We start from the raw sequence: 1,153,433 nt of genomic DNA on the forward strand, positions 1-1,153,433 counted from the left end.
ATCTGTTTTGATGAAAGCAATGATATATTTCATGGATTCTTATTAATTTTAAATATTTATTAATTATTCAATTATTCCATAACCTTTACAGCATGTTTGATTCATAGGTTAAAGACAAACTGGATAGAAAACCATACATCAAACAATATATAAAATTTTATACCTACTTATATAAATGTTCCTCTTCATGAAATGGAGACATGCATTTTAGTGTGTGGCAAGCTAAAACTTTTCTCTAAAACATAAAAAATTGCAGATCCATGATGATTATGGTTTTCTAAGTGACCATGGAACACTGCCAAAATGCACGGACTCAAATTGATTCAGAGAGAGAATTACTTTGCCCGTCGTTGTGATTTCTTTATTTGGTTAGTTCTTTGCTGTGCGTTGTGGAAGGTTCTAACTCAGAGGGTACTTAGAGGCCACACAGGCTTTAGGGACTAAAGGCACAGTCTCTCGCTTTCTCAGCTCAAGCCTTTTCTAGTGTCGGTTATTTGCTTTTGCTGTAGGTAAGATTCCTCCTTGTAAAAAAAGGTAATAGCAAAATGTCCACACATGGTTCTGAATGTTTTTAGCAACACTTAGTGAACTCAAAGATATGTGCTATTCTCCACTGTAACATCTGCATGCTAAACACCAGAAAAAGTTTTTGTTGCCATCAATAGGCCAATGGTTATTGTTAATATAATGGATAATAGGATAAGTTAGACCTGAGTCGAACACTTCTCCGGCTACAGAGAGAAAAGGAAGGTGAGAGAACAGACATGACACTGGTCCCACCAGAACCACATGCAGTAGACCAGACGCGGTTCTCCGTGAAAGCATGGAATTGGCAATTAATAAATGAAATATGGAAAAACAAGAGTTCAAAATTCTGTCTACTGCATTTTACTGTTTAGCTGCCCACATAAGACACACACACAAACACATATATTTAACAATTCCACCTAATGTAATATTACTCCCAATAAAAATGTCCTCATCCTCTTCCCAGAACACAAGCCAAAGACAAGTCATCCTTTTCCAAGACAGTCTCTCTGGGTAAAACACATTTCTCCTAATCAAGTCCAGATGTGACTCCTCACAAGAACACAGAAAAATTCTAATTATACATATAGCCACTCCTATCTTACCCAACAGAAATGTTAGGAAAAAGAGAAAGAGTGCAGTAAATACTCATATCTGGAAAGCGGAAACGAATCATCTCAAGCTCTAACTTTTCTGTCAGTGGCACAATTTCATTTCGTTGGCTGTGACCCAGGGTGCGGTTCTCCCTCGTCTGTTGATCTCCGATGCCACACTCCTGTACACGGGGACATACTGTCCCTCTGCTCAAGGCTCTGCCACCAAAACTGTCCTTAAGAGTAGTGGTAGGGCCCTGGCTGGTTGGCTCAGTGGTAGAGCATCGGTCTGGCATGCAGAAGTCCCGGGTTCGATTCCCAGCCAGGGCACACAGGAGAGGCACCCATCTGCTTCTCCATCCCTCCCCCTCTCCTTCCTCTCTGTCTCTCTCTTCCCCTCCCGCAGCCGAGGCTCCATTGGAGCAAAAAGATGGCCCGGGCGCTGGGGATGGCTCCTTGGCCTCTGCCCCAGGCGCTAGAGTGGCTCTGGTCGCAACAGAGCGAAGCCCTGGATGGGCAGAGCGTCGCCCCTGGTGGGCGTGCCGGGTGGATCCCAGTCGGGCGCATGCAGGAGTCTGTCTGACTGCCTCCCCGTTTCCAGCTTCAGAAAAATACACACACACACACACAAAAAAAGAGTAGTGGTAGATCGGGCCTATATGTCCTTGGGCTATTTTAGGTAGCTAATTTTCAAGCATGAATTTTCCTAACAATGCAATTCTCTTTAAACCCTAGTCTTCTATCAGTTGAATCATTCAGGGCAATTTATTCACTAGAAATCAAAAATGAAATCTCAACAACACTGGGAGTTTGGTCAGGCCCCCATGTTCCAGCTTAATAGCTTTTCTCTTGGCCTCCCCGTCAGATAAGTGTGAGTTTATAGGTCATAATGAGGGAGTCAGTGACATGCATTTTCGGCCACACCTTCAGGCTGGATCCCTGGGGATGGTATGTATGTGTGTGTGTGTGTGTGTGTGTGTGTGTGTGTGTGTGTGTATATATATATATATATATATATATATATATATATATATATATATCTCACGGCATCTGTAATCAGGTACAAGAGAGAGCAACAAGCGATATTTTGGAGGGTCTGGGATATTTGGCTCCTCAAGTCCTGCCAGGAATTCTATTGTATTTCCTGCTCTGTTTCCCATCTCTCTGACCTGTTTATAGTAGCCTATGGATTGGCAAAAAAAAAAAAAAAAAAAAGAAAAATTAGCACTTCGATGAGAGACCTGATTGTCTTACTGGTGGTCTTGGGATAAAAACTCAATTGCTTTGCAGATTATGACTTTTCTCTTAAAAATGAAACAAGAAATTAAAGACTATTTTAAAGAGATAATATAGGCACATGGTAAAAAAAATTCAAACATTACCAAATATATACCATGTAAAGTAATTCTCTCTATATTCTTAACATTCAAATTCCAGTTCCCTGACCAGGGAAATCCCTGACGTCTTACAAATATCTCCAAAAATGATCCATGCATATAATAGCATGTGTATGCCTATCACACATAAATACTACTGCACACCCACCAGAGTGACTATAATGTAAATGATCAAAAATGCCAAATGTAGGCCCTGGCTTGTTGGCTGAGTGGTAGAGCGTCGGCCTGGTGTGCGGGAGTCACAGGTTCGATTCCCGGCAAGGGCACACAGGAGAAGCGCCCATCTGCTTCTCCACCTCTCCCCCTCTCCTTCCTCTCTGTCTTTCTCTTTCCCTCCCGCAGCCCAGGCTCCATTGGAGCAAAGTTTACCCGGGCGCTGGGGATGGCTCTGTGGCCTCTGCCTCAAGCGCTAGAATGGCTCTTATTGCGGCAGACCGATGCCCCAGAGGGGCAGAGCATCGCCCCCTGGTGGGCATGCCGGGTGGATCCCTGTCGGGCACATGCGGGAGTCTGTCTGATTGCCTCCCCGTTTCCAACTTAAGAAAAATACAAAAAAAAAAAAAAAGCTAAATGTGACAATAATGTGAAGAAACTTGTTATTTATACACTACTCACTAGACCAGGGGTCTCAAACTCAACTCAGCATGTGGGCCGCAGAGCAAGATCACAGCCGTTCAGCGGGCCGCACTAGGTCTACAAAAGGCAACTGTTACGCAACACTTTTCTCACTGCAGTTGAAAACAAAAAAAAAAATCAGTACAACAAGCACAATCGTACATGCAGTTTACTCAGTGTCACAAAATGACCAGAAACTGTAGTTCGCATCACAACTGCTGTTAACTAAGCTAATATCTAGCTAGGATGCTAGAGAAATGAAAAATACAAGTAGGCCCCTAGGCTTACTTAATTTTATCCAAAATATTTTGAACTTCGTGGATTAGTCTGCGGGCCGCACAAAATTGTTCGGCGGGCCGCATGCGGCCCGCGGACCGCGAGTTTGAGACCCCTGCACTAGACTGTAAATTAGTATACAGGTGCTTCTCTGTTCTCTCCTCCCTCCCGCTAGACTCTATTTCATCTGTGTACTAACTGCTTCTTGATAACAGAAGACATCCTTCCTCTGGGCCTTTGCAGTGATTATTCCCATTCTGGAATGTATTTCCCTCAATGTCTGACTCAATCACCGCCTTCTAGTCTGTTCAAACCCCATCTTCACGCTGAGGCTTGTTTTGTCCACTGTTGAAACTAAAAACCCTGCTTCTCTCTTCCCCAATTCTCAGTCCTCTATATATTGCTTTATTCCTCATAGCAATTCTCACCGGCTAACCCAGCAGATAATTTACACGTTCTTTTTCTCCCTTTCCGCTAGAATGTAGGCTCCACAAAGTCAGGATTTTTGCCTTTATTACATCTAGTGGAGACCCAGAACTCTATGGTCAGCCAGAACTGGGCACATATTAACCTGTATGACTTAACATCTTAGCTGTCTAGATTAGAACCAGGCTGGTTATTAAAGAGGGTATGTTCTGATATTTTTAAGCAGCATAATAAATTCTAAGCAAACGTAAATTTTCAATAATCACAGAGCAGGCCTGGGCTCTTTCTTCCTTTCCTCCTCCAGACTCAAGAACCTACATGCCAATTTCAAACTTTCTGGGTGAAGTGGGAATGTGTGAGAATGACTGGCCCAAGTCTAAATTAAATAAGAAAACACATGTGCACGCATGCACGCACACACACACACACACACACACACACACAAACATTTAAACATTTTAAGAAACTAATGTTGGCCCTGGCCGGTTAACTCAATTGGTTAAGAGTGTCGTCAGGAAACAACAAGGTTGCAGGTGGGGTTCGAGCCCCAGTCAGGCCACACACAGTAAGCAAACAATGAATGCAAGACTGAGCAGAACAACAAATGAATGCTTCCCTTCTCCCTCCTCCCTCTCTCTCTTCCTCTCTCTGACTCAAAAACAAACAAACAAACAAATAAATAATAAATAACTAAAGCAAGCCCTGGCTGGATAGCTCTGTCATCTTAGAGCATGAAGGTTGCCAGTTCGATTTTCCACTCAGGGCACATACAGGAGCATCTCAATGTTCCTGTCTCTCTCAAAACAAAACAAAACAAAATTAGAAATAGACAAACAAAAGAACTAAAGCCACAAAGTGTGGTTTTCTAAGGTACATCAGAAATAACCTAGTCTCCGCTGAGGTCAGAGTGGTGGGAGAGAAGACAGGTGCAGCGACGGAAGGGGCAAAGGTCAGTCTCCCCATCTATCCCTCCTCTGGACCTGACTGCTCCTGGATTATCAAACTTAAACACTCAAACCACGACAGCACGTGCTGTCATTTGCTGTCATTTAAGTGCGGCTACTTTCAGATCCTAGTCACTGGGACATAGAAGAAAATTTTTGCATAGTTACATCTGGCTCAACACATCACCGTTCATATGGTGGTTCCTCTTTACAACTGAGTAAGGACACAAGAGAAGCACATTGACAAGATTTCACATGTATGTGTGTGTGTGTGAGTGTGTGTGTGAGTGTGTGTGTGTATGTGTGTGTACGTGTAAACTGGGCCCATTGAGGCAAATGAGTAGGGCATCCTGACAGTTCCAAAACTAGAGAAAACTGGCCCAGATCCAGGGATGGCCATGTTAACCATTTAGCCAGGAACAAAACAGTTGAAATATGCAGCAATCTTCTATTCTCCACGTTAGAACATCTCAAGCCCAGAGCATTTCTCAACAGGGCTCACTTTCCCCTCACCCTCAAACACACCACACATACAGAACTCCTAAGGTGTGGTCCTCTGATTTAATGTAGGAAACCCATCAGGTTAACCTATACTTAAAGGGGCCAAGCCCCTTTTCAGTGGAGCAAAGTTCATTTATGGATAAACATATTTTGCAGAGAAAGATCTGCAAAATTGTCAAGATTTGATTGAATTGGTTGAAGGTTCTTACGAATCCCTGGGCAGGTGTTCCAAATATAAGGTCAGCGTTTTCCATGCCCAGAACACAGGCACTGTTGCTCTAAGCAGGGGCCTCCAGCACACTCCTGGTTCCTCCAAAGTGAGAGGGGTACCATAACTTGGAGGGTGGAAGCAGATGTTTTTACTGACAATAGGTATGTCTCTGAATATGTGTGCTGCTATCCTCCATAGCACCCTGTTTTGTTTGCAGGTGAGGGTGTCAAGAAATTAATGAATGGGAATCCAAGAGCATAGCCAGTCACTGCAGATTCTGTGCTGTTCCTCATCACTCTACCTGTGGTCTGGATAGTTGGGCTGCAAGTGTTCTTTCTCTTCTGTTTTTTGTTGTTTGTTTTTTAAGTGAGAGGAGGGGAGATAGTGAGACAGATTCCTGCATGCTTCCCGACCAGGATCCACCCAGCAACCCCCGTATAGGGATGATGCTTGAATCAACCGAGCTATCCTCAGCGCCAGAGGCTGACACTTGAAACACTGAGTCACTGGCTGAGAGAGCAGAAGAGAGAGAGAAGGGGAGAGGGATGGAAAGAGAGGCAGATAGTCACTTCTCATATATGCCCTGACCAGAGATCGATCCCATGACATCCACATGCTGGGCTGATGCTCTGTCTACTGAGCCAACTGGCCAGAGCCTGCAAGTGTTCTGAGAGCAGGTGGTGGCCCAGTGGCTCCCATCACAGGTGAGACACTTTCCCTGGGAGGGAGTGACCACCTACATTTTGGCCTGGTGGGCCCCAGCTGAACTGATGGAAAGTGGGAAAAACAGATCCTCCCATCACATCACCTGGATTCTGATGAGGGGGTTCCAGGTGTTTGGAAAAAAACTACACACAGGGATGGAGCTGTTCCTTGCATGGACAATGTGTAGCCTAGAGAGCCCCGCTGGTCTGATACATGTGGAAATAGACGTGTCTCATGGCATATGCTTACTGCCCATGGTGGTGCTGCTGCCAATGCAGGGGCCCCTTCGGCTCCAGAACCCCCGTGACAGGTGAAAGTCCACGAAGTAGCGACCTTATATTTATTTTATTATTCATATATATTTTAAGGCTTTATAAACCCTCCCCACACTCTTATAGACCTTTCCCACACTGTTAACTTTTCCCACACTTATTTTGCTTATTTTACCGCAAAAACAATTAAAATAATAAATATATAAAAATACCTATATACCTCAAAATCCTGCAATATAGAGAAAAATCAACAATACAAAATTAGATATATACAATTTAAAAATTTGTTATACAGTGAGACTGTCAAAAGCAAACCATGACACCGTGAGGGACAACTGTAGAGGAGGATTTTATGTCCCTGTGGGCCCAGGTGCACTGGTGGCAATTTGAACGCTAGCACCTCCAGTCATGGGGATGGTGTCATACTGCCTATCACCATGCCATCCGTGTGTTATGGATAGGTGGGCTTCGGGTGGTTGGATTTAGGGTGGGACCAGCGGTGTATCTGAGCACCGAGAGGGTGCCCACTCCTCCCACTGCAGCAGCCGTGCTGTGGCCGGTGGGTCCTCAGTTGTATGGGCAAAATGAGACAGAGGCAGCGCCTGTGTCTTCCTAAACCATCTCTACTGCTGATGCTCTGGATGCCTGGGAATGAGCAGGGCCTGGGGTGGACACGGAGACTTCTGTCCACGCTAGACATTTCAGTTCTTTCAACTACGGCTTTGAACAGGTGATGCCAAACCCTTTTTGCTGCTCACATTCTCCCTCTAATTTACTAATGCTGCCCCTAAAGTGTGAATTTACTAATGCTGCCCCTAAAGTGTGATATCAGAGTTATGTGTAAAGGTGAGCTGGTCAGCTCAGGTTACAGTCTGGCCATTACCGCCAGTGGGAGGATACATAAGGTCATTATCATTTGATTAATGCAAACAAAGACTGCATTTTTGCCATTTTATAAATAAATAAGACCTTTTATTACACAAGCAACTTATCTTCTATAAGGAAAAACCAGGAAAAAAAGGAAAATAATATAGGATTCCACATCCTACTTTGCACTTCTAGGTCTTGAGTGATCACTTTGCAGTTTAACTCAGGCACCTGTCAGCTTCACTTCCAGCAGCCTCATGAATCCTAAGTCCGCCTTTAATGTTGATGCTCCGGATGCTTGGGAATGAATGGGGTCTGGGGTAGATATATGGCCCCATCGCTCCTACAATTCATGGGAGCTAAGGAGCCATCACAATAGGTGGGCCTGCAAATATCATGGCAAATATGAGCTACTGCCCCCAGAGTGAGTCCTCTTGGTGGCAACTCCAAGCAGGTGGTAGTTGATGTGTCAATGGGAAGAATACATGGATTGTCACCAACGGCAAGCTAGTCCTACCAACGGTGTCAAGTGTGGAATCTGGAGTTGCAAACATGCAGTACTGGAGTGCATTGAGCGACCCCCGCTGGCTGAAGTGCAGGGGAAGTCAGGCTCGCATCTTGTGCTGGGGCCACTCCTTTCAACAGGATTAATGGGTTCTTAGGTGGGATAGGGGCAGTGGGGAGTGGGCAAGAGGGAAAGACTGGTAAATATAGACTAACTGGTGTCCATGGGCTCTGGGTCACCATCCATCCTGGCAGCCTCAGGAGAGGTGGTGTCCATGGGCTCTGGGTCACCATCCATCCTGGCAGCTTCAGGAGAAGTGGTGTCCATAGGCTCTTCATTGTCCTTCCTGGATGAAATGGCAGGAGGACGTCTTGTGTCCATCAGATCTCTGTTGCGCTTCATGGAGGAAACGGCAGGAGGAGGTATTGTGTGCACTGGCTGTCCATCATGCTTCCTGGAGGAAAGGGCAGGAGGATATACTGTGTGCACTGGCTGTCCATTGCGCCTCCCAGAGGAAAGGGCAGGAGGAGGTATTGTGTGCACTGGCTGTCCATTGCGCCTCCCGGAGGAAAGGGCAGGAGGAGGTATTGTGTGCACTGGCTGTCCATCATGTATCCCGGAGGAAACGGCAGGAGGAGGTCTTTTGCCCATCAGCTGTCCATCGCGCTTCCTGCGGGCAGCAGCAGAAGGAGGCAGTGTGGTTTTCAATGGCCCGTTGTCCTCACTAGTGACTATGGCAGGAGTGGTGGGACCTGTAGTGTTGGCATTGCTCTCCCTGGTGGCAGGGGCAGAGTGGGACAGCACTGTCTGCAAAGGGTCCTTGACGTGAACAGCAGGTGTTCTAAGATTTGTAGATGTTCTGACAGCGCAGGAAGGCGCAGGCATGTAGATTTCAGTGATGTGAGCACCTACAGGAGGCTCCGATGACAAACCTGGTGAGGCTCTGGCTTTGATGGAAATAGGGATCTCTGCAGGTTGATTGGCCCGGGGCAGAGTGCGGACCATCACCGAGCCAGGTGGGGTATAAGTCACGGGATACATAGCACGAGCAGACATCTGTAAAGGGTCCTGGGCAGTTAGAGGGAGGACCCTCAGAGGAGAGTAGTTGGTCTGTGCAATAGGACTCCACCCTGCTGGCTGTGCACGCCAGGTCGATGTAAAAGCCCCCTGGTTTTGGTCGATCTGCCCATAAGTAAGGGGACGATAGGGTGCAGGCTGTGACATAGGACACCACCCTGCTGGCTGCGCACGCCAGGTCGATGTAAAAGCCACCTGGTTTTGGTAGCTCAGCCCATAAGTAAGTGGAGGAGAGGGTGCAGGCACACTGACGTGGTCCCAGGCAAGTGGACCACGATTATTGCCAGCAGAGGAAGCGGTTGAATGATGGCCACCGAGCCAGGGAATGTTCTGGAAGAAAGGTCGAGTCAATATTGAAAGAAAACGTCCCAGAAGAGAGTAGTTGGTCTGTGGCATAGAACACCACCCCGTTGGCTGCACACACCCGGGCGATGAAAAAGCCGCCTGGTTTTGGTCGATCTGCCCGTAAGTAAGGGGACGATGGGGTGCAGGCTGTGACATAGGACACCACTTCATTGGCTGTGCATACCTGGTCGATGAAAAAGCCGCCTGGTTTTGGTAGTTCTGCCCATAAGTAAGGGGACGATAGGGTGCAGGCTGTGACATAGGACACCACTTCATTGGCTGTCCATACCTGGTCAATGAAAAAGCCACCTGGTTTTGGTAGATTTGCCCATAAGTAAGAGGATGGGGTGCAGGCACACTGAGGTGGTCCCAGGCAGGTGGAGCACGATGATTGACAGCAGAGGAAGCTGCTGAATCATGGCCACCAGGCCAGGGACGGTCGCGGAAGAAAGGTTGAGTCAATTTTGAAAGGAAATGGCCCATTTCAGGCTTATTATGAGTGACACAAACCCAGAGACAGAGTTGGTGGTAGGAGCTGTGCTCCTACACTGCCTCCTCCCTGGAGTCCTAGCCCTCATTGAAGGCATGACCTTCAGCCATGCGCCTGTGGTGTCACAGTGAACAGATCTTGGGGCGGGGCACTGGTGGGGAAAGGGGACAGCACTCAGAAGTCCAGTGTGTGAAGGGGAAATGGCAGAGGGCAAAGTGCCACTTCTCAATGGCTGCCCAACCACCCCCTGGCCTTCCTAGAGCCCAGGACTCCCCCGGGGGCTGCAGGTGTTTGGCATCAGATGGGCCAACATGCAGGGACTGTTCAGGCCCTTGCAGCGCCCAGTTGACATTCCGCATCCCACCTGGGCACTGGTTCTGAAGGCCCCTTATCACCTTTCCAGGGGTCCCAGAAGTCAAAGATTTTCAGAATAATAGGTATGAAATGTAACAGAAATATCCAAGATAATAAGTCTTAAAAATAACATTTGAAGAACTTTGGTTTATATCTCATGTTAAATTTGTATTTTCCTGTGTCTCAACCACTCAAGAGAGAGTGCCCCCTGTTGCTCTTATTAGGAGGAATGATACTTTAAGGAAAAAAAATTAAACCCTGAACAATATGATATTGTCTGACAAAAATAACTGTTGTATCTTGTGCGGTCATGAAATGACCCGAACAATCAAATTTAAGGTGAAAATTACACTACATATAATAGATTGTTTCCCTTATTTAGTTTTGCACAACGAGCATAAATTTGTTTTATCAGCCATTTCAATAGTGGAAATAATAGTGTTTGACTTAGAGTGTTAGAACATTAAAAATGCTCAGTTTCTGGCCCTGGCCGGTTGGCTCAGCAGTAGAGTGTTGGCCTGGTGTGCAGGGGACCCGGGTTTGATTCCCGGCCAGGGCACATAGGAGAAGCACCCATTTGCTTCTCCAACCCCCCCCCCCTCCTTCCTCTCTGTCTCTCTCTTCCCCTCCCGCAGCCGAGGCTCCATTGGAGCAAAGATGGCCCGGGCGCTGGGGATGGCTCCTTGGCCTCTGCCCCAGGCGCTAGAGTGGCTCTGGTCGTGGCAGAGCGACGCCCCGGAGGGGCAGAGCATCGCCCCCTGGTGGGCGTACCGGGTGGATCCCGGTCGGGTGCATGCGGGAGTCTGTCTGTCTCTCCCCGTTTCCAGATTCAGAAAAATACAAAAAAAAAATGCTGTTTCATGGACCTCCATGATATGCTTTTCCTGATGAAATACTATGTGTTTCAGAGGTTTTCTAAGCTGTTTGTTTACTGCCGGGATGTGTGCTCACCTTACCACCCAGTGTGGCCACTTATAATTTACTGTTCACTTAATTGTATTAAATTCCAAACCAGTAATGTTTAAAGCACTTAATGTCTTGATCACAGAATTTGGGACATGGAACCTTAGTCATGTTGTCTAAATAAATACAGAAAAAAACTGGGCATATTTACCCAATTCATTCTCTGAAGACAACTATATACAATATTAAAGAAATGTAATATGGCAAAAACCAAAGTAAACATTCTTTAAAATTAAGAATCGGCAGGAAGTCAGTAAGTCACTAAACAGAACATGTCGGCATACTACAACCAAAGTAATCAACCCAACAGATACAATACATTTACTGGGAAGTTACTCTAAGTACTCTTTAGATTATTGACATTCTATTTGCTAGCCATTATTTAAGATTTCTAAGGCTTCCTCATTAAAAGGATAACCCTGTAACTGTGAAACCTATAATGTCTTATTATTTTCTATATAATGAAGCTTATCTCTCTTAAACATGGTGCTGAACTTTCTGTGAGAATTATAGTAATTTTTATCGTAGAAATTATAAAAATCTAGAGTATTTCAGGAACTTTTCTTTAATTAACATCTGAAAGGAGATCATTTTCTTAGTATAAAATCACAGTGGCAGCAAGTAAAATTTTAATGTTTTAAAATTAAAAATTATAAAATGGCTTTTGAATTTAACCAAAACCAGAATCTTTTATTTACTTCAACAAGAGAGATTTTTAATTTTCCTGCATTTATGTACTTCCATTTCTCTACATTTATGTGCTTGTGCTGTACTGAACCTGTAAATTATCAATCAACTGACTCAACAGTTGCATTTGAAAATTAGAGATAAATAGAAGAGCTATATCCTCTGCTGTTTGATAGGAGAGCCATTAGACACGTGACTTTGAGCACTTGTGGAATTAGTCTGATATTTGAGATGAACTACAAGTAAAAATGACCCATTAGATGTCAAAAATTAGTAAAAAAATGTAAACTATCTCAATAATTATATGTTGAACACATGGCAATAAAGTACATTTTAACATATATGTTTTAAGTATATTATTGCAATTACTATTGGTTTATCTCCTCTGAATCTATGTAGCTATTATTAAAGTTGCATAGGTGGTTCACTTTTGTGTCTTGCATGATGTTTCCATTGGGTAGGGCTAATCTGCAGACCTAGGGGGAGACAGTGGATTTTAGTAAACTCACGCTCAGGCTTACCATTATATAGTGTCTATAATGCATTTTGCCTTTGTCATGAGTAGGTTAAACAGAAATGGAAAAAATTTCTCCTATCAAGGATATGCAAATTATTTTATTTAAAATGTTTAGTTAAAAATGTTCATTGGTTAAACTCATCAACTTTCTCAGCTAATTTCTCAAAGTATGATATATGTCTTTTTGTGAGTATAAAAGTCAAATCACTAAAAATATGCAAGCTTCAATAATGTGTATGTTCCCTATAAAAATTAACATTTTATTTCTTTCTTTTTAGTAGTGTTTCTAAATACTTTTAAAGTCACATGAGTATTTTCATCTTCATCTGGAATTTTAAAAACAAGTTTAAAGAAAAACTAAATTAATCTCCCTTTGGGGCAGTCTGTGCTTCTCTCACAGGGAATAGAGTGAAAGTTGCTTTGAGTGCTGCACTCTTATAACCAGGATTATATATTATATGGGTATTTTCCAACAAAATGTCACAGAAGGCATGTTTTAATCACTTAAAAATGTAATTCTGCCCTGGCCAGTTGGCTCAGTGGTAGAGCGTCGGGCCTGGCGTGCAGAAGTCCCGGGTTCGATTCCCGGCCAGGGCACATAGGAGAAGCACTCATCTGCTTCTCCACCCCTCCCACTCTCCTTCCTCTCTGTCTCTCTCTTCCCCTCCCGCAGCCCAGGCTCCATTGGAGCAAAGATGGCCCGGGCGCTGGGGATGGCTCCTTGGCCTCTGCCCCAGGCGCTAGAGTGGATCTGGTCGCACTGGGCGGCGCCCCGGAGGGGCAGAGCATCTCCCCCTGGTGGGCAGAGCGTCGCCCCTGGTGGGCGTGCCGGGTGGATCCCGGTCGGGCGCATGCGGGAGTCTGTCTGACTGTCTCTCCCCGTTTCCAGCTTCAGAAAAATACAAAAAAAAAAAATGTAATTCTGTTTTTAACTCTGTCTTTCAAATTTGGACAAAAGCAAATTTCTAGGATTTCCTTACTTGTTATAGACATCATCTGTGATGCATTGTGTGCTCACCACTCCAGTCAAGTCTTCCTCCATCACCATCTATCCCCTCTACCCTCCTCCCCCTCCCCCACTCCTTTCCCCTGGTAACCACCATACTGTTGTCTGTGTCCATGAGGTTTTCTGTTCTTTTCTTGCTCAATTCCTTCATCTTTTATACTCAGCCCCCAACCCCCTCCCCTCTGACAGCTGTCAGCATGTTCTCTGTCTCCATGCCTCTGTTTCTATTTTGTTTGTTAGTTTATTTTGTTCATTAAGTTTTACATATAAGTGAAATCACATGGTACTTACTTTTCTCTCACTGGCTTACTTCACTCAGCATAGTAGTCTCCAGACCCATCCATGCTATTTCAAAGGGTAAAATTTTCTTCTTTTTATTGCTGAGTAATATTCCACTGTGTAGAAGTACCACAGCTTTTTGATTCACTCATTTGCTGATGGACAAGCAGGTGGCTTCTAAATCTTGGCTATTGCAAATAATACTGCAACGAGCATAAGGGTGCAAATATCCTTTCAAATTAGTGTTTTGGGGATCTTTGGATATGTGCCCAGAAGTGGAATTGCTGGGTCATAAGGAAGTTCCATTTTTAATTTTTTTTTTTCTGAAGTTGGACACAGGGAGGCAGTCAGACAGACTCCCGCATGCGCTGGACCGGGATCCACCCGGCACGCCCACCGGGGCGATGCTCTGCCCATCTGGGGCGTTGTTTTGTTGCAACCAGGGCCATTCTAGTGCCTGAGGCAGAGGCCATGGAGCCATCGTCAGCACATGGGCCAACTTTGCTCCAGCGGAGCCTTGGCTGCAGGAGGGAAAGAGAGAGACAGAGGAAGGAGAGGGGGAGGGGTGGAGAAGCAGATGGGCGCTTCTCCTGTGTGCCCTGGCCGGGAACCGAACCCGAGACTCCTGCACGCCAGGCCGACACTCTACCACTGAGCCAACCGGCCAGGGCCTCATTTTTAATTTTTGAGGAAACCCATCCTGCTTTCCATACTGGCTGCACCAGTCTGTGTTCCCACCAACAGTAACAAGGGTTCCCTTTCCTTCACACCCTCACTAGTACTTGGTATTTGTTGATATTCTGATGAGTGCCATTCTGACAGGTGTGAGGTGCTATCTCACTGTGGTTTTAATTTGCATTTCTCTGATGATTAGTGATATTGGGCATCTTTTCCTATATGTATCGGTCATCTGTATGTCCTCTTTGGAGAAGTGTCTATTCAGGTTTCTTTCTCCATTTTTTAATTGGGTTGTTTGGGGGGTTTTGGTGTTGCGTTGTATGAGTTCTTCATAAATTATGTATATTAATCTCTTGTCAGATGTATCCATTGTGCCACCACAGGTCAGGCACTTAAATGTTTTTTAAGCAAAAAAACTAAGTACTTATGAACAAAACATAGTTTTCCTTGTTTTCTGACATTTGTTCACTTGTGTTAATAAGACAATTTCAGTTAAAATAAACTGTACACATATATTCAAAACAGGTCTCTATGATCCTTCAGTTCTACAAGATCATGTGCCTTATAGTTTTATTAAAATAATAAAATTAAAAGATAAAGCACATGACATATAGGCAGCTATTTTACTACATATTATTAAAAATTTATCTTTAGAAAGTTTTATTTCTGATTCTATGTTGTTATGTGTCCCCATGAATTCCTACACCTAAAAAAGGCAGGGAGAGAGAGAGAAACTGAATAGGAATTTGATTGTGTGTCCATAAGTATCTAAGAAATAGGGTGGACTTATATAATCTGGTTCCTGATGAGGGAGGTTCCTGTGCTCAAAACCACATTTTCTCAGACATTTCTACTTCAATAAAATTTTATTTAATCTAATTAACATATATTTAATATGTCATTAAATTAAACTTAACTTTTTGATTTTTATATTAAGAAATCTGCTGTGAGTCCTGATTCTTAGCCTCAAACCTTCAACAGTAGAGACTGACCTGCCAAGTAATTGTAATTGGATGCTACCAGACAAATAAATTTGCTTGATTCCATATCCATCAAATGATTTATGAATTTGATTTAGTTTCCTGTATCATGAAGGATATTGCCCATCATCTCCCCACTGTTCCCACACACACAACACATTTCATGCCCTCTGCTTTCAAAATGTCCCAGCTCTGGCCAGGTTGCTATGTGGATAGAGCCTCATCCTGGCACGCCAAGGTTGCAGATTTGATTCCCCGTCAGAGTATATACGAGAAGCAATCAGTGAGTGCACCACTAAATGGAACCACTAAGTGGACCAATGAGTTGATGCTTCTCTCTCTCTCAAATCAATAGAAAATTTGAAAATAATAAAGGGGGGCCCCAGCTGGTTGGCTCAGTGGTAGAACGTCACCCAGCGTGTGAATGTTACAGGTTCAATTCCTGGTCAGGGCACACAAGAGAAGCACCCATCTGCTTTTCCACTCCTCCCCCTTGCTTTTCTCTCTCCTTCCTGCAGCCATAGCTCAATTGGAGTAAGTTGGCCCTGGGTGCTGAGTATGGCTCCATGGCCTCTGCCTCAGGCGCTAAGAAGAGTTTGGTTGCTGAGCAACAGAGAAATACCACAGATGGGCAGAGCACCGCCCCCTAGTGGGCTTGCCGGGTAGATCCCAGTCAGGAGACATGGAGGAGTCTTGTCTCTATCTCCCTTCTTCTCACCGAAAAAAAAAAAAAGACTTCTGTCTGACCAGTGGTGGCACAATGAATAAAGCATTTACCTGGAACACTAAGATTCCCTGTTCGAAAGCCTTAGGTCGGTGGCTTGAGCGCTGCGTCACTGACTTGAGCACAGGATCATCAACATTATCCCAAAGGTCACTGGCTTGAAGCTCATGGTCGCGGGCTTGAACTCAAGGTTGCTGGATTGAGCAAGGGGTCACTGGCTCAGCTGGAGCCCCCAATTCAAAGCACATATGAGAAGCAATCAATGAGCAACTAAAGTGACACAACTACGAGTTGATGCTTCTCACTCTCCTCCCTCCTCTCCTCTCCTCTTCTGGGTGTGTGTATCTCTCAAAGCAATACAAAAATAAAAGTCCCAACTTAAATAATAAACTATATCTTGACCTTACATGAAAAACTCTTATCTGCCTGCTTGTCCTTCTGGAAAATTCCATTTTATTCTTCAAAACTATTAAATTCAATTTTACCTGTTATGCACCCATCCCAGTAATACCCAAGACTTTTACTTGGTGCCACAGTGCTACCCACAAAATCCTGCTGGAGCCCTGGTCATTGACTACTTTCCCCTACAAGACAACGGAAGAAATAATTTTAAATAAATGAAATAACATTTAGTTACTAGACTGGAAATGTAGAAATGATATTAGCAAAATGCTAGTGTGTATTTTGCAATGGACATGAAAACCAAACACTGTTTTTAGTGCCAGTCTGGTTGTCTAATCTGTAATATGAGAAGGTAGGACCAAACCAGCTCTTTAATTTCTTTAGATCCCATGGCCTGTGATTTTATTCAACTACTAAAATTAGCTGTTTCTTCTTTGCAGACAGATATTTTAAGGTTCAAATCTTTTCACCAAGCTGTTGCCTTTGCTTAAATAAATGAAGCAAGAAATTGGACATGCTTGGTTCCTGAGATTAGCATGAGAGAGCAGAGAGAGTAGAGCCAGCAGCAGGAGGAGGCCACGTGGAGGAGGCCAGGAAAAGCAGCCAAGATGGCGGAGTGCTGAGTGAGATGCCAGTTTGTGTAGAGTTTGTATCTGGGAGAAGGAAGGAGATGGGGAACTGAGGAGAATAAGTCTGGTGAGCTAGAAACCTTTGATTCTAGGAAACTCGGATAAATCAGTAGCTTTGTGAGCACTGAATGTGATTGGGTTTTGGAGCCCAGTGTGTATTTTTACTTGCCCGCCGGGTGCAAGCTAGATTAAAGAAAATGGCCCACCAGTTTGTGGCTCCTTTGTTTCTTTACCGACTGTCCGAATCCAATGCGAACCTGCATGGGCCGAGCTGCTGTGATAGTTGCCCTGGCCCTGATTACTGGCTTTACATTTGGCGTAGTCTGTGGCAGGATTCGATACAGATCGGCAAGGAGCCTTTGAGCAGTGGAGTAGAGGACTGGCTAGTGTTAGGGTTCCCCATGGCTGTCCTTTTGGGGATTGTAGGCTGGCTGACCTTTACAGCCATGCGTGAGGAAACCGAGAGCTCTGTGGAAGAGGCCGCCCGGGACCTGCAAACCGAGCAGCGGAAGGAGATGGAGCAAACGCAGGAGAAACCGATGCTGACCCTGGAGCTGGAGAAAATGCTGGAGGAGGAGGCCGACCAGGTGTTCGAGATTCGCCTGGAAATGGAGCAAACGCTGGAGGATTCAGAGGTTCGTGAGTTGCAGCTTGCCCTGGATGTTGCGGAGAGCCAGCAGTGGCAGGAGGCCAGGGCTGAGGCTGAGACTGAGGCTGAAGCCAAGTCCGGAGCTGCAAGGTCTGCAGAGCAGAAGGCGGCAGCGGATGGAGGCTCGAGCCCGGCAGCCAGAGCTGGTGTTTTCAGTTCCTCTTTGGAGGATGAGGAGAATCGGGCTGGAGTTGCAATCCGCAGTCTCCATAAGTTGAGAGCCCAGCTGGAAGGATCACCTACTACGGCTCTGGTAGGTCTGCGATTTTGGGACATAGGGCTGGACATGCTTTCCGGAGCAGAGATGGAAATGCTGACTGCCATTGCCATGTGGCCCTCTTTGGGACAGTGTAAGACCTGCCAGGATGGTGGTCTGACGCCCCATGTGCGTGGACTGATTTCCTGGACTATGACCGGAGTGGGCATTGGCTCCTTTGTTGGATGGACTTACGGATTACGGATTTTGGACAATGTAAAATACCCTGATGGGGGTGAGGGGTGGCTTTGCTGGAAGCACTCCCCTGCCCCGGGAAGCTTTTCCCATGGCTAGAAAGAAGACCGAGGACATTTTGCGCTTTGGGCTAAGTGCTCAGAGACTGGTGAAATGTACCTTTGAAATTGTTGAAACTGTATGATTTTTGCTGTTGTAATCTGTGTAATGTTCTAATTTCCTTGCACAGGAATGCTGGTGATGTAAATTGTGGGTAGTAAAGTGAGCATAGGGGTGGATTGTTGGGCAGATAAAATGTATTATGCTCACTTTGTTAAAGATAACACGAGGAAGCCGTCGCCCAGGTGATATTAATGTGTGTTGGGGTGGGCTAAAGGCAGGCGGAATCCTTGTAGCCTGGGGCTTGGTTTTGGGATTAAGCCTTTCCTACCCTTTTTGATGTGGGGTGGTGCAATCCAATCATGCCTCAGAAGGTGACTTTGGGTTGGAGACTTCCCTACTTTGTATATTGGATTAGAGGTTGTGAAGCTACAGTATAAAGTGGGGGCAAAACGGGATTTTGGGTTCTTGGTTCCTGAGATTAGCATGAGAGAGCAGAGAGAGTAGAGCCAGCAGCAGGAGGAGGCCACGTGGAGGAGGCCAGGAGAAGCAGCCAAGATGGCGGAGTGCTGAGTGAGATGCCAGTTTGTGTAGAGTTTGTATCTGGGAGAAGGAAGGAGATGGGGAACTGAGGAGAATAAGTCTGGTGAGCTAGAAACCTTTGATTCTAGGAAACTCGGATAAATCAGTAGCTTTGTGAGCACTGAATGTGATTGGGTTTTGGAGCCCAGTGTGTATTTTTACTTGCCCGCCGGGTGCAAGCTAGGATTAAAGAAAATGGCCCACCAAAAAAAAAAAAAAAGAAATTGGACATAAAGGGTTTTTTCTCATTGAGCACCAAACACAGCACCTCATTGCCGCCCTTCTCGCCCCGCGCAGCACTCGCGTGGGCACCAGTAAGTAATTACACACAGTGTCGTGTTAGCAACAGGAAAATGATCACACTGTTTCCAGTTTTTTGAATTTTTTCTTTTTTTAAAAATTTTCATTTATTGAAAATTTATTTCTTTTAATACAAATGGCCAACAGATATGTTCAGCTTCATTAGTTATTAGAGAAATGCAAATCAAAACTACAATGAGATACCACCTCACCCCTGTTAGATTAGCTATTATCAACAAGACGGGTAATAGCAAATGTTGGAGAGGCTGCGGAGAAAAGGGAACTCTCATCCACTGTTGGTGGAACTGTAAAGTAGTACAACCATTATGGAGGAAAGTATGGTGGTTCCTCAAAAAACTGCAAATAGAACTACCTTATGACCCAGGAATCCCTCTACTGGGTATATACCCCAAAACCTCAGAAACATTGATACGTAAAGACACATGCAGCCCCATGTTCATTGCAGCACTGTTCACAGTGGCCAAGACATAGAAACAACCAAAAAGCCCTTCAATAGAAGACTGGATAAAGAAGATGTGGCACATATACACTATGGAATACTACTCAGCCATAAGAAATGATGACATCAGTACAGCAAAATGGTGGGATCTTGATAACATTATACGGAGTGAAATAAGTAAATCAGAAAAAAACAAGAACTACATGATTCCATACATTGGTGGAACATAAAAACGAGACTAAGAGACATGGACAAGAGTGTGGTGGTTACCAGGGGTGGGGGGAGGGAGGATGCAGGAGGGAGGGAGGGAGAGAGTTAGGGGGAGGGGGAGGGGCACAGAGAAAACTAGATAGAGGGTGACGGAGAACAATCTGTCTCTGGTCAAGGGGTATTCAACATAATTTAATGACAAGATAACCTGGACATGTTTTCTTTGAATATATGTACCCTGATTTATTAATGTCATCCCATTAACATTAATAAAAATTTATTTAAAAAAAAAAAGAAATTTTATTTCTTTTAAAAATTATCTGCTTAAAGGAGGGGACAAGAAAGGCCTAGATAACACAGATAATGCAGGAGAAGACCTGGATGACCTCAGGTACAACAATGACTTCAGATACAACATCAAAAGCATGATCTATGAAAACAAAATAATGCATGAACTGGACTTCATTCAAATTAACATTTGCTCTGAGGAAAACAGTATCCAGTTAGTAAGGCCAGCAATACACTGAGAGAGAATATTTGCAAAAGACACACCTGACACAGGACTGTTATCCAAAATATACAAAGAACACTTAAAATTCAACATGAAAACAAACAACCTGATCATAAAATGTACCAAAGACCTTAAAAACAGTTCACCAAAGATATATAAATGGAAAATAAGCGTATATAAAGATGCTCCACAACAGATGCTATCAGAGAAACATAAGTTAAAACAGCAGTAAGATGGACACCTAGTCTATAGAAGGGCGAAGTCCAGAACACTGACAGCACCAACGCTGGGGAGGGTGTGGAGCAACAGGAAGTCGCGCTCATTGCTGATGGGAATGCCAAACGGCACAGCTGCTTCAGAAGCCCGTCCGGTGGTTTCTTATAAAACTAAGCATATTACTGTATTTATTGTGCAATGTATGCCAATCTCTGCTGGGTGCTTAAAATGTATTCTCCCTTAGGCCCTGGCTATGTAGCTCAGTTGGTTAGAGCAGTGGTCCCCAACCTTTTTTGGGCCACGGACAGGTTTAATGTCAGAAAATATTTTCACGGACCAGCCTTTAGGGTGGGACAGATAAATGTATCACGTGACCGAGACAAGCGTCAAGAGTGAGTCTTAGACAGATGTAACAGAGGGAATCTGGTCATTTTTAAAAAATAAAACATCGTTTGGACTTAAATATAAATAAAACGGAAATAATGTAAGTTATTTATTCTTTCTCTGTGGACTGGTACCAAATGACCCACGGACCAGTACCGGCCGGGGGTTGGGGACCACTGGGTTAGATCGTTGTCCCGATATGCCAGGGTTGTAGGTTCAATCCCCCAGTAGAGCACAAGCAGGAATCAACCAATAAATGCTAAATAAGTGGGAAAACAAATCAATATTTCTATGTAAAAATATATATACAGTGAGTGAGGCAGACTGCTAATTTCTTCATCTGCAGGGAAAAAGGTGATATTCTTGACATTCCTAGAATTGAGTACCCAGAATTTTAACTCATATCTCTGATACCAAGCTGCTCCCAGAATGTTATCAGTGAGACCTTTATTTGTATGGAAACAAAAAGGCCCAGATGAAGGGCGTGTGTGGTGTGTGTGTGTGTGTGTGTGTGTGTGTGTGTGTGTGTGTGTGTTTAATGTCTCTCTGAAAGGTCTTTGAGGCTTTAATTAAAACTAGTATTAATTTATTTTAATGGTTTGACTCCATTCCTATGTCCTCTGCATCTAATGCATTTTTATTCTGAGTGGCGAGAAGTAAGGGTTAGCATTTTGTGAACTATCTTTAAAAAGGCACTAAAGTGAATGCTTCTCTTTGCTTCTCCTCCTGTCCTATATCTTCCAACCATAAATTGGGAGTGATGGAGACATTTCTTACTGTCACTGCTAAAGGACGCTACAGAGGGAAAGTTAACCCCCAGATTTTCATTTCACGCTAAGTCAAGGCAAGCAGTATTTAAGGTGTGTTTCATCCGCACCAGCAGGGGCTATTTGGTCTTATAAGAAAGGCAGCCACTGGCCTGTGGAATCCAGTGTGTTGTTCAAGAAGTCACATGAACGGCAAGAATAGCTGAGCAACTCCCACTAACATCGTAAACAGTGGACAGTGGGGCCTGCAAAACCGTTTCCACCAGGACATGTCAGTTGACATTTATATATTTTGTTTAAAACACAGTTCTCATACTGAAAACTTAGAAAGTCACCAAACAACTTAGCAAACTAAGTATGTCACATAAATTCATATTCAGTGCTAACCTTTATGATCAGATCATGCAAGAGCTCTTACCTTTCTCACTCATGACTGTTTCCTTCTTTAAAAAGTTAGAAAAGCAGAGGGAAAGGTTCTTCAGAAAACAGTTGGTATGGAAGAACAACTCACAAATGATGTGATGTAGTCTAGTCCACAAGATAAATGCAAATATTGTTACAGTCTCAGATGTGACACAGTTACAACTAAAAGTGTAAGATTATGATGTACGACCAAGGTGATTTATAGATAATGTTAAGAGCAGAAAGGATTATTTTTCTAGAATTGTTTATAGTTTGCGATAAAAGCAGGTGGCTGAGACGTTCATTCAAAATCCCTCCCAACCTAGGATCTGGTTCCATTCTTTTATCCTTTAGCGCCACCTATGGTTCCAAATTAGAAAATGTCATTTTAAAATATAAATTCTAGAGACTGAATAGTATCCTGGCTTTAAATATTAGCATATTTATTGCTCAATTATAGGTTGCCTTTGTGGTTTAACTAAATGAACAGAATATTGTTCTGGAAGGCATTTGACAATATGCATTAAGAGATTTTAAAAATGTTTGGACTCTTAAACCCAGTCATCTGTGTTTAGGAAATGATGAGAGACAAAGACACATTTGTAGGAATATTTATTACAGTATTAGTTAAAAGAACTTAATGTTTAAATGATTATAACACATATATGGGATATAATGCATCCAGTTAAAATATGTCAAAAAATTACCTTAGTCAATTTCAGTAATTTTTCTTTTTATACATAGATAGATTTTAGGTCTTTTATAAATTGTCAAAACCCAAAAGAGACATGTATCTCCACAATGTGTGATAGGACACCAAAATAATTCATAACCACAGAACTGAACAGCTGTGTGTCTAGAACATAGAATGTACAAACATGCTGGAAGAGAAGATCATCTTTAGCATACATCCCAGTCAAGACAAACGATATAAAGTTCCTACTTTGTAGGGAAAAAAAAATGTCACTAGATGGAAGCTCCGTCTTTCTAAAATAAAATGTACACATTTCCGTTGGGCTTCTATCCTGGGCTTCACCTCTCTAATTATAATAAAGGGGCGCAATCTCTTCACCTCTGCTTTGGGATCTACCCCTTGTTATCTAACCAAGAACTTACACCATCCGCTTGACATGCGGTGGCGCAGTGGATAAAAGCATTGACCTGGAACGCTGAGGTCGCTGGTTCAAAACCCTAGGCTTGCCTGGTCAAGGCACATATGGGAGTTGATGCTTCCTGTTCCTCCTCCCTTTCTCTCTCTCTCTCTCTCTCTCTCTCTCTCTCTCCTCTTTCTAAAATGAATAAATAAAAAATTTTAAAAGAATTTACACCATCCATTAACCCTCTTCTCTTCTGTATGTACAACCTTTCCATTCAATGAGTTCCACCAGCTTTAAACTATATTCAAGTGTCTGTTACCTAAAATAATAATAATGACTAATCCCTCACTCAAACCCATGTCCTCTTATCTCCTCACTTCTAGGAAACCATAGTCTTATCTCTAGCTCTCACTTCACAATCTTCTCAACTTTTATAATTGTTATCACAATTTTCATACCTCCTGCTCAATCCTAAACTGTGAGTACTCCAGTTTGGTATATGCCCCCACCACTACATTAAAACAGCTCTCTGTACAATCACTGATGACTTCCACATTACTATATTCGTGGATTTTTTTCCTGTATTCATGGCAGTGTCTCAGCTATGGTCAACACCCTTGACCTAAGCCTCCTTTCTGAAACACCACTTCTGGTTTCCCCTCTTCTCTAGCCACTGCTCTCTTTCTTTTGCTTTCTCATTCCTTAATCTCTTCCTGGGAAAAATCTATTAGCTGTAGTTTCAATTACCACCTATACCCAAATGATTTACAAACCCTAACTAACTTCTAGCCCAGTGCTTTCTTTCCCCTGGCTCCACAAACACAGGATGGATGGATAGATAGATAGATAGATAGATAGATAGATAGATAGATAGATAGATAGATAGATAGATAGATAGATGACAGATAGATGACAGATAGATGACAGATAGATAGATAATAGGTAGGTAGATAGATAGATAGATAGATAGATAGATAGATAGATAGATAGATAGATGATAGATTCTTCACTTCTTAGTGGTCTCCAAGGCATCTCAATCTCTATTTGACCAAAACTTAACTCATGATTTTTCCTTCCAATTTTACTCTTTTAGTCCCCTCTTTCAGTTATTTAAATGGCCCCATCACCAATCTAGTTACGCAAACTAAAATTCCAACAGTCATTCTTGCTGCTTCCCTCTCCCTCACCATGCACATTTAACTCCTCTCCATGCTCTGCTGCTTCCACTTCCTACCTCTTAAATCCATCTTCTTCTCTCCATCTTCACTCCCATATTGATTCAGGTCACCATTATCTTTTGTCTGCCTTACAGCAATAGTCTCAGAAGTTTTAATAGTTTTACTTCTTTTTATTTCCGAATCTGTATACCATTTATTTACTCTTTTGTCTAAATATACTAGCTAGGACTTCCATAAAATGTTGAGTAGGAATGGTGAGAGAGGACATCTTTGTCTTTTTATAAATGAGAAAATGAAAATCTTTGAATTTTTACATATAATTCATACATTTCAATGGCCAAGAAGAACAACTGATTATATGGCACTTTTACATGTGAGCAAATGGCAAGATTAGGAAACAAATTATGATTGATAAAAGTAGTAATTGAGTGACTTTAACGGATATCATCAGTAAGATGAAAATTACTCCTTGCTTGTACCTATTTTACAAAGTAAGATTAAGACTCATGCCCTAAAGCTATTGCTACCGATTGTTACAAAAACGTCATGTATCATTTGACAAATCTTTTGTGCTAAAATTACTGACTCTATGTTTTGTTTTTGATGTCTGGTGGGTAACAAAATGAACCAAAAGGATAAGAAATCACACAATCATGATTTGTCAAACCTTGCCCTGGGTTACTGGCTCAATGCATTTCACAAAAGCTGCTTATTTACTCCTGCTCATATCTCACATTTATAGATGAGATTGTCACTTCCCAATTGTGATATATCCAGTGGTGAACAAATATTTTTAAAAGGAATTTTTTCCTCTTTTAGGGGAAGTACCTCTTATTTGAAAGTTTCTTTATTCCTTCTAAAATCATACTGACATTCTTTAGAAATTCTGAACCAAAATTAGATATGAATGCAAGATACGTATTAGCATTTATCTCTATTTACTTTCCAAAATAAACAACACCAAGATTGCCAAGGAAGCAAATCAATTCCATCCAAAAAAAAAAAGAAAAAGGAAATCTACATTGTTACTTCAAACTCTAATCACTTAGATGCATCTGTCCTGAATCCAATTACCTTTGAACATATAAAGCTGGAAAACAATTTAGAAACTATTTTTCTTACGTGTAACTAATTGTGGCTAGTCTATCAGCTAGAAAATTTATGGAAGTTTCTCTTTTAATCAATAAGTCTGTTCTTACTTTGAAGTTTCTGAATTGTTACTTTATTACTTCGTTTTGGTTGTTTTTTACAAAATTCAATGAAGTGCAACACAATCACTAATTATTTTGTACAAAATGAATTAGTTAATTTTATGTTTATGTAAAGCCTTGTTTTTTTTTTTCTTTCAGGGACAGAGAGAGAGTCAGAGAGAGGGATAGATAGGGACAGACAGACAGGAATGGAGAGAGATGAGAAGCATCAATCATTAGTTTTTTGTTGCAACACCTTAGTTGTTCATTGATTGCTTTCTCATATGTGCCTTGACCATGGGCCTTCAGCGGACCAAGTAACCCCTTGCTCGAGCCAGCGACCTTGGGTCTAAGCTGGTGAGCTTTTTCCTTAAGCCAGATGAGCCCACGCTCAAGCTGGCGACCTTGGGGTCTCGAACCTGGGTCTTCCGCATCCCAGACCGATGCTCTATCCACTGCGCCACCACCTGGTCAGGCTAAAGCCTTGTTCTTGATCTTAGTGTAAAAGTACCCAGTTTCTCACCATTAGTATGATGTTAACTGTAGGTTCTTTTGTAGATGTTCTTCTTCAAGCAGAGAAATTTCTCTATTCCCAGTTTGCTAAGTTTTTATTATGAATGTTGAATTTTGCCAAATGCTTTTACTGTATCAACTGATAAAATCATATAATTTTTCTTCTCTAACCCATTGATGCGGTGGATTACATTAATTAATTTCCAAATGTTGGAATGAATCCCATTGGTTGTGATCTATTATTCTTCAAAACTCTGTTGGATTTGATCTGCTTTTTTGAGGAATTTTGCATTTGAGTTCATGAAAGATATTGGGCTATAGTTTTTTCCTTTCATATGATGTTTTTGTCTAGTTTTGGTATTAGAGTAATAGAAGCTGCACAGAATGAATTAGGATGCATTCCCTTGGCTTCTATTTTCTGCAAGAGATTGTCTATACCCAGTATTGTTTCTTTTTAAATGTTGGGTAAAAATCACTTGTGAAACCATCTAGGGCTTGTGCTTTCTTTTTTGAAAAGTTATCAATTTAATATATTAAAAATATATAAGCCTATTCAGAATATCTATTTCTCCTGCTGTGAGTTTCAGTAGTTTATGTGTTGCAAGGAATTGGTCTACTTCATAAAAGATTCCAAATATGTGAGCCTAGAGTTGCTTGTGGTTTTCCTCTATTGTCCTCCCTCCCTCCCTCCCTCCCTTCCTTTTCTTTCTTTTTTTTCTTTCCTTCCTTCTTTTTTTTATTAAGTGAGGGGGGGAGACAGAAACAGACTCCCTCATGCGCCCCAATGGGGATCCAGCTGGCAAAGCTCACTACAGGGCAATGTTCTGCCCATCTGGGGTCGCTGCTCTGTTGCTCGGCAACCTGAGGTGATGCCATGGAGCCATCCTCAGTGCCTGGGACCAAATCGCTCAAACCATTTGAGCCATGGCTGCAGGAGAGAGAGAGAGAGAGAAGGAGAGAGAGAGAGAGAGAGAGAGAGAGAGAGAGAGAGAGAGGAGTGGAGAAGCAGATGGTTGCTTCTACTGCATGCCCTGGGCTGGGAATCAAATGCAGGACTTCTACACACCAGGCCAACACTCTACCTCTGAGCCAACCCACCAGGGCCCTCTATTATCTTTTCAATGCCAATGTGATAAGTAGCGATGACCTCTCTTTCCTGTCTAATATTATAGTTTATGTTTTCTTTTTTTATAAGTATTAAATTTAATGGGGTAACGCTGGTGAATAAGATCATATAGATTTCAGGTGTACATCTCTATGGCACATGATCTGTATATTGCATTGTGTGCCCATCACTCAAAGTCAAACCTTCTTCTGTCATCATAGATTTGATGATCCCTTCCTATCCCCAAACTCCTCACTTTGGTAACCTCCATACTATTGTCTATGCAGGGGAGTCTCAGTTTTATATCCTGAGTGAAATCTCACCTTTTCCTGACTGGCTTCTTTTGCTTAGCATAGTATTTTCAGTGTCCATTGATGTTGTCACAAATGGCAGTATTTCATCTTTTCTTATGGCTAATAGTATTCCATTGTATGTATGTACTGCATCTTCTTTATCCAATCTTCTACCAAAGGACACTGGTTGTCTTCCATGTTTGGCCACTGTGAATGAATATGGGGATGCATGTCTTTGCAAACACGTGCTTTTGAGTTTTTTGGGTAGATACCCAGTAGAGAGCTTGCTGGCTCATATGGTAGCTCTAGTCTTAATTTTTTGAGGAACCACCAGACTGTTTTCCATAACGGCTATACCAGTTTACATTTGCACCAGCAGTGAATGAGGGTTATTTTTTCTCCACAACCTTTCCAACACTTATCATTATCTATAATGTTAATGACAGCGAATCTAACAATTGTGAGGTGGTATCTCTTTGAAGTTTTGATTTGTATTTCCCCAATAGCCAGTGAAGTTGAACAGGTTTTAATATATCTGTTAACCATTTGTATGTTTTCATGGGAGAGGTGTCTGTTCAGGTCCTCTGCCTTTTTTTTTTTTTTTTTTTTGTATTTTTCTGAAGCTGGAAACGGGGAGAGACAGTCAGATAGACTCCCGCATGCGCCCGACCGGGATCCACCCAGCACGCCCACCAGGGGCGATGCTCTGCCCACCAGGAGGCGATGCTCTGCCCCTCCAGGGCGTCGCTCTGCGGCAACCAGAGCCACTCTAGCGCCTGGGGCAGAGGCCGAGGAGCCATCCCCAGCGCCCGGGCCATCTTTGCTCCAATGGAGCCTTGGCTGCGGGAGGGGAAGAGAGAGACAGAGAGGAAGAAGGGGGGGGTGGAGAAGCAAATGGGCGCTTCTCCTATGTGCCCTGGCCGAGAATCGAACCCGAGTCCCCCGCATGCCAGGCTGACGCTCTACCGCTGAGCCAACCGGCCAGGGCCCTCTGCCTATTTTTTAACTGGATTATTTGCTGTTGAATTTATGAGTTCTTTATATATCTTAGATAATAACCCCTTGTTAGAGATGTTGCTTGCAAATATCTTCTCCCATTCAGTCAGTTGCCTTCTTGTTTTGTTACCGGATATTTTTTCTGTACAGAAGCGATTAGTTTGATATAACCCTTTCATTACTTTTTCCTTTACTTCCTTTGCCTTGGGGTCAAATTTATAAAATGTTCTTTATTGCCAGGGTCCATAAGTTGAGTACTTGTGTTTTCTTCTATGTAATTTATTGTTTCAGATCTTATATTTAGGTCTTTGATCCACTTTGAATTAATTTTTTTTTACACAGGGACAAAGTAATCTAGTTTCATTCTTATACATGTGGCTTTCCAATTTTCCCTGCACCATTTATTGAAGAGTCTTTCTTTTCTCCATTGTGTGTTTTTGACTCTTTTGGCAAAAGTAACTCGCCTATATACATGTGGTTTTATTTCTGGGCTCTCTTCTGTTCCATTGGTCTGTATGTTCATTTTTCTGCAAATACCATACTGTTTGAATTATTGCACGCAGAAAACTGCTTAGGAAAGCAGATTTTTGTACGTTAATTTTGTATCCTATGACTTTACTGTATTTATTATTTCTAAGTTTTTTTAATTGAGTCTTTAGGGTTTTCTATATACAGAATCATGTTATCTGCAAAAAGTGATACTTTTACTTCTTCTTTCCCAATTCCGGTGCCTTTTATTTCTTTCTCTTGCCTGATTGCTCTGGCTAGCACTTATAGAACTTGTTGAATAAGAGTGGCGAGAGTGGGCATCCTTGTCTTGTTCCTGATTTTAGAGGAAAAGCTTTCAGGTTTTCACCATTGAGTCTGATACAGCTGAAGGTTTGCCATATATGGCTTTTATTATGTTGAGATATTCTCCTTTTATGTCTATTTATTGAGTGTTTTAATCATAAATGGATGTTGTATCTTACAGAACATCTTTTCTGCATCTATTGATAAAATCATATGATTTTCATCCTTTGTTTTGTTAATGTGGTGTATTACATTGATCAATTTGCATATGTTCACACATTCTTGTGCCCCTAAAATAAACCCAAATTGATTGTGATGCTTTTTTTTAAATGTATTGTTGTATCTGATTTGCTAGTATTTTATTTAGAATTTTTGCATCGGTATTCATCAGAGTTATTGGTCTGTAGTTTTCTTTTTGTGTGTGTCCTTGCCAGGTTTTGGAATCAGGGTTATGTTGATCTCATAAAATGTGTTAGAAAATACTGCCTTTTCTTCAATTTTGAATTTTTGGAAGAGTTTCAGAAGAGAAGAATAAGTACCAAATCTTCTTCTTCTCCTCCTCCTCCCCCTCTTCTCCCTCTTTCCTCCTCCTCTACCTTTTCCTCCTCCTTCTTTTTTTGTACCATATCCTCTCTAAATATTTGGTAGAATTCACTAGTGAAGCCATCTGGTCTTGGACATTTTTTGGGGGGGTGGGGATAGGATTTTGCTGGTGTTTTAAGTTCCTCACTGTTATTTGTTCTATTTAGGTTTCCACTACTTCACAATTCAGTCTAGAAAGATTGTATAGTTCTAGGAAGTTATCCATTTCTTTTAGGTTATGGAATTTAGTGGCATATAGTCTTTCATAACTCTAGTATGATCCTTTGTATATCTATGTCTGTGGTACTTCTCTTCCACTTCTGATTTTCTTTATATGAGTCACTTCTCTTTTTCCCTTAGTAAGTCTAGCCAGGGTTTTGTCGAGTTTATTAATCTTTCAAAAACCACAGTCTTTGTTCCATTTATGTTTTGTATAGTTTTTTTTTTTTTTTTTTTGGTTCTCTATTTCATTCAAATCTACCCTATTTTTTATTACTTCCTTTATTCTGCTGACTGGGTTGCCTTTGTTCTTCTTTTTCTAGTTCTTTAAGATGTAATGCTAGGATGTTTACTTGGGATTTTTCTTGTTTCTTGAAATAGGCCTGTGATGATATCAACTTCCTTCTTATTACTGGTTTGGGGGCATCCCAGAAATTTTGAATATGTTGTGTTGTTATTCTCATTTGTCTCTATTTTTTTTTTATCTTAGCGTTTATTTATTCTTTGACTCAGTCATTTCTTAGAAGTATGTTGCTTAATTTTCATGCTGTTTTGGGTTTCTTTACTTCCTTTTTGCAGTTGATTTCTAATTTCAAAACACTGTGATCAGAAAATGTGCCTGGTAGAATTTCAATCTTCTTAAATTTGTTGAAGCTAGTTTTGTGACCCAACATATTATCTATCCTTAGGAATGTTCCACGTGCCTTTGAGAACAATGTATAATCTGATGTTCTGCGGTAAAAATCAATAAGTGTCAATTATGTCCATTTGGTCTAATGTGTCATTTAAGGCCAATATTTCTTTATTGATTTTCTGTTTGGATGCTCTACCTAGAACTTTCAATGGAGTATTAAGTTTACCAACTATGATTATGTTCTTGTCTGTTTCTCCTTTTAGTTCTATTATTAGTTGTTTTATATATTTTGATGCTCCATGAATCAGTGCATATATATTAAGAAGTGTTATGTTTTGTTTATGTACTGTCCCCCTTTTATCATTTTATCATTATCCATCTTTATCTCATTATTAACTCCATGTCTTAAAATAAGTTTTTTCAGATACAATAATAGCTACACATTCTTTTCTTTGGATATTATTTGCTGAGAGAATCATTTTCCACTCTTTCATTTTGAATCTACCTTTGCCTTCACTGCTAGATGTGTCTACTAAAGGCTGCATATAATTGGGTTGTGTTTTTTTAATCCAATCTGCAACTTCGTGCCTCTTTATTGGTGAGTGCAGTCCATTTACATTTAGGGTAATTATTGATGTATGAGGATTTCCTACAGCTCCTTTATCTTTTGTTTTCTGGTAGTTTTGTACCTCCATTGGTTCTTTTATTTTGTCTGTTGTTTTTGTTTGGTGGTATCCCATAGTTATTTTCTCTATTTTCCCTTTTTTAAGCTATGTGTCTCAGTTTTGGTTTTGTTGTGTGTGGTTACCATTACGTTATGGAAAAAGAACGTTTCATATATACAGTAGTCCTTTGTCTTACTGGTGCTTCTGTCCTCTATCCTCCTTTGCTAATTCAGACCTTTACCCCTCCTTTTTTTTATTTTTTATTTTTCTAAAGTTAGAAGCGGGGAGGCAGTCAAGTCAGACAGACTCCTGCATGTGCCCGACTGGGATCCACCCAGCATGCCCACCAGGGGACGATGCTTGCCCATCTGGGGCATTGTTCCATTGCGGCCAGAGCCATTCTAGTGCCTGAGGCGGAGGCCATGGAGCCATCCTCAGCACCTGGGCCAACTTTGCTCCCATGGAGCCTTGGCTGTGGAAGGGGAAGAGAAAGATAGAGAGAAAGGAAAGGGGGAAGGGTGGAGAAGCAGATGGGCACTCCTCCTGTGTGCCCTGACTGGGAATCGAACCCTGGACTTCTACACACTGGGCCGATGCTCAACCGCTGAGCCAACCGACCACGGCCTCCCTTTTATGGTTTTTTTTTTTTTTTCTGTATTTTTCTGAAGCCGGAAATGGGGAGAGACAGTCAGACAGACTCCCGCATGCGCCCGACCGGGATCCACCCGGCACGCCCACCAGGGGGCGACGCTCTGCCCACCAGGGGGCGATGCTCTGCCCCTCCGGGGCATCGCTCTGTTGCGACCAGAGCCACTCTAGCGCCTGGGGCAGAGGCCGAGGAGCCATCCCCAGCGCCCGGGCCATCTTTGCTCCAGTGGAGCCTCGGCTGCGGGAGGGGAAGAGAGAGACAGAGAGGAAGGAGAGGGGGAGGGGTGGAGAAGCAGATGGGTGCTTCTCCTGTGTGCCCTGGCTGGGAATCGAACCCGGGACTTCTGCACGCCAGGCCGACGCTCTACCACTGAGCCAACCGGCCAGGGCTCCCTTTTATGTTTTTATTGTCACAAATTATCCCTGTTTTTGCTGTAAGTTTGTTGGAAAGCCTACATGTAGTTTTTGTTTGTTTCTTTGGTTGGTTGGTTGGTTGGTTGGTTTTTTAGTGAGAGAGAGTGAGAGGGACAGACAGACAGGAAGGGATAAAAATAAGAAGCATCAATTCTTTGTTGTGGCACCTTAGTTATTATGGATTGCTTTCTCATATGCACGTTGACAGGGGGCTCCAGCAGAGTGAGTGACCCTTTGCTCAAGCCCGTGACTTTGGACTCATGCCAGTGACCTTGGGCTTCAAACCAGTGACCTCTGGGCTAAAGACAGAGACAGTGGGGTCAGGTCTATGGTCCCATGCTCAAGCCAGTGACCTTGCGCTCAAGCTAGTGAGCCTGTGCTCAAGCTAGTGACCTTGGGGTTTCAAACCTGGGTTCTCAGGCCTATACTCTACCCACTGCACTACCACCTGGTTGGTCTCTTACATGTAGTTTTATGACATTTTGTTTTGATATGTCTTGGTATGAGGGTTTTCTGGTGATAAATTCCCTCAGCTTTTGTATGTCTGGAAAAGTCTATTTCTTCTTCATATTTAAAGAATAACTTTGTTGGATAAATTATTCTTGGCTTAAGTGCCCTGGTTGGTTGGCTGAGTGGTAGAGTGTTGTCCCAGCATGTGGATGTCCCATGTTTGATTCCTGGTCACGGCACACAGGAGAAGCACTCATTTGCTTCTCCGCCCTTCCCCCTCTCCTTTCTCACTATCTCTCTCTTTGCCTCCTGCAGCCAAGGCACTGAGGATGGCTCCATGGTCTCCACCTCAGGCACTAGAATGGCTCCAGCTGCAATGGCGCAATGCCCCAGATGGGCAGTGCATGGGCATGCCAGGTGGATTCTGGTCAGGCGCATGTGGGAGTCTGTCTCTCTGTCCCCCCCTTCTCACTTCTCACTTCAGAAAAATACAAAAAAAAAACCTATTCTTGGCTAGTAATTCATTTCTTTCAGTAATTTGAATATTTGGTTCCCCTCTATTCTGAATTGTATCAATAGAATTTCTGATGAGAAGTACTATGATTACCTAATGAGCTTTCCTGCATATGCTTCTTTCTTTTCCCTAGCTACCTTGAGGATTCTTTTTTTTTTTATTAATTGTTGACAGTTTTAATACAATGTGTCTTGGAGAAGGCCTCTTTGGATTATGATAACTAGGTGTTCTGTTTGCTTCTTGGATTCAAGGATCTAGTTCTTTCCATATACACTGCTCACAAAAATTAAGGGGTCAAGAAAGATGCACCTACTCCAGTACTTTCAGCCTTTTGTATAGTGCATTTTCATCAGTGAAATAAAAGTTGGTTTTGCATCTCATTTGCATAATCTAACAACATTCTTTGACTTATCGTTTGCTTTTCTGATGTTCTTGTTTAATAAAAAAAATCAAATGCTTCTTTTTTTTAATCACTTCATATTCAATTTGACATAACCTCTAATTTTTCTGAGCAGTATAATTGGGAGGTTCTCACTGACTATTTGTTTAAATAGGTTCTCAATTCCCTTCTCCCTCTCTTCTCTGTTACATCTATTATTCTTAAATTACTCTTTCTAATGAAGTCAGATAATTCTCATAGTATCCTATCATTTTATTTTATTCTTGAGTCTCTCTTTTATTCTTTCCATTATCTCTAGATTTCTATCTTTGTTATCACTAATTCATTGCTCTATCTGGTCAGCTCTATTTCTTATGCTTGCTAGTTCATTCTTGATCTCATTTTTTGAATTCTTCATCTCCAGAATTTGTTGTTTTATTTTGTTTCAATTTCTTTGGTAAAGTACTCATTTTGTTCATTAATTCATTTTCTTAGTGCATTAAACTGCCTAATTATGTTTTCTCACATCTCATTATTTTCAGAACTTCAATTTTGAATTGTTATTTATCTCCCAAGTTACCATGAGTTTAAGTTGCTTCCTGAAGATTTGTTATTTTCTTTATGAACTGCACTTCTCTCTTGACTATTCATGGTATTAAATGGACTCCTCTGTCTAGGTATCAGTGGGGGGTTTTTTTGGTTTGTTTGTTTTTAGTAAATCATGTCCAACAAGTCTTTTATTATTTTCCAGTAGGTGGCACTGAATCACAAGGTTTTACTCTATGAAATCCCCATGCTGACATTAACTCCAATGCTGGCTGTCATCACTGTATCCACAATGCCTGGGGTGGAGTGGCTGGGGAAAGTGTTCCATTCTTTGTTCTTCTTCCTGGTAATGGCAGCTCTGGGTCTCCACATGTTCTCTCCTGCACCCAAACTGGGGCCAGACACAGAATGCCCCTGTTGCTTAGGGAAACAGTGGTTCTGCAGTGTCAGTTCTTGGGTATGCTGCTGATGTACCTACACTCTGAGACCAAGGACAAAGGGAGGCAAGCTCTGGAAGGTTGGTGTATTGCAGCGCTTTGTGTCTCTGTCTCTCTGCCTAGAAAGCAGACTCTGGGAAGACCATGGAGAACCAGGTGTGTCCCACAGTTTCATCCCTGGGCTTCGTCCCTGCATTCAGCTGCCTCTTTAGTTGCTCACTCCTGTGAGAGTGCCAACCAAACCTCTCCATTCCTCCAAGCAGGAATCCCAGGTACAGCTGGGTTTCTCCCCTTTCCAGAGCCCTGCTGCAAACTCTCCACTGCACAGTGTGCCTTCACTTTTTACCACCACCACCCACTCCATGCCCATCTGCCCCCACCTGCCCTCCTTTAGTTGCTTCAATGCATAGATATTTCAGGCATACCTGTGAGTCAAGCTGAGGCTCTTTCACTGAGTTATAGCTGTTCAAATTGTTGAAATTTCAAGGGGAGAGACCACGGAGGTTTTCACACTGCCATTCCTCTCTGGGAACGGATTTCATTGCTTCCATTTACACTCTATTCTTATGTTTTGTTTGTTAGTCTTTATTATGGGTTGAATTATTGATATATCTCACCCCAAAATTCATAGGTTGAAGTACTATCCCCTACTAATTCCAAGTACCTAGAAATGGGACCTTATTGGGAAATACAGTCACTGCAGATGTAATTCACTGAGGTCAGATCATACCAGAATAGGGTGGGCCTCTAATCCAATTAAAACTTCTATCTTTTTTTTTTAAAACACCATGTGAAGAGACAGAAATACATACAGGGAAGACTAAATGAAGACACAGGTGTTCTACTAACCACCACCCCAATATATGCCACCAAGGAAAAGGGCAACAATGTCCCCTTTTCTTCACATTTATGATTTGAGAGTAGAAATACAACAGATAATTATATTTTTCCCAGTTGTTTCTGCATAGCTGTTCTCTGATATTTTATTTTATTTTTTTTTAAATAAATTTTTATTAATGGTAATGGGATGACATTAATAAATCAGGGTACATATATTCAAAGAACACATGTCTAGGTTATTTTGTCATTAAATTATGTTGCATACCCCTCGCCCAAAGTCAGATTGTCCTTCGCCACCCTCTATCTAGTTCTCTGTGCCCCTCCCCCTCCCCCTAACTCTCCCCCTGTCCTCCCTCCCCCCACCCCTGGTAACCACCACACACTTGTCCATGTCTCTTAGTCTCATTTTTATGTTCCACCAATGTATGGAATCATGTAGTTCTTGTTTTTTTCTGATTTACTTATTTCACTCCTTATAATGTTATCAAGATCCCACCATTTTGCTGTAAATGATCTGATGTCATCATTTCTTATGGCTGAGTAGTATTCCATAGTGTATATGTGCCACATCTTCTTTATCCAGTCTTCTATTGAAGGGCTTTTTGGTTGTTTCCATGTCTTGGCCACTGTGAACAGTGCTGCAATGAACATGGGGCTACATGTGTCTTCACGTATCAATGTTTCTGAGGTTTTGGGGTATATACCCAGTAGAGGGATTGCTGGGTCATAAGGTAGTTCTATTTGCAGTTTTTTGAGGAACCACCATACTTTCCTCCATAATGGTTGTACTACTTTACAGTCCCACCAACAGTGAATGAGGGTTCCTTTTTCTCCACAGCCTCTCCAACATTTGCTATTACCCGTCTTGTTGATAATAGCTAATCTAACAGGGGTGAGGTGGTATCTCATTGTAGTTTTGATTTGCATTTCCCTAATAACTAATGAAGCTGAGCATCTTTTCATATATCTGTTGGCCATTTGTATCTCTTCCTGGGAGAAGTGTCTATTCATGTCCTCTTCCCATTTTTTTATTGGATTGTTTGTTTGTTTGTTGTTGAGTTTTATGAGTTCTTTGTAAATTTTGGAAATTAGGCCCTTATCTGAGCTGTTGTTTGAAAATATCATTTCCCATTTAGTTGGCTGTCTGTTTATTTTTATATCAGTTTCTCTTGCTGAGCAAAAACTTTTTATTCTGATGTAGTCCCATTCATTTATCTTTGCCTTCACTTCTCTTGCCATTGGAGTCAAGTTCATAAAATGTTCTTTAAAACCCAGGTCCATGAGTTTAGTACCTATGTCTTCTTCTATGTACTTTATTGTTTCAGGTCTTATATTTAGGTCTTTGATCCATTTTGAATTAATTTTAGTACACGGGGACAGGCTGTAGTCGAGTTTCATTCTTTTGCATGTGGCTTTCTAGTTTTCCCAACACCATTTGTTGAAGAGGCTTTCTTTTCTCCATTGTGTGTTGTTGGCCCCTTTATCAAAGATTATTTGACCATATATATGTGGTTTTATTTCTGGACTTTCTATTCTGTTCCATTGGTCTGAGTGTCTATTTTTCTGCCAATACCATGCTGTTTTGATTATCGTGGCCCTATAATATAGTTTAAAGTCAGGTATTGTAATGCCCCCAGCTTCATTCTTTTTCCTTAGGATTGTTTTGGCTATTCGGGGTTTTTTATAGTTCCATATAAATCTGATGATTTTTTGTTCCATTTCTTTAAAAAATCTCATAGGGATTTTGATGGGAATTGCATTAAATTTGTATATTGCTTTGGGTAATATGGCCATTTTGATTATATTTCTTCTTCCTATCCAAGAACAAGGAATATTTTTCCATCTCATTGTATCTTTTTCGATTTCCCTTAACAATGCTTTGTAATTTTCATTATATAGGTCCTTTACATTCTTTGTTATGTTTATTCCTAGGTATTTTATTTTTTTTGTTGCAATCGTGAAGGGGATTATATTTTTGAGTTCGTTTTCTAATATTTCATTGTTGGCATAGAGAAAGGCTATGGACTTCTGTATGTTAATTTTGTATCCTGCGACCTTACTGTATTGGTTTATTGTTTCTAATAATCTTTTTGTGGAGTCCTTCGGGTTTTCGATGTATAGGATCATATCATCAGCAAAAAGTGATACCTTTACTTCTTCTTTTCCGATATGGATGCCTTTTATTTCTTTGTTTTGTCTGATTGCTCTGGCCAGAACTTCTAGCACCACGTTAAATAAGAGTGGAGATAGTGGACAACCCTGTCTTGTTCCTGATTTAAGGTAGAAAGTCCTCAGTTTTATGCCGTTTAAAATGATGTTGGCTGATGGTTTATCATATATGGCCTTTATCATGTTGAGATATTTTCCTTCTATACCCATTTTGTTGAGAGTCTTAAACATAAAATTGTGTTGTATTTTATCAAAAGCCTTTTCTGCATCTATTGATAAGATCATGTGGTTTTTGTTCTTTGTTTTGTTGATATGGTGTATTACGTTAACCGTTTTGCGTATGTTGAACCATCCTTGAGATTCTGGGATGAATCCCACTTGATCATGATGTATTATTTTTTTAATATGTTGTTGTATTCGGTTTGCCAGTATTTTGTTTATAATTTTAGCATCTGTATTCATTAGAGATATTGGTCTGTAGTTTTCTTTCTTTGTGCCATCCTTGCCAGGTTTTGGTATGAGGGTTATGTTGGCCTCATAAAATGTGTTTGGAAGTATTGCTTCTTCTTCAATTTTTTGGAAGACTTTGAGTAGAATAGGAAGCAAGTCTTCTTTGAATGTTTGATAGAATTCACTAGTATAACCGTCTGGGCCTGGACTTTTATTTTTGGGGAGGTTTTTAATAGTTTTTTCTATTTCCTCCCTGCTGATTGGTCTGTTTAGGCTTTCTGCTTCTTCATGACTCAGTCTAGGAAGGTTGTATTGTTCTAGGAATTTATCCATTTCTTCTAGATTGTTGTATTTGGTGGCATATAATTTTTCATAGTATTCTACAATAATTCTTTGTATATCTATGATGTCTGTGGTGATCTCTCCTCTTTCATTTTGGATATTATTTATTTGAGTCCTGTGCCTTTTTTCCTTGGTGAGTCTTGCCAAGGGTTTGTCAATTTTGTTGATCTTTTCAAAGAACCAGCTCCTTGTTTTATTGATTTTTTTCTATAGTTTTTCTGTTCTCTATTTCATTTATTTCTGCTCTGATTTTTATTATCTCCTTTCTTCGGCTGGTTTTGGGTTGTCTTTGTTCTTCTTTTTCTAGTTCCTTAAGGTGTGAAGTTAAGTGGTTTACTTCGGCTCTCTCTTGTTTGTTCATATAGGCCTGAAGTGATATGAACTTTCCTCTTATTACTGCTTTTGCTGCATCCCAGAGATTCTGATATGTCGTATTTTCATTTTCATTTGTCTGTATATATCTTTTGATCTCTGTGCTTATTTCTTCTTTGACCCATTCATTTTTTAGAAGTATGTTGTTTAGTTTCCACATTTTTGTGGGTTTTCCCCCCTCTTTTTTGCAGTTGAATTCTAGTTTCAAGGCTTTATGATCAGAAAATATGCTTGGTACAATTTCAATTTTTCTAAATTTGCTGATATTGTCTTTGTGGCCCAACATATGGTCAATTCTTGAGAATGTTCCATGTACACTAGAGAAAAATGTATACTCTGTCGCTTTGGGATGAAGTGTCCTGTAGATGTCTATCATATCCAGGTGTTCTAGTATTTCGTTTAAGGCCACTATATCTTTATTGATTCTCTGTTTGGATGACCGATGTAGAGCCGTCAGCGGAGTATTGAGGTCTCCAAGTATGATTGTATTTTTGTTAGTTTTTGTTTTAAGGTCAATAAGTAGCTGTCTTATATATTTTGGTGCTCCTTGGTTTGGTGCATATATATTAAGGATTGTTATGTCTTCTTGATTCAGTGTCCCCTTAATCATTATGAAGTGACCATTTTTGTCTCTGAGTACTTTTTCTGTCTTGTAGTCAGCATTATCAGATATGAGTATTGCTACACCTGCTTTTTTTTGGGTGTTGTTTGCTTGGAGTATTGTTTTCCAGCCTTTCACTTTGAATTTGTTTTTATCCTTGTTGCTTAGATGTGTTTCTTGTAGGCAGCATATAGTTGGATTTTCTTTTTTAATCCATTCTGCTACTCTGTGTCTTTTTATTGGTAAGTTTAATCCATTTACATTTAGTGTAATTATTGACACTTGTGGGTTCCCTACTGCCATTTTATAAATTGCTTTTTGTTAGTTTTGTATCTAGTTTGATTCTTCTCTTTTGTTTTTCTATCATTTGTTTCTGTTTGTTTGTGTTCCATACTTCTTTCCTCTGTTGCTACCTTTTTTAAGTCATGTGTTTTTGTGGTGGTTTTTTCTAGGGTGGTTACCATTAAGTAATGACAAGGGTACCTACCATATTCATTGTAGTACCCTATCTTATAAGTATTTCTGCACTTCATTGTCCTTTGCTACTGTTAATCTCCATTCTCTCCCCCCTTTTTTTTCCTTTGTTGTCACAGTTTAAGTTTGGTTTTATTGTGTTCTTGGTGGAGCTGTTACTTGTGGTGTTGTTTTCTTTTGTTCTTTGAATCTGGTTGGAAAACCCCCTTTAGTATTTCCTGAAGTGGGGGCTTTCTGGTGATAAATTCTCTCATCTTTTCTGTATTTGTGAATGTTTTTATATCTCCTTCGTACTTGAAGGATAGCTTTGATGGGTATAGTATTCGTGGCTGAAAGTTCCTCTCTTTCAGGGCTTTAAATATTGGGGTCCACTCTCTTCTAGCTTGTAGAGTTTCTGCTGAGAAATCTGATGATAATCTAATAGGCCTTCCTTTATATGTTGTACTCTTCTTTTCCCTGGCTGCCTTGAGAATTTTTTCTTTGTCATTGGTTTGTGTCATCTTTATTATGATGTGCCTTGGAGTGGGTTTGTTGGGGTTAAGAAAACTCGGTGTTCTGTTTGCTTCTTGAATTTGAGGCTTTAGTTCTTTCCACAGGCTTGGGAAGTTCTCGTCTATTATTTGTTTGAGTATATTCTCCTTTCCATTTTCTTTCTCTTCTCCCTCTGATATACCTATTATTCTTATGTTATTCTTTCTGATGGAGTCAGATAATTCTTGTAGGGCTTTCTCGTTTTTTATTATTTTTGAGTCTCTTTCTTCTTCTCTCTGTTGTGCCTCAAGTTGTTTGTCTTCTATTTCACTAATCCTATCTTCAATCTGGGTTGTTCTGCTAGCTAAGCTTGTTACCTCGTTTTTCAGCTCGTGAATTGAGTTTTTCATTTCTGTTTGATTTGTTTTTATAGTTTCAATTTCCTTGGTAATATATTCTTTATGTTCATTGAGTTGTTTTCTGATCTCCCTATATTGCCTTTCTGTGTTTTCTTGTATATCTCTGAGTATTTTTAAGATTTCTATTTTAAATTCTCTGTCATTTAGCTCCAAGGCTTCCAATATCTTAAGTCTTTTCTCCATAGATTTTTCCACATCTATTTGTGTTACCTCTCTTTCTTTTGTATCCATAATATTCGATTTCCTCTTTCTTATTGGCATCTGAGGGTGGTCTTGTTGATAGCACAAAGGCGCACTTCCTCGCGGCTTGAATGAACGTCCCTGCGGTAGCTTCCTCCACACCCTCGTCTCTCAGATTCAAGTGATAACAGTCCTTTCACTTTCAGTTTGTGTGGAACTCCGTAATGCTCTGAAGATAAATTTTCCTGTTTCTAGTTGATAAATTTGTTGTGATTTTGGGGAGATCTGTCGGACGCGCTGCTCACGGCGCCATTTCCGTGACGTCACTCTGATATTTTAATAAAACATGCAGAGAGGCCCACAGAAAAGTTTAATACATGCCAAACCAAACATGTTTCTGCTCAATATGTTCAAGGATAATTCAGGAAAAATGGTGTTATATATGAATAAATTGCTGCAAAACTGAGAAATGTGGTCACTTAGAAGCCTCTGGTGCTCACACACTCTGTCCTTTGGAAGGCATATGTTGGACCTTCCAAGAAGCCTCACTTGCTATGCATCCTGAGTAAGACAGAACTTCATCTATGAACACTGATTCCCATGGCTCAGGATTTAACCAATAAATTTCAAGCTCCAAAATGCTTGAATCCCTATGAAGGTTTGTGTCTGTAACAGAAAGAGACAGCCTCCAAGATGGTCCTCTTGCAGGAAACTGGAGTGAGTCCAGGTGTTCAGAGGAAACAAAGGGGCACACCCACTTGGAATGTTTCCTATCATGGAAGGTGCTTGATAAATGATACAAAAAGCTGCCTCCATCTGGAATCTGCTTCCGAACACTTGAAGAAAACCCACAATCTCAGGACTATAGGAGCTGCTGCAAGCTCATTTCCCATTTCCTTCCCTCTCCCAGATTGGAAATCCTATAACATGTAACACTTCTTCTCACAAGCTATGCCTACAAACCACAGCTCCACATTCAGAATTCATTCCCAACAATATGCCTGATGGTATCCAAAGGGCTTTTTTTTTTTAACACATTGTCTCCTATGTTCTTAAGATCCTTGTCATCCTCACCTTAATAAATGGACACACTGAGACAAAAAGAGATTAAATGACTTAGCCAAGTTAACAAGGCTAGTATATATTTTTTCAAGGCTAGTATATTATTGAGTGAGGACTTCCCAGATCCTTCCAGAACAATAAATCTTCCTTTGCCTTAAAATGAATCTCTTGAGTCTGATGCTTTTTTTGTGTGTGGAATCCCATGAGAGTAGATCACACATTTTGTAATCATTCAGATGCTATGTACTCCCGAGGCACTCTAGGTACAAAGACAAACACGTATGCAGAGTGGGTGACAGTTCGAGCAAGGAGAAATTCGTCCAGGTTGGAAGGGGTCTGATACAATAAACCTACCACTAAGTGTCTGGCTAGTAAAGGATGATGTCACACTGAGGGCTCAGCATTAGTCTATGCTATGAGTAGGTGGGTTAATAAGCAAGTACAGGAGCCAGATCAGCTTTGCAAGAGAAAAGTACATGATACTGGAAACATCAGCAATTTCCAACCTTTTCCACCTCATGGTACACATAAACAAATTACTAAAAATTAGGCAGCACACCAAAATATAGCATTTTGCAGACCGGACAAAAGACTAGGTATAATTTTGATTCATTCACACTGGGTAGCCATTGTCATTTTCTTCATTTGACAATCTAAGGGAAAAGAGGTCAGTGTCTCTGACTAAATAATCAGGTATTACAATTACATGTTTAAAAATTTTCACAGCACATCAGCATACACTGGGGTACATGAGTAGCCTCCAAACCTGTTGTTATGGCTACTCCATCCAAGGGCCTATTGTGCAAGCACTGAGGTGGCCACGAAGAGAGTGGTTGCTATCTATACATCGAGTTGCCCTATTTGTTAGGTCTGGTTGTTTAGTGCTTTCTCTTCAGGGGATGCTTTCTGGTGGGCACAATATTAGGTAAAAAGATCCAGAGAGTTTGCAATCACTGCCAAAGATCCCTACATATTCTCTTCCTCAAACTCCCTTGTTTCTAAGATTCCATTTTGCTTTAACCATGCCCCCGAACAGCCAGCAAAGCCACTTGCCACTACTTAGGGGTCCACATATATCCATGCTTCAGATTATTTACCCCCCATACAAATGAATGACCAATTGCACTGCTTATAATATATTGAGCTGACCCATCTGCGAACCAAGCCTTACTTTCTACCTCTTCTCTGTTAGTCATGAGGAATCCCCATAACACCATAAGGATAATATGAGATAAATGATGTGGCATTCTGAGTTGCCCCTTTCTATACTTACTTGTGACCTCTGAGCTTGTTCAGATATGATACGAATGCACCATTCCATCTGTCTCACCGACTTGACGTTATGATTCATTGGATCTGATAACATATAGCTTACATTGTGAAACTCTACTCACATGATCACTTGATATCCCATAGTTGGGCACTTGCATCGCACGTAAGAAAAATGAACTTCGCTCTTGTCAATCCACTGCTATTTTTAGTTCACTGTTAGAGCAAATAAACTAATAGTCTATCTGATATAATAGCATTAATATACACTACTATTAATATTAAATTCTATACTTTCTGACACAAAGTATAATGGGTGAAAAGTTATTCAACTTATTTCTCTGGTATTACCGTTATGAAAAGATAAACTCAAGGATAGATTTTTCACAGGGGAATATTACATATAAAAGAAGGAATTTATATCATTTCCCTGGGATTAGCCAAAAAACATACATATAGATATATGGTTTTTCAAACCAATGTTACCTCCATTTATTCAAATTTTAAAAGTGAAATAAAAACAAGAATTCAGAACAAAGTTAAAAACAGTGCAGGAGGAAGGTTTGTAGGCAATGAGTAAGTTTATGGCATTGACTGTGATCATGGGGTATATATACACATGGATGTATACTCAGGGATGTATACACAGGGATGTATACTCATCTCCAAACACAACGAGTTATATACAGCAAATGTCCACACGTTTTTGTATATCAAGTATACATCAATAAAGTGGTTTTTTAAAATAAATAAATAAATAAATACATAAACAATTTCCCTAGAATTGCATTAACATTTAATGGGTAAAAATGAATGGGTGCTAGCTAGCAACAGAGTAGGCAATTTACATAGGCTTAAAATAGTCTTGAAACTTAACTCATAATCTTCTTTTACCTCTCCCACATATTTCCTTCCTTGATTTGTCAGACCAACATGCAACCTGTTCCTTGCATTTAAAATTTTAAGAATGATCCAAGCCTTACCAGGCAGCGGCACAGTGGTTAGAGTGTCAGACCCAGGTTTAAAGCCCTGAGGTTGCTGGCTTGAGCAGAGGCTCACAAACTTGAGCTCGGTGTTGCTGGCTTGAGCGTGGGATCATAGACATGACCCCATGGTCACTGGCTTGAGCCCAAAGGTCACTGGCTTTAAGCCCAAGGTCACTGGCTTGAGCAAGGGATCACTCACTCTGCTGTAGCCCTCCGATCAAGGCACATATGAAAACTCAATCAGTGAACTACTAAGATGTCGCAGTGAAGAATTGATGCTTCTCATCTCTCCCCCTTCCTGTCTGTCTGTCCCTATCTGTCCCTCTCTCTGACACTCTCTCACTGTCTCTGTCAAAAAAAGAAAAAGAATGATCTGAAACATCTCCCTTTCCCTCACATAACTGTATGTACATCACACATTCTAACAAGTGCAAATGTGTCATGAGTATGTAGTACATAAATAAAAGTAATACATGGACGTGAGAACAATCAGAACCAAAAGAAGTAAAATAAATATATTATATAAAAGTATACCTCTCTTCTTACCCTTCCGCTCCTATCTCTTTCCTCAGATGTAACTCTGCCTGTTTCCTGCTATCTTTCAAAAAGTTATGTATTTATATATACCAGCTTGTGTGTACATATGTGTTTGCAGACTCTCTGTTTATGTACACTAGTATAATTTTTACACAAGTGGGATTATACAATATAACCCCTGAATTATTTCCCTTGGATAATGGAAATAATTCCATTTCAATAGGGATGTACTAAAATTATCTTTTTTTCCTTCTATTTCAAGTGAGAGGAGGGGAGACAGAGAGACAGACTCCCACATGTGCCCTGACCAGGATCCACCCACAGCCCCCATCTGGAGCCAGTACTCTGCCCAGCCAGGTCATGCTCTCACTGGAGCTATTTTCAGCACCTGAAGCTGAGGCTCCACGGAGCCATCCTCAGTGCCCAGTGCTGATGTACTCAAACCAATCAAGCCATGGCTGCGAGAGGAGAAGAGAGTGAGAAAGAGAGAAAAAAATGAGGGGTCAGGGTGAAGAATCAGATGGTTGCTTCTCCTCTGTGTCCTGACTGGGAATCAAACCTGAGTCATCCATACACCGGGCCAACATTCTACCACTGAGCCAAGCAGCCAGGGCCTACCAGCTCCTACTTATGGTCAGTAAGGTTACTGTCAGATTTTCTTTGGTATTAGCAAAATGCTTCAATAAATATCTTTGTATAAATACCTTGGTGTGTTTTTAAAATTTTTTATAACATAAAGCAGGGGTCAGGAACCTTTTTGGCTGAGAGAGCCATGAATGCCACATATTTTAAAATGTAATTCCATGAGAGCCATACAATGACCTGTGTACATTACACATTATCCAATAAAAATTTGGTGTTGTCCCGGAGGACAGCTGTGATTGGCTCCAGCCACCCGCAACCATGAACATGAGCGGTAGGAAATGAATGGATTGTAATACATGAGAATGTTTTATATTTTTAACGTTATTATTTTTTTAATAAAGATTTGTCTGTGAACCAGATGCAGCCCTCAAAAGAGCCATATCTGGCTCACAAGCCATATGTTCCTGACCCCTGACATAAAGTCTTAGCAGGAAAATCACTGAAAATTTTCTAGTATGAATTTAGTATTTTTAAGTAAGTTTTTAATAGAAATATATGACATATACAGAATGTGCACTTATAAAAAGTGTACAGCTTGATGAATTTTCACAGAGTGACCACTGCTATGTATGTAGCCAGCTCACAGGTCAATACACAAAACACTATTGGAATGCTAGAAATGTATCCCTGTGCTTGCTCTAGGTCCCTATTCATCTCTCCAGGGTAACCACTATCGTGAATTCTCCCACCATGGATCAATTTGTCTGGTTTTGACATTTCCATAAACAGTAAATAATACCATATGTATTCTTTCCTCCTTTCACTCAACATTATGCTGCGTGAGGTCCACTCATTCTAGTCACAATATAGTGTTTCATCACACCACTCTTTCTCCATTCTGCTATTGATGGATACACCATGAATAAAGCTCCTGGGAACATTCTTGTACATGTTTTTGGTGAACATATACATTCATTTTTCTTGGATATACCTAGAATGTTCACCTTGAGCAGATAAAGCCAAACAGTGTTCCAAGCTTAATGTATATGTATTTATACATCCAAAATAGGATGAAAGTTCCATTTGCTTGATCTTTATACTTTTTTTTTTCTCATTTTTCCGAAGCTGGAAATGGGAAGGCAGTCAGACAGACTCCCGCATGCGCCCGACCGGGATCCACCCGGCATGCCCACCAGGGGGCGATGTTCTGCCCCTCTGGGGCGTCGCTCCATTGCATCCAGAGCCATTCTAGCGCCTGAGGCAGAGGCCATGGAGCCATCCCCAGCGCCCGGGCCATCTTTGCTCCAATGGAGCCTTGGCTGCAGGAGGGGAAGAGAGAGACAGAGAGGAAGGAGAGGGGGAGAGGTGGAGAAGCAGATGGGCGCTTCTCCTGTGTGCCCTGGCCGGGAATCGAACTGGGACTCCTGCACGCCAGGCCGACGCTCTACCACTGAGCCAACCAGCCAGGGCGATCTTTATACTTTTAATTCATTTTTTTTCTTTAGCGTTAGCATTTTTTTGTCCTGTTTTAAAATTATTTTCCTACCTTCCTATCCTCCTAGAATATTTTTCTTTAAACTTTGTTTTGGTTTTGAGTATTTATAGTGTTGATAGATAATGTTGAATTTATTTCAAGATTATTCTCATGAACATCTCTACCTACAGTTTATGAGTTAGATTTTCCTGCCAGAGCTTCCCCAACACCAGGTTTTATTAAAATTTTTTATTTTGGCAATATGATATAGAAAAAATAGTATTTTATAGTGTTTTGCTTTAAAACATTTGATTATAAATGAGGTTGAAACTACTATGTTTATTGATTTCTTTCTTGTAAATCCTCTTCAGGTTCTTTGTTTATTTTTAATTTTTTTTATTTTAAAATTTTTTAGCAGGGAAAAAAGGGACAGACAGACAGGAAGGAAGAGAGATGAGAATCATCAATTTTTTGTTGTGACAACTTAGTTATTCATTGATTGTTTTCTCATATGTGCCTTGACTGGGAGGGCTCCAGCAGAGCAAGTGACCCCTTGCTCAAGCCAGTGACCTTGGACTCAAGCCACTGACCTTGGAGTCATATCTATGATCCCATGCTCAAGCCAGTGACCCCCACACTGAAGCTGGTGAGCCCACACTCAAGCCAGATGTGCCCATACTCAAGCCGGCAACCTCAGGGTCTCAAACCTGGGTCCTCAGCATCCCAGACTGACACTCTATACTCTGCACCACCCATCTGGTCAGGCTTTTTTGCTTATTTTTTATAATTGAGCTCCTGAGTTTTCCTTACTAATCTGTAGAGATGCCCTATCAATTAAGGAAATTAGTTTTTTATAGTTTTCTGGTTGATTAGTGCTCTTTTGGCTTATTTTATAATATATTTTGCAGAGTGATTTACATGTTTATGCAACAAATTTACTAGGTTTTCTCTGTATGCCTTTTGTGGGTTATATTTTGCCTTCCTTCCCCAGTTTAATATTTTTAAAACTTGGTCATGTTTTATAAGAGTATATTAATGAATTTATTACATTTAAATCATTGAGTCACCTGGTATAGAATGTAAAGTAAGGAGACAACTCATCTAATTTTTCTTGACCCTGTATCAGGAAGCATACTGTGTAATGAAGACCATGTAGAAAGCATACCATTAATATCATTCTCCTAATTGGGTTAAACACAGAGATTCCAAGAGAGACCACAAGCTCCTCATTCACCTTTTCCCTGAGAGAGATCCAGTGGTTATTGTATTTCAAATATATATGCATTTTCTTCCAGATAATTTGTTGCCTTCAAAGGGCCTTTTATTCCACTTGCCACCTCAGTAACTGTTCCCATTTTTTTTCTCAAAGAGGGAAAAGGAAGTGAAACCTGTAAATTATAATACTGATCTGAATGGGTGTGAAAGATGGTCTGAATCAGACAGAAAAGTCTCTGTGTCCCACGCTCTACCAGGGGTCCCCAAACTTTTTACACAGGGGACCAGTTCACTGTCCCTCAGACCGTTGGAGGGCCGGACTATAAAAAAACTATAAACAAATCCCTATGCACACTGCACATATCATAATTTTAAAGTAAAAAAACAAAACGGGAATACAATATTTAAAATAAAGAACAAGTAAATTTAAATCAACAAACTGACCAGTATTTCAATGGGAACTATGCTCCTCTCACTGACCACCAGTGAAAGAGGTGCCCCTTCTGGAAGTGCAGTAGGGGCCAGATAAATGGCCTCAGGGGGCCGCATGGGGCCCGCAGGCCCGGCTGTAGTTTGGAGACACCTGCTCTAGCCTGTCATGCCCTCTATGGATGATTTTTTTCTATATGCTTCTTTTGTTTGTTTGTTTTTTGCCTTCATTGCTGGAGATATTTCATTTTAGGAAAATGTGATTTTTCTACCATCTCTTTACTGCTTTCCTCTGATTAGGATGAGGATGGAGACTCTGAGATTACAGGAAAATGTTTCTATTCTCAAGGGGATTTGCATCTCTCCTTTATGTTGCCTACTGACCCATTTGCCTGGTTTCTCCACAAGCCAATAGTACGTGCAATTTTCCAGGATTTTGTTTATGCACTTTGCCCTCACTTTGTTCTTCTTCTTCTTCTTTTTTTTTTTTTTTTACAGGGACAGAGAGAGAGTCAGAGAGACGGATAGATAGGGACAGATGGACAGGAATGGAGAGAGATGAGAAGCATCAATCATCAGTTTTTCATTGTGACACCTTAGTTGTTCATTGATTGCTCTCATATGTGCCTTGACCGCGGGCCTTCAGCAGAACGAGTAACTCCTTGCTGGAGCCAGCGACTTTGGGTCCAAGCTGGTGAGCTTTTTGCTCAAGCCAGATGAGCCCGCACTCAAGCTGGCGACCTCAGGGTCTCGAACCTGGGTCCTTCCGCATCCCAGTCCAACGCTCTATCCACTGAACCACCGCCTGGTCAGGCCTCACTTTGAATTTTGAAAGTCAATGCCACATGTTAATTCTTGGGTTATTGTGTCATTATTGTGTCTCTCTTTCCATGGTTAATACTTTACTTCACTGTAAGGACTAAAGTAGTCTCTAATACTTTGTTTGAATGTGGCTTGAGGTTTTTATTTCTGGGTTTTATCTTCTCTTTATTCAATTTATTAAGTTTTGAAAAGGAAAATTCTTTAATTTGGTTTAATACAAAAATAAAATAAAATAAAACAGAAGTCCAAGCATAGCCAAGACAATTAAAAATAAAAAGCCAGGGTGCTTTCCTTACCTGTAATTGACTTACTTCTAAAGCTATGATAAATCAGGGTGGCTTTCCATGCAGGGGTGGTCAATACAAAATGACAAAAATGGAGCCCAGAAGTAAGCTAAAGAATATTTTAGTACTTGATGTATGATACGGTTTCGTAGCAGTAAGAAACTATGAATTTTTAAAGACATGGAACTGAGAATATTTGTTAATCTTGCAGAAATAAATGAAATTAGACCTCTTACCTCATAAACTACACATATATGAACTCCCAGTAGAAGGCAAAACTAGGAAGCATTTAGGCCCTGGCCGGTTTGCTCAGTGGTAGAGCTTCGGCTTGGTGTGTGGAAGTCCCAGGTTCAATTCCCAGCCAGGGCACAAAGGAGAAGCGCCCATCTGCTTCTCCACCCTTCCTCATCTTCTTTTCTGTCTCTCTCTTCCCCTCCCACAGCCAAGGCTCCAGTGGAGCAAAGTTGGCTTGGACCTTGAGGATGGCTCCATGGCCTCCTCCTCAGGCGCTAGAATGGCTCTGGTTGCAACAGAGCAACACACCAGATGGGCAGAGCATCGCCCCCTGGTGGGCATTCCGGGTGGATCCTGGTCAGGCACATGTGGGAGTCTCTCTGTCTCCCTGCTGCTCACTTTAGAAAAATACAAAAAACAAAACCAAAAAATAAAAATAAAAACAAACTAGGAAGCTTTTACAAAACAATCCAGAAGAATATCTTATGACCTCAAAGTTGGATGTTCTAAACAAGAAACAAAAAGCAGAAACCATATAGAAAAGCCTCATAAATGTAACCACACTGCAATTGAGAACTTCTGTATATTACCACAAAGTACATAGTGAAAAGAGAAACTAAAGACAAAAAGATGCTGCAACACATACAGTAAATAAAGTTAGGATACAAAGCACAGCATACAAATAAGCAAAACATGACCAATCTGACATTAAAAAAAAAAGTAAAAATCTGACCTGTGGTGACGCAGAGGATAAAGAATCAACCTGGAATGCTGAAGTTGCAGGTTCAAAACCCTGGACTTGCCTGGTCAAGACGCATACAGGAAGAAACTACTATGAGTTGATACTTCCTGCTTCTCCCCACTCCTCTCTCTCTCTTTCTTTCTCTCTCTCTCTCTCTTTCTTTCTCTCCTCTCTGTCTAAAAATCAATAAAGAAAATTTTTTTTTAATTTACAAGAATTTCATAGAAGAGGAAGCATAAGTAGCCCTGAAAATCTGAAAAGATTTTTGGTCTCATTAGTAAAGAGGAAAACAGAAATTAAAACCACATCTAGATATAATTTCATACCCACCTCAATGGCCAGCAGTAGAAGTCTCATAATACCAAGAGTTAGCAAGGATGAAGAGAACTCTTAATCCACTACTCACAGCAGTGAAAACTGGTCTGACACTCTGGGAACCAGTTCAGCACTATTTAGAAACACTGATCATATGCATGATCACCAAACAGTGCTTGCCCTCCAGGCTATCTTCTCCAGAACAACTGTGCTCATGTGCATCTGAAGACATGAACAAGACTGTTCAGAGCTGATTTATGCCAAATATTCATCAACAGAAGCATAGAAAGGTCAGGTGTGGCAAATTCACTCAATGGAATATTAAATAGCAATGAGAAGAATTAACTATAGTTACATCAGTGTGGATGGATCTCAGAAATAATGCCAAGTGGCTAAATACATACAAGCATATAAACAAAACTAAGCAATATATGGCTCAGAAAATCAGGAACCCTAACCCTACTTATATACTGATGAAAAAGATACTAGTTGAAGTAGGAAACTGAAAGTGTACAGATAAGAATGGAGTTAAGTCCCTGAGAGTGAAGAGAATGGTCTTCAGAAAATTACCTCTTTCTTTTATTGGGGGTTGACAGTGTTGTTATACAGTTATTAACTATATGATTCCTTTTTATTTATTAGAAATACAAGGACAAAATATTTTACTGAATAATTTGTGTAAGTTATCCAATCACCCTATAATACTTTAGTCTGTTAACAAACAAGAAAGCATAACCACAACCCCACCATCAAAATCAGGAAGTTAACACTGATGTTTCAATTAGATGTTAATGCTGATCTAAGCCTCATTTTCTTGTGGTGAAACAAGTTTCACCAACTGTCTCAGTAATGTCTTTTAGAAGAAAACGACCCAGTTTGGAATCACATATTGTCTTTGGTTTCCTCCAGTCTGGAATAATTCCTCAGTCTTTCTGTGATATTTATGACCTCAGCACTTTTTATGTTTACAGATTTTGTAGAATGTCTCTCTGTTAGTCAAATAAGTTTGTAAATATGATACTGTATAAATGTTTGCTCACTTATCATTTGCACTGGATGTGGGGGACAGGCTGTAGGCTGGCAAGGTCCTTATAGCCTGAGGCTTGGTTTTAAGACTAAGCCTTTCCCACCCTTTTAATACTAAGATCTTCTCAAAACTAAGCCTTTTCCGACACCCTTGACTGTTGCATGATGTGGGGTGGTGCACTCTTAGGAGGAATCCCATTTATGCCTCAGATGAGTGGCTTTGCATCAGAGACTTCCTTATTTGTATATTGACTTAAAGGCTTTAATTTCTACACTATAAAATGAGGCAGATTAGCATTGCAGAGGAGAGGCAGACAAGATGGTGAAGTTCTGAAGGAGAAGCCAGTTTGTGCAGAGAGAAGGAGATGGGGAACAGAAGTGAATAAGGCTGGTGAGGTAAAAAAAACTTTGATTCTAGGAAACTCGGATAAGTCAGTGGCATTGGGAGCCCTGAATGGAAAGGGAAGTGTTTTCTCACTGTGTGTATTTCTCGTCTGCCGGGTGTGAGCTAGGATTAAAGGTAATGGCCCACCAGTTCTTGGCTCCATTGTTTCATTACCGTCTGTTCGAATCAAATGCAAACCTGCACGGGCCGGGTGGCCCTGATGGTGGCTGTGGCTACTGGCTTTACACTCTCAATTTAGGTTTGTACAATTTTACAGATTCTTAGATTTTAGCTATGCTTCTTAGCAGGAATATATAACAGAAGTAATGGTATGTTCTCCATGCATCCTACCAGGTGGAACTTAATTCTTATTTGTCCCATACTGGCGATGTCCCCTTGATGACTTGAAAATGCCACTAGAAAGGCATGCTGGCCAGGCTTCTCCACTGTAACACTAGCCTTTCTGCCCTTTGTCATGAATAAGCATTTTGTAGGGAGTTCATTTGAAAAGTTCTAAATATGCTATTTCTACTGACTTTTCATTTATTTGTTTATATCTGTATGGGCTTATGATTTTCTATTTCATTCAGTGGATTAAAATCTGTTACTATGTTATTTATTTTGATGCTCACATCATCCTGGATTTGGCTAGTGGAAGCCTATTCAGTTGGTCTTAGAGACCTTTTGACATGTCCATCTTTCTTTCTGCCCTTCTTTGTTCTCTGGCACAAATAATGTTCCAAATTTATCTTATACTTTTCCTATTCCATCCCAGGAATCAGTCATTTGTCCGAGGTTCCCTGGTTCTTTACAGAAAAAAAAATAAAAGGATTTAGAAACCAAGATCTGGGTGCTAGTTGTGTTCATTGCTATTGAAGTATCTTTGCTCCCCTCTCAATGATTAACTCTAGACAATACACCCACAGCTATATTTATTTCTATACCTAAATATATTGAAAAGCATGAGTTCACACTGACATCTCCAGTTGTAGTACCATATTACAAGCTACTCTCTTTCCATATTTGTAACCCACTTCTCCATTAATGAGACATCAGCTTTCATTTAATTCTTTATTTGATCAGTTCTTCCATGTAAACAATCTCCTACATCAGCTGCCATTCCCTACTGGCCTACCCAGTGCACATGCCCCCCAGTCTTCACTCAGCTCTGACTCAGCTTAACTAAAGCTTCTTCCAAACCATAGATACATGACTAAAGGCTTCTCTTTTCTTAGAACATTTACTTTAGAAAATTTGTAATTGCAAATTCTGTCTCTGCTCCTTTAAAATGCATGTAAATATTCTCTCAGACTATTGCTAGGATGGTCTTTCTCAAGCACCAGAAAACTATGTCTTTGAAATGTAAATGTTAAAGGAGATGGCCCCCATTTCCCAGTCTCTGTGGGAAGGTGGGAGCTCAACTCAAATGGGTGCCAACTAGTACAGCCATATGACCTAATGACAGAGAAAAACATTTGCAAACTCAGGAGTTTTTCACTTACTCACAGTGCTCCACACAACCCACAGACCAGCCTTCCCCTGGTAGTTCAGCATTTTCCCACTAGCTCACCCAAGGGCTTAGAAACCTTCCCACCTCTTGCTTCAGTACAATGGAGTTCAATCTCTCTCCTCACTATTGCCATAGTCTTCCCTGCCTACTGAACTTTGTCCACTGAAAGTTCTGTATCAACACTCTTCATTTCAGGCTGTTCACCCATACCAGGGGTCCCCAAACTTTTTACACAGGGGGCCAGTTCACTGTCCCTCAGACCGTTGGAGGGCCAGACTATAAAAAAAACTATTAACAAATCCCTATGCACACTGCACATATCTTATTTTAAAGTAAAAAAAAAAGGAACAAATACAATATTTAAAATAAAGAACAAGTAAATTTAAATCAACAAACTGACCAGTATTTCAATGGGAAATACGTTCCTCTCACTGACCACCAATGAAAGAGGTGCCCCTTCCAGAAGTGCGGCAGGGGCCGGTTAAATGGCCTCAGGGGGCCGCATGCAGCCCGCGGGCCATAATTTGGGGACCCCTGACCCATAGGGACATTTTCTTATTCTGCTTGGGCTCTGACATCCCACACCAAGCCAGCCCTTCATTTCAACACCTTGTTCATGGTACCTGGGCTCTGACACCCCATCCCGGCTACCCCCTTTCATGTATCCCCTCCTCATGCCCCTCCCCCCATGCTCCTCAGGCTCTGATTCCCTGCACTGGGTCATCCCTGCAGGTGGATACTCTATACTGTCCAGCTTCTTGTTTTGTTTAATTTTTCTACTGATTTGAGAGAGAAAGAGAAGCATTAACTTGTTCTACTTAGTTGTTCCATTTAGTTGTGCACCTACTGGTGACTGGGGAGCAAGCGTGCAGCCTCCACATGCCGGGACGATGCTCTATCCACGGAGCCACCCAGACAAGGCCCTGCCCAGCCTCTGACCGCCTTCCTGGGCTCTGACTTACTGTTTCGGGCCACCTAGACTCCCCTTCTCTCCACCAGACACCCACTCTACCTTTCTTTGCCCAGAGAATGGTTGTAGGACTGAACTGTTTGAATATGGAAGAGAAAGGAAGAGAAGGTAAGAGAGAGAAAGGGGAAGAGGAAGTGTTCATTGTCTTATTCCAAATGTTCTTGCCCTGGTTACATATTAGAATTACTTAGGGAGCTTTGAAAAAATTACTGATGTGTCTGGCTGTGGCGGTGCAGCAGATAAAGCATTGACCTGGAACACTAAGTTTGCCAGTTCAAATCCCTGGGCACACCTCCTCCTCCCCCTTTCTTTCTCTCTCTCTCTATCCTCTCTCTAAAAAATAAATAAATACAATCTTTAAAAAAAAAAAGTTACCACTGAGTTTACAGTGTGTAATGCACTGGGCTGCTTTAAAACAATATATTTTTTAAAAGAACAAAAGGACCTGACCTGTGGTGGCACTGTGGATAAAAGCATTGACCTGGAACACTGATGTCACCGGTTCAAAACCCCTGGCTTGCCTGGTCAAGGCATATATGGGATTTGATGCTTCCTGCTCCTCCCCGCCTTCTCTCTCTCTCTCTCTCTGCTCTCTCTAAAATGAATAAATTAAAATATTTTTTAATTAAAAAAAAGAAAAAATATTACTGATGCTTGGTCCTTTTCCTTGAGACATATGCTTGTCCAATAGAGGCTCTAAGCATCTGCTCTTTGAAAACTCCCCAGATGATGTTAAGTGGAGTCTAGGTTGGGAACCACTGCTCATTAGGGACAGATAGGAGTTGAACGTAGGATTGCATTGAGTTTGAGGATCTGGAGAATGGTGCATGTGAGAAAGCCCATCTGATGATGTCAAGTCTGTCCTCCAGGGAGAAAGAAATGTCATCTGGTGAGAGTGATAATGGTCAAAATTGTGAGGGGTGGGAAGCAGAGAATTATGAGTAGGCTTATTCAGAACAAGGGGCAAAGCTTCCAAAGAACTGTAGATTCTGGGCAGTGCACATTATGTTTGGAGTTATAAGCTTCAGGACCTGGTAAATCTTCTAAATTTCAATTTTATAGATTTTTAAAGATGTACAGAAAAAAATGAAAGGAATTAAACAATCTAAAACAGAGATTGTATTTGACACTATGGTTCCCCCTCTTCTTAGTATATTCTGTACAACTTAAGTTTGAAATTGAACACTTATTATACTCATAATAGAAAAAAATATCTAATTTTCAAAAGATAATGAAATAATGGTGGTCTAACACACAGAAGCATTTAGGGGCACTATATTAGTTTGCTAGGGCTAACTAGTACCACAGACTAGATAGCTTAAAAATCAGAAATTTCCTCACAATTGTAGCACCTAAAGTCTGAGGCCTCTTTCCTTGTTCTAGCGATGGCATATTTCCCATGTCCTCCTGTCCCAGTTTGGGCTCTACGTCGATCAGGCGTCCCTATTCCACTTCCCCGTGCAGTGGGACCCTCCTGCTTATCAGCAGGCTGGCAGCCTCTTCGAAGCAGCTATGAGGATGCTACTAATCAGTGCTGACACTAACTGCCACCAGAGGAAAAACACGAGACCGACACACAAAGTTAGTTGCAAGAATCACACAGGCAATTTATTCCTCACATATCCTTTTGGCATGCGTGGGTACAGCTTAAGGGGGGCCCCGTCGGCATGCTCCTCTAGGCCGTCTTTGGTCAGAGCTCAGAGTGGTGTGGAGACAGTCCACATCAACGTTGGAGTCTGGGCGACTACCATAGCAGGGGGCCCCTCAGCTTTAGTACCTTTTCTGGCCAACGCCTTCTAACAGGTGTCAATTTACAGGATTATCACTCCAAACCACCTTTTTTGGGAGTTCCTGGAAGGGAGCCCTTTTTATGTTAATCTACTGAAATGTTACATCAAGCCACTTTTAAGATGTTCCTAGGGAAGCTTCTTGTTTATGTTAACCTACAGAGTTATGACATCAAGCCACTTCTTATCTATGTATAACTTCACACACACACACTAACTGGGTTCTGCTGGAAAGTCAGAGTCTGTTTATTACATCTGCACACACTATATTAATTCCTATCCAGACAGCATAACTTTATTTAATTTCCTTAATTAATTTTAATACTATATCTTAATTACTTTTATATATCTTCCATATTTTTGTTTTTTATATTTCTATATATTTAATTACTATAACATTATATTACTACAACATTCCACCCCTTGATCCCAACAAGCTATATGCTTTCAAGGATTATTACAAAATAATTTTTATTCCTTTTTAAACATATATTGCAAATAGGATTACACACCTTTAATCCTAATATAATCAAAACAAACAGGCATATAAGTATTATTATTTCCTTAATTCCAGTCCATATTGCTGTAAAGGTATGAATACCTTGTTCAATATAATATACTGGATTTAATAAATTCCGTGTTGGTGTACAACTCAGTGTTGAACATATAGATCCTATAGTCTCTATAAAATGACATGGTTTACCCCGTCTTTTTGCATCACGGTCTAGGACAGCAGTTCTCAACCTGTAGGTAGCGACCCCAGCGGGGGTCAAACGACCAAAACACAGGGGTCGCCTAAAGGGGTCTAGGATGATGCTCACACTGTTAGGTATCAGTCTCAGTTCCTTCATAATGTTCTGTTCTTGTCCAGCTTTTGAGATAAGTTTTTTAGTCTCATTATGGAGTACTTCAAGTTTTTTGAAGGTTTCTCCATAATCTTTTTCCCTGTTCATATGTTCTTCCTGCAGTTCGCTGAACGTGGTGGTTGGTAAATGTTTCAATGTGCCATGAATTGCATATGATGAGTACATGGTTTTTCCGTTGTTATGTTCATGGCGTCGGTGATCAGTTTGCAGGTGTCCATTGAATTGTTTGCGATGTTATCCGCTGTCCAATTCCTGGAGTTCACAGTGTGGTCCCAGTAGGTCAGGTTGGTGTTGCAGTGTACAAAGGCGAAGTTTCCTAAAATATAAATCGCTTCCCTCAGGGTGGTTTCCACCACGGGTAGCTCAAAAAAGTAATAGCATTATTATTGTTGTTAGCATTATTAGCATTATACCCTAATATTACACTGACAACCAGGATGACTCACCTCATGATCATACTGGATGATTTCATTCCGGTTTGCCCAGTTTCTAGGTTGTCTCCTAGGCACTCTATACAGGTGTTCTACTATTTTGCTTTCCTCTGGCTCTGAAGTGGATTCCTCTGTGTTATATGAAGTAATGCTTACCCTAGGCTTTTGTTTGTAATTGTGATAATCTTCAGAATTTAAAAATGCTAGGGCATGTGGATGAATTCCCTGGGGTGGATTTTCTAAATCTCTGTAAATTGGCTGTCTATGCAGGTTATAAATAGCTGTCTTAGCCAAATCCACGTAGTATTGTATATATATAAAACAATCCTTGTTCTAGTGGTCCTCCGCTTGGTAGATGTTCTACCACTGATTGGATGCCATGAAGGGTATAATGTATTTGCTCCATGCAGGCCCCGGTCAGAATTTGTGGCCAAGCCTTTTCTGCATTCAAATTCTGATTATTTTCATGCAGAAGGTACCAGGGGGTACGGATTGGTTCTGGATAATACTGATAGGTCCTCCATCAATGTGGAGCAATGAAAGCTGGACTTATTTGTTTTTCCTTATATTGTGCCCCTATGGGCATTTTGGTGATGAGGGTAAATCCTCTAGATCTGAATCTTCACTTTTTGGAGTTTCCTCCATTATTGATGGCAATTCTGATTCAAAATGTAAATTGGTATTAAATGGTTCCCTAGATTATGGCCACCCTTCTTTCATTAATTTAAATTTGTATTTTTCAAATGTTGTTGGTGACAATGGCTCATCAGAGTCCCAGTATCCCGTGAGGTCCAATTTAAAATCTGGGGATTCGGGTTCTCTATTCAAAAAAATGAATAATACTAATAATAATTTTAATCTTGTCTTTGTTTTGGTTGTTCTAGGTTCATTCATATATGAATATCTTCCCAGTGGCAAAGTCTCCCATTAGATATGAGTCCCATAAATATTTTCTAATTTTGTTCTTTAGTTTTGGTGGTCCTGTTGCCAAGACGTCTACTATTTGTTCTCCTACTGTTTTCTCCAGAATGTTCCATGGTCTAAAATGCAGAGAGTATTGTTATTAATTTGAGAGCAGCAGAATATCTGTGTTCCATTGCTCAGGCAATTTCTATTGGCACACCAGGTTATATGTAGAATTATAATCGTATAAGGTACGATCATAAAGAGTACCAGTATCCAGATTAACAATTTTACTAAATCACACATTCTCAGTCATTTGATGTAAGGTTATCTACTTTGATCTGTTGTATTTGTCCGTTTATTTACTATCCACATGGTGTTGTATCCTGTGCTGCAGATTATTTCCTGTTGGGAGAGAGATGCATCCTTAGGGGATTTTACTATTATTTTATAGGGTGGATTTTTCTTAATTTTAGGTACACTTCACATTTTAATTTCTGCTTGTTCTAAATGGGGTTTAGTCAGTTCTTCCAGGGGAGAACTTCTGTTTACTCTTGGTCTACTATTTAGGGCAAAGCATGCTTCATTAAAAAGTGCTTGTAGCTTGACCAGTTGGTGGCACAGTGGATAGAGCGTCGGACTGGGATGCAGAGGACCCAGGTTCAAGACCCCGAGGTCGCCAGCTTGAGCGCGGGCTCATCTGGTTTGAGCAAAAGCTCACCAGCTTGAGCCCAAGGTCACTGGCTCCAGCAAGGGGTTGCTCGGTCTGCTGAAGGCCCGTGGTCAAGGCACGTATGAGAAAGCAATCAATGAACAACTAAGGTGTTGCAACACGCAATGAAAAACTAATGATTGATGCATCTCATCTCTCTTTGTTCCTGTCTGTCTGTCCTTGTCTATCCCTCTCTCTGACTCTGTCTCTGTAAAAAATAAAAAATAAATAAATAAAAAATAAAAAACAGTGCTTGTAAATTGTTAAATTTTCTATCTATTAATAATGTAGGACATTTGGCTTTTAATAGTCCATTATGTCTATTATTCCTGATGCTGTTGGGTTATATGGCATATGAAAATTCCAATGTATAATATTTATAGCAGCAAAAGATTGTACTCGGCTGGCTATAAAATGGGTTCCTTGATCTGAATCTATGATTTTAGGAGTTCCAAAGAATGTTTTCCACATATTTAATGTCTTAATTGTAGTGGCTGCTGATGGGTGTTTTGCTGCCAAGGCAAACATTATTCCCGTATGTACGTCAACCATCGTACCTGCATACTTTTGTTGGAAAGGACACAAAAAGGGTCCAATAAAATCAATTTGGGCTTGAAAATTTGGTATTTGGGGTCTATCTAACCCTGGTGGCTCTGTTGTCTGGAATGTATATATATCTTTACAGGCTATACATCTATGAATGCCTCTCTTTATGTCTTCTATTTTTGCCTTTAAATTTCTGGTTCTAAACCATTCTATCACTGCTGTTTGTCCTGGATGTCCTAATTGGATATGAATTTCCTTTATAAACTCTGGCGAGAAATTTAAGTATTCCTCTTGTATTTATATTTATCCCCTTTTCTTTTTAATTTGATTGTAGGTATTGGGGGTCTTTTATATTTTCCTGTATCTTCATCTTTTTCTAACCTTAACTTTATCCCATATGTTTTTGTTGTATCCCTAATATTAATTTCTTCTCCTACCTTAAATCCTCTTGCTAGCTTATCTGCTATTTGATTCCCTAGTGTGATTGGAGAGTTATCTGTGGCATGAGCTGATATATGGGTTACACAGAGCTTTATGTGTGATGTTAATTCATCTAGTTTTTCCCAGTGTTCTCTGGAGCAGAGGTCCCTTCCATTAATTTGCCAATTATTTTGTTTCCATTTTCCTGACCATTCTGTTATTCCCTTATATACTGCCAGTGAATCAGTAAAAACATGTACTTTGGGTAGCCCCCTCTCTATAGCATATTCCACTGCAGAAGGACTCCCATTAGCTCTGCACGTTGAGCCGAGTCAGTCTTACCTTCCCTCGTGAGCCCAGTATTTGTCGCCGGATTGAAAGCTGCTGCTCTCCATTTGGTCGAGTCACCGGCTACGGGGGCTGATCCGTCTGTAAACCAGGCATTTTTCATGAGGGTCTATATTTAGGCCCTGTCACCCCTAGATCCTCGGGCACCCTTCGGTTCTCGACAATCTGTCTTGGGGGATCTATCTCCAGTTTGGAGACCTCCTCTGTGAGAAGGGCTGGTTCGCCAGTGCTCGTTATTTCTCTGGAGTTTATGTACCATTTCCATGCCAGCACTTTCTCCTCAATTTGGGTACCTGCCAATTCTTTGGATGACATTTTAAGCCATGCTTTGAGGGGTAGTAAGGATCTGACTGTTACTGGGTTTTGTCCTGTTAGTGGTTCTGTATGGAGAAGCGCTGCATATAATACCCATATGTGTTTTTCATAGGGTGAATATTTATTGTGGCAGTATGGGAATCTTTGGGACCAGACACCTACTGGTATTTTTTGTTTATCACTTGGTCCTTTTTTATATAGGCCCCAACATCCGTAAGTTCCAGTGAATATTATATCTAGTGTGATTGTGTCTCCTGGTTTTGGTGCCGCTAATTTTTGATGGTGCTCTAAATAGTCTTTAAACTGTCCTAAGGCGTCTTGTTGCTCTTTCCCCCATGTAAAATCTATTGCCTTCCTAGTTACTTTATATATTGGCTTTGCTTAAGCCCAATTAACTGTTGGGCTTCCTTTTTATTGCTGGGGGCCTTAATGCTAAGTATTTTGTTTACTACCTTTTCTGGTATTTTCCTACCATCTGAGCTCCATTGAATTCCTAAAAATTTTACTTCTGCCCCTGGGGGTTGTATTTTTTCTGGATTTATTGTCCATCCTGCTCCTTTCAATTGTTCTACCAGTTTGTTTAAATCTTTCTGGAGGTTTTCTTTGTTTTCACTATATATTACTTTATCATCAATATATATTATGATTTCGGATTGGTAATCCTTTGGAGTTATGCTAGACACTAATAAATTATGTGCAATTGCTGGTGAATTTTTGTATCCTGTGGCAGTCTTTTATATTCATACTGCTTTCCTTGCCACGTGAAGTTAGTAATTGGTCTGGAATCCTCATGAATGGGTATTGCAAAGAACATATCTGAGAGATCAACTGCTGCCATAAATTTGGGATTGACTTTTTGTAAAATGTCAATTACTTCTTGTGCATCAGGTAAGGTTCTATCTATACTAGGAGAATTTGTGTTGATATTTCTGTAGTCTATGGTAATTCTATAGGTTCCATTTGGTTTTTTTACTGGCCACACTAGACTATTATATATATATATATATATATATATACACACACACACACACACACACACACACACACACACACATATATATTCTTCCTGTCTCAATTATTTCTTCATCTATTAACTTATTTATGGCCTCTGTCACCTCTTGATGTCCACCTTTTAATGGGTACTGTGGGGTAAAAGAGGCTTTTAAAGTTTCTGGTAAAAATATGGGTTTAATTTGCAACTGTGCTAAATTTGTTTGAAATTTATGTAATCTTGGTGTATATTTTTTAAATTCTAATAAATATGGTAATACATCCATTCCTATAATATTTTGAAAATTTGGGCTTATATAAAAGGTTACTTCTTTTTTTAATCCTTTATAATATATAATTCCATCTCTTGCTGCTGCTATTAGTGAATCTCCTGTTATTCCTTCAACTCCAATTAATCTTTTTGAATTATATATTCCTCTTAATAATGAGACTTGGAAACCTGTATCTGTGAAGAATTGTGTTTGAAACTTTTTACCACTATCTGGAAATTTTGCTTCAAGGGTAACAGGAGGTCTGTTATCTCCTGGTTTCTGTATAATTGTGCTGCTTAACTTCTTTGCCATTGCTTGCATTTGCCCCCTTGTTGTTCCTCAGGGGCCAGTCCAGTTTTTTGACTGTTTTTGCTGGAATGGGTTATTTATATTTTCATTTTGCTCAGAGAAAGTATTCTTATTTTTTCTCCAATTTTGGTTTTGATTTCCCTGTTGTTCCCTAAATTTGAAAGGGTTATTTTAATTTTGTTGATTAAATGGATACTTTTTTTTCCTTGGTTTTTTAAATAGTTGGGTTTTCCCTGATTAATAGGGCCCCTGTATGATGATTTAAAGTTATCATTTTCATTATTTATTCTCTTATATTGGAACCTATTTGTGGGTCTTCTCCCTAGGTTCGGCATGGTTGTGTAACATGTAAATTGATTTTTCCCACTTAAGTCCTCATGTAATTGTATTCTTTCTCTAATGTCCTCTGCTGTGGATGCCCCTTGTAACAAGTTTTGTAAAGGTATTTTATAATTCTCAGGGGGCTCCATGTATGAGTGCTCCGATAATCCGTGGTGTATTTTTATTTTCCCATGGGTTTTCTAAATCATCCCCGTATATACTTAGTAAATGTACTAGCTTTCTTAACTGTATCTTTAAATCTCCTATTTCTGTCCATCTAGCTGTTATTGCTCCTGATGTTAGGTCTATTGTAGGGTATGACGTTTTCCATGCTTCCCTACTCCAGTTCCATAATGATGCTATTCTGTCCTTATTTTTGTCTATTAGCAATCCAAGTTGGTGTTTAATTTTGGGGTTTTCAGTTGCATCTATAATTGTTTTTAATTCATCTGTAGATAGGAGGGTTGTATGCCCTCCCTGTTCATAAATTTTCATTAGTCAGTCTACATCTGTATTATTTCCTTGAATTAATGTTTTCCTTAAATCTGCTAGCTCTGTTCGGGTGTATGGATTAAATGCAATAGTTTCCTCATTATTAGCATCTTCTTGTTTAATAGTTTTCTTTCTTATTACTGCTGGGTCTGCTTTGACTCTTGCTAATACTTTTCCTGCTAATTCCTTGCCTTTGTGTCTATCTGCATCTGTTCAATGGTTTGGAGGAGAATTTCTGTAATTTCCTTTCCTTCCGCCCTCTCTATAATAGGGTTAAAGTTGTGGGTTTTTAAGGTCACAAGAGATATTTCCTGTGACTGGAACCTTAAACCTTTTCCTTAGGGAGTCCTCCGTCATCCTCCCAGGACTTTCTGAAGTGGTGTTATAGGGGTTCTTTTCTTTCTTAAAAATTTTTCTAAAGAAAGTTTTAATCTTTTCCATTTTCCTTCTTAATACTAATTCCTACTCTGTATCTTCCAAATGGGTAAAACTTTTTTGGGTTAGTATGTGGATATCTGAAACTAGTTTCTACTCTATACTTCCTCCAGCACTCTCTTAGGCCTTTAGTTAGTTTTAGCTTTAAGCAAAATATAATTTTTTCATATATTTGCTCCAGAGCTTATTTTGTAGACCCTCTTTTTAATATTTTTTATAATTTATGGGCTTTAGAATGGTTTTCTCCGAGTTGTCTATCAAGAGTGACAACCATCTGCTGAGTCTACCTTGGGATATTCACTCTCCTTAGTATAGGCTGGTCAGTATACACCCCTGACTAGGTAAGATCCAAAGAGTAAATTTTTGCCTCTTAGTATTGGCCGGTCGGTATACAACCCTGACGAGGTCAGACCTGGAGATGGAAGAGGTTTCCCTCAGCTTCCAGCGATGGCCTTAAAACTGTATGAGGTCAAAAGATTTAGTGGCGAATGGCCACTAAACCATATGGAGTTTACAAATTTCCCTTCACTTCTGCCCTCTGGTTTTAAGTCAGAAATTTCCAATTGAAACTGCCTTTTTAAGGCTGAGTGACCCAGTAGAGCCCAAGCTCTACGTCGATCAGGCATCCCTGATTCGACTTCCCCATGCAGTAGGACACTCCAGTTTATCAGCAGGGCTGGCAGCTTCTTCAAGACTACTCTTGAGGCGGCTATGAGGATGCTACTAATCAGTGCCGACACTAACTGCCACCGGAGGAAAAGCATGAGACTGACACACAGAGTTAGTTGCAAGAATCACACAGGCAATTAATTACTCACAAATCCTTTTGCGTGCCTGAGTACAGCTGAAGGGCCCCCAACCTGTCAGCATGCTCCTCTCAGCTGTCTTTAGTCAGAGCTCAGAGCGGTGTGGAGACAGTCAACGGTCATGTTGGAGTCTGGGCGACTACCTCAGCAAGGGGGCCCTCAGCTTTAGTACCTTTTTTGGCCAATGCCTTTTAAGGTGTCAATCTACAGGATTATCACCTCAAACCACCTTTTGTGGAGTTCCTCCCAGGAAGCCCTTTTATGTTAATCTACTGAAATTTTATATCAAACCACTTTTTAAGATGTTCCTAGGGAAGCTTCTTGTTTATGTTAATTTACAGAGTTATGACATCAAGCCACTTCTTATCTATGTATAACTTCACACACACACTAACTGGGCCCTGCTGGAAAGTCAGAGTCTGTTTATCTCATCTGCACACACTATATTAATTCCTATCCAGACAGCATAACTTTATTTAATTTCCTTAATTAATTTTAATACTATATCTTAATTACTTTTATATAGCTTCCATATTTTTGTTTATACTTCTATATATTTAATTACTATAACATTATATTACTACAATACCTCAGCAGGTCTTTCTGTATGTGCCTGTGTCCCAATCTCCTCTTCTAACCTGGACACCAGTCATATTAGATTAGGAGTCACCCTCCCTGATGAACTCACTCTCCCTACTTTACCTTTAAAGATCCTGTCTCCAGCCTGACCTGTGGTGGCGCAGTGGATAAAGTGTCAACCTGGAAACGCTGAGGTTGCCGGTTCAAAACCCTGGGCTTGCCTGGTCAAGGCATATATGGGAGTTGATGCTTCCTGCTCCTCCTCCCTTCTTTCTCTCTCTCTCTCTCTCTTCCCTCTCTATAATGAATAAATAAAGTCTTAAAAAAAAAAGACTTCATACCTAGATTAGAAATAAAAATAAATAAATAAATAAATAAATAAATAAAAGATCCTGTCTCCAAATATTAAGGTACTGGGGATTGCATTTCAACATGTGAGTTTTGAGGGACACAATTCAGCCCATAGCTGAATCACACTGAGATTCTAATTTTCTCTCAGTATTTCTCTTTCCTTTTTTCTGTAGATCCTCCCTCCCCCCACCACCCCACCCCAGTTTCTTATTCTAATGACTTAAAATTCTGTCTGGTGAATAGTTTCTAAGCAATTGTTCAAATTAATTGACAGTTTTTGCAATGTCATTTTTGAAATGTTTTACAATCTTCTACATCCAATTAACTCTGTTCTCAAGCAAAACTGAAACTCTGCATTTCCACTTCCTCATTCTGCCCCTGCCTGCCGCTCCCACCCCCAGGAAGAGCCAGAGCATCCGCAGGCCACAACACTTACAGCTTCCTGGCTCCCTTTTCTTTTTAAAAAGGTCCTTACAATTATCTGTCTCCTCACCACCAGAAGAGGAATAAGAAAACAAAGGTTAAAAACAATTGTTTCTGATATAAAAGGAGGAAGTTTTCAGAAAAATCCTGGTAAGTTGCTAAATCATATTTTATTTTTATGCTTATGAAGGAACAGCTATTTTTTTAATGCCAGCTGTACATTTTATGTAAATATATGTGCTTGTACACAAATCGTTACTTGTAAAAATACTGAAATTAATTAGATATATGAATGGATAAATATATATTGCTATATTTAACTGAGGCTAACTTTTTAAGTGTACTTAAGAGGAGGAGAGTGTTTCTGGTTGTGTAGAGAGTGGGAAAGACGATTAGAGAAACAATGCAAAGACATTCCAGAATTATACATAAACGATCGTAAAGAAACCAAGGGTCATGTGCAATTATGCAAAATTCTGTCTTCCATAACTTAAATGTTACTAAAAGTTTTACGTTTCATCAAAGATACCTGCAGAGGCTATTTTTCTGTGTGTTTGCTTCAGATCCACCTCATACAGTAACCTGGTTAGAAACTAAATGAAAACCACCTCAGGAAAACGAAACTTAACTAGTTCATGTGTAGTTTCAGTTGTCAGGCCACCAGAGGAGTGTGCGTGCAGCTCTCCTGGGAGAGCCAGGATTCCGGATGGTCTTTCCCCTACTGTCAACTCTAACAGTCCCGCAGAGCAGAACTCCTCAGGGCACCAATATCTGGAGTGCTACTGAAACCCCCTGAGATGAGGGTGGGAGGGTACCAGAGCTTGTCCCTAAGGGCCCTGATAATTTGGCACGTCTGCAGTATCTAAAGAGAAAATACTGGAGCAACCGCTGGACAATGGTACCCTGTTGCTCCTTTGCCAATAATTAATGTTGCTATTATTAATAAAAAGATATATGTTCATGATTGTTTCAGAACAAAAAGCTGAGGGTCCCTAGGAAGCCAAGAGTTATGTCAAGTCACTCTCAAAATCTGTCCACACCAGTCCTAAAAACTTTTAATTTTTACTTACCTCCAACAATATATATGCAGATTCTCTTAAAGTTGAGAAAGTAGAAACTATTTAAAGAGTATTGCTGAATACAATAGTTTCAAATCATTATATGTTCACAACTATTAGCATGTAGGGGGAAGGGAGATGAGAAACCTTTGACCATTATCAGTCCAAGGCTATTTTTGAAGAGTTTAGTGTATTGACACAAGATACCTTCCCACCCAGGTGAGTCAGTCCAGATGTCTGGGGGAAAGTGATCTAGAACTTCTAGTCTATCAATATTCCTTCGTCCATTTAAGGGTGGAGGGGGTCATGTCCCCTGCCTGCAACCCCATCAGAAAGCTCCAAGTTTGGGGGAATAAATGTCAGTGACCTTACTAGAGAAGAGTATTTCTATCATCCTGGTATCTGTTAGCAGAACCTGAACAAAAGGAAGTTTGAGAGGGTGCTGTCACCTACTAGGTGGCACAAAGTGCCCCTTGAGGCATCCCCTACACTAGACAATAGCTCCCAACGAGGCAGTAGCTGTGTAGAGGCCAAAGAGCTGTAAGAAACAAGACATGGACTGCAGTGGAAATGTCCTGCTTCCTTTCTAGAATATTGACCCACGTTTGAATATTGTAATCACTGGTTAAATTAAAAGAGAAAATTTAGGCTCTGTCCTTTCGATCACTAGGATATTCCGGGAGAGGTGAATGGTTAAATTACTGAAAGACTCTGGACAAGGGAAGGAACTGTAGCATCAGACCTAAGCATGGGCAGAGGGGAAGCCCCTCGCCAGGATCAGCTTCCCTGAGCAGAGACGCTGAGGCTGTGCGCGAGGACCTGGAGGAGAACGGGCCCTCCTCTGGGGAAGAGCCGGGACGAGTATGGCCTCACTGTGGGACAGAGCAGAAAACTGCTAAGGGGTATTCGGAAACGGGGCTACCTAGAAGGACTGCAGGAGAAAACATTTATCAATTTCCCTTTGCTTTTGATAAAACTTCCGTTTCATTCTTTGTCACCACATGGCTGAAGCCAGAGTTAGTTCTGGTCTAACGCATAGGACAGTAGAGATTTCTCCAGATTTCTGTCTGGAATGTAAACCAAATGAAATAACTGCCCTCATCCTTTGACCCACAGACACGGCTAACTCAAGGGTTTTCAAAATTTCATTACTTTTAATTACTCCAGGGAAATATGTTAGTCATCCAACCAGCTTTTGTCAGGAAGCTACTGTGAGCTAGGCACCGTCAGACAGTGAACAGAACGCACCAACGTTCTTGTTCTCAGGAGGCACACAGAGCGATGGAGGGAACAGAAAGTAAACAAGACAGACAGGTTAAAATATATGGACTGATTGTGATAAGTCCTGAGTAGGTTTTTTTTAAGACGGAAGAACAGGAAATGTTGTGAGAGGAGATATATTTTCCTGTAGGCTGGCCAAGAAGTGACAGTGACAAGGTGACATTTGATAAAGGACCTGAGGGAAGTGTGGCCGAGAGCCAAACAGGTTTCCAGGACATTCCAGGGAGAGGAGACGGTGCCGTGCCAGAGCAGGAGCAGGTGCTGCCTGCTGGAGCAGAAGGAACCCAGGGGCTGGACCAGATTCACTGAGAGGAATACAAGTCAGAGGGCCTGACGGGACAGGATGCCAGGTCCTGGGAGGCCTTGTAGTTCATAATGAGCTGGCCTCTCAGAGTCAAACTGCAAAGGCACTGGGAGGGAGTCAACAGGATATCGGTGTGTCATTTACAGCTGAACAGGCTCACTGGCTGCCATTTTGAGAAGGCCCCAAAGGGATCAATACCGCAGAGGAAAACTAGTGAGGGGTACTCCTATAATCCAGGGAGAGAAGGTGGGGGCTTGGACCAGGTGGCAGTGGAGGAGGTGGTGGCTGGTGGCCAGATGCCAGACACAGTTTGAAGATAAAACCTGTAAGATTTGCTCCACATGGAATGTGGGATGTGGAAACAGAGAAAGAAAGAATGCATGTAACATATTTGTAGTTGCTTGTTTATTTTATTAAAAATATTTAAATATAGAAGAGATTGCTAGGTGAAGGATGTTCCTTTTGTTATTCTTTCAAATTCTCTGTATGTTTGGACATTTTCATAGTAGAAAGTTAAGGGGGAAATAGTTAATAAATAGTTCCTAAGCAACAATCCAATCAATTGCATTTTAATTTGCTGTGACATTATTTTTCTGATGTAACAGATTCTCAGTAACTACATCCTCAGGCACAAGTATAAAAGGACTGGGTCTGTTCTGCCTACATTTCTACTTCCTGTAGGGCTTTCCAGGGCACAACTCGCAAATTCTCAAGAAAGGCAACTAACCTAACAGCTCCAGATCAAAGAGCTTTATGGAGACCTATTTCAAGTTGCTGATATAAAAAGTGGACGTTTTCACAAAAGCCCTGGTAAGTTTCTAATCATTAAAGATGTCTGTTTCATCAACTTTCTTTAAAAGCTGTTTTTTTAACACTAATTATAAAAAATAATCAGAACTATAAAAATGAATATATTTTCAAGTGTACGCAAGCTATTTCTAACAAAACAATTCTAAAACGGATGAGAAATCTCACTGATTTCATACATACACATTGCTAGATGTAACTTAAGTTGACTGCAGAATTCTTTAAAAAAGAAACCTTCCCACAAGCAGGTGTAGTGTTTCTGAAGGTGGAAGGCTCTGTGGTCTGGATCGAAGAGCTAAGTAAAATACAGATCAGAAGATCAGGAACTGAAGCATACCAAACTGTGAGGAAAATTGTAGCCAGGTGCCACTATGCCAAACTGTCCTGTTGAATTCAAAATGATAGTAAATGTTTACACCTAAAAATTAAACCCTCCAAATTTTAATTATTTTATTTAAGGTTTTCCTTCATAACTAGCTTATACTGAGACTATGCAAAGAAATGAATAATTATAATGTGTCCTTTGTAAAATTAAACTAACTTGCTTTGTAGTTTCAGCTCTGAAGAACAGCAGAGCAGGGCGTGGACCAGCTGGCCTCCAGCCAGGAGTGCAAGAATTCTTTCCTGGAGGTAAGATCTCCTGTGGGCTGGGCACTGGCACTTGCCCTACCGGTTTGAGCCTTCCTCTGAGAGAGAAAATTACAGTCCTTAGGGAGTAGATCCTGAAATTAAGTACTCATAGGAGAACTCTGGGGTTCAAAATGGTCCCAGCACAGAATAAGGGAGTTAAGATGGAGGTCTTCTCCACCAGATCCAACCAGAGCAGCACCTTTAAACACGCAAAGAAGTAGAACAAAAACAACCACCACCAAGACAACTCTGGTTCTGGTCCAATTCCTACACCATGAATGGGAAAACAGGTGGGCTAAAAGGAGACATAATTTAATCATGACTTTATTTTCCTGATCACAACTGCTCCCTCATTATTTATACTAGGTAGCTTCTTGACAAATCCAAAGGTCCCTGTGTTTAAAACATATGCCAGCACAGTGTCTCCGGGCATATAGTGGCTGATAAACAGGAAATCCTTCATGTGCTGCTTCTTATAGAATGCTGGAGGACCCTGGCTAAGATAAGACACTGCCTAATATGTGAACAGAGTTTCTGAGGAGAGTGATAAAAACACCTCCAGAGGAGACTCCATCTGCCCAGAGTAGCAAGAGCAATCAACACAGCAGAGGGTGACCATGAGCCCCCTGGAAGGCTGGCTCCCTGAGAACCAGGACAGAAAACCCTGTATGAGAAGCATGTTCCCGCAGGGACTGGACCTGAGATGGCAAAGCTAATAAGGGTGTGAGGAGACTGGGGCTCGGGTTGCTGTGATGTGCCTGCTGGATGAAGAACATATGTCTAACCTTTCTTTAAAAAACATAAACTCCTCTCTCACTCATTATGACCATCTGACTGGGAAACTGGACTTGGTTCTGGTCTAATGGATTACAAAATGAAGAAATTTCAAAACCACAATCTCCTCACACCTGTTAAAATGGTTATTATCAAAAAGATGAGAAATAACAAGTGTTGGTAAGGATATACAGAAAAGGGAATCACTGGGCGCTGTTGGTGGGAATTCAAATTGGTGCAGTCACCAATGAAAAACAGTAGGGAGGTTCCTCAAAAAATGAAAAATAGAGCTACCATATGACCCAGCAATTCCACTTGTGGGTCTTACTCAAAGAAAACAAAAACTCTATCTCAAAAAGATATCTTCACCCCCATGTTTACTGTAGCATTATTATTTTTTCATGAAAAAAATATACCCAGTAGAGGGATTGCTGGGTCATTTGGTAGTTCTATTCTTAACTTTTTGAGGATCCACCATATTTTCTTCCATAATGGTTGTACTAATTTGCATTCCCACCAGCGTGAATGAGGGTTCCTTTTTCTCCACAGCCTCTCCAACACTTGTTATTACCTGTCTTGTTGATAATAGCCAATCTAACAGATGTGAAGTTGTATCTCGTAGTTTTGATTTGTATTTCTTGAATAGCTAATGAAGATCAACATCTTTTTATATATCTGTTGGCCATTTGTATGTCCTCTTGGGAGAAGTGTCTGTTCAGGTCCTCTCCCCATTTTTTAATTAGATTATTGGCTTGTTTGTTGCTGAGTTTTGTGATATTATATATTTGTTTATATATTTTGGATATTAACCCATTAACGGAACTTTTGTTTGCAAGTATCTCCCATTTAGTTGGCTGCCTATTTTTTGTTGTTGTTGTCAGTTTCTTTTCCTTTGCAGAGGCTTTTCAATTTGATATAGTCCCATTCATTTATTTTTGCCTTTACTTTCCTTGTCTTTGGGGTCAAATTCATAAATTGTTCTCTACAGCCAAGGTCCATGAGTTTAGTACCTATGTTTTTTTCTATGTAATTTATTGTTTTGGATCTTATATTTAGGTCTTTGATCCATATTGAATTAATTTATGTGCAGGGGGACAAACTGTAGTCAAGTTTTATTCCTCTGCATGTGACTTTTCAAATTTCCCAGCACCATTTATTGAAGAAGCTTTCTTTTTTCCATTGTATATTTCTGGCTCCTTTGTCAAAGATGATTTGTCCATATATATAATTATATATAGTTTTATTTCTGGGCTCTCGATTCTGTTCAATTGTTCTGTATGTCTGTTTTTCTGCCAATACCATGCTGTTTTGATTATGTGGCTCTACAGTATAGTTTGAAGTCAGGTAGTGCGATACCTCTAGTTTCTTTTTTTTCTCAGGATTGCTTTGGCTATTTGGGTTTTTTTATGGTTCCATGCAAACCTGGTAACTTTTTGTTCTATTTCTTTAAAAAATGACATTGGGATTTTGATGTGGATTGCATTAAATTTGTATATTGCTCTGGGTAATATGGCCATTTTAACTATGTTGATTCTTCCAATCAATGAACATGGAATATTTTTCCATCTCGTTGTGTCTTTTCCAATTTCTTTCAATGATGTTTTGCAGTTTTCAGTATATAGGTCCTTTACATCCTTTGTTTATTCCTATTTTATTTTGTTGTTGTTGTTTCAATTGTAAGAGAAATTGTTTATTGTAGTTCATTTTCCAAAATTTCATTGTTGGCATATAGAAAAGCAATGGACTTTTGTATGTTGATTTTGTATCCTGCAACTTTACTGTTATTGGTTTATTGTTTCTACTAGTTTTTTGGTGTAGTCTTTGGGGTTTTCTATATACAGGATTATGTCATCTGCAAAAAGTGATACCTTTACTTCTTCTTTCCTGATATGGATGCCTTTTATTTCTTTCTCTTGCCTAATTGTTCTGGTAAAACCTCCAGAACTATGTTGAATAAGAGTGGAGAGAGTGGGCAGCCTTGTCTTGTTCCAGCTTTGAGAGGAAAAGCCTTCATTTTTTCACCATTTAGTATAATATTAGCTGATGGTTTGTCATATATGGCCTTTATTATGTTGAGGTATTTTTCTTCTATTCCTATCTTATTGAGTGTTTTAAACATAAAGGGATGTTGTATCATCGATGTCTTTTCTGCATCTATTGACAGGATCATATAATTTTTGCCCCTTGTTTTGATGTGGTGTATTATGTTGATCAATTTCCATATGTTGAACCATCCTTGTGCTCCTGTAATGAATCCCACTTGATCATGATGTATTATTTTTTTAATGTGTGTTGTATTTGATTTGCTAGTATTTTGTTTAGGATTTTTGCATCTGTATTAATTAGAGATAACTGTTTTGTAGTTTTCTTTTTTGGTGTTGTCCTTGCCAGTTTTGGGTATGAGGGTTATGTTGGCCTCATAAAATGTGTTAGGGATTATTGCTTCTTCTATTTTTTGGAAGACTTTCAAAAGGTACCAAAATCTTTGAATGATAGGTACCAAATCTTTGAATGTTTGGTAGAATTCACTAGTGTAGCCATCTGGTCCTGGACTTTTGTTTTTGGGAAAATTTTGATAGTTGTTTCTATTTCCTCCTTGCTTATAGGTAAATTTAGGTTTTCCACTTCTTCGTGACTCAGTCTAGGAAGATTGTATAGCTCTAAGAATGCATCCATTTCCTCTAGGTTGTTGAATTTGGTGACATATAATCTTTCATAATATTTTACTATGATCCTTTGTACATCTAAGATATCTGTGATAATTTCTCCTCTTTTATTTTGGATTTTGTTTATATGAGTCCTTTTTTTTTAACTTAGTGAGTCTAGCCAGTGGTTTGTCGATTTTATTAATATTTTCAAAGAACCAGTTCTTTGTTGTATTAATTTTTTCTATAGTGTTTTTGTTCTCTACTTCATTTAGTTCTGCTCTAATTTTTACTATTTCCTTTCTTCTACTGACTTTAGGTTGCCTTTGTTTTTCTTTTTCTAGTTCCTTAAGCTGTGATGTTAGGTTGTTTACTTAGGATCTCTCTTGTTTCTTGATATAAACCTGTAATGATATCAACTTCCCTCTTATTACTGCTTTTGCTGCATCCCAGAAATTTCAATATGTTGTGTTGTCATTTTCATTTGTCTGTAAATATCTTTTGACCTCTGCTTTTATTTCTTCTTTGATTCATTCATTTTTTTGAAGCATGTTGTTTAATTTCTACATTTTTCTAGGTTTTTTTACTTCCTTTTTACAGTTGAATTCTAACTTCAAAGCCTTATTATCATAAAATATGCTTGGTATAACTTCAATCTGCCTAAATTTGCTGATGTTAGTTCTATGACCCAACACATAGTCTATCATTAAAAAGGTTCCATGCGCACTAGAGAAGAATCTATAAGCTAACGTTTTGGGATAAAAATGTCCTATAAATGTCTTTTATATCCATTTGATCCAGAGTGTCATTTATGGCTGATATTTCTTTAATGAGTTTCTATTTGGATGATATATTTAAAGCTGTCAATGGTGTGTTGAAATCTCCAAGTATGACTGTATTTTTGCCTGCTTCTGTTTTTAGATCAGTTAGTAGATCTGTATATATTTTAGTGCTCCCTGGTTCAGTGCATATATATTAAGAAGTGTTATGTATTTTTGATACAGTGTCTCTACTATCATTAGGAAATGTCCATCTTTGTCTCTGATTACCTTTGTCATCTTGAAGTCAGCACTGTCAGATATGAGTATGGCAATCCCTGCTTTTCTTTGGATATTATTTGCTTGGAAAATTGTTTTCCAAACTTTCACTTTGAGTCCACTTTTGTCCTTGCAGCTTAGATGTGTCTCTTGAAGACAGCATATGGCTGGGTTTTGCTTTTTGATTCAATCTGCTACTCTATGCTTCTTTATTGGTGAGTTCAGTCCACTTACATTTAGGGTAATTATTAACACTTGAGGATTTCCTATACCCATTTTTTGTTTTGTTTTCTGGTACTTCTGTGTCTCGTTTGGTCCTTCTCTTTAGTGCTTCTGTCAGTTGCTTTTGTTTGGTGGTATTCCATACTTCTTTCTCTTGTTTCTTCTTTTTTTGAACTGTGTATTTCAGTAGTGGCTTTTTCATGAGTGGTTACCATTAGGTTATTTTTTTTTTAATTTTAATAAATAAATTTTTATTTTAATGGGATGACATCAATAAATCAGGGTACATACATTCAAAGAAAACATTTCCAGGTTATCTTGTCATTTAGTTATGTTGCATACCCATCACCCGAAGAGAGATCGTCCTCCGCCACCCTCCATCCAGTTCTCTCTGTACCCCTCCCCTTCCCCCTCTCCCTCCTTCCCTCCCCCCACCCCCATAGCCACCACACTCCTGTTCATGCCTCTTAGTCTCGCTTTTATGTCCCACCAATGTATGGAATCCTGTAGTTCCTGTTTTTTTCTGATTCGCTTATTTCAACCCGCACAATGCTACCAAGACTCCACCATTCCACTATAAGTGATCCGATGTCACCATTTCTCCTAGCTGAATAATATACCATGGTGTATATGTGCCCCATCTTCTTCATCCAGTCCTCTATTTTTTTTACAGTGATTAAAAGCCTTTAAGCAAACTCTTGGCCAATACAGCAAGAATCCATAAAAGAGTAGTGTCCTTAACATGTTCCCCAAGTCCAAGTTGGCCCCATCACCATGCCAAATCCCTGAAAAACACAACCCAACCACAGTTCAGTCTGTTAGGAGCTGTCACAGGGAGCAGGAGTCCAGGAAAGTTCCCCACAGGAAAAGTCCGCATGGCACTGGAATTGTTGTCACCATTCTATACTTTGCAGCTCATGTCCAAGTCCCAATGACCGCTGCTTCTAGCTGGTAATGATTCAGGTAGACTGGAAAAAGCCATTTGCAGCATGCGTGGATATGGAGCTTCTGTTCTCCTCTGCCTGGAGAGTTGAGACCAGGTTGCTTTTCCCTGGAGCTCTGTGACTGTGGCCTGGTAGAGAGAACCTTGGGATACACTAAGCTGGGTGGCAAAGGTAAATTCATAATACAAGTTGGCAAAAGGAGGAAAGAGAGCTCTAAATTAAGAGTAGGTCCCAGCCTGAAATATGAGTGGGGCATTGAGGTAGGAGGGATAAAGGAAACACTATATATTAAGCAAAGCAGCAGAAAATAGGACTATCAACACCCACAACAGAGATCTTTGAGGGAAGAATAAAAAACCTGACTATTCAGGCAAAACATAGTTAAGTGGCCCTTGTGTGAATGAGATCAGTTTACCTGCTTCTTGGGAGAAATACCCTAGGCTCGTCCACAGTGTCATAGATGGGGCCGACGGCCCTGGGCACCTTCAGCCTTCAGTGGCAAACCCCAGCTTTCTGGGCAAGGTTAGGTCATAGGTGGCTGGAGCAGGGCTGGAAGAGACTGAACCCTCCCTTAGAGGAGCGAGGGGGAAGCCCACCTTCCAGTATCCCTGTTTCCTCACAGCAGAGGCGTGTAAGCCTGGCAGGCTTTAGCTCAATGACCTTCCTTTCCACTATTGAAGCAGGACCCAGATGGCATCCTATGAGACCCCTTTGGGGTGTTGGAGCCTTTAAGGGTGTATCCTAAAAGCTGGTAGTTTCCCCTGATCTCTATTGGGTTTTTTCTGCCTCTAGGTATCTTAAAAGCCATTCTCAGAAGATCTCGCTGAGGGGTTTGAGGATCCCCATCCGCCTATATAAATCTTTTCCATATATCTGGAGCTATTTGGAAAAAAGACAAAACAGTGTTATTAGCTAGATCTAATAAAGAAGGTAGTAGTTTGCAGGTGAAAAAGATTTGGTGTCTCCTGTTCATCAGCATTCAAAAGAAATGGAAATTTTTTTTTTTTTTAAGTAAAAAGCATGATATGGTAGACCCGTTGGAGTCATTGGCCTGGTGTGCAGGATTCCCGGGTTCGATTCCCGGCCAGAGCACACAGGAGAAGCGCCCATCTACCTCTCCACTCCTCCCCCTCTCCTTCCTCTTGGTCTCTCTCCTCCCGCCCACAGCCAAGGCTCCACCGGAGGAAATCCACCCTGGGCACTAAGGATGGCCCCATGGCCTCCGCTCCAGTTGCTAAAATGGCTCCAGTTGTAACAGAGCAACATCCCAGATGGGCAGAGCATTCCCCCCGGTAGGCATGTCAGGTGGATCCCAGTCAGGCACATGCAGGAGTCTGTCTGACTGCCTCCCCATCCCCATCCTCAGAAATATACAAAAAATAAATAAATAAAAGAAAAAATACTAAAAAAAAAAATAATAAAAAATAAAAATAAAAAAATAAAAAAGGGGGGGGGCATTCCCTTGGGCTAAAGCTCCAGGGAGCATGGAGTGAGCTTGAGTATGTCCTATGAAACATGGAGCTCTATGTTTACATATAAGTCTTTGAAGAGGGAGGAACTGCTGAAATAGTTTATCAGCATTTGTCCCTAAGACAGCAGTCTTTATAGTGGGAACACCATACGTAAATATTTGCTGTCTGTCTATAGATTAAGGGGGGAATATGGCAAATGCTGAAAAGCCATGATCTTTGTGCCCCTCCCCTCCCCCAGCCCCCTCCCTCTCCTCCCCCCACCCTGTAACCCCAACACTGTTGTCCATGTCTCTGAGTCTCATCTTTATGTCCCACCTATGTATGGAAACATATAGTTCTTAGTTTTTTCTGATTTACTTCTTTCACTCAGTATAATGTTATCAAGGCCCATCCATGTTGTTGTAAAAGATCCTATGTCATCATTTCTTATGGCTGAGTAGTATTCCATAGTATATATATACCAAAGCTTTTTAATCCACTCGTCCTCTGATGGACACTTGGGCTGTTTCCAAATCTTTGCTATTGTGAACAATGCTGCCATAAACATGGGGGTGCATTTCTTCTTTTCAAACAGTGCTATGGTGTTCTTGGGGTATATTCCTAACAGTGGTATAGCTGGGTCAAAAGGCAGTTCGATTTTTAATTTCTTGAGGAATCTCCATACTGTTTTCCACAGTGGCTGCACCAGTCTGCATTCCCACCAGCAGTGCAGGAGGGTTCCCTTTTCTCCACATCCTCGCCAGCACTTATTCTGTGTTGTTTTATTGATGAGCGCCATTCTGACTGGTGTGAGGTGATATCTCATTGTGGTTTTAATTTGCATTTCTCTAATCATTAGTGATGTTGAACATTTTTTCATATGCCTATTGGCCATCTGTGTGTCCTCTTTGGAGAAGTGTCTATTCATTTCTTTTGCCCATTTTTGGATTGGATTGTTTGTCTTCCTGGTATTAAGTTTTACAAGTTCTTTATAAATTTTGGTTATTAACCCCTTATCAGACGCTATGTCAAATATATTCTCCCATTGTGTAGTTTGTCTTTTTATTCTGTTCTTATTGTCTTTAGCTGTGCAGAAGCTTTTTAGTTTGATAAAGTCCCATTTGTTTATCCTGTCTTTTATTTCACTTGCCTGTGGAGACAAATCAGCAAATATATTGCTGCGAGAGATGTCAGAGAGCTTACTGCCTATGTTTTCTTCTAAGATGCTTATGGTTTCACGGCTTACATTCAAGTCTTTTATCCATTTTGAGTTTATTTTTGTGAGTGGTGTAAGTTGGTGGTCTAGTTTCATTTTTTTGCAGGTAGCTGTCCAGTTTTCCCAACACCATTTGTTGAAGAGGCTGTCTTTACTCCATTGTATTGTCTTACCTCCTTTGTCAAATATCAGTTGTCCATAGAGCTGTGGGTTTATTTCTGAGTTCTCTGTTCTGTTCCATTGATCTATGTGCCTGTTCTTATGCCAGTACCACGCTGTTTTGAGTACAATGGCCTTATAATATAACTTGATATCCGGAAGTGTGATCCCTCCCGCTTTATTCTTCCTTTTCAAGATTGCTGAGGCTATTCATGTTCTCTTTGGTTTCATATAAATTTTTGGAATATGTGTTATATATCTTTGAAGTAAGTCATTGGTATTTTAATTGGTATTGCATTGAATTTATAAATTGCTTTGGGTAATATAGACATTTTAATGATGTTTCTTTTTCCTAACCATGAGCACGGTATATGCCTCCACTTATTTGTATCTTCCCTGATTTCTTTTATCAATGTTTTATAATTTTCTGAGTACAAGTCTTTAATCTCCTTGGTTAGATTTATTCCTAGGTACTTTATTTTTTTGGTTGCAATGGTAAAGGGGATTGATTCCCTGATTTCTCTTTCTGACAGTTCATTATTAGTGTATAAAAATGCCTCTGATTTCTGAGTATTGATTTTATATCCTGCCACCTTGCCAAATTCTTTTATCAGGTCTAGTAGTTTTTTGACTGAGACTTTAGGGTTTTCTATATACAATATCATGTCATCTGCAAATAATGATAGTTTTACTTCTTCTTTTCCAATTTGGATGCCTTTTATTTTTTTTTCTTGTCTGATTGCTGTGGCAAGGACTTCCAGAACTATGTTGAATAAGAGTGGTGAAAGGGGGCACCCCTGCCTTGTTCCTGATCTTAAGGGGATTGCTTTTAATTTTTGCCCATTGAGTATGATGTTGGCTTGGGTTTGTCATAGATGGCCTTTATCATGTTGAGGTATGTTCCCTGTATTCCCACCTTGCTGAGAGTTTTTTTTTTTTTTCTTTCATTTTTCTGAAGCTGGAAACAGGGAGAGACAGTCAGACAGACTCCTGCATGCGCCTGACCGGGATCCACCCGGCACGCCCACCAGGGGTGACGCTCTGCCCACCAGGGGGCGATGCTCTGCCCATCCTGGGCATCGCCATGTTGCGACCAGAGCCACTCTAGCACCTGAGGCAGAGGCCACAGAGCCATCCCCAGCGCCCGGGCCATCTTTGCTCCAATGGAGCCTTGGCTGCGGGAGGGGAAGAGAGAGACAGAGAGGAAAGCGCGGCGGAGGGGTGGAGAAGCAAATGGGCACTTCTCCTGTGTGCCCTGGCCGGGAATCGAACCCGGGTCCTCCGCACGCTAGGCCGACGCTCTACCACTGAGCCAACCGGCCAGGGCTTGCTGAGAGTTTTGATCATGAATGGGTGCTGGACTTTATCAAATGCTTTTTCTGCATCTATTGAAATTATCATGTGGTTTTTCTCCTTTCTTTTGTTTATGTGATGAATCACATTGATTGATTTGCGAATATTGTACCAGCCTTGCCTCCCAAGAATAAATCCTACTTGATCATGGTGTATGATTTTTTCCATATATTGCTGGATCCGGTTTGCTAATATTTTATTGAGGATTTTTGCATCTAAGTTCATCAGGGATATTGGCCTATAATTTTCTTTTTTTGTGTTGTCTTTGCCTGGTTTTGGAATCAGAATTATGCTCGCCTCATAAAAGGAGTTTGGAAGTCTTCCTTCCTCTTGAATTTTTTGAAATAGCTTGAGAAGGATAGGAGTTAGTTCTTCTTTGAATATTTGGTAGAATTCACTTGTGAAGCCATCAGGCCCAGGACTTTTCTTTTTTGGGAGTTTTTTGATAGCTGTTTCAATCTCATTTGTTGTAATTGGTCTGTTTAGGTTTTCTGATTCTTCCAGATTGATTTTTGGAAGATTATATGATTCAAGGAATTTGTCCATTTCATCTAGGTTGTCTAGTTTTTTGGCATACAGTTCTTCATAGTATTTTCTTACAATATTTTGTATTTCTGTTGTGTCTGTTGTTATTTCTCCACTCTCGTTTCTAATTTTATTTATTTGAGTCCTCTCTCTTTTTTTCTTGGTGAGTCTTGTTAAAGGTTCATCGATCTTGTTTACCTTTTCAAAGAACCAGCTCCTGGTTTCATTGATCCTCTGTATTGTTTCTTTAGCCTCTATGTCATTTATTTCTGCTCTGATCTTTATTATTTCCTTCCTTCTACTAGCTCTGGGCTTTACTTGCTGTTCTTTTTCTAGTTCTTTTAGATGCAGGGTTAAGTTGTTTATTTGAGCTTTTTCTAGCTTGTTGAGGTATGCCTGTAATGCTATAAACTTCCCTCTCAGGACTGCTTTTGCTGTGTCCCATAAATTTTGAGTTGATGTATGCTCATTATCGTTTGTTTCTAGGAATTTTTTAATTTCTTCTTTGATCTCAATGTTAACCCATTCATTGTTTAATAACGTGCTATTTAGTTTCCAAGTGTTTGAATGTTTTTCAATTTTTCTATTGTGGTTGATTTCTAGTTTAATGCCATTGTGATCAGAGAAAGTGCTCGATATGATTTCAATCTTCTTAAATTTGTTGAGCCCGCTTTTGTGCCCTAACATGTGGTCTATTCTAGAGAATGTACCATGAGCGCTTGAAAAGAATGTATATTCTGCTGTTTTAGGGTGAAAGGTTCTGAAGATATCTATTAAATCGAGTTCATCTAATGTGTCCTTTAAGTCTGCTGTTTCTTTGTTAATTTTCTTTCTTGAGGATCTAACCATTAGGTTATTAAGAGCCATATTTCCATATGTAGAAGAGTACTTTGTCTTATGAGTTCTCCTGCACTCATCCTTTTTTGTTACTGCAGATCTTTATCCTCTCCCCTTTTATGTTATTGTTGTCACAGATTATCCTTGTTTTTATTGTGACTTTGTTGGCGCTTTTACTTGCAGTTTTGTTTTGTTATTTGTATCTGGTTGAATAACCCTCTTGAGTATTTCCTGCAATGGGGGTTTTCTGGTGATAAACTCCCTCAATTTATATATGTCTTTAAGTTTTTATTTCTCCTTCATATTTGAAGAATAACTTTAATGGATATAGTATTCTTAGCTGGTAATTCCTCTCCTTCAGTATTTTGAATGTTTGGTTCTACTCTCTTCTGGCTTGTAGAGTTTCTGCTAAGAAGTATGATGATAACTTAATGGGCTTTCCTTTATATGTTATGTTTTTCTCTTCCCTAGCTGCCTTGAGGATTTGTTCTTTGTCATTGATTTTTGACAATTTTATTACAATGTGCCTTGGAGTATGTCTGTTTGGGTTGAAGTTACTCGGTGTTCTATTTGCATCTTATATTTGAGGCTCTAACTCTTTCCATAGGCTTGGGAAATTCTCATCAATTATTTGTTTGAATAGGCTCTCCATTCTCTTCTTCCTCTCTTCTTTTCTGATATACTCATTATTGTTATATCGCTCTTTCTGATGGGTCACCCAATTCTTATAGAGCTCTCTTATTTTTTAAATTCATGAGTGTCTTTCCTCTTCTCTCTGGAGCATCTCTAGTTGCCTATCTTCAATGTCACTGATTCTTTCCTCTGTCTGGCTTGTTCTATTAGCTAAACTTGCTACCTGAGTTCTTGATTCATGTATTGAGTTTTTCATCTCTGTTTTTAAAGTTTCAATCTCCTTGGTGAGGTATTTGTTTTGTTAATTCATTCCTTTTCTGAACTCAATAAGTTGCTTGTTGGTGTTTTCTGGTATCTCGTTGAATATTTTCAGAACTTCAATTTTGAGTTCTCTATCATTTAATTCCAAGGTTTCCATGTGATGAAGATTTTTTTATGGAGATTTTTTCATTTTCTTTTTGAACTATGTCTCTGTCGTGTGTAGCCATGGTAGTCAATTTCTTCTTCCTTGATGGCAATGAGAGTGTTTGTTATTTTTCAGAATCCTAAAAACAACCCCCACAACAATGAAAAATTAAAAATATAAAAATTTAAAAATAGTAACAAGTAAAAGAGAATAACCACACAAAAAAAAATAAAAAAAAATAAAAAACAAACATAACACCCACAAGGAATAAAAAATATAAAAATTAAAGAAAGTGATATTCAAAAGAGAAAACAAGAATAAGAAGGAAAAAAGGGGAAGTAAAGGAAAAATAAATTTTGGTTTTGTGGTTACTGTTTTTCTTCCAGTAGGTGTTGCTGTATTATAAGTTTCAGCTCTGAAATTCCTGAGCTGTTCACCACTGAGATGTTACTGTCATAACGATGTAAGCAGGGCCACAGTCATACTAGTGGATGGGGCAAGCTGTGAAGGCTTTACAGCTTTGGTTCAGCTTTACAATTTTCCAGCTCTAGCTATGGTGATCTCAGGCCTCCAGGAACTCCTCCCCATTTCAACAGCCCTGGGGACTGGACGTGGAGTACCTCTATTCTTCAGAGCAGAGAGTAGTTCTAAAGAGCTAGCTGTGGGGTTTGTCTCTGCCATTCTCCATACCTACAAAGTGAGGGAGGTGGGATCTAGGAGGCTGGGTGGGGGATGCACTTTAGTTTTCTTTGTCTTTTCCAAGTGCAGGCTGTAGGCTAACTGCAGGGACATGACCCCATGCTCTGGCTGCTTTGGTTTATCTCCCCCTCTGTCCCTCTATCTCACCACTCCTCCCAGCAGTAGGAGACCCACTCACTCCAGGTTTCCCTCTCTGTACCCTTCAGACAAAACCCAGACAGCCCAAGCTTCCCTCCTCCCCACAGTCCAGCAGAGAAACAAACAAACAAACCAGTCACTCAGGGTTTATTTCCTCCCCACAGCCAACCACAAATGCATTTTATTTTCTGCCCCCCTTCTCAACCTGTCCCACCTTTAAACCATTCAGTGCATGAATCTTTCAGGTAATTCTATGAGCCCAGCTAGGGTTCTTTCACTGCATTATAGTTGTTCAATTTGTTGAAATTTCAAGGGAAGAGATCAGGAGTATCTTTCACACCACCATTACTCTGACATACAATGAAGTTTCCTATTTTTTTCCACCTCCACTTACCCAATTTCCTATTTTAAAGATTTTTTGCAATATGGGAACCAATTTCTTTATTACTTAAGATTCTGGTTTTGAGTTACAAAGAAAACCAATGTTCACCAACTTAAGCTTAAAAGGGAATATTATTATAACGATAAAGGGATATGTCACCCCAGTTAACAGCTAATTCTAACTTCATAATTACAATTATAATCACTAGGACAGTGGTTGGCAAACTCAGTCAACAGAGCCAAATATCAACAGTACAATGCTTGAAATTTCTTTTGAGAGCTAAATTTTTTAAACTTAAACTATATAGGTAGGTACATTGCTTATTGAGGTAGCACCCACACATGATATTTTGTGGAAGAGCCACACTCAAGGGGCCAAAGAGCCGCATGTGGCTCATGAGCCACAGTTTGCCAACCAGGGATCTAGGAATCAAGGTCACTCATCAGAAATAAAAACTGTAAAACTAAGTACTAAGCAGTTTTAAGAATCATCCTTGAACAATTATTTTGTACATGCTGTTTAGATTAAACTATATACATAATGGACTGTGTGACTTTAATGATAAAGTATCACACTAAAATACTTATTGTATTACTTTTTTCAAGGAAGAAGGCTGCAGCTGCGATATGAGTGAACAAGTAAATCTACCTGAGATGATCAAAGACTGGAACAAAGAGCATGTGAAACAATGGGTAATCAAAGACCTTAAGATTGATGAGAAATACGGGCAGATTCTATTCAATGAAGAAGTGACAGGATTAGTCCTGCAGGAATTAAGTGAAAAGGACCTTAGAGACATGGGACTACCTCGGGGTCCAGCACTTTTGATAAAACGTACGTATGACAAATTGAATAATAGTTTCCCTGAAAATCACAATCAGGATGCTGGGCAATTAGATCCTACAAAACCCTCCAAAAAAGGACACCATAAAAAGTCACAACAAACAAAAGAAGAAGAGAAGCAACCAATGCCACCCAATACTGATCATAATCTCAGAGAGATCGGAGATACCAAGGAACAAGTTCTTGTAAAAGAAAATGCATTAAATGAAGTAGTGACCGCTAAAGACAAAAGAAAGAATGAGCCAAAACCTGAACGGTTGACTTGTATACCATATCCTTTTGATCACTTCCATAGCAGCCATCGTTACATAGAACATTATGTTCTACAACCTGAAACAGGACCACTCAATCTAATAGACCCAGTACATGAATTCAAAGCCTTCACAAATACAGAAAATGCCACAGAGAAGGACATTAAGATGAAATTTAGCAATGAAGTCTTCCGATTCACATCAGCTTGTATGAATTCACGCACCAATGGCACCATCCATTTTGGGGTCAAGGACAAACCCCTCGGGGAAATTGTTGGTGTGCAAGTCACCAATAAAGAAGCCTTCATTGACCACTTCAATCTAATGATCAAACAGTATTTTGAAGACAGTGACATTAGTGAAGCCAAGAAGTGCATTCGACAGCCAAGGTTTGTGGAAGTCCTACTACAGAACAATACACTATCTGACAGATTTGTCATTGAAGTAGACGTTATTCCAAAATACTCTGTCTGTAAAGAAAAGTATTTTTACATTAAGATGCAAAACTGTAAAGATGAAACATGGAAACAAAACCAAGATATTTCACTGTTTGTGAGAGATGGCGCAAGCTCTAAGGATATCCTGGCCAATGTCAAGCAACGAGATGTGGATTTCAAAACATTTTTTAGAAAACTAAATTCACTGGCAGCATCTAGAAAAGAGGCTGAAGAAGAATGTGAGGTGAAGGCACACAGGATGGAGAGTGAAGGACGAAAGCTGGTTAAACTTCTCATAGGAAACCGAGAGTCACTGGATAATTCATACTACAATCAGTACATTCTTGTAATAAATAAATGCCATCCAAACCAAACAAAGAACTTCGATTTTCTAAAGGAGATTAAATGGTTTGCTGTGTTGGAGTTTGATCCTGAATCTGAGAGCAAGGGAGTGGCCAAAGCTTACCAAAAAAGCCGAGTAGCAAACCTTCACTTTCCAAACCAGTATGAGGAAAATACAACTACTCTAAGTGAGAAAATTTCTAGTCTGAACCTTTACGATCAGACCAGCTGGATCTTCTGCAATGGCAGGTCAGACTTGAAAGACGAGAGGTATAAGCCTCTAGAACCATGTTTATGGCAGAAAGAAAGAGCTTCTGAAGTCAGGAAAGTGATTTTATTTCTCATAGATGAAAATCTAATGAGAAGAGGGAAATTTTTGGTAGTGTTTCTATTACTCTCTCCAGTGGAAAGCCCAGGAGACCCACTCATTGAAACCTTCTGTGCTTTCTACCAAGCCTTCAATGGAATGGACAATATATTGTGTATTTGTGTAAATTCACAAATTTATCAACGATGGAAAGATCTACTACAAGTAAGACAGATAATGGCAGATGAGTTAACACAGCACAGTATTTCCACTTTGAATTTAGAATTGATAAACAGTACTATCCTTAAACTAAAACCAGTCACTGAGTCATCAAGAAGGATTTTGCCCTCCAGGGGTTTGTCCTCAGTTTTCCTAGAGAAAAAGGAAGAGGATATCTTGACTGCACTGGAAATTCTCTGTGCAAATCAGTGTAAAGACACAGATATCGAGAAAAATGAATCTAAATTCGAAGAATTTAAGAAAACAAAAGAAGAGCACTTTTATCGAGGTGGCAAAGTATCCTGGTGGAACTTCTATTTTTCTTCTGAAAACTATACTTCAGCCTTTGTCAAAAGAGACAGTTATAAAGAACTTAAAGATCTGATATGTCAGGCAGAGTCTTCTAAACCAGCATTTGTAAAAATTATCAATCTTTATCATCATCCAGGCTGTGGGGGTACTACATTGGCTATGAATGTTCTCTGGGACCTAAAGGAAGACTTCAGATGTGCTGTGTTAAAAAACAAAGCAATTGATTTTGAAGAAATTGGAGAACAAGTAACCAAGTTGATTACCTACAAGGCAAACAGCCATCAGGATTACTTCCCTGTACTTCTCCTAGTGGATGACTTGGAAGAACAGGAAACTGTCTACATTCTACAGAATACAATCCATTTCATCTTAGCAGAGAGGGGTTTGCGATATGAGAAAACACTGGTAACTATCTTAAATTGCATGAGATCCAAGAATCCTGATGAAAATGCAATATTAGCAGACAGTATTGCACTAAAATACCAGCTTTCTCCCAAGGAACAAAGAGCTTTTGAGGCCAAACTGGAGGAAATTGAAAAGCAACACAAGAACTGTGAAAACTTTTATTCATTCATGATCATGAAAGGAAATTTTGATAAAATGTATATAGAAAATGTAGTCAAGAATATCCTAAAAGGACTGGATACTGACAGCAAGGAAGCACAGCTCATTTCTTTCCTGGCTCTGCTCAACACTTATGTTACTGATTTTACCATTTCAGTGTCACAATGTGAAATATTTTTGGGAATCATATACACTAGTACGCCCTGGAAACCAGAAAGCCTCGAAGACAAGATGGGAGCCTATTCTACACTCCTGGTAAACACAGAAGTTGCAGAACACGGGAGATACACAGGTGTGCGTATCATTCACCCTCTGATTGCCATCTGCTGTCTAAAAGAACTGGAAAGAAGCTATCAATTGAATAAGTGCCAAATTACATTAAAGCTATTAAAAGAGAACTTATTCTTTGTTTCTGGAATAGGAAGAGACAAATTTCAACATGACGTGCAAACTCTTCTGCTTACAAGACAGCGCAAAGAGTATGGAGACGAAACAGACACTTTGTTTTCTCCGTTAATTGAAGCTTTACAGAATGATGAAGTTGAAAGGGTCTTGACTGAAGGAAGTATCCGATTCCCACAAAATGCATTTATTTGTCAGGCCTTAGCAAGACATTTCTACATTAAAGAGAAGAACTTTGACACTGCTCTGGATTGGGCAAATGAGGCCAAAAAGAGAGCACCTAAAAATTCCTATATCTCAGACACACTTGGTCAGGTCTACAAAAGTAAAATCAAATGGTGGTTGGATGAAAACAAAAACCGTAGGGATATCACTGTTAATGATCTAACACATTTCTTAGAGGTCGCTGAAAATGCATCAAGAGCTTTCAAAATATCCCAAGAGCAAACCGATACGAAAGATTATGAAACAGCGACCTGGTCACCACAGAAGTCCCAAAGGAAATATGACACGTATAATACAGCTGGTTTCATGGGTGAAATAGAAGTTGGCCTTTATGCTATTCAGATTCTTCAGCTCACTCCCTGTTTCCACAAAGAAAATGAATCATCTAAAAAAATTATGGCAGAATTTTTATCAGGAAAGGGGAATATTCCCACAAATCCAAAAAATTATTGTGCGGCTCTTAGTAAATTCACATCCTACTTACAAAATTTACAATCGGATATGAAAAAGTGCTTTGACTTTTTTTCTGATTATATGGGCCTTTTGAAATCAAGGAATATCCAAAAAGAAACAGTGGAGATCTTTTTAAGCAAGAAAATCAGTGATTATATCAAAAAATACGTGGACCTCTTCTGCCAGTTGGATCCGAGTCTATTACAAAGCAAAGAGAGTTGCCTACTCCAAGAGAACTGCAGGAAAGCTCTAGAAGCTTTGAGAGCAGAAAGGTTTTCTGGACTTCTAGAATATCTTAATCCGAATCACAAACAGGCTGCAGACATTATGGAAAGCATAGTGAACAAATATGCTTTCCTCTTGCAGCAAAATCCAAATAAACGGCTGACAAAGGAAAAGCAAAATTTCATTTTGGCCAACATCATTCTCAATTGTCTAAAACCCAACTCCAAGTTCATTCAGCCATTTAACAATCTTAAAAAACTGCTCCGAGAAGTGCTACAATACACAGAACAAAGCCATCAATATCCAGACCCTTATTTCTTGGCCTGCCTCCTGTTCTGGCCAGAAAATGAAGAGCTAGATGAAGATGCCAAACTAATGGAAAAATATGTTTCTTCCTTACACAGGTCCTTCAACAGGCAGTACAGGAAGATGTGCAGGTCCAGGCAGGCAAGCACACTCTTCTATCTGGGGAATAAGAGGGGTCTCAATAGTCTTGTTCACAAGGCCGAGATAGAGCAGCACTTCAGTAAAGTAAAAGATGTAAATTCTTTCTGGCAGAGTGGAGATGTGTGGAAAAAAAAGAAAGTCAAAGACCTCCTGCGTCGTCTCACTGGTCTGGCTGAGGGCAAGAACATCTCCATTGAATATGGAACAAAGGAAAAAATAAAAATACCAGTGACATCTGTTTATTCAGATCCACTCAGAAGTGGTAGGAACATAGAAAGAGTGTCCTTCTACCTGGGGTTTTCCATTGAAGGTCCTCTAGCATATGATATTGAAGTTATTTAAGAAGACATATTAGGTCATATGTGTTTACTGAGATTTATCTTTATGTTTTTCCCTCTATTCCCATGGCTTTTTTTTTTTTTCTGAAGTTGGAAACGGGGAGGCTGTCAGACAGACTCTCGCATGTGCCGGACCGGGATCCACCCAGCATGCCCACCAGGGGGCGATGCCCTGCCCATCTGGGGCATTGCTCTGTTGCAACCAGGGCCATTCTAGCGCCTGAGGCAGAGGCCATGGAGCCATCCTCAGTGCTGGGGCCAACTTTGCTCCAATGGAGCCTTGGCTGCAGGAGGGGAAGAGAGAGACAGAGAGGAAGGAGAGGGGGAGGGTGGAGAAGCAGATGGGCGCTTCTCCTGTGTGCCCTGGCCAGGAATGTAACCCGGGACTTCCTGCACACCAGGCCGATGCTCTACCACTGAGCTAACCGGCCAGGGCCTATTCCCATGGCATTTTGATGGCATTACTGGTTTACTTCTAATCATATATTTTGCTTTTATCTCCCCAAATAACTTATAAGCCTTGGAGAGGCGAGAAACATGTTTATACACACAGCTTGTCACACAGTAGAGTCAACTGTTTAATGTTTTAAACATGAGCTTTCAGACTAACATATCTAATTTTAAAGTTTCAATTGATGTCCACTGGTCACATCATTAGTGGTTACAGGTCAATAAAATGTGTTTTAATTCTATCACTCTTATGAATTTTTTGAATTAAGAATTATTTCTTCACTGTGAAAGCAGAGATTTAAATAAGATGGATATGGAAAAGGAAGCCCTTCCTTGGTTTATAAACTCAGACGCAGAGATCCACACCAGAGCACCACTTACCTCATCTTGATATCAATAAAATATACTGGGAGGCCCTGGCCAGTTGGCTCAGTGGTAGAGCATTGCCCAGTATGTGAATGTTACAAATTCAATTCCCAGTCAGGGCACAGAGGAAAAGTGACCATCTGTTTCTCCATCCCTCCACTCTTCATTCAGTGTCTCTCTTTCTCTCTCTCTTCCCCTCCTACAGACATGGCTGAATTAGTTTCAGCAAGATGGTACTGCATGCTGAGGATGGCTCCATGGAGCCTCCATCTTAGGCATTAAAAATAGCTCACTTGCCGAGCAATGGCCCCAGTGTACAGAGCAACCCCAGTAGGGGGCTTGCTGGGTGAATCCCAGCTGGGGTGCATGCAGGAGTCTGGTTCTCTGTCTCCCCTTCTCGCATTAAAAAAATACACGTAGAGGTAACTATTCTGTTCCCACCCTCCATTTACCCATCCATACATACAAATCTTTGTATTCCTTGCCCTTCTCTCAATTCATTGCTTGGGAGGGTGGAGAGAGAAGACAACCAACTAGTCACAAGCTTGAACTCCATCCATCCTCTTGAGCCCATTTACAGATGAAACTGTTTCTTGGTCCATTCTTGTCTCTGTCAACACAGTCTTATTTCCACCTGTTCTTCAGAACTCATCTCCCTGGCTTCAATTTTTACCCTCTTTACTTCTCAGTCTGTGCTATATGAATGCTGTTCTCTCTGGAAAATATTCCCTTATATTCATTTAACTGTCAGAATATAGCTATTCTGATTTCTCCATCACAACTCAGTTCAAGTAACCAACCACCTGGATGTCTTCCTTGACCACTGTAACCGCTGCCTGATTGGACGACTTCCTCATGTCAATATGTGCTCTCAACTTTCCAGTGCCAGGAATGCCATCTGGAAGCCTGTTCCTAGACCTACACCAGCCAGAACAGCCTCAAACATTATTCTAGAGCTTGGATTTTTAAGAGATATCTATTGCCTATGAAGCGAAACACATGCTAATATAGATTAAATTGACTACTTAACAAATAGACATTTATTTATCCATTACTTTACATTTCCTTACAATGTAACTTAAGACATTCCAGGCTTCAAACCCATTCCTCTTGTCATCAAGATGTCTATTTCCTATCAGGGTCTCTTTCACCAGTTTCTGTGAACCTCTAAGGAATACTAACATGGTCCACAAACATACATCCCTGTTGCCAGAAGCCGCATCTACTGCCAATCCTGCTCCAAATTACTGCTTCACTCTTCTGAAGTCCACCTGTCCGTCTGGTAGCAGGCTCTCCCAAGGGGCTGCACTCCCCAAAGTGCTCACAGGACAGTCCCTTACTCCTTCATAACTCAGCTAAGATCGGGCTACAGTATTTAGCAACACTTAAATAAAGGCAGATGCAAGAGGGAAAAAAGGAATATACTAGAAGGAAGAAACACTGTTACGTGTTCCTGTTATCCTTGACTATCTTTAGAGTTTATGGGCTCAGCCCCTATCCAAGACTTTTAAGGGGCTTCCCTCTCCTCACTCTCCACTTTCAATAGCCATGTTGTAGGCTGGCTCTTGCTCAACTCTCCCAGATGAGACAACCCCTAAACATGAATCCTCAACTCAGAGATTGGGCTACAAACCCTCCAAGCTCCCCAGGAAGAATTATGTTTTTTCTGAAAAGAAATATAATATGCAGAGATGTCATCCCACCCCAATGAGGACAAGGTTTCTATGTTATTATGAAGAAGTTCAACTCTCTAATTCAGAAGATATTCTGTGCTTTACTTTTCTAGAATCAAAGAGCCCATTAAAATGCTTTTCCCAAAACAAATGCCTAGCCTTTCTTCAAAGGTGAATTCGTGGTCTATATACAGAAAAACTTAGCTTTAAATTCCAGTTTATCCATTTCACAATCTATATTTCAAAAATATTGGGGTCCAAGTTCTGTTGGGGATGTAGAATAAAAAAAAACAATAATTTTTAACTGATTCTTTTTTTTTAATATTCTAATTTTTTTTATTTATTTATTCATTTTAGAGAGGAGAGGGAGAGACAGAGAGAAAGAGAGAGAGAGACACAGAGAGAGGAGAGACAGAGAGAGAAGGGGGGAGAAGCTGGAAGCATCAACTCCCATATGTGCCTTGACCAGGCAAGCCCAGGGTTTCGAACCAGCGACCTCAGCATTTCCAGGTCGACGCTTTATCCACTGCGCTACCACAGGTCAGGCTTTAACTGATTCTTGTCTTCAAACTCCCTCTCTTTTCTCTTTTTTTCTGAATTGCCACTGGAGAAAACAAAGTAAATTGAATTGGCTATTGGATTGAATATTTGTGATACTACGTGTTAATTCTACAACTCCTCTCCTCAGCTCCTTACTCAGGAGGACTTGGTGCCTTCAGCTTATCTCCAGCCTGCTCAGGGCTCCACCTAGTCCATAAACCAGCAGCTCTACCCACATAGGTAAATTTACTCACAACTGATAACAGCAGAACAAATGGTTACATTGGTGGGTAATTCACTTTGGAAATGGAGAAGTTCATATTTAGAAAACATATAGGCTTATGCTAGCCTAACTGTGCCTGTCATTCATCGAATTAGTACACACAGGTAACTTAGAACCCAGATTTTCTCACTGGTAAGATGAGGAAAATAAACTTGATTTGCAAGTATCTGATGGGGATTAAACCGGACAGCCTAAGTTACGCACCTGATACTCAACAGGCTCTTATTAGGAGGCAATTTAAACATCTTTATTGAGATCATTCACATACCATAAAATTCTCCCATTTAAAGTATACAATTCAATGTTTGTTAGTATATCATCTGCACCATCAGCACAATCAATTTGGGAACACTCTCATCACCCCAAAGAAACCTTGCACCCACTAGCAGTCAATCACCATCACTTCTTCCCATCGCCCCTGGCAAGCACTCTCTCTCTATGCATTTGCCTGTTCTGAACATTTCCTATCATTAGAGTCATACAATATGTGGACTTTTGTGAATGGCTTTTCCCACTTTGCATAATGTTTTCAAGGTCCATCCATGTTGTGCCTCATTCCTTTTTGTTGTCAAATAAAATTTCATCATATAGATAGACCATATTTTGTTTATACAGTAATTAAAGACAATTTACTTTAATAAAGCATTCAATAAATATTGTTTTATTAATCTAAGAAGGGTGTATTTTACCAGCTTTGCTTAGGCCTCCTGGAATTTAAATAACAGCTATCTGTGTTGTTCCATTTTAGTCTGTGGTTAAAGGAACTTATTTACTGATATTCTAATTCAAGCTTCTTCTAATCACACAACCTGAGTTTTCTCACACTATATTCTTTACCCCTTTTCCACTATGCATCCTCACATGTAGGTATGTTACATTATATCATTATATCAATTTGTATGATTTGAAATAAAAACAATTATTTCTTCAATAGTTAAAACAAATTATCACATTGGTAACAGGGAACTGAACAGTTAGATCAAAACAAAACATAGTTTTTTTTAGTTTTTATAGTTAATTTAATGCCCAAATTAAGTATAAACTGAGAAAAGAAAATTACATCTCAGATGTTTCTTCAAACAATTTGAAATGCTTTATTTTTTCATTCTTTTTTGAGAGATAAAATAGTATTCCTGAGTATCAAATATGAATGAGTCATCTAAGAGGCAGAACATCTTTAAACATGGTTGCCTTCTACTGAATACTATGAAGTCACCTTATAATCAATACTATCTCATCAGGGGTGGATCAATACAGACCCTTCACATCACCAAATCCCTTGAAGAATAATCATTCTATTTTCCCATATTGGCAAAGCTTTCAACATTTCCTCAAAACATAACTAGATAAACAAAGAGACTAAATCAGAGAAAATTAAATGTATATTAAGCTTGGTACCCTCTCCTCTGAAGGGATAACTGGTATATTAGTCTGGGCATACCTATGATATGAAATATGCACCTAATGTGGGATTTATAATCATGTGAATAGTTCTAAAAGTTACCAGATAAACTCTTAACAGAGATATGTAACAATAAGGAAGAAATGTTTAAAATCAAATTTCAAAGGTCTGCTTAAAGCCGTATAACCGTTAGGTAAATAAAGCATACCCACATGCTCTGAGTCTAACCAATCTTTGAGGGTTTTTTGTTTGCTTGTTTTTAACATTATATGGAGTAGAGATTCTTGTCCAAACATGCTTACTTCCTGTGGGAAAGTTGGGCCTTCCAGGACAGACAGTTGCCAATGTGATATCTGATGCTCACAAGCCACCAGCCAGTTCCTGAAGGGAGTCAGCCCTCTTCAAAGAGCCTCATGTGTTCAAAAACTGAAAGTGTGTATGAGTATAAGTAGCCAGAGGAAGATTCAACTTGTTCTTACAGTATTAGAAAAATGGAAAATAGCATTCAAAGTGAGTCATAGCATATGATTTATAGATCCATCTAGAAAGAAAAATTAGTAATAGCTAGAGAATTAACAAGAAATATCAATGTGGTCTGCTATTATTTAAAAGGTATCTCAATTGTGTGCAAAGGAGCAAGATCTGCCTGGTAGGGTACAATATCCACATGTTACTCTCATAATGTCACTTTACCTAGTCTTTCAACCACCTGTATTAAGTTTCTAACTGCTTGCTCAATGTGTATAAAGTAGATCCATTTTGCTGGCTCATCTTGAAAGTTCTAAAATAATGTTTATTACAGATATTGTAAAAACATAAACATTTGCCACATCTGACTACTCTTAAGGTGGTGAGAACATACTAGACATTCTAACATTGGGCCAGGTTTTATGGGTATCAGTTATACCAAATCACCTGTTAGTCACAGATTGGGGGTGGGTGATGCCTGGCAGCCTCCAATTCCAATACTGATGTGCTGAGTATCATGATTCCTTTACTCCTAAACTAGCCAGGTGAGATGAAACCAGCACAGTAGCCTGACACAGAGATTTACCATACCTTAAAGAGCATGCTTCAGGTGCAAATTTTAACAAAGCCATGGAAATTTTTTACAAAGTGAAACATACACCTATTTGATCAAGCAATTCCATGACAAGATGTTTACCAAAAAGACATGAAGATACAGGTCCACAAAAGACGTGTACAAAATTCATCATAGCAGCCTTAGGCATAACTTCCAAAAACTGAAATAACTCGGATGTCTATTTAAAGGAAATTGGATAAATAAATTGTTATACTAACAAAACATGTTTTCAAAATAAAAAAATAAAGAACAAACACATTAGGCTCAATCTCAATTACATTAGGTTGAATAAAAGAAGCCAGTCCCAGAAGAGAATATACTATATGATTCCACATATATGAACACCTGGAGCACGTAACACTAATCTAGGGTGCAAAAAAAATCGGAAGAGTGTTTTTCTCCGGAGGACGATAGGAGTAACTGGGGAGGGACATGCCATAACAGAAATGCTCAGTATCTAGACTGGGGTGTGGGTTATAATTTTTCTCAACCCATCTGAGCCTGGGCGTGTTAGTCAGGGTTCTCCAAAACAGACAAAACCAGAGGGCATAAATAAATACAGACATATACGTGAGTACATATATATCTATATATATTTGTATACATATGTAAACATTTAAACAATATATATACACACACACATATATATAGAAAGAGAAACACATTTAACATCTCTGTGCCTCAGTTTCTTCAGCTGTAAAAAGGATATAAAAATAGCATCTAACTCAAAAAAATTATGGACGAGTAAATAAGTTAACAGTGCATGGTACATAGTAAGTGCCCAATAAGTATTTAAAACCCATCTAAAAACCTGTGTGAATCAATAGGGGAATGTGGAAACCAAAAACTAATAGGACACACACAGTAAGTGTTAGCGTCTACTGTTAATTTTTTAAAGAACTATTTTTGTGGCTCTTTGTCTACCTGGCCTAGAGACTGAACTTAAAAATACAACCCCCTGCAAAGTGGCTGAGGGAAGGGGGCTAACCCTGGTCTTCCCTACAGAACTAATTCAGACCTTTAGCACTTATAGAGCTCAGAAGAGTCTCTGAAAGCCATTCCTTTACACTTTAGGAAAACATACGGATGGGTGGTGAGCCCGCCGTGGAAGGCCAGTGAAAGAGCAGCAGAGCCGTTTCCTACCCGAGCTCCAAAGGCTCCCAACAGCAATGAGAACCAGTGCTGCCAGAGGACCCACTCAGACTGCCCCGGACTCTGGCTGAAGCCGAGACAGCAGGGCTCTCAGAGTCCTCCAAACTCGGAAGGGAAGAAGAGATTTGAAACTTTCAGGTTTTAACCAAACAGACCAGAAGGTGGCAGAGTAATAATGGCTTACAAAAAAAAAAAAAAAAAAAAAAAAAAAAGCATTTTAGAGAGCAAAGGAGCGGTCACTTCTGTAAACTCAGATCTAGGAAAACGAAACTAAAAGCAGATCAGTCTTCCTTCTCCCCACAGGCCAGTTTCGGCATGCTCATTTCAGAGCCAGTCAGAACTCTGACAGGAAAAATCAGAGGACATACAGACTTTCATAATAACTGGAAGGTGGAAAATGTCTTTCCCCGTCATCGAAGGAGGAAGAAAGCACAGAGATGTTACATGTTTTCTGCACTGAAATACGTGCTTTCTCCTCATTTATGTAGAAGGAATTTGCAAGACACTGGGTAAATACAATATTCATTATTAATATTTTTATTACTACTACTACAGCAGCGTTTTGTTGAATAGGAAAGAGCTTACTTTTCAATTCAAAAATTGAAATATTCCCTAGAACCAAATTTAATATTTGAATCTAGGTATTCTAGACTTCATTGCTGTGACAGGAGTCAGCTTTACATTAGCTGGAAAAAGAAGTAAGTCATGATATTCCATACAAGATGTGATTGTAAACTAAACACACTTTTATTGATGTAACCCTCCAAGGCATTAGCATCTTCAGAAAGACATTAAAATTAAAATTTAAAGATGTACTTTTCATTCATCAAAGATACTTTCCACCATCTTCTGTAAGAAGTAAGCAGCTGCTGGAAAATAGAACTCCGAGATAGATCCTCAGATACTAGTGTCAGATGACAGCTACAGAGACAGACGAGAGACAGAGAGACAAGGAGAGACAGGCAAACTGCTACAGGAAGTCCTTGAATAATTAGACAGCTACAGGTCCCTGTTAGATAGCCTAAGTTTTTCTGTCTGATTTTCTCCAAAGGCAAGAACAAGGGGATGGGGAATTACATTTCTAAATAAGACCCGAAATCAATTCTGTAGAAAAGCTGACAAACCCTCTAGTTAACCCTATAGTTAATAAATGTATGTGGATTTGCTCATGTAACAAATTGTTTCCTTTTTTTAAATATTGGTTGCTGAGAAGCTCAGAACCAAAATATTAGGCCACTTCTAGTAAAGTATATAAAATTGAAAAGTTATTTTAGGCACTAACTCCATGGCTTCACTTCCTGTCTTCCCTTAATTGTTTTTTTCCTGATTTTTTCCCAAGGGTTTTCACCTTTGTGTGATCCTGTGAAAGTCTCTGAATTATCTATGAGTTGTTTTTGGAACAAGGGAGGATATAAAGGAATCATTAATATGTGAAATACCTCTGAACAGTAACGTAAATGCGGAAAGCACAGATGTTAGTTAGCAATCATTCCTCTATTCTCCTAGAATGGCACCTTCAATAATTTTTTTAAAGTAAGTTATTGAAAGGCACAGCTATCAAGACTCTGCTAAAGGCTTCAGAGGAAGCAGTGTGAAGGTGCAGGCTGTTTGATCCAGACTTCAAGTTCACAGACACGACTTTGGGTTGTGAGCAAACAATGCAACATACAGATGATATATTACAGAACTGTGTACTTGAGACTGAAATGTAGAAAAGAAAGGCTTGTAACATGAATAATTTTTGCCAAACTTAATTTCTTCAGAACAAAGAGACTTTTAGCAGAACTTACTATTTCTGAAAGATACTCCCTATTGGCCTTGAGGCTGGTTTCCCAGACTGTGGTCTTGGACTAGCTTTGAAGTAGCAGGTGTTCTCAGAATGTTTCTCCCTGAATTAACCCTATAGATAAACACCGTAAGAAAACTTGTTTCACTGCTTTGTTTTACTGTTATACTTCCTCCCCTCCCCATTCTTCAATCAGTATGTAATTCTCCTTATAAAACCTAACCCCAAACTGTGTTCAGGGCTGCATTGATTTGGACGACTTAGGTTTCCATTCAGTCTGCATAGCTGGCAAATTTAAAATTCCTAATTAAAAAAAATTTTTTTTAATTAATTTTAATGGGTGACATTGATAAATCAGGGTACATATGTTCAGAGAAAACCTCTCCAGGTTATTTTGACATTTGATTATGTTGCATACCCATCACCCAAAGTCAAATTGTCTTCTGTCACCTTCTATCTGGTTTTCCTTAGCCCCTCCCCTCCCCCCACACCCTTCTCCTTCCTACCCCCCCCACCAGTAACTACCACCCTCTTGTCCATGTCTCTGAGTCTCATTTTTATGTCCCCTCTATGTATGAAATTATAGAGTTCTTAGTTTTTTCTGATTTACTTATTTCACTCAGTATAATGTTATCAAGGTCCATTCATGTTATTGTAAATGATCCGATGCCATCATTTCTTATGGCTGAGTAGTATTCCATAGTATATATGTACCAAAGCTTTTTAATCCACTCGTCCACTGACAAACACTTGGGCTGTTTCCAGATCTTCGCTATTGTGAACAATGCTGCCATAAACATGGAGGTGCATTTCTCCTTTTGAAACAGTGCTATGGTGTTCTTGGGGTATATTCCTAAAAGTGGGATAGCTGGGACAAAATGCAGTTTGATTCTTTAGGGTGAAAGTTTCTGAAGATATCTATTAAATCGAGTTGATCTAGTGTGTTCTTTAAGTCTACTATTTCTTTGTTAATTTTCATTCTTGAGAATCTATCTGGTGATGTTAGTGGGGTATTGAAATTCCCCACTATTATAGTATTGCTGTTGATCTCACCTTTTATATCCATCAAAGTCTGCTTTATATATTTATTTGCTTCTATATTAGGTGCGTAGATATTTATAATGGTTATATCTTCCTGTTGGATTGCTCCCTTTATCATTATGTAGTGGCCTTCTTTATCTCTTATGATAGCCTTTGTTTTAAAGTCCATTTTGTCTGATATAAGTATTGCTACCCCAGCTTTTTTTTCATTTCCATTTGCAGGAAATATTTTTTTCCATCCTTTTACCTCAGTCTATGTGCATCTTTTGTTTTAAGGTGTGTCTCTTGTTGACAGCATATGTAAGGGTCCTGTTTTCTTATCCATGCAGCTACCCTATGTCTTTTGATTGGATCATTTAATCCATTTATATTTAAGATTATTTTTGATATGTAGTTGTTTATTGCCATTTTATTCTTTAAAGCTGTATTCCTCTTTTGCTATATTCTTTTCCCCCTTTGATCTGTTTACAACAGGCCCCTTAGCATTTCTTGCAGCACTGGTTAGGTTGTAGTGAATTCCTTGAGGGTTTTTTTTTGTCTGGGAAGCTTTTTCTTTCTCCTTCAATTTTAAATGATAGCCTTGCTGGATAAAGTAGTCTTGGTTGTAGGTTCTTGTTCTGCATTACTTTGAATATTTCTTGCCATTCCCTTCTGGTCTCAAGTGTTTCTGATGAGAAGTTGGATGTCATCCTTACGAGGGCTCTTTTGTAGGTGAATGCCTTTTTTCTCTAGCAACCATTAATATTTTCTCTTTATCACTTAGCTTTGGTATTTTAATTATGATGTGTCTTGGTGTATATTTCTTTGGGTTTTTCTTTAATATAGTTCTCTGTGCTTCTTGAATGTATGAGACTTTTTCCTGCCTCAATTTAGGAAAGTTTTCAGCTATGATTTTTTTTTTTTTGTATTTTTCTGAAGCTGGAAACGGGGAGAGACAGCCAGACAGACTTCCACATGCGCCCGACTGGGATCCACCCGGCACGCCCACCAGGGGCGATGCTCTGCCCACCAGGGGGCGACGCTCTGCCGCGACCAGAGCCACTCCAGCGCCTGGGGCAGAGGCCAAGGAGCCATCCCCAGCGGCCGGGCCATCCTCGCTCCAATGGAGCCTCGGCTGCGGGAGGGGAAGAGAGAGACAGAGAGGAAGGAGGGGGGGTGGAGAAGCAAATGGGTGCTTCTCCTATGTGCCCTGGCCGGGAATTGAACCCGGGTCCCCTGCACACCAGGCCAAGGCTCTACCGCTGAGCCAAAGGGCCAGGGCCTCAGCTATGATTTGATTGAACAAAATTTCTATCACTTGTTCTTTCTCTTCTTCAGGAACCCCTATGATGCGGATATTATTTCTCGTCATATTGTCACAGAGCTCTCTTAGAGTTTCCTCAGATTTTTTGAGTCTCTTTTCTTTTTTCTGCTCTGCTTTCGTGCCTTCATTTATTGTGTCCTCTAACTCACTGATTCAATCCTCAGCTTCATCCATCCTGCTTTTAATTCCTTCCATTGTGGTCTTCAATTCTGATATTGTATTTGTCATTTCTGACTGATTCTTTTTTTTTTTTTTTTTTTGTATTTTTCCGAAGTTGGAAACGGGGAGGCAGTCAGACAGACTCCTGCATGCGCCCGACAGGGATCCACCCGGCATGCCCACCAGGTGGCGATGCTCTGCCCATCTTGGGGCGTTGCTCTGCCGCAATCAGAGCCATTCTAGCGCCTGAGGCAGAGGCCACAGAGCCATCCCCAGCGCCCAGGGAAACTGCTCCAGTGGAGCCTTGGCTGTGGGAGGGGAAGAGAGAGACAGAGAGAAAGGAGACGGGGAGGGGTGGAGAAGCAGATGGGCGCTTCTCCTGTGTGCCCCGGCCGGGAATCAAACCCGGGACTCCTGCACACCAGGCTGACACTCTACCACTGAGTCAACCGGCCAGGGCCTGATTCTTTTTTTATTATTTCAATTTCCTTTTATATATTTGCTATCTCTTTATTTAGGTGTTTTTAATGATCATCTATTGTTGTACTAAGCTCTCTGAACATCCTAACTATCATTATTTTAAACTCTACATCCAGTAATTTGGTTATATCTGACTCATTCAGGTCCTTCTCTGGGGATTTCTCTGGATTCATTTGGGTTGCATTTCTCTGCCTGCCCGTTTTGTCTGTGTATAAGAAGGGTTTGGCCACTGGAGTCCAATGAGTGTTGCCTCTGTGTTCCCTAGGTGTGGTCTGTCTGCAGGCCTGCCACCCCCTCTGCCACTGCCTAGGGCGTTCAGGTATGGGCGTTGCCGGCACCAGCCTGCTGTAACTGCAGTTTCTGCCTCTCCTCCATGGGAGGGGCTGTGTTTACGTGCCCGGCCTTACAAGCCTCAGCCGGTCTTGGCCTTCGCCCTGCCCCCGCGGGTGGTGCTGGGCACTGTGCATGGGCCACAAGGCTCGGCACCAAGGGCAGGAGTGAGCACCTTTGCTCAGCTGTGGGTCTCCACCTGTTTCTGGGCTTTCACCCCACCCTCGTGGGAGAAGCCTGCTTGGAGTCGGCTGCAAGCCTAGGCTTTACTGACCGGGCTGGGCTGCATGCTCGCACTCAGCCATGGGACTCTGCCTTTTCCCAGGCTTTTGCCCTGCCCCCTCAGGCAGAACTGGCTCACGTGTAGGGCCAAAAGCCTCGGGCGAGGCTGCACACCTGCGTGCCCTTGCTCAGCGGCGGATCTCCATCTGTTCCCAGGCTTCCACCCTTCCCCCCTGCAGGCGGGGTTGCAGGCAGGCCTGCAGCTGAGCCGTACCACTTACACGGGTCCCCTCTATCCCCACCGGGCTAGAATGAGCTCACGCCGGGCCTCAGGCTTGGTCGGCCCAGCTTCCGCCCCCGCCAATGGTACCGCAATTCCACGTCCTCCCACAGCCTGCCCTCCAGCAAGCCCTCAGCAGTGTGGGTGGGGTGCTGCAGGTCAGACCCTAACACTCCATACTGTAGTCCTGAAAGCTCCCTCCTTCTAAGCAGCTCTGCTCTGAGTACCACGGGAGAGCTTGTTTGGCTGGTGTCCTGCTTCCCTTTGCTTTTATTGCTGGTTTCAGGAAAAATATTCACTTCAGATTTGGGGAGTGGCTCAGCCCAGGGATTAGGGTGGCTGTCCCTCAAAGAGTTTCTCCCTGTGCCTCCTAGATTATACTCTCTTTCTGCTACTGCGGTCCTCTCCTCTCTTCCCATCCTCTGGAGCCCCGGGTAGGTGGTTGTGAAAGAGGTTTTATTCTGAGTCCCTTTAAGAAGAATCCTGAGTCTGAGAAAACTGTCTCTTTCTCACAAACAGTATTCTGACTTGTTTCGCAGCTAAATACTGTATATACGCCTCTTCTAGGATCTGAGGCTGCAAGTTGGGGCTTTGTTCCTGGGGCCCAGGACCCTCTCCTCTCCGCTAAACTCTCTTCCTGCCACACGAGTCTCTCTGGACTGCTGTTTGCTCTGGGGAGCTGGGCAGGCCCCTCTGCGTTTCCGCTTTTCCTACCAGTCTCAACGTGGCTTCTTCAATGTTCCTTGGTTGAAGAGTCCTCTTAGTTTAGTCCAAGGTTGGTTTTTCCAAATGATGGTTCTTAAAATTAAGTTGTAATCCACTTTGTTTCCGGGAATTGGAAGTTGGTATGTCTGCCTACTCCATCACCATCTTGCCGCCATCCTAATTTCTTAATTTAGCTAATTAATTGATTGTGTGGCAAGACGTCTTATCTCACTATTCTGATACAACATATGGAGGCCCCAGCGAGATAAGAGCAAGATAAGAGTCTTTTGGACTCATTTGTCTTTTTGTCTTTGCAACACAAGCGGGGAGTCAGGCCTCCTTGGTCTGACTGCTGGGAGCAGAAACCCATCAGGGAGGTGCCATTTGAGATGTTCCTGGGCCCTGCTGGTCTTTTCTGCCTGGCTGACAGTCAGCTGTAGACAATCAGCATGCCCATCCACCCATTTGGAGTCATCAAGAAAGCCTCTGGAGGTATCAGAGCAGATTTTCAATCTGCTTAATCTGTAGTCTGTCTGTGGCTAGCCATCTGTACTATTGTGATCGAGGGTCAGACATGACTGAACTCACACAATAAGCTCTCCAGGGCCAAGATGTTGGTGGACAGTTATCTGAAAGAGGGATCAAGGAAGGATCTGTATGCTCTTGGGAGGACAGTTGCTGAGACTGGGTCCTACCTCAAGCTTCCCAGGACACATTTGGAGTTGCTTCCATATGTTTGCCCTCTGACTTGCTGCTTTTGTTTGGTTTTACAGGATATCCTAAGAGACATCTCCTGGTTTGGTCCCTCTTGGGGATCTCTTTCCTGCATTCTTCTCTAGATAGAGGACCTTTACCTTTAAGGGTCCCTCTCTGATTTTACTCCTGCCGAGATCTTGTTCTTCACTTTTGTTTTGTTATTCTGTTTTTGTGTCAAAAACCCCTGAGTGAATGTGTGAATAAAGAGCTCTAGTAGAGAATCCCCCTCCCTGGCTGAAAGACTGTACCTGTCAGAGACGGTCATCATGTTTTGTTAGCAACAGTCCCAAAATCAGACAAGAAGTTCCTTGTTTTACAAGCTGTTCAGGAAGGTTCAGGATTGCCCCCTCCATATCTTCGTCCTCCATCGGCTCCCTCTGCCTTGGAGAAGCTTCAGGCTATAACAGCTCCCTGATCCCAGCTAACAGAAACTGGTGAAAAGTGTCCAAAGCTTCCCGACCTGCAGTAGTGTTAGGGTTCCATTTAGGCCAGACAATGGGAAACACCTTATCAGGGTGGTCCCGATTGTCCTCCTTAGAGCTATTTCTCCCTAACATGACAGGTTTTCTAGCCTCAGATTTTATTCTTTATCTCCCTTCAGTAGTAAACAAAGTAACAAAGTTTCTGGTACTCATCTCAGGTCGGACAATGTGTGTGTGTGCAGTTTCTTAAAACCCATGAATTTGTCTAAGGTGTCGGAGGTTATCCAGGGCCCCCAGGAAACTCCCTCAGCTTTCTTAGAGAGACTACAAGAAGCTTAAAGGGTACACACACCTCTAGACCCTGAAGCACCAGAGAATGCTAGGGCAGTTAACTTAGTTTTTGTGTCACAGTTCGCTCCAGATATCAGGAGGAAGCTACAAAAATTAGAAGGCTTCCTGGGAACAGTAATTTCCCAGTTGTTAGAAGTAGCTCAGAAAGTTTATAATAAGAGACACCCTTGAAGGAAAACAGACTAAGAAAATAACAAAAGTAGTTGTAGCTGGTTTAGAACACCAGAATAAGAAGAAAAGGAAGCCTAAGTTAAGCAGAAATCAGTGTGCTTATTGTAAAGAAGAAAGACATTAGAAGAAAGACTGTCCAAAGCTGAAAGGAAAGTTACAGCAGAATCCAAGAATCCTTAATCTAAAGGAGGACTAACGGGGCCAGGGCTCCATACCTGTTAGCCTTTACAAGTGGAAGCTACCTGGTAGACTTCCTTACTAGCACCAGAGCTAGCTTCTCACTCTGTTCTCACTGCCCTCCTCAGACTGCTCTCAGAGAAGCAAATACTCATATTAAAATACTGTTAAAAGCTGGCATTATTGTTCCTTGACAATCCCAATAGAATGCTCCTTTACTGCCTGTCCAGAAGCCAGGCATCAAAGACTATCATCCAGTCCAGGACTTACGGGAGGTAAATAAACAGGTTGAGACAATACACCCAACTGTGCCTAACCCCTACACCCTTTTAACCCTGTTGTCACCAGACTTGAAATTTTATACAGTCTTAGATTTGAAAAAAGCTTTCTACAGTATTCCCCTGGCCCCTGTAAATCAGCCCATCTTTGCCTTCGAGTAGAATGACCCAGAGGCAGGCATTTCAGGACAACTAACCTGGACCAGATTACCACAGGGCTTCAAGAATTCGCCAACCCTCTTTGATGAGGCATTACTACATCAGGACTTGCTTGCCTTCCACCAGGAACATCTGGAATGCACACTGCTGCAGTACGTAGATATTTTGCTTCTAGCTGCGGAAACGGAGGTAAGCTGCTGCACAGCCACTGAGGGACTTCTACAAACACTGCAGACTCTGGGGTACCGGGTGTCAGCTAAGAAGGCACAACTCTGCTCCTCTAAGGTGACCTATCTAGGCGACCACACTGAGGCAGAGAAGCACACTCTCTCCTCCAGTCGTATAGAGGCAATCCTTCGAATTCCGACCCCCACTAGCAAGAGACAAGTTCGAGAATTTCTCAGAGCAGTTGGGTTGTGGATCCCTAGGTTTGCAGAGATAGCCAAGCCTTTATACTCCTGTACAACAGGAACCCAAGAGTTACCTTGGATAGATAAGGAGCAAGAAGCTTTTGAAACCCTCAAGAAGGCCCTCACTGAGGCCCCTGCCCTGGCTTTGCCAGACATTACAAAGCTTTTCCAACTCTTTGTTCAAGAAAGAATGGGAATAGCAAAAGGGGTTTTGACTCAAGCTTTAGGGCCATGGCACAGGCCTACTGTTTACCTCTCTAAGCAGCTAGACCAAGCATGGCCAACATACGGCCCATGGGCCAAATCTGGCCTGTGTAATGAGTTTACGCGGCCCATGATTAAATTTTTAATATTCTCCGGGACTTTAGAATCTCAGCTTCTCAGAAGCGGAAGCGTCTTTGATTATTGGAAATCGAGATATTTAAGAAGATAGTGATATACGGAAAAGAATTCCATATGTGACTAATCTAGGGCTACCTTCCAATAATTGGTCAAATGGATTCACGATACTTCTTTATTTTTTAAAAAAATTCCATTATAAAGATTTACAACTTTTGTACTCGTCTGTACTCGATATGAACTGTTTGACATTTAGGGGCGATGTGAAACCCACATTCTTTTAGGCAGAGTTTGCCAGTGCACACCCAAGGTCAAACAATTTGTTATTTTTGTGGTCAAGTGTGCTGAATCAAGTGGCATTGTAGCATAGACAAGAGCTGCAGTTGATAACTGAAAACATGTCCAGGCTGTTTGTAAAATGAAATAATTGTTTTATTTGCAAAATAACACCTTCAAGCTTATTCTATTAATTATTGTTTCGATTGATTGCGATACAGTTTGGATATTTATACAGTATGTAATTATATTTTTATTAAAATATATTTTTATTAAAATAATATATTAAAATTTTTTTCACTCACATTTTTCATAAACAAATTACATAATAAAATTTTGTTTACTTAAAGGAATCATTTTTGTATTTAACATTTTTTAATTTTAATATTTCATCCAGCTTGTGAAAAAAGTTTTCTTTCTAATTTGGCCTGGGGGCAGATCTGTTGGCCACGCCTGGGCTAGACCCCGTTGCACCTGGATGGCTCGTCTCCGACCCATAGCAGCCACTGCCATACTAATGAAGGAGGCAGATAAACTAACCATGGGGCAAGAACTGTTCCTGACAGCCCCGCATGCAGGAGAGACTTTGCTTAGGTAGATATCTAAGGCTAGGATCACGCGGTATCAAGTCCTGCTCATAGATCAGCCTCTCATTAAGTTTGTCCAGACGTAGGTTATCAACCCATCAAGCCTGATGCCTGACGAAGAACCAAGCATCCCCCTGCATGACTGCTCTGAAGTGTTAGACTCTGTTCAAACTGCAAGACCAGACCTTGCTGATGTACCTCTATTTAATGCAGAAGTACAGCTATTCACTGATGGCAGCAGTTTTGTTCTAGAATGAGGTTCAGTATGCTAGTGTGGCTGTAGTAACTCCTGATGAAACCACATGGGCCCAAGCCTTGCCCCACGGGACCTCATCTCAGTGGGCAGGACTTACTGCTCTCACTCAGGCATTGAGGTGGGCCAAAAGAAAGAAGGTCAACATTTACACCGACAGTAGGTATGCCTTTGTTACTGCCCATGTTCATGCAGCAATCTATAAGGAGAGAGGATTCCTGACATCTGCTGGTAAGGACATTAAAAACAAAGAAGAGATTTTAGCTTTACTAGAAGCTACTTGGGTGCTGGAAACTGTAGCCCTTATTCATTGCCCAGGACACCAGAAAGGGGACTTAATAGAGGAAAAAGGAAATCGGGCAGCAGATGAGGCAACCAGAAAAGTCACTTTAAAACCAGCAGGGTCTTTAGAAATCTTAGTGACCTTACCAGAACGCTTATTGCCAGAGACGCCTTTTTATAACCAACTAGAGGAGCTTTCCCAGGAAAACATTAGGAGATAGATTTTACTGAGACAAAGCCACCAGCACAGGGATATAAGTATCTATTAGTTTTTACTGACACTTTTTCAGGATAGGTAGTGGCTTTTCCTACTAGAAATAGGACCACAATAACAGTTGTTAAGAAATTGCTGTATAAAATTATTCCCAGATATTAATATTAGGTCTAACAATAGGCCTGCATTTGTATTTAAGGTCTCACAGCTAGGAGGAAAGGTACTCAGCATTAATTACATTGTGCTTACAAGCCTCAGAGTTCGTTTCATTCTTTCAACTTGTCCCAAGCTCTTAAGTCCTAACTAAATTCATTTTAGAAACTGGTGAAACTGGGCTGACTTACTCCCCCTAGTTTTACTAGAAGCTAAATACACCCCCTGCTGGGAAAAAATTCACCCACATAGAATTGCATTAGGCAGGGTAACACCCTTTCTCCCTAGGCTCCCTTGAAGACCCCCTCAGAGACGGAGATGGTGCAAATGGATCCCACCAACCTCTGTAAGTTGACCCTGAGAAGGACGATGTGCCCTGCTCCAGTCACAAACTGGAAGCTGGCTGGTCTACGCATGGCAGAAACTTGAGGACTCCTTTATAATTAAATTTTCATAAGGGGGGGGGACGAGTAGGGAGCTCGGGTCAGGGAAAGGCCAGAGCGAGTCATCTTAAGATTTAATACATGTGCTGCTATGAGTTATAAAGAAGGGGGGTATAAGTCTCTTCACTAAGAAAGAAAATTGTTTATTTCTAACTTAAGTTGTCACTGAAGGTTAAGATCTTTAAAATTGAGAGGTCTAATTCAAAAGGGATTGTATAGTTTTAATAATAGAAGGTATAAGGTATAAATATACTTTTAAGAAAAGAGAAGAGAAAAAGTAAGTTGTTATGAAAGCTAGTTATTTCCAAATAGATAAGAAAGTTCATGAAAGCTAAGGGTTTATGTAAGTTACAGAAAGTTTGTGCAGGTTGTAAGAAGTTTGTATGAAGAAAAAAAAAGTGTTTAGGGAATAGAATAAGCCTCTATTATATATTCTAGCAAATGTTATGCCTCAAATTCATTTATATAATTGTACAATGGATATAGTTTTACAGGCATAGATTTACTTTTCCTTCCACAAGGTAGCTGATGTGCAGCATTAAGAGAAACTTGTTTTTATGTTAATAATTCTAGTATAATTAAAGAAAAGCCTATCTTTTGTTAGAGCAAACATAGAAAAGAGAAGAAAAGAATTTGAACAGAGAATTAGTTCCAAAGAATGTTTAATTAGTCACCATAGCTTTTGTCTACAGCAATTACTCCTCTTACTTTAATTTTAACTTGTTTGATAGTACAACCATGTTTAATTAATTTTATAACAAGGTTTGTTTGAGAGAGAGGATAAACGCTATCAAATTAATAGTAATCAGAAATCATACACACCAATACAAGAGGATAGCAACGAAAACCACAATGAAACAACGATTTGATTAAAATTTAATTTTAACGAGTAGGGAATGAAGTGTAGAAAAGAAAGTCTTATAACATAAATAATTTTTTGACAAACTTACTTTCTCCAAAACAAAGAGACTTTTAGCAGAACTTACTTTTTCTGAAAGAAAGTTACTCCCTATTGGCCTTGAGGCTGGTCTCTCAGACTGTGGCCTTGCACTAGCTTTGAAGTAGCCGGTGTTCTCAGAATGTTTCTCCCTGAATTAACCCTATAGATAAACATTGTAAGAAAGCTTGTTTCACTGCTTTGTTTTACTGTTATGCTTTCTCCCCTCCCCATTCCTCAATCAGTATGTAATCTCCCTATAAAACCTAACCCCAAACTGTGTTCAGGGCCACATTGATTTGAACGACTTAGGTTTCCATGCGGTCCTCGTAGCTGGCTAATTAAAGACTCCTAATTTCTTAATTTAGCTAACTGATTGTGTGGCAAGACATCTTATCTCGCTGTTCTGATATAAGACAATGATGTTACAATGTAATCTCAATAAATTAAATTTTAAAAAATAGAAAAGATCTATAATCTGATACAGAAAATAGTCAAAAGCCATTTCTTTATTTGCTCACATTCCCAACCAAACATTCAGACCTAGTTTCCCATCACCTGGCTTTGTTTTTACATGTTTATGGTATACAGTTTAGGCATGAATCAAATAATCCATCTAATTCAACACTTTGTCTCACAATCTGATTTTTGAGCTATCCCTTAGGGGACAAGGGCTGACTTTACAAAACTGTGACTGGAAGTCAGGGAGACCCCTGGAGAAGTACACTGATAGAATGTGGTGACAGATGGGACATGAGAACTCCAGGTAAGATTCCGTAGCCTGAACACAGCCGGCAACAGAATGATCGGGGTGCCCCTGCTTTAGATGTTACAATAATGTGTGTGCAACAGACGATTTTACAGGGTGTGGAGTAGACGAGACTTAGCAGATGGACAGACGAACACGACTCACAGAGCAGTTAATAGAGGAGGGTGGGATCAGGTTTTGGACAACATGAAACCAGTATGAATCAACAATGGCATATAAACTAAAAGCTGATCCTGTGATCTGAGTGTGAAATAATAAATCTCTAGTATAACTTTCTGACCTCAGATGCCAAGAATTAAATTAATCATTATCCTTGATGGGAAACATACTATTATCCTTTTCTATGCATGTACCTCTTTTATTTTATTCATCTTTTTATTTTATCATGCATTTTGGAGACATCTCTGGCTTTTTACATGAAGTATATTTATGTGAAGTGAGCAAATATTAAGGGTACAGCTTTACGAAACTTTATGTATTCATCAGTGTAACCACTAACCAGAGAAAGACATAAAATAATCTAAATTAAACAACAAAGGTTATGAAGCAGCAAATGAGTTTATTTGAGAATAGCAGAGGAATGGCAACTTGGAACATGCAAACTATGGCAGACCATAGAAAAGTATGAGACAAAAGGGAGGTCATTTTGAGAGGGGTTCTTGGAGGACTGTTTTAACAGGAGCGTATTGGCAGGGGGAAAGTGTATGAGGTTGTGGCAGTTTCTTATCGGCAGCGAGTGGGAGGCAGTGCCATTGCTGAGACAAGCAGGGAGGAGGAGAGCTCTCCCTTCTTCCCAACTCCATGCTGAATGAGGTTTCCTTTATTCATTTTCACAACATAGTTTTTGTGCCACTCCCCAGAAAATATCTCCCTGCCAAAAGGTAACCACTGAATTCTAATATAATAGATTAATTTTGCTTGTTCTTGAACATCATATAAATGGAACCCAACATTATGTTTTCTATTGTTACTGGCACATTTCACTTTATTAAAACTGCCAAATAGTTTCCCAAAGTGGCTAAAACAACTTACGTTCCCACCAGCAGTGTATGAGCAGTCCATTGACTCTACCCCATCACCAACATTTGGTATTCTCAGGCTTTATTTTTAGCCATTCTTCTAGGTATGATATTATCTCTTTGTAGTTTTATTTTGCATTTCCATGATGGTTAAAGATTCTGAAGCACTTTTAGATCCCAATTCATCACATCCACCCATGTGACTGTCAAAAGTCCCACTGGTTTCTCTTTCTCCCAGTAGGCCCTATCTAGTTCTCAGCCCCAGCCCAGAATGATTAAATGCCCCAAAACTTACCCAGGAAGACATCTTCCTTCTCTGGAATTTTAGTTCAACCAGTCCTTGTCATCAAATCCATCTACAACTCTGCGATAACTTCAGCAATATGTTTTGTAATTTATCTGATTTCTTTTTCTAGTTATCATACTAGGAGTGTTAGTGGCCTGGGGAATCCGCTACATCACACTGGAACGTGGGACTCCTTCCATTTCTTCTTGAGTCAGTTTTGGTAAGTATATTTCTTCAAGGAATTTGTTAAGTTCACTCAGTCTTCAAATTTACAGCATCTACATTTTTTGTGCTCTTTTATTTCTTGGTGACTCTTTTCATAGGTGTGTCAATTTTAATACCCTTTATCAAGAACAACTTTTGAGCTTCTTTGATTCTATTGTAACATTTTTTTCCATTTCACAGATTTCTGCTCTTACGTTTATTGTTTCCTTCCTTCCTTCTACTTCCTTCTGCTTTATTTTGTTGTACTTTGAATTTATTAAACTGACATTTAGTTTATGCTTTTCAATATTTCTTACCGTTTTATAAAAGCATTTAGGCTAGCCTACCAGGCGGTGGTGCAGTGGATACAGCATGCCTGGGATGCTGAGGACTCTGGTTCAAAACACGGAGGTTGCTGGCAGGAGCTCAGGCTCATCAGCTTGAGTGTGAGGTCACCGGCTTGAGCGTGGATTCATAGACATGACCCCGTGGTTGCTGACTTGAAGCCCAAGGTTACTGGCTTGAGCACAGGGTCACTGGCTCTGCTAGAGCCCCCCAATCAAGGCACATATGAGAAAGCAATCAAGGAACAACTAAGGTGCTGCAACTATGATAAGGAAACATGATGAGATAAATTTAAGTGAAATAAATATTCAAATAGCTCAGTAGGAGAAGCAAAAGAAAAAACCATAAAGGTAATGACACAAAGACAAAAAATGCTAGACATAAATTTAAAGATATTCTAAATTGTATTGAATTAAATGTCTAAACACATTGATGAAAAGATATGGCAGGTTGAGAATTCTCCAACCCTAGCAGCTCACATTTAGGGCAAAGCCTCCCTAACCATGAGAGGTAAACGAAGATCAAAGGCTACTGTTGTCACCAAACACCCCATTTATAGAGAAGGGGTGTCACGTCAAGAAAAGTGGTTGCTGAGAAACAGTAGAGCAAAGGTTCTTCCCAGAACAGAGGCCCTAACTACTCTGAAGCTTTCAGTAAGGAAAATGTCTTTATGACCAAGTGATAAGTCTGTGTCTACAAGAAGAAAACCGAGAATCAGAAATTATAACTAAGTAACTTTAACAAACTTTATATACTTTTCTGACTTTGTTCTCCTCAGCTTCTCCGAAAAACATAAAATTATGTAAAGTAGTAATTATAACAATGTGTTGTTGGATTTGTATAAATAGAACGCATAGCACCAAAAGCACCCCAGAGGATGGAACTGAGCTATATAGAAATAGCATTTTCTATATCTGGAATTAAGTTAGTATAACTCTGAGGTAGATTCTGATAAGCCAGGATGCATATAGTAAGCCCTAGAACAATCACTAATAAAATTCAAAAATATAAAGTGAAACAATTCTTATTGAATTATAACGTCATACTAGAAAATATACAGTCAATGCAATAGAAAGCAGCGGAGCAAAAAATAGACATTTTTACAAACAGAAAATGTAACTCCACCCATATAAATACATAGTAGTACTAAATGTGAATGGATTAAACAATTCAAAGGCAGTGATTCTTCCCTATGCCTTTTGAAAATATTTTCCAAGGCCACGCATAGTATTGTATATTCAACAGAATTACGTTACTAAGGTTTTTTTTATTTTAAATTTATAATTGAGTCTACACAGGGTTAAAGAAAACAACAATAATAGATGAACTAAATAAATTTTAAACCATTACATATACCATGGTTTATATCTTTTCCTTCTGGTGGAACTTAATATCTTTCATATTTATCAGATCTTTAATTTGACAGTGTTCATACACTTACTCTCTAAGAGTTTGTAGTTGTGGTCATGAAAATGACCATAAGTTTTACAAACTTTCATTCTACTGCTTCCCAATATATTAATTTACCATCTTTTTAATTTATATGTTAATTAATTATAATAATTATGAAATGGGGACAAAAATCGACTTGGCTGGAGTCTTTTTCTTTGTATTAAAAAAAAACATTACGGCCCTGGTTGGTTGGCTCAGCGGTAGAGCGTCGGCCTGGCGTGCGGGGGCCCAGGGTTCGGTTCCCGGCCAGGGCACATAGGAGAAGCGCCCATTTGCTTCTCCACCCCCCCCCTCCTTCTTCTCTGCCTCTCTCTTCCCCTCCCGCAGCCAAGGCTCCATTGGAGCAAAGATGGCCCAGGCGCTGGGGATGGCTCCTTGGCCTCTGCCCCAGGCGCTAGAGTGGCTCTGGTCGCGGCAGAGCGACGCCCCGGAGGGGCAGAGTATCGCCCCCTGGTGGGCAGAGCATCTCCCCTGGTGGGCGTGCCGGGTGGATCCCTGTCGGGCGCATGCGGGAGTCTGTCTGACTGTCTCTCCCCATTTCCAGCTTCAGAAAAAGAAAAAAACCCCAAAACATTACGAGCTTAAAATGATCTTTTCCAAGTGTTTTTCAAGTTTTAGTAAAGTTGATTAAAATGTATTGACATTTAATCACACTTTTACTTTATTTTACAAGTTTATATGTTACAGTACATATAAATAAATGTAATACTTACCAATGTTGAAGCAATTGCATTCTATACATCTACTATTTTCTCTCTTGGGAAAAACAACTCTATCTGAGCCGATTTAGATAGGAAAACCTTGTAGACAAGTCACGAGGCAAGAAAATATCTTTTTGCCCAAGGACTCTAGTACAGGAAACCTGACAAGTTAAATGCATAAAAACAGAATATATACATTTTTAAATATCATGGGTAAACTATAATAAGAGGTCTACTGGAATTTTGTCATAACAGAACAGCATCATCCACTGGGGAGGAAACATAAGCCCTTTCGTTATTGGTGCTATAAGGCAACAGCCAGCCCTAAATCCCTACGTGGCAGGAAACGAAAGAAAAGCCATCAAATGTTCAAGTCTGATCCAAATTATTGCAACTGTTCCCTGTTATTCTTCCATAATAAATGTTTATTTTGAAGACATATGTTTCTGCAATATGCTTCCTTTGTTTAAAATTATTTTTATTTATTTTCTTTCATTAGGAATTTTGCATGCACTAATTTCTATCTATATGTAACAATAAAAAGTTACTCTATGTTTTATAGACTACAGTAAAGCCTCTGACTTTGTGAATACTAGAAACTGGGTTATTCTGAAAGAAGTGGGTGTGTCCTAGTACTTGGTGTCCAGATGTGTAACATGTATCATAGACAAGAACCACTATCAGGACAGACATGATAAGACAGGTTGTTTCCTACAGGTAAAGGTGTCAGACAAGGGTGTGCTTCATTTCCCTATTTGTTTAAACTGTGTGGCAGAACACATACAAAAAAACCCAGGCTATTAACAAGAGACAAAGAAGGACTCAGCAATCCACTTAAGGGTATTTATCCAAAGAAACTCAAAACATTAATTCTAAAAGACATATGTATCCATAAGTTCAATGCAGCATTATTTACAATAGCCAAAATATGGCAGCAACCTAAGTGTTCACCAATAGATAAATGAAGAAGTAGTACTACATATATACATGGAATATGACTTGGCCATAAAAAATAAAAAATGAAAACTTGCCATCTGCAATAACATGGATGGGCCGAGGGTATCGTGCTGGGTGAAATAAGTCAGACATAGAAAGACACATGCAATATTATCTTACTTATATGTGGAATCTAAAAACAAAATAAATGAACAAATAAAACAGAACACACTAGACAGAGAAATAAGTGGTGAAAACTGATATAAGAAAGATCAATAACTTAACTTATACATAGGACACTATCTTACTGGCAGGGAGTAGCAATCATTTGAAATGACTTCTGTGTTTGAATAAGACCAGGTGAAGCTCTACAGATACCCTATGGCCAGAAAAATGGACAAATGGGCCGTAGAGCAAACTAAGCCTAAAACATGACTGGAGGCAAAAATGACAAAACTGAAGCTATCTTACTTCACGACATCACAAGAAAGCGTAATTCTTTAGAAAATATGATAGTGTGGCCCTGGCTGGTTGGCTCAGTGGTAGAGCGTCAGCCTGGCGTGCAGAAGTCCCGGGTTCGATTCCCGGCCAGGGCACACAGGAGAAGCGCCCATCTGCTTCTCCACCCCTCCCCCTCTCCTTCCTCTCTGTCTCTCTCTTCCCCTCCCGCAGTCAAGGCTCCATTGGAGCAAAGATGGCCCAGGTGCTGGGGATGGCTCTGTGGCCTCTGCCTCAAGCGCTAGAGTGGCTCTGGTCGCGACATAGCGACGCCCAGGAGGGGCAGAGCATCGCCCCCTGGTGGGCAGAGCATTGCCCCTGGTGGGCGTGCCGGGTGGATCCCGGTCGGGCGCATGCAGGAGTCTGTCTGACTGTCTCTCCCTGTTTCCAGCTTCAGAAAAATACAAAAAAAAAAAAAAAAAAAAAAAAAAGAAGAAAATATGATAGTGCTTGAAAAATATAACACAGCCAGAATAAAGGAAGACCAAGTATGAGATGGGTTGACTCCATAAGAGAAGCCATATTCCTGGCCGGTTGGCTCAGTGGTAGAGTGTCAGCCTGGTGTGCAGAAGTCCCGGGTTCGATTCCCCGCCAGGGCACACAGGAGAAGTGCCCATCTGCTTCTCCACCCCACCCCCTCTCCTTTTTCTCTGTCTCTCTCTTCCCCTCCCGCAGCCAAGGCTCCATTGGAGCAAAGATGGCCCGGGCACTGGGGATGGCTCCTTGGCCTCTGCCTCAGGCGCTAGAGTGGCTCTGGTCGCAACAGAGGACACCCAGGATGGGCAGAGCATCGCCCCCTGGTGGGCGTGCCGGGTGGATCCCGGTCGAGCGCATGTGGGAGTCTGTTTGCCTCCCCGTTTCCAGCTTCAGAAAAATACAAAAAAAAAAAAAAAAAAAAAGAGGAGCCATAGGTATGAGTCTACAGGGGCCGAGTGGGGCTGGTGAGGAAAGGACACTGTGGCCATCGTTCGTTCAGAGGATCTTCAGGAGTTGGAGCTGTCTCAAAAGAATTATAAAAGAGCTCATACAACTTAATTATTTGAGTTCTTGTAATAAACAGAACTGTTTAATAAATGCAGGTTATTCTAATTAGAATTAAGATCAATCTCTGTAGACATGCACATTTTGCTAAACTCTGTTACTGGGGCTATTGTATCAGTCTTAGAGAATTGAAAGATTTCTTAGGCCTGCAGGAGTAGCATCCACACACTAAATTCAGTCTCTTTCCCAAGTGGAAAAATTTAATATAATACTGTAAGTTTAGATGGTTCCCGAAACAAGCCTTAACATGTTAGACTGGCACTGTGCACATGGGCTATTGAAAATATCACTTGTATTCCCAACACCCGTCCCATCTGGAACCATCAAAATGTTTTCTGTATCATTTTTACTTCTCAACTCTGTCTTTTACTCTGCATTTCCGACTCACATTCATATTACTGCAGGCCTCCTTTATTGTGACCTCAATCCCAACTTTCAATTACAGTTGACGTGTAATATTATACTAGTTCCAGGTATACGAGATAGTGATTAAAAGTGATTAGACATTTATATAAATTACAAAGTCATAACCCCAATAAATCTAGTACCCACTTGACACCTCCTGTTTTCACTATCCTGATGCACCACATTATGTAAAGGTAAAGACTCGAGTTCTCCAAGGGATGTCTGGAATTATCTAGTCCAATTTCATTAGATACGTGCATTCCAGAGTAGCTAGAAAACAGGCCCATGATCTTACAATTAAGTAGCAGAAAAGAGAACGAGGTAGTTGTATTAAGACGCCCAGCCCAGTGCTGTTCTTATGTAATCAGAGGTATAGATTATCACTAGGACATTCATTCATCTACTGAATCTTCATTTTATTAATATACCTCTATGTAGTAAGCTCAATTTACTACAAATGGTGTAAGGAAAATTGGACAGGTACATGTAAAAACTGAAACTAGACTACCAACTCACACAATTCACAAACATAAACTCAAAATGGATAAAAGGTATAAATATAAGTTGCAGAACCATAAAAAATCTTAGAAGAAAACATAGGTAGTACACTCTGAGACACCTCAATATTTTTGCTGATATATTTCCTCAGGCAAGGGAAATAAAGGAAAAAATAAACAAATGAGACTATATTAAACTAAAAAGCTTTTGCATAGCAAAAGACACAATTCACAAAATAAAAAGACAACCCACTGAATGGGAGAACATAGTTGCAGATACATCTGTTAAGGGGTTAATAACCAAAATTTATAAAGAACTTCTAAAACTTGACACCAGGAAGACAAATGATTCAATTTTAAAATGGTCAGCCCTGGCTGGTTTGCTCAGCGGTAGAGCGTCGGCCTGGCGTGTGGAAGTCTCGGGTTCAATTCCCAGTCGGGGTACACAGGAAAGGCACCCATCTGCTTCTCTACCCCTCCCCCTCTCCTTCCTCTCTGTCTCTCTCTTCCCCTCCCACAGCCAAGGTTCTATTGGAGCAAAGTTGGTCTGGGTGCCGAAGACTGAAGACGGCTCTGTGGCCTCTTTATCAGGCACTAGAATGGCTCCAGCCACAACGGAGCAAGGCCCCAGATGAGCAGAGTATCGCCCCCTGGTGGGCATGCCGGGTGGATCCCAGTCAGGTGCATGTGGGAGTTTGTCTATCTCCCTGCCTCTAACTTTGGAAAAATTTTTTTTAAAATAGGCAAAAAATCTGAATAGACACTTCTCCAAAGACAAATACAGATGGCCAAAAGGCATATGAAAAAGTGTTCAACCTCACTAATCATTAGAGAAATGCAAATTAAAACCATAATGGTATATCACCTCACACTTGCCAGAATGGCTTTCATTAACAAATCAACAAGTGCTGGTGAGGGTGTGGAGAAAAGGGAACCCTCCTGCACTGCTGGTGGGATGCAAACTCATACAGCCACTGTGGAAAATAGTATGGCATTTCCTCAAAAAATTAAAAATGGAACTACCTTTTGAGCCAGCTATTCTACTTCTAGGAATATATCCTAAGAACCCCAAAACACTAATTCAAAAGAAGTTACGAACCCCCATGTTCAATGCAGCATTGTTTACAATTACCAAGATCTGGAAACAGCCTAAGTGTCCACCAGTGGATGAGTGGATAAACAACCTGTGGTACATATACACAACGGAATACTACGCGGCCATGAAAAAGAAGGAAATCTTACCTTTAGTGATAGTATGAATGGACCTAGAGATTACTATGCTAAGTGAAATAGACCAGTCAGAGAAAGACATATACTATATGATCTCACTTATATGTGGAATCTAATGAATACAATAAACTGAGGAACAAAATAGAAACAGAGGCACCATCACAAGGAAGACATGGACAGCTGTCAGATGGAAGGGGGGAGAGGGGATGGAATCAAAGAAGGTGAAAAGATTAGCCAAATTATATATACATAACACAAAGACACAGACAATAGTAACTCCCAGGGGGCAAGGGTGATGGAAGGAGGGGAAAGGGGGACAAGGTGGGTGAAATGCAGTAGAAAGAGACTGTGCTTGGGGCATGGGAGACACAGAGCAGTGGATAGAGGGTGCTATTGTGTTGAAACCATGTCAACACAATAAATTAAAAATAAAAATAATAAACTAACATTTCTAGTGAACACAATAAGCCCTTTTCTTCTTCTCATGCTAAGAAAATTTAATTGGAAGAAAAGAATCCTCTAAGAGCATTGTATTCTGCCTTTGATTTCTCCTTTCATTCAATTTTCAGATCCTTTTTCTTAAACTCCTGAGCAAAACTTTTCATTGAAGAGGCATTTGATTCTTTTGCAATAGTAGTTTTCTCTTGATGGTACTAATCAAATTTTGCTTCTTTTTTTCTCATCTTGGGCAAATATATAATAGGACACAGATTCACACTTGTATTTAAAATAAGAGAGGTATTATAATATCAAATATTAGTTATCAGTAATTGTTTCAAAAGGTTTGTTTCAAAAATTTTTTTTCAACTTCAAAGGAGCTTTTTATATGGCTAAATGTGCCATTTTGAATTATTTTTAAGATTTGAGAACATAACCACTCAGAAAAAAATTTAAAAAGTTTAGAAAACTTGAATTCATCCGTAATCCCAGAAAGTGAATATTGGAACCACTCAGTTTAATCAGACTGACCCCAGAAATGAATCCTTGCTCTTGTGAAATTCTAATTACATTCACACAATGTACATTATTATTATTATTATTATTTTCTAAAGCTGGAAACGGGAAGAGACAGACAGACTCCCGCATGCGCCCGACCGGGATCCACCTGGCACGCCCACCAGGGGGTGATGCTCTGCCCCTCCCGGGCGTCGCTCTGCTGTGACCAGAGCCACTCTAGTGCCTGGGGCAGAGGCCATAGAGCCATCCTCAGCGCCCGGGCCATCTTTGCTCCAATGGAGCCTCGGCTGCAGGAAGGGAAGAGAGAGACAGAGAGGAAGGAGAGGGGGAGGGGTGGAGAAGCAGATGGGCGCCTCTCCTGTGTGCCCTGGCCGGGAATCGAACCCGGGACTTCTGCATGCCAGGCCAATGTTCAACATAGAACCACTGAGCCAACCAGCAAGGGCCCAATGTACATTATTTGATTTGAGTTTCCTGGCAATATTCTGACTCTGTGACTCCTCTGCCTTTCATATGGCTAAAGTTTTATTCCAATTTTTTCTATTAACCCAGTAGAGGATTTCAACTGAGATCACTGTGCTCCAGAACTTCTAACTCAACCCCAGAATTTTCAAAGCCTATTTAAGATTCAGACATAAACACAAGAAGCCTCAAAGAAGCTTCTAATTCAATTCTATATCTTAGCATAATTTTCTTTGAAACTATTCATTTGGATGGTTGGCATTTTAGGCTCAACATAGAAAATCATGTAAAAATAGGTTTCATATGATTGATATGATTTTGGACTTCAGTTTTTATTATATCATTCTTCCACAGGGCATTAATGACATCATATAAATAACATCAATATCAACTAAAATTTGGCTGGTAGCTTGTAGGATTTTTCATTATCATAGTGTCATTGGTTGGGCGAAAATAAAATTTGCTTAAATGGTTACCTCTTTCCTGCCTCACTGTTATTAAATAAGCCTGGAGTTGGACTTGCATCATATTGGTTTGTGGGAACTGATTTCACAGAATAAATGTTTAGAAGATCAATCCTGGAAAGGACATTGTTAATGTTTTTAAACCATGAGTTTGAATATTTTATTCTTCTCCTGTTTACTGTATAATTTTATTTTAACTTCCAAAAGTATTATCCAGACTATTGGACTTTATAAAAAAATTGTTTTTAATTCTTTTTTCCAGAGTATTTTTTCTTGAGTTCAACTTTACAGTAGAGTTGTCTAAAATTTAATGTTAGAATTATAAATCCATCTGTAATTAATTCCATTTTGCCAAATGGTAAACTTTGTCTCTTTCTGTAATATTCCATTTACTTTCGAGGTCAATGTTACCCTTACTAGATCTGTGAAAAGATAAGGTTTTTGCCTAAAATTATGACAAAGAAAGCAAAAGCATTTTTAAGTTGCTCTTCTTTTGAAAAATATTGGCAAATACAAATTACACTAACAAGGAATATAAAAGGACATATGGAATTTTCATATCAATATATTAAGTGACCTGATAATATAACAACATGATCGATTATAAATAGTTAAAATATAGGAAGATATTTGAGATTGATTTCCTCATTCTACTCTCTTAATTGTAGAATTTGGGCAATAATGTCTTTAGCATTTCCTCAATTTATATACACATCTATTTTATGTTACTAATCATTTGTAAGAAGAAATACTTAGATTGATTATGTTTCCAGGACTGGACTTTCATATGGCATCTTTATTTGGAGACTCTGTTAGATTTGGTTTTCCTTAATCTGTTTCTCTTGCAATATGACTTTTATTATTTTTAATTGTACTCCATACAAATCTTCTAGCTTTGTCTTACTCATGGAATAAGAATTATTCTTTTATCCTAAAGAAGAGACACCAGTGATTCACTTTTCTTTTTAAAGAAATTACTTCTGAAGACCTTTTTTGTATTTATTCTAAATCATGCTTTCCAAAGATGTTTATTTTCAAACAATTAATTTTCTCTAGACCCTTTTGTGCTTTTGATGAGTACTTTTTGAATCTAAAAATTTGAGGATCTTAATGCCATTTTTCAACTAATTTATCCATAAATAAGTTATCAATGAATTGAATTTATAATCAATAACAAGTCTTTATTATTTCATATATATATTTAAAATTTTTATTCATGACAGGAAAGCATTAAGCGATTGTTAGGTAAGTAATATTTACTGAGAACTTGGATAGAAAATAATACATCCAAGGCTATGCTAAGAGAGTATGTCATTTAGACCTCAAGATATGTCTGAGAAAAAAGTGGTTTCTCTTTGGAAATAAAATTGAGTGGGAAACACGAGTTACACAGAGATTTCTTTGATTTAAAAGTTGAATACTTTTAATTTTGTGCTTAGTATTCATCTTAAACAATTACTATCAACTTTGGGTAAACTGTAATATCTGTGTCTGTTTCCTAAACTGTAAAAAGGGGCTAGAACTGACTGCCTGACATAGTCAATGCTAGCCCATCGCATAGTGGCACCCTACACCATTTCCACTACACCAATTTATTGCTATGAAGATATTCTTTAATACTTACAATAAAAATTATTTCCTTGAGTGCTATTGATATTCACACCAGAGAATTTTTAATCTGTTGTACTTTTAATACAGAAAGATGATATATACTTAGGTGTGTACAATATTATTATTACTGACTCAAATTATACATATAAGAGAGTTTGTACTTTTAGAAATGATCTGAAATGTATAGAATTTTGCTAAACAACGAATAAAAGGTGACTTTTCAGTCAAAGATCATTCTTAGAACAGATTATACTTCTTATCCTAGGAAAATATAGGGTAAAGAGCCATGAGGACAGGTTTTTATCAATTTTTTACTTTCAGAGCCATGTTTGGACCCATTCCATTCCAGAAATGTCAGGCCCTAATGGGAGTACCCAGAGAATAAGTTGTGGTTTTGGAATTTACATACTCTTGAGTAACCTCCCTGTGATTCTAATCTAATAGGATCTGAAGTGAAGAATGGGTACTTAACTTATAAAAAAATACACAGATAAATCTAATGTTCATCCTTGTTTGAAACTCACTGATTTACATTATTAAGTATAGTAAAAACGTATAAAATCAAAATTCTCCTAAATTTGAACATCAGGTCTGGAGGCAGAAACTTTTGTATCAGAACAGCGAGAAACAGACATCCTGCCACACAATCAAGAAGCCAAATAAAAAATTAAAGTCTTTAATGCCGACTGAGTGAACGCATAGAGACCTAAGTCGTTCAAATCAATGCGGCCCTGAACACAGTCTGGAACTAGCATTTAAAGACAAAATTACATACTGATTGAGGAATGGGGAGGAGAGGAAGCATAGCAGTAAAACAAAGCAGTGAAACAAGCTCTCTTACAATGTTTATCTATAAAGGTTAATTCAGGGAGAAACATTCTGAGAACACCTGCCACCCTGCAAAACTAGCCCAAGGCCACCGTCAGGGAGACCAGCCTCAAGGCCAGGAATAGGGAGTCTTTTTAAAAAAGTAAGTCCTGCCAAAAGTCTCTGTTTTAGAGAAAGTAAATTCTGCTAAGAGTTACTCATGCTAAGGGCCCTTCTTTTCTATATTTCAACGTCTGAGGGATCATGCCTACAGCACATCATGGACAACTTGGGAAAGCTCAGTTTGTCTTTACCTAAAAACTCCATGATGCCCAAGTCCCCACGCTCCAGTGACCTAGAGGGGTCTGGAGAACTGTAAACCCAACTGCCTGCAATCACCCTGCTTGGGCAGAGTGCCAGAACACCCTCGGAGCAAATACAATAAAGCCTATTCCTGGAGCCCACCAAGCAAAGGGTATGTGAAAACTAGTAAGAGCACCGGTGGGAAAGAGACCTCTTGGAATACTTCACCAATGGGTCATTTTCCATAAAGCTGATTTTCACATTTGAACAGTTAGCAGGAAGGTTTTCAACCTCTATTTCCCATTGTTGCTGCAACAAACTACCATGGATCAACTGAATTAAAATAAATGTTTTTATCTTACAGTTCTGGAGGTCAGAAGTCCAAAATAGGTCTCATGAAGCTAAATCAAGATGTCACCTGGGCTGAGTTTCTTTCTGGAAACTGCCAACACTTTGGGGGTACATCTTCCTTTTCTCCATGTGGCTCCACCACCAGCAACGGCCAGCAACCTCCAGCTGCCCCGAGCAACCGCCCACAGCCCCGAGCCCCGAGCTCCGAGCAACCAACCACCAGCAGCCTGAGCAACAGCCAGCAACCTCCAGTTGCTCTGAGCAACCTCCAGCAACTACCAGCAGCCGGAGCAACTGCCAGCAACCGCCTCCAGCCCCGAGCAACCACCAGCAGCCCCGAGCAGCCCCGAGCAGCCCCGAGCAGCCCTGAGCAGCCCCTAGCAACCACCAGTGTGGTCAGCCCCAGTGATCACCTGGCTACTGACTCCTCTGCCTGCGCTTCCGTGATTAAGTACCCTGCTGTTACATTGCGCATGCCTGGGTATTCGGGACTACTCTCCCTAACCGAAGGGCCGATCATTTACAACCTTACTTTCACCTGAAACCTTGGTTCCCCAGTGCCATATAACACCATGTAATGTAGTCACAAATTCCGAGGATAGGATGTAGCCAACCTTTCAGTGACCCCTGTTCTGCCTACCACATCACCACTTTGAACAACAATGGAAATCAAAAGTTGTAGTAGGGACAGAAGGTCCAACATATCAACAGCCTCACACTGCTTATCTCCAAATTCTAAGCATTGCAAATTAGTGCAAGAGCCTAAGGACAAAAATAGAAATCCCAATAAATCTTCTGGGAATTTCAAAAGCACTATGAAAGGACAGTTCCAATTCTGGTGCCTGAAAATTATTGACCTTAAGCAAATCTGTGAATTTGTATTTCTGGACTTCAGACTCCTCATCTCCATAACAATAGGATCTGGCTGGACACTCTTTCCCTGTTTCTGCAAACGATTCCAGGTTAAACCGCACTCTATCTACATGAACTCTGGGCTAGTTTGTCCTGGCCCCGGACCTCCGGGCACACCGCCTTTTCACCTATTGTATTCCTTCCTGGATGCCTCACACTGACTCCCGCCCCGTTTTCAGGTCAGTACGTCTCTTGGCGGGTCTTCGGTCTCCTGAAGCTGGAAACGGGGAGAGACAGTCAGACAGACTCCCGCATGCGCCCGACCGGGATCCACCCAGCACGCCCACCAGGGGGCGATGCTCTGCCCACCAGGGGGGCGATGCTCTGCCCCTCCGGGGCGTTGCTCTGCCACGACCAGAGCCACTCTACCCGGGCCATCTTTGCTCAAATGGAGCCTTGGCTGCGGGAGGGGAAGAGAGAGACAGAGAGGAAGGAGGGGGTGGGGGTGGAGAAGCAAATGGGTGCTTCTCCTATGTGCCCTGGCCGGGAATCGAACCCGGGTCCCCCGCAAGCCAGGCTGACGCTCTACCGCTGAGCCAACCGGCCAGGGCCTCTTGCTTCTTTTAATATTGAGTAATTGTTGTCTTGTTTGTTGTTGTTTTTTTCCAGTTGTTACTTGAATCCTCTGGGCCAGTGTTTTCCAAACATCCGTGTGCAGCTGAGTCTGCCAGAAATTTTCTGCCTTTGCTCCAGAGAGTTAACTACCTTTAAGTTGTGTGAAGATTATAGACCAGGGTGGTTAACTCTTTCGCCCACCAGCAGGAAATTTCTCGTGGACCAGTCCCCAGACCATCCATTGAAATACACTGACACAAAGCATATTTGTAGTTACAGCCTTAATCCTGTACTTAGTCACCCCACCCCCACCCCTACCTTGCATAGAGATTCAGTTAAAACCATAGCAAAGTCTTGAAAATCTATCATACATTTCACTAACAGTACTCACTGATGACTAAATTAATTGGAAATGTTTCAAAGTAACTATCAAAAGATGTTAACTGATCCTTAATCTAACAATATAATATTAAGAATCTGTAAAAGAGGAAAATTGACTTACAATGGTATAAAGAAAATTTAAAAAAATATATATATATATATAGTTGGTTGAATATGAGGAAACCACAGAGAAGTTAAAGTTAAATTTTAGGAAAACCACAAATTGACTAGATTACAGAATTCTCTCCCTGGAGAAGTAAAAGAAGCTTTGTGACTACTAAAACTACATTGGGGAAGGAGAGTAGAGACAATAAAAGAATTTTAAACCAAAAGGATGGGGGATAGGTGACCTTTTTTTTTTTTTCTATAGCATTCTTAGACACCAACCTGATCAGAGACAGCAATACTTCTCTGAATTAATGGAAAATAAATAAGAAACATATGTATTAAAATTTTACATTCATAAATGACCCAGGCCAGACCTAATGAGATGGGGAAAGTTAGTTGTTAAATTTCAGATATTTTCAATTTAGCAAGATAAGTACAAAGGGCAAGTTAATGGGGACAGGGTAGCCAATTAACATCAAGCCTAGTAGCAAAATAATCTATGCCAACAAGCCTCTGGGTCTGGGGCATCATTCCACTGCTTCCTTATCTGTGTCTTAACCAGTCAGACCTTTGGACAAAATATTTTCCAGAATAAAAGAAACTAATTTTGACACAAAATGCTCTACATTTATTTCCAGGTTTCTGTTGTGGCCTCTCCCGGGCAGACTTCTGCTGGGCTGAACAGGAAAACCACTTTGATTCATAATTCAATAGAAAGCCCAATAGAATTTTTTACATTTACTACTGACAACTAAAAAACAACAAATGACATTCTCCATCTTTCTTCCTGGAATTTCAAGTTTAGTGAATATAACTTTTTGGTCCAAAGGTAATATTCTGCAAGAGTAGCCACATTAATGGGGAGAAACACACAAAAAAAATGGTTCAAGTTTTTTTGTTTTTTGGGTTTGTGGGTTTTGTTTTGTTGTTTTTTTTTTTGTATTTTTCTGAAGTGAGAAGCGAGGAGGCAGAGAGACAGACTCCCGCATGTGCCTGACCAGGATCCACCCAGCATGCCCACTAAGGGTGATGCTTTGCCCATCTGGGCAATTGCTCCCTTGCAAGTGGAGCCATTCTAGCACCTGAGGCAGAGGTCATGGAGCCATCCTCAGTGCCCGGCTCAACTTTGCTTCAATGGAGCCTTGGCTACGGGAGGGGAAGAGAGAGATAGAGAGAAAGGAGAGGGGGAAGGGTGGAGAAGCCAATGGGCACTTCTCCTATGTGTCCTGACCGGGAATCGAACCTGGAACTTCCACATGCCGGGCTGATGCTATACCGCTGAACAAACTGGCCAGGGTGGTTCAAGTTTTTAAGTAATAAAGAAAGAGGTAAATGTGTACACCTACTGTGGGCTTTTTACCTCGTTTCTACTGTCCAACAAAAAATATTTCTTCTGGATCCTAAGATTGAGCCCATTTGTGCCAGAAAAGGCAGTAAAATGAGGTTCTTTGAGAAGTTTTTAGGGTTCTAATCTAATGTGGTCTGAACTGATACTTTAACTTAACATAAAACAAACAAACAAAATGAACGCTGATCAATGTTAAAGCTTTTCAACTACTTTTCATGGTATACAATTGAAAATTTCTCTTAAGAATCATAAAATCAGTAAGAGAAAGATAGCTCTCTATATAAAGAAGATTTAATAAGACTGACATCTAATTGCTTTCTCAACAGAAACATTTCAGGCCAGAAGTAATTGGCATGAAATACTCAAAGTGATAAAAAGCAAGGACCTATAACCAAAACTACTTTACCCAGCAAGGCTATTATTTAAAATTAAAGGACAAAGAGCTTGCCAGAAAAAAAGAAGCTAAAAGAGTTTATTACCATCAAACTAGTATTACAAGAAAGGTTAAAGGGCCTGATTTAAAAAGAAGAAAACAAAACAAAAACAGAGGAGCACAGTTAAGAGGATAAAATGGGGGCTCTGGCTGGGTTGCTCAGTGGGAAGAGCATTTTCTGTAGCGTCAGGGTCATTGATTCAATCCCCAGTCAGAACACACATGGGAAGCAACCAATGAGTGTACAACTAAAATAGAACAACTAAGTGGAAGGAAGAGTTGATGCTTCCCTTTCTCTCTGTTTTTATCTCTCCCTAACCTTCTCTCTCACCCTTCTTCTCTCTCTCAAATCAATGGGAAAATTTTTTTTAATTTTTAAAATTTTTAAATAAAATGGCAATAAATACATACCTATCAATAATCACTTTAAATGTAAATGGCTTAAATGCTACAATAAAAAACACAGGGTAGCTGAATGGATAAAAAACAATACCTATGCTGCTACAAGAGACCCACTTCAGAGCAAAAGATACACACAGCCTAAATGTAAAAGGATGTAAAAAAGATACTCTATGTAAATGAAAAAAGAAAGAAAATCTGTAGTAGCAATACCTATATCTGGTAAAATAGACTTAAAAACTAAAGCTATAGTAAGAGACAAAGAAGGATAATATATAGTCATAAAAGGATCAATCCAACAAGAAGCTATTATCCTAGTAACATTTATGTTCCCAACATAGGAGTACCTAAGTATGTAAAGCAGATCTTGATGGACTTAAAGGGAGAGTATGACAGTAATACAATCATAGTAGGGCACTTCAACACCCCATTGATATCAATGGGTAGATCTTCCAGACAGAAAATCAACAAAGGAATGGCGGCCTTAAATGACACACTAGAGTAGATGGATTTTATTGCTAATATCAGAGCATTTTACCCCAAAGCAGCAGGATAAACATTTTTTTTCAAGTGCACATGAAACATTTCCTAGAATAGACCACATGTTAGGAAACAAAACAAGTCTCAATAAATAGAAGAATACTAAAATCATATCAATCTTCTTCTCTTACCATAATGGTATAAAACTAGAAATTAATCACAAGAAAAAACTGGAAAACACTCAAAGACATGGAGGCTAAATATCATGTTACTAAACAATGAATGGATTAAAAATGAGATCAAGGAAGAAATCAAAAGATACCTTGAAACAAATGAAAATGAAAACACAACAATCCAAAATCTATGGGACACAGTGAAAGATGTTCTAAGAAGGAAATCACAGCATTTACTGGCCTATCTCAAGAAACAAGGAAAATATCAAATAAAGTCTAACTTTATACTTAAAACAACTTGAAAAAGAACAACAAACAAAGCCCAAAGTGAATAGAAGAAAGGAAGTAATAGACAGCAAGAGAATTAAAAGAAATGATGTCTACAAAAATAAATAAATAAATAAATAAACAATAAAAAGATCAGCGAGACTAGAGCTGGTTCTCTGTAAAGAAAAGCAAGACCGAGGCCCTGGCCGGTTGGCTCAGCGGTAGAGCGTCGGCCTGGCGTGCGGGGAACCCAGGTTCGATTCTCGGCCAGGGCACATAGGAGAAGCACCCATTTGCTTCTCCACCCGCCCCCTTCTTCCTCTCTGTCTCTCTCTTCCTCTCCCGCAGGCAAGGCTCCATTGGAGCAAAGATGGCCCGGGCACTGGGGATGGCTCCTTGGCCTCTGCCCCAGGCACTAGAGTGGCTCTGGTCTCGGCAGAGCGACGCCCTGGAGGGGCAGAGCATCGCCCCCTGGTGGGCAGAGCGTCGCCCCTGGTGGGCGTGCCGGGTGGATCTCGGTCGGGCGCATGTGGGAGTCTGTCTGACTGTCACTCCCCGTTTCCAGCTTCAGAAAAATACAAAAAAAAAAAAAAAAAAAAAAGAAAAAGAAAAAGAAAAGAAAAGCAAGACTGACAAACCTTTAACAGGGATCATCAAGGATAAAAAAAAAGAGAGAGGACTCAAATAATTAAAATCAGAAATGAAAGAGAAATAACACCAAAGAAATACAAAGTATTGTAAAAAAAAATACTATAAACAACTATACACCAAAAATTAGACAATCTGAAAAAAATGGAGAAAGTCCTAGAAACATACAATCTTCCAAAACTGAATCAGAAACAATCACAGAATCTGAATAAACAGATTATAATTAATGAAATTGACACATTAATTTAAAAATAAATTCTGACAAAGAAAAGTCCTGAAACAGATGGCTTCAATGTTAAATTTTAACAAACGTTTTAAGAACTAACACCTTTGCTTCTCAGATTATTTTAGAGGAGGGAAGACTCCCAAGCTCATTATATAAAATCAGTAGTATTATGCTAATTCCAAAACCAGATAAAGACACAACAAAGAAAGACAATTATAGGCCAATATCCCTGATGAACACAGATGTTAAAATCCTCAACAAAATATTAATAAACCAGATGCTGTAATACATTAAAAAGATCATGCTCTGTGATTAACTTGGATTTATTCTGGGGATGCAAGGTTGGTACATTATCTCCAAATCAATAGATGTTATACACCACATAAATAAAAGATAAAAAACCACATGATAATATCAATAGATGCAGAAAGAGCATTTGATAAAATCCAGTACCCATTTTTGATAAAAATTCTCAGCAAAGTGTGAATAGAGAGGATATAACTCAACATAATAAAGGCCATGGACCTGGCTGGTTGGCTCAGTGGAAGAGCGCCAGCCCAGCATGTGAAAGTCCCGGGTTTGATTCCCAGCCAGGGCACACAGGAGAAGGGCCCATCTGCTTCTTCACCCTTCCCCCTCTCCTTCCTCTCTGTCTCTCTCTTCCCCTCCCACAGCCAAGACTCCATTGGAGCAAAGTTGGCCTAAGCACTGAGGATGGCTCCATGGCCTCTGCCTCAGGTGCTAGAATGGCTCTGATTGCAGCGGAGCAATGCCCCAGAGGGGCCGAGCGTCGCCCCCTGGTGGGCATGCCGGGTGGATGCCGGTCGGGTGGATGCCGGTCGGGCATATGCGGGAGTTTGTTTTCCTCCCACCCCCCATCTTCTCACTTCAGAAATAAAATAAAATAAAATAAAATAAGGCCATATATGACAAAACCACAGCTAACACTACACTCAATTGGCAAAAACTACAAGTGTTTTCCTTAAGATCAGGAACAAGACAAAAATGTCATCTTGCACCACTCTTGCTCAGCATAATACAGGGAGTTCTATCCACATCAATCAGACAAGAATGAGAAATAAAAGGCATTCAAATTGGAAAGGAAGTAGTAAAACTGTCATTATTTGCAGATGACCTGATACTGTATATAGAGAACCCTAAAGATTTCACCAAAAAATTACTAGAACTGAAAAATGAGTTGGAAAAGTAGCAGGATACAAAATAAATAGATACCAGTTTCATTTTTATATACCAATAATAAACTATCACATAGGGAAACTAAGTAAATCATCCTATTCACAATTGCTTCAAAAAGAATAAAATAAGTAGGAATAAACTTAAGGATATAAAAGACCTGTACTTGGAAAATTTAAGATACTGAAGAAAGAAAGTGAAGAAGATACAAATAAGTGCAAGCATATACTGTGCTCATGGATGGGGAGAATTACCACCATTAAAATGTCCATATTACCCAGGCAATCTATAGATTCAATGCAATTCCTATCCAGATACTAATGGTGTACTTCATAGAACTAAATTAAATATTCTAAAATTATATAGAACCACAAATGACCCTGAATATCCAGAGGCATTTTGAGAAAGAACAAAGTTGAAAGAATCATGCTAACTGATATCAAACTATACCACAAGGCCATAGTAATTAAAACAACATGGCATTAGCATATAGACAGATACATAGATCAGTGTAAAGAAAAGAGTAAGGAGCTCAGAAATAAACACATCTTTATGGTCAATTAATATTTGACAAAGGAGGCAAAAGCATACAATGTAGTAAAGATAGTCTATTCAATAAATGGTGTTGAGAATATTGGACAGGGAAGTGCAAAAAAAAAAAATGAAGCTAGACCACCTTCTTCCATCTGCACAAGAATAAACTAAAAATGGATAAAAGCCTTAAATGTTAGACTCAAAACTAGAAAAGTCCTAGGAGAAAACATAGGCAATAACATTTTGCAAGGCAGCTATGCTCACCACTATATCACCAATGCTGCACAGGCAGTAAAATTTTGGATATTTCTCATAGCAATATGTTTTTCTGATATATCTCCTTGGGCAAGGGAACCAAAAGAAAAATAAACAAATGAAACTACATCAAACTAAAAAGCTTTTGCAGAGCAAAGGAAACCATCAACAAAATGAAAAGAATAGTCACTAAATGGGAGGACATATTTGCCGATGAAAATCTGATAAGGGATTAATATCCACAATGTAAAATAACTATACAAGTCAACACCAGGAAGACAAACAATCCAATTTTTAAAAAATGGGCAAAAGTCCTGAATAGACAGTACTCCAAAGAGGGCATACAGGTGGCTAAATACATATTTTAAAATGTGCAATGTCTCTAATCATTCAGGAAATGCAAATTAAAACCACAATGAGATATCATCTCAAACCTACCAATAAATCAACAAACAACAAATGTTGACCAGGATGTGGAGAAAGAGAACACTTGTGCACTGTTGGTGGGAATGCGGATTGGTACAGCTGCTGTGGAAGCAGTATAGAATTACCTCAAAAAATTAAAAATGGAACTTCTTTATGACCCAGTGATTCTACTTCTGAAGAAACCTGAACTGCTAATTTGAAATAATATATGCACTCTTATATTCATTGCGGCATTATTTACAATAGCCAAGATTTAGAAGCAGCCCAAGTGTTCATCAGTGGATGAGTGAATAAAAATGTTGTGATACACTTACACAATGAAACACTATTCAACTGTAAAAATAGGGAAGTCTTACCCTTTAGGACAGCATGGATGAACCTGGAGATTATTATGCTAAGTGAAATAAACCCCTCAGAGAAATACAAGTACCATATCATTTCAATCATATGTGGAATCTAATGAACAAAATAAATTAACAAATGAAATAGAAACTGACTCATAGATAGAGAACAGACTGACAGCTGTCAAAGAGGAGGGGGATTAAGAGGCTTGGTAAAAGAAAATCAAACAAAAAAAAATCAGAGACAAATGACAGTAGGGTGATTATCAGAGGGAAAAGAGGGTTGGTGGGACCTAGAAGAAGGTAAAGGGGTGATGAATGGTGATCGAAGGATACTCGACTTGGGGTAGTGAACACAATATAATAGTCACATGATTTATTATAAAATTGTACACCTGCCGGATGGGCAGAGCATCGCCCCCTAGTGGGCTTGCTGGGTGGACCTCGGTCGGGTGCATGCGGGAGTCTGTCTCTCTGCCTCCTTGCTTCTCACTTAAAAAAAAAATAGTACTCCTGTATGCGAAAGCAATCAATGAAAAACTAAGATGCCGAAACGAAAAATTCATGCTTCTCATCTCTTCCTTCCTGTATGTCTGTTCCTATCTCTCTCACTAAAAAAAAATAAAAATAAAAATAAAATAAAATAAAAAATAAAAATACACCTGAGTCCTAATTTTATTAACTAATGTCTTCTGAATAAATTCAATAATTTTTAAATAAATAAATAAAAATTAAAAGATAAAATTTCTCTAAAATTATCACATTTTTTTTTCACCAAAGAAATCAGATAAACATCATATATATTTAGTAAAATGTCTTATTTCAAAGGTGACTTCTAGACCTGACCTGTGGTGGTGCAGTGGATAGTTGACTTGGAATGCTGAGCTTGCTGGTTGAAAACCCTGGGCTTGCCTGGTCATGGCACATATGGGAGTTGATGCTTCCTGTTCCTCTCCCCTTCTCTCTCTCTCTTTAAAAGTGAATAAATAAAATCTTTTTTAAAAATTTTAAAAAGGCAACTCTTCTAAAAATTTCAGAGATGTATTTATAAAATTTTAAAATACCCAAACACAACTAAATACCATATTGTCTTTTATTATCTTATGGTATTATGTTCTCCAATTTACATATTTATTAATAATGTATTTAAATCTTGATTTCTCAGAAAAACATCTTTGTGGTATCTCTGGATAATATTGATAGTATTGTTATAATTTTGTGCCCAAGATAAAATAAATCTGAAAGTAAATTTTGTGTATTATATCTAAAATTTACTCAAGAAACTTTTTAAGTTTTAATAAACAGGTACAGCCTGACCAGGCAGTGGCACAATGGATAGGGCATCAGACAGGGACACAGAGGACCCAGATTTAAAACCCCGAGGTCGCCAGCTTTAGCACAGGCTCATCTGGTTTGAGCAAGGCTCACCAGCTTGACCCCAAGGTCCCTGGCTTGAGCAAGGGGGTCACTCAGTCTGCTGTAGACCCCTGGTCAAAGCACATATGAGAAAGCAATCAATGAACAACTAAGTTACTGCAACAAAAAATTGATATCTCTCATCTCTATCCCTTCCTGTCTGTCTGTCCCTATCTGTCCCTCTCTCTGTCTCTGTCATACACGCAAAATAAATAAATAAATAAATAAATAAATAACAGGTATATTTCAGAATCATGCATTTCATTAATTATTCAATTTGTTTTACTTTTTTGAAAGTAAAATGCTTAAATGCAAAAATCATTTTCAAAACATGGTAAGAAATATTATTTGCTAAAATTCCCAATAGCTTAATATGCTATTTATATGAAGATACAAGATGGGAAAAAGTAGGCTTATAGTTGTTTGTGTGGAAAATAATACCATAATTAATAAATAATAATACAAGAAAAAACTCAGAATTGTAAACCTACTTTTGCTCTAATTTGTATATACTAATAATATATATGTGCATGTTTGTGTAGTATAATGTATAACATGTTATATAATACATACATATTTTGCATTATATGTACAGGGGTGAGCAAATTAGGTTTACATTTGTTTATATGGAAAATAATACAGGCCCTGGCCTGTTGCTCAGTGGAGAGAGCATCAGCCTGGTATGTAAATATCCTGGGTTTGATCCCAGTCAGGGCACACAAGAAAAGCAACCATCTGCTTCTCTTCCCCTCCTTCTCCCCTTCCTCTACCTCTTTTCTTCCTGCAGCCAGTGGCTTGATTGGTTCAAGTGTCACCCCGGGTGCTGAGAATAGCTTGGTTGATTTGAGCATTGACCCAGATGGGGATTGTGAGATGGATCCTGGTCAAGGGTCTGTCTCACTATTGTTTTTCCTTTCACTTAAAAATTAAAAAAAAAAAAAATAAGAATACAGGAATAAACTCTCATGTATTCATACCTGTAAACCTGCTCACCCCAGTATATTATATGCAGGTGTATATACATAATGTTCATATAGTATGTATAATAGATAATATATTATATAACATTATATAATAATAGATAATTAAATTATATATAATAAATATTATATATTTTGAAGTATCATAGAAATACATGTATATATAATTTTCATATGCCTTAGAATAGTTTTTTCCATGAATAATTATAAATTATCAGAAATACTTCAAAAGCTAAGTAGAATTAACAATTCTTACCAGTGAGTCAAAAATTCAATGAATTTTGATAAATGATTACACTTTTAGGCTTTGTGGTTGTAATAAATTACAGGTTGGAGCTGATGTCACATACTTCAATATCTTTAATAGCTTGTCATTTGATTGATTGTTACCTGTAGCTTTGAAAACATGAAATCAGATACATTTATATGAATTTTTATTTATCACATTTTCAAATGTACAGAGAAAAAAGTAATCCAACTCAAGTCATGGTTTGTCAAAATGCTTAAAAACAAAATAGAAAATAAGGGTTTATAATGTTTGGAAATTTTTTAAAGTTTTGTTTCCAGTTATTTATTTTAGTTATTAGCCTTTTTCCAACACAATCTAGAGTCAGAATAAATCTAATGGTTTTTCACTAAATTGAATTCCAAAGCTTTAAAAAAAAACCCAAAACCCGATAAAAATCATAAGGACAATATTTTGCTATCTCCCCCTCCTATTTAGGCCCATAAATAGTGGTTGACCCAAAAGGCAGAGGCATAAACATGACAGCCTTGTGGTATTTTTTTCTGAATGGCTCATATTTTTTTGGAGAGTGCTTTTATAGGCTAAATTACAGAATCATGGAATCATGGAATTTTTAGAACTTAAAGGAATTTTAACAATCACTAGGGTGCTGTTTAGTAAACTCTATCTTGAATTTCCAAAATAATACTTGAAATAGCTATTATGACTTCCTAAGAATATCCTCTCTCCAAAGGCTACTTCCTGTGTGTGCTAGGTACGTGGTAATGTACGCTCCATTACATGAGGTCTGGCAAGGATAACGTTGGTGTAGTGATGTAGTGATGGAAGTTAAAGGGGTTCCCAGCCACACATATTTATCTAACCATATCTAGATATTATTACCAGGGTAAGTTTACAGTGCATAAAAATACATGCCACTAACTAAAATCTGCATTATTTAGAAACTTTTCCTTAGTTTATCATTTCTAAAGATATACTATAAATTGTAATAGATTAGATAATTATTTTAGGGGGGAGTTTATGCATTACATTTCTTTTTTGTTTGTTTGTTTTGTTTGTTTGTTTGTTTGTTTTTCATTTTTCCGAAGCTAGAAACCGGGAGGCAGTCAGACAGACTCCCGCATGTGCCTGACTGGGATCCACCCGCCATGCCCACCAGGGGGCGATGTTCTGCCCATCTGGGGCGTCGCTCTGCTGCATCCAGAGCCATTCTAGTGCCTGAGGCAGAGGCCACAGAGCCATCCCCAGCGCCCGGGCCCTCTTTGCTCCAATGGAGCCTTGGCTGCGGGAGGGGAAGAGAGAGACAGAGAGGAAGGAGAGGGGGAGGGGTGGATAAGCAGATGGGCGCTTCTCCTGTGTGCCCTGGCTGGGAATCAAACCCGGGACTCCTGCACGCCAGGCCGATGCTGTACCGCTGAGCCAATCGGCCAGGGCCTGCATTACATTTCTATGACTCATTCAAAACCTTGTATTTCATATAGTAGAGACTAGATATTAGTACTTTATCTTTTGTTTTATTTTTAAATACTTTTGGTATCATCTGTCTCAAAAAAATAAAACAAATCTCTCGAGAAGCAGATGGGCTTCAAAGGTTTGCTTTTTATTTTAGTAGAATTATTAGAGAAAATTTAATTGTGCTTAAAGGAAATCCTCTCACTTAAGCCTCACAAAAACCTAGTCTATAAGTGAAGAGACTGTCTAGAGAGGGATAATAATTTAACCTATTTGTACAACTATTAAGGCACAGCACTGAGCTTCAAGACCAAATATGTTTGGTAAAGCCCCCTGTGAGGAGAACAGAAATCCAAAAGGATTCGTACATTAAGGCCATCCACTTTTCAAAGGAAAGATATAATTCTTAGAAAAGTTATGTCAAGTAAAAGATCTATATAACAATTGTAATTATTGTATTAAGAGGAAAATTATAAACTGTAATTAAAATTTGGAATGATTTAAACATGTAATTTAATCAAAGAAGAAAAGAAAACAAAATCATTTTTCACTCTTAATAGAATTTCTTCATTTTCAAAAAAGAAATGCTGAATTCCTTGGAATAAAAACAATATCTGAAAAACGTGCTTCTGAGGATGATACTGACTGTTCCTCTGAGATTTAGATTCCCCTAGTCTAGCTCTTCACTCTGAGAACATGTGGTCAAAATGGCCGTCCACGGAGAGGCGCATGCTTAAAGAGTCCCTGAATTCACATGCATTTCATGCACTTACTGTAGTCTTCAGCTTTGTACCTTCTCCTCAACTCTTACAAGCATGCACAGATTTAATAAATTGTTTCAAATCCTCTTTTCAAGCTCTTTTCTTCACATGATGATCTTCAATGTCTCAAGCATTTAGTAACCCTTATTCTCTCAATTCCATTGTCTTTCCATGGAGAACTGCAGATAAAACTTTCATCTTATAGATTAGCAGAATTTTAAATAGATTTCACCAACACTTTATACCAGGCGTCTGGAACCTATGGCTCACGAGCCAGATGTGGCTCTTTTGATGGCTGCATCTGGCTCACAGACAAATATTTAATAAAAAAAAAATAACGTTAAAATATAAAACATTCTCATGTATTACAATCCATTCATTTCCTACTGCTCATGTTCATGGTTGCAGATGGCTGGAGCCAATCACAGCTGTCCTCCAGGACAACACCAAATTTTTATTGGATAATGCCTAATGTACACGGGTCGGGTAGTTGTGAGGTCAGGAAGTAAACTTCCCTCCTTTTAATCAAGTAGTCAGCTAGCTAATTGCAGAAACCCTTTTGAGGAAGAAGATGGCTGAAAGAAAAAAAGATGAGTATCGTACTTTTCAGTAGGAATGGACAGAGGAATTCGCCTTTGTGGAGAGAGCAGGTTCTGCAGTGTGTCTAATATGCAATGATAAAATTGCATTGATGAAACGGTCAAATATAAAGCGGCACTTCAACACACGCCATACTACATTTGCATCGAAATATCGGGGGGGCGGGGAGCAGGAAGAAAGCATGTCAAGAGCTACTGTGCAGAGTGCAAGCTAGTCAGCAGCAACTCCGTGTTTGGACCCAACAAGGTGACTAGAATTCAGCTAACTTTGCTGGTGCTTTAGCAATTGTGAGAAATGGAAAGCCATTCACAGAAGGGGAGTATGCCAAAACATTCATGCTTGATATTGTCAATGGACTTTTTGATGACTTTTCGGATAAAGACAAGATAATCAAATGAATAAAAGACATGCCTCTGTTGGCAAGAACTGTTCATGATCATACCATTATAATGGCAAATCAAATTGAGGCAACACAAGTGAAGGACATAAATGCAGCACCATTCTTTTCTCTCACTTTGGATGAGTCAACAGACGTAAGCCATTTATCCCAGTTCAGTGTGATTGCAAGGTATGCTGTCAGTGACACACTACGTGAGGAAAGTCTTGCTGTTTTGCCTATGAAAGAGACAACAAGAGGGGAGGATTTATTCAAATCTTTCACTGAGTTCGCTAAAGAAAAAAATCTACTGACAGGATAAACTTATTTCGGTGTGTACTGATGGTGCTCCATGCATGGTGGGGAAAAACAGAGGATTCCTAGTGCTTCTTCGTGAACAGAAAAAGAGACCCATCCTAATTTTTCACTGCATGCTAAATCAGGAGGCGCTTTGTGCTCAGGTGTGTGGTGAGCTCAAGGTGATGTCACTTGTCATTCGGGTGGTCAACTTTAATGTTGCCCGGGCTTTAAATGATCAGTTTAAACACTGCTGGATGAAGTTGGGAATAATTATCCTGGTCTGCTTCTGCACAGCAATGTGCATTGGTTGTCAAAAGGGAAGGTGCTCAGCCATTTCGTGGCTTGTCTGAGTGAAATCCAGACTTTTCTTGAAATGAAAAATGTTGAGCATCCTGAGTTAGCTAACACTGAGTGGCTCCTTAAGTTCTACTATCTCATGGACATGACTGAACATCTGAACCAGCTCAATGTGAAAATGCAAGACGTTGGAAATACAGTCTTATCCCTTCAACAAGCAGTGTTTGCATTTGAAAACAAGCTGGAACTCTTCATTGCTGACATTGAAACAGGTCATTTACTATACTTTGAAAAACTGGGAGAGTTTAAAGATGCATGCACAGCAAGTGACCCTGCTCAACATCTTGATCTCCAGCAGCTAGTGGGCTTCACATCTAATCTCCTGCAGTCATTCAAAGTGCGCTTTGGAGAATTTCGTGAGCGCACTCATCTTTTTAAGTTCATCACCCACCCATTCACATGAATGTGCAGTGGACAGCGCTGACCTGAGTTACATCCCCGGTGTCTCGTCAGAGATTTTGAGCTACAAGATGCTGACCTGAAGGCCTCAGACATGTGGATGAATAAGTTCAAGTCACTGAATGAAGACTTGGAAAGACTTGCAGGACAGCAAGCAGAGCTGGTGAGCAAACACAAGTGGGGAGAAATGAAAAAACTTCAACCCGCGGACCAGCTGATTGTCAAAACTTGGAACGCGTTTCCCGTCACATACCACACACTGCAGAGTGTGAATATTGCTGTGCTGACGATGTTTGGCTCTACATATGCATGTGAGCAGTCTTTCTCACATCTAAAGTACATTAAGACCAACCTACGATCACGTTTAACGGATGGAAGTCTCAACGCCTGGCATGAAGCTTAACCTCACCACATATCAACCAGACTACAAAGCCATCAGCAAAACCATGCAGCAACAGAAGTCACATTAATGGTAAGAAGTACTTTATTCATCATTGGTTAGCAACAGCATAACAATGTTATTAAAAAGAATTCAGAGACTTATTGTACTTTAAAAGTGTTGGTCTTACATAAAATGCACACATTTACTTGTATTTAGTGTTAAACATATTGTACGGCTCTCACGGAATTACATTTTAAAATATGTGGTGTTCATGGCTCTCTCAGCCAAAAAGGTTCCTGACCCCTGCCTTAGACTCAGTCTATTCTTTTCATTTTATCTTTCACTAGGCATTTTCCTCCATCTTGGTGGAGGGGTTTTTAAGGTCACTGGATACATTTATTTTTATTTAAATATCTTGGGTCTTTCATTAAGAAAAAAGAAAGCTTTCCAGTGAAAATAAATAAAAATATTTATAGAATTTATGAAGTTCCAAAACATTTTAAGATTATATTTAGCTGCCAAAATTGATGGAACTTATAAGCTTGCATATTTTAGTACAAGGAAATTTCCACTTATTTGGGTCAACTTTTTATAAAGTAAATGATTTCGCTCCTGTCTACATTTAGCAATTTTTTAAAAATATTGTGTTCTCCTGGCACTTTTTAGTCTGATTGGCTAAAATTTCAATTATTCAATATTAAAGAGAAATTAAACTAACAGGAAAACTGATTGCATCTGAATTTAGCTATATTATATATAGCATACAAGTTTCATTCAATGCCCTCGGTTTAAGGTTGAATGCAGGAGCATTAAAGACTCAACTTTTTAATATGTATTACTTCTATCTCATTAACATACTATTTAATAAATTATAATTTATTATGCAGATGCAAAGACATGTTTATTTACATTCATTAAATCTAATTAACACTTCTCATAAAGGGTTTCATTATAGTGACTGTTATGAGGACATAAGAAAAACAATATTATTCACATTCTATTTTACAGTAAATAAGAAGTGCATATAATTTTTAAGAAATTTTTCTTGCTATTTAATCCTCCATCTCAACTCAAAAATTACCAGACTATATTTGCTAAAGTTTTCAGTTTTATCTTAGTAAGCTTCCCCTCTGCTTCCCAAACTCTACCCATACAGTGCCAATTCCTTAACAGAACCGTTTGTATCTGCTGCTTACAGAACTATTCACTTTTTAATGTTACATCTGACACAGTACACTTTCTTTCCTTTGGAGGTGATACCCTATTATTATATAATTATTACTTATGTCTACCTTCTCTTAAAATAATGGGTCCCTAAATGGAAGTTCACTCTTTTTTTATCTTTTCATATTCTCTACTTGATGCTTTATCTAGCACATAAAAATACATTTCCACCAGCCAATAAATTTCATGAGGACAGGCCTTTTGTTGTTTGTTCACTAATCTATCATGATCACCTGAAAAGTGCCTAGCACATGGGAAATATTCAATAAAGAAATGTTCATTGACCTTATAAAGTTATTTTTGAATTTGATTAGTTTATGAAATTAGTTTATTTGTCATCTATTTAATTTGAATTATTCTAAAGTGTCTAATCATGAAAATTATTATTTGTCTATTAGTTACCAAGAATAGTATAAGTGTATAAAATATTTCCTGACTTTAAGTGTATACCTCAAATCACATTTCCTTCATCAAAATAAAATAAAGAATCAGATTTGCAACTTGCTATTTAATCCTCCATCTCAACTCAAAAATTACCAGACTATATTTGCTAAAGTTTTCAATTTTATCTTAATAAGATTAATAAGAGAAAACAGGAGCTTGAGCAGTATAATGTCTGAAGGCCCTTCAAGCTCTAAGATTCTAAGATCCTTTTAACTAATCCCAATTGACATTTTTCCAGTTTTCACCCGTATCATTATACTTCATGCTCTTTCCTTAGCTTAGGATACCCTGCTGTCTTACTTTGCCTTTTCTCATCTTGATGACTTTTCAAGACCCAGCTTACTTCAAATTTCCAACAAGCCTTCATGTTCTCATTGATATTTCTTCCTTCTGATCACTTATGTCATTCTGTGAAGATTTATTAAAGCCATGTTAATGTATTATTTTGTTGGATATTAGTTTGTCCTATTTAACAAGTTTTGTATAGATACTAGTCTTACATCTCCAAGTAGATTATTATGCTCTTATAGAAGAGTCCATGGCTATGCTTCAGCATGTCTTATAGTCTTATTACATTTAGTAGTATTCTGGGCATTCTTTAAGTTCTTGTTGTTTTAAAAAGCACTCGATTGCTTGCTTAACAGATTTTAGAAGAAAACCTGTAATATTTGTACAATGAAAACATTCAGCCAAAATAGTTTTTTTTGCATAAGATCATAAAGCAAAATATGGCTAAAATTCCCATTCCGTTGATTATGCTAGAATTAGAAGTGTCTTTTATTATCTAATTCATACCCCTTGCTGTTTCTGAGACTCAGTTTTGTCTATAGAAAAGAAAAAGGCTTTTGGTGGGACCTCTGTATGTGCTCCAGTAGTGGGAAATTATACCATTGCAGATAATTCATTTTTCACTAAAATGGTATTTTTAAGGCCTAAGGAATAAGAAAGAGACCATGGTTCAAGGGAATCAGATTTTAATATCAGCTTTGTCAGGAAATCCCAGAATAACAAAACAAATACATTATAATGTCTGGGCTCAGCTTTTCTATTACATGTTTAATTCTGTATTATTCTCCTCACTTACTTCACAGATTAGTTTTAGATAAAAGGAAAATATTTTTTTAAAACCTTTGAAACAGGCCCTGGCCGGTTGGCTCAGTGTCGGCCTAGCATGTGGATGTCCTGGTTCGATTCCCAGCCAGGGAACACAGGAGAAGTGCCCATCTGCTTCTCCACCCTTCCCCCTCTCCTTTCTCTCTGTCTCTCTCTTCCCCTCCTGCAGCCAAGGCTCCATTGGAGCAAAGTTGGCCTGGGCACTGCTGAGGATGGCTCCATGGCCTCTGCCTCAGGCACTAGAATGGCTCCGATTGCAACGGAACAATGCCCCAGATGGACAAAACACAGCCCCCTAGTGAGCATGCCTGGTAGATCCTGGTCAGGCATATGCAGGAGTCTGTCTCTCTGCCTCCCTGCTTCTCACTTCAGAAATAAAAAAGAACTTTGAAACATGTAAGCAATATTAAAATGCCAGATTATTACTACTTTTGCTTGCTATTTTATCCTCAGTTCAATTGTGTCTTCCTTATAATCATACTTGTTATATAATTTTTTCTAAATATGGTAGAAGAAAATCCAACAGAAAAATTGTTACATAAATCTGGGACATTATTTTTCTCTAAAAACAGAAAGAGCCAGAACAATGGATATGAGACACATCTAAACTGTGAAAATACCTTGAATTTTAAAATGATCATTCTATTTTCTGAAAAAAAAATTTTTTTTTTGTATTTTTCTGAAGTGAGAAGCAGGGAGGTAGGGACATACTCCCACATGTGCCTGACTGGGATCCACCCAGCATGCCCACTAGAGGGTGATGCTCTGCCCATCTGGGCTGTTGCTCAGTTGCAACTGAAGCCATTCTAGCTTCTGAGGCAGAGGCCATGAAACCATCCTCAGTGCCCAGGGACAACTTTGCTCCAATGGAGCCTCGGCTGCAGGAGGGGAAGAGAGAGACAGAGAGAAAAGAGAGGGGGGAGGGTGGAGAAGCAGATGGGCGCTTCTCCTGTGTGCCCTGGCTAGGAATCAAACCCCGAACTTCCACACACTGGGCCGATGCTCTACCACTGAGCCAACCAGCCAGGGCTATCTCAATTTTTAAAATTGTTACAATTTGTAGATCAAAATTGTTTCTTATATTAAGGATAATTTTTTATAAAAAATTGTGTAGTCCTGGCCGGTTGGATAGGTGGTAAAGTGTCACCCAGTGTGTGGATGTCCCACATTCGATGCCTGGTCAGGGCACACAGGAGAAGCGCCCATCTGCTTCTCCACCTCTCCCCTCCTTCTTTCTCTCTCTCTCTCTCTCTTTCTCATTCCCTCACATAGCCAACCATGGCTCAATAGAGCAACTTAGCTTCCAGTGCTGAAGATGGCTCCTGTGGCCTCTACCTCAGGCATTAAAAAAAAAGGCTGTTGCTGAGCAGTGGAGCAAGGGCCCCAGATGGGCAGAGCATCGCCCCCTAGTGGCTTTCCAGGTGGACCTCAGTCAGGGCTCATGTAGGAGTCTGTCTATACCTCTCCTCCTCTCACTAAAAAAAAAAAAAATGTGTGGACCAAATATTTCTCTTTATTAATAACAGGCAAGGTTTTAAATAGATAAATTTAAAAATATGGTTAGATATATAGATAGGATAAATAAATTGAAGTTAAAATGTTTCTTATATATTACTAAAATACTTTTATTAAAGTAGTAATATGCAATTTGCTTTATTCTAAACACTAATAGCATCTAATTAGCAAAAGTATAGTCAATATTTTGAACATTTCATTTGGTAGTAGGCAGTATAGATAATTCTCCTCTATTAGAAAATAATCTACATACTCTTAATGTTAGACTTATAAAAACTTTTACTTTTTTCAAGAAATAACATTTTGGTCCTGAAGGTTTCTTAGGTTTATGATGCCATCTATTATTTTTCAACAGAAAATTTTAATCTTAATGTGCTCCTTAAATACTTAATTACATTTGTTACATTTGACAAAGTTATGAAAACTAATGTAATAATTGCTTTGACAAAAGGTTTATGTTAATATTCAAAAACATAGTATATTGAGAGAATAATTATAAATCAATTATAGGATTTGCTTTTGTAACTAATCATTTAGAAACCCATTAACAGAAGGTTCTGTAAGCAGATGAAATACTGTACATGACACTGAATGTTTGGTTACTATAAATATGGGATTGGAAAGGCTTTATGGACATTTTACTACATTTTAACCAAACCCCTGCAGTCCATTTTCTATCAGTAAAACGACTAGGAGTTTACACTTGTAGAGTTTTAAGAAATCCAGATGGACCACATTACCATTTGGCTATTTGAGCAGTATGAAAACGTAACCTTGTTCTCACAAAAGTATACAGTTTTATGTTAGTGTTAAGTGCTTTAATATCTCTAAACTTTTAAGTTAATTCAACCTGTTCAAAAAAGAATATTCTATTCTGCTGTCATATGAGAATTGCTTGGACTCATGAGCATACTGGCCACTTTGCCAATAAATAATAGAACCTAATCCTTATGAACAGTCAGCAGCATCATGATGCCATGTTAGGTATGTGAAGTTGACTCTTTGACACACCATCAGAAGTACATGGACTTCCATTTGTTTTCTTGGCAATGGTCATAAATTTCAGTCAATTCTTCCCTTTTTTTTCCAGTCCATCCTTCATATGACCTGAGTTTTCCATGTGCATTTTAGTCGCTGTTGTTACAGATACAGTAAATCCAGCTATACGGAGGTAACAGAGTTTGTTTTTAGTTCACCAGCCCTTACTTTTATACATTTAATTTCTTCTGCTTATTCAACCTTTAGATATTCTCTCAAGAAATGTTCTCAGGATAGGAGATGGTGACTGTATTTACATTTCAGCATAACAAACATATGCAAGCCAACTCCCCAGTGGTATTTTCTTTTATGGCAATTGAACAAAATCTATTAAAATAAAGGACACCAAAAGGTATCTCTTTCATATCAGGTACAAATAGGCCGATTGTGAAGTCCAGTTTCAAGGAAGGACAGACAGACCTTTTTATTACTCTAACATGAACAGTATGTAGGGATGCTTTTATATCCAAGTTTACTGGAAATAAATTCAGTTCATGATTGTTACTTGGTATAATTAAAAATAGCATTCCATTTTATTCTCAAAAATGTCTCAGATTGAATAATAAATTATACAGTTATTTAACCCTATGGAAAACCTTGAGAGTAATGGCGGGGTAGGAAGCGATACCGATAAATCTCCCCCAAAACTCAACAAGATCTTCAACCAGAAACAGAAAAACCTATCCTTGGAGCCTCCAGATGCTTCGCAATACACCCGAAGATATGGTCGAGTGAAAAATTGGCTAAATATATAACCAAACCCCAAAGGAATTAGGGAGTAAGAAACGCTCCGCCTTCCTCACTAACCTAAACAGGGCGGCTTTCTCTGGTAACTGTGAATATAGAAACTGAGGCGGGCAAAGGGGGTGAATAGATCCAGGCCGCGGCACAAACGGCCGAACCAGGCTGTGGCACGGAGATCCAAGCCGAGGAAAAACTGATCCTGTGGCAACCCAGGCAATACAAGCTAACACTCGCGCCAAACCCAAACAAAGAAAGACAAGCGGGGCAGCCATTTTACCCGATCTCCTGGTCGGTGCGCAGTTAGTGGGCGAGAGATTTCTTCCTAAGCCCCGGAAGTGGGTGCCCGTGTTACCCCACAGAGAGGCAGAGTCAGAGGCCTTTCTGTGGGCCGAAAGCAGAAACTCTGGGCAGCCCCAGCGCCCTGGGAAAGCCGCGCACGGGAGGGAGCGAGAACTAATTCCAACGGTGGAAATTTTCCGTGCTGGTGGGGGTTTCACTCAGAGGGAAACGCGGCCGGCCTCATATCCTGGTCTGCGCGCGCAGATAGTGAGTGAGAGATTCCTCCGAGTGCCTCAGCAGTGCACGCCCGTGTTATCGCACAGAGGGGCAGAGTCAGGGGCCTTTGTGTGGGCCAAAGCGGAATCTCAGGCCGCCCCAGCGCCTTGCAAAAGCTGCGCACGGGGACAGAGCGAGAGCCAGTTCCAACGCTGCAACTTTTCCATGCGGTTGGGGGTTTCACTCAGAGCGTGAGACTGCTGGCCAGATATCCTGGTCTGCGCACGCAGATAGTGAGCGAGAGTTCCCTCCAAGCGCCTCGGAAGTGGGCGCCCGCCTGTGTTACCGGACAGAGTGGCAGAGCCAGAGGTCTTTGAGTGGGCGGAAAGCCCGCCTGATTATGCTAGCAGCTCTGACTGACTGAGCCTTACCCAGAGCCCTGTGCTGAGTGGAAATAGAGTGGGGAGTTGCCAGCTCTTTGAGCCTCTTACTATCCAGGCAGAGGCAGCAGCAACCCCATAGCTGGATTATCAGGCTACTAATTGAGGAAGGAAAGACTAGGAGAAAGGCTCCAGGAACATGGACTCTCTCACTGTCGGAGCCTATAAATGCTAATGAGCCTCGACTGCCAACGAGACTAAAGCACAATACATGACATTGCCATAGAGACTTATCAACTGCAAACCTCTACCTGAGCATGCCAAAGGGGCAGAACCCGGGGTACAGAGTCACCGACCAGGAAGAGGGAGAGAAAAGAAAAAGCAAGAAGATAACCTCTCAAAATCAAGAATAATCTGCAGACTTTATAACCTATCCCATTTTATTATATTTGTTCTTTTGATTCTCTTATCTTCATTCTTGATACTTTTTTTCCTCCTCCAATTTGGCCGATTAACTCTCTGCCGGTCTTACTCTCTCCTCTCCTTGAACTACACTATCCATAAGTGTTACATCTCCCATTATCTTTTCTCTCCTCTTCCTTTCTCTCTATGAGGGTTGCACTCCAAAACCCTTAACTCTCTCTCTCTCTCTCTCTCTCTCCTTTCTTTTTTCTTCTTTTAGTGGTTCCCTCTTTTTTTTTCTCTCTCTCTTTCTTTTCTCCCTCTATATTAGTTTCTTCCTTTCTCCTTTACATCTCCTCTCATTCAAACCTCAATAACAAACAAATTATCTTATCTGGGACTCAAACTTATGTTTGTGGCATTTTGGGGGGTTTTTACTTCACCTTTTTAACTCACTAGCAGTGTTCCCATCCCTGGCTCTCCATTTTATCTAGTTCTTGTTACACTAAATACAATAGTAATTTTTTAAATTGTCCCCCCATTTTTCCGTTTTCCTATTATTCCTCTCATCATAACTCTTAGAAAACCAACACCTAAAAGCAAATCATTTTATTCTTGACCCAAATTTTTTCCTTATTTGCTTTTTGTGGGTCCATACCCACTTTTTTTTCTTTTTTTTTTTTTTTTTTTTTTGCCCCTTTATTACTTTTCCTCAATTCAGGCCCTCCATCACAGACATTGTTTGTTATAATTCACAGTTCACCACAAGATTTTCTCAAGAAAGAGGGGAAAGGAGAGGAGAGGAAAAAAGGAGGGGGGGAATAATTTCCTTTTTTTAAAATTTTAATTTTATTTTATTTTTCTTTATTTCATTATTAATTTTAAAAAAAAAACAACTCTTTTCGATTTTTTATTTTTTTGTTTTTTTTTTACTTTTTATTCTTTATTAAATCTCATTAATACTATCAACAAAACCACCCTCAGATGCCATTAAGGAGGAGAAAATCGAATATCATGGATACAAAAGAAAGAGAGGTAACACAGCTAGATGAGGAAAAATCTATGGAGAAAAAATTTAATATATTGGAAACCTTGGAGCTAAATGACAGAGAATTCAAGATAGAAATCCTAAAAATCCTCCGAGATATACAAGAAAACACAGAAAGGCAATTTAGGGAGCTCAGAAAACAACTCAATGAACACAAATATATGTCCAAGGAAATTGAAACTATAAAAACAAATCAAACAGAGATGAAAAACTCAATTCAAGAGCTGAAAAACAAAGTAACAAGCTTAGCTAATAGAACAGGTCAGATAGAAGAGAGGATTAGTGAAATAGAAAACAAGCAACTTGAGGCACAACAGAGAGAAGAAGAAAGAGGCTCAAAAATTTAAAAAAATGAGATAGCCCTACAAGAATTATCTGACTCCATCAAAAAGAATAACATAAGAATAATAGGTATATCAGAGGGAGAAGAGAGAGAAAATGGAATGGAGAACATACTCAAACAAATAATAGATGAGAACTTCCCAAGCCTGTGGAAAGAACTAAAGCCTCAAGTTCAAGAAGCAAACAGAACTCCGAGTTTTCTTAACCCCAACAAACCTACTCCAAGGCATATCATAATGAAATTGACACAAACCAACAGCAAAGAAAAAATTCTCAAGGCAGCCAGGGAAAAGAAGAATACAACATATAAAGGAAGGCCCATTAGATTATCATCAGATTTCTCAGCAGAAACTCTACAAGCTAGAAGAGAGTGGACCCCAATATTTAAAGTCCTGAAAGAGAGGAACTTTCAGCCACGAATACTATACCCATCAAAGCTATCCTTCAAATATGAAGAAGAAATAAAAACATTCACAGATACAGAAAAAATGAGGGAATTTATCATCAGAAAACCCCCACTCCAGGAATTACTAAAGGGGGTTCTCCAATCAGATACAAAGAACAAAAAAACAGAGCCACAAGTAAAAGCTCCAAGAAGAACACAATAAAACCAAATTTAAACTGTGACAACAACAAAAAGAAAGAGGGGGAGAAGATGGAGATTAACAGTAGCAAAGGACGATGGAGTGCAAAAGTACTCACAAAATAGTTCGCTACAATGAACAGGGTAGGGACCCTTTTCATTACTCAAAGGTAACCACCATTGAAAAAACCACCACAGAAGCACATGAGATAAAAAAGATAGCAACAGAGGAAAGATGTATGGAATACAACCAAATAAAAACAAAAGATAGAAAAACAAAAGAGAAGGATCAAACAAGACACAAAACTAACAGAAAGCAAGATATAAAATGGCAATAGGAAACTCACAAGTGTCAATAATTACACTAAATGTAAACAGATTAAACTCACCAATAAAAAGGCACAGAGTAGCAGAATGGATTAAAAAAGAAAATCCAACTGTATGCTGCCCACAGGAAACTCATCTAAGTAACAAGGATAAAAACAAATTCAAAGTGAAAGGCTGGAAAACAATACTCCAAGCAAATAACATCCAAAAAAAAGCAGGTGTAGCAATACTCATATCGGATAATGCTGACTACAAGACAGCAAAAGTACTCAGTGACAAAAATGGCCATTTCATAATGGCTAAGGGGACACTGAATCAAGAAGACATAACAATTCTTAATATATATGCACCAAACCAAGGAGCACCAAAATATATAAGACAGCTACTTATTGATCTTAAAACAAAAACTGACAAAAATACAATCATACTTGGAGACCTCAATACACCGCTGACGGCTCTAGATCAGTCATCCAAACAGAGAATCAACAAAGACATAGTGGCCTTAAACAAAACACTAGAGCACCTGGATATGATAGACATCTACAGGACATTTCATCCCAAAGTGACTGAGTATACATTTTTCTCCAGTGTACATGGATCATTCTCAAGAATTGACCATATGTTGGGCCACAAAAACAACATCAGCAAATTCAGAAAAATCAAAGTTGTACCAAGCATATTTTCTGATCATAAAGCCTTGAAACTAGAATTCAACTGCAAAAAAGAGGAAAAAAATCCCACAAAAATGTGGAAACTAAACAACATACTTCTAAAAAATGAATGGGTCAAAGAAGAAATAAGTGCAGAGATCAAAAGATAAATACAGACTAATGAAAATGACAATACGACATATCAGAATCTATGGGATGCAGCAAAAGCAGTGATAAGAGGGAAGTTCATATCACTTCAGGCATATATGAACAAACAAGAGAGAGCCCAAGTGAACCACTTAACTTCCCACCTTAAGGAACTAGAAAAAGAAGAACAAAGACAACCCAAAACCAGCCGAAGAAAGGAGATAATAAAAATCAGAGCAGAAATAAATGAATTAGAGAACAGAAAAACTATAGAAAAAATTAATAGAACAAGGAGCTGGTTCTTTGAAAAGATCAACAAAATTGACAAACCCTTGGCAAGACTTACCAAGGAAAAAAGAGAAAGAACTCATATAAACAAAATCCAAAATGAAAGAGGAGAAATCACCACGGACACCGTAGATATACAAAGAATTATTGTAGAATACTATGAAAAACTTTATGCCACTAAATTCAACAACCTAGAAGAAATGGATAAATTCCTAGAACAATACAACCTTCCTAGACTGAGTCAAGAAGAAGCAGAAAGCCTAAACAGACCTATCATTAGAGAAGAAATAGAAAAAAACATTAAAAACCTCCCCAAAAATAAAAGTCCAGGCCCTGACGGCTATACCAGCGAATTTTATCAAACATTCAAAGAAGACTTGGTTCCTATTCTACTAAAAGTCTTCCAAAAAATTGAAGAAGAAGCAATACTTCCAAACACATTTTATGAGGCCAACATAACCCTCATACCAAAACCAGGCAAGGATAGCACAAAAAAAGAAAACTACAGACCAATATCTCTAATGAATACAGATGCTAAAATACTAAACAAAATACTAGCAAATCGAATACAACAACATATTAAAAAAATAATACATCATGATCAAGTGGGATTCATCCCAGAATCTCAAGGATGGTTCAACATACGTAAAACGGTTAACGTAATACACCATATCAACAAAACAAAGAACAAAAACCACATGATCTTATCAATAGACGCAGAAAAGGCTTTCGATAAAATACAACACAATTTTATGTTTAAGACTCTCAACAAAATGGGTATAGAAGGAAAATATCTCAACATGATAAAGGCCATATATGATAAACCATCAGCTAACATCATATTAAATGGCACTAAACTGAAGGCTTTCCCCCTTAAATCAGGAACAAGACAGGGTTGTCCACTCTCTCCACTCTTATTTAATGTGGTACTAGAGGTTCTAGCCAGAGCAATCAGACAAGACAAAGAAATAAAAGGCATCCATATCGGAAAAGAAGAAGTAAAGGTATCACTTTTTGCAGATGATATGATCCTATACATCGAAAACCCCAAAGAATCCACAAAAAGACTACTAGAAACAATAAGCCAATACAGTAAGGTTGCAGGATACAAAATTAACATACAGAAGTCAATAGCCTTTCTATATGCCAACAATGAAACAATTGAGAACAAACTCAAAAGAATAATCCCCTTCACGGTTGCAACAAAAAAAATAAAATACTTAGGAATAAACATAACAAAGAATGTAAAGGACTTATATAATGAAAACTATAAACCATTGTTAAGGGAAATCGAAAAAGATATAATGAGATGGAAGAATATACCTTGTTCTTGGCTAGGAAGAATAAATATAATCAAGATGGCTATATTATCCAAAGCAATATACAAATTTAATGCAATTCCCATCAAACTTCCAATGACGTTTTTTAAAGAAATAGAGCAAAAAATCATCAGATTTATATGGAACTATAAAAAACCCCGAATAGCCAAAGCAATCCTAAAGAAAAAGAATGAAGCTGGGGGCATTACAATACCTGACTTCAAACTATATTATAGGGCCACGACAATCAAAACAGCATGGTATTGGCAGAAAAATAGACACTCAGACCAATGGAACAGAATAGAAAGTCCAGAAATAAAACCACATATATATATAGTCAAATAATTTTTGATAAAGGGGCCAACAACACACAATGGAGAAAAGAAAGCCTCTTCAATAAATGGTGCTGGGAAAATTGGAAAGCCACATGCAAAAGAATGAAACTGGACTACAGTCTCTCCCCCTGTACAAAAATTAACTCAAAATGGATCAAAGATCTAAACATAAGACCTGCAACAATAAAGTACATAGAAGAAGACATAGGTACTCAACTCATGGACCTGGGTTTTAAAGAGCATTTTATGAATTTGACTCCACAGGCAAGAGAAGTGAAGGCAAAAATTAATGAATGGGACTACATCAGACTAAGAAGTTTTTGCTCAGCAAGAGAAACTGATAACAAAATAAACAGAAAGCCAACTAAATGGGAAATGATATTTTCAAACAACAGCTCAGATAAGGGCCTAATATCCAAAATATACAAAGAACTCATAAAACTCAACAACAAACAAACAAACAATCCAATAAAAAAATGGGAAGAGGATATGAACAGACACTTCTCCCAGGAAGAAATACAAATGGCCAACAGATATATGAAAAGATGCTCATCTTCTTTAGCTATTAGAGAAATGCAAATCAAAACGGCAATGAGATACCACCTCACACCTGTTCGATTAGCTATTATTAGCAAGACAGGTAATAGCAAATGTTGGAGAGGCTGTGGAGAAAAAGGAACCCTCATACACTGTTGGTGGGAATGTAAAGTAGTACAACCATTATGGAAGTAAGTATGATGGTTCCTCAAAAAACTGAAAATAGAACTACCTTATGACCCAGCAATCCCTCTACTGGGTATATACCCCCAAAACTCAGAAACATTGATACGTAAAGACACATGCAGCCCCATGTTTATTGCAGCATTGTTCACAGTGGCCAGGACATGGAAACAACCAAAAATCCCGTCAATAGATGACTGGATAAAGAAGATGTGGCACATATACACTATGGAATACTACTCAGCCATAAGAAATGATGACATCGGAACATTTACAGCAAAATGGTGGGATCTTGATAACATGATACGAAGCGAAATAAGTAAATCAGAAAAAACCAGGAACTGCATTATTCCATACGTAGGTGGGACATAAAAGTGAAACTAAGAGACATTGATAAGAGTGTGGTGGTTACGGGGGGGAGGGAGGAATGGGAGAGGGAAAGGGGGAGGGGGAGGGGCACAAAGAAAACAAGATAGAAGGTGACAGAGGACAATCTGACTTTGGGTGATGGGTATGCAACATAATTGAACGACAAGATAACCTGGACTTGTTATCTTTGAATATATGTATCCTGATTTATTGATGTCACCCCATTAAAAAAATAAAATTATTAAAAAAAAAAAAAAAAAGAAAACCTTGTCCACAGAGAGACCTAGATTTTGCCCACAATAGGCTATGAGGATGAACATAAGCATGAATAGGCAAATATGCATATTTTTTAGTTTTTTTAAATATATAACGTTCTTACTATAATCATTAATATCGAGTTACAATATTTTCTGTTTATGTTAAATCTTTACTTATCATTTTTTTCCCTAAATGAAGGAAAGAGTAAATTCAGTGTCACACATCAGAAAATGCAAGTCAGCATACATATTCTGGTAGAAGACAACCCACTATCTGGTATCTGTTTCAAATCCCTGCAGGTGAGATGAGTGTGGAGATGATGGCCGAGAGACTGTTCGGCTCAAGATCCAGGCCCCAGTGGAAAACTAAAAATTGCAGTTGTTCCAATGAGACCAAAAAGCTTTATCTGTTCCAAAGAAATTCATTGATATTACATTTGTCATTATTTTTAAAAATATTTTTTAAAAAACAGTCAGAAACATATAGACCCAATTAATAAAATCCTTAGAGGAATGGAATGTTTCAGAAACTCAGTAATAGAATATATTTTCAAAACATGTGTTTTTTGGTCACTGGTTCTAATTACAGTCACACCACATGTCATATTTTTGCTGAAAATCCATGACATAGTAGCTGATAATCTCCATAGGCAGTTCAGATATCAGAACAAGTATAAAGATCATCTTGTAGACTTAAGTAAGGTAAGTCAAACATTTCACAATAGTTTAGAGTGCTGTGGTGTCTTTTCACTGAGATTTTTCTCAGTTACCAGGTATTATTTTTATGAATAAAATTACAGAAAATGTAATTGAGAAAAAAATCACATAGATAAAGATTTAGTTATTTTTTGCCTGACTAGGCAGTGGCACAGTGGATAGAGCATGAGCCTGGGATGCTGTGGACCCAGGTTTGAAATCCCAAGGTCCCTAGCTTGAGTGCGGGCTTGTGCAGCTTGAGTGTAGAATCACAGACATGACCCCATGGTCGCTGGCTTGAGTCCAAGGTCGCTGGCTTGAGCAAGGTGTCACCGGCTCTGCTGTATCCCCCCCCCAGTCAAAGTACATATGAAAAGCAATCAATGAACAATAAAGAATTGATGTTTCTCATCTTTCTCCCTTCCTGTCTGTCTGTTTCTGTCTGTCCCTCTCTCTGTGTCTCTCTTTCTCTCTCTCTCTCACTTAAAAAAAATTTAGTTATTTTTGTTTAGACTTCATGACAAGGCAGGCCCCCAAAATATCGTAATCATTTTAAAGATAATAATACAAACCGTTATTACATACAGCAAACAATGAAAAGGGTATTATTTTTTCTTAGATCCACATCAGCAATAAACATCCCTCAAATGAAGTTTCTTAATTATGAAAATAAAAATCAGTAATAAGTATTTTTCTGTTGCTGATAACCCATTATAAATACATGTAAGTCACAGGCAACAAAAAAGGAGTTCTTGAGCCAGTTCTAATGATCTATTTTTTAAATACCATCCAATATACACTTTAAAATATGATCTTTTTTATAAAAGTATAAATTTTAGGTTTTTAAATTTAATTTAATCTTTAGATAGAACGTGCTTTCTTCAATTTAAAATAGTCCTTTACAAGTCTTACTATTCTTGTACTCGATCCTCTCTGTCTCTGTTTAGTTTATCTGCCTGTGCTAAATGTACTCAGCTGCCACTCACATAGTGCCCTCCTTTCCAATGCTGGCTGGAAACTTCCTACACAATTGCTTTCTCATACTTTCTTATAACTACAGAGGCCAGAAAACTTAAAATCTACTTTTTCATCATTTCTTAGAGCTAAAGTTCTGGATGTGATTTTAATTCTAGCAATTGATAAACTCAGATTAGTTTTGGAAGACGGAGATGTGGTATTTCTGTTTCCAATAGTGTCCTTGGAGATGTGAGCGTTTAGTAGCAGTTACATGGACAGACCCAGCATTCCATTATCTGGTAACCCGCTTCTAGGAGACAGTTATGGGCCCTCAATGTTGCCAACAGGAGTTTCCTGAGCCTTGACCTATAACTATAGATTGACTATTGCAATAGCAGTTTCGTGATTCTAACTTCTCTAGTTATTTCATGTAAGGGAAGATTTAATTCTCTAAAACCAATCATATTTGTTGTTTGAATAACTAGAAAAATTTCTGTCCCCTGTCCTGACACTGTTTCTTTTAAGAATTTCTAGTCTGTTTTGAAAAAACAAAGCCATTTTAGCTGATGTTTATTTGGTAGAATTACTAGAATTATCACTCTCAGTTATATCAATGTATATTAAATTGATAGTGATAGTTTCATGAAAAAATATAACAACGTTTTAGGTGACCAGTACCACTCCAATATCTATTATTAGGCAAACACAAATGTTTTTGAGTGAAGGTAAGAGATTTGCATGATCAAAAGCTTTCTAAGAAGAGTATTAAAGGCTCACGTGTTTAGTGGATTTATATACTCCTCAAATGATGTCTGCTAGTAGGGAAAAAAAAAGGGGGGGTGTCAAGAAACACCTTCTCCAAAGAGAGGGAGCTCACTTTGATTGAATAAAATGTCTGGACTCAGGATCTAGGTCATCAGTAGAAAGGCACATTCAGAAGCAAAGATGTTAAGGCTAAACACCTGTACCTCAGATTCACCACAGACAGTCTACCGTCTACTCTAACATGGCATGCATGCTTTTGGAGCAATGGGTGAAGATATAGGGGTCAACTGAACATTATGAGATTCCATTTCAACCTCTCAATATGTTGATCTACAAAGGCTTCCATATATTGGCCAAATCAGTGAAGGTGGAGGGAAATATTAACTTCCTATTAAGCTAGCTATTTGCTACTAGAGCCAGTTTTCATTTGACAATATTTAAACCCTAAACTGAGGAGTGGTTCCTCTTGATCACATTATGACTTTGCCTGGAGAACTAGGATATGATTTCCTCCCAATCTGTCTCCTTAGAACATGTGTCAGTCAAGGATTTAAATGCTTCACTTAAATACTTACATCGCTTGTACTCTAATTCCAGTCCATGTGACTTCTTTCCAGCCACCGCAGGAGTCACCAGTTGGTCTCCTACCCACAGTCTCCCCAGCATTGCGTTCCTCCAGCAGACTAATCAGCCCACTGAGTTTCTGTTGTCCTCAATCATGAACACTGGCTCTCTGGAATGAAGGATAGAGTGTTTTGTTGTGTGTTTTTTTTTGTTTTGTTTTGTTTTTTCATTTTTCTGAAGCTGGAAACAGGGAGAGACAGTCAGACAGACTCCCGCATGCGCCCGACCGGGATCCACCAGGCACGCCCACCAGGGGCGGTGCTCTGCCCCCCAGGGGGGGCGATGCTCTGCCCATCCTGGGCATCGCCATATTGCGACCAGAGCCACTCTAGCGCCTGAGGCAGAGGCCACAGAGCCATGCCTAGCGCCCGGGCCATCTTTGCTCCAATGGAGCCTTGGCTGCGGGAGGGGAAGAGAGAGACAGAGAGGAAAGCCCGGCGGAGGGGTGGAGAAGCAAATGGGCGCTTCTCCTATGTGCCCTGGCCGGGAATCGAACCCGGGTCCTCCGCACGCTAGGCCGACGCTCTACCGCTGAGCCAACCGGCCAGGGCTTGTTGTGTGTTTTTTTACAGAGACAGAGAGAGGGATAGATAGGGACAGACAGACAGGATAGCTACAGACAAACAGGAACAGAGAGAGATGAGAAGCATCAATTATCAGTTTTTCATTGTGGCACTTTAGATGTTCATTGATTACTTTCTCATATGTGCCTTGACCCTGGGGCTACAGCAGACCGAGTAACCCCTTGCTCAAGCCAGCGAGCTTGGGTCCAAGCTGGTGAGCTTTGCTCAAACCAGATAAGCCTGCGCTCAAGCTGGCAACCTCGGGGCCTCGAACCTGGGTCCTCCGTATCCCAGTCTGATGCTCTATCCCAGGGGTTGGGAACCTTTTTGGCTGAAAGAGCCATGAATGCCACATATTTTAAAATGTAATCCCGTGATAGCCATACAACGACTCGTGTACATTACGCATTATCCAATGAAAATTTGGTGTTGTCCCAGAGGACAGCTGTGATTGGCTCCAGCCACCTGCAACCATGAACATGAGCAGTAGGAAATGAATGGATTGTAATACATGAGAATGTTTTATATTTTCAATGTTATTATTGTTTTTATTAAAGATTTGTCTGCGAGCCAGATGCAGCCATCAAAAGAGCCACATCTGGCTGGTGAGCCATAAGTTCCCGACCCCTGTTCTATCCTCTGCACCACCACCTGGTCAGTCAGGATGGAAGTGTTTTTGAGGAAGTATTTTTAACTTAAAAATGTACATGTCAAAAGTAATTTCCTCAAAAGTGTTAATGATACAAGAACCCCGTTCATTTCCAATGTGCTGGCAGCAGTACCCTCGGCTTTTCTCTATAATGATATTGGGAGAGGCTGAAGCATGAAGCTCTTCACCCCTCCAAGAGAAAAAGCTGTCATATGTGATATAGCCAGGATACAAGAAGCTGCTGTCTGGTAGCGTCACAGAGAGAAGGTCGGGAACCAATCATTCTTTAGTTCCACTTGCCTTTAGGAAGCTCCATAGTTCAAGTGGAGATCTTTTTTTTGTGACTTTCAGACACCTAAGCTTTTAATAAAAAGGATGCCTCTCTGACACATAAGACAGTATCACACAACAGACTAAGCTAAAATGCAGTAGAGATGTATATCATACAGCACAAATGCAATAAAAACATGAGGAATATTGTTGATGAAGAAAGGATTTTCTTCCGCCTGTGGTGGGGATCTCCTACATGTTCATATTGGGGTGCTGTGCTGGCACTGTATAATGACACTTCTGCCAAATGGCGGCACATGTTATTCTGAGATGTTAGGTTCATATGTTGACTAGTCTGAGTCTACAAGGAAAGGTCTTGGTGACATTGAGAAATAAACTTTGTCTTGTTAAGCCACTGAGATTTAATGCCTGTTATAACAGCTAATATTTGCTATTTTGGCTATATCAAAGACAAATAATCTGAATGGTTAACCTAGTAAAATATTACAGCTTAGTATTGGGAATAAAAAATTACATTTTGACAGGTAAATCATAGTCTGTGGCATCACGGGTTTTTTTGTTTGGGGTTTTTTTTTTTTGGGGGGGGCTGAGTGATGCCTTTTATTGCTTTTCAGGCAGTGGGGGAGGGGTGTTCAGGAGCTCTTTGTGGAGCGGGCGCGCTTCCTCTTCACCATCATGGGTTTCTGGCTGCGCAGGATGGCGCTGGCCCTGCGGATGGCGGCCATGCGCAGATCTGGGCGGTACCTGTTCTTGCAGATCATGTGCCGGATGCTGCTCAGGGTGGCCCGGGCGTTCTTGTTGATGGTGGTCCGCACGTAGGAGGTGGCCGGCTTTCGCTGGCTGCTTCTCTGCTTCATAACGACCACCACGCCTTTGCCTTGGGCCGCCGGCTCCACGCCCACCGCCCTGCGGTGGATCAGCCCGTTGTAGCGGAAGGAGTTGCAAGCCTTCAGGTTACTGGGCTCGGTGCTGTAGGTCTGCTTGTTCCTCTTGATCAGGAAGCTGGAGCAGTTCCGTAGGACCATCCATTGCAGGTGGGCAGACATGGTGGCAGCTCCTCTCGCTGCGGCAGCCGGAGACGAAAAGAGTGGCATCACGTTGTATAGTCATAAAATACAGTATTTATATATAAGAAGATATACAGTTCTAGCTGTGGTACATATACACAATGGAATACTATGTGGCTGTGAGGAAGAAAGAAATCTTACCTTTCACGACAACATGGATGGACCTGGAAACTATCATGCTAAGTGAAATAAGCCAGGCAGAGAAAGAAAAATATCATATGACCTCACTCTTTTGAGGAATCCAATGAACAATGTGGACTAAGGAACTGAACAGAGGCAGAGGCGTGATCAAAGGGACCAGAGGGAAAGCGGACAGAGGGAAAGTGGAAGAGTTGATGGAAAGAGATTAGTGAAATTATATGTACATAACACAGCATTATAGAGAACAGGACAGCAAATCCCGGAGGGAAGGGGGGAAGGCATTGGGGGGAGGGAGCAAAGAAGGGGGTCAAGGAGAACACGGTGGTGGAGGGAGATATATTTGGTGGGACACTTGAATCTATGTAAACACAATAAAATTAAAATAATAAAAATAAAAGAAGACATACAGTTCTGAAAAAATATCTAATTTTGGATATTGCTAAGGTATAACATTTAATAGTCACGTATCACGGGGCAGGATATGGAAGGTAAGCAAGATCTTCATACATCATTAAAAAAAAACTTAAAAGTTCTATGGTAAAACGAGGCACTGAAGGAATTTTAAAGTGAGTTAGTTTGTGTTTTTTAAAAACTTGATCTGCTAGCAGAATGTAGAATATTATAGAAGTAGTTTGACAGATAAATGAAGACCTGTTACATTTGTCTGGGTAGAAGAAAGACCCTCAGTAAAAGCAAAAATGCAGAAAGTAGTAGTTTCATTCTGATGTCTATTAACAAGGCAAGATTTAAAGTGCAGAGGTAATTGATTCTAAATGAGAGGGTTAGGATGAAGGGGGAGTGGAGTATAGTTCCTAATATCTGGCATATGTGTGGATAATGGCACCACTGAGAATTTATATAGGAGAAAACAGATTTGGTGGCAAAACAATGAGAATATGATGTAGTGAGTGCAAATTTCCAGGAAACAAGTGGAAACATAAGAAAACTCAGGAATAAAGAATGGACATAAAGACCTCACACAACATTGTAAACATAGTTGGCACACAATATATTTTTCTCTTTTGAATTGAAGTATAGTTATATCAAGGGCAGAAAAAATTGGAAACTAGACAAATGATTAGAAAATATTATTTGTTAATAAACTAAACAGCCTAAGTTTTTATAGCATTGCACTGAGAGGAAGCTTCTGAATGCATTATAAAAAGAGGTGATATTTCCAAAGAAACTGTGAAGGAATGACACCACATCCTTTTTGACTACAATCCAATCTTAGCCGTAGAATTCATGTGCTGAAAAACTGTTTCCACACATACTTGAAAATGAACTAGGAAAGTACAGATCATTATTTTCAGAAAATAAGGGAGGGAGAGAATGAAGCAGAGAGGGTAGAGAATTTTTTTAAAAATAAGTTTTTCTATAAAGTCTTACAGAAAATTCTCCATCGCAATATTCAAGATGATTGGCAGAAAGGAAAAGAACGAAAGAAACTAAAGTCTCGCTGGTGAAAAGATGAACTGGCTTCTACCAAACGTGCGGCGGGTCATTTCCCAGCCTCCTCATGTGATGGGCTCTGCTCTGCTATCCGCAGCTGAGGGGATGCTGCCTGGTGGTAATTCCACTGCTCACAAGGTTGTGCTGCCATGGTGGTTGTCCAGATCTCGTAAATGTTACTAAAAGTTTTCCCCAGGAGTGTTGCCATAGCACAGCTGTCAGAAATATAGCCAGTAAGTTTAAATAATCATTATGACATTTTACGAACGAGTAAGAGCCAAGATACTCAAAGTTCAGAAAACTTATACTGAACTAACATTCTTAATTTTCTCACTACTTTAAAACTGAATAGAAAAAAACAAGTTCATCTTACTGGTAAAATTTTTAAAGTTGTTTCAGCATAGTTTTCTATAGCTAATTACCTTTAAAAAAATGAGTTTTTGCAAAGCTAATATAAAACATTTATAAAAAGCTGACTCTTAGCCCTGGCCGGTTGGCTCAGTGGTAGAGCGTCAGCCTGGCATGCAGGAGTCCCAGGTTTGATTCCCGGCCAGGGCACACAGGAGAGGCGCCCATCTGCTTCACCCCTCCCCCTCTCCTTCCTCTCTGTCTCTCTCTTCCCCTCCCACAGCCGAGGCTCCATGGGAGCAAAGTTGGCCCGGGCGCTGAGGATGGCTCCATGGCTTCTGCCTCAGGCGCAAGAATGGCTCTGGTCGCAATAGAGCAACGCCCCTGGTGAGCATGCCCGGTGGATCCCGGTCGGGCACATGCAGGAATCTGTCTGACTGCCTCCCCGTTTCCAACTTCAGAAAAATACAAAAAAAAAAAAAAAAAAGCTGACTCTTAAAGTAGCCCTGTCAAATTGTCAAAAAGTCTTGGGTTGCAGATACCTGGCCGGGGCTGTTTTTCTGTATGACCTTATAAAGTTATTTAACCTTTTAATTTTCCCATCCACAAAATGATGATAAAAACACCAATCTACCCTTAGAACTCCAGTAGAAGTTAGGTAATGAATTTGAAAAGTTACTGTAAAAATTATAAAACCACATCATAAAATTCAATTATCAGTTACATATTCAGAGTTTTATTTTTTTCTCCAGGGCATTTGCGCTAAACTCTATGTAACATGTATAATCAAACTGTTATGTTTCTTCTTATGTACAACCAGATGTGTAAACAAATGTTTGAATGAAGCAAGCAGAGGATTTTTTATTAAGGAATATTCTTCAAGACAAAAAAAGTGCTATTCATCACTAAAGTAGCTACAAGAAATAAAATATGGTCTACATAGAAACCTATATTGAAAAACAATATTTATTATGGAAACAATAAAATCACTTTCAGCAATTATAAAATATACATTTTTATATCTCTGGAATTGAGATATATTTTATGATTTTCTGCCATTTCAGTTTATTAATATTGGTTTTTTGTTTTCTTTGTACAAGAAATAATATATATTTATATCATACTTTATAATAATTGCCTTGTTTGTGAATTCAAAGTGAAATTCTATTCAATCAAAAAAATAAAGATTTTTTTCTATATCCTATAAATACAAAAATTCAAGTCCCTCATTGGGTGGCTCAGTGGATAACACATCAACCTGGTACCAGAGAAACAAGCAGTGAATACACAACTAAATGGAACAATTAACTGGAACAGCAAATTAATGCTTCTCTTTCTCTCTCCCCCCTTCCCATTTCTCTCTTTTCCCACCTCTCAAATCAATGAAAATTAAAAAAAAAAAAAACTTAGAAAGAAAAGATAACAAAATGGAATTAGACATGAAATAGATTTAATGAGAGGGACAGGAGAAGGTGGAAGAACCTTTGGACCCTGATGCTGATCTGACCACTTTAGGGAAAGGAGTAAGAAGGATCCTATTACTGCAGCTAGGATGGTGGGAAATCATGAGGCTAAGTCTTCTTCCTTATTACTATAGTATCCTGCCTTGTTCACTTACTGACTGGGAGCTCGCTACCTGGAAGGAGACTATGGCTTTGACATGACCATCATGGAGGACCCAAAGGGACAGCCAGTGGGATCTTTGGTCAGTGTGCTTCTGTTAGCCTGAAATATTAGCTGTGTATTTTTAAAGCCACCACATATGGTTTAGACAATATAGCTCATAAAAAGTAGAACTGTTCCTTTTATTTTTGTCATAAATAATAAAAAATAATTTTACTACTGAATTATATTTTTATATCACATATGAATTTTTATTTCACACATGTTTAATGTTTACCAGTATGGAAAGCCTCATAATTTTTTGTCTTACAGAAACACGATATGAAAAATTTGTTCCATGTTTTCAGCGTTCACACCTCTGTATTTAGTTGTATCCATGACACACAAATCTCTCAAGTATTAGTTAGCAGTGTTGTGAAATGTAAATAAAACTAGTAGGGAATTCAGGAAATCTTGTATAATCGAGCAATTTTTTCTGAACATTCTTCTTGTGCTGATCTCTCTTCTCTCCTCTCTCTCTTTTTCACCTCTTCTCCCCTTCCTCTTCACTCCTTTTCCCTCTCTGGCTCAGAGATCTCTGACAAATCATTGACTCTCTTATACAATATTTTTATAAATAAAATAATAACATTTAAATTGGTTATTCCTTGAAAATATATTCAATTAATTGACTTAAGAGTTTAGAGATAATTCTAGGTCATGATTAACAACACTAATGGAATTCTGAATTCTACAGAAAGTAAGTTGGACCAGCTAAGGGAACACTCCAAGCTGATTTTGTTGCTTTCAATCCAAGCCAGATCTGTGGTTTCTAAAGAAAACCTGAATTATGCTCATATTCTAAGAAGTCATCCATTGGTGGCCTTGCCTACAAATAACATGGGATTTGTTATGCACAGACTGTTAGGTTTTTGAAAGAGAATTATGCCTCTAATCTGTGGTTTAAAAAAAAAATATATATATATATATATATATGAAATACAAAATAATAGAAGTGAATCCAAAGAATTTGGTTTCATATAGTTTCAAAATGAATTTTTAGAAAAAGCCTATTAATTTCTTTAATGTAACACTTTTGACTAAGACTAAAATTATATTGAGTAAAAAAACAATAGAAGACAGCTAGAAGAATGAATAGGTTGAAAAACAAATTTTACTGCATCTCTGAATTCTGGTTTAAGACAGCACATTTTAAACATATTTTTATAATTTACAAATGCATTAGCCAGTATTACAATGAGGTCACAAATAATATAAATTTATATTTCAAATAAAATATTTTGTGCTTTTTAATTCACATTGTATATTACATATACTATATTTCCTGATGAATAGGTCAATGTAATTGAAATAAATGATATAATTGAATTGATTTAAATTGCAATCTCCATTGAAATGAATAACAAATTTAGTGCCAATAACCAAGTGACTATATATTCAGATAATTTCTGTTCTTATTTAGCAAAATCTATATAAATAAAAATGTAAATGTTTGTTCAAAATCTTAAATTTCCAAAAGTTCTTCACCGATTGCTTTGAAATTTTGATAAGTTGCATTTGAATACGTGCATTTTTTATATACCCAATTCATTGAAACTCCCACGTGCAATATTTCCAAAGCATCCGGCATGGGAAAAGTATTGCAGAAATGCAAACTTATTGTGTGGGATGAATGCACAATGGCACACAAAAAATCGCTCAAGGCTCTTGATCGATCGTGTCAAGATTTGCGTGGAAACATCAGACCATTTGGGAACGCATTAACGTTGCTTGCAGGAGATTTCAGGCAAACATTACCTGTAATTCCTTGATCAACACCAGCAGATGAAATAAATGCTTGCCTGAAATACTCTACTTTGTGGCAACATGTTAAAGACATTAAAATTAACTACAAATATGCATGTCCAGCTGCAAAACGCTCAATCAGCTGAGATATTCTCACATCATTGCTGGAAATTGGGAACAGAAAGGTGCCGGTTGATCTGACCTCAGGACGAATTTCATTGCCTCATAACTTGTGCAATTTAGTGATGTCAAAAGAAGAATTGCCTGACCAGGCGGTGGTGCAGTGGATAGAGCGTCAGAGTAGGATGCAGAGGACCCAGGATCAAGACCCTGAGGTTGCCAGCTTGAGCGTGGGCTCATCTGGTTTGAGCAAAAAGCTCACCAGCTTGGACCCAAGGTCGCTGGCTCGAGCAAGGGATTACTCAGTCTGCCGAAGGCCTGCAGTCAAGGCACATATGAGAAAGGAATCAATAAACAACTAAGGCGTTGCAATGAAAAATTGATGATTGATGCTTCTCATCTCTCTCCATTTCTGACTCTCTCACTGTCCCTGTAAAAAAAAAAAAAAAAAAAGAATTGATTGAAAAAGTATTTCCCAATATTCAAACCAATTATAAGAATCACAATTGGCTGAGTGAACGAGCTATTCTTGCGGCCAAGAAGAAAGACGTCTATGAACTTAATATTATTCAGTCTAACATTCAAAGTGAGGCAGTCACATACAAGTCCATCGACACTGTTGTAGAAGCAGATGAAGTGGTTAATTGTCCAACAGAATTTTTGAATTCACTTGATCTGCCAGGGATGCCACCGCATGTACTGCAATTGAAAATCAGCGTGCCAATTATCATGTTGTGAAATATCAACCAGCCAAAGCTTTGCAATGGCACGTGGCTTGCAGTAAAAAATTAATGAGCAACATCATAGAAGCAACAATCTTGACAGGACCTTTCAAAGGTGAAGATGTCCTCGTTCCTCCCATTTCTATGATTCCAATGGATATGCCATTTCAATTTAAGAGATTGCAATTCCCAATTCAATTGACGTTTGCAATCACCATCAACAAAGCTCAGGGCCAATCTTTAGAACTGTGCGGTTTAGATCTAGACACGGATTGCTTCTCACATGGACAATTATATGTTGCATATTCTAGAGTTGGCATACCAGACCATCTCTATATCTGCACAGACAATGGAACAACAAAAATATTGTATACCCACAAGCATTGTGAAATTAAACATATTAGAAACGTGCGCTTTCTCTTTTCTTTCTTTTCCATTTAACCAGACTTAGCCACAGCAACGCATGGCTAGGTACAGCTAGTTATAAATAAAATTTGAAAAGTCCTAAGGCTTAATACTGCAATAACCACATTTATCATGATTAGTGAGCCTATAATTATATGCTATTATTAAAAATGTCCATTATTTAATCAGCTTTGCTGAGTTTAATCACTATTTTCTTAATTTTGTTTTGGAACCCACTCAACATACCAAATTGAATTTAATAGTTATCTCATCTAAGCCTCCTCTTGATTGTGATAATTTGTCACAATTTTGTTTTTAGACCTTGCCAATTTTGAGAAGTTTTAGTCAATTACTTTGTAGAATGTTTCTCAGTTATTTGTCTAATAGTTTTCTCATGACTGGATTAAAGTTATGTTTTGGGGAGAGGACAAAGGCAAAATGACATTCTCGTATCACATGATGTCACATCACATCAAGGGTACATACTATCAATATGCCTTAGAGTTCATCCTAACCTTGATTATACCATTTGAGATATTCTTGCCAGTTTCTCCACTGCAAAGTTACTATTCACCAGGACCCCTTTTCCACACTGGACTCTTCTGAAGAAAGTCTCTATGCAAAGCCCACATTTGGAGAATGTGGAGTTATGTTCATGTCCTTAAGGGCAGAGTATTTTTTTTTTTTTTTTTTTTTTTCCATTTTTCTGAAGCTGGAAACAGGGAGAGACAGTCAGACAGACTCCCGCATGCGCCCTACCGGGATCCACCGGGCACGCCCACCAGGGGCGATGCTCTGCCCACCAGGGGGCGATGCTCTGCCCATCCTGGGCGTCGCCATGTTGCGACCAGAGCCACTCTAGCGCCTGAGGAAGAGGCCACAGAGCCATCCCCAGCGCCCGGGCCATCTTTGCTCCAATGGAGCCTTGGCTGCGGGAGGGGAAGGGAGAGACAGAGAGGAAAGCACGGCAGAGGGGTGGAGAAGCAAATGAGCGCTTCTCCTGTGTGCCCTGGCCGGGAATCGAACCCGGGTCCTCCGCACGCTAGGCCGACGCTCTACCGCTGAGCCAACCGGCCAGGGCCAAGGGCAGAGTATTGACATAAATTATTTAGAATCATTCTGCACAGGAGGTTTGATTCCCTCCCCCAATTTGTTAGAGGCTAGCCATTCCCTTACTTTCTGGCACTGTAAGATGTTCTAGGTTCATTGTGTACATTTCTTTCTACGTCTTAGGTCAGTCGTTTTACCAAAGAGTATGAGTTTCTTCCATTAAAAAAAAAGGAACTACAAACAAAATTCTGAATTTTAAGTGTGATCATTGCTACTTGTGTGGTATTGCTTCTTTGCTGACAGAGCAAAAAGATAAATGTGTGTATAGTATACTAACCTGTACATATGCATATCTATAAAGTTATATATGTAATGATCTGTATCTACTTTAAGGTAAATCTAAGTACATATGGATGTGACCAGTTTTGATCCATTACACATGGATGATTCTAGCTTTCTCTTTTTTCTTATCTGAAAATGTTCAATCTTAGAGGCTTCTACCATCCAACATCCACTTACTTAACTGTTCAATTCCAGTATACATGTGTACTGGCTTCAGAATCGACAAACATAACTCCATGGGAATCACTTTTACCACCTACGGTATACTGCATATATATACACTTTTGATTGCTTTAATCTTACAGACTACAATAATTTCCCAAATTATTTATTTATTTATTTATGGCAGAGACAGAGAGAGTCAGAGAGAGGGACAGATAGGGACAGACAGATAGGAAGGGAAAGAGATGAGAAACATCAATTCTTGTTTGTGGTTTCTTAGTTGTTCATTGATTTCTCATATGTGCCTTGACCAAGGGGCTACAGCAGACTGAGTAACCCCTTGCTCAAGCCAGCGACCTTGGGTCAAAGCTGGTGAGCTTCGCTCAACCCAGATGAGGCTGCTCTCAAGCTGGCGACCTTGGGGTCTTGAACCTGGGTCCTGCATGTCCCAGTCTGACGCTCTATCCATTGCACCACCGCCTGGTCAGGCTGAATGTATTCATTAAAAAAATATTTTTTTTACTTAGAAATTAAATTTAATAAGGTGACATTGATCAATAAGAGTCCATAGGTTTCAGGTGAACATCTCTATAACATCTGAACTGTTGATCACACTGCGTGCCCATCAACCAAAGTCAGATCGTTACCCGTTACTGTATACTCGTATTCTTCTTGGTTAAAACATGGTTTCACACTAAATTCTTCCTTTTCCTTTCATTCTTTCAATGGACTTTATTTTCAGACATGGCATTATGTCCTGTCATCTGCCATTATGTAAAACAACTTGTACCTTCCCCCTGCCCCTCCCCACTTCAAAACAATTACTAAGTAACACTACGGACTTGACTTTTGTGAAATTCCAGGGAGATCTCTACCTCACGAAGACATGACATGTGTCATAAATAGGTTCATCCCTCTTCTGAGAGCCTGCTGAGCATGGCCCACCTGGCAAAACTGAGTTGTAGCCTTATTTCTGGCAAAGAAATCATTTGAGTGGGCCAAGAAGAAGAGTATTAGAAGAAACTGCCTGTATATCAGACTGAAAGGAAGTGATGAATATGTGAAGTCTCCTAGCGGGTAGAGACCCATTCCTAAATTATCCTGGCTGCCTTTGCAGACATAGAGAATGCCCCTTCCTGCTTTGTTCTCATTGGGATCTGCCACTGTCACTTAGGAGGCCAGCTGCCATGACACAATCAGCTCATTTGAGAAAACACATTTGAACCACAGTCTTTTCATTAACATCTAATTTATCTCATAAACATTCTTTTAGATTTTTTAGACACTTAAATGTGCCAAGTTTAATCTTTATTTTTGTTCACTAAGTAAGTATTTTTATAATGGACCCATTTTCCCAAGCATAAAATGAAGGATCACTGTATACTACACACTGAAAGAGGCACGTCAGAGAAGGAAGCTGTACTGCGATTAGTAATAAGAGAAGTAGTAACAACAAATCACTAGCATATATTACTTTTCCTGTGGAGGCACTGTATTTCGTATGTTACCTGAGCTATATATTTTATTAAAATAACCTTATAAGTAGGTATTCTTATTATCTTCAGTTTAATAATTGAGGATAGTGTGGCTTGGGCAGGTTATAGACCTTAAGCAAGTGGACAGGGCTAGTAAATAAATGCATGAAAGATAAAGAAAACATATCACCTTGAAAATCCACATACAGTACCTGAATTAATCTTATACAAACCCCAAGAATACTATCTTGTAGCTTATCTGTTATGTGCAAATCATCATCAGGTTAAATATATTTCCTAATACTACATATATAGTTTTCTGATTTACTCCTCTGTCTAACTCCAAACACTATGACTTGTCCATTAAGGTTAAATATAAATAGGTTTCTTTCTTAGAAGGCGTAGTAGGAGGATAAGCAGAAAAAAGGGCAGGAGGGAAAAACAAAGGTACTTACACCTGACCTATAGTGGCGCAGTGGATAAAACGTAGACCTGGAACACTGAGGTCACCCTTTCGAAAACCTGGGCTTCCTGTTCTAGGCACATATGGGAGTTGATGCTTTCTGCTCTCCCTCCTTCTCTCTCTCCCTCTTATCTCTAAAAATGAATAAATAATTTTTTTATAAAAAAGAAGCTACTTAGTCAAGAGGACAAAAGGATTTTCTGATGTTCTTTACAACATGCATCACGTATATTACAAGCCTTTGACAACACTGTAGTTATGACAACATTGAAACAATGACCATTTTACAGGTTTCTATCTAATCCATCTCTCTAATCTTTCATTAATATGTACAGTAATGATGAAATATTCCAATACCAGTCTGATACTATTTCATCTTTATGGAAAAATCTGCAGGAGTATTCACCCCAAAGGAAAAAAACACATTCACAGGATACTTTTACTCATTTAGCCCTTATATCAGGGGTCAGGAACCTTTTTGGCTGAGAAAGCCATAAACGCCACATATTTTAAAATGTAATTTGTGAGAGCCATACAACGACCTGTGTACATTCCACATTATCCAATAAAAATTTGGTGTTGTCCCGGAGGACGGCTGTGATTGGCTCCAGCCACACGCAACCATGAACATGAGTGGTAGGAAATGAATGGATTGTAATACATGAGAATGTTTTATATTTTTAATGTTATTATTTTTTATTAAAGACTTGTCTGCGAGCCAGATGCAGCCTTCAAAAGAGCCACATCTGTCTTGCGAGCCATAGGTTCCCGACCCCTGCCCTATATTCTTACTGAATGTCATTCTGCCTAAAAATGAATACCACTTGCAGTCACCAGTCATAACAGAAAGCAGACTGCTGAGTCAGGTAACTCAGTAGGTAGGCACAGAGCACGGGCTTCTCATTGTCTCTGTTTCCTCCAAACCTGAATGACAAGCTCTCAATTGAAGGCACATTGGGTTTATATTCATTTTATGTCACCTGTATAGATTAAAGAATTTACATTGTAAAACAGTTTTTTAATTACAAGTATTTGAGATGTTGGTTTTAATCAAAATCATGGAAATAAGTTTTAATTAACAAACTTTGTTTGCAACATATTTAGAAAAAATGGCTCCTTTATTTTATTAACACACATAAAAATGTGCTAAATTTTTTGTGGGGTTAAATGGAGCCAAGGGAGAAACTTTCTTACTGGGCTTCTTTACCATTTCTATCCATTACTATTAACTCATTGTGGTTGCACTATTAGTATGCCTCCTTAAAACAATGATTTATTCACTCTCAGGCAACAAGCAGAGTGACATACATATTACATGAAAACCAAACTCCCAAGGTGCTTAAGCTTAAACCACAAGTCTACTTTGTCAAGGTCAGGTGAACCACTTGAGAATGGGAAATTTGGCAGAATCAAGTTATAATATTCTAAGGGTTGTCACAAACTTGGTTAAGAGCTGTCCTTCCTAAGAACACAGTTCAATAGCATCACATTTTTTTTTTCTGAAGTGAGAAGCAGGGAGGCAGAGAGACAGTCTCCCACATGCACCCAACCAGGATCCACCTGGCATGCCCACCAAGGGGCAATGCTCTGTCCATCTGGGCCACTGCTCCATTGAAACCAGAGCCATTTTAGTGTCTGACGGGGAGGCCTTAGAACCATCCTCAGCGCCCCAGCTAACTTTGCTCCAATGGAGCCTTGGCTGCGGGAAGTGAAGGGGAGATGGAGAGGAAGGAGAAGGGGAAGGATGAAGAAGCAGATGGGCACTTCTCCTGTGTGCCCTCGCCAGGAATCGAACCCAGGACTTCCACACGTGGGGCCAATGCTCTAACTCTGAGCCAACCAGGCAGGGCCAGCATCACATTTTACTCCATATTTTTTTCATATTAACTTTTATTTCTTAGAGACTAGCAGGGTACAAATTTCATATCAATCAATTTCAAATTAGGAGCACTCATTGATATCTTAAAATGAAAAAAATTACATATGAATTTATTTTAGATTCTTTAAATTTATATTTTTGATAAAGTAGTAAAATCTTAGCCTTATAGTAATCACAATGTGATGCCTAAATAAACATTAATATGTTTTAAATATCAGTATGCTTCAGATGGGTTAGTTTAAACTGAAAATTTTGACTTACACATTCAGAACTCCCAAGCAATAATGGGTCAAAAGAACATAAGTCATCCTATTAAAAAAATTATCCAACACAGTTCTTCATCTTCCAAAGCTTGGGAGGTTCACAAACATTTGAACTCATAACACTCTTAGTATCTTAGTAGTACTTTCATTGCATGTACTGATCCAAAAGAAATACCTAACACTTCCATTTCTTTAGTAACTAATACCAAACAGCTTAATAAATATTTATATCCTATCATCTCAGTAGGCTTTTGGAAAAAACATGCATAAATTGAAAGAACAAAAAAATATTTTTAGTTCATTCTTAAGTGACCACAATTACTTACAAATTGGGTATGTGCATCTGTTTGGCTCTGCAAGCCCTTAAGTCAGAATCAAGCAATCACAAGCTCATTTCCTATTTCATATTGATTTTCAAGTGGTCCTTATTTTTTATCATGCCACTGCAGGAAATGCAGCTTAACAAGTTAAGATGTCATCAGAAGGAATGTAGCACAAAGTCATGTTGATATTCTTAATAGTTCAGTTCATTGGGCATCAGACAGATGTTGAGTATTGTGAAATAGAAGCAAACTTATAAATACAGAGATCAGACTGACAGTTGACAGATGGGAGGGGGTTTAGAGGTGGGTGCAAAGGTGAAGGAATTAAGAAGTTCAAATGGGTAGTTACAGAATAGGCCCAGAGATGTAAATTACAGTATGGGAATATAGTCAATAATATTCTAATAACTGTGTATAGGGCCAGTGGTATTGAAATATCAGGAGGACCACTGTGCAAAGTACATGACTGCCCAACCACCGTGCTATACATCTGAAACTAACACAGAATAATATTGAATATAAACAGTAGTTGAAAAAAAAATTTTAATCAATGGAATGAAAAGAAATGGGTCCCTCTATTGGTCAAAGAAAATAATAAAGATTTTGTTAACTTTGCCCTAGATTGCCTTTTTGTCACATTTCCGGATAAATATGGCAATAAAATTAAATTTGAGGACATGTCCTTGTTGGGAAACAAGTCAGGTTATCTCTGATACATAGTCTGTAGCCCTATGTCCCCCTACTCCTCAGACCTGTCACTCAGTAAAGAGCAGCTCTTGTCTCTGCCTCTAGTGTCTGTTCAAACTTAGACAACCTCACAGCTGCGAACATCTTCAGCTCCTTCTCTCCCCTGCATTTTACATACCAGGCTTTTCAATCATCGTTCCACTCAATTATCTACTTCTCACTTCATGAAGAATGGAGCACTGTTACTGTCATAGCAAAAGATACCCAGCCTCGCCTGACCTGTGGAAACACAGTGGATAAAGTGTTGGCCAGAAACACTGAGGTTGCTGGTTTGAAACCCCAGGCTTGCCGGTCAAGGCACATATGAGAAGCAACTACTACGAGTTGATGCTTCCTGCTCCTCTCCTTAAAAAAAAACACACCACCTTAAAAAAAAATAAAAGTTAACCAACCTTGCCAGGCATAACCAATTTAATTGGAGTAGGTTTTTAAAATCATTTGGTTTCTACCATAACTTACAGGGCTGTTCCCTATAAGTGGAGTTGCATTCACATGGTCCAAAGTATCTCACTGGGGTATCTGACATGGGTTTGTCCTTCTCTTGGGATCTAAACCTTACTTTCTCCTTTCTTCCTCACCAACCTGAATTCCCAATGTTTATTGATTTCAGCTAGGTGAAGATAGGGAGCAAACTATAGGGTCATAAGTCTCTCTGCTGGAGAGCTTTTATGGTAAGATTATAATATTAGTTATATTTATAATTAGTGGATTTCAATAGGGGGAAAAAGTTCAGTCAGTGTGGGCTGAGAAAATTCTTAAGTGACAATAATCTTCATATTTGATCATCACCACATGTCCTTTCTCTATCACCCCTTTGTTAGGCAAATTGAGTTTTCCTTGTTTTTAATCACTTTTTTATATTAGGATAAATCACAGAGTCATCGTTTGTCTTTCATTAAAGCCAACATGTAAAATCCTTGATCCTTTTATCTGGAGAACCAACTGAAAGTTGTTAGTAGAAAAGAAAACTAAAAAGTATGATCTATTCTCTTTTTGTATTTTTCTGAAGTTGGAAACGGGGAGGCAGTCAGACAGACTCCCGCATGCACCCGACTGGGATCCACACGGCATGCCCACCAGGGGGCGATGCTCTGCCCATCTGGGGCGTTGCTCCACTGCAACCAGAGCCATTCTAGTGCCTGAGGCAGAGGCCATGGAGCCATCCTCAGCACCCGGGCCAACTTTGCTCCAATGGAGCCTCGGCTGTGGGAGGGGAAGAGAGAGACAGAGAGGAAGGAGAGGGGGAGGGGTGGAGAAGCAGATGGGAGCTTCTCCTGTGTGCCCTGGCTGGGAATCAAACCCAGGACTCCTGCACGCCAGACCGACGCTCTACCACTGAGCCAACCGGCCAGGGCCATGATCTATTCTTGAATAAAACAGCTGAATATTCTTAAATCATGAGACCTCAACCAATGTAAGCCAGAAAATGATAAGAGCAGGCAAATGACACATGTTGCCAATGTTCCCTAGACATAATTTGTAGGACCTAGTACACCCATGACAAAATTAAAAAGAGGGTCTTTGTGTTCAAAAATTATTAAGAATTAAAAAAAATTATTAAGAATTTCACTCTGGCAATAGCAGAGGATTAAGCTAGTCTAGAGTCAGGCTCTTCTAGACATGGGGCTCTTGCAACGGCATGAAGCCAGCCCTATTCCTAGAACGTTTTCTATAAGTGTGTACTAAAAGCTTTAATCCTTTCTTTACCTGCCTCCTCCAGTATCTATTTTTTTTTCCACAGACAGACTTATGAAATAATCTAATTGTGCATACATACATACACATAACAAACATGTGGACACACACACATATATGGAAAAATAGAGATTTCTACTTTGCAATAATAAATCATTCTAGGTTGAAATTTAAGACTAAAATGTGAAAAGCAAAACTATAAAGTTTTAACAACTTTTAAAAAACAATAGAGATTATGAGTTAGGTCAGAGAAATATTACTTAAAGAAGATGTACAGGAAAACAAGTAAAGATTAATACAGTTAACTAAATAAAATAGAAATACTACTCTAAGTTAAAAGATGCAGTAAACAGAATGCAAAGAGAAGCTATAACCCGAGAATGTTATTTGTCAGAAACATCGCTGGCAAAGGCTTAGCATCAGAATATACAAAGAGTCCTTTTTTTAAAAGGCAATGATAAGAAACTTAAAAATACAATAAGAAAAATGAGTAACCTTGAAATGCCAATAAACCTATATGAAAGATGTTCATTATCAGAACACAGATAGGGACCATTTCATACCATATGCTCAATATCCCATCTTCGCCCAAGTGCCTCTGTGCCAGCTGCCTGGACACAGTCACAGAGCTTCTGACTCACTAGAGATGGGGCGGGGCCTTGGAAAGGGGACTTTGACAACCCTTTCTAAGGGAATTTGATGTGTACCATGGTGGAGACACCATTTCCTGTATTTCTTCAAATCCTTGTCCAAAACAGTCAATTATCATGTCCTAAAATGATCACTTTCACACAGCTTTTCAGCCTGTCATTGCCATCCATTACCTTATTTCCAACAGGGACTTTGGTATATCAAAGAAGTGGGTCTTGAAAGCCACTCAGTAATGTGTTCCAGTAGCACAGGCCGTCGGCCCGAGAGTCCTTAACTAGGATGGTGTTCATTAGTCTCCATCTAAGTCGTCTTTCTTAGATGCCAATCACCTCCTCCACACCATTTCTCTGACAAGCCTACGTTTGACTGGAGAGATTTCATCTCCAAATCTCCACAAGACTCTTTATCACTTCTTGGCCTTTTGTGCTTTCATTCTTCATTGACAGAAGGAAGGCAATATTGTTCACTTCTTGAGGAATAGTCAGGAGAAAGAACTCAGGAAAGTCTTCATTCAGAACACGGACTTTATGTTGAATCTGAAAACATGATTAGTTGCTTCATAGTGGGGCAGATCAAAGTGACTAGAACTTTTGTATCACTTAGGTCAGAAACAACAAAAACTTCATATAGCATCACATGCACATACATTTCAACTAATCTCTCTAATATAGAAAAGACCCTAGTTATTAAGAAATAAAAGATAAAACACATAGATAAATAGGCAAAACGCATGAATGTAATTCATACAGAAAAGTATTCATAAAACATGAAAATTACTATTTTACTCAATAAAAATGCAAAGTTAAACTATGCTGAGATTACTATTCTTCACTTATTAGACAGGAAATTTTCAAAAACTTGAAAACATTCTGCAGCTGGAGCTATTAGAAATGAGGGACTTTCTTTTATTGCAAAATGGCAAAATGGTCAAGCCTTGTGGAGGGAAATTTGGCAATATCTAATAAAACCCACATTTACCCTTTGACCTAGAAATCTCACTTTTGAGGGTTTACCCTAAAGTAAGCCTTCCAAAATATAAAACAATGTATGCAAAGGTTACTTGTTTGTTGTAATAGCTAAAGTTGGAAACCTAAATGCTCAACCAGAGGAAACTGGTTAAATAAACATAACATAATTACAAAAATGAATATAAAGTAGCCATTCAAAAGAATGAAGACCCTGGCTGGATAGCTCAGTTGGTTAGAACATCCTTCCAAAGGACAGAGGTTGCCAGTTTGATCCCCAGTCAGGGCACATACAGGAAAACATCAATGTTCCTGTCTCTTTCTCTCTCTCTCCCCCTCTGCCTCTCTAGCTAAAGTCAATAAATAAAAATCTTAAAAAATAATGAGGAAAATTTGTATAAATTGATGTAGTATTATCTAGATAATATTTTTATGGGTAAAAGATGCAACAAGTACATTTAATCATGTGCTACTTCTGTGTAAAAAGATAATGTATTTTTTTTCCCAAAAAGAACTAGAGGCAGGATAAACCAGAAACTAATGAAAACGGTTATTTAAATTAATCAGGAGTGAAGCAGGGATCTGGATACCATGAGAGCAAGATTTCCCTTAGTAAAAATTTTAATATAGTTAATTATTTACATGTCAAGAAATATAATATTAAACCTGAAAGAATGCAAACTTCAAAATTAATATATATATTTTTTATTTACTGATTTTTTAGAGAGAGAGGAGTGAGAGAGAGAGACAGAGACAGAGAGAAGGGGGAGGAGCAGGAAGCATCAACTCCCATATGTGCCTTGACCAGGCAAGCCCAAGGTTTCGAACCAGCGACCTCAGTGTTCCAGGTCGACGCTTTATCCCACTGCGCCACCACAGGTCAGGCAAACTTCAAAATTAAATCAAAATAGAAATATGAGCTAACTATATTTTAATTTAAAAAGATAACAATACAATAAAAAATAATTTAAGTAACTTAGGAACACAATGCTGTCATGATTCAATCTTAGTAAGAGTTATTTCAAGCATAAAAATATTAGATAATAAAGACCAAAAGCTATTTATTAAGTAGAATTTTTATTGTCAGTAGTAGTAATCTTGGCACAATTTTTATGTTATTTTATGTATATTGTAGATGAAAGTAAATAAAGAAATAAGCTAATGTTATTAAAATATTTTCATTGAAAGAGAATAAGATACCACAATAAAAAAGACAGAAATCTCTGTAATTATTAAATTTTTATTAGAAATATTATCTTGCACTCGTTATTTAAAATGTGCCAAGGGAGATTTTTATGTCTATCCACTGTAAAGTGTAGAATCAATGATAACTTAGCAGAAATGAAACACTGACTGTGGAGATCTTTGCTTCTAAAGATCATTATTGATTAAAAGAGTTGAATATCTATTATGCCAGAATCAAAGAGAGGCTAAAACGCTAAAAGAATTATAAAGAAAGAAAAGGAATCAGCACTGATTCAAAAGGGCTCCTACTATTTTTGTTAACTTGACAAGCTACAAGAATAACAACAGGTTTAGATTATTTTGATACAGCAATGATAAAAGATTTAAATATTTGATGAATCTCGGTGAAGGTTTACCGTTTTCATTGTATTTGACTTTTTCAGTGCTCTTTAGAACAGAAATTTCGAAAAATACAAGGTTAGTGGTGGGGAAGGAAGCACTTTATTCTGTTTTTTCTTTTTGCAACTCAGATTCTGTGAGCAGGGTTCCTGCTCTTCCCAAATTGTACCAAAACTCCCTTATTAAGTAATCAAGCTCGGCAACCTCACCAACACACTCCAAGAATAACTGAGTGTTGCTCATGGTCCTCTCACTTCAGAGAGCTAAAACTCATTTCCTGCTTTTCCTGTCCTTCCCCACACTGTCTCTAAAATAAAGAAGCCCAACTAAATAATACACAAAATTTACATTACCATGTAACAATGTTTGATATATAGTTTTAGGTTGGGGTAATTTCATTACTGCTATTGCTGTTGTTTTTGCCTGTTCATGTGACTTTTTTCCCAGTACAAAAGAGTCCTATGGCAACTAGGATTTATATTCTTCAGCTTCAAGAAAATGACAATTATCTAAAATCCTTAAATGACTCATAAATGAACATACTAGATTATATGTACTTGTGGGATATTCTCACAAAAATTTTCAGTAGGTAAATATGCATTTTCTGAAATATTCATCACAGTTGTAATTCTTTCCTCAATGTCAGTCTTCTCTTTTAGATCATGTTTGTATCGTGGCCAAGAAACTAATTGCTTAATACATATATAGTAAATAAGTCATTGAATGTATAGTGAGCTGGAGACTTGGAGATCATCAGTAATGAATGATAGTTCAATCTTTGAGTATAAAAGAGATCTTCAAAAGAGGTGAGTTGAGAGAGAGAATAATGAAGGAAAAGAAGGAATAGTAAAGGAATAGATAAGAGGGTCAATTTTGATATTGGGTAGCATAATCAGAGAGGGATATTTACTTTATAGTCTGTCATATTCCCTTAGCCATACTCAAATGAGTGACCACTAGCCACATGTAGAGAAACTACCAGGTTGGACAGTGCAGCTTATAGGAAATTCTCATTACTACAGAAAGTCCTGTGGGATATAACTGGTGGAGAAAGTATAGAGTAAGAAAAGGGCCAAAATGTAAAATCTAAGGACATTCAACATTTATAGGTCACAAAAATAGGTAAGAAAGTTTAAATAAAAATAAATACCCAGTAGAGGAGCCAAGAGATTATGGTAACAAGGGAACCTGGGAGAGGAATGTATTCAAGAGTGTTCTTGAGTTGGCAGCTTCCTTGACGTCTCTACACGTTGCTTTAAAGAAATAGCTAAATGTTCGCAAAAGCCTATTATAAAAGTAATTCTTCCAATTAAAATTCACAATTTTTAAAGGCCTGAAAAAATATGCTTCTGAATTTATATTTTTACATACTACATAGGCTTGGTTTCTAATAGAGCCTTACTTTAATATTTCCAATTGTTAAAGTAAACAATTCACTTTAACTTAAAAATGGAGATTAACGGTCCCTAAAATCAGGCCCTCCACATTTGTGTATGCTACATATAAAATGATTATTGCTGTAATAAACATTTCAGAGCTAAACTCAAAGCAACCCAAAGATGTGTGATGGAAAAGAGGGAGGAGTTAAGTCAAGAAGCAACAATGAAGAAAATGTCTTAAACACCAACTCCATTTTGGTTTCCTCTAGCCTTTCCACTCTTCCCACTTGTGTTAGTCACCGTCCCACAGTTCCCTTTCATGTCACTAAAGTAAGTTAACTCAGAAAATGAAGAGTCATCTGTCTCCATGCTTTCACTACTCTAAGAACAACTTCCATTGCCCACTACTGAGACATGTATGTCTAGTCAGACTCATTTTATTCAAGTATCTCCACTTGTCTGCTCAGAATAAACACTATTGGAAAAAGTTACTGTAGTAGTTTTATGAGAGTTGGTTCCCTCTTCTTGAACCCAAAACATTCCTGAAATATGTGAAAAGTGCAAACCCAGTATTTATGCTCAGCAGGAATTCATTGAATCTTCATGACAGTTCAGATAAATTGCTAAATGAATCTTTATTATAAGTATGCATGCAAATGTTACATTATAGGGAGGAAACAATTTGAAGCAGTTATTCTACCTGTAAACAAAGTTTGCCTGGACAGATTTTACTGTATTCCTAGAACAGTTCCATGGGTTACATGTAAAATTAAAGGATTTTTCATCACAATTTTGTTTGGCTGACTCTGCATCTTGTGTAACCAAGAATGTCTATTCCCATAGATTTTGATTTTGGTCCAAGTAAAAACTCGACAACAGACAATGCATTATGCCGTTTCTAAACATCACAACTCCTGAAAAACCCACACCATCAGCTGCAATGCTTATAGGAAATGAGGGAGACTGATTAGATGTATGTTATATACACGGCAGTTCTAATGACTCCCCTGAGTACTGTGCCTCTCATGAACAGAACTCAAGTGTTGTTTAAAGTATCATTGCTGTTAAGCCAAAGAATAGCTACAACTTAACCATATTTTCAACAATAGAGTTTTTGTAAAGTATAACACTCAATATCAACATCTGTATTATACCCTTAACTAGTTTGAGATGCATTATATTTTTTATTATCAGGATTCTATTCAATAGAACAACAGAATAAAATCTGTTAAAAATCTGAATAATTCAAAACCTTATTTTATAATTACCTGAAAAACATCATAGCTAAGTGAAAAATCACGGCCATAGAATCACATGGAGTCACAATAAAATTGGAATTTATAAGATGTTATATTGAGTATTGGACATTCTCAAATGATTCTATATATGACATGACACAAATTATTTATCATTATTTATACTAGTGTCATACATACATTTGAAATCATTCAATTTTATGACTTTAAAATGCACAAAAAAAGTCATGTATTGTTTTCAGGTGAAATAAAGTACTTGGACTGAACAAAGATTTCCTTCATATCACTATCTAGAAGAAAAAAGAATCAAAGTGACTCATGTCACTGAGAGAAATAGGGAAGAAATATTCTCTTAAACACTACTCACAGCTGTTACCATAAATTGTCATAGCTCTATAATCACAAAAATGGAAAAACAACCATCAAATATTTGAATTGTCTTGATTTTTATTTTCTTTCCCATGGGAAGATAAGGATCATGCTTGACAGTTAACTTTTTCTTTCCTTTTTTAGTGCACATGATAAGAAAAGTAGGTTTTTGTGTTTATGTTGAGTTTCTTTTATCATTCTGTCAAGATAGTCTAAAGTTTAGACCAGGGGTCAGGAACCTATGGCTCGCGAGCCAGATTTGGCTCTTTTGATGGCTACATCTGGCTCGCAGACAAGTTTAATAAAAAAATAATAACGTTAAAAATATAAAACATTCTCATGTATTATAATCCATTCATTTCCTACTGCTCATGTTCATGGTTGCAGGTGGCTGGAGCCAATCACAGCTGTCCCCTGGGACAACATCAAATTTTTATTGGATAATGATTAACGTACACGGGTCGTTGTATGGCTCTTATGGAATTACATTTTAAAATATGTGGCGTTCTATACCTTCATTTGGCAAACAGTCCTAGGTCCACGTTACAGTGGATACATATTCTGGATTTATAGTAACCTGTCAGAACAGGAGAGGCTGCTAAGCATGTTATAGCTCATTGTCTGTATGCATTGTTCTATTATTGGATTCCCTAAACTGGCTAAACTGAAAAGGCTCCTGCATATGGAGCAAAAGCATTTACTGTATTTTGTCATGCTTACAATCTTTAAAGTTAAGGTATTATTAAAGTGTACCCAGCAAATATTTTAAGATCAATTGTTAAAAAAAATTTTAAAAGGGGGTAGTCATATCCTGGAACTCCTACGGGTCTACCATATCATGCTTTTTACTTTAAAAATTTTTTTAATTTCTTTTGAATGCTGATGAACAAGAGATGCCAAATCTTTTTCGCCTGCAAACTACTACCTTCTTTATTTGATCCAGCTAATAACACTGTTTTGACTTTTTCCAAATAGCTCCATATATATGGAAAACATTTATATAGGCAGATGGGGATTCTCAAACCCCTCAGCGAGATCTTCTGAGCATGGCTTTTAAGATACCTAGAGGCAGAAAAAGCCCAATAGAGATCAGGGGAACTACCAGCTTTTAGGATACGCCCTTAAAGGCTCCAATGCCCCAAAGGGGTCTCATAGGATGCCATCTGGGTCCTGCTTCAATAGTGGAAAGGAAGGTCACTGAGCTAAAGCCTGCCAGACTTACATGCCCCTGCTGTGAGGAAACAGGGACACTGGAAGGTAGGCTTCCCCCTCGCTCCTCTAAGGGAGGGTTCAGTCTCTTCCAGCCCTGCTCCAGCCACCTATGACCTAACCTTGCCCAGAATGCTGGGGTTTGCCACTGAAGGCTGAAGGGGCCCAGGGCCATCAGCCCCATCTACGACACTGTGGACGAGCCTAGGGTATTTCTTCCAAGAAGCAGGTAAACTGATCTCATTTGCACAAGGGCCACTTAACTATGTTTTGCCTGAATAGTCAGGTTTTTTATTCTTCCCTGGAAGATCTCTGTTGTGGGTGTTGATAGTCCTATTTTCTGCTGCTTTGTTTAATATATAGTGTTTCCTTTTTTCCTCCTACCTCAATGCCCCACTCATGTTTCAAGCTGGGACCTACTCCTAATTTAGAGCTCTCTTTCCCCCTTTTGCCAACTTCTATTATGAACCTACCTTTGCCACCCAGCTTAGTGTATCCCAAGGTTCTCTTTACCACGCCACAGTCACAGAGCTCCAGGGAAAAGCACCCTGGTCTCATCTCTCCAGGCAGAGGAGAACAGAAGCTCCATCTCCACACATGCTGCAGATGGCTTTTCCAGTCTACCTGAATCATTACCAGCTAGAAGCAGCGGTCATTGGGACATGGATGTGAGCTGCAAAGTATAGAATGGTGACAACAACTCCAGTGCCATGCGGACTTTTCCTGGATGTGGACTTTTCCTGGACTCCTGCTCCTTGTGACAGCTCCTAACAGACTGAACTGTGGTTGGGTTGCATTTTTCAGGAATTTGGCATGGTGTTGGGGCCAACTTGGACTTGGTGAACATGTTAAGGACACTACTCTTTTATGGATTCTTGCTGTATTGGCCAAGAGTTTGCTTAAATGCTTAAACACTGTAAAAAAAATAGAAGACTAGAAGAAGATGTGGCACATATACACCATGGTATACTATTCAGCCATAAGAAATGATGACATTGGAACACTTACAACAAAATGGTGGGATCTTAATAACATTATACGGAGTGAAATAAGTAAATCAGAAAAAAACAAGAACTGCAGGATTCCATACATTGGTGGGACATAAAAACGAGACTAAGAGACATGGACAAGAGTGTGATGGTTACGGGGGGCGGGGGGAGGGAAGAAGGGAGAGAGAGGGGGGAGGGGGAGGGGTACAAAGAAAACTAGATAGAAGGTGACAGAGGACAATCTCTCTTTGGGTGATGAGTATGCAACAGAACTGAATGACAAGATAACCTGGACATGTTTTCTTTGAATATATGTACCCTGATTTATTGATGTCACCCCATTAGAATAAAAATTTATTTATAAAAAAATATGTGGCGTTCATGGCTCTCTCAGCCAAAAAGGTTCCCAACCTCTGGTTTTTTAGACTATCTTTCAACTGTGTGATATTTTCATATATAGGCACATCTTGCTTTATTGCACTTCACAGATGTTGTGCTTTTTACAAATTAAAGGCCTTTCACCATTAAAACATTACTCACTTTATTGCTATAATCTGGAATGATACCTGCAATACTGCTGAAATATGCTTCTATTAATTTTAGCAACTCTAAGTCATATAATACATATTTTTAATAATGATAAAATGTAACCATATTTTAGTCATAAAGAATAAAAGAAACTTTTTTGTTAAGATGACTTTTTTCCATTAGGCTCATCATTAAGCCTTGCAGAATTGAATACATTTATCTACACAAATCTGTATACTACCTTTACATCTACATATCTGCCTGTGAGAAGGACAAAGCCCACAAATGTCTGTCTATGTAATTTGAGCAGACTTGCTGACCTGTATCAAAATAAGAATGAAATTATTGAAGGCAATCAAGTTTCAGTAATTTGAATAATGATTGTAAACACTGTCATCTCTGATCATGACAGAATTATGTTTTTTTCTTTGAAATTCTATAATCCCTACATATCTTTATTGCAAGTCATTTCATTTTGCTGTTTATTTTTATTTTCATTACAAATGGAATATTTATTGGTACCTGTATGGTTAATTTTCTGTCAACCTGACTTAGTTAAGGGATGCATAGATGGCTGGTAACAATTTCTAGGTATGTCTGTGAGGCTGATTCTAGAAGAGGGTAACATTGGAATTGGTAGATTGAATGAAGAAGTAAAGAAAAGATTGAATGAAGAAGTAAAGAAATATAAATTTCACCACTGTAAGAGGACATCATCTAATGCACCAAGGGCCTAGAATACAACAAGAAAGCAGAAAAAAGGCAAATTTCCTCTCTCTGTTTGAGCTGATACATTCATACTCTCTTGCTTTTAGACATTGAAAGTCCCGTTTCTCAGGCCTTTGAACTTGAACTTGGACTTATAGTCTTGCTCCTCTCTCTCATTGTTGGGCTTTAGCCTAAGACTGGACACAGCTTCCCTGGTTCTGAGATCTCCAGTCTTAGACTGAAACACATCACCTGCTTCCCTGGGTCTCCATCTTCCATATGACGGATCATAGAACATCTCAGACGCCACAACTGTGTGAGCTAACTTCAGTATACTTGTCCTCTTACATATATGAAATACATGAGGGATATACTGTTGTATTTACATATATAAAATACATTAGAGATATATATATCCCTTTGGTGCACTCTTTCTGGAGAACCCTAACATAGTACTCAATCACACATGATACATAGGTCATTGTTTGGTACTAAATAATAGTTAAGTGAGTAAATGAACAAAAATCAGTCTTCTAAATCCTGTTAGGTCTTTTATGAAACTATGCTACAGTAGAGTGCAAGGTTGTAATTAAAACACAGTTGCTACAGTTAGTAACAGATCAGAATCAGAATTTGATTCCCTTAGATCAGGGGTAGTCAGCCTTTTTATACCTACCGCCCACTTTTGTATCTCTGTTAGTAGTAAAATTTTCTAACTGCCCACTGGTTCCACAGTAATGATGATTTATAAAGTAGGGAAGTAACTTTATTTTATAAAATTTATAAAGCAGAGTTACAGCAAGTTAAAGCATATAATAATAATTCCTTAACAAGTACTTCATGTCGAATTTTCGCTAAGTTTGGCAGAACAAATCTTTATAAAACAACTTACTATAGTTAAATCTATCTTTTTATTTATACTTTGGTTGCTCCACTACTGCCCACCATGAAAGCTGGAACGCCCACTAGTGGGTAGTAGGGACCAGGTTGACTACCACTGCCTTAGATCATGTCAGTTTGCTTAAGATGAACTTATTGAGCAGAATTTATGACAAAAGTGTTTAAAAAGTAAATGGAGATGTTATATATTAAGCTCCCTAAAATAGTAGTAGCACAGAAACTTGTACATACTACATGAACAGTAAATGTTTATTAGTTTAAATTGATATACTTTGGGTAAAAATGCTTCAGTTAGTTCCATTTAAGTTTAAAAGTTCTGTTTTGGAAAGGGTTATTTATTTTCCAGCTAAGGCGCATCAAGACAACTTACTTCATCTTGTCATGAGAAGACCATTTTTGGCAATGGCTGCAATCATTGTTCTAGTTTATTGTTTTTCTGAAAGCTGCAGCATTAAACTCTAACAACTACACTCCCATGACAGCATGCTCTCTCGGATTGGCAGGGAGAATTTGAAGGTAAGCCATGCTGTGACCACACTGACTGCATTCTCCAAAGTTGTGGTAATGAAATTAGAAGTCACCTTTTGTGAAGCAAAAAGCCTCAGGGTAATTGCTATGGACTGTAACCTTCCCTCTCTTTGCAGAACAGAAATACACAGTGCATTTTCCTCATGAACTTACTGTATTTATCAATATTGTTAATGGGGTATACTTTGCCAGTTGACATTACTTCAGTAAAACTATTATATGGTCAACGCTTGCCCCATAAATATAGAATAGAGAAGTTATATATTTATGTTTGATGAAATGAAGTGTTATCCAAACTCTGATGTGGTGAAGACCTTTTGCATTCTCTATATTTTTGGCAACTACATGCCACTTAACATATACCAAATTGGGTAAACAAACATGTTTGACTCAAAGTTCAACTTTATGTGATCTCTGTGACTGAAGGTTGGGCCATAGAGTTTCTAATGTATAGTTTTACCTAAGTTAGAATTCTAAATATGGTTTTAAACTTTTAAATTAAGTTTTAAGTTCCTTATTAAATAGCTGTATATTGAATGAAATGAAGACACTATATTGATGGGGTTTTCTCTTACTAGTATAAGAAACCATCAGAAGTTTACTTCAAGATTAGATATTACTTAAAATTTATAATTAGGAACTATATATCCTTAAAAATTATAAAATAAACAAACATAACAACATCACACTAAAATGTCTTTGTATAGCAAAGGAAACCATCAACAAAATGAAAAGACAACCCACTGAATGGGCAGACATATTCACCGCTACATCTGATAAGAGATTAATATACATAATTTATGAAAAATGCATTGTCGGGGTCCAGCCCCGGGGGGAATCCAGGGGTCCCACAGGAAGAGACGGCCTTGGCACGAATAAAGTGAGAGAGCCGAATTCTTTTCTTTCTCTTTATTCTCTCGTTAGCATTTACTGCCAGGCATCTCTGCCAAATGCTGGTCTAGCTTTCTTTTTATGCACATACACTAAGTTATAATCACATGGTATTTTGTTTCACTATGGTTACATATTTCCAGATAACAGTTAATTCATATCTGTAAGCTACAAATCAGGTGGTAAGTCATTCAAAGTACAGATATACAATAACTTGAATAGCAATAACAATATCAGTACAAACTTCTAAAAGATTAGTACTAATTAATAACTCTACTTTACTGTTGTTGTGAGTCAAGGGCGCAGAGAGAGATTAGCAGACAAAATCATCAGGGACTAGCAAAGGACCACCGCTTGCTCAGGCAAATGGCCTTGAGTTCATGCAATGTCCTTATTTTTCTCACAAGACTTCAAAAGGCTTGCTTATTAAGAAATTGTCATAACATCAAGAGTAACTTTTGCTTAAAGATATATAGAGTGCACCTGCAAGATAGCTTAGTAGCAACATAATATCAGAAGGCATTAATTGCTATTGCTTCTATGGATCCCCCCACATTCCTCTCATTATCTGAAGGGAAAACCTGGGAAAGTACATAAATCTCATGAGAATGTCTCACTGAGAAAAACCCAGCAACTGCCTTCAGTCACAAAACAAGTCTCTTAGCAAAACATTCTTTTCTTGCCAGCTGCGCTCCCATCCAAGGCCACGCAACAGGCCACTCCACTACACCTTACCTAAGATTCTAATGTCTAGTCAAATTTTATTTATTAACTATATTCATACACTAGTTAAGTTCTAACTTTATTCTTTCTAACATGATTAATAAGAAGAAATTCTCCTACAAACTTAACCCTTTACGAGGGATATCATAGCCAGCCTCTTATGTTTATGAGCCCAGTTCAAGGGGCTTACAGGCTTTTCTGTGGAACTCACACCCTCTGTCTCATTTCCAAAGAAATTACTACGAATCTACAGGGAAAGCACAGTACTATTATCCCTGTGCCGTAAATAATAGCACACACCCAGAAAAGGGGGGATATAAGGCCAGATTAATTCAAAAAGTCAAAGGGGGAGGTATCGTTTTGCCTTTCCTTTGCGGTGACTTTGTCAACCCGCAGCCATTGGTCTTCACTGCGGTGACTTTGTCAACCAGCAGCCATTGGTCTTCTCTGCTGTGACTTTGTCAATCAGCAGTTTTTGATCTTCTTCTGCTGTGACCTTGTCAGCCAGCAGTTGTGGGTCTTCTCCTGCTGTGACCTTGTCAGCCAGCAGTTGTGGATCTTCTCTGCTGTGACCTTGTCAGCCAGCAGTTGTGGGTCTTCTCTGCTGTGACCTTGTCAGCCAGCAGTTGTGGGTCTTCTCCTGCTGTGACCTTGTCAGCCAGCAGTTGTTGATTGGCTCCGACATCTCCCCCTTTTTTATTATGTAAATAAAGTTTTTGTATTTTCACCGCTGTTTCCCTGAGACCGTTGTTTAAGAGTCGGAAGATGACTGGAAGGACAAGAAGAGTGATAATTACCACAGCTATTATTATGCCTATATCAGTAGCCAAACAGGTCAGGCCATGCATAGAAAACATACTTTTAATGTTTTCAACAAATTGATCAGCTACTTCTGAGGCAGAGACTAAAGAGCCTGAATGTCCTAAGTTTTCTATCTGCTGATGTAATTCCCTCAAATCTAAACTAATATCACTATTATTCCATACACCTAACAAATGATTCTGTACATTATTCCATGCTATGATAGACTGATTGTATTCTAAAGGAGTCACACATATCCACCTGAATCCTGCATGGCATCTAAGAGTCATCCTAGCCTTCATAGCCAACAGCTCATTACCTATGTGAATAAAAGCCTCCTCTAAAGCATTCACTTTCATCTCTAACTTCCTATCTATAGTTTCCTGTACTGCTAAGGCAAGAGATATATTACGAGATAAACTATCTACATGATTTGCAGTGTGAACTGATTGAGCTAAAGCAGTGGTGGAAGCAGCTACAGATCCTATAATAGCAATAAAAGCAGTAATTCCTAAAATCAATTCTGTAATAAACCGTTTTCCTCAATAGCGAGCAAGCGCTTCAGAAGCAGCCTGTAGTGCATGCAACCCTGGGTCATCATACCAAGGCTGAGACAGACTAACAGGTAACATCACATAAGGTGGCTGCTGTAAAATAAACATGACTTGAGCTTTGGTGTCATAAGATAGACAGTTTGTTAAAACACAGCGAGAGCAGGAAATGCTAAACATAGAATTATAAGTGCTAACAGAAAGATTACTGTTCATTGTAGCAATCAAGAGTACATAAGGAGCCTGTACACAAGCCTGAACAAAAATATTCTGAGCAGGATAAGGGTGAGGCCTAACCATATATGCTGGTGCAGCAGCTGCAATTAGCTGCCAAAGCTTTGTTTGATACCTGGTGGTTAATTCATCCTGATAAGTCAGCTGTGCAGGTATCCATCCAGTAGACTGCCAACGTGTGATGATTTTATTTAAAGGATTATATTTATTTGACCAACTGTAAACGCCTTTCATTTCCTGCACTAATTTTCTATAATCATATTCAAAATAAGGACTAGACCAATCTTGTACAGTGAAATTAACAGCATATGCAGTATAATTCATATAATTGGAATATGCACATTCTTGCCATGGGGGAAAACCAAATCTATTCTCCACAGACCACCAGTAAGGCTCTTGAGTTGCCTTTTTTGGAGGATAAAGTTTACATGGGTGAAATCCCTTAGGAGGCAATGTAACAGGATTATACTCATGGGTGTCAGGGCCTCCAGGCATTAAAATTGTGAGAGACCATAAGTCTCTTGTAATGTGTCCAGGTTTATTACTTTTAGGAGAGTCAGTCAAAATAGTCTTAAGTGTAGTAGGAAAACACCCAGAAATCTTACGAGTATTATTAAACATAAAACATATAGGTACATTATCCATTTTTCCATGAAATGAGAAATTTGAATCAGTTTTATGCATAATAAAAGAACTAGATGATCCTCCCAAAAACTTAGTATGATTATTAAACACAGGTATATCATCTCCTCCCCAAGTAACAGGCTTAACTAATGGTGGATTTGGAATATAAGCCCAATAAGATTTGTTTTGTCAAATAGCCTCAACATTAAGTACCTGAATTGAAAGTACAGCTAGCATAGCAATAAACATATTAACAGGGTTACGATGTATGTTTTGTCAATGACAAATTAAATTAGCCCTCTCAGACAATGCCTTCAACTGGTCCCAGGTTGGTGGGTTGACAGTTCGAGTAGAGCGAGCCATCCGTTGACCATGATAGGGAGGTCGTCTAGCTTCCTGTAGTGACAATCACTGCATCACTCGAGTAACAGGATCATATGGAGAGTTTCTTGATGGCCTTTGCTGGGAAGTCACTGGTGACGCGAGTGGCACAGGAGTCTCCTTCTGGCTGGGAGGGGGCAGCAGTGGCAGCAGAGGCCTCTGGTGAGACATGGCGAATCAACCAGTCTGGGATCCAGAGAGGTGAGTCAGCGTCCTGTGGAAATATACAAGCATACCCTCTCCCCTGGGTTAGAATTACATCTGGTCCCTTCCATTGACCTGTCAATAAATCCTTCCACTTTGCCATTGGTTTAGGCTTATCCAGATCCAGATTCCAGTGTCTCAGCATGCGAGTGTGGCCTTGATAGTCTGAATTAAGATTGTTAATAACAAACAAAGCATGATTTAAAAGCTGATGTGGGGAACTATACTTTAACTCACCTTTCTGTAGTTTTTGAATCTGCATTTTCAGGGTCTGATGAGTCCTTTCTACTATACCTTGTCCCTGTGGATTGTAAGGGATGCCAGTAATATGTGAAATATTAAAGGTGTTACAAAACCTTTTAAAGGCAGCTGATGTATATGCTGGAGCATTATCAGTTTTAATAGCCTTTGGCATTCCTAGAATAGCAAAGCAGTGAAAAAGATGTTGTACTACATCCTTAAAGGCCTCTCCAGTTCGTGCAGTACAAGCAACAACATTTGAAAAGGTATCAACACAAACATGTACATAGCAAAGTTTGCCAAAAGATGGAATATGACAGACATCCATCTGCCAAAGGTCATTGGGTCGGAGTCCTCGTGGGTTAACTCCAAAACTACGATTAGAAAAGTGAGTAGGGCAAGTGTTACAGCTACGCACGATAGCTCGAGCAGCTTCACGAGATAGTTGAAACTGCCATCGGAGTGCAGATGCATTCTGGTGATGTAAAGCATGTGAAAGTTTAGCTTCTTCCACTGCTGTAAACACTGCTTTCTGCTGTGTAAGAAAATTAGCAAGACGATTTCCTTCGTGTAGTGGTCCTGGAATAGAAGTGTGAGAGCGAATGTGGCTGATAAAGAAAGGGAGAGTTCTGGAATGAATCTGCTTTTGTAGGCTGTTTAAAAGTGAAAAAATCGTGGTTAGATGATGTGGCAAAGAAGCAGTTTCAATGTGAGGAAACATCTTAACTATATACTGTGAATCAGTGAACAAATTAAAGGGAACATGTTTCAATTTTTGAAATGCTGTTATAACAGCAATAATTTCTGTTTTTTGCGCTGATTTCTCCTGAGTTTCAGTGATAATATGCTTATTTTCTATAATTGTTACAGCTTTACCATTAGATGAGCCATCAGTAAAAACCAGTGCAGCTGGTGGCGGCAGCGGATTTCTAGAAGTCTTAGTGGGAAAAATTACTGATTGTCTTTTTAGAAATTGCAGCAGTGGGTGAGTAGGAAGATGAAATAAAACCTGCCCTGTAAAATTACTAAAAGCAATTTGCCATTCTGAATTTAGCTGTAATAATGCTTGAAATTGATTCTTATTATAAGGAACAATAACTTCCGTCATTTCTTTACCAAACAACTCTCTGCTGCGGTTTCTTTCTTTAATTATAAGAGTAGTCACCAAATCAGTATAGGGCATAATAACTTTCTTGTGAGAGACAGGTAAGTGAAGCCACTCTAGAGGGCCATTCTGCCACAAACATCCGGTAGGAGTGTGTTCAGTGGCCAAAATCACAAGCTGCCATGGTTTCTCTATAATAACTCTGACTAAATGTTGATTATTAATTACTTCTTCTATTTTTCTAAGAGCTTTTGCCGCTTCTTCTGTGAGCTCTCGAGGAGAAGTTGGATCAGCATCTCCTCTCAAAATATCAAAAATGGCTTAAGCTCTGCTGTAGTTAATTTCAAATAGGGTCTAATCCAATTAATGTCTCCCAATAATTTTTGATAGTCATTTAGAGTTTTTAAATGATCTTTTCTTAATTGTAACTTTTGAGGACTGACAATGTCTGTAGACAGAACACGTCCCAAGTAATTAAAAGGTGGCTGTACTTGAATTTTTTCAGGGGCAATTTTTAATCCAAAATTCTGTAAAGACTGAGTTGTTTCTTGTAAAATATTATGCAATTTTTCCCGATCAGGCAGAGCAAGCAAAATGTCATCCATATAGTGAATTAAATAAAGATCAGGATATTTTAATCTTATTGGATCTAAAGCTTGATTCACAAATTTTTGACAAAGCGTGGGACTGTTTTTCATTCCCTGGGGCAATACCTTCCACTGATATCTCTCATAAGGTTGTTTAAAATTTTCTGATGGCAAATTAAATGCAAATCTTCGACAATCCTGTGTAGCTAATGGTATAGTAAAAAAGCAGTTCTGTAAATCTATAACAATTACACTGTAGCCATGAGGCACTGCAACTGGTGAGGGGTTTAAGGGTTCTTAATTGCCTATATAAATCATTTCCATATATTTGTAGCTATTTGGAAAAAGACAAAACAGAGTTATTAGCTGGATCAAACAAAAGAGAGTAAAAGTTTGCAGGAGAAACAGGTTCAGCATCTCCTGTAGGATTCCAGCGTCTCTCAGCTGTTGAATAATCCTGTATATCAGCATTCAAAAGAAATTTTTTAAAGTAAGAAGCATGATAAAGAAGATTTGCAGGAGTTCCAGTATATGAGTTTCCTATATTCATAAAAACATTTCTACTCCATTAATTAACAGGCAATTTAAAGAACACATTAAAGCTGGAAAATTTTAGTGTGGCTTTCATTATTTTTCTATATTTAAAAAATCTACACCTTTGTTAGGCAAATCTACTCTGCTTCAAGCTCTGTAGCCACAGCAAGCAGCCTGAAGCTTGAAGCAGTTTAGTCAAAATCAACAAGTCTTTAGGATTCATATTTCATACTATTTAAATTTAAATGAGCACGCTTTACTTGTTTCAATTAAAATTATAAATTTGTAGGGATGATATTTTTATAATATTAGAGCCAGCATATTCAATTTTTGCATGCAAGAACTTAAAAAAATCACATTTAGACAACATTAAACAAAGACCAAACACAAACAAGAATCAGACAAAGTAGACAAATCAGACAAATTAGAGAGAAACCCGGGATTTTAGAGATTAGAATATGGCCTGCATGATCTTTACACAGGGCTATTTTGATTGGAACATTAAGGATAGAAACTAAACAGAACTCTCTCTTGAAAAGTTTCAAGAACGGCTGTTTATGAGATTCTGTTTAGCCATATCCAAACAGGTGTTCCCTTTGCCCTCTTTTCAGGCATAGAACAGGAAAGAAATAAAATGAGTTGAGAGAAAGAGGAGAACAGAAAAAACTGTAATTTTTCCAAACTCTTAAGTCCTTCTATTTACTAAAGAAAATCAGATAATAACACAACTTTAAAACTCATCTCAGTCTCTAATCATTCTTAAATTCTAATAGCTGCTACAACCGGCAGCTGAAATCCCTCCATTTCAACCCCCACAAGAGGCTTGCTTCTCATATTTTGCATTCCAAAGCAGGTAATTTTCTCCAGATAAACAGGCTTTAGCGACTTGTTTCCAATCATAAGGAGTTATCCAATTATGAGAAACTGTTTCCACCAAGGACATAGTATAAGGAGAGGTGGGTCCATATTGACTGCAAGCCATTTTTAACTCTTTCAATAATTTATAAGGAAGCGGCTCCCATGTAGGAATCTCCTCATCATCAAATTCACCAGCCACAGCCACAGGAAAACATAATGCCAAATCAGTTTCCCCTTGGTCGCAAGAAGCTTGAATTGCCTTCTGCAACCCTGTTAACCCTGAGGATTTTTTCTTTTCATTAATATCTGATGATTGTACTGGTAGAGGCAAAGACATTTTAATAGCCTTATTTTTATCCTTTTTGTCAGTCTTGGGGGATATAATATGGGCAAGACTGTTTTTGACTTCCAATCCTCATTATCCCTATTATATTTAGCTGCCTCATCTTCTAATTCAGCCTCATCAGATGGAGATAAATGATCTTCACTATCATCCTGATGTTTACTTAATTTTAAAGAGGCCATACCATAATCTGTACTATCTTGAGACTGCCTTCTACTTCTAATTAATGGAGTCTCTTCTTTTGGAGGAGCAGTTGCCTTAGAGAATTTATGCATCTCATGTTCTGGATTTAAGGCATCTTTAATCAAGCTCCATAAAGCAAATGTATCAACTGGGACCCTTTCTGGTCCATGTATCTCATAGTAAAGTTTTAAATCTCCAACTTTAGCCCATGTCTCGAAACTAAGCGTTCCCTCATCTGGAAACCATGGAGAACATTCTTGTACGAAATACAGAAAACAAGCTACTTGTTGAGGGGAAACACTAACTCCTTTTAGGGAAAGTGTATACTTAATGACTTCTATACAGAGTCTTCTTTCTTTAGACTCAGTATGGCCAATGACTTCTCAAAATCTTAAGTTCTGTAATCCTCCACCTATCCTCACCATGTCTTCCTTACAGGGGGGTCTGCAGCACCCTGAGTGGAGTCCTAGCCGTCCCGAGACAATGAGGGGGGCTTACCTGTGGGTCCCTGTTTCGGGCGCCAAATGCCGGGGTCCAGCCCCGGGGGGAATCCAGCGGTCCCACAGGAAGAGACGGCTTCAGCACGAATCGAGTGAGAGAGCCGAATTCTTTTCTTTCTCTTTATTCTCTCGTTAGCATTTACTGCCAGGCATCTCTGCCAAATGCTGGTCTAGCTTTCTTTTTATGCACACACACTAAGTTATAATCACATGGTATTTTGTTTCACTATGGTTACATATTTCCAGATAACAGTTAATTCGTATCTATAAGCTACAAATCAGGTGGTAAGTCATTCAAAGTACAGATATACAATAACTTGAATAGCAATAACAATATCAGTACAAACTTCTAAAAGATTAGTACTAATTAATAACTCTACTTTACTGTTGTTGTGAGTCAAGGGCGCAGAGAGAGATTAGCAGACAAAATCATCAAGGACTAGCAAAGGACCACCGCTTGCTCAGGCAAATGGCCTTGAGTTCATGCAGTGTCCTAATTTTTCTCACAAGACTTCAAAAGGCTTGCTTATTAAGAAATTGTCATAACATCAAGAGTAACTTTTGCTTAAAGATATATAGAGTGCACCTGCAAGATAGCTTAGTAGCAACATAATATCAGAAGGCATTAATTGCTATTGCTTCTATGGATCCCCCCACATTCCTCTCATTATCTGAAGGGAAAACCTGGGAAAGTACATAAATCTCATGAGAATGTCTCACTGAGAAAAACACAGCAACTGCCTTCAGTCACAAAACAAGTCTCTTAGCAAAACATTCTTTTCTTGCCAGCTGCGTTCCCATCCAAGGCCACGCAACAGGCCACTCCACTACACCTTACCTAAGATTCTATTGTCTAGTCAAATTTTATTTATTAACTATATTCATACACTAGTTAAGTTCTAACTTTATTCTTTCTAACATGATTAATAAGAAGAAATTCTCCTACAAACTTAACCCTTTACGAGGGATATCTTAGCCAGCCTCTTATGTTTATGAGCCCAGTTCAAGGGGCTTACAGGCTTTTCTGTGGAACTCACACCCTCTGTCTCATTTCCAAAGAAATTACTACGAATCTACAGGGAAAGCACAGTACTATTATCCCTGTGCCGTAAATAATAGCACACACCCAGAAAAGGGGGGATATAAGGCCAGATTAATTCAAAAAGTCAAAGGGGGAAGTATTGTTGTGCCTTTCCTTTGCGGTGACTTTGTCAACCAGCAGCCATTGGTCTTCTCTGCTGTGACTTTGTCAATCAGCAGTTTTTGATCTTCTTCTGCTGTGACCTTGTCAGCCAGCAGTTGTGGGTCTTCTCTGCTGTGACTTTGTCAATCAGCAGTTTTTGATCTTCTTCTGCTGTGACCTTGTCAGCCAGCAGTTGTGGGTCTTCTCCTGCTGTGACCTTGTCAGCCAGCAGTTGTGGGTCTTCTTCTGCTGTGACTTTGTCAGCCAGCAGTTGTGGATCTTCTCTACTGTGACCTTGTCAGCAAGCAGTAGTTGATCGGCTCCCGACAATGCATATAACCCAACACCAAAAAAAAAAAATCCCAAACAACCCAATTAAATAATGGAGAAAAAGAAACATGAATAGACACTTCTCCAAAAAGGACATACAGATGACCAATACATACATGAAAAGATGCCCAATGTCACTGTTGGGCAAATAAGTTTGTAAAACTTGTGTTATTTGGTATTGCTCATTTTTATTGTTAAAAATGGTGCTACCCACATGAGTGGCCATCGCCCAGGTGATACAGCTAATTACCTTTCTGCTTGGGAAAGGGCTTGGTTATGCTAACGTGTGCTGGAGGAAGTATTGTCACACCAAAACGTTTTAAAAAGAGGAGCTAGGAGGCTATTTTATAGGAGACCACGTTGTTGTAGAGAGAGGAAGAAACCACGTGTTCCAGGGGAGAGGCCACGTGGTGGTGGGAGAGAAAGCAGCCAAGATGGAGGCGTACTGAATGGGACAAAGGTGAGGGGCTGTGTAAGCTCCGCTGCACTGGTGGAGCCTTTGATTCTAGGAAAACTCGGTTGTGTCAGTAGCCCTGTGAGCGCTAAATGAGTGGGTTTTGGTGCCCCTGTATTTGTTTTTACTCACTGGCCGAGTGCAAGGCTAGAAATAAAGAAAATAGCCCACCATTTCTTAGCTCCGTTGTTTCTCTATGATCTATACAAATCAAATACGAATCTTCATGGGCCAGGTGGCTGTGATGGTGGCCATACATCACTAATCATCACAGAAATGCAAATTAAAACCACAGTGAGATACACCTCACACCTGTCAGAATGGCGCTCATCAGAAGATCACCAAATTCCAAGTGCTAGTGAGGGTGTGAAGGAAAGGGAACCCTTGTGACTGCTGGTGGGAACACAGACTGGTGCAGCCAGTATGGAAAGCAGGATGGAGTTTCCTCAAAAATTAAAAATGGAACTTCCTTATGACCCAGCAATTCCACTTCTGGGCACATATACAAAGATTCCCAAAACACTAATTTGAAAGGATATTTGCACCCCTATGCTCGTTGCAGTATTATTTGCAATAGCCAAGATTTAGAAGCCACCTGCTTGTCCATCAGCAAATGAGTGAATCAAAAAGCTGTGGTACTTTTACACAGTGGAATATTACTCAGCAATAAAAAGAAGAAAATTTTACCCTTTGAAACAGCATGGATGGGTCTGGAGACTACTATGCTGAGTGAAGTAAGCCAGTGAGAGAAAAGTATTATAAGTACCATGTGATTTCACTTATATGTAAAACTTAATGAACAAAATAAACTAACAAACAAAATAGAAACAGAGGCATGGAGACAGAGAACATGCTGACAGCTGTCAGAGGGGAGGGGGTTGGGGGCTGAGTATAAAAGATGAAGGAATTGAGCAAGAAAAGAACAGAAAACCTCGTGGACACAGACAACAGTATGGTGGTTACCAGGGGAAAGGAGTGGGGGAGGGGGAGGAGGGTAGAGGGGATAGATGGTGATGGAAGGAGACTTGACTGAGTGGTGAGCACACAATGCATCACAGATGATGTCTATAACAAGTAAAGAAATCCTAGAAATGTGCTTTTGTCCAAATTTCAAAGACAGAGTTAAAAACAAAATTACATTTTTAAGTGATTAAAACATGCTTTCTGTGATATTTTTTTAAAAAATACCCATATAAAATATAATCCTGGTTATAAGTGTGCAGCACTCAGAGCAACTTTCATTCTATTCCCTGTGAGAGAAGCACAGACTGCCCCAAAGGGAGATTAATTTAGTTTTTCTTTAAACTTGTTTTTAAAATTGCAGATGGAGATGAAAATACTCATGTGACTTTAAAAGTATTTAGAAACACTACTAAAAAGAAAGAAATAAAATGTTAATTTTTTTATGGGGAACATACACATTATTGAAGCCTACACATTTTCAGTGATTTGAATTTTATACTCACAAAAAAGAACATATATCACACTTTGAGAAATTAGCTGAGAAAGTTGATGAATTTAACTAATGAACATTTTTTAACTAAACATTTTAAATAAAATAATTTGCATATCCTTGATAGGAGAAATGTTTTCATTTCTGTTTAACCTACTCATGACAAAGGCAAAATGCATTCTAGACACTATATAATGGTAAGCCTGAGGGTGAGTTTACTAAAATCCACTGTCTCCCCCTAGGTCTGCAGATTAGCCCTACCCAATAGAAACATCATGCAAGACACAAAAGTGAACCGCCTATGCAACTTTAATAATAGCTCCATAGATTCAGAGGAGATAAACCAATAGTAATTGCAATAATATACTTAAAACATATATATTAAAATGTACTTTTTGTCATGTGTTCAACATATAATTATTGAGATATTTTATATTTTTATTACTAATTTCTGACATCTAGTCGGTCATTTATACTTATAGGACATCTCAAATATCAGACTAATTCTACAAGTGCTCAAAGTCACGTGTCTAATGGCTCTCGTATCAAACAGCAGAGCATAGCTCTTCTATTTATCTCTAATTCTCAAATTCAACTAGTGAGTCAGTTGATTGAAAATTTACAGGTTTGATCCAGCACAAGCACATAAATGTAGAGAAATGGAAGCATTTAAATGTAGGAAAATGAAAGATCTCACTTGCTGAAGTAAATAAAGATTCTGTTTTTGGTTAAATTCAATAGCCATTTTATAATTTCTAATTTTAAAACATTAAAATTTTACTTGCTGCCACTATGATTCTATACTAAGAAAATTATCTACTTTCACATATTAATTAAACAACATTTCCTGAAATACTCTAGATTTTTGTAATTTCTACAATAAAAAGTACTATAATTCTCACAGAAAGTTCAGCACCGTGTTTAAGAGAGATAAGCTTCATAATATAGAAAATAATAAGACATTACAGGTTTCACAGTTACAGGGTTATCCTTTTAATGAGGAAGCCTTAGAAATCTTAAATAATGGCTGGCAAATAGAATGTCAACAATCTAAAGAGTACTTAGAGTAACTTCCCAGTAAGTGTATTGTATCTGTTGGGTTGATTAATTTGGTTGTAGCATGCCGACATGTTCTGTTTAGTGGCTTACTGACTTCCTGCCGACTTCTTAATTTTAAAGAATGTTTTCTTTGGTTTTTGCCATACTAAATTTCTTTAATATTGTATATAGTTGTCTTTAGAGAATGGATTGGGTAAATATGCCCAGTTTTTCTGTGTTTCTTTAGACAACATAACTAAGCTTCCATGTCTAAAATTCCGTGATCAAGACATTAAGTGCATTAAACATTATTGGTTTGGAATTTAATATAATTAAGTGAACAGTAAATTATAAGTGGCCACACTGGGTGGTAAGGTGAGCACACATCTTGGCAGTAAACAAACAGCTTAGAAAACCTCTGAAACACATAGTAAGTATTCATCAAGAAAAGCATATCGGCCCTGGCCGGTTGGCTCAGTGGTAGAGCGTCGGCCTGGCGTGCAGAAGTCCCAGGTTCGATTTCCAGCACACAGGAGAAGCACCCATCTGCTTCTCCACCCCTCCCCCTCTCCTTCCTCTCTGTCTCTCTCTTCCCCTCCTGCAGCCAAGGCTCCATTGGAGCAAAGATGGCCCGGGCGCTGGGGATGGCTTCTTGACCACTGCCCAAGGCACTAGAGTGGCTCTGGTCGCAACAAAGCAATGCCCCGGAGGGGCAGAGCACCGCCCCCTGGTGGGCAGAGCGTAGCCCCCTAGTGGGCGTGCTGGGTAGATCCCGGTCAGGCGCATGCGGGAGTCTGTCTGACTGTCTCTCCCCATTTCCAGCTTCAGAAAAATACAAAAAAAAAAAAAAAGAAAAGAAAAGAAAAGCATATCATGGAGGTCCATGAAACTGAGCATTTTTAATGTTCTAACACTCTAAGTCAAAGACTATTATTTCCACGATTGAAATGACTGATAAAAACAAATTTATGCTCATTGTGCAAAACTAAATAAGGGAAACAATCTATTATATGTAGTGTAATTTTCACCTTAAATTTGATTGTTTGGGTCATTTCATGACCGCACAAGATACAACAGTTATTTCTGTCAGACAATATCATATTGTTCAGGGTTTAATTTTTTTTCCTTAAAGTGTCATTCCTCCTAATAAGAGCAACAGGGGGCACTCTGCCTTGAGTGGTTGAGACACAGGAAAATACAAATTTAACATGAGATATAAACCAAAGTTCTTCAAATGTTATTTTTAAGACTTATTATCTTGGATATTTCTGTTACATTTCATATCTATTATTTTGAAAATCTTTGACTTCTGGGACCCCTGGAAAGGTGATAAGGGGCCTTCAGAACCAGTGCCCAGGTGGGATGCGGAATGTCAACTGGGGGCTGCAAGGGCCTGAACAGTCCCTGCATGTTGGCCCATCTGATGCCAAACACCTGCAGCCCCCGGGGGAGTCCCAGGCTCTAGGAAGGCCAGGGGGTGGGTGGGGCAGCCATTGAGAAGTGGCACTTTGCCCTCTGCCATTTCCCCTTCACACACTGGACTTCTGAGTGCTGCCCCCTTTCCCCACCAGTGCCCCGCCCCAAGATCTGTTCACTGTGACACCACAGGCGCATGGCTGAAGGTCATGCCTTCAGTGAGGGCTAGGACTCCAGGGAGGAGGCAGTGTAGGAGCACAGCTCCTACCACCAACTCTGTCTCTGGGTTTGTGTCACTCACAATAAGCCCAAGACGGGCCATTTCCTTTCAAAATTGATTCTACTTTCTTCTGCAACTGTCCCTGGCCTGCTGGCCATCATTCAGCCACTTCCTCTGCTGGCAATAATCGTGGTCCACTTGCCTGGGACCACCTCAGTGTGCCTGCACCCTCTCCTCCACTTAGTTATGGGCTGAGCTACCAAAACCAGGTGGCTTTTACATCGACCTGGCGTGCGCAGCCAGCAGGGTGGTGTCCTATTGCACAGACCAACTACTCTCCTCTGAGGGTCCTCCCTCTAACTGCCCAGGACCCTTTACAGACATCTGCTCATGTTACATATCCTGTGACTTATACCCCACCTGGCTCGGTGATGGCCCACACTCTGCCCCGGGCCAATCAACCTGCAGAGATCCCTATTCCGTCAAAGCCAGAGCCTCACCAGGTTTGTCATCTGAGCCTCCTGTGAGTGCTCACATCACTGAAATCAACATGCCTGAGTCTCCCTGCGCTGTGAGAACATCTGCAAATCTTAGAACACCTGCTGTTCACGTCAAGGACCCTTTGCAGGGAGTACTGTCCCACTCTGCCCCTGCCACCAGGGAGAGCAATGCCAAGCAGACAGGTCCCACCACTCCTGTAGTGAGAAGGACAATGGGCCATTGAAAACCACACTGCTTCCTTCGGCTGCTGCCCGCAGGAAGCGCGATGGACAGCCAATGGACACAAGCCCTCCTCCTGCCGTTTCCTCCGGGAAGCACGATGGACAGCCAGTGCACACAATACCTCCTCCTGCCCTTTCCTCCGGGAGGCGCAATGGACAGCCAGTGCACACAATACCTCCTCCTGCCCTTTCCTCCGGGAGGCGCAATGGACAGCCAGTGCACACAATACCTCCTCCTGCCCTTTCCTCCGGGAGGCGCAATGGACAGCCAGTGCACACAATACCTCCTCCTGCCCTTTCCTCCATGAACCGCAACAGAGATCTGATGGACACAAGATGACGTCCTGCCATTTCATCCAGGAAGGACAATGAAGAGCCTATGGACACCACTTCTCCTGAGGCTGCCAGGATGGACAATGACCCAGAGCCCATGGACACCACCTCTCCTGAGGCTGCCAGGATGGATGGTGACCCAGAGCCCATGGACACCAGTTAGTCTATATTTACCAGTCTTTCCCTCTTGCCCACTCCCCACTGTCCATATCCCACCTAAGAACCCATTAATCCTGTTGAAAGGAGTGGCCCCAGCACAAGATGCGAGCCTGACTTCACCTGCACTTCAGCCAGCGGGGGTCGCTCAATGCACTCCAGTACTGCATGTTTGCAACTCCAGATTCCACACTTGACACCGTTGGTAGGACTAGCTTGCCGTTGGTGACAATCCATGTATTCTTCCCATTGACACATCAACTCCCGCCCGCTTGGAGTTGCCACCAAGAGGACTCACTCTGGGGGCTGTAGCTCATATTTGCCACGATATTTGCAGGCCTGCCTATTGTGATGGCTCCTCAGCTCCCATGAATTGTAGGAGCGATGGGGCCATGTATCTACCCCAGACCCCATTCATTCCCAAGCATCCGGAGCATCAACATTAAAGGCGGACTTAGGATTCATGAGGCTGCTGGAAGTGAAGCTGACAGATGCCTGAGTTAAACTGCAAAGTGACCACTCAAGACCTAGAAGTGGAAAGTAGGATGTGGAATCCTATATTATTTTCCTTTTTTTCCTGAATTTTCCTTATAGAAGATAAGTTGCTTGTGTAATAAAAGGTCTTATTTATTTATAAAATGGCAAAAATGCAGTCTTTGTTTGCATTAATCAAATGATAATGACCTTATGTATCCTCCCACTGGCGGTAATGGCCAGACTGTAACCTGAGCTGACCAGCTCACCTTTGCACATAACTCTGATATCACACTTTAGGGGCAGCATTAGTAAATTAGAGGGAGAATGTGAGCAGCAAAAAGGGTTTGGCATCACCTGTTCAAAGCCGTAGTTGAGCCCTGGCCGGTTGGCTCAGCAGTAGAGTGTCGGCCTGGCGTGCGGGGGACCCGGGTTCGATTCCCGGCCAGGGCACACAGGAGAAGCGCCCATTTGCTTCTCCACCCCCCCCCCCTTTCCTCTCTGTCTCTCTCTTCCCCTCCCGCAGCCGAGGCTCCATTGGAGCAAAGATGGCCCGGGCGCTGGGGATGGCTCCTTGGCCTCTGCCCCAGGCGCTAGAGTGGCTCTGGTTGTGGCAGAGCAACGCCCCGGAGGGGCAGAGCATCGCCCCCTGGTGGGCAGAGCGTCGCCCCTGGTGGGCGTGCCGGGTGGATCCCGGTCGGGCGCATGCGGGAGTCTGACTGTCTCTCCCCGTTTCCAGCTTCGGAAAACAAAAACAAAAACAAAAAAAAAGCCGTAGTTGAAAGAACTGAAATGTCTAGCGTGGACAGAAGTCTCCGTGTCCACCCCAGGCCCTGCTCATTCCCAGGCATCCAGAGCATCAGCAGTAGAGATGGTTTAGGAAGACACAGGCGCTGCCTCTGTCTCATTTTGCCCATACAACTGGGGACCCACCGGCCACAGCATGGCTGCTGCAGTAGGAGGAGTGGGCACCTTCTCGGTGCTCAGATACACCGCTGGTCCCGCCCTAAATCCAACCACCCGAAGCCCACCTATCCATAACACACGGATGGCATGGGGATGGGCAGTATGACCCATCCCCATGACTGGAGGTGCTAGCGTTCAAATTGCCACCAGTGCCCCTGGGCCCACAGGGACATAAAATCCTCCTCTACAGTCGTCCCTCGCTGTGTCATGGTTTGCTTTTGACAGTCTCACTGTATCACGAATTTTTAAATTGTATATATCTAATTTTGTATTGTTGATTTTTCTCTATATAGTGGGATTTTGAGGTATATAGGTATTTTTATATATTTATTATTTTAATTGTTTTTGCGGTAAAATAAGCAAAATAAGTGTGGGAAAAGTTAACAGTGTGGGAAAGGTCTATAAGAGTGTGGGGAAGGTTTATAAAGCCTTAAAATATATATGAATAATAAAATAAATATAAAGCCGCTACTTCGTGGACTTTCACCTGTCACGGGGTTCTGGAACCTAACCTCCATGACAGACGAAGGGGCCCCTGCATTGGCAGCAGCGCCACCATGGGCAGTAAGCGTATGTCATGAGACACGTCTATTTCCACATGTATCAGACCAGCGGGGCTCTCTAGGCTACACATTGTCCATGCAAGGAACAGCTCCATCCCTGTGTGTAGTTTTTTTCCAAACACCTGGAACCCCCTCATCAGAATCCAGGTGATGTGATGGGAGGATCTGTTTTTCCCACTTTCCATCAGTTCAGCTGGGGCCCACCAGGCCAAAATGTAGGTGGTCACTCCCTCCCAGGGAAAATGTCTCACCTGTGATGGGAGCCACTGTGCCACCACCTGCTCTCAGAACACTTGCAGGCTCTGGCCAGTTGGCTCAGTAGACAGAGCATCAGCCCAGCATGTGGATGTCATGGGATCGATCTCTGGTCAGGGCATATATGAGAAGCGACCATCTGAACACACTGTACGGCTGCCCAGGCACCCACTTTAGAGAGAACCCTGATTACAAGTGCCATTTTAACAACTGGTTTGCCAAACACAACAAAAAAATTAGGTATCGGTTCTGCTGAACCAGTGTGAACTGGTACAGGGCTAGTTTTTTTTCCTTGAACTTAGAAATCAGGTGAAATCTTAAATGACTTTAATCTCTTCCAATACCTTCTTTAAACTTATAAATTCCCTCATGAGGATATCCCAGTATACTGCAGATAGATCCTCCCTCCTAGGAAATAAAAATCTATTGGCATTCCAAATTTGACCTACTTCTTTCTCAGAGTTCCAGGCCAAGAATTGCAATCTAATTCTGGGTCAGTAACCATAGGAGCACCAGAACCCCCAGAACCAAGAGTTTCTGCTGCCTGGGGACAAAGGTGAGACACGTGTGTGTTGCTGTTTCTAGAATAGGTCATGGGACTCTAGAACTGGAATTCTGGAAATAAGGGGTTCTAAGCTTGGCATTCTAGATCTAGGAATCTCATGGGATTCCAGATCTGGCATTCTAGAAATGGAAATTTCATGGGGTTCTTGACCTGGAAAGGGTGTACAACTGGTTTCCTCAGGTGTTAATTATTCTTCACTCACATAAATAAACTCTAAATAGTTATCTAGTCTGAGGGTTCTTAATGATACCTGCCTGTTAGAATCACATGAAGAACTTGAAAAAATATAGATTCCCAGTCTTCACCCAACACCATAAATCAGAACCTTTGACTGAATCTAGACATCATATTTCTAAAAATACCCTTGCTTGATTCTAATGTGCCAATATGGAAAACTCTCACTCTCACCTGCCTGAATGCCTCCCATAACAAGAGAATGGGGAATTCTAGAAACTGCCTATTCATTTTAGAGAGCTACCAGAGAAGTCATTCATTTTATAGAGGAATGAACAGAATTTTAGAGTAGTTGTTTCATTTCCAAGTTCTCACAGCTAGTGTCCTCTGATATTTACTGATCACTTACTACTGCATATTCCAGACACGCTGTGTGTATCATCTCACTTGACACTTTACATTAAACATCTCATTGAATTCTACCAGTAAATCTATGGGTATCTTTCAAAGATGAGAACAGTAAGAACTATAGAGCTGAAGTAACTTTCTCGAGATCATCCAGCTGATGAGTGAAGGGCCTAAATAAAAATAGTAGGCTTTAAGGTAGGGGTCCCCAAACTATGGCCCGCGGGCCGCATGCGGCCCCCTGAGGCCATTTATCCAGCCCCCGCCGTACTTCCAGAAGGGGCACCTCTTTCATTGGTGGTCAGTGAGAGGAGCATAATTCCCATTGAAATACGGGTCAGTTTGTTGATTTAAATTTACTTGTTCTTTATTTTAAATATTGTATTTGTTCCCGTTTTGTTTTTTTACTTTAAAATAAGATATGTGCATTGTGCACAGGGATTTGTTCATAGTTTTTTTTATAGTCTGGCCCTCCAACGGTCTGAGGGACAGTGATAACACAGGGAATCCTATAACTTTTGAGTCTCAAAGTAAATCAATGTCTGTCTTTCTCAATTCTGCCTAAAATTGCTTTTGTCATATAGAAATATTCAGCACAAAACAATGAGGTGGTGTTTGTCCAGGTAGCTCAGCAGCATGGGCAGTTAAATAAAGAAATGAGGGGCTCCTCTCAATCCCAAGGCCACGCCAGGGCATGCAGGCTTCCTCGATTTCCCCACAGAACAGCCTAGGTTAGCAGTCACATAGACTTGGCATATCAAGTCCTCGATACTCAGCAGAAAAACTGCTTCTTATGACTCTGTCCTTAGGTTTTGGATGCAGAATGTGTTATGCAGTTTTTGCACAACTGAGTCATTGTGAGGGGATAACCTTGTCACGGAGTGGCTTTACTCTGTTGACAAGGGGTTCTGTTCACAATAAATCATTGTCAGACCCTCTTATAATTTAAGCCATTTTTTCTTCTAACATGTCCTTCTCAGTTAGCTGTCCAAGAATCCAACAATTCTAAAGAACGGACTCTAAATGAACATGATCGCATTGAGATGGGCTAGGGAGCTCAGCTTAGCACAGCTGAGTGCTCTGTCTTCTCCTGACTTCCCTGATTGCTGCTGACCTCTTCCACTCTAAGCATACCAATGATCTCTCTGGATTTAGAGTGTGCATCAATTTAAGGATTTAATTTTCTCCAAAAAGGTACAAGAATATTACCTTTATAAACTATAAAAGAATTGATATTAGAATGTAATAACAAATCTCCCAAGAAAGCGTAATGACAATAGACCAATAAGCCTAATGACAAATGTTGCTATAGAAGACCAGGGACCTTGTCATTTAGAGCAGGGGTCTCAAACTCGCGGCCCGCGGGTCGCATGCGGCCCGCCGAACAATTTTGTGTGGCCCGCAGACTAATCCACGAAGTTCAAAATATTTTGGATAAAATTAAGTAAACCTAGGGGCCTACTTGTATTTTTCATTTCTCTAGCATCCTAGCTAGATATTAGCTTAGTTAACAGCAGTTGTGATGCGAACTACAGTTTCTGGTCGTTTTGTGACACTGAGTAAACTGCATGTATGATTATGCTTGTTGTACTGATTTTTTTTTTGTTTTCAACTGCAGTGAGAAAAGTGTTGCGTAACAGTTGCCTTTTGTAGACCTAGTGCGGCCCACGGAACGGCTGTGATCTTGCTCTGCGGCCCACATGCTGAGTTGAGTTTGAGACCCCTGATTTAGAGGCTACTGAGAATAAACTGGAACTCTGGTGAGTACAGCACTCCAGCAATCACAGGTCTAGAAGTGACTTGCTTGTGACATTCCCCAAAGAGACCTTGAATTTGACCCTGGGCACAGCACATGGCCCCTGTCTGCCATGTCCAGCTTCAGAGCAATTCAGTTGCATAATTAGAAAATAAGCCAACTGCTCCAAATAAAAAAGTTGCACTCTGACCAGGCGGTGGCGCAGTGGATAGAGCGTTGGACTGGGATGCAGAGAACCCAGGTTTGGGGCCCAAGGTCGTCAGCTTGAGCGCAGGCTCATCAGCTTGAGCACGGGGCCTCTGGCTTGAGTGTGAGATCATAGACATGACTCCATGGTTGCTGGTTTGAGCCCAAAGGTCGCCGGTTTAAAGCCCAAGGTCACTGGCTTGAGCAAGGGGTCACTTGCTCTGCTGTAGCCTCCCAACCAGGCACATATGAGAAAGCAATCAATGAACAAATAAGAAGCTGCAATGAAGAACTGATGCTTCCCATCTCTCTCCCTTCCTGTCTGTCTGTCCCTATCTGTCCCTCTCTCTGCCTCTGTCACAAAAAAAAGAAAGTTGCAGAATTATTCTAGTTTTCTAAAAATAAGACTAATAAAATTGGTACAAATGCTAACTTATCTGTGATACGTGTGATGCATTGTTTTATTCTGATTTTTTTTAAGTTTAATTATGATAAAATACACATAATATAAAATTTGCCATCTTAACTATCTTTAAGTGCACAGTTCAAAAGAGTTAATATTCTATATTGTCTATAATATTATTGTGCAGCTAATCTCCAGAACTTTTTCATGTTCTCAAACTAAAACTCTATGCATTGAACAATTTCCCCAATAATTCCCCATTTCCTCCTCCCACCAGTGTATGGTAACCACTATTCTACCTTCTGTTTCTATGAATTTGACAACTGCATACCTCATATCCATAAAACCATACGGTATTTGCTTTTCATTACTGGCTTTTTCACTTAGCATAAAGTCCTCAAGGTTCATTCATGTTGTAGCATGTGTCGGGATTTCCTTCCTTTTTAAGCCTGAATATTATTCCAGTGTATGTTACAACATATTTTGTTTATCCATTCTTCTGTTAATCAGGTTTTTTTAAACCTTAAATTGAAACCAATTTTTGATTGATATGTCTAAACATAGGCATCATTCTGCTTTATAAATATGTATAACCAATGCCTAATAGATCTATAGAGTTTCTTAAAAGTTAAAAAAAAATAGAAAACTCTTACCCCTCATTTCCTTCAAGACTGTAAATCAGGGGTCTCAAACTCAACTCAGCATGTGGGCCGCAGAGCAAGATCACAGCCGTTCGGTGGGCCGCACTAGGTCTACAAAAGGCAACTGTTATGCAACACTTTTCTCACTGCAGTTGAAAACAAAAAAAAATCAGTACAACAAGCACAATCATACATGCAGTTTACTCAGTGTCACAAAACGACCAGAAACTGTAGTTCGCATCACAACTGCTGTTAACTAAGCTAATATCTAGCTAGGATGCTAGAGAAATGAAAAATACAAGTAGGCCCCTAGGCTTACTTAATTTTATCCAAAATATTTTGAACTTCGTGGATTAGTCTGCGGGCCGCACAAAATTGTTTGGCGGGCCACATGCGGCCCGCGGGCCATGAGTTTGAGACCCCTGCTGTAAATTATCCTATATTATTCCTCCAATTTTACCTTTATGGTATTTATGTTAAAATTTTGGTCACTGATTAAACATGTAATCCACTTACCTTTCCCAAATACATTCTTTTTAAAAGAGAATGCAAGATTATTTTATCTTGGCAGTACAATGTATTTACATGGTCATGAGCATGCTTTGGATGGCAGAAAGACTTGGGCTTGAATTTTGCCCTAATGCTGACCAGCTATGTAACTTTGGACAAGTTATTTATCCTCACCAAGCCTCAGTTTCCTCGTCTGTTATAGAGCATAACATTACCTACTGTGTAGGATTGTTCCTGTGAGGTTAAGTGACATAGAACCTAGCAGATAAGAAATATACTAAAAGGTTGTTGTTACTGTTGTTCTTTTTATTATAAAGAGGTCCTTCTCAGAGACAATAGTACTTGGGAATAATTATATAAACTGGTTTTGAAGGAGCTTTATTTTTAAAAGGACGATTTTATTTTCTAAAAGTCATTAATGTTTATCAATATTTGTGTTAATAGATCCTATTATATAAATCAAGCAATCATATTCTCTTCATTAATTATACTTAAGTTCTACAGTGCTAACCAAATAGGTTGTGCTCAATCAGTGAACACTGAAAACTTACTGAATATTATCTAAAGGATGGGATCCACTTTTCTCAGTATCTTTGCTGTGAAAGCTACCTTTCCTTCATCAGCATTTTGTTCTTATATTCCACTATCTGTGTACCAACAAAGCTCCATTCAGCCTTCTCCAATGCAGTGCCCGCAAGGTCTCTTTGGAGGAGCTAAGTCTTGGACTTGGTGCCAAGCACAGAACTCTTCTGTGTGGGATCTGGCTAACATGAAAACAGCTATGTCCATTAGAACCTCACTCCAACACTGTTGCCACAGCCCCCCTTTAGATGACATTAAGTTATGGGACTCCTCTGGCTCTTCAGTGCTTATTGTTCTTTGGGCGCGTTTCAAAGCGCATCATTCTCATACTGAATCCACTCCCTCTTTACTGAAGTGTTATATCAAGTTCCAGCCAACCTGGTTGGTCCAAAAATTAGACCCAGAAAATGGCTATAATTTTAACAAAGAGAATGGGGAAGAGAAAAAAGAAAAGCAGAAACAGATCTACAAGCTGAGCGCAGCTAAGAAAGACTGCCAGGCTAACTGGTGCATTCTGAAATTCACCAGGAATCACCGATAGGATGGATGCAGGCTGCTCAGATGCCTGTCACAGCTCCACTGTCCTCAAAGGGAGACTTCCTTACTTCACTTAGAGGCAAAGCTTTCTGTATATTCCCTTATCCTTATCTTTGAAGACAGCATACACCTATTTCTTAAAATTTAAATGACTATTTGAGGAATTTTCTGAGAATTTTACCACTTTTGTGATACCTAAAGTCACCCAGATGCCTAAATCATTATACAAATAAACAATGAACAGCAAAATCAATTTCTAATCCTTCACCCAGTTAAAGGATATTATGCATTTAAAAAAATAGAAAAATGCTTACCTGGAAAGGAGAAGTTTCCTGCAGTAGCAACAAATCTGTCAGTCATTTGTCCAAATACGATCATCATGAGTGGAAGACCTGATCAGTGAGCTATGGCCATGACTGTGCCCAGAGACATAAATAATTTATCCTGCCAATCACAGTATCGAAACTGAAAAGAATAATAAAATAATGCTTATTTTACCTTGTGGGAAAGAATTTCTCTTTTCCACAATTATATGTTCTTTTCATTTTTTTAAGGTCAGTACTTTTGCAATAGTTGCAAATGAATGTAATAGGGAAGGAGTAGAAAGTCAATCCAAATCACTGACAGATTAATTTTATGATTTTATTTATTTGATATTCTGTGAAGAAATCAATCTGACTCTGTGCCATCAATATCTTATTTGGTTGAATGACTAATACAATCAGAGGGACAAAGGTTTTGTTCTACTTCCAGAGCTCCTGAGGTATTGAATTAATAACAGCTAGATGTATATATTAAGTACACACACACACACATACACACACACACACAAACATTGCATCCTTTAAAATGTCATTCAGAATATTTCAGAGGGAGACTTACAAATAGGGGTGAAATAGACCCTCTGAGTTTTGAAGATAAGGGCCCTTTAAGTGGTTTAAGTTAGTTGTTGTGTTTTTTTTTTGTATTTTTTTGAAGTGAGTAGCAGGGAGGCAGAGGGATAGACTCCCTCATGCGTTCTACCAGGATTCACCCGGTAAGCCCACTAGGGGGCGATGCTCTGCCCATCTGGGCCATTGCTCCATTGCAACCAGAGCCATTCCAGTGCCTGAGGTAGAGGCCATGGAGCCATCCTCAGTGCCCAGGTCAACTTTGCTCCAATGGAGTCTTGGCTGCATGAGGGGAAGAGAGAGAGAGAGAGAGAAAGAAAGGAGATGGGGAAAGGTGGAGAAGCAGATGGGCACTTCTCCTGTGTGTCATGGTCAGGAATCGAACCCAGGACTTCCACATGCCAGGCTGACGGTCTACCACTGAGCCAACCGGCCAGGGCAGTTTAAGTTAGCTTTTAAAAGACAGCTCAGTAGTGAAGTGCAACAAACATTATGAAGTGCCTATCTATGTCGTTTAGGGAAGTCTTGCTCATGGAGATGATGCTCGTAGTATTGTGAGGAAAAAGGGGGTTAGCTGAAGAAGAATTGGGGAATGCAGAGGAAGTAGGGGATGTTTAAGCTTTCAGAGCATATTACAAATGAAAACAGATTAGACTTCTGCCAAAAATACGTTGGCTGACCTTGTGCAGCAGAAAGCCCCTGAGAACTGTGTTGTACACAATCTAAATCTCTTATAGTTACTCTATGTTTAACCAGTTTTCTTAGATTCCAAATGTGACAATACATTTCTTTTTTTTTTTTTTTTTTAGATTTTATTTACTCATTTTAGAGAGAGGAGACAGAGAGAGAGAAAAAAAGGGGGAGGAGCATAAAACTTCAACTCCCATATGTGCCTTGACCAGGCAAGCCCAGGGTTTCGAACCGGCGACCTCAGCATTCCAGGTCAACACTTTACCCATTGCGTCACCATAGGTCAGGCGACAATACATTTCTTAATCATCTTTAAATTTCTATAGTTAACAATTACTTTATCCTCAAGAAATTAAAAATGGAACAGCCTTTTGACCCAGTGATTCCACATAGGAAAATATATCCTCAAAATCCAGAAACACTGATTAAAAAGAATATATGCACCCCTATGTTTATTGCAGCATACTTTACAATAGCCAAGATCTGGACACAGCCCAAGTGTTGTAGTGCATTTACACAATGGAATAAATACTGTGTGGCCATAAAAAAGAAGGAAATCTTACCTGAAAATCTATCTGCAAATTATTATGCTAAGTGAAATAAACCAGTCAAAGAAAGACAAATACCATATAATCTGACTTTTTTGTTTAAGTGAGAGGAGGGGAAATAGACAGACTCCCATCTGTACCTTGACCGGGATCCACCTGGCAACCCCCATCTGGGATTGATACTCGAATCAGCTGAGCTATCCTCAGTGCCTGAGGTCAACACTCGAACCAGCCAACTCACTGACTGTGAGAGAGGTAAAGAGTGAGAAGGAGGCGAGGGTGAAGAAGAAAAGTAGATGGGTGCTTCTCATGTGTGCCCTGACTGGGGATTGAACCTGGAACGTCTGCACAGGCAACTGATGCTCTACCCACTGAGGTAACTGGCCAGGGCCCACATGACTTCAGTTATATATATGTGGGACCTAATGAACAACTTAAACTGACAAATAAAACAGAAACAGAGACATGGATACATGGAACAGTTTTCAGAGGGGATGGGGAGGGCGCATTGGATGATAGAAGATGAAGGGATTAAGCAAAGAAAAACCCATATATATATATATATATATATACACACACACACACACACACACACACACACACACACACACACATATCTCACGTAGATACAGACAACAGTGTGGTGACAGACAGAGGGAAAAGGGGTGGGAGGAAGGTGGAGGTGGGCAAAAGTGGGGGGGAATCGGGATGAGAGAGACTTCGCTCGGGGCAATGGCTACATGGTTCAGTGTACAGATAATGTTTTACTGAGTTGCACACTGAACTTGTACCCCAATAAATTCAATGAAAATAAATAACTAAATATTTAAAAAAATACATCACTGTATGTGCAAGTTTATTTTAAGCTAAATTTATGGGGTTTTGTGAAACGAATGCAGAATTTTTTTTCCTGAAATTGGTTCGTTTGTTTGTTGGTACAAACACAAGTTCTATTTTCCATTTCCCTGTGACCCGGGCAGCTGTGCTGTTGCATAGCCAGCCTATCCCGACCTCTTTTACAGTCCACCTTGAGAATGCGGGCCATGACTCCAGTGAGCCAACCTAAGACAGCACGGGCGCAGCAAGGAGAATCTATCCCTGCCTGCAGACAGTGTTCAAGTACTGGCTCTATATCTATTCAAGACACCAGATTTGAATAAAGGAAAGAATGATCTCATTTACTATTTCACAGCTTACCAACGCTAATGGTCCAATTAAATTCACTTTCTTCATTTTTTTTCCTGTCTTGGTTCCTGAAAAAAAAAATTTGTTTGAATTTAAAACTGTTATAAATGTTTCACAGTCAATTGAATATAATTTGAGTAGTTATCATATTCAAGTATTCTAATATTTCAAATGTAAAACAGTGATGTCTATAAATTGTTAAAAGTATCCAGTTTAACAAATACTTCAAGGCAATCCCTTTTTAACTAAGGTAACTGTCCAGGGCACTTTAGGAATATCTGGATAAATGAGAAGATGAATGTGTTAACAATGTCTGCCAATTACAGTAGCTGCCCTTCCCTATCCACAGTGTGCTTTCTGCAGTTTCAGTTACTCACAGCCGACTGTGGACTGAAAACATTAAATGGAAAATTCCGGAAGTAAACAATTCATAAATTTTAAATTGTATGCTGTTCTGAGTCGTGATGAAATCTCATGCCGTCCGCTTCATCCTGCCCACGGCGTGAATTATCCCACTGTTCAGTGTGTCTACGCCCTTGATGCTACCCACTTGTTAGTCACTTACTACTCAAAACAGAGTTTATTCTTGTATTATTATTAATTATTTTTATTATTAATTATGTGTTATTTTCCATTGAACAACTGCAAACCTACTTTTGGCCCACCATATATTACTTTTATTGCTGTATATTGTTATAATTATTCTATTTTATTATTAATGCTGTTACTTTCTAGCTGTGCCTAACTTATAAATTAAACTTTATCATAAATATGTATGCATAAGAAAAAACATAATATATACAAGGTTAACACTATCTGAGGTGAGAGGCCTCTACTGGGGGTCTTGGAACATATTCCCCATAGATAAAGGAGGATAATGGAAATTCTTCTTTGGCTAAAAAAATATATATTGATCTAAAAATAGTAAAAGCCACTCTTCTGAAGGTTGTGGGGAGTGGTGTCAGGAAATCTTGTTTGCTCTACATTCAAAATACATCTAGAGTTCAACCACTGCTCACTACTTTTACTGTTATCCCATTAACCCAGGAGAATGCCTGTCTAGCCTTTCTACTTCCACTTATGTCCACATTAGTCAATCCTCAACAGAGCAGCCAGAGTAATCATGTAAAAACTCAAGTCACCTTACCGCTTCTGTACGCAAAAGCTCGCAATGGCTCCCATTTTTCTCAAGTAAAATCCAAACCACTAAATTGGCCTCTAGGGGCCTATGCCACCTGTTTCCTTGTTACCTCTCTGACCACATTTCCCACCTCCATCTCTGCTTCCTCTGGTCCACCCCCCCTCCGCTCTTCTGTGAACACACCAAGCATTTTCCCAACGCAGAGTCTTTATGCTGTCACATACCTCCGCCAGGAATGCGAATGCTCTCTCCTCAGACACCCACATTGCTCTCTCCTCTCATGTCTTTTATTTCTGTGCTCAGATACTGCCTTCTCAATAAGACCTACCTTCACCACCTGTTTAAAATTACAAACTACTTCCTCCTGGCACACATGCTTTCCTAAGCTTTAATGGTTTTTCATAGCATTTATTACCTTCTAAACGTGCTGTAGTAATTTGCTTATTTATCATGTGTATTATTTATATCTGTCAGCCATACAATCATGTAAATTACCTGAGGGCAGAGATTTTTATTTTTTTTACCTAACATGCATTTATTTAGCTTAAATTTCCAGGTAAGTGATGAAGTAAACTCATAAAACTTGATCCCAAATTATTTAGAACATTTGCTAAAATCAGAATGAACGTGCCACAGGCAATAGCAACATGATTAGAATAAGCATATAACTGTCAGTCTGCACTAGATAACTGAGGTGAGCTTAACTTCCTTTGAATGTATACGTTTTGGTCTGCTTTTTTAAAAGTTAGTCTCATTACATTAAATTTCATAACTTTACAGTCTTAACTGTATTCTTAACTTTCCACACTTTTTTTCTGAACTGTTTTTCTTCTTTCCAACACAAGGCTGTAAGCTCCATTTCTCAGAACTTCCTTAGGTTCTGGGGTGTTATTGCATTTTTTCATTTCAGGCACAGCTCCTTTGTACGCTCATCAGATGTTTAGCCAGGGCAATACACAAATAGCCTTCCTGGTGAAAATGCCATCTACTTATAAGTTCACAGTCAGTCCCAGACTAAGTTGCCAGCTAAGGAATACCACATCTTCCTGGTAGAAATACTACCATCCATCGGTTTTCCAATTCTATATGGCAAACCAAATTTTCTATGAATGAGTGTCATGGTACTTAGAAGGAATAAAGCAATATCACTGTAAGAAGAAGTTAACAAGACAAAAATAATGCTTCAGTTTAAACATCAGATAGGCTTATTTCAGTTGGCTAATCAGGCCCCTTGCAGCTTGTGGACGCACTGCAGAACTTGATAAATTTATCCCTCTGAGTGATTACTCCATGACACAGGTCAATTAGCTCTGGATGGCCTGGTGTGAACTCAACGGTCAATAACAGCCTCATAAACTATTTGAAGCTAAAGGAGAAATGATTCACTATTCCCACAGTGAAAGAGGAAACAAAGACAACACACCATTGACTGGTCTCTCGTGCTCCTACTATGGCCTGTCAAGTGCACTGAACAAGAGTGCCCCCCAAACCAGAGCCAGAGCAGGGAGAAGACGCACAAGCGAAGGAACCGCTGAGGTTTCCCCTCCTACGGAACAAAAACTCACCTGGAAGCGCAAGTTACGGAAGAATGAGGCTGCCCAAGGCCCCTTCCCCACCTCCCGGCCCAGAGCCCAGAAATACGGAACCGGCCTGTCGCTGGAAGAAGGGGGGGAGGAGGGAAACTTGCCTTCACTGCCTTGGTTTTTAAAAGCACAACCATCAACAGCAGATGTCGGATACTCTAAAAGCATGAAAACTCAGACGATGTTTATGAAAGTTGTTTGTAAATGTTTTGAGTTATATAAACAAGGAAAGTTACACAACACAGGTACTCATCGAATCGCCCTGTACAAAGGGACGCGGGCAGGCACTTCAGAGACAGCCCTCTCCCCGAGCCCGTTGCAAAGGAGCCTCAGTGACAGTCCTTGAGAAGGTCAGCGCCTCAGGACGCTCCGAGGTGGCGGCACAGCAGAGGCCAAGGCAGCGCACATTCTCCCGCTCCCTCCCAGGCCGGGCCGGCCCCGCGGACGGCGCAGAACCGAGAAGGGAGCCTGCGGTCTGGACCTGCGGCCGCTCGGTGCCAAGTGGCCCTCTGCTCGCCCGGGGCGCCCGGCCGTTCCGTTCCTTCCCGCCTCCAGCTCCATCCCGGCCTCGGGGGAAACCACAGCCTCGGGGTCCGGGGCACCCGCCCCAGCGCGGAGGGCGCGCAGCCTCCCGGCGCCGGAGGGGTCCGGCCCAGGTCCCGCTGTCCGCGCCGCGCGTCCACCGTCCCGGCTTCCCGGCGCACCGGGCCTCCCTCCCCTCGACCTCCCGCCTCTGCGGCCGAGCCGTTGGGCACGCGGGGCGCTGCGACCCGGCCTGGACTTTGCGCGCGCGACTCCGCCCCCGGCCCCCCGCGCGCGTCGGGGCCCCGCGGCGCCTCCCGCTGCAGCCGGGGCAACGGCCCCGGCAACGGCCCCGGCAACGGCCCCGGCCCCGGCCCCGGCAACGGTCCCGGCAACGGCCCCGGCAACGGCCCCGGCAACGGCCCCGGCAACGGCCCCGGCCCCGGCCCCGGCAACGGCCCCGGCCCCGGCCCCGGCCCGCAGGGGCGCTCCCGCCGCCGCCCTCGCCGCCCACCCGGGGGAGCCGCCAGCCCCGGCCCGGCCGATAAGCCCGCGGGCAGCCTGGTGCCGCTGGCTGGGGGCCGCCAGAGCCCCCAAAGTGACTGTCACACTCGCTCAGCGCTGTTTTCTTGTTGAGCCCGTGCGGGGACACTAGCACGAGGCTCAGCAGTCATGGGGACCGAGCACCGAGAGAGCGCACTAGACACCTCTCGTCCCTGCACCCGGCCTGGTCCTCTCATCCCTGCACCCGGCCTGGGCCTGGTCCTCTCATCCCTGCACCCGGGCTGGGCCTGGTCCTCTCGTCCCTGCACCCGGGCTGGGCCTGGTCCTCTCATCCCTGCACCCGGGCTGGGCCTCTCATCCCTGCACCCGGGCTGGTCCTCTCATCCCCGCACCCGGGCTGGGCCTGGTCCTCTCATCCCTGCACCCGGGCTGGTCCTCTCATCCCCGCACCCGGCCTGGTCCTCTCATCCCTGCACCCGGGCTGGTCCTCTCATCCCCGCACCCGGGCTGGTCCTCTCATCCCCGCACCCGGGCTGGTCCTCTCATCCCCGCACCCGGGCTGGTCCTCTCATCCCTGCACCCGGGCTGGTCCTCTCATCCCTGCACCCGGGCTGGTCCTCTCGTCCCTGCACCCGGCCTGGTCCTCTCCTCCCTGCACCCGGGCTGGGCCTGGTCCTCTCATCCCTGCACCCGGGCTGGTCCTCTCATCCCTGCACCCGGCCTGGTCCTCTCATCCCTGCACCCGGGCTGGTCCTCTCATCCCTGCACCCGGCCTGGCCCTCTCATCCCTGCACCCGGCCTGGTCCTCTCATCCCTGCACCCGGGCTGGTCCTCTCATCCCTGCACCCGGCCTGGTCCTCTCATCCCTGCACCCGGGCTGGGCCTCTCATCCCTGCACCCGGGCTGGGCCTGGTCCTCTCATCCCCGCACCCGGGCTGGTCCTCTCATCCCCGCACCCGGCCTGGTCCTCTCATCCCCGCACCCGGCCTGGCCCTCTCATCCCCGCACCCGGCCTGGTCCTCTCGTCCCCGCACCCGGCCTGGTCCTCTCGTCCCCGCACCCGGCCTGGCCCTCTCATCCCTGCACCCGGCCTGGCCCTCTCATCCCTGAACCCAGGCTGGGCCTCTCATCCCTGCACCCGGCCTGGCCCTCCCGTCCCTGCACCCGGCCTGGTCCTCTCATCCCTGCACCCGGGCTGGTCCTCTCGTCCCTGCACCTGGCCTGGTCCTCCGCACGGAACCCACCTCTGCAGGGCCCACGGGCCGTCACGCGCCTTGGACAAGAGGAATGTCGTCGCTGTCCTCTTAATACTTAGAACTTTACGGTTGGAAGGGACTTTAGAGATCGCCTGATTCAAAATCTGCATCTTTAATTTTAGAGATTTTTTATTTATTCACTTCAGAGAAGAGAGAGAGAGAAGGGGGAGTAGCAGGAAGCATCAACTCCCACATGTGGCTTGACCAGGCAAGCCGGGAGTTTTGAACAGGTGACCTCAGCGTTCCAGGCTTCATCCACTGCGCCACCACAGGTCACGTCCAAAACCCATTTTTTTTTTTTTTTTTTTTTTTTTTTTTAATGAGAAGAAACTGATGTCCAGAGAGGTTAGGCCCTGCCTGAGGCTGCAGCAGCAGGACCAGGGTCCAGCCTCCAGTACCCTTCCTGGCTCCCTGCTCTCATCTTGGTCTCCCTACACTAAATTGTCTCTACACCTAGTGCTCACTTGCATCCCTTGTTTTCTTATTCTTTCTGATGAATTTCTCTGCTTAGTGCACTTCTGAAGACCTCAATTTCCTCATATCTAAAAAGAGGATTAAAAATATCTCCCTCATTAGGTTACTGTGAGGAATAAATGAATTCAGAAGGTAAAAGGACCTTGTACCGTGCCTGAAACATCGTAGTTGCTCAACAAATACGGCTTCCCTTCCTAATCAGGCAGCAGGCGTGCTTGCTGGTCCTTTCCTCTGCTCTGTTTTACTAACACAGAAGTCACCCCTAGGCTTTCTTGGGTTTCCAGAGAAGCTTAAAGCAGAGCAGGGTACAAGACCAGGTGTCGGTGGGAAGGCCCTCGTATGACTCTGACCTCTACCTTTCACTAGTTGTCTGGCTTTCGGCAGGGTATTTAATTTTTGGTTGAATCTCTGAAAACCAGGGGTGTTACTGGGATCAGATATAATGTGTGTAAAGTGCCTGGCACAGAGGAGACATCTAGTAAATGAGAATTATAGTTAAAAGATCAGAAGATGCTGATGACAAAGGACTGGACTAGGAGCCAGCAGCTCAGCCATTTACTCTAAAATGTGCCGCTTAACTCTATCTGCTCTGCCTGTTACCTTGAGCTAGGCAGAACTTGACTTGAAGAATAGGCAGGTTCTGCAATTATGTGATAGAAATGAATTTACTTAAGTATTTTTCTTCAAAGTGTTTTTCTCCTTATCTGGTCTGCCATAACCATGAGGATTTTCTTGTTTGATCATCCAGAACTCCTGCTCTTCCCAGGTCTAACTGGTGGTCAGCTTACTAGGGACTAAAGATATTCTGAGACTAAAGCAATTGGACTTGTTTAGTTGGAAAGAAGGCTTGGTGTGACTAGAGGACATTAGAAAACCAGCAGCCTGTAAGGAGATGAAAGCCTCTAATACAGTCTTTTTTTCTTAAGTGAGAAGCGGGGAGGCAGAGAGACAGACTCCCGCCTGCGCCCCAACCAGGATTAATCCTACAAGCCCCCTACCAGGCAATGCTTTGTCTGCCTGGGGCCGTTCCTCCATTGCTTGGCAACCAAGCTATTTTAGCACCTAAAGTGAGGCCATGGAGCCATCCTCAATGCCTGGGGCCAACTTGCTCCAACAGAGCCATGACTGCAGGAGGAAAAGAGAGGTAGACAGAGAAGGGAAACAGGGAGGGATGGAAAAGCAGGTGGTTGCTTCTCCTGTGTGCCCTGACTGGGAATCGAACCTGGGACTTCCACATGCTGGACTGATGCTCTATGACTGAGCCAACCAGCCAGGGCCTCTACCATATCTACTAAAAAATATCTTGGAGAAATAAAAACGCTGATACTTGAAGTAGGAAGCTCCTGAACTAAAACAAAAACAAGCAAAAACATTCAGAAATAGGACATGTTTGCCTATCTCCTGTCTGAAGTCAATTCACAGAGATGTCCCTCTAAGAATTGCTCATGTTTTCTGTGTCTGAGGCAGAATTGAGAATGGAGGACACGTGGGTTCTTGTAGAGAGAGAGGAGCCATGCCAACATGACTGTTTCCCTGTGTAGACTAATCCAAGGGCTCCTTTTATATCTATTTGACAACAGTGAAACAACTCTACACAGCACATGTAGCTGGTTATGCCTTCGTTCAAAAATAATATTTAAGCCACACTGGATTTCTTGATGACATTCAGGCTGTAAGAAATCTTAACTTTCTCTTTGCTGCAGGATACTGAGATGCTTGCTTATTCTCATTGACATAGAGTTAACGTCCTTCTACCACTGTGTTCTCTTACATTTTCTATTTCTCCCCCTAGTTCTTTCCTTTTTAATCTTAACTGTTGTCTCCTTTTTGAGGGGCCTTAATTGACTTCTTATTATTTAGGTTTCCTTTCTCTTCACTTATTAAGTATCTATTCTTTTACTATCTATTCAATAGTTAGCACCTCCCTAGAGATTATGACATGTATCTTTGACTAATCATTGGTATTTTTCCTTTTCCAGGACAATGCAAGGATTTTAAAACTCTCAAACCTCATTTATCCACCTGACTTATATACCATTGTTGTCATGCACAGTGATTTAATTTTCTCTATTTATGAGCCTTAAGATATTATTACTTGATAGAGTCAATATTCATTTATATTTATTTCTGTATTTATGCTTTTCTTGACCTTTACTTTTTCCTATGTATCCAAACCACTATCTTGGATCATTTTCCTTCTATAGGAAAAACACTCTTTTGTTTTTCCATTAGTTGGTGAATTTTCTCAGCTTTTTTCCCCTGAAAATTTACTTCATCTTTATTTTGAAAAATTATTTGGGAATTTGCCTTATGGATATCAAGACTTTTAATATAAAACTGTAGTAATTAAGGTGATGTGTTTTGGACAGGGATAAAAAAATTAAAGTGGAACAGAATAGAGATCTTGTAATAGACAGAGCTGGAATTCTAACGCAAGCAGTGTGCTCAGCCTCCACCTTAAATAGGGCAGGAAGGAGGGCTAGAGGAGACGAGTCAAATGAATGGGACAGTTAAACACTTTCATCCCCATCCATTGATCTTACCACCCTTTAACTGTTTTTACTCTTTGAGTGCTCTCTTCCTTTATAACCCACTTGCAAACATCCGAAACCCCCTCGCCCTCTCTCTTTATCAGGCTCATTTGGTAAAAACCACAACCTGAGCTAATTTAAATTACCCAACTACCCCAAGCCTGCACCATGTAGCACAATATAGCTAAAGCAAAACACAAATCCATCTGACTGGTCTCCCCATGAAATTAAATGGCCCTTGACTATATATTTAATGTAATAAACATGCTTCTTATTTATTATCTACACTGTGGGGTGCACGATTCATTAAAATAAAGTTTTTTTTATCTGGTATTCCAACATTTGCTGTCCATTGGTCATAAATATTTCCTTAGTTTATTCACTCTTCTACTTTCCTCCTTTACACCATTTCTTTCCTCAAACTTGGATCATTCTTTCCCTCTCTTCACATTCTGCTCAAGTATTGTGCTTCTTATTTCACTGATAAATGGAAGTGTCCAGAGAGATGTGCCATAATCTCCCACCATGACATCTGCCCACTTACCAGCATCTGTGACCAGCACTCTGCCTTCCCACCTGTTTCTCTAAATGAACTGTCCATGCCCCTGTTTGCAGTCAGTCCTTCTGTTTGTACTTTTATACTATAGATTCCATCCCTTCAAGAATAACATCTTAAGGAGCCATGATTCTCTCTCCTCCTTCATCAACTTCTCCTTCCCTGCTGGTTTGTTCCTGTTATTCTTTTTTTTTATTATTATTCATTTTATAAAGGAGAGAGAGAGGGAGAGAGAGAGAAACAGAGAGAGAGAAGGGGGAGGAGCAGGAAGCATCAACTCCCATATGTGCCTTGACCAGGCAAGCCCAGGGTTTCAAACCGGCAACCTCAGCATTTCCAGGTTGACACTTATCCACTGCGCCACCACAGGTCAGGCTGTTCCTGTTATTCTAACACATACATGATATTATTTCTTCCATCTTAACAACAAAACAACAAAATTTCTCTTGACCCACTTCCCCTACCAACCACCATCACATTTCTCTCCTCTTTGCTGCTAAACTTCATAAGTTATCTCTGTCATTTCCCCATTCCTTGTCCTGTGCTCTTCTGAACACACTCCAACCAGGAATTTAACCCTTTCATACCACCAAAACTGCTCTTGTAAGGGTCATTGATAACCTCTACATCATTAAACCCAAAGGCCTGCTCTTTGTCCTTATCATGTGACAAATTTAAGTGGTCGACAAACTTTATCTTCTTTCATACACTTTCTACTTGGATTCCAGGACCCCAGATTTCTTGGGTTTTCTTATGATTTACCGATCACTGTTTCTGTTTCCTTTGATGTTCTCCCTCTTCCTCCAACTTCTTAATGTTTGAGTGCTCCAAGCTCACTCCATGGACTTTTCTGACTATTCTCACTTCCTCTGTAACTTCGGCCAGTCTCATGGCTTTAAATACCATGTGTACGCAACAATTTGTAGCCTGGACCTTCTTCTTGATTCCCAGCTGATATATACTACTGCATCTTTGACATTTCTGTTTGGATGTTTAATAAGCCCAACTTTGATTCCTGATCTTTTCCCAAGATGGCCCCTCCAAAAAGCTTCCCCTTCTCAGTTGGCAGCTCCAGCCTTCCAGTTATTCAGAGTCATCTGTATTCTTCCCTTTCTTCCACACCCCATGCTGAGTCTGTCGGGATATCCTCTTGGCTCTACCTTCAAAATATATCCAGAATCTGACCTCTTCTCTTTCTCCGGTTCTACCACTGTAGTGCAAGCTGTTATATTCTCTCCCCTGAATTACTATCAATACAATAGCTTCTTAAATCTGTCTCCCTCTATCTTTGCCTATCTTCTGCTGTTGTTCATTCTCAAAGCAGCAGCAACTGTGATTCTTTTAAACTGTGAGATCATTTTTCTCCTCTCACCATTCCCCAGAGGCCCTCAATTCATTCTGAGCTGTGGCCTGCAGTGGTTTGTCCTCTATGTCACCTCTCTGCCCTTGTTTTCTATTGATACTTCTCTTCCTGCCTCACGCTCTACCCGCCCCACCAGCTTCTTGGATGTTCCTCCAAAAGAGAGGCAGAGCTGGCAGTCCCTCTGCCCTAAGTTCTCTTCGCCCAAATAGTCACATGGCTAGAACCCTCCTCTCCTACAAGTCTCTTTTCTTTTTTTCTTTTTTTTATTAGGTGAGAGGAGGGGAGGCAGAGACAGACCACACCCGGCAACCCCTTATGGGGCAATGTTCTGCCCATCTGGGGCATTGCTCCATTGCTCAGCAACTGAGCTTTTTCTTAGCACCAGAGGTGGAGACTATGGAGCCGTCCTCAGCCCCCGAGACCAACTCACTCCAATCGAGCCATAGCTGCAGGAGGGAAAGAGAGAAAGAGAGAGAGAGAAGAAAGAGAGGGAGAAGGGTGGAGAGGCAGATGGTCACTTCTGTGTTCCTTGACCAGGAATCGAACCTGGGACATCCACACACCAGACCCACACTCTACCACTGAGCCAACCAGCCAGGGTCCAAGTCCCTTTCCAATCACCACCTTTTCACTGAAACCAGTCCTGACCTCCCTTTTAAAAACTGCGTCCGTGCGGAGGACCCGGGTTCGATTCCCGGCCAGGGCACACAGGAGAAGCGCCCATTTGCTTCTCCACCCCTCCGCCGTGCTTTCCTCTCTGTCTCTCTCTTCCCCTCCCGCAGCCAAGGCTCCATTGGAGCAAAGATGGCCCGGGCACTGGGGATGGCTCTGTGGCCTCTGCCCCAGGCGCTAGAGTGGCTCTGGTCGCAACATGGCGACGCCCAGGATGGGCAGAGCATCGCCCCCTGGTGGGCAGAGCGTCGACCCATGGTGGGCGTGCCGGGTGGATCCCGGTCGGGCGCATGCGGGAGTCTGTCTGACTGTCTCTCCCTGTTTCCAGCTTCAGAAAAGATGAAAAAAAAAAAAGTAAAAACTGCGTCCGATACCTTCAAGATCCTCAGTCCCCCTAATTCTACCTTGAGTTTTCCCCCACAGCATTGTAGCCCTCTCGTATACTATATGATTTCTGAACTTACTATGCTTGCTGTTTATTGTCACCTCCACCTTTGCCTCATTTCTGCTAAAAAAAATCATTCCCTTTTGGTCTCACTCTGCTTTTGCTCATCATAAGATTCATCTAATTAATTTAGACCTAGAACATTGGAAGGCATTCATTGTATGCAAGACCTATGAGAACAAAAGTATTGTTCTCTTTTATTCACTGAGATAGCCAACATTTGCTGCCCATACTTCCTATGTGCCTGACCCCGTGTTAGGGTTTGAGAGTAGACGGAAAACAGGATATAGTTCCTGATTCACAATGGACTAAGAATAAACCAGCACAAAAATCCCTCACAAATATAAAGTGCTTTATAAATCTGCAGGGCCCTCATACATATGTGTGTATGTATGTACACACACTATTCCTTTTGTTCCTCAAAACAAGAACCATGTTTAAGGTAAAAAGTGAGGAGCTTTTGTTCTAGTTGAAAACTATGTAGACTGGGATTCCTGAAGTCAGTGAATTTCCACAAAGCTAGGACACTAGGGCTCAGACCCTGACTGTGTGAGGGTCTGCTCACACAGACCCTCCCGGCTGCTCCTTCAATCTCCCTGGGAAGACTACTGCCAGGCAGAGGCCACGCCTAGCTATATTTCTAGTCCCCATAGCCTAGAAGGCTCATTTACTGTGTATTGCATAGATCAATGTTTTAAATCTATAGCATAAAAAATTTATATTGTGTAAAAGTGTTTCCTATAAGTAAGAGTCAAAGAGAAGAACAAACTCCATCTACCAAAGTATTTCAAGATATAGTATATATATATATATGACATAATATATTAAATATAATCATTAAATATATTATATTTAAATAGAAATTAATTTACAGCAGTGTTTCCTGAAGAGAGTTTAATGGACTCGGTTCTCACTGCAGTTGATCTGGATCTTTAGCTTGATGATAATATGCTCTGTTGTCTTTTCCCATTATACTGTATTTGTGGCTAACAATTCTCTAACTTGCTATCTTCTACTATTATGTTTGGGCATGGCCACACTTACATTCTGTTTCCAAATTTTTGGCTACCAGTACTTTTCTTTTTTTCTTTTTTACAGAGACAGAGAGAGAGATAGACAGGCAGGAACGGAGAGAGATGAGAAGCATCAATCATCATTTTTTTGTTGTGACACCTTAGTTGTTCATTGATTGCTTTCTCATAGGTGCCTTGACCATGGGCCTTCAGCAGACAGAGTAACCCCTTGCTCGAGCAAGCGACCTTGGGTCCAAACTAGTGAGCTTTGCTCAAATCAGACGAGCCTGCACTCAAACTGGCAACCTCAGGGTCTTGAACCTGGGTCCTCTGCATTCCAGTCCGATGCTCTATCCACTGCACCACTGCCTGGTCAGGCACCAATACTTTTCAAGCTCAGCCTAAAACTGACCCTCTTCTTCTCAGAGTTTGTAAATCTTGATTTCTCCTGTTTTTACTTCCTTCAAATCATATTACCTCTTAAACTTTTCTCCCAAAATCTTTTTTTAAATCAGTTTTTAAATTATTTTTATTTATTCATTGTTAAGGAGAGAGAGAAAGAGAGAGAGAGAGAGAAGGGGGGAGGAGCAGGAAGCATCAACTCCCATATGGCCTTGACCAGGCAAGCCCAGGGTTTTGAACCGGCGACCTCAGCGTTCCAGGTTGACGCTTGATCCACTGTGCCACCACAGGTCAGGCCCAAAATCTTTTTAAAAATGTTTCTCACTGCTCAAAAAATAAAACAAAAATCCCTCTATAGCTTTGACTTCTTTTCTCCTAAAAAAGCATTCCCTTTTGGTCTCCTTCCTCTTTTACTCGTTAAAAAAAATTCATCTGAATAATTTGGCCCAGCACCTTGGATGGCATTTATAAAATATTGAAGATGGGGGTAGTGCTGATTCAGTGCTCTTTTCTCCAATGACCTTTTTTAAAAATATATGCAGGTGAGAGGGGAGAAACCAGAAGAGTGCAGGAGAAGGGACCTGCGGGACTGACTGCTCAGCCAGTGAAAGATTATCCACATTCTATAGATCTCTAACTGACCTCCTGGAGATGCTTACAATACTCAGGAGAAAAACGGGATCTGTAAACAGATAGGACCAGGGGTCCAGAAACCCTTCCCCCTTGCTGTCCCACCAAAACTCTCCTGCCCCACCTTGAGCCACGAGGTGCACGTAGTACCTCAGACAAAGGAATCACGCGCCCCTTGCATGGACCCCGTAAAAGGTATATAAGATGTAAGAAATCTAACTTGGAGGAGCTCGTACTTGGGTGCTACTAACCCCATGTGCTCTGGGGCTACTAATAAACGCTTCCTCTATTAAGTTGTCTGGGCATCTATTATCCTCCGTTTGGGTGTGATTTTCCTGCAACACAAGGGTGCACTTGCAGAGGGGCCATGACCCCATTTAAAGAACCAGTTGGGAAGAGTTTGCTGTCAATCATAACATGATATCATTTCTACCAGAATAGACTAATGACACATTGGGTTCAAAGGTCACATTGCCAAATGGAACTTTTGTGTCCTGAGAGGGTTATGTTAACTATTGTGTGGACAGAGAGGGCTGCAGGGCCAAGGTCTGAGATTAAATAAATAAGCATGAGCTATGGTCACTATGGTATTTTTTGTTGACTTATTCTTAATGTTATTCCATTTTTTCAAATTAAAACATTAGTTTTATTTCATTGCCAGCTTTGGATGATAGCAAATCATAGTCTTTAATTTTTTTGTATTGGTTTTAAGTATATAGCTTAGTGGTTAGACAATCATATACTTTAATAGTGTTCCCCACTATGTACCCCAAGTGGCACCATACACAGTTATCACAATATTATCAACTGTATTCCCTATACTTTACTTATATCCCGCGATTGTTTTATAACTACCAAGTGGTGCTTCGTATAATCCCTTCACTTTAAGACTATTCTAAAATCATAACTTTTCAAAAAGTTATGAGCTGCCTCATTCCTACCTGGTGGGGATGAAAAGACAGCCCCTCCTTAGCCTCCTCTGACACCACGTGGCAAGAGGCAGGCAGTGAGGTTGGGTGCCCTGTTACGGCCTAGCAAAGGTGGGAGACAGGGCCCTGCCGGTTGGCTCAGCGGTAGATCGTCGGCCTGGCGTGCGGGGGACCCGGGTTCGATTTCTGGCCAGGGCACATAGGAGAAGTGCCCATTTGCTTCTCCACCCCCCCCCCCTCCTTCCTCTCTGTCTCTCTCTTCCCCTCCCACAGCCAAGGCTCCATTGGAGCAAAGATGGCCCAGGCACTGGGGATGGCTCTGTGGCCTCTGCCCCAGGCGCTAGAGTGGCTCTGGTCGCGGCAGAGCATCGCCCCCTGGTGGGCAGAGCATTGCCCCTGGTGGGCGTGCCGGGTGGATCCCGGTCGGGTGCATGTGGGAGTCTGTCTGACTGTCTCTCCCCATTTCCAGCTTCGGAAAAATGCAAAAAAAAAAAAAAAAAAAAAGATGGGAGACAGGCTTCCCACTCGACCTTTTCGAGCATGGGCCTGGGGGGGCCACAGTTCTCTTCTATAATGTTGGGTAGAGTAGAGCAGCTATTTTACAAACATTTTCTATCTTGCTAGGTTTGTCCCTTTCCTTTTTTTTTTTTTTTTTTTTTGGCTAGAGAGAGTAGCCAAAAACTACTCCTTTTGTTGGGGCTCCTTTTTGTCTTATGTTGACATTTCTGGGTTCTTGCCTTCTATAGCTCCAAAAATAAAACAAAGGAAAACAAAACAAAACAAAAGCAAAAATGGGGAACTCACCACCATGTCATTCTCTGGGTTCCAAGGTCCTACACTGGTTTGTCTTTCTCCACTTTTCAGAGTCTTCTTATGTTTGTTTTATACATAATGTTCAGTGTTTCTAGTTGTATTTAGCAGGAGGAATGGAAAAATATATATCCTATCTTCTTGGAAGCTGTTTCTAGATTTTTTTTTTAAGTGAATGGGGGAAAGATAGAAGGACAGACTCCCACATGCTCCCAGACCAGGATTCACCCAGCAACCTCTGTCTGTGGCCAATGCCAGGACCAGTCCAGACCAGTAGAACTACCCTCAGCACCTGGGGTAATGCTTGAATCAGTCAACCAGCCAAGCCACTGGCTGTGAGAATGGAAGAGAGAGCAGGGGTCAGGGGAGGGGGAGAGAAGTAGATGGTCACTTCTCATGTGTACCCTGACAAGGGATTGAACCCAGGACTTCTGCATGCCAGCTAACACTCTGAGATCCACTGAATCAACAGGCCAGGGCCTGCTGCTTGATTTTTAATATCCATTTTCTCTAATAGAGTGCACAGGCAAAGGAAAACTCTAAAATCAAATTAGCCAATCTTTGTATTTGTTCATTAATAGAAGATAAAAAGATTTCTCTAACTTATTTCTCATTTCCTTCCTTCACTGTCTCTCATATTCTTTTTTTTTTTTTTTTGTATTTTTCTGAAGTTGGAAATGGGGAGGCAGTCAGACTCCCACATGCTTCCGACTGGGATCCACCAGGCATGCCCACCAGGGGGCGATGCTCTGCCCATCTGGGGCGTTGCTCTGTTGCAACCAGAGCCATTCTAGTGCCTGAGGCAGAGGCCACAGAGCCATCCTCAACGCCCGGGCAAACTTTGCTCCAATGGAGCCTTGGCTGCGGGAGGGGAAGAGAGAGACAGAGAGGAAGGAGAGGGGGAGGGGTGGAGAAGCAGATGGGCGCTTCTCCTGTGTGCCCTGGCCGGGAATCGAACCCGGGACTCCTGCATGCCAGGCTGACGCTCTACCACTGAGCCAACCGGCCAGGGCTCTCTCACATTCTTAGTAACATCAGGTCCATTATGACTATTTATAAAAAAAAAATCTATATTTTTTTACATAATACATGAAGGTGGACATTATCTCAGTCTGGCTTTAAGCTTACTTTATAATAAAATACAAAATCAAGTGCCAATAATTATATACCTTGCCACAACAGAGCATGAGGCAATATTAAGGAAACGAGGGTACAAACTATTCATATGGCCTCATATTGTTTGTTATGTTATGTTACGTTATATGATACTACTTTAATTATACTTATTTTTACATCTTTTCCTACCCACTAGACTGTGAACTCCTTCAGGAATGGGGATCAACCAAGTATACCCCTTGCCACATGGCAAGCACCTGATAAGTACTGGTCTCCCCTTCCTGCCCACTCCTTTCTCACCACTGGCTAGTTCAGGAATCAAGGCAGAAAGTCCAGAGGAGAAACTACACCTAAAATTAATCTAGGCTTAAAGGCTTGGAGAAACCTGTGACTCAATAGCCAAGTACCACCAGTCCGGCCGCTCAGACTAGCTCTCGCAGGAAGCGCTGACCCCCCCCCCCCCCCCCCCCCCCCCCCGCCACACACACACACGTTTTTGGAACCCCTGACACAGCATGCACCAAGGGATCAAATGGAAGGGCCTGTGGAAGCCTGTCTTCTACTTCTCTTCTCAGAGTTCTGACCAATTTTGTCAATTCTTATTCGTTTGGTCATTTAATTAATATCTAAGAAGAAAGAGAAGGATGGAGCTAAAAGTGTACCCGAGCAAGGTTTTCCGAACTGTGACCTCAAGAACGCCAGGAGGTGCTTCATGGATAAAAAGGGTTCCATGATCAAATCAAATATTTTGGGTTTTTTTTGTATTTTTCTGAACTTGGAAACTGGGAGGCAGTCAGACAGACTCCCGCATGCGCCCGACCGGGATCCACCCAGCACACCTACCAGGGGGTGATGCTCTGCTCATCTGGGGCTTGTTCTGTTGCATCCAGAGCCATTCTAGCACCTGAGGCAGAGGCCACAGAGCCATCCTCAGAGCCTGGGCCAACTTTGCTCCAATGGAGCCTTGGCTGCGGGAGGGGAAGAGAGAGACAGAGAGGAAGGAGAGGGCGAGGGGTGGAGAAGCAGATGGGCACCTCTCCTGTGTGCCCTGGCTGGGAATCGAACCCGGGTCTTCTGCACGCCAGGCCGACGCTCTACCACTGAGCCAACCAGCCAGGGCCTTCAAATATGTTTTGAAAAGCTCGTTACCACGCTGCTCCCTCAGAGGGTAGCAATGCACAGCACACATTTCGAGAGTCCTACAGTAAAAAAATAAAATCACTTAACTTTACTTGTTTTCTCCCCCACCCCTGCCCCACAACGTCCATGGAAAACACAGTATTTGTCTTCTCTTTAACTTCACACATCAAGCACCTTCTAAGAGAAGTAATTCTCATAGTTCAAAGAGCTGGGAGAAAATCAGGGTGAAGAGTGAAGCCCTGGGAGAATGGTGTGATCTTAATGTGACCGAGGCCCGGGAAGGCAAGGAGTGGCAGGACAGGCAGAGGTCTTACACAGCAGGCAGGAGTGCAGACGCACAGAGGTTACTGAGGCGGTTCTTAGAAAGCAGTCAGGCCCTGGCCGGTTGGCTCAGCGGTAGAGCGTCGGCCTAGCGTGCGGAGGACCCGGGTTCGATTCCCGGCCAGGGCACATAGGAGAAGCGCCCATTTGCTTCTCCACCCCTCCGCCGCGCTTTCCTCTCTGTCTCTCTCTTCCCCTCCCGCAGCCAAGGCTCCATTGGAGCAAAGATGGCCCGGGCGCTGGGCATGGCTCTGTGGCCTCTGCCTCAGGCGCTAGAGTGGCTCTGGTCGCAATATGGCGACGCCCAGGATGGGCAGAGCATCGCCCCCTGGGGGGCAGAGCACCGCCCCTGGTGGGCGTGCCGGGTGGATCCCGGTCGGGCGCATGCGGGAGTCTGTCTGACTGTCTCTCCCTGTTTCCAGCTTCAGAAAAATGAAAAAAAAAAAAAAAGAAAGCAGTCATAACACTTGTCAAGAATGGTGGATTCTTTTTGAAATTATTTGAACTGTTTATTATCCGTCAGAGTCCCAGGAGAGAGAAATAGCACACTCAAATTAGAATGTTCAAGAGGATTTATACAAAACTGTGGGCTGAGCACAGGGTGCAGTGGACGTACAGTGAAGTACGCTGCCTTCCCCAGGCCTGGGGACAGGGCCTAGGGCAGTTAGCAGAGCCCAAACAGAGTGTCATGTAGAACAGTGGTCCCCAACCCCCGGTCTGTGGACTGGTATCGGTCCGTGGGCCATTTGGTACCGGTCCACAGAGAAAGAATAACTTACATTATTTCTCTTTTATATATATTTAAGTCTGATCGATGTTTTATTTTTTAAAAAATGACCAGATTCTCTCTGTTACATCCATCTAAGACTCACTCTTTTTTTTTTTTTTTTTTTTGTATTTTTATGAAGCTGGAAACGGGGAGAGACAGTCAGACTCCCGCATGCGCCCGACCAGGATCCACCCGGCACGCCCACCAGGGGCGACGCTCTGCCCACCAGGGGGCGTCGCTCTGCCGCAACCAGAGCCACTCTAGAGCCTGGGGCAGAGGCCAAGGAGCCATCCCCAGCGCCCCGGCCATCTTTGCTCCAATGGAGCCTTGGCTGTGGGAGGGGAAGAGAGAGACAGAGAGGAAGGAGGGGGTGGGGGTGGAGAAGCAAATGGGCGCTTCTCCTATGTGCCCTGGCCGGAAATCGAACCCGGGTCCCCCGCACGCCAGGCCGATGCTCTACCGCTGAGCCAACCAGCCAGGGCCGAAGACTCACTCTTGAGGCTTGTCTCGGTCATGTGATACATTTATCCGTCCCACCCTAAAGGCCGGTCCGTGAAAATATTTTCTGACACTAAACCGGTCTGTGGCCCAAAAAAGGTTGGGGACCACTGCTGTAGAGGACACTGCTTTGCGAAGGGCCGTGATCCCTCCCACTGTCTCCCAGGCTCCCTCAGCTGAGCCCACAGAAGCCAGGCTCCCAGAGCCTTCAGCTGTGTTGAGGGCATGGTAATGAGTAAATACAGGAGGACAAAAAGAAAATATTTGGCACCTGTTTCAAGATGGAAGAATCCGACAGCTGGCAAAAGGTATTTTAACTCTACCATTTCCTGCCTAGTTGTGTCTATTCCTAATTCCTAAAATACATTTGAAGAGAGCACATATTATGTCAAGATATTGCACAAAGACAATATGATAGAGACCCATCAGTTATGCAAAATAGTTATAAACAGAGAGAAAAATAAGCAAATAGTTAAAATACAGTGTGAAACATAAACATGAAGAGTATGGAGCGTATGTAAGAATTTGGTGCAGAGAATTTGCATAGCTATCTTATGTCAGCTGTGATATGCAATGGTAGTAAGTAAAATGGTTGGCTCAAGTAGCCTTTCTGGTTTAAATACAAAAAATTTAAATGTACTGCATTTAAATGTACTGCATTTAAACCATCACCTGAATGTGGTGATGGTTCAGTTAATAGAGCATCAACCTGGGACACTGAGGTCCCAGATTGGAAACCTCAAGGTTTGAACAGAGGATCATCGAAATGATCCCATGGTCACTGGCTTGAGCCCAAAGGTCACTGGCTTGAGCAAGGGGTCACTACCTAGGCTTAAGTCCCCTGACCCTCAACCCCCATCTCCCCCCCCCCCCCCCCGCAGTCAAGGCACATTTGGGAAGCAATCAATGAACAACTAAAGTGATGCAAATAGGAGTTGATGCTTCTCATCTCTCTCCCTTCTTGTCTCTCATCTTATTCTCACTCTCTCTAAAAATAAAATAAAATGTATTGCAATTTAATTTTATCTATTTATAGCCAATAATAACCCATAATAAAAAATTTAGCTTTACCAAAAAAATTGCTTTCAGAATGAAAGTATATGCAAAAGACAAACTCATGAATTCTAACTTTTGTGAAACATCCGGTATTTTGTAGTCAGCCGTCAACACTCTTTTATTACAATATTATTGACTATATTCTCTATGTTGTCATTTTTTTTCTTTGATTTTTTTTTCAATTACAGTTGACATTCAATATCCTATTAGTTTCAGGTGTATAACATAGTGGTTAAGCCTTTATATAATTTACAAAGTGATCTCCCCTCTAAGTGTAGCACCCACCTGGCACCATACATAGTTATTACAATATTATTGCCTCTGTTCTGTATGCTGTACTTGACATCTTCGTGACTATTTTGTAGCCAATTTTTACTTCTCAATCCTTTCACCTTTTTCACCCAGTCCCTCAACCGCTTTCCCATCTGGCTTCGTTGCTCTCTTTTTGTTACTGAAGGACAACTTTGCCAGAGATTTCTTGCTTGGTAGTACTGTTTACTTTCAGCATTTTAAATCTGTCATCACACCCTTTCCTGGCCTACAATGTTTCTACTGAGAAATCCACTGAAACTTTGTGGGAGTTCTTGTAAGTTTCATGCTCTCTCCCTCATTTTCTGCTGTTGTGTAACTCCTTTCTATTTTGACAGTTTTATTATAATGTGTGTTGGAGAGGAGCTCTGTAAATTGATGTTGTTTGGTGACTTCTGAGCATCATGGACTTGGATATCCAAATTTTCCCCCCTGTTTAGGAAATTCTCAGCCTTCTAAAAAAGAATAACATTTATGCCTTCTCTTCTCGCTCTCTTCTCCTTCTGGAACTCCAATAATTCACAAGTTGGTTATTTTGATGGTATTCCATAAATCAAATAGGGTTTCTGGACTATTTTCTATTCTTTTTCTTTTGGTCTCCTTTGGATAATTTGGAGATTCTATCTTATGACTGATCTATCCTGCTGTTGATGCCCTCTATTACATTTTTCATTTCATTCTTTGTATTCTTCAGCTCCAGAAGAATTTCTATTTGGTTCTTTTAAAAATATTTTTCTCTCTTTGTTAAGCTTCTCACTTTCTTTTCCTTTTTGTTAAATTGTCTTTCTGTGTTTTCTTGTAGCTCATTGTGTTTCCTTAAAACATCTATTTTTAATTATTTATAAAATAAATCACAGATTTCCATGTCTTGAGCTTTCTACTGAAAAAAAAAACCCAAAAAACATTGTGCCCCTTTGGAGGTATCATGTATCCTTGATTTATCATGTTCTTTGAAGTTTTGCATTGCTGGTGAACCATTTAAAGTAAAAGTCATCTCCTCCAGTTCTTATTAACTGGCTTCAGGAGAAAATATTTTCCATCACTCTGCTAATGATTATGAGGGTTTCTCAGACCTGTGGATACACCTGGACCATGCTTTTTGTTCCTTCTTGTAGCAGAATCTTCAAGCGTGTATGCCTTCTATTGATCCCAATGTGTACATACCGGGCCATGTACTGACTGCTTCCCTTTTACTTTTTCCAGAGCTGGTACTTAAGCTGAAGTTTGTGGCCTCTCCCTGGCCTGCAGACTCGGGGCAGCCTCTGTGCAGGCTCACTAGCTGTCTGCCAGAGCTTGCTCTTGCCCCCGTCATCAGGAGCACATGCAGAGATCCAGGCACACAGAGTCAGAAGAGGCTCGCTGAGCACTCTGTGCCCCTGGGTCAGCTGGGGAGATCTGCAGGTGGGGGGTTCTCAGCATCTTGTGGGCAGGTTTCGTGATAGAGTCCACACTGTGGTTAGGAGGCTCCACATACCTTTAATGCTCTCTGAGAGTCCTGCCACTCTCCCAGTTTTCTCCTGCCTACTCCAGTCATTTAGCTCCCAGTTCATATTCTAGATGGGATGAAAGAAAAACGTGCTTTTTTAGCAGTTGCCACCTCAGCTGGGGAGGCCAGGTGCTCACTTACTTACACACTCTCTTTCCCCGTGAGAGAACTGGCAGGCTGAGACGCTCTTGGCCCTACCCTGTGTCGCATTTGGGGAGGAGCAGTGCAAGTCTAGTCAAGCTGTTCCTCTTTCCCTCGCCAGAGCATCAAAACGTGTTCTTTCTGTGTTTTCTGTGTGTTTGTTTTTCCTCCAGTGGTATGCTGAAACTTTTCTAAAACCTGGATCTCTGTAAATACTCTCTCATCCATGGGTGATTGTCAAGACACCAAACTCCAAGGGCTGAAGGCCGTTCATAGGCCACACAGGGTCACAGCCAGGACTGTGGTCTGTGGTCTATATGCTGATTACCTGACACATTGGGCGAAGACTCCCCACAGGTCCCTCAGCATGTGGTACTGAACCCCACAGTTCTCCAAAAGGCACTTTGTCTGTGGATGGATGCCTAGTTATTACTGCTGAGGGCAAAACAAGAGATGTCTAATTCCACCATGAGGTTGGTATTACTTCTAAAGGGTATGTTGTTTTAATCTGCATCTCCTTGAGACTGTGCACATATTTCTGTCAGGTTTTCCTTCTTTGGAAATTAACTGACCATGTTCTTCATCCATTTTTTTCTTGGAGGTGATGGCATTTTTTCTTATAAAATTATTCATTTATTAAGAATATCAACTGTTTATAATAAATATGGCAAACATTGCTCCAAGGCTCTACCCTTCAATCTTCTTACTAGTGATTTTTGGCTATTTTTTTTATAATCATAATATTATTCTTTGTGATATTTTCTTTCTCATCATGTTGGCATGATGATGCATTTAAACTTACAGGACATTTTAAACATCTGCCTCCAAAAAGATAACTTTGGCAGAGACCAATTACTGAGAAAAGTGATTCATTATTGAAACAGAAAAAGAGTAATTATATATTTTTAAAGTACAAAAATATTAAAATCCTGTAAGAGTCCTTTATAAGAGCAGTACAAAATACTTAATGTACCTCAGAGTATACACATCACAATTGGGCATCCTCTGCCCCACCCCACACCTCAAAATCTTGTATTAATCTTGTGTGGTCAGTTTGAGAGCCATCATCGTATGTAGCAAGGCAAAAATCATCAAGGTCAATTCCAGGAAGAATGAAGGCCGATGGTTAAGATCCAATATGAAAAGTCATATAGAATAAGAATTATTTATGCTATTTAACCATCCTCACAAAAATTCATGGCAGTTTTTTTTTTGTTTGTTTGTTTTTTTACAGGGACAGAGAGAGAGAGAGTCAGAGAGAGGGATAGATAGGGACAGACAGACAGGAACGGAGAGAGATGAGAAGCATCAATCATCAGTTTCTCGTTGTGACACCTTAGTTGTTCATTGATTGCTTTCTCATATGTGCCTTGACCGTAGACCTTCAGCAGACCAAGTGACCCCTTGCTCAGCGACCTTAGGTCTGAGCTGGTGAGCTTTTTATGCTCAACCCAGATGAGCTCGTGCTCAAGCTGGCAACCTCAGGGTCTCGAACCTGGGTCCTCCGCATCCCAGTCCAACGCTCTATCCACTGCGCCACCGCCTGGCCAGGCTCATGGCAGTTTTTAAGGGAGTCTTTTTGAAAAATGCAGATAGGATCTTCACTATTCCATTAGAGGGGGTAATATCTTTACAAGTATTTAAGACAAGAAAACTCCAGTCATATAAAAGTTTAGTTTTATTATAGGCACTTTATGCAAACATTCGGTACTTTTTGCTTCTTCTATAGTACTTTTAGCAATGTAGTCAGTTACAGTCCAAATAAGAAAATATAAACAAAAGTTATACATTTTATTAACAAAATCTACTTTGAATTATTATATAAACCTCTTAATGCAATTAAAAACATTACATTATTCCATTTGGTGATGTTTCTTCCGATTCCTTTCATTATAAAGTCTTTGAAGACCCTGAACGTGGTGGAATGATCTTGTGTCATTAAACTGCGTAAGTTTTTCCAGCAAGCTCTCACATTTTAACTCTGATTAAATGCCATATTTTAACACAAACATTAGAAAATATTTAACTATGTATATCTGGTCACAGTTCAAGAGCGCTTGGCTCCTGCCTGGACACTGACCATGGAGAAATAGATGCCCTTCTGCGCCAGCAGCTGCTGGTGGGTGCCCTGCTCCTTGATCTTGCCGTTTTGAAACACCACGATCAGGTCCGCGTTCTGGATGGTGGACAGGCGGTGCGCGATCACAATGCAGGTGCGGCCTTCCCTGGCTTTGTCCAGGGCTTCTTGGACGACCTATTCAATAATCACGCAAATTAATTCTGATAAAAATAGTACCCTCCCTTTAATTCCTCTTCCAAAATAATCTTCAAAATTAATTTATCCAATAATAGGTCCCTCTTTAACAATGGTATCAGTGAAATATTACAGATTTTACAAAGCAAGGGATTTGGCGTATCAGAAGATAATTGAATCCTCCTTTGGATGCATTCCGAATCACAAGTCATCCATTCTGCAAGTTAGGACATTACTGCCCATCCACCCGTTAGAAATGTTTACTGGTATGCCTAGCCACACAACATCCTTCCAGCAGCCTCTGGTCAGCGCTACAGCAAATTCAGGAAGACTGAGCATGGGGACACCTTCTTTGCCTTTTGGTATTTTTAAGACAGGAAACATCTCAGAATTTGTCTTTCAGGTGGCTGAATGTTCAACTTCTTCTCAAACTGACAGGATTACTAATACTTATCTTAAGGTACCGACAGCTTTCAACACTGTGTTGCCTTCCCAGATTTTACATAGTTGCTGAAGAAATGCTGCCAGTAGAAATGGAAATATGCTTCCTCACTGCAGCTTCTAAGGTCAACACAAAGTGATCCAGGGCTGTTTGCTGGAGCGTAAGTACTATGAGAGTGATCAGCCTTGTTTTATCTTAGTTCTCTGTAATAGCAGCTACAAAAAAGTGTTTACCATATTTCCCCATGTATAAGATGCATCCTTTCTTGAAAAATTCGGGGTCTAAAAACTGGGTGCATCTTATACAATATATGTGGCATTTTAAATTCCATAGATGGAACTGAGGACGAGGCAATATATGAAGACAGCGAATCGTCGTCAGACACATGAGGAAAAGCTAATGGAGTGGAGTTTTGAGAGTGATGAGGAGTTGTATGAATTTTATGATGAATAAAACTTGAGTTCAATAACCTTATGTAATATTTTTTTTCTCTCCAAATTTTGGGCCCCCAAATTAAGGTGCGTCTTATACATGGGGAAATACAGGAAATTCCATGGAAAGGTGACATGAGGAACAATCAACATATGTGGCCGAAGTTTCTTCTCTACTGCGGAAGATGGAAGCATAAAGTATATCTCAGGTACAACCGATTTAAGTGTGAATAAGTCCAATTTACATTCTTACCTTTTCACTTTCTGTGTCCAGAGCTGATGTAGCTTCATCCAGAAGCAAAATGGGAGGCTGTCTAACAAGGGCGCGCGCGATCGCGATGCGCTGCTTCTGGCCACCCGAGAGCTGAGTGCCTTTGTCTCCTACTTTGGTGTTGTATTTCTGTAAATAGGTTTTCGTTACTATGAAAAGAAGAACTGAGATTCTAAAAAAAAGCTTGCATAGTGAAAAAAGGATAACTACTTCCATACATACAGAAAATTTTTAGGTTTAGAAGTTAAGAATAGGTTCATAGAGAATTTTTCCACTGAGAGAGACAGAGATAGAGAGAGAGAGAGAAAGAGGGAAGGAGGAAGAAAGACAAGCATCAACTCGTTTCAATGAATTGTTCCACTTAGTGTGTATTCATTAATTGCTTCTCCTACGTTCCCTGACCAAGGGTCAAACACATGGCCTTCGGTGCGCCAGGTCGATGTTTTTTCCACCGAGCCACCCGGCCAGGCCAAATTCATAGAAATTAAACGAACACATAGCTCTCAATGACAGGTTTGATCTCTCTTCCTGAAAATAGACCGTTTGTGTTTTGAAAGTTATGTTTTAGTGTGAACAAGTCAGCATGTTTATGAGGAAGAATATTATCATGTTAGTCTCTTCCAGTCTTCTGGTTTTGTTGTATTTGGGACAAAGAGGTAGGAGATAGGAAACTTGATTTGAAAGGCCTAAGCGTAAGACAATAATTGAAGCTCATTTTATTTATAACCAGCAGGTGATGCTCTCTGCATTATTTTAAAGTGAGGAAGGGAAGAAATTCTTGGGATGCTACCTTTTTGGTGTCTGTTTTTATAAAACTCTCTCCAACATTTCAACAATTTTAATTAATGTTAAGGAGTTCTGTTTGGATATATAACTTTGAAAGCTGAAATCTCTCAGCCCTGGCCAGAGAGCTCAATCGGTTAGTGTCGTCCTGATAGGCCAAAGTTTCAGGTTCCGTTCCCCAGTCAGGAACATACAAGAATCTACCAATGAACAAATATGTGGAACAACAAAATCAATGTTTTTCTTCCTCTCTCTCTTTGTAAAAGACAATATAAACAAAATTTTTTTAAAATGCTGAAGTATTTATTTTTGTTTTAGAGTTCTGAAATTTTTCACCTATTTGTTGCCCACATTAGAAAACTGTCCCTACTCAACGTGACAGCAGAGACAGCAGCACGTAGGGGAGAGCCGAAACAGGATGCGAGGCAGTATAACCTAGAGAACAATACTATCTCATTAGTTACAGGCCTTGCAGGCTCAGGTTTCAGTCAGACTGCCGGCTCTGATTCTGATACCCAGAGTTTGTCAACTCCGTGTTCTGCATGGTGTTGCCTGTTTGTATTTGCTGTATCTGACAGCCCCGGTTCTGTGGCACTCGGACGGAGGGCGCCACCTGCAGGTGGGGTACGAAGACTCCAGGTGATGTTCGGGTGGACCACGGGGCTGGCTCTACCTGAGGGCTGCGTCTGCCTCAGAGGCAGGAACACTGTGTCCCATGGGACTATAGGGGTGGCCAGGTTGCACCGAAAAGTATTGAGCCTCTTGAGTCAGGTAAACACAGGGTTTAACCCCAAAGGGAGGAGCTGGGTAACGAGACCAGCCTCCTGCCGGGCGAGGTAAATCCTAGTTCAGATCACTCAGGGGAAGAAGTGGCTTCTCGGACAGAAAACAGGATTTAAGGGATTTGCCTTTCCTTTCCTTGTCAGAGAAGAAGAACCTGTGGGTGTGCTCTGTGTGACAGAGTCGACCAAGAGCCCAGAAAAGCGGGGTCTCAGTGGCAGACAGATGCCAGAGCGGCAAAGCATATTTAATAGTCGGGGTGACAGTTACTCTCTGCGTTTGTCTTTGCCAACCCCTAGCCCAGTGGTTCTCAAACTTCAGCCTGCGTCAGTATCACCTGGGCTATTAACACATCCATGGCTAGACTCCACCTCAAAGTTTCTGATTCCCGCGCTCTGGGGAAGGGCCTGAGAACCTGCATTTCTTATGCGTTCCCAGGTGACGCTGATGAGCTGGTCCATGCCCATGTGTGGGAACACTGACCCTGCCATTAGTACAGGGGATTGAGACTATATTTTAAAATGTGCTGGCCTTGGAAAGGGCCAATTATTCCCAGGTGGCCTAGGAGGTTAAAGGCTGAGAGAGGGACAGTGTCCCCTCCCGGGGCCTATGATGTGGTAGCAGCAGTTACTTAAAGAACAGACTCAGGAAAAGAAAATCTTGGGGAAGGGCCACCTGGCATTGCCAGCCTTCCCCAAGAGGGGAGTGCCTTCCCTGCTGGCTGGAGGCTGCTGAGCTCTATTTCCTATGGGGCACTTCCTTACAATAAATAATGTAATTGATGATGGAGGGTTAGATGAGCCATGTGAAAATGTACTTTAAAATACAGGACTGAAGGGGCTTACGAGAGGATCAGAAGCTGTGTTTGTCTGGCCTCCTGGGAGGAGTTCAGAGGACAGCCATGGGACTACAGCCCAGGGAGGATTCCAAAGGCCACAGCTTGGGGCCCATGAAATGTGCGATGGTGACGAGTTACATGGCATCCCGGTCACCACATGGTTCAGCCCTATTCAGAGAGGGCCTTCTTTCTGGCACGGGTCCTGTCCCCACCCTGACTCTGCAGGGAGGTTGGAGGTTTGGGAAAGGGCTGCAAGGAGGCAGAAGGAAGGCTGGGAGAGAAACGGGGAGGGGGCTTCAGGCCTGCTTCTCCCGGCCCTGCACTTGGACTAGAAGGGAGAGGCCTCCCAGACATACCCGCTGTCAGGTCAGGCTTGTTCACAGGGGAAGTCAGTCGGGTGACCCGGTAAATATAACACCGAATGGGGACAGGAAGTGTGGCCTGATGCTTGTATAAGGGTGTGTGCATGTGTGAGTGTGTGTGTGGCTGCTCACTTTTCTTCACCTTGGGAAACCAGCCCTTATCCAACCATCGGCCAGGGAGGCACCCACGGGCTCCCGGACTCTTAACTGGCCGGGACACTTACGTCAGGCAGTGACTCAATGAAGTGGTGAATGTTGGCCTCCTTGGCGGCCTGCACAATCTCTTCCTGGGACACGACCCGGCTGTTGTCTCCGTAGGCGATGTTCTCGCCAATGCTGCAGTCAAACAGGACGGGCTCCTGGGACACGATGCCCATCTGTGCCCGGAGCCACTGGACATTCAGCTGCTTGATCTCTTCTCGGTCAATGCGCTAAAAAAAGAAGAGCTCCCAGGTCAACTGTGGAACCAGCATATTTTGAATTTAGCGAAGTTAGTATCATTACTTCAGACATTGCAGTTGCCAAATTACTGTGAGACTGCGCTTTCGTTGTTGTCGTTGAGATTATCAAGGAGAGTTAAATATGGTCATAATTGTGTGCTTTGAAGAACCATCATGTTCCTTCCGTTTTAACCCTAGTTTTGATACATGCGTGTGGTGGGTAAAATAATGCCGCATACACACACTCCCAAGATACCCATGTTCTAAGCCAGGGGTCCCCAAACTTTTTACATAGGGGACCAGTTCACTGTCCCTCAGACCGTTGGAGGGCCGGACTATAAAAAAAACTATGAACAAATCCCTATGCACACTGCACATATCTTATTTTAAAGTAAAAACACAAAACGGGAACAAATACAATATTTAAAATAAAGAACAAGTAAATTTAAATCAACAAACTGACCAGTATTTCAATGGGAACTATGCTCCTCTCACTGACCACCAATGAAAGAGGTGCCCCTTCCGGAAGTGCAGCGGGGGCCGGATAAATGGCCTCAGGGGGCTGCATGCGGCCCATGGGCTGTAGTTTGGGGACCCCTGTTCTAAGCCATGAAACCTGTAAATGTTATGTCACGTGGCAAAGGGGGATTAGGTATAAAGTTGCTCGTCAATTAATCTCAAAGAGATTATCTTGGGTTATCCAGTGGGCCCAGTGTAACCATGAGGGCCCTTAACTACGGAAGAGGGAGGCAGGAGAGGGAGCACTGAAGTGTACAACAGGACGGCTCGACCAGTCAGTGCTGACTTTGAAGATGGAGGAAGGGAGACCAGGAGCTGGAAACGGTCAGAACACAGGTCTCCCCAGAGCCTCCAGGAGGAACCAGCCCAGCTAACCACTTGCTTTCAGCCCAGTAAGATCCATTTCGGACATCTAGACCTCCGCAATTTATAAGATAATACATTTATGGGTGTTTTTTTTTTACACCACTAAATGTGCTGAAACTTGCTACAGCAGCCACAGGAAACTAATACAATGTGTTCTATTTCTGGAATGTTTCCTGGCATCTTTATTTACATATTGATTTTTCATAGGAAAAGTAGCTGAGATGAGATTGAAAATAAATAACTGCTATGACCACATAACAGGTTTGCGGGTCAGGTTTCTGATCTGCCCTGAGTTCGTTGGGATCAGGTTTTTGAGGAATAGGCCTCAGCAGTTAAATGGAACAGAAGTGAGCGTGGGAGGAGAGAGGCTGCAAGTAGTTGTCGACATTGGGAAACAGATTTCATTACTCGAGAGTTTCCGCGTGGGTAAAATGGGAACTGTGATTGTTCCTAAATTCCCAGAATTAAGGATTAAACAAGACCATGTATGGACCCCAGTGAGCACAGCTGCTAGGCACAGAGTACGCATGCAAGGACCGCCAGCAATCGGTATCTCTGTGTGTGCTGTACTGGGAACTACAGAGGACGGTAGATGGTTGATGGATGAAAGGATGGAGGACATCCATGTACAATGTTGAGCCAAAGGGGTAGGAAGAAGAGAGCAGCCTTTCCTAGTCACTTGGCTCCCTAAGTTATGCTGCAGAAGCCCAGGGTGGTTCCCCCATGGCCTTGCTGATACTAATCCTTATTTTCTGATGTGGATATGTCTGCCCAATCTACTTTGCAAGAAAATGGTGGCACTGAAGTGAGAGAGCTATTCAATCCCTTTGAAGATGACATGAGTGACTCAGTTTTGAGCTTTTCTGATAATTAATGAGTACATACTGAGCCATACACACTCTCTGTATCCTGTGTGCCTGGCTGGGTGCTTCTGGGAGACAGCAGGCCAGAGGTAGGGCACAATCTCTGCTGCAGGAAGACAGTTTCTGTCTGTGAAGCTTGCAGATACAGAATGGAAAGCACAGCCATGACCTTACTGGTACCGAGCCCAGTTGCCATGGAAACCATTCCATGCATCTACGCCTCAAGGCTTCCTTTCAGTGTGAAGTATCAGTGGAGATGGTGGAGGGACGCAGGAGAAACCATACAAATATGTGATGAAACAGACCTTGTTAAATGGAACACTGTACTTGAGAAATGGAAATCGAAGGGAAAAAGGAGCAGTTGTGTATATGTGTGTGTTTTTTGTTTGTTTGTTTCTTTTTACAGAGACAGAGACAGAGTCAGAGAGAGGGATAGATAGGGACAGACAGACAGAAACAAAGAGAGATGAGAAGCACCAATCATGTTTTTCATTGCAACACCTTAGTTGTTCATTGATTGCTTTCTCATATGTGCCTTGACCGTGGGCTTTCAGCAGACTGAGTAACCCCCTGCTCAAGCCAGTGACCTTGGGTCCAAGCTGGTGAGCTTTGCTCAAACCTAATGAGCCCGCACTCAAGCTGGCGACCTCGTGGTCTTGAACCTGGGTCCTCCACATCCCAGTCCAATGCTCTATCCACTGTACCACTGTCTGGTCAGGCAGTTGTGTATTTTTAAAAAATGTTTTCCCAGGTGCATACCCCTAGAAGGAAAATAGAGCCTAATATAATCAGACAAATTTGAATGATCCCAGCAAGTTTAAATGAGATTCTTCATCACACTGAATACAATAACACTACTGGGCCTCCTCATCACCACATGATACACCAGAGTACAAACTATTTAAAATCTATGTCAGCAGAAGAATCTTTTTTAAGAGAAAATATGTTTAGAAGTCCAAATGTAAAACAGATGACTGCACGGCTTTGAGGTCTGGGTGGTGGTGAGGGAAGACCAGGAAACTCTGGGAAATCAGTGACCACTGTTCAAAGATACTGCCCTAAACAAAAACTTAATTAGGAAATTAAACACAGTGGTAATAATGATGGAAGGCCAAATTAAAATGACTAGCTATCTCTATTCTAGATTGTTAAATTTGCTCACTGTCATTAGCACAAACAATAAAGTGGTAAATATGAATTATTCTGCTGTATATACTTACTCCAAAATAATAATTATAAATAAAATATTGGAGTACTGGATAAAGAAGATGTGGTACATCTATACAATGGAATACAACTCAGCCATAAGAAATGATGACATACTGCCATTTACGACAACATGGATGGACTGTGAGAACAGTATACTGTACTAAGTAAAATAGGTTAAACAAAAAAAGCTAAGAACTATATATAATTTCACACATAGGTGGGATTAAAACTGGGAATCACAGATGTAGACAAAAGTGAAGTGGTTACCAGGAGGAGGGGGTGGGGGGAGGGTAGTAAAGAGGGACAAATATAAGGTAACAGAAAATTATTTTAATTTGGGTGATGGGCACACAACAGAATCAACAGTTCAAATGCTATGGAGATGTTTCCTTGAAACCTATATACTCTTATTGGTCAATGCCACCCCATCAAATTTAACTTCTAAATTAAAAAAAATATATTGACCACAGAGTATACTATAAGTCAGGGGTCGGGAACCTTTTGGGCTGAGAGAGCCATGAACGCCACATATTTTAAAATGTAATTCCATGAGAGCTATACAACGACCCGTGTACGTTACACATTATCTAATAAAAATTTGGTGTTGTCCCGGAGGACAGCTGTGATTGGCTCCAGCCACCCGCAACCATGAACATGAGTGGTAGGAAATGAATGGATTGTAATACATGAGAATGTTTTATACTTTAACATTATTTTTTTTTTTATTAAAGATTTGTCTGCAAGCCAGATGCAGCCATCAAAAGAGCCACATCTGGCTCATGAGCCATGGGTTCCCGACCCCTGCTACAGGTCCTGTGATAATCATATATAATGAATTCTCATTTAATCTTCACAACAACCCTTGTGAGGGTGGTGTGATTTTAATCCTCATTTTATAGACAAGGAAATGAGCTGAGTTATGTCACTTGTGCAAGGTCACAGAGTTAGGAATTGGGGGAGCTAGGACTATATGTACATACTACAGGTTGGGTTTTCTTAACACAAGTGTCTCATAATTGGAAGATATTTTCTGTCTGGCCTTAAAAGAGGAATACCCCTTCTTAACCTAGGCACCCACTGGGTAATACTCAGAAAATGCCAACAGGCTTCTAACTGTCTCCTAAGAGGGATAGAGGACTCCGATGGTGGAGTGTGGAATGGATCAGAGAGGGGAGAAAGGAAAAGTCAGAGAAGACTCAAACCAGAGGCTATTTAACAGTGAAGTTAGCCTGACCAGATGGTGGCACAGTGGATAGAGCCATTGACCTGGGATACAGTGACACAGATTAAACCCCCCAAGGTCGATGGCTTAAGTGGAGGTTCATCCAACTTGAGCACAGAGTCACTGGCTTGAGCATGGGATCATCAACATGACCCCATCTATAGTCACTGGCTCGAGCCCAGAGGTTGCAGGCTTGAGCAAGAGGTCACTCCCTCTGCTGGAGACCCCCGGTCAAGGCACATAGGAGAAAACAATCAATGAACAACTAAGGTGCCACAACAAAGAATTATTGCTTCTCATCTCTCTCCTTTCCTGCCTGTCTGTCCCTATCTGTCCCTCTCTCTGTCTCTGTCTCTCTCTTGCTAAAAAACTAACAAACTAAAAACAGTGTAGCTAATAAACTTAAGCTTCAAAGGCCCTCAACTGCAGGTAAATGCTGGGTATTGAACAGTGTTCTGGGAGGGGAGACCAGGTGGTAGCCAGGAAGCTCTTTCAGGTAAGGAATGTATTTATGATCTTATCTATGGAAGAAAGGAACCAGAATTTTTAAGTTTTCAATATTTTGTTGTGATTTTTTTTATTCCAAGCAAATATTCAATTTTATACCTAATTTTATATTCATAACTTTGTATTCTTTTAACTAGAGTCCATAAAATTGTGTAACTTTCAGGCTCCATGAAACTTGGAACCTTCCCTCTGTACAAATTCTACAGCTTCATTATTCAACAAGCTCCACAGTTGTTTTTTTTTGTTGTTGTTGTTTTTTTGTTTTTTTTTCATTTTTCTGAAGCTGGAAACAGGGAGAGACAGTCAGACAGACTCCCGCATGCGCCCGACCGGGATCCACCCGGCACGCCCACCAGGGGCGGTGCTCTGCCCCCCAGGGGGCGATGCTCTGCCCATCCTGGGCGTCGCCATATTGCGACCAGAGCCACTCTAGCGCCTGAGGCAGAGGCCACAGAGCCATGCCTAGCGCCCGGGCCATCTTTGCTCCAATGGAGCCTTGGCTGCGGGAGGGGAAGAGAGAGACAGAGAGGAAAGCGTGGCGGAGGGGTGGAGAAGCAAATGGGCGCTTCTCCTATGTGCCCTGGCCGGGAATCGAACCCGGGTCCTCCGCACGCTAGGCCGACGCTCTACCGCTGAGCCGAGCCAACCGGCCAGGGCAAGCTCCACAGTTTAACCAAAACTTTTCAATGTATCAGGTTCAGTGGTTCTCAAAATATAATTGGCGTCAGAATCACCTGGGAACATTGTACAACTTGAAAGGCCAGGCCCTACCCTACCTCAATGAGTCAGGTTGGCTGTGCTCTTCATTAGCTGTAGGCCATTCTGATATATGCCAGTTTGAGGACCCCTGCTCAGGCCAATGTTTCTCAAAATATGATTCAGTGTCCACTGATTGTCACGAGGATTTTCTGACCTCAGGGTCAAGTCCTTTTTTCAGTTCTTATGATCAGTTGATGCTCAAATCCACACACTCATTTTTACAAGGTGATAACTAATTACTACTAACATAATAACTGAGTTATTAAAGATTACTAATTGATTTAAACAAAATTTGGCACACTTACCAGTGTTTATTGCTGACACTTCCACTAAGTCTGGCTGCTATGCACCACGTAGCAGTATTTCACAGTTCCAGTGCAAATGCACAGGAGCAGATACTAATTCCTGCAGCAGCTGAGGACACTGTTTTCAGGGCATTGTCAGTGCTGTCCTGAGGTGGCTATTGTCCTATGCACTCAGCTTTCACTGCCATAGCATTCTGTGTCTGTCCTTCCATAAATCAAGGGACTGAAGGCTAAAAATTATTTCCCAGACTCTCTTCTGGTTGTGGAAGTAACTGAGTTTCTACCAGTGAGATGCCTTGTGAAAATTCTGAAAGGCCGAGGCCAATTCCCTGAAGCAGCTGTGGTAAGCTGACACGCGTGTTCCAGCAGACGGGAGTGTTTGCAATAGCCACATCTGATCTTATCCTTTCAAGTGCGGAGTGGCTGTGGCATTGGCATAGTACCGTGCATCTCCTGGCCACAGGATCCCAGCTGCAGTGCTGTGATTGCACTGTCTCGGAGCATTTACTTTCTTTCACCTTTTACTTCCGCTCTTCCAGCCCTTCCAATGGTTTGGTAAGCACCTTGTTCCCTGTATTAAATCCTCATCTGCTGAAATCTTGAGAGCAGTTTCTATTTTCTACACTGACTCATCCCTGATATGATCCATGATTTTTGGGTTGTTTTTGTTTTTTTTTGTATTTTTTCTGAAGTTAGAAGTGGGAGGCAATCAGATAGACTCCCATGTGCCTGACCAGGATCCACCCAGCATGCCCACCAGGGAACAATGCTCAGCCCATCTGGGCCACTGCTCCACTGCAAGTGGAGCCATTCTAGTGCCTGAGGTGCAGGCCATAGAGCCATCCTCAGTGCCCAGGCCAACTTTGCTCCAATGGAGCCTTGGCTGCAGAAGGGGAAGAGAGAGACAGAGAGGAAGGAGAGGGGGAGGGGTGGAGAAGCAGATGGGCGCTTCTCCTGTGTGCCCTGGCTGGGAATCAAACCCAGGACTTCCACATGGCAGGCCGATGCTCTACCACTAAGCCAGCCGGCCAGGAAAGTCCATGATTTTAATTTTCCCCCCTTTTGTTCCTGTACTTGTAGAATAATTATTAATTTCTTTACCTTCTTCTTTAATTATTGTACTGTTTACCATTATTATTCTTTCAACTCAACTCTTATCAAGTGCTTTGTCCATTAAAGTGACTGTGAGTGCAGTAATGAGGCCATGAGAATTTTTCCCCTTCCTAAATGGATTATAGTAAAAAAAAAAAATGAGAACCACAGCTCTAATGAACTCTACTAATTCAGCCAAACTGGCCTATGTGGACATTAGGAAGAAAGAACTAATCAACCACAGCTCACACGATGCCTTGCATCATTGACAGCTCACTCTCACACCCTGATGCAACCAGCTCCACTTATCCCGTAAGAACCACCTCAAACTTATCTCCTCCTTTAATCTATTTCAGGAAAGTATACGCCCCATCTCTTCAGTTGAGGGCAGACACCATAACCTGCAACTCATTTCGAGCTCAACATTTAACACACTGCTTAAGAAATGTCCATTATGGGCCATAATCTGTGCCTGAGAGCTTCCATTCCCTCTGATTGCTTCACCTGTCAGAGAGGTCCTCAGCCTGTCTTTTGTTCAAACTCTAACCTCAAACCTGAAGCTTGAAAACAAGGTAGTAAAAAGAAGAACCCAAGCTCACGTAGCTGTGAAAGAAGAGACTGAGTAAAGGCACATCTGAGTACAATAAAACATAACCGAGGAACCGCGAGTGCCGTGGGGAAGTGAAAAGCCCGCACGACAGGTTGAAAGCTATTTTCATGTTGGTCATTAATGCAAGTAGGGCCCATGTGAAGCTGATGGGCATCGATCTGACCATATGGAACAGGTGACCATTCTGGTTGGCCAGTGCCCATGCCATTCTAGTTGTTAAATACTCTTAATATCATCTCTTGAGTGCAACCAATAATTAAATGCCTACATAATGAAAATTTCTTTGCTGTAAATTCTATTCCTTCCTAATTTCATTCTTTTCCTATTCTCCATTATAATCACTTAAAATGTTACTAGTCCCTTCAAGACTGCTATCTTATCCCCAGTACCTAAGATTGTCCCTGATAGGTACTCAGTAAGTCTTGTTGAATGTGGAATAAATAAATATGACCATTCACTTATTCTTACAGTTCAAGACACAAAAGCGAATCACTCTATATACTTTATCCACTGCCAGAATTTGTTGATCTTCCTTGTTTCTCCCCTTAGAAAACACTTCAATGCCCTAACTCTATCAATAGCTTTATTTCACCCTTGGCCATAAAAATGCTCAAGACTTTGCCCTCGCCACTGTCCCTGGCCTCTGCCTCCCCACTCCAGCTGCTGTTCTTTCTTTCCCTTCCTCCATCTTTGAGCTCCTTCAGTCTGAACTCAGTCTGCTTCCCTCCTAACCATACCTTAGCCATGCCCAACTGCTTTCTAGCACCACCGCTTCACTGAGGACACCTCCCAATGTCAGAAGTAGCCCATTCATTGCCAAATGCTACCCTGTTTTTCAGTCTTTATCTTACCCTACCTGTCAGTAGCCTTTGTCATTGCTCTTCTTGCAACACTCCCCGTCCTTGGCTCCCACCTTGTCTCTCCTAGCACCCCTCCTCTATCTTTAGGGCTAATTAAAGTTTTGCTGGATTGTCTCATGTAAGCTGAAACCTAATGAAGGGAAGGGAGAGGGGTGGTGTTGACAGAGAGGCTGCAGATGTTGGCTGAGGCAGATGGTACAGCTTAGAGGCTGTACCAGGATGTCAGAATTTGTGGGACTGTTGTTTGAAAGACCAAGGCTTACAGTGAAATTAAATACATCCAGGCTTCTAGATGATGAAAAACCTTCTAGTAAGCTGAGTGGGAATGTGTGCTCACCACTGTCCCGGCCAAAGGGTCGTAGAAGCGCTCAAGGAGCTGGACCACCGTGCTCTTCCCGCAGCCGCTGCTGCCCACCAGGGCCAGGGTCTGCCCCTTCTTCACCTCCAGGCTCAGCCCCTGAAGCACGGGCACGTCTGGCCGGGTGGGGTAGTTGAACACCACTTCATTAAATGTCACATTTCCTTCCAAGGTGTTCTAAAATCAAAACAGTACCAATAAACTCAATTGCTGCAATCCTGGAAATGCACTGTATATCCTAATCCGTCTAGCACCAGCGGTCAAAGGTAGTGAACTTGTATTATAATTGGGTTTTTTGTAAGTGCTAGAATTTAAATAATAAAATCTCAAAGAATCAGTATTTTTATAGACTCTATTATTAATACAAAAATGGTAACTCAATCTATTTTCTAGGAATAATTTACATATAATAAACCCAATTAACAGGATTTGCTTATAAAGTAGTATTCCTATCTCCCTGTAACTTTGTTATAAAAAAGTACTAGATGTTAATATATATTCACATCTATTAAAATTAAGCCATGATCTAGAAAGTTTCATTGTATCATCAGCCAATTTTAAAAAGCAATTATTTTATTAAATTTCTCTTCAGAATACTTCCATTCATCAGTTTGAAGCAGATCATATAATCGAAACATCAAACTCACCAGCGTTAGGCCTTCTGTGCTATAGCTGTCGATCAGAGGGATTTTTTCAATGATCATGATGATATGGGCTGCTGACACTTTGGCTTTGGCATAATCAGGAGCAAATGAACTGACCTGCCCCACTGCCATGGCACCAAAGACAATAGCTGAGAATACCCTATGAAAAACAAAGACAAGATGTGTGCGAAGAATCACTACTGCAATATGCCTGGAAGTTGGCACCCCTACAACCAGAGAGCACTGTATCAAACGATCCCACAGAACTTAAAAACCACTCGTCTGTATAAGTTCATGTAAGGGTCACAGATTGTCTGTAAAGTGGCCCCGTTTTTCATCTCTCTGTATCCTTAACCTTCTTACAACATGACTTTGCAGCTCCTCACTTAAGAAGTGGAATTACTTTTCTACCCTTTGAATCTGGGTTGGTTATGATTTATTTTGGTCAACAGGATGTGGTGGAAGTGATGTTGCCAGGTCCAAGCTAATGACTCAGAAGGCTTTGTATGCTTCTCTCTCTCTCTCTGGCTCTCACCTTCCCTCCTGAACTCTGCCACTACCACAAGCCCAGCTAGTCTGCTGGAGGACAAGGCACAGGTGGAGGGGAGCTGTGTGGGACCTGGCCAACCAGCTCATAGCTCACTGCAGACACATGAGTGAGCCTAGCTGAGCTCCATTACGCCCAACCTAGATCAGCAGAACTGCCCAGCTGACCCACAGACTATGGGCAAAAATCAATGTTTATCAGTGTATGCTACTGTAATGGTTCTTATGCAGCATTATTGTGGCAATCAATAATGGGTATGGGCAGTGGTGATGGAATTCCATCAGTCTTAGAAAATCTATGAGCAGTAAAGAGTTCTTTATAGACCCAGATATCATGCTGCTCCCAAAATGCATCAACCGTCTTAGCCTATGGCATGGGAACCGTAACACCTTCAAGCTTGGAAGGACTTTCCAAGAGATCAAGGCCAGCTCTCAATGTTTATGCCCACGTCCTTCCTTTAACTTGGCTTCTAGCCTCTGCTTTAGGAAGTAGCAAGTCTGATTAAGTCTACTATTATGTAGTTCTCCAAGTTGAAGAAAAATCTATATCCTTTGCTTAAGACAGCCCGTCAAGTACTGAAATATTGTAAAAACAAAGAGCAGGAATATTTCAGAAATGACGAAGGAAAGCTAGACTGGGATTTCTTCTACATCACAGGGATAGTGTGGAAAATTTACTTCGATAGCTCCTTTCACTCTCAACACGGCAGCTGCCTTCCTCTGGACACATCTGTCACATGCCTTTTTACATAGTACGCCTGGAACAGACCTAAAATGTGGGAACCCTCCCAGATTAATACGGGAATTCCATCACTGCCTCTCTTCCAGGGTCCAGCTCTAAATAAGTCACATAGATGGGTAATCAGGCCTGTGTCCTTTGACTGAGGTACAATTTTCTGCAGAAATTTCAACCTAGCTTTCCTTTGTCTTTTCTCAAATTCTCCAGCTTTTACCTTCGAACTTTTCTTTTATCAAAGAGAGCAAATTTACCCTGGGACCTGCCAGGGCTTGTAGAATGCAGTGGTCCACAGCTGCTCCTTAGCTGCCCTGTTCAGAGTCCTTGACAGGAACCAGGTACTTGATTCAGAGTGAGGATTCTCCCAAAATGCCAAGGCCTCTGGAAACACCTTACTGAATCACCACCCCAACTAGCCACAGACTTGAAAGGTCAAATGTGTGAGTCAGCCCTGGGGTGAGGGGAAGTCACTGGTTTCCCAAATGAAACAGGGCGCTTCAGTGACACACATGGAGACTCAGAGGTAAAATGAGACCTTCTGAATCACTAACATCTCTCTCTGAAACTTCACAGTAAAGGGTCCCCATGCAGGCACGAAGCATGCCCATCTCAGGCTTATTTCCAGTGTAATATGAGTCTAATACTTACAACAGAACATCCTCAAACTCCATTAACCGCTTTGCCACCAAGTAGGCACCAAACCGGAAACAGGCAGCATAGGAAAAATACATCATTGCCTGGGTGAGGGAAAACGTGATCCCAAAGATCTGTGCTTTCCTCAGAGAGTTTCTGAAAAGGAGACAGGTGGAAACTTACTGAACTTGTATTTCCAGTACTTAAAACGTAACTGTGATAGGTCGGTGGTGGGACATGGAGGCATGGCAAACAACAACGGGTTCGGTTTCCAAAAACTAACTTTGGGCCGCACTTTAGTACTCGTGAGAATTTAGAAAACTGCCTAATTGCTGAGCCACAGTGTCTTCATCATTAATGAAGGATTAACACCACTCTAAAGTGTGGAAGTAGGCCCTGGCCAGTTGGCTCAGTGGTAGAGCGTCAGCCTGGCATGCAGGAGTCCCGGGTTCGATTCCCAGCCAGGGCACACAGGAGAGGCGCCCATTTGCTTCTCCACCCCTCCCCCTCTCCTTCCTGTCTCTCTCTTCCCCTCCCGCAGCGAGGCTCCATTGGAGCAAAGTTTGCCCGGGCGCTGAAGATGGCTCTATGGCCTCTGCCTCAGGTGCTAGAATGGCTCTGATTGCGGCAGAGCGACGCCCCAGAGGAGCAGAGCATTGCACCCTGGTGGGCATGCCAGGTGGATCCCCGTTGGGCGCATGCGGGAGTCTGTCTGACTGCCTCCCCTTTTCCAACATCAGAAAAATACAAAAAAAAAAAAATCATTAAAAATAAATAAATAAATAAGTGTGGAAGTAAAGATAAAATTAGCTCAGGCAACAACGAAGAGCCTGTTAGGGAATAATAAATGGAAGTCGCTCCCCTCTCCCCCCACTCTTGGACATATATGTACTCTACAGTAAACATTCACTCAACACTCATTTACCCAACGCCTGCCAGCTGCAGAGACCGTGCTGGGCAACACAGAGGAATCAGGCACGTTCTTGCCCTCGGGGACCCAGCCGTTAGGCTGGATTGGAGTGTAAGCAGTGGGGGAATCACATGTTATGGGGAGAAAGAAGGGAGCACTTCACTCTCTGCGGGAGTTAGAGAAGGTTTCCCAAGGGAGTTACCATTCATGGACTCTGTGAACCACGTGGAACTGGGCGAGGAGAGGGTAAGAGCAGGCTGACGAGCGGACAGCCCTCTGGGCCTCCTACTCCTGCTTCAACCAGATCAACTCTGCTTTTATCTCATTCATATACTGAGATTTCAAATGAAATTTCTTTCCAGTGAAAAAGGCTCTATCATAAAATAGTTTGAAAACCCACTGATAAGGTTAGGCTCCCGCCTTCTACTGTAGAAGAAACTGAGACTCAAAGGTTGGGCTTACTAATGCTTAGGTCACTTTTTAGAGTTCTCACTGGAGGATGCCATTAAAGGAGGAGCATGGGGCTCCCCTGGGAGAAGGAAAGAGAGGAAGAAAAGGCACACTCCAAGAAATACCACAGGGCTGGTTGGCTCAGTGGTAGAGCGTCAGCCTGGCGTGCAGGAGTCCCGGGTTCGATTCCCGGCCAGGGCACACAGGAGAAGCGCCCATCTGCTTCTCCACCCCGCCCCCTCTCCTTCCTCTCTGTCTCTCTCTTCCCCTCCCGCAGCCAAGGCTCCATTGGAGCAAAGTTTGCCCAGGTGCTGAGGATGACTCTGTGGCCTCTGCCTCAGGCACTAGAATGGCTCTGATTGCGGCAGAGCGACGCCCCAGATGGGCAGAGCATCGCCTCCTGGTGGGCATGCCGGGTGGATCCCGGTCGGGCGCATACAGGAGTCTGACTGCCTCCCCGTTTCCAACTTAAGGGAAAAAAAAAAAAAAGAAGTACCACCCCTCAAGTCCCACGGACACCTCAAATGTCATGTTCTACAGAACTAATTGCCAACGAGAGAAAGTAATAAATTCATTATCCAAACTTGGCATCAGAGAGTCATTCTCAACATCCTTCCCACCCCTTCCCCTCAGTCCCTGCCTTAGGTCAGGGTCATATGACTTCTCTCCTGGGTAACTACAAGCACTTCCCAAAAAGTTCCCTTCTAGTAGCTTCTCCACTTGTGCCCTACCTTTTCGACAAAGTAATCCTCCTGAAAACCAATCTGATGACTGAAAAACTCCCACCCCCCTCACACTCTTCCGTGGTCATTACCTGTATGGTACCTGCAAACTCTGTGCATACATATATTCAAACTTCTGCTCCCGAGTCAAAGAAACAACAGTTCGGAAGTTTTCAATGGCTTCAGTAGCGATCTGCAACAGAGAGCACCCAGTCACTAAGAGACACACGGACAAATGATGGTGCCTGGCCAGTGGTGGCAGCGCAGTAGATACAGCGCTGACCCTGAGCACCGAGGTCTCTGGCTCAAGTCTTAGGTTGCCAGTTTGATCCCAGGTCAAGGCACGTATGAGAAGCAATCAATGGCATACAGCTAAAGTGAAACAACGATTGATGATTCTCTCTCTCTCTCCCCCCCCCAAAACAAAAACAAAAAACAAAACAAGTATGGCAATTAGTTTAATTCTATAAAAGAGACAAATAATATGTAATAATAATAAATTAGTATTATTAACTTATTATGACCTAAGAGTTTCTTCACTATGGAGAAGGATACAAAGTAATTTTATCAAATTGAGTTTTAGATCTGGAAAGAAGACTGACTAATTCAATCTCCTCTTTACAAAAAGAGAAGCTAATGCTTAATCAGATAAAGGCATTTACCTAAAGCCACATAGCTTTGCAGTGGCAATATTAACCTAAGAACTCTGTATTTTACATCTATTGAAGTGCTATTTATTCTATGATGGTCACATTTTAAGTTTACAGTAATTTTATATGTTTTTAAATGTAATACTTATACTTTTTATAATTATCATTCATGACAACTGAATAATATTTGGAAAATATTGAGATGGTATAGAAAGTAATACAAAGTTACATACTGTTATATTTGAAATATTAGCTTAGCTTATTTTTTTTCCCTAAGCATATATATTTTTAACAAAATTGAGATACAATCCCATCTTTGGCCTTATTATTTTTTGCCTTAACAAATATCAACAGCACTTTCGAAGGTCATTAAATATATATAAATAATGGGATGTGTAATGGGCCACTTAATATCCCAGCCACTTAAAGCATTCCTTTATTATTGAGCAAGGTTTTCTATACCTTTTCATTATTAAAAATAATGCTGTGATAATCATCCTTGTACATAAACATTTGTCCCTTTTAATTATTTTCTTAGAAGTTCTTCAAAGTGAAATCCCTAAGTCAAAGAGAATAAGCTAATTTTTAAGAAACATGACAAATATTATCAATTTATTTTGTAGAGAGTTTCTGTCTTTTAAATATTCTTTTTAATTTTAAAAAATTTCAATTATAGTTGACATACAACATTATAATAGTTCCAGGTGTATAAGTCTGATTAGATATTTAAAAACTTACTAAGTGACCACCCTGATAACAGTACCTACCTGGCTTCATACAGAGTTATTACAATATGATCCCCTAATCTGTACTTTACATCCCATGACTATTTTTATAACTGGAAATTTGTACTTAATCCCTTCACATTTTTTACCTGTTCCCTACCACCCTTCCATCGGGTAAGCATCTATTTGTTCTTTGTTTCTATTTTGTTTCTGTTTTGTTAGTTCATTTATTTTGTTTTTCCCATTCCACATAAAGTGAAATCATATGGTATTTGTTAGGCTTATTTCACTACCCTCTATGTCCATCCAAGTTGTCACAAATAGCAAGATTTCATTATTTTTTATAGCTGAGCAATGTTCCATTATATATATGGACCACTTCTTCTTTCTCCATTCATCTATCAATAAACATTTAGGTTACTTTCATAGCTTGGCGTTCATAAATAATGCTGGAATGAATATAGGGGTGCATGTATCTTTTTAAATTGTTCTGGGTTTTTGGATAAACACCCAGAAGTAGAAGTACTAGGTCATATGATAGTTCTATTTTTAATTTGTTGGGAACTCTCCATACTGTTTTCCATAATGGCTGTACCACTTTACATTCCCACCAACAGTGCATGAGGCTAACAGGTGTGAGGTGATACCTCATTGTGCTTTTAATTTGCATTTCCCTGATGATTAGTGACATTGAGCATCTTTTCATATATCTGTTGGCCATCTGTATGTCCTCTTTAGAGAAATGTCTTTTCATTTCCTTTGCCCATTTTTGGATTGAATTGTTTCTTTTTCTGTTATTGAGTTGTAAGATTGCTTTAAGGCGTAGTCAGAAAAACATTCTTCAAGCTCATAAGTAGTATTCATTTACAGTAACAGCACAACACTGATTAGAATATCTTACTCCACTTAGGTAAGCAATTAACTTAGTTTGACTCACCTTCCCAGAACCTTCTAGCTCTTTCTTATCCTTTAATGCTTGTCCAGACAACATTTTCATTTCAACAACTCCTGCTATTGCGATGATGGGTACAATTGCTAAAAGTAAAAGGGTTAATTGCCAGCCATAGATTAAGGATATAATAATGCCTGTCCCAAGGTTTGCTATATTCTGGACAATTACAGCGAGTCTGGCACCTATTGCCTGCAAAACAAATAAACAAACAAAACATATCAGACACTTTGACATTATCTTTAAAAGCCATGCTTACATTTTCTTAAGGACTGTAACAATTTAGTTGCATGAAAACCTATTAATTATCTTCTGAGTAATAAAATAAAACATAAAGGGTTACTTGTAAGTTTCTTTGGTTTGTCAAAGGAAGATTTTCATGCCTTCAGAATAAATGCCAAAATACAAGGTCAATCAGAATTCAATTGCATATTTCTTTTTCCTGATTTTTTAATAACAAGAAAATTTTCATTAATCAAACCAAGATTATTAAAGTGAGCTCTGCAAATTAACAATATTAAAAAGTCTTGACAATCATATTAAACTGGGAATGTTGGAAATTTCCAATGTTAGAAGCAGAATTACTTATAATTTAATCCAAACATTCATCATTAAGAATATTCAAATGTATGTTGGCATATTTGAGATGTTGGCTTATTGTGTTTAATTTAACCTGCAGTTGATCTGGAAAAAAAACAGAGGGCTGAAAGTTATGGAATGTAAATTAGGATATTACATTCCATGCTTTAGGTAAATCAGGATATGGCACTCCATGCTTTGGAAGCATGACTGTTAGTAGCCTGCAGTGATTCAAAACTCTAAAACCAGAAGTCAAGCTATAAAGTCAATCCAGTCCACCTCTCTTCACTTCTCTTCCTCCCCCCTGGAACAGCCAATGGCCACAAGCCATTTCAAATGCCTCCTCAGCCCCCAGACCTGCTTTGTCTGGAAACAGCCCATGTTATCCTCTACTCCCAGAACTTCCTCTGCTTGAAGGGGCTGGTCTCAGGTAAAGAGTACGGTGAAGTAAAGTCCAGGGTGGTCACTGCCACTTCTGTGACTTTGGACAAATTTCTTCCAACCCCCGAAATGAGCAGGTACAGTGATTAATAACTAAAGCTTCTCTCAGCTCTGAATTCTAGGACAGAATCCTTTACAACACCCCCTTCCCCAACATCAACCCACTAATCTCAACACTTATTGATATAAACAACAGACTAGTAATCAGGGGGAAAGGATGCTACAATGACTAGTAGCCTCTGTACAGTAAATTCCATACCGGGGAATGCACCAGGGCTGAGAGACAGCAGAAATAACAGAGCATTTCTTTTTATTTGATGCAGTCACTGAGCTTCTGTCAAAGGGGCAGAGCTAAATTTGGCATAAGTCAAAGAGTAGAGTGGCCTCAAAGCCAGCTCTCCGTATTTATACATTTTCAATTTGAAAGTCAAAGGTACAACCTGCAGTCTGCAGCACAGGAGGATGCAGACTGCTCTTTTTCTCAGTATCTACAAGTCCTACTCAGAGCTCATTTCCATAGCAACCAACTGAGAGCAGCACTCAGAAAGTGGCCCAAGTTCAGGACAGATGAGTTATCCCAGCACATAACCTTTCACATACATAAATATTTAGCTTTGGGGTTCTAGCTGGTTAGCTCAGATGTTTAGAGTGTCATCCTGAAAAGCCAAGGTTGTGGGTTCAATCACCGGTCACGGCACATACAGGAAGCGCATGTGACACCAATGAGTGTACAGCTAAGTGGAACAACAAATCAATGCTTTTCTCTCTGTGTGTTTTCCTAAAAATCAACCAACCAACCAATCAATCAATCAATCAAACAAACAATATTTAGCTTTGGATGCTAGTCAAGACCATAAAAATAAGTAAAATGGATAAAAAATGACAAATTATTTCTTCTTTTATGTACATAAGAGGTGAACTAAAAGATCTAGAACCTTCAGCTGGGGAGGAGGGAGATTAAACCTCTTGGCTTAATTTACTTTAATTTTAAAAAGTAGGGCTGAGTGGCTGTAACAGTCCAAACAGCACAGGCCACATGTGAGGCAGTTAGACAGACACGCTTCCCATCGGAACCCACACGGACAGACCCTCAGCACCTGTCCTCTGTGCTTCCGTGTCTGCACCCGCCTTCCTCTCCTGCACGGCTCCCCCCACTTCCGTTTCTCCCTCTCCTGCTGTTTATTTCCTCTGCAAAACACCACCATGTTGCTTGAAATCCAATTTTAAAAGGTTTGTTCTTATTGAGTAAAAGCACATTTCCTGGACCTCTTTTTGAAATTAGAAACATTTAAAAGCATCTTTCCCTAAACCACCTTCTCCCCGTCCTACAAAATTTTTTTAAATACACAGTTGCTTGTGATTTCTGTCTGGCTCTCCTTTGCTGTTTCTCTCAGCAGAACTCTATTCCTAAAGCCAGAATAAGTAAAATATAAAAGCCCAGTTTTATATGCAAAGTGTTGAGATACATTTCCTTCTGATTTATGTTTAGCAGAATTAAGCTACTCAGTCAAAAATATATTTCAGAAAACACTTCACTGATGGTGAAGTAAAACATGAAATAACTGTAACCTAAATAAACAGGATCACTAATACACAAACTTGAGTTAGCCTTGCTTTGGGTGGCAAAGATTCGTGAGAGCACTGCTTGTCTCGGGTCTTTTTATACATAAACAATTACCCACACTCGTTCTCACTGTGGACTAGACAGAGACACACACATGTATGTGTACATATCATGTATATATTTATAAACACACACATACAAATCCTCCGTCACAAAGAGGTCAGCTAGTGGCATAAAGTGATTACAACTGTCGTCTCAGCCAACTTGTGATAACAGCTATACCGGGCGTTCCTAGTTCAGAATGAAACTCACCAATTGGCTTGCTTCCTCTTCCCTAGTCTTTCTTTTTTTAGCCACGGTTTTAAGTTCTGGCTCACAGTGGCTTCACCAAGGTATGCAGGAGTCCGTGCGTGTGGGGCCATGGGCCTCCCAAACAACTCCAGAGAGGGAAGGAACTGACTGCCGATTGTACAAATAAAGCAAAGCACTGCGGCCTGACGCAGCCATCAGCCCAGAGGAATCTCAGAGGAGGGAGGAAGGAGCAGGGCAGAATGCCCAGGCTGTGTCTGCTCAGGGGTCGGCTCCAATGGGCTGAGCTGGTGTTCCCTCCAGGACTGCGGCCTGACGCAGCCATCAGCCCAGAGGAATCTCAGAGGAGGGAGGAAGGAGCAGGGCAGAATGCTCAGGCTGTGTCTGCTCAGGGGTCGGCTCCAATGGGCTGAGCTGGTGTTCCCTCAGGACTGTGTCCTCCACACCAGGTGGGACAGGGGATGTGTATGTCTGAGAAAGCACGTGAGCACATGTGACAAGGTCCCTGTGAAAGGTGGACTACATTTACGGCAGCTAAGTACAGCTAAGGAATATAGGATTTAGAAAACGTGAAGATAACAATCTTCACAGTGATCGCTGTCCCTCAGAACAGCTCCTCCAGAAAGTGAAATAGATTTACCCCAAGCTCATTAATTGATTCTTGTGTCAACTCAAGTAAAAAATAAAATAAACATGAATACTTTACATCCTCCTCCTAACACGCCCTTTTCTTCTGCCCATTTACCATAAAGTCCTTTAACAATCAATCCACCGGTCCCCTTTCTCTGGAGCCCACTCCCCTCAGACTGTTCCCCACACCTCTGAAACAGTTCTTGTGAGGACCATAAACACCCCCACGTGGCTACAGCACTCGGAAATGGTTAGGTCATCTTGCAAGCTTGTCAACAGCATTTGATATCCTAGCCTGCTCCCTCCTCAAAATACTTTCCACATTGTTTGCAGGACACTGCTCTTCTCCCTCACCGGCCCCTCCTCTCTCTCCTCCGTGGTTCACACCGACAGCCCCGAGCTCAGGGCCCAGGTCTTGCCATCTTCTCTAGCTACACGTTTCCATGGCTATCTCTAGTCCGATGGCTTTAAAAACCACCAACGCATGAAAAATCCCCAAATGCATGTCTCTAAACCGGACTTCTCTGCTCAACTCAAGACCTGCAAACCAACCTGCCTTTCTGACATCTCCACTTGGACATCAAATGTTGGCATTTCAAACTCACTATGTTCCAAACAGAATCCTTGATGCACCCCCAAACCTGCTCTTCCAAGAGGCTTCCCAGTTTCATCAAGAAGCAACTCCATTTTTGCAGTTCTGCAGGTTAAAAATTTTGGAGTCATTCTTAAATCCCCTTCCTTTCATATCCCAACCAGTGAACAAATTTGCTGGCTATACCTTCTAAATATATCCAGAATCTGATTAGTTTGTTACCACTTTCACTATGAACACCCTAGACTAAAACACTTGATAGTGTTTAGTCCCTCCCCCAGATTACTGCAATAGACTCCCTGACTCCACCCTTGCCCCTTTCAGCCTATTCAAACAGCAACATTTAAAAGTATCAGTAGACGAGCCTGACCAGGTGGTGACACAGTGGATAGAGCACCTGCCTGGAACACAGAAGACCCAGGTTCAAAACTCCGAGGTCACTGGCTCAGGGGTTAGCTCTTGAGCACAGGGTGGGTGGCTTGAGCATGGTATCACAGATATGACCCCGTGGTCGCTGGCTTGAGACCAAAGATTGCTGCCTTGAAACCCAAGGTCGCTGGCTCGAGCAAGGGGTCACTGGCTCTGCTGGAGCCCCCCAGTCAAGGCAAATATGAGAAAGCAATCAATGAACAACTAAGGTATCACAATGAAGAATTGATGCTTCTTATCTCTCTCCCTTCCTGTATGTCTGTCCCTGTCTGTCTGTCTCTGTCTCCTTTAAAAAAAAAATGTTTCAGGAGATGAGCGGATAAAAAAGCTGTGCCACTCAATCAGCGGTAACAATCGGAAATCTTTTTCAACAGCACGAATGGACTTGGAGATTATTACGCTAAATGAAGCAAGCCCATCAGAGAAAGACTAGTACCATATGATTTCACATATATATGGAATCTTATGAACAAAATAAACGAACAAAATAGAAACAGACTCATAGATACTGAGAACAGACTGTCAGCTGTCAGAGGGGATGGGGGTGCAGGGCCTGGGGGAAAAAGATGAAGGGATTAAGTGAAGAAAAAACCCCTGATAAACACAGACAACTGTGTGAGGACTGCAGGAGGGAAAGGCGAAAGGGTGGAGGTGGAGGAGGGTAGAGGGGGTTAGGTGGTGATGGAGAAACACCTGAGTCATGAACACACAATGCAATATACGATGATGTATAGTAGAATTGTGCACCTGAACCCTATATAATTTTATTAACCAATGTCGCCTCAATAAATTCAATAAAAAATTTTTAAAGTTTCAAATTGTGTCACTCTGGTATTCAAAACGTTACAATGGTTTCCCATCCAATTCCACATAATGCTGACTTCAACTATTATGACTCACTCACTACTCCAGCCACATGATCCTCCTTCCGTTTTGGGAATAGTGGTGGAAATGCCCCTGCCCCAGGGCCTTAGCACTTGCTCATCCTTCTCTGTAGAACATTCCTATGTACCCCACAGGGCTGGCACCTCTCCTTCCTTCAGGCCTCTTGCATCTATCAACATATCATTGAAGCCTTCCTCCCTGACAACTTCATACCCTGCTGCCATTCTTTTCCCACAGCACTTACTGACGACCTGACATGCCATGCAGACTCCATAAGGTGAGCGTTACTGTCTACTTTAGAAGTCCAAAGTTATTTCAAACAGTGCACATTCTGTTTTTCTAGGTTCTGTACAATTGGATCTAAACCTCAATTTTTGTTGATTTGTTAGCTTTAAGCAAAGAAATTTGCATTAAAACAATTCCTAAGACTTATATATTGCAATTTTACAACTCAACTCTCTGTATGCTAACCTATTCTTACAGAAGCCCAATATCTTCATAACATAATTTATTCTTGCAGAAGCCTCATACATTAGATAGAAGAAATGTTATTATAATACTATGATGCAGAAAGAGTAAAGGCTAAAGATTGATAAGGTTCATGGGAAAGGAAGACAGCAGACAGCCCTGGCCGTTTGGCTAGTGGTAGAGCGTCGGCCTGGCGTGCAGAAGTCCCGGGTTCGATTCCCGGCCAGGGCGCACAGGAGAAGCGACTATCTGCTTCTCCACCTGTCCCCTTCCCCTTCTCTCTCTGTCTCTCTTTCTCTGTTCCCTTCCCACAGCCATAGCTTGACTGGATTGGTTCAAGTGCGTTGGCCTCAGGCACTGAAGATGGCTCCATGGAACCTCCACCTCAGGTGCTAAAAACAGCTGCTGTGAGCATGGCCCCAGATGGGCAGAGCATCGGCCCCAGACGGAGGTTACGGGTGGATCCCAGTCAGAGTATATGTGGGAGTCTGTCTCTCTATCTCCCCTCCTCTCACTTGGAAAAAGAATAATAATAATAAAAAGGTAGCAGAGATTACATGCTTTTTTTTCAAATTCGACATCACCTTGTGGATTTTTGCAATGAACACTGTAGTTTTAGAAGAAGAAACTGACACTTCATTCAGAAATCAAACATTCTGGTTCAATAGTTTCTAGTTATATCAATTAAAGAGATTCATACAGTACCAAAATTTAAGCTTTATAGACTGATAATGCTGCTTCTTTTACCCTTGCTTTCATTTTTTAATGTGTTTCTCATTCATTTCTTTCAACCTTTTTGAAAGGTTTTCTTTCCTCCCTTCTGAAGTATAGTGACAGCAACTACATACATTCCTTTTTCTTTTTTTTGGAGGCAACTAAAATTTTGTTGATTAACTGAACATTAAAACAAGACTGATCCTGCATAATATGCTGATAAATACTTCCTTTGCTAAATAAGCATCTTTCCACCTATATATTGTTAATAGCATAAACAAGGTAGCAAATAAGGAAAGAAAGCTTGTAAGTTATATATACACTAAACAGAATGTGTTGTTTAAATAGTTAACATCTTTGCTATAAGGTATAAGATAAACTGTGTAGGTTAAATGTTTATTTAACATTTACTTAAAATGATGGAAACTAACCCCTGTAACAAGAAATTACTTTCATGCTGAGATTCAAAATGGCCAATTAAGGCAAACACGGACAGGAGGCACATACCCCTTTAACCTGGCCCGCGTCATTGGCCAGCCTGGTCGTCAATGCTCCAGTGGTGTTTTTCGGGTCATCAAACCAGCTCACATCCTGTGGCACAGAAAGTGATTTTATTATCTTGAAGACCTATTTATAAGACTCTTAGCTCCAGAGACAATGACATGGTCACTTTTGTTTATTATTTATATCCGCTGCATGGAGCACTCAGGATTTGACACTCTGAGAGAAGAAAAGGGACTTAATAGACAAACACATAAATTTGTCAATTTTTTTTGAATGCCTACTTTGTTCCAAACATGATTTCTAAGTGTTCAATCTGTACAACGGTGAACAAAAAAAGACAAAGTTGCTGCTTTCATGAAGCCTGGATTCTAGAGATAAAAGCCACAAATTAGTAAATATATACCAAGCCAGGTGGTAATAATGCTATTAAGAAAACAGAGCAGGATAAGAAGGAAAAAAAGTGAGGAAAAGTGTTACTTTATAGACTAGGGAGGTGACAGAGAAGTCCTCTCTAAGGAGACATTTGAGAAGACGTCTGAAAGAGGAGATGAACAAGAATATCTGAAAGAAGATAGAAATAGCATGTGCAAAGGCCCTGTGGCAAAGGCCTACTCGATCTGTTCATTCATTAGCAAGAATGTCTTGAGGGCTGCCACTAGTGTGAAAAGCACCTTGGTGTGAATTCATAAAAGCTGCTTCTTCCTCTAGATAGATTTCCTTTCTCATTTGTCTCTTCCCCTCTTCCCCTCTCATACCTTTATACAGAGGTTAGGGTATATATTGACTATGTATCAAAAAACAGGTGAAGCTTTGGGCAATGAGGTTTGAGAGGTAGTGGGGGCCATATCACATGTGACATTACAGACAACTGTAAAAGATTCCAAATTTTTATCCTGAGAGATAGTGATAGCTTTCAGCAGGTTTTGAGCAGAGGGCTGCATTCTAACTTAAATTTTCGAAGAATGACTCTGGCTCTTGGGAGGTGAACCTTCTGGACTGAGATAAGGATGGAGTCAGTGAGACCAGTTAGGAGGCTATCGTTGTATTGAACAGAAAGAAAGAAGTCAAGGCTGTCTCTAGGTTTTTAGCCCGAACTGTTGGAATGAAGCTGTCACTTAATAGGAAGGCTAAGTAAGGAATGAACCCTATGGTGGAGGGGAGAGTCTACAGTTCAATTTTGGAAATGTTAAATATGAAATGTTTATTAGATGTTCAAACAGAGAAGCTGACTAGCAAGTTTAGATAACTGTAGTTCAGGGCAGAATAAATAAACTGGGTTCTAAACAAACCAACAAAAGAAATCTAGATTAACATTTCACACTCAACATAAAATAGAATTTTCTTTGTGAAACCACTTATGTTTTTAAACATACAAATATCAAATTGTAAAAAGACTGTATGTTTGAGGTATAAATTATATCTTCTACAAAAATAATTATGGTCCTAAGACGTAGTTATCTTAACTGGCGATTTGCAATAAAGCAGTATCTATCATTTTCCCAAAAATTTTAAGAAGAAAAACCCAGCATTATAATTTATTATAGCATGTATTAATTTGCTTTTAAAAATTGTTAAGCCCTGCCTGGCCTGTGGTGGTGCAGTGGATAAAGCATCGACCTGGAATGCTGAGGTCGCTAGTTCAAATCCCTGGGCTTGTAAGGTCAAGGCATAGATGGGAGTTGATGCTTCCTGCTCCTCCCCCCTTCTCTCTTTCTCTTTCTTGTTCACTCTCTCTCTCTCCTCTCTAAAAAAATGAACAAAGACTTGAAAAAATACTTTTAAAAAAATTGTTAAGCCCCTAAGTGCCTCCCCCACTGAAATATAATTTCCTTGAAGACAGGGTCCATTCAAGTTTGAATAACTTATAACACTTAGTATTATGCCTTATAAGCAGAAGGCATTTAAATGTATGATGACTGAATTTAATAATTTAATAAAAATGAGACTCAGAGGCCCTGGCCGGTTGGCTCAGTGGTAGAGCGTTGGCCTGGTGTGCAGAAGTCCCCGGTTCGATTCCCGGCCAGGGCACACAGGAGAAGCTCCCATCTGCTTCTCCATCCCTCCCCCTCTCCTTCCTCTCTGTCTCTCTCTTCCCCTCCCGCAGCCGAGGCTCCATTGGAGCAAAGATGGCCCGGACGCTGGGGATGGCTCCTCGGCCTCTGCCCCAGGCGCTAGAGTGGCTCTGGTCGCAACAGAGCGATGACCCGGAGGGGCAGAGCATCGCCCCCTGGTGGGCAGAGCGTCGCCCCTGGTGGGCATGTTGGGTGGATCCCGGTCGGGCGCATGCGGGAGTCTGTCTGACTGTCTCTCCCCATTTCCGGCTTCAGAAAAATACAGAAAAAAAAAATGAGACTCAGAAACATGGACAAGAGTGTGGGGGTTACAGGGTGCGGGGGAGGAGAGGGAGGGGCACAAAAATAGTAATAATAATTTATGGAGAGGGCATTATATACCAGCTCAGCTTCCAAAGTGTAACGGACCCAGGAGTTGGCCTGGGGCTGGCGGGGTAATGCGGCATTTGGTCCTAGACTGAGGTCAGCCCTGAGCCTCAGAGGAATCTCAGCTATCAAAATTTGACTGAGAGTCCTAGGACAGGGCCCTCCATCACATAGTGCCCTGTCACTCGTGAGATTCAGTCATGGCTCTGCCGGTCACTAGCTAGCAATTCTGATAATCACTTCTTCCACCTGACCAGGCAGTGGTGCAGTGACTAGAGCATTGGACTGGGACGCGGAGGACCCAAGTTTGAAACCCCAAGATCGCGTGCTTGAGCACAGGCTCAGGAGCTTGAGCACAGGGTCGCTAGCAAGAGCATGGTATCATAAACATGAACCCAAGGTCGCTGGCTTGAGCAAGGGGTCACTTGCTCTGCTGTAGCCCCCCTGTCCGGGCACATATGAGAAAGCAATCAGTGAACAACTAAGGTGCTGCAACAAAAAACTGATGCTTCTCATCTCTCTCCCTTCCTGTCTGTCTGTGCCTATCTGTCCCTCTCTCTGTCAAAAACAAAAACAACAAACCGTGTCTTCTGTTGTAAGTGGCGCTGAGTGGTAAGTGGTAGGAGTGGGAAAGGACTGAGGACCCAAAGACAGCGGGGAAATGTGTCATCCAGAAACCCTGCCACAGCCAAACCCTGTTTCTCAGCCAGGGTTCAAGCTCACTGGCAAGTGATAGCAGACAATAATTTTCATGACTGTTAAAGAAACTTTCCTGTTTGAACTGGGCTGCTTCGGGCTGCATTCCCTGAATCGCCCTGCTCCTCGGCAAGGAAAGCAGCACATCTGTCTGTTAGGGTTCTGAAGGCGGGAAATGCGAGAGGCGTTCAATTAGGTCATTATCAGCTAGGAGCTTTGCAGCTTGAGTCAGTCTGTCTGTCCAGCCCAGCAAAGGACCTGGGCAGTGAAGAAACGGGCATGGGACAAATTTGAATTTTGATTTCTGGAAAGAAAGGGCAAAGAGGACATCTCTTGGTGGGAAGAAACCCAAGTATCCTGGGCGTCCCAGGGGGAAGGAGGAAAGAAAGAGAGGAAAGGGATGAGGGATACACACTGAGGATCATTTCTGCCTACTCTGCCTCCCGCTGCTGAGACAAAGGCTGGCAGTGAATCTGTCTGGAGACTGTGAATCTGTCTGGAGACTGTCTCGCCGCCCCCCGTGCCAACCCACAGCGGACAGATGCAGGGCCACTGAGCCTGGCCCTGGGTGGCATTCTGTCTCTCTGTGAGATGAGACCCAGGGATGAGCAAGCAGGAGCTGCTGAGTAACTTGACCACAACCCACTGCCTGAGGCCACGGGCCCAGGACTTGTGCACAGCCCGGGGCACAAACCTCCCTAGAAATACCTGTCTCAGAATGGATCTGAAAACCATGTATCGAAGCCGCTTGGTGAGGATCTCTCCGGCTTTGCCAAATGTGTAACCCTGTGAAGAATGAGAACACAACATAAGGAGGGGGACTTAGAGACCAACACGCTGATGACACAAAAGGGGGACTTGAGGTCACTGCCACAGAGGACACAAGACAAAGTTAGAAAGCTGGATTTCAAGGGTTGGCTAAGTGCCAGTGACTGCGGACTATGGTGGCAGAGCCAGAGAGCCCGTTCAGAAGTTGACATTGTCACTCCCGAGCTAGCTGGCAGGACACCACTCCTTATTGCTCCAAGGAACCAGGGTCTGTCACTCAGGAAGCTGGAGTTTTCCCCAAGGGAAGGGGTACTCTAAACAGGGTGGTTACATAAGGTACCATCCAGGACAGGACCTGAACTATAATCTGGGGAAATGGGAACATATGGTCACCCCAGCCACAGAGGATGCAGAAAACAAAGGTATCAAATTCAAATTCTTAGTTCCTAAGTTTAAAAAAGCCAAAGCCTAGGAGAAAGATAGGCTGGGGAAGAAGGATTACTGAGAATTTTCTGTACAACTCTCTCCACCCCTCGATGATATAGGACCTTCTGCATCCGGGAGGAAGAAAGTAAGGAACTGGGAAAGAATGGCATAAGCTGTGACTGTGTGGCCATGTCAGGCCACATCCAGGGGGGAGGGCAACAGAACTCTCATCCCCAATGCGTTTGGGGGTACAGTGCTCCCCTCTCCTTCCGGAGCACCGGGCAGTGGCAGGTTACAGACGACACCTGCCACACAGTGGTTGGCGAAAGCCAAGTGGAAGTGCATCAAGAGAGGAGAGGCCCCACTAACGGCCCCGAGTCGCCTAGAGAATCAGAGACGTGGAGGAAACCAACCCCATCTCCAGTGTGCTCCCAAGCAGCGTGTTGGACACTATTGAGATAGAGGGAAGGAGCAGGTGCAAAGAGCACAAGTGAAGAACCAACTCTTCTACATGGTCCTGATAAAGGGGCCAGCCAGGTTGGCCCATGTAACTGAAGGCCAGAGAGGCCACGCTCCCCCTGGTTGACAGCATGAGGTCCTCCACAGTGCACTGCAATGTTGTACCCTCTGCTAACAGATGGCCACGCAGGGAGAAGGAGGACATGGAGAATTAGATTATTTGAGTTTAAGCCCGAAATTACTAAAATGGCTGCATTTACTTGGAAATGACCATATTAAGGTTTCTGCTATTAGAATGAATGAAATATGAAATACTTTGCTCTCTACAGCGATGTTACTGTTCTTATATTAGAGACAATATAACAAAGGAGAGCCATCTGTTGTTATGTGCTTCTTCCTCTAACACTATTCATATGGTGTCTCATTAAGTCCTCATGACCGCCCTATAATTATCATTTTACAAACAGAACTGAGATTTAGAGTCTGCTAAGTCACCAGAGGTCACAGTTCTAAGGTGGCACAGCTGCAACAGGAATCTGGGTGTGTGAGAATCCTTACCAGGGTGGGAACCCAGAGCCTGAGACGGCATTACCCATGGAGCTCCCTCCTGCTGTTTCTAAATGAGAGCTGGGCATTCTAGCATTAGGCTTGCTGCCATGTCTACACTTCTGAGGCCCTAGAAAACAGAACCTTCGTTCTTACCTCTGTTTCCCAGACACCATCTCCACGCATCATCATGCTACAAAGGTACTGCTTTAACCAATCCCAGGCTCTCAAGGTTAAGGGGCCAGCTCAACGCCTCCCTCCCTCCAAACTCCATATGCAACCTCACCCTCAGGAACCTTTACTTTCTCCCAACTCCTACGGCACTGAGAATTGGTCTTGGCTAGAGCTAGAATGTCACATCTATTTATAGGATGGTCAAATTCCCCAATGAGACCCTAAGTACCTAGTCAGAGTTCAGTCCTTTCCTTTTGTACCTCCTACCCAATATCCAGAACAATGTTCTAGTAAATATATTAATACATGTTTACAACAAGTTAAATAAAGAGACCTATTCAGAAGTCTGTCTTAATAAACCACGTGGCTAATCATTTATTTATTCAATACATGATTGAGTGCTTGCACCTGCCTCTCGCGGGCCTGCAAACTTAGTCACATTATCTCTTTTAATCATCTACAGGCAGTTAATGATCCCTATTTTACAGATAAGGAGATTTAGGCTTAGACAGTTTCAATTAGCTTATTTGCCCAAGGATACAAAATTGAAAACTGGTTCAACTTGTACTCCATGTTGTAGGTCTAACCAATCTCCTCTGGCCCCTTACCATACTAATCTCTTAGAGCACAGAACTCCTTCACTCTGGTTCCTCCGATTTCATCACTATTTCAGCTGGGGACATAACAGTGAAGAGGAGGAGGCAACCGAGGGAGCCGGAGGACGTAAAACGCTTTTCTAAATATCCCAATCAACTTGGATTAATATAGGAGCAATTCTACTAAAAAGCAAATTGCATAGATGTTACAAATTCTCACAGCTGAATAACGATGCATTTCTCAAAATCAAGAAAGTGAAAAGGTAGAGACATTTACCTGAAGAAAAAATGTAATAAAAGAAATAATTCCAAGGACTAGAAACAACAGTGAGAACAAGTTACTGTTCTGTCGTTTTGTTTCAGGATCTTCATCTCTGGTAAAAACCTGTTAAGAAAATAATTAAAGCGTTTTCAATTCAATCACAGAAGAAGTCATTCAGGGTCAGACGCATTTCCTTCTGGCACAGTATTCTAGGTGGGGTGGGGCTCGGGGGAAGGTGAAGAGAGCTTTTCTATAACGGGGGTCAGAGTGGCTTCTTTGATTAATCCCAAACTTAAAGATATATGTATATTCCCTTCCTTAGAGGCCAGGGGTCCATCATTCCCAAATCGACCCAACACTTGCTCTGCTCATACTCCCTCCTGGAGTAATGCATGTCGAGGTGCCACGCCTACCAGGTGAAGGGGAATTGAGAATGAATGCTCTCTTCCTCCTTTGGTGGGGAACTGCATTGTATGGCAAATCAATGTCTTATACATTGGACATTTCAAATTGTCCCAAGGTGTCTGGAGACGAATCCACTGACGTGATTTTGGTGAACCTGAGAGAGGTGCCCGTTCAGTCGGAGCAATAAAAGAAAGGTGTTTCTGTGACCCAGCCTTCCTTGTAGGATGGCCGGTCAGAAAGCCAGTGGGAACCACCGCCCGCTGACCCAGCACCACACATGGAGACATCTCCAGATGGTCAGAAGAGCTAATGGGGTGTGCTGGGCTCTAGGAACACTGCAGACAATAACCACTCCACAGGGAAAGGAGCAAACATCAGCCTAAACAGTGAGCCACTCAGTGTTATGACACGGCCACATTCTTAACCCAACGCAGGCAACTTTATCCTTTGTAAACGAAAAAGCTCTTCAGAAAAAATTAAATGGGCCCTGGCCAGTTGGTTCAGCAGTAGAGTGTCGGCCCGGCGCGTGGAAGTCCCGTGTTCGATTCCCAGTAGGGCACACAGGAAAAGCAACCATCTGCTTCTCCACCACGCCCCATCTATCTGTCTCTCTCTTCTGCTTCTGCAGCCATGGCTTGAATGTTTCGAGCAAGCTGACCCTGGGCACTGAGGATGGCTTCATAGCCTCACCTCAGGTACTGAAATAGCTCGGTTGCCGAGCAACAGAGCAGTGGCACCAGATTGGCAAAGCATCACCCTGTAGGGTCTTGCCTGGTGAATCCCAGTCAGGCGCATGGGGGAGTCTCTCTGCCTCCCCACCTCTCACTTCCAAAAAAAATAAATAAATAAGTGAATTTTTCTTGATTAGTCATTCCTCCAAATATAAAAGCTACCAATCAGTGAGCTCTTACTCTGTCCCTTGTATTATTCGAAGAGAGATTATGTACACTATTCCTTTTATCCTCATAAATACTTTGAGATTTATTTTAACATTACTATTTTACACAGAGGAAAACTGAAGCACAGAGAGGTTAATTAACTTGTTCAAGGTAACATAGCTAAGCAAGTGATGATCCAAGGATATAAACCCAAGCAATCTAACCCAGAGCCCACAACCTTAAACATTGTGTCACAAACCTTCAGTGAGGCAGATGGCTGGTTGCCTACCTAATTTCTAGGAGCTAATATGTCAGTCCTGGACCACCTGGTTTTAGACCTTTTGCTACATGCGAAATGAGAAAAACAACAAATCCTCACATGGAGTTTTTCTAATACACAGCTAAACCCATTCCAAACTAATCCAATTCCATGTTTTCCTATTGATGCCACCGTCTACCTCTCTGCCTGCAAGACAAATGTGAGAAGAGGAATTGGCAAAATATGGGCTACCAGCCAAATGTTTACGTAAAGTTTTAACATGACTGCTTTTGCACTACATTGCCAGACAGACCATATGGCCTTCAAAGCCTAAAATATTTACTATCTTACCCTTTATAGAAAAACTGCGCTAACCTCTGACCTAGAACCTATGCTCCTTATGATCAGACACTGTCTCCTTCTTGCTACTTTTTCTGCCCCTAGAACAAGTAGCTGGCACAAGGCAGACACTGAAAAAATATATTTTTTTAATGAATACATGAGTATCAACCTGAAATGAGATAGCCAGGCATGGGGACACCTGAATATTAATGGCGTCTTTTGAAAGAATCACAAGTTAGTGTTCGGCTTATGTTTTGTGTCATTAGTGACCAATCTCTTTTTCCACAGAGTAGGGCAAGGGTATCCTCAACTTGTTGTCTGAATGTCACTAAACAGAAAGCATTTTTGCCTGGATTGTAACTTTATTGTTTAAAATGCCATCATTAAAAGCAGGTGCAATCAACATATGGAAGCTGTTCAATCCGCCTGCATCTTAACACGTGAGATGGACATCTTACTGAGGCAGCAGGCTAGGCCAGCTCACGTCCTGATGTGTGTACCTGTCAGAGAACAGCTCCCCTCAAGCCAGCTGGACAAATGCATGAGGAACCTCTCTGCACAGTGGTGACATGACAGCTCATTAGGTTTACTCGGAGCAGTGATGGCAGGTAAGGGACAGTCACCTAGTCCGTTTTGCTGACTACTTCAGGGACCTGGTCTGCTGGGCGTTAGTAGAAACTGACTGCTAGGGACAAACGCAGATTCAGGAAATTAGCTTTCCTATCACAGACCAGATTCCTTTTCTTACATGGTTAGGCTGCTTAGTCTCAGATGAAGGTATGTGTTTCTTGTGGCTTTTGTGTATAGTTATGAATACAACCAGTTCATTCTTTAGTCAGGACTCATCAGTAAATCCAAAAAGTAAACATAAACACTTACCCCTATGATCTTTGAAAATATTACTGAAAATGCTGGTTGCAGGCCTCCATTGATAATGGCACAAAATATACCCACCACAAAATAAGGCCATTCGGTTATATTCAGCTTCAGAATTCTCCAAAAGCCAACTGGAGGTACATTTTCATCCTGGAAAACACGAAATATTACAACAGGCTAATTAGGAAAACAATTGATACTTAATAGATTTTAATGATAAACAGTTCTTCCATATGCACAAAAATTTTTAATGACTATAACTAATTCTTATTTTTTCATCAATTGATGGCTCTTTAGCTTAAAAAAAAAGCACTGACAGATTCTGTTACATTCCTCCTCTATTTTTAAAGAAATAAATGTTTCCACAAATGCAACATTTAGAACATGACAAGAATATTTTCAATGGGGATGAAATAGAAATGTGTGTATTTGAGGACCCATTATAATCTTTCCACAATAAATTTCAATTCTAAAATTCTTGACCTATGAGTTATCATTCATAAAGTCTAACCCGAGTCTACAATGTTGAGAGTTTGGTTTGTGGAACCTCTGGGGGAGAGGACAGGAGGATTCTGGGTAACCCTTTCTTCTTCCCACTCCTCCCCCAGCCCTTGCCCAAGCCCTCTCCGTACCAAGGCCTCTTTCTCACTAAGCTTTCGGTCTTGGCCTTGTGGTGCATGGATACTCTTGCGAGTTGATCTTCTTCTTATTAGACTGGATCCTGACTCTTTCAGAGAGGTTTCCAAGGCATTGATTTCACTTTTGGATTCATCACTTTCGTTTTCTAATTCAATTTCATTTCCTCTTGTCTATAAATAAAATATATCCATAAGCTGATTAGGCTCAATTAACCAATGAAAATGAATCATTTTCAAGGATGTCAAGGAAAATGGTACTCTGAGTAAATATACAGGAAAAGATAAAGTTAAGCTGCTATTTCTTTTTTTGTACTATATTTAAAAATTAAAACCACTAAGTAAGAAAACCCTATGCTGATAACCGACTAAATATGCTGGAATAACAGCATCCACTGCATGGAGCTGATCTAATCGTCACCATTCTGTGGGTGTTTGGGCTCAGTCATGTCTGCTTTGGACGAGTGCTGTCAACAGAAACACGGTACAAGCCATACTATGAGCCACAGCTGTCGTTTAAAATTTTCTCAGTGGCCACATTAAAAAGTAGAAGAGATGTAAAACCAATTTTTTTAAAGATTTTATTTATTCATTTTAGAGAGGAGAAAGAGAGATAAAAAGAGAGAGAGAAGGGGGAGGAGCAGGAAGAATCAACTCCCATATGTGCCTTGACCAGGCAAGCCCAGGGTTTCGAACTGGTGACCTCAGCATTCCAGGTCGATGCTTTATCCACTGTGCCACTACAGGTCAGACAGAATTTTCTTAATTATATATTTTATTTAACCTAATGTATCCAAGATATGGGCATTTCAACATGCACAAATTTATTGAGATAGTTAGCATTCTTTTTTTGGACTAGGTATTCAGAACGTGGCATGCATATTCTACTTGCAAATATTTCAGTTCAGATTAACTGCTGTTGTGCTCAATAGCCACCTGTGGCTACTACAATATATAGTTCATCTTCAAACCTTTGAAAACTTTAATTTTCTCTAATTATCCTTCTTTATTTTTTCTCCTTTAAAGAGAAGATATAATATCCAAAACACTGATTTTATCCTGAATCCCTCAGTATTGTTTATCCTACTTGTCAAAATAATCAAGTCAACTAACATTTATTATAGCACGAAACACAACAAAATAGCTATACCTGAAATACTTTAGGAAAACTCTCTAGTTAGACTGTACCTGCATTGTGACAAGTTTGAAGTAAATGCCTTTCTCTTTCATGAGTTCATCATGATTTCCCTTCTCCACAATGACTCCATCATCCAAACCCGCGATGACATCAGCATTACGAACTGTAGACAACCGATGAGCTATCACAATGGTGGTCCGGCCTTTTCTGGCCTAAAGAGAAAAAAAAATTGACTTTTGAACACAGGAAAAATTATATGCAAAAATTCATTCATTCAACTTGTAATTACTGAGTATCAATACCTTGAATATTATAAAACCATCCAAACTGTATAAGGTAGTCGCCAGCTTCAATAAATATATAGTTAATCAATTGAAAACAGTTTAAATATTTTATTATAATAGAGATACAAATATGATAATCACATATTAATATCATGTACACCTCTAAATATTTCACTTAACCTCCATCAGCCTAAGCTTACAGTAATAATCAGGGGCTCAGACAAAGCAAAGATCCTACAGCCCAGGCACCGGCCAATCAGAGCAGACACAGAGCAGTGTGTCACACTGTTGCACACCAGCTAGCAATCGGGCCTGGGAATCACAATCCTGCAATGTCACAGGATATTTGAGTGGTCATAACGGACAGTGAGTAGGAGGCAGCACAGACCCAGACTTCGGCATCACATTGGTCTGAGTTCATATCTTAGTTCTGCCATTTATGAATTCCAAATTTTATAACTTGTGTGAGACTCACTTTATTCATACATAAAATGGGGATAATATAATAGTACTCATTTTTAGAGTAATTAAGATAACTAAATAAAATAATGCACATGAAGGACTGTGACATACACACAGGAAGTAGTAAATAAATGACACTTATGCCTAGGTAGAAGCGGTAAAGGAAACACTAAGGAGCTATGTAAAGGTTCTTTTTTTTTTTTTTTTAATTAAAAAAAAAATTTTTTTTTTTTTATTTATTCATTTTTTTTTAGAGAGGAGAGGGAGAGACAGAGAGAGAGAGAGAGAGAGAGAGAGAGAGAGACGGGGGAGGGGAGGAGCTGGAAGCATCAACTCCCATATGTGCCTTGACCAGGCAAGCCCAGGGTTTTGAACCGGCGACCTCAGCATTTCCAGGTCGACGCTTTATCCACTGCGCCACCACAGGTCAGGCTGTAAAGGTTCTTAAATGCCCATCTCATTTTTACTTTAATACGAAACACAGCCAGATACCCAGATCTTGTCTGATATTTCATTAGGCTTTGCAACTTTCCCTAAGCTTATGATTTTTTTACTCTATGTTTCTCTCTAGGAATGAGCAATAATATTCTCAAAACAAACTAGCAAACAAACAAAATAGGTCTCAAGATCAATATGAAAAGGAGAAGTGAAAACCTCTAAGTAAAAAAATGCATGTAAAAAAATTAAATGGGTAACAACTAGAAAGAAGACAATGAATGATTCAATTCTTTGGATATTTTCTTCTTTTTGTTTTCATCAAGTGAAAGGCAGGAAGTCAAAGAGATATACTCCCACATATGCCCTGACCAGGATCCACCCAGCAACCCTCATCTGGGGCTGATGTTCTGCCCATCTTGGGGAAGTGCTCCGTTGCTCGGCAACCGAGCTATTTTAGTGCCTAAGGGGAGACCTTGGAGCCATCCTTAGCGCCCAGTGCCAACTTGCTAATTTGAGCCTTGGTTGCAGGAGAGAAAGAAAGAGAGAGAGAGAGAATGTGGAGGGAGATGGGTGGGAAAGCAGATGGTTGTTTCTCCTGTGTGTCTTGACCAGGAATTGAACCTGGGACTTCCACACTCCTGACCAATGCTCTACCACTGAGACAACCAGCCAGGGCCTGTTTGTTTTCAAGAAAAGGGGGGATGTGAAATTCCCCCACAAAATTTACAGTCTAATTAAAAAGTATTTTTTAGTGCAACCTTTTAAAATAGTTCTTATTTATAATTTAACCCACACTTCTATTGTAGGATAATAAGAAAACACAGATGTAAAATTACAGATAAGCATAGTAAAGGAAAAGAAAGCCACAATTTTGGATCACAAAATTTTTATAACCTGCTTTTCCTCCCTCAACAATCTATTAAGCACAATGACAGGATGTTCAAAGGAACATGCAGTGTGCTTTTATTATTAGTGAGGGGAAGAGTTGGAACAAATATGAGTTCATCCTTGAATTCTACTGTGACTTCAACTCAGAACACTTTAGGTTAAAAGGTCTCCACATTTCTCATCCTCAGAGAGCTGGCCTGGTTACTTTAAAAAAACCACACACAGAGAGAGAAATAAATAGAAATTAAACAAAGAGATCCAGCGGCCTGATGATTTTATTTTGCTAGTGGGAGGGATCAATTTAAAAGTGACTGGGAATTTTCTTTTTTAAAATCATACAAAAGGCCCTGGCTGGTTGGCTCACTGATAGAGTGTCGGCCTGGCGTGTGAATGTCCCAGGTTCAATTCCTGGTCAGGGCACACAGGAGAAGCGACCATCTGCGTCTCCATCCCTCCCCCTCCCCGCCCCCCCTCCCTGCAGCCATGGCTCGATCACTTTGAGCGTATTAGCTCCAGGCACTGAGTATGGCTCATGGATTAAAAATAGCTCGGTTGCGAGCATGACCTCAGATGGGCAGAGCATCGGCCCCAGACAGGGGTTGGTAGGTGGATCCTAGTTGGGGTGCATGTGGGAACCTATCTCTCTATCTCCCCTCCTCTCACTTGGAAAATAAGAAAAAAATACTGAGACTAATTTATGGCGAGATGTTCCGACGTCTGTAAGTCAGGCTGGTTTGCATTGAGGGTCCCTGACCTTATCCAGGGCTGCCTGAACCACAGCTTCACTCTCCGTGTCCAAGGCCGACGTGGCCTCATCCAGCAGGAGGATCTTGGGGTTGCGGACCAGGGCCCGGGCGATGGCGATTCTCTGTTTCTGTCCCCCGCTCAGCTGTGCTCCCCTCTCTCCAACCAGGGTGTCAAATTTCTACAATATAGAACACACGGGAGGACTTAGCAAAAGAACAAGCTGCCTCAGCTTCCATTTTAAGATGGGAAGGAATCCCCTAAACAATGCCAGCCTCCCAGTTTCTTTAAACTTAGCAACAGTCAACCTCAAGTTTAAAACTATATGCGTACCACCAATTAGTTGGTGCTGCTAGAACTTTAACATCTGAAAGTCATCTAGATTCCCTTCTTAGCAGCTTCCTCCCTTTTACAGCATCCTAACTTATTACCCATCGGGTCGGCACTCTTTCTTTCAACCTCTAGCAGGGCGAAGTCCAAGCAGGACTTACATTGGGCAGCTTCATGATAAAGTCATAGGCGTTGGCTTCCCTCACAGCTTTCTCAATCTCATCCATGGTGACATTTTCACGGCCATAGCGAATGTTTTCAGCAATTGTAGTGGCAAACAACACAGGTTCCTGACTCACCACACCGGTAATTTCCCGCAGATACCTTACGTTTATGGTCCTAATGTCCTGTCCATCAATACTGACCTGAAATGAGAAGTACGTGTAAATGTCATACATTGTGGAGCTGAGACGTGTGATGGGCAGCGGTGCCGTGATCGCTGCGGCACCCCGCTCAGCAAGCGCCAGCTCACCGTGCCCTCCGCGGGCATCGTGGAGCTGAGACGTGTGATGGGCAGCGGTGCCGTGATCGCTGCGGCACCCCGCTCAGCAAGCGCCAGCTCACCGTGCCCTCCGCGGGGTCGTAGAGCCTCTGCATCAGTTGGACGGTCGTGCTTTTCCCACAGCCGCTGTTCCCCACCAGGGCCACCGTCTGCCCACTCTGGACCTGCAGGTTGAGACCCTTCAAGATCTACCAGGAGGAATGAGAAATACACTTAAAAGCAATACACAGACATTGGACTATGAACTAACAGTTGAATTCAAAACAAGGTTTAAATAACCATATTCTTTCACAATCTCTAAAGGAAAGTACCAGAAACTCTTTATCCAATACATCGTTGAATCTTGGATTAGTCATTTATCATTGTACCTTAACTTCGTTTCGAGATGGGTAACTGAAGTGGACATTTTTGAACTCCAGATTTCCCTTAATATTATCTGGTTTGTGCCCGTTCTTCGAATAGCTGTCAATGTTTGGTTTCTAAAGAGAATAAAATTTCAGAAGATTACTAAGTCACAGAAACTACTTTCAGGGATATTTGTGGAGAGCTGGAAGAAGAGATAAATCTAATTTTAAGTAGAAAAAAATTTTTTTTTTTTTTTTGTATTTTTCTGAAGCTGGAAACGGGGAGAGACAGTCAGACAGACTCCCGCATGCGCCTGACCGGGATCCACCCGGCACGCCCACCAGGGGCAACGCTCTGCCCACCAGGGGGCGATGCTCTGCCCCTGCGGGGCATCGCTCTGCCACAACCAGAGCCACTCTAGCGCCTGGGGCAGAGGCCAAGGAGCCTTTCCCAGCGCCCGGGCCATCTTTGCTCCAATGGAGCCTTGGCTGCGGGAGGGGAAGAGAGAGACAGAGAGGAAGGGGGGGGGGGGGTGGAGAAGCAAATGGACGCTTCTCCTATGTGCCCTGGCTGGGAATCGAACCCGGGTCCCCCGCATGCCAGGCCGACGCTCTACCGCTGAGCCAACCGGCCAGGGCCAAGTAGAAAAACTTTTAAAGAGCTGGATAAATAGCCAGCCCAAACTTACATGGTCAATTATCCTGAAGATTTCATAAGCTGCTCCTCGTGCATTTGCAAATGCTTCAATGCTTGGAGATGCCTGTCCAATACTAAAAGCCCCAATTAATACAGAAAAGAAAACCTAAAGAATGTGAAGAAAACCCATTAAGTTATTTAGGTAGTTTCATACAATCTTTTTTCATATTTCATACAATCTTTTTTCATATTTCTTTCTTTTAACACAACAGATTCAATTTTAAAATGGCAAGGCAAGATATAAATATTGGGTGTTAAAATATTTTTCAAAGTTTTAGCACTCTTCAATTTAAAATGCAAAATTAATCTTACTCGCTCACTGAAACAATGGTGTAAGTTCAATGGGATCAGAATATTATATAATCTAATGTTTTAATATTTCTTGAATGGCCAAGAATTTTGGTTTAGATCATTGGCAGAGGATAAACTCTAGTAAGAGATACAGAATATCTAGGTCTGAAACTAACTGGCTATATGTCTTCAGGCAATTCTTCTAGAGCAGGGGTTGGGAACCTATGGCTCACGAGCCAGATGTGGCTTTTTTGATGGCTGCATCTGGCTCGCAGACAAATCTTTAATAAAAAATAATAATAACGTTAAAAATATAAAACATTCTCATGTATTATAATCCATTCATTTCCTACCACTTATGTTCATGGTTGCGGGTGGCTGGAGCCAATCATAGCTGTCCTCCAGGAGAAAACCAAATTTTTATTGGATAATGTGTAACGAACACGGGTTGTATGGCTCTCATGGAATTACATTTTAAAAATATGTAGCGTTCATGGCTCTCTCAGCCAAAAAGCTTCCCAACCCCTGTTCTAGAGTTTCTAGGCTTCAATTTCTTCACTTGCAAAAACAGGCAAGATTCTGTTTTCCCTACCCAGCAACCTTAGACTGGTGTATCAAATGAAACAGTATATATAAAAACATTTTGTAAATTATAAAGCACACACACCTAAGGCATTATTCTTTATTAGGATGTCTTTTTTTTTTCCTCTCTACCAAATTGTGTTCTCCTTGAGATCTGATAAACAGGTTTTCGTTATTTCTTTCATTTTTCCCAAATAAGTTTCTTATTGGTGAAGACTTAACTTTCTTTCCCATCAGGGTTAAAGAGAACTAATGTCACTATTCATTCCTTTTTAAATCACACAGTAATTATAGTACCCAATAAGTTACATAGAAGGAATTTTGCTAAGGGATTCTACACTCATTTTATCAATTAGTCCTTACACCAATATTGTCATTTCCATTTGGCAAGAGATACAAAGGCTTGAAAAGTCTAGACAGCCACCCCAAGCCATACAGCTAAAAGTTGTACAACTGGAATTTGAACCAAGTTGGCCTCATATCAAATCAAAACTCCCTGTTCTGGATGCTTCCAATTTGTAAGGCAGATCTGAATTCAGTGGACAGTGGATCTTAAACTGCTCGCCTATATCATAATTAAGCAGAATACTTCCCTTCTCACAACCTAGGTTCACTATCCTAATGGAAGCTTTTTCGTTAAAACCATTAACTACCTAGCCCCATACATTGTGGGCAAGGCAACAGTCTGAAAAAACAAAAGACGCAATTATCACGCTCACATTACCAATTTGTTTCTTGAGAAAGGAATCTGTTTTTAACAGACTCAAAGAAACAGACTCTGCCATTAACTGAATAAACTTATGCTTGGCCTATGAAAAAGGAACTGAGTGACACTTCTAACAATATGTACTTTATTAGATCAGGATGCAGATTGAGATTGGCTAGTAAATTTTTCATTGTCTTTAAATACAAAAGGATAGCATCAAATGGCGAGCCTTCTCTACCTGTACAGAGTTCTGTAAGGCAGCGAACCTCTAAATAGCACATGCTTTTAGGGAGACTAATACTTTATACTTCCATAAATTGGTAAGATGTGCTAGCCATCATTCACGATTTTAAAAAGAAGTTAAAGTGTACTTTGCCATTATTTGTTATCAGAAAATCAAAGTAAAGTTCTTAGCATGGGGTCTAGCACAAAGGAATAATCACAACAAATGAGAAGTTCATGGTATAGAAACTGATGACATTAATATTATGTAGGCCACAGGATAAACTCTGCAATGGGGACTACAAAAAAGACAAAACTGGTTATTGAATACATCTAATTTCCTTTCCACACAAAGAGTTCATATCTCTGTTATTCAATTGTTCTCCAAAATATATCCTTCCACACTCAATTTCATTGGCATTTTTAGTAGTGATTCTTCTCTTACTATATAACATCACTTACAGTGAGTACTTTTCCAATAGAATATTCTCCTGAGAGGACCAACGTGGTCCCATACCAGAATGCCAGAGCATACGATGCATAGATCAGCAGGAAAGCAGCACCCATAGAAATGTTGGCCGTAATAGCTTTCCTTATCCCAATTCTTTTAGCTTCTTCTAAGTTTTTGTTGTACCTGGGAGGAGTAACAAAAATTATTACATACAGTCATCAATCTTATAGAATAGATCAATATACTTAGAATGTACTCAGCCTTGTGGTAGGTGTTTTAGATGTATCTTTCTCCTTTTGTCCATACATTGACCCTACATTGTTAGGACTATTTAATCTCTTCTTGTAGAAGAGGAAACTGAGGCTTACAGAGATCAAGTGGTTTGTGGGGGAATCTTCTAAGAGCCTCTTCTCTGGCCTTAGCAGTAGTGAAATAAGTGGAGTAATATTTAGCAAACTTCTAGAACTAGCATTGCTTCATATACAAGACAAAATAGATGCTATGATCATTGTGCTTTCCCTTTAAAATCTGCATGCTTTTAAAATTTATTAATACAATGAAGATACAATGCTAAAAATTGTTCAACACAAGTAAGTCCCTTAAATCTATGAACATTATATTAGTTTTGGAGACAGTTTGCACCCCATCCTGTCTCCCTCTGGGACGACTGGAAGGACCAATGAAAGAATACAAGTGAGGAAAAGAGTCAAGAAATAAGATGAAGTCACTATGGTTAAGCTGCTAAATTTGTTCAAATCAAGCTGGCTGGGGCACAAGGGAACTTTTCTATTCTTGCTTTAACTAGCCAGGACACTTAGACTTTTGAACTTTAAAGTTGCTCCTCAATGCTCAGACATTGATTTGCCTGTAGATAACCCTCTATCTCCTAAAGAACTCAGGACATAGCCAGACCTCCTGGCGCCCATCCTACACACCGCATGGCGCCCATCATCCAGATCGCCTGACATCTGACTGATAACCCGTCTGGACCAATCCTACGTCTAAGAATGTACAACTGGTTATTCTCAAAAATATGACTTCTATTATAAGAACTCTTAAATTTCTTTCCTCTTCAGAACACTTCTGGGTTGTTGTTTTTTGTTTTTTACCTACTGTGTTTCTTGTTTGCATACTCTAAGACCCTTGAATAAATCTTTGTCAATTATTTCTAGCAAAGTGCCCAGACTCTTTTGATATTATTCGACACATGTAAGAGCATTCTGATAGTGTGAATTGCTATTTAATACATTTTACATTTAAATGAACAGTAGAGTTTATCTTATTTCCATAGATATTTATTTTTAAAATCATTGAATTGAAAAAAATTATTGGGATTAAAATATATACAATAATCCTTCATCATGTATCCGTGTCCCTGCCTTAGTCTTTTTTTTTTTTTTTTTTTTTTGTATTTTTCTGAAGCTGGAAATGGGGAGGCAGTCAGACAGACTCCTGCATGTGCCCGACCAGGATCCACCTGGCATGCCCATCAGGGGGCGACGCTCCGCCCATCCGGGGCATCGCTCCATCGCGACCAGAGTCACTCTAGCGCCTGGGGCAGAGTCCAAGGAGCCATCCCCAGCACCCGGGCCATCTTTTGCTCCAATGGAGCCTCGGCTGCGGGAGGGGAAGAGAAAGAGAGGAAGGAGAGGGGGAGGGGTGGAGAAGCAGACGGGCACCTCTCCTATGTGCCCTGGCCGGGAATCGAACCCGGGACTTCTACACACCAGGCCGACGCTCTACCGCTGAGCCAACCGGCCAGGGCTCCTTAGTCTTTCTAAACATTGCCTACAACCTGTTCCCTCTGTCAACACCTCCCGACATGGTCATGTCATGTGCCCACTGCTGGAGGAAAGGGCTCTGGCCTGGTGGCTCAGGCCACCCAAGTCCTTCTGGCTGCCTCAAGGGCTGAGAAAATAAAAATCTCAGCACATCTAGAACTCTGTAAACTGTTCACAGCACAAAAGTCTCTATGATATTAGCCAAACTTGGAGAACATCCATTAATAACTGTCACGGCAAATACAAGAAATTCAGCAAATTTCAAGTCAGTGATTTTTAAAATAAACATCTATAGAAATAAGACAAACTGTACAGTTTATTTAAATGGAAAGGTATTACATAGCACTACAAATTACACAAAAGAGGGCAAAAGCAAGGAAACAAATAAAAAACAATGTTGGAGGCCACAGACAGATTTTCTCTCTCCAGTTCCAATGACTTAACACTCACTCCCAAATGTTAATTCCAGGACTTTTTAAACCAGGGGTCCCCAAACTACGTCCCGCGGGCCACATGCGGCCCCCTGAGGCCATTTATCCAGTCCCCACCGCACTTCTGGAAGGGGCACCTCTTTCATTGGTGGTCAGTGAGAGGAGCATAGTTCCCATTGAAATACTGGTCAGTTTGTTGATTTAAATTTACTTGTTCTTTATTTTAAATGTTATATTTGTTCCCGGTTTGTTTTTTTACTTTAAAATAAGATATGTGCAGTGTGCATAGGGATTTGTTCATAGTTTTTTTTATAGTTCGGCCCTCCAATGGTCTGAGGGACAGTGACCTGGCCCCCTGTGTAAAAAGTTTGGGGACCCCTGTTTTAAACCCTCGGAGAGCAGTTAATTTCTGACATTACAGTTAAAGGAGATGGTGTTTGCAACTTTATCTTCACCAGAAAGGGACAGAGCAGACCATTTTGCTTGAGAGGGACGTGGAGGTTATGATAATGGGGCTCCAATTTACAGAAGGAAAAGACGGATCTTTGGAAATACAGAATAAAGGTAATATTATTAAGGAGATAGGACAGATTATAATTAAGCTTTAAATCTGTTTTACCCTCTTAACCACAGCTCCCTGCAGAACTTAGAACACTGCCTTACAGAAAGGAGTTCATAATTGTTGAAATAAAGACATTACTTTCACATAGAATTCCTATTTTGAGGTCTTTAAGTTTCTTTTGGAGGTTTGTTCCATTAGCATGTACAGCAGAGGCCAAGTCCTGCTCAGATGTGCGCAGATATTCTTTCTTGCCTTCATGACTTTTCTTTAAACTAGCTACTTTACCAGTTACCAAAGTGTGCCGAATGAAATTTCCACAACCCCATGTTCACTAAAGACCAACTTTAAACAGAACTTCATAGTGATAAAATAGTAACATATCACTAGCGTTTCCTTCCCTCCAAAATGTCAATCCCCAACTTGCCAGTTAAAATCATTGAAAAAAACCTTATTTTTGAGAAACATGTTTGAGGGGTTGATGGAGATATATATATATATGATATATATATCCTACTTCATGAGTTGATCAGAGGTGAAAAGATGACTAGGCATAAATTAGTTCCATTAATATATATATTTATGGAACTTTAACAGTTATGACTCACACGCTGTTGTCTCCTTTATTTCAGTTCTTGCTGACCGAGACTAACGTAGAAATCATTTTACTGATAAGTTGTTGTCCCATGAGGCCAGAGGAAACATTTTCACAGGAAGAAGCAACAGCAAGGAAGAAAATCATTTAGATACCAGAAAAGATAAATAAAGAGAAGAAAGGGGGTAAGAGGGAGGAGACATAAACAATACTCCTTTTACTTTTCAATTAGTGTTTTAATAAAAATGTCACAATAAAATGTCAGCTATTGAAATCATCTATTCACTAAAAGTATTAGTATGAAATGGTAATTAAGGTAGGAGTTCCTAAAATAGACTAAAGTAACATGACAAGAACATTAATATTTAGAAAAAATTATTCTTCTTAAATAGTATAAAAATATTTATAGTAATGCAATAGCCACTTACAAGGAATAACAATTTTGATTAAGCAAATAGAAAGCAATACGAATAGGTAAACATCTGCAATACACACACAGATAGAAAAAAATTTTAATTAAGGAGAATAAAACAATTTTTTGCTATTAATTAAATTCATTTTAAATTCTGGTTCATTTTCATTTTAAGAGAGCCAGTTCCCTCCTGCACCTGCTAATCTGAAGAGAAAGACTGAGGCCTTAGGTACTTGTCCATTTGAAAGCAGAGAAGGAAAGAAGAAGGAACTAGAAAGAAAAGTAAAGGGTTATATTTGGTTTCAGAATAGTTTTAGCAATTCTACATCCAAATTATATCCAATCTATATACTTGTCACCCCTCTCCTGCTAGCAGTCTAGATCAGACTACAATAAGCCTTCTCACCAGGACCACTACTGTAGCCTTCCCACTGTTCTACCTGTCTCTACTCTTTAACTGCTCTCATCTACTCACCAGATCAACTATAGATAGAGAAACAATTTTAAACATAATGTGGACTCTTGTTCCCTTGTTTAAAACCCACAGCCCCTTCCCTATGCCCTCGAAATAAAATTCAAACTCCTCACCATTGCCTGCAATTCTCCACATAATGGCCCAACTCGCCTTAATGGTCTCTCTTTACCTTAGTCTCCCCTCTCTCAGCTGAGCTTCAATCATACAAGCCTTATATTGATATTTCTTAGAACATACCAAGGTAACTGCCACCTCAGGAAATCTGGAAGACTCTTCTATCCCTCCCTCTCAAGAAGCATTCCTAGAGCAAGGAAATCAGGTAGCCTGGACATCAGTACCACCGAGCCCATATTCCTCATAAAGACACCACAACAAATCTCCAAGTCAGAGAGCACTACCTAATACACAGAAAAAATGGGAAGACTAAGAAATATGACTCAATGAATCAAGAGAAATCCCTAGGAAAAAAGAATTACTGAAATGGAAGTAACCAAATTATCAGATGCAGAGTATAAAATAGTGATTTTTTAGGATGCTCAAGAATCTTAGAGCAACAATGAATGGTCACAATAAGAACTTAAACAAAGAGATAGCAAACATCAGAAAGGACATTGAAATCATAAAAAGGAACCAGTCAGAAATGACAAAAACAACATCAGAAATGAAGGAATCAAAAGCAGGCTGGATGAAGCGAGGATCAAATCAGTAATTTAGAGGACAAGATAAACAAAAGCACAGAAGCAGAACAGTGCAAAGAAAAGTGGCTCAAAAAGACTGAGGAAACTCTAAGAGAGCTCTGTGACAACATAAAGGGAAACAACATCCGCATCATAGGGGTTCCTGAAGGAGAAAAGAATGAACAAGGACTAGAAAACCCGTTTGAAGAAATCATAGCTGAAAACTTTCCTAAATTGATGAAGGAAAAAGTCACACAAGTTAAGGAAACAGAGAGTCCATTGAATCCATGGAAGCCTACACCAAGACACATATAATTAAAAAGCTAAAGTTAAGAAACAAAAAAAGAATACTAAAAGCTGCAAGAGTTAATTACATACAAAGGAGGCCCCATAAGGATGATATCTGATTTCTCAACAGAAACACTTGAGGCTACAAAAGATTGGCAAGAAATATTCAAATTGATGCAAAACAAGAACCTATAACCAAGATTTCTTTATCCAGCAAAGCAACCATTTAAAATTGATGGAGAAATAAAAAGCCTCCCAGACCAAAAAAAAAAAAAAAAAAGACTCAAGGAATTCATTACAACCAAACCAGTACTGTGAGAAATGTCAAGGGGCCTTCTATAAAAAGAGCAAAGAAAGAAAGAAGTTGAAAGAAAGAGGATTGTAGATTTAAGGAATAAAATGGTGATAAGTCAGTACATATCAATAATAACCTTAAATGTAAATGGATTAAATGTTCCAATCAAAAGACATAAGGTAGCAGCACAGATAAGAAAACAGGACCTGTATAAGAAAACAAGCTGTCTACAAGAGACCCACCTCAGAACAAAAGATACACATACACTGAAAGTGAAGAAATTGAAAAAAGTATTTCATGCAAATGGAAATACTGCCAAATGCAAAAAAAGTTGGGGTAGCAATACTTGTATCTCACAAAATAGCCTTTTAAGACAAAGGCTATATAGTAAGGGTTAAAGAAGGTCACTATATAATGATAAAGGGAACACTCCAACAGGAGGATATGTAAATATTTATGTGCCTAATACAGGAGCAGCTACATATATAAAGCAGGTTTTGATGGACATAAGGGATGAGATCAACAGCAATATTATAATGGTAGGGAATTTTAATACCCCACTAAGATCAATGTATAGGTCCTCCAGACAGAAAATTAACAAAGAAACAGCGGCCTTAAATGACACACTAGATCAACTGGATTTAATTGATATCTTCAGAACTTTTCACCCCAAGCAGATTATACATTATTTTCAAGTGCTCATGGTACATTCTCTAGCATAGACAACATGTTAGGACACAAAACAAGACTCAATAAACTTAAGAAGACTGAAATCATATCAAGCACCTTCTCTGATCACAATGGAATGAAACTAGAAATCAACTACAATAGAAAAACTGAAAAACATTGAAACAACTGTAGGCTAAATAGCATGTTATTAAATAATGATTGGGTTAACAATGAGATCAAGGAAGAAATAAAAAATTTCCTTGAAGTAAATGAAAATGAACATACAACAACACAAAATCTATGGGACACAGCAAAAGCAGTCCTGAGAGGGATATTTGTAGCATCATAGGCATACCTTAAGAAGAGAAAACTCAAATAAACAACCTAACCATGCACCTAAAAGAACTAGGAAAAAAACAATATAGAAAGCCCAGAGGAAGTAGAAGGAAAGAAATAATAAAAATCAGAGCAGAAATAAATGACCCAGAGGCTAAAATAACAATACAAAAGATCAATGAAACCAGGAGCTGGTTCTTTGAAAAGGTAGACAAGACTGATGAACCTTTAATCAGACTCATCAAGTAAAAAAGAGGACCAAAATAAAATTAAAAATGAAAGTAAAGAAGTAACAACTGACACTGCAGAAATATTATACAAAGGATTGTAAGAAAATACTATGATGATGTACATGCCAAAAAGTTGGACAACCTAGGTGAAATGGGTAAATTCCTAGAAACATATGATCTTCTGAAACTCAATCTAGGAGAATCATAAAACCTAAACAGACCAATTACAACAAATGAAATTGAAACAGTTATCAAAAAACTCCCAGCAAACAAATATCCTGGACTAGGTGGCTTCACAGATGAATTTTACCAAGCATTCAAAGAAGAATTAACACCTATCCTTCTCAAGCTATTTCAAACATTCAAGAGGAGGGAAGACTTCCAAGCTCCTTTTATGAGGCAGGCATGATCATCATTCCAAAACCAGGTGAAGACACTACAGAGAAAGAAAACTATAGGCCAATGTCCCTGATAAACATAGATGCTAAAATTCTCAACAAAATATTAGCACATCAAATCCATCAATACATCAAAAAGATCATACATCATGATCAAATGGAATTTATTTCAGGGAAACAAAGCTGTTACAACATTCGCTAATCAATAAATGGGATTCATCACATAAACAAAAGAAAGGATAAAAATCACATGATATAACAATAAATGCAGAAAAAGCATTTGATAAAATCTGGCACCCATTTATGATCAAACCTCTCAGCAAAGCAGGAATACAGAAAACATACCTCCACATAATAAAAACTATATATGACAAACTGACAGCCAACATCATACTCAATGGGCAAAAATTAAAAGCAATCTCCTTAAGATCAGGAACAGGCAAGAATACTTCATTTAGCCCTGGCCGGTTGGCTCAGCGGTAGAGCGTCAGCCTGGCGTGCAGAAGACCTGGGTTCGATTCCCGGCCAGGGCACATAGGAGAAGCGCCCATTTGCTTCTCCACCCCCCCCCCTCCTTCCTCTCTGTCTCTCTCTTCCCCTCCCGCAGCTGAGGCTCCATTGGAGCAAAAGATGGCCTGGGCGCTGGGGATGGCTCCTCGGCCTCTGCCCCAGGCGCTAGAGTGGCTCTGGTTGCAACAGAGCGATGCCCCGGAGGGGCAGAGCATCGCCCCCTGGTGGACGTATTGGGTGGATCCCGGTCGGGCGCATGCGGGAGTCTGTCTGACTGTCTCTCCCCGTTTCCGGCTTCAGAAAAATACAGAAAAAACCCCCACAAAAACTATTAGACCTGATAAATGAATTTGGCAAGGTGGCAGGATATAAAATTAATATTCACAAATCTGTGGCATTTTTATATACCAACAATAAATTGTCAGAAAGAGAAGTTAAGAAAACAATGCATTTCACTATTGCAACAAAAATAAGTACCTAGGAATAAATTTAACCAAGGAGGTAAAATAACTTGTACTCAGAAAATTATGAGACATTGAAAAGAGAAATCAAGGAAGATACAAACAAGTGGAAGCATATACCATGTTCATGGATAGGAAGAATAAACATCATTAAAACGTCTATACTACTCAAAGCAATCTATAGATTCAAAGCAATTTCTATTGAAATACCAATGGCATACATCAAAGATATAAACAAATATTCCAAAAATTCATATGGAACCAAAAAGAACCTAAATAGTCTCAGCAATCCTTTTTTTTTTCTTTACAGAGACAGAGAGAGGGATACATAGGAACAGACAGTCAGGAACAAAGAGAGATGAGAAGCATCAATCATTGGTATTTCATTGCGACACTTTAATTGTTCATTGATTGCTTTCTCATATGTGCCTTGACCACAGGCCTTCAGCAGACCAAGTAACCCCTTGCTCAAGCCAGTGACCTTGGGTCCAAGCTGGTGAGCTTTGCTCAAACCAGATGAGCCCGCACTCAAGCTGGTGACCTCGGGGTCTTGAACCTGGGTCCTCCGCATCCCAGTCCAACGCTCTATCCATTGCACAACCGCCTGGTCAGGCAAGCCTCAGCAATCTTGAAAATGAAGAATAATGTGGGAGGTATTACACTTCCTGATATCAAGTTATACTACAAGGCCATTGTAATTAAAAAAGCTTGGTACTGGCATAAGAACAGGCATACAGATCAATTAAACAGAACAGAGAACCCAGAAATAAACCCACGCCTTATGGTCAATTGATATTTGACAAAGGAGGTAAGAGCATACAATGGAGTAAAGACATCTCTTTAATAAATGGTGTTGGGAAAATTGGACAGGTACATGCAAAAAAATGAAATTAGACCATCAACTTACACCATTCACCAAAATAAACTCAAAATAGATAAAAGACTTAAATGTAAGTCATGAAACTATAAACATCTTGGAAGAAAATATAGGCCGTAAGCTCTCTGACATCTCTTGTAGCAATATTTTTGCCGATTTGTCTCCACAGACAAGTGAAATAAAGGACAAAATAAACAAATGGGACTATATCAAACTAAAAAGCTTTTGCACAGCAAAAGACACCAGGAACAAAATTAAAAGACAACCCACACAATGGGAGAATATATTCACCAATACATCTGATAAGGGGTTAATAACCAGAATTTATAAAGAACTTTCAAATCTCAACACCAGGAAGGTAAACAATCCAATTAAAAAATGGGCAAAAAAACTGAATAGACACTTCTTCAAAAAGGACATACAGTTGACCATATGAAAAAATGTTCAACATCACTAGTCACCAGAGAAATGCAAATTAAAACCACAATGGGATACCACCTTACACCTGTCAGAATGGCACTCATTAACAAAACAACACAGAATAAGTGCTGGCGAGGATGTGGAGAAAAGGGAACCCTCCTGTACTGCTGCTGGGAATGCAGACTTGTGCAGCCACTGGGAAGAACTGTATGGGGTTTCCTCAAAATATTAAAAATGAAACTGCCTTTTGACTCAGCTATCCCACTTTTAGGAATATATCCTAAGAATACCAAATCAGTGATTTAAAAGAAGATATGCATCCCTATGTTTATTGCAGCATTGTTTACAGTAGCCAAGATCTGGAAATAGCCTAAGTGTCCGTCAGTGGACAAGTGGATCAAAAAGCTGTGGTACATATACACAATGGAGTACTACATAGCCACAAAAAAGAAGGAAATCTTATCTTTTGTTATGGCATGGATGGGCCTAGAGAGTATTATGCTAAGTGAAATAAGCCAAGTAGAGAAATAAAAATATCATATGATCTCACTTACATGTGGAATCTAATGAATAAGGTGAACTGAGGGACGGAATAGAGGCAGAGACAGGGTCACAGGGACCAGAGGGACAGCTGTCAGAGGGAAGGGGGATGAGTGAACGGAATCAGAGGTAAAGGGATTAATAAAATTTTATATACATATATATATTTACATATTGTATGTATATATATTATATACATACATATTTATATATATATAACACATAGATACAGATAACAGGACAGCAAATTTCAGAGGGGAAGGGGGAGGGAGTTAGGGGGAGGGGGACAAAGGAGGTGTAATGGGGTCATGTTGGCGGGTGAGGGTGTTATATTGTGTGAACACTTGAATCTATGGTAACACAATTAATTTAAATTAATTTAAAAAAATAAATAAAATGCCACTTAAAATCAAAGGTCTCTGTAAGGTGGGTGTCTGGGCAGCAATCCAATGTGGAAATCACAAATTTACATCCCTTACTCTTTTTTGAAGTTTCTGCGCAACAGCATATTCTAAGTGCCCATCGTAATGTTCATTCTGTCCATAGGTGAAAAAAATTTGACGGAACTATGCTTGTAATACTTATTCATTTCATAAAACTCATATCTTTTGATGAGATACTACATTTTAATTCCCTCGCATTTGTTAACTTCAATAAACAAACACATAATGTAAAGAGAAAAAGTACCAAACAACCAGGGGTGAACACCTGGATTGTTTTTGTCAGGTATTATTTAATATTTTTTCATTAATATTTTAGAACTCTTTTTTATAACATAATCTAGTTTTGTATATCTCCCTCTCTCTTTTGTGTGTGTGTGTATTTTTCTGAAGTGAGAAGCCAGGAGGCAGTCAGACAGAATCCTGCATGTGCCTGACTGGAACCACCCAGCATGCCCACCAGGGGGTGATGCTCGGCCCATCTGGGGCATTGCTCCATTGCAACCAAAGCCATTCTAGCGCCTGAGGTGGAGGCCATGGAGCCATCCTCAGTGCCTGGGCCAACTTTTGCTCCAGTGGAGCCTTGACTGTGGGAGGGGAAGAGAGAGATAGAGAGAAAATAGAGGGAAAAGGGTGGAGAAGCAGATGGATGGGTGCTTCTGCTGTGTGCCCTGGCCGGGAATTGAACCTGGGACTTCCACACGCTGGGCCGATGCTCTACCGCTGAGCCAACTGGCCAGGGTAGGTTTGTGTATCTCTTTTATTCTCATTTAAGTATTAAGTGCATGAAATAATAAACTGCCTTTCTTATATCTTTTTTTATACTTAAAATGGTCATTAAGGCAGAGAACCGGTTGTTAAATTATTTGAAATCCACCACTGCACTGACTGTAGGATTTACCTTAATATCAGAGATGATGAATTGTGACAGAAAAATGTGCATGTGAGAACTGATGAAATATGTGTATTTTCTAATCGTTGACTCTGGTTCACAGGAATGTCACTTCTTCTGACTCGTGATCAGGTGCCCAGATCTTACTTTACATTGTTAGTCTGCAGAGTCTCCAGAACTTCTGTGCAGATAATCATATCATCTGTGAATAATGAAAATCTTGCTTCTTCTTTCCCAACCAGTAAGATTTTGATTTACTCGGGGAGATGCCTTCCCCCATCTCAGAAACCAGGCAGAAGCAGATAAGCCTTGTTTGTTTCCCTGTGAGGGCAGACATGTTATTTTTCTGGCCCAGCTTCCCATCAAGGAAAACTGGAAAGAATCCTAAGTTCAAAACTTCATTCTGTGTCTGATGAGGAATATCTAATCAGAAAGGACTTTCTGATTACTAGCTCTCCATAGAAGCCCCTATGATTCTCAAAACAGTGTTTATTTCCCAATAATATTTACCCCAAATGCCACATTAGGTATTTTGTTTTGTGTGGTGGTCTGCACCCTTCTTCTGCCCGTTAGAATTTCAGCTCCAGGAGAGGAGGGGCTTCATCTGACGGCATATTTGCCTGGTCATTAGGGAAGACTTCTCAGTTTAGTGGTCAGACATATTTTAAGGGAAAAGCAAAAAACCTTGCAAAAAATTGAGATAGGTCTTTTCTTTGAATTATTATATATATTATATCATCACAAATCATTCTCAGAGGACATCTTTGTGGGATAAAACATATCATATGAACAAGGGTACTCTAATCCCAGTTAAAAGAATAATTATATAGTGTAGAATCCTGTAAGCACAGCTGAGGTCAAGAAACAAAACACTGCCGGGACCACAGAAACCTCCCTTAATGACCCACTCGGAACCCACAACTCCTCATCTCCTGAAGAGGTAATCATTATTGTGACTTAAAAAATTCCCTTGTTTTTCTTCATGGCTTTACCAAAACAATGTACAATCTCCCAAATAATATAGTTTAGTTTTTTCCTATTTTCCAAAATATATATATTCATAAACTAATATTCTCTAATATCAGATGTTAATTTAAATAAGTTCTGTTGCTGCTCAGAAATCAATGGTTCCGATATCATAAATTTCAATTAATTACCACCTATTCAGTCCTCCCTCGCCATACTGCAGTTCACTTTTCACAGTCTCACTGTATTACGGATTTTTAAATTGCATACATCTAATTTTGTACCACGGATTTTTCACTATATTGCAGGGTTTTGCAGTATTAGGTATTTTTATATATTTATTACTTTAATTATTTTTGCAGTAAAATAAGCAAAATAAGTGTGGGAAAGGTTTATAAGAGTGTGAAGAGGGTTCATAAAGCCTTAAAATATGTGTAAGTAATAAAATAAATATAAGGTCTCTACTTCGTGGACTTTCACCTGTCCCGTGGGGTTCTGGAACCTGACCTCCAGGACAGACGAGGGACCACTGTACTCTTAGAAATCTAATAAAAGGGAACAGTTGCAAGGAAAATATTAAACAAAGCAGAGTAAAACAGATTTTGAGCTTTTGCATAAATGTACTTTTAAGGTATATTTTTTTTCTTCTAAATCATGGAGTTTAACTACTGACCGGGGCTGGGCGAGAGAAGAAACAAACCATAAATTAACATGTCTCCACAGATCTTACACAAAACACTCATTCAATCTTAGGAAATCAAGGATGGTATATGTCAATAATATAAAAAAAAATAGAGCCCTAGGAAACTATTTTTATGTCATTACCCACCTAGGAAACTAGAAAATGCTTTGAATTAGCAGATATAAGAAGAAACTCGGTCTTGGCCGGTTGGCTCAGTGGTGGAGCGTCGGCCTGGCGTGCAGGAGTCCCAGGTTCGATTCCTGGCCAGGGCACACAGGAAAAGCGCCCATCTGCTTCTCCACCCCTCCCCCTCTCCTTCTCTGTCTCTCTCTTCCCCTCCTGCAGCCAAAGCTCCACTGGAGCAGTTTGCCCGGGTGCTGAGGATGGCTCTATGGCCTCTGCCTCAGGTGCTAGAATGGCTCTGGTTGCAACAGAGCAACGCCCCAGATGGGCAGAGCATCGCCCCCTGGTGGGCATGCTGGGTGGATCCCGGTGGGGCACATGCGGGAGTCTGTCTGACTGCCTCCCTGTTTCTGGCTTCGGAAAAATATACACACACACAAAAAGAAACTCATAGATTCAGAGAACAGACTGATGGTTGCCAGAAGGGATGGGGTGGAAAAAGTATAAATTGGCAATTACAGGCTAGTCACAGGGATGTCACGTACAGCAGTAAGGAATACAGCCACTATTGTAATAAGAGTGTATGGGCCAGAAAAAGTATAAATTGCAATTACAGGCTAGTCACAGGGATGTCACGTACAGCAGTAAGGAATACAGCCACTATTGTAATAAGAGTGTATGGGCTAGGTGGCTACTTGAAGTATTCAGGGAATATTTTGTAAAGTATATAAGCTACCTGAAACTAATACAGAATAATATTGAACATAAATATAACGGAAAAAAATGGTTTAAAAAAACACAAGTAAATGACATTAACAAAAAGAATACAACTAGAATGATAACTTTTCCAGAATATTAGATATGCTGTAATATGAATGAAGCTATTTAAAGAAACATGCATATTTGGGAAAAAACCCTTATAATCAACACTGTCAACCTGAAGGGCATAAACAATGACATAGAATTTAACAACTTTATCAACTTCAAAAAGATTCAAACCTTTCAAGTTCTTTCTTCTGACCTCCAAATGCAATCACAGTTCGGACAGCTGCTAATACCTCTTCAGCTACTGCTCCGGCTTTCGCATATGCAAGGAGTTCTTTATCAGTAAATGAAGACAGTATCTGTTCAGAAACACAATTTTAGATCAAGTACATTTTAACAAGTAAATTTTATCATTCGTAAAGTAAAAAATATACAGTAATGCTGCTTGTATGTTAATTTAGGCATAGAACAAAATCTGTATTTTACTTGTTTTTAGTGTATATATATATTTATATATATTCACTTGTACGTTACTTCAGTTGGAATATGATATATAATAAATTCAATTAAAAACCTTATTTTCACCTGACCAGGTGGTGGCTCAGTGGATAGAGCACTGGCCTGGGACACGCAGGACTCAGGTTCGAAACCCCAGGCTTGCCTGGCTTAAAGGCACATGTGGGAGTTGATGCTTCCTGCTCCTCCCCCCACTTTCTCTCTCTCTCTGAAAGTGAACAAATAAAATCTAAAAAAAAAAACACCTTATTTTCTCATTAACTGTTTCATGAATCCTCATCTAAATAAATAAAACTAGGAGTTTGGGAAGGTCTTAAACAAAAGAAGGTATATTCTATAGTCATAAACAAACGTAGGAAACAGGCAGTATGTCAAGGAAACACAGCAATTGCTAATGGTACTCTGGTTCAGAAACGTCAACGTGGGAGGCCAGAAGAAGGCTGGGGACCAAGCACTGTGTGGGGACAGGACCTCACGAAAGTTTCTCATGCCAGGGGAAGCTGGCACTTCTGAGCAAAACAAGGCACACAGCCACCAGGGAAGGCTTCATTTCATGGGTGTTCTTTGATCCTTCTGTTTGGTGCCTCAGCATTTATTCTGTGGGAGAAGCAGTTCTGGGAAATTCATATACATAGGATCTCATTTATTCTTCTCAACTGCACAGTGAAGGAGGCACTATTTCCCCCACTTTCTATGTGAGGGAATGGAGGGATGAAAAGGCTACATAATCTCAGGAATACATGAAATACCCAGGATTCAAGCCTGACTCCATATGGCTTCAAAGCCTGAATTAACAGCCGCTGGAGTGATCCTCTCCCTGAAACCAGTCACTGACATGTGAACTCAGGCCCCATAGGGCCCTATTATGAAAATCTAACCAACTGGCATGCGCAAAGAGCTAAGGGCACTACTTATACCTGGAATACCCACGTAGTCAGCCATCTAACTAAAGATTACACACAAGCAATTCATAATAAGATACTGATTAAAAGAATTACACGGTTTCATAAATAATTTACAGGCCTTTGTGGGCTCATTTGCGTAAGTCCTACCAGTCTATTCCTTCTTGTTACAAAAAGCTCAAAGTTGTTTTGCCTTGGACAATGCATTTCTTCCTCCACTGTGTGTGAAAGTAAAAAGGAGCCATGGTAAATAGGGGAAGGGGTGGGTGAAAGCAGGTGAACATTCGTTAATCATTAACTATGTTCTCCATGCAGATACTGTGCTGCGTGTACCTCTCTCATATCCCCGTGACACACAGACCTTCCTGGCTTCCCACAGAATCTTTCTAGGGCTGCCCGCCACACTTGCCTGAATCATTCACAACGCTGGGTCTCAGTCAGGGACGACGTCTGCGTAATGTAAGAGGCACATGCAATATGCTTCAGCTATTTTTCTCTGCTTGTATTACCTGACAACTATCACCCACACCGGGCAGCCAACAAGATTACCAGGAATATTTTTGAATTAGGAGTTTCAAAATATGCTATTTTAAGTTACTGTTAAATATGTCAAGTACCATACCAAATTCTATAAACCTGGCTCTTTCCCCCCTCTATGACCTTCCATAATGACAAGCATATGCATAGGGAGACTACGTATGGCAGAATCTTCATTATTTTGTTTTGTTTTTGTTTTTTAAGAGATCGTGTCTGTTAACAGGGAAAAAAAACTTTCCAAACTATTTTTAGGGGTATGAAAAGGCAACTTCCACTGTTAGTCTAATAATAGAATGGTGATAATTCTGTATCAAGAGTTCTTTCCATTTTATTGGTGGGTAGCATTTCACGGTATCCACGTAGCACAGTCTGGTTTATCACTTAGTTGTTGAAAGACAGCCTGCTATTGTTGAGTCAATGTTTCCAGTCACTGTTTCTTCTAGTATTCCTTCAGTCCCACTCTCTTTCACCTCTTCTTTTTGGACTCCAATGATAATAAATTTTATTGTCTTTTGGTTCTTCTGTTATTGTTCCAGGGGTCCCTGAGTCTTTCCATTTTCTGTTTCAGAATAGATGAATTCTATTGTTCGATCCTCAGATACAGTGATCCTATGCTACTGTCTCCACTCACTGAGACAGTTCACCCATCATGACTTCTATATCTGCTGTTGTATCTTTCAGTTCCCTAATTTCATTTTGTTCTCTTTTTTTTGTTTGTTTGGGTTTTTTGGTTTGTTTGTTTTTTGTATTTTTCTGATTTTGGAAACGGGGAGGCAGTCAGACAGACTCCCGCATGCACCTGACCGGGATCCACCCAGCATGCCCACCAGGGGGCGATGCTCTGCCCATCTGGGGTATCGCTCTGCTGCAACCAGAGCCATTCTTGCACCTGAGGCAGAGGCCACAGAGCCATCCCCAGTGCCCGGGCCATCTTTGCTCCAATGGAGCCTTGGCTGCGGGAGGGGAAGAGAGAGACAGAGAGGAAGGAGGGGGGGTTGGAGAAGCAGATGGGCGCCTCTCCTGTGTGCCCTGGCTGGGAATCGAACCCGGGACTCCTGCACGCCAGGCCGACGCTCTACCACTGAGCCAACCTGCCTGGGCCTTGTTCTCTTTATAACCATTTTATCGCAAATGTTTTCTATTTTTTCTTTTGTTTCAAGAGAATTTGTAATTGCTTAGTACAACATTTTTATGAGAGCTATTTTAAATTTTGTAGCAAATCATGCTAGCATCTGATTTATGTCAATATTGGTGTCTCTTAATTGTTTCTTATATTTTTCTTATTCAAGTTGTGGTTTTCTTGGTCCTGGGTGTGAGAAGTAACTTTTCATTGTATCCTGCACAATTTGACTACTATTATTAGGAGACTCTGAGTCCTATTCAAACCTTTTATTTTAGCAAGCAGTAACCCTCTTTGGATTTAGCATGCAATTTTTGGCCTACTTTTTTTGTTAAAGAACTGTCAGTTACAGTTCCCATTCAACGTTATTTTGTACTAATTTTGGCCTACTTTTGGGAGCTGTGGTTCTAGTGGCAACTTAGCACTCAGAGGCTTTGCGGTGTTCTCTTGGTCAGCATGATGTATCCCAACCTGCGGGGACTCTTACTACCCCTGCTCCTGCTACCCGAGCACGTGCAAGCGGTTTCTCAAGGTCAGACCACCAGGCAGCTTCTGCTGGGGGCGGAGCACAGTGGTTTCTGCTCTCTGTGTCCTCTAGCTGCTCCAGTGTCTCTGGGAGAGGGAAGGGGTCCCCAGTGCACATCTGAAAGGCTTCCTGGACCAGGAAGCTTGCTGTGACTGGGTCCCTTCCTGTTCTGCCTTCTTGTTCTGGTGCCTCTGGGACGGGAAGGAGAGCCTCAGGCTCACAGGGACAAAGAGGCTTCCCAGACTGGGCCCCATTTCTTTTAAAATGGCTGACAACCAGAGAATTGAAGAAAGGTGTTTGAAATTATATCAAAATTTATGGCAGAGTGAGGATTAAAACTTATGTCTCTATTAATAAGCCTAGGGCTCAATATTATCAAACAAACAGTATCTGAAGCACTGCATAAGTAATTAATAAAAGATTAACTTACTGTCTGTTTTCCTCACTTAACTGGAATGGACATCAATACATTTTAAACAGTTTATCAACAAATACTGGTACAAACAGTTGGCCACCTGACTTGCTTAATATTCTTTTTTTTTAAATTATTTATTTATTTATTATTTATTCATTTTTTTTATAGAGGAGAGAGAGAGGGAGAGAGAGAGAAGGGGGTTGGAGCTGGAAGCATCAACTTTCATATGTGCCTTGACCAGGCAAGCCCAGGGTTCCAAACCAGCAACCTCAGCATTTCCAGGTCGACGCTTTATCCACTGCACCACCACAGGTCAGGCTTGCTTAATATTCTAATAGAAAAATTGATTAACATGGAGAGCTTTTGCCAAATATATCAGCTGACTATAATAGATATGCGATTTAACCACCAAGAACACCATTTAAACCCTACATTACTCTGAGCAACAAATTAACAGACTCCTCAAAACTTCAGTTTCTCCTTTTGTAAAATGGCCTAATCGCTATACTGCAGAAAGATAACACACATATTTGCCTGATATAGTAGATGCTCGATAAATGGTAGTTACTGTTTGCAGTAACAAAACAATATCCATCCTGTGGAGTCAAAAATCCAAAACTTCTTAATGCCTTATAGCCTGATTAATCTTTTGTTAGCGCTGGCTTTGGTTGGCCTTCTTGTATTTGATATTCTTTTGCCACATGAATGTGTAGTACCTTCTTTACATTGTGAACCCAACAGAAATGACATACTTGGCCAATCTCTGCACCACCAAATTAGTTTCAGATGAACATCACACCCAGCCTTAAAAGGGAAAATAAGTTTTACTCTGCTTTTGTGAAGGAGAGAGAGAACTGCAGGTTTAGGACTTACAAGCATGTGAGACTAGGAAGTAGTTCTTAACATCATTTTCATACCAATGGATTTAAATATATAGGAACCTAGAACAACCATTTACAGTGATGACAAAACTGTAACACTGATTTACAGATCAAAATCTACAAACTCGAACACATGAAAGCCAATACGGTTAATTGATAGGGACACGTGCTGTTCACTGAACTTGAGTCTCTCTCTGCCGTGTGAATGTGGAATTGTCAGCTAAAGAACGCAGCTCTGTAAGAGTTGAGCGTACCTTTTAAAAGAAGGCAAAGGACAAGATATGAGACCTACTCCTTTCTTTCTCATCTCCTCCCCAAATAACCCCATGGCCCAGGATGGCATGAAGTCCTAGGAGGGGCAGAACTCAGTGAGGTGGCATCTGCTCGTTCCACTGAGTATGAACAGGAGATTTGAGACCACATATCAAGTACAGAGTCAATGTTATCATTTGGTAAAAACAGGCTTCCCCGGGTGGGAGTGGGCAGGAAGAACTGAGAGCCCGCATTCTCAGGCGTCACCTACCTTTGCCCAGATGGCAGCTGACAGCCCCAGAACAGGACTGATGGCCAAAATGACAAGGGTTAGCTTCCAACCACGTGTAAATCCTACTATGAAGCCAGTGAGAAACGTTGCTATTGCCTGAAAGAACATTCCGATTTTGTCACCAATTCCGTCATTAATTTTGGAGACATCACTAAAAGGACAAGATAGTGTTAGAGATAAACGTCAGAACTGGAAACACAAACCTCTTCTCCTCAATCCAGTTGTTTCCCGGTTTGCCTGAGTGTGGGACAGATTAGTTTACATGTAGGATCTTGCTCAGCTCTAGCCCCAGAAAGTATCCTGTTTTGCTCTACTGCACGCTCTCAGAGGACTCTCTGTCTGGCGAGTGCAGTTCCTCATTCAGTGCTAGTCATGCAGGTCCCCTCCTGTCCTGCCTCTTATTCCAGGAACAAGAAGATGCATACGACATGGTCGCTGCTCAGAAGGAATTTAGTCTCCTAATTAATTACTTCTAAGTGATGCAGAAACATCTCCTAACAGATCTCATGACATCTCTTTCACTTTGATAAGAACCATGTCTGAGATCAACATAAAACTAGGTACTTACTCTGTGAGCCGAGTGTTAAGTTCCCCAACATCATGCACATCAAACCAGCCTATCTCCTGTCGCATGATAGAATGAAAAAATTGTTTTCTAATTTTATATATTTGTCTTCCGGCTGCCAGACACCAGAATGAAACCTGCACGTAAGCAGCAACAAGCACACCAGCACCGATTCCAGTGTAATAATAGGCATACCTGAAAAACAACAAAAACACTGCACAGACTGTTTCCTCATTAATGCATCTTTTCCAAAGAGACCAGTCATTTTTACTTTTTCCGCTATCTGGCTATCTTGCCATCCTTAACAAATAAGAAGGGCTATAATGAACAGAGTTGATGGTTGACATCCAGCTACGTCTGTGACATTGTAAGTGTGGGAGGGGTGGTTTGGCTCTGGCTCTAGTTCCTCACTTACCTGCTGTGTAATCTTAGCATGCTGCTGAACCTTTCTAAGGCTTAGTTTTCTAACTGGTAAAATGGATATAAGAATAGGAACGCAGTAATGCATGTAGTATACTTGGGCTGTGCCTGGCACATAGTATGCACTCAGAGAATGCCAGTTATTGTGAAGGTTTTGTGTGGCACCTTGAAGCATGACAGCATCAGCTAACATCTACCATTGTTGTCCTATCTGCTTGTATCACCTCAGAATCAGCTGCTGAGCACCTGGAGGTGTTCTCCACACTTTGGATACTGGAGAGAAATGACAGGACTTGCCAGAATGTGGAACCAAGAGATAAAAATGGTCCCCTGGCCTTTTTGCTATTAATCTGGCAGAGCTGGGATGCCGCAAAACAAATGAAAATAAAAAGTATTTTTATATAGCCTGACCAGGCAGTGACGCAGCGGATAGAGCATCGGCCTGGGACACTGAGGACCTGGGTTTGAAACCCTGAGGCCATCGGCTTAAGGGCTGGCTCATCTGGCTTGAGTGTGGGGTTACTGGCTTGAGCCCAAAAGTCACTGGCTTGAAGCCGAAGGTCACTAGACTGAGCAAGGGGTCACTGGCTTGGCTGGAGCAATACCACCCCCCTCCCCGTCAAGGCACATGTGAGAAAGCAATCAATGAACAACTAAAGTGCTGCAAATATAAGTTGATAAAGTATTTTTATATCATCTGCCCAACTGATCATCATGAGTTATCCTAAAATTCTTAATGATCAAATAGTAGTCAATAAAAAACATGAGCATCTTCTAAAACTAGACCCTTGCTCACCTAGAAATATTAAATGTATGTTTCCTTGCTGTGAGTCTTCTTTTAAGAATGCAAACAATTCTTGGGTTTTACTAAGCAATTAATTTTTAAGTTAGACAATCTAAAATGAATGATAATATATCAATATTCCTAGTTTTTTAAAGCTCATTACTTGGCATCTTCAAATAAAAATGTTTGTGTGAACCATACGAACGCTATAAAAATGGTTATGTAATAACCAGATAGTATCTAACCTTACTGTTTACAACTCAGTGTCCAACTCAGCAGGAATCCTGGCAAACATATCTTCCCAGAGCTACACCTTGTAATTTACAATGTTTATCAGGAAAGGTGTAATTCAAATATTAATTTAAATATTATATTTTAGTTAATAGGTAACTCAATAATTACATATTATCTAAGTGTTAACGATCTGGCAAGACAGCTTAGAAATCCTATTTTACAAGTAGAACTCATGCTTTGAGAATCAGTTAATGTAATTTTAATCATGTCTGTTTACTCAAACAAAATATATTTATGTTTAAGCATTTATAAGATGATTATAGGACAGTTTTATTTTCCCCAACATTAAAAAAAAAAAAAGCCTATCCATATGAATATTGGAAGAACTTGCTTCTCATCTTTCAAAAACTGATCAAGTGTCTCCTGTCTGTTTAAAACTACTCGATCACTTATAGGAAAACGTGGAATTATTATCTTCTGACTCACCAATTCATACCTTTGGACATCTTTTATAAACTGTTCTTCAGTATAAACTACAAAATATGTAAATCATTAACAAAAGCTTCCCTGAGGTTACTAAGGGTTAGAGTGATTAAATTTATTCTAAAATGTTTTGTTTCATTGAATAGAATTACATGCTGTTAAAAAAAAATCCTGTTGGTTGATCTCATTATTGTATCATATTATTACTGAAAATATCCAAGAAGCAAACTAATACTTACAAAGCCATTGACGATAATGTGATTAATTTAATTTTACATTTTAAAAGAACACATTGAAATCTAATTTCCCTGTATACGATATTCTAATATTTAACAATGCATATATGAATCTAATCTAGGCTTAACCCTAACTTAAGTATTATATATATATTGTATGTGGCAAATTATTTTCTTAAAAGTAAATTCTATATTATATCCTTCTAGAAAACTAACAATGGTATTTGTCTCTTCAAAACTTGATTATATGCAAAATTTTAAACATTGCCACATCAGTCTAGGTTCTGAAAAGCTTAACAATAGTAAGAAAAATGTCGAATTACGTGGTCATCTGCTCTTCCAGATCATTGAAGAGTTGTATATTGTCAGGCATACCTAGAGCACCAAAGAAAGGAAGAAAGAAAAAAAGAACACATATATCATTATGACCCTTTGTTCTCCATTAAAAATAAGCATATGACGTCGGCCTAGCGTGCGGAGGCCCCGGGTTCGATTCCCGGCCAGGGCACACAGGAGAAGCGCCCATTTGCTTCTCCACCCCTCCGCCGCGCCTTCCTCTCTGTCTCTCTCTTCCCCTCCCGCAGCCAAGGCTCCATTGGAGCAAAGATGGCCCGGGCGCTGGGGATGGCTCTGTGGCCTCTGCCCCAGGCGCTAGAGTGGCTCTGGTCGCAACATGGCGACACCCAGGATGGGCAGAGCATTGCCCCCTGGTGGGCAGAGCGTCGCCCCCTGGTGGGCGTGCCGGGTGGATCCCGGTCGGGCACATGCGGGAGTCTGTCTGACTGTCTCTCCCCGTTTCCAGCTTCAGAAAAATGCAAAAAAAAAAAAAAAAAAAAAAAAAAAAATAAGCATGAGGCCCTGGCCGGTTGGCTCAGTGGTAGAGCATCGGCCTGGCGTGCGGGGGACCCGGGTTCGATTCCCGGCCAGGGCACATAGGAGAAGCACCCATTTGCTTCTCCACCCCCCCTCCTTCCTCTCTGTCTCTCTCTTCCCCTCCCGCAGCCGAGGCTCCATTGGAGCAAAGATGGCCCGGGCGCTGGGGATGGCTCCTTGGCCTCTGCCCCAGGTGCTAGAGTGGCTCTGGTTGCGGCACAGCGATGCCCCGGAGGGGCAGAGCATCGTCCCCTGGTGGGCAGAGCATTGCCCCTGGTGGGCGTGCCGGGTGGATCCCAGTCGGGCGCATGCGGGAGTCTGTCTGACTGTCTCTCCCCGTTTCCAGCTTCAGAAAAATACAAAAATAATAATAATAATAATAAAAAAATAAACATATGAAAAAATAAATCAAATTTCTGTTACTTAATTTATACAAAAATAGCTCAAACTGATTCGGTTTCAATTGTGTGCAAACATTACAACATCCATTCCAATTCTTTGCTGATGGCCATATGCAACCAACCACACATACACACAAACTAAATCCAATGAAGTTTATTTGCAAGAGAAAACCAACATTTACTAAGAAACAGTCTGTAAGCAGCAATACTGGTATACTTGAATATACGAAGTATCGCTCACAGATGACAGAAAAATCTTTTCTAGGGTATCTGTCCTGATAAATAAGTACTAGTGTATAATTGACACTAAAACACTTAGTATTTAAAATCTAGCACTGCTTTTCTGCAGTTTATATTTTTATTTAAAATAAATAAAATATAAAGAATAATATAATAAACCCCAGTGAATTTATCACATAGTATTAGCAAATGTTAACACTGTCAGATAAGGTACATTAAAACATTAATACCCCTCCTCTACCAACACACGTAATAATCACTGTTCAATATTTTGGTGTATATTTTTCATATTTTCTTTTCTGTATACCTGTGTACAAATACACAAATACATATACATGTTTATTTTTAAAAATAGAATTACAGTCCAAATTCAGTGGCCAATTATTCATGTCAGTATGGACATTTATATGCATATCTATTTTTTCAAAATTACATCTATTTCAGTTGTTTCCAATATTTTACTCTTATAAGCAATGCTGCATTCAACATACCTACATACATATACAGTGTGTCCGTAAAGTCATGGTGCACTTTTGACCGGTCACAGGAAAGCAACAAAAGACGATAGAAATGTGAAATCTGCACCAAATAAAAGAAAAACTCTCCCAGTTTCATACCTATTCAGTGCAGTTCGATGTGGGCTCACGCATAGATTTTTTAGGGCTCCTTAGGTAGCTATCCTGTATAACCTCTACAGACTCGTCCCTGACTGATGGCCTACCAGAATGGGGTTTCTCCACCAAACTGCCGGTTTCCTTCAACTGCTTATCCCACCGAGTAATGTTATTCCTATGTGGTGGTGCTTCGTTATAAACGCGCCGATATTCACGTTGCACTTTGGTCACGGATTCGAATTTAGTGAGCCACAGAACACACTGAATTTTCCTCTGTACCGTCCACATCTCAACTGGCATGACTGTGGGCTGCTCCGCTGTATACGCAGTGTTACATCATCATCTGCGCATGCGCACATGCTGCCACATCATCCTACAGAAACTGGGAGGGTTTTCTTTTTATTTGGTGCAGATTTCACATTTCTATCATCTTTTGTTGGTTTCCTGTGACCGGTCAAAAGTGCACCATGACTTTACGAACACACTGTATATAAGTATATGGTAAATATTTTTATAGGATCATCATAACCAAGATTGCTGGATCTTTGGGGAGTTACACTTATAATTTTGTAATCACTTAGAAAATTTGTTATAATAAATATGAGAAGGGCTGGTTCCAATGATTCTGATTTTGACAGGGATGGGAAAGGGGAGAAAAACATTTTCTGGCAAAGGAAACAACATGGACAAAAGTCCATGGCAAGTTTGAAGAATGAGTTATCAAGGTCAAATGGAGTGTGGGTGGTGGTGTGGGAATGGAAAGAAGTGGCTATGTAGCTGGAAAGATAATCTGGGCCCCACCGGTATGGAGTGTAAAAACTGGTAGTCATATAGTGGTTTGAGCAGGAAAGAACATAATTAGAGGTGTGGTCTAGGATGATTTAGCTGCCAGCAAATCTTTTTGTCAAAAGATTAACAAAAACAAGGAAAGAATGAGACTTGAGGGACTGTAATTACGTAAGGGAAGATGACCGAAATTAGAATACAAAAGATAAAAGATGGACAGTACCCGCAAGCTTTAGACAGGGAGAAGTTACACATCCTAGTACTGGTGGAACAGAAATTGAGAAGTAAAAATAAAAATCAATCAAGATCTCAAGTGTGAGCACCTGGAGAATGGTGGCATCATGGTGGGAAATAAGAAGTCAGCCACAGAGGAGGTCAGAGGTTGGTTCAGTTTTGAAGGTTTTTATTCTGTGGTACCTGAGACATTCAATTGAAGATAGCCAATAATTCAGACTGGCTCTCCAGTTCTGGAGAGAGTTTAGGTCTGAAGATTTAGGAGTCATGTGCTAGAGGCCATTGCTAAATTCAGGAAAGAAAAAAAAAATCTCTCCCTATCTGTGAGGACAGGATGGCAGGTAAGGAGAACATGGCAACCAAGCACAGAAAGAACCCTGGGGAAGGCCGCAGTTCGGGGTAACACAGAAAGTAAGGAAGCATTAGAGATGCAGCGACAGCAAACGTAGCAAAGAGAGTTGAGGGTTTCAGGCTATGTCAGTGCAACAATAAAAGTGTCCGGACTGATTTTTTTCCTTATCAGTTTTAAGATTGCTTCTGTTCCATATTCTCAAAAATAAAACAGGATATTAAGTAGCTGAGTAAGGATTTTTCTCCTAATCAGTCCTGGAAGATCTCTCATTAGGGATATTCTATCTTTACAAGCTAGCCAAGAAATGTTTCTAAAATGTATTTTAATTATCACTAGTGTGTATCATTACCAAATCTAGACAAACCAGCACTTGTTATTTGTTGCCTTATTGATGAAAGCTATTCTGATAGGTGTGAGGTGATATCTCACTGTGAATTTAATTTGCAATTCCCTGATGATTAGTGATGTTGATCGTCCTTTTATATGCATATTAGCCGTGTGTGTGTCCTCTCTGGAGAAATGTTTATTCAGGTCCTCTGCCCATTTTTTTTAAACTGGATTGGTTTCTTTCTTTTTTTGGTGTTACGTTGTATAAATTCCTTATATAGTTTGGATATTAACCCCTGATCAAATGTATCATTGGTGAGTATCTTCTCCAATTCAGTAGGTTGTTTTTCATTTTGTTAATGGTTTCCTTTGCTGTGCAAACACTTTAGTTTGAACTAGCCCCATTTTTTTCTTTTTTATCCCTTGCCCCAGCAAAAAATATTTCCAAAAAGTTATTGCTAATAACTATGTCTAAGAGTTTATTGCTTATGTTTTCTTCTAGGGGTGTTATGGTTTCACATCTTACATTTAAGTCTTTAATACGTGTTGAGCTTGTTTTTTGTATGTGGTATATAATAAAGTAGTCCAAACTTCTTCTTCTTCTTCTTCTTTTTGCATGTATATCTCCATTTTTCCCAACATCACTTATTGAAGAGACTGTCTTTACCCCATTGCCTAAATTGTCATGGATTAATTAATCATATAAGTGAGGATTTATTTCTGAGCTCTCTCTCTCATTGACCTAGATATCTGTTTCTTATGCCAGTACCATAGCACCATACTGTTTTATTGTAGTTTTACACTGTAGTCTGATGTCAAGGATTATAATACCTCCCATTTTCCTCTTTCTCAAAATTTCTTTGGCTATTCAGGGTCTTCTGTGCTTCCACATAAATTTTAGGATTAGCTGTTCTAATTCTGAAAAGAATGCCACTGGTATTTTAACAGGAATCACATTGAATCTGCATATTTCTTAGGTAAGGACATTTTATCAGTATAATTCTTCCAAACCATGAACAAGTTATAGCCTTCCATCTATTTGCATCTTCTTAAGTTTCTTTCTTCAATGTCTTATAGTTTTCAGAATACAGGTCTTTGACTTCTTTGCAAGCTCTACTGTTTTAGACTAAAAATATTTTCCAAATCCTGAGAAGAGATGCCCTAGAGAACTGATGACAGCTCTTCCTCCACGCCCTCATTCATTCTGCACTCTCACCTGGAGTGCCTTTATCATAATTTTTCTCCTAGAAAAGACTCCTCCTTCCATGAATGGACTCAAATATGACCTCCTCTCGAATGGCTTTCCCCTAGCAGGTGAACTAACCTTGTCATAGAATTCCATCATAATTGACACATGATCCAATTTACAAAGTCAATATTAGAAGTGTGATGGTTTATATCACACCCATTGGTGTGAGCGCCTAGAGAACTGGAGGTCTTGTTTATTTTTGTATCCTCAGTGCGCAGCCTGCTCTCTCTGCTGTAACCTAGCCTGTTCCAAAGAGTCACAAGTGGTTTCACAGAACCATCACACATGTAGACCATATATCAGAATAGTCCAACTGGTCTCCTATTTTATATAAAATTATCTCATATATGTTAAGATTAAAAAACGTGCAGTAGACCATTACCTTAGTACCTGGCAAGGAAAATCTTTTCTAAACCCAAGCAAGACTTCAAGGAAACCTACAACTAAACAGTACCCACCACTTTGACTAAAGACTCCGTGCCATTTACAGATCCCACTGGACCCAAATATTTATACTTCACTATGTTTAGTAGTTCTAACTACTCAATGAATATTTAAGACCAGTATAAATAGAATGTATGTGACATGGATAGATTTGTGATTTCATAATCATTTAAATGAGATTATATTAAAAGGTGGTTTTCAAAGCAGCTTACACAGAGCCTTTCTGCTAGGAGCTGTTCTGGACAGTGGGGAGACCATCTATTTTTTTCTAATCTCACTGGATTCTGCACAAGCAGGAAACCATTTGAATTTCAGGCGTCAACCCTCACATTACAAGGTACCACTGCTGAAATATCTATTTATCACTCACTAAATGTTCGCTTTCGTTATTGCTATTAATTGAGTTTTTCCTCACAGCTTAGGGCTCCCCCATTCCTTGTACTTTTCTCCATATCCTGTCCCAGAAGATTTCGCATCCCCTCAGCTCAAACACTGCCAAGTTTCTAGTCCTATTCTTTGTACCAAAGTTCACTCTCGTTTCTTCAGCTGCCTGAATGTCACTGACACTTGTATCTAACCTGTCACCTTCAACACAAAATGCCTAAAATCACAGTCACCTTATCTTAGCTCATTTCCAGACCTCAGCAATGGTTAATCTTTGTTCACAGAGTGGAGTTCCCTAGGACAAAGTCATCAGAGCTTTTAAGGCTAAGGCAAAGACAAAGGCTTGCGACAATTGGGAGCTGAGTGTCAGAAAACCAGGTCCACAACAAAAATATTACAGCAGGACAAAGGCAGGTGTCTGATAAGCAGGGCGAGGGGTCAGATGGGAAAGCTGAGGAGGGGCCTAGTGCACAGCAGAGAAGGATTGGCTCTCAAATAGGATTTAGAAACCAGTTAAATCCTCTGGTTAGCTTAAAACTCTCAAGGTTTCAAGAACCTTACTTAGCAAATGCAAATCTCAAGGAAGGAGTACTTCTTGTCCAACAAGGAGTCTCTGGAACCTCGTCTAACCACATGGAAAAGTTCTGAGGTTCCAACTGGGGGAGGTCTGAAGGAGTCTGGAGCCCCAGGAGTTAGTAGGCTGATCTCCCTCCAGAAGCATCCGAGAATTCATCTGCCCTCGTTTCTAGGACCAGCATCAAAACCTTTGCTGCTCTCTCCCCTTTGGGTGAATGGTAGAAAAGGTGCCAATTCAGAGCTGGCACCACTCTTCTGGTAGGTTCCTTTGAATCCCGTGAAGGGACATAATAAATGTTCAAGGATTTTACATACCTCAGACATACAATAAAATTTTTGGGCATCCACAGAGTTGAAGCCCTATCTTAGTATAAACTATGTGCTCTTTAGGAATATAAAGAAGGGGTTCTAAGGATCCACAGACAGGTATCAAAGGATCCATAAATACCCCAAATTGTTATGAATATTTTACAGGCTGTTCCTGGAGAACGGATTCATGGTATTCATCAGAGACATAAGGCTGAAAGGCTGAAGGCATTGTGAAAGCTACATGGTATCACCGCATTCTCAAGTGTATTTTCAAACAGGCATTTGCAACATTTTTACCACTTGAGTGCACACAGGTTTTAAGTCTTTGAATAGCTTCATTTAAATCATTCAATGCCTGACCAAAGTTGATGTGGAAGCTCCAAGGTTCACCAGCCCCTCCTCCATCAAGTGTGAAAGTGAGAGAGTATATATGTTCACACCCAAAGTATTCTAACAGTCCACTCACTTTCCCATTGTCCTAGAGGATATTTTATATCTCCTTTCTTTATCACCCTAATGTCTTGCTTCCAACTTCACCAAACAAAGTGAAGTAATCAAAAGGAAACTTTCACAAATTCTCACCTCCTCCTCTATCCATCTTTGGGCACTGTCACTCAGATACCCTCTCTTCCCACCTGCTATTGCAGGTGACTGACTACCCACACTCCTACCTAAACCAAATATTTCTTCTTGAGCCTTCAATCCTGTCCTTTCTCACAGATATCACTGAAGAAAGCAAATCTCTGCCCTCGCTCTCAAAGCATCGCCTTCTTCTCTCTTTTGGATCATTTCCATTAGCACAGAAACAAGCTAACATTTCTTCCATCCTAAATTCTCTCTCTCTCTCTCTCTCTCTCTCTCTCTCTCTCCCTCCCTCCCTCCCTCCCTCTCCCTCTCCCTCTTCTTCTGCTTCTTCTTTTTCTTCTTCTTCTGAAGCTCCAATTCTCCATTTTAGCATCTGTTTCCAAAAAGCCCAGCCTATGACAAGGTCCAAAATTAAATTTCTGATATTTACTTCCCAAACCTGCTTTCCCATTTACCTTCTTCATCTTAGTTTGATGGTAACTGCATCCACCTTACCAGAATATAAACTTTAGAATTGTCCTGGACCTCTGTGTCTTACACTCATATCCAGTATGTCAGAGTTTTACTGAGTTCCTAATGATTCTTATTCTTCTTCCTGAAACTTCTTGGGATATTGCAGACTTCATAGAACTTCTCTCTTTTTCTACATATCTCTACCAGCACTTCCACTGTACATCCTAATGCTTGTGAATATTATCTTATCAAACTCATTGCAAATATGAACTATAGCTCAGACCCCGCCATTAAACACACTAGTGCATATTTAGTAATATCACTGAGTGGTTGACTTTTCTTCAAGCTTCTAATAATATCAGTACCATAAACAATACTTACTTTGATTGGTCATGTTTATAAAAGTTACGTTTTCTAGTTTTCCTGCATTTGCAAAGCTATCCGTCATGTCTCCAAAAACCAGCATCGTGAGTGGGAGTCCTGCTCCGTGAATGATGGCGGCCATAGTGCCCAGCAACATATACAGCCTATCAAGCCAATTTGAATAGCGAAACTAAGAGAAAATGTAGAGAATTGGAACAATTAGCACAGTTTCATAAATGGTTTGCTTTACTTATATACACCCCAAATCCAAACATTTCTCTGACTACTACTGCTACCACCCTGGTCTAAGCCAAACTATTGCAATAGTCTAATTAGAAATGGGCACTTGGATCTTCTATTGAGTTCTGACCTACAGGTTCATATAGAATTGAGAATGTCTTCTTTTCCTACATATGAGGTTTCATGAGAAGGACTGAACATTTCTCTGGGAAACTATAAAAATCTTTAATGGTACAGTAACAGAAATAATATTTGTTGCTTTGATTTCCAATAGTAGGAGCTACTTTCTATCTCAAGAGTTTTTAGTCAAAGAAAATCTTGATTGTCAATGGTTGCTCTGAGGACCCTATGGAGCAAACACATTTTGTTACTTTAAGAAAGTGGCTTAAGGCCCTGGCTGATTGGTTCAGTGGGTAGAACAACAGCCTAGCATGCTGATGTCCCAAGTTTGATCCCCAGTCAGGGCACACACAAGAAGCTACCATCTGCTTCTCTTCCTCTCCCTCTTTCCCTTGTCTCTCTCTTCCCCTCATGCAGCCAGTGGCTCACTTGGTTCCAGTGTGGGCCCTGGGTGCCGAGGATAGCTCACTGGGTCTGAGTGCATCAATCTCAGGCACTAAAAATAGTTTGGTTGATTTGAGCATTGGCCTCAGATGGGGGTTGCCAGGTGCATTCGCTTGAGGCACTATGGGAGTCTATCTCACTATCTCCCCTCCTCAAAAATAAATAAATAAATAAATAAATAAATAAATAAATAAATAAATGCCTTAAGTCACAGATCTGCTGCATAATGGCATTAGCATAAATGTAAAATGATTTTAATGTACTTAGGCCTCAGTAGTGAGAAGTAAAAAGAAAATAATGACTTAAGATGCATGCTTGTCAAAGAACAGATGTCCTGAGAAGACAGAATATGGCCATATCATGGCCTGACCTGTGGTGGTGCAGTGGATAAAGCGTCGACCTGGAAATGCTGAGGTTACTGGTTCGAAACCCTGGGCTTGCCTGGTCAAGGCACATATGGGAGTTGATGCTTCCAGCTCCTCCCCCCCTTCTCTCTCTGTCTCTCCTTTCTCTCTCTCTGTCTCTCCCTCTCCTCTCTGAAAAAATGAATAAATAAAAAAATATTAAAAAATAATTAAAAAATAAAATAATAAAATAAAAAGAATATGGCCATCATGACTGACAAGTGTAGAACTACATTTCTTTCATTGGAGACCAATCACAAGAGGAAAAGCAAGACTTCTCTGACTCTAAAAGGTGACAAAAAGAGGGTACAATAAGGGAAATGAGCTTGGTCCTCTTTGGAAGGCTCACCTGGGAAACAATTCCTTTCACCTGTGTAACTGAAGGAATTAGCTAAGGACCAAAAGAAAAACAAATGAAAGTAAACAGAAACAGGGTGAAGCCAGCTGTGGGTATCTCTGGCAGGTGCTCTTGTGTGGATACATAACGCAGTTGCTGTCAGCAGGTTTGTGGGGAGGAAACTGGGTAAAAAGTCACAGGTCTAGGCAGGTCACATAAACCAAAAGAAAGATCAATATCGAGATAAAGGACACAGCAACAGAAAGTAAAATTTTAGAACTAACACATACCCCACAAAGAGACAGAAACCAATCCAAAAGTTAACTAACAAGGAACTTACAATAATAAGAAGTGGGAATAAATATTGAAATTACAAGCAGAGAAATAAAGAGCAGAATAGTTATTGGAGGTAATTAACAGCAGTCCAGAAAGCAGAAAAGAAGAGGTGAAGCTGAGTTATAAAATAAGTATAAACTGAAGTCTAGTGTAAGGATGTCTAATACATACTTAGCTAGCTATTCACAGTAAAATTTTTCCAGCTCTTAAAAATGCAGCTGAGTGAGGTTAAGGTTGGGTTAATGATATAGTCTATATAATATAAAAACATTGTCAGCTTTACAAATTAAAACATTTAAGGAAGCTTTGGGGGGCAATTTTTTTATATTTCATTGAAACATGGCTACATTTTACCATTATTTACTTTGTCTTAACTAAGCATTCATCTACATCCTAAAAAAAAACAACCAAAAACCACAAACAAGGAGGAAGAGATGGGCAGAAACCACTTATCTGCACTTAGAGACTTTATTAAAGTGGACAAAATAATAAATTTTTAAGTAAAGGAAGAGAAGATGGTTAACAGGCAACTATCATGATGAGGGGGTCTCTCATTGCCACACCCACAAGACATTTTTTTCTACAAAAATAATCATTAGCCATAATAAAAACATGTGGCCAGACCCTGGCCAAATGGCTCAGTTGGTTACAGCATCATCTTGATAGGCCAAGGTTGTGGGTTCAATCCCTGGTCAGGGCACATAGAAGGAACAACCAATGAATGCATAAATAAGTGAAACAACAAATTAATGTTTCTCGCTCTCTCTCCCTCCCAAAAAACAATATTAAAAAATTGAAAAAACAAGCAGGTCGTGAATATAAACATTTACTAAATGCCTACTCAATCAATGACTGATAAAAGCCAGAGGTAAACAGAAAAGATAGAATGCTTGTCTTCAGTGCTTAAACAGAAGGAGGAAGGCAAAGAAAAAAGTAAACAATATAGATTCTACATGCTTTGACAGCATGGTGTACAGAGTAGACAGACACAAAACTGAGCGAATGGCCACTCCATCCTTTGTGCAAAAGCTGCTTTCCCCCAGCTTTCAAAGTTCAGCAAGTGTTTAGAAGCAAGGATGAAGGAATTACAGCCAGAAAGAACAACAAGCAGAATAGTAGCAATAACCCTGTACCTAGAGAGGACAGTGGTCTCTCAAGCTTGGGGTGCAAGGTATAGAACCAGCAGGAAAAAGGTGACCAAGAAGCGCTCTTCACTGCATAGGGCAAAGCAGAAGAGGCAGGGTTTAAGAAAAGAGGGCAGAGAAGCCTCACTTAGTCCTGTTTGACTGCCCATCCTGGAAGTTCTATCTGGCAACAATGATGGAGAGAATTCAGAGTCTGAGGTGTAGTTTTGTGACACCAGTATGTGTATGTAACAGAAGTCATGGGAGTAGATAAAATTATCCAGGAAGAGATCAGGAGTGAGCAGGATTAAGAATAATTTATAGATAAAGTACTAGAAATACCATGTTGAATGTCCTTTTGATGACCTTGGGGGGAAAAGGACAGAGAGGATAGTTACTAGATGGAAATGCAATGTCCAGGAATAATTATTTAATTGTTACTATATTGATAGGTATATCACGCAAAGAGATGATTAGTGAAAATACAGGAAGGAAACCGATGGAGCAATGTAGCAATGTCCTAGAGGATAAAGGAAACAGTTGTTTTAAGAACCAAGGTGAGGGATCATTAGTGGATTCTAAAACTATTAGGTGAAACAAGATACCCCGTGATGCCTCAAATTCCCTATCATTCCATTCTGTCAACTAAACTAAGTGCCTAAATTCAGTATCAGGGAAAAGAAATGGAATTACCTGGCATTTGATGTTTTTAAATGTGATGAGACAGGAAGTAAACAGCACCCGCTATGCAATTTTCTTAATGAAAATATTTACCATGAATATCTCAAAATCTTTAGAACTTTCAGGATATAAGAAATGCAAGGCATGGTAAGGAAGCAATACAAATAGTCCAGAAGGTGAGACAGTCGACAGAACTTGTACAGTCTTTTCAATATGTCAATGACATTTACAAAGAGGAGAAAACTGTCTAGACTCAGGAGATGCAATATCTAAATGTCATCATCAATAAATCTTACAGTCAATTGTAAGACATTTTTAGGATATAACTGGAAATTTTTTCACATGAGCTGAGCATTACATAATATTAAGGACTTATTTATTTTGTTAATTATAATCACTATTAAGTTTCATAGAAAAATGTTTTGTAGGCTATTTTTTGTGATATAAACTGCAGTAGTTACATATGAAACATCAGGAAATCTATAAATTCCGGTGAAAGGTGTGGCAAAAAGGTAACAATTATTAGATCCAGGCAATGAATATAGGAGCATGAATTTTACTATTCTACCTATCTATATGTTTGGATGTTTTCATGACAAAATTTGGTAAAGGGAGGATGGTTTTCAAACAGGCACAGGTGAATCTCTGCATCTCAAGCTAGAAGGAATATGCTAAGAATGAGCACAGATACAAACAAGTCTCCAGGAATTTTAGAAATCTTGGACACAGTCGAGAGAGATCAGAACCTCACATTTGTTTGTGACTTGAGGCAAGTCGTTTGTGGAAAGTGATAAGATTTGAGGAAAGTGATAACATTATGCTGAGTAGTCCAAAGGCCTCAATGGAATGTCCTGAAATGTCCCGGCTCTGTCACTCACAAGGAAGGAGACTTTGGAGGATAAAGCTCTGTCAATAAGCTTCAGCCTCAGTTTCTACATTTATAAAATAAGGACGACATTCATATACACAGTAAGCCTCCCACAGTTGTTGTGAGGATAAAAATGACTTACTAAAAGACATTTTAATTAGGCAGATAATATAAAAACTTATAAGCAAGTACTGTTAACGGTTTTAGAAATGTAAACATTAATAAGACTTTTCAGGAGATTACAGTGAAGGGGCAGGTAGACAAAAAACGTTGTAACACATCAGGTGAAACGTAAGACAGAAGTATAAACTAATTATAATTGAAGCCCTTTAAATACAAGGAAATGGAAAATGTTTGGCTAGCTGGAGATCGGGAAGAAGGGGGTGAACCAGAACCACACAGAGGGAAGGTGATCAGCACCGAAAGACTGGGGCTGGGCTTCCCAGGGAAAAAAAGTGCTGGCAGGAGGCACTTTTAGGTGTTATTTATTCAGCAGCCTAGATGGTGAACGTGAGCTTACCATGGTGCCTGAGTTGGAGAGGGTGAATCCATTCACTCACTCACTCACTCATTTAACATTCAAAAGGTATTTATCAAGCACCTAATAAGGGTCATGTTTGGTTCTGGGTACTGGCAACAACAGTGAGTAAGACAAGATACCTCTCCTCATAAGCCTTGCATTCTAGTACAGACAGTAAAATATCTAAGTACTTATTAAAGTTCCAGGCACTGTTCTAGGCACTTGGAGTATATCAGTGAAGAAAACATTAAAAACTCCTGCCCTCGTGGAGCTTGGACCAGTGACAGGCAGGGTTAGCTGGTTAGATGGGCTGATCAGGGACATCTCTCTGAGAAGGCAACATCTGGGCTGAGACCTCAGCGACAGGAAGGATACATATAGTTAGCCACGTGACAATCTGGAGACAGGAAGAGCAAACGCAAAGCTTTGTCTTGGGACACATAAGTTTGGTGTGCTGCAAGGACCAGACAGAATGACCACTGTGGCAAGAGCAGAGTGGAGGAGAAGAGTTCGTGGTGAAGTCAGAGATGAGAGGTCGGGTGGAGGGCCTTTTATGGCCACAGAAGGGTGTCTGGGTTTACTCTAAACTTTCCACGTTTTCCATAAAGGAAAGGCATTAGAGTGTTTTAAGGCTGGAACTTGTGGTGTGTTCAGGGAGACCCTCCCTGAAGACACAGAAAAGAAAGGACAATAAATAAGGTTCTTGAGGAGCCGAAGTACAAGTGAGTCCTGAGTCTGAAAGACCAGGTACTTCTTTTGTTGCAGACTGGAAGAGAAGAGCGGAGAACCTTCTGTCGGGAAGCTTCCATTTCGTTAGTGAAATATAAGAAGAGGTTATCCACCAAGAGTAGAGGAGGTGTTGAGGGTGAGGCAGGAAGCAGAGGGAAATGAGAAGAGGTCTGACAGAGTGAAAAGGATGGGGGAACAGCACCCAGTCTGTGCTGGCTACACCCTGCTGTGAGCTTGTCTCCAGCACCAATCAGATGTAGGTTCAGGCATCAAGAAAGCAGGTGGCTGATTTAGCCTGGGCCATATGTGACAAATGACAGGTAAAAGCTTACAGTTTGGGCAAGGGGGTAACTAAAGAGTCATTACTTTGGGCTGGATAAGAAAGAGAAAGAAGACAGTAAGGGGCTGGGGGAAACTGATGGGTCAGTGGGCTGAAGATCCAGAGAAAAGGGTGAGCAGATTGAAAGGGAGGAGAGGGCTGCCTCATTCAAGCTGGCTGCTCCAGCTGGTCACTCTGGGGATAGAACAGTTTCAAGTAACAAAATCCAGGATGTGAGTATATGAGTGGATGGCTGGAGTGAAGGGGAGGAAAAGATTACTTAGCAGTGAAGGTCAAGCGGTGGTTATCCATACACCAGAAAGGTCACCCAAGGTAGCAGGGGCACCAGGGGTGAAAAGGGAGACGCTGGACCCAGGTGGCCTTCAATGACTGAGAACTGACCATGTGATCAGAAGATAACAGTATCAACAAAGAACTCTTCCATTCCAGGCAGATAAAAGCTTACCTAGTCATAAACTGTCAGAAATAATTACAGTTGTTAAAAAGCTTTATCTAGCTCAAGGCTATGCAGATCTGGGCAAAAATTTTGGGCTTGCCCGCTTACTAGCTTTGTGACTTTGAATGTATTGCTTAACTTTTCTGAGACTGTTTCATCATCTGGAGCATAAGGATAACACAAGTGGCATTAGCAAATTATTGTGAGGATTAAGTTAAATACAGTGTATCCGTAAAGTCATGGTACACTTTTGACCGGTCACAGGGAAGCAACAAAAGACGACAGAAATGTGAAATCTGCACCAAATAAAAGGAAAACTCTCCCAATTTCATACCTATTCAGTGCAGTTCCATGTGGGCTCACACACAGATTTTTTAGGGCTCCTTAGGTAGCTATCCCGTATAGCCTCTACAGACTCATCACTGACTGATGGCCTACCAGAACGGGGTTTCTCCACCAAACTGCCGGTTTCCTTCAACTGCTTATCCCACTGAGTAATGTTATTCCTATGTGGTGGCGCTTCATTATAAACGCGCCGATATTCACGTTGCACTTTGGTCACGGATTCGAATTTAGTGAGCCACAGAACACACTGAACTTTCCTCTGTACCATCCACATCTTGACTGGCATGGCCGTGGGCTGCTCCGCTGTATACATGGTGTTACGTCATCATCTGCACATGCGCACATGCTGCCACATCATCCTACAGAAACTGGGAGGGTTTTCCTTTTATTTGGTGCAGATTTCACATTTCTATCGTCTTTTGTTGCTTTCCTGTGACCGGTGAAAAGTGCACCATGACTTTACGGACACACTGTATATATAAATGGAGTGCTTAACAAATGCCTGACAGAGTGGAAGCACCTACCATCACTGGCCATTAGCTATTTAAAAAGAAATGAATGTTTCAATCAGATACAAAAGCTTACAGCTGAATCTAGAGCATAATCCTGGCAAGCTTTGATTAGGATCTGCAGCCTCACTTGTATTTTTCCTGCCCATATTTCCATTTGTCCCCACTTCCTCACCTGCTTTCAATTTTATTCTACTTTTGTATTTTTGTAAATATTGAAACACAGTCTGATATAAATAAAATAAATGCTAGTAGAAAAATTTGAGTCTATTCCTTTTTTTGGTATCACTTTCTCAAGACTTCTAAACAGTTTCTTGGTAGAAATAAGTGAACAGGAATGAGATGCAGAACACAGTTAACATTGCAAGCCTGAGAGCGTGATGTTTAGACAGGCCTACATACATGGTTGGCCCCTAGCTGGCCCCTATAGCTTGGATTTTGGAAGGTTTATGACACCCCAACTGATAAAGCAGTCAGAACTATTCATTCTATGTGGTTTATCCTGAAAACCTGCCTTCTTTCTTTGATCTGGAATTTTGGTATGTGCTTTGCCTGCAGGATGAGCCTCGAGTAAAAGCTCCGACTCAGAGTTTCTCTGATAGACAGCCTTTCTCATGTGTTGTCACGACTCACGGCTGGGGCACTCCTCTGGGAGAGGACTCCGGGTGCTGGCGCCTGGTTTCTCCTGCATGCCTCTCTAGGTGCTTTTTCCTGTGGCTGGTTCTGCTCTGTACCTTTCTGCTGTAATAAATCTTAACCATGAGTGTAATTATGTGCTGAGACCTGTGAGTTCTTCGAGTGAATCATCAAACCTGGTGTTCTCAGGAAGCCCTGACACACATGAGTTCTTTTCTTGGCTGGATACTGTTATTAATAAGCAATGCCAATAACATAAGCATTTTACTGTTATACTTTTTCTTTTTCTTACTGAGGGAGAGAGCTAGAGAGAAAGACAGACAGGAAGGGAGAGAGATGAGAAGTATCAACTTGCAGTTGTATCACCTTAGTTGTTCATTGATTGTTTCTCACACATGAACTGACCGGCGGACTTCAGCTGAGCCAGTGACACCCCTTGAGCCAGCAGCCTTTGGGCTCAAGCCAGTGACCACGGGATCATATCTATGATCCCACACTAAAGCCGGCAAGCTGGTGAGCCTGCACTCAAGCCGGATGAGCCGGTGCTCAAGCTGGCGACCTCAGGGTTTCGAACCTCAGTCCTCAGCGTCCCAAGTAGACATTCTATTCACTGCACCACCACTGGTCAGGCTGTTCAACTCTCTTAATGTGTCCCTGTGTTTACAGGTTTTAAATACACATTACGTTTGAAGTTTTCTGCCAACTCTTCAGGAAAAAGCCAAAAGGAAAGCCAGAGTAGTACTGTGTAAAATGGCTTAGAACGTATTCTTTCTATGCCATCCTGAGCACTGCGAGTTTGAACATGAGCTTCCCAGGTCTGAATCCTGGCCCCACTGTGTATCCTCGGACGAGTTAATATGCCTGGTCTCAGTTTCTTCACATGTAAAATAATAATAGTATCTATCTCAGGGAATGGTATCTATCTCTGTAAGAAAAAAATGTTCTTTTTCTTACAGAGATAGATACCATTCCCTGAGATAGATACTATTATTATTTTTATTTTACATGTGAAGAAACTGACATGGCATAGAGAGCTGTATGTGGGTTATTGTTATTACGTCACATTAAAGTTCTAGATTTTTATTCTTTTGTGGCTTGAATTGTATTGATAGTGTTACCTCTGTTTATTAGGTCTATTAAATTTTCTAAAACATAAGATTAAAAAAAAATTAGCTACAAATAATAAAAACTAAACTAAAAAGACAGAAATGTTTTGGTCTCAAAATGATAGAATTGAAATTAAATCTTGTGAATACACTCTGCTTTAACATAAAAGCTTCTTTCAGTACAAGAACACAAGAATGAAATCTCAAACAAATAAAGACTGTTACTTGGTCACTTGAGTAATCTTTCTGAGAACAACCCAAGTATGTAGTCTCATCTCCCAGAAATTTCAAAGAGTGTGCAGATAGAATAAAAGGTGGGACGTAGCCAGAGCAACGTAGCTCAGGAAGATGAAGATCACGTGAGAAAACCACAGAGTCCTCGCCCTGGCCAGAGAGCTCAGTTGGTTAGAGCATTGTCCCAACCTGCAGAAGTTTCCAGTGCAACCCCCAGTCGGGGCACATACAGAAACAACTGGATGTTCCTTTCTCTCTCTCTCCCTCTCCCTCTCTCTCTCTCACCCTCCCTCCTTCCCTCCCTCCCTCCATCCCTTCCTCTCTTGCTAAAATCAATAACTAAAAAAATTAAAAATGAAAACCACTGAGTCCTCAATGTAAAAAACAATCTGTGCTTTCCTGCCTCTAACTCTTTTTATATTCAACATACTAATATCCATTTTACCAGATAGCCTATCCTTCCCCAACTCCTTTAAAGAGAATGTCTGTGTGTTAAGACTGAATTATAAAGATTGAATTGGTTCAGCAGTCTTTCAGGTTCCAATTCCATAGTTCACCTAAGTCTGCACTCTTAGAAAAACAGAAGGAACCAGCCACATGTATAAAACCCATATTCTTCCCAAATGACTAAAGAAATGTTTCTAAGCAACCACTGTGCAAACAGAAAATGAGATAAAAAATTATATTAAGGTTTTCAAATTCTAAATCTTTGGTTATTCATCAGAGAGAAATGATGATTACAGGTACTAAGTCATAGTAATAAACTATCCATTGTAAACTTTTATATATGAGTGAGTACCTGGGACTTCGACCTCAAACGTTCAGGACTTCAGAGCCATTGATGACAGGGAACCTTGTGTTCTATCTGAACCATACTCCATGCGGCTGGTCTCATCCAGGTGGCTGAGAGATCTGTTATCTATGGCAACTACCTCTCCCAGGGCTTGCCGCAGATAACAGATCGCTGGTGACATAACTAATTAGGAGAACACTGAAATCTAAGAGACGTAGGGTAGCTACTGAGGCTCAATGCACATGGCAAGTTATGACTGGCATACCCTAAAAATAAGCTACATTAAACCAATACATGCTCCCTCTCTATTGATATACTCTCCAAGAAATAACTATATGAGGTAAAACATCTCTTCCATAGGTAAGGAGATGTCAGTTTCCTAGGGTATTCTGAACAGTGAATACATTCAAAACTCACCATTGTAAGTACACTGACAGTTGGTTTCTTTTCATTCTTCTCATTTTTACTGAAAAACATAGCAAAAGAATTACACAAAACTTTTAAAATTATATACATTTTTTTTAATTTTTTGTATTTATTTATTCATTTTAGAAAGGAGAGAGAGGGTAAGAGAGAGAGGAGAGAGACAGAGAGAGAAGGGAGGGAGGACCAGGAAGCATCAACTCCCATATGTGCCTTGACCAGGGAAGCCCAGGGTTTCGAACCGGCAACCTCAGCATTTCCAGGTCGATGCTTTATCCACTGCGCCACCACAGGTCAGGCTAAAATTATATACATTTTTAAATTACCAAATTAACTTAGAGCTTATAACATGTCTGCAATATAGTAGTATTCAGTACAAAGACAGGTAAATAGTACGATCCCATTTATGAAGTTTAAACATGTTCACATGTAACTTAGACATCTGTGTGGTTATCACTGGGTGTTGAGATTTTTATGAAAATATTTCCTTTCTTGTGCCTTTGATAGTTCTTAATTTTATATAATAAATACACACAGACACGCAACTTGCAATAAGAAAAAAAAATACTAAAAAAAGAAAGAGCTTCCTGTTTTTACACTAAATTGTAAATTATTCCTGCTCTCTCTCCCAACCTAATCCCCTTAGTTATCATTAGAGTAATTCTAGAAGTAGATAGTCTACTACCCAGATATTAACCTTAATCATTCTCTCTACCAATGGAGGGTAGTGGCAATCAGATGCTGAGTATAAACTAACCTAAAAACAAAAGTAATTAAATCACTATGAGCAAATCTAATTCTGAAAGGATGTCTGAAACTAAATGGACGCTTCTGGCAATAAGTGCAACCTAGAAAAGCTACAGTCAAGGTCAGGAAAGATAGTCTGTAAACTGCAAAACAGAAAAGCTGTTCTCAGGCATAATAATAAATTATTATTTTGAGCCTACATTCAAATAAATCTAACCCCTTCCCCACTTTTTGTAACCATGACCTAGGAATGAAGACAAACCAACCATTACCAGCCTCCATATCTATATTTTAAAACATACCAAAAAAAAAAAAAAAAAAAGACTATTTCAGAGAAGAACCACATTATTTTTACAGAGATTTTTCAAGTTCAAAAAGTAAATTCATCTTTGTCTTTGTTCTTTACACTAAGCAAGGTCAAAGAATTGAAGAGACTTCTAAAGAAAAAAATCCAGAGTTTACCCCGTATTTGGCTTGGAGTGACGTTAGACGGACATAAACACACAAAATACACAAACATGACTCTTCCAGTGCGGTCCCACCCTATTCTTAGTGAAGGCACGGTTTCAGTAACTCTGGAGCCAGGATGACAGGAGAAAAATAGCCATCCATGGCTGAATATCAACCGAAGCTTTTTATTTATCTCTCCCTTCTCTAAAACTGCTGCTTCTTCACAGTTTATAATGTTACTGCGGCACTGGCTACATAACCACTTCCCCTACAGGATCTCATTTAATATTTTTAAAATTGTATTGAATTTCTTGGGGTGTCATTACTTAATAAAATTATATAGGTGTTATCATTTGTATATTGCTTTGTGTGTTCACCATCCAACATTATTTAATGTTAATCTCTGTGAGGCAGGCACATTTTGCCTTTATAGAGATAGGAAAACTGCAGGTGAGAGGAGTTAGCTAGCTTGTCCAAAGTCACAGAGCTAGAACAAAGCCAAGATTTAAACTGAAAAGCCTATCCCCTTGACACCAGATATCAAGAGCACCCTCAGCCCTCTGAGCCACTGCACGGCAAGGACATGCACCTGCACAATGGCTCTCACACCAGTTAGACTGCTCACTTACCCCACCAGCTCGAAGCACAGGGCTGACCAAAGGCAAGTCATCCATCAAACCTCATCTTAGTTAAGACCTTTTATAGTATAGATACTACAAATGGCACAATCATCCCAGTATTACACCTCTTAACAAAGCCACATGCTTTTTACAATTACAAATTAAAATATATAGTTCGAAAAAAAAACCCCAAAACTTATAGGAAAAACAATCAGATTTGTGATTACCTGGGGGAGAGGGGAGGTTTTGAGGAAGGTGGTCCAAAGGTACAAACTTCCAGTTATAAGATGAAGTACCAGGGATGTACAACATCCTAGTAATGTACAACAGGATGACTCTAACTAACAATGCTCTATAATATATAGGAAAGTTAAGAGAATAGATCCTAAGAGTTTTTGTCAAAAGGATAAATGTTTTTCTACTTCTTTCTATGGTATCTGCATGAGGTGATGGATGTTAACTAAACTGACTGTGGTAATCATTTCACACTATGTAAGTCAAACCACCACGCTGTACACCTTAAACTTATATAGTGCTGCATGTCAGTTAAATCTTAATAAAACTGGGGGGAAAGGAATGTATGGTTTTATTTAGAACAGATTGATATCAATGATGATGAGCACAATTTAATCAGAACTACTCAACTAAAAATAATTCTAGTTTGAAAAGTCTATAGGCCACAATAAGAACCAGTAATAAAATAAAGGTGCGTGCAGCCTTGAACCAATCTCTTCACCACTTCTCTCCATACGCCCTCAATAACTCTTCCTCCAACATCCCTGCTTGTGTCAGCAAGTCTTTAAAGTATGAACCAAGTTATTTTTTAAAGTTAAAAACAAGGAGAAAATATATACTTTCCACTCTATGGAGTCTTCTTTCTTCTTGTGTATATGAAAATTTCTTATTATAAGTTTTTTAAATATGCAGAAAAATTGAAATAGTAATAATGACTACCCATATAACATTCACCTAGATTCAACAATTGTTAACAGTTTGACCATCTTTTCTTTATCTCTATAAGGAAGATTATCAGCGTTAGAATTTTGCTGAAGCACTTCAAAGGAAGTTGCAAATATCGTGGTACTTCATATACTTTCCCACTGTTATCACATTTTAAAAAATCAATAGCAAGTTTTCTCTAGGTTTTCCTTTTTTGAAGTCTGATGCATTCAAGGTCCATACATTACATTTGGTGGTTTTGTCTCTTTAGTCTCCTTTTTAAATCTAGAAGTACTGCTCCTCACCCTCGCCCCACTGACGTTTTGTAAGAATAAGAACAGATGTCTTCTAGAATGCCCCACATCTTGGATATGTTGTTTCACATTGAATTCAAATTGAGATGTGCACTAAGTACAAAATACGCAGCAAATTTGAAGACTCTATCTTCCCTTACATCAGTGCTTTCACTTTCCGTGGTTTCAGTTACCTGTGGTCAACTGTGCTCCAAAGTATTAAATGGAAAATTCCAGAAATAAACAATTTATAAGTTTTAAACTGTGTATCACTTTGAGTGGTAAAATTTAGCGCCCACCCACTAGAGACATGAATCATCCCTTTGTCCAGAGTCTCCATGCTGTATATCAGCCTGTTAGTTAACTTAGTAGCTATCAGATCTACTGTCATGGTAGCCAAATGCTTCTGTTCAAGTAACTCTTATTTTATTTAATAATTATCCAAAGCCATTCATGTAACTTGTATTAGAGTATATTGTTATAATTGCTTCATTTTATTATTAGTTATTGTTGTTAATCTTTTACTCTTATTGTGCCTATAATTAAACTTTACTATGTGTTTGTATAGAAAAAAACATAGTACAGCTGACCCTTAAACAGCTTAGGAGGGTTAATGACACTGATTGCCTGCGTAAAATTTGAGTATACCCTTAGTCACCCCCTACATAGTCAGATTCCCAGTCGCCAGCTGGTCCTTGAACAACACAGTTTTGAACTGCGTGGGCCAAATGAAAAAACAGAGTATAAGTAAACCTATGTAGTTCAAACTTGTGCTGTTTAAGGGTCAATTCTATATAAAAGGTAAGGTTCTTTCTTCCTTTTTTTTTTTTTTTTTTTTTTTGAGAGGAAGGGAGATAGCAAGAAAGACTTCTGCACACACCCCAACAGGGATCCACCTAGCCACCCCTGTGTGGGGCCAATGTTTGAATGAACTGAGCTATCCTCAGCACCTGAGGCTGATGCTAGGACCCACCAAGCTATTTTCAGTGCCAAGGGCCAATGCTTGAACCAATGGAGCTACTGGCTTCAGTAGAGGAAAAGAGATAGAAGGGGGAGAGGGAGAAGGAGAGAAGCATATGGTTGCTTCTCCTGTGTGTCCTGATCAGGAATTGAACCCAGGACATCCATATATGGAGCCAATGCTCTATCCACTGAGCAAACTGGCCAGGACCAAAGGGCCAGGTCCTATCTTTGGTTTCAGGCATCCACCAGGGGTCTTGGAACATATCCCCACAGTTAAGAGAGGACTAGAATATGAAAAAAGAATGTAAACTATCTGATTAATAATTCTGATTACAGGCAGAAACAATAATATTTTGGATATACTGGGTTCCTTACATTATATTTTCAAAATTCATTTCACCTGTTTCTTTTTAAACTTCTTAATGTTGCTACTAAAAAGTAATGGTCACCAAGGTAGCTCTCATTATATTTCTACTGGACAACAACAGTCTAGAAGCTTGATTGGATTCAGACTAAATATTTTTCCTAACATACTTTCTGGATGGTGTTTTGTCACTAACACAGTGTGATCATCACCATTTTTTTTCCAATTAGTAAGAATTTTAGATAATTTTTAGATGCAATGTTTTTTCTGAGTGGTTTAGTATCCATTAACAATCTTAGCCTGAATCAATTATAACAAAGCAGGTTCAAAAATGACAACTAGCATTTTTTCTTTAAATAATGTACCTTTATTCTCTCTACCTCTCTCACCCTGTTAGTTTTCTGCTCCTCTCAACTTTATTAGGATTCATGGATTGTATTCAGTATTTCACAATCAAGTTCAGTCACTTCTCTTTTTGTTTCTCATACTGTACCATATTTGGCCAGTGGAACCCCCTTCAAGCCAAATTCTATGTCCTTTGACAACTTCCCAATTTTGGCATGGTACAAGATATTCAAGGTCCCCCCTTTCCCCTGCCCCAGTACTGGTTGGACTTAGCCACTTCTCTAGGGGTTCACAGTCCTTTTAATGAGGAATGGTACTTAGAAACCAAGATCTGGTATTCAGTGTGCTCACTGGTATTATCCCTTTCAGTGGACAGAGTTATTAAAAAATCATGAGTTCATACTGAAGTTTCCAATTTAAATTTAACATTATTTTTTAAAAACTTGTTTGAAGTGACATTTGTATTTCATTTCTCTTACACTGAAAAAGCTCGGTTTCTAACATATTTCTTTTACATTGCCATTGTCTACCAACAATGAACCTATTGTGTGAAGTTTAAAATTCCCAGGGTAGACACTGCAATGCGACCTAAATTTACTTAAATTGTTTCCCTGAGTGGTTACATTACCAATTCCATACACATCGGGATATTTTCACACCATGCTAGTAGCTTCTTTGGTACTGCAGTCTTCTCTTTTCACAATTTCTTTTACGAGGGTCAGATATTTATTGCCCTTTTAAAACCATGAACACCAAAATGTAGTTTTGGCCTTCTGTCCCACCTGTCATGCCACCAACAATGCAAAGCTTGTGTCTGCTCTACCAGAAGCAAGAGCCTGGACCACAGAACACAGCTCACAAGTTGCACAGGATGCAGGCATGAAGATAATGGCTCAACAACATGGCTTGTAAAGCAGGATATAAAACACAGAAAAAGGATGTGAGTGAGCACTGTACAAACGCCCAAAGGTGAGGAAGAAGTTCACCAGGGCCAAAGGAGAATGCAAACGCATTGCTCAGCCCTGCCAGTGGACTTCCGCAGAACCTTTGCTAGTGTTAAAGGTTAAAATCGTCATCATCATCACCTCTTCATTGATTTCAGTACTGGAGGAGGCTAGAAACAAATCGCCCAAATCTCTCAGGCTACAGAAAGTATGAAAGTGAAACAAACTGGCTACCTTTTCGGGTTCATTTCCCAGAATTTCTTCCCTGCTCCTCCGTTGCGGCCTTCTTCAGGATCCATCGCGACCTGAGGAGAAACCACAGCCAATGAGCCACGGGTGTGACCCGCTGAAGGCGGAGGCGAGGCTGAGCCCCGCGCGCGGAGCCGGGCGAGCGGTGGGCGGTGCGCCAGCCCCGACGCTCCCCAGCTGCTCCGGCCGCGACGGTCGCCTGCGCGCACAGCCTCCAGCCTCTGCACGCGAGCAGCGCTGCAGGAAAGCAGTGCCTCCTGGACTTTGCCCTCCGCCAAGGAGGATCTCCCTCCACGGTCCCCGCGCGACGTGCAGTGCTTCCTCCGTCCACCCGCCCTCGTGCTCAGAACCCGCTTTCCGTCCGGCGCTGGCTCTGCGCGCTCGGGACAAAGGGATCCAGTACGCGCGGCCGGAGCCGAAAGCTTTGGGCCAGGGATGCTCCAGGAGCTCCCGGAGCGAGTCTAGGTCCCCCACCACCACCTGGAATCCCACCCCCACTTGGACTTCTCCATTGGAATCTCCCCCTCCATGCCCTCCGAAGCCTGTTTCCTACAAGGACCAACCTCAAGAAATTGGAGAGCCCTACTCTTCCTGCTAACGGTCCCCGTCCGGTCCCCAACTTCGCACGCCCCTACCTTGGCCTTTCCTCGGATCGTTCCCCGAGACGTGAATTTTGTTAGAAAAGAGGCAGACCTTAGCGGAAAGCCCAGGCGGACGCGAGCTGAAGCCCCGGCTTCCGGGACCTAGGAGGAGCCGAAGCTCGGCGGCGCCCGGCTCCCGGCAGCCAGGGGAGTGAGCCGGCAGTGCGCAGCCCGTGCCCTGGGTCTCTTTTGCTCGACCAATCAGCCAGGGTAGTTAGTATTGCTCCCCGCCCTGCTTGATTGAATGCTGATTGCTCGACAAGTTATGAAACAGGTTGACTTTCCAGGAGGAATGTCCTTGCTACCGTTGGCGTCCGCAAAACAGCAAGTGGAGAACCGCCTACCAGCTGAATCATCCGTGGCGCTTACATTTACAGTTATGTCTCAGTAAGTCCAGAAAAGTCTCCATGTCTATATATCTGGTAGATAGATAGAGAGAGAGATAGAGAGATAGAGAGATAGATGATAGATAGTCACATACTTGGCTCCCCGGGGCTCGAGTAGATAAGAGAAACTTTCTTTGGCATTGCATCTAATACAGTTAATAAAACAGTCTCCGACCTCTCTCATTTTGTGGTTAAAATGAGTTAAACTTCACTTCCTAATAGCACTTTTAAAAAAGCCAGGTGAAATTTTTCTGCAAGTCTTTCTTAAGTATGTTTGGCAATTTCTGAGGTTATCTGTTTATCGACCTTTTAACTGAAGATAAAGGAAAGGAAATAAATAGGAAAAATTAATAAGTAAGTTAAACGGAATTTTCAGGGTAGAAATAGCATTTGAAAGTAATATTTTCAAATTTTAGCTATCAAATCAATGCCCTTGTTTTTCCCAAGGTGTTGCAAACCTTTTACATTTTTTAAAAATATTTTTAAATTTATTGGTTGATTTTAGAGAGAGAGAAGGAAGAGAAACAGGGATTTGTTCCACTCAACTGGAGATTCGAACCCAGAGCGGTGGGGTATCCGGTCGACACTCTAACCAACTAAGCTACCCTACCAGGGCCCAAACTCTTACATTTTAATTTGGATTATTAAAGATGTATTGTGTATTTTGGCATATTACTTTAGTTGTAATTTAATTTCATATTTTACTGCTACAATCTTACTCATTTTTTCTTGTCCACTATCTTCCTCAAGTTGATGAATAGTAAGTAATCTTCACAATTAAAACTCATACAGCAGTGTTAAAGAAGTTTTTCCTGCTTATAAACCTAGGGGCAACATATTTTAGTGACCTTCAGTCTGCATTCTCTGCCTTTCACCTGTTGCCTCTTCGCACACTACAAAAGTTTAAAAGAAAACGCTTTTATTTCTTACAGCACCGTGTATTTTCCCTGCTTTCTTTACATCATGTTCAAAACTGTCATTTTTTTTTCCATCCTTTACTCCAAATTTTTCGTGCCTTGGTTTTATTTATTTATTTATTTATTTATTTGCCATACAGTCGGGTTTCTTTCTTTACAAACTGTTAATTAATTAGACTTTCTAACACGCCACTAATGTTCTCTGTGTTCTAATTGGATATGCATGTGTCCAGCACAGGTTCACTGCTTAAAGGGTTACAACAAGCCCTGTGGTCCACAGGGGGCAAATGGGAAAAGCTTTCCTCTTCAGCACTTGCATTTTTAATCTGATTTATGCCTCTCTTCTGTTGCCACGTTTGGTCCCATCTTTAGTTTGTGATCTTGTTATACTGTATGTATACATATAAACTTTTAAATCCTACCTAAAACATGCAGGATATTTTAAAAAGTATAATATTATGCTGATTATACTGTGTCTACAGGCTTGAGCTTCAGGTGAAAATCTCTATCAAGGACATACACAGTTTAAAGATCAGAACAGCCCAGAGTTTTCAATAAAGTTCTGTTTGTCTATTATATATTTTTTACGTTCTTTGCTCCACTGTCATGAAAATATGACTATAAAAGACGAAGGACCTAAAATAGTACACAGCTCTAGTTAATTCCCAGCCACAGTCCTTGACCTTTAAAGACTGACTCCTGTTTTAGGTTACTGCCCACTACTTCTGATGATAGGTTGCAGCTGCACTTGGCCGTGACTGAGGGAAACCCAATGTTTCCAAATCTTGACTCACACACTTTCATTCAAGCAGCTGTTTTTCATTTTTGAGGTGCGCTTTCCAGAATTCTGCAACTTCCTGTCCTCCATCAGCATGTAGACTTTGCACAGCTTTGTATGTGGTCTCCCAATACCCAAGATTTGCATCCCTGCTGCAGTCTATCCTATATGTATCTGTGGAAATAATAATAATAATAATAATAATTTCCTAAGCACTGACCATGTACCAGAAACTGACCCAAGCACTTGAAAGATTAATTTATTTAATCCTCACAAGAATCCCATGAAGTAGTTACTAATATTTTTATGCCCATTTTACAGTGGAAGAAACTGAGGTTTGTGTTATTTGCCCAGTCACATGGTGGGTAAGCAGCTGACCCAGAACTTGAAAGCAGTACAGCCCTCATACCTACACTCTTAACTATTAGCCTACACTATGTTTCCATATTATGACTCCATCTTAGAAAACCTGCAGTGCTCAATGCTCCCTACCACCAACTACAGCAGATCTAAGAGTGTCCACTTAGCTTTCAAAAACTACAACGTATTATTCCCCTCTGGCCATCTTCACCCACCTACCTTTTTTATACTCTCTTCCTTGCCGCAAAGCATACGTACATGTTCATTCCATTTCAGCCAATTCACCTCTCAGATGATTTGCTCTTTTATTTTTTCACTCGGTGCCTTTCTACATGTAAATCTTTAAGTTAATTTACAATTGTCTTCAGTACCTGACTTTATTACACAGCTTAGACTTTAGAGTCAGAAAAACTTAGATTCAAATACCATTTCTGCTATTTTCCTATGTGAATTTGAACAAATTACCTAATTTTTCTGTCTCTCAGTTCTCTCTCTGGTAGCGAGGTGGTAATAATGGTACAGAAGTGTCTTGAATAACGTCATTTCATTCAACACCAATTTGTTCAGTGTAGTTTAGTTATAATGTTGATGAGATGCTCTAGAAATTATAACTATATAATTAATTATAATTATATAAATTATAACTTATTTATATCAATTAGCCTGCAGTTAAATTTGTTTTGTTGTATGTCATTTTGCATATAGCCACAGAACCTATCAACAGTGTTAAGTGAGGACTAACTGTACCTTATAGTGTTACTACAAGATTAAGTGATTTATCTATTTAAAAGGCTTGTATAACATCCAAAACAGCCTAAACAATCAACAATTGTCACATATTAGTGATAATACTGTATCTCAATTTATTTTTGGCCTTTCTTGGCATTTTTTAGCCCTCATGTATGTAGCCATGCATATTCTCTCTAATGCTCAATGGAATAATAAAAGGGGGAAAAGCCAGTACCTAAATAATAAAGAAAATGAATACAATTCCATTTCATGCCTTCACTGCCTCTCCCCCAGCATCTGTCACTATGAATATTGCAATAATATCAACACTAGTCTCTCTGCTTCTACCTTTATCCTTTAACAGTCTTTCTCCATCCTCCCCTCCCTAGGGCTTTTTACGGCTTAGTCAGAGTTTAACTTTATTTTGGATTATTGCCTTAAACACGCCTTACACCGGTAGCTATTAATTTGGGTTAATCGTATGACCGCGGTGGCTGGCACGAAATTTACCAACCCTATGTTAGCATGGCTATTGTTTAGTCAGTCAGTCAAATTCTGTCACTAATCCAACCATTGCCCTCCTCAGTCAGAGTAAAATGTAAGATTTTCCCCAAGTACCTACATGATCTGGCCTCCTCTTAACTCTGACCTCCTATTACTATTTTCTCATTAATTCTGTTCCAATCTCTTCAGTCTTTTCCTTGAAGATCCAAGTATGCTCTCAGCTTAGGTCATTTGCACTTAACACTTTCTTTGCTTTAAACTCTTTCCTCTTAAGTTAGCTGTACAATATAACTCATTTCCTCATTTTTGTGGATCTTCACTCAAATGTCATGCTCTGTGGCTTGAACCACCTAGAAACAGTGTCTGGCACATAGTAGATGCTCCATAAATATGTATAAAGTGAATGAATGGGATAAAAGAGCGAGCAGGTTGATTTGAAAAAGTGTGGTCTAAGTGTAAAATTATATATAAAGACTTTGATACTGTCTGACCAGGCGGTGGTGCAGAGCGTCAGACTGGGATGCGGAAGACCCAGGTTCGAGACCCTGAGGTCGCCAGCTTGAGTGTGGGCTCATCTGGTTTGAGCAAAAATTCACCAGCTTGGACCCAAGGTCCCTGGCTCAAGCAAGGGGTTACTTGGCCTGCTGAAGGCCTATGGTCAAGGCACATATGAGAAAGCAATCAATGAACAACTAAAGTGTCGCAATGCACAACGAAAAACTAATGATTGATGCTTCTCATCTCTCCATTCCTGTCGGTCTGTCCCTGTCTATCCCTCACTCTGACTCTCTCTCTGTCTCTGTAAAAAAATAAAATAAAATAAATAAAAATAATTTTAAAAGGCTTTGATACTAAGATAGAACATTGTTTGTTGCTTAAAATGTTTTAAGTTATTGCTTTGGCCAGATAGCTCAAGCATCCTCCTGAAGCACAGAGGTTGTCTGTTTGATCCCCGGTCAGGGCACATACAGGAACAGACTGATGTTCCTGTCTCTCTCTCTCTCCCCTCCTCTCTCGCTAAAATCAATAAACATTTAAAAATATACTTTTAGCCCTGGCCGGTTGGCTCAGCGGTAGAGCGTCGGCCTGGCGTGCGGTGGACCCGGGTTCGATTCCCGGCCAGGGCACATAGGAGAAGCGCCCATTTGCTTCTCCACACCCCCCCCCCTCCTTCCTCTCTGTCTCTCTCTTCCCCTCCCGCAGCCAAGGCTCCATTGGAGCAAAGATGGCCCGTGCGCTGGGAATGGCTCCTTGGCCTCTGCCCCAGGCGCTAGAGTGGCTCTGGTCGGGACAGAGCGATGCCCCGGAGGGGCAGAGCATCGCCCCCTGGTGGGCAGAGCGTCGCCCCTGGTGGGCGTGCCGGGTGGATCCCGGTCGGGCGCATGCGGGAGTCTGTCTGACTGTCTCTCCCCGTTTCCAACTTCAGAAAAATACAAAAAATATATATATATATATATACTTTTAATTATGTGAACTTATACTTATTGGGATACTTCTTCATAAATATGGGTTTTAGTTCAGTCAATATTTATTCCACAAACATGTACTAAGTGCTTGCCATATTTGTTAAACATTGTGCTAAATTACAGTGGTAAAGGAATTAAACATTATATTCCACCTAGAGGAGATCATAGATTATTTTATTGGTAGCACTTTTATTGTCCCAGATAGACTGAAATTGTGTCTTTGTCCTTGTTTGTGTCACAGTTAGTACAGTGCTTTTCCAGTGGTAGAAAATTCTATAAACGTTATTGTCGGGCTAATTGCCTTATTTTCTTTGAATCTGTTTGCCACCCAAATAACATTAACCTTTTCTGAAAAATACCTTTCTACCCTACCTCAAGCACATATAATATGCAAATATCTAAAAAAAACCCTCAATTTTAAAGGTAAAGAGTGTTTGTCATATAAATTCCATAAACAGTGAGTTTCTCCCAGTGCATTGAAATGTTAGATGTTAGATGAGAAAGGTCCACCAGTGTTTTAGCTACACTCATTAGTTCTCTTTATCCTATAGCCTATTAAACAATGCACAAATAAATCTTAATTCCAATTTCTTCCCTTTTAATCTCTGTAAATGTGTTGTTAATAATTGTTTACATTTCTTTAATGTAGAGTTTTCAGATTTTCAATTCTGCCATCAGTGTTTCTGCCATTACATGTGTTTCTATCCCAATAAGCATTAACCAAAATGTTTCATATGCAGAGAGCAGACTGATGGTTGCCTGAGGGGAGGGCGGTTTGGTTGGGGGACTGGGTGTAAAGGGTGAAGGAATTAAGAAGTACAAATTGATAGTTATGATATAGTCACAGGGGTCTAAATACAGCATACGGAATATAATAAATAATATTGCAATAACTATGGATGGTGCCAGGTGGGTACTGAAAATACCTGACTTCCTCAACCCTTTATTATTATCTCAAGCCCCTCTTACAACTTGTCTATTATGTTTTTCACCTACTTTTCCTTCTTCTCCTAAAAAGGGAATCTTTCTTTCAGGAGTGTCTTTTCGTGCCTCTTCTATAAATCCTGTGTGTTTCTTTCCCTGATTACTCCTATAATTCATTTCCCCTGTTCCTCCTTGCTCCTCTGTTTTGCCAATCTGAGTCTGAATTAAAGGCTCAACACTGTGAAAGAATGAATGTAAGTTCACTTTGATGTACTTTATTGACCTGAGTAAGAGAAAAAAATATACCTGGGATTTCCAGTCCAAGGAGCAAGACACATGACTCAGTCGTGGCAACAGGAAAGGATCCACACACTCTCCACCCACTTAGGTGTAGTAGATTTCTACCTATAAAGGACATGTACTGTCCTGATGACAAAGAACAGTGAATGACTGTATCTAAACTCATGTGGGATTACATCAGATTGATTCTATGCACATGTGCACTTAAATAAAACAACAGTGGCTCTCAATGTAACTTTAATACTCTAATCATCTCCCAAGTTATTTCTTAATATCATTTAGCCAACACTACATTAAAATGGTAGTCAGATGATAATAAATTGACTTAATTTAAAATTAAGTGACTTAGCCATTTGTCAAGTGAATGTGAAATAAGGCACCTGAAACCTGTATGATTATGTTATCCAGAGCAGCCCAACAACTTCAATTTTTTAGAAAAGCCTCACTTCTATTCCTCTGTGAATACTTCCGTCTCCCCTAGTCTGAATGGATTTCTAACCTTTCTTCTTATTTTAAACAGTACAGCAACTTATCAAAAAACAAAGATTCAATAAATTCTTGCTGAAATATTAAGTGTCAAGAATCTGATATCAGAGACAACTTTATAGAAATTAGACTAGTAGGGTAGCTGCGTAAGTTATCATTAGAGCACTTTGAACGTTCTATAACCTCTGTCATCCTTAAAACACTGAATAAGTCCCTGTTCTCTATTTAAATAAATTACCACCTGACCAAGTATTGGTGCAGTGAATAGAGTACTAGGCTGGGACATGGAGGACCCAAGTTCGAAACCCCAAGGTCGCTGGCTTGAGGACCGTGTCATCTGGCTTGAGTGCAGGCTCACCAGCTTGAGCACAGGATTGCTGGCTTAAGCGTGGGATCATAGACATGACCCCATGGTCACTGGCTTGAATCCAGAGGTCGCTGACTTGAAGCTCAAGGTCTCTGGCTTGAGCAAGGGGTCACTCGGTCTGCTGTAGCCCACAGTCAAGGCACATATGAGAAAGCAATCAATGAACAACTAAGAAGCTGCAACGAAGAATTGATGCTTCTCATCTCTCTCCCTTCCTGCCTGCCTGTCCCTATTGGTCCCTCTCTGTGTCTCTTCCTGTCTCTGTAGCTAAAAATAATAATAAAAATAAATAATAAATTATGGAATAATGGGAAAGAGGACAAAGGAGTAGGATCAAGGAAAAAAATGAGAATAAAGTGGGGCTCAGGATGGTTTTAATTCCAACCTCATCCCTTAGCTGATTGGCTTTGGATAGGTTACTCAACCTTTTAAAACCTTCATTTCTGCATCGTCAAAATGGACACAATAACAGAATCCACCTAGTTTTTGTAAGAAATAAATCAGGTTAACATTGAAAAGTGTTTGCTATTGAGTAAGTAGTATTTTTACCCGGAAATCCTAATAAAGATAATCAATGAAGTATCACAAAAGGAATAAAAATTAATTATTTAAAAATAAAGGTATAATGACTAGTGCTAAAGGAAAAAAAACAGATGAATTACTATAATGAGTCCTATAACTAAAATACAGGCCCCAAATGGTGTCGCTTGTGCTAAAGCCCACAATACCTGATCTAATTGCAATTTCAACTTCTCCCAGAAACATAATCTTAATCAACCATAATCTCAATCTGGTCAAGCATCAGTAATCTGTTACGTAGGCCCTCTCTATGCCCCATAGAAAGAAGAGACAATATGTTTAATAAAAACCCTTCCCGCTTGACCTGTGGTGGCGCAGTGGATAAAGCATCGACCTGGAATGCTGAGGTCACCGGTTCGAAACCCTGCACTTGTCTGGTCAAGGCACATATGGGAATTGATGCTTCCTGCTCCTCCCTCTTCTCTCTCTCTCTCACTCTCTCTCCTCTCTAAAATGAATAAATTAAAAAAATTTTTAAAAAAACCTTCCCTTCTATTCCTCCAAAGAAAATATATATGTTAAATCCCCAAAATAATCTTTTCTCCCCCATCCCTGCCCCAATCACTCATTTGCCTTACCTTTCTTCCTAAGAAATCCTTCCATTTTGAACAGTTCTAGAGGGTTTTTCTAGATGCTAGAAATGATAATGCCTGATTCATTAATCACTTAAGTCAAAATCACTTAATAAAGTCAAATTTAGTTTTCAAATTTACTCAGTTGAATTTTGTTTTCTAATACTAAAAAGGGCTAATTATGAGCAGTGAAAATAAATGATATGAAAATAATTATAAATAATTATTTTAAATATTAAAACACCTCATTAGACATCACTCAAGAATTTCCAAGGCTTTTAGGAGCTCCATATCAGCAATCCTGGACCAAGATGAGGCAAATTTTTATTATAGCACAGTTGGGTTTGGAAGATTGACTAGAAGTTCAGCAGCTAGACAAAAATGGTTGTCTTTTGGTGATGAAAGTTAAGTCGGTTTTTTGTTTGTTTGTTTAAAGTTCTTTATTTTATAAATTTTCTATGTTAAAAGTCCACGGTTTATAGAATGGAAAAAAATTAAATTTTCACAAGGCATGAGGAATAAGTAAGAGGGTCCAGGATCCTCGGTACAGCTATTCATCTCTCAGTGGAATTGGCTGTTTATTAAAGCGCCTACGGTCAAATTCGGAGAAGGCCAAAATTAACTGGCTAACACAAGTAATATTAGGAACTCCCAATGTTCTACTTTTCTTTGAAAATTCCCACATTCCTGAAAATTTCTGTAGCATGCTTCTAAGGAAAGAAAGACAGAGGTAAAACCAGAAATGATAATTAAGCAGTGTGTGTGTGTGTGTGTGTGTGTGTGTAGGAGACTGAAATAACGATTCTAGCTTTGGTTTTGCCGTCATCTGTCTGTGTAACACGGATGCATTTTATCTAATTGCTCTTCCCTGTCAACCTCAAAGATCATTAAGAAGATCGAAAGTCTGGAGGTCCTTCTCCTTTAAACCATTTCACACCTCCACCTGAAGAGAATAATGAGAGAAGACCAGCTTAGGGCTTGTCATTCCCCTGAAGAGTAGTAGATTGCTATAATTTGAGTATATATGCTGCTGAAGCAGGCACAGATTTCTATAAGGGTAGGAATCTTGTCTCTTTTTTTATGGTGTGCTGCTAGTGCCTAATACAAAGCAGAGCATAGATAGTAGCTACTCAATTTCTCTCTGTTCGATGGACATAGAGAAATTCCCATTAATAGCATTATTTGACATTTTAAAGCATATCCACACAGAGATGGACTTAGCTGGAGCAATTATTTCTTTCTCAATTCTTCTTTTCTTAACATTTTTATTGAGCACTAAGTGGCAGGCACTGTGCTAGATGCCGACAACATGAGGATGAACGGGCACACAGTCCCTCAAGTTGTGTGCGTGTTTTGGGGAATGAAAATTTGTGTAATTTTAATATACAGAGTAATTGTTTTGTTTTTGTTTTTTACAAACAAAACTGAACAGTTATAGTTAAAATGAGCACTATTCTCTTTTCAAAGAAAATACCAAAGGGAGTTGTGAATCAATTTCAAGGAGGGCTGCCAAGAAATAAAGTAGTTCAAACTTTGTTTTGTATTTGTCTTCAGAATATATAGAAATAAGGGGCACAAAGAAAACCAGATAGAAGGTGACAGAAGACAAGTTAACTTTGGGGGAGGGGTATACAGCACAATCAAATGTCAAAATAATCTAGAGATATTTTCTTTCAACATATGTACCCTGATTTATCAATGTCACTGCATTAAATTTAATAAAAAAAAAAGTGACAGGGAAGATAGATTTAAAGGCTTAAGCCACAATCTACAATGTAAATATAATAGTTATGAATATCTATGCACCAAATAACACAGCAACTACCTTTATGTAGCGGAAACTACAGGAAATAGAAGAGAAAACAGAAGCACACTAATAATAGAAAACTTTAAAACACACCTCTCAGAACAAAACAGGTCAAGTAGACAAAAAAATAAATATACAACACAGAAGGCATGAGCAACATACTCAATAAGGCACATCTCATGACTATATATAGAACTTCACACCCTTATACACTTTCTTCTTAATTGCACATGGAACACTCATAACAACTGATCAAACGTTAGGTCACAAAAAGAGTATCAGTAAATTCTATGAAGTATATTATGTACAATGCAATAAAATTAGAAATAAATGACAAAATAAAAATTAAAAAAAAAAGAATATATAGAAATAAGTTTTGAATGTTCTCAAGGGTATCAAATATTGTTTTTTAGTAATACATTTGAGTTTTAGAAACAAGGGACAAGCTGGCACTTCAGTGACAAACATGGGCTTTATAGCATTAAACAGATCGAGTTTAAATTCTGGTTATTTGACACTGAAGAATTTATTCTCACTACAACTGAAATGACTCATTTTTAAAAATGAAACAGTAAATATGTAAGTTCTGAACCTTTACTTCTGTTGTTCTTGCTGTTACTGTTGTAATTAATAGACTAGTGAGCAACTTATTTGAGAGAAGTTTCAGTTAAAAATGAAATATGTATATAAAGTAATAAGCCCAATTTTCTTGCGTGCCTAGCAAGTTTGTTCTGAAGATTAGTCATAAAGGGAAATTCCTTTGTAGTTTAATATTTATTTGGTTGGATCAATCCTAGTACATATCTATTTATCATCTTACTTTATAGCCAAGCCTTTCACCTTCAGACACCAGCCTTAAGGAATTCCTTACATAATAATATTACCCTAAATGGTTTTGAATTTTCAGAGTTCATAAAAGATGTCATTTCCTTTCTAGTTTTATAATTGCTTTATGATTCATTGACTTTGAACTTTCCTGATCTTCAATGAACTCTCTCCTGGGAACAAGGTCAAATCAGTTCAATGAGTCAATATTCAATGCTTATTTTTTTAAGTTTGTATTATTTCAAAAGGCAAATCTACTTAAAATATATTTCCATATAAAAGGAACACTGTGATAATAGACCAATGTCTAGTTGGTTAGATCTTCTTTCACAATTGTTACTTAAGTTGGGAATGTTTCATTTTAAATTTGTTTTAGGAATTTAGTCATTCAACAATATTAACTGAGTACCTACTATATGTTTTGTGCTATTCCAGGTTCTTGGCATACATCTATGAACAAGACAAACAAAATTTCCTTCCCAGGAAGAACTTATGTTTGGTGGTAGGGGAGGCAGATTGACTAAAGCACAAAAAGTAAGTGATTTGCTATGTTAAAAAGCATAAAGTGCTATGGGGAGAAACAGCAGAGGAAGGAGACTGGGTGTTCCAGTCCAGGGAAAGATTACAGTTTTAAGTCGGAGGTCCTCATTTGTGCCAAAACAGAATAGAGGAAAGTTTTGAATGGTGCCATTAAGATCTTGGTTATATACTATATATAATGGTTACAAAATTATTTCTGTAGCATGATTTTTCTGTAGGTTAATTCTCATGTTCCAGTGTTTCTCTCTAGGTTCATGTATGTTTAGGCTTGTAAGGGTAGTTAGAAGACATTTTATACTGTTCCTTCATTATACCAAGTCCCTGAAATGCTAAGGAAATGAACCAAGGCCCCAAATCAGTTAGAAAGTGGGTCAAGTGTTAACATTGTAGCTTTTCTCAGGTGAGTTTGCTCTTCTTTCTATAGAGAGAGGATTCTAACGCTGGGACTTCAGATTGGCCAGCGTGGGACCCTCATTAGGGGGACAGGTATGATCATATTCTCTAGTAGTTTTACTTCATCCTTGTGTAAAGTTTCTCTCATTTTGATTTTTTTTTTTTGAGATTGATCAGTCAGAATAGCCTGTTATAATTGTCATTCTTCAGGACCCAGGAGAAGGGCTATAGTTTCTACAGTGCATTCTGTTAGCCCTAGTAATACCTGCAGTCCAATTATCTGGAATTCTGAAGCTGGCCAACTGAAGCCCAAGGTTTATTTTATTGTGTAATGCTTTTTAAAGGGTAGAATAAATATTGCTTCTCACAAGTTGCATTTTCTTGATTGATTTTAGAGAGACAGAGAGAGAGTGAAAGAAAAGCATTCATTTGTTGTTCCATTTAGTTGTGCATTCATAGTCACTTCCTATAGTATATGTGCCCTGACCCAGAATGAAACTGCAACCTTGGTGTTTTGGAAAGATGCTCCAACCGACTGAGCTGACCGGCCAGGGCCACAGGTTGCTTTTCTTTATGTGTGTGATTAATAATAAAATTATCTATTAAAACACCTTAAATGATATTAACACATAGAAAATGAAGGGATGATGCTAATCACACTAATGTAAAAAAATTTGCAAAACTTTTATTGTGTGACCTTTTCATGAGACACCGATGAATGTCTTTTCTTATCTTTAGTTGTTTTTTCTTGTGTTAGTCCTTCATGGTGAAGTATTGTGATTCTGACAAATATTTGCCTGTATTGTCTCTGTTGCTTAACATGCCATGTCATGACCTTGTAGTTGTGTTCCTTCTAATTGGCAAGTTATACTGCAGTGTTCTTTTTAAGAAACTGGCATTTAGTTTGCAGTTAATATTCTTCTGTCATTTCTAGCTTTTTATTTTACAGATTATTATGCATTACAATTAGTGCACATCTAAGCCAAGTATATTATTCGCATTACCATTTCATCATATGGTAAAGGCTAATGTTCTTAGAATTCTATGGTCAAGTTTTCTTCATTCTCCATAATCTTTGCTGCGATTAAAGACAGTAAATTCTAAAGATCATGCTGTGGAAATCGCCACCTGGATGACTCCACACGTCTCTCATTGAGCACTAAACTTTTGGTTTTGTTCTCATATTGGCTTCTCTTTCAGTCAGTGTGCACCTCTCAGTACACAGAAGCACTTTGCTCGTGTCGTGAGCCTGGGTGTGTGTGCAAGGAGTGGTCCTGCAACCCCTCCCTCTGCCTTTCCCTCTGTCCAATCCGAACCTATCCTCTCAACAGTGACAATAACTTTGTCTAACCCACTGTATCCTTCTTATTTGGGCTACAGTCAGAGCTTCCTAACTAGTTTCTCCATATCCATTCTTCACCCCTTCTAATTCACTCCTCTCCAGAAGCCAAAGTAAGTTGTAAAAATGCACATATAACCTTGTCACACCGACTTGCAGTGGCTTAATGTGGCTCTCAGGTTCAATTCCAAAGGCCCTCCAGGGTCTGGCCTTTGCTCATCTCTATAGCCTTAAGCTACTTCTCTCCCTGCTTCTTTGTGATCCAGCCACACTGACCTCTGCCAGCTCCTTGGAGCTTTGCTGTGCACTGTCCCTGCTGCCCGGCCCCGATGCTGTCTTTCCCCACCCTCCCGCACCCCTCCCAATTCCCCAGTATGCGTTTTCATACACACACACACACACACACACACACACACACACACACACAAACACCAGCTATCATGAATTCATTTGGGGGGCTTAGTTTAAAAGTCACTTCCTCAGGGAAAAGTTCCCTATGCTTCCTGATTTAGTCGCCTTGTTAATAGTTCACAAAGTACCTTGTACTTCTCCCCTTATTATAAATCACAGTTGCAATTTTTGCTCACTACAAAATATGTCTTTCTCACTGAGATGTGAGCTCTATAAAGGCAGCCTACCTCAGCTTTGCTCTGTTTCCCAGCAAAAGAGACATAGTAGGCACTCAATAAGTATTTATTAAATCGAGTGGCTAAATTAATATCACTGCTCATCCCCTTCATTTTTTCCCTCATCACATCCTACTGTGCACTCCTCTTTTTCAATCCTTATTTCACATTTATACAATATCACAAGGCCTTATCTGGCAACATCACTAGTTTCATTTTACATTCTCATAAACAGTCCCATTTTTTGAGATTATAAAGAAAATAATGCTTTCATATTTTTAAATGCTTAATGCATGTCTGAAAATCTTTGATTTATGCAGATTTGATTTTCGGTTTTGTACACATGTTGCAAATTAAAGAATCAGGACATGGGGTTTCACAAAGGACTCATTTTTGATTTATGGTTTTCTGCATATGAAAATGTTACAAAGGTATAAATTAATCACATTTAGTTTTGACTAGCAAATCACTTTTACTAAAGAGAAAGCTGTTATATAATTTGGAAATGGTACGATCAAGATTTGCGACCAGTATTGGAAGGAGTTTCCTGCTCTTGCTCCACAGGAAATACATTATTTTTAAAAAAATTACAGCAGGCTGCAGGTGGTTTCCTCAGACCTACCAATCCCATAACAACAATATTTACAAATATTTATTAAGCAACTGCATTGAGCACCCAAGATATAAAGAGAAATTATTTAGTCCTTGCCCTCAGTGAAGCTTTTGAGAGAAGAAAATAAAAATAATGACTAATATTTATTGAGCTATAAAGCAGATGTTTTCTTAATCTTGACACAAGTAGAGCTATGAATACAGTCATTTTAAAGAAGAGAAAACTAAGATTCAGTGAAATCAAATTTTATATAACACCTTACAGTCAGTGAGTGGGAGAACAGAAAGTTGAACCCAGGACCCCATACAGAAACGTTAACTCTAGAACCCATATCTTTAACCACCTCTCTATGCTCTCTATGGTTCAGAGCAACATTATATGTTCAAGAAGTGGGATTCAGATTTTTTCAGAGAGCGATTCTACTGCTTAAGGGCATACACACACACACACACACACACACACACACACACATTATATATTAGTGAGCCTATATTTCCACATTTAAGTATTTCCCTGAAATAAATCACATAAGTTAATGCAAAGTGCAGCTATCTTAAAGTTTGAAAGGATAAATATTTGAGGTGCATTGTTTTGTTGTTGAAAAAGAACTTAAAATATTCTTCATAAATTCAAATTCATGAAGACTTCAAACCAACCTGAACCAGCAATTGTTCCATATTTTCAACCGTTTCTTAAAAGTTAAATTAAGGCTGTTAAAAATAATGAGCTGAAATAGATTTGAATGATTTGATGAGCCCGTTTCAGAGCTACTTTCTGGATGACCTGGCATTCAAGGTAGCCTTAGGACATGGGAGGATTGGCAATTAAATCTAGAAAGGCACTGTCAGGGACTCTATAGGTAGAGTGTATGGGGGGAGAATTTTTAGTAAATCCTAGTAGTGATGGCATGAATCCTTAGTCTAGAGGCCTGGCTTGTAAAATTTCATGTATTCCTTGATGTTTTCTTGAATTTAAACTAAGAGAGTATCTTCTATCTGATTCTAGGATCTAGGATTGTGAAGGAACACCAGTTTCCCACTTTAGTGGCTTCATGATGAAATTCTACAGTTTAGAAAGAAAGTCAAGGGACAAAATCCTGGAGAGTTCAAGGGAGGATCTAGGCATCAGTTTTCTCAGAGTATCCTTGCTCCTATCCTTCATCCACAATGCGAGGTTCACGGTGGGGTTCATAAGAAAGGTATAAAGGAGTTGTTAACCAACGTGGCAGTGAGGACATCCTACTCTAAGAATCTCAGTCTTACAATTGAATTTCATTAAAATTTGCCTTATCTGTTCGATAAGGCAGTCCAAGCCAGTATATAAATTAAGTTAGACATTTTAAAAGGAAAAAAAAATCTATTCTTTCTAAATAAGTCTTTTACATCAAGAGGATTACAGAATTAATGTGAGTATTTCCTTTAAAGAAAGCAAAGGAAGTGTCTGAGGAAATCGGGATAATGGGGAGAACGTGAAAAGACAGAGAATGATAAATGTGTATATATTAAGGTCTTTTCTTTTCCCCCCCAAACATTCTGACATTCCTTAAGCCCATAATTTTCACTAATGGATTGATGGAAAACAATGTTTTTACAACTATAATATTCATATTGCCACTGTCCTAAACATGATGTATAGTAAGAAAGAAAACTTTAGCAAGAAATAAACTTCAGCCAAGAGTAGACCTTTTCTCAAGGAAGATAACAGTAACTATGATTTTTTTACAGAAAAGTTAATGATAAACTCCCACACACTTAATAAAATGATACCACTATCTATCTGGCTGAATCTCTGCAATCAGATTGTCAGTGAAAATCTTGCCTCCCAGATATCCTACAGTTTATGAATGTGCTAAAGCAGTATGTTTCAAATATTAATATAAGAGATAATAGTCACTATATAATAAATATTAACATAAGAGATAATAGTCACTATATAATAGGTCTTTGAAATGTGTTTATTTATAGAATATAATTTGGTCATAAAAGAAGCATACATGTTCCTTAGTTTCTATCCATAAAAGTCACATACTAATATCTGAAGGTTGGAAGGTATCCAATCTGATGACAAACTATTAAGGAAGTAATAGCACTTCTTAGTATAGTTAAAGCAATGTGGTAGTTTTACAAAACTAAATAATCAGATTAAGGGAACAGAACAGGTAACTCAGAAATAAATTGTTATATATCAGAAAATAACATATAGTAAGAGAAGCATCACAGGTAATGGTGGAAAGGGGATTTTTCAATAGTGTGTATTTAAGAATTGGCTATTTGTATGATAATAGACTGACTCATTTAGATTTTTTTTTTTACATATACCACCTACCAAGGTAATTCTGGCCATGTATATTAAAACAGACAGAAAAAAACACTGGAGGTAAATTGAAAGAGACTACAAATATTGATCAACTTACTACCTATGCAACTTATGACCATTCAACTTTACGACCACAATCGCTAGCCAGCTAGCCACAACTGCTCCATGTCTGGCAGCGCAAGCATTGCCTAGCTGGGTGAACGACAGTGCAGACCAGCTTCTGGCAGCACTACCATCTCCACATGAACCATTTCAACTGTTATCCCAGACTCGGTACAGCAATTTGTGTTTTGTGTCTTGGATATTTTTCATCAAACTCCTCCCAAGATGTCTACCAAGAGGAAATTGTCTTTGCAAATATTAAACCAGTTGTACTGGTAATGCAGTGTTTTACTTAAACCTGACAAATGTAAAAATAAGAAACAAAATGGTGTAGAGATGATACAAATGGCATAAAATTAACAAAGAAAATTATGATATATAACAATAATGAAAGAAAATTATGGTAAAATATGGCTTAAAGATTTTTATAACATCATTTCACAGTATTGTACATATAGACTACTCAACTTACGACCAAATCATGTTACAACCGGTCTGTCAGAACCAATCGTGGTCATAAGTCGAGCACTAGCTATATTAGATTTGTATCAAGCCACCATAAAAGAGGACTTTCTACATTTAGAAGTAATAGAAAAAACTCACTAAAGAAAAGTTTGATGGTTTGACAACGTAACAATGTAAAAATAGTTAAAAGGCAAACCAGTTTAGGGAAAATGTTTAAAGAAGATATAAGAGACAAAACATTAATAACTTTACTGACAAGTGAGCATACTAAGGTAAGGAATCTATATATTACTCTACTAGGTCTCAATTTCCACATCTTTATAATGGAGATAAAGCAGTCTCTTATAAGGAATTTATAAGAATTAAATGAAATAATTATGAAAATAGCCTAGCATACAATGAATAATTAGTGAGTTTATTTTTGTTATACAAATATAAAATGTGAAGAAAGTCATGCCTTTAAAATGCTAAGATAGCAATATCTAGATTGGTTAGGTAATACTAGGGATGGCAAGAGAGAAGGTTGAAAAGGGTAATAGAAGCCAGAATTTGGAAGACCTCGTTTGTAAAAGAGTTTGGATTGCACTATTTGGGTAGTTGACAGACACTGAAAGGTTTTAGTTAGGAAAGTCTCATGGTCAGATTTCTTTTTAAAGCAACTTTAGAAATGTCACTTTAGTGGCAATTTTAAACATGAATGGGAGGGGACTGAAATCAGAGGCAAGGAGCAAGTGGATTGTTAGAGCAACTAACTCTCCATCTTTGCCTTCTAAATTTCTAGGCCTTTTGTTAACTCTCAGTGGAGTAAACACACAGCTCAATCTTATTAATTATTTTTAACCAATATATACAAAATCCCTACATTGAGAAGAGGCTTTGGGGGATTATAGAAGCAGATAAGATGTAGCTCGCTCCTTAGTGAATTTACAGCGTAGCAGGAGAGAAAAGAAATAAACAAGTAATAAAAATAAAGGCAAAACCAAAATTACTATATATTTTTAAAATTTTATTTAGAAAATTAACTTTAACAGGGTGACATTGATCAATAAAAGTACATAGGTTTCAGGGAGACCTTTCTATAACATTTGAAATGCTAATTATGTTATATACCCATCACCCCAAATTAAATAATTTTCCATTACCATATAAGTAGTTATTATAAACTGGCTGACTTTTAACAAATCTTAGTTTATTTTAGATTGCAACCCTCTTCTTACTCAATACACCATTTTACCTTGAAGCATATCTTTATTTGATCTGATGCTTTGTAATGCAAGGTCACACATGCACTTTGAAACGCTATATACTAGGAAATGTTGTAAGCCTCAGTACATAAATATCAATCAGGTTTTCTCCCTTTCATCACATTATAAATATATTTTCTGTTTTTAGGGTCGAGAACTAACTTCAAATAATAAAAAATTCCTAAAACATTTAAAATACTCTGGTTTAAATGAGGATCAAGCAAGTAGAGGATATTAACTATTATTATTAACCCAAATGACAGTAAGTCCTTTGAATAAATGTATCAATATATGATTAAATTGACCCTCAACATACAAGGAGCTACTGTTATTATTATTGCCACTTTGATATATTTTAAATTTGCATTAAAAAAATTCAGCTCTGGACATAAATTGATACAAAAAAGTGTTTTAATTCTCTTGACTTGATGGCTCTATCAGGAGAAATTTTCTTGAAAATTATTTTAGGAAAGATAAGTCTCATTTAGTTATCTACAGGAAGAATTGAAGCATTATGTTTTGATATTCCTGACATCATGACTTCAAATCCTATTTAGAAGTTTGTGTGGGTTATAGAGGTGAAAGGGATTAAGAAGTACAAATTGCCAGTTATAATAATAGTGACAAGGATGTAAACAACAGCATAGGGCACATACCGTAGTCGATAATATTGTAATTACTATGTATGGTGTCAGATGGAAACTGGACTTCTCAAAGGGATCACTTTTTAAGGTACATATATATGTAATCATTGTGTTGTACACCTGAAACAAATATAACATTATATGTCAACTGTAATTGTAAAATAAATTTTATTTTTTACAGATTCAGAGAGAGAGTCAGCGAGAAGGATAGATAGGGACAGACAGACAGGAATGGAGAGAGATGAGAAGCGTCAATCATCAGTTTTTCGTTGCAACACCTTAGTTGTTCATTGATTGCTTTCTCATATGTGCCTTGACTGCGGGCCTTCAGCAGACCGAGTAACCCCTTGCTTGAGCCAGCAACCTTGGGTCCAGCTGGTGAGCTTTGCTCAAACCAGATGAGCCTGCACTCAAGCTGGCAACCTCGGGGTCTCGAACCTGGGTCTTCTGAGTTCCAGTCCGACACTCTATCCACTGCGCCACCGCCTGGTCAGGCTGTAAAATAAAATTTTTTAAAGTTTGTGAGTAACCCATTTCTAATTAATGTTTAAGACTTTAACAAAATATTCCCAAGATGATTATTTTTTGAGTTGCCCAAGACAGATGATAAAATATTACTTTGTAGAATGCTATGCACACATTTTTAGCTATAAAAATAAATTCTTTTTTATTTTTAGATTTCTTTTAAAAATAAATTCTTGATGTTAAAGGGGTTTGTGTATAACTTCACTAAACCTCACTGTTAATCTTTCTGTTTTTGAGTAGTATCTTGCTATTTTATACTATGCTTTTATATACTTTATAATGTGTTTTAATATCTGATAAAAGAAGTCATCCTTTGTTACTCTTACCAAATGATCTCTATCATATCTGCATGTTTATACTTGCAGATGATTTTGCCAAAATCTGAAAATGTAAACCCACTTACTTCATCATGGAAAGTCTATTCTTTCTGATTATATACTAATATAATAATAACAATCATAATAATTATAACTAATATTTAGTGACCACTTACCATGTGACTCTCAATATTATTACTGCTATATAAGTAAACTCAGATGATATAACTGTTTACCTGTAAAACTAAGAGAGTCTACTGAAAAACTATTAAAAATAATAAGTACTGCTAGGAAGGTAATTATGTAACAATGAATGACTTCCCTAGGCCAAAATTATAACTAGTTAGAAACATAATGGAAGAAAAACATCTAGTCATAATATCAATCTCGAACTCTATAAGAAAAACTATAAAAATTCACCAACTTAAAAAAAAGTGTGTGTGTGTGTGTGTGTACTTAGATGAGAGATCATATTTTACAAACCAGCTCCACAAAAACCCCACCACTTGGAGCGCGAAAAACCAGCATGGTGGCCATGACGCTGGGTTGCTGGACACCGCAGTCTGGTTCAGGCCATCCAGCTGCTCCCGGAGTACATAGACTCCAACTATGAGAAGTACATGATGGGGGCTCTCCTGAGGAGGACAGAAGCCAGTGACTGAGTGAAAAATTCTATCTGGGCCTGGGCTTTCCCTATCCGCCCTATAAACAGCAACAGATGGTAAATATATACATCAAGTGTGTGTAGCATGAGTCCATCCCGATAAGATTAAGTACATATATCTCTATTGTATATCTGGAGAAATACCAGGAAAGATACTGCAATACATTTATGTTAGTTGTCTCTGTAGATTTATTATCATGAGCACAGCTCTTTATTACAAACAAAATTACTATTTAAAAATTATCGGCCCTGGCCGGTTGGCTCAGCGGTAGAGCGTCGGCCTAGTGTGCGGGGGACCCGGGTTCGATTCCCGGCCTGGGCACATAGGAGAGGCACCCATTTGCTTCTCCACACCCCCCCTCCTTCCTCTCTGTCTCTCTCTTCCCCTCCCGCAGTCAAGGCTCCATTGGAGCAAAGATGGCCCAGGCGCTGGGGATGGCTCCTTGGCCTCTGCCCCAGGCGCTAGAGTGGCTCTGGTCGCGGCAGAGCGATGCCCCAGAGGGGCAGAGCATCGCCCCCTGGTGGGCAGAGCGTCGCCCCTAGTGGGCGTGCCGGGTGGATCCCGGGCAGGCACATGCGGGAGTCTGTCTGACTGTCTCTCCCCGTTTCCAGCTTCAGAAAAATACAAAAAAATAAAATAAAATAAAAATAAAAATTATCACATGATAAATTTAATATTTCAAATTAGTATGCAGAAGATGGATCATTTAATAAGTAGAATTGGACAAATGGCTCATCATTTGGGAAAAAAATTATATTCTAATTTCACAGCTTCATGAATTTCATGTAGATGAACACTTTTTCATTCAAAAAATGTATATTAAATACTAACAACGACATGCCAGATGCTAAACATAATGTATGTAATAGCTGTCTGCTTGGAGCCCGAGTGCATGTAAGTTTTTACAGGAACGTGGTTTTTTTTTTGGTTTTTTTTTGTATTTTTCTGAAGCTGGAAACGGGGAGAGACAGTCAGACAGACTCCCGCATGCGCCGACCCGGCACGCCCACCAGGGGCGACGCTCTGCCCACCAGGGGGCGTCGCTCTGCCGCGACCAGAGCCACTCTAGCGCCTGGGGCAGAGGCCAAGGAGCCATCCCCAGCACCCGGGCCATCTTTGCTCCAATGGAGCCTTGGCTGTGGGAGGGGAAGAAAGAGACAGAGAGGAAGGAGGGGGGGGGGGAATGGAGAAGCAAATGGGCGCTTCTCCTATGTGCCCTGGCCGGGAATCGAACCCGGGTCCCCCGCACGCCAGGCCGACGCTCTACCCCTGAGCCAACCTGCCAGGGCAGGAACATGTTTTTAAATGAGAACAATAGAGGAATTGGTTTTGATATAAAAAAAGAAACAAAAAAATATCTGTATAATGTTGGGGGTAGCAAAAAGCCTTTCTAAAGTTTTGACCAAAGGAAAAACCAATCAAAGAAAGGACTAATTTATGTAAAACATTTGCAAGGTCTCTATATACAAGAACTCAATAGGTACCACAAACATGGCAACAACAACCTAGAAAATGTATTTGCCTTACATACAGTAGAGTAGACCAATATGAATATAAGCCACTATAAAAAAGACATTCTTTTTTGGGAAATATAGGCAAAAGATATGAATATGTAAAACTGAAAGACAAAATATGAGACCAATAAGCACATGAAATAAATATACAATTTTGCTACTGATAAAAATATAAATAAGATATTGCTCTTTGTTTATTATATGGAGAAAGAGCAAAAACAGTGGTAGTTCTGAGTGAGCAAGGGTGTAGGAAAATGCTCCTGTGTACTGAAAATAGAAATGTAAATTGATAAGACATCTCTAGAGAAAATTTGATTTGCATTTATTAAAATTTTTCATATCTTTTGGCTCAACATACTTTCTTATTCAAAACCATATGTAGGCCATGGCCATGGCCTGCTGGCTCAGTGGTAGAACATTGGACCAGCCTGTGGATGTTCTGGGTTTCAATTCCCATTCAGGGCACACAGGAGAGGTGCTCATTTGCTTCTCCAAACTTGCCCCTCTTGCTTCTCTCTCTCTTTCTCTCCCTCTTCTCCTCCCCTCCTGCAGCCATGGCTTGATTAGAGTGAGTTTGCACAGGATGCTGAAGATGCCTTCATGACCTCCGCCTCAAGCACTAAAAAATGGCTCCAGTTGCAACAGAGTAAGGGCCCCAGATGGGCTGCCAGGTGGATCCCTGTTGGGACATATGCAGAAGTTTATCTCTGCCTCCCCTACTCTCACTAAAAAAATTTTTAAAAATTAAAAAAAAAATTAATCCAAAATTGAATGCAATAATTTATCTTGAAATAATAATCATGGATATGCAGATATTGCAGTGCTAATGCTGTTTATGATAACATAATTGAAAACATGCTAAAAGTTCACAGAGACAGAGGAAGAGTGAGAGATGAGAAGCATCAACTCATAGTTGTGGCACTTTAGTTGTTCACTGATTGCTTTCTCATATGTGCCTTGACCAGAGGGCTCCAGCCAAGCCAATGACCCCTTGCTCAAGCCAGCAACCTCAGGATTTTGAACCTGGGTCCTCAGCATACCACCACTACGCCACCACCTGGTCAGTCTCATTCCACAGTTTTAGAAAGTATTATGGAGGCCTCTTAATTCTCTTAGAGACTACATTCCACAAATGATGCAATTGGTCATCATATGCAACCCTTCTTGATTCTTGGGTTTGTTTTGATTTGTTTTAAATGGGAGGAGGAGTGACACAGAGACAGACTCCTGCACACACTCCAACTGGGATCCACCTGGTAACCCCCATCTTGGGCAGAGGCTTGAATCAATCGAGCTATTCTCAGTGCCTGAAGCTGACGTTCAAACCAATCAAACCACTAGCTGCAAAATGGGAAGAACGAGAAAGTGGGGAGAGGAAGGAGAAGAGAAGCAGATGGTTGCTTCTCATGTGTGCATGTGTGCCCTGATCGAACCCAGGATGGCCACATGCTGGGCTGACGCTCCATTCACTGAGCAAGTCAGTCAGAACCCTCTCCTTGATTCTTATGCACTATGTATGAAAAGCAGAGGTACTGTGTTTAAGACTCACCTAGAATTATTTTCTCAAAAAAAAAAAAAAGCAATAAAACAGGTTAGGAAAAATAATGGATCTAATAGATCTATTTTGTATTTAAAAGATCAATATTTTAATCTGGGCTCTGACACTTAACTGTGTGACTTTCTGCAAGTTACTTAACCTAAGTCTTTGTTTCCTTGTTTGTAAATGGCAGAATATAACAGTCCCTGCTTTAGAGAATGGCTCTGAAGATAAATTGATGATATTATTCCATGTAGTGTCTGGAGTCTGTAAGTTTTGGTTTATTAACCCCCTCTCCAAAAGGAAAGGAAAGGAAAAGAAAGAAAAAGCCCTCTTCAGATGTATGGGCCTATATTGCTCTCCTTAAAGAAATTGTAAGACCAACTATACCTTGTTTTGATCAGTCTTTGATTACCCAAAGAGTAAACATTTTTACAAAAAACAATTTGTGAGAATTGGCTGTCTCACCAATTAGCCTGTAATGTCACACCAGCCATTCCCTATTACACCAACAAGTTTTGTACTGTCTTGACCATGACCCTGTCTGCTACCCACTTCCAGGATGCCCTCTGGAACTTTAGCTCTGTGGCCAATGCTACCTTCTAGTCTCTACTTGTGAGTGGCCACCCCACCCTTTTTCCTGAACGGAAACCTGGATCGCCCCTCATGGCTCCACTTCCCTTGTACTTTCAAACGGATGTTTTTGTTTTGTTTTTAAATATTTTTACCCCTTTCGTACCACAGGGACAGATGAATAGTGTCCAACCTGGTTTCTGTCGTCACTTCTAGACCATTATTTCTCCACCATCAGGTAAAAAAGCAAGCATACCAACATAATTTTCTCTTAGTCCTGGAGTTTTAGATAATTTGACAGTACCATCATTTACTAATCTCCTATTTACTTCCCCTAAATTATTCAAAATAACATAGCAGCTATTGTGTATTCTGAATTCAGCCACAATTCTGGGTGACTTCGTAACATAAATGTTCAACACTCTGAACTTCTGAATTTTATTTACCTCCTTTTATCACTAGACATACAGTGATAGGATTTAGCTGGTTCACACCAGGTCGGCAGAACCAATACTTAATTTTTTGTTGAGTTTGGCAAACCGGTTGTTAAAATGGCACTTGTAATCAGAGTTCTCTCTAAGGTGGGTGCCTGGGCAGCTGCCCAATGTGGAAATCACAAATTTACATTCTTTATTCTTTTTTAACGTTCATCTGCATGATTGTGTATTCTAAGTGCCCATGGTAATAGTCATTCCATCCATAGATGAAAAATTTTGACAGAACTATGCTTTTAATATTTATTTATTTATTTTATAAAACTCATTATATCATTGATGAAATACATCTTAATTCTTTCACGTTTGTTACTTCAGTAAACAAACATATAATGTAAATATATGCCAAACAACCAGGGGGTGACAAACTGTCATTAGAAATAGCTTAGCAGTTTTATTGTTTTAAAGCAGTGGTCCCCAACCTCCGGGCCATGGACCGTTACCAGTTCGTGGGCCATTTGGTACCGGTTCACAGAGAAAGAATAAATAACTTACATTATTTCCGTTTTATTTACATTTAAGTCTGAATGATGTTTTATTTTTTAAAAATGACCAGATTCCCTCTGTTACATCTGTCTAAGACTCACTCTTGACGCTTGTCTTGGTCACGTGATACATTTATCCATCCCACCCTAAAGGCTGGTCCGTGAAAATATTTTCTGACATTAAACTGGTTTGTGGCCCAAAAAAGGCTGGGGACCACTGGTTTAAAGTATTATTTAATGTTTTTTATTAATATTATAAAACTTTTTTATAACATAATCTAGTTTTGTACACCTCTTTTATTGTTGTTATTTAAGTATTAAATGCATGAAATAATAAACTACCTTTCAGTATATCATTATTTTATACTTAAAATGGTCATTGATAGTCCAAGATGGTGATGGAATAGGTGGATGTTCCAACAGCCACCTCCCAGGATAAAACTGGATTACAATTAATTTAAGAACAGTCATCTTGAAAAACCAACTTTGGACTAAAAGGAGAGGAATCTATAACCAAGCATCACAGAAGAAGTCACACCGAGACTGGTAGGAAGGGCGGAGACGTGGAAAAGGCTGCCCCACTCCCAGGAGCTAGCTGCGGCTGAGGGTTCAGAGGGACTCTCACTGCGGGGAGGGTCGCCCTAAGAGGTGTGGGTGCTCAGCCCCAGGCCCGGAACCCCCGCCTAGAGCTCCAGAGCCTAGAAGAGGCACCCAAACAGCATTTGGAGATAAAAAGAACAGGGTTTCTGTCTGCGAGAAAGAGACTGAAATTTTTGAGACACAGACTCCGTCTTAAAGGGCCCATGCAGGAAATCTCATTCATACCACTTACCTGGGGCTCTGGTGAAGGGAGAGCAGAGAGGATTGGAGTTTCATGATGAAGGTGTAAAGTTGGAGGCCCAGGGAGAGACACTGTGGGGGACAGTCACCGGAATGCCCGTGCTGAGTCATTCTCCAATACTGCAACCACCATCTTTCTTGGGCAGATCATCCCCTCTGAGCGGCATCAGCCTGGGGAAAAGCAACTGCTGCACCCTTGGGAGTCTCTCCTACCCCAGTGATGGCGACAGGTCGTTCTGAGAGGCCAGGAAGTAGGGGGTGCATCAATGACTCAGTTTTCTGGTGTTGGGGCCGAAGCTTTTTCCAACATGTTCCCAGGTCTAAAACTGATAATTCCACCTCACAGGAGACTCAGTAGAAACTGTCTGGAATGCCGGCAGACCACAGCTCTGGGTCTCAGAGGCCACACTCACCAGATTCCTGGGGCCACACCCCCCTGAGGTCTCTGAAAAAAGCCTGGACAGACTGACACCTGGGGCCAAGGGGCGGAGCCACACCCACCACCCTTCCTAATCCCTGAATTGCCACAGGCTCTAGACTCTAGCAGAGATTTTTTTCAGTGGCCGAGCCCAACGAGCAGCCAGCAGAAAGAGGCTGCAGGAGGCTGGACTCAGGGAACCTTGACCTTTGAAGGGGACCTTCCCCCAGCCCAGAATGGGTAAAGCCAGCCTAAGTGTGCAGCTGGTATTTCTTTCTTTCTTTTTTTTTTTTTTTTTTAGCTTTCAAAATTGCTTTTTTTTTTTTTAATTTTATTTTTTTAATGGGGTGACATCAATAAATCAGGATACATATATTCAAAGATAACAAGTCCAGGTTATCTTGTCATTCAATTATGTTGCATACCCACCACCCAAAGTCAGATTGTCCTCTGTCACCTTCTATCTTGTTTTCTTTGTGCCCCTCCCCACCCCCTTTCCCTCTCCCATTCCCCCCTCCCCCCTGTAACCACCACACTCTTATCAATGTCTCTTAGTTTCACTATTATGTCCCACCTACGTATGGAATAATACAGTTCCTGGTTTTTTCTGATTTACTTATTTCGCTTCGTATCATGTTATCAAGATCCCACCATTTTGCTGTAAATGTTCCAATGTCATCATTTCTTATGGCTGAGTAGTATTCCATAGTGTATATGTGCCACATCTTCTTTATCCAGTCATCTATTGATGGGCTTTTTGGTTGTTTCCATGTCCTGGCCACTGTGAACAATGCTGCAATAAACATGGGGCTGCATGTGTCTTTACGTATCAATGTTTCTGAGTTTTTGGGATATATACCCGGTAGAGGGATTGCTGGGTCATAAGGTAGTTCTATTTTCAGTTTTTTGAGGAACCACCATACTTTCTTCCATAATGGTTGTACTACTTTACATTCCCACCAACAGGTATGAGGGTTCCTTTTTCTCCACAGCCTCTCCAACATTTGCTATTACCTGTCTTGCTAATAACAGCTAATCGAACAGGTGTGAGGTGGTATCTCATTGCAGTTTTGATTTGCATTTCTCTAATAGCTAAAGAAGATGAGCATCTTTTCATATATCTGTTGGCCATTTGTATTTCTTCCTGGGAGAAGTGTCTATTCATATCCTCTTCCCATTTTTTTATTGGATTGTTTGTTTGTTTGTTGTTGAGTTTTATGAGTTCTTTGTATATTTTGGATATTAGGCCCTTATCTGAGCTGTCGTTTGAAAAAATCATTTCCCATTTAGTTGGCTTTCTGTTTATTTTGTTATCAGTTTCTCTTGCTGAGCAAAAACTTCTTAGTCTGATGTAGTCCCATTCATTAATTTTTGCCTTCACTTCTCTTGCCTATGGAGTCAAATTCATAAAATGCTCTTTAAAACCCAGGTCCCTGAGTTGAGTACCTATGTCTTCTTCTATGTACTTAATTGTTTCAGGTCTTATGTTTAGATCTTTGATCCATTTTGAGTTAATTTTTGTACAGGGGGAGAGACTGTAGTCCAGTTTCATTCTTTTGCATGTGGCTTTCCAGTTTTCCCAGCACCATTTATTGAAGAGGCTTTCTTTTCTCCATTGTGTGTTGTTGGCCCCTTTATCAAAAATTATTTGACTATATATATGTGGTTTTATTTCTGGACTTTCTATTCTGTTCCATTGGTCTGATTGTCTATTTTTCTGCCAAGACCATGCTGTTTTGATTGTTGTGGCCCTATAATATAGTTTGAAGTCAGGTATTGTAATGCCCCCAGCTTCATTCTTTTTCTTTAGGATTGCTTTGGCTATTCGGGGTTTTTTATAGTTCCATATAAATCTGATGATTTTTTGCTCTATTTCTTTAAAAAACGTCATTGGAAGTTTGATGGGAATTGCATTAAATTTGTATATTGCTTTGGGTAATATAGCCATCTTGATTATATTTATTCTTCCTAGCCAAGAACAAGGTATATTCTTCCATCTCATTATATCTTTTTCGATTTCCCTTAACAATGGTTTATAGTTTTCATTATATAAGTCCTTTACATTCTTTGTTATGTTTATTCCTAAGTATTTTATTTTTTTTGTTGCAATCGTGAAGGGGATTATTCTTTTGAGTTCCTTCTCAGTTGTTTCATTGTTGGCATATAGAAAGGCTATTGACTTCCGTATGTTAATTTTGTATCCTGCGACCTTACTGTATTGGCTTATTGTTTCTAGTAGTCTTTTTGTGGATTCTTTGGGGTTTTCGATGTATAGGATCATATCATCTGCAAAAAGTGATACCTTTACTTCTTCTTTTCCGATATGGATGCCTTTTATTTCTTTGTCTTGTCTGATTGCTCTGGCTAGAACCTCTAGTACCACATTAAATAAGAGTGGAGAGAGTGGACAACCCTGTCTTGTTCCTGATTTAAGGGGGAAAGCCTTCAGTTTGGTGCCATTTAATATGATGTTAGCTGATGGTTTATCATATATGGCCTTTATCATGTTGAGATATTTTCCTTCTATACCCATTTTGTTGAGAGTCTTAAACATAAAATTGTGTTATATTTTATCGAAAGCCTTTTCTGCGTCTATTGATGAGATCATGTGGTTTTTGTTCTTTGTTTTGTTGATATGGTGTATTACATTAACCGTTTTACATATGTTGAACCATCCTTGAGATTCTGGGATGAATCCCACTTGATCCTGATGTATTATTTTTTTTAATATGTTGTTGTATTCAATTTGCTAGTATTTTGTTTAGTATTTTAGCATCTGTATTCATTAAAGATATTGGTCTGTAGTTTTCTTTTTTTGTGCCATCCTTGCCTGGTTTTGGTATGAGGGTTATGTTGGCCTCATAAAATGTGTTTGGAAGTATTGCTTCTTCTTCAATTTTTTGGAAGACTTTGAGTAGAATAGGAACCAAGTCTTCTTTGAATGTTTGATAAAATTCGCTTGTATAGCCGTCAGGGCCTGGACTTTTATTTTTGGGGAGGTTTTTAATGGTTTTTTCTATTTCTTCTCTACTGATAGGTCTGTTTAGGCTTTCTGCTTCTTCTTGACTCAGTCTAGGAAGGTTGTATTGTTCTAGGAATTTATCCATTTCTTCTAGGTTGTTGAATTTAGTGGCATAAAGTTTTTCATAGTATTCTACAATAATTCTTTGTATATCTACGGTGTCCGTGGTGATTTCTCCTCTTTCATTTTGGATTTTGTTTATATGAGTTCTTTCTCTTTTTTCCTTGGTAAGTCTTGCCAAGGGTTTGTCAATTTTGTTGATCTTTTCAAAGAACCAGCTCCTTGTTCTATTAATTTTTTCTATAGTTTTTCTGTTCTCTAATTCATTTATTTCTGCTCTGATTTTTATTATCTCCTTTCTTCGGCTGGTTTTGGGTTGTCTTTGTTCTTCTTTTTCTAGTTCCTTAAGGTGGAAGTTAAGTGGTTCACTTGGGCTCTCTCTTGTTTGTTCATATATGCCTGAAGTGATATGAACTTCCCTCTTATCACTGCTTTTGCTGCATCCCATAGATTCTGATATGTCGTATTGTCATTTTCATTAGTCTGTATATATCTTTTGATCTCTGCACTTATTTCTTCTTTGGCCCATTCATTTTTTAAAAGTATGTTGTTTAGTTTCCACATTTTGTGGGATTTTTTTCCTCTTTTTTGCAGTTGAATTCTAGTTTCAAGGCTTTATGATCAGAAAATATGCTTGGTACAACTTCAATTTTTCTGAATTTGCTGATGTTGTTTTTGTGGCCCAACATATGGTCAATTCTTGAGAATGATCCATGTACACTGGAGAAAAATGTATACTCAGTCACTTTGGGATGAAATGTCTTGTAGATGTCTATCATATCCAGGTGCTCTAGTGTTTTGTTTAAGGCCACTATGTCTTTGTTGATTCTCTGTTTGGATGACCGATCTAGAGCCGTCAGCGGTGTATTGAGGTCTCCAAGTATGATTGTGTTTTTGTCAGTTTTTGTTTTAAGATCAGTAAGTAGCTGTCTTATATATTTTGGTGCTCCTTGGTTTGGTGCATATATATTAAGAATTGTTATGTCTTCTTGATTCAGTGTCCCCTTAGCCATTATGAAATGGCCATTTTTGTCACTGAGTACGTTTCCTGTCTTGTAGTCAGCATTATCCGATATGAGTATTGCTACACCTGCTTTTTTTTGGATGTTATTTGCTTGGAGTATTGTTTTCCAGCCTTTCACTTTGAATTTGTTTTTATCCTTGTTACTTAGATGAGTTTCCTGTAGGCAGCATACAGTTGGATTTTCTTTTTTAATCCATTCTGCTACTCTGTGCCTTTTTATTGGTGAGTTTAATCCACTTACATTTAGTGTAATTATTGATACTTGTGAGTTCCCTATTGCCATTTTATATCTTGCTTTCTGTTAGTTTTGTGTCTTGTTTGATCCTTCTCTTTCGTTTTTCTATCTTTTGTTTTTATTTGGTTGTATTCCATACATCTTTCCTCTGTTGCTATCTTTTTTATCTCATGTGCTTCTGTGGTGGTTTTTTCAATGGTGGTTACCTTTGAGTAATGAAAAGGGTCCCTACCCTGTTCATTGTAGCGAACTATTTTGTGAGTACTTTTGCACTCCATCGTCCTTTGCTACTGTTAATCTCCATCTTCTCCCCCCCTTTCTTTTTGTTGTCACAGTTTAAATTTGGTTTTATTGTGTTCTTCTTGGAGCTTTTACTTGTGGCTCTGTTTTTTTTTGTTCTTTGTATCTGATTGGAGAACCCCCTTTAGTAATTCCTGGAGTGGGGGTTTTCTGATGATAAATTCCCTCATCTTTTCTGTATCTGTGAATGTTTTTATTTCTCCTTCATATTTGAAGGATAGCTTTGATGGGTATAGTATTCGTGGCTGAAAGTTCCTCTCTTTCAGGACTTTAAATATTGGGGTCCACTCTCCTCTAGCTTGTAGAGTTTCTGCTGAGAAATCTGATGATAATCTAATGGGCCTTCCTTTATATGTTGTATTCTTCTTTTCCCTGGCTGCCTTGAGAATTTTTTCTTTGCTGTTGGTTTGTGTCAATTTCATTATGATATACCTTGGAGTAGGTTTGTTGGGGATAAGAAAACTCGGAGTTCTGTTTGCTTCTTGAACTTGAGGCCTTAGTTCTTTCCACAGGCTTGGGAAGTTCTCATCTATTATTTGTTTGAGTATGTTCTCCATTCCATTTTCTCTCTCTTCTCCCTCTGATATACCTATTATTCTTATGTTATTCTTTTTGATGGAGTCAGATAATTCTTGTAGGGCTATCTCATTTTTTTTAATTTTTGAGTCTCTTTCTTCTTCTCTCTGTTGTGCCTCAAGTTGCTTGTCTTCTATTTCACTAATCCTCTCTTCTATCTGACCTGTTCTATTAGCTAAGCTTGTTACTTCGTTTTTCAGCTCGTGAATTGAGTTTTTCATCTCTGTTTGATTTGTTTTTATAGTTTCAATATCCTTGGACATATATTCTTTGTGTTCATTGAGTTGTTTTCTGAGCTCCCTAAATTGCCTTTCTGTGTTTTCTTGTATATCTTGGAGGATTTTTAGGATTTCTATCTTGAATTCTCTGTCATTTAACTCCAAGGTTTCCAATATATTAAAATTTTTTCTCCATAGATTTTTCCTCATCTAGCTGTGTTACCTCTCTTTCTTTTGTATCCATGATATTCGATTTTCTCTTCCTTAATGGCATCTGAGGGTGGTTTTGTTGATAGTATTAATGAGATTTAATAAAGAATAAAAAGTTAAAAAAATAATAAAAAAAATAAAAAATCGAAAAGAGTTTTTTTTTTTTAAATTAATAATGAAATAAAGAAAAATAAAATAAAATAAAAATTTTTAAAAAAGGAAATTATTCCCCCCCTCCTTTTTTCCTCTCCTCTCCTCTCCCCTCTTTCTTGAGAAAATCTTGTGGTGAACTGTGAATTATAACAAACAATGCCTGTGATGGAGGGCCTGAATTGGGGAAAAGTAATAAAGGGGCAAAAAAAAAAAAGAAAAACAAAAAAAAAAAAAGAAAGAAAAAAAAAGCGTATGGACCCACAAAAAGCAAATAAGGAAAAAATTTGGGTCAAGAATAAAATGATTTGCTTTTAGGTGTTGGTTGTCTAAGAGTTATGATGAGAGGAATAAGAGGAAAACGGAAAAATGGGGGGACAAATTAAAAAATTACTATTGTATTTAGTGGAACAAGAACTAGATAAAATGGAGAGCCAGGGATGGGAGCACTGCTAGTGAGTTAAAAAGGTGAAGTAAAAACCCCCCAAAATGCCACAAACATAAGTTTGAGTCCCAGATAAGATAATTTGTTTGTTATTGAGGTTTGAATGAGAGGAGATGTAAAGGAGAAAGGAAGAAACTAATATAGAGGGAGAAAAGAAAGAGAGAGAGAGAAAAAAAGAGGGAACCACTAAAAGAAGAAAAAAGAAAGGAGAGAGAGAGAGAGTTAAGGGTTTTGGAGTGCAACCCTCATAGAGAGAAAGGAAGAGAAGAGAAAAGATAATGGGAGATGTAACACTTATGGGTAGTGTAGTTCAAGGAGAGGAGAGAGTAAGACCTGCAGAGAGTTAATCGGCCAAATTGGAGGAGGAAAAAAAGTATCAAGAATGAAGATAAGAGAAACAAACGAACAAATATAATAAAATGGGATAGGTTATAAAGTCTGCAGATTATTCTTGATTTTGAGAGGTTATCTTCTTGGTTTTTCTTTTCTCTCCCTCTTCCTGGTCGGTGACTCTGTACCCCGGGTTCTGCCCCTTTGGCACGCTCAGGTAGAGGTTTGCAGTTGATAAGTCTCTATGGCAATGTCATGTATTGTGCTTTAGTCTCGTTGGCAGTCGAGGCTCATTAGCATTTATAGGCTCCGACAGTGAGAGAGTCCGTGTTCCTGGAGCCTTTCTCCTAGTCTTTCCTTCCTCAATTAGTAGCCTGATAATCCAGCTATGGGGTTGCTGCTGCCTCTGCCTGGATAGTAAGAGGCTCAAAGAGCTGGCAACTCCCCACTCTATTTCCACTCAGCACAGGGCTCTGGGTAAGGCTCAGTCAGTCAGAGCTGCTAGCATAATCAGGCGGGCTTTCCGCCCACTCAAAGACCTCTGGCTCTGTCTGCCACTCTGTCTGGTAACACAGGCGGGGCAGGTGGTATTTCCATGTGCACTTGGGCCCAGTAGAAGCAGCCACAAACTCTGGATTGCTTGTAGCTCCAAGAAGGTTACTGAGGGCCAGTCACGAGCAGTTTCTCCCAGTGGTCTGCACGGGTTTCTGCAAGGGAGGCCCAGGGCTGGCACATCCAGTGGCGAGCTGCAGAAAGCACTGGTTCAGGACCTAACAACCCTTGCTAGAGTGGTATCCTAAGGAAGGGCTCCTCACACCTGGCCCAGCAGAGGCAAGTTCTGCTCTCTGTGATCAGCACCGGCACAGTGGCACATGTGCATTGAATAGGGTGGAGCTTCATAGCCAGCCAGCCTAGGTGCTGGATATCCCATCCTACTGGGCTAGATTCCACAGGAAGAGAGAGAGGCTTAGAGCATGGACATTTAATGTGTGGGTCCCTGTGAGCGTATTGTTGGATCTGGTCGAGGGGCTTAGCCACCTTCTGGGAGGCACACTCAGCCTCAGGAGAGGACTGTCTCAGTCTTCCTCCCTGAAACCAGGGTCTCACTAGCTTTTAGAACTTCTTCAGAGGGGAATGACGGCCACACTTGATCTGTACCTGATGCTCACCTTGTTGGGGAGAAATAAAATTGAAGCATCCAGCAGTGGCTGAGAAATTAGGCTCTGAAGTAGGGGCCACATTCCCCATACTGAGCTCCTAACCAATAGACCCCTGAAGTAGAGGGTACCCCTAACATAGTATTCACAACCTCAGCTGCTCTAACCCATGAAGTGTGCAGTGTGTAGAGGGGTTGGTTGGGTGAGGCTAGTCTGAGCCCACACTCCAGTCTTTCTACAGAAGACTCTGAGGGAAGACCAAGTAGCTGCAAGAGGAGAAGGAGCAGCTGAAAAGTGGAGACAAATCTTATGGAGCTTGGGGCTCTTATGGAACTGCTGTCATCTCTAAGCAAGAGAAAGCTATCATTATACATGTCTTAGCCCCTTCCACACTACCCAGGCATAGAAAACGCTGACACAAACAGCAAAAAGTGTATTAGCTGCAGACAGGTAGCCCACACCAAGTTACAAACAACAGCTGATGCCAACCCAAGAGGCTCTAGAGCCAACATAACCGGTAGTGGGTGGCAGACAGCAACAAACCTAGACTCAGCTACCTACACAAGCAGCACGCCCAATGAATGAGTCTAGCAGGCACCAGACACTGTGGAGAATAAAAATTCCCAACAGGACAGTCATTACACAGTGTGATCATTACACACATGATCAAGGTTGACCCTTAGAGCCAGTCAGCTGGAAGGGATAACTGTACCCACGAAAGGAACAACTGAATTCAATACTCACATACAACAGGAAGAATAATAGTACCCTCAAGAAGCATTCCTAGACTAAGAAAAACAGGTAGCCTGGAGGTCAATACCACTTAGCCCATCTTCCTGTAAAAACACCACAAAAATTTCAAAGTCAAGCAGTGCTACCTAATACACAGACAAAATGGGCAAAGAAATATGACCCAAATGAATCAACAAGAGAAATCCCCAGAAAAAGAACTAAATGAAATGGAAGTAAACTACCAGATGCAGAGTTTAAAATAATGATTTTTAGGATGCTCAAGGAACTTAAAGCAACAATGGATGGACATAATGAGCACCTAAATCAAGAGATAGCAAGCATCAAATAGGTCATTGAAATTATAAAAAAGAACCAGTCAGAAATGACAAATACAACATCAGAAATGAAGAATGCACTAGAAGGAATCCTCAGTAAGCTGAGGATTGAATCAGCAATTTAGAGGACAAGATAAATGAAATAAATGAAAGCAGAAAAGCAGAGCAGAAAGAAAAGAGGCTCAAAAAGACTGAGGAAACTATAAGAGAGCTCTGTGACAACATGAGAAACTATTTGAAGAAATCATAGCTGAAAATTTCCCTAAACTGATGAAGGAAAATGTCACACAAGTTCAAGAAGCACAGAGAGTCCCATTAAAGAGGAACCCAAGGAGGCCTACACCAAGACACATCATAATTAAAGTACCAAAGCTAAGAGACAAAGAAAGAATACTAAAAGCTGCAAGAGAAAAGCAGTTAATTACAGAAGAGCCCCTATAAGGATGACATCTGACTTCTCAACAGAAACACTTGAGGCCAGAAGGGATTGGCAAGAAATATTCAAAGGGTTGCAAAACAAGAACCTACAACCGAGACTTCTTTATCCAGCAAGGCTATCATTTAAAATGGAAGGATAAATGAAAAGCTTCCCAGACAAACAAAAACTCAAGGAATTCATTGCAACCAAATCAGTACTGCAAGAAATGTTAAGGTATCTGATATAAAAAGAGCAAAGAAAAAATAAAAGAAATCGAGAAAAAGGGGATTGTAGATTTAAAGAATAAAATGGCAATAAATAAGTACTCCAATAAAAAGACATAGGGTAGCTGCACGTATAAGAAAACAGGACCTGTACATATGCTGTCTACAAGAGACCCACCTCAGAACAAAAGACATAGACAGAAAGTGAAGGGATGGAAAAAGTTTTTCATGCAAATAGAAATGAAAAAAAAACAAAACTGGGGAAGCATTACTTATATATGACAAAATAGACTTTAAAACAAAGGCTATAATAAGGGATAAAGAAGGTCACTACATAATGAAAAAGGGAGCAATCCAACAGGAGGATATAACCATTGTAAATATCTATGCGCCTAATATAGTAGCACCTAAATATATACATATAAAGCAGATTCTGATGGACATAAAGGGCAAAATCAACAGCAATACTATAATAGTAGGGGATTTTAATACCTCACTAAAAAAGTATTAACAGAGAGCGCTAGCCAGTTAACTCAGTGGTAGAGTGTCAGCCCAGTGTGTGGAAGTCCAAGGTTCAATTCCCGGACAGGGCACACAGAGGAAGCGCACATCTGCTTCTCCATCCTTCCTCCTCTACTTTCTTTTTGTCTCTTTCTTCCCCTCCTGCAGTCAAGGCTCCATTGGAGAAAAGTTGGCCCAGGCACTGAGGATGGCTCCATGGCCTCTGCCTCAGGCGCTAGAATGGCTCTGGTTGCAATGGAGCAATGCCCCAGATGGGCGGAGAATCACCACCTGGTGGGAATGCTGGGTGGATCCAGGTCGGGTACATGTGGGAGTCTGTCTCTCTACCATTCTGCATCTCACTTTAGAAAGAAAAATTAACAAAGAAACAGCAGCCTTAAATGACACACTATATGAACTGTATTTAATCGATATCTTCAGAACCTTTCACCCAAAGCAGCAGATTATACATTCTTTTCAAGTGCTCATGGTATATTCTCTAGGATAGACCACATGTTAGGTCACAAAACAAGTTTCAATAAATTTAAGAAGATTGAAATTATATCAAGCATCTTCTCTGATCACAATGTCACAAAACTAGGAATCAACTACAATAGAAAAACTGAAAAGCATTCAAACTACTTAGGCTAAATAACATGTTATTAAATAATGAATGGGTTAACAACGAGATCAGGGAAGAAATAAAAAATTTCCTTGAAGTAAATGAAAATGAACATACAATAACTCAAAATTTATAGGACACAGCAAAAGCAGTCCTAAGAGGGAAGTTCATAGCATTACAGGCATACCTTAAGAAGCAAAATATAGCTCAAATAAACAACCCAGCATCTAAAAGAACTAGAAAAAAAAAACAAATAAAGCCCAGAGGATGTAGAAGGAAGGAAATAATAAAGATCAGAGCAGAAATAAAATACATAGAGGCTAAAAAAAAATACAAAAGATCAATGAAACCAAGAGTTGGTTCTTTGAAAAGGTAAATAACATTGACAAACCTTTAACCAAACTCATCAAGAAAAAAGAGAGAGGACTCAAATAAATAAAATTTAAAATGAAAGTGGAGAAGTAACAACTGACACTACAGACATACAAAGGATTTTAAGAAAATACTATGAAGATCTATATGCCACAAAATTGGACAACCTAGGTGAAATGGATAAATTCCTAGAAACTTACAATCTTCCAAAACTCAATCAAGAAGATCAGAAATCCTAACCAGACTGATTACAACTAATGAAACTGAAACAGTTATCAAAAAATTCCCAACAAATAAAAGTCCTGGACAGGACAGCTTAGAAGGCGAATTTTACCACATATTCAAAGAAGAACTAACAGCTATCCTTCTCAAGCTATTTCAAAAAATTTAAGAGAAGGAAAGACTTCCAAACTCCTTTTATGAGGCAAGCATTATCCCCATTCCAAAACCAGGTAAAGGCACTACAAAGAAAGAAAACTATAGGCCAATATCCCTGATGAACATAGATGCTAAAATTCTCAACAAAATATTAGCAAACCAGATCCAGCAATATACTAAAAAAAAGTCATACATCATGATCAAATGGGATTTATTCTGGGGAGGCAAGGCTGGTACAATATTCACAAATCAATCAATGTGATTCATCACATAAACCAGGGGTAGTCAACATTTTTATACCTACTGCCCACTTTTGTATCTCTGTTAGTAGTAAAATTTTCTAACCGCCCACCGGTTCCACAGTAATGGTGATTTATAAAGTAGGGAAGTAACTTCACTTTATAAAATTTATAAAGCAGAGTTACAGCAAGTTAAAACATATAATAATAATTACTTACCAAGTACTTTATATCATATTTTCACTGTTTGGCAGAATAAATCTTTATAAAACAACTTACTATAGTTAAATCTATCTTTTTATTTATACTTTGGTTGCTCCGCTACCACCCACCATGAAAGCTGAAATGCCCACTAGTGGGTGGTAGGGACCAGGTTGACTACCACTGACATAAACAAAAGGAAGGATAAAAATCACGTGATTATATCAATAGATGCAGTAAAAGCATTTGATAAAACCCAGCACCCATTTATGATCAAAACTCTCAGCAAAGTGGGAATACAGAGAACATACTTCATCATAATAAAGGCCATCTATGACAAACCCAGAGCCAACATCATACTCAATGGGCAAAAATTAAAAGTAATTCTCTTCAGAACAAAAACAAGGCACAGGTGCCCCCTTTCACCACTCTAATTCAACATACGTCAGGAAGTTCTAGCCACAGCAATCAGACAAGAAGAAATAAAAGACATTCAAATTGAAAAAGAAGTAAAACTATCATTTTTGCTGATGACATGATACTGTACATAGAAAACCTAAAGTCTCAGTCAGAAAACTACTAGACCTGATAAATGAATTTGGCAAGGTGGCATGATATAAAATTAATATTCAGAAATCAGTAGCATTTTTATACATCAATAAACTGTCTGAAAGAGAAGTTAAAAAGAAACAAACAATCCCCTTCACTATTGCAACAACAACAACAAAATAAAGTACCTAGGAATAAATTTAACCAAGGAGGTAAAAGACTTGCACTCGGAAAATTGTAAGTTATTGAAAAAAAAATCAAGGAAGATACAAACAAGTGGAAGCATATACTGTGTTCATGGATAGGAAGAATAAACATCATTAAAATGTCTATATAACCCAAAGCAATCTATGAATTCAAGGCAATTCCTATTAAAATGCCAATGGCATACTTCAAAGATATAGAGCAAATATTCCAAAAATTCATATGAAACCAAAAAAGAACACAAATAGCCTCAGAAATTTTGAAAATGAAGAATAAAGTGGGAGGTATCACACTTCCTGATATCAATTTATACTACAAGACCATTGTAGGCCTGACCTGTGGTGGCGCAGTGGATAAAGCGTCGACCTGGAAATGCTGAGGTCGCTGGTTTGAAACCCTGGGCTTGCCTGGTCAAGGCACATATGGGAGTTGATGCTTCCAGCTCCTCCCCCCTGTCTCTCTCTCCTCTCTCTCTCTCTCTCTCTCTCTCTCTCTCTCTCTCTCTCCTCTCTAAAAAATGAGTAAATAAAATAAAATAAAAAAGACCATTGTATTCAAAACAGCTTGTACTGGCATAAGAATAGCCATACAGATCAATGGAACAGAACAGAGAACCCAGAATAAACCCACGTCTTTATGGTCCATTGATATTGGACAAAGGAGGTAAGAGCATACAGTGGAATAAAGGCAGTCTCTTTAATAAATGGTGTTGGGAAAATTGGACATGCAGAAAAATGAAACTAGACCAGCAACTTACACCATTCAGAAAAATAAACTCAAAATAGATAAAAGACTTAAATGTAAGTAGCGAAACCATAAACATCATGGAAGAAAACATAGGCAGTAAACTCTTCAATATCTCTAGTAGCAATATTTTTGCAGATTTTTCTCCATGGGCAAGTGAAATAAAGGACAAAATAAACAAATGAGACTATATCAAACTAAAAAGCTTTTGCACAGCAAAAGACACTGTGAATAAAATTATAAGACAACCTACACAATGGGAGAACATATTGACCAATATGTATAATAAGGGGTTAATAACCAAAATTTATAAGAACTTCTAAAACTCAACACCACAAAGGTAAACAATCCAATTAAATAATGAGCAAAAGAACTGAAAAGACATTTCTCCAAAGAGGACATACTGATGACCAATAGGCATATGAAAAGATGTTCAACATCACTAATGATTAGAGAAATGCAAATTAAAACCACAATGAGATACCACCTCACACCTGTCAGGCACTCATTAACAAAACAACACACGATAGGTGCTGGCAAGAATGTGGAGAAAGGGAAATCCTCCTGCACTGCTGGTGGGAATGCAGACTGGTGCAGCCACTGTGGAAAACAGTATGGAAACTCAAAAAATTAAAAATCGAACTGCCTTTTGACCCAGCTATCCCACTGTTAGGAATATATCCTAAGAATACCAAATCACTCATTCAAAAGAAGATATGCACCCCCATGTTTATAGCAGCATTGTTTACAATAACCAAGATCTGGAAACAGCCCAAGTGTCCATCAGTGGACAAGTGAATTAAAATGGTAGGGTACATATACACAATGGAATACTATGTGGCCGTGAAAAGAAGGAAATCTTTCCTTTTGTGATGGCATGGATGGACCTGGAGATGATTATGTTCAGTGAAATAAGCCAGGCAGAGAAAGACAAATATCATATGATCTCACTTATATGTGGAATCTAACGAACAAAGGGAACTGAGGAAAGGAGCAGAGGCGGGGTCACAGGGAGCAGAGGGACAGCTGTCAGAGGGAAGGGGGATGAGGGAATGGGATCAGAGAAGATGAATGGATTAGTGAAATTCTATATACATAACACAGTGATATAGATAACAGGACATCAAATCCCAGAGGGATTTGAGGGAGGGGCAAAGGGGGTTTAATGCGGGACATGGGTGTAGGGGGCAAAGGAGTTATAGTGAGTGGGACACTTGAATCCAAGTGAACACAATAAATTAAAATTAATAAAAATTTTTAAAAAGTGGGGAAAAAATGGTCATTAGGGCAGAGAATCAGTTGTTAAATTATTTGACTCCCAGCAGTGCAGACAAACCCCTATACTGCCGCACATTACTATGATTCCAAACCTTTGATTTTGCTATCGCCCATTAACTGCTCTAATTCCAAAACTGCTCATGCAAGTGTACCACTCCCTGACCACTAGCTCTATTTTCATCTCCTAACTTGTTTAACCAAATACATTATGGTTATTCTTTGAACTCAACAGATCATCCAGTCCTTTGACTACTCTTCTCTATCCCAATCCATCACTTCTCTCTTCTTTTCCTCTTTATTCAACTTAAATCGCATTAGAATCACACACTTGTTAATAACCCAAACCGCCTTGTATTTAAGACTTTTCCTTTTACTCTCTATGACATCTCAGTCCGGCATGAAATCAACATCTTCTTTATTACCTGCATGCCTGCATTCTAACTGTTCTGGACCAAATGCTTGTGTTTACCAAAATTTACACATTCAGGCTTTAAGCCTCATTGTGGTGGTACATGGATATGGAACCTTTGGGAGGTATATTAGGGTTAGATGACATCATGAGGGTAGTTTCTAATAACAAGATTAGTGTCCTTCTAAGAGATATCAGAAAGCTTGTTTTCTCTTTTCACTCCCTACCTCACCTTCTGCACACAAAGAAGAGCTCATGTGCACACACAAGGAGATGGTGGCCTGAAAGAGAGTCTTCACCAGGAACCAAATCAGCTGGCACCTTGATCTTGGACTCCCTGAACTCTACAACTGTGAAAAAATAAATCTCTGTTGTTTAAGCAACCCAGACTATTGTTTTTTGGTTTTTTGGCAGGACATTGTTAGTGCTAGGACACTAACAATGTCAAAGAAAGAGTGGATGTGTCTCATAAATTCATCATTACCAATCTTAAATGGTTTCTCGAACATTGACCAGAAGTCCTAAATTTTATTAGTCAATTTATTTTACTACTTGCTATAAGAAGTATTTAAAACTTTTAGCTGTTGACATTTCTAGATAAAGCAGAATCTATCAGACAGGAACCTCCCAACTTTCTAATAATGAAAACTAAAAAGTACTTACATCGGCACCCATACTCCCACCATTCTCTCTGGATACAATTGAGAATTGGTACCTTTAATCAAAGCTCAATCCATCCATCTGTGCCTTCAATACAATGCTTTTCTGCATTCTCACGTCTAATCATGCTTTTCTCTCTTGCTTTACTAACCTTTCCCTCCCAGTGGATTCATTCGACCAGCTTTAAAATGTGCTCAAGTCACTTCTGTAAAATGTAGCAATACAGTAGGAATAAAATACTAACATCCCTCTCCTCAACATTCCCCACTGCTACTCCTCTTTTTTCTCCTCGTTCACAATTTTTTGAGAGTTATATAATTCTTACTTCCCACTGAGGTTTTTACTTGCTATTTGGTTTTTACCTTCATTATTCTACTGAGACAGTGCTTCTTGATCCGTGTATATAAAGGAAATTAGCTTTTTGTCCATGATATGAGTTTCAATTATGTTTTCTGAGCCCATCATTTCACTTTAGCTTTTGTTTACGGAGAAACTTGCTTTGTGGATTTTTTAAAAAGTTTGTGTCTTCAATTTTATCAATCTTTTCTATATGGCTACTGGGTTTGGACATACTTAGAAAGATCACTTCCTTGAGATTAAAATAAATAATCGTTTGGTAATATCTCTGGTTTATAGCATTTTAGATTTTAGGACACTTTATATGTTGGAGTTGTAATTTTGTTTCTTCTGATGAGAAGAAAGAGAAGGTTGGGAAAACAAGAAATAAATATGGTCTGCTCATTCAGTTCTACCAAACTCTCATAGGTTAAAGTTGGCATCTACAGTCTTCATTATTATTATTATTATTATTTTGTATTTTTATGAAGAGAGAAGCGGGGAGGCAGAAAGACAGACTCCCGCATGCACTTGACCAGGATCCACAGGGCTTGCCCACTAGGGAGCAATGCTCTGCCCATCTGGGGTGTTGCTGTGTTGCAACTAGAGCCATTCTAACACCTGAGGTAGATGCCATGGAGCTATCCTCAGCGCTTGGGCCAAGTTTTGCTCCAATGGAGCCTTGTCTGCGGGAGGGGAAGAGAGAGGTAGAGAGGAAGGAGAGGGCGAAGGGTGGAGAAGCAGATGGGCTCTTCTCCTGTGTGCTCTGGCCAGGAATCAAACCCCAGAACTGCCACAGACCGGGCGGAAGCTCTACCACTGAGACAGCCCGCCAGGGCCCAGTCTTCATTATTTTTATTGTGAGTCTTTTTACATGTCTGAATAAACTCTGTGCACATGCTCAGATAAATAAAATAAATAATTGCAATAGGTGCCAAAAAGAGTTCAAAAAGTAGGTGAAAACTCATAGTATTATACTCTGTACTGAATATAATTGATTCATTACCTCCAGAATAGTAATCCAGAGAAAGAATGCAACCCAGGACATATTATTCAGGGTAATTAAGAAAAAAACTTTATCAAATAAGGCCCCCATGTGGCAGTTTAATGACAAGCTGTACATACAAATAAAAAAAAAAGGCTCATTTTAAGGTGAAATCTTGTTCAGCAAGTACCAATATCAACTGAATCCCCCTAAAAGTAGATTTGAAAAATAACGTTATGACCTAATCATCTAAGATGACGTTTTGCTAAGTCTTCAGTCATAAGTATTGAATTCATAGTGACAATAACATGAATACGTACTAAAGGCTAGAAGGCTAATTTTGAGAATGACACCTCACTGTTCTCTAGTTGACATGATCCTTTGGGTTTGTCTTTTTTTTTTTTTTTTTTTTGTATTTTTCTGAAGCTGGAAACGGGGAGAGACAGTCAGACAGACTCCCACATGCGCCCCACGGGGATCCACCCGGCACGCCCACCAGGGGCTACGCTCTGCCCACCAGGGGACGATGCTCTGCCCATCCGGGGCGTCGCTCTACCCATCCGGGGCGTCGCTCTGCCGCGACCAGAGCCACTCTAGCGCCTGGGGCAGAGGCCAAGAAGCCATCCCCAGTGCCCGGGCCATCTTTGCTCCAATGGAGCCTTGGCTGCGGGAGGGGAAGAGAGAGACAGAGAGGAAGGAGGGGGGGGGGTGGAGAAGCAAATGGGCGCTTCTCCTATGTGCCCTGGCCGGGAATCGAACCCGGGACTTCTGCACGCCAGGCCGACGCTCTACCACTGAGCCAACCGGCCAGGGCCTTGGGTTTGTCTTTTTGGTGTTTCAGGCACGTGTGTGTTCTCTCTCTCCTCCAGGACAAACCAAAGTGGGTGTCTAAGAATTTTTTTGATAATTTATGGCTTTCCACTCATCTCCCAATGCAGTTTCAATCCGTGTTTAAATAACAACAATTTGAACTTAAGTACTATTTTTCATTATCAGTGCAAATATTTTGCTGAGACTGCCTGCACAGTCAGTGCCTCTGTTTCCTGATGGTTACTTCTGAATTCAAACCTTTTGGGTAGCAAGAAAAGACAAGTTGGAGCTCCTAGGAGGGTAATCCTCCTTACAAGGCTCAATGTCACTATAGAGCAGACAAGAAATGTTTGGAACAAGTGCATTGACCTAGAGAACCCTCCTGCTTTTATTGGTGAAAGATAATATTTAAAGTCAGTCTAAATTATTTTCTCGTCATATTAATGTGTGAATGCTTATTGTAGTAAATTAGGACAATTTTTTTTCCTGCACAAACTTAATTCTATTGTGATTAGACTTAGTAGCTAAAAGAGTTCAGTCTTTGCCCTGATGATTTTAAATATAGATTTAAAAAACTTTTCATTTCAGAAATGAGTAAACTACATAATTATTATACAAAATTCTGCATTTTAAAAGCATTCAACATAGAGTTTCTAACTACCTCCTTTAGTATTTTGTATAATATACATGAAATACGGAGATATCTCTACATTAAACTATCCTATAACGTTCTTTGACAGAAACTGCAAAACCAGAGGTGGAAGTTACTTGGAATTTTGGAGCCACCAAAACCAAATTTTAGTAAAATAATGTCAAAGGTAACTTCAAGTTCAGTAATAAACATTCATTGAGAACCTGTTCTATGCACAGCACAGTGCTAGGTAGGCCCCACAGGGTTTAAGGACATCACTATGAAATCTGGGCACATGGATACAAAGGGAAATGAAAAGAGAGGTGAACCGCCAGGGCGATTTAGATGAGTGCCAGAGAACGCGGCCCCGCAGCTAGGACCTCCTCTCTGCGAAGACTGGGGCGATGGAAAAGCTCTGGAAAAGCGGGTGCTAGGTTCTGAACACATGGCCAGGGCGGCTTCTCTCAGGGAGAAGCCCAGGGGTAGGTCAAACTGCCCCTAGGCTCACCGCCTCCCCCCCCATTCCGAGGTCACTGGCCAGCAGTTAGAAGGGCGCAGGGGGAGACCGTACCCTCGCACCGCGCCTGTACATGGGCAGTCAGTCCCGGCCGCAGGAATAGGGCGGGAATAGACGAGGGGCTACGTGGCCTGGAGGGTCAAGACGTCCCACCACCAGACGCCCAGGAGGGATATTCTAAGGGTAATTTCCCTCCTTGGGTTTTGTCGCCGTTTTTCCGTCCGGAGGAGACCGTCAGGCCCTCGGGTCGGGTGCGAGAGCCGGCGCTGCTGCGTTCCTGGCGCCGTAGCTACGGATGCCACAGAATTTGGGAGTCAGTTTCCAAGGTAATAATCAGCTGTTTAAAACTCGGGATCCCAGCCATTAAAGCTAGGCTCCAGGTAAGGGTCAGTAATCAGCTCGGGTCACTCCTGAGCCACGCATCCCGCAATCCCCGTGTAAAATGCCGCGCAGCTCTCCTGCGTGCCGACTGTCATCACCAAGCGGACAGCGATGGCTGGCGAGCCCGGAGTCTTGACAGCTGCCCACGCGCCAGGGCGGAGCTGAAGCACGTTGCTTTTAAGGGCCGCGCGGCCGGCTCCGCCCCCTGAGGCCCATGATTGGCTCCAGGTGGGTGGCGTTGGCTTGATAGGTGCAGGGAGGGCGGGGCCGCGCGCGGCGGCGGCGGCGGCCAGGGAGCCGGCGCGAGCAGGGTGTGGGTGATCGGGTGTGGGGGTCGGCGGGCACGTGCACGCGCGGGCAGCGAGGTCCCGCAGGAAGTAGCGGAGCTCCGGGCACCAAGCAGCACGCGCCGCCCCGCAGTCGGCGGCGTGCGCGAGGGGGTGCTGCGTGCGTGTTCGCGCGCGAGTGCGTGTAGGTGAGGGTGTGCGTGTGTGCGCGTGTGTAGCTCGGGTGCGGAGTGCGAGTCGTCAGTAGCTCGTGCGAGTCCCCCGCGGTCATCCACATCCTCCCGCGGTCCCCGCGCGCCCACGGTCGCACACAGAGCGAGAGCCCCGGAAGCAGGTGGGGGCGGGGTCGCAGGAGACAAAAGGGGTGCGGGGTCAGCCCGCCATGGCCTCCCGGAGCTTGGGGGGCCTGAGCGGCAGCCGTGGCGGCGGCGGCGGCGGCGGCAGGAAGAGCCTGAGCGCCCGCAACGCTGCGGTGGAGAGGAGGAACCTGATCACCGTGTGCAGGTACGGCGGGCCCGGGCCGGGGGAGGGGGCGCCGCCGCGCGCGGGCTGAGGGCTTGGGCGAGCGCGAGTCCCTGCCGGTGGCGTGGGCCCTGCGCCCCAGCCCCGGGCCTGCCTGCGGGCCCGAGCGCCCCGAGAGGGCTCGGGGTCTGGGCGCTGCTGAGCCCCGCACTGTCCGTCGGTTCCAGGGCTGGAGGCAGCTGAGGGGACGGCGTGGGGCGGGGCTCGGAAGGGTTTGTTTTGAACGTGCCATCTCGGGTCAGGGAGGAAGAGCTCACTCCTTTAGTGCATCTTCAGCTGTCAGCCAGCTTCTGGAAAAGTAGTCGTTACTCTTATTGTTTACTGCGTTGCTCAAAATCAGAGTGCATTCTGTTTTTGTTTTGACTTTTTTGCATATGTATTCAGTCATTTCATGCCACAGTTGAGTGCCTACATGCCAGCCGTGTGTGTGTGTGTGTGTGTGTGTGTGTGTGTGTGTGTGTGTGTGTTTGCATATGCGTGTGTATGTTTTCTCTCCGCTTTGAATTGCCGTGCTAGAGCTGTTGCTGCAGTTGTTACCAGGAGTAGGACTGTGGAGGATACTTAGTTCACGTTTCCATGGTTTATTTCAGGGTCTGCCTTTCTTACATGTTTTCTGATTATATTATATATGTAGTATTCCTTTACAAAATATGGAAACATAAAAGTATAATTACTATATATAAAAACTGTCTATAAAAGGAGTAATTACTGTGTATAGTAACTTATTTTAATGTGCTGATAAATTTTCTTTGTCTTATTTCTGAGTATTAAAATATTGAAGTCGTAGGCATCCATTTAAGAACTTCTTTGAACAATTACGTTGTTTTAAATTTACTTTGTTCGATCAAGTCATCATCAGCCAATGATAATCCTAAAAAAATCAGAGAATGATGAAACCTTTTCTCCTTTGCAGTTTACATCTGTATTTTTTCCTTTGTGTAAAAATGTGTTTAGCATATTATGCAGAAGACATTTATACTAGGATATATATTCAGTAACTTTAAGTGACTTAATGTTTTTTTAACCTGGAAGAAAGACCTGCCTCACTGACTGTTATGGCACTTGGGATTGTAAACAGTAAAATTGTATGAAATCTGTTTTATTTACAAATTTGTGATGTCTAGGATGCAGCCTTTTAATGAAGATAGGCTGTCTTAAATTTTTTTAACCTAGGACATTTTTTTAAGTTGGGTAAATAGAACAATTTTCTTACCTTTATTTTATATATTAAAAAGAATTAGTTGTGTGTGTGTGTGTGTGTATGTGTGTGTGTGTGTTTTAAGATGATCTTAAACAAGCTAAAAAAATACAATGCTTTTTGGGTAATGTATTTCATAAAAGCTTCATCAGAGTTAAGCTTTAAGGTCAGCAACCTTGTGGAAAGCTTTTTGCTGAATTTTGTTTTTAACTCTTCCTACTATAGAATCTGACACTCAGTAAATATTTATTGAATGAGTAAATTCAGTGGTTGGTACTGTTCTTTTTTCATGACTGGTTTTAGGTCATTTAATGTTCATTTGCTCCCTCTTCAGTGGCAGTTTAGGAAAAGAAAGGGACTTGTATCTCAGCCTTATTTAAATTACATTTTAAGTTACTGTTTGTTTAAGAAATTTCAGTCACTTAGCACTGATTTGGGTGGACAGCTTTCTGAGCTAGCCATATTTACATTTTTACTTGCATAATTATTCCTTTCTACTATGAAATGAATATAAGTGCTGTCTTTAGTTACAATTTATCCTTAATTTTAGAATTGTAGCTAGGATAAATTTCAATTTTTGACTTAGATTTCAATTGTGTATTTTTGTATATGGATAATATTACTAAGTCTGTTTTTTATGTCCAAATAGTTTGATGGTGCATATGAATTATCATCCATGTCTAGTAATGGGATCTATTTGATAGGTGTTGTCTAAAAGGTTATTACTTTTTGGAAAAAAAGTCACTGTAGTCCATTAGGCTGTTTTAAGTCACCCCACCTCAAATTCAGCAAAATGAACAAATCAATATTAACGTGTCTCTGTCGGTTTTCTCTGTCTTTCAGAGTTACCAAACCCTGAGATTCTCATCTAGGTCGCTTAATGAATTCATTTTTTAATTTTTACATATCAAATCAGCAATGGTTTACTATATATATTGGGAAGCTGGTTTAGTGGAAATATAATTCAGTTCTAAGTTTTTTATAAATATGTGTATTTTAGAGAGCCATGCAATCTTCCCCTTTTCCAGTGTTCTCATCTCTAAAGTAACCTTGGACTAGATCTTTGCTAACCTTCAATGACCCCTAAAATTGACAGCAAATAGTCTTCAAGAAAAATATATTTGGTTTGAATTTCTCTAAATCTGAGCAAGTAATGGTAGACATATGTTTAATTGTAGATAGATGAGGCATGTGCAATTTTGTCTGTAAACAAAAACATTTCATTTTGTAATTCTCTAATAATGTTCTGAACAGTTTACAAAACAAAAAAAAACTCTTCCTCCTCTCTCACGTACACTCTCATTCTGGTATATATATTATTGATAATTTTACAGTAAGGCTTTTTTACTCCTTACACAATTTAGGCATACTCTTCATTTAGGTTTAAAACTTTATTGTATAACCACACAGTTCTTCAGGTTTAAAAATATCTTTAAAAAGAACACTATTGCTGGAGTTCACTTTTCCATTCTACCCAGAAGGGCTGTGTTTCCCCTCCTGGGGCTGGAGCTGAAACCCTGACTCCTGGAGCAGACCAGACTAGAGCCGAGATGCCTGTCTGCGAAGGGTCCTCACCCCGGGCCCTCCTCGCCCCTGGCCTCCTCACAGAGCTGTTCCATGGTGGTGCTGTTCTCACAGTACTGTTGTAGCACAATTGAGGTGTTTGCACTGAAGAAAGTTTCCCTCATCACCCCACCCGAAATTGGGATTGAATTGGTGCCAATAACCATTGGTTGACAGTTCTAATGGTACTTGGCTAGAACCTCTAGGGTTCTGTCTATACAGTATCATGTCATCCGCAAATAATGAGTTTTACTTCTTCCTTTGCAATTCGGATGCCTTTTGTTTCTTTTTTCTTGTCTGATTCCTGTGGCTAGCGAAAGCCACATTCATAGAACCCCTTCAGCTGTGGCTGCAGCCAGGCACCTGCAGGTGCTGAGGAAGTCACCATGGACAGGAGGACCTCCAAGGTGGGAGCAAGAACAAGACAGAGTCTGGTGGTAGAGCCACAAGGGACAGGTGGGCCCTGGGAAGGGGGCCGAAAGCTGTGGGCTGGAGTAAGGGCTGTGGGTCCTGCTGTCGGAAGCCCAGCCACTACCACAGCCCCATAAAATAAGTCTAGAGCAGTGGTTCTCAACCTTTCTAATGCTGTGACCCCGCAATACAGTTCCTCATGTTGTGGTGACCCCAAACCATAAAATAATTTTGGTGGCTACTTCATAACTGTAATTTTGCTACAGTTATGATTCGGAATGTAAATACCTGATATGCATTATGTATTTTCCGATGGCTTTAGGCGACCCCGCTGGGGTCGCGACCCACAGGTTGAGAACCACTGGTCTAGAGTATATCATTTGGGAGATGCTAAATGGCATGTGTTTTTCATTTCAGATTCCACTTATTCCTGGCATAAAGGAAAGTGGAGGGGAAAGAACAGTATTGCTATACTTTGGACTTTGGAAATGGGTAGTTTGGTTAGGTAAGATAGTCAGGTATTGGGTGGAATTGAAACGAGTTGAATTTTGGTTCATTGTGATTGTGTATATAATTCTTTTCTGGGGGTTTTATTTGGTGAAAATATATATTGTAGACTAAAACACTTGGGTGATACTTAACTCAGCAAAGAATCATGGTTTTATCAAAGTTTTCACAGATTGTGGTAGAGAGAAAATAGGTCACTTGAGGCCTCCAAACATTCTACACTGAGTTCTAAAATATTCATGAACTGACTTTGGTTCTGTACACCAACTAGTATTTTTCCTGAATATTCTCTTCCGTTTAGAACTTTGAAAAATAAAAGTGATAAACCATCAGGCATTTTTTTAAAAGTCCATTCTTCATCCATAGAAAATCAGGTATTACTCATTTTTTCCCTGACATCTTAAAGTTTCATAGGTTATTGAAAAAGTTACATATTACTTTGATTTTAGTTCTTTTGGCAAAGAGAATTAAAATAAAAATTCTCTTTATATGGCTTAACATTGTTTTATGAGGAAAGTATTAAAATGCATATACTTAAGTATATGTGCATAAACAGATTTAAAAATAAAATTTTTAAACTCTTAAATTAATACTTTAAGAGAAATTCCCCACACAGAGGCATAATTTTCTTGTCTTGTGGTTAGAGGACTAATGAGCAATTGAAAGAGATAGTGTGATAAGCTAAGCAGAGTGGAGACAATTGAAGATTTTCAAAATAAAATACTTTTTGCCTGACCAGGTGGTAGCGCAGTGGATAGAGTGTCGGACTGGGACACGGAGGACCCAGTTTCAAAACCCTGAGGTCCCTGGCTTGAGCGCGGACTCATCTGGTTTGTGCAAGGCTCACCAGCTTGAACCCAAGGTTTCTGGCTTGAGCAAGGGGTCACTTGGTCTGCTGTAGTCCCCGGTCAAGGCACCTATGAGAAAGCAATCAATGAACAACTAAGGTGCTGCAAAGAATTGATGCTTCTCATCTCTCTCTTTCCTGTCTGTCTGTCTGTCCTTATCTGTTCCTCTCTCTGTCACAAATTTAAAAACTTTTTATATCATGTACATGATTTTTCTTAGTTTTCTATTGGTCAAGATGTTATTTGATACCTTGAATATTATTTCTAATAACAGTAGCACCTCACTTTTCTGTTGTAGCCAGAGAATGGGGTGCTTACATTTGCTGTGTAATTTAATGTTTGAGTAAGCTTAAAATTCTGTAAACTATGGAGTTTTATTCAGTGTTTACTGTGGAACTCGGTATTCTGTGTAACTGAAGCTTCCAATGTTACCATTTGAATTTAAATTACAGTAAACAATATTTTAAGACATTTTGGATGAATTGCTTTTAGAAAAGGATTGCATAGTTTTCTACTCTCTTTAAAAAGATTCTGTGCAACATAATATAATTATTGGTGATGACTGTACTCTGGGTGTGCTATGAGTGTGTCTTGTGCAGAGACTTGCCGTCTCTCTCTGTCAAGTTAGCTGTTATTTCTTAGGGTTCTGCCTACTTCTAACCACTGTTTCCTTTGTGTTTCCCATCCTGACTTGCTCATTATGATTGGTTGTGAACTGGGAAAGCAGATACGTCAATTTATCACATGGTTAAAAATAAAAAATAAGGCACCTGGAGACCTAAGTTAAATGTGAACTTTTAGCACTCTGAACTTAACATTCTGGCTGCTGAATAATCAGAAAAAATGTTCCTTTGCTTGAAGTTGGTGGGTGAAATGCAGATATGTGAAATGTGACTGGCTATTGGTGATACAATTCTCTAACTTTAACTTCACTGACTTACTTTACTTGTTTGCTTTAGTATGCCTCATAAGACTTCATCCCTTGGCTACAGTGAATTACATTTTGGGGTGAAGCTCTGACATGCAGTGTGTGGTAGAACTGGGTTGGGACTTTGATCAGCTTTAGCTGCTTTGGAGGAGGTTCAATATTTCTAAGGATCCTAGGGTTCTAATAGTAGGTGTTCACAATGGAAGGAGGTGATCCTCTTTTCAGCTAATGGTCCTAGGTAGGCTTCTCAGCCACAGACGGTCATTGGCTAAACTGGGTTCATATTCAGCTGACAAGACGGAATAGCTGTCCCCCACACATTTTTAGAAGGTATTGTCTTCACTTCACTGCTGATCGATAAATGTCAGAAGCTCAGCTGAGAGACAAGATATTCACGGAGGAATATGTGCAGCTTATCCACTCTTGTATTCAGTCTTACAGGCTTACAGAATACATTTGGGTCAGTCCAAATCCTCAGAGAGCCCCTGGATATGTAGACTGCATTGCTTCACACTCCCTTATCTCCAGTTCCTTTTGCCCAGTTGTGCATTGCTAAGATTCCACCTGCCTACATTGAGGGTCATCAGAAGAAGCAATCACAGAGGGTCTTCTTGAAGTTGTCAAAGACATTGTTTATTATTTCAAAAAGCTTCCTTTTCTGAAGATTCTATGAGAAATATCTGTCTTATTTTAATGTTGAGAATTGTATTTCTAGGCAATTTATAAGTGACTTCTCTTTTTCTCATATAGCTGTTTGAAATTTTAGTGTTAAATCTATGGCCATCTCTAAAACAAGTATAGATTATCATAGTAATATGTTTAGCCTATTCCTAGCTACACTTTGCTCCTATTTTTCTTATACATTTTTATTAATTTACAAAATGCATATAAAAACACATATAGCATAAGTGTGCAGCTCAGTGAATTTTTTTTCAGAGGACACAAATTGTAACAAGAAAAAGGACACTCAAAGGAAAGGAAATCACTGTCTCAAAATATAGCTGTGCGTACACATTCATTGCAACATTACTTACAATAACCAAGACGGGAAAATAATCTAAATGCGCATTAGCGGATGAAGAGATAAAGAAAATGTAGTATATATACACAATATAATATTTTCAGCCATAAAAAAAGAATGAAATTCTGTCATTTGCAGGATTGGAATGACTTTGAGGGCATTATGCTAAGTGAAATAGGTCAGATAAAGACAAATACTGTCTGATGTCATTTATAGGTGGAATCTAAAAGCCATCAAACTCATAGAAACAGAATAGATTGGCAGTTACCAGAAGTGGGGGTGGAAGGTGGGGAATGGGTAAAAGGGAAGGTGGTCAAAAACGTACAAACTTCTAGTTTTAAAATATGTAAGTCCTGAGGATGTAATAATAATTAAAAACAAAGACATTACCCAAATCCCCAGAATCCTTTTTCTTGCCTTCATTCAGTTTCTACCCCTACTAAGGGTAACCACACTTCCGGCTCTCAACACCATGATTTAGTCTTGCCTCTTTTTGAATTTATGGAACAGTACAGTATATACTTTTCTCTGTTTCGTTTATTATGCTCAACATGTTTGTGAGATTCATCCTTTTCATTGCCGTAGCTGTAGTTTATTTTCACTGTTATATAAATGTTACTCCATTGTATGAATATAACACAATTGATTCATTCTACCTGATGGACATTTGAGTTGTTTTCACTTTTGACTCTTGCTAATTGAATAATCATGAATCTGTATTTTGGAAACTATATGTACATATTTCTGTCATGTATATACATACCTAGGAGTGGAGTTCCTGGGCCATGTGGCATGCATATGTTGAGCTTCAGTAGGTAGAGTTCTCCAAAGGAGTTGTACTAATTTATATACTAGTGAGCAGTGTGTAGGAGTTCCAGCTGCTGTACAGCCTCACTAATATTTTTTAATTTCTGTCGTTTTAGCCATTCTGGTGTGTTTGTTGGGTGTGATATGGTGGTATTAATATGTGTTTATATGAAGTTAAGCACCTTTCCTTAAGTTTGCAGGCCATTTGGAAATGCTCTTTTGTGAAGTGCCAAGTCAAGTCATTTATCAACTGGGATCTCTGACCTGTTTGTTGATGTGTAGTTTTTGTACATTCTGTATGCAAAACTTATACTGGATATGTGTAATGCAGGTATTTTCTCCCAGTGTTTATTCTCTGTGTAGTGTGTTTTGATGTATAGAAGTTTATAATTGTAAAGTAATCCATATATTTTCTTCATGGTTAGTGTTTGTTATGACCTGCGTAAGGAATCAACCTACTCCAGAGTAATGAAAATATTCTCCTGTTTTCTTTTAAAAGATGTAGTGTTTTCCTTTTTTTACATTTATTTCAACAACTCACCTGTAGTTTTTGTTTGTATGTTTGTTTATGCTGTGATATACAGAGGTCAAGATTTACTATTTCCTTTAGGAAAACCAGCTAACTTAGTACCACTTATTTAGAAGACCATGCTTTCCTCACTGCACTCAGCTGTCACATTTGTAAGTTAGGTAACTGGGTCATTTATGTGTTTGCTTCCAGACTTTCTCTTCTGTTCTATTCGTCTATTTGCCTATCTTGAGCCAATATCATACTGACATTATAACTACATAATATATCTTCATATTTGTCAGTATAAGTTCTCTAGCTTTATTGCTCAAGATTGTCTTGGCTGTTCTTGGCCTCTACAAACTAAACTTTAGAATCACCTTGTCAATTTCCACTAAAAATCTGTTGGGATTTTTATTAAAATTGCACTGAATCTTTAAGTTTGGGGGAAACTGTCATATTTATAATATTAAAACTTGCATGCAGTTCATGAACATAATATATCCCTTCATGTATTTAACTACTTTGAAATTTTTCTCAAAAATATTTTAAAAACATGGATAATACACAACTTTTTGGACTTATTTTTCCATATTTGATATTTTTATGTTATTATAACACTTAAAATAGTTTTCTTTTTCATTTTTTGCTAATATATAGACATAAAATTGATCTTCTAAAATATTGGTTTTGTAATCTAGTAATTTTACCAGATTTATTTGTTCTAACAGATTTCTGCAGGGTTTTTTTTATAACATTCTACATACATAGGCACGTCATCTGCTTGTTTTATTCTTCCTTTTTCAAATTTCATGCCTTTTATTTCCTGTCTTATTGCACTGGCCAGGACCACAGTATTGCAGAAAGCGTTAATAACTTTACCATTAAGCAGGATGTTTGCAGTGGGTTTTTTTTAAGTTCCCATGTATTTCTAGATTGCCAAGAATTTTCATAAGGAGATACTGAATACTGTATTGTCAAATGTTTTTTTCTGTGTAGCAGGACAAGCAAATGATTTCTCTCCTCTTTTTTCTGTTTATATTGATTGACTTTTGAATGTTAAACCATTCTAGAATTTTTTAAAAAGTTGTGCTATATTATCATCTTTTTTACATATCTTGGAGTTTGATGAGATAATTGTCTATTTGGATTTTTAAAATATTTGTTCATGGAAGGTTGGTCTGTAATTGTGCTTTCTTACGTGTCTTTGTCGAGTTTTGTTATTAATATTATTTGACCTTATATAACAAGTTGGAATATATTCTTTTATTCTGTTTTGTAGAAGAGCTGTGTAAAGTTAATATGATTTATTTATTAAACTTTTAGAAGAATTCACTAGGGAAGAAATCTGAACTGTAAATTGTCTTTGTGGGAAGTCTTTTAGTAACAAACTTAATTTCTTTAGTAAATGCTGAACAATTCAGAATTCCTGTTTCTTCTTTCAGTTTCAGCCAGCTCTTCTGGGAATGCGTACATTTCATTTATATGAGTTCTGTAATCTTACTCCTCCACTCCCCAGTTTTTCTAGTTGTACTCTGTGGGAGCACTGGTCTGTTAGTATTTTCTCCATCCTATTTGGAAGTGGAAGTCCTTACCCACAATTTTCAACTTCCGAGTTATAATTTATGTATAAATTATAACTGATTATATTTTATCTGCCCCCGTAAGTATCTCAGTTCTTTTCTGGAATAGGTTGTATAAATAAATACAGCATTCACCTAGCTATCTTTTGTATCTTCAACTAAAATGTGAATTTCTTAAGTACAGGAATCATAGAATATTCAAAATCTAGTTTATTCCCAGAATCAAGTATATAATAGGCACATTTAACCAATGAGGTAATTCTCTCAAACTAGTCAAGAATAAAAGCTGAGAACATTTTCAAAATAAGATTGAAGGCTGAATTAAAGAACCATACTCACTTATTCTGAAAGTCACCCTAATGGCTAATCTCTGATGATAGTAAAGTTTAAGTATCTGATAGCTTTAGCAGTAGAATTTGCATCTTTTGAATGGAGTTATTTTAATTGAAATTTAATACGGAAATGGAAAAATAAAAATTCATCTCTTCCATGTTTGAATTTTAAAAAACAGAATGGTAAAGGCTGAACTAAATTAATGAATATGCTTGTGACATTTACCTTCCTAAAGCAATATACTTGAATTGTTTTATCTTATAAAAAATAATATTCAAAAAAGTAGGTTAAATGTCTAAAATGCATTACTGTTTTGAACATATTTTATAAAAAAATGGGAAATGTGTATAATGTACACATTTTGTTGTTGAGGCTAAGTAAAATGACATTATCCATTTTTTCTTCAGTTACAGTGACTTTAGAAGATGATAGGAAGGCAAATATCCCCCAAATAATCAATTTAACATTTGATTTTGAAATTTAAAAATTTCTCTTAATTTTTGCAATTATAAAATGAAATCTTTTATTATATTTCAGACGTAGTCTCAAAATTAATATTAAAATAGAATTTAAAATTTTGGCCCCAGCCAGTTGGCTCAGTGGTAGAGCATCAGCCCAGCATGTGGAAGTCCCAGGTTCAATTCCTGGCCAAGGCACACAGGAGAAGCACTCATCTGCTTCTCCATCCTTTCCCATCTTCTTTCTTTCTCTCTCTCTCTCTTCCCCTCCCTCAGCCAAGGCTCCATTGGAGCGAAGTTGGCTGGGGTGCTGGCTCCATGACCTCTGCCTCAGGAGCTAGAATGGCTCCAGTTGCAATGGAGCAATGCCCCAGATGGGCAGAGCATTGCCCTCTAGTGAGCATGCTGGGTGGATCCCAGTCAGGCACATGAGGGAGTCTGTTTCTCTGCCTCTCTGCTTCTCACTTTAGAAAAATACAAAAGAAAAAGAAAATACAATTTAAAATTTTAATAAATTATAAAACCACAGATCATCTGATTCTCACATCTGAAAAAAATACATTTATATAGTTTTTATAATGCATATAGAAATAATAAATACAGATTTATTTTATAGTTAAGGCTAACATTGCCAGAATTCAAGCCCAAATATATCTGGTTTTAAAACCTATACTGTTCCTTTTGCACTATGCTGCCTTAAGTCTCCATGACAGACAGGTCAACTGGATCTAATTTGTGTGTTTATGTGCATATGAACATACATGTGTGCACATGTGTGTGTGTTCATATTTGAGCCACAGAACTAGAAAGAGAAACGTTTATTTTCTTGGCATTTCTGTTGTTGATAAACCATGATCACTATAGATTATGCTTCTTAAAAAAATCAGTTTACTTGCAGGTACTTGAAATTCCTGCTTCTCTTTTTCTATGCTTAGATGTTCAGTGTAAGGATGATGCTATAATAAGAAAGGGGATGTGTGCTAACAAGAATACTATGATAGGCCATCCACCACCAAATTCCATAACCTAGTAGAAATGGACAGGTTCTTAGAAATATATAACCTTCGTAGACTTAATCATGAAGAACTGGAAAATTTAAATAGACTAACCAACATTAGGAAATTGAAACAGTCATCAAATCCTCCCAAAAAGTAAAAGTCCAGGCACAGATGGCTTAACTAGTGAATTCTACCTAACATTCAAAGATTTAGTACCTATTCTTCTCAAACTCTACCAAAAAAAACCTGGAGAAGAAACAGTATTTTTAAACTTGTTTTATAAGGCGAACATAACCCTGATTCCAAAATCTGGCAAGGACAACACAGAAAAAGAAAATTACAGACCAGTATCTCTGATGAATATGGATGCAAAATAATCCTAAAAAAAAATACGAGCAAATTAAATACAACAATGCAAAAAAATATAATACATCACAATCAAGGGGGCACAGTTCCAGGTAAAAAAGGATGGTTCAACATATGCAATTTATCAATGCAATATGCCACATTAACAGAAGAAAGGATTAAAACCACGTGATTGTGTCAATAGATGCAGAAAAAGCATTTGACAAGATGTAACATCCATATATGATTAAAATACTCAATAGAATGGGTGTAGAAGGAATGTATGTCAACATAATAAAGGCCATATGTAGTCATATATGACAAACCTTCACCTAATATTCTCAATGGTGAAAAATTGGAAGCTTTTCTTCTAAGATCAGGAACAAGATGAGGATGCCCACTTGCACCACTATGTTATTCAACATAGTCCTGGAAATCCTAGCCAGAGCAGTCAGGCCAGAGAGAAAAGACATCCAAATTGGGATTGAAGAAGTAAAATTCTCACTTTTTACAGATGACATGATTCTTTATATAGAAAAGCTAGAGACTCCACCAAAGCCTGGCCTGTGTTGGTGCCATGAATAGAGTGTCGACCTGGAATGCTGAGGTCTCCAGTTTGAAGCCGCAGGCTTTCCTTGTCAAGGCACATATGACAAGCAATGAGCAGCTAATGTGAGGCAACTTAGGAGTTGATACTTCTCACTCCCCCTACCCTCCTGTCTCTGTAAAATCAATAAATAAAATCTTAAAAAGCTATTAGAAACAATAAATAAATATAGTAGAGTTGTAGGATATAAGATCAATGTACAAAAATAGATTGTGTTCCTATATGCATGCAAGTATATATATTTTATACATATATTACTTAGGCACAGCCTTAAATATTGAAGGTGAATTTCCACTTTTTAAAGTTTCTTTCCAATTAAAAGTATAAAAATTTAACCAAGATGTAATTTCATTTTTGATTTTGTTTTTTAATTATTTGTAGTAAACAATCCAATTAAAAAATGGGCAAAGGAAACGAATAGACAGTTTTCTAAATAGGATATACAGATGGCCAGTAGGCATATGAAAAAATGTTCAGCATCACTAATCTTCAGAGAAATGCAAATTAAAACCACAATGAGATATCACCTCATACCTGTCAGAGTGGTGCTTATTAATAAAACAACACATAAGTGCTGGCGAGGATGTGGGGAAAAGGGAACCCTCCTGTACTGCTGGTGGGAATGCAGACTGGTGCAGCCACTGTGGAAAACTATGGTGTTTCCTCAAAAATTAAAAATGGGCCCTGGCCGGTTGGCTCAGTGGTAGAGCGTCGGCCTGACGTGCAGGAGTCCCGGGTTCGATTCCCAGCCAGGGCACACAGGAGAAGCGCCCATCTGCTTCTCCACCCCTCCCCCTCTCCTTCCTCTCTGTCTCTCTCTTTCCCTCCCGCAGCCGAGGCTCCACTGGAGCAAAGTTTGCCCGGGCGCTGAGGATGGCTCTTTGGCCTCTGCCTCGGGCACTTTGAATGGCTCTGGATGCAACAGAGCGACGCCCCAGAGGGGCAGAGCATCGCCCCCTGGTGGGCATGCCGGGTGGATCCCGGTCGGATGCATGCGGGAGTCTGTCTGACTGCCTCCCCGTTTCCAGCTTCGGAAAAGTGCAAAAGGAAAAAATAATAATAATAATTAAAAATGGAACTGCGTTTTGACCCACTATCCCACTTTTAGGAATATATCCTAAGAATCCCAAAACACTGATTCAAAAGAAGAAATGCATCCCCATGTTTATTGCAGCATTGTTTACAATAGAGAAGATCTGGAAACAGCCCCAAGTGTCTGTCAGTGGACGAGTGGAATAAAAAGCTGTGGTACATTAACACAATGGAATACTATGCAGCTGTGAAAAAGAAGGAAATCTTAACTTTTGCAATGACATGCATGGACCTGGAGATGATCATGCTAAGCAAAATAAGCCAGGCAGAGAAAGAAAAATATCATATGATGTCACTTATATGTGGAATCTAATGAACAAAGTGAACTGAGGAATGGAATAGAGGCAGAGGCAGGGTCACAGGGACCAGAGGGACAGCAGTCAGAGGGAAGGGGGATAGGGGATGGGATCAGAGAAGGTAAAGGGATTAGTGAAACTGTGTATACATAACAACGATATAGATCACAGGACAGCAAATCCCAGAGGGAAGAGTGGAGGGAGTTAGGGGGAGGGGGCAAAGGGAGTATAATAGGGGGCTCGTTGTTGGTGGTAATGGTATTATATTGAGTGGGACACTTGAATTTGTGTTAACATTAAATTAAAATTAATTTAAAAAATCATGTGCATATAAAAGAAAACAGACTGAAAGTAAAGGGATGGAAAATAATATTTTATGAATATGAAAACAAAAGAAGCCAGTGGCCCTGGCCGGTTGGCTCAGTGGTAGAGCGTCAGCCTGGCATGCAAGGGGTCCTGGGTTTGATTCCTGGCCAGGGCACACAGGAGAAGCGCCCATCTGCTTCTCCACCCCTCCCCCTCTCCTTCCTCTCTGTCTCTCTCTTCCCCTCCCACAGCGAGGCTCCATTGGAGCAAAGATGGCCCGGGCGCTGGGGATGGCTCCTTGGCCTCTGCCCCAGGCGCTAGAGTGGCTCTGGTCGCAACAGAGCGACGCCCCGGAGGGCAGAGCATCACCCCCTGGTGGACAGAGCGTCACCCCCTGGTGGGCGTGCCGGGTGGATCCTGGTCTGGCGCATGCGGGAGTCTGTCTGACTGTCTCTCCCCGTTCCCAGCTTCGGAAAAATACAAAAAAAAAAAAAAAAAGCCAGAGTGGCAATACTTATACCAGACAAAACAGACTTTAAAGTAAAGGCTATAACAAGAGACAAAGGACACAGCAATTTCACTTCTGGTATTTATCCAAACAATTCCAAAACACTAAATCAAAAAGACATAGGCATCCACATGTTTATTGCACCATTATTTACAATAGTAGCAATTGAAGTGCCCATCAATAGATGAATGGATAAAAAAAGTGGTACATATTATTCAATGAAATATGACTCAGCCATAAAAAATGACTGAAATATTGCCATCTGTAACAACATGGATGGGCCTAGTAGAGGGTGTTGTGCTGCGTTAAGTAAGTCAGACCGGGAAAGACAAATGCCATGATTTCACTTATAGGTACAATCTAAAAAAAATAAAAGGACAGGCAGACCACAAACAGGCTTATAGATTCAGAGAATATTATGATGGTTGCCAGATGGGAGGGGCTTGGTGGGATGGTTGTAATAGGTGAAGGGATTGAGAAGGACAAGTTGGTAGTTACAGAATAGTCATGGAGATGTTAAGTACAGCCTAGGAAATATAATCAGTAATGTGGCAATAGCTGTGCATTGTGTTAGATTGGTACTAGAGTTATCAGGGTGATCACTGCACAAGTTACATAAATCTCTAATCACTGGGTTGTGACCCTGAAGCAGATATAATATTGTATATAAACTGTAATTGAAAAATTAAAAATATTTTTTAAAAACATAAAAGCTGTACTTAATTATAAAAATTCTTGATGTAAATTTTTCATTTTTCAAGTACTTATGTAAACTATTACTTCAACTTGATTTGATATTTTTAGACATTCACAAAATTGTCATTTTATTATTTGAAAATCAGTCTTCAAGAAATAGATGACTAATATTAACATCATCAAGAAACAGTTCCGCATCTGATATTTTTTAGATATATTAAAATCCACTTTACAGGCTTGGTTTTTACAACACATACTAGCTAGTTACTGTGTTATGGAGGAAAAGATTCACATTATTCTGGCATCATGGAGCTAGCGGTATGATTCAAGAGAAGTGTCAAGTGGGAAAACTTGGCTAGTTAGAAGTAAAACATGGACTAGGATCTAATTCACCTGAAATTTAGGTTTGTGTTGGGAGAAGAGCAGAGTATAAATGATAAAACAAAGCTGAGAAATAAATTTGTTTTCTTCATTATTAATTTTTATATATTATAAATTATTTAAACTTTTGTCACCCTAAAATATATTTATGCTTTGAAATAACAAATTATGTGTATTAAGAGTTTGCTTATGTTTTAGTTTTTAGGGAGATGTTGAGTTAAAAGTAATTTAGTGCTCTGAGACACCGTCTTGGGTTTTTGTCATGCTGATATTGTCTTCTATAGGAATATAAACTATTAATAACATGATGAAGACTCCTTTGTTACTGACTACTGATTGATCTGTAGATGGCTCTGGATGCTACAAAAATGTGTATTACTCTCTATGGCTTCTTTTTCCCATTATATTTTACAAAGTAGATCATCTGTTATTCCTGAAGGACAGTAGTGACTAAAATCTTATCAGACTGTTACAGGTGGTTGAATTCTGACCTACCCTTTTTGATGAAGTAAGTACTGTGTTAGTTTTATTTTTTTTTAAATGTGATTTTTAGTTTACTTCACCAATGTGCATTAATGACTTAGATGCTATAATTTCCTAAAGCAGTAGATTACTCCTGTCTAGATTGTGATTGCTGAATCAGCTGTCCTATTCTATCTTATAAAGATTAGAGAAACATATATACTCTCAGAAGTTTCCTGTTATTAAGTCAAAGGTGAAGGTGAAGACTGTGGGGTTTTTTTTTGTTTTGTTTTGTTTTTTCTCATTTTAGGAACACTTTCCAATATATACTCTTACTGAATAAGAACATTATACTTATTTATTCTTGTTAAAAGTTTGCAGCATTTTCTCATGTTATTGAAATGGACATATGAAACGAAAATGAGTTTTCAAGTTCTTCTTTAATCTGGCTTCTATTTACCTTCTTTTTGTTTCTTTTCATTTAGTCATGCATTACATCTAGTGTTTCTGTAACTTGACTATGTTTTAGGAACAAGAAACCAGCTTCCATAAGTGTTACTTCCTACATTTTTGTTTTATTCGATATCTTCCTCCATTGAACTCGTTGTTGTAGATCACTGTTTAACTACATAGTACTAAATTAGCCTGTCTCGGGTTTATTCATCGGAACCAAAAAAGATTGAAAATTATTTGAATAACTATTTTCTTAATTTTCTCAAGGATATGTAATTACTCTTACTCTATTTGTATAAAGATAAAATGATTTCATTACCTGCAAAGACTGCTTTAGGGTGGTGGTTCTTAGAGTGTACTCTTGGACCCAGACCTTTCAGAGGTCTGCAAGGTCAAAATTCTTTCCTTACAATTCTAAGATACTGCTTTTTTTGGTTCCTGTTCTTTTTTTTTTTTTACCAAGTATACTTTGGAGTTTTCCAGAAACTACATGGTATATAATATTAAAATAGATTGAATGAAGAAACAGATATGAGAATTTGGTTATCTTCTATTAAACATAACATTAAATGTATTTTCAAAGTGGAAAACTGTGCTATTCTTCCCAATATTTTGTTGTTTTGGAAATACAGTTTTTATTAAAATATAGTATCTATGCTAACATGTAATGGGTTTCTTTTGTTTGTAATTAATAAACAAACAAGTCAGTCCTCACTTTGCACGGTTTCAAAATGCACTAATTTCAGTTACACAAATACCATAATACCGGTCTCAGAACATGGTCCCAATTATAATACTGTTGTATGCTAACTGAGTAATTGCATAAAGTAAAATTTTGCTGCTAACACTCTAGTGTGGATCTCTATGTAAATAACAAATACAGGTCATGATCAGTGACCAGTCATATCACTTCTTTCAAAGTCTGTCTAGGATTGGTCACTATGCATTGGTTATTAGTTCATGCACAGAAATCAAAGCCTGTAGCTGTGTTACCTTCTTGTCTCCTGGTGATAACCCCACATGTGGTTTTATGAAAATGAATTACTGATAATGAATTGGCCAACAAAGATGAAAATGTGGCAAAGAAACAGAAAGTGGTAATGCTAGAAGAGAAATTTAAATCAGACACAAATGGACCTAGGGAAGAAATACTTGATCATAGGAATGTTGACAATGCTACCGTTCCGAGAAGTTAGTTATGCAGCCAGAGGAACTTACAGAAGGCAAATGTATTGATGTAAATGAGTAAAGCGGTTGTGATGAATGGATGAAGATGTCCTAGAGGAAGGGACATTGACAAACCATTTCACATAATAGGTCCTCTCCGAGATTTTCACAACTTTGAATGTGCAAAGGATAAAATCTTGGAAACTGATTGAAATTTAGGAATATGACCATTTTCAAGGCATAGAAAATACGCTTATTCTATGTTTTAAGTTATGCAGTGAGAAGAGGGCAAGCACTGTTCAATCTAATCTCTTATTTTGTAGTAGTTCAGTTGTACAACATAGTGTTCAAACTTCTCTTGATAAGCTTTTTACAAAGGGGAAACTTTCTCAATGTTTTGGGTTTTTAAATTATTTATTTTATTTATTGTGTTTATATAGATTCTAGTGTCTCCCCAAAAGCATCCCCCCTCCTCCGTAATCCCCTCAACATCGCCCTTACCCCCCTCCCAACAGCTCCCTCCTCCCCTTCCCTTCAGGTTTAATTCCGTTCCTCAATTCACAGTGTTCCTTGGATTCCTCAAATGAGTGAGGTCATATGATATTTTTCTTTCTCTGCCTGGCTTATTTCACTTAACATAATAGTTTCCAGGTCCATCCATGTTGTTGCAAAAGGTAATATTTCCTTCTTTTTCATGGTCCCATAGTATTCCATAGTATATATGTACCACTGCTTTATAATCCACTCGTCCACTGACGGACACTTGGGCTGTTTCCAGATCTTCGCTATTGTGAACAATGCTGCCATGAACATGGGGGTGCATTTCCTTTTTTCAGTCGGTGATATGGTGTTCTTGGGATATATTCCTATTAAGTGGGATGGCTGGGTCAAAATGCAGTTCCATTTCTACTTTTTTGAGGAATATCCATACTGTTTTCCACAGTGGCTACACCAGTCTGCATTCCCACCAGCAGTGCAGGAGGGTTCCCTTTTCTCCACATCCTCGCCAGCATCTATTGTGTGTTGTTTTGTTGATGAGCGCCATTCTGACTGGTGTGAGGTGGTATCTCATTGTGGTTTTAATTTGCATTTCTCTAATGATTAGTGATGTTGAACATTTTTCATCTGTCTCTTGGCCATCTGTATGTCCTCTTTGGAGAAGTGTCTATTCATTTCTTTTGCCCATTTTTTGATTGGATTGTTTGTCTTCCTGGTGTTGAATTTTAAAAGTTCTTTATAAATTTTGGTTATTAACCCCTTATCAGATGTACTGTCGAATATGTTCTCCCATTGTGTGGTTTGTCTTTTTATTCTGTTCATATTGTCTTTAGCTGTGCATAAGAATGTCTATATACCATGAACATGGTATATGCTTCCACTTGTTTGTGTCTTTCTGATTTCTTTTATCAATGTTTTATAATTTTCTGATACAAGTCTTTAATCTCCTTGGTTAAATTTACTCCTAGAGGCTGTGGAGAAAAAAGAACCCTCATACACTGTTGGTGGGAATGTAAAGTAGTACAACCATTATGGAAGAAAGTATGGTGGTTCCTCAAAAAACTGAAAATAGAACTACCTTATGACCCAGCAATCCCTCTACTGGGTATATACCCAAAAACTCAGAAACATTGATACATAAAGACATATGCAGCCCCATGTTCATTGCAGCATTGTTCACAGTGGCCAGGACATGGAAACAACCAAAAAGCTCGTCAATAAATGACTGGATAAAGAAGATGTGGCACATATACACTATGGAATACTACTCAGCCATAAGAAATGATGACATCGGATCATTTACAGCAAAATGGTGGGATCTTGATAACATTATACGAAGTGAAATAAGTAAATCAGAAAAGACCAGGAACTGCATTATTCCATATGTTGGTGGGACATAAAAGTGAGACTAAGAGACATTGATAAGAGTGTGGTGGTAACGGGGGGTGGGGGAAGAGGGAAGGGAAAGGGGGAGGGGGAGGGGCACAAAGAAAACTAGATAGAAGGTGACAGAGGACAATCTGACTTTGGGTGATGGGTATGCAACATAATTGAATGACAAGATAACCTGGACATGTTATCTTTGAATATATGTATCCTGATTTATTGATGTCACTCCATTAAAAAAATAAAATTATTAAAATAAAATAAAAAAAACAAACAAACAAAAAACCAAAAACTTGGGAATATACTAAATAATCAAGTAGATATAGCTAACAGCATCTGTTAGATTGCTGGAAGCAGAAGTAAATAAACAAAATCATAATATTAATTAAAAAAAAAATTTACTCCTAGGTACTTTTTTTTTTTTTTTTGGAATAGTGAAGGGGATTGTTTCCTTAATTTCTCTTTCTGACATTTCATTGTTTGTGTATAAAAATGCCTCTGATTTCTGAGTATTAATTTTATATCCTGCCACCTTGCTGAATTCATTTATCAGGTCCAGTAGTTTTTTGACTGAGACTTTAGGGTTTTCTATATACAGTATCATATCATCTGCAAATAATGATAGTTTTACTTCTTCTTTTCCAATTTGGATGCCTTTTATTTCTTCTTCTTATCTGATTGCTGTAGGTAGGACTTCCATTACTATGTTGAATAAGAGTGGTGAAAGGGGGCACCCCTGCCTTGTTCTTGATTTTAGGGGGATTGCTTTTAATTTTTGTCCATTAATTATGATGTTGGCTTTGTGTCTGTCATAGATGGCCTTTATCAGGTTGAAGTATGTTCCCTGTATTCCCACTTTGCTCAGAGTTTTGATCATAAATGGGTGCTGGATTTCATCAAATGCTTTTTCTGCATCTATTAAAATTATCATCTGGTTTTTCTCCTTCCTTTTGTTTATGTGATGAATCACATTGATTGATTTGCGATTGTTGTACCATCCTTGCCTCCCCAGAATATATCCCACTTGATCATGATGTATGATTTTTTTCATGTATTGCTGGATCCGTTTTGCTAATATTTTGTTGAGGATTTTAGCATCTAAATTCATCAGGGATATTGTCCTATAATTTTCTTTCTTTGTATTGTCTTTGCCTGGTTTGGGAATCAGAATTATGCTTGCCTCATAAAAGGAACTTGGAAGTGTTCCTTCCTCTTGAATTTTTTGAAATAGCCTGAGAAGGATAAGAGTTAGTTCTTCTTTGAATATTTGGTAGAATTTACCAGTGAAGCCATTAGGCCCAGGGTTTTTGTTTTTTGGGAGGTTTTTTGATAACTGTTTTGATCTCATTTGTTGTAATTGGTCTGTTTAGATTTTCTTATTCTTTCAGATTGATTTTTGGAAGATTATATGTTTCAAGGAATTTGTCCATTTCACCTAAGTTGTTTAATTTTTTGATATACAGTTTTTCATAGTATTTTCTTACAATATTTTGTATTTTTGTTGTGTCAGTTGTTATTTCTCCTCTCTCATTTCTAATTTTATTTATTTGAGTCCTCTCTCTTTTTTTCTTGGTGAGTCTCGTTAAAGGTTCATCGATCTTGTTTACCCTTTCAAAGAACCAGCTCTTGGTATCATTGATCCTCTGTATTATTTCTTTAGCCTCTGTGTCAATTTATTTCTACTCTGATCTTTATTATTTCCTTCCTTCTACTACCTCTGGGTTTTACTTGCTGTTTTTTTGTGGGTTTTTTTAGTTCTTTTAGAATTCAGGCGTCCCCAAACTATGGCCCGCAGGCCGCATTGCGGCCCCCTGAGGCCATTTATCCAGCTCCCGCCGCACTTCCAGAAGGGGCAACTCTCTCATTGGTGGTCAGTGAGAGGAGCACTGTATGTGGCGGCCCTCAAAATGGTCTGAGGACAGTGAACTGACCCCCTTTGTAAAAAGTTTGGGGACCCCTGTTAGATGTAGGGTTAGGTTGTTTATTTGAGCTTTTTCAAGCTTCTTAAGGAATGCCTGTAGTGCTATGAACTTCCCTCTCAGAATTGCTTTTGCTGTGTCCCATAAATTTTGAGTTGTTGTATGCTCATTATCATTCGTTTGTAGGAATTTTTTTAAATTTTTTCTTTGATTTCATTGTTAACCCATTCGTTATTTAATTGCATGCTATTTAGTTTCCATGTGTTTGAGTATTTTTCAGTTTTTCTGTTGTGGTTGATTTCTAGTTTCATGCCCTTGTGATCAGAGAAGATGCTTGATATGATTTCAATCTTCTTAAATTTGTTGAGACCACTTTTGAGTCCTAATATGTGGTCTATCCTAGAGAATGTACCATGAGAACTTGAAAAGAATGTATATTCTGCTGCTTTAGGGTGAAAGGTTCTGAAGATATCTATTAAATCGAGTTGATCTAGTGTGTCCTTTAAGTCTGCTGTTTCTTTGTTAATTTTCTTTCTTGAGGATCTATCTAGTGATGTTAGTGGGGTATTGAAATCTCCTACTATTATAGTATTGCTGTTGATCTCACCCTTTGTATCCATCAAAGTCTGCTTTATATATTTAGGTGCTCCTATATTAGGTGCGTAGATATTTATAATGGTTATATCTTCTTGTTGGATTGTTCCCTTTATCATTATGTAGTGACCTTCTTTATCTCTTAGTATAGCCTTTGTTTTAAAGTCCATTTTGTCTGATGTAAGAATTGCTACTCCTGCTTTTTTTTCATTTCCATTTGCATGAAATATTTTTTTCCATCCTTTTACCTTAGTCTATGTGTATCTTTTGTTTTGAGGTGTGTCTCTTGTAGACAGCATATGTATGGGTCCTGTTTTCTTATCCATGCAGCTACTCTATGTCTTTTGATTGGATCATTTAATCCACTTACATTTAAGGTTATTATTGATATGTAGTTATTTATTGCCATTTTATTCTTAAAGAATAAAAGCTGTATTCCTCTTTTGCTATATTCTTTCCCCCCTTTGTCCTGTTTACAACAGGCCCCTTAACATTTCCTGCAGCATTGGTTTGGCTGTAATGAATTTCTTGATATATTTTTTTTTTGTCTGGGAAGCTTTTTATTTTTCCTTCGATTTTAAATGATAGCCTTGCTGGATAGAGTAGTCTTGGTTGTAGGCTCTTGTTCTGCATTACTTTGAATATTTCTTGCCATTCCTTTCTGGCCTCAAGTGTTTCTGTTGAGAAGTTAGATGTCATCCTTATAGGGGCTCCTTTGTAGGTGATGGCCTTTTCTTCTCTAGCAGCTTTTAATATTTTCTCTTTATCTCTTAGCTTTGCTATTTTAATTATGATGTGTCTTGGTGTGAATTTCTTTGGGTTTCTCTTTAATGGAGTTCTCTGTGCTTCTTGAATTTGTGTGACATTTTACCCTGCATCAATTTAGGGAAGTTTTCAGCTATGATTTGATTGAACAAGGTCACTATCCCTTGTTCTTTCTCTTCTTCAGGAACTCCTATGATGCAGATGTTGTTTCTCTTTAGATTGTCAAAGAGCTCTCTTTAGAGTTTCCACAAATTTTTTCATTCTCTTTTCTTTTTGCTGCTCTGCTTCCGTGTTTTCATTTATCTTCTAAATCACTGATTCGATCCTCTGCTTATCCAGCCTGCTTTTAATTGCTTCTAGTGTAGTCTTCATTTCAGATATTGTATTTGTCATTTCTGACTGGTTCTTTTTTATTATTTCAATGTCCTTTTTAATATTTGTTATTTCTTTATTTATGTACTCACTGTGACCATCATTGTTGTTCTAAGATCTTTCAGCATTCTAATAACTATAATATTATTCTAAACTCTGCATCTGGTAGTTTGCTTATATCCGTCTCACTCAGCTCTTTTTCTGAGGGTTTCTCTTATTGAGTCGTTTTGATTGCACTTCTCTGTCTTTTCATTTTGTCTGTGTTACCCTGCACTTCCCTGGCTGGGGCTTGGGGCAGGTCAGTGGGGGTCACTGCCTGTGACTGGTTCTTATCCTCTTTTTGGGAGCTACAGGTTATCCAGATCTTGTGGCTGCCTCTGCTGGGTCCAGATGCCGTTGTAAATATCAGCTGCACTCCTAGGCTTGCTTTTATCTACTCTTGGCCTGGGAGAAGTTACTTTAAAAGTTCAAGTTCTCCTAAAATCTACTTTCTGTTGTCTTTTATTGCTGGCTACTTGTTGGGCTCAGTACTGTAATTCAGTGATTAGGTACGGTATTAGATGTGGCCTACTTCTTAGCCCCAGGTGCTGGGGTCCCGCCCCTGGGGTGGATCCAGGGGTCCCACAGGAATGGACAGCATAGGCACGAAACAAGTGAGAGAGCCAAATGCTTTAGCATTAACTGCCAGGCATTTTTGCCAATGGCTAGTACAGCTTTATTTTTATACACTCAATTACAATGACATGTTATGCAAAATACATTGATTAATAGTTATTTTTGCTTCAATGTGGGTAAATATTCTAGGCAATGGTTACTACGGTTACTACATTTCTTTAAGCTATAAATCAGGTGGTAAGCCATTCTAAGTACAGTTATACAATAACTTGAAAACAGCAACAATGATTTTTATGCAAGCTTCTAAAAGGTCAGTATTGATTAGTAACTCTACCTTACCTAATGGCCTATTGTCTTGTCAAATTTTATTTGTCTACTATATTCATATACTAGTTAAGTTCTAACTTTATTTTTCTCACAGTGTTCCATTACCTGAAGGTCAGGTATGTAAGAGGAATGGAAAGTTTTTCTATTTTTCTATTATATGAAAAGGCTAGGGAGGTAATGGATTAGGTGAAGGCTAAAAGGTGCTTTTGTGTATAGTTACTGTTTCCTACCTATTCATAAGTCACAATCTATTTTTCCCTAACATGATTTATAGAAGGGAATTTTCCCACAGACTTGGCCCCTTTCGAGGGATTTCATAGCCAGCCTCCTATATCTATCGGCAAGGGGGTTTATAGGATTTTCTGTGGAATTCACACCCTCTGTCTCATTTCCAAAGAAATTACTATGAATCTGCATGGAAAGCATGGTGCTATTATCCCTGTGCCATAAATGATAGCACACACACCCATAAAACCAAATTAATTCAAAAGGTTAAAGGGGGAAGTATCATTGCTCTTCTTTGCTTTGACTGTGTCAACCAGTAGCTGTTGATCTTTTCTGTGACTATGTCAACCAGCAGCTGTTGATTGGCTTCTGACACTCAGGTGTCAGTCTATCCAGACATTTTAGCTCCCTTTGTGTGTTCTGTCTACCAGGCCACCGCCGCTGTTGCTGCCCTGGGCTCTTGAGCTCAGGTGCTGCTGGCTCCAGCCCACCTCCACGACTGCCGCTGCCCTGGTCGGGCTCGCGCGTGCCAATGCACCCATTTGGAAGCGTCCGGGGCTGTCTCGGTTGGCTCAGATCTCAGCGGCTGCCTCGGGGGTCGTGTGTGCCCTCTGGAATCACTGCTGAGGTCGCCCGTGCTCTCGTTACTGCTGAGGGCATGTCTGCAACCTGAGCCCTCAGTGTTTTCTAATGTTTTAAATTACAGTGTACTAAATAAATGTTTTATTATTCTTTTCATTTTCCTATACATTATAACTGGCAAGTGAGAACATTATTAAGGTTTTAACAAAGATTTGTAAAGGTCATAAAACAGTTAATTCTTTCTTTTAATTCATAAATCACTCTGCATGGTTTCAGCTTACATAGTCATTTTTATGGTCCTGCCTTACTGTGCAAATTGAGGGCTGCCTCAATTTAAATTAAATTAAAATTTTTCTCAGTTTCATTTCTAATATATAATTTCTAATAAATATGTATATAAAAAATCTCCTATATTCCCCTTATTCTTGTCTCCTGTATTTTATGTCCTAATTAAGTAGATCGCCCACAAACCTAAAACCCAAGAAACAGTTTGTATTCCTTTATCTCCCTCGTAGCTTATATTTCTAATTATTTAATGACTCTCATAATGTTGTAGTAATATAAGGTTATAGTAATTAAATATATAGAAATATAAAAATATGGAAGATATATAAAAGTAATTAAAATGATATTAAAATAATTATTAAAATTAAATAAAATTATGCCATTTGGATAGGAGTTAATATAGTGGCTTAGTGCCATAACTCTTAAATGTGATAAATAGACTCTGACTTATAAGCAAGGCCCAGTTAGTATGTGTGTGAAATTATACATAGATAAGTGGCTTGGTGTTATTTACATTAACTTTGTAAATTGATGTAAATAAGAACATCTTAAAAAGTGGTTTAATGTACATTTCAGTAGATTGACATAGTGGGGATTCCCTATGAGGAACTCCCAAAAAGGTGGTTTGAGGTGATAATCCTGTAGATTGACACCTCTTAGAAGGCGTTGGCCAGAAAAGGTACTAAGGCTGAGGGGCCCGGTGCTGCAGTAGTCGCCCAGACTCCAACATTGATGTGGACTGTCTCCACGCCACTCTGAGCTCTGACTAAAGACAGCCGAGAGGAGCACGCCGACGGGACCCCCTTAAGCTGTAGTGAGGCATGCCAAAAGGATTTGTTAGTAATAAATTGCCTGTGTGATTATTGCAACTAATTTGTGTGTCAGTTGTGTTTTTCCTCTGGTGGCACTTAACAGTAGCATCCTAATAGCTGCCTCAAGAGTAGTCTCGAAGAGGCTGCCAGCCTTGCTGATAAGCAGGAGTGTCCCACTGCACAGGGAAGTCAAATCAGGGACGCCTGATTGACGTAGCGCTTGGGCTCTACTGGGACACAGTTACTATCTTCTCTTCGTTTCCCCTAATTGTCTTTACTTATGCACTCATCTATTACTCTTTATAGGGTACCACTCACTATAAAGGGATTAGCATGGGGTGACAGACTGTTATGCATCCTGATTTTGATGAGGGTTATACAAATGTATGTATGTTAAAAATCATAAAATTTTTATGTCTTGCCATGATATTGGCATGTAAATGTTTCTTTCAAAATAGGGTTTACCAATAAATCAGTAAGTACTAAGTAACAGTGTTCAAGCATTGACCTGTGTGTTGAGGTAGATATAAACATACAGGAGATATGGTTTACCCTGAAGGAATTTATATTTTAATATGATAAAGACAGACTATGCAAATAATAGCAGTAAGATAAATTTTAACTGTCCCTGAAGGGGACAAACAAAATACTAGTTTCTGCTAGGAATATGTAGGAGAATAATACTTCACTGAAGAGATGGCATTTGAGTTGAGTCTTGAAAAATGTGTTGCTTTTAGAGACAAAGTACACTAATGATGGGAAAATATAGCACACTTTACAGATTTTTTTAAGTTTTGCTATTTATAGCTCATAAAATCTTTGGCTCTACACTTCATGAATACTCACATCCAATTTTATTGAATTTTGTACTCCAATACTCTTAAAAGCATTTTGGTCTGGTGCTTAAATTTCTTACCAGTAGTAGTATGGCTTTCGAGTATTTTGGAATTAATAATTTAGGTCATTTTTTTATTCTGATTTTAATGGCTGTGAGGACAATGAGTTATTCCTAAGTCTTAGGGTAGTCAATAGCTATAAATATATAAGTGAAAAGCTTGATATTTCTGTAAATTTTTCTATTTACAGAGTAAATTTGAATAAATGGTGTTTTCAAAATATATAATTGTAGAAGGTATTTCTGAATACATTCCCAAATTGCTTTCCTTCCATTTTTACTGCTTAGGTAAATAAATCAACTCTGCTTGAAAACAATAATAATCTTTCCTTTCCAGGTTTTCTGTAAAGACTCTGATTGATCGGTCCTGCTTTGAGACAATTGATGATTCTTCTCCTGAATTTAACAATTTTGCAGCTATTTTGGAGCAGATTTTAAGTCACCGGCTAAAAGGTAATAGCTCTAATATATTATTTATACTCTCAACAGCTATCTTTTTAATAAGCTTGGCATTTTAGAAACTATACAGTCTGGTGTGATTTAGATAGTAGCCACGCTGAATCATGAAAAGCATAAAACTGATTTTAGAATGTGTGATCTTTTGGGCTACATTCCTAGAAAAGAATCTCTGTTCTTGGAATATACCCATTTCAGGGATGGATTAAAAATACTGAGTGTATCTTTAAAACGTTTTTAGTCATAATGTTTTAAGCTCTGATCCATTAAATTTTTTCATTAGAAAAAGGAACATATGTGCAACAAAACAAATCAGTGTAAGAATTTATAAGAAAAGGGTTAAATAATGTCCTTAGCCTATTAGCTCTCTAAATACCAACTTCAGATGTTAATAGAATGTGTAACTTCCATAAAATTACTGTATTCAGATTACTTTAAAACATTGTTTTGTTCTACTTTTGTTATGAAATGTGTATAATGAATATACAGAAAAGTACATACAATATATAAGTTGAGTTTGGAAATAATTACCGTATAAACTCCCAATCTTCCACTCCCTTTACCTGCTCTCTCAGATCTCTCACCTGATCACAGCCTTGTCCCTCCTTCCAGGGGAACCATTCTCCTGATGGAGAAGAATCATTTCCTTGTCTTTGTACTGTAGTTTTCCCAGAACCCCTTTTGCTATAGTGTTTCATAATGAAGTTGGGATATGTATGTACATGTTTATGAATGAGAATGGCTTTAATTTCTTTTTTCATACTGTATTGGGTTTTGATATCAAGATTATGCATAAAATAAGGAGTGTTTCCTCTTTGTCATAATACTATTCAGGTTTGGTAAATTATAATTTTCTAGAGGTTGGGTTATTCATAAATCATGTTCTTTCAATCTTATATAGTCTTACTAATTTTTAAAACTCGACTTGTATTAATTACCAACACAGTGGCATATTAAAATCTCCGAGATTGTGAATTTCTCTATTACTCCTTATATACTGTAAATATTTTTTTTGTTTTTTGATACCATGTTCTTAAGCACCCAGAAATTTAAATTTATTAAGACTCCCTGATAGCCTGACCAGGCAATGGTGCAGTGGATTGAGCATCGGCCTGGGATGCTGAGGACCCAGGTTTGAAGCCCTGAGGTCACCAGCTTGATTGAGCACAGGCTCCCCAGCTTGAGCGCAGGCTCATCCAGCTTGAGTACCGGGTCGCTGGCTTGAGCATGGCATCATAGACATGACCCCATGGTCACTGGCTTGAACCCAAAGGTTTCTGACTTGAGCAAAGGGTCACTCAGTCTGCTGGAGTCCCCCAGTCAAGGCACATATGAGAAAGCAATTAATGAACAGCTAAAGATTGATGCTTCTCATTTCTCTCACTTCCTGTCTGTCTCTGTTTCTCTCTCTCTCCCCCCCCCACTCTCTGTCTCTGTCTCTCATTAAAAAAAAAAGAATCCCTGATAAGTTGAAACTTTAATCATTATAAGTGACCCCTTTTTACTCTGTTTTTTATATTGTTTTCTTTCTGCTCTTAATATAAATAAACATTTTGTGTGTTTACTATAAAAATAATGTGTATTAATTGCTGTGTTCAATTAGCAGAATCACTTTCTGTAAGTAATTAAGATAAAAGCGTAAAATAAAAGGTAGCCCATCTCCAAAGATTACAGATGGTATGTTAATTTACAAAGAAGCATCTAGGCATTAAATTTGTTTGCTTAATCTCTACTTCATTAAACTTTGGAATCTGAAAATTTTTTAGCAGTAAGTAGGTTAAAAAGAGGTATGTAAAAGAGGTGTTCCACTTTGGTTTTCTTAAAATAAATCAGTAAATACATTTACGTGAGAAACATAAATCTCAAAATTTAAAATGAAGATGGGAACTATATTTCTTTCAGAATTATAAAACATTTTTAAATTAAAAATATAGATCTGCAAAATATAGCTGATAATATCAAGACATTATGTAGAATAAATCTTAAAAATAATTATACTTGATTACATTAATTCTATATTCTAGTCTTCCTAAAGGAAACTTGATCACTAGATATTTTCACTTAAGTTTTTATTATCTTTTCAATCTTAATGGTATAGTTTCAAATCAGTAATATGTTTTGTTAATATAATTTATGAGAATTTCAAGTTTAACCTGAAAGTTAATTCTGTGCTTTTTGATGCTGAAAACAGCAAGTTTTACTATAAGTGTTTATTAAATCACAGTGTATCAATCCTGTGGTCTTATTTTTAAATTAAATTTGAATTTAATTACACGGGGAAGCAAAATCTGAATTCAGTCAGCCCTTTAAGTTTAAACTGGGGTCCATATAATCACTAATGTTTTTCTGTTAGAAGTTGGTTATTTTGCATTTAAGTATGGTTATTTTCTCTTATGTTTGCTGTTTTCTATTTAAGTTTTCTGCAGATATGTTACCTTTTATTTAAAAATATGTTTTTATAAAAACAAAGGATATGAGAGTATTTTGAAATACTGCCATGGTTTCTATATTGTATGGTGGTCATATTTTTACATTTTATTTATAAAATAGTACCTGACTGAAAAAAAAAAGAAAAAACACGTTTCTAATGTTTTAAGGTTTTTTTAAATCAGATCTCAATTCCTGTGGTATACCATTTAACATATGTTTCACTCATAAAATACATAAACAGCTACCAACAGAAACAATTGGGCCATGTTGAGATTTCCATGCTGAGCGATCGGGTAGACTCTCTACCACACAAATGGCCCTCTGCACTCCTACCGGCCTGCCATCTTCTGAGTCGTGCCTCAGCACAATATAGAGTATAGACTTCAGAATTACTTTATTTTAAAAATAATATAAGTTTATTTTAGATTATTTCAGTAACTCCCATATATGCTCATGTATTTATGCTGGTCATATGTACCTTTTTGTTTTTCTTTTTAATTTTATTTAGAAAATTAACTTTTAACAGGGTGACATTGATCAATAAGAGTACACAGGTTTCAGATAAGTATTTCTATAGCATTTGAACTATTGATTATGTTGTACAGTCATCTAACAATGAAGGTTAATTCTGAGAAGCCAGTTAAATACTACATTGAAAATAGAATCTCTAATTGATTTTTGGCTAAGAATTCACTAGTATAACTAAAACAGTACAAAAGATGATATACTCTGAGATGTCTGTAAATTTTATAAATTAGGTAACATTTATTAATTTAAAACCTTTTAAAAACATTTCCTGTAGATCAACTATTATAATCACTGTTACCAATATAGATATGAATCATTAAATAATCTACAACTTTCAAGATAAAATATTTTAAAGATTCAATGTGTAGAGAGTTTCTTATGTTTTTTCCCCATTTTTAGTGTTCTTAAATGTAGCAAGTTGCTCTTACTTTTGGAGAAGTTACATGATTACTGTTGGAGAAGATAGTACACTGTGTTCACTTAAAATTTAGTTATATAGCAACTCATTCTTCCAAGTGCAAATTTTAAATATATAACTTTGTGAGTTTATAAGATATACTTTTCTTCAGCTTTTATTTTTGAAATAAATTTATTTTGAAATAATTTTTAGTTTAATTATTCATTTTTTCAGAGAAAGATAAAATCTAGGTACAATATAGGCTGTGCTGAAAGCTCCACTATTGAAGAAAAGGCAGCTTTAAGATCACACGCGGTGTGATTTTCCCTTGTAGACAAGGTGTTGTTTTACTCTGGCTACTTTCCATACTTTTTCCTTGCCTTGATTTCTCAAACGCTTAATTAGGATGTGTCTTGGTATTGCTTTTTTGGATTTATCTGTTATTCACTCAGCTTCTTCAATCTGTGTTTGTCTCTTGCCAAATTTGGGAAATTTTCAGACACTATTTCTTTGAGTACATTTTCAGCCCCTTCATTTTCCTCCTCTCCTTCAAGGTCTCTGATAACTAGAGTGTTAGATCTTTGGTTATAGTCCCACAGGTCCCGGAGGGTCTGTTGATTGATTTATTTTTTTAGTCTAATTTTAGATTATTTTTAGTCTCTGTAATTTAGTTTAGGAAATGTCTATTGCTCTGTTTTCCAGTTCGTTGATTCCTTCTTTTCTTACCTGTTTTCCTGTTGATCCCATCCATTGAGTTTTTTATTTTGGTTTTGTATTTTTCAGTATCAAATTTTCCATTTGTTTCTTCTTTATATCTTCTACTTATTTGCTGAGGTTTCCCATTTCTTCTTTTGTTTCAAGCATGTTGTAATTGCTCATTGAAGCATTTTTATCATGACTAATTTATTATTTTTGTCCATAATTCTAACATCTCCATCCTTTCAGTGTTGATATCTTGTTACCTTTTGTTATGCAATTTGAGATCTTCCTGGTTTGCTATGAGTGATCTTCATATGAAACCTATTCATGTTGTTCATATTGTAAGACTCTGAATCTTATTTAAACCTTCTGTTTTAACTAGCTGTCTGTAATACTGCTCCATCAGCAGAAGAAGGGGGGAGAGAGAAGTCTAAGTTTCCCAGCTGGCCTCCTCATTGGAGCTGATTAAAGGTGGGAGTGTAGGCTTCCAAATGGTCTCCACTGAGTACTGAGGGTAGCCTCATAACTAGTGCATGATGCTGAAAAACATAATTCTCCAATAGACCTCTTCTAACATAACTTCAGTGTGGCAGGGAAGTGATAACTCATTGCTCGATAAGGATGGAAGTCCAGATTCCCCATTGACATTCTGCGGGGATAGGTGCGAGAGAAGGCTCACAGCCAACCAGGAGGGAACAAGCCCCAGCTCTCTGCTTGGCTCTCTCTGATAATACTATGATGGTATATTGGGGCACTCTGCTACAGCCTCATGAGAACAGAATTCTAGGTTTCCCATTTAGCTTTTTCTGGCCTTAGTTTTGCTGCTGTATTTCGCTAAAGTAGAGCAGTTACTGTCTGAAGTTTTCAGTCTTTGTTAGGCTGTTCTATTCCTGCTCCTATAGCTAGAAAAGAGGCCCTTGTGGATTATTTTCTTTTCTTATGCCCATAGACATTTTCAGTCTACTGGCTTATTCAGTGCCCAGTTTTAGATGTAAAAGGCAACCAAAATACCTAAGGAATCTCCTATCATGTCATTCCTAAGGTTCTAAGGTCCCTAGACAATGGATCTCCTCTCTACCTTTCAGTCTTCTTGTGTTTGTTTTATATATAATTTCCAGTGGGTTTGGTTATACTTAATGGGAAAAACAAGGAAAAGTATGTCCACTTAATATTATAGGAAGTAGAAGGCCTCCTAAATTTTATTTTTACAACACCTCCTGCATCTCTAAAGAATGAATTATAAAGGAAATAATTCTGCATTTATTCCTATTAAACTTGAGCTCAGACAACTAATTTAGAGAACCTAAAACATAAGATAAGCAATAGTTCACTTTAAACAGCCTTGGGGTTTTGGTCTTAATTTCAGTAAGAACCAACAGTAAAGTGGGATCATAGTGAATGAAATCTTAAATTCTGACTAATACAAGAAGGTTAACCTACTTGAAGCACTTAACTCAGCTCTATATACCAGACTTTAAGAGCGATACTAACAAAGTAGTGATAAACCAGAAGGATACTTAAGACTCCAGCGGTTCCAGAAGATTGAAGAAACTAGGGATACCTTACCTGGAAGAAAGCAGAAGAGGAACTGCGGAGAAAGTGTTATGCAGTAGCAATCTTTTCATATTTATGAGCCTCACAATTGAAAAAAAGTGGCAGAAAGCACAGTCAGTAGTTTGGCTTCACACACACAGAATTTTCTAACAATCTGAACTGCACAAAAATATGAAATACTTAGCTTCCAAATATCAGAAGTATTAAAACCAAGGCTGCATATCCAGTTAGAAATATCATTAAGCAGATTGCTTCATTAGGAGAGAGACTAAAGTAGTGATTTTTAACCTGTTATCTGTGGGGCTACCCGAAGGTGGTGCTGTGGAGGTCCAGAGAAGAATGGGTGTGTGTGTGTGTGTGTGTGTGTGTGTGTGTGTGTGTGTGCAGTTGCTGCTGACCAGCAATTTCCTTGTGTCCCTTCAACAAGACATCCCACTTACATATCCAGCATTTATGTTTGATTTTAGTAGAAGAGGTGGGAGGGGATTCAAAAGAAAGACTATGCTTTAAAATAAAAGTTAAAAAAATGAAACCAGACCACCTTACACAATATACAGTTATAAACTCAAAATGAATTAAAGGCTTATATGTAAGACCTAAAATCATAACCCCCCCCCCAAAAAAAAAAAAAAACCATAGGCAATAAAATCTCATACATTTCTCTTAGCAGTTTTATTTTCTGGCATACCTTCTCAGGCAAGGGAAACAAAAGAGAAAAGAAACACATGAGATTACATCCAACTAGTTTTTCCACAGCACGGAAAACCATCAACAAAATAAAAAGACAACCTACTGAACGAATGAAGCTGTTCGCCAATGATACATCCCATAAGGAGTTAATAATCCAAGACATAAACATTTTATACAGCTCAACAACAGAAAAATAACCCAATTAAAAAGTAAACAGAGGATCTGAACAGGAACTTCTCCAAAGAAGACATCCAGATGGCCAATAGACATGAAAATTGTTCAACATAACATAATTCATCATCAGCAAAATGCAAATGAAAACCACAAGATACTACCTCACACCTCAGGGTGGCTCCCATGAATAAATCTACAAACAAGTACTGGTGAGGACGTGGAGGAAAGTGCGCTGTTGGTGGGAATGCAGACTTGTGCAACCACTGTGGAAGCAAGTGCTGAGGTTCCTTGCCTTATGACCCAGTAATTCCACTTCTGGGAATATATCCAAAGAAACTCGGGACACTATTTAGTAAGAATATACGCACCGCCATGTTCAGTGCAGCATTATTTACAATAACCAAGATTTGGAAGCAACCCAAGTGCTTATCAATAGACAAATTGATAAAACAGCTGTGGTATATTTACACAATGAAACGCTACTCGGCCATAAAAATAAATGGAATCTTACCTTTTGTGATGGCATAGATGGACCTAGAAGGTATTATGCTAGTGAAATAAGTCATACAGAGAAAGACAAATACCTAAGTACCTTTTGATTTCACTTATATGTGGAATCTAAAGGACAAAATAGAAACAGATTCACAGATACACAGAACAGACTGAAAGTTGCCCGAGAGAGGTGAGTTCAGGGAAGGGGAGAGTGAAAAAGGAGAAGGGATGAAGAAGTACAAATCAGTAGCTACCGAACAGTCAGAGAGATGTAAAGTTCAGCACAGGGAATATAGTCAATAATATTGTAACAACTATGTATGGGCCAGGTGAGCATGTGAAATATTGGAGGACCTCTCTGTAAAATACATGATTGACTATGCTGTACATCTGAAACTAATGTAGAATAATATTAAATAGAAACTGTCATTAAAATTTAAAAAATAAAATAAAAATTAATAAACTGATGACCTAAACTAAAAGTTTCTTTGAATTCTATACTCTGTATCTAATTCCTGGTTCTCAGCTACATTCCAGGAAAGTAAGAACATCACCTAGTGGAGGGATCACTGCAAACAAGATCAACTTGAAATGAAACAGATTTCTGATCAGAAACTATAGGAGCACTTCTTTTATGTGCTGAAAGAAAAATGTCAACACAGAATCTTATATCCACCAGAATTATCTTTTTTTTTTTTTTTTTTTTGTATTTTTCTGAAGCTGGAAACGGGGAGAGACAGTCAGACAGACTCCCACATGCACCCGACCGGGATCCACCTGGCACACCCACCAGGGGGCGATGCTCTGCCCCTCCGGGGCGTTGCTCTGTCGCGACCAGAGCCACTCTAGCGCCTGGAGCAGAGGCCAAGGAGCCATCCCCAGCGCCCGGGCCATCTTTGCTCCAATGGAGCCTCGCTGTGGGAGGGGAAGAGAGAGAGAGGAAGGAGAGGGGGAGCGGTGGAGAAGCAGATGGGCGCTTCTCCTGTGTGCCCTGGCCGGGAACCGAACCCGGGGCTTCTGCACGCCAGGCTGACGCTCTACCACTGAGCCAACCGGCCAGGGCCCAGAATTATCTTAATAATGAAGGAAAAATCTAGACACTCTCAGAAGTAGGAAAACTAAGGGCAATTTTTGCCAGCAGACTTACCCTAAAATAATGGCTAAAGACCTTCTCTGAGGATAAAGGAGATGATAAAAGAAGGAACTTTAGGAAGGAATAAAGACAATGGTAAACAAATATATGGACTTGTCATTTTTATTTTGTTCTCTCTGCTTCTGATTTTTTTGTTTACTTCTGTCTTCCTATGGGTTACTTGAATATTTTTTAGAATTCCATTTTTATTTACAACATTTTTTAGTATATCTTTGTATAATTTTGAGTGGTTATTCTAATCTAGGTATTATGTCAGATATATGTAACTTTTCACATTCTACCAGCGTCACCATTTTCCAGTCTGAAATTTAAAAATCTTACCTTTCTTTATGTCCCGTTACTCTCTCCCTTTATAATTGCTTTAAGTATTTCCCCTAGGTATGTTTTGAACCACATTAGACAGTGTTATAATTTTTGTTCTCACCATCAAACAATATAGAAAACTCAGGAGGAGAAGGCCAGCCTGTTGTTTGGGGTTGCTGGTTTGTCCAGCACGTAGTCTGGGATACATGAAGCAAGGGAACTTTCTACTCTACTTTTTCTTGAGTTCCAAGGTCTCTAACAAGTCTTTCTATTCTTTTCCAATATCAGAATTTTTTTATGTTTGTTTAAGACGAGGTGAGGCAAAAGTAGGTTTACAATTGTGAGTACCTGAAACACAGAGTTTATTCTTGGGTTATTATTTATTAATTATTGTATTATTTTTTCCATAAAACAACTGTAAACCTACTTTTGCCCCAGTCTGTATATAACATTGAGGTTTTAATTTTATTTATTTATTTTTTTTTAGAGAGTGAGAGGGACAGACAGGGAGAGAGATGAAAAGCATCAATTCTTCATTGTGGCACCTTAGTTGTTCATTGATTGCTTTCTCATATGTGCCTTGACTGCGGGCCTTCAGCAGAGTGAGTGACCCCTTGCTCAAGCCGGTGACCTTGGACTCAAGCCAGCGACCTTGGGACTCAAGCCAGCGACCTTGGGCCTCAAGACAGTGACCTTTGGGCTCAAGTTAGCAACCATGGGATCATATCTATGATCCCATGCTCAAGCTAGTCACCTTTCCCTCAAGCTGGTGAGCTCACACTCAAGCAGGATGATTTTGAACCTGGGTTCTCAGCATCCCAGGCTGATACTTTATCCACTGCCCCACCGCCTGGTCTATCTTTAGTTATATTTAGATGTTCCAGACATACTTTATATTGTCTGGAAACAGAAATCTTCTTTAAATTTTTAATATGAATAATTACCTCAGTATTTTTTCTAATGTTAAATCATCTATTCATTTCCAGGATAAATCAGCTTGAACCTTATGTATTGTTTTAATATACTTTGTCAGATTTAGGATTTAGTTTGCTAATATTTTAGGTTCTGTATTTATAAGTAAAATTTATAATTCTTTTGTTTTGTACTTATGTTTTTATTATTAGATTAATCATATTTTTCTCATTAAATATTTACATAATGAAAAGAGTCAGTTTGCTGAGGAAACAAAACTTCATAAAATGTATATAATAACAACAGAGCTTCAAAAAGCAAAAGCTAATAGAAGTGACTGGAGAATTAGGAAATAGAAAATCCACAATAATACTTGGCAACTTCAACTCTCTTATAATAATTAATAGATCAAGTAGACAGAAAATCAGTAAGGATATAACATATTTGAACGACATATTATCAACCGACTTAAGTAGATAGTTGTAAATCACTCCAACAGCAGCAGAGTATATATTCTTTTCAAGGGCAAATGGAACATATAAAAGATCTTATTCTGAGGCACATCACAAACCTCAACAAATTTAAAAGAATTGAAACCATGCAAAGTATGTTCTCTGACTATAACAGACTTAAACTAGAAATTACAGAATCATCTGAATAGATGCATAAAAAAATCATTTGACGCGATGGAACATCCATTCATGATAAAACCTCTCTGGAAACTAGGTACTGAAAAGAACTTTTTTAAGGGAGAGGAGGGGACATAGTGACACAGACTCCTGCATGTGCCCCAACTGGGTTTCAACCTGTAACCCCCGTCTGGGGCTGATGCTCAAATCAACCAATCTGTCCTCAGCACCTGAGGCCAGTGTTTGAACCAACTGAGCCACTGGCTGCGGAAGGGGAAGAGGGAGAGAAGGGGGAAAGGGGGGGGGGGAAGAAGCATATGGTCACTTTTCATGTGTGTCCTGACCGGGAATCTAATGGGGATGTCCATATACCAGGCCATTGCTCTATCCACTGAGCCAACTGGCCAGGGCCTGAAAAGGGTTTGTCTTTGTTTGTTTGGGCTTCCCTAACCAAATATCATAGACTGGATGGCTTATAAAGAACAGAATTTTATTTCTCACATTTCTGGACACTGGTTAACTCAAATCGAGGCACTGGCAGTTGTGGTGTCTGGTGGGGCCTGTTTCTTGGTTCATAGACTACCATATTGTCACTGTGTCTTCACATGGCAGGAGTGAGAGAGCTTTCTAGGGTCTCTTTTGGGCCCTAATTCTATTCAGGAGGGTTCACTGCCCAAAGACCCTACCTCCAAGTACTGTTACACTGAGAATTGGGTTTCAACATCCCCTAATTTCTGTTGAGGGGACACATTACTCAGTCTGTAGCAGGTGTTTTCAGAAATCTACATCAGGGTTTTTCAACTTCAGTTTTATTGACATTTTTGATGGGATAATTCTTTTAAAACTCAACACTGTTAAGAGGTCAGTTATTTATTTATTTATTTATTTATTTATTAATCAAAATTATTGGGGTACCGGTTCAGGTGTGAAATTCAATAAAACATCATCTGCACACTACATCATGTGCCCATGGCCCCAAGCAACGTCTTTTTCATCTCCATTCCTCCCACCCCTTTGCTCAACTCCAGCTACCCCCACTCTTTTTTCCTCTGTTACCACATTGTTGTCTGTATCTGTGTGTTATATACTATATGTATTTTTTTTGCTTAATCCCGTTAACTATCATCCAGTCCCCCATCTCCGCTCCCCTCTGACAGCTATTCATCTGTTCCATGAATCCATGCCTATGTTTCTATTTTGTTCATTAGATTTCACATATAAGTGAGAGCGTATGGTATTTGTCTTTTTCTAACTGGTTTATTTCACTTAAGATAATAATCCATCCATGTTGTTGCAAAAGGTAAGATTTCCTTCTTTTGTGCAGCCATTTAGTGTTCCATTGTGTAAATGTACCTCAGCTTTCTTGCAGCCACTATCATAATAGTATGCAGTTTCTTCAAAAAATCAATTTAAGAACAGAAAGAGCTGAAAAAATCACCAAATATTTGGAAATTTTAAAAAAGACTTGTAAATAACTCATGGATCAAAGAAGAAGTCTTATGGAAAATTAAAAGTATTTTGAACTGAATGAAAAATGGAAACATTATATTCATGTTTATGGGATGCAGTTAGAACAGTACTGAGAGGGATAGTTAAAGCATTAAAAGCTTATACTAGAAGAGAAGGATTTAAAGTCAATAATCTAAGATTCCACCTTAAGAAGTTAAAGAAGAGAAAATTAAGTGAAACTGCCTTTTGACCCTGCAATCCCACTTCTGGGAATATACTCTAATAATTTCAAAACATTAATTCGAAAGAATACATGTGTACCTATGTTCATTGCAGCATTATTTACTATAGCCAAGGTCTGGAAACAGCCCAGGTGCCCATCAGTAGATGAGTGGTTAAAAGATATCAGTTCTGGCCTGACCAGGCAGTGGCACAATGGATAGAGCAGTGGTTCTCAACCTTTCTAATGCCGTGACCCCGCAATACAGTTCCTCATGTTGCAGTGACCCCAAACCAAAAAATAATTTTGGTGGCTACTTCATAACTGTAATTTTGCTACAGTTATGATTCGGAATGTAAATACCTGATATGCATTATGTATTTTCCGATGGCTTTAGGCAACCCCACCAGGGTCGCGACCCACAGATTGAGAACCGCTAGGATAGAACATCAGACTGGGACATAGAGGACCCAGGTTTGAAACCCCAAGGTTGCCAGCTTGAGCATGGGCTCATCTGGTTTGAGCAAGGCTCACCAGCTTGAGCCCAAGGTTGCTGGCTTGAGCAAGGGGTCACTTGGTCTGCTGTAGCTCCTTGGTCAAGGTACATATGAGAAAGCAATCAATGAACAACTAATGAAGAATTGATGCTTCTCATCTCTCTCCCTTCCTGTCTGTCTGTTCCTATCTGTCTCTCTCCCTGTCTCTGTCACAAAAAGTCAGTTATCTCTATAATTATCTATACTTTCAATGCATTCTCAATATCTTAGCAAGCTTTTTTGTATATATTGAACTAATTCTATATAGGTTTGGATAGACAAGTAACTAGAATAGGTAAAATTGTTCCACAAAGGAGAACAAAATTGCCTACTTAAATCTGATTTCAAGACTTAATTGTCAAGATAGTGATTAAGACACTGTGTTATTAGTGAAAGCTTATATACCTATAGATTAATAGAATGGAATAAAGAGTTCAAAAATAAATAACACAGAGATATCCTTGATCAGTATTTGACATAGATGAAAGGCAATTCACTGGTGGAATGAGCATCTTCTTGAACAAATACTGCTGGAATAGTGGATACCTTTGAACTTTGACCTGTACCTCATACCATATACAAGAATTATTTCAAAATGGATCATAAACTAAATATAAAAGTATAAAAATCTTAAAATATAGAACATCTTTTTTACATTCAATTAGACAAACATTTTGGATATAACAATATAAACACAACCCATAAAAGCAAAAAATAATAGAGTGAATGTCATCAAAATTAAAAACTTTTGTCCTCCAAAGGATACCATTGAGAGAGTAAGTCAAGCCATAGGCTGAGAGGAAAATGGTTGCAGATCACATGATTTTTAAAAATATTTTTAAATTTTTCAATCACAATTGCAAATCATGTATTTGACAAAGGGCTTATATCCAAAATATACAAAGAGCTCTATAGATATAATAGTCTTAAAACAACTAACCCAATCTAAAAACGGGTAAAAGATTTGAATATAGTTTACCAAAGAAAGTATACAAATGACAAGTAAACACATAAAAAGTTGCTCAACATCGTTAGTCATTCAGGAAGTGCAATTAATACCAGAGTCTGGTACTGGTACACACTTATACCAAGTGCTGGTGGTGATGTGGGGAAATTTGAATTCTCTAATGGTGAGAATGAATGCAGGATCACTCCTTGACTCAGGAGAAATGAAAATTTATGTTGACATAAAGACTTGCTTTATAGCAGCTTTATTCATAATGATTAAAAACTAGAAAAGCCCAAGTGTCCTTCAAGTCCATCCATGATAAATGGATAAAGTAATGGTTATATGTCCATACAGTGGACAAACTCAGCAATAAAAAAAGACCTTTTCTGCATACACCAACATGGATGAATCTCAAATGCATTATGCTAACTGAAAGATGCAGAACTCTGAAGGTTATATACTATATGATTCCATTTATTATGACATTCTAGAAAAGGCCAAATTATAGTGTCAGAGAATAGGATCAGTAATTATCAGGGGTTAGAATCTGGGGTGGGGGGCTTGATTGTATAGTGTCGATAGGAAGGAGTTTCTTGAGGTGGTCGAATTGTTATATGTCTAATGCAGGGGTCCCCAAACTTTTTTGGGGGGCCAGTTCACTGTCCCTCAGACCGTTGGAGGGTTGGACTATAAAAAAAACTATGAACAAATCCCTGTGCATACTGCACATATCTTATTTGAAAGTAAAAAAACAAAACGGGAACAAATACAATATTTAAAATAAAGAACAAGTAAATTTAAATCAACAAACTGACCAATATTTCAATGGGAACTATGGGCCTGCTTTTGGCTGAGATGGTCAATGTGCTCCTCTCACTGACCACCAATGAAAGAGGAAAGAGGTGCCCCTTCCGCAAGTGCTGTGGGGGGGCCGGATAAATGGCCTCAGGGGGCCGCATGTGGCCCACAGGCAATAGTTTGGGTACCTCTGGTCTAATGGTCCTGGTTACACGACTCCTTGCAAATTTACTGTAAGTTAAAAAATATATAACTTCCCCAAATTTTATTGCTACCCATTAAAACATTTAAAAATCAGGAGGATCCTACATTTTCATTATAATACTTAAAATTCCCACTCCTTCCCCCATTACTTCAGGATGTTAGGTAGTTTTTCATAGCACCCAGTAAAAAGAAACCTCAAGGAACATTTACCATCACCCTTCTACATTTTTCTTGACTAAATGTAACTTTTACTTTTCCTCTGCTTTGTAAATGAGTCATAGCCTGTGTTCCGTACACTTTCTCAGGGGCCGATGCCTTAAATTGGCACTTCACATATGCCTTCCTCTTTTTTCTTTCTTTCACTTTTCCCTTTCCCCCTAATCTTTTCCATACATGCATACAGTATTTATTCCATTGATTTTCTTATTTAGCAATATTTGGCCTTGTGCCAATGTTTTAGGATGCAAAGATTATTAAGGCATGCTTTCACATGAAATGGTCTTGGAGGACTGAAGGAGGATGCATTAACTAGTAATGGTGTATAATAATGTCATTGAGTCATAATAGAAGTATTAATGAGCGTGATGTAGCACAAAAGGGTGAATAATTCATTCTGCTTTGATGAGTCAAGGAAGGCTTCACACAGGAAAAAGACATAAAGGTTGCTCCAATGAAAATTAAAAGGTAACTCTTTAAAATGTTATCTGTGACTTTATGGACTAATAGGCCAGACAATTTAAGAAAAATATGAAATTGAGCAGTAAAGTGATAGGAAACAATCTTGTAATCTTAAGCTAGGGGCTATGGGGATGGGATACAGTAGTAAATATTGGTAAAGGTCTTGTGGAAAATAACTGATTAGAACAAAAATATAGAAAGAACATCTGGAAACATCCAAAGTTCTATGTAGCCTGGTAAATTTAGTTCAGTGTCTTTGAATTGCATAGGGAATAAAAGCAACCAGTATAGAATATAGTAAATTAAAGTTTCACTGGTAAATAAGTAACTATGTAGTAAATATCATAGAAGATTAAAGACTATCAATTAGTAATATGCTACTTACTAAAAAAAAGGTGATCGAGTATAATGAGACACTGTATCAAATTTCCTATGAAATAACGTGCTAATTATACTTATTAACATTGGGCTTGCTGACTCACATTCAGTTTAGATTTTGGTTTGGTTCTGAACATTTTCCAGTTATACTTTTGTACAGTGAGTTCTTTTGTTGTTTCTAAATTCCTGTGCTTTAGCATCATCGGTCTTTTGCTTTTTTTTTTTTAACTGTACCAGACACAGCCCTGCAGTAGTTCAACATTGTACTGATTGTTCCTCTGCATGAAAAACACTTCTAGATATGCATTGTTACCTTCCCCATCTGTTTCAGAAACTGCTCATTGAGACCTAAACCTATTCACCATATTTTAAATTATAATTCACTTTTCTCCTTTCATCCTAGGCACTCCTAACCTCTTTTCCCTGTGCTATTATTTTTTAAGTCTTAACTTCTAATATACTTTGTGACTTACTAATTATGATTATTGTTTATTGTCGTTCTTTACCTCCACTAAAATGTATGCTAAACCAGGGCAAAGATCTTTTTTTTTTTTCATTGATGTATCTCAAATCTCTAGAATAGTGCCTGGGATATGGTAGGCACTCAGTGAATATTTGTTGGAAAATAGCATTCTCGATGTGACAATAATGTAATCTCTGGGGTTTTTTCTGATAGCATCTAGATTCAGACTCTTAAAATCAGAGCGTCTATGACTTGACATTTCAGAATTTCTCCAACCCAGCTGAACTGTTATGATACCTAAGCATTTCTCAGGAACACTGGCTTGAACCTCAAAGCTCTTCCTGTCTTAGATGGTAAACAGTTACCTCCCCAGGGGGCCACCTTTTGAAGTGCAGTATAAACACCTTTAGAAACAATGGATCAAGATAAACCTGTTCATTTCGCTTTTGAATTTTCTTTGTTAATTTTTGAAGGCTTTCCAACTTTTGATTCTTGGTTTGCACACAAAATGAGGCTTTGAATAGTTACTGTAGTAACATATGAACACAACTCACCCAATAGAAAGCCATATACTCAGGCCAAAACAAGATACAGTAGATAAGAAAATGACTCTGAAGATTACCCGAGGTTGGCTTTTAGACAATGGACAAGGCCGCCACTCTGAGAAACACCCTTTTAAGTTATGTACTTGGAAATTTAGAAAATCTTCAGCAGATTTTGTATCTCCAAAAATCATAATATTTGAGGAATTCATGAAACATTCAAGGTTATATGTAGCATGGCAAATTTAGTTCAATGTCTTTAAATTGCATAGGGAGTAAAATTAACCTATTTAGAATATAGTGAGTTTAAGGTTCAGCAGTAAATAAGTACATGGATTCTAAATAAAGAAAGCCTTGGTCTCTAAGCCAATTATGGTGGAAAAGGTTAGTAACTGGAAAAATTTAGCACTCAAATTTCAGTACTCATTATGTATCTTTTCCAGTTGAGGTAATATTTCAGTACTTTATTCTTAAACTTGTAAGCCTCATCATTTCTTGTTTCTCTGATGACTTTTGAAAAGCCAATTATTTTAAGATTTTTATCCCATAATAGCCATACAGATAGACTACTTGATTTTGTTTGCATTCATATTAATGCTCTATTCTTTTTTTAAAGAGAGAAGGAAGGAAGGAAAGAAAAAAATAAAGCTCTATTACAATTCCTTACTTTAACCTCTTTCTGTGTATATATACCTTTTTCTTCTTGGGCTACGAGTCATTTTCTGTCTTCCTTCTTTTCCATAATCCTCAGAAAAATGACAAGAGGTTCAAGTTATGAAGCTAAAGTATAGATATAAACTTCAGAAATCCCAGATATAATTATAGCTGGTAACTTTACATATCTATCTCTCTCTCACACACACACACACACACGCCTATGAATGTGTATATATTTTTATATTTTTGTTATGATCTGTATTTTGCTCTTTGTATATTGGCCATCAGTATTTTCCATTTGATTTTGTTTTTTATCTTAAAACTTGAAATTAAATTTACATGACATAAAATTCACTAACCATTTTAAAACTTATGCAATTATTTTGTTTTATTTTTTATTAAGTGAGAGTCAGAGAGACGGGGAGACAGAGACAGACTCCGCATGCACCCCAACCCGGATCCACTCGGCAAGCCCCTTCCAGGGCGATGCTCTGCCCATCTGGGGCAGCTGCTCTGTTGTTAGGCAGTAGAGCTATTTCAGCCCTTGAGACGAGGCCATGAAGGCATCCTCAGCGCCTGGGGCCGGCTTGTTTGAACCATTTGAGCCATGGTTGCAGGAGTGGAAGAGAGAGAAAGAGGCAAGGGGAGAATGATGGATGGAGAAGCAGATGGTTGCTTCTATACAAGTTTTTGTTTCAATATGTTTTCTATTCTTGAGTATATTGCCATTTTCTTTTTAACAAGTGCATAATATTCCAGAGTATGAGTGAACCATCAAGTTCTGTTTATTGAGCCCTGGCCGGTTTGCTCATTGGTAGAGCGTTGGCCCGGCGTGCAGAAGTCCCGGGTTCGATTTCCGGCCAGGGCACACAGAAGAAGCACCCATCTGCTTCTCCACCCCTCCCCCTCTCCTTCCTCTCTGTCTCTCTCTTCCCCTCCCGCAGCCGAGGCTCCACTGGAGCAAAGATGGCCCGGGCGCTGGGGATGGCTCCTTGGCCTCTGCACCAGGCGCTAGAGTGGCTCTGGTCGCAACAGAGCGACGCCCCGGAGGGGCAGAGCATCGCCCCCTGGTGGGCAGAGCGTCGCCCCCTGGTGGGCGTGCCGGGTGGATCCCGGTCGGGCGCATGCAGGAGTCTGTCTGACTGTCTCTCCCCGTTTCTGGCTTCAGAAAAATACAGAAAAAAAAAATGTTGTTTATTATTTTCCAAATTTTCAAAAAAGCTATTACATATCACTGAACATTTATCTTTACCTAGTTTCTAATTTCTTTCAAATTATTTCATACTAATAATAGCTAATTAATTTTTTGAATTATAATTACTGAAATCAAGGGTATGTATACACATTTAGATTTATGTACTATATTTTGTTTAAATATGTTGTTACCAGAAAGGTTGTACCAACAATAATATATATAATTGTTGCCCTGGCTGGCTGGCTCAGTGTTAGAACGTCGGCCCCACGTGTGGAAGTCCCAGGTTTGATTCCCAGCCAGGGCAGATAGGAGAAGCGCTCAATTGCTTCTCCACCCTTTCCTCTCTTTCTTCTCTCTCTCTCTCTCTCTCTTCCCTTCCCACAGCCAAGGCTCCATTGGAGCAAAGTTGGCCCAGGTGCTGAGGATGGCTCCATGACCTCCACCTCAGGTGCTGAAATGGCTTTGGTTGCAATGCCCCAGATGGTCAGAGCATCGCCCCCTAGTGGGCATGCTGGATGGATCCCGGTCAGGTGCATGCGAGAGTCTGTCTCTCTGCCTCCCCATTTCTCACATCAGAAAAATACAGTAAAAAAATAATATATATGATATATATGATTGTTATTTTTCTCATATACTCATTGTACTGTTATTAATATTTCAAATTCTAAATTGATAAAAGGAAAATATCTTCTTTGGCCATCTATTAGTATGAAATAGATAAAATATTTTGTTATTTTAATTGATATGTATTTGCAAATGGGATTAATATATTTTTATGGTTATTAATGTTTTTTCCCTAATTTCCTGATTATGACCGTTGCCTGTTCCTTTTGTGGACTGATTTTCTTAATTATCCTAGAATAGAAAAAAAGTATTTACATCACATGAAACTAGTTTTTATATAATCCATTTTTATCAATAATGACGTTTTTCTTCCCTGTTATTAGTCTTCTTACATGATTACTATTAGAAGTTTATTTTCTCATTTTATGCTTACCATTTTATTTAAAAATTATTTGTTTTGTAATATCTAAAATATTTTTCTTGTCTCAATTTTGTAATGTTTTATATAATTTTGAATGTCTAAATTTCTAAAATACACAATTCCTAAATACGTGGTTATTTGCTTCTGTTTGGAACTGTATTATTGTCATACTACAATGAATTATTGCATCTGGGTAAAGAGAAAGAAAAGTATCTCAACCATTTGTACTTATTTATTAGAAGATACAGAAAAAATGGTTTTTATATTTTATAATCAAACCACAATTTTCAGGAAGTCATTTTAACCTCCAAATTGAAATATTTTCAGAGATATTTATTAATGTTGTAAACTTTGTTATACCTGGAGCATTTTCAAGACTTTACGTGAACTTTACTTTTTAAACCCCTCCAAATGAAGGGATTCCAAATTTAGATTTTATTTCTGAGTGGAAGTACCATATAAAGAAAATGCCATTTAAAAAACTTGAATAGCCTGACCTGTGGTGGCGCAGTGGATAAAGCGTCGACTTGGAAATGCTGAGGTTGTCGGTTCGAAACCCTGGGCTTGCCTGGTCAAGGCACATATAGGAGTTGATGCTTCCAGCTCCTCCCCCCTTCTCTCTCTCTGTCCTCTGTCTCTCTCTCTCCCTCTCCTCTCTAAAATGAATAAATAAAAAAAACTTGAATAGTTTCTACTATGCCTGACCTGTGGTGGCGCAGTGGATAAAGCGTCGACCTGGAAATGCTGAGGTCGCCGGTTCGAAACCCTGGGCTTGCCTGGTCAAGGCACATATGGGAGTTGATGCTTCCAGCTCCTCCCCCCTGTCTCTCTCTCCTCTCTCTCCTCCCTTTCTCTCTCTCTAAAATGAATAAATAAAATTTAAAAAAAAAATAGTTTCTACTATTGATAAAATTGCCTAATATTGTTTTTAAAGTCTTTTTAAAATGTTATGTATGAGAGAGTTAATGAAATGTATGATAATACCAGGTGTTCCAAATTTGGGGTTTTAGCATGAATTGATGGTCTCTGATGGTAATTCATGTTTTTGTTTGTTTATCTGTATTTGCAGCTCTTTGGGTTTCTGCCAGAAAAATAATGTGACATTTCCAGTTTGACCTTACAACTTTTACAAATTAGCTTATAGCAACTTACAGTTCTTGGAATTATCAAATCACATTTTATTTCTCTTCAGTAATAAAAGTTGCCTTCTTGTTAATTTTTTGGTCACATAGTTTCAGCAATAGTTTTGATCACTTTACTTTTATTTATTTATTCACTTTAGAGAGGGGAGAGAAAGAGAGAAAGGGGGAAGGAGCAGAAAACATTAACTCCTGTATGTGCCTTGATCGCCAGACAAGCCCGGGCTTCAAACTGGCGATCTCAGCATTCCAGGTCAACGCTTTATCCATTGGGCCACCACTGGTCAGGCAGTTTTGATCACTTGAAATGTTCAAATATTACTAATTAAAGGAAATAAATATTTTTTATTTTATAGAACAGGGAAAATATTGCACATTTTTATGAACTTTATCATTATAATTTCAATTCACACTTCTTTCTGACTTTCTAATTTCAGTGAGTTGCTTGTTTATATAACCTAAAATATATTTTTTAAGTGAGAAGAGGGGAGATAGTGAGACAGACTCCCTCATGCAACAGGGATCCACTTGGCAACCCTGTCTGGGGCTGATACTCGAATCAACTGAGCTATTTTTAGTGCCTGAGGCTGATGTTTGGACCAACGAACCATCCTCAGTGCCAGGGAAAACACTGGAAACAATCAATCCACTTTGGGAGAGGGAGTTAGAGAGAAGGGGAGAGAAAGGGGGAGAGAAGCAGGTGTTAGCTTCTCCTATGTGGCCTGACTAGGGATAAAACCCAGGACTTTTATACTCTGGGCCAGTTCTCTGTCCACTGAGACAACTAACCAGGGCACTAATATTCTAATTTTAATTTCAGAACCTATTAATAAATGAAAGAATGGCCAGTTTAAATGAAAATTTGTAAAAATTAGGAATTAATGAATTACTACCTGATAATTTATAATTTGTTATTTACTTTCCAAATGGCCATCAGTTTACAGATTGATCCATCTAGGAGTCTTTCAGAAATCCCTCATGAATCATTTAAAAATAAAGTCATTTAGCCTGACTAGGCAGTGAAACAGTGGATAGATGTCAGCCAGGGAAGCTGAGGACCCAGATTCGAAACCCCGAGGTCACCAGCTTGAGTGCAGGCTCACCATTAAGCATTGAATGGCCAGCTTGAGCATGGGATCATAGACATGACCCCATGGTCATTGCCTTGAGCCCAAAGGTTGCTGGCTCAGCCCTCCCCCCCCCCCCCAGACAAGGCATGTATGTGAAAGCAGTCAATGAACAACTAAGGTGCCACAATTACAAGTTGATGCTTTTCTTTCTCTCTCCCTTCTTGTCTGTCTCGAAATAAATAAATAAATACAGTGTGTCCATAAAGTCATGGTGCACTTTTCACTGGTCACAGGAAAGCAACAAAAGACGATAGAAATGTGAAATCTGCACCAAATAAAAGGAAAACCCTCCCAGTTTCTGTAGGATGATGTGGCAGCATGTGCGCATGCGCAGATGATGATGTAACACCGTGTATACAGTGGAGCAGCCCACGGTCATGCCAGTCGAGATGTGGACGGTACAGAGGAAAGTTCAGTGTGTTCTGTGGCTTGCTAAATTCGAATCCGTCACAAAGTGCAACGTGAATATCGGCACGTTTATAACGAAGCACTACCACATAGGAATAACATTACTTGGTGGGATAAGCAGTTGAAGGAAACCGGCAGTTTGGTGGAGAAACCCCGTTCTGGTAGGCCATCAGTCAGTGACGAGTCTGTAGAGGCTATACGGCAGGGGCCCCCAAACTACGGCCGCATGCGGCCCCCTGAGGCCATTTATCTGGCCCCTGCCGCACTTCCGGAAGGGGCACCTCTTTCATTGGTGGTCAGTGAGAGGAGCACATTGACCATCTCATTAGCCAAAAGCAGGCCCATAGTTCCCATTGGTCAGTTTGTTGATTTAAATGTACTTTTCTTTATTTTAAATATTGTATTTGTTCCCCTCCTTTTTTTTACTTTAAAATAAGATATGTGCAGTGTGCACAGGGATTTGTTCATAGTTTTTTTTTTATAGTCCAGCCCTCCAACAGTCTGAGGGACAGTGAACTGGCCCCCTGTGTAAAAAGTTTGGAGACCCCTGCTCTACGGGATAGCTACCTAAGGAGCCCTAAAAAATCTGTGCGTGAGCCCACATTGAACTGCACTGAATAGGTATGAAACTGGGAGAGTTTTCCTTTTATTTGGTGTAGATTTCACATTTCTATCGTCTTTTGTTGCTTCCTGTGACTGGTCAAAAGTGCACCATGACTTTAAGGACACACTGTAAATAATAAAGCCCTCTACCTGTAACTTATATGCACAGGGAAAAAGAGAAAAATAGACTAAGTATATAGCAAAGGTAAAAAGTTGACTTTCTACATAGTTGTTAACAGATCAAATTCAGCAATCATGATAATGTAGTTAAGTCACCAAAGAAATGAAAAGGAGTAGAATGTTGGAACAAGGGCTAATATGAAAAAAATGGAAGATGGATATCACATTCGTGATTAGAATTATAATCACTCTCATTATCAAGGCCAATTCATTAGTTTAAAGCAGTAATCACTAATCTTTTCTGTATGCATATTAATAAAAAGGTTATAAAGTTGCATATATCTGTATTTGTTTTTGAAAATTAGATGCTTTTGGGTCAGGAAATATGTATCTTCAGTATATAATTGAACATTCTTTCACTACATGTTCATCTCTGAGTAGGTGCTTCTATTTGCTGAAATTTTAGAAACACCTTATATTACTATGATATAGTTATAATGGTGTATTTGAATGAATTTTATTTTTGAATAAAACATTTTCTTTTTATTTGCAGTATTTTGTCTTGTCTTAATTGTTTTTCTAAGCTATCTAAGAGGAAAATACCATTTTACTTTCTCAACATTATACTTTAAATATATAAGTAAATTTTATGTATAGTAAATACATTAAACAGATTTAATGCATTCCCCATCAAAATCCCAATAGCAATTAAAAATAAAAAGAACAAAAAAATCATCAGATTTGTACTGGACCAAAAAAGACCCTGAATAGCCACAGGAATCCTGGTAGCAAAGAACGAAGCTGGAAGTATCACACTCTCTGAATTCACATTATACTACAAAGCGACAATTAATCAAAACAGCATAGTATTGGCAGAAAAACTGACACAGAGGCCAATGGCACAAAATTAGGAGCCCACAAATAAATCCACATATGTATGGACAAATAATTTTTTACAAAGAGCCAAAAACATGATGGAGAAAAGAAAGCTTTCAATAAATGGTACTGGGAAAATTGGTATGCTACATGTAAAAGAATGAAAGACTCCCCAAAATTAACTTACAGTGGATCAAAAATCTAAATATATGACCTGAAACAATAAATTACATAAAAGAAAACATAGGCACTATTAAACTGGTGGATCTTGGTCTTTGAGAGGATTTTATGAATTTGACCCCAAAGATAAAGGAAGTAGAGGGAAAAAAATGAATGGGACTATTTAAAACTGAAAAGCTTCTGCACAGTAAAAGAAACTGCCAAAAAAACAAAAAGGCAACCAACCAAATGGGAGATATTTGCAAACAACAGCTCTGACAAAGGGTTTATATCCAAAATACTTAAAGAGCTCACACAACTCAACACCAAACACACAATTCAGTTTAAAAAAATGGGCAGCCCTGGCCGGTTGGCTCAGTGGTAGAGCGTCGGCCTGGCGTGCAGAAGTCCCGGGTTCGATTCCCGGCCAGGGCACACAGGAGAAGCACCCATCTGCTTCTCCACCCCTCCCCCTCTCCTTCCTCTCTGTCTCTCTCTTCCCCTCCCGCAGCCGAGGCTCCATTGGAGCAAAGATGGCCCGGGCGCTGGGGATGGCTCCTTGGCCTCTGCCCCAGGCGCTAGAGTGGCTCTGGTCACAACAGAGCAACCCCCCTGAGGGGCAGAGCGTCGCCCCCTGGTGGGCGTGCCGGTGGATCCCGGTCGGGCGCATGCGGGAGTCTGTCAGACTGTCTCTCCCCATTTCCAGCTTCAGAAAAATACAAAAAAAAAAAAAAAAGGGCAGAGGGTCTGAACAGACACTTTTCCCAGGAAGATATACAAATCACCAAAGGATACATGAAAAGATGTTTAATTTCACTAGCTGTTAGGGAAATGCAAATCAAAGCTACAGTGCAAAACCACTTCACACCTGTTAGAATGTCTGTTATTAACAAGACAAGTAATAACTGTTGGAGAGGTTGTGGAGAAAAAGGAACCCTCATTCACTACTGGTGGTGATGTAAACTGGTACAGCCACTATGGAGAACAGCATGGCAGTTCTTCAAAGAGAACAGAATTACCATATGACTCAGCAACCCCTCTTCTGGGTATCTACCTGAAAAGTTTGAAACCATTTATTTGCAAAGATATATGCATCCCTACGTTTACTGCAGCAATATTCATGGTGGCCAAGACATGGAAATAACCGAAGTGTCCTTTGATAAATGATTGGGTAAAGAAGATATACATGTATATACAATGGAATACGACTCAGCCATAAGAAAAGATGAAATACTGCTGTTTGTGACAGCATGGATGCATCTTGGGAATATCATGCTAAGTGAAATCAGAAAAAGTCAAGAACCATATGATTTCACTGATATCTGGGATATAAAACTGAAAGCAACAAATGAACAAAGAAGGAAAAAACTTAGACCCAGACAATGGTATGATGGTTAGCAGAGGGAAGAGGGGTAGGGAGTTAGTAAAGGGTAAAGGGGACCAAATATATGGTGATGGAGGAAGGACTTGACTTTGGGTGGTGAGCATACAGTGCAATATACAGGTGATGTATCATAGAATTGTACACTTGAAATTATATAATTTTATTAACCAATGTCACCACAATAAATTAATTAAAAATAAAACCAATGTTATAAAAATTTATTAAACAAATATTTAACATGTTTTTTAAAACAAAGGCTTTATTTTGATTGCAAATAAGAATCTTTTCTACAGACAAGTACTCCTTGGGCCACTTTGAAATAATGTGAGCATGTGAGCCTTTTGATTCAGGTGTGTGTCACACACACATACACATATATATATAGGGAGGCAACTATGCTAAGGATTTAAATTTTATATGAAAAATATTCACCTCGGTTACACTACATGTTTGCTCTCATCATTTTTCTTATTTCTGAGGCTGCCAGCGAAAACTCATAACCAACCAGGAAAACCAGCTGACTTGTTTTCTTTGACCAATCAGATCTGGTCTGTAGCCAGAGGAGTACATCAACATGAGGCTACAGGGAACAGATGTGCTGGGTCTAGGCAGGTGTTTTTCTGGGTTTATCCTTTCCCATCTATAAAGTTAAAGAGGTGTTGAAATTTGACTGCAGATGCCCTGGCTGCTTGGCTCAGCAGTAGAGCATCCACCTGGCATGTGGAAGTCCCAGGTTTGATTCCCGATCAGGGCACACAGAAGAAGTGACCATCTGCTTCTCCACCCCTCCCTCTTTTGTCTCTCTCTCTCTCTCTTTCTTTTTTTCTCTCCTGCAGCCATGGCTTGAATGGTTTGAGAAAATTGCCCCCGAGCACTGAGAATGGCTCCATGGCCTCACTTCAGGTACTAAAATAGCTCGGTTGCCAAGCAATGGAGCAGCAACCCCAGATGGGCAGAGCATCACCTGCTCAGTAGGGGGCTTGCCAGAGGGATCCTAGTCAGGGAACATATGGGAGTCTCTCTCTGCCTCCCCACCTCTCACTTAAAAACATTTTTTTTTGTTTTTGCAGATAATTTGGAGTCTAGTGGATTATCATTTGGTCTGGTTGCTTCTGGTGGTTTATAACTAACATAGACTGAGATATTAAATTATGATTAATGCAATTAACGCCTACAAATAAGTGAAAATGTTCTATGTTTTAAAATTTTCACACATTTCAGAGCCAAGATCAAAATAATATCCATAGCCTGACCGGGCGGTGGCGCAGTGGATAGAGCATCAGACTGGGATGCAAAGAACCCAGGTTCGAGGTCCCGAGGTCGCCAGCTTGAGTGCGGGCTCATCTGGTTTGAACAAAAGCTCACCAGCTTGAGCCCAAAGTCGCTGGCTTGAACAAGGGGTTACTTGGTCTGCTGAAGGCCTGCGGTCAAGGCACGTATGAGAAGGCAATTAATGAACAACTAAGGTGTTGCAACGAAAAACTAATGATTGATGCTTCTCATTTCTCCATTCCTGTCTGTCTGTCCCTGTCTATCTCTCTCTCTGACTCTCTCTCTGTCTCTGTAATAATAATAATAATAATATCCATAAACAAGGCATAAAAGCTAATATAGTAACAGTCTAAAAACAAAACACCTGATCTATAAATTGAGCTTTATAGTAGATTCAGTAATTATTTCCCACTTTATACTAGGGATGATTAAATCATGACATATACTTGGGAAAGAATGATGGAGGTGGAAGTAAACAGGGGACATATTTCTGTGACTTACATATACCCCAGTCTCTCCAATAAAATAAGCTACAAGGGACCAGCTTGATTTAGGTGCTGAGCATGTAGCTTATATTCATCTTAACTGAGTTTAGTGTTTACTGTGTCAGAATTACGTGTAGCCATCTAATTTGGGCTATTCAGTTTGCAATTATAAACCTCATGGCAGGTTTCTTAAATGTCTGTCGTCGTCATCGTTTACTTTTTTAAAGAGATTCCAAAGTGGCAGATGGTTGGCTCATCTCCAAATAACTCTTCAAGGTACCCACTGCTGGTGATGTCTCCCGCCACTGAGCTGCGCGGGAGCATGGAATTTACTTACGGGGAAGGGCTGTATCAGTTAAGTGATCTTTTTTAGTACATCGTATGGGTTTTGCAAAGCTTTCTGGTTTTGTTTTTGTTAATTTAGAGGGCACAAGTATGCTTATGCTGATTTTTTAATTAAAATCTTGTAAAGTCACACAAATAATAATCCATTTACTCTCATTCCTCTCCATGTGAACCCCTCCATATTTCTATTAAGCTCCATGATTTTAAGTACTGTTTTATAATCAACTACATCTGTTATTTATATTTTATTAGAACACTTAATGACATTTTTTATTGGTTATTTTCTCAGTTTTGTAAGTGCTGTGTAAAATTTGTATTACAGGCAAACCAGGGGCTAAGGAAGCTGTGTGAATCTTCTACAGTCATTCAGTAATACATAGATGGGCAGTATCCACAATAACTGCTTTGCCATTTTTGAACTATTAGTGAGAGTATATTCGCAGGCATCCCCAAACTACGGCCTGCGGGCTGCATGCAGCCCCCTGAGGCCATTTATCCTCCCCTCACCCCCTGGCCTCACTTCCGGAAGGGGCACCTCTTTCATTGGTGGTCAGTGAGAGGAGCACTGTATGGTGGCGGCCCTCCAGCGGTCTGAGGGACAGTGAACTGGCCCCTGTGTAAAAAGTTTGGGGACCCCGGTAGGTTCCTTTTTACCAGGGAAAATGCGTACTTTTATTCATTTTTTCAAAACTTTTTTATTGAGTTCCTGTATGCAGAACGCTGCTGGACCCCTCCACTTATGACCTAGCCTTTTATTATATGTTTTAATTAAAAGGAAATACACACTCAGTATTTTTAAAGAAAACAATACGACAAAGGATAGGAAGTAGAAGAAAATGTCTTCTCACTTCCTCAGTCCTAATTCCCACAAATAATCCTTCTGAACAATTTGTTTTGTTTATATTCCCTTCATCACTACTGAGATATATTATGCTTGATTTCTTCAGGCCTACACGTTTATATGTAGCTCTCTGTATGGACTTCAGCATCAGTACTTTAACCTGCCAATATCCTAAATTTATAGTAAAAACACTAGTGGAAAAAAAATAAAACTTTTGTATACTTGGAAAGATGGTCAAATTAAATAAGCCTATTAAGTCATATTCAGTTTTCAGATTTTTGGGCGAACTGTTTATCTTAAGTTTTGGTTTTGGAAGATTAATAATTGACTTATTTTTATTGTCTAGATATACACTTTAGATATTTGTGATAGTTTTTTAAAAATTTTATTTAGAAAAATTTAATGGGGTGACATTGATCATTATGAGTACATAGGTTTCAGATAAACATTTCTATAGTATTTGAACTGTTGATTATGGTAAATTTCTTACCAGTGAACAGAACATTAATTGTTGTAATAAGGAAAAATTATATCTCATAGTAACTGTGATTCATATCTGTTAAATGGTTTCCTTTGAAGCATCCTATAAGTAACATACAGAATGAGCAATATAGGTATAAATATCCAATCTAGACTCAGACTTCTTAAAATTTAATTTAAAGTGTGAAGTTATTTTAAAAGTATGTAAATGTGTTATCTTTTAAAGAACATTAATAGAAACTTTATTTAAAATATTATTAAGGTCATACATAATTTTACCTTCAAATTTGAGTGGTCTAATAAATATAAATATGAACGTCAACTAATAATACTATGTTTTTAAAAGGAAAAGATTCTAACCTCTTACAGAAATGGGAATTTTCTCTGTTTAATAAAAATATGGTGGAAAATATCAAACTGATTGTATAGGTTAGCAGTAAGAAACTTAGGACTGTTACAAAATTTAAAATGAAAAGTTAAATAGTAATAAATTGCCAACAATAACTATAAGTAATCAATTTCCTTTAACTGAAAACATTTGCAGTGATATCGGAATGATGTATTAAAATTTGATGTGACTTTTATTACTTGTCTAGATGAATAACAGCTCCAAGGCAACAACAGTCTTTTATATTGTCATCTAGGTGATATGTTATATTGGCTAAAAATCTTCAGCTTGTGAGACTATTTTTTCATTTGCTCTTTGCATAGTTAAACATTAATAAAAGGTGGAGATAAGTCTCTTAACAGATCATTTATATATTATCCAAAAATTATGTGCCATCAGCCACTACTTAGTAGAGAACTACTTTAGAAATTTTTGTTCTTGTTCTTCGAAGGTTTTGTTCTGGCCATAAGATATAAACAAAACACAAACATATTATGATCAGTGAATAGATGTTTGAGTTAAATAATGTAGAAGAGTAATTTTAAAATAATATTGGATTCTAGAAATCACATTCTATTTTTGGGTGCTGATAACGAGGTATAGCTGGTAGCAGATACCTTTTTAGTCTAGGAAACCTTTCACCACTCATTCCTGTTCCTAAAATGAATTAGGGTTGGATTCATGTAATGGGAATAAGTTTCAAAAGCTTGTTTAACTTTGTCATTGATAAAAAGTCAACTTCTAAGAATATATATAATTGAAAGCACATTATACACCTATACTCAACAAGGGCTTTAAAAAGAGAATTGTTAAATGACAGTGTATTTCTTCTGTGGAATAAAGTTTCTTCAAGATACAGATTAGTCAGTTTCTTGTAATGTGATTTGCTTTCGTGGTTATTTTTAAAGGAAATAGGACTATCTTGGAAGTGATAATTACTTCCAAGTATGTGGTTGTTTTTAAACACATAATAAGCTTGTAATTTTGTTTTTTCAGTTTTCCTGTTGACTACTAAGTACATCTTTGCTAGCAGTTAATTTACGTTTAAGTAAAAGTGATATTCAAGTAGTAATGTTTTCAAGTAAGCAATTGAACACTTCTATTATTTTTAATTAAATTGAACCCTTTTCATAAATGTAAAAATTATTTTATTATTTAAATAAAATTCTAGGATATACAATTACATAAGAGTTTGTTTGGAAGTTCTAACAAGGGAAACTACCTTCTGTTCATCAAAGCCAATCCTTTTGAATGTGAACAACAATTCAGTGTCTCGATGTAAGAACTTCATTTTGGAAATGATGCACATGGAAGAGGAGGAAAGGCAGAATCAAGCCAAGTCATCCTCATATTTAGTTTATTGAGTAGAGAACTATGAATATACTCCTAGCTTTTTAAAACCCTGGAAGTTATGATGATATGTCATTTTTATTGTTTAGTTTCTCAATTTGTAATATAGGAAATCTTGTCATTATCTCTTGGATCAAAGTCTTACAGATTGCATATCCTACCCATAGCAGGAATTTTAAGGATTTAGTGCCCATTTCTTCTTTGTTTAACCTAAATGCAGATTTTTAGTTTTTCTATATTTTTATTTCCTCTCCTTTGAGATGGGACTTTGTTATATGCTTTTGATTTTCGACAGTTCTCTTTTCCTATTTTTCCTCAGACATGTCTGACTCATGAGGTTTAAAATAAACTCATCAGAAAAACCTTGTGATTCTTCCATTTTTAAGATACCTGCCAGTGTTTAGTGCTGTTTCTTGAAGGAAGCCTGACAGCCGTACCTCTCTTTTTAAAATTATGCAGTAATCCAATTAATAGAAGGCAAAGAAAGTTAGTTAAGACTAGACACATTTTGGAGAGGTAAATTTAGAATGGTTAATATGGGAAAAAGTTAGATTAGGGAATAGATTTTAAAGATTTTTCTAGATTTCCTATTATAAGCAAATAATAGGAAAAAAGTGAGCTTTGCATGCCATCCCCACTGTGTGGTACAAGGGGTGCTTGGGTCCCTTGACTGTTATACGGTAGTAGTAATAATCATAGTGGCTGTTACCCTTGGGACTAGACTGTGTACTAATTGCTGTTCACACCTTTCTCATCTCATCTACAATTGTTCATCATGTGGGTACCACAGTTACTGTTAGTTTATAGAAGAAAGACCAGAGTGAAGTCATTTGCTCAAGATCGCATAGCTAGAAAGCCACCTGACTCAAAAGTTCATATTCTCAACTACGAGGCACCCTGCCTCCTCTCCAATTGGCTAATAAACTGATGACATGAAAATTGTCCTAAACACGAAACTATCCTCAGCACCTGTTCCATAAACTTCTTTTATTAAAGAAGAAAGGAAGCAAAGAACAATGATGGGGAGAGAATGAGACGAAAAAGGGAGATTATAAATGTATATTCCTATAGATTTCTGTTGGTTGGTAGTAATATTTGATTTTTTTTCTTCTGGTTTCTCTTTTTAGTAATATTTGATTTTTAAAGACATTTGAGTAAGGATTTGTAGATGCTTTTCTTTTGTGTGTGTGTGTATATATATATGTATACACACATATATTATAAAAGTAAATACATTGGTTCAGAATATTTGACATTTGGAATCTAGCATGGAGGCATCTTGATACCAGATTGTCATTGAACTGTTACTATAGAAAGATACTAATTAGATTTTTAAAATTCATACTTTTATATGCATTTCAATTAAGATGATCTGTTTTGTGCTGATTTACCAGTTGATGTGTTTAACACATATTTATTGAATGCTTACTGTGAGCCACGCACTGTGTCAAATGCTGGAGATCAATTTAAAGACAAACATGACACAATCCCTACCTTTCCAGTTTTATCCCGTAATATGTGAGACAGTCACGTGAACAAGTCATTGCAAGGATGAGTAAGCACAGGGAGCTGTGCCAGAACACAGGGAGGATCCATACATGGCTTACAAGATCAGGCCTTTAAGAGGTCCTTAATGGCCTGGTGCAGTGGATAGAGCATCGGACTGGGATGCAGAGGACCCAGGTTAGAAACCCCGAGGTCACCAGCTTGAGTGCGGCTTATCTGGTTTGAGCAAAAAGCTCACCAGCTTGAGCCCAAGGTCACTGGCTTGAGCAAGGGGTTACTCGGTCTGCTGTAGCCGCCCCCTCCCCATCAAGACCCAGATGAGAAAGCAATCAAAGAACAACTAAGGTGCCACAACGAAAAATTGTTGCTTCTCATCTCTCTCCCTTCCTGTCTGTCTCTATCTGTCCCTCTTTCTGTCTCTCTCTCTGTCTCTGTCACACACAAAAAGTAAGAAAATAAATAAATAAAGTGTCCTGAATGATGTTAGGAGTTACCTGTCATGATAGGTGGTAGGCTTTCTCTTGGTTGATTACCCATAAGTATATTATTAGAAATACCATGGTGATCTTTTTTAAAATACGAATGCCTGGATCCTCCCCTAAAGAGTCTGTTTATTTAGCTTTGGTGGAGCCCAGGCACAAGTATTTTTAAGAAGAAGCCGAGGTATTTTTATGGGCTGCTGTGGTTGGAAATCACTCATATTATTTCAGACAGCTCCTAAAATGGTGCTTGCTGACAAGAACACTTTTTGATGTTGCTTAGAGTGAACCTATTACTGGGGGAAGGAAGGTTGAAGATAAAAAAAATTAATTGAAAACAAAGAACCACAGTTTAAAAATATAAAAGCTAAGATTTCTACATTAAGATTAAACAACTTCCCTAGGTAAGATTAATTGCAGAAGTATTAGAATATCTCATATCTATTTAGAAATACTAAGAATACAAAATGGTTCCCTTGAATCTACTACTCAAAGTCCTGCATAGAAATATTAATACCAATATAAGATACACAGAAAAGAACATTTGTTCATCAACAGACACATAATTACTCAAATTTGAAACATTAGAGTGGTAAATTCCTGAAGGACTTTTCATGCATTGGTAATGGTTTGAGAGCAGATGACTGATAGTTACAGGGGAGCTTTATGGCCCTATGGGTGAGAATGGGTGGGTAGAAGATTGTGAATGATTTGTGAATGTAGAATTCTAATTGATTATACTTGCTTGTAGCGTAGACCACACACACTATTTCATTTTTTGAAGTATGTCTATGAAGAGGAGAAAAAGGGCTATATATTTTTTTCTTGTTTTTCTGAGTAGAGAAAGCTTTAGAATACAATTGGTGAAATTTAAATTTATGCTTAACTAGAACCACCAGGAAATTATCTGTGTGATATATAAAAGACTATGTTAGAACAATAGGATATTAAACTGCAGGAGATTGTTTTAGTGGTGCAGACCCTTTTTACTTCATTTAGTTTGATTTTATTGTTGAGAAAGCTGTGCTTTAGGTTTACTAAGTAAATTGCCCAAAGTAACAACTAGGTAAAAGTGGACCAGAACTGGATCGGAGTTGCTCTTTGATGCTGAGACCAGGGCCCTTCCATTAAAGCACACCACACCACCCTTTACTCCCGAGTTCTATTGTTCTTGCATTTTGAATTTTCTAGTCTAGTTTTCTTTTATTTTGTATTACAATTTGTCTCCTGAAGGTCAAGTAACCTGGTTTGGTTATGAAAGTCCTCGTAGCTTCTGGGACTATATCAGAGTGGCTTGCCGGAAAGTTTCCCAGAATTGTATCTGCAGCATTGAAAATATGGAAAATGTCAGTTCCTCTAGAGCTAAGGTAAGACGGAGATAATAATGTACAATGTGTATAATCCTAAGCAGTCTTGGCCCCATTAGAACATTTTGAGCTCTTTGCTATATAAAATAGTTGTTTTTTTGTCTTTGTTGTAATTAAGCACTTAACTAACCTTAACATCTTTCAGAGGCTGGTTTCATTTTTTATTGCATATAGTTATTTTAGAAGGCTCTTGAATCTTCTCTGTGGCCTTATGAATAGCAGGAAGGTATGCAGCTAGTCACTACTGAGAAGAACAATGAACTATATCCTATTTCATACCTTTTTCATATCCTGCCTCACATACTTTTTTATGTCAATAAATTATAAAGACTCTTTGGAGTCTTGATGATTGTTAAGATTGTAAAATGTCGGAGCTGATATAAGCTAAGTCAGCTTTAATTTAGGAGGTTTCTAAACAATTGGATTGTCACAGTAGCTTTCTTTGCTATTTGACACAATAATTGTGAATGAAATTAAGTAGAAAGTAAAGATTGAAAATAGATATGTATGGTTTTAAGATCATAACATAATTCAGTTCATTATTTCTTAATTATAACCTTAGAAATTACAAGCCTGTATAATAAACAAAAGCATAACAATCATCTTTCAAAAGTGTAATTTCTAAGTTTATTGTTCTTATTTATATTTTTATTTAGGATTTCTTTTTATCTTTTGGAAAAATTTTGGTTTGCAAAATTGACTAATATATATTGAAATTAAAACATTTTATAAAACATGAACTGAATAATTTTTTAAAACAAGATTTATAATATTTAAATTCAGCAACATAATTAGAAACCTAATTAAACAGCTTAAGATTCACAAAATGGAAGTGTATTTTTGGATAAAGTTGATAGCTATGACTTTGTCACCTTCACTTTCTAAAACCACTGCTCCCGCTTCACAGCCTCCTGCCGTCTCCAATCAAGAGATTGTCTGAACAGTTCATTTTTTGCTTCAGTATTGTAACTCCTAGATTGAATCAGTTTTCTTCTGCCTCACATATTTTTTAGGCCAATAAATGTCTTTATTGTTAAATCAATTATAACTATACTTTTTAATTAAAACCTTTTTTCCCATAGATGTTTCATCTTGTTTTTTATTATACAGGGTGGGGCAAAGGTAGGTTTACAGTTGTTTGTATGGAAAATAATAGAATAATTAAAAATAATAATACAAGAATAAATTCTGTGTTTTGGGTCCTCACAATGTAAACCTACTTTTGCTTCACCCTGTATGTTAACAACTTTCTTTTCGGTCACAGTTATTGTCTTAGTTATTTGTTCTTCATTTTCTTGAACTATTGAATTACTCACTTGTTTACTGTCTCAGTCTGTTTACCTGTTTAAAAAATGTACAATGTGGATTCTCCTTTGCATCTTAGTTAGTTTGTGTTGATTTTCCTTATGGTTTAAGAATAATATCTTGGTTTCTGTAAGTTAAGGTTAAGCTGTAATTTGAATCAAGTCTATGAAAACAGAAACTGCCCAGGTGCTACAGAAACTTTATTTTCTTATTTTCAAATTAAAAGTAGGAGAGATTAATAGAATAAGTGTGCTCTAAACTTACACAATATAGCAGAGAATATATGTATAAAACTAGCATACCTCAAAGTGCTAAAGGTAACTGAAAAGTTAACAAACATTAGAAATGTCACATCTGGACCTGAGTGGCTCAGGGAACCTAAACCCTAGCTCACCACCTCTCTCAGTAAGATTCTGTGACTGGGCCCTGCACAGCAATATGCAGTCCAGCAGAGAAATTAATATTTATTCTGTAAATATTAATTTACATTAAATTCAACGGCTGTTGAATATCAAAACACCACAGAACAATCATGTTCCAAATCTTGCATGTATGCCTTTGTTTTGACTGAGCCTCAAACAGATTCCATTTAGTGGGGGAAAGAGCTCTATATTTTGCCTGGTTATGCTGGGGGAGAATCTCCAGGCAAGATTGCCTCTGTCTGTATTTACTGCAGTGGGAAGAGAGAGGCTCCTCAGTAAGTCACACCAACCAAGTGTCAGGATTGAAAGATTAAACAAACACTACCTCAGATGGCTAGTTTATTGGGCCTTTAAACTGCAGTCTGTACTGACTACTAGCATATATAGTACTCTCTTCCAACCTTGACACTTGTGAAAACATAGCAGAATTGAAGCAACCAACCTATCTCCATACACTTGGGATCAAAACAGTAAGAGCTTCATTTTTTAATATAAGAAGCCAGATTCACTCTGATCACACTTTTAGGGTTATGTGGATGACATTTAAACAGAAGAAGACAAGATGCATTTGTGGGGCAGTGATTAATTAATTCAGCAGAAAAACATTATTTTAGTTGAGTTGGTTGAATCAGGATTATCTGTGTCTTAGTACCACTATACAATTTAGATTCATATTGTAGAAACTCTCCACCTTGGGAAATCTGATACTTAGTCACTCTAAGCAAGACCTATGAAATGCAGACCTTTCCCTTTCTTTGCTTAGCCTGTGACTAGTCAAACTGATTTTCTAGGGTCTAAATATAGCCTAACAATGGAATAAAATATTTGAATTGAAGATCATGTATATAATTGTTCCATCTCAGATATTTTTTCATTTTTTTTTCTGGGACATAGGAGGATTTCCATATTTTATTTCCTTAGGTTTCAGACTAGAATTAGTAGTCTTAGAAAAATAACTTCATCTTAACAGGCATTTATTTCACTCTCTTCTGAACTCACTCATCTGTCCCATCTGCTATTGGGCTGAATACTTCTAAGCATAATATATCATTTCCAACAGAAAACTTTCCTAATTGCATACTTAGTTGCTGCTGTTGTTGATCTTAAAGATATCCTGATTGGATTTTCATAGTATTCCAGCTGATTTCAAGCTTGAGAAATCCTTTTTCCCCTTTAGTTGTTTTAGTTTGGGGTCTCGAAGTATGAGGTCTGTATTGTTCTTGAGTTCTTTCCACCTTGCTGCATATTGTGTGTGCATGTGTGTGCGTGTGTGTGTGTGTGTGTGTGTGTGTGTGCGCATGCGCGTGCTCCTGCGCACTTTCTTCATTTTTAAGAACAGTTACTGTTTTTGGCCTGGTTTGGCTTTCCTAATTTGTGGTTGCTCACCCTTCACATTCCGTCTGTTATCAAATTTAAAATATTAGACCAATTTATTACTATACTGATCACATCAGCCATCTGTGTATCCATGCATCCCTCCACCTGATAAATTTTTATTGAGCACCTATACTATGCCATAACTATGGATGTTATCCTTAATACATTCTTATGACATATGTCCTTAATCCTACCTAGTGGTTTTTGTCTCTTCTTGCTTGTGTTCTCCTTTGCTCAGAAGTTGGTCTTGTCACTGCTCTGTCCCAGAGGCAGCCAAATGTTCTACTGAAAGACGCAGAGGCAGGTGTACCACAGATACATCAGAGTTATTAAATACTAGAACTTTACAGTGAGATAGAATACTGCATAGAAGTCATTTTTATGGTCATTTTCTGTTACTGACTCACAAATGTACCTTTCTTTATAACCACCCCTTGACATTTCCGATCCCCAGTTCTTTATTATGATGGCCCCAAATCTAGAATGTCAAATACTTGGGGACCTTTAAAAACAGAAACAGTTCCCCGGGGGAAACCAGAGATATTCTAATTCTACCCATTTGCTTTACATTCTGTCCATTTTAAGACTTTATTCCATATGAATCTTTCTAAAATAACTGTATTTTTCATATCATTCCTTTCTCCACTTCTATCTGGTGGCTTCATTGCCTAGTAGCTATGAGCAAATTATCTACTTTAGTTTTATTCACTTATTTAACAAGTATATACTGAGTATAAACTGAGTACCTACTGTGTGTCAGAAACTCTTGTAGGTGCTGAGGATACAGTGGCAGTGGTGAAAAAGATGGCAAAGAGCAAAAGTTACATACTTACATTTTAGTAATAGACGAACGTAAATATACACGTAATATCTCAGGGGAAGTTAGAAGTGATGGGTGTAGTGGACGCAGTAGGGAAGGATTCTGTGAGGCAATAATACTTCAGTCAGTATGTGAATTATGGGAAGAAATGTTCTGTGCAAACAAGAAGCTGAGTTCACAAGGTGTGGAATAGAAGCTGTGGTCATGATTAAGAGTTTGGATGCCATCCTCAGTGCAGTGGGTGCTACTTGAGGGCTTCTTTTTTACATTTTCTAAAGCAATAGAGGAATGTAATCTGATTACATTTGTAAACAACTGGGTACAGTGGAGAATGCATAGCAAGAAGGGGTAAGAACAGTGAGTCAAGTTAGAAGGTTTCATTGGAGTTTAAAAAGATGATCATGGTGAGAACTGAATCAGTTTCTGCTTCCAGTGAAGACTGAGTAGCTTGGATCTGAGGATCTTTTCTACCAAGAACAATAAAGGTTAAATAAAATGTAGAAAGCAACCAATTTAAGACATAAGAGAACAACTAAGGCATGAGAACTTGAGTGGCCACAATCCTGGAGAAAAGGAGGCTATATGAACTGAGCCCTACATTCATCTCGGCTTTTAGCCTAGAGCCATTTATCTGTTCATTTCATAAATACAGAGGCTAAGCAGAGAGTGCCGCTGGAGGCAGCGGCGAGGGGTGGGGTGGGTGTTGTTCTAGTTTCCCTAGGCTAGCGGAACAAGTTGGAGCTTGAAACCCCACCCCTGAAACCAGGACTTAATGGACAGGAGAACTGCAAACAGATGTGCCTGAAATTATACATGCAGTTTTCCTGTGAGGTGTGTTTGCCAACACTTAGTCATCTGAAGCACAGAGCAAAAGGCTTATAAATCAAGCTGAAAGCAGCAGGTAAGAGGCTAAAAAAGCCAGTCAAAGATTTCATAGTCTTATTCTAGAGAGACAGGTATCAGAATTCAAGGTCAGTCAAATTGGAGGGGCCCTGTAAACACTCCAGGCTTTTATTTGAGACCCCAGAAAGACTATCTCTTGGTAGTAAGGGAACTCAGATGAAAACTAGCCCCAAAAGGTGCCCTTAAATGGTGCATGGAAGTTCATTATCTGCCTACCAGTAGAAAATAAGTCTATCCTTGAGAAAGACCTGCTACAAATTTTTATACACAGTGTCTAGTATTCAGTCAGCATTTAGTCATATCAGGAAACAAGATCAAATGACTAAAATGAAGAAATATAAAAAAGACAATTGAAACTGACCTATGGAAGATGCAGATAAAGGGACTTGAAGTAATAATAGATCCAAGAAAATTAAAAATAATAAAAGAGAACTGGAATATATAAGAAAATCAAAATAGAAAATTACAGAATATTCATTTTGCCAAACACATAGAATTTATACAGAAATTGATAATTTGTTGAGTTACAATTCATCTTAATGAATTTCAGAAGCTTGAAATCATATAAACTGTCCTCTAACAACAGTAGAATTAATAACAAAAAATTTTTTAAATAGTTAGCTATATAGAAAATCAATCTCATGGATGAAAAAAGAAATTACAATTAAAATAAAACTATTTGGAAAGCAATGATAATGAAAATGCAACGTGGAGTCTTGTGCTTAGAGGAAAATAGGTAGGCTTAAATAGGCTTTTATGTATTTTTTTAAAGATAATAAAGGCTGGAAATTAGTGATTAAAGCTTTCACCTCAAGCTATTAAAAAGAGTAATAAACTCAAGATAGAAGGAAAGAAATAAGAGCAAAAATTCAATTAAATTGAAACAAATGTACACCAGAAGAATATCATCAAAACCAAAAGTTAGTGTTTTTTAAAAAATTAATACAACTGGTAAACTTCTAGCAAGATTATTTAAGAAGAAAAAGAGGTTATAAATGATCAGGGTCAGGAATGAAGAAGAGCCCAACCCCAGGGACCCTACAGATATTAAAACTCCCTAAAAAATATTGTGAATAACTTCACCCCTATGAATTTGAAATTTTAGATGAAACGGGCAAGTCCTTTGAAAAAGATAACTTACAAAACTAACACAAAAAGAAAACATCTGAATATTCTGATACCTGCTGAAGAAATTGAATCTGTATTCAAAAATCTTTCCCTTGGAGGTTCATTTTTAAATTGAGTTTTCTTTTTCTTATGGATTTGTAAGAATTCTTCGTTTTCTTGTGAATCAAATCTTAAGTACATATAATGCGAATATCTTTGCCCACTCTGATTTGTCCTTCCACTGTCTTCAGTGATTACAGTTCATCCTCAGAAACAGGAAGGAAGGTAGAGTATGTGGGTATTGATTCAGTTAGGTTGCTTGGTTTGGTGATTGGGAGATGAGTTTGCTGCTTTCTAGTTGTGTCTTTGTTTCCTCGTGTAGTAAAAATGTAGGGATTGTACTGTAACCTCACAGCTCTTGAACAAATTAAATATTTTAATGTGTATAGAAAGCTCTTAAAACAAAGCCAAGCATATATTATTATGTTCTTTTTTTTTTTTTTTCTGTATTTTTCTGAAGCTAGAAACCGGGAGAGACAGACAGACTCCCGCATGCGCCCGACCGGGATCCACCCAGCATGCCCACCAGGGGCGATGCTCTGCCCACCAGGGGGTGATGTTCTGCCCCTCCGGGGCGTCGCTCTGCCGCGACCAGAGCCACTCTAGCGCCTGGGGCAGAGACCAAGGAGCCATCCCCAGAGCCCGGGCCATCTTTGCTCCAATGGAGCCTTGGCTGCGGGAGGGGAAGAGAGAGACAGAGAGGAAGGAGAGGGGGAGGGGTGGAGAAGCAGATGGGCGCTTCTCCTGTGTGCCCTGGCCGGGAATCGAACCCCGGGACTTCTACACGCCAGGCCGACGCTCTACCACTGAGCCAACCGGCCAGGGCCATATTATTATGTTCTTAAGAGTGGACTACTTTTAACTTTTTTCAAAAATCTTCAGTGGCAAACAAATAAATTAATATTTGTGTCTCTAGTGGGGGGACCTTCAGTGGTTCATCATTAACTGGTAAAGTCTAAAATGTTAAACCTAGTTTTCAGCTTTCTCACTCCATGGCCCCAAAACCATCATGAATGTCTGTTTTATCTTCTGTACTAGTAAAAATTATTTTATTGAAAGAAAAGAAACTTTTAAAATTATCACAATTTATTATCACAGTATAACAGAATTCCACAAACATCCAAGGACAGGAAACTAGGTGTAGCCCAGTTTTGTATGGATTGAAATTAATAAATCAGGAAGCAGGACTTTCCCCACATTTCTTATCTAGGAATAGCACAGTCTCCTGTGTCTAACTTTCTCTGGAGAGCAGCTTTCCCTGCTTCTGTTTGGAAAATCCTGACCTTTTGATTCAGGCTACCACTACTAGTTTCATAAATGCAACTTCAAAAACCTTGAGACTGCTGGCCAGTAGCCTGCCTCTCCCTTCTCCTGTTCCAGTTAGCCACAGCTCATTGTAGGCTCTGCTAGCAAGAACAACGGCATGAGCTCTGAGGTTCTGAGCGTGGTGGGCAAATTGACTGGCATGCTAACCGCACCCATGTCATTCCTTTATTTTCCAACAATGCTGCTTCTAGCCTGAGGGGTTTTATTACTCTCTAGATTTGACTCCTTTTTCATCCTTCCTATCCAAGAGTTTGGTGAATTGACTAGAAGTGGAGTCATTTCTAAAGAATGCTTTTAGTTCTCCATATTGGTAGTTGACCATCATATATGTTTGTTTAGTGTCACTTTTTTCTCAACTGTCATTGCAGTGTTTTGATTTTCTATGTAGTTCTTCCTGGAGATTTGTGAAAAGGTTGAGTGAAAATGAAAGTAATTGAATTTTAAAATTTTCACTACAAATAAATCTTTTTTATTTTTCCATTCTCAATAAACAATGCAGAAGAAATGCTTTGATTTTTGAAAAAAATTAATTGGTTAGACCCAACTATTGAATAATGTTATCCCTTTTCAAAGGAAAAGTAAAATTTTCACATGTAGTCAGGATTGTCTGTTTCTGTGATTTTGTGCTAAAACATGCTTCTGGGATATTTTTGTTGTGTGATTGTTCTTTCTGGTCTAAATATTTGGTAACAGGTTTTTAGAATGTTCTGGGGCACCAAATTCAGTAACTCCTGATTTAGATGCATGATAAATAATGAAATTTAGTTCATAATTAGTTGTCTAGAACCTCTCTCTGGAAGGACAGGTGAGAAATTTTCTTATACAAGTCATATGAGGGTCATTAATTTTATTAAGGTGAATGGACTTTGTTTCTCATGTTTTATAAGGAGATTCATTTTATTTAAAGCATGTTTGTTTGAGCATTGAAGTAGAATGTTAGAAGTCTCTAATTTAAGTAACTCAATATTAATGGTTTCTTCAGAGGACAAAAAGTTAATCTGACATGCTTAACCCTACACCTTCAGAGAAACAAAATACATATTATGTATAATCAAAATTTACCTAGTATCTTACTAAAATTTTTTTGTTTTTATCAAATGTGTATTTTGAATGAGTTCTTTACATATTAAATACTTATATTGTTGATAGTGAGCAAAATATGTTTTAATTTTTGATTTGTTTAAATACTTTTTTCTTTCTTCCTTACAGGGTAGAGCCTGGATCAGAGTAGCACTCATGGAAAAACATTTATCTGAATACATCTCTACAGCCCTGAGAGACTTCAAAACAACCAGGTTTAAAAATCTTTCTAATTTTTAAATATATACCTAAAAGTCACCTAAAGACTTAGAAATAAAAATAGAATGAAGACTCACTTACTTCTAAAGTCCTCATTCTTTCTTTCTTTCCTTCCATACTACTCAGATAAATTCCCTGTCTTCTCAGGACACTGCAGTTTGTCACCTAAACAACCTCTACCTTGGTTTATCGTTTCAAGCTTCACTTTATGCCTGGAATATCTCTTTTCGAATAAGAATTTCTTTCATTTTTTTTTTTTTTTTTTTTTACAGAGACAGAGACAGAGTCAGAGAGAGGGATAGATAGGGACAGACAGACAGGAATGGAGAGAGATGAGAAGCATCAATCATCAGTTTCTTGTTGCAGCTCCTTAGGTGTTCATTGACTGCTTTCTCATATGTGCCTTGACTGTGGGGCTACAGCAGACTGAGTAACCCCTTGCTCAAGCCAGCGACCTTGGGTCCAAGGTGGTGAGCTTTTTTGCTCGAACCAGATGAGCCCGCGCTCAAGCTTGCGACCTCAGGGTCTTGACCCTGGGTCTTCCGCATGCCAGTCCAACGCTTTATCCACTGCGCCACCGGCTGGTCAGGCTCGAATAAGAATTTCTGATTCTTACTTTTTCAATACTTAAGTTTCCTTCTTTGCACAGACTTTTCCCTGACCAATTTGAAGGAAAATACACAAAATTTCTATAGCATACTTTTTCTTTCCTCACTACATTTCTTTCTTTGCTCATATAAACTATAAATAGACCATTCACTTAATTCACATATATATTTATATTTATTTAAGTATTTACTATAAATATATAACACATATAATTAGTGATTGCTTGATTATCTTTTTATGTCAGTTTGTATCAATGTTGTATTTCTTGGGTTATATACAATTAAAAGATGATATACTGTGCATGTGAAAAGCTGGACTTTGTTCATTTCTATGGTAGTAAAAAATGGTTCCTATTAGGGCAAGAGTCATTCCTATCAAGCTCTGGTCTACTAACTTATGTTTATAGCTTTTGTTAAAGAAACAACTTTTCTAAAAAGGTGAAGGAATTAAACAAAGAAAAAAATGTATAGAAACAACAGTGTGGGGATTATAGGAGGGAAAAGAGGTGGAGGGAGGTGGAGGAGGGGGGAGGAGGGACAGATGTTGATGGAGGGAGACGTGACTTGGGGTGGTGAACACACAGTGCCTATACAGATGAGGTATTACAGATTGTACACCTGAAACCTGTGTGATTTTATTAACCCATGTCACCCCAATAAATTCAATAAAAATTTTAAGAAACCACTTTTCTCTATTTTAAAAGTACTTGTAAATTAAAGTATTGAAAAATTTTCAATACTGTAGACATGTACTGTTCAGTACAGTAGCTACTAATCACATGCTACTATGTAAATTAAAATTAATTAACATGAAATAAAATTACTAACGTAGTTCTTCAGTTGCTGTATCACATTTCAAGTGTTCAATAGCTATGCGTGGTTAATGGCTACCAAATTAGCACAGGTAATAGAACATTGCTTCATCATAGATAGTTCTATGAGACATCACTGCCTTAGATACTTTTAAATCGTCATACTTATTTTAGTCTCATTAAAACCATATTTCTGAAAGAGAAGAAAAGACCAGTTTTGATAGAGAAAATTAGGCTCAAATATAAAGAAATCATATATCTAGAATTTTCATGTCCTGATGTAGTATTTGATTTTCGGGATTCAGAAAAACCCTGAGTATTTATTATGAGATATTCTGTTAGCTGACTAACTGGTACAAATTATAGTATCTTTTTGTGTATCTATTTGTTAGCTAATAAAATAGTAAATTTTTCATTTGGAAGATAAATACTACCATGATTATAAATTTGACGAGGATATAAAGAATATTAACTAAAAGAACTATTTGCATAAGGTAAATCTGACTGACATATACTTTTTTTGATTCTTTAAAGCAATATGATAGTCTTGGGGTATTTCTAAAGATGAACAATAAGGTGATGCTAGACTCTTAGATACTTGAAATGAACCTTATGACATACAATATTTGTTTTATTTGTCATTAGTAGTAAATTTAATTATGAAAGATACTAAATGTTGAGAATACAAGTTTTGAAAATAAAAATACTATTGGAAAATTACAGATCAAACCTAAAAATTCTAAATTAGTGAAATGCAAACCAAGTTTGCACAGTCATCATTTTCTATGCAATAATAAGACTCATGGTAGTCTTTCTGAAAAAGAACTTAAGGCATTAATATTACGTCTAAGCTGTTAGTCTTGTTTCTTAGTTTAGGCATTTGGGTGGGGTAGAAATAATTCTTGAATAGACTATTTTTAGAATGAGTAGTTTAAAATATTTAAAGGGAAATGCTTTTTTGCTTTGTTTTTATGTGTTAGCTATTTTTTTATGGAAAGGAAATGATTCAGCTCTAAAAATGTTTATGAAGTAAAAATATTCTTGTAACTATATATAAACATTATTGAGACATAATCATGGCTTAGTATATGTTTATACATGTAATCCAATACATACACACATACAGTGTTTTAATGTGAATATGATGGCTCGAATTCTCAAGAAAGGCACAAAGTAAAGACTTATTTATGAATTCCTATTTTGGAAGTTAACTAAAAATGCAGTTGCATAAAAAGACAGTCTATTTTAACTATTTACATTATTATTTTTTAAATGAAATCAAACTAAGCAAATTCTTATTTATAAGCATGATTGCCAACCTCTGTCTAAAACATACCTATTTGGAAGGTCAGGTTTGTAAAATACAAACAAACAATTGAAAAGAATAGCTATACCTTAACTTTTGTTTGGATGCTCGTTGCCTTAAGTGCTGTAGAAATGAGAAATGATCTCTAATCCTTTAGGAATCTTGAGAGTATCTGAATAGAGTGATTTCTTCTTCTTCTACTCTTCACAGATAAAGAGTAATGACATCCTTTGCAATGGTGTTACAGATTTTTACCCCACGACAGAAGGAGGAGCTACTTAAGCTAACACAGGCCAGCTTGAAGTACTCATCAGTGAAAATTCAAGGCTAAGATTGAGTGGAGGAACTGGGGGGAACAGAGACACAGTAAATCCTCATCTTGTGGTGAATGCTGATGCTCTTATAAAAATTCTTGTGACCCTTTGCTAAGGTGGAGGATGTCTTGGTGAGCAGTTGAAAAAAAAATCCTTGAAGAGTTTCATATGGGGATTGAGATTTTAATTGGAAATAGTTATAGTTGAGATGTGGGCAGAGTCAATATTAGAATCCAAGCTGAAAAAAAGAGAGGGGAATTGTTTTCAAAGATTCCTGGGAAGACTCAGAAATAGAGAAGTAAGGTAAAAGCTGAAATAATTTGCAGTTTCTCCCCCACTCACAGACTGAAAAATAGTTAGAAAAGTTAAGCTAAAAAATACAAATGTGGGCCCTGGCCTGTTGGCTCAGTGGTAGAGCGTCGGCCTGGCGTGCAGAAGTCCCAGGTTCGATTCCCGGCTAGGGCACACAGGAGAAGCGCCCATCTGCTTCTCCACCCCTCCCCCTCTCCTTCCTCTCTGTCTCTCTCTTCCCCTCCCGCAGCCAAGGCTCCATTGGAGCAAAGGTTGCCCGGGCACTGAGGATGGCTCTGTGGGCTCTGCCTCAGGCATTAGAATGGCTCTGATTGCAGCAGAGTGATGCCCCAGATGGGCAGAGTATCGCCCCCTGGTGGGCATGCCGGGTGGATCCTGGTCGGCGCATGCGGGAGTCTGTCTGACTGCCTCCCAGTTTCCAGCTTCAGAAAAATACAAAACAAACAAACAAAAAAAAATACAAATGTGACATTTGAAACAAGATTGGAAATATTATGCTAAGAATTTAAAGTAACGTATATGGAAAATATAAAGTAGAGATAAATTAACTTTAAAGAGACTTATTACTTTGTAATTGTACCATAGTAATTTATAATGACAAAAGTTATGTTTAGAAGAAATTATAATTTTCTCAACATTAACGTAGGAGTAAGTGGAGTAAAGTATAAAATAAAACTTTAAAAATTACCAAGCTATCAGGAAGTGAAAAAAAAAACAAGTTGATAAATACTTTCCTCAATTTTAGAAAAGTAGATAGAATAATGATAAATTACCATATCTTCCAAGAGCTAAAAAAAAAAGGCTTTGGAATCTAAATCTGTTTAAAAGTTTTACATTATTAAGATAGAAAAGTAAACATTTAAAGATGCTTATGGATGGCTTCCTTATAACATATACAAAAATTAATCCAAAATGGATCTGATTTAAATGTAAAAAACTCTTAGAAGAAAAAATAGATGTAAATTGTCATGACCTTGGATTAGGCGATTGTTTCCTAGATATGCACAAACCACAAAAAAAAAATAGATAAAGTCGATATAATCAATATGTAAAACTTTGTGTTTTGAAGAATACCATCAAGAAAATGAAAAGATGACCCACAGAATGGGAGAAAACTTTTTCAAAGTGTATATCTGATAAGGGACTAGTATCTATTATATAAAGAACTTTACAACTTAGTAATAAAAAGGAAACATTTTAAAATGGGCAAAGAATCTTAATAAACGTTTTCCCAAAGAAGACATGCAAAGGCAAATGACTGATAAACACATGAAAGATGCTCAGCATCCTTAGCCTTCAAAGAACTACAAATCAAACCCACAGTGAGATAACATCGCACACCCACTAAAATGGCTACAATGAAAAGAACACATATTCCAAAAATTGATATGGAACCAAAAAAGAGCACGAATAGCCTCAGCAATCTTGAAAAGGAAGAATAAAGCGGGAGGTATCACACTTCCTGATATCAAGTTATACTACAAGGCCATTGTACTCAAAACAGCTTGGTACTGGCATAAGAACAGGCATATAGATCAATGGAACAGAACAGAGAACCCAGAAAGAAACCCACACCTTTATGAACAACTGATATTTGACAAAGGAGATAAGAGCATATAATGGAGTAAAGACAGTCTCTTCAACAAATGGTGTTGGGAAAATTGGACAGGTACTTGCAAAAAAAAATGAAACTAGACCACCAACTTATACCGTTCACAAAAATAAATTCAAAATGGATAAAAGACTTAAATGTAAGTCGTGAAACCATAAACATCTTGGAAGAAAACATAGGCAGTAAACTCTTCAATATCTTTCATAGCAATATTTTTGCTGATTTTTCTCCACAGGCAAGTGAAATAAAGGATAGGATGAACAAATGGGACTATATCAAACTAAAAAGCTTTTGCACAGCAAAAGACACCATGAACAAAATTAAAAGACAACCCACACAATGGGAGAACATATTCGCCAATACGTATGATAAGGGGTTAATAACCAAAATTTATAAAAGATTTCTAAAACTCAACACCAGGAAAGTAAATAATCCAATTAAAAAATGGGCAAAAGAACTGAATAGACACTTCTCCAAAGAGGACATACAAATGGCCAATAGGCATATGAAACAATGTTCAACATTACTAATCATCAGAGAAATGCAAATTAAAACCACAATGAGATACCACCTCACACCTGTCAGAATGGCGTTCATGGTTGTTCAAAACAACACACAATAAGTGCTGGTGAGGGTGTGGAGAAACCCTCCTGCACTGCTGGTGGGAATGCAGACTGGTGCAGCCACTGTGGAGAACTGAAGGGGGTTTCCTCAAAAAATTAAAAATGAAACTGCATTTTGATCCAGCCATCCCACTTTTAGGAATATATCCTAAGAATACCAAATCCCTGATTCAAAAGAAGATAATGCACCCCCCATGTTTATGGCAGCATTGTTCACAATAGCCAAGATCTGGAAACAGCCCAAGTGTCTGTCAGTGAATGAATGGATTAAAAAGCAGTGGTACATATACACAATGGAATGCTACGCAGCTGTGCAAAAGAAAGAAATCTTACCTTTTGTGACAGCATGGATGGACCTGGAGATGATTATGCTAAGTGAAATAAGCCAGGCAGAGAAAGACAAATATCATATGATGTCACTTATATGTGGAATCTAATGAACAAAGTGAATTGAGGAATGGAATAGAGGCAGAGGCAGGGTCTCAGGGACCAGAGGGACAGCTGTCAGAGGGAAGCGTGATGAGGGCATGGGAGCAGAGAAGGTAAAGGGATTAGTGAAACTATATATATTTATACATAACACAGAGATATAGATAACAGGACAGTAAATCCTAGAGGGAAGGGGGGAGGCATTAGGGGGAGGGGGACAAATGTGGTATAAAAAGGGACACAGAGGTGGGGTGAGGGAGTTATATTCAGTGGACACTTGAATCCATGTAAACATAATACATTAAAAATTAATAAAAATTTTAGAAAAAGAACATAATAACAAGCATTGCCAAGGACACAGAAACATTGGAACCCTCATACATCATGGTGGAAGAGCAAAGTTATGTATCTCCTTTGAAAAACTCTGGCAGTTTCTCAAAACGTTAAGCATAGTTATGTATGACCCAGTATGTACATTACAGAGAAAAAGAGAGATTTCACCAAGAGAACTGAAAATATGTTCACAAAAAAGTGTTCATAAGTGATCGTAACAACATTATTCAAAGTAGCCAAAAAGTGTAAACAACCCAAATGTCCATCAACTGACAAAAGAAGAAACCAAAAGTATATTCAATGCTGTGGTATGTTTTCAACCATGAAAAGAAATGAAATGCTTCCTCTGCCACTCCTGACACTTATGTGCTCGTTAGGTGCTGACCTGGTACCTCTTTTGTGAGATGACAGCTGAGGAGACTCTGGAACTCGCCATGACTGTTGAGAGTCCAAGGAAGGAGTCAGGACTGAATACGACAATCACATTATTTAGAGGTGGCAGGGCAGAATGGTTCTGTGGTGCATTGTAAGACTTAGGAAGGTAGCCTGACCAGGCGGCGGCGCAGTGGATAGAGCGTTGGACTGGGATGAGGAAGGACCCAGGTTCAAAACCCCAAGGTTGCCAGCTTGAGCATGGGCTCATCTGGCTTGAGCAAAGCTCACCAGCTTGGACCCAAGGTCACTGGCTCGAGCAAGGGGTTACTCAGTCTGCTGAAGGCCTGCGGTCAAGGCACATATGAGAAAGCAATCAATGAACAACTAAGGTGTCGCAACGAAAAACTGATGATTGATGCTTCTCATCTCTCTTCCTTCCTGTCTGTTTGTCCCTATCTATCCCTCTATCTGACTCCCTCTCTGTCCCTGTAAAAATTAATTAATTAATTAATTAATTTTAAAAAAATATATGAGTTAAAAAAAAAAAAGACTTAGGAAGGTAATGAAAGCCTGTGGTGAACTCCAGGGCCTGTCAACAAGGCAGGTCAGATTTCCATTTGTAGAGCCGTCAGTCAGTGAAACAGACACACCTGTACAGTTGGAAATAGAGGATGAAAATAAAATGGATATGTTCTAGTAGCAGCAGACAGCAAGTATCTACTAAAAGAGGGAATATGCTACTTTACTCCAGAACTCTTGTTTCTGCAGGCCAAGTATACATTCTCAGTTAGGAAACTGCAATTTTGTTTCCACCACATTTGATGACTATAATATAGTTTCCTCCGTCCTTTCATTTCCCCTTCCCCCCATTCCTTTATTATATATCAAATGAAGATGGGATGGGAGAAACACCGGTTCAATGAAAAGACCCCTTTTCTTTTGTGCTCATGCTTATTTAGCTTTTATCTTTATATTCCAGTATGTTATTTTCCTTTCACTGCTTAATAATAATAATAATAAAAGAACATTTAAATATTTGCATGCTTTGTTTGATTGGAGAATTTTAATATTTTTCATTTACCATTGTAAAACCAAGGACAGTTTTTTTTTGTTTGTTTTTGTATTTTTTTCTGAAGCTGGAAACGGCGAGAGACAGACAGACTCCCGCATGCACCCGACCGGGATCCACCCGGCATGCCCACCAGGGGGCGATACTCTGCCCCTCCAGGGCGTCGCTCTGCCGCGACCAGAGCCACTCTAGTGCCTGGGGCAGAGGCCAAGGAGCCATCCCCAGCGCCCGGGCCATCTTTGCTCCAATGGAGCCTTGGCTGCGGGAGGGGAAGAGAGAGACAGAGAGGAAGGAGGGGAGGGGGTGGAGAAGCAAATGGGCGCTTCTCCTATGTGCCCTGGCCGGGAATTGAACCCGGGTCCCCCGCACTCCAGGCTGACGCTCTACCACTGAGCCAACCAACCAGGGTCCAAGGACAGTTTTATAACATTTTTTTTCTACATAGCTTAACCTGTAGGGCAACTTGTCTTTGAGTAGGGATAAATAACTCTAAAAGAAATGAATTCTAGTCCCCACTGGTTGGCTCAGTGGGTAGAGCATCAGCCTGGCATGTGGATGTCCCAGGTTCGATTCCCAGTCAGGACACACAAGAGAATCCACCATCTGCTTCTCTCCTCCTTCCTCCTGCCCTCCCTCTCCCCCTTCTCTCCCTCTTCCCCTTCTGCAGCCACTGGCTCACTTGGTTCGAGTGATGAATCAGCCTCAGGCACTTAAAAATAGCTCCGTTGATTCGAGCGGCCCCAGACAGAGGTTGCTGGGTGGATTCTGGTCAGGATGCATGTGAGTCTGTCTCAGTATCTTCCCTCCTCTCACTTTAAAAAGAAAAAGAAAGAAAGAAATCCCTAGCCCTGGCCAACCAACTTGGTTGGTTAGAGCTTCATCCCAAAACACAAAGGTTGCAGGTTTGGTCTCTGGTCAGGGCACATATAGTAACAGATCAGTAATTTTGTCTCTTTCCCTTCCCCTCTCTGTGAAATTAAAAAACAAAAACAAAAACAGAATCCTAGTTTTTCTTCAAGCCAAGCATCTTTTTTTAAATTAATTTTAATGGGGTGACATTAATAAATCAGGGTACATATGTTCAGAGAAAACATCTCCAGGTTATTTTGACATTTAATTATGTTGCATACCCATCACCCAGAGTCAAATTGTCTTCCGTCACCTTGTATCCAGTTTTCTTTGTGCCCCTCCCCTCCCCCTCTCCCTCCCTCTCCTCCCTCCCCCTCTTGTAACCAAGCATCTTGTTTCAATAAGTTTCTGTTAAAATTTTTTTTAAGAAATGAAGTACCGTATTTCCCCATATATAAGATGCTCCCATATATAAGACACACCTTAATTTTGGGGCCCAAAGGTAAAAGGATAGAAAAAGATATTTCATGAAAATAGAAATGAAAAAAAGGCAGGGGTAGCAATACTTATATCAGACCAAGTAGACTTTAAAACAAGGGCTATATAGTAAGAGACAGAGAAGGTCATTACATAATGATAAAGTAATCAATCAACAAGATGATAAAAACCCTTGTAAAAATGTATGCACCCACCATAGTAGCAATTAAATATATAAAGCAAAACTTGATGGACATAAAGGGAGAGATTGACAGTAACAGTTACAGTAGGGGATTTAATGCCCCATTGACATTAAGGGATTAATTTTACAGACAAGAAATCAACAAGGAAATGCGGCCTTAAGTGACACGCTAGAACAGATGGATTTAATTGATATCTGCAAAGCATTTTACCCAAAGCAGTAGACTGCACATTCTATTCAAGTGCACATGGAACATTTTCTAGGATAGACCACATGTTAGGACACAAAACAAGTCTCAAATGAAAATGAAAATACGACATATCAGAATCTCTGGGATGCTGCAAAAGCAGTAATAAGAGGAAAGTTCATATCACTTCAGGCCTATATAAACAAACAAGAGAGAGCCGAAGTAAACCACTTAACTTCACACCTTAAGGAACTAGAAAAAGAAGAACAAAGACAACCCAAAACCAGCCGAAGAAAGGAGATAATAAAAATCAGAGCAGAAATAAATGAAATAGAGAACAGAAAAACTATAGAAAAAATCAATAAAACAAGGAGCTGGTTCTTTGAAAAGATCAACAAAATTGACAAACCCTTGGCAAGACTCACCAAGGAAAAAAGGCACAGGACTCAAATAAATAAAATCCAAAATGAAAGAGGAGAGATCACCACAGACATCATAGATATACAAAGAATTATTGTAGAATACTATGAAAAATTATATGCCACCAAATACAACAATCTAGAAGAAATGGATAAATTCCTAGAACAATACAACCTTCCTAGACTGAGTCATGAAGAAGCAGAAAGCCTAAACAGACCAATCAGCAGGGAGGAAATAGAAAAAACTATTAAAAACCTCCCCAAAAATAAAAGTCCAGGCCCAGACGGTTATACTAGTGAATTCTATCAAACATTCAAAGAAGACTTGGTTCCTATTCTACTCAAAGTCTTCCAAAAAATTGAAGAAGAAGCAATACTTCCAAACACATTTTATGAGGCCAACATAACCCTCATACCAAAACCTGGCAAGGATGGCACAAAGAAAGAAAACTACAGACCAATATCTCTAATGAATACAGATGCTAAAATTCTAAACAAAATACTGGCAAACCGAATACAACAACATATTAAAAAAATAATACATCATGATCAAGTGGGATTCATCCCAGAATCTCAAGGATGGTTCAACATACGCAAAACGGTTAACGTAATACACCATATCAACAAAACAAAGAACAAAAACCATATGATCTTATCAATAGATGCAGAAAAGGCTTTTGATAAAATACAACACAATTTTATGTTTAAGACTCTCAACAAAATGGGTATAGAAGGAAAATATCTCAACATGATAAAGGCCATATATGATAAACCATCAGCCAACATCATTTTAAATAGCATAAAACTGAGGACTTTCTACCTTAAATCAGGAACAAGACAGGGTTGTCCACTCTCTCCACTCTTATTTAATGTGGTGCTAGAAGTTCTGGCCAGAGCAATCAGACAAGACAAAGAAATAAAAGGCATCCATATTGGAAAAGAAGAAGTAAAGGTATCACTTTTTGCTGATGATATGATCCTATACATCGAAAACCCGAAGGACTCCACAAAAAGATTATTAGAAACAATAAACCAATACAGTAAGGTCGCAGGATACAAAATTAACATACAGAAGTCCATAGCCTTTCTCTATGCCAACAATGAAATATTAGAAAACGAACTCAAAAAAATAATCCCCTTCACGATTGCAACAAAAAAAATAAAATACCTAGGAATAAACATAACAAAGAATGTAAAGGACCTATATAATGAAAATTACAAAGCATTGTTAAGAGAAATCGAAAAAGATACAATGAGATGGAAAAATATTCCTTGTTCTTGGATAGGAAGAATAAATATAATCAAAATGGCCATATTACCCAAAGCAATATACAAATTTAATGCAATTCCCATCAAAATCCCTATGGGATTTTTTAAAGAAATGGAACAAAAAATCATCAGATTTATATGGAACTATAAAAAACCCCGAATAGCCAAAACAATCCTAAGGAAAAAGAATGAAGCTGGGGGCATTACAATACCTGACTTTAAACTATATTATAGGGCCACAATAATCAAAACAGCATGGTATTGGCAGAAAAATAGACACTCAGACCAATGGAACAGAATAGAAAGCCCAGAAATAAAACCACATATATATGGTCAAATAATCTTTGATAAAGGGGCCAACAACACACAATGGAGAAAAGAAAGCCTCTTCAACAAATGGTGTTGGGAAAACTGGAAAGCCACATGCAAAAGAATGAAACTCGACTACAGCCTGTCCCCGTGTACTAAAATTAATTCAAAATGGATCAAAGACCTAAATATAAGACCTGAAACAATAAAGTACATAGAAGAAGACATAGGTACTAAACTCATGGACCTGGGTTTTAAAGAACATTTTATGAACTTGACTCCAATGGCAAGAGAAGTGAAGGCAAAGATAAATGAATGGGACTACATCAGAATAAAAAGTTTTTGCTCAGCAAGAGAAACTGATATAAAAATAGACAGCCAACTAAATGGGAAATGATATTTTCAAACAACAGCTCAGATAAGGGCCTAATTTCCAAAATTTACAAAGAACTCATAAAACTCAACAACAAACAAACAAACAATCCAATAAAAAAATGGGAAGAAGACATGAATAGACACTTCTCCCAGGAAGAGATACAAATGGCCAACAGATATATGAAAAAATGCTCAGCTTCATTAGTTATTAGGGAAATGCAAATCAAAACTACAATGAGATACCACCTCACCCCTGTTAGATTAGCTATGATCAACAAGACGGGTAATAGCAAATGTTGGAGAGGCTGTGGAGAAAAAGGAACCCTCATTCACTGTTGGTGGGACTGTAAAGTAGTACAACCATTATGGAGGAAAGTATGGTGGTTCCTCAAAAAACTGCAAATAGAACTACCTTATGACCCTGCAATCCCTCTACTGGGTATATACCCCAAAACCTCAGAAACATTGATACGTGAAGACACATGTAGCCCCATGTTCATTGCAGCACTGTTCACAGTGGCCAAGACATGGAAACAGCCAAAAAGCCCTTCAATAGAAGACTGGATAAAGAAGATGTGGCACATATACACTATGGAATACTACTCAGCCATAAGAAACGATGACATCAGATCATTTACAGCAAAATGGTGGGATCTTGATAACATTATAAGGAGTGAAATAAGTAAATCAGAAAAAAACAAGAACTACATGATTCCATACATTGGTGGAACATAAAAATGAGACTAAGAGACATGGACAAGAGTGTGGTGGTTACCAGGGGTGGGGGGAGGGAGAACAGGGGGAGAGTTAGGGGGAGGGGGAGGGGCACAGAGAACTAGATAGAGGGTGGCGAAGGACAATCTGACTTTGGGCGAGGGGTATGCAACATAATTTAATGACAAAATAACCTAGACATGTTTTCTTTGAATATATGTACCCTGATTTATTAATGTCATCCCATTACCATTAATAAAGATTTATTTAAAAAAAAAAAAAAAAAAAAAAAAAAAAAAAAAAAACAAGTCTCAGTGCATTTAAGAAGATTGAAATGATATCAAGTATCTTCTCAGACTAGTAATCAATGATAAGAAAAACTGAAAAATATACACATGGAAGCTAAAAACATGTTACTAAATAGTGAGTTCGTTAACAATGAAGAAAACGAAGGATACTTGTAGACAAGTGAAAATGAAAAGAAAACAACCTAAAATCTATGGGACACAGCAAAAGCTGTCGTAAGAGAGGAAATTCATAGCAATATTGGCCTACCTCAAGAAACAAGAAACATCTCAAACAATCTAATCTTACACCTAAAGGAACTAGAAAAAGAACAACAGAGCCCAAAGTGGTAAAAGGAAGGAAGTAATAGGATCAGAGCAGAAATAAATGAGATAAAGTCTAAAAAAATACAAAAGATCAATCAAACCAAGAACTGGTTCTTTAAAAAGATTAACAAGATTGACAAACTTTTAACCAGACTCATTAGGAAATAAGAGACATCTTGGGCGGATGAGTCGGTTGGTTAGGGCGTCCTCTGGATATGCCAAGAGTGCAGGGCCCACCCCTGGTCGGAGCACGTACCGGAACAGATTGATGTTTCTGTCTCCCTTCTCTCACTCCCTTCCTCTCTCTCCTAAAATCATAAATAAATTAAAAAAGAGAGAATCCAAGTAAAATGAGAAATAAAGGGAAAAGTGACAACTGACACTGCAGAAATGCAAAGGATTGTAATAAAATATTATGAACAACTAAATGCTAACAAATTGGATAATCTGGAAGAAATGGATTAATTCCTAAAATATGCAATCTTCCGAGACTGAATCAAGGAGAAACAAAATCTGAACAGAATAGTTACAACCAGCGAAATAAAATGCAGCAATCAAAGCCTCCCTACAAGCAAAAGTCCTGGACTAAATGGCTTCACAGGTGAATTTTACCAGTCAGAAAAGAACTAACGCCTATCCTCAAACTATTCCAAAAAATTCAAGGGGAGGGAAGACTCCCAAGCTTATTTTATGAGACCAGCATTATCCTAAATCCAAAACCAGACACACTACAAAGAAAGAAAATATAGCCCAAAATACCTGATGAAATAGATGCAAAATTCTCAACAAAATACTAGCAAACTGAATTCAACAATACATTCAAAAGATCATATACCATGATAAAGTAGTATATACTCCTGGGATGTAAGCTTGGTACAATATTTGCAAATTAATTAACATTATACACCATATAAACTAAATGAAAAATAAAAGTTATATGATCTATCAATAGTGCAGGAAAGCATCTGACAAAGTCCAGCACCCATTTATGATAAAAACTCCTAGCAAGGTTGGAATAGAGGGAATGTACTTTAAATAATAAAGGCCATGTATGACAGATTCACAGTCAACATCATACTCATTGGGGAAAACAAAGTATTTCCCTTAAAATCAGGAAGAAGAAAGGATGTCCACTTTTACTACTCATTCAACATAGTTCTTGGAATTATTATTCTGTATATTATTCTGTATTATTCTGTATTAAAGATAAGACTGATCTTCCTGTTTTTATATAGATATGTACCCTGAGAATAATAAGCATTTAACTACCCTTTAAAAATGGAAAGATATTTAGAGAGAACTAGACATTTCTAGTAATTTATTATGAGGCCTCCTTGCACTAGAACATTGAACCTGTCATAAATGAATGCTATCATTTCTATCACCAATTACACCCTAACTATATTCTCTTCTTTCTTTTTTTTTCTTGTCTTGGAACATCTCTCCTATCAGAGGCCATTTTTTCTGGATTCTATCCCTATTCACCTCTTTGTTTTGTTACTGTCTTTCTCTCTCCTCATCCTCAATCTAGTTCCTGGGGCTGGATCATTCACAACATACTGGTATCTCCTACCTTAAAAAGAAAAACTTCTTCATTGAACCAGTGTTTTTTCTACTCTTCCTCATTTCCATGTTCTGTTTCATCATCAACTTTCTCAAAAATGTTTGTACACACTGTCATCATTTCCTTACCTTGGAGTCACTCTTCCATCCTCTCTTGTCTAGCTTTTGCCCTTCACCACTCCACCAAGGATAGTTTTTAAAAGAACACCAATAATCCGTAAGCTACCAAATTTAATGGACATTTTTCTGTCTACTTTGTACTTCACTGTCCAGCCAAAACAGTTGAATACTTACTACTCTTTCTTGAAAAACCTCTTTTTAAAAAAATTGGATTTAGAAGTAGAGGAAGAAAATGATATATATATATATATATATATATATATATATATATATATAGAGAGAGAGAGAGAGAGAGAGAGAGAGAGAGAGAGAGAGAAACATTGATTTGTTATTCTACTTACCTATACATTCATTGATTGATTCTTGTATGTGCCCAGTGGGGGGGGGGGGGGTTAAAGTATCCAACTTTAACCAGCTGAGCAACTTGGACAGGTACCCAGTAACCTCTTGCTTTTAATGTACGTAACGTACCTTGACATTGCTTTACCCTTTATAATTGCTGTTTCTTAGGCTGCTTTTCCTCTTCACAACTTCTGAGTGTCAGTATTATCTGGGTTTGTCCTTCATTATCTACTCTTCTTTCTCTATTCGTTTTTCTTTCTGTCTCTCTTTTTAGAACTTATTCATCTCCCTGTGGCTTTAAGTACCACCTATATGATTATGACACCATATTTAAATCTCTAGCTAGATAGTTCAGATACATTGATTTCTCTCCACCTCAACCCTGTTGACCTCCTTCTTGACAAATGGTGACCTCCTTCTTGACAAATGACTTCACTATTTACCTACATGGCTAATCATGTCAGAATCTAAAATTTATATTTGATTCCTCTTTCTCCCTCATTCTCTATAATCATTTTATTAGCAAGTCTTGTCAGTTTTATCTCTAAAGTATATCTTGAATCTACCCATTAATATTTTTTAATTGAATTCATTGGGATGACTCTGGCTAACATAATTATTTGCGATTCAGGTGTCCAGTTCTATAACACACCATATTTGTTCACCCCCCCAGTCAAGTCTTTATTCATCACCATTTATTCCCCACTATACCTTCATCCACCTGACCCCCCACAAGCACCACATTGTTATCCATGCCCATGAGTTTTTTCTTTTGTGTCTTTTTTTTTGCTCAATCCCTGCAACCGCTTCACCCAGCCCCACCCAACAGCTGTTAGCCTGCTCTCTATCAATGAGTCTGTCTCTATGTTGCTTGTTAGTTCATTATGTTTATTAGATTCCACACATGAGTGAAATCATATGGTACTTGTCTCTCTCTGACTCTCTTATTTCACTTAGCATAGTGCTCTTCAGATCTATCCATGATGTTTCTTCTTTTTTATGGAACTAAAAATTGTGTAAATGTACCATGACTTTGTTTTGTCCATTTATCTACTGGTAGTCCCTAGGGCTGCTTCCAAATCTTGGCTATTGTAAACAACACTGCAGTGACCATATGGGCACATATATTCTTTGAAATTAGTGTTTTGGGTTTCTTCAAATAAATTCCCAGGAATGGAATCACTAGGTCATAAGGCAGTTCCATTTTTAATTTTTTGAGGCAACTCTGTAGTGCTTCCCACAGTGGCTTTACCGATTTGCAGTCCTACCAGCAGTGCAGGGGGGTTCCCTTTTCTCTACGCCCTCGCCAGCACTTGTTATTTGTTGATTTATTGATGATAGCCATTCTGACAGGTGTAAATTCAGTAAAGTAGCAGGATACAAAATAAATATCCTGAAATCAGTTGAATTTTATACACCAATAATCTATCAAAACTGGAAACTAAGAAAACAATACAATTCACAATTGCTTCAAAAGAACAATATATTTAGGAATGTATTTAACCAAGGAGGTAAAAGACCTGTACTTAGAAAATTATGAGACACGGAAGAAAGAAATTGAAAAAGATACAAGTAACTGGAGGCACATACTGTGTTCATGGATAGAAAGAATTAACAACATTAAAATGTTTATATAACCCAAAGTAATTTGTAGATTCAACACAATTCCTGTCAAGATACCAATGGTGTTTATCACAGAACTAGCACAAATGATTTAGAAATTTATGTGAAACCACAAAAGATTCCAAAGAGCCAAAAGAATCTTGAAAAGGAAGAACAAAGTTGGAGGAATCACACTACCTGATATCAAACTATACTACAAGGCCATAGTAATCAAAACAGCATGGAAAAAAAAACAGAAACTCGTGGTGCCTGGCATAAAAACAGACTCATGAGTCAATGGAACAGGATTGAGAGCCCAGAAATAAACCTATGCCTTTATGGTCAATTAATATTTGACAAAGGAGGCAAGAACATACAGTGAGGTAAAGACAGTTGATTAAGTAAATGGTGTTGGGAAAATTGGACAGATACATGAAAAAATTAAACTAGACCACTTTCTTACACCATACACAAGAATAAACTCAAAATGGATTAAAGACTTAAATATAAGACTTGAAACCATGGAACTCCTAGAATAAAACATAGGCAGTAAAATCTATGACATTTCTCTAAGCACTATTTTTCCTGCTATATCTTCTCAGACAAGGGAAACAAAAGAAAAAATAAAAACAGACTACATCAAGCTAAAGAGGTTTTGCACAGCAAAGGAAAGCATCAACAAAATGAAAAGACAATCTACTGAATGGGAGGACATATTTGCTGATATAGCTGATAAGGGATTAATATCCAAAATTTATAAAGAACTTACACAACACCAAAAAAAAATGCTATTAAAAAATGGGCAAAGGACTTGAATAAACACTTTTCTAAAGAGGATATCTATTTACTTTTATCTCCAGGACTGCTACAATAATTCATGCCTCTCTTATGTCTTGCTTACAACCCTTCTCTTAGCCTCCCAACTGAGTTCCCAGTGTGCCCCCTTCCTGAGTCATTCAGCTTCCAGGCCAGGGGTCGGGAACCTTTTTGGCTGAGAGAGCCATGAACTCCACATATTTTAAAATGTCATTTTGTGAGAGCCATACAACGACCCGTGTACGTTAGGCATTATCCAATAAAAATTTGGTGTTGTCCCGGAGGACAGCTGTGATTGGCTCCAGCCACCCGCAACGATGAACATGAGTGGTAGGAAATGAATGGATTGAAATACATGAGAATGTTTTATATTTTTAACATTTTTTTTTATTAAAGATTGGTCTGTGAGCCAGATGCAGCCATCAAAAGAGCCACATCTGGCTCGCGAGCCATAGATTCCCGACCCCTGTTCCAGACAATCTTCTCAAAAGAAAAAGGGATTATATTAATTCCCATTTAAAACTTTGAAATGGGTGGGTGATGTGGTCAAGTGGTTAAGGCAATGGACTGCTAAAACTTTGAAATGGTTTCTCATTATATTAGCCATCAAACTCTGCAAACATGTTTTCTAGTCAAATCCTGGTTTCACCACTTACTAATTGTGGAATCTCGGGCAATGTGCTGAATCCCTCTGTGGCATAATATGTGGGTAGTAAAGTTAAAGAAGGTAATTCGTGTAAAGCACTTTAAAGCACTTACAGCTTTGCCTGGCACTCAGTGTTCTCAGTTATTGTTAATGTTAAATGGCCTACAGAGCACTGAATAGTCACACTGCTGTGTGCTACGTACCCGAGAATGCCTTTTTTAATGACTTTCTTCAAAGTTTGGTCTTCTTCAGTTTTTTTCTATCTCAACAACCTATTTATACTACTTACCATCTCTACTTATCTTTTTCTTTTGTTTTTATCCCAGTAAACTTAATAATGCATTATTTAATTGGATTTATTGGGGTGAGACTGGTTAATAAAATTATACAGGTTTCAGGTGCAGATCTGTCTGCTCCATAGAGAGGGAATATAGTATTTAGCTTGTTCATTTTAACTCTAGTACTTCAAACAGTTCTGTCACATAGCAGAAATTTATTATTATATATTTGCTGATAAATAATGATACTTTTTATTTTTTATTTTTTACAGAGACAGAGTTAGAGAGAGGAAAAGATGGTAGAGACAGACAGGAAGGGAGAGAGATGAGAAGCAACAATTCTTCATTGTGACACCTTAGTTGTTCATTGATTGTTTTCTCATATGTGCCTTGACTGTGGGAGGAGGGGTACAGCAGAGTGAGTGACCCCTTGCTCAAGCCAGCAATCTTGGGATTAAGCCAGCGACCTTAGGCTTTAAGCCAGTGACCTTTGGGCTCAGTCCAGTGACCATGGGGTCATGTCTTTGATCCCACGCTCAAGCCAGTGGCCCCCATGCTAAACTGGTAACCATGCGCTCAAGCTGGCGACCTCAGGGTTTCAAACCTGGGTCCTCTGCATCCCAGACTGACACTCTGTCCACTGTGCCACTGCCTGGTCAGGCAATAATGATACATTCTTAACAAGACCTTTGGACATTTGCTTTTTGGTCAGTTTTTCATTCTGATTCAATTTGACTTTGAATGGAATATAACATTTATTTATAATGCTGTAATCTTATCTGTTTTGTATGTCACAATGGAGAATCTTATTTTCTCCTTTGAAGTTTTTATATAAAGACTAAATTGGGGAAGAGAACAAGAATATTGATAATGAAATTTCTTATAAGATAATCTTTCTCATATTATAATATTACAGTTTCAATGTATAGAATACTCCTAAATTTTAAAAAAAGGAAATTTTGAAAGCATGATATTGTGAAATATCAACATATTTTACGTTGGTTGTTCACTTTGGATCCCACCCAAAGATATTTGTTATTAAAGTACCTGAAAGGCCTTAAAATAGTCCTAGAGAATAAACACTAAGGATAGCATTATAGAGACATATTTTAATTAGGGTTACCTTTTATGTGACAAGGGAAAAAGTATTCTTATTAGGGTATTAGTTCAACTACTTTTGTATTTTTAATATTTTTCTAGTCCACATACAAGTAATTGAAAAAGTATACCTAATAAAAATAGAGGCTTTTCTCCCATCTTAAAGTCATATCAAAGAGTTTTTTACAATTTTCATTCTAAAATATAAAACTTCTTTAAAGATATCATCTAATATATAAAATTTTAAATGGACATATTATATATTTTTCACCTTGGTACTTTCAGTATTTATGTTTTTGCAATTCAATATACTATTTTGGTTAGATCTTTCATATAAAAATATTTTCTTTAGAACAAAAAATATTTTTTTAAAAAGGAGGGGAATTTTTTTAGTGTATACATTACAGTTTTGGAGTAGTCATATTAGATTTTATTTTGGTTTATTTGTGGTATAACCTTGGTTATATAAGCAAAACTTGATTAATGCTTTAATTTTTCTCTGAGATAAACTAAGAGGTTGAAAGTTTAAAATCTTTTGAAGTCTTTGAAAGTGTTGATAACAGGAATTATATTTTCAGTCAAAATTATTGACATGTTAGTTTAACTAAGGGAATAAAAAGTTAATTTTTCCTAACTTCTGCCTCCTTAATACACTTGAATGACTTGTCTTTGGTTAGTTAAATGATAAAAATAATGATCTTTTTCAGAACACTTCAATTCAATACTTGTTTAAATGCTGAATTAAGTTATTTGTAAAATATGTTATCTCAGAGTAAGAAGTATATTTTCTGAACAAGTGTTTTCCTTAACCAGAGCTAATAATGAAGAAGCTCAGCCTGTAATAGGCAGTTCTTTTCACTAGTCCTTCCTCTTCCATTGTCTTCTCCTCTCCTCTGTTGCAGTAAACACTATGACAGGGGGTCCTTGGGTTACAACAGTGTCAATGTACGACCTTTTGAGTTTATGACACTCACTCTCATAAAGACGCGTATGTTTTTCACAAACAGCCATCTTTAGCCCATCCGCCCTGTTAGTACTGCAGTATACAGGTTAGCATAAATTACCGATGATTACACCTTCCTATTTCTTTCTTTTTTTCTTTTTCTTTTTGCTTTATTTATTTGTTTGTTTGTTTGTTTGTTTATTTTCAAGAGAAAGAGCCAGAGGCAGGGACAGACAGACAGGAAGGGAGAGAGATGAGAAGCATCAACTCATAGTTGCAGCACATAGTTGTTCATTGATTGCTTCTTACCTGTGCCTTGCCTGGGGCTCCAGCCCAGCCAGTGGCCCCTTGTTCAAGCCAGCGACCATCTTGTCATGTCTTTATGATCCCATGCTCAAGCTGGTGACCTTAGGATTTCAAACCTGTGTCCTTTGCATCCCAGGCTGACGCTCTACCCACTGTGCCACCGCCTGGTCAGGCCCTTCCTATTTTTTTCCTTTTTTCAGAGAGAGAGAGAGAGAGTCAGAGAGAGGGATAGACAGGGACAGACAGACAGGAACGGAGAGAGATGAGGAGCATCAGTCATCAGTTTTTCATTGCGACGCCTTAGTTGTTCATTGATTGCTTTCTCATTTGTGCCTTGACTGTGGGGATACAGCTAACCGAGTACACTTACTCGAGCCAGTGACCTTGGGTCCAAGCTGGTGAGCTTTTTTGCTCAAACCAGATGAGCCCGCACTCAAGCTGGCAACCTCAGGGTCTCGAATATGGGTCCTTCGCATCCCAGTCTGACACTCTATCCACTGCGCCACCGCATGGTCAGGCAGGCCCTTCCTATTTCTTAATTTAGGTAGTAAAATGTGGAATTATAGAAAAACAGAATGTATGTTTGTGTTTGTTCTATGTATAGGACAATAGTTTACGTTGTTTTGAAAATAGACCGTTATAAATCATTGTATATTTGCCACCTTTCAGTTTATATTTATATTGCTTCACTGTTGGGGGAAAATGCTAGGCAATATAGGCCCATTGAAAAAGGCACTTTAGGGATTCTTTTTAAGAGAAGTGGAAACAGAACAATTTTTTCTTCTAAATATCTCTAAGAGTTGGGTGACTCATGTAAATTCTTATTTTGACAAATTAAATACAATTTAGTTCTTTCTACTTTAGTTTGGGCTCTGAGTGATTTCTGTAAATGAATCTTGTCTTTGTAATATTTACATAATGACTCATTTCACTTTTTTAGGAGATTTTATGAAGAAGGAGCAATTGTCTTGGGTGAGGAAGCAAATATGCTTGCTGGCATGCTGCTTGGGCTCAATGCTATTGATTTCAGGTAATTCTGACTAAAAGTGTTCGGTTTGTAAAGTATTCTGCCTTGTCATAGTGCCTACTTGGGATTTTTCCTTTCAACTTTCTAAGAAAAGCACGCAGTAGGATATTGACATTTGATTCCTGTTGTTCCCTTTTAAATGACATCAGTTTTCTGAATGGTTTTCTCTCAGCAAAGAGACTGTCTCAAACTTAAGGAATTAACTAGGTTTGAGTAATATGAAAGCTTAGACTACATTCCCCCAAACAGAAAAATCATGTACTCTGGTAACACTGAGGGAAGGTTTTGGATTTTCTCTGTTAGTGGTTTTCAGCTACTGCCTTAAAATGAAAAGAAATACACTAGAAATAGATTCAAAGCCAGAAAGATTTTCATTATCTCATGTGGAGATAAAGAAGATCCTGACAGGATATTGTGGCTATTTTATGATTCTTGTGTTATGTATCTAGAATATAAAAACATTTTTAATATTTGTTTTTATTATCAACAAGATGAATTGATTCCAGACTAATATTACAAGTACTAAAAAGGGACATTGTAAGTTCTTTTTAGATTTATGAAAGCATTGTATTACATTTCTTTAACTAATCCAAGATTTTACATTATACTGAAAGTAAAAGGTTTGTCTATAACAAGAACTCAAGCAGAAGAGTGAAAAAAAAAACATTTTTATTTAAATAAATCACTTAAAATCCAAGAATATTATTAAAATAGGTATAAAAACTTACATGAAAATCTACTTTAAGTTCTTGAATTTAAAAATAATGCTGCCCATTTTCACTGAGGTAACCTTTTTCTAGTAAATAACTTCCTTTTCAAAATATTTGTCATTTTATAATTTTCTTTAACATTTAATAAAGTAGTACCTGGTTAATTAGCTACTTGTTTAGCATGAGCAGGATAGATGCAACAGGAAGGCTGTCTCTGTGATCCCGCTGAGGGAGGGAACTTTTTACATGGCGTGCTGCAGGCCTGTCTACATCCTTTACAATTTTATTTTTTGGTAAAAAAAACAAACAACCCTGGGAGAAGAATGTGAACTTTTGATTTATTGTAACCCATTGATACTATACAATCAACTGAAAACAAATGTCTTAAAGATACATTAGTACTGTTTTTGTAAATGAAGGACAGCCTATGTACAATAAAATGTTGCCACTTTGATTCTGTCTTTATTCAAGTCTGGAAAAAATGCATCCCCTTGATATTAATATATTAGACCCAGTATTTCCACAGGCATAATTCCCAAAGAAACCAGAGATAGAAGTTCATAGATGAATTCTTTTCTTTTGAAAGATCAGCCTACACCTTTTAAATATTCTTTTGTATATTTTCCTAGAGGATATACTTTTACCTTTCAATAATAGCAATCTTTAATTCTTTAAAAATTTTAAATGATTTATTTTAATTAAAAATTTAAAAAAAATTTTAATGTTTTTCAATTTCAGTTTACATCAAATATTATCTTGTATTGGTTTCATCTGTACAGCAGAATGGTTAGACAATCTTATGCTTTCAGAGTGCTGAAAAGCATAAGATTTTTCCTGATATTTCCAGCACCCACCTGGCATGATGCACAGTTATTACAATATTATCGACTATATTTCCTATGCTGTACTTTGTATCCCCATGACAGTTTGTAACTACCAGTCCGTATACTTCTCAGTGTAACAGTAATAAACTTAAAACTAAACACCTTTAAAAGAAAAACTTACCTTGATATACCATTATACCCAACAAAGATCACTGGATTGAGGAACCAGGAGTTTTGAATTTTTACTGGCTTTAAGAAACTCAGAGCGTGGCTTTGGGAAAGTCACTTAACCTTTTCCTTGTTGCCGTGGCCTCAAAAAACATTGACTAGACTGAGTAGATTTTTAACATTTTTTTTTTATGTCTAGAATGCAAGTTCTTTCAACTATCAGATAGTTTACAAACCCTCATTTTCCTTCCTTCTTTTTAAAGTTGTTTCATACTTCTTTATTTAGGAAGGTTCCATTTCCACTCCTCAGTAGCTTTCATGTATCACTCATATGCTTCTCCATTCGTTAGTTCATCTAGTTCTGATGGGTCACTAGTGTCGTCTTGATCAGCCAGCTAACTTGATAATAAGATTTGCCAACAAGTCCTGGGTTTTCTGCAAGAGCTTCATTAATTTCAGTTATGTCTCTGATAGAGAACAGAGTTCACCAGCAGCTTTCACACTTCTTAGAGCACCAGACTCATCTTGTAGTTCATTTTTGTTCTACCTTCAGGCAGACTACTGTAAACATGTCTCCCGATGCTTCCAGGGCAAAATTGCTGATTCCCACTGTTCGATAGCATTTGCTGTTATCCATTCGTGTTGCCCAGGAGCAGACTGGGGCGGGTGCGCAGCTGAACAGCGCTTGCCCTCTGGCCACAGGGTCCTGGGCACTGGTCACCGTGGCAGTGTGCAGGCTGCAGTCTCAGGCTGCACGTGGCATTCTCTGTCTGCTCAGGGCACCATGTTCACAGGCGAAAACCCTAATTTTCTAATTATTCAGATTCTTTTAGGAGTATTCAGTGTCACCTGAGAATTTGTATGTTAATGTGAATAAATCCTCATTTGAAAATTCTCTAGTGATATTTTTAAAAGTTTAATAAAGACCAAGACAGTATGAAATAAATAATGGTTGAAAAGATCTCAGTAAATTTTACTTTTTCATGATATATTAATATTTGTATAACAGTATATTAACTTGTACACTTCTTTGTCATTTCTATTGAAGGAAGAATATCTTGATCGAAATGTTTATTTGTAACATGTAATTTTAATTACAAACAAAATATTTATCTGAAATTTGATGAAACAAATGTCTCTAACAGATTGTTTATAACAGTTAACTTTGATTTAAAATTTTATGTATTAATAATATTTATTTTCTGTTGTCTTAGCTTCTGTTTAAAGGGTGAAGGATTGGATGGCAACTTCCCCGCTGTAATAGACTATACACCATATTTGAAGTTTACCCAAAGGTATTTGACATTTAGAAATACGTTATTGAAATCCTAATTTATTGTAGAATGTCTTGTAAATCTGATTAAAATTACTTTTTATAAAACATTTCATATCAAATAATTCATAAATATAAACTGCAGTTGCATTTTTAGTATTTATGTAAGCATACACTTTTTATATATTTGTAATTCCAGCACAAATATAGTTTTTAAAAAGTAGCATGTGTTTCTATTGCTGTAATCATTATATATACATTTAATAGCTCTTTAAGAGTCCAGTGAGATTTTAAAACTGAAATTGATTATTCAGACTGTTTTTCATTTTATCTTCATTATAAAGAAAAGAGTAATGAATATTTTTGTGTAAATCAATTTTTTTATTTCTATTTTGAATTTACAGAGTTATTCAGGTAAATACCACAATATTTTATGGCTCTTAAAGTCTATCCTTATAGAAGAGTTGTACCAATTTAGACTACCAGGCTTGTGTGAGAGTTATGGATTTCCTACAGGCTCATCAGCATTGAAAATTAATCAATGCAATCCATAGATTTTCTGAAGGTCTGCCTTCACTTAACTGATTTCCTGAGTAGATTTGTGATCTTTATATACTTCCAAAGTGTTGTGATCAAGCCAGAGCTATAAGGGAGAGAGAAAGTGACAGTAATATATGTACATGTGTTATAAGTATACGTTTTCACACAATCAAGATGCATTTATGAAGTGCCTAATGTAGGAAAGAAACTGTCCTTGGTACCAGGATACATAGATGTTGAAAGTATAGAAACCTCATGAACTTCTATAAAATAATACATTTCCTGACCCCAAGATAATCATCGTCTAGTGAGAGAAGACACAATTATTTTAGAGCTAGGAATGTGAATATATTTTGGATGATGAGGGAGAAGGAAAAATCCAGTATTGTGATGCCAAGCTTTCTAACTTAAGTAAGCGGATCCCTTGGGATAATTCTAGTACTACATTAGATCTAGAAAAGAAATACAGCAAGATGTTTTGAATAGGCATAAAAAAAAAACTGTGTTTGGATATATGTTGGATTATAGGACATTTTGTTCAGAGAATGAATAGTTCAAAATAATGCTAGTAAATACGATAGTAATAATATTTATTGAATTTATAATATAATATATATTACATATCAGGCATTGTTGTTCTAAGGGCTTTTATTTATTTTATTTTATTTTTTTGCATTTTTCTGAAGCTGGAAACAGGGAGAGACAGTCAGACAGACTCCCGCATGCGCCCGACCGGGACCCACCCAGCACGCCCACCATGGGGCGACGCTCTGCCCACCAGGGGGCAATGCTCTGCCCGTCCTGGGCATCGCCATGTTGCGACCAGAGCCACTCTAGCGCCTGAGGCAGAGGCCACAGAGCCATCCCCAGCGCCCGGGCCATCTTTGCTCCAATGGAGCCTTGGCTGCGGGAGGGGAAGAGAGAGACAAAGAGGAAGGCGCGGCGGAGGGGTGGAGAAGCAAATGGGCGCTTCTCCTATGTGCCCTGGCCGGGAATCAAACCCGGGTCCTCCGCACGCTAGGCCGACGCTCTACCGCTGAGCCAACCGGCCAGGGCTTCTAAGGGCTTTACTTCTATTAACTCATTAATCTTCAAAAGCCAGTTGAGACAGGCACTGCTAGCCTTATTTTACAAGTTGGAAAACTGAAACATAGAGAGGTTAAATAACTTATCCACCATCACACAGCTAGTTTGTGCGAAATAGGCCACAAGTCTAAAATTAAAGAGCAGGATTACAGCTGGAGATAGTTCGGTCATCAACATGTAAGTGAAAAGGCTTATTTTTGTGATTCAGGAATTGAGTTAAAATATGAAGATAAATGATAAATGTGAATACTTATTTTCCTCTCATATAAGAGCCTGTAGTATTGTAACAAGGGTTTTAAAGGATACAGTAATGGAGCCTTCTCAATTGGTACCCTCAAAATGAGTTTAATGGAGATGACGTCAGAGTAATGGCGGGGTAGGAAGCGATACCGATAAATCTCCCCCAAAACTCAACAAGATCTTCAACCAGAAACAGAAAAACCTATACTTGGAGCTTCCAGATGCTTCGCAATACACCCAAAGGTATGATTGAGTGAAAAATTGGCTAAATATATAACCAAACCCCGAAGGAATTAGGGAGTAAGAAATGCTCCGCCTTCCTCACTAACCTAAACAGGGCGGCTTTCTCTGGTAACTGTGAATATAGAAACTGAGGCGGGCAAAGGGGGTGAATACATCCAGGCCGCGAAACAAACGGCCGAACCAGGCTGTGGCACGGAGATCCAAGCCGAGGAAAATCTGATCCTGTGGCAACCCGGGCAATACAAGCTAACACTCGCGCCAAACCCAAACAAAGAAAGACAAGCGGCGCGGCCATTTTACCCGGTCTCCTGGCTGGTGCGCAGTTAGTGGGCGAGAGATTTCTTCCTAGGCCCCGGGAGTCAGTGCCCGTGTTGCCTCACGGAGAGGCAGGGTCAGAGGCCTTTCTGTGGGCCGAGGGCAGAGTCTCTGGGCAGCCCCAGCGCCCTGGGAAAGCCACGCACGGGAGGGAGTGAGAACTAATTCCAACGGTGGAGATTTTCCGTGCCGGAGGGTGTTTCACTCAGAGGGAAAGCGGCCGGCCTCACATCCTGGTTTGCGCGCGCAGATAAGGAGTGAGTGATTCCTCCGAGTGCCTCGGCAGTGCGCACCCGTGTTATCGCACAGAGGAGCAGAGTCAGGGGCCTTTGTGTGGGCCAAAGCGGAATCTTGGGCCGCCCCAGCGCCTTGCAAAAGCCGCGCACGGGGACGGAGCGAAACTCAATTCCAACGCTGCAACTTTTCCCTGCGGTTGGGGGTTTCACTCAGAGCGTGAGACTGCTGGCCGGATATCCTGGTCTGCGCGCGCAGACAGTGAGTGAGCGTTTCCTCCAAGCGCCCCGGAAGTGGACACGCGCTTGTGTTACCGGACAGAGTGGCAGAGCCAGAGGTCTTTGAATGGCCGGAAAGCCCACCTGATTATGCTAGCAGCTCTGACTGACTGAGCCTTACCCAGAGCCCTGTGCTGAGTGGAAATAGAGTGGGGAGTTGCCAGCTCTTTGAGCCTCTTACTATCCAGGCAGAGGCAGCAGCAACCCCATAGCTGGATTATCAGGCTACTAATTGAGGAAGGAAAGACTAGGAGAAAGGCTCTAGAAACACGGACTCTCTCACTGTCGGAGCCTATAAATGCTAATAGCCTAGACTGCCAACAAGACTAAAGCACAATACATGACATTGCCATAGAGACTTATCAACTGCAAACCTCCACCTGAGCGTGGCAAAGGGGCAAAACCCGGGGTACAGAGTCACCGACCAGGAAGAGGGAGAGAAAAGAAAAAGCAAGAAGATAACCTCTCAAAATCAAGAATAATCTGCAGACTTTATAACCTATCCCATTTTATTATATTTGTTCGTTTGTTTCTCTTATCTTCATTCTTGATACTTTTTTTTTCCTCCTCCAATTTGGCCGATTAACTCTCTACCGGTCTTACTCTCTCCTCTCCTTGAACTACACTACCCATAAGTGTTACATCTCCCATTATCTTTTCTCTTCTCTTCCTTTCTCTCTATGAGGGTTGCACTCCAAAACCCTTAACTCTCTCTCTCTCTCTCCTTTCTTTTTTCTTCTTTTAGTGGTTCCCTCTTTTTTTTCTCTCTCTCTCTTTCTTTTCTCCCTCTATATTAGTTTCTTCCTTTCTCCTTTACATCTCCTCTCACTCAAACCTCAATAACAAACAAATTATCTTATCTGGGACTCAAACTTATGTTTGTGGCATTTTGGGGGGTTTTTACTTCACCTTTTTAACTCACTAGCAGTGCTCCCATCCCTGGCTCTCCATATTATCTAGTTCTTGTTCCACTAAATACAATAGTAATTTTTTAATTTGTCCCCCCGTTTTCCTCTTAATCCTCTCATCATAACTCTTAGACAACCAACACCTAAAAGCAAATCATTTTATTCTTGACCCAAATTTTTTCCTTATTTGCTTTTTGTGGGTCCATACGCTCTTTTTTTTTTTTTTTCTTCTTTTTTCTTTCTTTTTTTTTTTTTTTTTTGCCCCTTTATTACTTTTCCCCAATTCAGGCCCTCCATCACAGGCATTGTTTGTTATAATTCACAGTCCACCACAAGATTTTATCAAGAAAGAGGGGAGAGGAGAGGAGAGGAAAAAAGGAGGGGGGGAATAATTTCCTTTTTTTTTTTTTTTCTTTTTTTTTAATTTTTATTTTATTTTATTTTTCTTTATTACATTATTAATTTTTTTAAAAAAAACAACTTTTTTCGATTTTTTTTTATTTTTTTTAAACTTTTTATTCTTTATTAAATCTCATTAATACTATCAACAAAACCACCCTCAGATGCCATTAAGGAAGAGAAAATCGAACATCATGGATACAAAAGAAAGAGAGGTAACACAGCTAGATGAGGAAAAATCTATGGAGAAAAAATTTAATATATTGGAAACCTTGGAGCTAAATGACAGAGAATTCAAGATAGAAATCCTAAAAATCCTCCGAGATATACAAGATAACACAGAAAGGCAATTTAGGGAGCTCAGAAAACAACTCAATGAACACAAAGAATATATGTCCAAGGAAATTGAAACTATAAAAACAAATCAAACAGAGATGAAAAACTCAATTCACGAGCTGAAAAACGAAGTAACAAGCTTAGCTAATAGAACAGGTCAGATAGAAGAGAGGATTAGTGAAATAGAAGACAAGCAACTTGAGGCACAACAGAGAGAAGAAGAAAGAGACTCAAAAATTAAAAAAAATGAGATAGCCCTACAAGAATTATCTGACTCCATCAAAAAGAATAACATAAGAATAATAGGTATATCAGAGGGAGAAGAGAGAGAAAATGGAATGGAGAACATACTCAAACAAATAATAGATGAGAACTTCCCAAGCCTGTGGAAAGAACTAAAGCCTCAAGTTCAAGAAGCAAACAGAACTCCAAGTTTTCTTAACCCCAACAAACCTACTCCAAGGCATATCATAATGAAATTGACACAAACCAACAGCAAAGAAAAAATTCTCAAGGCAGCCAGGGAAAAGAAGAATACAACATATAAAGGAAGGCCCATTAGATTATCATCAGATTTCTCAGCAGAAACTCTACAAGCTAGAAGAGAATGGACCCCAATATTTAAAGTCCTGAAAGAGAGGAACTTTCAGCCACGAATACTATACCCATCAAAGCTATCCTTCAAATATGAAGGAGAAATAAAAACATTCACAGATACAGAAAAGATGAGGGAATTTATCATCAGAAAACCCCCACTCCAGGAATTACTAAAGGGGGTTCTCCAATCAGATACAAAGAACAAAAAAAAAACAGAGCCACAAGTAAAAGCTCCAAGAAGAACACAATAAAACCAAATTTAAACTGTGACAACAACAAAAAGAAAGAGGGGGAGAAGATGGAGATTAACAGTAGCAAAGGACGATGGAGTGCAAAAGTACTCACAAAATAGTTCGCTACAATGAACAGGGTAGGGACCCTTTTCATTATTCAAAGGTAACCACCATTGAAAAAACCACCACAGAAGCACATGAGATAAAAAAGATAGCAACAGTGGAAAGATGTATGGAATACAACCAAATAAAAACAAAAGATAGAAAAACAAAAGAGAAGGATCAAACAAGACACAAAACTAACAGAAAGCAAGATATAAAATGGCAATAGGGAACCCACAAGTATCAATAATTACACTAAATGTAAATGGATTAAACTCACCAATAAAAAGGCACAGAGTAGCAGAATGGATTAAAAAAGAAAATCCAACTGTATGCTGCCTACAGGAAACTCATCTAAGTAACAAGGATAAAAACAAATTCAAAGTGAAAGGCTGGAAAACAATACTCCAAGCAAATAACATCCAAAAAAAAGCAGGTGTAGCAATACTCATATCGGATAATGCTGACTACAAGACAGGAAAAGTACTCAGAGACAAAAATGGCCATTTCATAATGGCTAAGGGGACACTGAATCAAGAAGACATAACAATTCTTAATATATATGCACCAAACCAAGGAGCACCAAAATATATAAGACAGCTACTTATTGATCTTAAAACAAAAACTGACAAAAACACAATCATACTTGGAGACCTCAATACACCGCTGACGGCTCTAGATCGGTCATCCAAACAGAGAATCAACAAAGACATAGTGGCCTTAAACAAAACACTAGAGCACCTGGATATGATAGACATCTACAGGACATTTCATCCCAAAGTGACTGAGTATACATTTTTCTCCAGTGTACATGGATCATTCTCAAGAATTGACCATATGTTGGGCCACAAAAACAACATCAGCAAATTCAGAAAAATTGAAGTTGTACCAAGCATATTTTCTGATCATAAAGCCTTGAAACTAGAATTCAACTGCAAAAAAGAGGAAAAAAATCCCACAAAAATGTGGAAACTAAACAACATACTTTTAAAAAATGAATGGGTCAAAGAAGAAATAAGTGCAGAGATCAAAAGATATATACAGACTAATGAAAATGACAATACGACATATCAGAATCTATGGGATGCAGCAAAAGCAGTGATAAGAGGGAAGTTCATATCACTTCAGGCATATATGAACAAACAAGAGAGAGCCCAAGTGAACCACTTAACTTCCCACCTTAAGGAACTAGAAAAAGAAGAACAAAGACAACCCAAAACCAGCCGAAGAAAGGAGATAATAAAAATCAGAGCAGAAATAAATGAATTAGAGAACAGAAAAACTATAGAAAAAATTAATAGAACAAGGAGCTGGTTCTTTGAAAAGATCAACAAAATTGACAAACCCTTGGCAAGACTTACCAAGGAAAAAAGAGAAAGAACTCATATAAACAAAATCCAAAATGAAAGAGGAGAAATCACCACGGACACCGTAGATATACAAAGAATTATTGTAGAATACTATGAAAAACTTTATGCCACTAAATTCAACAACCTAGAAGAAATGGATAAATTCCTAGAACAATACAACCTTCCTAGACTGAGTCAAGAAGAAGCAGAAAGCCTAAACAGACCTATTAGTAGAGAAGAAATAGAAAAAACCATTAAAAACCTCCCCAAAAATAAAAGTCCAGGCCCTGACGGCTATACCAGCGAATTTTATCAAACATTCAAAGAAGACTTGGTTCCTATTCTACTCAAAGTCTTCCAAAAAATTGAAGAAGAAGCAATACTTCCAAACACATTTTACGAAGCCAACATAACCCTCATACCAAAACCAGGCAAGGATGGAACAAAAAAAGAAAACTACAGACCCATATCTCTAATGAATACAGATGCTAAAATACTAAACAAAATACTAGCAAATCGAATACAACAACATATTAAAAAAAATAATACATCATGATCAAGTGGGATTCATCCCAGAATCTCAAGGATGGTTCAACATACGTAAAACGGTTAACGTAATACACCATATCAACAAAACAAAGAACAAAAACCACATGATCTTATCAATAGACGCAGAAAAGGCTTTCGATAAAATACAACACAATTTTATGTTTAAGACTCTCAACAAAATGGGTATAGAAGGAAAATATCTCAACATGATAAAGGCCATATATGATAAACCATCAGCTAACATCATATTAAATGGCACTAAACTGAAGGCTTTCCCCCTTAAATCAGGAACAAGACAGGGTTGTCCACTCTCTCCACTCTTATTTAATGTGGTACTAGAGGTTCTAGCCAGAGCAATCAGACAAGACAAAGAAATAAAAGGCATCCATATTGGAAAAGAAGAAGTAAAGGTATCACTTTTTGCAGATGATATGATACTATACATCGAAAACCCCAAAGAATCCACAAAAAGACTACTAGAAACAATAAGCCAATACAGTAAGGTCGCAGGATACAAAATTAACATACAGAAGTCAATAGCCTTTCTATATGCCAACAATGAAACAACTGAGAAGGAACTCAAAAGAACAATCCCCTTCACGATTGCAACAAAAAAAATAAAATACTTAGGAATAAACATAACAAAGAATGTAAAGGACTTATATAATGAAAACTATAAACCATTGTTAAGGGAAATCGAAAAAGATATAATGAGATGGAAGAATATACCTTGTTCTTGGCTAGGAAGAATAAATATAATCAAGATGGCTATATTACCCAAAGCAATATACAAATTTAATGCAATTCCCATCAAACTTCCAATGACATTTTTTAAAGAAATAGAGCAAAAAATCATCAGATTTATATGGAACTATAAAAAACCCCGAATAGCCAAAGCAATCCTAAAGAAAAAGAATGAAGCTGGGGGCATTTCAATACCTGACTTCAAACTATATTATAGGGCCACGACAATCAAAACAGCATGGTATTGGCAGAAAAATAGACACTCAGACCAATGGAACAGAATAGAAAGTCCAGAAATAAAACCACATATATATAGTCAAATAATTTTTGATAAAGGGGCCAACAACACACAATGGAGAAAAGAAAGCCTCTTCAATAAATGGTGCTGGGAAAACTGGAAAGCCACATGCAAAAGAATGAAACTGGACTACAGTCTCTCCCCCTGTACAAAAATTAACTCAAAATGGATCAAAGATCTAAACATAAGACCTGAAACAATTAAGTACATAGAAGAAGACATAGGTACTCAACTCAGGGACCTGGGTTTTAAAGAGCATTTTATGAATTTGACTCCAATGGCAAGAGAAGTGAAGGCAAAAATTAATGAATGGGACTACATCAGACTAAGAAGTTTTTGCTCAGCAAGAGAAACTGATAACAAAATAAACAGAAAGCCAACTAAATGGGAAATGATTTTTTCAAACGACAGCTCAGATAAGGGCCTAATATCCAAAATATACAAAGAACTCATAAAACTCAACAACAAACAAACAAACAATCCAATAAAAAAATGGGAAGAGGATATGAATAGACACTTCTCCCAGGAAGAAATACAAATGGCCAACAGATATATGAAAAGATGCTCATCTTCTTTAGCTATTAGAGAAATGCAAATCAAAACGGCAATGAGATACCACCTCACACCTGTTCGATTAGCTGTTATTAGCAAGTCAGGTAACAGCAAATGTTGGAGAGGCTGTGGAGAAAAAGGAACCCTCATCCACTGTTGGTGGGAATGTAAAGTAGTACAACCACTATGGAAGAAAGTATGGTGGTTCCTCAAAAAACTGAAAATAGAACTACCTTATGACCCAGCAATCCCTCTACTGGGTATATATCCCAAAAACTCAGAAACATTGATACGTAAAGACACATGCAGCCCCATGTTTATTGCAGCATTGTTCACAGTGGCCAGGACATGGAAACAACCAAAAAGCCCATCAATAGATGACTGGATAAAGAAGATGTGGCACATATACACTATGGAATACTACTCAGCCATAAGAAATGATGACATCGGAACATTTACAGCAAAATGGTGGGATCTTGATAACATGATACGAAGCGAAATAAGTAAATCAGAAAAAACCAGGAACTGTATTATTCCATACGTAGGTGGGACATAATAGTGAAACTAAGAGACATTTATAAGAGTGTGGTGGTTACGGGGGGGAGGGGGGAATGGGAGAGGGATAGGGGGTGGGGAGGGGCACAAAGAAAACAAGATAGAAGGTGACAGAGGACAATCTGACTTTGGGTGGTGGGTATGCAACATAATTGAACGACAAGATAACCTGGACTTGTTATCTTTGAATATATGTATCCTGATTTATTGATGTCACCCCATTAAAAAAATAAAATTATATAAAAAAAAAATGAGTTTAATGATGTATACTCAGTATCCTCAACTGCTTTTTCTGAAATTTTATGCAATTTCTGTTCTTTGATGCACAAATCCAAAATATATATGCAGCTTTCCTTTATACTGAAGGATTCCTACCAACTGGTATATAACAGACACTAAAATGGGAAGGGAAATACCAGTTCAACCTAGTCACTAACCAGTTAACATTTCTGACCATAGAGCTTTTCTTTTTTGAAAGGTGTAAAATATCCTAATTGACCCAGTATTTTAAAAATTGAATTGCTTTCACCTGAATATACCTTTATTAAACACATTTTTAAAAAACACTGTTAGGTTCCAAATTTTAAGAAACCTTCAGAGTCCCTTCCCAAATGATTGCTTTTAATTTATCTGGGAAGTAATACATATTCATTTATTGAAAAAAATTTTTTTCTTCTTTTTATTTAGATAGTTAACTTTGACAGGGTGATATTAGTCAACCAGAGTACATAGATTTAGAGAAAACATCTTCACATCATTTGGACAGCCCATTATGCTGTATACCCATCACCCAAAGTCAAATTATCTTCTGTCACCCTATATTTTATTTCTCTTTAAGCCCCTCCCCTCCCCCCACACCCTCCCTCTTCACCCTCCCCTTCCCCCTGGTAACCACTGCACTCTTATCTATGTCCATGAGTCTCAATTTTGTGTCCCACCTATGTATGAAATCATACAGTTCTTAGCTTTTTCTGATTTATGTATTTCACTCAGTATAATGTTATAAAGGTCCATTCATGTTGTCGTAAATGATCCTATGTCATCATTTCTTATGGTTGGGTAGTATTCCATTGTAGATATGTACCACATCTTCTTTATCCAATCATCTATTGAAGGGCATTTCGACTGTTTCCATGTCTTGGCCACCATGAACAATGCTGCGATGAACATGGAGGTGCATGTGTCTTTTCGTACCCATGTTTTTGAGTTTGGGGGTATATACCCAGTAGAAGGATTGCTAGGTCATATGGTTGTTCTATTCTTAATTTTTTGAGGAACCACCATTCTTTCTTCCATAATGGTTATACTACTTTACATTCCCACCAACAGTAGATGAGGGTTCTTTTTTTCAACAGCCTCTCTAACACGTTATTACCTGTCTTGTTGATAATAGCTAATCTAACAGGTGTGAGGTGGTATCTCCTTGTAGTTTTGATTTGTACTTCTCGAGTAGCTAGTGATGATGAGCATCTTTTCATATATCTGTTGGCCATCTGTATTTCTTGTTGGGAGAAGTGTCTGTTCATGTCCTCTTCCCATTTTTTTTCATGAAGCTAGTCTTTATAATATCTTTAATTATAATTGCATAAGTTAGTGCTAAATATTTTAGAGTATTTCTTAAAAATCAAAGTAGAACATATTATTAACTTTATTTCTTTTTAAAATCTTGATCTTCCCAGTTCTGATAGCATTAGCAGCGATGAGGAAGAGCTGAGGACGCTGGGCAGCAGTGGCAGCGAGAGCAGCTCTCCGGAGAACGTCGGGCCTCCTTTCATCATGGATGAGAACAGCTGGTTCAACAAGTGTAAGAGGGTTAAGCAAAAGTATCAGCTAACCCTGGAACAGAAGGTATTGACCAGAGTCAAAAGTCCTTTAATTTGGTTCTAGTTATTTCAGACTGTCAGTGCCAAAATATCTTGAGCTGAATGAAAGTATTGGCCCCTTGCTACTGCCTTTTTGTTCTTGAATTGTCCTCTCATTAATTAAAACCCAGGCAGCATTTTAGGAATAACTTTTGTTTGGTAAACTTTTTCTGATATTATGTTTTCATATAAAAATAAGCCATTATTTTTCTGTATGCAATTTTATTTATGTTTGAGATTTAGCCTCTATGATTAATTTTGTAAAATAATATTTGGTTTGTGAAAAAGTAGTACTTGTCAAAGAAAGTTCCATATACGTCTCATTCTTCTGAAAGCATTTATTTTAGCAGCTCCAGTATATTAAGCACTGAAATTGGCAACGTAGAATATATAACAAAGGAAAATAAACTCCATTATCTTGAGGAGCTGTAACCTCTTTTTTTTTTACTGTATTCTCTATTTTCTCTTTTATATTTCCTTTCAAATTATCACTATTCATAGATAATCATATATAGGAAAAGCTTGATGGAATTAACAATAGAAGTATTAGAACAATAAAAATTTTGTTAACCAGTGTCACCCCAATAAATTCAATTAAAAAAACTAATGAAATAGAAAAATCTTCTCAAGAATATTGTACTTATAAAAGCTTTAAGGCACAGAGAGTCAATATTAGGCATTAAAAGAGAATAGACAGCAAACTAAATGTAGCAGAGAATCCCCAGTAATTATAGGAGTATAATTTTAGCAATTTTATGTCAATACTTAGAAAACTTAAAGGATTGTTATAAATATTACTTCTTAAAACTGACCTGTAGGCATTTAAGGAATTTAATAAGTAATTTAAAAATCTATACCTTTCTCTTCCCAAAATCACCAGAATTGTTTGGTTTTGGAGGAAGGCCCTACCAAAAGTTCAAAAGGCAGTACACAGTTTTCCCTTTTCCCCAGGGATACAGTCCAGGACCCCCTGTGGATGCCCGAAACTGCAGATAATACCGAACCCTACATATACCATTTTTTTCCCTATACATACGTATAATAAAGTTTAATTTATAAATTAGGCACAGTAAGAGGTTAACAACAATAACTAATAACGAAGTAGAACAGCTACAACAGTATGCTGTAGTAAAAGCTAAGTAACTGTGGCATTATTAAGTAAAATAACGATTGCTTGAACCCAAGCACTGCTGTACTGCCACAGTGGATCTGATAACGCAGATGGCTACTAAGTAACTAACAGGAGGGTAGTGAATACAGTGTGGATATGTTGGACTAAAGGGATGTTTCATCTTTCAAGTGGGACAGAGTGGGTTGTCCAGAGATTTCCTCACACTAGTCAGAATGGAATACAATTTAAAACTTATGAATTGTTTATTTCTGGAATGTTTTATTTAATATTTTCAGACTATAGTTAATAAGTAACTGAAACCATGGAAAGTGAAACCATGGATAAGCAGAGGACTACTGTATATACTGACTGCTCCTGAGAATAGAGAAAGGACTACTTTTCAGTGAATTCTATTCAGTATAACTTTGGTACTAATATAAGTTCATGTGAATTAATATCAGGTGGGAATGTATAGTATAAAAATAGTGATATGGATGATTTGGCATTATCTAGTAAATGTAAAGCTATGCATGGCCTGTGTCCAGTGTTTCCACTCCTAGTCATTCTTAGAAATTCTTCCACATCCTAGAAATTTTTAGCTGTGTGTATCAGGTAACATATAGCTGAGTGTTCACAGTAAAATTGTATATACTGTTATTAAGAAAAAGCTAAAAATAATCCAAGTGGCCGTTGACAGGAGAATGAGTAAATGAACTGTAGTATTTATACAACAGAATAACATTCAGTATTGAGAATAACACTCATCACTGTAGATGAAAAAGAAAGTTTCAAAAGAATATAGACAAAACCCAACAAAACTAAACAATATGTTGTTTAAGATAAAATACCTTTTTGGTAAAGCTAGGAAGAAGAGCAAGAGGATGCTAAATCTCATGATATTATCTTTGGAGAGGAAGCAGAGCGGTGTGATCAGGGAAGGCATTATAGGGGCTGCAAGATTTTGATAATTATCTAGGTGGTGGATATGTAAGTAGTATTTAATTACTAATGTTTATAAATATTTGTATATAATTTATATTAAGCTATATATATGTAAAATATTTGTAAAAATCGATTTTACTTTTAATTTTTGAGATTTTATTATGGAAAAAACAAGTATTTGAGAACTGTCAGGGAAAAATCTGAAAAAGAAGTTTAATAAGGGGAGAGTTATACTAACATCTATTAACATGTATCAGCCAGCTAAAATAGTTAAAACAGCTTGTTAGTGACAAATGAATAGAATAACATAATGGAATAGAAGAATACTTTAAGGGAAAAAAAAGATTCTAATGTCCTGAGAGGAATTTGTAAGCCCATTGCAACTAAAAAGTAGGATGTCATGAGGTGGAACCATCGGAAAGCAGAGTAGAGCTACTGGAAATTAAAGTTAAGATTTCCTGAATTCATAAACTCAGTATAAGGGTTTTGAGGATAAATTCAATGCAGTCTTTCGGAAAGCAGAGCAAAAACAAAGAAACAGCAAATGAGCAAAGAGATAATAGAGGATCAGTCCAAGCAGTCTCGTATCTATCAGGTGTTTCCTAAAAATAGGTAGGAATTACATATTGCATACAGTGTACCAGGTAGCTTTCTACCTATACTGATTTGTTTAATCTTCCCAACGAGGCATATTTACTGTTGTTCTCAATTTTTCAAATAATGAAACTACAGCGCAGATTAAGTAACTTGTCTAAGGACAGAGTTTTTCAACTACTGGTCCGAGGACCAGGGCCAATCTGCCAGAAATTCCTAGTAGACCCACAAAAGAGTTAACCACCCCGATGTTGAATGAAGATTATACAGCATGAAAGTTTTGGTGGACCAGAGAAAGTCACTGTCCCAGGATGTACAACTGATCACTACATAGTAGAATTGGACTGTACAGACACTAGGCAGTCCCTAAGCCCGAGGCCACACCAAAACATTATACTGCTTCCCACGAATTTGTTAGTATCTGTTTTCAAAAACATAATCACATAGAGGCAGTTTATTAATAGGCCATTTTGTAAGTCTGTATATTGAAACTAGGAGGCATGTGTTTTATCACTGCTGTAGATCTTATAAATATAATATTTTGACTAAGTTTTACCTTAAATTACAAACATTTTAATTAACTTAGAGAAGAGCTTTAACTGATAAACATATGTTAAATTTTTGTATTCAGTTAACACAATTATTTTATTACAATATACTGTATACCTGAATAGCACTTAAACTACTGAACATTTATCTCCAATATATATATATTAGAATTTTGTTGTTGGCTGTATCTTGCTGATCTGTGCTTCCAGGGTTATCTTGAAGAACTCTTAAGACTTCGAGAGGACCAGCTGTCTGAATCTGTCTCCCAGAATAAAATACTACTACAAAGAATTGAAGATTCTGATCTGGCCCATAAATTGGAAAAGGAACAATTAGAATATATAATTGTGGAGCTTCAAGATCAGCTGTAAGTGAAATCCTTTTGGAAAAATTTTGGCGGTATGTTAATATAACAAAATGTCATGTTTTAACATAAGATTCAAATTCCAAGAAATCTGATTGCCTGCTATTAAGTTCTTTCTTTCTTCTCTTTTTTAAGTTTACTTTTGTCTTTCTGGTAAGGATCCAATCCAGGATCATATTTTGAATTTGGTTGTCAGTCTCTTCAGTCACTTTTAGAATAGTTTTTCAATGTCTGTCTCACATGAGATTGATATTTCTGAAGAATACAAGCTAGTAATTTTATAGACTGCCCTTTAGTTTTAGTTTTGGTTTTTTTTCTGGGATTAGAATGAGCTCATCCATTTGTGGCTAGATTACAACATAAGTGGTGTGTCGTCAGAATATCACATCCAGAAGTACATAAAGTCTGTCGTTGGCCTTTTAGTAGTGATATTAATTCTAATCATTTGGTTGAGATGTTTTTCTCTTCTGTATAGTTATTGTTGTTCCTTTTGGAATGAACATAATTAAAAGGAGCCTAAGTAAATATAAAAAATGATTTTTTAAGTAAAAATGTTTTATTAAGAAACATAAAAATTTCATGTTTTCTGGGAATTTGTATCTTGATAAAAAAGACATTGTTTCTTATATTTTTTCTAATATTTAAAAGTTTCCTATATTTTTTCTAATATTTGAGGATTTGTATTATGGAGTATCACTCATTCAGGAGCAGATTAACACTTTCTGTAGCCCCTTCTTTAAGCAGAGAGAAAAAAATCAAGAGCCTGAAACAATAGAGATTTCTGGTTATTTCTTTGCAATTAAAAGATGAAGATAACTTAATTTTTCTTTCGCAAATAATCTGGGTAGTTTGTCTAAACTGTTTTAACTTAAAAATAATTATGAAATCAGTTTTAATATAATCAGAGAGATAGTTTTCCTTTCTATTGAGTTTATTGGGATATTACTGGTTAGCAAAATTATATAGGTTTCCGGCTCATTATTCCACAACACATCACCTGTACACTGGATGATGTGTTCACCACCTGAGGTCAAGTCTCTGTCCATCACCGCCTCTCTTACACCCTCCTCCACCTCCCCTGACCCCGCCTTCCCCTAGCAGTCCTCCCAATGTCACCATGTCCATGAGCTTTTCCCCATTCTTGTCCTTTCTTGCTCTATACTTCCACCCCTCCCATTCCATCCCCAACAGCTGTCAGCCTGCTTTCTTGCTATAAGTCTGGCTCTGGTTTGTTAGTTCAGCTTGTTAATTTGATTCCACACATATGTGAAATCATATGGTACTTGTCTTTCTCTGACTGGCTTATTTCACCCAACATAATACTCTTAGGTCCATCCACACTGTCACAAACGGTAAGATTTCCTGCTTTTTTATGGCTGAATAGTATTCCATTGTCTAATTGTATCACAGCTTTTTTATCCATTTATCTACTCATGGGCACTTGGGCTGCTTCCAGATCTTGGCTATTGTAAACAACACTGCAGTGAGAATAAGGGTGCACATATTCTTTCGAATCAGTGTTTCAGGTTTCTTCTGATAAATTCCCAGAAGTGGACTCACTGGGTCATAAAGGCAGGTCCATTTTTAATATTTTTGAGGTCACTCCTTACTGTTTTCCAGTCTCCACTCCCAGCAACTGTGCAGAATGGTTCACTTCTCCCCACATCCTTGCCAACACTTGCTGTTTGTTGATTAATTGATGAGCGCCATTCTGACAGGTGTCAGGTGATATCTTATTGTGGCTTTAATTTGCATTTATCTTTTCATATGTCTATTGGCCATCTGTCTGCCCTTTTTGGATAAGTGCCTATTCATGTCCTTTTCGCATTTTTAATTGGTGAAGTTTTTTTGTATATGGTTTTATAAATTCTTTTTAAATTAAAGAACTGAAGAAATTTTTAAAAATAAACAGACTTCAAGAAAACTGGTTTATACTAAACAGATCTCAACTATTAACACCCAAGTTTTTTATATTAAATTTCTCAACAGACACATGTTAAACATTTTGATTAAAGGTCTCTCTTTCCTATACCCCTTCCCACCTCAACTTCCAAAACATGCTATTAGGAATGAGTATAATATTATGTGGGCAGAACTGTACAGATGACTGTTTTAACCTTGGGCTTGGAGCTGCAGACTTTTTTTTTTTTTTTTGTATTTTTCCCAAGCTGGAAACAGGGAGGCAGTCAGACAGACTCCCGCATGCACCTGACCAGATCCACCCGGTATGCCCACCAGGGGGTGATGCTCTGCCCATCTTGGGGCGTCGCTCTGCCGCAATCAGAGCCATTCTAGCGCCTAAGGCAAAGGCCACAGAGCCATCCTCAGCACCCGGGCAAACTTTGCTCCAGTGGAGCCTTGGCTGAGGGAGAGAAAGAGAGAGACAGAGAGGAAGGAGAGGGGGAAGGGTGGAGAAGCAGATGGGCGCTTCTTCTGTGTGCCCTGGCCGGGAATCGAACTCGGGACTCCTGCATGCCAGGCTGACACTCTACCACTGAGCCAACGGCCAGGGCCTGGAGCTGCAGACTTTTATTTTTACTTCAGAACTCACTGTTCACCCCTTGCTAGTGATCCATTAGTTCCTGATCAATATGATTGATCAGGTACTGTCTGAAAGTTTTTGTTGGACCAAGGAGTGTTGTGCAACAAGTGCTGATACACCCTCACTGTCGCCACAGGCATCTGATTCAGTTTGTACAGTGGAGGTGTCTGGTGCTGGTGCCCTGCCTGAAGGTGGTAAACCACCATCCTCTTCTCCTTGCCCCCAATGACTGCTTTCTGCCAGGCTGTCTCCACTGATTTGTAAATGAGCTGGAGTCTTCCAGGGAAGTGCTCGTATCAGGGGATGGAGTTGCTGGGCTTGTTAATTGACCATCTACTGATGTCAGGGGCCCTTACAGAAGAAGACGCTGGAGGCTGAACAGCAGCGCCACTCTGTGCGGACACACTGCCCACTCCATCCGCAGTGCTCTCTCCTGCAGGTTTATGACAGCAGCACCACTCTGTGCGGACACACTGCCCACTCCACCCGCAGTGCTCTCCCTGCAGGTTTACGACAGCAGCGCCACTCTGTGCGGACACACTGCCCACTCCACCCGCAGTGCTCTCCCCTGCAGGTTTACGACAGCAGCACCACTCTGTGCGGACACACTGCCCACTCCATCCTCAGTGCTCTCTCCTGCAGGTTTACGACAGCAGCGCCACTCTGTGCGGACACACTGCCCACTCCATCCGCAGTGCTCTCCCCTGCAGGTTTACGACAGCAGCGCCACTCTGTGCGGACACACTGCCCACTCCACCCGCAGAGCTCTCCCTGCAGGTTTACGACAGCAGCGCCACTCTGTGCGGACACACTGCCCACTCCACCCGCAGTGCTCTCCCTGCAGGTTTACAGTATTAGCATCGCAGTCAGGCCTAGATCTGGCTACCCTTTGCTTTGGAATATCTGTTATATCCCTCTTCATCTTCCTGCTATGTCCATGTTCATCTTGCCTCTATTGAACCATATTTTCAAGATCAGCAACATACAGAAACCAGCAATTAAAATTCCAGTGTTCTTTTTACCTTTAGAATTTATCAGGTTTCTTCTGATAAATTCCCAGAAGTGGACTTACTGGGTCATAAAGGCAGGTCCATTTTTAATATTTTTGAGGTAACTCCTTACTGTTTTCCAGCTCTCTACTAATGTGTTCATCATACTGCCACTACGCGTTTCCCCTTCACAGTGCCAGGCGTGTTCACCGTTTCATTTCCCCTTCACAGTGCCAAGCGTGTTCACCGTTTCATTTCCCCCTTCACAATACCAAGCGTGTTCACCGTTTCATTTCCCCCTTCACAGTGCCAAGCGTGTTCACCGTTTCATTTCCCCCTTCACAGTGCCAGGCGTGTTCACCGTTTCATTTCCCCTTCACAGTGCCAGGCGTGTTCACCGTTTCATTTCCCCCTTCACAATGCCAAGCGTGTTCACCGTTTCATTTCCCCCTTCACAATGCCAAGCATGTTCACTATATCCTTTTCTTGCTGCCTTGAGTTCTTCTGGTGGAAGTAAGATTGGCTTGTTAAGGAAACCCTTAGTAATTTCTTGTTGACAGAGGGCACATCACTTTCCAAGCCTCATGAAGTTCCCGTAACACACAGCAGAAAACATGCTTACTAGGCAGACTGACCGGTGAACACACGTTTGCAGACAGCTGGCACATTCAGGGTCAGTTAGAGAAGGTGCAGTATTGAAGGGGTCTATTCCACTTTCCTGGGTGTAGGAAGCATGTTTGTGGAGTTATGAGCATCAGCCATCATTTCTGTTAGGGACCCCACAGATGCATGTCACAAAAGCAAAACATTATCTTCACCACCCGCCAGCCAGTTTGCAGTCTTTTCTCTTCCACTGCTAGTTCATCCTGTGCGCTCAGGCCACAGCTGGGGCCTACTCGCAGTCTTTTCTCCTTGGCCTTGGGCCCGCAGCAGCCAGGGACATGTGCAGCCACCACGCGACTGCCCGTCAAGTCTCCCAGAACACTGAACAGAAGAGTATGGGCCATGTTTTCAGAATGTTCCCAATGGGCTGTGTTACCAGAATCGTCTTTTAAGTATAGCATAGTCGGGGCATTTGTGCAGCTGTAGAGAGTAGACACTTTTTCCTATGTTGCTGAGATTTTATTTATTTCTTTTACCAATAATTAGGAAGGCCTGCATCAAAGCTGGTCACTGAAACTGCCTTTGTTAATCCTGAAAAGATAAAAGTGGCTTTGAGAAGATTAAATTTATAATGTATAAAGGAAAAGGTCAGAACAGGAGTATTAAGAAACAGACATGTAATCTTTTCTTCTATATTATCTTGATTATCCTTTCCTGAGTGATTAAACCCTTTGTCACTTATTCTCTATCTGGTTCTTAATGATGAGTGTGTTTTTGAATTTAGTAAAGGATGCTTTACGTCTTTGCATACTCATATAATCTGAACATTTTGTATTTTTGGTAACAGAGTATAAGTGTGTTTATATATTGACGCTATACTTGATTATTTAAGCTCAAACTTTAATTAATTAATGTCTTAGAGCCTCTGTTTTCCTAATTGTAAAATGGAGATAATATTCACCTTGTGGATTTTATAACTATTAAATATATAGCTAGGATAAAAAAGGCATTCAAAAATTATTCCTCTGTTTTGGCTATAGAAACCTTAAAATCTCCTTAATAAGTTCACTCAGAAAGATAGTGAATTTAAAATGTTTTACCTTATTATGCCCAAAAGCTACAGATCAAACTGAGTTTGAACTTGATTGTATTATTCCTGAGTATCAAGAAACTAACTTTGAAATCTACTGGAAGTTTCAAAATGGCAGTTGGATTAATATTTATAATCTTGGTATATAGACTTGTATATACCATGTGTATGAGGGAGGTATACATGGTTACCTACTACGTAATAGTGCCACTTTTAACTGTAATTCTTTCCCTTCTTGATAACTGATACAATGGTAATGGGGTATTTTACTAGGCATTAATAAAGGTACATTTGAATGACTGGTGATGTTAATGATTCATGGAGTTTTTAAAAATTGAATAATTTACATCTCCAAAAACTATGTTTAGGAATAATGTTATTTCATTGGGAAATAAGACATTCAGATATTTTTTATTATCATAGTTTTATTGAACTTTGTAGTATAGTTTGATTTCATTTCACTTCTATAACTTTAACTGCATATTATTTAGATATTAAACTTTATTCAGTAAAATAAACAAGCTTAATGTATCAGTTATACTTTGACTCAACATATGGAAATTTCCTCAGAATTGTGAAATGTCTTCTGTTTATGGCCTTTAAAAAACTTATTTTTACATTTATTTATGCTAATTGATGGGAAAACTTCATTTTTTAAATTTAGTTTTATTCAGCAATCATTTAAATGTGTACTTTTGTACCTGAGAGTAACTGAAAGTACAAATTGATGTGAACAGAGTGACATCTGTTACATTGTTAATTTGAAGAGTGCCATGTGTGGGAGGGCAGCTGTGTTCTCACGCAGGTTTATACCTTCGGATGGATCTACCTCAGGAATCTGCAGCCTCAGAACAGCATGCAAAAGCTAAACACCTTTGTCTTGAGTAACAACAGCAAGAAAATGTGTAATAAGGTGTTCTCGTACTTAACATTTTTCTAATTCAAATCATGAATTTTCCTGTTCATGATTTGAAAGGTTGTAGAGATAATAACATCTCATATATAATTCCCTAGTGAAGGAACGGAAGGGTCTAAATCAGGGGTCCCCAAACTACAGCCTGCAGGCCGTATGCGGCCCCCTGAGGCCATTTATCCGGCCCCTGTCGCACTTCCTTCCGGAAGGGGCACCTCTTTCATTGGTGGTCAGTGAGAGGAGCATAATTCCCATTGAAATACTGGTCAATTTGTTGATTTAAATTTACTTGTTCTTTATTTTAAATATTGTATTTGTTCCCGTTTTGTTTTTTCACTTTAAAATAAGATATGTGCAGTGTGCATAGGGATTAGTTTTTTTTTATAGTCCGGCCCTCCAACAGTCTGAGGGACAATGAGGCCCCCTGTGTAAAAAGTTTGGGGACTCCTAGTCTAAATAGTAGATAGAAGTGAAGAATCATGCATTGCTACAACTAGGCCATGTTACCGTTCAGCAGTCAGGTGAGAATATTTCATGGTAAATAGTGATGTTGTGATCTATCCAGCTGCATATATATACATATATATACATATATATGTGTGAGTGTGTGTGTGTATACACACACACACACTCACACACACACACACACACACACACACACACACACCATACTCCCCCATGTATAAGATGCATCCTTTCTTGAAAAATTCGGGGTCTAAACACTGGGTGTGTCTTATACAGTGGTTGTGGCAGTTCAAACGCCATAGATGGAACTGAGGACGAGGCAATATATGAAGACAGTGATTCATCATCAGACACAGATGAGGACAAGCTCATGGATGGGAGTTTTGACAGTGATGAGGAGTTGTATGAATTTTATGATGAATAAAACGAGTTCAGTAACGTTATATAATACATTTTTAATCAAATTTTAGACCCCAAAATTAAGGTGCGTCTTATACGTGGGAGCATCTTATACATGGAGAAATGTGTGTGTGTGTGTGTGTATGATATATGCAGGTGACAGTTATTAAAATATTAATTATGCTAATATATGTTACATACTCTGTTACAAGTAGAAAATTTCAATGAAATGCACCAGAAGAGAACAGGACCAGTACCAGATAGTTAGCTAGAACTGTGTCTGTCGTGCTTTCTTAGTGTTCCTGGGAAATAACATATCACAACAGGAATGGGTATTAATTTGATATGGCTGTCATTTCATTCCCTTTAGTCATGAATTCTGATTAAAACTGCTGGCTGATTCTCCTACAGAGCAGATGTCTTTATATGAGAGACGGGCCGAGCAGCAGTTGGGACTACAACACACTATTTCATAGAAGAGAAGTGACTCTAGAACAGAAGGAAGACTTACTTTGGACATCCTTTTATAGTAAATGTTTTACCTTGAGTACATGAGAAAAGGAAGCCTCCCTAAATTATAATTTATAAATAACACAATATCAATGTTTTATATAAATATTATTTATTTCCATTTTTAGCATTTAGTTGACATTTATAAATTTTAAAATAGCATTTAGTTTCTGAAGCTGTATTAAATTTTTAATTAAGAAATTTTGAAGTGTACACAAAAGAAAAAATTGTACAGTAAACCTCTGATTACTAATCACCGAGATTGAACAGTTAGTTAGTAGGAGTTTGGCACATTTGCTTTATCTCTTTTTATTTTTCATTTTTCCTTCCTTCCTCCCTCCCTCCCTCCCTCCCTCCCTCCCTCCCTTCCTTCCTTCCTTCCTTCCTTCCTTCCTCCCTCCCTCCCTCCCTCCCTCCCTCCCTCCCTCCCTCCCTTCCTTTCTCTTTCTTTCTTTTTCTTTCTCTCTTTCTCTTTTTTTTTCTCTCTCTTTATTTCTTTCTTTTGCTACATTATTTTGAAGCAAACCATGTTGATTTCTACATACTTCTTTCCACTTCTCTATAATATATGGGCACTTTTTCACTAAATTTCATAATCACATCTAATAAATTAAGAACAATTCTTTTTATCATCTAATGTTTATTCATACCAAAATTTCCCAATTGTCTAAAAAATATTTTTTGTAGGTGAGATTTTCAAATCAGGACTCAAAGTCATATCTTACAGATAGTTATGTCCCTTCAGTCTTACTTTTTAGCAGATTCCCTTACTTTAACTTTTTCCTGTCATTGTCTATTTACAGACTTTTCTTACAGAACCTCCAGCATTCTGGATTGGTTCTTTGTGGTTCGTTTAATTTGTTCTTCTATACCTGTGCTGGCCAATACATTAGCCATTACTCACATGTGGCTCTTGAGCCCTCAAAATGTGCTGTAAGGATAAAATCCAAACCCAGTAGGATGAAATAAAAAATGTAAAATATCTCATTAATAACTTTTTATGTGGACTGCACATTAAAGTGATAATGTTTTGGATATATTGGGTTAAATAAGTACATTATTACAATTAATTTCACCTGTTTTTTAATATTGCTACAAGAAAAAATTTAAACTGCATGTGTGGCTCTTCTTGTGTTTATGTGGGGTAGCTGTACCCTCTCTACTAGAAGTGGACCGGCTATATTAGTATCATCTGGGAACAGAATCTCAGGCCCCTCCGCGACCTATGGGTCAGAATTTGTATTATAACCAGATGCACAGAGGATTAATTGACCCATTTGAGTCTGAGAATCACTGTTCTTTACTGTATGTCCTGTAAAGTGTACCCTAACTCTGGAAGAGTGCTTCTCAGTCTTAGTTGTACATTTAGAATCACTCAGGGAGCTTTTTTTTTTTTTGAAAAATGAGGATGTCTGCCCTGGTTGATAGGCTCAGTGGTAGCATGTCAGCCTGGCGTGTGGAAGTCCTGGGTTCAATTCCAAGCCAGGGCACATAAAAGCGCCCATCCTCTTCTCTACCCCTCCTCTTCTCCTTTCTCTTTGTCTCTCTCTTTCCTTCCCTCAGTAACAGCTCTATTGGAGTAAAGTTGGCCCAGGCACTGAGGATGGCTCTGTGGCCTCCGCCTCAGGCACTAGAATGGCTCTGGTTGTGACAGAACAACCCAGATGGGAAGAGCATCGCCCCCTAGTGGGCATGCTGGGTGGGTGCATGTGGGAGTCTGTCTCTCTGCCTCCCCGCTTCTCACTTCAGAAAAATAAAATAAAAATAATAATAATAAAAATAAAAAGGATGCCAGACTGAGCCTTACCCTGAGAGATGTTGATTTTTAGTGGTCTATGGTGGGAACCAGGCAAATACATGTTTAAAAAGCTTCCCAAATATTTCTGGTTTGCAACTATGAAAACCACTGCTTTCAGGTGCTGGGTTAAATCTGCATTTAACTTTCATGAGAAGAAATTTTCACAGGTGGTGCTGTATACTTCATATTGGGGAGCAAACTGGTTGTTCCACTTTTAGCAATCTGAGGATGGCACAGTGGGTTAAGGTAGTGACAGCCTCATTTCTCTTTTGTAAAAGTCCCCATTAGCCTTTCACCTAGTGGCTTGAATGATGGGTAGGCATTATCTGGAGCAATTGATCCATTAAGGTTTCCTAATTGTTACTCCTTCCATGATTGTTGGCTTAAATTATTTACAAAGAATAAAAGGACTTTTCCTCATTAGTTAGGGCTATATGGTGGTTACCATTCAGGTCTTACAGGATATTATTATTTTTCAGAATGAGATGCCAGTACTGAGTAACCAAAGAGATAAAGATTTCATTTTGCTTTCTCTTATTTTTGAGAATTTAATGAACTTTTTATATATAATATCTTTTATAATGTAAATTATCTCATACAAGATTCATAAATGAGGTGATGACGTCAGCATAATAAAGAAATCACCTTGATTCATAGCTGATTTTTCCTGGAGGTTGTTTCTCATGGAAGCAACAGCCAATACAGGATACGCTAATGCAGGCAAATACTGAAAGCCACCAGAAGATGGCGATCTCTCCCTGTACATAATACTCTCACCTTGTATCTCTCTGGTATGGTTGAGTACTTGGAGCTGGAGGTGTTGTGCATTTTGTCCTTAACCTCCGTGAGAAGCCTCAAACCTCAGCATCCTCAATCCTTCCTTACACCCTCTTTCATCTAGCAGTGTTTCCCAACCTTTTTTGTGCCATGCCCCACCTTAACCTTTCTAAAATTTTTATGTCCCCCCCCTATGTAACATACATAATATTTAACATTAAAAAATTGATTTGTTCACTTAATAAACATAAATGATAGGTTCTAGGAAGAAATCACTATGAAATTGTTAACAAAACACAGTAAGTAAAATTTCAAAACATATAATGAAAAACAAATTTAAATTCCAAATAATTTTAATACAGATTTTTCTATATTAATTTATTATTTTAATTTAGTGTGATCCTTGTGCTTGATGCTTGCTGCACAGAGATTTTATATTAGGTTCCAATTTGGTTAGCTTTAGTCTCAAGTCTCCACGTTGTGTTATATCCAGCTGATTTCTTTTTTTTTATCAGTAAATCTTTTACAGCACTAAATCCACATTCAGCTAAGAATGAAGATGGAAACGGTAGCAATAGTTTTCTTGCACATTTGGTTGAATTTGGGTATTTGATTTCTGTTTCCTCACAAAGCCATGCCATCGCCCCTTTGATATTAAATAAAGCTTTAACTGACTCATCATTTTGCAATTCTGCGAGTTCTTCTTGATACTGCATATTTGATATATCAGACAAATCCACTAACATTGGCTGCATCATCCATGTTGGGAAATCAATTTGTTGTTTTTTTTGTTTTGTTTTGTTTTGTTTTTTTCTGAAGCTGGAAACGGGGAGAGACAGTCAGACAGACTCCCGCATGCACCCGACCGGCATCCACCCGGCACGCCCACCAGGGAGCGACGCTCTGCCCACCAGGGGGCGATGCTCTGCCCCTCCGGGGCGTGGCTCTGCCACGACCAGAGCCACTATAGCGCCTGGGGCAGAGGCCAAGGAGCCATCCCCAGCGCCCGGCCATCTTTGCTCCAATGGAGCCTCACTGTGGGAGGGGAAGAGAGAGACAGAGAGGAAGGAGAGGGGGAGGGGTGGAGAAGCAGATGGGTGCTTCTCCTGTGTGCCCTGGCTGGGAATCGAACCCGGGACTTCTGCACACCAGGCAGACACTCTACCACTGAGCCAACTGGCCAGGGCAAGTTATGCTTCTAAAATTAAAATTGTCGTGCATGCACTATTATAGCCCCAATAATATTTGTAAAATATTAGTGCTTTCTAGCCCCGATGCAAGAAGTACTTAATAAAGAGTTTAATATTGATAAAAATAAAATCAAATACTTACCAATTATATCTATACAATATATATATGTATATTAAATCAAAGAGCTTTTACAACAGTTTTGACTGACAATTATTTCAAATTAACACCAACTGAATGATGTGAAACACTACAGAAGTTGCGATGGGCCAATTAGGTGAGAATAACTGCGTTGTTTAGCGAGTTTTTAAAACGTCCGGGGTTCCCCGCAGCAGACGGCATGCTCCGTGGTGAACCCAGGACGAAGGACGAAGTTTACTTGACGCCAATCACTCAGTTGATATTTTGGTCTCGTCAAACAAAATTATACTTAATAATTATTTACCGTAATTATTTAAGAATTGCATTTTTTGTTAAATTTGGCACCGATATCTAGCATTGCATTTAAATGGCCCGGGGCGAAAGAGTTAAAGTCGTGTGGAGTCCATTTTCAAATTGCCCCCCTTAACTATCGAATTGCCCCCCTGTGGGGCGTGGGCCCCATGTTGGGAAACACATCTAGTGGCTTTTCCTCTGTTGTTGTCGTTCAAGTTGTAAAGTTACTGTAATATTTCTTTTTTTTTTTTTTTTTTTTTTTTTTGTATTTTTCTGAAGCTAGAAACAGGGAGAGACAGTCAGACAGACTCCCACATGCGCCCGACCGGGATCCACCCGGCACGCCCACCAGGGGCGATGCTCTGTCCACCAGCGGGCAATGCTCTGCCCCTCCGGGGCGTCGCTCTGCCGCGACCAGAGCCACTCTAGCGCCTGGGGCAGAGGCCAAGGAGCCATCCCCAGCGCCCGGGCCATCTTTGCTCCCATGGAGCCTCGGCTGCGGGAGGGGAAGAGAGAGACAGAGAGGAAGGGGGGGGAGGGGTGGAGAAGCAGATGGGCGCCTCTCCTGTGTGCCCTGGCCGGGAATCGAACCCGTGACTTCCACACGCCAGGCCGACGCTCTACCACTGAGCCAACCGGCCAGGGCCTCTGTAATATTTCTTAATAGGAATTTAATAAATATTTTTATTTGGTTGAAATTTTATTAGCATTGTTACTGTTTTTCTTAGTGTTCTGGTAAAAATTCAAATAGGTCTTGAGTTGTCAGCTCCCAACCCTCTTCTCCCCGTAAGGCCAATTATTGTCAGTGTGTTCTTGTAGAACACTGTAGTCTTTTGTTTCTGTATTATAGCACAAATGCTTATATTCAGTGTGTTTCTATCATATTTTTTATTCTTTGTGATGCTCAAATTGTCCCACATTTGTCCAATTAGTTATATTAATTTTTGAGTGCTTCTGACATGGTCCATTTGTCTTTAAAGTTCTAAATTCTCATTAATATTTCTTTCTTTTCAAAGAATATTATCAAGTTAAGTTCTTTGTGCAATCAGGATTGAAAACCACTGCTGTTCTGAGAGACTTGGTTAGATTTGGGTTTAACTTTTTGGGCAGGACTATTTTATAGGTAAATAATTTATAAATAATCTATCTGGCTCCATTTTAGGCAATTTCCAAATGTTTTATTTGAAGGAAATAATAATTAATATAAAGGTACTCTTCATTCCATGGATGTGCCTAAAATTTATAGAAACAAAAGCACACAAATAAAGAATATTTCTATATTAACATTATGAAGAAGTTAGGGTATTCACAGGCTGTACAAGCATTTTCCAGCTCTGGAAAACTTTAAATGAATAAATAAAAGTAAATTCTCATCACTTCTTTTGGTATTAGATAGCTTTTGTAACTTCTCATTCATTTGGCGAATAATTTTTGAGAATGTATGAAGGTCCGTTCTAGATGCTGGTGACTCAGGAATAAATAAAACATAGTCTGTGCCCTTACAGAGCTTTTGTGGATGGGAGGCAGAGACTGGTTAAACAGATAGCATGGGTGATAGTTCTGTTCTCTTCCAAAGTAGTAAGAGAAGCTGGAGGGCGGTGACTCTGTTATTCTCTGTTTCTAAGTGAGTCGGGGGGTGGAGTGTATACAATACCTTGTATTTGGTAGTTTTCCCTTTTTTGACTTCAGTATTCTACCTAGGCATTCTATCTGTTAGCATAAACACCTACATTACTATAATCATGATATAGTAAATACTTAATTTTCCTGAGGTTTATAGCCTATGATTTTCTCAATGTTCTGTGTCGTAAATAGCACTGGAATACATCATAAGAAAAACATCATGTCAGATAATTAGTAATAAATGGAAAATAACCAAGGTTTGCTGCAATGGTGTTAGGCATTTGTTAGACCCATTCTCAGAACTTACCTGATAGCCATAGTCTTGAAATGTATTGCCTTACCAAACTTGCTTTGTATCATGGACTTCTGGGGTGGCTTCGTAATTCCTGGGATCACAGGTAGTCAATTCTTGAGTGTCATGGGTTGTACATCTTATATACACGTATATCCAGCAGCCAAAGGATACCTCCATCATGAGCATCAGCACAGCCTCTGAAACGAGAAAGAACAAAGGAAAGGAGAGGGGAGAGTCCTAAGTTTGGAGACTCAAGATAAACAAAACAAAATAATACCTTTGGATTGGTTCAACACTGGTATCACAATGTAGAGTACAGAATTCTAAATCTTTTCAGAGAGCTTTTAAGTGAGAGTAGACTTGAGCCTAATCTCTGAAAGGAAGAGACCAAACTCTGGAAATCTCTCTTTTTCTCTCTCCTTTAAAATAATGAATATACTACATTTGAATCCATGTTAACACACTAAGTTAAAATTTTTAATAGAAAAAAGAATCTTAAAAAACAAAACATAAAATAATGAGTGTACTATTCAGTGCTCAAAAGAATGTAGGATCTCAATTTTGAAGCCAGAGTTCGGTGAATTTACAGGGGATCTGTTTAAGGATTTGGGGAATAGAAGTTGAGGGTCATTGGGACCACCAACACTCAAGGACTAAATGGAGGAAGGGACCTCTGCTGAAAGAGACCAAAAAGGAACATCCAGAGAAATACGTAGTGTTGTTACTGTTTCAAAGACAAAAAATATTATAGTAGATTCACCTAGAGAGCATTAAAAAAATACTACTGCTTAGGCCCCACCATCATAGAACCTCATTTTATTGATCTGAGGTGACACTGGAGTATCAGTATTTTTTAAATGCTTTCCCAGTTATTTATATAGTCAAGATAGAGAATCGCTAGACTAAAAGTTTGTTACGATGTTTAGCAAAGCAAAGTGATGTTTATTATGCTCTTAACAGCAATTTCATTGCTTCCCTCAAACATTAAAGGTACTTAGATGTTTTATTTTAAGTAAGAAAGTTGCAGTGGAATTTAAGTTTTAATGGTATTGAAGTAGAGATTTTCTGTATTTGCTATCTTCCCTTGCATGGTAGATTATTTTTCAAGGTGCTTTTTGAAATTCTGTGTTGTCCTTTAGATTCCGAAAAGGGATCATAGCTTCTTTTGATAATGTTAAAATTTAATATTTTATAGTTCAAAACTTGTTCATTCTACTGACATGATGCTGGGCTTGATGCTAAGAACACAGAAATAAATGTGTTCTAGTTCCTACCCCCAGAGTACTCTCAGGGCACACAGGTGTCAGAGGGGCGGAGATAGAGGCGTACATTGGATACAGTATGAAACAAAGGAGAATGAAGTCGAAGGACTTGAGGAGGTGGTGGTAGTTACAGTCATTCCTGAATTTAATTTGAAGTGGTTTAGGCATTTGTCAGACCAGTTTTAGAAGAGATGGGTTTCACAGACAGTGAAAACCACAAAAGCAAAAACACAAAAAGATTCGAGTCCAGCAAACAGGAAACTGCCTGATGGCTCCTTGTTACTCCCAACACGGAGGGCAGGCATGTCTGTGCAGCCAGAGGAGAAAGGGCTGTATACGCCATGCTAAAGAGCTCTGTGAAGTTACCAACTTCAGATCAGGATTCCAGTTTAGGAAGATAAACCTTTAATTATGTATTTTCTAATATATAAATACTTATTGAATAACAGCTTTGTTCTAAAAACTGGGCTAGATACATGAGTAAGGTAACCTTGAGAATACTGACTAACCGGCTGGTATTAAGTGGCGTGCTGAGCGTGTGGCAGCGAGTGTGAGTACATACAGTGACACAGCACACGCACTGCACAGAAGAGCACGGGAGCAGTGGCCCGGGAGCAGCACCGGAAGTGGGCGGGAATAGTTTCTCAGGAGTTCTCCAGGCACACTAACGTCATGGACTACCGGTGAGAATGCAGGGGACCTCGCTGTTATTTTAAGCTCTTTTACAGGTAGAATAAGACCTTTGCAAACAGAATTATGCTTTTAAATTAAATTACCTTGAACCACCAGTTCAAGTGCTGAATTAGTCTTGTAACAATGAATTTGAAATTTTGGCAAAAAGCTAGTTTTCTTGCAAGTTCTTTTTAATAAATAACAGTCCCACAAATATGGAAGGAAACCATGGGTTGTTACAATGTCTTTATTCTGTAGCTGAACTACTTACTCCAGTGGGTTATGCTGTCAATGCAGTTGTCATTGATTTAGTTATTTTCATGAAGATTTCTTAGTAGTCACTTCTGTCAAAAACAATTACGGGAACCTCAGGAATTTTTTATTTTTTATTTTTCTGGATTAGTTTTATTTTAAATTATTTTTAATTTTGTTTACCAAGTAAAAGTACTTTCATAGATTGTGAATTTTGAAGCTAGAAAATTATACAATAGAATCTTAATTTCTTCTTATTTTAACTGGCATCTGATAACCTGTAATTTTAAGATAGCACCATTGTTTTTTTAGTTAAGATGTAAAAACAGCTTGAGTTCCTTTGTTTTCTCTTTTATTAGTGTCTCTGTGGAAAGATGGGAAGTTTGGATTTCACAAGTGATTTGTTGTAAGCTAGCAGGGAAAGGGCGAAAAACACATATCGCAGGAAACAAAACAGTCAGAGCCCCATCTAGTCTTCCCATAGTTTTCTTCACAGTCTGTTAACTATCATTTTAAAAAGATGAAGTTTGGGGGCCTAAATTGATGCCATTAGATTCCTCTGCCATTGCGGAACAATGAAGACAAAAGCACTCACCATCTTAATGTTCACAGGACTGTGCTAAAGAATAATGATTTAAGATCGAGACAAGAGTTAACTGCCCACCTCACCAACCAGTGGCCTTCCCCAGGAGCTCTGGATGCCAATGCGGTTGCCTTGGACACGTTGCTTTACCGAAAACACAATAAACAGTGGTATGAGTAAGTGTGATCCTTTTCTTTCCAACTAATTACGGAGTTAGTTGTGCCAAAACGTGGCTGTCCACTTTGGTTTTTCAGTTATTCTGTCTGAAATCATTATTAGCTTAGAGCAAAAGTAGGATTTAAGACTACTTTGGTTTGGCAAGGTTAGGTTTAAGTAGCGAACTTGTTCATGTTTTGAAGCCAAGGCAGCCTGGGCAAGTAAAATCACCTGAGAAATTATTATGCACTATAATACTTACCAGTTATCTACTTCTGTTCATCTCTGCCAGTCCCTCAGTTGAGTCTGGGAGCTCCTATTTAATGTCATCTAGTTTTGAATTCTGGCTTTGGAGTTTGTATTTGCCATAATATTAATTTTCCTGCTAATTAGAAAACATGAAATTCCATTTCATGAATTAAAAGAAAGATATACGTGTTCTTTGGGTATGAAAAAGTTTTGTTCATTTTCATTCTAATTTTGGGGGGCCACAGAAGATATAATCACCCTACCCATGGCCACAAGATCCTTCCCTATTTCTTGGTCCCAGTGTTCCGGACTGTGTCTTTTAGTCCTGGTTTCCCAATGCTGAGAGGGTTGCTAAATCTTAGGCTAGCTTTCTTGAGTGATCTTCATTTTGGAACTTGTAAATTGTTACCTTCTTTTGGCTCTTAACCAGTTTCTCTCATACTGATAATTTATTTTTCAGTATCTTTATTTTCCTATTTGTCTTCAGCTTATTTTGTGAATCTTTTCCGTGTTCTCCCTCCATCCCCTTCTGTTCTCTTTCCTTCCCTCACTCCCTTTTCCTCCTCCTTTTTTCCCCTTCTTTTCTCTATTCCAGCAATTTTCAATCTTTTTAATTCTCATGGCACACATAAACTACTTACTAAAATTCTGTGGCACAGCAAAAAATTTACTTTTTTCCTATCGGACAAAAAAAAGTATATTTTTGATTCATTCATATCAGGTGGCTGGCTATTGTTGTGTTTGCTGTTATCATTTTCTTTTTATTTGACAATCTAAGGGAAAAGAGGTCCCAGTCTTAAAAATCTTGCCTCACAGTGGTTGAAAATCACTGCTCTATTCTATCCTCCCTCCCTCCCCCCCTCTCTCTTTCTTTCTTTGCTGTTCTTTTGGAGCCCTTGTTTTTTAAATTTCACTGGTAGAGCTACACACGTCTTTCTGTGCTTCTTAGATTGCTTTCACTAGATAATTAGTAGCCAGACATTTCTACAAGGAATGTTTTAGCACAGACACAATTTCCACCTGTTTTACTCTGATTTTTTCACTTATCAAAAGAATTCAAAAAAAATATGACCTTCTGTTGTTAAAATCTTTTCTCATTAGTTACTAGAGACAAGCAGGAAAAAGTGAGCCGAATACATACAGAATAAATTGGTAGAGCTCTTTTGACATCTAGTAAACCAGGCTGCCTAGTATAAGTCAAAGTGACAGCTGAGTCCCTCATGTATTGAGACCAATCCATTAAAAAATTCTCTCTTATACCTTTATGAAAACTATGAATAACTAGAATATATCTTATTCTATGGGTATATAATTTTATCTTTCAATAACATTTAATTAATAGGAAGAATATTAGTTTATTTGTATTTCTAATTTATGCTTGAAAAATTGAATTTATAGCAACACTTGGTATATTTATCTTGTCTATATATAATATATGAGATGCTCCTGCTTTTTTAACTTCAAAAATATAATATTAAATCCTGACAAGTTAAAAGACTAAAAACTCTGCCTTTTTATTGCAATATCCAATTGTCACTTTAGATAGTGGTAGATAAAATATTTTAGCCCAAATACCCTGCTTGCCTGCAAAGCTACCTACTGTATTTAGGAGCAAAAGAGGAGTCTAAGTGGATAATCATAGTACAATATTATTATACTATTATAGACTATTAGTAGTTTACCTTTGCAGATAATATTAGTGACTGGTTTTTACAAAGTCATTTCAGTCTCAGAAAAGAAAGCAGTAAGACTACCTGTTCATCTTTGTAGCCTGAATTCAGATGTTACAGTTCTTAATATAGTTACTGCATTAGTTTAAGAAGGGACCCCCTCTCCTTCCCAGCATCATCACTTAATCTAACCTGACCTCAGTTGTTGGTATTGCTTTTAGATTGTCCTATTGCGAAACTGATATCCCTGAACAAAAAGTGTGGAGCTAGAATATAGTTGTGAAATCATTGGACCTAGAATTTAAGTTAGGATTTAAAAGTAATCTCTAATGCAACTGCTATGTGTTGCTATGTAATACTAAGCAACACTTCCTCCTCTTACCTTTTGTTTCTGCATGTGCAATGCTGGAAATAATGCCTATTTAAATAGAATTATAAGTCATTTGGGTAATAAAGTGCCTGGAACTTAATAGTTTCCCAGTAAATATTTTATATGTATTCTCTGTCTAATCCTTTTGTGTTTGTATGCTTAAGTAACTTTGTATCTTTCCTGTTTGAAGACTATACACTCACCCAACATCCCAAGATCTACTTTCTTAGAGAGTTATTAAGACCTTATGACAAATTAAAATGACCAGCAAATCTCCAGTTGTTCTGAATAAATCTAACATTTTCATGTAAAAATGGAGACTTTAGATATTTAGAACAAAATAGTACTCTATAAATCATGTTTTAAACAAATCATATGTTTTCATCAGGATCTAGTTTTTGTACTTTTCAATTTTATAAAATAAGCCAAAGCTCTTGAATTAACCTGATCACACATTCATCTTAATTTGATCAGTGTCTTAAGTAAGTTCAACAAACATTTATTGAGAACCTACAAATTAAGAGGGAGGGGGGCCCTGGCCGGTTGGCTCAGCGGTAGAGCGTCGGCTTGGCGTGCAGGGGACCCGGGTTCGATTCCCTGCCAGGGCACATAGGAGAAGCGCCCATTTGCTTCTCCACCCCCCCCTCCTTCCTCTCTGTCTCTCTCTTCCCCTCCCACAGCCGAGGCTCCATTGGAGCAAAGATGGTCCGGGCGCTGGGGATGGCTCCTTGGCCGCTGCCCCAGGCGCTAGAGTGGCTCTGGTCGCAAAAGAGCAATGCCCCGGAGGGGCAGAGCATCGCCCCCTGGTGGGCAGAGCGTCGCCCCTGGTGGGCGTTCCGGGTGGATCCCGGTCGGGCGCATGCGGGAGTCTGTCTGTCTCTCCCCGTTTCCAGCTTCGGAAAAATACAAAAAAAAAGGAAAAAAAAAAACCCCAAAAAAACTGTTAACATACTTCTTCCAACCCCTGTATATACCACATTTTCTTTATCTAATTATCTATTTCTTAAAATGAGCCATTGTATGTTGTCACCTACTCGTGGAAGGATCCCTGTCATAACAGAAGATGTTAAATTTATTTCCATTTACTATATACTGTTTATAAAACTTTAAAAATGTCATTCCCAATTTAGTTCTTGATTATTTAAACATGGTAAGAATTATTACGCTGGATTTTTTATCTTTTATTTCAAACTTAGGAATGTCACATTAAAACATCTTAGGCTTGCCCTGGCTGGTTGGCTCAGTGGTAGAGCATCGGCCTGGCGTATAGGAGTCCTGGATTCAGCTCCCAGACAGAGCACACAGGAGGGGCGCCCATCTGCTTCTCTACCCTTCCCCCTCTCCTTCCTCTCTGTCTCTCTCTTCCCCTCCTGCAACCAAGGCTCCATTGGAGCAAGGTTGGCCCGGGCGCTGAGGATGGCTCTGTGGCCTCTGCCTCAGACACTAGAATGGCTCTGGTTGCAACAGAGTAATGCCCCAGATGGGCAGAGCATCGCCCCCTGGTGGGCATGCCGGGTGGATCCTGGTCGGGCGCATGCGGGAGTCTGTCTGACTGTCTCCCTGTTTCCAACTTCAGAAAAATACAAAAAAAAAAAAACAACACACACACACACACACACAAAAACCCATCTTAGGCTTACTGTAAAATCCCAACAGTGGCCCTGGCCAGTTGGCTCAGCGGTAGAGCGTCGGCCTGGTGTGCGGGGGACCCAGGTTCGATTCCTGGCCAGGGCACATAGGAGAAGTGCCCATTTGCTTCTCCAACCCCCCCCCCTCCTTCCTCTCTGTCTCTCTCTTCCCCTCCCGCAGCCAAGGCTTCATTGGAGCAAAGATGGCCCGGGCGCTGGGGATGGCTCCTTGGCCTCTGCCCCAGGCGCTAGAGTGGCTCTGGTCACAGCAGAGCGACGCCCCGGAGGGGCAGAGCATCGCCCCCTGGTGCGCGTGCCTGGTGGATCCCGGTCGGGCGCATGCAGGAGTCTGTCTGACTGTCTCTCCCCGTTTCCAGCTTCAGAAAAATAAAAAAAAAAAAAAAAAAAAAAAAAAAAATCCCAACAGTAAATAAGTCTATAAAATGTCTTCCCTTAACGCACACATAGGGTAGTGATTATTTTTTGTTCCTAATAAGTTTTATTTTAATAATTTTCTTTGTATGTAAAGTCTAGGCCACATGAGCTTGTTAGATAAGGGTTATATAATCTTGTCAGGTTATTGTCTAAACCAGTGGTTTTCAACTGCTGGTCTGCTGGTCTAAACCACTTCATGTATTTTTACCCCAAATAACCAAATTCACTGTCATCATGTTTCTATTTTCTACTTAAAGTTTTTTTAGTCTTCTAAGTTTACCAGTACTTCCTAATTTGGCTATTATTCACCAGATAACTGAGCATGCCCTTTTGGGTGCCCTTCATGATCTTTTGAGGCTACTTTTTCTGAATGACCTCTGATGAACAGATATAATCACTTCAGCTGTATTAGAGGTCCTCTTTCCCATGGGGGTCTTTCTGATATTTTTGGAGGACTCCCTCAGGCACTGAGGCTGCAGAAATCTTTCAGGTTTGTAGTTTTGCAGTACCCTAACTCACCTACCTCTCTCTCTCTCTTCCAGGATCCCTTGCATTCTTCCACTGCTTTTAGAAAATTAAGAGTACATAGATATTCCGCTATAGCAGATGTTTATTTTGTTCTTTAAACATATTTCTATAAAAATCAAACCAAAAATAAAAAGAATGTATTTCTGTTTTGATGTACATTCTCATCCCTCTGTGCATACAATGTTTATTTGTTTTTACTTATGGATAATGACACCTCTTTGCATCACACTCTGCTACCCAGTGACTACCAGATAATGTGAATTATTGTTCATCTCAATACATCTATTGGCAAATACTGATGTACATTATTCATATTACTTCTGATCACTGATATAAAGTGTAAGACTGTAGAAAAATTTACTAATAAGTAAATTCTGGCCTATTGCTCACTTTTCTCTTTAATTTGCCTTTATTTGGTACCCAATTCTGTATACTGAAATCAATCAATCTATCTATCATCTATCTATCTATAGCAAGAGAGACAGAGAGAGGGACACACAAGTAGGAAGGGAGAGAGATGAGAGACATCAGTTCTTCATTGTAGCATCTTAGTTTTTCATTGATTGCTTTCTCATATGTGTTGGAATCCATGGGAGTCTGAAAAGACCAGACTAACAGGCTTTATTGAAAGGAAGAAAGGAACCCTGCCGGGCACTTCGGGGGAGAAGGGCACTGGTACAGACTATAAGGTGAATTTTATCGTGTTTGGGAGAGCCTGAGAAGGTACTGAGTCAGAAGCTCTGGTATGTCCCCTCCTGCGGATTTATGGTTTCGGCTTTCTGGAACACTCCCTCTTGGGGCAGTTGACCAGCTTCCTGGAACTCTTCTGCCTCAGGGGTGATTATCCAGTAAGTAAGGGTGAGGTCAGGCAGTCAGGCGGAACAACCAAAGGGCAGTTGGAATTTCTGGTAAATTCATATATCTATCATTTCTCAACTCTGTGGTATGATAAAAAAGGAAAAGAGATGGTGGGAAGGGAAGGGTATGGGGTTCAGGAAGGAGGTTTGTCTCAGACCGGCCATCTTCTGGAGCTGCTTCCTGCTGTTATCCCTATTGGGGGCCTCCTTCGTGAACCCCCACCTGGGGCAGTTGGAGTAGGGGTTGGAAAAGCATTTGATTGTAGGTAATTCTGGAGATTTCTCTTATTCGAGCCTACATGAACTTGATAAAGAAAGGGGCAAGCATTAATATTAGGCACAAAATTAGGATTGGTCCTGTAATTGGTGCTAGCATCGAGAACAAGGGGTTTTTCCACCATTGTTTGGAGTAGAGGTGTATTTATAGGGTTCCAGATTTTTCTGTTTCACGAGGGCAGGTTTCAGGGTTGGTGTGTAGGGTTAGGTAGATTTTTCCAATTTTCTGATTGGCGAAGGTCTGCATGCAGTTCTATAAGAAACTAGTGAACAAATGTAAGAGGCAGGGTCCAAAAGTTTAGAAAAATTAATAGGAGAGTGAGTGGACCAATGAAAGGCACTAGTCAAGACACCCAGTTTGTGTGAAACCACTGATTTAATGTATACAAATTCGCTGGGCTTCAGAGAGAGAGAGAGAGTAGGAATAAGACAGAGAAGTGGCCAGTCCCCCTGCCCCTAGACCTACTTCTGTAGAGATTCCTAAAGCAACAAGAAGAGGGATTACCTGTACAGCTCGTTTGGTTCTTAGAATGTACTAGGAATCGAAAGAGGCTCATGGGGTGGTATTAAGTTGATATTTGGGGTGAAATAGATTAGAACACAGGTTTCTTCCCAATTAGTAGGGAGATACATATAGATGTTATGCCGTTTTTCTACTTTAGCAGCAGTGGGAGTTGTCAGGATCACGGTATGTGGACCTGTCCATGTGAAAGTCAGTCCTTGGGTGACTTAATGCTGGAAGTGCCTCTTGGACAGTCTCTGAACAGTTTGCTGAGTAACCTGTAAATCCTGCAAGTACTTAGGGAAAGGGAGGTTACATTTCTACACTTTGTAGCTAGAGTTTAAGTCCTAGTGACTACTGCTTCTAGCTGGAATTAGCAGCAGGTCCCAGCCTACAATAGGCATGGGGCACTGAGATAAGAGGAAAAAAGGTGACACTATACATTAAATAAAGCAACAAAATCAGACTATCAATACCCATAGTAGAGATAAATATTCAGGCAAGGCATAGTAGATGCCCTTGTGTTCACAAGAAATGAGATCAGTTTATCTGCTACTTGGAAGAAATACCTTAGGCTCCTGAACGATGTCCTTAGGCCTTCAGTGGCAATTCCCAGCATGCTGGGCAAGGTCAGGTCACAGGTAGCTGGAGCAGGGCTAGAAGAGACTGAACCCTCCCTCCATGGAGCAAGGGGGCAGCTTACCTTCTCATGTCCCTCTTTCCACAGCAGAGATGTGTCTCTTGGTGGGGCCGGGAAGCCTGGCAGGCTTCATTTCAATGACCTTTCTTTCCACTCTTGAAGCAGGGCCCTGATGGAATCCTATGAAGCCTTTTAAGGTGCTGGAACCTTTAATAGTGTATGCCAAAAGCTGGTATTTCCTGACTTCTTTTGGGCCTTATTTGCCTTTTCTGTTACTTCCTTGGCCACTATAGACCTTAAAAGCCATGCTCAGAAGATCTCACTGAGAGGCTTGACTAAGAGAGCCTATTAGACCAAGGAAAGAAAGGATTTGATCTGCAGTAGTAGGTGGTTGGAGACTCTGGAGGGTCTGAGTTCGATCTAGGGTGAGACTCAGGTGGTGGGGGTTAAGGCAATGCCCAGATAGACTATGGACTAAGAGTGAAGTTGAGCCTTAGCAGAGAAGACACGATATCACTTCATAGCGAGGAAGTTAAGAAGGGTGGAGGTGTGTCTCCTTGAGGCAGGCAGGGAGGGGCTGCAGAGGAGTAGATCATCTACATATTGTAAGAGAGTACTAGTTTTGAGATTGCATGCTGCTAAATCCTGAGCTAGTGCCTGCCGAAACAGGTGTGGGCTGTTTCTGAACCCCCGGGGTAAGACAGTCCACGTAAATTGCTGGGCTGTATTAGTGTCTGGGTAAAGGCAAACAGAAAGTAAGAGTCAGGGTGTAGAGCAGGTGTCCCCAAACTATGGCCCGCGGGCTGCATGTGGCCCCCTGAGGCCATTTATCCGGCCCCCCGCCGCACTCCCAGAAGGGGCACCTCTTTCATTGGTGGTCAGTGAGAGGAGCACTGTATGTGGCGGCCCTCCAACGGTCTGAGGGACAGTGAACTGGCCCCCTGTGTAAAAAGTTTGGGGACCTCTGGTGTAGAGGAATGGTAAAGAAGGCATTCTTGAGGTCTAGGACTGTGAAGTGAGTGGTGTTTGAGGGAATGTGAGACTGTAACTTGTAGAGATTAGGGACTACTGGATGGAGGGGAATTACTGCCTCATTGATTAGGTGTAAGGCTTGTATGAGGCGATAAGCCCCTGAAGGTTTCGAACAGGAAGGATGGGGTATTGTAGGGAGAGTCCGTGAAGATGAGTAAGCCTTGATTTAAGAGGTGGGTAATTATTGGTTTAAGGCCTTAGAAACAGACACAGTTACACATTAAACAAAGACTTCACGTACAAATTACAAATTAAGAAATTTAAATGAGCGCACTTGTTTCAATTAAAATTCTACTAGAGATATGTTCCGACAAAGAGACAAAACAGATTACTCACACAGCTCAATAGACAACTCTGCTTTTTTAAGCTTTTCGAGATGGCAGGGAGTTGTCAGCATAGAGGGGAGGAAGAGAGAAAGCAGATGGATGGACAGTGTGAGCAGCTGGATGGAAAAGAAGGAGGATCAGAATCCACAGGAGGAGGAGATTAAAGTGCTGGTGGTGGCACCACGTGGTCAGAGGAGTCAGAAGATTTAGAGCTCCGAGGAGAGGGGAGAGGATGAGGTGTAGTGGATGCACAGTCAGTCTCTGAAGGGGGGAAGGATGGGTCGAAGTAGAAAAAGAGACAACTGAAATCTTTGGGGTGGGGGGATGGGTCAAAGAAGAAAAAGCGACAGGGCTGCCTGTCTGTAAGGAGGGAGGAGGGGTTTAAGAACACAGTGGAGAAGAGAGGGGCCCCTGGCCAGCAGGGGAGGAGAAAGAGAGACTGGTATTTGCAAGTGAATGAGAAACAGGATTTTTTTTTTTTTTTTTTTTTTTACAGAGGCAGAGATAGGGACAGACAGGAACGGAGAGAGATGAGAAGCATTAATCATCAGTTTCTCGTTGCGCATTGCGACTTCTTAGTTGTTCATTGATTGCTTTCTCATATGTGCCTTGACCGCGGGCCTTCAGCAGACGGAGTAACCCCCTACTGGAGCCAGCGACCTTGGGTCCAAGCTGGTGAGCTCTTTGCTCAAGCCAGATGAGCCCGCGCTCAAGCTGGCGACCTCGGGGTCTCAAACCTGGGTCCTTCCGCATCCCAGTCCAACGCTCTATCCACTGCGCCACCACCTGGTCAGGCGAGAAACAGGATTTTTTAAGGGAGGGAAGGGGGCTCTTGGAGGGAAGAACTCGAGCAAAAGAGATTTGCGGAGGGACCAGAGAGGGGTCCTGAGAGAGGCGTGCCCCTGGGGGTCAGGCAGGAGGGGAACAGAGTTGGGAGTCTGCATAGAAGGAAAGACTAGGAGTGGAGGTTTTAGGTGAGGTTTCTCTGGCCAAAAGCGGCCTGCGTGTAGAATAGGCAGCACAGAAATTAAGGACAGGAGCGAAGGGAGAAGAGAGGCCTGCATGTAAGGAATTTCTGATGCCCTCCTCATCCGGTGGCAGAAATTGTCAAGATCTCTTAGGATATTGTAATGGTGGTAGAAAGCAACCTGGCTAGGCGCCTAGACTTTTGAGGAAGTGGGTAGAAGCAGGCTGCTTGGAGTAGAAACCTCTCAATCTGTGAACCTCAGAGAGTAGAGTGAGGATGACACAGTGTCCCGAAGGAGTAGAGGAGTAGTCTCTGAGGCGTGAGATTGCGAGGAGCCCATGTTCCGAGGGGAGCCTGGCTGGATGGTTTGGACTGAGAGGAGCCCACAGTAGAGGAGACTGGTAAGAGAAGGGGGCGTCCCCGCCTTCAGTCACAGTTCTGAGAGGAGAAAATCTCTGTAGAAAGAGAGTTTCAGACAGGAAGTTGTCACGCCGAGGCTGAGATCCTGGGACGTAGGAGAGGGGCCTGGCTAGGCGCGTCTAGACTTTCGTAGAAGTCCATAAAGGCGTAGAGGCAGATCACTCGTAGATACGGGGTCTGAAGTCAAAACCGTCTGACCAGGAAGGGGGGTTTTTAGGGAGAAATTTGGAGGCCAACCAGGGAAGGGGAAGGAGAAACTCCTTACCTTTCTGGTCCAGCAGGGGTTTGGGACAGGGACAGATTGCTAGCCAATCATCCTACAATTACATGTCCAAACAGAATCAGGGTGTAAGCCCGGGATGAGCTGCCGCTGCCAATTGCTTCCCTGGTTGTAAGTTTGGACGGCACTGAGGGATTGTCCAGGCAGTTAGTACCCTGTCCCGGGTTTGGGCACCAAATGTTGGAATCCATGGGAGTCCGATAGACCAGAGTCACAGGCTTTATTGAAAGGAAGAAAGGAATCCTGCTGGGCACTTCTTGGGGCAGAAGGGCACCGGTACAGACTAGGGGGCGAATTTTAATAGGGTTTGGGAGAGCCTGAGGAGGTACTGAGTCAGAAGCTCTGGTATGTCCTCCTGCGGATTTCCTGTTTCAGCTTTCTGGAACACTCCTTCTTGAGGCGGTAGACCAGCCAGCTTCCTGAAACTCTTCTGCCTTGGGCGATTATCCAGTAAGTAAGGGTGAGGTCAGGCAGTCAGGCGGAACAACCAAAGGGCAGTTGGAATTTCTGGTAAATTCATATATTTATCAATATGTGTCTTGACCGGGGGTCTACAGCAGAGTGAGTGACCCCTTGCTCAAGCCAGCAATCTTGGACTGAAGCCGGTGACCTTGGGTTTCAAGCCAGCGACCTTTGGGCTCAAGCACGTGACCATGGGGTCATGTCTGTGATCTCATGCCAAGCCTGCGACCCTATACTCAAGCTGGCGACCCTGTGCTTAAGCTGGTGAGCCTGTGCTCAAGCCAGCGACCTTGGGGTTTTGAACTTGGGTCCTCTGCATCCCAGTCTGATGCTCTATTCACTGCACCACCACCTGGTCAGCCCTGTATACTGAAATTTATATTTGATTTTAAATGTTTAAATTGTTATATATTGAAGGCAGTGGATTTTATTATGTCCCAAATGCTCATGACATAATTCCTGCAAGTTTATTTAAATTAGATTAAATTGTAAACTTTTATGTTGTTATAATACATGATTTACTCTCTTGGATTCTTATTTTGATTAAGAAAGCTATTATTATTTTAAAATTCTACTCAGAGGTAGTAATCGACTATTAATTGGTTTGATGTGTCTGGTGGGTTACATTTAAATCTTACAGTGTGATGTTAATGAGTCTAGAATTCTAAAATAGGAAGCAGTGGTGACCTTTTAAAGACAGCTCCCACAGAAGTAGTGTTACTCCATGACAAAAACAGGTTTGTTAGATGGAGCTGCCATTCCGGTTGGAAGTCAGGTAAGAATGTGGAAATCCAACCCATTCTTTGTCATTAGTGAAAGCAGCTGAACTATTGTTCCAGATGGTGGGTCTGTAGTCGTTTTCATGCACGGAAGATACTGTGTGTACTGTTCTTAACATTTTATGATTAAGGTGCTTAATTTCAGTTTAGAATATTGATTACTGCTACAGAAGATGATTGTCCACCAAATTCTATTCTTATATTCATTGGCATTCAGTTAAGTTAATCCTTGAACTCAAGGATTGTTCACTAAATTTGACAAAGGGTGGGAAGGTCCCCAAATCCCTTTGGATTTGGAAGTGTGATCTTCTGAAAGAACTTCAGTAATAGGTCACACAGACAGCTCATTTTGTGTTGCCCATCTCAGAGGCTGTTTTCAAAGGTTTCCTTCCTCAGGTGGGTGACAGTCCCTGAGATCACTGTGTGCTGTCAGCCTCTCGGTTTTTCAATATTCAGATCAATTCTAAGTCTTCTTTGCTTCTGGGTAGTTTTTGTTTGTAAACATTTCTATGTAAAATTTCTAAAATTTAGTAACTAACAAACTTCCTATGTTGAAAAGTTAGTATCAGAAACTCATCTTAAATCTTTCAGTTTTAAAAAAAACCCTCTACCTATTAGGCACAAAAATTGGGGGGGGGGGGGACGGGAAAAGCTTTATTCAGTGCCTGTGTTCCTGCTTTCTTTTACACCTAATAAGATTTTAATGGAAATCAAGTGAAAATGTTAGTGATTTGATTAAATACAGAATAGTTTACATGGTCTTTCCCAGCAAACAAGGCTGTTTATATTTATAAAGAATGACTTTGGTGCTGGTCCATGGCTCAGTGGATAGAACATTGGCCTGGCATATAGGTGTCCTGGGTTCGAATCCCAGTCAGGTCACATAGGAGAAGTGATCACCTGCTTCTTTCCCCCTTTTCTTTCTCTTCCCCTCCTGCAGCATGATTTAAGCATGACCCCGGGTGCTGAGGATAGCTTGGTTGATCTGAGCTCCTCAACCTCGGGCAGTAAAAATAGATCAATATACAAGCATCCGCCCCGGAAGGGGATTGCCAGGTGGATCCCAGTGGGGGGTATGAGGGAGTCTGTCTCACTACCTCCCCTTCTCTCACTTAAAAAAAATAGCTCTTTTTTAAAATTTATTTTATTTTATTTTTAAAATTTATTTTAGAGAGGGGAGGGAGGGAGAGAGAGAGAGAAGGGGGAAAGGAGCAGGAAGCATCACCTCCCATATGTGCCTTGACCAGGCAAGCCCAGGGTTTCGAACCAGCCATCTCAGCATTTTAGGTTGTTTTATCCACAGCGCTATCATAAGTCAGGCCAAGAATAACTTTTTTTTTTTTTTTAACAGAGACAGAGAGAGAGTCAGAGAGAGGGATAGACAGGGACAGACAGACAGGAATGGAGAGATGAGAAGCATCACTCATTAGTTTTTCATTGTGCATTGTGACACATAGTTGTTCATTGATTGCTTTCTCATATGTGCCTTGACCGTGGGCCTTCAGCAGACCGAGCAACCCCTTGCTTGAGCCAGCAACCTTGGGTCCAAGTTGGTGAGCTTTTGCTCAAACCAGATGAGCCCATGTTCAAGCTGGCACCTCAGGGTCTCGAACCTGGGTCCTTGGCATCCCAGTTTGACGCTCTATCCACTGCGCCACCACCTGGTCAGGCAAAGAATAACTTTTAATAAAATAGGAAACCAAATCTTTTCTTCCTGTATCAGAAAGGAGATAGCATAGTAGTTAAAGGGACAGAAGTAGAGCCATGCCACCAAATTTATACAATGTGTCCCAGTTTCCTCTGTTACAAAGTAGGGAAATTAATAATCCCAACCTTTTAGTGTCATTGTGAGATTTAATTAACATACAAAAAATATGTAGAATAGTGCCTAGCATTTGTTCAGTACTTTTTAAAATTACATATACTTATCTATTATAGTTACCAGAAGTTTTCTACAGTAGAACTTCCTATTACTTAAAAATGTAATTAAGGCCTGACCTGTGTTGATGCAGTGGGTAAAGCGTCAACCTGGAATACAGAGGTCGCTGGTACAAACCCTGGGCTTGCCTGGTCCAGGCATGTATGGGAGGCAAAACTGCAAGTTGATGCTTCCTGCTTTCCCCCTCTTCTTTTCTTTCTTGCTCTCTCTCCTCTATCTAAAAATAAAATACTTAAAAAGTATATATATATATAATTAAAAACTTTTACCTTAGTGACGTTTGAAAAATCATTATGTTATAAAGTGAAGATACTACTTGCATTGTACGCTAGTAGTCATTCCATCACCTATTTCTTCACCTCATTCTTAGAGGAGAAAAGGAAGAGATAACTATTTTATATATTCCCCCCATACTTAATATATATACGTTTGATAGATTTGTAAGTCTACTCTTGTGAATATGAATAATGACTATGTAGTAGACCATTTAAATTATTGCATTTCTATAACATTATTCACAGAATATATGATATTTCTATGAAATTAGATAGGGTTTGAGTTCCTTGGGAAATGGATGATGAACCTAAAGATTTATTTTCCGGAATCATTTATATTTGGAAGTAATAATGAATTCTGTTCTCTGACTTGGAATATCAGCAACGTCAAAGCTTACATATATCTTTTGAGTTGGTTTTAACCTGATGAAATAATAGGATAATTTATGTTATTTTACTTTAAATTTTTTTTTATTGATTTTAGAGGTGGGGAAAGAGAGAGAGAGAGAGAAACATTGATTTGGTGTTCCACTTAGTCATGCATTCATTGGTTGATTCTTGTATGTGCCCTGACGGGATCAAACCAGCAACCTTGGTGCATCGGGACGATGCTCCAACTAACTGAGCCACCTGGCCAGGGCAAGGACAGTTTAATAATTAACCTTCATTAACTTTTTATTTATAACTGAGTTATTCCTTTTTTATATTTTATTTATAATTTGTTTAATAGAAAATGGGCTCACAATTGTGTAGAGATGAGGAAAGGAGGTTAATTTTCTTGATGGTGTACTAACAGAAACAAGTATTTTTTAAGCTTCTAAATTACAGGAATTTATAATAATTTGTTACTATATAATCATCTATAAAAATATCAAGACATTGTAGTATTCTGAAGTGCTTAGAAGAGGGTAAATAATTATTAAGTTACATCAATTTTGTTTCTGCATTAAAAGTAATCTGTAGACTTTTCTGCTCATTTGACAACTGATAATAACCAAAAGTCCCCGTTTCTTAAACTGGAAAGTAAAAAATTGGTGCAATGATTTAAATCTGTTTCAAAAATTGTTTTCTTTTCCATTTTTTAGTGGAGTAAACAGACCTCCAAAAAGGGTGGAAGGAAAAGTATAACAGAGCAGATTGCAGCCATGATAAAGACAAATTTAGGAGAAAATTTGGGAGAAATTAACCAGAAGTCCAATAAATTGAAGAAAATTAGTGAAGACTATGTCTAGAAATTGTTTTTGTGAGAAGAAATTCAAGTAATATTTTACCGTTGTTTTACAGAAAAAGTTATCAAAGTCTTGACCAGTTATCCGCTGAAGTTAGCCTTTCTCAGACTTCCCTGGATCCGGGCCAGTCACAGGAAGGAGATGGAAAACAGGACACATTAAATTCAGTCAGTGAAGGTAAGGGATAAAAAAGTCTCTTTGAAAATTACTTTTTCCTGCAGTCTGTACTTTGGTTGCAGAGGATTGTTGAAGAAGACTAGTGATATTTCTTTAAAATATGCGAGGAATTAAGCTGCCATTATATTATGATTACAAATGGTCTGCTATTGTTTTTCTCTCGTGTTTGTGGCTAAGCTTGTTGAAAGATGTCTGTAATTTTTTACCTTTATTTCCCACTTCCTGGTACTCTTCCCACCCAGTCCAGCTTAGCTTTTGTATTTCTCCCACTTGCTGAAATGATTTTTATCAAGGTAATTGATTACTGCCATATTGGCAAAGTCAGTTCTTTCTCTTCTTCCTATTAAACTTCTCAGCAGCTTTTGATTCAACTGACCACTTCATTTTTGAGTCACTTTTCATACCTCGTTGGCTGGGTACTCTGCAGAACTTGGGGAATAAACAGAAAGGAATGTTATTTGCTCCTCCTCCAGCTTCCAGCTGGGCTCGGTCACGCCCTCTTCCCGCTGGTGCGTCTTCCTGGCGACACCTCGGCCCAGTTCCACAACTCTTCAGGCCGCTTTCAATGATCGCATTTCAGTTTCTACGATTCACCCTATTCATTTTTATTTATTTTTATATTTTTAAGTGCAAATATTTTATTAAAGGGATATGACAAAGATGAGAAGCCTATTCATTTTTAAACTTCAGTAGCTTCATTGGTTCAAAGTTCTTTTCTTTCCTATCCCTGGCATAGGCTATAACTGTGAACATATAGCCATTTGGATTGGACAAGCGGGCTGGTATGATATACTTCTCACATCTTTCTTCTCTCCTTCTTCCCAGTTCTACAGAAACTGCTGGGTGTGCGAGCTAGAAAGACAGTTTCTCACCTTAGGAAGCCTGCATCCCTTTGTGCCTCAGTTTCTTCTGTCTTGTCCATTGCAATACACAGCACCGCCGCAGATGTTTTCCTAGATTCTCCTCTTCCTCTTCACATCTGCATGTCAGCTTATTGCAAGTCTTGGCAACTCCCCATACAACAAATGCTATACACATTAACTAAGCAACTTCTTTTTTTTAAACTTTTTAAAAGATTTTATTTCTTTATTTTAGAGAGGAGAGAGAGAAAGAGAGAGAGAGAGAGAGAGAGGAGAGAGAGAGAGAGAGAGAAGGGGGAGGAGCAGGAAGCATCAACTCCCATATGTGCCCTGACGGGGCAAGCCCAGGGTTTTGAACCGGGGACCTCAGTGTTCCATCATCATCTTCTCCATTACTGCAGCCCTAGTCTGAGCCTCCTGAACTGACTACTGCCACAGATTGTTCCCTATCATTCTTGCTCCTTCAGAGTTCATTCTCCATTCAGTAATCAGTGATCTTTGAAAACATTGTATCTCCACTTGAAATTACCCAATGGCTCTCAATGACAATCAGAATAGAATTCAAACTACTTACCATGGCATTGTAATTGTTGATAGAAAAGGGTGAGAAGTTGTCATATTTTTCGAGAAACACTTAAGCCCCTCATATGTGACAGGTATCTAGTAACTACTAGCAGCTACCATGTTTTATAAAATCTAAGATGCTTTGAGTTTTAAGATACAGCATTATTTAACGTACCACCACAAAGGAAAAATGCCAACAATTAACGATAATGTTTCCACATCTTAGCATTTTAAAATTTATTTTAAAATTTATTTTAAAGATCCTTTAGACTTTTAAAAAACCGAAAACTTTTATTATAATTCATATAACATAAAATTTATCATTTTAAAGGGTACAGTTTAATGGTGTGTAGTAATACTTGTGTGCTTCTTAACAATGGGTATTACATTCTGAGAAATGTGTCAGTAGGTGATTTCATTGTGCAAACATTACAGAGTGCACTTACACAAGCCTAGATGTACAACCTACTGCACACCTAGCAATATGGTATAGCCTGGTGCCCCTTGGTTACAAACGGGTATAGTACGTTACTGTAGAAACCAGCACAAGATTAAATCAAGCACAAGGGAAAATACACTGTCAAGAGGTACAGTAAACACAAGATATACGAGGCTGCTGCAGGTGTGACATGGCATGCTGTGTAACAGCAAATATTTTTAAAAGTAGAAAGAATACACTAGAATAATGATAAAATAGTATATTAAACACACAATCCAGCAACATAGCTATTTATTATCAAGTATTATGTACTGCACATAATTGTATATGCTATGTTTTTATACAACTAGCAGTACACACGAGCAGTGCATTGTGCTAAGACGTTATGACAGCTGTAATGTCACTAGGCAATAGGAATCCTTTCTTCAGCTCCATTATAATCGTATGGGACCAGTGTTGTCCATGGTGGACTATAACGTCCTTAGGCAGTGCATGGCCATCATGACAGTCACCACTATCTAGTTCTGGAACATTGCCATTGCCCAGTAAGAAGCCCTGTACTTATTAGCAGTCAATTCCATTTCCTCCCCACCCCATCCCTTGGCAGCTACTGATCTACTTTTGTCCTTCTGGGTTTGTCTACTCGGGATATTTACATAATGGAATCCTATGCAATGAAGCCCTTTCTGTCTGGCTTTGACTCAGCGCAATGTTTCCACAGCTCACCCGTGTTGCAGTGTGTACCAGGGCTTCAGTCCCTCTCTGCCCGATAATGTCCCATTGTATGGGGAAACCACAGTTTGTTTCTTCATTCATCAGTTGGATGTTTGTATTATTTCCACTGTGGAAGTAATGCTTCTATGAATATTCATCACAAGTTTTTGTGTGAGCATTTTTTTTTCTCTTGGGTATGTAACTAGGAATGGAATTGGCTGGATCACATGTTTAACCATTTGAGAAATCACCAAGCTGTTTCTCAAACTGACTTACTTTGCAATCTTACCAACAACATATAAAGGTTTTAGTTTCTCCACACCTTCACCAATACTTATTACCTTTTCTTATTATAACCATCCGAGTTGGTGTAAAGTGGAATTTCGTGGTTTTGATTTGCACTGCCCTAATGAGAAATAATGTTGAGCATCTTTTCATGTTCTTATTGTCCACTTATATCAGATAATTGTCTGTTGAAGTCCCTTGATCACTTAAAAATTGCATTGTTTGCCTTTTTATGGTTGAGTTGTGATAGTTCTCTATGTATATTCTGGATTGTAGACCCTTATCAGATCTGTGATTTGCAAATATTTCACCCATTCTGAGGGATCCCCCCCCCCCACTTTCTTGCTAGTGTTCTTTGACTAACAGTTTTTAATTTTGACATTCTTTCTTATCTGGTTTATCTCTGGCTCGCTATACTTCTGGTATCACGTCTAAGAAACCAACCCAAGGTCATCTAGATTTATACCTGTATTTCCTTTTAAGAGTGTCATGGTTTTAGATCTTACTTTTAGGTCTTTGATCCATTGTCAGTGTTTATTTTTGGTCTGAGCTAAGTTAACAAGCTCGTTCTTTTGCATGTGTATATTCAGTTGACCCTGGACCATTTGTTGAAAAGATCATTCTTTCCCCCGTTGAATGGTTCTAGAACACTTGTTGGGTTTACAGTCATAATTCCTGGGTCTGTATGTCTCTTCCAGAAGTGCCCCTGTGTCTCTCCTCCAGTGCCACACTGTCTCCATCACCATATCTTTGTGGCAATCAGGATGGTGGAGACATACAACTTTGTTTTTGTTTGTTTTTTAAATTATTTTGGCTCTTCAATTTCCTTTTCATTTCCATATGATTTTTTTTTTCAGAGACAGAGAGTCAGAGAGAGGGATAGACAGGCAGGAACGGAGAGATAAGAAGTATCAATCATCAGTTTTTTGTTGCGTGTTGCAACACCTTAGTTGTTCATTGATTGCTTTCTCATATGTGCCTTGACCGCGGGCGTTCAGCAGACCGAGTAACCCCTTGCTCGAGCCAGCGACCTTGGGTCCAAGCTGGTGAGCTTTGCTCAAACCAGATGAACCAGCGCTCAAGGTTTGAACGTGGGTCTCGAACGTGGGTCCTTCTGCATCCCAGTCCGACGCTCTATCCTCTGCGCCACCGCCTGGTCAGGCCTCCATATGAATCTAAAAAAAAAAATGTAATTAAAATTTTAAAGGGACTTACATTGATCTGTACATCAATTCGGGAAATACTGCCATCTTAACAATACTGTCTTCCAATCCAGTGGGAGTATTTTCCCATTTATTTCAACCTTGAATTTCTTTCAACCATGTTTCGTAGTTGTCAGTGTACAACTCTTATACTTCTTTGGTAAAATTATTCTAAGAATTTTATTATTTACAGTTCATTTTTGTATTCTTAATTTTATTTTCTGATTGCTTCTTTTAGACTTTAAAATTAATTTCAGCCCTGGCCGGTTGGCTCAGTGGTAGAGCGTCAGAAGTCCTGGCGTGCAGAAGTCCCAGGTTCGATTCCCGGCCAGGGCACACAGCAAAAGCGCCCATCTGCTTTTCCACCCCTCCCCCCTCCTTCCTCTCTGTCTCTCTCTTCCCCTCCCGCAGCCGAGGCTCCACTGGAGCAAAGATGGCCCGGGCGCTGGGGATGGCCCCTCAGCCTCTGTCCCAGGCGCTAGAGTGGCTCTGGTCACAACAGAGCGACGCCCGGGAGGGGCAGAGCATTGCCCTCTGGTGGGCAGAGCTTCGCCCCCTGGTGGGCGTGCCGGGTGGATCCTGGTCGGGCGCATGCGGGAGTCTGTCTGACTGTCTCTCCCCGTTTCCGGCTTCAGAAAAATACAGAAAAAAAAAATTAATTTCAGTCTTCTATATGTATAAGAAAAATAAAACTGAATTCAATTGTCAAAAACTTTTGCACATTCCGAGTACATCTCTTCTGAATCATTTTTTGAATCGAAGTTCTCAGTGACTGTGTATTTCCTTACAACAACATATCTCTGTGCCAACAGTGAACCATTTTCTAAACAATCTCTACTGTTGAAGGATTTTTTTAAGTTGCCAACAAATGTATGGCACATTCTAATGCAGAAACATTCCTGTTTGCCTAACTTAAAATTTTATCTTCTTCCTCAGTTAAAGCAAATACTTTTGGAAGTTAAACAGGTTCTCGTCAACAAACTGATGTTTGACACCTGAACAGTCCTACATGATGCACGAACCAGTCACTCCAATCCTTGTAGCTTCAGAGTATTTTTCGGAGGAGTTTCTTCTGCCTTCAGTTATATAGTTGGCATGTGATAAGCAATCCTTCCAAGCTTCATCTACTTGGAGGGTTTGGAGAGTTTTTCCCTTTCCTAGAATTTCTTTTCTTCAAAAGCATTTTTTTTTAAAGAAAGTATGAATCGCAGTAATTCCTGTAATGAATATCTGCTTCAGTAATATGAAATTTACAGTCTACTGTCTGTTCTTACGCTTTTCTATGAACAAGCAACTATTTCATTTGAAGATTTTATTTATTGTTTTTTTTTTTTAGGAGAGAAAAGTGTGGGGGAGTGGGAAGCATTAACTCATAGTAGTTGCTTTTTTTTTTTAATTTATTGATTTTTTACAGAGACAGAGAGTGAGTCAGAGAGAGAGATAGATAGAGACAGAGAGAGATGAGAAGCATCAATCATTAGTTTTTCATTGCGCTTTGCAACACCTTAGTTGTTCATTGATTGCTTTCTCATATGTGCCTTGACTGCGGGCCTTCAGCAGACCGAGTAACCCCTTGCTCGAGCCAGCGACCTTGGGTTCAAGCTGGTGGGCTTTTGCTCAAATCAGATGAGCCCGTGCTCAAGCTGGCGACCTCGGGGTCTCGAACCCGGGTCCTCTGCATCCCAGTCTGATGCTCTATCCACTACGCCACCACCTGGTCAGGCAGTAGTTGCTTTTTGTATGTGACTTGACCAAGCAAGCTTGGGGTTTCAAACTGGCAACCTCACCATTACAGGTTGACGCTTTATCCATTGCACCACCACAGGCCAGGTGCAATTATTATTTAAGAGCAAATTATACTGTAATATTTCTGAAGGCATTTTAAGCAGCATATAAATAGATGTAACTCAAAGTGATACCAGTATGGATACCTGTGACCATGTTCATGCAAGCACATGCAAAACAAATATGTTCTAACTCCTTGGCCAGCTACAACTTCAACACTCATTGGTTCCAGTGGTTTGAAATTTTATTGCACAAAATGAAGACCATCCATTTCCTTGGTCATTGATCATAAAAAGGTAAAACAATCCTTATATGATAGCTTAATATAAAATAACATTTGCTTCATCTATGGGTTTGATAGTGGCTAAGACATCGCTTTAGGTGTTCCTTAAAATTAGGACACATACTCATTGCCTTTCGGTTTCCTTATTGACCCTTTCTTGCTTATCCCAAACTTCCTTATTTAAAAACAATTTTTTCCCATTGTTTTGAGAGAGAAAGGAAAGAAGAGACAGAAGCATCAACTTATTGTTCCATTTAATTGATCCATTTAGTTGTGCACTGTTTGGTTGCCTCTCTTATGTGCCCTGAGCAGGGACTGAACCCATGACCTCGGCGCGTGAGGTCTGTCCACTGAGCAACTTGCTGGGGCTTCTCTTCCTTATAGAGTTGGTAATCTCACTAATCACTTATTGGCTCTCAGAATCTACTGAGTCATTCTTGGCTCTTCCCACCTAACATTTTGCTTTTACCAAATCTTTCTAGTTTAACTTTCTTTTTTTTTTTTTTCTTTTTCTTTTTTTTGTATTTTTCTGAAGCTGGAAACGGGGAGAGACAGACTCCCGCATGCGCCCAACCGGGATCCACCCGGCACACCCACCAGGGGGTGATGCTCTGCCCATCTGGGGCCTGGGGCAGAAGCCAAGGAGCCATCCCCAGCGCCCGGGCCATCTTTGCTCCAATGGAGCCTTGGCTGCGGGAGGGGAAGAGAGAGACAGAGAGGAAGGAGGGGGGGTTGGAGAAGCAAATGGGCGCTTCTCCTATGTGCCCTGGCCGGGAATCGAACCCGGGTCCCCCGCACGCCAGGCCGACGCTCTACCGCTGAGCCAACCGGCCAGGGCCTAGTTTAACTTTCTAAGAAGATTTTTACAGCTATTCTATTTCTCATAATCTCATCTCCTGCTAACCTGGTTCCCCTACATCCATTTTATTTTCCTCAAAATCATGCTTCACAAAGCCCTCATGTATTTAAAATACAATTTAACCATGTAATCCCCTTATGTAAAGGCTCAGTGGATCCCTGTTATATGAGTATGACCAAGAATGTAGTCTCTGAATTCAGATTTGATTTCAAGATAGATTCCTTAATGTAACGCTAACGTGTCCTGTGGCCTTTACCCATTCCTCTAGTCTAACAATTTTATCTGGTGTACCACAAGAATTTTTAAAACATTCAATACCTGACTACTTAATCAAGGGCACTGACCTCTTTTCCCTTAGATCAGGGGTCCCCAAACTTTTTACACAGGGGGCCAGTTCACTGTCCCTCAGACCGTTGGAGGGCCGGACTGTGAAAAAAACTATGAACAAATCTCTATGCACACTGCACATATCTTATTTTAAAGTAAAAACACAAAACGGGAACAAATACAATATTTAAAATAAAGAACAAGTAAATTTAAATCAACAAACTGACCAGTATTTCAATGGGAACTATGCTCCTCTCACTGACCACCAGTGAAAGAGGTGCCCCTTCCGGAAGTGCGGCGGGGGCCGGATAAATGGCCTCAGGGGGCCGCATGCGGCCTGGGGGCCATAGTTTGGGGACCCCTGCCTTAGATTGTCAAATAAAAAAATGACCACAAACACAACAATAGCCATCTGGTGTGAATGAATCAAAATTATACATATTTTTTCCATTAAATTGGCAAAAAATATATTTTTTGGTGTGCTGCAGGATTTTAGTAATTAGTTTCTGTGCCATGAGATGAGAAAGGCTAAAAGTTGCTGCTTACCTTATGTGGTGCATAGCTCCCTGCCCCTCTGGTGCTGGTCTTCTCCCGTGCCATTGTCCTGCTGGTCCTCTGCGGTGTTCCCTGGGTCTGCCCCTGTGGTATGTGTGTCCACTAGGATTCGGTCATTGTCACTGTCCCCGTGGAGCTCCTCTCGAGCCAAACCCATACCTTCTGATTTGGTTTGGATACTCTTCCTCTGAGCCTCCATAATACCCTTGACTTACTGCTCTTACTATGCTTACTGAATTGAATAATTTTCTGTTTGTGTCTGTTTCTATTACATGCTAAATTCCTGATGGGCAAGAAATGATTTTCAAACTTAACCTTTTTTATCACAATACCTGGCGCATAGAGGATACCCAGAGACTTCTAACTCAATAACATTTGTAGCAGTACCATCTGAAGAGCTGTAAAGTCCCAACTCCATATCAATACATTTAAAACAAAACTGGTCTTTCTTACTGTAAAACAAAAATCAATTTTCTGCTCCTACTGACAAATTTGTTTCTGCTAGGAGCTACCATCCTCTCTCATATGAGCCAGAAAATTGGTTAACCTTGTCACATTGTTTCCCGCATGTAGTCTGTAAACTATTAACTCAGACTTTAGCATACTTGTTATTTTTAATATTCTGTTGTATTTCACATTTATGTATATATATATTTATATATGTATGTGTGTTTAGCAGGCATTGCCATGATAATATTCAAGAATATGCAATATTTCGTAAAGTATGACGTTTTCAATAATTTTAGGTCCTTATTGGTATCATTCTTCAAGGACAATTAAATATTTTTTTATCCTAATTTTCAGGTAAAGAAGATACTCCCTCATTACTTGGTCTCTGTGGGTCTCTAACATCAGTGGCAAGTTACAAATCTCTAACTAGCCTAAAATCTAATGACTGTCTTGCAAGTCCTATAACAGAGATGACAAGCCCAGGCCTAACTCCATCCTGAAAAATTTTATGTAAAAGCCAAAATATTTTATGTTGCAAATGTTCTATTTCTGTAAGTTTGACTGCTGGGAAGCCTTTGGAATTTTATACTGTTCTGGCACATGACTGGGATTTTACTGCTTAGAGAGTTCAATCCACTCCACGTAAACCAAGTGAAAAAAAATGATCCTGCCATTTTTCATTTTAAAATTCTTGTATTTGTCACAGAGGAAATTTAAAATGAGTAGGTCTAAAGAACTTTCAGAGGTCCTCTAAATTAATAGTCCTTTGCAAATTGTACATATTTATTATTTATTTATCATATATTTAAATGAGTTTTGAGTTCAAGGTTTTATTTGAGACTTAAGCTAAGTATTTTTCTTACTTTTATTCAATGATTAAATTTTCTAAAAATGACTTACTAATTTTATTATTCATTAATTTCTTCCCAGGTTCTAATGTTTAAAAGCCTTGTTTTTAATGAGAATTCAGCTGCAGTTTTACAGTTTTTCTTTAACAGTTATTATCATTTAGTGTCAATTTAACATTCCACTTAACATTTTATAAATTTTATAGGAATGTGCCTTCAGGCAGTCAGTAACTTTGTTAGGGTAATAGAGAAAGTACTTTACAAGTCAGTATTTTAAGCCATTTAGGTAAAATGAACAAATTTCTGTTTCCCCAAAATTTTCTTAAAAGGTTATCAATTAAAAAATATAACCAGCTATGCCTCAGAAATCTACCATTTAAAAAGTGTAGAACAGATGTTGAAAGAGTCTTTGATTAGGAAAGATTTCACGTTCAGTTCAACAGTAGAGCAGCTTCTCAGTTAGGACCAGCAGGGCCACCACACTCAGCCGTGTCTGCACACAGCGCTCCGCCCTCTCGTGTCCTGGGTCCTACAGCTTCTATCACGAGTCATGCCGTAATCTCATTTTAAAGCTAATGTTTTCATCCTTGCACTTCTACAGCAAAAAGCTATGAGCTGTATTTTAAACATTTTTGCAATTTTTGGAACTATACATTTTGTCCCTAAAAATTCCACCATATTGGAAGAGAAAATGTGTTAGGTATATTTTCTACAGTAGTAATATGAGGAAAACATGATCAGTTGTGCCAAAGAAGTTATATACATTGTTTACATAAAGAGGCTACAGTACTTTTTTGGGACTTCTGTGTTATTTTTTTTTTACCAATAAAACGTTACATTCAAACTTAGTAGCTTTGACTGATGTTTATCGGAGTTCCTCCCGAAGCAACTCGTTTTAATTGAGAGGCAAGAAATGCTGACCGTACACATTCTTGGTTACTAGAGACGTAGCAGTGTGGGTCTCTGCAATCTTAAGAGCGCTCATAATTTGGAATCTAAGATTAATAAATAGTAGCAAGGCTAGTCTTATATGTAAGACAGTTCAAACAATGTCATTGCAGGGACAAAGGAGGCCTGGAAGCCCTTAAAATAAGTTCTCTTAGATATACCAGACCACTCAGAGCTTTCTTCTTTCAGCTTAAGGCTTTTAGTACTTGTGGAAATGCAAATATTTTTGAGAAATGGTACCTCTAATTTATTAATTCTGTTTACCTTATTGTGAGGTATCCAAAGCAATCTTTACTCAGCAGGGGAAGAGAAGGTATAAAATGAAGACAGTGGAAATCTTGGGAGGAGGGAGTGAGAAATGGTTAAGGAGGGAAACTCAGAATTTTTAGGCTGGCCTTAAGCACTACGGCTGTTTTCATTTCAGAGTGTTCAAATGCTTATCATTCACGGCCCACTCTCGACATCATCCTTCGTTAATTAAGACAAATAATTGTTAAACTTTTTCCATACATTTTTATAATACAGAAAGTTAATTCGGGATTCCAAAACTGATAAAAATTGTCAGATGTGTCTAATGTATATTGTAAGTTGTACATCTTAACATGCTGCTAAATGCAAATTTAAACATGACACCTCAGGATCATGACTTTTCCTCCTTTCTTGGAGCTCTTGGTATAAAATTCATCTGCTAATGTGAATTCGGGTTTCTACAGTTCACTTCATACAGGTGTAGAGATAGTTAATGTGTGCATGAGGAAACAACGTCTCAATCTTTAGTTCCTGGTGGTAGTGTTTGTTCACACACCCTCCCCAAATTAGAATGCTAAGTAATATACTAATATTTCCATGTGTATTTTGTTGCCTTGATGTATTATACTTGTTGCATGTATATTAAACATTTTGTACCGTGCATTAGTGGTCTTGTTTTATCTTTGATGGAAAGTTACTTGATTCAAGTTGCACACTGAACTAACAAATATGGTGAATGTATATTGCTTGAAACCTAAATACTAATTTGAAAATGGTTGTGGAGAAGTCCTTATTTCAACTCATACAAAGTGAAATATGTCTTATTTTTTTAAAAACATGACACACTTTAGAATATGGAACAGATATTGAAGTGCCCAGTACGGCAGCAGCTCTGTGGTGTCGCTGACTGGATTACACAATGGCTGGCGTTTGCCTTCTCACCTGTCAAGTGGAAACATCACTATTTTCTCAGCACCTGTGTGATGGCACCAGGATGATGTCATCATTAAATAAAATCGTATGTATAAGTTCATGACGTAATTGCCAAAAGCAAGTGACTAATAATGATTGACAAACACCTTAAGTCAGTTTCCAAGTCATCTTTATTACATTTACATACACGTTTTCAAGTGGTTAAAAACGTCTCACATTTACAGCTTAGGAAAATTCTTTGTTAATGTTCCTCTACATGACTGCTTTGAAAATCAGGACTCTTAATTTTTAACTTAGTTCACTTTGCTTTTCCTCTAAGCAAAGCAGCTTCTATGTAGGTTCGGCATTTCTTTCTGATAGGAAGGGGCGGATAAAATTATATCAGTGTCAGTATAGTACCTTTTATCTTTTTTTTTTTTTTTTTGTATTTTTCTGAAGCTGGAAATGGGGAGAGACAGTCAGACTCCCGCATGCGCCCGACCGGGATCCACCCGGCACACCCACCAGGGGTGACGCTCTGCCCACCAGGGGGTGATGCTCTGCCCCTTCGGGGCCTCGCTCTGCCGGGACCAGAGCCACTCTAGCGCCTGGGGCAGAGGCCAAGGAGCCATCCCCAGCGCCCAGGCCATCTTTGCTCTAATGGAGCCTTGGCTGCGGGAGGGGAAGAGAGAGAGAGGAAGGAGGGGGGTGGAGAAGCAAATGGGCGCTTCTCCTATGTGCCCTGGCCGGGAATCGAACCCGGGACTTCTGCACGCCAGGCCGACGCTCTACCGCTGAGCCAACTGGCCAGGGCAGAATAGTACCTTTTAAAAGGATATTTTAGTCCAAACTTTAGATTGTTTTTAAATAGGTCACCTTATTATAAGTCACATTTTCCATACTGTCAGTTATTTTCCTAAAACCCAACTCTAAACCACAAGTAAACCCAAATTTTCACTATATAAACTTGGCCTTACTACATGACACATTGTAGTGTTTTATGTTCTTTGTTGTGCTAATGATATCCTATTTTCTTTCATTAAAAATAAATACTGGTCTTAACAGCCCCAGCCTGACCAGGTGGTGGCGCAGTGGATAGAACATCAGACTGGGATGCGGAAGACCCAGGTTCGAGACCCCGAGGTTACCAGTTTGAGCGTGGGCTCATCTGGCTTGAGCAAAAAGCTCGCCAGCTTGGATCCAAGGTCGCTGGCTCGAGCAAGGGGTTACTCGGTCTGCTGAAGGCCCACGGTCAAGGCACATATGAGAAAGCAATCAATGAACAACTAAGGTGTCGCAATGCACAATGAAAAACTAATGATTGATGCTTCTCATCTCTCCGTTCCTGTCTGTCTGTCCCTGTCTATCCCTCACTCTGACTCTCTCTCTGTCTCTGTAAAAAAATAAAAAAAAGAAATTAAAAAAAAAAACAGCCCCAAACCCAACTCTTGATTATTAGAGCAGCATCAAAAATGCTTCCGTTGTTGCCCTGGCTGCTTGGCTCAGTGGTAGAGTGTCGGCCTGGTGTGTAGAAACCCTGGGTTTGAGTCCTGATCAGGGCACACAGAAGCGCCCATCTACTTCTCCACCCCTCCCCCTCGCCTTTCTCTCTCTCTTTTCCCCTCCTGCAGCCAAGGCTCCATTGGAGCAAAGTTGGCCCCGGGTGCTGAGGATGGCTCCATGGCCACTGCCACAGGCACTAGAATGGCTCCAGTTGCAACAGAACATCGCCCCCTAGTGGGCATGCCAGGTGGATCCTGGTCAGGCACATGCGGGAATCTGTCTCTCTGCCTCCCCTCTTTCCACTTCAGAAAAATAAAAAACCAACCCCAAAAACTTCTGTTGTTGCCTGTTGACTTCTTGTTTTTCCTGTGGTCCACAAGGCCTCTGACTGTATTCCCAGTCTGATCTCCTACCACAGCCCCAGGTATACTCTTTGCTCACACCACTGGGACTACTCCTATTGCTTGCCTCCAGGTATGTTGAATTTGTATCATGTGTGTGTGAACCCTAGAAGTGTTTCTTGCCCACCCATTCTGCCCCCAGGCTGAGTGGAGAATCCCTCAGCTTGCCCCTTACTCCCTGTGCATATCTCCACCAATCATAGTTCAGAAACCAACTTGAGGCTAGTGACAGTTCTGAAACATCTTATTTCCAATGTTTTTCATACTGCCTACCACATAAAAAGTCTCAGGAAGTGTTAAATGACAGAGTATACTTTGGAAAAAATAGTTCAAAAGTGATAGACTAAATTTTCCTATGTTCCCTGGAATTTGTGACTTGAAAAAGAATTTAAAAGTCATGTGATTAAATAAGCATAGTAAATAATTTTCCTAGAAATAAAAGCAAAATTTATTTTAACTCTATAGCTACTCCTTTAAAATGTCAAATGTGTACTGCCTGACCAGATGGTGGCACAGTGAATAGAGTGTCATATTGGTACACTGAGAACCCAGGTTCGAAACCCTATGGTTGCAGGCTCACCAGCTTGAGCACAGAGTTGCCAGCTTGAGTGTGGGATCATAGACATGACCATGGCTGTTGGCTTGAGCCCAAAGGTCACGGCTTGAGCAGGGGGTCTTGGGCTTGGCTACAGCCTCCCACCCCTCGTCAAGGCACATATGAGAAAGCAATCAATGAACAACTAAAGTGTTGCAACTTTAAGTTGATGTTTCTCATTTCTCTTCCTGTCTTTCTTTCTCACTAAAAAACAAAAGTCAAATGTGGATTATATGAAAAGTAGTAAACATAATACTTGAATGAAATTTCTTCTTAAAAAATTTACACATAAATGTGTTCAAAAATTAATCATTTATAAAATAAAACCTTACTTTCAGAAATAATTACCAACACAATTTCTAGCCCAAATCTTTTGGTTGCTACTTTTTAAAAAAATATGTATTAATGTGATTTACTTCTTCAGTACAGAGAAAGATGAAGTGCTCTTTCAGTCCTCTTTCTATCCAGACACACTGCATGCAGTATGTGTTAGAAAACTAGGCAATTCGATTTGTTATTTTGGTCATAAATGAAAGGAATTTTCCATAATGGCAGTTAGTACTGGGGGTTGAAATGTGATAGCTTTTTGAAGCATCGTTCTAAATCTCAGTATTTTTGCCTTTTTCTACCAATGAGTCATCAAAAAGAAGCATAGCAAAAACCAGGTATATTTAATACTGTTAAACAGCAGTGTTTAAGATAAATTTTGACACATACATTATACAAAAATATTTAGGTAAAAACCGATAATTTTAATTTAAGCAAAATATTTTAATGAAAATATAAGTTAAAATCATAAATACTTATATTTTACAGATATGTGTATGTTGCAAATTTAAGGTAAATCAACAGGATAAAAACAAAAGACTACATACAAATCCTATATAATTTATTTCTGGTAAAACATACTGAGTTTTTTCTACTATAACAAAAATACATTAAGTCCTCTGAGTACTAGAGATTTATCACCTAAATTTTAGGGAAAAAATGCTTCACATTTTCCTAAAATACCCATATACTTAAATAAAGTGCTTTTTATTATAGTATACATATCCTAAGAAAATCAAACAAATATAAAAAAAGAATATCATTTCTTGTGTCCTGCCATAATCTTTTTATTTCACCCCCATTTATAAACTGAATTTCTTTGGCCTTAGCCTACAATGAGTAAAAGCTAATTTCTTCAAGAAAACTGCTACATGTTTAGTCTCTCGGTTCTAGCATACTACTGTGAAATGCATATCATCAGGGAAAGTTTGGAAATATTTTGTGATCAATAATTATATTAATATCATATTTAATAGAGCAAGCCAACAGAGTGACCTAGCGAACTCCATAAACAGCTGTACATGAATTATGACATGGCCGACACCAGGGAACCTTCCTGTGCCAACACACTGTTTTACTTGTCTATGCACCATGCTGTTTTCCACTGCACACCCACAGCCGGCCACAGTGAACATTGAATAGTCTCAGTAAAACCTCCCCTCTTGCCGAAACAGTAGATAATACAGGGTCTTCAATATCAAACCCTCAGAGATTATTGCTTCCAGTGCGAAGGAATACTTTTTGCTTTCTTGATAAAAACACCCAATGGTTGTGATTCTAGAATATCTTTTTCAAGATCTCAAAAATTAGGATAAAATTTATTTTAAAATAAGGATTATGATTTATAGTCAGGTAGAAATTTCTATTCACTTAAATTATTGGCAGAAATGATACAAAATTACTGTAAGATAACATCAAGGCTCTTGTCTACCAGTCTTCATTTTATCCCTTGGCTATGGTTATTCAGGTTGAAACAGAATCACTGTATTGTCTTTGAATGTTTTGTTTCTGGAAAAAAGCCTTTCCAAATTCATATGTACTGATCATTATAGCACAAGCAGGAGCAATTTTAATTAAACGGGGCATCAGGCCTGCAAAGAAAATAGAAAAAAATCAGAACAAATTTTACCTTATTTTAAAAAAATTTATTTGGTTTCATTCTGATAATGATCAAATTCAATGAAATGATATATCAAATATTGTGCCATAAACTGGTATCAACAATACAAACTTACTCTCAACCTCCTCACTTTAACTCCATGATACTTTATATAGAAATCTGATCTTACTGATAGTAAATCTGTCATTTAACATTTTAAAATTTATCTAGAGACAAGATATTTAGGAGGAAATCATAAATATGAAATATTTTCAGTAATTTCCTGCTGAAAAGTTAATTTAGGAAGGATAAGTTTAGAACCAAAAGTAATAACTTTATTCAATGATTTGGTAAAGCAAGTACTTTTACCTGTAAATAATCCAGAAATCCCATTCTTAGAAACAATGTTCTTCATTATAGCCCAGGTTGACATATGCAAAGACACAGGAACTAAATGTTAAAAAAGAAGTATCATTAATTTCTATTACAGATAATATATGCAACATATATGGCCTTTGAACGTATATCATTTCTTTTTTTTTCTTTTCTTTCTTTTTTTTTATTTTTAAGTGAGAGGAGGGGAGATAAACTCCCACATGCGTCCTGACCGGGAGCCACATGGCAATCCCCTTCGAGGCTGATGCTCAAACCAATTGAGCCACTGGCTGTGGGAGTAAAAGAGAGAGAGAAAGGGAAGAATGAGGGGAGAGCAGCAGATGGTCACTTGTGTGCCTGACTGGGAATTGAACCTGGGACGTCCATATGCCAGGCCGACGCTCTGTTGATTGAACCAACTGGCCAGAGCCTAGAGATTAAATTTTAAGAAATTGGCCTGACCTGTGGTGGCGCAGTGGATAAAGCGTCGACCTGGAAATGCTAAGGTCGCCAGATCGAAACCCTGGGCTTGCCTGGTCAAGGCACATATGGGAGTTGATGCTTCCAACTCCTCCCCCCTTCTCTCTCTCTCTGTCTCTCCTCTCTATCCCTCTCTGTCTCTCTCACTCTCCTCTCTAAAAATGAATAAATAAAATAAAAATTAAAAAAAAAATTTTTAAGAAATTAAATATAAATAATGTACTCATAAATGAGGTAAAGGTCTTCTATTATAGGAACTAGCACTTGCTACAGCCTAATGTGCTTCTCCACTAGGTTATGAGCTCTTTGCAGACTTGGCTGTCTCCTCATCTGTCTGAAAATACCAGCACGGTGCCCGACACCAAGCAGGCACTCAATGGGTAGTCTACTAATGGATGAAGACGGGAGATATGGTCTCAGTTCATTGACGCACAGATCATATTCCTGCATGAAACTGACCATCACATTTTCTTTTTTTGCTTGGAGATAAAGGATTGGTATAGCTGAGCTATGGAATTGAGGTGATTTACTTCTTCAATAATATACAATGAAAATGAGAAAAAAATATGGGCTTTTATCACATAAAAATGCAGTCTGCAACAGAAACATGTCTGCTAAATAGAAATGGTCCATCCGTGAAGCAGAGTAACACGTTAAAGTGACTAACAATAATGATGGAAAATTAAGATACAAGGCTTACTTAATTAAGGTTTATACTTTTGAGTTTAAATAGAGAAACATTAATTAGAAAAACAGTGATAGGTAAGAGTTAAGTTGAATTAAAGAAGATGGCTCCCTGCTACCAGTGTGAATGAGGATGCACAGTCACCTAAGGAACATTTTCGAAACACAGAACCTATTAAATGAGTCCACTGGCATGGCGCTCAGTTTTCGGTGTAGTGGAAAATTTTCATGGCATCCTAAAAATGTTTTAAACTAATTAAACTTACGTTTTTGACATTCATCCACCCAAAGTTGGGTCTGCTTTTGTGTTTTCACCACATCAAACGGCAAAGTCGCAACAGCTGCAAACTATTAAAAGTAAAATTGATTAATTTAAATCTGCCTTTGAATTTTTCCTAAAATTACAGTCTTTTAATTAGCACATTATTTAATACTGGAAGTCATAACTAAACTGAAACTTAAAATAGACACATGTCTTATGTATTGCTCCCAAAATTCAGGAGTAAGAAAACAGTTTGAGAAAAGTTTCCCTCCTCTCCTGAGGTCACACAACTACTAGTGGCAGAGACAGCATGCCAACGATTCTCATGAGACCTCTCTGACTTGAAAACTAGTGTTCCTAATCCCTGACTTTCCTGTGTGTTCCATTATTCCTTTACTGTTGAAGGTATAATACATATTTTAAAGTAGAAGATTTCAAGTATCTAACAAGCATTTTTTAACATTTTTATTCATTTTTAGAGAGAGAGGAGAGAGAGAAAGGGGGAGGAGCAGGAAGCATCAACTCCCATTTGTGCCTTGACCAGGCAAGCCCGGGGTTTTGAACCAGCGACCTCAGCGTTCCAGGTCAATGCTTTATCCACTGCACCACCACAGGTCAGGCTCTAACAAGCATTTAAAATTTTCTAACAAATGTTTAAAAAATAAACAATAATTAAGTTTAAATAAAGAAAATGGATTGAACTTTTAGCTCTACATAACTTTTTATGGATTTCAACACATCAAATATGGTTACAGTAATTCAAAAATAACATGTATGAAAACATCTCAAAATGAACCAACCTAACAATTATTTTCATAATGACCTAATTAAGCAAGAAGTAATTAAATTCCCTAAGTATGTCCCATAAGGTCCTGGCTTGGTAGCTCTCAAATGGTTAGAGTGTTATTCCACTGTGTCCAGGTTGTGGGTTTGATCCCCAGTCAGGGCACATACAAGAATCAACCAATGAATGCATAAATAAGTGGAACAAATAATCAGTGTTTCTGTTTCTCTCTCTTTTCTCTCTAAAACCAATAATGATGATAAAAAAGAATACTCATAATAATATAAAAGCCATGCACAGTGAAATGTTTTTTGTTATTTTTTGCTTCTGGATTTACATTTGGTCAACATGCTCATAAAATGATCCTTAAAATCATTCATATATATTTTATTTTATCTGAACAGTGTTGATTTAAGATCTTAAAATGAAATCAGTTTCAAAGATTTCAGGTAAGAAATCAATTATTGTTTATCCACCTACACAATCTAGCGTGTAGTAGCAAAACCAGCAACAATGTTCTGAAAGCCTCTGACATTTTCTAAAATGTGCCCTAGCTCTTCTGTTTTCTGACCCGAAGCCTGGACACTGTCCACTGACAGACTTCTGTTGCAGAGACAAATTTTTATGTGAAAACAGTCAAAAGGCAGCAATATTTTCTAGATCATTAAAAGTTTTTAAAATAATTTTTAAATAAAAATTTTATGTGAAACAGATGTAGTAAAATCAAACTTTCCTTCATATTACTGGAAAGCTGGAAATACACGCTAGAGCCATTACTAAAGTTTTTTTTTTAGATATTAAGCATGTATTTGTAAGTTAAAAATAAAATTGGTGCTGTAATTCCAATTGATAGGAATTACTAAAAATAACATGACTAAGATATTAATTATAAATTAAATACAATTGTTACATTTAACCACCCTACAAATAAGAGGGATACTGAGAAGATTTTGCTGGCATTGTAACTATTTAAATTTCTGAAAGTAATTGCTTTTTCCTCAATTGCTTATAATCCACTAAGTTTAATTAGATCTCAGATCTGGGAATATTCATAGCTCAGTTTTGAACTCAGTCACAGTGGTTTTCTTAGCCCAGGCTTTCTGATACAATTATTCCAGTATTCTCTTGCAGGTGTCATCACCTCACTTATGCTTTTCACTTGTTTTCATTGGTTCCAATATGTCAGCCCCTACTCTAAGTCATCACAAATTCATTTGGTAAGTATGTGTACATAAGAGAACTCTGTGGCCAACAGCATGGTGATATGAAGCTGCATAAAGTCTACTACATGACTTCATTATGTGGACGAGTGGGAGAAGGCAAACTCTCCGCTACCCAAGAAATGGACCTTTGTGATTCCTCCCTTTCATATGTCATTTTTGTTACAATTCTTTTAAGAAGTACTTAGCCAAAACGTTCCCAAACAAACAGAAATCAGCAGAACAGAATGAAATTATTTTTATTCTATGTAAATAAACATTTGAGATAACACTCCATTAAATACGACCTAACCAGACCCGGCATTTAATGAACAAATTACAAAATACCTTGTAATAACAAAGTAGTATTTAAACTATTTAATTATCATGACTGTAGTTATCTAACAAATCTCAAAGTTGTTCAGAAAAATAATATATTTGTAATACAATAAAAAGATACAAAGTGCATTTTAAAATATCTGAATGGCTAGTAATTTATTTCCTCAAAGTAGGATAGTAAATACTTAGAAAATTTTAAAGCAGTGCAGCTCAAAAGTGCTATCTCAATAGGTATGAAATGCTATATAATATATTTTTCTGTTTTAATAAGACAATTGCCATTATTCTGGCATATTAACAACAAAAGAATAAACTTACAGAACCAGACAATGCCCCTGAAGTAAAGTTGATCATAAATGTCGGTTCATATAAGCCAGATTTCTCACACAACCACTTCTTTAAAACTTCATAGTTATACCAGTACATTGCTATAAAAGCAGAATGAAATGAATGCATATTTAGAAATGAAATGCAGACTTTCAAGAAAGTATTTATGAGGTTATATATTAAAGGAAAAGAGACATTCTAACTTTGACACATCTTGCTTTCTGTTTAGACACATACTAGGTGAGTTCAAAATAAAAAAAAAAGGAACCAAGTTCTCAGTAATCTTCTAGCAATCTTATCAATAAAAAGAAAAAACTATGCATCAATAAAGTAATTCTAAAACCTGACAAAAACTATGCATCAGTGGAAAAACTATGATTCAAGGAAGTAATCCCAATACCTGACAAAGACAGTAGGAGAAAGGAAAAGTATAGGCCAGTCTCATTCATGAACCTCGGTGTAACAGCCTACAAATATTGAATAAGAAGAAGCAACTGAAGTCGGAGGTATTTCATAAAATATACTCTATGACTAAATGGGTTATCTGAGAAATGCAAAGGTAGCAAATCTAACCAACCCTTGAGATGCCATACACGGTGTTGACAGCACCACAGGATTAATTTTATTTAAAGAAAACAAAAAACCTTCTTGGTGAACGAGTTAAAAGAAAAATTCTTCAATTTGGTAAAGGGTATGCATCAAGAACCTACACCAAAAATAATTTTTGACAAATAACAGTACTACTGCCTTTAGAAGAAGGAAAGCGATAGGGATGCAACACTATCATTGCTACTACTCAAAATTTTACTAGGCAGCCCAGTAAGATAGAAAAATAGAAAAGCCATGATTAAAAGTGAGGAAACAAAGTAGTTATAATTTACATATTATTGTCTATATAAAAAAGGCCAGAAGATATCCAAATTAGAATTTAGAACAGTTTTAAAAGTACCTGAGATAAGCTAGTAGAGAAAAATCCTAAATTTAGAAAACACTTAAAAAAAAAATAGCTACCAGAAGTTAGGGATGAGTGGGTGGGTGTACGTACAAATAAATCCTTTTTTAAAAGTGATATATAACTTTTATGAAGAAAAAGTTAAATCTCTACTAAACACTTTAAAGAAGAATTATATAATAATGATATTCCTAGGGTAAAAAAATAAGGCAATATCAAGTTTTTTATAATGCAGGAGTAATTTAGACAATACTGTATCGGCACAGGGTTAGACAAAATGGCCCATGAAACAGATCCCAGCAGACATGAAAACTTGGGATGTCAGAGGTGACAGTGCAAGTCACTACAGAAAGCAGGGCTATTCAGTACATGACGCGGGGTAACTATCACTTGCAGGGGGAATGCAATCGAATACTTACTTCCCTCCACAACCCAAAGAAATTACGGATAAATGAATGGCCGATGAAACAGTGCCTAAGCTCAGTAACAAGCAGAAAAGTGTAAGTGAAAGCAAAATAATCATTTTAAATTACTAGCTAAACACACATTAAGAACTGCGGCAACAGAAGTGGTAGAGAGGGTATGAAGTGGGCTGGGAGGTGTGTAGATCTGCACAACCACTTTAGAAAAGCTTGGTATTACCTAATAAAACTTTAAATGTCTATATGGATGTGAACCAGCAAATCTAATATGGAGAAATTCTTGTATCTGTATACTAAGACTTAAAAATGTTCACTTGTGGCCCTGGCAGGATGGCTCAGTAGTAGAGCGTCAGCCTGGCGTGCAGAGGTCCCGGGTTCGATTCCCGGCCAGGGCACACAGGAGAAGCGCCCATCTGCTTCTCCACCCCCCCCTCCTTCCTCTCTGTCTCTCTCTTCCCCTCCCGCAGCCGAGGCTCCATTGGAGCAAAGATGGCCCGGGCGCTGGGGATGGCTCCTTGGCCACTGCCCCAGGCGCTAGAGTGGCTCTGGTCGCAACAGAGCGATGCCCCGGAGGGGCAGAGCATCACCCCCTGGTGGGCAGAGCGTCGCCCCTGGTGGGCGTGCCGGGTGGATCCCGGTCGGGCGCATGCGGGAGTCTGTCTGACTGTCCCCATTTCCAGCTTCAGAAATATACAAAAAAAAAAAAAAAAAAAGTTCACTTGTTTACTCACACATAAACGCGAGTCAAAATTTAAAAAAAGTTCAACATAAAAATAATAAACCTTAAAAAAATAATAAACCTTAAGAAAATGATCAGTGAAATAAGCATTTTTAAAGTTCAAAAATAGGCAAAACTAAATAATATAGTGTTTAGCAATAATATACATGTAGTAAAACTATTTTTAAAAATCAAATCAGTAATAAAGATTCAGTATAGGAGCTACCAGTGGGGATGTGACAGTGGAGGATAATACATGTGGTTTCATGATTTTAAAAATTGCAATGTTCTAGTTCATATACTGAAGTGGTGAGTTCACAGGTATTCATTTTATTAGTATACTTTATAATTTATATTGATGTTACTTTTTCTGTGCCAAATACCATATAATATAAAAATAAAAAACAGGCCTTGCCTGGTGATGTAGTGGATAGACTGTCGCCCTGGAATGCTGAGGTCGCCAGCTTGATCCTGAGGTCACTGGCTTGAAGCTGAGGGTGATGGTTGAGCCCAGTCAGGGCATGTATGAGCGGCAATCAATGGCACAACTAAGTGGAACAAAGAATTGATGCTATTCTCTCTCTCTCCCCCTTCCTATCTCTCAAAAAATAAAAATAAAAAACACACCAGGGCTAGGAATCTCTGATTAGTTACATACTATATGTTTCTAATCAACATAGTGACTGATGACAAAATGTTGAAGAAAAATACTGAGAAGGGAAAGACATGGAAATGTGAATGAGAGAGCCAAAGAAAAGGACTGTAACTCAAAAGAACGCAAGCAGAATATGAATACAAATGGCTTTTTTAAAATTTTTAAAATTTATTCATTTTAGAGAGGACAGAGAGAGAGAGAGAGAGAGAGAGAGAAGGAGGAGGAGCGGGAAGCATCAACTCCCATATGTGCCTTGACCAGACAGGTGCAGGGTTTTGAACCAGTGACAGTGTTCCAGGTTGACACTTTATCCACTGCGCCACCACAGGTCAGGTTAACACAAATGTTCTTAATAATTATTTCGTTTGGGTCACACATGAAAACTCCCATGACACACAAGAGAAATAGTATGAATTACGGACATTCTACAAATCATTTGTTAGCTTTACAACTTCTTTTTTGTGATTTTTACCCTTTTCATAATTCAACGAGTAGTACAATTTTCTATCAGATTTATAACAGTTTTGTTTAGAGGACACTCACTTAATGAGGAAGATTTTTATTTTGATAATTATCTTTGATAACTGAGAACCCAACACTGAACTAGGAGTTTGTGATGATTAAATAAGATAGCTCACCCATAGCCATAGGGATTTAAAGTTTTAATATCATATCTAAATAAGACAAAGCCACCTGAAATGCAGCAGAGACTAATAAAAGCAGCCCTACCTGAGAAGGGTACATCTCTGAGAACAGTGGGGACCCAGCCCCTCCACAGGGAGATCCAACCATCTCCAGACACTTTCTTGCTGACAAATCGATGCAGCTCTTTGTAAGAAAACTTCTTGGATTGCATCTTGGTTCTTATCAATTCTAATGGACTTATCACAGTTACTGCTCCAACTAATACAAACAAACAAATATTAAAAAACAAGAAGAGAGCCATGAACTATGCAAACACACGTGCAAAATTAATAGCTAATGCCTTTCATATTTTAAACTTCTGAAATGTCTGCAAGTCTTAAAATCAAATACCTAATGCCAACATATTGGTGTAGTTTTTTATATTTTACTTGATAAAGTTATTTCCTAAAGTCTATTTTCATATACCTTACTCATTTTGGTTTCAACTCTTTCAAAGGCAGTTCCAGAAATATTATACATCACCTAGAACTACTATAAAAACCTCACTCCAACTGCACAGAGGAAAATGTTCTACGCTACAGAGAGGCAAATTTCCTTCTGATTAAACTCTGAATCTCAGTCTACAAGAAAAATGGTTCAGGACTTTGACATCAATCTGATGTCAACCTAAAATCTAGAATCTTAAGTCTAAAATCCAAAATCATTCTAAAGTCTCTGTCCAAGATTCTATAGGGATGGGTTGATCCCATCTCATTCTAATGGCAATTACCATACCATGTGACTTCTAGAATATAAATATTAACTAGTACAAACTTCAAATGTAAAATATATATTACCAAATACTCTGAATTTTATACAAGCTCTCTGTGAATGTCAAAAATTTAAAAGAAGCCTGACCAGGCGGTGGCGCAGTGGACAGAGCGTTGGACTGGGATGTCAAGGACCCAGGTTCAAGACCCAGAGGTCGCCAGCTTAAGCGAGGGCTCATCTGGTTTGAACAAGGCTCACCAGCTTGAGCCCAAGGTCGCTGGCTTGATCAAGGGGTCACTCAGCCTGCGGTAACACCCCCCCAGCCACCGGTCAAGGCACATATGAGAAATCAATCAATGAACAACTAAGGAGCCGCAACAAAGAATTGATGTTTCTCATCTCTCTCCCTTCCTGTCTGTCTGTCCCTATCTATCCCTCTCTCTGACTCTGCCACAAAAAAATAAAAAAAATAAAAAAAATAAAAAAAAATTAAAAGAAGTTTTAAACAGAAATCAAAAGGAAAATATAGTAAACATATTACTTACGTCTGGCTACAATTCCAGCAACAATTGGTATGCTTCCTTCATTTTCTCTGATTTGAGATCTCAGGAGAGCAGATAATTGATCATAGCATGTAAAATAAATAACTGTGGCAGGAACTGCCATTACTCTGGTAGAAACACACAAACAAGATCTGAATTAAAATTTTAAAATGCTTAAATATATCATTAAATACAAGCTAAATTCCTTATATTTTGTATAAGCTACAAATGGTAATGAATCAGCTTATGAGATCAATTTTTCTTTTATTTTACAAATTATTAAGTAGTAGGCTGCAGAAAAATGTAGGTATCTGACCCCTAGAAGTTTGCATTCTAATTGTGTTAAGAAGTTAGAGTACCAGTCAGATCACAATTAGGGAAAGATAAATGAGGGTACTTCTTTATTTCCTAGACTTGTTTGATCTGTTTCTGGTTTTCCAAATCTTCCTTCCCAATTATATTTAAAGTAACATGAAAATCGCTGAAGTAAAAAGTACAAGAGCAATCATACAATATTTTTGAACTATGAATCACATACCATGCCTGCTTACAAAACTGGAAATAAATTACACTTAATGACACCAGACTTATAGATACTAGTATTGAGGAAATTCCCATGACGTTCTTTCAAATGAAAGAATCAAAAGGGAATTAATTAAATTAAACATAAAGTTGCAGGCATTGTTATGTGATAAATATTACCGCAATAGGAAACCAGTCTATGTTTATGGACGAACTAAAGGACATTCACAGACCATACTTTGAAATGCTAATGTTCTATATAACAAACATTAACTTTATAACCGTTGGCAGTGTTTAAAGTATACATCTCAAAGTTGACTAATTTGCTCCATCAAAAGATAAATTAGAAAGAAAACGAGGTATATAAGGGCAAGTTATTAGCTGGGGATTTTAATTCAGCCTTACTAGTATATCACATTAATTCATATACTAGCTAGTTAGTAGAGAATTAAAATTATCTGGAAAAGTATACTTATCACAGTATCTCATTATTTTAGTAAATTAACAAAAAGTCAAACGCCAAACTCTTAACTTCTGAACATGAATAAAAGTTATGCTTATGCACCAAAGACAACACAAGCCTGGTTGTTAAATCTTATATCTGTCCCGGAGGGCGTATTCGCATGCTTGACCTTCGGCCAACTCCAAGAAATTTAGCCCTTCGAATATTCCCTATTACAAGGTTTATCTGTATAGCTGGAGCACTAAGCCAACTTGTCCAGGTTGATCTGTGCAAATGAGATGATTTTTGGTAAACATTTTACATGTCTGGTGTTTGGGTAATCAGTTGATCACAAACACAGAATGTGCCTATGACATCAGCCTTCCATAAAAGGCCTAGACTCTAAAATTCAAGTGTGTTTTACGGGAGAAGCGTTCACTTGCTGCTGCAGTTCAATGCTGAAAGCATGAGCACATCCTGTGTGGTGTCAGACGGGAGGTCTCTGGAGCCTACTGCCTGGTTATCCTCTTGTGTCTATTTTCTCTTATTGATTGTGCTTCGTGTCTTTTTGCTCTAATAAACAGAAGGCATGAGTATAACCACCTCCAGGTCCCATAGGTCCTCTAGCAAATCATCAAATGTGTTGGTGGTTGTGGGATTCGCAAAACAATGTTTTAAAAAAATGAAGCCTGACCAGGCAGTGGAGCAGTGGATAGGGCATCAGACTGGGATGCAGAGGACCCAGGTTTGAAACCTCAAGGTTGCCGGCTTGAGCGTGGGCTCATCAGGCTTGAGCCCAAGGTCACTCGCTTGAGCAAGGGGTCACCTGGTCTGCTGTAGCCCTCTGGTCAAGGCACATATGAGTAAGCAATCAATGAACAACTAAGGTGCTGCAACGAAGAACTGATGCTTCTCATCTCTCTCCCTTTCTGTCTGTCTGTCCCTATCTGTCTCTGTCACAAAAAAAAATAAAAAAAGTTCTAATGTTAAAAATGCACAATTTTGTCTAATCATGCTGATTACAAAAATAAATAAAAGACAACCATCATTTAGAAAAAAAAAATTAAATTTCAACTTACAAGGTAGGGGGAAGGCCACTCCACAGGGATTTAATGCCCTCATTTCGAATGATTTTTAAAAAAGCATCCTAAAATTATAATAGAATAAAGTAGTCAGAATATATCTTTAAGCCTGATAAAACGTTTATACTAACAACTGACTGGTACTTTGATTCTCTCAAGTGTTCATTTCTAACATATAAGCTCAGATTTATGTGTGGACAATCTTTTTTTTTCAAAGGAATTTTCCTCAACTTTCAAATACAAGTAAAGCATTTCTGGATTATACTTGCTGCTTATAGAAAGTCTGCATTACTCACAGCTTTTCAGTTTTCTAATTAGAACTAAGAAACCAAGTTCTTCAAAAATTATTATTATTATTTTCTTAAGTGAGAAGAGGGAAGGCAGAGACAGACTTCCGCATGCGGTGCCCCGACCAGGATCCACCCGGCAAGCCCCCTACCGTGTGATGGTCTGCCCATCTGGGGCCTCTGCTGCTTTGCTCAGCAACCCAGATACTTTAGCGCCTGAGGCGAGGCCATGGAGACATCCTCAGTGCCCAAGGCCAATTTGCTCTGATTGAGCCATGGCTGCGGGAGGGAAGGAAAGAGATACAGAGAGAGACAGAGAGAGAGAGAGAGAGAGAGAGAGAGAGAGAGAAGGGAAAAGAGGAGGGGTGGAGAAGCAAAAGGTTGCTTCTTCTGTGTGCCCTGACCAGGAATCAAACCTGGGATATCCATATGCTGGGCAAATGCTCCACTGCTGAGCCAACCATCCAGGGCCTCAAATATTATTATAAATAGAAAGTAAAATAATGGCAGAGAATTTGTCAGATGAACTCTTCTCACTCATTATGAATTCTGAGAAAATATCATGTACAATCAATATTTGAAATCTCAGGAGAGGAAGCAAAACCAGGCAACAACAGAAGGGAAGTCTGCAGTTCAAGGACAAAGTGCAACGAGTGAGATGTGTGAACCTGCAGCTTTTGCCTGTGTGCAAAAACAGCGCGTTTAGTTGCTGGAAAGGGCAAGCACAGAGTCCAGGCTGCAAGAATAACCAGACAGTCAGGGGGAATCCTGGAAAGGAAGGCACGACAAAAGGCAGACGCCCCCGAGTTTGCATACAGGATCTGCTACAAACTTGGCTTACAACTAAATCACACAGTCCCAGCAAAAGACAAGAGTCCTGCAGCCCACCAGAGGGCGCCTAAGTTTGGAGTCTGAATCCAGCCAAAATTAATGGCCTTCCAGAACAAACCCGACTCTTCAGAAGACTAAAAAAGAATCCAAAGTCTTCATAATAATCACTCACAGTATCCTCTTTCCAATCAAAATTCATTAGACATAAAAAGAAACAAGAAAATGTGCTCATACTAAAAAAAAAAGTAAAGAGAAACCAACACAGATGATGTAGATGAGACAATTATCAGACAAGAACTCTAAAGCAGCTATTATAAATATGTTCTGAACTTAAAACATGATCTATGCACAGGAAATGAACAATTTGTAATTTCAGCAAAAAAAGTTACTATAAAAAACAGCCAAATGAAAATTCTATACCTAAAATGAGAAATTTACTAAGTGGGCTTCACTTAGCAGAATAGAGACAGCAAAGAAAGAGTCATTGGATGTAAAGATCGACCTTATTCAATCTGGAGAAGGGAGAGAAAAAGAATGAGGAGAAACGAATAGGGCTCAGAGACCCGAGGGGAGGTAGGGTGAGGCAAAGCAGGTTTACAGTGTGAGTACATGAAACACAGACTTTATTTTTGTATTATTATTAATTATTGTATTATTTTTCATACAAAGAACTGTAACCATACTTTAGCAGCACCCTGCACACAATAATAAAACAGGCTTATTTGAAGTCATAGATCAAAAAGAGGGAATGGTATAGGAAATTACCTGATGAAATTATGGCAAAATACTTTACCAAATCAGTGTAAGATATCAATCTGTAGAGCCCCAAACCTTAAAAACATCCTGGGCAGAATAGAAACAACCCCCCCCCTGGGGGCGGGGTCCCGGCCAGGTGGCTGGGTTGGTGCGTTGTCCTGATGCACCAGGGTTCCGGACTCAATCCCCGGTCCAGGCACATGCACGAGGTAACCAGTGAATGCATGAATGGGTGCAGCAACAGGTCGATGTTTCTCTCTCCCTCTTCCTCTCTCTCTCTCAAATCAATATATTAAAAATATTTTTAAAAATCACAAAATACATTTAAGAGAAAAGATGATACAAAAGAAGACTAACTTGCCTGACCTGTGGTGGCACAGTGAATAAAGCGTCAACCTGGAACACTTGAGGTCACCAGTTTGAACCCTGGGCTTGCCTGGTCAAGGCACATATGGGAATTGATGGCTCCGGTTCCTCCCCCATTACTCTCTCTCTCTATCTTTCTCTCTCTCTTCTGTAAAATGAATTTTAAAAAAAGTTTATCTAAATAAAAAGAAGGTTAACTCATCAGACATATGGGAAGCCAAGGCAATGCAACAACATATTTAAGGTGCTGAAAAAAAAATCAAGCCAGAACTATAAGCAGACAAAATATGCTTTAAAATGCAAAAGAAAGACATTTGGGATGAACAGAATTTGGAAGTATACACTGCCAAAATACCTTTATTAAAGGAATGCTGAAAGAAGTTCTTCACAATGAAGGGCCATGATGCCAAATAGTAACTAAGATCTTCAAAAAGGAAGTACTAAAAAATGATAAGTATGTGGGCACATATAAAACATATTTTTCCTCTTAACTAGTTTAAAAAAAAACACAATACTTTTAAAATAAAAATATAACAGTGAATTGTGGATTTATATATAATGTTCAAAGATGTTCCATACCTGAAGCAACAGCACACAGGAAGAGGAGGGTGTTAAGAACTATGAAGGGTCGCCCTGGCCGGTTGGCCCAGTGCTACAGTGTCGGCCAGATGTGTGGATGTCCCAGATTCGATTCCTAATCAGGGCACACAGGAGAAGTGCTCATCTGCTTCTCCACCCCTCCCCTCACTTCTCTTTCTCTCATTTCCTCTCCTGAAGCCATAGCTGGCTTGGAGAGAGTTGGCCTTGGGTGCTGAGGATGGCCCCATGGCCTCCTCTTCAGGTGCTAATAAGAGCTAGAGCAATGCCCCATCACCCCCTAGTGGGCTTGCCAGGTGGATCCCCACCGGGGAGCATGTAGGAGTCTGTCTCTCTGCCTCCCCTCCTCTCACCAAATAAAAACAAAACAAAACAAAACAACTATGAAGGGTCTAACAAGTTCGCCTGGCATGGTATGACAACTGGTAGAAGATGAGAATCTCTGGAGTAAAAGATGAAGGCAGTTTATTAAGCAGCCAGAATATCACATTTTTCTGCCGATTCTCTAAGCCCCAGTTTCTAAAAGGCAATGTGAAAAAGGCCAGATGACACTTGAACACATATGGACTGCATGACAGGAGATGAAATCTGAGCTGGGAAACCCAAATCATTTACAATAGGCACCAAGAACGCCTTCCTGGTACTCTGGGGAGTAACACTGTATCTTCCAAGGCTATTCACTATACACAATCTTTGAAAAGATGGTTAGGGCTAGACTGTACCTTGCTCACAAGATGTGCAGAAATGTGAAATATATTTGGAGAATTATCTCTCTGGAAATGGGACTACATGTAGAGGAATCAATTCAATATTATTATAATTCAACTAATCCAAAAGAAGACAGAAGCACACAAAAAAACCCCTGACTAGCCAAAAGCAATAATGAGAAAGCACAAAATAGGAGGTATCATGCCCCCAATCTCAAACTACACTACAAAGCTATAATAATCAAAACAGTGTGGTACTGGCAGAAAAACACACAAATAGAACAATGGAACAGAATAGAGCCCAGAAAGCTAGTTTATATGGTCAACTAACCCATAACAAAGAAGGTAAAAAAATACAATGGAGCAACAACCGTCTCAACAAAGAGGTGCTGGAAAAACTGTAAAGATACCTGTAAAAAAGTAAAACTGGACCACTCTCTTACACCCTATACAAACATAAACTCAAAATGGGTTAAAGACTTAAATTTAAGTCCTGAAACCATAAAACTCCTCAAAGAAAATGTAGGAAGTAAATTATTTGATATCAGTTTGAGTAGTATCTTTTTGAATACAACCTCTTGAACGAGGGAAACAAAATAAATAAATGGGACTTCATCAAACAAAAAAGCTCTTGCACAGCAAAGGAAACTTTTAACAAAACTAAAAGACAACCTACTGAATATGAGAATATATTTGCAAATGATACATATGATAAAAAGCTGATATTCAAAATATATTAAAAAAACCTCATACAACTCAACAACAACAAAAATCCAATTGAAAAATGGGCAGAGGACATAAAAAAATAATTCTCCAGACATCAAGATGATCAATAAGCCTGACCAATGATGGTACAGGGAACAGAGCATCAACCTGGGACACTGATGTCTCATGTTGGAAACTGTGAGGTTGCCGGCCTGAGTGTGGGCTCATCTGGCTTGAGCGCAGGCTTACCAACTAAGCACAGGGTTGCTGGCTGGAGCGTAGGATCGCAGACATGATCCCACGGTCACTGGCTCAGCTGGAGCACCCCCTCCCCACCGTGAGGGCATGTATGGGAAGCAATCAATAAACAACTAATTGCTACAACTACAAGTTGACACTTACCTCTCTCAAAAAAAAAAAGAAAGAAAAAGATAGGCAATAAATATGCTTAACAGCACTAATCAACAGGGAAATGCAAATCAAAACCACAATGAGATATCACTTCAAACCAATGAGAATGACTATTATCAAAAGTGAACAAATTAACAAATGTTGAAGATGTTAAGAAAATAGAACTCTTGTGTACTGTCTGTTGGACTGTAAACTGATGCAATCTCTATGGAAAAGAGTATGGGGATTCCTCAAAATACTAAACATAATTTACCATACAATCCAGCAATTCCAGATACGGGTATTTATCCAAAGAAAATGAGAACATGAATTTGATATCTTGTGTCCATTGATAAATGAATGTATAAAGCATACACACAAACACACATGCACGCATACACACACACAGAGGAATATTACATAGCAATAAAAAAGAATGCAATCTTGCCATATGCAACAATATGGAAGGATAGAGGGTATTATGCTAACTGAACTAAGTCAAGCAGACAAAGACAAATACTGTTTGGTTTCCCGTTAACGTGGTATCTTAAAAAACAAAACAAAAACAGACTCAAAAAAATAGAGCCCAAAGAGATGGTACCAGAAGGGAGCAGGTGAGGGAATGGATGAAAAGGGGAAGGGAAATATAGTCAACAATATTGTGATAAATTTGCATTGTTCTGAATGATTCCTAGAATTAGTAAGGTGATCACATTGTAAGGTATGAAATTGTTGAATCACTATATTGCATACCTGAAACTAATATAAACAATAGAATATTGTATACCAACTGTAAGGCCAGGAGCTGCCATCGTGGCCATTCACATGCAGGTTTGCATTGGATTTGGACAGTTGGCAAAGAAACAATGGAGCCAAGAACTGGTGAGCCATCATCTTTAATCCTAGCTTACACCCAGCTGGCAAGTAAAACACACACTGGGCTCCAAAACCCACTCACATTCAGTGCTCACAAAGCTACTGACTTATCCGAGTTTTCTAGAATCAAAGGTTTCTAGCTCACCAGATTCATTCACCTCTGTTCCCCATCTTCTTCCTTCTCCCTGCACAAACTCTGCACAAACTGGCTTCTCACTCAACACTTCGCCATCTTGGCTGCTTCTCCTGGCCTCCTCCATATGTATGGCCTTTCTCTGCTCTCTCTGCTCTCTCCTCTAATGATAATCTCAGGAACCAGGAGAGCAAGCTACTGTTCTGCCCTAGTTTTATAGTGTAGAAATCAAAACCTTTAATCCAATATACAAAATAAGGAAGTCTCTGATACAAAGTCACTTATTTGAGGCATAATTGGATTGTACCACCCCACATCAAAAAGGGTGGGAAAGGATTAGTCCTAAAACCAAGCCCCAGGCTACAAGGATCCTGCTTGCCCACAGCCCGCCCCAGCGACAGACTTCCATGTGGCCAGCGCCATCTTTAACAAAATGAGCATAATATATTTTATCTGCCCAACACCAACCACACCTAAATTAAAAAGAAATTAAATAGGAGAAAATCTTCCGGGCCAAGGGTAAGTAAAGAGCTCTTAGATGTGACATTTTCTATGCCCTATAAAAAAACTGCTGATAAATTAAACTTAATCAAAATTTAAAACTTGACTCCACAAAGATGCCAATTAAGAAAATAAAGACAAGTTAATAGCATGAAAAATTATTTGCAAACCACACTTTTGTGGACAAAAAGGGGGTATGTATAAGTTCAGTAACTAAAAGAAACCTCACAGGGTGATCTGATCATAAATTCTAAACGGGCAGGTCCACCCCAGGCATTCTGCAGTAAAATATTTACCCTTGCCTTAAGCAAGTCCTGTTTATTGCTTTTGTGCATCTAGGTTAACACCTTTGAAATGTCTCTTTTCAATCATGTAGGAAATATAGACCCAAAGAAAGCACTTAATCTTGTTAACAATCCTATAATCCAGTATGCTTTCTCCACCTTCAGGTAATCTTCCTTACTTCTCTCCTTAACTGCAAATGCATAAAAACACTACAGGCTGTCATTCTGAGAAGCATTTTTCTCAGTCTGTTGAGATGCAGCTCCAGGTATATCCTCTTTTTGACTAATAAATTCATAAAAGTTACTTAGGTCAACAAACCCTAAACACGCAACTCTCATGTGACCCAGACACTGCAGTCCTGAGCATCTACCCAGAAAAAGACGTTATGATTTATAGGAAGAAATATACATTTTGATCGTTGTCCATGGTTTCTGGCACTTAGCACCTAAAATTCTTAAAATTTCCTGAGTGATAAAGAGCAATGGAAGCATCTTTCGTTCTCAGATTTGATCTTTTGTCCTTTGTCCTCAGTCCTGAAATAGCTCCAGATAAAGGTGTAAGGAGTATCGTTTGCTATGTTATTCATAGTAAGATCCTTTCAACCACACCAGTTTATGTTAATGAGGTGAATCTTGGAGAGCCCCTAGATAAGCACAAGGTAGGGGCTGGTTGCCAGGGGAAACAACCATGTAATACTCGTATACCTGGGAGATACCTCAGGCTCAGCTCCCGACCACTGCAATAAAGCAAATACTACACTAAAGCAAGTATCACACATTTTTTTTGTTTCTCCATGTATATACATGTTTAATATACATGTTTACACTACACTGTAGTCTATTAACTGTACATGAGCATTATGTCCAAAAAATGTATATACCTTAATTAAAACAAAAAACACTTTACTGTATTGCTATAAAATGCTGATCATTGACCAAGCCTTCAGCAAGTCATGAATTTTTGCTGGCGGAGAGTTCTGCCTGACTGATAAGGGTGCTGGTTGCTGAACGTTGGGGCAGCTGTGGCAGTTTCTTAGAACAGTGCAACAATGAAGTGATAGATACATGAATTATAACTGCCCTTTTGCTGTTCCGCTTGGCTGCCTGAACCCACCCTTAATTACCAATCACCCCTGGGAAAAAGGAATTCCAGGAAGCTGGTCAATCACCCCAAAGAGGAGTATTCCAGAAAGCCGAACATACCAGCAGACCCTTGCCTCAGGGGGCCGCATGCCCGGGCCGTAGTTTGGGGACCCCTGCTATAAAGTTTTACCTCCGTCTGTTTTTGGGGCCCTTCCTCCCTGAGAAGTGCCCCGGCAGGTCTTTCTCCTCTAATTAAGCCTGCACACCTGGTGTTCGAGTGCCGTCTCATTCTTACATGAAGTCTGCCACATCAACTGACTCTTCCTCTCATAAAGAAGCTGTTCGATGAACTTCTTTCAAATTGGGTCAGTCCTCCCAAACCCTGACTCTACTTTATCAACTAAGTTTATATACTATTCTAAATCCTTTTTCACATCAACAAACTTCACAGCCTCTTCACCAAGAATAGATTGCATTAGTTTGTTCATTCATAAGAAGCAACTCCTCATCCGCTCAAGTTTTATCGTGACATTGCAGCACTCAGTCACATCTTCAGTTCCACTTCTAATTCTAGTTCTCTTGCCATTTCTTACACACCCACTGAAGTCCTGAACTCCTCAAAGTCTTCCCTGAGGGTTGTAATCAGCCTCTTCCAATTTCCTATTAACGCTGATACTTGGACCTTTTGCCACGAATCATGACTGTTCTTAATGGCCTCAAGAACTGTAAATCCTTTTCTGAACGTTTTTAATTGACTTTGCCCAGGTCCATCAGAGGAATCACTATCTGTAGCAGGTACAGCCTCATGAAATGTATTTCTTAAATAATAACACACAGAAGTCAAAGTTATTCCTTGATTCATGAGCTGCAGAATGGATGTGTCTGGACATGGAAGCATCATTTCATTGTACACCTGGAGCAGAGCTCTTTAGTGATCAGGTGCATTGTCAGTGAGCATAATATTTTGAATCTTTTTTTCTGAACAGTAGTTTCAAAATGGCCTAAAATATTCATTAAACCATGTGCTAAACAGGTGGGCTGTCATTCAGGTTTTGTTGTTGCATTTATAGAGCACAGGCCAAGCAGATTTAGCATAAAAGGGCCCTAGGACTTTCAGAATGATCTAAATGAGCACTGGTTTCAATTTAAAGTCACCAGCTGCGTAAGCTCCAAACAACAGAGTCAGCCTGTCCTTTGAACTACTGAAGCCAGACATTAACTTCTCCTCCCTCGCTATGAAAGCCCTGGACGGCATCTTCTAACAGAAGGCTGTTTGTCTAACTGAACATCTACTGTTGAACATAGCTGCCTTCATTGTATTTGCTTGAACTTCTGGGCCACTTGCTGCAGCTCCTGTCAGCATTGGCTGCTTCACCTTGCTCTTTTATTTATTTATATCGACGACTTCTTCCCTTAAATCCGATCGACCAGCCTCTGCTACCTTCAAACTACTTTCGCTTTCCTGCTTCAATGGCTACTTTTTAACTTTGGATAAACTTGCTAACTCTATGATAAAACTTTACTATCCTGTAATTGAAAAGCCTTTCATTCGTAAGATTAAATATATAAATAAAAATATACTGTGATTATAAATAATATATTTTCCTTACCAAGGTTCCCTGAAAACGTCCTGGCTTCTTATACCATACTTTGTTGCCTTGCTCTTCACAGAGGCACACATGATCCATAAGTCCATTATTATATATAAAGCACTTGCCTAACAAGGAAGATTACAAAAATCAACAAGTTCTTCACACAAATGTATTACTTTTATTGATATACAAATTAAAATTACAATAAGGGGACTAAGAGAATTATAAGATAAGTAATAACCTTGTCCTCACCTTTTAGGATAAAAGATACTTCATTTGATTTGCTTAAGGACATAGCACTGGAATCTAAACTCGTAGTGGTGAAAGTAATTGAGTAAATTAGCGGAGTTTATGTTTTCAGAACTGAGGTAAGAAAATGCACACAGAAATAAATTCATTTTTTGCCTTAGGTAGTTCTGTGGTTGGAGTATCACCCAGATACGCCAAAACGGAAGGTTCAATCCTCGGTCAGGGCACATACAAGAATAAACCAATGAATGCATATATAAGTGAAACAACAAATCGATGTTTCTCTTTTTTCGTTTCTTTAAAATCAATCAATCAATAAATAAAATGAAAAAGAAATTCTTTTCAGTTATCTGAAGAAATGGAGAGAAAAGATAAAAAAGGAAAACCTCTTTTGATATGAGAACATGTGTGTCCATCTTCTCTGTTTGACAAGCAAACTCTATGGTATGCAAGAGAAATGCAGATAAAAATGTATTAAGAAATCTAATGTATACCTGAAAGTTGCTAAGAGAGGGAACTTAAGAATTCTCCTGATAAAAAGAATAAATTTATTTGGCAATATATACATATATTAAATCATTAAGTAACATACCTAAAATTAATGTTGTATGTTGATTATATCTTAATATAAATAGATTATGAAAAAATATGTTCTTTTTGGTCAAGGTAAATAACGCTATGCTTTGTCCCTTTCTCTGGATTTATACTGGTCAGTTTAGACATTCATCACCTCCCATCTAATTTACCACTTTCTCTAATACCAATTTCTTCCCATAATTGGACTCTTGCTGCCAAACACTGACTTCTGTTTGACCATATATATAATTCTGAATTTCATAAGGCACTTGCCTCCTGCTTTTAAGGCTTTCTTTACTGTGTACCTTCCTTTTTAGTCTCTTCCTACAATCCATCTATCTTGTCATTCACCTGAAATATGCCCGCTGTTCATTCCATCTCACTGCTATGCATTCAACAGAGTGGCATCTGTGTCTTAGCCAAATTCCTCGTAGTCCAGTTTTCTATTTAAAGTGCCATTATCTTTATAAAACTATAGAAATTGATGAAGGAATTGCTATTTTTGCCCATCAAATAAAAATGTATAACTACTCTTCTCAGACTGCACACAAACTATACTATCTAGAATTAACCAAGCTGCCGGATAAAATGCTGAATTTATCACTGTATTCAAGCAACAGTTGGATGACGGTTGATATTCTAGAATTGGCATAGCTCTTAGACTAAGGAGGAAGCTAGATTCTAAGGTTCCTGACAAGTACAATTCTGTTCTTACTTGTGAGGCATACACCCAAATATAAAATCATCTTCTGATTTAATTAGTAGGTTCATAAAAGTGTTGTATAAGGATAAAGGGGCATCAATTTTCTTAATTGATAATAAAGATTAACATTCAAACAAAAATGAATGCAGTAACATAAAAATCTAACATAACACTTTCAGGATAACTAGTACATACCTTTGGGAAATGGGTTGTTTTGGGCTTGGATTCGAATTTTAACAACATCCAGGGGTGTCACTATGAAGATATGTAAATTTCAATTAACAATTGATACATTTAAATTTAGAGATGTTTATCCAAGGAACACAAAATGTATTGAATCATACATTTCCACATAACCACATAATGGGTAAGATCTCTGTGTGTGTGTGCCTCTCTCTCTTCCCCTCCTGCAGCCATGGCTCAACTGGAGCAAGATGCCCTGGGCACTGAGGATGGCTCCACGGTCTCCACCTCAGGCACTAAGAGCTCAGAAGCTGAGCAACAGAGCAACATCCCAGATGGGCAGAGCATCACCCCCTAATGGGCTTTCCAGGTGGATCCCAGTTGGGGCGCGTGCAGGAATCTGTCTCTGCTTCCCCTCCTCTCACTGAACAAAAAAAAAAAGAAATGAAATGAAAAATGTGGTCCAGAGAAATTTAAGAAACTCACCATTAATACAAACACTGTTAAACAATTTGTATTTATTGCTATTGCAAATTGTCCTAATCCCGTATTATCCATTACTCTGATATTTTATTTCATTTTCTTGCTTTCTATTTTACATAGGTAAAAAGAGTCAGAAAAGTTTAACACTGATGGTACCACAAAAACCCCCTGGTATAAGCAAGCCTCTAATACACTGAGGAAAATGGAATTCAGAGAGAAGCAGAGACAATCCCAAAGTGCACTTGCCCTGAGAATGACAAATCAAGGACTAAAACTCAAGTGTCCATTCTCTGTCCTGGGTTCTTTCCTGTTACGTTGATGCACGGATATTGTCATTTATGAAGGGTGAATGGTACTATTATTATTTCACATATGGTAAAACTCAATGGATTCACTGATTCAATCGGTTATATAATCTGCATCAGTATCATTACTTTACCGATGAGGGATGTCAGTATCGCTCCAGTACAAGAGGCCAACATTTGTTGAAGAGGTGTCACTTTGATAATCTGTAGTTCCCCTGCTTCAGGCTCCATATTTTTAACTAGTTGAAGTAAAATCTGTTAAGAAAAGCAAGATGGAAAATAAAAGTTTAATGAAAAATGCCTCCAAAATTGCTAAAAGTTAAACTATAAAACCAATAATCAGTATTAATATCAAAGCACATGTGAGAGCTATGAAAAGTAACCGTGTAAGTTCTACACACAAAAGCACTACACAGCTCTCATTAATAGAACAGGTGCTCTGATTTGCCCAAAACAGTAACATCTTGTAGTTCGGCTAAGCTGTGGGAACAGCTTCACACTCGTAAGACAGTCACTACAACATTAAGAAAACAGGCTCTGGCTACGTAACAACGAAAGCAGCTGACCAACAAGGCTCAGAATCTGTGAATTTAGCCTCTTTAACTAAGAACTTTACAGATCCTCAGCCTGAGCAAGCAGTGGTGCAGTGGATAGAGTTGGCCTGAGGCCCTGGTTGGTTGGCTCAGTGGTAGAGCATCGGCCTGGCGTGCAGGAGTCCTGGGTTCGATTCCCGGCCAGGGCACACAGGAGAAGCGCCCATCTGCTTCTCCACCCCTCCCCCTCTCCTTCCTCTCTGTCTCTCTCTTCCCCTCCCACAGCCAAGGCTCCATTGGAGCAAAGATGGCCCGGGCGCTGAGGATGGCTCTGTGGCCTCTGCCTCAGGCGCTAGAATGGTTCTGGCTGCAACAGAGCAACAACCCAGATGGGCGGAACATCACCCCCTGGTGGGCATGCCCGGTGGATCCCGGTCGGGCGCATGCGGGAGTCTGTCTGACTGCCTTCCCGTTTCCAACTTCAGAAAAATACAAAAAAAAAAAAAAAAAAAAAGAGTGGTCCGGGACACTGAGGACCAGGGTTCAAAACCCTGAGGTCGCTGGCTTGAGTGCAGGCTCATCTGGCTTGAGTGGGATGGGATCATAGACACGACTACATGTTCACTGGCTTGAGCCCAAAGGTCACTGGGTTGAAGCCCAAGGTCACTGGCTCAGCTAAAGCCCCACCCCCAACCCAGCACTTATGAGAAAGCAATCGATGAACAACTAACGTGACATGATTATGAGTTTATGAGTTGATGCTTCTCATCTCTCTCCCTTCCTGTCTGTCCCTAACTCTCTCTCTAAAATAAAACCAAAAAAAAAAAAACCCTACTCAGATATGGTAAGAAGTTATCAGCAAATATAGCACTATTTTTACTGCATGCCAAAAGTTGTTGCTAAGGTATAAAAAAGAAAAATCAAAACACATAACCTCAATAAGTAGCGTGTTAGAAATATTGGATGAGAAAAGCAAAATATACTTCCTAAAAATTCAGTTAACAAAAAAAAGTATAAAAATCACTTATAAATTTGTTATTCAAAACTAACGACTGGTGGCAGCTTCTCCCTCTCGGAGCACGCCCACATTCCTGCCCTCTCAGGTGGGCATCTTTAATTTTCTCTCAACTCTGGAGAGAAACATGCAACCTGGGGAGCAGTGGTCAGCGGCAGCTTTCTGGGCTAACCCCCTGACCCTGTCTCCAAGGCCCCTCTTCTCTGACTTCCCGGTGAGCCGAAGCAGCCTGCCCAGGCTCACTTCTTTCCTGAAACTGCCGCGGACCTGCGCGGCTAGTAATTCCAGGTCCTGAGGGAGAACGGTGTGGAATTAAGAAAATAGACTCACCGAGAAAAGAGGATGGGATCAGAGGCCTCTTTGATGCTGATGGCAATTATCAGAGAGAGAGACAGAGCTCCTGTTCTTTGCTTTATTATATAGCATAGACAATTAAAGCCTTTAATCCAATATACAAATAGGGAAGTCTCTGATATAAAGCCACTCATCTGAGCCATAAGTTGGATTCTTCATAAGAGTGTACACCCTACATCATGCAACAGTCAAGGGTGTGGGGAAAAGCTTAGTGTTGAAAAGATCTTATTAGTAAAAGATCTTAGTACTAGGAGATCTTAGTATTAAGAGAGTGGGAAGGGCTCAGTCCCAAACCGAGCCTTAGGCTACAACCCCGCCAGCCTACAACCTGTCTCCCACACGTAACATTTCCAGAGGCCAGAGCAGCCTGCCCAGGCTCTCTCCTGCTCCTGTTTCTGTCCTCAGCTCTTCCTTGTTATGCTGTCCCCAGCTTTAATAAATACTCTCAAGATTAAAAAAAAAAAAAAAAGGCCCTGGCCGGTTGGCTCAGTGGTAGAGCGTCGGCCTGGTGTGCAGAAGTCCCAGGTTTGATTCCCGGCCAGGGTACACAGGAGAAGCGCCCATCTGCTTCTCCACCCCTCCCCCTCTCCTTCCTCTCTGTCTCTCTCTTCCCCTTCCGCAGCTAAGGCTCCATTGGAGCAAAGATGGCCCGGGCGCTGGGGATGGCTCCTTGGCCTCTGCCCCAGGTGCTGGAGTGGCTCTGGTCGCAACATAGCGACGCCCCGGATGGGCAGAGCTTCGCCCCCTGGTGGGCGTGCCGGGTGGATCCCGGTCGGGCACATGCGGGAGTCTGTCTGACTGTCTCTCCCCGTTTCCAGCTTCAGAAAAATACAAAAAAAAAACCTGGCAACATACAGGTGTCACTTTTCCCAATGTCCAGGTGCACACAAACAAGTGTAAATAAGTAAATGTAGTGGTTTTGTGTGTGCATGTTATATGCAGGGTGGGGGCAAGAGTAGGTTTACAGATGTGTGTACAGAAAAGTTTATTGTTTTATTTTTTTATATGAACTATAAACCTACTTTCTACCCACCTTGAATGCATATGCAGACAGACATTAATTGCACATGAATAAACATGTGTGTGCCTGTATACATGCATCTTTTTTGAAAAACAAAAATAGGTTGCTACTATTGAAGGTAAACTGTAATTGAAAAGTAGAATCAAACCAATAGTTTACTACTATAATATTCATATTAACAAACCAGTTTAACACTTAAAAATAGACCCTGTGTCAATAAATATAGATTTACATTATCTTTTTAATATTTAAAGTTTTAAATTTTATTAATTTAATAAATCTCATATAATTAGGTATTAATATTGCCAGTTTTTTATTCATTCATTCATTCCACTCACATTTAAATATCCTTACATATATATATCTTTTCTTGACTTCCCACAATTACTATAAGAAAAACTAAGGGTGTGGGGCTAAACTACCTGTTTGAGACAAATGCTTTCCAAAGCAACTGAACCAATTTATTCTTCCATTAGCAATACATGATTTTCTACATATCCACAATGTCACCAAACTCTCACGTTACGTACGATTCATTTTTTCTGAAACATTTCAAAATAGGTTGTACATATCAAGCCCTTTTGTCCTAAGAATATTCTTTAACATAACCACAGTACAATTATCGAATTGAAGAAAATTAATTTTGATAATATTTCAGTTTGTATCCCAATTGTGTCTATTATCCCAATGACTTTACAAAAATAAATGGTAGTTTTATTGTTTCTTTAGACCTTTACTATTTACCACTTATCTGTTTAAAAACTTTTATTAAATTTGCTATGCTGACATTGGTTAATAAGATTATATAGGTTTCATGTGTTCAATTTTATAACACCTGTATATTGTATTGTGCATTTACCACACAAAGTCAAGTTTTTTCCGTCACCATTTATTCCTTTACCCTCTTCTTCCTTCCCTTACTCTGCTTTCCCTCTCATAATCACCATACTGTTGTCTGTGTCTACGAGTTTTAATCTTTTTTGCTTAATCCCGTCACCTTTATTACCCAGCCCCAACAACTCCCACCCTCTGACAGCTGTCAGTCTGTTCTCTGTATCTGAGTCTGTTTCTATTTTGTTTATTTTGTTCATTAGATTCCACATATATGTGAAATTATATGGTACTTCTCTTTCTCTGCTGGCTTATTTCACTTAGTATGATTCTCTACAGGTCCATCCATGCTGTTGCAAAAGTTAAGATTTCCTTCATTTTTACAGCTGAGTAGTAGTCAATTGTGTTAATGTTGCACTGCTTTTTTTCCACGTATCTACTTTTGGGCTGCTTCTGAATTTTGGCTACTGTAAATAACGTTCCAAGGAACATAGGGGTGTATACATTCTTCCAAATTAGTGTTTCTGGTTTCTTCAAATATTATATATACCCAGAAGTGGAATCACTGGGTCATAAGGCAGTTCCATTTTTATTTTATTTTAGCGAGAGATACAGAGACAAAGAGAGACAGAGAGAGGGACAGATAGGAACAGGGAGGAAGGGAGAGAAATGAGAACCATCAATTCTTTGCTGCAGCACCTTAGTTGTTCATTGATTGCTTTCTCATGTGCCTTGACCCGGGGGCTACAGCAGAGCGAGTGACCTCTTGCTCAAGCCAGCAACCCTGGGCTTCAAGCCAGCAACCTTTGGGCTCAAGCCATTGACCACAGGGTCACATCTATGATCCCACATTCTAGCCGGATGAGCCTGCGCTCTAGCAGGCAGCCTTGAGGATTTGAACCTGGGTCCTCTGTGTCTTAGTCTGATGTTCTATCCACTGTCCCACCATGTGGTCAAGTGAGGTAGTTCCATTTTTAACTTTTTGAGGTAACCCTATTCTGTTTTCCACAGTAGCTGCACCAATCTGCATTCCCACCAACTAAGCAGGAGGGTTCCCTTTTCTCCTTATCCTCATCAATACTTGTTGTATGTTGATTTGACAATAGCTATACTGGCAGGTGTGACGTGATTTCTCATTGTGGTTTTAATTTGCATTTCTCTAATGATTAGTGATGTTGAGCATTTTTTTCATGTCTACTGGCCATCTGTATGTCCTCTTTAGAGAAGTGTCTATTCAGGTCCTTTGCCCAATTTTTGAACTGGATTGTTTATGGAGTTTTTTGTTTTGTTTTGGTGTTGAGTTTTATAAATTCTTTATAAATTCTGGATATTAAATCCTTATCAGATGTGTCATTAGCAAGTGTTCTTCCATTCAGGTCAACACTCTATCCACTGTGCCACCACCAATCAAGCTCTTTTTATTCTTTATGGTTTCCTTTGCTGTGCACATTTTAGTTTGATATAGTCCCATTTGTTTATTTTTCTTTTGTTTCCCTTGCCTGACGAGACATAGAAAAAATATTGCTACAAGAAATGTCCAATATTTTACTGCTTATGTGTTCTTTATAGTTTTTATAGTTTCTAATCTCACATTTAAGTCTTTAATCCATTTTGAGTCTATTCTTGGTATGGTATAAGGTGTTCCCTCCTTCCTTTGTTCCTTCCTTTTTTCACATCTGCCCAATTTTCCCAACACCATTTATTGAATAGACTGTCTTTATTCCATTGTATGTTCTTGCCTACTTTGTCAAATATTATTTCACTACAAAAGTGTGGGTATATTTCTGAGATCTCTATTCTGTTCCATTGATCTATCTCTCTGTTTTTATACTAGTACCATGCTGTTTGGATTATGATGGCCTTGTAGTATAGTTTCATATCAGTTAGTGTGATTCCTCCAACTTTGTTCTCAAAATAGGTCAAAGACCTAAACAAAAGTGATACAACTATAAAATTCACATTAGATAGAATAAATTAAATGACCCTTGATTGGACAATAGATTCCTAAATATGATACCAAAGTACAGAAAATAAAAGAACATAAAAATTAAATTTTATCAAATTAAGAACTCTGTGTATCAAAAAACACTATCTGGCCCTGGCCAGTTGGCTCAGTGGTAGAGCGTTGGCCTGGCATGCAGGAGTCCTGGGTTCGATTCCCGGCCAGGGCACACAGGAGAAGTGCCCAGCTGCTTCTCCACCCCTCCCCTCTCCTTCCTCTCTCTCTCTTCCTCTCCTACAGCCAAGGCTCCATTGGAGCAAAGTTTGCCCGGGCGCTGAGGATGGCTCTGTGGCCTCTGCCTCAGGCACTAGAATGGCTCTGATTGTGGCAGAGCGACGCCCCAAGATGGGCAGAGCATCGCCCCCTGGTGGGCATGCCGGGTGGATCCCAATTAGGCGCATGCGGGAGTCTGTCTGACTGCCTCCTCGTTTCCAGCTTTGGAAAAATACAAGACAAACAAAAAAACACTATCAAAAAAGTAAAGACAAGCCACAGAATTGGAGAAAAAGTTTGTAAATCATACATATAATAAAGGTTTAGTATACAAAACATTTAAAGAACACTTATAACTCAAAAATTGAAAGACAAAAACCTAACTGGAAAAAAAAAGGGCAAAGGACCTGGACAGACATTTTTTCAAAGATATACTAATGACCAATACTTACATGAAAAGATGCTTACATCATTTATCATTAAGAAATGAAAATCAAAACCACAACAAGATACCACTTCACACACAGCAAGAAGGCTATAATTTAACAAAATAAATAAGGATAATAACAAGTGTTAATGAAGATGTGGAGAAATGCTGGTGGGAATGAAGAATAATGCAGCCACTGTGGAAAGCAGTTTGATAGTTTCTCACACAGAATTATCAGATGATCCAGCAATTCCACACTTAGGTATACATCCTCCCCAAACCAAAAACAAACCATCCAAATAAAAACTTGTACACCAAGTGTTCAGAGAACACTTCATAACAGAGAAAAGTGGAAACAACCCAAATGTTCAACTGATAAATGGCACTCAGTCATAAAAAAATAATAAGTACTAATACATGCTACAACATAGATGAACCTTGAAAACATGTTACTGCACTTTCCCAAGTAAGACGCTCCCGTGTATAAGGCGCACCTTCATTTTGGGGCCTGAAATTTGAAAAAAAATTTATTATATAAAGTTATTGAACTCAAGTTTTATTCATTATAACATTCATAACAACTCCTCTTCACTGTCAAAACTCCCATCCATTAGCTTGTCCTCATCTGTGTCTGATGGTGAATCACTGTCTTCAACAATGAGCGCAAAAACAAGTGCGAAAAAGCGGGAAATGCAAGTAAAAAAACTACAACCACTGTCTAAGACACACCCAGTTTTTAGTCCTCAAGTTTTTGGGGAAAGTGTGTGTCTTATACATGGGGAAATACAGTACTTTAACATAAACCTTATTCTCTTACTTTGATTACTGACAAAATATATAAGGAGGTTTCGATACATACCGCAGATATAGGACCCAAGTCCTTCTTCTGGTGCCTACTAAAAGATGAGAGTGCCAATAACATTTTTAAAAATCATCCTTTGGTAACAGATTAGAATGTTACCAACACTATTCTGTAAAACAGACCTTCTGCTTTTCATACTCGGCATTATCACCTTCAGTGCAGGCAAGGGTGTGTCTAAAAGGGTACAACCACGTTACTGTCCTTCCTCGTTATAATAAATAAGGAAGGTAATTCACCCTTCATGAGAACATGAAACAGGCTTCCAGTTCTTTTATTTTTCTCAATAGAAACATGTTTAAATCCTGCATAATCCCTAAACCTCCCAAAGACCCAATCTTCCCTTCCTATCACTGTAATTCCCTACACTAACAGATTTTTTGCAAGAGTACACCGAATCTATTTCCACTTCAAGCCCATCATTACCTAGTACAGTACTTACCTTAGACATACGCTGAAGCTAACTGAGGAAACAAATGATAGATATCTTAAACAATCAAAATTAAGGCCTCTATTGAATTTCCAAGGCTAGTGGGGCTGGTACAGTATGGCACAATTATAGCCGTTACTGAGCTCTCTCTCACTCACTTTGTGCCAGGCACGGAACTAATAAAGCTTTCAAAACTGTTTCACTTAATCCTCACAACATCTGATAAGTATTTCCACTTTTCATACATTAAAATGTATGAAAGCCCGACCTGTGGTGGCTCAGTGGACAAAGTAAGGACGTGGAATGCTGAGTTCACTGGTTCAAAACCCAGGGCTTGCCAGGTCAAGGCGCATATGGGAGTTGATGCTTCCTGCTCCTCCCCCACTTCTCTCTCTCTCCTCTGTCTAAAATAAATAAAATCTAAAAAAAAAAAAAACGAGGCTCAAAATTACCCAAAGTCAGGCCTTTAGTGAAGCCTAAGTGATCCGGTGTTTACAATTCTGACTTTTGACACTTTTATTCCCAGTTGTTTCCTAACTGTGGCCTTTTCCCCATTTCTCACTATTTCCTCAGCTTCAGCTCATCACTACCATACTAGTCTTATTTCACATCTCTCCTAGGCAATTTCACTTCCTCCCAGGGCTGTAACTACATTCTATATTAGTGTTTCTCAATCTTTTAACACTTTGTTTTTTACAAACATAAACTTCTTGTGCTCTTTCTGTAGTTCACATTTAAAAAATAGGTTGTCTTTCCCAAATAGAAATTCTCAGGTTGAATGTTTGTTCAAACTACACCTCCTCCTACCTATCAAGATCGGATTGCCAGACCAGGTGGTGGCGCAGTGGGTGTCCACCTGGTACTCTGAGGATGCGGGTTTGAAACCCTGAGGTAACCCGCTCAAGTGCCATCTCATCTGGCTTGAGTGTGGGATCATAGACATCATGACTCCATGGTCGCTAGCTTAAGCCCAAAGATTGCTGGAGTCCCCCTCCACCTCCCCCGTCAAGGCCCATATGAAGCAATCAATGAACAACTAAAGTGGCCCAACAAAGAACTGATGCTTCTCTCTCTCCCTTCCGGTCTGTTTGTCTCCCTCGCTAAAATTATATATATATATTCCTGGTAACCTGTACAACACTCCGGTGATTGAGAATCAGTGATTGGTCTGTGTGATGCCTCTCAAATCAGTCTTCCCTCTCTTTATCGCACTCCCAGATATCTCTCCTGAGTTACAAATATTATCAATTATCTACTAAAGGTAGTTTCATGACTGTCTCCCCAGGCCCTTCAACAGTAAGTCTTCCACAACATAACTCCCATTTCCCTAATCAAGCCTGAAGGTATCAAAAGCCACCTTTGCGTATGCTTTCAAGTATCTATCTTCGAAACGGAGTTATGGGCACTGACTTCCCTGAACTACTAGGTCAAAAATCAACCATTAAACAGTGAGTGCCTATTATGGCCATAAGTTAAGAAACGCAAAGGAATACAAGATTAAATCCTTTTCTTACTTGAGTTTACAAGCAGAAACATACCCAAACCAATTTCTTTTTTTGTGCAGCGGTTTCCCGTTTACAAAACAAAATCATTATACTTTACATAATATTTTAATTTAATCCAAACTATATAATCCCGTCAGTATCTCCATTTTATAAATAAACTGAGACTCAAAGGGTCAGGTCATTTAGCCGAGGTCTTAACAGGCTGGCAAGTGGCCGGTCTAGACCCGACACCCTAGACTTGAGACGTCAAATTTCACTATTATGGTTGAACTAAACTTTTACGCAATAAAACAGGTCCGGGTAAAGATACCTGCTTAAAGAGTAGCTCCCAAGGCAGGTATCCAAGGGCGCCGCAGGCGGGGGCCTCCCGGCGGGACCCTCTTGCATGCTCCGGGCCTCTCCACGCAGCAGGTCCCTTTGCGGCCTGTCTTCAGCCGCAGGGTCCGCGGCGATCGCGGGAAAAGCCCGCGCTGCGACTCCAGGCGCGCCGAGCAGGGGCTGTCTCCCCGCCCAGGCCGACACAGCCCGACAAAGCCCGGGCTCCGTCGCGGCCGCCGCGCCTCCGGACTCCTGCACAGTCGTCCCGCCAGAAATCAGCGTACCTGGTGGAGGCGGCTGGACCGCAGGCGATCCCGGAGACCCAGAAGGCGGGATGACGCTGGTGGAGGGCTGGACCGGCCTCGGCGCTAACTGCATCCACTACGCGGATCAACACGGAGCCACACTGACTCTTCGGGGAAGCCGTAGGACGCCGAACAGCGAGCGAGAAAGCGCGAATCTGAGACCGGGCATCGCGGTGGGGGGCGACTAGGAGACCGGACCGTGGGGGCGGGGCACGCGACTCGAGGAGGCGGGGCATGAGGGCGGAACGTGCAGCGCGAGGAGGCGGGGCATGGAGGGCGGGACGTGCAGCGCGAGGAGGCGGGGCATGAGGGCGGAACGTGCAGCGCGAGGAGGCGGGGCATGGAGGGCGGGACGTGCAGCGCGAGGGGACGGGGCATGGAGGGCGGGACGTGCAGCGCGAGGAGGCGGGGCATGGAGGGCGGGACGTGCAGCGCGAGGAGGCGGGGCCTGAGGCGGAACGTGCAGCGCGAGGCGGGGAGCAGCGCGCGGCGTGAAGAGGCGGGGCGCGCATGCCGGCGCCGCGGCCGCGTGACGCGTTTTCAAATCTTCAACCGCCACAGCCCACTCGTTGGTGCTTTCCCCTTCCTCCTCTGCGCCTTGAACCCTGGGCCGGCCCCGGAAACCCGGCGAGCCGACGCGCTATCTCTATAGCGTGGGTGGGGTAGTCTGCGGAAGAAGACGGGCAACCGGCGGGTCGACGGGCCTCGAGCGGCCGTGTTTTCTGGGCCACCCGGCCCAGCGCCCTCTCGGGATCCAGCATGTAGGTGCTGGGCGGCTGCCATGAACCCCGGGGCCATGAGGATCCACAGCAAGGGACAGCTCCCGGGTACGAGCCCCTTCCCCGCCGGCAGTCCCTTGAGTTCTTTTCCTTCCCCTGCTCCCACCGTCCAGTCCTTCCCTCTCACTGCGCTCCCTGCTGCTTCTCCGGCTTGCCCGTCCTGGTGTGGCCTGAAGGGCAGGCTCCGGCGGCTCAGGGTTCGCCTGAGGAAAGGGGACGGCCCGGGCCCGGGCCTCGCGCTCCCCCCCAGGCTCCGGCGGCGGCGGTGCGGCCCCCAATGCCCGGCGGTGCGGCCCCCAAGGCCAGGCGGTGCGGCCCGGGAGCTCGCCTGGGCCCCCGGCGAGGCAGCCACGCGTTCCGCGGTTGCAAAGCGGATGTGCTTGGGCTTTTCGCTTCAGGATTAAGTCGGGTGATTGTGGGTGGGTTTTTGGTCTTACTCTTTTACGTTCTGCAGTCATAAACTTGAAAGTATTTGCGGTTCGAACACATTGCTGTTTTCATATAGACAAACAAAGGCAAGCTTCCATTTTCAGTCTTTGTAGATCTGTATTTTGTGTACATATATAATACATATGTTAACTTCCACTTTATGAATAAGTTGTGTTCTAAAAGTAAATTTTTAAAGCAGTTTGAATCTCAGATCTCTTTTCAAAGGAAATAATGAAAGAAATGGTGATTTGGTTCCTCAAGTAGACCATTTAGTTCTTAACAGATAGTCAAACTATATGAGACTAAACCTTGAGCATTAAGGACTAGGTCATTCTGGGTAACATAGGTTTTTGCATTTCTCGTGTTTAACATTTTAAGCACCGGTTTTGAGTGTTCAACAGAATGGCGATGCTCCAGGCATATTTGTTGAATGACCACCCGGTGAAATTTATACTCTAAGGAGGAAAACCTTTGAATAAAGTTTTATATAGTTCGCTACCTTAAGATATAAAACACAAACACATGAATATTTTCTTCACTCAACTGTTGGCTGTAAACAATTGTTTCACAATGTAGTATTTGTTAAAACATATAGGTTATTTTGCCGTTATCCTAAGTGGTACTACAAAGAAAAATGAATTAAATTGGTGGGATAAAGATTTTCCCCTCTGATATGATTGTTGTATAAAGAACTTTATAAAACAGTAGAAATTTTCTGTCAGCAAAAAATATCTAATACTAAATTTTTAAACAACAGGTGAAATCCAACTCAAAAATGAAAAAAATAGAGCATCTTTGAAATCTCTGAAAACTGATAACAAACCAGAAAAGTCTAAATATAAGCCACTTTGGGGAAAGATATTTTACATTGACTTACCTTCTGTCACCATATCTGAAAAACTGCAAAAGGACATTAAGGATCTGGGAGGGGTAAGTCAAAATCAGACACTGACAAAAAAAGGAAAAATGTGTAACCAGTACTTTTTAATATATGTAGTCATTTAATTTGTTTATTTTGGAAAATTTATAAGCTTATAAGCACTAAGGTCAAAATTTTTATCAGTTGTATATTGTTAATGGAAAACTACCTGTTTTAACCTTTTGTAGCCTTGACAAATTTTAGGTCTTCTGTGATCATTCAGTATAAAATTCACAAAGTGATAAGTGAGACTCCCTAGTCCTGATGGAACTGCTAATTGTCTTCTCATTGTAATATGGGGATGTCTTTCAGATAGCAGGACTCCTGGCTTATGATTATTGGGGAGCTACATAAATTTGTTTTGACGAGCATATACACAAAGAATGTTATTTGTTATTTACAGAAGAAGGAAAACCTAAGAATTAAAATTGTGCTTGAGTGATAAAAGTATCAACAGAATGAATGTCCTTAGGGGAACAGGGGTTTGGATTAAGAATTTGGAAAACCTGCTTTCCTACCTCTTACACATTGAATAAATGATTAAGAAGTTAGAAAATTTGGGTAAAATTCTAAGATTTTCTTAGGATTAGGTAACTTTTAGCAAGTAGGGCTAAGATTTTATTCACTTATTTTCTAATTCCTGTTTAAAAGGTTTTTACTGCACTTTGAGTTGTTAAGGTTGACATCTGGAACAGATCCTGTCATTACTAAGATAGAAATTTTCAGAGGAACAGTTAACAAGTTTCTTGGAATTGTTTATTGTGATATTTTACTTAATTATCTTTGGAAAGCTTTTTTTGCTGTTCATTTTCTTAGAACATTATAATACATTTTGTCATAGTAGTAGCATATATCATAATAACTGTATGACTGTATTTCTTATTCCTAAAAGTCATGTTTATAGGTCTGCTACTTTCATTTTAGAAATTAAGTAGTACTTCAGGGTCAGGAGAAAGTGAATGGCTGGCCCAGGATAGGATTAGCCTCCTAATTCCCAGACTAACATGTTACTGCACTATTCTGTTCCTCTAGCAATTAATCTGATACAATTTAGCAGCTTTCTCATATAAGATGAATAACCATTAACCCTTCAGATCTAAATCAGTAATTTTAGATTTGTGTTTTTAGCAGTGGAACACTAACAAAATCATATTCAGAAGTCCAGTGGGTAAAACCAGTAAAGAGGAAAGTGCTCTAGCCGAGATAGCAACATAGACTCTAGTGCAGAGACTGCTTGCCCTGTCCCCCTTTTTCTTCTCTCAGTCCCCATCAGTTCCTGAGGCATTTGCAAGAAACAAATTTTCAATTAACTCTTAGTTAGATAATAGAGACTTTGGTTTTATACATTAAAAGTTTGTATCCTCTAGTGGTTTGAAGTACACCAATGAAGTGAGGGGCATATTTTAAGGGTCTGAGTTTCCAGATTTCCCCCCCATGCAGCTGATTTTCCACTAAATTTTATTTATTAACTTTATTCCTTAGTTCCTTTTTGAAAAAAAAAATATTTTAATCAAGTTCTGGTCTACCCACACACTATATTTCCAATAGTTTAATGATACCCTGATTTCTGTCTCTAGCACATTACCATTTCTATCATAAACAGACTTTGTTGGTCATGCTGTTTCTTCATAAACAGACTTTGTTGGTCATGGCTGGTTTGCTCAGTGGATACACTGTCACCTGGCATCTAGACGTCCCTGATTTGATCCACTGTCAGAGCAAACGTGAGAAGCAACCATCTGCTTCTCTTCCCGCCCCCTCTCCCTTCTCTCTCTCTTCTTCTCTTGCAGCCAGTAGCTCTTTTGGTTCGAACATTGGCCCAAGGCACTGAAAATAGCTCGGTTGATTAGAGCATCTGCCCCAGATGGGAGTTGCTGGGTTGATCCCAGTCTGGATGTATGCAGAGTCTGTCTCCCTGTCACCCCTCCTCTTACTTAAAACAAAACTTTGTTATGAAGATCTAGTGAACTATAAAGGAACTTTGACTTCTAGCCACTAAGAGTTTTAGAATTCAACTTTAAGTTCTCTTTAGTTGAATAGGTATTCCTTGAAAAAATTATGCTATGAGCTATGAGTTAACTGTTTAGGATTACTTAGACCTAGTTTCATTTTGTAATTTATCTTGCTTCAGTTACCATTTGTCCTTTTCTTTAATTGTTCACTTTGTGCATTTGTTTTCTCTGGTCTTAATAAAGACCTCTAAATCCCCCATTTATCTGGAGAGTGCACTTTTGACAAATTTACCCACTGAGAGCACGGCAGTGAAGTCTGACATAATGGGGAAATAGCTTTAATTGTGACAAGGAAAGTACCTATTATAAAACCATCTAAAAAGGACATGGAACCAGCCACATTTAGGTCCATGTCTAAACAGTTTGGACTAAAACAGGGTAGTTGGAGAAGAATAGAGATAGAAGGGCAGATACCTTGCCATATCATGAACTTGAAGACAGTTACTTGATTGATGTTCATTATGACATTGAGTCATCACAGAATAACAATAGCCAATAAATTGAAGACCATGATAAAACTAAGTCAGCAGTACAGGACATAGTATTGTTTCATTAGAGTCAAAAATAAAACTGATGTCCACTTGCCCTCAGCTAGGTAGAAATGGTATGGGTACAATTAATTTTAATACACATAGAATGTCAAGAAGGGGGAAAGATTCTGTCTGCCTGAGGAATCTTGGAGGCCTTTTTATAGACACTGTTGAACTCAGTTTTAAAGAATGCTTCTGATTTTGACATAGAAACTTATTCAAAAATTATTCTGCCAGGGTCTTCCATATATTCCAGCACTATTGTAGATGCTGGGGATGCAAAATAAGTAAGGGGTAGTCTAGTCCTATAGGAATACTATTCTATGGGAACATCAGTCACCTAAAGAAAAAACTGACAGTATAGCATTATCAATACTTTGACAAATTAAATAGAAATTGCCATCAGGACAAAGGGGAAATGATTGACTGCCTTTAGAAATTGTACCAGAGATAAAGTTTGGGCTGAGTCTTGAAAGCGTAGTCATAGACCAGGCATAATGAGCGAACTAGAGGGAAAACATATTAAAAATATATGGATGGTTTGTTTGAGCAACTGCTAATATTACACAGTATGACTTGAGTTTGGGATTTAGATGGAGGACATAGCAAGAAACGATGTTATTTTGGTGCCAAACTGTAAATCATATTCTACTAAAGAGTTGTAACAAGCTATAGAAAAAGGAAAACCAAAGAAGTGTGTAGTACTAGCATAAGAAAAGACCATTGCAATAGAGACCAGAAATCAGCCCTCACATATAGGGTTATTTGATTTTCAACACCATTCTGTGGGGAAAGGATACTCTTTAAAACAGCCAATGTAGGAAAAATGGATATCAACATACAAATAAATGAAATGTTACCCTTACTGTACATCATGTGCTAAAATTAAATTGGATTAAGATATGAACATGACCTGAAATTCTTAGAGGAATGTATAAAGAAAAGTTTTCATGACATTGTATTTGGTGTTGATTCCTTGGACATGATACCAAAAGCAAAGGAAGAAATTAAAAATAGATAAATTAGACTTTATAAAAATGAAAAAGTTTTGTTCATCAATGGACACTATTAAGAAGGTGAAAAGACAACCCATAGAATGTAAGAAAGATATTTGCAAATCATATCTAATAAGAGGTTAGTATCCTGAATATATAAAGAATTCCTACAACTCAACAACAAACAGCAACCTCAGCAACCTGATTAAAAAATGAGCAAAAGCCTGACCAGGCACTGGCACAGTGGATAGAGCATCGGACTGGGATGCAGAGGACCCAAGTTTGAGACCCCGAGGTCGCCTGCTTGAGCAAGGAGTCACTCGTGCAACAGGAGCCGTCCCCCCATTAAGGCACATATGAGAAAGCAATCAATGAACAATGAAAGTGCCACAATGAAGAATTGGTGCTTCTTATCTTTCTCCCTTCCTGCCTATCTGTCCCTCTCTCTGTTTCTCTTACTTGAAAAAAAAAAAAAATGAGCAAAAGACTTAAATAGACATTTCTCCAAAGATTTATAAATGGTCAATAAATACAGGAAAAGATGCTCAATATCACCAGTTATTTGGTAAATAAAATCAAAACCACATGTGTTACCATCTCACTTGCATTAGGGTGGTCACTATAAAAAAATAAATATTAGGATGTGGGGAAACTGGAATCCTGTGCACTGTTGGTGGGATTATAAGGGATTATAAATGGTGCAACTGCTGTGGTAAACAGTATGGGGTTCCTCAAAAAAATGAAAAATAGAATTGCCGTATGATCAAGTAATTCCACGTCTGTGTATGTACCTAAAAGACTTGAAAGCAGGGTCTTGAAGATACATTCATATACCCATGTTCATAGCAGAGTCATTCACAGTAGCCAAAAGGTGGGAACAACCCAGTGTTAACAAATGAATGGATAAACAAAATATGGTATATATGTACAATGAAATATCATTTATCCTTGAAAAGGAGTGAAATTCTTATCCCTGGTACAATATGGATGAACCTTGAAAACTTTGTGCTAAGTGAAATAAGCCAGACAAAAGGACAAATACAGTATCAGATTAATAGGAGGTTCCTAGAATAGTCGGATTCATAGAACGGAAAGTAGAAGAGAGATTTAAAAGGGGGAAAATAGGAAATTATTTAATGTATACAGAGTTTCAGCTGGAATGATGACAAAAAAGTTTTGGAAATGTATAGTGCCAGGTGATGGTTGTACAACATTATGAGTATACTTAATGCTACTGAATTGTACACCTGAAAATGATTAAAATGGTAAATTTATTATTTTAAAATGTGCAGGAGGGCCTGACCTGTGGTGGCGCAATGGATAAAGCCTCAACCTGGAAATGATGAGGTCGCCGGTTCAAAACCCTGGGCCTGCCTGGTCAAGGCACATATGGGAGCTGATGCTTCCAGCTCCTCCCCCCCTTCTCTCTCTCTGTCTGTCTCTCCTCTCTCTCTCTCTCTCTCTCTCTCTCTCTCTCTCTCTCTCCCCCCCCCCTCCTCTCTAAAAAAAATGAATAAATAAATAAAAAATGTCTGCTCTTCTCTAAAAAAGAGAAAAAAAAATGTGCAGGAGATTGGATGTCTCTTTAAAAGTTGGAAACTGGCAGTGCTAGGGTCATGTATTTATGAAAATGAAAGTATTTGATGTGTAAATTGTTTACTTATATTCCTGCTGGATCTTGTAGGCATTTGAGTTTGTAATCCTTAGAATAAATAAATAACTGTGGATACTTTATTTACTGTTTAATGAAAATGTTGCTTAGAAAAAGAAAAAGGAAGTAGTGATTTGCATTTAACCGAGAGGGGGCCACCTGGCTTTAGCAGCACATTCTGCTTAATGCTTACACGAATCTATTACATACTTGGCTTCATTTTTTAATTTGCCCCCATTTATATTGTGAGATCCTATGGAAATTAGATATAGCTGTTTAAAAGTATTTTAGAAGTTTTTAGTTTTTGTTATTGTTGTTTGTTTGTTTTTTAAGTGAAAGAGGAAATACAGAGACAGACACCCGCATGGGCCCCGAGCGGGATCCAGTCCACCCAGCTACCCCCTTCTGGGGCCGGTGCTCTGCCCATCTGGGACAGCTTGCAACCCAGCTGTTTTTAGCACCTGAGATGGAGGCTCCACGGAACCATCCTCAGTACCCAGGGCCAACACTCAATCAAGCCAGGCTGCGGGAGGAGAGAAGTGGGGGGTGGGGGGGAGAAGCAGATGATCGCTTCTTCTGTTTGTCCTGACCAGGGATTGAACCTGGGACTTCCACATGCCAGTTTGATGCTCTACTGCTGAGCCAACTGGCTGGGGCCATTAGTATTTATTTTTACTTATAATTTTCCTGCCCTTGAATGGGAGTGATCTTTGATAATATTGACTTTGGTACATGTGTTTATAAATTCAGGCGTTTTAGTAGCAGTTTTCAAACATTTTAGGAAAATTCTCTTCAGGTTGTCTTACACTCTTATGGGTTAGTGTTCTCGCTTTCCTGTTAAAGTCCTGTGGAACAATGTTACAACTGATTTTTGAACTGTTGCCCAGTAGGGAGCCATTAGCTTCATGAGCTTATTTAAAATTTAGTTGCTAGTCACATTAGTTACATTTTAGATACTCAGTAGCCACATGTGGCAAGTTGTTACCATGCTGGACAATGCTTATGAACATTTCTGCCATTCAGTAAATTAAATCATGGACTTAAACAGAATACCTGTGTTCAAATTCTGTTATTACTTACTACTGGCATAACCTTAACCTTAAGCAAGTCACTTCTCTTCAATTTTGTTTTCCACAAAATGTGGATAATATTAGTGCCATGGGGCTGTTATATAGATTGAATTAAATAGGATTATGTGTAAAGTGCTTGAAAGTAGAATCTGGAATCTGCTGTTCATACTGGAATTCTCATTGTATTTACTTAGAACTCTAGGTTCAGAAAAATACTGTATAAAAACTACCGATATACAAAATATTGAAATGTATCAAATTGGGATCTCTGCTTAGCATATGAGACAGTTTGACTTACATTACTTATAAATACTGTGTTTTCCTTTAGCGAGTTGAAGAATTTCTCAGCAAAGATATCAGTTATCTTATTTCAAGTAAAAAGGAAGCCAAATTGGCACAGACATTTGGACAGATTTCTCCTGTACCAAGTCCAGAATCTGCGTATACTGCAGAAACCACTTCACCTCATCCCAGCCATGATGGAAGTTCCTTTAAGTCTCCAGATTCAGTAAGTCTCTTAAATATGCTTTGAGACTCAGAAAGGTAACCACCTGGGAACCTCTTGATTGTCAAGAGCAGGCTGGTAGCAGAGTTCACTTAGGTAGAACAATGTCTACATTATGTGTAGCTTTCCATTAAGTAAGGTTGCCGTCTGATAGAACGGTGATTGTTGTCTAATAGTGCTTGTGTAGTTATACTCTGAATGCTAAAATGTTCTACTGCATTTAGGAATGGCTTTTATTTCTTAGAGTAGTTTACAGCTAAAAACAAAACAAAACAGTGGATCATTGTTTTAAAGAAAAAAATTGAAATACTTTGTTTATTGGTTTGTTTTAGAGTGAGGATTAGCAACTATGGGCACTGGCCATATCTAGCCTGTTTTTTATAATTTGCAAGTTAAACATGCTTTTACATTTCCAAATTGGGGGGAAATGAAAAGAACATCATTTTGGGACAAGTGAAAATTACTGTATTTTTGCTCCATAAGATGTACCTGATCATAAGACATAATACCTAGGGTTTTAAGGAGGAAAATAAGAAAAAAAATATTCTGAACCAAGTGGTGTGTTAAAATATTTAATAAAATACTGTATTTTTTGCTCCATAAGATGCACAGGCTTTTTCCCCTCCACTTTTGGGGGGAAAAGTGTGTTTTATGGAGGGAAAAATACGGTATATGAAATTCAAATTTCATTGTCCACAAATAAAGTTTTATTAACATAGCCATAACCATTTGTTTACATATTGACTGATTACTGCATCCAGTCAATACAGAAATGAAGAGAGGCAGAATTAGAGGGTTGGGATAGAGGCTGCATGGCCAGCAAAACCTAAAATGTGTAGTCGCTTGTCCTTCACGGGGAGTTTGCCAACCCCTGTTCTAGAATTGCTGTCATCATACCCCTTCCACTCCATTGCCAATAAGTTGGAAGGTATAGTGAAAAATAAACTGATTTAATTGGGTGTGGAGAAGAGAATAAAAACTAAAATGTTTATCTTATTTTTAGATTGAAATGTGATTATTTTAAAGTATCCTTCTAAACTTACCTAGAGCCACTGGGAAGCAAGAAAAATGGGATCAGGGTGAGGAATAGAATAAATAGTTACATAAGAGATGTCACTTAAAAAAGTGACAGATGTATAGAGGGAAAATGCCAAAGGAGATGAGATCAAGAAAGGTTCATACATCTTCAGTTAATGCTTTTTTGGAGTAATAGGATTATACACCAAAGACTAGTTCCACAGTAGTTGTTCTTCATAGCATTTCAGCTGCTTTTTTCTAGTGCTTCATTTCAAAAGTGAAATACCATGTAAAAACAGAATATGCAGTTAACTATATTCTTAGATCTTTAATGGAAAACTAAAAGATTAGTTATGAACAGTTTCAGAAGAACCCAGATATATTTTTATTGTTGTTAAATAGAATTTACTGTAGAACTGACCTTGGGTCTCCACAACATTCAGTTGAGCAGTTGAGTTTAGTTGCTTCACCCTTCCTCCCCCCAAATGAAAGAAAGGAAAGAAAATAAAGAAACAAACTTTTAAATAGGAGATTATTTTGCAAAGGCCCTAAGGAAATCACTTTATACCATACATTTATTTTGTTGATAGTCATTAAGACTTGTACAAATAGAATTTATTTATTTTAGATTTTATATTTATGTTAAAATGTATCAACAAATTTTATATATTTAGCTGTTTTTTAATCTTTTTTCAATGAGGCACTATGTTACAACTTTTTATGTTTGATCTCTGGTCTTTTATAGGTGTGTTTGAGCAGAGGAAAATTATTAGTTGAAAAGGCTATTAAGGACCACGTAAGTAGGAACTTAAAAAATAACTGTATATCCTTTTATTAAAAACTCAGCTGGAAAATGGAAATGTTCTTGATATTTCTTTTCTCATTTTAATAGGAAAAGTAAATATCAGCACATACATGATTTTAAATAGAACATACTCAACTTTTTATGAAGAAGTATCTCCATCTTGTGGCCTTTTAAAGTATTACTAGAGACTTCTGAAGCTTATGACATTTTTGTATTTTTAAATGGAGTAATTCTTGAAATTATTTAAGTAAAGCTACAGTGTACATTAATTGCCAGGAGTATGGGAATGAATTAAGCTGAATTGATTTTATAAATTCCAGAAGAAAAAACTGATGTTGTCATTCCTGTTGTAACTATAGGGTCTGTTTAGTGACATTGTTTTAAAATTTTAAACTCAGTTCATCTAAAATAGTAGTTTCCTAGAAAATATCAAATTAATATATTTTTTTTTTATAGGATTTTATTCCTTCAAACAGTATATTATCAAATGCCTTATCGTGGGGAGTAAAAATTCTCCATGTTGACGGTAAGGATTTTATGCTTGTTTTTTGACAGTATTTTAAATTAAGTGTCTATTTCTATCCCTTGGTTCTGAACTTTATACCTAGAGAAAAATTTAATTGTAGGAGATGTCTGTTAACTGCAAAGGTAAAAATGCTAATCTTAAACCCTTCTTTATTTTAATTAAGACATTAGATACTACATTGATCAAAAGAAAAAAGAATTGAATTTACTCAAGAAGTCAAGCACTTCTATAAGAGATGTGGTAAGTTATTTTCTTTAATTTTTAAGTTAATTAAAGTGGTTAAGCTTGGTTTTTGTTTACATTATCTGTTGCTTGTTTTTTAGGGGGTGGGGCATTGCGAAGTAGAATATATTCCCAAAATATCCTAGGGGTAAGCCTGTGTTCTATACATGTTTGTGTTATTTGAATAAATTATTGTATATCATTTAACTTTAGGATTTATTTCTGAGGTAACTGTTGTTGTTGAGATGGTGGCATAGCTTTGTTTCTTGTTTGGTTGCTGCTGCTTTTAACAGATACTGTTTATTGTGATGGAAAACACCACAGATTATTCTATTGTGTGAGAAGTTCCTAGTATAAATAATATGTCAAATAGGTTTTGACTATGTATTAGACATTGTAAATGTTATGTTGTGGATTCCAGATCTTTTATAATACTCTGGAGAAGACTGATTTTGTTGTCATTGCTGTCACTGTTTTAGGAGGCAGTCATCAAGTTTGTTCAAACTCTCAGTTCTGTCTCAATTTGTGTAGGAGGCAGGTCTAACCTCAGAATTAGTTTCAGAGACTTGTATGGAGCTTTTTGTTTGTTCTGTATATGCATCACTGCATCACTTATATACATTAGTCTGAGACTTGGGCATTGATTTGAACCTTAGTTCCAATTTTCAAAGCTTTTGCTTTGTGTCAGTCCTTAGAATATGCAGCTTAGAGTTAAGCCTGGTACTTATGTGGGTTTGTACAGGGAATTGGGGGTACCCTTCTTAACGTTCTCTGTGCTTTCCCTTGCTCTCCAGTCTGCAGTGGCCCTTTTCCTAGTTCATTTGGTCAGAAAGTTAAGGTTTCTCAATTTTATTTGCTTGTAGTACTGTTACAGTTGTAGTTTAATAACTGAGGCCCACCCAAAGGGCAAAACTATGGGAGAAAATAAGTCATAATACAGCAATTCTCTGTAATTTTTGGACTGTAGGAGCCTCTCTCCCAATTCTTTTTTTTTTTTTTAAAGATTTTTATCCATTATAGAGAGGAGAGAGAGAGAGAGAGAGAGAGAGAGAGAGAAGGGGGAGAGGAGCAGGAAGCATCAACTCCCATATGTGCCTTGACCAGGCAAGCCCAGGGTTTTGAACCGGCAACCTTAGCGTTTCCAGGTTGACGCTTTATCCGCTGTGCCACCACAGGTCAGGGAACCCCAATTCTTTCTAGCCAGAAAAAAAGGGGTTTGTATAGGAGATGTAGTTACTGGCTTCACTATTCCCACCAACTCTGACAATAGCTCATCCTTAAGGCAACATCACAAGAGAAAAGATAGTACATTGGGAAATTTATCCACTTAAAGGTAGTCTCTGGTCTGACCAGGCGGTGGCGCAGTGGAGCAGGCATCCCCAAACTGTGGCCCCCTGAGGCCATTTATCCAGACCCTCCCCCCCCCCCCCCCCCCCCCGCCGCATTTCCGGAAGGGACATCTCTTTCGTTGGCGGTCAGTGAGAGGAGCACTGTATATGGTGGCCCTCCAACAGTCTGAGGGTCAGTGAAGTGGCCCCCTGTGTAAAAAGTTTGGGGACCCCTGGGAGTGTTGGACTGGGATGCGGAAGACCCAGATTCGAGACCCGGGGTTCGCCAAGCTTGAGCGCGGGCTCATCTGGTTTGAGCAAAAAGCTCGCCAACTTGGACCCAAGGTCGCTGGCTCGAGCAAGGGGTTACTCAGTTTGCTGAAGGCCCACGGTCAAGGCACATATGAGAAAAATCAATCAATGAACAACTAAGGTGTCACAACGAAAAAAACTGATGATTGATGCTTCTCATCTCTCTCCGTTCCTGTGTCTATCCCTATCTGTCCCTCTCTCTGACTCTCTCTCTGTCTCTATAAAAAAAAAAAAGGTAGTCTCTGCAAGTTTTTACTTCCTTTAACAGTGTGCCTACTTTTGTTTACTTTTCATCTGCAGGTAGTTGCATATTGTATTTTGCTCAGAGTTTTTAGTTGTAATCAGTGGGATTTATTGATTATATTAGATGTATTCCACCTTGACTGGAATAGATAAAGTTTTTAAATAATTTCTTTGTCCTGTTTATCACAAAGGTTCTGCTGAAGAAGGGCATAAAAATACCTAACATGACTATTTTTAGGTTATTTCACTAACTGTATCTTTTCCTTATTGGTTGATTTCTTTCTGTGAAAACAAAAATTATAGCTAGAACACAAGATACAAGTTGGGTGTATTGTAAAAAGCTTGTATTACTAAATTTTGATTCCAGTGGTTAAAATTTTTAATTCTTTTTTTTTTTCCTTTGTATTTTTCTGAAGCTGGAAACGGGGAGAGACAGTCAGACAGACTCCCGCATGTGCCCGACCGGGATCCACCCTCTGCCCACCAGGGGGCGATGCTCTGCCCCTCCGGGGGGTCGCTTTGCCAGGACCAGAGCCACTCTAGCGCCTGTGGCAGAGGCCAAGGAGCCATCCCCAGCGCCCGGGCCATCTTTGCTCCAATGGAGCCTTGGCTGCGGGAGGGGAAGAGAGAGACAGAGAGGAAAGTGGGGGGGAGGTGGAGAAGCAAATGGGTGCTTCTCCTATGTGCCCTGGCCGGAAATCGAACCCGGGTCTCCCGCACGCCAGGCCGACGCTCTACCGCTGAGCCAACCGGCCAGGGCCAAGATTTTTAATTCTTGAATGATAATTTCTTCTTATTTCTATGGCTGAGTTGATTTTAAAAAGCTAGTTTTTCTCATTTTTCCTCACAAAACCAAACTATTCAGACTTTTGTTTTTTATATAGTTTTTTTCTGTGTGTGTGTTTTTTTTAACATGAGGATATTGAGCACAACTACAGTTGCTATTTTCACTATACTTTCAAAACCAGTATTTTCACTATATTATTTTTTTTTAGGGGAAAAAAGTAGGTATTGGAACACAGAAAACAAGAAGTAAGTATTTTAATATACTTAAATGTGTTTGCTTTGCTTTAGAAAGTACAGTTTTCTTAGAAATCATATTAACTCTTTTAACCCTTGAATTTTCATGTACATCCTCAGTCAAAGGGTTAACAAAAAACTCACTACTCACAGGGTTAAAAAATGACTTACTTAGTAGTTACTAGCCTTTTTAAGAACCTGCACCCTTGTGACAATCTGTTATCAGAATGTTTTAAATGAATTAGTAATATACATGCTTTCATTATACGGTAAAGTCAAGGTCCAAAAGTGATTCTGATTATTATAATTTTGAAGTGATGCTCTGAGGAACCTGTTCTAATCAGTATGATAGAAAAATACCTGAAACTAATTTAATTTGTATTGATTTCCGGCACTGATAATGCTGCTATGCCATGTTGCTTATATGAATAATTGGAGGAAATGTCAAATTTCAGTTTGAGGTTATGAAAAATAAAAGCTATTTTGTTGCACCTCTTGAGCCTCCTGAGTTCTCTTCATATATTCTTTGGAGGATCCATTTAGTTTTAGAATTTCAGAACGTAAACAGAGCTTCTGTTATTTTGAAATGGATTGACATTATAAGATAACTCACTTGAGACTTAAAACTTCTAATTGAATTAAAATGGATAGTGGGTACATAGTTTGGTGTGTGTGTGTGTGTTTTTTAAACCAGAGTAGTTTTGTTTAAAAAACAAATTCCTGCTTTTATAAGTATCTAATATTTTTTTATGTTTTCAAGCAGGTAGACTAAAAAAGCCTTTTTTAAAGGTAGAAGATATAAGCCAGTAAGTAGTTACGTTTATCCTCTATGATTTAAATATAATATCAAAAGAGTTATTAAGGTATTTTTATCAATACTTTTAGGTCCCTTTATGTTAGATTTATATTAAACAAATTGCACATGGCACAAATTATAGAAAATAGCATTAATTAATTTGTTCTTAAGAACTGAGTTTAGTTTCAGTATGTTATAAATAACTAATTCCTTGAAATATCTAGTTTAAAATGATCGTGTGACCAATTATTTTTAATATTTCAAATAACTATCTTCTGGGTAAATGCAGTAAGTACCATGTGATTATAACAACTAGTTAACAGTTGCTTCCATATTTGTGAAAAAGAAGTTATTAGGTACTATTTGAAAGTACAAATCTAACATTTTGCTTGGTGGTTTTTCTAAACTCACTCTGACATTTAATAGGATAATCTTAATGAAGATTAAGGTATAAGTAAATTAAGTTGCTGTGGGAGAATCAGATTCCTTTCTCTGGACTTTCCAGTTACCAGTTAGACATAGGTGATTAATTATTCAGTTAAACTTGTAATTCATTTCCTTGAGTACTTAGGTGAATAAACATCTGTTGACTGCTTTTGTTTATGAAATGTGTTACTGTGGGAAAAAATTGCAATTCAAAATTTGGCCTGGAGAGGACATCAATAAATGTAAAGGCATTCCATGATCATGGATATGAAGACTTCATATTGTTAAACTGTCAGTAGTACCCAAAGTCATCTACAGAGTCATTATATTTCCTATAAAAGTCCCAATGACTCTTTTTGCAGAAAGAAAATTCTATTCTATTATTTGTAGGAATCTCACAGGACCCTAAATACATACCTAAAACAGTCTTGAAAAGGAAGAACAAAATTGAAGGTCTACACTTCCTGATTTCAAAACTTAGTACAAAACTACAGTCATCCAAAGAATTTGGTGTTGATATAAAGACAGATATATAGACCAGTTGGATAGAATAAAGGGCCCAGAGTAATCTTTACATGTATGATTGAATGATTGTTAACAAGATGCCAAGATCATTCAGTGGGGAAAGGATAGTCTTTTTAACAAATGGTGTTGAGTAAAGTAGATATCCACATTCAAAAGTGCAAAGTTGGATCCTTTATACCATATGTAAAATTAGCTCAAAATGGATCAAAGACCTGAAACTATAAAATCCTGGGGAAAAACATGGGGAAAACTTTATAAATAGGATTTGGCATTGATTTCTTGGATATGACACCAAAAATACACGCAACAAAAGACAAAAGAAAGAACTTAGGTTACATCAAAATTATAAATTTCTGTGCACCAAAAGCCACAACAGACTGAAAAGGCAACCCATGGAATGGGAGAAGATATTTTCAAATCATGTATCTAATAAGATGTTAATGTAAAGAAGTCAACAACAGAAAATCAAATGACCTGATTAGAAAAGGGACAAAGGACTTGACATTTCTCCAAAGATATACAAATTGCAAATAGGCAAAAGAAAAAAATTTCAACATCACTGATCATCATAGAAAAGCAAGTCATTACACTGCTTTACAGCTCACACCCATTAGGATAGCCACTGTCAAAAGTAATAACAACAAATGTTGGTGAGAAGTTGAAATTCTTGTGCATTGTTTGTGGGATTGGAAAATGGAACGTCTGCTATGGAAAGAACAGTATGGAGATTCCTCAAAAAGTTAGAAATAACTATATGATTCAGCAGTTCCACTTCTGGGTTTACTGGTATATCCAAAATAATTGAAAGCAGTGTCTGTGGAGATACATGCATATACATATATGTTCATAGCACTGTTCACAATAACCAACAAGCAAAAGCAACCAAATGTTATCAACAGATGAACAGATAATGTGGTATATACATACAGTGGAATATTATTCAACCTTAAAGAATGAAATTCCGATACATGCTAAAATGTAAGAACCTTGAGGGTATGATGCTAAGTGAAATAATAGGAAAGACTGCACTTAATATGCTACCTGGAGTTGTTAAGTTCATGGAGACAGGAACTAGAATGGTAGTTGTCGGGGTGATGGTAAAGGTTAATGAGGAGTTATTGTTTAATGGGCATAGTTTCAGTTTTACAAGCTGACAAGAATCTGGAGATGGACGAAGTGATGGTTGGAAAGCACTGAATTTTTAATATGACTTGAACTGTACACTTAAATATGGTTAGGAGAGTAAATTTTGTATGTTTTATGACAATTAAAATTTTTTTTAATATGTTAAGGTAATATTGGGTCTAGAATTGGAAAGGGAAGTCTGATTTCTTGTTTATTTCAGATTTTAGGTCAGTTACATGATTTTAAAATACATATAAAACTTCAAATGTATTTTATTAAAAAATTTCATGTGTTTTTCTTTTATTCTTTTAGACATTATAGACCGTTTTATCTTCAGCTGACCAGTATGCCTTTTATAAATTATTCTATTCAGAAACCTTCCAGTCCATTTGATATAGATAAGCCACCTAACATCCAAAAGCAAACTCAAGCTAAACTAAGGTTGGTTTAACCTTTAAGTAAGTGTTTTTATCCTTTTAAAGAAAAGTGAAAATAATTCATTTAATGCCATGGGGTGGGGTGTGATCACTTTTATGGTCGCCTTGCCCCAATATATTTTTATTACCCCTTGAAGTCTCAGTCTCTTCTAAGTGTGTCAAATTTAGACACTTTAGATAGGTTGGGGTTGGAGGGGCTTGAAAATATTTGCAATATAGTAATTAAAATGTGTTGCTTTTAAGTGATCTGAAATATGCCCCAGAATCATCATTACACATTCATATTTTACTTCTCATTTGTTTAAAAAGAAATATGGTTAAGAGTATTTGTTGATATAAATCTCTGTGCATATTATGGCAGATTCTGTTCGATAGAAGGAACTATAATTTTTTAAAATTATTACTTGTTTCAACGGTTAATTATTTTACCATATATTTCTATCAGAATCCAAACAGATGGTGATAAATGTGGTGAAATTCCAATTCAACTCCTGTTGAAAGAAAAGAAAAAAAAAGGATATTGTGAATGTTGCCTTAGAAAATATGAAGATCTCGAAACTGTAAATATTATTTTATGTTCGGGGTTGATATTTTTAAAGCTATGAATAAATATGTGATTGTGGTTTATAACTTGATAAATTATTAAGTAGAATATATTTCTTTTTGATAGAGTTATCTGAGATTTTAACCTAAAGTGGAGAAATGTGTGTTAAAATTATTTTTACTCATTTATTCAACAAGTATTTATTGTGCATCTACTATGCAAGAATCACTGCTCTGGGCAAACAGCATTGAACAGAGAGACCAATTCCCTTTTGCTTGTGAAGCTTACATTTTATGGAGGGGGAGGAGATACAGGTAACCACAGGATAAAAGAATAAAATATATGGAGAGAACAATTTGATCAGTGCTATGAGAAAATATAAAGCAGGGATGATATGTTGCTATTTATTTAGACAAGACAAGGAATACCTAATTGATAAGATATTTGAGTAGAGACCTGAGAGAACGGTAAGACTTGTGGATATTGAAATAAACAATGCAAAAGTGCTAAATTAAACTGATTGTTGGGACCAAAGAACAAATTGATGGAGGCCTAGACTAAAGGGGGCAGTATAAGTTGTGAGACATAGTTGGATTGTGGATATAATTTAAAACTGGGCCCAAGGGGATTTGCCTGTGGATTGGATGTTGGGAGTAAGAGAAGACGTGTCACGCTGCCTGGAATATTCCGGCTTGGGCAGCTGAAAAATGAGAGAATGAAAAGAAAGTGAAGCCAATTCTTTGAGGTAGCAGAAAGCAAAATAGAATAGTTGGAAAGATATGTGGGATGAAGAGAAGGTTAAAGATGGGAAGTATTACCATTTGTAAACTGATTTTAAAAAAAACAACAACAAACTTTGGATCAAGGTTTGCTCAGGTTTGAATACTGGCTTCCTGTTTCTGTGATCTTGGACAGTGCCTGGCACAGTCTTACTAAATGTTAGCTGTTATAATTTGAATTATTAATTTTTACAATAATATATTTATTTTAGTTCTTGTTTCTGGTAGAAGGTGGTGGAAAAGTTAAGGAGAAAAAATAGTATTTAAAAATATCTTGATTCATAAACTGTCTGTCTACTGACTTATATGAAATTTGATTGCTTTATAAACCAAGATATATTAATTTAGTGCTTTGTGTCAGTTTGTGTTTTATTTCTATAGTAAAGGAGAAAAGTAGTTTAAAATTACTTTTAATCATAAGCTAAAATATCTCGAATATTTCCTCTTTCCAAAAGTCATTTTGAAAATTTAAATTTATAGATCGGTCCTTAAATTTTACTTTGCTTTTGTTACAGTAAGATAATCTGGAATGGATGCTTTCCTTAATGCTCAGAAATTGTTGGGGCTAGAAAATGAAAACCTTGGTCACTAGTTGTCACAGCGAAGGAAAATTACTGAAAGTAGATGTTGGGATTGATATTTTAGAAAAAGTTTTTTATAGTTTTTCATATACATGCTTCTTAGTCTATCAAGGGATTTATTTTTTAAAATACATTACTGGAAATTAAGCAATAACAAGGCAGAAATTTTCTCTAACCTTACACATCTTATGGTCTGGCAGAGAAGATAGGTATAAAACATGCATTTGCAAATAGGATGAGTCACAAAAGTAAAATATAAAGTGCAGTGGTAATAATGAGGGTACTTAACTTGGCCAGGTGGTGGCGCAGTGGATGGAGCATCGGACTGGCACATGGAGGACCCAGGTTCCAGACTTCCAGGTCACAGGCTTGAGCACGGGCTCATCTGGTTTGAGCAAGGCTCACCAGCTAGGGCCTGGGGTCGCTAGCTTGAGCAGCGGTTCACTCGTTCTGCTGTAGCGCGCACCCCCCCCCCCCCTTCGGAAAAATTGGTACTGCAGAGAAGAATTGATGTTTCTCGTCTTTCTCCCTTCTGGTCTGTCTGCCCCTGGCTGTCCCTCTCTTTCTCTGTCACACACACAAAAAAATAAAAAAAAATAGTAATGAGGTTACTTAACATACAATGAAGGACACAGAAAGTGAAAGGGACATTTAAATCAACACTTGCAAGATGAGTAAGAAAAGCTAGGTGAAGGTAGAGGGGAACTATATAAAAGTTGGAGGCTTTTAAAATTTATTTCAATTAATTATTTTTTCTTCCAAGAACATGAATAAATTGAGTCAGAACTTAGAGAGTTAACATTTCTTTTTAAATTATAATCATTTTTAATTCATTTAACATTACTGGACATATATAGTTTTATGTGGTCAGTTTTGCAGGGAAGGAAGGAATACATATATTTCAGAATACAATTGACCCGTGAACAATGTGGGTTTGAATTGCGCAGGTCCACTGAAATGCAGATATTTTCCGTTAAATATACTTTATAGGAAAAAATCTTTTGGAGATTTTCTTACTCCTGGAAGTAATCATGTTGCTGCTTTGTGATCAATGCGTGAATCGTTATACCTGTAAATAAATAGGAATTGATTTCACATTATCTTTTCATCTTTGATGTCTACTGTTAGTAATATGTATAACATTTGCAGTGTTTTATATCATATAAGACAGTATTAATATGGGTACTAACAGATGATGCATCAGGTAAACACATAAAATACCGTATTTTTCGCTCCATAAGACGCACTTGACCATAAGACACACCTAGGATTTTAAGGAGGAAAATAAGAAAAAAAATATTATGAACCAAATGGTGTGTTAAAATATTTAATAAAATATACCACAATAATATATTAACACGTAAACTCAACAGCAGTATTAACCATTAGCACTGTTATTAATAAATGAGAAGAGACTTCAATGTTCAAATACTCTTTTAGTTATCTGGGAACCTGCAGCAGGTAAAAAAAAAAATGAACATTCGCTCCATAAGATGCACAAGCATTTCCCCCTCCACTTTTGGGGGAAAGAAGTGCGTGTTATGGAGCAAAAAATATGGTATATATATGTTAATTGACTGTATATTGTTAAGGCTTCCAGTCAATAGGAGGCTATTAGTATTTAGGGAGTCACAGTTATACTCAGATTTTCAACTATGTGAGGGGTTAGTTTACGTGTTAATATATTATTGTGGTATATTTTATTAAATATTTTAACACACTCCCTATGAATTATTCAAGGATCAGCAGTACTGTGTTTTTTGTGATGGCTAGAGAATTTAGTTTTTGAAAAGAGAATCAAATCATCTAATGGTAAAATTATATGAAACTTGGAAATGCTGAGGTCACTGGTTCAAAACCCTGGGCTTGCCTGGTCAAGGCACATATGGGAGTTGATGCTTCCAGCTCCTCCCTACCTTCTCTCTCTTTCTCTCCTCTCTCTCTCCCTCTCTGTCTCTCTCTCTCCCTTTCTCTCTCCTCTCTAAAATGAATAAATAAAAAATTTAAAAAAAATTATATGAAACTAGGGAAACAGATACGAGTTTCTTCCATAATCACCTTGGTGTGGGTTCTCAGATATACTGTAACTCCCTGATTAGCCAACAAATTATAGAATTAGCCTGCAGATTCTACCTATTCAGAAGGAATTTTGTTTTCTCTGAGGTTTATTTCACACTTGTTTATTTTTGACCACTTTTTTTTTTTTTTTTTAAGAGAGAGAAAGAGGGACAGGAGAGAGGTGAGAAGCATCAACTGGTAGCTGTAGCACTTTTTTTGCTCATTGATTACTTTCTCATACAGGCCTTGACTGGGGGTGGGGTGGGCTCCAGATGTGCCAGTGACCTTGGGGCTTAAGCCATTGACCATCAACCATGAGGTTATGTCTGTGATCCCACGTTCAAGCTGATGAACCCATGCTCAAGCTGGTGAGCCTGTGCTTAACCTGGAGGAGCCTGCACTCAATCAAGCCAGTGACCTTGGGGTTTCACATCTGGGTCCTCAGTGTCTCAGGTCAACACTGTTTACTGTGCCACCACTTGGTCAGGCTGTTCTTGACAATCTTAAGATTGACAGTAACTTCTCTGTATTCTCTATTATAAACACTGGGTAATAGAATCATTTGCTCCTTCTCAAATGTGCTCCTCAGTTGTAAATCAGATTTCAGTGGACTTCATTTGTGTGTTTAATCTACCTTGTAATTTTTTGTTTTTTATATGTTAAATTACAACATTTCATTCATTGAGTATTTTATAAGTCCTCACTTTGTGGTAATTATATAAGGTTTACCAGAAAGTTCTGTCCGTTTCTATCACAAGTTTCCACACGTAAGCACGTTTATTTGGTTCATGTGTGCCTATTTTTATCACTTAATGTATACATAATGATGTAGCAAATTAACTAAAACAAAGTTGATTCACGTTAGTCTTATGTGTGAAGTGATAGTTTACCCATGGCTACTGATAAAGTTCATTTACGCCACTGTAATTTTTACGAATTTCAACAAGGAAGAAATGCTACAGACAAATGTCTGTAGCATCTACCATATTCCCCGGACTTAGCACCCTCCGACTATCACTTGTTTTTGTCCTTAAAAATTTTTTGAAGGGCAAAATATTCAAAAATGAAGAAGACATCAAACAAGTACTGGTGCAATTTTTTGCATCAAAAGATAAAACATTTTTCAAAAATGGGATATACAAAATTGCCCTCATGCTGGCAAGAAATCATTAATAATAATGGCAGTTATATTATTTAATAAAGTTTATTGATGGTAAGAAAAATTTGTATTTTGTTTTATTCCAAAAACGGACAGAACTTTCTGGTAAACCTTATATAAGGATAAAATAAACTAGTAAAGGGAAATTTTTAAAAAATTAGTGCACTGTAAATGTTGAATATTACTATTTTTCTCTATCTTAGAATTTGATATAGCTCATTTGTTTTCAGTTACATTGAAACCACAAATTAGTACTTGATTCTTCTCATTGAAAAATAGAAGACTGAAAACCAAAGTAAAGTTGACCCTTGAACAAATGGGAAACTATACTGTCCACTAATGAATTTTTTCAAGAAATACCTGTACCTTTTTACCTGAAATTGAGCATCTGTGGATGCAAAGGGTCAACAGTGTGCATTAGTCTACACTATTTTATGTAGGACACTTGAACATTCTCAGATTTTGGTGTCTGGGGGGTGTCATGGAACCAATATCCCACAGAAGCAGAAGGACCATGGCATAGACTTTGTAGTTATATGTGGATTTTTTTATTGCATGGGAGTGGGCACCCCTCACTCATGTTGTTCAGAGGGTCAACTGTAGTTTTGTAGGTTTTGCAAAAGTTACTTTGATTTTACTACTTAACATCCTTTGAAGTTCTAGTGAAAGGTATTACTTGGAGTAATTATTAGAAACCTGATTTTGGGAGCATGTAAATGTTAGAAAACCTGAACAAAATATATCTGATGGTTTAAAAATACATGATTTATATGCTTTATGTTTTGTTTTAGCATCTCCTAACTGAGCAACACAGAAACTTTGCACAGAGTAATTACTATCAAGTTGTTGATAATATCGTATCTAAGTTAGTTTTTGACTTTGTGGAATATGAAAGGGACGTGCCTAAAAAGAAAAGGTAATTTATCTACCTAAGTTTTAAATTTTACTAGAATATTAAAGTATTTTATTAAGCTAAAAAATAAATTCAAAATTCCTGTTCTTTTATGAAGTATACATGTTGAGGATATAAATATGGTTGAGAATTGATGACTTGTCTCCTTGCTCCTTTATACTACCAAAAGTGTTTACCTTGTATTACTTTTAAGGTCCTCTTCTTAATATTAGACTCTAGAGAAGGGTTTTTTTTTGGGGGGGGGGTGTTGTTTTTTAAATTAAAGTATGCTCTGGCCGGGTAACTCAGTTGGTTAGGGCATCATTCTGCTAGGCCAAGGTTGAGGGTTCAATCCTGGGTCAGAGCACATTACAAGCAATCAATGATTGCATAAATAAGTAGAACAACAAATCAGTGTCTGTCTCTCCCTTTCTCTCTCAGATCAATAAATTAAATATTATTTTAGGCCTTGTGAACCATAATACTCTGCTTTGCCATTGTACAGTGAAAGCAGCCACAGACATTAGGTAAGTAAATGAGTGTGGCTCTGTCATAGTGAAACTTTCTTTAGGAAGAGACAGCAGATTAGATTTAGGCCATGGGCTATATAGTTTGTCAGCCTCTGGTAAACTATGAAGTTTACTATCCACTTGGACTTTAAAAGGTAGCATTTTTAGTTAATCTTAAGAAGTTTTGACCCTGGCTGGTTGGCTCAGTGGTAGAGTGTCTGCCAGGCGTGTGGATGTCTCAAGTTCAATTCCTGCTCAGGGCACACAGGAGAAGCAACCCTCTGCTTCTCTCCCCTTCTCCCTCCCCCTGTTGCTTCTCTCTCTCTCTCTCTCTCTCTCTCTCTCTCTCTCTCTCTCTCTCTCTCTTCCTCTTTCCCTCCTGCAGCCATGGCTTGATTGGTTCCAGTGAGTTGGACTTGGGTGCTAGGGATGGCTCTGTGGTCTCTGCCTCAAGGCAAAAAAAAATAAAAAATGACTTGGTTGCTGAGCAACAGAGCATAGCCCCCTAGTGGGCTTGCTTCTTGAATCCCTGTCAGGGTGCATGCAGGAGTCTGTCTCCTGCTTCCCCTCCTCTCACTAGAATAAAATTTAAAAACATTTTAGGAAGCCCTCATCCAAGTTACCTTTATTAAGCAAGTCTTGCTTATACTTTACCAAATGTTTCTGTTTAAGCTCTACTTGTCAATAATAACTACTAAAGGTACTGATAGGACTTATAAACATTGACTTCAGTGCTGTTCAGTGTACAGTGACTACACATCAACAAAATGATCCTGGTTAGATTGTGCCCATAAATCTGAAATATAAAGAAATGCTTTTCATATGGATATACCCTAGAGTTTGTGTTAACAGGTTATTTGGTTCTAGCTGTTTTTAGATTAATCTTAAGGCATAAAGAAGATAAGAAAATATACTAAGCTACAGTTTCTTAACTAGAAAGTTTTTTGACTGTATCAAGGTAGAATAGTTACTAAACCTCATATTTCTGTAATATTCAGAATGGTTGTAAATGGATTATTTAAAATGAGATTTGGAGAGGAGGCATATTTCCAAATTATATGGGGTATGGTAAAAACTTATACTTTCCTAAAAACTTAGTCTGTAGCAAAATTCAGAATTAGTACTTATATATAAGCAGGTATTCCTTAATCAATTATATTATCTGTACAACTTTCATTTCTGTGGGTAAGTCATTTAAACATCTCTAGACTTTAAAGTAGAGAGTGGTATTGTATTAGTATTTTTATATTTTTGTCCTCCATTAGCTCAAAAGGAATCTGAAGTGAAAGTATAAACAAAATAACTATTAAAAGGAACTGTTCTGATTTTGAAAGGGGGTGGACTTTAATTTTCTGTGTTATCTGTACATGTATTACATAAAACATAATAGGTAAGCTGTTAAGTTTCTTTGTATTTGTGTGTAATTTAGGATTGTGTAATATAAATTTCATTTCAAATAAATGTGTAAAATTTAAGGATTACTAATTTGTCATCTTTAGAGGGTAAAGATACCAAGTTCCTGACTAGCAATGATAGTAGATATTTTAGACTTAAATATAAATAAAAAAAATACATGTTTATGCCTTAGGTTTTCCAAGAAATACTCATTTCCATATTGCTAACTAAAATGAAGAGGCAACATTAATGTAAATCACAGTAGAGACATTAAGAAATTTTTAAGGATAATGAAAAAATTAGGAAGAGATCCAAATTTTTTGTTTGTTTTTAAGTGAGAGGAGGGGAGATAGACAGACTTCCACATGTGCCCTGACCAGGATCCACCCAGCAACCCATCTGGGGCTGATGCTCAGACTAATCAAGCCACTGGCTGTGGGAGGGGGAGAGAAGCAGATGGTCGCTTCTCCTGGGTGTTCATATGTCGAGCTGACCTTCTATCCACAGAGCCACTGGCCAAGGCCAAATCCGAATCTTATTGTCATCTTTCTTTGACTTACGTGGTTAAAATAGTTTTAAACACCAAGTTCAAGATACTGGTTACCTCTGGAAGGAAGGGAAGAATGTGTATTGGAAGAGGGGTACACTATAGTTTTCACCTATATCTGTAAAGTTTTAGTACTTTAAAAACATCTAAAGTAAATTTGGCTGAATGCTAGGATTTCTGTATTTTATAGATTTGCCAAAATTAAATGTTTCATAAATAGTTTTAAGAGATATTAGTAATTTAATTTTTTTAACTTTAGAAATTTTTTATGGCAATTCTTTTTTTTTTTTTCCTAAAAAGATTAAAATACAGTGTTGGATCCCTTTCTCCTGTTCCTGCAAATATTCTGAAAAAGTCTGAACAAAAAGGAAAGCTAGAATTGGAATCTATTTCTCAGACGGACTTCAGGGAAAATAATGTCCAGGTAAGGGAGCAGAGCTTCCTGTACATAGAAACCCATCAGCCTGGAGAAGAGCTTGCTCTTCCTTCAGAGCACATCACTTCCCCTTCAGCTGAACTGAGAGGACTTGTTGAGAAAACCGCTAAGAAAAGTTCCATGTTAAATCCAGCTGAAAACGACGTTTCCAAACATAAATTAATTATAAATGAAAATGACATGGAAGTAAGGACAGATCGCTATTCATGTAGGCTACAGACATCTCTACAAGTTTCTAATTTCAGTATAGATAATAATGCATCTCAGCCAAAACAGAAGTCATATACTGTGCTTTCTCCAGCAAAGGAAATGAAGGAAAAGGACTTTTGTTCAATATTTGGTCACTATTCTGGTCTGTTAGCAAGAAACAGATCACAAGAGCACCTAGCTATCCAGGCAAACATTCCATCCCAAAGTCGTTCTGAGGAACCCAAGGAATGTGACATCAAGAATGTGGATAGCTTACCTTCTGGTAAAATAGTTCGGAAAGTGAAGATATTATTAGGAAGACACAAAAAAGAAAACCTGGAACCAAATACGGAATTAGATAAAACAAGAACTGAATGTCTACTTACACAAGAGGAAAACAGAATAGGTAGTTCACAGTCTCTACTGGATTTATTTCACACTAGTGAAGAGAGGTCAGAATTTTTGGGTTTTACAAGCTATACCGAAAACGGTGGTATATGTGATGTTTTTGATATTTGGAGGAAGGAAGATCCAAATAATTTGTCAGTGTTTTCCTCTTCCCCTTCAACTTCTACATTTACTGGTTTTTAGACTAAATAATACTTTTCAAAAGTGATAAAGATCATATTCTTGAAATTTTCCTAAATATGTATAAAAATTCTAGGGGTTTCTTTTTGCCAACTTTGTTTACAGAACCAGATATAAATGTTAATAATAAAGGAAATGTTTGCACTTTTCTACAGAATTTAATACCTTTTATATAAATTGTAGAATAAACTTGCGACTCAACTTTACATGGTATATTCATAACTGTTTCCTAAGAACTATGAATATGTACTTTATGACACTAAAAACTAGTTTCAAGTGAAATTTCAAGACTATCAAAATTTAGAATTATCAGTCCTGGCCAGTTTGCTCAGCGATAGAGCGTCGGCCTGGCGTGCGGAAGACCCGGGTTCGATTCCCGGCCAGGGCACATAGGAGAAGCACCCATTTGCTTCTCCACCCCCCCCTCCTTCCTCTCTGTCTCTCTCTTCCCCTCCCGCAGCCAAGGCTCCATTGGAGCAAAGATGGCCCGGGCGCTGGGGATGGCTCCTTGGCCTCTGCCACAGGCGCTAGAGTGGCTCTGGTTGCAGCAGAGCTACGCCCCAGAGGGGCAGAGCATCGCCCCCTGGTGGGCAGAGCTTCGCCCCTGGTGGGCGTGCCGGGTGGATCCCGGTCGGGCGCATGCGGGAGTCTGTCTGACTGTCTCTCCCCGTTTCCAGCTTCAGAAAAATACAAAAAAATTTAGAATTATCAATTTAAGTATTCTGGTTAAATCTGTTGTCTATTAAAATTGAGTCCCATGATAATATGACAACATTGCTTTTAAAAACCTTACTTTCATTCAGAAAGGGAAAAATTGTATTAATTTCTATGTTGGGTTCTGGAAATCATTATTACCAGAAACATTTGACACAGATTACTTGGTTGGACCATGCTGGTATGTTGGCATTTACAGGTTAAGTTAATTTAAGGTAGGGGTAAGTAGAAGCCATAAGGGAGAACCTTAGCCAGGCTACTAAATAGAATAATTTTTCCACTGTTTTTAATCATTTACCTTTGGAAATAAATTCTTCCAAAAACAATTCTACCTCATCATCTAGTATCAGGAAATAAAAGAGTAAGGATAGACATTTTGAAACAAGAGAATTACTTTGATTAGGCACTTGGTGATTCAATAATTAGAGAAAATTCAAATACAAAAAATATTTCAAATCTTATTTGTAGGTGGTGCAGGCATTTGTTTTTGCTATGTTCTTATAAGAGTCAGACATTAACAACTAAGTTTTCACAAAATTGGTACCATTGAATATTATATGAGTACATTGTCACTGTAAATTAACTGATTGCCAGTCTTAATTTTTTTGAAATTTTGTATGACTCCCCATAGATTTATATACTTTGATTTGTATATTAATTTGACCATTTGGACAATATCAGTGAGAAATACTCACTTTTCAACAATTTTATTGTTCACACCAATAGAGGATCACTGAAATATCCGTTTCAATGCATACATGCAAACCCTATTTCCGTTGTAAATTACTACTGTAGCATTATCAGTCACAAGTTCATCTGTGTACATGTGAACCTATTTCAGACTTTAAAACAGCCTTTAAAAACCTTGGTGCAACTTGGAAACTTATTTGTAGAAAGTTTTTTTCATTCACTAATACTCGTATTCCCCAAAATTTTCTGAACAAAGGAAGGGTATTTAACTTTGTTCTCTGATCCTTGGACTTGAGAGTGACAGGCTCCCATTTGCAGTGGCACTGCCTGCACAGTGGTTTGGAGCCATTTGCCTTAGTTGTATTTATAAGAAAAAGGCTCAAGTTGAACCCTTCCAGTAGTTAAAAGTTGCTAAACATCTTGGCACTATTTTCGAACTATTTTTTTGAACATTGGACTTTTAAAACATCCTTGACAACCCCTACCCCCCACCTCAAATTTCAGGATTATTCTTTTTTTTCAAAAGGCCTGCACTTCCTTTTATTTGGAACAATTCTATCAAATGTACCAGGACCACCACATAGAGTTTGTGGGGTTGTGCTGTGAAATGGGCACCGAGCCAAGGGCAGGGAGAAATCCCAGCCTGCCGTCTGCAGCATGTGTACCCTGGCGATGGGGTTGCTATCACACAGGCAGGAATTCTTTTTCCTAATTTTTATCAAGGAAAGGCGACCTGGTCAAGCTTCCTTTGGGTTGTGTCTATTCAGAGAGGGTGTTTTGTTTTTCAGTTCTCTTTAAGGACGTAATAGTGGTGTGGTTTACAGCTTTGTTCACAAAAGGACATTTATTCAGAAGTAGGAATCTTCAAAGATCCTCAGTGAGGTAGATAGAAAACTCTTGGTTTACTTGATAGAAAGTGACACACTTTGCCAAAAGTGTCTAACAGATCCCAGCAAACCCATGATAAGTTGAATTCTTTGATAACAGGAGCACTGACATTGAAAGATATTAAGAAAAAAATGTACCCTAATTACTTTAAGGGCAACAGATTGTGGCATTCAAAGTTGGTGGCTCTTTTTCCAGGAGTAGCCAGAAGACAGCCACAGTGAAGACAATGGTTTTGTGGCTCTAAATGTTTATTTTTCTAAGATAACAATTGTAGCAACAGGAGTATTTTACACAAGTCAATAGACTCTTTAAATAGTATTTTAAGCTAATGACTTCCTTGCATGCATTGATTAGTATATCAAAATAATTTATGGAATTATATACATGTTTTAATTCTACTGTATTTTGTAGAGAACCCTGATAAATGTCAGTACAAATTTATCTTTAAGGTGATGGAGGTGGACTTGGGGTGGTGAACACACAATACAGTATACAGATGATGTATTATAGAATTGTGCACCTGGAATCTGTAAAAGTTTATTAACCAATGTTACCCCAGTAAATTCAATTAAATATATTTATATACTTTTAAAAGAGGAACAGAAAACAATTATATATGTAAAACTTTTCAGAACCCAAAACTGTTGAACTAGAATCCTTATTTCCAGATCTGTGAGATTATTTTGTTATCGGATAAAAATTTAGTTGTTTTTTTTAAACACTAGTACTAGGATGTATGCATAGTTAATACCAGACTTAGACTGCTATCTAAATACTGTATTAAAATAATAAATGCTATATTTATTTAAAAATCAATTTCTATAAGTGTAGTTTTGATTAATGTGAGAATGAAGTTTTATAGTACACTTTTCAGTTAGGAATCTTTCTAATGCTATGTTTCTTTAAAAGACTGCAGTGTAGGATGATAGCTTCTTCCTATAAGAGATGGAAGGGTTTTTAGCGTAGTGATGAATGTAAGGCCTCAGTGGGCTAGCTGGATATTAAACCATGGGTGTGCCATGTTACAAGGTCTAAATGCTGGCCAAAGAGGAGATTGCTTAAGAGAGATTGCTTGGGCCCAAATTACCTTAGGCAACAGCTACTATTGTTGGCATTCAAGTCTTTGCGGTAATATTATTTACCATGGAGAGTCAGGTGGAGACAGGAGAAGTAATGCCATAATACAAAGACAATTAGATCAAATGAAAGGGCAGTTTAGCCTTTTAGCTGTGTTAGTTATAGGACATGGTTAATGATTTTACACAAAAGGTGGTGTGGCACCCATAATTCCACACATTCCAACCAAGAAGTTGCCCATTCCACATAAAGAAGCAGCATTAAGCCCACCTATTTACCTGGGCACATTAGTGTACAACTAAAGTTAAAAAAACAGAACTTAGGCCCTGGCTGGTTGGCTCAGTGGTAGAGCGTTGGCCTGGCGTGCAGGAGTCCCCAGTTCGACTTCCCGCCAGGGCACACAGGAAAAGTGCCCATCTGCTTCTCCACTCCTCCCCCTCTCCTTCCTCTCTCTTTCTTCACCTCTCGCAGCCAAGGCTCCATTGGAGCAAAGTTGGCCCGGGCACTGAGGATGGCTCTGTGGCCTCTGCCTCAGGCGCTAGAGTGGCTCTGGTCGCAACAGAGCAATGCCCCGGATGGGCAGAGCATCGCCCCCTGGTGGGCGTGCCGGGTGGATCCCGGTCGGGCGCATGCAGGAGTCTGTCTGACTGCCTCCCCGTTTCTGGCTTCAGAAAAATACAAAAAAAACCCAGAAAATCAGAACTTAGGCCCTTGCAAACAAGACCACTAATCAGAATTAATTTTGTAGGGAAATAGCCTCCTTAAAAATTCCATGCCCCCCCCCCCAAAAAAAAATCTAGGAACAGGAAGAGCCCTAGGCAAATAATTTGCAAAAATAACTTGTCTTCAAACTATATTAAACTGAGATGCCAAATTTTGAACACTGGGAGAATAGGGTGTGACAAAAAATAATAAGAAACCAAGAACCAGATTAAGAAATAGACATGCACTGCCACATCTGCTGAAGGATGTCACAATTCCTTCAAACAATAAAATGATCAAAGTTCTAGTGTTTATTTTACTTGGTTGTGCTTAAATGTAAATTGCATTTACCTTTTGTATTGTAAATTCAGTTGTCATCAATAATCTTGCTGACTTCAAGTCTCAAGTTAAACAGTGACATGATTATTAGGAGTAGGTGAACCCTATCAAATTAGCAGATTTAACAAAACCAAGAAGGTAGCATCTATAGAAGTTTAATTTTGGCCTGACCTGTGGTGGCTCAGTGGATAAAGCGTCGACCTGGAAATGCTGAGGTCGCCGGTTCGAAACCCTGGGCTTGCCTGGTCAAGGCACATATGGGAGTTGATGCTTCCAGCTCCTCCCCCCTTCTCTCCCTCTCTGTCTGTCTCTCCCCCTCTCTCTCTCCTCTCTAAAAATGAATAAATAAAATAAAATTTAAAAAAAAAGTTTAATTTTAAAAAGCTTTATTTTTGCTTGTTCTCAGAAGTTACTCCTAACAGCAAAACTTGTTACATAATATACATATGCTAGTCTACTATTATATACACTTTAAACATAAGAAAAATTTAAAGGGTAAAATGAACACATTCAGTATTTTTGAAATGTTTCATTTTACTGATGGCACCAAAACTTTTTACTCTCACCCCCCCAAAAAATACTATTAAAATATTTTACAAATACTCAAACTGGCCAGGTCTTTATGCTCCCACATTACAAAAATTATTTTAATACTTTGTGAAAATTCAGTTTATTTACATGTTTGGTTTGTATTGTCATCGCTCAAACAAAAACACACACTTAAATCTAAAGCAGCGGTTCTCAACCTGTGGGTTGCAAAAGACCAAAACACAGGGGTTGCCTAATTTCCAATGGCTTTAGGCGACCCCTGTATTTTGGTCGTTTGACCCTTGCTGGGGTTACAACCCACAGGTTGAGAACCGCTGTCCTAAAGGAACAATTGTGTTATTAGTTCCCTTTGCAAAAACCTGATAATTTTTCAGTTTCCTGTGCAAGTGTAGGGAAAACAGCTGTTAGGCTTGCTCGCTCGCTCGTTTACCTGCTGCAAGCCCTTTGCTTGATTAGCACTCGCTAATCAAAACACCTGTGAATAGTCCCTGTAAAGCTATGGGTGCTTGCACTCAGGGAGATTGCGGGTTGCCTGCCTGCCAGCCACTGTGAGGGGCTGTTTTTACCTCTGTTGTGAGACTTAAAAAGAAATGGCCCAACGCTTTCTGGCTCCACAGTTCCTCTGCCATCTTCTCGAATCCAATGAGAACCTGCCTGGTCTCAGCCACCGGCATTAGAACAAGCGTGCCAAGTGTTCACTAAAATGTACTGGTAAATTTCTATATTCCTGAGATCAGTTAGTTTTAAGTTAATTAAAAGATGTTATTTTCAGTAATAAACTCACAATTATCCATTTTCAAAATGTTCTCATTATACTACGACCATTTCAAAAGCAGTTTGCTTATTGTTAACAAACATCTTTAACTTTGAAGGGATAAATTGTTTGTTTTTAGCATACTCTTGCTCCCAAAACCACATTAGTTGAACCTATTAGAAATTCTATAAAATCTTTTTCCTTACCCTGTCATAGCATTTTTACAGTATAAAAATTGAGATTGACAATTAGCCACAAAAGCTGCTAAATTCCTTGAAGCCCTCACTGTCAGTTGTGGGGCAGCTGTGTGAGGCTTGCTCACGGGGTTACGGGCTGTAAGCACTTTGCCTGATTGATGCGTGAGTGTGCGCCTGTGCCAGGTGTGTACGGCCTATATGAGGCTATGGGTGCTTGCACTCAGGAGAGATTGGGGCTGGCAGATTGCCTGCTCACCACTGTGAGACTGTGAGAGGCCATTTTGCTGTTTGTTTGAGGCAGTTTTCTCCTCCCTGTGCTTGTCTGCCTTTGTGAGACCTATTACATCAGTGTTTCTCAACCTTTCTAATGCTGTGACCCCGCAATACAGTTCCTCATGTTGCGGTGACCCCAAACCAAAAAATAATTTTGGTGGCTACTTCATAACTAATTTTGCTACAGTTATGATTCGGAATGTAAATACCTGATAGCATTATGTATTTTCCAATGGCTTTAGGCGACCCCGCTGGGGTCGCGACCCACAGGTTGAGAACCGCTGTATTACATGGGATGGCCAGACGCTCTCTGGCTCCGCAGTTCCTCTATCGTCTGCCCGAATCCAGTATGACCCTGCCTAGCCTCAGCCACGGGCATTACACACTTACCACAAGTTGGGTTTCCACAGGAAGGAGACTCTGATGAAGTTTAGCGTGCCGGTGTTTCTAAGGAGTGCCTTTGGACATCAGCCCTACAGGGAGCTTTTCAGAGTTGCTAGGTGAAGATAACTAAGTCATTGAATGTGGACCATTCCAGGAAGGAACATGACTGGCAACGAGGCTCCGCAGCTCTGAATCCTTGAAGGAGCCGACAGCTGAAAGCTGTCCATTGTCAGTGCTCCTTGCAGAGGTTCTGGGAGCAGCAATGTCTTATTAAAGAGGGACAGGATCATAACCCCTGCCAGGATAGTGACTTTTCTTGTTGGTCTCTTCACACAAGGAACCCAAAGTGGCCAGGTGGTAGTTGCAGCTTATAATTCAGGAGGTACTCAGATGGGAAGCAAAAATTTTGATAATTTTGTCAACAATAGTAATGATAAATAGGCCCACTCCTGCTTCTATCTTTGGTTCTCAGACTTACATATTCTTTTATCTGAGACATAGCACCATATTAGTCAGGAGTAGTCAACCTTTTTTTTTATATATATCTTTTTATTTTTATTTATTTTTATTTTTTTATTTATTCATTTTTTTTTTTTAGAGAGGAGAGAGACAGAGAGGGAGAGAGAGGAGAGAGAGACAGAGAGAGAGAAGGGGGGAGGAGCTGGAAGCATCAACTCCCATATGTGCCTTGACCAGGCAAGCCCAGGGTTTCGAACCGGCGATCTCAGCATTTCCAGGTCGACGCTTTATCCACTGCGCCACCACAGGTCAGACCAGGAGTAGTCAACCTTTTTATACCTACAGCCCATTTTTGTATCTCTGTTAGTAAAATTTTCTAACCGCCCACCGGTTCCACAGTAATGGTGATTTATAAAGTAGGGAAGAAACTTTATAAAATTTATAAAGCAGAGTTACAGCAAGTTAAAGCATATAATAATTACTTACCAAGTACTTTATGTCGGATTTTTGCTAAGTTTGGCAGAATAAATCTTTATAAAACAACTTACTATAGTTAAATCTTTTTATTTATACTTTGGTTGCTCCACTACTGCCCACCATGAAAGCTGGAATGCCCACTAGTGGGCGGTAGGGACCAGGTTGACTACCACTGATATAAGTATTTTGAACTGAAAGTGTATACTGCATCCTAAAAGATATTCCATCCTCAAAAATACCACCTCCAAACCTCCCAGGTGATGCTACAGCTGTACCTTTAACAGGCCATCACAACACTATCATTCAGGCAGCTTATGTCTTCTGTGGGTCACCTGATATGCCCCCACCACACACAACTTTGCTCTGATGTCATTCCCCTCGTGGTTGTAGAGGTCAATGACAACAAGGACTGGCTAAAACCAGATCATTCTAAAGTGGAGAAAAGACCAGAGATCAGCCCCAAAGTTTATTATACCATCATTACAATGAAAACTGACACCACAAGTAGAAGGGAGGTTAAGCTGCTGGCAAACAGCATGACACTTCCTGAAAGGACCATATTAGGAACAAGACCCCCCCCCCCCCCCAACTGAGGATGAAACAGAATTTGGTTCCACAAAGTTCAAACACTTAGAATAGATAAAATCCCAGAAACTGACACGTGCAACTCCCTTGCATGTTGGCCCATGTCCACTCAGACGTGTACTATTGCTTTCCCAGCAGGCAGCAGCAGTGCCTGTTTCTTGGCCTCTGTCTCTACCTGAATAAAACTGGCTTTTGTTCTCTCACTCTATTGTTCTTGAAATCTATTCTGCATTAGTCAAGAGCCTAGAGGTCGCCTGACCGGGAGAAAGATCCTGGGGTAGAGCCAGCCCTGGGAACTGTTAACAAAAGTGATGGAGGTCTAGGCCAGTGGTTGGCAAACCGTGGCTCGCGAGTTGGCTCTGTTGACTGAGTTTGCCGACCACTGGTCTAGGCTCTGCTCATACAACACCCTTGCGCCTTCCAGTCTGCCCTTGCCCAATCTTGGATATACCAGTTCCATTTTACAATAGTTTATTGCTACACCTGCCCAATATCATCAATTAGTAGGTGTAATGCTGGTGGCGGAGGCCAGGCAGGTTCACATCGGATTTGGGCAGACGGTAGAGGACCTGTGTAGAGCCAGAATGTGTTGGGCCATTTCCGTTTACCAGGGACAAGCAAACAGGCAGGGGAAAACCCTCTTCTTACTGCCGCAGTCACAGTGGACCCCAGGCAATCGGCAATCTGCCATCCACAATCTGTGCTGAACGCAAGTACCCTTAGCCTTACATAGATAATACACATGTGCTGCCACGTGCTCGTGCACTAGTCAAGCAGTGTTTGCAGCTGGTAAACCATTGAGCAAGCCTAACACAACTTTTCCCAACAGTAGGTCTGACAAAACCCCAGCTCATGATTGGCAGTTGTGACCACATGATGCTTTTTGCCCCATGGTCAGGTGCTCCATCTCTCATACATTATCATCTCATAAAACAAACTTTAATTTTTTTAAAGAGTACATAATCCTCCACCAAAAAGGTCATGGCTTTACTCTAGAACCCCGAAATGCTCAGTTGTGATTTCCCTATTGAGGTTTGCCTTAAACTCAAGTTTTGAGGCTCCAGTATCTCTAGAACCCTTGAACCTGCCCCAACTTGTGGCTGCAGAGCCCCTTTCGGTTCACAGCTGGCAGCATTTCAGGCCACAGGATCAAAGCAGTATTCTCTGCTGAAATATATTGGTTGAGCTAGTATTACCTGGACACTTTTCACACTTAACTGTATACAACGGTATTTCCTCAACTGTGTCTGCGAGCAGGTGCCGCATACCAGAGACGTTCACGGTTGTGTCCCCTGCGCTTAGTACCATGTACTCTTGGGGATATAATTTCCTGATAATAATTAACTGTTAATTTGTGGGAAACATGAATACAGTTCTTGGTAGACGAAGTGGGTGAATACCGGCCCCCGCGGTGGCGCGGTCTGATAACCTCGGTTCCAGCGATGACCTCTCTTCTGCCCTTTTCCTCCCTCCAGTCGTCAGGTCATAGAAGGCCTCGCGGTCACGAGGTCGCAACAATCCGTGCGGTAGTGGCGATGAGCGGGACGCGAAGGAGAACTACATTTCCCAGCGACTCCTGTGCGCGCGCCCCTGGCCGCGGGCGGGGGGCGAGTGCACCAGGCGCTCGCTCCCTGCAGAGCGCTCGTCGCCTGCCGGAGCCTTTGCCAGGAGATGAGGTGGGAGGCGCTAGAAACCACTTAGCTACAGCCAACCGCCCAATGCAGCACTCGTTCGCTCCCCCCGCCAGCGGAAGCGCCCGCGGAGCACAATGCAGCACTGAGGCAGAGCCGCGGTGGAGGCTGCAGCGCCACGGCCGCCGCAGCACCGGCCGGGGCTGGGAGGGGGCGGCCCAGGCGAGCCGGGGGTCGCCGGGCGACGGAGCCGGACCCGCTGCCCGGGCATGAGGAGCTGAGCGTCTCCGGTGAGGCGGGCTGAGGGCAGCATCATGCAGGCGGCGGCGGCTGCGTCCGTGCCCTTCTTGCTGCTCTGCGCCCTGGCGATCGGTCCCCTGGCGCGCTGCGGCCGGCCAGGTAAGTTCGCCACCCTCCGTGGCTTAGGGACGTGCCATTTGCCGGGAATCTCTGCAGCCCTCAAGCCCCATTGCAAAGGGGCATCTCCGTTTCCCGAGTGCGCGGGGAGATTTTTTATTTGGAAGGGTGGTGAGAAGTGGAGCAAAAATACGTGTGGGGGCGCGCAAATGCATCAGGAGCTTTCGGTCAAATGTCTGTTTTTCTTTTGAAGAGGAGGCATGCGGAGGATGGGACGGGGGGTTCTGCTTCTGGGCCCCAATCCTGGATGCTCTCAGAGGAGTGGTCCAAGGCTCTCCGGCTGGTGTCGGCGTCCTTCCCACATAGGGTCCGGAAGGGAGGGGGCGGTGGGCCTTTCAGAGGGGAGGGGGCGGACCGCAAGACCGACCAGTGTGAGTCAGGGCTTTATTTTCGCCTTTTCTCCCCATTCCCTTCGTCTCCCCTTCTTGCCTGGAGGAGACGCCTCGTTGACGGAGCTGGAGAGGAGGAACGAAAACCGCTTCCTGGAGCGCCAGAGCATCGTGCCACTCCGGCTCATCTACCGCTCTGGCGGCGAAGACGAAACCGGGCACGACGCGCTGACCACGCGGGTGCGGGGCCACCCCGGTGGCGCCCAGGTGAGGCGCGGTCCAAGGAGGGTGGTCCTCCGCGCCACCCGGCCCACCCGCCGATGCGCGTTTGCTCGCAGTTGCCCTGGAGATGCAGTGTTTTAGGTGAAATGAGCGCAATTCTAATGCTAGTCCTGCAGGACGCTCCCTGTGCAAAAAAGCAAAAACAAAACCGAAAAGGGAGGACCAAACAACCGCAAGCCAGAGACTTTGCTCCAGAGGAGTTTGTGAGGGATGCCTCCAGCAGTGCGGCCCCTGAGCGTAAGGGCGGAGACCCTCCCACCCCTCTAAGGCAAAAGCAAAAGCCATTCGTAGGCAAGAAGGGGCACAGTATTTGGGCAGAATTGGCATCATTATTGTTGTGGTTGGTTTAGTGCTTAAAGAGAAGATTTTACGAATTATTTAAACCACAATTGGTACTGTAGAATAACTGGAAAAAGAAATGTAGAATCTCTAAATTCAAACCATAAAATAAGCTAAAATGCAAGATTCTCAAGTCACTCAGTTATGTGGACATCAGAAATGTGCTCATTCACCTGCACTTTACAAAAAAAGGCGTCCCTCTCCCCGCTGGGCTGTCTTTGTTGGTAGAAGCCCTCATGGTGTAATTAGGTCTATGTTATTTATTGGGCATTTGTTAATTTTTTTTTTTTTAAATTTAAGTTTACCAGTTACCTGTCTTTACATAAATATCACAGATCCACAGGTATGCCTGAAAATTATGTTGAATATACTGGTTAATTTCAGTAAATACAGGGGTGGGCAAAAGTAGGTTTACAGTGCAAGTACGTGAAACACATAGTTCTTCTTATTTTCTAATTATTGTATTATTTATTTGTATTACATCTGTAAACTCATTATTGCTTACCCCTGTATTTGGGGCTCCGTAAACATTGTTTGAATTTATATACATCAGTTTGGCAATCATCTACTGGTAAGTGCATATTAAGGTTGAATTTGTTTATGTAGTTGAAAATTTGTAAACTTAACTGAAGCAAGCTTATAATTAATCTGCATGTGTAAAATAGAAAAATATTTAAATTTGTATTTGTATCCAAATGTTAAAATTTTAATATAGTCATCAAAGTTAGGATATTGTAGTTAAAAAAACCTAATATGCCAAACCGTTAGTGAAAGATTCCATTATTTAAATCAGGGGTCCCCAAACTACGGCCTGTGGGCCACATGCGGCCCCCGGAGGCCATTTATCCCGCCCCCCCGCCGCACTTCCAGAAGGGGCACCTCTTTCATTGGTGGTCAGTGAGAGGAGCATAGTTCCCATTGAAATACTGGTCAGTTTGTTGATTTAAATTTACTTGTTCTTTATTTTAAATATTGTATTTGTTCCTGTTTTGTTTTTTTACTTTAAAATAAGATATGTGCAGTGTGCATAGGGATTTGTTCATAGTTTTTTTTTTATAGTCTGGCCCTCCAACGGTCTGAGGGACAGTGAACTGGCCCCCTGTGTAAAAAGTTTGGGGACCCCTGATTTAAATTAATGTTTGGTAAATACCTATTTTTAATTTTTTTTACTTTACCTTGTTTTCCTAGTAAAACTGAAGAAGCATAGGATACTGTCTTATTTTTCAATACGTTAGAATTACTTCTGTGGAGGAAAAAATTTAAACACAAAAGTAGGATGTTGTAATAAACCCTCAGTTTCAACAATTAACTCATTAATTACCAACTAATCAACTTAATTATCAATCTTGTTTCACCTGTCTCTTATTTTCTTCCCCTTCCTGTATTATTTTGAAGCACGTCATATCATTTTGTTTATAAAATATTTCACTATGCATCTCTGAAACATGAATGTTCTTTTAGATGAACACACTCTAATAAACAAATATATAAATATGTTAAAACATAAATATATTACATAAATATATGTAAATATAACACATATGTATTTAAGTTTGTTTGTTTGATCCAGGACCCAAATAATGTCCTTTGACTATAATTAGTGTTTTTTTTTTTAAAGTTTCTTTAATGTGTGCTCGCTTCGACCGCACATATACTAAAGTTTCTTTAATGCATAGTTTTCTCCTCCATTTCTTTGTGTTTTCTCACAATTTATTCACTGAAGACATGGCGTCTTTCATCCTATAGAGTTTCCCACAGTGTGAATTTTTGCTAATATAGCCAGTGCTTTCAAACAAATCAGAAAGACTTTCTCTGAGAGGCAGGGAGACAGAAAGAAGTAGAGCTAAAAAGAAAAGGGCGGGACTGATTGGCTGCAGGATTACTCTGCTGGTAATGTCCGCAGGAGCCTCTGCCCTTCTTTATGTTGGTGAAAAGCCACCACTTTTGGAAAACAGGCCAGTTCTCCTTTTCTCTCCATTTATGGAGTTCTGCTTCTGCAGTTTTCGGTTCCTAGGCCTCTGCACATGGGGCAGAAGCTACCTTGGGATCCTGCAGTCTCTGCTTCCTACAGGAGTACTGTTAACCTCACAATTGAGTGGCTCTGGCTTTTGGTGAGGTGTCAATGAATTGGTAGGATTTAGGTTAAACAGCATGAATAGGTTATTAATGCAAGTCAGAAATGAAAGTGAAGGTACTGCCTTGTCAATGTGATGCCGGTGGCAGAGGCCAGGCAGGTTCTCATTGGATTCGGACAGACAGTAGAGGAACTGTGGAGCCAGAAAGCGTTGGGCTGTACGCGTTTATTACATTCTTGCAATGGTGGACACAGGCAGGGGAAGGACCGCTTCTCACTGCAGCAGGTAAACGGCAAAACAGCCCCTCGCAGTGGAGGGCAAGCGATCCACAGTCCGTGCTGAGGGAAAGCAGCTGTAACCTTACATAGACTATACACACATGGCTCTGCCACGTGCTCATGCACTAATCATGCAAAATGCAAGCGAGCAAGCCTAACACAGCTGTTTTCCCTACAGTCATCAAAGTAATTATTACGGGAACTCATCTCAGTGCCTGGCACACAGTCAAGTACACACAGTGCATCTGGTTGGATGTCTGGGTCAGCTGCGGAGCCTGTGCTGCTTACACCTCCTTAAACGGTAGTTAGAAATCATTGCCACAAGGACTGAATCTGGAAGAGCTGTAAAGACCTACTTGCCATATGCCACCTTTTCCTACAGTTAGGAAACTAGTTTTCTTTGGCATTTCTAGTTTCCTTAAGAGCTATAATTTAACTCAAAAACAAGTTGATTGTATATGGCCCCTGTTATTTCTTTGGTAATTAAATAGATATAACTTACGGCATTTAGCGGTCTGTAGATATGTCTCGCAACTTTCTTCCTCTTCAGAAATAAAATTCGGATAGGTATTCATTTTTTGTTTTGTTTATTTAAAGGCATTTACTTACCTGAGCTCCTGTGTACCAATTTTTGTGCAAGGGCCTGGGGATTTAAAGAGAAAAGACAATTTGAGCCTTTAACCCTTTGAGTAGTGAGGTTTTTTTCATACTCGCTGACCCCCGGGAGTGATTTTTTTTTCCAAAAAATGAAATTAGTTCCAGTTACAGTTTTATTAACTTAAAATCATGTTTATTTGATAACCAATTTATGGAAACAAAAAGAACATATATTTGCTTTTTTTAAATGTTGTCTTACACATTTTTAAAATAAAAATTTTTGTTACGATTGTACTCTGGATGATCAGGAGGCACGAGGAAGTACAAGAACGTACTACCCAAAGGGTTACAGGATTTACAACAAGTGGGAAGATAGATGAGTGAATATGTAGTTATATTCTGTCCTGAGTGATTTTCTGGAGGTGATCACAGAAAGCTGTGTGAGAGGAGAACTGTTTTTAACCCTGGTGAGCAGTCTGGGTGGACTCTGGGGGAGGTGCTGTGTGAGCTGTGCTTTGACAGTGAGTAGGAATTGGCCAGATTAAAGGGAGGGGATGGGAATATCAAAGCTAAGAGGCAGCAGGGCCATAGGCACGCGGTAAGTCAGGACACATTTTTGTTCATTATAAATAGGATTTAAGGGACAGGTGAGACAGCAGGAAAGCACAGAGATGCTGCAGGACCTTCATGGTTTGCTGAGGAATTTGGACTTTGTCTTAAATGCAATCTAAGGCTTTCATGAGGAGCGTTAATTGTCCAGGTTTATATTCTTGAGGGATTATTTTAATTATTAGAAATGAATAGTTTTATTTCAAAGGGTAAGTGAATTATTTCTATTTTTAAAGTTTTTAAATTGGATTTATTGGGGTGACACTGGTAAACATAATTATACAGATTTCAGGTGCCCAGTTCTACAACACATCACTGTATATTGTATTGTGTGTCCACGCCCCCCCCAAGCCAAGCCAAGTCTTTGTCCATCACCATTTATCCCCCCACATTCCTCTACTTCCCCCTCAATGGGATTGTTTACTTTCATTCATACGAACATGCCAATTCACATACTTTTTAAGCTTCATAAGAACTTAGTTTCTAAGTAGACTGAAAATACTGTATAAATGAATTAATATTTATAAAGCACTTAGAACAATGCCGGGTATAGTATAAATATTACATGAGTTTTTGTTAAATGACAGATTCTGTCAAGCTGCTTGAATACTATTTAGAAGTTTTGAGGCATCACTTTAATGCAAAAATGGTGCCCCAATTACCTGAGTTTAACACATTCTCAGAACTAAATTATAAATTACTCAAATTTGCGTAACTAAGTGGAATCTAATAGTGCTGGAGATGGAAGCGACTTAAAGGTCATCCACACTAACACAGGAATTAACACCTGGTAAGATCGAGCCACTGACCCAGAGCAAGGAAGCCAGCTGTGTATTAATGTTTCAGAAAGATCTGGATGGTGTAACACACCTTAATTTTACTCTTACTGTCCTTGTTTCCGTTTTTATCACTAAATGGAACATTCAAGCACATTTTGGGAGAAATTCACATTTTTGTTTTGTGGAAATATTGGCAATTTGGTGTGAAATAATAATTCTGTTGTTATGAGTCCATATTGCAAAAGATTTCTTTACCACATGGGCAGTTACTTGAATGCCTTATTTTTATCCCAAGTGGGATGATTTTACCAAAAGCTTGTTTTGCCACAAAGGCAGTGGTGGAATTCAGCCGCTTCGCACCAGTTTGGCAGAACCGATTCCTAATTTTTTGTTGAGTTCAGCAAACTCGTTAAAATGGCACTTGTAATCAGGATTCTCTCTAAAGTGAGCACTAGGGCCGCTGCCCAATGTGGAAATCACAAATTTACATTCCCTACTCTTTTTTAACATTCATCTGCGCAACAGCGTGTTCTACGTGCCCGTAGTAATGTTCATTCTGTCCACAGGTGAAAAAATTACAAGTGAGGATGCCAATCAAGAAGCAATATGGAAATATCTTAACAGTTTTATTGTTTTTTTATGAGATATTATTTAATATTCTTAATATTTTAAAGCTCTTCCTATAACAATCTAGTTTTGTGTACATCTTATTGTCCTTATTTAAGTATTAAATGCATGAAATAATAAACTACATTTTGGTATATCTTTTTTTTTTTTTTTGTATTTTTCTGAAGCTGGAAACGGGGAGAGACAGTCAGACAGACTCCGACATGCGCCCGACTGGGATCCACCCGGCATGCCCACCAAGGGGTGACGCTCTGCCCACCAGGGGGCGATGCTCTGCCCCTCCGGGGCGTCGCTCTGTTGTGACCAGAGCCACTCTAGCGCCTGGGGCAGAGGCCAAGGAGCCATCCCCAGCGCCCGGGCCATCTTTGCTCCAATGGAGCCTCGGCTGCGGGAAGGGAAGAGAGAGACAGAGAGGAAGGAGAGGGGGAGGGGTGGAGAAGCAGATGGGCGCTTCTCCTGTGTGCCCTGGCCGGGAATCGAACCCGGGACCTTTGCACACCAGGCCAACGCTCTACCACTGAGCCAACCGGCCAGGGCCTCTTTTTTTTTTTTTAATACTTAAAATGGTCATTAGATGAATGTTAAAAAAGAGTAAGGAATGTAAATTCTTTGACTCCCACCACTGCACAAAGGCCTAGAAATGATAGAGACATCACATTTGGTTGTGGGTGGCCTTGCTATCCTCCAGATTGTCTTCCTAGTCTGAAGTAATTTTCAGTCCTATTAAAAAAGCACTTAGAACTATAATATTCAAAATATTCAGTGTCTGTCTTCTGACTTGACATTATCAATATTTATGCTGAAGAAACTGTATTTTTGCAGATAAAAGGACAAAACATATGTTAACTGGACACCCATATGGACAAGCTATCACCTACTGAGTCTTACTGATGGTGTGATACTGATAATCACAAAATTGCTATTTTTAAGAATAAACCCCTTAATGGTTATGCCTTTTTTGCTAGCCATGCATGACAGGTTTCTGTAACATCAAAGATCGGTTATTCGGTAGTTTATTTTGTTGTGTGGTCACCCCTTAAATTTTCAATAATTTGTGTTTCACTCGGTGATTACATATCTCTACGAAGAGCGAATTTCTTTTTCTTGGAAATCTTTGTTGTCAGAGAAGGGATGGGCTGCTTAATTCTCTGTCTCTTTCTCTGGAGAGTTGTAGCATCTCAAGTTAGTCAGGTACCAAGAACATAGACCTACAATTTATCGTAGTTTTGATAATCGATAATGAATGGGGGAAGTGCAAGATAGCAAGCAGTAGGAGTGCTCTGTGTTTATTATTATATTAGCACGTAGGTCTGAGCACAGATGAGCTGTACTTAAAATTGTGCTGTTTCACTTGGGAGCACTGAGTCAGCTTGACCGTGACTTACTCGCAGTACTGCTTCCCTGGCGGAAAAGGACTCCTAGGAATTACGCTTTTAGAAGTATTTTGCAAGGATAGCACAAACCTCATTTTTTTCTTAATGTGCATTTGTTAAACCTAAGTAGCTCAGTATTGATAATGTTTTGCCACCAATCAAAATTTTGTTCTGTGGCCATGAATAGAAAAGAGATATTTTTTAGTGCATTTTTTATTCCCCTACCAACCTTCTTCTTTTCCCAATCAAATAGTTAAATAACAATGAAATTCAGATGTGGAGGAGTTTCCCCTAAGTCTTGTTTTTCCTCTGTGAGATCCCAATTTGTATATATTTCTTTTGGGCATCTTTGAAATCCTGCCTGGTGATTTTACTGTGCACAAAAAGAAGCTGTCTTTCATAGGTCCTTTATAGCTGCAAAATCACAAAACTGGTAGGCAGCTGAGAAGCCACTTGAACCCAGTCCCTTTAGCTCCTAGGTGTTGCCTGTGTGCCTAACCTCAGTGCTAGTCCGGCTTTATTGTAGGAGACCACCAACATCTATTTAGATGGCATTCAATAACTTCGAGGTCAAAGATGGGAACTATTTATTTCTTTCAGCACTTGAAAATATTTTTTAAAAGCTGTATGATAGTGAAGAAGCTTGCAGAGCAAAGTCGAGATGCTTCATTTCTGATACTTTGAGAATGTGAAATGGAATATAGGAAGATATTTCACATTTAACAGGGGACAAACACCTCTTGAAGGATGTGAGGTCTGCTTATTTTGGAACAGGATATGTACACTGATTGTTAGACTCTTTGTAAATCACAGATTTTAGTATTCAACAGTCAACACCCAGATTATATATGCTCTTTTGCAGTCAAAAATAATTTTGAATCAGAGGCATCAAATGCTAAACAAGGTTCCATAGTCATATGACCGTCTTCAGAAAAACAAAGGTACAGAATGTCTTTTTTGTCTTCACAGAACAAGTAGCTCCAAAGTTCCAAATGTCAGCGCATTCAGATGAAAAAGATATGGAACCAATCAATAATAATAAAAAACAATAGCTTCTGAGAACTAGTTGGGTGTGTTTATTTTGGTAATAAAAGCACTACAGAGCAAATATTCAGTGAAAGTTGAAAGATAAGAGTTAATATTTACTGACTATTTACCAGGTACCAGGCCTGGTGCGGAGTGTTTTACATGCATTCTCTCTTGTTATGAGGTAGGTATGATTATTAAACCTGTTTTGTCCATGAGAAAACTAAGGCTTAAAGAAGCTTAATTAACCTATCCAAGGCCAAACAACTAATAAATAGTAGTACTGGGTAAAGGATTCTCAAAGAAAATGTTAGAAATCCATATAAAATACTCCTTTTTACCTTTGCTATTTATCTCTGTGTTAGAACATAGCTAACATTATTTCTTTAAGAAATTCTTGTCCCTGGCCGGTTAGCTCAGTGGCAGAGCGTCGGCCTGGCGTGCAGGAGTCCCGGGTTCGATTCCTGGCCAGGGCACACAGGAGAAGCGCCCATCTGCTTCTCCACACCTCCCCCTCTCCTTCCTCTTTGTCTCTCTCTTCCCCTCCTGCAGCCAAGGCTCCATTGGAGCAAAATTGGCCCGGGCGTTGAGGATGGCTCTGTGGCCTCTGCCTCAGGCACTAGAATGGCTCTGATTGTGGCAGAGCGACGCCCCCGATGGGCAGAGCATCACCCCCTGGTGGGTGTGCCAGGTGGATCCTGGTCGGGCGCATGCGGGAGTCTGTCTGACTGCCTCCCTGTTTCCAACTTCAGAAAAATGCAAAAAAAAAATAAAAAAAATAAAATTCTTGGGCCTGTCCAGGTCTTCTTCCTGGCTAACTTCCTCTAGGGGTGAATTGATGTCATATTTAACACTAGTTATGTTCATTTCTTGAAATGGGTATAATTTTCCTATCTCAGATATTCTTTTAAGCAGATGAACATACCTGAGTCCATATATAAATGGCAGCAGAGAATATCTGCATTTTGAGTTTTTGTTGGAATTCAATCTGCCAGAAATTCAGTTAAAAGAAACTATGGAGAATTATCTTCTGTTCCTCCATAGTGTCCTGGCTTCACCTCCAGAGATCCTGGGTGAGGGTATTTTTAAAAGTCTTCCCCGGTAGATTCCAATTTGGGCCTAGGGTTGACGAGCTCTGTGTATTCTTAAGATTTAAAAGATTTTACCCCCCTTAAATCTCTTTGGATTTCTGTTAATCACAAGAGAGTTGGGTATCTGAATTGCTATCAGCCTTCTCTGTGACTTCCTTGACCTCTTTAGTCGCCTACCAGGCTTTTTCTAAAGGATATTTTGAAGGACATTGTAAGAAATATTCCTGAGAAACCAGTTACAGCATTAGTCAAAGTCTTGGAGAACATCACACATGATGGCTTGTCAGGACCAAGAGGAGAGATTGTCCTGTAACTGTGATTCCTTCTTCGAGTTGGATGCCAAAAATTCAGAGGCACATTGTGCCCTCCTGCAAAGTGAAAAGTCACAGCCTGAGTCTCCACAGTGGCTTCATCACTAGCTCGTCAGCGTGCCCCTTCTCTTCATCCCCATTTCAGCTCAGAAGTCACCTGCACTCTCTCTTGATTCATGCAATTTGTCCATCTGCAAGGCAGATCTGTGCAGTGGCATATGCATGTAGTACTTTGATTAAAATAAATATTAAAGATAAAAGGAATCTCAGAGAGGTTTCCTCTGTCCATTTTTCTAAGTACTCCCACTTCACCCCCTCCTTATTACATCACATTAATCTGTTGTCTTCTGACACTTGTTAGCATTTGGCATTTATTTTAATGATTGATTCGTTTATTGTCTTTCTTTCAGTATGCCATCACTAGAATGTAAGCTTTGAGAATAGTCTTGTCTCTTTATTCACAACATATTTCCATTGCCTAGTGCCTGGCACTGAGCCAGTGCTTAATATTTATTGACATAATGGATATTTTTTGTACTCCAGTTTCCTCAACTACTTAAAAAAATTTATCTTGTAATTATTCATATAAACAACCTGAAATCCTTTTTTGGGACAAGGTAGGGTTGCAAATGTATACATGCATGAATAATTTTAGACTTTTGAAATACTGAATTTATAGACTCTTTATTTTTTGAACAGAGACAGAGTCAGGAAAGGGACAGATAGGGACAGACATACAGGAAGGGAGAGAGATGAGAAGCATCAGTTCTTCGTTGCGGCATCTTAGTTGTTTGTTGATTGCTTGTTCATTAATTGCTTTTTCATATGTGCCTTGACTGAGGGTGGGGGGGCTGCAGCAGAGTGAGTGAGCCCTTGCTCAAGCCAGCAATCATAGGGTCATGTCTATAATCCAATGCTCAAGCCAGTGACTCCATGCTCAAGTTGGTGAGCCCGCAACCTCAGGGTTTCGAACCTGGGACTTACGCGTCCCAGTCCAATACTGTATCCACTGCACCACTGCCTGGTCAGGCTTATAGACCCTTTTAATAATTACAGTTACTTTATACATAATTAAATAGAGTTCAGTGTGTTGTATTTTAAAAAATATAAGTACTTCTGGTTGCCAGAGGGGAGGGAAGTTGGGGACTGATAGAAAAAGGTGAAGGGATTAAGAAGTCGAAATTGGGCTGACTGATGGTGGCACAGTGGATGAATGTCAACCTGGGATGCTGAGGTCCCAGGTCCCAAATCCTGAGATCACCAGTTTGAGCATGAGATCATCGATATGATTACATGGTCGCTGGCTGGAGTCCCAAGTTCGCTGACTTGAGCTAAGGTTGCTGGCTTGAACAAGGCGTCACTGGCTCAACTGGAGCCCCTGGTCAAGGCACATAAGAGAAAGCAATCAATGAACAGCTAAAGTGCTGCAACTACAAGTTGATGCTTCTCATCTCTCTCCCTTCCTGTCTGTCTCTCTTGCTAAACAAAAGAAAAAAGAAGTTTAAATTGGTAGTTACAGAATAGTCATGGGTGTAAATTATAGCATAGGAAATGTAGTCAATTTTATTGTAATAGCTATGTATGGTGCCATTTAGGTACTTGAAATATAGCGGGAAACACGGAAGCATATGATTGTCTACTATGAAACTTAAGACAAAATGATATGGAAGATGAACTGTAATTAAAAAATAAAATGAAAATGAAAAAGAAGGCCCTTGCTGGTTAGCTCTGTTGGTCAGAGCATCTTTCTGAAAGACCAGAGTTACTGATTCAGTCCCCAGGCAGGGCACACAGGGAAAGCAACCAGTGAATGCGCAGCGAAGTGGGACAGCAAAGGAAAGCTTTGCCTGCTCTCTTTCTCTTCTCTCTTTTTCTCTGTCTCTCTAAAACAGGTGTCCCCAAACTACAGCCCGTGGGCCGCAATGCGGCCCCCTGAGACCATTTATCCAGCCCCCACTGCACTTCTGGAAGGGGCACCTCTTTCACTGGTGGTCAGTGAGAGGACCACTATATTTGGCAGCCCTTCAGTGGTCTGAGGGACAGTGAACTGGCCCCCTGTGTAAAAAGTTTGGAGACCCCTGCAATCAATCAAAAATAGAAAATGTAAATACTGCATGTATAACAACTGATTTTAGATTTCTAGGTGTTCTTCTGATTTCATCATTTGAGTTGCTTTTAAGGTAAAATCTGTTTTCCCCAGCACAGACTATTGTGTGCAACTGCATCTGGAAAATTAAATTTAAAAGATGCTGTATCATCATCCTGAAATATCACGAGTTCTAACTGGAGAGAATCAAGAACTTGACTCCTTTACCCGTCCCACCTCCACCCCTGCCCCACAATCTGTTATTTGTATCGAAGTCAATTTTCAGAATCATATTTATCAGCAAGGGCAAATCCACATTTTTCTTCTTTTTAAAAATTAATTTCTTACCAGGGCATTTTCAGCACTTAGCAGTAGTTCGGGCCCTTTTGTTGTATTTTTTTGTCCCAAGTGAAGAACATTAGAGAACTCTTTGAAGGTGGGAAATCAATGTTGCATTCCCAGACAGGCCTCAAGAGCTTCTATTCTGCAAGTGGTTTTAAATTTTTCTACCAAAGCCAGAACTGGTTGACTGTTTTCTTCTTTTTAAAAACAATTATTTTATTAAATTTATTGGTTAATAAAATTACATAGGTTTCAAGTGTACAGTTCTATAACATATCATCTGTGGGTGATACTGTGTGTTCAGCACCCCAAGCCCAGTCTCCTCCATCACCACTAACCCCCCTCCTCCCCCACTCCCCTTTCCCCCCGCACTCACCGCGCTGGTGTCTGGTGGTGGACAGTTTCCTTAGACCACTTATTCTCCTTGGCACTGCCTCATGTCTGGCCTTGCTCTCACTTTCTCACTTTCTAGTCTTATTTATTCACTTGCTTTTTTTTTTTTTTTTTTTTTTTTGAGAGGAAAAGAGGGGTGGGGGGGGGGTAGAGAGAAACATCAGTGTGTTGTCCCACTTATTTATGCTTTTGTTGGTTGATTCCTGCATGTGCCCTGATAGGGTATTGATCCCACAACCTTGGCATATTGGGATGATGCTCTCACCAGCTGAACTACCTGGCCAGGGTCAGCTTGCCTTATAAGTAGGCTTGTTTGGGAGAAATTGCCTTCATTTCCTCCGCTAGTCAGCCCAGGACGTTGGAGTCAAGCTAGTGTGTACAATTTGCTAGTACAGGTCATAGCTCAAGCTTTTCTCTAAGTGGGATTTCTTTCTCTGGAGTAGATAGCAAGATGCTGCAGAAAGGTTGCCGTGTCATAGAACCTGATTCTGCACATTTCCACAGATTCCCTGGTGGCTTTCTAATATCTTTGCAGTGTCCTGTCAGGTCTGGCCAGGTGCCTAGCAGGGGGTCCTCAGCAGATATAAGTAGCTGTCAAGATTATGCATGTACTATTTATCATAGCTAAATCATCTGGACAAAATCACAAAATGTAATCATGGTTTTGCAGTTCTGAGTCAAAGCTTTCATCCTACATTGCTTTTCTTCAAACTTACTTTTTCCTCACGAATGTACCTTTAAACTTGGACAGACTTTAAAAAACTGTTTTTATTTACTAATTTTAGCAAGAGGGAAAGAGGGAGAGAGAGAAAGGAGCATCATCTGTTCCTGCATGTGCCCTGCCTGGGGATCAAGCTGGCAACCCCGGCCCTTGGAGCCCGTGCTCTAACCAGCTGAGCCAGGGCACACCCTTGGACAGAGAGTAATTGATAAGACGGGGAGGGGGGATTCAGGCAGTACTCATTACTGTCACCAAAGATGTAGCCATTTCTGAGTGGATAAGTGACTAGAGAGAAAGCTATTTTAAACTTTTGTGTATAGCAATTTTTTGTTGCTTCTCAGGACCCTCAAAGATAAAAATGGGGAAAGAATATTGGTGCTGAGAAACTGAGAATTCTCATTTAAGTTAATTTCTGAGGTAAGTTTAGCATGATGTTCTTAATGATCTTGCATAGACAATGTTCTTTTATATTTAATGAAGGAAAAGTACTATTAATTCATAACAACCAATTTAGTGTGAAATCTACCTGAGGTTATTGATTAATAAATTGTTTAGGACTTTGTTTTTTAATAACTTTATGTTTTAATTTCGGTTGACGTATAGTTTTATATTAGTTTTTAGTGTTCAACTCAGTGTAGGTATTCATATAAATTACCAAGTGATCACCCTGGTAGATCTAGCACCCATTTGTTACCATACATAGTACAATGTAATTGACTATACTTCCTATGCTGTACTTTACATCCTCACGACTATTCTAAAAACACTACCAATTAATACTTCTTAATCTCTTAACCTTTTTCACTCATTGTCCCAGCCCCCCCCCCCCCCAAATCTGGCAACCATCATTCTGTTCTCTGCATCAATGAGTTTGTTTTTCTGTTTTGTTTGTTTATTTTGTTTACTTAGATTCCATGTATACGGTAAGTACAATCACATGGTATTTGTCTTGCTCTGCCTGACTTATTTCACTAGCATAATACCTTCTAGGTCCATCTATGCCATCGCAAATGGCAAGCTTTCACTCTTTTTATGGCTGAGTAATACTCCACTGTACATATGAACCAATTCTTCTCTATCCATTCATGTGTTGGTGGACACAGGATGCTTCCCTACCTCAGCGATTGTAAATAATGCTGCAATGAGCATGTGGTTGTGTATATCTTTTCAACTTAATACTTTGGATTTATTCAGATAAATATCCCCAAAGTGAAATTGCTGGGTCCTTCATTGTTCCTTGTTAGAGCTTTTGTTTTGAAGTCCATTCTGTCTGATTAGGACATTTCTTAAATGTTCTGATATTGAAATCTTCAAGTTTGCAGTTGTCACAGGGTGGTGGGGTAACCCTTATTTTATGTGTGTTTAATTGTGCAGGGAAACACGGAGTGCAGGCCTACACCCTCCTCTTCATTCCTGCCCAGCACTGAGCGCAGAGCCTTGTCCAGAGCAAGCGCTCGGCGAGCAGCGCTGACTGTGGGCCTGGCGCCTTGGCTCAGAGTCCTGCTCCGTTCCACCGTATACGCCCCCAGGCCCTGCCGGGTCAGGTTTTCCTTGCTCAACTATTTCTTTTCTCTGTATCTCCTCCTTTCCTTTCTCTCAGTGCAGGTTGTGTCACTTTCCTGTGGCTTCTTCCCATTTGTCATTTAGCCTCGTTCTGTTCACTTTCCCTGTGACCCCAGCCTATTTCTGTTGAGTGTCTCTTTTTCTCTTAGCAACTCTGGTAAAAAAACAGACAAAAAAACCCCAAGTCTCTGAAAGGTTCTTAACATTCAGTGTTGGGAACCATCCCTGCTGCACGTCGCTGGACTTGACTTGTTTTGGAATTTGAAAACTACGTTCTAGCTCAGCAAGCTTTGCACTTTACCGCTAACCTTGGAGCCTGTTAGCCTGTTATGTGTATGTGTTTCTTCTTTATCCTGTGTTTCTTTTGTTCCCCTTAAATTGTCTCTCTATTCCTTCTCTTCTTTAAGTGTGGATTCAAGTGTCCCTTCTGCTATTTACTGTTAATTGCCTTTCTAAAATCATTCTCCTTGTTCTCATTGCTCACAACCTCCTAGATTTAACACTGAGTTACGTGCTCAGTCCACCCTCCACACTTGCTGAGCGTGGCACTTCTCAAAGTCTTACTGGATGATGCATTGCCACAGTGCTGCTTATTCAGCCTTCGTATTAAGGAATGATGGGGCACTTTTACAGGAATACTGAAAGTTAAACTTGCCTTATAGGCTTGTCATAAAATTATTCCTGCTTAGGTGTGTGTTGGTGTGGGTTGGGAGGTGGAAATTAAAGCACCGTTAGTTTGAGTGTGTTAATAGAAGTTGTCCCCATGAAATAGATTATCATTTGTATTATCCACTATTTATTGCCTGCCTAGCACTGTGCCTGATGCATAGTTGATACTCAGCAAGTATTTATGGTCTACCTTTGTTTAAATCTTCTGTCTCAAAGGTAGAGAAAAAAACGGCCTGTGACCATTTATGTTAGATTTTATATACATTTAATGTATTTTCAATAGCTTTTGATGTATTTTTTTTTTTTTTTTTGTATTTTTCTGAAGCCGGAAACTGGGAGAGACAGTTAGACTCCTGCATGCGCCCGACTGGGATCCACCCAGCACGCCCACCAGGGGCGACGCTCTGCCCACCAGGGGGCGATGCTCTGCCCCTCCGGGGCGTCGCTCTGCCGAGACCAGAGCCACTCTAGCGCCTGGGGCAGAGGCCAAGGAGCCATCCCCAGCGCCCGGGCCATCTTTGCTCTAATGGAGCCTTGGCTGCGGGAGGGGAAGAGAGAGACAGAGAGGAAGGAGGGGGGGGGTGGAGAAGCAAATGGGTGCTTCTCCTATGTGCCCTGGCCGGGAATCGAACCCGGGTCCCCCGCACGCCAGGCCGACTCTCTACCGCTGAGCCAACCGGCCAGGGCCACTTTTGATGTATTTTAACAGGTATTTCTTTCCTCTGGATTCTTAGAGTCTTGTGTTGGGCTGGGTTTGAGAGGAGGATGGGCCTCCTTCCACGCTCGTGCCTTCTCTCTGGCCTCCCTGCCTCTCCCCCCTCATGCATTCTTGCGAACCCAGCAGAGCTCCCTGGATGTGGTGTGTGCGGTTTCTGTGACAGTCCCATCACTCTCCGCGTCTGGACTGAAATAGCTGTCCCCCTTGCTTTCGGTTTGAGGCAGCGCGTTTGTTAGGAAAGGTGGGGCCATGATGATGAAAGGGAGGGAACGCTGGAGGAAGTGGTGGGGACCGGACGGGGATCGGCACACTTTCATTCCACCAGCACAGCCACCTGACTGTCCCCGGGCTGCCTCATCACTGTGCCGTGATTATTCATGTCAGCTTCTAGTCCTCCCCCAAAGAAAGCCAAGCTATTTCACCTTTGTGTGTGACTTCGTTCATTAGATTTTGCCATTTGCTGCCTGGAGCTCTATTTTCTTTAAGACAATGATGTATTTCTCCTAGGAGAGTGACATACAGTATTTTTGATGGATCTGAACTCAAATGACATATTCAACCATAGAGTTTCCTTGATATTTGTTCTTGGAGTTTTGATTTATTTTTCCTTTAAATGTGTGTTTTTATTGTTTGTATTTTTCTGAAGTGAGAAGTAGGGAGGTAGAGAGACAGATTCCTACATGTGCCCGACTGGGATCCACCCAGCAAGCCCACCAGGGGGCAATGCTTTGCCCATCTGGGCCATTGCCCCTTTGCAACGAGAGCCATTCTAGCACCTGTGGTGGACGCCATGGAGCCATCCTTAGCGCCTGGGCCAACTTTGGTCCATTGGAGCCTTGGCTGCAGAAGGGGAAGAGAGAGACAGAGAGAATGAAGAGGGGGAAGGATAGAGAAACAGATGGGCGCTTCTCCTGTGTGCCCTGGCTGGGAATCGAACCTGGGACTTCCAAACTCTGGGCTGACGCTCTACCGCTGAGCCAACCAGCCAGGGCCTTAAATGTGGTTTTGAACTGAGGAAAATAATCCTCTTTTTTTTTTTTGTTGTTGTTGGTAAGTTCCAAATGCATTCTTGTCTAATTGTTTGATTTTTATTTATTTTTCCAATTTTTACCTCTCTTTTAGGGACTAACAGCTTAGTATAAAATGTTTATGTTTTTTTGGTTTCTTTTTTTTTTTTTGTATTTTTCTGAAGCTGGAAACGGGAGAGACAGTCAGACAGACTCCCGCATGCGCCCGACCGGGATCCACCTGGCACGCCCACCAGGGGCTACGCTCTGCCCACCAGGGGGCGATGCTCTGCCCCTGCGGGGCGTCGCTCTGCTGCGACCAGAGCCACTCTAGCGCCTGGGGCAGGGCCGGGCCATCTTTGCTCTAATGGAGCCTTGGCTGTGGGAGGGGAAGAGAGAGATAGAAAGGAAGGAGGAGGGGGGGTGGAGAAGCAAATGGGCGCTTCTCCTGTGTGCCCTGGCCAGGAATCGAACCCGGGTCCCCCGCACGCCAGGCCGACGCTCTACCGCTGAGCCAACCGACCAGGGCTTTTTGGTTTCTTAAGTGGTAGCTATTGCCCATAGAGTTCTGTTACGCAATGAAATCTTCATGCCTGTAGATCTGCACGTCTGGTTGACGTCGGAAAGAGCAGTACTAGAGAAGAGTCACTTTGGAATAAGTAGAGACTAGAGGGAAGGATGGCATTCTGAGCTGTATTTAAGCATACGTGGCTTAGTGTGAGTGAAGGCTCTGAGAGTGGGTTTAAGGTGAGAAAAGAAAAGAAGGGCCTGTGGTGGGGAGGAAGGTTCGTCAACCTCTAAAGACCCAGTAACTGGCCCACAGAAATGAACTCTAGCAGCTTCCATGACTCCAGCTGACCTGGAGTACCATCTCAGGAATGAAATAATTCATATTTTGATTATATATATAGTTTTTATAAGAGCTTTATTGAAATATAATTTGCACATTATAGGATTTGCCTATTTAAAAGAGTATACAATTCAAAGTTCATTAGTATATTCAAACAGTTGTGTAATCACTACCAACCACAACAGTCAGTTGTAAAACATTTCCATCATCTCAAAAATAAATCTCATACACATTTCTCAAACTCTCTGCTGCCCTGCTCACCCCAAACCCCACCCTAGGCAACCACTGATCTGCTTTCTGTCTCCGTAGATTTGCCTATTCTAGACATTTCATACACATGGAATCCTACACTATGTGTTCTTTTGTGACTGGCTTTTATTCATTTAGAGTAATATTTCGTGTTTCATTTGTGTTGTAGCGTGTATTACTACTTCATTCCTTTTTATTGCTGAGTAATATTCCATTATTTTATCCATTCATTTTGATGAATATTTGTTTTTCTTTTCACTTTTGGGGAATTATGCACAATGCTCTTATGAACATTTGTATAAAGGGTTTTATATGAATATATGAAAACATACACACTAAAAAAGCAAGTCATCGTGAGACGATGCTTTTATCCTTAGCACATGCAGCAGTACATTTCTCTCTCTACTCTGTTCTTTGTCTTGAATAATCCTGCCATGGTGCACAAAAGCGATTTCAGAGCCCTGTAAGGGGTCATGATCTGACCTACGGTTTTAAAAATGGTCCTACAGGATTCCTGACAGATGACCCTGATACCTATGAGGCAGCTCTTCTCCTTGGGCAGCTCTGGGTAAAAAGGTTTGAGAAGGTTGAGTCAACCTGTGCAACTTTTGATTTCCTGTGCTTTTACTGGCAGTGGTGTTACAGACATCTCTGCGATTGTGTTACTCATCCCTTAGCTCAGGGGTCTGGAACCTATGGCTCGCGAGCCAGATGTGGCTCTTTTGATGGCTGCTTCTGGCTCACAGACAAATCTTTAATAAAAAAAATAATATCGTTAAAAATGTAAAACATTCTCATGTATTACAATCCATTCATTTCCTACCGCTCATGTTCATGGTTGCAGGTGGCTGGAACCAATCACAGCTGTCCTCTGGGACAACACCGAATTTTTATTGGATAATGCGTAATGTACACGGGTCGTTGTATGGCTCTCACGGAATTACATTTTAAAATATGTGGCGTTCATGGCTCTCTCAGCCAAAAAGGTTTCCGACCCCTGCCTTAGCTGTTATTTTGGTGTCAATGAAATCGACCATGTGAAGGTGCTGGTGAAAATTTCTTTAGGACAACTTTTATTTTTATAATTGTAAAACGTTTGTTTTGAAATTACTTAAATGTACAGAAAAAGTAGAATAATGTGACAGCTACTTTTGTACTCACCATCCAGAGTCAACAAAATCCGAGGTTTTTTTAGACATAACATTATAGATGTGGTCGGTGCTGCCCTTCCTTTCATTTTCCTCCCTGTCCAGAGGAAATCACCTTGAATTTGGTGTCCTCTATCCTGGCTTTGTTTTCATACTTTTACTATATAAATATTTCCATAAACAATTTAACTGTTTTGAATGGTTTTTAAATATACATATTTGGTGTCCTACAGATCCTTTTGCCATTTCTCAACTTTGATTTTCAATCTTTCTTATTGGTACAGGTGAAATCATTGAATTCATCCTTTTTTATTATGATTTGGCTTTCCATTTTATAAACCTACCATTTATTTTCCCTTTAATGGCATTCATAGATTGTTTCTTGCGATTTTTAAAAATTTTTATTTATTTATTCATTTTAGAGAGGAGAGAGAGAGAGAGAGAGAGAAAGGAGAGAGAGACAGGGGGGAGGAGCTGGAAATCAACTCCCATATGTGCCTTGACCAGGCAAGCCCAGGGTTTCAAACCGGCGACCTCAGCATTTCCAGGTCGACACTTTATCCACTGCGCCACCACAGGTCAGGCCGCGATTTTTTTGCTGTTAATAAGCAGTCTATGCCGTTGATATATACATGTCCGTGTGTTTCTGTGGGACATATATTTAGAAGTGAAATTGTTGTTTCTTAGGGTTTGTACCTTTTCACCTCCTCTACTTGTTGCCACATCACCCAGTGAAATACCAATTTACATTCCACCAGCAGTGCGTGAGAATTTCTGTGTGTCCCCATCTTCATTATCATTCAGAGTCATTAGACTTTAAAATTTTGGGTGTGAAATGCTTTTCACTATGTTACTTTCCATTTCTCTGATGACTGAAGAGCTAGAGCACCTTCGGTGATTATTTCTTCTTTGAATGATGTAATCACCTACTTTCCTTATTTTCCTAGAGGGATATTTGTCTTTTTCTTACTGAAGTATAGGTTTCTTAAATTTATGTTATGAGTTCTTTTCTATGATTAGTTATCTCTGCTGCAAATACTTCCCAAAATATTTTGTGGCTTATCTACTCATTCTCCTGGTATTATTAGTTGTGACAGATTAAAAAAATGTTTTTCGTGTTATCCAGAGTGACCCTTTCCTTCATAAATCTTTCTGTTTGTGTACTACGTTACTACTGAAGGATCTACTATAGTTTTATAATAAGTTTTGGTTTTTAGTAAAACAAATCCTTGTAGTATTCTTCTTTGAAAAGTATTCTAGGATAGTGATTAAGAGGTAGATGTTCCAGAATTGGACTTATGGATTCAAAACCCACTTTGCCCCTCCCTAACTGGGTGAATTTGGCATGCACTTCACTTCTCTAATCCTGAGTTTTTACACAAATAAAAAAGCGATGGGAATAGTACCTAGTTCAGACATTACTTTGAGGATTGAAGGAGATAATACAGTGTGTCCGTAAAGTCATGGTGCACTTTTGACTGGTCACAGAAAAGCAACAAAAGATGATAGAAATGTGAAATCTGCACCAAATAAAAGGAAAACCCTCCCAGTTTCTGTAGGATGATGTGGCAGCATGTGCGCATGCGCAGATAATGACATAACACCATGTATACAGCGGAGCAGCCCACAGCCATGCCAGTCGAGATGTGGACGGTACAGAGGAAAGTTCAGTGTGTTCTGTGGCTCGCTAAATTCGAATCTGTGACCAAAGTGCAACGTGAATGTCAGCACGTTTATAACAAAGCGCCACCACATAGGAATAACATTACTCGGTGGGCTAAGCAGTTGAAGGAAACCGGCAGTTTGGTGGAGAAACCCCGTTCTGGTAGGCCATCAGTCAGTGACGAGTCTGTAGAGGCTATACGGGATAGCTACCTAAGGAGCCCTAAAAAATCTGTGTGTGAGCCTACATCGAACTGCACTGAATAGGTATGAAACTGGGAGAGTTTTTCTTTTATTTGGTGCAGATTTCACATTTCTATCATCTTTTGTTGCTTTCCTGTGACCGGTTAAAAGTGCACCATGACTTTACGGAACATACTGTACATATAAAGCTTATAGCTAAGATTTGGCATCTAGTAAGAGTTCAGTAAATATTCTCTCTCTCTCTCTCTCTCTCTTTTAGCTTCCATAATGATCATTTCTTGGTATAAAACTGGTGTATAATTTTTCCTATATGCAAATCAATGGATTTTTCTGCTTTTCAAAGAGCTATGATTCATATCAAATATTTGTTTCAGGAAGTAGGACCGTTTGGACCCTGGTGCTAATTCTCATTACAACTTTGTTCTCATTGTTTTCTTTACAGGAATTTAGCAAACCAAGTTATTCTTGTTCCCCCCACCCCATATTAGTTCAGGTATCAGAAGGGGTTTGTTTTTTTCTTTTTTAGAATGGAATGAGTAACCGTGTAGCTCTGTAGGAGCTAAAACTTCCATAGTCTGAATTCGGCATTAGTCTGTTCCCAGCAGGGGTAAGAGGAAGGGAGAGAAGAGCAAGTCACCAAGAGGTTAAGAGGCAGCTGCATAAAAGGTTGGACTCATAGTTCCTAAACCAGGCTGAGTTGAGAATCTATATTTTGAACTGGATTGGAGGATAAGATGTTCTATTTTGATATCTTGTTTTAGTTTCTTTTTTAAAAACATGTTTTATCTGAAGAACTTCAAAGTGTAAAATAAAGGAACAGCTATTTGAGGAAGAAAGCCTGAAAATTATAGAAGGTAGCAGTTATTATAACTAAGGTCATTCCTATTCTGTGAAAACTAAGATTGCCTTACATTTAAGATATATTTATTATAGGCCCTGGCCGGTTGGCTCAGTGTTAGAGCATTCGCCCCGGTATGTGGATGTCCCAGGCTCAATTCCTGGTCAGGGCACATAAGAAAGGCAACCATCTGCTGCTTTATCTTCTCCCTTCCACACTTCCCCTTCTTTCTCTCTCTTTCTTCCCCTCCTACAGCCATGACTTGTTTGGTTTGAGTGCATCGGCCCCAGGTGCTGATGATGGCTCCATGGAGCCTCTTCCTCAGGCGCTAAAAATAGCTTGGTTGTGAGCATGGCCCTAGATATGCAGAGCATTGACTCCAGATAGAGGTTGCTGGGTGGATCCCAGTCAGGGTGCATGTGGGAGGCTGTCTCTCTATCTCCCCCTCGTCTCACTTGGAAAAGTGTTTTGCTCTTCACCTTTTATCATTCTATTGCTTTTGGTCCCATTGTGAACGATTTGGGATCAGAAGTTCCTTTGTTCAGTTTCTTTCTGAGACATTTCTGGGCCCAGCATTTAGATGTAGCCTTCAGCTCAATGGAAGAACTTCCATTTTTTTGCAGTGGATTCCCATATTTGATAAATATATCAACACTTAATCAACCATGTGTTCCTGAATCTCCAACAGTTTTCAACAAACAGTCTTTCCAAAATCCGTTATTCCAAAGTTAATTGTTTGTGTTATTTCTCTTTCTCAAGAAATAATTCGATTAGAGGACATCCGTATGCTCTGATTTTAGTATCATATGCTCATTGCAGAAAGTGTTGATGAAGAGAAGAGCTCTAAGTGCAGATGTTATTGTTACTGGGGTGTTAGCGGGATGTCCGTGGTGAGTCTTTGCGGAACATCCCATCTCCACAGGGCCACTGGGTCAGAGCAGTCCTCACATTTCACTTGAGAGAGACATCTGTACTTGTCTCTGTGCCTTCTGGCTCTTCTTCAGTTGAGTATTTTAGTTATGTTTGAGCTATCAATCAGGGCTTTTTATAGCTCCTGTACTCTGCGGCATGTTTTCACTAGAACTAGAGGTTCTTGGTTTCTTTTGTCATCCTATCTTTGAATAATGAGGGAACTGAGAAGATTGCAAATATTTAATAGACTTTCATTCTTGTACTTTTTCCTGTGAAGTTTAAACTTGCCAGTTTTGCAATTAGAACTCTTCCATTGGTTCTTTTATTTTTCAGATGAAGGCTCAATAACTCTTTTGAGTGACACTAACATAGTGTGTGTGTGTGTGTGTGTGTGTGTGTGTGTGTCTGTCTGTCTGTCTGTCTATCTATCTATCTGTCTGTCTTGTCTGATGGAATTACTTCCTGTGATTTGTTTTGTGAACATTTTAAACATTCACTCCAAAAATATTTATTGAGGGCCTTCTACAATGTGTCGCACTGTCCTGAGCCATTGGGATATATGAATGAATAAAAAACAACCCAAGTTTCTTTCTTCATAGAGCTTTTGTTCTAGTAGAGAGACAAAAATGTAATTGATGGTAAATGATATAGCATATTAGAAAGTGGTACGTGCCTTGGAAGGAAAGGAAGGTAACACAGCGTGGTAATGGCCATCAGGAGTGGAGGGGGTGGGGGAGCACAGCTTCTATGTAATAGGGCAGTTCATTAGGCTTCGCGGAGAAGGTGACACTGGGAAAAGTCTTGAAAGAAGTGGGCAGTGAGCCAGGCAGGCATGTGAAGAAGAGCATTCCAGGGAGAGAGAGCAGGCCAGACAGGGACCCCAAGGCTAGAGTTGTTTATCACGTCTGAGTGGCTACTATGCTTCCAAAGAAGATTGGTGACAGAGGTCTCATTGGAAACTGTACCGGGAAGAAATCATTGGAATTATCCATGCTCCTGGAAGTATTTTCAGTTTCATTCTGTGTTCTCAAAGGATTGTATTTCCTCATTAAAGATGACCATACACATTTTCACAGTGGTGACTGAAAGTAATCCATTCCCAGCAACTCCCCATATATGTATATAATAATGCATTTGGATTCTTGTTTGCAAGAGGGACTTACTTCTGTGCACTTAAATGTACTTCTCTTTTATGTTCAGTACATACATGGCTGTGGATGACTCTATTTGCAGGATGTTTCATCCCATGTGGATGGTAGATCATTTTAGTGCTAGCCTGCCATAAAGCCAATGAAGTAGCAAATCGTTTCTACTGTGCCTGATGAGAAGCATACTTTCCAGTCATCTTTGAACATATCCTGTTTCATAAATGGAGAAAGGAGACCTAAATTGCATTAAGAAAGTTTTGTTAGCTATTTAGGAGGAAAATAAGATGATTCAGCATTAGGACAGACTTCAAATGGGTTTGACCAACTGTCTCAAGAGCTTATAAAATGAGTTCAACAGTCATTTCTTCAAATGTTTTGATAGATGTTTGTGTCCTCACAGGTGGAAACTGAATCATGTAGCTCACTGAGGTTCCCTAAAGCTCAAATTTCCAGCCCTTTCTCTCTGACCCATAGACATTGCATAGTTCAAGTCATGTAGCTAAATGCATGCCAAACTCACTAACAAATTCTGGTTGAATACAGTGAGCACAGGAATACAAATTAGAAGATGTTAAGGACAATCAATGAAATGAATGTGCTGGTAATGACTATATACTCTATAACAAAGATAGTGCTTATAAATATAGGGAGTCCTTGGGTTATGACACAGTTCCATTCCTATGACAGTGATGTAACCGAATTTTGGTGTAAGTCAAACGTACCCTAGCGTAAGTCACTTACCTATCCTAACACAGTTGTAAAATCATAATCTAGCACATAAAAACACAACTAAGCCAAAAATGGAGTAGATAAGCATACCAGGGACGCCAACTCCCTCACTCACATGCTGTGTTATTGCATATTCATCCACCACATGCAACCAAACTAGTTTGTCCATGTGGTTTATAAGTATGACACTTAACAGCATAAGCCAAAACACGTCTTGATATTTTTACGTTCTTATGGGAGTGAGTGATGTAAACTCGAAATGTAGTATGCCTAGACTTTCGTAACCCGAGGACCCCCTGTACTAGAGAACTAACAAAGAAAGCAGCCTTCATTATAGTTATATTCCTGAGTTTCATTTTTGGATAATTTCAATTTGCAAAATAACTTTTGCTCATATTATTGTGAGATGACGGTTGCCAGATTTGTTTTACCTTTGTTAAGTGAGCACATACTTTGGGCCAAGCAAGGCGCTACGTGTTGGGAATACAGACACATTTGGTGCAGAGTTAAGACTGGAGGTGGTGTAGTTGTAAGGCATGGGCCTCAAACAGAGAGTTCAAGAGGAATTGTCATCTGGAAGTGGAGGGGGAACAATTCTGACTCCTGGATGTAACACAAAGTTCTATCCACACATGCTCAGACTTTTGCTGCTCACATGGCACAATAAGAAATAGTGGATTTTATATATATTCAGTCTTCCCAGAGGTTGTACTGGTGTTCCATTTACTAAATGGGGAAATTGAGGCACAGAGAGATTAATCATCTGCTCAAGACATTCGGGTTGGGAAGATTTGGAGGTAGACTTTGAAACAGGAAACTGGACTCTAGAATCTGGAACTTTAGCCCACTGAAACTTTTAATAAGTAATTGCTGAGATGTGTGTGTGTGTGTGTGTGTGTGTGTGTGTGTGTGTGTGTGTGTGTGTGAGTGACAGAGAAAGGGACAGACAAACAGGAAGGGAGAGAGCTGAGAAGCATCAATTCTTCATTGCGGCACCTTAGTTGTTCATTGATTGCTTTCTCATATGTGCCTTGACTAGGGGGCTACAGCAGAGCAGCGTGACCCCTTGCTCAAGCCAGTGACCTTTGGGCTCAAGCCAGCGACCATGGGGTCATGTCTATGATGCCATGCTCAAGCCAGTGACCCTGCACTCAAGCCAGATGAGCCCACACTGAAGCCAGCAACCTAGGGATTTCGAACCTGGCTCCTCCTCTGCATTCCAGTCTGACGCTTTATCCCCTGCACCACCACCTGGTCAGACTACTGCTGAGAATTTTATTTTATTTTATTATGTATTTTTTATGTATTTTTTCTGAAGTTAGAAGTGGGGAGGCAGTCAGACTCCTGCATGTGCCCAACCAGGATCCACCCGGCATGCCCACCAGAGGGCGATGCTCTGCCCATCTGGGCCGTTGCTCCTTTGCAGCCGGAGCCATTCTAGTGCCTGAGGCGGCCATAGAGCCATCCTCAGCGCCTGGGCCAACTTTGCTCCAATGGAGCCTTGGCTGCGGGAGGGGAAGAGAGAGACAGAGAGGAAGGAGAGGGGGAGGGGTGGAGAAGCAGATGGGTGCTTCTTGTGTGTGCCCTGGCCGGGAATCGAACCCGAGACTTCCACATGCCAGGCCAAGGCTCTACCTCTGAGCCAACCGGTCAGGGCTCTACTGCTGAGAATTTTAAAACAAAACTCTTTAGAACAAAAAGAGTTTAGCACTGGATTATACAGTGTTTCCCCAAAAATAAGACAGTGGCTTATATTAATTTTTGCTCCTAAAGACGTGCTAGGTCTTATTTTCAAGGGAGGCCTTATATTTCTAAGCTTGAAAAATATTGCACTAGGTCTTTATTTCAGGGCATGTCTTATTTTCGGGGAAACGGTATTACTGCCTTGTATGGTGGTGACGTGTCTTTCCCGACAATAAATATGTGTAGGCAATACTGTGTCTTTCTCAGAGTTGGCTCCGGTTCTCATGAAGTCCCGTGCATGTGGTCGGGGTTCAGGACCAGGTAGTGGAATGAAGATGGTAGAAACGTCGGGAAGGCCAGAGAAGGACCAAGAGGACAGCGTGCTGGCAGTTTGCTGAGGATGCTGAGCTCGGGAATGTTTTAGGAGTCCTTGGCAGGAGGCAGCCTCCCAGGAAGTCAGCGTGGGTAGCTCGGAGCAACTACCTGCATACTTCTCAGAAGTTAATAAATCCTCCCAGGGTATCATTTAATAAACTAATGGAAAAGTGAACTTCATGTTACTTCAAAGTATTCATTTGCTTCAGAGAAACACAGAGTAAAAAGTCTTATCATGAAACGGACGGAAAGAATGACTGCCCAGCCTTTTTCCTTTATAAGAGAGAGTCAGGGTGTCTTTTAGGAATCTTTTCTTTAACCCAGCATGTGAGATGCACAGAGGCCTCATTAAAATGCTCTAATTTGCCCCTAGAGGAGGCAACACCTAGAGAGTTTGGTTTATTCAACTTTTATTTCAAAACACATCAGCATAGAGACCTCGGTCGGGCGTGGAACATTGAAAACAGTTCAGTGGCTCTGCATGCATGCTCCTTTGTGAAAGCCCAGAGTTTAAGCAGAGAGAGGAATGAGGAGCTCTGATTTAGCTACTGGCTCCCAAGCCCCACCACCCTGCCTTAAGGCGGCCATAACTTCTTGTGATTCTGTTTGCTTCTCCTTACCACCAGCCTTTTACATGAATTTTTCCTCTATCAAGAGCTGAGTTCATGTTAGTGAAGAAAAGAGTGGTGACACTAAGGACTTTCTTTTCTTTTTATATTCAGATATGAAGTCATAACAATAATCAGAAATCTCCACAGTTTTTTGTTTTGTTTTGTTTTTCTGGGGGGAAGATATATTTCAGGGCTAAGGGATAGTCTGCATTTCATTCTGACTTTTCATCACTGGACCCTGTCAGCATGTCCCAGTGTCAGCATGTCCCAGTGTCAGCATGTCCCAGGTCTGGAAGACACCTTAGTGATGATCTGAGTCCTGTCTCCCTCTAATATGGCTGCAGTTTTTCCTTCTGTTGAGGCCGTTTCGGGTTGGAATAACCAGTCCTACAGTTAGCTTGTTTAATGAAGCAAGTATATACTTTCTAGGTCACAGTTGGCTACAAGTTTTCCCTCCCGTAATGAACCAGTATACACACTTGTGTGCACACATGTTTCCATATGAGCATTATTGGATGTACAATAAATAATGTGACTTGAATTGTTAGGTTTTGTTTTTCCCTTTTGTCTCTCCTAATAATAGTATCTCAGAAGTTCCTGCTTTTTTGTTTTTGTTTTTTTTTAATTTACAGTCAATGTATTTTTAAAAGGCATTTCCCTTTAATAGGAAAGTGTTTAGTGGTAAGGATTAGGTGACAGGACTGGTCTATTTATTGCAGCAGCTAATAGTGACTAGCACTAATAAATAACAGAGGTGTAAGTAAAAGTAATTCCTAGAGTTTCTTTCATTACTCTTGGTGCCAAGCAAGGGCTTGCTGCCTGACACTCAGAAGCCAATACTGTTTCACTGGCTTTTTTTTTTTTTATTTTATTTATTTATTTTTTACAGAGACAGAGAGTGAGTTAGAGAGAGGGATAGACAGGGACAGACAGACAGGAACGGAGAGATGAGAAGCATCAATCATTAGTTTTTCATTGCGCGTTACAACACCTTAGTTGTTCATTGATTGCTTTCTCATACGTGCCTTGACCGCGGGCCTTCAGCAGACCGAGTAACCCCTTGCTGGAGCCAGCAACCTTGGGTTCAAGCTGGTGGGCTTTTGCTCAAACCAGATGAGCCCACGCTCAAGCTGGTGATCTCGGGGTCTTGAACCCGGGTCCTCTGCATCCCAGTCCAATGCTCTATCTACTGCGCCACCGCCTGGTCAGGCTGTTTCACTGGCTTTTGAGAAAAGAAAATACGTTCTTGTGAGGTTGACCAGCAAGGAGAAAGGAGGCAAGGCTCAGATCTCTTTCCCCAATTAGGGGTTTGGGGTGCAATCTAAGGGCTTAGGGAAGGATGGGCCTGTGTGTGGAAGTGCTGGTGGGCAGCTTTCAAATGGAGGGCTTTGCAGTCGGACCATTTATGATGAGATGTATTGGGGGCTTCAGCACCAGACCTTGAACAGTGGACCCTTCATTTCTGAAAGGATTCCAGTGGTGATTGAGTCCGGTCAAGTCTCAGCTCGTTTATTCTGTAAAGCTGGGGTTGGGGGTGATAGTTTGGGTATGGGTGCTATTTGGGGTTAAAATTTTCTCCTCTGCCCATGCTTTGGCTGCCTGACTTGTGGTTGTGCTCTTTTGTCTTTGAAAAACAATTCCGTATCTGGTGAGAAACAGTAAGATCAGTCTGAGATGGTTCTGCTGTTACACTTTTATCTAACAGAATAATTTCATTACTTTGCTACCTCTCAGAGTTTTCCTAGTAACTTGCAGTATTCCGAAAAGACTGTAGACCAAATACATGTAATACAGCACATGTAACAAAATTTTCTTAGTGGGTATTTGTGTTTTCTCGCAAATGTGTCATGAATGGATTCTTTCAATTATTTTGTAATTTAAGGGTAAGAGACATCAGCTGGTAGTATGTGGGAGCCCATCAGTTTAAGAATTTTGGAGGCAGATTCATGTCTTATTGAATCTCTGTAACATATTCTTGCTATGTTTTAACCTGTACATGTATTGAGAGATTCCATAATTATGAGACACGGTTTACTCAGAGATGGCTGGTAATGTGTTCATTCCCTCTCTGATGCATTTCTATCCATTCTCCCCTTCATCATTGTGGTAATTAAGATAACTAGTTTGTTCTTCCTACCAATCTTTCTTTTAGCTACTTGAGAAATAGAACAACAGCAATGAAGAAGAAATGTATACATTTGTAGGGATTCATGTCCCTGGAATTCTCTCATTTTGTGTCCCAATAAGAATGCCTTTGGGGCCCTGGCCGGTTGGCTCAGCGGTAGAGCGTCGGCCTGGCGTGCGGGGGACCCGGGTTCGATTCCCGGCCAGGGCACATAGGAGAAGCACCCATTTGCTTCTCCACCCCCACCCCCTCCTTCCTCTCTGTCTCTCTCTTCCCCTCCCGCAGCCAAGGCTCCATTGTAGCAAAGATGGCCCGGGCACTGGGGATGGCTCCCTGGCCTCCGCCCCAGGCGCTAGAGTGGCTCTGGTCGCGGCAGAGCGATGCCCCGGAGGGGCAGAGCATCGCCCCCTGGTGGGCAGAGCGTCGCCCCTGGTGGGCGTGCCGGGTGGATCCCGGTCGGGCGCATGCGAGAGTCTGTCTGACCGTCTCTCCCCGTTTCCAGCTTCAGAAAAAAAAAACAACAAAAAAAACAAAAAAAAAAAGAATGCCTTTGGTAGGTGACTGTCAAGTTAGACATGAAAAACCACCTTTTGCATATATTTGACATTAGAATTTTGCTGCCTTTTCCCCCTTGTTTTAAGCAGAAGCTTTGCTCTTGAAATATTTTGCTTAGATTTTTCCTTGACTCTGTTCTTTGAGAACTTTTGATCAGTTGAGGTAGTAAAGAATGAACCTGATTCTTTTAAAGTTCAGTGTGTATGTGGAGATGTATGTGTGTATGTGTATGTGAATGTATTGTATATGTGTGAGCAGAAAGTCCTCTAGAATTATGCAGTCTTAGTCTTTCATTCCAGGAGAGAATAAGCCTTTTACCCTGTATAAATTCATTTCCCAAAGAAATTCTATGGAATTCTTATGTGCCAACTGTTCTTTATGGGATTTTATTCGGTGATATTTCTGGGGGTTTTTTCCTTCAAACAATCGGCGGCGGACCTTTAGTGGCAGTGAGCCTGAACTGTCAGGTGCCTCCGATACCTATGTAAGGAAGATGAAATTAAGCAAGCAAACAAAAAGCTATTGACGTGACAGAACTTGGCGAAGTGAATCTTGATGTGAAGAACTCCCCATTCTTACTTTTGTTCTTCAGACTTGGCCTATTTCTGATGTCGCCTCCAGGAGAGTCTGTGTCCTGGCTCGCAGGGACAACCCTTCCTTCCAGGCCTGCGCTCAGAATGATCTGATTTACAGCTAAAATGACTACAGTTATTTTTTTTGAGAACGCAATAGTTAAACTGCTTCCTCCTTTTCCCTCCTCTGTTCTTCTTACCTGTCTTATATTTAGCTCTCAATAGTTAGAATATTTGTTTGTTGCAACAAGATTTCATATGTTCTTTTGACCGTAAACAATTTTTAAGTGTTTTTCTCATAGCATTCTGTGCTGAATGCTGTGTTCAGTTTGCATATGGGGGATAACAAGCTGAGGCACACAGTAAGTTCTAGTAACTTCCCTCTAAATCATATTTCAAGTCAATAGTGGGGCGAGGAAAAGGTCTCATTTTCTTCTATGTCGTTCTTGCATTAAAGAAGAATATCAGTTTCCCAGAGCTGATTCATCTGAGGACTGTGTGTGCTCATTTCATTGCTTTCAACTATTGGGGTTCCTTGCATTCAGATTTAATTACAGCTCAGTATGACTTAATATTGTATTGTCCTCAGTCTACTAAAGCTCTTAAAGGCTTAGACTTTCAAGATTATGTGAGTAAGCGTTTTCTTGTGCAGACCTTAAATTGAAGGCCTAGTAATGGGAGGTTAATGGCCAAGATGATGGAGAGACTGATCTGTCAGAAGATAGCTGGAGCATAAATAGGTAATGAGGCTGCCTGACTTCCTGAGTGAGGATGAGAACATCACCCTGGTGCCAGTCTCAGTGCTCTCTGCCTCCAGCCTTCGCAGCAGGGGCCACTGGAAGAAAGGCCCTCGGCCACCGGGGATCACAGCGTCAAGGGCTTTCAGTGCCGCCAGAACTGGAAACTCAGCCAGGCAAGTTTCGGAATGCCTCTCAGGAGCCCATCTTATCTAAGGAAAGCCATTTTTTGTGGCTCATATGGCTTTATCTAGGCATTCCTGGGTACTGAGTGCCACATGACTTACTCCGTCCGGTACTGGGGTAATACATCCCAAAACAATGGCATGTTCACATCAATTAAAATGTTTACTCCAATTTTTTTCACATCCAAGTCAATATCAAGAACTGGAATTTGAATTGGAGAACAAGTTCAACTAGAGAATTCCATGGGAATTGGCTGCATGTTAGACTTACATGGGTAGCTCTTTAAAAGATATCAAGGAAGCCTGACCAGGCGGTGGCGCAGTGGATAGAGCATTGGACTGGGACTCAGAGGACCCAGGTTCAAAACCCCGAGGTTGCAGCTTAAGTGCAGGCTTATCTGGTTTGAGCCAGACTCATCTGGTTTGAGCCCAAGGTTGCTGGCTTGAACAAGGGGTCACTTGCTCTGCTGTAGTCCCCAGTCAAGGCACAAATGAGAAAGCAATCAATGAACAACTAAGGTGCCGCAACGAAGAATTGATGCTTCTCATCTCTCTCCCTTCCTGTCTGTCTGGCCCTATCTGTTTCTCTCTCCGTATCTCTCTCTCTTTGTCCCACACACACACAAAAAGATATCAAGGGAATTTTAATCTATTGTTCCTTTTTTTTTCTTATTTAGAAAAAGTTGGCCCTGGCCGGTTGTCTCAGTGGTAGAGCGTCGGCCTGGCGTGCAGGAGTCCCGGGTGCGCGATTCCCGGCCAGGGCACACAGGAGAAGCGCCCATCTGCTTCTCCACCCCTCCCCCTCTCCTTCCTCTCTGTCTCTCTCTTCCCCTCCCGCAGCCGAGGCTCCATTGGAGCAAAGATGGCCCCCACGCTGGGGATGGCTCCATGGCCTCTGCCTCAGGCACTAGAATGGCTCTGGATGCAACAGAGCGACGCTCCCTGGTGGGCATGCCGGGTGGATCCCGGTCGGGCGCATGCGGGAGTCTGTCTGACTGCCTCCCCATTTCCAGCTTCAGAAAAAATACAAAAAAAAAAAAAAAAAAGGAAACAAGTGTGTTGAGAGTCTCCTGTGTGTGAGGCAGTATGGTAAAGTGTGTGCAGAGATGTTTCTGGAAGGCCCTCAGTTAATTTATTTGGGGAGGCCACTACATGGAATTTCTCTTTCTTCCTTTCTTACTTTCTCTCACCCTTCCCCTCCTTTTTTAAAATAATAAAAGAAAAACCTTTTAAAACTTTTATTTGTTTGATTGAACTCACCAACAAAACTGAGGCAGTAAATTGTCAAATGAACATTGACTTTACTTGCAAGAAATATGTGGGAATTCTGTAAGTAGCTATCAGTTTTTAGAATTAAACATATTCTGTCATAAATTGTGAAGGCAAAGGAAGGGAGCTGTTGGTTACTGAACATCTGTTATACTGTTATTTTCAGAATAAAGAGTGCATTTCTGACATTGGTTTATAATAGTGGTTCTCAACCCTGGGCCACCCTCAAAATCACATGGGTAGCTTTTTGAAAATATTGATGCCCAGACTAAATGAGTCAGAATCTTTGTGGGTGGGCCCTGAGCACTGGTATTTTTTAACAAGCTTCCCAAGCAGGTCTAATGTGCAGCGAGGATTGAGAACGTCTGGGTAGAAGTTCTTTGGCATCTGTAGTTCCAGCCTGTTTTCCAACAGTAGATGTCTCACGTTTTCTGCCTCTGGAATACAGTATTTCTTACAGTTCCCTGAATGTGGTGAACATTTCCTATTTTTGTGCCTTTGTTGGTCCTTTTGCCTGGAGTGCTTTTCTTCTGCATTGTCATCTGAGTAACACCTCCTCAACTCCTTAGCCCTCTACAGTCAGAGGGCTGCTGTTGCGTCTTGTATGTACATCTATTATTGGACTTTTAAATATTCTGTGACTTGTTCAGCAGCTCCTGTCTTTGACTGGGTTTCCTGGATGCAGGGACCATGACAACTCTTTTTTTTTTTTTTTGTGGCAGACACAGAGTCAGAGAGAGGAATAGATAGGGACAGACAGACAGGAAGGGAGAGAGATGAGAAACATCAGTTCTTCATTGCAGCTCCTTAGTTGTTCATTGATTGATTTCTCATCAATGCCTTGACTGTGGGGCTACGGCAGACTTAGTGACCCCTTGCTCGAGCCAGTGGCCTTAGGCTCAAGCTGGTGAGCCTTGTTCAAACCAGATGAGCCCGCGCTCAAGCTGGCGACCTTGGGGTCTCGAACGTGGGTCCTCCGCATCCCAGTCCAACGCTCTATCCACTGCGCCACCAGTGGTCAGGCATGATAACTCTTCTTTTTGTCCCCCAGGGCCTGATATGTATATTTCCTCTGACATACGGTCTGCACTTCCCAAAGGTTGAATGGACTCTAACTTATCCTTTAGTTATAACAATAAACCTACAGTGTGTATTATTATTTTTCTCTTTTAGAGATGAGGACTTTTGGTTTAGAGACTTTAAACATTTTGCCCTAATTTGTAAATGGGAGACCCAGAATTCAAATCCAGCTCTGCTTGATTTTAAAGATCATGTTTTTTGTTTTATCTCATTTTATTTTAAAATGTCCTGCTGCCATTATCTATTGTTCTTATGATACTCAATGCAGAAGGTTGAATTTTATGAATAGTTTGGTTAAAGATGATATGCAAATTAATACAATATATTATATAATACAGTTTATGAAAGCTATGGGCATGATTGAGTTGACTGGATGGAAAGGGGAGAGGTATTTAACAAAAAGTCATAGATATAGGTATATGATTAGAAACACTATGTATTAGGTAGAACTATTGAATATAATCTTCTGTTAACAAATGCCATTGTAATATAGTTCTGCTTTGTAAAATTAGTTCTGTATCTTAATTAGCCCAAGGAAAACTATCTTGCTAATGTGGCTACACAAATTCTAGAATGAGGAATCTTTTTTTTTGTTTGTTTTGGTTTTTTTTTTAGTGAGAGGAGGAGAGGCAGAATCAGACTCCTGCATGTGCCAAATTGGGATCCACCTGACAAGCCCACTAGGGGGCGATGCTCTGCCTATCTGAGGCCTATTGCTCTGTTGCAACTGGAGCCATTTTTTTTTTAGCATCTGAGGTGGAGGCCATGGAGCCATCCTCAGTGCCTGGGGCCAACTCGCTCTAATCGAGCCATGGCTGCATGAGGGGAGAAGAGAGAGATAGAGAAGCAAGAGGGGTGGAGAAACATATGGGTACTTCTCCTGTGTGCCCTGACCAGCAATTGGACTTGGGACTTCCACACACACCAGGCCGACGCTCTACCACAGAGCCAACCAGCCAAGGCATAATGATTAATCTTAATGTTGATATGTGATATCAGTCTTAGTGAGCTCTTTTGTCAGAAGTTCACATAAGGCAGTGGAGTAATTATAGTGAAGTTATTGTGGCCTTTTTATTGGCCTACTCTGATGTAGAAAAAGTAAGATAATGTATGTGAGTGGTTATTGGTATATATATTTTTAATTGAACTCAGTGTACTAGACATTATTAATTACACCTGCATGTTTTGAAAAACTAAGTTGAAGTAATCAGATGGCAAAGAAGTATTTCAGATGCAGAATAGCTAAAGATTCTGTTACTTGCATTGAAGAATTTTAAATAACATTCATCGCTTTCACTGTTACCATGTTGCACAGTACCGTTTGACTGACAGTGCTCCCACCCACTGGTAGTCAGTGATGCATTATTCAAGTTGGACTTAATTAAAACCCTTGTCTTCCTCCTTGTGTCAGAGTTCTGATTCTACCATGAAAGTTTTAGTGTCAACTTTGCTTTAAAGAATGGTTATGAAGAAGGCAGTCTTGAAAAGTTCTTCTGTATTTGCTGTTTGGGATTCGTAGGTGGGCCCCAGCTCATTGGCTCTAGGAGACATGAGGAGAAAAAGACAGGCTGTCAAGAAGCAAAATACATAAGGAGCAGGGGGGTTATAACTTCATATTTAAATTTCAGCTATTGCCCATGAATAATAAACAGACCTCAATCTGTATCGGGTTCTTCTAGTCCTAAAATTCTGATTCATTTTTGAAATTTGAAATGAAAATTATCCTTATGTAATTATATTGGTTTATTAAGTTTGTTTGCCATCTGGTTATTTTATATTTTTGCATTTTTCTCCCTCAGTCTTTTGTTTCATGGCTTCTACAAATGTCAACCTCACTGCTTGTTTCGGTCCTTCAAACCCACAGACACACACACATACTCTACCATGCCTCTGCAGTTTTTTCCCCATTAATGATGGATTTCTACACACATTTTAAACCCTAATTCTTAATTTCTAAGGTTATAATCAGATTGGCTTTAGAATGTGTCAGATGTGGTAATGTTGATTTTTCTAATGAAAACAGTTCTAAAGATTTTTTAAACTACGTTTCTTTTCGTACACTCTAAAGATGCATTGTCATGACTCCAGAGCAGAGCCCAGGAAACCCGCCAGCACCTGCAGGCTGCAGGACGAGGGCGAGGACGAGGGCGAGGGGGAACATGGCGGAAGGCTGCCAGCACCTGCAGGCTGCAGGAAGAGGGCGAGGGCGAGGGGGAACATGGCGGAAGGCTGCCGGCACCTGCAGGCTGCAGGAAGAGGGCGAGGGCGAGGGGGAACATGGCGGAAGGCTGCCGGCACCTGCAGGCTGCAGGACGAGGACGAGGGGGAACATGGCGGAAGGCTGCCAGCACCTGCAGGCTGCAGGAAGAGGGCGAGGGCGAGGGGGAACATGGCGGAAGGCTGCCGGCACCTGCAGGCTGCAGGAAGAGGGCGAGGGCGAGGGGGAACATGGCGGAAGGCTGCCGGCACCTGCAGGCTGCAGGACGAGGACGAGGGCGAGGGGGAACATGGCGGAAGGCTGCCGGCACCTGCAGGCTGCAAGGGCGAGGACGAGGGGGAACATGGCGGAAGGCTGCCGGCACCTGCAGGCTGCAGGACGAGGACGAGGGGGAACATGGCGGAAGGCTGCCGGCTCCTGCAGGCTGCAGGACGAGGGCGAGGGCGAGGGGGAACATGGCGGAAGGCTGCCGGCACCTGCAGGCTGCAGGGCGAGGGCGAGGGCGAGGGGGAACATGGCGGAAGGCTGCCGGCACCTGCAGGCTGCAGGACGAGGACGAGGGGGAACATGGCGGAAGGCTGCCGGCTCCTGCAGGCTGCAGGACGAGGGCGAGGGCGAGGGGGAACATGGCGGAAGGCTGCCGGCACCTGCAGGCTGCAGGACGAGGGCGAGGGCGAGGGGGAACATGGCGGAAGGCTGCCGGCACCTGCAGGCTGCAGGACGAGGAAGAGGGGGAACATGGCGGAAGGCTGCCGGCTCCTGCAGGCTGCAGGACGAGGGCGAGGGCGAGGGGGAACATGGCGGAAGGCTGCCGGCACCTGCAGGCTGCAGGACGAGGACGAGGGCGAGGGGGAACATGGCGGAAGGCTGCCGGCACCTGCAGGCTGCAGGGCGAGGGCGAGGGCGAGGGGGAACATGGCGGAAGGCTGCCGGCACCTGCAGGCTGCAGGGTGAGGGCGAGGGCGAGGGGGAACATGGCGGAAGGCTGCCGGCTCCTGCAGGCTGCAGGACGAGGGCGAGGGGGAACATGGCGGAAGGCTGCCGGCTCCTGCAGGCTGCAGGACGAGGACGAGGACGAGGGGGAACATGGCGGAAGGCTGCCGGCTCCTGCAGGCTGCAGGACGAGGGCGAGGGGGAACATGGCGGAAGGCTGCCGGCTCCTGCAGGCTGCAGGACGAGGGCGAGGGGGAACATGGCGGAAGGCTGCCGGCACCTGCAGGCTGCAGGACGAGGGCGAGGACGAGGGGGAACATGGCGGAAGGCTGCCGGCACCTGCAGGCTGCAGGACGAGGACGAGGGCGAGGGGGAACATGGCGGAAGGCTGCCGGGGCCAAAGCGCCCGCTCGGCGCCCACTAGTGTGACTGTGGACGGACGTCTGCCCACCCTGGCGTCAGTTTCCTTATCTGTCAGTAAGGATGTTGTCTTATATGAGCTCTAGGGGTTCTTTTCCATATTATTGTATGGCACTAAAGTGTTTCATAGTTTTTAAAATCACAAATTATGCCTATGCAGTAATTCGAAAGAATGCATTTCTGAAAAATGATATTTTTCAAATACCTCTGAGAGCATTTAGCTTTTAATCTTCAAGTAAAGTTAATAAATATTAGAATTTTCCTTTGGCAATATATGTTAGGCACCACCCCCCCAGAGGAAAATCCTGATACTGTTCTAGTTCTTTCTTCTCAAACATTCATTTTCTTTTTCTTTAAACCAAAACGGCAAAGCCTAAGATTAACTTTCTGAGAGCTACCCAGGCTCATGTCAACAGTGTTGAATAATAAGCTGGATTATTAGTACCACATGAATTCAGTGTAATTCTACTTAATTTCTTATGTCTGTCAGCTAACGTGAAGTAGGAAATACGTTTCTTTTCTTGGGCCTACTTGTTGGATCAAAGTTATGCGGGAGGGAGGCTCCTGAGTGGTAGAAGACCACACAGAACGTGAGGAATCCATGCTGACATTTGTCTTAGTGGTCACCACAAGGAGTTAGGTTTGGCCGGAAAGTCTTCTGTTTGGTCCTGTGTCTCGTGGTGTCGGTGCTTTGATGATAACCGAGCCGCGGAGGAAAGGGACGTTGCACACGGTGGAACCTGGGCTTCGTTGAAGCTGCTTTTTCAAATGTTCAAGAACATTGCCAGAGGTGCTGTATTAGTTTCCGTTGCTGCTGTAATATATTACTACAGACTTCGTGTCATAAAACAACAAAAAAATAATTAAAATTTTTTTTATTTATGGATTTTAGTGAGAGAGAAAGGGAGAGAGGAAGAGTCAGGAACATCAGTCTGTCCCTGTGTGTGCCTTGACCTGGGGACGGAACTGGCCACCTCTGTGCTTTGGAATGACACTCTAACCAGCCGAGCTGTCTGGCCAGGACAGTAATTTTCATAAAGTTCTGGATAGCAAAAGCCCAAAATGGGTCTAAATGGCTGAAATGAAAGTCTTGGCAAGGCTGTGCTGTGTCTGGAGGCTCTAGGGGAGAATTGTTTCTTGCTTTTCCCATTTCTAGACATTTCTTGGCATGCAGTTTTTTCTTCGCCTCGTTCTAATCTCTGTTTGCATCCCCTTTTCTGACCCTGACCCTGACCCTGACCCTGACTCTGACCCTGACCCAGACCCTGGCCCTGACCCTGACCCTGACCCTGACCCAGACCCTGACCCTGACCCTGACCCTGACCCTGACCCTGGCTCTGACCCAGACCCTGACTCTGACCCTGACCCTGACCCTGACTCTGACCCTGACCCTGACCCTGACCCTGACTCTGACCCTGACCGACCCTGACCCTGACCCTGACCCTGACCCTGACCCTGACCCTGTCAGACTCTGGTTGGATTGGGCCCACCTGATAATCCAGGGTAGTCTCCTCACTTCAGTGTCCTTAATTTAATCGCATGTGCCAAGTCCCTTTTGCCAGGTAAGGCAAGCTGTCCCTAGGTTCTGGGATTTAGGGTGTGGGCACATATGGGGCCATTATTCCATCTGCCTTAGATCTCTTCTAGTCATTCAGGTTGTCACTGAGATGTCACCTCCTCAGAGAAGCTTCCAGGACCACCTAGAAATCCACCTACCCCGGTCACCTGTTTATCTTTTATTAAAGCAAAGAATAGTATATTTTAAAACTTTTTTTATTTAATTGCTTTAATTGTTTATTTTCTGTCATTTTACTGTCACTTTTTATCTCACTAGTGTAAAAACTTGGTCAGTCTTCTCTACTATGTTGTCTGCCAAGTCTAGATAGGCCCCAGCGCTTGGTAGACTCTCAGATGTTTGTTGAGTGAATCAATCTTGGTGCAGTCTAAGGAAGCCTTCCTTACATGAAAACTATATTAATACACTCCTATTCCTCCTACTATCAATAATGCAAACATTCTTTACGGAACAGCAGTTAAAAATACTGTCCATAGATTTTCTTTTGAGTGTTAGTAACATGTTTCTCCTTGGGACATGGATGAGATCAGTAAAATAAAATACCAAATGTAAAATGAAGCTACAGGAAAAAGAAAATATAAGGATGAGCAGAATTAAGGCAAGCAGTAAAGCTCTTGCTAAAAAGGAATGGTGATATTATTTGGTCCACGCTGTCGTCATGATACTATGTTGAATGAGATGTGGCCTCTGCCCTGTTCACCACAGTAAATGTGGAGGAAACAACCGAGGAGAGAGAGGCTCATTTCAATGGAGGCATCAGTTCTGGTAAGCAGAGCTTTCCTCAATCTGTTCCCAAAACATGGTAGTTAGTGCTTCAGGAGACTGAAAGAGCTTTCAGACAAAAGGAAAGACATGACCTGTTGGCATGGCATTAAGAACCACCCTGATGGAAAGACTGCATTTTATAACCAAGTAATTTATAGCGGTTCAATTGTTCATTTATGTATCCAGGCGATTGATAAAATACTCAAATGAATTAGTCAGTGAGGAAATACTTACTGAGTGCTGACCTGATGCTGACCAGTACTCCGTCCCTGATGTCAGACTGAGTGCTGACCTGATGCTGGCCAGTACTCCGTCCCTGATGTCAGACTGAGTGCTGACCTGATGCTGCCCAGTACTCTGTCCCTGATGTCAGACTGAGTGCTGACCTGATGCTGCCCAGTACTCCGTCCCTGATGTCAGACTGAGTGCTGACCTGACGCTGGCCAGTACTCTGTCCCTGATGTCAGACTGGGTGCTGACCTGCTGCTGCCCAGTACCCCGTCCCTGATGTCAGACTGAGTGCTGACCTGATGCTGCCCAGTACTCTGTCCCTGATGTCAGACTGGGTGCTGACCTGATGCTGCCCAGTACTCCGTCCCTGATGTCAGACTCAGTGCTGACCTGCTGCTGGCCAGTACTCCGTCCCTGATGTCAGACTCAGTGCTGACCTGCTGCTGCCCAGTACTCCGTCCCTGATGTCAGACTCAGTGCTGACCTGCTGCTGCCCAGTACTCCGTCCCTGATGTCAGACTCAGTGCTGACCTGACGCTGGCCAGTACTCCGTCCCTGATGTCAGACTGAGTGCTGACCTGACGCTGGCCAGTACTCCATCCCTGATGTCAGACTCAGTGCTGACCTGCTGCTGCCCAGTACTCCGTCCCTGATGTCAGACTCAGTGCTGACCTGACGCTGCCCAGTACTCCGTCCCTGATGTCAGACTCAGTGCTGACCTGCTGCTGCCCAGTACTCCGTCCCTGATGTCAGACTCAGTGCTGACCTGATGCTGGCCAGTACTCCGTCCCTGATGTCAGACTGAGTGCTGACCTGCTGCTGGCCAGTACTCCGTCCCTGATGTCAGACTCAGTGCTGACCTGATGCTGCCCAGTACTCCGTCCCTGATGTCAGACTGAGTGCTGACCTGATGCTGCCCAGTACTCCGTCCCTGATGTCAGACTGAGTGCTGACCTGATGCTGCCCAGTACTCCGTCCCTGATGTCAGACTGAGTGCTGACCTGATGCTGCCCAGTACTCCGTCCCTGATGTCAGACTGAGTGCTGACCTGATGCTGCCCAGTACTCCGTCCCTGATGTCAGACTGAGTGCTGACCTGCTGCTGCCCAGTACTCCGTCCCTGATGTCAGACTGAGTGCTGACCTGATGCTGCCCAGTACTCCGTCCCTGATGTCAGACTGAGTGCTGACCTGACGCTGGCCAGTACTCCGTCCCTGATGTCAGACTGAGTGCTGACCTGATGCTGCCCAGTACTCCGTCCCTGATGTCAGACTCAGTGCTGACCTGCTGTTGGCCAGTACTCCGTCCCTGATGTCAGACTCAGTGCTGACCTGATGCTGCCCAGTACTCCATCCCTGATGTCAGACTCAGTGCTGACCTGCTGCTGGCCAGTACTCCGTCCCTGATGTCGGCCAGTACTCCGTCCCTGATGTCAGACTGAGTGCTGACCTGATGCTGCCCAGTACTCCGTCCCTGATGTCAGACTGAGTGCTGACCTGATGCTGCCCAGTACTCCGTCCCTGATGTCAGACTGAGTGCTGACCTGCTGCTGCCCAGTACTCTGTCCCTGATGTCAGACTGAGTGCTGACCGGATGCTGGCCAGTACTCCGTCCCTGATGTCGGCCAGTACTCCGTCCCTGATGTCAGACTGGGTGCTGACCTGCTGCTGCCCAGTACTCTGTCCCTGATGTCAGACTGAGTGCTGACCGGATGCTGGCCAGTACTCCGTCCCTGATGTCGGCCAGTACTCCGTCCCTGATGTCAGACTCAGTGCTGACCTGCTGCTGCCCAGTACTCCGTCCCTGATGTCAGACTGAGTGCTGACCTGATGCTGCCCAGTACTCCGTCCCTGATGTCAGACTGAGTGCTGACCTGCTGCTGGCCAGTACTCCGTCCCTGATGTCAGACTGAGTGCTGACCTGCTGCTGGCCAGTACTCCGTCCCTGATGTCAGACTCAGTGCTGACCTGATGCTGGCCAGTACTCCGTCCCTGATGTCAGACTGAGTGCTGACCTGATGCTGCCCAGTACTCCGTCCCTGATGTCAGACTGAGTGCTGACCTGACGCTGCCCAGTACTCCGTCCCTGATGTCAGACTGAGTGCTGACCTGATGCTGCCCAGTACTCCGTCCCTGATGTCAGACTGAGTGCTGACCTGATGCTGCCCAGTACTCCGTCCCTGATGTCAGACTGAGTGCTGACCTGATGCTGCCCAGTACCCCGTCCCTGATGTCAGACTGAGTGCTGACCTGACGCTGCCCAGTACTCTGTCCCTGATGTCAGACTGAGTGCTGACCTGATGCTGCCCAGTACTCCGTCCCTGATGTCAGACTGAGTGCTGACCTGATGCTGCCCAGTACTCCGTCCCTGATGTCAGACTGAGTGCTGACCTGATGCTGCCCAGTACCCCGTCCCTGATGTCAGACTCAGTGCTGACCTGACGCTGCCCAGTACTCTGTCCTTGATGTCAGACTGAGTGCTGACCTGATGCTGCCCAGTACTCCGTCCCTGATGTCAGACTGAGTGCTGACCTGATGCTGCCCAGTACCCCGTCCCTGATGTCAGACTCAGTGCTGACCTGATGCTGCCCAGTACTCCGTCCCTGATGTCAGACTCAGTGCTGACCTGATGCTGCCCAGTACTCCGTCCCTGATGTCAGACTGAGTGCTGACCTGATGCTGCCCAGTACTCCGTCCCTGATGTCAGACTGAGTGCTGACCTGATGCTGCCCAGTACCCCGTCCCTGATGTCAGACTGAGTGCTGACCTGACGCTGCCCAGTACTCCGTCCCTGATGTCAGACTGAGTGCTGACCTGACGCTGCCCAGTACTCCGTCCCTGATGTCAGACTGAGTGCTGACCTGATGCTGCCCAGTACTCCGTCCCTGATGTCAGACTGAGTGCTGACCTGACGCTGCCCAGTTCTCCGTCCCTGATGTCAGACTGAGTGCTGACCTGACGCTGCCCAGTACTCCGTCCCTGATGTCAGACTGAGTGCTGACCTGATGCTGCCCAGTACTCCGTCCCTGATGTCAGACTGAGTGCTGACCTGATGCTTCCCAGTACTCCGTCCCTGATGTCAGACTGAGTGCTGACCTGCTGCTGGCCAGTACTCCGTCCCTGATGTCAGACTGGGTGCTGACCTGATGCTGCCCAGTACTCCGTCCCTGATGTCAGACTCAGTGCTGACCTGCTGCTGGCCAGTACTCCGTCCCTGATGTCAGACTGAATGGTACTGAGGAGGCGGGGAGAAGGCGGCTGGAAGAGGCTGGGAGACTTTGTGGAAGAGGAGTGTTTGAGCTGCACTGTGTTCCTTCAAAATTTATATACTGAAGCCATACCTCCTAATGTGACTATATTTGGTGATAGGGCCTTAAAAGAAGTAATTAAGGATAAATGAGATCGTCAGTGTGGGCCATGATCCAATATGACTGATGTCTTTATAAGAAAAGAGGGGAAAGGGGGTGGGAGAGAGGTAAGTAGACAGAGAGGTAGAGGGAGATATGCAGGGGCACACATGCACTGTGTCATGTGAGGACACAGTGGGAAGGTGGCTGTCTGCAAGGCAAGGGAGGAGGCCTCCGGGCAAACCAAATCTGCCAATATTTTGATCTTGGACTTCTAGCCTCCAGAACTCTGAGAAAATACATTTCTGTTGTGAAAGCCACCTAGTCTGTCATGCTTTGTTATTAGTCTGCCAGAGACTAATACAAGAAGGAATTTGATCTCAGTCTTGAAGGATAGATAGGGCCATTTCTGAGAAATGGGATTAGTGAAGATCACTAGGGTCTGGTTCAGAAAAGCACTCAGCACAAGTGACGGGTGAAAACCACAGAACAAGTTGAAATGTATGTAGCTTGTTGAATTAAAGAGCAGAGAAGAGCCTGACCAGGCTGTGGCGCAGTGGATGGAGCGTCGGACTGGGATGCGGAAGGACCCAGGTTCGAGACCCTGAGCTCGCTGGCTTGAGTGCAGGCTCATCTGGTTTGAGCAAAAAGCTCGCCAGCTTGGACCCAAGGTCGGTGGCTTCAGCAAGGGGTTACTCAGTCTGCTGAAGGCCCGCGGTCAAGGCACATTTGAGAAAGCAATCAGTGAACAACTAAGGTGTCGCAATGAAAAACTGATGATTGATGCTTCTCATCTCTCCGTTCCTGTCTGTCTGTCCCTCTCTCTGACTCTCTCTCTGTCCTTGTAAAAATAAATAATTTAAACCCCCCCCCCAAAAAAAAAAAAGAGCAGAGAAGAGACCTGAGTGTGAATGTGGTGTGGGTGGTCCTTGAGGACTTGGGTACCATTGTGTCCTGGGTGGGGGAGGTGATTGTAGATCTTAATATCCAGGGAGAGAAGGTTTGTATTTGACATAGTAGAAAATCTGGGTCTTCTTTGGGATTTTGGTATGATGTCGGTTTTAGGAAGGTCGGAGAGGATGTGATCTGTGGCAGAAATGAAAAATATGATGTGACTCCAAGAATGATCATAAAAGTAAACAAGAAGTGAGAATTGGGCGCGAGCTGGGTGTTACTAGGAAGGACGTAGAGTTAATGAAGTTAATGGGGCTGAGAGGTGTCCAGAGAGTTGTCCTTGGGGTTCCATGAGGACTGGCATGCTTGCAACTGAGCTACTGCTCGCCCCCTCCCCCCCTTAAATACTTGAAAACAAAAGAGTTATCCTTCCTTTCCAAAAAGCTTTACTATTATTAATTAAGCACTTTCTTCCACCTGACACCATAACTTACTGTGTGTGAAAAGCCCGGGGGTGGTTCAGCTGCCCTTAATGCCCACAGGACCCGAGGGCGTTCCTGCCTAAGAGGCACTGGTTCTCAGGGAGCCGCAATGCCATCTGCTTGCACGCTATATAAATTCAGTCGCTCAGATGGTTCTTATCTCTAAAATAGTGTTTGTTTTTGCACTGTAGGATTTATGCATATTTATCTTAAAATTTTGGGATACTATAGAAACATATAAATTAAAAATTCAAATAATTCACAGTCCTACTGCTTAGATATAGGTGGTCTCAGTATTCAGGGAGTCAAACAGAGTGAATGGTTTTGCTTCCTCCTCTTTTTCAGTTAATGCGCATGGTTATTCAATACAGTAATATTATATTGTTGGTAATACTATATATTTTTTAGTTTAGAGTCCCTTGGTGATTTTCTCTGGGAGTTCCAAAAATGACATGAGGAATTAGCAATTTTTTTTTTCCCAAGAAAGTTCTGATAGATGGTATTTGCAGTGGATGGGCAGAGGTTGAGTCTCACTCTTCGATGTGGAAACCTCTATGAAATTGTGTTTGGTAAATTAGAACTCACACATTTTTAAAGGATGTATTTGTGACAGCATGAAAAGGTTTTTTAGGTCATATTCACCATATTATTTTACTCTTATATTTTGCTCTATTTCTCTTTTAATGTACAAAACTTAATGTTAAAGGAGCCAGTCAGTTAATAGAGAATAAAATGAAGGAAGTTCAGTCTTCCTGGAAATGGAATGTTTAGCTACTTGAGATAAACCAGCAAGGTAGGGAACTTGCCCTCCTTGGTGAGGTTGTATTAATACTTTACTTCGGATTGGTCAATGCTTGGCTTCTAAGGTGTAAATTTTGCTTTGTTTGCATTTAATGTCCATATTGAATTGGCTTTCTAATTTGTGATACTGTAAATCTCTTTTTAAGTTATCATAAGAAATATTTATCATCTGATTGCTAGGGCTGAATAACGAATACCTTTTATCTTTTTTGATGTTGCAGTTGACTCATGTTGACCAGGCTAGCTTCCGGGTTGATGCCTTTGGAACGTCGTTTATTCTCGATGTCATGCTAAACCAGTAAGTCTTTGCTGAGCTGCACTTATTTCTGTCCCCTCACATTGAATCCACGTTCTTATCATTCTGTAAAGTTTTGTTTTCTCACTGTATTTTACTTCATCTTCTGCTATCAGTTAAATACTACATTTAGAACTATTATATCTATTAATATTAATATCTATTATATTTCTTGTAAGTATAAAGGCTGGCAAAGAACAGGAAATAGATATCTATTTGAAATTGAACAGCTGGAACAGATTTAAGAATGTGTTATGGAGAGCAAGACTTACTCCAATATTTTGCATAAGACTATGCGTGACCTAGGTTTCTATGACTGACAATAAATTGTGAAAATAATACTTTTGGTACTAAAACATCTTTCTTAAGAATAGCAGAAAAGAGAATGTTACCTTTTTTGGTTAATGATTCAGGGGACTGGTTGCGTGATGTGTTATTCTTAATAATGCCTTTGGACAGTTTGGTTTGGGAGTTGATTTCTGTGAGGTTTAGGGGTATTGGGATCATTCTGTATGTACTACCTAATTTTGGAAGTTGTTATTTGTCTACCTAGAATTTTAGGTTTGAACCAATAGAATGTTAGGTTTGAAAGTGGTTTTTGATAAATTACTGGATTTAATCTCTTCCCTTTGGGTAAATCCAGTGTCTAATAAATCTTACAGGACTTCTAGTTGTCTGTTCACTTTTGTAAAAAAGCATTTGTATCCCACGTCTTATCATGGGCAAGTGGAAAAAGACCAGGGCTCTGCCAGCCAGTGTTTCTGAGCTGAGCAGCAGTGGCCAACAGCTTTGCCGAAATCAGCCTTGCAGCAGCTCAGGAAGAACCTTTGAGGCTAGAAGGACAGAAAGGAAGACCTATAATGAGGAACCACGTGTATCCCCAAAACAGGATGTAGGAGGCAGGACTTAGAGCTGTGATATCCAGATAAGTAAGTAGTCACTAGCCTCTTGTGCAGGGGTCCCCAAACTACGGCCCGCGGGCCGCGTGTGCCCCCTGAGGCCATTTATCCGGCCTCCACCGCACTTCTGGAAGGGGCACCTCTTTCATTGGTGGTCAGTGAGAGGAGCATAGTTCCCATTAAAATACTGGTCAGTTTGTTGATTTAAATTTACTTGTTCTTTATTTTAAATATTGTATTTATTTCAGTTTTGTCTTTTTACTTTAAAATAAAATATGTGCAGTGTGCATAGGGATTTGTTCATAGTTTTTTTTATAGTCCGGCCCTCCAACGGTCTGAGGCACAGTGAACTGGCCCCCTGTGAAAAAAGTTTGGGGACCCCTGCTCTTGTGGCTTTTAGATATAAATTAATTCATTTAAATAAAACGTGAGATTCTGTTTGTCAGTTGCATCAGCCACATTTCCAATGCTCAGTAGCCAGGTGCAGCTAATAGTCATCTGATTGGACAAGGCTAAACATTTCCATCTTTGAAGAATGTTCTGTTGGATGGGACTGGCTTAGATTTCTTTTGGGAAGTGAGCCCATATGACCATAGGAACTGTTGGATTACTGAGCTACATCAGTCATTTTAGTCCAAGTTCAATGGATTAATTTAATAATTAATTTACTAGTATTCTAATTTTTATGGACTTTTCTTACAAATTTATGGTAATACCATTTTTGCTGTATTAATGTGTTAGTTTACTTTTTTATTAAACTGTTTCAAAAGGTACATTTTATAAGTAATTATTCCTTCCCACATTTTTGTAGTTCACAAACCATTTCAATACTAAAAAGCATTGTGTTATACGGAAATTGACTATAGGGATGATCCAATAATGGGAGTTGGTTCTTCTTCAATAATGTATATTTAAAAAATGTAACATAGATTATATTTCTACTGTGCCCATTAAAATAGAATTTATTTATTTATTTTTGTTTTTAAAATAATGGCCTAGCACATATATAAGTAAATATTTTATAACACTGTATTTTTTAATGTAATTTCATATGGTATGACTAAGATTATATTAATATGATCTGTATCTTATATTTCTGCTTGATGTAAACACCCTAAAATTTACATGTTTAAATGACCCATTGCAGTTTGTTTTTCAGTAATGTTGGTATTAAAGTTCTGAAACACTTATGATAATGGCATACATGCTCCTTAGAAAAATAATGAAAAAGCAGAAGAACAACCTGCTATAGTTCTACCACTTGGAGACTGATTGCCCGGTTTGAAGTTGTACCCCTCTCTGCCCTCACTCCTCCGTCCACCCTACTACTGTTCTCCTGCCTTGCCTAATTTTAAAAATATTATTCATCACCATTTAGGTTGAGATAGGTTGACTCACATGAAGTTGCCATTTTTTGCAGGGCAAAAGTTTGACTGCTAGTGTTTTCATATGATCAACTAATGTCCCATATTTCATTCATTATTCTGTTCATTGTCTATTTTCCTCCACTAGAATGGAAGCTCCTTGAGGGCAGAGATTTTCTTTCCTTGCTACCGAAGCCTTAACACAGAATAGGTGTGAAATTGTTGGGACTTCACACTGAATTGGGAACCAGAGGCAGGAATTAGGCAGGAGACAGAGGAGGTGACCGGAAGAGGATGGCTGTCAGTCAGGGAAGGGCAGCAGCAAGAAAGGAAAGGAGGATCAGTGTTTGGGACTAGCGTCCAAAAGCTGCACTAAAAGCTGCACATATCTCTTTAGATGGGACTTGGAAAGTCGGTTCCTAGGTTTCTATTTCAGTGACTCTTCCCCATCCCCCCTTTAAGTCATCATTCTGTGCCTAGCCCTGGCCTTGGTTTCGACTTCCTGACATTTGTCACACCTTGACTTTCAGTTTTCAAACAAAGAAGGGATATTTATTCATGCCCATTCTGCCCAAACCACACTACTTCCTTTGGAGAAATCTGAGGCCCGGCGTGTTCTGCTCTGTGCCTGAAGGAGGAATACATATGATCGTGTGTATCAGAGTATGGAACCGAGGATAATAGGGTGAAGCAGAACTTTTTCTGAGATACTAGCAAAAACCTCCATTGGGCATTTTTCTTCTTACTGCAATGGAAATTTAAAATGATAAGAAATCAAAGGATAACATACGAGCATAAATAGAGATTCCTGAATTGAGAAATATACAAAGTGCTTTTTGGGGGGCATTTATATTAAACATAGGTGGCAGGAAGCTAATTTCTTTATGCTATGAGAGCCAGGAAGACTTAATACAAAGTTCTTTTTTCTTTTCTTTTTTCTTTTTTTGTATTTTTCTGAAGCTGGAAACGGGGAGAGACAGTCAGACAGACTCCCGCATGCACCCGACCGGGATCCACCCGGAACGCCCACCAGGGGCGATGCTCTGCCCACCAGGGGGCGATGCTCTGCCCCTCCCGGGCATCGCTCTGCCGCGACCAGAGCCACTCTAGCGCCTGGGGCAGAGGCCAAGGAGCCATCCCCAGCGCCCGGGCCATCCTTGCTCCAGTGGAGCCTTGGCTGAGGGAGGGGAAGAGAGAGACAGAGAGGAAGGGGGGGTGGAGAAGCAAATGGGTGCTTCTCCTATGTGCCCTGGCTGGGAATCGAACCCTGGTCCCCCACACACCAGGTCGACGCTCTACCGCTGAGCCAACCGGCCAGGGCCTCTTGTTTTGTTTTGTTTTTTTGAGGATGTTTTCATTTTATGATTTCAGTTTATATATTGTGGTTGCATTGGTTAAAGAAGTAGGAAGATGAAAATACTGAATATGCTCTTTAACAGCTTTCTTTCTTATGAAGCAATTTTAGGGCTATGGAACAGGTAGAGTTTTTTGTTTGCTGTATCTTAAACTGGAAACAAGTGAGTGTGTCTGTAGCTGGAGTCCAGATGCAGAATGGATACAATAGTACATTTTTTAGACTGAACTGGAAAGAGCAGCATCATTACATAATATTCCTTCTTAATGTTCCGTAAACAGGATTATCTATAACTAAATTACAAAGGAGTTCAGCCTTTGGGTTGTAATTTCTACAGGAGGCAGGTAAAGAATATGGAATGATTAGAAATGAAAAGCACAGCCAGTTCTTATTTTGTTGAGATTATGAAGAGTTGAAAACTAGTTTTTTTATGGGGTCACACAGTTGTGAAATTTCACTCTTTAGGACAGATATGTTAATAAAACCAAACATATGGCTTGGCCTGGTCAAATTAGTCCTGAAGCCACATTGGACCTTTCCAGAGGTCAGCAGCTGGTATATTTTATTGTAAAACATTTCACAGAATGAAAAAGGCTCAATGAAGACATTCATTTATTTATATTATTTGAGCAATTTAAGCCAAGTCTTTTCCTGTTATTCTTTCTCCTGTTTTTCAAGAAGTGGGTAATTAAACTGCCCAAAATAATGCACAAATATTGAAAAAATTTCTGTTCAGTACTCCTTGATTTGTTTACAACAGATATCTTGAAAAAAAACAAAACACACGTGGACACACACACATATACACTCTGTGAGGAAGCAAATATTCCACATGGACTGTGGTTGGTTGTTTTAGGATGTGAAACATAATTAGGAAGAAAGAACCTATCTTTATTTTTATTTTTATTTTTTCAAAGTGAGAAGTAGGGGGGAGGCAGAAAGACTCCCGCATGCGCCCGACCAGGATCCACCCGGCATGCCCACCAGGGGACGATGCTCTGCCCACCAGGGGGCGATGCTCTGCCCATCTGGGGTGTTGCTCTGCTGCTACTGGAGCCATTCTAGTGCCTGAGGCAGAGGCCATGGAACCATCCTCAGCGCCTGGGCCAACTTTGCTCCAGTGGAGCCTTGGCTGCGGGAGGTGAAGAGAGAGACAGAGAGAAAGGAGAGGGGGAAGGGTAGAGAAACAGATGGGTGCTTCTCCTGTGTGCCCTGGCCAGGAATCAAACCTGGGACTTCCACACACTGGGCCGATGCTCTACCACTGAGCCAACTGGCTAGGGCTTATTTTTTTTTTAATTAATAAGCATTTATTAAGCAACTGTTATGTGCCAACACTAGTCTAGGAAGAACCCATTCTTTTGTGTGTGTGTGTGTGACGGAGACAGAGAGAGACAGAGAGGAACAGACAGACAGGAAGGGAGAGAGGAGAAGCATCAATTCTTCATTGTGGCTCTTTGTTGTAGCTCCTTAGTTGTTCATTGATTGTTTTCTCATATATGCCTTGATCCGGTTAGTGGGGGCTACAGCAGAGCGAGTGACCCCTTGCTCAAGCCAGCGACCTTTGGGCTCAAGCTAGCAGCCATGGGGTCATGTCTATAATTCCATGCTCAAACCAGTGACCTCGGGGTCTCAAATCTGGCTCCTCTGCATCCCAGTCCAACACTCTATCCACTGCGCCACCACCTGGTCAGGCGAAGAACCCATTCTTTAAAACCTGTGTTCGAGAAGGGATTCGGTGGTATAGCTCACAGATCTTAAGATTATCCTACTCCTAAATTTTGGCTGTATTTTATAGATTCTCTCCCTATTACATTCTTACTCCAATAACAAAAATATTTTTTTTTCAGTTAGGATCCCTATATCAGCCTCCTTGCTCCCCCGAATTTTACAGTGGTTGTGAGGGGAGATAGCTAGAGACCCAAGCATGAAGCTGTCAGCAGATGGGGTTGCCCGTGCAGAATGGAAAGTGGTGTAGTAATGGTGGGGAGGAGTTACTTGGCAGGGGGGAGGAGTTACTTGGCAGGGGGCAGGAGTCAGATCAGACAAGGAAAACCCAAAGCAGTTCAAGTCCAGTCTTGTCTTCTCTCATTTAGGAGAACCATTTGCCTGTTAGCCATCTTTTACTTGCTCTGCACTGGGACTCGAATTTGCAGAGAAAGTAGAAATCACAGTGAATACAAGACAGGGTGTGACTTCAGCTAGAATTGTAGGTTAGGTCTGAAAGAATCTCATTTACATAACTTAATGCTCTATTTACAGTTTTGTAAATAGAATGTGTACAGTGTGGATAAAAATAAGCAATGAAAATTGTGTAGAAGAGAAATCTATATTAAATAGTCCTTATCTTAGACAGTCCTTGTTTTCATTTTATACACACATACACACACACGTATATAAACACATGTATGCACACATGTGTATATGTATACAATATATATGAATGCATACACGTATGCATGTATACATACATATGTAGACACATATTTATTAAGCCTCTAGTAAGTGCTAAGAGTTCCTGTAGACCTTGCTCATTTGTTCATGTATTTATTCATTGACTCATATGTCCATCTATCTATCGTTTATAGGACACTTACCACAAACAGTGAGGGACAGTATGTGAAGGGACATAACACAGGTGTGGACAATAACACTGGGAGTGTGTCAGAACTTTACTCACCAGAAGGATTTCATTTGCTGGAGATATTTATACTTTTTCTGCAGACACCAACTCTCGTTTGCTAGTTTCACATTATGACTGATTAAAAATTTTATTTAAGTGCCTTTAAAATATTGAAACACAATAAATACAGTATAGTCCAAATAATATATATGAGCAGTTTAAAATACAAAGAGAATACGGAATAACCACTAACCTTACCAGTGCTCCTGCAGTATGCTCTCCGCCTCCCTACCACTGGAAACAACGCCCTTGACTTTTGTGATGATAATTTCTTTATGGTTTTATCACCTACATTATACATCCCTAACCACAAAGGTACATGTCTCTCTTGCTCTTTTTTTTTAAATCATAGGATGAACTTGTGGATTATTTTTTAAGCCATGTTTGCATTCAATTATAGTCATTATTCTTTGTGTTGCTCAAATTGTCCAAAAGTTGGCTACTGGAACCCTTTCATTTTGGTTCATATTATCTTTTGACATGATCAATTAAATTATTTTAATTCTTTTTTTTAAGCATTTTAATTTTATTTATTTATTTATTTATTTATTTATTTATTTATTTTGTGACAGAGACAGAGAGAGTCAGAGAGAGGGACAGACAGGAAGGGAAAGAGATGAGAAGCATCAGTTCTCTGTTGTGACACCTGAGTTGTTCATTGATTGATTTCTCATAATGTGCCTTAACCATGGGCCTTCAGCAGACTGAGTAACCCCTTGCTCGAGCCAACGACCTTGAGTCCAAGCTGGTGAGTTTTGCTCAAACCAGATGAGCCCGCGCTCAAGCTGGCAACCTCAGGGTCTTGAACCTGGGTCCTCTGCATCCCAATCCAACGCTCTATCCATTGCACCACCACCCGGTCAGGCATGATCAATTAATTTTTAAGTGCTTCTTTGCTTTCTGGGATTAAAAGAAAACCTTCTTGACTTCTGGAACAACAGATTCACTTTTTACTTTAGAACTGATTTCTGTTTTTTTATGTTGACTCATTTATTGACTGACAATGCTTGTCTTTATTTTGCTGTTTTAATTGTATATTGTCATCTTATTACATAAAAAGTCAAAGACTGACAGCTATCACTTATTCTTGTTTTTATTTAAATATTGAACCAACATAGGAATCAATGACAAAAGCATTCCAATTAGTTGTCTTTTGTGGGGTGGGGGTTGGGGGGATTGCCTTACGTATAATAACTAAATTAACTGAAATAAAGGATTTCAGATATAGCTTCTTTCAGAATGTTCTGGTAGTTAACCATAAGTGGGGACTGAAGTGGTAATCAGGATTTTAAAGAAACAGAGTTATAAGAGAATGTGACCTTGATATGCCCAAGGTTGAAGCAATCAATTAAAAAGGAACTGTTGTTTTCCTACCCACTAGTGAAATTCTTAATGTCTTTTTCTCTTCTCACCCAAAAAGATTTGATTGGAGATCTGTAAACCCTAATCAGTTTCAACTCAAAATCAGGAACTGATCTTGGTGTTCAGGTCTTTTTGACCACGTGGAGGAAACAGGTTATCTTTACAGCAATCAGTAGTGTGACATGGTCAAAGCTGATTCTGGTGGTATCAACCCAGGGAGAAAATGGACACTTATGGCCAGTAAACGGCTTCTGACAAAAATTCACAGAAAGTTTGATCTTTTCTTTTCTCTTTCTTTGAGAGAGAGGAAAAGAGAGGGGAAGAGACAGAGAGAGAAGCATCAGCTCATTGTTCCTTTTAGCTGTGCACCCATTGATTGCTTCTCACATGTGCCCTGACCAGGGCTTGAACCATGCCCTTGGGATTGAGCTGGCAAATCCAGGATCAAGGCTGCACCCTGGGATTGAACTGGTGAGACTGGTGGTCTGGGACCACACTCTATCCACTGCCAGAGGAGAGATGATATAAAGCAGGGAGAAGAGACAGAAGAATGACATGGTAATGTGAAAGCGCCTCTGGGCTGATTTGTATAAATTTCAGGGAGCTGGGGAGGGCCGGGAGACCAGGCTACTTTGTTAGATTGGAGCCTGTGAAGTAGGACTAAGTGCGTTCTCGCTTGCCGTACTAACAAATATGGCCTTTATCTGATTGGTAATGGAGGCCTGTCAAAGTTTTTAAGTGATTGATTCTTAAAACTCAACCTATTTTCAGAAGGATAACTTTGATAATAGTATGGAAATTTGATTAATCATTAAAACAATAAACTGGTATGTTTGAGCTATTTAAATGCTTTCTTTTATTAGTGGTTTTGATTCTCAAAATAATTTTTTAATCTGATAGGTAGTATGACTTTTATGTCTATTGTAGGTAGTGATTTTACTTATGGTATAATGAAATTGTTTTCCTATAGCACATTAAAACACTTTATTCTTATTGATTTTAGTAGAGAGAAGGAGGAAGGGAGAGAGAAACATCAATTTGTTTTTCCACTTATTTATGGATTCATTGGTTGATTCTTATATGTGCCCCGACAGGGGATTGGACCTATAAACTTGTTGTATTGGGATGATGCTTTAGCCAGCTGAGCTACCTGGCCAGGGTTCCTATAGCACATTTTTTTTAGGTGATAAGAGGGATAGTGAGTCACACTACCACATGTGCCCCGACTGGAATCTACCTGGCAACCCCATCAAGGGCTGATGCTTGAGTACCAAGCTATTTTTAGCACCTGAGCCTGATGTGCTCCAACTAACAAGCTGCCCTCATCGCCTAGGGCTACACTCAAACCAGTTGAGCCACTGGTGTGGGAGGGAAAAAGGGAAAGAAAGGAGAGCGTCGGGGAGAAGCATATGGTCCTTTCTTTTGTGTGCTCTGACTAGGAATCAAACCAGGGACATCCACATGCCAGGTCAATGCTCTAGCCACTTAGCCACTGGCCAGGCCCCTACAGTACATTTTGATAACAAATTAGTTTGGGGTGCTTTGGGCTAAAAGTGATAGTGATAGAAGTATCTGACTCAAAGAATCTCACCTAATTGGAGATTCTTTCCTTTTATAACAGTGAAGCCAGAGGTTGGGCAGCCCCAGGTGTGGCTCTCGCTCTGCTGCTTTGCCCTTCTTGGGCTGGAAAAGACAAAAAGACCACCTCTTCCTCTTTCTCACTGTAGGGAATCGGGAAACTTTCTTTACTGAAACTTCCAAAGTCTTGTCGGCCAGTATTGATTCACACTTCAAGCTAACCCAGTCCTTGGCAAAGGACAGGTCTCTGTGATTAGTTGATACTAAGCAGAATCACCCTGGAGTGGGTGTGAGCTTTCCCTACCCATTCCCTGTCACATGCGAGAAGGGATCTCTGACCTATTCAGGATTCTGTTAGCTAGTAGCATATGGGGTAGATATTGGAGAGATAGCCAATAGAGTCTGTAAAAGACAACTTTGTATGTGTCCTGACCGGAGATTGAACCTGCAACTTTGGTTTATTGGGACAACACTCTAACCAACTGAGCTACTCAGCCAGGGCATGCAAAAGACAACTTTGGGTTAAGGTGATGTTCAAAGAATAGGTTGAAGTGCTATTGTAATACTATTGCCGAGTTCATTCCACAGACTTTCAGAGATGAGAACGCTCTGATCTTCTAAATGCACACCCTATTATACTGGATCCAAGAGGGGCTTCTTTTATATAAAAAAATGAGTTATGGGACAGTAAAACCTGAGAATTTTCATTCATTGGCTTTTGTAGTCCCATGTACATCTTATTATTCATATCCACCGAGACCCTGTAATACATTGCTTTAAATTCTTTTTTCATTTTAGTAACTTTTGCTGTAAGTAGCTGAATAGATTCTAAGTAACAAATGTCAGGTAGTCCAGGAGTCGCTCTAGAGAGGATGTGAAATTCAGCCTCTGACTCTGGACCGTACCTGAGCCTGTAGCTTCCATGGTGGGAGGGTGAGTATGCCCAGGGCCTTTGCAGCCCTTGCTGTACCCTTCTAATACCTCACTCATCCCTGCAGTCTGTCCTCCCCTGCTGGTTGTCAGCCAGCTCCCTTGGTCCTGTTAATCACCTGTTCTCAGATAACATTATTCCATGCTGATGTGCTGTCTGGGTCTAGCCCCCTTCTTAGTCCATGTGTGTGACTTTTTAGAGGTATTCCTGCCTCTTCAGGGTAACACGATGAACTGACTCTAAAGGTCATACTTCAGGCCAGCTAGGAAAACAGGGAAGGCTTTTGAGCACTGTGACGTCTCTTAAATCTCACTGCACCAAATGCACGATGTGCACAGAGCTAGCTCCGTTGAGAGGACCGTTGGAGCCCGCGGACCAGGGTCACGCCAGACTTCCCTGAGCAGTTCCGAACACTCAAGCATACTCCTTTAGGAAAAGAACAATCAAGAAAATTTTCATAATGAAAGCTTCTAAGTTTTCTGGTACAAATAATATAGAAAAATCCTTTTAAAAATTATCTGAGTAGTTTTGTTATTTGAAGTCCACTGCACAGTGAAAAGGCTGTCATTCCTCAGCCAGATCAGATATCCTGTTGTCACTGAGCAGGCCTTTCCCTTCCATGGCTTTGTCTCTTTGGAGCTGATTTTGATGTGAATCTAGTTCATAGCTTTAAAAAAAACTTTTTTTTTTCACTCTGGTTCCACCCTGAATCTCCTTCTAAAGCTGATGGCTCAGATTTTAATTGACAACAAACGTAATAGAGGTCACAGAAAATCCCATTTTTCACTTTGCTATGCACCTTGAATTTAAAGCATACAATCCCACAAACTTCCTAATTAAAATTTATCATGTGAATAGATAGTCTTCAAAGCTGGAGTGGTGAAAAGGCTTTGAAGCAGCCCTCTGGCCGTGGTTTTTAAAAGGCCATTTAGTTAACTGGGAACACATGGCTGTGGCTCGGAATTCCAGAGGATTTTAGAGGAATAGCAGATGTGGATTTATTCCTCCACTGCAGAAATGATCACGAGAAGCGCAGTACCTGGACGGGAGGCTCAGGCTTGCTTTCCCTGCGCACCACCCACTGCTACTGAGGAACGTCCGCAAGGACTCTCCTTTTCCGTCCGTAACTAGCCTGCGGACCCACCCTCCCGAGGACATCTTACCTTTTGTGAGAGGTTAGCCCAGTCATACCAAGTTGGTTTCTACATTAATGTCTGGCTTCCCCATTAACAGTGTTCCTAACCCCGTGATCTCAACTCGGACTGCAAGGTGCAATTAACTGGGAGTTTTAAAAACTAACAATAATAGCTGGGTTAGTGCAGTGGTTTCCTAGTGTGGTCCTGGACCAACAGCGTCCGCCTCACCTGGGAACTTCGGAATGAACATTCAAGATCCTCACTCAGACCTACTGAATCTAAACTTCTGATGGACTGGGACCTAAGAACATAGGTTTTCACCAGTTCTCTGGGAGATTTTGATCTCTGTTCAAGCTGAGAACCACTGACCTAGTATTTTTTCCCCCTCACATTCACTTCCTGTCGGTGTCTTCTCATGATCTCGATATAGTCAGACTGCAACCCTGTACCTATCTGCTACCCATCCTCTTGCAAAGGAACATTTTTGTTTAAGGTTTAGTAGTTAATAACTGTTTTCATTTATAATAAAGATTATGTCTTCTGGGTAAATCCTATTGATAAATATGACCAGTTTGCTGTTTATTTTTTTTCTAAACATGCTTGGCTATTACAAATTTTGTTGAAGAAGCCTTCCTACTGGGCCCTGTGTGGTTTGCTCTGTCCTGAGGTGGTGTATTCTTGAGCTGAAAAATTGAATGAACTACTCAGTCACTCACTGTGAGTTTGTTTTGCAATAATAGGGGCATGTCCATGGCATCAGGTTATTTGGGATTTTAGATCCAATCATTGTCATGACTTTCCAGTTCACGATATAATAGGAGAGGAAAGGCCTCACAACAAGCAGATTTGGCTGGCTGGCTGGCTAATATACCGTGCTCCCATAGGAAATATTGGCACTTGAGGGAACAATGCAAAAGTTTGTAGAGAAAACAAATGTAGCCTATACATTCTGGGGTGGCAGGTACTTTGTGTTCGTTTTGCCAGTTGTAGGTGTTTGATTAAATAGTAGTACCTGTACCCACAAGAGGCACCCACCAAAGTGCTTAGAAATATAGACTTTGTAGCTAGACTGTCTGGGTTTGGAAACTCTGCCAGTTACTAGCTGTATGACCTGGGCTAAGTCAGTGAACTGATCAGTGACTGGATTTCTCCCCCTGTGAAATAGGGAAGGGAACAGTATTTTTCTCATAGGGTGCTTGGCAGATTAAATGGGTTAATGTATCTGAAGCCCCCAGAACAGTGCCTGGCGTTTAGAGGTGCTCAGTAAGTGTTTAGCTATTACTAGCTAACAGAGGCACTTTCCTTTAAAGAATTGTAAGGTTAGCTGTCTTAAAGGGACCAGCTAACTTTGATATCATTAGGATTAAAAGGGAGTTTGGCTCTGAGATTATTGGAGTTTTTTTAAAGCACATATAACAAGATTTTAATGAAAACTTCAAGCCTTATTAGTACTTATTAACTTGGTAAACTCACTGAACAAATTTAAGTAACAGAAATAAACAGTTGCAAATCCCTCCTGGGCAATTCTGAAACCCCCAAAGGTCTGAAAACAGGTTTTGTAAGTTTGCAGCCACTCATTTGGCGTTAAAGATCTCATTTGCACATATCCCTATTAGTTTTGTTAGCTGCCATAACAAATTACCCTAAATTTCACGGCTTCAAACAACACAGACTGAGTGTCTCAAGCTTCCGTGGGTCAGAAGTCCAGTCCGGCTGGGTCCCCTGCTTAGAGTCTCGCAAGCCTCAGTCATGGTGCATCAGGGCTGGGCTCCCTCCTGGAGAGGGGGGAAGAATCTACTTCCTAGCACTTTTGAGTTGTTGGCAGAATTCAGTTCCTTGTGATTATACATAGTTCTAAGGTCCTCACTGCCTACTAGCTGTTGGCCACGGGTTATTCTTCCAGAGGCTACCCACATTCTTGGGCCAGTGAACCCCTTCCTCTTTCTTTAATAGCAGCAATGGCTAGTCAAGTCCCCCTCAGGCTTTGAATCTCTCTGATCCCCTCCTTCTGCCTCACCTTTTCTCTGCCTTCCTTTCCTCTTCCACTCTCTCCCACGGACTCTTCTGCCTTTCTCTTTTGCTTTTAATGGCTCCTGTGATGACATTGGTTCTACCCAGATAACCTAGGACAATCTCCCTAATTTTAAGTCAGTTGACTCATAACCTTAAATCCATCTGCCACATCTCTTCACGCAGTACCTAGATGAGTACTTGATCGACTAACTAGAGAATGGGAACCGTGGGGTTATCTTGAGGGCTCTGCCTAATCAAAATGCACTGAACTGTTTAACAGTATTTATTTATCCCAGTTAGTGTGACTGTCATTTGGTACATAGATATCAATTCTTTCGATTGTAGGTTGTTGTCCTTGATCTAGCTGGGAGTATTAGATAACATAAGATATACCCACATTGTTCCCTTTCTAAAATGAAAAACTTTCTCAACTTGGAAACACATCTGGTCTCAAGGGTTGTTAAGAGATTGTGGATGTGTTATAAAATGTTACAGGTGAAAGATACTTTAAAGAGCATTAATATTTTTATATACTTAAATTTATAAATACTGTGAAATGGTACATGTGTAACACTCACTACTTGAGAGAAGGGATATTATAAATATATGTCCTTTAGATTCATACTTAGAGAACTGAAAGGGACTTTCAAGATAGATTCATTACGTTAAAGATTCAGAAGGAGGCATCAATATTACAGATAAGGAAAAGGATGAAAGAGAACATTTATTAAACACTACGCTACTTCACACACACAGACACACACGTGTTGTGTGGCTGCCTGTGTGTAATTTAGTCCTATAACTTGTGTATTTTTTCATTTTATAGTTGCTGGAATCAGGGATCAAGGAAACTGAGCCCCTTGTTCAGGGTCACTTGGCTTGTCAGTGTGGAACAAGAATTTGAACTTGGTTCTGCTTCAAAGTTCGCTTTCCCCATTCATCAGAGAAGCATCTATTTGGAAACAGATGTGGAATTTCAACTCTAGTCTCCTGTCCCATCCTATTAAGATAGTTGTTTTTAATACATAATTATAAATTTGCAAGTGCTTGCTTTCAGAAATATTTAAGACATTTAAAACGTCTTACGGGGTAATTTATGATACTAGACTTGTTACCAGAATTAATTTGTATTTAGACTATCAGTTACATGGTATTAAAAATATCCATTATTTTAGGATCATTTTTCAATCGGTTAAAGCATAAGAGCAGAGTCCCAATTGAACATTTTATTCTTGGGTGAGTTTTTTATAAAAAATTATTTTCTTAAATTGCCATATCTCAAGATGGTACAGTTTACCAATTTAGCAGTCATTAGTAAGTGCTGGAAACACTAATACATTTTTCCAATCCTGGAACATTTCTTTAAGCAGCTCCCCTGCTGATTTCTGTTTAAGTTCCTCTTTGCTGTTTTGGTCTCTGTTTTCTCTGTGTAGTAGAGTGTTGACAGAAAGCAACTGTACAGAAAGATAAAAATATGCATCAGATTTGAATCACAGCAAATCACAGTGCAGTTTTCAGAGAAGCGTTTTCGCTAAGTCTTGAGAAACACAGCTGTAATAAGTGTCTAAATAGGAATTGCTTCCAAATTGTTACTAAAGTGTTCTTACTGTTTTTCATTTTATGATTGTCTCAGGGGATTAATAAAAAACTGGAATAGGCATGCATGTTTAGGATTATGTATAGTTTTGAAAAACAAAGGTGAAATGAAGACTCAAGGTTTTTCTAATGTCTTTATTGTGTTCCTGTTTTTGTTGTCATAGTCACAAAGAAATAGTCTAGTTTAGCATGACTTATTATGATAAAATTTTAAAAATCTTGGCTTTGAGAGAACACCTTTATGATTCAACAAAATAACTTTCATCTTACATAACATGGATTCCTTAAGAAAGATAACTATAAATTTAGCTTTGAGATAGATGACTATACTGCATATGGATATTTAAATATTTTTCCCTTTATACTGAAGCTGAGGTAAATTCATATTTCTTTCAGTAGGAATTAATACCATTTAATTAACTGTGATATGTTGAGAAGTTAAGCAGAATGACAGAGAAAAGAGAACTAGATTTTGTTCTTACCCTGGTCTCAAGGAAGGTTGCTATTTCTTGTGTTTGATATTTATTACTTGTTTTTGTTTTTGTTTTTTAATTTTATTTATTCATTTTAGAAAGGAGAGAGAGAAGGAGAGAGAGAGAGGAGAGAGACTGAGAGAGAAGGGGGGGAGGAGCAGGAAGCATCAACTCCCATATGTGCCTTGACAAGGCAAGCCCAGGGTTTGGAACCGGCGACCTCAGCGTTTCCAGGTCGATGCTTTATCCACTGTGCCACCACAGGTCAGGCCTTACTTGTTTTTGTTTTATAGACAAAATTCCAAGTCAGGCACTAAGATCATGTTATCTTAGAATTGCTTTTATAATTTCAGCTCAGAAGACTTGAGATTTGTTAGTGTGTATGTGATACCATCCAAAGAAGACACTTGATGCTCTGGTATCTGCTCCTCTTTCAGCCAGAAGGGATACAAACATGGAGGAAAATAATGTGTAAGCTTTTGTCCAAGGCAGCATGAAAGACACTGGAGATTCAGAGGCTAAGATATTTAGGAATAAATAATTCCCTCTTGTTTAGAGAGTTAGTGTATCACTATCTCTTTAGAGAGGGGACCACTGAGGTTCTTGACTTTCTGATTTTATAGGTTTAGGTTCATACCTGCACTCTGCTGCTCATTCCGAAGCCAGGGGAAGGGAGTACCGGGAGGTAGCATTTTGGTCTTGAATGCTGGAATTGCTGTTTGGCTCACTGTGGGCTGCTACTTGAAAACTTTGTGTTGTCAAGGCCAGGCTTGTAGACTGAAGGTAGTGATCATTTCCTTTTTGTTCCCCCTGGTGCCTAACTATGTCTGTAATTTTTTAAATTACCAACAGGTGGGTCTTACAGGATCCAGCAGTTGTCTCACCTAGAATTAACAAGGTGAGACAAGTAGGAACAAGCCCTTTGAACTTTCTATAATGTGTAGAGAAGTCAAAACTATGACAGAGCAGGGACTCAGAAGACCCAGGTTTGGGTTGTAGCTCTGTCACTTACTAATTATGTAACCCCCGCAGGCTCTACAGTCTCTCTGGAGGTCCATGTCCTTGGCTTCAAAATATTGTGTGTTCTTGCTCTGTTTTACCTGGTAGAATTGTTGTGGAAATATAATGTTATAAACTGTGCAAAGCAGTCAGATAGGATGTGTATCAGTTGTGTCAGGGTCCAAGGGCCCCTTAGGAGCTGTGTTGCTGAGGGAAAAGAATGCACGCGGAGCTGACACGGAGGAAGAGAACAATGGGGCAGCACACCTTATTGTTCAAGGCCAGTTTATATACAGGGCAGGAGGATTCGCGCATGCGCCTCCTCCTGCTGCTGAGTAAGCTAGAGCTAAGGCAGCAGGTTATATAACTGTGGCGGGAACTGGGCATGCGCTCCCACTTGCGAGTCATGTGGTCTGGCATAGCTGCAGAGCAGGCGCCAGGGCTCTGTCTTGCACTGGGACTTCAAAAGTTGCAAGTGGCAAAAATTTACCTCAAATCTGCAAAGGGAAAAGGGATTTACTGATTTGTGATTTGTGTCCTGACTCCACGGCAGGCCTCCTTTGCCATCTCAGGACTCTGCTGATCTTCCTCTTAGCTCTGCTCATCTCCATCTTTGTTTTCTCTCCTTTTTTTTTAAAATTCAGTGAGAGTAGGGGAGGCAGAGACAGACTCTGGAACATGTCCAACTGCGATCCACCTGGAAGGTCCACTTGGGGTTGATGCTCTGCCCATCTGGGCCTTGCTCAGTTGCTCTTCTTAGCTCCTGAGGTGGTGGCCATGGAGCCATCCTCAGTGCCCGGGGCCAACTCGCTCCAATTGAGCCATATCTGCAGGAGGGGGAGAGAGAGAGAGAAGGAGGAAAAGTGGAGAACCAGATGGGTACTTCTCCCATGTGCCCTGACTGGGAATTGAACCCGGGACATCCACATGCCTGGCTGTAACACTCTACCACTGAGCCAATGTGCCAGGGCCCTCTTTGTTTCCTAACTCAGTGTGTACATACCTGTAGCCACGATATGTGCTGTGCCTCAAGCTCAGTCTAGTGGGGAGGACTGCCTCCCTCTGTCTTAGTAAGTCTCATTGTCTTCCACAGGCTTTGACTGAATCACATGCTCACCCCTGGACCAGGTACCATAGCCGGGACGTATGAGGCCAATAGCTGAGGCCAATTTGGACCTACCTCTATTGCTGGGTGTGGAATTGGATTCTCCTGAATCACATGAGCTGAATGTGGGGAGGGGGTGATTCCCCAAAGATCTTGCAAGGCACACTTTTACCAAAGTTGGAATTTTGTGCCACAAGAACAACTGTCCACTGAACAACATATTGTTATTCTCTATGAAGAGAATATTGAATGGCTTAAAAGTTAAGAAATAGCTAAATGGGCATTTATAAAAGCCAATAAGGCCAAATTTTGTTTTAATTTATTTTAAAGGGAAATTTTATTTAATAAACCAGACAGGAAAAAGACCAGAAATGTATTGAGGACAGGTAAATACAGTGATCTGGCTGAGGCAGAGTCCTTTATGCAGCTTGGAAGGGAATCGTGGTCTCTCGTGATACTAACCTCTGCCATATTAAATGACCCTTTTATGAGACTGCTTTTACTTCCTTCTTCATCCTAACCCAATAAACAATTCATGTTTAAGGTGGTTGAGTTCAGTCCAAAGGAAAAGGATTAGCCCTCTATCCTGGGCGGAAAAGGATGTAATTTGTGAAGCATTGGAATCTGTAGTTAGAACTAGCATTTCTTTGTCAGAAATGTTCGTGTTATTGCCAAAAAAATAGCTACACAAATTATGAAATTGATTCTACTTTTCAGTGACTAAGTGGGGTCAGAATGAGTGTTGTAGGGAAAATTTTGAAAACTAATAAAATATTATTTGGGCAAGCAGACAGCTACAGGCTGCCCCCATGGAGAACAGGGAGTCTTCGATTTGAAATAAACAAACTTAAAGGAGACTTAGAAAGACAGAAAGTTAAATAGCTATAACTCTGAAAAAAAGTTGAGAATTTAAAATGGCCTTTTTTGTCCTGGAAGCTTTATATTGATCATCTCATTTAAACCTCAAAATAATTCTCTTTTACAGATGGGGAAACTCAAGCTTATAGAAGTTAAATAATTTTCTCTATTATCACAACCGCAGGTTATTACAATTACTTAAACGACTGCTCAGTATTAGAGATGGGGCTTCTGAGAATCAAGTGGGTTGGTGGCAGTCCTGTCCAACTCAGATATTCAATGTAAATCCTTAGGACTTAGATGACCTTTTTTTTTTTTTTAAGATTTTATTTATTCCTTTTTTGAGAGAGAGAGAGAGAGAGAGAGAGAGAGAGAAGGGAGCAGGATCAGGAAGCATTAGCTCCCATATGTGCCTTGACCAGGCAAGCACCAGGTTTTGAACTGGAGACCTCAGTGTTCCAGGTCTATGCTTTATCCACCGCACCACTATAAGGCCAGCAGCTGCAGCCGTGGCCATGCAGGTTCCCTTTGGATTTGGGCAGATGGTAAAGGAGCTGTGGAGCCAGAAAATGGTGGACCATTCCTTTATTAAAGTCTCGTAACAGCGGACGAGCAAACTGGGAAGACCGCTTCCCTCTCCTCAGGGCTCCCAAGCCCTGACTCGGTCTCCAGTTCCACAACCCGGACTACTTCTCCGGACTCACCCTCCAGACTCACAGGTCCCCACCAGCCTCTCTGTCTTTCTGTCTCTCTCTCTCTCTCCAGCTGGGGGAAAAAACACCTTCTCCAGCTAACAATGGGCCCTCCCAAGCAGGAAGGCAATTCGCAATTTGCAATCTGCCACCCAGAGGGCAAGCGCCCGGAGCCTTCCACAGACTACACACCACCCTGAGGGCAAGCACCCGGAGCCTTCCACACACTACACACCACCCTGAGGGCAAGCGCCCGGAGCCTTCCACAGACTACACACCACCCTGAGGGCAAGCCCCCGGAGCCTTCCACAGACTACACACACCACCCTGAGGGCAAGCGCCCAGAGCCTTCCACAGACTACACACCACCCTGAGGGCAAGCGCCCGGAGCCTTCCACAGACTACACACCACCCTGAGGGCAAGCACCCGGAGCCTTCCACAGACTACACACACCACCCTGAGGGCAAGCCCCCGGAGCCTTCCACAGACTACACACACCACCCTGAGGGCAAGCGCCCGGAGCCTTCCACAGACTACACACACCACCCTGAGGGCAAGCGCCCGGAGCCTTCCACAGACTACACACACCACCCTGAGGGCAAGCACCCGGAGCCTTCCACAGACTACACACACCACCCTGAGGGCAAGCCCCCGGAGCCTTCCACAGACTACACACACCACCCTGAGGGCAAGCACCCGGAGCCTTCCACAGACTACACACACCCTGAGGGCAAGCACCCGGAGCCTTCCACAGACCACACACCACCCTGAGGGCAAGCCCCCGGAGCCTTCCACAGACCACACACACCACCCTGAGGGCAAGCCCCCGGAGCCTTCCACAGACTACACACCACCCTGAGGGCAAGCACCCGGAGCCTTCCACAGACTACACACCACCCTGAGGGCAAGCCCCCGGAGCCTTCCACAGACTACACACACGTGGCGCTGCCCCAACACAAGCCAGCAAACCTAAAAACACCTACTACAAACTTGTGTGCCCAACAGCCACCAAAGGTCAGGTTAGAGGAACTGGATTCATTTGTGGCTGTTTCAAATTTGGCAATTGAATAGAAGACAGAGGATAGTCTCCAAAAGTAGAGAAATCTTGTTCAAAGAGAAATCTTGAGCTTTAAGAAAGAGAAACTGAGTCAATAGACAAGTATTTTCAGAAACTTTGGAAAATACCTGTCACTGTGTAACAGTAGCTTGTGTTCCTAGACACGATTTTCAGTTCCTGTTGCGTGGACAGTGACCTCTCGGAGACCACAGGGTGTGCACTGAGGGGCCGAGGGGAGACTGCCTCACAGTCCCCTGTACAGGTCTCATGAGGTGAAACCCTCTTATGGTGTGTTCAGCACAGTACTGCGTTCAGTACTTTTTTTTTCTCTTTTTTGTATTTTTTCGAAGTGGGGGGAGGCAGACAGACAGACAGACTCCCACATGAGCCCGACCAGAATCCACTCGGCATTCCCACCAGGGGGCGATGCTCGGCCCTTCTGGAGCGTTGCTCTGCTGCAATTGGAGTCATTCTAGCTCCTGAGGCAGAGACCATGGTGTCATCCTCAGCTCCCGGGCCAACTTTGCTCTCACGGAGCCTTGGCTGTGGGAGGGGAAGAGAGAGAGAGAGAGAGGAAGGAGAGAGGGAGGGGTGGAGAAGCAGATGGGTGCTTCTCCTGTGTGCCTGGCCATTTGGCTCACCGGTAGAGCATTGGCCCAATATGTGGAAGTCCTGGGTTCAGTACTTCTGTCAGTAAAGTCACTGTGTCCTGTTTTAAGTTCCTATTCAGGGCCTCCACAAGTTCCTAAAGAAGAGATTCTGTGGTCAGAGAAATTTGTGCAATGCTGGGCATTATGTCCACCTCCTGGTGTCCTGTGAGTGTGTGGCCTGAAACATTGCCCTGTTCCTGTTCCCAGTGAGCACTCAGGAAGGTGTGGGGTCTTTGTCCATTGCTTGCATGTGGTGAACAGGCCGACACAAGGCCTAAGATAGACCTTTAAGAAAGAAACTTCTGCCATGGCTAGGTAGCTCAGTTGGTTGTAGCGCCATCCTGACATGCCAAGGCTGCAGGTTCAATCCCCTGTCAGGGCACATACAGGAGTCAACCAATGAATGTATAAATAAGTGGAACAACAAATTGATGTTTTTTTCTCTCTCCTCCCCCTTTCTCTCTCACTCTAAAAATCAGTAAATAAAATTTTTTTAAAAAAGAAGAAACTTGAGCAACTGGGACTGTGTTGGGGATTTGAAGGCCCGAGGAGCAGACTTCTCTTCCCGGAGGCTGCTGTGTCACCTGTGCTGAGAGGCCTTCTCACACACCAGAGACCTGGATTCATTGTTCTTTAACCTGGTGTCCTTTAGTCTGTCAGCTTGATGACAAATGCATACATGTTAAATGCTTTGAGAAGCCCCGAGGTAAAGAAACTTGCTTACCTAAGCATTTCTCAAACTGTCTCCATCATGTATTATTATTATTATTATTATTATTATTATTATTGGTGGAAACACCTATTAACATCTTTTTGACCACAGTTAGGGGAATAAAAGCCCAAGACAAGACCAGGGTCAAGTTATGAATTTTGAGGTGTGAGGCACTGAACTAAGGATGGTGGTCTTGTCAATTTTAATTTAAAATAAAAGAACACTAAGTTATAAGGTAGGCAAGTCCCCAAAACTTCTAATTTTCTTAACAATGAAAGCACTTGATGCTTACTGCATGCCAGGTACTGGTCTAAGCACATCATCAAGCACATCATATATATATTAATGGGTTCAAAACTCATAGCAGTAAACCGAGAAAGATTAGGGAAATTGAATAAGGCCACTCATGGAGTTTGAGGTAGAGCTGATCTTCAAGTGAGGCAGTTTGGTACCAGTTTATGCTCTTGAACAGTACATAATCTGCCTCTCAGATGAGCAAGTTTGATACTTTAAAAAATTGTTAAATCTTTAGTCAAACTTGTTTCCCCCTTCTTGGGGGGAGGTTTGTTTTTCCAGAGCTCTAAGCATCAGCATAGTTAGACTTCTGGATAACCAACACTGAATGTGAGAACGGTACGCTGTGTTACTATAACACGGTAAGTGCACGCACTCCCTTCCCATTACATTTGATTGGCCAGAGGAGAGGCGGTCTCCTGGGTTGGTCGCCAGGTTGGTGTTTCCTCTTGTTCTGAGTCAGGGGAAGGGAGTCAGCATGTCCTGGGGACACGTCAGAGCGGAATGGAGACTGCTCTGGTGGGAAGGCCGAGTCTAATTTGGGTGGGTCCAGTGGTGGGATTCAAATAATTTAACAATCAATTCTCTGCCCTGATGACGGTTTTAAGTATAAAAAATGATACACTGAAAGGTAGTTTATTATTTCATGCATTTAATATTTAAATAAGAACAATAAAAAAAGAACAATCAAAGAGGTACACAAAAATAGATAAGAAAGTTTTAAAATATTAATGAAAAAATATTAAATAATACCTGATAAAATTAATAAAACTGTTATTTAAGATATTTCCATATTGCCCCCCCCCCCCATTTTTTTTAACAGAGACAGAGAGAGAGAGGGATAGATAGGGACAGACAGACAGGAACGGAGAAAGATGAGAAGCATCAATTATTAGTTTTTCATTGCGACACCTTAGTTATTCATTGATTGCTTTCTCATATGTGCCTTGACCGTGGGCCTTCAGTAGACCAAGTAACCCCTTGCTCGAGCCAGCAACCTTGGGTCTAAACTGGTGAGCTTTTTGCTCAAGCCAGATGAGCCTACGCTCAAGCTGGCGACCTCGGGTTCTCGAACCTTGGTCCTCGGCATCCCAGTCTGACACTTTATCCACTGCGCCACAGCCTGGCCAGGCTCCATATTGCTTCTTGAGTGGCAGCCTCACCTGCAGTATTTCCACCTATAGACAGAATAAACATTACTATGGGTGCTCTTAGAATATGCTGTTGTGCAGATGAACATTAAAAAAAGGTAAGAAATGTAAACTTGTGATTTCTATTTTGGACGACTGCCCAGGTGCCCACTTTAGAAGAAGCCTGATTACAAGTGCCATTTTAACAACTAATTCACCAAATTCAACAAAAAATTAGGTATTGGTTCTGCCAAACCGGTGCAAACCGGCTGAATTCCACCACTGGGTGGGTCACCCCATCTTCGATTCAAAATCATTAACCAAGAGCGCATAATTCAAGGCTTTGGGAATCATGAAGGGTGGGCTCAGGTAATGATAATTTGATGTAAGCCAGGAAGTTGCCAATACAGTGGTACCTTGAGATACAAACAGACCAACATACAAATTTTTTTTAAGATACAAGCTACGACTTGGTCCGTATTTTTCTTCGAGATCCGAGTGAAATTCCGAGATCCGAGTCATATTTGGGAACTTGCCGCTAGTTGGCGCGTTGGCGCACGGATTCAGTATCTGCAGCACACCAGCATCTCGTTCTTTCTCACGTGCTACCCGCAGAATCAAGTCTAATCTTGTGCGCTGTACTTGTTCTTGCATCATTTTTGCATTTTTTATTAACTTCCTTTGTGTGCTATCATGGGGCTGAAGAAAATGAGTGTAAAAGACAGTGGTGAGAAGGTGAAGAGCATGATGTTGATAGAAGTAAAGCAAGAAATAATAGAAAAATATGGGCGTGGTGTATGAATGATTGGACTGGCAAGGCTGTACAACCACAGTACATCTACAATTTGTACCATCCTTAAACAAAAGGATGACATCAAAAGTGCAAATCCAGTGAAAAGAACTACAATTCTATCCCAATAAAGGACAAATATCCATGAAGAAATGGAGAAGCTTCTACTGGTGTGGGTGAAAGAGAAATAACTGGCAGGAGATACAATTTCAAGGAGATCTGGCATCCACTTGGTGGTGAGCTATGGTGAAGCTGTGAGTGCTGACGTTAAGGCAGCTGAGGAGTACATCGCATGTTTTGCTGTGCTTATTGCAAAGGAAGGCTACATCCCCCAACAAGTGTTCAACTGTGACGAAACAGGATTGTTTTGGAAAAAAAAATGCCCTGGAGGACTTTCATCACTGCAGAGGAGAAGAAGCTGCCAGGCCATAAACCCAAGAAGGACCGTCTGACCCTTGCATGTGTGCAAATGCTAGCGGTGACTGTAAAGTAAAGCCACTGCTAGTGTATCATGCTGAGACTCCTTGAGCCTTTAAGACTCACAAGATTCTTAAAGAAAAACTGCAGGTTATGTGGTGCGCCAATGCTAGGGCATGAGTTACGTGGAAGTTTTTTATTGAACGGGTAAATCTCGTCTTTGGTCCTGCAGTGAAGAAATATCTTCAAGAAAATAAACTCCTGATGAAAGCCTTACTAATCCTTGAAAATGCTCCAGCCCACCCACCTGGTCTTGAAGATGACATTCTCGATGAGTTCAAATTCCTGAAAGTCGTCTACCTCCCACCCAACCCGACTTCAGTCTTGCCACCTATGGATCAGCAGGTCATTTCCAACTTTAAAAAGCTTTACACAAAGCACTTTTTCTGCCGCTGCTTTGAGGTGTTGGTTTGAGAGTTTTGGAAAGATCACTACAGTATCGTGATATGTTGACGCATTATTGACTTGGCATGGCAAGAGGTTACAAGAAGAACTTTGAACTCAGCATGGAAAATGTTATGGCCTGATGTTGCAGACAGGCACTTTGAAAGATTCGAACCAGAGACAGAGACCGAGGTAGAAGCGTTGGAGGAGATTGTGTCCCTCGGAAAGTTGATGGGTCTGGAGGTAGATGAGGGTGACGTAAACAAGCTCGTCAAGGAACATGAGAAGGAACTCTCAACTGAGTTGAAGGACCTACAGATGATGCAACATACGGAGCTTCTGCAAGAGATTAGTAGTGAGGAGGAGGTACAGTCAGAGGAAGTGATTTCTACAAGTGAAATTAAAGCCATGCTGGCAATGTGGGAGAAGCTTTCAAATTCCATTGAAAAGAAACACTGAGAAAAAGTTTCAACTGGTCGTGCTTCAGTGCTTTTTAATGACACTTGTTTGTCACATTTTCGTAACATTTTAAAAGGCAGGCAAAAGCAAACCTCTTTGGATAGATTTTTATTCAAAAGTCCTGCAAGTGAAAGTGCGGAAAGTGTAGCCAAAAAGGCAAAAACAGGTGATGATTAAATTAAAAATACATAATGTTAAGCTTAAGTTAAGTTTAAAGTTAAGAAAATGCATTTTTTTACAATTAAGTTTTTGTGGTTTTATTTTTAGTAAAGAAAATGCAGTTTTAGTTGTGTTTAAAGTAAAGAAAATGCAGTTTTAGTTTACATTTAGTGTTAAGAAAGTGCAGTTTTAGTTTATGTGTTTACAGTGCCTGCATCCCTCCCTCCCTCCCTCCCTCCTCCTCCACTACTCACCTCTGTTAGCTGCACTCATCTGTCTCCAAGGTAAGAATACAGTACTAAATAACACTTTTTTCTTTTATTTTATATATTTTTTTATGCATTGGTAAAGTGTACATGTGTGTTTCTTAATTAAAAACATATCTTTTTTCATAATTTAAGTTGGTTTGGGGATGTTTCACAGGGCTGGAACGGATTAAATTTATTTCAGTTATTTTAAATGGGAGAAATGTTTGTTATACGTGTTGACTGACCTGTGAGCTCGGTTACAGAATGAATTAAACTCGTATCTCAAGGTACCACTGTATTTTAAAATGGGAGAAATTTGTTTGATATACAAGTTGACTGACTTATGAACTTGGTTACAGAACGAATTAAACTTGTATCTCAAGGTACCACTGTATAGTAAGGACAAGGAAACAGGACTTGGAGGAAAGATTTACTGGAAAGAGCAGCTCCTTCGTTTGCTGGACACAAGGCTGCCACCTGGGTCCAGGCCTGGGAAGGCAGGGGTTTTTTCTGGGCATGGCAGGGGAGGTAGAGACAATCTAGATACGCAGGAGTTTCCTATTGAGGAGGCAGATGTGGAGGCTGCAAGCCCAGTGCTGTTAGCTCCCTCATGGGATCATCTACTGCCTTCGGACAATTTGAGCTTCAAGGCATTAGATAATTACTGTTTCCAGATCCAACCTGTTCCTGGAGGTTTGTATCATTGCATTCATTAACAGGCTCAGATCTTGGTTTAGGATTGGATGGATGTGAGCTCATAGGAACCAGTGAGAACCTGTTATACTCAGGTGCTAAGGTGGGGGGGATAAAGAGATCGGGCAGAAGGTTGTTAAATCTGTCACATTAAACGTATTTGACTAATGTACGCTTAACTTGGATTTTATTAATAAGATACAAAGCGGAGTCCATGGTTGGATCCAGGTTCTATAAGACCTGAAATTTACAGTTTTGAAAGCCCTTTTAAAGAATAAAATACAAAACTACAAATACAAACATAGATATGAATGTTCATATAGAACGAAAGAGGAAATTACATACTTTAAAAAAGGTAACAAATATAAAATATTACAGAATCCAGAAAAATATTAAAATACTTATTGACACATTATTTTAATACTTTATTTTAATCTACATGTTGTGGTTGTAACTATCTAATTCTCTCAATATGATAATCCTTTGAAATATCACTTTCTATAGAGAAAATATGGAGATATTTCAGTCTTACCAGTAGTATGGTTGACAGATTTATTTTTAGTTATTGATAGAAAAATTTCTTTAAGCTTTTTATCTTATTTCTTGTAAATTTGGGGGATTTTTGGTCAAATTTGGGAAAACATCATAATAAGCTCTAAGATTTTATGGCATTTTGTTTGGGGATATAGGGACTAATCTTAAATATCCTAAATTAATGAGCCTTGCTAAAAATGGCTTGTTATTAGAGTCCTCATTTAGTGACACATCATAAGTTTTACATGATTTTCACTGATGTCAGTATGTCATGTCAAATCACTAAGAAATTTAAATCTTTTTTAGTATGATTACATGATTAACTTCCATTCATAATTATATTTTTAAAAACAACTCAAGAGCCTGTTCATTATTTTTATTTCTTTTTGATGGATTGCTGCTTTTGGTACAATCTGATAAAAATTTACATTTGCTTCACAATGTCAAAATACTTTTAATTGGTTATATGAATGTTCTTTGTCACTCTCCTTTCAGATGCCATTAATTCTTTCCCTGAATTTTCTTTTAGCTCTTTAATAGATGTAAAAATGACAAAAGGAGGTCCCTTTTCATATATTCAAATCAGGCACCATAATTTTCACAAGTTTCATTGAATTGTCTTTCCAAATTTCAGTTAAAATAGTGTATTCAAACTTTATAAAAGAAAAAATATACAGTGCATTTATATTTAATACATTTGTGACAGAAGAGCACTTTGAATTTTGGCATCGGTGATACTGGAATTCTTTGCTTATAATTTTAGATATCTGGTGACTGGAGAACTTTCCCCACAGATTACCTTTTGTTTTAAAACACTCACCTTTACTACCCACATCCTTCAGTGTCAGGCTTCATAGGGCACAATCCTAAGGGGATGGGACCTTGTTCCTGCACCTTCCTGTCGTGTTGAGGGTTGAGTCGTGCAGTGGGCTCTGCCAGTGTCCCTGGACAGCACACCTTCACCACTGAGACTAGCACTAACTGAGATATACACAAGAGTGAGGTTAACCACGTAGTTCCCAACTGGACTTTCCCTTTGTCTGGATGCCAAAGATGCCCACAGCTATTCTAAACGGTTGTGGTTAATATTATTTGCAAATATAAAAGCCATATTGTTAAGGTCTGTTGTAGGAGTTGGAGAAGAACTGTGCTTAAGTTTTTAGGTTCAGAGCAAACCTCTCTCTGGCCATGGTACATGCTGGCTAAGAGCGCCAGAAACGGAGCTAATTTCAAATGTGAATTGTGAAATCATCAGAGATTTCTGGTCTGAATTGTATGCTCAAAATTGTATGAATCTGGCTCAATACTCTTGGTTGTAGGGGACAACACCAATTTTACCTAGTTGTGACTTTGATAGAAAGAATTTATTAGCTCGGGTATCAAGCCATTCAAGGTAAGCAAATTGGAGCTTAACCTAAGGGCCACCCGGACCTAGGGGTTTGAACAGCTTCTTATCAATTTATTTGTTTCCTTCTTTTCCCATCTGTATTTCTCTATGTTAATTTCATTCTTAACTCCTAAAAAAGGCTTTTATTTTTCTTCTAAAAATCAATTGCAGGAAGTGTGGGTTTCTATGGCCCAAGAGGCAAAAGAACTTCTTTTGCAGCTCCTATTTGGGAATATTCTTGAGAATGTTTTTGGTCAATCTTGGGTGATAGGCATACTTTTTACTTTGTTTATTTACCAATTACAATTGACATCCAATATTATATAGTTTCAGGTATACAGCATAGTGGTTAGATATTTATATAATTTATGAAGTGATCCCCCCAATAAATACTAACCTGGCACCATGCACAGTTATTACAGTATTATTGACTCTACTCCTGTTCTGTACTTTACGTCCTGTGACTGTTCTGTAACTACCAGTTTGTTCTTCTTAATTTCTACTTTTTTCACCCAGCCCCTCAAACCCCTCTCATCTGGCAACCATCAATTTATTCTCTGTATCGATGAGTCTATTTTTGTTTGGCTTATTCATTTATTTTGTTCTTTAGATTCTATAAAATTATATGGTATTTGTCTTTCCCTGTCTGACTTATTTCACTTAGCATAATACCCTTCAGGTTCATCCATATGTCACAAAATGACAAAATTTCACTTTTTATGGCCAAGTAATATTTCATTATACACATATATAAAATATATATGTAATAATATTCCATTATATATATGTATTTCATTATATGCATATATACATACACATATATACACATATATATGCACACACACATACATATGCCACCTCTTCTTTGTACAATCATCTGTTGGTGGGCAGTTATGTTACTTCCATATCTTGGCTATTGTAAATAATCCTAAAATGAACACAGGGCTATTTGTATCTTTTTGAATTAGTTTTTTGTTTTTTTAAAATTTTTTTGTAGATTTTATTTATTCATTTTGAGAGAGAGAGAGAGAGAGAGAGAGAGGGCGGGGAGGAGCAGGAAGCATCAACTCCCATATGTGCCTTGACCAGGCAAGCCCAGGGTTTTGAACTGACGACTTCAGTATACCAGGTCGATGCTTTATCTACTGTGCCACCACAGGTCAGGCAGTTTTTTGTATTTCTTACGCAGATGTGGAATTGCTGGATATAAGGCCGTTCAATTTTTAATTTTCTGAGGAACCTCCATACTACATGAGGGTTCCCTTTTTTCCACATTTTCACCAACTCTTAATGTTTGTTGATTTATTGATGATAGCCATTCTGACCTGTGTGAGGTTTATTTCATTGTGATTTTTAAAAAATTTTATTGGATTTTTGGGGTGACATTGGTTAATAAAATTCCATGGGTCTCAGGAGTACAATTCTGTATATCATCTGTATATTATATTGTGTGTTCACCACCAAAGTCAAGTCTCCTTCCTTCACCATTTATCCCCCTAAACCCTCTTCTGCCTCCCTGACCCCCTTTCCTCTGGTAATCACCATACTGTTGTCTGTGTCGAGGAGGTTTTTGGTTTGTTTTTTACCTAATCTTTTCATGTTTTTCACCTGGGCCCACAACCCCAATCCCATCTGAGAGCTGTTAATCTGTTTTCTGTATCTATGAGCTGTTTCTATTTTGTTTGTCTGTCTGTTTTGTTTATTAGATTCCATGTAAGTGCAATCATTTGGTACTTGTCTTTCTCTGACAGGCTTATTTTACTTAGTATAATACTCTCCAGGTCCGCCTGTGGTTTTGCAAAAGATAAGAATTCCTTCTTTTTTACGGCTGAGTAGTATTCTGTTGTGTAAATGTACCGCTGCTTTTTATCCACTTACCTACTGATGAGCCCTGGGGTTGCTTCCAGTTCTTGTCTATTGTCTTTATATTTCTTCTTTACTTTTGGAGAATAATTTAGCTCGATGTAGACTTCTACACTGGTGAATTTTTCTAACTTGAAACATTTTATTTATTCTCTCTTAACTTATATGGGTTCCGACACAGATTTTACTGTAATTATTGTCCTTGCTCATCTGTAGGTAAGGTGGGTTTTTTTCTGTGTTCTTTCTAGATCGACACCTTCTCCACTGCAGCCCCCCGGGTCAGGCTCTAGCTTCTTTCAGAATGACTTTTTCTTTGTGTTTGGTTTTCTGTGGTTTGAATATTAACTGGGTATAGATATTTTGCTATTTATCCTGCTTAATGTTCTCTGAACTACTTGAAGCTGTCATTCGGTGTCTGTCATTTTAATTTTGGAAAATTCTCAGCCATTATTTGAAATATTTCTGTTCTTCCTTTCTTGCTTTTCTTATGCTTACTGGAAATTTTCCCAGAGTTTTGGGAATGTTCTGTTCTTTTTAAAAAAATTTTATTATTATTATATTTTCTTTTTGCATTTTAATCTGAGAAGTTTCAGTTGACGTCCCATCAAGCTCACTGATTCTTCCCTTACTTTTGTCCAATCTACTAATGAGCGTATCAAAGGGATTCATTTCTGTTGGCAGTGTTTTTGATTTATAACCTTTTTTTATTCCTCCTCAGTTTCTATTTCTCTACTAAAATTAATCATTCAGTCTTGCATGTTGTCTCCTTTTCCATAAGAAGCTTTAACCTCTTAATCATAGTTATTTAAAATTCCCTGTCAGATAATTCCAGAATCTATGTCATGTCTGTGCCCGATTCTGATGCTTGCTTTGTGCTTGCAGACTGTATATTTTAGCATGCTTTGTAATTTTTTGTTGAAAGCTGGATATGATGTATAAGATAATAGGGACTAAGATAAATAGGCCTTAAATATTTGGTTTGATTTAATATGGCTGGTTAGGAGTTAGGCTGTTTTAGTGTCTGATATAGCCATACGTGCCAGACACTTTACGTTACTCTAATGTTCTTGGTTTGGTTTTTCCTGTTGTCCTTGTCTTTTCCTAAGAAGTCCTTCTTAAAGAGTCTGTGCCTGTCAGCTCTTTGAGCTCTAATCACTGCAGTGTGCTGGAACCCTGTCCTTATGGAGCTAATGTGTTGGGAGAAATGGTCTGTAATCTTATGATTAGATCTCAATTGTTTAGTAAGTAGGCCTGGATTCCTCTGCTGTGATCTTTATCAGTGTTTCTTAGCATTGTATTTCCCTTAGGTGGTGAATGCTTTGAGAGTATTTCACATTTATTACTTTCACCCTTCTCCTAATTTGGGGTGGGGGTGGGGAGGGAACAGAGGAGGGGGGATCTTTCTTGTCTCTTCATTGGGAAAACCCAATGGGGTGCCTGCAGGTAAAACTGAAAACTATGGGAACCCCTCTAAGACTCAAACCCGCAGCGTCCCCTACTCTCATGCAGGTCCACACTCTGCACCAGCCTGATCAGAGTTATTATCTGAGTGTTCCTACTCTAGTAGCTTCTGTTCCGGGTCGGCTGATCTCAGCTACTCCTATGTTCAGTTTGTCCTGTGATCTCCACCCTCTACTAGGTTTAAGAAAAGTCATTGATTTTCAATTTGTTCAGCTTTCCCTCATTTTAAGGATGATGATAATGACTTCCAAGCTCTTTACATTGGAGCTGAAATGAGAAGTCTATTTCTTTTAATAGATTATATTTTTCCTGAGCTTCTTGAATGCTATATGGAGATGAGTGATTTTCATTGTCGTGACTCTATATATTCATATTTATACAAAAGTAGTATACACTGTCTCCCATGTTCATGTTGAGATTTTACTAGGATGTAATTTCAACAAGGATGGAGATTTGTCTGTATGACACTGCTCACAAAAATTAGGGGATATTTTATCGCTTCATATTCATTTTGAAATATCCCCTAATTTTTGTGAGCAGTATATTTACCAAAACCAAATTACAGGTATTCAATAAATATTCCAGAAAGAATAAATTTTAGTCATATTCAAGTACCACTTATTTTATTATTTGCATTATATTTTTATTAAAATTGATTCACTTTTCTTTTTCTTTTTTTTTTTTTTTTTTGTATTTTTCTGAAGCTGGAAACAGGGAGGCAGTCAGACAGACTCCCGCATGCGCCTGACCGGGATCCACCCGGCATGCCCACCAGGGGGCGATGCTCTGCCCATCTGAGGTGTTGCTCTGTTGCGACCGGAGCCATTCTAGTGCCTGAGGCAGAGGCCACAGAGCCATCCTCATCGCCCAGGCCAACTTTGCTCCAATGGAGCCTTGGCTGCGGAAGGGGAAGAGAGAGACAGAGAAGGAGAGGGGGAGGGGTGGAAAAGCAGTTGGGTGCTTCTCCTGTGTGCCCTGGCCGGGAATCGAACCTGGGACTCCTGCATGCCAGGCCGACACTCTACCACTGAGTCAACCGGCCAGGGTGAAATCAATTCACTTTTAAACTCTTAAATATCTATCACACCCTCTTCTTAAGGAGTTATATCTAAAACCACAGGTTTTGATATACTAGTTGTATATTTTTATGACATTAGTTGAAATGACTTTCTACATGCTAGAATAAAAGAGCCTAAAATCATCCTGTGTTTGATTAGTGGCTTTATACCCATAGGGAAACATTGCTCTAAGCTAATGAGTAACATGTAACTATAATGCTGAATTTTATGAGTTCTCTCATGAATTTGTTGGTTGAACAGAACTGCATTTCCCTAAGTAGGACAGGGGTAAATTCAGAGTTTCTCTGGAGAGCATAGGAGTGAGAATGGAACAGCCCCCAGGACCACTTGTGTTCTGGGAAGGCACACCTTTTTTCCCGACTCCCCACTCTCTACATTTTCATAAGAATATTCCTTAAATCTGAGTCAGTTGAGGATGTTTTCCTGGCAGGAGCATTATCAAGAAATTACACACTTTCTGGGATCACTGGGCTCTCTAGGAATTGGGCACATCAAACCCAGAGGTTTCTCAAGAGCCTTTCAGCAGCAGGTAATTTGCAGAGGCAACATTTCCCAAGCCATCATTCTACTGAGATCTCTGGTATTCCAGCGATCTCCAAGTGCTGATTCCCAGATGGACTGCAGCAGAATCACTTGGGGAACTTGTGGACAAATGAGTTCCAAGCCAAGTTCACCCACAGAATTCGGAGTCAGTAGACCTGGTGGGAGGCCCTGGAAATGTTCGGGTGTGCAGAGCTGCCCATGTGACCTCCACATAGAGCTGTGACTCAGTACGTCTCGTCTCTGCAGTGATCACTGGGATGGGGTAAAACCTTATCTAATAGTTCAGCATACACCGTTACACGGTTTTTTCTCATTCTATATAAAGTACCAATTAAAAGGCAAAAGAAATGGATTATGGGTACTGAATACATCATTCTTTTGGATATCAAAAGGACTTTAAAAACCATCTCAGACGCAGTTAGGCATTAATATTGGTTGTGTTGATTTGAACCCCAATAAATTTTATTTGTGGATTGGTGTTATGGATTGAATGTGTCCCCTCAAAATTTATATGTTGAGGCCTTATCCTTGAATGTGATATTGTTAGGAGGGGGGCATCTGGGAAGTAATTAGATTGACATGAAATGAGGAGGGTGGAGCCCTCGTGAAAGGGTTCGTGCCCCAATGAGAAGAGGATGAGACTTTCTGCCATGTGAGGATATATCGTCAAGAAGGCCGTACCATCTGCAAGTCAGGAAGAGTATGCTTACCAGACACTGAGTCAGCAGGCACCTTGACCTTGGAATTGCCAGCCTCCAAAACTATGAGAAATAAATGTTGGTTTAAGCTACCCCAGTGTATGGTATTTTGTTACAGCAGCCTGAGCAGACAAAAACATTGTGGAGCACTTAGTAAACATTCATTAACTAGATAAATCTCGTCCTGTTTTGTTTTTGATTTTGTTTTTGTTTTCAGTGAGAGACAGACAGAAAGGTGGAAAGATGGGAAGCATCAGTTCTTGTTGTGGCACCTTAGTTGTTCACTGATTGCTTTCTCAAGTGTACCTTGACTGACTGGGCTCCAGCCGAGCCAATGACCCCTTGCTCAAGCCAATAATCTTGGGCTCAAGCCAATGACCTTGGGCTTCAAACCAGTGACCTTTGGGTTCAAGTCAGCGACCATGGGGTCATGTCTATGATTCCACGCTCAAGCCAGTGACCCCATGTTCAAGCTGGTGACCCTGCACTCAAGCGGATGACCTCAGGGTTTCGAACCTAGGTCCTCTGTGTCCCAGGCTGACACTCTGTCTACTGAGCCACCACCTGGTCAGGCTTTTAAAGAGGTAGAAAGGGAATAGTAAAAGGTCTGAATAATTTGTCCATATTATGCCATGTCAGAGCAAAGTAAAGGAACAGTGGTTTCTGGCTCTGTTCATGTCATTGGACTGTTTCCACCATTCCCGACATCCTTCCTTGTACATTTGGAACCAATCATCACAGGCATGCATAGCTGCAAGCATTTGGCTTCAGGAGAGAGGGTTAGAGAAACTAAGTGGTAAAAGGAATATGTTGGATCAAATAAAAAAGCCGCACCAATGAAACTGGAGGAGGAAAGGGAACCAGACCTCCAACCGTCAAATTTCATTTAGTACATTAAATGTCTTCTTCCCAAAGCCACACGGAGCCAGGAACGATGGAAAGTTGGACTTCTGAAGTCATGCAGCTTGGAGTTTTCTTCAAGCACCGTGTTCCAACAAATGATGAAGTTTAATATTCTGATGTTTTTCTTTCATTACTAATCTAGAAAGCTATGCGACAGTGAAGTTGGTGAGTTGGAACAGAGTTATTTATTGTTTCCCCCTTGAGGTTTTATTTTTAATTAAGGTTATATGTGTACATTTTAAAATTAATAGTTGTACACTTTCCTTTGTCTTTGAGGCAGCCATTTTCAGCTTTCTTACTGTTTCCTCATATGTAATAATTATAGAAGGAATGCTAGAATTAGAAAATATCTATTATGCTTTTCTCTAAAGCTATTTCTTTTCCAAAGTATGTTTTCTGATTACTCTCATCAGAGTTAGTCGGGATGCTTGCTAAAACTGAGGAGTCCTGACTTATAGACTTAATGGGTGTGGGACTTAGGCATCTGTGTTTTAAACAGCCTCTAAAATCAGGGGTAGTCAACCTTTTTATACCTACCGCCCACTTTTGTATCTCTGTTAGTAGTAAAATTTTCTAACCGCCACCGGTTCCACAGTAATGGTGATTTATACAGTAGGGAAGTAACTTTACTTTATAAAATTTATAAAGCAGAGTTATAGCAAGTTAAACCATATAATAATAATTACTTACCAAGTACTTTATGTCAGATTTTCACTAAGTTTGGCAGAATAAATCTTTATGAAACAACTTACTGTGGTTAAATCTATCTTTTTATTTATACTTTGGTTGCTCCGCTACCGCCCACCATGAAAGCTGGAACGCCCACTAGTGGGTGGTAGGGACCAGGTTGACTACTACTGCTCTAAATGATCCTTATGCAAATTATAGTGTGAAAATAACTTTCCTAAAGCTTCTTGATTTTTTTTTTTTTGGCCAAATAATGTACTGGTTTCTAGTTGTATTTCTGTCTTTCTGTCCATTGACATGGTTAGGGTTAGGGTTCTACCTTACAGCTTTCATGAATGATACTAATACAAGGCAAAATGTAAGTTTACCCCTTCTAGAACGATGGGACATGGCTCTAGAGACTGAAATGTGGGTCCTAGATGTGTTTATTGTTGTTGGGGCATTGTTTCTAGGTCCTTTTAGGGGACAGACTTAAGAATTATGAATTTTGAAGTTAGAATTATTAATAGGTATATTGCAGTGTATTACATTGTAATATAATATGTACTTTTTCTTATAATAAAATTTGTAGTTCTTAACAGTAATACAATTAACTTCCTGCTAATCATAAAAATGCTGAGTGGTATTTTAAGACTAGTTTGTATCTTTGTTGGTTCTTAGAGTTGTTTCCAATAAGGAAGTAAAAATATACTCTAAATTTACTTGAAATACTTATTTTCTCTGTTTAGTTATACTAACGACTTGGTTATTTGTTTTCCAACAGCTGGCATTAAAATTTTTTTAATTTTAGAAATATGTAAGGCTTATCATGTTAAAAACTAGATAAGGTTTATAGTCAGAGAAGTCTCACATCTCTGTTTCCTCCACCCTTCTTTTCAGTAACCGTTTTTATTAATTTCTGACTTTTCCTTTCATTGTTTTTTTTTTATTTACAAATGCAAGCATGTTAGTATATATACTTTTGTTTCTCCTAATTTTTTTCACACACAAAAATATATATATTAGCTTTGCATTTTTTTCCACATCTTTTCCTTTAATATATATCTGGAGATCAAGGAGAAACCTTGTAAACTTTCTGCCATTTTCTCAAAGACTCTGAAATGGTCTCATTGATTTAGTAGTTAATTTTGCTCTTAGGTCCTTCCTCTCTTATTTCAAGTTTCCAAACTGGACCCTTTATTTGATAAAGACGTGTTGTCCAGGGTCGGTATTTCTGCCCCGTGTTGATGACAGTGACTGGAGAACTACCTCGTCGCATCGTGTTTGTTTGTATGCTGACTCATATGAGGATGACCCATGTCAGGTGTCCAGAAAGAATTGGTTTTGCCTCCCTTTTGTCCTCTGAAAATAAAAGATTCAGACTGCAGCCCGATGTTTTAGTTTGTTCTGGATGCCACAGTCTCTTCTCCTGTGGTTTTTCTTCCTTAAAACATTGTTGAGAACCATCATAGGGCAGTGTTATCATTAGAAGTCCTTTGTGATGGACCTTTTATTTTGTAAATACATTATATTAGGTAATCTAGATTTTTTGCCCATCATTAGACTACTCTACACAGTTAGTATATTCACACTAACTAGGGGGAGAAAAACACCAGTATCATATAAAAAAAACACACAAAAAAACAAGAGAATCCAAATCTAATAGAATAAATGATATGATTGGAAGAAGTACAAAGCATTGCCTTTTCCCTTATTTACACTATGCATTGACAATAAGGCACATTGTAAAGGAAGAAAATACTCTTTCCAAAGAAAGATTTTCCAATTGAACTTACACTTTAAGACTTTCAATAGTATGTTCTCTTCCCGTTTTCCTATTTCAGGCACACAAATGTGGAACATGAAAACCCCTGGAAGTCAAATATTATTTAAATGGTTCCTTAATAATGAATAATGGCTTCTTAGCAATAAGTATATTTGATTCTTACATAGTAATCTTAGAAGGCAAATTGCATAATTACTTTGCAAGAAATGATTACATATAATAATGTTTACATAAAGTTTTGGAAAAAAGTAGTGTCAGTGCACATGACTTTTGATAGATTGCTTATGAGTGTTATAGCTTTTTTTTTAGACAATTTTAACAGAGTGACATTGATCAATTCGAGTACATAGATTCAGAGAAAACATCTGCAGATCATTTTGATATTTGATTATGTTGTATACCCATCACCCAAAGTCAAATTGTCCTCCGTCACCTTTTATTTGGTTTTCTTTATGCCCCACCTCTCCCGAGTGTTATACCTTTTTGATATTAAAATGATTGTGCTTAGTTATAACATAAAAATATATATTATGATATACTACTATATGTTAGGTATATCATACTTGATGATTTTCTTTTCTGAAATCTATAAATGTGTAAGCTACTAAACTAGAAAAAAATGATTCACTTCATTAACATTTCATATTTATATGGTAAAAAAATTCTTTCAAGCAATTTATTATTAAGCTAGGGACAAGCACATTAGCCCTTTTTAAACTTTAGCATACCGATTTTGAAATATTTAAGGGAGTGAATTTACTTTTAAATACACTTAGTCCTTAAAAAGATTAAACCTTAAGCCATAAGAACCACTTTAGTGTTGTTCGGCTGTCATAATACTGATGAAAATAGCCTAAGAGTTTCTGCATATTTATAAGAGTTCATGAGGAAAAATGAAAGTTGTCTCTTATGTGGAAAGTAAATTTTTTCTGGAGAATACTAATGCTTAATCAGAAAGGGCTTTTCTGTAATACCTGCGACTTACTGCATTCTCATGAATACTGGTGTGGTGTTAGTGAGCAGGCATTAAATATTACCCATGGTGTGCACTTTTAATAGTCAGTGTGAAAGAAGTTGGTAATGAGAATGCCAGGGCGCTCCATCTTTCCTCCTGATGCTTCACTCAGGCCGGGACTGTAGTCTCCTTCAATGAAAAGTTGGGACTGGCTGGCTCAAGCCAGACACAGTAGGTGTTTAAGTGGCTCTGCCCAAGTGTGTCAAGGAGGGGAGGCTGGTGTCATAACCACATGTAAAGCATTCTACAGGAGGCTGTTATCTCCCACGATGCATCTCCACTCTCAGAGGAGGGCTTACGTCTGCCACTTGTCTGGGTTTGTGATCTGTACATTCAGGCTGTCATTGGAAGAGCAAAGGCAGACTGTTGTCCTTCTTTGTTTCATCCAAGTTGTATTGACCTTCATCTCCTTCCCTCCTTCATTATTTCAATACACTTTGGCAGTGCGATTGACATTTCAGGTGAATTTATATTGTCTTTGGCTCTTTTTATTGCTTCCCACTTCAATAGGCCCAGCTAATCATCAAGTCCTGCAGATGTATTTACTCAAGAGAACATATATTTTAAAATTTTAAGACTTGTTTATTTTGTATTAACATAGTATTTAATTTAAAATGTGAAAAGCAGCAAGTCAGGGTTATTCCAAGAGGGCTTGCTCACAATGAAACTATTTACAAAAGCATGGCGGGCCCTGGCCATTTGGCTCAGTGGTAGAGTGTTGGCCTGGTGTGTGGAAGTCCCAGGTTGGGTTCCTGGTCAGGGCACACAGGAGAAGCACCCATCTGCTTTTCCACACTTCCCCCTCTCCCTTCTTTCTGTCACTCTCTTCCCCTCCCGCAGCCAAGGCCCCATTGGAGCAAAGTTGGCCGGGCGCTGAGGACAGCTCCATGGCCTCTGCCTCAAGCGCTAGAATGGCTCCGGCCGCAAAGGAGCAACGCCCAAGATGGACAGAGCATCGCCCCCTGGTGGGCATGCCAGGTGGACCCCAGTCGGATGCATGCGGGAGTCTGTCTGACTGCCTCCCTGCTTCTAACTTCGGAAAAATACAAAAAAGAAAAAAAGTAAAAGAAAAAGCATGGGAGTGGGTAAGGAAACTATAATGCAGTAACCTGGCTGTTAGTGTCAGCCCAGTTGGGGGCCGGAGAGGAAGGGGTATTCAACCTAAGGGAACCAGTCCTACTATACAGCTGTCAGCCCTTGAGCAAAGCCCTATCTTCTGGGGAGAGACAGCCATCTTCCAGGGACCTTGAGTGAGAGAACAGGGAAATAAACACTGTCTTCATTCTTCCCCCACTGACCTTCTGTCCTGCTTTCCATTGTCCAGCTCAGCCGGAAGCCAGAGAGCAGGCAAACCTTGATGCTAACAAGTCAGCTTCCTGGGGCATAACCAAGGTGGCAATGATCTCAAGAAGCAAATGGAAGATCCCTAGTACAAACAGATAATATGGGAAGTCTCTCCCCTGTCGGGCACCCAGTTCCCCAGTGTGAAAGCAGCCATGTACCAGGACCTTCCAGAGATCTTCAATCTTGTTAAAGTAAACTGGGGTGGGGATTATTTTTCACAGATTTCAAAATTTGCCTAAAGCAAACCTTGTTGCTTGGAAGGATTCCCCCTCCCCCCGGCCATATGTGCCAAAAGTTTGCTGAGGGTCACTTAAGATAACATGCTGCATATCCTTTTTCTGTATACTAGGTGCTTTATATGGTCCATTTTTGCCTTAAAGATGCCAAATGGGTAAGGTTTTTGTATTATTGCTTTATGTTTCCTGTTAGTGATCTGGCTCAGAAATAAAACATATATTGCCTATTTTCAGACAAGTGATTATGGCATTTTTTTCTTAAATGGACTTTTCAATGGATCTGAAACACAGTTTCCTAACTTACTGTTCATGATTGGACACTGAATTTTGAGAACCCCCGAGACTGCATTTAACCTGTGAAATTTTTAGGAGAGGAGGGCAATGGCTTTCATCAAATTCTCATAGAGGTTCTTATGTCATAAAAGACGACATTTGTCCAAAAGAAGTTTGATTCATTTGGAATTTCTTCTCATTACATATTTTTAATGGACCTCTGCATTCTTAGAATTCAGTAGCCTGGACAAAATGAAATTCAAAGGCTTTCAGTAATGTGCAACTAAAATGCTCTAGTGTGATGGATTAATATGTGTTAATAATCCTTGAAATATAAAACAATGCGATCTTGGTCAAGAAATCCCACGATGGCCCACTAGTAAGGTGATTTAAGTTCAATGAGAATATTTCAAGTAGATAATATCTGGATGTAACCAAGGGAAAAATGTTTTGCGTAAGTGATAAGAAAGAGTACCTGGCAATGAAAAAGTTGCATAGCATTTTTTATTTTACACAAAATTGTTCAGAAATATTGTAGAATGTTCTGTTATGTGGAAATTGTCATTCATTTTCTGTATACGTGTAGGTAGACTTGATAAACTAAGTACATTCAAGTTTAAGATTTTTTTCCATAAAATTAGAGTTCTTTTATGTGAATGATTTCAAAGGCTTGCCATATTTTGGATTCCAACTTTTTATGTACTCTATCCTCTGGCCAAATATTTTTCTGAGGAAAATACTCTAATATTAAATATTAAAAGTACTAAAAATCACTGAGTGAGTTCAGGTTATGGTTCCTAGTAGCATTTGAAGGAATTTTTCTCTTTCATAAGGTACATACAAACTACTGAAAGTATTAGTGGAGCAATATAATACCTGTTGTTCTGTGTAAAGCATTGTTAGGTTAGATTAACTGAGCCAACTTCCACTCCTTTTATTTTCTTTTTTTTTTTTTTTTTTTACAGAGACAAAGAGTCAGAGAGAGGGATAGACATATACAGGGACAAACAGACAGGAATGGAGAGAGATGAGAAGCATCAATCATTAGTTTTTCATTGCGTGTTGCAACACCTTAGCTGTTCATTGATTGCTTTCTCATATGTGCCTTGACCGCAGGCCTTGAGCAGACCAAGTAACCCCTTGCTCGAGCCAGCGACCTTGGGCTCAAGCCAGTGAGCTTTTGCTCCAAACAGATAAGCCTGTGCTCAAGTTGGAGACCTCGGGGTCTCGAACCTGGGTCTTCTGCATCCCAGTCCGATGCTCTATCCACTGCACCACCGCCTGGTCAGGCTTATTTTCTTTTGCTTAGGACTCTGGTTACATGTGTCTGAAACCTGAACAGTTTAAACAGGGAATGCATTTATTTTTATTTACAGGAATTATATTTGTGGAGTAGAATTGGCTTCAGGCATGACTACATCTACAATCTCAGTTATATCAGGTCTATGTGTTTTATATTTTGGTTCTTTTGTCTGTGTTGGCCTCATTCTCTTTTAATACACATTTTCTTCATGCTGAGATAGAAATTATGGTTATAGAAAGATCCAGACTTATAACATTCCAGACAGCGAACCTTGTAGAAAGAAGCCTTCTCTTTCTCCATTTAGGAATAAGTAAAAGTCCAATGGAAAGAACTTGATTGGCCTTGGTTGGTCACATGTTCAATTGTTGGATCAGATGACACTGCCAGCAACTTATCCCATGCTTAGCAGTTCATTCTTTGAATGGTGTAGGCATTTGCTAAAGAAAGAGCAGGGGTATCCTTACGAGAGTAAGAGGGTAAGTTTTCTAAGCTGGCCTAACCCGCAGATGTCCAGCACAATGAGTTACATGTGTCAGGAAATCCTGCTGCGAATTAGTAACTTGAGTGCTATTCTTTGGGCTTTATAAGCTAGGAATTAAACTGCTTGTTCTATTTTAACTATGAAAGCGCACACAAAATCTGAAAAAATATGGATCTGTGTGATCTCAGTGTATCCTTGGTGTTTCTATAGAAGACTGTCAAGTAGATAATACTTAACTATAATATATCACCACATAATTTTTATTGTTGCCGAGGCCTTTGAGTTGCCTACTAGCTGGTAAAATTAAATATGAATGCAAGTGAGAAATAAGTAGCACAGTTATGTTTTATACTTTTGACAGATTTTAAATTAACCTGCCTGGGTATTTTAAGTACAATAGGCCTTCACTGCTCATTTTTTTTCATATAATTATCCTTTTTTCTTTTGGAAATTGATAGAGAATGAAGAGAATCAAGTGTTACAATTTATACCAGGTTGATTGTCCCTTGTCCTCCCAGTGTTCAGAAATCCTCGGGTAAATATCTTCATTTTCTTAATTCTTTTCATGGGAAAAATATACTTTTTTTTCTGTACATGTATTCTTTTTTTTAATGTTTATTGATTGATTGATTTTAGAGAGAGAGGAAGAGAGAGAGAAACATCAGTTTGTTCCACTTATATATTCATTGGTTGATTCCTTAAATTTTTTTTTAGTATTATTTTTATTAGAGAGAGAAAGGGAGAGAGAAAAAGAAACATCCACTTATTCTTCCATTTATTTATGCATTCCTTGTATGCGCCCTGACTGGGGATCGAACCCACAACTTTGGTGTGTTGGGGTGACGCTCTAACTAATGGAGCTACCTGGCCAGGGCTTCTGTTGCAGCATTCTAATTAGGGTGGGACAACACTAAAAGGAATAAAGATACAAAATATTTTTCACATTCCCAGTTTTAGTATCAACATAACAATTCATGTTATCACCACATTTATTGTAACTTATTATACTTGTGATATATTGACAATACATTAACAGTACAATTAGCCACAGACTAATGCTATGAAAAAGGTTTCTTACTGTTACTGTAGTAGTTTATTGGTTTAGACAGTCCTTTAGGAATCTGTTTTCCCTGCTTTGATGTAAAAGAATCTGGGTGAATGGAGCCCATCCTCAGTTTCGTTTGATTTTAATAGCCACGCTCCCTTTTCCTTCGTTCCCACCTGTGCAAGGAGAGGTAAATTAGGATAAAGTGAAAAATTTTCCAGATTTAGTCATCCATTTTTTTAAGGATTATTTTGTAAAAGATGTCCAGAATTTATAGCAACAAAAACAAATAAAAAGAAAAAATTCTCTTAAACAATTTTATCATCTAAAAGAATACAGCTAGCTTTTCCCTTTTCATTTCTTTCTTGTCCTTTCTAATTGGGGGGTACACATATTTGATATCATTGTTATCATACTCAGAATTTGTATTTTGCCCATTCCATTTAACGTTCGTCACAAACATTTCCATATATTGTATAGCTAGTTTTGCTATATAAGAGTTAATTTGCCAATGTTCCGTAATTTTCAAAAGAATTAACATTTCATTGGACATTTATGTTATTTCGAGTACTGAACTACATGAATGATGCTATTATAAACATATGTGTGTTAATGTCATTCTTTTTTACAATTATTTCTTTCAGAAAAAGTCTAAGTAATAGGGTTAGTGCATCAAAGGGTAGAAACCTTTTTATAATCTAAGTTTATAGGGAATTTGAAACAGTTTTAAAACTTGGAGATATGTAGCTGCAGTGTTTTTAGTAGGTTTTTTTTAATGGCTGATGTGAATGTAGTTTTTATTATTTACTGGCTGTAGCCCATTTGTGAGGAACAAATAACATGAGGCACAGATTTGCAGATGAAAGAAGAGAAAGATGAGGAGGCATGTATTGATTTTCTTTTCACCCTACTGCCTAATTTCCATTAGTTTGCCTTGATTTCTTTCAACCTTTTTTTTTTGCCTTATTTATAAAAGCTTATTATATTTTATGACTGTATCTATGAGTTCACCTTTAAACCCAGTCCTGATCAATAAAGAATCATGATTTAATATTTCCCCATCATCTTTCCCTTTACAATAAGCTTTTGGATGCTTTTTCTGCCCTTCCACCTTTTTCAACACCTGCCTCCCGAGATTTTTCATAAAACTAAATGTCCTTAATTTTCTATGATGAGTATAATTATATATATGCCATCTCCTTAACACTTTCAGTGGAAAATCTTGTATCTGTATTTACAGTAGTCTTAAATGCCGGCTGGGCAGCTCGGAAAACAAAAGACAATGGTTCAATTTTGCACAGTGTATCTTACTGGCAGTATTTCACATCCCGTGAACATTGGGCGCTGTGACATAGCTCAGCTCAAATGAAAATGATTGGGAGTTATGAGCCACTTGATTGTAAGTTTTGGGAAATCAGATAGCATCTTATATGTCTTTTTGTGTCCCAGGGACCTAGCTCAGTCCCTTACAAGTATGAATTTTAGCATTCTTCATGTCCCATGGAGAAATAAGTATTTTTTATCTCATTCTGTGGGAGAGAATATAAACTCTAAAGGGATAAGTTCCATGAGCAATTAGGGTATTTTGACTTGGGTTAAAAAAAATTATAAATAGTTTCTTCAGTCAGTAATTAATTTCAGAACATGTTGGCTTATGGTTGTCAGACATTTTCATTGCCTTGTAAACTATAAAATCCTTGGATGAAAACTTTCACTAGAGCTTTCATTTACAAGCAAGCTTCAAAATGTCATATAAACAGAAAAATGCATCTTTGTTGTTCTACACAGTAATTGTGTGCATTCACTCCTTAATCCAACCAGACAGTTCCAATTTTTTTTCTAAAACTATGGATATTCAAAGGGTGGTAGCCATAGTCAAGTTTATGAGAAAAGATTCTAAATTAGAAAACAAATAACTTCCCATTGAGTAGCTATAACCTGCACCTGATTTGGTCCCACATCTTTTCAAATATTGATGAATTCAGGACTAGAATATATAATAGGATTATACTTGAAAGGCTTTTCATTTTTTTTTTTTTTTTAGCAAGAGAGACAGAGACAGAGAGATAGAGAGAGGGACAGATAGGAACAGATAGGCAGGAAGGGAGAAAGATGAGAAGCATCAATTCTTCGTTGTGGTTCCTTAGTTGTTCATTGATTGCTTTCTCATATGTGCCTTGAGGGGCGGGGGGCTCCAGCAGACTGAGTGACCCCTTGCTCAAGCCAGCAACCTTGGTCTCAAGCCAGTGACTTTGGGCTTCAAGCCAGCGACCTATGGGCTCAAGCCAGTGACCATGAGGTCATGTCTGTGGGCTCAAGCTGGTGACCTCGGGGCTTAGAACCAGAGTCCTCTGCGTCCCAGGCTGATGCTCTATCCACTGCGCCACTGCCTGGTCAGGCAGGCATTTCATTCTTTATGTGTATGCATATCTTCATTTTTAGAATGGGCAGTGGTGATTATTATTCAGTATTTGTTACTTGTCTAAAAGAGGGAAAATGATGAACCACTTTTTCATTTTCTCACTCACTAGTTCCTGCTAGTGTAATTCTACTGAATCTTCTCTCATCCGCGTTCCCAGCAACATACTTTTCTTCAGATTTAACAACTTTATTTGTGGTTGGCTTTTTTGTAAGTACTTGAAAAGGTTGAAAAGGTTGATTCTGTCATCATTAAAACTCTTTTTAAAAATACTTTTTCTGCCATTTCTTTAATACCACTTCTTTCTCAAATGCGGGAATATCCAAGCCTGAGTCAATGTCTCTTTTATTCTCTCAGTTACCGTAATAGCTCAACTGTATTTCTGTGTGTATCTCCTAACCTGAGCTCTTCATGAGTTTTCTCCCCACACGCCCCGTTACTGCTGCAGACCTCTCAATGGACAGGGTCTCTGTCACCACTTCAGATCAGCGTGTTCAGGGCTAAAGTCATCATCCTTTCCACGTGTGCAGGTCTTTCTCCAGGTTTGTACATATCTGCCTCCCCAGACATTCAGGTTCATTAAATAATCTGTTGCGGATGATGGGGTTAAGAGAAAATTAGAATTTTCATTGGGGCTGAGTTTCGATTGCTGTGTAATGAATTGCTACAAACTTAGTGGCTTAAAACAACACACTTGATTATCTCATTGTTTCTGTAGATCAGGAAACCATTTTCAGATTAGCGGGGTCCTCTGTTTAGGATGGAATAAAGGTGCTGGCTGGGGAGGCAGCTGCATTTGAGGCTCAGGGTTGTCTTTTAAGCTCGTTCAGGCAGCTTTGTGGTTGAATTCAGAATTGGTTGTATGACTTAGGTTCCTGTGTTCTTGCTAGCTCTTGTCTGTGGACCTTTCTCAGCAGCTCAAGGTCAGCCTCAGGTCATTGCCACACAGTCCTTTACGCCGTGCATTGCCATTGCTTTTCAGGCCTGCAGAAGAGCTGCTGCTGCCGCCTCCTGACCTGCTTGTGGCTCGCCTGCTTAAGTCAAGCCTGCTCCATATTTTCTCCCCTTTCATTAATTCTACGTTGGCTGGTAAGGGGCCCTAATTATATCTGCAAAATCCTTTTGTCCATCTACGGTAACGAATCCTGGGAATGCTAGCCCACCATATTCCCAGCCCCAGCCACATTCGGGGCAGTAGTTATACAGGGTGTCTACACCGTTCGGTGGCAGTCATGGGGGCCGTAGAATTTTGCTTGCTACAGGTGAGTGGGGGCAGGTGTGGCAATGAGTACTGACATTAGTTATTCAAGGATGACATTAAGATAGTTCATTTCACACAGGTGGTGCCAACACAATACCAGTTTAAGATGTCATTAGTGAGTACTTTTGGGAAGTTTACTAATTATATCTATTAATACATATTTTTTAGCCCTGGCCGGTTTGCTCAGTGGTAGAGCGTCGGCCTGGCATGCAGAAGTAGCAGGTTCGATTCCCGGCCAGGGCACACAGGAGAAGCGCCCATTTGCTTCTCCACCCCTCCCCCTCTCCTTCCTCTCTGTCTCTCTCTTCCCCTCCCGCAGCTGAGGCTCCATTGGAGCAAAAAGATGGCCCGGGCGCTGGGGATGGCTCCTTGGCCTCTGCCCCAGGCGCTAGGGTGGCTCTGGTCACGACAGAGCGACGCCCCGGATGGGCAGAGCATTGCCCCCTGGTAGGTGTGCTGGGTGGATCCCGGTCGGGTGCATGCGGGAGTCTGTCTGACTGCCTCCCCGTTTCCAGCTTCAGAAAATTTAAAAAAAAAACACATTTTTTGAAAACATTCCTAGAGGTAAGAGGCCAGCGGGGACCTGTGGAGGATTTATTTTGGGTCGGGGCACTTTGGCCGAACCATGGGCCAGAGGAAAAAGCCTTTGGATGTCACAGCCTCCTCGTTGGTAGACTTTAAGGCCGAACTCTTTTGAAAACAAGAAGAATTCAAACAAGAAAAACTTCTAAAAGATTCTGGAATTTTGGGGAAACCAAAAACAACTACTAAGAAACCAAGTATCTGGAACAAACAGAATACAGGAGTTTCAAATCGAGCTGAGAAGGATGCAGAACAGAAGATTGAGGAACAGAAGACTTTAGACAAAGCAAGGGAGAAATTGGAAGAAAAAGCTAAATTATATGAAAAAATGACTAAAGGAGACTTTATAGATGAAGAAGTAGAAGATATGTACCTTGTGGATTTCACACAGAAGATCATAAATAAACACAAGGAAATGGAGGCATTTGGTACCAATAGAGATTCCAGAAATGCAGGAGAAAGAGATGATGATGAAGAAAATGTTCCTGAAAAAGATATACCTCCTCCCCAGGACCCCAAGTGAAGAATGGGTGGATTATATGGATTCTTTAGGGCGATCTCGACGCTACATGAAAAAGGATTTGCCACATCTGCTGGAGATGGATAAAAATCTTCAGGGGAAGCTTTTTGTTAGTCCTGCTACTGAAAGAACCTTACTCTCTGAAGACATGAGAAAAGAACTTCAGCGTCAGCAATGGGAGGACGAAGAAGGGAGGCCCCGGAAAGGCCAATGGGGCCATCCATTATGAAGACATTCGGGAAAATGAGGCCCGGCAACTTGGTGTTGGCTATTTTGCCTTTGCTCGAGATAAAGAGTTAAACAAACAAATGAAAACTTTAGAGATGCTGCGTGAACAGACAACAGACCAGAGAACAAAACGAGAAAACATAAAAGAAAAGTGAAAGGCTATGTTAGAAGCAAGACTTGCCAAACTTCGACAAAAAAAAGATGAAGGCCCTGGCCGGTTGGCTCAGTGGTAGAGCGTCGGCCTGGCGTGCAGAAGTCCCGGGTTCGATTCCCGGCCAGGGCACACAGGAGAAGCGCCCATCTGCTTCTCCACCCCTCCCCCCTCCTTCCTCTCTGTCTCTCTCTTCCCCTCCCGCAGCCGAGGCTCCACTGGAGCAAAGATGGCCCGGGCGCTGGGGATGGCTCCTTGGCCTCTGCCCCAGGCGCTAGAGTGGCTCCAGTAGCGGCAGAGCATCGCCCCGGAGGGGCAGAACATCGCCCCCTGGTGGGCAGAGCATCGCTCCTGGTGGGCGTGCCAGGTGGATCCCGGTCGGGCGCATGCGGGAGTCTGTCTGACTGTCTCTCCCCATTTCCAGCTTCGGAAAAATACAAAAAAAAAAAAAAAAAAAGATGAAAAAGTCAAAAGATGATGGAGCAGATGAAGAAAATACAGATGGAGATGTTATTGGGCTTTTGCCACCAGAACCAGAGGCTGTGCCTACTCCGCATATTGCTGCCCAGAGCAGCAAAGTAGAAGTCATCATTCAAGAGAGGAAGGATACCAGGCCTGGAGTGCCACACGTCTGGGAGGGGGACAGAGGAAAAGAATTTTGCTTTGGGTACTGGTCGAAGAGGCAGTCGGATCTCCAGGCTGAAAGAGATTCTGAGTTTGCCCCACCATCGGATTACTTTGTGGGTCAAAAGAGAACTGGTTCTTTCAATAGCCAGTCGTGGAGTAGACCTGCACCTGCACAGTGATGGAGGGCTGTACCCTGGCCAGAGCCATGACCCCAGCTGTTCACAGACATCATCCACTCCTGCCCCCAGCAGCCCACCACAAGTCCCCATAGTCACTTTTGAAACTCTGGATGATATGATACCCTATTATAAGCAAGTGACATAAACTTAAAAAACATTTTGACTTGGGACCATACTGTTGATGGTTTCTTCCTCTTCCAAAGCAGAGAAAATTACTTAACTTTAGGGACTGAATTGTAACTTTCTTTTCCTGTCCTTTGCTTGGAAGATACAGGTTGGATTTGTCAGCAAGGAAGAAAGTGAGTGGTACTGTGGGAAATCGGTGGCACTTGGCTGTAATTTCTTTCTAATTGGTGTGGAGACATACTCATCTGGATTTAAGTGTAAGCTATGATAGAGTAGAAATATTCTGTAGTAATTTGACAACAAGAAACTTGTAATCCTTTTATACCTACACCCATGACTTGCTCAGATTTAAGGACTTCATTCCTTTCCTTTGGCAAATGCTAGGATGTAGATGTCTTTTTTTCCCAAGGATTCAGCTTGCAGAGCAGTTGATGGAGTATCTATTAGGAGAAACTTCTTCCTGTCAGAGAGCAGCAAATGAAACACTGTGACCTAGTCTCCAGAAGGACCCTGAAGCTGGAGAACCGTTAAGCAATAATATTTGAAAGGCCAGGGTGGAGAACTTTGTAATCCAGAAAGGTCGAAATTGAAGCCACTAACTTTTATTATCTATGATTTTCATCACCTACATGTAGCGGGCATTCAGTAAATGTCTGTTGAATGACTGAGGCACATGTGGAAGCCGTTGGGCCTGGTTAGACAGCAGGATGCTCCTTAGCTGTAAAGAGTAGCTTTTTAGCTCATTGTTTTTGGGAGGTGAGTCACCTCAGAAGCCTGACTGGGATAGACACGGGCTGGAGTAGGGGCAAGGAGGTCCCTTCATTTTTCCTAACAGTGGGGTCGGTGAGCAGGGCTCCAGAGTGACTCCCTGTGCTTGGTGCTATCCCTGTGCTTTGTCTGCGACACTGCAGTGTCCTCTTTACAGCTGCAGATCAGCAGTAGGAGTTGGCCACCAGGCCCAAAAGGCTCAGATAGCTGCCTCCTGGGCCAGTGAGTCCTGTAAGAATGTGCTAGAGCAGATCCTCCAAGTGCCCGAAGGAGCCCACCCTCCCCCGGGCTCTGTGATACACGTTTCCGTTCCCGCGGTACTGCAGTGTTGATGTAAGTGCACTCAGTCTGTTATAGATTGCAACTCGGAGCACAAAGAGGGTCAGTGACATGTGGCATCTAAATGGCAGATCTAGGACTTAGACACAGTTTAGGCTTCGGTGTGCTCCAGACTCATGCTTTCTCCACCACCTTTTGCTCTTGGTCTTGTTGCTCCAGTATCAAGCAATATTAGACAAAAATCCCAAATGCCTGAGAATTTAACCTTTAAACTCCATGTTGGGGAAATGGCCAGACCTATTACAGGTCATTCTGTGAGCCTAATCAGGGAAATACCTCTTAACAAATATACATTAAAACAAACAAACAAAAAAACATACCTAGAATAAATTTCACCATGTACTCATCTCCACTCCGCTCCACTAATTGTATCTTAAATCTGTCTTTGATGCTTTTGGGTAAACATTTCTCACAATGCAACCATATTTGAATGTGAAATTTAAGATTATTTTGAGAACTATTATGTTTTTATTGATACATACAAGTACTTTTTGCGCTTATTCTTTGATATAAAATTCTAAATTATACACGCCCTCCTACTCCCAGCTAGTCCAGGTAAGGTGCACTATGAGATAACTTTCTTCACCTATCTTCCCAGATACGGGTAATTGCTTCTCATGAAAAATCAAACTGTGGCTTTCAATCTATTTCGCCCTCTGACCTTTGGAGGAATGGCATTCTTTTTATTTTTTATTTATTTATTTTTTACAGGGACAGAGAGAGAGGCAGAGAGAGGGATAGATAGGGACAGACAGACTGGAACGGAGAGAGATGAGAAGCATCAATCCTCAGTTTTTCCTGATGACATCCATAGTTGTTCATTAATTGCTCTCTCATATGTGCCTTGACCCTAGGGTACAGCAGACCCAGTAACCCATTGCTTGAGCCAGTGACCTTGAGTCCAAGCTGGTGAGCTTTTTCCTCAAGCCAGAGGAGCCCGCACTCAAGCTGGCGACATCGGGGTCTGAAACCTGGGTCCTCTGCATCCCAGTCTGATGCTCTATCCACTGCGTCACCACCTGGTCAGGCCGGCATTCTTTTTATTTTATGTTGCTTTTGTGTGTGTGCGTGTGCCACATTTGAGATATTATTTTTTCTAGGAAGAAAACTGTTATGAAAAGAAATAAAAATGTAGATTTCTCTTTTTTTATTGATTTTTAGAGAGAGGAGAGAGAGAGAGAGAGAGAAAGGGGGGGAGAAGCAGGAAGCATGAGCTCAGTAGTTATTACGTGTATGTGCCTTGACCAGGCAAGCCCAGGGTTTTGAACCTGTGACCTCAGCATTCCAGATTGACACTGTATCCACTGTGCCACCACAGGTCAGGCTAGATTTCTTATTTGAATAAAGAGAATAGTATTTCTGCTCTAGTTTCCAAAATTATATTTATAAGTAACATCTGTTTCTATATAAATATAGAGGTTTGTCAGTTATATTTTGCTGCTGTTTCTAAAACTGGTGATAAAGCTGTTCTTTGAGTCATATCTATTTTGGATTCTTTGTTCTACTGTCTAAACTATTTCTCCAATCTAAGAGAGCATCTCTTTATTTTTTTAAAAAAAATCTCTGTGGCGATACTACTGGGGTTTTTTTTGTAGATTTTGCATAAATCAGAACCTATTACCTATTTTAGACTAGTTATTCCATAAGCCATAAGAGAGACATTCAGTCTTATTTCTATTTTACAGAAGCTGGGATTAAAAATGTATGATTTTTGCAAATGTGTTATATCAGAACAGTATACTAAAACATTTTGTAGGCAAAAGGGAAGAAATAAACTTTGGTTTTTATTTTCAAATCCATGGGTTATGTTGGTAAGGTATTTAGCTGATTTGAAATTAAATACTGACACTTGAAGACTTAACTGTTTAGTTTATCAAGACCATTTTTTGGAAAAATCTTTTCTATGTATTCATAAATTATTGTGCTTTAGACGTCTGGCTTTTTCCTTGATCTGAGGGAGTTTAAAATGGAACTGGAAATTACTGTGTGCTCATCTCCACCCGCATACACAGTCAGTTCTCATTTCTCTTGACTGTCTTAGCATGTCTCTTAGAAAAAAAGTAAGATTCATGGCTCAGTAAGTAACTGTATTCATTTTCCAATTCAAGCCTTTCTTGAACTTGTTCTGGGCAGGCTGACATGTTGCCTCCATTAAGGGAACCTTGGTGATAAATATGAATCCACAAGATAATGTCTTATTTTTGAGTGTCACTGAAATGTGCTTCTAACTCAATCTCAAGGTGTCTAATGTATTTTAGGCCCAAATTATCTTGTTTATTCATCAGTGTTTTTCCTATTTCCTGAGTGTACCAGATCTAATACTGAGGATATTAATAGTCTCTTCCAAGTAAACGAATATACCATAGTCATGAAAGGAAAAATTTGTTGCTACCAGTCACAAGAAGGTGGATGAAATTCACTTCTCTGCACAGTGGTCACTTTTCAAGTAGCTTACCTGTTTTTTTATTTTCTTCTGAATGCTTGATGGTAGTTGTGTACACTATTTCAAATCTGTAGTTTCAAACCAGAGTGCTATTTGTTATCTAAAACATGGATATCAGCTATTTTTCGTGATGAAGTTTATAGCATTCCATGTTATTTAAAAAGTACACTTAGAAATTTACATTTATTTCCTATTTGAATGAATGAAAAAGTTGAATAATGGTATAGGCAAAATACTTTTAAAAATCATTTATGCTATTTCAACTCTATTCATGCATATCCACACACATCCATATGTGGGTGGAAATTGTGGACAGTTTTTCATCTGTATGCATACCATTTAAAAGTACAAGAGATCCCAGGGAAAATAATTTCCATCTTCAGCACCAGAGATAATTCTTTTCATCTATTTTTATGTATGTGCATTATAGAAATCAAATATTCTTCTCTTGCCACAATATGGCTTACATTAAATCCAAAGAGAAGTACTTCTTTTTGAAATTAAAATAGGGAAGCTAAACAATGTGCAGTCTATTAAAAAGTTAGTATTTTAGAAGCTTTTCAAAATTGTAGTCATATTATTGCCCTTTATAACTCTCAGATATTAAACTGCAGTTTCATTCTTAGTTAAGCTCTTGGAAATTCCATTATCTGCAGAAAGCAAGTTAAAATGAACATCGAAGCTGTTCTTTTTTGGATTATGAATACTGCATTTACATATCATCTGTGATTATGATGATGATGGCTTTTTAAGAATGCTCATGAGCTTCCATGTTATCCTATTAGATGTTCTCATGGTGGTAACACACAGAGAGAGGACTATGTGGAATTGTTCACTTAACTACTCAAGAGTTGGAGAAATTCATTTTAACTCATGCAAAGGAGACATTTTTATCACAAATCTCCTCTGCTAATCACCCCTACCTACTGCAGTTAGGTTACTTTTAATAGGACTTTCATCTTGAATGTCCTTTCATGTTGATTGGCCGTGATAAAATCCTCAGCAGTCTGCTTTTACCCTTTTCTATTAATAGAGGGATGGGGTTGTTCAAAGTATGAACTCAGGAATAAGACCTACTTGGGAATGAATCCGGTGTTATCGTTGACCAGCTAGGCAATTTTGGGCTTTCCACTTGACTTTTCCAGGCTGCTGTTTCCTTGCCTGCCCCATGGGATCATATGTATGCCACCTCATCAGCTGGCTGTGTACTTCAGTGAGCTACTGATGCATTGATGTACTTGGCATGGGGCCTGGCATGCAGCCCTCCACCAATGCGTGTGCACGTGTGCATATGCACACCCACACACTCTACTTCAGTTAGTATCCATGCCTCAGCTTGACCCCTCAGCTCTAACCAGGCTTCTCTTCTCACTGCCTCTGGAGCCACGTGTAGTTTCTCTCTGCTACGACTTCTTGTATTCTTCCTCTCGTTCGAAATGTCCTTCTCTGCCACTCTCCAAGGTACGGGTTCTCATTCACAGAGATCTCTTCTTTTTGTTCATTCTGTGTGCTACTGTCAGTTCCATTTATCAAGGCTCTCAATAGTACATTGCATTGAGATTTGTCCTTTATATTTTCCTGTCTCTGTAATAAGACTTGAAGTTCCATGGGATTAAGTGCCGTTTAAATACTCCCATCATCCTAGGAATTGAACGTGTGGGAAAGTTATTGAATTGTATTTTGTCATTTTTTAAAAATGATTTTGTTATTTACCATTCACTATTTATATTCACAAGTGAAGACAGTATTCTACCAAATATTTTCATTGTTAGCAATTTCATTAAAATATGTGAATTTTTAATACATTCATTTGTCATTTATTTTGACAGGGTCTTTCACAAAGATTTATTTAAAAAGTAAAATTTTATATTACATGTATGCAGGGCACTGTGTATTTATAAATACATTATTATATTTATTGTGTATCCTTCCTGAGGTAGCATGTGTGGGCATGCATATGCAAATGTGCACATACATTTATAATTGTATATTGTCTACATATATGTTGGCATGTTAAATACATTATTCTGACTTCTTCCTCACTTGGCAATGTGTCTAAGAGATACTTGCACAGCAGTACATACAGAGCTGTTTCATTCTTCCTATGGGATACATTGTATATCATTTGATTGATTTACTACAATTTACAAAACAGTTCTCTATTGAGGTCCTTTTAGCTTGTATCTAGTTTTTTATCATTACAAATGGTGCTGTGATAAATCATGTAAACATATGCTTTTGAACATACTGGATTCTATCCATAGGAAAGCTCTAGAAATGGGTTGGGTAAGAGGGAATATACAACTTGCATTCCCACCAGAAACACGTGAGGGAAGCTGTCTTCTCACACCCAGAATCTACCACGTGCAGCTTTGCTCTGGCTGTTCTTGGCTCCCTGAGGGGCTCTTGTTCTCTTATGCCTCTCCGTTTGCACGTTCTTACATCGCTGGCAAGTCCCCGGTATGTGGTACCTTGCCCCACCACCGCTTCTCCCTTCCTCCCGTCTTCCCTTTTCCTCAGGACTCAGCTCTGCCATGAATTCCTCGTAGAGACATCCTTGCTCCATAGCCCCCACTCTGCTTTCTTTCCCCAGAAGTTTTCAGATCCAATTCAGTGCTCTCATCTTTGTGTGTGAGAGTCCTCTGCTTATGTAACAGATTTCTCCTGCACACTTCTGTTACTGGTGTCCTCATTGGTTCTCTGCTTGTACTTTCAGTCAGCTGATTTCCAGACTGTGCCGTTTCGATCGCTGTCCAAAACCTTTCCTTCTGCCAACATGTGGTAGAGGCTCAGTAAATATATTTTTGAATGAATTAAAATAAATCACATTTTCAGAATTTTAGAGTTGTATGGGGCCTTAGTGATTGTTTAATCTAACACATTCACTTTATTTTTAAATTTATTTAAAAAATTATTGGCCCTGCTCAGTGGATAGAGTATCAGCCCAGAATATGGACATCCTGGTGTTTGATTCCTGGTCAGGGCATACAGGAGAAGTGCCCATCTGTTTCTCTCCCCCTCTCCCTCCCCCTTCTCTCCCACTTCCCTCCCACAGCCAGTGGCTTGATTGGTTCAAGTGTTGGCCCCTGGGTGCTGAGGATAGCTCAGTTGCTCTGAGCATTGGCCTCAGGCACTACAAATAGCTCAGTTGATTTGAGCATCAGCCCCAGACAGGGGTTGCCAGGTGGATCCTGGTTGGGGCACATGTAGGAGTCTGTTTTTCTATCCACCCCTCCTCTCACTTAAAAAATTATTTTATTAATTTTTTTTAGAGCGAGAGAGAGAAAGAAACATTGATTTGTTTCTCCACTTATTTATTCATTCTTTGGTAGATTCTTGTATATACCCTGGCTGGGGATCAAACCTACAACTTTGGTGTATCAGAGCAATGCTCAATCAACTAAACTACCCAGCTAGGTCCACGTTAATTTTATTAGTGAAAAATAGAGTTTTTAATTTTAATGTGCTAAATTCAAAATTAGGCAGTTTGTTTTAATTTTTTAAGGAAAACAGTAAAGCTGCTTGTTTACCTGCCTCTGACTTTTTTCTCTGGGTTCACATCAGATCCCAGTGTTACAGTCCTTGATCTAGAGGTTTTTATAATGCTATATGCTATTGTTCCTTCAGACTCGCCAAGTGTCAAAGACATATCACATATCTTTTGTGTCTTTCCATTCTTTCTATTGACCCATCATTTTTCATTTTCAGGACCTTGCTTGGAACAAAGTTCCCAGGATCTGCCCAAATTTGGAACACTGAGAAATAGACAGGAAACTGGAGAGCAGAGAATTACTGTTTTTACTGATAAACACAGTAGAAAACATCTTGCCTTAGTGCAGTGGTTCTCAAACTTTTTGAAGTTGGGCGCATTTAAAATTCTACAAATAATTGTAGGTGCACTATATACAAATTTCTGAGAAATATGTTATAATAATTAAGTCAGATATTAAAGAAAATATAAAGTCCAAGCATGCTTTTATGGTAATTAAATAAAATAAATATGACAAAATTAAATTTATTCTGACATTTAAAAACTTTTGTTACATTTTTTGAGTTATGCTTTTTAGAATTCATAAAAAGGGGGTTAAATAAAGAAACAACAAAATGTTATCTTTTTATATATATAGTTACATTCTTAGTAAGATTTAGTAAATTTGGCAGGTCCTAGCACGAATCTGTTAAGTTTTTTCATTCTTGTGTTTATGAGAAACATTAGCCTGATGTGTCCTAGCGATTTCTTCAGTGTCTGGGCATATATTTGAAAGGCAAACTCTCTTTTCCTCATCAATACATTAAGGAATTCCTCTCTTTTTACTCTTAATTGTGTTGAGTGCAGAAAACCCCCACCATACATATCATCTTAACTTTACACCAAACAAAGGATAGAAGAAACTTGCCTCCAGTCTTTCTGGAGAACATGGGGGGTAGTATAAACAATCCAGCACCACAGTTTAACAACCTTTTGCAACCTAATCAGGCAAGTGAGGTGGGGGGTTGGGCAGACTGTCAGCTTACAGCCAATTCCCCACACCTCTGTCCTCCAAAAATCTAAACTCCAAAATCCCTGTTGGTTTTTTGGTCCCCAACAGGCACATATTTCTCTGGAGTACCATAGGGCGCACCTGGAAATCTTCTAGGGTGCACCAGTGCACCCTGGCACACACTTTGAGAACCACGGCCTCAGTGAGAAGACTAAACGATCCTATTGGTGCTTCCTGTCTTCATTTGCCTCCTGTGATGTCTAGTCTTTGGTATTTCAGGAAGGTTTGGATCTGCAGAGCAGACATAATTCTGTTTCTCATAATTTCTATATTCACATTGGTCTCAAGCAAAAAGGGAGAAAAAAGAGAAGGTCCTCAATGTTTGCACACTCTTTAAAGATAAACTGCATTTCAGAAATGTATCCCAGTGTTACTCCTAACCTGCTCAACTCTCACCTCTTCAGGTAGAGAGATGGGAAAGAATCTGGTGCCGCTCCCTGGACATGAAAACGAGGAGTATTGGAGGGAAGGAGGCTCTGGAACATGCCTTCTCTTCCCTGTCCTGTGTTTAGTTATGTGCTCTCTTTTTATTTCCCATGCCTGTATTTAAATGTTTTGTGTACTCCCCATATCCTTTGTTTCTCTCTCCTGGAACCATAGTAACCCAATGATCTGAGTCTCCAACCTCTTGCCACACAAATATTCTACTTGCTCTTTGGATTACTGGTCATCTAAGGCTTCCGCAGCCCTGATAGCATTCTTCGTGGCCCACGCATCTGCATATAAGAAAGCCAGCCCCACATGGCGCTCAGGCATTCTGAGAGACATTTCTGTAGTCCTGTGCAATCCCTAGTTCCCACCTCAATTTCATTGCAATTTTAAATATTTATTATTGCAATTTTAAATATTACCTGTTAACAAATACATTTTAAATACTAGGAGTATTTTAAATACTCCTTGGTACATCTGTATAGAATGTTCAGAGATTCTTCTCCATCTTTATTTAATAGGCAAGAGAAAGAATTAATTTTTATTAAAAATTTCCCTAGTAATGCCTCATTCATTTTATAACTAGAAATTAAAATTAGAGCAGAAACCAGAGAGAGCCATGGAAGGAATATTATGTCAGTCACGCAGGTATATCTCAGGTCCTTTTTCGTTGGATGTTTGTAATCATAAAGATTATTTTGTCTCAGGGTTTCTGCTTATTTCAAGTAGCTGAACTTGAAAACTTAACATTATGCACTGATTTCTCTTTTTATAAAAACATAAGTTTAAAGTTGTGAATGAAAAGCAGCAGTGAAAATCCTGTCTTACTTCTTCCTGGATTGGTGGCTAAATTTAGATCGGCAGCAATACAGCGGTTCATCAGATAAATGTGAGAAGCGGTGCCACATGCTAAGGCCTAAGGTAATCAGTCCTCCATGTCTGGAGTGTAGACAGTCACACTGATATATATGACTTTCTCTTTTTCCTTCTTATCTACTTTTGCATATTTTTCAGATGCAAAATGTTCAGTAGTTTTCCACAAGAAAATTTACTCCTAAATGATTCTCTTAGAGGTATTTTGTAAAATTGAAGAGAATAGGAGAGCAAAGCATATTTAACTTTTATCTTTGCTGTTTTATGTTTTGATTATTAGATCTTGGATATAGAGATTAACTCACAGTCCGGCCACAGTGTCAACAGCCTGATTAGTTTTCTTCCATTTATTGCTCATTTAAGTGAGTATGAGGAGTGATTACGTAGTAATAACACTCATTTTTTTTTTTGGATAAGGTGGACAATCTTTACTTCAAAATTTGGGGGACTGCTAACCTAGCTATGTTTGTGGACCGGTCAGAGAGGTATCAAGATTCAGTTCAGAAGTCTCATTACAGTTATTTTTTCCAACTTCAGTGTTAGCTATTTGCAGGGGATGGGGGGATTTCCGTTTCAGTTTTTATTTTTATATATTTTTATTTTTTATAAATTTTATTTAGACAATTAATTTTAACAGGGTGACATTGATCAGTTAGAGTACATAAATTCAGAAAAAACATCTCCAGATCATTTTGACATTTGATTATATTGTATACCCATCACCTGAAGTCAAATTGTCCTCCATCACCTATCTAGTTTTCTTTGTGCCCCTTCCCCTCTCCCTAGTAACCACTGCACTCTTGTCTATGTCCATGAGTCTCAATTTTGTGTCCCACCTATGTATGGAATCATACAGTTCTTAGTTTTTTCTGATTTACTTATTTCACTCAGTATAATGTTATCAAGGTCCATCCATGTTGTTGTAAATGATCTGATGTCATCATTTCTTATGGCTGAGTAGTATTCCATAATATATATGTGCCACTTCTTCTTTATCCAGTCATCTATTGAAGGGCTTTTTGGTTGTCTCCATGTCTTGGCCACTGTGAACAATGCTGCAGTGAACATGGGGCTGCATGTGTCTTTACGTACCAGTGTTTTTGAGTTTTGGGGGTATATACCCAGTAGAGGGATTGCTGGGTCATATGGTAGTTCTATTTTTAGTTTTTTGAGGAACAATCATACTTTCTTCTATAATGGTTGTTTTACTTTACATTCCCACCAACAGTGGATGAGGGTTCCTTTTTCTCAACAGCCTCTCCAACACTTGTTATTGCCTGTCCTGTTGATAATAAATAGCTAATCTAACTAGTGTGAGGTGGTATCTCACTGTAGTTTTAATTTGCATTTCTCTAATAGCTAGTGAAGATGAGCATCTTTTCATATATCTGTTGGCCATTTGTATTTCTTCCTGAGAGAAGTGTCTGTTCATGTCCTCTTCTCATTTTTTATTGGATTGTTTGCTTTTTTGTTATTGAGTTTTATGAGTTCTTTGTATATTTTAGATATTAGGCCCTTATCTGTGCTGTTGTTTGAAAATATCATCTCCCATTTAGTTGGCTGTCTGTTTTGTTGTCAGTTTCTTTTGCTGTGCAGAAGCTTCTTAGTCTGATGTAGTCCTATTCATTTATCTTTGCCTTCACTTCTCTTGCCATTGGAGGCAAATTCATAAAATGATCTTTTGACCAAGGTCCATGAGTTTAGTACCTATGTTTTCTTCTATTTAATTTATTGTTTCAGGTCTTATATTTAGGTCTTTGATCCATTTTGAATTAATTTTGGTACAGGGGGACAAACTGTAGTCGAGTTTCATTTTTTTGCATGTGGTTCTCTAGTTTTCCCAGAACCATTTATTGAAGAGGCTTTCTTTTCTCCATTGTGTTTTTGGCTTCTTTATTAAAGATTATTTGACCATATATATGTGGTTTTATTTCTGCGCTTTCTAATCTGTTCCATTGGTCTGAGTGTCTATTTTTATGCAAATAACATGCTGTTTTCATTATCATGGCTCTATAATATAATTTGAAGTCAGGTATTGTAATGCCCCAGCTTCGTCCTTTTTCCCTAGGATAACTTTGGTTATTTGGGGTTTTTTTATAATTCCATGTAAACCTGATGATTTTTTGTTCCATTTCTTTAAAATATGACATTGGAATTTTGATGGGAATTGCATTAAATTTGTATATTGCTTTGGGTAATATGGTCATTTTGACTATATTTATTCTTCCTATCCAAGAACAAGGAATATTTTTCCATTTCATTGTATCTTTTTCTATTTCCCTTAACAATGCTTTGTAGTTTTCATTATATAGGTCCTTTACATTCTTTGTTATGTTTATTCCTAGGTATTTTATTTCTTTTGTTGCAACCGTAAAAGGGATTATTATTTTTTTTTAGTTCGTTTTCTGATGTTTCATTGTTGACATATAGGAAGGCAATAGACTTCTGTATATTAATTTTGTATCCTGCCACCTTACTGTATTGGTTTATTGTTTCTAATAGTCTTTTTGTGGAATCTTTGGGGGTTTTGATGTACAGGATCATATCATCTGCAAAAAGCGAAAGCTTTACTTTTTCTTTCCTAATATGAATGCATTTTACAGTATTTCTTTCTCTTGTGTGATTGCTCTGGCTAGAACTTGCAGCACTACATTGAATAAGAGTGGGGAGAGTGGGCAGCCTGGTCTTGTTCCTGATTTTAGAGGAAAAGTACTCAGTTTTATGGCATTTAATATGATGTTAACTGATGGTTTGTCATAAATGGCCTTTATTATGTTGATATATTTTCTTTCTATACCCATTTTGTTGAGTGTTTTAAACATAAAATGATGTTGTATTGTATCAAATGCCTTTTCTGCATCTATTGATAGGATCATATGGTTTTTGTTCTTTGTTTTGTTGATATGGTTTATTACGTTAACTGTTTTATATTTGTTGAACCATCCTTGTGACTCCAGGATGAATCCCACTTGATCATGATGAACTTTTTTTTTAAATGTGTTGTTGTATTCGATTTGTTAGTATTTTGTTTAGGATTTTAGCATCTGTATTAATTAGATATTGGTCTGTAGTTTTCTTTTTTTGTGTTGTGCTTGCCAGGTTTTGGTATGAGGGGTATGTTGGCCTCATAAAATGTGTTTGGAAGTATTGCTTCTTCTTCAATTTTTTGGAACACTTTGAGTAGAATAGGAACCAAGTTTTCTTTGAATGTTTGATAGAATTCACTAGTATAGCTATCTGGCCCTGGACTTTTATTTTTGGGGAGGTTTTTGATAGTTGTTTCTATTTCCTCCCTGCTTATGGGTCTGTTTAGGCTTTCTGCTTCTTTATGACTTAGTCCAGGAAGATTGTATTGTTCTAGGAATTTATCTATTTCTTCTAGATTGTTAAATTTGGTGGCATATAGTTTTTCATAGTATTCTATGATAATTCTTTGTATATATATCTATGATATCTGTGGTCATTACTCTTTCATTTTGGATTTTGTTTATATGAGTTCTTTCTCTTTTTTTCTTAATGAGTCTTGCCAAGGGTTTGTCAATTTTGTTGATCTTTTCAAAGAACCAGCTCCTTGTTTTATTGAATTTTTTCTATAGTTTTTCTATTCTCTATTTCATTTATTTGTGCTCTGATTTTTATTAGTTTTTTTTCTTCTGCTGGTTTTTGGTTGCCTTTGTTCTTCTTTTTCTAGTTCCTTAAGATGTGAAGTTAAGTGGTTTACTTGGGCTCTCTCTTATTTGTTTATATAGGCCTGTAGTGATATGAACTTCCCTCTTATTACTGCTTTTGCTGCATCCCAGAGATTCTGATATGTCGTATTGTCATTTTTGTTTGTCTGTATGTATCTTTTGATCTCTGCTTTTATTTCTTCTTTGACCCACTCATTTTTTAGAAGTATGTTGTTTAATTTACACATTTTTGTGGGTTTGTTTACTTTTTTGCAATTGAATTCTAGTTTCAAAGCTTTATGGTCAGAGAATATGCTTGATATAATTTCAATCTTTCTGAATTTGTTGATGTTATTTTTGTGGCCCAAAATATGGTCAATTCTTGAGAATGTTCCATGTGCACTGGAGAAAAATGTATACTCTGGCATTTTGGAATGAAATATCCTGTAGATGTCCCCTTTATCATTATGAAATGGCCATCTTTGTCTCTGATTACCTTTGCTGTCTTGTAGTCAGCATTGTTAGATGTGACTATGGCTATATCTGCTTTTCTTTGGTTGTTATTTGCTTGGAGAATCATTTTCCCACCTTTCACTTTGAATTAGTTTTTATCCCTGTAGCTTAGATGTGTTTCTTGAAGGCAGCATACAGTTGGATTTTCTTTTTTGATCCATTCTTCTAGCCTGTATCTTTTTATTGGTGAGTTCAATCCATTTACATTTAGTGTAATTATTGATACTTGAGGGTTTCCTATTGCCATTTTTATATATTGCTTTCAAATAGCTCTGTATCTTGTTTGGTTCTTTTGTTTTTCTGTCATTTGTTTTTGTTTGGTTGTATTCCATATTTCTTTCCTCTGTTTCTCCTTTTTTTTAAGCTGTGTGTTCTGTAGTGGTTTTTTCCAGGGGTGATTACCATTGAGTAATAAAGGATATACAGTATATCATATTCATTGTAGTATATTATCTCATGAGTGCTTCTGCACTCCATCCTCCTTTGTTACTGTTAATCTTTGTCCTCTCCCCTTTTTTGTTTTTGTTGTCACAGATTAATCTTGTTTTTATTGTGATCTTGATGGAGCTTTTACTTGTAATTTTTTGATTTGTTCTTTGTATCTGGTCAGATAACCCCCTTTAATATTTCCTGAAGTGGGTTTTTTCTGGTGATAAGTTCCCTCATATTTTCTATATCTGTGAATGTTTTTGTTTCCCCTTTATATTTGAAGGGTAGCTTTGATGGATATAATATTCTTGGCTGGAAGTTCCTCTCTTTCAGTACTTTAAATATTGGGGTCTACTCTCTTCTGGCTTGTAGAGTTTCTGCTGAGAAATCTAATGATCACCTAATGGGCCTTCCTTTATATTACATATTGTATTTTTCTTTACCCTGGCTGCCTTGAGGATTTTTTCTTTGTCATTTGTTTGTGATAATTTCATTATGATGTGTCTTGGAGTAGATCTGTTTGGGTTAAGGTAACTTGGTATTCTATTTGCTTCTTGGATTCAAGGCTCTAATTTTTTCCACAGGCTTGGGAAGTTCTCATCTATTATTTGTTTGAATATGTTCTCCATTTCATTGTTTCTCTCTTCTCTTGATATACCCATTATTCTTATGTTGCTCTTTCTGATGGAGTCAGACAATTCCCGTAGGCCTTTCTCATTTTTTTAAATTCATGAGTCTCTCTCCTTTCTCTCTGTAGTTTCTCTAGTTGCCTGTCTTCTGTGTCACTGAATCTCTCCTTTATCTGGCCTGTTCTATTAGCTAAGCTTGTTACCTCATTTTTCAGTTCATGTATTGAGTTTTTTTTAACTCTGTCTGATTCCTTTTCATGGTTTCAGTTTCCTTTGTGATGTATTCTTTTTGTTCATTGAATTGTTTTTTGAGCTCTCTAAATATCCTTTATGTGTTTTCTTGTATTTCACTGAGTATTTTCAGGACTTCAATTTTTAATTCTCTGTCATTTAACCCCAAGGTTTCCAATCAATTGAAATTTTTTTCTAGAGATTTTTTATAATTTATCCTAGCTACATTTCTGTCTTTTGTATCCATGATATTTGATTTCTTTTTCTTTAATTGCATTTGAGAGTGTTATTGTTAATAACACTAATAAGAAATGATTAAAAAAATAAAATAAAAATTGAAAAAATAGTGAAAAAATGAAAATTCTATTATGATAAATGGAACAAAAACTACATAGAATGGGGAGCCAGAGCTATGGGAAAATTTTCAAAGAGATAAAAAATGATGTATAAACACACAAAATTACACAAAGTAAAATATGAATCCAGAATAAAAGAATTTGTCGGTAAATGATGATTGAATGAGAGAAAAAGTAAAAGATAAATAAAAGAAAAGAAGAAAAAAAAGTTTAGGTTTTTGAAACGTAACCCTCATAAAAAGAACAAGAATGAAAAATGTAACACATATGAATAATGAAGTTCAAAATGAAAAAGAAAGAATAAGATGGAAAGAAGATAAAATGACCATAGTGGGGAAAAAAAAATAAAAACAAGAAAAAAATGAAAAATAATTTATAAAAAATTAATTTTTTTCTGGTTTTGAGAGGTAGCTTCTTTTTTTTTCTTTTTCCTTTTGGCAGGTGGCGCTGTACTACAGGTTTTGCCCCTGTAGTGCTCTTGAGTAGAGATTTGCTGATGTGTCGCTATGGTGATGATGTAGGTTGGATCTCAGTCCTGTTGATAGGTGAGGCTTGTTAGGGTTTGCAGGCTCCAACAATGGGAGAGTCAATTTGTTTTCCAGGTGCCTCTCCCCACGTCTCTCCCTCCTGAGGTAGCAGCCTGGGGACTTAGCTGTGAAATTGCCCCAGGGACTGCTTGCAGAGCATGAGGCTCTAGAACAGTGGTTCTCAACCTGTGGGTCGCGACCCCGGTGGGGTTGCCTAAAGCCATCGGAAAATACATAATGCATATCAGGTATTTACATTCCGAATCATAACTGTAGCAAAATTACAGTTATGAAGTAGCCACCAAAATTATTTTTTGGTTTGGGGTCACCGCAACATGAGGAACTGTATTGTGGGGTCACGGCATTAGAAAGGTTGAGAACCACTGCTCTACAAGCTGCCATGTCCTTCCTCCATCACCACTCAAAGCACAGTTTTGGATAAGGCTGTGCCAACTAGAGCTGCCAGAGAAAACAGGCAGGGCTGGGAGCTGATTGCTGATCAGGCAGCTTTCTAAGGGCCCCTGGGCATGTCAAGTATGCCTCATTGCTCTGCGGGTCTTATCTTCATAGGTTTTTCTCCCTTGTGTCCTGTTTGGAAGCTTGCAGCCCAGCCCCCACGACTTCCACAGTGTACTCGGAAGTCTGGTCTTAAGGAATGTGCTTTGTAACCTGTATTTGGCTTTCGGAGGCGCCCCTTCCAGACAGGTCCAGGCCTAGGGATCCCGGCCATTGTGCACTTCCCTTGTTGTTGGTCGAGGAGCCAGGACCACACAGAAATGCTGGCTACAGTCTATGCAGAAGTCCACTACTGACAATCTCTAGCTTAGCCCCTCTGCCCTCAAATGCGCATGCCCACCCCAGAGGTGCCAGATGGATCCACTTGCACACCACCCGCAATAGCAGACTGGGAGTGCACAAAGCCCAATGCCGCTCTGGCACCGGCCTCCGTGGGCAACCTGCTCTGGCAATCTCCCGGAGCCTGCCGCCCATGCAAGCCCCGCATCCACGATCTCAGGTTGAGCCATCACACGCTCTCATCTGCTTGATCATCTGCCCTAGCCCAGCTTCTTCCCTCTGCCCCAAATCCTCCATTTTTCTCGGTTCCAGGCGAAAGCGGCCCTTCCTCAGATCAGTGAGGGAAGTGGAATACTTCGTTCTCTGTCATATTTCCTTCAGAGTGGATCATATATTCAGCCACCTTGTTGCCCAATCATATCTTTGTCTGGTGTGTGTATATTTCAGATGCTCCTGAGATTGTTTCTCTGTCTCTAGTTGTTGAATTTGTCGAAATATCAGGGGGAGATATTGGGAGCACTCCTCACCACGCCATTTCTCTGTTGTCATTCCTCCAGTTTTTATTTTTATTATTTATTTTAGACAATTTTCTTATTATTTTTTACTTTTTAACTGAATTTATTGGGGTGATACTGGTTACTAAAATTAGATAGGTTTCAGGTGCACAGTTGTATAATACATCATATGTATATTGTATTGTGTGTTTACCATCAAGTCGTTTCCCACCATCACTATTTACCATCTTCCAACTCCCTCCACCTCTGCTCCTTCTAGTGATCACCATACTGTTGTCTGTGTCTATGGATTGTGTGTGTGTGTTTTCTAAATCCCATCACCTTTTCACCTAGCCCCTGCCCCTGCTCCCCTGACAGCTGTTCTCTGTCTATGGGTCTGTTTCTGTTTTATTAGTTTATTTTATTCACTAGATTCCACCGAAGAGTGAAATATATATTTCTCTAGCTGGCATATTTCCCTCATGATAATGTTTTCCAGGTCCATCCATGCTGTTACAGAAGATTGCCTTCTTTTTTACAGCCATGTAGTATTACATTGTGTAATTGTACCGTGGCTTTCTTATCCACTCATCTAGTGATGGACACTTGGGCTGTTTCCAAATCTTGACTATTGTAAATAATGCTGCAATGAACACATGGGTGCATATATTCATTTTTGAATTAGTGTTGAGCTTATTAGACTATATTTCCAGAAGTGGAATTTCTAGGCAGTTCCATTTTTAATTTTTTGAGGTACAGTGATTTCTCGTCCATTGTAGGTGTTAGATTCCAGGACCTCCCACGGTAGGCGAAAATCTATGAAGTAGCGACCTTATATTTATTTTATTATTTATATATATATTTGAAGGCTTTATTTTGATATAATATTCTTTTAATATGTTTTAATATATATTTTTATATTGTTTTCAATTTTTTAGGCTAGAAAATGCTTATTTTACTGCAAAAATAATTAAAATAATAAATACATAAAAATAACTATATACCGCCAAATTCCGTGATATAGTCATTCCATACTTCTTTCCATAGTGGCTTCACCACTCTGCATTCTCACCTTTAGTGCACTGTGCTTCTCTTTTCTCTACATCCTCACCAACACTTCAATGACACTCTTTAAATAAGCTTTTCAAAACTTGTACTGCCAAGTGAGTTATCCCCTTCAAAGTTGTCACCATAGGAGAGTACTGTATTTATTACCATAATAACAGCCAATTGCTCAAAGCAGTGTTACATCTCTTGAGGAGGACTGGTACCAAAGTCTATAGAAAATCTTTTGAACTTTTTTTAATGGCAAAACATCTATAACTAAGAAGATATTTTATATTTGAGTTTTGGAAACAACTAACAGACATTCACAATTACCTTTTCACTAGTATTGGTGATTAGCCTATTTGTTTGTTATTCAGAAAGTGTGGTTAAGAAATCATGAGACTGGTTTCTTTGTGTCTCATAAACGACCTCTGAAGGTAATTCCATAAGGGAAATTTTAACAAACTTTTGAGCAATTGCAATATCACTGGTATAATTGATGAGAATCTCAAGATGACAAGTTTGGAAATGACAGCATTCAGCTGGCTATTTTATTTTGTGATAATTTTTTACAACCACTTATGTTTAATTGTAGCATTCTGATATTGTGAAGAAACAAAGGCATTTTAGTGGAATGAAAATAAAAATGTTTGTCTTGGTGTGAATACCATTTTCTCATAAAAAGAAATTATAAATTGGCTGACATTTGCTGGAAATGGCCCTTGGAGTTGAAAGCCAGGTAAGGAAATGACAGATAATGGAATTGAATGAAGTTAGAAATGGTACCCTTTAAGGACTTATTGCTAGAGTTTTGAGACAACTGGTGAGATATAATTTTCTACTCTGTTATCTATTCATGCCTATATTCCCTAGATTTTCCTAGATCAGCCTTAATCTAATAATCATACATAAAAATTATATGATTATGATAGAAAAACAAACATCAAAATGACCTACATATTTCTGATTAGGTCTGGAAGATTGAACACTTACGTATATCTTTCCTCCGTTATTATGACAGTGAGGGTATAATAAACTGACAAGAACAAAGCAGATGAGAGACATCAATAAAATTTTGGAAGATCAAACAAAAATGGCCAAGTGGTAACTGACTCAGTTGAGTGGAAAAAGCTGACTTCTAATTGCACCAAGCAGCAGAACCAGGAAATGGAGGTGCCAGATGACTCAGAAAACTGGGGTGTGGTATAGGGCTGGAAGAGAAGGTGGTTCATACTAACTTAAAAACATGTTCAACTCTAAAACTTCATTTTATGGTGGGAAATATGAGTCATAGTTTTGTTTTACTTTGTTTTACATCCATAAACATATGGGAGAAGACAAGTGCCAACAATACTCTTTTGGCTTAACAATTATTTATGCTTTCCAGAAAACAGATATGTCTGTTTAAATTTTACTAATAGGATAACAGATTATTAAGTCAGGAAAATAAATAGAAGTATAGACTTTAGAGGTTATACTTAAATTCATAGAACATTTTTATGTGTGAATTCTGGATAAGAATCTATTGTTGGAGATAATGTTTTCAAAGACTTATATGACGTAGATTAGTGTTTGCTTTCCTGCTACTCTGGAAGAAAACGAATGTTTTCTTTTTGTCTTGACTAACTCTCTTTCACCAATAGTTGGGTATATACTGTCAAAACTAAGTGTTGGCATTCCAATAGTTAGAATTTTAAACAAGCAGGTTTGAAAAGTATCTGAGGATAATCTCTTACAAAAAATAAAGAAATCAAAACAAATGAAAAGAATTCAGCTGAAACAAAGAAAATGCAGAGAACAGAACAAAATCTTTAAAAAACCAACTGAATAATATATTCAGAGAGATAAATGAGTCAAGAAAATGCTACTAAAAATTCAGAGAAAGACAACTAGGAAAGAATATTAGAAACAATAAAAATCAAAAGAGAAATTAAGTGATAAAGTTGGAACAAATGTTTTTCACAAAAACAGGACAAAAGATGAAGAAGTAGAAGAGGAGGAGAGAAAACACTAGACTCTGAGAGACAGAGGAGCTATGTCATGTATATTCTGTGGGATTTCTGTACTTACAGATCCAAAGTGTCAGTTGAAGGCGAGTTCTCAAAATATGTGCATGCAGGGTCTAAAATAAAAGAATATCATGCATTCTTTATTTGGAGGGTGTGGAGGCTGAGTCCCACCAAAATAAAAGGGAGAAGGTCAAGAAAGATGAAGCTGTGACATACAGGAAATAGATTTACAGCTTGGAGAGAATCAAAGGGAATTTCCAGGACCATGGTGAAGAGAAGTTCCCGGGTTATAGCCATATAGCAAGTCGCGAGTGCAGCTAGTCCTGATACGGCAGAAGGATGGAAATCCCCAGGAGGGATGTAGCTAAGAAAAAAATGGAATTCATAGAGTACTGGGTTTGACAACTGGGAGGTTTTACAGTCTGGTGGAAAAGTCTGGCACTGATTGTAAGTCGGTGGGTAATGGGAAAGGTCAGGCCTGGGAACTTTGGCTAGGACCACCCACAACCAAGCGCGCCAAAAGAAACTTCCCAAGAGCTCTTTGGAAAAGAGCGACACCTTCGTCAGCCAGTGAGATTTCACCACGTCATATTAGCTTGACCACTCCAGAGACCCTTGAAATATCTCTCACATGGGTCACACCTTGCGACTTGCCTAGCCTTTGTTCCTGGGGCTAGGGAACCTCGTCGGGCGGGATGCACGCTCTGTACTAAATAAAGCCTTTTATTATTCCACACTTCATGGCTCCGGCCCCTTCCGTCCTTCTCGGCGTGGAAAAATACCTTACATTGATTTTTAGTGACATGTAGAAAATTAAGAAAATTCTGGGAGGAGGGAAAATACATGATCGTATTGGTTGAGAAAATGAGCCCCATAGTCAGGCCGTCTGAATTTGATCCTGGCTCTAGCACCTCTCACTACCTGCATACCTTTGAGTAAGTTACTTACCTCTTTGTGCTTGTTTCCTGGTCTGTGTGGAGATACTAATGGTACTTACCAAGGTTGTTGTGAAGATTAAATTAGTAAAATGCATGTGAGATATTAGATCAGGAGTAGTAGTAATAATAGAAGCAGTGGTAGTAGGACTCAAAATTGTTAACTGTTATTTTTATTATTGCTATTAATTTAAAAATTAAAAAATCATAATATAAATTTAAACTTATTTTTTGGAAAAATGTGGTGATACACACCAGACTGTTTTTTTTTTTGTTTTTTTTTTTCCACAGGGACAGAGAGAGAGAGTCAGAGAGGGATAGATAGGGACAGATAGGAATGGAGAGAGATGAGAAGCATCAATCATCAGTTTCTTGTTGCAACACCTTAGTTGTTCATTGATTGCTTTCTCATATGTGCCTTGACCATGGGCCTTCAACAGACTGAGTAACCCCGTGCTTGAGCCAGCAACCTTGGGTCCAAGCTGGTGAGCTTTTTGCTCAAGCCAGATGAGCCCGCGCTCAAGCTGGCGACCTCGGGGTCTCGAACCTGGATCTTCCGCATCCCAGTCTGATGTTCTATCCATTGCGCCACCGCCTGGTTAGGCACACACCAGACTGTTTAATAAACTAAAAATAAATTCTAATGACCTCAAGTGCCACCACTTAAAGGTGAACTTTTTAAACATTTGATGCATTTTCGCCCAGTGGTCTTTTTCTGTGCATTGTTTTATATATATAATTGTTATAGTCTCTCTATATAATTTCAGGTGCTGCTTTTCTTAAGCATTATCCCTGTTAATACAAATTCTTCTTAATTTTTTAAAATTTCTTTATTGTCTGCTAAATGGATGGAAAATAATTTGATTGACCTAATTTTTGATCTAGTTTTGTAGATTTAGGTTGTTTTTGTGACTAACTTTGGGATGATGGCTTTGTAAAATATACATTTCAAATTTAATTTGTTATTTTTATTAAATTATATAATACTCATTTTTTTGGTTTTTTAAATGTACTACATGTTTATTGTAGAAATTTTAGACAGTTTAGATGATGTGTAAAATTAATGTGGCAGTAACATTGTTACCGTCTTTATGTATTTTTTCCTTTATTTTATTTTATTTTATTTTATTCTTTTTTTTTTTTTTTTTGTATTTTTCTGAAGCTAGAAACGGGGAGAGACAGTCAGACAGAGTCCCGCATGTGCCTGACCGGGATCCACCCGGCACACCCACCAGGGGCGATGCTCTGCCCACTAGGGGGCGATGCTCTGCCCCTCCGGGGTGTCGCTCTGCCGCGACCAGAGCCACTCTAGCGCCTGAGGCAGAGGCCAAGGAGCCATCCCCAGCGCCTGGGCCATCTTTGCTCCAATGGAGCCTTGGCTGCGGGAGGGGAAGAGAGAGACAGAGAGGAAGGGGGGGGCGTGGAGAAGCAGATGGGCGCTTCTCCTATGTGCCCTGGCCAGGAATCGAACCCGGGTCCCCCGCACGCCAGGCTGACGCTCTACCGCTGAGCCAACTGGCCAGGGCCCCTTTTTTTCTTATACATATATTTTTCTTTTTGCAAAATTTGGAACTTTTTGAAGTAGACATTATGAACATCTTTTAATATCTTCAATGATATATTTGTGGCAACAGAGTTCAAATGTAAATTTTTGTGCGCATTTAATTGCTTCTCTATTCTTAGGTCCAGTGTTTCTCCATGAAAATGTTGTATTGACAATCTTTATAACTAAACATTTGTATACACTAAAAATTACTTCCTTAGGTTAATTCCTAGAAACAGAATTTCAGGTTCAAAAATGATATACATTCAGTGTGTACTCTCAAACTGCCCTCCCTTGAAAATATTACAAAACTATGCTCAGTATTTGTGCTACTGGTTCTGCAGTAGCCTTGTCAGCCAGGTTTTATAATAAATTATTATTTTTAAAATGTCATAAAATGTCTTCTATACTTATATTTTTCCTTTATTGGATTCTTGGTTGCATAGAATATCAGAATTTTAAGACTGTTACTGCATTTTGAAAGATTGCGCCCTGGCCGGTTGGCTCAGCGGTAGAGCGTCGGCCTAGCGTGCGGAGGACCCGGGTTCGATTCCCGGCCAGGGCACACAGGAGAAGCGCCCATTTGCTTCTCCACCCCTCCGCCGCGCTTTCCTCTCTGTCTCTCTCTTCCCCTCCCGCAGCCAAGGCTCCATTGGAGCAAAGATGGCCCGGGCGCTGGGGATGGCTCTGTGGCCTCTGCCTCAGGCGCTAGAGTGGCTCTGGTCGCAACATGGCGACGCCCAGGATGGGCAGAGCATCGCCCCCTGGTGGGCAGAGCGTCGCCCCTGGTGGGCGTGCCGGGTGGATCCCGGTCGGGCGCATGCGGGAGTCTGTCTGACTGTCTCTCCCTGTTTCCAAGCTTCAGAAAAATGAAAAAAGAAAGGAAAAAAAAAAAAAAAAAAAAAAAAAAAAAAAAAAAAGAAAGATTGCTTTCTCAAAAGAGAACAGTAATTCACCATCATTACTAGTGGACAATAACACTTATTTATCTGTATTCTCACTAAGGATGGGACTGTTAGATTCTTCACCCATATGATTAGGGAACCAGTGATGACTTGACAGAATTAATTTTAAGCATTGTAATTAATCTACACAAGTGTCATGGTGGTTCAGACAAGGGTGGTGGCAGTGGAAGTGGTTATATTCTGTGTGTGTTTTGGAAGCAGAGTTGCTAGAATTTTCTGATCAATTGCATGTGGGATATCAGGGAAGTTGAGGAGTCAGTGATCACTTTTTGCGTGTTGGCCAGAGTAACGGGAAAGATGAAATAGCCATTTATGAAGTTCATGGGAAGACTAAGAAAATCGTGTTTGTTAAGATCAGGAACTCAAATTTGGACAGATTAACTGTGATGTGCTTATTTGATAAGCAGGAGGAAAGGTTGAGTATGTAGCTGGATGTGATTCTGGAGTTCAGAGGTAAATTCCAAAATGGAAATTTAAATCTGAGGGTCCTTAATATATGATTGTTTTTTAAAGGAAGACATTAGATGAAATTACCAAGGGAGTAAGTGTAAAAAGAAAAAAGTATGGTTAAAGACTGAGCCATGGGGCCCTACAATGCTTAGAGCAGGGGTCCCCAAACTTTTTACACAGGGGGCCAGTTCACTGTCCCTCAGACCATTGGAGGGCCAGACTATAAAAAAAAACTATGAACAAATCCCTATGCACACTGCACAGATCTTAAAGTAAAAAAAAACAAAACGGGAACAAATACAATATTTAAAATAAAGAACAGGTAAATTTAAGTCAACCAACTGACCAGTATTTCAATGGGAACTATGCTCCTCTCACTGACCACCAATGAAAGAGGTGCCCCTTCCGGAAGTGCGGCGGGGGCCGGATAAATGGCCTCAGGGGGCCGCATGTGGCCCGCGGGCAGTAGTTTGGGGACCCCTGGCTTAGAGGTTGGGAGATAAGAAGAAACAGTACGAGAAGTAGGAGAAAAGCCAGGAGAGTGGAGATCCTGAGAGAAATCTAAGGAAATAGTTTCTTCCAAGAAGAGGGGGTGATCAGTTGTATTAAATGCTGTTTATGGGTCAAGTAAGATGAACTGACCATGAGATTTAACAACATGGTAGGTAATTAATAGGTAACTTTGATGAGCACAGTTTTGGTGAAGCAGTGTGGTGAAAATCTGATTAGATGAGTTCAAGAAAAGAGGAGAGAAAGCAAAGATATTGACAATGGATAATTGTATGGCCAGTAGCCATGGCCACCATCACAGTTGCCTGGTGCATGCAGGTTTGCATTTGATTCAGACAGACGGTAATGAAACAACAGAGCCAAGAACTGGTGGACCATTAGCTTTAATCCTGGCTGCACCTGGTGGGCAAGAAATACACACAGTGGGAAGACATTTCCCTTTCCATTCAGGGCTCCCAAAGCCACTGACTTATTCGAGTTTCCTAGAATCAAAGTTTTCTACCTCACCAGCCTTATTCACCTCTGTTCCCCATCTCCTTTTCTCTGCACAAACTCTGCACAAATTGGCTTCTCCTTCAGCACTCTGCCATCTTGGCTGCTTCTCCTCTCCTGTATGTGGCCTTTCTCTGCTCTCTTCTCTAATGCTAATCTCAGGAACCGAGAGAGTGAGCCCCTGTTAGTCCCCATTTTATAGTGTAGAAATCAAAACCTTTAATCCAATATACAAGTAAGGAAATCTCTGGTACAAAGTCACTTATCTGAGGCATAAATGGGATTCCACATTAGAGTGCACCACCCCCTATCATGCAACAGTCAAGGGTGTGGGGAAAAGCTTAGTCTTAAAACTAAGCCTTAGGCCTGACCTGCGGTGGCACAGTGGGTAAAAGCATTGACCTGGAACACTGAGGTCGCCAGTTTGAAACCCCGGGCTTCCCTGGTCAAGGCACATATGGGAATTGATGCTTTCTGCTCCTCCCTCCCTTCTCTCTCTCTCTCTCTCTCTCTCTCTCTGTCTCTCTGTCTCCTCTCTCTAAAATGAATAAATAAAATCTAAAAATAAATAAATAAATAAACAACAAAAAAACACTAAGCCTTAGGATATAAGGACCCTGCCTGCTTACAGCCTGTCCTCCACAAACTGCAAAATATAAGCGAGTGTGAAGCCAGTATTCATGGCCACCATCACAACCGCCTGGCCCAGGGGTCCCTAAACTACGGCCCGCGGGCCGCATGCGGCCCCCTGAGGCCATTTATCCGGCCCCCACCGCACTTCCGGAAGGGGCACCTCTTTTATTGGTGGTCGGTGAGAGGAGCATAGTTCCCATTGAAATACTGGTCAGTTTGTTGATTTAAATTTACTTGTTCTTTATTTTAAATATTGTATTTGTTCTCATTTTGTTTTTTTTACTTTAAAATAAGATATGTGCAGTGTGCATAGGGATTTGTTCATAGTTTTTTTTATAGTCTGGCCCTCCAATGGTCTGAGGGACAGTGAACTGGCCCCCTGTGTAAAAAGTTTGGGGACCCCTGGCCTGGCCCATGCAGGTTCACATTGGATTCGGACAGTCGGTAAAGAAACAATGGAGACAAAAACTGGTGGACCATCATCTTTAATCCTAGCTTGCACCCGGAGGGCAAGTAAAAACACACACTGGGCTCCAAAACCCACCCATTCAGTGCTCACAAAGCTACTGACTTTATCCGAGTTTCCTAGTATCAAAGGTTTCTAGCTCACCAGACTTATTCACCTCTGTTTTCTATCTCCTTCCTTCTCCCTGCGCAAACTCTGCACAAACTGGCTTCTCACTCAGCACTCCACCATCTTGGCTGCTTCTCCTGGCCTCCTCCACATGGCCTTTCTCTGCTCTGCTCACCTCTCTAATGCTAATCTCAGGAACCAAGAGAGAGCAAGCTCCCGGTCTGCCCCACTTTATAGTGTAGAAATCCAAACCTTTAATCCAATATACAAACAAGGAAGTCTCTGATACAAAGTCACTATCTGAGGCATTATGGGATTCCTCATGAGAGTACACCACCCCACATCAAAAAGGGTAGGAAAGGTTTAGTCCTAAAACCAAGCCCCAGGCTACAAGGATCCTGCCTGCCCACCCCCAACACACATTAATATAATCATGCCCATCCCAAGAAGAAGGGCAACTATTATCACCTGGGCCACAGGCTTCCCCATGGGCAGCGCCATCTTTAACAAAGTGAGCATAATATATTTTATCTGCCCAACAGCGAGCAAACATATAATTCATATTTACAAACTTATTTGACCAACAGTAATTCTCTTGAATGGCTTTCCTTAGCAGATAGAAGTAAATGTAGTAGTCATTGGACAGGGAATTGATGTTAAGAGAATTGTTTTGTTTGTCTTTGTAAATGGGAAAAGTAACAAGTTCATACAGTGATGGGAAAGATCAAGTGGAAAGGGTGAATTTGAAGAAGCAGGAGAGAGAAGGATATTGAAAGGCAGAAACCGTGGGCTGATCCAAAAACACGAGGCTAGTGTGTTCCATTCTAGGTCAGAGCTTTATCCACTGCGCCACCATGGGTCAGGCCAAGGCTAGTGTGTTCCAAAAGGAAATTTATTTTTAAAGTGCCTGGGTGCAGGCAGGCTGAGACCAGCAAAGGGTGTCAGCTCTGAGGATGGGGCAGGAGTTATATGGATTCGTAAAAAGGGCCTTGGGCAAAGGCAGCTGCAAGATAACTTCTGTTGGTGGTGGGAGTTCCCTCCTGCCCACTAGTGGGTGTTCCAGCTTTCATGGTGGGCCAATCGTGGTGCTGTTTGGAAAGCTGGATTGCCTGGTGGGAGGGACCAGGTTGACCAGCACTGCAAAAGTGGGCAGTTTTTATAAAAAGGTTCGCCATCACGGGCCTAAGGCTTAGTTTTAAGACTAAACTTTTCCCCACACCCTTGACTGATTGCATGATGTGGGGTGGTGCACTGTCATGAAGAATCCCATTATGCCTCAGATAAGTGACTTTGTATCAGAGACTTCCTTGTTTGTATATTGGATTAAGTTTTGGATTTCTACACTATAAAGTGGGAGCTTGCTCTCTGGGTTCCTGAGATTAGCATTAGAGAGGAGAGCAGAGAAGGCCACGTGGAGGATTGGAGAAGCAGCCAAGATGGCAGAGTGCTGAATGAGAAGCCAGTTTGTGCAAAGTTTGTGCAGAGAGAAGGAGATGGGGTACAGAGGTGAGTAGTATGGTGAGCTAGAAACCTTTGATTCTAGGAAACTCGGATAAGTCAGTAGCTTTGTGAGCACCGAACGAGTGGGTTTTGGAGCCCAGTGTGTGTTTTCACTTGCCCGCTGGGTGCAAGCTAGGATTAAAGCTGATGGCCCACCAGTTCTTGGCTTTGTTGTTTCATTACCTACTGTCCGAATCTAATGCGAACCTGCACTGGCCAGGCGGCTGTGATGGTGGCCGCAGGTACAGGCTTTACAGTGAGGTAGAATGGAAGCAGAGATCATCATTATAGGAGATGAAATCAGGGGGCTGAGGAGCCAGAATCAGAAGGCTCAGCCAAGTAGCTATCAACGTCACCAATAATTACAACAGGGCTGGTGTTGGAAAGTGTGATTGTAAACTGGAAGCTAAAATCTTCAGCGAATGAAGGGAAGTGACCAGGAGTCAATAAATTACTATAAGGATCAGTGGTAGGTGGTATAGGCTGATGACATGAGATACAAAGTGGGGTGATACAATGGGGGAGAATGGCATGGCATGGCAATGACAAGCAAGAAATATCTCGTCTTTCACCAGACTCTGTTAGTAAGGGTGTGCCATGTGGGGAAGAGTTGGGCCTCATAGTAAGATGGAAAAGGACCTATTCAAAGAAGAGATTGGAGATATAGGATTTTGTTAATGATCATATCTGAGTTTCAGAGGACATCATCAAAGGGTATCTAGATATGGGGAGTGATGGTAAAAGGGACAGAAACTTACGAGGATCAGAGAGTTGTAGATAAGGAATGATTTACGGGGCCTGAGCTTCTTGAGGTAACAGACATGAACTTAATGAAGAGTATGATTAGGTTAATCTCGATGATTCTAAAGCAGATCTTCATGATGAGGTTTGTGCGTGTGATGGTAGGTAGGTGCCCTCTTACCCGGAACAAACAGAATTTGGGACTTTCATTGACATCGAGCTTATGGGGTCAAACAGGAGGGGTTAGGGAGCAGCCTTTCTTTCAGCACTGGGCTCTTCTTGACTTCCGACGATGGAGTCTGGCCATGGGCTATGGTCTTACTTATAGACTATGGATGAGAAGAAAGAAACAAAGAATGGCCCTGGCCAGTTGGCTCAGCGGTAGAGCGTCGGCCTGGCGTGCAGGAGTCCCGGGTTCGATTCCCGGCCAGGGCACACAGGAGAGGCGCCCATTTGCTTCTCCACCCCTCCCCCTCTCCTTCCTCTCTGTCTCTCTCTTCCCCTCCCGCAGCAAGGCTCCATTGGAGCAAAGATGGCCTGGGTGCTGGGGATGGCTCTGTGGCCTCTGCCTCAGGTGCTAGAATGGCTCTGAACGCAACAGAGCGACGCCCCAGATGGGCAGAGCATCGCCCCCTGGTGGGTGTGCCGGGTGGATCCCAGTCGGGTGCATGCGGGAGTCTGTCTGACTGCCTCCCATTTCCAGCTTCGGAAAAATGAAAAAAAAAAAAAGAAACAAAGAAGGTAGAGCTGCTTATTAGGCAGATGGCAATAGAGAGAGAATTTGAGGCTAGTTCTGCCTCGCTGAGTCTAATTTCCAAATAATTAGTATTATAAAAATTAGAATCTTTAATTAATATGAATAATTTACTTGAACCACACCAAAGAATTGCAACTTTAAAAATAGAAAAATCTCTCCTTTCTAGGTGCTCACAAAAAATTAAAGTAAATTTTATAGTAAGCCTAGCAGTTTTCTTCCTAAAACATTAGTCCCTGATTTGGCTGTAATGGAGAGGAACATATGTGTCCCTCTGTTGATCATGTGCCATAAGGTTCACCAGGGACTCCTTTTAATTGCTTTGCTGTAATGTGTTCCCTGAAAGATTTAGCTTTCAACGTGGTAATGAATCACGATGATCAGTGTGTGCCAACACGCTATTATATTAATAGAATTTTTCCAGAGTATTTGTAGACTTAATCTGATAATGCTTTCATGTCCTGGTAGCACTCTCTGTCTATTGGAATAAACCTAGGAGATTCTGATTTGATATGTGTGGGGACGCCCGGGCAGTAAAAACAAAATCAGTGCTTTTGCTGCAAAGCCAGGCTTGAAAACCTTTGTCCCTATAGGAATAAGGACTCTATAAATAAGTAACAATATTAATGATAGTACCCATCTTGACTCTTACCTAAGCACATTTACTCTAAGTGGCTTAGTCCTAACCTACACATTGAAAGCCCCCTGAAAATTTTCATCAGAGTATGACTTCGTCAGTAGACATAACTAAAATAGCCTCACTTTTAGGCACAAGAGTATATAGAAAATACCTTGTATGTACCTAAACTGGAAGGGAATTTTCATATTTACAAATTAAAAATTAATAAAATGAATCTTTCATCCAAAAGGCAGATCATTAGATAAGCTTTTAGTTCACTTTTGTAGTTCCCCTTTTATTTAGTCTAAACAAAGTGGGAATTTTAAATACTAGGGTATAGATAATACCTGGCACAAAGCAGAGCTGGAGAACGGATGATTAGTTCTCAGTGGTATGAAGGTCCAGGTCATTTACCCACTTTCTGTAGAGAGAATTCTCAGCAAAGACAGTTTGCCAGAAGGCTCTGGAATGTTCACACTTGGCTAGATGGCGTAAGAAAACAGAAGATGAAAAGGGGAAGGATGCACAGAATGGAGAGAATGGGAAGAGTATTTTCTTTAAAAAAACCTTCTAAGGTTATAATTTCTTATCTCTTACATAAAATAATGAAATTTGGTTTCTTGGATCTTCCATTTTTACAATTCTGTTCTGAAAAGCTTTTTGTGGCTTAGATACCTAAAGAAATTTTTAATTTTCCATTGTGACCTGTAAAGCTGGTAGCCACGACCACCATTACAGCCACCTGGCCAATGCAGGTTCGCATTTGATTCAGACAGACGGTAATGAAACAACGGAGCCAAGAACTGGTGGGCCATTATCTTTAATCCTAGCTTGCACCTGGCCGGCAAGAGATACAGACAGTGGGAAAACACTTCCCTTTCCATTCGGGGCTCCCAAAGCCACTGACTTATCCGAGTTTCCTAGAATCAAAGTGTTCTACCTCACCAGCTTTATTCACCTCTGTTCCCCATCTCCTTCTCTCTGCACAAACTGGCTTCTCCTTCAGCACTCCGCCATCTTGGCTACTTCTCCTCTCCTCCACCTGGCCTTTCTCTGCTCACCTCCAGCATGGGCTCCTCTGCCCCATTTTATAGTGTAGAAATCAAAACCTTTAATCCAATATACAAACAAGGAAGTTTCTGATACAAAGTCATTTATCTGAGGCATAAATGGGATTCCTCATAAGAGTACACCACCCCCTATCATGCAACAGTCAAGGGTGTGGGGAAAAGCTTAGTCTTAAGATTAAGCTTTAGGCTTAATGACCCTGCCAGTTTACAGCCTGTTTCCCACACCCAATGTAAACTATAAGCAAGCAAACATATACATCATATTTGCAAACTTATTTGACCAACATTCCACCCCTTTTGCTTGCTCACAATCTAAAGTACAGGTATTCTTGCACAAGGAAATCAGGCACATTACACAAATTACAACAACATGACAAATCATACAATTTCATCAATTACAAAGGTACATTTCACCAGTCTCTGAGCACTTTGCCAAAAGCACAAAATTTCCTCGGCCTTCTTTCTAGCCATGGGAAAAGCTTCCTGGGGCAGGGTAGGGCCTCCAGAAAGCCACTCCCCCACCCCCATCAGGGTGTTTCACATTGTCCAAAATCCATAAGTCCATCCAACAAAGGAGCCAGTGCCCACTCCAGTCATAGGTCAGGAATCAGTCCACGCACATGGGACCACAGCCTCCCCTTTCATCCCTGCCGTCCTGGCAGGTCTTACACTGTCCCAAGGAGGAGCACTTGGAAATGGCAGTCAGCATTTTCATCTCTGCTCTGGAGAGCATGATGGCATTCACCCCTATGTCCCAAAATTGCAGACCTAATGGGGGCATAGCAGGTACTCCTTGCTGCTGGGCTCTCATCTTCTGGAGACTGCGGGCCCGATTGTCCTCATCCTCCCAAGAGGAACTGAAAACACTAGTTCCCGCCACCGGGCTTGAGCCCCAAGCTGCTGCCATCTTCTGCTCTGTGGGCCTTGTAGCCCAGCTCCAGCCTCAGCCCCAGCCTCCTGCCACTCCTAGCTCTCCACAGCGTCCAGGGAAATCTGCAACTCATGAACCTGTGATTTGTTCTCCAGCATCTGCTCCATTTCCAAGCGAATCTCGTGAACCTGGTCGGCCTCCTTCTCTGGTGCTTGTTCCAGCTCCAGGGTTGGCATCTCCTTCTCCCACATTTGCTCCAGCTCCTTCCACTGCTCGGTTTGCAGGTCCCGGGCAGCCTCTTCCACAGAGCTCTCAGTTACCTCACGCATGGCTGTAAAAGTCAGCCAGTCTACGGCCCCCAAAAGGACAGCCTGGGGAACCATAACAGCAGCCAGTCCTCTACTCCACCGCTCAAAGGTGGTGGTGGCTCCATACTGATCTGTATCAAATCCTGCCGCAGACTACGCCAAATGTAAAACCAGTAGCCACGGCCACCATTACGGTCACCTGGCTAATGCAGGTTTGCATTTGATTTGGACAGACGGTAATGAAATACCGTGATTTATGAATTTTTTGTTTTATCTCTGGATGAATTATAGTTATATTTGAAGCTTTTATGATAGTTTTACATTTATATTATCAAAATAAGTTAGATTTGCTCATTTAGAGACTGCTTCAAAGAAAACGTGATGTTAATTTTATGCAGTATAACAACTATTCAATATTAGAATAAGAAAGCACAGTCAGCTATTGCCTTCCAATGCATTATTTATTGGGTTGCTGGGCAGTTCTACTTCATGCAGTGTTAGCTGGGGCTTACGTCTGAAAGATCCAATGGCCTCTGGGTGGAGAGAAGCATTCTTTTACCATCAAGGTTTTTTCGGCTCTTCTAATAATCAAATATGCTTGAGATGGATTAGCAAGAGAAAATAATCAAATCTAATACACATGTGTGTATGGTTACCCCATGTACACGAGAGAGTCAGAGACCCCACATACAGGGGAGGTTCAGAGAGAGAAAGGGAAAATGGACATGTAAGATAATCTGAGCTGGGGATGAGGTAAGGTGCTTTGGGATTTCCAAGGGTCATTTTAGGATGATAAGAAGAGGTTTTATAAATAAAAGTTTGTCCTGCCCTATAATAGGTCAAAAGAAGTTATCTTTGATAATCTCTTATTATCCCTAATTCAAACTTTTTTAGTAGTTAAAGGCAGGAGTAGAAGTGTCTTTTGAGCCTGTGGTCAAAGTAGCCTTTAGCTCAAAATAGTCTGCATAATGCACACCTGTTCTGAACCCCCTACCTCAGCCACAGGGTTGGAAATTGGTGCCCACATTGGCATGGATTCAACTAGGGCTGTCAGCTAGGGGCTTTGGTTCTTCTCCAGTAGGGTCTTGTTATGTGGCTGCTTGGGCTTCCTCACAGCATGGTGGCTGGATTCAGAGCTTGAAAGATGGAGAGTTCCACATGCATGAAAGTGGAAGCATCACTCTGCCTCATGATGTTCGCCACAGGACCAGCTCAGATTCAAGGGGAGGAGAAATGGTCTCCGCTTTGCCATGCGAGTAGTGACAAAAAAATTGTACTTATCTTTAACTAACCATAGCTCATCCTTTGACCAAAAATTATTTACATTTCTCACTTATGCAAAATGTACTAAATTTGTCCAAAGATTCTAAAAATTTCATTCCATTATAGCATCAGGCTTAAACTCAAGAATCAGGTTCTCATCATCTGAAGCAGGTCCTAGTGTGATTAAGGCTTCTTAGATGAGATAACTTACTATAGGCCCTTGAATTAAAAAGACAAGTTATCGCCCTGGCCGGTTGGCTCAGCGGTAGAGCGTCGGCCTGGCATGCGGGGGACCTGGGTTCAATTCCAGGCCAGGGCACATAGGAGAAGCGCCCGTTTGCTTCTCCACCCCCTCTCCTCCTTCCTCTCTGTCTCTCTCTTCCCTTCCCGCAGCCGAGGCTCCATTGGAGCAAAGATGTCCCGGGCGCTGGGGATGGCTCCTTGGCCTCTGCCCCAGGCGCTAGAGTGGCTCTGATCGCGGCAGAGTGACACCCGGGAGGGGCAGAGCATTGCCCCCTGGTGGGCAGAGCGTTGCCCCTGGTGGGTGTGCCGGGTGGATCCCGGTGGGGCGCATGCGGGAGTCTGTCTGACTGTCTCTCCCCGTTTCCAGCTTCAGAAAAATACAAAAAACAAAACAAAACAAAACAAAAAACAAACAAACAAACAAAAGACAAGTTATCTATTTCACACACACTCCAGATATAATGCAGGAATTGAATGGGGATAGAATAACTGCAGTAGATACTCTCATTTAAATTAAAAAATATATATCTATCTTTACTGATTTTAGAGATAAAGGGAGAGAGAGAGAGAGAGAGAGAGAGAGAGAGAGAGGAACATTAATCTGTTCCTGTAAGTGCTCTGACTAGGGATCGAACTGGCAACCTCTATTCTTTGGGAAGATGCTCGAAACAACGGAGCTATCTGGCCAGCGCAGTGTTCCTGTTTACAAAAAGGGGAGACAGGAGGTATCTAACTATTACTAGTACATTAAAATTCTTATATTCAGCCACCAACCCCCCTCTTTTGGGAAAAGGGTGTTGTTGCTGTGGTTCTTGGCTCCACTCTCTGAATCATCGATTCTTTTCCACAATACCGTGATGGCGAACCTTTTTATAAAAACCGCCCGCTTTTGCTCCGCTACCGCCCACCATGAAAGCTGGAATGCCCACTAATGGGCGAGAGGGACCAGGTTGACCAGCACTGCAAAAGTGGGCGGTTTTTATAAAAAGGTTCGCCATCACAGCCATAAGAAATGGCCCTTAATTTAAATATCTTTTTAGGTCTGTTTTCTGACTGTTTAAAATGACTGTCCATCTGATGCAGAGTTTCCTGTGAATCTCATTGGGATTTCCCCCAGTAGATAAAACTACACACAATCTTTTTGAGATAGGCCCCTCTCTCTACTTTGTACTGTGAGTTAAGATGCTATGGGACAATGTGTATGAGTTATACCTTTAAGATTCCTAGAAACTCTTTGGTGTAACTGAGGATCTAGTTGGTAGGCTCTTAAGAATCTTAGAAACTTTTATGTAAATGGGCAAAACAGCCTTAAGTCTGTCTGCAGTCTTAATAAAGGGTCTTATAACCATACCCTTTGATCTTGACCTTGACTTCACATTTTACTGACAGTACCTTAGATGAAATCTTTGCTCTGAGGCTATTTCTTTAAAAATCAATTGTTGGTTCAGGTTTCTATATTCATTTGTTTGTTTTTTATGCATTTTTAGTGGGGATATTATAAATGATGTATTCTTATGTTAGGCCAGTAGCCATGGCCACCATCACAGCCGCCTGGCCCATGCAGGTTCACATTAGATTCAGACAGACGGTAATGAAAAAATGGAGCCAAGAACTGATGGGCCATTAGCTTTAATCCTAGCTTGTACCCGGCGGGCAAGTAAAAACAGACACCGGGCTCCAAAACCCACTCATTCAGTGCTCACAAAGCTACTGACTTATCTGAGTTTCCTAGAATCAAAGGTTTCTAGCTCACCAGCCTTATTCACCTCTGTTCCCCATCTCCTTATCTCTGCACAAACTCGCTTCTCCTTCAGCACTCTGCCATCTTGGCTGCTTCTCTTCTCCTCCACGTGGCCTTTCTCTGCTCTCTCTAATGCTAATCTCAGGAACCGAGAGAGAGAGAGCTCCCGGTCTGTCCCCATTTTATAGTGTAGAAATAAAAACCTTTAATCCAATATACAAACAAGGAAGTCTCTGATCCAAAGTCATTTATCTGAGGCATAATGGGATTCTTCATGAGAGTGCACCACCCCACATCATGCAATCAGTCAAGGGTGTGGGGAAAAGCTTAGTCTGAAAACTAAGCCTTAGGCTATAATGACTTTGCCAGCTTACAGCCTGTCCCCCACACCCAATACAAACTATAAGCGAGCAAACATATATATCATATTTACAAACTCTACTTGACCAACACCTTAGTTCATCACTTCAGGAGTAAGTGATTTTGATTTCTTCCTTTGTTGGTGCTTGGTGATTGGTGATGTTAACTTGATCAGTTGGTTAACATAAGTGACCCCCAGTCTTCTTTCCTGTTTTTACTAGGATAGATTTGGGTTTTATTTATTTATTTTTGTTTGTTTATTTGTTCTACTAGGATACATGTTGAATATAAGACTGAATGTTGGGATTTGGCCAAGAGAGTTATGCATTAGACTTTGTTGTGTTTGAGATGCCTGTCAACATTCTGACAGAGGCTGGTTCAGGAGCAGGCGTGTTGGGAAATTTTAGAAAGATTTTCTTTTTGCATTGTATCAGTGGATACAGAAGTGAGGTCATTAGCAGGGAGTGATGAGGAGGGAATGCTTTCGAGATAGGAGGAGAAAGTTTGGAAGGGTCTTCTTGGAGTTCATTAACTAGGAAAATAAAGTGGACTTAGGGGCAGTGTTGTGTTAAAGGGGACCACATGAAAACTGTGGTCATCAATTCTGTGTGTGACCACTCAGGAGGTTCTACTTCTCGGCCAGACTCTGATTAGTAGGAGAGTTAAGTTGTATCACCGTTGAGGTCTGGTCAGGTGAGCATAGTGGAGGGTGGGGAGTGGTAAGGAAGTTGAGAGTATGTGCATGGGAGTGATGATTGTGAGGAATCATGGGATGTAAACCAGATTAGGTGGACAAGGCAGAGGTGAAGATCAGTGAAACAGTGGTCGGTAGAGTCCATGGTTTAAGTCTCCAGACACTTAAAGTGCCAGCTCCAGAGAGAGATGGATAGAGACAGTGAGTAGAGAGTGGAATGCTTAAAATCAGGATTTAGGAGCCATTTCACATATGTTCTCGTTTAATACCAAACCAATCTGATGAAGACATTTTAATCTCGATTTTAGGAATAGGATAATTATGATCAAAAAGATTAAATAACTTGACCAGAGGCCACATAGCTAGTAAATGGCAGAGTTTAGATAGGAACTTAAAATATTTGTTTTTGTTTTTAAACTCCTAAACCTTTGTGCTGTACCAGCTGCCTCTGCTTTATGACAGTTGCCTGCCAGGCAAAGGATAATCATTATTGCCACTGAAAAATGTGTACATTGTTTTGCTTATCTCAAACTTATTAAGTCATGCACATGAAAAAAAGGCCTGAGAACACATTCTAATTTTAAAGACATCTCTTCACTTTCTTTACAAAAGGATTGGCCTGTAGCATTTTTTTTTTTTTTTTTTTTTTGCCTTTAGTATTTGACTGAAAAGAATTTTTATTTTTATCTTTCAAAATTTACAAAGAAGCACTCACATATCGGTTCCGAGTAAGCTGTGAAGATGGAGTGAATTTACCTGATTAATTTAGTGTAAAATAAAATTTCCCACGTGTTAAGGAGATCCTCCATTTTCCTATTGTTAAAATTATTTAAGCAGAATTCTACGTAACAATAGACAATGCTGAATTAAGGAAAAGAACTTAGGAAATTTTGGTTATCTGTGTTAGGAGGCTTCGGGAAGCTTTATTTAGGTTTATGTTGATGGTAGTAGGGATTTTATTATGCTTCAGTAGAGGAAAAATTGAATTTTTGAATAGGTTTTTTAGCCCAATAATTGAAATAACAATACTTAGCAGACTTCTACAATCCTGCAAACAAACTAACCGAATTTCATGGGCTGTTTTGGTTTAAATTACATGGAGTCCTTCCCAGAAATAGTTGTAGGTACAGGGCTTGATTGAAATAGCTGCATAATTCCTGAGCAGAGGGTTTTTTTGGGGGGGTTGCTATAATTACAACCGTGTGGTGACTCATACTCTCTTAATTCCTAGATTTTATAATTCAAATGAAAATATTTCCGTGACATTTGAAAACCTGGAAGACTCAAAAGTTGTTTTAAAAACTTGTCATTATTATTGCTACTACAACTATACCATTACCAATGTAAGAAATGCAAATTGGTAGAGAATTTTTATAAGAGATTATTTGAGCCAAAACTGAAGACAGTTGCCAGGAAGCAAGATCTTAAGTGCTCTGGAGAATAAGAGGTTTGCAGTTTTTTTATCCAATTAAGTTTTTCTTTCTTTTCATGAAATTAAGGAGAGCATGAAAGGAACATTGCAAAGAAGGCGAGAGAAAGCAAGGTGATGATTAGATTATGGGATAGATTTTGTGCTCTCTTGAGGGTGGTTACATATTGGAAGGGTCTGAAAAGAAGCATTTCAAAGGTGTTGTTAACCTAAGTGCACAGAAACAATGGACAGGGCTTACTTAAGGGAAAGGTCAGCCATTTACCGAAGGAGTTAGATTCCTGGGGCATGACTGTGAAGCCAGTATACATGGCCACTATCACAGCCGCCTGGCCCATGCAGGTTTGCATTGGATTCGGACAGATGATAATGAAACAAGAGAGCCAAGAACTGGTGGGCCATTAACTTTAATATTAGCTTGTACCTGGTGGGCAAGTAAAAACACACTGGGTTCCAAAACCCAGGCATTCAGAGCTCACAAAGACACTGACTTATCCGAGTTTCCTAGAATCAAAGGTTTCTAACCTCACCAGTCTCATTCACCTCTGTTCCTCATCTCCTCTCTGCACAAACTGGCTTCTCCCTCAACACTCCGCCATCTTGGCTGCGTCTCCTGGCCTCCTCCACGTGGCCTTTCTCTGCTCTCCTCTCTAATGCTAATCACAGGAACCAAGAGAGCAAGCTCCCAGTCTGCCCCACTTTATAGTGTAGAAATCAAAACCTTTAATCCAATATACAAAATAGGGAAGTCTCTGATACAAAGTCTACCCCACATCAAAAAGGGTGGGAAAGGCTTAGTCCTAAAACCAAGCCCCAGGCTACAAGGATCCTGCCTGCCCACAGCACACCTCCAACACACATTAATATAGTTATGCCCATTCCAAGCCTAAGGGCAACTAATATCGTCACCTGTGCGATGGGCTTCCACGTGGGCAGTGCCATCTTTAACAAAGTGAGCATAATATATTTTATCTGCCCAACAATGACCTGCCCCCCATGACCTACCCAGTTAGGAATTTATGTGAGTTATTTCCTGCAGAACCCCTTTCTTATGCACACCTCCTTTAAGAAATGGTTTATGTAGGCACTTCTTTTTTTTTTTTTTTAATTTTTTTAAATTATTTTTTATTTATTTATTTATTTTAGAGGGACAGAGAGAGAGTCAGATAGAGGGATAGAGAGGGACAGACAGACAGGAATGGAGAGAGATGAGAAGCATCAATCATCAGTTTTTTGTTGCAAAACCATAGTTGTTCATTAATTGCTTTCTCATATGTGCCTTGACCGCGTCCCTTCAGCAGACTGAGTAACCCCCCGCTCGAGCCCGTGACCTTGGGTCCAAGCTGGTGAGCTTTTTTGCTCAAGCCAGATGAGCCCATGCTCAAGCTAGTTATCCTGGGGTCTCGAACCTGGGTCCTTCCGCATCCCAGTTCGACACTCTATCCACTGCGCCACCGCCTGGTCAGGCTGTAGACACTTCTGATGTAGCTCATGCCAGCCCTGATAATGGGGATTTGCTCATGTGGCATTGATGGAGAAAGAGTCCCACAGGCATTTAACATCAGGGACCGAGTGCTCTGCAACCAGGGGCCTAAGCAGCAGCGACTTGGGGCCTTCACTTCGGTATTTACCACTGGCATGACTCAGTTTCACTCAAGTGTCTGCTTATTTTTTACTTTTTTCTTCGCTTCATCAGCTGAATGGTATTTTTCTGAATTACGAGGTCAGTTTCCAAGAGAGCAGCCTGGCTGGCTCTGCTGATAAACACTGCCTCTGTGGTCGTTTCTCTCTCCCGCTTCTGGGGGGGTGTTTGAGACTGAGAGCCAGGTGGAGGGAGGGTCTTCTGCACATACCTGGCTGCACCGCTCCCGTCTGGGATGTGCCCTTGGCCGGTAGGCGCAGATGCTAGTGTTGAAGCCGTGAAGAGTTTTGCGTGAGGCAGAAGCTTTACCGTGCAGCTTCACTATTTTATTGGAGCCTTAGAAATTTTGTGAAATCTTTGACATATTTGTGATTAAAAAAAAAAAAAAGATAACCTTGGGTTGGCTGTACAATAGCTATTCCGTCCATCACTCTTCTTCCCCCAGTATTGGTCATCTCTCTCTTAGTTACCATGTTCCTGGGGTCCCGGAGGAGGAAGATGGTGATTGTTCAAATACAGATGCCCTTGTCAGAGGATTGGTTTGGCCTGGCTAAGGAACATAACTCTGGCAAAACACACTTGAGAAGATAGGTGCTGGGAGCTTTTGGTGAAGAGTTTGCTGATTCCTTTAAAGAAATAGAACCAGTGGTGGGAGTCAAATAATTTAACAACCGGTTCTCTGCCCTAATGACTGTTTTAAGTATAAAAAAAACCAATAAACTAAAAGGTAGTTTATCATTTCATACATTTAATACTTAAATAAGAATAATAAAAGAGGTACAGAAAACTAGATTGTTATGAGTTTTAAAATATCAATGAAAAAATATTAAATACCTGACAAAAAACAATAAAACTATTATTTAAAATATTTCCATTTGCTTCTTGATTAACATCCTCACAATTTTTTTTTACCTATGGACAGAATGAACATTACTATGGGCATTTAGAATACGCTGTTGCACAGATGAACGTTAAAAAAGAGCAAGGGATGTATTGTGATTTCCACATTGGGCATCTGCCCAGGTGCCCACCTCAGAGAGAACCCTGATTAGAGTGCCATTTTAACAACTGGTTTGCGAAACTCAACAAAAATTAGGTATCAGTTCCACTAAACTGGTGTGAACAGGCTGAATTCCACCACTGAATAGAAGGCTTTTATACCTTGGGATATTTTTATCTGAAAAAGAAGCTTAAAATTGCAGCAGCCATGTCAGGGTCCTGACAGTAGCCAGATAAGAGAACAGGCCACCCACATTCTGATAGTAGAGCAGAAAGATGAACACACGTGTGGTCTCATTAATGGTGCTAAGCCACCACGTGAATGAAGCCTGGTACTGCCCTGCTGTTGGGTGGGAAATTATGTGGATGCAACGGTAGCCTACAAACAGACTTAGCTATTCTAGAAGTAAGGGAACACAAAGCCCACACAAACCAAATTAAAATCTTCAAATCAAATGGTTTGCTAAATCAACTCAAAGCACATGGTGAGAGGCAAGAGGAAAGGATTGGGTAGGTTAGCACACTTAGAATAGGGGATGCAGGTGGGGCGGGAGGACTCCGCCTGCTAATCCTGAGTACAGTGTTTATGTGTCCTGCTTTTCTCTGCTTCAGCTACCTTCCCTGCTGATAATGTGGTTTTAAGGACCAGTGTTGAGATTGCAAGAGATGGAAGTTGGCCAGGCTAATGATACCTACCTGCTGTAGATGCACCGGGGGAAATATGCCTAAGCAAGAGTTGTAGCTTGCAGTTCACTTGATCAACAATCATGAATTTTATTTGTGTGTTCTTTGGGGGGGGGGGTTAGAAGAAACATGGAGTTTAAATGGATTCTATTAAGCAGCAGTTCTTAACTACAGCAATTTCACCCTCCAGTGTAGATTTGTAAAGTTTGGAGACATTTTTGATCATCAGGATTGGAATGTGTGTGTGTTTGTATGTGTTTGTGCATGTATGTGTATGGTGTGTGGTGTTACTGGCACCTGGTGGATAGAGGCCAGGGACGCTGCTAAACATGCTGCAATGTGCAAAGTGTCCCAAGACAAAGAATTATCTGGCCCAAGATGTCAGTAATATGGAAGTTGGGAACCCTGGATGTCACAAATAAGTGGTTGAATTAGACCTCATAAATATTGCATTCTGAATAGTTAGTACCTGTCGTATAGTTATTACATCATAAACATTTTTTACCCAAGTGCTTCAGGAATATTAGTTATTTTTCTGTCAATGTGTAACACATACGTGATTTTCGTACTTTATACATCCAATGCATTTTGCCCATGTCTTACAACATTTTCCTTATCGGCTACTTATCTATATTTAAAACATCTTAAAATGTTTGCCTATATTTTATATATATCAATATAACTTGAAATGTATTCACTTAACAGAATTGAAGATTCACAAAAGCAAATTCACATTACACCTGGCCTGAAATTTTCAACAATAAATAAAATACAAATGTCCTGATTGTTTGAGCCACTTTTAGTTGTGTTTTCTGCAACTTGGTTCCCCCATGTAAAGCCAGTAGAAAAATGTATTCCAAAGACAAATGAAACAAGGACTTAGGCTATAATTATACATTTCCCAAATGGTAGTTAGTGTAAGCATCAGATACTGTCTAAACTGATTATGGTGCCTGTGTTAATATAAGTCCTGTTTGATCATTCTGTTGACATTTCAAGCAACTGTATGGTGCTTATTATGGTAGAACTATGTCCTCAGAAATTAACAACTTTGGCTTGGTAATCTTCAGAACACAGTGAAAAATATTTTCTTAGTTTGCTGAATGTCTGTTCATAGAATAGTAGATTTAGAAATGTCAACTAATGGTTGGTACCAATTCAATGCCAACAAGAATCCCCAGTTTGGGATGTAGTGAATGAAGAAGGAAAGTTTACTCAGTGTAAACAGCTCAATTAAGAAACAGCAGGGCTGTGGAACAGCAGGACTATGGGGCAGGCTCTGGGGTGAGGGGCTCTCAGACAAGGCCCCTCTTGGGCTAGACACCTCTGTTCTGCTCTGCTTTGCTCTGCCTGCTCTGCTCTACTTCTTTCCATTCTAGTCTGGCAAGACATCTTCTTTGTTTCATTATAGGTGTTTCAACTCTAGCCAGGGAAATGCCAGTTTCAGTCTTTTGTGGAAAGGGAAAGAGCTCTCCTGGAGCTAGAGAGGAGCTGACTTATATAGGGAGGATTCCCCTTCCTAGGCCCTGATTGGTTCATCCTCATGCAAATGAGGACTCTAAATCCTCACACTTTTATTGGCCCAAAAGGCAGAGTCCTGATTGGTCAGAATGGAGCTACTTTGATAGGCTGGTGAAGATGCTAATAGAGATATAGCTGCATAGTTCCATTTGGACTGAGAAAGCCTCAGTCTTATTGGTTGAAATAGGATTCCAGGAACTGCTTCATAAGGAAAGCCTGGCTCACATGGCAGGAACACAGAGCAGCCAGTCTGTTCAGTGCAGGCTTCTCCCTGAAGCGTGGTTTTGCATGAGAGGCCCCTGTGTAGAAATGGCTGCTAGACCCTGCTTTTAAATTTGAGCTCAGCTACCAGAAGCCTTAGTAGTTATCTTCATTCTCAGGGCCCACAGATATTTATAGCTTCATGTATTATTTTTATTTAGATTTTAGTGCTTTAATAATATAAAGACTTGAAGACTTTTTATGGAAATTGTGTCTTGAGGCACTTCCATTAAATGGGCTTTTTTTTTCACATAACGTGGAATTAAAAACAAGTATACTTAAGATGATATAAGTGAAAATTCTTAAGATGATGTAAATAATTGAAAATTCTATAAGAATGTTGTTATTTAGTAAAGATTTCAAATGAGAATTAGTTTAAATTGCTGATGGTATATTCCTTTTCATTTTTTATTTTATTTTTATTTTTATTTTTTTTGCACTTTTCCGAAGCTGGAAACTGGGAGGCAGTCAGACAGACTCCCGCATGCGCCTGGCTGGGATCCACCCGGCACGCCCACCAGGGGGCAATGCTCTGCCCATCCGGGGCGTTGCTCTGTTGTGACCAGAGCCACTCTAGCGCCTGAGGCAGAGGCCACAGAGCCATCCTTAGCGCCCGGGCCAACTTTGTTCCAATGGAGCCTCGGCTGCGGGAGGGAAGAGAGAGACAGAGAGGAAGGAGAGGGGGAGGGGTGGAGAAGTAGATGGGCGCTTCTCCTGTGTGCCCTGGCCGGGAATCGAACCCAGGACTTCTGCATGCCAGGCCGACGCTCTACCACTGTCCTTTTCATTTCTTTTAGCTCTCTTTACTCCCTTTTTATTTTTGTGGTGGAAACTAATGTTAGATAAAATATCACACAGAACATGTAAAGAAATGGTGAAGGATGGTGGCAAGTTAAAACTATTTGATAAAAAGCTAAAGTAAAAGAGGGAAGACTAAGATGTCGTTAAAATAATCATGTGCTTATAGGGTTAGAGTTAGGGGTTAGAGGTTAGGGTTGGGGTTAGGGGTTAGGGTTAGGGTTTCCTGGAACTCTTTAATAAGATCAGTGGAATCGGCTCTGCTAAGCAAGTGGCTTAGTCAGTTCAACTTCATAACCTTTTAGAAGTACAAGGCTGTGTGTGTGTGTGTGTGTGTGTGAGAGAGAGAGAGAGAGAGAGAGAGAGAGAGAGAAAGAAAGAGAGAAACCTATAAAGTTTTATTTTTGTTTTAAGATCTGAATTAGAGAATCACTAAAGCTGGTCTGTGTAAACTTGCTTTTCAAATGCTTTACATTCTCAGGTCCTTTTTAATCATTTTTTCTTTGTTGTTGCAGTGATTTGCTGTCCTCTAAATACATAGAGAGACACATTGAACATGGAGGGAAGACTGTGGAAGTTAAAGTAAGTAAAATTTTTCTCCCTTGGGGGAAATTTTTTCAGAATCTTTTAAGTACTGATTACGATTTTAACTTTCAGTTATGCACAGTTTTGGAGGATTTTATATTAAAGAATTTATCAAGAAAGTATACTACCTGTTGTGGAAATAAATAAGACCTTTTGGTTATCAGAAAAAGAGTTCTTAGTGCACTGTAGGAGTTGTCAGATGTGTTTTGTAGTATTAATATTGCTGTAAGTGGTTCTTTTTTTTTTAATTATATCACAGAAAATAATTTCTGAAATTTGCCTTAAAGGTTAGCATTGAGAACCAAGAGGTGATATCTTGGGTCCAGGGTAGGTACATAGCTTTTTGTTTAGTTGGGAGTGACTTCCCCTGGTAAAATGATAAACTTATTAGGTCTACCGGGGAGTCCTAGGGAGCTTTAAATCCCTGGAGGCAGAAATCTCAAGATCCTCCTTGTTCTCAGGCATGTTCTGAAAATATTCCACACAAATAAAAGCCTTCTACAATTATAGGCATAAGAATGTATATATATATATTTTTTCCAGTCTGCTGATGTTTTAATCCTAAGACACATGAGCTGAACTCCACCAAAGGGTTACTTTGGGCTCAGTGTTTAGTGTAGTGAGTTTTAGTTAATTATTTATTTTCTTTTGAACAGTGTTCAGACTCTCTAGTCTGCCTTGTCAGAATTATATTACCATTTTATATATTGGCTTTCTTTTTCTGATTATAAATTTGACGCATACTCATTTTAGAAACCTTGTAAGTAGATATAAATGTATCAAAAAAGAAAGAATCATCCTTAAACTCCACTGAGAGGTAAAGTTTGTTTTCATTTTGGTGTATTTCCTTTTTTGTTCCATGCATGTACTTATATGTTTATTTCTTACAAAGCTGGTATCACATATCTATATATATAGCATTGTATCTTACTTTTCAAAAGTAAATATTGTATTATATTATAAGCATTCTCCCAAGTGATTTTCTCTCAAAGCCTATATTCACTTCTTTTCAATTTAAATATATTACTGTTGGCCCTGGCTGGGTAGCTTATTTGGTTGGAGCAATGACAATTTTGGGTTTGATCCCCTATCAGGGCACATACAAGTATCAACCAATGACAACATAAATAAATGGAATAACAAATCAATGTTTCCCTGTCCCTGTCTCCCTTCCTCTTTCTCTAAAGATCAATTAAAAAATTAAATAAATAAATATGTTACTGTCATAAGCTTTTTATTCAAATTAAACTCTACGTAAGTACATAATTAAAATAAATTACATTGTCTTATTTAGGTGACAACATGAAACAAACTGAGTTTTTCAATTATATGCTAGCTAAATAAAGGAAAACTTTTTATTATAGGAAATTTCAAGCATATACAGAAATGAAAGGAATACTATAATGCATTCCCACATACCCATTACCCAGTGTCAATAGTCATAAACATTTTGAGTCTTTTTTTTTTATGTGTGTATGTGTGGTATTTAAAAGAAAATTCCAGACATTGGGACATTTATCCAGTAAATACATTTTTATACATCTATATATCTCTAACTGATAATGACCTAATACAAAATCTGTTAATTTTTACTAGTGAGCTTGATATAATAATTATGCCAGTCCCTCCAGAAAGTTATTCTAAACTTAAGATTAACCAATTGGATGATTGAATGATGCATATCACTCCCTTACTGCAGAAAAGATGTCAGGATTCTTCTAGTTATGACTTAGGAGAAAATGGAGTCTTTTGCTTATAGTTCAAAAAATAATTACCTAGATATAGATTCTCTGGGCTCCTTAATTATTATCCCTGTTTATTTAGCTTCATTTCTCAATTTTGTATGATGTTTTCCTGAATGCAGAGAATATCTTCCTTCTTTGTTGAGTTAGAGACGAAAGGAAACAAGTAGCTCGCCCTCCGTTTCCGTTTCTGTCTGTCAGCGGAACGATGGAACGCAGATAGGAACACGGAGGGTGATCCAGCGAACAGCCCTGTGGTCTCTGTGGTAATCCTCTTTTTCAGGAAACTTGTACTTCCTCACCGAAACATACTCCACTCTCAGGTCGTTAGGCTCCCTGTGTTTATATAACACCCAGAGCACTGACTTGACTGCATAATCTTTGTTGATTTTCCAGCAGAAGAATTGCATTTTCTCAATTAATGGTTTGCCTGACCCAAAACCCTATCAAACCAGAAAAATGATAACTCCAAAGTTCATTCAAATCCTTGGGCTAGAGGACATTACCCCCTTCCAGAAAACCACTTTGCTCTCAACTTTCATCTCCATTTGTTTCTAGGTCCTTTCATAAATGAACTAGAGGATCTAACTCTAATTCTCCTTGGCCCGCCCCCCCCCCCCCCCCACATTGAAAGTGCTGAATCCTGCCCGTCAATGCGAAGTCAGTAGTCAGTTATGTTCCTGCTTGTGTCTTGCCCCCTGTGCTTAGCTGCCGGGGTATTTCTTTTTACATGAAATTTGTTAGTTCTCCTTTCTTTACTAAGGACTCACAATTTTCTTAAGCTTTTCTGTTCACTATATGAGCCAAAAAAACCCTGTAGCTTTTTGCTGTTAACTTTTCTCTTACCTTCTATATTAGTTTGCTAGGGTTGCCATAACAAAGTACCACAAACAAGGGTGGTTTAAACCAGTGGTCCCCAACCTTTTTTGGGCCACGGACCGGTTTAATGTCAGAAAATATTTTCACGGACCGGCCTTTAGGGTGGGACAAGCGTCAAGAGTGAGTCTCAGACGGATTGTAACAGAGGGAATCTGGTCATTTTAAAAAAATAAAACATTGTTCAGACTTAAATATAAATAAAACAGAAATAATGTAAGTTATTTATTCTTTCTCTTTGGACCGGTACCAAATGGCCCACGGACTGGTACCAGTCCTTGGCCCAGGGATTGGGGACCACTGGCTTAAACAAGTTCTGAAAGCTACAAGTTCAAGATCAAAGTGTCAGCCGGCTGGTTTCTTCTGAGGGTTCTTTCCTTGGCTCTTTTCTCCCTGTGTTTTCACAGGTTCTTCCCTGTGTGTGTACCTGTACCTTAAATTCTTCTTTTTACAATGATACCATCATGTTGGATTAGGGACTATACAAATGGCCACTTTTTTATGTTAATTACTTCTTTAAAGACTCTATCTCCAAATATGGTTACAATCCAATGTACTGGAAGTTAGGATGTCAATATATAAATTTTAGGGGAATACAATTCAGTCTCTAACACCTTCCCTAAGGGCCCTATAATTTTTTTTTTTTATATATAAGGAGGCAAGGAGAGACAGAGACAGGAACATTGAGCTGTTCCTGAATGTGCCTTGACTGAGAATTGAACCAGGAACCTCTGTGCTTCAGGACGGCGCTCCAACCAGTTGAGCCCTGTGAATGTTTTAACTGGCTTTTCTCCTGGGATTGAAATAAATGAAAGGGTCTAAGAGATCAAAACAAAACTCTGTGTGCAAGAACTTTGTGTCCTGGGCGCATAGCTTGGTTGGTTAAATTGTGCCGATAGGCAAAGGTTGCCGGTTTGATCCCCAATCAGGGCACATATGGTAACAGCTCAGTGTTTCTGTCTCTCTCTCGCCCTCCCTCTCTCTATGAAATCAATTTAAAAAAAATTTTTGTCAGTTGGTACAAGGTTATATTTATCTTGAGGATGCAAAATTAAAATCAATATCATTATCAAATCAGATTTAAGGAATGGTTAGAAATTGTCTAGTAAATGTCTCTGCTCAGGTGTCATGGAATTTTTATTTGAGAAAATTTAACTGCAATGCATTTGATTTAGAAGTGTGAGAAAAGGAACACATTTACATAAAAATACTAGCTGCATTGGTGAGTTTTTTAGACTGCAGTTTTATTTTTGAAAAAACAGTTAATTGTAAAATACAACACTGACACAGAAATTACTAAAGGTGAACACCCTATAACCCCTATCCAGTACAGTGATTCCAGGTGCTGCTTCTCAAACCCCAGCCCCTCCCTCCTCCTCTTGTAAGACTCATAAACACTGCTCTGACTTTTATGGTTTCCTTACCTTTGTCATAGTTGTATCACTCAAGCATGTATCCCTGTAGTTTATAGTTCTGCCTGTTTAGTTTTTTAAATAAAATTTAAAGTCTCTTTAAATCCTTCTGTTTCCCCTTACCTTTTTTTTTTTCTTTTTAGTCAGATGGGGGAAGGCAGAGAGACAGACTCCCGCATGTGTCCCCACAGGGATTCACCCAGTAAGCCCACTAGAAAGCAGTGCTCTGCCCATTTGGAACCCTTCATTGCTTAGCAACGGAGCCTTTTTTTTAGCGCCTGAGACAGAGGCCAGGGAGCCACCCTCAGCACCTGAGGCCAACTCATTCGAACCAGTTGAGCCATGGTTGCAGGAGGAAAAAACAGAGAGAGAAGGAGAAGGTGGGGAGGTGGAGCAGCAGATGGTCACTTTTCCTGTGTACCCTGACTGGAAATCGAACCCCGGACATCCACATACTGGGCCCACGTTCTTAACACTGAGCCAATCGCTAGGGCCCCCTTATCTCTGTTTTTAAATTCTCCTTAACAATATATTTGTTGAAGAAGGTAGATTGTTTATTTTGGGCAGATAAAATATATTATGCTCACTTTGTTAAGGATGGTGCTGCCACATGGAAGCCCATTGCTCAGGTGATAATATTAGTTGCCCTTCTTGCATGGGATGGGCGTGATTATGTTAATATGCGTTGGGGGAGAGCTTTTGCGCCAAAAGGTTTTAAAAGGAAGAGAGATCATGTTGTTCTGGGGAAGACTGATTATGTTCTAGGAGGAGCCCATGCTGTAGGAGAGCAGAGAAAGGCCACATGGAGGAGAGGAGAGGCAGCCAAGATGGCGGAGTGCTGAGGGAAAAACCAGTTTATGCAGAATTAGTGCAGAGAGAAGGAGATGAGGAACAGAGGTGAATAAGGCTGGTGAGGTAGAAACCTTTGATTCTAGGAAACTCAGATAAGTCAGTGGCTTTGGGAGCCCTGAATGGAAAGGGAAGTGTTTTCTCACTGTGTGTATTTCTTGCCCACCAGGTGCAAGCTAGGATAAAGATGATGGCCCACCAGTTCTTGGCTCCTTTGTTTCATTACCGTCTGTCTGAATCAAATGCAAACTTGCACGGGCCAGGCAGCTATGATGGTGGCCGTGGCTACTGGCTTTACGTTTATCCTATGCACTTTCTCCCAATCTGGATTTTGCTGTTAATTTCTATTTTATATTTACAACAGAACTAAATACGTTTAAATGATTTTTTTTAAAAGATAATTTGCATTATCTTAAAGGCAATGTCATTGAAGGTATTTTATCTCCATCTAATAGGTGCATAATACTGATAAAAAAGGTCTAGTAATATCTTTTTCCTTTTTCTCTTTTTTTTTGATAGAGTCAGAGAGAGGGACAAATAGGAAGGGAGAGAGATGAGAAGCATCAATTCTTTGTTGCAGCATCTTAGTTGTTCAATGATTGCTTTTTCATATGTGCTTTGATGTGGGGGGGGGGTGAGCTACAGCAGAGCTAGTGACCCCTTGCTCAAGCCAGTGACCATGGGGTCTCGAACCTGGGTCCTCCATGCCACAGTCCGATGCTCTATCCACTGCACCACCACCAGGTCAGGCTAGTAATATATTTTTTTTAAGGTTACAAAGATAAAGCCTTTAAGTAGAAAAAAATAGTAACTTTTTGTTTTTTAATGGAACATTTTAAAATTTTTATAGACTTTATTGAAGTGACATTGGTTAATAAAATTATATATATAGGTTTCAAGTGTACAATTTTATCATCATCGGTATATTGTATTGTGTGATCACTACCCCACGTCCATTCTCTTATCACCACTTATCCCCTCTTTACCCTCTTCGGTCTCCTCTTCCCCTCTGATAATCACCATCCTGTTGTCTTTGTCTACGAGATTTTTTTTTTTTTGTATTTTTCCGAAGCTGGAAATGGGGAGGCAGTCAGACAGACTCCCGCATGCGCCCGACCGGGATCCACCCGGCATGCCCTCCAGGGGGCGATGCTCTGCCCACCTTGGGGCGTCGCTCTGCCGCAATCAGAGCCATTCTAGCACCTGAGGCAGAGGCCACAGAGCCATCCTCAACGCCCGGGCAAACTTTGCTCCAGTGGAGCCTCGGCTGCAGGAGGGGAAGAGAGAGACAGAGAGGAAGGAGAGGGGGAAGGGTGGAGAAGCAGATGGGCGCTTCTCCTGTGTGCCCTGGCCGGGAATCGAACCTGGGACTCCTGCACGCCAGGCTGACGCTCTACCACTAAGTCAACCAGCCAGGGCTATGAGATTTATTTTGCTTAATCTCTTCACCTTTTTCACGCAGCCTCCCAACACCCCCTCTTCTTTGACAGCTCTCTGCCTCTCTCTGTATCCAGGAGTCTGTTTCTATTTTGTTTATTTTGTTCCTTAGATTCCACATATAAGTGAAACATTCTTACCTTTTACTTACATTTATTTCCAATTTATTTAAAAATTAAATTCTAAATTTACCCTTTAGGAAGCAATTTGTTTGACATGAGCTTTAAAATAATTTAAACACAAAGCCTCAATTAGAATATCAGAAAGGAACAAAATATTTTTATTTTGTTGTTGTTTTTTTATAATTTTTAATTTTTTTTATTTATTCATTTTAGAGAGGAGAGAGAGAGGGAGAGAGAGACAGAGAGGAGAGAGAGACAGGGGGGAGGAGCTGGAAGCATCAACTCCCATATGTGCCTTGACCAGGCAAGCCCAGGGTTTTGAACCGGCGACCTCAGCATTTCCAGGTCGACGTTTTATCCACTGCGCCACCACAGGTCAGGCAATATTTTTATTTTGATTGTGAAGAACTGTGGCTCTGGATTCTTAAGATAAGGAAATTGGAATTGATAAGTAGCAACAAATGAATCTAAACCATGCTGTTTGCTATTCTTGTTAGTTAGCTTTTTTGTGTTGAAGCTGAAAGCTGACAGTATTCTGGTTAAGTTGGTAGTTATACAGCTCTAATTAATTAGTATTACAATACTAATAATAATTGCTAAGAGTTATTGGTCATAATGTGATGGGCATACTCATTTATATATATTCAATTCTGGAAACACGCTGTGATTATATATGTAACTATGTATTATCCCACTTTACAGGAAACTCAGGCATAGAGAGGTTAGTTGCTGAAAGTAACTATAGTGAGTAGTTGAGCTGCAATTTGAATCTAGGGAATGTAACTTCAGCACTGACACTTCTACTGTATTATCTATCATATAGTTCATATTATACAAATAAGATAGCCATGCAAATTGAAATGCATTTATTTAGACCTATTATACCCATATTCATTCTGGGGGTCCCTAACAAGTCCTCCTATATAGTCTAATCCTTAAACTGACATGGTGGTCTACCAGAAGATCCGTTAGCTATTTCCCTCAAATTTGGTTATGCATTTGGGTACATTTTCTTTAATGTCAGTTACCTTTGGGCAAATATAATGATGACACACTTTAGTGCAAAGCCTATTTTATTATTCACATCTTAGGAAGATAGCCATAGTCAGAGTTTTAAAACACTAGGAGGAATTTTAAATCCTTTGTGTAAACCAGGACTATATATTGATAGGAAAGGGGGCAGATTTCCTTGGGGTCAGAAAGTATAAGTAGACATCTTGATAGAGTTACGGTTCACTATATTTGTTACCAATGAATGATCATGTGCAGTCTTCAGTATCATTAACCATTTCTTTTGGTTAAATTATATGATGTCTTATGAAAATAATCAAAAGTAATAGCTGTTGAGTGTCTTTTTTATTAGCTCAATTTATTTCTAAACCACTGTATGTGAGTACTCCCAACTTGTCTTTGGATCAGGATCCTAATCGAAAGAATGGGTGTGTATGGAGACATTCATTATACGTTATTGACTCGTGACTGGCAATTAACTGGTTACTCCTCATCGCTTAATTGAATTGAGTGCATTCAACTATCATTGTCTCAAAGTCCTAATTCTGTTCATAGTGGCATTAAGAAGATGGATAAGAAAGCAAAGGACTGTGGGTCAGAGTTGAAGCCTGGAACTGGAGCAAGGAATTGCAGAAAGGCTGTGTATTGGAGAGCACAGGTCAGAGGAGAAAGTGTCTCCTTGAGGGTGGAAGAGATTACTGTGACTCTAGGGAACCTCTTACTCTGATGGAATGGTGGTGTAATTTTCATTTAGATATTTGGTAGGCAAGCTGAAATGTCCACTGTCACTGTGCAAACAGTATATCAGGAAGTTGATGCAGAAGCAAGGAAAAAGCCTGAGTTTTTCTGCAAAGAGTTTTTCCCCTGCTGTTCACATCTGTCTTCCTTCCCTGGGGTTGAAGCTCCATGAATTATATATTTTAATTTTTATTGAGTTTATTGGGGTGATGTCGGTTAATAAAATGACATAGGTTCTAGGAGCACACTTCTATTATACATCCTCTGTATGTCGTGTTGCATGCTCACCACTCACCCCCATCCATTTCTATTGATAGCTTAGCATGGTCTGTCTCCCAGGAGGCGCCTGGGTCACACACACAGCCTCTTGGTTCCTTGTCACTCATTTTGAAGTCAGATTGCCAACTCATTTCTTCTTCCTTAAAAAGAGATTTTTTTTCTGTACTTGCTTCAGTCTTCTTTGTTTTACCCAACGAATGTGTAACAGGGAAAAATACTAGTGGAGAACAGCTGTAAGAAAGCAATTAGAAACTTTTGAGTAGTTGACTGTTGGGACAATGTATCTTCCTCCCTGGCTCATGCTGACTTTGTAGTTCCTGTAAGCTTGAACAGCATCCATAGAAAATGGCTTGTACTCTTGAATTCTATTCAGGCTTTCTCATGTCTCCTTTCCTAGATTTTCCCAGGAGGAACATAATTTGCAACAATCTACTTTCAAAGATGCATAATGTGTGAAAGAAATAATGTTTCATAAGGTATTTTGTACGAAGAATTGTGTGGCACTATAACACATTGTGGATTTCTTTCTTAAGTAAAAATTATTCTCAATTTGTCATTAGTCACAGAATTTAATTTCTTTAAAATGTAGGTTATACAGCCCTGGCCAGATAGTTCAACTGACCAGCTTTTGGATAAGCTCAGAGGTTGCCAGTTTGATTTTTGGTTAGGGCACGTACAGGAACAGATTGATGTTCCTCTCCCTCCCTCTCTCTCTCTCTCTCTCTCTCTCTCTCTCTCAAAAAAAAAAAAGTATAAATAATTTTTTAAAAAAAAACTTGTTTTAAAATATAGGTTATACAGGAGCAACTGTAAACCTACTTTTGCCTCACCTATAGTTTAGTGGCTGTATTCTCTTTCTTCTACCTTTTCTTTTTTGATTAGTGAAAATATCTTAACATATCTTTTTATGAGACATGGATTTTTCTTAAGTTCATTGCATATGACTAAATATATAGTTCATAAATGCTTGAACTGTTTCTTTTTTGGCCACAGGGAGCACAAAAATAGCTATTAAGTGGCCAAAGTGTCATTATATGTACTTATTGCAGCAGAAAAGATGAAGAGAGGGGTTAATCTACTTTTGCTAATCCTGGCTATCAAGTTTCCTTATTGATTCTCAAAACTGCAGGACCAACCAGAATCAAGTACTTTCTATAGAAGCAAGAAGGGGAAGCGATTAAGAGGAAAAGAAAACCAGGCTGTGATGTGCAGTGAATTTTGCTGCATGAATTAGTACAGAGCCATCCATACCATTGTGTCAGTGACAGGTCTTCTGAAGCAGAGACTGTGTGTTTTTTTCAAATAGCTTTCAGATTATATTTTGTTTCTGAGGCTGTTTGAGATGAAATGCACGCAACAACCACCGTAGCCAAGTAATCTATGCAATGGCTTTTAACAATCTCGTTTATCCTTTTTTTTTTTTTTTTTAACTTTAGGAGAATAACTCAGCACTTCTCTTCCAAAATGCCTTTCTTATTTACACCTTTCCCTTACAGTTGAGAAACACGCTTTCTATTTTGAATTCTCACTACAGTAGCTCTTCCAGAGGCTTTTGGATAAGGGAATAATACTTTGTCACCTAGACAGTAATTAAGTCACATGATGTGGGAAGATGTTTTTAGAAAGGACTTTTTTTGAGAAAACGAATCTATTTATAGAAGGTGTTATCTAAGCTCTTAGTTTTATCACTCTTAATTTCAAATAGAAGTCTCAGGCATTTTCTCTGGCTCTGTGGAGATGGGGAGGCCTCTCTCCAGTAAAGAAACTCAGTGATATGCATCTTAAGGCCTATTGAGGGGCAGATGATCACTCAAAGACCCTTAGCTGTTCTTTGAGGGGCTTCTGCTGTCATGGTAACTGAGATTCTTTTTTAAACGGCTTTAATGAGGTTCACTTCATATACCATAACTCAGGGGTCCCCAAACTTTTTACACAGGGGGCCAGTTCACTGTCCCTCAGACCGTTGGAGGGCCGGACTAAAAAAAACTATGAACAAATCCCTATGCACACTGCACATATCTTATTTTAAAGTAAAAAAACAAAATGGGAACAAATACAATATTGAAAATAAAGAATAAGTAAATTTAAATCAACAAACTGACCAGTATTTCAATGGGAACTATGCTCCTCTCACTGACCACCAATGAAAGAGGTGCCCCTTCCGGAAGTGCGGCAGGGGCCTGATAAATGGCCTCAGGGGGCCGCATGCAGCCCACGGGCTGTAGTTTGGAGACCCCTGCCATAACTGAAGTGAGTTTGGTCTCTGTTTTGTCCTCTGGGAAACACAGATTCTAGGACTGTTTGGCAGACTCAACTTTCCCATGCTTTTGGTCTGTATTAGTATTCTTTTTTCCTGTGCTATCTGGGAGATTTAGGTTAAAGGACTCTTCACCGCCGAAGCTGAAGCCTGAGAGCAAACCCTCTGGAGAGGACGAAGGGACTCTTCAGGCACAGGAGTCCCGGGCTGTGGTGTGGACGTGCAGGTGGTACCGGCCAGGTTTTCTTTGCCAGAGGGCAGTATTTCAGATGTCGGAGCTATGGACACGATGCCTTTGTGCACTAATAAAAAACATTAAAATTAGAGATCTTGTATAAAGTTCTTTTTAAGTTCATTCTCTGAAAATGTTTTAGCCATGACTTAACATCAGTCTGACTAGTAATAAACTACAATGATTTTTAAAACTATTGACAAATACATTTTCCTTATATGTGAATATTTTGTTATTAGGTGTAACTAAACTAGTTTTAAGTTTTACTATATTTAATTACTTCATTGGTCCCTAACTGCTGACATATATTATTATTATTTTTAAACCTCAGAATTCTATAAGAATAAGATCTAGACTTTCTAAAAAAAATAACTATATAATAGGGTTAATCTTTCAGTAATTTAATAAGAAATTATTGAACTGAATTTCGGGGATGCTGGTGGGATTCAGTTCCAGCATCTTCTGAGTTAGCAGTGATTGTGTAATTGCAGATGGAGCCCGAACTGGAAACTTGTCCTTTGGGTCTTGTGGGTTTGAGCTGCTGCCCCTTTTTAAATACTTTCATTTTTAAATAGCGAATTATCAGAAGGAGGGCTCGTTAACTTTCTCTGTTATTAGTGAAAGAGCTGTGATCTCCTCACAGACGTCTTTTAAAGTATTTTAAATCCTGAACAAAAGCATAGCTGGAAAACCCATGTATTTGATGGTTGGTGTACGGGAGTCATAGTGAGTTTGTTTCCTTGATCGATAATCACCATATGTTGCTGTGTTGTAGGAAGACTACACTTCCATTCACTATCTGTCAGCTTAGACTCCAGGACTAACTCTTATCTTCGGGGCCAAGTAGCGCTGCCATTCATTCAGTGCCAGTCATGTGGAAGAGAGTTAACTTCTCCTCCTGGAAGTTAATAACGGCACGTTCTCTCCAGCTCATGAAACCTTCATCTTAACAGAACTAAAAGCTAAATGACGTGCTGTGCTTCTGTTTTATGTCATTCTGATAATTTTGTATTTTTGCAAGTAGATAATTATTATAACCCAAAAGGCGCTCATTTTCCCATTGTAGATTTCCTGTTTTATACAGTCTACCTCTTTTGAATCATATCGCTATCCCGCTGAGATCAATACTGGTAACCGGACTAAGGAGAGAGGAGAAGAGCTAGTAGCAGTTGGAGAAATAGCCAACACTTGTACAGTACTTACTATGTGCCAGGCAGTGGTCTAGCCAGTGATTCATGGTGTTACATCTCAGTTCTTCAGTAGGACCATTGCTCTTCTCGTTTTGCAGATGAGAAAACTGAGCACAGAAAGTCTGTCTAAGACCAAGAATTTGAAGCCAGGCAGTCTTGTGCCAGAATCCATGCTGTCATCCATATAGTCTACCCTCTCTGTGGAAACAAATAATCAGAATAGCAGAGGAGTTGTATGCTGATATTTAAGTTATAGCACATCAATTTACCATTTGCAATTACATCTTTGTTAGCAGATGTTTTAGTAAGCCATGAATTTAAGATGCAATTGTTTCGCTCAGGTGAGTTTTGATTATTCTAAATAGAAAATGTCCGTTGTTCTAAAGAAAACCAAATGCTTTCTAAGGAAATCCTGCTTTTTTCAACCGTTTTTTGTTGGGGTTTATTTTTAGTCCTTCTTTGTTCACCAGGGAAGTTAGACTGAATATTGTCCAGTACAGGGGTTGCCATGGCTTCTAAACTGTAACCATTTGAAATATGTTGCTATCTTGCACATGGCAAGCACATGGCTCAGCTCTTATGCCCATCTTATGCCTGTGTGCAAATTTATCTGCATCTGGAGGAAATGTGAAGTTTTATGTGCAAGAGTAACTAAGCTGAAACGTATCATCATCCTCCAAAACACTAGAAGATATTTGATTGTATCCCTGCCAAGGTGTACCATCCCCCTCCCTTCTCCAACACACACACGTGTGCACACACATCAAGAATAAAAGAGCTACACAAATCTAATAAACAAACTGATAAAATGTTTGATTTTTCCTTATGTGTAACAGTTTTTCCAGGTGTGTCTCATGACTTCTTTACTTTTCCCACCACTGCTCATCTCTGCAGTATCTTTTTGTTGAGCTGGACTGAGTGAGTGTCCCCTGGCAGGCCTGTGCAGACATATGCTCCTCTTCCATCTTGCAATCAGTGTGGTTTCAGGAAGGTCTCAGATTTCACGATTTAATTCTCTTTGCATTATGGGGGGGGGGGGGAATTCTGTGGGGAGTAAGTAAATTTTATTTTCCCTTGGGGTTGAAGCAGGGTTGCTCTGGGTCTATCATGTAAAATGCATTGGCTGCTTTAATGGCACTGTTGATTACAAGTAGTCTTAACTCTGTAGCTTGAGGAAAATATATTGGCCCATTACTGGTTTATGCAGGTCAGGTATGCCAGTGCTGGGAGTAAGGAAAAATGAAAAGTGACAGCTGGTGTCAGCATGAGTTCTGTTTCCAGCTCTGTTTGTAAGCTATTGGAATAGAAAATCCTCTTTATTTTCTTTCTAGTGTTAAGGTTTCTTTTTTTTTCAATTTAGTATCTAACTGATTTCATCCATTAATATTCAATGTTATCTTTAAACTTAAAAAGACATGTTCAGGCCTGGCTGATTGGCTTAGCAGTAGAGGGTCTGCCCGGTGGCCCAGCGTGTGGAAGTCCCAGGTTCGATTCCCGGCCAGGGCACACAGGAGAAGCACCCATCTGCTTCTCCACCCTTCCTTCTCTCCTTTCTCTCTATCTCTCTCTTCCTCTCCCACAGCCCCAAGGATCCCCCGGAGCACAGTTGGCCCAGGTGCTGAGGATGGCTCCATGGCCTCCATCTCGGGTGCTAGAATGGCTCTGGTTGCAGCGGAGCAATGCTCCAGATGGGCCAAGCATTGCCCCCTGGTGGACATTCTGGGTGGATCCCAGTGGGGAGCATGTGGGAGTCTGTTTGCCACCCCTGCCTTGGGCCTGGACTTCTCACTTAGGAAAATAAATAAATAAAAAGACATGTTCAGCTATAATTTAAAAAAACATCCAAAGTAGCACTAATGGTATTTCTATGTATAGAACCAATTATCTATTTTATAATAGACTATTGTTTCAATTTTAATTCTAATTATAGAGTGAATCTTTTCATTATATAATGTCTTGTACAAATCTACCATTGCAATTATTTTGAAATAACTTTATTTTTTATTTTTTGTATTTTTCTGAAGCTGGAAATGGGGAGGCAGTCAGACAGACTCCCGCATGTGCCCGACCAGGATCCACCCAGCATGTCCACCAGGGGGGTGATCTGCCCATCTGGGGTGTCGCTCTGTTGCGACCAGAGCCACTCTAGCGCCTGAGGCAGAGGCCACAGAGCCATCCTCAGCGCCCGGGCCATCTTTTGCTCCAATGGAGCCTCGGCTGTGGGAGGGGAAGAGAGAGACAGAGAGGAAGGAGAGGGGGAGGGGTGGAGAAGCAGATGGGCGCTTCTCCTGTGTGCCCTGGCCAGGAATCAAATCCGGGACTTCCGCACGCCAGGCCGATGCCCTACCACTGAGCCAACTGGCCAGGGCCTTGAAATAACTATTTAATAAACTATTAAAGTAATTTTGACTGAATAGAAAGTTATGAAAGTGTTTTGACAAGTTTGAAATTGATTTGAAGCAAAAAAAACAAAATAATAAAACCCCACAAAAACCAAAAAAACTCAAAACCAAATTGTTGCCTCAGTGTTGGCCCAAACTAATGTTATTTTTTATTTATTTATGAAAAGCTTTTATTCTTCTGGTGAATAAGTAGCCACTATAAAAATAAGAATAGGTAATAAAGACTGGAGAATACGCACCTGATATAAGTGGTTTGAGTGTTTACAGCCATTTTGGGCAGTAATTGATCAGGGTTCCAGTATCAATTATCAAACATAATTTTATTATAGTAGCCTTTTAAGTGCATCTGTAAGGTAGAAAAGGAGGTAGATGCAGATGGATTTGATTACTCCCATAGGAAACTCATAAAAACTTAAGCACATGGAGGTTAGGTGACATTAGATACTCAGACAGGAAAGCTGACATTAGAGATTTACAGCGGAATAGAAAAAAACCCAAAATGTCAGATACCTTTTCTATGTTCTCAGCCCTTTTTCTTTCAATAGCTATGTGTTGAGTGTTTTTCATTAGCTCAGGGATATAGTTATGACAATATATGATGCAATTCTCACCCTCAAAGCTAGTAGTTTGGTAGCGTGATAGGCATAATACAGTAACTACCAACAGGTCTTTTTAACTTTTATCCCTTTGTTGAAAATGCAGTGTAAAAAATACTGATTCTTTGGAAGCTGGCCTAATATTTAAAAGAAATAAAAAGTTGGTAACCTTTGATTTTTAAAAAATAGATTGCAGCCCTGGTTGGTTAGTTCAGTTGGTTAGAGCATTCTCCCTAAGCTCCAAGGCTGCAGGTTTGATCCCCAGACAAGGCACATACCAAAGCAACCGATGAGTGCATAAATAAGTGGAACAACAAATAAATGCGTTCCTCTCCCTCTCTCTGTCCCCCTCTCTCCCCTTCTCCCTCTCTCTTTCTCCCTCCCTCCCTCCCTCCCTTCTTCTCTCTGTCTTTCTAAAGTCAATCGATAAATAATAATTTTTAAAAGTTTTAAAAAGTAGATTGTAAATCATAGAATCAGAAAGGACTTTAGAGACTGCCTAATTCAATTTTCTCCTTTATTTTACAGGAAAATAAGGGGGAAAAGAGCGCTTAATTTTTCAGGCTTAGCCTTGTTTATCAGTTACAATCTTAAATACTAGTTTGCCTCCCTAAATGACATGGATTGAGAAGTTCCTTCTAAGCAAGCCAGCCAGGCTTTAAATAAGTCCTGGGCCAAGTCAGATCACCCACGGAGGGGTAACAGTGCCCACTGAGAGCTAGTGATGACTTCCTGAGCCTGCTGTGTAAGGATCAAGGTGCAAGAGGGAAGAAGATGTGGCAGTAAAACTATTTTTGGCAGCCAGATGTTTTCCGTGTTTATCCTTCTTGATTAAAAAAAGAAAGAAAGAAAGAGTAGGTGGGAGGGTGATAATGCAGCAGAAGTGAAATCAAAGGATACTTTTACATTGGAAGTGGGGGTAAATTTTCTTTGTTTCTTACCTGAAATCCTCATACAGTTTACATTTTCTTTTTAAAAAAATAGTAAAAGAAACCAACATCATTTTCTTTTCAGATGGGACAGAATCCTTTTCCTTCCTTTATTTTAGGGATGCCAAATACACTTTTCTTTGTCTAACTGTCCTATAGTCAATTATTTTTCTTCCCATTATAGTCAAACATCAACTGCAGAATAGTGTTTTAGGAAATGTGCATCTCTTCTGCTAAAAAATTCATAAAGACTAATACATTTTAAACTTCTGTTATTTGCAAAAAGATAGAATTATGTAGTGGTTTCCTGGAAAGAGTTCTAATTTCATGAGTTTGTAATGATCTAGTCTCAGTATGTGGTCCACATTGATTTTCCGTTTTCCTAATTTAGACCTGCGTCTCAGAGAACCCGGTAAGTACCCTCTCTGCATTACAGTAATTTGTTGCTGAGGAAGGAGCATGTTGTGGGAACCTAAAACTTTTTAGTAGTCTGATAAGAGATTGTTATATTAATGGGTGTGTAATGATTACCTGAAAGCTGAAAAATAATTTCTCTTGCTTAGTCTCTGGTTAAAAATAAGCAACTGGGAGGCTCTGTTTGACTTAGTAATAGAATTGAAGGTCATATTTACCATATTATTTGTGTAAAAATATTGAAATATATTTTAAATGAAGCTTTGGGAAACTAGTGTATCCAGCTAGAGGTAATTAACATATATGTTCATCTTATTAGCTGCATAATCATGTTAGCTGTGGTAGATACTTCCAATTTATTCTACAGAGCTAAGCTTCTTAGAAGCAAAATCTTGGATTATGAATATAAAAATTCACTTGGTCACGTTCAAAGAGATGACAAGTTGTACTGTGTTGAATAGTGACTTTCCAAATTCATGTCCCCTGGTACCTGTGAATGTGTCCTTTTTTGCAAATATGGTCTTTTTAAATGTAATCAGGTTAAAAAGAGATTGTACAGGATTAGGGTGGGCCCTAATCCAATGACTGGTGTCCTTATAAGAAGGAAAGTATTACAGAGACAGGCGCACAGGGAGAACAGAAGACGGAAACAGAGATTGGAGGATGTATTTACAAACCAAGGCGCACTCAGGATTGTCAGCAGCCACTGGAAGCTGGGAAGAAGCAAGGAAGGATTCTTCCCTAGAGCCCTCAGTGGGAAGGAACATGGCCCCGTCAACACCTTGGTTTTGGATTTCTAGCTTCCAAGCTGGTAATAAATTTCTGTTGTTTTAAGCCACCCGGTTTTTGGTAATTTATTATGACCGTCCTAGGAAACTAATACAGAAAGCATTTTGGTTATATTTAAACTAAAGTAAAAACAATGAGTATGTGTTGGAGGTGCCTGAGCCTACATAGAAGAGGAGAGGGAGTAAGTCTAAACCTCTGGAGAAGCATTGCATCTCAAACAACACCGATACTTTCTCACTGAGGGTACCTGTGGGCTTAGCTCCTGGGAACCCGTCATAGTTTTATACTCTGTTTCCCATAGCTGACAGTCCCCAGGAGAAATCAGTATGAGAAAGGACGCCTGCACTCCTCAACAATAGAAACAGGTTTAAAGCTCATTGGGTCCCTGTTGGGCTTCTTTTTTTTTTAATTAAAGAGCTCATAAAAAAATTATGGCCCCTGTTTTCTGTGGGCTTCCCTATCTTCTAATAATACCCACTCTTTCCTCATCAGTTTTATTTACACTCAGTGCCTTTCTAGTTGTTTCCTTCTTTTCCTTTCTGTGGAAATTTTGCTACAGACGAGATTGGGCGCGTTCAGGGTGGTATGGCCGTAGACAACTTTTGCTACAATAATAATATTTTTTATCTTTTCCTCTTCAGCAGGAACTATGCATCCTCTAAGTGCAAGTGTTCTTTTTTTGGCTAGATTTGTCCCCTTTTAATTTTTAAAATGTTTTTGATTGATGGCCGTGGTACAAGATCCTAATGTTTATCAATGAATATTAAAACAATACAGAGATTTTAATGATCACTTAGCTTTCAATGCTGGGCTGGGCTGATGATTTGGATACCGCTTGAATAGTTATTCCTTGAAATGGGGTGGCAGACAAATGTCCATAAGTGTCGGCCAGTATGATGAGTGAGGGACAGGCTAGCTGTGGCCAGATCCGCAGTGTGTGCTTCCCTCCTCTTCAGCTGATGGTTGTCCTGCAGGAAATGGAGATGTGGGAATGGAGGCTCATTGTTAACAAATCTAAATTTTAGGGGATGATGAAAATCTAAGTGCCTGACTGGGCGGTGGTGCAGTGGATAGAGCATCGGACTGGGATTTGGAGGACCCAGGTTCGAGACCCCGAGGTCGCCAACTTGAGCACGGGCTCATCTGGTTTGAGCAAGGCTCACCAGCTTGGACCCAAGGTCGCTGGCTTGAGCAAGGGGTCACTCGGTCTGCTGTAGCCCCCTGGTCAAGGCACATATGAGAGGTCAATCAATGAACAACTTAGGAGCCGCAACGAAGAATTGATGTTTCTCATCTCTCTCCCTTCCTGTCTGTCTGTTTCTATCTGTCCCTCTCTCTGAGTCTCTTTGTCTCTGCCACAAAAAAAAAAAAACAAACCCAAAAAACTGTTTCAGGAACTGTGAAAGTATGAGATTATCTTTCTTGAAAGCTAACAAGTCAGACTGCTGCAGTTTCGTCTGTGTTTTGACTCCTGCTCAGAGAGAGAGGACTCTGTTATTCACGGCCACGCCAGTAGCCAGGATATCCACATTTTCTTACACTTGTGTGATTAGCCTTTGTTCCCAGAGGGTGACAGAGGAAAGGGCGCGGTAACAACTGTACATACAGTGTGTTGTGCTACTAGAGAGGAATTCTAAAGTAGGAACCCTGAACCTTAATAATGGGAAATAAACACGCTTACCTTTTGATCTAGACCAGTGGTGGTCAACCTGGTCCCTACCGCCCACTAGTGGGCGTTCCAGCTTTCATGGTGGGCGGTAGCGGAGCAACCAAAGTATAAATAAAAAGATAGATTTAACTATAGTAAGTTGTTTTATAAAGATTTATTCTGCCAAACTTAGCGAAAATCCAACATAAAGTACTTGGTAAGTAATTATTATTATATGCTTTAACTTGCTGTAACTCTGCTTTATAAATTTTATACAGTAAAGTTACTTCCCTACTTTACAAATCACCATTACTGTGGAACTGGTGGGTGGTTAGAAAATTTTACTACTAACAGAGATACAGAAGTGGGCGGTAGGTATAAAAAGGTTGACTACCCCTGCTCTCGAGGGAGGTATCCCTCCTCTAACGCTGTCCACTGTACAAACACCCTGGAAAGGGTAGTCCAGAACAGCCTCAGGCAATGAGGAGGTCCATGTCTTTACTATAGCAGGGTGTTTGAGTAAGCTCTCAGAATTCATTTCCGTGGGTTATAATAAAATGACCTTTTAATCTGTCATTTAAAGGAATCCTGGAGCTCGGTTGATTCAAGCATTGGTCCCAGACAGAGGCTGCCGGCTAGATCCCCAGTCGCGGCGTATGCGGAAGTCTATCTTCCCTCCTCTCTCACTTAGTGAATCAATGAATGAATAAGTCAATTAATTAATCCTGATTATGTAAGGGTAGTCTTTAAAAATCTTTTAGAAACCCTATAAAGTTAAAGTCTAGGGAGTATTCACTGATACTTTTGGTCCTATAGTGATATTTCATAGCCTCGTATACTAACAAAACAAATTGTAGGAATCATTATCAGGATGCCAATCTTTTTATTTTTCCACCAGCTGTATCCGGCCATGCGTTGCTGTGGCTCAGTCTGGTTAAATGGAAAAGAAAGAAAAGAGAAAGCACACGTTTCTAATATGTTTAATTTCACAATGCTTGTGGGTATACAGTATTTTTTGTTCCATAGTCTGTGCAGATATAGAAGTTGTCTGGTTTGCTGACTCTAGAACACGTAACATATAATCATAAAATATTTAGTACTTAGTATAGCGTTGTGTTGCTTTTACGTCCAACAGATGGCGCTGTTTTTCAAAAACATGTTTTTACCTGTCACAGGTGTGACATCTATGTAATAGTAGGTATATAAAAATGCACATATTTGAACGCAACGTGTCAAAATTTCAAAGCAATCGGTGAATAACTTTCGGAGATTTAAGATTTTGAACAAATGAACATTTACATTTTTATTTATATAGATGTATGGAAACAACCCCTTCAAAACACCTAAATTCAAGTTACTATTGCCACCAATATCAAAAGAACAAATGTAACAACTAAGGTAGTATGGTACTCTGGGTTGGATCCCAGAACAGAAAGAGGAAATTAGTGGAAACTCTGGTGAAACATGAAGGCTCAGGGTCTAGTAAACAGTAATGTACCAATGTCAATTCCTTAGCTCTGATGGATATACTCGGGTAATGTAAGATATTGACAACGGGAAACACTGGCATACAGGATTACTAGAACTCGCTCTATTATCTTTGCAACATTTCTGTGAATCTAAAAGTATTCCAAAATAAAGTCTATTAAAATTATAAAAAATGGATAATGTTAATAATCAGAAAAGGAAGGAACTAGTCTGAAAACGAAAGACAGTTATATAAAATACACTTAATTTTATGAAAAATTGACATTATACTTTTCTCATTTTGTCATGAGCAGGTAAAGACTTTGACATGCATTACTATAGATTGTTGGCATTTGGGAACCACCATGGGATAGCTTTATTTAATTTTAATTTGTTGTGAAATGAGATGAAGTTGTTTTCTTTTTGTCTTTTTTCAGAGAGCCTGTAGAGTCAGATACCCTTACACTTTATACCTGAACAGATATTTGGCCTCTGTCCCTTGTACGAATCCGTCCTGATTCTTTGTAATCCCAGGATATGAATTTTAACCAGGGTGGGTTAGTGGATCCTCTCCAACTTGAGGTTTAGCTTTTCTAGGAATTTCCTTGATGCAAATGACCCTTCAGAGACTCAGAATTTCCTGACTCAGCAATGCCTGGAAAAGCCATTTCTCACAACGGGGAGGGAAAGGCAGGGTAGAAAGGGGACAGTTTCCTCATGTCGGTGCCAGTTAAGGGGAAACTGGGAAGAGGCTATTGTAGGCAAGCACCTGGTAGAACAGACTGCAGCCATGAAGCTGTGACAGAAGTCTGAGCAGTGCGCACGCTAGGGAAGAAGCTAGTGTCCAGGAGAATTCCGGGGAAGGGCTGGCGTTCCTGCAAAGGCGTATAAGCTTATGAGTCATGGCAGCATGTTGGAATCAACCGGGCAGATGAAAAGAGTGCCCAGGTCCCACCCCCTGAGGTTCTGATATAATTGGCATGAGGTGAGGGTTGGTATATTTTGAAAAAGCTTTCTCTGTGAAACTAATGTGCGCCCAGGGTTGAGGATCACTGTGCTAGAGTGAACAGTCTCACTTGTGACCGAGAGTGACTGGCATGAGTCCCAGTCTGCAGGGCAGAAAGCCAGTCCTGGGACTGGTGTCCATGGAGTGGGAGGGGGCTGTGACTCGGAGCAGAGCAGGAACACAGGGTTGCAGAGTTGGTGCTTTGGTCTGGAGGTGTCTGCACTGGCCCTGGCCCTTTAGTGGTGACCACATTATCCATATTTGCCTGTGACCTTATGCATATAGCACTGAATGACCCACATCTTGGGAAACCTCTTGATCTTAGTCTAAGCGAGATAGTTTTTCACTTTAGTCTTTTTAATCTAGGCCAAAGCACCCTGGACGGCACCCTATTACCAACACGTGCAGCACCCGATTTCCGGCACCTCTGTTCCTCCTGGCTCGGGATAAGGCAGGCTTCTCCCAGATCCTTATCTCACCTTTTACCTCTTTCCATTTTATTTCTGATAGAGCCAATTGGTTTGAGGGGAAGAAGAAAAGAAGTGGAGAAGAGCCTTGGCTATTTAGGTCCTTTCGGCTTCAGTAAGAATCTGCTCGGGAGACAGCGCAGGATTTCAGTGAGCTCAGCAGCAAGGAGTGTGGAATGCAGAGGCAGGCACAGGGCACAGCAGTTGTTCTCAAACCTCACAGAGCACACCAGGGCCCTGCACGGTGGGCTAACACACCTGTGGCTGGGCCACACCACCAGACCCAGACTGGGGAAGTCTGCGGGAGGCTTGAGAATTTAAATTTCTAACAAGCCGATTCTGTTGGGCTGGAAGCCACCCACTCTTTTGAGAACCACCGGTAAAGAGATGGGTTTTGAAAGGGTCTGAAGGCTCTCTCTCAATCTATGCTTTCTCTTGTGTAAAATGGGGAAATTTGTATTCACGTTATTGACTGATGACATCATGAAGTATCATATGAATCACAAAGATCACCAAGCTGAATGTCCAAAGTATGACAATTTCATTCCCTGAAAGGTCCCAGCCTCTCTCTGGTGTCCTCTACATGGGGACGATCTGGTACTGGGTTGAGGATCTTTAGGTTAATAATTCTAAATATAATGATTAAAATCACCTGGGGAACCTCAGCAACTCTAAGTCCCTCGGGCCCCACCTCCTTGGAGGTTCTGCACGCACAGGTCTGGGAAGACTGGGAGTCAGTTGGTTTTCAGAGCTCACCATGGTGGTTCTGCTGGTTCTGGGAGCCCCTGCTGTTGAGCAGCATTGCTCTAGTGCAGGGTTCTCAACCACTGCGACTCGACTGAATCATCTGGAGCGCAGCACCCCGTCTCCAGAGACTGTGGTTTCATTGGTTTGGAGTGTGGCCTGGGCATTGGGGTTTTAAAGACTCCCTAGGTGATTCTTTTTATTTTTTTCCTTTAAGTGAGAGGAGAGGAGATAGACTCCCACCTGTAACCCAACCAGGATCCTCCTGGCAATCCCCATCTAGGGTCACTGCTTACAAGCTATTTTTTAGCACCTGAGACAAAGGCTCCATGGAGCCATCCTCAATGTCCGGGGCCAGTAGGCTTGAATTAATTGAGCCACAGCTGTGGGAGGAGAGTGGGAAGGGAGGAGAAGCAGATGGTTGCTTCTCATGTGTGCCCTGACTGGGAATCAAACCTGGGACTTCCACATGCCAGAATTGACACTCTATCAGTGAGCCGACCTGCCAGGGCCCAGGTGATTCTGATATGTGGCCAACATTGAAACAACTGCTCTAGCATATTCTTGGAGGAGGAAAAACATGGTAATTTTGTTAAAATGCAGATTCTTGGTCTCACCTCAGAGCTGTCTAAACAAACTCTCTGGGCAGCAACCTTTGTTAGTCAATGGCCTGAAATGTTAGTCTTAACAAATCAATGATGAGAATTCTTTCCCAAGGGACACAATAGAACCCCTCATTGATAAATATTCCCTGACTGCACAGCTGACTTCTTTTTATAGTGGCTTACAGGACTGGACTTGGCTATCTCATGGAATCCCCCGCACATGTCTGTGAGGCAGCGTGGGTCGATACTGTCCCCAGTCTATTGAAGACTGAGTTATTATCCACGGAGATTTGAGGGGGGGTTCTCTCTAGCAGCACTCCCGGGAATACAAACATAGACAAGGCACATAGACTTCCTTGAAAGGAATCTACAGTCTTGTGGGGAACATAAAATAGAAACAGGAATTCATATGTGGAGAGAGGCAACACAGTCATTAAAAAATACATGAAAATCCACAGAAGGAGGTGTTCCTGACAAGTAATTTGTCAGTAGGAAGGAATCTGATCAGGTTCTTCGGAGGAGATGGCCTTCGCCCATCTTGCACCTGATCAAGTTAGAGTCCTACTGGGCGTCCGGACAGAGCCCACCTGACTGTGGCCTCACTCTGTGCTCCCAAGGGCTCCCTCTACTGGATTTTCATAGTTTTATAATCCAGGCCGGGTAACTGCATTTGTGCTAGCATTTTATCATATTTATAATAAATTGTGGTTCTTTTTATATATTTTGTGAGATGTTTTTGGCTATTTAATAAAAGCAGGGTCTGTCTTTGACTTTTGTAAGTAAGTGATTATTTTGATTTCCCCAGAATAAAAATTGCAATAGGCTTTTTGTCCACTGGGAAGAGAAACCAATAGACCTATGCACTATCATCATCATATGGTTCATTTTTATAGAGGGGGGTAATATATTTTTAGCTGTAACTGTCTAATTACTTAAAAATAAGCATCTGTACCATCATAACTATGTTATTAAATCAAGGAGTATGAAGAAAGTTTCAAGGACAATGGATTTATTTCTGGAACAAAAGAGACAGTAAGGAAAAAGTTGTGACTGGCAGTCAGATAAAGAGCCAAACTCTGTTAGGATGTGCTGACTCTTCTCTTTTCCTGTGACATCTTTCTGAGATTATTGTATATAGGCCTTCTTGCATAGAGCATGGGCTGCACAAGGAGGTCATAGGAAGATAAGCAGAACCTTAATAGTTGATAAGAGTTGGGAAGGTTGGCTTAAGTAGTGGTCTATAGGAATATACAATTTTTTTTTTTGTATTTTTCCGAAGCTGGAAACGGGGAGGCAGTAAGACAGACTCTCACATGCGCCTGACCGTGATCCACCCGGCATGCCCACCAGGGGGCGATGCTCTGCCCATCTGGGGCTCCGCTCTGTTGCAACCAGAGCCATTCTAGCGCCTGAGGCAGAGGCCATAGAGCCATCCTCAGCGCCTGGGCCAAGCCTGCTCCAATGGAGCCTCGGCTGCGGGAGGGGAAGAGAGAGACAGAGAGAAAGGAGAGGGGAGGGGTGGAGAAGCAGATGGGCGCTTCTCCTGTGTGCTCTGGCCGGGAATCGAACCCGGGACTCCTGCACGCCAGGCCGATGCTCTACCACTGAGCCAACCGGCTAGGGCCTAGGAATATACAATTTTTAAATAAAATACAGTTTATTGTTTTCAAATGTACATCTTTTAAAACAGATGGTGGTACAAAGAAATATATTTGTCCCGTAAAATACCTATTAAAATTTTCAGTGCACGTATTCTTGGACCTTCCAGGTCCACATCTGGAATCCTACCCTACATATGTTCTGATAGACGGGCACAAAAATATATGAAAGGATGTTGGTTGCAATATTGTTTATGACAGCAAAAAAAAAAAAAAAATATATATATATATATAGTCTAAAGTACCATTAGTACAGGACGACTTAAATGAATTATTCTTCACTCCATAATGGAATATTATGCTGTCCTCGAAAGTATGAGGTATTGATACAGTCAAGAGTACCTGAAGGAAAAAAAAATCAAGTGGTAGAATAGTGTGCATAGTGTAAATCCATTTGTGCTTTAAAAAGGACATCTGTATATTTGTGTACATACACATTTGCTTAAATATGCATAGACTGTTTCTGACATGGTGTGCACAATCTGTCAAAAATGCTTACCTTTAAGAAGGCAACTGCTGCCTGGGCAATGTATATGAACAGGATATTTTTTATTCTTCTGTACCATGTACCTCCTGAATTCTTAGCATTTTTTTTGGCGTTAACTATTATTTTAAAATAATGGATAAAAATAATTATTAAAAAGAAAAAATTAGCCTGACCTGTGGTGGTGCAGTGGATGAAGCGTCGCACTGAAATGCTGAGGTTGGCCCTGGCCGGTTGGCTCAGCGGTAGAGCGTCGGCCTAGCGTGCGGAGGACCCGGGTTCGATTCCCGGCCAGGGCACACAGGAGAAGCGCCCATTTGCTTCTCCACCCCTCCGCCGCACTTTCCTCTCTGTCTCTCTCTTCCCCTCCCGCAGCCAAGGCTCCATTGTAGCAAAGATGGCCCGGGCGCTGGGGATGGCTCTGTGGCCTCTGCCCCAGGCGCTAGAGTGGCTCTGGTCGCAATATGGCGACGCCCAGGATGGGCAGAGCATCGCCCCCTGGTGGGCAGAGCGTCGCCCCCTGGTGGGCGTGCCGGGTGGATCCCGGTCGGGCGCATGCGGGAGTCTGTCTGACTGTCTCTCCCCGTTTCCAGCTTCAGAAAAAAAAAAAAAAAAAAAAAAAAAAAAAAAAAAAAAAGAAATGCTGAGGTCGCTGGTTTGAAACCCTGAGCTTGCCTGGTCAAGGCACATAGGAGAAGTAACTACTGTAACTTGATGCTTCTCGCTCCCCTGGTCGCCTTCTCTCTCTCCCTCTCTATCTCTCTCAACTCAATAAATAGAAAATAAATAGAATCTTTAAAAAGAAAAAATTATTAAATTATTTATTTATTTTAAAATTTTAAAATATTTTTATATAATTAAACCTTTTAGTATTAAGGCCTTTCCCCTCTACTAAAACATTTTCAGGCATGTTAAATGGGGAAGAAAGCTTGAGTACTTTAGTTCTTATTTTAAATATTTATTGACTTATGGTGAATAATCCCTGAAAAATAACCCAAATTAGTTTCTACCATTATTTACAAAAACCGAGCCTCAAAATTTGTGTTAGCAGAGCCCAAATTGAGGAGACTTCTGCCCCCTGGTGTTTATGCTTCTTTGAAATGTCATGGAAACATTGATAATGAACCAGCCATATGGAGCTCTGGACTTTGTTTGCAGCATTAGGCTTTTGTGCAGATGAGTCCTGATCATATGCTGTTTTTGGATTGACTCCTATTTTTCAGAATTAGAAATTAGTGAAAGATTGTTTGCCATTATCTAATAATCTATTTAGCCCTAAGATAATGGGATTTTTTTTAAACATGAATATTTTGTCCTTTTTATGATTAAACGCATTTTCAGTGTTGATATTTTAAAGAAAACTTTTGTAATTTATATATATATATATTTTTTTTTTGTCACAGAGACAGAGAGAGAGGGAAAAGGGTAGACAGACAGGAAGGGAGAGAAATGAGAAGCATCAATTCTTTGTTGTGGCTCTTTTGTTTCCTTAGTTGTTCATTGATTGCTTTCTCATATGTGCCTCGACTAAAGGGCTTCAGCAGAGTGAGTGACCCTTTGCTCAAGCCAGGGACCATGGGGTCACATGACCCCACACTCAAGCCAGCGACCCTGTTTTCAAACTGGTGAGCCCATGCTCAAGCTGGATGAGCCCGCGCTGAAGCTGGTGACCTCAGGGTTTTGAACCTGGTTCCTCTGTATCCCAGTTCAATGCTCTATCCACTGCGCCACCACCTGGTCAGGCATAAAATATTTCTTATGTGCCTTTTCATCTGACATATTTCCCCACATATAGTGACTTGTCAACTTCCACTGTTCCCTAATCCACTACGATTATTGTGATTATTTTGTTTGCTTCTACTTCTCTTCATTTCTATTACCTTATATTTACTGTGTGTCTTAAATGTGCAGTTTTACAGAAGAGTCTCTCTGCTCAGGTCACTTCATTAACTATTGGCCTTTTGTGTTTGGCCAATAGAAAGTTAGAGTGTTAATTTATGATCCAATCTGATGCATCCAGGAAGTGAAGGTTGTTTGAAACATAAAGACCTCTCATGCAGGTTAGAATCTAATCTTATGGGCCGTTCACCATTTCAACAGCTCCAACAGAAGATATGTAAAATTCTGTTAAATTTACCCCTATCCCCGCTCAAAAATAAATTTAAAAATCAGTCTGGAGAAGGCTTAGATTTGCACTCCATAACCCACAGGTTTTATGTCCAGCTCTTAAGTTGTGCAGGGACAATGACAGTGCCCTGGCAGTCCCATGTTTACACAAAGTTTGCGTCCCTGCTTGGCCACTTCCCAAATGGCCAGCCTTGGCTCACAGAGATTGTGATCTCCTGTGTAGAATAGAGATAGCAATATTGTAGGATTGAATTTAAAGTGATTGTGTATGTAAATTGAGTAGGACAGTAACTGACACACAGTATTTACAATAGCAGCAAAATTTACTGAGTATGTACCAAGTAACAGGCATTATTCTAAGCCCCTGGTGGATATGAGCTCTTTAATAGTCTGAACAACCCTGGAAGAGTATTGACCCCCATCTGACAGATGACACAGGCAGGTTCTGTAATTTTCTTGAGATTACACAGCTATGTAGTAAGTGAAGGAGCCGATAGCTCCCACAGTTAACAGCAACACCAAGCCAGCCCTATCCAGGGAGTCAGTGCCCAGCTTACCTTCTGTCCTTAAAGCTAGGGCCTGCTGACTTCTACCCCTGTCAGACCCACACGGGAGTACCACCCGATTTTACCTTCCATCAAATCCAATGATAATCCTCAGTCGAGAGGCTCCATGACTGCCTTGGGAATTAGAGGTGTCACAGGGTTGGGGACCGCACCGTGTACCATTTTACCTGCTCTCGACCCTCGCATCAAAGCTGAGGCACCTTGTACCATTTTACCCGCTCTCGACCCTCGCATCAAAGCTGAGGCACCTTGTACCATTTTACCCGCTCTCGACCCTCGCATCAAAGCTGAGGCACCGTGTACCATTTTACCCGCTCTCGACCCTCGCATCAAAGCTGAGGCTCACTCCGTCCTGTGCTCATTAGGAGCAACAGTCTCTGGACAGCCTGTCTTTCTTGGAATTCCAGCAAAGAAAATGCCTTTAGCCTTGTTACATCATTATGTCCGCCTCTTCTCTCCCCGCTGCTTGTCAAGAATGGAGTATTTTAAGTGGGGTTAGTCCTTACACCAGACTGCGAAGTAGGTAACATTTGCTCCTTTAAGCCACCTATCCTATTAGTCTGTTCTATTTTACTCTTTCTTATCTCAGTGGGTCTGTTTTATTCAAAGTCTTCAGCTTCTAAAGAAATAGGAAATTGGTAGAGGATGGAAAAAATCATGTAGAGCAGTGCATCTCTAACTTTCATGTACATATGAATCAGGCACCTAGGGACCTTGTGAGAATGCCGGTTCTGATCAGGAGTGGGCCTGAGATTCTGCGTCCCTGAGAAGCTCCCAGTGATGCCGGTGCTACTGGTTTCTAGACCAAACAACGAGTAGCCAGTGTGTAAAAACTGAGGCGCTACCCTGAGGTGGCAGGCAATTTCCAGGAACATTTATTTAACTGGAGGAAACAAGCTTCTCAGTGGAATTTCGTCAGTATAACTGGTTGCTAGGAGGAACTCATCAATTTCAAACCCTATCCTAGACTGCTTACCAGTAATGCCATTCCTAGATGGAGAAAAGAATAGTATAAATGTGTTGTTTTTTGATAGAAACCTTGTAAAAATAAGGCATTCTCCTCCACCAGTTTAATTTAGTGACTCTCGAGTGATTTATATGCATTTTTACTGAGCTTTATGTGGAAGCACCATCTTGGTGCTGCACAAGGGGGAGTTTCTCATTACTGGGAAATAGACAATTAAATTTCTTCCGGTGTGAGAGCCACATGTGTCTTTCAGTATCTGTTTCTTTGTTTCTTCTATTACCATCTACATAAAAGGAGACTTAAATCAACTTTTCATTCCCTGCCTTTTGATTCGGAGTAAGCCCACCAGGTATGTTTATGAATAATTCTGTTAGAAACGGTTTGATAATACTAATCTGAATAATGAAATATTGTGCAGAGCTTTACGTAAGCGGAGGATTCTCCTCATGATGGCAAAGACTTATGTTCTGTATTTCTTTTTTTCAGGGAGGAGAGCACTGTTACTACCAGGGCCATATCCGTGGGAACCCTGCCTCATTTGCTGCATTGTCAACATGCCATGGACTTCAGTAAGTGTCCAAAATTTTATTGGTAGCATCAATTCTTTCAATCACTTATTTTCTTAACTTTTAATGCACTGTAGTCAAAATCCCTATTTTATGTCAAGAAATAATTTGAAATCAGTGGTGGATCTGATCTTTTCTGTGATTTAAAAACCAAACATATTTTAAAATTAGGTTTGAAAAAACCAGGACTTGCCCTGGCTGGTTGACTCAGTGTTAAAGCACTGGCCTAGTGTGTGGAAGTCCCGGTTCATTTCCCATTAGGGCACACAGGAGAGGTACCCATCTGCTTCTCCACCCCTCCTCTTGCTTCTCTCTCTCTCTCTCTTCCCTTCCTGCAGCCATGGCTCGACTGGAGTGAGTTGGACCCAGGTGCTGAGGTTGGCTCCATGGCTTCTGCCTTAGGCCCTAAGAAGGGCTCTGTTGCTTAGCAACAGAGCAACGCCCTAGTTGGGCAGAGCATTGCCCCCTAGTAGGCTTGCTGAATGGATTCTGGTCAGGGCACATGCAAGAGTCTGTGTGTGCCTCCCTTCTTCTCACTGTAAAGAAAAAAAAACAAAAACAGAAACCTGGGACCTTGAAATTATAATATGATACCTTAGTGATGTTTGAAGCATTTTTCTAGTTTCATCCAATTTGAGACAAGAGTGGTGTGGGTAACTTTGGTCTCTATTTCTGTGGATGTTTAGCCTCTGGGTACCAGTTCTGTTTTTAGTACTCCTTGATGTTAGCTTTTATATTTTTATAGAATAATAGAAATTTCGATAGATGGAAACTCAGTGCAAAGGGAAAAGGCTGCCAGTACCTTTTATTTCAGCTACAATCCCACTTAACCCACTGCACACCTGTGGGCGGGTCCATCTGTTCTCAGAAATCTCCCAGGATTGGAGTTCATCCTTCCTCAGGACCTTGCTTCCTTTCTCACAAACTTCATTATCAAAGAATGTTTGCTGAATGTTTAATGTGGGATTAGATCTACTTGCTGTGTCCTGTTGATAATGGATAATGGTTATGCACAGATGGCCAGCTCTCATTTGTTTTGTAATTCCTTACAACGCTACCATGTCATCCCTCAGCATTCTACTTAAGCTATATCATTTCAGTTCCTTCTGTCTTGTTTTACTTTTTTTTTTTTTTTTGCCATAGAACAAGCCAGCACTTTGTTAAATTTTTGTTTGGCTGCTTTAAAATACTTCTTGTATGTGACCAAATTAGAGATGAAGCTTTTTCCTCTAACTAGCAGTTACTGAGTGCTATGTCGGCCCCTAGGAATATTAAGGCAATTAGGACATGCACCCCCAAGAGCTGACTCCAGGGGGGAAGCTAAATCTAGCTCAGCTTCCTACCAAAGAATATGAAAGGTACATTTGTTTTCTTTGAGAGAGAGAAATAAAACCCTGAGCAAATGCAACTGGATCATGGGCACTGGAGAATAAGGTGGTCCTTCAGGACCCCAGGGCAATGTCCCTTAGGAGGCTGGAGTGGGTCCCGGAACAGGATCGGATAGAATCTTCCAAGAGAAGGGTTATATTGATGGGTCTTAAAGAAAGCAAGGGGAGAGATCTAACTGGGAAAGGCCAGGAAATGTAGCTCATCTTCCTAGCCGGTACACGTGGTCAGGCTCTGGCAGTAGATGTGTGAGAGGCAGAAAGGGGAGGAGGGTCAGTTAAACAGCCAGAGAGAGGAGGCCACATGCCTGACAGCGCAGAGAACTTCTATTTGCTTATTATTTGTTCTAAAAGATGACTTTCCTTATTTTAAATAACTTCTTGGAATAGGGAGACATTTTGTTTTTGTATTTTTCCGAAGTGAGAAGGGGGGGGGGGATAGACAGACTCCCACATGCGCCCGACTGGCATCCACCTGGCACACCCACCAGGGGGTGATGCTTCGCCCATCTGAGACATTGCTCTGCTGCAACCGGAGCCATTCTAGTGCCTGAGGTGGAGGCCATGAAACCATCCTCAGCGCCTGGGCCAACTTGCTCCAATGGCTGCAGGAAGGGAAGAAAGAGATAGAGAGAAAGGAGAAGGGGAAGGGTGGAGAAGCAGATGGGCGCTTCTCCTGTGTGCCCTGGCTGGGAATCAAACCCAGACTTCCACATGCCGAGCGACGCTCTACCACTGAGCCAACCGGCCAGGGCCAGGAGACATTTTTTACAAACAGGAACCCATATCCGATATCTGAGACCCTCAGTTTTCTTATCTGGAATAAGAAATGTTGACATTACCTTCAGCAGTAAAATTGTTCTCATCTCAAGATGAGTACAGCTGTCAGCTAGGATGAGTTTACTGGGCCTGTTGACATTTGTGACAGCAAATCTATATTGTAAGAGAGTGATATAAAAAAATAAGAGGGTTCTTTTTTCCTCTCCCTTCCTCTTAACATCTCAATCTGAATTCACTTTGTAAGCATCTTCCCTAGTATTCCAGTTTGCCTCCCAGTTTTCCAAACGGACACAATATTGTGAGAATTGGAGAGAAGGTATTAGTGCCTTCTAAGGACTCTAAGAGAATCTAAGACTGATAGCTTACTACTGAACCTACATCGTCATTGGAAGGAGGGTGAGAAAGAACATTGAAGGAAACTTTTGTGACTAAATCAGGAGTAGAACTCAGTCTATTTCAGTTGTTTTAACTAAGTAAACTTTATTGTTACCTTTAGAAGCCTTTTTATTTAAAATAAACAAAAACCATTGTGTGTCTAGAAACAATGTCAGGATTGTATATAAGCATGTTGGGTGTTCTTAGGCTTTATTTTTTTTCTATTTTCTTTTACTTTTTTTCTTTTTTTTTTTTTTTTTTGAGAGAGAGCACGAGTGAGAGAGAGGGGGCAGAGAGATGAGAAGCATCAACTCGTAGCTATGGCACCATAGTTGTTCTTGATTTCTTCTCATACATGCCTTGACAGGGGGCTCAAGTAGAGTCAGGGACCACTTGCTCAAGCCAGCGACCTTGGGCTCAAGCCAGTGACCTAGGGCTTCAAGCCAGCGACCTTGGGCTCAAGCCAGTGACCTTGGGCCAGCGACCTTGGGCTTCAAGCCAGTGATCTTCGTATCATGTTATGATCACATGCTCAGGCCAGTGACCTTGGGGTTTTGAACCTGGCATCTTGGTGTCCCATGTTGACCCTCTGTCCACTGTGCCACTGCCGGTCAGGCTGTTCTTAGACTTTTATAAGCATGTTAAAAAAATTTTCTCCAGTATATTTTTGCTATTTATTATTATTGCTCATCTTGATTTTACTTTCTGAACAGAAATTACTGACAAATATTTTGGGTGGACATTTCTAAATATTAAGTAATTTATGTTAACTCAATTGCAGTGATTAGATATGAGATATATTATTTCACCCATAATTTATCTTTTATTAATTACCAAGTACATATTGAGATTTTAATTTTTATTTATTTATTTTAGTTGAATAACATAATAGGATTCATGTCTTTTACATAAAAACCTGTAAGAGCACTTTTTTTATTTTTAAATTTGCAGGACTAGTGGGTAATATTTTGTTCCTGGTATGTTCAATATTAAAACAAAATCTTTTAACTGTGGCTATCTAATAGAATGGAACCAAATGCAAGTTTATTGCCCTCTTGTGGTAATTTTTAAGAATGGCTGTTTTCTTTAAAAAGACTGATGCAACCTTTCAAAATTTTAGTTGTATTAGCTTATAATGACTCGATCCTAGCTGCAGGTTTTTATAAATCATATTCTGTGATATGGACTCAATATACTTATTGAAATTTATATAAATATAGCAGAAAGGTATTGGTTCTCAAATATAACAAATAAAACACTTGCCTTTTAGTTGTTAAAGAACTTTTAATAATGGTATATTGTAATATGGCGAACCAGAATCTTGTAGATATAAACGGTATCAGAATTGTCTGTCTTTACGCTGTATGTCATGATGTTTAAGCCCAGGTAAAATAATTGATTTTCACAGTGGACATCAACCTAATGCAAGAGGAAATAACACCCAATACTAGTTAAACAAAACAATCTTCTTGCTGCTTAATCAGTATTACTATATGAACTTTGGTAAAGGGAATGGTTTTGTGTAACTTTCTCGAATAGTCTGGCACAGGGGTCCCCAAACTACGGCCCGCGGGCCGCATGCGGCCCCCTGAGGCCATTTATCCGGCCCCCACCGCACTTCCAGAAGGGGCACCTCTTTCATTGGTGGTCAGTGAGAGGAGCATAGTCCCCATTGAAATACTGGTCAGTTTGTTGATTTAAATTTACTTGTTCTTTATTTTAAATATTGTATTTGTTCCCGTTTTGTTTTTTTACTTTAAAATAAGATATGTGCAGTGTGCACAGGGATTTGTTCATAGTTTTTTTTATAGTCCGGTCCTCCAATGGTCTGAGTGACAGTGAACTGGCCCCCTGTGTAAAAAGTTTGGGGACCCCTGGTCTGGCAGAAGGAATATTTACCGCCGTATTTGCCCTACTGTATTGAAAAGGCTCGCTGCACTGATTCCTTGGGCATGTATTGCCAGTAATATATTACAAACTTCATCTGTTTAACTTAAATTCCAAATGCAGTGTCATCTAAATTCAGAAAGTGCACTCCTGCTTGAAAACCGTACAGATGTGAGGAAAGCAGTTCTAAGGGTATATGAAAGTTGAGGCCATGTGGAAGATGTTAAGGCAGGAATGAAAGAATTTAGATGAAGGCAGAGCTGGAGGCCATTATGATTATAGCTCAGGGAAACCAACCGATTCCACTGAGCCGGCAGAAAAAGACAAATACTATTCCCTGCTTAACAGCTTGGATGCCTTGCAGTGCTTTCCCCCAAACACTGAAAAATGACTGCAGGAGATGACACCTCACCCCCGCTGGATGCCTGAATACGTGACATGTCCCTTCAGCGTCATAAGGGGCTTGATCTGGGTGGAAGGACCATGCTCCGCTAAAATGAGGGACCATCAGGACTGCTCTGATTGGGAGTGGAGGCCATCCGTAGCTGAAAATGCCCTCCAGAGGATTTCTCAGTTGGCTGTAGACATCTCCAGGCTCCGCAGTCCAAATGGAACCCCAGATTTATGCCTGCTCCCTGCACCCGGCCTCCTGGTGCCCACCTCTTTCTGTTCTGTGGCTTTTGCCACCTCGTTAAATGGTAGCTCTGTCTTTCCAGTTGCTCTGGTCAAAACCTTGGAGTCTGCACTGACATGACTCTTTCCTCCTTACTTCATTTCAAACCATTAACAAATCCCATTGGTTCTGCTTTTAAAAAATAGCCAGAACCTGACTTTTTTTTTTTTTTTTTTTACCACTTTCATTATGACCACCATGATCTGAGCTACCATTTTCTTTCACTTGGAATATCGTGATAATTTCCCCATTTCTATCCTTGCCGTCCTGAAGGTTATGGTAACTGTTGGGCAGATAAAATATATTATGCTCACTTTGTTAAAGATGGCGCTGCCGCCCTGGCCGGTTGGCTCAGCAGTAGAGCGTCGTCCTGGCATGCGGGGGACCCGGGTTCGATTCCCAGCCAGGGCACATAGGAGAAGCGCCCATTTGTTTCTCCACCCCCCCCCTTTCCTCTCTGTCTCTCTCTTCCCCTCCCGCAGCCGAGGCTCCATTGGAGCAAAGATGGCCCGGGCGCTGGGGATGGCTCCTTGGCCTCTGCCCCAGGCGCTAGAGTGGCTCTGGTTGCGGCAGAACGACCCCCCGGAGGGGCAGAGCATCGCCCCCTGGTGGGCAGAGCGTCGCCCCTGGTGGGCGTGCCAGGTGGATCCCGGTCGGACGCATGTGGGAGTCTGTCTGACTGTCTCTCCCCGTTTCCAGCTTCAGAAAAATGCCAAAAAAAAAAAAAAAAAAAAAAAAAGGCGCTGCCCATGTGGAGGCCGTTACCCAGGGTGATATTAATGTGTGTTGGGGGCAGGCTGTGGGCAGGCAGGATCCTTGTAGCCTGGGGCTTGGTTTTGGGATTAAGCCTTTCCCACCCCTTCTGATGTGGGGTGGTACAATCCCATCATGCCTCAGAAAGTGACTTTGTATTAGAGACTTCCCTATTTTGTGTATTGAATTAAAGGTTTTTATTTCTACACTATAAAATGGGGGCAGAATGGGAACTTGAGCTCTTGGTTCCTGAGATTAGCATTAGAGAGCAGAGCAGAGAAAGGCCACGTGGAGGAGGCCGGGAGAAGCAGCCAAGATGGCGGAGTGTTGAGTGAGAAGCCAGTTTGTGCAGAGTTTGTGCAGGGAGAAGGAAGGAGGTGGGGAACAGAGGTGAATAAGTCTGGTGAGCTAGAAACCTTTGATTCTAGGAAACTCGGATAAGTCAGTAGCTTTGTGAGCACTGAATGTGAGTGGGTTTTGGAGCCCAGTGTGTGTTTTTACTTGCCCTCCAGGTGCAAGCTAGGATTAAAGATAATGGCCCACCAGTTTTTGGCTCCGTTGTTTCTTTACCGACTGTCCGAATCCAGTGCGAACCTGCATGGGCCAGGCTGCTGTGATAGTGGCGTGGATACTGGCTCTACATTAACACAGTCGTGGGAGCAATTATTTTAAAATTTAAGGGAGATTGTGTTTCCCCTTTATGCTCAGAACCCTGCAGTGGCTCCTCAGCGCTCTCAGAGTAAGAGCCAGGCCCCAAGGGCCCTCCTGTTCCTCGGATCTCATCTTCAGAGCTCCTCCCTCACCCACTCGACTCCAGCCTCACCGCCTCCTCGGTGTTCCTGGATTGCACCAGGATTCTCTTACCCTTAGGGCTCGATTCTGAAATGCTGTTTGCACAGACCCCCATATGGCTCACCCCATCACTTCTTTCAGGTCTTTGCTTAAATGCCATCTTTGAGCACCTTTTTAAATTAACGATCTTCTGTCTCTGGTCTCCAATCCTCTAGCACCTGTTATTGCCCTTACCCTGCTTTGTTTTCCTCCTTAGACTTTTCACTGTGTCCTCTATGTTTACTTGTTGATTATATATATTTCCTGTCCTCCCCAGAGTGCACATTAGCACCACGAGGGCAGAGAAGGGGTCTGCTTTGTTCAGCGCTGTATCCCCAGCACCTAGAGAAGTTCATTATATACGCCTTCTAAATGTCTGTTCAGTGAGTGAATGATGATGCAGGTGGGTAGCTGGCTGGAGACGAGTGGGCCAGGAACCCATCTGCCTGGGCTCTAGGCCTGTCTCTGCTCTCACTGATTATATAATTGGGGCAAGTCACTCCGTCTCTTTGAGCTTCGGTTTTCTACTTGTAAACTGGGGATAGTCATTGTGCCTTCCTCAGATCTGTGGAAGAGATCGAATGACTGTAAAGTATTTAGTTCATGGTAAGTTGAAATGTGTCAACTCTTGTTACTACATCATCTTCCATGTGTGTGGTACATGGGCAGTCCTCAGTATAGTCCCTGACAGCCTGGCACAGGATCCCCTGGGGTTTGTTTAAAATGCAGCTTCCTGGCGCCAGCCCAGAATTCTGAGGAAGCCCCTGAACACTATGCATTTTTTACTAACTCTCCAGTTGACTATCTGCATATTTAAGTGTTAGAGTTTTATGTTGGAAAGAGGAATAACCGACCACAATTAGAACCTGGTAATTCCGAGCCTGGGGAAAATTCCAGATGTAGAGACTCTGCTGCTTATGGAGAATCAGAAGGAGGGACCTTTCCCTCTCAGGAGAGAGAGTGTGTCTGTGTGGTTTGTGGTGTGGTGGTGGTGATGGGTGGGACTGGGAGGTGGGTGTTGAGAAGTGGCTGCTGCTGATTTTAAATAATTCTTCTCTGAGCAGGAGTTGATAGCCATGTCTAACTGTTTTCTTGTTCTTGGCAGTGGGATGTTCTATGATGGGAACCACACCTATCTCATTGAACCAGAAGAAAATGACACCTCCCAAGTAAGTGGCCCTTCTGTTTGCTGTGGCCCATGTGAAGGGTGATGCTGGGAGGTTTTTACCTCCTCTTTTTTCTCTCTGTTTTATTTTATTTAAATACATATATATTTAAATTAAATATTGAATAAGTCAAAATCACAAGTGTTATTTTTTTCTTTTTAAAAAATCTGTCTCTTACTCTTTTTAAGTTGAAAATACTTTCTTTCAGAGGTGTTCTGAAGTTTCTATTTCTGTCTCCGCTGTAATGTGCTGTGATCTGTCTTGGTCTGCTCAGGATGACCTTACAAAATACTGGGTGGCTTAAACAGCAGAAATTTATTTTCTCACAGTTCTGGGGACTGGAAGTCCAAGATCAAGGTGTTAGCAGGGTCAATGTCTTGGTTGAGGGCTCTGTCTTTGGGTTGCAGACAGCTGCCTTCTTGCTATGTCTGTTATAAAGTACCTCACCCCAGATTCTGAAAGGTACTGAACCTCATTTCATCGAGTTCACGTAGAGACACCCAGTCCAGATGAACTTTAAAGAGTTTTATTAGAGGAGGAGATTTATTAAATATGCCGGCCACATATGGCTGACACAGGGCATCAGGCCCAAATCATGCAGTCCCAAAAATAGTTCAGGGGCTGCTTATATACCCCTGATCACACACGGCCAGGGAGAGCATGACATCATGGCATGGGCTGACACCATTTGTTTAGGGGATACACAGAAATATTAAGACTTTCAAGGTAACACAGTCAAAGATGTTTACAAATCTTTCAGGGTTCACCTTCCCTCACTAGCCTAGAGGTATTTTACCCTCAAGATTCCAGGGAGGGGGAGGAACTACAGTCAATGTAAGGTGGTATGTAAATTATGCCTCCTATTGAAAGAGAAGTAGTTTCTAGGTTAACCTTTATTTTAGATTTAAAACTGAATGACCCATTGTTCTTGCAAGCCAGAAACTTCTATATTCTTCTCCCTCCCCTCCCTAAAGGAGGGATGGGACAGGAAAGCCTGACCTTTCCTCCCTGAATATTAATTAATATCAATTTTCAGCTTTTTGGAACCTTACAACAATCCCCACTGGTTCTATTTCCTAAGTCAAATCCTTGACTTAATTTACTGAAGAGTGTGAGGCTGTTGTCTAGGGATATTAACTTATAACATGTAGCAGATATTGAACAGACAGCATTAATAGCAATACAGTTCACTAAAGAAACAAATATTACTAATTTCCTATAGATTGTACAATTTCCATTTCTAATTTATATAAAACCAATTGGCCTTTGTAACAATTTACCTTTTCCTGAACAAACCTTGCTATAAAATTGATTAAACATGGTACAAGACGATATTAAAGTAAGAGGATTAATCGCTGCAGACAGCAGGATTGTTAGCTAGGGTGACTAATTAAACATTCTTAGAAAACCAGTTTTCTGACTGTTAAAATTCTTTTTTATCTGTACAAACCTCCTACAACCTGCACAAACCTTCTGCAACTTATATAAACCCTCAACTTTCATGAACTTCTTATCCAGAAATAACTGGCTTTCATAATATAACTTTTTCTTTCAAAAGTATTTCTATACCTTATACCTTTTATTATCAAAACCATACAATTCCTTTCTAGTCAGAACTCTTAATTTTAAAACCTTTAACCTTTAGTGACAATTAAGTTGACTTTCTTTTTATCCTAGTTTCCCTTTTCCCAGAATCTGATAAAAAGAAATCCTTAGTGAGTTTTTTTATACATTCGTCATACGCAGACCAACCAGTTTCCAGTTTGTGGTTGGAGTAGGGCACACTGTTTTTCTACCTTAGCAGTGGGAGTTGTCAGGATCATGATTTGTGGACCTTTCCACGTGAAAGTCAGTCCTTGGGTGATGTAATGCTGGAAGCACCTCTTGGACAGTCTTTGAGCAGTTTGCTGAGTAACCTGTAAATCCTGCAAGTACTTAGTGAAAGAGTGGTTACATTTAATTTACTATTTGATTCATGTAATTTATTTGCCTTGAACCTTTGGGTACCTGTGGGCACAATGTAACTTCAAATTAGTTTCTAATTAATATTGGGGGTTTTTCCTACTAGCTTTGAGACTGTGGACACAAATGCAGGTCCAATACTAGAATGGACAAGCTAAACCTGGAAAGAATTCTATATAGCAATTTCCTAACAATTGTCAATTATTTTATTAAAGTCTATTTTAAATGTTTACTTGGAAAAATTCCTTTTTTTTCCTGTTTTTTCTATAATTTCCTTATTTTGCTTAGTATTCACTTGAGCATAAACTAAACATTCAGATATTATGCCTTCTGTAACAGATTCTAAGTTTGGCTTTTCTAATTATATCCCTTTCCTGTGGGCCAAATCCTTTTTCTAATTGGTTTCGAATAAACCTTTGGCAATAAGGGTCTCAAGACCCCACTGGTTCTGGGTGGCATCTATTCATTTGAATTACTATGTTCCAATTTTGAGGCAGACTGGAAAAATTTACAAATAACAATAAAATTCAATAGCTAATGTTAACAAATACTGTAACAAGCGTCTTAATATAATAAAGTGACTAAAGACTACTAGATTATTAAACAAAAATAAAATTGTAACTAATATAACAGCATTCAAAATAAAATTCTTACAGTCACAAATGTTCTTAACATGTTAATGTAATTTTACTAAGTCTATGTTGACACTATTACTCAAGGGTCCCCAAACTTTTCACACAGGGGGCCAGTTCACTGTCCCTCAGACCGTTGGAGGGCCGGACTATAAAAAAAACTATGAACAAATCCCTATGCACACTGCAAATATCTTATTTTAAAGTAAAAAAACAAAACAGGAAGAAATACACTATTTAAAATAAAGAACAAGTAAATTTAAATCAACAAACTGACCAGTATTTCAGTGGGAACTATACTCCTCTCACTGACCACCAATGAAAGAGGTGCCCCTTCCGGAAGTGCGGTGGGGGTGGATAAATGGCCTCAGGGAGCCGCATGCGGCCCTCGGGCCATAGTTTGGGGACCCCTGCTATTACTGCTTTATATTATAGTTGTACCTTGAGATACAAACAGACCAACATATGAATTTTTTAAGATACGATCTGAGACTCGGTCCATATTTTTGTTCGAGATCCACGCGAAATTCCGAGAGACGAGTTGTGATTCAGGAAGCTGCCCTAGTTGGCGTACTGGCGCACAGGTTCAGTATCAGCAGTTTGATATACGAGTTGATTGACTTACGAGCTTGGTTACAGAATGAATTAAATTTATATCTCAAGGTACCACTGTATTTGCAAATGTAGGCTAATTTCTATTTCAGTCTGAGAAATGTCCTAAAGAACAGGAGTTATACATATTCAGGAAAAGTCCACAAGGCATTGGAGTTGTGGTCACATTCTACACTTTGCAGCTAGAGTCCAAGTCCTAACGACCACTGCTTCTAGTTGGAATTAGGAGCAGGTCCCAACCTACAATAGGCATGGGGAATTGAGACAAGAAGAATAAAAGAGACACTATACATTAAATAAAGCAATAAAATCAGACTGTCAATACCCACAGTAGAGATTTAAGTAAAACTTAAATATTCAGGCAAGGCATAGTAAATGGCCCTTGTGTTCATAGGAAATGAGATCAGTTTACCTGCTACTTGGAAGAAATACTTTAGGCTTATGAATGATGTCGTGAGATGGAGCCAATGGCTGGCTTTGGGCACCTTTTAGCCTTCAGTGGCAAATCCCAGTATGCCGGGCAAGGTCAGGTCACAGGTAGCTGGAGCAGAACTAGAAGAGACTGAACCCTCCCTCTGTAGAGCAAGGGGGCAGCTTACCTTCTCGTGTCCCTTTTTCCACAGCAAAGACGTGTCCTCCGGTGGGGCCGAGAAGCCTGGCAGGCCTCAGTTCAATCCACTCTTGAAGCAGACCCTACTGGAATCCTATGAAGCCCCTTTTGGGGGCATTGGAGCCTTTTTAAAGAGTATATGCCCAAAGCTGGTATTTTCCTGATCTCTTTTGGGCTCTATTTGCCTTTTCTGTTACTACTTTGGTCATTATAGACATTAAAAGACATGCTCAGATGATCTCACTGAGGGGCTTGAGAGCCCTTTTTTGTTTATATCAACTTTTGGAAAAAGACAAAAGCAACATTATTAGCTGGATCAATTCAAGAAAAATAGGTTTAGGTGTCTCCTTTAGAATTCCAGAGTCTCTTCGCTGCTAAATAATTCAGTACATTAGCATTCAAAAAATTTTAACAATACTGTTTCAAAATGATAATAAACTAAACATTACATAAAAAGACATTATTTACAATTCCTAATATTTAAACTAAGATTCCAATATTACAGGGCTATAAAACAGCAGATAGAAGAATTAACAAAAATCCTTGGAAACAATATATACATTTTAACATGGAAAATACTTTTATACAATAGGGGATTCTTGGTATAAACTACCCAGCTGGCAATGAGATACTGACTTTCTTTTGTGTGAGGGGCGGGGTGGATGCCTGAGGGAGGGGCAGGCTCCAAGAACTGAGAGCTTGCTGCTTTTACCTTTTTTTCTCTGCAGTTTGTCCTGTAGCCAAGGCTCTTAGCAAGACAATGGGGCTTCTCCTAAGCAGAACCAATTTGCTACCTGTAAAGTAACTGCCTTGCATTGAGTAGCTAAATACAATTTTCACAAAATTACTTTCCCAATAGTGAGTTGCTTTAGCTTATATGAGGTTTCCAATTTTTCCCTCAATTCCCTGAAAATTCTTTTTACAATTTCTTTATTGCCTTTTCCAGTCACCCTGAACACAGCTGGCTGAATCCTAACGTCACCGTGCGCCTGGAGGCCACGGGCTTTGTCTTTTGGTTTGCTGTTTACAGTCTGCCTTCTGCTTGGGTGCAGCGCCATCGGAGACCAGAGAACGATGGAGAGGGGAGGGGGCATGTGTTCCTTTCCTGGCCGTGGCCCCACCCCATCCATCCGCACACCGCCAGTCCTCGCTCCGCTTTTCTCTCTTCTTTCATTTAAATTGCTTGCTTGCCAGCCCTTTTTCCTACAGGCCAGAGGAACACTTTCCCGGGCATATTTCCTATTGCAATACTCACTTTGACCCTTTTCTAGCAGAGTTTTAATTCTTTCTCTTGAATTTCCTTTCTGTCCTAAATATAAGTCTGGCCAGACTAGGAAGACGTAGCGCCCTTTCTGTACTGAACATACTCTTAGACATTGTGGCGGATCTAATGTTAAATTTAGCCATTAATCAATGTATTAAAACTGATCAGGGTAGTCTGGATCCTCAGTTACGATATTCCAGACTTCCTCTACTAGCCAGAGATTAAAAGTTCCAATCGACGGCCGACCTATTCCTAATATCGGCCATTCTGATTCAGAGATAACGTAGCCTTTTCTTGGACCATTTAATTCCATATTTACGGCTGTCTCCATAAGCTTCTTGAAAGTGCTTTAAAAGACAACCTAAAGGGGTCTTCTGTGAACTGGCCCCTCCTCCCATATTTAATAGCCAAGGCCACCAATTGCAGAATTAAAACTACTTCAGAAAAATCCAGAAATTAGTGCACCAATGAAACAAAAATATAAGACAGACAGTTAACTAGCACCCGGAGTAAGAGGGTGTTTGATTATAGAGATATTTTTATTAATTATTACACAAGACAAGGGGAAGAAGCCAACGGAAGAGAATAATTTCCTTCAGGGGAGAAGTCAGAGAGAGCGCCCTGAAGGTAGATTTTGAGAACAGAGAAAGTCACTTAACATAGCTTTTAGTCAGAAACTTCCAATCTTGACACAAATGACTCAGACACATTTAGACATTGAACAAAGGATTTATATACAAACAGTGCATGCCTAATTCAATTAAATAATACCGGATAATTTGATAAACAAAGACAAAGCCTCATAGACAAGGGAAGAGCTCCCCTTGTGGCCTCTCAGGTGCATGCAGGTCGTGGCACCAGAGATTTCTTAACCATGGGTTTTAGAGAAAGAAACAATAAAGCAAAAACTGAGATCTCAACAAACAGAGACGTCTCTTGGAAGTCTTGGGTCGAGATTAATCAATCCAGGTAAGCTCAGTCTCCACTGATTCAGTGTGATGCGAGACTGACTAATCCTGAACAGACTTAGCCTCCATTAGCCTTCCTAGAGATAGACCCATGTCCCCACTTCTGGCATTCTACTGAGAGCGCGACTAGAACCCAAGGCAGGACCACTAAAACTCCCCACCGACGTCTCGGTCTTGGAGAGCCTGCACGAACTTACGACCACATCTGGTGTTTTTCATGACAGTTCCAGTTCAAAACCTAAAAACCATAGCTAGTTACAACTGGCAAAGCAGTTTTGAAAGACCTACCTACCCCACTGGGGTTCCACATCCCTGGAGTCACAATTCAGCAAAGTCCCCAAATCCACTCTACCTACATTCTAGTCTGACACAGACTACAAACATAAAAGCAAAAGCAAGAGTTCAGAGGGAGGCCAGATGGTTCAATAAAGCAGAAAGAGTTGTTCTACATACCGCCTCGATTTTCTCTGCTGAATTATCCAAATGGTCAAATTTGGGAACCAGGAAGGGTCTACTGTAGAACTGTCTGGACCCCACAGGAAGACCGGGAGCCCTGGAATGTCTCAGGTGGTGCCTCGCCTCGAAATTCAGGTGGGGCGGGCAGCTCAGTGGAAAGTCCAGCCGATTCAAGGTATCTCTATCCGGTGATGCAAAACAAAAGATCCCGGATGAGCCCCCATATGTTATAAAGTACTGCACCCCAGATTCTGAAAGGCCCTGTACTTCATTTCATTGAGTTCATGTAGAGACACCCAGTCCAGATGAATTTTGAAGAGTTTTATTAGAGGAAGAGATTTATTAAATATGCTGGTCTCATATGGCTGACACGGGGCATCAGGCCCAAATCATGCAGTCCCAAAAATAGTTCAGGGGCTGCTTATATACCCCTGATCACACACAGGCCGGGGAGAGCATGACATCATGGCATGGGCTGACAACATTTGTTTAGGGGATACACAGAAACATTAAGACTTTCAAGGTAACACAATCAAAGATGTTTACAAATCATTCAGGGTTCACCTTCCCTCACTAGCCTAGAGGTATTTTACCCTCAAGATTCCAGGGAGGGGGAGGAACTACAGTTAATGCAAGGTGGTATGTAAATTCTGCCTCCTGTTGAAAGAGAAGAAGTTTCTAGGTTAACCTTTATTTTAGATTTAAAACTGAATAACCCATTGATCTTGCAAGCCAGAAACTTCTACATTCTTCTCCCTCCCCTCCCTGAAGGAGGGATGGAACAGGAAAGCCTGATAGGAAAGCTGACCTTTCCTCCCAGAATATTAATATCAATTTTCAGCTTTTTGGTACCTTACAACATGTCCTCATATGGCAGAGAGGAAGAAAGCGCTGGTGTATTTTCTTCTTCTTGTAAGGGCACAACCCCTATTGGATTAGGGCCCCACCCTTACAACCTCATGTAACCTCTGTCATTTCCTCACCGGCACTATCTTCAAATATAATCTCATTGGGAGTTAGGGCTTCAGCATTAGGATTGGGGAGGGGGCACAACCATTTATTCTAAAACAGATCAACACCACAGATACATGATTTTCCACGCTCTCATTCTTTTCCAAATTTGAGATTTTTCTCTATTGCCCATTGTTTTTAAAGCCCTGTGGTGAAGGTTAGAGAAACCTAGGTTTTCTTCAATTCTTCTGACACTTTAGTTGAAATATGCATTTCCCACAAATTAGGAAATGATTGAGGTAATTTTATAGACTACAGAGAAACATAATCCCCTCTGTTCTAGCTCCGTACACACATTGTCTTCCTGGTATGGTACATTGGTCAGACCCTTAGAGAGGCAAATAATTTCAAGAAACATAGATTGTTTTGCCATGCACACTCTTGTTTGGGAAACTGTCTGTGTTGTGCATTATTTTCTGGGTCCTAACTGCCTGCTCTCTGGTTACTTTGCTTGGCAATGTGATTTTATTAAAAAGGTGATATTATGAAATGACTATTTATGACATTTTTCTTTTAAAATCATGAATCGACTATTTATGAAATTTCTTATAATTTTAGTAATTGAATGAGCCAGATGTTTGTTAATTTTTCATAGCTATAACACGTTTTTGTTTTTATCAGTTGGCTTTTCACAGAACTTTGTACATATAACACTTGAATTTTGGAACAAGGTCCCTTTGGAATCTGCCTCACCAGTCAGCATCCTTCCTCATATGAGGAAGAGTGTCAGCTCCTCAGTGTCTGCCTAGCACAGCTCTTGGCGTCTGAAAGCGGGTCAGGGAATCCGTGGAAAGGAAACAGCCATAAGAAACATTAACCCATTTTCCCACATGTCTTACTCCTCCTTAGGGGAATAGGGCCATTCATTTATTTTCCATTACTGTAGGCACTGGCTTCTCAGTTTGTGAAGGCATTTTGCCTCTAATAGGCTATTGCTCTGGTGCTGGGAGAATACAAGAGCTGTTGTGCAATGGTTCATTGCCTCTTTCGACCCAGGGGAGTGTGTAGTCAAGTTACGGTTCTTTTAAGGGTTCCAGCTTCTCCAGTTCTGATCGCCTGCGGCTGGAGCTATCTGAAAGTACATGTGTAATCTTGGTTGTTTGTGTTATTTCAGGAGGATTTTCGTTTTCATTCCGTTTACAAATCCAGACTGTTTGAATTTCCTTTGGATGACCTCCCATCTGGTATGATCTTCTTATAATGACTTAAAAAAAAATAGACAACTTAATAATTGATTTTAATGCTCTAGAGCTAATCTATAGGTGTAATATCATCAGCGCACAGCTGCTGAGAACAATTTGAGAGAGAAAGTCAAGTGCTGTCAAGAGGGAGAACATGATGCAGACTGACTCATGCTTACAGGGCATGAGTTTGGAAAGCTGTAGCTTGAACACATTGATGAAAAACTTGTTAAAGTCATAAGGTTCCAATTAAGGTACTTTAGGAGGAATAACAGTACAGCAAAAATTGGTCTGCATAGATAACATACAGAAAACTTCACTCTTGATGGAATACTGAGTTGTAAACATAGGGCTGAGCTCTTAATCTGTTTTCCCCTTTTGTTGTCCTCATCTCCCTGTGCCCCAGCATGTGAAGGATTATTGTTCGGCTTGCCATGTTGTAATCTTATCATATTGAAAAAAATTTTGTTTAGGGCTTCTTTTCAACAGAAACTTTGGAAGTGACTTGGCGGTTTTGTTATTATTAAAAATGACTTTTGAACATATCCTTTGAAAACTCGGGTCTGCCTCAGGTAGTTTCTCATACTCCTTTCTTATCAGAAGTTGGCACTGCCGATTTTAAGAATGTTCTTTGTCTTTCAAGACGCTTAGGTATACTATGATAACTTGGAAGAAAAAAGAAATAAGTGTCAGAACTGCAGTTTTGTGAAATGAGCTCAAAAGCGAGCATATTTATTTTCAATTTAGTACAGTTTCACTGGGTTATGGGTTATCTCTGTGTGCATTGTGTATTTCCCAGAGATAGACCGTGATCGGGTGCTTGCCACCCTTGATGGTAGAACCTTTGTTTTACATAACACATCTCTTAGGACTAGTGTCCCTTTTTTTTCTTTGTCAATTGTAGTTGACATTCAATATTATTTTATATTAGTTTCAGGTGTACAGCAAAGTGGGTAGACATTTATATAATTTATGAAGTGATCATCCACTAAGTCTAGCACCCACCTGGCACCATACACAGTTATTACAATATTATTGACTATATTTCCTGTGCTGTACTTATCGTTCCCATAGCTATTTTCTAACTGCCAGTTTGTACTTAATCCCTTCACCTTTTCCACCCAGCCCTTCAGCCCCCTTCCCATCTGGCAGTCGCCAGTTTGTTCACTGAAATGTAAAGACAACCGAGTAATCCTCATGCTCTATGGGTGGGATTTCAAACTGGTGTAGCCACTATGAAAAACAGTGTGAAGGTTTCTCAAAAAATTAAAAAATAGAAGTACTTTCTGAGCCAGGAGTTTCACTCCTGTGTATTTATACTAAGAAATCCAAAACACTAATTTGAAAAGGTAACATGCACTGCTATGTTCATTGCAGCATTATTTACAATAGCCAAGATATGGCTGCAGCCGAGGTGCCCATCAGTAGATGATTGGATAAGGAAGATATGATGTGCCTGACTGGTGATGGCAGAGCGGATAGAGTGTCAACCTGGGACAGTGGTATCCCAGGTTCAAAACCCCGAGGTCATCAGCTTAAGTGTGGGCTCACCAGCTTGAGTGTGGGGTCACCACCTTGAGCATAGGATCATAGACATGATTCTATAGTTGCTGGTTTGAGCCCAGGGTCACTGGCTCGGCTGGAATCCCCAGTCAAGGAATATATGAGTAACAATCAATGAACAACTAAAGTGCCACAATTATGATTTGATGCTTTTCATCTCTCTCCCTTCCTGTCTCTCTCTTTCTTAAAAGAAAAAAAAAAAAGATATGGTACATAGATATACAGTGGAATATTACTCAACCATAAAAAGAAATGAAATTTTAACATTTGTGACAACATGGTTGGACCTGGAGGGTATTACGCTAAGTGAAATAAGTTAGACAGAGAAAGGCAAAATTCATATGATTTTATTTACAGGTCCACCCCAAAAGTTTCCTCCTGTTCTCTATTTGTTACCATTATTAGTGGTAGGAACACTTAACATAAGATCTACACTCTTAGCAAAAATTTAAGAATATACTGCACTATAGTATAGCTTACAGGCACTAACTGCAACTGTTGCTATACAGTAGATCTGTAGGACCTAGTCATCTTGTAAATTGAAACTTTGTATCTTTTAATGTTTGAGATTTTTTTGAATTGTATTCATTCATGGTATATTCAGTATTAATGTGAACACAATTTCTTTGATATATTGTCTTATGATTAAGTACAGCATTATATATTATAAAATTCATAATAACAGTGTAGTTATATTATAATTTATAATTAATTACTTATTAGTAATTATAGTTATTCTTAATAATTAAACTATAATTATATCATTTATACTAGGAAGGACTAGTAAAATTTTGATTGCCTAAAAGTTTCACTGTTAAATTTATTTTTATTTCCTTTAAGAATTCCAACAAGTAAGCATCACTCCACCAAAATTTATTATGAAGCCGAGACCAAAAAGGACTAAACGGCAGGTATGTGTTCACAGGTACAGTCTATATCACGATGCTTTAAAAACACTGGCAAGTGCCAGGCTACTGAGTCGGCATTAAATCTCTGTGAGAGAGTATCGCTTAAGACATTTGTCAGCGTGGTAAACAGTAAGCACGAGGCTCTGTCATGCGCAATGGAGATGGGGCTATATTTTGTCATAGTCTCAAAAAGCACTTAGCCTGACCAGGCAGTGGTGCGGTGGGTGGAGCGTTGGACTGGGATGCGGAGGACCCAGGTTCAAGACCCCGAGGTCGCCAGCTTGAGCAAAAAGCTCACCAGCTTGGACCCAAGGTTGCTGGCTCCAGCAAGGGGTTACTCGGTCTGCTGAAGGCCCACAGTCAAGGCACATATGAGAAAGCAATCAATGAACAACTAAGGTGTCGCAACGAAAAACTGATGATTGGTGCTTCTCATCTTTCTCCGTTCCTGTCTGTCTGTCCCTATCTGTCCCTCTCTCTGACTATCTCTCTGTTCCTGTAAAAAAAAAAAAAGCACTCAAGGTAGGGTGATAATATGGTTATTCATCACAGAGTTGGAATATGGGGCCCCATGGGGCCCCTGCTGTGGCAGCTCAGATTCTTCTAACGTAGGCATCTTACCTTGCCTGGTGTATACCATATCAGAGGATCTACCTGGATGGTGCATATCCTTGTGTTTGTCCTTTTAAAGACATCCCCTTAAGAGTAAGTTCATTAGGTTTTGAACCCATGAATGCTGTTGTCACACTTGTGCTACTTTGGAGACTATAACATAAAATTAGGATGTCTACTTTATGAATGTTCAGGGATCTTGGACTTGGTAATAATAACAATTGTTTGTACAGTGCTTTAATCCACATGAAGTAGGTACTGTGTTCCTCTGACCCAGGAAGAAAATGAAAGCTCTGAAATGGGAAAGTGACTTGTGCAGGATTGTGGAGCTGGTAAATGACTCAGACACAATGAGAACTCTGGCCTTCAGAATTACGCTCTTGTCACCATTGTGGTGTTGGTTGGTGTGAGTGTGTGTGTGTATGGGGGCATAAAAACACAGGATGAAAGAAATTGATCTCCAGTAAGGCCAAGCAGTTGAAGAAAACAGGTATTTTCTTTTTAAAATATGTTAATAAGTATGAAAAAAACATGTTCACAGACAGGTTTCTAATATGAATAATAATGCTAAATTGTATTGAATACTGACCACATGTTTGGCCCTGTTCTAAGAATTTTAATTGTATTTACATATTTAACCCTCGTAGCAATCTTCTGCGGAAAATATTATTATCCCAGTTTTACTGACGAGGACATTGAAGCAGAAGAGACTGAATTAATTTGCCCATGGTTGCTTCGGGTTACCTGTGGTGGGTCCGGGGTTCTGACCTCAGAAGTCTGGCCTCAGAGAAGTGCTTATAGCCACAAAGGTTTAATATTACTGCCTCTCAGAAGGCCTTGGGTTCTATGAATTATTACCATCAGCTTCATATATTTTGTGAATATATATTGGGGCCCAGCTAAATAGATTGAAATAATTGCCATCAGGATTTAATTTGAAACAGGAATTGTTTTCATGAGTTCCTAACTGAGACAATTAGATGATTTTCTGTTGACATAATCTTTGTTGTTTTTAATAGACATAACGTTCAATCATATGCTAAGCAGACAAACTCTTGATTTCCCTTTCTGAGCAACTTGTGGACCCAGGGAGATGAAGAGTTATAAAACTGTGTGGCCAATATTGGCAACTCTCTGACCTTTAGAAAATGTTGAAACTTATAAAAGAGTCTACTGTATTAACTCATAAGGCTAAGGTCTCTTCCACAATTCAAAAAGCAGAAACCAGCATCCTAAAAACATCCATTTTTAAAAGAGACTCTTGTCATTGGATGCAGGTTATGATACTTTTTGGTTTCCAAACCCCAAATTATAGTCTGTTATTCCAATCAATTTGTTATAAGTGATTTTGGGGAAAAAAAACAACACGTTTTTAAATGAGTATGTGCTAGCAATGAAACAAAAGCCAGGCAGCAGAAATTTTTTAGCGTGCTTTAAATGCAGTACTCAGAACACACATTCATTATTGATTTAGGCTTGATTGTATAACTCATCACAAAAATGGCCCATGAGGAGTGAGCAAAAAGATTTTTTTTTTAAAAACCTGTATACTGAAGCATGGCTTAAAGGAAAAAGTTAATTTTGCAGATCTTTTTGAAGACTGTGTTATAGTCTAACTACAGAGAACAAAGGGATGTGACTGAAAGTGGAGAAAATGTGTTGTTGAATAGACCGAGATAGCTGCGCTAGATAACCCGAGGCTGTCTGAGAAGTCTCAAAACTATCCTAACAAAGCTCCCGTGTCATTTAGGGGATCCCCTGTCCCCTACGGGAGGAAGGGGCATGTCTCAATCCCAGATTTGGAGATTAAAGAATAAAAGTACCAATCATCCCACTCCCTGTAGATCTCTCAGAGATTCTCAGGAGCTTAAAAATAGCCTGAGAGTGAAATAAATGTAAGTACAAAATGAAATATATATCCTTTCATCTTTTTATATGTATTTATTTCTGGGAGAAACCCGTAACTGTGCTGCACGTCCTGTTGGGAAGGGATAAAGACTAGGCAGACGGGACACAGAAGTGAGAGAAAGACTTTCATCCTCTACTTTTCTATAATTCTTTAATTTTTTTTTTTAAGCGAGAGTGAGGGACAGAAACAGGAAGGGAGAGAGATGAGAAGCATCAGTTCTTCATAGCAGCTCCTTAGTTGTTCATTGGTTGCTTTCTCATATGTGCCTTGGCCGTGAGGCTCCAGCTGAGCCAGTGACCCCTTACTCAAGCCAGGGACCTTGGGCTCAAGCCAATGACCTTGGGCTTCAAGCCAGTGTTTGGCTCAAGCCAGTGTCCATGGGTCATATCTGTGATCCCAAGGTCAAGCCGGCAACCCCGTGCTCAAGCTGGATGAGCCCAAGCTCCAGCTAACTACCTTGGGGTTTTAAACCTGGGCCCTAAGCATCAGGTTGACGCTCTATTCATTGCACCACTGCCTGGTCAGGCTAATTCTTTAACTTTTGAACTATGTAAATTTACTACATAAAAACTAAGTAAATAGATAAAAAAAATACTACATGAAAAAGGGGAACTTATTTCTCCCACAATTTTTTTTATTTAAAAATTTTCAGCTTTATTGAGGTATAATAGACAAATAAAATTATGAGAAATTTAAGTATACATTGTGAAAGGATTTTCCTCATGGAGTTAATTAACACATTTATCACCTCACATATTTACTGTTTTTTGTTTTTGGTGAGAACATTGAAGCTCTACTTCCTTAGCAAGTTTCAGTTGTACAGTACAGTATTATTAATGTGAACATTCATCAATGGATAATGGATCAAGTCAATGTGGCTCTTATGCGATAGGATATTATTCTGCCTTAAATTCAAAATAGAAACAGAGAATAGAAAAGGGGTTGCCCGGGTCTCCGAGGTGGGGAAATGGGTTTGGTGAAGGGTACAAACTTCCCGCGATAAGATGAATGAGTCTGAGAGTGAAAGTACAGGGATTGTTTGGTTGCTCACCGCCAAGCTCGCGTGGCCTACTTAGGTGCCTACCCTTTGCTGTATTGCAGCTCCGTCGACATCCTCGAAACGTAGAGGAGGAAACCAAATACATTGAGCTCATGATTGTGAACGATCATCTCATGGTAGGATTTGTTGAATATTTTGTTGTTTGAACTTATTTGTACCTTGGGCAAAACTGGTCAGTGCAAGAATATGTTTAGAGAAGAAAGAGGACCATAAAATTGTAACGTGGCCAAGGCGTTTGTGTAAACAGATAAACAAATAAATTGGTTACCCAGCAGCAACCTGCAGGTAGGAAACACACTTAGGTGAAAGTAACTAGCAGAATTTTGTAAAATTCCAAAAATATTTCTGATCCATATTATAATGTCAAGTCTTATATGACTAAATATAGGGGCTAATATCTCCTCTTATTAACATGGCAAGGTATAAAAAAAATAAAAACGTCCACTTTATGTTGAAAAAAGGAGATATCAGTAATGTGACACTTCAGTTTGCAATGTTGAACTTTATCCTAGTACAATAAAAATAAAAATAAACTTTTCTGTTTTCATCTTGATGTGCAGCAAGCCATGTGGAAAAGCTTCTATAGCCAGGGAGTAAAGGTTTTTAGGATAAGAACCTAGCGAAACTTCCTATTTTTGTTGAGTCAGTTATATTTTTTTATATTCAATTCCTGTATATATTGAATTCATAGGCACATTGTAGTCATATGGTTGTAGTCACAGCATGGCAGTGAGTTATAATGCTAATTGTTCTGTGTAACCTTTATCTAAAAATGTATTAACTAAAAGGTATTGACTGAAAGTGTTCAGTGACACGCATTGCTTGATTTTACTTAATTTCAAGTGAAAGTACATTTGGGTTTACTTTGAATGACTTATTTGAGGAAAAATGTCACTTATTGACATATGATTAAATAATATCAATTTTAATGGTTTTTAATGCTAATACAATCAAATTGAGTGCTTCTTTCCTGTTCAGGTTAAGACTAAGTTTTATCTTTCTACCTTTTTGAATTTCATGAATGTTACTACTCCCTGAGATTTTTATAAAACAAGGATAAGTTGCAAAAACATAATTTTTGTATATTTTTGGGGTATCACTCATTTAGATGTCTGTAGACGTCTTTACGCAGATAACACAAATAAAATGAGTCAGCTATCAAACAACAGGGAGGGATGAGGCCTTGGTGAAAAGACAGTCACATGCCTGTCAGCTGGGAGCAGCTGCTCTCAGCAGCTGCCATTATTACGGTGTGAGCATGTTCATTTCAAGTGAAGCCAGAAATCTGGTTTTACACTGTATTTCCTGATCTTTAAAACAGCATTGAGGCCAAACAAAAGATATATGTGATCCTCATGTAGCCTATAAACTATGTGTGTGTGACCCGTAGAGCTTTCTCCTCCTTACTCAGTAAGTCTTACAGAACCGATGAATTTTTATGCTTTCAGCAGTATTCACATTTATTTTTCCTTTCTTGGACACTAGTTATAGTTGTATGTCTTGCAACTCATTGATAACTTTCATATGTCTGAGTCATTTTGAATAACAATCTCGTGAGAGAAATAAACTTGTAAAATGGATGGAATGGGTTTTTTCCCCCTTATCTCACAAGATGAGTAAACCGAGGCCCCTAACTTTTAAGAGCCTTTTCTGAGACTGCACAGCATATAAGGGACTAGATTTTAATTTTTACATATTTTTTTTTACAGAAAACCTTAGAAATCTTTCAATTACAACATATTTTGCCTGCTGAGGTTATTATTTGTTGATGACTTTGAAAGTCCTTCACTTGTTTTTCTTTGCTTTCAGTTTAAAAAACACCGGCTTTCAGTTGTGCATACCAACACTTATGCCAAATCTGTGGTGAACATGGCAGACTTGGTAAGTAGCAACCCAATTCAGAGGAATGCTATCTTTTGATTGCCAGTAGAGCACATAATATGGTTCTTATATTTTCACTGCTTTAAGTTACACTCTAGCCAAGGGGTCTCAGAAGCCCCTGGTAACCTTGCAGTTGACTTTATTGACTTTAATATCTGGCTGGGAAGATAGAAGGAAGTGGCCAAAGTTACCCACAGATTTGTGCCTGATCTTCCTTCCTGTATGTTTCACATTGGAAAAGAAAAGGTTGGGTCATTGGCCTTAGCAGAGATAGTCACCATGCGCTCCCACTAGTGGAAAAGCAGTCTAAGAGTCGCCTTTTTCAAAAGAGTGCCTGATACCATGGGAATGATGCATCTATTTTTTTTTTTTAATTTAGTGAAAGGTTGGGATCCACCTGGCAAGCCTCCTTCTGGGGGATGCTGTGCCCATCTGGGGTCGCTGCTTCATAACCAAGCTCTTTTAGCGCCTGAGGCGAGGCCATGGAGCCATCCTCAGCGCCTGGGGCCAACTCGCTGGAACCATTCGATCCATGGCTGCGGGGGTGGAGGGGGAGAGAAGGAGAAGGGGGAATGGAGTTGCTTCTCCTGTGTGCCCTGACTGGGAATCAGACCCTGGACTTCCACTCGCCGGGCTGATGCTCTACTGCTGAGCCAACCAAGCCAAGGCCGGGAATAATGCATCTAAATAACCCTACTGTGCCTGCTTTCCATATCTTCCCCTGACAAGGCAGCGCCAGTACCTTCTGCACAGATTCAATCAGGATGGTCAGGTTGCACAGAAATTATTTCCTTGGAGAGTCATCATTCCATATTTTGCTCAGGGAACTCAAGATCCATGGATTTGTCTCGGTGCCTGAAGATGGATTTGAGGAGAGCCGTATTGCTGCAAAGACTTGTCAAAATGTCATCTTTTGTTTCTAACTAGTGCTGTTCTTTGGGTGTTACTTGGTAAACAATTGATTCTCTGTCACTCAAGAGAAATGCATGCAAGTTAGAAAAATAATTATCTCCCTTAAAACCAGTGAAGTTTCTTACATTAACTAAAACTCAAGATGTTTTCATAAATGGAAATGTATAGTCCTGTTCATAAAACATTTGATTTTACCACATGTCCGGCTGTTATGTTTATTTTGTTGTATACTAGATATATAAAGACCAACTTAAGACAAGGATAGTATTGGTTGCTATGGAAACCTGGGCGGCTGACAACAAATTTGCCATATCTGAAAACCCACTGATTACTCTACGTGAGTTTATGAAATACAGGAGGGATTTTATCAAAGAGAAAAGTGATGCAGTTCACCTTTTTTCGTACGTAACTTTTGTAATCATTTATTACTTTTTTTGCTTCCATATTGAGTGTCCTATGATTTCTGACTGAGATGTGTGCTTTCTACTGCATAATGCAGGGAAAATACATTTGGAAGAAGTTTTAATGTATAAATTGTTTGAAATTAGCATGAAAATTTAAGAGGTTTGATTTTGAGTTATTTTATTACTGTGTGTAAATTTCTTTTAAACTTTCAAGAGATTTTATCAAAGCATTTACTAAGTAAAAGTACTGTTAATGCTCATAAGAGTATTTTAATTATACTCTGTAAAGTTGCTATCTTTTAAATGCTAATATTTTCTTTGTTTTTGATTTAAGGTGAAAGCTTAGTATTTCTAGAATTTACCTTTTTATTTTTCTCTTGCAGTTTTTTTTAGTAACATGCGTATTTGATATAAAGTTATATATAATAGCATTATATTATAATAGCAGTTTAAAAACATATCATCTGAAGTCAGCTTTTGTTGAAGAAAGTTATAAATGGAAGTAAAAGAGGATATTGGGGGGGTAACATTTTATTTTTATATAATTTCAAACTTACAGAAAAGTTGCGAGGAAACGAGAAGGAAATAACCTGTGCATGTCACATTGATTCACCAGTTATTTACATTTTCTCATTTGTTTTAAGATTTTCTTCCTTTTATTCTTCTTACCCTCTTTTTCTCCTTTTATCTATCTTTTTTTTTTTTTCCTGAACCATTTGAGAGTCACTTGGAGACATTTACTTACTGGGCCTTTACTACTAAATACTTAAGACATTTTCTTATAATAAATTATTCAAACCAGATCACTTCACATTGATACAATACTTTAACCTATAGTCTGCACTCAGATTTTACCAAGTCTCAATGTCTTTACAGCTAATTCTCTCCCTGCCTCAGATCCAGGGTGCAGGGCAGGAACACGCACTGCGTCGATGCGTCTCCAGTCTTCTTTATCTGAAAGATCTCCTCAGCCTTTCTTCATTTTGAACTTAACGTTTTCAAAGAATATAGGCCAGTTTTGTGTTTTTTTACAGAATATCCCTTATTGTGGGACTGTCGATATTTTCTCATTGTGAGATTCACATTATACATTTTTGGCAGAAATACTATAGTAGTGATTTTTTTATCCTTAGAATACATCATATTAATAATCCTTTTTTTAATTTTTATGTTTAAATTTTTAAAAATTATTTGTTTCTTTTTATTGAATTTATTGAGATGACACTGGTTAACATAATTATATAGTTTCAGGCACACAATTCTACAACATATCTCTGCACACTGTTGTGTATACACCAGCCCTAGCAAGTCTCCATCCATTACCATGTATCCCCTCAGACCCCCCTCCGCCTGCCTCCCCCAGTTCTTTTTAATAGACATAGTTCTGTTGACAGATACTTAGTGATTATATGGGGGAAGGTCCCTCAAAAACCTTTTTCTTTGGTTATGTGTATAAACAGTTTTCATATTTCTTTTCCTACTTTAGAAATATATGGTATGCAAATGTTATGTGCCTTGAGAAAATAAACGTGGTGAATGAATAATGAAAGGTGTTATGCTAGTTGAGCTGTGAGCAGTAAGTATTTTTCATTTCCTTTTCTGAAAGGGGAAGTCAGTTTGAAAGCAGCCGGAGCGGGGCCGCTTATATTGGTGGGATCTGCTCGTTGCTGAAAGGAGGAGGCGTGAATGAAGTAGGTGTGAACATCTGTACAGTACAAAGTGGTATGATGGTTGAAAATGTTCTCCTAATACTTAAGAGATAATTTCTCGGTATTCTATAGTCTCCAGATGTTAGTTTGTTTTATTAACAATCAATGTGATTATCAATGACTGGAGGACAGAACAGGGAAATAATAGGAGATAATATCTGATAATTCTGTTCATGGTCTATTTAGATTAATTTCTAGATTTCACCATTTACAGATTATATAGAGAAAATACTGACTTTTACCTTCATGGAAAATAAGGCCCTGTTTATCACTTTGATTGATTTTCCAGAGAATTGGGTAATTCCTTGAATTGGTTGGCTTACTACCAAACAACCCAAACTTTTGGAGGAAAATAGAGACCAGGCCTTTCAAAGGGTTTCTTCTATTCCTAAGACACTAAACCTGATGGAATTATCTAAAAGAAATATATTTGAATCTTTGCGAGGCCATATATTGAAAAAAATATCCTTAGGTCTTCTCAAGTTTCTTTTGGCCAAAGTTCTTCACCACATCCTATTATTCAGCATCTGTTTTCAAAAGCTCATTCTACTTTTATTTGGGGAAATTTCAGGAATACATACAAGTGGACACACAAAGATGAGCAAGTTCCCAATAATATACACATTAATTATTATTTTATTATCTAGAAAACTGGTTTAATTAAATGTAAATATTATGTTCCTCTGAAATGTCACTGGTAAAATTTAGACTCAGATTTAAGTTTCCAGAAAAGTTGAGAGTTTCCTGGCTTCTAGTCTTCTCTGTAAGGCTTAATCAAAAAATGCATTTACTTCTTACTACTCCTTCCCAAATTCTCAGTAATTCAGCACTAGCTATTATACTGTTTAACCTATGCTAAATAAAATGCTTAGAAATTACTTATTTTTCTATATTGTGAATTTTTCTCTGGCCCAACTTAAAACAATGATTTGCACTTACATGTATTTTATTTTGATTTTGTTTTTCAGTTTGGGAAAACTGATTTAATGGCTGTTACACTTGCCCAGTCGTTAGCTCATAATATCGGTATTATCTCAGACAAAAGAAAGTTAGCAAGTGGTAAGTTCAAGTACATGTGTGGTTTAGTTGTATTTAAAATAATTTGTAAAATATTTTGGAGAATGAGATTCTTTAATTCAGTTGCTTAATCGAAATAGTTTGGATGATAATACATAAACAGCCAGGGCACAAAATAATGTTTTCCAAAAGTAATACAAAGTTATATTTATATTACAGATGAAAATATTGCCATGTGTTTTAAACATTTATAGTATGTGATGATAAATTTATATTTGAATTTAACATAAGAAAGGACAATATAAGCTCAGTTAGATAATTTTAATAATTTAATAAAGAATTCTGGGCATATAGGTAGGTTTAAGGCATACTGTTATATTATGGTGTATTTAAAACATCTCTTATTGTGGCCATAGAGAATTTGCCTGTCAAGTCAGATCAGACTTACAGAGTTTGGTAAAATATGGATTTAGTAAAATATGCTAGATTTAGTATCTGTGAAAAATGTATTTTCCCAAGTTACTTCACCAGGAATGGTCAACAGTAGGTATTCTGAGTAAGTTGATTATCACAATACTTATTATTTTAATAACATTGTAAATACGATTGTTTATTTTAGTAGTAAATATTACCATTTGTAGAATACTCATTATATGACGAATAATTGAATGCCAGTGTTATTTACATCTAGATACTCATTTAATCCTCTAGATATTCCTGCAAAATATGTATTATTAGCTCCATTTTATAGGTCAGATGACTAGATCTTAAAAGGTTAATGGAGCAATTTTCAACCTTTTTAATCCCATGGCACACATAAAACTAATTACTAAAATTCTGCAGGATGAAAAAGAAATTTTTTTTGACAGTCTGACTAATAAATAGGTATAAGTTTGATTTATTCACACCAAAAAGCTATTGTTGTGTTGGCTGCTATAATTGTTTTACTGGACAATCTAAGGGAAAAGAGGTCAGCACCCCTGACTGAGGTAGTCAGGTATTGCATGTTTTAAGAATTCTTACAGCACACTGGTTGAAAATGTCTGGGTTCATGTTTCAAGATTTCATAAGGTAATGTTAAATGGCAAGCCCAGGTTATAAAGCTGGGTACTTCTGATTTTGAAGAACTTCTGCTTCACCAATATGCCATACTGCCCACCACCAGCAGCCTCAGTGCAGAGGCTTTTAAAAATGAACAGGAAATTGTAAGAATTCTCATAAAGACCTAAGAAACCAGGATCCTGAGCGGTGTGTCACTATTTCATTGGTATATCATTGTATTTTAAGTGAATTCTTTAAAAATGTAGCCACTTGTTAAAATATCAAAAGATTTAATTTTAATAAAAATTATGTAAGCCTGACAGAGGCAGAGTAGATTTTTGTTGTTATGCATTGCATACAAGGGAAATTAGAAAGCAGGTATTACTTTATTAAAGCTGTACAAGGAATAAAGTTAAGATATACTGTTAAAAATAGGAACTAGTAGAAGGGCACCTCTTTTTCCTTTGCAATAAGGCGTGTGTATTCATTTTCTCTTAGGCGAGTGTAAGTGTGAGGACACATGGTCTGGATGCATAATGGGAGATACCGGGTAAGCCCCTTCTGTTGGAAAGTAACTCACTTCTCCTTTCCCTGTTGTGCTGCTGTCTCCTTTGGAATAGGACACTCAGTAATTTAGTGCATGACACCTCACCACAGGTATTTAAAAGAAAATCAGAAGTTGATTTTCTGACTGGCTTGGCATGTTAACTATTTCCACAAAATACACTGCTCACAAAAATTAGGGCATGTCTCAAAATGAATACGAAGTGATAAAATATCCCCTGGTTTTGTGAGCAGTGTAGTCTCCTCTTGATGAAAACAATTGATGTCAGTTAAGCCAGATGATCCAAGGTATTTTTAACCTTGTATCTAGGCTGGAAATGAGGAACAACTTTGTCCTTGATGGCTTACATTCTAATTCCCACTCCCTTTATCTTCTTCAGTTCTAATTGAAGTGGGTTATAAACTGTACTGTGCTGACTAACAAAACAAGAACAGAGCCCGGATTTGTAGCTTCTCAGACTCCAGCAGCCTCCTACCCTCTGTAGAAGCCTATAGATCCTACAATGACTGATTGCAAGCTACCCGTGGTGCGTCACTGGCCAGGGAGAGGGAAGGGTTGTGCACAGTAGCTCTCCTAAGAAACTTTTTATTTTTATACTGTCCTGCCCTTCACACACTATCAGGCAGCCATCTTATTCTTCCTAAGTAAATTCTACAACCACTCCTTTCATGCCGAGCTTATTACTATCACCTTACTTTCCATTTTTATCATCTTGTATTCTTATTTCAGTAACATTACACTCATCCAGCTTCCAAGTTCCCTCTCTCCCTTCCTGAACTCCACTTTCATCGTAATAGAAAAGGTATAAAGAATGAAAGCTTGAAGGCTTGTAAACTATTACCCACATTTTAGAAATTGAACACTAACTATGTAGTTAACCACTTGTGTGTTCTCTCTTGTTGGCCCCGGCCCCACCCCCAGCCAAGGTAACTACCATCTTTAGTTTGGTTCACATCATTCAGATTTTTTTTTTATGCTTTTACTATATATTTATATGTGTGTGTTTTTGTTGAAGTAATACACAGCATTGCTTTGCATTTCAGTATATATGAAAGGCATCATACTCTGTGTGTTCTTTTATGACTTGTTGTTTTGATCAGCTGTCTTTTTGTGAGATTCATCCATATTAGTAATCGTAGCTCTAGTTCACTGACTGTACATGGCACAATTTCTCCCTTGTCTTTTTAATGCACATTTCACACTCAGAACTTTTGTTGAGTGTCTGTTTTTTAAAGGATAAGGTTCAGATTCCTTCCTCCAATATTTCGATGTCTGTAATCTTTAGTCATCCTCATTTGCAATCTCATTTTCCACTGCTGTTCATGATCAATTTGCTAACCGTAATTATAGCTACATGGGTTTCCAGCTCTTTTGATTTATTAACCATAATCCTATGTGGATTTTCAGTTTCTTAAATATTTGCTCACCATAATTGTGTATGAATTTTCATCCCCTTTTGATTTCTTTAATAGAATCTCTTCATCTAGAATTCTTATTTAGCCACATTTCTAGCCATTTGGGACATATTTTAATCTTTAACTCCTATATTATAATTTAATTCTGTATTTGCTATGCTTCCCTTCACCAGTTAATTATAAACTCTTGAGGATTACATCTTACCCTAATTTATTTTTTTGTCAGATCTTACATCATAACATCTTGTATAGACTTGATTTTTGAGAAATATTTACTAATTATATTTTAATTTTGATCTCCCAAGATATGTGTGGCAGGCAAATAAATGATGGAGGGAATGTACAGTGCGAACATATACTTAAAATATTTTTTAAAATATCTTTTTGAGAAAAGATCAAGACAAATACTCTATGATTTTATTTATATGTGCAATCTCAATAACACAATAAACAAACACAACAGAAACAGACTCACAGTTACAGAGAATGGACTGCTGGTTGCCAGAGGGGAGGAAAATTGGGGGTCTGGGTGAAAAAAGTGAAGGAATTAAGAAATACTAATTGGTAGTTACAGAATGGTCATGAGGTTGTAACTTACAGCATAGGAAATATAATCAATAATATTGTAATAATTATATATGGTGCCAGATGTGTACTTGAAATATTGGGGGGAACACTTTGTAAAGTAGGTGATTGGCTTAACCACCATGCTGTCCACCTGAAACTAATACAAAATAATATTGAATGTAAACTGTGATTGAGAAATAGAAAAAAAATTTTGGCCTTGTTTAGTAGTAAGAGGAAATTATAAAGGTTCTTTTTTTATAGTTGTAGCTTTTCAACAATTAAATGCCATGCTAGGCCCTAGCTGGTTGGCTCAGCGGTAGAGCGTCGGCCTGGCGTGCGGGGGACCCGGGTTCGATTCCTGGCCAGGGCACATAGGAGAGGTGCCCATTTGCTTCTCCACCCCCCCTCCTTCCTCTCTGTCTCTCTCTTCCCCTCCCGCGGCCAGGGCTCCATTGGAGCAAAGATGGCCCGGGCGCTGGGGATGGCTCCTTGGCCTCTGCCCCAGGCGCTGGAGTGGCTCTGGTCGCGGCAGAGCAACGCCCCGGAGGGGCAGAGCATCGCCCCCTGGTGGGCGTGCCGGGTGGATCCCGGTCGGGCGCATGCAGGAGTCTGTCTGACTGTCTCTCCCCGTTTCCAGCTTCAGAAAAATACAAAAAAAAAAAAAAAAAAAAAAAAAAAAGGTAAATGCCATGCTAGAGGTTTTTATCTTTTTAACAATTATTTAGTATCTTGTACCTGATTATTCTGAATAACTGTTAAACACAAAATTTTGTAGACAGTCTGCTTAGCACTAAGCATAATGTGTAGCAATATCAAATGGCAACTCTGAGATGTGTATGGCTCTTTGCCTGGAACTCTTATGTCAAATAGATGCATGTAAGAGAAAAGGCTCATTGCATAACATTGTCTGGTATGACGCAATATATAATTTGATTGTGCCGGTCATCACCTAACTGCACTAATTATGGACATATATTTCCTATGGGTTCATTGTCTTCCATTTTTACATTTTGAAGTTCCTCTCTAATGTTAAATATTGTAAAACATTTTTGAATCGAATGTTTCCCTATTTAAAGCATATTTAAAGCATATATAAAAAATTAAAATATTAAGAATGCATTGAATACAATAGATATGTTACCCTGCAAAAAAAAAAAAAAGGTTTGGGGAGAGATATATCTGCTTTCAGATATTTGAAGGGCCAAGGTGTGGTAGAGAAATCAATCTTATTTGGTAGAGTTAACACAAACTATAACTTTAGGAAGGCAGGTGTGGGTCAGTGAAGGTCAGAGCATGCTATAAATTTCAACTGTTCATATATAAAAAGAGCTTTCCTGAGAGGTCAGAGTTTCCTGTCACCGCCGGAGAGCAGACTGAGCTCCTGACTGTGCAGTGGGCAGGAGGCTGGGCCAGGCTGAGACCCGTGGGGGCCCTCTGTCCGACACTAAGAATTAGAGACTCTCTTCTTTGACAGCAGGAGGGAGACGGGCAGGTTTTGACCAGTAGAATGAGGAGGAAACTTGAAGAAAGCCCTACTTAAATTTCCTAACTCTGGCAGAGATATGCAGGATGGATTGATTAGTGGGTTGGGTGACAAAAAACGTTGGCTGAGGTGTTGAAAAAAGGGAAGCAGAGCTTGAGTCTGGCGCCTTAGATGGCTCGGCTTTCCTGACTCTCTGAACAAACAAGACAACCAAACAGGCAAAAACTAAGACCCAGACAATATCAGGTGGGTACCAGAGGGAAGGGGGTGGGCAGAGGTACAAAAGGGTAGAGGGGTCAAGTATAGGCTAACGGAAAGAGACTCTGGGTGGTGAACACGAATGCAGTATACAGGTGATGTCTTATAGAATTGTACACTTGAAACCTGTATAATTTTATTAACCAATTTTACCCCAATAAATTTAATATAATATTAAAAGGAAAGGAAGTAATATATGAAAGTAATGTATGAAAAAGTTTAAATAGACAATAAAGTCTGTGACTTGCGAGGGAAGTGAAGTGAAGGAATTAAGATAGTTGAGGCAATTTGAACTCAGAACAGCTGTAATTTGAGAGCTTGACATGAAATACTTGAAAAATAAGTTCAGGCAAAATAATCATTGTAAATTCCATTTATTGATGCACAAAACATTAAGCATTATGCTAGCAGGAAGAAGGGATAGAAATGAACATAGTCCTTACAGGGTAGTGGAAGAGATTTTATACTGTATTTTTACTATTATAAACACTCAACATAAAACAAATTTTAAAAAATATAGAAAGTAAAATTTTTACCACTTTTTTCTCACCATTTAGTGATAACCATAGTTATTGTTACCATAAGCAATGTTAAAGTAATGTTTAAATCTAGTAATTTTTTCTCTTTCTATTTTTGTTTTTTTATAAAATTTAGGTCCTGTTGGATATATATATATATATATATATATATATATATATATATATATATATTCATTTTTTACTTAGCATTATATAGTCAGCATTTTTCCAAGTCTTTATTTTGCAATACCATGATGATTAATAACCACATGGTATTCTATTTTATTAAGATATCACAGTTTGGTTAACAGTATGCTTACTGTTGATCATTTAGGTTATTTCCATGTTATTTGCTATTATAAATTGTATCATCATAAGTGTCTGTGTTCAGACATATTTGGACACATAGCTAATTATTTCCTCAAGAAAAATTTCTCAAAGTAGGATGACTAGATGTGAGGACATTTCTCATTTTAAAGATTCTCCACACATATACCAAATAACTCCACAGTCAAGTTTCTTTTTCTGTTGACCCTTTGTGGCTTTATTTGCTATACATTTTTTTTTTTGTATTTTGAAATGATCTGAAACTTGAAAAGTTGCAAGAATATTAACAAAGAATCTTTTTGTCCTTGAATCATAAGCTGCTAACTTGGTAAACTGCCAAACTCCTTAGTGTGCATTTCTGCAAACAAGGACATCCTCCTGTAGAAACACAATACAACCAATAAAATCAGCCGACTCTTAGCTCTCAAACACAGAACAGTGACTCTGTGTTTCAAAAATGACATCTTAGAAAAGGTTCAGAATCAGGCGTCCTGTTTTTATGTCTCTTTAAGCCCCCTTCCATCTAGAACAGTTCCTGTCTTTCTTTGACTTGCATGACCTGGATATATTTGTAGATTACAGGTCAGTTCTTTTGTAGAATGCTTTGCAGTTTGGGTTCAAGCCCTGTTGCAATATTTAGGAAAGACTTACTATGAAATAAATTATTCCTCTATTTGATTGAAATTACAGCTCAGTGTGTGTGTGTGTGTGTGTGTGTGTGTGTGTGTGTGTGTGTGTGTATGTGTTTCCTTTGAATATGTATGCAACTAACGAATAACCCATCCATCATCACCGCTGGTCACCAAATGAAGACTTTAGAAATATACTGATTGAGTAAAACTCTTAGGGATTGAATGCAAATATTGTACATAAGTGGAATTTATTTTTAATTTTTGAGAAAATGTATAATTTTAACAATGTTCAATTTTAAGACTACTGTACAAACAAAGGAGATAAAAATCATACCTAGCTATTAATTTTCTTTTGTCTCATAGCTATTATCTTCCTAAGAAGTTCACCCAGTGTAACATTGAAGAGTATCACGACTTTCTGAATAGTGGAGGTGGTGCCTGCCTTTTCAACAAACCTTCTAAGGTAGTAAGTGTTATCAGAGTCATTGGTTATTCATCTTTCTATAGCAGGGCTCCCCAAACTTTTTACACAGGGGGCCAGTTCACTGTCCCTCAGACCGTTGGAGGGCCGGACTATAAAAAAACTATGAACAAATTCCTATGCACACTGCACATATCTTATTTTAAAGTAAAAAAACAAAACGGGAACAAATACAATATTTAAAATAAAGAATAAGTAAATTTAAATAAACAAACTGACCAGTATTTCAATGGGAACTATGCTCCTCTCACTGACCACCAATGAAAGAGGTGCCCCTTCTGGAAGTGTGGTGGGGGCCGGATAAATGGCCTCAGGGGGCCGTAGTTTGGGGACCCTGGTTCTATAGTATAATAAACACATTTTTTCAGCCATTGGGTTCCATAAAAGAGAGCTTTTCAACTTGCCTTATAGGTATGTGTTCTAGATTTGCAAAGTGTTTGCATTTTCGAAGTCAGCTTCAATCTTGGGCATTTGGGGCTTTTCTGGTGGGAATAGAAAGCAGGTAGAAATGAAAATGTTTGCTTTCTGAAAAATTTTCATTTTCTTTTTATATGACCAAATGAGGCTTCAGGGTCAGCTTACAAAACTGTTTTCATTTTGTCTTTTTCATTTTCTTGATGAGTTCCACATCGCCCCCCTAACCACAACTCATACTGGTAGGAAGGAGGCATATCTACACTTATTACTCCCTACTACTTTCAGAACAAGCAGTATGATTAAAATTGCAAGTACTTCTCAATATGGAAACCAAGTTTGCTTAAAGAAAAGAGAGTCTGTATGTAGACTTTGGCAGAGGCTTTTGCGACTGTGGAAACATCCTTTGCTTTCTGACTGCCTAGCAAGCAGGTCTTTCTCCTGCATATGGAAGAATGCACAGTAAAGCAGAATGCTTTAAACTTGTCATGACACCTGTGATGTGCTTCTGTACACCACGGTGATGTGTAGTATTGCCTTGTAATCGTTTACCTGGTTTCAGTCTCTGTTCACTGCAGTGACATTTAGGAAATATATCACATGGCACTGAGTTGATTTTAACTTCAAAAGTTTCAGAAGTGATAGTTAAATTAAATCCCTGCTGCTATAAATGGAAAACAATTCCAGTCTTTTTACAAAGATAACTGATAATTTATTCTGAACCCAGAGTAAGAGAATAAGAGCATTTTTCATCTGGGTAAGTTTTTGTTTTGACTTTAAAAGCTGTCTCATTCGTTGTGATCCCTTTCAACTGAAACTGACACCTAGAGATGAGTTGATTCATTTGATGGAGAGGAAAGAGTATTTGAAATGAGGCGGGGATTCTTTTTTGTTGTTGCTGCTTTCTTTATTTTGTTTTGCTTTTTCCCTCCAGTTGGTTTTAAGAAAGAGAGAGAGAGAGAGAGAGAGAGAGAGTGTGTGTGTGTGTGTGTCTGTGTGTTGATAGGTGTATGTATTCACTTCCATTCTGTAATAGGTAGGCTTTGATTAACTCTTGAATGAATATTCTATATTCAAGGCATTGCAACTGTATATATTAATTTTTTCTATAATCATAAGATAAATTATACTCAAAAGATAATATGAATAGAGAGTTAAAAATTAAAGTCTTAAAATATACTCTAGTATAGGCCAAAACTTCTTTTGTCTCTGGGACAAATTATCATTGCTGTTCTTTGCAGAGCTATTATTAAAAGGAGCTGTATTTTGTATTAAGTACATCAGTGAATTTGTTATTTTGTGATGTTTTCTTCAATATCAATGCAATAAATCTCTGTTGCACAAGAAAGGAAATACAATTAATAAAGGGCTTTTTACAGGTAATTCAGTTTGATCCTCGTAACAGTTTGTGATATGGGGGCAGCTGGTATTATTCCTGTTTCACATACTAAAACTCTTGGGCTCTGAGGCGGCAAGCCATTTGCCCAGGATAAGTAGCTGAGTTGAGATTTGAATCCAGACTTTTTCACTCTTAATCCCTTGCTTCCTGCTGGAAGGGAATGAAATTTCAAGAGTCAGTCTGGCTTAATTTTAGTCAATGGTTAGAATTTTTATTTTGATGGCATTTATAAGACTCTACTTGATATGTAGGTTATAGATGTAAATATAATTAAATCTGACATGGAAACATTGTTAGACACCCCTGTTCTAAAGTTATAGAAAATCGTGCTTTTTGTTTAGGAAAATAAAAATATGTTTTGGAATAACTGGCAGCTATTCCAGAAGTATAAATGTGGCACTTAGGGTCTCTGTGTAAGTGCTTTGATATTGATTTGTCTGCATTTTAATTCCCTTTTGGTTTTCACCCCCCCAGCTTCTCGATCCTCCCGAGTGTGGTAATGGCTTCATTGAAACTGGAGAGGAGTGTGACTGTGGCACCCCGGCAGTAAGTCTCTGAGTGTTTTGATGGTCGTTTTTTTAGGTTATTCAGGGTCATTCCAGGTTCACACACTGAGACAGAGCAGGGGTTATGCCTGGGAATTGTATAAGATTTGTGGAAGAAAGATTATTAATGTGAGGTTGTACATTTATTATAGAAAATACCCTGGTACTTCTAGGAAAATTACACCATTTTCTGATGTTATGCAAATGTTTATTTTTCTTAGGAATGTATCCTTGAGGGAGCAGAGTGTTGTAAGAAATGCACCTTGACCCAGGACTCTCAGTGCAGTGATGGCCTTTGCTGTAAAAAGTGCAAGGTAAATAAACGTGGATTCCTAACCAGCTGACAGAAAGAGGACATACTTATTAAATTGAAAGGCTAGGTAAAATATAATCTAATAACAACAGCAGTATTTAATTTCTATGTTAAGTGACTAAGTGCCAGGTGCTTTAAGAATCCTCACAAAATCTTGTGAGGTGTGGTAACTATTTTTGTTTCCATTTAACAGATGAGAACATTGAGGCCTGTAGTAGTTAAATAGTTTGGCCAGGGTCTTACACCAAGTAAGTCAGGGAAATTTCCAGAGATGGTCCTCTCCCTACTACCTCCCTGAGGAGCAGCGCATTAAATGAAACCAGGTGTTTAATCTTTGAGTGATGTTTTTTCCTTTTTTATAAAGCCAAGCGGATATTCAGTAGACCTTTCTTTTCTTGCTGCTCAGCTGGATATATCTCCTGCATTAGCTGTTGAGGGAGTCAAAGGAATGCTTTTAGACCTGATAACATCTTACATGTGTTGTGCAAGAGTTTAAAATGCACTTTTAAATACATTACCCATTTTCATCTTCCTAATAGCATCCTCACACCTGTCTCCAAATAGTTAAGCCTTTCCATCAAGACTAACAGTGTTTTGAGGCTTACTTTTTCCAAAGAAATCTATTTCTTTTTTCTCTTCTCATATAAAATCTGGTACAATATTGTACATTTTTCTGAGGTTGAATATCTGTCTTTTAGTCTGTACATTTTATGCAGGCAGAGCCAGGGACTTACACTCTGATCTGTACAGGTTCTCTGTCCATCTTTGTTTAATGGATGAATAAGTATGCACAGAAGTCTCTTCCTGCTAATTTGCTGATTAGTCTAATTAGAGTTAAAGGAGGGTGGAATATGAATCTAGTATCTACTGAGCACCAGAAATAGTGCTGAGGACTTTTCGTGTAGATCATCTTTTATCTGGATTTCTCAACCCTGGAGCTGTTGACATTTTTGGTGGGTTAATTCTTTGTTGTGCGGGTGTGTCTTACTTATTGTAGAATATTTAGCAGTGTCCTTGATTTCCGCTTACAGATGCAAGCACAATCCCTCCCAGTTGTATCAGCCAAAAATATCTCCAGACATTGCCAAATGTCCCTTTGCGGGCACATTTCCTCCTGATTGAGACCGCTGTCTTCGTTAATGCTCACACAGCCATGTTTTTCTGAAGGGCATTATTCAGATGTTTTCACCAGAGCAGTCCCAGTCTCAGGGAAGTGACTAAGCCGCAGAGGCTCATTCAGCCAGGAGGGGTGAACGTGCAGTTACACCCCAGGTCCGGGAGTGCAGTTACACCCCGGGTCCAGGAGGGGTGAACGTGGTTAAGCCCCGGTCCGGGACGGGGTGAACGTGCAGTTACACCCAGGTCCGGGAGTGCAGTTACGCCCCGGTCCGGGACGGGGTGAACGTGCAGTTACACCCAGGTCCGGGAGTGCAGTTACACCCGGGTCCAGGAGGGGGTGAACGTGGTTAAGCCCCGGTCCGGGACGGAGTGAACGTGCAGTTACGCCCCGGGTCCGGGAGGGGTGAACGTGGTTAAGCCCCGGTCCGGGACTGAGTGAACGTGCAGTTACGCCCCGGGTCCGGGAGGGGGTGAACGTGCAGTTATACCCCGGGTCCAGGAGTGCAGTTACGCCCGGGTCCAGGAGGGGATGAACGTGCAGTTACACCCCGGGTCCGGGACTGCAGTTACACCCCAGGTCCGGGAGTGCAGTTACACCCCAGGTCCAGGAGGGGGTGAACGTGCAGTTACTCCCTGGGTCCAGGAGGGGGTGAATGTGCAGTTACGCCCCGGGTCCGGGAGGGGGTGAACGTGCAGTTACACCCCAGGTCCGGGAGTGCAGTTACACCCTGGGCCCAGGAGGGGGTGAACGTGCAGTTACACCCCGGGTCCAGGAGGGGTGAACGTGCAGTTACACCCCGGGTCCGGGAGTGCAGTTACGCCCCGGGTCCAGGAGGGGGTGAATGTGCAGTTACACCCGGGGCCCAGGAGGGGGTGAACGTGCAGTTACACCCCAGGTCCGGGAGTGCAGTTACACCCTGGGCCCAGGAGGGGGTGAACGTGCAGTTACACCCCGGGTCCAGGAGGGGTGAACGTGCAGTTACACCCCGGGTCCGGGAGTGCAGTTACGCCCCGGGTCCAGGAGGGGGTGAATGTGCAGTTACACCCGGGGCCCAGGAGGGGGTGAACGTGCAGTTACACCCCGGGTCCAGGAGGGGTGAACGTGCAGTTACACCCCGGGTCCGGGAGGGGGTGAACGTGCAGTTACACCCCAGGTCCGGGAGTGCAGTTACACCCTGGGCCCAGGAGGGGGTGAATGTGCAGTTACACCCCGGGTCCGGGACTGCAGTTACGCCCCGGGTCCAGGAGGGGGTGAATGTGCAGTTACGCCCCGGGTCCAGGAGGGGGTGAACGTGCAGTTACACCCCGGGTCCAGGAGTGCAGTTACGCCCCGGGTCCAGGAGGGGGTGAATGTGCAGTTGCACCCGGGTCCAGGAGGGGGTGAACGTGCAGTTACACCCCGGGCCTAGGAGGGGATGAACGTGCAGTTACACCCCAGGTCCGGGAGTGCAGTTACGCCCCGGGTCCAGGAGGGGGTGAATGTGCAGTTGCACCCGGGTCCAGGAGGGGGTGAATGTGCAGTTACGCCCCGGGTCCAGGAGGGGGTGAACGTGCAGTTACACCCCGGGCCTAGGAGGGGATGAACGTGCAGTTACACCCCAGGTCCGGGAGTGCAGTTACGCCCCGGGTCCGGGAGGGGGGTGAACATGCAGTTACACCTCGAGTCCAGGAGGGGGTGAATGTGCAGTTACGCCCCGGGGTCCGGGAGGGGGTGAATGTGCACGGTTATGCCCAGGTCACCGGCAGCCATCGCTGTTGGTGACGTCACTACTCTGGCAGTTTTTGAGGACAAGCAAGGCCCTGGCGAGTGTCTCTGACAGCGCTCTCTAGAAAAGGATGATGGAACCAACTATGAAACAGACGTTCTTGCATTTTGGCTGCCTCTACTGTTTATTCTGTCAGCTTTTCTTCTGCTATACCACAGGATCCGGATCACTTATTGTAATTCTCCACGTTTTAAGTCTGCCTGTCCATGAAATGCATTTAATTAGGCCATTTTCTTTGATTTATAGATGCAATATAATCATTTCAACGAACAAGTTAAAAATAATAAAATTAAAATACATACAGTAAAGTGGCACGATTAACCACCCCACAGATAAGCTCCAGCCAGACCAGTCAAGGAAGACCTTTTTTTTTTTTTTTTTTTTTTTATTTTATTTTTTCAATTTTCTGAAGCTGGAAACAGGGAGAGACAGTCAGACAGACTCCCGCATGCGCCCGACCGGGATCCACCCGGCACGCCCACCAGGGGCGGTGCTCTGCCCCCCAGGGGGCGATGCTCTGCCCATCCTGGGCGTCGCCATATTGCGACCAGAGCCACTCTAGCGCCTGAGGCAGAGGCCACAGAGCCATCCCCAGCGCCCGGGCCATCTTTGCTCCAATGGAGCCTCGGCTGCGGGAGGGGAAGAGAGAGACAGAGAGGAAAGCGCGGCGGAGGGGTGGAGAAGCAAATGGGCGCTTCTCCTATGTGCCCTGGCCGGGAATCGAACCCGGGTCCTCCGCACGCTAGGCCGACGCTCTACCGCTGAGCCAACCGGCCAGGGCAAGGAAGACCCTTTTTTAAGGTGACTTTTTTTACAATGAAAAGGAGGACAAAAATAAATACAAGAAAACAATATTGTAAATAAAAGAAACATTCATTGCAACAATAATACACTATAATATGATAAATGCATAATAACATTTGTAATATTTTATATTGTAATTATGCTTACATGCCTATTAATTTTTAATAATTGTAAGAAAAAGTACTCATTTAGATACAAATACGTCACATCACACACAATGGATTGACTCTGCATCGATTGAATACGGACATTTACAGATCAGTCTTCTGATATCAAAAAGGAGGACATTTAGGAGGACACTTTTCGAGAGAGGACGGAACTTACAAAAGAAGGACTGTCCTCCCTACAGGAGGATGATTGGTCACCTTACCTTTTTGCCACCTTCTCTGCCCTGCACCCCACTCTAACCCTTCCCTGGGCCCCTGGAGGGGCCAGAGGCAGGACAGTGAATGGAGAAGGGGAAGCAGTAGAACAAGATGAGAAATTGTGTGTAGCTCTATTTTTTCTACATACATTTATAATAATGTGTCTATAAGTCAGAGTTGGCAAACAATTTCTGTAAAGATCCAGGTATGAAATAGTGTGGGCTTTGTAGGTCATAGGCTTGTGTCTCAGTTACCTAACTCTGCCTTTGAAAGCAGCCATCAAAAATACAGAAACCATCGGGCATGGCTGTGTTCCCATAAAACTTTATTTATAAAAGCAAGTGGCCAACCATATTTTTTCCTCAAGCCATAATTTGGGGACTTTGGCTGTAAAATATTGTTTATTTACTTGTTTATTATTTTTCTTCTCTGATTAGTGTGTAAGTTCCAAGAGGAGAGGATTGGGGTTGATTTATTTCTTGCTGTACCCCAGCATGTAGAGAGAGCAGGCCCTTCTTCCCTGTGCTTTCTCTGAGAAATCTCTGGCAGTTCTTGGCCGTTATACTCTTCGTGTACTCTGCCATCAATCTGCTCAGATTTCTGCCTCAGATGGTTTAAAATTGTGGTTTACCCCAGTTCCAAGGAGGAGTGGAGCCAGAATATATGAAATTTATTGCCTTAGTTTTAGCTTACAAACAGGATTCATGTGTTTTGTTCTTCATTGAGACCCCAGTGGCTAGAAAGTGCCTGGCACATTTTAAGTGGCTAGGCAAAGGAATGAATGAATGAATGAATGAATGAACACAAAATTTGTTCAGATGCTGATTGGAGTTGGTAGTGTGCTGTCATGTTCTGGGAACAACAGGACACATGATTGGAGGGTTGTGAGCAAGGGAGAGAAGGTAAAAGGTGTGTGTGTGTGTGTGTGTGTGTGTGTGTGTGTGTGTACGCTCACCAAATAATGGGCATGTTTGTGTGAGCAGAGATCAAGACATAAAGGATCCACCCCATATATTAACATTTTGGAGAAGGAAAGAAAATGAAATTGAAGAGGAAAGGGGAACGGCTAAAACATTATGTATCTCTGTTTTGTTATAATGAATATTCTTGCAATTTATAAATCCCATGAGCTTAAAAATTTATTTGTACTACTCCCACATTTACAAGAAATATTTGAGGTGGTTGAAAACAGACAAAAAAATAAACCCTCTCATACATGGGTACAAATCATAGTAACATTAGGAAGAATTAAGGACCAAGCTATAAATCTGTGTAAAAATGAGGCAGGAAAGCAGGAAAGGACAGTATGGGAGGAAATAGCTTTGCCAGAAAATCTTAACTTTTGCAGCTTAGCCACAAATGTAACTTTCATATTCTTGGCAGAAAAGGCCTGAAGGAGTATTATGATAAAAGTGCCAGTAAGAATGAAGGGTGAAGTGTAAATCCAAAAGCCATTTGGAAGGACTTCCTAAAACTTGGACTGGCTGGTCCTTCAGGTGGGGCTGTAGCGTCCTGCGCTATCCTGTTTTACCAAGATACCTGTAGTGGCAGGCTTGTGTGTAGCGACTATGCAAATGACTTCCTGCTCGGGAGATTCTCTCCAAAACCTTGAATTAACATTTCATTCAGTAACTGGTTTTCACAGACTACCAACTTAAAATAGCTTAAGGTATTCCTGTCTCCAGAATATTTATTTTGCTTTTTTAAAGATGATACCGTGAGACATTTTTCTCCAACAGTTTGACATGTTGATTTTTGTTCATTTTAGTTTCAGCCCATGGGGACTGTGTGTCGGGAAGCAGTGAATGATTGTGATATTCACGAAACATGCTCAGGAAATTCAAGCCAGGTAATGTACATAACAATTACTCAAAACTGGAGAGGGAAGGTAGGTGTGTCTTTAATGCACTGACCCCCTGGGTGACATGGCAATGGACAAGTGCACATGTCTCTCTTTCACAGAAATTCCCCCTCTCTTTTTATTTATTTTTCAGGAACTTATGTTTCAGTAATGAAAGCTTGAGCAGATGTTTAGCATAATTTTGTCTACACGGCAAACAAACCTAAGACAGCATGCATGCCTTTTTTGCTTTAAGTAGACAGTCAAATTCATTTGCTTTCTGTATTTAATGAAGGAGGAAACAGGAGTCAGCTAAGGCGGAGGGCCCCCCAGAGCGTGGGGGGGGGGTCTGAGAGGAGCTTGCTGCTCTCTCCTGACTCCTGTGTATCTGAGACCTCTTGCATCACCTCAGCCAGTAATAGCTGCTCTTGAGTTTAATATTACTTAGTTGTAAATAGAGACAATAGGGAAGTTGATCAACTTTGGCAGGAGTTCCCAGATATTCACATACTCAGTGTGTATACAGTCAATCCTCGCTTCGCATGGTCACATAGGACCGTGAAATAGGCCACGCAAGCTGAAACTGTGTAAAGGCATCTTTTAACAGTCAATGGAAGAAACTGCAGTTGTTCTGTGATCTTTTGAAAAGGTTGACAGACTATTAAAAACTCTCTTTCTGATGGTTTTAATGAATATGGGAATGAAAAATGAACTAGTATTTATTTAGCACACTAAATTAAAACAAAAACATTAAGAACCAGAGTATTTTATTTCTTTGTAAAAGCCTTACCAGGAGTAGTGCCACCTTCTAGTAAACCTTAGTGAACATTGTTTCCATGCGTGCTTGAATTGTCATACTCCTTGCTCAGTCTGGATCAGCGTTCAACATTTTACCCTTCGTGCTTTCAATGTCATGAACGGCCTCCGAGATGTGAGGACGTGAATGGGAAGGTTTTGTGGAACAGCACCATCAACATTCCCGTCTTAGCAACTTTGTTCCCTCTAACTCTATATACATTTGATTAGAATTTCACTTTGTGTCATCACTTTCATCGTTTTGATGCACTTTCATCTTTGTTAGCCAGTTCCCGCTTTTGATTATCCAGTTTTGTAAAATGTCACGTTATCACCCAGAGACAGAGAGGCAGCATACCTACCCGCCTTGCTGTCTGTGCATGAACTGAATATGAGCAGTCACTGAGAGGCTCTGAGTGGCAAGATCGGTCATTTACTTGTTATTTTGCCACGTGGTCAGCTGATTGAAGAGCCAGTGGCAAGTTTGTGCTTTGTGCAATTACTCACAGTTAATAATAGTATATTAGGGCAACTGAGATGGGAACTGCGTTGTTGGGATACTGGTATTCTTTAACAAAACCGTGATAACTGAGACTTATGCATATTGGAGCCGTGTGAAGCTAGGACTGCCTGCATAGTTTTTGCACTAGAAAAGAGGGATGCAGTACTGGTATATCTACATAAACCATTAAAAATGCTTTATTTTAAAGATGATCTTCCTACGAGGCTAAAGATTTTTCATGTAACAGTGTTTTCCTTATTACCTAACTAGCATTATGTTTCTAAGCTAACAGTGATGAGGAGGACAGTAAAATGAGGGACTTGCAAAGCTGTTCTTGTTACGTTAACAAGCTGTATCAGCATCAGTTGGAGATAGAGCAGGTCCTCGAATAAGGGTATTTCGTTCAATGTTGTTTTGTTATAACATTGATGAGATGCCACAGGAACTTAAAACTGTTGTTTATTTCAATTAGCCTGTGGTAAAATTGGTTTGATTATACATCGTTTTGCTTTAAGTCACAGAACTTATCGAGGACGTTAAGTGAGGACTTATATTTGTATACAAGGACTTATAAGTGTATTTATAAATGACTATTTTAGTACATTGGTGGTATGATTTGTTAGCTCAATGCAATGTAGTTTAGCTATTAAAGATGATACCTACAAAAGCGTTCATTATGACGAGGAAATTTATAACTATGTTTATTAAAACTAATAAAAAAAGGTAGAGGAAAAAATGGACCAAAGTGTAAAAAATAGTTGTCTTTGGATGGTGGAGGGATGAAAAACTTCTGTCTTTCATTTTCATTTTACTTTTTTCTTACATTATATAACTTTTCTCAAATGAGGATCTAATTAATATAATAGTAGAAAAATGTATAATGAATTTAAAATCACATAAGAATGCTTTGGAGTTTTCTGCACTTGTCAGAAGGTGAAAAGGGGAGCATGCTAAAACCCGTATCTTTTTCTATCATTTGCAAAGTAGACCTCCGCTTGAGAGTCATTTTGAGGGCAAGGGCCGTGTTGCTTCTCCTGGTAAAAAAGATGCAATAAGCTTATCGCTCCATCTCTGCTGGCATCTCCCTTGCTTTTGTTCTGTGCGCTTGCTTTTCTACTCCGAGGAACAGTGTTTCTATATATAGTAGTAAGAAGCTCTTGCATTTTAGCATTTGTTGAGTCCTTGCTGTCACTTCTTTCTGTTTGCTGCTGTGTGGTCAACTGTTTTTGTCTCTGATAGATCAATATTTTTAGGGGAAAGTGCCCTGATTGTTGTATTTCCTTTGGTGTCCTCTTTTTTGTTTTGATTTACAGATATTTTAAGACACTAAACATATTCTCAGACTCTACGTTTATAATGAGAACATTAAAGGGATTAGCTTGTCCTGATAATTTTCTGTGCATTTGGTTCATAGTTCTGTTTTTTTTCCCTAGTGTGCCCCAAATATTCATAAAATGGATGGCTATTCATGTGATGGTGTTCAGGTAGGTTACTTCATCTTTACCTAAATTGTTCATGTATACCAGTATGACAAAAATACTGAAATCTTATCAAAATAGGAATATCAATTTAAATGTTTTGTAATCAGCCCTGGCCAGATAGCTAAGCTGGTTAGATTGTCGTCCCAACACAGCAAGGTTGTGGGTTTGATCCCCAGTCAGGGTACATATGAGAATCAACCAGTGAACTCATAAATGAGTGGAACAACACATTGATATTTCTCTCTCTCTCTCTCTCTCTCTCTCTCTTTCTCTTTCTCTTTCTCCTCCCCTGCACCCTTCCTCTCTCTCTCTAAAATCAATAGAAAAAAGAAATGTTTTGTAGTCAATTCTGAAGATAAAAGGTCTTTATATTACTCATCTACTGTACAGTTCCCCGGCCGTGTTTAGCTTTTCAGTTATCTGACATAAGCAGACATTGTGTTGCTAATAGGTATGCTTTTCCATTCTAGGGGATTTGCTTTGGAGGAAGGTGCAGAACCAGGGATAGACAATGCAAATACATCTGGGGCCAAAGTAAGTAAATCGTGTGGCCTGACCATTTTATAGTTTGGTATCAGGCCACGGGGTAAATTTTCAATCACTTTAAGAGGGAGGGAGTTTAAGACCACTACACATCTTCACTGGGGCACTTCTGTGGGAATTAGGGAAGAACACCTCTCTTGAGAAGACACAGCTCTTCATATCCTGGGTAGTTGGCAGTGCCTTCGGAGGAGCCAGAAGGTGCCTTCACTGCCAGGCAGGTGAAGTCCATGCCAGGCGTGTGGCTTGGAGAACAGAATGAGCCTAGATTTCAGCTCCGCTTATGCTCTCCACAGCCGAGTGTTTTTCAGCAAAACCTGTGCAACCATATGGAAGGGACAGGGGCCCGGATGGGGCACTGCAGCATTACAGCTGTAGCATTTTAGCCAGACTTGTTTGTCCTTCCTCCACTCTCTTTCTTCAGCTTTACCTGGCTTTTCTACTTACCAGTGACCTCCTGCTGAGGTAGCTCTGCCATATCAGAGAAATTTTAATGTTACTCCCTTCAAAGTTTGTCAGATTTTCAGAGTGAATTATAAAGCAATTATATCAAAAACATATTTAAATTACATATTTCTAGCCCTGGCCAGTTGGCTCAGTGGTAGAGTGTTGGCTCTGTGTATGGACATCCCGAGTTCGATTCCCAGTCAGTATACAAAGGAGAAGCAACCATCTGCTTTTCCTCCTCTCCCCCTCCCCCTTTTATCCCCCTCTCCCACATACACACAGCTACGGCTCGATTGATTTGAGCACATTGGCCTCAGGTGCTGAGGATAGCTCCGTGGAGCCTCCACCTAAGGCACTAAAAACAGCTCAGTTGCCAGCATTGGCCCTAGATAGGCAGATCATCGGCCCCTGACAGGGGTTGCTGGGTGGATCCTGGTTGGGGTGCATGCAGGAGTCTGTCTCACTATCTCCCTTCCTCCCACTTAAAAAAATTATGTATTTTTATTTAAAAGTATATTTAAATGTTATATATACTTTTCCAGAAGTATTATCTACCCTGTTGAGGGTAATTTCTGTTTTGAACTTTTTCAAAAGATAGTGATAATCCTTGTCACAGACAGTGGCTACAATCCTTTTGGGAGAGGAAGTAGTTGTTCTCTTTTGGGCAATTGGAGAAACATTAGAATGGGGGAGAATTAAGTCCTGTGTGTTTATGCTCCAAACAAAGAGATAGAGTTTGTCTCTTCCACTTGAGAAAAAATAGTAGCCGACAGCAAAAGGTAGGAAAAGAATTTATCAACATAATTATTATTACTTTTGAAAATATAAACTAAAATTATCTTTCGATTTGTTTGCAAAAGTCATTTTGATCTAATTCTTGGATAACTTCATCAACCAATCCTGGCTTTAGCAAAAATAAAATTCCAACAAAAATGCTGACATGACTTAAAATGTTATGTGACTCTCAGAGATTTGGCATGAATTTAAGTTTTTCCAAAAGCAGAATGAAGTTGGTTTTTTTGATAGCTGTTAATAATTAGGAAACGGTAGAAATTATATATACCTGTTTTATGACTCTTTAATTATGGTGCATCACCATTTTAAGGAACTTGTCTTTATGATTGATAACAGTTACTAAATGAGCAGTTTGTGCTTTATATTTGGCCCTGAGAGTGTGGAATGTTTATTTAAAGAACTATTTGGCAGCATCTTCCCTTAATTATTGGCCAAATTCTGAGGAGTGTTCTTGTAACCTGCAGCCTGAATCCATTTAAAGATCTAAGAGATTTGTTCACCGAATTTGCAACAAGCAGTCATGAAAAATATACAGGAGTCATGGATGTCTGCAGGATAGAAAAAGTGGTGATGTTGGGTCCGATTTTGGAATTGATACCATTGTAGTGAAAGAGTCCTTCCACGACTGTTTCCCTGACTGCAGACACTTTGAACACTCGTGTGCTATATCTGTCACTGATAGAAAACTCTGTTCTGCTACAGAGGTGATGGCATCAGACAAGTACTGCTATGAGAAACTGAATATCGAGGGGACCGAGAAGGGTAACTGTGGAAAAGAGAAAGAAACATGGATACAGTGCAACAAACGGTGAGATGGACAAGTCGGCTCGAGTGCATCCCTTTGTTAATGACGAACATTACTGTTCAGCAACCAGGATTTTCCTGTTTCCTGCGTCCCTTCCCACGGTCCCAGCATCATCTTTGCAGAAGGTTCTTAAGTCTTAACATGTAAGCTCATCTCTCACCTATGGTCCAGGTCATGCTTATAGGTGCCTCAGGACTTCCTCACCTCGGAGACATCTGCCAGCATCTCAAAAAAACAAAACAAATTAAAGCCACCAGAATACATACTCAGTTAACAGGCTCTGACTTTTCTAAACCACCGTTTTGTCCAAGAGTCCTAATATCTCACTGTCCCACTTAGAAGTTTCCGAATGAGATGATCCTGGACTCCTCCTTCCCTCTGGCACATTGTCCACATGCTAATCGTGTTGATTCTTCCCTTTTACTCTCCCACCATTTGTCTTTACTTCATCCCTTTATTTCCATCCCTATTGCCTTCATTAAGGGCCTAAGACCTATGTTAACTCTTCAGCTGTTACCAAGGCCTCCAGTTTTGTATACCAGTAATCTCTAACAGGCTGCCCTCAGGATAGTCTACTAATCATTCTGGCCATGTCAGTTCTTTGTTCAAATTTCACTGGTTGCACATAGCTAATTAATAGTCAGAATAATACTCAACACGGATTAAATGCACACTGTGTGCTGTGCACTGTATGATGTTTTATCTGATCTATGTCATTTAATCTTTATGTCTGTTCTCCTCATTTTATGGAAGAGAAAACTGAGGCACAGTTTACTAATTTGACCAAAGTCCTAGAATTAAGATATAATAAAAGCAGAATCGGAATTCAGGCAGTCTGATTTCCGAATTCTATTGGAACTGCTTTGTAGAATGTCATATTATTTTGTTTCACCAACACAATGGAATCTTAGCGTGGCACTGTACCTCCTTCACAACTGGCCCCCAGCCCTCCATTTTTTTGTTTTATCTTCTCTGCTCTTCCAGAGTTGAGCAAATCTTGCATTCCTGATATGTATATTATATTGTCCTGCCTTTGTGACTGTGCTAATCATTTCCCCAGGGGCTCTCTTTATACCCACTTTGTTACCAGTGAAAAATGTATCCAATCTTCAAAGATCTGCTTGGACAGTACTTTCTATATAAATTATTTCTGGATTTAGTCTAAAAATAAATCACCTCCCTTTTCTCAGAACTCCCACAGCCGTTTGTGCTGTTCTTAGGGCCCTTCTTCCCAATTCAGTGCTCTGTGATGTTTGGGCAGGTGGCTTCTTTTCTCATCTAGGGTTTAATTTCCTTGAAGATAGAAATCATGTCTAATTTTCTTTATATAGCCTAAAGTACTTAATAAGCTCCACACACATAAATGACACTCAGAAACAATGTTGAATATATTTTCTATGTTAAGCATTTTGTTTATGATAGGCACTTGATAAAATGATGATATAACTTTCATAAATTATTTTTAAAGACTGACTTAATACATTTGTTTCTGTGTTAGTGACAGATACAAGTCCTAATTTTTCCCTTTTCTCTATCTGATAAAGCTTAATATTTTCATATGTAATCTTGATGGTCTACTAATCAGTCTTTACAAGATATTTATTAGAATATATCTGTATCATGACCTACATTAATAATTAAAATGTGTTAGATATAGAGAACATGTAAGATAGTATTTAACACCTGTGAAAATGTAAGTTAAAGTAGAATTGTTTGTGATGCTGGGGGAATAGTGATATATATTGAACAAGGGCTCATCAGCCTACGTGATCTAGAATCTATAAAGTGTGTATGTGTGTGTGCATGCATGTGTGCATGTGTGCGCATGCATACATGTGATCTTTTTATTAATTGTTGGGAAAACAGGTTGAAAGAAGAACTCAATTCCAAAAGAATATTCATCCAAAGGTCAATCATTCACTTATTAAATATTTTAAAAATGCTTTGTCATATTCAGTAACATGTTATAGCTAGAGTCTGATATGAAAGAAGTGTATTTAATGGGCAATTTCTTTTTCAGTAAATACAGTGGTACCTTGAGATATGAATTTAATTCGTTATGTAACCGAGCTCATAAGTCAGTCAACTCGTATATCAAACTGCCGATACTAGACCCATGCGCCAATGTGCCAACTAGCGGCAGCTTCCTGAATCATGACTCGTATCTTAGAAATTCGCTCGGATCTCGAACAAAAACATGGACCGAATCGCAGCTCGAATCTTAAAAAATTCGTATGTTGGTCTGTTCGTATCTCATGGTACCACTGTACTTGAACTAATAGACAGTAAAAGAAAAGCTAGAAAACAATTAGTATTTTGGTGCACCAATACAAGTTTCAGAGAGCCCATGTTTTAAAGTTGGAATAAACTAATTTGGAATTATTTTGCGTGTAGCTTGAGCAAATAATATACAGTGGTACCTTGAGATACGAGCAGACCAACCAACATACGATTTTTTTTTTTTTTTTGTATTTTTTCTGAAGCTGGAAATGGGGAGAGAAAGTCAGACAGATTCCCACATGCGCCCGACCGGGATCCACCCGGCACGCCCACCAGGGGCGACGCTCTGCCCACCAGGGGGCGATGCTCTGCCCCTCTGGGGTGTCGCTCTGTTGTGACCAGAGCCGCTCTAGCGCCTGGGGCAGAGGCCAAGGAGCCATCCCCAGCACCCGGGCCATCTTTGCTCCAATGGAGCCTCAGCTGCAGGAGGGGAAGAGAGAGACAGAGAGGAAGGAGAGGGGGAGGCGTGGAGAAGCAGATGGGCGCTTCTCCTGTGTGCCCTGGCCGGGAATCAAACCCAGGACTTCTGCACGCCAGGCCAACGCTCTACCACTGAGCCAACCGGCCAGGGCCAACATACGAATTTTTTTAAGATATGAGCTGCAACTCGGTCAATATCTTTGTTTGAGATCCGAGCAAAATTCTGAGATACGAGTCATGATTCGAGAAGCTGCTGCTAGTTGGTACGTTAGTGCATGGGTCCATTATTGGAAGAACAACACCAGCATCTTGTTCTTTCTCACGTGCTACCCGCAGAATCAAGTCGAGTCTTGTGCGCTGTACTCGTTCTTGCATCATTTTTGCATTTTTTACTAACTTTCTTTGTGTGCTGTCATGGGGCCAAAGAAAGTGAGTGTAAAAAACAGTGGTGAGAAGAAGAGCATGATGTCAATAGAAGTAAAGCAAGAAATAATAGAAAAACATGAGCATGATGTACAAGTGATTGAATTGGCAAGGCTGTATGACCACAATACATCTACAATTTGTACCATCCTTAAACAAAAGGATGCCACCAAAAGCGCAAATCCAGCAAAAGGAACAGGAATTCTGTCCTTCTGTCCCAATTAAGGACAAATATCCATTAAGAAATGGAGAAGCTTCTGCTGGTGTGGGTGAAAGAGAAAGAGCTGGCAGGAGATACAGTGACGGAGACTGTAATATGCAAAAAGGCACATATTATTTACGACGACTTGAAGAAGAAAGAACCATCAACCTCAAAAGAGGCAGAAGAAGATACGTTTAAGGCAAGTCATGGCTGGTTTGAAAATTTCAAGAAGAGATCTGGCATTCACTCAGTGAGGGATGGTGAAGCTGAGAGTGCTGACGTTAAGGCAGCTGAGGAGTACATCGCACGTTTTGCTGTGCTTATCACAAAGAAAGGCTACATCCCCCAACAAGTGTTCAACTGTAACGAAACAGGATTGTTTTGGAAAAAAATGCCCCGGAGGACTTTCATCACCCCAGAGGAGAAGAAGCTGCCAGGTCATAAACCCAAGAAGGACCGTCTGACCCTTGTATGTGTGCAAATGCTAACGGTGACTGTAAAGTAAAGCCACAGCTAGTGTATCATTCCGAAAATCCTTGAGCCTTTAAGACTCACAAGATTCTTAAAGAAAAACTGCAGCTTATGTGGCGTGCCAATCTTAGGGCATGGGTTACGCGGCAGTTTTTTATTTAATGGGTAAATCTCGTCTTTGGTCCTGCAGTGAAGAAATATCTTCAAGAAAATAAACTCCTGATGAAAGCCTTACTAATCCTTGAAAATGCTCCAGCCCACCCACCTGGTCTTGAAGATGACATTCTCGATGAGTTCAAGTTCGTGAAAGTCCTCTACCTCCCACCCAACATGACTTTAGTCTTGCAACCTATGGATCAACAGGTCATTTTAAAGTTGGTCATTTTCCAACTTTAAAAAGCTTTACACAAAGCACTTGTTTGCCACTGATTTGAGGTGACTGAGAATACAACTCTAACCCTTCAAGAGTTTTGGAAAGATCGCTACAACATCGTGATATGTTTACGCATTATTGACTTGGCATGGCAAGAGGTTACAAGAAGAACCTTGAACTCAGCATGGAAAAAGTTATGGCCTGATGTTGTTGCAGATAGGGACTTCGAAGGATTCGAACCAGAGATCGAGACCAATGTAGAAGCATTGGAGGAGATTGTGTCCCTCGGAAAGTCGATGGGTCTGGAGGTAGATGAGGGTGACGTAAACGAGCTCGTTGAGGAACATGAGGAGGAACTCTCAACTAAGAAGTTGAAGGAGCTACAGATGATGCAACATATGGAGCTTTTGAAAGAGATTAGTAGTGAGGAGGAGGTAGAGTCAGAGGAAGTGATTTCTACAAGTGAAATTAAAGACATGCTGGCAATGTAGGAGAAGCTTTCAAGTTCCAATGAAAAGAAACACTCAGAAAAAGTTTCAACTGGTCGTGCTTCAGCACTTTTTAATGACACTTGTCACACTTCTGTAACATTTTAAAAGGCAGGCAAAAGCAAACTTCTTTGGATAGATTTTTATTCAAAAGTCATGCAAGTGAAAGTGCAGCCAAAAAGCAAAAACAGGTGATGATTAAATGAAAAATACATAATGTTAAGCTTAGGTTAAATTTAAAGTTAAGGAAGTGCATTTTTTTTACAATTAAGTTTTTGTAGTTTCATTTTAAGTAAAAAAAGTGCAGTTTTAGTTTTGTTTAAAGAAAATGCAGTTTTAGTTTACATTTAGTGTTAAGAAAGTGCAGTTTTAGTTTACGTGTCTACAGTGCCTGCATCCCTTCCTCCCTCCCTCCTCCTCTGCCATTCACCTCCGTTAGCTGCACTCGTCTGTCTCCAAGGTAAGAATACAGTACTAAATAACACTTTTTTCTTTTATTTCATATATTTTGTTATGCATTGGTAAAGTATAGATGTGTGTTTCTTAATTAAAAACATGCCTTTTTTCATAATTTAGGATGGTTTGGGGATGTTTCACAGGGCTGGAACGGATTAAATTATTTCAATTATTTTAAATGGGAGAAATTTGTTTGATATACGAGTTGACTGACTTACGAGCTCGGTTACAGAACAAATTAAACTCGTATCTCAGGGTACCAGTGTAGTTGGTGAAAAGGAAATGCTAAAATGAGGTAAGATTATTGTTCTAAGCAAACATGGTTATAAAGTAAATAATTGGTACTTTTTAACACAGGGATGTCCTTTGCGGTTACCTTTTGTGTACCAATATTGGTAATATCCCAAGGCTCGGAGAACTTGACGGTGAAATCACATCTACTGTGGTTGTGCAGCAGGGAAGAACATTAAACTGCAGGTAACTGTCTGTAACCACTTTGTGAGAACATCCGTCATCTGAGAAAGGTGGTTTAGGATCACTTCTGTTTGCAGTTTACATGTATGTTTGTAAACAGAACAAGAATCTAGTCGCTAGAGGAGATTGAGTAAATCTGGACAGAAAAGAGACATAAGGAAGAAAAGAATTAGGGTTTAGTTTGCATTTTATTCTTATGAAGAAAAAGGAAGGTGAATTTTGGGGTAAAATCAGTGGATTAAATAAATATATGCATCTTTTTTCTCCCTTCTGAGATCCCACCAAAGTAACACTAAATGATTGTTTTTTAACATTCATATATCCACAGGGAGGTGAGAAAGGGAGACGAGGCAATAGCAACTAAACTTTGGGATCTGGAAAGTGGATGGATATGTGACAAATGATTATCAAAACTAAGGAAGCTAAATTTCCAAGGCAGTTAATGGAAAGCTAATCCAATATATACTGTCAGTTTTCAAAAAGCTCAAAAAATGGGCAGCAGCGTTTACCTGTGAAAGAGGGAGGGAAGGAGTAAGGGGCAGGGAAGGGGCTAAAGTCTGTCTGTTAAAGAAGCAATAGGATTGCTTCCCTGACTCAGCTAAGTGAGCATTGCTTATCCTCCCATGAAAGATGTGAGCGTCCAGCCTGAGGGACAGCAGGCAATATTGAAATCAAGGTGGTCTGGAAGTGGTCCAGCCTCACTGATATTCACTCAGAAGGCGCTGGGATTTCCCACACCTCAAATACACTGCTCACAAAAATTAGGGGATATTTTATTGCTTTATATTCACTTTGAAATATCCCCTAATTGTGTAAGAACAATTATCAGACACGCGGAGGAAGTCTGACACATGAAAAAAAGAGAGAAAAACAACCACTAGAAAAAAAAATCACCTGTTGATATTTATGAGTGATAAGGACCTCTATCATGGAACCAAGAATAGAGTGTCATTTTAGAAAGTGAAGAACACTCAGAGAAGGAGAAAATGCTGTTGGAAATTAAAAACATGATGGCTGAAATTAAACTCAGTAGTTGAAATTATCTTCCAGAAAGTAGGGCGAAAGAGGGAAAGAAATGATCATATTGAAGCGTTTATCAATTTAGACTAGAAATCATAAAGAACAGAGAAAACTGTCAGTGAGTAATTCAAAAGTATTATCTAGAGCTGATGGTCTCAGGCAAAACAGCAATCAAGGGTGAGGATAGAAAATATTGACACTTTTAGATATGCAGGTTTCCCCCACATTTTCCTCTTTCAATCCTTTCTCAGGGAGCTACTGGAAATTGTGCTCCACCAAAAAAAAGGAGTAAACTAAGAAAGAGAAAGGGAGTCTAGGAATGAAGACCCCACCGAGAGGGCTGTCCTCCAGTGGATGGTGAGGGTGAATTCCAGTCGTGCAGCTCTGCCCCAGGGGCAGGGGGCAGCCAGGAGGGCGCAGGGGAGGGGCGTGGGGAGCTCCTGGAGGGATTGCCACAGGAGATGAACTGCCGTTCAGACAGATCTTGCATGGAGATTTTGACATTTAAAAACTAATTTATCGCCTGCCCAGGCGGTAGCGCAGTGGATAGAGCGTCGGACTGGGATGCTGAAGACTCAGGTTCAAGACCCCAAGGTCGCTGGCTTGAGCAAGGGGTTACTCAGTCTGCTGAAGGCCCACGGTCAAGGCACATATGAGAAAGCAATCAGTGAACAACTAAGGTGTCACAATGAAAAACTGATGATTGATGCTTCTCATCTCTCTCCGTTCCTATCTGTCTCTATCTATCCCTTGCTCTGACTCTCTCTCTGTCCCTGTAAAAAGAACAAAAAAAACCCCCTAATTTTATCTATTTAACACTTTAAACTCTTTGCATGTATAATTTTGATAAATATTAATAAAATGAATGGAGATATTGACATGGTACTATATGGATAAGTTGATTCTAAATGTACATTTTCAATTTCTATTGTTTATTTTTCAATTCCTATATAATATGCAAGTTTGCTATATTGAATGGTGAAGTTAGACTAGTTTAGCCATGGTCAAGGTAATTTGTAAATATAGCAATTGTTTTGGGAAATATAAACCAAAATCAGTTCTTATTTTGTCCAAAACACATTTGAAATCTTTTTTTTGTATTTTTCTTAAGTGAGAAGTGGGGAGGCAGAGACAGACTCCGCACATACATCTTCTTCAAGCCCAACCAAGATCTACCTGGCATGCCCACCAGGGGGCGATGCTCTGCCCATCTGAGGCTGTTGTTCCATTGCAACTGGAGCCATTTTAGCACCTGAGACAAGGCCGTGGAGCCATCCTCAGCACCCGGGCCAACTTGCTGCAGTGGAGCCTTGGCTGCAGAAGGGGAAGAGAGAGAGAGAAGGGAGAGGGGAAGTGTGGAGAAGCAGATGGGTGCTTCTCCTGTGTGCCCTGACCAGGAATTGAATCTGGGACTTCCACACGCCAGGCTGACGCTCTACCACTGAGCTAACCAGCCAGGGCCACATTTAAAATCTTAAAACCTACTTACTTATCGAATCAGATACTAATAATAATGGCTTATTTGACTTGTACATGATGTCAAAGCAAACTTATAAAGCTGTTTAAATTCAAGCATTTGTTATAATAATTATATTTAAATCCTAAAATATATTAGTATCTCTGAAAAGAATTAGATCAAAAGATTAAATTGCTTCCATTTACAGGAAAATGTGCTATAGTTTTTTTATTAGATAATATATAGAAAGTAGAAAAGTGATATTGTCTACTTTTTAGTGTTGAAGCATATCTCAAAATGAATGTGAATTGATGGAGTCCCCTTTTTTCTCTCAATTTATTTTCAGTGGTGGGCATGTTAAGCTTGAAGAAGATGTAGACCTTGGCTATGTAGAAGATGGGACACCTTGTGGTCCCCAAATGATGTGCTTAGAACACAGGTGTCTTCCTGTGGCCTCCTTCAACTTCAGTACATGTGTAAGCAATAAAGAAGGCACTGTTTGCTCAGGAAATGGAGTAAGTATTGAGCACCTCCCCGTGGGGAATTACTCATTCCTTTTACATCACAGAGATGTTATGACTCCAAACTGCTTGTTTCTCTAATAATGCAAGACATGCTTGTCCACGTTTCTAAGCTGGCATGGGAGCAGTTATTTTGTCACAGTTATGTATTAATGATGTGTAATCTGCAAAATCCTGGTAATAAGAAACAGTATAATCTTCTAATCAAACTCTTTCATCTTCCTCTCTTATTATATTAATGTAATCTCATACACAAAATACTAGTTTTCTACGAGTGATCTAAGAGACAAATTTTAACAAACTATGGCAGGATAAAAAGGGAGTAAAAAGCAGGGCAGTGGCCACAATATTTAACACTTGGTGTGGCCCGGGCACTGACCGTTAGGAACTATAGCCAGGCCGGTGTGAATCAGCTGCGAATGCCTGGGGGAAAAAAAACAACAACAAAAAAAACCAGAGTACCTTAGAGAAATGTTTAAATTACTGAATTCTATTTTTTCAGTCATATCTGCCCATCTAGGTCCTACAGGAATAAGATTATAGGTTAAATAGCATGTTCTGTTAGTGATTGCATTTTCTGCATTTCAGTCAGGAATTCCAATACTGACAAAACCTTTTTGGTTCTTTTATTTTTGGCATGTGTTGTGATTTTCTTCTTACCCTCATTCCTTTACCCAGATTCTTTGCTTGAACTGGTTTATGATCTAGTTGAGGTAAGGATCCCTGTTCTGGAATGCAGCCTGCCATCCTGGTCATTCCACACCTGTCCCCAAGGGACATGCCAAGAATTTCCTTAGCGAGCCCTCAGTAATTGTTACTCTTTGCTAATGGGTAGGAATTCCTATGGCATATGAGAATAGAGAAAGCATACAGTAAAGGGCTCTGCTCCTATGAAGGGACTGCTAAGTCTTCTAACTTCAATAAGAGGATATTAGAGGGAAATATATATATATATTTTGGGGGGACAGCAGAAAAGAGTAATGCAAAATTTTTCTTGGTCATTCATGTTAATGAATTACCATACTTACTTATTCATCTAGTTATCCTGAGTATGTAATACACAGACCAAACAAAGTTGTGTTAATTAGCCATTTGTTTGACGAATGAGTATAAGAGAGATAAACACAAGTAAGTCAATTGGCATATAGTGTGCAAATCATGTACAGTAATTATTTATACACAGAGATGTTATAGCCCTTGTATTTTTAATTTAAAGTAACTAAATGCTGTCTATGTGGCAAAAGTTTAAATGAAAAATTCAGTAGATATATTTATGTACTGTTGAGAATATGGACTTAGAATCAGACAGGCTTGAGTTTGAATCCCAGCTGTATTTCTTCTTACTAACTGTGTAAGATTGGGCAAATTACTTAGCTTCTCTGACTCAAATTACTTAGCCTGTCTTTCTCTATAAAGTGGGAAAATAATATTTCCTACTTTACAGAATTTTTGTGACAAATCAATGTTAATTATTTGTAACGTATGCATAATACTCACTCAACACTATACCTGTGCCATTTTTTTCTATAAATGTGAGCTATGACTCTTCACTCACCGTATACTTGTTACTTTATCACTGGTGATGTTGTGTGATAGGGATACTGGTATGTGGAGAAGCCAGTTGGTAAGACAGTGGCGATTGTTGTGTTGCTGCACGAGGCCCAGAGCCAGTCCAGCTGCGACCACAGCTCTTCCTGTCACCCAACAATGTCATTTCATTTAGTAAAGCAGCCGCGAGGCTTCATAACAATAACAACTGCGAGGAAGGGGAACAGCCTTTGCCCGTGTCAGCCGGCCTCACCAGTTCCTGTGTGGAGCCGCCCCTGAACAGCAGCAATGGCAATGATGACGGCAATGGGAAGAACGGGGGGCTGGAACACGTCCCTTCCTCATCTTGCATCTACAGTGCACACGGCTGTTCTCACTGCGCCAGCCCTCCCCCACAGGGAGATGGGCAGACCATGTTTGATGTGGAAACGGGCACCAGTAGGGACCAGGGCTCTCAGAAGGAGCTGCAGAAGGAGCTGCAGAAGGAGAGAAAGTTGATGCTTGGAAGGAAGGGTAGACTGGGTCTGACTGGTCCAGTAGGCCTGACAGCGTTCCACTTCAGGCCCCTACACATTCTGTGTCTTTAAGCCTGAGGAAAAGTGGAGCTGCGAAGAAGGGGATATTTTCTCTGCAGAATCACTTAACGGTGTTCATGGCATCTCTTCCCTTTTCTGTTTTGGCTCTGGGGCTGTATTGGAAGTAGAGCATTTCTATAGGACTACAACTGAGGACACTGTCTTCCAGCACCTACTGAAGAAAAGAGAACCCCTGAAAAAGTGTGGGACCTGGAAGTGGTGTATTGTCACAGTAGCTTATTTGAACTTGAGACTGTTGTAAGCATGACCCAACCTGCAACCCTATTCTTGCATATCCAAGCTTTAGTAACACTCAGATCCAGTGTTTTATTCAAACTCCGCTGAGGCATTTTACTATCCTTGTTCCCTTTCGGCCTGTAACACATTTTAGAATATCCTAACAGAGTTCATTGTTGTTTTAGAAATTTGCAAGAGCTTCTTTTCCACAAATGCCACCAAGCAAATAATTTTATCAACAATGCTCTTGTCTCTTTTTAGTACGGCCAGACTTAGACCTGCATCATTTATGGTATAAATTTTAATTTTGCAAGATAACTACCATCTCTCTTATGAAATGAAATCAGTTTAGCACATGATATAAAAGCTTTGTTTCATTTTGTTTTACAAGACAAAGGCAAGCTTCCCTAAGTTTAAATTTAAACTTATTAAAAAAACAAGAAAATGAAAACACAAGACACAAGAAAAAAATATTCTGGGCACTAAAAAATTATTTTAAACCAGAAAAAAAAAAAGACAGTGGTGAAATGGGGACTCGAATTCAGGCCTTCTGACTTTAAGCCTAAACCTTTTTCTTCCTGCATATTTGTTAATCAACAGAAATTTCTTAATCTGAATTAATTCGAGATTTGTAATTTGTTAATCATATTTTAAAATTACATTTAGAAGTGGGTAGATGTCATATTCCGGCAAATTAGATCAGACCAAAGACAAACCCATCCAGTGAAACCTACCTCCTGTAGAACTCTGCTCTCAAACCTAACTGAACTCTCTTCCCTCCCACTCCATTTAAAGCTGTTCTGAATTATAAGATCTGAGTCAAGATTCTGTTTCCGGGGTATATAAATGAAGACAGGATTGCCTGATAATTTTTTGGAATTAGGCGCCATTTTTATGTGAATTTTTTTTTCCTGTGCTTCGCTGGAGGAAGCTCTTATTTTCTGTGACCATGAGGAAGCTAATCTGTATTTGTGTCAAGGGCGCAGCTGATAGCTTTGGGACGTTTTCTTCTCAGACTATTGCAAAGCATCAGGCCTCCCTCTTTGTCAGATTCCTTTTTACCTCATCTGCTTTCTGAAAGATGAATAAGGTTTTAGTATAAAGACCCTTTCTTTGGAAGAAAGAAACCTTTGTTTTGGATAATTGGCCAATGATTTTATTTCTGCTTAGTTTTTAAAATCTCCCTCTTATAAAATTGAAGTTAATGAAATTCAAAACAATAACTCCATTGATTGTTTTTTAGACATATAAATTCATTCCTCTGTTAAAATTTATTATTCTCTTTGGGTCAACTATTGATCTCTTGAAAATATTTTTTAGGTACGTGGGTAAGAAATAAGTAATTACCGTATTTCTCCATGTATAAGGCACTCCCATGTATAAGACGCACCTTAATTTTGAGGCATGAAATTTGAAAAACAGTGTATTACATAAAGTTATTGATCAAGTTTTATTCATCATAAAATTCATACAACTCCTCATCACTGTCAAAACTCCCATCCATGAGCTTGTCCTCATCTGTATCTGATGACGAATCACTGTCTTCATATATTGCCTCGTCCTCAGTTCCATCTATGGCGTTTGAAATGCCACAACCACTGTATAAGACACACCCAGTTTTTAGACCCCAAATCTTTCGAAAAATGGTGCGTCTCATACACAGGAAAATAACATTAGTACCAGTCATTTTCAGTAGCATCAAATTGTAGGCATCTAATCATGAGAAGCGGATGCTTCTTAACACGCCTGTGCACCAGTTTTTACTCTAGATCGCTGTGGGTTCCAGGTGTGCAGCAACGAGCTGAGGTGTGTGTGTGACAGACACTGGGTCGGTGCCGACTGCAGCACTTACTTCCCGCTCAACGACGATGCAAAGACTGGCATCACTCTGGCTGGCAACGGTAGGTACCCCGTTACACACCACAGTGTCGCCCCTACACACAGGGGAGGAGAAAACTGGATTATTTTTATAACTCAAATATAAATTAAAACCAGACAGTAATGAATTACAATATACAACTGGGTCCACATTCTGAAACTGATCATTTCATTAAATTGTAATGATTTCTCATATTGAATATAACTCAGTCTACTGTTTTAGCATTATCTTGTCCTACGTCCGACTGAAATATTTTTTTCAAGTATTATACTTATTTGGGGCTGACAAACCCTAGCATTTTATTTTTAAATTAAGAAAGTAGTCATACTTCTAACCTGTCTGAATGTAAAGGAAGAATTTTATATTTTGGGACTGAATAAGTAGGAAAAGAAATTGAAGAATCAATTTTTAAATTTCTTGTTCACTTTAATATTCTTTATTATGGAATCTCATTTGTGTTCAACCTCAGTTCTGTATCCTGAATTGTATGTAATTCTAGAAGTAGTAACTGCGGCCAGGGTGTCTTGAAGGGGTTTATAGACATGGGTCAGGCGCAGTTCTAAAAGCTAGAGTGGCCCAATGGACAAGAAGAAATTAAATGCAGATAGCAGAAAGAACACAGATCTCATAGGCAAACGTCCCCTTTTAAATTGTTTTATCATTTTATTATTGAGTACTCTTTTGCATTAAATAATGCTCAAATCTTGAAGTCCATTCACCTCCAGAGGATGAGAAAAAAGGAGTGTATTTATTCTGATCAGACAGGTTAAAAATCTTGGCCAATGTGACTTGAATAAAGAAAGTCACAGGATGATAAGAGTTTGATATCCTTAGTCTTAGTGATGGTGGTCCGGATCCCGTTCCAGCAGATAATGCGGAGATGAGGCTGTTCAGGTCTATGGATTTAAGTTACTTAGCAAAGTCATACCGTGAATTAGAAATAATCAGGGCTAGCATCCAAGTTCATTGCTCCCTCTTAAATCCCTGGATGAAAAGGAAGTAAAGACAGACATGCTAGGCCTTAGAGTAGGAAAATCCCATGACGCTGGGGCCCTCTGGCCTCGGTGTCTGCCCATCCCGCAGAGGACCTGGGCAGAGTGGAGTCTGCCAGTGTCCTCAGAGGCCCTGGTCCTGCAGTTCTGCCTGACTACAGAGGGCTCCCAGGGAGAGACGCTGCCACTTCGGTCGCAGGGATGGTATCTGCTCCAGTCGCCCATGATTCCTGGTCTCTAATGTTTAGAAGAATGCCTCAGGAGTGCAGCAGACAAGGAGAGAGCTGAGCTGCTCTGGGTGACACAGATCTGGGTGACTTCAGCATGTGGTATAAATCATTATTAGCAGAGCCTCTGCTCTGCCCTTTCTGTTCCTGGACGCCCACTAAGGCTTGTTGACCGAGCCTTTGACTCACTGGGCCACTCCCTCTGCCATGATTAAGAATTACATCCCAGCCTGCCTGACAGTGGATGTGAGCCAGTGTCCTCACCGAGGCCCGAGCTTCGTGTCAGCCCTGCCCTGGCCCTCTGCCAGTCAGGTGCCGCCTGGCCCTCATGCCTCAACAGCACCGTCTCCAGCTCACTGGACTCTCTCTTTTCCCTTGTACTTGCTTCTCTGCAATGCCACGGCCATTGTTGCCGAGACGGGAACTGTAAGCCCAAGGCTTTCATCATCTGCACCACCTGAGCACTGATGTTTCCTCCTTAAGACACTTATATTTACTGTGAGAGACAAAAATATCATACACAGCTGAGAGCTATAAAGACCTGGCATAGTTCCCAGGATGGCGTGATAGGAGCAGTAACATTCCTAAGGTTTCTGAGGAAGAGCTCAGGGTCAAAAGGAACACGGATTTCTAAAAGACCCTCCCCAATGGGAGCCATGCCAATATAGTAGTATTACCCCTTCCCTTTTTTCCCATGTCTTTATTCTTCCTTCTTTTAGTTCACTGACCTCATCACATCTTCCAGAAAAATTCAGGAAAAATGCAATTGTACAAGATGCACTTGGACAAGAATTGGAACATACACAAAAAATTATTTAAATAAAAACAATTGGTGCACATTGCTAAGTTACAGTTGACTTTTCTTCCCTTTAAGAAATATCCACTTAGCCTGACCTGTGGTGGCGCAGTGGCATAAAGCATCGACCTGGAACCACTGAGGTTGCTGGTTCAAAACCCTGGGCTTGCCTGGTCAAGGCACATATGGGAGTTGATGCTTCCTGTTCCTCCCCCTTCTCTCTCTCCTCTCCCTCTTCCCCTCTCCCTCTCCCCCCTCTCCCTCTCTCTCTCTCTCCCTCTCTCCCTCTCTCCCTCTCCCTCTCTCCCTCTCCCTCTTTCTCCCTCTCCCTCCTTCCCTTTCTCTCTTTCCTCTCTGAAAATTGAATAAAGTCTTCAAAAAAAAAAAAGAAAGAAATATCCACTTAAAAAATATTTTAAAATATTGTCGTTGGTCTGAGGATTAAAGTTGGCTGGGGAATAAAGTTCCTGAAAGAATTCTATATCAAAATTTGAATGACAGACACCGATCTTTGTTTCTCTTTTCCTTCCAGGTGTTGCTGGCACCAACATCATAATAGGCATAATTGCTGGCACCATTTTAGTGCTGGCCCTCATATTAGGAATAACTGCGTGGGGTTATAAGTAAGTGAAATATCTCAGTATTTTACTATCAAAATATACTTTAAAACATTTTGTTTAAGTGAAACAGCTAGAAAGTTTTGTGTCATTGGATAAATGGACCCACAATAAAAACCAATCTAGCTCAACATTCAATCCATGATTGTTCTTGGTATGATTGGAGGTAATGAGAATTTGTCACTTTTTTTTTTTAGATTTTGAGATAACTCCTGACTGTTCCAGAAGTACTGAATATTGTCTTACAACCATCACGTGAAGTCCAGTCAATATAAATTGTGTCTCATACAGACGTTGTATTGGTTTACTCTTTAGTGACACAGGTTCTCTCTTGACTTAAACCCACACCCAGAAATCCAGAAATCTGGGCAAGATAGTTAATTAGAGAGCAGAGTATCCTCAATAATAACAGTCACATCAACAAGAACAGCAGCCACAGATCCGTTACTGGGTGTTTGCTATGGCCATGTGTCGTGCTAAGGGCAAAACCTTTTTACCTTTGCAAGCCAGCGTGGAGGAGGCAGTATTTGTTAAATATGTGGGTGTTTTTGTGTGAGGAAAAGACTGTTCAGAGACGTTTTTTAAAATTAAAATTCAACTTGAAGTTACAACATTTGAAAGCCTAAGTCTTTTTTAATCTAAAAAGTTAAACCTTAAAAGTTTTTGGTTCTATTTATAAATTTTTAAAAGTTACGCCATATGACTTTTGAAAATTGGATCCCGTTAAGCAGTTAGCTTAGTAAATGACTTAATACATTCCAAACTTATATATTTAAAATGTTCAGTTTACTTAAGCACTTTAATGTGTAAAGTGTCCTTAATACTCAAATAACTTATTTAATTTTAATACATTAAAATTAAAGTGGAACTTAAATTCTCTTTAATATTTCAACGTAAAAATCATAGTTCCGTTGATTCTGATTCTGTTTTGAGGTCCTAGCCCCAAGTGTTTCTCTATTTGGGAGTCCTGCATCTTTTGCTAGGTATTACCTTATTTTATAGCTTCTTCTCCCATCTCATATACCAAACTTATTTCACTAAAAGAGTTGGGAATTAGAATATTTCAATCTTTAAAATAACTCCAAAACTTTCAGTAAACTATATAATTGTTTGCTGTTATTATCACCTGACATGATCTTAAACCAATTAATTGGATCAAAGGGCATACATACCTTTAAAATTGTATGGGCCTGTTGCTTGTGTAGAGGTCAGAACCCTGAAAGAGCTGCTTTGAAAAGAGAGAGTAGTTTGTATGCTGCAAATATTAAGCTTACAGAAAGACATTTGAGGAAGGCATTATTAACAAGAAGTACAGACAGCACAGTGCAGTTTAGCCTAGTGTAGCGGAGGAAGCACAGCATAATAGTAATGGTTTGCCCAGATTAGATGAGCCCCAGCTCTCTACGGGCTCACAGACGCTTAATACCTCTCATACCTCAGGCCTCTCTGATGGGCAGGTCATTAGGTACATTGTATACTTATATTTGCACAGGCTGATTTCAGCATGACGTTTGGAATTACAAAATAATAGTCTGAAAGGCTTTTCTGTTTCCTTATTGTTTGCTCTCCCCTCAGAGCTCAGGTGAATTAGCCCCTTCTTGGAGCTGCCCCATACATATCCTGGATTTGTGTGATGAAAGCCTTACGTAGTCATTACCATCACAGGCATTGTTGGGAAGTAGCCCGGTGGTTGCATTTTCATGTGAAATAGGAAAGCAGAATTGTTAGTTATATATTGTATGATTTTCTGCCACCTACTGATGCAAGGAGATATTTCATTTTTCTAATTTTGGAAAAAATATCTTTCAGAAAATATGAAACCTAACCATCTACTCTATTGCTAATGTAATGTAATGACCTGTGCTCATTTGTTTTAGTGACTAGAATTAAAGGACTTCTTTCTGTGTATCATTTCTTATTTTTCATGAAGTTTTTTGAAGTGTCATTGTTTTTCTTTTCATTTCTGAGTACATGTACTTTGCCAATTCATTAAGGAAAAAGAGCTTGCCTGTACTGAAGTACCCTCTTTATAAATAATTTGAACCTAATTGATGAAAGTTTTAATGTCACTATACTTATTCAGACTATGTTTAAAAATAGAATGAGACTGTAGAAAATTTTAATACAGAAATTAATTTCATTAATATGGTGGTTCACATATTCTATTTCAAATTCAGAAATGGATTTAGGACCTGAGAACTCATTTTCTCATTAATCCTTACAATTAAACTTCCTACCCCTTCTCCAAGCCTCAGAGTGAGTTGGGGAATGGCAGAATAGAAAAAGGAATACTCGTTGGGAACTGGGAGACCACTTAGATAATGACATTGAAACAATAAAAAGTAAAACATATTGACTAGAATGATTCAGGGCTTATATTTCCCCCTACCTGATGATTTCAGGAATGAAAAATAATAAGGAACTTGTAACCTCATGTGCTCATTATTAAACCATATACGTATTTGGCAGATAAAGGTACTCCAAACGAAATCCATATGAAAGCATTATCTTGATCTTGAAGGAAGGAGCCTACTATTCAGTTGCTTGACCTTTCTTACTTGCCTTCAAAATATATATTAACACTTAATTCAGTCATGATAGAAAGTTAAAAATTAATTCTTGAGTTAAAAGTTCAAAGTTACTGGTGCCTTAGTACCACACCACCTAGAACACATTTAAGATTAAAAACAAAACAAAACAAAACAAAAAAACTCACACACTTTTATTTTAGTATATGGCCAAATAGAAAACCAGATACTACACTTTGAACAATGTATTTCTAATGTGAAGCTTGTGTATAAATCATAATAATTTAGGAGGTTCATAACAGTTGTGAATTAACTCACTCTAATTTATCATACATGATAATGTAAAGTATTCTAGTGTCCATTTATGGTCTCCTATTTTAAATTCTTAGGAATAGGTTTAGTTTGGGGTTATACTGTATCTAAAAGGGAATGGATTATGATTTTTATTTTTGAAAAGTTAATTTACGTAAGTAATTTGATTACTTAATTTTATTTTAAAGCAATATACACATCTGAAAACCTGTATTTGAAACAGGATTGACTTTAGAACATTATTAAATATTTAATATGTTACAATCAATATTGAGAAAAGTGACTCCTTAATAACTGAAGTTTTTTTATGCTTTAAAAAATAGTTATTTGCCTGACCTGTGGTGGCGCAGCGGATAAAGCGTCGACCTGGAAATGCTGAGGTTGCCGGTTCGAAACCCTGGGCTTGCCTGGTCAAGGCACATATGGAGTTGATGCTTCCTGCTCCTCCCCCCCTTCTCTCTCTTGTCTCTCTCTCTCCCTCCTTTCTAAAATTAATAAATAAAATTAAAAATATAAAAAAATAAAAAGACCTATTAAAAAAATAGTTATTTGAAAATATTGTCATTAACTATTTGGTGTCACTTCTCCTAAAGAACAGTGAAGTTTGTGTTGGTGAGACTTGGTATTTCCCGTACAAATACTGTAGTGGAGACCTTTTGATGAATGCTAGAGCTTATGTGTAATGCTCCCATGTGCTTGAGATAACTAATTCTATCTTTTTCCCTCTCCTTGGCCATGAAAAGAAACTATCGAGAACAGAGGTATGTGATGAGAATAATCTGAACATGTAACTGAAAGTTTTAAATCCTATTAGCATCTTTGGAATTCATATATGCAAGTATAAATCAAGTTGTTTTTTTTTTAATGCTGCCATTGTCATAAACTAATCTTGATTTTTCATGACCTTAAAATGATAATTTTAATAATGGTGTTGTAGAATATATTAATTTAAAAGTATCTCATTATTTAATTTTAATGGTTTTTCATCCAACAATACTGCAATTAATAGTTTTATTTGCGTTATTTTTATAGTAATATATAGGGAAATTGACTTTTTTTCCTAAAACAAACTTTTTCTATGTTAAAGTGTCACCTTTGTTTACATTAATTAATGAACTTTTCTTTATGTTTTAATATTCTTTTTGCCTAATACTTTCTGAGGGGAATTACATTTTATTTGTTACTGTTGTTATTTATCAGTAACTTTCACTCATAAGTGATAAAATTTCTATGGGCACAGGTGTCATGGTCAGGAGATTGTCCTGCCACTTATGAGCCTGTTTAATATCTGTAGGAGAAAATGCTTTTTATACTGATCAGGTAATTGCACAGGTAGTTAAAGAAGTAATTTGCGTAGATAGAGTCTCTGATTGTCAGACACCCCGTTCATCATAATCTTAAAATCTATGTTTAATCAACAGTATAGAAAGGGATACAAAGCATTTCTGCTGTACTGTAAGAATTGCCTATTTTTTGATAAATCCAAATTAGCCTATATTGAGGTATACCCTTTACTTATCATTTTAAAAATTATTATTGCTCTTAGCTATTGATTCAAAATAATCTAAAATATCCCAGAAATGGATAGTCCAGACAAGGTCTTGTTCATCATGTGCTAGTTTTGTACTCAAGGTGGATATCTCTGCAGACTACTGCTTCCTTAGCTTTTCCTACTGTCTTGTTAAATGCTGCTGGCAGATCAGGAATGAGATGTACTAAACATGGGAAGACTTTTTCAGGCCCCAACCACAGCTTTCATTTTTCACAAATTTAAATTGTAAACTTTCCCTTCTCTTTCCTTCCACATTCTAGTTTAAAATTCCTGTAAGCTACGGCGTAAGTCTCTGCAGGGAGTCTATAAATAAATGGTGCCTACGGGGCACCAACTGAGATCCTGGTCAGTTAGCATGGGTATTAGAAAATATTGACCTTGCCCTGGAGTAACTAACTCGGTACTAATGGAAAAAGGAAAATTGAGGCAAAATTAAATTTTATTAATTTAATTTAAAATTAAGTTAAAAATTTAACAACAACTCATTTTTTTTGTGCCACGTTTTAAACTCTTGTGTCCTGAAACGTTGGGGAAGAGCTGGAGCCGTTGAAGCTTCCTGTCCGGTAGAAGTTGCTCAGTCATATCAGAAATCTAAGTTTGGTGGCTTTCTTCAGTGAAAAATAGAATTAAGCCAATTAGCTCCATGTCCATAGGAGCTAAGGCTATAGGGTAATTTAAATTGCTCACTATATAAAAGGGAAAGTAAAATGTCACAAATATGTAACATAAGCAGAACTAAAACAGTGCTCTAAGATGTGTCCTCACCAGAGATGCTATCCAGAGTAAAGGACTTGTCACAGTACAAAAAGAGTGATTACTATATAAAGCTCTTGTTCTAACTCAGTATATGTATAGGTATAATTATGGAAATTTTTATATTAAGATTCTCCTTTACGTACCTGATATAATTTCATGTCTCCTGATATTAGTCATTATTTCATCAATCTGGCTACTCATTTGGAATCTAGTATATATTTTAAGAATTGTCACATCTTAAGCAGGTATTTATTTTACATATTTTGATTGGCTAAATTTAACACAACCTTTATTTTTGCCTTTGCCCATAGCTAGTGAATCTTGGGTTTGTACAATAATTCTTACAATGGAGGAGTAGCAGAATAGACTTTAGATCAGAAAGTTGTGATGTATAACTAGCTTCTAAAGGATTTCCCTTTTTGAGAAAACGTTAAGTGATTATAGAAAAGGTGATAAGATGAAGGGGCCAAAGAATGCATCGATAAATTTCCAATCTTGTAAAAATATCTGCAGATATTCAAATAAAGATGTGCCCAGTTTCAAAGGGTGCTGGGAAGTAGAAGTAAGAATTCTGAGTTATCCTTGCCTTTAAATTAGGTTCTTCTTTTAAATGCCATTGGTAGGAGGACCAATTGACAAGGAATCAGAAATCTACTTGCTAGTATGTGTTCTTGGGAGATTACTGAAACTTTCCTCAACTCTAAAATCAGATAGAGTTCTTTGTAAAGCATTACAGTAGGAGAAATCTTAGTTTGATCTCTGAAGACTTTGTGTTTCTCTGATCTTCAAATGAACGAGATGGATGTGGTTCTCAGGGAGGAAGGTAGCATTCGCCTACAGGTACTGGGTAAGCTGCTGAAAAGATAGATACCAGTCCATGTAAAACTGACTTAGCCAGTTAACAGATTTATATTAATAATATACGGGCTCTGAAATGCCAAGTTGGGTGTAACTTTCAAATTGTTGGAGAGGTCAGGCAAGTAATTCTGTGAAGGAACCTGGTAACTTGGTGAATTTTCCCTCCAGAGAACGTGTCCTTAAAGTTCTTATTATATGAAGGAATGTGGAATAGGTTTAATTGCAGGTCTGACAAAAAGATACAAAGCAAACTCATTTTTTTTCCTTTTTGTTTATAAACCGCTTAATGGAAAATAGAAGCTTGTTCTGGGGCAGAGTGCATCATATTGCTTGAACCCTGCCAATGCCACATTGTGAAGGGTAAAACCATGGAACCTGGAGCCACAGAGAATTACACGTCATATAGTTAGAAGGGTGGCTATTGGTCCTTTTCTTTAAAGTCTTCAGGGAAGAAGAGTTCCAGATTTTTTTCAGTTGATGCTATTGTTTATATTTTAGCAGCATAATTGCTTTAGGACTAGGTCGATGTACACTTTATAACAAGAATTATAAGACACCTATATTCAGCTTAAATATTCTCTTTCTTTGAAACGAACACATATCATTATGATTAAGGTGAAATATATAGAAGGAACAATTTAGATTGTATCTTACTGATCTCTACCTTAAGCAGAAATCCCCTTTCCTATTTCTTTTCTCTCTCAGCTGTTTTAGCCACTTTATTTTCTACTGTGAACCTCCCTTCTTTTTTCCAAACCTTTCTTAGTTTGTTTTTATATTATTATTATTTCAGTGATAGTCATGCATCTGTCAATGTGACTTGGTATACATTACACAATATTTCTTAAATCAGTAAAGTAACAATTTCAATAACAGACATCCCAGATCAACAAAGCACTGGAGAAATGCCTCCTTCAGTTAGGTTTAAGATTTAATTAAATTTTTCCCATTATATTCTCATTTTGAATATGTGCAAGATTAAATTATATATTTTGGTTGTTCAGTGGACCCTTTTAGGAAATATCAGACTTCCCTCTGTTAACAGGGATTGTTTTTGAGTAAAAAATGTTAAATAACCTTTTATATATTTTGCTTATTTATTTTAAAAATTCATGCACATGTCTAAGATATGTATACATGTTATGTGGGAAATATGACTTAATTTTCCCATTCTAACACTTAAGATTGGTTATGCCACCTAATGTGATAGTCATTGCTAGATTCCAAAGTTATATGAAATCACCAAATTTTAGGAAGAAAGCCATAAAGACTAGAAAAATAAATTTAAATCATTTATTTGGTCATTTATGATCTTTTATAACAAATGATGAAATGTTACTTTCTTGATCATGGGGACCTGATATTCTCTATCTTCACTAAAGGTTAAACAAGAAAAAATAGATTTGCTATAATATGGATATTGAAAAGGGGTACATTGTTAGGTCATCAATGTTATTCTTGAGATATTTAACAAAAGTAATTACTATTAACATTTTTATGCATTTACCATGTGAAGAAAGTTACATGTATTATTGATAGAATTTTAAGAATGCGAAGTAGTTTCTGAATTTTGGAGACTTCACAATAGAAATAGGTAAGAAATCTAATCTGTCTGGGTTGATAAAAAGAAAGCTATGCCCCAGAAATTCCCTGAACTTAAACTTCCTTCCAGCACTCTGACTGAAGCCCACAGTTTGTTATATGTTTAGCGTGTGAGATGTTTGCACATTATGTAAAGGGTGGGTGTGTGCAGTGGAGGAATGCCGTTGAGGGAGTGGTCAGACACGCTCAGCCCCATCCGTTGTGAGAGGCGGTCCATCGAAGCTGGCCTTGGCAAGTGCCTAAATGCCAGAAACATTAAAGAGAAGGTAATTTGGGGGGATTAATTAATGGGAAAGGTCAGTGTAGTTGGAACTTGTCTTTTTTTAATTTAGTGAGGCACATCTCATCAGTTTAAAAAGATTATCATTAAAGGTAATAGTGACCAAAAGTTTTTGCCATAAGATTATTATTGGAAATGTGATATTGATGGGATGTTCTCTGGCATCCTTTTATAAATATTATTATGATACAGAAGGGAAGTTTCCTTTCTGAGGCAATACAGAAAGCTTTGATTTTATTGAGAGTACTTTTCAAGCATTGATAGACTATTTTACTAATAGGAGGCAAGAAAGAAAATAAAATTGCAAAGATTAAAGACCTCTTGCATAAGAATATTTATGATTTGTCCTATATTATTAACACTACTTATGGAGGATTTGTACTTTTCTTAAATAAAATTAATGTTTTGTAATGCACCAGGAAAAAGACTTCATTATGAGCCAAAGTCACTTAAAGGGTTAAAAATATTTTGAAGGATTATGTATTGAAGATTTACAGGTAAAATTAGTCTTACAAATTAATGAGAAATTCCTTCTTTCTTACACAAATTAATATATATGTTTTATATTAGTTGGGAAATCTTTAGGCTTGTAGAGATGTGTGAATAAATACTGAGGATTGAAATAATATGAGAAGATATTCAGTAATTCAAAAGAGTGAATGACCAAGTATTTTAAACATTTAAAATGTGGTAATTGGTATAAGGAAGTAAACATCTGAAAGTGACATATTTTGGATAGAATTTAACATCCACAAGTAATCATGACTATGAGCATGGTAACCTAAGAAAAAACAAATTTCTAAGAACAAACTTATAAAATCTGTACCTTTGTTGGAGACCTACTTCAGTACAGCTCATTTAAAACTCTTGGTCCAACACTCGTTCATGTTACCTCCAACAATAGTACTGAATGGAGCTGAATCAAGTGTTTGACTCAGTTGGCTACTTGGCGGCCATCACTCACTGGCCATGATCAGATTAGCTATTGAGGAAGGATAGCTGACTGGGTGGTTCGATCTAAAGTTTTCTACCCTATTCCTCTAGAACAGTAAGAATCTCTCCCAATCTCAGTTAACCTAATTCCAGAGTGAACAGAGTGGGTAGGAGTACATATTTTCCTTGTTGAACTCCTACAGTGGAGATAGAGAACTGAGGTCACCCACCAACTACCTATAAATATTCTTCTGTAGTCTCATCAGTCTATTCAGTTATTTTTTTCCAGCCTGTTCTTTCTCTTACTAAATTATCTTCCTTTACATATTCTACTGTGCAGTCGTAGAATTATATTTTTCACTCACCTTTAAATCTTTTTCAGTTTCTTCACATTTCTTGTAAATGAACAACAAAGTTCCAAATTGAACAGAGAACTCTAATAAGGATTTATTTGGATTATATTATAGAACATAGTTTAGAAATTTGTCAGTTTTTTAAAGACCAATCAAGGTTATATTATGTAATGTTTAGAAATCATGAATAGTTTATTTACCACGGTGAAAAACCCATTCTGTATCTGGGCAAGGACTTTCTGTCCCAACACGGCTCCTTCGGCACCATTTTTTTTTAAAGACACAGCTGCAGTTAACATCTCTATCATGGAGTTATAATGAAAAACTTCATCTCTCCATATTTTTGCCCTGAAGCAAAGCTTTATTCATTCTGACTGTAAGGACTTCAGTGATTGCATTTCTGATCTCTAGAATAACTTGAACTTGTCACATTTATTAATAATCTTACATGTTGTTATAGATTTGATTCATGTAGATCATTACCCCTACCTCTTTTTTCCTAAAGTAATATTTGTATATGTCTGTGTTCATGTGTGTGTGTCGTGTTTTCTGACTCTGAAATGTTTATTATGCTTTAGACAGTTACCCCAGGGAGATTATGTAAAAAAGCCTGGAGATGGCGACTCTTTTTATAGCGACATTCCTCCTGGAGTCAGCACAAACTCAGCATCTAGTTCTAAGAAGAGGTCTGCTTTTCTGTCGCATTTTCAGATTTCTACCTGTTCCATCACACATTATTCCATTAGTCAGAACATTTCATTATTTTGCAGCAGGTTTGATTACTTCTTCCTTCTTTCTTGAATGTTAAAAAAATAGTATCCTTTGTTCTTTGATTACTCTGATTCAAAATGCCATATGCTCAGAACCACTTGTTGAACTAATCAGACCAGAAAGCCAAACAAAACTAAACTAAACAAATATTGCTAAATCTATATAGAAACCCTAAGGTTTTTCATTCATGCTCTTATATGGCTTAAGAAACTATACATAGTATTTTATATTTTAAATGGTGAGCTTTATGTCATGTTTGGTAGTCAAAGAAAAAGGTTACTGTCATGCTTCGATATAAAAGCAGTTGTTAAAGTAAATTGGTAATATGAATGCTGCGTTGAATATTTTTTAATTTTAAATATATCAAAGCTAAGCTTGCTGTGAAAAAAAGACTGCTTCTCTGTGAATCATATATTTGAATATTATGATTTTGCCTTTTATGCCTGAAATGATTATTTTTAGACTTTATGACTTAGAGCTTGGTTCCTAAATTAATTTAAGTATACTTAATATTTGCAAGTCTTATTGTAAGGTGGGGTTAAGATATTACTTATATGTCTTAAATTTTGATGCTATATTCTTGCTCTAGGATCCTAAGGTGCATGACACCATTTAAAATTCTGCATGCTTTATAAATGCTTAATAAAATAAACTGATAGAAGAAATAAATAGTTGGAATGTTTTATGAAATGAGACATTCCTAAAGGAAATGAGATATTCATTGAAAGACAACAAAATATTCTGGTGGAGAGTTTCTTTAAATTTGTTGATAGGGGTGTAATGTATAGGAATAAAAGATTGATAGTCTCATGTATTACTTTGGGCATAATACTACTTTGTAGATTGAAAGAAAAATTGCTAGTTTATTGAAAAGAAAAAATTAGCTGGAATTCTAAATAGAGTGAATCATCTGTAAAAGTCTCACAGTGGATTTCACTCTTTTAAGCAATCAGGAAGGAAAATAGAAGAAATTAGTGAGATTTGGGAACTCTATTTTATGTGGAACTATCCTAAGCATGAAAGGGGTGTTTTTACTCAGATAACATAGCATACAGGAAAAGTAAAAATACTTGTTTTCGCACAAGAAGTACACTTCTATGGAAGAATGTTTGAAAGATGTTATTCTTTTAATTTATTGGGGGTTTTCTGGCTAAGAATAAGATTTACTTAAATTCTCTCAGTGTATAAATTTTTTCTTGGTCAAATAATTTTAAAGGAAGTAATATGGTAAATAATTAGAGAAATCAATGGATGCTAGCAAAACTTCTATTGCCCTTCTGTACAAAATAGGTGTCATTCCTATTCAACAAATGGTGTTGAAAAAATCTAGGGAATTAATATAATAATTGTGTCCAGTTCCACTTGTTTTCATTCTTCAATAGGTTTTTGTCAAAGTAGACATTATTAGCATTAACTGGAATGATAAGTGGAAAAGACTTTAAGTATAGTGCTATTTTCTAAAGTTTCTCAAGAAGACTTTAAAATATTGACTTGAATAATTCCCAGATTTTAGAAAATCTCCATAGATTATGACTTTTAAGCATTAAAAAATTGTGTCAAATTATGTATCCTCTGACATGTATGTAGTTTGTTAAAATACTCTTCTTAATGTGGTACAAGGTCGGTGTGGAAATTTTGCTTCTTGTAGACGATTTATTTGAAGCTGGCAGGATACAAGTGGCAGAAGGGCTTAATGGTACATGGACTTTGTGAGAGGTACTTCCACGACAGACGTCTGACTCAGTTCAGTTACTGTACAATAAACTGTCAGTGCTACATTTTGGTGGGCCATATATGGAGAAAATGCCCATTCTTGGAAAATAATTTTATTGCTTCAGGAAAACTAAATATTACTCTGACAAAGGTTAGCCAGGTTACATAGAGCAAATCTTAATGAAATCTCTTAGAAGTCCATGTTCTCATAATATTTGAATGGAATCCATTGCTTTACAATTAAGAAACATCTATGGTGGGACCCCATTATAACTCTGCTGCTTAGGTTATATAACTGACATGTGTCAGTGAATTTGCTGTATGTAGTTGTGTTCTGGGGAATGGAATTGGCTTGCACTGCATCCTGAGACTTTTCAATTATAAACTATTATAATGGGGTTCCATTGTATTTGACTTTTCTTAAATTGAATGTTGTGTAAATTCTGCCTTCTTCATGAGGACTCTCATGTTCAGTTCATTTTTTTCATTTCAGAGTTTTTTGTTTCTTGATTTATTTAATGCACAGCAATGCTTATCAGTTTTGCTTACTGATTTCTAAACATTCATGTGATTCCATTTTTGAACAATACATAACGTTTTCAATTCCAGGTCGAATGGACTCTCTCACTCTTGGAGTGAAAGGATTCCAGACACAAAACATATTTCAGACATCTGTGAAAATGGGCGACCTCGGAGTAATTCTTGGCAAGGTACAGGGTGACATTCCGAATCCCTCTGTCCACACAACCCAGATTCTACATTCTGTGGGCCTTACGTTGTAAAGAATTGTTCCTTTCTGTAAGCTCTGGAGCTCTTCCCTCAGTAGAGAAGAGATCATTTCTTAGGAGTTCAGTTCTTTTCTCCTGGGCGGGGACTGTGGGATTGGATAGCACCCGGGGCCAGAGGCACGGAGAAGGCTCTGCAGAACTTCCAAGCCCCGTTCTCTGGGTGATGCTGCTTGTGAATTATACCCACTTGAAATACCATGGAAATAAGTATATGATGACTTTTCATTTATATTCAAATCTAGCTGTAAACCATCTTTTTCAGGTAACCTGGGAGGCAACAGAAAGAAAATCAGAGGCAAAAGATTTCGACCTCGGTCTAATTCAACTGAGTAAGTCTGAACCTCTAATGGAAAACGGCATTCCCAGGTCCTGTGCAGTTAGTGTGAAAAGCTAATTAACCATATCGTCAAAAAACTGTAAACCAGGCCTCTGGTCTTGGATTTGTCTTTTTAATTTTTTTTTTCTTTTTTGCCGCTTGAAAATTAACCATGGCTTTTCTCTTTTACGTAGGCATCTCCGCAGCGGTGCCCAAACCAATGTTCACTGCTAGCGGGGTGTCACCTCGCTGCAGGCTTTTTCCTCCAGTAACCCGCCATGTGGTGTCTTGGTTCCGTTTGAAGGGAATTTTGATAACATTCCTTTCTTCTCATCCCCCGGGGTCCAGCCATTTCAGGGGGTCACCCTTCCTCTCCCCAGTATCCACCCAGCCTGGCAGCGTCCGGGGAAAGCCCCACTATCCTGCTCTCAGTGAGGCGCCGCCGCTGGGGGCTTCATGGCTGCAATCTAAGCATTCTCTCAGACTAATGGAACTAGTTTCTCTTTTAAATGTCCCTTCTGAGGCATTTACCGAAACTTGCACTTTAACGGAATCATTGTCACTAAATGCAACACTGTATGTTTCGAATGATAGCCATGCATTTTATATTTATTTTTTTTAGCTGAGGATGGGGTCTGAAGTTACATTTAAGTCATTCATAATATGGTAAACACCATGCACTTTTTTTGTTTGTTACCCCACTTAATAAAGTACAAGCAAAACCACCTTCCCCAAACCTCTGTCTGCCATCATGGAATAAAAGACATCCATGCTACCCTCTGGACCTTGCCACCTGATTTTAATTAACCATACTTTCTCCATCCATCTAATTTTTTTTTTAATGATATCTCACTGCAGTGCTAGTCATTATTCCCAGGATCTCTATTGCTTCTTTATGTCTTAATACTTAAAAAATCTGAATAGCAGGTATTTGTTAACTGCTCATCAGAAACTTATATTAGCTTTTCCATCATATACCCTGCCTTTTTCAGTCCAGGACAATAGAATTACCCTGAAATTCGGACCTTCCTGCTGATGGTATTGTCTTGTAAGTGGTTTGTCAAAATTTCCTAGAGGATATTTTATCATAGAAACAATAGATAGGTTCCAGTGACACCATTGCATGGTCCAGAATGGCATCATAGAACTCCATCACAAAAAACTAATCTGTCAGAGTTTATCTGATACATTCCCAAAGTGCTTGGATGCTTTAGGGCTCATGGATAAACTCTTCTTGGAATGTGGTTTGATTTGTTTTGCATGAGGTCACCTGGTAAGAGCTCCTTATCTCAGTTGCTTACAAGAGGACAGATAACACTGCAAAATGTTCTTCAGCACTTTCCTGTGTACTGTTTAGTATTCTAACAGTATTTCGTATGACAAAGCTTCGAAAAGAAAAAGATCCAACATAATATTAAAGCTATGAGTTTAGGACTCAGAGAACACTTGGTATTTAGCAAGATTTATAGCATTATTTTTTAGAATAACCACTTATTTATAAAATTATTTTCTGTAAAATTCCCACTCACACAATAAATATTGTGCTATATTAGAGAGCCCTTGAGGATCTTGCCTGTGAGATAATTCAGTTCTAATATTTAATAAGATGACATAATGGAATTATCTTTATGAAAAAGAAATGCTAAGGACGCCCTCTGATTTTTCAGATTCTCCGGACTTGGGTTACATGTCTCATGTTACCTACATGGAGCCCAGTCTGTGAAGCTCACCCCTGTTCTCACATTCCCACATCCCTTACTGGACAGACACTATATATATTTTCTCCCTTAAAAGAATACTAATACATAGCATATCAAGAATTATATTGACGGGTTATTTTTAAACTTTCCATATTTGTTAAATAATCCCATTTGCTTCTGATTCAGCAACGTCTTACGTGTGACGATAGGAAGAGCAGAATGACCATGGACAAACACATTTTTTTTTAGACTAAGGGGTATTATCAGGTCTATTATTTTAACATTCCTTTTAGCATCTCATCATCCCAAAGGATGATGAAACATTGGGACCTGAATTAAACTGTACCATAAATGCCTATTCTGTTAATTAACAACATAAAATATCCTTGTTTGATATATTGTTTGTCCCCTGAAAGCTTTTGCATCTTCCTCACTGTTGTACATGATGTAAAAGGAGTTTTGGGCTTAGACTTTGTATTATATATTGTGTTTTTACAGGAGGGAGCCCCAAGCACCTGAGGCTGGGCACTCCCTCGCCCAGACAGTCCCATCCCAAGGCATAAGCCCCGGGGGCTCTGACAGCCCCCAGACAGGGAGTCTGGATCACAGGTCAGTCTCCACCTGCCCCTTCACTCTGGGCTGCCTCGAGTCCCTTCCTTGGCTGAGAACAGGCTCATTGGATCTCTGACCGACCCCTGACGTCTGCTCAGAAGTGGTCCTGGGCCCGCCAGCACCAGCTAATTCTCCTCTGCCTTTCCATCCTGGAGAACACAAAGAGCTCTCCTCTCCTGTCTAATGCATTGTTTTGTTTTGTTTTGTTTTTCGTGTTTGTTTTTTTTTTGCATGTTGCGCTATAAGCCAAATCAATCCACATAGGCAGGTTTATAGCAGTTTGATAAAATGCCATCATTCCAGCCACCACGGCCTAGAGAGAGTAGGAAGCCCACGGTGGAGGCCCTTTCAGGGCAGATCCCCAGAAGGAACAGCGATTGAGAGCTCTCTTCAGTGACCTCTAGTGAAGTGGTCCCAGCCTTCGGAGACGCTCCCTGAGACGGAGGGAAAGGGCCGTCACGCGCAAGTCAAGCCACATGGCTGTAGGTTTCGTGGACCAGCCATGATACCAGTCCCTCGAGCTTCTAAGATTGTCAGTGACAGGAACTCATGCCTCCCCTTGGACGTGGCCGGCTGCCTGTGGGTGACTCAGTTTGCTGTGTGGCTCTGTTTCATCTGATGATCACAACAGCTGCGTGGGCTTTTTTCTACGGTTCCCCCAGGCCAGAGCGTGCACTAGTCTTCATCTGTGGCTGCACTTGCTTTTTTGACTTTTTCTTTTTGTTCAGAGTCTCAGGGGAAATCCTCTGTGCAAGTTTTAATTGGCTATCTCTGTGAAAAGCGCAAGCTGGCAATGATTGTGGCTAAAGGCAAAACTAGTGTGAGTTGTTCTGGAGTCAGAGGACGCTATCTTAGCAAAAATGGTCTTATAAGCATATCAAGTACCCCAGCCCTTCTCTGGGGGGGGGTGCTTCATGAACTGACTTTGTAGCATATATTGGTTATAGCTAAAAACGAGGGAAAGGACTCTAGAAAAAATAATCTCATTTGTTAATACAACTGTAGAAATATAATATGATCTTGACTTAAATGTATTTACAAACTAAAACTAAATATGGAGGAAAGAAGCAAACTTTAACCACAGATAGTATATTTTATTATTTCCTCTGGTTTGTTTACAAATAACTTTGAAAGTTTTATGGAGCTTGGATCTTCATTACCTATAGTGTTTCTAGAGTTACTTTTTAAATGAGAAAACTCAGTAAGACCTCCAAATTCTTCTAAGACTGACTTCATTAAGTATTTATTTTACAAGGGAAAACTCTAAGGGGATGTACTTTTGCTTGGCTCCTGGGGTAAAAATGAAAGCAACTCTGGGGAAATAAAAACAAAACTTACACTCCCGACTTTAATGCCTTTAAGGTTTTCCTTTGGGCAGTAATTCTGATGGAGGCTCTGCCAGCCCCATCAGGGAAAGGCTCACTAAGGTCATCGTTATCCGCTGACAGCCATGCACATGGTGTTCAGATGCTCCGAAGACAGCTTCTGAGGGCACCGCCGCACCATGGAGACAGGGACACATTAGTCTGCAGTGCACGGAGTGGTGGAGGGAGCATTGCAGCTGCCCCTGCGTTACCAACCTGCCTCAAGATCACGGAGGCCTGTTTGGACCACACTTAGTGTGTGTTGGGGCTCCAGGATCAGAAGTGTGGGAGGTTTTCTGCTCCTTATAGAGCCAGCTGGGGTACCTTTCTGGTTAATTCCAACTTGGGATCTGCGATCAGGTGAAAGACCAAGTCTTTCCTTTCATACTGGATAAAGAACTTGGCTGCTTTTCATTGTTTGTGAGGATTCATGCCCAGACTCCAGGTTGGAGTCACAGCCTCCTCAGGGTTCCCAGAAAGCACGTTACCATTTGAAAACCCAGGAGTCAAATGAGAGGTGGCCTGGGAAACGCCACTTCGGAGGTGGGTGAGTGGGATTGCTGACAGGACTGTGATTGGAGGAGAGTTTCTGGGTCACTTTGGGAAGCCGCGTTTCAACCAGGCTTTCCTGAAACATGGAATACATTCTAGAATGCCTTAAGCCTTGTTGTAGCTGAGTTTATTCTCGTGTGGTTGTACAGACTGCCTCATAATCACCCAACATCCATCCTGGTTTATTTGCCATAGTCACTTGCATTTTGGAGGGTGAAGAACATCTTTGCTAAGCTTGTGCTGTGTATTTTCAGATTTTCTATCTTGTTCTGCTTTCTTTGTTCCTTCCATTGCTTTCTGCAGGTATTTAAACCCATGGTTCAAAAGAGACTATAATGTAGCTAAGTGGGTAGAAGATGTGAATAAAAACACTGAAGGACCATACTTTAGGTATTTTATAAATTAATTTTATATCCTTTTCAAACTCTTCCAGCACATACAAAACTGTAGTGTGACTGGCTCTCTATCTTGTATCTCCCAATACAAGTTCCCAGAGGTGCAAAGGGTCCTTGTTTCTTTGCTGCCTTTTGATCTCTGTTTGTAGCTTCATAAGCAAGTCTGGTTCTTTTCTGAATGTTTCAAATGAAGCCATTTGAAAGGGTTATCATTTAGTGCATGTCCCATTACCATCTTGAGCTTTGTAGCAGCTTTCTCTTCATTTTATTGCTGTGTAGTGTTCTGTGGGCATGAAACATTCTTTCCACTAATGAAGAAGCACCATTAACCTGAGCAACTTAATCTCTAGAATTCAGTGATTCCATACTGCATTTTCCCTGCTCACTGCCTTAAGAGTGCATAGTGCATACGAAAACTCAAGGAAAACCATGTAAAGAAACTAAATGCAATTAGTGGAATTTGACTTCGAGTAAAAACTACGATTTGCTGGAACTTGAAAATTATTGAGAGAATATTGGCCACACGAGAGGGTGTGGAATGAGTTTAGGTTTTACGTGTTCAGTATAAACCATTAGTGAGCAGAGAAGGGCTGTGCTGATAAGTGTTCTACAGATTCTCAGCAAAGCTAAGGGCTTTTTATTCCAATAAAATGACGTATCTAACCCTTCAAGTAGAACAGGAAGCAGAACTGACACATGTTCTTGATTCCTAAACAAGCAGATAGTGTATTGATACATTTTAGAAACTAGCAGGTTAACTCCATTCACTGCAGCTCTGTGCAACATTAGCAGTCAAGAGAGTTTCTGAGAGCTCTTAATAGCAATTCTTCACTCTATCATAACAGAGTGATTTTCAAGAGATAAATGCCCACTTTGTATCTGACTACTTTGTAACTATTAATGTAAAGAAGAAATATAGACTGAATTGCTGCCTCTTCTGAACATAACAGTAAATTTTCAGATTATTTATTGCCATAACTTGGGCCAGCATTTAACAGGTATCAAAATATATTTTTGTATTCAACTCTCAGCACCCATATAAGGTGGACTTTCTCTTCCTGTGTACCATTTAGTTTAGACACATATAGTTTGAGAAAATGATTAGACCCACCTGCATTTTAATTTGAGTCATACATTTGCATATGCTCCAAGGGAAGCATCACCCCTGCCTGCTCACAAAAGTATGTCCTGCTTTTACACCCTGCCCCTCCCTCCTGCCCTGTCCTGTGCTTTAGCCACTTTCCCTCTGAACCTCATGCACATACCCTCACACTCAAACATCCCACCCTCCCCTGTAGCTCCCGCGATGGCCAGCGTCGGGAAGCCAGGTAAGACGGTCTCGAGTGTTATTTGGAATCTTGGCTCACCTGCAGTCCCATTGCTCCTTTCTGTCTTCCTCAGGCTTGTGGGCAGATTGTAATTTGTATCAGTCCTGGAACCAAACCAGATTGGCTTTGGTCCAATTAGGGGTTAGGGCTTTTATACCTAAATGAACTTAGCATTTTTGCAGCAACAGTTTATGGAATGGTACCCCGGAAGAGTTGGTTCACCGCCCCTGGGTGAGCTGAGAGGTTTCTGCGGCTTCCAGAGAAGAGTTCATATTTTGTCAAATCAGCACCCAGGTCTGCCCAGAAGCTGCTTGACTCCACGCGCTTCGGATGGGGAAATGCTTTAACGCCCCTGGTTGCACGTGCAGAGCTGCAAGGGCAATTCTAGAAGGTTCCTTTGTCTCCTCTCTTAATATGAGATGTGAGTTCTACAGTGGATAGTCACAATAAGAATTGATTATTAAAGATTAATATTTGTGTTTAAAGCCTAGATAAAATTCAGTGGAGGGTTATAAGTTTTGTCAGTTTGGGGATTGTTAAGGGTTTTACAGGTCAGACTCAAAAATCAACACAGAATTTTAGTGGAAGGGATGAGCGATTGAGATATCCCGGGGCTTTTTAACACAATGATTCTAATGCAACAAAGAATTTTATCCACTCTCCATCCAAGCCAAGCCTCACACTGGAGGCCCTGTGCATCCACACCTTGGTTTATGCTCTTTGCCAACCCTGTGCTTAAGCTCAGTCTGCTTCACCAGCCACCAGGTCATTCAGGGTTCCCTCTTCTGCCAAAACCACCAGTGAGGGTGAAGGTCACTTTATTAATCACTTGTATGGTGTGTACTTCCTGGCATCATTATCAGAATGCAATGGGCACTTTGTGAATGTAGGAAACTGGTCCAGAATACAGCCCAGCATATTAAAATATAGTATCCACGTCACTATGAAGGGCAAAGCCAGTGTCAAAAACCTCCACGTGACCAGAGTACCTCAGTAGTGCTCTCTTCCCCAGTTCTCATATGCTGGTGATGGCTCACATTGTTGTGGGCATAAAGTCAGGACATGAGGAAGGAGTGGGTGAGGTCAGGCAAAAGAATTCTCTGTCCGCACCCAGATCCTGGAGGTAGTTCCATTGGTGACAGTGGTATACAAGCTACTAGAAGGTATTATCCAATTGATAACTCATCAGTGGATTTTGAGTCCATTTTCACGCCCTTATGGAAAATATTATAACTCTGAAAAGAAACTCTTAAAACTGCCTGGTATTGAATGCCTACTACATGCCTTTATTTCTCACAACATCAGGAAATTTAGGCATCCTTATTCCCTTTCTGTGGGTGGAGAAAACTGAGGCACAGATTGTAACTCAAGGTAGCACAGCTAGTAAGTGTCAGAACCAGAATTAGGAGCCTGGCTCTTACCTGATTCCAAAATCTGTTCCCTTTCCATTTCACTGAAATTACTTAAAAGTAGTAGGTGGATATTGAGTACTTACTATCCTATTCTAGGACACTTTATAAATCCTTCAGTATTAGGCAACTATAAAATGTATAGATGAGCACAGCCAAAAGGTGGACCTGTGTTCCTTGTATGAGACTGGCCTGGTGGTAGCCAGTTTGGGGGACAGAACTGAACTGAGGCTGGCCTTACAGGCATACCTAGTAAAAGTGAGCCCAGAACTCCGATGTGACCCCGAGATACACCGCAGTCCATTGGCACACAGACATACTTTCCCTGTGCAATTCTGACTGGCACCTGCTATTGTTATTAGAGTTTTTGAAAACTCAGTGATGATAATGGTTAGCATTTGTTCAAAGATTACTTTGTAAGTGAATGAGCTGGGCTGGTGTCCGGTGTTCAGTGAAGGCTGTTGGAACCATCAGGCAAGTAGGCTGGGTCAGGGAAGAGCCTAGAGCTGGTTTGGAAGAAATGCCCTTCAACGTTTGTGAGAAATGCCGAGTTAGCTTTTGTTTTCCCTAAACTGCTTTACCCTTTCTTGTTCTCTACTCTTACTCTGACTCCTGCTCCGGTGCTCTCCATCCCTCAAGATAACCCTCTTTCTGCTGTCCCACTCCACCCAGCCTCCAGGACCCCATGACCCTCCTCCAGCTAAAACTGTCCTGCCGGGCTTCCCCTCGGTCTTAGTGTCAGTTAACTAGTGTGTTTACCTGAGAAGTTGCCGCGAACCAGCACAGCTAGTAATTCCAGGTCCTGAGTGGGAACTACACGGGATTAAGAAAATAGGCTTAGAGATAAAGGATGGGCTCGGGAGGCCTCTGCAATGCTGATGGCAAGAACAGAGCACGCTCAACACCTGCTTCCTGCTTTATTTATAGAGCAAAGTAAGGCCATTAGCAAATCAAAGAGATCTCTGATCACATTTCCAAGGCAACCCAAGAAATCTACCAAGTGCAGAAAGCCCCCATCATACATAACATCTTAACTTCACAAGACAAAGGATAAAAGAAACTTGCCTCCAGCCTTTCTGGGAGACATGGGGGACAGGATGAGTATAAACAATCCAGCACAATAGCAAAATAGCCTTTAGCAACTTCACAGAACAAGTGAGGTGGGGGTTGGGCAGACTGTCAGCTTACTGCCAGTTCCCCACACCTCTGTCCCCCCAAAAATCTAAACTGCAAAGACCCTGTTGGCTTTCAGTCCCCAACAAGTAGTAGTGCATGTGCAGTTTCTTTGGGGTTCTGGAGAATACCTCTTCTTTTGTTTTAAGTCGTTATTGGCTTTGGTCATGGAAAGATCTCTGAGGGGAAGCTCGACTTTCAGCACTCCTCACTGGGACGGCTGTGTATGTGTACAAAGCTGGTCATTTCGACCCATGGCCGGGTGAATGGCGGGCATTCCTTTGAAGCTATAAGCTAACAGCTTATGCTATGGATACTCATACCGCAGCAGATCAAACTTGTCTTGCATGATCCCTGAAGTAACTGAAATTTAGTTACTTGTTTGTGGACCTGACTTGCTTCCTTGAACTTGGATTATCAGTAGTGATTAGGCTAAAATTCTGAACTCAGGTTAATGTCCCTTGTCGTTTGTTTTAGGAAGATGTATTTAAACACCTAAATACGAAAGCCTGTCCTCACTCTACACATACTGAATTTGTTTACTGATAGTTCAGTCATAGACCTGTTTTAGAAATCATTAATTTCTTAATTAGAAAAGTATGATGAAGAACATTGCTTTAATAGTACTTTAGAGAATTTGAAGTACTACCTCTGCTCCACGGTGGAGGGCATTAATAAGACAAAACAAGTCAAACAGCTGAAATATTCTCACGGTTCACACTAGGAGCTGTCCTGGACGTTTTCCAAAAATAGATGGAACGTTGACAATTGCAGATTGAAAGTAAACTGAATATTTCTTGATTCTGGAAACTGAGCAAGAATATTCACTTCGACCTCAGAGTTTGTAGGAAACATTATTTTAAAACATTAACTTGCATTCAGTTTCCATAAAATAGAAACTGACTTGAAAATTATGGCAGAGCCAAGGACAATATATGGATGGGAACTGAAATTTTAAATAAGGGAGGACAAAGGATGCCTCGATGCTGTTGCATGCTGTGTAGGCAGATCTGCCCTCCCCCGTGTCACCCACCGCCAGTGCTGAGTCAGTCACTCATAGGACATGGCGGAGGTGCGTCCCACTGAAATAAACACTGTCCTGGTACTCTAACGCGGCAGCTAACAGTTCAGGGACTTGGGTCGTTGCCACTTTGCACCAGGAACTGAGTGGTGGATGTGTAGTGGTGATATTTGTGAATGGATAGCTACTGCCGAATCATCACAACTGTTTTCCATTGATATGATGTGAGTTGACACTTTTCACCCTCAGCTATTTTTTCCCCTTAACTTGAAAGACAAGATGGCAAATAGAGGCTTTGCCGTGATGCTCAGTCTAGTCACAAATACTGCCACCACGCATGCAGAAGCAAACAAGAACAGCAGAGCACACCGAGAGCTTAGACAGATCTTCCATAGAGAGAACAAGTTATTCAGATAGGAAGGGGTCTTGTCATTGTGCTTTGTTTTAGTTTTATAAAATTCCAGTCAAAGAAGTGTAGCCACCTTATTAATTCACCAAGAGTACCCTACACGAGTTACTGAGATCCACTTCCAGGGCCTGGAATCCTCCCCTTAGACATGCTGATTGGAGGGACTAATCAGACCATTTTTGTATGTTCTCATCAGACTCTTTGTTTGGCTGGAACTCTGCACTCCTTACTGCTTGCATGTTTACTAATTGATTATTAAAACCTCTATTTGCCTTTGTACTTTCACAACTAACACACTGGCCTCTGAATGCATGAGTCTTGTGTAGACTGGTGTGTGACTTAGCAACTAATAAATGTAGCAAATGTATTGTGTTTTTGGACCTTAAAAATATAATGGAATAACTATGCTAAAAATAGTGTTTACATTAAAATAAGGCAGAAGAGTGATATGTTGTATCTCCATTATGAGCTCTTAAAATAATATTATCCCTTCTCCATCTTAGTTTCTTTTTCTATGAGAAACCTAATTCCTAGTTTTTTAGTTGAAAGTATGATTCTGTGTACTAACATTTAAACAATCCATTACAGTTATGAAGTTAAGCAGATAAAATTCCAGCATCCCAATGTTGTGAATGACAGATTATCCCCCAGTAGCTAACACTTTGCCGTAGTGGCCTATGTCAAAGTAGAAAGCAGAGGATTTGTTCTGAACCCATGTTTCAGATATTACATATAAAAAAGATATTAGGTCATCACATAATATGTATTTCATGTGTTCTCAACGTCCAGGACTTTATCTCCTGCCAAATCTCCCTCTTCGTCAACTGGGTCTATTGCCTCCAGCAGGAAATACCCCTACCCAATGCCTCCACTTCCCGACGAGGAGAAGAAAGTGAACCGACCAAGTGCCAGGGTATGTGAGAGCGTCTTCTGTGTGCCCATGTCCTCTGTCATTATCCTTGATCTTTGAGTCCCTATTTTAAAAGAGAGAGCTCGTTTTCCTTCTTTGTTCATAAGCAAAAGAAAAAAACAAGTTTGAAAAATATAGGATTCTTGGGGTTTTGGGTCGTCCGATTTATATTTGCAATTAGTTTAATCACTGCATTGATAAAAAACCTAGAAATATTTGGTATGTAGCAATGATTTATTGCTATTTATTTCTTTTGTTATTCTAGGTAGCTAATATATTACAACCTGGAATGGACAGAACAAAGAATATATTTTGCTATGTCAGTTTTTTAATGTACCTGGAAATGCCAGAGATTAAAATGGCCTCATTCCCATGCTCAACTGGCTTTCTCAGACCTTTCCCTGGCTGGTAACACCCATTAGGATGTTAGAAGTTGGAACTGACAGAAAATCAGATCAGTGTCCAGGAGATGGGGTGGAGTTTTACCACACATAAAGGGACTTCAGAATTTGTAATACTTAATATGACAAAGGGTATGGAGAAATTTAGCAATCTTTTCTATTTTAAAAAAGCAAGGTTTAAAAATATATATTGAGTTGATTATTTTTCTGAAATGATGATTCACCAGAAATTTCATCTAAACACTAAATTCTCTTTCACATATTAATCATGATTCTCATCAGTCTCCCTCATTCCCAGAACAGATTCATTGAAATTGGGGGACGGGAGGTTGGAGAGGCCGACCAGCCCTCAGTCTTAAGTGAAAAATGTAATTGAAGACTAATTACTTTAATTGATGTCCAGGCTCTGTTGTGCTCAGTTCCATTATGATGTTGATCTTCTCAGAAATAATTTTGCCCCCCAAAAAGTTAATTAAACAAATCTTTAAAAGCTTGGACAGATTTATCTGCTAGTGGGTCCTAGGTTCCTAGGCCTTTTGCTTTTGAAAGATATTTCAGAACCTCTCTGATCCTGAACTTAAATTTTAAATTATGGAGTTCAAGGTAAACATAGATTACTCAAATTTTAACTCCCTCAACTCAAAGTCAGTAAGAAAACACATTAAAATCTGCTGAGATCACTGTAATCAAAAAAGGCTTTAAAAACAACCAGTGGCGTTTTGTTCACCATATAAAAATTGCCTTCACCTGCTAATTTAGGAAGTGGTAAAAATGGAAAGGAAGAAGCTAGTTCAGATTCCCAGCATTCAACTTTCAGGCCGTAAGAAGACTTGTGAGTAGGCACGCAGCTTCCCCTGACACGCGAGTGTGATAATGAAATCTAAGGTGACCTCACACCTTCCCTCCCCAGGGAATCGCCAAAATACAGCACCCACGTTCCCCCCCAGTAATTGTCCACAGTGCCGCTTTTGCCCTTTCTAGTTGGGGACAGTCTCTCAGCTGTTGTCGTGCCAGGGTGCAGGAGATTTGCCCACATGAGCATGCATGAAAATGGCAGATCTGCAGAAGGACTGGCTGGCCACGGCCCCTTCCCTGTGAAGACCAGAGCCGTGTGGAAGGCCTGGTGGTTCCGTCCACCGTGGAACATCCACGGGAGCATGCAGTGGAGCCTGGCAGGACAGGCAGCCCCGCCCAGGGCAGAGCTTGTGGGTTGTGGGAGTCAAACCGGCCTGTCTCCCTGTCGGCAGCCCCTCTGTTACAGCGGTCCGGATACGGCCAGGGTCACGCATTGCCTGAAAGAGAGGGCGTGGCGGTTCTTAGCTTCTCGTTCCTCACTGCGGTACTGGTGGCCTGCAGATTTCCCCACTGTCATTCCTTTGTGCCTCTTTTCTTTCTGCAAGTGGTCACATATTTTTTAATCTTTATAACCATTTGTAAGGAAACTGGACACCCTGAAGTCCGGATGCTTTGCTACTCCACACCATCATCCGAGCATCAGTCCACCTTTCTTCCCTCCGAACCCCTGCCGCAGCTCATTTTCACTTGTCTCCAACAGGTGTTTCCCCCGCACGGTGGACCTCACAGTGAGAGATGTAGCTTCCAGCATGAGGCGATGGGTGTCTTTTTAAATGAGAAAAACAGAGAAAGCTAACCTGAGGTAGACAACTCAAGTGGCTGACCAGTCCTGTGGGGTAGCCAATGGGGACATCAGTAAGATGTCCTTGAAGATTCAAGAGAACATATTAAGGGATACTAGATAGAAATATCCACTCAGTCCTTTAGTTATTTCTTCTTTTTCTTTCCCAGAAACTCATTAGTTATGTAATGACATGCCCCAGATTTCCAGTAAAAATGGAAATTGGATGCAACCTAAGTCACACTTAGGCTTTGTTTATTGGTGAAATAATTATACCCAAATCATATTGTTGGAAAACATTTTATCAGCATGCTTTTTTTTTTTCTTCTAATTGGCCTTTCTTCTCTGGCAAACGGAGTTGCATGCATATTTAATCATGTCGGAGCTGATTCCAGTCTGCTCAGGCAGTTACTGAACATCGTGGACATTAGGAACAGGGCCAATGTGAAGAACTGGTGGCAGAGACAAGGAGGGGGGAGAGGTGAGGGCACTCAGGAGCTGACATCCTGCCCTGGATGCACCATAGCACTCTGACACGTCAGCTCCCGGAGAGGACGATTTCCTAGGAGGTGGAAATGGAGTTGGAGGGTGTATAATGCGGTCAGAGGCGCAGGGCAGTGATTTTTAAGTGGGTGTCAGGGGCATTGATGGAATCATACTTCCCTGAGGTCAGTAGTTCTCAGTGTGGCTGCACGTGGGGTTGTCGAAGGGCTTCTGAAATACTTGAGTCCCGCTCGGAGAGACTGGCTCAGGGCATCGCCTGGGCAGTGGCATTTTTACCATGTCCCAGATCATTGAAATGTGCAGGTGATGACGAACCACTGCTCTAGCCGGCTAAGGGGAAAGAGGCGTTGTAGTTAAAAAAACAAACAAACAAAAAAGCAACCAGTATTTAAAATTATTTCACTTGAGACACAGTATTTAATATGACTCAAAATTTTGAATCACATTAAATAAGGATGTGAAGGTTTTTTGTAGTAAAAGATGACAGTTGTTAGAAAAGGTTAAGGCATAGGTTTAGAGGTAAGAGAAAGCTAATCATCAGTGTCTATTTCACCCATTTATTAGACTTCTTGAGTTAGACACGAGAGTGGCGTCCCCAGTCCCATAGGTGTGGATGTAATCACCAGACCTTTCTCATCTTCACAGCTCAGAACACGTCTGTTTCCTGCTTTCACAGTGTGCAATTTTGCTTTTCTCTGTTGCGCAGCTGTGGGAGACATCCATTTAAGATCCACTGTTTACATGTGACACATCGAAACTGTTTACTTCAACTTTTATAGAAACCCAGCCTCCCAGGATCACTGCAAATCTATCTGCTCTTCAGACGATACGCACACCCTCTGAGATGCCGCCCAGGAGAAGCCGGCCCCCATCTGGACACCCTGTTCTTTTTGTCATTGGCTTAGGCTTTAACTGAACCATGACAGAACTACTGAAATGTTAACACTATAACACGGGACAGTAAAGGTACCGGTATATTAATGGATAATCCGCATGACAGATATATGTAGAAATAACACTAAAATTAACTCACATGGCCCAAATGTAGCGAGTTTGCTAAGGGACAGTAGTGGATTCAGAACTTGACATTCTGAAGCACACCCCACTGTAGACAGTAATGCTGTGTGCATGACGCTTCTGTTTATGTTTTCCACTTGTAAGGAGACAACATCCCATAATAGACACTAGCATGCAGGGCTAAGGCATATTAGGGAATTTCTGCAGGACTTTACAGCTTTGAGAGGCCATATGCTAACTTGGAACATGTGTTTGTTTGTTTTTATTTTTGTTTTTTTTTTCTCACATTTATATCAGCATACAAGGACAGTGTACATAATGTAAACATTTTTAAAATAAAAAAAAAGCAGCTGTTACACACAGTGTATTCTGCCAAATGCCTAAAAACAATCAGTCACAGTCACATCACTGTTGTCCGTCGGATCGTCTTTAAAGAGCAGAAGCAGGTGATGTAAATATTGTAGCCAGTGCTGTAAATGTGTCTTCATAATTGGCTTTTGTCCAAAACACGTGACATCCCCTAAAACTGCGTAGTCTGGAGGCAGTTTTACTGGGTAATGAATTGACCAAGAGAACAAATGCCCGGCCGAACTCATGGCCTCACAGCCTGCAGGCCAGGAGTCCAGTCGTGCTTCTGTCCGGCCTGCAGGCCCTCTGCTGCCTGTGGCTGCTCCCCGGGAGTCCCCCAGCCTGTCCCCTTTCCTTCGGGGGCTGCAGGGGCCACCACAGCACAAGAGCACATCTGCTGGTGTCACTCCGGAGGCCCTGAGCCCCACGGCAGGATGTCCTGCTGAGATTAAGCGAGTCCATCAAAGACACCAGGCCACAGGCTGCATTGGTGGCTACCAAATTGCCAGTATTCCAACCCTTTGTGGCCTAAAGTTTTGTTTTTTTAACAAAATGTTGTAGCCACCCTTACTTGCGAAAAGAATGACTTGTTTTAATAAAATCAACTTTCATGGTGTTTCCTAGGGATATTTATCATTAAGGGTTTGCTTGAGTCTCCACAGGCCATTCTGCACTGACTTGGGAGCAAGATGATGGGGGGTTCTGCCGGCTGGGGAGGGCTCAACGGGCCACAGTAGGTTAAAAGAAACCTCAAGCCACGAGAGTGCAGCAGCTGTGAAGCCACCCAAACAGCCGGCAGGGGGAAGAAGCTGATGTTTACACTCTTTGTTTAATTCATAGAAAAGTGAGAAATCTATGTTAAAGCTCCTTCTTTAAAACCACAGTTTGATAGCTGTCACAATGCAGCTCTGTCACTTCTAAAAGAAAGCTTCCCTAAGGAGACGTCCTTTGTCAGCTCAGAAATTGATGGGATCAACCAACTGCTTTGATGTGAAGAGGACTTCTGAATTTCTTCATTGTCTCTTCTTTTTCTTAAGAGGAATGGAATCTGCAGATAAGGCTGCAGAAATATCTAAATCTGACCTCTCCCAGTAGCACTCATGGACAAAGTCCATCCCATTGCCGTGTGTCATCATCTGGGACCCCCAAACTGAAGAGCTGCGTTAGAAGGCAGTGTTTTTTGTTGTTTTGTTTTACTATGTTTATGTTTCCTAATGGACCTCTCTTCTGAAAGTCTTTGAAAACGTTTGAAAATCAATTTAATCATCCTGAACGATAAAGTGTCAACAGCATTTTCAATGACAGGAAGGGATGTAACTGTTGAAAACTGTAAGAAACCAATCCAGCAGACTAAGGTTTGGGTGAGTGTTGGGTGATGCTTCCACCTAGCACAAGCCGAGGACAGGAGGGCAGATAGATTTAAAGATACAGCGAGTAAAGTGGCTTTTGACCGGGATCACTTTAAGGTGCACTGAATGTTTTCTGGTATTGAGTGTATAAAATGCTAATGTTATAAGGTTTATTTTGACTATAAAAGAGTTTATAGATTTGAATGTAAGTTACCTCATGTATATATGCTCCCTCGTTAGTTACACAAGCCCTGAGTGGAAAGAATCTGGGAATTGGATAGCTATGTCATTAACAGATCTTCCCCCTCTCTCTTTACTCACCTTTCCAATTGTTTTTACATGAAAATTATTATTTGACGTGAAAATCATTATGTGCCTTTTGGGCAACAGGATTGCTCTAGAGGTATACATGTTATGGTCATCCTCACTTTTAGTAACCTTCATATAGAACTGAATGAAGCTGTTCTTTATTTGAAGAGAGATTATGATTTTGTGGTAGTGTTCATCTTGTATTCTCAGTACCCACTCTGCCTAAGACTGTTTAAACATTCTTATAGCCATCTGCAAAATTCTTTAGCAAGTTTATAATCTTAGTGGATAATCATTTTGAGAAGTACCTCTATGTGTACTCATGGTTGGTGTTCTATATGTGTTCAGTCTAAATATTGACTTTTCATCCAGAGGCAGGGAGAATGGACCCATGACACTATCCACAAGCACAGCATTATTATTTTCTTGAATATCTATTTTAGAGAGGAACTCTGAGGTCGCAGAGCAGTTTGTATCATGCAGCTGGGGGATATAAATATTAGCTGCATAATACAAACTGCTCTGTGGCCTTTATGGTCCATTGTATGCCTTTTTCCTTCCTTTCCGAAGTTTTGCACAGATAGGACTTCAGACCGACAGCCCTGCTGCCTGAGATGTCCACTGAATCCCTTGTCATCCAGTGTAGTAAACTTTCCTGGAGAGAAACACTGAAATCCCGCCACAAAGAGTATCGGCCACTCCTTAGACGGGAAGTGGCGCCCTCTGGCGCCTCCCGGCTGGAACGTGCTGCTAAGGCTCACGCTCTGCAGTCTGGGGAAAGGGACAGACTCACAGTGCAGCACAACGAGTTTTCAATGTGCTGTAGTTGCCGTGGTTTTTAAAAAAGAAACCTCAGTACTATGCCCTAAAATAAAAGTTGATTAATAAGGTATAAATGTAAGGTTAAAATGCCAAACATATTTTGATAGAGGTTCCTAGTAAGTGATAATACAGTTTCTCTTTCCCCTTGCTTTAAAAAGGCTTTTAAAATTGTATTTATACATAAGGTTGGTCCAGTGTAGATTTCTGAACATGAGATCGATAAGGTTTCTAAAAGAAGTTGCTGAAAAGATAAAATTAGATATTTTGTGCCCTTCCAGAGAAAGAAGTCATTTCTTTAATTTTTTTTTTTTTTTTGGTGGGGGTTGACTCCCTTGCTGATTTGCATAAATGAACCTTGTCCATGGTCCCAGCTCTCTTGGGGCTTCTTCTTACCTTTTTAGATTTTGTTCTTCCCTTTGTTACCTGTGGTTACCTCGGGGCCAGTGGGAATAACCGCGTGTCTCTTCACTCCTCTTAGTGTTTCAAAGTCAAGCCTGTTCACTTATTTATTTCACCTATGCTTTGTTTTTTGTTGTCATGTAGTTCTATTTTAACTTACATATTTAAGTATTTCCTTGTGTTATTCAACATAATAATACTGTACATCTCAACCTAAAGAGAAGACCATTTTATTTGACTTCATGTTACTTGAAGGAAAGGGGGTGTTTTGGAAGGCTTTTGAGCGGCCTCCGGAGTATACAGGAGAACCCGGCGCAGCAGAGGGAGGGCCGGGGCCGCCTGCTTGGCCTGCTGGACTCCACCGTGGGCAGCTAATGTCTCCTTTATATGCTCCTGCTGGTATTTCTCCCCTTCATTTCTATGTTTTTCTCTAAATCTGCCATCCAAATACTTTTTTTTTTCTTAAATGGAGTCAGCAAACATTTCTATGGAATCTGGCTTAATTTGGGGCTTGGTTTTTTTCATCCCCCCCTGAGATATTTTGTGGATAAGGTGCCTGATTTGGGGCGCAGCTGTGCTCCGTCTGCCTGGGGAGAGCTGAGGACTTTGAGAAACAGCTTCCCTGTGTGTTGGATTGTGAGGGGGCCGCTGGCTCCTGTGAACATCAGCTGAGAGGCAGCAGCCGTCCTGCTGTGTGTGTGTGGGGCGGCCACACAGCTGGGAACTGGTGGCACGTGCTCATAACATATGCTCTGAGGACAGGTGCTTTCAGTTGCAAGAGGAGCTTTTCCATCACACCTGCTGATGGAGAGCAAACAAAGATGCAACTTAGACGTCCGGGTATATTTCTGTTCACATTTTCTTTCTTTGTCCAAGTCCCTGGAATGGAGCAGTTTATGGTGTAGGTTATAAGTAGAAAAACACAACATTCAAAAACAAAACGAACACCTGCCTAGTACTTTTGTCCTTTATCTCCAGAGCCTGACAAGCGGCAAGCGCCCTCCTCACTGCGGGGTTTGAGACTTCCAGGCCCTCCCTGCTTCTGAAGCCGCCCCCCTTCCGGAGCCATCAGCCCATGGCTACTGTCTCGAGTTAAGTCCCTTTTGAGGCCTAAATCGGCACTTGGGGAAGCCACAGGGATGCAGACTAGGGAGAGGCACTGGAGTCTTCTCGCGTGGGCCCGTGCCATGGTGTTTCAGGGTAGAGGGCAGATAACAGGCGGCCAGCCTTGAGCGGGGGCCTTGTGTCCTGGTGAAGGAGCAGACTGGAGAGCCACACACAGCTCAGAAGCTAACCCGCAGACGGACACAGGGTGGCCACTCGGTGAGGCGGGAGAGGTGCTGCGTGCCTACGACACACCTGTGAGCTTTGCAGTGGCACCGTGTTGGCTCTATAAGCACATCATGGTCCCGCCGTGGGGGCCTGTGGCTGTCGGCTGTGTTGTTCATGGAACCTGTATCATACCTGCAGGCGCTGCAAGGCTGGCCAAGCCCAGCTCAAGGGCATCACCATTTCACGTTTTTAGGTATCCTTAAAATCAAAACCAGGGAAAAGGTGTTTTTTTGTTTTACAAAAAGGCATACAGTGAGACTAGCAATTTTGTTAAGCTAATGCATTTAAAAAGCCATCAATAAAGTTTTCTGAGTTTATGAAGAAAAGGACGTTTTCCTCTCAAGTTAAAAAACGTTTATACACACATATAATACTAACCTACATTTATTTTAGGGCTTAGACTATTTACAGGTTCAGATGTGGATTTGTGTTTTGAAGGTCAAGCTCTAAAATAATTAGAAGAGACCCAAATCTTTAAATACAGCGGTGCTAAATTCTACCAGGTAACACGGCACAGAAAGTGCTGATAGGAATACATTTATTCAGTAATAACCCACAAGTTCTTGCTAAATTATATAAGAGCATCACTGCCTGATTAGAAACCCCACTTTTTTTTCTAATCCAGCACAAAAATCACACTGATTCTACAGTCTTTGTAGTTGGTAAAAATGAACCAAGACCTTTGTTTTTATATGGAAACGTTTTTTTTACATTAACTTTGAAAGTGCTTATTCGGGATAACTAAGCATGTACTTCTTTTTTAACTTGCTGGAAGGGACTTGTCCCTCCAACGTAGCGTTCCAAAAAGACAACTTCTAGAAACTGGGCGTCCTTCCTAAACATAGCAGTTTGTATGTTAGCCAGTGCAGGTCTGTGCTAGTGTTTTCCACATCTGTGACCTTCGAGGGTGACGTGCCATCTTCAGACAGTGGAAGCCACTTTGTGGGGAAGTGTTAACAGCAGCAGTTTCCCTTTGGGTAGCCAGGTAATTGTGTGGATATACTTAGATTGGTTTCGTGTTGACATTATATTCTCCCTGCCTCTCCCCACTTCGGGTTCCGAAGCTATTTTTAAAATGACTGGGTTTTGGCAAACACCAACTGAAACGTGTATGCGACTGTTTTCCTGAGCAACCGTGATTTGTTTTACAGCTGTTCAAGTTACCAAGTTGTTCTTCTATTGTAGGTTAACAAAATCTCGCTCTTTTTAAAGGTCACTGTAATTTGTTCAAATTTCTGGCACAATTTTATTAGTATTCCCTTCTGGAGCTAATAAGATACCACGGTTTTCTATGTTACTCTCATTGTAACATCAATAAAGTGACTTTCAATAAGAAATCAGTGTTCTTGTAATGTGTAATTTCCTTTAACCTTATTTTTCTCCCAGACTGTCTTTCAGAAGCTTTGTGGGGGTAATGTTTGGGGGCTTTCTTTTCTGTTCTATGCCGTCCTAGAAGGGCCCATCTGCATGAGGAGAAATAGTGGTGCTTCCCGGAATGCTCGTTTTGTTGTACAGTTTCCTCAGCCGCAGGCAGCAGAGCCCCCTCCACGTGCCCACTGGCGTTGCCTCCTCTTCTGGCACCTTCCCCCTGACAAGGATCAGCTTCCTGCATCCGGCCTAGGGCTCAGGCAATGGTGTGTGGTTTTGGTTTTCTTTTTCATATTTTTCTGAAGTGAGAAGTCGGGAGGCAGAAAGACAGATTCCCACATGCGCCCCATCAAGATCCACCCAGCAAGCCCACTAGGGGGCGTTGCTCCATTGCAACAGGAGCCATTCTAGCACCTGAGGCAGAGGCCATGGAGTCGTCCTCAGCGCCTGGGCCAACTTTGCTCCAGTGGAGCCTTGGCTGCAGGAGGGGAAGAGAGAGATAGAAAGGAGAGGGGGAGGGGTGGAGAAGCAGATGGCATGTCTCTTATGTGCCCTGGCTGGGAATCAAACCTGGGACTTCCACATGCGGGCTGATGCTCTACCACTCAGCCAGCTAGCCAGGGTAGTGATGCTTTCTTAATGCTCACCTGTGTTGGGCTCTGAAGCAGTGGGCCTTGGAAGGCAGTACAGGGTCCCGGGCTCACTGACTAGCACACTGTCCCACCCGGCCGCTGCCTCGGCTCCCGTGCAGACATTTCCCCCACCAGCCTTTAGCCTGGTACTGGCACTTCCCTTGCTGAGGAACAACTAGTTTGTGAGAAAAATAGAAGACATTGATCAACGGCTTGGATATGTCATATGAACAAAAAGATTTGTGGTGACTACAGAGCTCCACTTCTTGTATTTCTAACACTTTAGGCCTGTGTGATAGTTCATTGAGATGAATGCTGAAACAGGAACCCGCTCAGCTGAGGGAAAGCAAAGTCTAGTTCAGAAAGAGCAGAAGCTTGAGCTCGGCCACCTCGTGGACCGACGGGAACCCCCTGCGGAAGCAGAGCCCGAACTCCACCCTGGCTCCACGGCGATGAGCGCTGTGTTCAGTGCAGGGAGACCGCTGTGCAGGCCTGCCCCTCGTCCCGGGGAGCCCAGGCCTCCTGCAGCCACAGCCAAAGGGACATAAGGACTTCACAGCTCACGAATCTCTCGCAGCATAAGACTAAATAAAGCACACATCTGGAAAATTAAATCTTGAGTTGGGGCAATTTTAAAAACCTAATTTTCCAAATAATTGAAATATTCAGGTTTGACCTGGGAACTGTACCATGCTTCAAGAAAAAAGGACCACCTGACCAGGTGATGGCACAGTGGATCAAGTGTCAGACAGGGATGTGGAGCACCCGGGTTCGAGACCCTGAGGCGCAGGCACATCTAGTTTGAACAAGGCTCACCAGCTTGAGCCCAAGGTCGCTGGCTTGAGCAAGGGGTCACTCAGTCTGCTGTGGACCCCCGGTCAAGGGGACTGAGAAAGCAGTCAATGAACAACTAAGGTGCTGCAAAAAATTGATGCTTCTCATCTCTGTCTTCCTGTCTGTCCCTATCTGTCCCTCTCTCTGGATCTCTGTCACAAAAACAAAAAAAGTAAAAAGGACCAAGAAACAGTTGACAAGAAGTGGGTGAGGTTGCACAGGAAATACATTATGAATGAAACACAGAAACCGACATAAAATAGAAATAAGGCAACATGAGATTCACTTGTAATGAAGACTTTGGCTGTAATTAAAGAAAGGGGATGTCTACTTCAAATGTGTCAAGGGAAGGAAACTTGCTAGCTGCTGAGATGTGCTCAAGACTAGTTAGTCTCCATGCTTTCGGAAAGAAACAGCAAAAGAAGTGGAGAAGATAAGAGAGTTGCTACAAGGTGTCAATAATTAAAGTTGAATTATTTCCAGAGACAAGGTTTTGGAATACTTTAGCACTTCATCAAAAGCAAATTGAGAACCATGACTGATGCACACACCTTGGGACTTCTCAGAGCAGCCAGAGGGTTCAAATATGGCCCAGACCTTTGAGTCAGCAAGGTCCTTACCTTCCTCCTTACAGGTTAGTCATCCAACAAATGCCATTTCCTTGAACTATGACTTTCTCGGAGGATCCTGGTGAGTTCGAAGCACACAGCAGGTGCTGGGGCTGGAAGGATTCCCTTCCTTCTGGTCCTCTGAGCCCCATCTGGCCCTTTTCTGGACAGCTCAGGATCCAGCACTGCTTTGTGGCCTAAGACACTACGTCTGGAATGAAATCTACACTCACCACATATCACAAGGTGTGGCAATAGTAGGTTTACAGTTACGAGTATGCAAAAGTTTCTTACACTATTATTTGTTACTGTATTAGTTTCCATACAAACACTGTAAACCCACTTTTGCCCACTCTGTATATAGCCGGCTGCCTCACATTCAAGTCAGTAGCCCAGGCACGACTACCTGACATAAACACATAAGTTAGGTCTGAATAAATACACATAAAATGAATATAAATAGTTTTAGCGACATTTGAAAAAAATAACTAGTGAACTGTGGCCAAAGATGCTTAGAAATGTTTTATTTTCACTGATGATCAAAATGGCAGTTGTCACATTGTACCCTAAAATTAGGCATTCTGGCAGGGAGACAAACACAAATGTCATTATTTTATCTGTTAAGCTCACAAAAAAGAGCAAACCAGGCCAGCTTTGAATTTAAGAAACAGAAACAAGATTGGTGTTTATTATACCAACACATTTTTTCATATTCAGATTTACCCCAGGAAGTGAAAAAAATCTCCCTTTCAGATGTGGAAACTGAGGCTCTGAGACGACCTAAAATGATGAAACCACATATGCAGTGAGAGGCGCAGCCAGCATTAGAATCCAGATCTTAAAGCGCATGGTTTACCAGTTTTTATAAAAAGCCCTCATTACAAATGGAGACGTGCTTAGCAGAGAACACTTGGGCAAATAATAGGAGGGAAGAAAATGAACTCGAGATCCTGATTCCCAGTGGCCGTCTCCTCAACATTTTGCTGTGTATATATTATAATGTGACTGAACACATGGACAGCAAAATGGAAGTATCGATTTTTAAAAATTAGCATCTTCTGATTTTAAAAGGAAAGCACACACATTTTAGAAAACTTGGAAAATACTGAAATGTATAAAGGAAGTTAAATCACCTAGCATTCTATCAGCCAAAATACTCAGTTAATATTTTTACATATTTCCTTAGTTTGTCCTATTAATTTTCTTTTTTACATAGTTAAGCTCATAATGTACAAGGTTTTTAATTAACAAAGGTCTACGTTGATGCGAAGGAAGCTCTCAGGTACAGACGCGGTATTTGTCGCTCAAATTACTCAACTGGTTTTCAAGAGGCAGAAAAGAATCACTCCTGTTCCCGTCCACTCCTACGAGCCTCAAAACACCTGTGAGCCTTAACGTCTGCTGCTTCCACCAGGGTGAGCCCTGACCTGGGTTACCGTGGCCTTTCTGCAGCCAAGTAGGTCTGAACCATTTTACATAAGAATCCTCCACACACAAAGCTTTTAATGCCAGTAAAAGCCCTTCTAGGAGAGGAATGACAACAGCTGTTGTCTGATGAAAAGGTCTTATTAGTATCCTACAATGAAAAAGATATAATGTGCCTTAAACATTTTGCAGACTGAAACAGGTTTAGCAAGGAAAGAAGGCATATGACAATGGCTCAAGGAAGTTCTGTTTGACAATGGCTCAAGAAGTTCCAGTCGGTGTGACAGAACTGGTCTTATGTTAATACAGTTCCAAAGAATTTATTATCTACACTAAAAACAAAACCCTCAGATGTATATACAGTAATAAACCTTTACAACAGCTGGTTCGGGAAACGTGGCGAGGCGGGTTTACACACGTTACTGCAGGCGAGGAGCGGGCGAGAACTCTGGCCGGAATGTGGGTGACATCACACAGCTTCCTCTTGACTCAAATACTCATGACACACTGAATGAACTGAAAGAGGAAAGTCCGCGTCACACCACAGTCGCTTCAACTTAATTCACCCGAACTTCTTTTTAGGTAGCCTACGTTTCTGTGTTCTGATCTGAATTGTGGATTTCAAATACTAGTCCTTTATAAAAAGAGTAATGACATATGGAAAGGTTCAGGTTTTGAGGGAAGCAGTCTAATATAAAAGCCAGTGGGTTTCTCACCAAAGTTTACAGGGAGCAGGTCTCACTCCAATGGGTAAAGAAGTATTTAAATTCCAAATAATATCTAAACACTCTGGAAATGGGCGTGGTTAAAGGTACCACCTCACAAATTGAAATGACAGTTGAGTTTTTAAATTTATATCATGTGGAGACTTCCAAACTGCACAGGATTACTTCATTACTCAAACAGAGCTCCTTTAAACAGTCTATTCCCTTAAAATCTGCTTAATTGAACCATGGCATGCAAGTATATGTATGCCCAGAGACAGGGTATCTGACCCTTCTGCGATTCGGAAACGCCAGCGCAGAAGCATCAGAATGTGCTGTGAGATGTTGGAAATGCGCCACCACTGAACATACACCAACAGACTGCCTTCTCTCAGTTTTCTTTTTCACTCTCCTAACACCAGTGAGGACTGGGCACTGCTGATCCTCGCAGCATTCCCGCCAGGCCAAGCTGATCATCCCTACACGTCAGGGAAAAGGAAACTAAGGACCAAGATGTTTAGGTATCTTTCAAGTGGCCCCTCTGAGGCTGGAGACTGCACACTTTCCACTCCACGGGCTGCCTCTCCACCTTTGGAAACAGTGACGGGACTGTCACCTGAGAAGCTGCACACTAAAGAGAACACATCTTTAAGCAGAAAAAAAATCAACATATTTACACATACGCCTTTTAAAGTGTATGCATGACTGCAGCAGCTGCTAAGCCAAATACATGTGTATCTTTGTATTTTGTTATGGAGAAACATATAGTATATCATTATCACAGTGATTATATACTAAAAGTAATTTAGAAAAAATCAATGGCTTTAAAACAAAAAATGGAGAAATAACCAAACATTTCCCTAGTTAAGTGTATCAAACTAATGCAGTCAAAGGTGGCCCTTGGTTACATTTGCGCAGGTGGCATGGCCGTATCCTACCTCATTTAGTGTGGCTGTTTAATAAATAACCTAGTTTTAAATTGTGACTTATATTTGTACCTGATGTCTTCAATGAAGGAAATGGCTGTGTTGAAGACAGTTCTGAGCTGTTAATTATTACTTCTCAGTGATTGTGATGAAGGCAAAATTAGACACAACTTCTGCATGATGTTTTCCAAAGACATTTCTGATGAAATCTCACAATAGCCCAGTGAAGAAGGCATTATTACTACTTCCTCTTCCCTCAAAAGCAGTCTTGGAGCAACGAAAAACCTGCCTAAGTGACCTAGCTAATGAGTGAGACAAGCTCAGCTTTGACCCAGGTCTTCTAAGCAAACAGTGGTTTATGGATAAGATGAATAATAAATGAAATTAGTAAAATTTTGAATGGTAACTCCTGATCATGTAAGCATCCTTAAGATGCTCTTAACAGTTAACTTTAAAAGGGACACCCATTTGGTATACATCTTATTCATCCCCTCAGTTCGGAATTCACTGAGACTTACATCATCATATGGGAAATTCACAACACCTTGTTGACCAGTATCCCGTCTTCGAAAGTTGTCTGTAAAACATTAAAATTCATGTTGTGTTTTTTTTTGACATCTTATATGAACTCAATAGTTAATTATTTTGGCTTTGGGTTTACACTGCAATAACATTTACATTGTACAACAGGCCAACATAACCAAAACATCAAAGCAAAGAAGCCAACTATATGAATATGAACAGAAATAACACAAAACAAAGTAATACGATGTGCAAGAGTTGGCCAACTATCTTTGTCAATGTGGGGCCAGAAGAAAACACCCTATCTCAAAGTCAGTAGGAGCAGCGCGACAATTTCAAACTTCTTAATATCATAGATATTGTTAGATTAGGAAATAGATGGGTGGAGTCCCTACTGTGACAAGTGGGCTGTGATCAAATATTCCACCCATTTGAGCTCTGCCTTACTGAAGAGGATTTACTTTAATAATAATAAAATCTGCCCTCAGATTTTTGTTAGGATAAAAAATTATAAAGCCCAATATTTAAAAAAGTTAAAAGAGAAGAATGGAACAAGAAAAGATACACAAAAGAAAGAAAAAGAACAGAGGGAATAGGAAAGTATAGAATTACTCATATCTCAGCATTTAAGAAATATACCTGAAACAGATGACCACTATTTTAAATTACTTTCCATCAGGAAGAAATAGGAGAGTGAGCTACAAATGAGTAATTTCACTCTTTTTAAATATTTCACATACTAGGAAGGAGAAATCACAGAATATTGCTCATACTCTGATCAAAGAATTAGTTTGTTATGTTTTGAAACATTTCAGTAAAATTTAGTTAGGATTTTTTTTTTTTTTCATTTTTCTGAAGCTGGAAACGGGGAAGCAGTCAGACTGACTCCCGCATGCGCCCAACCAGGATCCACCCAGCATGCCCACCAGGGGGTGATGTTCTGCCCCTCTGGGGCGTCAGTCTGTTGCATCCAGAGCCATTCTAGCGCCTGAGGCAGAGGCCACAGAGCCATCCCCAGTGCCCGGGCCATCTTTGCTCCAATGGAGCCTCGGCTGCGGGAGGGGAAGAGAGAGACAGAGAGGAAGGAGAGGGGGGGGTGGAGAAGCAGATGGGCACTTCTCCTGTGTGCCCTGGCTGGGAATCGAACCCAGGACTCCTGCACGCCAGGCCGACGCTCTACAGCTGAGCTAACCGGCCAGGGCCAGTTAGGATTCTTTAAATGCAGATCATGTACACACCGCAAACATTTTTGGAAAAAAATTATTCTGCTAGACTGAGTTTAACAGCAATGTTAAAAAGCCACTTAAGTTAGAAAAAAAGGGACAACAAAAATTCAGAAACACTGAGAAATGAAATGTCATAATAATCTGTGTCTTTTTGGCCTATGGCGACGACACCAGCTCTAAGAACACACCTGTCAGAGCTCGCAGTTTGACGCAGCAGGCGATGTAGTCATCGAACGTGATCTTCCCATTGGTGCTGTATCGCTTCGCAATTGAATTCACGGCCTGGGGACTCAACCGAAATCCTGAAAGGAAGAAAACCCATCCAGCCAAAAAAATTCAAGGATTACAGGAAAATCATTAAAAATAACCAAGCACAATTGTTTAAGACTGAGAGTACTCCTTTGAATTATGAATATACAATACTTCTAGAAGACAGAAACTGCCTTTAATGTAGCACTTAGCTTTAGAAATTGAAAAAAGACCCACACCCACCCATGGCAGTCAGGGCCTTCTGCAGTTCCTGCGGGTCCACCGTTCCGCTCCTGTCGCTGTCGAAACTGGTGAAGTGTTGTCTCCAGCCGTTCAGGACAGACCAGAGTTCCTTAAATTCACTGAAACCCATTGTGCCTGACAGATCTCTCTGAACTGTAATTAAGGATTACAGCATCTTTTTTTGGGGGGGGGGCAACATTTTCTAATGATTAAATCATAGAGCAAAGATAAGGAAATCTAATGTTCTTTCTGCTGAAATGGTTGAAAATGGTACACATTCTTCTTGGTATGATGTAACGAAAACAAATTCTAATGATACAATAAAAGGGCCCATAGAGAAAAAGTTCTGAGTACATCTTTTCATTGTGGGAAAGAGATCATCTATGTGATAATGGTTAGAAGGAAATGCCGTGGCCACTGCGAGCCACATGTAACAAGCGCTTGTTACTGGAACTGGTAGTTTCTGGGTGCCCATGGGTCCACGGTGGCCCCAATACAGCCCTGGTAAGCCCTCCCAGACGCGGGGCCTTCATCTTTGGAAATGAGATGGGATGGAAGGCACTGTAGGGGCAGCAGTTGCTAAACTGAGTCCAGCCAGGTGCTGTGAAAACTGCACTGCTTGCAGGTCGGGTGTGAGCGACAGGAGCAGTCGCCATTGAAGCGGGAAACCTCCCTGACCACCCGGAGTGCCGTCCTGTTCTCCTTGATGCTTCTGTGAATGAGCAACCAACATTCCACTTACTAAGCTGCCTTTTTTCAAATTCCACCTTCAAAACTAAAGATTTCGGGAAAATTTGGGGGTTGTCACTGTGTTTATCAGGTTATTAATTCTTAGATGAATTCCTTTAGGGAGGAATTTTTTTGACAAGAAAAAATACTCTAGACAGCAATCCAGGTAAAGGATACATCCAGCATTGAAACCATCAGCCGACAAGTCTCTAGGTTAAAGGCTGTTAAATTAAGAAATATATATACATATTAATATAATTTCAAAAAGTCAAATTATATTAGATACATTCAAATTAATTACGAATATGACTTACACACTTTCCTATGCTACTCAGATTCTGTGGAACTATATTATGTGGACCTTTTACGTAGATTTTTTTCCACATAGGATGTCTTCTAGCACCCAAATTTAATTTTAAAAAATTTATAGGAATCTTTTCCAAAAGTATTGTATAATGTTTTTTCAGGTGTGATTATGCTTTTCAAGTGGGAGGGATGTCCTCATCTTTTAGAAAAGCATACACTGAAGTTATTTGTAGGTGAAATGACTGTTAAGGAATCTGGAATCTGCTTCTAAAGAAAAGACGCAGTATTGTAGATAAAGCAAAGCAACACAGTGCGAACTGCTGAAGCACAGTGCTGGGTACGGAGGAGTTCACTGTGGAATTATCTCTATTCCTGGATAGGCTTAAAGTCTTCTGTAATACAGTTTTTTAGAACCACGATGTATTATATCCTCCACGGTGAGCAGGAAGGTAGAGGGGCTTTGTTGCTACTCAGAATTGACTATAAATAGCTGGTTTACAGGTTCCTGGTCTAATCCTATTGTTCTTTCTTTTCCCTTTAATGTCAGGCGCTGAATGGTCACCTCCTGCCTCAGCTAGCCTGACCTCTTTTCACACAATAAGCTTATATATGAAACCTGATAAATCACTTGCTAGAACTGTGTGTTGAGTAAGAGAGCTGTGGGGTAAGATGCAGTGAGGACCTAGAGACTTCTCCTTAGTGAGAAAGACTTCATAGAAGAAACAGCAGTTAAGCCAAATCGTGAATGACGGAATGATGGGGACTTTGGTGACAACCAGGTAGAGCTGGGGGCCAGCATAAGCAAAGCAGGAAGTCCGGGCAGGCGAAGGAGGTGGGAGGAAGTGAGAACCTTGCAATGAGCCTTCCTTACAGAGGATATTGAATTCTTGATGCACTGTTTAGTTTTATTTTACTGGCACCATTGAGCTACTCAAAAGATTTTTAGAGGAAGAGAGTGAAACGTTAGAGCTATGTTTCAGGAAGAACAGAAATCTGGTCCTTTTTTTTTTTTTTTTTTTTTTTTTTTTTTTGTATTTTTCTGAAATGAGAAGCGGGGAGGCAGACAGACAGATTCCCACAAGCGCCCGACCGGGATCCACATGGTATGCCCACCAGGGGGCAATGCTCTGCCCAGCTGGGGCAGTTGCTTTGTTGCCATGCAGCCATCCTCAGTGCCGGGGCCATCTTTGCTCCAATGGAGCCTTGGCTGCCGGAGGGGAAGAGAGAGAGAGGAAGGAAAGGGGAAAGGGTGGAGAAGCAGATGGGTGCTTCTCCTGTGTGCCCTGGCTGGGAATCGAACCCAGGACTTCCATACACAATGCTCTACCACTGAGCCAACCAGCTAGGGCCAAAATCTGGTCATTTTTTGTGAGGGTTTAAAAGGGAGAGAATGAGATAAGCAAAGAATAAGAGTAAATAAATAGAAAATTCACCGTTCCAGACAGTTCTGGGACTGGAATGCTGATGTCTAATTAAAGGTTGGATGAGGAAACTTGCTCAGTATTACCTGTATTGTCCTCCAGAAAAATTTTTTATTAATACTAATTCTATCTTAAGTAATTTCAAAAACACCTTGGCTAGGCACGGCTGCTTCTTTTTAAAGAATTAAAAAGGTGCCTGTAGGCACAGGGCTGGAGTGCATCCCCCGCCCCCATCTGTGCTGCTTGCGTTTGGAAGCACGGTTTAAAAGACCCAAGAATGTATGATTTCTGTGCCACAGAACTCAGTATGACACCTCTCTAGCAGCATGGCCTGTGGTTCAGGACAACCTCCACCACCAGATGCCGTAAGCCAATGAATTCAGTCACGTTGCCCTGACAACTCAGGACATGCCTTCACTAGAGCTCTGTGATCTAAGGCCACCAGGAAGTAGAGCTTTCTCAAATGCAATTTCTAAAAGGGCTGCTCTCCAGGGTTATACAAGCTACTTTGTTAGTCAGATTTTAAAGCCTGCCACCTCTTCTACTGAGAGTACAATAACCATGTATGTTGTGACATAGCTCAATTTTGGAAACCCTGTGCCTTCTTTGTTCACTAACCCAACTGCTTGAGGTTAAATATAAAACTTCTTAAATAAAATCCCCTACTCTAGAAACTGTTTCTTTTGTTTAGGACCAGATTAAATGACAGAAATGCAAAAGGTTCCTCTTTTGCATTAATTCCCCCAATGAGGAAATATTAATACAGGATGCTGAAGTCACATAAAGCAAAAGATAAAAATAGAAAAGCAAACAGTTTAAAGAGAGCTAGCTAGTACATATGCCATGTCAAACAGTCAAAAAGAAAAAAGCCATTCTAAAGCCTTAGGTGTGAATTTTAGTTTGAGCGTTTTGATTCAATTTACCAGGAAGTTGGGGCTTCAATGTGATGTTCTGCCTCAATTAACAGCTGGACAAGAGGTTGGCAGCAAAAACACCCTCTCTCCCCAGATGTCTGTCAGGGTCAGGATCTGACTGGGAAGGGGCACGTGGTGCGTGTGGGCGAGGCGATGCCCCCAATCAGGGTGCGGCATCTCTGCCATGGTCTCCGAGCTGCTCGTGGCAGAGCTCCGAGGGCAGGACAGTGGTGGAAGTGCCCAAGTGTAAGGCAGCAGATCCAGCCTGAGGCAGAGGGGGAGGCAAGGAGCCCTGGTGTGGGGTCAGAAATGAGGGCAGGCACGTCCCCCTGAGCACACACACTCTGTGAAGTGGCAGAGGGAAGGGAGAGACTGGGGGGTCAGGACAAGCACGCAGTCCCAGCAGCACGTCAGGGACCCGGAATGCAGACTGGCTCCCTGAGGTGGACGACAGGAGTGACCACTCAGAACCGGAAGTGCAGGACCAGCCACTCAAGCCCTTAGAGCAGGGTAGTCAACCCTTTTATACCTACCACCCACCGGTTCCACAGTAATGGTGATTTATACAGTAGGGAAGTAACTTTACTTTATAAAATTGATAAAGCAGAGTTACAGCAAGTTAAAGCATATAATAATATTGATAATTACTTACCAAGTACTTTATGTCGGATTTTTGCTAAGTTTGGCAGAATAAATCTTTATAAAACAACTTACAATAGTTAAATCTATCTTTTTATTTATACTTTGGTTGCTCCGCTACCGCCCACCATGAAAGCTGGAATGCCCACTAGGGGGCGGTAGGGACCAGGTTGACTACCACTGCCTTAGAGCCACCAGGCTCGGGACAAAGTAAGTTCTTAACAAACAACAATACATGTTAGCTACTGTGAACAAAAAAGGAACTACACATCTAATAAACCTCATAAGGTACCAGGGAGCCACCTGGGGGCCTGACATGCTCAGTGATTGAGAGGAATCACACAGGACAGCCTGACAGGGCAGGCCGGGAGGGGCAGTCACGTCCCAGGCCTCTGGCTTCCTTAGCAAACGTCAGTCTTTACCTTAAGTGAGCCCTGTCCACCGTCATCACCTGGGATAACACACCTTTGAAATGCCAGAGCAATTACCACAGAACCCCTCTTGGCTACCTTACCCCCCCAGACCAGCTCCATGTGCTGTAAATGTCAGCTGTTGGCTATCCGGTACCCACCAATGTAAAGGTAGGTGCACTGGATCCAATCCCGGATTCTCCACTCTGCTTTCTCCCGCCTCCTTAACCTACCGCCAAAGGATTTCACACGCCCTCCTTACGTTCTCTCCCACTACTCAAAATACGTAAGAGGGACTGCAAAACTGCTATTCTCCGGAGCGTCTTCTCAATCCACTGAGATTTTGCTCCTGGCAGGTCCTCGAAATTCTGGCTTCAATAAACTCTTATAAAACTTTTCTATAGGCTGGACACTCTCCGATCATTCAAGACACCTGACCGGATAGGCTCCATTTCAGCACCTTAACGCGTCCTCTGTGAAGGAGGCCACATCCACTGTTTCTGCTTCGAATGGCTCCAGATCCAGGAAACCCACTCAGTGGGCAGCTAGTGTGGAATGATTTTTTAAGAACTGTTTTCAAATTCACATTTTGAAATAAACTGCTTTTAGCTTTGGAAACGCCAGATGCTGTTGGACTGAAAAAGCTCAGCTGCCGTGAAGGCTGTGACCACAGCAACAGCGGGAACTGCACAGAGCACGCGTAGAGGAACGGGGCTGTCGACTCACGTTTGTACCCGCCGGCAATGCCCGACTGGGTCAGGCATCTCTGCAGCTCATCGGCGTCTATCTGTCCGTCCTTCGGAAAACAGAAACGGGAAATCACAATAGGAATTTGTACCTTCTACTTCTGTTTACTGTCAGTATTCAATGTAGCAATAATAACCAAGTAAATGAGTATTACCATGCACAAGACTTGTTTTTTAAAGGAATGCCTTTCAAAAATAGGCACTTTTCTTCATCCTGCTTCCAAAAATAATTTCATGATGAAAGAAGGACAAATTATTACGTATTCTTCCATAAATGGATAATTAGGTTCATAAATAGAAAATGCGTTTCTTAGTCTCTAAGTGGACATTCGATCTCAGACTGTTTTAAATAATTATTACAAAAGAATTAAAGTCAGAAAGCTGCTTACACCTATACTTTAGTATAATCAATATCTTTTCATCATTCCCTCTAAATTCCTAAATTACATTTGGCGCAAACATTCCTGAGTATAAGGTTCCTCTCTGAATAAAACACTGAGGTGAATTCAGTTTCTTCCACTGATACTGGATATACTTTTTTATTTTTTTTAAAACATTTTTTTTTAATTTTTTATTTATTCATTTTAGAGGGGAGGGAGGGAGGGAGGGAGGGAGGGAGAGAGAGAGAGAGAGAGAGAGAGAGAGAGAAAGGGGGGAGGAGCAGGAAGCATCAACTCCCATATATGCCTTGACCAGACAAGTGCAGGGTTTTGAACCGGCGACCTCAGTGTTCGCAGGTCCACGCTTTATCCACTGCGCCACCACAGGTCAGGCTGGATATACTTTTTAAAGAATGAATAAAACCAGTTTCTGTCTTGAACTACTCATTCTCACTTTGAGCTAGGAAAGTGCCAAAATTAAGTATTTTAAAATAAAATGTACATAGTTGCTTGAACTTGTATTTTCCTTTCTAGCGTTTGGGAGAGGAAAGCAAGGCACACAGCTGACATCAGTAGGTAAAAAGTGTGGTTCAGAGATACACCTTTGTGATCACCTTGGCTTTGGAAGTAGTGAATGGTTTTTTCAGACCACAACTACATGTATCTGGAAAATACAGGTTCCCAGTGCCTTTTCATTGACTGGTTTAGGTCAGAACTAGATGTATACAATATGTGGTTTTTAGGGACTTAAAAATACAATACCTAATTCTTCAAGTCCATAGGTATTATAGGTTCCAAATAAGGAGCAGGGTCACCAACTTGGAAGACGATGGCTATGCTGACACAGGCCAGGTCTCTGAAAGCTAAGCAGGTGGGGTCACTTACACGGCCGGAGGCACAGGCCAACTAAGAATGGGAGTCTTGAGCTTTGCTGTGTCTTGTGGTTTCAAAGATACAGATCATTAAGAGATTAAGCAGATACTTAAAGGGAAGCTTTTTCAGTTTTAGACTCAATTTTCCACTCAATTTCTCAAACTGTATTTCTTAGAGTGCCACTTTAAAAGGCGGTCTCAGGTTTTTATCCCACATGTTCTACAGCACTTCCACTTTAAGACTGTGTTGTTTCTAGCTTTTGATCAAAACAAAGCTAAACTGAATTCACAGGAGCAAACATCCCCGCTGGACAGCTCTGGGTTACACCAACAGCTTATTTACCATTCACAGTGACCTCCTGAGCTAGGGAAGTGGCCTTCCTCAGTGTACACCACCACCTGTCACACAACTGAGAATTTAAGCAGTAAAAGATCTTGGGGAGGAGACCTTAGTCCTTTGGGTCAACAGGCCACAACACCTAATAAGGACATAGAAGAGCTGACCCAGTAACAGCATCCCCATCAAAGAGAAACTAAACTGTTCACAAGATTAACTTCCTGATAGTAAGAAGAGAGTAATAACTTTCTTATTTTGAAGCTGGTGGGTTTCTGCCATAAATAGCTATTCCTACGGGGGTAAATGATGATCAACTTCAACCCAAAGAAAGCATCCACTAGAATCTGGCTACTGGATCACTACTGCATGCTTTAAAGTTGTACAAACGGGTGTACGTTCACCAGACCAGCAATTTCTTCTCAGGAAACTACCCAAACCCTGACAATTCAGTTGTAAAGACATCTTTCTACCTCCGAGATTTTCAAAGGGTATTAATAATCCCCTATTCTCTTCAGTTTGACTCTAATTCAATCACAAGCTTCATTCTGCATTGAACTAATGTAAATACCAGTAACGTTGTTCTAATTTGTTCTGAATATTTAGAAATAAGTAATTATAAATTTCTTTTCTTTTGTCTTTTGCAGAAGCAAAGGGATTCTTTTCCAGGGGAAAGGTCATTCGTTTTCCTGGCCAGTATAACAAGGACTAATGCAAATGTAGAACCTGATGATTGTTTATGTAAAAGGGAAAAAAGCCAACCTGTCCAGCTACTGCAGCAAAGTAGCCATACAGCGGGTCCTGAGTCTGGCCGGGAAACGCAGGCCCTCCGGGGGCCCCTCCATACTGTAAAACAGACACAAATTCAGAATCATTCTGCTGAGTCAAGTTTTATTCTTTCACCACTGAGTGCCTTTGTGCAAAGCCAGGCAATGGCCCGCCCTTCACTTCATTTACCTCCACACCACCGGGCACACTCTACCCCCTTCTTCCATTCTCACTCCCGTATAATTTAAAAACGGAGACTTGAACCAAAATTAATCGTCCTGCGGATGACATCTGCCTAAGTGAAGCAACTTAACCCCTATGACCCTTCAGGGTACTGAGGGAAATGCAACCTAGGTGCGCAATTTAAGAGCAGGCTGAAATGTATGTTTATAGCGTTTTATGGTGTTTTTAAAGCGTTCCGGGACAGGTGGAGCAAGGGAGAGGTAAGGTGTGCCTGGGTTGGGCTATTTCGCTGCGAAAGAACATTCTGTCTTGGAAACAGTTCCCACGACAACGCGCATCCCGGACGCCGGGCGAGGGGACCTCCCTCCCGGAGGGTTAACTCAGGCGGGCTCTCCCTAAGCTATCCCCCGCCTTTCACTTTCTTTTCAAGGGAGAAGTAGGTCCCTGGACTATTCTAGAATAAAATGGCTGTTGCTCTTAGGGAAAACGGAGGGAGGAGGAGGAAGCCAACACCCAGTTCGCACAATTTCACACCGCGTTTCCGACAGTCACAGGGTGAGCTTCTGGGGTCGCATTCCACCCGCGCCTGGACCCCGCGGAGCCACCCGTGGGGAGGCAGAGGGGCCACAGAGAACGAAGGGCTCAGAGAAAAAGGCCGGAAGGTCTGGGGCGAGACCGCGGGCAGGGAGAAGCCGGTGGGGGGAGGCGCCCGGGGAGCCGCCCAGCAAAGTCGCCGAGCGTGGTTCGCGGCGTCTCGGTGTCCCAGGGTCGCGCCTCGGCCACCGGCCCGCGCGCGCTGCACTTACCCCTCCTGGGTAGAACCCGCCGCCGGCGCCGGGGTGCCCGGGGTAGGACATGCTGCAGACTGCGCCGCCGCCGCCCTGCGCCCGCTCCCCGCCGCCGCCCGCCCGCGGGGACCGCCCCCAACTGCACCACGCGCGCCGGCGGGGGACGCGCCCGGAGCCGCCGCCCGCGCGGGGTTCCGCCGCGGCCTCGACCCCCTGCCTGCGCCCAACCCCGATTTTATGTGCCTTATTCCCAGGCCGTGCCTCCCCGAAGGTCCGATAAGTGACTTAATACAGGCGAGTTAATTTACACGTGAGACTTTCCTCCCTTCGAAACGAATGGTACATTCCAACATCAAGACGGGGCCCGGGAATTCTTTTTCTTCTTCCTCCTTGCCTATTTTCTGATGTTTTTTACTCTGAACAACTTCATTGGACAGGACCGACTGGCTCCGAGCCAGTGCTGTATCGCGGGGAGGGCCCGATCCGCTACCGCAGCTCTTAGATGCTGGTGGGGGAAGGAGGTGTCGTTGAAAGATCAAAATATGAAAGCGCCCTTGGGAAACAGGAATAAACTTCAGAAACTGTGTGCGAGGGAGCAGTTGGCCTGCGGTTGCACATTTCACTGAACAACGGCTTGTTTCCTTGCGAGGGGACGTAGCCATTTTAGGGTTAAGCTGGGCGTAGCGTGATACGGCCCGGGGAGGACAGAGGGCGTGCAGTGGGCAGGGCAGCCTAACCCAGATCATTCTTAGAAAATAAGACTCAATCGGTATCTGGATGAGTCAGGCAAAATAAACCCTATTTCCAGAATGGCTCGCTTTTTATCCAAGAAAAGTTTAGAGCAAGCGAAGTGTGTTCTGGTAGATATTCAGGAAGGTGAGAGACTGGTACTTTGCTTAGGTGATTCAGAAAATGGTTTTCTTCACACGTTTTTCTTTTTCACCAAGTTGAACAGTCTGAAGCTATTCAGATGTGAGATTTTGTTTGGTTTGGATTTGTGTAATTCAATCACACAGAATGTTTTTCTGAGTTTTAGCGTTTTTAAAATGCACCAATGAGCAAGATTCACACAGCATTTGCTGTGGAAGTCGCACAGAAAAAACGGGAGCATCTGCTGAGTGCTGTGCTTGTTCGCCATGGTGGCCAGCGCTCCTGCGTTCTAAATTCCTGGAAGTGTTTTCACTACGGTCATTGTTTTCCTCTCATGCCTAATTTCCCCTCTGTGTCACTTTTTTGGATTGGATATCCGAACTCCAAAAATGAAGGCCCTGAATTATGAGGAAAAAAAATTCTAGTAGTCCCTCTTGTCTCATATCAAATAAACTATATATCACCTATTTTGTGTTTGATTCAGAAAGATTACTGTTTTCAAATACCATAGCACTCATCCAGGTAGATTAGATGTTTTATGAGTCCTTTGGCCTTAGTGAATTTTTTTTCTACTTCGTGTGTGTGTGTGTGTGTGTGTGTGTGTGTCTGTGTGTGTGTGTGTCTGTGTGTGTGTGTGTGTTAAGAACACTTGGCATTTTCCCTTCTAACAAAATTTTACGTACAGTATTGTTAATTATATGCACAGTGTTGTAACAGACCTTTATATATATATACACAGTTCAGTCTCTGTAGAGACTGGCAAGAATTGCTAATGCCAACTATATTTCAAGTTGGCAGGGCAGGGTTTTGAGAAAAGTTTTCAATTAGCAATAATTATGCCTCCGAGAAACCTCACTGGCTACGATACTGCCACTGTGCAAAGCTAGAACCCTTTTATCTTTCATGACTGAAACTCTATACCCATTGAACAACTTCTCATTGTTCCGGACCCATTGAACAATTTCCTTCTAACTACACTTTCTTTCTACTTTCCGTTTCTATAAGTTTGACTTCTTTAGGACCTCATATAATTGGAATCATGCAGTCTTTGCCTTTTATATGATTGGGTTATTTCACTTAGCATAATGTTCTTGATGTTTATTCCTGTGGTATCATATGTTAGGATTTTTTTTTAAAAAGCTGGCTCTGTTGTGGGATTGCTGAAACATAAGGTGGTTTTATTTTTAATATTTGAGAAACTTCCAATTGCATTCCATAGTGGCCGCAGCATTCTACATTCCCACCAACAATGTGCAAGAATTCTCCACATACTTGCCAACACTTATTGTCTACTTTTTAAATAATAACCATTCTGACAGGTGTTGGGTGATATCTCATTGTGACATTGGTCTGCATTATCATTGATAAATAGTGACTTTAAGCTCCTTTTCATAATCTATTGGCCATTTGGACATCTTTGGAGAAATGTCTATTTAAGTCCTTAGCCCACTTTTTGTATGGTTATTAGTTTTATTTCTATTGAGTTACAGATGTACCTTATACATTTTGGACACTCTTTACAAAATTTTTTTTTGAAAATATATTCTCCCATTCAATGGGTTGCCTTTTCATTCTTTTGTAGCCTTACTGTGCAAAAGCTTTTTAATTTGATATAATCCCACTTGTTTATTTTTATTCTTGTTGTCTGTGCTTTATGTGTCATAGCCATTTCTCCCTATGTTTTCTTCAGGGAGTTTTACAGTTCCAGGCCTTAGATTTAAGTCTCTAATTCAGTTTGAGATATTTTTGTGTATGTTGTAAGATAAGAGTGCAGTTTCATTCTTTTGTGTATGGATATTCAGTTTTCCAGCACCATTTGTTGAAGAGACCATCCTTTTTCCATTGTGTATTTCTGGCACTCTTGCCAAAGATCAGTTGATTGAATATGTGTGAATTTATTTCTTTGTTCTTTATTCTGTTACTTGGCCTCTGTTTTGATGTCTGTTTCTTCAAAAAAGAGGTAACTGGAAATCGTTATAAGAAATAGATGGTGAGGACTAAACTCAAAGTTGAAAATAAGCTCTTTTAAAAGGCTCAAGTTTGAAAGAAGTATATAGTATATAAAACATTTGTAAGTAATGTAGAATTAGTTGTGTATATAAGCAACAATGCTGTCATTTCAATGGACTCTAGACTTCTTCCTACATCCCCACTGATGAAGAATTTGTTTAATGGAGTGCTGCAAATGAAATTTTACAATTATTGTTAGCAAATTGGTAAGCTGCTACTGCTGCTGCTTTAGTTTATAAAAAAAATTGTGGCAACTAATAATAGCAACAGAGATATAGTACTTAATATGTACCAGACCCTCTTCTAAGCACTTTACATATTTGCTTAATTCTTACAAAGCCCTCTAAGATAAATGCTATTATCATCCTCAGTTGAAGAAACAGAAGCTGAGAGAATTTGCCCAAGTGGAAGCAACACAGAGCTGAACTGTGCTGCTACGCTGTCTGCTGCTATAGTCTGTGCTCTATACCAGGGGGCAGCCAACTCTGTAGAGCAGTGGTCCCCAACCTTTTTTGGGCCACGGACCAGTTTAATGTCAGAAAATATTTTCACGGACTGGCCTTTAGGGTGGGACGGATAAATGTATCACATGACCGAGACAAGCGTCAAGAGTGAGTCTTAGATGGATGTAACAGAGAGAATCTGGTCATTTTTAAAAAATAAAACATCGTTCAGACTTAAATATAAATAAAACGTAAATAATGTAAGTTATTTATTCTTTCTCTGTGGACCAGTACCAAATGGCCTACAGACTGGTACTGGTCCGTGGCCCGGAGGTTGGGGACCACTGCTGTAGAGGGCCAGATAGTAAATATATTAGATACCATATTTTCCCATGTATAAGATGCATCTTTTTGGAAAAATTTAGGGTCTAAAAACTGGGTGCGTCTTATACATTGGTTGTAGTTTTCTTTATGTACCTTTCTGCTTTTTCATGTGGATAAGGAGTACGAATTTTATGAGGAATAAAACGAGTTCAATAACTTTATGTAATACATTTTTTTTTTCAAATTTCGGGCCCCCAAATTAAAATGTGTCTTATACATGAGTCTTATACATGGGAGCTTCTTATACATGGGGAAATATGGTACTTTAGTGGCTTTATGGCCTCCATAGCAACCACTGAATTCAGCCACTGTAGCACACAGGCATCCCTAGATAACACACAGATGAATGAGTGTAGATGTGCCCCAACAAACTTTGTATATGGACACTAAAATTTGAATTTCATACAATTTCCATGCATCATGAAATATTATTCTCTATATTTTTCTACTATTGAAATAATATTTTCCTTAGCTCCCTGGTACAAAAACAGGAGGTGGGCCAGATTTGGCCCATGTGCAGTAGCTAGCAAACCACTGCTAGAAACCCTTCTAGAAGTATGGTTTTAAGATAAAGCTTATGAGTAGCAGTGGCTGAGCCACCCTGAGGCATTTTTTTCTTTCTTTTTCCCTTTCTCCCTCCTTCCCTTTCTCCCTCCCTCCCTTTCTCCCTCCCTCCCTTTCTCCCTCCCTCCCTTCCTTTCTTTCTTTTTAGTGAGTGAAAAAGAGAGAGATAGGAAGGGAGAGAGATGAGAAGCAGCAACTCAAAGTTGTTCCTTGATTGCTTCTCATACGTGCCTTGATGAGGTTAGAGGGGGCTCCAGCTGAGCCAGTGACCTCTTGCTCAAACCAGTGACTAGGGCAGGGGTTGGGAACCTTTTTGGCTGAGAGAGCCATAAATGCCACATATTTTAAAATGTAATTCCGTGAGAGCCATACAACGACCTGTGTACATTACGCATTATCCAATAAAAATTTGTTGTTGTCTCGGAGGACAGCTGTGATTGGCTCGAGCCACCCGCAACCATGAACATGAGTGGTAGGAAATGAATGGATTGTAATACATGAGAATGTTTTATATTTTAAACGTTATTTTTTTTTATTAAAGATTTATCTGCAAGCCAGATGCAGCCATCAAAAGAGCCACATCTGGCTCGCGAGCCATAGGTTCCCAATCCCTGGACTAGGGGCTTCAAGCCAGTGACCTTGGGCTTTGAGCCAGAGAATATGGGATTATGTCTTGATCCCATGCTCAAGCCCATGACCCCATACTCAAGCCAATGACCTCAAGGTTTTGAATCTGGAACCTCAGAGCCCCAGGTCAATGCTCTATCCACTGCACCACTGGCTGGTCAGGCGTAGCCTTTAAATGTTTATCCACGTGACATGGATATATTTATTTATAGGCTGAGTATTGACAAACCTAAAAATTTCAGGAAAAAGTACTCAATAAAGAACTTGACAAAAATAAAAGTAAATTTACTTTTATGGTTTTGATATTCATTCCAATGGATGGAGTGAAGGTGCAGAGTGAGAGACGTAAGCAACTTTACTAAATTCTTGGCATGTGCTAAGTGTTGTGCTAGATACTTCCTAATGGTATTGCAATAAAACAACATCACTTTCAAAAGGAGATGCAATTACCACATTTTATACATGAGGAAGTTGAGGTTTAAGTAACTTTCTGAAAGTTACAGACCAGGTCTATGATACTGATCTACCTAACTCTGAAGCAGGGGTGTTTCAAAATATAAATAAGCTGCAAAGATACTAAGCCAAGCTCTCAGTTTTTCCTCATTGTACTGCTTTCCGAGGCATTAGGGCAGAGGAGGGTCTGCAGAAAAATAATCTTAGAGGTGGAAAAATTCTTTAAAATATCAGCCTTTTAGAGCGTCGGCCTGGCGTGCGGGGGACCCGGGTTCGATTCCCGGCCAGGGCACATAGGAGAAGCGCCCATTTGCTTCTCCACACCCCCCCCCCTTCCTTCCTCTCTGTCTCTCTCTTCCCCTCCCGCAGCCAAGGCTCCATTGGAGCAAAGATGGCCCGGGCGCTGGGGATGGCTCCTTGGCCTCTGCCCCAGGTGCTAGAGTGGCTCTGGTTGCGACAGAGCGACGCCCCGGAGGGGCAGAGCATCGCCCCCTGGTGGGCAGAGCGTCGCCCCTGGTGGGCGTGCCGGGTGGATCCCGGTTGGGCGCATGCGGGAGTCTGTCTGACTGTCTCTCCCGTTTCCAGCTTCAGAAATATACAAAAAAAGAAAAAAAAAGAAAAAAAAAGAAAATATCAGCCTTGGACAAGACCATACAAGTCCTCAAACAGTGATATTTATATCTTTCATTCCTAAATACAATCTAGGCAGAGAGGGTCCACTCCAGATGTCTTATTATGTTTGAACCAAATAAAACCCCCAGAGGAATAAGAACTCATTCTTATCCTTATGTCTTCAAATCACAGAATCTGAGATATGGACATTGCAGTCAAGCCATTTAAAGAAATTCAACAACAGAACACTCAAGCTGTACACACTAGTTAAAAGAGGATTCCTAACTGATACGGACCTTCTGGGGAGCTGGGATTCTGTACTATAGCATAGCATCCTACACCAACTTACTACGTCCCAGCAAAAGTCTGCAGGAATTACGCAGTCATACCGCCACGATTGAGGGTCGTGGCAGCAGTAAGGGTTAGGGAGAGAGCTATAGGGTGTGGATCATAGTCATTGGGGGAACTGGATTCTCCAGGAAGCTGAACCTAATAGAGGGCTCAATATTCTACGAGTCTACACTAATAGCTTCAGTGAGGAAATCCAGTCGTCACCTCTGTAGCAGTTACTGTTGCTCCTTTTGTAATGAATGTAATTTACAAGGAGCCTAAGTAAATATAAGAGGTGATTTTTAAGTAAAACAGTTTTATTAAGAAACCTAAAAATTTAATGTTTTCTGGGAATTTGTATCTTGGTAAAAAGACTTATTGTTTCTTATATTTTTTTCTAATATTTGAAAGTTTCTTGTATTTTTTCTAATATTTGAGAATTTATACCCTTTAAAATCTCAAGATTGAGAGCACACTTCCATCATTAAATAATATTCTTTAATATATTTGAATATATTTATTTATTTCTACACTTCATTCTTAAATATTTTCCGTCAAAGAGCATGCAGATAATATTTTATAAAAATAAACTTGACAGATGTTCTCAGTCTGAAAGAAAAATAGTTACCAGAATTGCACAGATGATAAACTTTCCTCTTTTTTAACAGCAGAACTAGAACATTGGAGTTGTTATGGAACTGTGTAAACTTCACATTACCTGCATCTTAAGGTGAGGTCTTAGAGGTAGAAGCTGGGATCATGAGGAGGGTGTCCTTGGAGGTGGCCAAGCAGAAGAATGAAGAGGTATAAACTGTAATAGCAGGTTAATCACATTGCTCTCTTGATCCTTGGCAACAGTAACCAACTATAAACACATTCAAGGGTGTAGCCAGCTTTCCTGTTGGCTCCAAAGAGGCCTTAACTGAAATATGGGTGTTTCAGTGTTAGAAAAAATTGCTTTAGCTAAGGCAGCCAGGAGCCAATAGCAGCAGTATCTCTCTCTCTCTCTCTCTCTCTCTCTCTCTCACACACACACACACACACACACACACACACACACACACACACGTGTGCACGAGCGCACAGCTCAATAATTGACATTTTATTGGAATTATTGCTTTTATCAGAAACTTCTAGGCCCTGGCTGGTTGACTCAATGGTAGCATGTCGACCAGTGTGTGGATGTCCTGGGTTTGATTCTTGGTCAGGGCACACAGGAGAAGTGCCCATCTGCCTCCGCACCCCTACCCCTCTCACTTCTCTCTCTCTCTCTCTCTCTCTTTTCCTGCCCTCCTGCAGCCATGGCTCTACTGGAGTGAGTTGGCCCCGGGCACTGAGGATGGCTCCATGGCCTCCGCCTCAGGCCTAAAAAATGGCTCCAGTTGTAATGGAGCAAGGGCCCTCACATGGGCAGAGCATCACTCCCTAGTGTCTTGCCGGGTGGATCCCGGTTGGGCGCATGCAGAAGTCTGTTTCTGCCTCCCCTCCTCTCACTAAAATTAAAAAAAAAGAAACTTCTGAAGACTCCCAGAGCTGTACACGGCAGAGTGTGGTATGGGGGCTGCCAGCAAAGGCCAATTTTCAGGAATTTTGCTAGCCCATTGTTAATCATAGTCAATATTATAAATTATTTTATTTTTTTAGATTTCTGAAATCAAAGGTACTACTTCTTAATTAATTTTTACACTAATACAGTACTGTGTAAGGTGATTGCTAGACATTAATTCCCCACTCTAGGCTCAGTCATATGTTAGTAACTTGAACTTGGCCGTGGTGGGAGTATTTATATTAAGGGAATTAATTTTTATTTACAAATAAGAATTTAACTCATTGTTTTGTTGCTTGTCTACTCTAGACATGGAGCTGACATGTTGGAGAAAATGTTAGTAATATAGATTAAAGTTAAAAGTGTGTTGTGTCTGTAGATACTACATTGTGAATTGCACAAATTGTTTAGGAAACATTCCTCTGGCATTTTAAATTATTTTAATTTATTAGAACCATTTACTGGCCTTTATAAAGAACTAATTTCACCATAATTGGCTATGAACTTAAGTATTGTATTACTTAAGTTTAATTTTAAAACAAAGTTGATTTGGTGCTCGCTTCGGCAGCACATATACTAAAACGAAGTTGATTTGAGTGATTTTTAGGATTTTGTAGATAATGTAGACTCAAACAATGTTCCAATCTCTGCAATTATGCAAAAGGATGAAAAGAACACATCATTGCAATCAGGAGTTCTGAAGCTGAAGTAAGTTTCAGTTTATTGAAAACACTTTTTGAGGATGAGCAATAGTTTAACAGTAAATCACATAACAGATTTAACAATAAATTTATTGAGAAAGTGCTAGTGGATTGAGATGCAAGTCCCTTTGTCAGATCATGATCAGTCCAATCATAGGTAGACTTCAGATAAAGAACTGTCAAAAATCAACAAAAGCATTCTGTGAGAATCAATTGTGTATTTGAAATTGATAATAAAAAGTACCGTATATTTTATTATTTATAAATTGTGTGCTACGCATTCTTTATGGCAAAATGTATAGTAATCTTCTGTGTATGCAGGTGTGCATGTAAGGTTTCTCTCTCCCCCTTGGAGAGCCAGCTGTTAAACATTTACCAGCGCCCCACTGGCTGCAGCAGAAAGGGCAGGGGCGTGTCAGTTGAACTCAAGGCCCTAGAGATCTCTATCTGTGGACTTGAAATTGACCGGCAAATCAGAGGTAACATGGAATGGGCTTTTTAAGCATATCTAGATTCTAAAGTTTATCTTCAGGGTCTTTGAATGCTACTTTCTATTTCTGTTCTTCCAGGTTCTAGAAGCAGCTGCCACATTTCCCTTTTATACTTCTGTGACTGTTGCAAGTCCCTGCTTCACATTTAAGCCCTCTTTGCGGTCTCTGGGCTTTAAAATCCCCAGTATGCACCATTTAAACTCCTGTCCATCAGATGTGGAAGACCTCTTATAGTTGTTGGATACAATCTGATTAAAACCTAAACCCTGCAAAACACTAGCATTTTGCAATGGGATGTTTTTGCCTGAAATTAATCTTTAATTGTAGATTGTGTGGGAGGTCTTAAAAAATAAAAGAATACGTGTTTATTAAAGTTTGTAAAATACGATAGAAAGAAGAAAGAAAAATCACCTGTCTCTCAGAGAAAATCATTGTAAATGCTCTGGTGTTTTCTCTGCCTAAAAATAGGATCACCCTATATATACTATTTTGTAACTTGCTTTTTAATCTAATATGCTGAGTGAACATCTTTTTATCAACTATTCTAAGTCAACACCATTTTTGATGGTCACAGAGTATCCAATCATATGATTATTCTATACTTCAGTTAACCATGCCCATATTATTTGTTTCCGCACATTTATTATTACATACAATTCTGATATAATATCAGAGTTAAAATGTTGCTTACTTTTGGACTGTTTTCTTGGACATATTCTTAAATAGACTTGGTGGGACGAGGTTTTTGAAATTACTGGTAGTTACTGTAAGTTGCCTCACAGGAAGTACCTAACTGATTTGCACCATCGTCAGTGGGATATGAGAGCATTTAGGGCCGTCCCGAGAGAGGCGTGCAGTGCTGCACAACAGCGTTGCCCACCTGTCCTTCCAGAGACCTTGACTGTAGGCTCAACTGTAAAGGAGGTTATCTGTGAGTGTTGAGTTTATGTGCATTTTTTGGGGGGATTAGTATTCCTTATGTGTAAATTGTGGTAATTTTTAGTGAACATTGAAAAGAAAGAAGATTCCTGTTAATTAAAAAAGTAAACAAATAAGCTTGTTACATGAACAAAACCCTACCATTAGCAAAATGAAAAGGCAAATGACAAACTAGAAAAAATATTTGCAACCTCTTTAATAATGGGTTTGTATGGAAAATATAATTAGTAAAATGGAGAAGTGTTTTGAGTGCAGATTCAACCTGTCCTTTGCCTCCTCTGCACTTTGCTCTGTCACTTCCTCACTTATAAATCTACACACACACCACACACACCCACTCACACACCCTTACCATACAGACACACCCTCCTTACAAACCTTTGTCCACACATTCACGCCTGACTGCACCTGCTGTACCTGGTACCCACTAATTTGATACCACTTTTTTTTTTGTATTTTTCCGAAGTTGGAAACGGGGAGGCAGTCAGACAGACTCCCGCATGCGCCCAACTGGTATCCACCTGGCATGCCCGCCAGGGGGCGATGCTCTGCCCATCTGGGGCATTGCTCTGTTGCAACCAGAGCCATTCTAGTGCCTGAGGCAGAGGACACAGAGCCATCCTCAGCGTCCGGGCCAACTTTGCTCCAATGGAGCCTCGGCTGCGGGAGGGGAAGAGAGAGACAGAGAGGAAGGAGAGGGGGAGGTGTGGAGAAGCAGATGGGTGTTTCTCCTGTGTGCCCTGGCCGGGAATCGAACCCGGGACTCCTGCACGCCAGGCCGACGCTCTACCACTGAGCGAACTGGCCAGGGCCGATACCACACTTTGAAAGGCTCATAAACTATTTAAAAAATATAATAGTTTAGTTTGGAATTATGAAACCACACTTTGCTTTTACAGATAAAGTTTTAAATGCTTAAGTGATGTTGAGACAGACTGAGCTTCTCTTAAATGGTTGGTTTACACTTGTTTTTTAAGTCTTTCCTAGATAAGTGTGAAATTTCTGTCCAGGCACTCCCCAGAGAAGTCCGTTCCACACCTGTGCGGCTGATACCAGCCCAGCGTGAGTCTGGACAGTGAAGAACCCAGCCCCCCGCAGCAGTGCAGGGAGTCATCTACTTGATTAGCGCATGCTCCCTTGTTGCATCAAGTTCTCTTCCTTACTCCTTTCCCTCCACCTGTTTTCAGTAAACCTCTTCTTTTGAATCTGTTTTGCCTGCTCTCTTGATTTTATCTTGGGAGAGGGGCAAGAACACCTTCACAGTGACAATTTGACAAGGTCACACTGCTCACAGTTTCTGAGAGTCCTAAAGAAAAGCCAGATTACCTAAGATTCTGTCTAATGTCCTCATTTACACTATGGCTGTATATTTACATCTATTTGAGTAAAATTTTCAGTAATTATCTTTAATAAATTGTTTTCTCTAGTTGAATTTCAGATAAAATACAAAATTGAAGTAGGTGGGTCCTGTTGTTGCCTACATGATCGATTTCCCAACAACCATTACACCCAGGTGACTGTTGGTTTTCCAAAACTAACAGTGCCATCCCCCTTGCTAGTGACTGGTTTAAGAATGAGCATGACAATCAACAGAGTGAAAAGGCGACACATAGAATAGGAGAGAGTATTTGCAGACCTTATATTGAATATGTTCTGGGTTATATCCAGAACATATAAAAAGCTCCTACAACTTAAAAACAACTACAAAACACCCAAATGACCCAATTAAAAACTGAGCTAAGGATTTGAATAGACATTTTTCTAGAGAAAATGTACAAATGGCTAATAAGCACATGAAAATATGCCAAACGTCATTAATTATAAGGGAAATGCAAATCAAAACCACAATGAGATAATACCTCATACCCATTAGGATGGCCATTACAAAAAAAATAAAACAAAACTGAAAATAACAAATGCTGGCCACGATGTGGAGAAATTAGAACACTTGTGCACATTGGTGGGATTGTAAAATGGTGCAGCGACTATGGCAAACAGTATGGAGATGCCTCAAAAAATTAAAAACACAACTGCCATATGGTTCAGCAATGCCAATTTTGGTTTATCTAAAAAAGTTGATAGCAGAATCTAGAAGAGATATTTGCACCCCCATGCTCATTGCAGTATTATTTACAATAGCCAACACCTGGAAGCAACCCAAATGTCCATCTATGGATGAATGGATAAAAAATGTGACATATACAACATAGATAAACCTTGAGAACATTATGCTAAGTGAAATAAACCAGGAACAAAAAAACATACCCTGATTCCACAATTATGTGGTATATCTAATGTGATGTAATCAGATGCATAGGAACAAAGTAGAATGGTGCTCACCAAGGTCTTGGGGGAGGGAGAGATGACGTGATCGATGGGTATAAGGTTTTAGTCATGCAAGATGAAAAGTTCTAGTGATCTGCTGTATGACACTGTACATATAGTTAATATGCACAGTACAGTATGATACTGTACACCTGAAAGGCAGAAACCACAGGCCAAACTGAAAACATGAGCAAGTGTGTTCAAAGAGGAAAATTTATTTTAAAATAACCTGAGTGCAAGCGGGCTGAGACCAACAAAGTGTGCCAGCCCCGAGGGAGGGATGGGGCAGGGTTTAAACAGAACAATCAAAGGGCCTGGGGTACAAGTGGCTGGCTTTGCCGCATCTGCAAGACAGTTTCCTCTGTTTGTGGATTGGAGTGGCACCACAGCTCCTCAAAATCTGTTTGTACCCTGACTCAACTGTCCCCTATCAGCAACCGGCAGTAAGGCGGGATTTAGGCCCGGTTACTAAGTAAGCCAGTCCTTCCTCCTCCGAGCCTGCATTGTTCTCAAGATGGCAGCTGAGTCGCCATTCTATCTATTGACACCTAAAATTGTTCAGAGGATACATTTATTTATTCTTTAATTATAATTAAGAAAAAAAGAATAAGCTCAAATGACCTAATTAATTTTGAACAGTAAGATTGAAAGGGAAGGCAATTGAAAGGAAAGTCGTGTGGGGACATGTAGGAAATGTTTTCTTGCTTTTAAGAAAATGATTCCAAGCCTGACCTGTGGTGGCGCAGTGGATAAAGCGTCAACCTGGAAATGCTGAGGTTGCCGGTTTGAAACCCTGGGCTTGCCTGTTCAAGGCACATATGGGAGTTGATGCTTCCAGCTCCTCCCCCCTTCTCTCTCTCTGTCTCTCCTCTCTCTCTCTCTCTCTCTCTCTCTGTCTCTCCCTCTCCTCTCTAAAATGAATAAAAAAAAATTAAAGAAAATGATTCCAGAAAAAACTGTTTGTCTGGAATTGCTACCTGTTTCATTACTAGCTAAGGATAAAAGCACCATAGACTCTCAGGGCACATAGCCAGCCCACTGACTTACTGTACCTGAAGTTGTAATACTTTTGAGAAACCGAGTTCCTTATTACTTAATTTAGCTGAGTCAGTGTTGAATGTTACTTATATCACAGAAATATCTTCCTTAAAACAGAAAAGATTCTCAAAGTATAATTTTATTCTTTAACTATCCTGGCAGTTTTTAGTTATGTAAACTATATTATTTATTTAAAAATTAACCTACATTAGGAATTAATTTACCAATGAAGATTACTTATTTAAAAATATAAAGAACACTTTTTTTTTTTTAATTAAATGAGAGGCGAGGAGGTAGAGACAGACTCCTGCATGCACCCTGTTGGGGATCCACCCAGCAAGCCCAGGAGAGGGCGAAGCTCCACCCATCTGGGGCTGCTGCTCTGTTGCACAGCAAACCAGTTGTTTTAGTGCCTGAGGTGAGGCCATAGAACCATCCTCAGCACCCGGGGCCAACTTGCTTGAACCATTTGAGTCATGGCTGTGGGAGAGGAAGAGAGAGAGAGAGAGAGAGAGAGAGAGAGAGATGTGTGGGTGGGAGGAGAAGCAGATGGGCGCTTCTTCTGTGTGCCCTGACCAGGAATTAAACTCGGGACTTCCATATGCCAGGCTGATGCTCTACCACTGAGCAAACTGGCCAGAGCCCCTGACTTTCTTTTTAAAGTCAGGTTTGGTGAGATATAAATACAATAAAACCCCACTATATATAATCTATAAATTTTTAGATATTATATAGATATAGATATAAATATATATTTCTGATTTTGACAAACACACACTTCTTTATTGATTAGTCTTTATGTCTACTTACCAAGTAAAAAATTTGAGGACATTGTGCTAATTTCAGCTTTGATCTGAGAAGAAAATTTTTCTCTGAATGGGATAAGCTTTATCTTTTCCTATTGTTGTTCCACACTGACTTGTGCCAGAGCTGTGGAGCCATCTGGGGAGGGAGAGACGGAGTCCATTTAGATCAGTATCTGGAATATATGTGTGTGTATAAATGTATGTATATGTGGTGTGTGTGTGTGTGTGTGTGTGTATTTTAATTGAATTAATCTTTCCTGATAGTAATATTGTTCTTCCTGTCACTGTTTTGCTTATATTTATGTTTTTTATGGAATCCTTTGCCCCTCCCTTCACCTTCATTTTCAGCCATTCTTTACCCATTTGGGGGGGGGGGTAACCAGATTTTGTTTCAATTGAATCTGTATGTTTTTTTTTATTTCATGAGAGAATTCATAGGAGTATTATGTACTGACTAATTTATATTTCATCCATAGTACTTTTTACTTGGTTGTTTGTTTTCACTCATATTAATTTCTAAGTTTCACCAAAACAGCAAATCATTTTTATTTGCAAAAACCAGAACATTCCTGTTTTTTTTTTGCTTGTTTGTTTGTTTGTTTTGACAGAGACAGAGTCAGAGAGAAGGACAGAAAGGGACAGACAGACAGGAAGGGAGAGAGATGAGAAGCATCAATTCTTCATTGCGGCACCTTAGTTGTTTGTTGATTGCTTGCTCATTGATTGCTTTCTCATATGTGCCTTGACCCGGGGGCCACAGTAGAGTGAGTGCCCCCTTGCTCAAGCCAGTGACCTTGGGCTCAAGCCAGCGACCTTGGGCTTTAAACTGGCGACCTTTGGGCTCAAGATTGCAATCCTGTGCTCAAGCCAGCGACCTTGGTGTTTTGAACCTGGGTCTTTGCATTCCAGTGTGATGCTCTGTGCCACCGCCTGGTCAGGCAAAATATTCCTGGTTTTTGAGCTAAAAGTCCTCATTTCTGGGAAACTCCTCAGTCCTGGCCAAACCAGGATGGTTGGTCACCCTAGCAAGATTTCTTGATCTTAGAAATATTGAGATTTGAGTCTGGATAATTTGTTGTCATGAGGACTGTCCTGTGCATTGTAAGATGTTTGTAGCACCTATGGCCTCTTCCTACTAGATCAGGGGTCGGGAACCTTTTTGGCTGACAGAGTCATGAATGCCACATATTTTAAAATGTGAGAGCCATACAATATGTTTAACACTAAATACAAGTGAATGTGTGCATTTTATGTAAGACCAACACTTTTAAAGTACAATAAGTCTCTGAATTCTTTTTAATAACATTGTTATGCTGTTGCTAACCAATGATGAATAAAGTAATTTTTACCATTAATGCGATTTCTGGTGCTGCATGGTTTTGTTGATGGCTTTGTAGTCTGGTTGATACGTGGTGAGGTTAAGCTTCATGCAGGCGTTGAGACTTCCATCCGTTAAACATGATAGTAGGTTGGTCTTAACATTCTTTAGATGTGAGAAAGACTGCTCATATGCATATGTAGAGCCAAACATTGTCAGTACAGCAATACTCACACGCTGTAGTGTGTGGTATGTGACGGGAAGCACGTTCCAAGTTCTGACAATCAGCTGGTCTGCGAGTTGAAGTTTTTTCATTTCTTCCCACTTGTGTTTGCTACGCCAACTCTGCTTGCTGTCATGCAAGTCTTTCCAAATCTTCATTCAGTGACTTGAACTTATTCACCCACATGTCTGAGGCCTTCAGGTCAGCAGCTTGTAGCTCAAAATATCTGACGGAGACACCGGGGATGTAACTCAGGTTGGCGCTGTCCACTGCACACTCGTGTGGATGGGTGATGAACTTAAAAAGACTAGTATGCTCACGAAATTCTCCAAAGCGCACTTTGAATGACTGTAGGAGATTAGATGTGAAGCCTGCTAGCTGCTGGAGATCAAGAGCAGGGTCACTTGCTGTACATGCATCTTTAAAGTCTCCCAGTTTTTCAAAGTGTAGTAAACCACCTGTTTCAATGTCAGCGATGAAGAGTTCTAGCTTGTTTTCAAATGCAAACACTGCTTGTTGAAGGGATAAGACTGTATTTTCAACACCTTGCATTTTCACATTGAGCTGGTTCAGATGTTCAGTCATGTCCATGAGATAGTAGAACTTCAGGAGCCACTCAGTGTTAGCTAACTCAGGATGCTCGACATTTTTCATTTCAAGAAAAGTCCCAATTTCGCTCAGACAAGCCGCAAAACGGCTGAGCACCTTCCCTCTTGACAACCAATGCACATTGCTGTGCAGAAGCAGACCAGGATAATTATTCCCAATTTCACACAGCAGTGTTTAAACTGGCGATCATTTAAATCTTGGGCAATAATAAAGTTGACCACCCCAATGACCAGCGACATCACCTCACCAAGCTGGTCGCCACACATCTGAGCACAAAGTGCCTCCTGATGTAGGATGCAGTGAAAACTTAGGATGGGTCTTTTTTCATGTTCACGAAGAAGCTCTTCGAATCCTCTGTTTTTCCCCACCATGCACGGAGCAGCATCAGTACACACCGAAATAAGTAGATTTTTTTTTTTTTTAGAAAACTCAGTGAAAGACTTGAATAAATCCTCCCCTCTTGTTGTCTCTTTCATAGGCAAAACAGCAAGACTTTCCTCACGTAGTGTGTCACCGACAGCATACCTTGCAATCACGCTGAACTGGGATAAATGGCTTATGTATGTTGACTCATCCAAAGCAAGAGGAAAGAATGGGGCTGCATTTATGTCCTTCACTTGTGTTGCCTCAACTTGATTTGCCATCATGATGGTACGATCATGAAAGTTCTTGCTGACAGAGGCATGTCTTTTATTCATTTGATTATCTTGTCTTTATCAGAAAATTCATCAAAAAGTTCATTGGCAATATCAAGCATGAATGTTTTGGCATACTCCCCATCTGTGAATGGCTTTCTGTTTCTCACAATTGCTAAAGCACCAGCAAAGCTAGCCGAATTCCAGTCACCTTGTTGGGTCCAAACATGGAGTTACTGCTGACTAGCTTGTACCTCTGCACAGTAGCTCTTGACATGCTTTCTTCCTGCTGTCCCCCGCTGGATATTTCGATGCAAATGTAGTATGGCATGTGTCGAAGTGCCAATTCATATTTGACCATTTCATTGATGCAATTTTATTATTGCATTATTAGACACACTGCAGAACCTGCTGTCTCCACAAAGGCGAATTCCTCTGTCCATTCCTGCTGAAAAGTATGATACTCCTCATCTTTTTTCTTTTAGCCATCTTCTTTGTCAAAAGGGTTTCTGCAATTAGCTAGCTGACTACTTGGTTAAAAGGAGGGAAGTTTACTTTCTGACCTCACAACGACCTGTGTACATTACGCATTATCCAATAAAAATTTGGTGTTGTCCTGGAGGACAGCTGTGATTGGCTCCAGCCACCCGCAACCATGAACATGAGTGGTAGGAAATGAATGGATAATAATAAATGAGAATGTTTTATATTTTTAATGTTATGATTTTTTTATTACAGATTTGTCTGTGAGCCAGATGCAGCCATCAAAAGAGCCATATCTACGTCGCGAGCCATAGGTTCCCGACCCCTGTAGTAGATGCTAGTAACACCCTCCACCCCAGTCATCATAATCAAAACTGTCTCCAGACATTGTCAGATGTCTACGGGGAGCAAGTCACCCAGGATAAGAACCACTGCCCTAGTGTAAGTACCCTTACAACTCACAAATTTGAAACCATGATCTTATTCTTTGTTGCTGTAGTAATGCAAAAATAAGTTGATTCTGCTATTTTTACACAAGACATAAAGCTCTTAGGAATGGCCCCTAGACTCTCCTTTTTTTTTTTTTTTTTTAATATTCTTCCCCCACTCCCACTTTTTTAATATTGCAGATGAGCTGAGCAAAGATTCTAGGTACTTCTCTCCTGTAGGTCCTGGGGAACTGGGCTGGAAGCTGGTCTGCCTGGGCCCAGTGAAACAGGAAAGGCTGAGGATGGAGAAGCAACAGGAGAGAGCCCAGGCGGGGCTGCATCCTAGGAAAGAAGTGGACCAGCTGGCTGTGCTGAATAAACTTACTGAGGAGTACAAGTCACAGTGACAGAAGGGAGCCAAGGCGGGGCGGCTCTGAACTCATTTGGAGAGTCAGAGAAAAGGGGGCCATGGAGACCGGTTCAGGGGGTCTCCCGGGATGAGCTGCTGCTGCTCCCTGGTTTTAAGTCTCCCGGGGACCCTGAGAGTTTAGGAGAAAGAGCAGAGATAACACCTAAAGGAAAGGCAAGTGCATGCTCTGAGTGAGCCTGCTTCTGGATTCTTCATCTTGAAGATTTTTATCTTTCTCTGGCTTCTGGGAGTTTAGGGGAGTTCTCAGGGAAGGGTCTTAACAGAATATTCGTTAGCTTTCCAAGTGTGTCCTTCAATATGTTCATTCTTCATGATGCACATATAGAGGGTCTGATTGGTTAATTTCATGTTTTACAGAATATCATCAAAGAGGGGCCTGGCCCAGGCATGTCTGTCCCCGATGGTCTGAAAAGTATAAATCATTTGTTTTCACGTGTCTTTGGTTAGGGAAGATCAAAACTTGTGATGCACGAACTGACTGTAAATTGCTTAAATTGTTTGTCCTCGTTTAATAATTTTGCCTCAGTTTCCCCATTCCACTTGTCAAGAAATTTCCCCAGCTCCTTAATGTCCTGCCCCAGGGCCACTGTGGGCGGCGTCCCTCTAACTTTGGATTGAAGTTCTTTTTTTTGTTTATTTCTTTGTTATTTCTAATTCTTCCATGTTCACATAATCATATCACATAATCAGTTTTATACACATGTATAGGATTTAATATGTGTGATTTTTAGATAATCTTTTTTGTGTGTGATTTTTTTAACATGATTTTTAATTTATTTATTCATTTTTAGAGAGGAGAGGGAGAGACAGAGAGAGAGAGAGAGGAGAGACAGAGAGAGAGAAGGGAGGGAGGAGCTGGAAGCATCAACTCCCATATGTGCCTTGACCAGGCAAGCCCAGGGTTTCGAACCGGCGACCGCAGCATTTCCAGGTCAACGCTTTATCCACTGCACCACCACAGGTCAGGCAATATGTGTGATTTTAACAGGCTGGTATTATGTATACTGTTCTGCTTTTTGCCTTTCTCAGTTACTAGTGCAACCTGAAAAAATTTCCTAGAAAATGAGAACAACTCTAATTTATATTTTTAAATAACTGTGTACTATCCCACAGTGTGGATGCACTGTATTCCATATACCATTTTAGCTATTCACTTTTTTTCCTTAACATGCAGTGTTGCAATAAACATTTGTGTACTTATATTCATACTGTCTATTGCTCTTCTTTCTATGGGTGACATTCCCAGAGGTAGGAGTGTGGATCAGAGGGTATTACAAATTTTAATAGATATACACACGTAGCTTTCTAGAAAAGCTGCAGTGGCTCACATTTCTGCTGATATTGTTTAAAAAAATAACACAAAACAACCACAACAAAAAAACTCTAAAAACCTCTTTCAATATATTCCCAAAAGAAATATGTTATTGTTGTTTAATTTTTTCCAATCTGATAAGGGTAAATTGATGTCTCATTGACAGATTACTTTATATTTCTCCGTTAGTAGAGTTTAAACTTTGTTTAATGTTTGTAGATTGTTTACCTTTTTTGTGAGAAAATTTATACTTCTGCCTTTTGACATTTTTCTTAATAGTTTTATTCTTACAATTTATAAGTTAATATATCATCTATATCTATGGTATATCAATATATATCCACACCATCTCTACATTCATATCTATATCCATTTCATATCTCTATCTCTATGTACATATACCGTGTTTCCCCATGTATAAGACCCTCCCATGTATAAGACACACCTTAATTTTGGGGGCCTGAAATTAGAAAAAAAATATATTACATAAAGTTATTGAACTCAAGTTTTATTCATCATAAAATTCATACAACTCCTCATCACTGTCAAAGCTCCCATCCATTAGCTTGTCCTCATCTGTGTCTGATGACGAATCACTGTCTTCAACAATGAGCGCAAAAACAAGCACGGAAAAGCGGGAAAAAAGGAAATGCAAGTAAGAAATCTACAGCCATTGTATAAGATGCACCCAGCTTTTAGATCACAAATTTTTCGGAAAAAGTGTGTTGTATACATGGGGAAATATGATACATTGCCTAGGACTGTATCACTTTTTTTCTTTTATTTTTTTTTGATTAGAGAAAGAGAGAGAGAGAGACAGGAAGGGAGAGAGATGAGAAGCATCAACTGAGTTAAGTCACTTCAGTTGTTCATTGATTGCTTCTCATATGTGCCTTGATTGTGGGGCTCAAGCCAAGCACTTTACCACTTTTAACTTGAATTTAATCTTTCCTGATAGTAATATTGTTCTTCCTGCCACTGTTTTGCTTATATTTATGTTTTCTATGGTATATTTTGCCCTTTCCTTCACCTTCATTTTCAGCCGTTCTTTACCCATTTTTTTTGGGGGGGGGGTAACCAGATTTTGTTTCAATTGAATCTGTATGTTATTTTTTTTAATTTCATGAGAGAATTCATAGGAGTATTATGTACTGACTAATTGATATTTCATCCATAGTACTTTTTACTTGGTTGTTATTGTTTTCCCTCATATTAGTTTCTATGTTTCACCATATTTTCCAATTTCAGTACTTACAGTTAGACGTCTATTTCTCTTACTTGTTAAAATCACTATATCCAATATTTCTGCCACCAGAGCACTCCGTTTCCGCACTGCCTGTCCCCAGTGAGAAAAGACCTTCGGGATAACTTTTCCCCCCTGCTCCCTCCCTAGCCTGCTCTGATCCGGGTCTGCCTTTATTTCTTTCCTGTCCCAACCCCCTGCTCTGAGGAATTCCTGAGCGCCTTTTGTGCTTTAATTTAGTGATATCATGGATATTATTGAACACCTCTGGCATTCTAGCTCTTCTATTTCAGGGTTCCCTCTCTTTATTTACTTTCCGCATCCTCAGTTTAGCACTGCCAATTAAAATTTAAATACAGTCACATTGGCAAGTTCACTGCTCTTCGCTCTTCGTTGCTTCTTCCTAGGTCTGTACCTTGAGTGTTCTGTTCACGTTCATTTGTTGTTGGGAATCTTTCCTTGAGTTTTTCTTTAACTCAGATATATTTTCTGAATCCTTGCTTATCCACAAGTCTGTATGTAGCCAACATGGAATAGCTGGGACACAGGTCTTTTCTCCTGCTACTTCTGTGGATACGATTCTGAGTTCTAACATTGCAGATGAGATGCTCATTGCCAATCTCATGCATAGGCAACTTCTTTCTTCTGTCTGAATGCTTATAAGGTTTTCACTTTATTCTTGAAGTTTAGGAGTTTCTACCAATGTACCTGGGCTGTGGATACACATATATGTATGCATATATGTGTGTGTATGAATGTATGTATATGTGGTGTGTGTGTGTGTGTGTGTGTCTGTGTATTTTAATCATAAAATGTTCCTGAAACTTTTTGAGGTCTCTCTTCTGTTCTGATAAAAATTCATCTGGCCCTGGCCGGTTGGCTCCGGGTTCGATTCCCGGCCAGGGTACATAGGAGAAGCGCCCATTTGCTTCTCCACCCCTCCGCCACACTTTCCTCTCTGTCTCTCTCTTCCCCTCCCGCAGCCAAGGCTCCATTGGAGCAAAGATGGCCCCGGGCGCTGGGGATGGCTCTGTGGCCTCTGCCTCAGGCGCTATAGTGGCTCTGGTCGCAACATGGCGACACCCAGGATGGGCAAAGCATCGCCCCCTGGTGGGCAGAGCGTTGCCCCTGGTGGGTGTGCCGGGTGGATCCCGGTCGGGCGCATGCGGGAGTCTGTCTGACTGTCTCTCCCTGTTTCCAGCTTCAGAAAAAAGAAAAAAAAAATTCATCTGTTATTTCTTTAATTAAAGAAATAATTTCCTTATGTTTATTTTTTATTTCTGGAACATCTGTGTGCATATTAGATCTCTTGGATTAATTCTTTAATTCTGTAATATTTTCCTTCATGAATTGAATCTCTTAGGTGTTGTATTTTTTCTATGTGTTTTTTTTTTACAGAGACAGAGAAAGACTCAGAGAGAGGGATAGATAGGGAAAAACAGACAGGAATGGAGAGAGATGAAAAGCATCAGTCATCAGTTTTTTGTTGCAACACCTAAGTTGTTCATTGATTGCTTTCTCATATGTGCCTTGACTGCGGCCTTCAGGAGACCAAGTAACCCCTTGCTCAAGCCAGCGACCTTGGGTCCAAGCTGGTGAGCTTTTTGCTTAAGCCAGATGAGCCCGTGCTCAAGCTGGCGACCTCGGGGTCTTGAACCTGGGTCTTCCGCATCCCACTCCAACGCTCTATCCACTGCACCACTGCCTGGTCAGGCTCCTATGTGGTTTGAAAGGTTTCTTCTACTGGATTTTCCAGGCACTGTTAGGCATCTTCTAGTCTCCCTAACTGTACATAGCTTTCAATAGGATGCCTAGAGCACCAGGGTTGGCTTCTCTGAGTAAAAGCCAACTTCTGTGTTTACTTATCTTCTAAGATAAAAGGGCTAAAGAGTGATGTGTTATATGGAAAAAATCCAACTTATTACCAAGAATGCATAATACTCATTAACTTTTATGCACGAACTGCCTAGTCTCAGACTTTAGAAGACAAAACTGGTAGAAATACAAGGAGAAATATAGCATACTGGGTGATTTTACAGATCACTCTTAGACACTAAAAGGCCAATTGGGCATAGAATAAGAAGAGAGACTGGAATGCTATAATTAACAAACAGAATATAACATACATATAGGACTATGCATCCAACTAGTAGAATTTACATTCTTGTCAATTCAGAATACCTTTGAAAGTCTCCCATGCAGTAGACCACAAAGGAAGCTGTCGACCAATGCCCCCTAAAACCCAATACCTACATATGCATCTTGGTTACTGACTACAGTGGAATTATTTTCTTTTAAATGTTTATTTTATTGGCTTTAGAGAGAGGAAGGGAGAGAGAGGAGGAGATAGAAACAGGAATCTGTTTCTGTTTGTGCCCAGACCGGGAATTGAACTGGCAATCTCTGGCTTCAGGACGATGTTCTAACCATCCAATTCCTTTAAGAAAAGGTAATGTGCCGTTGGCAACAATGCTCTACTAGAACAGAAAAAGGAAAGAAAATCATTGACCAAGCCAAATTGAACATACATGCAGACATTAAATAAATAGGAGTCAAATGTTACAGTGGGGAGCCCAAACTATATGTTAAAGGAATATATAGTTAGGAGCCAATAGTTAGTAATAGTATAATATTTACTAACAGTCAATACTGTAGCAGTGCTAAGACAGGGAAAATTAGAGTAACCCTTTTTCTGTACTATTTTTTACCATCATTAAATGTCCCTCTCTAAGTGTGTTCCACCCCAAACCGCACTGACCACTTCTTTTTGTGATGTCACCTAAGGATAAGTTAAGTCTCTTTTTGTATGAATTCTCAAAAACATAATTAAACTTAGAAGGTTGTCACTGGGAATTATTCATCTCTATGTCTCTCAGGATATGTTGCATAAAAGAGACCCTCAGTAATGTAATAGTGATCCTTGTTGCCATGTGCAAGAAATGGGCAAATCTAAATTTTTTCCAGATGAAATTATAAAATAGGCTTTTGTGAAGGAGAATACTGAACATTATGCACATTATTTTAATTACTTGTGCTTTTATAATACTCTACAATATAGAAATATTTTATGTACCTTTTCCTCTTGAGCATTTTTAACTTTGTGAGTCATGTTTGTAATCCCCACTTTATAGGTGATTATACTGAGATCACTTACACGAACATCCATGTCCTGGTCTCGTGATAAATGGAAAGGCTTGACGTGAATTGAGGTCTTCTCGAACCAAGGCTCTTGTTTGCTACTGTGTTATATGGTCTACTCATTCTTTCTACATTAATTTTATTGTAAAATGTGCAAGTGTTGAAATTCTGTGGAAGTGATGACTGGTCCACACATCCGAGAGCAGCAGACGCTTGTTAAAAAGCAGGCAGTTATTGGGCTCAGAGGGTCCTTCGAGTCAAGTTCATTTGTTAAAAACTAGGCAGTTATTTAAGAAAGGAAAATTTAGAAAAGTAGAAAAAATCATGGATAGATTGTGTTTCTTTCATCTCTCACAAAGACAGTTTACTAGGGTAGGTTGATAAAATTTCAGTTTTTCTTTTTGACAAGTTGAAAATTTTAATGAAATGGGTAGAAAATACAGAAGACAACTATGTGGCGATTATTGATTTGTTTGGAGAAATGAATGAGGTCTTTAAACTTGGGAAATTTAAAATGCCAGTAAACGAGTCTAGAAAAAAGCTAGTCTTTTAAAGCAGTGATCTTATGATCTCATGCTGTGTAGCACAGGAATAAAAAAGTAATTTCACCAATTTATACATCTATTGCCCTATGTTTCTTTTTATTAATTTGTCTAGTTTAAGTAAAACATCCTTTTTTTTTTAAGGCCAGTATTCCCAGTATTCTATCTTTGGTGTGTGTAATGTCTATTTCACAGAAGCTTGAATCAGTGCAATACTGTTACACTCCACACGGTGTCACAATAACATTATATAATAGGATATTTGTTTAGGAACCGGACTTGCGATTTCGCTCTTGCTTTTACATTTTGTAGTAAGGTGCAACTTGGACTTTTAGAGGCAGTGCCCCTGAGGGCTGCTAGTGGCTAGGAGGGAGACTGCCCAGGCTGGTGTTGGGGGTTCTGAAAAAAGCCAAGGGCAGGGCCAACGAAATTCCTGCAGGGCAATGCTGACCAGACTGGAAAATTGGAAGGAGTATTTTCTCTTCTCCTCTTAACTTACACCTTCTTTCTGTTTCTCTAGTAACAACACAATAGGAAGTCAATGAACAGGAAAGTCTGGGAATATAGTCTGTAGAGTCTCAGCACAGAGCAAAATAGAGTGGCTTTGAGCTGAGGGACAGTCTGTAATGAGAAGCATGAATAAAGCAAGCACAAAGACGATGTACGTAAGGGCTGGTGGCTGGAGTTTAAACAATTTTGGTCTTGCATTACTCAGAAGGAGAGCAAAGACATTGTCTTTAAACTTAAAAAGAAGTTACATGTGTATGTTGCAATCTTTCAGGTATTTACTATAAAGGCACAGATACACTATAACTTTCAAAGCAGGAAAAGGAGTAAAATAGAGTGAGAGGAAATAGTCTATCAATCCAAAAAAAAAAAAAAAAAAGTCAAGAAAGAAAGAAAAAGATTATTATAAAGCAAAAATAAGTAAAAAGAACAAAATAGGACATTTGAAATAAATCCAAATAGATCATAATCGTAACCAAATGGACTGAACACTCTAGTTACAATAGATTAGATTTTGAAAGGATCTATACTGTGCTTTTATCTACACCTCAAATATAGAGATCAAGATACATTAAAAAATTTACAGATGAGGCGGGGAGGAAGTAAAAGGAATATACTAACTAACAATAAAGGCAATGTAGCTAATACTATCAAAGTTGACTTTTAGCAACAAATATTACAGCAGATAAGAATGGTTTTGAAAAAGGGTTAATTTATCAAAAAATATAATAATTTTAAGTGTGTATACCCCATCAGCATAATTTCACTTTATATATAATAAGAACCAAAAGAACTACAGAACAAGAGACAAATCCACAATTTTTCATAGTTGAAAAATTTAACACACTTCTCTTAGTATTTGATGGATCAAGTGGATATAAATTTTTTGTATGTGTGACAGAAAGAGAGACAGATAGGGACAGACAGGAAGGGGGAGAGATGAGAAGCATCAATTCTTCATTGTGGCTCCTTAGTTGTTCATTGACTGCTTTCCCATATGTTCCTTGACTAGGGGGCTCCAGCAGAGTGAGTGACCCCTTGCTCAAGCCAGTGACCTTGGACTCAATCCAGCAACCTTGGGCTTCAAGCCAGAGACTTTGGGCTCAAGCCAGCAATCATGGAGTCATGTCCATGATCCCAAACTCAAGCAAGCGACCCTGCATTCAAGCTGGTGAGCCTGTGCTCAAGCCAGATGAGCCACCATGCTCAAGCTGGTGACTTTGGGATTTTGCACCTGGGTCCTCTGCATCCCAGTCCAACACTCTACCCACTGCACCACCACTTGGTCAGGCTAGTGCACATAAATATGATTAAGGACAGAGATTTAAAAGAAAAAAACTAGCAAGCTTAATTTAATGCACACATATGGAACATTGCTGTCAACTTCAGGAAACTGCACATTCTATTTATTCACTCATTGAACTTTTATAAAAGTGGAAAATGTGTCAGTCTATAAAGCACGTTTCAACAAATTTCAAAGAACTGATATCATGGAGACCACGTTTTCTGACCAAAGTAATGAATTAGAGGTCAGTAAGATAAAAAATGTAACTAATGCATGTTTGGAAGTTAAAAGTATTTAAAACCAGCTTTTTGGTTAAAGGAGAGATTATTGGAGAGATGAGAGAATACTTAACACTGAAAAATAAAAGCATTACATCTGAAAACTTATAGGATGCAGCTCAGGCATTAAAAAATGGAATCAATAATCAAAAACTATTCCACACGTAAAATAAACACCCTCTGAGTTGTATTGGCAAATTTTACAAACATCAGGATCAAAATTCCAATCCTACAATCACCTATAGAATATAAAAAGGAAACATTTGCGACCTTATTTAATGAGGCTGATATAACTTTAAAAATAAAACTAGATAAAAAGAATATGTGAAAGGAACATTAGACTGTTTTATGCATGGCTTCAATACACTAATCCTAAATAAAATCTTAGCACATCAAATCCAGCAAAGAATAGCAGAAATAATACAATTTGACCAAGCTGGACTGTTCTGGGAATTCAGTATTATTAACGTAAGTCACTAGGTAATAGATTAAAGAAGAAACATATAATCAGTTAACCTAATTAACTTATGATACAAGCTTGAATACTATATATAGATGGTAACTTCCTCAAGTTATAAATGGCATCTAAAAAATGAAATGCAAAAATAAACTAAAATATGTATTTGTTTTATATACTGTAGAAGATATTTCTATCTAAAACTGAGAACCATGAAAGAATTCCTGGTACTACTAGTTTTATTTGACATTGTATTAAGGGCATTAGCTAGTGCAGTAAGGCCAGAAAGAGAAATACATACATGTGAGTTAGATTCACAGATTATGATTGTTTATGCAGAAATTCAAAGGAATCTAGAGGTAATAATACAGCTTAACATGATTCCCAGATATAAGATCAACATAATACATCAAATGCATGTATAAGATATAGATACATATATATTGGTTTCAAACAAAAATTAGAAAAACTAAAAATTATTCCATGTACAATAGATAATAACAACAAAATATTTTATAATATGCCCAGAAGTAAATTTGATAAATGAAGTATAAGATAACTTTGCAGAAAATTATAAAACATTATAAAATGATATTTAATCAAGAGCTAAATAAGAGTCACACTATTTTCAAGAATACAAAGAACCAAAAAAATAAAAAAGTCATATTTTCCCAAAATACTATATAGATTTAATCTTTTTCCAGGTGCATATTTTTAAGCTGTAAATATATATGTGTAAGAATTAAATACATTTTTAATTGTGTGGTTTATTTTACCATAAAAACCAATATTGCAAGTCAGGGAAAAATAAGATTATAAAATATTCTATCAATGTTATTAGGAGCCTAAAAACATAGTGTATTTAATTTCTACCAAACTGTAACTCTAACCTGCCACTGTGGTTCTCAGAAGACGCGTACAGGTTGCCTGGGGAAACAGAGACAAAGATTTGTCCAGGTTTATGAGTCCAAGTGCCACAGCAGAGAAACGTTTGCAACAGGAAGACAGATGTATCTGGTAACTCAGCTCACTTCTCTCTTTTTTTTTCTGAAGCAATTTAAATAGATAACATCATGATATTTTGGCTCTAAATGTCATTATACATCTCTAAAAAATCACATTTTCCTACATAAATACTATACTATTGTTACATCTGTCAAAATTAATAATTTCCTAATTGTTATGACTAATTGTGACACCTGTCCATAGTTGAATTAGCCCAATTATCCCTGTGCATTGCCTTTCCCCCTCATTTTCTTAATCCTTAGTTCATAAAACCTAACGCTGCTCTGATGTCCTTGCTCAAGGGATATCCTAAAAGGCCTTTTCTAGCCCCTGAAGTCAACTAGTTGCATAATTGCTTAACTTCACTTTAATTAGCAATATTAACCAACCTGGCCTTACCTAGAGGTAAGCGAGAAAAGCATCACTACTTTATAAAATTCTTTTTTTTTTTTTTGTATTTTTCTGAAGCTGGAAATGGGGAGAGACAGTCAGACAGACTCCCGCATGCACCCGACCGGAATCCACCCGGCACGCCCACCAGGGGGCGACGCTCTGCCCACCAGGGGTTGATTTCTGCCCCTCCGGGGTGTCGCTCTGCCGTGACCAGAGCCACTCTAGCGCCTGGGGCAGAGGCCAAGGAGCCATCCCCAGCGCCTGGGCCATCTTTGCTCCAATGAAGCCTAGGCTGTGGGAGGGGAAGAGAGAGACAGAGAGGAAGGAGGGGGGGAGGTGGAGAAGCAAATGGACGCTTCTCCTATGTGCCCTGGCCAGGCTGGGAATCGAACCCGGGTCCCCTGCACGCCAGGCCGACGCTCTACCACTGAGCCAACCGGCCAGGGCCTATAAAATTCTTGAAGCAGGAAGGGCTAATGAATTTTTGTTCTCATTTCTGGCCTATATAAGATACTCAGAAAATGTTAAATTCAAATTATTGACTCTAATGTGAGCTGTACAATTGTTCACTGTAAATCAGGTGGTTGTAAATTGATCATTTTTTATATTTCTTTGTATTCCTTATACTTACAGTATGTTGGCTAAATACCTGTTGATTGATACTGCCTAAATACAAATTACTATTTTCAAAGTACCTAATATATATATTTAGTCAAGTATAAAGATATTTGAGATATATCATCACAAGTTTCAGCTCTATTATTTTGTATTTATTTCCCCACTTCTCGCATTTTCTCCATCTTCTCTAATTATTGGTTTTAAACATCTTCACTGAATAAAATGACGTAAAGTAAGCCATACATTTTAATATCTTCTGCTCTTGATGCACATGTTACTTAGAAATCTAGGGAGCAGTTGGAAATTTGACAGCTATATCAAGTGTAAATGGGGTATGATCTTTAGCTTAATGAAAACCACAGAAACAGATCTGGAAAAATAAGCCAATTTCTAAGCAGGTATTCAGAAAATCTATACTCAGAAGTTTGGTTGATTAAACACTCTGGAGGGCAGGACCCTTCTTTCTGTATCTTTTTTTTTTTTTTTTTGTATTTTTCTGATTAGAAGCAGGGAGGCAAAGAGACAGACTCCCACATGTGCCCAACCGGGATCCACCCGGAATGAACACCAGGGGGCGATGCTCTGCCCATCTGGGCTCTTGCTCCTTTGCAACCGGAGCCATTCTAGTTCCTGAGGCAGAGGCCATGGAGCCATCCTCAGTGCCCGGGCCAACTTTGCTCCAATGGAGCCTTGTCTGCGGGAGGACAAGAGAGAAATAGAGAGAAAGTAGAGGGGGAAAGGTGGAGAAGCAGATGGTTGCATCTCCTGTGTGCCCTGGTCAGGAATCGAATCTGGGACTTACATACACCAGGCTGACCCTCTTCTGCTGAGCCAGCTTGCCAGGCCCTCTGTAGCTATTTTTTTTAACCATTTTATCTCTCTGAAAAGTGTAGTCTATTTAGTAAATTTTGCTTTTATTTATTTTCAGTAAAAAAATTATTCACCTAAGTAAACATAACATTTAGCATTAAAAATTGTTTTAAATCATGTATGAAAATATTCACTGTGTATCTCTAGCATTTGGACCACCTGTTAGAATAGATTTTATTTCCTTTGTACCATTGTCTTGCTACATCAGAAAAATAATTTATTCTGTATTTTTAAGTAGCTCAACTACTGAATTCTATAGAAACTTCAGAATTTTTGTATATATTTACATTTATTCATTTATTTAACAAATATTTATGAAGCACACACTACGTGTAAAATATTCTCTGAGGTTCAGAGTTATTAGGGTTATAAGGGTCACCAGTGATTTCCATGTCATGAAATTATGGTCAGTTTTCAGCCTTTATTTATCATTTGGGTTATAACAGAAGCCCTTAATAGAGTGACCTGTCCTTTCTGCATGACACACTTTCTTTGTGTGGCCTCCAGCTGTGCAGGTTTTCCAGGTTCTCCTCCTACCTCAGTCTCCTTGGCTACATCTCCCGTATCTTCCCACCCTCTAACAATGGGATGCATCGTGTCTCTCTCATTAAACCTGACTTCTGTATCTTTACTCACATCTGAGATGATTCATTCAATCCTGTGGCTTTAGACAGACTTGTATGCTGAAGGCTTCTAAGTTTACATCCCCAGTATACCTCCCTGCCTGTCTGACATTTCCACCCGAATGTCTGGTGGGCATTTCACACTTGACATGTCCAAAATGGAACTGCCTCCCTCCGAGCTGTTCCTTCCAAATCCGAACAGGCCTTACCATGTTCACAGCCACCACTCCAGTCTAGACCACCATACTTTCATTCCTGGATTACTGTCTTCTAAGTCCCTCCTTTTTTCTTCCCTTGCCCTTTCACGGTTTATTCTATGCTCAACAAAGGGAGTGAAACATGTCACTCCTTCCTTTATACTCTCACAACGATTCCCCTCTAATGGAGGCTAAAAGGCCCACGTCCTGGCTGTGGGTCACCAGGCTCACAGAATGGCTGTTCCCTGACTGATCTCAACCTCAGTTGTCCTTCAGGTTCATTCTGTTCTTTTTTTATTTTTTAATTTATTTTTTACAGAGACAGAGAGTGAGTCAGAGAGAGGGATAGATAGGGACAGACAGACAGGAACAAAGAGAGATGAGAAGCATCAATCATTAGTTTTTCATTGCGCGTTGCAACACCTTAGTTGTTCATTGATTGCTTTCTCATATGTGCCTTGACTGTGGGCCTTCAGCAGACCGAGTAACCCCTTACTGGAGCCAGCGACCTTGGGTTCAAGCTGGTGACCTCAGGGTTTTGAACTTGGGTCCTCTGCATCCCAGTCCAACGCTCTATCCACTGCAGCACCACCTGGTCAGGCTCATTCTGTTCTTGACACACTTGCTTCCTTGTTTTTCCTTGAGCACCAAGCACTGTTCTCAGGGTATTGGTGCTGTCCCCTCCGTCTTCCTGGGCCTTCCCTCAGACACCCAGTGGGTCACTCCCCTCATTCTTTTAAGCTTCTCCTCAGGTGTTACCTTAAGAAATATGCTTTCCTGGAAGCCCTATCTAAAACCGCAGCCCCCTGCCTGCCCCCCCATTCACTTTGTCCCGTTTGCTTCATAGAATTTACCACCTGCCATATATTTCTTAATTAAGGTTTAATTGACATGTAACATTATATTAGTTGCAGATGTATAATTAGTGATTATCTGAAATGTTTTTAAAAGTTATTTATTAGCTAACTCCTTCTGCTAGAATAAAAGCTTCATGAAAACAGAGAATTTACCAGTTTGGGGCGCAGAGTTGACTTTAAAAAACTGTGAATGGGCCCTGGCCAGTTGGCTCAGTGGTAGAGCGTCGGCCTGGCGTGCGGAAGTCCTGGGTTTGATTCCCGGCCAGGGCACACAGGAGAGGCACTCATCTGCTTCTCCACCCCTCCCCCTCTCCTTCCTCTCTGTCTCTCTCTTCCCCTCCCGCAGCCGAGGCTCCATTGGAGCAAAGATGGCCCGGGCGCTGGGGATGGCTCCTTGGCCTCTGCCCCAGGCGCTAGAGTGGCTCTGGTCGCGACAGAGCGACGCCCTGGAGGGGCAGAGCATCGCCCCCTGGTGGGCGTGCCGGGCGGATCCCGGTCTGGCGCATGCGGGAGTCTGTCTGACTGCCTCCCCATTTCCAGCTTCAGAAAAATACAAAAAAAAAACAACAACAAAAAACTGTGAATGAATGAATGAATGAATGGTAACTTCCCCCCAAAGTTCACATTATGAGTTCTTAAGTATTCATTCATTTAACAAATATTTATAACCATTTGTCTTATTTCATATATGGAATAGACACATTTGAATTTCTAATTATAAATTTCATTAATTAGGAATTTTCTCAAATGGATAAGGAACAGTAATTATTAGTGACATAGACTCATTCTTTCATTGTACTTCTACAGCATTCGTAAAAAAAAAAAGGAGTAGCTTCGTTGAGCCCCACCTCTGCTAATTTGTAATTTATAAATTTTATGAATTATACCATATCTGAAGCTTGAAATCCCTTTGTAAAACACAACCAACCTCTGATGAAATAGCCTCCAGTGACAATGAGCTCACTCTCGATAGGATTCATTCCATCTTTGATAGCAGCAGCCCCTGTGAAGAACACGCTAATCCTCAGAGGTCAATGAGAAACATCTCCCGAAAACTTCCACTTATTGGTCCTCGTTATGGGCAACAGCTTCCCCCAGCCCTTCCTCCTTCTGTGACAACTCGATTGTGATATTGTAAGATATCTATCACTTATTAAGATGGTTTGGCATTTTGATCTTCCCTTTAGAGTACTAACTCTCTCCAGCTTAAATTCAGTTGTCTGAATTGTAACTTTTATTTTCCTGCAAGGCTGTGTTAAAGGACATTCATCTGGGGTTACAACACTAGATTTCTCTTGAGATATTGCAGTACAACCCTATAAACATCAGCCATCATTAACAGGTTCTCTCTTTAACATGGGCCATGGATTAGGATGCAGGAAAAGAAAGTTGGAGAACAACTAGTCTATTTATGTTTTTTTGTCCTATTGATGAATAAGTATACTGCCTCTATGGAGTATAGAAACTGCAGCCTTCCTGAAACCGAGTGCTATCATTGGCCACTAGAATTTGATATAAAACAATTATTTGTCTGGACCATGACTATGGCTATTACATTTAGTACAATTTTAGAACAAGGAAACATCTTAAAGATAATCTAATCTAGCCAAATTCTTTCACATATAGCAGGGGTCGGGAACCTTTTTGGCTGAGTGAGCCATAAATGCCACATATTTTATAATGTAATTCCGTGAGAGCCATACAACGACCCATGTACATTACACATTAGCCAATAAAAATTTGGTGTTGTCCCGGAGGACAGCTGTGATTGGCTCCAGCCACCCCATGAACATGAGCAGTAGGAAATGAATAGATTGTAATACATGAGAATGTTTTATATTTTTAACGTTATTTTTTTTTTTTATTAAAGATTTGTCTGCAAGCCAGATGCAGCCATCAAAAGAGCCACATCTGGCTCGCGAGCCATAGGTTCCCGACCCCTGACATATAGGAACAAATTATTCTAGTTAAACTGCTTTTTCATGTTTTTTGTTTTGTTACCCAAATTCTGTATGCTCTGCTCACCTGAAAAGGTACAGTCATATTACTTTTAGGGATTGACGGGAAGGATAAGACATAAAGTCATCTGGTTTAACTTCACAGATGATGAGATCTGAAAAGAGTAAATGACTTGTCCAAATTCAAAAGATTAATGTCAGGAGCTGGCCCCAGAGTTCCTTCTGGGTGTGTATTCTGGGATGCTTTCTATTACAGTGGAGTTTAGATTACATTCTTTAATGATTAGAAAGCTGTAATCACCAGTAATCTAAAGCCTTCCATTTTACTTCTTTGAAGGAAACATTAGATAAAAAAATTTGACAGAGTTATTTGAGCCAATCCAACTTATACATAAAAAATAGAAAGGATAGCATAATGAATGCCCACAGGCCAGATTTAGTAATCATCAACATTTTACCTCACTTCTTTCTTTCATCCATTCCTTTTTTAATTTTCTTGCTGAAATAGTTTAAAACAAATCCAAGACATGTTTTTTTTACCCTTACATATACAGGGTGAGACAAAAGTAGGTTTACAGTTGTGAGTATATGAAACAGTTTATTCTTGTATTATTATTTATTAATTATTATATTATTTTCCATACAAACAACTGTAAGCCTACTTTTGCCCAACCCTGTATTAGTGTGCTCTGCTAAAACAAATGCACTTTAAAAGTCACGAAATCATTATCACACCTAGCAAAATTAACAATTCCTTGGTATAGTCTAATACATTCAATATTTATAATTCTCCAAATGTTTCAAAAACTTCTTTTTATATTTGATTTGTTCAATTAAGGAACTCATACAAGTTCCACATTCTGGTTAAATCTCTTAATCTAGAATAGTTCCATATCCTCCTTGTTGATTTGTTGAAGAAACCGGTCACTTATCCTGTAGAATGTTTCATATCAAGATTTGACTATGTGCTTCCTTTTGGTGACAAATAATTTGTTACCCCCTCCCTTGTATTTCCTGTGAACTAGGTTAACACTCAAGGCTTGATGAAATTCAGGTTCACCTCAAATTGCAAACATTTGTGGTGCTGAGTGCTTCATAGAAAACATATCTTGTTAATGTCTAGTGTCACACTTTTGTGATGCTAAAATGATACAATTACCTATCAATTTCACCTAGCTATTTCATCTACTGATAAAAACTACCTGAATCGTTTCAGTGGGCAAAATGGCAGTTTTCTAATTTGCTCTTTCTTTTTACAAACTGGACCTTTTCTGTTTGGAAGAAATTTCCATCATCAACTAGGGCTGAAGTGATGAAAAGAAAGGCTTGTAACATAAATAATTTTTGGCAAACTTACTTTCTCTAAAACAAAGAGATTTTTAGCAGAACTTACTTTTTCTGAAAGTAAGTTACTCCGTATTGGCCTTGAGGCTGATTTCCCAGACTTCCCAGACTGTGGCCTTGGACTAGCTTTGCAAAGTAGCAGGTGTTCTCAGAATGTTTCTCCCTGGATTAACCCTATAGATAAACACTGTAAGAAAGCTTGTTCCACTGCTTTGTTTTACTGTTATGCTTTCTCCCCTCCCCATTCCTCAGTCAGTATGTAATTCTCCCTATAAAACCTAACCTCAAACTGTGTTCAGGGCCACATTGATTTGAACGACTTAGGTTTCCATGTGGTCCATGTAGCCAGCAAATTAAAGACTCCTAATTTTTTAATTTGGCTAATTGATCGATTGTGTGGCAAATGTCTTATCTCACTGTTCCGATACAACAGGGCTAGTTACTCTGTAGTACAAAGAAGGAAAGGAAGGAAAGGTAAAGGCTTAATTCTTTCCACTGCCAACTTTCAAAGAAAGGAAGTGTTCTAAATACAATGGTGACCAACTAGATTTTTATGTGTGTGTGTTTTGGGCTTTTTTTTTTTTTTACTATTTTTTAAATGATGGAATGAACTCATGAATTCTAATAAAATAATTACAGTCACTATCTTTTTCATTATTCCTATATTTTGCCAATGGGATTATTTCCTCATATTTGCTCCTATTTGTTTATGTTTGTTTCTGACATATTCCATTAGTCTTTGATTGCCTCCTTGCTTTCTGGCATAACTTGTCACAAACCCATTTAATGCGTTTCCTTTTCCAAATCTGGAGTCTGAATTCTGCCATAGAACCCTGGTTCCTTTTAATAGGAAATACTACTTCAGACCAAAATGCGAAAACTAGGGGCACTTTTGTTTTTTTTGTGTGTGGCTTAGCCCTCTAGATCTCTGCAATTACAGAGCTAAGGAACATATATATTTTGAAAAGAAAAAAATTATGAAATAATATTAATATTCAATATCAATATTTAATTCAAATTTAACAGAATTTTTATTTCTTTAATTTTATTCCTCTTACAGTAATAATATTAGTTTTTAACACTATTGACACTATTTGATTTATCTTCATGCATAAATGTATGCATGTGTTTGTATGTGTACTGTGGACCCTGAGAGTGAAGATACCTACTAAGAAGGGCTCCTGGTGGCTAAGTGGGCTCAAATTAAAATAAAACAGACAAAACGAAACAAGAAAGAGAGAACATAGCAGCCATTTCTACACAGGGACCTCTCACACTGCACTTCAGAAAGAATTGTACACTGAACAACCATTCTGTACTGTATTCCTGCCATCTGAACTAGTCCTTGTAAAGGAGTTTCTGGAATCTTATTTCAACCAATAGGATTGAGATTTTCCCCATCCAATTAGAGCTGTGCAGCTATATCCCATCAACCTTTTCACTGACCAATCAGAGCAGCTCCATTCTGACCAATGAGGACAGTGCCTTTTGGACCAATCAAACTGAAAATTTGGTGCCCACATTTGCCTAAGGATTGGACCAAGCAGGGTCCAGGGGCAGGGACTACTGTCTGTATGAGCCAGCTACCCTATGGCTTTGAGAGCACAATTTTCCCTTTCCAGGAAGACTGAAGACTGTGTTTTCCTGGCTGGAGGTGAAACACTGAAGATATCTCTGACAGAGCAGACCAGCACAGGCCAGAGCAGACCAGGGAGGAGCAGAGCAGATCTGTCTAGCTGGAGAGGGCTGTCTAGCTCCAGGGCTGCCTCGCAACTTGCTGTATCACAGTTGAGCTGTTTTGCATTGAACAAAGTTTTGTTCTTCACCACACTCCAAACTGGGGATTTGTGGTGACATCAATGACCGTCAGTTAGCAATACAAGCTACTTTCAAATTAATAATACAGTATTACCAATAGATACTGAATTAAGCTTAAAATTTATTTGAAGCTCTGTTTGTAATTAGAATTTATTCCACTTAAGGTGTACATTCAAAATATTAAAAAACTACTTGAAATAAACCCATTATCTGTGTTATGTCATTAATTTGATATTGATTGGTTGTTTAATTATTTCCATTTATTTTAAGTTTCTGGTAAAGTGTGGTTCCCAGAACAGCTGCTTCGGCATCACCTGAGAAATTGTTAGAAATACAAAAACTTGGGCCAAATCTCAGAACTTCGAACTCAGAAACTTCGGGAGTCATGCTCTGAAGGTGATTTTAAGTACATTTGAGAACCCATAATGTAGTGATAACCCATTTAATTAGTTTTTGTTTTACAAATATCAATATAACAAAGTTGTATATATAGTATATTATCATTTTTTAATCCACATGTTATCATACTATATATCCTGCCATTGGAAAAATATACTTTACATATGAGTCTTTTTTTTTTAGAATATTTTGGAGATAGACTCCTAGAAGTTTTTATATATATAATTAAATTCCTTTCCCAGGAGTTATAGTACTTTGTGTTCTCATCAGCTGCTTCCTACAACCTTGCCAATAGAATACATTGTCTCAGACTTTTGGGTGATTGTCAATTTGATATTTGAGAAACTATAGCTTATTCATTTGCGTTACCCTGAGTAAGAGTGAGTTTGAGCATTTTTTCATACATTTAGGTGCATTTTAAATTTTTTTGTTGTTGTTTCGGTGAATGCTCATATATTTTGCCAATTTTCTATCTGGCTGTTACTCTATTTCTTCTCAATTTGTAGTATCTTTTAATATATTAAGAATTAGCCATTTAGCCTGACCAGGCAGTGGTGCAGTGGATAAAGTATTGAACTGGGATGCAGAGGACCCAGGTGCAAATCCTTGAAGTCGCAGGCTTGAGCGCAGGCTCATCAGCTTGAACTTGGGGTTGCTGGCTTGAGTGTGGGATCATAGACATGACCCCATGGTCACTGGTTTGAGCCCTGGTGTCACTTGCTTGAAGCCCAAGGATTCTGGCTTTGAGTCCAAAGTCTCTGGCTTGAGCAAGGGGTCACCCACTCTGCTTTCCACCCTTGGTCAAGGCACATATGAGAAAGCAATCAATAACAACTAAGGTGCCACAAGGAAGACTTGATGCTTCTTATCTCTCTCCCTTCCTGTTTGTCCCTGTCTGTCCCTCTCTCTGTCTCTGTCCCCCCAAAAAGCTATTTAAATGCAAATATATTTTTTCAGTTTGTCACTTGTCTTTTAACTTTGCTTATGTTGTTTTTGTTTCATGTCACTATTTTAAGGAATATTAGCATAATTGTTTTATCAATATTTTATCATAGCTTCCAGATTTTGTAATAATAAGGTTTTTCCTCAGCTCAGGGTATAAGGCAATTTTATCATGTTTTTTTTATTGTATGTTTTTAGTTTTCACATTTAAACTTTAAGTTAGTTGGGATTTATCTTAGCGTGAAATAGACTGATTTTATTTTTTTTCCAAATATATGTCTAGTCCTAATACAATCTATTGAAGTTAACCTTTTTCCTCAGTAATTTGAGATTCCATCTTTAGTAAATACTTGATTTTCATACACACTTGAGTCTATTTATGTTTTTTTTGTCTGTAACACACTATTTTAATTATAGTGGTTTAAAATATATATCTTATTATCTAGTGATAATTAGGAGTACTTTTCATTTTTATTTCAGGTATTACTTTTATGCCAATGTGCTTAGTCCTGTTTAGATTCTATCTGTTAGTTTCTTATGAGAATCAATACTTAAAATAACCAGTTACTGCTTCTACCCAATTCCTCTCCCCCCACCATTCAATTAATTTTTTGTCTTAATTTTAATTTTTAATGTTAAAAAGACAAAAAATGTATATACCCTTTTAAGTACAATTAAACTACTATTATTTGGTTTATCAGCTTTGGGTGATATTCTTAGCTCACATTTTCTTTCATGGGGCAGCTTAAAAGATTTAGTTAGGAAGCTAATTCCTGATATCTGGAATTTGTATACTACAAATAGCTGTCATCATCTTTATCTGTCTTTCAGTCTTGTTCTACAGCTGAATATATTCAGTGCTTCTCTACCTTATGCTAAATCTTTGGCAATCATCTTGTGCTGGATTGTTCTCTAGTACTTTTTCAGGAAGATAAAATAGGAACAACAATTCTTGAACTCTACTATGTTTACAACTCTTTGTCTGTGGCCTTTATATTTGGAGAGCAATTTGAGTGATATAAATCCTTAGGTCATATTTCCTTTCATTGAGTATCTTAAAATGTTGCTGTTTAGAACATATATGCCAATCTGATTTTTATTTTTTCCTGAATGCCTAAAGAGTATTTTCCTTATCTTTAAAGTTTAATAATTTTGCTAAGGTATGTCCAGAATTGACCAGTTTGTGTCATTTCTCCTAGATATATAGATCCAAGACTTTTTAAATTCAGAAAACTATTTTTGAATTACAGTTTTAAACGTTTCATTTGGTCCATTCGCTAGATGCTATCTTTTGGTTCTCCAATTATGTGTGTATTGGCTCTACTTTTTTAGCTATTTCTATTGCTTCCTCCTAAATCTTTTATTTTTATTTTTATTTATTTTGTTTAAGTAAGAGGAGAAGAGAGAGACTCCCGCATGTGCCCTAACTGGGATCTACATGGCAACTGCCATCTGGGGCTAATGTTGGGACCAACAAAGCTATACTCAGTGCCCAGGGCTGATGCTCAAACCTACTGAGCCACTGGCTACAAGAGGGAAAAAGAGAGAGAAGGCTGAGAGGGAAGGGAAGAAAAGCAGATGGCCGCTTCTCCTGTGTGCCCTAACCAGGGATTGAACCTGGGACACCCACACACCATGTAGAGGCTCTACCCACTGAGCCAACCAACGAGGGCCATCTTTAACCCATTTTCAGTTTAATTTCGTATGTGATGTAAGAAAGTAGTCTAATTTTATTTTTTTTGCAGGTATTCCTGTCCAGTTTTCTCAGCAACACTTATTGAATAAACTGTTCTTACCCCACTGTATGTTTTTGCCTCCTTTGTCAAATATTAATTGATCATATAGATGTGAGTTTATTTCTGGACTTTCTATTCTGTTCCACTGATCTATAAGTCTGTTTATATGGCAGTACCATGCTATCTTGATTACTATGGCCTTGTAGTATAGTTTAATATCAGGTAACATGATACATCCAGCTTTGTTCTTTTTTAAGATTGCTGTGGCTATTTAGATTTTTTGTGGCTCCATATAAATTTTTGGAATACTGTATTTGTTCTAGGTCTATGAAATACACCATTGGTATTTTGATAAGAATTGTATTGAGTCTATAGATTGCATTGGATAGTATGGACATTTTAATGATGTTAATTCTTCTTATCCATCAGCATGACATATGCTTTTAATCATTTATATCTTCAATTTATTTCTTTAGTAACATAATTTTTTAAGTATAGGTGTTCACCTCCTTGGTTAAATTTATTCCTAGTATTTTTTGATGTAATTGTAAATGGGATTGTTTTCTTAGTTTCCTTTTTAAAAATTTTTTTTTTGTATTTTTTTTTCTGAAGCTGGAAACGGGGAGAGACAGTCAGACTCCCGCATGCGCCCAACCGGGATCCACCCGGCACGCCCACCAGGGGTGATGCTCTGCCCACCAGGGGGCGATGCTCCGCCCCTCTGGGGCATCGCTCTGCCGCGACCAGAGCCACTCTAGCACCTGGGGCAGAGGCCAAGGAGCCATCTCCAGCGCCCGGGCCATCTTTGCTCCAATGGAGCCTTGTCTGCGGGAGGGGAAGAGAGAGACAGAGAGGAAGGAGGGGGGTTGGAGAAGCAAATGGGCGCTTCTCCTATGTGCCCTGGCCGGGAATCGAACCCGGGTCCCCCGCATGCCAGGCCAATGCTCTACCGCTGAGCCAACTGGCCAGGGCCTTAGTTTCCTTTTTTGATGCTTCATTTTGGTTTACAAAAATGCAATTGATTTCTGAAAATTAATTTTGCATCCTATTACTTAACTGAATTCATTTATTGGTTTATCAATTCTAGTAGTGTTTTGATGAAATCTTTAAGGTTCTCTATGTACAGTATCATGTCACCTGAAAATAACGACAGTTTTACATCTTCCTTTCCACTTGGATACCTTTCATTTCTTCTCCTTCTCTGATTGCTGTAGCTAATCTAGTACTATGTTGAATAAGAGTGGTGAAAGCAGACCTCTCTGTTTCAATCTTGATCTTAAGGGAAACACTTTACCTTTTCCATGTTGAGTATGATGTTAGCTATGGGTTTGTCATATATGGCCTTAGTTATGTTGAGGTATTTTTCCTCTATTCCAACTTTGCTGAGTTTTTATCATAAATTTGTGCTGGATTTTGTCAAATGCTTTTTTTGTATTTATTGATATAATTATGTGACTTTCATCCTTCGTTTGGTTTAGGTGGGGTATCATGTTAATTGATTTGTGGTTATTATGCCAACTTTGCATCCCAGGGGTAAATTTCTTTTATATTAAAACAATCTGAGTAAGTCTTCTTTATATTAGGAAAAACGCCAACAAGAAATAAATGATGGACAAATTTTTTTTTTTTTTTGTATTTTTCTTAAGTTGGAAACGGGGAGGCAATCAGACAGACTCCCACATGGGCCTGACCAGGATCCACCTGGCATGCCCACCAGGGGGCAATGCTCTGAGAGGGAGCTCTGTTGCAACCAGAGCCATTCTAGTGACTGAGGCAGAGGCCATAGAGCCATCCTCAGCACCCGGGCCAACTTTGCTCCAATGGAGCCTTGGCTGTGGGAGGGGAAGAGAGAGACAGAGAAGAAGGAGAGGGGGAGGGGTGGAGAAGCAGATGGGTGCTTCTCCTGTGTGCCCTGGCCAAGAATCAAACCCGGGACTCCTGCACGCCAGGCCGACGCTCTACCACTGAGCCAACCGGCCAGGGCATTGATAGACAATTTTTGTTGTTTGCTATTTCTAAAAAAATTCTAATAAGAATTTAAATATTATTTTAATTAGAGAATATGAAAAGAGGTAGAAATATTTATTATTATTTAATATTTTAGTAGTCACAGGCAATCTAAATACACCATTAGATAATATTGTTCCTTTAATTTAATTTGTCGTTTTTTAAAGGTAAAGTACTTTATCACTTTATCACTGATAGAAAAGTCCAAAATTGCTATCAGGATATGCTGTTCCTGGTCTTTCTGTCCTTCTGCTCCTTTTGATTTTCATCTACAATGAGTTTGTTTTCAACTGAATCACTTGCTTCCAAAAAGACCAGAAAACTCCTAGCCTGGGAATGAAGTCATCTGTGTTTTACTTCTGCTTTGTTGCAATGTGGCTGGATGAGCTTGTGGAAATTTATTTACCCCCTTGGGCTTCAGTTTCCGTATCTGTGAAATGAGTTTATTAGACTTGATAATCTCCAGGCTCCATCTAGTCTATGAAATATAAAAGTTGAAGGTTATGAAAAAAGAGTTAAAGGTTATGGACAAAATGTTTCCATATTTGTTATAAAAAACTAAAATAAAGACATTGTAGCTATATTTAGGAATTGAGTGAATGGCACATATATTAAAAAATGAAATTAATATTTAAAACAATTTTCTAGGCTGAAAAGAGAGGTTACTTTCTACAAGATAAACTTTAATTAAAAATACAGTGTTTTTTTAAAAGTAACCCTTATTTTAGAACAGTTATAGAGTTACAGAATTGTTGTAAAGATAGTACAATGATTATTTGGTTTTGCTTCATATTTAAGTTTAGAAATATTTGTGGCAATTAGTGTTGGGTGGGTGGTATTGGTGGGGGAGGGGCGGGGATGGGGCTAGAGGGGCAGATTGTGGAGAGACTGGACTTAACATTTTATGTGAAAACAACTCAGGCATATTATGGAATGTGATTCTGATATTATGTGACTGTAAACAAATTATAAAAGCTTAACTACATTAATAGAGATGTGCGATCCAGACAGAATACGGGAAGTGACCATCACATTGTTCTGTTTTTGGATCAGGGCATAAGTTTCAAAAGGAACATCGAAATGTTTGTAGATGATGCAAGGAGGAGGGTGCAGGGTGATGAAAGATTTGGAAAGAGTTTATTTACTCATTTTAGAGAAGAGAGAGACAGAGAGACAGAGAGAGAGAAGGGGAGGAGGAGCAGGAAGCATCAACTCCCATATGTGCCTTGGCCAGGCAAGCCTGGGGTTTTGAACCGGTGACCTCAGCGTTCCAGGTTGACGCTTTATCCACTGCGCCACCACAGGTCAGGCTGGAAATTATTATATAAGAGGAAACAGTGAATGAGCTGGAGACCTTAAGCCTGAACAAGAGAAGTCTTAGCAGGGCTATGCAACCAGTTACTTTTTAAATTAAATTTATTTTTTAAATTACAGTATTTTGGTAATTAAAAAATCAAAATGATGTAAAATTTACACAGTGCTTCCCCTCCTATATCTAGACTCTGTTTCCCATCCCGTTTAGGTATGATTTTTTATTAGTTTCTTTTGAATTCTTCTAGTGTTTCTTTAGGCAAATACACATATAAAAAAAGGAATCAAACTGTATGACTTATTTTGCACCATGATCCTTTTCTTTTCTTTATAATATATTTTGGAGGTTTTTCATATATAATACAGTACCTCATTTGTTTTAAATAGCAGCATAGAATTCCATTCTGAGAACACACCTTGGGTTACTTAAACAGTCCCAAAGATGAGTACCTGAATTCTTGTCATTTTCTTTTTTAATGATGTCGTCTCTCTCACACACACACACACACAAAAATCAAGAAAAATGAATAGCAACGCCTATTTTTTTAGTGCTTGCAGCCATATCTATAGGATGAATTTTCAGGAGCAGGGCCCCTGGGTCAAAACTGAATTACTCATTTTTTTTTTATAATAAATTTTTATTAATGGTAATGGGATGACATTAATAAATCAGGGTACATATATTCAAAGAAAACATGTCTAGGTTATTTTGTCATTAAATTATGTTGCAAACCCCTCGCCCAAAGTCAGACTGTCCTCCGCCACCCTCTATCTAGTTCTCTGTGCCCCTCCCCCTCCCCCTAACTCTATCCCTCCCTCCCTCCCATGTCCTCCCTCCCCCCACCCTTGGTAACCACCACACTCTTGTCCATGTCTCTTAGTCTCATTTTTATGTTCCACTAATGTATGGAATCATGTAGTTCTTGTTTTTTTCTGATTTACTTATTTCATTCCTTATAATGTTATCAAGTTCCCACCATTTTGCTGTAAATGATCTGATGTCATCATTTCTTATGGCTGAGTAGTATTCCATAGTGTATATGTGCCACATCTTCTTTATCCAGTCTTCTATTGAAGGGCTTTTTGGTTGTTTTCATGTCTTGGCCACTGTGAACAGTGCTGCAATGAACATGGGGCTACATGTGTCTTCACGTATCAATGTTTCTGAGGTTTTGGGGTATATACCCAGTAGAGGGATTGCTGGGTCATAAGGTAGTTCTATTTGCAGTTTTTTGAGGAACCACCATACTTTCCTCCATAATGGTTGTACTACTTTACATTCCCACCAACAGTGAATGAGGGTTCCTTTTTCTCCACAGCCTCTCCAACATTTGCTATTACCCGTCTTGTTGATAATAGCTAATCTAACAGGAGTAAGGTGGTATCTCATTGTAGTTTTGATTTGCATTTCTCTAATAACTAATGAAGCTGAGCATCTTTTCATATATCTGTTGGCCATTTGTATCTCTTCCTGGGAGAAGTGTCTGTACATGTCCTCTTCCCATTTTTTTATTGGATTGTTTGTTTGTTTGTTGTTGAGTTTTATGAGTTCTTTGTAAATTTTGGATATTAGGCCCTTATCTGAGCTGTTGTTTGAAAATATCATTTCCCATTTAGTTGGCTGTCTGTTCATTTTGATATCAGTTTCTCTTGCTGAACAAAAACTTTTTATTCTGATGTAGTCCCATTCATTTATCTTTGCCTTCACTTCTCTTGCCATTGGAGTCAAGTTCATAAAATGTTCTTTAAAACCCAGGTCCATGATTTTAGTACCTATGTCTTCTTCTATGTACTTTATTGTTTCAGGTCTTATATTTAGGTCTTTGATCCATTTGAATTAATTTTAGTACACGGGGACAGGCTGTAGTCGAGTTTCATTCTTTTGCATGTGGCTTTCCAGTTTTCCCAACACCATTTGTTGAAGAGGCTTTCTTTTCTCCATTGTGTGTTGTTGGCCCCTTTATCAAAGATTATTTGACCATATATATGTGGTTTTATTTCTGGGCTTTCTATTCTGTTCCATTGGTCTGAGTGTCTATTTTTCTGCCAATACCATGCTGTTTTGATTATCGTGGCCCTATAATATAGTTTAAAGTCAGGTATTGTAATGCCCCCAGCTTCATTCTTTTTCCTTAGGATTGTTTTGGCTATTCGGGGTTTTTTATAGTTCCATATAAATCTGATGATTTTTTGTTCCATTTCTTTAAAAAATCTCATAGGGATTTTGATGGGAATTGCATTAAATTTGTATATTGCTTTGGGTAATATGGCCATTTTGATTATATTTATTCTTCCTATCCAAGAACAAGGAATATTTTTCCATCTCATTGTATCTTTTTCGATTTCTCTTAACAATGCTTTGTAATTTTCATTATATAGGTCCTTTACGTTCTTTGTTATGTTTATTCCTAGGTATTTTATTTTTTTTGTTGCAATCGTGAAGGGGATTATTTTTTTGAGTTCGTTTTCTAGTATTTCATTGTTGGCATATAGAAAGGCTATGGACTTTTGTATGTTAATTTTGTATCCTGCGACCTTACTGTATTGGTTTATTGTTTCTAATAATCTTTTTGTGGAGTCCTTCGGGTTTTCGATGTATAGGATCATATCATCAGCAAAAAGTGATACCTTTACTTCTTCTTTTCCGATATGGATGCCTTTTATTTCTTTGTCTTGTCTGATTGCTCTGGCCAGAACTTCTAGCACCACGTTAAATAAGAGTGGAGAGAGTGGACAACCCTGTCTTGTTCCTGATTTAAGGTAGAAAGTCCTCAGTTTTATGCCGTTTAATAGGATGTTGGCTGATGGTTTATCATATATGGCCTTTATCATGTTGAGATATTTTCCTTCTATACCCATTTTGTTGAGAGTCTTAAACATAAAATTGTGTTGTATTTTATCAAAAGCCTTTTCTGCATCTATTGATAAGATCATGTGGTTTTTGTTCTTTGTTTTGTTGATATGGTGTATTACGTTAACCGTTTTGCGTATGTTGAACCATCCTTGAGATTCTGGGATGAATCCCACTTGATCATCATGTATTATTTTTTTAATATGTTGTTGTATTCAGTTTGCCAGTATTTTGTTTAGTATTTTAGCATCTGTATTCATTAGAGATATTGGTCTGTAGTTTTCTTTCTTTGTGCCATCCTTGCCAGGTTTTGGTATGAGGGTTATGTTGGCCTCATAAAATGTGTTTGGAAGTATTGCTTCTTCTTCAATTTTTTGGAAGACTTTGAGTAGAATAGGAACCAAGTCTTCTTTGAATGTTTGATAGAATTCACTAGTATAACCGTCTGGGCCTGGACTTTTATTTTTGGGGAGGTTTTTAATAGTTTTTTCTATTTCCTCCCTGCTGATTGGTCTGTTTAGGCTTTCTGCTTCTTCATGACTCAGTCTAGGAAGGTTGTATTGTTCTAGGAATTTATCCATTTCTTCTAGATTGTTGTATTTGGTGGCATATAATTTTTCATAGTATTCTACAATAATTCTTTGTATATCTATGATGTCTGTGGTGATCTCTCCTCTTTCATTTTGGATTTTGTTTATTTGAGTCCTGTGCCTTTTTTCCTTGGTGAGTCTTGCCAAGGGTTTGTCAATTTTGTTGATCTTTTCAAAGAACCAGCTCCTTGTTTTATTGATTTTTTCTATAGTTTTTCTGTTCTCTATTTCATTTATTTCTGCTCTGATTTTTATTATCTCCTTTCTTCGGCTGGTTTTGGGTTGTCTTTGTTCTTCTTTTTCTAGTTCCTTAAGGTGTGAAGTTAAGTGGTTTACTTCGGCTCTCTCTTGTTTGTTCATATAGGCCTGAAGTGATATGAACTTTCCTCTTATTACTGCTTTTGCTGCATCCCAGAGATTCTGATATGTCGTATTTTCATTTTCATTTGTCTGTATATATCTTTTGATCTCTGCGCTTATTTCTTCTTTGACCCATTCATTTTTTAGAAGTATGTTGTTTAGTTTCCACATTTTTGTGGGTTTTTCCCCCTCTTTTTTGCAGTTGAATTCTAGTATCAAGGCTTTATGATCAGAGAATATGCTTGGTACAATTTCAATTTTTCTAAATTTGCTGATATTGTCTTTGTGGCCCAACATATGGTCAATTCTTGAGAATGTTCCATGTACACTAGAGAAAAATGTATACTCTGTTGCTTTGGGATGAAGTGTCCTATAGATGTCTATCATATCCAGGTGTTCTAGTATTTCGTTTAAGGCCACTATGTCTTTGTTGATTCTCTGTTTGGATGACCAATCTAGAGCTGTCAGCGGTGTATTGAGGTCTCCAAGTATGATTGTATATTTGTTGGTTTTTGTTTTAAGGTCAATAAGTAGCTGTCTTATATATTTTGGTGCTCCTTGGTTTGGTGCATATATATTAAGGATTGTTATGTCTTCTTGATTCAACTTCCCCTTAATCATTATGAAATGACCATTTTTGTCTCTGAGTACTTTTTCTGTCTTGTAGTCAGCATTATCCGATATGAGTATTGCTACACCTGCTTTTTTTTGGGTGTTGTTTGCTTGGAGTATTGTTTTCCAGCCTTTCACTTTGAATTTGTTTTTATCCTTGTTGCTTAGATGTGTTTCTTGTAGGCAGCATATAGTTGGATTTTCTTTTTTAATCCATTCTGCTACTCTGTGTCTATTTATTGGTAAGTTTAATCCATTTACATTTAGTGTAATTATTGACACTTGTGGGTTCCCTACTGCCATTTTATAAATTGCTTTCTGTTAGTTTTGTATCTAGTTTGATTCTTCTCTTTTGTTTTTCTATCATTTGTTTTTGTTTGTTTGTGTTCCATACTTCTTTCCTCTGTTGCTACCTTTTTTAAGTCAAGTGTTTTTGTGGTGGTTTTTTCAAGGGTGGTTACCATTAAGTAATGAAAAGGGTACCTACCATATTCATTGTAGTACCCTATCTTATAAGTATTTCTGCACTTCATCGTCCTTTGCTACTGTTAATCTCCATCCTCTCCCCCCTTTTTTTCCTTTGTTGTCACAGTTTAAGTTTGGTTTTATTGTGTTCTTGGTGGAGCTGTTACTTGTGGTGTTGTTTTCTTTTGTTCTTTGAATCTGGTTGGAAAACCCCCTTTAGTATTTCCTGGAGTGGGGGCTTTCTGTTGATAAATTCTCTCATTTTTTCTGTATTTGTGAATGTTTTTATATCTCCTTCATACTTGAAGGATAGCTTTGATGGGTATAGTATTCTTGGCTGAAAGTTCCTCTCTTTCAGGGCTTTAAATATTGGGGTCCACTCTCTTCTAGCTTGTAGAGTTTCTGCTGAGAAATCTGATGATAATCTAATAGGCCTTCCTTTATATGTTGTACTCTTCTTTTCCCTGGCTGCCTTGAGAATTTTTTCTTTGTCATTGGTTTGTGTCATCTTTATTATGATGTGCCTTGCAGTGGGTTTGTTGGGGTTAAGAAAACTCGGTGTTCTGTTTGCTTCTTGAATTTGAGGCTTTAGTTCTTTCCACAGGCTTGGGAAATTCTCGTCTATTATTTGTTTGAGTATATTCTCCATTCCATTTTCTTTTTCTTCTCCCTCTGATATACCTATTATTCTTATGTTATTCTTTCTGATGGAGTCAGACAATTCCTGTAGGGCTTTCTCGTTTTTTATTATTTTTGAGTCTCTTTCTTCTTCTCTCTGTTGTGCCTCAAGTTGTTTGTCTTCTATTTCACTAATCCTATCTTCAATCTGGGCTGTTCTGTTAGCTAAGCTTGTTACCTCGTTTTTCAGCTCGTGAATTGAGTTTTTCATTTCTGTTTGATTTGTTTTTATAGTTTCAATTTCCTTGGTAATATATTCTTTGTGTTCATTGAGTTGTTTTCTGATCTCCCTATATTGCCTTTCTGCGTTTTCTTGTATATCTCTGAGTATTTTTAAGATTTCTATTTTAAATTCTCTGTCATTTAGCTTCAAGGCTTCCAATATGTTAAATTTTTTCTCCATAGATTTTTCCACATCTATTTGTGTTACCTCTCTTTCTTTTGTATCCATAATATTTGATTTCCTCTTTCTTATCGGCATCTGAGGGTGGTCTTGTTGATAGCACTAATTAGAATTAATAAAGAGTAAAAAGTAAAAAAAAAAAAAAAAAAAAAAAAAAAAGGTAAAAAACCCCACAAAAAAAAAACAGTAATAATTTATAATTTATTATTTCCCCCTTTTTTTCTTTCTTCTCTTTCCCTCCTCTCCCCTCCTCAGGGAAATATCGTGCCTATAATGGAGGGCCTGATTTGGGGTGAAGAGTTCAAGGGGCAAAAAAAGGGAGTAGGGACCTACTAAATGCAAAAAAAAAAAAAAAAAAAGGAAGAAAATCTTAGACAAGCATAAGATGATTTGCTTGTAAGTGATGGTCAACTAAGAGATATAATGAGAGGGATAAGAGGGAACCAGAAAAAAGGACCAAAAAAGAATAATAAAGAAGAAAAAAATAAAAATAATAAGTAAAAATCTGTTGTATTAAGTGGAGCGAAGACTAAATACAATGGAGACCTTGGGTTGGGAGGACCCAAAATGCCACAAAAATAAACAAACAAGAAAAAAATAAAAACAAAAGCAAAAAAGAAAAATAAAGCCAAAAAATGCCTTGAGTCCCAAATTAACTCATTTGTTCGTGATTGAGGATTAAATGGGAGGAAAGTAAAATGAGAAAAGAAAAAACGAATAGAAAGGAAAAAATAAGAAAAAGAGAAAAACGAAGGAAGAAATAAAATAGGAAGAGAAAAAAAACAAAATAAAGCAAGACAAAAAAAAAACCAAAAGAGGAGAGAGTGAGAGTTAAGTGTTTTGGAGTATAACCTTAAAGGAGGGTGAGGATGAAGAAGAGAAATAAAATGTAACACTCATGGGTAGTGTAGTTCAAGAAAAGGGAAGCATAAGATGGGCAGAGAATAGAAGGACCGAGGTGGAGGAAATAAAGGCAACAAGATAGAAGAAACAAACAACAACAACAAAAAAAAGAATTAGTGGAACACGTTGTAAAGTCTGTGGATTTTTCTTGATTTTGAGAGGTTAACTTCTTCCTTTTTCTTTTCTCTCCCTCTTCCTGGTCGGTGACTCTGTACCCCAGGCTCTGCCCCTGTGTCACACTTAGGTAGGGATTTGCAGTTGATGGGATTCTATGGCAATGTCATATAATTGGCTTTAGTCTTGCTGGTAGTCAAGGCTTGTTGGCGTTTGCAGGGTCCAATGATGAGAGAGTTTGCTTTCCTGGATTCTCTCTCCTAGTCCCCCCTTTCTGAATTAGCAGCCTGGTGATCCAGCTATAAGGCTGCAACTGCTTCTGCCTGGGGAGTAAGAGGCTCAAAGAGCTGGGAAATTCCCACTCTATCCCCACTCAGTGCAAGGCTTTGGGAAAGGCTCTGGCAGTCAGGGCCTCCAGTGTAATCAGGCGGGGGTGGGAGTCAATTGTTGTCAAGGTGACTGTTCAGCGCCTATCATTCAGTTGGACCTCTCAACCCAGGCTTTCCACACTTTGTAGCCTGTTTTTGCTGGGAAGAAGAGGCACTAGTCTCTGCTTGCGACTAGTGTAGTATAGATCTTATTATCTGCCAAGTCCTTCTTGTTAGCGTTTATCCCTGAATATGGAGGCTCTATCAATCAGAAGTTGCCCCCGCCCCTTTAGCGAGAGGCACTAAAAAATATCACGCCTCTTGTCTTGGATCGCTGAACTGAGAGAGATGAGAGAGATCTTATCAATTAGAACCGAGGGTGCGCAGATTTCATGGGTTAAGCTAATTTCAGTGATTGGGTTGCGCAGCTGTGCTACCGAAGGTATTTTAGGCTGCCTGCGCGCGCCCCTCCCCCAATGCTTGATTGTTAGCTTGAATGGCTGGGTGAGGTGCCCCGCCCGCGGAGAGAATCTCCCAAGCCTCTCCCGCTCGCCCTGCCGCTGGCGGCTGGATCGCACCAGGCGCAGGATAATGGGGCCCCCTGGGTGTGCGGGCCAGTAGGGCGCTCTGGACGCGTGGAATGCCCAGGGCACGCGCGCGAATGGGGTGCTCTGGGCACCGGTGGCTGGCGACTCTCACTCGTAGTGCGCGGGCCACTGGGAACGTAAGCGGTGCTCACTCGAGCGGCTCGCGGCTCCTGAGTGTGGGCTAACTCACCACAGGCGCACTTCCTCGCGGCTTGAATGAACGTCCCTGCGGTAGCTTCCTCCACACCCTCGTCTCTCAGATTCAAGTGATAACAGTCCTTTTGCTATCAGTTTGTGTGGAATTCCGGAATGCTCCGAGGATAGATTTTTCTGTTTCTAGTTGATAAATTTGTTGTGATTTAGGGGAGAGCTGTCGGACGCGCTGCTCACGGCGCCATTTCCATGACGTCACTTCCTGTATTTTTCTGAAGCTGGAAATGGGGAGGCAGTCAGACAGACTCTCGCATGCGCCGACCAGGATCCACCCGGCACGCCCACCAGGGGGCGACGCTCTGCCCATCCGGGGTGTCGCTCTGTCGCGACCAGAGCCACTCCAGCGCCTGGGGCAGAGGCCAAGGAGCCATCCCCAGCGCCCGGGCCATCTTTTGCTCCAATGGAGCCTCGGCTGCGGGAGGGGAAGAGAGAGACAGAGAGGAAGGAGAGGGGGAGAGGTGGAGAAGCAGATGGGTGCCTCTCCTGTGTGCCCTGGCCGGGAATCGATCCTGGGACTCCTGCACGCCAGGCCGACACTCTACCCCTGAGCCAACTGGCCAGGGCCTGAATTACTCATTTTTAATTTTGAAAACTGTTGACTAATTGTTCCCCATAGGATGGTTCCATTTTGCACACATCTAGGAGCAATGTATGAGAATCTGACCCAGATTGTGTGCTCAAGCTCATGGATTTTCACCCATCAGTGAGGTGAGACTGGCACCTTAGTGTGGTTTTGGTTTTCATGCCTCCCTTCATAAGTGAAGTAGAGAGTGTTCTATGTGTTGGAGACCCCCCCTCCCCCGTGAGCTCTCTACTCATACACAATTTGCTATTGGATTGGGTAGCAGTTGTCAGTACCGTCCCCTCATCCTGTTGACATTCACCTGTACAGGCGGAAACCTGCTTGTGTGAACACCTGTGACACTTTGTCTGCAGGCCTCTTTTCCTGGCTACAACGGCATATGCCACCAGCGTGTGAGAAGTCAGAAGATCTGGAAAGCCGATGCCTTGGAAGCTTCCTGCATGCAATAACAAGGATTTGGTGCACGCACCCCCCCCCCATCTCTCCTCTGTTAGCTCTGCCCTTCAGAGCTTCCCAGTGGAGTGGTACCCACAGGGGTCACCGGCCTGAAAATCCCCATTTTATTCCTTCCTTGCTTTTCCATTCCCTGTACTAACAGTTTCATTTCCATAGTAACCCTGCATTAGGATCCTCGGCTCAGGACGGGCTTCTGGAGGGACCCAGGGGGGTGTCCCTATGAAGGAGCGCTGCTCAGAGTGTCTGCTGTGCGTGACCTCTTCGTTACCAGTCTGCTAAATTCAGGAATTGAGCTTAAAAGTTTAGCAACTCCTATAGAAATTTGATGTTGCTGTAGTATTTAAGTGTGTGGTTGTGTGTGTTTTACACACACAACCACACACACACACACACACACACACACACACACACACACACACACTGGTCTGTGATGAATGGAAAAAAACCAAAACCTAAAAAACTGGCCTTTATCTTGGATAGTTGCATAGGCGCTCCTCTCAGTGACGGCACTGAGGACAACGCGTGAAAGTGCAGCGAGGAAAATTTGGTTAGACATCAGAGAGATGTTCTGGTAGCCCAAGGGCCTAGACATGGAAGAGATTTCCTGTTGGAGGCAGGCGGTCAAGGCTCCTCCCTGAGAGCAGGTAGCCTGCTGAGTCGGCTGGCTGATAAGATTATAAAGAATCATTTGGTGCATATCTCTCCCATTTCACAGTTTATTACTCAGCCTGAATGAAATCTCAACAGAGTTGTTATCCATTTAGACTGCCCAGGCCCCCATTGTGGAGACCTGGTCCCCTAGGAGGACCATCTGTCCCTCCAAGGGTTCTCTCTCTGTTCCTTGTCAAGGAGGGAGGCTAAGCGTTCTGCAGCACAGCTTTATTGAACAGCCCAGGATGGAGAAGCTGGAGTTAAAGTCACAAGTCAACTTCTCATCCTGGAGAAGTCTTGGGAGATTATTCTGCGGACAACATAATATGCATTAGTTTTCAGGGAATGGACCTGTCTCTTCCCAGATTTGAAGCCCCGCCTCTGTTTTTCCTACAGGGTCCTAGTCAGATCCATCATGGCGCCAGTGGGCGTGTCCTCTAGCATTCTAATATATTGTAATCAGGGGATAATGAGGTTCAGGGTCTGCTGGTCAGAATCAGAGCCAGCTTGGTTCAGGCCAGCTGGGGTCGGCTTTTTTATTCTAGCCTTCTTCCTTCATTTGTGTTTTTCCTGTATCTGGAATGGAAAGACACAAGGTTTCACCAGCAGGTGTCTACAGTCATGGTGACAGTAACTCTGTCATTCTTCTCTTTTTTTAAAAAAATAAGAACTTTGCCCCGATCAGGTAGTTCAGTTGGTTAAAGCATTGTCCTAAAGCACCGAGGTTGCCAGTTTGATCCCTGCTCAGTGCACATACAGGAACATATGTTCCTGTCTCTCTCTCTCCCTTCTCCCTTCCTCTCTCTCTAAAGTCAATACAATAAACATTTAAAAAAACATAAAAACTTTAAAAGTAGTCTTTCCTTTTCCCCCAAGTGTTCTATTTTATTTGCTTTTTCTAGTTTTTTCTTTTTCTTTTATTTCTATGAAAGAAAAGATTAGTAAAAATGAAACTACAGTTGTCCCTGGCTGGGAAGCTCAATTGGTTGGGGTGTTGTCTTGATGCACCAAGGTTGTGGGTCCCATCCCCTGTGGGGGCACATGCAGGAATCAGGCAGTGAATGCATGGGTGAGTGGAATAGCAGGTGGATGTCTCTCTCTCTGTGTGTCTCTCTTCTCCCACATTCCCTCTCTCTAAAAGAAATCAATCCATAATTAAAAAAATAAAATTACAGTTGACTCTTGAACAGCATGGGGTTATGGGGGCCTTTCCCAGGTATTTGAAAATAGTGCTTAACTTTTGACTCTCCTCCCCAAACTTAACTACTTCTAGCGTACTGTTTACCACAAGCTTTACCAGTAACATTCATAGTCGAATAACACAATTCCTGCATGTTTATTATCATATACTGTATTCTTACAATAAAGTATGCTAGGGAAAAGAGAATGTTATTATGAAAATCATAAAAAACAAAAAATACATTTATAATATTTATTGAAAATCCACATATAAGTGGACCAACACATTTGGAATCCATACTATTGAAGAGTTGAATGTAGCCTGACCAGGCGGTGGTGCAGTGGATAGTGTTGGACTGGAACATGAAGAACCCAGGTTTGAAACCCCAAGGTCATGGACTTCAGTGCTGGCTCATCGGCTTGAGTGTGGGATCATAGACATGACCCCATGGTTGCTGGCTTGAGCAAGGGCTCACTCACTCTGCTGCAGCTCACCCTCCCCCCCCCTTCAAGGCACATATGAGAAAGCAATCAGTGAACAACTATGGTGCCGCAATTAAGAAGCGATGCTTCTCATCTCTCTCCGTTCCTGTCTGTCTGTCCCTATCTGTCCCTCTCTCTGTCTCTCTCTCTGTCTCTGTCTCTGTCACACACACATACACACACACACACACACACACACACACACACACACACACACACAAATTGAATGTAATTCACTGGTTGTGTTCCTTAACCAGTTGACTTTAAAAATCACAGAGGAAAAAAAAAATCACAGGGGAAAGTTTAATTCTATTTGATTCTGTTCTGATAGTTTTTGTTATACTGTGAATTTCATTCCAACAGCCCTTCATATTTATAAAACTGAGAGGCTGGCAACTATAGATAATGGAACTGAGTCCTTTCTTTATTTTAACACTAAGTTTCCTCAACTTGTATTAAAATACTAAATGAAGGGTGTTATGAGATTTTCTGTGTGAGTCACTGAATCTCAGGAACAAAGCCTGTTTACTCAGTTCTCAAAGCACTAAGGTGAATCCAGAGAAGGCAAACGTCTGCCTTTGGCTCCTGGAGAGGATCTGTACTCTCTGGGCTGTTACTCTGAGGCCTGGAGAGGATCTGTACTCTCTGGGCTGTTACTCTGAGGCCTGGAGAGGATCTGTACTCGCTGGGCTGTTACTCTGAGTCCTGGAGAGGATCCGTACTCTCTGGGCTGTTACTCTGAGTCCTGGAGAGGATCCGTACTCTCTGGGCTGTTACTCTGAGTCCTGGAGAGGATCCGTACTCTCTGGGCTGTTACTCTGAGTCCTGGAGAGGATCCGTACTCTCTGGGCTGTTACTCTGAGTCCTGGAGAGGATCCGTACACTCTAGGCTGTTACTCTGAGTCCTGGTGAGCATCAGTACTCTCTGGGCTGTTACTCTGAGTCCTGGAGAGGATCCGTACTCTCTGGGCTGTTACTCTGAGTCCTGGAGAGGATCCGTACTCTCTGGGCTGTTACTCTGAGTTGTGGAGAGGATCTGAACTCTTTTGGCTGTTACTTTGAGTTCTCGGGTGGTGGTTTTCGCCTACCTCCACCTGAGTGAACAGAGCTCTCTTTGATGCTTAGGAGAGCTTGTGGCCTCATGGAAGAGGGGAAATTACAATGGCAGTTACAACAGGGTTGAACTCCGTGCTGACAGTATAGATTTCATGTCACTACAAGATTATTGGGTGTCTTAGAGTTGACAACAGGAAAAGTGTAGTGTTAAGGATATCATAATCAGGAACAGTTAAAGGGTTAATAAGCTTCTTTCAAAAAAATGTTTCAAAAATTTTCCAGTGGTTCAATGTAGCCAGCCTGTTAGATAAATTCTAAGGGACATTTTGGAGGGCAGCGTGTGTGGACTTCATTATATTGTGTTGTTGAAAAGGAATGACCCTAAAGTCAGACTGCCTCAATTCAAATCCCAGCTCTGCCTCTTATACACAAAGGCACTCAGTGTTTCCAATAATCCGTTTCTTCTGAAAAATGGGGATGTCTGGTCAGTAGTCACTCCATGGCCATCACACGCACGTGCACGTGCAGGTTCTCAGTAGATCCGGGCAGATGGTAAGAAACAGTGGAGCCAAAAAATGGAGGAACATTCTTAATTCTAGCCTCACACCGGCCGACGAGCAAACACACAGAGGAAAAACACTTTCGTTCACTCAGGGCTCCCAAAACCACTGACACATTCTTCGGTCCTAAAACCAGGACAATCTTCTCCAGTTTTTCCTAAACTCAAAGGCCCCACCAGTCTCAGCGGAGCTCGCAAAAGCCCCGCACCTCTGGTTCCCATCTGCACACCTTCATTCTTTCTGCACAAACTCTGCCAACATGGCTTCCTTCTCCTCCAGCAAAACATTAGGAAGACAATGGCCCTTCCCAAGCAGGAAGGCAATTTGCAGTTTCGCAGATCACATACCTGGTGCTGCCCAGCGCCATTTTTTAACACTAAAGGTGAACAAACTCAAGAAATACAAATTTTACAATCTCATTTGCCCAACAGGGGATAATAAGAGTCCATATGAACAGGAAAACATTCTGAGCTGTCCTAAATTAAATTTCAGCAGGCTGGAGGGCAGGAGGGAAGAGACAAGAAAAGTTAAATACTTAAACAACTGCAGGGCAAAAGAACAAAGGACTGCTTACATTCCTGAGCATTTGATAGAACTTTAAATTAACTCCCAGGTGGTTATTCCCCTGATTATCTAAAGAGAATAGCCAGGTAGAGGGCCAGCAGGTGCCTCTAAATTTTGCTTATGCATGAACTTTCTAGACTGTTGCCCACAACTAATTAACACTTCTTCCTTATAGACCCACCCAGAACCAGCCCCACCTTGCCCTCTCCCACTGACTTTATCTGTAGCCTACAGAGGTTCTTTCAAAACAACTTACATCTTTCCTCTCCATACTTGATGTGTAAGAGGCCCATCAGCTCTAGAACTGTAGCCACGTTTTTCTTTTCCATCTAGCCCTGCTGCTGCTGCTGCTGCTGCTGACAGGTTAGAAGCCCACACGCCCCAGGACTTGGTCCTATTTCTGGCTAGCATATGGCTCAATAAATCCTTTCTTTTAGAAATGATTTCAGCCTTAAAAATGTTTATTTAACAGTACTTTAGAGACTTATTAATGAGAATCAAATAAGATCATGTGTATCAAGTTTTTTTAGCTCAGGCTTTGCTCATGATACTATACCATAAACATCATTAAAAGCTTTCCAAGCTAGGCTAGGCTAGCATGGCTGTGCTAGGGTGGGTGCGCTCTCCTGGTCGGTCCCTTTTCTCCGACCCCCATCCCTTCCTCCTTCCCCCTTCCCCCTGGATCCTTCTCCTCCCTCATTTGGGTCTTTTTCTTACTTCTTTTATTTGAGAGTTCAGGTGTTTGCCTTGAGCTTCAGGAAAGGCAATGCGAAAAAGAGTAACGTATTCTCTTTCCTAAATTCTAAGACATATCTTTAGAAGAGCAGACGATCTTGCTATATTGTGATCCTAACTCGTTGTACAGTATCAGAGCAGGTTTACATTAGGATATTTTTGGTGTGTGAATATTAGACAGGGGTGGTATAGGTTATGTCTGTGGTGATGCAGAACAAAGCTGTGTGTAGCACCTTTAATGCCATTCCACCTTGATTTGGGGAGGAGGACCCGAATCTTTGGAGCTCCAGAGGTAAAATTCATTATATACATTCCTCAGTATAGTGGCTCTTCTGTGATCCTTGAACAATGAGGACTTTCAATTTCTAATTAAAGTAGTTTTTGAATCAGGGCCTTTCTATTTGTTTTAGCTTACTCTAGGTTGACAGCCCTCTTTATCAGTTTTTATGTTACTTTGAAAGAATAATAACACCCATCAGGGCTGCAGTTGTGCAGTTGTGCAGGGAGTTTAACTTCTGGTCACATGGACTGAAACCCAAGCTGAAGTCAGTCCACTCTTCAAGGTATTGGCCTTATCTGGGTGGCATCCACCTGGCAGAAGGCAAGCGCAGAGTGGGAAGGTACAATCACACCCGTCAGTTTAGGCTGCGATGCTCTCCGCTCTCCGCAGGTGAAGCTGGAACAGGCGGGATATTGGAGCGAGTCTCCTCACTGAGCTCCGGCATACAGTACATGAGGCCGAAAGTCCTTTCGTGTGCTTTCCAGCCCTTGTAACACCTTCTCCTTTTCCTTATTTTTCCGTAATGCTGATGCGTTAAAACCAGAATTAAACAAAACAAAAATACATTTAAAAATAATTTTTAATGAGTATACATTTACAAAAGCAGTCATCTTTTAACATGGGAAAACATACAAAAATAAACGGCATATGAGCTTAAAATTTTTTTCTAGAATACATGAAATACACCAGTAGTGAAGAAAAAAAATTTTTTTTTTAATGTAGATCCATTTGGCTCTGTTAAAAGGAATTCACTATTTTCATCTATTCCAAACTTATTCTCTCCACCTTAAATAAACTGGAGGAGTTGGCTGGGTTAGGGTGGTCAGATTGGTTTGACGGTTTGGGGTGGGAGGAGTTTGGGGAGGGAGGGAAAGGAAATTGGCTTCTCTGGTCAGCTGATGGGCTTTGGAGCCTTTGCAGTTGACACTGAGGGTCAGGACCGCCAGTGTAGTGTTATTTCAAAACCACCCGGGGGCGCTCTTTAACTTCTAGCTTCTTGGAAAGCTTTTGTTAAGTACGCAGGTAGAGCATTTTTATTGTACTAGGTTATAAAAGTGGAGTCTATTTTACTCCAGGAAAGCTTTGTTGCCTAGGTGTGGTATTTTCTATTTTTAGCGATGAACTGTAACCCAGTTAGAACTAGATAGTACTCAACCAATTCTCTAGCCAACGGCAGTCTCCAACTCTGAAACGCTTGGCTCTTTGGCATAAAATGGAGTGGATGAGTAGTGGCAGTTTTCCTGTCTTTCCCACTGATGGTCTAGGGTGGGCAGCACACACCACAGCTCTGCTCAAAGTCTTCCAGATACTTTATGTCTTTGCGTGGGTGGATCAAGGATAAATTACTGGCTGATATGTTCTGTGTAACTTCTTAGTGAACACAGATTGAAATAAAAAACAAGGGCTAAAAGGGTATGACGAAACTAATACCCTATCTATTACCAATGATAGTGCTGAGGTCATTTTAGAAGTAATTTTGCAATATATATCAAATACTATTAAAAGTTCTTTAATTTTTAAATCCCAATTCTTGGCAGCATTCTGAGGAAATAATTAGAAATAAGGAAAAAAGATGTAAGTGCTAAGGACTTCTCTGAAATGTTATTTGTTTTAGAAAAAAAAATGAATATAACCTGCATGTTTTATTAAGGCAGTGGTTAATAAACGCTCATTTGATGTAATATTATGCATCTATAAATTAAATACATATACCATGTAACTAAGAACAAAGCTGATAATATCTTTAGTGAAGAAGGATCTAAAGTTGAGTATACAGTATAGATAGAACTATTTTCAAACAGTTTTGTAGAAAAATATTCTGGATTACAGATAATGCTTTAATACACTTTAATTGTTTTGTATAATGTCATGTCATGTAGACTATATGGTAATCAAAGTAAAAAGGAGAAAACAGAATGATATTGACAGAGCAGGTGAAAATGTCAAACCAAAAGCCTTTTGGTTATTTCAGTATGTAGGAAGATCGTGCATAAGGCTTCTATTAGCTCCATTTATGTGTCGGAAGGCTAATCTAGTGAAGGTCATCCTGGAAATAGAAATATCAGCACAGAAAAATGGACTCATCTTGTATTTCAGTGAGCATTTGAGAAAGAACCGTGTCTCACGTCACAACTCCTGCTCACACCTGTCTGCCCCTTACTCTTCCCAGAATTCTCTCTCATCCCTGCATCCTTCTCACTTACACTTCCATTATTCATTATTTCACAGCTTGAACTTACAATGAACTATGACACATTATAGAAGTTTCTGTTTTATACTAGAAATCCATTTCTTAGATGATTAATAAACTTTTGGAATATATTATTTACAAAGCATAATATAATATCTAAATAAAACCAAACCTAATCTAGTGCAACTTTACAGCATTTATTTAGCTTGCTATCTGATATTCTGGTTTACTTGAACTTTTTGTTCAAGGGCTTTTAGTAACACTGTCTTGCTCATTGTACAGTGAGAAAATCCAAGTGGGTATCCTTCGATATTAACCAACCTTTCTTGTAGAGAAGGGATCTTTGGACAACTGTATAGATTTGCATATACTGTATCTGGCCCATACTTCAATCCATTGTAGTATTTTGTTGTGTTATAAAATTGTTCCCCTATACACACTTTTATTGGTAAAACAAAAATCAAAGAGCATATTTAACTCATAATTTACTATGGTAATATTTATAATCACCTTCATGTCCAAAAAACAAAAAAACCTCATTTCTTTTACTTCATTTGGCTTTCATCTTCACACACACCTAATAAAGCCTTTATCAGTGCCCACCATTTTAACTGTTTTTATTTTCACTCCACTCAGTTCTTGAACGAAAGAAGGAACATTTGCATGTACTTCCCTTGGAATTTGCAGGACTCTGGTTATGCATGGTGCCCACTAGATGCTTCAGAGTGTGCAGATACAGGGCTAATCGGGATCTCAGCCCAGCAGCCTCCGCGAGAAGCCGGACCTGCATGAATTCATCACCAACCAAAGGTAAAGAGCTGTTCTCTTCCAATCTCCCCATTTCTCAAAGCCAGGCAACCTGTCCATCACTGTTCACAAACTTTAGGCCCTGGTGGAGGAAAAACGTTGTCTTTATTGAGCCCGTTATTCATCTCTGAATATATAATTCAGATCTCTGGGTGAATCCAACGTTGCTTTAAATATCTGTTTTTGCATTGAATGGCGATTGTGAAAATTTCGTGTTCCTCTCCCAGCCCTGGCGGATCCGTGTGAGAGTCTTGTCTATACAGGGCAGGATGAGGATAAACTTGATGACCAGCACGGTGCAGGGAATGATGAGGGCTATCACGTGAGCTGAAGGAAGATACCATCTGAGATTGGCGGGATTGAGGAATCTCTTTCCACCATACACCAGGGTGTGAGCTGTGCACAAGATCAGGGTCAAATAACCCAGTTTGGACTATAAAAGCAAGAAACAAAAAATATGTCAATTAACACTATTTACATAGTGTTACATAGTTTGCTCAGAGCAAAAACACTCTGAGCCAGTGAAGGATATTTGTCAACAACCACAAACCATTGAAACCTATCATTTTAGAACACTTGTGAAGAAAGCATTAACCCTCCTTCACGATGATAAATATCTTATTAAGAAAAGATTGTATTTACAAATGACATGCTGGTTTCATCTTAACCTGGCGGATAGGAAAATTTCCCAGGAGTAAACTCCTTTGAGTTAGAATGAATAAGGCGCCTTGCCTCCTTTCTCAGTGGTAAATGCTTTCCTAGATTAGCTTTTCTGGGGTTCAGAGATGAGACACTATCTGTCCTCAGGAAATACTCTGTTAGGATATGTAACTGACTAAAAGCACACACTAACTAATTTCTATCACAAAAGCTCAATATTTATTTCCTATCTTCATGTCTTGAATAAAGGCATTAACATGAGAAAATGTTGATTGCTTTTGGTCCCTGGAAGAAACTGTAAGGCTTTTGAAATACAAATAGTTCTATAAAATGCAAACCTAATATCAATTACTAACAGCCTATTCTATATTGGTTCACTATGAACGTGCATCAGAATAATCTGGAGGGCCTGTTAAAACAAATTGCTGGGTCATACCTCCAGAGTTTCTGATTCATCAGGTCTGAGAGGGCCTGGGGATTTGTGCACCTAACACGATCCCAGGTGCTGCTGGTGCTGCTGATCCTGGTACCACACTTTGAGGACCACTGGTATATAAGAGTAGTTAAAAAAACCCTTTAATGAGGCATCTGGTGGTTGATATATGTAAAAAACAGATCTTCTCTGTTACAGACCAGCATTGAGTCTGGTATGATGACAGCTTAGCATAGCTTGTTTCTAAAGTTTTATACTTCATTTCATTATATTGCTTATATATCAATGTGTCCTAGTCTAAGGTTGATTTTCAGAAGTAGAATGTTTTGTCTCTGGGTTTCTGTTCACCTTGCACTGAGTGCATCTTCACACAGGAAGTACAGTAGTTGCTGGTGCTTTTCCCTCCAGGCTTGTAGCAAGGGGTACCTTGCTAGGAGTCAAACCATCATGAGTTCTGCCTTTTGGTACCAGGCTTTAGGATCTTCTATTTTTTTTTTTTTTTGTATTTTTCTGAAGTGAGAAACGGGGAGGCAGAGAGACAAATTCCTGCATGCATCCAACTGGGATCCACTGGGCATGCCCACCAGGGGCGATGCTCTGTGCATCTGTACTGTTGCTCTGTTGCAACCAGAACCATTCTAGCGCCTGAGGCAGAGGCCATAGAGCCATCTTCAGCCCCAAGGCCAACTTTGGTCCAATGGAGCTTTGGATACAGGAGGGGGAGAGAGAGATAGAGAGAAAGTAAAAGGGGAAGGTTGGAGAAGCATATGGGAACTTCTCCTCTGTGCCCTGGCTGGGAATTGAACCCATAACTTCCACACACTGGACCAATCGGCTGATAAGGTTGCAGGTGGGGGCCATGACCCCTCCTCCCTTAAGTGGACAGAGAGACACTGACAAACTGGATGTTCCATGTCACTACCCCCTGGGCATCTGGGTGACTAACTCGGGTTTGGAAGGTCCCCTAGTTTACTTACAATTAATCTTACATAAATCACTAAAAGCTACATTTTTCCTTAATGACCACCAGCCCCCACCCTTAAATCCCCTATTTAACCCTACCTGTTAGAGAACCGGGGGGTGCTCTCCCTTACAAGACAGCCCGGCAGGTCTTCTCTCAATAAAGCCTGTTACACTGGTCTTTCAGACTCCGATTGAGTCTATCACCAGCCAGGGTGCATTTTCGAATATGAACTGATTTCAGTTGCTATTTTTATGAGATTGCTAGAGAAGTGATGGAGCAGAATGACAATTCATGCATGGTATGAGAAGAAAATGAGAATATTTGTAAAGCCAGACTCATTTTGCACTAAACGTAGAGTAAGTCTTGAGGTCCTTACCTGGACAAATCGGAACTCTCTCCAGTTGACCACGTTGCTTACTGATGGCAACGAAGTGATCCCCAAGAGGACAAACAAGAAAAACCCCAGCATTCCCAAGGCCAGATAGGAGTCATTCAGCCAGGCATACGTGGTATTGAATGGATTTTCCTTCTTGGATATTGCCTAAGAAATATTATAAGCAATTTTTAAAAATTACATTAAAAAATAAACTGCTTAAACTTTCAAAAAAGACTGAAAACATGGTTTCTTCACCTAAGGCAAGTAATATGACATTTCTTAATAATCATTTGAAAATAATTGTAGATAAAATTACACTAAGAATTTTTTTTTGTTTTTTTGTTTTTTTTTCTGAATCTGGAAATGGGGAGAGACAGTCAGACAGACTCCCGCATGCGCCCGACAGGGATCCACCCGGCACGCCCACCAGGGGCGACGCTCTGCCCACCAGGGGGCGATGCTCTGCCCCTCCAGGGCATCGCTCTGCCGCGACCAGAGCCACTCTAGCACCTGGGGCAGAGGCCAAGGAGCCATCTCCAGCGCCCGGGCCATCTTTGCTCCAATGGAGCCTTGGCTGCGGGAGGGGAAGAGAGAGACAGAGAGGAAGGGGGGGGTGGAGAAGCAAATGGGCGCTTCTCCTGTGTGCCCTGGCTGGGAATTGAACCCGGGTCCCCCGCACGCCAGGCCGACGCTCTACCGCTGAGCCAACCGGCCAGGGCCTTTTTTAAATTTTTTAATTTTAATTTTTATGAAAAAGTAATTGGTTCTGCTGGGACTTTATTGTAATAGTTAATTCTAGGAACTGTATACAGAGTTTTAATTGACACTGTAAATCCTAAAACAAAGTAAACATTTACTTAAACCTTTTTTACCATATGGTTTCTTGTTGCTGAAGCAAAACTTGATGTTCTCAAATGATGACATCACGATTCTGTTTTTCTGCTGTCTATGCTAATTATTCACAACTTTGGGTTCCTTCATGTCTATAGATGCAGTACAGCGTTGCGTCTTTCACACGACAGATTGAGGGAAACCTGGTCCCTTCAGTGTGATTGTTAGTCAAGGACCTCCCATGTATTTGTGAGGAGAATAATGGAGAGAAACCCACAGAAGCACCATCACTGAGTTGCTGACTAACAAAATAACTCTGAGACTGAAGTAATATTGGTCAAAACCAATCATTTCCTAACTGGTGGTGATGTATATATAGCACTTCCTGTGGGGTTGCTTTTAGACTCCTGGAGTTGATTCTATGATTTTTTTTTTTTTTTTACTTATGCAGAAAGTACTATTTGCCATTTGCTTAAAAAACTAAACAATTGAGGACAATTCCACAATTAAAAAACATTAATGCGGTTATAAGCACTCTTTTGTTAATTTGTTTACATTTTTGTGACACATGTGGGAACAGTCCACATGTCTTACATGTGGACTTATTTTCCAGATGGTCGGTCTTGATTTTCAAAGGGAAGTAGCATGCATAAACCCAGAGCTTGAAAATGTGTTGGTTTACGTTTCTTGATTGTGTCTCAAAGGAATTTAGGTAGGTGCCATAGGTGTCCTGAGCTCTCAAACCTGTCATTTTGTCAGGATCCCATCAGTCCTGGGAATACGGTTCTGGACCCAAGGGGACCTAGGAATATTTCTTTCCTTCACAATGTCTATATGAGATCTCAACTGGATTCACTCAAAAACAAAGCCAAAAACAGACATGATGTGTCGAATTCTAGATACTTTAGAAAATAAAGATGCTTAGAAGACTGATTTTCTATAACTGTAAAATGGAATACAGTATCCTGTAGCAGGATACCTCTTTGACTGAAGGAATAAGAGAGTTATAATGAGGAGAGAATTACCTGGCTAATGGTCTGGTTTCCGATCCGCCATCGTACATAATAACGAATAGGAATCACAAGCGTGTAGAGGACGTGGAGAAAGGCAAACCCGAGTGCTATCAAGCCAAGCTGCTTTCTGCAAAGCATCCAGTGGTCAAGCCAGTCCGGGAATCGGCGGTATTTGGTACCTCGGTACAGCTGCAGAATGGCAGCAAGAACACCAGGCAGGTACACCACGGCCAGCAGAGTCAGTGCTGCTATTGGAAAGATGCGATTTGGAATGGAAATAGCCAGGCGGAATGTGCTGTCTTTCTTTTCATAAACGTAAGGATAGATGATGTCTCTGATAACACAGTAGACAAAGAAGAAGACACACAGAACAGCTGACAAGTAGAAGGGGAACTTCCACATTGGAAACAGTTGCAGGGGGTAGTTTTCAATTTCATTGGCTGCCATGAGCGATCCTTGGTCCAGAGGAGTGAGTCCGAGAGTACGAACCATATCCATCACTCTGTGCTTGGCTTTGCTGTCATTCCCGCAGACAAGCACCTGAGTTGGAAAGAATTGTATTTGTGTTTATTCTTCCTTTAATCATTATTTGGAAGGTCAATAGAAATACTGCTTAGAACCAGGACTTGTAGCGAACTGCTTTACCAACAAGGATGTTGCATCACCATATTTAATGAGATGATGATTTAGACTTACACATGTTGTTGGATAGGTAAGTACTACATGGTTTCAGGCACATCACACTGATGGGACAAGCCTTTTTCTTGGCCTCACAGTGTGAGTAGTTTGATGTTTCTTTTGTATTGGTGGGTGCCACATCACTTATGGAGTGCTTCTAATCTCAGAGAATAAAGGAAATAGGCTCATATAAGGTAATGGGAGTGGAAGGGATATCTATCAACAGTTTTAGCTGTGTTATTTTCTAGTTCTATTGAGAGGCTGCTAGAGACTGACATCACTGGGTTCTATCAGTCCCAAAGCAGAGAGTGCAGACAGTGGGAAATAAATCACAACTGATTACCTTACTTGGCTAAGCCCAAGAAAACTATTCATGTAGCTTATTAGCTGAATGAAATAGTGGATATTTTAATTTGGAATTATAGTTTAGAATCTTTGAGGTAAGTTCACATTAAAACATTCACTTTTTAGCCTGACCAGGTGGTGGCACAGTGGTAGAGCATCGGACTGGGATGCAGAGGACCTGGGTTTGAAACGCCGAGGTTTCTGGCTTGAACACGGGCTCATCTGGCTTGAGCACAGGCTTACCAGCTTGAGCATGGCGTCACTGGCTTGAGTATGGAATCATAGAACATGACCCCATGGTCACTGGCTTGAAGCCCAAGGTCACTGGCTTAAGCAAGGGGTCACTCGCTCTGCTGTAGCCCCCTAGTCAAAGCACACATGAGAAAGTAATTAATGAACACCTAAGATGCTGCAACAAAGAATTGATGCTTCTCATCTCTCTCCCTTCCTATCTGTCTAACCCTATCTGTCCCTCTCTCTGACTGTCAAAACAAAACAAAACAAAACAAAACAAAAAACATTCACTTTCTAAAGGTTGAGTGTAAAGAAAATTCATTGTTTAGTCTTACCTGCCGACTTGCATCCAGTGCTCCTGACTGGAGAGCCCAGGCTGAGATGGTATTAAATGCTTTTACTACATGGGCTCCTGGCGTCAGCTCAGCGAGGTGCTCTGCATTAGATTCTGGGTACTGATTGATTTTGAGGTTGTTGCTGACATCGACCAATATTTTTCCATGGAGAACCTCAGTTAGTTCCGTGAGAAAATCGTAATGTTCCCTGTGGAGGGCTATGATTATGATGTCAGATTTCTTGGCCGCTTCTGAATAGCTCAAGACTCCTGCACCGTTGGGCAACAGACTGGACATCCTAGGGTTTCGACTTCCAAAAACAATAGAATAGCCACACTGGAGCATTTTAAGTCCCAGCGATCTTCCAAAATCTCCTGTTCCAAAAATACATACGGTCTCTTGCTCCTCTGAAGACACCATTGTAAGGGGAAGCACATCAGCAGACGTTTTCTCCATGACTGAAAGATAATGATAAATCAAATACCCAATAAAACATGAGTGCTCTGGGCAGTGGAACAATTAATTATTATCCTCAGAAACAGTGGTTGACGGATGTTGTTTTAAGCTTCTAATGGATTCCCCAAAGCATTAGGAAGAAATAAAAATTGTCATATGTATTCTTATGTGTCTTATTAACAAAATCATTGATGAAAAGGTTCTGTTAGGTAAAAACATGCAGTAAAAAAATCAAGACATTTACTGGTGGATACTTTATGCACACGTTTTGCAATGATATTATATTTATAGAACACTTAGAGTTTGAAAAGTTCTCCATCTGCCTATCTTCTCACTTCTCTAGTCTTTTATCCTATTATATTATTTTATAAAATTAATATGGTAATATTATATTATAATAATATATTATAATAATATATCCACTTACATTATTTCTCTCTGTTATATTAGAGTGAACCTTTGCAAGCAAAATACAGATTTGACATAGTTGCTGGTATTCTTTAATGAGATGGGTGATGTCTTTACTGACATATTCTCACTTGGATCACTTTAATAATTGCAAAGAGAGTGATTCTGGGGTCTATTTTGAGTATTTGGCCACCACATTCATTTGTTCTAACCTTCCATAAACTTTTTTTCAATGAAGATATTGACTACACAGCACTCTTTATTTGTTATTGTTGTTCCACCTATGACTAGCCTTGGCACTTTGGGTAAGTTACCTAAACTCTCTGTGTCTCAGTGCCATCATCTTTAAAATGAGAAATTAATAGTACCTATTATGGAGACATTAGAAGGATCAAATGACTTAGTTGATGTTAAAACAGTTTTTGAGACATAATAAATTAGCTATCAATAGATTACTTCATAATCTACTATCAATTTATTAGTCATCTAATTAATATAGTCTTTATATAAATTCTGTAAATTAAGGGTTAATTAGGCTTCTATAACTGTATTTATTGGACATTCATGAACTTTATCTGAAACGTCTTTCAATAATTCTTAAGAAACTTCTGTCTCACTTTTTTCTTATAAATAAAACCTTACATGAAATGGCTTAAGAGAATAGGAATTTATCAAAATAGAGATGCAAAAACAGCTAAGTCTCAAATTCTCCCAATTGTAATTCTTTTACATTTTATTTTAATATTTGTCTCTTAAAATGCAGCTTGGCAATCTCATGTAACAGACTTGGGCTGTTACCCCAGCCACTAAAATTTACTTTATTTACTCTTCCACCTTTAGAGACATCACTGGGCATACTGCAGATACAAAAGCAGTAAGGAGATATTAAATATCACTGGATGACTTAACAGAATGAGATATAGTAATTAAATTAGAGAAGTTCTCAGGTGGATTATTCCATTGGCCACTTCTCGGGCTCCACAGCAAATCCTCCTGGTCTGTGCCCAGTCCCTGGGCAGCAACTGAGTGCTGCTCAGCTTCCAGGGCTGAGCAGAGGCTCACTTTGCAGCCCCACATCTTATAGCTCTTGGTTCTCGCCCTGGGGCCCTTCTGATACCTGTCCCTGTGTAGCACTCAAGACATGTCCAACTTATGGGACCCCCGTAGACCAATAAGACTGAGGACTCCATAGATAGCTGCTTCCTTTTCATCTTCTGGCACAGAGCTCTGACAAATTTCATAAGGCTCCTCGGAAGGCCCTGCTGGATCCGAGCACCACTCATCGGTAGCAATGGCCAACGTCGCGCCCTCTTCCTGCCTTTGCCACCTTCCCTGGTTTGTGCTGCTTGCCCTCCTGAAATCACTCCCCTAACGAACTACGGAACCTGAACACAAGCCTTTGTCGTAGCTCTGCTTGCTAATCAACCCAGGAAAACATGCTGTTTTGATTATTTTTTTATGAAGAAAAACCATGATCAAATCTGAGGTTACTATAAAATAAGTAGGATGGTGAAATAACATGTAAAAAGTAAAAAGTTAGTAATTATTTGAAAGAATTTACTTCCTTACTCTTGGGAAAATACCCTAGTAATAGCAGTATGTAAAAAAGAGATGTATTCATACTCTAAACCATAAGAGAAATCATTTTACAGTAAGCACTACGTAAAGAAGGAAGTTACGCCTATTTCAGACTATTTGTAACTCAAAATAGCTCACTTGTGTCAACATGGATATAGGGAGGTAGTAAGGTTTCTTGTTTAAAGACTCAAAATATGTTCCCTAGTCTTATTTTACTCTTTGCTGTAGGATGAAAGGAATAAAGAAAATAAGAAAAGGGGGCAAATAGGGAGCAGAGTTATTAAGGGAAATATGGTTAAAATAGTTGAAACATAACATTGTGGTCTCCTCTCTTTCCTTCAGCTCTTTATGAACCTCAGGTACCTAACAGGAAACACAATAAGAATATCCCCTGGTTTGCATGATCCCGTGGACTGGTTTTCCCTCCTATGGAAGCATTTCCTGGAGAGGCTCCTTGAGAAGAGGGCAGACAGGTAATGTGATCCAACAAAGGTGTTTGTAGCGTTAGAGATAAGCAACCAATGACACAGATGCCAAAATAGCAAAAACGACTGTGAAAGCCATGGTCTGCTGCCACTGAAGTGCGTGTGTGTGTGTGCGTGCGTGCGTGCCTGTGCGTGCGTGCGATAAGAGGGACCAGGTGGGGTCATTTAAAGTGTTTCCCATTATCTCCCTATGTCCGCAGATCCCACCGCCATGTTTCGGGACCTGAAGCAGCCTTCTTCTCGGATGTTCCCATGAGGACGCTAGGGCCAGTCTGGTGTGTTTACTTCTCTTACCTCCCAGAGCTCAGACCTCAGAGGCCATTTCCAGCTTCAGAGGATTTTAGCATACGAAAATCATGGGATGCCCAAACTGGATTACAAAGATTGTATATATAAAATGCTTATACTTAACAAATCAGTGACATTAACAACAAAGAAATCTTTTCATCTGAAATAATTATAGACACACAGAAAGTTGTCAAGTTAGTACAAGAGGTCCCTGGCATCCTTCACCATTTCCTCCGATAATGGAAAAAAATAAAACAGAACAGGCACTGCTAAGAGAGTCACTTCATATAGATTAGAGTCGGGAGGCTGTGAAGGAAGTGTGATCTTAGCACTCCTTGCGCTTCAGTCCTCAGAGCTGCTAAGTTGCTGAACCTGTTGCTAAACTCAGCTCCGGGATGACTCACAAACACCTAGCTGCTCTGTGGACACACACAGACTGGCCCTCTTCCTTGTAGTTGGTACCCCTCATTTGCATATGGAAACTAACCAGTCCCTGTTAACCTGCCAGCAACCCTTCACTTGCATGAAAGAATTGTACTCTGTGGTTTTTGCTTTTACAGACCCTGCCTTTGTTTTCTCTGGAGGGCAGCTTGGGTTGTTACCTGAATCAGAGATGCAAAACTTTAAAGACTCCAAATAAACTTTGAAACTGTTTTACCTCCTCAGATCTTCATTAGTTAACACCTGCAATGATTATATTTTATATGGCTCTCGTCCAGAATCACCACTAGGAAACTGACATTGGTGCAAGTGTGTGCAGAGTTCTGCGCTATTTCATTGCACGTGCAGGTTCCTGTACCCACTGCTGTCATCAGGGCACAGAGCTAGTCAGGTACCACCCTTTACAGTCATACTTACCCCTCTCTGCCTCCCTTGGTCCCTGCAGACCATCGATCTGTTCTCTAACTCCATAATTTCATCATTTTGAGAATGTTATATAAATAAACCCCCATAAAAATGTAACCTTTTCTTATTGTATTTTTTTTCTTTCATTTAGAATAATGCCCTTAAGATCTATCCAATTCCCCCTTAAATCAGGAACAAGACAGGGTTGTCCACTCTCTCCACTCTTATTTAATGTGGTACTAGAGGTTCTTGCCACAGCAATCAGACAAGACAAAGAAATAAAAGGCATTCATATCGGAAAAGAAGAAGTAAAGGTATCACTTTTTGCAGATGATATGATCCTATACATCGAAAACCCCAAAGAATCCACAAAAATACTTCTAGAAAAAATAAGCCAATACAGTAAGGTCGCAGGATACAAAATTAACATACAGAAGTCAATAGCCTTTCTATATGCCAACAATGAAACATTTGAGAATGAACTCAAAAGAATAATCCCCTTCACGATTGCAACAAAAAAAATAAAATACCTAGGAATAAACATAACAAAGAATGTAAAGGACTTATACAATGAAAACTATAAACCATTGTTAAGGGAAATCGAAAAAGACATTATGAGATGGAAGAATATTCCTTGTTCTTGGTTAGGTAGAATAAATATAATCAAGATGGCCATATTACCCAAAGCTATATACAAATTTAATGCAATTCCCATCAAAATTCCAATGACATTTTTTAAAGAAATGGAGCAAAAAATCATCAGATTTATATGGAACTATAAAAATCCCAGAATAGCCAAAGCAATCCTAAAGAAAAGGAATGAAGCTGGGGGCATTACAATACCTGACTTCAAACTCTATTATAGGGCCACGACAATCAAAACAGCATGGTATTGGCAGAAAAATAGACACTCAGACCAATGGAACAGAATAGAAAGCCCAGAAATAAAATCACATATATATAGTCAAATAATTTTTGATAAAGGGGCCAACAACACACAATGGAGAAAAGAAAGCCTCTTCAACAAATGGTGCTGGGAAAACTGGAAAGCCACATGCAAAAGAATGAAGCTGGACTACAGTTTGTCCCCCTGTACTAAAATTAACTCAAAATGGATCAAAGATCTAAACATAAGACCTGAAACAATAAAGTACATAGAAGAAGACATAGGTACCAAACTCATGGACCTGGGCTTTAAAGAGCATTTTATGAATTTGACTCCACAGGCAAGAGAAGTGAAAGCAAAAATTAATGAATGGGACTACATCAGACTAAGAATTTTTTGTTCAGCAAGAGAAATTGATAACAAGATAAACAGACAGCCAACTAATTGGGAAATGATATTTTTAAGCACCTGCTCAGATAAGGGCCTAATATCCAAAATATACAAAGAACTCATAAAACTCAACGACAAACAAACAATCCAATAAAAAAATGGGAAGAGGATATGAACAGACACTTCTCCCAGGAAGAAATACAGATGGCCAACAGATATATGAAAAGATGCTCATCTTCTTTAGTTATTAGAGAAATGCAAATCAAAACTGCAATGAGATACCACCTCACACCTGTTAGATTAGCTATTATTAACAAGACAGGTAATAGCAAATGTTGGAGAGGTTGTGGAGAAAAAAAAACCCTCATCCACTGTTGGTGGGAATGTAAAGTAGTACAACCATTATGGAAGAAAGTATGGTGGTTCCTCAAAAAACTGAAAATAGAACTACCTTATGACCCAGCAATCCCTCTACTGGATATATACCCCAAAAACTCAGAAACATTGACTTGTAAAGACACATGCAGCCCCATGTTCATTGCAGCATTGTTCACAGTGGCAAGGACATGGAAACAACCAAAAAGCCCATCAATAGATGACTGGATAAAGAAGATGTGGCACATATACACCATGGAATACTACTCAGCCATAAGAAATGATGACATCGGATCATTTATAGCAAAATGGTGGGTCCTTGACAACATTATACGGAGTGAAATAAGTAAATCAGAAAAAACCAGGAACTGCATTTTTCCATACATAGATGGGACATAAAAGTGAGACCAAGAGACATTGATAAGAGTGTGGTGGTTACGGGGGGAGGGAGGAGAGGGAGAGGGAAGGGGGAGGGGGAGGGGCACAAAGAGAACTAGATAGAGGGTGACAGGACAATCTGACTTTGGGTGATGGGTATGCAACATAATTGAACTTTAAGATAACCTGGACATGTTATCTTTGAATATATGTATCTTGATTTACTGATGTCACCCCATTAAAAATAAATACAATAAAAAAAAAAAAAAAAAAAAAAAGATCCATCCAAGTTGGTGCTTGTATCAATAGTAGTTGGACCTTGTTTCTTGCTGAGTAGCAATCCATGGAAGTGGACCTTTTCATTTGCTCATTTGCTGCCCGCATGTCCTGTTTAGTTAAATGTCTCTTAATGTCTTCTGCTATTTTCTAATTGGATTGTTTGTTTTTTATCTTTGAATGTTTATGTATATAGACTAGATATGAGTCATTTGTCAGATATATGCTTTCACAAATTTTTCACCAGTCTGTAGCTTTTTCTTTCATCATCTTAACAGGGTCATTCACAAAGAAAATGTTTTCAACTCTGATGAAATTGAATATATATTTTTTGGGTGTGTATGGATTGTGCATTTGATATCATGTCTAAGATTTCATCACTAAACACTAGGTCCTCAATATTTTCTCCTAAAGGTTTTATAGTTTTATATTTTACATTTAAATCCATTATCTATTTTGGGTTAATATTTGTATAAAGTGTGAGGTTTAAGCCAAGGTTCATTTGTTTTGTATATGAATATCTAATTACTTCCTTGTCATTTGTTAAAAAGATCATCTTTCTTTCATTGACTTGCTTTTTACCTTTGTAAAAAGGCAGTTGTCTACACATGTGTGGGTCTGTTTTTGGGTTCTCTATTCTGTTCCATTGGTCCATGTGTCTACCATTTGCCTCTGACCATAGTTATATAGTGAGTGAGTATTAAAATTGGGTAGATAGATTCTTCCCACATTATTATTTTATTTTCAGAACTGTTTTAGATATTCTAGTTGCTTTGTCTTTCAATATAAGTTCTAGGATACTTGGCATATAGATATATAGCTTATAGTTAACAAATCAATGCTTTTTCACATATGCAAAAATGCAACGTAACCTATTTGTTTTGTTTAGGAGATTATCCCAGGCTGTTTTAAAATATGAATTGATTGTATACTAAAGCATGATAGCCATCTACAGATACCTGATAAATAGATATAAAGTTAAAATTGTATGATGGACTTTCATCCTAGCAGTATATTTCTGTACAGGCATAAATCTCATTTGGAGAATAGAGTGAAGTAAAAATTTTAGAGTCCTGTGTATCAGCAGCCAGAGACAAAATGTCCCTTTGCCTCCCCAGTTCTGGACTACACCTATTCCCCATTCCTCTTAGATAGGAGAAGAGGGTCAACAACCCAGTCAGGCCCTTTCTAAAAGGTGGCACTTTCTTGCCTTACTCTTGGAAGAGGGGCTATTTGTCTCCTCCAGCGCTTTCATAGAATGAAGAAGAAAACATATAAATACTTATGTATATAAGACCATTTGTAGAAGAAGAAGAAAGGAAGAAAAAAAATCTTCCTTTCTCTGGTGCAGATGAGCCTGAAAGAAAATATTAGCCTTCATGAATTCCTCCTATATCTTTTATTCTGAGAAATCCACAAAACATACAAATGAAATACAATAAGTCATAAGTTCTTTTATGTAAAGATTCAACCTTAGTTATATACATTAGTCTTATTGGTTTTTAAGTACACCAAATTTTACATGTATATACGAACTAATAATGCAGAAAATGTTTGACAAAAAAGATTTGGAGGTGATCATAAAACCAACTTTTAAGACAACACTATCAACTTCACAACACACACACTATTGAGTAATAGAACTAGTGTGCTGAGGACCTTAATAAAATTGTAAGTAGACAAATGAAGCCCACCCTACAGGGTTTGGTTTGGAGCGGATGGAAGGAGAAGGGAATGGTGGTACAGACAGAAGTCTTCCTGGCACTCCTTCCAGTGTTTCATTTACTCAGCGAAACAATTTCTTAGAACCACTAAGCCTTAAAAAATGCAATACCTCTGCAAAGGATTAGGAGAGAAACCAGTGGATTTCAACCTTGGTGCACAGTGGAATCATGGGAGAGCTTTTGCAAAATACTGATGACCAGACCCTTGGGATTCTGACTAAGTTGGCCGAGTAGAGCCTAAGCATTGCTTTTTAAATTAAAATTTTACTTTTTTAAAGCTTCCTCAGGTGATTCTACTGTAGAGCCAAGACAGTGAACCATTACCTGTTAGCTTTCAGTGGTTCTCGTCTCTGGTCACACATTATAATCAGCTGGGCAGCTACTAAAGGCTACGGTATCACCTGCTGAAATTCTGAATCTATAGAAGCTGGTCTGAGGGAGCGCTGAGGCATTTTGCAAAAACCAAGTGAAACAAGCAGTCAATACTAAGGAGCACCCAGGGCCAAGAACCACTGGGAATGAAAAAAGATAAGGATTTATTTTTTGAAGAGGAGCTGTGGGAGGAGGAAGGCAGCGGGAGATCAGGGTGTTGATGAGCTTATAAGGAGATGCAGCAAAAGCAGAAACATTTTATCTGCTTTCCATTTTTTCCCCTAAGTAATCACTGACCAGGTCTGAGAGTCTAGAATCTGCATGCCATCTGAACCTGGTCTCGAAGGGTCAAGGGAGCCAGACACAGGACTTGGTGTCAGACTGCAGGTAAGCTTTGCCTGTAACTTTCTCCAGGAAACCTCGAACAGTTAGTTGTCTCCCACAAAGGCAGTTTGATTAAATCCATCCACGTATCTACGCCTGTCCTCCTTAATAGCCACCCTCACATAGTGCCAGACAGTATCTCGTTTATCATCTGGATGACACCTTTATTACAGACATTCTGCCCCTTTCTCCATTTGAGAATTCAGCTTTAAGTTCTGAAATGATTGTTCCTACAAGCTGTTTGAATCCCTTGGACAGTATGTGCTTTGGACACCCCTCATGCGTTGGTGCTGGAGCACACACACAAGTCATATTTGGCAGCTTCCAGGGAGTTAGAATACAAATGACTCTTCTAAACTCTGTAAGATGTGATAGGATTTTTTCATTTTAATTTAATGCCGTAAACAGGTTTTGTTTTTTTTGTTTATTTTTTAGTCCTTCCTCTCTTCCTGTTTTACTATTCCTTTTGAATTTCAACCTGAAAGCTCAACATAACTTGACAGTATATTTATAATGAGCTGTAACCCATGAATTAAATATGTTTTTATTTCATCACAAAGTTTAGGACAGGAGGGTGTTCTGCAATTATGCCAGCCGCCTTGTGATTCAGAACATTTATTTTGATATATACCAGGGACAATGGGAAAGCAAAAACTATATATTATTTTTAAAAAAGACTGCTTAGCTCTGGCTGGGTAGCTCAGTTGGTTAGAGCATCGTCCCGAAATACAGAGGTTGCTGGTTTGATCCCCGATCAGGACACATACAGCAACATATTGATGTTGTTCTCTCTTTCTCCCCCTTCCTCTTTTGCTAGAAATTCATAAATAAAAATGAAAAAAAAACCCTAAACTAATACATGAACCTGTCTCATTTTCTCATTGAGTTATTTATCTATTTAGTGAGATCAAGGCTCTTTAGGGAAAGCAAATAGGTTTACATTTAAGCATACAGCATTTTATTGAAAGGTATATGTTACTGTAGCAAAATCAAAGGACTTTGGTTTAAAGACTGACGACAGTATATATAAAGACTGTGCCCACAATCAGTGGATTTTCTTATTCTTTTTCTTTCTTTTTTTTAAGATGGTTCAATCTTCAGTCTATATGTAATTTGAAAATATAACAGGATATTTCTTATTTTTGCCTTGTAGTTAGAAGCAGCTCTGACTGTAAGAGCCATAGGACCACCAGAAATATATCATTTAAAGCTCTTAATTTAAATAAAGAGACCTCTGCAGGTTTGTTGCGATAAAAGTGATTATTTCAATTGTTTTATGAGAAAATGTTATGTGCATCACAGCAACTTAATTTACTAATGATTAGTTTTAATGCCACCCACTAGAATGACACAAAAGGAAATAATCTTACCTTGGACAATTTGATCCAGTCACAAGGGCATAACTAACTATAACCTTTACATTGAGGTTCTGTGGGGATAGATGCTTCCACATGAATTGCTAATAATCAGAACTAGCTCGGGCTTGGGTGGCAACCAAAATGATCCTATTCGTAACATTTCCTTACTAACAAATGAATTACCAGGACAGCAGAGTAATACAGTTCTATATTATCTATTTTAATTGTGCTTTAGGGAAAGAAAAATTTTTTTTTTTGTATTTTTCTGAAGCTGGAAACAGGAGAGACAGACTCCCGTATGCGCCCGACCGGGATCCACCCGGCACGCCCATCAGGGGCGAAGCTCTGCCCACCAGGGGGCGATGCTCTGCCCCTCCGGGGCGTCGCTCTTTTGCGACCAGAGCCACTCTAGCGCCTGGGGCAGAGGCCAAGGAGCCATCCCCAGCGCCAGGGCCATCTTTGCTCCAATGGAGCCTTGGCTGTGGGAGGGGAAGAGAGAGACAGAGAGGAAGGAGGGTGGGGGGTGGGGGTTGGAGAAGCAAATGGGCGCTTCTCCTATGTGCCCTGCCCGGGAATTGAACCCGGGTCCCCCGCACGCCAGGCCGACGCTCTACCGCTGAGCCAATCGGCCAGGGCGAAAGAAACATTTTTAATTTAAGTTCTTGGGTGAAATTCTAGTTCAATTAAAAATATTATTAATATATGTATGTTTTCACATTTAGATCTCAACTCCATCTGTCAAGATAAATGAAAATTATTTTCTGATTTCCTGGCCAAGAATTTCATCAGGTAAGCTCATTATCCACTGTTGAGGCTGGTTAGTTCATTCGATTAAAGCCTGGGACTCATAACAACAAGGTCAGGGGTTCAGTTATGTCTGAGTGTATTCACCTTGACTTCCATTTACATTCTAATTACTGAACAACTTCTTTGATATCTGTGGTTCATCAAAGATTCAGTCTCATGACCAAGACCTGGATTGTCACCTTCAGAAAAACAACTTTCAATGATTGAGTGGCATCTGGCTTGTACACACTACATGAGCATTGCTTATTGGATAATTTGGTGATTACAACAACTCATTTAATATTTAGTGTAAATTAATAGGTTTTGCTTTCTAGTACTACTGTAATCAGAGATAGTTAGAAAGTGATTTAATCATTTCAATTTTGAATTAACTTTGTTTAAAGTAATTTCCTGTGAATAGTCATTTACTTTTACACTGAGGCCACTAGGCATTACTACATACTTGATAAGAGCAGTTCTGCTGTATTTTTGAACCCTCCCCTTGAATCCTGTGGTGGGAGAATTCCATTGTGCTTCCAAGTATCTCTTTCCCATTTTTAGAAATCTCCAGGGGGTGGTTCACATGTTCTCATGAATACAGTTTCCTTCATCTTCTTGGGGATACTATTTTCTTCCATTTTACTCCGGCTCTTGCAGGGACTCCCAGTGGCCACAGGGCCTAATGTTTGCCAAGGTCTGCGTGACCTGTGGGGTCCGGGCTGGCCTGGCAGCTGCTGGTTTCTTAGCTCATGAGAGAAAGTGCTCTGGAGACTCTGCCCTTCTCTGTGTTTTACTCTGATAAACAAGCCTGGGTGCAGTGTTTGGTGGATAAACACTTTCTAAGGAAACAACCTAGGATTTCAATCTTAGTTCTTTTCAGATATGTGGCCAGAGCCAGCTTGCCAGTTGAGAGCTTGAAATCAGCCGTGAAGGGGAGTTTTCACATCATGGAAATCTGCAAATGCTACAACCAGGACATTTTCCCCCTTAAAAAGCTATTTTTTATGTTACTGGGTCTTTCTCTGTCTCTCATTCACTTCTCCCCAGAACTCTGGCATGGAACTGTGGAAATGGGAAAATAATTGGGCTGACCAGATGATACATTTTCCCAATCCTGTCTCTGCACATTAGGCCCGAATCTCTTTCCGTAGGGACCTCCCTTCTCAGAAGACTCCTAGATTCTTAATCCATGTGGCTCCTCGCCCCAAGCAAGGTGCCAGATGCGCCCCACCCCACACATGGAGTTAATACAGTTTGGACTGTGAATCTGAAACCACTGCTAGACTCGTGGTCTCCTCAGGGACATACATTCAGGGACCTTTTTGTGTACACACTTCCCCAAACACACATCTTCCACACATTCCTTAAAAAGAAAAGGAAAAAACCCCTCAGTTTGGGATCTTAGTCTAAGATCACTAGCTAGTGGCATCTTCTCACTGTTAACTGTAATGAACCACTTAGCAACCTGCTAATTGCTTTCTCTTTGATCTCCTTCCATTCCCCATCCCACCTGTGCACCTATGTCAGCGCAATGAAAGGGATGAAGGAATCATTTTAACTGAAGAAGAAATAACTAGAAGCATAATAATTTTTTACAAGAATGATTTTCATCTAACTTTTTCTTTTGAACTATTCAATAGGCCTTATATCTTATGACATGCCCTGAGGGATTACAGAAGAGCTAAATGTTTTACTTAAGTTAAACTAATTAAAACCTTTAGAAACTCAATATTCCAGTTTTTATGACCTCAGTTAAATGCCTTAATTGCATTATGTCACTCTTGAAAACGAATTACTCTTAGAATGAATTACACTCCTCTATGTATTATAGTTACAAATTTATTATGAAACTTACCCAGTATAGCAATAATGGGGTTACTAAAATTAAGGTTAATGAGAAGAAACACCAAGGTTTCTGCAGTTTCTTTTTCCTTTTAAAAATGTAGTTATAGCCTGATCAGGTGGTGGCACAGTGGATAGAGCATTGGACTGGGACACAGAGGACGTAGGTCTGAAACCCTGAGGTTGCCAGCTTGAGTGAGGGCTGATCTGGCTTGAGCACGGGCTCACCAGCTTGAGCACGGGATCACTGGCTTGAGTGTGGGATCATAGATATGACCAATGGTTGCTGGCTTGAGCCCAAGGTCACTGGTTCGAGCAAGGGGTCATTCAATCTGCTTGTAGCCCCCCCACCCCCGTGAAGGCACATATGAGAAAGCAATCAATGAACAACTAAGGTGCCATAACGAAGAAGTGATGCTTCTCATCTCTCTCCCTTCCTGTCTGTCCCTATCTGTCCGTCTCTCGCTAAAAAAAAAAGTAGTTATAACACTTTATGTACCAAGCATTCTCATGCTTCTTCTCAAATGGCAGAAAATTAAAATCTGGACACATGATGTATTAACTAGTATAGTACAGGGGACACCGATGCTCATAACTTACTATCCCCATAATGAGCAGCATCTTCCAAAAATAAAAATCAGTGTTACCAATGATATCTTGGTAGGAGCTCCTGTTTCCAGCAGATGTACTGGCCAGCCCCTCTGTGCCCGGCACCGGCTACGCACAGGGATGCAATGATCAGTGAGACCCTCCTGGTCCTCAGGTACTCCATCTCGGGGAGGACGGAGAAACCTAACCAAGTGGCCGTAATACAGCGTGTGAGGCCCTGAGCAGAGGCATGGCCAGTGTGGATCCCAGGCCGGAGAAGGGGCACTGATCTGCCTGGGAAACAGGACAAGAAAATTTACCAAAATCTGTGCAACATCACTTCAGCCACTATTGAACTTGGCTCAAAGCTGTTTCCACACCCTATAAAAAGAGCAAGCATAGATGAAAGATGCATAATCACTGTTGATGGCTGAGGCCCCCTCCTATTCCCATGCCCCTCAGGGTTGGTACAGTCACCACTGAGGACATGATTGGAGCCCCTTCAGTATTTGGAGCCACGGCCAAAGCCTGTGTCCCAATAATCCCCTAGGCAGGTACTATATCGTTACACCAGATCACCTCTTAGCTTTCTTTATACCCAGAATGCTAGTTCTTAACTTTTCAAAACTGTGAACTTAATTTCATCCTGACATTATGATTTAGCATGCAATCTTCATTTAAAATAAACATATTTCTCTTCAAACTCTTTAGAAATATGTTACTGTCAAAGTACAATTGGGCAAGAGCACTCCACACATAGTTGAATAAACAAGTCTAGAGCATTGTGGAGAAGCATTTAAGTTAGGATGGTTGTGTCCTGCCTAGTTCATCACAGTAGAAATATTAGTTCCAGAAGACTATTGCATTCTTTCTAGTGATATATTTCTAAAAGATGATTTTCTTTTTTCTCTGTTTTTACGTTGAGAGGAGGGAGAAAGTGAGTCAGATTCCCGCACACTCCCTGACCAGGATCTAGTCGGCAACCCTGTCAGGGGCTGATGCTCAAGTACTGAGCTATTTTTACTGCCTGAGGCTGATGTGCTCCAATGGAGCTATCCTCAGCACCTGGGGCCACATTTGAATCAATTGGCTGTGAGAGGGGCAGAAGGAGGGAAGGGGGAGAGGGAAGTGGGGAGAAGCAGGTGGTCACTTCTCTTATATTCCCTGACTGGGGATTGAACCCAGGATGTCCATATGCCAGGCTGATGCTCTATCCACTGAGCCACTCACCAGGACCTAAAAGATGATTTTTAAACAGTGCAAGCATTCTTTGTTCTCTTTTTCTTAATGATTTTGGAAACAAATTGTTTATGCATACTACACACACACACACACACACACACACACGTTTTCTTGTCATGCGATTTTAAGCATTAATCATCCTTTAGTTATTTATCTAGCTTTATTCCTTCCAGAACTGATTTCTTCTCAACAATAACAAGTGTTAATTCAAATAATTTTGCAAATGGCCAAAAGTCATTCAAAATATTTTGAGTATGTGACATATCATGTGCAACTTCTCAGGAAGTCTTTCTAAGTATTGACCCATTCTCTTTGGATGCACAAAGAGCAAACAGGTGACTTCCGAGGTCTTATTTTTACTATCTCTGGCCTACTATTTTTAAAAAATTACATTCAGAAAACCTTCTTATCCTAGATTTTTATGTTAGGACGTAAAGGTAGGTATAGATGCAGTCACTAAGAAAACTATCTCTTCCTCAGAGGACAACCCCAAGGAAACCACCTACAAGGTGCCTTAGCAAGTCTTCAAGTTTGAAGGATGATTGTATTATTATAATTTGTTTTTGCCAGTATTAGTCTTCTTAAGATTTTAAAAGCAGTTGACAAGATTCAAATGACTTATAAAGAGAACTAGATGGTAAGGATCATGAAATGGTGAACTGTGTAATTAAGGGTGACTGCAGGGTCAGCTACTGGGGAGACTTTAAAAGGATAATCTACATCCTTTTAATAATTGCATTAATAATGGTAGAGTATTACAGGGTGGGTCTTCAGGAGACAGGGAAGTTTAGAATGACTGCTCAGGGTTTCTTTGATTTTGAAAATCTATGACAGATAGACCTCTTTTTCTTAAAACTGTTCACAACAAGGCTCAACGCCCAGGGTTTTCAACTTAGTAACAGCCTTATAAAAATTTATTTGGTTACTTCTCACAATAGTTAGCAAGCTTACGCAAGGCAGAGGCTGGAAACCATTCTTAAGCTCTGGGTCAGGCCTTGTACATGCTGGTTTCTGAACCTCAGGTTGCTGTGTGAACTTTATTCAGCAGAACCACAAACGTTGCCAGATGAAGAAAGTGCTATTGCCCAATTTCTCTACACACATGTACTATTTACTTTAAAACCGCGAAGCCTGACAAATAGGGAGTGCTTTATCCTGTTTTATGCGTTGGCAGTGTTTGCCACGCAGGTAGAATTTTATACCGTGCTAAATCACAGCATTCTCAAAAACTTGGGGCTTTGCAAAAGGCCATATCTCAAAGAATTTACTACTTCAGATAAATGTGCCATTTTATTAAATTACATCCACTGTATCAGAAAAAAATGTTCTCCTATGTGAGTGGCATTTATGAGACTGCCATTTAAAGGGAATAGGACAGTCTCACATAGCAAGGCTGAAGGTTTTGAAAACTGAGAATACTCTCTGAATGATAAATGTGGTAAAGTCTAAGATTCTTGTATGGGAAGAGACTCTTTCCATTACTGCGTAAAAACAAAACCTGCATTACTATGAAGAGAGTAATTACTTGGTTATACCTATAGAATTAATAAGAAGATTGTAAAAAATATTCAAACCTGCAAGCATCTTTAGTCATGGATTTTCACCTAGTTAGAGTTGGGCTTTGCGGATTGTCTGGTCCAATAGTCTTCTATGTTACATATGTGGAAACTGAGGCTGAAGTGTTGAGCTTCTAGTTACAAGTAGGAAAAGAAATTCCAACCCCCTTCCAAATTCCCAATCCAATTCATTTTCCATCACACCAGTCATCTTTTAAAGAAAGTTTCTGAATTACCATCCAGAGGAAAATTATCATTTTGCTGCCTCTGGACAAACAGAACCAAGGCTTTATTTATTCTTTGGAATAAATTACATTTCAAATACTATTTATCTGGAAAAGCAACTGCCAAGCTTATAGAAAGAAATTTAAATCACGATCAAGGATGGAAGTGGTTACATATCTCAGGATGAATTTCAGCTCTTGGTCAAGCAGTGACCTCAGGTCTGAAACTGCAGAGATTGCCAAAACCACGTTCTTCCAGGCTCCTGGCGGGCACCACAGGATCGCTTTAATCCAGAAGTAAGATACAGAGAGGAATCCAAACTCCGAAGTCTTTTTCCTCTGCACTCTGGTGTAGAGATAAGCGATTAAAAAGCTAGGAAACTAGACGCTTGCTAAATTGCTTAACAGATTGCGCGACACCCTTTGCTGTTTACCGGGAGAGGGTGCGGGCTGGATGGGGAGTTTGCCAGCACCTTCTCCCAGCGCCAGCGAACTCGGGCACAGGGGTCCTGAAAGGCGAGGCTCCAGGTTGGCTGAAGCAGATAAAGGAGGCGGGCCCTGTGGCGAAAAGTACAAGGCAAATAGCCAGCAACATGACCCACCTGTGGGAGGGGTGCTTCCAAGCTGCTACCGTCTGGGCAGCAGCAGCTGTGCGCACAGCTGGCCAGGCTGGGAGGGTGAAGCTTCCAGCGCTCCAGCTCAGGGCTGTGGCTCGAGGTTCTCGCTGGTATAAGAAGGCAGAGAGGGGAGGGGAGGGGAGGAGGGAGCCACTAGATTTCGCAAGAAAAACGGTGAAGAAAGCGTTTCCAGGAAGAGTTCAAGTGGGAATCCCGGGCAGCTGGAAGGACTAGAACTTCCTGTTCTGCTGCTGCAGCATTTGCTACACGTGTTGCTGCTGATCTCTCACTGGCGGGATTTCTGAGGGTTTTCCCGAGTCCTTGGAATCTGCATCCCAGGCAGATTGAGGCTTGGGATGCTGAGGAGGACCCCTTTATGAAGGGCCTCTTGAGTATCTGTGAAAACCACCTGGTCTAGGCTTCTAGGTATTTCTTTTCTTGCCATCTTCTCTCAATTGCTGTAAAAGATGACATCGTTGTCCTCTGTCTGGAAGCCCTGGGTTTAGCTTGGATGATCTTGAGGTTTTAATTTAGGTTGACCAAATCGTTCAAAAGAACCAAGCCAATTTAAAGAGAGGCATGCTGATGAGAATTCCTTATTGTTGATATATATTTTTAACTATAATATTGCATAGTGATATGTAATAATATATATTGCATAATTGGATTGATAAATCTTTCTATATTGGAAGAACTCAAAAACCACAGCTATGATGGTTTAAGATTTAACTAATGATGATAACTTTCCAGGCAAAGAACCTTGGCTCTCCCAAAATGTGACTTAGAAGCCAAAACCCTCACATTCTGTCTCTCACCCAGCCATCTGGCCTTAAGTTCTATGCACACTTGCCAAGGTGCAGATGTTCAGCCACACGGGAGGCCTGTTCCTAGCACTTCTGAGTCAACTCTCACTTTGCCTGGAGTGGGACTCTCCCCAGAGCATCTCTTGGAGTCAGCATAGATCCCAGGTCTTTCAAGAAGTCTTCTCTGAGCCACTAGTTGCAATCAATCTTTTCCTCTTCCATACAGTGTAGTTTATGCTTCTCATATAGCAAATAGGACACATTGCCTTTTCAGAGTTGTTTTTTTTTAATTTATTTATTAAATTTAATGCAGTGACATTGATAAATCAGAGTACATATGTTGAGAGAAAACATCTCCAGATTATTTTGACATTTGATTGTGCTGTATACCCCTCCCCCAAAGTCAAATTGTCTTCTGTCACCTTCTATCTGGTTTTCTTTGTGCCCCTCCCCTCCCCCACCCCCTCTCTCCTTCCTCGCCCCATCCCCCTCCCCCCACCGCTGTTGCCATCACATTCTTGTTCATGTCTCTGAGTCTCATTTTTATGTCCCATCTATGTATGGATTCAGATAGTTCTTAGTTTTTTTCTGATTTACTTATTTCACTCCGTATAATGTTATCAAGGTCCATTCATGTTATTGTAAATGATCCGATGTCATCATTTCCTATGGCTGAGTAGTATTTCATAGTATATATGTACCAAAGCTTTTTAATCCACTCATCCTCTGACGGACACTTGGGCTTTTTCCAGATCTTTGCTATTGTGAACAATGCTGCCATAAACATGGGGGTGCATTTCTTCTTTTCATACAGTGCTATGGTGTTCTTGGGGTATATTCCTAACAGTGGGATAGCTGGGTCAAAAGGCAGTTTGATTTTTAATTTTTTGAGGAATCTCCATACTGTTTTCCACAACGGCTGCACCTGTCTGCATTCCCACCAGCAGTGCAGGAGGGTACCCTTTTCTCCACATCCTTGCCAGCACTTATTCTGTGTTGTATTGTTCATGAGCACCATTCTGACTGGTGTGAGGTGATATCTCATTGTGGTTTTAATTTGCATTTCTCTAATGATTAGTGATGTTGAGCATTTTTTCATATGCCTATTGGCCATCTGTATGTCCTCTTTGGAGAAGTGTCTATTCATTTCTTTTGCCCATTTTTGGATTGGCTTGTTTGTCTTCCTGGCATTAAGTTTTACAAGTTCTTTATAAATTTTGGTTATTAACCCCTTATCAGACGTATTGTCAAATATGTTCTCCCATTGTGTAGTTTGTCTTTTTATTCTGTTCTTGTTGTCTTTAGCTGTGCAAAAGCTTTTTAGTTTGATATAGTCCCATTTGTTTATCCTGTCTTTTATTTCACTTGCCTGTGGAGATAAATCAGCAACTATATTGCTGCGAGAGATGTCAGAGAGCTTACTGCCTATGTTTTCTTCTAAGATGCTTATGGTTTCACGGCTTACATTTAAGTCTTTTATCCATTTTGAGTTTATTTTTGTGAGTGGTGTAAGTTGGTTGTCTAGTTTCATTTTTTTGCAGGTAGCTGTCCAATTTTCCCAACACCATTTGTTAAAGAGGCTGTCTTTACTCCATTGTATTTCCTTACCTCCTTTGTCAAATATCAGTTGTCCATAGAACTGTGGGTTTATTTCTGGGTTCTCTGTTCTGTTCCATTGATCTATGTGCCTGTTCTTATGCCAGTACCATGCTGTTTCGAGTACAATGGCCTTGTAGTATAACTTGATATCCGGAAGTGTGATACCTCCCACTTTATTCTTCTTTTTTAAGATTGCTGAGGCTATTTGTGTTCTTTTTTGGTTTCATATAAATTTTTGGAATATGTGATCTACATCTTTGAAGTATGTCATTGGTATTTTAATTGGTATTGCACTGAATTTATAGATTGCTTTGGGTAATATAGACATTTTAATGATGTTTATTCTTCCTAACCATAAGCACTGTATATGCTTCCACTTGTTTGTATCTTCCTTGATTTCTTTTATCAGTGCTTTGTAATTTTCCGAGTACAAGTCTTTAGTCTCATTGGTTAAGTGTACTCCTAGGTACTTTATTTTTTTGGTTGTAATTGTGAAGGGGATTGTTTCCTTAATTTCTCTTTCTGACTGTTCATTGTTTGCATATAAAAATGCCTCTGATTTCTGAGTATTGATTTTATATTCTGCCACATTGCTTAATTCATTTATCAGGTCCGGTAGTTTTTTGACTGAGACTTTAGAGTTTTTTATATACAATATCATATCATCTGCAAATAATGATAGTTTTACTTTTTCTTTTCCAATTTGAATGCCTTTTATTTCTTTTTCTTGTCTGATTGCTGTGGCTAGGACTTCCAGGACTATGTTAAATAAGAGTGGTGAAAGGGGGCTCCCCTGCCTTGTTCCTGATCTTAAGGGTATTTCTTTTAATTTTTGCCCATTGAGTATGATGTTGGCTGTGGGTTTGTCATAGATGGCTTTTATCATGTTAAGGTATGTTCCCTGTATTCCCACTTTGCTGAGAGTTTTGATCATGAAAGGGTGCTGGATTTTATCAAATAAATGCTTTTTCTGCATATATTGAAATTATCATGTGGCTTTTCTCCTTCTTTTTGTTTATGTGATTAATCACATTGATTGATTTACAAATATTGTACCAGCCTTGCCTCCCCAGAATAAATCCCACTTGATCATCGTGTATGATTTTTTTCTATATATTGTTGGATCCAGTTTGCTAATATTTTGTTGAGGATTTTAGCATCTATATTCTTCAGAGATATTGGCCTATAATTTTCTTTCTTTGTGTTGTCTTTGCCTAGTTTTGGAATCAGAATTATGCTCACCTCATAAAAGGAGTTTGGGAGTCTTCCTTCCTCTTGAATATTTTGAAATAGTTTGAGAAGGATAGGAGTTAGTTCTTCTTTGAATATTTGGTAGAATTAAGTTGTGAAGCCATCAGGCCCCAGACTTTTCTTTTTTGGGAGTTTTTTAATAACTGTTTCGATCTCATTTGGTGTAATCGGTCTGTTTAGGTTTTCTGATTCTTCCAGATTGATTTTGGGAAGATTGTATGTTTCAAGGAATTTTTCCATTTCATCTTGGTTGTCTAGTTTTTTGGCATACAGTTCTTCATAGTATTTTTTTTTTTTTACAATATTTTGTATTTTGATTGTGTCAGTTGTTATTTCTCCACTCTCATTTCGAATATTATTTATTTGAGTCCTCTCTCTCTTTTTCTTGGTGAGTCTAGTTAAAGGTTCATCAATCTTGTTTACCTTTTCAAAGAACCAGCTCCTAGTTTCATTGATCCTCTGTATTGTTTCTTTAGCCTCTATGTCATTTATTTCTGCTCTGATCTTTATTATTTCCTTCCTTCTACTACATTTGGGCTTTACTTGCTGTTCTTTTTATAGTTCTTTTAGATGCTGAGTTAAGTTGTTTATTTGGGCTTTTTCTAGCTTCTGAAAGTGTGCCTATAGTGCTATGAACTTCCCTCTCAGTACTTCTTTTGCTGTGTCCCATAAATTTTGAGTTGTTGTATGCTCATTGTCATTCATTTCTAGGAATTTTTTTATTTCTTCTTTGATCTCACTCTTAATCCATTCATTATTTAACAACCTGCTATTTAGTTTCCATGTGTTTGAGAATTTTTGAGCTTTTCTGTTGTGGTTCATTTCTAGTTTCATGCCGTTGTGATCGGAGAAAGTGCTTGATATGATTTCAATCTTCTTAAATTTGTGAAGAGGCCCTGGCAGGTTGGCTCAGTGGTAGAGCGTTGGCCAGGCATGCAGAAGTCCTGGGTTCGATTCCCGGCCAGGTCACACAGGAGAAGCGCCCATCTGCTTCTCCACCCCTCCCCCTCTCCTTCCTCTCTGTCTCTCTCTTCCCCTCCCGCAGCAAGGCTCCATTGGAGCAAAGATGGCCCTGGCGCTGGGGATGGCTCCTTGGCCTCTGCCCCAGGTGCTGGAGTGGCTCTGGTCGCAAAAGAGCGATGCCCCGGAGGAGCAGAGCATCGCTCCCTGGTGGGCAGAGCGTCTCCCCCTTGTGGGCGTGCTGGGTGGATCCCGGTTGGGCGCATGCGGGAGTCTGTCTGACTGTCTCTCCCCATTTCCAGCTTCAGAAAAATACAAAAAAAAAAAAAAAATTTTTGGAGAGCACTTTTGGGTCCTAACATGTGGTCTATCCTAGAGAATGTACCATAAGCACTTGAAAAGAATGTATATTCTGCTGCTTTAGGGTGAAAGGTTCTGAAGATATCTATTAAATCAAGTTGATCTAGTGTGTCCAATAAGTCTGCTGTTTCTTTGTTAATTTTCCTTCTTGAGGATCTATATAGTGATGTTAGTGGAATATTGAAATCCCCTACTATTATAGTATTGCTGTTGATCTCGCCCTTTAAATCCTCCAAAGTCTGCTTTATATATTTAGGTGCTCCTATATTAGGTGCATAGATATTTATAATAGTTATATCTTCCTGTTGGATTACTCCCTTTAACATTATGTAGTGGCCTTCTTTATCTCTTACTATATCCTTTGTTTTAAAGTCCATTTTGTCTGATATAAGTATTGGTACCCCAGCTTTTTTTTCATTTCCATATGCATGAAATGTTTTTTTCTATCCTTTTACCTTCAATCTATGTGCATCTTTTGTTTTAAGGTGTGTCTCTTGTAGACAGCATATGTATGGGTCCTGTTTTCTTATCCACGCAGCTACCCTATATCTTTTGATTGGATCATTTAATCCATTTACATTTATGGTTATTACTGATATGTAGTTGTTTATTGCCATTTTATTCTTTAAAGCTGTATTCCTTTTTTGCTATATTCTTTTCCCACTTTGATCTGTTTACAACAGGCCTCTTAACATTTCCTGCAGCATTGGTTTGGTTGTAATGAATTCCTTGAGTTATTTTTGTCTGGGAAACTTTATTTCTCCTTCAATTTTAAACGATAGCCTTGCTGGATAAAGTAGTCTTGGTTGTAGGTTCTTGTTCTGCATTACTTTGAATATTTCTTGCCATTCCCTTCTGGCCTCAAGTGTTTCTGTTGAGAAGTTGGATGTCATCCTTATGGGGGCTCCTTTGTTTGTGATAGCTTTTTTTTCTCTTGCAGCTTTTAATATTTTCTCTTTATCGCTTAGCTTTGGTATTTTAATTATGATGTGTCTTGGTGTAGGTTTCTTTGGGTTTCTCTTTAATGGAGTCCTCTGTGCTTCTTGAACTTGTGAGAGTTTCTCCGGCATTAATTTAGGGAAGTTTTTATCTATGATATGATTGAACAAAGTCTCTATTCCTTGTTATTTTTCTTCTTCTTCAGGAACCCTTATGATGCGGATGTTATTTCTCTTCATGTTGTCACAGAGCTCTCTAAGAGTTTCCTCAGACTTTTTGAGTCTCTTTTCTTTTTTCTTCTGTGCTTTTGTGCCTTCATTCCAGTTGTCCTCCAACTCGCTGTTTCGATCCTCAGCTCTATCTATCCTGTTTTTAATTCCTTCAATTGTGGTCTTTATTTCTGATATTGTATTTGTCATCTCCATCTGATTCTTTTTTATACTTGCTATTTCTTTACTTAGGTGTTCATAATGACCATCCATTGTTGTTCTAAGATCCCTAAGCATCCTTACAATCATTATTTTGAACTCCGCATCTGGAAGTTTGAATATTTCCATATCACTCTGTTCATCTCCTGAAGGTATCTCTTGTGGTTTCATTTGGATTGCACTTTTTTGTTTTCTCATTGTGTTTGGGTGTTTTATTTGTAGAGTTGGTTGAGTCTAGGCTTGGTGTTGTCTGCCTCCAGTTTTCAGTTGTGTTATTTCTAGGACTTCTTTGGTTGGTATCAGCTATTATTTGTAATCCACTTTCAGATTTGGGCTGCTTTGAAGTCTTGATTTGTTTGTTTTCTGAACAGGTGATAGTCTTGTTTATTGATCTCAGCAGGGGGCTTCCTTGAAAGTGTATCCAGGAATGCTATGGTGTAACCTGAGACTCTGAAGGCCTCTTCAGCCAACTAATCTCTCTCTGGGGGCAGGGTGTTTTCTTAGCTTCAGTAGGGGGAGGCGTATCTCAGATCTCCATGGAGACCTGAGTTACTGCCCCTCCTCCCCATTTCTTGTTTTCAGCTGTGTCTTGTTGCGCTGATTGGAGCTGGATAGATGTCCAGAGATCTTGATCCATAAGCAATTCAGTACTGTTTTGTGGAAGGTTCACTCCCTCCCCCAGCTATGGCTGCCTCCAGCATGGATGATCAGCTTTTTTAGTTCGTTTCCTGCATTCCTTAGCCCCTCACAGTCTGTCCCTCTCCCTGTCCTTTCCACTTGGGAGATAAGCTGGTCTTTTCAACACACCTCGCTCCCTGGTCACCAGGTAAGTGGCTGGGAGCAGTATTTTCTGCTCTTTTCCCTTGGGTGAGATCCCCTCTGGGCTCTCAGCCTCCCCCTCCCCTCCATTCCTGTAAGCAGAGGAGATTCAGGCGCTTCCTACCAGGTTTGTTGTGGCTTCATCTTTGCTCCTTGGTTTTTGAGAACTGTTCTTGTAGTCCAGAGTTGGTTTTTCATGCTGATTTTTCCTAAATTGATTTGTATTCCAGTTTGGTGGTGAGAACTGGGCATCTGTGCATTGCCTACTCTGCTGCTATCTTCCCATCCCCCACCTTTTCAGAGTTACTGTGTGTGTATCTGCTCTCCTGGGTTGCAAAAATGAGGCTTAACACTCTGTTGTTTCCAGCCTGGTATTCACACCTAGCAAAATGCTGAATATTTATTGCACTCATTGACAGGTCTATTGCCAATTATATTAGAACTGGCCAAAAGGTCATCTGATAGTATTTGTTGGGCAAGGAAGAGCTTAGAAAGGTATTCATTGATTTTATAGCATTGATTTCCCAAGTTTGAAGACTGATAAGGTGAGACAAGGGTGTGCAACTAGGGAATAAGGTTAGTCAGCACCATTTTGTGCCTCTCCCTGGTGTAGCATCTGACTCTAAGACTTAAGGGTACAGAAACCTTTTTTTTTGAGCGTTTATTTATTTAGTTAGTTTTAGAAAGGAGAGAAAAAGAGAAGGGAGAGAGAAGGGAGGAGGAGCAGGAAGTATCAATTCCCATATGTGCCTCGACCAGGCAAGCCCAGGGATTTGAACCTGTGACCTCAGCGTTCCAGATTGATGCTTTATCTACTGAACCACTACACACCAGGCATAGAAAGTTGGTTCTTAGCGCATTGCACCTGATACTTAAAACCAGGGTGCTGATTTGTTAGTTGTCAGGTGGAATATAAGCAAATAGTCACTGTGAAATATAGCACCAGACATTCTAGCCATCATATTCTCTCATGTAGATATATTCCATGGAAGCAATTTTGTGCAGAAGGCTGCTCTCTACCTAAACAGGGGGCTGAGTTATAATATTCCAGGGTTGCTGGAATCACATCATGGTAATACATGTGCCATTGGAAGCAGACAGCGGCATTCTGTGGACCAAGGTCACTCTGTTGTCTGGGTTGTGTTTGTACCCATTATAAGTTGACATAATGGGCAATCATATTTCCAAATGTAGCCTTCAACAATAATATAATCATTGCTTTATATACTTATCATTATTAGGTGGCCAAAATATTTAAAAACTTGATAATTTTGAGAGGCAGATGTATTTCAGTGCTGCATGGTTTTGCTGATGACTTTGTAGTCTGGTTGATACGTGGTGAGGTTAAGATTCATGCAGGAGTTGAGACTTCCATCTGTTAAATGTGTTCGTATGTTGGTCTTAACATTCTTTAGATATGAGAAAGACTGCTCACATGCATACGTAGAGCCAGACATTGTCAGTAAAGCAATACTCACATGCTGCAGTGTGTGGTATGTGATGGGAAGCGTGTTCCATTTTTGATAATCAGCTGGTCCGTGGGTTGAAGTATTTTCATTTCTCCCCACTTGTGTTTGTTTGCCAACTCTGCTTGCTATCATGCAAGTCTTCATTATTATATGCGGCTTAAGTGTCTGTTTGTCGCTGATAGCTTATAGGTTGCTTGCGTAACTGTACTAGCCAATGGGGTGAAGTTGCCATGGCTGAACGCAAATTGAGCGGGTCAGGGAAAAGGTGAACATTTGTTTGCATTGGCAATCATCTGCTTTTGAAACAATTTAAGGCTGAATGCAAATTGAGCGTGTCAGGGGGAAGGTGAGCATTTGTTTGCATTGGCAATCATCTGTTTTACATAAAAACTACGTCTTAATGTAATTTCTTTTAAGAATGCCTCCTAGAAAATACAGCACTGAAGAAGAGAGAAAAGGAGCTAAAGCTGCACAAAAATGGCTTTCTCGACAAAAAGAAACCACTGAGCAGAGAATATTGAGCTAGCGGTGACTCTTAAGAAATGTACTGCCAGTGGTTTCCTTCATTGCACTCTACTTTAAGCAATTAAGCAAGTAGAAGGGGGAAACCCCGTGGGGCACTAAGCAAAGGGGCATCCTCGCCGCCTGCCCTGGGTAATTCAGTTTGAATTAGCAGACATCTTTGCACAAATCATTTTAATTACAATTTATAATATCTAGAACAGTGGTCATTTTGTATGACCGCCGGGCTTTCTAGTTTCAAATATTCATTCAGTGACTTGAACTTATTCACCCACATGTCTGAGGCCTTTAGGTCAGCAGCTTGTAGCTCAAAATCTCTGATGAGACACTGGGGATGTAACTCAGGTTGGCACAGTCCACTGCACACTCGTGTGAATGTGTGATAAACTTAAAAAGATGAGTGTGCTCACAAAATTCTCCAAAGCGCACTTTGAATGACTGCAGGAGATTAGATGTGAAGCCTGCTAGCTGCTGGAGATCAAGATGTTGAGCAGGGTCAGTTGCTGTGCATGCATCTTTAACTCTCCCAGTTTTTCAAAGTGTAGTAAGCGACCTGTTTCAATGTTGGCCATGAAGAGTTCCAGCTAGTTTTCAGACGAGACGAGATCGGGCGCGTTCAGGGTGGTATGGTCGTAGACGCTTTCCAGCTTGTTTTCAAATGCAAACACTGCTTGTTGAAGGGATAAGACTGTATTTCCAATGCCTTGCATTTTCACATTGAACTGGTTCAGATGTTCAGTCATATCCACAAGATAGTAGAACTTCAGGAGCCACTCACTGGTAGCTAACTCAGGATACTCGATATTTTTCATTTGAAGAAAAGTCCGGATTTCTCTCAGACAAGCCGCAAAAGGGCTGAGCACCTTCCTTCTTGACAAGCAATGCATATTGCTGTGCAGAAGCAGACCAGGATAATTATTCCCAACTTCATCCAGCAGTGTTTAAACTGGAGATCATTTAAAGCTCGGGCAACATAAAGTTGACCACCCCAATGACCAGTGACATCACCTCACCAAGCTGTTCACCACACATCTGAGCACAAAGCACCTCCTGATGTAGGTTGCAGTGAAAACTTAGGATGAGTCTCTTTTCAAGTTCACAAAGAAGAGCTACGAATCCTCTGTTTTCCCCCACGATGCATGGAGCACCATCAGTACACACCGAAATAAGTTTATGCATCAGTAGATTTTTTTCTTTAGCACACTCAGTGAAAGACTTGAATAATCCTCCCCTCTTGTTGTCTCTTTCATAGGCAAAACAGCAAGACTTTCCTCACGTAGTGTGTCACCGACAGCATACCTTGCAATCACACTGAACTGGGATAAATGGCTTATGCCTGTTGACTCATCCAAAGCAAGAGAAAAGAATGGTGCTGCATTTATATCCTTCACTTATGTTGCCTCAATTTGATTTGCCACCATGATGGTACAATCATGAACAGTTCTTGCCAACAGAGGCATGTCTTTTATTCGTTTGATTATCTTGTCTTTATCCGAAAAGTCGTCAAAAAGTTCATTGGCAACATCAAGCATGAATTTTTTGGCATACTTCCCATTTGTGAATGGCTTTCCGTTTCTCACAATTGCTAAAGCAACAGCAGAGCTAGCTGAATTCCAGTCACCTTGTTGGGTCCAAACATGGAGTTGCTGCTGACTAGCTTGCACCTCTGCACAGTAGCTCTTTTTTTTTTTTTAATAAATAAATTTTTATTTTAATGGGGTGACATCAATAAATCAGGGTACATATATTCAAAGAAAACATTTCCAGGTTATCTTGTCATTCAGTTCTGCTGCATACCCATCACCCAAAGAGAGATCGCCCTCTGTCACCCTCCATCCAGCTCTCTTTGTACCCCTCCCCCTCCCCTTCCCCCCTCCCTCCTTCCCTCCCCCCACCCCCCCCGTAACCACCACACTCCTGACCATGTCTCTTAGTCTTGCCCTTATGTCCCACCATCCTGATGTAGGTTGCAGTGAAAACTTAGGATGGGTCTCTTTTCAAGTTCACAAAGAAATGCATGGAGTCCTGCAGTTCTTGTTTTTTAATGATTTGCTTATTTCACACCGCATAATGTTATCAAGATCCCATAATTCTGCTGTAAGTGATCTGATGTCATCATTTCTTCTAGCCGAATAGTATACCATGGTGTATATGTGCCCCATCTTCTTTATCCAGTCTTCTATTTTTTTTACAGTGATTAAAAGCCTTTAAGCAAACTCTTGGCCAATACAGCAAGAATCCATAAAAGCGTAGTGTCCTTAACATGTTCACCAAGTCCAAGTTGGCCCCATCACCATGTCAAATCCCTGAGAAATGCAACCCAACCACAGTTCAGTCTGTTAGGAGCTGTCACAGGGAGCAGGAGTCCAGGAAAAGTCCACACAGGAAAAGTCCGCATGGCGCTGGAATTGTTGTCACCATTCTATACTTTGCAGTTCATGTCCAAGTCCCAATGACAGCTGCTTCTAGCTGGTAATGATTCAGGCAGACTGGAAAAGCCATTTGCAGCATGCGTGGAAATGGAGCTTCTGTTCTCCTCTGCCTGGAGAGTTGAGACCAGGTTGTTTTTCCCTGGAGCTCTGCGACTGTGGCATGGTAAAGAGAACCTTGGGTTACACTAAGCTGGGTGGCAAAGGCAAATTCATAATGCAAGTTGGCAAAAGGGGGAAGGAGAGCTCTACATTAGGAGTAGGTCCCAGCCTGAAATATGAGTGGGGCATTGAGGTAGGAGGGATAAAGGAAACACTATATACTAAGCAAAGCAGAAGAAAATAGGACTATCAACACCCACAGCAGAGATCTTTGAGGGAAGAATAAAAAACCTGACTATTCAGGCAAAACATAGTTAAGTGGCCCTTGTGCAAATGAGATCAGTTTACCTGCTTCTTGGAAGAAATACCCTAGGCTTGTCCACAGTGTCATAGATGGGGCCGACGGCCCTGGGCACCTTCAGCCTTCAGTGGCAAACCCCAGCTTTCTGGGCAAGGTTTGGTCATAGGTGGCTGGAGCAGGGCTGGAAGAGACTGAATTCTCCCTTAGAGGAGCGAGGGGGAAGCCTACCTTCCAGTGTCCCTGTTTCCTCACAGCAGAGGCATGTAAGCCTGGCAGGCTTTAGCTCAATGACCTTCCTTTCCACTATTGAAGCAGAACCCAGATGGCATCCTATGAGACCCCTTTGGGGCGCTGGAGCCTTTAAGGGTATATCCTAAAAGCTGGTAGTTCCCCTGATCTCTATTGTGCTTTTTTGCCTCTAGGTATCTTACAAGCTATGCTCAGAAGATCTCGGTGAGGGGTTTGAGGATCCCCATCCGCCTATATAAATCTTTTCCATATATCTGGAGCTATTTGGAAAAAGACAAAACAGTGTTATTAGCTAGATCTAATAAAGAAGGTAGTAGTTTGCAGGCGAAAAAGATTTGGTGTCTCCTGTTCATCAGCCTTCAAAAGAAATGTAAATTTTTTTTTTTTAAGTAAAGAGCATGATATGGTAGACCCGTAGGAGTCATTGGCCTGGTGTGCAAGATTCCCGGGTTTGATTCCTGGCCAGAGCACACAGGAGAAGCGCCCGTCTACCTCTCCACTCCTCCCCCTCTCCCTCCCCTCCCTTTTCTCCATCTCTCACTTCCCCTCCCACAGCCAAGGCTCCACCGGAGCAAAGCCACCCTGGGCACTAAGGATGGCCCCATGGCCTCTGCCCCAGTCGCTAGAATGGCTCTTGCTTCTTGAGGTATGCCTGTAATGCTATAAACTTCCCTCTCAGGACTGCTTTTGCTGTGTCCCATAAATTTTGAGTTGATGTATACTCATTATCATTTGTTTCTAGGAATTTTTAATTTCTTCTTTGATCTCAATGTTAACCCATTCGTTATTTAATAACGTGCTATTTAGTTTCCAAGTGTTTGAATGTTTTTCAATTTTTCTATTGTGGTTGATTTCTAGTTTAATGCCATTGTGATCAGAGAAAGTGCTCGATATGATTTCAATCTTCTTAAATTTGTTGAGACTGCTTTTGTGCCCTAACATGTGGTCTATTCTAGAGAATGTACCATGAGCGCTTGAAAGGAATGTATATTCTGCTGTTTTAGGGTGAAAGGTTCTGAACATATCCATTAAATCGAGTTGATCTAATATGTCCTTTAAGTCTGCTGTTTCTTTGTTGATTTTCTTTCTTGAGGATCTATCTAATAATGTTAATGGGGTATTGAAATCCCCTACTATTATAGTATTGCTGTTGATCTCGCCCTTTAAGTCCATCAAAGTCTGCTTTATATATTTAGGTGCTCCTATATTAGGTGCGTAGATATTTATAATGGTTATATCTTCCTTTTGGATTGCTCCCTTTATCATTATGTAGTGACCTTCTTTATCTCTAACTATGGTCTTTGTTGTAAAGTCCATTTTGTCTGATATAAGTATTGCTACCCCAGCTTTTTTTTCATTTCCATTTGCGTGAAATATTTTTTTCCATCCTTTTATCTTCAGTCTGTGTGCATCTTTTGATTTAAGGTGTGTCTCTTGTAGACAGCATATATATGGGTCCTGTTTTCTTATCCACGCAGCTACCCTATGTCTCTTGATCGGATCATGTAATCCATTAACATTTAAGGTTATTACTGATATGTAATTGTTTATTGTCATTTTTTTCCTTTGAAACTGTATTCCTCTTTTGCTATATTCTTTTTTTCCTTTGATCTGTTTACAACAGGTCCCTTAGCATTTCTTGCAGCCTTGGTTTGGTTGCAGTGAATTCCTTGAGTTTTTTTTTTGTCTGTAAAGCTTTTTATTTCTCCTTCAATTTTAAACGATAGCCTTGCTGGATAAAGTAGTCTTGGTTGTAGGTTCTTGTTCTGCATTACTTTGAATATTTCTTGCCATTCCCTTCTGGCCTCAAGTGTTTCTATTGAGAAGTCAGAAGTCATCCTTATGGGGGCTCCTTTGTAGGTGATAGTCTTTTTTTTCTCTAGTAGCTTTTAATATTTTCTCTTTATCATTTAGCTTTGGTATTTTAATTATGATGTGTCTTGTTGTTGGTTTCTTTGGGTTTCTCCTTAATGGAGTTCTCTGTGCTTCCTGAACATGTGTAATATTTTCCTGCCTTAATTGGGGGAAGTTTTCCGCTATAATATGTTTGAACAAAGTCTCTATCCCTTGTTCTTTCTCTTCTTCTTCAGGAACCCCTATGATGCGGATGTTATTTCTCTTCATGTTGTCACAGAGCTCTCTTAGAGTTTCCTCAGACTTTTTGAGTCTCTTTTCTTTTTTCTGCTCTGCTTCCGTGCCTTTATTTATTGTGTCCTCTAACTCACTGATTCGATTCTCTGCTTCATCTATCCTGCTTTTAATTCCTTCCATTGTATTTATTTCAGATATTGTATTTGTCATTTCTGACTGATTCTTTTTTATTATTTCAATGTCCTTTTTTATATTTGTTATCTCTTTATTTAGGTTTTTGTAATGGCCATCTATGGTTGTTCTGATATCTTTGAGCATCCTAACAATCGCTACTTTAAACTCTGCATCTGGTAATTTGGTTATATCTGATTCACTTAGGTCCTTTTCTGGGGATTTCTCTTCGTTTATTTGTGTTGTATTTCTCTGCCTCCGCATTTTCTCTTCACGGGAGTAGCTGTGATCACGTGCTCGGGTGCACAAGCGTTGGTGGTCTTGGCCTTTGCCCCGCCCCCTTGTGTGACGTTATGCTCGGTCCTGAGGGCACTGGCGAGCACCTTTGCTCAGCTGCGGGTCTCCACCTGTTTCCGGGCTTTCGCCCTGCCCTTGCAGGAGGAGCCCACTCGAGGAACGGCTGCTAGCCTTGGCTCTACCACCAGGCAGGACTGTGTTCCCAAGCTCAGCTCAGTAGCGGAACTCCGCCTCTATTGGGCTTTTGGCTCCACCCCCGTGGGAGAAGCCGGCTACCAAGTCAGACTGCAAGCCTGGGTTGCACGGGTGGGGCAAGGCTGTACTCTTCTGCCCTTGCTCAGGGGCTGGTCTCCACCCTTTCCGGGGTTCCCGCCCTTTGCCCCGCAGGCAGGATTACAGGCTGCCGGCAGCTGAGCTTGACCACTTTTGCACGCCCCCTTCTCCCCAGCCAGGCAAGATTGAGCTCACACCTGAGCCCAGTGGTGGCCAGCTGGCTTCTGCCTCTGCCAGCAGAACCGCGCTTTTGTTTCCTGCTGCCGCCGGCCCTCCGGCACGCCCTCAGCCACGTGGGTGGGGCGTTGCAGCTCGGACCCTAAGACTCACTACTGTAGACCCAAAAGCTCCCTCCTTCTATGCGACTTTGCTCTGTGTGCCGCAGGGGAGCTTGTTTGGCTGCTCTCCTGCTTCCCTTTGCTGGTATTGCTGTTTCCGGGGGAAGTATTCACTTCAGCTTTGGGGGGTGACTCATCCCAGGGGTTAGGGTGGCTATCTCCCAAAATGCTTTTCCCTGTGCCTCCTAGATTGCACTCTCTTCCTGTTACTCTGGTACTCTCCTCTCTCCCCCCATCCCCAGGAGCCCCGGGTGGGTGGTTATGAGATAGATGTTCTGCGCGGTCCCTTTAAGAAGGATCCTGGGTCTGAGAAATCAGACTCTTTCTCAAAAACAGTATCCTGACTTGTTTCCAGCTAAATATTGTCCTTACACCTCTTCTGGGCTCTGGGGCTACAGGCTGGGGCTTTGTTCCTGGGGCTCAGGACCCTTCTCCCTCTGCTAAACTCACTTCCCGCCACGCGAGTCTCTTCCTGCTGCCGTTCACTCCGGGGAGCTGGGCAGCCCTCTCCACATTTCCCCGTTTCCGTTTTTCCTACCAGTCTCTGTGTGGCTTCTTCAGTGTTCCTTGGTTGAAGAGTCCTCTTAGTTTAGTCCAAAGTTGGTTTTTCCAGATGATAGTTCATAAAATTAGTTTGTAATCCACTTTGGTTCTCTGCACAGTAGCTCTTGACATGCTTTCTTCCTGCTGTCCCCGCTGGATATTTCGATGCAAATGTAGTATGGCGTGTGTCAAAGTGCCACTTTATATTTGACTGTTTCATCGATGCAATTTTATCATTGCATATTAGACACACTGCAGAACCTGCTCTCTTCACAAAGGTGAATTCCTCTGTCTATGTCTGCTGAAAAGTAAGATACTCCTCATCTTTTTTTCTTTTAGCCATCTTCTTCGTCAAAAGGGTTTCTGCAATTAGCTAGCTGACTACTTGATTAAAAGAAGGGAAGTTTACTTCCTGACCTCACAATGACCTGTGTACATTACGCATTATCCAATAAAAATTTAGTGTGGTCCTGGAGGACAACTGTGATTGGTTCCAGCCACCCGTAACCATGAACAGGAGCGGTAGGAAATGAATGGATTGTAATACATGAGAATGTTTTATATTTTTAATGTTATTATTTTTTTAATTAAAGATTTGTCTGTGAGCCAGATGCAGCCATCAAAAGAGCCACATCTGGCTTGCAAGCCATAGGTTCCCAACCCCTGTACTAGATGCTAGTAAAACCCTCCACCCCAGTCATCATAATTAAAACTGTCTCCAGACATTGTCAGATGTCCCCGGGGAGCAAGTCACCCAGGATAAGAACCACTGCCCTAGTGTAAGTGCCCTTACAACTCACAAATTTGAAACCATGATCTTATTCTTTGTTGCTGTAGTAATGCAAAAACAAGTTGATTCTGCTATTTTTACAGAAGACATAAAGCTCTTAGGAATGGCCCCTAGACTCTCCTTTTTTTTTTTTTTTTTTTTTTTTTTTTTAATATTCTTCTCCCACTCCCACTTTTTTAATATTGCAGATGAGCTGAGCAATGATTCTAGGTACTTCTCTCCTGTAGGTCCTGGGGAACTGGGCTGGAAGCTGGTCTGCCTGGGGACAGTGAAACAGGAAGGGCTGAGGATGGAGAAGCAACAGGAGAGAGCCCAGGCAGGGCTGCATCCTAGGAAAGAAGTGGACCAGCTGGCTGTGCTGAATAAAGTTACTGAGAAGTACAAGTCACAGTGACAAAGGGAGCCAAGGCGGGGCGGCTCTGAACTCATTTGGAGAGTCAGAGAAAAGGGGGCCATGGAGACGGGATCAGGGGTCAGCCTGGGATGAGCTGCTGCTGCTCCCTGGTTTTAAGTCTCCCGGGGGTCCCTTAAAGTTTAGGAGAAAGAGCAGAAATAACACCTAAAGGAAAGGCAAGTGCATGCTCTGAATGAGCCTGCTTCTGGGTTCTTCATCTTGAAGATTTTTATATTTCTCTAGCTTCTGGGAGTTTAGGGGAGTTCTCAGGGAAGGGTCTTAACAGAATATTCATTAGCTTTCCAGGTGTGTCCTTCAATGTGTTATTCTTCACAATGTGCATATAGAGGGTCTGGTTGGTTAATTTCATGTTTTACAGAATATCATCAAAGAGGGGCCTGGCCCAGGCATGTCTGTCCCTGATGGTCTGAAAAGTATAAACCATTTGTTTTCATGTGTCTTTGGTTAGGGAAGATCAAAACTTGTGATGCACGAACTGACTGTAAATTTCTCAAATTGTTTATCCTCGTTTAATAATTTTGCCTCAGTTTCCCCATTCCACTTGTCAAGAAATTTCCCCAGCTCCTTAATGTCCTGCCCCAGGGCCACTGTGGGCGGCGTCTCATTAACTTTGGACTTAAAGTTCTTTTTTTTTGTTATTTTTAATTCTTCCATGTTCACATAATCATATCACATAATCAGTTTTATACACATGTATAGGATTTAATGTGTGTGATTTTAACGGGCTGGTATTATGTACACTGTTCTGCTTTTTGCCTTTCTCAGTTACTAGTGCTACCTGAAAAAATTTCCAAGAAAATGAGGACAATTCTAATTTATATTTTTAAATAAGTGTGTACTATCTCACAGTGTGGATGCACTGTATTCCATATACCATTTTAGCTATTCACTTTTTGCCTTAACATGCAGTGTTGCGATAAACTTTTGTGTACTTATATCCATACTGTCTATTGCTCTTTTTTCTATGGGTGACATTCCCAGAGGTAGGAGTGTGGATCAGAGGGTATTACAAATTTTAATAGATATACTACCACACAGCTTTCTAGAAAAGCTGCAGTGGCTCACATTTCTGCTGATATTGTTTAAAAAGAACAAAACAAAAGAACCACAACAAAAAACTCTAAAAACTTCTTTCAATATATTCCCAAAAGAAATATGTTATTGTTCTGTTGAATTTTTTCCAATCTGATAAGAGTAAATTGATTTCTCATTGACAGATTACTTTGTATTTCTCCAGTTAGTAGAGTTTAAACTTTGTTTAATGTTTGTAGATTGTTTAAATTTTTTGTGAGAAAATTTATACTTCTGCCTTTTGACATTTTTCTTAATAGTTTTATTCTTATAATTTATGAGTTAATCTATATTATCTATATCTATTGTATATCAATATATATCCACATCATCTCTACATTCATATCTATATCCATTTCATATCTCTATCTCTATGTACATATACCATGTTTCCCCATGTATAAGACCCTCCCATGTATAAGACACACCTTAATTTGGGGCCTGAAATTAGAAAAAAAAATTACATAAAGTTATTGAACTCAAGTTTTATTCATCATAAAATTCATACATCTGCTCATCACTGTCAAAACTCCCATCCATTAGCTTGTCCTCATCTGTGTCTGATGACGAATCACTGCCTTCAACAATGAGCGCAAAAACAAGCATGGAAAAGCAGAAAAAAGAGAAATACAAGTAAGAAATCTACAACCACTGTATAAGATGCACCCAGTTTTTAGACCACAAATTTTTCGGAAAAAAATGTGTCTTATATCATACATAGGGAAATACGTTACATTGCCTAGGACTGTATCACTTTCTTTTCTTTTCTTTTTTTGATGAGAGAGAGAGAGAGAGAGAGAGAGAGAGAGAGAGAGAGACAGCAAGGGAGAGAGATGAGAAGCATCAACTGAGTTAAGTCACTTCAGTTGTTCATTGATTGCTTCTCATATGTGCCTTGACTGTGGGGCTCAAGCCAAGCACTTTACCACTTTTAACTTGAATTTAATCTTTCCTGATAGTAATATTGTCCTTCCTGCCACTGTTTTGCTTATATTTATGTTTTTTATGGTATATTTTGCCCCTCCCCTCCCCTTCATTTTCAGCCGTTCTTTACCCATTTGGGGGGGGCAGTTGCAATTGAATTTGTATGTGTTTTTTTTTTTTATTTCATGAGAGAATTTATAGGAGTATTATGTACTGACTAATTGATATTTCATCCATAGTACTTTTTACTTGGTTGTTTACTGTTTTTCCTTATATTAATTTCTAAGTTTCACCATATTTTCCAATTTTCAGTACTTATAGTTAGGCGTCTATTTCTCTTATTTGATGAAAACACTATATCCAATATTTCTGCCACCAGAACACTCAGTTTCCGCACTGCCTGTCCCCAGTGAGAAAAGACCTTCGGGATAACTTTTCCCCCCTGCTCCCTTCCTAGCCTGCTCTGATCCGGGTCTGCTTTTATTTCTTTCCTGTCCCAACCCCCTGCTCTGAGGAATTCCTGAGCGCCTTTTGTGCTTTAATTTAGTGATATCATGGATATTATTGAACACCTCTGGCATTCTAGCTCTTCTATTTCAGGGTTCCCTCTCTTTATTTATTTTCCACATCCTCAGTTTAGCACTGCCAATTAAAATTTAAATACAGTCACATTGGCAAGTTCACTGCTCTTCGCTCTTCGTCGCTTCTTCCTAGGTCCGTACCTTGAGTGTTCTGTTCACGTTCATTTGTTGTTGGGAATCTTTCCTTGAGTTTTTCATTAACTCAGATATATTTTCTGAATCCTTGCTTATCCACAAGTTTATAGCCAACATGGAATAGCTGGGACACAGGTCTTTTCTCCTGCTGCTTCTGTGGATACGATTCTGAGTTCTAACATTGCAGATGAGATGCTCATTGCCAATCTCATGCATAGGCAACTTCTCTCTTCTGTCTGAACGCTTATAAGGTTTTGACTTTCTTCTTGAACTTTAGGAGTTTCTAAAATGTACCTGAGCTGTGGATACACATATATGCATGCATATATGTGTGTGTATGAATGTATGTATATGTGGTGTGTGTGTGTATGTGTGTGTGTATTTTAATCATAAAATGTTCCTGAAACTTTTTGAGGTCTCTCTTCTGTTCTGGTAAAAATTCATCTGTTATTTCTTTTATTAAAGAAATAATTTCCTTATGTTTATTTTTTATTTCTGGAACATCTGTGTGCATATTACATCTCTTGGATTAATTCTCTAATTCTGTAATATTTTCCCTCAGAATTGAATCTCTTAGGTGTTGTTGTTTTTGTCCTATGTGGTTTGAAAGGTTTCTTCTACTGGATTTTCCAGGCACTGTGAGGCATCTTCTAGTCTCCCTAACTGTACATAGCTTTCAATAGGATGCCTAGAGCACCAGGGTTGGCTTCTCTGAGTAAAAGCCAACTTCTTTGTTTACTTATCTTCTAAAATAAAAGGGCTAAAGAGTGATGTGTTATATGGAAAAAAATCCAACTTATTACCAAGAATGCATAATACTCATTAACCTTTATGCAAGAACTGCCTAGTCTGAGACTTTAGAAGACAAAACTGGTAGAAATACAAGGAGAAATATAGCATACTGGGTGACTTTACAGATCACGCTTAGACACTAAAAGGCCAATTGGGTATAAAATAAGAAGAGAGACTGGAATGCTATAATTAACAAACAGAATATAACATACATATAGGACTATGCAACCAACTAGTAGAATTTACATTCTTGTCAATTCAGAATACCTTTGAAAATCTCCCATGCAGTAGACCACAAAGGAAGCTGTCGACCAATGCCCCCTAAAACCCAATACCTACATATGCATCTTGGTTACTACAATGGAATTATTTTCTTTTAAATGTTTATTTTATTGGCTTTAGAGAAAGGAAGGGAGAGAGAGGAGGAGACAGAAACATCAATCTGTTTCTGTGTGTGCCCAGACCGGGAATCGAACTGGCAATCTCTGGCTTCAGGACGATGTTCTAACCATCCAATTCCTTTAAGAAAAGGTAATGTGCCGTTGGCAACAATGCTCTACTAGAACAGAAAAAGGAAAGAAAATCATTGACCAAGCTTAATTGAACATACATGCAGACATTAAATAAATAGGAGTCAAATGTTACAGTTGGGAGCCTAAACTATATGTTAAAGGAATATATAGTTAGGAGCCAATAGTTAGTAATAGTATAATATTTACTAACAGTCAATACTGTAGCAGTGCTAAGACAGGGAAAATTAGAGAAACCCTTTGTCTGTACTATTTTTTACCATCATTAAATGTCCCTCCCTAAGTGCGTTCCACCCCAAACCGCACTGACCACTTCTTTTTGTGATGTCACCTAAGGATAAGTTAAGTCTCTTTTTGTATGAATTCTCAAAAACATAATAAAACTTAGAAGGCTGTCACTGGGAAATACTCATCTCTATGTCTCTCAGGGTATGTTGCATAAAAGAGACCTTCTGTAATGTAATAGTGATACTTGTTTGCTTGTGCAAGAAATGGGCAAATCTAGATTTTTTTCCAGATGAAATTATAAAATAGACTTTTGTGAAGGAGAATACTGAACATTATGCACATTATTTTAATTACTTGTGCTTTTATAATACTCTACAATATATAAATATTTTATGTACCTTTTCCTCTAGAGCATTTTTAACTTTGTGAGTCATGTTTGTAATCCCCACTTTATAGGTGATTATACTGAGATCACTTATACGAACTTCTGTGCCCTGGTCTCGTGATAAATGGAAAGGCTTGACGTGAATTGAGGTCTTCTCGAACCAAGGCTCTTGTTTGCTACTGTGTTATATGGTCTACTCATTTTTTCTACATTAATTTTATTGTAAAATGTGCAAGTGTTGAAATTCTGTGGAAGTGATGACTGGTCCACACATCCGAGAGCAGCAGACGCTTGTTAAAAAGCAGGCAGTTATTGGGCTCAGAGGGTCCTTCGAGTCAAGTTCATTTGTTAAAAACCAGGCAGTTATTTAAGAAAGGAAAATTTAGAAAAGTATTGTAGAAAAAAATCATGGATAGATTGTGTTTCTATCATCTCTCACAAAGACAGTTTACTAGGGTAGGTTGATAAAATTTCAGTTTTTCTTTTTGACAAGTTGAAAATTTTAATGAAAAGGAAAGAAAAATTCAGAAAACAACTAAAATTATGTGGCGATTATTGATTTGTTCGGAGAAATGAATGAGGTCTTTAAACTTGGGAAATTTAAAATGCCAGTAAATGAATCTAGAAAAAGCTAGTCTTTTAAAGCAGTGATATTATGATCTCGTGCTGTGTAGCACAGGAATAAAAAAGTAATTTTACCAATTTATATGTATAATATTCTATGTTTCTTTTTTATTAATTTGTCTGGTTTAAGTAAAACATCCTTTTTTTTTTCTTTTTTTTTTTTAAGGCCAGTATACCCAGTATCCTATCTTGGTGTATGTAATGTCTATTTCACAGAAGCTTGAATCAGTGCAATACTGCTAGATTCCACACGGTGTCACAATAACATTATATTATATTTGTTTAGGAACCGGACCTGCGTGAGCCTGTGATCAAGCCAAATGAGCCGCTGTGCTCAAGCTGGTGACCTTGGGGTTTTGAACCTGGGTCCTCTGCATCCCAGTCCAACGCTCTATCCAGTGCACTACCGCCTGGTCAGGCTCGTGACATAAATATGATTAAGGACAGAGATTTAAAAGAAAAAAATCAGCAAGCTTAATTCAATGCACACATATGGAACATTGCTGTCAACTTCAGGAAACTGCACATTCTATTTATTCACACATTGAACTTTTATAAAAGTGGAAAATGTGTCAGTCTATAAAGCACGTTTCAACAAATTTCAAAGAACTGATATCATGGAGACCACGTTTTCTGACCAAAGTAATGAATTAGAGGTCAGTAAGATAAAAAAGATAACTAATGCATGTTTGGAAGTTTAAAGTATTTAAAACCAGCTTTTTGGTCAAAGGAGAGATTATAGGAGAGATGAGAAAATACTTAACACTGAAAAATAAAAGCATTACATCTGAAAACTTATAGGATGCAGCTCAGGCATTAAAAACTGGAGTCAATAATCAAAAACTATTCCACACGTAAAATAAACACCCTCTGAGTTGTATTGGTAAATTTTACAAACATCAGAAACAAAATTCCAATCCTACAATCACCTATAGAATATAAAAAGGAAACATTTGCTATCTTATTTAATGAGGCTGCTATAACTTTAAAAATAAAACTGGATAAAGAGAATATGTGAAAGGAACATTAGACTGGTTTATGCATGGCTTCAAGACACTAATCCTAAATAAAATCTTAACAAATCAAATCCAGCAAAGAATAGCAGAAATAATACAATTTGACCAAGCTGGACTGTTCCAGGAATTCAATATTATTAACGTAAGTCACTAGGTAGTAAATTAAAGGAGAAATATATAATCAGTTAACCTAATTAACTTACGATGCAAGCTTGAATACTATATATCAGCGGTTCTCAACCTGTGGGTCGCGACCCCGGGGGGCCGCCTGGGTTGTGACCCACAGGTTGAGAACCGCTGCTATATATAGATGGTAACTTCCTCAAGTTATGAATGGCATCTAAAAACTGAAGTGCAAAAATAAACTAAAATATGTATTTGTTTTATATACTGTAGAAGACATTTCTATCTAAAACTGAGAACCATGAAAGAATTCATGGTACTACTAGTTTTATTTGACATTGTATTAAGGGCATTAGCTAGTGCAGTAAGGCCAGAAAGAGAAATACATACATGTGAGTTAGATTCACAGATTATGATTGTTTATGCAGAAATTCAAAAGAATCTAGAGGTAATAATATAGCTTAGCATGATTCCCAGATATAAGATCAACATAATATATCGAATGCATGTATAGGATATATATACATATATATTGCCTTCAAACAAAAATTAGAAAAACTAAAAATTATTCCATGTACAAGAGATAACCACAACAAAATATTTTATAATATGCCCAGAAATAAATTTGATAAATGAAGTATAAGATAACTTTGCAGAAAATCATAAAACATTATAAAATGATATTTAATCAAGAGCTAAATAAGAGTCATACTATTTTCAAGAATACAAAGATCCATAAAAATAAAAAAGTCATATTTTCCCAAAATACTATGTAGATTTAATCTTTTCCCAGGTGCATATTTTTAAGCTGTAAATATAAGCTCTACCTGAAAGTTTTGTCCGTTTCTATCACAACAAGTTTCGACACATAAGCACATTTTTTTTTTTTTTTTTTTTTTTTTTTTTTTTTTTTTTTTTTCATTTTTCTGAAGCTGGAAACAGGGAGAGACAGTCAGACAGACTCCCGCATGCGCCCGACCGGGATCCACCCGGCACGCCCACCAGGGGCGGCGCTCTGCCCACCAGGGGGCGATGCTCTGCCCATCCTGGGCATCGCCATATTGCGACCAGAGCCACTCTAGCGCCTGGGGCAGAGGCCGAGGAGCCATCCCCAGCGCCCGGGCCATCTTTGCTCCAATGGAGCCTTGGCTGCGGGAGGGGAAGAGAGAGACAGAGAGGAAAGCGCGGCGGAGGGGTGGAGAAGCAAATGGGCGCTTCTCCTGTGTGCCCTGGCCGGGAATCGAACCCGGGTCCTCCGCACGCTAGGCCGACGCTCTACCGCTGAGCCAACCGGCCAGGGCCACATAAGCACATTTATTTGGCTCATGTGTGCCTATTTTTATCACTTAATGTATACATACTGACGTAGCAAATTAACTAAAGCAAAGTTGATTCATGTTAGTCTTATGTGTGAAGCCATAGTGTACCCATGGCTACTGATAAAGTTCATTTACGCCACTGTAATTTTTACGAATTTCAACAAGGAAGAAATGCTACAGAAGCATGTCTGTCGCATCTACCATATTCCCCGGACTTAGCACCTTCCGACTATCACTTTTTTTTGTCCTTACAAAATTTTTTGAAGGGCAAAAAATTCAAAAATGAAGAAGATAACAAACAAGCACTAGTTCAATTTTTCGTATCAAAAGATAAAACATTTTTCAAAAATGGGATATATAAATTGCCCTCATGCTGGCAAGAAATCATTAATAATAATGGCAATTATATTATTTAATAAAGTTTATTGATGGTAAGAAAAATTTGTATTTTGTTTTATTCCAAAAAATAAACAGAACTTTCCGGTAGACCTTATATGTAAGAATTAAATACATTTTTAAGTGTGTGGTTTATTTTACCATAAAAACCAATATTGCAAATCAGAGAAAAATAAGATTATAAAATATTCTATCAATATTATTAGGAGCCTAAAAACATAGTGTATTTAATTTCTACCAAACTGTAACTCTAACCTGCCACTGTGGTTCTCAGAGGATGCGTACAGGTTACCTGGGGAAACAGAGACAAAGATTTGTCCAGGTTTATGAGTCCAAGTGCCACAGCAGACAAACGTTTGCACCAGGAAGACAGACGTATCTGGTAACTCAGCTCACTTCTCTCTTTTTTTTTTCTGAAGCAATTTAAATAGATAACATCATGATATTTTGGCTCTAAATGTCATTATACATCTCTAAACCATCACATTTTCCTACATAAACACTATACTATTGTTACATCTGACAAAATTAATAATTTCCTAATTGTCATGACTAATTGTGATACCTGTCTGTATTTGAATTAGCCCAATTATCCCTTGTGCATTGCCTTTCCCCCTCATTTTCTTAATTCTTAGTTCATAAAACCTAACGCTGCTCTGATGTCCTTGCTCTAGGAATATCCTGAAAGGCCTTTTCTAGCCCCTGAAGTCAACTAGTTGCATAATTGCTTAACTTCACTTTAATCAGCAATGTTAACCAACCTGGTCTTACCTAGAGGTAAGCGAGAAAAGAATCACTACTTTATAAAATTCTTGAAGCAGGAAGGGCTAATGAATTTTTGTTCTCATTTCTGGCCTATATAAGAGGCTCAGAAAATTTAGTTAAATTCAAATTATTGACTCTAATGTGAGCTGTACAATTGTTCACTGTAAATCAGGTGGTTGTAAATTGATCATTTTTTATATTTCTTTGTATTCCTTATACTTACAGTATGTTGGCTAAATACCTGTTGATTGATATTGCCTAAATACAAATTACTATTTTCAAAGTACCTAATATATATATTTAGTCAAGTATAAAGATATTTGAGATATATCATCACAAGTTTCAGCTCTAGTATTTTGTATTTATTTCCCCACTTCTCGCATTTTCTCCATCTTCTCTTATTATTGGTTTTAAACATCTTCACTGAATAAAATGACGTAAAGTAAGCCATACATTTCAATATCTTCTGCTCTTGATGCACATGTTACTTAGAAATCTAGGGAGCAGTTGGAAATTTAACAGCTTATATCAAGTGTAAATGGGGTATGATCTTTAGCTTAATGAAAACCACGGAAACAGATCTGGAAAAATAAGCCAATTTCTAAGCAGGTATTCAGAAAGTCTAACCGCAGAAGTTTGGTTGATTAAACACTCTGGAAGGAAGGACCCTTCTTACTATGGCTGCGAGAGGGGAAAAGAGAGAGAAGGCTGAGAGGGAAGGGAAGAAAAGCAGATGGCCGCTTCTCCTGTGTGCCCTAACCAGGGATTGAACCTGGGACACCCACACACCATGTAGATGCTCTATCCACTGAGCAAACCAACGAGGGCCATCTTTAATCCATTTTCAGTTTATTTTTGTATGTGATGTACGAAAGTAGTCTAATTTTATTTTTTTTGCATGTATACCTGTCCAGTTTCCTCAGCAACATTTATTGAATAGACTGTTCTTACCCCACTGTATGTTTTTGCCTCTTTTGTCAAATATTAATTGATCATATAGATGTGAGTTTATTTCTGGGCTTTTTATTCTGTTCCATTGATCTATAAGTCTGTTTATATGGCACTACCATGCTGTATTGATTACTATGGCCTTGTAGTATAGTTTAATATCAGGTAATGTGATACCTCCAGCTTTGTTCTTTTTTAAGATTGTTGTGGCTATTTAGAATTTTTTGTGGTTCCATATAAATTTTGGAAATACTGTATTTGTTCTAGGTCAATGAAATATACGATTGGTATTTTGATAAGAATTGTATTGAATCTATGGATTGCTTTGGATAGTATGGACATTTTAATGATGTTAATTCTTCTTATCCATCAGCATGACATATGCTTTTAATCATTTATATCTTCAATTTATTTCTTTAGTAACATAAAGAACATAAACATAAACATTTTAAGTATAGGTGTTCACCTCCTTGGTTAAATTTATTCCTAGTATTTTTTTGATACAATTATAAATGGGATTGTTTTCATAGTTTCCTTTATTGAGGCTTCATTTTGGTTTATAAAAGTGTAATTGATTTCTGAAAATTAATTTTGCATCTTATTACTTATCTGAATTAATTTATTGGTTTTTCAATTCTAGTAGTGTTTTGATGAAATCTTTAGGGTTCTCTATGTACAGTATCATGTCATCTGAAAATAATGACAGTTTTACATCTTCCTTTCCCACTTGTATACCTTTAATTTCTTCTCCTTGTCTGATTGCTGTAGCTAATCTAGTACTATGTTGAATAAGAGTGGTGAAAGCAGACATCTCTGTCTCATTCTTGATCTTAAGGGAAACACTTTACCTTTCCATGTTGAGTATGATGTTAGCTATGGGTTTGTCATATATGGCCTTTGTTATACTGAGGTTTTTTTCCTCTATTCCAACTTTGCTGAGTTTTTATCATAAATTTGTGCTGGGTTTTGTCATATGCTTTTTTTTGCTTCTATTGATATGATTATGTGACTTTCATCCTTCATTTGGTTTAGGTGGGGTATCATGTTAATTGATTTGTGGTTATTATACTAACCTTGCATCCCAGGGGTAAATTTCTTTTATATTAAAACAATCTGAGTAAGTCTTCTTTATATTAGGGAAAACTCCAACAAGAAATAAATTATGGACACATTTTGTTGTTGGCTAGTTCTAAAAATATTCTACTAAGAATTTAAATATTATTTTAATTAGAGAATATGAAAAGAGGTAGAAATATTTATTATTATTTAATATTTTAGTAGTCACAGGCAATCTAAATACACCATTAGATAATATTGTTCCTTTCGTCTTACTTGTCTTTTTTTTTAAAGGTAAAGTACTTTATCACTGATAGAAAAGTCCAAAATTATTATCAGGATAATCTGTTCCTGGTCTTTCTGTCCTTCTACTCCTTTTGATTTTCATCTAAAATGAGTTTGTTTTTAACTGAATCACTTGCTTCCAAAAAGACCAGAAAACTCCTAGCCTGGGAATCAAGTCATCTGTGTTTTAATTCTGCTTTGTTGCATTGTGGCTGGATGAGCTTGTGGAAATTTATTTACCCCCTGGGGCTTCAGTTTCCGTATCTGTGAAATGAGTTTATTAGACTTGATAATCTCCAGGCTCCATCTAGTCTATGAAATATAAAAGTTGAAGGTTATGAAAAAAGAGTTAAAGGTTATGGACAAAATGTTTCCATATTTGTTATAAAAATCTAAAATAAAGACATTGTAGCTATATTTAGGAATTGAGTGGATGGCACATATATTAAAAAATGAAATTAATATTTAAAATACTTTTCTAGGCTGAAAAGAGAGGTTACTTTCTACAAGATAAACTTTAATTAAAAATACAGTGTTTTTTTTAAAGTATCCCTTATTTTAGAACAGTTATAGAGTTACAGAATTGTTGTAAAGATAGTACAGTGATTATTTGGTTTTGCTTCATATTTAAGTTTAGAAATATTTGTGGCAATTAGTGTTGGGTGGGTGGTATTGGTGGGGGAGGGGCGGGGATGGGGCTAGAGGGGCAGATTGTGGAGAGACTGGACTTAACATTTTATGTGAAAACAACTCAGGCATATTATGGAATGTGATTCTGATATTATGTGACTGTAAACAAATTATAAAAGCTTAACTACATTAATAGAGATGTGCGATCCAGACAGAATATGGAAAGTGAACATCACATTGTTCTGTTTTTGGATCAGGGCATATGTTTCAAAAGGAACATCGAAATGTTTGTAGATGATGCAAGAAGGAGGGTGCAGGGTGATGAAAGATTTGGAAAGAGTTTATTTACTCATTTTAAAGAGGAGAGAGAGAGAGAGAGAGACAGAGAGAGAGAAGGGGAGGAGGAGCAGGAAGCATCAATTCCCATATGTGCCTTGGCCAGGCAAGCCTGGGGTTTTGAACCGGTGACCTCAGCGTTCCAGGTTGACGCTTTATCCACTGTGCCACCACAGGTCAGGCTGGAAATGATTATATAAGAGGAAACAGTGAATGAGCTGGAGACCTTAAGCCTGAACAAGAGAAGACTTAGCAGCGCTATGCAACCAGTTACTTTTTAAATTAAATTTATATTTTAAATTACAGTATTTTGGTAATTAAAAAATCAAAATGATGTAAAATATACACAGTGCTTCCCCTCCTATTTCTATTTTCTGTTTCCCATCCTGTTTAGGTATGATTTTTTATTAGTTTCCTTTTAATTCTTCTACTGTTTCTTTAGGCAAATACACATATAAAAAAGGAATCAAACTGTATGACTTATTTTGCACCATGATTCTTTTCTTTTCTTTTCTTTATAATATATTTTGGAGGTTTTCCCATATATAATACAGAAGTACCTCATTTGTTTTAAATAGCAGCATAGAATTCCATTCTGAGAACGCACCCTGGGTTACTTAAACAGTCCCAAAGATGAATACTTGGATTCTTGTCATTTTATTTATTTATTTTAGATAATTTATTTATTTATTTTTTTTAGTGATAGGAGACAGAGAGAAAGAGAGAGAGAGAGACAAAAAGAGAGAAGGGGGGAGGAGCAAAAAGCATCAGCTCCCATATGTGCCTTGACCAGGCAAGTCTGGAGTTTCAAACCAGCGACCTCAGCATTTCAGGTCGATGCTTTTACCCAGTGTGCCACTGCAGGTCAGGCCTCATTTTATTTTTTAATGATGTCATCTCTCACCAAAAAAAAAAAAAAAAAATCAAGAAAAATGAATAGCAATGCCTATTTTTTATCTTGAGTGCTTGCAGCCATATCTATAGGATGAATTTTCAGGAGCAGGGCCTCTGGGTCAAAACTGAACTACTCATTTTTAATTTTGAAAACTGTTGACTAATTGTTCCCCATAGGATGGTCCCATTTTGCACACATCTAGGAGCAATGTATGAGAATCTGACCCAGATTGTGTGCTCAAGCTCATGGATTCTCACCCATCAGTGAGGTGAGACTGGCACCTTAGTGCGGTTTTGGTTTTCATGCCTCCCTGCATGAGTGAAGTAGAGAGTGTCCTATGTGTTGGAGACCGCCCCCCCCCCCCCCACGTGAGCTCTCTACTCATACTCTCCGCACAATTTGCTATTGGATTGGGTAGCATTTGTCCCTACTGTCCCCTCATCCTGTTGACATTCACCTGTACAGGCGGAAACCTGCTTGTGTGAACACCTGTGACACTCTGCCTGCAGGCCTCTTTTCCTGGCTACAATGGCATATGCCACCAGCGTGTGGGAAGTCAGATCTGGAAAGCCGACGCCTTGGAAGCTTCCTGCATGCAATTACGGGGATTTGGTGCACGCACCTCCCCCCCATCTCTGTTCTGATAGCTCTGCCCTTCAGAGCTTCCCAGTGGAGTGGTACCCACAGGGGTCACCGGCCTGAAAACCCCCATTTTATTCCTTCCTTGCTTTTCCATTCCCTATACTAACAGTTTCATTTCCATAGTAACCCTGCATTAGGATCCTCAGCTCAGGACGGGCTTCTGGAGGGACCCAGGGGGGTGTCCTTATGAAGGAGCGCTGCTCAGAGTGTCTGCTGTGCGTGACCTCTTCGTTACCAGTCTGCTAAATTCAGGAATTGAGCTTAAAAGTTTAGCAACTCCTATAGAAATTTGATGTTGCCATAGTATTTAAGTGTGCGGTTTTGTGTTTTACACACACACACACACACACACACACACACACACACACACAGAGGTCTGTGATGAATTGGAAAAACACCAAAACCCCCCAAAATGGCTTTTATCTTGGATAGTTGCAGAGGCGCTCCTCTCAATGAAGGCACTGAGGACAACGCGTGAAAGTGCAGCGAGGAAAATTTGGTTAGACATCAGAGAGATGTTCTGGTAGCTCAGGGGCCTAGACATGGGAGGGATTTCCTGTTGGAGGCAGGCGGTCAAGGCTCCTCCCTGAGAGGAGGTAGCCTGCTGCTGAGTCGGCTGGCTGTTAAGATGATAAAGAATCATTTGGTGCAGAACTCTCGCATTTCACAGAGTTTATTACTCAGCCTGAATGAAATCTGAACATTGATGTTATCCATTTAGACTGCTCAGGCCCCCACTGTGGAGACCTGGTCCCCTGGGAGGACCATCTGTCCTTCCAAGTGTTCTCTCTCTGTTCCTTGTCAAGGAGCCAAAAAGAAGAGGGAGGCTAAGCGTTCTGCAGCACAGCTTTATTCAACAGCCCAGGATGGAGGAGCTGGAGTTCAAGTCACAAATCAACTTCTCATCCTAGAGAAATCTGGGGAGATTACTCTGGGGGCAATATAATATGCATTAGTTTTTGGGGAATGGACCTGTCTCTTCCCAGATTTGGAGCCCCGCCCCTGTTTTTCCTGCAGGGTCCTAGTCAGATCCATCATGGCGCCAGTGGGCGTGTCAGCTAGCATGCTAATGTATTGTAATCAGGGTATAATGAGGTTCAGGGTTTGCTGGTCAGATTTAGAGCCAGCCTGGTTCAGGCCGGCTGGGTCTGCCTTTTTTTTTGGAGGGGGGGGGTGTAATTAATTAATTAATTATCACATTAAATTTAATGCAGTGAAATTGATAAATCAGGGTACATATGTTGAGAGAAAACATCTCTAGATTATTTTGACATTTGATTATGTTGTATACTCCTCACCCAAAGTCAAATTGTCTCCATCACCTTCTATCTGGTTTTCTTTGTGCCCCTCCCCTCCCACACCCCCTCTCTCTTCCCTCACCCCATCCCCTCCTCCCCAACCCACCCCCATTACCATCACATTCTTGTTCATGTCTCTGAGTCTCATTTTTATGTCCCATCTATGTATGGATTCATATAGTTCTTAGTTTTTTCTGATTTACTTATTTCACTTCGTATAATGTTATCAAGGTCCATCCATGTTATTGTAAATGATCCGATGTCATCATTTCTTATGGCTGAGTAGTATTCCATAGTATATATGTACCAAAGCTTTTTAATTCACTTGTCCTCTGACAGACACTTGGGCTGTTTACAGATCTTGGTTATTGTAAAGAATGCTGCCATAAACATGGGGGGGGGGGTGCATTTCTCCTTTTGAATTATTAATGTGGTGTTCTTGGGATATATTCCTAAAAGTGTGATAGCTGTCAAAAGGCAGTTCGATTTTTAATTTTTTGAGGAATCTCCATACTGTTTTCCACAGTGGCTGCACCAGTCTGCATTCCCACCAGCAGTGAAGGAGGGTTCCCTTTTCTCCACATCCTTGCCAGCACTTATTCTGTGTTGTTTTGTTGATGAGCACCATTCTGACTGGTGTGAGGTGATATCTCATTGTGGTTTTAATTTGCATTTCTCTAATGATTAGTGATGTTGAGCATTTTTTCATATGCCTATTGGCCATCTGTGTGTCCTCTTTGGAGAAGTGTCTATTCATTTCTTTTGCCCATTTTTGGATTGGATTGTTTGACTTCCTGGTGTTGAGATGTACAAGTTCTTATAAATTTTGGTTATTAATCCCTTATCAGACAGATTGTCAAATATGTTCTCTCATTGTGTAGTTTGTCTTTTTATTCTGTTCTTATTGTCTTTGGCTGTGCAAAAGCTTCTTAGTTTGATATAGTCCCATTTGTTTATCCTTTCTTTTATTTCACTTCCCCATGGAGATAAATCAGCAAATATATTGCTCCGAGAGATGTTGGAGAGCTTACTGCCTATGTTTTCTTCTAAGATGCTTATGTTTTCACGGCTTACATTTAAGTCTTTTATCCATTTTGAGTTTATTTTTGTGAGTGGTGTAAGCTGGTGGTCTAGTTTCATTTTTTTGCAGGTAGCTGTCCAATTTTCCCAACACCATTTGTTAAAGAGGCTGTCTTTACTCCATTGTATTTCCTTACCTCCTTTGTCAAATATCAGTTGTCCATATAACTGTGGGTTTATTTCTGGGTTCTCTGTTCTGTTCCATTGATCTATGTGACTGTTCTTATGCCAGTACCATGCTGTTTTGAGTATAATGGCCTTGTAGTATAACTTGATATCCGGAAGTGTGATACCTCCCACTTTATTCTTCTTTTTTAAGATTGCTGAGGCTATTTGTGTTCTTTTTTGGTTTCATATAAATTTTTGAAATATGTGTTCTATATCTTTGAAGTATGTCATTGGTATTTTAATTGGTATTGCATTGAATTTATAGATTGCTTTGGGTAATAGAGACATTTTAATGATGTTTATTCTTCCTAACCATGAGCACAGTATATGCTTCTTTTATCTTATAACTTCCTTGAATTCTTTTATCAATGCTTTATAATTTTCCGAGTACAAGTCTTTAGTCTCCTTGGTTAAATTTACTCCTAGGTACTTTACTTTTTGGTTGTAATAGTGAAGGGGATTGTTTCCTTAATTTCTCTTTCTGACTGTTCATTGTCGGCATATAAAAATGCCTCTGATTTCTTTTTTCTTTTTTTTTTTTTTTTTTGTATTTTTCTGAAGCTGGAAACGGGGAGAACAGTCAGACAGACTCCGCATGCGCCCGACCGGGATCCACCCGGCTCGCCCACCAGGGGGCGATGCTCTGCCCACCAGGGAGCGATGCTCTGCCCCTCCGGGGGGTCGCTCTGTTGCGACCAGAGCCACTCCAGCGCCTGGGGCAGAGGCCAAGGAGCCATCCCCAGTGCCCGGGCCATCTTTTGCTCCAATGGAGCCTCGCAGCGGGAGGGGAAGAGAGAGATAGAGAGGAAGGAGAGGGGGAGGGGTGGAGAAGCAGATGGGCGCTTCTCCTGTGTGCCCTGGCTGGGAATCAAACCCGGGACTTCTGCACGCCAGGCCGACGCTCTACCACTAAGCCAACTGGTCAGGGCCAAAATGCCTCTGATTTCTGAGTATTAATTTTATATCCTGCCACTTTGCTGAATTCATTTATCAGATCCAGTAGTTTTTTGACTGAGACTTTAGGGTTTTCTATATACAATATCATATCATCTGCAAATGATGATAGTTTTACTTCTTCTTTTCCAGCTTGAATGCCTTTTATTTCATCCTCTTGTCTGATTGATGTGGCTAGGACTTCCAGGACTATGTTGAATAATAGTGGTGAGAGGGGGCACCCCTGCCTTGTTCCTGATCTTACAGGGATTGCTTTTAATTTTTGCCCATTGGGTATGATATTGGCTGTGGGTTTGTCATAGATGGCCTTTATCATGTTGAGGTATGTTCCCTGTATTCCCACTTTGCTGAGAGTTTTGATCATGAATGGGTGCTGGATATTATCAAATGCTTTTTCTGCATCTATTGAAATTATCATGTGGCTTTTCTCCTTCTTTTTGTTTATGTGATGAATCACATTGATTGATTTATAAATATTGTACCAGCCTTGCCTCCCCAGAATAAATCCCACTTGATCATGGTGTATGATTTTGTCCATATATTGTTGGATCTGGTTTGCTAATATTTTGTTGAAGAGTTTAGCATCTATATTCATCACAGATATTGGACTGTAATTTTCTTTCTTTGTGTTGTCTTTGCCTGGTTTTGGAATCAGAATTATGCTCGCTTCATAAAAGGAGCTTGGAAGTCTTCCTTCCTCTTGAATTTTTTGAAATAGCTTGAGAAGGATAGGAGTTAGTTCTTCTTTGAATATTTGGTAGAATTCACTTGTGAAGGCATCAGGCCCAGGACTTTTCTTTGTTGGGAGTTTTTTGATAACTGTTTCAATCTCATTTGTTGTAATCGGTCTGTTTAGGTTTTCTGATTCTTCCAGATTGATTTTTGGAAGATTGTATGTTTCAAGGAATTTGTTCATTTCATCTAGGTTGTCTAGTTTTTTGGCATACAGTTCTTTTTTTTTTTTTTTTTTAAATTTTTATTAATGTTAATGGGATGACATTAATAATTCAGGGTACATATATTAAAAGAAAACATGTCTAGGTTATCTTGTCATTAAATTATGTTGCATACCCCTCGCCCAGAGTCAGATTGTCCTCTGTCACCCTCTATCTAGTTTTCTCTGTGCCCCTCCCCCTCCCACTAAATCTCTCCCTCCCTCCCTCCTGCGTCCTCCCTCCCCCCACCCCTGGTAACCACCACACTCTTGTCCATGTCTCTTAGTCTCGTTTTTATGTTCCACCAATGTATGGAATCATGTAGTTCTTGTTTTTTTCTGATTTACTTATTTCACTCCGTATAATGTTATCAAGATCCCACCATTTTGCTATAAATGATCTAATGTCCTCATTTCTTATGGCTGAGTAGTATTCCATAGTGTATATGTGCCACATCTTCTTTATCCAATCCTCTATTGAAGGGCTTTTTGGTTGTTTCCATGTCTTGGCCACTGTGAACAGTGCTGCTATGAACATGGGGCTACATGTGTCTTTACGTATCAATGATTCTGAGGTTTTGGGGTATATACCCAGTAGAGGGATTGCTGGGTCATAAGGTAGTTCTATTTGCAGTTTTTTGAGGAACCACCATACTTTCCTCCATAGTGGTTGTACTACTTTACATTCCCACCAACAGTGTATGAGGGTTCCTTTTTCTCCACATCCTCTCCAACATTTGTTATTACCCGACTTGTTGATAATAGCTAATCTAACAGGGGTGAGGTGGTATCTCATTGTAGTTTTGATTTGCATTTCTCTAATAACTAATGAAGCTGAGCATCTTTTCATATATCTGTTGGCCATTTGTATTTCTTCCTGGGAGAAGTGTCTGTTCATGTTCTCTTCCCATTTTTTTATTGGATTGTTTGTTTGTTTGTTGTTGAGTTTTATGAGTTCTTTGTAAATTTTGGATATTAGGCCCTTATCTGAGCTGTTGTTTGAAAATATCAGTTCCCATTTAGTTGGCTGTCTGTTCATTTTGATATCAGTTTCTCTTGCTGAGCAAAAACTTTTAATTCTGATGTAGTCCCATTCATTTATCTTTGCCTTCACTTCTCTTGCCATTGGAGTCAAGTTCATAAAATGTTCTTTAAAACCCAGATCCATGAGTTTAGTACCTATGTCTTCTTCTATGTACTTTATTGTTTCAGATCTTATATTTAGGTCTTTGATCCATTTTGAATTAATTTTAGTACACGGGGACAGGCTGTAGTCGAGTTTCATTCTTTTGCATGTGGCTTTCCAGTTTTCCCAACACCATTTGTTGAAGAGGCTTTCTTTTCTCCATTGTGTGTTGTTGGCCCCTTTATCAAAGATTATTTGACCATATATATGTGGTTTTATTTCTGGGCTTTCTATTCTGTTCCATTGGTCTGAGTGTCTATTTTTCTGCCAATACCATGCAGTTTTGATTATTATGGCCCTATAATATAGTTTAAAGTCAGGTATTGTAATGCCCCCAACTTCATTCTTTTTCCTTAGGATTGCTTTGGCTATTCGGGGTTTTTTATAGTTCCATATAAATCTGATGATTTTTTGTTCCATTTCTTTAAAAAATGTCATTGGAATTTTGATGGGAATTGCATTAAATTTATATATTACTTTGGGTAATATGGCCATTTTAATTATATTTATTCTTCCTATCCAAGAACAAGGAATATTTTTCCATCTCATTGTGTCTTTTTCTATTTCTCTTAGCAATGCCTTGTAGTTTTCTTTATATAGGTCCTTTACATTCTTTGTTATGTTTATTCCTAGGTATTTTATTTTTTTTGTTGCAAACGTGAAGGGGATTATTTTTTTGAGTTCGTTTTCTAATATTTCATTGTTGGCATAGAGAAAGGCTATGGACTTCTGTATGTTAATTTTGTATCCTGCGACCTTACTGTATTGGTTTATTGTTTCTAGTAATCTTTTTGTGGAGTCCTTTGGGTTTTCAATGTATAGGATCATATCATCAGCAAAAAGTGATACCTTTACTTCTTCTTTTCCGATATGGATGCCTTTTATTTCTTTGTCTTGTCTGATTGCTCTGGCCAGCACTTCTAGCACCACGTTAAATAAGAGTGGAGAGAGTGGACACCCCTGTCGTGTTCCTGATTTAAGGTGGAAAGTCCTCAGTTTTATGCCATTAATATGATGTTGGCTGATGGTTTATCATATATGGCCTTTATTATGTTGAGATATTTTCCTTCTATACCCATTTTGTCGAGAGTCTTAAACATAAAATTGTGTTGTATTTTATTGAAAGACTTTTCTGCATCTATTGATAAGATCATGTGGTTTTTGTTCTTTGTTTTGTTGATATGGTGTATTACGTTAACTGTTTTACGTATGTTGAACCATCCTTGAGATTCTGGGATGAATTCCACTTGATCATGATGTATTATTTTTTTAATATGTTGTTGTATTCGATTTACCAGTATTTTGTTTAGTATTTTAGCATCTGTATTCATTAGAGATATTGGTCTGTAGTTTTCTTTTTTTGTGCCATCCTTGCCAGGTTTTGGTATGAGCGTTATGTTGGCCTCATAAAATGTGTTCGGAAGTATTGCTTCTTCTTCAATTTTTTGGAAGACTTTGAGTAGAATAGGAACCAAGTCTTCTTTGAATGTTTGATAGAATTCACTAGTATAACCATCTGGACCTGGACTTTTATTTTTGGGGAGGTTTTTAATAGTTTTTTCTATTTCCTCCCTGCTGATTGGTCTGTTTAGGCTTTCTGCTTCTTCATGACTCAGTTTAGGAAGGTTGTATTGTTCTAGGAATTTATCCATTTCTTCTAGATTGTTGTATTTGGAGGCATATAGTTTTTCATAGTATTCTACAATAATTCTTTGTATATCTATGATGTCTGTGGTGATCTCTCCTCTTTCATTTTGGATTTTATTTATTTGAGTCCTGTGTCTTTTTTCCTTGGTGAGTCTTGCCAAGGGTTTGTCAATTTTGTTGATCTTTTCAAAGAACCAGCTCCTTGTTTTATTGATTTTTTCTATAGTTTTTCTGTTCTCTATTTGGTTTATTTCTGCTCTGATTTTTATTATCTCCTTTCTTCGGCTGGTTTTGGGTTGTCTTTGTTCTTCTTTTTCTAGTTCCTTAAGGTGTGAAGTTAAGTGGTTTACTTCGGCTCTCTCTTGTTTGTTCATATAGGCCTGAAGTGATATGAACTTTCCTCTTATTACTGCTTTTGCTGCATCCCAGAGATTCTGATATGTCGTATTTTCATTTTCATTTTTCTGTATATATCTTTTGATCTCTGCGCTTATTTCTTCTTTGACCCATTCATTTTTTAGAAGTATGTTGTTTAGTTTCCACAATTTTGTGGGGTTTTCCCCCTCTTTTTTACAGTTGAATTCTAGTTTCAAGGCTTTATGATCAGAGAATATGCTTGGCACAATTTCAATTTTTTTAAATTTGCTGATATTGTCTTTGTGGCCCAACATATGGTCAATTTTTGAGAATGTTCCATGTACACTAGAGAAAAATGTATACTCTGTCGCTTTGGGATGAAGTGTCCTGTAGATGACTATCATATCCAGTTGTTCTAGTATTTCATTTAAGGCCACTATATCTTTATTGATTCTCTGTTTGGATGACTGATCTAGAGCTGTCAGCGGTGTATTGAGGTCTCCAAGTATGATTGTATTTTTGTCAGTTTTTGTTTTAAGGTCAATAAGTAGCTGTCATATATTTTGGTGCTCCTTGGTTTGGTGCATATATATTAAGGATTGTTATGTCTTCTTGATTCAGTGTCCCCTTAATCATTATGAAATGACCATTTTTGTCTCTGAGTACTTTTTCTGTCTTGTAGTCAGCATTATTAGATATGAGTATTGCTACACCTGCTTTTTTTTGGGTGTTGTTTGCTTGGAGTATTGTTTTCCAGCCTTTCACTTTGAATTTGTTTTTATCCTTGTTGCTTAGATGAGTTTCTTGTAGGCAGCATATAGTTGGATTTTCTTTTTTTTTTTTTTTTTTTTTTTATATAATTTTATATTTTTAATGGGGTGACATCAATAAATCAGGATACATATATTCAAAGATAACAAGTCCAGGTTATCTTGTCGTTCAATTATGTTGCATACCCACCACCCAAAGTCAGATTGTCCTCTGTCACCTTCTATCTTGTTTTCTTTGTGCCCCTCCCCACCCCCTATCCCTCTCCCATTCCCCCCTCCCCCCCGTAACCACCACACTCTTATAAATGTCTCTTAGTTTCACTATTATGACCCACCTACGTATGGAATAATACAGTTCCTGTTCTTTTCTGATTTACTTATTTCGCTTCGTATCATGTTATCAAGATCCCACCATTTTGCTGTAAATGTTCCGATGTCATCATTTCTTATGGCTGAGTAGTATTCCATAGTGTATATGTGCCACATCTTCTTTATCCAGTCATCTATTGATGGGCTTTTTGGTTGTTTCCATGTCCTGGCCACTGTGAACAATGCTGCAATAAACATGGGGCTGCATGTGTCTTTACGTATCAATGTTTCTGAGTTTTTGGGATATATACCCAGTAGAGGGATTGCTGGGTCATAAGGTAGTTCTATTTTCAGTTTTTTGAGGAACCACCATACTTTCTTCCATAATGGTTGTACTACTTTACATTCCCACCAACAGTGTATGAGGGTTCCTTTTTCTCCACAGCCTCTCCAACATTTGCTGTTACCTGACTTGCTAATAACAGCTAATCGAACAGGTGTGAGGTGGTATCTCATTGCCGTTTTGATTTGCATTTCTCTAATAGCTAAAGAAGATGAGCATCTTTTCATATATCTGTTGGCCATTTGTATTTCTTCCTGGGAGAAGTGTCTATTCATATCCTCTTCCCATTTTTTTATTGGATTGTTTGTTTGTTTGTTGTTGAGTTTTATGAGTTCTTTGTATATTTTGGATATTAGGCCCTTATCTGAGCTGTCGTTTGAAAAAATCATTTCCCATTTAGTTGGCTTTCTGTTTATTTTGTTATCAGTTTCTCTTGCTGAGCAAAAACTTCTTAGTCTGATGTAGTCCCATTCATTAATTTTTGCCTTCACTTCTCTTGCCATTGGAGTCAAATTCATAAAATGCTCTTTAAAATCCAGGTCCCTGAGTTGAGTACCTATGTCTTCTTCTATGTACTTAATTGTTTCAGGTCTTATGTTTAGATCTTTGATCCATTTTGAGTTAATTTTTGTACAGGGGGAGAGACTGTAGTCCAGTTTCATTCTTTTGCATGTGGCTTTCCAGTTTTCCCAGCACCATTTATTGAAGAGGCTTTCTTTTCTCCATTGTGTGTTGTTGGCCCCTTTATCAAAAATTATTTGACTATATATATATGTGGTTTTATTTCTGGACTTTCTATTCTGTTCCATTGGTCTGAGTGTCTATTTTTCTGCCAATACCATGCTGTTTTGATTGTCGTGGCCCTATAATAGAGTTTGAAGTCAGGTATTAAAATGCCCCCAGCTTCATTCTTTTTCTTTAGGATTGCTTTGGCTATTCGGGGTTTTTTATAGTTCCATATAAATCTGATGATTTTTTGCTCTATTTCTTTAAAAAATGTCATTGGAAGTTTGATGGGAATTGCATTAAATTTGTATATTGCTTTGGGTAATATAGCCATCTTGATTATATTTATTCTTCCTAGCCAAGAACAAGGTATATTCTTACATCTCATTATATCTTTTTCGATTTCCCTTAACAATGGTTTATAGTTTTCATTATATAAGTCCTTTACATTCTTTGTTATGTTTATTCCTAAGTATTTTATTTTTTTTGTTGCAATCGTGAAGGGGATTATTCTTTTGAGTTCCTTCTCAGTTGTTTCATTGTTGGCATATAGAAAGGCTATTGACTTCTGTATGTTAATTTTGTATCCTGCGACCTTACTGTATTGGCTTATTGTTTCTAGTAGTCTTTTTGTGGATTCTTTGGGGTTTTCGATGTATAGGATCATATCATCTGCAAAAAGTGATACCTTTACTTCTTCTTTTCCGATATGGATGCCTTTAATTTCTTTGTCTTGTCTGATTGCTCTGGCTAGAACCTCTAGTACCACATTAAATAAGAGTGGAGAGAGTGGACAACCCTGTCTTGTTCCTGATTTAAGGGGGAAAGCCTTCAGTTTAGTGCCATTTAATATGATGTTAGCTGATGGTTTATCATATATGGCCTTTATCATGTTGAGATATTTTCCTTCTATACCCATTTTGTTGAGAGTCTTAAACATAAAATTGTGTTGTATTTTATCGAAAGCCTTTTCTGCGTCTATTGATAAGATCATGTGGTTTTTGTTCTTTGTTTTGTTGATATGGTGTATTACGTTAACCGTTTTACGTATGTTGAACCATCCTTGAGATTCTGGGATGAATCCCACTTGATCATGATGTATTATTTTTTTAATATGTTGTTGTATTCGATTTGCTAGTATTTTGTTTAGTATTTTAGCATCTGTATTCATTAGAGATATTGGTCTGTAGTTTTCTTTTTTTGTGCCATCCTTGCCTGGTTTTGGTATGAGGGTTATGTTGGCTTCGTAAAATGTGTTTGGAAGTATTGCTTCTTCTTCAATTTTTTGGAAGACTTTGAGTAGAATAGGAACCAAGTCTTCTTTGAATGTTTGATAAAATTCGCTGGTATAGCCGTCAGGACCTGGACTTTTATTTTTGGGGAGGTTTTTAATGGTTTTTTCTATTTCTTCTCTATTGATAGGTCTGTTTAGGCTTTCTGCTTCTTCTTGACTCAGTCTAGGAAGGTTGTATTGTTCTAGGAATTTATCCATTTCTTCTAGGTTGTTGAATTTAGTGGCATAAAGTTTTTCATAGTATTCTACAATAATTCTTTGTATATCTACGGTGTCCGTGGTGATTTCTCCTCTTTCATTTTGGATTTTGTTTATATGAGTTCTTTCTCTTTTTTCCTTGGTAAGTCTTGCCAAGGGTTTGTCAATTTTGTTGATCTTTTCAAAGAACCAGCTCCTTGTTCTATAAATTTTTTCTATAGTTTTTCTGTTCTCTAATTCATTTATTTCTGCTCTGATTTTTATTATCTCCTTTCTTTGGCTGGTTTTGGGTTGTCTTTCTTCTTCTTTTTCTAGTTCCTTAAGGTGGGAAGTTAAGTGGTTCACTTGGGCTCTCTCTTGTTTGTTCATATATGCCTGAAGTGATATGAACTTCCCTCTTATCACTGCTTTTGCTGCATCCCAGAGATTCTGATATGTCGTATTGTCATTTTCATTAGTCTGTATATATCTTTTGATCTCTGCACTTATTTCTTCTTTGACCCATTCATTTTTTAAAAGTATGTTGTTTAGTTTCCACATTTTTGTGGGATGTTTTTTCTCTTTTTTGCAGTTGAATTCTAGTTTCAAGGCTTTATGATCAGAAAGTATGCTTGGTACAACTTCAATTTTTCTGAATTTGCTGATCTTGTTTTTGTGGCCCAACATATGGTCAATTCTTGAGAATGATCCATGTACACTGGAGAAAAATGTATACTCAGTCACTTTGGGATGAAATGTCCTGTAGATGTCTATCATATCCAGGTGCTCTAGTGTTTTGTTTAAGGCTACTATGTCTTTGTTGATTCTCTGTTTGGATGACCGATCTAGAGCCGTCAGCGGTGTATTGAGGTCTCCAAGTATGATTGTATTTTTGTCAGTTTTTGTTTTAAGATCAATAAGTAGCTGTCTTATATATTTTGGTGCTCCTTGGTTTGGTGCATATATATTAAGAATTGTTATGTCTTCTTGATTCAGTGTCCCCTTAGCCATTATGAAATGGCCATTTTTGTCTCTGAGTACTTTTCCTGTCTTGTAGTCAGCATGATCCGATATGAGTATTGCTACACCTGCTTTTTTTTGGATGTTATTTGCTTGGAGTATTGTTTTCCAGCCTTTCACTTTGAATTTGTTTTTATCCTTGTTACTTAGATGAGTTTCCTGTAGGCAGCATACAGTTGGATTTTCTTTTTTAATCCATTCTGCTACTCTGTGCCTTTTTATTGGTGAGTTTAATCCGTTTAATTTAGTGTAATTATTGATACTTGTGAGTTCCCTATTGCCATTTTATATCTTGCTTTCTGTTAGTTTTGTGTCTTGTTTGATCCTTCTCTTTCGTTTTTCTATCTTTTGTTTTTATTTGGTTGTATTCCATACATCTTTCCTCTGTTGCTATCTTTTTTATCTCATGTGCTTCTGTGGTGGTTTTTTTCAATGGTGGTTACCTTTGAATAATGAAAAGGGTCCCTACCCTGTTCATTGTAGCGAACTATTTTGTGAGTACTTTTGCACTCCATCGTCCTTTGCTACTGTTAATCTCCATCTTCTCCCCCTCTTTCTTTTTGTTGTTGTCACAGTTTAAATTTGGTTTTATTGTGTTCTTCTTGGAGCTTTTAATTGTGGCTCTTTTTTTTTTGTTCTTTGTATCTGATTGGAGAACCCCCTTTAGTAATTCCTGGAGTGGGGGTTTTCTGATGATAAATTCCCTCATCTTTTCTGTATCTGTGAATGTTTTTATTTCTCCTTCATATTTGAAGGATAGCTTTGATGGGTATAGTATTCGTGGCTGAAAGTTCCTCTCTTTCAGGACTTTAAATATTGGGGTCCACTCTCTTCTAGCTTGTAGAGTTTCTGCTGAGAAATCTGATGATAATCTAATGGGCCTTCCTTTATATGTTGTATTCTTCTTTTCCCTGGCTGCCTTGAGAATTTTTTCTTTGCTGTTGGTTTGTGTCAATTTCATTATGATATGCCTTGGAGTAGGTTTGTTGGGGTTAAGAAAACTTGGAGTTCTGTTTGCTTCTTGAACTTGAGGCTTTAGTTCTTTCCACAGGCTTGGGAAGTTCTCATCTATTATTTGTTTGAGTATGTTCTCCATTCCATTTTCTCTCTCTTCTCCCTCTGATATTCCTATTATTCTTATGTTATTCTTTTTGATGGAGTCAGATAATTCTTGTAGGGCTATCTCATTTTTTTTAATTTTTGAGTCTCTTTCTTCTTCTCTCTGTTGTGCCTCAAGTTGCTTGTCTTCTATTTCACTAATCCTCTCTTCTATCTGACCTGTTCTATTAGCTGAGCTTGTTACTTCGTTTTTCAGCTCGTGAATTGAGTTTTTCATCTCTGTTTGATTTGTTTTTATAGTTTCAATTTCCTTGGACATATATTCTTTGTGTTCATTGAGTTGTTTTCTGAGCTCCCTAAATTGCCTTTCTGTGTTTTCTTGTATATCTCGGAGGATTTTTAGGATTTCTATCTTGAATTCTCTGTCATTTAGCTCCAAGGTTTCCAATATATTAAATTTTTTCTCCATAGATTTTTCCTCATCTAGCTGTGTTACCTCTCTTTCTTTTTTATCCATGATATTCGATTTTCTCTTCCTTAATGGCATCTGAGGGTGGTTTTGTTGATAGTATTAATGAGATTTAATAAAGAATAAAAAGTTTAAAAAAATAATAAAAAAAATCGAAAAGAGTTGTTTTTTTTTAAAAAAATTAATAATGAAATAAAGAAAAATAAAATAAAATAAAAATTAAAAAAAAAAAAGAAAAAAAAGAAAAAAAAAGGAAATTATTCCCCCCCTCCTTTTTTCCTCTCCTCTCCTCTCCCCTCTTTCTTGATAAAATCTTGTGGTGGACTGTGAATTATAACAAACAATGCCTGTGATGGAGGGCCTGAATTGGGGAAAAGTAATAAAGGGGCAAAAAAAAAGAAAATAAAAAAAAAAAAAAGAAAGAAAAAAGAAAAAAAAAAGAGCGTATGGACCCACAAAAAGCAAATAAGGAAAAAATTTGGGTCAAGAATAAAATGATTTGCTTTTAGGTGTTGGTTGTCTAAGAGTTATGATGAGAGGATTAAGAGGAAAACGGAAAAATGGGGGGACAAATTAAAAAATTACTATTGTATTTAGTGGAACAAGAACTAGATAATATGGAGAGCCAGGGATGGGAGCACTGCTAGTGAGTTAAAAAGGTGAAGTAAAAATCCCCCAAAATGCCACAAACATGAGTTTGAGTCCCAGATAAGATAATTTGTTTGTTATTGAGGTTTGAATGAGAGGAGATGTAAAGGAGAAAGGAAGAAACTAATATAGAGGGAGAAAAGAAAGAGAGAGAGAGAAAAAAAAAGAGGGAACCACTAAAAGAAGAAAAAAGAAAGGAGAGAGAGAGAGAGAGAGTTAAGGGTTTTGGAGTGCAACCCTCATAGAGAGAAAGGAAGAGAAGAGAAAAGATAATGGGAGATGTAACACTTATGGGTAGTGTAGTTCAAGGAGAGGAGAGAGTAAGACTGGTAGAGAGTTAATCGGCCAAATTGGAGGAGGAAAAAAAAAGTATCAAGAATGAAGATAAGAGAAACAAACGAACAAATATAATAAAATGGGATAGGTTATAAAGTCTGCAGATTATTCTTGATTTTGAGAGGTTATCTTCTTGCTTTTTCTTTTCTCTCCCTCTTCCTGGTCGGTGACTCTGTACCCCGGGTTTTGCCACTTTGCCACGCTCAGGTGGAGGTTTGCAGTTGATAAGTCTCTATGGCAATGTCATGTATTGTGCTTTAGTCTCGTTGGCAGTCAAGGCTATTAGCATTTATAGGCTCCGACAGTGAGAGAGTCCGTGTTCCTGGAGCCTTTCTCCTAGTCTTTCCTTCCTCAATTAGTAGCCTGATAATCCAGCTATGGGGTTGCTGCTGCCTCTGCCTGGATAGTAAGAGGCTCAAAGAGCTGGCAACTCCTCACTCTATTTCCAATCAGCACAGGGCTCTGGGTAAGGCTCAGTCAGTCAGAGCTGCTAGCATAATCAGGCGGGCTTTCCGGCCATTCAAAGACCTCTGGCTCTGCCACTCTGTCCGGTAACACAAGCGGGCGCCCACTTCCGGGGCGCTTGGAGGAAACTCTCACTCACTGGCTGCGCGCGCAGACCAGGATATCCGGCCAGCAGTCTCACGCTCTGAGTGAAACCCCCAACTGCAGGGAAAAGTTGCAGCGTTGGAATTGAGTCTCGCTCCATCCCCGTGCGCGGCTTTTGCAAGGCGCTGGGGCAGCCCAAGATTCCGCTTTGGCCCACACAAAGGCCCCTGACTCTGCTCCTGTATGCGATAACACGGGCGCGCACAGCCGAGGCACTCGGAGGAATCGCTCACTCCTTATCTGCGCGCGCAAACCAGGGTATGAGGCCGGCCGCGTTTCCCTCTGAGTGAAACACCCTCCAGTATGGAAAATCTCCACCGTTGGAATTAGTTCTCACTCCCTCCCGTGCGTGGCTTTCCCAGGGCGCTGGGGCTTCCCAGAGACTCTGCCCTCGGCCCACAGAAAGGCCTCTGACCCTGCCTCTCCGTGGGGCAACACGGGCACCCACTTACGGGGCTTAGGAAGAAATCTCTCGCCCACTAACTGCGCACCAACCAGGAGACCGGGTAAAATGTCCGCGTGCTTGTCTTTCTTTGTTTGGGTTTGGCGCAAGTGTTAGCTTGTATTGCCCGGGTTGCCACAGGATCAGATTTTCCTTGGCTTGGATCTCTGTGCCACAGCCTGGTTCGGCCGTTTGTGTCGTGGCCTGGATGTATTCACCCCCTTTGCCCGCCTCAGTTTCTATATTCACAGTTACCAGAGAAAGCCGCCCTGTTTAGTTTAGTGAGGAAGGCGGAGCATTTCTTACTCCCTATTTCCTTCGGGGTTTGGTTATATATTTAGCCAATTTTTCACTCAATCATACCTTTGGGTGTATTGCGAAGCATCTGGAAGCTCCAAGTATATGTTTTTCTGTTTCTGGTTGAAGATCTTGTTGAGTTTTGGGGGAGATTTATCGGTATCGCTTCCTACCCCGCCATTACTCTGACATCATCTCCCGGATTTTCTTTTTTAATCCATTCTGCTACTCTGTGTCTTTTTATTGGTAAGTTTAATCCATTTACATTTAGTGTAATTATTGACACTTGTGGGTTTCCTATTGCCATTTTATAAATTGCTTTCTGTTAGTTTTGTATCTTGTTTGATTCTTCTCTTTTGTTTTTCTATCATTTGTTTTTGTTTGTTTGTATTCCATACTTCTTTCCTCTGTTGCTACCTTTTTTAAGTCAAGTGTTTTTGTGGTGGTTTTTTCAAGGGTGGTTACCATTAAGTAATGAAAAGGGTACCTACCGTATTCATTGTAGTACCCTATCTTATGAGTATTTCTGCGCTTCATTGTCCTTTGCTACTGTTAATCTTCATCCTTTCTCCCCCTTTTTTTTTTCTTTTGTTGTCACAGTTTAAGTTTGGTTTTATTGTTTTCTTGGTGGAGCTGTTACTTGTGGTTATGTTTTCTTTTGTTCTTTGAATCTGGTTGGAAAACCCCCTTTAGTATTTCCTGGAGTGGGGGCTTTCTGATCATAAATTCTCTCATCTTTTCTGTATTTGTGAATATTTTTATATCTCCTTCGTACTTGAAGGATAGCTTTGATGGGTATAGTATTCGTGGCTGAAAGTTCCTCTCTTTCAGGGCTTTAAATATTGGGGTCCACTCTCTTCTAGCTTGTAGAGTTTCTGCTGAGAAATCTGATGATAATCTAATGGGCCTTCCTTTATATGTTGTATTCTTCTTTTCCCTGGCTGCCTTGAGAATTTTTTCTTTGTCATTGGTTTGTGTCATCTTCATTATGATGTGCCTTGGAGTGGGTTTGTTGTGGTTAAGAAAACTCGGTGTTCTGTTTGCTTCTTGAATTTGAGGCTTTAATTCTTTCCACAGGCTTGGGAAGTTCTCATCTATTATTTGTTTGAGTATATTCTCCATTCCATTTTCTTTCTCTTCTCCCTCTGATATACCTATTGTTCTTATGTTATTCTTTCTGATGGAGTCAGACAATTCCTGTAGGGCTTTCTCGTTTTTTATTATTTTTGAGTCTCTTTCTTCTTCTCTCTGTTGTGCCTCAAGTTGCTTGTCTTCTATTTCACTGATCCTGTCTTCTATCTGGGCTGTTCTATTAGCTAAGCTTGTTACCTCGTTTTTCAGCTCTTGAATTGAGTTTTTCATTTCTGTTTGATTTGTTTTTATAGTTTCAATTTCCTTGGTAATATATTCTTTGTGATCGTTGAGTTGTTTTCTGATTTCCTTAAATTGCCTTTCTGTGTTTTCTTGTATATCTCTGAGTATTTTTAAGATTTCTATTTTAAATTCTCTGTCATTTGGCTCCAAGGCTTCCAATATGTTAAATCTTTTCTCCATAGATTTTTCCACATCAATTTGTGTTACCTCTCTGTCTTTTGTATCCATCATGTTCGATTTCCTTTTTCTTATTGGCATGTGAAGGTGGTCTTGATGATAGTGTTAATTAGAATTAATAAAAAATAAAACGGAAAAGGAAAAAAAAAAAGAAAAAAAAAAGGAAAACACTCCACAAAAAAAAATAATAATTTATTATTTCCCCCTTTTTTCTTTCTTCTCTTCCCCTCCTCTCACCTCCTTAGGGAAATATCGTGATGACCTGTGAATTATATTATGCTAAATGGAACAAAAACTGCCTATAATGGAGGGCCTGATTTGGGGTGAAGAGTTCAAGGGGCAAAAAAGGGATTAGGGACCTACTAAATACAAAAAAAAAAAAAAAAAAAAAGAAAAAGGGGGAAAATCTTAGACAAGCATAAAATGATTTGCTTGTAAGTGATGGTCGACTAAGAGATATAATGAGAGGGATGAGAGGGAAACAGAAAAAAGGAGAGAAAAAACAATAATTAAAGAAGAAAAAAATAAAAATAAAAATAATAAGTAAAAATCTGTTGTATTAAGTGGAGCGAAGACTAAATACAATGGAGACTTTGGGTTGGGAGGAATGCTAATGAGTTAAAAAGCAATGTAAAAAGTGCCCAAAATGCCACAAAAACAAACAAATAAAGAAAAACCAAGAACAAAAGCAGAAGAAGAAAAAAAAGAACAACAACAACAAAAAAAAAACCCCACAAAAACTTGAGTCCCAAATTAAATAATTTGTTCGTGATTGAGGCTTAAATGGGAGGAAAAGTAAAAGGAGAAAAGAAGAAATGAATAGAAAGGAAAAAATAAGAGTAAGAGAGAAACGAAGGAAGAAAAAAAAGGAAAGGAAAAAACAACAAAAGGGGAGAGAGTGAGAGTTAAGGGTTTTGGAGTGTAACCCTAAAGGAGAGTTAGGACGAAGAAAAGAAATAAAATGTAACACTCATGGGTAGTGTAGTTCAAGAAAAGGGTAGCATAAGATGGGCAGAGAGTAAAAGGACTGAGGTGGAAGAAATAGAAATAATAATAAAGGCAATAAGATAGAAGAAAGAAACAACAACAACAAAGAATTAGTGGAACAAGTTATAAAGTCTGTGGATTTTTCTTGATTTTGAGAGGTTAACTTCTTCCTTTTTTCTTTTCTCTCCCTCTTTCTGGTCGGTGACTCTATACCCCAGGTTCTGCCCCTATGTCACTCTTAGGTAGGAATTTGCAGTTGATGGGATTCTATGGCAATGTCATATAATTGGCTTTAGTCTCGCTGGTAGTCAAGGCTTGTTGGCGTTTTGCAGAGTCCAACAATGAGAGAGTTTGCTTTCCTGGAGTCTCTTTCCTAGTCTCCCCTTCCTGAATTAGCAGCCTGGTGATCCAGCTATGAGGCTGCCACTGCTTCTGTCTGGGGAGTAAGAGGCTCAAAGAGCTGGGAAATCCCCACTCTATCCTCACTCAGCGCAAGGCTCTGGGTAAGGCTTTGGCAGTCAGAGCCTCCAACGTAATCAGGTGGGGCTGGGAGTCAATTGTTGTCAAGGTGACTGTTCAGCGCCTATCATTCAGTTGGACCACTCAACCCAGGCTTTCCACACTTGGTAGCCTGTTTTGACTGGGAAGAAGAAGCACTAGTCGCTGTTTGCTTTATGGATCTTAATATCTGCCAAGTCCCTCTTGTTAGGAATATCCCTGAATATGGAGGCTCTGTCAATCAGAAGTTGCCCCCGCCCCTTTAGCGAAAGGCACTGAAAAATATCACGCCTCTTGTCTTGGATCACTGAACTGGGAGAGATCTTATCAATTAGAGCCCCGTGGGTGCGTAGATTTCGTGGGTTAAGCTAATTTCAGTGATTGGATCCGCAGCTGTGCTCCAGAAAGAATTTCAGGCTGCCTGCGCCACCCCTCCCCCCAACGCTTGATTGTTAGCTTGAATGGCTGGGTGAGGTGCCCCGCCCATGGAGAGAATCTCCCAAGTAGGAAGACAGCCTTGGTGCCCCTCCCGGACCGCGGCACGGGGCGCGCGCGCGGTTTCTCAGCACACCAGTGGACGGGGACCGCGGCACGGGGCACGCGCGCGGTTTCTCAGCACGCCAGTGGCGGGGGACCGCGGCACGGGGCGCGCGCGCGGTTTCTCAGCACGCCAGTGGCTGGGGACCGCGGCACGGGGGTGCGCGCGGTTTCTCAGCACGCCAGTGGACGGGGCCTCTCTGGATCGTGGCACCCGGGCGTGCGGTTTCTCGTCACGCCAGTGGTCGGACCGTGGCACGGGGGCCGCGTGCGCGGCTTCTCAAGGTATGCTGGGATGGCCGCCAGTGCCCAGGCTGCCGTCCCCGAGCGTGGGCGGGCAGCTGCACGTGTGGGCTGACTCACCACAGGTGTACTCCCTCCTGGGCAACAGTCCCTCTGCTTTCAGTGTGTGTGTGGAAGTCCGGAATGCTCCGAGGATAAATTTTTCCGTTTCTAGTTGACAAATTTGTTGAGACTTTGGGGAGATCTGTCGGACGCGCTGCTCACGGCGCCATTTCCGTGACTTCACTCCTCGGCATACAGTTCTTCATAGTATTTTCTTACAATATTTTGTATTTCTGTTGTGTCAGTTGTTATGTCTCCACTCTCATTTCTAATTTTATTTATTTGAATCCTCTCTCTCTTTTTCTTGGTGAGTTTAGTTAAAGGTTCATCGATCTTGTTTACCTTTTCAAAGAACCAGCTCCTGGATTCATGATCCTCTGTATTGTTTCTTTAGCCTCTATGTCATTTATTTCTGCTCTGATCTTTATTATTTCCTTCCTTCTACTACCTTTGAGCTTTACTTGCTGTTCTTTTTCTAATTCTTTTAGATGCAAGGTTAAGTTGTTTATTTGAGCTTTTTCTAGTTTCTTAAGGTGTGCCTGTAGTGCTATGATCTTCCCTTTCAGTACTGATTTTGCTGTGTCCCATAATGTTGAGTTGTTGTATGCTCACTGTCATTCGTTTCTAGGAATTTTTTTATTTCTGCTTTGATCTCATTTTTAATCCATTCATTATTTAACAACCTGCTACTTAGTTTCCATGTATTTGAGAATTTTTAAGCTTTTCTGGTTTGGTTCATTTCTCATTTCATGCCATTGTGATTAGAAAAAGTGTTTGATATGATTTCAATCTTCTTAAATTTGTGGGGAGCACTTTTGGGTCCTAACATGTGGTCTATCCTAGAGAATGTACCATGAGCACTTGAAAAGAATGTATATTCTGCTGCTTTAGGGTGAAAGGTTCTGAAGATATCTATTAAATCTAGTTGATCTAGTGTGTCCTTTTAGTCTGCTGTTTCTTTGTTAATTTTCTTTCTTGAGGATCTATATAGTGATGTTAGTGGGGTATTGAAATCCCCTACTATTATAGTATTGCTGTTGATCTCACCCTTTAAATCCATCAAAGTCTGCTTTATATATTTAGGTGTTCCTATATTAGGTGCATAGATATTTATAATAGTTATATCTTCCTGTTGGATTACTCCCTTTATCATTATGTAGTGGCCTTCTTTATCTCTTACTATATCCTTTGTTTTAAAGTCCATTTTATCTGATATAAGTATTGCTACTCCAGCTTTTTTTTTTTCATTTTTATTTGCATGAGATGTCTTTTTCCATCCTTTTACCTTCAATCTATGTGCATCTTTTGTTTTAAGGTATGTCTCTTGTAGACAGCATATGTACGGGTTCTGTTTTCTTATCCATGCAGCTACCCTATGTCTTTTGATTGGATCATTTAATCCATTTACATTTAAGGTTATTATTGATATGTAGTTGTTTATTGCCATTTTATTCTTTAAAGCTGTATTCCTTTTTTGCTATATTCTTTTCCAACTTCGATCTGTTTACAACAGGCCCCTTAACATTTCCTGCAGCATTGGTTTGGTTGTAATGAATTCCTTGAGTTGTTTTTTGTCTGGGAAGCTTTTTATTTCTCCTTCGATTTTAAATGATAGCCTTGCTGGGTAAAGTAGTCTTGGTTGTAAGTTCTTGTTCTGCATTACTTTGAATATTTCTTGCCATTCCCTTCTGGCCTCAGTGTTTCTGTTGAGAAGTCTGATGTCATCCTTATGGGGGATCCTTTGTAAGTCATAGCTTTTTTTTTCTCTTGCAGCTTTTAATATTTTCTCTTTATCACTTAGCTTTGGTATTTTAATTATGATGTGTCTTGGTGTAGGTTTCTTTGGGTTTCTTTTTAATGGAGTTCTCTGTGCTTCCTGAACTTTTGAGAGTTTCTCCTGCATTAATTTAGGGAAGTTTTCAGCTATGATATGATTGAACAAAGTCTCTATCCCTTGTTCTTTCCCTTCTTCTTCAGGAACCCTTATGATGCGGATGTTATTTCTCTTCATGTTGTCACAGAGCTAAGAGTTTCCTCAGACTTTTTGAGTCTCTTTTCTTTTTTCTTCTCTGCTTTCTTGCCTTCATTCAAGTTGTCCTCCAACTCGCTCATTTGATCCTCAGCTCTATGCATCCTGTTTTTAATTCCTTCCATTGTGGTCTTTATTTCTGATATTGTATTTGTCATTTTCGACTGATTCTTTTTTAATATTTCAATATCCTTTTTCATACTTGCTATTTATTTAGGTGTTCAAAATGACCATCCATTGTTGTTCTTAGATCCCTACGCATCCTTACAATCATTATTTTGAACTCCGAATCTGTAAGTTTGGTTATTTCCATATCACTCAGTTCATCTCCTGAAGGTTTCTCCTTGTGGTTTCACTTGGATTACACTTCTTTGTCTTCTCATTATCTGTGTTTGGGTGTTTTTTTTGTAGGGTTGGTTGAGTCTAGGCTTGGTGTAGTCTGCCTCCAGTTTTCAATTGTGTTATTTCTAAGTCTTCTTGGGTTGGTATCAGCTATTATTTGTAATCAACTTTCGGATTTGGGCCACTTTGAAGTCTTGATTTGCTTGTTTTTTTAACAGGTGATAGTCTTGTTTACTGATCTCAGCAGGGGGCTTCCTTGAAACTGTATCCAGGAATGCGGTTGGTGTAACCTGAGACTCTGAAGGCCTCTTCCACCAACTAATCTCTCTGGGGGCAGGGTGTTTTCTCAGCTTCAGTAGGGGGAGTATGTATCTCAGATCTCCATGAATTACTGCCCTTCCTCCCACTTCTTGTTTTCAGCTGTGTCTTGTTGCACTGATTGGAGCTGGAGAGATGTCTGGAGATTTGTGATCTGGAAGTAATTCAGTTTTGTTTTGTGGAAGGATCAGTCTCTCCCCCAGCTATGGCCACCTCCAGCATGGATGAGTCAGCTTTTTAGGTCATCTTCTGCATTTTTTTGCCCCTCACAATCTGTCCCTCTCTCTCTCCTTTCCACTTGGGAGATAAGCCGGTCCTTTCAACACACTTTGTCCCCTGGTCGCCAGGCAAGTGGCTGTGAGCAGTATTTTCTGCTCTTTTCCCTGGAGTGAGATCCCCTCTGAAATCTCAGCCCCCCCCCCCCATCTCCCTGTTTCTGTAAGCAGGGGAGATTCAAGCACTCCCTACCAGGATTGTTGTGGCTTCTTCTTTGCTCCTTGGTTTTTGAGAGATGTTCTTGTAGTCCAGAGTTGGTTTTTCACACTGATTTTTCCTAAATTGATTTGTATTTCAGTTTGGTGGTGAGTGTTGGGCATCTGTGCATCTGCTTACTACGCTGCCATCTTCAGTTCTCCTTGGCATATATTCTTAAAGGCTCTAACACCCCAATGGAGCTTCATAGGATTCCATCAGGGCCCTTTCTCTGGTATGGCAGGGTTTCAGGACAGGGTTAAACTGGGGGTTGGCTTTTTTATTCTAGCCTTCCTCCTTCATTTGTGTTTTTCCTGTAACTGGAATGGAAAGACACAAGGTTTCACCAGCAGGGGTCTACAGTTATGGTGACAGTAACTGTCATTCTTCTCTTTTTTTAAAAAAAATAAGAACTTTGCCCTGATCAGGTAGTTCAGTTGATTAAAGCATTGTCCTAAAGCGCAGAGGTTGCCAGTTTGATCACCAGTCAGTGCACATAGAGGAACATATGTTCCTGACCCTCTCTCTCCCTTCTCCCTTCCTCTCTCTCTAAAGTCAATACAATAAATATTTAAAAAACATAAAAACTTTAAAAGTAGTCTTTCCTTTTTCCCCAAGTGTTCTATTTTATTTGCTTTTTCTAGTTTTTTCTTTTTCTTTCATTTCTATGAAAGAAAAGATTAGTAAAAATGAAACTACAGTTGTCCCTGGCTGGGAAGCTCAATTGGTTGGGGTGTTGTCTTGATGCACCAAGGTTGTAGGTCCCATCCCCTGTGGGGGCACATGCAGGAGTCAGGCAGTGAATTCATGGGTGAGTGGAATAGCAGGTGGATGTCTCTCTCTCTCTGTGTCTCTCTTCCCCCACATCCCCTCTCTCTAAAAGAAATCAATACATAATTAAAAAAATAAAATTGCAGTTGACTCTTGAACAGCATGGGGTTATAGTACCATTCCCAGGTATTTGAAAATAGTGTTTAACTTTTGATTCCCCTCCCCAAACTTAACTACTTATAGCATACTGTTTACCACAAGTTTTACCAATAACATTCACAGTTGAATAACACAATTCCTGCATGTTTATGATCATATACTGTATTCTTACAATAAAGTATGCTAGGGAAAAGGAATGTTATTATGAAAATCATAAGAAACTGAAAATACATTTACAATATTTATTAAAAATTCACAAAAAAGTGTACCAACACAGTTGAAATCCATGCTATTGAAGAGATGAATGTAGCCTGACTAGGCGGTGGTGCAGTGGATAGTGTTGGACTGGAACATGAAGAACCCAGGTTTGAAATCCCAAGGTCATGGGCTTCAGTGCAGGCTCATTCGGCTTGAGTGTGGGATCATAGACATGACCCCATGGTTGCTGGCTTGAGCCCAAGGTTGCTGGCTTGAGCAAGGGGTCACTCACTCTGCTACAGCTCACCCCTCCCACTAAGGTGCCGCAACAAAGAAGTGATGCTTCTCATCTCTCTACTTTCCTGTCTGTCTGTCCCTATCTGTTCTTCTCTCTGTCTCTCTCTCTGTCTCTCTCTCTCTCTCTGTCTCTCTCTGTCTCTCTCTGTCTCTCTCTCTCTCTCTCACACACACACACACACACACACACACACTAATTGAATGTAATTCACTGATTGTGTTCCTTAACCAGTTGACTTTAAAAATCATGGGAAAGTTTAATTGTATTTGATCCTATTCTGATAGTTTTTGTTATACTGTGAATTTCATTTCAACAGCCATTCATATTTATAAAACTGAGAGGCTGGCAACTATAGGTAATGGAACTGAGTCCTTTCTTTATTTTAACACTAAGTTTCCTCAACTTGTATTAAAATACTAAATGAAGGGTGTTATGAGATTTTCTGTGTGAGTCACTGAATCTCAAGAACAAAGCCTGTTTACTCAGTTCTCAAAGCACTAAGGTGAAGCCAGAGAAGGCAAACATCTGCCTTTGGCTCCCGGAGAGGATCTGTACTCTCTGGGCTGTTACTTTGAGTTCTGGAGAGGATCTGTACTCTCTGGGATGTTACTCTGAGTCCTGGAGAGGATCTGTACTCTCTGGGCTGTTACTCTGAGTCCTGGAGGTGATCCGTACTCTCTGGGCTGTTACTCTGAGTCCTGGAGGTGATCCGTACTCTCTGGGCTGTTACTCTGAGTCCTGGAGAGGATCTGTACTCTCTTGGCTGTTACTCTGAGTTCTGGAGAGGAGCCGTACTCTCTGGGCTGTTACTCTGAGTCCTGGAGAGGATCTGTACTCTCTGGGCTGTTACTCTGAGTCCTGGAGAGGATCTGTACTCTCTTGGCTGTTACTCTGAGTTCTGGAGAGGATCTGTATGTACTCTCTTGGCTGTTACTCTGATTCCTGGAGAGGATCTGTACTCTCTGGGCTGTTACTCTGAGTCCTGGAGAGGATCTGTACTCTCTGGGCTGTTACTCTGAGTCCTGGAGGTGATCTGTACTCTCTGGGCTGTTACTCTGAGTTCTGGAGAGGATCTGTACTCTCTGGGCTGTTACTCTGAGTCCTGGAGAGGATCCGTACTCTCTGGGCTGTTACTCTGAGTCCTGGAGGTGATCCGTACTCTCTGGGCTGTTACTCTGAGTCCTGGAGAGGATCTGTACTCTCTGGGCTGTTACTCTGAGTCCTGGAGAGGATCTGTACTCTCTGGGCTGTTACTCTGAGTCCTGGAGAGGATCTGTACTCTCTGGGCTGTTACTCTGAGTCCTGGAGAGGAGCCGTACTCTCTGGGCTGTTACTCTGAGTCCTGGAGAGGATCTGTACTCTCTGGGCTGTTACTCTGAGTTCTGGAGAGGATCTGTATGTACTCTCTTGGCTGTTACTCTGATTCCTGGAGAGGATCTGTACTCTCTGGGCTGTTACTCTGAGTCCTGGAGAGGATCTGTACTCTCTGGGCTGTTACTCTGAGTCCTGGAGGTGATCTGTACTCTCTGGGCTGTTACTCTGAGTCCTGGAGAGGATCCGTACTCTCTGGGCTGTTACTCTGAGTCCTGGAGAGGATCCGTACTCTCTGGGCTGTTACTCTGAGTCCTGGAGAGGATCCGTACTCTCTGGGCTGTTACTCTGAGTCCTGGAGAGGATCCGTACTCTCTGGGCTGTTACTCTGAGTCCTGGAGAGGATCTGTACTCTCTGGGCTGTTACTCTGAGTCCTGGAGAGGATCCGTACTCTCTGGGCTGTTACTCTGAGTCCTGGAGAGGATCTGTACTCTCTGGGCTGTTACTCTGAGTCCTGGAGAGGATCTGTACTCTCTGGGCTGTTACTCTGAGTCCTGGAGAGGATCCGTACTCTCTGGGCTGTTACTCTGAGTCCTGGAGGTGATCCGTACTCTCTGGGCTGTTACTCTGAGTCCTGGAGAGGATCTGTACTCTCTGGGCTGTTACTCTGAGTCCTGGAGAGGATCTGTACTCTCTGGGCTGTTACTCTGAGTCCTGGAGAGGATCTGTACTCTCTGGGCTGTTACTATGAGTCCTGGAGAGGAGCCGTACTCTCTGGGCTGTTACTATGAGTCCTGGAGAGGATCTGTACTCTCTGGGCTGTTACTCTGAGGCCTGGAGAGGATCTGTACTCTCTTGGCTGTTACTCTGAGTTCTGGAGAGGATCTGTATGTACTCTCTTGGCTGTTACTCTGATTCCTGGAGAGGATCTGTACTCTCTGGGCTGTTACTCTGAGTCCTGGAGAGGATCTGTACTCTCTGGGCTGTTACTCTGAGTCCTGGAGGTGATCTGTACTCTCTGGGCTGTTACTCTGAGTCCTGGAGAGGATCCGTACTCTCTGGGCTGTTACTCTGAGTCCTGGAGAGGATCCGTACTCTCTGGGCTGTTACTCTGAGTCCTGGAGAGGATCCGTACTCTCTGGGCTGTTACTCTGAGTCCTGGAAAGGATCTTTACTCTCTGGGCTGTTACTCTGAGTCCTGGAGAGGATCCGTACTCTCTGGACTGTTACTCTGAGTCCTGGAGAGGATCCGTACTCTCTGGGCTGTTACTCTGAGTCCTGGAGAGGATCTGTACTCTCTGGGCTGTTACTCTGAGTCCTGGAGAGGATCTGTACTCTCTGGGCTGTTACTCTGAGTCCTGGAGAGGATCCGTACTCTCTGGGCTGTTACTCTGAGTCCTGGAGAGGATCCGTACTCTCTGGGCTGTTACTCTGAGTCCTGGAGAGGATCCGTACTCTCTGGGCTGTTACTCTGAGTCCTGGAGAGTATCCGTACTCTCTGGGCTGTTACTCTGAGTCCTGGAGGTGATCTGTACTCTCTGGGCTGTTACTCTGAGTCCTGGAGAGGATCTGTACTCTCTGGGCTGTTACTCTGAGTCCTGGAGAGGATCCGTACTCTCTGGGCTGTTACTCTGAGGCCTGGAGAGGATCCGTACTCTCTGGGCTGTTACTCTGAGTCCTGGAGAGGATCCGTACTCTCTGGGCTGTTACTCTGAGTCCTGGAGAGGATCTGTACTCTCTGGGCTGTTACTCTGAGTCCTGGAGGTGATCTGTACTCTCTGGGCTGTTACTCTGATTTCTCAGGTGGTGGCTTTTGCCTGCCTCCACCTGAATGAACAAAGCTCTCTTTGATGCTTAGGAGAGCTTGTGACCCCATGGAAGAGGGGAAATTACAATGGCAGTTACAACAGGGTTGAGCTCTGTGCTGAACTATAGATTTCACGTCACTACAAGATTATTGGGTGTATTAGAGTCGACAACAGGCAAAGTGCAGTGTTAAGGATAGTATAATCAGGAACAGTTAAAGGGTTAATGAGCTTCTTGTAAAAAAATGTTTCAAAAATTTTTCCAGTGGTTCAATCTAGCCAACCTGTTAGATGAATTCTAAGGGACATTTTGGAGGACAGCATGAGTGTCCTTCATTATATTATGTTGTTGAAAGGGAATGACCCTAAAGTCAGACTGCCTCAATTCAAATCCCAGCTCTGCATCTTATAAGCAAAGGCACTCAGTGTTTCCAAGGATCCGTTTCTTCTGAAAAATGGGGATGTCTGGCTAGTAGTCACTCCATGGCCATCACCATGGAGTTCTTTTGCAGGGCAAAAGAACAAAGGAGTGCTTACATTCCTGAGCATTTGATGAAACTTTAAATTAACTCCCAGGTGGTTATTCCCCTGATTATCTAAAGAGAATAGCCAGGTAGAAGGCCAGGAGGTGCCTCTGCATTTTGCTTATGCATGATCTTTCTAGACTGTTGCCCACAACTAATTAACAGTTCTTCCTTATAGACCCTCCCAGAACCAGCCCCACCTTGCCCTCTCCCACTGACTTTAACTGTAGCCAACAGACATTTTCCCAAAACAACTTATATCTTTTCTCTCCAAACTTAATGTGTAAGAGGCCCATCAGCTCCAGAACTGTAGCCACGTTTTTCTTTTCCATCTAGCCCTGCTGCTGCTGTTGCTGCTGCTGACAGGTTAGAAGCCCACACGCCCCAGGACTTGGTCCTATTTCTGGCTAGCATATGGCTCAATAAATCTTTTCTTTTAGAAATGATTTCAGCCTTAAAAATGTTTATTTAACAGTACTTTAGAGACTTATTAATGAGAATCAAATAAGATCATTTGTATCAAGTTTTTTTAGCTCAGGCTTTGCTCATGATACTATACCATAAACATCATTAAAAGCTTTCCAAGCTAGGCTAGGCTAGCATGGCTGTGCTTAGGGTGGGTGCGCTCTCCTGGTCGGTCCCTTTTCTCCGACCCCCATCCCTTCCCCCTTCCCCCTGGATCCTTCTCCTCCCTCATTTGGGTCTTTTTCTTACTTCTTTTATTTGAGAGTTCAGGTGTTTGCCTTGAGCTTCAGGAAAGGCAATGCAAAAAAGAGTAACATATTCTCTTTCCTAAATTCTAATAGACATATCTTTAGAAGAGCGGACGATCTTTCTATATTGTGATCCTAATTCGTTGTACACTATCAGAGCAGGATCACATTGGGATATTTTTGGTGTGTGAATATTAGACAGGGGTGGTATAGGTTATGTCTATAGTGATGCAGAACAAAGCTGTGTGTAGCACCTTGAATGCCATTCCACCTTGATTTGGGGAGGAGGACCCGAATCTTTGGAGCTCCAGAGGTAAAATTCATTATATACATTCCTCAGTATAGTGGCTCTTCTGTGATCCTTGAACAATGAGGACTTTCAATTTCTAATTAAAGTAGTTTTAGAATCAGGGCCTTTCTATTTGTTTTAGCTTACTCAAGGTTGACAGCCCTCTTTATCAGTTTTTATGTTACTTTGAAAGAATAATAGCACCCATCAGGGCTGCAGTTGTGCAGTTGTGCAGGGAGTTTAACTTCTGGTCACATGGACTGAAACCCAAGCTGAAGTCAGTCCACTCTTCAAGGTATTGGCCTTATCTGGGTGGCATCCACCTGGCAGAAGGCAAGCGCAGAGTGGGAAGGTACAATCACACCCGTCAGTTTAGGCTGCGATGCTCTCCGCTCTCCGCAGGTGAAGCTGGAACAGGCGGGATATTGGAACGAGTCTCCTCACTGAGCTCCGGCATACAGTACATGAGGCCGAAAGTCCTTTCGTGTGCTTTCCAGCCCTTGTAACACCTTCTCCTTTTCCTTATTTTTCCGTAATGCTGATGCGTTAAAACCAGAATTAAACAAAACAAATATACATTTAAAAATAATGTTTAATGAGTATACATTTACAAAAGCAGTCATCTTTTAACATGGGAAAACATACAAAAATAAACGGCATATAAGCTTAATAAAATTTTTCCTAGAATACAGGAAACACACCAATAGTGAAGAAAAAAAGTTTTTTTAATGTAGAACCATTTGGCTCTGTTAAAAGGAATTCACTATTTTCATCTATTATAAAATTATTTTTCCCACCTTAAGTAAACTGGAGGAGTTGGCTGGGTTAGGGTGGTCAGATTGGTTTGACGGTTTGGGGTGGGAGGAGTTTGGGGAGGGAGGGAAAGGAAATTGGCTTCTCTGGTCAGCTGATGGGCTTTGGAGCCTTTGCAGTTTACACTGAGGGTCAGGACCGCCAGTGTAGTGTTATTTCAAAACCACCCGGGGGCGCTCTTTAACTTCTAGCTTCTTGGAAAGCTTTTGTTAAGTATGCAGGTAGAGCATTTTTACTAGGTTATAAAAGTGGAGTCCATTTTACTCCAGGAAAGCTTTGTTACCTAGGTGTGGTATTTTCTATTTTTAGCGATGAACTATAGCTAAATAGTTAGAATTAGATAGTACTCAACCAATTCTCTAGCCAATGGCAGTCTCCAACTCGGAAACACTTGGCTGTTTGGCATAAAATAGAGTGGATGAGTAGTGGCAGTTTTCCTGTCTTTCCCACTGATGGTCTAGGGTGGGCACCACACACCACAGCTCTGCTCAAAGTCTTCCAGATATTTTGTGTCTTTGCGTGGGGTGGATCAAGGATAAATTACTGGCTGATATGTTCTGTGTATCTTCTTAGTGAACACAGATTGAAATAAAAAACAAGACCTAAAGGGGTATGACGAAACTAATACCCTATCTATTACCAATGATATTGCCAAGGTCATTTTAGAAATAATTTTGCAATATATATTATATATCAAATGCTATTAAAAGTTCTTTAATTTTTAAATCCCAATTCTTGGCAGCATTCTGAGGAAATAATTAGAAATATGGAAAAAAGATATAACTGCTAAGGACTTCTCTGAAATGTTATTTGTTTTAGCAAAAAAAATGAATATAGCCCTGGCCGGTTGGCTCAGCGGTAGAGCGTCGGCCTAGCGTGCGGAGGACCCGGGTTCGATTCCCGGCCAGGGCACACAGGAGAAGCGCCCATTTGCTTCTCCACCCCTCCGCCGCACTTTCCTCTCTGTCTCTCTCTTCCCCTCCCGCAGCCAAGGCTCCATTGGAGCAAAGATGGCCCGGGCGCTGGGGATGGCTCTGTGGCCTCTGCCCCAGGTGCTAGAGTGGCTCTGGTCGCAATATGGCGACGCCCAGGATGGGCAGAGCATCGCCCCCTGGTGGGCAGAGCGTCGCCCCATGGTGGGCGTGCCGGGTGGATCCCGGTCGGGCGCATGCGGGAGTCTGTCTGACTGTCTCTCCCGTTTCCAGCTTCAGAAAAATGGAAAAAAAAAAAAATGAATATAACTTACATGTTTTATTAAGGCAGTGGTTAATAAATGCCCATTTGATGTAATATTATGCATTTATAAATTAAATACATATACCATGTAACTAAGAACAAAGCTGATAATATCTTAAGTGAAGAAGGATCTAAAGTTGAGTATACAGTGTAGATAGAATTATTTTCAAACAGTTTTGTAGAAAAATATCCTGGATTATGGATAATGCTTAATACATTTTAATTATTTTGTATAATGTCATGTCATGTAGACTATATGGTAATCAAAGTAAAAAGGAGAAAACAGAATGATATTGACAGAGCAGGTGAAAATGTCAAACCAAAAGCCTTTTTGGTTATTTCAGTATGTAGGAAGATCGTGCATAAGGCTTCTATTAGCTCCATTTATGTGTCGGAAGGCTAATCTAGTGAAGGTCAGCCTGGAAATGGAAATATCAGCACAGAAAAACCGACTCATCTTGTATTTCAGTGAGCATTTGAGAAAGAACCGTGTCTCACGTCACAACTCCTGCTCACACCTGTCTGCCCCTAACTCTTCCCAGAATTCTCTCTCATCCCTGCATCCGTCTCACTTACACTTCCATTATTCATTATTTCACTGTTTGAACTTACAATGAACTATATGACACTTTGTAGAAGTTACTAGAAATTTATATACTAGATTTTTATACTAGAAATCCATTACTTAGATGATTAATAAACTTTTGGAATATATTATTTACAAAGCATAATACAATACTCAAATAAAACCAAACCTAATCTAGTGCAACTTTATAGCATTTATTTAGCTTGCTATCTGATATTCTGGTTTACTTGAACTTTTTGTGCAAGGGCTTTTAGTAACATTGTCTTGCTCATTGTACATTTTAATCCAAGTGGGTATCCTTCGATATTAACCAATCTTTCTTGTAGAGAAGGGATCTTTGGACAACTGTATAGATTTGCATATACTGTATCTGGCCCATACTTCAATCAATTGTAGTATTTGGTTGTGTTATAAAATTGTTCCTCCGTACACACTATTATTGGTAAAACAAAAATCAAAGAGCATTTAACTTTATAATTTACTATGGTAATATTTAAAATCACCTTCATATCCAAAAAACAATTAAAAAAACCTCATTTTCTTTACTTCATTTGGCTTTCATCTTCAGACACACCTAATAAAGCCTTTATCAGTGCCCACCATTTTAACTGTTTTTATTTTCACTCCACTCAGTTCTTGAACCAAAGAAGGAACATTTGCATGTACTTCCCTTGGAATTTGCAGGACTCTGGTTATGCATGGTGCCCACTAGATGCTTCAGAGTGTGCAGATACAGGGCTAATCGGGATCTCAGCCCAGCAGCCTCCGCGAGAAGCCGGACCTGCATGAATTCATCACCAACCAAAGGTAAAGAGCTGTTCTCTTCCAATCTCCCCATTTCTCAAAATCAGGCATCCTGTCCATCACTGTTCACAAACTTCAGGTCCTGGTGGAGGAAAAACGTTGTCTTTATGGAGCCCGTTATTCATCTCTGAATATATAATCCAGATCTCTGGGTGAATCCAACGTTGCTTTAAATTTCTGTTTTTGCATTGAATGGTGATTGTGAAAATTTCGTGTTCCTCTCCCAGCCCTGGCGGATCCGTGTGAGAGTCTTATCTATACAGGGCAGGATGAGGATACACTTGATGACCAGCACGGTGCAGGGAATGATGAGGGCTATCACGTCAGCTGAAGGAAGATACCATCTGAGATTGGCGGGATTGAGGAAACTATTTCCACCATACACCAGGGTGTGAGCTGTGCACAAGATAAGGGTCAAATAACCCAGTTTGGACTATAAAAGCAAGAAACAAAAAATATGTCAATTAACACTATTTACATAGTGTTACATAGTTTGCTCAAAGCAAAAACACTCTGAGCCAGTGAAGGATATTTGTAAATAACCACAAACCTTTGAAACCTATCATTTTAGAACACTTGTGAAGAAAGCATTAACCCTCCTTCACGATGATAAATATTTTATTAAGGAAAGATTGTGTTTACAAATGACATGCTGGTTTCATCTTAACCTGGCGGATAGGAAAATTTCCCAGGAGTAAACTCCTTTGAGTTAGAATGAATAAGGCGCCTTGCCTCCTTTCTCAGTGGTAAATGCTTTCCTGGATTACCTTTTCTGGGGTTCAGAGATGAGACATTATCTGTCCTCAGGAAATACTCTGTTAGGATATGTAACTGACTAAAAGCACACACTAACTAATTTCTATCACAAAAGCTCAATATTTATTTCCTATCTTCATGTCTTGAATAAAGGCATTAACATGAGAAAATGTTGATTGCCTTTGGGCCCTGGAAGAAACTGTAAGGCTTTTGAAATGCAAATAGTTCTATAAAATGCAAACCTAATATCAATTACTAACGGCCTATTCTATATTGGTTCACTATGAACGTGCATCAGAATAATCTGGAGGGCCTGTTAAAACAAATTGCTGGGTCCTACCTCCAGAGTTTCTGATTCATCAGGTCTGAGAGGGCCTGGGGATTTGTGCACCTAACACGATCCCAGGTGATGCTGGTGCTGCTGATCCTGGTACCACACTTTGAGGACCACTGGTATATAAGAGTAGTTAAAAAAACCCTTTAATGAGGCATCTGGTGGTTGATATATGTAAAAAACAGATCTTCTCTGTTACAGACCAGCATTGAGTCTGGTATGATGACAGCCTAGCATAGCTTGTTTCTAAAGTTTTATACTTCATTTCATTATATTGCTTATATATCAATGTGTCCTATATATCAATGTGTCCTAGTCTAAGGTTGATTTTCAGAAGTAGAATGTTTTGTCTGTGGGTTTCTGTTCACCTTGCACTGAGTGCATCTCCACACAGGAAGTACAGTAGTTGCTGCTGCTTTTCCCTCCATGCTTGCAGCAAGGGGTGCCCTGCTAGGAGTCAAACCATCATGAGGTCTACCTTTGGTACCAGGCTTTAGCATTTTTTATTTTTTTATTTTTTTATTTTTCTGAAGTGAGAAATGGGGAGGCAGAGAGACAAACTCCTGCATGCATCCAACTGGGATCCACTGGGCATGCCCACCAGGGGCGATGCTCTGTCCATCTGGACTGTTGCTCTGTTGCAACCGGAACCATTCTAGCACCTGAGGCAGAGGCCATAGAGCCATCTTCAGCGCCAGGGCCAACTTTGGTCCAATGGAGCTTTGGATGCAGGAGGGGGAGGGAGAGATAGAGAGAAAGTACAAGGGGGAAGGGTGGAGAAGCAGATCAGCACTTCTTTGTGCCCTGGCTGAGAATTGAACCTCTAACTTCTACACGCTGGACCAACCAGCTGATAGGGTTGCAGGTGGTGGCCATGATCCCTGCCTCCCTTTAGTGGACAAAGGGACACTGACAAACTGGATGTTCCAGGTCACTACCCCCTGGGCATCCAGGTGACTAACCCAGGTTTGGAAGGTCCCCTAGTTTACTTACAATTAATCTTATATAAATCACTAAAAGCTACATTTTTCCTTAATGACCACCAGCTCCCACCCTCAAATCCCCTATTTAACCCTACCTGTTAGAGAACCGGGGGCTGTTCTCTTTTACGTGACTGCCCGGCGGGTCTTCTCTCAATAAAGCCTGTTACACTGGTCTTTCAGACTCCGATTGAGTTTATCACCAGCCAGGGTGCATTTTAGAATTTTAACTGATTTCAGTTGCTATTTTTATGAGATTGCTAGAGAAGTGATAGAGCAAAATGATAATTCACGCATGGTATAAGAGAAAAACGAGAATATTTGTAAAGCCAGACTCATTTTGCACTAAACGTAGAGTAAGTCTTGAGGTCCTTACCTGGACAAATCGGAACTCTCTCCAGTTGACAACGTTGCTCACTGATGGCAACGAAGTGATCCCCAAGAGGACAAACAAGAAAAACCCCAGGATCCCCAAGGCCAGATAGGAGTCATTCAGCCAGGCATACGTAGTATTGAATGGATTTTCCTTCTTGGATATTGCCTAAGAAAAATTTTAAGCAATTTTAAAAATTACATTAAAAAAATAAACTGCTTAAACTTTCAAAAAGGACTGAAAACATGGTTTCTTCGCCTAAGGCAAGTAATATGACATTTCTTAATAATCATTTGAAAATAATTATAGAGAAAATTACACAAAGAATTTTTTAAATTTTTTAATTTTAATTTTTAAGAAAAGGTAATTGGTTCTTCTGGGACTTCATTGTAATAGTTAATTCCAGGAACTGTATATAGAGATTTAATTGACCCTGTAAATCCTAAAACAAAGTAAACATTTACTTAAACCTTCTTTCCCATATGGTTTCTTGTTGCTGAAGCAGAACTTGATGTTCTCAAATGATGACATCACAATTCTGTTTTTCTGCTGTATATGCTAATTATTCACATACACAAACAAGTTGGGGTTCTTTCATGTCTACAGGTTGCAGTACAGCGTTGTGTCTTTCACACGACAGATTGAGGGAAACCGGGCCCTTCAGTGTGATTCTTAGTCAATGACCTTACATGTATTTGTGAGGGGAGTAATGTAGAGAAACTCACAGAAGCACCATCACTGAGTTGCTGACTAACAAAATAAATTTGAGACTGAAGTAAGATTGGTCAAAACCAATCATTTCCAAACTGGAGGTGATGTATATATAGCACTTCCTGTGGGGTTGCTTTTAGACTCCTGGAGTTGATTCTCTGGTTTTTTTTTGCTTATGCAGAAAGTACTATTTGCCATTTGCTTAGAAAACTAAACAATTGAGGACAATCCTACAATTAAAAAACATTAATGGGGTTATAAGCACTCTTTTGTTAATTTGTTTACATTTTTGTGACGCATGTGGGAACAGTCCACATGTATCACATGTGGACTTATTTTCCAAATGGTCGGTCTTGATTTTCAAAGGGAAGTAGCATGCATAAACCCAGAGCTTGAAAATGTGTTGGTTTACATTTATTGATTGTGTCTCAAAGGAATTTAAGTAGGTGCCATAGGTGTCCTGAGCTCTCAAATCTGTCATTTTGTCAGGATCCCATCAGTCCTGGGAATACGGTTCTGGACCCAAGGGGACCGAGGAATATTTCTTTCCTTCACAATGGCCATATGAGATCTCAACTGGATTCACTCAAAAACAAAGCAAAAAAACAGATATGATGTGTCGAATTCTAGTTACTTTAGAAAATAAAGATGCTTAGAAGACTGATTTTCTATAACTTCAAAATGGAAGATCCTGTAACAGGATGCCTCTTTGATTGAAGTAATAAGAGAGTACTAATAAGGAGAGACTTACCTGGCTAATGGTTTCGTTTGTAACCCACCATCGTACATAATAACGAATAGGAATCACAAGCGTGTAGAGGACGTGGAGAAAGGCAAACCCGAGTGCTATCAAGCCAAGCTGCTTTCGGCAAAGCATCCAGTGGTCAAGCCAGTCTGGGAATCGGCGGTATTTGGTACCTCGGTACAGCTGCAGAATGGCAGCAATAACACCAGGCAGGTACACCACGGCCAGCAGAATCAGTGCTGCTATTGGAAAGATGGTATTTGGAATGGAAATAGCCAGGTAGAATGTGCCGTCTTCCTTTTCATAAACATAAGGATAGATGATGTCTCTGATAACACAGTAGACAAAGAAGAAGACACACAGAACAGCTGACAAGTAGAAGGGGAACTTCCACATTGGAAACAATTGCAGGGGGTAGTTTTCAATTTCACTTGCTGCCATGAGCGATCCTTGGTCCAGAGGAGTGAGTCCGAGAGTACGAACCATATCCATCACTCTGTGCTTGGCTTTGCTGTCATTCCCACAGACAAGCACCTGAGTTGGAAAGAATTATATTTGTGTTTACTCTTCCTTTAATCATTATTTGGAAGGTCAATAGAAATACTGCTTAGAACCAGGACTTGTAGCGAACTGCTCTACCAACAAGGATGTTGCATCACCATATTTAATGAGATGATGCTTTAGACTTACACATGTTGTTGGATAGGTAAGTACTACATGGTTTCAGGCACATCACACTGATGGGACAAGCCTTTTTCTTGGCCTCACAGTGTGAGTAGTTTGATGTTTCTTTTGTATTGGTGGGTGCCACATCACTTATGGAGTGCTTCTAATCTCAATGAATAAAGGAAATAGGCTCATTAAGGTAATGGGAGTGGAAGGGATATCTATCAACAGTTTTAGCTGTATTGTTTTCTAGTTCTAACGAGAGGCTGCTAGAGACTGACATCACTGGGTTCCATCAGTCCAAAAGCTGAGAGTGCAGACAGTGGGAAATAAATCACAACTGATTACCTTACTTGGTTAAGCCCAAGAATACTATTCATGTAGCGTATTAGCGGAATGAAATAGTTAGTGGATATTTTAATTTGGAATTATAGTTTGGAATCTTTGAGGTAAGTACACATTAAAACATTCACTTTTTAGCCTAAACAGGTGGTGGCACAGTGGTAGAGCATCAGAATGGGATGCAGAGGACCCATGTCTGGAGTCCATGCTTGAACACAGACTCATCGGCTTGAGCACAGGCTCACCAGCTTGAGCACGGGGTCGCTGGCTTGAGCATGGAATCATAGACATGACCCCATGGTCACTGGCTTGAAGCCCAAGGTTTCTGGCTTGAGCAAGGGGTCACTGTAGCCCCTTAGTCAAGGCACACTTGAAAAAGTAATCAATGAACAACTAAGATGCTGCAACGAAGAACTGATGCTTCTCATCTCTCTCCCTTTCTGTCTGTCTGACCCTATCTGTCCCTCTCTCTGACTGTCACATAAACAAAATAAAACAAAAAACATTCACTTTTTAAAGGTTGAGTGTAAAGAAAATTCATTGTTTAGTCTTACCTGCCGACTTGCATCCAGTGCTCCTGACTGGAGAGCCCAGGCTGAGATGGTATTAAATGCTTTTACTACATGGGCTCCTGGCATCAGCTCAGCGAGGTGCTCTGCATTAGATTCTGGGTACTGATTGATTTTGAGGTTGTTGCTGACATCGACCAATATTTTTCCACGGAGAACCTCAGTTAGTTCCGTGAGAAAATCGTAATGTTCCCTGTGGATGGCTATGATTATGATGTCAGATTTCTTGGCCGCTTCTGAATAGCTCAAGACTCCTGCACCGTTGGGCAACAGACTGGACATCCTGGGGTTTCGACTTCCAAAAACAATAGAATAGCCACACTGGAGCATTTTAAGTCCCAGCGATCTTCCAAAATCTCCTGTTCCAAAAATACACACGGTTTCTTGCTCCTCTGAAGACACCATTGTAAGGGGAAGCACATCTGCAGACGTTTTCTCCATGACTGAAAGATAATGAGAAAACAAATACCCACTAAAACATGAGTGCTCTGGGCAGTGGAACAATTAACTATTATCCTCAGAAAACAGTGGTTGACAGATGTTGTTTTAAGCTTCAATGGATTCCCCACAGAATTTGGAAGGAATAAAAATTGTCATATGTATTCTTATGTGTCTTATTAACAAAATCATTGATGAAAAGTTTCTGTTAGGTAAAGACATGCAGTAAAAAAATCAAGACATTTACTGGTGGCTACTTTATGCACACGTTTTGCAATGATATTATATTTATAGAACACTTAGAGTTCGGAAAGTTCTCCATCTGCCTGGTTATCTTCTCACTTCTCTAGTCTTTTATCCTATTATATTATTTTAGAAATATATTATTTAGAAATATATATTATAATAATATATACACATATTATTTCTCACTGTTATATTAGAGTGAATCTTTGCAAGCAAAACATAGATTTGACATAGTTGCTGGTATTCTTTAATGAGATGGGTGATGTCTTTACTGACATATTCTCACTTGGATCATTTTAATAATTGCAAAGAGAGTGATTCTGGGGTCTATTTTGAGTATTTGCCCACCATATTCATTTGTTCTAACCTTCCATAAACTTTTTTTCAATGAAAATATTGACTACACAGCACTCTTTATTTGTTATTGTTGTTCTACCTATGACTAGCCTTGTCACTTTGGGTAAGTTACCTAAACTCTCTGTGTCTCAGTGCCGTCATCTTTAAAATGAGAAATTAAAAGTACCTATTTTGGAGACATTAGAAGGATCAAATGACTTAGTTGATGTTAAAACAGTTTTTGAGACATAATAAATTAGCTATCAATAGATTACTTCATAATCTACTAATTATATAATTATCAATCTATTAATCATCTAATTAATATAGTCTTTATATAAATTATTTAAATTAAGGGTTAATTAGGCTTCTATAACTGTTTATTGTATATTCATGAACTTTATCTGAAACATCTTTTAATAATTATTAAGAAATTTCTGTCCTCACTTTTTTCTTATAAATAAAACCTTACATGAAATGGCTTAAGAGTATAGGAATTTATCAAAATAGAGATGCAAAAACAGCTTAAGTCTCAATTTCTCCCAATTGTAATTCTTTTACATTTTATTTTAATATTTGTCTCTTAAAATGCAGCTTGGTAATCTCATGTAACAGACTTGGGCTGTTACTCTAGCCACTAAAATTTACTTTACTCTTCCACCTTTAGAGACATCACTGGGCATACTGCAGATACAAAAGCAGTAAGGAGATATTAAATATCACTGGATGACTTAACAGAATGAGATATAGTAATTAAATTAGAGAAGTGCTCAGGTGGATCATTGCATTGGCCACTTCTCGGGCTCCACAGCAAATCCTCCTGGTCTGTGTCCAGTCCCTGGGCAGCAACTGAGTGCTGCTCAGCTTCCAGGGCTGAGCAGAGGCTCACTTTGCAGCCCCACATCTTATAGCTCTTGGTTCTCACCCTGGGGCCCTTCTGATACCTGTCCCTGTGTAGCACTCAAGACATGTCCAACTTATGGAACCCCCGTAGACCAATGGGACTGAGGACTCCATAGATAGCCGCTTTCTTTTCATCTTCTGGCACAGAGCTCTGACAAATTTCATAAGGCTCCTCGGAAGGCCCCGCTGGATCCGAGCACCACTCATCGGTAGCAATGACCAACGTCGCGCCCTCTTCGTGCCTTTGCCACCTTCCCTGGTTTGTGCTGCTTGCCCTCCTGAAATCACTCCCCTAACGAACTACGGAACCTGAACACAAGCCTTTGTCGTAGCTCTGCTTGCTAATCAACCCAGGAAAACATGCTATTTTGATTTTTTTTTTATGAAAGAAAACCATGATCAAATCTGAGGTTACCATAAAATAACTGGGATGATGAAATAACATGGAAAAAGTAAAAAGTTAGTAATTATTTGAAAGAATTTACTTCCTTACTCTCGGGAAAATAGCCTAGTAATAGCAGTATGTGGAAATGAGATGTATTCATACTCTAAACCACAAGAGAGATCAGTTTCCAGTAAGCACTACGTAAAGAAGGAAGTTACGCCTATTTCAGACTATTTGTAACTCAAAATATCTCACTTGTGTCAACATGGATATGGAGGTAGTAAGATTTCTTGTTTAAAAACTCAAAAAAAGGTTCCTAGGCTCATTTTACTCTTTGCTGTAGGATGAAAGGAACAAAGAAAATAAAAAAGGGGGCAAGTGGGAAGCAGAGTTATTAAGGGAAATATGGTTAAAATAGTTGAAACATAGCATTGTGGTCTCCTCTCTTTCCTTCAGCTCTTTATGAACCTCAGGTACATAACAGGAAACACAATAAGAATATCCCCTGGTTTGCATGATCCCCTGGACTGGTTTTTCCTCCTATGGAAGCATTTCGTGGAGAGGCTCCTTGAGAAGAGGGCAGACAGGTAATGTGATCCAACAAAGGTGTTTGTAGCGTTAGAGATAAGCAACCAATGATGCAGATTCCAAGAGAACAAAAACGACTGTGAAAGCCATGGTCTGCTGCCACTGAAATGTGTGCGTGCGTGCGTGTGCGCGTTCGTGCATGCGTGCGTGTGCGTGCGTGCGATAAGAGGGACCAGGTGGGGTCATTTAGAGTGTTGCCCATTATCTCCCTATGTCCGCAGATCCCACCGCCATGTTTCGGGACCTGAAGCAGCATTCTGCTCGATGTTCCCATGAGGACGCTAGGGCCAGTCTGGTGTGTTTACTTCTCTTACCACCCAGAGCTCAGACCTCAGAGGCCATTTCCAGCTTCAGAGGATTTTAGCATACGAAAACCATGGGATGCCCAAACTGGATTACAAGGATTGTATATATTAAATGCTTATATTTAACAAATCAATGACATTAACAACAAAGAAATCTTTTCATCTGAAATAATTATAGACGCACAGAAAGTTGTCAAGTTAGTACAAGAGGTCCCTGGCATCCTTCACCATTTCCTCCGATAATGGAAAAAAATAAAATGGAACAGGCACTGCTAAGAGAGTCACTTCATATAGATTAGAGTCGGGAGGCTGTGAAGAAAGTGTGATCTTAGCACTCCTTGCGCTTCAGTTCTCAGAGCTGCTAAATTGCTAAACCTGTTGCTAAACTCAGCTCCGGGATGACTCACAAACACCTAGCTGCTCTGAGGTCACACACAGACTGGCCCTCTTCCTTGTAGTTGGTACCCCTCATTTGCATATGGAAACTAACCAATCCATGTTAACCTGCCAGCAACCCTTCACTTGCATGAAAGAATTGTACTCTGTGGTTTTTGCCTTTACAGACCCTGCTTTTGTTTTCTCTGGAAGGCAGCTTGGGTTTTTACCTGAATCAAAGATTCAAATCTTTCAAGATTCCAAATAAACTTTGAAACTGTTTTACCTCCTCAGATCTTCATTAGTTAAAACCTGCAATGATTATATTTTATATGGCTCTCATCCAGAATCACCACTAGGAAACTGACATTGGTGCAAGTGTGTGCAGAGTTCTGCACTATTTCATTGCACGTGCAGGTTCGTGTACCCACTGCTGTCATCAGGGCACAGAGCTAGTCAAGTACCACCCTTTACAGTCATACTTACCCCTCTCTGCCTCCCTTGGTCCCTGCAGACCATCGATCTGTTCTCTAACTCCATAATCTCGTCATTTTGAGAATGTTATATAAATAAACCCCCATAAAAATGTAACCTTTTCTTATTGTATTTTTTTTTCTTTCCCTTAGAATAATGCCCTTGAGATCCATCCAAGTTGGTGCTTGTATCAATAGTAGTTGGACCTTGTTTCTTGCTGAGTAGCAATCCATGGAAGTGGACCTTTTCATTTGCTCATTTGCTGCCCGCATGTCCTGTTTAGTTAAATGTCTCTTAATGTCTTCTGCCATTTTCTAATTGGATTGTTTGTCTTTTATCTTTGAATGTTTATGTATATAGACTAGATATGAGTCATTTGTCAGATATATGCTTTCACAAATTTTTTCCCAGTTTGTAGGTTTTTCTTTTATTATCTTAACAGGGTCATTCACAGAGAAAAAGTTTTCAACTCTGATGAAATTGAATATATATTTTTTGGGTGTGTATGTATTGTGCATTTGATATCATGTCTAAGATTTCATCACTAAACCCTAGGTCCTCAATATTTTCTTCTAAAGTTTTTATAGTTTTATATTTTACATTTAAATCCATTATCTATTTTGGGTTAATATTTGTATAAAGTGTGAGGTTTAAGCCAAGATTCATTTTTTTGGTATATGAATATCTAATTACTTCCTTATCATTTGTTAAAAAGAGCATCTTTCTTTCATTGACTTGCTTTTTACCTTTGTAAAAAGGCAGTTGTCTACACATGTGTGGGTCTGTTTTTGGGTTCTCTACTCTGTTCCATTGATCCATGTGTCTACCCTTTGCCTCTGACTATAGTTATATAGTGAGTATTAAAATTGGGTAGCCTGATTCTTCCCACATTATTATTTTATTTTCAGAACTGTTTTAGATATTCTAGTTGCTTTGTCTTTCAATATAAGTTCTAGGATACTTGGCATATAGATATATAGCTTATAGTTAACAAATCAATGTTTTTTAACATATGCAAAAAATGCAATGTAACTTATTTGTTTTGTTTAGGAGATTATCCCAGGCTGTTTTAAAATATGAATTGATTTTATACTAAAGCATGATAGCCATCTACAGATACCTGATAAATGGATATAAAGTTAAAATTGCATGATGGACTTTCATCCTAGCAGTATATTTCTGTACAGGCATAAATCTCATTTGGAGAATAGAGTGAAGTAAAATTTTAGAGTCCTGTGTATCAGCAGCCAGAGACAAAATGGCCCTTTGCCTCCTCAGCCCTGGACTACACCTGTTACCCATTCCTCTTAGAAAGGAGAAGAGGGTCAACAACCCAGTCAGGCCCTTTCTAAAAGGTGGCACTTTCTTGCCTTACTCTTGGAAGAGGGGCTATTTGTCTCCTCCAGCACTTTCATAGAATGAAGAAGAAAACATATAAATACTTATGTATATAAGACCATTTGTAGAAGAAGAAGAAAGGAAGAAAAAAAATCTTCCTTTCTCTGGTGCAGATGGGCCTGAAAGAAAAAATTAGCCTTCATAAATTCCTCCTATATCTTCTATTCTGAGATATCCACAAAACATACAAATGAAATACAATGAATGATATATTCTTTTATGTAAAGATTCAACCTTAATTATATACATTAGTCTTATTGATTTTTAAGTACACTAAATTTTACATGTATATACAAACTAATAATGCAGAAAATGGTTTACATAAAAAAGATTTGGAGGTGATCATAAAATCAACTTTTAAGACAACACTATCAACTTCATAACACACGCACTATTGAGTAATAGAACTAGTGTGCTGAGGACCTTAATAAAATCGTAAGTAGACAAATGAAGCCCACCCTACAGGGTTTGGTTTGGAGCGGATGGAAGGAGAAGGGAATGGTGGTACAGACAGAAGTCTTCCTGGCAATTCTTCCAGTGTTTCATTTACTCAGCAAAACAACTTCTTAGAACCACTAAGCCTTAAAAAATGCAATACCTCTGCAAAGGATTAGGAGAGAAACCAGCGGATTTCAACCTTGGTGCACACTGGAATCATGGGAGAGCTTTTGCAAAATACTGATGACCAGACCCTTGGGAGTCTGACTAAGTTGGTCGAGTAGAGCCTAAGCATTGTTTTTTAAATTAAAATTTTACTTTTTTAAAGCTTCCTCAGGTGATTCTACTGTAGAGCCAAGACAGTGAACCATTACCTGTTAGCTTTCAGTGGTTCTCGTCTCTGGTCACACATTATAATCAGCTGGGCAGCTACTAAAGGCTACGGTATCACCTGCTGAAATTCTGAATCTATAGAAGCTGGTCTGAGGGAGCGCTGAGGCATTTTGCAAAAACCAAGTGAAACAAGCAGTCAATACTAAGGAGCACCCAGGGCCAAGAACCACTGGGAATGAAAAAAGATAAGGATTTATTTTTTGAAGAGGAGCTGTGGGAGGAGGAAGGCAGCAGGAGATCAGGGTGTTGATGAGCTTATAAGGAGATGCAGCAAAAGCAGAAACATTTTATCTGCTTTCCATTTTTTCCCCTAAGTAATCACTGACCAGGTCTGAGAGTCTAGAATCTGCATGCCATCTGAACCTGGTCTCGAAGGGTCAAGGGAGCCAGACCCAGGGCTTGGTGTCAGACTGCAGGTAAGCTTTGCCTGTAACTTTCTCCAGGAAACCTTGAATGGTTAGTTGTCTCCACAAAGTTAGTTTGATTAAATCCATCCACGTATCTAGGCCCGTCCTCCTTAATAGCCACCCTCACACAGTGCCAGACAGTATCTTGTTTATCATCTGGATGACACCTTTATTACAGACATTCTGCCCCTTTCTCCATTTGAGAATTCAGCTTTAAGTTCTGAAATGATTGTTCCTACAAGCTGTTTGAATCCCTTGGACAGTATGTGCTTTGGACACCCCTCATGCGTTGGTGCTGGAGCACACACACAGTCATATTTGGCAGCTTCCAGGGAGTTAGAATACAAATGACTCTTCTATACTCTGTAAGATGTGATAGGATTTTTTCATTTTAATTTAATGCCGTAAACAGGTTTTTTTTTTTTGTTGTTGTTTATTTTTTAGTCCTTCCTCTCTCCCTGTTTTATTATTTCTTTTGAATTTCAACCTGAAAACCCAACATAACATGACAGTATATTTATAATGAGCTGTAACCCATGAATTAAATGTGTTTTTATTTCATCACAAAGTTTAGGACAGGAGGGTGTTCTGAAATTATGCCAGCCGCCTTGTGATTCAGAACATTTATTTTGATATATACCAGGGACAATGGGAAAGCAAAAGCTATATTTTTTTTTTTTTTAAAAAAAGACTGCTTAGCTCTGGCTGGGTAGCTCAGTTGGTTAGAGCATCGTCCTGAAATACAGAGGTTGCTGGTTTGATCCCCGATCAGGACACATACAGCAACATATTGATGTTGCTCTCTCTTTCTCCCCCTTCCTCTTTTGCTAGAAATCCATAAATAAAAATGAAGAAAAACCTCTAAACTAACACATGAACTCATTGAGTTATTTATCTATTTAGTGAGATCAAGGCTCATTAGGGAAAGCAAACAGGTTTACATTTAAGCATACAGCATTTTATCGAAAGGTATATGTTACTGTAGCAAAATCAAAGGACTTTGGTTTAAAGACTGATGACAGTATATATAAAGACTGTGCCCACAATCATTGGATTTTTCTTATTTTCTTTTTTTTTAGATGGTTCAATATTCAGTCTATATGTTATTTGAAAATATAACAGGATATTTCTTATTTTAGCCTTGTAGTTAGAAGCAGCTCTGACTGTAAGAGTCATAGGACCACCAGAAATATGTCATGTAAAGCTCTTAATCTAAATAAAGAGAACTCTGCAGATTGGTTGTGATAAAAGTGATTATTTCAATTGTTTTGTGAGAAAATGTTATGTGCATCACAGCAACTTAATTTACTAATGATTAGTTTCAATGCCACCCACTAGAATGACACAAAAGGAAATAATCTTACCTTGTACATTTGATCCAGTCACAAGGGCATAACTAACTATAACCCCTATATTAAGGTTCTGTGGGGATAGATGCTTCCCCATGAATTGCTAATAATCAGAACTAGCTTGGGCTTGGGCGGCAACCAAAATGATCCTATTCGTAACATTTCATTACTAACAAATGAATTACCAGGACAGCAAAGTAATACAGGTCTATTTTATCTATTTTAATTGTTATTTAGGGAAAGAAACATTTTTAATTTAAGTTCTTGGGTGAAATTCTAGTTCAATTAAAAATATTATTAATATATGTATGTTTTCACATTTAGATCTCAACTCCATCTGTCAAGATAAATGAAAATTATTTTCTGATTTCCTGGCCAAGAATTTCATCAGGTAAGTTCATTCTCCACTGTTGAGGCTGGTTAGTTCATTCGATTAAAGCCTGGGACTCATAACAACAAAGTCAGGGGTTCAGTTATGTCTGAGTGTATTCACCTTGACTTCCATTTACATTCTAATTCCTGAACAACTTCTTTGATATCTGTGGTTCATCAAAGATTCAGCCTCATGACCAGGACCTGGATTGTTGCCTTCAGAAAAACAATCTCCAATGATTTAATGGCATTTGGCTTGTACACAGTACATGAGCATTGCTTATAGGATAATATGGTGATTGCAACAACTCATTTAATATTTAGTGTAAATTAGTAGGTTTTGCTTTCTAGTACTACTGTAATCAGAGATAGTTAGAAAGTAATTTAATCATTTAATTTTGAATTAACTTTGTTTAAAGTAATTTCCTGTGAATAATCATTTACTTTTACATTGAGGCCACTAGGCATTACTACATACTTGATAAGAGCAGTTTTGCTGTATTTTTGAACCCTTCCCTTGAATCCTGTGGTGGGAGAATTCCATTCTCCTTCCAAGTATCCCTTAACCATTTTTAGAAATCTCCAGGGGGTAGTTCACATGTTCTTATGAATACAGTTTCCTTCATCTTCTTGGGGATACCATTTTCTTCTGTTTTACTCCGGCTTTTGCAAGGACTCCCAGTGGCCACAGGGCCTAATGTTTGCCAAAGTCGGCTTGACCTGTGTGGTCCAGGCTGGCCTGGCAGCTGCTGGTTTCTTAGCTCATGAGAGAAAGTGCTCTGGAGACTCTGCCCTTCTCTGTGTTTTACTCTGATAAACAAGCCTGGGTGCAGTGTTTGGTGGATAAACACTTTCTAAGGAAACAACCTAGGATTTCAATCTTAGTTCTTTTTAGATATGTGGCCAGAGCCAGCTTGCCAGTTGAGAGCTTGAAATCAGCCGTGAAGGGAGTTTTCACATCATGGAAATCAGGAAATGCTAAAAGCCAGGAAATTTTTCCCCCTTAAAAAGCTATTTTCTTTTATGTTACTGGGTCTTTCTCTGTCTCTCATTCACTTCTCCCCAGAACTCTGGCATGGAACTGTGGAAATGGGAAAATAATTGGGCTGACCAGATGATACATTTTCCCAATCCTGTCTCTGCACATCAGGCCTGAATCTATTTCCGTAGGGACCTCCCTTCTCAGAAGACTCCTAGATTCTTAATCCAAACAGAATCCATGTGGCTCCTCGCCCCAAGTAAGGTGCCAGATCCGCCCCACCCCACACATGGAGTTAATACAGTTTGGACTGTGAATCTGTTACCACTGCTAGACTCGTGGTCTCCTCAGGAACATACATTCAGGGACCTTTTTGTGTACACACATCCCCAAACACACATCTTCCACACGTGACTTAAAAAGAAAAGGAAAAAACCCCTCAGTTTGGGATCTTAGTCTAAGATCACCAGCTAGTGGCATACTCTCACTGTTAACTGTAATGAACCACTTAGCAACCTGCTAATTGCTTTCTCTTTGATCTCCTTCCATTCCCCATCCCACCTGTGCACCTATGTCAGCGCAATCAAAGGGATGAAGGAATCATTTTAGTACTGAAGAAGAAATAACTAGAAGCATAATAATTTTTTACAAGAATGATTTTCATCTAACTTTTTCTTTTGAACTATTCAATAGGCCTTATATCTTATGACATGCCCTGAGGGATTACAGAAGAGCTAAAATGTTTTACTTAAGTTAAACTAATTAAAACCTTTAGAAACTCAATATTCCAATTTTTATGACCTCAGTTAAATGCCTTAATTGCATTATGTCACTCTGGAAAACAAATTACTCTTAAAATGAATTAGACTCCTCTAAGTATTATAGTTACAAATTTATTATGAAACTTACCCAGTATAGCAACATAATAGGGTTAGTAAAATTAAGGTTAGTGAGAAGAAACACCAAGGTTTCTGCAGTTTCTTTTTCTTTTAAAAATGTAGTTATAGCCTGATCAGGTGGTGGCACAGTGGATAGAGCATTGGACTGGGACACAGAGGACGTAGGTCTGAAACCCTGAGGTTGCCGGCTTGTGTGCGGGCTGATCTGGCTTGAGCGCGGGCTCACCAGCTTGAGCACGGGATTGTTGGCTTGATTGTGGGATCATAGACATGACCCATGTTTGCTGGCTTGAGCCCAAAGGACGCTGGCTTGAGCCCAAGGTCGCTGGCTCAAACAAGGGGTCACTCAGTCTGCTGTAGCCCCCCCCGCCCCCCGTGAAGGCACATATAAGAAAGCAACTAATGTGCCACAACGAAGAAGTGATGCTTCTCATCTCTCTCCCTTCCTGTCTGTTCCTGTCTCTCTCTCTCTCTCTCTCGCTAAAAAAAATAAAAAGTAGTTATATTAACTTCCACTATTTACTTTATGTGTACCAAGCAATCTCATGCTTCTTAACAAAGGCAGGAAATTAAAATCTGGACACTTGATGTATTAACTAGTACAGTACAGGGGACACCGATGCTCATAACCTACTATGCCCACAATGAGCAGCATCTTCCAAAAATAAAAATCAGTGTTACCAATGATATCTTGGTAGGAGCTCCTGTTTCCAGCAGATGTACTGGCCAGCCCCTCTGTGCCCGGCACCGGCTACGCACAGGGATGCAATGATCAGTGAGACCCTCCTGGTCCTCAGGTACTCCATCTCGGGGAGGACGGAGAAACCTAACCAAGTGGCCGTAATACAGCGTGTGAGGCCCTGAGCAGAGGCATGGCCAGTGTGGATCCCAGGCCGGAGAAGGGGCGCTGATCTGCCCGGGAAACAGGACAAGAAAATTTACCAAAATCTGTGCAACATCACTTCAGCCACTATTGAACTTGGCTCAAAGCTGTTTCCACACCCTATAAAAAGAGCAAGCGTAGATGAAAGATGCATAATCACTGTTGATGGCTGAGGCCCCCTCCTATTCCCATGCCCCTCAGGGTTGGTACAGTCACCACTGAGGACATGATTGGAGCCCCTTCAGTATTTGGAGCCACGGCCAAAGTCTGTGTCCCAATAATCCCCTAGGCAGGTACTATATCGTTACACCAGATCACCTCTTAGCTTTCTTTATACCCAGAATGCTAGTTCTTAACTTTTCAAAACTGTGAACTTTATTTCATCCTGACATTATGATTTAGCATGCAATCTTCATTTAAAATAAACATATTTCTCTTCAAACTCTTCAGAAATACGTTACTGTCAAAGTACAATTGGGCAAGACCACTCCACATATAGTTAAATAAACAAGTCTAGAGCATTGTGGAGAAGCATTTAAGTTAGGATGGCTGTGTCCTGCCTAGTTCATCACAGTAGAAATATTTCTTTTAGTAGACTATTGCATTCTTTCTACATTGATATATTTCTAAAAGATGATTTTCTTTTTTCTCTGTTTTTATGTTGAGAGGAGGGAGAAAGTGAGTCAGACTCCCGCATACTCCCTGACCAGGATCTAGTCGGCAACCTTGTCAGGGGCTGATGCTCAAGTACTGAGCTATTTTTACTGCCTGAGGTTGATGTACTCCAATGGAGCTATCCTCAGCACCTGGGGCCACGCTTGACTCAATTGGCTGTGGGAGGGGCAGAAGGAGGGAAGGGGGAGAGGGAAGTGGGGAGAAGCAGGTGGTCACTTCTCTTATATTCCCTGACTGGGGATTGAACCCATGACGTCCATATGCCAGGCTGATGCTCTATCCACTGAGCAACTCACCAGGACCTAAAAGATGGTTTTTAAACAGTGAAAACATTCTTTGTTCTTTTTTTTTTGCTTTTTTTTTTTGAAGCTGGAAACAGGGAGAGACAGTCAGACAGACTCCCGCATGCGCCCGACCGGGATCCACCCGGCACGCCCACCAGGGGCGATGCTCTGCCCACCAGGGGGTGATGCTCTGCCCATCCTGGGCGTCGCCATGTTGCGACCAGAGCTACTCTAGGGCCTGAGGTAGAGGCCACAGAGCCATCCCCAGCGCCCGAACCATCTTTGCTCCAATGGAGCCTTGGCTGCGGGAGGGGAAGAGAGAGACAGAGAGGAAAGCGAGGCGGAGGGGTGGAGAAGCAAATGGGCGCTTCTCCTGTGTGCCCTGGCCGGGAATCGAACCCAGGTCCTCCGCATGCTAGGCCGACGCTCTACCGCTGAGCCAACCGGCCAGGGCTGTTCTCTTTTTCTTAATGATTTTGGAAGAAAAATTGTTTATGCATACTACTACTACTACTACTACTACTACTACTACACACAGACACATAGACACACACACGTTTTCTTGTCATGCAATTTTAAGCATTAATCATCCTTTAGTTATTTACCTAGCTTTATTCCTTCCAGAACTGATTTCTTCTCAACAATAACAAGTGTTAATTCAAATCATTTTGGAAATGGCCTAAAAGTCATTCAAAATATTTTCAGTATGTGACACGTCATGTGCAACTTCTCAGGAAGTTTTTCTAAGTATTGACCCATTCTCTTTGGATGCACAAAGAGCAAATAGGTGACTTCGGAGGTCTTATTTTTACTATCTCTGGCCTACTATTTAAAAAAAATTACATTCTTCTTATCCTAGATTTTAAAAAAAACATTATTTTTATTCTTTTTAGAGGAGAGAAGGAGAGAGAAAGAGAAAGAGAGAAAAGGGGGAGGAGCGGGTAGCATCAACTCCCATATGTGCCTTGACTAGGCAAGCCCAGGGTTTTGAACCGGCGACCTCAGCGTTCCAGGTCGATGCTTTACCCACTGCACCACAGGTCAGGATTATCCTAGATTTTTATGTTAGGATGTAAAGGTAGGTATGGATGCAGTCACTTAGAAAACGATCTCTTCCTCAGAGGACAACCCCAAGGAAACCACCTACAAGGTGCCTTAGCAAGTCTTCAAGTTTGAAGAATGATTGTATTATTATAATTTGTTTTTGCCAGTATTAGTCTTCTTAAGATTTTAAAAGCAGTTGACAAGATTCAAATGACTTATAAAGAGAAACTAGATGGTAAGGATCATGAAATGGTGAACTGTGTAATTAAGGGTGACTGCAGGGTTAGCTACTGGGGAGACTTTAAAAGGATAATCTACATCCTTTTAATAATTGCATTAATAATGGTGGAGTATTACAGGGTGGGTCTTCAGGAGACAGGGAAGTTTAGAATGACTGCTCAGGATTTCTTTGATTTTGAAATTCTATGACAGATAGACCTCTTTTTCTTAAAACTGTTCACAACAAGGCTCAACGCCCAGGGTTTTCAACTTAGTAACAGCCTTATAAAAATTTATTTGGTTACTTCTCACAATAGTTAGCAAGCTTACACAAGGCAGAGGCTGGAAATCATTCTTAAGCTCTGGGTCAGGCCTTGTACATGCTGGTTTCTGAACCTCAGGTTGCTGTGTGAACTTTATTCAGCAGAACCACAAACGTTGCCAGATGAAGAAAGTGCTATTGCCCAATTTCTCTACACACATGTACTATTTACTTTAAAACTGCGAAGCCTGACAAATAGGGAGTGCTTTATCCTGTTTTATGGGTTGGCAGTGTTTGCCACGCAGGTAGAATTTTATACCGTGCTAAATCACAGCATTCTCAAAAACTTGGGGCTTTGCAAAAGGCCATATCTCAAAGAAGTTATTACTTCAGATAAATGTGCCATTTTATTAAATTACATCCACTGTATCAGAAAAAAATGTTCTCTTATGTGAGTGGCATTTATGAGACTGCCATTTAAAGGGAATAGGACAGTCTCACATAGCAAGGCTGAAGGTTTTGAAAACTGAGAATATTCTCTGAATGATAAATGTGGTAAAGTCTAAGATTCTTGTATGGGAAGAGATTCTTTCCATTACTGCGTAAAAACAAAACCTGCATTACTATGAAGAGAGTAATTACTTGGTTATACCTATAGAATTAATAAGAAGATTGTAAAAATATTCAAACCTGCAAGCATCTTTAGTCATGGATTTTCACCTTGTTAGAGTTGGCTTTATGGATTGTCTGATCCAATAGTCTTCAATGTTACATATGTGGAAACTGAGGCTTCTAGTGTTGAGCTTCTAGTTAGAAGTAGGAAAAGAAATTCCAACCCCCTTCCAAATTCCCAATCCAATTCATTTTCCATCACACCAGTCATCTTTTAAAGAAAGTTTCTGAATTACCATCCAGAGGAAAATTATCATTTTGCTGCCTCTGGACAAACAGAACCAAGGCTTTATTTACTCTTTGAAATAAATTACATTTCAAATAATGTAATATTTATCTGGGAAAGCAACTGCCAAGCTATAGAAGGAAATTTAAATCAAGATCAAGGATGGAAGTGGTTACATATCTCAGGATGAATTTCAGCTCTTAGTCAAGAAGTGACCTCAGGTCTGAAACTGCAGAGATTGCCAAAACCACGTTCTTTCAGGCTCCTGGCGGGCACCACAAGATTGCTTTAATCCAGAAGTAAGATACAGAGAGGAATCCAAACTCCGAAGTCTTTTTCCTCTGCACTCTGGTGTAGAGATAAATGATAAAAAAACTAGGAAACTAGACGCTTGCTAAATTGCTTAACAGATTGCGCGACACCCTTTGCTGTTTACCCGGAGAGGGTGCGGGCTGGATGGGGAGTTTGCCAGCACCTTCTCCGAGAGCCAGGAACTCGGGCACAGGGGTCCTGAAAGGCGAGGCTCCAGGTTGGCTGAAGCAGATAAGGAAGGCGGGCCCTGTGGCGAAAAGTACAAGGCAAATAGCCAGCAACGTGACCCACCTGCGGGAGGGGTGCTTCCAAGCTGCTACCGTCTGGGCAGCAGCAGCTGTGCGCACAGCTGGCCAGGCTGGGAGGGTGAAGCTTCCAGCGCTCCAGCTCAGGGCTGTGGCTCGTGGTTCTCGCTGGTATAAGAAGGCAGAAGGGGGGGGGGGGGGGGCGCTAGATTTCGCAAGAAAAACGGTGAAGAAAGCGTTTCCAGGAAGAGTTCAAGTGGGAATCCCGGGCAGCTGGAAGGACTAGAACTTCCTGTTCTGCTGCTGCAGCATTTGCTACACGTGTTGCTGCTGATCTCTTACCAGCAGGGTTTCTGAGGGTTTTCCCGAGTCCTTGAGATCTGCATCCCAGGCAGATTGAGGCTTGGGAGGCTGAGGAGGACCCCTTTATGAAGGGCCTCTTGAGTATCTGTGAAAACCACCTGGTCTAGGCTTCTAGGTATTTCTTTTCTTGCCATCTTCTCTCAATTGCTGTAAAAGATGACATCGTTGTCCTCTGTCTGGAAGGCCTGGGGTAGCTTGGATGATCTTGAGGTTTTAATTTAGGTTAATCAAATCGTTCAAAAGAAACAAGGCAATTTAAAGAGAGGGATGCTGATGAGGATACCTTATTGTTGATATATATTTATAACTATAATATTGCATAGTGATATGCAATAATATATATTGCCTAATTGGATTGATATATCTTTCTATATTGGAAGACTCAAAAACCACAGCTATAATGGTTTAAGATTTAACTAATGACGATAACTTCCCAGGCAAAGAACCCTGGCTCTCCCAAAATGTGGCTTAGAAGCCAAAGCCCTCACATTTTGTCTCTCACCCAGCCATCTGGCCTTAAATTCCCTGCACACTTGCTAAGGTGCAGATGTTCAGCCACACGGGAGGCCTGTTCCTAGCCCTTCTGAGTCAACTTTCTCTTTGCCTGGAGTATGACTCTCCCCAGAGCATCTCATGGAGTCAGCGTAGATCCCATGTCTTTCAAGAAGTCTTCTCTGAGCTACTAGTTGCATTTAATCTTTTTCTCTTCCATACAGTGTAGTTTACGCTTCTCATATAGCAAATAGGACACATTGCCTTTTCAAAGAGTTATTGTGTGTGTATCTTCTCTCCTGGGCTGCAAACTCTGAGGCTTGACACTCTGTCGTTTCCAGCTTGGGATTCACAGCTAGCACAATGCTGCATATTTATTGCACTCATTGACAGGTCTATTGCCAATTATATTAGAACTGGCAAAAAGGTCATCTGATAGTATTTGTTGGGCAAGGAAGAGCTGAGAAGGGTATTCATCGACTTTATAGCACTGATTTCCCAAGTTTGAAGACTGATAAGGTGAGACAAGGGTGTGCAACTAGGGAATAAGGTTGGTCAGCACCATTTTGTGCCTCTCCCTGGTGTAGCATCTGACTCTAAGCATTATGGGCACAGAAACCTTTTTTTTTGAGAGTTTATTTATTTATTTAGTTTTAGAAAGGAGAGAAAAAGAGAAGGGAGAGAGAAGGGAGGAGGAGCAGGAAGTATCAATTTCCATATGTGCCTTGATCAGGCAAGCCCAGGGATTTGAACCTGTGACCTCAGCGTTCCAGGTTGATGCTTTATCCACTGAACCACTACACACCAGGCATAGAAAGTAGATTCTTAGCACATTGCACTTGATACTTAAAACCAGGGTGCTGATTTGTTAGTTGTCAGGTGGAATATAAACAAATATCATAGTTACTGTGAAAATACAGCACCAGACATTCTAGCCATCATAGTCTCTTGTGTAGATATATCCCATGGAAGCAATTTTGTGCAGAAGGCTGCTCTCTAAACAGGGGGCTGAGTTATAATATACCAGGGTTGCTGGAATCACTTCATGGTAATATATGTGCCATCAGAAGCAGACTGTGGGAGTCTGTGGACCAAGGTCACTCTGTTGTCTGGGTTGTGTTTGTACCCATTATAAGTTGACATAATGGACAATCATTTCCAAATGTAGCCTTCAACCAATAATACAATCATTGCTTTATATACTTATCATTATTAGGTGGACAAAATATTTAAAAACTTGATAATTATGAGAGGCAGATGTATTTCAGTTACATAAGATCATTTCTTTGCCAAATGTAACTAGAGTCCCAGAAAAGGAAGATTAAGTTACTGGAATGTGAAGGGTAGAAAAACTTTTCTTTATTAGTACCAAACTTAAGAGGTATTTGACTTACTATCTTGTGGCTTAAAGATTGATTTTTTTCCTTGGTCCTAGGAGGAACACACAATTCATAACTCTCCTAGTCTTTACTTAAACCCTTGGCTGAAGGGGAAAAAAGAAGCTTTCAAAGATGCCAGCAACCCAAATACCTAAGGAATTGCTTTGGCAAGGTTCATCCTTCTCCCTGAAGCCTTATCAGAACTCAGGATAAGCCTTCCCAGATGTTGCACATCAACAAAGAGTTCCTGTTTAGAGACTGCCACATTTCTGTGTCCAGAGTCCTTCCTGCTACATCCTCACTTGCCGCGTGCTACCTCAATTTCTCCACATGGCAGGACCGAAGAACACGGATGAAATAGGCTTAGAGCCAGTGCTCCCTAAATGTTATTAAATGATTGAGTGGAAGTGGGCCCTTAACATCGTGTACCTGCTTTTCTATGCCTTTCTCCTTCAGGGACCCTCTTCTGTGAGGTCTCTGGTCTCAATCACCCCTTCCTCTTTTCCAAGGCTGCTTCTTACAGTGTGTTACATAGTATTATGGGATGGGGCTTCCAACAGGGGACTGGATGGAAGTGACTGACTTGATAGTCTCTAATTAATATATATATGGCTGTCCTGTGGTGGTGCAGTGGATAAAGCATCGACCTGGAAATGCTGAGGTCGCCAGTTCAAAACCCCGGGCTTGCCTGGTCAAGGCACATATGGGAGTTGATGCTTCCAGCTCCTCCCCCCTTCTCTCTCTCCCTCTCTGTCTGTCTCTCTCCCTCTCTCTCTCCTCTCTAAAAATGAATAAATAAAATTAAAAAAATATGTTTATGGGAGCTCTTACTGATTTATAGATTTTTCCTCTAACTGTACATGGCAAAAACAAAAACAAAAACAAAAACAAAAAAGGAAGGACTCCTGGAGTTGTGTCTGCTAACCCAAAGAAATGATTCTTTGAGGGTGGGGCTTTGAGGCACTCTGCAAGATATTTTTGAATATGATATAATGAATATTTTGTCTTTTGCTTGTCCAGCATCCAGGGCCAGGACTATGGGTGAGTGAGGAGCCTAGGGCATAAAATTTGACTCTACATAAACCAGAAAATGAGTGTCTCTTTAAATATTGCCTCCTTGGGACCTTACTGACACCTCCTCCTGTCCTTGACTTGCAGAATCTGCTTCCCTTTTGCTGATCTTATCTCCCTTTGCCTTTGAGAAATACCCTTGTATGGTCTCAGTCCTCACGGTCCAGTTGGAAGTGACAGCACTGCTGAGTTTCAGGAGGAAACCCGTGACTTAGGCCTGACCAATCAAAGCACAGCCTTCCACAGTGACTGGTTCAGTGATGATACATGATCTAAGTTGGCCCAACAGGAATCTTTCCTGGCACAACCCATAAAGAAATACACTCTTTAGGAAGAGTTGTTGAGCTGCTAGAATGTAAACCTGGTGACTGTGAGGAGAGAGCCAGCCTAACTTCAAGAGAAAGGAGAGCAGCTTGACCAGGTGGTGGCGCAGTGGATAAAGTGTTGGAGTGGGACACAGAGGACCCAGGTTCGAAACCCCGAGGTCACTGGTTTGAGCATGGGCTCACCAGCTTGAGCATAGTGTTGCTGGCTTCAGCATGGGATCATAGGCATGACCCCATGGTTGCTGGCTTGAAGCCCAAGGTCACTAGCTTGAGCCCAAAGTTGCTGGCTTGAGCAAGGGCTCACTGGCTTTGCTGGAGCCCCCCTGGTCAAGGCATATATGAGAAAGCAATCATTAAACAACTAAAGTGCCACAATGAAGAATTGATGCTTCTCATCTCTTTCCCTTCCTGTCTGTGCCTATCTGACTCTCTCACTGTCTTCTGTCTCACACACACACAAATAAATAAATAAAAGTAGAGAGAGAGAGAGAGAGAGAGAGAGAGAAAGGAGAGCAAAGAGATGGGAAGAGACAGATTTTGAAATTGTTGGAACTCTATTCCTGAAGAAGACTCTGTAGTTGCTGGATCAATAACTAACTGGGTGTCTGTTATTTGTATAACCTGCCTCATAAAACAGGATTGGGCAGGATGACAAGGGCACCTCTTCAGTCTTGCTTCTCCAACCAACCTGCCTACTAAGGTGGGTTCATCACAGTGTGCAAGCAGGATCAGGGTGCCATTTGCTGCTAACAAAATTCTCTTTAGTTTTCTCATAGCATGTGTGGGATTTGGGTGAACAAGTTCTGTGGCTGACGTTTCTCAGCTTCTTGCTGTTAGACTTGACAATTTAATTTTTTGTCCCAAAAAAGTTCTTTTTCTACTTCTTTCCTACTCTATGGGAAATTGGCTAGGAGAATCCCCTGACCTCTGCAGAACTGTGAAACTGCAAAAGGTTTAGCAAAGAAACCCAGAGCATGAATGTGGCTTTGCCCAATCTCTGGGATTCTTGCCAACACAGAACAGGAAGCAAAACCAAACATTTTGCCACCCACCTATATCCAAAAATGTCCTGATGGGAAACCATGCCAGACACTGTTTGTATTGGAGACTGGGTTAGATGATGATGTCAGGAGTGGCAGTAAAGAATTTAAAAATAAGATGTGCTTTAGAGAACCTAACTCCGTACTAGAAATTCAAGAGAAGATTCAAGTAGAAGAGTTGAATATGTTTGTGAGATGAGTGAATAATAATATTTTAGTGACTTTTAATAAAAGTCACTAACTAGAGGTGAAAGGAAACTACTTCTAGAAACTGATAATAAGCAATAAATTCCTGTCCTCTTTATCTTGTCTCTGACTCTCTGAGTCACAAAAGGTTTGTTAATTTTGGAAATTCCTGGGGTACTGGCAGGGCTACGGACTGACTAATCACCACTAAACACCTGGAAGAGGCCCAAGACACACCTGCCGACCTTGAAGGAGATCACTTAGCTATGATGTTATCAGAGAACATGATGTTCAAAATAGTTTGAAGAGCTGAAAAAACATTTTAGTTAAATCGATTCAACCATGGGTGGTAGTTACTGTTAGTCTCTGAAGTATTATTGGTACAGGCGATTTTAGCACCCTGCCAATCTGTGCCTGGTGCCAGTAAAGGAGCGTTAGTTGGATTTTCACATACAAAGGAGGAGGCAAAACAAATTAGAGTGTATGTAGCCTCATCCATTGGTCTGTTCCCTTTCCAACAGAATTAGGAATGAGATGAGTATAAAGTTGGTCATAGAGAAAAAGAAAAGAATAAGAAAAATAATCCCACTTGTGGTACATGTACACAGTGGAATACTACACATCCATGAGGAAGGAGGAAATCTTACCTTTTGCGACAACATGGATGGACCTGGAAACTATCATGCTAAGTGAAATAAGCCAGGCAGAGAAAGAAAAATATCATATGACCTCACTTATTTGAGGAATCCAATGGGCAATGTGAACTGAGGAACGGAACAGAGGCAGAGGCGAGATCAAAGGGACCAGAGGGAAAGCGGACAGAGGGAAAGTGGAAGAGAAAATGGGATCAGAGAAGGGAAAGAGATTATGAAATTATATATACATAGCACAGCGTTATATAGAGAGCAGGACAGCAAATCCTGGAGGGAAGGGGGAAGGCTTTCAGGGGAGGGGGTAAAGGGGGGGCCGAGGGGAACACAGGGGTGGGAAGAGATATATTTGGTGGGACACTTGAATTGATGTAAATACAATAAATTAAAATCATAAATTAAAAAAAAGACACAAATTGTGAATTTAGGAACATAATTTATATGTTTAAAAACATAGAGATATAAAATGTTATGCCAACAAAACTCAACAGGACCTTGGTTAGAAGCTGCAGGGGTGGAGGGTGGTGAACAGGACCTTTTTCCTCTATATACATCTGTGTCATTTAAAATTTAATGACTAAGATTGGATAATATATTTTTTCTATTGAAAAAGCAAACAAAAAAATAAGAAAAATATCAGGACATTTTTTCTGCATATTTTTGACTGTTTGTAAAGATTAATTACTTGCTAAGTTATTTTTCTGCCTTAGAGTGAACTACTAAACTTTTTCTATCATACTGGTAAGGAAATACCAAATATAAGTGATTTATTTTATATTTACAGATTACAGGGTGTCCTCAGATTAATACAGTCTTTAACATATGATGTTTTGAGTTTATGACTCTCACTCCCACAAAAACTTAAAAAAATTGAGATGTATTTCAGCTTATGCTGTTAGCATCGTACTTACGGACTAAGTGGGTGAACCACACTGCTCACAAAAACTAGAGGATCAGGGAACATGCAGATACTCCAGTACTTTCAGCCTTTTGCATAGTGCATTTTCACCAATGAAATAAAAGTTGGTTTTGCATCTCATTTGCATAATCAAACAAGTTTCTTTGACTTGTCATTTGCTTTTCTGATGTTCCTGTTTAATAAAAAAAAACCAAATGCTTTTTTTATCACTTCATATTCATTTTGAAATATCCCCTAATTTTTGTGAGCAGTATAGTTTGGTTGTGCGCACTGGAAGAACACGCAGTAATGCTGCCTAGGAGTGAGGGAGCTGGCATCCCCCAGTAAGCTTACCTACCTCCATTTTTGACTTCTAAAAGTGCAAGTGTTCCATTTGTGTTAGGCTAGAGTGTGTTTTGACCTACATAGAAATTTAGGTTAGTCACTGTTGTAGGAATGGAACTGTGTTGTAACCCAGGGACCCCTGTATAAGCCAAATAGTTTAACCACCACAAATTGTTTTAGATTATATAAAAGTTTATTTTAAAGAATTAATTAAAATATTTGAAAATTGCCCTGGCCGGTTGGCTCAGCGGTAGAGCGTCGGCCTGGCGTGTGGGGGACCCGGGTTCGATTCCCGGCCAGGGCACATAGGAGAAGCGCCCATTTGCTTCTCCACCCCCCTTCCTCTCTGTCTCTCTCTTCCCCTCCCGCAGCCAAGGTTCCATTGGAGCAAAGATGGCCCGGGCGCTGGGGATGGCTCCTTGGCCTCTGCCCCAGGCGCTAGAGTGGCTCTGGTTGCGGCAAAGCGACGCCCTGGAGGGGCAGAGCATCGCCCCCTGGTGGGCAGAGCGTCGCCCCTGGTGGGCGTGCCGGGTGGATCCCGGTCGGGCGCATGCGGGAGTCTGTCTGACTGTCTCTCCCCGTTTCCAGCTTCAGAAAAATACAAAAAAAAAAAAAAAAAAAATTGAAAATTGATGCACTGGTACAAAATTCAAGATATGAAGGGGATAAAGAAAAGTTTTCCCTACACACTGAGTTCTCCTACCTGAGGCAACTATGTTCAGAAGCAGATTTTAGGGCGTGTGCACCAGGCATGCGCCCTGGGCCCCAACTTCTGACGGGCCCAGTAAAACCCTAACTTTATACTTTTTTCTAATGACAAGGGCTTACTGGGGGATGCCAGCTCCCTCACTCATAGGCGGCATTACTGTGTGTTCTTCCAGTGCGCAACCAAACTATACTGCTCACAAAAATTTTCTTCTGCGCCTGGGGCCTTAATCGACCTTAATCCGCCTCTGACTATGTTGATGATTTATTGGACTCCATACATAGACAGACAGGTTATGCATATAAAAGCAGATATTCTTAAAAAATACAGTTGGGAGGTAGCGGTAGAAAAGGGTAAAGGGTGCCAAATGTACGATGATAGAAATAGATTTGACTTTGGGTTGTGAACACACAATGCAATATATAGATGTATTATAGAACTGTACACTTAAAACGTATAATTTTATTAATCAATGTCACCCCAATAACTTTACTATAAAAATAATTTATGCCCCCTACCTAAAAATACAAGTGGCACCTCACTAGTCACATTCTTCTGCATCTTGCTCTTTTTATATAACAATGTCACTCCAAGAGCATTCAGAATAGAGCAGAGGAAGCCCTCCTACTTAAAATTATACATGTGCATGTCTAGTTCCTTTCCTGGGCTCCCCATTTCTTTACTGTTTCAGTTCTCATAGCTTTCTAACACTGTAATTGCATTATTTCTTATGTTCATGACTTGTCTTTCCCCCTGGATTGCAAGAGCTATGAGGACAAAGAATTTTTGTGTCATTTGTGATCTGCTGTATGTGTAACTCCTAGAAGGGTGACTGACATATAATAGTGTCTCAATAAAGCCCTGATAAACTGGCCTATACTTATTTCCTGTGTTTAAACCTATTCTCTTCCAATTAAAAAATCATTTTAAAACTGAAAAACCTGCCCTGGCCGTTGGCTCAGCGGTAGAGCGTCGGCCTGGTGTGCGGGGGACCCAGGTTCGATTCCCGGCCAGGGCACATAGGAGAAGCGCCCATTTGCTTCTCCACCCCCCACCCCCTCCTTCCTCTCTGTCTCTCTCTTCCCCTCCCGCAGCCAAGGCTCCATTGGAGCAAATATGGCCCGGGCGCTGGGGATGGCTCCTTGGCCTCTGCCCCAGGCGCTAGAGTGGCTCTGGTCGCAGCAGAGCGAAGCCCCAGAGGGGCCTAGAGCATCGCCCCCTGGTGGGCAGAGCGTCGCCCCTGGTGGGCGTGCCGGGCGGATCCCGGTCGGGCGCATGCGGGAGTCTGTCTGACTGTCTCTCCCCGTTTCCAGCTTCAGAAAGAAAGAAAAAAAAAATGTAAAAAGTAAAACTGAAAAACCTTAGGACAACATCCCTTGATGTATAGTCTTCACTGAATTATTATATTTTATGAAAATACTGTGACTATTGTCTGTTCCCTTCCCACCCCCTTCAGCTAAACCAGTAACTCTCTTAAAACACATTTTATTCTGGTAAGAAGACTTCAAAGTAATATTGTCAGCAGTTATAAAACATTATTGAATGAATGAGTGAGTGGTTTGAAGGGAACATGATGAACTGATAGAAACCCATAAAAGAGGTTTGTCGAAATTTAAGGTGTTTGAAATCATTCATGTAAAAGAATACATTGAAGAGGTTACAGCTGTGCTTCCGCGACTAAGGTGAAATCTCAAGTAACCACCTCTACTGATTGCCATACATTTTTGTGATAAAATTGTTCAGAAGCGGCTGAGTGCCTCCAGCTACTTTATCTCTTGCTATTCCCAGGGTGCTTTTTTTCATCTATAACCTTTTCATTTAATTACTTCTTTCTCAACTCCATCCCTCCTATCTCTGCAATAGCATTTTGTGAAAATATAATAGGCTTCCTGGGTCTTTTTTCTGGGAACGTCTCTATAGTGAGATGTTGCTTATAAGTCCCAGGAGTTATCAGTTGTATAAACAAGCCAGGAAGGATGGGCAGCAGTCATTATAAGAATGGGAGTTTCACCTTGTGGAACTGCATGGGAACCACAGAAAGGGTTGTGAATCCTCAGAACTGTTGCCTGAGGTTTTATATAATAATTGCAGAAAAAAGGAATGTGGACATGTGCTTTCAAATGGTGCAAGTAAAAAATATTTTTATCATTAAAAAAAAAAAGAAAGACAAAATAAATGGCTTACTTTGTTGGGCCCTTTCATATATCTGGTTTGGTTGGGCTAGTAGTGGCTATATGGGATTATTCTTTTTTTTTTTTTTTTTTTTTTTTTTTTTTTTTTTTTTTTCATTTTTTTCTGAAGCTGGAAACAGGGAGAGACAGTCAGACAGACTCCCGCATGCGCCCGACCGGGATCCACCCGGCACGCCCACCGGGGGCGACGCTCTGCCCACCAGGGGGCGATGCTCTGCCCATCCTGGGCGTCGCCATGTTGCTACCAGAGCCACTCTAGCACCTGAGGCAGAGGCCACAGAGCCATCCCCAGCGCTCAGGCCATCTTTGCTCCACTGGAGCCTTGGCTGCGGGAGGGGAAGAGAGAGACAGAGAGGAAAGCGCGGCGGAGGGGTGGAGAAGCAAATGGGCGCTTCTCCTGTGTGCCCTGGCCGGGAATCGAACCCGGGTCCTCCGCATGCTAGGCCGACGCTCTACCGCTGAGCCAACCGGCCAGGGCTGGATTATTCTTAATTTATGCTTTTTTTATTTTTAAAACAATGATTATGTGATAGATTTTAAACATGAGAAAGACCACCAGGGGAAGAATATTTGGAGGCAGTGGAGAGGTAGGTAATAATTTCTGATGCCATTCAAATGTGAATTACTTAAAACCCTAGATCAGAACTATTTTAAATTTGAACTGAAATCCAAGGCCATTTGTAACTTTTTCTTCTTCTTCTTATTTTTAATTTTATTTTAATTTATTGTGTTTACATAGATTCTAGTGCCTCCCCCCGAATACATCCTCCCCTCCCCCGTGTTTCCCGCTACATACCCCTGTCCTTCTCCCTGTAACGTCCTCCCCCCTTCCCTCCAGGACTTGCTTTCCTGCTCTCATCCCATCCTATCATCACCCCCCTTCCCTCTGTTCGCTTTCCCTCTGGACCCTTTGATCCCGCTTCTGTCTCTATTCCGCTCCTTAGTTCATATTGTTCATTGGATTCCTCAGATGAGTGAGGTCATATGGTATTTTTCTTTCACTGCCTGGCTTATTTCACTTAACATAATAGTTTCCAGGTCCATCCATGTTGTCGCAAAACTATTTCCTTCTTTTTCATGGCCCCATAGTATTCCATTGTGTATATGTACCACTGCTTTTTAATCCACTCGTCCACTGATGGACACTTGGGCTGCTTCCAGACCTTGCCTATTGTAAACAATGCTGCCATAAATATGGGGGTGCATTTCTCATTTTGAGTCATTCATAGGTGTTCTTAGGCTATATTCCTAAAAGTAGGATGGCTGGGTCAAAAGGCAATTTGTTTTTTAAATTTTTGAGGAATCTCCATACTGTTTTCCACAGTGGCTGCACCAGTCTGCATTCCCACCAGCAGTGCAGGAGGGTTCCCTTTTCTCCACATCCTCGCCAGCACTTATTCTGTGTTGTTTTGTTGATGAGCACCACTCTGACTGGTGTGAGGTGGTATCTCATTGTGGTTTTAATTTGCATTTCTCTAATGATTAGTGATGTTGAACATTTTTTTATCTGTCTATTGGCCATCTGTGTGTCCTCTTTGGAGAAGTGTCTATTTATTTTTTTTACCCATTATTTGATTGTATTGCTTATCTTCCTGGTGTTGAGTTTTACAAGTTCTTTATAAATTTTGGTTGTTAACCTTTATCAGACATATTGTCAAATATGTTCTCCCATTGTGTGGCTTATCCTTTTATTTTGTTCATATTGTCTTTAGCTGTGCAGAAGCTTTTTAGTTTGATATAGTCCTATTTGTTCATCCTGTCCTTTATTTCACTTGCCTGTGGAGATAAATCAGCAAATATATCACTGCGAGAGATGTCAGAGAGCTTACTGCCTATGTTTTCTTCTAAGATGCTTATGGTTTCACAGCTTACATGTAAGTCTTTTATCCATTTTGAGTTTATTTTTGTGAATGGTGTAAATTGGTGGTCTAGTTTTATTTTTTTGCAGGTAGCTGTCCAATTTTCCCAACACCACTTGTTCAAGAGACTGTCTTTACTCCATTGTATGCTATTACCTCCTTTGTCAACTATCAATTGTCCATAAAGGTGCAGGTTTACTTCTGGGTTCTCTGTTCCGTTCCATTGATCTATATGCTGTTCTTATGCCAGTACCAGGCTGTTTTGAGTACAATGGCCTTGTAGTATAACTTGATATCAGGAAGTGTGATACCACCTACTTTATTCTTCTTTTTCAAGATTGCTGAGGCCATTTGTGTTCTTTTTTGGTTCCATATGAATTTTTGGAATATTTGTTGTATATCTTTGAAATATGTCATTGGTATTTTAATAGGAATTGCATTGAATTTATAAATTGCTTTGGGTAATATAGGCATTTTAATGATGTTTATTCTTCCTAACCATGAACATGGTATATGCTTCCACTTGTTTGTATCTTCCTGGATTTCTTTTATCAATGTTTTATAATTTTCCAAGTACAAGTCTTTAACCTCCTTGGTTAAATTTACTTCTAGGTTCTTTATTATTATTATTTTTTGCAATAGTGAAGGGGATTGTTTTTTAAATTTCTCTTTCAGACAGATCATTGTTGGTGTATAAAAATGCCTCTGATTTCTGAGTATTAATTTTATAACCTGCCACATTGCTGAATTCACTTATCAGGTCCAGTAGTTTTTTTTGTGACTTTAGGGTTTTCTATGAATAGTATTATTGTATCATCAGCAAATAATGATAGTTTTACTTCTTCTTTTCCAATTTGGATGCCTTTTATTTCTTCTTCTTGTCTGATCGCTATAGCTAGGACTTCAAGAACTATGTTGAATAATAGTGGTGAAAGGGGGCACCCCTGCCTTGTTCCTGATTTTAAGGGGATTGTTTTTAACTTTTTCCCATTGAGTATGATGTTGTCTGTGGGTTTGTCATAGATGACCTTTATTATGTTGAGGTATGTTCCCTATATTCCCATTTTGCTGAGAGTTTTGATCATAAATGGGCATTGGATTTTATCAAATGCTTTTTCTGCATCCTTTGATATTATCATGTGGCGTTTCTCCTTTCTTTTGTTTATGTGATGAATCATATTGATTGATTTGAAAATATTGTACCAGCCTTTTCTCCCCAGAATATATTCCCCTTGATCAAGATGTACAATTTTTTTCATGTATTTCTGGATTCGGTTTGCTAATATTTTGTTGAGAATTTTAGCATCTAAATTCATCAGGGATATTGGCCTATAGTTTTCTTTCTTTCTTTGCCTGGTTTTGGAATCAGAATTATGCTTGCTCATAAAAGGAGCTTGGAAGTTTTTCCTCCTCTTGAATTTTTTGAAATAGCTTGAGAAGGATAAGAGTTAGTTGTTCTTTGAATGTTTGGTAGAATTCACCTGTGAAGCCATCTGTCCCAGGGCTTTTGTTTTTGGGGAGTTTTTTGATAACTTTCTATCTCATTTGTTGTAATCAGTCTATTTAGGTTTTTTGATTCTTGCAGATTGATTTTTAAATATTATATTTTTCAAGGAATTTGTCCATTTCACCTAGGTTGTCTAATTTTTTGACATACAGTTCTTTATAGTATTTTCTTACAATCCTTTGTATTTCTGCTGTGTCTGTAGTTACTTCTCCACTCTCATTTCTAATTTTATTTATTTGAGTCCTCTCTCTTTTTTTTTTTTTTGGTGAGTCTGGCTAAGGGTTCATTGATCTTGTTTACCTTTTCAGAGAACCAGTACTTGGTTTCATTGATCCTCTGTATTTTTTTAATCTCTATGTCATTTATTTCCACTCTGATCTTTATTATTTCCTTTCTTCTACTTCCTCTAAGCTTTACTTGCTGTTCTTTTTCCAGTTCTTTTAGTTGCAGGGTTAAGTTATTTATTTGAGCTTTTTCTAGCTTCTTAAGGTATGCCTGTAATGCTATGAACTTCCATCTCAGGACTGCTTTTGCTATGTCCCATAAATTTTGAGTTGTTGTATGCTCATTTTCTTTTGTTTCAAGGAAATTTTTGATTTCTTTCTTGATCTCATTGTTGATCCATTCATTATTTAATAACATGCTGTTTAGTTTCCAAGTGTTTGAGTGTTTTTCAGTGTTTCTATTGTAGTTGATTTCTAGTTTTATGCTATTGTGGTCAGAGAAGATGCTTGATATGATTTTAATATTCTTAAATGTGTTGAGACTCATTTTATGCCCTAATATGTGGTCTATCTTAGAGAATATACCATGAGCACTTGAAAGGAATGTATATTCTGCTGCTATAGGGTGAAAGGTTCTGAAGATATCTCTTAAATCCAGTTGATCTAGTGTGTCCCTTAGATCTGCTGTTTCTTTGTTAATTTTCTTTCTTGAGGATCTTTCCATTGTTAGTGGGGTATTAAAATCCCCTACTATTATATTATTGCTGTTGATCTCGCCCTTTATGTCCATCAAAGTCTGCTTTATATATTTAGGTGCTCACTCCTATATTAGTTGCATAAATATTTATAATGGTTATCTCTTTCTGTTGGATTGCTCCCTTTTATCATTATTTAGGGACCTTCTTTATCTCTACTGTAGTCTTTGTTTTAAAGTCTATTTTGTCAGATATAATATTGCTACTCCAACTTTATTTTTTTTTAATTTTCATTTGCAGGAAATATTTTTTCCATTCTTTTACTTTCAGTCTATGTGTATGTTTTGTTTTGAGGTGGGTCTTGTAGAGAGCATATGTATGGGTCCTGTTTTCTTATCCATTCAGCTACCCTATGTCTTTTGATTGGAGCATTTAAGCCATTTACATTTAAGGTTATTATTGATATGTAGTTGTTTATTTCAATTTTTTTTTTTTTTTTTTTTTTTTTTTTTTACAGAGACAGAGAGTCAGAGAGAGGGATAGATAAGGACAGACAGACAGGAACAAAGAGAGATGAGAAGCATCGATCATCAGTTTTTTGTTGCGACACCTTAGTTGTTCATTGATTGCTTTCTCATATGTGCCTTGACCGTGGGGTCACAGCAGACCAAGTAACCCCTTGCTCGAGCCAGCGACCTTGGGTCCAAGCTGGTGAGCTATGCTCAAATCAAATGAGCCTGCGCTCAAGCTGGCAACCTTGGGGTCTCAAACCTTGGTCCTCTGCATTCCAGTCTACGCTCTATCCACTGTGCCACCACCTGGTCAGGCTACATTCCTTTTTTACTAGATTTTTTTCTCTCTGCTTTGTTCTGTCTATAGCAGACCCCTTAATATTTCTTGCAGCATTGCTTTGGTTGTGATGAATTTCTTGAGTTATTTTTTGTCTGGGAAGCTTTTTTTTCTCCTTCAATTTTAAACGATAGTCTTGCTGGATAAAGAAATCTTGGTTGTAGATTTTGTTCTGCATTACTTTGAATATTTCTTGCCATTCCCTCTGGCTTCAAGTGTTTCTGTTGAAAAGTCAGATGTCATCCTTATGGGGTTCCTTTGTAAGTGATTGACTTTTTTCTCATGCAACTTAGCTTTGGCATTTTGATTATGACGTGTCTTGGTGTGGGTCTCTTTCGGTTCTTTTCTAATGGGGTTCCCTCTGCTTCTTGAGCCTGTGTGACTCTTTCCTGATCAATTTAGGGAAATTTTCAGCTATCATTTTTTCAATCAGGTTCTCTTCTTCTTGTTCTTTCTCTTCTTCAGGAACCCCTATTATGGGGATATTGTTTCTCTTCATGTTGTCACAGAGCTCTCTTAGAGTTTCCTCAGACTTTTTTTCCCTCTTTTCTTTTTGCTGCTCTGCTTCTGTGCTTTCACTTATCTTGTCCTCTAAGTCGCTGATTTGATCTTGTGCTTCATTCAGCCTGCTTTTAATCCCTTCTAGTGTAGTCTTCATTTCTGATATTGTGTTTGTCATTTCTGTCTGGTTCTTCTTTTTGATTTCTGTGTCCTTTTTTCATGCTTACAATTTCTTTATTTAGGTGTTCATTATGTCCATCCATTGTTGCTTTCAGATTCTTAAGCATCCTAACAATCATTATTTTATACTCTGCATCTGGTAATTTGATTACTTTCATTTCATCCAAATCTTTTCCTGGGGATTTTTCTTGTTGATTCATATGACTTAAGTTTCTCTGTCTTCCCATTGTTTTTGTGTGTGGCTTGCAGGCTTGTTCCAGTTGTGGTCTCCTTACCTAGTAGAGCTGCTTTAAAATCTTGATTTGTCTGTTTTAGTTTACTTAGCTGAGCAGTGGGCTTGTTTACTGATCTCCGCAAGGGGCTTATTTGAAACAGTATCCAGGAATGCAGTGGGTGTGACCTCTGAGAATCTGAAGGCAGGTTCTGCCAGCTTCTCCCCGAGGGTGGGGTGTGTTCTCCGTTTCAGTAGGGGGAGACCTGAGTTACTGCCCTTCCACCCCACTTTCTGCTTACAGTTGTGTGTTTTGCACTGATTGGACCTGAAGAGCTTTTTGGAGGTGGGTCACCAGAACCACTTTAGGCTTGTGCTGTGTGGAGGGATCAACCCCTCCCACAGCTATGGCCACATCCGCACTGGATGAGTCAGCATCTCAGGTCATCCGAGGCATTCCTTTGTCTGTCCCATCTGTCTCACTCTCCCCACTTTCCTCATGGAAGACAAGCCAGTTCTCTCAGCCCTCCTTAACCCCAGGGCCCCAGGCAAGTGGCTGGGAGCAATATTTTCTGCTCTGTCCCTTTAAGGCACCCCCGCCACTTCCCACACAGAGAACTTTGCTCTTCTCCACTATCTATGCTTTCTGTCTGTCTCATCCAGTCCCTGGATTTCTAGGCTGGGTCTCCAGTTCTGAGACTGAGGGCCCTGTCTCTCAGGGTCTCTCTCCTTGTAATGAGAGCCCTTCTGGACTCTCAGCCTCAGCCTCCCCTTGCTCCTAGAAGCAGGGGAGCCCTCACTGTGCCCCTACACTCCATACCAAGATCGGTGTGGATTCTTCTTTGCTCCTTGGTTTTTCAGACCTGTTCTTTTAGTTCAAAGTTGGTTTTTTATAATGATTGTTCCTAAATTAATTTGTAATCCAGTTTAGTTATATGAGCTGGGAGTTTGTGCCTCTGCCTACTCCACTGCCATCTTGGAATCTCTCACAAGGCCATTTATAACTTAATGGCTATTCTAGAGAAAGTAACTCATAATCAAGAAATATTTTAATTGAGCCCTAGAAATTAAAATAGAGAAAGGAAGTTTGTCAAATCTCACCAAAATTTACTTACTAAGAAATAATCACTTATTTATTTATTTATTTATTTATTTATTTATTTTGGTGGGGTTGACATTTATCCTGGTGCCCCTTCCTCCTCTTTAAAGAATAAAGCTTCATTTGATCAGAAGGAAGGAAACCTAGAAAAGGACACCTTAGAAACCCAAACCAGTTCAGTCAAGTTCATTGTAGGTGTGTCTGTAAGGCCTTCACTTACAGATGTTTTAGTTAATTCTAAGAAGTCCACTTTTCAGGATACTATACTTGAAAGGAACAAAGGAAGAGTCAGAAAAACTCTAAATAGTAGACTCAAGGACTCCAAATTCAAGTGTCCGAGATAATTTACAGGGCAAAACAATAAGGAAGTGTTGAGGGAATCGCCATATATGTAAAAATATTATCATTGTATTGATCACCCTATTGTGACCAGAAAAAGATAGGTTTTGTTTACTCTAGTAATATATGAAATGGTATAAAAACCATTTTAATAGCATTTCTATCTTTTAATGATTGTACTAAAAAGTTTAAAATTAGTTTTGATACTGATCTGACTTTCTTCTTCTTTAAATACCACTCACGTGGTCACCACATCCATCTTTTCCAAACTGTCACTCTTCATTTCAAACATCTCGTTTTCAGATCACTACCTCCTTTCCATCCAACTCTTTTACCATGTTTATCCCCCCTCTTGCTAGTTTCTAACTTCATCAAGAACTCCAATCTCCTGTCTTTGTATTGATCTTTTATGTCCATCCCTTGCTCTTCCTTCTCTATTTTTCACTTACCTTCTTACCCAGCTGAGATTTTATGTATACTAAGACCATTTATTGGCAAATCTTTTTTGATTCACTTAGTCATCTTTTTATCCATTTTCCTTGTTTGGCAAAACCTTGACCCTGGTTTCACTCAACTGACTGACCACTTTAAATCTCCTTTTAAGCTGCTATATGTTGTTGGTGAAAAATCAAACAGTTGTTCTGATAAATCATTTCAAACCCATGACCACAATGGCTGAGACACACCACCCTAAGTGCCATTCAAGTGCACCTGCCAAGCATATACACTTCTCTTTGAAATTTCTCCTTAAACCTTTCTCTTCTTCCTTTTACTCACCCATGTTATGACCTCATCACTATCTCATTTTCCTACCACTAGTTCCAAGAGCCCACCATAGTCATATTCTGTCAATTTTCTTTACCACCATCTAAGGCCATTCCCTCCAAATATACTCTGGATCCCACACTATGCTACCTTCTTAATGGCTTCCCTGCTGCAATTATCCTCTTCCTTTCCCCAGTCTTCAGTTTATCCCTCTCCACCAGATCATATCTGACAGCCTTCAAGGAATGACTTAACATAACACACCAGCCTCGAACATTTGTTGCCATCATAGGATGTTAGCACCTTGTAATTGCCCTTCTTCTGCATGGAAAAGTCTTTGCTCAGATCTACAAGTGGCTGCCTCATTATTGTGGTCTCAGCTTAACTTCTCTTCCAGCCTTTAATGATGTGCTTAGCTCAGATTATCTCTCCTACCTTTCAGGCAGTCACTATATGTCATATTATACAATTTTATTTTTCTGGTACATATTATCTGAAATTATTTCATTTTTAATCAGTGTGTTTATGTATTTATTTTACCACTTGAGTGTAAGCTTCTTTAAGGCAAAGATCGTCTGTTCTTTATTTCAGTATTTTTGTAGTACTAGAGAACAGTGCCTGGCATATAATAGGTGCTCAATAAATACTGACTGATTGAATACTTAAATGTAGTAACTTCAATAATTTGGAAAACATTATTCATCAGCAATGCTGAATAAAAGATATACTATTGTATTTACTCCTTCAAACAAACTTATTCTGGGAGGAAAGTGAATAGTGATACCAATACTGCTACTAATAAAATGCTTGCATAAAACTTTGTGCCAGACACTCTTCTGAACTCTTTCCAAATATTGACTTAGTTAAGCCTCACAACAACTCCCCTCTGATGCCTGTACAATTGTAACCCCATTTAAAAAATTGCATAGCATATACCAACCAGCACAATTAGGTGCTCCCTGCACCCAGGTTTCATTGTTGCTTCAGTGAGAGAAATATTGAGCAGTGCTAATTGAATACAAATCTTTCAGATCACCATATGTGTAGGTGGCACTTCCACAAAAGGGAACAGCCATGGAGTATACTGCATTAGGAAATCTCGCTACCACTGATCATGGATTCACTGTATACCAGGAGCTGTGCTAGGCACTGTGAGAGATACCAAAAAACTAAGACAGGGTCCTTCCTAGGACAGGATCAATCTCTTCAGTAAGTTGAAGAAGGACTATACATGTACAGATAACTGTATAATAATATTAAATAAGATGAATAAATAGATTGATAAGATATTTACACCTTTGCATGTATACTTCTGGTTTTTACATGACAATGCACTTTGTATTTCAAAGACATGGAAAATACTTATGAAGTTAGATTTGTGGGTAAAGGCTACATCACCATACCTTGGCACCTAGCTTTCAAAATCTTAGGATGTGTAAAGGATGTCGGATCCAAACAACAATATCCATATTTGGCATCAGGCAGTCTCCCCTGTCAGAACACTATTACCACAAGCAGCAGTTGGCCTACCCAGAGCAGATACCATTTGTCTTTGTCTTACATTCACAGCCTTTTAAATACACTATTTCAGGACATCATGTACACATGAAAACATTAGTTCAGAAGAGTTGGCTACATAACACTAGTTGAACTAAAATGATTTAAAACTCATAAAGAAGTAATTTAAAGACAAATATAGACAGCATATTATAATTCAGTCATAGTTCCAGCATGGGTTGGTTGATTGCCTATTTTACTAAAGAAATGGGAACACCCTTAGGCAGCCATGACTAAGGGGTCATATGTCTTCACTTTGTTTTTACATCCTAGAATGGCCCACACCCTCCAAGGCTGGCCTGGGCATATCTCAGTTCAGAGATTATTGCTGGGAATTCCTGGTTTGTGTTATAATTTCTCAAAATTAAGTCTCTAAAATATCTTAACTTCTGTGTCAACTGGTGTTTATTGCACAGATCTGCAAATGCTAGGGATTTATGATGTTTAGTTTTAAAAACACAGAAGTATCTACTAATAATGTCTGTAAGGAAAAAAATGCTTTATGCTTTGCATAGCCTCCCATCATCTTTGGCCAAAAGCTGCCATAGCTAGAGTGTGTGGAATGTTAGGATTCTTTGGTGTAGTAGGTTGAATAGTGTCCCTCCACAAGGATATATCTCAGTCTTTGTCCCCAGTACCTGTCAATGCGACCTTATTTAGAAATAGGTTCTTAGAAAGATATAGTTAGTTAAGACTCTTGAGTTGAGATTACCCTGGATTTAGGGTGTGCTGTAACTCCACTGACCGATGTTTTTTATAGAGAAAGGAAAGAGATTTGAGACACAGAAACACAGACAGAAGCAGACATTGGAGTTAGCAGTCCTAAGCCAAGGAATGCCAAGGGTTGTTGGCACCCCCAGAAGCCAGGAGAAAGCCATGGGATGGATTCTGCCTCCAAGCCTCCGCAGGGAACCAACCCTGCCAACATCTAAATGTCTTGTTTTATACCACCAGTTTCATGGTAATTTGTTACAGTAGTTCTCATAAACTAATACACTTGGTTTTAGGTGGGCAAATAATATATTCACGCTTGAGTAATGCCAGAAAGACCCTTGCCTATTACTTACTATTGCTTTCTTTATGGATGTTACCTGTCTCATACATCATCAAATGCTTATTTAAGCTATAAAACCTGAGTTAAGAACTATTTCCCCCAACCTTTACAATAAAGACAACCCCAAACCAACAACAATCACTCAACCAACTAAACAAAAGAAAAATCTTTTTGTAATCCTGTGGTTTTACTTTTTAGCCATTTTATGTGTATTATGATAAAATTATAATGATCATATTTTTATTAATATTTTAATGAAAAATGCCCAACTTAGAAGTTTGATGAAACAGCTCTTTCTTGTAGAATTAGGGCATTGCACAGAGATAAATCTTTGGCAACATGACATAGACATTTAAGATTATCACTTGCACATTATGGATTTTCAGGACACAGAGAGCAAATTGTGTTTGGCTAGGTAAACTGAAAGAACTCCATTGCACACTCATCCTTCATCAGAGCCCTTCTGGGAAGCCAGTTTGGTGGTAAAATGAATTTTTAGAACATTGTTGCTCAGAGTGTATCAGAGATTCCTCACATCTGTGGACTTGACTCTTTTTCTTGCCAGCTGTAGTTACAGCTATCTTTGTGCTTTCAGATCACGCAGTAAAATCTTAATAGTTCTAGAAGGTAAAAGCTTGTGTTTATTTAGTTAATAATCACAGTGGGTAAGCACCAAGTATGTTTGTGCCAGAGATTCCTAACCTTGAACCTGTGAAGTCAGGTTCACAAAAAAAAAATCTTATTTTTATTAAGCTTAAACTGAAACTTACAATTTTTTTCAATTATTAATGTGGTTCTACACCATGGTGCCAAGGAGTGCCACATTGTATTAATATATACCTATGATTCTGTCACAGTAGAAATCATTGCTGTTTTTGTATTTCCTTACACATTATAGCTTTTTGAAATGATGTTCCTCCTAATTACTATATTGGAATTACAGTAATTGGCTCCATTACTGTAGGAATATGCTATGAATATATGCAAAGTTACAGTAAGCAATTAAAGGCAGAGAGACGCCTTCAGGCAAAGACCCGAAGCAGACGAGAGTCCAGGGGCCTCTCTGACCCTGTACTGGAAACAGTGTGCTGGAAACAGCAAAACAGCAGGATAAGATTCAGTAACAGAAATGTTTAGGCTCTCAGAACAGAGATTAGAAGTCAGCATGTTCCTTGTCCTTTACTTCGCTCCCTGAAAACTTCTGCTATCTGCTTCCTTGAGTTATTTGTACCAGCTAATAAATATCTGAGTAAGGCTGGGGGTGGGGCTTCAGTCCTTCGGTCTGTGGACCGCGCTGTTGCCTCCCCTTGGCCACTTGGAGCATTCCTTCTGGTTTCTGAGTAGTTCGTTGTTGCCATAACACATTACTGATGTTGTAATAATATAGTAATAAAGTACTTGCATATTGCCATATCAGAACATTTTAGTATTTTAATAGCTGTATTTCAATTATTTTTCACTGTTAGTTCAATTTCAGTAGCACTTGCAAATCTATTTTATTTTATGTGTTGATAAATTTTATTGAGGGGTACCGTAGGCTTCAGCAGAATTCCAAAGAGGTTTACGCACAGAAAACTTTTAGAACCCTTGCGTTAGCTCTTAGAAAGAATGACAGATAATGTTTGAGGCCCCAAAATCATTCATTTCTTCAAAAAACTGAGTTATTTAGCATATTTCCTTTAGAGGACATAAACAAATGGCAAGAAGTGATATTCCAATTTTCCAAAATGATCCAAGCCCTTGTTTTCTTTAATTACTTTACACTTTATTTAGATTTTATGTCACTGCTTATTTTACTGCCCCATCAAGCCAGTTTTATTAGGATTTCTGCCGAAGGGTACTGGAGGTTATGATCATCGATCTTCTGTGACTCTGAATTTTGATTCTGAACATGTGAGAATCGTGACTCTGCCTTGCTCATCAACTGGCTTATCTTGTTTGACTTGTCATTGGAAATGGGAACCATGCTACTGTCAGAACTCTAGTGCTGGAAGGCATAATGTCATTTGATGGGAAAACAGTGACATTAGAGGAAGGTTATGTGGAAAGGGTGTCATGGAATTTCCTTTATGGAAATGAAAAGGCTGTTTGTTTATAGTACTTTGACTTTGCTTATGGCAAATTATTCTGCTGATGATATGGCTTTCGAGTGTATAGGTGTGGCTGAATTAAATGGGATATGATACGTAATTATATTCTTCTCTGATGGTCTAGGCTCATTGTTATATTTGGCTCTCTGTAGGGCTAATGGTTACAGAATGCTCTCTCTTTTATGAACTAATTTTTAAAAACTATCAACAACAAAAATACTTATGCATATATTCACACACGTATTTGAGTAGCAGATTGATTTATTCATTCAATGAGCATTTCTTATGTGCTGCCTACCTGCTAAGCCTGTGTTAGGGACAGATTTCATATGTTAGCACCATTATCAGAGAGGATTGTGGACATCATGTTTACTCAGCTGCCTTCCTCTTCAAATCAGGTTTTCCTATTTAGGGACACTGGTACTTGTTTCTACCAATACTCTTATGCCTTTTCAGAATCTGGGTTCACTGATCTTCCCCCCCCCCCACCTACAATCAGGTGTTCAACATTCAAAAAACAAAACAGAAAACCACCCAAACCAAAGAACCAAAAAAACAAACAAACAAAAAGCAAAAGAAGAGACTGATGATCATGATGGATAACTAGGCCTTTTTTCTCTACTTCTCTTCATCTCAAACACACTTGAAAGAGTTCTCATTTACTTCTAAAACCTTTGTGATTTGTTATTCTCTCTCATCGAGCTACTGAAAGGGCTTAGTGATTTCCTTAATGTAAATTTTGGTGGCTATTGTCAAATTCTCACGTCTTCTTCCCAAGATGCTTAAGACTGTTAACTATGTCCTCCCTAAAACTTCCTCGTTCCTCTATCACTGACTCATGTTATCCTGATTTCCTCTGCTTTTCAGGGTGTTCGGTCAGACTTCTCCCCACCCACCACATCTATTGCTAAGTGTGCACCACACTTGTACTTCTTCCTCACTGGCTTTAGAGGTCTGCCTGAGTGAGTTGTGTGAACGGTCAGCCTTGTTGAGTGATCCCATGTCTTTCCTCCTGGACTGGCAGATGTTTCCACCCCTGCCAGGCAGACCCCTCATGTACAGATGAGCTCCAACCCCTTCAACCAGCGCTTCTCCTGATTTCAGATTTGAGTCACTGGTCTTATCACTCATCGTCACCTGGCTCAAGGTCTGGGGCAGGTGTCTTTGATGTCTCCTTGCCCCCCACTGTTCCTTACAGCCAATTGGTTGCTAAATGTCTTTCTCAGCATTTTTCCTACCAATTTTCATTTCTATTTTTACTAGTCTTTTCATTGTTAAGACTCATTCTGAATTTCCAATTGATCTCTCTTATCTCTCTGCCCCAGCCCCCACCTCTGACTCTCAAACCCATTTACCTGGTTCATTTTCTCAAAGTACTGTTAAGATTAGTGTGGAAAACATTTTCCCACCAAATCCATTGTTCCTAAACAAGGCATGTGTGTGTGTGTGTGTGTGTGTGTGTGTGTGTGTGTGTGTGTATATATATATATTTAATTTTTATTCATTTATTTTATAGAGATAAGGGTGAGGGGACAGAGAGATCGAAATCTGTTCCTGTATTCCCCCCAACTGGGGTAAATACAAACTTTGTATATCTGGATGATGCTCTAACCAATTGAGCTATCTAGCCAGGGAAGTACATGCATAATTATTGAAATCCAGGCCATGAACCTACGTTTTCTACAGTGAAATAGGGTGCATGGTTTGAGAAGTTGTGATTATAGATAACAAATGGAAAATAACCTCCTCTTTCTCCTGTCCTTCTTCCCTCTCTTTCTATGTCCCTCCCTCCCTTCCTTTCATATTTACTCCTTCTCTCCCTTTTCTTTCTTCTCTCTTGCCATTTATCCTGGTGAATGGGATGATATTAATGGGTCCTGCATGGATTCTGCAATATTATTATTTAAGACCCTGGCTTTTTTTGTTTTTGTTTTTGTTTTGTATTTTTCTGAAGTGAGAAGCAGGGAGGCAGAGACAGACTCCCGCATGTGCCCAACTGAGATCCACCTGGCAAACCACCAGGGGGCGATGCTCTGCCCATCTGGGCCATTGCTCTATTGCAATTGGAGCCATTCTAGCGCCTGAGGTGGAGGCCATGGAGCCATCATCAGCACCTGGGCCAACTTTGCTTCAATGGAGCCTTGGCTGTGGGAGGGGAAGAGAGAGAGAGAGAGAAAGGAGAGGGAGAAGGTTGGAGAAGCAGACAGACACTTCTCCTGTATGTCCTGGCTGGGAATCAAACCTGGGACTTCCACACGCCAGGCCAATGTTCTACCACTGAGCCAACCAGCCAGAGCCTAAGACCCTGGTTTTAAATAATGGAAACCAAGAAAGACAATGAAACAGAGGGCTACAAATACAGCTAGTCTCTGGGACTGGGACAGGTGTGGTGAGGCCCCTGGTGCTCTCTCCATGTCTGCTCCTGGGTTCTCTCCGTGCTTCTGCTCCATCCCTCTCCCTGCAGACTCGGTAACATTTGTTCCCAGGGTGGAATGTGGCCCTCCATAGATCTTAAATTTCCATACTTTATTTCCTGGAATGTGGAGAGATATAGTCTCCCTGTCTTGGTGTTAAATGCCAAAGTCTTTCTTTAGAAACTCGAATTTTCTGGCTTGATTCAGTGTATGTTAACTAGGGCCTGTGTGGAGATTTCTGGGGTACAACATGGCAGCCTGTGGCCGGGTATATCCACGAGGATTTGGGGGGGGGCAATTTCAGAGAAAGGAAAGGAGGTTCGTAATTCCCAGGTTCAAAGGAATTCCCAAAGTGGGTTCAATCAGAACTGGGACTCAATAATGAGATAATAGAGAGAAGCTGGTTTGTCTACTTATTGGCATGTGGCCTGGGGCAAGTCACTGAATTGATTGGTATTCCACAGGGTTACTCGGGGAATCGAATGAAACAATAATCTTAAAAAATACTTGGTAAATTGTAAAGAACTGTGCAATAGATGTTTATTGTTACTGTTGACATACTCTGTTAGTATTGTAAGATACCTGTAAGAACCTGAAAATGAGGGCACTAAGAATATTTTCTTATGAGTAAATTATAAAAGTAGTCTTTGTAAAGGTCAGGAAGTCTCCAATGCTAGCAAGATTAGACTTGAAAGTTTTGAATATATTAACTTACCTAATGAGTGAATGTATCGGTCAGTAAGGGGCTGAGTCAGACTGAAATCTTGATTGTTTGATGATAGGTTTAGTCATTTCAATGTCCCTTCCTCCAAGAACTCTTCGAGTATTTAATCAACAGTAGCCTCCTTTTCTGAACTCCTATACAACTTGTTCAACTCCTTGTCCCACTGTCATACTGGAAATAGGCTTGGATTGACAGATAAGACATTGATACTCTGAGTAAATCAAACACATTTTACTTACATTATGAATATTATACAAAGTACAGTTAGAATAAATGGAAGCATGCTCACCATCATGTCCAGTAAAAAGATACAAGCTTCTTAGTGCCCCCGGCTAACCAACCAGGGATTCCACAGGTGTGAGTGAAGATTGCGAGTCTTTCTAGAAGTGAACAAGTCCCTTTCCTTGCCTGGTGTTCTGAATGAGGCTAGAGAAGCCCTACACAGAGTCTAGTCTGGCTGTGTGCTGACACTCCTTCATGTGGTCTGGGTGTACCTCACCAAGCTCAGCATATGTATGTAGTGCACATAGTTTGGAAGCACTGCACTCAGTTCTCACCCATGATGCTCAGACTCTTGAGGCCAGATCAGCTGATCCAGCCCCATTCCTGGGCTCAGGGTCACAGAAGCAGACTGTCAGTACCCTGGAATTCTTTGGATTCATTTTAAGAAGGTCCATCTAAAGGCCATGTCCTAGAAGTCTTAGAGCATTTAGAGAGCATATAACCGTGTGATACTCATTTGTGCGTTATCTTCCCTCCTAGATGATGCATTTATTGAAAGAAGGAATTCTGTTTTATTTATTTGTATATCTCTCATAGCCCTAGCACAAGCCCTTGTGTATGTTGCACCACTTTTTAAAGTTAACAAATGAATTTACAGTGTCATCCAAAACACGAATACCTACTTCTTCTACCTTCCCTATTTCTGGAAACTTCCACCCATCTTTTAAAAAGCTTAGTTTATTTATCACCTTTTCTGTGATATTTTCCTGACATTCTTCCAGAAGTCACTTCACTTTCATGTCCCCAATAGCAATTTGAACATAGTTTTATAAGCACTGTTTTCACTGTGGTGTAACAATATATCCTCCACTAGGCTGTTTATCTAAGGCTTCAACTATGATTTATTTTTTGTTCCTTTCAAGTAGCAAAAGCTGGAGTATGTTCCTAATAAATGCATATTGCAGGAGTGAATCCTAGGATCTAATCTCCCCCGAGTGCACAGTACAGTAACAGAACCCACAGGTGAATGCAGTTCGCAAGTCCTCTCAGGCGGAACAGCAGCATAACATACTAGGTAAAAATATGGCCTCCTCAACTGGATTGCTTGGGCCGAGTCCCAGATCTGGCACTTACTAGCCAGGTGACCTGTGTCAAGTTACTCAGATTCTCTGGGCCTCAGCTTTTTGTGTGTAAAATGGAATATTAATAGTACCTATCTCATTGAGATATTGTTAGTACTAAAAGTGGTATTTGTAAGGAGCTTAGAACAATGCTTGGCTCATAATAGGTTCTTAGTGAATATGAACTATTAGGACGAGTAAAGTTTTTAATTCACAGTTACTGTCAGGGAAAAGGAGAATAATGGAGAGAGGTACCAGGATTTTGCCCCATTGTATAAATAATAATAATTGTAGTTATTTTCACCTTCCATTCATTCCTCACATTTCCCCACCTTTTTTTATTCTTCTTTTTACTTTTTTGATCCCATGCCCTTTCTTCTTGAGTTGAGTGGTAGGTGTCAGTAATAATCAGAGGACTGGGAGTTGAGAAAGCAACAGTTCTTGGAAGTCACTAGAATAAGCAGAGTAGACTGTGCTGATTATAAGAGTTTGAGATACGTGAGTCATTTGGAAAGATGTCCTGGATGTGAGCCTAAAAGTTTTCAAGAGGCATATCCAAAGGTGAAAGTACTGTGAATTGGCAATGTCTGAAATGCATTTGATAGCTTTCACCTTTCATAGCTGTTTTACAGCTCTGTGTTTAATGAGAGAGAGAGGGGGAGAGAGAGGAGAACTATGCTTCCTTATTTGTAGATTCAGAGGTTCTGAGCTCTAAAATGGAGATTTCCTTATTTATAGAGAGGATTGCACTTCAGGGTATGCACATATAAATCTTTAGCTTCTCATCCTTATGTTAATTTCAAAATCTCTTTTGGCAAGTTTTTTTTTTATATATATCTTGCTGTTGATATTATTTGGCCATTGGTAGTTGTATGAAATATGATCTAGTCAGCAGGGCTGTTCATTCTGTTTGTCCTTGGAAAATTCTAGGTATATTTGACCACTTCCCTTCAACTCCTTATAGTACAGTGGTTGTGTACTACAGAGCAGAAAAGAACAGAACACAAAATTTTTGATTGGGAATTTTGATTGACTGATTTTATCTAGAACTTTCTTTTAAGTTTTAGATTGGGACAGTGCCACAAAATATGCTGTACTTAACACTTTAAGCTTAAGCAGTTCCGTTCATTATAGAAAAGGTATTTGCATCCTGACCTGTGGTGGCGCAGTGGATGAAGCATCAACCTAGAATGCTGAAGTCGCTGGTTTGAAACCCCGGCTTGCCTGGAAGTTGATGTTTCCTGCTCCTCCCTCCTTCTCTCTCTCCCTTACTCTATAAAAATGACTAAATTAAGAAAATTATTTTTAAAAAAGAATAGGTGTTTGCATAGTCAGCCTTAAATCTTTTATTTTTTTTCTTTTTATTGAATTTATTGGGGTGACACACTGACTAACAAAATTACACAGGCTTCAGATGAGCAGTTCTATAACACATCATCTGTATATTGCATTGTGTGCTCACCACCCCAAGTCAAGTCTCTGTCCATCACCATTTATCACCCCGACAATCACCACACTGTCTTAAATTTTATGGGTACTTCCTTGTGCCTTCAATTATACTGTACTGTCTTTTCTAGATAATGAATTTATGGGAGGTCAGAAGGGGTGACAAGGGGCATGAGAGTGATGTGAAGCTATTATGTTTGAATGAGGTAGACTTCAAGTCTACAATCAAGACTGAAATGTTAAATGTAGTATTCAAGTACTATGAAGAAACTCTAAAGTTAAAAGATTTTTAAAATGAATCTTACACAAAGTAACTTCATTCTTAGTAAGTAGAATGGTTGGGCAATAAGATGAGCATGAAAGAGAAGCATATATACTATGGGAATTGGAAACTACAACAGACCTCTTCACGAATGAGTAGAAACAGATTCTGATGACGCATTCACCTCAAAGGGGAAGCTGGAATGGCTTAGAAGGCCATCAGAATTTAACAGTAAGAGGGTATACTTATTCACAGCATTCTTTTATTTTCAAGATGCTGGACGGATGCCTCATAAAGTCAATAGGAAACATCTTATATGAACTGTTCCTTTGGTTTTCTTTAAGGAATCATTTAATAAAGGCACTAAATAAAATGTCTTTTTTTTTTTTTTTTTTTAGTTTTCAAGGTGTAGTCAGCAGAAACTTTGAATAAGTTTTCCATTTTTGTATTTTCTGGAATAGCATATTTATAAAATTTTTGAATATATTTTCATTACCTTCAAATGTTCAATTTGAGTGTCAGTAGGTTCCTGACATAAAGATTAAGAAAATGTGTTAATTCTTCCATCAATAAACATATCAGTCTATTTATAGAGACATGTTCATTACAGAGAAGTTTTTTAGTGACAAAGTGGTAGACTTGTGGAAACTTTTGAGTAAATAAGAGATTAAGAGTGGTATTTTTGTTTTGTCTGGTTATTCCCCATGACCATAAAAATTAGCAAGTGCTGATGGATAAATATAGATTCAAATAACTAAATGACTAAATTTTACTTGGCTAATAAATCATAACATGTAACATTTACTTGTTTGTTCTTTTTCTTTTTTTGGTGATGAGGGAGTAAGGTGGGAGGGGGCGTCTAAATGTGTAATATGAATTTGAAAGAACTTTTATTTAATAGTTTTTCAAAAATATTTTTTATTCATGATAAAATACACATAACATAAAATTACCATCTTAACCATTTTAAGAGTACAAATTAGTGGCATTAAGTGACTCACATCATTGTGCAATCCTCATGCTTTTCTCCAGTATTTGTTTTGTTACTCTCTTTCGGGATGAATTCTCATGTCTCTAATTTCACCTACAAGTGTGGAAATCAGGGAGTACAGCTACTTTATAGAAAATATGAATCCTACTAAGGGTAGAATTTAGTGATGTATAGTTGGTGTGAATAGAAAATGGTGAAAAAGCAAGTGGACCATATATCAAGAGTTTTTTTTGGAGGAGATAAACACCACTTATTAGAAAATATACTCTATCTGGCCTTGTTCCTACAAAATTTCCATTCTTGTAACCTTTTCTGTGTACAGTTATCAAAAGATTAGATTAGATGCTGTTCTGTGTGCTGCTTTGACCACAAATTGGATAAAAGGGCCGGGGTCATCATTTTGTGCTTGGGGCTGGAATGAGGCTCTTCACGGTTGTCTGGAGGTTCGGTGACCCCTTCTTGCTACAATCTCCTGCCTCCTCAATAGGCAGAAGAGTGCTGGGTCACAGAGAGGTCTTTATTTTCCCAGGTGGAGGCTTTCATTCCCCAAATTCTACATGGTCAGAGAACTACTGAGAAGGATGAGTCGCTGATGCCAGGACTAGAGATCAGGGTAGTCTGATCTAGTTGGGAATCTTCGAGAAGCTACAGCTAGTGCTCGGCTTATGACCATGATTGGTTCCGACGGACTGGTTGTAACATGATTTGGTCATAAGTTGAGTAGGCCATATGTACAGGACTGTGAAATGATGTTATAAAAATCTTTAAGTCATATTTTATAATTTTCTTTCATTATTGTTATATATCATAATTTTCTTTGTTCATTTTATGCCATTTGTATCATCTCTATACAATTTTGTTTCTTATTTTTATATTCATCAGGTTTAGGTAAAATACTGCATTACCAGTACAACTGGTTTAATATTTGCAAAGACAATTTCCTCTTGGTAGACATCTTGGGAGGGGTTTGATGAAAAATATCCAAGACATAAAACACAAATTGCTTTATTGAGTCTGGGATACCAGTTGAAATGGTGCACGTAGAGATGGAAGTGCTGCTGGAAGCTAGTCTGCACTGTCATTCACCCAGCTGGACAATGCTTGCGCTGCCAGACGCGGAGCAGTCGTGGATAGTGACTATGGTCGTAAAGTCGAATGGTTGTAAGTTGCATAGGTTGTAAGTCGATAGATATTTGTATGGGGGAGTCCCAATTTCCCTTTGTACTAAGGGAGAGCTTAACGCTGATACTACAGAGCAAGAATGGGCTGATAGTGACCAGAAATGAGAAGAACATGTATTTTCCCATTACAGCAAGTCTTACAATAACACTGTTTTGTTAAAAGTAATTTTTTGGCCCTGGCCAGTTGGCTCAGTGGTAGAGCATCGGCCTGGCATGCAGGAGTCCTGGGTTCGATTCCCGGCCAGGGCACACAGGAGAAGCGCCCATCTGCTTCTCCACCCTCCCCCCTCTCCTTCCTCTCTGTCTCTCTCTTCCCCTCCTGCAGCCAAGGCTCCACTGGAGCAAAGTTGGCCCAGGCGCTGAGGATGGCTTTGTGGCCTCTGCCTCAGGTCCTAGAATGGCTCTGGTTGTAATAGAGCGATGCCCCAGATGGGCAGAGCATCGCCCCCTGGTGGGTGTGCCGGGTGGATCCCGGTCGGGCACATGCAGGAGTCTGTCTGACTGCCTCCCCGTTTCCAACTTCAGAAAAATACACACACACACACAAAGTAATTTTATTATACCATTAATGAGATGCCATAGGAACTTAACTCTTGTTATTATCAATTAGCCTATAGTAAAATTGGTTTTGTATATGTCATTTCAAGTTACAGAACCTATCGACAGCATTAAGTGAGGACTTCCTGGAATTATCTCATTGAATGGATTGGTTATATAGTATATTTTCAAACATTAGGTTATGACTCATTAATGATGCTGAAATCAATAGTAGGTTACTATCAACATTTTAATAAACTGAAATAAAAGAGAGTAGAGAATATCATAATGAGAGCTGCTTCATGAAACATTCTTTTCAGTGTGTATGTGTGAATGTATTTGTCTATGTGTGTATGTGAAGGTGTGGATGTGAGTATTGTAAATGGGTGTCTATGTGCAATGGAAAATTTATTTCTTACCAATGAGTCACTGAGAATAAATTTTGAGTCTACTGAAGTCAGAACTGCTTGCTTCTAATTTTACAGTCTAATTTCTTCAAGATATTCACAAACATCTAGATGCAGTTAAAGCATAACTGTAAAATTTCCCCAGATTTCAAATAATTCTTGTTAATTCAAGCTAATGGAGCACTAGTCAGTATGTGGAAATGGTAATTCACTACTAAAAATAGCTAATATTCATCATTTTGCCCAGTATTGTTCTAAGAATATTCAATGTTTTGATCTTTACTATAATTCTTTGTGATAGGAAACATTACCATCCTTAATTTAGAGATTAAAGAATGAATGCACGGAGAGCTTTAGCCACTTGTCCAAACTCGCTAGCTGGCATGTGGCCAAGCCAGGATTCCAACCCCAGCATCTGACTTCAGAGTGCATAATCTTGACCACCATATTATTCCACCTTTCCCTATATTAAACAGGAGCATTTTGTAAACAAAAATGTTATGTTTCTAACATGACATTGTGAAGTTAAGTCTTTGGTAATACCTGTTCAAAGTGATTGAAATAATGTTATCATTACTCTTCGCTGATAACTCCGTTTCGGAAGATACTTGGCAGTGACTTGACTCTTACTCATTGTTGTGGTGTGATGATGCAGTGTTACACTATGAAAAACTAGCTGAGCTTATTGTTCATTCCTGTCTGTGTGACGAAGAGTGGTATCTGTGAACACTAAGTAGTATTTATTGAACAAGTCTACATTTGTTCAAATTCTCAGCTAGACATTTCTGATCAGTAGGTGGCTGCCCAACAGGGCCCAAAGAATAACTGTGCATTCTTTTACCCAGAAAACAGGTAAGGACTATTGAGCCCCACTTTTCAGGCATTTCCTATCTCATAAATTTATTAAAAAGATAGAGCTGTAATTAGAAACAAACTAAGTGAAGCTATCTGGCCGGGTGATTTAAATCACTTTGAACAACAGTAAATATGAACTGTTTGTATCATTCACTGATAAGACCTCATTATTATCCTCAGGACTTATTTCTCAGTGAGCCAGGAAACTCCCACTGCCAGTATGTGGCTCAGTGTGCTTGGGGTCTGTCCCTGAACCACTATATCTGCCCCGGTGCAGCCAGCTCAGGTTGCTGTACTATTAACAACCTTGGGGTGGCTCTCCAGTGACTCATGGAGACTGCTGTATACCCCAGTTTCCTCATAACTAGTGTGCGATGTATTAACTCTGAAGTATAACTAATTCAGAGATTCCCTGTTGGGTTACATTTCAATCACCCGGTATGGCTGCCGGTGGTGGTAAATTAACCACAACATTTTCCCTGCTTGTCACATGACATTGAAGATGTCCTAATAAATGTGGAGTACATTTTCCTAAACTCAGATTGCTTTGGCCATTGGGATTAGCAAACATGAACCAATCAGAAGTTTGAAAAGTGCTTGTCTGTTGGGGCTTGTTTTCTTGTGGCATTTTGGAACCTCAGGCTAGTCTATTGGAGAATGAGAGGTAACTTGAAGATGAGCTGTTCCAGCTGAAGTCCCGCCAACCATTAGACATGTGTGTCTGACCATGGAAGACATCTGGCCCTACCTGAGTGCAGAGGTCAGATGGGCTGGCCCAGACAAGAAGAACCAGCTGGATGACTCACAGAAGTGTGAGAAACGATACATGCTTGTTCGTTTGTTTTTTGAAGTCAGTAGGTGTTGGAGTGGTTTTTTTATACGGCACAAACTAACTAACGTACTTGCTTAACAGCTTACTCCCTAGTGGCTGCCTTTCCTTCCCTGTGACTCTCTCCTACTTACTTTGCCATTAGAGTTTCCTGGACCTTCCAAATAAATTTTCACTCAAATCCTTGCCTCAGGATCTACTTCTTGGAGACCCCAAAATAAAACACTCTTAAGTTAAGTTTTATACACACTTGAGGTCTTTTTCCTTAGGAACTCTCTGCAGGGATTGTGGATTGTTAAGTGCAACGGAACAAGATACAGAGCGCAAACAGACTGCCCATCTGAACTACCCCGCAGTGTTCTCAGCTTGAAAAGCTCACAGGTTGGAACATTCTCGCCTAGGCTGACACCCTTCCTGGTTTCCCCAAATCAGAGGGTAATGTACGATCTTAGTTCTTTTCCATCATGTCAGTAAGAATCCTTCATAAACCATTAAGTATTCCTAGGCTGGAATGAAAGTGCAGATTTGGTCCCATGCCTCTTTGGAATAAATGAGGACAAGGTGACTATTGCTATGAAACTTTACTCTGACTCCTTTCTTCTTTAATCACATTACTGTCAGTGTGGTTTGAATGAAAATGAGAATTTCAAAAAGTTAGTGGCTTTATGACTCAAAGATATTCAACTTCCTTTGGATTTTCCCTAGGTAGAAAAATAAGTAGAAAGCTTAGGCTCTATTGTTAATGGATAACCAGAAATAGACAATTTATCAAGTAAAACTGCAAAAAAATACTAATTGATTTTGATATCATGGAATAAGGTGTGCGTTGATTGTGGAGCATGGATGTTTGGAAAAGGGAGAAATTAAAGAAAGGAAGTTCAGTTTGAAGGATAGATATGTTCACAAACTTGCAGATGTAATTATTTTATAAATAATTTAATACAAATAAATTTTTAAATGCAGTTATTTATGTGGATCAAAATTTTCCAAATGTTTCTTTTCACCACCTGCTTATGTGGCGAACTATTTATGAATCTAGGAACATAACTCTTGTAAATAGTTATCAAAATACATCAAAGATTAGTATATTAATTAATATATTAAATGCAGTTAAAACTTATTTTGTTTATGCAAATTTACAAAGAGCACTATTTACCAGAAGTACAGCCTTATATTCTTGATTATTTATTCTATGAGCATCTTTCTCTAGGAAACTTTTGCATTGGTTTGACATTTGACTTTGGGGTTATTAATATTACTTTTGCTTCCCATTGTAGCGCTCTGACACTGCTTCATTGTAAGAGTGGTTATTTATTATCATTTCGAGGTGGTAAGAGAGGACTATATTTCTAAGAAATATCACCCAAATTATTCTCTGTCATTCAATGTACAGGACCTTTTCCCCAATCTTCTATTGCATGCAAAATGCACTTTCTTTATCATACAGTAAAAAATATATAGCGTTTTTAATTAAAAAGGCAATATATATTCACTGTGGCTGATTTTTGGAGTAAAAGTGTGAAGGCAATAAATAAAAGTTACGTATAATTCAAATACTCGGAGCGGCCCTCTGGTATACTTTCCTCTAGAATTTTTTGTTTGAGTGAGGACATACATTTATTTTTAACTAAATTTGCACTATACTAGATTAAAAAGTAGAATGCACGTTTAAACTTAAAACTATATTGTAGTTACCTTTAAAACCTTTAACTATTTTAGCATCATGTTAACGGCTTTATCCTATCTCTCTGCATGGCTGTTCATAGCTTGTCTACTCAGCCCCTATTGTTAGACATGTATGTCATTTCCAAGTTTTCATGTACAAGTATACACAATGCCAAAATCGTTGTGACTGAATTTTCCTGCACAGCTGTGATTGTTGTCTTAGTCTAAATACGTAGAAATAAAGTAATTGGATCAAAGAGTAGTAAAATGTTGAGGCTTTTGATACATTTTTCTCTTGAAGAGATCTTCTCTGTTTTCACTCCCTAAGGTTATATTTTAATATTTTTGTTGCTCTTGGCAACATGAATTTTATATTAAATTTTCAATTAGTTTGATCTGTTACCACAAAGTACAAATCCTGTCTATCCTCTGTATCTATCTATCTATCTATCTATCTATCTATCTATCTATCATCTATCTATCATCTATCTATCTATCTATCTATCTATCTATCTATCTATCTATCATCTATATAATCTATCTATCATCTATCTATCTATCATCTATCATCTATCTATCTATCTATCTATCTATCTATCTATCTATCTATCTATCATCTATCTATCTATCTATCTATCTAGTAACATAAAGACACATAGATATCATGCATTTATTCTCCCATATTGTATTAAAAGAGAACTGATATTTAGCAGTGGTATAAATCCATCTCTCTGGAACCCTTTCTTATTCAACCTTTTTGAAACCTCGCCCAACACCCGTGCCCAGTTGGTTTGGTGAGATTGACAGGAAAAGCACCTGCCGTTATGTGGTACGAATGCCTCAGAGTATTCTGTCCCCTAGCCTTATTTGTTTAGAAGTCATATTTCACTCAAAATTGTCAGTGCTGTGTAAATCAGAATGACAGTTGTACTATTGCTTTGGCCTATTTTGTTGCAAACAAATGGGCTTTAAAGAAGGTAAGAAAACTCTTGAACAAAGTTCATTTCATAAGACATAAAATGTAATATATAAGAACTTGATTTTTCCTTTGAACCTAAGGGAAACTATTTTGCAGGTGGAGTGAGACTGCAATAAAACAAAGGTGAAAATGCATACTGTGGTTAGATTTTGAAACTAACCTAGTTAGTTTCAGCTGTGCCTAGTTGATGTATATCCAGTTATTAGAACAGCTACTGAACAGTAAGGAAAAGACCCACAGGAGGAACCCTGCACCCCTGCCCGAGGTTGCTCTTGTCAGGACTCTCTGCTGCCTTGTGCCGGTTGTAGCCATTAAAACCACCTAGCTCTCCTCAAAGGTCGCTGGCTTAAAGCCCAAGTTCACTGGCTTGAGCCCAAGGTTGTTGGCTTGAACAAGGGGTCATTCGCTCTGCTGTAGCCCCCGGTCAAGGCACATATGAGAAAGCAGTCAACGAACAACTAAGGTGCTGCAATGAAGGATTGATGCTTCTCATCTCTCTCCCTCCCTTCCTGTCTGTCTCTATCCATTCCTCTCTCTGACTCTGTAAAGAAAAAAACCCAAAAAACACCCGGCTCTCTCTCTCACAGAAGTCCTCCGCCTTCCTCAAGGCTCAGGGCCCTCAGCGCCTGATTCATGGCAGACTTGTGCTGAAGTGACATCAGAAGGGAGGATTGCTCCCTTCGTGGCCTCAGTCTACACTCCTGTCCTGGGAGATTTGTCTGCTGTCTGTGTGCAACCCAAGACACATGAGGGACTGAAGCAAAGTCATTCATAATCTTGAACATGCACTCTTGACATTCTGCTTCCAAGTGGAAATATCTCAAAGCTCAGGTTTTAATCATTTATTTATTCATCCAACTAATAAATATAAATAGAGAAATTTCTATGTATCGGTTACTTCTAAATGGTGTGGACTCCACACTGAAAATATATATTCAAAATAATGACTGAAATGAAGATTCTAATCTAGTAGGGGTGACAGGTCATTAACAAATATGCAGCAGTTTCATAATGCAATGTTAGGTAGTGACAAGTGCTAGGAAGAAAAATTAAATGGAATATGAGGATAAAAAGAGAGGTCACGACAGCCTTTCTGAGGAAACAGCATTTCAGCAGAGACCTTGGAGAGAGAATAAGCCATCTAGGATATCGGTAGGACAGATAGATGTCCAGACAGGGGAAATTGCAAGTGACAGTGAAAATGGGAGTGTGTTGGACAAGGACAAAGAGGCCACTGAGTGTGGCTGGAAGAAGTAAAGTGCAGAGTAGGACGACATGAGAGTCAGAGATACTCAAGGGGCCGGGAAGGTGGGCAATTTAGGGTCTGGCCAAGGTAAAGAATAGATTTTATTTGGAGTGTGACAGGAAGCTAGTTTAGGCTTTTGAGAAAGAAGTGACGTGATCTGTGAACCTTCTGTTGCTGTTGTAAGTTATTTTCTGATTTTTGCTTTCGTGGTCTTGTCCTATGGCATTGAGGCAGGTGGACTTTTATTTTCTTTCAAATTTTATTTTATGTTCTCGCTCTGCCAGAGGCATAATTAAAATGCCTGGGGCTTTCTACAAGACTGTACAGAGGACTTGGGTAGTGAAGTTTCTTTGGGTTTCCAGTGACAGAAACTAGCTCAGATTACTCTAGTCAGTTTACTGGGAAATCAATGGTGTATCTTTAGAATCCAAGGAGGAGGTCTGTCTCGGCCTTGGGAAGCAGAGCTGCCCAGGGGTCTTAGCAGCAGCTCCCTGTGGTCCTTATTCTGCAGTTTCATGTTAGTGAGACCAACAGTTTCTGAGTCTCTTTGTTTAAAAGTCCAAATATTAGGAGACAGAATTTGATTGGTTTAGCATGACTCTGGGGTTCTCTTTTTAACCAATCAACTTGAGTCAAGGGGGCAATCACAGCAGAAACACAGTTGCTCTGGGAAGATCCCTGGAGGTGAGGTGCTTGGTTCCTAAAGACAGGACTGCACTGACGAGTGTCTATGGAGTGGTTTGTGACTACTGTTGGGCTATTACCCACATGCTTGGCCCATGCATTTTAATGAAGGCAGACCCCTGAAGCAGTGGCTTCTGGGTAGTAGATATGTCTCTGTCCTCTTTCTCTATGGAGAGTTGATTATCTGTGCAATTTGGTTGCAGAGTCTTTTTTTTGTTGCAGAGACAGAGAGAGTCAGAGAGAGGGACAGATAGGGAGAGACAGACAGGAACTTAGAAGATGAGAGGCATCAATCATCAGTTTTTCATTGCGACACCTTAGTTGTTCATTGATTGATTTCTCATATGTGCCTTGACGGGGGGGGGGGGGGGTGGCTACAGCAGACCTTGTGACCCCTTGCTCGAGCCAGTGACCTTGGGCTCAAGCTGGTGAGCCTTGCTCAAACCAGATGAGCCTGCACTCAAGCTGGCGACCTTGAGGTCTCGAACCTGGGTCCTCCACATCCCAGTCTGACGCTTTATCCACTGCACCACTGCCTGGTCAGGCTGGTTGCAGAGTCTTGAAAGCAAGAGCCAGTTTTCCCCACTTCGTTTCCCCTTGCACAGAACAAAGGGCAGAATTATTTTTGGTGTTTAATTGTGTTTAGGACCCTGAGCATGGGACATTTTCACTTAATTTGTATTGTTTAGTTCTCTCTTTAAGTCTATGACATATGTATTTTAGAGCAGTTGTTTTGAAGAGGAGGGAGCTTCTAAGGCAGATAAAAGTAGCTTGCTTAAATTTATTTAGAAAAGACTTACAGAAAATGCAGTCTCAGGTCTTCTGATCTTAAGTCCTTATTGAACCAATTCACCAGCATTTCCTCTTAGCAACAGAAATAACAATAATACTAATACTAGTAATGAAAAATAATGCCTATTTATGTGCTTGTTAAGAGGATTGAATGAAACGCACTTGTAAATCATAAGTTTCTGAAGAAAGTGAGTCCGTACCACTAGTCTTCAAAATTGCTATTTCTATCAGTAAGAAATGGGCATAGTCTAATCCAGGGGTCTCAAACTCGCGGCCCGCGGGCCACATGCGGCCTGCCCACCAATTTTGTGCGGCCCACAGACTAATCAAACTTCATGGATTAGTCTGCGGGCCAGTCTGCGGGCCACACAAAATTGGTGGGCGGGCCACATGCGGCCCGTGGGCCCGAGTTTGAGACCCCTGGAAGAGGAAAGGTTTTCAGAGGATCCGAGCATATCTCTCCCAGCTGATTCTAAAAGGCACAAAGCATGATGTTGTTTCTAATTTTCTTTAATTGACATTTGGGCTCTTCTGGTTCACTCCTTAAGAATTTAAAAAACTCAGCTAACATTTTATGAATTTGACTCCAAAGGCAAGGGAAGTGAAGGCAAAGATAAATGAATGGGACCACATCAGGCTAAGAAGCTTCTGCACAGCAAAAGAGACTGACAACAAAATAGACAGACAGCCAACTAAATGGGAGATGATATTTTCAAACAACAGCTCAGATAAGGGCCTAATATCCAAAATATATAAAGAACTCACAAAACTCAACAACAAACAATCCAATAAAAAAATGGGAAGAGGACATGAACAGACACTTCTCCCAAGAAGAAATATAAAGGGCCAATAGATATATGAAAAGATGCTCATCTTCATTAGCTATTAGAGAAATGCAAATCAAATCTACAATGAGATACCACCTCACTCCTGTTAGATAAGCTATTATCAACAAGACAAGTGATAACATGTGTTGGAGAGGCTGTGGAGAAAAAAGAACCCTCATCCACTGTTGGTGGGAATGTAAAGTAGTACAACCATTATGGAAGAAAGTATGGTGGTTCCTCAAAAAATTAAGCATAGAACTACCATATGACCCAGCAATCCTTCTACTGCAGGGGTCTCAAACTCAACTCAGCATGTGGGCCGCAGAGCAAGATCACAGCCGTTCGGCGGGCCGCACTAGGTCTACAAAAGGCAACTGTTATGCAACACTTTTCTCACTGCAGTTGAAAACAAAAAAAAATCAGTACAACAAGCACAATTGTACATGCAGTTTACTCAGTGTCACAAAACGACCAGAAACTGTAGTTCGCATCACAACTGCTGTTAACTAAGCTAATATCTAGCTTGGATGCTAGAGAAATGAAAAATACAAGTAGGCCCCTAGGCTTACTTAATTTTATCCAAAATATTTTGAACTTCGTGGATTAGTCTGCGGGCCACACAAAATTGTTCGGCGGGCCGCATGCGGCCCGTGGGCCGCAAGTTTGAGACCCCTGCTCTACTGGGTATATACCCCAAAAACTCAGAAACATTGATACGTAAAGACACATGCAGCTCCATGTTCACTGCAGCATTGTTCACAGTGGCCAAGACAAATAATCAAAAACTCTTCAATAGAGGATTGGATAAAGAAGATATGGTACATATATACTATGGAATACTACTCAGCCATAAGAAATGATGACATAGGATCATTTACGACAGCATGGATGGACCTTGATAACTTCACACTGAGTGAAATAAGTAAATCAGAAAAAACTAAGAACTGTATGATTCCATACATAGGTGGGACACAAAACTGAGACTCATGGACATGTTAAAGAGTACAGTGGTTACCAGGGGGAGGGGAAGGGAAGAGAAGGGGGAGGAGAGGGGCACAAAGAAAACCAAATAGAAGGTGATGGAAGACAATTTGATTTTGAGTGATGGGTATGCAACATAATCAAATGTCACAATGATCTGGAGATGTTTTCTCTGACTCTATGTACTCTAATTAATCAATGTCACCGCGTTAAAATTAATTGTCTAAATAAAATAAAAAAAAATTCAGCTCATGTATTCGGAGTTGCAATTTACTCTATGAGGGTGGTGGTACAGTGTTAGGAAATTAAAGAAATGTCCTTCAGGGATAAAAATAAGACCAATCAGTATAAGTGATGGGATACCTTTACTGGGTGGAAAGGAACATTAAAAGAGCTCAGAGGCCCTGGCCAATTGGCTCAGCGGTAGAGCATTGTCCTGGTGTATGGAAGTCCAGGGTTTGATTCTCAGTCAGGGAACCCAGGAGAAGCGCCCATCTGCTTCTCCACCCTTCCCTCTTTGCTTCCTCTCTCTCTCTCTCCCTCTCCTGCAGCCAAGGTTCCTTTGGAGCAAAGTTGGCCCAGGTGCTGAGGATGGCTCCATGGCCTCCTCCTCAGGCACTAGAATGGCTCTGGTCGCAACAGAGCAACGCCCCAGATGGGCAGAGCATCGTCCCCTGGTGGGTATGCCGGGTGGATTCTGGTCAGGCGCATGTGGGAGGGAGTCTGTCAGACTGCCTGCCCACTTCAAACTTTGGAAAAATATATATATATAAAAAGAGCTCAGAGGCTCTGGGCATTTGGGTGAAGCTCTTCAATTGTCACAGTGACTCATGGCACAGATATCAATTTAGGTTTTGAACTTTATATGCTTTGGCTTTCAGGGCCCATTTTTAAAGATGAGAAAGTCATGGAATAAAATTAGTGTGCCGTATCTCTACCAATTTATTTTAAATGCAACTCTACACGTAAGACTTCTTTTTCCATTGGCATGTGAAGTGCTTTTTACGACACACAAAATTCAAAGGTAACAGGTTGTTTGGAGCACACATGTGGTGTTGCAGGTATATTTTTGTGTGATTGATATCCATGCACCTTAATGCAAACTCAACAGTACATTTAACTTTAAGTTGATATACAGTGTTTCCATATTATTGTGAAAACCCACTTTCATTCATTTTGCTAGAAAATTGCATATTTTATTCTTTTTTTCTGGAAAATAATCAAATGTTACTACTCATATGTATTATTTATTAAAAGTATTACTACATAAACTGCTAAGTCTAAATACCTGGATTTTCTCATGTTTATTTTTCCCCTCTGGTTTCTCTTAGTAAATTTCAGATTCCTCAAAGTAGTAAGTTCAGTAGAGGTCAATGGATTCTTGCGTCAATTGGTTTGTTCACTTTTTATCTCCACTTGACCTAGATTAAAAAGTCAAGCTTTTTTGGCCAAAGAAATTATTTGGAAAGGAATTGTAATGTGGGGATGGTTAAAATGTATCTGAAAATTCTATCTTTGTAACTGTAGGGAGTTTGAATAAGTCCCAAATAGTTTGTTTGTTTAATCACAATTTCAGTTCTTGGCTTCAGTGGCGATATGAAAACATGTCTATTAGGACCTTGTTTCTTAACTCTTGGAGAAGCACAGTCAATGTAAAGGATTGACTTATTTAATTATGTTTTTGTTGATTAAGTCTGGCTAATGTTTTGGGCGTGACCTGGTATATATGTCAAATAGTCAAACAGTATAGATGCACATGAAATAGCTAAGACTATTCTGGTTGTACTTTGCAGTAGAGAAGAAAAATTAGTAAAATCTTGACCGTGTTGTTGTTCTCCCCTTTTGTTCCAAAGGCTATCATTATCTTTTGACTCAGACTTGTGAAGAAATGACAGTGCTTCCTAGTGTAAAATGCAAAACTCAGTAAGCTCCAGCACATCAAAAAAATGCAACCACATTTTTCACTTTCTAAAGTATTGGAGCCAAGATATACTTAAAACAATTAACCTTAGCAATGAATATGATAACACTAGCATCCTTTATGCATGTACTCTAGCCAAAATTCCAAATTTAATCTGGGAAATATAAATATAATTATTCCTCTTATAACACAGGGTCAGCGTTCCTCAACATCAGCACTATGACATTTTTTTTTTTAAGTCAGAGGAGGGGCAATAGTGAGACAGACTCGCACATGTACCCTGAACTGGATTCACATGGTAACTCCCATCTGGGGTCAATGCTCAAGCCAATTGAGCCACTGCCTGTGAGAGAGGAAGAGAGAGAGAAGGGGAGAGGGAGGGGAAGAGAAGCAGATGGTCACTTCTCATGTGTGTCCTGAGCCCGGGATCGAAGCCAGGACACCTGCACGCCAGACCAACACTCTATCTACTTAGCCAACCAGCCAGGGCCAGCACTATGACACTTGAGGCTGGATAATTCTTTGCTGTGGGACTGTCCTGTGCAGCAGGATGATTAGCAGCATCCCTGGCCTCTATCCACTAGATGCTGGAAGCACCACCAACCTCTCCCCTTCACCAGCTGTGACAACCAAAACTGTCTCCAGGCATTGCCAGGGTCCCGGGGGGAGGGAAGAGGCAGAATCTCCCTTGGAGAACCTGCATACTGCAGTCTTTTCTGCGTTTTGTAAGTCAAGTTCAGTATTACAATTTGAAAGCAACATTTACCTATGGAAAATATTTGAAATATCAGTAATCTTTGCTAGAAGATTTTTTTTAAAAACAACCTATGTCATATATCTGGTAGACAGTGGCCAGAAAAACACACGTTCTTGTGAACTTTCCAGTACTATGATTTAGTGACATATTTAGGGGGTAGGGATTACAAGGCCTTTCTGTTTTCAAACACACAGAATTCAGTGGTGTGTTTGAAAAATTATAGTTCAAGTAACTGAAGTGTAAATTGTGTAACTCTCCTATTGACTTCAAGAAAGAAAATAGCATTTAGATTTAGAGAGAAACAGGTTGTCAACAGTCTTGGAAAATCTCTGGATATGCCTAACTATGCCCAAGACCATGGGAATAAAATTATTCCTTTCCTATTTAATGTTGCAGCAAGGAATCATATTTTTATCCTTTTGTCCATATGATTTTCTTATTTATATTATCCAAGTGTAGGACTGATAGTATTGTTATTGTTCATAAGCTCCAGTCAACAAATGTTCCTATATATGTTTTTTTCTTTTTATGTTTTCAGTAAGTTTATTTATATTTATATTTCTCTAAAGTTAAATAAAATGAACTCAGTATATATTAGCTTTAGAATTTATCACAATTGGCCTTTTGATTAAACTTCTATGCATATGTGAGTGTGTGTATGTGCATCAATTTTGGGGGGGACACCCATTTGCCTTCATTTTTGTGCCCATTCACAGGCTTCTCCCCACTGTGTCTTCCACCTGCAGCATGTATGTTGAACATTGAAAGGAAAAGGTATTTTCAAGACCTGTTGAGTTTTAACTCAGCCAGAACCTGATTCTGCATCAAAATGCATTTTAGAAGTAAGAATATCCAACCATTTACAAAAGCCCAGTCATCTTCACCCTCCCATCAGTCTTGGGTTGAGCTGTGGATGCAGTGGTGGGGCTTCTCTGGGCTGCTCCTGCCCTTCAGTGCCCTGTTTTCTCCTACAGCGGCGTGCCTGCCCAGGCTCCCTCCTGAGTTGCTCCACATCCAGGCCAAGCACCCTGACAGCTTCTCTCTTAAATATGTTAGGTCATGCAGTTTGTTTTCTCCCATCACTTTTTTCTTTGACAGAGACAGAGAGAGTCGGAGAGAGGGACAAATAGGAACAGACAGGCAGGAAGGGAGAGAGATGAGAAGCATCAATTCTTCGTTGTGGCACCTTAGTTGTTCATTGATTGCTTTCTCATATGTGCCTTGACTGTGGGAGGGGGGCGGCTGCAGCAGAGAGAGTGACCTCTTGCTCAAGCCAGTGACTTTGGGCTCAAGCCAGCAACCTTGGGCTTCAAGCCAGCGACCTTTGGGCTTGAACCAGTGACCATGGGGTCATGTCTATGATTCCACGCTCAAGCCAGCAACCTCAGGGTTTGGAACCTGGGTCCTCTGTGTCCCAGTCAATGCTCATTCCACTGCGCCACTGCCTGGTCAGGCTCCCATCACTTTTACCACCTCCCCTTTTCTTACAGGTAATTCAAAAATTTTAAAGCAGAAAATAAATAAATAATAATAATAAAAAAACTGCGAAAATCTTGCATTCAACAATTGTCTCCCATCTACCCATTTCCTAATTTCCCCCAGCCACTGACAACCACTGTTTTAAGTTTCTTAAATATCTTTCCAGAATTAAAAAATATATATACTAGAAAATAATATATTTTCTTCTCTTATACAAAAGAGAGGATTATATATATGATGTACATCCCATAGATTTTTTTCACTTCGCAATTTTTCTTGGGAGATCTTTCCATAGTAGTATTCAAGCAGTTTGCTTACTCTTTCTTATAGCTATAAATACTATTCATTATGTAAATGTGCACTAATTTATTGAACCATTCACTTATAGATGGACACTTGCATTGGTTCTATTCTTTCAGAACCATATCAGCAGTGAAGACCATTTAACCATTTCTTTTTGCACAAATTTAAGTATATATGTAGGATAAATTCACAAAATGAAATGTCAAGATCAGGGAGTATATGCAGTTCTTTTTTTTTTTTTTTACAGAGACAGAGAGAGAGTCAGAGAGAGGGATGGACAGACAGGAACGGAGAGATGAGAAGCATCAATCATTAGTTTTTCATTGCAACACCTTTGTTGTTCATTGATTGCTTTCTCATATGTGCCTTGACCACGGGTCTTCAGCAGACCGTGTAACTCCATGCTTGAGCCAGCAACCTTGAGTCCAAGCTGGTGAGCTTTTGCTCAAACCAGATAAGCCTGTGCTCAAGCTGGTGATCTCGGTGTCTCAAACCTGGGTCCTCCGCTTCCCAGTCCGACGCTCTATCCACTGCGCCATCGCCTGGTCAGGCTATGCAGTTCTAATATTGATAAATAGTGCTATGTTACTTTCCAAAGGGATAATCTTAATAGCATCATATGAGAATGGCCCACAGACTGGCCAATTGAGTGTTTTCAGAATTTTAAATTCTAACAATGTGATAAGTAGTAATGTTGCAGTTTTAATTCACATTTCTCTTTTTATAAATGAGGGTGAGATCCATCTTGATTGTTTTTTTTAAAATTCTTTTTAGATTGTACCCTCTGAACTTTCATAATTTTAGGCAATATGAAGTCACAGAGGCTGTTCAGGAGGTAAGACCCTCTGGCGACCACTGACTGACAGGACATCAAGGTTGACAGAGCTCAGAGAATGTGCTTTAACCCTTTGAATAGTACGTACGTTCATGTACGTCCTCATGCCTCCTGACCAGAGTACGATTGATTTATTTTAAAAATGTGTAAGGCAACATTAAAAAAAAGGCAAATGTATGTTCTTCTTCTTTCCATAAATTGGTTATCAAACAAAAATGATTTTAAGTTAATAAAACTGGAACTGGAATTAATTTTATTTTTTGAAATAAAACTCCCACCTAGGGGTCAGCAAGCATGAAAAAAACTCATTACTCAAAGGGTTAACCTGTGTTGCACTGTTTCTCTTAGAGTGAGCCTAATATTGTCAAATTACTGAATTTTATAACTACTAATTTGTATTTTCTTTATATAATTTATGTATTCTAAGACTACCACTTTTCTTAAATCACTTGTCTTTATGCTTGTAAACAGTTTCTTAGTTCTCTGAATTTATGACTAAAGAATAATGCTTTTCATTATGGAAAATCTGAAAATTTCCCTCTATTTCCTATATGTAAAAGGCAATAAAATGAAAAGTTTTCTCATCATAAAAAATATGCTTTGGGTACTATCTTTTCCATTGCATTCTCTTTTACACAGTTGGATGTAGAAGATACCAATAGGTGAATAAATTAATATAGGCATTTGTCCATAGCTAGTCAACATTCAGCTGATACTCATTGAATGTCTACTACATACCAGATGCTTACCATTATTATTATAGTCCAGCAATGGCAGACATTTGGATGCTCATTAAAGTTACCTCCATTATGTGTGTAGGAAGGACTATGTATGGATAATACATGTTGCTCAGTCTATCAAAAGATCAACACTGGCAATTCAGGTAACAAGTTCTATTTTTGGATTTGCCTCTATCTTTGCTATGAATATTGGGCAAGTTTCATTATTTCTATGGGCCTTAGCTTTCTCTTTTGTGAAAAATGTGACGTTGACTAGAATAGGTGATATTTATGTCCCTTCTAGTTTTAACATTCTAAGATTATAATGCCCATAGCTACTTTTACAATTTAAAAATACCCCAAACCTGCATTTATATACTAACAAAAATAATTGTGGACCCGCTCCTTTGTGGATACCCTTCCAAGTATTTGTAATTATTTTTTTTCCATCTGGAGGTAGCAGGACATATACAGTGTGTTCATAAAGTCATGGTGCACTTTTGACTGGTCACAGGAAAGCAACAAAAGACGATAGAAATGTGAAATCTGCACCAAATAAAAGGAAAACCCTCCCAGTTTCTGTAGGATGATGTGGCAGCATGTGCACATGTGCAGATGATGACGTAACACCGTGTATACAGCGGAGCAGCCCATGCCAATCAAGATGTGGATGGTACAGAGGAAAGTTCAGTGTGTTCTGTGGCTCACTAAATTCGAATCTGTGACCAAAGTGCATCGTGAATATCGGCGCATTTATAATGAAGCGCCACCACATAGGAATAACATTACTCGGTGGGATAAGCAGTTGAAGGAAACCGGCAGTTTGGTGGAGAAACCCCGTTCTGGTAGGCCATCAGTCAGTGACGAGTCTGTAGAGGCTATATGGGATAGCTACCTAAGGAGCCCTAAAAAATCTGTGCGTAAGCCCACATCGAACTGCACTGAATAGGTATGAAACTGGGAGAGTTTTCCTTTTATTTGGTGCAGATTTCACATTTCTATCGTCTTTTGTTGCTTTCCTGTGACCAGTCAAAAGTGCACCATGACTTTATGGACACACTGTATATTCCACAGGAATATATTAGAATTTGTCATTATATGTAAACATTTGCATTTTAAAAAATCCCCCAGGAAATTGAATATTTAACATTTATGACATAATTTGTGTTGAAGTGTTTCAAAGTGAATAAAATGTCACAAAACATATATCTTAGAAAAAATCTTTAATAATAGCCAAATATTGGAGAAGCCAAAATTACATACAGCACGGGTATGAGAAGGAGACATTGTGATACTAGCCCATGTTCTGAGCAACCATCTGGCCCTTCACTATGAAGGGATCAGGAGCCAATGGGAGGAAGAGATTAAGGTCTAACACTTCATCTAAAACCAGGCATGTTACCTATGAACCTGGAAACAGTAAGTTTATTTTTGAAGGATGCCCAGGTACATCCCACAATATCATTTTATTCAGTCCCCTTCAACTGTGTTTTTATGCTTCTCTTTTGTTCTCTGTTACATTTGCCCTCAGGAACCTTCAGGTTAAGCAATTTCATCTGCATGGCTACAGACCAAATTGTAAACTATTTTAAAATTTATTCTGTTTCAAAGACTTAAATTAAATTTTAAACAAGTTAAACAATTTCATTGGCTATCTCTATGAAAAATTAGATTAATGATATTAACTTATCACTACCACTTTGGGTAAGTAATTAGTATCTCTTTACTATTTCTAAATGAACATAATTTAGTGGGAAAAGAATGGAATTTTGGAGTTTTATTTTAAATACTAGTTTCATCAATTATCAGTTATCCATATAATTGACCAGTTTATTATTTATCTGAGCCTCATTATCTTTATTCTTAAATGATGATACTAGTAACTTTTAAATCATTATGAAGTTAGAAATAATATATATATAAAACTGACTAAACACAGTAGGATTAAATTAATATTAGCCTTTTTATCGTTATTATGAGTGATCATTAAAATATCAACTAGCAATTTTTTCTCTTAATTTTTCATGTAAGGCAAAGATTAGGAAATGAAGTCTTGCTGTTTTACTTTATTATTGGTATTTGAGAAATATTTATTTCTTATTTCTATTTTAAAACATCTAGCAACTTACATATACATTTAAATTATGCTCATGAAATCTAGTAATTGATTGCTGTGTATAGAAAGCATGTAGTGCATATATATTTCTAAAATACCAACAACAGAGCCCTTTAATGAGCTTTTTTCTCCTGATTGCTATTCTCAAATTCATTATTATAAAAAATCAGCATCACATTTTATATAATGCAATTGGCCTTTAACTAGTATTAAGTTTGAGACTTATGAAGAAAACAACTTTGTGTTTAAAGGAGGAGAGGACCTGAAAAGTGGGATCTCATAAGTCATCTCAAGTGGCCCAAGGAGCTTGACCTTGCCCGGACACAGTGTCACTTTCGAGCAGAGCCTCTAGGTGGCAGGGGAACACCGCAATGGGCGGTGCAGGCCGTCACCGGGAAGGAGCCGCTCAGCTCCGGTGAGTTAGTGGCGCACGGAGCAGCAGGGGTTGCAGCACGGACTCAGGGTGTTGTTACTCTCTCTGCAGAAATGCCTAATTCTTATTTCTAGGCCAGGTCATACCACCTCCCCCCACCTTTTTTTTTTTTTTAAAGCGTTGGTTAAATATAGAAGAGCGCGGTTACTTTTTTTGAAAAAGAAAAGCGTTCTTGTGAGAGATTGGCCTTTCAGTGTTTTAAAGATGATGACATTTGGAGGCACAGAGAGACCCTCAGAGAGTGGTCGGAGAGCAGAGTGGATATGATCCAGACTCGGAACTCGCCACGGGCAGGGTTTGAATCCGGGCTGCGCGCTCGCCGCCGGAGCTCTGGTCTGTAGTCTGTAGATAGCGGTGCCTACTTCATTAGGCGGGTGTGCAGATTGAACGAAAAAAAAAACTGAGGTCAAACTCTTAGCATAGAGCTTGACACATAATAAATATCTGATAAAGGGCAGAATTTGAGCCTGATGAGTAACTAACACAAATTATTAATAAATGGATTTTTTTTTAACAACATGAACAACATGCATCACGGGAATGTGAGAGCACTGAGGCAGTGACCAGGCATCCTAAGGGCTTTCTGGACTTCGCTGTTGGAAGGAAAGAATGTGCTAGTTTTCCCTGATAAAACGTGGGGGCGTCACAGTCCTGACAGACAGGAAGCTCACCGCCGCAGCTCTGACAGCTTCTCAGTAGGGGAATTCTGGTGCTTCTTAAAAAGTCAGCATAAACATCCTTGTCCACAGTGACTTTCAAAAGGAAGAGGGGAGAGGAGGTGTGTCTCCACTGCTTGGATGGGAGCCTGAGGCTGCCAGGTTTCAGTTCCAGTCGGTCCCCTCAAGCAGCCCTACCTCGGGAGTCTAGAGAAGTGACAGAAAGTGATATTTTGAATATTTTTTTAATAACAAATAGAAAGAAAATGTATTCTAGTTATGTAAATGTAGGCCTCTTGGCAAAACTATGACATGTTAAAGCAGTATAATTGCAGCAAGGAGTGAGAGGCAAATCTTTTTTAAAATCCCACTGCCCTTATCTTGTTTTGTTTTTGCCCATTTTTTTCATTCTCGATGAAATTTCACCCATACATTAACTGGGAAAGACGTGAATAGTGATATTAGAGCACAGTGAAGGGAGAGCTTTAAGTCGTTTTCTAGGTACTCAGAGATATAAATGAATGGAAAAATACATTTTTGGTTCTCACACAGAAACAGCAGCAGATCTAAATGCCAATGTTCAACTCTCCCCCGGTTCTATGTGCCCAGGGGAATGAGGATATGCGGAGACGTGGCGTTCTTCTCTGCTCTGTCACCAAGTGGCAGAGTGAGCAGACGAGTCTTGGGGTTGGCGGACCTTCCAGGCCGGAGCCCGTTCTGCAGGCCTCCCAGATTCCGCGTTCCTTCCTGGGCCGCCGTTCTCAGCTGCATCGCTGGACTGGCCTGCCTGCTCCCACCTCCCATGGTGAAAGGACCAGTAGTCCCTGTGGACCTAAAGCAGCGCCCCTCTTTGCAAAGCAGTTGTTTTGATACTTGCCCAGGCCAGCGAAGCCTTCTCAGTGCTCTTTGGCAAGTTACACATAATAGAAACAATCCCTGTGTATTTAGGATTTGAGGACTCAGGGGATATTACTAAGAGTTCAATAGATGCTACTCTAAATAGTGGCTTAAATCCATTCATGCAGTTATTTTGTTCTTGTTACATGCCAGGCACTGTGCTGCATGCTTTAGATAAGAAATAGAGGAGAAGTGGTCTCTGCGCTGAGATGTTCATGGAAGAGAGATGGGGGAAGACAAAGAAGTTATTAAACTGCCCCCACAGCAGGTCTCGATTAGCCTATTGCTTTCCTGCAGTCACTCTCTTTGAGAGCTGTGATGCTTGGTGATGGATTAATTGTACCGGGTGTGTGCTGGGGTGAGGGAGGGAAACGGAAGAGATCTCAACATTATGTCAAGATGATCTTAGTATTACCTATCACAGAACAACCTCTCCAGAAAATAAAAGAAAGGAAGAAAAATGGGCTCTGTATATTCTAATCTACTTTATTAGGAAATTACTTGCAGGGATGTAAAGGGACAGTCTGTAAAAGTACGCACGATGACTGAGAATTACTACTTTTTGTTAATATTTGTCTCTGTTGGGAACACCCAAACTATATTTATAATGACTTCCTGAAATCTGCAACAAGACCATAAGGAAAGAGATAAAATTATCCTTTTTAAAAAATTCCATGGAATGGGAGAAAAAAGGAATTGGTTAGAATTTGAATATTTTAATTCTGATTTATTATATAAATACTTGGTTTGGAAAAGAATCTGGAATAGTTTAAATTTATAGCCCTGGAAAGAGCAGATATATGAATAGGTTTAACTCTTTTATAATGGTGCAGTCTTAACGTAGAGGTCAATATTGGTACAATCTTTGGAAGTAGGCTTTGGCATAATGTCATTTTCAAATGTGAAGTGTTTCTCCCATCTCAAAGATAATCATAATTTTATTGTACACATCAACATTATTGCAGTGTGTTATATTATTTTGAATAAAATATTAAGCAATAACTAGATACAAGCTATCATTTAGAACATGAGGAAGAAATAGAATCATTAAGTTACCAGAGGCACATGAATAAATGGGAAAAATTCATCTTTCTAGTAGAAACCCAGATGTTGACTTCTTGGATGTTGAGAGTGATTGAATATGAGTTTAGTATGTGTATTCCTATATGCCAAATTTTATATTGTGTTTCTTTATATATGCTGTCTTTATGAAAAGTCTTTAAAATGTAAAAATATGAAGAAACATATATTCATCTAAAGTAACCCCCCAGGAAATCCTTTCAAAACTTCATCTTCATCATAATACCCGGAAGTGTCACGTCATTCGTCATGTGTAATTAATGCACCACTTCTTCCCTTTCCTCCCGAGCAGAGGCGTTGCGAAATGAGTTATGTGGTTTTGTAAAACAACACTGTTTTCAACCATTTGTTTCCATGTTTGCACAGGTGTAGCACTTAATTTGTCAATTTTGAAAATGAACCTATCTTGCTCAGTTTTTGTTCTCACATGCAAAGATATACATACCTGCTACTGCAAATATGGAATAAAAATCTTAATTTTATAATATTGAAAAACAGCATTGTTTGTTTACAAACTTTTCAGTCAGTATGACATGACTGATCAAAAGCACCACAGTGTTTAAGTAAGGTGAACTAGTTTTATGAAATGCAGAAAAGTCTTCTAGACCTTGAAGAGAGGTCATGAGACTAATATAAGTATTTAATCTGCTCAGTTTTATATTTGTGTGGAGGCTACTGGTCAATGATTTCCCTCCTCCAGAATGTCTTTTGAATTAGAAATAAATATTAGCACTTAGTATATTAGACTGTCATGCAGAGTATGTACTTAATCAATACATAGTTATTTAAAGCTCATTTTGAATTGCCTTCCTTAATGGGAAGTAGCATTTGTATAGATCATGCACAAGTATTTGTTCTGGCATCTTAATATGTGCTTAGAAGTTTATTTGATTATCAGTGCTTTTATTGAAATGTGTGGGAATTCAAAACTATGTAAACAATAATCCAGTCTAATAACTAAAAACTAACTCAGCTGATATTTTGGCTTCCCAATCCATGCTGAAATTTGATAGTATCATTTCTTAGAGGAATACAAATCACCAGAGTAAGGTAAGCTTCATTTTTTATTCCTTTCACCAGGTAGCATGGGTCATCAAATATATTGGTTTAAAATGATAATGAAAGAACATAAACAGAAATAAAAATATAGTAGAAGAGCAATTGGCAAATTATATAATTTCTCTAATTATGGCAGTGAAAGTCTGAAAGTAAAATAGATTCTCACATTGTTAAATTTTTTTTCTATGGCCCTGGCCGGTTGGCTCAGCGGTAGAGCGTCGGCCTGGCGTGTGGGGGACCCGGGTTCGATTTCCGGCCAGGGCACATAGGAGAGGCGCCCATTTGCTTCTCCACCCCCCGCCCCCCTCCTTCCTCTCTGTCTCTCTCTTCCCCTCCCGCAGCCAAGGCTCCATTGGAGCAAAGATGGCCCGGGCACTGGGGATGGCTCCTTGGTCTCTGCCCCAGGCGCTAGAGTGGCTCTGGTCGCAGCAAAGCGACGCCCCCGGAGGGGCAGAGCATCGCCCCTGGTGGGCGTGCTGGGTGGATCCCGGTCGGGCGCATGCGGGAGTCTGTCTGACTGTCTCTCCCCGTTTCCAGCTTCAGAAAAATACAAAAAAAAAAAAAAAAAAAATTTTTTTCTATGACTAATTAAAAGGTAGCTTTATTATATTAAAAGTTCTCAGTTTTTAGGGGAAATGAGCAATAAACTATAGTAGGTAGTTGAATTCAATATTTGAATTACTCTCTTAAAAATTCTAATTAGCTATATATATATGTGCTATAGAGTTAAGGACAGGAAAGTTATTTTAACTAAAATAGATAATATTTTGTTTTTCTCATTTAATTAACATTTTTCTGTATCTGAAAAAGTGCACTCTTTTTCAGTGCTGTATTTTCTTTTCAGAAGGAGCTCTCTTGTTTTCAGAGAAAATTGCAAATTAAATTCAGTGTCTTTTTTATCCTTAAAACACATCTGTTCCTGACTTGTGATGGCTCAGTGAATAAAGTGTCAACCTGGAACGCTAATGTTGCTGGTTCAAAACCCCAGGCTTCCCCAGTCAAGGCACATAACGAGAAGCAATTACTACTATAAGTTGATGCTTCCAGCTCCTATCCCCCTTCTCTCTCTCTCTCTCTCTCTCTCTCTCTCCCTCCCTCCCTCCCTTCCTCCCTTCCTCCTCTTTCTAACACACACACACACACACACACACACACATACACACACACACATCTGTAGGCCATCTAGGTGACAAGTATAATCAACTATGTATACATGTCACTGAAAGGTGAAATTGGTTTTTCTAAGCTGCCTTGAAAACGATGACATGTCAAGTTGCTTGCTCTGGGTAGCTTAGCTCTCACACTACTGAGTGGAATGGTCTGTTTGATAAGTAACTCCAGTCCCTTGAAATTCTCATTGGTGTCCCCAGAATCACAAATGACAAGAGAGTTCTACTACGTGTGGGAGGTCAGGAGCTATTTGGCTAAAGGAAGTTCCTTCCTAAATGTCTCTGGTGTCCGGACCCCATGTCATGGGACTGTGCTCATACTACCAGGGTTCTACTCAAACTGTTACTTCCAACTGAATGTTTAGTTAAGGACAAACATAGAAATGTATAAGTTTCACAAAATATATAAAAATTATGTTGGTTTTAACTGGTTTAGTTTCAGGAACTATAGGAACATAAATAATATATAATTACACAAAGGATGACAATTATTTGAAAAAAATAAAATAAAAATCTTTGTCTCTGATCCAAATCTAGCAGGGCCTCAAATACCACTTCATGATATGGTTGATGAGATGCTGTAGGAACCTAATTCTTGTTTATTACAATTAGCCTGTGGTAAAACTGGTTTTATTATATGTTTGTTCACATCAAGTCACAAACCCTGTTGGCCATGTGACGTGAGGACTTTACTGAAGTCCTGTCCAGTCCTATCTGCCCTGTTAACCAAGGAAGAGGTTCAGTCTGTAATAGAGAACAAAAACCGTTTATTTGAGCAGAAGAGTTGCCACCTAGGAGACACAGATTCGGGTAGCAATTTAAAGTGTGCTCTGGAGGGTTTATAAGGGCAAAACCCACAACGTGTAATTCTTTCAAGCAAGGGAAGGATTACTGGCTAGGGATTGGTTAGTTCCAATATGCAAATTAGAGATGTGAAAACTGCCGGGAAGAGGTCAAGTCCATGTGTGTCCACACAGCAGGTTTAGCAACTGGGCTCTGAGAATTGCAGCCCAAGGTGTGCACAGGCTCCACTTCCTTCACAGCCTCCTGACTCTAATTTACATAACGTGACTCTCTTAGCAGTGTGATTTCATTTTATTATCTTCATTATTACCTTGGGTTAAGGAGTTCCCTTATTGCCTGACCAGGTGGTGGTGCAGTGGGTAGAGCACTGGACTGGGGCGTAGAGGACCCAGGTTCAAAGCCCCGAGGTTATTGGCTTGAGAGTGGGGTCTCTGGCTTGAATGTGGGATCATAGATATGAGCTCACGGTCATTGGCTTGATCAAGGGTTCACTCACTCCTCTGTAGCCTCTCCATCAAGGCACATATGAGAAAGCAATCAGTGAACAAGTAAGATGCTGCGATGAAGAATTGATGCTTCTCATCTCTCTCCCTGCCTGTCTGTTCCCGTCTGTCCCTCTCTGTCTCTGTCACATACACAGAAAAAAGTTCCCTTCTCATCTCTTTTACATGGCTATCTTTTATTTTTCTTCTAGTGTTGCAGTGAATTTATAAGACCCCAGCTTTCTGGCAGGGAGTAAAAGAATACATCAGTCTGGTTTCCTCTTTGAATCATTCCCTTTGGAGGTCTTGCTTAGAAATTGCTCACTATTGATTATCTGGGACACTGTGAGTTCCTGCCTGCAGGACCCATTGGGGTCCTTCGCCTTTCATTCACAAAGAACCTAGTTCAGCAGTGATTGGAACTCTTTTTGTTTTCCTTTTCAATGTACACACCTCTTAATGTACAAGCATCTGCTCCTACATTTTCCTAGCTTCTGACTGAATATTATAGAGGATGTATTCCCAGCGTGTTTCTGTGACCTCAATTTATTTCTCCTCATCTGCTCTGTACTCATACTTTACCGACAAAACATAAAATAATGCTATTACTTGATAGCTTGCTGCATTTAGGAATCTCAGACATGTGGCTGAATTAAGGTCCTAAGGAAAAGTAACATAAAGTGGAGTCATAAAAAAAGAATACTGCTGAGACTGTCTTTGAAAATGTGTAGCTTCGAAGAAAGAGGCTGATTTTGCCACGACAGTAAAATTGCAGTAGGTCAGCTCCTGCAGCTCTGATTGCTGCGTAGAACTTCAGAATTCAAATGTAGGAGCTGTCATATGAGCATTTAAAAGGCATATGCTTTAAAAGGGGGGGGGGGAGAAAGAGTTTAGATCACCATGGAATATCTCCTTACACAGAATGTAATATTTCTTATTTATATTTTAAACTGGGCTTTCTACAACATGCCAGAAATTTGAAAGGCATAGAAATTGCACAATTTAATTACAAAACTCTTTTACTTGCCAAGAATAGAAATAATTCTTATTAAACAGGACAGCTAAATATTACATTATATAATACTATAACTCACACAATAAAGCAATTTCAACTTAAGAAATTAGTTTTACATAAGCCCGGCTATTAGTATCAGCTGCCAGGGGACTGATGTGTTCATTATTTTTATTCTCCCTTGTTGAGATTGTATTATAGAGGAATATCTGTACATGAATTAGGAGAGGTTTAAGGACTGCAGAATTCCACCTGACCTCAGTGGAACGCTCAGAGAGGTCAATGACATTGTTATGGGGGAGCAGACATGATTCCTTTCATACCAAAATCTAACTACTGGAAAATCAGAAACTTTCCTTGCTGGAAAATACATAGTGAGGAAAGTCAAAAACAAACAAGCAGCCTATTTACCTTCGTTTCCCTGCAGAATGGCAATGGCTGCTTTTAAAAAATATCGTGAGCGCAGGAGAGGGGAACTGCTCAGTGGCAGTCTGGCTCCTGAATAGGCTCTACCTTTGTTTGCTCACTGTTTCATTTGAAGGAAGCTTTTAATTTTCTGGGTTTAAAAAGAAATGCTATCTGGCACTATTACCGTGGTAACCATGCCTTGGCAACCAACCATGAGCGTTGCCCAAATAATACTAAAAAACCCCAAAACAACAGCAACAACCAAAACTCAGAGGTAGAATAGTAATGACATAGTGCAACGGCCTTGTCCTCACCTGTAGACCTCCAAACAACTAGCCTCAGCGACGGGATGGAAGAGATGGGGAAATGTAGGGCTTAACCTTGACGGGGACAATGGAAAGGAACAGGGGTTGAAAAATTTTGTCCACTGAAGGTTCTTTTATTCTTTAAAGTGATCGTGACATTTTAAAAGTAAACTAGAAGTAATAAATGTGTGTGTGTGTGTGTGTGTGTGTGTGTGTGTGTGTGTGTGTGTAGGAAGTTTTTCTTTAGTTGAGTCTAAACTGGCCATCAAAGTCTGGTAGTGTTTTACAAAGGGTTGAAGTCCCCTTTCCTATTGAGCATATGTGAGTATAAATCAGGAGTGATTTAATTTTTTAAAAAAAAATTTACCTTAACTGGTTGGCTCAGTGGTAGAGTGTTGGCCAGTGTGTGGAAGTCCTGGGTTTGATTCATGATCAGGGCACACAGGAGAAGCAACCATCTGCTTCTCCCTCATCCTCCCATCTTTCTCTCTTTTCCCCTCCTGCAGCCATGGCTTGAATGGTTTGAGCAAAGTTGGTCCCAGGCACTGAGGATGGCTCCATGGCCTTCCCTCTGGCACTAAAATAGCTTGGTTGCTGAGCAACGGAGCAGTGACCCAGATGGGCAGAGCATTGCCAGTAGGGGGCTTGCTGGTAGATCCCAGTAGGGATGCATGCAGGAGTCTGTCTCTGGCTCCCCACCTCTCACTTAATAATTAAATAAATAAATTTAAGCTACCCTTTGTGATAAGTACCTTTCTACTTCTGACCTTGGAGGTTGGTTGATCTCCTTTCCTGGTAATTTACCTGACATCATTAACAAATCTCTTAGGTCCTGAATCCATCTGACTGCATGCATTTCCCCCTTTTTTTAAGTGAGAGAAGGGGAGATAGACAGACTCCCACAGGCAACTCAATGGAGATGTACTCGGCAACCCCCGTCTGGAGCCAATACTCAATCAACTGAGCTATCCTCAGCTCCTGGGGCTGACGCTCCAACCCCTTGAGCCGCTGGCTGTGAGAGGAAAAGAGAGAGAACGGGGAGAAGAGAAGCAGATGGTCACTTCTCATGTGTGCATGTGGGCCCTGACTGGGGGTCGAACTGGGGACGTCTGCATGCTGGGCTGACGCTCTATCCACTGAGCAAAATGGCCAAGGCCGCATCCTCTTCTTTATGTGCCTGGCTTTCTTTTTACCTCTTTTTCCAAGCTACCTTTCCCTTCAACTAGCAAGACGAGAGCTGGTAAGAAAAATAACCATTTAGCTGGTTTGCTTTATAACTGAATATTTGTTGTTTGTTGAAATGGCAACCTCTCAGAAAGCTTCTTCTGACTTAATTTCCAGGTCAGTTTATACAAAGAGCTTTATATTCTTTCTCATTTTCTTTAGGAAAATCAGTTCCATTTATTAAAGTACATTAAGATTTATTGATCAAATTTTACTCCTCTAGCAATGACAGTGTCGTTTGTATGAAGCCATGTAAAGTACTAATTTTCTTCTGAGAACAATACGTGTATGATTTTGGAATATTTAAAAATTATAGTCAAACTAGAAAACTTGGGTCAAGTTTCACTAACTGGCAACAATGGCAGCAATATTAATAATCCTCATCCTAAGGTTCTAGCAGGGACATCCACAGCGATGGAGGGGATATAGATGTGAGCAGAAGGACCAAATTTTCTCAGAGTTAGTGGGGGAAATTCATATCATAAGGTCACGTACTCTCCCTTACGAATTCAGAGAAAACTACCTGGCAGCACTGACCCTTCATTGGTGGCAGGTTAGAGCTGGCATTAACAACAGGTATAGATCAGAGAGGTAATCTGTGGGAAGGGGATGTTGAAAATGGGTGACCCTATCTTGAACTATCTCCTAACCTAAGAAAAATTTTGGGGAAGTTCCCTTACCTTTCAAATATTCTTCATCATAAAGTTCTCCAGTTTGTGCATCAGAAGTGCCTAGAGGCGTTGGTAGAGCTCACTAGATCCTACCCGCCAGAGTTTCCAAATTAGGAGTTTTGAGACGGGGCCTGAGAATGTGCATTTCTAACCAATCCTCAGGTGGTGCTGCTGCTACTGCTCAGGGGCTGGGCTCTGGGACTCACTGGGGCAGGGGGTACAGGAGTGCCTGCATTGTGCTCTGTGAGTGGAGGGAGGAGGGACAGCCAGGCACTGTCCTTTTCTACAGCGGCCACTGCTGTAGGACGTGGGCAGAAGATGGCTCAGCACACTGTACAAAAAGAGAACCAACACCTTTGTGAGTTTCAACAAAAAATTATTTATTACCTTTGCCTTAAGAAGAAAAAGGGTAAAAGCAAGAAAGGCTTGTATCAAAAATTCCAGTAAGACTTAAGTTTCAGACGGCGTGTATGAAGTAGTTTAAAATAAAAGTTTTTTAAAGATTTTATTTATTGGTTTTAGAGAGAAGAGAGAGAGAGAGAGAGAGAGGGAGGAGAGAAGAGCGGGAAGCATCAACTCATAGTAGTTGTTTCTTGTATGTGCCTAGACTGGGCAAGCCTGGGTTTTGAACTGGCAACCTCTGCATTCCAGGTCCATGCTTTATCCACCGTGCCACCGCAGGTCAGGCTAAAAATATACTTTTAAAAAATACAGATGCACACATACCGCTTTTTAACTCAATATAGTACTTCTTAATTGACTGACAAGTAAGCAACAGAACACTTCAATATTATCAGAACTATACTAGAGACTGTTGTGTTATTTTCCAAGTAACCAAGAATTACATTTCATAATGGTAGTAGAAAAGGAAGATTATTTTTTCTTGTTGGGGGAAATAAAAATATCATGAGGATTAAAATACCAAAAGAATTCTTTTTATTTTTATTTTATTTATTCATTTTAGAGAGGAGAGAGAGAGGGAGAGAGAGAGAGGAGAGAGACAAGGGGGAGGAGCTGGAAGCATCAACTCCCATATGTGCCTTGACCAGGCAAGCCCAGGGTTTCGAACCGGCGACCTCAGCATTTCCAGGTTGACGCTTTATCCACTGCGCCACCACAGGTCAGGCCCAAAAGAATTCTTTTGTTCTCTCTCTATTATTCACCATTTTGCAATAACACAAGAATCAAGGCCGTTTTCTTTTGCAATTCACATGTTCATAATGGTACAAGTGATGATAGAATCAATCAATATTACTATTGTTTTCTTCTTCTTTTAGATTTCATTTATTCATTTTTAGAGAGAGAGAAGAGGGGGAGAAAGAAAGAGAGAGAAGGGGGGAGGAGCAGGAAGCATCAACTCCCATATGTACCTTGACTAGGCAAGCCCAGAGTTTCGAACCAGCGACCTCAGTGTTCCAGGTAGATGCTTTATCCACTGCGCCACCACAGGTCAGGCTGGTATTATTTTCTAAAGCAATTGTTAGATTATATCTTGAGATGAGTACACATCAAACTCAATCTTGGGCTCTTCTGTCATTTCCACTTGCAATATGGTAAAATTATTTTTAATTTCCATAGGTTCACCCTTGTATCTTCCATTTTCACAAAAAAATTAAAATATTATTTACTAAGTCAAGAACATCTAGCAGTATATTTTGTAAATGTCCTCAACTCTAGGAATGATGTGCTAAGCTTCTAGATCAGTTTCAATTATCTAGAAAATAAAACTAGTCAGAGCATCTCATTCCCTGAGATTTTGTTGTTTATAAGGTGCTCTCTATATAAAAATAAAATTAGTGGTCCTCAATACCTCTAAGTTATTCTCCAAATCTGGTAATGAATTATGTTGAGGTGCGCATAGCAGCTGTCTGCAGAGCAAAATGGCATGTGGATCAAATCCATACCCACAGCTTTATTAGTCTAGTATGCTAACCACACATATTATATATATTGTAAATTATGAAAAAAAGTATTCTTCTTAGAGGAAGTCAGTTAAAAAGCAAGAGTTACTTTTCCCATTCTTTTTAGTAACTTTCAAAATTTATATATAATATCTTTATGCAGACATCAACACAACAGTACCTCAAAAAATAGTAGTAATAAAAAGAACATATGCAGTAGTACTGGAATAATTTTTATCACAGTGCAATGTTCTTAAATTTGTAAGAGTAACTGTGTCATCATTATAGTTAGTGTGTGACTTAAGTTACTAGAAATAATTTTAGTTAGGAAAGGCCATTTTGGCTGATTGCAAACACACAGCTTATAGGAGCTAAATGAGGGTGTTTATTTCAGCTTAGAACATTAATGTATTAGCCTTGAAATTCTATCAAATTTTTTGATTTATTAAAAATATATATTTGAGCAAGTGGCTGTTGTGAATTCAGTCTTTTGAAACTTTCTAGCTCTCTTTTCAATTTCAGTTTTAGGCTGTTCTGTTGCTTAATTCCCATCATAATTAATTGATTTATAAATAATTTATACTCCATCCTCTCCCAAGAATGGATTTAAAGAGGCTATATTTAACTAGGAAATTACCATACATATATAATAAGGTGAATTTGGTATCCTTTTATTGGTGACTATAAGGTCACTCCTCCTTGCCTAGGAAAACAGTTCAGCACAGCCTCCTCTGCCCGGACCCTCCCCTCCCCCTCTCTGCCTGGTTCACTTTGGGGGGCTGTCAGTCCTTGTCCTAGGCATTAGGGACACAGGCGAGGCTCAAGTTCTCCTTCTTCCCCATACTAACACTGATCTGGGCCAAGGTACTTCATCTCTTGAGACCTATGTTCTGTCTTTAAAACAGGGATAATGATTTCAGTTATGTCATAGAGTTGTTCAGAGGATTAAATGAGTTACTACACTAAGAATCTTAGAAAAATACTTGGCTGGTAGTCACACTACTCTAGTGCTAGCCATTGTTACAACGTACCCTTCTGGTCTCAATTAATATACCATTTCCTCAAAGACTCCTCACTGAGATGCCACATTAACCCAATGCTGTATTACCCCAGGAACCTGTGCTTCTCTTCATACTCATCATCATTGGGCATTGATATTTAAAGTGCATAGTCTGTGTCTCCCATAAAACTATAAGCTCAGAGGGGGCTAGAATAAGTCTGTCTGGCTCAACAGGCTCTCTTTGATATCCAGTACAGTGTCTGGCCCAGAGCAGTCATTTAGGAACTACTCAATGAATGAATCCAGACAGACCACTCTGTAAACATGGCAACGGAGGTGGGATTACAAATAATTATTTTCTTAGTTTGGCAAATTTTTATTTTCTAATTTTTAAGAATTAATGTTTTCTTAATGTAATATTGAGAGTAAAATCCTGTCATACCACCTTTATATCCTGTTTTGAGTCACTTTAGTGAGGCAGCAGAAAGACTTTAGGATGGACTTTACATTGTATTTTTTAGTGGAACATTGGAGTAGATTTATAATTCTCAGTTAGAGGTGATTTTTGCCCCCTCCCCCAGGAGACATTTGGAAATGTTGGGAGTTATTTTTTGGTTGTTAAAACTTGGAAGGTGTGGCCCTGGCTACTTGGCCCAGCGGTAGAGCATCGATCGACATAGTATGTGGAACTTCCAGGTTCAATTCCTGGTCAGGCACACAGGAAAGGCCACCATCTACTTTTCCACCCCTCCCCCTCTCCCCATTTCCTCTCTCCTCCTCTCCTACAGCCATGGCTTGATTGGTTTGAGCATTTTGGCCTCAGGCACTGAGGATGGCTATGTGGAGCCTCTGCCTCAGGTGCTAAAAGTAGCTTGGTTGTGGGCATGGCCCCAGATGGGCAGACCATCGGCCCCAGATGGGAGTTGCCTAGTGGGTCCTGGTCAGGGCACATGCGGGCACCTGTCTCTGTAGCTCCCCTCCTCTCACTTGGAAATAAAAAAGGTGTGATAGACATCTAGTGTATAAAGGCCTGGGATGCTACTAAACATCCTACAATGCCTGGGACAGCCCCCACCCTACCCAAAAATCATCTAGTCTGAAATGTTAAGAATACCAAGGTTAAGAAACCCTAGTATAGATTGATGAGGATTTATAAGAAAAGTAAGTTCATGTAACTCCCAAAATTGTTTAAGCTGTTAAATAACAAGACATAAGAATTTGGAAAATTAATAACATTTAGTATGATTTAAAGCAAAAAAATTTTTGGTGGTTTGTATTTTCTTTGTGGTATGATATGGCTGGTAGTTAAATAGAAATGAGTATTTTATGTAGTATGCTCACCAATATTGTCTGTGTTGGTTTTTATTCTTTACAACCTATGGAATTAGTTTTACAAGTGCCAACTGACTGCTTGTTCACAATCTTCTAATAACCAAAAATTAGATTTCTTTTTTTTAGGAAGCAGTTTATGAGTCAATTTAGCCAAAACTGTTGGGCAGAGAATACAGATAACCATATTGATTATAGATGGTTGCTTTATAGCTCTGGACTAATAAAATAGAAATAAGGTAAGGTTATTTCATTTGAATTTCAATGTAGCGTTTGGGGGAGTAGCAGCCAGGACAGGCTAGGTTATACTGCAGTAATGACAACTCAGTGGCTGAAACCCAACAAAGGTTTGTTTCTTCTTTGGAGCCTGCTGTGCATCTGAGGGACTCTCTCGGACATTTGTCTCCCTGTGACAATTTAGCCTTCCCGCCTGAGGAAGGTGCCACCATGTGGGAGCTGCACTGTGTGGAACACATGGCCTTGTTAGTCATGCAGAAGGGAACAGAGAACATGGGAAATGGCATGTTGTTGGGCAAAAGTTTGTAAAATGTGTTTTTTAGGTTTGCTTGCTTATATTTTGCATTGGCCTGGGCTGCGCCCTGTGCTTATAATCTGTGAAAGGCTGTGCTGCTTGCCCTCAAGACGGCAGACTGCAAATTGCAGATTACCTCCCTACTTGGGAGGGGCCCTTGTATTGCTCATGTTTGCTGGAGAAGGGATTTTTTCCCCAGTCTGGGTTTTGCAAGAACAGGAGGAGTGCAGATGTGGAACCTGAGCTGAGGGGCTTTGGAACCTCAGCTGAGGCTGGTGGGGTCCTTTGATTCTAGGAGGAACTGGAGAAGATTTTCTTGATTGTGGAACCAGAGAATGTGTTAGGGCTTTGGGAGCCATGAGTGAGAGGGAAGCTGTCTTCCCTGCCTATTCACTCGTCTGCCAGTATAAGACTTTAATAAACGGAATGGCCCACCACTTTTTGGCTCCACTGTTTCTTTACACTCTGCCCGAATCCAATGAGAACCTGCATGACCACAAAGGTGGCGGCTACTGGCCTTATACATGTTAACTCTGATTTCACCTGGAATTGACACAGGTGACTGCCATGGACCAGCGCAGCTCCTAATAACGGTGCGGAATTGAGGAAACACACTTTGTCAAAACAAAACCGATGGGACCAGGAGGGCTCTTCAAACTGCCTGGCAGTATCTGAGTGCCTCATAGGCCCAGTTCGCTTTATTATATAGTCATATGCAAATCAAGGACCCTGATACAAAGTTGCACATCAAAGGCTAAGACAGGAACTCTCCCAAGGCAAAAACAGGATACATTAGTGAAATTTACAAACATCTGAAACAAACAAAGAGTCAGAGGAAGGGCATGTATATTGCTTCCTGCAACCCAAGGAAGGAAGTGGAGTGGGTGCAAACACTCAGCATCAAAGCCAAATATGGAGATGGAGGGGGTAGAACTTAGCCCCCTGCCAAGCCTCGAATCTATAATGGCTTTTTGCCATTAATAGTCCACAACAGGTGACTTTCAGTAACATTTCGTTGTTCCAGCAAATTACATTGACTGTGCCAGATTCAGGGACATGGGAAGTTTAATCCTACCTTGCTGCTTAGGAGAAGCAGGAATGTTTTTGAGCAATATCTATCTTAACTATCTTTAGTATTTGTTTACCTTTATATGTGTTTGCCTAGGATTGTTATTAAGAGGATATTTGCTAAGTGCACAGGTACCCTATTTCACACCAAATATTCCTTTAAATATTTTCATTGAATTTATTTTGGGCCTGTATTAATATCTAATACGTTTATAATTTGCTTCTAAATATTTGGGCTCTGAAGAATCCTTACCAGCCTGACTGGGTGGTGGCACAGTGGATAGAGCATTGGACTGGGATGTGGAAGACCCAGGTTCGAGGCCCCGAGGTCACCAGCTTGAGCGAGGGCTCAACTGGTTTGAGCAAAAGCTCACCAGCTTGAGCCCAAGGTTTCTGCCCCAGCAAGGGGTTACTCGGTCTGCTGAAGGCCCGTGGTCAAAGCATATATGAGAAGGCAATCAATGAACAATTAAGGTGTTGCAATGCGCAACAAAAAACTAATGATTCATCTCTCCATTCCTGTCTGTCTGTCCCTGTTTATCCCTCTCTCTGTCTATGTAAAAAAAAAAAAAAAAAAGAATCCTTACCAGCTGCTACTGTCCCTGGTTTCTCAGATGGACTACATATTTCACAGGGTACCACTGAAGAGTAAAGATGGTGGGCTTCACATTTTACATAATGGTAAACAATCAACACATTATTTTTGTGATAAAAGAAAAATGAACACACCTCAGAATACAAAAAAAGATGAATTTGTAAGATAAAATATAAACCCTCAATGTAATTTTGGGCTGAAACAGATTTTTCTTCACTATGCCCCAGGGGGAAGTATTTGCTTTATTTCTGCTACCAAGGTTAGTTAATGAGCAGGGTTGAGAAGCTGTTGGGCAAATAAAATATATTATGCTCACTTTGTTAAGGATGGCGCTGCCCATGTGGAAGCCCATCGCCCGGGTGATAATATTAGTTGCCCTTCTTGCTTGGGATGGGTGTGATTATGTTAATATGTGTTGGGGGAGGGCTTTCGCGCCAAAAGGTTTTAAAAGGAAGATAGATCACGTTGTACCGGGAAAAGAGTGATTGCGTTCTAGGAGGAGCCCATGCTGTAGGAGAGCAGAGTAAGGCCACGTGGAGGAGAGGAGAAGAAGCCAAGGTGGCAGAGTGCTGAAGGAGAACTCAGTTGGTGCAGAGTTTGTGCAGAGAGAAGGAGATGGGGAACAGAAGTGAATAAGGCTGGTGAGGTTAGAAACCTTTGATTCTAGGAAACTCGGATAAGTCAGTGGCTTTGGGAGCCCTGAATGGAAAGGGAAGTGTTTTCTCACTGTGTGTATTTCTTGCCTGTCGGGTGGAAGCTAGGATTAAAGCTAATGGCCCACCAGTTCTTGGCTTCGTAGTTTCATTATAATCTGTCCAAATCAAATGCAAACCTGCATGCACCAGGTGGCTGTGATGGTGGCCATGGCTACTGGCTTTATAGAAGCGCTGCTTATATACTGAATTTTTTATTCAACCTTGATATAGATATTTTCTTAGAATGTTACAGTAATATAATGTTATAGTGCAGGGGTCGGGAACATTTTTGGTTGAGAGAGCCATGAACGCCACATATTTTAAAATGTAATTCTCTGAGAGCCATACAACGACTCGTGTACATTACACATTATCCAATAAAAATTTGGTGTTGTCCCGGAGGACAGCTGTGATTGGCTGCAGCCACCCACAACCATGAACATGAGCGGTAGGAAATGAATGGATTGTAATACATGAGAATGTTTTATATTTTGAACATTATTATTTTTTTTATTAAAGATTTGTCTGCGAGCCAGATGCAACCATCAAAAAAGCCACATCTAGAGGGCTGGTTGGCTCAGTGGTAGAGTGTCAGCCTGGCGTGCAGAAGTCCCGGGTTCGATTCCCAGCCAGGGCACACAGGAGAAGCGCCCATCTGCTTCTCCACCCCTCCCCCTCTCCTTCTTCTCTGTCTCTCTCTTCCCCTCCCACAGCCAAGGCTCCATTGGAGCAAAGATGGCCCGGGCGCTGGGGATGGCTCCTTGGCCTCTGCCCCAGGCACTAGAGTGGCTCTGGTCGCAACAGAGCGACGCCCCGGAGGGGCAGAGCATCGCCCCCTGGTGGGCAGAGCCTCGCCCCCTGGTGGGCGTGCCGGGTGGATCCCGGTCAGGCGCATGCGGGAGTCTGTCTGACTGTCTCTCCCCATTTCCAGCTTCAGAAAAAAAAAAAAAGCCACATCTGGCTCACAAGCCATAGGTTCCTGACCCCTGTTATAGTGTATGGCCAGTATCTGTGGCTACCATCACAGCTGCCTGGCCAACGCAGGTTCAGGTTTGATTTGAATCAATTGTAAAGAAACAATTGAGCCAAAATCTGGTGGTCCATTTTTCTTTATTCTAGACTCGCACTTGGCAAGTGAGTAAAAACACATACTGGGCTTCAAAAACCACTCATTCAGTGCTCACAAAGCTACTGATTCATCCGAGTTTTCCTAGAATCAAAGGCTTCCACCTCACCAGTCTTACTCACCTCTGTTTCCCATCCCCTTCTCCTCCACGTACTGGCCTTTCATTCCCCCATTCCGCCATTTTGGCTGCCTCCTCCACGTGGCTTCCCTGCCCTGCTATACCATGGGCTCTTCCTCTCTACAAGAACACGGCCACTCTCCCCTGGAACAATGTGATCTCTCTAAAATGGCCTCCTAGCTCCACCTTTTAAAACATATAGTAATTAAATATATAGAAATATCTAAAAACATAGAAGACAAGAGGAGCACGCCGACGGGGCCCATTAAGCTGTACTCAGGCATGTCATAGGATTTGTGAGTAATAAACTGCCTGTGTGATTCTTGCAACTAACTTGTGTGTCGGTCATGTCTTTCTTCCTGTGGCAGTTGGTCTTGGTCTTGGCACTGATAAGTAGCATCCTCATAGCCACCTCAAGAATAGTCTCGAAGAGGCCAGCAACCTTGCTGTTAAACAGGAGTGAGTGTCCCACTGTACAGGGAAGTAAAATCGGAGATGCCTGATGGATGTAGAAGTTGGGCTATACTGGGACTTAGTTGTTTTCATTTTGGTGGTAATGGTCATATTATATATTTTAAACTAGAGCTTCTTCAGGGATCTATTATTACTGCATTACAAAAATAGGAATTTCTTTTACAAAGAATATGTATTCTGTACCTACTAGCATTTGATAGGAGAAATTGGGTAATATAATTGATTGCTGTGTTCATTACTCTAAACTACCACGTGGAACTGAGAGGATACAGAAACACATCCATTCTTCCCCATTTACCATGTGATCCTGCCTATTTATGGTTTATATTCCCTATAGCTACTTGAGTCTACATTCATTCATTCATTCTCAAATAACTTTGAAGGATCTACTAGATGTTACTGGAGCTGTGCAAGGTTCTGGGGATTAGGACAAGATGAATTAAACAGTTCCTCCCCTCAAGGACATTCTGTCTAGTAGATGATGGGCACAGGGGTTGTGAAATCTCTCACTGTTTTCACATATATTGTTGGGCACTGATATGTGACAGGCACCCAGCAATACTACAGTGAACAAGCAGCAATAGAGTATAGTGTTTAACAACAGTCTCAGTAGCCAGATAGATTGCATTGTGGGGCTTCATGGAAGCTCTTTAACCACCTTGTCTCCTAGTTTCCCATATGTTAAATTAGGACAATGCAAAATTTACTCATGTTGTAAAATTCTTAGGAGAATTTTATGAGTTTATATATATAAAGCACTATATAACTTTTAGCTCCTACTATTACTATTTACATTTTCCCAATACTTTACTCACTTCTCAAATATAAATTTTTTGCCATCTCTCCTTTTCATTCCAAGCACTTCTTATAATTAATCATTAATTTGAATACTGTAGTTAGTCACCAACCTGTTAACAATTTGCTTTAAAAAACACAATGAAGCCCTGGCTGGGTAGCTCAGTTGGTTAGAGCAGTGGTCCCCAACCTTTTTTGGGCCACAGACTGGTTTAATGTCAGAAAATATTTTCATGGACCGGCCTTTAGGGTGGGATGGATAAATGTATCACGTGACCGAAACAAGCGTCAAGAGTGAGTCTTAGATGGATGTAACAGAGGGAATCTGGTCATTTTTAAAAAATAAAACATTGTTCAGATTTAAATATAAATAAAACAGAAATAATGTAAGTTATTTATTCCTTCTCTGCTGACCGGTACCAAATGGCCCACGGACCGGTACTAGTCCGTGGCTCGTGGGTTGGGGACCACTGGGTTAGAGTGTCATCCTCATACACCAAGGTTGTGGGTTCAATCCCCAGCAAGGGCACATACAAGAATTCACCAATGAATGCATAAATAAGTGGAATAAATCAATGTTTCTTTCTCTCTTCCTCTCTTTCTCTCTCAAAATCAATAAATTAAAAAAAAAAAAACATTAAAAAAATACAGCTCTTCTTTTTCTTTTTTTGGTGTTTATATTTGGTGGTAATCCTTTCTTTTGTCATTATTTTCTTTTAGTGTTGGAGAAAAGCCATCGCAAATCATTCTTCAAGAGAGTTAACCAGGTAAGACATTTGATGCGAGGGCAAGACAATCTCAATCAGAAGTTGTGTTTTGCAGGAGCCTCTTCCACTTTTCCATACTCTGACATTCTGGAATGTTGCCTGTCTGCCTCCATTACAGGAGCCTTACACTTGTGCCACAAGTGGGCATTTCTCACGGGCCGACACGGTTGTCAACAACCCACAGGGCACCTTGGCTGTGGAGCAGCAAGGACTGCTACTTGAGAATTATATACTGCCTTTGTGAAAGCGTTTCACCACTGTGATTTCACTTTGCAAAGAAATAGGTGGAGGGAGAACTCAGTGGAGGCCCATTTTTTGGCAACATTTGCATTTCATAGGAAGCATACCTATAAATTTCCCATTTCTATAGTAATATGGCTTTAATCTCAACGAATGCCATTTTGGCTGTTCTTTTCAGAGAGCAGAATTAACATTCACATCTGAACTGGAAATGTTAAAGTGTTACTGGTCTCTTGAGGGTTTTGCTTCTGGCTATGCAGTTTTAGAGATTTCATCATCTTTTAGATGTAGCAAAACACCACCATTTCTGCTCCGTAGAGTGAAACTCTCCAAGGCTTCTGTTTACTTCAGGCCAGGGTCTGACTTTTTAAAGAAGAAATGTTTTCTCTTGGATCCTGAATATAACCCGATGTCAAAATCAATTAAAAATACAGCCAAACTTGGTCATTAGAAAGCTTTTTTCATAACAGTTTTATTTTCATTATCAACAAATTTAATTAAACCGCTTATTAATAAGAAATTCTGTTCATTTAGAAATTCTATTTATTGATTTAATTAATGATTTGGATCTGTCGCAAAGACAATGACTGCTCGGAGACCACATGGCAGGCACCGAGGGACATGGGGAAGATGTATGACCAGTAGCCACGGCCACCATGACAGCCGCCTGGCCCATGCAGGTTTGGGTTTGATTCGGACAGATGGTAATGAAACAGTGGAGCCAAGATCTGGTGGCCCATCATTTTTATCCTAGCTTACACCCAGTGGACAAAAAATACACTTAGTGGGAAAACACTTCCCAATTCCATTCAGGGCTCCCAAAGCCACTGACTTATCCGAGTTTCCTGGAATCAAAGGTTTCTAGCTCACCAGCCCTATTCACCTCTGTTCCCCATCTCCTTCTTTCTACACAGACTCAGCACAAACTGGCTTCGCCTTAAGCACTCAGCTATTTTGGCTGCTTCTCCTCCCTCCACGTGGCCTTTCTCTGCTCTCTGCTCTCTAATGCTAATCTCAGGAACGAAGAGAGAGCAAGCTCCAGGTCTGCCCCATTTTATAGTGTAGAAATCAAAACATTTAATGCAATATACAAACAAAGAAGTCTCTCATACAAAGTCACTTATCTGAGGTATAATGGGATTCCTCATGAGAATGCACCACCCCACATCATACAATCAGTCAAGTGTGTGGGGAAAAGCTTAGTCTTAAAACTAAGCCTTAGGCTATAATAACCCGGCCTGCTTACAGCTTGTCCCCCACACCCAATACAAACTATAAGCGAGCAAACATATATATCATATTTATAAACTTATTTGACCAACAGAAGACCACCTCACAATCCCCTAGCCTATACAGGTTTTATGAGGTGGCCCTGACCCCCAGTCCTTACGGGTATTTACTGATACACACAAAATAGAAGCAGAGACAAGAATGAGGAAGTCGGGAAGAAGAGAAAGAATAGGGAAGTCAGGAAGGGGATCTTCTTTAAAGCAGATTAAAGGGCAAGGGAGTAGCTCAAATGTGCCCACTTACTGATTAATCATAATTGCTAATTATATCCCTGTTGTGCATATTGTGCTGTGTTCAGCACAGTACTGCATTCAGTATTTTTGTCAGCGGAGTCACTGTGGCCTTTACCTCAGGGCACTGAACTCTGTCCCTGTGTTATTTTCCTATTCAGGGCCTGTACATGGATCCACAGAGTTTAAGTAGACAAGTCTCATTTTGTGCTGGTTTTCTACTACTTTTTTTTAAAAAGAACACACAGATTTGAGAACTTGAGTTCCAGAGTCATGTCAAGTAACCATGGGTTTGAGAATGCTGTTTAATTCCTATTTTTTGCTGCCTGACTTTTCTCTCAAATATAGTCATCCTTTCTGTTACCGTGATCATTTTATCTTCCATTGAGATTTTTGTTTATTAGATAAAAATTTGGAGAATGTCTCAGGTTTTGGCTATATAATAATCAGTACAAGGGTTATGAAACTTTCAACTTCCTTAAGTGTAACTTTACTTACACACATATATATGCATATATCTGCCTTTAACATGTAAATTTTATTTGATAGAATGTAGGTTTTCATTTTGCATATTTTTCTTCTTAAATCTAAAATGTAATATTCTAAATCTTAAAGTGTTACAGAGCCTTCCCACTAGAAGAATATCTAGACCTTATTTGATCATGCACTTATTGTTTAAAATCTTCCCAAGGGCTGTACAAGGCAGATATTGTCATACAGATAACAACTGATGAGGTAACTGAGGATCTGAAACTTGGTCACTGTTGGGTAAACCAGTGTTTTTTTGTTGTTGTTGTTTTTTTGTATTTTTCTGAAGTGAGAAGCAGGGAGGCAGAGAGACAGACTCCTGCATGCGCCTGACTGGGATCCACCTGGCATGCCCACCAGGGGGCGATGCTCTGCCCATCCGGGGTGTCGCTCTGTTGCAACCAGAGCCATTCTAGTGCCTGAGGCAGAGGCCATGGAGCCATCCCCAGCGCCCGGGCCAACTTTGCTCCAATGGAGCCTTTGCTGCGGGAAGGGAAGAGAGAGACAGAGAGAAAGGAGAGGGGGAGGGGTGGAGAAGCAGATGGGCGCTTCTCTTGTGTGCCCTGGCCGGGAATCGAACCCAGGACTTCTGCACGCCAGGCTGACGCTCTACCACTGAGCCAACTGGCCAGGGCCTTTTTTTTTTTTTTTTTAGGTGTGCTCACTTGTATTGGGGCAGCGCCATGTGTGTGTAGTCTATGGAAGGCTGAGGGTGCTTGCCCTCAGGATGGCAGATTGTAGATTGCAGATTGCCTTCCTGCTTGGGAGGGACCATTGCTTTCTGGAGAAAGGTTTTTGTTTTTGTTTCTGTTTTTGCCCCAGCCTGTTTTGCAGGGGAGGGCAGAAGAGAAAGAAAACCTGCTGAGGCTTGTAGGGGCCAAGGAGTCTGGCTGAGTCCAGAATGAGTTGGGGCTAGGGAGCCCTGAGTGAGAGGGAAGCAGTCTTTCCTGCCTATTTGCTTGTCCGCCATTAGGAGACTTTAATAAATGGAATGGCCCACCATTTTCTGGTTCCACAGTTCCTTTCCCATCTGCCCAAATTCAACGGGAACCTGCATGGCCATGGGGATGGCGGCCACTGTCCCTCCTGCCACTGTCCCAGCTTTTAAGTGGCAAAAAGGTTTATGTGGCCCAAAACTGCATTTTAAGATAATTAGGTGACTTGTAACCACACTAAAATTTGAGAAGGGATTTATGGCCCTAAAAATAGTTTCAGGCCATTATATGCAAGACACCAACAAGGTTCCATTGTGATAGATAAAATGGCTACTCAGCCACCATCTTTCTTAAGAACAATGCAGGCCTGAAGAAGGAAGAAGGACTTGCCTACTCAGTAATCCAGCTCAGACCTCCCTTGCAGCTGGATGCTGATAAGGGATGATTGGACTACGGTACAGACAATTTTGGGGAACTATGGTGCCACTCTCAACCACAAACAGAAGAAGTTATCTTGCAGCTGTCTTTGCCCAAGGCCCTTTGATGAATTCATATAAACCCTGTCCAATGTAAAGCCAGTAAGTAGCCATGGCCACCATCACAGCCCCCTGGCCCATGCAGGTTTGAATTTGATTCGGACAGACGGTAATGAAACAATGGAGCCAAGAACTGGTGGATCGTTAGCTTCAATCCTAGCTTGCACCCAGCGGGCAAGAAATACACACAGTGGGAAAACACTTCCCTTTCCATTCAGGGCTCCCAAAGCCACCGACTCATCCGAGTTTCCTAGAATCAAAGTCCCCACCAGCCTTATTCACCTCTATTTTCCATCTCCTTCTCTCTGCCCAAACTCTGCACAAACTGGTTTTTCTTTTAGCACTCCACCATCTTGGCTGCTTCTCCTCTCCTCCACATGACTTTTCTCTGCTCTCCTCCAGCATGGGCTCCTCTGCACCATTTTATAGTGCAGAAATCAAAACCTTTAATCCAATATACAAACAAAGAAGTCTCTGATACAAAGTCACTTATCTGAGGCATAAATGGGATTCCTCATAAAAGTGTACCACCCCACACCATGCAACAGTCAAGGGTGTGGGGAAAAGCTTAGTTTTGAAAAGATCTTAGTATTAAAAGGGTGTAAAAGGCTTAGTCTTAAAACTAACCTTAGGCTATAACAGGGGTCCCCAAACTATGGCCTGTGGGCCGCATACGGTCCCCTGAGGCCATTTATTTGGCCCCCATCGTGCTTCCGGAAGAGGCACCTCTTTCATTGGTGGTCAATAAAAGGAGCACATTGACCATCTCATTAGCCAAAAGCAAGCCCATGGTTCCCATTGAAATACTGGTCAGTTTGTTGATTTAAATTTACTTGTTCTTTATTTTAAATATTGTATTTGTTCTTGTTTTGTTTTTTTACTTTAAAATAAGATATGTGCAGTGTGCATAGGGATTTGTTCATAGTTTTTTTTATAGTCCGGCCCTCCAATGGTCTGAGGGACAGTGAACTGGCCCCCTGTGTAAAAAGTTTGGGGACCCCTGGGCTATAACGTCCCTGCCTGCTTACAGCCTGTCCCCCACAGCTAGTGCAAACTATAAGGGAGCAAACATATATATCATATTTGCAAACTTGTTTGACCCACATGCCCCATCCTCCCTTGGAGCTGACACCCTTTGCTGGTCTCAGCCTGCCCGCACCCAGGCACTTTTAAAATAAATTTTCCTTTTGGAACACACTAGCCTTGTGTTTGGCTTGGCCCATGGTTTCTGCCTTTTACATTTGAGATGCTTTTCAGCTCTGGGCCTTTATAATTGTAAAGCCAGTAGCCATGGCCACCATCACAGTGGCCTGGCCCATGCAGGTTCAGGTTTGACTTGGACAGATGGTCATGAAACAATGGAGCCAAGAACTGGTGGGCCACTACCTTTAATCCTAGCTTGCACCCAGTGGGCAAGAAATACACACAGTGGGAAAACACTTCCCTTTCCATTCAGGGCTCCCAAAGCCACTGACTTATCCAAGTTTCCTAGAATCAAAGGTTTGTACCTCACCAACCTTATTCACATCTGTTCCCCATCTCCTTCTCTCTGCAAAAACTGTGCACAAACTGGCTTCTTCTTCAATACTTCGCCATCTTGGCTACTTCTCTCCTCTCCTCCACATGGCCTTTCTCTGCTCTCCTCCTGCATGGGCTCCTCTACCCCATTTTATAGTGTAGAAATCAAAACCTTTAATCCAATATTGTGAGGCCAGTGTACACGGCCACCATCACAGCCGCCTGGCCCATGCAGGTTCGCATAGGATTCGGACAGATGGTAATGAAACAATGGAGCCAAGAACTGGTGTGCCATTAGCTTTAATCCTAGCTCGCACTCGACGGGCAGGTAAAAACACACAACTGGGCTCCAAAACCTACTCATTCAGTGCTCACAAAGCTACTGACTTATCCGAGTTTCCTAGAATCAAAGGTTTCTAGCTCACCAGACTTATTCACCTCTGTTCCCCATCTCCTTTCTTCTCCCTGCACAAACTCTGCACAAACTGGCTTCTCCGTCAGCACTCCACCATTTTGGCTGCTTCTCCTGGCCTCCTCCACCTGGCCTTTCTCTGCTCTCCTTTCTAATGCTAATCTCACGAACCGAAAGAGCAAGCTCCCGGTCTGCCCCCATTTTATAGTGTAGAAATCAAAACATTTAATCCAATATACAAAATAGGGAAGTCTCTAATACAAAGTCACTTTTTCGAGGCATGATGGGATTGTAGCACCCTACATCAAAAAGAGTGGGAAAGGATTAGTCCTAAAATGAAGCCCCAGGCTACAAGGATCCTGCCTGCTCACAGCCAGCCCCCAACACACATTAATATAATCACACCCATTCCAAGCAATCACCTGCGCATGGGCTTCCATGTGGGCAGTGCCATCTTTAACAAAGTGAGCATAATATATTTTATCTGCCCAACAAATATACAAACAAGGATGTCTCTAATACAAAATCACTTATCTGAGTCATAATGAGATTCCTCATTAGAGTGCACCACCCCACATCATGCAATCAGTCTAGGGTGTCTGGAAACTAAGCCTTAGGCCAGGTGTCAGGAAACTTTTTGAATAAGAGAGCCATAAATGCCACATATTTTAAAATGTAATTCCGTGAGAGCCATACAATGACCCATGTACGTTACACATTATCCAATAAAGAATTGGTATTCCCCCGGAGAACAGCTGTGATTGGCTCCAGCCACCTGCAACCATGAACATGAGCGGTAGGAAAAGAATGGATTGTAATACATGAGAATGTTTTATATTTTTGATGTTATTATTATTTTTTATTAAAGATTTGTCTGCGACCAGATGCAGCCATCAAAAGAGCCACATCTGGCTTGCTAGCCATAGGTTCCCAACCCCTGCCTTAGGCTATAAAGACCCTGCCTGCTTGCAGCCTGTCCCCCACACTCAATGCAAACTATAAGAGAGCAAACATATATATATTTACAAACTTATTTGACCAACAATGATTTTTACCTAATCACATATTAGATTATATTTCATTATTCTTCTGCTGTTAGGTGTTCACATCCAGCTTTGAGGTACTCTAAGAAGGTTTATGTGTCATACTGACTTCTGTGACATTTTTCAGCAGTCCATTTTGGTGGTTGTTAGACAAATAAGTTTGTAAAATGTATTTTTTAGGTTTGCTCGCTTATATTTTGCATTGGCCTGGGCAGAGCCATGTATGTCCTCTGTGGAAGGCTGTGGTGCTTACCCTCAGGGTGGCAAATTGCAAACTGAGGATACCTTCCTGCTTGGGAGGGCCATTGTATTGCTAATGTTTGCTGGAGAAGGGATTTTTCCCCAGCATGGGTTTGCAGGAAGAGGAGGAGTGCAGATGTTGAACTGGAGCTGAGGGGCTTTGGGAGCTCTGCTGAGGTTGGTGGGGGCCTTTGATTGCAGGAGGAACTGGAGAAGATTCTTCTGGCTGTGGAACCAGAGAATGTGTTAGGCTTTGGGAGCTCTAAGTGAGAGGGAAGCGGTCTTTCCTGCCTGTTTGCTCATCCACTGGTGCAAGACTTGAATAAACGGAATGGCCCACCATTTTTTGGCTCCACTTTGGTTTCTTTACCATCTGCCCAATCCAATGAGAACCTGAATGGCCCTAAGGGCAGTGGCCACTGGCCATGCATTGGTATTGTTAGTTCAAGTGGTCTTGTGGGTGTAAGAGAAGAAAAATTGATGCTGTCTTAATCTTTGATTCTCTCCTGTATCCAGGTGTTGGTCAAATAAGTTTGTAAATATGATATATGTTTGCTTGCTTATAGTTTGCATTGGGTGTGGGGGACAGGCTGTAAGCAGGCAGGGTGGTTATAGCCTAAGGCTTAGTTTTAAGACTAAGCTTTTCCCCACACCCTTTACTGATTGCATGATGTGGGGTGGTGCACTCTCATGAGGAATCCCATTATGCCTCAGATAAGTGACTTTGTATCAGAGACTTCCTTGTTTGTATATTGGATTAAAGGTTTTGATTTCTACACTATAAAGTGGGGCAGACCAGTAGCTTGGTCTCTTGGTTTTTGAGATTAGGATTAGAGAGCAGAGAAAGGCCACGTGGAGGAGGCCAGGAGAAGCAGTCAGGATGGAGGAATGTTGAAGGAGAAGCCCTGTCACCAGGTAATCTTCTTTGTCACTGTATAGCCAGTAGCCATGGCCACCATCACAGCCGCATGGCCCGTGCAGGTTTGCATTAGATTCGGACAGATGGTAATGAAACAATGAAGCCAAGAACTGGTGGGCCATTAGCTTTAATCCTAGCTTGCACCCGGAGGGCAAGTAAAACACATACTGGGCTATAAAACCCACTCATTCAGTGCTCACAAAGCTACTGACTTATCCGAGTTTCCTAGAATCAAAGGTTTCTACCTCACCAGTCTTATTCACCTCTGTTCCCCATCTCCTTCTCTCTGTATAAACTCTGCACAAACTGGCTTCTCTTTCTGCACTCTGCTATCTTGGCTGCTTCTCCTCTCCTCCATGTGGCCTTTCTGTGCTCTCCTTTCTCTGTTCTCCTCTCTAATGCTAATCTCAGGAACCCAGAGAGAGCAAGCTCCTGGTCTGCCTCACTTTATAGTGTAGAAACCAAACATTTAATCCAATATACAAACAAGGAAGTCTCTGATACAAAGTCACTTATTTGAGGCATAATTGGATTCCTCATGAGAATGCACCACCCCACATCAAAAAGGGTGGGAAAGGCTTAGTCCTAAAACCAAGCCCCAGGCTACAAGGATCCTGCCTGCCCACAGCCCACCCCCAACACACATTAATATAATCATGTCCATTCCAAGAAAGTGATAGATGTGTGTATTCCAAACTGCCCTCTTGATGTTCCGCTTATCTGTCAGACCTCACCCTTACTGGACTATCACCCCTGAGACAGAGGAATTCCAAAAAAGCTGACAAGCTGCCCCAAGGAGGGGCTCTGGACATACCAGGACTTTTGATTCAACACCCACATGCTCGAAGCCCCCCAAGGAGGAGCATTCCGGACATACCAGGACTTTTGCCTCAGTATCCCCTCGGGTTCTCCCAAACACTATGTAACTCCTTTGGACTCCCATGGATTCCAACAGAAAGAAGGACAACCAATACCATCACCTGGGTGACAGGCTTCCATGTGGGCAGTGCCATCTTTAACAAAGTGATCATAATATATTTATTCTGCCCAACAGTCACATTCCCTTCCAGATTTAGCTTTGCTTGTTTCATTCTTTTAAAATTTTGACTTACTCCTTGTCTAGTTTCTTGAAAATATTAGAATTAACTTGCAGTAATAAAACCACTTAAAGTAGTCAAAATAAAAAGAGGAATTACAGAAACAAGTTTAAGAAGATGAAATATACTTATATCATGAATATGAAATGAATTAGTTGCTACACTGGAAAACAGAAATTAATTCTCATCTTTCAGGCAGTGAAGTCAAACAGGAAAGTATAAGAGACTGCCTGCTGGGTTGTCAAAGTAGGATGAATAGTATGGAGGACAAAGGGGCCCCATGCTGAACCCGACAAGCTCAGGGAAAGCCTGCACGGTGGCCTTACAGACTCAGGGACTAAAGTAACCACACAGGATGGTCTGACATGGAAACTTTTTTTTTTTAAAGACTTTATTTATTCATTTTAGAGAGGAGATAAGGAGGAGAGAGAGAGAGAGAGAGAAGAGGGGAGGAGCAGGAAGCATCAACTCCCCTATGTGCCTTGACCAGGTAATCCCAGGGTTTTGAACTGGCGACCTCAGCATTCCAGGTTGACGCTTTATTCACTGAACCACCAGAGGTCAGGCGGAAACTTTTTAACTAAAACAAGTTTATGGGGGGGTAGTCATGTCCTAGGGAGTTATTCTATATCTGAACAAAGGTCCATGCTTGCTTTGAAGCCTGTCTGTTGCCTTTTGCATCTACAGTAATGTACCTGATAACATGCCTTTGAAATGTAGGGGTGATCTTCTCTTTCTGCCCCCTCAGGGCAAGCATCCCACCAGACCAGGAGCCAGCATGACCCCTTGGATGTTGTTAGTATTATTGTGTTAATGAACTTACCTATCCTATGCCTGTCTTTGTTTAAATAAGTTTCAGTGTATACACTTTTACTTTTTAACCAATTCCAGAGATTTTCCCACGTTGCCTTCTCCCACCTCCCTAATCTATCACCTGTCAATTTCATGTAACCCCCCTTACGTATTCCGCTTTGATCTGATGTATAAAATAAGTGGTGAAACCACCATTTTCTGTAGCACTTTCTCAATCTGCTTCCTGGTAATTGTCGACAGTTTGGCTCAAATAAACTCATAAATATTCTTACAGGTTTGGAAGTTATTGTATGTTGACAATAGGATCTTTCATGTTCATCTGAAGAGAAACCCGTGTTTCTGCTATTGAATACTAAGAGGAGTGTAATAGGTGCCTCTTTGTATAAATGTTCCTAAGACCACGTAACATATAATGTCGTATTTTTACAAAAGAAAGCAAAAAGCATTAAAAATATACCTTTCTTATGTGAGTCTTAAATAAATACTAAGGTCCAAAATTTTAGATTTCATGAAGTAATTTTTAGGGGGAATGAAAATAATATGACGACTGTATTGTTCTTTGATGATCAGACAACTGAATTCAGCGAGAAGCGCTTACGAACCTAATCTAAATATGGAATTTAATACAGTTCTTGGACTGAGCCTCCCTCTTGCATTAGATATATTTGAAGTGGGCTTTTGGCAAGCACTAGACCTAAGGAAATTTGAATGTTCAGATGAGTGAGTAAAGTAATGAAATGTTCTGCTATTGTTTCAAGGAGCTGAGAATATGAGGCATGTTGGAAGGAATGTTGACATCCCATTGTGAAAGGCAGCTTTCTCTTTTTAGTAGAAACTCTCCTGGATACAAACCCTTTCTGATTACAAAATGGAAGAGACCTTGTAACAAAATAATCAAAACACAAAAACTACAACTACATGGTAATATGTATGTTTTGGAGAGAGCAGATTAAAAATTTTTTTTTATTTTTAATTTTATAAAAATCCAATTACAGTTGACATTCAATATTATATTAGTTTCAGGTGTATGCACAGTGGTTAGACATTTATATAACTTGCAAAACAATCCTCCAGTTTGTCTTGCACCCACCTGGCACCACTATAGTTATTACAATATTATTGACTATATTCCCTATACTTTACATCCCCATGACCATTTTGTAACTTCCAATTAGTTCTTTTTTTTTTTTTAATTTAGACAATTACATTTAACAGAGTGACATTGATCAACCAGAGTACATAGATTTAGAGAGAACATCTCCACCTTATTTGGACAGTCGATTATGCTGTATACCCATCACCCAAAGTCAAATCATCTTCTGTCACCCTATATTTTGTTTCTCTTTAAGCCTCTCCCCTCCCCCACCCCTCCTCTCCTTCCTTCCCCTCCCCCTGGTAACCACTGCACTTTTGTTTATGTCCATGAGTCTCAATTTTGTGTCCCACCTATGTATGGAATCATACAGTTCTTAGCTTTTTCTGATTTACTTATATTGTTATCAAGGTCCATCCACCATGTTGTCATAAATGATACTATGTCATCATTTCTTATGGCTGAGTAGTAATCCATTGTATATATGTATCATATCTTCTTTATCCAATCCTCTATTGAAGGGCATTTTGGCTGTTTCCATGTCTTGGCCACCGTGAACAGTGCTGCAATGAACATGGGGGTGCATGTGTCTTTTCGTACCCATGTTTTTGAATTTTGGGGGTATATACCCAGTAGAGGAATTACTGTGTCATATAATAGTTCTATTCTTAATTTTTTGAGGAACCACCATACTTTCTTCCATAATGGTTGTACTACTTTACATTCCCACCAACAGTGGATGAGGGTTCCTTTTTCTCCACAGCCTCTCCAACACTTGTTATTACCTGTCTTGTTGATAATAGATAATCTAACAGGTGTGAGGTGGTATCTCATTTTAGTTTTGATTTGCATTTCTTGAAAAGCTAGTGGTGGTGAGCATTTTTTCATATATCTGTTGGCCATTTGTATTTCTTCTTGGGAGAAGTGTCTGTTCGTGTCCTCTTCCCATTTTTTTTTATTGAATTATTTGTTTATTGTTGAGTTTTGTAAGTTCTTTATATATTTTGGATATTAGGCCCTATCTGAGCTGTTGTTTGAAAATATCATCTCCCATTTAGTTGGCTATCTGTTTGTTTTGTTGACAGTTTCTTTTGCTGTGCAATAGCTTCTTAGGCTGATGTGGTCCCCTTCATTTATCTTTGTCTTCCTTCACTTCCCTTGCCTTTGAAGTCAAATTCATAATATGTTCTTTATGGCCAATGTCCATGAGTTTAGTACCTATGTTTTCTTCTATGTAATTTATTGTTTCAGATCTTATATTTAGGTCTTTGATCCATTTTGAATTAATTTTTGTGCAAGGAGATAAACTGTAGTCATTTCATTCTTTTGCATGTGGTTTTCCAATTTTCCCAGCACCATTTATTAAAGAGGTTTTCTTTTCTCCATTATGTGTTTTTAGCTCCTTTATTAAAGATGATTTGGCCATATATATGTGGTTTTATTTCTGGACTCTTTATTCTGTTCAGTTGGTCTGTGTGTCTATTTTTCTGCCAGTACCATGCTGTTTTGATTATCATGGTTTTGTAGTATAGTTTGAAGTCAGGTATTGTAATGCTTCCAGCTTTGTTTTTTCCCCCCCCCTTAGGATTACTTTGATTATTTGAGGTTTTTTATGGTTCCATATAAATCTGCTGATTTTTTGTCCCATTTCTTTAAAAAACGACATTGGAATTTTGATGGGAATTGCATTAAATTTGTATATTGTTTTGGGTAATATGGCCATTTTAACTATATTTGTTGTTCCTATCCATATTTTGCCATTTCATTGTGTCTTTTACAATTTCCTTTAATAATGCTTTGTAGTTTTCATTATGTAGGTCCTTTACATTCTTCGTTATGTTTATTCCTATGTATTTTTTTGTTGTTGCTACTGTAAAAGGGATTATTTTTTCCAGTTCTTTTTCTGAGGTTTCATTGTTGGCATATAAGAGAACAATAAACTTCTGTATATGAATTTTGTATCCTACAACCTTACTGTATTGGTTTATTGTTTCTAATAGCTTTTCTGTGGAGTCTTTGGGGTTTTCTATATACAGGATCATGTCATCTGCAAAAAGTGAAACTTTACTTCTTCTTTCCCAGTATGAATGCCTTTTATTTCTCTCTCTTATCTGATTGCTCTGGCTAGAACTTCCAACACTATGTTGAATAGGAGTGGGGAGAGTGAGCAACCTTTTCTTGTTCCTGATTTTAGAGGAAATTTTTTCAGTTTTTTACAATTTAGTATGATGTTAGATGGTTTGTTGTAAACAACCTTTATTATGTTGTGGTATTTTCCTTCTATACCCATTTTGTTGAGTGTTTTAAACATAGAATGATGTATTTTATCAAATGCCTTTTCTGCATCTATTGATGGGATTGTAGGGGTTTTGTTCTTTGTTTTGTTGATATGGTGTATTACGTTAATCGTTTTACATATGTTGAACCATCCTTGTGTTTCTGGGATGAATTCCATTTGATCACGATGAATTATTTTTTGATGTGTTGTATTCGATTTGCTAGTACTTTGTTTTGGATTTTTTTTTCTTTTTTCTTTTATGAAATTTAATGCAGTGACATTGATAAATCAGGGTACATATGTTGAGAGAAAACATCTCCAGATTATTTTGACATTTGATTATGCTGTATACCCCTCACCCAAAGTCAAATTGTCTTCTGTCATCTTCTATCTGGATTTCTTTGTGCCCCTCCCCTCCCCCACTCCCTCTCTCCTTCCTCGCCCCTCAATGCCATCACATTCTTGTTCATGTCTCTGAGTCTCATTTTTATGTCCCACCTATGTATAGAATCATATAGTTCTTAGTTTTTTCTGATTTACTTATTTCGCTCAGTATAATGTTATCAAGGTCCATCCATGTTATTATAAATGATCCGATGTCATAATTTCTTATGGCTGAGTAGTATTTCATAGTATATATGTACCAAAGCTTTTTAATCCACTCGTCCACTGACAGACACTTGGGCTGTTTCCAGATCTTTGCTATTGTGAACAATGCTGCCATAAACATGGGGGTGCATTTCTTCTTTTCATACAGTGCTATGGTGTTCTTGGGGTATATTCCTAAAAGTGGGATAGCTGGGTCAAAAGGCAGTTCGATTTTCAATTTTTTGAGGAATCTCCATACTGTTTTCCACAGTGGCTGCACCAGTCTGCATTCCCACCAGCAGTGCAGGAGGGTTCCCTTTTCTCCACATCCTCGCCAGGACTTATTCTGTGTTGTTTTGTTGATGAGCGCCATTCTGACTGGTGTGAGGTGATATCTCATTGTGGTTTTAATTTGCATTTCTCTAATGATTAGTGAAGTTGAGCATTTTTTCATCTGCCTATTGGCCATCTGTATGTCCTCTTTGGAAAAGTGTCTATTCATTTCTTTTGCCCATTTTTTGATTGGATTGTTTGTCTTCCTGGTGTTGAGATTTACAAGTTCTTTATAAATTTTGGTTATAAACCCCTTATCAGACATATTGTCAAATATGTTCTCCCATTGTGTAGTTTGTCTTTTTATTCTGTTCTTATTGTCTTTAGCTGTGCAAAATCTTTTCAGTTTGATATAGTCCCATTTGTTTATCCTGTCTTTTCTTTCACTTTCCTGTGGAGATAAATCAGCAAATATATTGCTAATGTCGGAGATGTCAGAGAGCTTACTGCCTATGTTTTCTTCTAAGATGCTTATGGTTTCACGGCTTACATTTAAGTCTTTTATCCATTTTGAGTTTATTTTTGTGAGTGGTGTAAGCTGGTGATCTAGTTTCATTTTTTTGCAGGTAGCTGACCAATTTTCCCAACACCATTTGTTAAAGAGGCTGTCTTTACTCCATTGTATTTCCTTACTTCCTTTGTCAAATATCAGTTGTCCATAGAGCTGTGGGTTTATTTCTGGGTTCTCTGTTTTGTTCCATTGATCTATATGCCTATTCTTATGCCAGTACTAGGCTGTTTTGAGTACAGTGGCCTTATAGTAAACCTTGATATCAGGAAGTGTGATACCTCCCACTTTATTCTTCTTAAGATTGCTAAGGCTATTTGTGTTCTTTTTTGGTTCCATATAAATTTTTGGAATATGTGATCTATATCTTTGAAGTATGTCATTGGTATTTTAATTGGTATTGCATTGAATTTATAGATTGCTTTGGGTAATATATACATTTTAATGATGTTTATTCTTCCTAACCATGAGCACAGTATATGCTTCCGTTTGTTTGTATCTTCCTTGATTTCTTTTATCAATGCTTTGTAATTTTCCGAGTACAAGTCTTTAGTCTCCTTGGTTAAGTTTACTCCTAGGTACTTTATTTTTTGGTTACAATTGTGAAGGGGATTGTTTCCTTAATTTCTCTTTCTGACTGTTCATTGTTGGCATATAAAAATGCCTCTGATTTCTGAGTATTGATTTTATATCCTGCCACATTGCTGAATTCATTTATCAGGTCCAGTAGTTTTTTGATTGAGGTTTTAGGGTTTTCTATATACAATATCATATCATCTGCAAATAACGATAGTTTTACTTCTTCTTTTCCAACCTGAATGCCTTTTATTTCTTTTTCTTGTCTTATTGCTGTAGCTAGGACTTCCAGGACTATGTTAAATAGGAGTGGTGAAAGTGGGCACCCCTGCCTTGTTCCTGATCTTAAGGGCATTGCTTTTAATTTTTGCCCATTGAGTATGATGTTGGCTATGGGTTTCTCAAAGATGGCTTTTATCCTGTCGAGGTATGTGCCCTGTATTCCCACTTTGCTGAGAGTTTTGATCATGAAAGGGTGCTGGATTTTATCAAATGCTTTTTCTGCATCTATTGAAATTATCATGTGGTTTTTCTCCTTCTTTTTGTTTGTGTGATGAATTACATTGATTGATTTACGAATATTGTACCAGCCTTGCCTCCCCAAATAAATCCCACTTGATCATGGTGTATGATTTTTTCCACATATTATTGGATTCGGTTTGCTAATATTTTGTTGAGGATTTTAGCATCTATATTCATCAGAGATATTGGCCTATAATTTTCTTTATTTGTGTTGTCTTTTCCTGGTTTTGGAATCAGAATTATGCTCGCCTCATAAAAGGAGTTTGGAAGTCTTTTTTCCTCTTGAATTTCTTGGAATAGTTTGAGAAGGATAGGAGTTAGTTCTTCTTTGAATATTTGGTAGAATTGAGTTGTGAAGCCATCAGGCCCCAGACTTTTCTTTGTTGGAAGTTTTTTGATAACTGTTTCGATCTCTTTTGGTATAAATGGCCTGTTTAGGTTTTCTGATTCTTCCAGATTGATTTTTGGAAGATTGTATGTTTCAAGGAATTTGTCCATTTCTTCTATGTTGTCTAGTTTTTTTGCGAACAGTTCTTCATAGTATTTTCTTACAATATTTTGTATTTCTGTTGTGTCAGTTGTTATTTCTCCACTCTCATTTCTAATTTTATTTATTTGAGTCCTCTCTCTCTTTTTCTTGGTGAGTCTAGTTAAAGGTTCATCGATCTTGTTTACCTTTTCAAAGAACCAGCTCCTAGTTTCATTGATCCTCTGTATTGTTTCTTTAGCCTCTATGTCATTTATTTCTGCTGTGATCTTTATTATTTTCTTCCTTCTACTACCTTGGGGCTTTACTTGCTGTTATTTTTATAGTTCTTTTAGATGAAGGGTTAAGTTGTTTATTCTAGCTTCTTAAAGTGTGCCTGTAGTACTATGAACTTCCCTCTCAGTACTGCTTTTCTGTGGCCCATAAATTTTGAGTTGTTGTATGCTCATTGTCATTCCTTTCTAGGAATTTTTTTATTTCATGTTTGATCTCACTCTTAATCCATTCATTATTTAACAACCTGCTATTTAGTTTCCATGTGTTTGAGAAATTTTGAGCTTTTCTGTTGTGGTTGATTTCTAGTTTCATGCCATTGTGATCAGAGAAAGTGCTTGATATGATTTCAATCTTCTTAAATTAGTTGAGACCACTTTTGTGCCCTAACACCTGGTCTATCCTAGAGAATGTATCATGAGCACTTGAAAAGAATGTATATTCTGCTGCTTTAGGGTGAAATGTTCTGAAGATATCTATTAAATCTAGTTGATCTAATGTCTGCTGTTCAATAACTCTGCTGTTTCTTTGTTAATTTTCTTTCTTGAGGATCTATCTAGTGATTTTAGTGGGGTATTGAAATCCCCTACTATTATAGTATTGCTGTTGATCTCATCCTTTAAATCCACCAAAGTCTGCTTTATATATTTAGATGCTCCTATATTAGGTGCATAGATATTTATAATACTTATATCTTCCTGTTGGTTTACTCCCTTTATCATTATGTAGTGGTCTTCTTTATCTCTTACTATATTCTTTGTTTTAAAGACCAATTTGTCTGATATAAGTATTGATACCCCAGCTTTTTTTTTATTTCCATTTGCATGAAATGTTTTTTTCCATCCTTTTACCTTTAATCTATGTGTATCTTTTGTTCTAAGGTGTGTCTCTTGTAGACAGCATATGTACGGGTCCTGTTTTCTTATCCACGCAGCTACCCTATGTCTTTTGATCAGATCATTTAATCCATTTACATTTATGGTTTTTATTGATATGTAGTTGTTTATTGCCATTTTATTCTTTAAAGCTGTATACCTCTTTTGCTATATTCTTTTCCCACTTTGATCTGTTTACAACAGGCCCCTTAACATTTCCTGCAGCATTGGTTTGGTTGTAATGAATTCCTTGAGCTGCTTTTTGTCTGGGAAGTTATTTATTTCTTCTTGGATTTTAAATGATAGCCTTGCTGGATAAAGTAGTCTTGGTTGTAGGTTCTTGTTCTGCATTACTTTGAATATTTCTTGCCATTCCCTTCTGGCCTCAAGTGTTTCTGTTGAGAAGTTGGATGTCATCCTTATGGGGGTTCCTTTGTAGGTAATTGCTTTTTTTTCTCTAGAAGCTTTTAATATTTTCTCTTTATCAATTAGCTTTGGTATTTTAATTATGATGTGTCTTGGTGTACGTTTCTTTGGGTTTCTCTTTAATGGCGTCCTCTGTGCTTCTTGAACTTATGAGAGTTTCTCCTGTATTAATTTAGGAAAGTTTTCAGCTATGATATGATTGAACAAAGTCTCTATCCCTTGTTCTTTCTCTTCTTCTTCAGGAACCCCTATAATGCAGATGTTATTTCTCTTCATGTTGTCACAGAACTCTCTAAGAGTTTGTTCAGACTTTTTGAGTCTTTTCTTTTTTCTTCTCTGCTTTCTTGTCTTCATTCAAATTGTCCTCCAACTCGCTGATTCGATCCTCAGCTCTATTCATCCTGTTTTTAATTCCTTCCATTGTCGTCTTTATTTCTGATATTGTATTTTTCATCTCTGACTGATTCTTTTTTAATATTTCAATATCCTTTTTATACTTGCTATTTCTTTATTTAGGTGTTCATAATGACCATCCATTGTTGTTCTAAGATTCCTGAGCATCCTTACAATCATTATTTTGAACTCCGCATTGGGAAGTTTGATTATTTCTATATCACTCACTTCATCTCCTGAAGGTTTCTCTTTTGGTTTCATTTGAATTGCACTTTTTTGTCTTCTTATTATCTGTGTTTGGGTGTTTTGTTTGTAGAGTTGGTTGAGTCTAGGCTTGGTGTTGTCTGCCTCCAGTTTTCAATTGTGTTATTTCTAGGTCTTCTTGGGTTGGTATCAGCTATTATTTGTAATCCACTTTTGGATTTGGGCAGCTTTGACGTCTTGATTTGTTTGTTTTCTTAACAGGTGATAGTCTTGCTTGCTGATCTCAGTAGGGGGCTTCCTTGAAACTGTATGCAGAGATGAGATGGGTGTAACCTGAGACTCTGAAGGCCTCTTCCACCAACTAATCTCTCTGGGGGCAGGGTGTTTTCTCAGCTTCAGTAGGGGGAGGTGTCTCTCAGATCTCCATGGAGACCTGATTTACTGCCCCTCCTCCCCACTTCTTGTTTTCAGCTGTGTCTTCTTTGGCTGATTGGAGCAGGAGAGATGTCTGGAGATCTCTGATCTGGAAGTACTTCAGTTCTGTTTTTTGGAAGGATCACTTTCTCCCCCAGCTATGGCGGTGTCCAGCACAAATGAATCAGCTTTTTTTGGTCATCTCCTGAATTCCTTAGCCCTTCACTGTCTGTCCCTCTTTCTCTCCTTTCCACTTGGGAGATAAGCTGGTCTTTTCAACACATCTCGCTCCCTGGTCACCAGTCAAGTGGCTGTGAGCAGTATTTTCTGCTCTTTTCCCTGAAGTGAGATCCCCTCTGGGCTCTCAGACTCATCCCCACCCTCCGTTCCTGTAAGCAGGGGGAGATTCAGGTACTCCCTACCAGGTTTATTGTGGCTTCTTCTTTGCTCCTTAGTTTTTGAGAACTGTTCTTATAGTCCAGATTTGGTTTTTCATACTGATTTTTCCTAAATTGATTTGTATTCCAGTTTGATGGTGACAGCTGAGCGTCTGTGCGTCCGCCTACTTCGCTGCCATCTTCTGACCACTGTTTTGGATTTTTGCATCTGTATGCATTAGAGATATTGGTCTGTAGTATTTTTGTGTGTGTGTTATCCTTACCAGGTTTTGGTATGAGGGATATGTTGGCCTCATAAAATGTGTTTGGAAGTATTGCTTCTTCTTCAATTTTTTGGTAGACTTTGAGAAGTATAGGAACCAATTCTTTTTAAAATTTTTGGTAGAATTCACTAGTATATCCATCTGGCCCTAGACTTTTATTTTGGGGGAGGTTTTTGATAGTTGTGTCTATTTCCTCCCTGCTTATTGATCTATTTAGGTTTTCTACCTCTTTATGATTGAGTATAGGAAGATTGTGTTGTTCTAAGAGTGTATCCATTTCTTCTAGATTGTTGAATTTGGTGGCATATAATTTTTCATAGTATTTTGCAATAATCCTTTGTATATCTATAATATCTGTGGTAATTTCCCTCTTTCATTTTGGATTTTGTTTATAAGCATCTTTTCTCTTTTTTCCTTAGTGATTCTTTTCAGGGGTTTGTGAATTTTATTGATCTCTTCAAAGAACCTGCTCTTTGTTGTATTAATTTTTTCTATAGTTTTTCTGTTTTCTATTTAATTTATTTCTGCTCTAATTTTTATTATTTCCTTTCTTCTGCTGGTTTTGGTTTGCCTTTGTTCTTCTTTTTCTAGTTCCTTTAGATGTGATGTTAGGTTGTTTACTTGGGCTCTCTCTTGCTTTTTCATACAAGCATGTAATAATACAAACTTCCCTCTTATTACTGCTTTTGCTGCATCCCAGAGATTCTTTTTTTTTTTTTTTTTTTTACGGGGTTTTTTATTTATTGATAGAGACAGAGAAAGGAAAGCAGAGAGAGGGGAGTGGGAAGGGAAGCATTCATTTGTTGTTCCACTTAGTCATGCATCCATTGGTTGCTTACTGTGTGTGCCCAGATGGGGAATCAAACCCACGACCTTGTTTCTGGTTAATGCTCTTAACCGACTGAGCAACCAGTCAGGGCCACAACATGATTTTAAAACCAATCTTATTTAGACAATAAAGCTATCACTTGCAGAATACATACATCGAACATTTACAAAATTGATTGTAAATATTGGGACACAAAGCGAGTTTCATCAAATCTCAAAATATTTAAATTTTTAAAAATATAGAAATTAAAAGCTAAAATAGTATTAATAGAAAGATAAAGTGTGTTTAAATATCTCAGTAGAAACCAAATTGAACTACAGATTCAATATAATCACAATAAAAATCTCAAAGCATTTTTTTGTTTTTTCAATTTCACAAGTTCATTAAAAGATTCATATGGTTCAAAGAATCTAATTTTTTTTCTTTCTTTCTTTACTTATTTATTTTATTTATAAATAAATTTTTATTTTAATGGGGTGACATCAATTAATCAGGGTACATATATTCAAAGAAAACATTTCCAGGTTATCTTGTCATTTAGTTCTGTTGCATTCCCATCACCCAAAGAGAGATCGTCCTCCATCACCCTCTATCCAGTTTTCTTTGTACTCCTCCCCCTCCCCCTCTCCCTCATTCCCTCCCCCCACCCCCCATAACCACCACACTCCTGTCCATGTCTCTTAGTCTCACTTTTATGTCCCACCAATGTATGGAATCCTGCAGTTCTTGTTTTTTTTCTGATTCACTTATTTCACTCTGCATAATGTTATCAAGATTCCACCATTCTGCTGTAAGTGATCTGATGTCATAATTTCTTCTAGCTGAATAGTATACCATGATGTATATGTGCCCGATCTTCTTTATTCAGTCTTCTATTTTTTCTATAGTGATTAAAAGCCTTTAAGCAAACTCTTGGCCAATACAGCAAAAATCCATAAAAGAGTAGTGTCCTTAACATGTTCACCAAGTCCAAGTTGGCCCCAACACCATGCCAAATCCCTGAAAAATGCAACCCAACCACAGTTCAGTCTGTTAGGAGCTGTCACAGGGAGCAGGAGTCCAGGAAAAGTCCACATCCAGGAAAAGTCCGCATAGCATTGGAATTGTTGTCACCATTCTATACTTTGCAGCTCATGTCCAAGTCCCAACGATCGCTGCTTCTAGCTGGCAATGATTCAGGTAGACTGGAAAAGCCATTTGCAGCATGTGTGGATATGGAGTTTCTGTTCTCCTCTGCCTGGAGAGATGAGAGCAGGTTGCTTTTCCCTGGATCTCTGTGACTGTGACTGTGTCATGGTAAAGAGAACCTTGGGATACACTAAGCTGGGTGGCAAAGGTAGATTCATAATAGAAGTTGGCAAAAGGGGGAAAGAGAGCTCTAATTAGGAGTAAGACCCAGCCTGATATATGAGTGAGGCATTGAGGTAGGAGGGATAAAGGAAACACTATATATTAAGCAAAGCAGCAGAAAATAGGACTATCAACACCCACAACAGAGACCTTTGAGGGAAGAATAAAAAACCTGACTATTCAGGCAAAACATAGTTAAGTGGCCCTTGTGCAAATGAGATCAGTTTACCTGCTTCTTGGAAGAAATATCCTAGGCTCGTCCACAGTGTCATAGATGGGGCCAACGGCCCTGGGCACCTTCAGCCTTCAGTGGCAAACCCCAGCTTTCTGGGCAAGGTTAGGTCATAGGTGGCTGGAGCAGCACTGGAAGAGACTGAACCCTCCCTTAGAGGAGCGAGGGGGAAGCCTACCTTCCAGTGTCCCTGTTTCCTCACAGCAGAGGCATGTCAGTCTGGCAGGCTTTAGCTCAATGACCTTCCTTTCCACTATTGAAGCAGGACCCAGATGGCATCCTATGAGACCCCTTTGGGGCATTGGAGACTTTAAGGGCATATCCTAAAAGCTGGTAGTTCCCCTGATCTCTATTGGGCTTTTTTCTGCCTCTAGGTATCTTAAAAGCCATGCTCAGAAGATCTCGCTGGGGGATTTGAGGATACCCATCTGCCTATATAAATCTTTCCATATATCTGGAGGTATTTGGAAAAAGACAAAACAGTGTTATTAGCTGGATCTAATAAAGAAGGTAGTAGTTTGCAGGTGAAAAAGATTTGGTGTCTCCTGTTCATCAGCCTTCAAAAGAAATGTAATTTTTTTTGTTTTAGGTAAAAAGCATGATATGGTAGACCCATAGGAATTCCAGGATATGACTACCCCCTTAAAATTTTTTTTTTTTAAATTGACCTTATAATGTTTGCTGAGTACACTTTAATAATACCTTAACTTTAAAGATTGTAAGCATGACAAAATACAGTAAATGCTTTTGCTCCAAATGCAGGAGCATTTTCAGTTTAGCCAGTTTAGGAAATCCAATAATAGAACAATGCATACAGACAATGAGCTATAACATGCTTAGCAGCCTCTCCTGTTCTGACAGAGGTTACTATAGATCTGGAATATGTATCCACTGTAATGTGGACATACAACTGTTTGCCAAATGAAGATATATAAGTAACATCCATCTGCCAAAGTTGTCCTGGTAGGGGTCCTTGAGGGTTAACTACAAATGAAGGGGCAGTATAGGGCCCCTTGGACAGGATTTCCCAATCTGCTGTGCTGCTTCCTGAGAAAGTTGAAACTGTTTACACCGGGCTGCAGCGTTCTGGTGATGAATAGTATGAGACTGACTTGCTCTGTCTGTCATGGTTGCTCCATATAATTTTCTTTTGGGTAGCTTGCTCAACAAGGGCATTCCTAGGCCCTGGTTGGTTGGCTCAGTGGTAGAGCCTTGGCCTAGTGTGCAGGGTTCCCGGGTTCGATTCCCAGTCAGAGCACACAGAAGAAGCGCCCATCTACTTCTCGACCCCTCCCCCTCTCCTTCCTCTCTGTCTCTCTCTTCCCCTCCCGCAGCCAAGGCTCCACCGGAGCAAAGCCACCCTGGGCACTAAGGATGGCCCCGTGGCCTCTGCCTCAGTTGCTAGAATGGTTCTGGTTGCAACAGAGCAACACCCCAGATGGGCAGAGCATTCCTCCCTGGTAGGCATGCCAGGTGGATCCCGGTCAGGAGCATGTGGGAGTCTGTCTGACTGCCTCCCTATTTCCATCTTCAGAAAAATACAAAAAATAAATAATTAAAAGAAAAAATACAACAACAACAACAAAAAAAAAAAAAAAAAAAAGAAAAAAAAAAAAGAAAAGAAAAGAAAGTAAGAAAGAAAAAGGGCATTCCCTTGTGCTAAAGCTCCAGGGAGCATGGAGTGAGCTTGAGTATGTCCTATGAAACATGGAGCTCTATGTTGACATATAAGTCTTTGAAGAAGGAGGAACTGCTGAAATAGTTCATCAGCATTTGTCCCTAAGACAGCGGTCTTTATAGTGGAAACACCATAAGTAAATATTTGCTGTCTGTCTATACATTAAAGGGGGAATATGGCAAATGCTGAAAAGCCATGATCTTTGTGCCCCTCCCCTCCCCCAACCCCCTCCCTCTCCTCCTCCCACCCTGTAACCCCAGCACTGTTGTCCATGTCTCTGAGTCTCATCTTTATGTCCCACCTATGTATGGAATCATATAGTTCTTAGTTTTTTCTGATTTACTTCTTTCGCTCAGTATAATGTTATCAAGGCCCATCCATGTTGTTGTAAAAGATCCAATGTCATCATTTCTTATGGCTGAGTAGTATTCCATAGTATATATATATACCAAAGCTTTTTAATCCACTCGTCCTCTGATGGACACTTGGGCTGTTTCCAGATCTTTGCTATTGTGAACAATGCTGCCATAAACACGGGGGTGCATTTCTTCTTTTCAAAAAGTGCTATGGTGTTCTTGGGATATATTCCTAACAGTGGTATAGCTGGGTCAAAAGGCAGTTCCATTTTTATTTTCTTGAGGAATCTCCATACTGTTTTCCACAGTGGCTGCACCAGTCTGCATTCCCACCAGCAGTGCAGAAGGGTTCCCTTTTCTCCACATCCTTGGCAGCACTTATTCTGTGCTGTTTTATTGATGAGCGCCATTCTGACTGGTGTGAGGTGATATCTCATTGTGGTTTTAATTTGCATTTCTCTAATCATTAGTGATGTTGAACATTTTTTCATCTGCCTATTGGCCATCTGTGTGTCCTCTTTGGAGAAGTGTCTATTCATTTCTTTTGCCCATTTTTGGGTTGGATTGTTTGTCTTCCTGGTATTAAGTTTTACAAGTTCTTTATAAATTTTGGTTATTAACCCCTTATCAGATGCAATGTTAAATATATTCTCCCATTGTGTAGTTTGTCTTTTTATTCTGTTCTTATTGTCTTTAGCTGTGCAGAAGCTTTTTAGTTTGATGGAGTCCCATTTGTTTATCCTGTCTTTTATTATCCTTGCCTGTGGAGACAAGTCAGCAAATATATTGCTGCGAGAGATGTCAGAGAGCTTACTGCCTATGTTTTCTTCTAAGATGCAGATGGTTTTACGGCTTAAAATTATGTCTTTTATTCATTTTGAGTTTATTTTTGTGAGTGGTGTAAGTTGGTGGTCTAGTTTCATTTTTTTGCAGGTAGCTGTCCAATTTTTCCAACACCATTTGTTGAAGAGGCTGTCTTTACTCCATTGTATTTCCTTACCTCCTTTGTCAAATATCAGTTGTCCATGGAGCTGTGGGTTTATTTCTGGGTTCTCTGTTCTGTTCCATTGATCTATGTGCCTGTTCTTATGTCAGTACCATGCTGTTTTAAGTACAATGGCCTTATAATATGACTTGATATCCGGAAGTGTGATACTTCCCGCTTTATTCTTCCTTTTCAAGATTGCTGAGGCTATTCGAGTTCTCTTTTGGTTCTATATAAATTTTTGGAATATGTGATCTATATCTTTGAAGTAAGTCATTGGTATTTCAACCAGCATTGCATTAAATTTATAAATTGCTTTGGGTAATATAGACATTTTAATGATGTTGATTCTTCCTAACCATGAGCACGGTATATGCCTCCACTTATTCATATCTTCCCTGATTTCTTTTATCAATGTTTTATAATTTTCTGAGTACAAGTCTTTATTCTCCTTGGTTAGATTTATTCCTAGGTACTTTATTTTTTTGGTTGCATTGGTAAAGGGGAATGATTCCTTGATTTCTCTTTCTGAGAGTTCATTATTAGTGTATAAAAATGCCTCTGATTTCTGACTATTGATTTTATATCCTGCCACCATGCCGAATTCATTTACCAGGTCTATTAGTTTTTTGACTGAGACTTTAGGTTTTTCTATATACAATATCATATCATCTGCAAATAATGATAGTTTTACTTCTTCTTTTCCAATTCAGATGCCTTTTATTTCTTTTTCTTGTCTGATTGCTGTGGCTAGGACTTCCAGAACTATGTTGAATAAGAGTGGTGAAAGGGGGCACCTCTGCCTTGTTCCTGATCTTAAGGGTATTGCTTTTAATTTTTGCCCATTGAGTATGATGTTGGCTGTGGGTTTGTCATAGATGGCCTTTATCATGTTGAGGTATGTTCCCTGTATTCCCACTTTGCTGAGAGTTTTGATCATGAATGGGTGCAGAATTTTATCAAATGCTTTTTCTGCATCTATTGAAATTATCATGTGGTTTTTCTCCTTTCTTTTGTTTATGTGATGAATCACATTGATTGATTTGCGAATATTGTACCAGCCTTGCCTCCCAAGAATAAATCTCACTTGATCATGGTGTATGATTTTTTTCATATATTGCTGGATCCGGTTTGCTAATATTTTGTTGAGGATTTTTGCATCTAAGATCATCAGGGATATTGGCCTATAATTTTCTTTCTTTGTGTTGTCTTTGCCTGGTTTTGGAATCAGAATTATGCTCGCCTCATAAAAGGAGCTTGGAAGTCTTCCTTCCTCTTGAGTTTTTTGAAATAGCTTGAGAAGGATAGGAGTTAGTTCTTCTTTGAATATTTGGTAGAATTCACTTGTGAAGCCATCAGGCTCAGGACTTTTCTTTTTTGGGAGTTTTTTGATAGCTGTTTCAATCTCATTTGTTGTAATTGGTCTGTTTAGGTTTTCTGATTCTTCCAGATTGATTTTTGGAAGATTGTATGATTCAAGGAATTTGTCCATTTCATCTAGGTTGTCTGGTTTTTTGGCATACAGTTCTTCATAGTATTTTCTTACAATATTTTGTATTTCTGTTGTGTCAGTTGTTATTTCTCTACTCTTGTTTCTAATTTTATTTATTTGAGTCCTCTCTCTTTTTTTCTTGGTGTGTTTCATTAAAGGTTCATCAATCTTGTTTACCTTTTCAAAGAACCAGCTCCTGGTTTCATTGATCCTCTGTATTGTTTCTTTAGCCTCTATGTCATTTATTTCTGCTCTGATCTTTATTATTTCCTTCCTTCTACTATCTCTGGGCTTTACTTGCTGTTCTTTTTCTAGTTCTTTTAGATACAGGGTTAAGTTGTTTATTTCAGCTTTTTCTAGCTTGTTGAGGTATGCCTGTATTGCTATAAACTTCCCTCTCAGGACTGCTTTTGCTGTGTCCCATAAATTTTGAGTTGATGTATGCTCATTATCGTTTGTTTCTAGGAATTTTTTAATTTCTTTTTTGATCTCAATGTTAACCCATTCATTATTTAATAACATGGTATTTAGTTTCCAAGTGTTTGAATGTTTTTCAATTTTTCTATTGTGTTTGGTTTCTAATTTAATGCCATTGTGATTAGAGAAAGTGCTCGATATGATTTCAATCTTTTTAAATTTGTTAAGACCGCTTTTGTGCCCTAACATGTGGTTTATTCTAGAGAATGTACCATGAGCGCTTGAAAAGAATGTATATTCTGTTGTTTTAGGGTGAAAGGTTCTGAAGATATCTATTAAATCGAGTTGATCTAATATGTCCTTTAATTCTGCTGTTTCTTTGTTAATTTTCTTTCTTGAGGATCTATATAATGATGTTAATGGGGTATTGAAATCCCCTACTATTGGAGTATTGCTGTTGATCTTTTCCTTTAAGACCATCAAAGTCTGCTTTATATATTTAGGTGCTCCTATATTAGGTGCGTAGATATTTATAATGGTTATATCTTCCTTTTGGATTGCTCCCTTTATCATTATGTAGTGACCTTCTTTATCTCTAACTATGGTCTTTGTTTTAAACTCTATTTTGTCTGATATAAGTATTGCTACCCTAGCTTTTTTTACATTTCCATTTGCGTGAAATATTTTTTTTCCATCCTTTTATCTTCAGTCTGTGTGCATCTTTTGATTTAAGGTGTGTCTCTTGTAGACAGCATGTGTATGGGTCCTGTTTTCTTATCCATGCAACTACCCTATGTCTCTTGATCGGATCATTTAATCCATTAACATTTAAGATTATTACTGATATTTAATTGTTTATTGCCATTTTTTTCTTTAAAACTGTATTCCTCTTTTGCTATATTCCTTTTTCCTTTGATCTGTTTACAACAGGTCCCTTAGCATTTCTTGCAGCCTTGGTTTGCTTGCAGTGAATTCCTTGAGTTTTTTTTTTGTCTGTAAAGCTTTTTATTTCTCCTTCAATTTTAAATGATAGCCTTGCTGGATACAGTAGTCTTGGTTGTAGGTTCTTGTTCTGCATTACTTTGAATATTTCTTGCCATTCCCTTCTGGCCTCAAGTGTTTCTGTTGAGAAGTCAGAAGTCATTCTTATGGGGGCTCCTTTGTAGGTGATAGTCTTTTTTTCTCTAGCAGCTTTTAATATTTTCTCTTTATCATTTAGCTTTGGTATTTTAATTATGATGTGTCTTGGTGTTGGTTTCTTTGGGTTTCTTCTTAATGGAGTTCTCTGTGCTTCCTGAACATGTGAAATGTTTTCCTGCCTTAATTGGGGGAAGTTTTCTGCTATGATATGTTTGAACAAAGTCTTTATTCCTTTTTCTTTCTCTTCTTCTTCAGGAACCCCTATGATGCAGATGTTATTTCTCTACATGTTGTCACAGAGCTCTCTTAGAGTTTCCTCAGACTTTTTGAGTCTCTTTTCTTTTTTCTGCTTTGCTTCCATGCCTTTATTTATTGTGTCCTCTAACTCACTGATTCGATTCTCTGCTTCGTCCATCCTGCTTTTAATTCCTTCCATTGTATTCTTTATTTCAGATATTGTATTTATCATTTCTGACTGATTCTTTTTTTTTATTTCAATGTCCTTTTTTATATTTGTTATCTCTTTATTTAGGTTTTTGTAATGGCCATCTATGGTTGTTCTAATATCTTTGAGCATCCTAACAATCGTTATTTTAAACTCTGCATCTGGTAATTTGGTTATATCTGATTCACTTAGGTCCTTTTCTGGGGATTTCTCTTGGTTTATTTGTGTGGTATTTCTCTGCCTCCGCATTTTCTCTTCACGGGAGTGGCTGTGATCACGCGCTCGGGTGCACAAGCATTGGTGGCCTTGGCCTTTGCCCCGCCCCCGTGTGTGACGTTATGCTTGGTCCTGAGGGCACTGGCGAGCGCCTTTGCTCAGCTGCGGGTCTCCACCTGTTTCCGGGCTTTCGCCCTGCCCTTGCAGGAGGAGCCCACTCAAGGAACAGCTGCTAGCCTTGGCTCTACCACCGGGCAGGACTGCGTGCCCAAGCTCAGCTCAGTAGCGGAACTCTGCCTCTTCTGGGTTTTTTGCTCCACCCCCATGGGAGGAGCCAGCTACCAAGTCAGACCGCAAGCCTGGGTTGCACGGGCGGGGCAAGGCTGTGCTACTGCGCCCTTGCTCAGGGGCTGGTCTCCTCCTTATCTGGGGTTCCCGCCCTTCTCCCACAGGCTGGATTACAAGCTGCCGGCAGCTGAGCTTGACCACTTTTGCACGCCCCCTTCTCCCCAGCCGGGCAAGATTGAACTCACACCTGAGCCCAGTGGTGGCCAGCTGGCTTCTGCCCCTGCCAGCAGAACTGCGCTTTTGTCTCCCACTGCCGCCCGCCCTGCGGCGAGCCCTCAGCCGAGTGGGTGGGGGCGTTGCAGCTCGGACCCTAAGACTCACTACTGTAGACCCGAAAGCTCCCTCCTTCTATGTGACTCTGCTCTGAATGCTGCGGGGGAGCTTGTTTGGCTGCTCTCCTGCTTCCCTTTGCTGGGATTGCTGTTTCTGGGGGAAATATTCACTTCAGCTTTGGGGAGTGACTCGTCCCAGGGGTTAGGGTGACTATCTCCCAAAATGTTTCTCCCTGTGCCTCCTAGATTACACTCTCTTCCTGTTACTCTGGTCCTCTCCTCTCTCCCCGTCCCCAGGATTCCTAGATGAGTGGTTGTGAGAGAGATGTTCTGTGCGGACCCTTTAAGAAGGATCCTGGGTCTGAGAAATCAGACTGTTTCTCACAAACAGTATCCTGACTTGTTTCCAGCTAAATACTGTCCTTACGCCTCTTCTGGGCTCTGGGGCTGCAGGCTGGGGCTTTGTTCTTGGGGCTCGGGACCCTTCCCCTCTCTGCTAAACTCACTTCTCGCCACGCGAGTCTCTCCCTGCTGCCCTTCACTCCGGGGAGCTGGGCAGCCCTCTCCCATTTCCGCTTTTCCTACCAGTCTCAGTGTGGCTTCTTCAGTGTTCCTTGGTTGAAGAGTCCTCTTAGTTTAGTCCAAAGTTGGTTTTTCCAGCTGATAGTTCTTAAAATTAGTTTGTAATCCACTTTGGTTCTGGGAGGTAGATGTTGGTACATCCGCCTACTCCAGCGCCATCTTGCTTCCGCTCCAAGAATCTAATTTGAACTGTCCCAGAGATTCTTATATGTCGTGTTGTCATTTTCATTTGTCTGTATATGTCTTTTGATCTTTTATTTCTTCTTTGATGCATTCATTTTTTAGAAGTATGTTGTTTAATTTCCACATTTTTGTGGGCATGTTTACTTCTTTTTTGAAGTTCAATTCTAGTTTCAAAGCCTTATTGTTAGAGAATATGCTTGGTTTAATTTCAGTCTTTCTGAATTTGTTGGTGTTAGTTTTGTAGCCCAGCATATGGTCTATTCTTGAGAATGTTCCATGTACACTGGAGAAAAATGTATACCCTAACATTTTGGGATGAAATGTCCTATAGCTATCTGTTATGTCCATTTGTTCTAGTGTTTCATATAAGGCTGATATTTCTTTATTGATTTTCTGTTTGGATGAATGATCTAAAGCCATCAATGGTGTATTGAAGTCTCCAAGTATAATTATATATTTTTTGGTTTGCACTTTTTGATCAGTTTGTAGTTGTCTTATATATTTTAGTGCTTCTGGGTTTCGTGCATATATATTAAGGAGTGTTATGTCTTCTTGATACAATGTTCTCTTTATCGTTATCAAAGGTCCATCCTTGTCTCTGGTTACCTTTGTTGTCTTGTAGTCAGCATTGTCAAATATGAGTATATCTACTCCTGCTTTTCTTGGATATTATTTGCTTGGAGAATCGTTTTCCAACCTATCACTTTGAATCTATTTTTATTCTTGTCACTTAGATGTGTCTCTTGAAGACAGTATACTGTTGAGTTTTGCTTCTTGATCCAATCTGCTCCTCTGTGCCTCTTTATTGATGAGTTCAATTCATTTACATTTAGTGTATTTATTGACACTTGAGGATTTCCTATTGCTATTTTATATACTGCTTTCTGATAGCTTTGTGTCTTGTTTGGTTCTTTTTTTTTTTCTGTCATTTGTTTTTGTGTGGTGGTATTCCATACTTCTATCTTCTGTTTCTTATTTAAGTTATGTGTTTCAACAGTGGCATTTTCAGGGGTTGTTACCATTAGATTATTAGAAGAAAAATTATCATATTTATTAGAGTTCATTATCTCATGAGTGCTTCTGCACTCTATCTTCCTTTTTTACTGCTGATCTTTATCCTCTCCCCTTTTATGTTATTGTTGTCATAGATTATCCTTATTTGTATTGTGGTTTTAAAAAAAATTTTTACTTGTAATTTTGTGTTGTTTTGTTATTTGTATCTGGTTGGATAACCCTCTTTACTATTTCCTATAGTGGGGGTTTTCTGGTGATAAATTCCCTCAGTTTTTATATGTCTGTAAATGTATTCATTTCCCCTTCATATTGGAAGGATAGCTTTGATGGATATAGTATTCTTTGTTGGTAGTTCCTCTCTTTCAGGACTTTAAATGCTGGAGTCCACTCTCTTCTGGCTTGTAGAGTTTCTGCTGAGAAATCTGATGATAGCCTAATGGGCCTTCCTTTATATGTTATAACTTTCTTCTCCCTTGCTGCCTTGAGGATTCTTTCTTTTTCATTGATTTGTAATAATTTCATTACGATGTGCCTTGGAGTAGGTCTGTTTGGGTTGAGGTAACTCGGCATTCTGATTGCTTCTTGGATTTGAGGCTCTAACTCAGGTATCCCCAAACTATGGCCCGTGGGCCACATGCGGTTCCTGAGGCCATTTATCTGCCCCCCCACCGCACTTCTGGAAGAGGCACCTCTTTCATTGGTGGTCAGTGAGGAGAGCACCGTATGTGGCAGCCCTCCAACGGTCTGAGGGACAGTGAACTGGCCCCCTGTGTAAAAAGTTTGGGAACCCCTGCTCTAACTCACTACACAAGTTTGGGAATTTCTCATTGATTATTTGTTTCAATGTGTTCTCCATTCCCCTTTTCCTCTTTTCCTCTTCTAATATACCCATTATTCTTATATTGCTCTTTCTGATGGAGTCAGACAGTTCTTATAGAGCTTTCTCATTTTTTTAAATTCATGAGTCTCTCTCTTCTTCTCTCTGTAGCATCTCCAGTTGCCTGTCTTTAATGTCACTGATTCTCTCCTTTATTTGGCTTGTTCTATTGGCTCATCTTGTTAGCTCATTTTTTAGTTCGTGTATTGAGTTTTTCATCTCTGTTTTTTTTTATTGTTTCAATTTCCTTGGTGAAGTACTCTTTTTGTTCATTAAGTTGTTTTTTGAGCTCACTAAATTGCCTTTCAGTGTTGTATCTTATTGAGTATTTTTGGAGCTTCAATTTTGAATTCTCTGTCATTAAGCTCCAAGGTATCTATGTAATTAAGATTGTTTTC

The 1,153,433-nt window shown here is 39.9% G+C and overlaps 9 protein-coding genes, 1 long non-coding RNA gene, 1 other non-coding gene and 4 pseudogenes across 36 annotated transcripts; 6 read left to right on the forward strand and 9 right to left on the reverse strand.

Moving 5' to 3' along the window:
• Positions 1 to 3,174: 3,174 nt before the first annotated feature.
• Positions 3,175 to 214,889, reverse strand: LOC136384198 (uncharacterized). Its single transcript, XR_010747538.1, has 4 exons — positions 214,430 to 214,889; positions 211,561 to 211,616; positions 208,550 to 208,700; positions 3,175 to 3,246 (listed from the first exon to the last, which is right to left on the reverse strand). It is a non-coding gene; the product is annotated as an uncharacterized lncRNA (long non-coding RNA).
• Positions 66,015 to 89,681, forward strand: LOC136384194 (sterile alpha motif domain-containing protein 9-like). 5 transcript variants are annotated; one of them, XM_066354294.1, is made up of 4 exons: positions 66,015 to 66,273; positions 69,448 to 69,576; positions 70,126 to 70,203; positions 84,234 to 89,681. In XM_066354294.1, exon 4 carries the CDS (start codon positions 84,251 to 84,253, stop codon positions 88,991 to 88,993), a length of 4,743 nt encoding a protein of 1,580 aa, XP_066210391.1. In that variant the 5' UTR covers positions 66,015 to 66,273; positions 69,448 to 69,576; positions 70,126 to 70,203; positions 84,234 to 84,250; the 3' UTR covers positions 88,994 to 89,681. The 5 variants fall into 5 exon arrangements, with proteins under 5 accessions (XP_066210391.1, XP_066210392.1, XP_066210388.1 ...); XM_066354291.1 differs by having other exon boundaries at positions 66,016 to 66,273; positions 69,372 to 69,576; positions 84,230 to 89,681; XM_066354290.1 differs by having other exon boundaries at positions 66,016 to 66,273; positions 84,230 to 89,681.
• LOC136383977 (large ribosomal subunit protein eL28 pseudogene) lies at positions 157,613 to 158,108 on the reverse strand (annotated as a pseudogene).
• Positions 214,890 to 234,882: 19,993 nt separating the features above from the next.
• On the reverse strand, positions 234,883 to 327,909 carry LOC136384195 (ATP-dependent translocase ABCB1). Its single transcript, XM_066354296.1, has 28 exons — positions 327,755 to 327,909; positions 327,105 to 327,175; positions 321,200 to 321,248; positions 310,599 to 310,770; positions 302,714 to 302,765; positions 300,237 to 300,428; positions 299,648 to 299,819; positions 294,462 to 294,586; positions 280,417 to 280,588; positions 278,146 to 278,259; positions 277,481 to 277,591; positions 277,175 to 277,300; positions 276,772 to 276,975; positions 276,291 to 276,461; positions 273,515 to 273,676; positions 272,324 to 272,500; positions 271,695 to 271,841; positions 268,947 to 269,054; positions 266,409 to 266,486; positions 262,570 to 262,653; positions 255,440 to 255,643; positions 253,220 to 253,320; positions 251,061 to 251,201; positions 249,134 to 249,290; positions 248,466 to 248,663; positions 239,601 to 239,807; positions 236,596 to 236,742; positions 234,883 to 235,469 (listed from the first exon to the last, which is right to left on the reverse strand). The coding sequence occupies exons 2-28, from the start codon at positions 327,167 to 327,169 to the stop codon at positions 235,263 to 235,265; spliced, it is 3,843 nt and encodes a 1,280-aa protein (XP_066210393.1). The 5' UTR covers positions 327,170 to 327,175; positions 327,755 to 327,909; the 3' UTR covers positions 234,883 to 235,262.
• A 104-nt stretch (positions 327,910 to 328,013) lies between these two features.
• RUNDC3B (RUN domain containing 3B) lies at positions 328,014 to 526,504 on the forward strand. Of its 9 annotated transcripts, XM_066354315.1 has the most exons (14): positions 328,014 to 328,147; positions 339,196 to 339,294; positions 339,725 to 339,786; positions 352,345 to 352,411; positions 401,561 to 401,676; positions 434,893 to 435,026; positions 443,556 to 443,641; positions 465,505 to 465,594; positions 468,508 to 468,588; positions 479,804 to 479,972; positions 483,392 to 483,549; positions 499,972 to 500,118; positions 515,018 to 515,139; positions 523,817 to 525,791. In XM_066354315.1, the coding sequence occupies exons 6-14, from the start codon at positions 434,997 to 434,999 to the stop codon at positions 523,960 to 523,962; spliced, it is 1,029 nt and encodes a 342-aa protein (XP_066210412.1). In that variant the 5' UTR covers positions 328,014 to 328,147; positions 339,196 to 339,294; positions 339,725 to 339,786; positions 352,345 to 352,411; positions 401,561 to 401,676; positions 434,893 to 434,996; the 3' UTR covers positions 523,963 to 525,791. The 9 variants fall into 9 exon arrangements, with proteins under 9 accessions (XP_066210412.1, XP_066210413.1, XP_066210410.1 ...); XM_066354316.1 differs by lacking the exon at positions 352,345 to 352,411; XM_066354313.1 differs by lacking the exon at positions 339,725 to 339,786.
• Positions 486,146 to 487,842, reverse strand: LOC136384153 (E3 ubiquitin-protein ligase RNF146-like; annotated as a pseudogene).
• An 88-nt stretch (positions 526,505 to 526,592) lies between the features above and the next one.
• Positions 526,593 to 563,649, reverse strand: SLC25A40 (solute carrier family 25 member 40). Of its 2 annotated transcripts, XM_066354070.1 has the most exons (12): positions 563,425 to 563,649; positions 553,767 to 553,887; positions 552,857 to 552,916; positions 551,152 to 551,258; positions 542,023 to 542,090; positions 539,983 to 540,107; positions 538,772 to 538,945; positions 535,287 to 535,396; positions 532,651 to 532,732; positions 531,215 to 531,295; positions 527,244 to 530,837; positions 526,593 to 526,839 (listed from the first exon to the last, which is right to left on the reverse strand). In XM_066354070.1, exons 2-11 carry the CDS (start codon positions 553,861 to 553,863, stop codon positions 530,710 to 530,712), a joined length of 1,032 nt encoding a protein of 343 aa, XP_066210167.1. In that variant the 5' UTR covers positions 553,864 to 553,887; positions 563,425 to 563,649; the 3' UTR covers positions 526,593 to 526,839; positions 527,244 to 530,709. The 2 variants fall into 2 exon arrangements, with proteins under 2 accessions (XP_066210167.1, XP_066210168.1); XM_066354071.1 differs by lacking the exon at positions 538,772 to 538,945.
• Positions 563,650 to 563,931: 282 nt separating this feature from the next.
• DBF4 (DBF4-CDC7 kinase regulatory subunit) lies at positions 563,932 to 591,119 on the forward strand. 2 transcript variants are annotated; one of them, XM_066354179.1, is made up of 12 exons: positions 563,932 to 564,272; positions 565,411 to 565,583; positions 572,159 to 572,338; positions 574,098 to 574,148; positions 574,614 to 574,683; positions 574,847 to 574,923; positions 577,784 to 577,820; positions 578,572 to 578,614; positions 580,993 to 581,121; positions 581,563 to 581,677; positions 587,030 to 587,154; positions 589,882 to 591,119. In XM_066354179.1, the coding sequence occupies exons 1-12, from the start codon at positions 564,227 to 564,229 to the stop codon at positions 590,795 to 590,797; spliced, it is 1,962 nt and encodes a 653-aa protein (XP_066210276.1). In that variant the 5' UTR covers positions 563,932 to 564,226; the 3' UTR covers positions 590,798 to 591,119. The 2 variants fall into 2 exon arrangements, with proteins under 2 accessions (XP_066210276.1, XP_066210275.1); XM_066354178.1 differs by having other exon boundaries at positions 563,933 to 564,272; positions 578,569 to 578,614.
• A 9,446-nt stretch (positions 591,120 to 600,565) lies between these two features.
• On the forward strand, positions 600,566 to 862,975 carry ADAM22 (ADAM metallopeptidase domain 22). 11 transcript variants are annotated; one of them, XM_066354308.1, is made up of 33 exons: positions 600,566 to 600,912; positions 601,366 to 601,526; positions 646,964 to 647,040; positions 740,051 to 740,117; positions 769,621 to 769,703; positions 777,490 to 777,553; positions 786,180 to 786,249; positions 788,650 to 788,720; positions 792,340 to 792,414; positions 794,108 to 794,179; positions 795,326 to 795,492; positions 797,102 to 797,186; positions 798,173 to 798,263; positions 799,761 to 799,812; positions 805,391 to 805,490; positions 807,796 to 807,867; positions 808,088 to 808,180; positions 814,002 to 814,082; positions 816,804 to 816,854; positions 817,322 to 817,385; positions 819,336 to 819,441; positions 824,909 to 825,028; positions 827,848 to 828,016; positions 832,169 to 832,283; positions 834,809 to 834,899; positions 838,477 to 838,494; positions 844,646 to 844,840; positions 847,161 to 847,261; positions 847,602 to 847,668; positions 849,854 to 849,964; positions 852,187 to 852,273; positions 858,408 to 858,531; positions 861,776 to 862,975. In XM_066354308.1, exons 1-33 carry the CDS (start codon positions 600,828 to 600,830, stop codon positions 861,794 to 861,796), a joined length of 3,006 nt encoding a protein of 1,001 aa, XP_066210405.1. In that variant the 5' UTR covers positions 600,566 to 600,827; the 3' UTR covers positions 861,797 to 862,975. The 11 variants fall into 11 exon arrangements, with proteins under 11 accessions (XP_066210405.1, XP_066210394.1, XP_066210395.1 ...); XM_066354297.1 differs by lacking the exon at positions 852,187 to 852,273; XM_066354298.1 differs by lacking the exon at positions 849,854 to 849,964 and having other exon boundaries at positions 600,567 to 600,912.
• On the forward strand, positions 694,045 to 695,863 carry LOC136383997 (coiled-coil domain-containing protein 174-like; annotated as a pseudogene).
• Positions 828,106 to 830,273, forward strand: LOC136384155 (BCL2/adenovirus E1B 19 kDa protein-interacting protein 3-like pseudogene; annotated as a pseudogene).
• Positions 862,976 to 870,594: 7,619 nt separating the features above from the next.
• SRI (sorcin) lies at positions 870,595 to 890,979 on the reverse strand. 2 transcript variants are annotated; one of them, XM_066354037.1, is made up of 8 exons: positions 890,884 to 890,979; positions 882,896 to 882,979; positions 880,528 to 880,597; positions 876,289 to 876,332; positions 875,383 to 875,530; positions 875,079 to 875,192; positions 873,661 to 873,719; positions 870,595 to 872,028 (listed from the first exon to the last, which is right to left on the reverse strand). In XM_066354037.1, exons 1-8 carry the CDS (start codon positions 890,887 to 890,889, stop codon positions 872,002 to 872,004), a joined length of 552 nt encoding a protein of 183 aa, XP_066210134.1. In that variant the 5' UTR covers positions 890,890 to 890,979; the 3' UTR covers positions 870,595 to 872,001. The 2 variants fall into 2 exon arrangements, with proteins under 2 accessions (XP_066210134.1, XP_066210133.1); XM_066354036.1 differs by lacking the exon at positions 890,884 to 890,979 and adding an exon at positions 883,891 to 884,030.
• Positions 885,487 to 885,627, reverse strand: LOC136384309 (U4 spliceosomal RNA). Its single transcript, XR_010747586.1, has one exon. It is a non-coding gene; the product is annotated as a U4 spliceosomal RNA (small nuclear RNA).
• A 51,237-nt stretch (positions 890,980 to 942,216) lies between the features above and the next one.
• STEAP4 (STEAP4 metalloreductase) lies at positions 942,217 to 967,670 on the reverse strand. Its single transcript, XM_066353744.1, has 5 exons — positions 967,580 to 967,670; positions 950,536 to 950,993; positions 948,956 to 949,483; positions 947,100 to 947,264; positions 942,217 to 945,099 (listed from the first exon to the last, which is right to left on the reverse strand). The coding sequence occupies exons 2-5, from the start codon at positions 950,989 to 950,991 to the stop codon at positions 944,836 to 944,838; spliced, it is 1,413 nt and encodes a 470-aa protein (XP_066209841.1). The 5' UTR covers positions 950,992 to 950,993; positions 967,580 to 967,670; the 3' UTR covers positions 942,217 to 944,835.
• A 62,067-nt stretch (positions 967,671 to 1,029,737) lies between these two features.
• Positions 1,029,738 to 1,051,885, reverse strand: LOC136383844 (metalloreductase STEAP4-like). The gene is made up of 5 exons (XM_066353745.1): positions 1,051,763 to 1,051,885; positions 1,036,595 to 1,037,052; positions 1,035,039 to 1,035,566; positions 1,033,580 to 1,033,744; positions 1,029,738 to 1,031,566 (listed from the first exon to the last, which is right to left on the reverse strand). The coding sequence occupies exons 2-5, from the start codon at positions 1,037,048 to 1,037,050 to the stop codon at positions 1,031,303 to 1,031,305; spliced, it is 1,413 nt and encodes a 470-aa protein (XP_066209842.1). The 5' UTR covers positions 1,037,051 to 1,037,052; positions 1,051,763 to 1,051,885; the 3' UTR covers positions 1,029,738 to 1,031,302.
• Positions 1,051,886 to 1,153,433: the final 101,548 nt, after the last annotated feature.

The sequence above is a fragment of the Saccopteryx leptura genome, chromosome 12, assembly GCF_036850995.1.
Source record: "Saccopteryx leptura isolate mSacLep1 chromosome 12, mSacLep1_pri_phased_curated, whole genome shotgun sequence".
NCBI classification, from domain to species: domain Eukaryota; kingdom Metazoa; phylum Chordata; class Mammalia; order Chiroptera; family Emballonuridae; genus Saccopteryx; species Saccopteryx leptura.

Excerpts from the sequence above, each read along its gene's own strand:
- LOC136383844 (XM_066353745.1), bottom strand. The coding sequence starts at position 1,037,050 with ATGGAGAAAACGTCTGCAGATGTGCTTCCCCTTACAATGGTGTCTTCA. Across the intron at positions 1,035,567-1,036,594 it reads CACTGGATGCAAGTCGGCAG|GTGCTTGTCTGTGGGAATGA; the intron begins GTAAGACTAAAC and ends TTTCCAACTCAG. Across the intron at positions 1,033,745-1,035,038 it reads CAAACGAAACCATTAGCCAG|GCAATATCCAAGAAGGAAAA; the intron begins GTAAGTCTCTCC and ends AATTTTTCTTAG.
- DBF4 (XM_066354178.1), top strand. The coding sequence starts at position 564,227 with ATGAACCCCGGGGCCATGAGGATCCACAGCAAGGGACAGCTCCCGG. Across the intron at positions 564,273-565,410 it reads CAGCAAGGGACAGCTCCCGG|GTGAAATCCAACTCAAAAAT; the intron begins GTACGAGCCCCT and ends TTTAAACAACAG. Across the intron at positions 577,821-578,568 it reads TGGAACACAGAAAACAAGAA|CAGGTAGACTAAAAAAGCCT; the intron begins GTAAGTATTTTA and ends TATGTTTTCAAG.
- RUNDC3B (XM_066354309.1), top strand. The coding sequence starts at position 374,333 with ATGGCCTCCCGGAGCTTGGGGGGCCTGAGCGGCAGCCGTGGCGGCGGC. Across the intron at positions 483,550-499,971 it reads GTGGAGCTTCAAGATCAGCT|GACTGTGCTAAAGAATAATG; the intron begins GTAAGTGAAATC and ends TAATGTTCACAG. Across the intron at positions 500,119-515,017 it reads CACAATAAACAGTGGTATGA|AAAAAGTTATCAAAGTCTTG; the intron begins GTAAGTGTGATC and ends GTTGTTTTACAG.
- LOC136384194 (XM_066354294.1), top strand. The coding sequence starts at position 84,251 with ATGAGTGAACAAGTAAATCTACCTGAGATGATCAAAGACTGGAACAAA.
- STEAP4 (XM_066353744.1), bottom strand. The coding sequence starts at position 950,991 with ATGGAGAAAACGTCTGCTGATGTGCTTCCCCTTACAATGGTGTCTTCA. Across the intron at positions 949,484-950,535 it reads CACTGGATGCAAGTCGGCAG|GTGCTTGTCTGCGGGAATGA; the intron begins GTAAGACTAAAC and ends TTTCCAACTCAG. Across the intron at positions 947,265-948,955 it reads GAAACCAGACCATTAGCCAG|GCAATATCCAAGAAGGAAAA; the intron begins GTAATTCTCTCC and ends AATATTTCTTAG.
- SRI (XM_066354036.1), bottom strand. The coding sequence starts at position 883,941 with ATGTCCTACCCCGGGCACCCCGGCGCCGGCGGCGGGTTCTACCCAGGA. Across the intron at positions 876,333-880,527 it reads CATTGCCGGCGGGTACAAAC|CCTTTAACCTAGAGACTTGT; the intron begins GTGAGTCGACAG and ends TTAATTTAACAG. Across the intron at positions 873,720-875,078 it reads CAAACTGCGAGCTCTGACAG|ACAACTTTCGAAGACGGGAT; the intron begins GTGTGTTCTTAG and ends AATGTTTTACAG.
- ADAM22 (XM_066354308.1), top strand. The coding sequence starts at position 600,828 with ATGCAGGCGGCGGCGGCTGCGTCCGTGCCCTTCTTGCTGCTCTGCGCC. Across the intron at positions 769,704-777,489 it reads TCAACATGCCATGGACTTCA|TGGGATGTTCTATGATGGGA; the intron begins GTAAGTGTCCAA and ends TGTTCTTGGCAG. Across the intron at positions 817,386-819,335 it reads CAAATACATCTGGGGCCAAA|AGGTGATGGCATCAGACAAG; the intron begins GTAAGTAAATCG and ends GTTCTGCTACAG.
- LOC136384195 (XM_066354296.1), bottom strand. The coding sequence starts at position 327,169 with ATGGATCCTGAAGAAGGCCGCAACGGAGGAGCAGGGAAGAAATTCTGG. Across the intron at positions 321,249-327,104 it reads TGGGAAATGAACCCGAAAAG|TAAAAATGAGAAGAATGAAA; the intron begins GTAGCCAGTTTG and ends TATGTTTTTCAG. Across the intron at positions 276,976-277,174 it reads ACGACCCCGCGGAGGGCACG|GTCAGTATTGATGGACAGGA; the intron begins GTGAGCTGGCGC and ends TTCTCATTTCAG.
- SLC25A40 (XM_066354070.1), bottom strand. The coding sequence starts at position 553,863 with ATGGAGCCTGAAGCAGGGGAACTACAGATTATCAAAGTGACACCTCTT. Across the intron at positions 552,917-553,766 it reads GATACTGACATCCCTCATCG|TGACACCCCTGGATGTTGTT; the intron begins GTAAAGTAATGA and ends ATATCTTCATAG. Across the intron at positions 531,296-532,650 it reads GGTGGATGAATGTCAAAAAC|TTCCTGTGTCTTTGCATATG; the intron begins GTAAGTTTAATT and ends TTTAACATTTAG.